At 47.8% G+C, this 1,110,631-nt stretch overlaps 2 protein-coding genes, 4 long non-coding RNA genes and 3 other non-coding genes across 9 annotated transcripts; 1 reads left to right on the top strand and 8 right to left on the bottom strand.

Moving 5' to 3' along the window:
• Nucleotides 1-118,330: 118,330 nt before the first annotated feature.
• On the bottom strand, nucleotides 118,331-125,553 carry LOC119386436 (uncharacterized). Its single transcript, XR_005182257.2, has 3 exons — nucleotides 125,502-125,553; nucleotides 122,267-122,397; nucleotides 118,331-118,590 (listed from the first exon to the last, which is right to left on the bottom strand). It is a non-coding gene; the product is annotated as an uncharacterized LOC119386436 (long non-coding RNA).
• A 9,351-nt stretch (nucleotides 125,554-134,904) lies between these two features.
• On the bottom strand, nucleotides 134,905-155,062 carry LOC119384785 (uncharacterized). The gene is made up of 3 exons (XM_037652484.2): nucleotides 154,983-155,062; nucleotides 140,009-140,195; nucleotides 134,905-135,403 (listed from the first exon to the last, which is right to left on the bottom strand). The coding sequence occupies exons 1-3, from the start codon at nucleotides 155,060-155,062 to the stop codon at nucleotides 135,245-135,247; spliced, it is 426 nt and encodes a 141-aa protein (XP_037508412.1). The 3' UTR covers nucleotides 134,905-135,244.
• Nucleotides 155,063-243,443: 88,381 nt separating this feature from the next.
• LOC119386432 (proteasome adapter and scaffold protein ECM29) lies at nucleotides 243,444-1,058,163 on the bottom strand. Its single transcript, XM_037653733.2, has 46 exons — nucleotides 1,058,133-1,058,163; nucleotides 1,030,745-1,030,875; nucleotides 1,000,118-1,000,362; nucleotides 989,086-989,436; nucleotides 970,435-970,476; nucleotides 935,177-935,249; nucleotides 918,585-918,707; nucleotides 916,740-916,822; nucleotides 910,017-910,098; nucleotides 881,395-881,511; nucleotides 840,317-840,549; nucleotides 809,988-810,093; nucleotides 775,524-775,592; nucleotides 749,531-749,720; nucleotides 749,358-749,452; nucleotides 730,962-731,093; nucleotides 720,820-720,943; nucleotides 692,174-692,358; nucleotides 656,998-657,105; nucleotides 641,668-641,781; nucleotides 617,243-617,341; nucleotides 593,321-593,435; nucleotides 580,876-580,990; nucleotides 579,729-579,797; nucleotides 575,102-575,219; nucleotides 568,326-568,496; nucleotides 538,942-539,021; nucleotides 530,309-530,414; nucleotides 528,405-528,452; nucleotides 527,946-528,061; nucleotides 495,610-495,766; nucleotides 493,973-494,032; nucleotides 491,672-491,828; nucleotides 480,195-480,286; nucleotides 474,769-474,835; nucleotides 471,456-471,584; nucleotides 453,971-454,036; nucleotides 451,327-451,538; nucleotides 442,748-442,791; nucleotides 430,682-430,739; nucleotides 398,722-398,868; nucleotides 393,424-393,565; nucleotides 370,399-370,504; nucleotides 301,293-301,372; nucleotides 249,264-249,335; nucleotides 243,444-243,637 (listed from the first exon to the last, which is right to left on the bottom strand). The coding sequence occupies exons 1-46, from the start codon at nucleotides 1,058,161-1,058,163 to the stop codon at nucleotides 243,501-243,503; spliced, it is 5,397 nt and encodes a 1,798-aa protein (XP_037509661.1). The 3' UTR covers nucleotides 243,444-243,500.
• Nucleotides 260,717-275,730, top strand: LOC125757557 (uncharacterized). Its single transcript, XR_007415306.1, has 3 exons — nucleotides 260,717-260,954; nucleotides 269,901-270,088; nucleotides 275,452-275,730. It is a non-coding gene; the product is annotated as an uncharacterized LOC125757557 (long non-coding RNA).
• LOC125757558 (uncharacterized) lies at nucleotides 345,904-346,477 on the bottom strand. Its single transcript, XR_007415307.1, has 2 exons — nucleotides 346,448-346,477; nucleotides 345,904-346,364 (listed from the first exon to the last, which is right to left on the bottom strand). It is a non-coding gene; the product is annotated as an uncharacterized LOC125757558 (long non-coding RNA).
• LOC119386434 (uncharacterized) lies at nucleotides 347,362-349,086 on the bottom strand. The gene is made up of 3 exons (XR_005182254.2): nucleotides 349,058-349,086; nucleotides 348,016-348,112; nucleotides 347,362-347,460 (listed from the first exon to the last, which is right to left on the bottom strand). It is a non-coding gene; the product is annotated as an uncharacterized LOC119386434 (long non-coding RNA).
• On the bottom strand, nucleotides 694,868-694,941 carry Trnas-gga (transfer RNA serine (anticodon GGA)). Its single transcript has one exon. It is a non-coding gene; the product is annotated as a tRNA-Ser (tRNA).
• On the bottom strand, nucleotides 695,146-695,219 carry Trnas-gga (transfer RNA serine (anticodon GGA)). Its single transcript has one exon. It is a non-coding gene; the product is annotated as a tRNA-Ser (tRNA).
• Trnas-gga (transfer RNA serine (anticodon GGA)) lies at nucleotides 695,702-695,775 on the bottom strand. Its single transcript has one exon. It is a non-coding gene; the product is annotated as a tRNA-Ser (tRNA).
• Nucleotides 1,058,164-1,110,631: the final 52,468 nt, after the last annotated feature.

Here is a 1,110,631-nt window from a genome sequence, read left to right as displayed (position 1 = left end):
ACGCGAGGTCGGTAGCATGCCCAACGAACGCCAACGGAACGCGATCGTGCAAGTGCTCCGGCTTCGCATCGCCTCATGGTCCCCTTTAGCGGGAGATGGTGTAATTTTTCTCTCTTAGTGCCGCACCCACCTCCCCCCTTCATTTCCTCTGCATTGTAGGGGGTTCTCTTGAGCGCGAAATGTTCAAAGCATTTACATTTTCCGGCTCCTTTCCTTGAGAAAATTGAAGTGGGGATCGGAATGCTGCAGCTGGAGGCTCTTTGATACTGAACATTTTTATCTTATTATTTTAGCGTTAGTTCTATCTATACAAGGACCAATGATTTCTGTTAACTTATGGCTTTAGATGCATACTAAATACACGCAAGGGAAATGGTAAAACATGTTCCATACTTATGTCGGACATTTGTTATCACATACTTCGCCATCACGTCAAGAGGTCAAATTACTTGACCCTCGATCCTCAACTTCAAGTGGTTTTGGCGCTCTCTTTGGACACTCGTCTCTGCTTTTCTTTTTTTGGAAAGTACTTCGGTGCGTCCGGGAACACCGTAGGCACAGCGTCTTCTGACAAACGCGGGGTATCTGAACAACGTACATCACCGTTTATAATGTGTTGGTATATCCTTTCGATGAAACTGACGTTGAAGTGCCGCTCGCAAACAACGCTGTCCCTCGGCAGCTCTTTGTCAGTCCGCTTAATATTTCGAGCTCATTGCTCTCGCCTGGAGAGATCCTACGGGGCTTTAATCCGAGCACGATCTACACCCGCCTTTACAACCAGGGACGAAGCATGTACTTGCGCGATTTGACGGCATGGTTCGCAGAACATGTGGGTAAACAAACGACGACAGCGAAGGCGAGGCATCCAAACAAGGTGACGGCACAGCACAGAGAGAACAAACGAGCCTAAGAAGTATGCAAGCGCGGCGAGCACTTACTACTACACCAGCGCCCCTAGCGGCGGCCAGAACTTTCATTGCGTTCCGCGCATCCCTCTCCCACGGCGGGGATGCAGCGCCCGTCACACTTCCCCCTCTAGCCACCATAGTTTTATGATAATTCAAGGGGAAGCGCTTTACTGTTTGAAGCAAGGTCGGGCTGCCTTAGAACGCGTAGTTATAAAGCGAGATTCAGTAACGAAGAACAATGTACATGCTGCGGGGGAACTAAGGAAACGATGGAACATGTACTGATTGAATGTGGCCGAGTCTACAGGAAGCCTTGGGTTTTAGGGACAACAATGGAAAGCTGCATGAACACGTCCGCGATAGAAATAAGTAAGAGACTGTTAGAGTATTGGTGGCAGAAAGGTAGAGATAAAGTACAAAAATAAATAATGGGGAAAAATAAGGTCATTCTGCCTTAAGAGGCAGAGAGATGGACCGTGAATTTATATTTTTTTATACTAACATAGATTTAATCAATGTGGATAAGGTATTAGGCCAACATAAAACAAGGAAGGTTTTTTCTTTTTTGTTCTTCGAGCCTGGTGGCAGACATGTCACCGCCCCGTTATAAAGGGGACGCTCGTAGCATCCATCTATCCACGTTATTCTAGAACACTATATCCACGTAGGGAGCCTATATGACCGGAAGCAGGGGGAGAGTACTTCGGCCGCGCGTTAAAAAAGTCACGTGGTACACAGAGCTGCTCCGCGCGCGGCGGCACTCCGACCGTCGTTGGGTTCTGCGGCAGTGCCATGTTTCCTTTTGTTATTACAATGTATTCAGTTGGCATTGCGATGACGCAGTAACTGCAGGACTGCATCAGCTGCACGTCACAGCGCACAAATGCAACATTCAAGGGTAAAATTTAGCACAGCTTCACTGACTTGGCGTCGCGAAGACTGATGAAACTGCCGAGCTGGTGCCTTTTCCTTGGCTTTCGGGTGCCTTTTTTACTAAGTACTATTTTAGCTGTCGATACAGCGATGATAATATGACGCCGCTAAACGGTCCGTGAGCTCCTGCTTTGGCCACTCGCAAGCCAGGATCGGCTTCCCTTCGTTGCTGGGCGGCCGACGTCTCTCTTCCCGATGAGTTTTGTCGTGCAGTTGCCGCGACACGTCTCCCTCACTCGAAACTCGGGGTCGGCCCGTCATCGTTGGGCCCATGCTCTACACTCTAAGCCAAAATCGAGTATTTTGGGAGTGTTTCTGCCACACAGCAACAATCGTCATCCACCTCGCGTGCTTTCCTCGCGTTATCACCGCGGTCGCGGCACTTTCCGGTCGCGAACGGCGCGCGCGTTATCAGCGTGACATAGCATTCTTGACAGGAAAGTGACGAGAGCTGGGTTTTCAAGAAAGGAAACGCGAGCAAGCCAGATGACGATTATTGTTGTGTGGCAGAAATACTCCCCAAATACTCGATTTTGGCTTAGAGTGTAGCAAATTCCCATCATATTTCCCGCCGCGCCGCTTCTTCTCCCGAAGACAGAACCTTGTTCGTACTCGCCATACTCGTCGCCGAACGTCGTAATGCTCTGCGCCGACAGTACACGCTTTTGTACTGCTTTGTTCACGCAGAATTTATTCTTGCAGCAACAACGAAATGAAGCAATGTTAGTGCTGTTAAATCAAGGTGTGCGGCCTAGAGGTAGGGGCCACTCTTGTAAGCTCAGTGCGAGCAGTCCGGCCGCATTGGAATTAACGCCACAATTATGCAACACGAACTGACGGTCGAATGTCAACAACAAGCATGCACGCTAGCAATAAACAAAGATAATGAAGATGTGCGTCTATCCTAGCCTCCCCTAACGCCATCGCACAGTAGTCAGGGAACAAGCCCAGCTTTTTACTCTGCCGAAATAACATAACACTACCGCATAAGGGGAGCGCATACTATCGATACGATGGCCGGAGCCACCGCGTCTACGTGTCTCGCCGGTCTCGCTCGCCTGGCAACGGCCAAACCCCCGCCAACTCCGCGCGCGCAGGCAGAGGGCAGCACAGCCGCACAGCGACGTGTACCACGTGGCTTTTTCAACGCGTTGCGGAAATACTCTCCCGGAACACGGCCGCTCTATGAAAACTAGAACACTGTAATGAAAACGCACCGCACGGGGTGCGGCCTGCTACGTCGCCCGAAGCCGGCGTGAGGAGCCTCGTTCTCCGCGCCGCCGCAGCGGCGCTGCTGCTACGGGAAAAGCCCACGCGGATGAGAACGTTCATTTGGCTGTGTCCGCATGCTTCGCGCAGCGTTTCGCGTTTAAATTTTACAGTCGCGAGAGTTTTGCAAATCTCACCGCTGCCTGCAATGCCACTAATGGGTTCAAATGAGGCCCAATGGCGTACATTTACAAGCGAACTCATCTAGAGCCATACGACCAGCGTTCAAAAGAACTAGCGAGTTATTTATCGAGCGGCCGCTTTGATTGAGTGTGTTTATTTGCAGTGGAAAGAAAAATTCGTACAGTTAAAAATCGTACAAATGATTGCGTAATGTTGGATAAATATTTTCTGGTTGATTTAATAGTTGCTACCTTCTAAAAAAAATGAGATAGCTGTTTTTAACTCATTCAGTCACACTACCAACGTGTAAGAAAAGCGCGGTAAGCTCTGCGAAGTGGTATGTTCTCTTTATTTACACAATGACGCCACGGAAAAGCACCTTGTTCACCGGCTTTAAAATCGTACCACCTTCCGTGACAGAGGCTTGTAGGCGAGCTTCATACGCTCAACAGTGGCATTTAGGTCTCCGGCCCAGTTCGCCAGTAGCGGCCGCAACAATTTGGTCAAGAACACCTTGCAGAGTTCCTCGGTGTGGCCTTGGTCCCCCCTGTCACATGTCAGTTCCTGACACTTTACAAAATGTGGCACGAGTACGGAAACCAAGAGTGTGCAAAGCTTGCCACTTCGCCTGACGTCTGGACACTTCAAAACTTTTCTAACAAAATTGCAGGTCAGCTTGCAAAGACCAGCTGCTTTGATTGTTGGGTATCTCAGCGCTCCACAGTCAAGGTTCTTTACAAATCCGTAGACAGCTTCACTTGGTTTTGTTACCTGCAGTAAGGCTTTGCAAGAGGCGCATGGTACCTGCAAGCAAGAAAAAAAAAAACAAGCGTAAATAGCAGACTTACATTAAAAAAGAATTAAATATATGTGTACCACAGACCCGTAAACAAATGACAGGAAAACAAGTATGAGTGGAACCACTGAACTTTTCGACGATTAAAAGCTTGCTAGAAATTTCTTACGCGCTACATAGGAGGAAATGAATTCTTACCTTCTCCTCGCATACACGTGCAAGATAACCAGCCAAGTAAAAAAGTGGGGCCATCTCCAGGTCAGCTTCTCCTTCAGTGCAGAATTTTACGAAACTAAGCTCACTCGCAAGTTCTGTGGTGGCAAACTTGATGGCATCTGGAATGGGGGCAGTTTCATCGTTCTCGATGGCTAGCTTGAGGCCTGTTTTCATCTCAGAACTCGTAGGCGCGTTTGAACTCTCTGCAGCCTGCAGGATTCCAACCTAGAAATATTTTACATGCATTAATACATTTTGCATTATTTTGCTTTGAAAACAGTACCTTTAGAATTTTCTCTACCGTGAAGACTGCAGCCCTCGCGTCGACTCTGTCGTTCCCGCCATTGAATTGCCTCAGGCTGCTGAACAGCGACTCCACGGGGTCGCTATTTAGGCGTCGTGTGAGGACATAGCGGAAGCTGAAAAACAAGCCGTTAGTTATGGGCACATGGGAACAAAAGCGCATGCGTCTTAGCTGCACAGCTGTAATGCTCACTTGATATGATCAAGAAGGTACTCAGTCAGTGCTACCGTGGATCTCGTCGTCAGAAGTGTAGCTGCGTATGTGTCTTTTGTTATCTTCTGGGTCGATTTCCCACCATTCATCTGGAGGTCCTCAAGGTAGCCCACAAAGTCCACTTCCAACCACAAAAGTCGCTCGTCATCTGTGCTGTAGAATGGGCCTTCTTGCTGTCCCTGTGGCTTCACCACCCCAATGTCGTGGAGGGCGTACCACTGTGCTACCATCTTGATAAAACAAATCGTGGCACCGCAGTCTTTAAATAGAGGTGCTTCAGGGTGACACGTCGGGTACTGCTCGAGGAATTGCAGCGTGGCAACGACCTCAGGAGACATAGTTTGCGTGGCTCTCCGTACCTTCATTTTTTCAATGTTGGTGGGATCGACATGGGACCGAGTAAGGAACCTAACTGGCTTCAGGAGCAAAGAAGACTGAATGTCAAATAATTTCTTCAAGTAAAAGCCGCCACGAATGACTAGCTCTCCATCCAAAATCTCCCGCTCAAGAAAGTTTGTTCGAATGTTCTTGATAAGATGGTTTGGGTCGAAAGACAGGAAAAGTGGGTCGCCATCCCGCAACGGGTGCGGAACTGCATGAACCAGTGTCCCATCCTGAGAAAAACGCTTGAACATAGAAACGTTTGTCTGGTGGTTGCCTGTCACGACTCGCGCTACGCGAAAGCCCACGTTCTCGACTACTTTCATGACTTCCATTGTCATAGAATATAACTTGTCATTTTTCAGGCAGCGTGTGAAGAAGTAGCCTACAGGTATTACGTAAGCCGTCGACAAGCCTCTCAAGACGAAGCACAGTAAGCGGTTCGCTACCAATGGGATACTGGTGGTCTCGTCTACTGCGCCCATATCAACGAGACCAAAAATCTTGTCCACCTGTCGGTCATATATAACTTTCTGATCAATGGCCATTTCGTCGATTATCAGAGAACAGAAAGCTTCTTGTTCTGTACTTAGTGCTTCGTACTCAACACGAAGGCGTTCTTTGATTAATGTGGTCACTCCAATTTCACGCGTTGATTGACCAACATAGTTTTGCAGTGTGGCCCGGCACGGCAATTTGAAAAGGTTTCTCGTCCTCACGTGCTCGTAGCCTTTACTTGAACATGCCTTCCAAAGCACACACTCTCGTAATATTATTTCGTCATATTTAGGCTTCTTGCTGCCGAAATTGCAGACTTGGTTGATGATGAAAAAAGCTTTTTTGTCCCCTTCGTCGGCTGATTTGAGCAACTCCACAAAGCCCTGGATTTCTTTACTCTCATCGTAATCTTGAAGTCGCTGCCTCATTATGTCATGCTCTTCCTGCAGTTTCTGAAGCGCGTCTTGTTGACGTTTAATTTTCATTTTGAGCCGGTGCTCTGTCTTTTTCGCATCATTCAACACGTTCACAATGTTCAGCGTTGTTTCACATGCTTTGTCAACAAGCAAAACATTTCCGGGGCGCATTTCTGCTGTCGCCTCAATAACGAGTTCTTGTCGCTCATCACTCTCAGAAGAAAATGAGGCAAGTTCACTTACTCTTGTATGCTCCGATTCCTCACAGTCAGTCGTTGCTCCTTCCACTGCATCAAAAACACGGCCACAAGTGCTTCGACGTCGTTTCCGCCCCTGAGTTTGTCCATTTTCTTTTCGCATATACTCTGGGTAGTTCGGGAAGACAGTGGGAACAGCTGTTGGAAGCAATATCTTCAGCTTCGTTGACTTCTTATAGTCGTCGTCTGTGAAGTGTAGTGAACACACCAAAGACCTGTCACTTGGCTCCCAAAGGCTTCCTTTTCCTTTTGATCCCTGGCGAGAAATGTTTTTTAGCCATGCTTTACGGCGCTCTGCGTCGCACGGGAACTCGTGGTATCGGATTAACGGCTCCTTTTTTGCATTCGTATTACACAGCGGTACGCAACAGTTGCGCGGCATAGCGCCATGTGTAACACGACAAGAATGTCGACGCTTCTGCACTACCACGTGTGTGCACAAAAAAAAAAAAAAACGCGCAGGCGAGAAGCGTGGTCTCTCCAACCCGTACAGAGAATGTCGTCCGCCACTACTGATTAGTGCCGGCTTCCCGGGGGAGAGCGATCCCGTACTATTAGCGCCCCCACCAAAAAAGCGGCAGCAACTGTCAACTTTTTTTTCACAGCTGCGCCCGTACAAATCCTCGCGACGTGACGGGCCGCACTCCGTGCGTGCGCACGGCCGGGCTAGACTTCGTGCGGTCTAGCCCGGCCGTGGCGTGCGTTCCATGAAGCGGCCGTGCCCGGAAGCTGGCGCTGAACGGCCGCGAGTATCACGAGACCCACGCCGTGGGAGGCGCTGCGGCGCCCGGCGCTGTCAGTCAATGTGGGTAGGGTGGCTAATGTGGGGAGAGAACTGGTTACTCGAGTGTTGACCCTTCCGCTGTCCCCTTCAAGTAGGCACTTCAAGTAGGCACCCTTCAAGCTGCCTTGAAAACGCGTTGCTTTGCTCGCACGCTGCACGCGTTCTGCACGTGTTTTTGAGAATTTCGCGTCGCGCGCGGTTAAGATGTACACGCTTCTTTCCGCGTGGCAGCAATTTGGTGAAAGGTCAGCGTCTGCTCAGCCATGTAGCAGATGTGGAGCAAGTGATAGCAGACGACGCCGTCCTCGTCAGAACGAAGTGCATTTCGCAAGTGAAGGACGACGCTGTTTACGATGTGGAGTTACCACAATGTTCTGTACGTTCATAATTATATACCTGTTTTACCTTACCATAATTATATACCTGACTGGTTTGCTGTGTGTACTACGCACTCCCTGTTTGTTACTCGATGCATGGGTAAGGCCGCTTCTCGTGCTTTAGGTTAAGCGGCCCTGGCGCTGTGACTGCTATTAGTTGGGATACCTTAATTTACTAGCAACCATTCGAGTTATCGTGCGGTACGCAACACTCCAAAAATAAATGGTCTATTTTAGGCTCCTTTCTTTCCCGGAACAAAAATTGACATCTACCTCGCGTGTTCTTCCTTGCATTATCGCCGTTCTCATAGCCAGTACTCCGAGTTCACGAACAGCGTGCGTACTGTCAACTTGACATAGCATTGTTAATAGGAACATGACGAGCGCCGCGCTTTCAGAAAAACTTTTTTGTGCAATCTGCGGGAGAAGAGCCAATTGCTGTCAAGGCATTTTATCTTGATCACTACCCAAACTACACCGTGTTGTACGGGCTGTACCTGCACACTCAGTAACAACTAGTTCACTGTCTCTTCTCCCCCCCCCCCCCCCAAAAAAAAAAACAATGGACGTGCAACAATGGCTAATGCTTTTTTTTTTCTTTTTTCGTAGTTGTGGTCGTGCCCACTCAAGCGTGACCCAATGGACAACCAATAACTTTGGGACGTCTATCGGACCACTTTTCTGGACATTACGTACATCCGGCGGATGCACGAAAAAATCCGTGGGACGTTCTTCGGGACGTCCGCAGGACTATGTGACGCAAAGGAATTGAACATCCCGAGTTAATCCCACCGGGCGTCAAAACCGGATATTCGGACGTGCTTAGACGTACGAAAATTCAGTAAAAATCTTACCCGACGTCCAAAAAACGTCCGTGGAATGACCCATACGCTGGACACAGTGAGGCTTTTAATAATTATCACGTGCGGAGCTGGACTTTCTGTGGATTTTTGGGCACCTTCAGGATATCATGATATCCTGAAGGTGCCCAAAAATCCACCGAAAGTCCAGCTCTGGACGTGACAATGACCAAAAGCCTCACTATATATCCAGCGGGGCACCAATGGGCTCATAGCAAATACAGCTCAAAAATAGAGACACAGACAAGAAAAGTAAGGACACAAACAAGCGCTTCTTTGTGTCCTTACTTTTCTTCTACACACCGCTTATATCCAATTTCCATGTAGAATTCACATCGGTTTACTGCTGAACAAATAACAAATCTGAACATGCAGAGGATGAACACGTACTTCATAAATGACGTTTAGTGTATGGCGCACAAATAATCATGCTTATCAGAAACAATAAATTATCCAAGGATCTTGTAAAAGCGGCTTTATTAATGAATAAAGCGCAACCGAATGTGGCACAATAAAATACGACAGAAGGTGACCGCACAAGGTGAAGCTGATTGCCGCGGCAGCAACATAAGTTCTGCATGAATGCACTCCAGGTCCCGTCAAAGAAACTGCGCTGGCTTCCACACAAGCTGGCGTGGTCTCGGGCCTCATGTCTTGTACAAACAGCGGTGAAGAAAAGCTGCATACAAGAAGACGCAAGTAAGCTAGGTATAATTTACAACAAATAATTGAGCATCAAGTCATTCTAAAGACAGATTTCCAATTACAGATGTGCACAAATGCTGTCATGTATTTATTAACGACAATCATAACTACTCACAAAGCGAGGCACCTGTTGTAGAATCGTTGCACTATTTGCCAGCGACAGGCCGGCATGGTTGTAAGCAAGCAAGCGCCCGCTCGCTCGCACGCATACTGCGCATACACCCACCCACACTCGAGCTGTAACCCGCAGAAGAACAAGATGACCGACCCGGAATAGGGCGAGTAAGTCTGGCTTACGATTCGCAACGGCGCGTCCTCCGTATATAGTTTCGCGTTCGATCAAGATTCAACCACCAGCAAAGAACTGTCATATTTAACGTCTTAATCACAAGACAGCTAAAAAGTTCCAGCAGTAATGACGAAAAGTCAGGCGCACTTAATTTCACTTACCGAAAGAAGTAAGTTATCCGAATAGCTGCTTGCTAGCTGCAACGAAGGTGGCGAGCAGATCCGGCCATTGTTGTAAGGAACCGTCGGCGAAAACACACAGTAGAGCGGTAGAGCTTGTTTCACAGGACTGATGGAAAATATGCGGCAACGGTGGCATGAGCACAGTTACTTGATGCCAGATGACAGTCAGTGAACCGTACAGAAAAGCTGGCAACGCTACACAAAATGCGAAACGATGACTGCCGAGCTGCTGCCACCGCAAAAGGCAGTGTCTCCTTCCACCGGGTGGAAGGAGACGTTAGGTGGGCAAAGCGTTCGGTTCACCCATATAGCCGCTTAAAACCGGCATGACTTGGCTTGAAGTGTATAGGTAGGTGGCGGCAGAGTAGCGTTCAGGCCCGTTTGTGTGGCTTGAGTGGTGAGTGTTGGCAGAGGAGGCACACTACTGTACTGATGTTGATATTGAGCGTGAACTGTGTGCATTAACGAGAACTGTGTGTGTTGTAGAAGTCGTAGCAAATCGTTGCCGCTTTTGTTGCGATGTCCTCCGGTTCAGTGGACCACTGCCAAATCTATAAGCAATGATAACGAGCTGTACGAGCATGAGATAAAGGCCATGTGTTACGTGATTTGTGAAATGTGTCTGTTTGACGCACAGCTTGTACTGTGGCGTACGTGTATGTGTGGTAAGTGCGTGCTCTGCGTGGCCCGTTTGTGTGGCTTGCGTGGTGGGTGCTGGCAGGGGAGGCACGGCACTACGCACTACTGTACTGGTGTTAATATTGAGCGTGAACTGTGCGCATTAACGAGAACCACCTCTGACCGTAGGGACGCGATCGCGTTGTGTATGTTGTAGAAGTCGTAGCAAGTCGTTGCCACTTTCGTTCCTGCGATGTCCCCCTGTTCAGTGGACCATTGCCAAATCTATCAGATATGATAACGAGCTGTACGAGTATGAGATAAAGGCCATGAGTTACGTGATTTGTGAATGTCTGTCTGACGCACAGCTTGTACTGTGGCGGACATGTATGTGTGGTAAGTGCGTGCTTTGCGTGGATCGATCGCTTACAGTTGGAAAGTCATTTGGGCCTATCAGATATGATAACGAGCTGTACGAGTATGAGATAAAGGCCATGAGTTACGTGATTTGTGAATGTCTGTCTGACGCACAGCTTGTACTGTGGCGGACATGTATGTGTGGTAAGTGCGTGCTTTGCGTGGATCGATCGCTTACAGTTGGAAAGTCATTTGGGCGAAGTGTACTTGAACCATCACTTTTATTTAACGGTGCGTCTAGGGTTACGTCCAGACGTAACTGTAGCCGTCGCTATCGTTACGCCCAGACGTAACTGTCCACGGGGTCCACGGCGCAATTCTGCCTCCGTGGTTACGCGTCCTATGCGCAGACTAAAACAACTCCTTGCTGTTTTTAATCTACTGTCCCTGAGAATATTTGACGTAAGTTAGGGGTGGTCACCTTGTGGTCGGTGTGAAAGGTTAGACGTTTACACCTATCCACTGTAACTGTAACGTTCAGCACGGCCGCTCGCTGAATTAAGCGGCCATACATTCAGTATCACTGTCGTATCACCGATTTACCAGCATCACTTATGTATTGAGACGTGCGTGGTTTGTTTTGCCGGACTGTTTCGCGTATCAGCAGCTCTGTTGTCGAGACAGACCAGCTGACGCACTTTAGGAAGACGTTAATTTCGGCCTCCGCCGGAGCCACGCTGCCTTCAGCCATCGTCTCGGGTGCTGCCTTTTCCTTAGCTTCGTTGAGGCGGTCAACCTCAGTTTGGGGCAATCACGGTTAGTGAAATAAAAGTGAAATAACTGCAGGTCTCCATCGAACTTGATGTAAGTACGGTTTGCGTGCCCGTGTTGATGTATCACACGTCCACGTCCACTAGGGTTACGTCCATACAATAACAATCGGTACAGCTGCCCCGCGTGTGTACACATAAATGTCGTCTTTAGGAAGCCTCCTTCCGTCCAGTTATGTTGGTGCAGCCTACTTGGCCTACTCGCAACACATTGTTGCGAGATTGGGCTCACCGTCGCGGCGTTAGCAGTGTAGTATGGATGGGCGGTCGGCGGCACATATCCAATTAAGTGTTGCACATATCCAAGAAAGCGCGTTGACTACAGCCCAATGGTGGTATATACGCCCTCCATTGCCAAATTAATGCACGAAGCCGTCCTAACGTTCCTATTACGTGTGTGAGAAGTGCAATCCGCCAATCAATGGGGTACTGGCCTTCGGCGACAGTCGTGTTTTCCACTGTGCTCGATGTTTTGCTTAGGTTGTGTTCTGCCCATACTACAATATAAATGGTGTTGTGCGACTGAACCAATATACTTCTTGCTGTAGCGGCTACAAAAAAAAAAAAAGCCTGTATTTCTGTGTAATTATAGTTGAAGTGGAACTCTGTGCACTCTGCTTTTCTGTTTGCATGATTCCGTGTACCTCTCTAGAAGTGCGTGACTTGAGGTCTTTTTTACTGCTAACCGGCCTTTGCAGACTATAGTTCATGCTTGGTATCACAAGGATTTCTAAATCGCCAACACTTCACGAGATTGCGAACACTCATTTACGAAAAGTCCTTAAAACACAGTTCTCTCCCGACTGACTGGAAAATGGCATCGGTTGCTCAATCTGGCCCGCGCAACGTTATAATCAATAACTACCGCCCCATTTCACTCACTTCTGTGTGCTGCAAAATCCTTGAACACGTTTTATATACCGCCATTGTTAAGCATATAGATAGTAATTCTTTATTGAACTCAAACCAGCACGGATTTAGACATGAACTATCGTGCGTCACACAACTGGTAGAGTTCACACATGTTTTAGCAGCAGCACTGGACGATAACTCTTCGGTTGATTGTATTTTCCTCGACTTTCAGAAGGCGCTCGACACCGTTTCGCACTACTTATTACTGCAAAAACTGTCCAGCTTTGACATTAATCCCCAAGTTATTGCATGGGTTGCTGAATATTTACGTGAGAGGCGACAATGCGCAGTTGTAAACGGCGAACAGTCTGCAATAACTGATGTTACGTCAGGGGTGCCTCAGGAATCAGTACTGGGACCCCTTCTTTTCTTACTTTATATCAATGAAATTAACGAAAACGTACAATATCATATTAGGCTATTTGCAGATGACTGCATATTATACCGCAAAATTACCTCTGAAACTGACTGATCTGTGATCCAAAACGACTTATGTGCGACACACGCATGGTGTGAGCGATGGGAAATGAAACTGAAGCTTAAGAAAACGGTGTGCATTAGGTTCACCAGAAAAAAAAAAAAAAGTCCAGGTGAATTCGAATACACAATAAACTGCTCACCGGTAAAAATGGTGTGCGAATACAAATACCTAGGCGTTTACTTTTGCCCCTCTTTATCATGGAGTCGGCATGTGGATTATACCGTAGGTAAAGCATGTCGGAGTTTGGGATTTTTGCGACGAAATACACGTGCATTTCCACAGCAAACCCGGGAGTTATTATATAAAACATGCGTAAGATCAGTGCTGGAATACGCGTGCTGCGTGTGGGACCCTTCAACAGCATCAAACAAAGAAAGATTAGAAAAAGTTCAGTCCATGGCGGCAAGATATGTGCTTAATATACCCATGTATGACAGACAGTTTAGTTCAACAGAATCTAAGGCGATATAAAAATGGAAGTCTCTGCAGCATGCGAAGAGCGTCATTTCGACTGAAGCTATTACACAGCATATATCATTTTCATACTCGAATTTCCCGTGACGTATACATTAACCGGCCTCACTACACATCAGCACGCAAAGATCACGAACACAATTAAGATAAGAGAATATAAATGCAATATATCGTCCTTCAGCAACTCTTTTTTTCCCAGAACTATCAGTCAGTGGAATCGACTTCCTTCCACAATTGTAGGAATTTTGTCTAATGACGCATTCTTTTCTGCAATAAAAATGATTGAATCTTTTGACCACTGAGCCTTAAAAGAAATCATGCGTACGCCTGGTAATCACCATGATCTATACTGTATCCCATTTGTAAACTGTGTTGTTTTCTTTTAGTGCTTCCTTTGCATCTTGTGCTGTACTATATATTTACCACTGCCGCGCTTTGTTGTAATTACTGTTCGCATTGCCATGAACTATTATCACTGTGCTTTCTGTTTATTTTAGATCGTTTTCCCAATGTATACGACATTTTTGATGTAGCTGTGTTCGACGCAGCTGTGTACGTTTGTGTCGGCGTAGAATAATCTACATTTTCATTTGCACCTGCAACTTTCATGCTTGTTCTTCTTCTGTACCCCCCCCCCCCCCCACTGTACGTAATGCCTGTATGGGCGCTATGGGTATTAAATAAATAAAATAAAATAATAATTGTGTCTCAAAAATTCTGCATTCACACCTCCATACAGACACGTGCATGCACTTACTTATTAAAAATATAAAACAGCGCTTTTTTAAACACAAGACGAAGGAAAGAAGAGACGTATGTGTCCCTCCATTCCTTCGTCTTGTGTTTAAAAAAGCGCTGCTTCATATTGTTACCATGGAACCTCACCAACTCGCCCAATTTGCGTGTCTTGCTCACTTATTAGTCTGCATACAAGCCTTGGAAATTGAAATGCTTGTTTATATCGTGCAGACATACGTACAAGCATTTGATGCTGTGCTAACACAACGGAATATAGGCTGCCCTCTGAGGACGCGCGCAGGACGCTCGCACACTAGCGAACACGGTGTGGCTAGCAGACGACGCAGGGAGCCATAATCAGCTGCTAAAGTTACGTCCACCGTGTGATTCACAATGCGCACTTAAGTTCAATAATTATCTTGCCAGTCTCAGTGGTTGGCTCGTGTCACTGGGACGCTGTCGCTTCGCGGTGCGCCGTCGTCGCTCCACTATTTTGCTCGAGTGGCTGGTGTGACTACAGCAAGAGCACGGAGCGCGACGTGGGCTGGGGCGTCCACCGCTGCCACCAAGGCGATTTCCTTAAACAAAAAATATTACGGCGCCCGTGGAGCACTTAATAAAGAAAGAGAGAGAAGGACAACAGCGAGGTTCGAACCAACGTCCTCGCAGATCCGAGCACGACACGTACTAGCCCGCTGCGCCACTAGAGCCGATCGGTTCGGTGCGTCTAATCTCACGCTGGACGTAACTTTAAGACTTTTATTCTTACGTCCAGACGTAACTGCAACGGCTCCTATAGTTACGTCTAGACGTAACGCTAGACACATCCGTTCTTCCTTTCCATCAAGAACCAATTATTACAGACATTCACAAATCGCATAACACATGGCCTTTATCTCACGCTCGTTATCGTTGCTTATAGATTTGGCAGCGGTCCACTGAACACGGGGACATCGCAGAAACAAAAGCGGCAACGACTTGCACATGAATAAGTTTCTACAACACAACACTCTACACAACGCGACCACGTCCCCACGGTTACACCACGGCCAGAGGCGGTTCTCGCGCACACAGTTCACGCTCAAAACAAACACCAGTAGTGCCTTCTCTGCCAACACCCACCACACCACGCAGAAATAAGGCACTGACTACGGTGACGGGGCCCGTCAGCGCAGTACCGTCGTAAAAGTGACGGGGCCCGTCACCTTAGTGTAAATTGTAATAGTGACGGGGCCCGTCATAATAGCGACGTATTTTATAGCGACGGGCCCCGTCATCGTAAAGCAGTGACTACGGTGACGGGGCCCGTCAGCACAGTACCATCGTAAAAGGGACGGGGCCCCTTTACCGTCCTCGTCGTGTGGCGTTCGGAGCGTAGTAGTTACTTGTGTGTGGCAATAAAGAAAAAAAAAAGCGTTCATGGCGTAGTTGGTGGGCGCGCTCTCCATGAAGTGTTAGGGCTGCAGGTCGTCAGTTCGATTCCTCCCGTTTTTTCTTCCTTTTTTTTCAGGTTATGCGTCAACATCAACGTTACTGCTCTCACGGAGTCGTAACTTTTTCGTTCATGTCTGCGGCGGTTAGACAGCCCTAGCGTTCGGATGATGCGTTGTTCCTATTTGTGCGAATATTCGAGCAATTCGAATATTCGAACGAATATTACAGTATTCGAATTCGCTTCGAAACGAATTTAAATTCTAGGAAATTTCAAAGTATTCGAAATGAACGAATAGACAGATATAAACCGCATGTAACTCCCTGTAAAGGTGGTTTCACTGCAGTGAAGGTGTGCTATACCGTGAACACACCTTTCCAAGAGAAATCCGCACTGCCGCGAAGCCCCACTTCAAGGTTAAATGAACATGCAGTAAAACCTTGTTAATTCAGAGTCACTGGGACTGTGACAAATTTAATTAAGCGGGTTTTCGAATTAACAAAACATACAAAAGGTGGGATGCAAGGAATTTTGTATTACTGGAAGTAAGCAGAGGTGGTCGTTTGCTGTACCTGCTAGTTTGCGGTTACAAGGGTTTTTTCCAGCAATACTTGGTCCGAATTTTGCCGCTAAACCGGGGAAACGGGGGGCCTCGCTGAGGCCAGTGCAAGAAAAAAAAAGAAAGAGGAAAAAAAAAAACGGTCTCGTGGTCAACTGAAATGCGCGCCTGTGAAAAAGACGTGCTTCGCTGCAACACAGTGGTGACACACGGGCAGCATATCACCTTCTCCTCGCAGCGTCAGTGCGTCATGATGCGGCCATTCGCCCATTCTTTCTGGTAAAATAAAGAATGTAATAATGACCAGTGTGACGGAATTCGCGATGTGTTCTGGGTGGAAAAAGATCATTGAAGCTTTCGACTGAGTTTTCGAAGTAGGCGTTGCGGGCAAGTACTCCTCCAGCAGTGCAAGTGTGCAAATTGCCGGAACAACCGCCAATCGGAGGTTCACACACATCACGAATTCCGTCAGACCGCACTTTATTAATTTCTCTATGTTCCTTGAAAGAATGGGTAAATCATGCCGCACTGAGGTTGAGAGAAGCATTCGTCATGCTGCCCGCGTGTCATCGCTGTGTTGCAGTGAAGCACGTCTTCTTTACCGCAGGCGCACATTTCAGTTGACCACGAGACCGCCTTTTGTTTTGTTTTTTTCTTGCGCTGGCAGCAGCGAGGCTGGGATGCTTCACTTGTCACTCATTAGTATCGCTACATTGCATTGCCTTGTGGCTCCTAAGGGCCATCGTTTCTGCGGATTTGCGGCTAAATCGGGATCGGGAATTGGCACATGGCACCCAAAGTTTTTTAATTAACCGGGCTGTATGGTACTCACCGCCGCTTCAAATTATCCACTCAAATTTACATTGCAAAATACAGGGCCATAGAAATCCTTCTAATTATGCGGGATTTCGAAATAAAAGTCCGAATTAATGAGGTTTTAACTGTATTACCCTCACATCGATTCGTCATTCTTTAAGTTTAAAAGCTTGTTACGCCGGCTTATATGCTCTAATTATAGTAAATTTTAATTAACATATTTTATATGTTATCACTTGCATTCAACCAAAAGTCAACTCCTGCTACTACTCAAAGTTGCTTCGAATTCGCTTCGGACCTAAAATTTACTATTCGCACAAACCTATAGTTTGTTCCTATGCGACCTCGGTTCCAGTCGCGCTGAATAAGAAAATATATATGTTTCCATTTTTTTTTCTTTTTTCAGTATTGTTTCACAATACTGTTCCGAGCTTCCGGCTAGTCAACAATAGTTACTCATTCGTGGTAGCATGGCTCAGCGTGGGAGAGCGGAGCCCGTTAATCAGCCTGTCGCTGCGCCGCTGACGGTCATGCGCTGCGCAGCCAGTTACAGGGACGATGGGCGCAGCGAGGACAGCCAGTCAAATCAGCAATATGTTCCCTCCGAGATCTATTTCGCGACCATGGACTCTAGAAAAAATCCAGGAAGACTTCAGGCGCAGGTGGCTGTTTTGGTCGGTGGTGCACGTCAGTACGAAAACATTTCGGAGGTGGGGGGGGGGGGGGGGGGGAGGGGGAGCAGCGACGCATTGGCGGCATGCTGATATGCAGCGTCAGCGGCGCAGCGACATATGCTGATTAACGGGCTCCGCTCTCCCACACTGAGCCGTGCCACCACGAATGAGTAACTATTGTTGACTAGCCGGAAGCTCGGGACGGTATTGTGAAACAATAATGAAAAAAGTAAAAAAAAAACGGAAAATTTTTTTTATTTAGCGCGATTAGAACCGAGGTCGCATAGGAAAAACACACAACCGCCGCAGACATGAACGAAAAAGTTACGACTCCGTCAGAGCAGGAAGGTTGACGTTGACGCATAACCTGACAAAAAAAAAAAAAAATTGGGAGGAATCAAACTGACGACCTGCATGCTGATGAACTACGCCACGAACACCACACGACGTGGGCTAAAACTACGCTAAAACGACCAAAAATCTGCGGTAAGGGGGCCCCGTCACCGTAGTCACCGCTTTACGACGACGGGGCCCGTCACTATAAAGACGTCGCTATTATGACGGGCCCCGTCACTATTACAATTTGCACTACGGTGACGGGCCCCGTCACTTTTACGAGGGTACTGCGCTGACGGGCCCCGTCACCGTAGTCAGTGCCCAGAAATAAACGGCGGCCTGAACTAGAGTTACTGTATATGCTACCTTTAGGTAGCAGAGTTGCGCCTCTGATAGAACTCGCCGCTCGCGCCACCATTCGCCCAGCGCGCTCACGTGCGCAAAAAGCATCCGTTTTAGGGAAAGCCAACTTCACGGCCGCGCGGGTGCTGGCGATCGCCGCGCCACCACCGCTGTATCAAGCCAAATCAAGCCGTCCGGCGAAGCGCAAGACGGTCCAGCTGAGTTCGGATTGTTTGTCGTTGTTGTGGTGGTGTCTTCTGCTGTCCGTTTTTGCGAACGTCTGCGCGGCGCAGCGCCCTGACTCAGTGTTGCGAAGTTGCGACAATGACAGGATGCTGCGCTCCCCACTGCACGAACCGACAAGAGCACGGAAAGGCCTTCTTCTCGATTTCATGTGGCAAGTCTGTCTCCGTCGTCCGTCGCCGTCTCAAGTGGCTGCCGCGCATGAGACGTCAGAAGCCGGCGATAACGAACAGGATATATATCGCTTCTCTCTCACTGGTCAAAGGTTGACTAAAAATCGAACAGGACAAAACGGGACAAAACGGTAAAAATATGCGCGAGTGACTGTGTGAACGAGGCGATGTGTGCGAATATGAACCTTACAGGTCTATCAAAACAGCATGATTCATTCCGACCACTGTGCGGCATAAAAGTTGGAAGCATGACCGAGTGTTTATTATATGCCACATCTACCTAGACGTACGCGAAATTCTCGTTAGCTTGCGCTATTTGTAAAACACAGTGATAATTTTAGCACTTGTTTTCTCGAGCTATTCACTTAATCTTTTGAAGTGCTGCATCAAAAACTACGTGAAACGAATAATTAGGCTGAATTTAATTGGTCCAGAATCGTGACCGTCGCACTTTCTCTAATTGCCATTTAAAACAAAAATATTACGATAGTGTTCCATCTCCACCTGTTCCATCTAAAATTATTGTTACTTTGAGCTTTCCATTCTTTTTTTTTTTTTCAAATCGAAAGTCATTGCGCCAGCGACGCGTTATGAACGAACGAGAAGGTGCACGGAGCCGCTGGGCCGAGAGGACAGCAGCAACAACAGCAGCCGCGTCGGCTCCTACATTCCAGAGAGGTGGCTTTCCTGCTTAGCGTGGATGCCACGGCGGGCAAGATGGCGGACCTATGCGCAACTCTGCTACCTAAAGGTAGCATATACAGTAACTCTAGCCTGAACGCTACTCTGCCGCCACCTACTTATACCCTTATACACTTCAAGCCAAGTCAAGCCGGTTTTAAGCGGCTATATGGGTGAACCGAACGCTTTACCCCACCTACCGTCTCCTGCCACCCGCGCGCAGGAGACGCGGCCACCGCAAAACGACGCGACGACGCCAACTCGCTCGCGTCCGCGGCAGGGTTGCCAGGTTGAAAATACGAAAAATAGCCAGGAAATTGGAAAAAGTAGCCAAAATGTAGCCAACTTGAGCCAACGGCAGTAAAAGTAGCCTAAAGCAGCCACGCATGTGTGAAATCCACTTCCACATTTTTATTTAAATGACTAAATGCAAAAGCCTTCCGGCGAAATTGTAAATATGTGCTGCCTGAAAAATTCAAAATCATAATTTCGGAGATTTCAGCATAAATTCTTGACTTTAGCAATCATTTCATGTCTGACGACATAATTTTCGCGCTGTTGAAAAAAAAATGAGTCTCTCTCCACACGCCTTGCGTGACTTTTGTTGAAATGACTAGAAGTTGCGACAATAAAATTGACTCTACGGCATGAGTTACTGCATTGAAACATAAATTGAAGCCCTTTCGCAAAAATTTCTTCCGTGATGACGAACACGGAGCCGCAGTCCGTACTAAGCCTAACAAACGATAGAAGCAGTTCGTCGCATATCCAAGAAGGATTGTTTGTTGGGTGAGTTGGTACGACATTCTAAAGAGAGCACCAAAGAAAAAAAAAACAGGACACGAAAGGCAAAGGCGGCAACAGAAGCACTCACTAACAGCTGTTATTAGTGAGCGCTTGTGTTACCGCCTTTTCCTCTCGTGCCCTGGTTTTTCAGTGCTCACTTCAAATGTCGGATATACTATTTCTAATGTCGATGAGTGCACAGAGCCCTGAATGCGGAGCGCTTTCGATTCCTGTTTACGTGCAATTTCGGTTTAAAACCACGTTCAGCAATGAGTGATCTGCAAAAACAGGCTCCATGCAACAGTCCCGACCAGGCATCCAAAAGCATTGTTTAGTGTGCGCGACGCCTGCTTGACTGGCAGGTTATACACGTGTAGTTTTTTTATATATTTATGTTATGTTCGACCATTGAACCTTACGCCTGCTTAAGCCACAGCGCCATCCTTTTAATTAAAATTCATTGTCCGCGTAATCAAAATGGAAAATTCAGTTATTGGAGCAGGATGCACACTTTGGCTGCCATGTTTTGGCACCATACACTCGAACATCGGTGGCTGCGACGTCACCAGATATTGATAATTTTACTCAAATCGAGGGGATAAGAAAGTAGCCAAAAAGGAGCCAAGTAGCCAAGACGATTTTTCTGCCGCCACCGGCCTAAAAAAGTAGCCAATTTGGCGCAAAGTAGCCAAACCTGGCAACCCTGGTCGCCGGTGCACGATAGCGAAGGACACGTTTCAACATGAGTGCCGCCGAAGCTGATTGCACTGTGCGCCGGGTGCGCTGCGTGCATGCCTGCGTTTTGCCGGTTTTGCTCCTGTTGTCAGTCGCTGCTGTGCGAGCGTGCTGCTAGAGGCATCGTTGTGAAACCAATTATTTTGGGGGTTTGGTCGTCTGCGTCATTTGTAAACGTGACCTTCGCGATCGTGCACCGGCGACTGCGGACGCGAGCGAGTTGGCGTCGTCACGTCGTAACCGCTCTTTTGACATGCCGTTTTTGTATAAATTGGCCCTTCTCGAGAGAACATTCGAAGAATCATTAAGATAGTCGTTGTGCACTCGTACTTTCAGACAAAATTCTAAAAATGAACTTATTTGGCAAAATAGACTCTGGCTATGCCGTAGCTGTTTAAAATGCTAATAAATTTAAGAGTATGCAAGCACATTTGAGGAGCGAATGCTATATTTAAAAAATACATATATTTTAGGTCTTCTCCTAGACTAAGACGTTTTTTAGAGGTTTTGTGTTTCGTGGGAAGAAACTGCAGTAAACAAGTTTACGTGCGTCACCCACTCACCTTTCTCCTAAGCACCTATGGCGAGAAATGCCAGGAATTCAATGCATACATGCACGCAATCCATGGATTATTTCCTCAATCACATATTTTCCGAAAGATAAAAATTAGCAGCGGTTTCCATATGTTGCAAAATCAGTTTCACGCATTGTCAGATGAACTAGCGTGTTGCGGTTTGCATCCAAACAGCTTTGAAATGTCCGCACGGCTATCTCCTGTCGACGTCCTCTTGATATCCACGCCTGGATTATTGAAAACGTCCACGTGCTATATTCTTAGGACGTCTGTCGGAAGACCTTTTTTGGACATCCAAAACGCGTCGTCCGCTGCACGCCCCGTGAACCACCGTTCTGGGACGTGGACGTTCGGCTCTTCCTCGGACGTCGTCAGGATATTCGTTGTCCATTGGGGAGCTTCGCATCCATGCCTGTCGTCTGCTTTTTTCGTGCCATCTGTTTGGGAATCGGTAGAATTTCACTGGTGGAGCCGACCCCTTCGTGTTTGCATGGCTATTGTGACAGTCGAAGATGCAGCAGTAGTTCCCTCCTTTCTGTCGGGGTAACATCGACGAACGAGGGGAGTTTCACGTGCAGCGCGCGCTTCGCAAATGCGTGGGAACGAAAGGGAGCGGAGGGGTCGTACCACTCCGCAGTTGTACGCTTTTGCCGGCAGGGGAATGGCAAGCGCTGGCGTCGGCGGGCAAACTGGTCAACGCGCGGCCGAAATACTCTCCCAACTTGACCGGTAGTACATATTCTAGGGACCGTAGTAGTACGGTCCCTAGAATATACTGGCTAGTCTGCCGTCTCCGCGCCGTCCCCATGCAAGGCCGCGTCCGCGCCGCGGATGCTTGCGCAGGGGGCGCTGCGATCCATCGGAGCGCCTGCACGGTGCATGTCGCGCAGGAGGAATCGGTGGAGTGTCGCGCGTTGCCTTTCATTTTACTCTCCCGCATGGACTCCACGTTTTCGTTCTGTTCGTGTGGGCAGAGACTGGAACGTCTTGAACCGACCAAACATTGTATTCAACGTCGTCTCTTGTCTGGACACTGCCGTGATCACACTAAGATCAGTGGTGGATCCAGACACTCATTTAAGAGCGCGCAGTTACTCGAAGCAAAATGTCATTAGGGGGTCATTAGGGGGCTATTTTTGTATTCCGACTAGGTCGAGAAATCTTGTGGCCCCGTGGAGTAAAGCTTTACTAAAAATATGAACAGGTTAATTAGAATAATGACCTCCCGAACGCCAAAAAAAGCCCTACCCAAATTCTCCTAACTGTGCGTTTCTGAAAGAATTTCTGGGTTATTTAAAAGAATGGGAGACACATGCCACTAACACAATCGGCGGTTTCCTTTCATCGAGCACAGCAGAAGGGCTCCGTGTCACAATTGAGAGCACAGTGCAGCTGCTCGAATTCCTCAGGTCTGCTGGTTTCAGATATTTGATGACCTCAAATTTAAGCCAGGACAAGCAGGAAAATATATTTGTAATTGTTCGGCAGTCTTCTGGCACAAATGATCATCCCACTGCTGCTCAGTTTTTGATTACTATAAATGCCCTTGCATTTTATAACCTTGAAAGACCACCAAAGTCGGGGAACTGTTCGCCGCAAGTAATCAGCTCTCTTTTATCTGGGAATGACAAAGTGACACACGCCTGCCACAATTGACGTCGTTGACAGCCTCATTGATGGTGGAGACTTCAGTGGCGCGGAGACTGCGCTAGCGTCAGGCACAGACCACAGTGCATACGTGGGAAAAAAAAGCCGCGATATGCTGACTTACTACATTACTGGTTATGTGGCGCGTAAGACACTAAAGAAGACACAGTGCGAGACTTGCGCAACATGTCTCACATCAGACAGAAACACAGCTACGGGGAGTGATCAAGCCTCCCTATTCACAGCGCACTTTGATAACGGAGGCCTGATATACCCCTCCGGACTTCTCAAAGCAGCTATTGCAAAACTTGAAAATAGCTTTACCACTTATTTTAGCGTGATGTAAGATGCATGAAAAGAGCATTGTGGATTTCAGCGCTTTCTTGAAAAAAAAAAACAGATTTGCCTGATTGGGTTGTGAACAACATTCAAATTTCATCACAAGAAGCCTCATGAAGTTCTACATTTTACTTAGATACCGCTTCTTCACGAAATCACTGAACAGCGAAAGAGAAGTAAAGCGGCAAAGAATGAAGCTGCTCAAGTTGAGAAGATGCAATTAAATGACGCTGACGAAACCCATGTCAAGGAACCAATAAAGAATAAAAATTCTGATGCTCTCAATTCTGTCTCGTGAAGCGATAAGCAGGACGGATGTGAGGGATGGTGGTCATCACTGGGAAACTTGTGTGACGCCAGACTTCGTGCCCTTCTGCAACATTAACTAGCGCTAAGGTATTCCTTACTTATTTGTACTCAATGTCACGTTCTATAATAAAAGCAAACACCGCAGACCTTCGACGTGAAAAGGTAAGCAAACGCGAGAGCGCGGTTGTAAACGGCTCCGCCAGCCCACCCGTAAGCGAGAGTCGCGGGCGGGGCGTCTGCTCAAGGAACTCCGATTGCGCGCAGCGCCACCGCCGCAGGAATCCCCGAGTGGCCGCGGCGGAGAGCGGAGACGGCAGACTAGCCAGTATATTCTAGGGACCGTACTACAGTACACTGGGCCTATTCGATTTACCACTTCTGGCTACATCTGGCTACCCGCGGGCTGCCAGAGACAGCCAGAACTAGACCCTCGGCCGCTCTCGGCCAGTGCGACAAGATGCGTCTTTTCGGCCGAAATCTTCGGTCGTCCTCGGAGGCCTTGAGGATAAAATGCCGAAGCTTCAAGCTCCTCAACCAGGGCTGCACAAGTAATTCTAGACAGTCGGGATAACTTTTTAAATTTAAAGTCCATTTACGCCGGTCCGACCTTCACAACATACAGCGGAACTCTATGCCGTTCTTCTCGTTGCAGTCTGCTTATCAGCAGACACACAACGAGATCTTCCGACATTTTCATTCTCGGTTTGGTGACGCCTGCGAGCGCGCAGCAAGGCGAACAGCCCAGCGATCGTCGCTAACAAAATTTGTACTAGCATGTTGGAGCAGACGACGCAGTTGTGAGCCGCCCAGCCGCGAGCCCGAAATTCGATTTTACTTCTCCCGACCACTTTCTGGTCGCCAGAAGTTTTTAGGCCACGTGATATAACGTCATTTCCTGTCAGAACCGGAACCCGCTGGCTGGTTTCTGGCAGCCGGCGGGCTGCCAGAAAATGAAAAATCGAAGAGCCCCACTGTAACCGTACCCATGGGGCCAATGGGGACGTTTTTCCGCTTCCGGCGACGGTGGCGGTTCCTGGGAGCGGCGGTAATTGACTGGATTTTGGATTTCTGCTGGAGGCGAGCCAATCCGAAAGGAAAAAATCCAATATGGCCGCGCCCGTTTGCGGTCGCTTCCTCGCTCGTGGTGCCGCCGGCTTCGCGGCCGCGACGTCGGTTCGAGCGTTTGCGCACTAATTGCTACTGCACTGTCTTCTCTCTTTATTGCCGATGTACGTACGTAATGTGTGTAGTTGTTTTAGGGGCGAAGCTCCTTAAGGCGGCACCCGTTCGTCCCTCGTAGTCGTAGTCGTAGTGAGTAACCAGTCTTACGCTTTGACCTCCAAGGTGGTGCCGGTGGGAGATTTTTCCTGTGCGTTGTTGAACAATAAAAAAATCCCAGCGTTAGCTAAAAGCCGACTTCTTCTGTCTCTCATTCCCATTAGCAGCCATTCTTTACCTCCAAGGTAGTGCCTGGTGAGATTTCTCCTGTGAGTGATTAAACAATAAAAATTTTGTTCAAAACGCCGTTGATTGATGAAATAAACCAACGAAAGACGCCAGATGTTTTGTAAAAGCAAAACGAAAGAACGCCAGATGTTTCTAAAGCAAAACGAAAAGACGCCAGCTGCTTAACGAAAGACGCGAGATCTTTTCTAAAGCAATGGTTTTCTAAACAATGAAAATTCACAGCGTACATGTAAAATTAAAGTGAGCTGCAAGTCGTCATAACTCATCGAACCTTTAGTAGAAACGCGCCCGATCTCACGTCGGTGATGATGTACTGGGCAGAATTCACGGAAGATTCACGGTTTACCGATGAACCTCCGCAGCTTCGCCCACTCATCATCATTCACTCCGTGGATATGCTGTGATTTTTCTGCTTCGTTGTAGCCTCTGTGGTAGCATGGCGAATGGTGGCGAGCGGCGCCGTCGCGGCTGCATAGCAGCCGCTTTCGGCGCTCGCTCGAGAAGCAAAAAGCGCATATAACTTTCTTCACATGACATTTTATTGAAGGAAACGTAAACTGCTGCACGTTTAGGCAATATTTGGGCTATAATATCGGTAATAATAATAAAAGAAAACGAAAAAGATTCGAAATACTGCTGTGGTAAAACCTGAATACAGGAATGCGTACATCGAGCACGCGTACAATATAAATAGGATACGAAAACGCATAATACAGCATAATACAATCACATAAGCAGGGTAAGCATATAAAGAAGTGCTACATCAGCGTAAATAAGTGTGCACATACGAGTTGTACAGATTATGACTAACAGCGTGAAGCGAAAATTCCCGCGCATTGAAATATAACAAAACAAGTTGTTCGAATGGTTGGTTCATACTGTGCAAAAGATAATGACGCAACGCAAGCCGAAGAAAACAAGGGGTACAGGAAAAACACCCTTTCCTGTACTTTTTTTTTATTGCCCTGCGTTGTGTCATTGCCTTTTGCAGATATACACACACACATACTTTTGCAGTGCACCTAACAGTCATAGCCTTTGGCCAATGCCTCCTTGACTAGATGCCCGCCGCGTCGCTCGCTTTCCCATTGCGGCGGCGGTTCCCTCAGTTCCCCACAAAATCCGTGAGGCAGCGCTCGTAGCCTGACCGACTTCCGGGCGGCAGCGGAAATACGCTTACACCTTCGAGACTGTAACAACGTGATGGCAATCTCGGAGGCAGCAGCACGTGATCTTCTTTAGTAAGTAAGTAAAAGTAAGTAAGTAAGTAAGGTGTTACTATTCACTTTTAACACAGGACAGGCGTTTTAAGTGCCGCAGGAAGAAAAACCCGTTGCATCCGTTGCAGGCGTGCGCTATAGGAGGCGCTCGTGGCCTGACCGCGGAGAAAAAAAGAGGGAGAGGGTACGGAACCGGGTTACCGGACCACGCGGCGGGCATCTAGTCAAGGAGGCATTGCTTTGGCTCATGTAGACGAACCCATGGAGCATAAGTAGATCAATGTCATAATATGCTGCAGTGCTACAGCATATTGTCACGTGGTCGTGACGTCGACGAAGGCCGCAGTCGGCAAGTCGAGATGAACCTCTTTATTAGGCCGAACTTGTGGCCGAGAAACTGAAAGCTACAACAATACACTGATAGCGGCGGACAGAGCGTCGACCGTCGATCAACTGACAAGCAGTCAAGCGCGCCGGCTTTTATACAGGCGCTATCGAACTTTCCAGCGATATCGCTGGTGGCGGCGTTATCTCTCGACAAAGCTGGAACATTCTCGTGCGGCGCGCAATCTTAACAGATTGTTCCAAAACAATCGCGAAGCTTCCTACACATCACGGCGAGGCCTGCGCAGCGCGTTGCCCAGAGTCTTTGTGGGTGAAGCTTACACTCATGAAATATAAGACTCGCGGCAATGCCCCCCTCTGAAAAAGCATCGTCCCGATGCTTAAAAACAGAACATGAATACATGCAATACTAAAGAAAACTAATAAAGAAAGCAAACATTAGAGTCCTCAGGTGCGCTAACGAGCATAGTACGGTTTAAGGCGCACCACATGCACGACCTCGGGTCGAGCTCGGCGCCTCTGGGAGTTCGTGATGCCGTCGGGGACAACCTCGTAGTCGAGTACGCCGAGACGTCGAAGTACCCTGTACGGTCCGAAGTATCGTCGAAGAAGCTTCTCGCTCAGTCCGCGTCGTCGTATTGGCGTCCAGACCCAGACACGGTCGCCGGGCTGGTACTCGACGAAGCGTCGTCGAAGATTGTAGCGACGGCTGTCGGTGTGCTGCTGAGTCTTGATGCGCAGGCGGGCCAGCTGTCGAGCTTCTTCGGCGCGTTGTAAGTAAGCGGCGGCGTCGACATTCTCTTCGTCGGCGACGTTGGGTAACATGGCGTCGAGCGTCGTCGCCGGGCTCCTTCCGTAGACCAACTTGTACGGCGTCATCTGCGTCGTTTCTTGGACGGCCGTGTTGTAAGCGAAGGTCACATACGGAAGGACGGCGTCCCACGTCTTGTGCTCAACGTCGACGTACATGGCGAGCATGTCGGCGATGGTCTTATTTAGACGCTCGGTGAGGCCATTGGTCTGCGGGTGGTAGGCGGTGGTGCGGCGGTGGCTCGTCTCGCTGTACTTCAAGATCGCCTGAGTTAGGTCCGCAGTAAAGGCGGTATCTCTGTCTGTGATGAGGACCTCTGGGGCGCCATGACGCAAGACGATGTTCTCCACGAAGAACTTGGCTACCTCGGCGGCACTCCCTTTGGGCAAGGCCTTTGTCTCGGCGTAGCGGGTGAGGTAGTCAGTCGCTACGACGATCCACTTGTTGCCGGAAGTCGACGTCGGGAACGGCCCCAGTAGGTCCATCCCGATTTGCTGGAACGGCCGGTGAGGTGGATCGATTGGCTGCAGAAGTCCCGCTGGTCTAGTCGGCGGTGTCTTCCGTCGCTGGCAATCTCGGCAAGTCTTAACGTAGTGGGCGACGTCGGCAGCAAGGCGTGGCCAGTAGTATTTTTCCTGTACTCTGGCGAGCGTTCGGGAAACACCGAGATGTCCAGCCGTCGGGTCGTCGTGTAGGGCCTGGAGGACTTCTGGTCGCAATGATGAGGGCACGACGAGAAGGTAGTCGGTTCGAACTGCCGAGAAATTCTTCAGGAGAACGCCGTTCCGTAAGAAAAACGACGGCAGTCCTCGCTTGAATACCTTCGGAACCACGGCGGTCTTGCACTCGAGGTACTCAATAAGGCCCCCCAGTTCCGCGTCGCCCCGTTGCCTTTCGGCGAAGTCGTCGGCACTTATAGTTCCGAGGAAGCAGTCATCGTCGTCGTCTTGCGGCGGCGCGTCGACGGGGGCACGAGACAGGCAGTCGGCGTCAGAGTGTTTTCGTCCAGACTTGTACACGACGGTAATATCGAATTCTTGAAGCCTCAGACTCCATCGTGCAAGACGACCTGAAGGGTCCTTCAAGTTAGCTAGCCAACATAAGGCGTGATGGTCACTGACAACTTTGAAGGGCCTGCCATAGAGGTAGGGGCGAAACTTTGACGTAGCCCAGAGAATGGCAAGGCATTCCTTTTCTGTTGTGGAATAGTTTGCTTCTGCCTTGGATAGTGACCGGCTAGCATAACTGATAACCCTTTCAAGCCCGTCAGTCTTTTGCACAAGGACGGCACCAAGTCCAACGCTGCTTGCGTCGGTGTGTATTTCCGTATCGGCGCAATCATCGAAATGCGCAAGTATGGGTGGCGTCTGCAGGCGTCGTTTAAGTTCTTGAAAGGCTTGCACTTGCGCCGTTTCCCACCTGAATTCCACGTTATTCTTCGTGAGAAGCGTCAGTGGTTCGGCAATCCGTGAAAAGTTTTTGACGAAGCGTCGGTAATAGGCACATAAGCCGAGAACTCGGCGCACGGCCTTCTTGTCGGTGGGTGGCGCAAAGTCGGCGATGGCAGCTGTTTTCCGCGGGTCTGGGCGCACTCCAGACTTGCTGATCACATGACCCAGAAACAACAGCTCGTCATACGCGAATCTGCACTTTTCTGGCTTCAGGGTCAGTCCAGAGGCCTTGATTGCTTGAAGTACTGCCTCAAGCCGCCGGAGATGCTCGTCGAAGGTCGAGGAAAACACGACGACGTCGTCCAAATACACAAGGCACGTCTGCCACTTCAATCCGGCCAGTACGGTGTCCATGACACGCTGGAACGTCGCAGGTGCCGAGCAAAGACCGAAAGGCATGACCTTGAACTCAAAGAGGCCGTCGGGTGTTATAAAGGCAGTCTTTTCTCGGTCTCTTTCGTCGACTTCGATTTGCCAGTAGCCGGTCTTGAGGTCCATCGACGAAAAGTGCGTCGCGTTGTGAAGTCGATCCAGGGTGTCGTCTATTCGTGGGAGGGGGTACACGTCCTTCTTCGTGATTTTGTTCAGGCGCCGGTAATCAACGCAGAAGCGCAGTGTCCCGTCCTTCTTCTTCACTAACACCACGGGTGACGCCCACGGACTCTTGGACGGCTGGATGATGTTGTCGCATAGCATCTCGTCGACTTGTTTCTTTATCGCGTCGCGCTCTCGAGTAGAAACTCTGTATGGGCTCTGACGGAGTGGTCGAGAATTTTCTTCTGTTATAATGCGGTGCTTCGCAAGGGGCGTTTGTCGGACTCGCGATGACGACGAGAAACAGTCCTTGTATTGCAAGAGCAGGGTTTTGAGCTGGTCTTGTTTGGCCTTCGGAAGGCTTGGGTTGACGTCAAAATCCGGTTCGGGACCTCTATTCGTCGAAGCAGGTTCGGCAGCATCGAAGAGGGCGAAAGCATCGCTGGCGGCTACACATTCGTCGATGTAGGCAACCGTCGTACCGAAGTTGAGGTGCCTATATTCGTAGCTGAAGTTTGTCAGCACTACTTTTGCCTTACCGTCACGCAGCTCGGCTATACCTCGTGCGACGCAAATTTGACGGTTCAGGAGTAGGTGCTGATCGCCCTCGATGACGCCTTCAAGGTTCGCAGGTTTTTCGGTGCCGACGGAAATAATGACGCTGGAGCGCGGCGGAATGGTCCCCTGCTCTTCTATCACATTCAATGCATGGTTGCCTGGCATCGCGTGGGGCGGGAGCGCTTTGTCTGAGTTCAGTGTTATCGACTCAGACCTCAGGTCGATGACGGCGCCGTGGTCACTTAGGAAGTCCATTCCCAGTATCACATCCCTGGAGCAGTTTTGTAGAATTACAAAGCTCGCAGGATAAGTCCGGTTATTGATGGTGACTCGTACCGTGCAGACACCAATCGGCGTTATCAGATGGCCTCCAGCGGTCCGGATCTCGGGGCCTTCCCAAGCAGTCCTAACTTTCTTCAACTGTGCTGCGAACGGCCCACTGATGACGGAATAGTCGGCTCCAGTATCGACGAGAGCGGTGACGTTGTGGCCGTCGATCAGAACGTCGAGGTCGCTAGTCCGCCGTCTTGCGTTGCGGTTACGTCGCGGCGTCGGGTCACGGCTGCGTCGGTTTGCACCGCTGCTTCCGCGTTGCGTCGTCAGGTCTGCTTCCGGTCGCAAAGTTTCGTCTTCAGGACGTCGTTCGGCGTGCGGCGGGGGCTCGGAACTTCGTCGCGGCGTCGTCGTCGACGGCGGAGGATCTTCAGCATTTCGTCGTTCAGCAACCGCACCTCCATCGGTTGCTGCCCTTAGTTTTCCGGATACGAGCTAGGCGACCGGCCCCGGTTTGGGCCAGTGTACGGCCGGCGGTGCGGTGACATGTAGCGGCCGGGCGACGGCGAGCGGGAAGGTCGTCGTTCTTGCCACTGTGCTCCGGTGAGGTAGTCGCTGATGTCGCGCGGCCGTTCGCCTGGCTGCGGGCGCGGCGCGTTGATAGCGAATCCGCGTAGTCCCATCTGTCGGTACTGGCAGCGGCGGTACGTGTGGCCGGCCTCTCCGCAGTGGTAGCAGAGCGGGCGGTTGTCGGGGGCACGCCAGACATCGGTCTTCCTCGGGGTGTTGCGCTGGCCGACAGGTGGTCGGTAGGGCGTCGGTGGCGGCGGCGGCGTCTGGCGACGGTACTGCGGCGGTGTGGCGTCTTGGCGGGGGCGTGGAGAAGGAGCATGACGGCGGGCTGCAGCAGCATAGCTAATAGCTTGCGGCTGCGGCTCTGCTAGCTGAGGCGCGCCGAGTGAATGCTGGATCTCCTGGCGCACGACGTCGGCGATGGACTCTACGTGAGGTTGCGACGGAGGTAGAATTTTTCGCAACTCCTCTTGCACGATTGCTCGAATCGTCTCATGCAGGTCGGCGGGTCCTAGGGCTTGAACGTCGGCGTAGCTTGTAGCCGAGAAGCTGCGGTTGTATTGCCGCGTTCGCATCTCAAGCGTTTTCTCGATCGTGGAAGCTTCCGATGCAAATTCAGCGACCGTCTTCGGCGGGTTCCTTATCAATCCAGCGAAGAGTTCCTGTTTGACACCCCGCATGAGGAACCTCACTTTCTTCTCTTCGGGCATACTTGGGTCGGCGTGTCGAAACAGGCGATTCATCTCTTCCGTGTAGATGGCAATATTTTCATTGGGCAGCTGCACACGGGTCTCCAGCATAGCCGCGGCCCGTTCCTTGCGGACCACGCTCGTGAACGTGCCTAGGAACGTCGTCCGAAAGAGATCCCATGTTTGTAGGGCGGATTCTCGGTTCTCGAACCACGTCCTCGCGGCGTCTTCTAGGTAGAAGTATACGTGGCGCAGCTTGTCCTCGCAGTTCCAGTTATTAAATATTGAGACCCTTTCAAAGGTCTCGAGCCAAGTCTCGGGGTCTTCACATGGCGAACCACGGAACGTCGGCGGCTCCCTGGGTGGCTGCATCACGATCGCCGTAGGGGGCACTGCGTCAGTCATCGTCTCGATGGTCGATGTGACGGTCTTCGGCTGCCTGGCGTTTTCGGGAAGGAGCCCGTACTCTGGTTGTAGTCCCTTCTGCCGGCGGCTGGTTCGAGGATTCGGGTTGTCCTTAGAGTCGTCTTCTTCGCGGCCTTGGGCTTGGGTCAGCGCTCCGCGGTGGTGTCCGGATCATGAAGCAGCAGCACCTCCACCAGATGTCACGTGGTCGTGACGTCGACGAAGGCCGCAGTCGGCAAGTCGAGATGAACCTCTTTATTAGGCCGAACTTGTGGCCGAGAAACTGAAAGCTACAACAATACACTGATAGCGGCGGACAGAGCGTCGACCGTCGATCAACTGACAAGCAGTCAAGCGCGTCGGCTTTTATACAGGCGCTATCGAACTTTCCAGCGATATCGCTGGTGGCGGCGTTATCTCTCGACAAAGCTGGAACATTCTCGTGCGGCGCGCAATCTTAACAGATTGTTCCAAAACAATCGCGAAGCTTCCTACACATTACGGCGAGGCCTGCGCAGCGCGTTGCCCAGAGTCTTTGTGGGTGAAGCTTACACTCATGAAATATAAGACTCGCGGCAATATCATTTTGTAAAAGCAGTGAGACAAATCTACCAATTTGGCCCAGCTATCCCTGATCATGTTTTCCTCCAGGTAAATGTGTTGCAGGCAAGCTCACGTGACGTGAACAAGACACGCGATGTTTTGATTTTTCAAGTAATAAAGGGAGAAAAACGCAACGAAGAGTGGTCTAGACTCAGTTGCAGAGGTGACCTTTGAAATTTGTGGAAACATTGTGGTTGTGACTGGTGAACAACAGGAATGATCACAGGTCATTAGTTAAGTTCGAAGTGGTGCGAAATACTCAAGGTAACATGAAATATACAAGAATATAAGCATCTTACAAAAGAAATAAGTATAGTAAAGTGCAAAGTTGAACACAGCTTCCCTATTATATTTCTACCAGGTATCATGTTGGATTCATCACAATGTCAGAATATTTTCTGAGCAGTACTTATATTGCAGATGGGGAACACTGCACAGTTTCATCATAATGTGTCACCAACTAGAACTGCATCGCTTGTCATTCGTTGGTTCAGGAATGTCAGTGTTTGCAGAGTTTAGTTAAACAAGAAACACATTTGCTCTACACAAACAGTACGTTGTGAATAGTTTCAGTGAGTATGGATGCACGCTTCTATTTCAAACTAACATGCATGTCAACCGAGTCGCAGCTTCTGCACAAACCCCTCTGGAATCCTCACAGAGCTGAGCACTTCATCAATGTATCTTTTATGCCTGTGAATAGCTGACACCATCAGTTCTTTGCAGTGGCACAACAGTCATGACCAGAGGTTTGTAATTGAAAAATGACAGAGCCCCTGGGTGCTGAAAATCTTTTGGACTTGGTGAGCACCTGAATTCATGCATGCTTCAACCTTCGTGGCCCGCCTCAGTGGTCTAGTGGTTACGGTGCTCAACTGCTGGCCCGAACGTAGTGGGATTGAATCCCGGCTGCATATCAATGAACGCAATATGCTTGAGGCCCATCTGCTTAGATTTAGGTGCACGTTAAAAAAACCCCAGGTGCTCAAAATATCTCAAGTGCTCCACTACTGCATGCCTCGTATTCGTATCATGGTTTTCGGACATAAAACCCCCACATTTTTATTAATCAACCTATTTTTGCAACGTTCATTGTGAATTAATCACACTGTTACTGTTTATAAAGACTGCTTCAGTGTAAAACGAGTCATCAGTATTATATAAATTTTGGCATTTTTTGGGAGGCTGGATGTTTGATTGCCTTTCAAGCCATGTCAAGCAAACAGAAAGAAAGCAGAACGAGCAGGGTTTTCCAGTGCATTTTGGGAAGTGTTGGCATTTCCCAATACTAAAGCAATCCAGAACCTCGGGTTGTAATACTCATGCTGATAGGGGCACACAAGGCTTCAAAAAAAAGTTAGTCGGTTAAACTTGTATAATACAAAAGTAACGCAGCAGGAGCAAAAGTAGTCAATGCATTACACACAACCATAGCAGAATTATAAATACACATATATAAATATATACCTACATAAAATATACATATATACATAAAAATACGTACATATACACATAAAAAAATAATGCAACACATCTAAAAAATGGATAGGAGATGGGTGCAGAAGGCTGCACTAGAAATCCAATTTACATAATCATGTTCTAGAAAGGCACAGGATAAATTTAACCTGCTACTTTATGTTTTTGCTGGCAGCAGCACTGTGCCTTGACTTTGTTTCTTGTGTGTTTTTGTTTACAAATGTAATGTGCCAATGTAGCCTTGTGCGGCAGAATATTTTAAGAAATTTCTCAGTGCAGCCAACTGAACAAAAAATAGCTTGCCGGATTGGCATCCTTTCCACCAGATTGTTGCACACATTGGAAAAATGTTCACAATAGTTGATTTCATGTCTGAAGGCCGAATCTAATTCCTTTATGTAATTCAGACATGATTCAGAGGTTACTGCAATAGAACCGAGGAGTTTCTCGGGTACACCACTTTCCTTGAGTAGTGCAAAGAATTGGTGTCGTCCATGGAGAGAGCCACCATCCACTTCAAGGAGTGTTCTCGTATATGCACTCACTAGTCCTCAGTTCAACAAAGCTGTTCACAAGTTTACCTGCGACATGGTACACAACATTTTCATACACCATGTCTGTGGCATCTTGTGAAGATGCCTGCAGATCAGATGAATCAGAGGCCTGCTGCGTGCTGTGGCTTGTGGTTGGTGTGCTGCTAGGTGACAACAATGCAGATGCACTCTCCAAGTTGTTGAGGAAAGCAATTGTTGTCACCTCACAGTTTCCTTGAGAAAGCTTGAAGAGCTTGCCAATCCAAATATGTTTTAGAGCCGCCACGAATACGTATACATTTGGTGTCTCATTGCAGCCATGTTTTTGACAAATGATTCCAAAAAAGTTTTCTAGGGGATCTTGCTGCAATCAAAGTGTGAAAAGATGAGTGAAATCAAAGTCCTCTTTTAAATCAGTCCACAGCAACAACAAGGCTTTGATTGTAATCTGCCAACCTTTAACAGTGCGTGGCTGCTTGTCCCGAGGACTACCAAAGTGACATTGGGCAATCCAACTGATGCATGACTCAAGGGAAGCACGGTGTTCCGACCCATCAATCATTGCATACCGCAACTTATCGTCCTGATTTTTTAGGGTCGAACTGTTCAGGCTGTCAAAAATCTTGTCCATTCTTTCTGTGAACTGAGCTGTAAATTTAGCATCAACAGGAAGCTCTTGAATGGCAATGAGAATGAGGAGTGCCACACAGACAGATTCACTGAATACTTGTGTGGCATACTTCGCTCTTATGTCAGCAAAGGGCATCTTGTAGATATGTTGCTCTTTGAGCTTCCTTGCCAATCTTTTTTTTAGATGTTCAGTTGGTGTGTTAGAGGCGTGATTTGCGAGTATTTTTGTAAAAGGTTTGAATGTACGCCCAGTCAACAACCTCGGAGCCAATCGCGAGCTTGTGTTTTCTCAGATTATTCCGCGTGCATTTTATCAGGTGTGGGATGTCAAACATGAAGTATAGTTTGCAGTTGTTGACAGTAAAACATGGTTCATGAAGAGAATGGATCAGCATTCTTGAGAGAGAGAGACATAACTTTATTTTGTCCTTGCTGGGGTCAAGGGAGGCGGGGGCCGGGAGACTAGCCCTACCGGAGCCCCCCTTCCTCAGGCGGCGGCCAGACCTTGGGTCTTGGCGGCGTCTTCGGCCAGCCGGACTGCCCAGAGTTGGTCATCCGGGCACGCGCTGAGCAGCATAGCCTCCCACTGCTCGGGCGTGGTAATCTTAAGTGTAGGGTTCTTGACAGGCTGACATTGTTTGACCCTTGATCATATATGACCACTTTTACCAAAAGACCTTTTTTTCCAAGCTGCATAATTACACCTAATAGCAGCTTGTGCATTGCAACAGCTGATGTTGCGTTGCGGGACACTGCAAAGGCTACTGGCTGCATCCAAATTCTCGATATGCCAGACACAGCCATTAGAACGGCTGAATTTGCCACACGAGAAGTCCTCGTGTTTCCATCATATGTGTAGCCAATCACTATATCGTTTGATTGATCGTACATCAAATGTCTTTTCAAAGCTATTTAATCGAATAAAAGACAGCATGCTTTGTCTTGCAGAGGCCAAGCTTTAATGATTGATTCTATTGCATCCATGGCACCTGGAATGATACCAGGTGTCATTGCGATGTCTGCCAGCCAGCACCTGAGTGTCCGCACATGTGGCAAGTGAAGCATTTCTCTGAGGAAGCGTGAATTGAGAGTGAATTGTTTCATCCATTTGGACCAATGTTTTTTTTTTTTTAATTTGGGAATGTACCAAGCCTGATTTGTGCTTTAAGCAGTTCAAAAAAGGCCCTTTGACAAATCCGGTTCAAGCTTGTTTAAAACCTCCTGCTGCGTTACTCGCCTCGCCTCGTCCCTTTTTTAAAGACGATAGTCTTTCTTGGAATACTTAAACGGAGAAATTTTGGTCTGTCTTTCTGTCTTTCTGTTTGTCGGCACGTCACTCGATTCAGCCACTCGGCCAAAGTTGAACCACTTGCCCAAGGGCCAGGCATCTTGAACGGCTCACTAGGTTCATACTTGTGTACATTGTCGATCAAAAAGCAAACATTACGCATATCTGAGGCACAACATCACTAGGTAAGCATTAGGTGGTGTGTTCCTTTAATAGAAAATGCATACATACCTAATTCTAAAGACCCTAATTTCTTAAGCTGCGCTGAAAATGCGACTGCGCGTTAAACTCGACTTCCTCCGTGCCCTCTGAACGAGCTCATTGTTGTGTTTCGGTTTCGGTTCTGTATTGCACTGTACGAATGCCATGGGGCGCCGCTCTGGCATTCCTGTTTTAGCCAGGCGACGTGCAAATAAAAGAGTGTGTGGAGAGTACTCGTTGAGTGCGGACGTTTCTTCTGCTTCAGCGCTTCGCGCCAAACCACGTGTTCGGGCTGTCTGGCGTCCCCACCGGTCGTGTTGGTCACCGCCGGTATTCGCCTGCTGCTGCGCCGGGACTACCAGTCCGCAACACAGCACTCATGTTCCCGACGTATTGCCAGATGGCGTCCATATCTCACGCAGCGCCTCTTCTATCGTCTTTAGACGACATTTGCAGCGAAGCACGCAGATACGCGGCCAATTTTTTCATCTGACCGACTGCCTTGCGGTACCTTTCACTTCATGAGTGAAGTGTTAGCAGCTTCTTTTTGGTGCGAAGGGTGTGCACAGAGCTGCATTTTCTTCGTCCACTTTTTTGGCGTTTCTTGCATCTGCTCCGCGCTGCTGCCCTCCTTGGAAAATTGGAGGCCGCTCAGACCAGGCTCAGCTGAAAAAAAAAAGACATGGAAGAATGCGAAGGTATAGGCTTTCATCAGTCTTGTAGAGAAAGAAAAAAATCACGATTAAGCTATCAGGGCGCAATCACAGGGCTACTAATATACGGACCACTATGTGCTGCCATGCCATTTTTCATTGGAAGCAATGTGTATTCTGCGACTGAGACAGGAATCATAATGGATTTATACATTCCAAGCATTTTATCTTCAAAGAATCATCCATGATTAACGAAATATCACAAAGCATTGCAAAAATGAACATTTCATGAAATGCTGAACAGAGGCAATGACATTTACAAAGTGGAGGATTTTGAATTATTCATCTCATAAATAGCTATCTGGGCTGCATAAGCCACATTTACATGAATGCACACCTTGATTGTGCATCATATTCCGCAGGCCTATCTCGCAGAGCTATACTCATCACAACAAATCGGACAGCACAATTTTCAGTGTGAACCATGTCGGTCCAACTGCACCCACCTTATATTTGAAATATAAATAATTGAGTGAAATAAATCACTGGTTGCAGGCCCTGAACTATATGCATGGTTCTGTCAACATTATAGGTTGTGACAATATTACACAGGCTTAGGTGTCCATATCTACTAGGAAAACATCAAGACTACTGGTCCATACTTCCTTATGCAGATGCAGGATGTGTACTTTGCAATAATTCTCTCTCTCACTTTTAGGGGCGAAGCTCCTTAAGGCGGCACCCGTTCGTCCCTCGTAGTAGTGCGTAACCAGTCGTAACGCTAGTACCAGATCTTGACCTCCAAGGTGGTGCCGGTGGGAGATTTTTCCTGTGCGTTGTTGAACAATAAATTCGCAGCGTGCGCGTTAACTAAAAGCCGAATTCTTCTGTATCTCATTCCCCATTAGCAGCCATTGGCATGTTCCAGTAGGAAACGTTAGTAGAAGTACAAGTGTAAGTGTTAGCTAAAAGCCGACTTCTTCTGTCTCTCATTCCCATTAGCAGCCATTGTTTACCTCCAAGGTAGTGCCTGGTGAGATTTCTCCTGTGCGTGATTAAACAATAAAAATTTTGTTCAAAACGCCGTTGATTGATGAAATAAACCAACGAAAGACGCCAGATGTTTTCTAAATGCAAAACGAAAGAACGCCAGATGTTTCTAATGCAAAACGAAAAGACGCCAGCTGCTTAACGAAAAACGCCAGATGTTTTCTAAAGCAATGGTTTTCTAAACAATGAAAATTCACAGCGTACATGTAAAATTAAAGTGAGCTGCAAGTCGTCATAACTCATCGAACCTTTAGTATAAACGCGCCCGATCTCACGTCGGTGATGATGTACTGGGCAGAATTCACGGAAGAATCACGGTTTACCGGTGAACCTCCGCAGCTTCGCCCACTCATCATCATTCACTCCGTGGATATGCTGTGATTTTTTGCACTTACCATCACTTGGTGAAACCTGTGACGGTGGTGTGGGCCTTCTGGTGGGTGTGCTTGGCGAAGCGGCTAGAAAAATAAATAAATATGCTATAAAAGGCTGGCAAGCAGGTATTTTAATACCCTCACTTTGCATTGCACGTGTGAATACTGAGCAACAGACTTATGGAGCAATTTTCACATGTGTCTGAGGAAAACTACTCAGTGTTTTCATCTCTATGGAATGAGCTCAACAAAGAAAGCACCGAATCTATGCATTGATGTAGAATAAGAAAAGATATCTACACCACGCAACAAAGCTTTCTTGCAGGGAGGTTGGTTTGTTGTGAATTCATACCGAGCTCCACAAACACTAGAGGAGTAAGGACGGAAACAGGACAGAGTACAAACTATTTATACTGTGAGATGCCAAAAGCCATTTTCGCTGCTCTATCTCCCTGTTTCTTCATTTTGCGTTTGTGCAGCATGCTATCAGTTCATCTATACCATGTAAACAGTGCACTCAGACATTCTTACTGGAAAGCATGCAAAATGCTACTCTATGAGCGCAAGCTAACAACATTTTTCCCCCTAGAGCACATTTCCTGCATTTAAGGTTTACATACAGCAATTTTTCTCATAGCACTGGTAATTGAAAAACAGCTGTGGCATTTCTACCTACTGTTCTAATTTCAGAGAACAATCTGCTCGAGTGTGCAGGTGTAGAATACAAAATAGTACCGCTGTTTGTTTTTATTTTTTGCAAGCTATTCGTGCAGTATTACAGTGGCACCACCAACCAAATATTCTGTACCCTTTCATTCCAAGCAGGAAGGTGAAACAGATCCTTGTTCGGTACACCTACCTTCCACACTAGGGGGGCAGTCTCAGCAGCAGGGACGGCAACTCGCTTGCAGTAAACTGGTTGTCTGCAATTAAAGTACTCGAACTTAGTCACCCTACGGTGAAAAAAACAGCTGGTAGAGTAAATACACGTGCAAGCTTCTAAAGGCATGGCACTAAGCTTAATAAATGTGCTTGTTTTTAATCTCCACTAAATTATAATTACAGATAATTACATATATCCCGACAATATTCTCTGAATTAAAACTTGATATATGAAACACAACTCGATCGAGTTCTTGTTTTTTCACTGCTTTTGCGAGTCGAAACGATATTGTAAGCTTATAAGGAATTATGGTGTGTAAACGCTAAGCGGAAACAGCGCATTGAAAAAAAAAATACAGAAAAGTGAAAGGGCGGCGGTGGGGATGGGTCCAGATTAGAGAGGAAAAAAAAAAGTGGCCCCGCGCGATAAGCGCGGCCTGTTTCATGAACATCCAAAACCGAGCTTGGTCATGCCTTCGCCCGTTGGAAGCATCACGAGGGAGTAATGAAGAGATAAGCGAAACTGTTTCCGGGAGCTTCCCGAGAGCGAAAAGGGGCAGGTGGGTATCACGCTTGGTTCAAGGCCCCCCGTCGAGCAGCGCGGCAAGGTACGCCGAAGGGAAGGAATGAGGACAATTTACGGCGACAAAAATCCGAGCAGGCGGTCGGTGTGTAAACAGACACACAGATGAGGAACGCGGTGGTTTTCACTTGTGCAACACCGCAGCCCACATTCGAATCTGAGGGAAGTGTCCCGAGTTCGCTACTGGGGCCTCCGCAATAACTTTGCGAGCGATACTTTCGTCGGCTGCGAGCACCACCCATAAACTACATGGACGTGATGTATACGCACGCATTAAAGCGCTTAAAAAAACAGCTGCAGCGAGCACAACAACTATCCCACTCCGTTAATGTTACTAGCACGCATAAGTTAAAGTAACACGTAACAAAACACTCAGAAGACACGGTTGCATGACACGGTAATCCGAATTCGTTAGCTTTCATGAGATAGTAGAGGTAACGTCAGGCAGTGAGGCACGCACATATATACTAACGTGAGCAACCATAACTAGCGAACAGCTCCGCTTTTGAGAGGTGACGCCGCGTCGAGCCACAAGCTGCAGCCCGCCCACTAATTTTAACTTATTATCGTAACCATTTCTCAAACAGATAGCTGCAGCAACGAATGGCAGCAAGAAAATTCGCTGTTCATTCAGCAGTTTCAAATCATAACGGTCAACGACAGTCAAATCAAAACTTTGTGAACATCTTGGGAAATATATAATAGTGAACGTATAAATACCTGTGGTCAGCAGGGATTCTGAAGAAGTGTTCGCCTTCATTCCCCGAGGAATCGCACCACTTCACGCTGCAATAAAGGTGTGACATCGCTGCTCCTCGCTGCGGTGGTAAAGTTTGCATTTCGTGCTTGCGCGTCGTCTGCTTGTGCGCTGCGCAGGCGTGATGGCGGCGGTACCTAGCGGAGCCACGCACAGTCATGTTTACAAAACTTCTTTAAAACTTTGCCTTGTAATACTCGTGGCTGGTTATAGTTTAATGCAGAAGCACGTTTTTGTTTACTACTGTGTACTACCGTGGCCGCGTTATTTTATTTTTATTAGGCTTACTGAGGCCTTCAATTACCGCCCGTACCAGGTTCGCTGCAATCGTTTCGACGGTAGCGACGCCCCATGGCCCGGACGCCAAACTGCCATCATGCCTCGGGCCTGACGAAGCTCACGAATTCGGGTATGCATCCGAGTTTAATTGCATTTCTGCTTCTTGCAGGCTTCTCACAGGCATAGAGTTTCCTAAAATTAACTAGAGGGGACTCTGGCGCTGCGATCGTTCAGCTACCATGGGAATGATGGGTAGTACACAAATTTGCCTAGTCTTCGTGCTTGCGGCTTCAAACGTACTTGTGGCTTTGTTTATTGCTATGTTTTGGTTTTCTTTCGGATAAAAGAATGGATCGTTGTGAACTTCGTGACCAGGTTTGAATCGCTGAGCCTAAAGAAGTTAAAGTGGCGAAGTGAAACTGCTGACTTTTGCTGAACTTCGTTTTGCGACAAAGCGGATGCAGCCGACGCGGAGCCAAACGGAGCCGAAAGTACGAAGTTTAGACAAATTTGTGTACTACCCATCATTACCATGCTGGCTGAAGCCAACGTTTAAACGTTGGGCTGAAGCGTCATGCGTTGCAGCCCCCATAGACACTAGCGCCAGAGTTCCCTCTAGTAAGTATTGTAGGAAACTCTATGCTCACAGGTACAGGGGGATGGAAATAAACGCGAACATAGCGGCGCGCTGTTTTCATCGCGCTCTAACCGTGGTGGCAATAAAGAGATGCTAGGTGGTCTTTTATTGTGTGATGGATGACGTCGTGTTCTCATCAATCAAAATAGATGCGAAACAGCAAAGAATGGAGATGCCACAGGTTCGTGTGTCTTTCCATCCCCGCTGTAAGTATTCCGCAGGCAGACTGTCAGACCGTGCTGCCGGTTCGATACTTGCACTCGAGTTTGATAGTATTCGCGTTTTATATTCTATTTCAGTCTATTGCAACCGCCGCAATGCCTTAGTATGTCATACTGTTGTGTTCCACTATGCAAATGGAACTGAAAGAAATGACGATTGTCCCTTTTTTATTTCCCTTTATTGATAAAGAAAAAAAGGTCTCACAGGGCCCTTTATATATTCATCTAAGACGGCTGAAAGGCGGAAGCCATCTTCTTCTTTTTTCGTCTAGCCAATGTATTGAACATTTCCTGCCTCCCTGCGAGATATTTCTGTGCCTAACGTGGTTTTCTTACAGCCTCAAGGATAGGAGGCAGTGCAAGCTTTCTGCACATCAGCGGAGGCATGCACTGCCTCCGTGATCGGCCTATTTTGACCAAGCGAAGATGTAATATGAAGACGTCACGATATGTGACGTCACGACGATGTCACAAATTTTTATGATCTGTGACGTCATATGATGACGTCATCACCTAATTATTTTTTGTATCATTCGTGCTGACGCCGCCGACGGTTAATGTTCGCGTTTGATGAGGCATCTAGGCTTTCGCCTTAATACACTGTTCGGCTGTCGTTCCATGAAATTCCAGCTGCCGCTGGTGTTCGGTAGAGGTGGCTTGCAGTAATTAGGCGGGGAAATTGGTCTCCTAATACATCTTCAAACTACACTAGAATATGCAGCCGTCGTCTAGGACGCGAAGATTTCATAGAATACAAGAGGCGGCGGCTTACGAATGATGCAGTAGCGTCACTCTTTGCAGACTACCCTTCACGTTTGCAGCCCAAGGTAACAACTGAATCAAGCATGGCAAGTATCCCTAAACGTTACCGTGTTGCGTCCGAACAGTCAACGAATGCGTGTAGTACCAGTAGCAACGCTGCCTCGCGATCGCCGCCATGTGCATGCAGCGCTGACATTAGGTCCCGAAGCTGAAGAATCAGAGCCCATGGACACTACATGCGCTACCGGCGAAACAACCGACAATCATTATGTACATTGTCACGGGAAGCAGCTTAGTGTCATTTCATGCTATTTAGCGCATGAACTCATGGCTTGCGTATAGTGTGCTACACCAGTAGACGGTAGCACGCATCGGGGAACTTTAAGAGACCAAGCTTTGAGTATTAGCTCTTGACAAATGCTGCTTTCAAAAATAGACTCTCAGACAGTCAATAACCGAATCTCAGTCAAGCGAACATAACGGTGACAAAAAAATTTTCCGCGCATCACTGGCATGCGCTCTCTGGAATCGGGCTAGCAGACGACGCGCGAGCGTCTCGATCAAATAGCCGCGAAAGACACATGCCTTCGAAATGGGCTGGTTGCCCAGAACGACAAGTGCTTCATGATTCCAGTTTACAAGTTTTCATACTTTAAACAACGTGAATACAGCCGAAAACTGAACCGTATAGCAGCTTCGAATGCAGCCACGGCATTCGTTTCCACTAAAGCGCCTCCACGCGTTTTCCGCCGGCAGTAGACGCGATGAAGGGGCTTTAGTTTCCGCGAGCGACGATGCGACGGCTGGTCTACTACGGTGGCGGCGCCCGGCGGCTAAAAGCCGCACTAACGCCGACGGTCGGTTCCCATTGCGCTCCGCTCCTTCGCCCGGGCACAGAAAAATAGAGGCGCTGACTTGACTATAGGCGTCCGGCCCGTAGTCTTAACATAATGATCTAAAACAATCGCGAAGCTTCTCATACATTGCTGCGCACTCTGCGTCAACGTTGCTACTAACAGTCTTTGTGGGTGAAACCCGAGTACATCAAAACAAAGCAACAAACACGCGCGGCAGTTATTAATATCGCTAGTAATATTACCGATGGTACTACCGATTGCACTATCGATAGTTTGTCGATAGTAGTACTATCGATAGTTTGCTTACACTATCGATAGTTTCAAAAAACTATCGATAGTCAATTTACCGATAGTTCTGCATCACTACTGGGCACCCACTGCCGCTCTCTGCAGGAGAGCGGCAGCGGCAGAGCCCGAAATTCCGCCGCCATATCTCCCACCGCCGGGGGATCATTTGTCCTGTCGGGGAAAAGGTCCCCGCATCCTCCGAGGAGTCGCGGGGGTGTCACGCCGACTCGCTAATCCGTGACGTCGCGGTCACGTGATGCGCAATCCCCCGCCGATTTTTCCCTCGTGTGAATACCCCTTTAAGGGCTGGTTTTTCTTTGTTAGACACAATATTAATGAGAACTAATGTCCCTAATCCCGTTAATCGGGTTGGCAATCGCCGGGCGGATTCTAAGGGCTGGCGTCAAGGCCCTCCGAAAACGCACCACGAAAGCGCGGACAATTTAGAGTTGGTCCTTTGGTGCGCCAGCGAACGCCGGTTGTGGTCCAAAGACCGAGTCAGAGCCGAGAGTCGACAACACAAACGAAACGAAATATATTCTCAGTTAAGGCAATACAAATAACACAAACACGTGCACACTCGGCTGGTACCAGTTACAGCTTCACAATATAACTCAGATGGTGTTTACACAACGGGAGCTAAACAAACAGATCACACGCAACGAATGCAATCGCATGCATTACAACTATTCAACGACTGTTAAAGTCCTGAATAAACAATGGCGTATCCAGTCCACAATACTTGGACGGTAATCGAATGCTTCTCTTCAAGGAAACACTCACGCCAGCTCCAGCGTTGATCGTCGTAGCTCAACCGTCGTCGTGACTTGTCACGGCTCACACGGCGTCGTCATCCAATTCTTCCAAATTGACGATCGGCCGACCGCACACCATCATAACCACGTCTTCTTTGGCTAACGGAGCCACACTTCGCATAACTTCACCATCACCTGGCCGACTGACACGCTCACTCCTTCGCTGACTGCACTACTCGACTCTCGTCGTTTGCACGCTTTTATCCCTTCTTCCCCGGTTTCTAGAAGCGTCGGGAGAGTTCTTCCGCATGCAGTACAGCCGAGGCTACAGAAGGGGCGAGAGCTTTCTCGTAGGTTCGAATCGCGGCGGCATCGCTCTCCGATGCGTCACCCTTTCCTTCTAGAAAGATCCAGGCTTTGCCGGGCGTTCGATGGTGTTGACTGCGTCTGGCTCGAGTGGGTGAGGAGAATGCGGCGCGCCGGCGTCTTTTGATGCTTGTTTTTTCGTCTTTCGCGCTTCTTGGCGAGCGGTTCGCGCCGTTCTGTCTCGTAGCAGTTTGAAAGCGGCCTCGCGCGCGCTTTATAACCCGCTAATTTGTGACAACTAACTTGCCGGTGGCATGTTATCTTTTCGTCCGCTTTCTTAATTTCTTCACATTTATATTCTTAATACTATAGATAACACCCCCTATACTTTCCTTGGTGTTATTGTCTGTTAGTTCTCATTACTATTGTGTCTAACAAAGAAAAACAAGCCCTTAAGTCATCTCCTTTCCTTCATTCATAACAAGGGTCTCGTCCTGGCAGACTAGATGCCTTCAGGTAGTATGCGAGGGATTACTGGTCAGCTGCCAGCTCGTAAAAATCAAGTGCTACGTGACGCCAACAGGCAGAAAAAAAGAGTGTCACACACTTGCCGCCATGGCTGCGATTGGCGCTGACTAACACTCCTAAGTTTAAATGCGCATATATACCCCATAAAGTGAACTGGAGGATGACCACCGCCGTAGCTCAGTGGTAGAGCATCGGACACGTTATTCGAATGTCGCATGTTCGGTCCCTGCCGGCTGCAAGTTATCTTTTCGTCCACTTTACTTTCTTCACATTTATATTCTAAATACTACAGACAACACCCCCTATACTTTCCTTGGCGTTATTGTGTGTTAGTTCTCATTAACATTGTGTCTAACAAAGAAAAACGAGCCCTTAAGAGTCATCTCCTTTCCTTCATTCATAGCGAGGGTCTCGTCCTGGCAGACTTGATGCCTTCATGTAGTACGCGAGGGATTATTGGTCAGCTGCCAGCTCATAAAAAGATCACGTGCTACGTGACGCCAACAGGCAGAAAAAAGAGTGTTCCACACTCGCCACCATGGCTGCGATTGGCGCTGACTAACACTCCTAGGTATAAATGCACATATACCCCATAAAGTGGACGGGAGGATGACCGCCGCCGCAGCCCAGTGGTTGAGCATCGGACGCGTACGTTATTCGAAAGTCGCAGGTTCGGTCCCTGCCGGCGGCAAGTTATCTTTTCGTTACAGGGTGGGATTTGCACATGCAATACAGTGAAATCTGTCACTGTGAAATACAATACTCCACAAGAGGAGAAATAATTAGCCAAGTAATTAATAAGGAACGGAGATGACTCGTAAGGGCTCGTTTTTCTTTGTTAGACACAATATTAATGACAACTAACTTGCTGGCGGCAAGTTATCTTTTCGTCCACTTTACTTTCTTCACATTTATATTCTAAATACTACAGATAACACCCTCTATACTTTCCTTGGCGCCGTTACTGTCTTTCTTTATTGTGAAGTATGAAAAAGAAAAAAAAAGAATAAAACCTCGGCCTGCACCATAATAATATAGCAGGCAATGCCAATGAGAAAAGAAAAATGAACAGGGCAGAGCCAAGTTAAATTTTGAGGGTAAGGAGAACGGGACCCCAACCCAGAGTAGCGGACAAAAAAAAAAAATCTACTGTTCATGTCACATTGATTTCTTGCTGCTAACATATGTCAGAGTTTAATCTTCGGTGCTGAATCTTGAAAGTGGTAGCTCTTCAGTCTTGTCTTCGTGGAATCTTCCTTGTCTTGTTTCCTTGGGGGCAGGCTGTTGATTTTTGGTTTAACTTCTACTGATTAGGTGCTCTGTAACATAATGAAATTTTGATTACTGACCCCCCCCCCACCCCCCACCACGGTAGAATGTGACTTGATTACGTGTCAGTAGTAGATGCGGAGAATATATCTAAGTTGAATTATTCTTGAATTCTTGTTTTTCATTTTTTTTATTACATTACTGATATATATCTAGTGGTTGAAAGTGTGAGAGAATGGTGCGGCGCTTACATATTCTGTGGTTGACTTGTTAGTGTAGTTAACCTTCCTTCATGAATTTTAGAGATGTAATTTCATGGTTTTAATTGTGAGAAAGAGAATTTCGAAGTGTGACAGATGGTCCTCGATAGTTAGAGGTTGGCATTCGTGAGTAAATATAGTATATATATATATATACATACACACATATATATATACATACATACACATACACACACACACACACACACACACACACACACACACACACACACACACACATATATATATATATATATATATATATATATATATATATATATATATATATATATATATATATATATATATATATATATATATATATATATATATTGCATATACTTCCATTTTCACAGTTTTGGTTTTTTCTTTTATTTTATTTCTTCTTTTTTCTTTTGCATCGGTCTCTGTTTTTTTTGTTTTTTTTTGTTTTTCTCTCTCGATGATTTATTTTGTTTTTTTCTTTTGTTTTCATTTCACTTCTTTTGTTTAGTTTTGTTTTATCTTTTCCTCTTTTGTCTTTTTTTTCTTTGTTTTGTAACGCAAACTTTTTTCTTCTCTTTTCTTTTTTTTCACTTCTATTCTTGTTTTCTTTTTTGTGCTTTTTTTCTTCTACATTCATTTGTCGCTCACTTCCTCTTTTTTTTCGTTTTCTTTTCTTTCTTTCTTTTTTTTTTCTTTTTTTCTTTCTTTTTCCAAATTCATTTGGCGAATTGCAGTTTGAATGTTCCTGAGCATAGACAACCATTTGAACTAATAATATTTTCGTTTTCTTGAAGAGAGTGTTAGATGTCAGAGGGAGCGTTTGCTTTCGGTCGCTTTTTTTTTTCCTCAATCCAATATAGTTTCCTCTCCTTGCAGCTCTCCCCTATTTTTTTTTTTTTGATATTGATTTCATGGTGAAAAAGTTTTCGTTTTTGTGTTCTGTTATTTATAATTTTCTTTTATTGCCTTTATAGTCTCCTAAATGTTTTGGGGCTGTATTATAGTTTGACCTACATTGTTCTTTGTTCGTAAAGGTTTTCGAAGTAGCTCTGATTTGCCCACCGGTGGGTCCTGGGGGTCTTATAGAGCTGATTTGCCACCACGTTTTATTCTTATTTTCAACTTCTCCTTGTGCACCGATTGAACAGCGCCAGGAGAGGCCTGGTTGCCCACCTCGCATCTCCAGGGGGTCATGTTTCCTCCGTGGTTTTTGGTATTTGCAAGATTTCGCATTTGCTCGAGGTTGCCCAGCTCCATTGCACCAAATACGGCGGTCGGGGGGGCTTTTATGCGCCCACCTTGTATCCAGGGGGTCTAAGTTCCTCAGAGCTAAGGAGGAATGGGGTGGCAGGAGTTTTTGTTCGAGGTTGCGCTGCTCCGAATGCACCGAAGTTACGGTGTTTGTTCGGAGAGGCTTAAGAGCCGCCCTGTTGTTCAGGGGGTCCGGTTTCCTCTGAGAATTTGTAGGTCAGTTGTGTAGATTTTGTGTAGGTGGGTAGATGAGATTAAGAAGTTTGTAGGTATAACATGGCAGCAGAAAGCACAGGACCGGGTTGATTGGCGGAACATGGGAGAGGCCTTTGCCCTGCAGTGGGCGTAGACAGGCTGATGATGATGATGATGATGATGATGATGTGTAGATTTTTAGCTTTTGTATTTTTATAGGACCGTTTTGTGATATTCTACAAGCGACGCACTGCCGCTCCCGGCAAATAGGCGTGCCGCCGCTCCGGGACTCGCGAGCACCGGCTTCCGGTCACTCAGCCGCGCGGCCCGAGTGACAAGGCGTATTAGGTTACATTTTCTTTCTCACGAAGGACGCAGCGCATGGACCGCGCCTTCGCGAACAGGAGCCGTTTTGGAAATAAAAATAAAAATAAAAGCAGTTCGTACGCAGCAGCCGAGCGGTGTGATTCTTGCCACGGAATGCCACGCAAATCCCGTAGCGTCATGCGTTTGACACAGATAATTCGATCATTTCTTCTTTTTTCCCATTAGGATGAGTCGACATGGATTGAGATTGTTGCTTGCTCTTATTTTTCCCCTACTCGCTCCGCTCCCTCTTCCTTCTAGGCATGATTTCAGTGTGAACAACTATTCTTTATTTTTGTATTTTTTATTATTACATTATTATTATTATTATTATTATTATTATTATTATTATTATTATTATTATTATTATTATTATTGTTATTATTATTATTATTATTATTATTATTATTATTATTATTATTATTATTATTATTATTATTATTATTATTCGGCCAGAATGCTTTCGTTGGCTTTTTTGACTATCTCCTCTATAATTTTCATTTGTTCTTTGTCTTTAATTATTTCTGGCTTATGCTTGTCAATGCTCTGTTTGTAATATTTCTGTAGTTTTTCTCTTTCATTTTTAGTAATTGAACATGAGGTCAGATAATGATCAAACGAAGATGCCGCTTGTCCGCACTTGCATTCCTCGTCTTCGATGATGCCGAATCTTCTTAGGTAGTAAGGGAACCGTCCGTGTGCTGAGACCGCTTGCGTTTCCCAATGTCCCAGTGGAAAATGGGCCGGTAGGATGTTCACATTTTTTACCCATTCGTAGCAATATGTTCTCTTACCCATTTCATGCCATTCCGAGTTCCATCTGTCACTGTATTTTTCTCTAAGTTTCTTTCTGATAAATTTTGATGTGATTGGCACCTCAACATTCTCTCCACTCGTGCATGCTTTTTTAGCTAATTCATCTGCTATTTCGTTCCCTGTTATTCCTTTATGAGCTTGAACGTATGTTAGGGATATGTTGTAGGTTGGCAGTGATAATATATTCTGTTTGATAGAGTACACGAAGTAATTCTTATTATGGGCATTTTTTAAACCTTTTAAGGCAGATAGACTGTCAGTTAGAATTTGATAAGATTTGTAACAATCCATGCTTTTAATTCTTCCTAATGCTTCTCTGATTGCGATTGCTTCTGCTTCGAAGTTGCTGGAGTAGTTTGGTAGTTTAAATACCTTGGTCTCTAGTATAATGCCATTTTTGTCGATGACCACCTAACTGGCTCCGCATTTGCCATTTTGTTCTGATCCATCGGTATATACGTTAATATCAGCACGCATTGGATTTTTATTATGTTTGATTGATTTTAGATTCGCAGGATGGATTGCCCATAAGTCGGGGGATGGAGCTATGTCGTTTTTAGTGAATTGTTTTCCATTCCATTCAAATATTTTTTTGTCATCTTTAATTAGGTAAAGCTCATTTTCTTTTTCTATTATTAAGTGAATTGGTGGAACTTTTGTTATGACATTTAGTGCCGTGTTTGGTATTGTTCCGTATCCTTTACATATTTTAATTAAAGGTTGCCGTTGTATACTTCTTAATTTCCTTATTATGTGACTTTTATTAGAGTACCATATTGGTGGCGCATAGACAATTGCTCTTTCAATACCTCTGATGTAAATATCTCTTAGTTGTTTGGTTGACATGCCCCAACTGTTGCCTGTGAATTTAGCTAATCCTATTGTAAATTTTTGTATCTTATCTTTAATGTTGTTAAGATGAGTCAAAAAAGAAAACTTACTGTCAAAGGTTACTCCCAAGATCTTTATTTCGCTGGATTTTTTTATATTATTGTTCCCCAATTTGATTACGGGTGGTCTATTCTGGTATTCCTTTCCTAATATTAGGTACTTACACTTACTGTGAGAAAATGTTAGTTTGTTTTCCTCACTCCACTCTTGTACTAATCTAAGTGCTTGATTACTCCTACTTTCCATTTGTGCCCTGGTTTGAGCTGTTATCACTAATGTTATATCATCTGCGAAAGCCTGGATTTTTGTTCCAAACGGCATTTCTGTGTTTAGTATTTTGGCCACTATGATATTCCAAAATATCGGGCTCAGTGGTGAACCTTGTGGTGTACCTCCAGTTAATTGGAATTCAATGTTTTGTGATGGTAGTTCATATGTTATGCTTCTTCCATGAAGTAAGTGTTTAATAACCTTTATGATATATGTCGGCATTTTCAATTGCATAAGTTCAGTTAAGATTCCACTTGAATCTACGCTTCCAAAAGCGTTTTTTATGTCTAGGGATATAATAGCTACTTTAAGTTTGTCTAATTTTGCCTTTTCCACTGTAGTTTTTAGTGTCTGTAATGCGTGCACTGCTGATGTTCCATCGGTAAATCCGTATTGATTCTGTGGAATAAGTCTGTTAATGTACAAATGATGGTAGATTCTTTGATACAGTAATTTTTCATAGATCTTGCCGAATATAGAGTTGATTGCAATTGGTCTAAGGTTACTTGGATCAGTTTGTCCTTTATTGCTTTGCTTAGGAATTAAAATTATTTTTGAGTTTCTCCATGCCCTCGGAAAATAGTTTAATTTGAGTGCTGTATTTAATATAAAATGAAATATCTTTTTATGTTTGATATATAGTGTCTGTAGAAATGATGTTGTAAGGTTGTCTGGCCCCGGTGCTGTTCTCTTCCGTAAACCTTTAATTACGTTACTTATCTCCTCTTCAGAGAATGGTTGTACCTCATCCTGGATTTCGTTATTTAAGCTTTGGCTCAATGCTATTCCCACCTTTGTATTTGCGTCTACGATCTGTTCATTACATTGTTCCCTTGTGGTTTTGTATAGTGCTTTTATGATTTCTGTTGCTGTTTCTTCTATATCTGTTGTTAGGTTTCCGTCGGCTTTCATAACTGGATTTAATACTATCGCCTTTTTAACCTTGTTTGTAGCAATTTTATATGCCAAGTTGAAAGGGTTTTCTTTCTAATTTCGGCACAATATTCTTTCCAAGAAAGGTCCTTATATAACCAAGTAATTATAACTCATGAAAAATACAATTCCACATTTCTTTCAAAAGTTGCCCAGCTATCGACGCCACTGTTAACTTCCGGGACTAAAGCTATTCCATTCGGTTATTGTATGAACAAGAAATGAATATTTGTACACATCAACTCTCAAGTTACAGCGCAAAAAGACATGGCAGTGATTGGTGCGACGAGAATTTCTTCCAGGTGGGAGCAGGCACAACGAAGAGTCCAGATTGAGTTTACCACCTGACAGCTGGTAAAGAAATTTTAAGCAGGCAATTTTTCTCCTGACATTTAGTGTTTGTAGTCCTGCCCTTGTTAGCAGGGCTGGTGCGGATTGCGCTAGGAGTAAATTAATCTTGCTATAACATTTCTTCCGGTTGTACAGGTAACAGGAATATCTCCCAGACGTTCATTTGTGCGTCATTTCTATTCGTGTCCAGTGCTTTAGTTGGCCACATGAGCGAAGTTGTGTGGGCACGTGGTAAAAAATACTGCTAAGGCTTCAATCCACGTTCTCGAGCATAGAGTTTCCTACACTAGAGTGTACTAGATATACCTACACTTACCTAGAGGGAAAAGTGGCGCTGTTTGGACGCATGGGAATGCCGACGAGACCTTCAAACGTAGGCGGAACCGTCAATGTTGCCAACGAGTGCCGCTCGCTGTGCGCATGCGCGAGTAATCTTGGGACTTCGATGCAGTAAAGCTCTCATTTGGGCTAGTTGGTGCACAGGTGAACACATAGTGTAGGGTTGCGCGAAAGAACAAGGACGAAGGTAAGTGGACAGGACGGGCGCAAAACTTCAACTGAATAAACGGAAGGCCAAAGCCGTTAAAAAGTTTGAATCAACATCTGCCTGACACGTGCCTAAAAAACCTAACAAATATAAGAACCAATAAAAGCGGAAAACTAAGAGCAACAAAAATTTGAAACCTTATCTAAGGTCCACCGCGCAAACGCCAACCTGCAAACATGTGGTGATAGTGATATGCGGGTAGAGTATGATCAGTAACATGCGCTGAAGTAGCAAACAAGAAAATAAAACACAAATTTTGGGTTTACGTATTTTGGGTTTCCATTTCGAACCGGATGGCCTGACTACTGAAAACTTGAGGCTGGCTAAGCAAAAGCTGACCGACAGGATTCAGGAAATCAGTGTCCATTGACGGCCAGGGTAACGATCATTCGATCGCTGCTCTTTTCTTTTCTGACCTATGTAGCTTCCGTTATGCCGGTTGCAACCCGAACCAAGCTAGTCTTGGAGGGGCTCCTCTTTCGTTTCCTATGGAGTGGCTCATCTATGTATGTTGCGCGTCCTGTGATCAAGTTGCCCAGGAATAAGGGAGGACTCGGAATTCCCGACCTGGGCATCGTGGCCACTGCGCTGCATCTTAGATGGACACGGGTAGCTCTCGAATCGGATATGCTCCTAACTCGAAGCTTTGCGTCGTTTTTTCTGAGCACACGACTGGGGCTGTTCTCGCCGGAGGCATTCTCTAACTCAGTGCCTCGGGCGGGAACTCCTTCACCCTTCTATGCGGGGCCGCCTCCACTCTGGCTCGTCTCCGTGAGGCCAACCCAGGGATAGAGCTAGACTCTCTCGAGCTCCATGATCTAGTCGACTTACTCACGCCAGACCTCCCGGCCCACTGTGTGAGATATGACCTGCCCCGCCACAGTCCTAACTGGAAGCTCATCACTGCCAGTTTTCTGGACGCCAAGCGCTCTACATTCATGTACCGCCTGGCAAGAGGGTGCCCATAACATTCAGGCCCTTCACGAAGTGTCCGTTTTGTGGCAGTAGGGAGGACTTGGTTCACATTTTCTCTCAGTGTGCACTCCCAGCAGCCTTCCTTCAAAGGATAGCTAGCTTGTATGACCACCCCGGAGTTCCATTCGAAACCGTTCGGTTCTTGCATCCCCTGCCTGCGCAGACGGTTAACCAGTACGTGCTTCTTCTCGTCGAGTGCTCTTACCAAGTTTGGGTGGCATGGTGCGCTGCCGTTTTCGATGGGAGGCAGCCTGGTCTTCATGAAGTACTTGCAAAAGTGCGGAAGGAGATCTGGTTTGTTCTCCACCGGGAATGGCAGCGTCTGGGCGTTAAGAAGTTTCTCGAAACCTGTCACCGTCCAGCAGTCATCTTTAGTGAGTCAGGAGGGCAGATCACTATTAACTTTTAATGATGGCTCTCTTTAAGGTACACCGATCTGGCCTAGCGCGCCAGTCACTTGTGTTTGCGGAACCGACAGCCCGAGCCGGTCTGGGTGCATGCGACTTCTGTTGCTACACCGCGGTGATGACGGTCGAGGTTTCCGCTGTTGCTTACCCGTGCTTTGCATGCGCCCGGGTAATCCAGTCGCCTTGTTGGGCGCCGCCCACGAGGTTCATGTCGGTCGTTTCCGTTCTGTGCTCGGCGACTCTGTTCGCCGCGGCGAACGGCGGCCCCCTTGTCCGGGTAGGACACCGCTGGCTTTCGGCCACGCGGTACTCCCTGGGTACGTCTAGTTTGTGTGTGGCGACTAAAGTTGCCGCGCCAAACGGTAGCCCCTATGCGGTCGCAGTTCAGTGCGCGGCCGAACTGCGGCCCCCCCGTCCGGGTAGGACCCCGCCGGCTTCCAGCCGCGCGGTATTTCACGGGTACGTCTGTTTTGTGTGCGGCGACTGAAGTTGCCGCACCAAACTGTAGCCCCATGGCCGAGTCTCTCTGGCGTGGGGCCGTGAGACTGGCTACGTCTGTTTGGCGCTTTGCGCCGAGCGGTAGCCCCCTTGTCCGGGCAGGGACCGTCTTTCCGAAACAAATATTCCCCTCCTCAACCCGGGGTTGGGGGGGGGGGTGAGGTCGTGCCGGGATAGACGTATGGATGATGATGGGTTGATGAGTATCGTAGAACTAACTCTGGGACAAAGTGCCTCCGGGCGCCGCGTCCCAAGCAACATTTTATTCTTGGCAAAATGTTGGCTGACGTCGCTGGCCAACTGCACTGTCGTTGGCCCAACCTTGGCATCCGATGTAGGGCCGGTCTTGGGGATTGACATTGGCCTCATGTGGGCCTGCGTCGGCACCAAATGTAGGCCCGTCCACCGTGGCCGACGAGGCCGAGTGCATGCCGCTCGCGGGTTGACTAATGCCCGACCTTACATAAGCGTCGATTTACCGACGGCCGTAGGTCAGCTGCGGACGTTTCTCGCAAGTATTGCTCTGCTTTTTTTTGTGCGTGTTCTAACAAAATGCATCAATTGTTTTTCTGGTGTGTTGGTGCGTGTCGTATTTAATGTCAACGGGCCGTTAAGGCGTTTAACTCTATCTGAATTACGCGCACAGTGCACATGTAAGACGGAATTAAACGCCTCCAACAGTATGCACTTGTTAACGTCTTAATACGTAACACACAATAAAAGAAAGGCGTGAATATAAGTTTTCTCTCTTTAGATCTTTATTTTGCAATTGTATAGATGCACTAATTTTCCATGCAACATTGTTCCCACGGAGCGTTTGCATCAGCCCTTGTGCAACGCAACCGTACAGTCCATGTGATCACGGCATGATAACGCTGACATATATAAATATAAAGACGGACTGCATTCCTGTTGGATCGGCTCCCTTCTTTCGGCCAGTTCTCGTGCTCTTGGCCCTGAACACGTGCGCAGATGCGACGTTTTACCATCGAGATGTGAGACTTGCATTGTTCTTCTGTCGGGAAAAACTGAAAGACACAACAATGAATAATACTGTGAGAAAGGTAGACTATCTACTTGACCAGTTGCACAGACATGTCGCGTCTAGAAACTCTATTCACACAACTAAACAAAATAATTTTGTCGCTGCACAAGAAAAACACTGCACTTACAATAAATGCGAGTGTGCTGAAATTCTGAGAAGTGCTTCAAGCTCCACAGCACACAAACCAGATAATATGTGGAGACAGGATGGATCGAGGTTTTCGTTGTTGTCTATGTCACTGGAAAACAAATGGTACAATAAATAGATTAATGAGAACACAATCTTACCTTCAAAGCGGCCGCGGGCCAGTCACATTTACAGGTGTGCAGTCGGCATTTACAGCACACCTGCGACCAAATTCAATGTGAAAAGCGATTGCGTGAGACTTTCGTAACCAAGCATGCATCTTACCAGAGTTCTTTTCAGTTGGCGAGAGCAGCGCAGCACGCTATTCACACTACAGTCCTTGTTGCAGGGTTCCCTAGAGAAAACGGCAAAATATGTCACGGTCTTACAATAAGATGCCACAAATAAGAAACAAGAAAATCTGACATATTTGCCCGTCAACGAAGTCTTGGGTCCACGGACAAATATAACCGCCGTTCGCCTGAACATTTCTGATCTGCCAGCTAGAAGAGACGACCAGATTGACGCATCAATTGTGCAAATAAAATTTGATTTTGTCACTAGACAAAACTCATCATGCGATACAGCGAGGAAATAAAATGCCACTTACAAGTTCGCTTCAAATCCTCGGCAATGGGAGAAGGCCGCCTCCAGGATCAAGGCAAACGAAATGCCTCTGAGTGCTTGCCCGTCTCGGTGCAGTGTTTCAGCACGTCCTCGCTCGAAAGAGCTACAATTTGGCGGGAACTGACGCATGGAGCTTGCTCCCCTCCCCAGCGCTGTGACAAAGAAAAAAAAAAGAAAACGCGAGAGGTGCGGGGTCCGGCGCCCCGCTATGGTAGCCCCGCTGCACGCCCCGCCTCCCTCTTAACACGACGGAGGCCGGCACATACCGTTCCTCCTTTCAGGCCTTGTCATTCTTTTTGGGAGAGGGATGTGATGCATGTCGCGTAGTGCTTTGGCGCGTGCTCCTCTCCGAACAAAACCGCAAGGCCCCATCTCACCACTTTTTAGGGGCGAAGCTCCTTAAAGCGGCACCCGTTCGTCCCTCGTAGTTGTCGTAGTCGTAGTGCGTAACCAGTCGTAACGCTAGTACCACATTTTGACCTCCAAGATGGTGCCGGTGGGAGATTTTTCCTGTGCGTTGTTGAACAATAAAAAATTCGCAGCGTGCGCGTTAACTAAAAGCCGAATTCTTCTGTCTCTCATTCCCCATTAGCAGCCATTGGCATGTTCCAGTAGGAAACGTTAGTAGAAGTAGAAGTGTAAGTGTTAGCTAAAAGCCGACTTCTTCTGTCTCTCATTCCCATTAGCAGCCATTGTTTACCTCCAAGGTAGTGCCTGGTGAGATTTCTCCTGTGCGTGATTATAAACAATAAAAATTTTGTTCAAAACGCCGTTGATTGATGAAATCAACCAACGAAAGACGCCAGATGTTTTCTAAAAGCAAAACGAAAGAACGTCAGATGTTTCTATAGCAAAACGAAAAGACGCCAGCTGCTTAACGAAAGACGCCAGATGTTTTATAAAGCAATGGTTTTCTAAACAATGAAAATTCACAGCGTACATGTAAAATTAAAGTGAGCTGCAAGTCGTCATAACTCATCGAACCTTTAGTATAAACGCGCCCGATCTCACGTCGGTGATGATGTACTGGGCAGAATTCATGGAAGATTCACGGTTTACCGATGAACCTCCGCCGCTTCGCCCACTCATCATCATTCACTTCGTGGATATGCTGTGATTTTTTTTTTCGGAGGAACGCACTTGTTGCTTGTTGCTCTTTCGGGTGAAAAAAAAAAAGGAGCGGGAAATTTCAACTGAAGCACATGCCTAAAGATTTTAGGGCAGCGCTAATGCGTGCAAGAAGCGGATCGAATTTGAATTGAACCGTTTTCGTTGTTAACACAAACTATCGTTGGTACTCTAACATTAAAACGAATTAACATGAAAACCATAAACTGAGCATCAAGTACAAATTTTAAAACTCTTCAGTGTGTGCGGACTATCGAATTCTGGCTCTGCAAGCGACGTATAGCTTATGACCGTAGAAATTATCGTATTTTTAAGCTAATTTCGTGTTGATTTGGGCATAGATGATATTTTGAAATATTCGTATTAACGCATATGGGCTATTCCCGAAGACCGAATCAAGTATGACAATATTCGATTCGATATTCCAAATGTTCAATCTTCGCACACTTCTATATGTAACCATTATATCTGATGTCCTCCCTTTGTCATGCGGCTCGATCAGATCAATCATATATTTATATTCACGACAGTGCTAAAGCGTGAGCACCGTGCTAGCGTTCCAGAAGTGCCGAATTATTCCACTTGAGCTCATAGACAAGGCGGAGGCGGGGATGATAATTTTCGGTGGACAGTTCAAAATCGTAGATATTTTAATAGAGCCTAGCGCGCTATAGTATCACGATCAAAATTAAATTTCTGCTCGGCACTCGCATTTATTCCCATTTATTGCTGTTGTTCAACTCAAGTGCTTTGCATCTAATGCATGCAAAGGCGGTACGTTTTCTTGAGCTTCAAGCAGAAACCGTAAACGCTCAGTACACTTGAAAAGCACTCATGTCGTACCACTGTACATTGAGCATATAAGTGCTTCATCATAAGAGGTAGGGCTTGATCGGTACTCATGACAATGCGGCGGAGGATTCTCGGCGGCCCGATCGCTAAAGGTTGCGAAGTTTCTTGCGAAACAGGTGAAAAACTTCGACATTTAAATTCCGCATCCTAACCAACTCCGTAATTGTACCTTTTCCTAGTCAAATACTTAACGTGCACATCAGAAATATTCGGCTGGATTCGGGAATGCTGAGGCACAGGAAACATAACTTTAGTGCTGGGGTTATTGATTGGAGCAGAACTGCAAATGCGACATCATTCTTAGACAGATGGACATTTAATTAGCTGCAAGAACGCCAAATTTAAAGATCACTTGGCAATTCAGCTTTTCATATAATCAGTTAGAGCTTTCGCGCCCCTGAAACACGCAGCTGAAATTTTCCACCAAAGTTGTACAGTCCGCGAGATCTCTATTTCGCACGTTTCGTGTGACGAAATTAATATGTTTTTGGGCTCGCTATAAAGCAGCCAAAACCTTTCCGATGGGAGAAAGATTAAATTAATTCATTTTCAATAAAATTTATTACTAATAGATGGTGTAATGTACGTGGTCGGTTACAATCAACGTGCCATTTGCGAACTATTTCAGTCAATTCTACACCGCAGCACAATGGACCATTGTAAAGCCACATTAAAGATAAATTCGTGTGATTGCACTTTCTTATCCGTTATGTACTTCCTGGTGGCAAATACATTGATCTCCAGAGTGTTCAAATCTTGCGATTTCTCAAGGTTATAAAAATATTTTAATGATATGTCTCCGATCGAATAATTCTTCACAACGCCGAAGAATTCCAACTTCCATATTGAGTCAATGCATGCGCTCATCATTATGGCCATCGCATGTCTAGTCAGCATCCGAATAATAGCTTACCTTCAGTCAGTTCAGAGCAAAACTCGATGTTATTCCTTAGCCGGAAGTTTCCCTTACGTCTGTGGTTGACGGTCATTGCTGTATTCCTTGTTTGACCAAAGGACGTCATCGCGTTTGTAGTTGCACTACATGACTTATTCCTCAACATACTGCCCGAACGCGCTCGCGCTTGTTAGCTCGAAACCTAAATGTTGAATTTTAAAGTAAAATTGACCAGTGTTCAACTTGTCACTCGATCAGAGACGAATACTTTTCACCACGTCGCGTTATTTGATCTGCTTTCGATAACAACGGCGTTAGATTGATGAGCTCTGCTGACAAATCCTCGTCACTCTATGCAGCCGGTGTAAGGCTGGACAAATATATAAATCAATCTAACGGTGTCGAGCAGTGCACCTGGTCCCATGTGGTGCGTCAGCAAGGGACTTGATAATTAAGCTCTCATATGTGTAGAAACGTACTGTACGCTCACGTTGCGCAGACAGTCAGCCACACACATCGTCAACGGCACGTGAAGCGTCTACTATTAGCAATGTAATTTTATTACTTTTTTTTCGTTTTGCATGCGAGGCACCGACGACGGCAGATTACCGCGAGGCACTAGCTATGCATTTGTCTAATGCGTCTTGAAATATAAAGCTACAGCGTCCAGTTTTAAGCACGTGTTGCTCCTATGGATAATTATCATTCTGTGAAATAACGGAACTAGCAAACATTTTATTAACATTGATCCAACAGAACAGCAGTGCGCGTTGCGCGTTACCCGCCGCAAATGCTCCATTATATGCGATTTTTTTATATACGTATGAGTAAGAAGATTAGACATATCCGCGGAATGTTTCTCATGCATTTCCATGCATCATATTCGCTTGCTTATCTTTTTGTTTAGTATTTTCAAGACGTATAAAACGACCACAATGCGACTTCTGACTGGCATTATTTCGTATCTTGAGGCAGTGATATCCTAATTGTGAAGTATTTTAACTTCTTTATAATGTAGGTTACGGTGTACCTGCTTTGTCTTTTATTAAAAACAAGGGTTCATTTTCATTTGAAATGCCGTTCTAAAAAGATGAATGTCACAAACATATTGCCACGTGCGTTTCTTTATCACTTTTGCTGTATTCGGTTTTCGGCCACAAAGACTGTCGGCAATGCTCAGCGCGAACCGCGCCTCATTGTTCGAGAACCTTCGCGATCATTGTAGATCGTTTTGTTAAGATTGCGCGCAAGACGCGCACACTCGAGCTTATTCTAGAATTTGCAGGACAGCCAGCGATAACGCTGGAATATTCGACGGCACATGTTTAAATGCCGACGCGCTCCACCGCTTGTCAGTTGATCGACGGACGACGCCCTGTTCGCCGCTATCTTTGTACAGCGTGTATTGCTGTAGTTCGAGTTCTCATTTTCCGGCCACAAGTTCGGCCAAATAAACAGTTTCATCCTGCAAACGCTGACTGCTGTCTTCGTCGACGTCACGACCACGTGACATCTGGTGGAGGTGCTGCTTCTTCCATGATCCGGACGCCCCCGCGAAGCGCTGACCCAAGCCCAAGCCGCGAGGAGGACGACAGCAAAGAAAACCCGGATCGTCGAACAAGCCGCAGGCAGAAGGGACTGCAGCCAGAGCACGGGCTCCTTCCCGAACAAACCAGGCAGCCCAAGGTCCCAACACCCACCGCAGCGACGATGACCGACCCCGTGCAGCCTGCGCCGATCGTACTCCGGCAGCCCAAGGAGCCGCCAACCTTCCGCGGGTCGTCATTCGAAGACCCGGACACCTGGCTCGAGACTTTCGAAAGGGTCTCAAAATTTAACAACTGGGACTCCGAGGACAAGCTGCGGCACGTTTACTTTTACCTTGAAGACGCAGCAAGGACCTGGTTCGAGAACCGGGAGTCCACTCTTCCAACTTGGGACGCCTTTCGGAGCGCTTTCCTGCAGACGTTCGCAAGCGTCGTCAGAAAAGAAAGGGCCGCAGCCTTGCTGGAGACACGGGTGCAACTACCAAACGAAAGCGTGGCCATCTTCGCAGAGGAAATGACCCGACTGTTTCGCCACGCTGACGTTGCCATGCCCGAGGACAAGAAAGTCCGCTTCCTCATGAGAGGGGTAAGGCAAGAGCTCTTCGCTGGGCTGATACGGAACCCACCCTCGACGGTCCAAGAATTCGTCTCAGAGGCAACCACGATTGAGAAGACGCTGGAAATGCGTAACCGCCAATATAATCGCCGATTGATTCAAGACAGCCCAGCTGTTCATGCCCTCGGCTCCGACGACCTGCGTGAAACGATCAGAGCGATCGTGCGGGAGGAGCTTCGCAAGCTCTTACCTTCGGCGCAGCCTCAAGTGGACTTGATCGCAGATGTCGTTCGATCAGAAATCCAGCAGTCCCTGGGCAACCTTGAACCGCCACTGCCTCAGCCGCAAGCCATGAGCTATGCTGCTGCAGCCCGACCCAACGCCGCCCCTCCTCGCCCGCGTCAAGACGCCGCGCCGCCGCAGCAGCTCCGGCGTCAGGCACCGCCGCCACCACCACCGACGCCATACCGCCCGCCGACAGGACAACCATGCGCCCCTCGAAAGACCGACGTTTGGCGTGCCCCTGACAACCGACCGCTCTGCTATCATTGCGGGGAAGCCGGTCACACATACCGCCGCTGCCAGTACCGACAGATGGGCCTTCGAGGATTCGCCGTCAACGCGCCACGCCCGCAGCCAGGCGAACGGCCTCGGGACATCGACGACTACCTCACCGGAACACACTGGCAAGAACGACGACCTTCCCGCTCGCCGTCGCCCGGCCGCTACATGTCTCCGCACCGCCGGCAGTACACTGGCCCAAACCAGGGCCGGTCACCTAGCCCGTATCCGGAAACTAAGGGCAGCAACCGATGGAGGTGCGGTTGCTGTACGACGAACTACCGAAGATCCTCCGCCGCCGACGACGACGCCGCAACGAAATCTAAAGAACACGCCGCAAGACGAACGAAGCCCTGACGTCGAAACTTCACGGCCTGAGGAAGAACTGACGACGCCACGTCGAAGCAGCGGATCAAACCGACGCAGCCGTGACCCGACGCCGCGACCCAATTGCAACGCAAGACGACGAACTAGCGACCTCGACGTTCTCATTGACGGCCACAACATCACCGCTCTCGTCGACACTGGAGCCGACTATTGCGTCATCAGTGGGCCTTTCGCTACGAAGTTGAAGAAAGTTAAGACTGCTTGGGGAGGCTCCGAAATCCGTACCGCTGGAGGCCATCTAATAACGCCGTCTGGAGTCTGCACAGCAAGAGTTACAATCAATAATCGCACGTATCCTGCGAGTTTCGTAATCTTGCAACACTGCTCCAGGGACGTCATACTTGGCATGGATTTCTTAAACCATCATGGCGCCGTCATTGACTTAAGAACCAAGTCGATAACCCTATCGTCGGACAAAACGACACCGCCGGATACGAATCCATGTCACCATGCCCTGAACGTGCTCGAGGATCAAGTTACCATCCCGCCTCGCTCCAGCATCATAATTCCCGTCAGCACCGAAAAAGCTGAAGACATCGAAGGTGTCATCGAGAGCAATCAGCGTTTGCTACTATAGACCGCGACATTTGCGTTGCAAGGGGCATTTCTCGGTTGCATGAAGGAAAAGGAAGCGTGATGCTAACGAACTTCAGCCAAGAATACAGACACCTGAGCAGGGGCACGACGATTGCATACATCGAAGAAATCTTGGCCGTCAGCGATGCGTTTGCCTTTTCAGATCATGACGAAGCTACGACGACTACCCCAACACCTGAGCCACCCTTCGACGTAAACCCAAGTCTTCCCGCTCGCCAACAGCAACAGCTTCGATGCCTTCTGCAGAAAAACAAGGACTGTTTCTCGTCGTCATCGCGGGTCCGACAAACGCCCCTTACTAAGCACCGCATTATAACAGAAGAAAATGCTCGACCACTCCGTCAGAGTCCCTACCGGGTTTCGACACGGGAACGAGAGGCCGTTAAGAAACAGGTGGACGAAATGCTACGCGACGACATCATCCAGCCGTCGAAGAGTCCGTGGGCATCCCCCGTGGTGCTAGTGAAGAAGAAGGATGGGACTCTCCGTTTTTGCGTCGATTATCGTCGCCTGAACAAAGTCACGAAGAAGGACGTGTATCCCCTTCCCCGGATAGACGACACCCTGGATCGATTACACAACGCAAAGTACTTTTCGTCGATGGACCTCAAGACCGGTTACTGGCAAATAGAAGTCGACGAGAGAGACCGAGAAAAGACTGCATTTATAACGCCAGACGGCCTGTTTGAGTTCAAAGTCATGCCTTTTGGTCTTTGCTCGGCACCTGCGACTTTTCAACGGGTTATGGATACAGTACTGGCCGGCTTGAAGTGGCAGACATGCCTCGTGTACTTGGACGACGTCGTTGTGTTTTCCTCAAACTTCGACGAACACCTTCGGCGCCTTGAAGCTGTACTTCAAGCAATCAAGACCTCCGTACTCACTTTGAAGCCTGAAAAGTGCCGCTTCGCGTACGAGGAGCTCTTGTTCTTGGGTCATGTGATCAGCAAAGATGGTGTTCGCCCGGACCCGCGGAAAACAGCTGCCATCGCTGACTTCCCGACGCCCACCGACAAGAAGGCCGTACGCCGTTTTCTCGGCTTGTGCGCCTATTACAGACGTTTCGTCAAGGAATTTTCACGGATCGTCGAGCCACTGACGCAACTCACGAAGGCCGACGTCGAATTCAGGTGGGAAACGTCGCAAGTTCAGGCATTTCAAGAATTGAAACGACGCCTGCAGACGCCTCTGATACTTGCGCATTTCGACGAGCACGCCGATACGGAAATCCACACCGACGCAAGCAGCGTAGGACTCGGCGCCGTCCTTGTGCAGAAGACCGACGGATTGGAAAGGGTCATCAGTTATGCTAGCCGGTCGCTATCAAAGGCAGAAATCAACTATTCCACAACAGAAAAGGAGTGCCTGGCCATTATCTGGGCTACATCGAAGTTTCGCCCCTACATCTACGGCCGACCCTTCAAAGTTGTGAGCGACCACCACGCCTTGTGTTGGCTAGCCAACTTGAAGGACCCTTCAGGTCGCCTCGCGCGGTGGAGCCTAAGACTTCAAGAATTCGACATTACCGTCGTTTACAAGTCCGGAAGAAAACACTCCGACGCCGACTGCTTGTCTCGTGCCCCCGTCGACGCACCGCCGCAGGACGACCACAATGATGACTGCTTCTTGGGAACCATAAGTGCCGACGACTTCGCTGAACGACAGCAAGCCGACCCGGAACTCAGGGGCCTTGTGGAATACCTCAAGGGCAGGACCGCCGTTGTTCCAAAAGTATTCAGGCGGGGATTGGCGTCATTTCTCTTGAAAAACGACGTCCTCATAAAGAAGAACTTCTCTCCGGCCCGGGCAGACTACCTCATCGTTGTACCTTCGGAACTGCGACCAGAGGTTCTGCAGGCCCTGCACGACGACCCGACGGCTGGCCACCTCGGCTTTTCCCGCACGCTCGCGAGGATACAGGAAAAATACTACTGGCCACGCCTTCCTGCCGACGTCGCCCACTATGTTAAGACTTGCCGAGATTGCCAGCGACGGAAGACACCGCCGACTAGGCCAGCGGGACTTCTGCAGCCAATCGAACCACCTCACCGGCCGTTCCAGCAAATCGGGATGGACCTCCTGGGGCCGTTCCCAACGTCGACTTGCGGAAATAAATGGATCGTCGTGGCTACCGACTACCTCACCCGCTACGCGGAAACAAAAGCCCTGCCCAAAGGCAGTGCCGCTGAGGTAGCCAAGTTCTTCGTTGAGAGCATCATCCTTCGACACGGCGCCCCAGAGGTTCTCATCACCGACAGAGGTACGGCGTTCACGGCTGACCTAACTCAGGCGATCTTGGAATACAGCCACACAAGCCACCGCTGCACCACCGCGTACCACCCACAGACCAACGGCCTCACCGAGCGTCTAAATAAGACCATCGCCGACATGCTGGCCATGTACGTCGACGTCGAACACAAGACGTGGGACGCCATCCTTCCGTACGTGACCTTCGCGTACAACACGGCCGTACAGGAAACGACGCAGATGACGCCATACAAGTTGGTCTACGGACGGAGCCCGGCAACGACGCTCGACGCCATGCTACCAAACGTGACCGACGAGGAAAACATCGACGTGACCACCTACCTACAGCGCGCCGAAGAAGCACGACAGCTCGCCCGCCTACGGATCAAGAACCAGCAGACGACTGACAGCCGCCGCTACAACCTTCGACGACGCCACGTGGAATACCAACCCGGTGACCGTGTATGGGTATGGACGCCAATACGCCCACGGGGACTCAGTGAGAAGCTTCTTCGACGATACTTCGGACCGTACAGGGTACTTCGACGCCTCGGCGCACTCGACTACGAGGTTGTCCCTGACGGCATTACGAACTCTCAGCGGCGCCGTGCACGACCTGAAGTCGTCCATGTCGTGCGCCTCAAACCATATTACGCACGTTAGCGAATCTGAGGACTGTCATTTTGCTTTATTATTGTGCTTTCTTTCTTGTGCTTATTGTTTATTGTACTTTGTTGCTTTATTCTTGTTATTTATTGTTGCATGCATTGGCCTGTTCTGTTTAAAGCATCGGGACGATGCTTTTTCAGAGGGGGGCATTGCCACGTGCGTTTCTTTATCACTTTTGCTGTATTCGGTTTTCGGCCACAAAGACTGTCGGCAATGCTCAGCGCGAACCGCGCCTCATTGTTCGAGAACCTTCGCGATCATTGTAGATCGTTTTGTTAAGATTGCGCGCAAGACGCGCACACTCGAGCTTATTCTAGAATTTGCAGGACAGCCAGCGATAACGCTGGAATATTCGACGGCACATGTTTAAATGCCGACGCGCTCCACCGCTTGTCAGTTGATCGACGGACGACGCCCTGTTCGCCGCTATCTTTGTACAGCGTGTATTGCTGTAGTTCGAGTTCTCATTTTCCGGCCACAAGTTCGGCCAAATAAACAGTTTCATCCTGCAAACGCTGACTGCTGTCTTCGTCGACGTCACGACCACGTGACAATATACAAGGCGACCTCTGACAAAGTGATGGGATAACAGAAACTTTTCAAATAGGCATATCGGGGAATATACCCGTCGTAACTGTATAGTTTCCTGGTTTCAGCCAGAGCTTATTATCTGTGGGAGGTAAAGGTGTAACTACATTGCACAATAAAAAAAAAGATAAATTCGCTTTAAATTAATTGAAAATTTGTTGCTACCTAGACGTACATGCGTAAATTTTGACAAACGCAAGTCTTTAGCGGTGCTGTTTCGGACGTGTCCCATTTTCTTATCTTGGCGGCAAAAAGCACTGCTGGGAACTGACGGCGGGCCTGCAGATGTGCGGCTTCTTCGAAAGAGGAGGCGGCTCCACGCTGAGAAAGAAAACCGGAGAACAGCGGAAAAAAAGAAAAAAGGACGTTTCCCTCTCCCCACCGGGACCTTCCGGGGCGCTCTCCCCAGACGCACGCGTTTTTCTAGCTCCTCAGTTTTTCATTTTCTCCTTTTATTTTTTGTTTAATTTTTCATCTACAGTTATGATCTCCTTACCCCCTCCTCTATCATTTGATTAGCCCTCATTGGGGATTAAGTGGGGCGATGTAAGTCCGCCTAACCTTTTTTTTTTTTTTTTTTCTGATCGGCCTTTTCTTTTATATCATGTTTTTTTATTACGCCCCACCAGCCGATTCCCTCGCTGTCCCTCGACACTCCTTGTGATGGACGACAACTTTCCGCCAAGCTCCCTGTCGGAAATCACCATGAGCTGTAGCTCTAGGCGCTCTCGAGCGTTTGAACTTCTTCGGGAGGCAAACAACCTCCTCCGGCAAGATGACGCCAAAAAATCGCTGTCACCTCGCCGCCGTCCTCGCAAGGTTCGCAAGAGTCTTGCTCAGCCACGCAGGTACAAACGACCCGCCACTGTTGTGCCAGGCTCCACGAACCAGGCGCCCGAACCGCCATCCAGCCCCGGCCCCTTCAACTCCACGGGCGCCGTTCCCTCCACAGTCGAGAAAGACGCTGCTGCCATCTTGGCTCGTCCTCCCTCCCAAGTCGGCCATTTTAACGCCGAGGCAGATTCCAGCGAGCAAGTCGCGGTGGATCAGGAGGTTAACGACCGCATTCACATTCCAGAGGGGAACCAGGAAGGACAATGCCCCTTGTCAAACAAGAACCCTTCCCCTCCCATCGCAGCCACCAGGCCCCTTTCCCCCTTTGCTGACGTCACGGAGGAAGCACAGCTGACTCCAGGGAACCCAGCTCCCGCTCACACGTGCACAGCAAGGTCAGGCGAGCCATTGCCCATTCTTGAGGAAAAGGAGCCCCTGAATGGCGTGCCCTCCTCCCCACTCCCTCGCGCCAGCCGCGTGCTGGGACAGCTGACGGCTGAAGAGTTCCCCGCCCTCTCCCCCACTGGGGCCCCGAGCGCTACAGAGCTTTGCGCACCAAGTGTTCCCATCAACACCGGGCGTCGGTCTCAGCGTGCTGAGAAGCCCGCTGCCAGCGACCCACGCCCCCGGCCCCCACGGCACACAAGCCCCGGCACCCAGCTGGAGACGGTACTTTACAGACCGGCTGTGAGGAGAGAAACTTTCCGAACAGCCACACAGGAAGCCATCTCCTCCTGTTTGGCTCCTCTGGAGGGCGTCAGTCGCGTCCGCGTAAATTTCGGTCGCAACGTCGTCGCGGTCGACGTCACCGCCGGAACTCCACTCGACCCCCTGCTCGCTGTGGCTGACATCTGCGGCATTGCTGTGCGCGCGAAGCAGGCGTCGACGAACACCTGCAGCGGCGTCATCTATAACGTCGACCCCGCGCTAGACGAGGATTCTATCCGCGCCAACATCGCGTCACGGTTACCTGTCCTTCAGTGCTCTCGCTCTGGTCGCCACGTTATTGTGCGCTTCGCCGGCAACAAGGCTCCCCCTGATGTGGAACTTTTCAAACAGCGCCGGCCCGTGCGTGCTCGCCGTCCACGACCAACCCAGTGTGAGCTCTGCGGACGCTATGGGCACACGGACGTAACGTGCACGTCTGAGCGGCGATGTGTGCGTTGTGGCGGACCGCACTCCCTCGGTGAGTGCACCGCGAAGAAGGCGAGGTGCTTCTATTGTGGCGCAGCTCACCCCGCTACCGAGCCCCGCTGCCCTCGTTGGCAGGAAGAGCGGCGCTTGTTGGAAGTGCGCGCCGAATCGTCGCTCCCAATCTCGCGCCGTGAGGCGCTCGCTATCGCGCGTGGACAGAATACAGGAGACCCAGTAACACCCGGCTCTACCACCATGTCCCGTGCCCACCCCCTGGTTCGCGAGAACTTTTCGTACGCGGCGGCCGCTGGTCTTCCGTCTGCAAAAAACTCACAAACCGCCACAGACAAGAGAAACTCTGTGATCGCTGTGCTCTCGGCAGCGCTGACAGCCGCTATGGATTTTCTCCCTCTCGGCTGCCCCGTTCGCCCGCTCTGTGCTGCAGCGCTGGCCACCCACCTTGCGTTAACAAATGATGGCGAGTGATCGACACGAGTCTAGGCCACGCATACTGCAGTGGAACTGCCGTTCACTGCGTCGCCGACAAGCAGAGCTCGCAGCGATCCTTCCCCTGCGCGACTACGACGTCCTTGCTTTGCAGGAGACGTATGTTCGCGTGGAGGATGTTTCGCTGCCCGGCTACATCGGCTACAGCAGTTCCACGCAGTGTGCGCTGGCTGAGTGCAATAATGCGCCGTGCTGTGACACCGCCCACCCGCCCGGGAAGCCACGCGCCGGTTTGTACATTCGTGACACACTCGCTCATGCGCTTGTCCCCACAGAACATTTATGCTGTGCGACGAGTGAGTGCGTTGCTGTCACGGTCCGTGTGGACGGCGTGGACACTTCTGTCGCGAGTGTTTATGTGCGCCCAGTCGTCGCGGCCAGCTGCGCGTTTGTGCCACGCCTTGTCGCCGCGCTCGCGCGTGACCACGTACTGTGTGGAGACTTCAACGCGCACCACGTCAGCTGGGGTTGCCGTACCACGGATGCGCGCGGTAGGGACCTATGCGACGCGATCAGTTCGGTGGGACTCCTCGTACTAAACTCCGGGGAACCCACCTTCATCCGTCGCAGTGCGGCCTCGACAGTGATTGACCTGGCGTTGGTGTCAGAACGCTGCTCCTACGAGTGGAAACGCCACTCTGACACTGCCGGTTCTGATCACTACCCGATCACACTCCTCCCGTGCCACCCCAGCCGTGGTGCTGTTCGTGAATACAGTGTTGTACGGTGGCCACTTTTCCGTGACCTGTGCGCGAGCGTGCAGAGCAGTGATGATTTCTTTTCGCGCATCGCGGACCGTGCTGAGCGTGCCACAACGCGCTGTGTTGTTCCCGCCGGCACGCCCTGCCCTGACATCAAGCTGCTCAACCTCCGCGCAGTGCGCCAACGAGCACAGCGGCGGGCGCTGCGCTCCTCGGTCCCTGGCGCATGGACAGAGTACAACCGACTCGACGCTGTGTGCCGGCGGCACGCCCAGCGGCTACGCGACCGCAGCTGGACGGGCGTCTGTTCCTCTCTGAGTAATCCACGAGGACGTCGCCGCGGCTGGCACATCATGCGCGTCCTGATAAACCCGAAAGTGTCGCGCTACCCAGTGCTCGCCATAGCCGTTGCGCAGGGCATCACTGAAAGGGAGCTTGCTGAACTGCTTGCCGCCTCTTTCGCGCCTCCTTCCCCTCCTAGAGCGGGGAGCGCTGGCGGTGTCACGACAAACGCCGCACACCCGCTCCCTCCCGTGGATCCCATCACCTCAGCTGACATTCGCTCTCTCTGCAAAGAGGACTTCTCCCTCTACGAACTGGAACGGGTTCTCCTCAGAAAGCGCAAGCGCAGCGCCCCTGGAGCGGACAAAATCACTCATCAGCTGTTGAGAAACCTGGATGCCTCCCAGCGCCCACTCTTGTTGGATGCATTCAACAGAGTTTTCTCCAGTGCTGTCCTCCCGGAAGAATGGCGTTCCGCGACTGTGATCCCTGTCCTCAAACAAGGCAAACCGGCGCGATCGGTGACGTCATACAGGCCCATCTCTCTCACTTCTGTGGCGGGCAAAACTATGGAGGAGATGGCTCTTTACCGGCTACAGTGGATCGCGGAGGTGCGCAACGCTTTCCCACCAGAGCAGTGTGGATTCCGGCCACATCGCGCGACCATCGACTGCATTGCTGCAGTCGTGAGCACCCTCGAGCAGGCCCTTCACGATGGAGAAATGGCCATCCTACTCCTCCTTGACATAAAGTCGGCGTTCGACTCGCTCCCCCACTCGTCTATCCTCAGTGCTGTGCGCGCGCTAGGTGTTGAGGGCAAACTCTTGAACTACGTCCAGGCCTTCCTCACTGACCGAACGTTTACTGTGCGCGTGGGCGGGGCGACAAGTGCGCCGCGATCTGTCAGCTGTGGCGTCCCACAGGGCAGCGTCCTCATCCCGTTTTTGTTTAATCTGGTACTCGCGCCGCTCGTCAAGTGCCTACCAGAAACGGCTGTGTTCCCTGTTCGCGCAGTGGTGTACGCTGATGACGTCGCATTGTATGTGCGTGGACCGACCCGAAAGTGCTCGGTGGTGCGCGCTTGCATGCAAGAGGCCCTCCAATGTGTGGCCGCCTTCGTGAGAAACATCGGCCTCACGATCTCGGCGCCGAAAACCAAGGCCCTCGTCGTCCACCCTCGTGCTGAAGCCCGACGACGTCTTCCGTGCCTTCAGCTGGATGGGGCACCAATAGTTTGGAGTAGCAACGTCCGCTACCTCGGCCTGACGATAGACAATCGCCTCCGATGGTTCCCGGCGGTGCGACGTGTACGACAGACGACGCGTCGCGTGGAATCGGCCGTGCGCCAACTACTCGCAGGCGGCAACGGCTGCCCCGCTGCCTTCGCCTGCACCATCTACGAGGCGATGGCTCTGTCTGCCATCCACTACGCACTGCCGATCTGCAAACTCCAGGCGCCACAGTGGCGACTGATCGACCAGGACCACCGCCGAGTCATCCGCATGTGTCACGGAATGCCTCGTGGCTCTCGTGTGGCCGAGACCCTCGCGGAGGCTCGTGCGTGGCCTGCGTCGCTCACGGCGGACCTGCGCGCATTGTGCCACTTGCAGCGTCTCCACCGAGTGCCTGATGCAGGTCCCCTCCTCTCGCGGTTACGTGCTGTGCCAAACTCACGTGTCGGCCAACTTATCGACGTGTACGACGGTGTTGTGGCTGACGACCCCGCACGCCTTTCGCGCTGGCCACCCCCTCACCGTCGAGTGCCCCTTCGATCCAAACGCCACACCCCCATCAGTGCCATTGCTCAAGAGGCCGCGGCGCGGATGTATGAGGACCTGGCCGGGAGGACGCGGGTGTTCACCGATGGGTCCGTCCTGCAGGATCGCTCAGCCGCGGCCGCCTGCATAGCCCCTCAGCTCAGCTCGGAACGACAGTGCCGCTTGCGATACTGTGCATCCTCAACAACAGCTGAGCTAGTCGGGCTCCAGCTGGCTGCAGACCTCCTGCGCAATTCGCCGGCCGTCACGAGCGCAGCAATCTTCTGCGACTCGAAACCTGCCCTCCGCCAGCTCGCGAGGGAGGAACGAGGCCCCCTTCTTGCTCAGCGTGCCGCTCTCAGCCTGCTGGCCCTCCAGGAACGAGGCTGTGATGTGGTCCTTCAGTGGCTCCCTTCACACGTCGGCATCGCGGGCAACGAGGCTGCAGACGAACTCGCAAAACGAGCACACTTCGCTGACGGATTACGCCAGCTCGTTCGACTCGGCACGCAACAACCTTCGCCGGGAGCTAGTGCGCGAGCATCCTGACGCACGGGTCGCCTCCGGACACCCCCCTCCTCCCATCCCAGCCACTGGTTTCACTCGCCGCGAGCGCGCGCTTCTTCTTGCCCTGAGGACCGGTTCTGTGTGGCCCGCGGAACGCAGGCATCGTCTTCGCGGCGCCGCTGCACCGAACTGCACCGATTGCGGCGCGATCGAAACCCTGTGCCACCTATTGTTTGACTGTCCTTCTCTCAACACTGCGCGGAAGCGGCTCGTCATGAAGTACCGCCTCGTCGGACTGCCGTGTGCGACCCTACAGGACTTGCTCCATCCCACCGGCCACGTGCACCGTCGCCGATCAGCTCTTGCGGCCCTACTCGCTTTTCTCGAGGATGCCGGCCTAGTCGAACGAATTTTCTAGCCGCTCACCACGGTGACTCGGACGCCCATTTTCCTGCCCCCCCCCCACCCCCTCACTGTTTTTTTTTTCCACTCATACCTTTCTTTTTCTTCTTTTACCATACTCTTTTCACTCTCACTGTCCCTTTAATCCCTAATCCCCCGTGAGTGTATCGGTTGAGGTGTCCTCACTTGAGAGACAGTTATCGTGCACTCCACACCCAATTTCCATTTTCATTTCCTTCTTCCTTTTAAGAATCACCTCCCCCCCCCCCCCCGTAGCGCATGTTTTTTTGCTTCTTTTAAATGTGCTTTTCAAGCGCGGTTCCTTTTAGTTGGAGACTGACCCTCTTCTTTCCCGCACTTTTTTACCTCCTGCGTTTTATTTTTCACAGCACCGGTCTTCAGTGGATTGCCATTGCTATGTGTTCGTTCTAACAATCTTGAAAGAATATTTCTTGTTCGTGTATTGGTACTAAAATCTTACATTGCGGCCACGCCTTTTGACGAGTTGTTTTCACATAGCATTTCCGTTTGCCTGACTTATCCGTCAGCGAAAGATAAGAACTTTTACTCATTACATTGCGCAAATTACATAATAAAGGACTAGCTGTTAGAACAAAACACTGCGTCTCTCTATCCACAGACTGTTTGGGTGTGCAGCGCTGCTCGGGCAGCACGCAAAAATTTTCATGCTTCATGTTGTCTGTATACAGACGATACTTCTTTTCGATTATACAGAATGGTTTTTAATGGCCGTTTTAGTTCAGAAATGGGTGAAATTACTTGCATGAAAAAGCAAAATAAATAATCGCCTATCTAAATAAAGTTCATTTATGACCTTAAAATTACACTGCCTTACCTACTGCAACTGACTAATTGCCCTACTGAAAATATAGCCACTGAGTTTGCAATAATTGGAATGAAATCTTACGATTTAATATTTATGCCATAAAATTTAAGGTAGAAGTTCACTGTTGCTTCAGTCACGTTTATTTTTGTAAGAATCCGTTTTAAGCATCGAACAACGACAAAAGCCTAGTTTAACGCCCATTTATATAAATACTGTCGCACACTTGGCGAATGATGGTCTCGAAAAAATCTTTAAAAGTAGATACGCACGCCTGGAGAAACCATGCACGAATGTAATGGCTCGCTATTATTTTTCTTTAGTCAATAATGTATTCGGATTGTTCGCACAAATAATCTCTACCACTTGGTGTAATCAGCTCAAGGACCACAAGTATGTTGTGTGTCACAGGTGATTTTCGTAATGTTTAAAAAATCACACTGTAGGAGTTGTTTACACTTCCTCCCGTGTATTTTATGCTGCCCTAAAATAATACACGCTGTTCGAATCCTCTGCCGGCAACCAAGGCCGGCACGACGTGTTGCCGACTTGTCGCCGACTTGTCGCCCCGAGAAGCGTTTGGCGCGCTCGGCGTTCACTCGGCCACCAACGGTGGTGCGAATCGTGCAGCCGACCAAGTGCCGACAAGCGTTTGGCGCGCTCGGCGTTCACTCGGCCACCGACGGTGGCGCGAATCCTGCAGCCGATCTAGTGCCGACGTAGCTGGCGGCGCACCTCCGGCCGACCCTTTTCGGATTCCTGGTGGCCAGTGAAGTCGGCTGCCGACTATTTCCCAGCGATCAGCCAATCGTCGGCAGTCGGCCAGCGTTGCTTGGGGTCTCCTCCCATCTGACAACGGCACGGTGGTTCGAACCTCGCTGCCGGTGAAGGTTTTTTTTTAACACGAAAGTGTTGTATGCCGGGGTCCACCAAGTACATCCGTCACGGATATGACATTGATAAAATGGACGCCAACGGGTGAGAAAGAAAAAAACCAAGAAAAAGATACCCCGCTGGGAATCGAACCCACGACGTTGCGGCCGCGACGGCAAGCGCCCGACGCTCTACCGACTAAGCCAACTCGGGAGATGCTAGGCACTGCGCAAACGCGCCTTATATGTTTCACACCTTCTCTTTCGCGGCGGGCGGAGCGGGGCGGTGCCGCCGTCTGCGAGAGGTGAAAAGAAGTAATGCTTCACGATCGACACTTACTAGCGCTTACTCCGAGATTGCACGTGATATCGGAGGTCATGGTTAAAGCGTCTCGATACCAGAGAGGTAGACTGGCCGCGCTGGCGTCGCCGAGGCACCCTTGACGCAGTTACGTTCTTTGCCTTTGGATTCGTGTTAGCGTGCGTCGGCTCATCGGAGTAGTGCAGCTTCCACGTGCACGAACGGGATTTCTCTGCCGCCGACTGCTTCAATTGCGAGAGCACCGACTAACAAAACTGCTGCAATATGCGTTGCAGAAAGAACGCGATTTCGACGGGCGAATGTCGTGCCTTGGTGGAGCGAGAGCAGCGCCTGCGAGACAGAGGCCAGCGGGACGCACGCGTTTGCGGCTCAGGCTACGAACCTCTACCTCCCGCGTTGCTGAAGTGCAGTGTGTGTTATGTACGCATGAGCAGAGGCGTCGGCTACCCATTACTAGAAAGCGCACACCGTGCCGTTTCTCTCCTTAATTGACGACGCTTTGAAGAAGCGCATACCGGGTACCAATGTTGATTATGAGCTTGTTGATATCATCCTTACGCGCAATTCACGATTCGCTGTGTCCAAATATATGTTCACACCGTCAGCTACCTCAACGGTTTAATCATGATCATGGGCGTTAGTCTTCGCGATAGAGACATGCTGTCAACATGGGTGCATCCACGCCAAATGGTGCTATAGCTGCCAAACACGAATAGACATTGTACAAGCTCTCATATATCATAAGCACTACTTCTGTGAAGACACGTTTCACTTTCGTGTTATACCGATTCCTATGACGGAGGGATCAGCCATGTTTTTTTCTTTCTTTTTTTTGTCGCAGAAGGTGTTGCAGAAGTCTGTTGCCAGAGAAGCGCGATGCGGCTCGTGGGTTACGCCTGCCACGAAGGGGCAGGCGCGCGGGCTAAACAGCGCGTGGCCGCGACAGCGGCCAGTAGTGCGTGACGGAGACCCTGCCAACCGGCCATTGAGCGTCAGCGAAATGGCCGCACTCGCGAAGCCACGATTAGTTTTCCGCGCCCGAAGGGCGCAGAGGGCCTTCACTGAGCAACAGGAAAATAATGTACTCGCGTTTGTGTAAAGCCACATCTGGACTAAAGTCCCTAGATTTTTCCCTGCTCTTCAACAGGGAAAAATCTAGGGACTTTAATCTGGACGTAACGATAGCAGTTACGTCTGGACGTAACCCTAGCAATAGCCATAATTGTTTGTCATTATGGTGGTGGAACAGAGTTGCGACTCACTTTCAAGAGGAGTGTTTGTTGACAAAGCTTGAAGTGTCATTTTAATTATTCTGTTTATGGTTTAAATGTAAACATTTCGACAGAAATCTGTCTGGCTGGGTGGAATATTTAGGAGGTTAATATGGCTCCAGCCAAGTTTAAGAGAGCCCGACGTTTCGGGACCGATTCGGTCCCTTCCTCAGGGGTGACTGATTTGGTCACGGAAGCTTCTCCCCGACTTGTTCCACCGCGGCTCCGGATTTCCCTTTCCCTCACGTTCCGGAGGCCGTGAACGTAAACCGAGGGCATTGTTCCCAGGGACCGGTTCACATTTGCCGGCGTGTTTTGAATGTGCCACGACTCGAGCAAGAGCCTCCTTCCCAGATTTCTTTCTGTTTCCAGAACATGCAGAAGCGCCGTCGAAGTCGATCTTATGGTCGTGCTTTTCACAGTGCTCTGCAAGAGCGCTGCGTTGCATTTCCATCTTCCTGACGTCGTTCTTATGTTGGCATAATCTTTCTGGGAAGCACTTGTGTGGTGTCGCGCCTTACCAGTTTCGGTTTCGATTGTGTGACGCAGAGCGCCACACAACGGGCATTTCATGTACGAAATCGTATGACCAAATCTCTTTGTAAATAAACGACAGTCCCCCGACAGGACGGTACCTCCGGCGGCGACACCACAAAGTGGCGACGAGGTGAAAACAATGTAAGCCTCTACATTCTTCGCCGGCATTTCCGCCAATTTCAACGCGGCCAGCCACCTTTTTCTGCCGCATTACGGGGCATCACCCCACTTAACATTCTGCACGAAATGAGGTAGGCCTACTGCGGCCACACCCTGTGCACGTACTGCCAATGCTTGCTAGCACCAGTGACTCGCCAACGCATCCTGGCGACTGCGACTCATCAGTGAACCACGTTTCAAGCATGACTGCCGCTATTCCTCCTCCGCCGTTTTTACAAACACCGGGCACTCCTCCCGTTCCTTGGGCTAAATGGCACCGTGTCTTTCAGGCGTACGTCGACGTCGCCGCCGGAGACACCGCCCGGCCCGCTCTGAAGAAGAGTCTCCTGCTGAATGCACTGGGAGTTGAAGGCCTGGATGTTTACTGGACGCTACAAGCTGCCCAGGAACAGGCCGATGGCACTCGGGACGAAGGCACGCAAGATGAGTACATCGCAGCGCTCACGCTGCTCGAGAATCACTTCAAAACGCCGAGCAACGAAATACTGGAGCGTCACTACTTCAAAGTGCGCAAACAGCTACCGGGGGAATCCGTTACTGACTATGTTTCTGCACTACAGACGATGGCCAGCCGATGCAATTTCAGGACTTCCATCAATGCCATGGTCCGCGATCAGCTTTTCAGCGGAATTACCGCACACCAAGTCCGCAGACGACTTATGCAGCTGTGACCTACCCTTACTGTACATCAAGCAATCCAAATTGCCAAAGAAGGGGAGCGTACCCAACTCGAAATGCAGGAGTTCGCGAACGCGCAAGTTGACAGGGTCGGATTTCAAGCGGGTACGCAAGATGGCCGCCAAGGCACTTCACATTCCTCTCCACCAAAACAAAAGAATCATGGCCGCCGGCCTCCCGGACAGAACACGGGAGGGAGCCAATATGGCCGCTGGCAACATGACACCCGTCCTCATCCTTCATCGGATTCTGCGGGACAGCAGAATGAACCGCACCGATCTGAATCGAATTTCTGCTATAGATGCGGATCGTCTCAACATTACGCAAATTTTGCAAACTGTCCTGCCCGCAACCGCACTTGTTCTACCTGCGGAAAACGAGGTCACTTCAGAGCTGTCTGCCGCTCATCAAATGTCCGAACTTCGCAACAAAACATAGCTCAAGTGCAAGATACTGCAGTAACAAATACAGTTACTATTCTCAACGTTGATGAACGCTCCAGCCGTTCTTCGCCACTGAAGATTTCTGTTCAAGTTGGCCAAGTCAACATTCCTTTTCTCGTTGACACCGGTGCGACCGTCTCATTGCTGAACTTACAAGATTTCAAGCAGTACTTTCCGGGGACCAGACTCCTTGACTCCTACATTTTCCTTCAGGACTATTCAAAGAAATGCATTCCCAACGTCGGATACTTCTCTACAAACGTCCGGTACAACGATACCACTGCTACTGTCACATTTTACGTGACAAAAGAAGGTTCTTCACTTCTTGGTTTGGACGCCATTCGAAGCCTCCACATACACATCGACGGCGCTACATTTTCTTGCTCACAAGTTTCAAGTACAGCAACTCCAAGAATTCCTGCCAATGCTCCGTCCGAATTTCATCACCTCTTCACCCAGGAACTTGGCCTGGTGAAAGGCTACATGCACGAAGTGAAACGCCGCCCAGGTGTGAAACCTGTAGCTGCCAAGCTTCGCAGATTGCCATTCCTGCTTCGAGTTCGACAACAAGTCTCCGATGAACTTTCCCGTCTTGAAAATGCAGGCCTCATCGAACGTGTTTCAGCATCAGATTGGGTCTCTCCACTGGTCGTGGTGATGAAAAAGAACGGTTCCTTAAGACTTTGTGTGGACTTGCGTGAACCAAACAAAGCTATCGTGATTGATGGGTTTCCCTTTCCCCACATCGAAGAACTTCTCCAGCAACTTACAGGTGCTGTTTACTTTTCAAAGCTAGATCTTGCATCAGCATATCATCAGGTTAACTTGTCAGAATCAAGTAGGGACTTAAACACTTTTGTAACGCATGATGGTTTGTTCAGATTCCGTAGAGTCTGCTTCGGGCTTGCATCTGCCCCTGCTGTTTTCCAGAAAATGATGTCAGACGTTTTGAAAGGTTGTTCTGGAGTACTGTGCTACCTAGATGACATTTTGGTCTGGGGTCGAACTCGTGCTGAACATGATGCTAATTTACAAGCAGTACTAAGCCGCATAAGCAACACAGGAATGAAGCTGAACGACAAATGTGTCTTTGCTGTCCATGAAATCCAATTTTTAGGACACAATGTCAGTGCCAGAAGATTGTCTCCTCTTGAGTCCAAAGTGCATGCTATTGTTAATGCACCTGCTCCTACAGATTGTAAATCCTTGCATTCATTTCTTGGTCTCGCTGGCTATTACTCAAAGTTCATTCCTCATTATGCTGACGTTGTTGAACCACTGCGCTCCATGTTGCGTAAAGGCCAAACATTTAATTGATCGCATGAAGCCAATTCGGAATTCAACAATATCAAAGAAGTACTGGCTGAAAACCCAGTCATTCAACTCTTTGACGAGAAGCTTCCGATAGTCATAACGACTGATGCTTCCAACATAGGTTGGGGTGCTGTGTTTCAACAACGCAAAGATGACCAGTTAATTACAATTGCTTTTGCTTCGAGAACCTTGTCACCTGCTGAACGCAGATATTCTACTGGTGAGCGTGAAGCCCTAGCATGTCTCTTTGCTTGCGAGAAATGGCATGTATACCTCTGGGGTAGACATTTTACATTACGTACTGATCATCAAGCACTTACTACATTACTTTCCGCTGTATCAGAGGGCCGACGCCTTTCACGCTGGTGCGCCAGACTTTTATTGCGATAGCAATTATATGGACAGTCTCGGCTGAATTTTGCCGTCGCCGTCGCCGTCATGCACCGTATATGTATAAGTATATATATATATATATATATATATATATATATATATATATATATATATATATATATATATATATATATATATATATATATAAGCCCCAAAGAAAAATAATTGAGAAAATGCTTCCGAAGCGCGGAATCGAGCCAGGGACCTCTTGCTCCGCAGCGAGTGGCGCTAACCGCTACGCCACGAAACGCAGATCCTCCACATAGCTAACGGCGAGCGTTATATACACACCCTTTACCGCTGGATGGACTCAGAGACGGCCGGCGCTTATAAGCGTTTCTTCATTACCAGCGAGATGGCGCTAGGAGCACAACGGGCACATTTAAAAGTCGTCGGCGAGCTCGCTCGCTGCTTCTTATTCGCAAGTTTTGTCGCCTATAGGGGGCGCATGGGGCGACTCAATATGGCGCCCACAGAGAGTATCGGATCCCGCCGCAGTCGTTGAGCACATGTGCGCTGCGAATTTGCTTTTCTTTTGCGCTTCGTTCTAGACCATGGCACTACCTTTTTCGCAGTCATTGTCGCTAAGCGATATTATGCGCCACCTAGACGCTTCAGAAACGCGGATACGATGCCTAATTGAAGGCGAAGAGGTCCTGAACGCCAAACACATCATTTGTTGTGGCATTAAGGCCTGCAGCGCATCGTCTGTCGTTGTGCAAGGACCTTGCCTGCAGACGTCTCATGTCCGCCAGAAGCCACACGAGGTGGAATTCACGTATGACAAGGAAGGTTCTATAAAGGTAAGTTATCTCGGCTGTCATATTTTTCTTGCTAATCGTGCCTGCCCGCAGACGTGCCTTTCGTGCACTGCCGTTCGGCGACTCGAAGTAATCTCACTGCTCTTCACTGTTTTCTACCTGTCCGCCGCGGCGCTGTGGCGGTTACGGTGCTCGGCTGCTGACACGAAGGTTGCAGATTCGATCCCGGTCACGGCGGTCTCGCGAAATGCTACAGGGCCGTGTACTGTGCGATGTCAGTGCACGTTAAAGAACATCAGATAGTCAAATTTCCGGAGCCCTCCGCTACGGCGCGCTTCGTAATATGTCGCTAAAGTTATCACAGTGGCGCAATTTTGTCGCATTTCTGCAAAAGAAAAAAAACTACAATACAGCTGATTGTCGTTCGAGTGGAGAGTAAGAGCAAAAGCTTGTTGTACTCATGTCCTGAATTCAATGCTAGTGCTTTACTTTTCTACCAATTTCGTTTTCAGGGCCACTGTAGCTGCAAAGCTGGCAATTCACAACGCTGCAAGCACATTGTGGCGATGCTGCTACTCGTGAACAGGCAAGCTCAGAGGCTTTTGTAATATTTAGCTGGGGGTTATTGCATGCTGCTAAACTATGCGCATAAGCATGCTCAGGCAAGATAAGGGTCAATTCTGTTCAGCGAAAGCTCTTGTATTTTGCCGAGTAAGGAACCTGAAGCTTCCTATGATGCCACACATCATAATCGCATGGTGGTTTTCTTGTGAAGCCCTTAACTACATTGTAAAAGTTTAATGCAATAATCACAGCACACAAGTTCTTAAGACTTCTTTATTGGGCATGACCTGTTGATAGCATGAGACAGAGAGCATCTAGGGAAGCAGATATCATGGAAAAATGCATGCATTTGTGACATAACACGACTTCGACTTCCCAGTGCAGTCATATCAGCATATCTTAGTTCGTTTGCATATTGTTATATGTTAATCAGAACAAGTAGCGTATCAATATACAAGCATGTGTGACACATACTAACTTTGCTTTATAAACAGGTCTGGCTTTCAAAGCTTGGATCCTTTATCCTCTACCGACATGAAGCAGGCATGGGGAAAGTTACAAGGGTCTCGTTTTTACGAGGCTAAGACGCTCCAAGAGCTCTGCCATGTGCAGGCGCAGCCATCTATGCACCTCCACTCCGAAGAAAAGGAACAAATAAGAAGACGGCTCATGGAGGCTGCACCCCACAGTGCACTGGCTTTACACTTCGGTGGTCGGCTTCAGCAGCAGAGTGGGACCGCTGCAATCAGCATGGATGTCACTGCTGACGAACGCACCCTTTTCAGACACATGGACTGCGAAAGAATAGGTGCCTACAGCGACATGCTGTTTCATGAGGTGATATTTTCCAGTTCTACACACTGCAAAATAAGGAAATTTGAACGAGGCGACCTAACAGAGGCAGAGCAGCAGTTTTATGCTGCTAATGTTGCAGCGACAGCAGCACAGGCTGCACAAATATGTGCGGTCACAAGAAGCCAGGAGTCTACGAAGTGGCAACGTGTAAGGAAGATTAGGATCACGGGCAGCATTTGCCATGCCTATTACACTTTTGTCCCTCGAGCTGACCGAACATGGGACCAGAAAGTGTCTGTCATGTTGGGGTATTCTTTCCGTGGCAATGCAGCAACGAGGTATGAAAAGGAGTCTGAAGACCACGCTCTTAAAGAATACACAGATCGCACTGGCAATGCAGTGTGACATTTTGGGTCAATTCTGTTCAGCGAAAGCTCTTGTATTTTGCCGATGTGGTGGTGAACCCGCTAGTGCCATGGCTTGGATACAGTCCTGATGGCATTTCATTCCGGGACGGTAGACCACCCATCCTTCTTGAAGTTAAGAGCCCAGTGCTCGGGAAATCGCAAAAAGCTGCAGAGCTAGCCCGGGCAAAAAAGCTTTCTTATGTAAAACAAGATGGGGAGAATTTTGAACTTAATCGCAGACATTCATATTTTTTGCAAGTTCAGCTAGGAATGTTTTTGTTAAACTTAGATGTCACTCACTTCGTTATTTACTCCAAGGTTAAGTCCCTAATCCTCACCGTCCATCGATGCAATACGCACATTGATCAACTTGTGAGAAAGCTTCAGTTTGTTTATTTCCAGCATGTTCTTCCGGAACTTGCAAAACGTGCGCAACTCGAGTAGACATAGCCAGCCCGAAAGATGGAAGGGAAAGAATGCTTTGATTGATTGATGCGTTGGGTTTAACGTCCCAAAACCACGATTTGATTGTGAGAGACGCCGTAGTGGAGGGCTCCGGAAAGTTCGACCACCTGGGGTTCTTTAACGTGCACCTAAATCTAAGTACACAGGCCTCAACATTTTCGCCTCCATCGAAAATGGAGCTGCCGCGGCCGGGATTCGATCCCACGACCTTCGGGTCAGCAGTCGAGCGCCATAACCACTAGACCACCGTGGCGGGGCAAGAATGTTTTGGCGAGTAGTCTACTGTGAAGTAGAGTAAAAGCTCCATGATTGCGTCTCTCATAATCATATGGTGCTTTTGGGACGTTAAACCCCACATATCAAAAGCTCCATAATTCAAACTTGCTTAATGGGAACTTGCACATCATTCGAAGTGACATCCTAGTCCCAGCACAGCTCTCTGTATTTCTATCAGGGAAAACTCCCGATAACTCGAATGGCGTCGGTATGCACGACGGTTAATTCAAATTGGGAGCCCCTGGTTTTCATTGCTCCTCGCAAAAGTCGGTCCAGAGTGATCACAATGTGTTGCAAAACCAAAACAAAACAAATTTACTAGTTATGCAAAACAGCAGCGTTTCTCAGCAGATTAGAATTCATACGCTGATCTGGATCTCTTAAGCAAGTAGCAAATGATGCATAATGAGACGTGACAGAAGAAATGCAAGCAAATGCAAATTACTGCTCACTTTCCATTTTGATTGCGTTAACTCTGCCATGTAGGTAAACTTGTTTTGGAGTATAAATAGTGTCGTACATTTCGACGTGAATGCTCAGTGCTAACATAAATGAATATAGTGTTTGTTTCAGGCGTGTCACTGACTGATCAATTAATTCTGTTCGCTGTTACAGCTTCATGAACTTAATTTACGAATTGACCTGCCACGAACCTGTAGTAGCACCTAATTTGCGTTGACGAGTCCCTAGGTGGACTGTTTCGGTTCTGCCCGGGCAGTGTGGCACGATGTCTGTTCATTCTAGCACTCACCTGCTAATCGGAACAATTTTTTAGTCCCTTTCTAGTTAGAAATAACGAGTGTTTACTGTATTCACTTCTAAATTATCTGTACCAACTACTTCGTGATATGCTTTATTGTTATCGTGGTTCCTTGAAATGTATACACGTCTATGCCCTTCACATCGCAGAAGGAAAAGCTGCGACGCTTTGCAATTTATGGTGCAATTTAGTAGTCGTAGTCTACCCTTGTGATATTTTTATACTGTTATGCAGTCACCTCAAATATTTGTTGCAGCATGCCTTTTTATGGATTTACAATATACAAGTCTTCAAGCCAGCGTGTTTTGCCCTTTGGTTACTTTTTAGCAACCGTTAATTTTACTAGTCTCACAGCAGCCATTTCTTCATGAACTTGTCGCAAGGCATGCGCAGTACCCTGTGTGCTATATTTCGCTGCAGTTATTTTGCGACATATTCATGCAAGCGCTTTTTAAAGAATTTTTATCTTGTGTTATTTCTGACGTCACTTCATCTCAATGAATTTTATACTCATGTTTTCTCTTAACGCACTATGTTCATGTTATTCTACATGTGATCTGATGTTTAGCTTGTTCACTGAAGTGAAGTGCCATGTGTACTATGTCTTGCGGCAGCACCCAGATGACCTTCATCCTTGCTTTTCTTTTGTGCCTGTTGGCTGCCACTTTAGCAGTGATGTGATAGCTGCGCCAGTTGCACTAAACGACAAATCCTACTACATTTTCGCTATTATGGGCCAGAGCTGCGCCAAACTTGGTATTTTCATATTTCTAAAACGAAACTAATCTCTCGAGATGTAAACGCTCCAGCATGCGCCTGTCCCCACGTGTACACACTACGATACCAATAGCGTAGGTGTTCTCTGACGAAACGGCGGCTTCAAATACACGCAAATTAGGGAAAACGTGTGTGCATGTATGTTACCCCACTGAGTGCGTAAAACGCAAGTCTCAAGAACAGCAAGTATACGCACTATATCTAAAACGTTCGTGGGCCTGCTGCGCTGACGAAACGAACACAGAAAAAAAATGCGCTGTAGCAGATAGTGGCAGACTAACTTTTCATAGTTTCCCGAATTTCCATTGGAACGGCAACCAAATTTCTGCACGTTTTTGATTTACCAGGCACGTTGTGCGACCACGAAAGCACTACTTGAGCTTGTTGCACTTGAGCTTGTTGCACTTGTTGCACATGCATGTCCCTGTCTTCGTTGATGATACGGGTCGCTTTTTTCAGAATTGGGTTATCATTCATCCACCGCTTTCAGAATGTAACCGCTGTAAAGAATTTCCGCTTAAAGGCCAACTCCGGCGATTTTTTGGCCATGTCAAAGTAATGGTGCTTTTATGTTCCTGAGACGCTCCTCTTACGGGCCCGATAGCAGAAATACTCGGCAAATTGGAGAATAATTTTAAATAAGCAAAAAAGCGCAACACCGAAACCGAAACCCAACCTAGTGTACTGTCTACGTATGACGTAGACGTTGTTACGAACGAACCGGAAGTCGTGCAAGGCATGCCGGTCACGCCGGCGCGGAGTATGAAAACTGTGACAGTCGGGACCAGCGAAGCGCCGGCCAAACCAACGCTGTCTGTCGCCTTGTGCACAGCAGACGCTCGCTGTAGCGGCCGAAGCGCCGAAGTTAGCGGTGCCCTCGGATGCGTCACTTCCGCCGCCTTCCCAATACTGACGTCACAGACGCAATGTTGCCAATAATTGTGGGAAGCCAGGAGGGCGTTTGCAGACAATCTTTAAAATTCATTTGCAAACAATCTGCGCATGTCTCAAGCCTGTAATTTGGCAGAAATGACGGAAACGTGCAAGGGAACGTACCCAGCGAATTTCATTGAGATCCATCGACCTCGAAAAATCGCCGGAGTTGGCCTTTAAGCCGGCCGCATGTGCGGTCTCTCCGGTATCAAACCAAAGAAGCGTGGCCTATGAGTTGCAGTGGCGCGGCACCTTTGTGCGACATATGAAGCTCCCCCATAGCGTGACGGCGAAGTTTCATGACCAGGAAAGTATTGAGGGACTATGGTTTTACTGATAGAAATGTAGGTAACATCTATGTGTCGCCTATTCCTTTCTGTTCTTGACAACAGCTCTGTGTATACAATAAATGCCACCACGAAAAAGAAAGGCAGACGAGCGTTGTTCTTTTCAAGCTGCCTGCCTTTTTACCATGAGAGCTCTGTACCTGAACTATTTTACTATTAAATATTGTGTTTTACTCTCAAATGCACTCACTCTGGTTTCTATATATTGTCCCAACTGAATACCCAAAACACAGATAGCCAGAAAATGCAACTGAACTCTGCAGCTTGACGCGTTACTTTTGTTCTACGAGGAAGCTACACAGTAGGCACTTTTTATTAACGGCAAGGAACGTAAGGAATGTTGCAAAATACCAACACAGCCAAAGGGTGCCTTAATAAACACAAGTTTTACACTTAGCTACACCATTCCAAAAAATAAAGTTAAGACAAGACAGCTAAAAACAGTAAAAGAAGTCACTGCACAAGCAGTGACTTCTTGTTGAATAAAAACATTCTACCAAGTGAGATCATGGGGAAATTTAACAGCGGGGAGCTGCTTTCGAGTGTGATGAACACCTTTGTACAAATCCTCATTGGCAGGTATTCTTTGTGGTAAAATAAATATAAGCAAAAACAAATATGTGTGGCAGAATCGATGGAAGTGGATAAGACGTGAAACTGTCATAGGAATACGTAAAAAAACTACAAAGAACACATTTTGCAACAATACATAAGTATCCTTATATGCGATTTCTTTGCAGAAAAGCAGTGTCATGTGAAAACAATCTTGCAATGAAGTTTGTAGCATTGTGATCACATATTTATCTTCAACAATCTTTACTGCATATAACAATTATGCACCTTGTAAGAAAGTGTTCTGGCCTCAGGATGTCAACATCTGAGGAATATGTCTACAAACAAACTTGGATGCATGCTGTCTGTTGATCTGCCAAAGCCACACTTACCGTATTTACTCAATTCTACCGCGCCCTCGATTTACTCAATTCTACCGCGCCCTCAATTCTACCGTGCACCCGTTTTTCGCGACCGAAAAAAGTAAAAAAATTAAAACATCGCATGTAACGCGCACCTGCTATTCGTGACGGAACGGAAGAAAGTCATTAGGAATCAACCTTCCCGCATTCAAAAAAGCAAGTATTTGCTTTTAATGCATTATAGTTGCGAAAAATAAACGCAACACAGCGTGTCTTGCCGCTGAGACCGCTGCCACGTACGAGTCGCGTGATGAAGTCGGCCGCTCGTTGCTCAAGCGCATAATCGGCGAGCAGCTCTTCGATTTCGGGGAACTGACCCTGCTTTGGTTCACTGAAACCTTTTCAGGAAGCTTTGCGGTCAAAAATATTCTGCTTCTGTTTGCGAGTCCCGCACGCACCTTTCTTCGGACGATCGCGTCGCAGCCCTATTTCCGTCCGTCCTTGCCCACGTAATAACTTTGCTTTTAAATGCGGCATCAAGGTGCAATCTTCAAGTCTTCGCAGTCGGCACTTCCATGCCGTCGACGCGAACGCAGAACGGCACACGTACGAACTGCGGCAAATCGAAGAAACAACAGCAGAGATGGCACCCAGATAAGTTTAGACCTGATGCACGCAGGAGGCGGCCATTTTTGAAATGCCGATGGCGATACGGTAACAGAGTTTTTTAAATGCCGATGGCAATACAGTAACCGAGTTTTTGTTTCCCCCCTGTCGTACTCGATTCTAGCGCGCATGCGATTTTTGGACCCGTTATACCAGAAAAAAGGTGCGCGTTAGATTCGAGTGAATATGGTAAGATGTAAACGGTGAGGCCTATTACTGCTTACATCCGCCCGTAATGCATTTGCCAAGGATCACTGCAAATTCAGTGTATGCAGTGCTTCTTGCTACGTATGAAACAAAGAGTAGCATGCAGAACAAAACAGCAGCGAAACAAACATACCGCATAATAGTTTGAGCATGACTTTCTGCCAGTAAACCATACATGTTTAAACTAGGTACAACGGTAGCTTAATAGGTAAACTGTCGCACTGCTACATTTGAGAGCAAAAACTCAATTCCCAACCACAGCAAATGAATTTGACAAGAGCAAGATGCAAGAACACTAGGGGTGTGCGAATATTCGAAAATTTCGAATATTCGTCGAATATTACATTCGAAATATTCGTATTCCATTCGAAAATCGTGTATTCGAAAAGTTTCGAATATTCGATAACTTCGAATATTCGAAAAAATCACAGCATATCCACGGAGTGAATGATGATGAGTGGGCGAAGCTGCGGAGGTTCATCGGTAAACCGTGAATCTTCCGTGAATTCTGCCCAGTACATCATCACCGACGTGAGATCGGGCGCGTTTATACTAAAGGTTCGATGAGTTATGACGATTGCAGCTCACTTTAATTTTACATGTACTCTGTGAATTTTCATTGTTTAGAAAACCATTGCTTTAGAAAACATCTGGCGTCTTTCGTTAAGCAGCTGGCGTCTTTCCGTTTTGCTTTAGAAACATCTGGCGTTCTTCCGTTTTGCTTTTACAAAACATCTGGCGTCTTTCGTTGGTTTATTTCATCAATCAACGGCGTTTTGAACAAAATTTTTATTGTTTAATCACGCACAGGAGAAATCTCACCAGGCAGCTTTCATTCTTGGAGGTAAAGAATGGCTGCTAATGGGAATGAGAGACAGAAGAAGTCGGCTTTTAGCTACCGCTGCGAATTTTTTATTGTTCAACAACGCACAGGAAAAATCTCCCACCGGCACCACCTTGGAGGTCAAAGCGTAAGACTGGTTACGCACTACGACTACGACTACGAGGGACGAACGGGTGCCGCCTTAAGGAGCTTCGCCCCTAAAATTCGAATATGCGATTCGATTATCATGCATAAAGTAACTCGTCTTCCATATTTATGCTGCGTTCGTATAGCTGAAAACGTTGCCGAGAGGAGCGATAAACATCGTAAGTACACGGAGGCACGATATCTGCCTGCGACGAGCGCCCCAATACGTATGATTTATTGCTGGTGCATCTCCGACGTGCAGCGCTGATGGCGATCATGTAACCGTACATTTTCAATATTATGCGGCCGTAACGTGCCGCACTACCACTCGTTCACTATGCGGGACCACTTCTGAAGAAAGACAGTGGCCCACGTGACTGGTGGCGGACTGTAGGCACCTTGAGATACCCCAGTCTGGCAAAGCTTTGCCCCATGTAACTCCCTATACCAGCCACTTCTGTTCCAAGCGAGCGTGCCTTTTCAGTGGCAGGGGGGGGGGTTGTCTCTGTTACAAGGGAGCGCCTGCTGCCTGATCATGTGGAGCAACTCATATTTCTTCATGATAACATCTAGTCATTACTTTCATTGTGCCGTGATATTGCTTGCGTTGTGATGTGCATTGTGCTAGCCTGGACATTGTGTTCTGGAGATAGCAGTGTATGTTGTGTTGCCAGTCAGGCTGTTAATATTTTTTTCTTCAAATAGCTACATGTTAAATAAAATATTGTTACTGTGGAGGCATTTTGCCTTTGATATTCGATATTCGATTCGATATTCGAAGGTGGATATTCGTATTCGATTCGTATTCGAAAAATTTGATATTCGCACACCCCTAAAGAACACCCATGTACATAGACTTATAGTCGTATTCAACTTTAGAAGTCCGCGACATTTCCTCCTCACAGGTAGATGCACACAAGCCTGCACCGATGGGCGCGCACTCCAGATTGACATCATGAGCCGGACAGCTGGCAATTTCACTTACAGAGAGCATTGCCGAGTGCATGAGCGGTACTATTTCTTTAGTCACGAAGGCGACCAGGTGCAGCGCTTCGGTCGTGTGGGCGGGGCCCCTCCGGACTTCTTAAGTTGTATACGACTATAGGTGGATGTTGAAGCATACAATGGGCAATGCTAACTGGAGACCCTTAGTATGAGAGATGCTTTACATCATATCAGTCTTAAGGCCTGTAAAGCTCTTGAATCCAATTACATTTTAAAGGACCCTCACCAGGTCACATAACGAACTTTAGTTAGACACTGAAAGTTGTTGCGCGCCCAATGAAGAGCATCATGCCACAAGAATTTTTTCTAATTGTCCATTAGAATCTGAGAAACGCAATATTTTGAAGCGGCGTGAACCCACGATGCCAGGAGGTGAGATTAAAACCCTTGCCACTCTCCCAGTGTAGCCTTCGCAAGCCAAATCACTTCCCTGCCCAATTCAGCACACGAGGCAGAAGATCACACGAATATGTCATGCACACAAAAGGTCAAGTGCATTGCAAAGTTTGGCAGGCGTGATAGTGAGCATCCAGTGTATGCATTGTGCTCATTGGCTCATAATGGTCAGACCTGATAAGGGGCCCTTTAATGTATGTACAACACATTAGTTTTTGCCTGTAGCATAGTCCAGGAAAAGTAGATTGTTACGGTTCTTAAAATCTTTTTTCCGAAAGTATTGGCGGCGACAGGTTAACAATACCACCTATGACCTTGAGTATTTGGTCCAGCGCTCCTGTCATTTCCCACGCCACTGGGCCCTTGAGTACTTTGAAAACCTTCATTCTTTGTATGGCGCGTTCAACATGGACGCGCGCTCGTGCAATTTTCACTGTTTTGCTTGCATCTTGTGCGGAAAACTGCTGCTGAGAACGCAAGAAAGGCGGCTGTATTACACCCAGCCCTAGCTCTGCACACATATCGTCGACATTAAATCCTTTGTCAATCATCACATCATCCTGAAAGCCTGTCAGCTTATCAAGCACCCGTGATTTCTCTACACAAGCCTTGTCTGACGCCCTACCACCAAAGGTATCACTGATGAATGTTATTAGACCTGCAGGTGAAACACCCACAAGGATCTTGGCCGTGTGCATTCCTTTATAGTGCGAATATGTTAATATTCTGCACGATGCACAGTGGCATTTCTCCAGCTCGACCTCTGTGCAGTCGAGCACGACACGAACCTCTGCAAACTCAGAAAAACAAAGAGGCATGTCTTTCTTAATTTCCTCAGTTGTAGGCCAAGGAATTGCGCTTTCCAAAACTGCAGCGAGGCTGCGCAATGTACAGTAGAACAGCCTGTGCGCAGTGGATTTGCAAATGTGGAACAAAGTCCCTATGCACTCAAAGGAAAGGCAGGTCTTTAAGCGCACAAGAACAAGCACAACACGCTCACGCACAGACATTTCAGATGCATTGTCATCAATTCTGGCTACCTCGTCACAAATTGCATGAAACAGTGTCACTGATGGAACACCAGTAAATGCACGAACAGCAGTGTCTGTTGACAGTAATTGTGCAAGATTAAGCTTTTTGCAGAGTATTGATGATGAATCCACCTGCACAGCTTTCTCAGCGACATTATTGTCACTGCCATGTGTGTCACTGCCATGTGTAGCAAGTTGAAGAAGGGCCTCCACTGCTTCTTCTTCTCCATGTATGGTGCCAGTCACAGCTCCAGATTCATGAGTATTTTGGTCTCTCGGCTGCTCCACCTGCACCAGTCAATAATTAAAAAATACTGAGCACATGATATGGCTCATAAAAACTTCTTGGGCAAGTCCATGTCTGCTGAACATAAATTAGCAGTGAAAAGCTTTAAAGTAAAACGAAACAGAAGAACAGAACCATGGGCATCCGGAGGGGGGTGCAAGGGGGGGCGGCTGCCCCTCCCTGAAATTTAGAATAATATTTTTCTGTGCAGACCGCAATAAGCTACACAGCTCGATTAGCACACTCAGGTCTCGCTTATCTGCATGGAACGGCCTTCAGGATTGCCAGTGAACTTTGCACTTACACACTATTCGCAATGCCCACGAACTATAGGTGGCGCGCCGTGCTTTTCAAGATGGCGCCAGGAGGAGGGTCAACCCGTTTGTTAGCATAGGAACAGATAGGAAGTGCGGACGTACGACCCGTGCTGCTTTCACCGGATGAAGTCATGAGCTGCGCTGAAATGGATATGAGACTAAAATGCTTTCCCAAACCATGGAAAGTGCTTAATACTCGCCACCTAATTATTTGCTGCGGCGTGAAAGGTTATATTTCAGCTCCGTTACCGTGCATAACGTTGCTTTGCGAAATCCTGTGCGTGCTACATAAAACTGCATGAACTAGAACTGACGTATCAGCTGAACGGCACTCCGAGGTAGTACGTGCCGAGCCAGCCTGACGGATTTGCCGCAGTATAGTAGGTCGCCAGCGAGTAGCGCCATCGCTGCTGCACGGGACCGCACGTTTAACGTGGTGATGGTTTGCAAACATAATACGCCGTCGTCATTACTTGCGCAGTCGGGAACGCGGAGTTACGTCTTCAACGGAACACAAGCATTTCACATCCCATTCAGTAGCGCTTGTGTCACCGCCACGCTGAGACTCTAGCCGTGTGCATGCAATTCACTTCCCTCGCATGTTGCAGGTTCAATCAGCACGATCGAAACATGAATATCGAAAAGAATGCACACGTATGCTTTCGCAACGGCGAAGAAGTTAGCCGAGAGGCGTGCATTGCGGCCGTGACTGCACGTTCTATTGTTATAACCATTTCGCTTCGCTGGTCGAGCTCGAGCGTGTTGGCGGCATGCGGCGCTCCATAATATCCACAATAATTGATACATGCAATGCACAAGAGGAACTATGCTTTTATTTTGATCTCGCTCTAGGACATTATACATTAAATACAATCAAAGTGACTTACGAGCGTGAAAGAACATTAACGCACGAGGGGACGTGAAGTGCAACTCGCTCTTCGTGAGTTAGCAGCTGATCGTTCGTCGCTGTCACTCTCGGTGCTTTCGCAGTCTTCAACGTCCAGTGAAAAATCCTAGTCCTCAAGATGGTTTCTTTCAACATCACTGCTGAAAGCAATCTGAAGAATTTCCTCCGCCGAACGACTTCGACCACTCCGCGTCACCACGTTTACAATTAGAGAGACGTCTGGGCGCGGAGAACACTCTGCTCTCAGACCGGTCAACAAGCAAATCGCTTGCAGTGTGCTGCCACCTACCAACAAACGTACAAAAACAAGCGTCGCAGCGCTGGCTATGAAATATGAAACCAACACACTTGCGAAGGACGGCGTGGAAAGCGTTCGCTCCACGAAAGGCGTCGAGCAGACGCGTCCTCGAATGATCGAAACGTCGCTCGCACGATTCGTAACAGCGCTTTGCTGACAAAGTATAGAGGTATCGCCAGCTTGAGATCGCTCAGTTATACAAAAGCACATCGCGTGCCCGCGGGACCTCCCGCGTACAGTGTTATGGGATTCATGCACTACAAGAAACACTGACCAATGCTATATGCAAGTAAAACAGGGTGAGCTTCAACTTTTTTTTCACGAAAACTTCGCGTCTCGCAAGAACGAATCAGATTTCCTGTGTCACGGAGGGCCCGGTTTGTTCACTGATGCAGGGAGCATGCAAAGTCGTAGTGTTGTTTTCTTGCCACCGCGTTAACCCTGAGGCTAGCACAGCTTAACAAGGGAGCGACTGCGTAGTGCTGCCATTTTGTCGTCTACTAACCCTCCTCGAGAGGACGCTCCTGAATTCCGCTTGGCGGCGCGACAGTCTATGGGCATTGCGAATATTGACTAATCTGGCAGCCTGCCATGCTGGAAGACCCCCTCCCCCCCCTCTTTTCCCATGCGGATGCACCCCCCTGGAAAAGGTTCTGCAGACGCCCGTGGGCAGAACAGAAAAACTTTGAGCAACGCCTATTTTTTCTCAATATTTTTGTTTAGTTTTGAGTATTACACATGGCAACATTTAACACGATGTGAAACAGCACACCATGCCAGTATCTTGTAAGGGCAGTCCTTGATAATTTGTTAAGGGCAGCCACGCTTAAGAAATGCCAGTGGCTGTGAAATATGCATTAAATACTGCAAACAAGGGCTGATGTTAATAATGAGCTTAAAATGAATAATACACGAGCCAATTAGAAGAAAATAGTCTATTATTTTAATTCAACAGATTGTGTCTATTGTTACAAAGTCATTTTGCTCAGTGCAGCAGACCTAGCTAGAATGCTTGACCACCATGTCTAGCCAAGACCCTTCCATCCTGCAAATTGTTTTCTATCAATGGACTGAGACTAACGGATGATGGTTTGGAACACGAGAGAAAACTCGTCTGCCTAAGATGATTTTTGATGTTATGAGTCTTGTTAAACACTCTGCATTTCACATGTATTGCTCATCAGATAAACAAGCATTGACTTCGTGACTGCACATTGAATTCGCCTAGATTTTTCCTGAATATAATGTGCTGACAACACGTACAGCACAACAATCACTTATGCAAATAAGCTACGGGTAACAAAAATGGCTTGAAGACCTATTTATTTACCATCTATCCCCTGCAAAATATTACAGCACATTTTATATAAAGACATAATAATGAAACACTTAATTCAACACAAATTATTAGTTCATGAGCAGGGCGGTTTTCGCAAGGAGGCTGTCTTGCACGACAGACATGACAGCTCTGCCATGATTTGGTGTCCGAGGTGGATGATAACAAACCGTCCGAGTTTTAGATGCGAAGTATCTTAAGGTCGAGCTCAATCCGGCGGTGGTGGTGGTGGTGGTGTGCGGCGTGACCACCCTCACTGCGCATGCGCATACACTCTCCACCTACCTCCTCTCTACTTCCCCTCACCATTCCCCTTCCCCTCTACCCCTTTCCCCTCTCCACTCACCCTCTCCCTTCCCCCTCTCCACCTTCTCTCTCCACTTCCCCTTTCCACTTTCCCTCTCCCATCCCCCTTTCCACTCTTCCTCTGAAACGCGGGCTAGACATGCCGAAATTCTCTCCTGCACAACGCCGCGATGAGCTCGAGCGCATGCGCGTCCCCTCCCCTTTGCTCTCCTCTCCTACGCTGCCCCCCCTCTCGCCCGGCTGTCGACCGCGTTCCCCGCTCGCCCTGTGAGAATTAACGGCCAGGCTAGATGGAAGACACGACGCGCGTAGCGTCCCTCATCGCGTTCCACGACAAGAGGTCGGTAGCATGCCCAACGAACGCCAACGGAACGCGATCGTGCAAGTGCTCCGGCTTCGCATCGCCTCATGGTCCCCTTTAGCGGGAGATGCCGTAATTTTTCTTTTAATTTCAGAAAGGTGTTTGACAGTGCGTGTCACCCCTTGCTTCTTCGCAAACTTTAAAGGGAAAATATTCATAAGAGTACTAAAATGGATTACCAGTTACCTATCACATTGCCCACAATGTATTGTTATCAACAAACTACTTCCATGATGGAAGTTACATCGAGTGTCCCCCAGGGGTCTGTTTTAGGGCCGCTACTGTTTGTACTTCAAATTAATGATACACCTGACGGGATATCTTCTCTAGTATGTTTATTTGCTAACGACTCCGTCGTGTAAAGAAAAATAAAAGTAGAACAGGATCACATTGAATTGCAGGCTGACCTTACCAGAATTGTGCAATGGTGTGAGAAGATGAAAATGCAACTTAACGTGAAAATATCTGGGTGAAAATAACCTTAACAAGCGACTGTTCCTGGAATGTGCATGTGCATGCCATAGTTGCGATAACTACCAAAGCACTAAATTTCATTCAGCGAGATGCAAGTTCTTGAGCTGCTGTCCTAAAATGTACTGCTTATATTTTGTTCTAAGGCGGTATAAACGAGGGGACAGCTGTACTGAAATAAAAAAAGTGAGCTTGGATTGGAAGCGCTCCCCTCTTGCAGAAGAAAATTAAGCTTGAAACTGATATATTTCAGATATACCAAAAATACTGGCAATATAAAGACACCTGCCTTAAACCACCATATTATCTGCCTAAAACATACGATCATGACCTTAAAAATCAACAATACCCGACTAGAACAAACCTTTATGCTTTTTTTTTGTTCATACTGTACTAGAGTAGAATTTATTGTCTTGCGACCGAGTGTGCTGTACTAACTAGGACCTGTTTTTACAGCGATAGCTGTTATGAGATCACAACAAGGGCCAATTCGAGCGCCGTAGTTGTCCGCCGCCGCTGGTGTCCGTAACCACTATCGCTAGAAAAAAAAACGAAATAAAAAATACCCGTGACAGAATGGGATTTGAATCACGGTCCTCTGTGTTGCCAGCCCAGCGTTCTACCATTGAGCTACGCCCGAGCTCAAAACTTCGTTGCAAACATACCGTATGCAGGCTTCATGTCGGGTAAAGAATCGTATGAACATGAGTTGTTGATCATTTTAGAGGAGTAAAATCGGAACCGCGCGCCAAACAAAGCGATTTGCGTAACGAGTGGATTGTTGAAAGCATTCAACCCTTTACAAAATGGTTCACTTATGATTCTTCAACGTCGTCAGCCACCGCATCATGAATGTGCGCATAACGCCTTACAGCTGTGTAGCGGGTACCTTGCTTCACCACAGAAGAAGCAATAATGGCATAGTGGGTGCTTTCCTAATTAACAACAATGATAAATCATGGTGCAGGAGGTGTCGTGCAAATGTACTCCAGAAACCTGCTCTTCAAGCTATCGCTGTGACTGTGCTGCGCGTTTCGCGCCGGCCTGGTGGTTTTTTTCCAAGCTGTAACCCTTCTGCTTACACACCTTTGGGCAAAGCAGGGTATTTCTGAATAAAGAACATAACACAAGGTCAACATCTTGAATTTACACTCGTGTGAAATGTAACAAAAGCGATCATCGCTCCACAAAGACTATAGCAGCAATTAAAGACTGCACTACATGTTTGCAATGAGGCACTGACATGTTTACCTCAATGTGGTCTTCCCCAGGTTGAACGCTGTCACACTCAGGTGCGTTGTCAGCCTTGGAGGTAACTCCTGCACAAAATTATCAACTTTTTATGCTGTGTGATAAGTGCTCATTCGTGAACAAAGTACAGCTCTTGATACCTATCTGAAGCAACAAAGTAAATTATTTTGCTATATGCATAAGCTCAACTTTACAAGAAAGGGTACCAGGCTGACTTGATATCACACTAGTAGTGCTGCTATTATAAGCATTTTCTTTCAAATTACACAAGCCTTGAGAACGCCTCGCAGATGAACGCGCGCTACGTTCTGCTGCGGCTTGCGTTCGCAACAGGTCCTTCTTGTCATGCAGCCGCAGAGGCAAACGTTGGGAAGGCACAGCTGATGGCTTTAGTCGCCTCCTTGCAGGTTTCCATACCTGTGGGTCTGCATACCGAGACATGAATTACTGCTTTACTGACGAACCTTCCTTGCAGGGACAGTCATTAGCTAGTCATTAACTCATTGTTTTTCACTGCGCAAAATTTCGCGAGCGTATTTCACAAACTCCAACATCTTTCTCGAACTTATCAAAATTGCCTAAACTACTCGTTCTCGCTGCGCTTACCACAACAGTAAAGCTCGAGCTCGTCCACATGTTGGCATAGAGGGTAGAACCCAAGATGTAAGCACATGCGTTTCTCGCGAAGCGAGATGTAAGGGAGGTCATAAACTGCGGCCTCACGCAGGTAAAACCTGAGCAAAAGCCACACCAATCTGCTGCATTCCGCTGTCGCAAGCTCTATTTTACTTTTACCGCCGAGAAATAATTGATGGTCTTACCTACGTTGCTCCAGAAGAAATCGGTGGGTACGAAGTGCGCACTGCACACTCATTGGCGGCGTGACGGGCTTGCCAATCCTTAGCCGCACGATCCACTCTTTCTTCTTCGCTACGTCTCTTGGAAAAGAGTGGAGGCTGACTCCAGTGGATGCTCTATTAGTGCACTGCGGCACGCAGCACATTCGATTGCCTTTGAAACCTTTAAATTTCACCATTTCGTGCCAGCTGCCGCAATCACGGTAGCCAGGATCACGCCGACGCGAAGAAAGAAAGCAAACGTGCCAGAGCGCCGCTATAGTATATTCTAGGCACTATAGCGCCGCCGTCTGCTGTTTCTCCGATACTCTGTGAAAAAATTTCGCCGTTGGCCGCTAGGTGGCGCGACGATCTACCAAACTTGCGAATATTTGCGCAGGCAGAACCTTGCCCTTCCGCTGTCTTCTCGCGCGGTTTTCTGGTGGTGAAGGGAAGAGGGTTGTTTCAAGCTTTCACCGTGGTGTCCGCGCTCATGTTACGGAGCGTACGAAAGTCACTCGAGCTCAAGGGACCCCGCTAAACGAACGAACAGACGATGAGCGCGAACTATCAAGTGTCACAGCTCGACACTTGAAGCACGCTAGTTTCCTTCGCTGCTTCGGCCGCCTTTGCAACAGGAGTGCTGTTCAAACTGAGAGTATCCGTTGGCCAGCCTCACTTCGTATAGCATTAGTTTCTTGTTGTCGCATTCATTGCTTCGCCCTTGCGGCGAAACTGACATTTTTTTGTACTACAACTTCACTGTACAGTACTGCAAAGGTTCAAATAATGTTGTAGCAGATGCACTTTCTCGTTTGCCTTTGCAACTTCCAGTCTCTCCAGACTTGGAAGAAGAAATAATCTCACTTGTCACTCCATGCATAAGTAAAGCTGATTTACAGGCAGGCAGCCACTGCTGAGGATACTACTTTGCAACAAGTAATTCCATACATTGCTAACGGATGGCCAGAAAAAGAAATCTCTTCAGCCAGAACTAACTTTGCAATCAGAAATGAGCTGTCCTATGTAGACAACTTAGTTTTCCGAGCAGATAGAGTAAGCATTCCTGCTTCACTCTGTAACAAACTCGTACAGTTGGCTCATGAAAGTCACCATGGAATTGTCAGGACTAAGCAGCGACTTAGAGAAAGATACTGGTGGCCTGGCTTAGATAGCCAAGTTGAACGTGCAGTTCGCGACTGTGTCGTATGCCAAACAGCAGATAAATCTGCTAAACCAGTTTTTGCACCCTTACAGCCTGTTCCATGGCCAGACAAACCTTGGGAAAAGCTAGGCATGGACATTGTCGGTCCACTCGAACGTGCTCCTTTCGACTGCAGATTTGCAATTACATTAGTTGACTACCACTCTAAGTGGCCTGAGGTTTGCTTTACCCATGCAGTCACTTCAGACACAGTAATTACATTTCTATCAGCACTTTTCAGTAGGGAAGGTTTTCCAGAAGCAATCGTCACGGACAACGGTCCTCAATTTAAATCTCAAATATTTGAGAAGTTCCTCTCCGACAGAGGCATACAGCATCTTTGCTCTTCGAACTACTATCCGCAATCTAACGGTCAAGTTGAACGCTTCAACCGCGTTTTGAAAGAGCAAATTCAGCTCGCTCAACTTGAATGCCGCCCACTGAAACAAGCTGTAACAGAGTACTTTGGCACGTATCGCTTTACGCCTCAAGCTACTACAGGCTTGTCGCCTGCACAACTTCTGCATAACCGCCAACCGCGTTCTGGAATTGACATTGCAGGGTTACACCCAAACTCTTCCGCTCCTTCGCCAAGTTTGGATCCTGTGAGAGCACGAGTGTTCCACAAGCAACAGGCAACTATAAGCAACGCATTGATTCTAAGCGTGGAGCAAAACCTCCTAATCTACAGATGGGCCTCAGAGTTAAAGTTCGTCTGCCAGGGAAGCAGAATAAATACAGAGGTCCTTATACAATCCAACTGGATTCGATTCCTTTCGCCTTAGTGATGGCAACGTCTGGAATGCATCAAAGCTGGTAGTTGTTCATGCTGAGCAGAATGCAACTCCACAGCAGAATTCATGTCCTCCACCTAACACATCGTCCATGCATCAACATAATTCCTCCCCACCTCCATGTTCTTCTGCAGCTCCACAGTTAGTGCGACTTCCACTAACCACCTTACAGACACCTTCACAACAATCAGCTGATGTGCCCAGCCCCAATGCACCACTTCTGGAAGGGGGGATAGATACGTCGACTGACATGCCGACTACGGAAAATCTTGAAGCTTTGCCGCGTTCGCTCTCCGATGAGCGTGTAGGTGAGCCCCAAGGCTCAAATTCTACTAACCGTCCCCTTCGTCCCAAATGGCACCGAAGAAAGCCGACACGGTACAAGGACTACGTTCCTTGATATATATATATATATATATATATATATATATATATATATATATATATATATATATATATATATATATATATATATATATATATATATATATATATATATATATATATATGCGGGAAAATGAGCGCGCAATGAGCACGTCGTTGAAAGTATCGCAGTTAGATGGCATTTGAACATGCCTACATACGCCTCATTGACATTTCGACAATTAGGTGAGTACTTGTCGAGTTACAAATATAATTATGACTAATTAATTAAACCTCATTAAAAAAATAGTAGTGGCTACTCCAGCGCACTAGGAACAATATGCAGTAGGTTTGCTTCGCGTAACGCCGTTCCTCTTTTTTTTAAATCGTGCTGCGTGATAGCTGGGACACCCTGTATATATATATATTTTTTTTTCATATACTCATGTTTTACATACTACTATACTGCTTATATACTACTTTATATACTACTTTCATATATTACTGCATAATCCTGTTTTTGGGGAACATATAATGGTGACTGACAACAAGTTCCTAACTACTACTTATACCAGTTCCTAAATGGGCTCATGCAATAAAAAATAAAAATCCATTACATCAAGTTTAGTCAACTACGTCAACTCTGGTCACATAAATATTATCCTAATAAAGAATACATTCCTACATGTGATAACTATTGTATAATGATGTTACTTATTTTTGCACATTTTCTTACAAGATCTTCAAGGATTGTGTGCCAACGTGTTACTTCATACAAACGTTTGAGTGCCTTACCACTGTATAATGTTATATACAGAGTACAACTCCTTTCCTTTTTAGGGGGAGATGATGTGGTGTCGCGCCTTACCAGTTTCGGTTTCGATTGTGTGACGCAGAGCGCCACACAACGGGCATTTCATGTACGAAATCGTATATCTCTTTGTAAATAAACGACAGCACGACAGTCCCATCCCCGTTTCCGGCCTGTCTTGACGCAACTGCGGGCGCTCCGGCGCTGAGCCGCCTTCTTGGCCCGCCGGACGGTACCTCCGGCGGCGACACTACAACTTGCTCTCGCCTATGTAGCTAGCTGGGCATTGTGAACACGGCACCTTGTAAACTACGCCCTGGTGTTGTTCCCTCGGGGATCGATCCTTCGGCCGCGGTAGCAGGCGGGTGAGCGTCGACGCTGGCTTGTGTATCACCGTGACCCCCTCTTTTCTGAGAATCCTGGCGAGCTCTTCGTTGATGCCCGGCAATATGGTATGACAATGCGCTGGGCTGGCTTCTTGGATTCCGTTGTGGCCGGTGGGGTGGCCGGGGAGGGGGGTGCCTGCGAGCGTCTAGAAATCGTACAAAATCCTTTTGTGTTCGACGGCTAGGTACCTAGGGAGAGAATCTCCAGGGATTTTCGATGGTGGCGCCGTCACATCTTGGCGGAGCTTTCTGGAACGCCGCCACGCCGCTTCGCCGACGCGTGTATCCGAAACATATCCCCTAGGATGGCTGGGGCCCATACTGCGCCGCTATTGGCTGGAGATGGTCTGGTGACCTACGTGCGCTTCCGGTATTTTTTTGTTTGTTTTTGTTTGTTTTCAATCAACATGGCGGCGCCCACGTTCGCGTTTTGTTTTGCGCTGAAGCTGTGCCCGCCGTAGAGATGACGCTGAAATGTTTGAGCCTTTTGCTGACAAACGCCCATACGCCGATCGTTTTACGATGGATGAAGTGGTAATCAACATTAATCCAAGAGCGTGTACACGGCGTCGCCCCCTTTGGCGTGCTTTATAACGCGATCGTGTGGTATTTCTCGTGGGGTTGTCCCTCATGTGCTACTGGACCTACTGGATACCTACGCATGTGGGTATTGATGACAATGAAAACGCCGATCACCTAGCTTCAAGTTGTGCCCACAACGAATGTGACTGCCGAGAAATTTCATGCCTGTTTGACAACGCTCGTCTGTTCATCCGCTGACATCTTCTGAAGCAGCACCCTGACCAGCGCGTCGTGACAGAGCCCTCTTATATAAGTTGGCTCTGTATGAGTGCGTGGGATATTATTCCGCCAAGAACGTGTAGACAGTCTGTCATGTGGGTCATGTGAGACACTAAGCACAATTTTTAGTGTCCCGCACTCGTTATGCAGCAAGCACGTGCTAATTTGTGTTTACGTCTGTGTTATTTGTTTTTTTCTCCTCTTTCTTTCCCCCCTATCTTCATTTCCTCTGTTCCCCCTGCCCGTTCAAGGAGCAGGCAGGCATTGTGCCCCTTTAGGTGGCAGTTGTCATCCTGTACCCTCTCTGTTTCCTCTGTGCCTTCGTGTTCTCTATGTATTAAAACCTAATAATAATAACAATAACAATTGACACGACGCAAGAAACCCTATAACGTAATTTTGCTGGCGTATGAGTGCATTCTTATTCAGCTACGGTGAAAAAAAAAGAGAAAGAAAAGACAGGAGGCACTTTGTGGATATTTGTTCATTCTTCACAACACAGTTCGATGCCGTTAAAATTAAAATTTAGCGCACGCAAATGTAAAAAAAAAAAAAACATGCTTCGGGAATTGCGTTTTCTAAATGATAAACTTCCAAGCTTCTGGTAAGTGTAGTACCTCATTTTGAAAAAGGCAGGGAGCAAAGCATACTCTTTTATGTGAACTAATGTAATTTTAATGGGTGCTCTGCTGCATTGAACTACTACTTCAACATGTAATGGGACATGTTATGTACATGTCAGCATGCAATGCATCCATCACAGTGAATTGGACATGCAGAACCAAGTAGTAATGCCAATTGATTGCCCATCAGGGCCCAAATATCGAAACCAAAACAGGACATACATTGAAATGAAGGACGGTTAACAAACTTAACGACATGATCAGAAAAAAAAGAGCACGAACAGAAGAAAGCAGAAGTCGATTCAAGAAATGATGTACTTGGAGAATATATACCTATATTTTGCAAACTCTCAACGTGGTACATTATAGTAGGAACATGTTTACTGTAAGAAATATGCAAAGACAAAATATACAGCACCCCTAGAACTACCCCCCACCCCCTGCCCTCCAGTAATTGGATGCACATACCACTTGAATATGAAGTACAGAAATAACGACATATGTCGTGAAATTGGAGCACAGACTCTTCTTTATTAATGTGATGTTCAAGGTTCACTAATGACATTAAAATAGCAAGCAATATCCCATCCCATCCTTAAAAAGTGTTTGTTTTCCCTTTCCGCTTGTCTAACAGAACAGTGCACTGTTTATTCTGATGTATACATCATTACCTGCCCAACAGCACATACATTTCTTAACGAGAAACCAAATGCCAGCTGGAACCTCTTCAACTTGTAAACCATGCTGCTATTTTTCTGTATATTATCATTTTACACTGACTGCGACTTTCCATTCAATTGTATATTGTGTCTAGTTTTTTATCAGGCTTGCTTATCACATCAGTAAGTAGATTCCTAGTACAATACATTGTTTGCTAAGGCTCAATACTTCGTTAACGATTTGCTGTTTTATTAGCAAAAGTATAATATATAGCAGGTTCTTGATGCAAGCAAAGGTATCTGTGAAAGTGCTTCAATGAACTATTACCGAATCTTCATTCTAAAAAGACAGGGCGTGCAAACACAGACACAAGAAAGAAGTCAGGACACCACAAATGCCGTTTGTGCTTTGTGGTGTCCTGACTCCTTTCTTGTGTCCGTGTTTGCACGCCCTGTCTTTTTAGAATGAAAACGTACCAACTAGCTCAGCTCTCTGTTATTCTAAAATACCGACTCTTGTTACAAAATAGGTGTGTGTTTTCAAAGTAGGTTACAAGTTATATGGACGCTATAGTACTTTTTCTGGGAAAAAGCGTGACAAATTTTGAATGAAATGGACAAGGATGGTTAACAGGTCAAGTAAGCTCTTAATTGAATAAATTATAAGACATTTGGCATTATTTGGCACTAGTGTATTTATTAGACATATATATGAACGGAGGTTTGAAACAGGGCCGTAACTAAGGAGAAGTTGAGGGGGTTCTGACACCTCCCAAAATTTTCTTGTGCTTTAACTTTTCGTGTGACACTAAAATAGTTCCATGCCTTCACAGCGACCACCAGTTGCCGCAGTTAGCCGTTCTACACACGAACACCCTTCGAAAAAAATTCCTGCGTACGGTCCTGGTTTGAAATATGCATTACTCATGTTACGCTTCCTAAAAGGCCCTTGTGTTTTTTGACAGGCGTGAAATACAGATTAAGAATGCTTCCAGATTTGATGCTTTTATGTTACTTATAATGAAATGGATGACATTCATTCAGGAAGAGACAAATCGGCATGAGCACTACAATAAGAGAGAGCTGAGCTAGTTCGCATTCATGTTAAAAGGGCGTGCAAACACGGGCACGAGAGAGATATCAAGACACCACAAACGCCGACTAACAACTGAAAGGACACATAGCGGCGGAAAAGAAAGTAAACATAAAAACTTGCCTGCGCAGGCCCAGGCAAGAGGTGATACCTATCGATAACTGTTCAGGATTTTTATTTCTGCTTTATGCAAGTTAATGATGCATGCATCTATCTTGACATTGTCGAGAGTGTAAATGCACGACAAAATTCGATGAATGCGCAGTTTTCTACAGGCACAGGAATGAAGCAACACGTCTGGTAGTTCAGGCATGGCGTGTAAATAATAATGGTAGTGCACGCGTGAGCCAGCCGTCAGTTAACGCGCATAAAGAAATTAAATGCCTGAACGGTTATCTCTCACGTGTACCACCACGTGTGCGGACTGATAGGTATCACATCTTGCCTGGGCATGCGCAGATAAGTTTCGTGTCTAGGTACTTTCTTTTCGGCCACTGTGTGCCTTTTCAGTTGTTAGGCGGTGATTGCAATGTCTTCTCTCGTGTGTCTATGTTTGCACGTCACGTCTTTCAACTAGAGCACTACCTTGTGGTAGAGGTTCTAATCTGCACATCTTCAGTTCGATTCAAGCACTTTGTTATATCTGCATTAGTTCATTGCCAAAATACTGTTAAAGTCCTTTTTTCTCATGACATATGGAAGCATCTCTTATGAAACATTTGCAGAGAATTACAAGGAATCCACGACTTTCTACCTTTCTTGGGAGCCCTTACCATGTGAAATGTAAAGCATTATACTAAGCATATTTTAGTAAAGGAACAAAGCTCTCATAAGCCTCATTTGTATTTGTACTGCTAGATTCACATACAGAATGAATTTACTCAAGGAATCTTGTAACTAAGTTGTCCCATGTCTCATTTTAGATTGGGCCACAGACACTACTTACTTTTCAGTGACTCCAAGGTCAGATAGTGTATTTTCAATTGCAGACCCATGTATTGTGTCCTTTCGTAAACCCTGTGCTCTAATTACAAAAGTATATCTCCTGTGGTTGCTAAATAGCTATGACATTTTCATGGGTGGGACCAGTCCATCTGGTAGTTAGTATCCTGGCTGTGAATAATGGTGGGTGTTGGGGAAGCAACATAAATGAGTCACAAAACAAATTAGACTTTGAAGAAGTTTATTTGCTGTAAGCGCACGACAACTGCATTTATTCTAGTAGAGTGTGTGTGATCTCATCATTTATTGCAATAGTGGGAACAATGTCAGAAAATACTCGGGGGCCTTGGGGTCACATCACTGTATGTTCTGCAATATGGTGTTGAATGGAGTTTCCAGTGCAGTCTTCTGGCTCTCTGCTGAAAGTAAAAATAGGAGCAAGACAAAGGCAATTAAAAAAAACTGCGTACAGCAGACTGCAGGGTCGTTCTATGCTTTCCCAGTACCAAAAACTTTCTGTCTTCCTCTTCAAACATTTTTACACAAAAGCAAAATTATTAGGTCGTGAGAGCAATTGTTGAGCACTGTAAATAGACGGGATCATGGTGGCCGGCAATGCTTATTCAACCTGTACACATCCCAGTGACGGCAACAGCTCCACCATCGGTGACGTGTGCGGCTTTAGTTATAGCAGACATGAGTACTTTTTTGAGTCGGCGACAGAGAGAGCACTCATTATGGACAGCTGAGCTCCAGTATCGACTAATGCCGTGAAAGAAATACTGACAACATGCACTTCTATTAGGTTCTTGTTCGTAGGGAGTGTCAACAGAGGATTGGGATCAGTCGAAAATGATGCAGCACTACCTCTAGGAGCTGCATGATCTCATTTTCCGTCCGAGATGATACTTAGTTGGTCAGCATGCAATAGCGGCGTGGTTGGGGTGACGGTGAACGAGCAGTAGGGCGGCTGTTAGCAAAGTACGTACGGCTGGGCGAACACCAACGAGGGTCTGCATATGTATTAAATTGAGTTAATGGTGATGAGCAAGTAAATTGCAGCAATAATGTTCATACCTACCCGTCATTTGTGTTACAACTTTGCCCATTGTGACGACCTTGAGCAGCAAAGACACGAACACAGTGCTTGCCGCCATCTCATGCAACCTGGAAGGTTGTATGAGAGTTTGTTGTACTGACCCAGACTGCAACACTGGGAAGGGGGAGGTGGAAGCTGAAGTTGCTATGTATCATGAGTAAGCAGTGTAGAAATTTGGGCTAGTTGGTGAGCGTTCATCTTGGTTGAATTGACTGTTGGGGCAGGAGACTAAGAAGGAAGTGACACAAACAAGCACAGACTTACAAGTTTTTGTGTGACTCCAGTCTTTTATGTGAGGACTGACTGTATTAACTACAGTAAGAAGTATGCACATGTGATTAAAACATGGTGTTCGAGTTCGGTAATTTTAGAAAAAATTTGATTTTGATTGCTATTTCTTCTGACTTCTAACGGATTTATGCAGGTCACTGAAGTTTTAATATCATACAATGGACAGAATTTATAAACAATGTCAGCCCACTGCAGTGGGCGGCGGGATTTTGCTGGGATAGCACGGTGAAATACAATACAAATACTTTTCAGCAAAAGTGCAAGTTAAGAAAATCTGTTTAAATAAAATGCGAAACCTTTCATTCTAGCAAATTTCATGTTGCTCATTGTTTGAATTTACAATATACCAATTATTTATTAACTGCAAAAGAACCAAAAGCCTAACGAGTCTGGCCATAAAGTGCGACAGCATGTACTTCTCCACTTAACTCGAATGCCTAGGCTGCATTGAAAGCACAGGCGTCATCACAAGGCTGGTTCTTTCTGATAGTAAACAGTATATGAGTGGAAAACTTATGAATCTTGAAGCATCAGGGAAAGCCTTACTGATTAGCAAATGAGATGTGTATCACAAGGAAATGTCGGGCAGCCTGATGTCATGGATATATAGAAATCTAGGGCTGTCAGCAGAAAGTTGAGACGCTGTGGGTTAATTTCACCTTTTGGGACATCATAGACAAGTATACATGCATGTGTGCATACATTTATTTTGTTAAACATGGTAAACTACTCGTGTTTAGCGACAAAATGTATGTTAGAAAATACGTGACTGGCAACTGCTCCGAAAGGCTGCTTTCCTGCTCGAAAGTGAGGTTTTAGTTGCTCCAGAAGCTGCGGAAAATTGGTTACAATTGATCACATCCCAAAGTACACATTAGACCACGCCATTTGAAAGGACCTCGTGCTGGGCATGTCCCTGTTGGTAATTTCATTTTTAATGACAAGCAATAAAAAGAATTATATTATACTGCAGATCCTGCCTAATCTTTTTGAAATTTTAGTCCCTAGCCTACTGAAATCCAGAGTTATAATGGTTGACATAGATAGCAGGAATAGATCAACAGAACTAGGAGCAGATAAGAAACAGTGCTTTCCAACGGTACAGAAGTGGCAAACGTGGGCCTTTCATCCAATGAAGGTCAGCGAATATCGGCACAAAACATGTTCATTCGCAGTAGTACCCATATTTCAAAGGATCTGCCTGCCGAGGTGTCTCAATGCCGAATTAGTTGGTTTTTCTTGAGTGCATTCGATTGTTCCCGTTAATAGTTTTCGCGGCCTTCCTTACACTTGTCATACACCTTTGATATGCGGTAATTCTTTTTTGTTTGTTTTAAGTAGCTGTGTTTTTTTACTCCTTACTTGTCATACGCGACGACATTAAGATGCTGTGTATGTGATTTTTTCAGATACAATCTCGTACTGCTTGCTGTGATTTTCTCCTCTCATATCTCTTTTTCTTGTTTCTGATCAACTAGGTGTGTAATAGTATTCTTTGCTTGCTTTTGATAAACTAGCTATGCCATTTAACATTTACTTTGTCGTGTGCAGTGCCGAGTGCTGTCACATGCAGCAGTAAGGTTCCGTACATGACAATTTCTCTTATGTATTCTCATGTTGTTTCATTTATTCTTGCATCGTTTTATATTCACTCCTGCCCAAGACCGACAGTACGTACGAGATAACTAAAACAAACAAACAAATAAATCAATAAATAAATCAGATTTTCAGGTTCAAATCTGTGCTTACCAAGCCGTATTGTATGCCTAGTGCTACCTCCAAGGCAAGACTGATGTTCAAAAACATTTTCTTGGGGGAGTTGATGCTTGCTGAACAACATGATACCACGCAGAAAATTACTAGAACAATTAAGACTAACTCTAAGCTGCAGACAGACCATAAAGAAAGCTACATCGGGTGGACCATGCATTTGCATCAACCGGACGAGGGAACACACTATTTAAGAAAAGGGTAAGAGCACATGTCTTTCTGTGAATGGTGTTCTGGTGCAATTTTATGGCATCTCTTCAAGGTATTAGAACACACAGTTTGTTCCAAAATTTAACACCGCTTCACGTATTGTGGTGTTCTAATCCTGCTTCAAGTAAAAGATCTTCAGCCTTGTCGTCTAACATAGTATTTTATATAGGGTCCCGGAAGTGTCCTTTCAATGTGGTCATGACATTATGTCTTGGATAACATGCACTGTGAAGTACTCTTCTCTCACAGTCATTTCTTTCAAAGCATGTCACAGTCTAGGAAAGCTTCCTGCAGTTAATGCTTGTTTGTGGGCTAGTTGGTTTTGAAGCACAGCGAAATGATAAACGGCGCGAAATGGCACAGACAGAAGGAGACAGACGTGTGCACTGACTCGCAAATTATTTCATTTTCAAAAGTGCATGAAATATAGAGCGTTTCTTTTTTTTTATGAGTGCACATGTCCGTCTCCTTTTGTCTTTGTCTTTTCATACTGTCTGTCATTTCACTATGCTTCCTCGCAGTTCTTTTTTTCATGCAAAACATATTTGCAGTTCATTTCTCATATCTGTATCAGCAGCACTCATGTGTAATATGTTCAGTGACAGTAATAAAAGGAATGTGTACAATATTTCTAATAACTGTGTCTGCAAATATCATGCGTCTCTGTACTGTCCAATTATGTTTTTGAATTCAATAGCCAACTTTTGTTTCACAATAATACACTTTTTTTTCTCAATATTCATGTTGCATGGGCAACAGTGGACACTACTACTTGCACTGCATGTCTGATTCAACATGACAGAGATATGCATTGAAGCTGGCATGTACCGTTTACTGCTTCTTATTTCAATTTTTCAAAACAGCACAAAACGTTTTTGGACGTTAGTTTAACCATCAGTCTATGAGAAGAACTGCGCTCCCTACTTTTAATGTGATAGAGTGATCAAAGGCTTTGAAATTTTACGGATTGGCGAAGAGATAATCGGACAGGCTAAGTTACTATTTTCGAAAGACGATTTATCTTCACCGTGTATTTTTTACTGCTAAATGTTGACAGCATCCCACTAGTCTGTGTTAAAAAAAAGGGAGGGGGGGAGCACGCGCTATGCGCATTTCAGTGTCCTTCCTAAATGAGTATACTTGTATCTAGAGAACGCCAAGGCTCCAACCGCTACTATGCGTTTCATAAGCAGTGGTACTATACAGCGCGAAAGCTGGAAGGCGGTGCATCGCGTCATAAGAAAAAGATGACAAAGGACTCTTGGGTGAACGTGCGGTATAGCAAGGAGCAGCACCCCGTCACAAAAGACTGCAACTTTGAAACACATGTAGATTACGCGCGGAACAGAAGACCGCAGCGTAAATACCACAGGTAAGACAACTACTTACCTTAAAACAGCTAACATCCGAAGGCGTACAAGTGCCGCGTCTTCCACGCCCGCCGACAGCGGACATAAACGCCGCCGTGCCAAAAGCCCAAACATATTGGCGTCATCTCTACAGCGGGCGCGGCTTCGCTTATGGACGCCGCCATGTTGGCGTAAAACAAACAAAAAACAAAAAAAAATCCCGGAAGTGCGTGTAGGTCACGTGACCATTTCCGGCCAATAGCGGCGCAGTATGGGCCCCAGCCATCCTAGGGGATATGTTTCGGATACACGCTTCGCCGACCGGTGTCGGTGTCGGCTGAGCGCGTTCGTCACTTGTCTCTGCGCCAACGACGATGACCGCGAGTCATGCAGCACATGCAGCTTTCGTCTTGACAACCACTGGACAACGTAGTCCGTGAACCGGTGTCCCGTAGCGACTTCGTCGTGACTGCCTCAGAGAACGTCTAGTACTGCCTTTGCTTGATTGACGGACGTCGAGGGCGAAACAGAGCGAAGGTGCTGCAATGCGCTGCCTTGCCACGACAAGTAAGTAGCGATCTCTGTTATTTCGAGTTGGCTGTTGCTAGGGTTACGTCCAGACGTAACTGTAGTCACCGCTATCGTTACGTCCAGACTGAGTTCTGCTCCGCTAGTCTGAAATGTCGGCGTACCTGTTACATTTACATATCAGAGAGCGTGATCATATAGCTATGCTGCCGTTCTTACGTTGTGGATACGGAGCGTGATAAACATTTGGGAGTGTCTAGCGTTACGTCTAGACGTAACGGTACGAGCCGTTGCAGTTACGTCTGGACGTAAGAATAACGAGTCTCGGTACGAGCCGTTGCAGTTACGTCTGGACGTAAGAATAACGAGTCTTAAAAGTTACGTCCAGCATGGCAATACAAATACAGCCCGTTAGACCTGCCGAACCGATTGGCGTCAGTGGCGCAGCGGCTAGCGTGTCGTGCTCGGAACTGCGAGGACGTTGGTTCGAACCTCGCTGCTGCTGCAACCTTTTTTTTTTCTTTTTTTTTTGTCGCAGGTGTTGCTGAAGTCTGTTGCCAGAGAAGCGCGACGCGGCTCTTGGGTTACGTACGCCTCCGCCTGCCCCGAAGGGGCAGTCTGCGCGGGCTAAACAGCGCGTGGCCGCGACAGCGGCCAGTAGCGCGTGACCGTGACCCTGCCAACCGGCCATAGACGTCAGACTCTGGAGTTTCCAAGATGTGTGGCGCCACCTGTCGGAGAAGTATTGAGTAGTGCATAGACCGACTCTCTCTCACAGTTTGCTATGGGACCAGGTGCAACCACCGAGTGCGAAACAACGATTGAGCTTAATATCGCGTGTGTTTGCGCATTTAGCACTCAGAACGAGAGCTGTGAATTGCTCTCCGCTAGTCGGACGCGCCACCGAGCCGTCGTGAAGTGCTTGACTGCGAGGACGTTGGTTCGAACCTCGCTGCTGCTGCAACCTTTTTTTTTCTTTTTTTTTTTGTCGCAGGTGTTGCTGAAGTCTGTTGCCAGAGAAGCGCGACGCGGCTCTTGGGTTACGTACGCCTCCGCCTGCCCCGAAGGGGCAGTCTGCGCGGGCTAAACAGCGCGTGGCCGCGACAGCGGCCAGTAGCGCGTGACCGTGACCCTGCCAACCGGCCATAGACGTCAGACTCTGGAGTTTCCAAGATGTGTGGCGCCACCTGTCGGAGAAGTATTGAGTAGTGCATAGACCGACTCTCTCTCACAGTTTGCTATGGGACCAGGTGCAACCACCGAGTGCGAAACAACGATTGAGCTTAATATCGCGTGTGTTTGCGCATTTAGCACTCAGAACGAGAGCTGTGAATTGCTCTCCGCTAGTCGGACGCGCCACCGAGCCGTCGTGAAGTGCTTGCTGGATCACTCGCTTGAACGACGGCGAAAACAGCAGCAGACGAGAGCCCTCCGCACGCTACGAAGAAACTCCGCAAAAGAGCATTTATCTCAGAAGACTAATTTGTGCAGAAATAGGTAAAACTTATGCTGTGATCTGTGTTACAAAGTTTAGCAGTAAATATATTTTTTTTGCAAAAGTGAGAACGAAGTAAATAATCTTAGAAAATGTCATTGGAATCCACAAGTGGTGCATCCGATCAGCTGGACGAGTCGTAAAGCCTTTTGAAATTACAAAAACCCTAGCGCATGCAAAAAAAAAACTATGTTCAAATTCAAAGCAGTGCATTTTCACTCACCGGTGCGCACACCCACATGGTGCATGGTTATTCCGTTTGGTAGGTAGTCTCCGAGCTCTTTGCTGGCATTGAATTTTCACGCTGGCAGCCGGTGAAGCGCCGCAGCTGACGTGATTCACAGGCTTTAGAGACGTTCGCTTTGTGGCAGCGGCATGTTTGGCGCACGAACTCGCATTGCTATATCAAAACTGATTTAAAACGGAGCTGCGTAACGCCGATCAAAGAAAACGACCGTGGTAGCGAAATGGCCGCACGCGCGAAGCGAGGGCGAAGCCACGATTAGGTTGCCGCGCCCGAAGGGCGCAGAGGGCCTTCACTGAGCAACAGGAAAATAATGTACTCACGTTTGTGGAAAGCCACATGACTAGAGTCCCTAGATTTTCCCCGCTCTTCAACAGGGAAAAATCTAGGGACTTTAGTCTGGACGTAACGATAGCGGTGACTACAGTTACGTCTGGACGTAACCCTAGCAACAGCCTAAACATTTCGAACTGCGGCACAAGAGGCTCATCCGCGATCGCTGCGCGAGCAGAAAAAAGTTTTCTGCGAAGGAACCGATCGTGTGTTTTCATGCACTACAGCCGCTACAGTTCGACATGGTTAACTTGCACCACCTCGTCCAATGTTCGGCTTTGCGTAATTGATAACTGATATGTAAACCACCCCTTATGTAATACCCCAAACGGGGTCTTTAAGGTAATAAAATGAAATGAAATGAAACAACTGCTACTATTATTATCTCATCAACTAATAGGAACAGTTTCTTCGCGCATAAAAGAAGCCTGATTGCCATGTGAAAGAACACATGGCTCTCACTTTGTGGCAATTTCGCAAGTGTTCAGGTTTGAATGTCGGATTTGCTTGCATTATGAAGTGTCATCGCGCTCCATGTTTCCAAGGGATTGCAACTGCTTGCAAGAGGAAGCAGGCGCTCTTCGTTCGCTAATTTGATACAAGTGCCACAGTTCACCAGACAGCACTTAACGTGTTTAGTGCGCTCGCATTTAGTGTTGGTTTGTAAAAAGCCTTCTACGAATTGTAAGCTGAATTCTAAGCGTACTGACGGAAAATATAAAATTAAAGACGAGAAGCGTTCACTCTTTTTTTGTACACCGTATCTCATGTGCCTGCTTAGCTGGCCTTCAGTAAGATTATGCGCCATGTAATGCTTATAAGGATTGTGAGAGTGATACATTTAAAGTAGTTGCAATAAAAAACAAATGTAAATGAAAAAGGTATGACTATATACAGCAGGATATATGCATCTTTATTTAAGGCATGAACAGCAAGAATGAGGTTAGCTCAAGCAACCAACTTGCAACCAATCTGTAAAGCTAACGATATTCATTTGGAAACATTGTTATTGCAAAAAGCTTCTACTTGGGATGCTGCTTTACATCCTTGAGAAACCTTCAGTAGTGATTTTGAAGTCCCTTGGAATTGGGCTATCGAAACCTGTACAAATCCTGTTACCTTCTCAGCCTAGAGTTACAGGGACACTAAAGAGCAAAACGATTTTTCTCATATTAGTAAACCACTCTTTCGCAATACCAAAAACACCACGCTTGCTGTGAGAAAACACGCAAAAACAAAATGTGGGTGGTGACGCCACCTTGAAGTTTCCGCACCATTTGCCGTGACGGCGCCTACTAGGGACTACGTAGATCCTAATCGGTAAAAATGAAGTACATTGTCCTCTGAGGGTGCCATAGACTGAACATACCAAGTCTGGGGTAATTTTGTTGAGCCAATGGTGCCAAAATACGATAAATACACTTTAAAATCCGTTACGTCACATGGGGAGATTTTGGCACGAAATTTAAAAAATGAAACTTTGAACTTGATTTTCTCCTCTATTAATAAACCTATGATGGCGAAATTAGTGACATTAGAGTTCTCAGAGCACAATTTATCGATCTAAACCGATTCATTGTTTCTCTTTAGTGTCCCTTTAAACTAATGAACAGTTTTTGTGATTCGCATTTATGAGAATGAATGCAATAGGGTTTTCAGCTGTACTATAGTGTGCAATATACAACCTTTATTTGTGCAGGTGCCCGTGCTGCAAGTACAGTCATAATCCCTGTGGAGGGGGATCCGACCCCATGGAGAACGCAGGGGCTGACGAGCTGCGTTTAAGTATGCTTTGCTGGTGCTTTTAGCTATTTCAAAAGACACAAGAAGTGGCCCGACATCACTTGGCCATAGGCTGCTCTTCCTCATCTCAATGAGCATAGCTCTTGGAACGCTGGCTCCGCCAAAAAACTAGCCATAAAGTTCAAAGTAAAGTTTTTAAACCATGTACTTTTTGTCATCTCATGCGAGCTGCCATACACACACAGATGAATCTTTGTTGTTGCTTGGAGGTAGACTTCATGCTTCTCTCCCAGCAGCCCAGCTCTCTTCTCTTTCTATTATGTATTACTTTTCTTTGATTTATGCTTCAATGACCAAAGTATGCATGCTCACTCCCTGCGTGTGAAGGAGAAATGCACCGGTGTTGAAACGGCATAGAAGGATGTGAAAGGTTAAAGGACCCCTGACAGGGGGGGGGTGGTGAAATTTTAGTTTGTGACTTTTTTTTTACTGTAACTTGTAGCCTTGTGTCTGGCGATGCTGAAATTGAGTGAGGCATAAGCACTCTGACATATCGTATAATTAATGCTAGTGTCGGTAATTCTGGCCACTTTTAGCTTCATTTTGAAACACCCGCCTCAAGTCATAAGAAACTACTGCCCCACAGCGGGGAAGCACCTAAGACATTGTGTGCTAAAGGTTTGGTGACATTGATAGCGCAGTTTTCAAATCGAGGGCCCCGTGCGCGATAAAGTATGAAACGATGTGGGTGCTTCGGTATGAGTTAAGCCGGTTAAGTGCGTGTCCCCTCAGGAAAATTTAAAGCATTCCTGGCTTAAGCAGCCAAAACCAACCTGTGAGCAGCCCGACAACTGAGGGAGAGGGACGAGAAACAATAGCCTTGGTCGGGTGCCAGTTGTGGTATTGTGTGTGACCTGCCCATCTTTTGCGACGTCAACAGTACTGGCTTTTCTTGTGGAACGTCACACGGGGCCTTCATCTACGTCATATTAGTGGATATGTTGCGAAGTGTTGCCAACTCGGATGAGCACTCTCACTTACTTTAAAACCAAATTAAAATATCTTGAAGGTAACGTTTGCCACTAATAATCGGCAGGACAATCAAACAACACAAACATCTCGAGGTTTTGATTTTGGTGTCAGGGGCCCTTTAAAGGGAACTAAAAGTATGCAGAGGGGACAAGAGCCGTACGGGTCCACCCTATGTGTTTTTAAAACCTGTAAATGATTTAAAGTAGTACTGTGCAGTCTACTTTAGGAGACCGGTAAGCAGTCATCATACTTGCAGAAAAACTTTTTTTCAGAAAAACATTACTAAGCTTATGTTGAATGCACTAGTCTTTCTTTGATGGAAATGATTTCAGTAACATTATTATGTCACTATAATCATAGTGGTAGCGATCTTTCCATGCTTTCTTTTGTTCTTTGGCTTTCGAATAATATTCTTCTATGTAGGAGTGTGTTTTCCCATCATTATGTTTTTTGGTAAATAGAACGGTTACTTTATTGAAAAGACTGATGCTGGGACTGTTGGTACATAGTTCACGACGACACCCAGCCTTGAAGGGTGCGTATGGAAGAAGGAATTGTACAAGCACAGACACCCAGTGTGTGTGTGCATTCCATTCCTTCCTCTTGAGTAAGACTGAAATCTTGACTGTCTCAAATGAAATAATTTCACTCTTCACACTCTGCAATTATTAGCTTAAAGTTTTATTTAACTATGAAACAAAAAGGGGGCGCCAACCAGTCTAAACAGAATGTTTATGACGTTTGGACTTCCAGAATGGAAGCCTTGTTCACGATGAATACATCATAAGTGGTTTGTTTTATTTAGAAGATGAAACGTCATAAACATTTTGTTTGGACTGGTCTGCGTCTCTTTTTTATTTCAAATGTACCCTCCTAGCCAGACTGGATTTCGCCATGATCCCGACTTCAAATGTCATTTAACGTACCACGTAAGTGCTCACTCAACAGCAACATCTTGTGTTGACAACTGTGTAGAAGACTGGGAGTGGTGCTGTCATCATTAGGATCTATTCAGTGTGTTCTAATAAAGAAAGATGTCGATAGAGGGCTTCACCATGGGGACAGCGGCTCATCCTTTTTTCTTCATTGTGTTTTTCTCCATAATACATTGAGAGCCAATCTTTGTGATTGAGAGACTTGGCACAGAAAGCTAGGGCTATTTCTGAAGCATAGTAGCTTGTAATGTTTTAATTGTCATAATCTTTCACAAGTGGCAAAATCGATTTTCTTAAGAGTGGGACCTTTTATCTTTGTTTTCGCAATCACAAGTTGATTAATGAAAAAGAAAAAGTTCAAAATCGAATTTTTGAACTTCGCGCCGAACCCCATTACCGGTCAGTCAGCATGACGTCACTAATCGATTTTATTATTATTTTTTAAATCTGCGGCTGGTTTCTGCAGATCAAAATGTTACGAAGCCTCAGCGAGAGTGGAAAAGCTCGAGACTGATCTTTGTTCCACACCTTTAGGTCAGCCAAATAGCCCAGAAGTATGTTACACAGTAATAAATTTTTCCCATGGAGAAAAAGTTTTCTATTTTATGCATTGGCGCCCGCAAATGACGGCTCGATTGAAGGCGATTTCGGTTTCGGTTTCCGGCTGCGCAAAGCGCCACCTGTTTCCTGCAGCAAGTGTCATGGCGACTTCCTGTTTACCTTTCTGGCTCCAACGCGTGCTTTCAACTTCCAAACTTCTGCGCTGTTCTCCGTGACATTGTGAAATCTATGTGGATTTATACGTGGTGATCATATCTAGTACCATCCGGAACATCAAGCATCAATATTTGATACGCGACACTTTGCCTACTGGTCGTCAGCAGGTAAGCAAGACGCCACTGCATCCTGCACAAGCTTGCGCGGTCCGCGTGGTAACGCGAATATGTAGTGCTTCTACGGCTACCGCTGTCCTTGCATTTGGGAATAACGCTTTTCTGCTTTAATATCGCGTTAACTATAGCGACCAAAGCCTGCGTCTTTAATGGGGAAGAACGTGAGCTGCGCATACACGGACTTTAGAGAACTAGACGACGCATGTTTTCTCTTCTCGTTCTACACATGTCCTCAGTTCTCGATCGATTCCGACGATCTAGCGCAATTTTCTGTCCGGATTTTTTAAAACTATAACGCATTCTTCCGCGTGGTCACAAATTGACACCACGTGGAAACAAATGAGATTGTTTGTACGAGTGAAATTGCTCCCCAAGAAAAGGTGGGCAGAAATATGGGCTTCAGAGCAGTGTGCATAGATTGCAATATTTAAAGTATAAAGACGATTTAGACAAACTGCTGTCACATGGAACTGGCAACACAGCATTTGTACATAATCGTCTATCGTTTCAGGGTATCATTAAGTTCTATCGCTCATCCTTTATAAATTAAATGCGGCCGCCGTGGCCGGGATTCGATCCCGCGCCCTTTGGGTAAGCAGTCGAGCACCATAACCACACCACCGTGGCGCGTCTCTTTGATGGGGTCCTTCCATGCCAAACGTCCCCGACATTGCACTCATACTTCTCAAGATTCTGTTCTAAGAAATTGTGGGCAAGCTTTTTAGTGCAATATTCGACCTCTTTCATGACAGAATCATTGCAAGAAAATTTTTTTCTCTGTCCTTAGGAGGGATGTGAACGTTGCAATAGTGGTTGCTAGAAAAGGAATGGTGCTTTCTTGTTGCCTCTCATTGTCGTCCGCTATTCTCTCTCGCGATATGTTTTGTGGTGAAGCAAAACGGCGAGTCTGCGTCCATTCTGACAATTAAAAAATTCTACAAAGTATATCAACACAATACAATAACACCATATGCCAGGATAGTTGCCAGTAAGTGTGTCAAAAAATGTATGGAGGTCAATCACCGAGAAGTTTCAAAGAATAAGGAGTGAAAACATAGAAAAATGTATAAGTGGGGGTGTCGCACCACCCATATACACACAAATGCGAATATACCACATCAAAGTCCAAGTGCCAAATTGCCAGACGAACCTTTTTTTTTTCTCAATTCAATTCTGCCAAAGACAGCATCTGAATAGAACCACCTCCTCGCCTTTGTCGCCAATAACCGAGACCATTAATCTTTTCAAGCTGCCATGCATAACATTGTGTAATGTACATGTATTAACAACTCTCCTCTGTAACACTGGCATTGAGAGTAAGTTAAATAAATAAATGACTCGTGTTCAGGCACATGCAGTTTGGTGATGCAGTCAAATTAAAATTGGGTGCTTGCACTTGTTTGGAAAGGTATACAAAGGAAATTCGTTTCGGGAAGTTTAATTATAGTGATTTTTGTTTTAAGTGAGAAAATTTATGTTGAGCATCTGCCGCGTCCATGGACGTCAGCTCGTAAGTCCGCTTCACTGTGCTGCGTGCTTCCTTGGGGCAAAGGAAAGATGCAGCGGCCACACGAGTGGTAAGATCGTATGCTGCTTTGTGTATTTCCATGTTTTCACAAGCATTCATCGGCTTTCTGCAGTGCTACCGATCCACCATGTTTCAGATGGTTTGTTCAGAAATATACTGTTACAGTATAATAAAAGTACATAAACACTGGGGATACACTTTTTATTCTTTTTTGCAGCTCCCATAAAGGTGATTCGCACAGATCATGGCTTGAAGCCGTCTGCTGCTTCAGTTTCTTACGCTTGGATCTTCAGCAAAGGTGAACTTTGCTCGGGAGATTGCGGCGCCGATCGAGCGCACAAATATTCCGCAGGTTGTCCTTTGGCCGCATCCCTTGGAAGCACATAAAATAAGCATCATGAATGATGAGTCTACTGCCTCCTTGTCATACTTTAGGTGGAGAGCCTGTAAAAAAAAAAAGTTAGAGTGATAAGTATCTAAAAGGACGGTGCCACCTTACAATTACGGTGCTGAAGTGAGTGCCAACAAATGCTGCACTTAAGTGCAAGGCTCATTCTTAAAAGGAAGCTAAGTATAAAGTTGGTTCTTGAATGTGGCAGTTAGTGATGAGAAAAAAAAAACTGGGGGCATACGCACATGGCCGAAGACTGAGGAGACAAAGCTAGTGGTGTTCCCTTCCTCCTCACCCTCTTTTCCCTTTCCACCCCTTGCTATAATGTACTATATGAGAATATGCTATGCTTCCCCATCTCCCCTCCTCCTCACACTCACTTCTGTTTCCCTTCCCTTTCCCATACTATTGGGCACGAAGCCCACCACCACTTGAAAAGCTGGCGCCACCGTCAGCGTGACAGATAGGCAGGATCAGCAGCAGGGTTGTCTGCTTAGGGAGCACCTACATGTGCTGAAAACAAAATTTTAGAATACCACCTGTGCTGTAATTTTGATTAAATGAGGAGTTCTCCCATTTCGGATGAGCACTTGACAACACTTGAAAGCACAGAAATATGAAAACGTGAGCTTGGGCATGTTGGTATTCCATCTTAACACCTATAGCGCACAGAAAGGACAGGAACACAGAGTTATGGTGTGGACACTCCACTGCCATGCCACGTAGATAGCTTAAAACCTCTTCTTTAAGCTCCTCTTCGGTTCTGAAATGAATCACATCCAGGTATTTCTTCAATTCTGGGAAGAGATGGTAGTCACTTGGGGCTAAGTCTGGGCTGTAGGACTGTCTGGGCTGACAGTATCCCATCCACATTTGTTGATGAGATCAATCGTTACACAGGCAATGTGCGGACGAGCGTTGTCCTGATGGAAACGCACTCCCTTCGCGAGTACGCCTCTCCTCTTGTTTTGAATCGCGCGGCGAAGGTTCTCCAGCGTCTCACAGTAGCGGTTCGCATTGATTGTTGTACCAGCGGGCATGAATTCGCACAACAATAATCCCTCCTGTCCCAAAAAACACTCGCCATCACATTGCCGGCATACAGTCTGTTTGAACTTTCGCGGCTTCGGCGACTCTGGATGTTTCCACTGGTGTCGTGTAGTGGACCCAGGTCCACTACACGACCCCAGTGACAATGAAGTCCGAAGTCCAAGAATTTCTCGCCATCGGTTTCTGAGGCCTGAAGAAATTCGCAGGCTGCTTCAACACGTCTCCATTTATGGTTTTCTGTAAGCATTCCCTGGACCTACCTTGCAGAAACCTCTGCATACCCTAAATGGTCTGTCAAAATTTTGTCAATGCAGGTCTTGCTGACATCAGGGATCGTCTCGCAGAGCTCCCGAACCGTCACCCTTCGATCTTTCAGCATTGTTTCTTCCACTTTTGCAATTGTTTCGTCCGAAACCGATGGGCATCCAGAACGCTGTTCGTCATGGACGTCTGTACGTCCGTCTTTGAATTTTCCGCACTATTTGCACACATGTTGAATGCTCATACACTTTTCCGTAGACAATTGGGAATGAATGTCCACCGGCGCAGTGTTTTTTGCACACAAAAAACGAATCGCAGAGCATAATTCGCACCTGACGGAAGAAGCGAGTGGGAGCTCCATTTCTAATGGCTGCCAAGCCTGAGTGTCGCAGACAGCTCGCCGGAAGCGGAGACTATGAGAGGGAAACCACGCTGCGTGACAGAGACGCTGAATCCAGCGCAGCTGTGTGTTTGTGACTGAAGCTCCTTGGGAACCTTATTTGACAGAACACCCTCATATTTTGGCAAGATTATGTCCGAGTCAGTGCAGCTGAGGAAAATTTTAGCGATTCTGAGTCCGAGTGAGACCGCCTCCGAAATCTCTGCGAATGAATCCGCTCGTGCCTTGCGTTGAAAAGGTCGTGCAACTGACTTCGACGTTGTAATGAGTGACCCGTCGACCGGGTGGACGAACGATTTGACGCGACTGCTGCGCCGAGGCGGACGCATAACCCCTCCTACTCGGAATTCAGTAGCCGGTAACGAGGAATATCGCTCGTCAGAGCTGAAAGCTGCTGACGGAAAGTTACGTCCATGTAACTGTAGCAGCATCGCCTATGAAGAACACAACGGTGACCGGCCTGCAAAATGAGGTGGACGCGCGAGACTGGAAGTCTCAAGCGGCCAGTGCCGAGCACTTTCGCGTACTCTGTCCCGCATACAACAAGTGCAACGCTGTAGAGGCTAGCGATACTTCGAAAAACAAAAATGTGTTTGCGCTAACAAATAGTTCGATGTCTTTACCGCCAGACTGTGATTTTTTTTTCAGGCTGAGTAATACATGATTTGTGCCCTAATTAGAAATAAACAAACTCCGTTATGCGGCTTTTAATGTGCTGTTTCACATCACCTGGCGTTTCGTTGTTTCAGTATTTCATTTGTAGCCGGTCGCCATGCCTCACACACAGGCTCGTGCTTGGCTCACACGAGCATTCACAACCGCGAAAACTAAAGAAAGCGGACACGCGGATTTATACATTTTGCTGACCGAACAACTTGCACAGCTTCAACAGCGGTGCGCTTGATGTGTGAAAATGAGTGTAGTCAGGTCCGCTGAGGTACCACAACAACTTGGCTGCCAGCAGCGGCCTTCCATTTGGCAAAATACACTGTATGTACTTATTATGTCGGTGGCTTGGCGTCATTGCTGCCCGCGCTATCATGTCCCGACTCCACCGGCTACATCAACAGACTGCGAGTTTCATTCCGCACGCTTCGTGGCCCTGAACCACGCTGCCAGCAACATACCGTATTTACTCGAATCTAGGCCGGCCCCGATTCTAAGCCGACCCCCGAAATTCGCAAGGCCAGAAATGTAAAAAAGCCTATTCATTGTACTCGAATCTAAGCCGACCCCCCCACTTTCGCACATCGTTTTTTTGAAAAAAACATCGGCTTAGATTCGAGTAAATACGGTACTTCCCATTTTCCTGCAAAGCTGGCAATGTCGGAATTCTAGTTCGCCAACGTCAAGTACGGAAGCCACTGCAACGCACTTTATGCGTCATCCATCGCAGGGACGAGCATTTTACATAAAAATCCACAGCATGCCTGCACGGCCTAGCATTTCCACGACTATAATGACATTGACACATGCACTGTGCATATGTGACATGTGTGATATGTGATGACTGTGTGATATGTGACACGTGTGTTTGCTTACATCGCTCTGTTGCACATACCTTTCCGTTCTCGTCACGGTAGCCTAGTTGGTGACAACGGAAAACAGCACCTTCCAACCATCTTTAGCAACACATTTCCAGCACAATTCACAACGTGCGGGCTGACTGCCATGCTAACGAAACGCCGCGCACCGGCAATCGCAGTAGGTAGTCAACCTAGTCGCAGTGTCATCTGCTGCGGCGCCCTAACCATGGTGGCTTGGAGTTGTTCGCGTGAAGGGCGCTATGAAAACGGTCTATACAGCAGAGGAGTGAGCAATTATGATCGAGTTAAACAGAGTGACTGTTGATATGAGGCTGCTAGAAACCTGCTTTCACTTGTGGAGCTGATGTTCGGCCCTCATTTTCTGTAGTTGGTGCATGAAGACTTAAGATTGTGTTTTGTTCTGTCTAGCACATCTGAACAACCTTGTACCAGTGCATGCACGTGGCCCTGTTAACATGAGAGTGTGTTCACCTTTGCAGCTCGCAGATGATGGTGCAAGGAGAATGCCAATATCTTCGTTATTGTACATTTCAAAACAATTCTTCAACATATAATTCCCGTCCAGAAGTGTTACGTCCTTTAGTCATCCTACTGTGTTGCTCCTGAAATGCCAATAAAAAGCACAATGTGAAAATTTGCTTTGGTTTCTCTATTTAAAGACATTATTCAGAGTGCATGCCCAGACTCTAAAACATTCATATTGACCAAGCATATTCACTGAACCAAGTGTGCAATGTGTCCAAGAACAAATAACTTCCAAGATTAGCAACATTTCAGTCCATAATCAGAATAAGCATTCCAACTATTTCTCAAGGTCATGAATTAAAATCATGTTTTGCGTCAAATTTGACAATAGCAGCATGCTTGGGCACAAAGTGCATGTTGATGTTCGGCAGCAGCTTGTTATGCGCAGTTTTTAGCAAATCTTAACATTCATTTTTATGCACGTGGCTTTCAGTGACAATGGCCATACGTACTAGTGTAATAGGGTTTATTGGAGAACAACAGATGCGCCACAGCGGTGGGGCTGCAGATGTTTACAGCCAGCCACTTTTGTAATGTGCAGAATGCTGAAGCGAGCAAATACATTTGTTTTCTCAACAAGGCCTGTGCATTGATTGATTGTGCCACTTAAAGGTCCCCTGACAACACAACTTCAAAGCCAAAATCTTTTGTGTTACATTCTCCCGCATACATAGGTAACTCAAACCATGTATTACTGGTGAACGTTGTCTTAAACACATTTTAATATGGTTTTAAAGGAAGTGCAAGTGCCCGAATTGGTGACAAATTGTGGCCTCATTATCAGTATGATGCATTTAGTGGCTACTCAGGCTCACTGATAATTCACCTGTTCTACGAGTATAGTCGACGTCAATGACGGACAAGTTTGCAGGGCGCACAATGAGGGCTATCGTCATTCACCTCTCTTGCTTTATTCTTGGGCTGCTTTCTAGGTGCTTCTGGATGCTTACGCCAGTGGTATTTTAAACATTGCAAGATATAAACAAACATTCAAATAGTGGTGAGGTCTTTTTTTGTTCCCGAGGGGGACTGTGAAATGGGTGCCCTGCCGGCAGCTGTACTCTAGTAAACAAAATTCGGCAGAAGCTCCCTCGTCAAGTCACCTGCTCAAGAAACTCAACCATCTGAACGGAATGGAGTCACTATTTTAGCACTTTACTTCTTCTCATGCTGGTAATAAACTGTTTGTATCTAAAAAAAAAAGGATTCGGAAAAGTTTCCAAGTCACTGTGGTATGTGTGTAAGGTGATTATGACAGTGCACAGCTTCATATTCGTTGTGTGACTGTCAGCTGATTATCTTGGAATATCTCTGCTAGGTACACAACAGTGAAGTTGCTAAACGAAGTTTGCCACCTAAACATACGGAATGAAAATAATGCTTATGGAGATTAGACACAGCAGTCTATAATACAACATATGTGTCACTGCTGCTGGTCCTGGAACAACTGTAACATAAGCATTACAACAGCTGTAACTTGCAACAGTATAGTATAATAACAGTAAGAGTCACGGAACTTTCAGTTGGCAGCGAGCATCGCCTGCCTATGTTACAACATGCTCTGTGTTGACATGAGCTGCGTGACAGTGTGTATCGCAATTTTTTTTTTCTCTGACACCATTGATGCCCTAGCTGAGCTGTGTGCCACTAGCAAGTGGTGACTTGTAAAGCTGACACATCGTGCAAGGCTTGTAAGCCATCTGGCAAGCGGAGTTGCTTCAGCTCATCGCTGCAGTCGGCAATCTTGCTCTCGCTATCCACTCAACCTTCAAAATTGGATACGCAAAATTGAACAGGTCCTGTGCATCTGTGTTCTTTCTAAGTCCTGTTCGATTTCCCGTTATGCAATTTTGAAGATTATGAGCCAACTAGCCTATCAACATATTTTGTTTGTTATCCACCCAACGCCCGCAGGATCCACGTGTCTGCGGCTGTAGCTTCATCCCTGGAGACACAAACACTTTGCCCGAGTTTAGGCTGATCGGTGATCGTTCTCATATACCTTTTGTTTGTCCGCATGCTTTTGGAGATGGTCACTATACAAGAGAATATAATAAGAACAACTGGTAGTGTGGCGGCACGTTGCAGAGCAGATCTCAACCACTCCACACACTTGGTCTCTGTTGCCTGACGGCGCGTGCTCGATGGAGCTTGACCTGTCGAGTGCGCGTGACGGTCGGCTGTTTGACAAGTTGAGGAGGCAAAGCAGGGTCGAGGAGGGTGCCACTATAATTGCTTGCAGCTGCCTTGATATGCAGTGCGTGGCTTAATTCATGGTGCAAATGATTTGATGATGATGTAGCCTAAATTCTTACAAAATTTCACAGACAGTGTCAGGGTCCCTTCAAAGTCAAGTTTACTTGGCTCTTATCCTATTCGAAATTATCTTCGTGAATACTTTGTACAAAGATGAGGCTGACATGTCTAGTTTAAATTCTTTCATGTCTCCATTTTTTGTATTACTAAAACATTGGCGTTTTTTCAACTCTCTGTTACATTCGAATTTTTGCATCTTGCCGTATGACCGTGTGCGGTACGGCGTCACTCTCTGCGTACCTTTGCAAAAGAAGGCGGCTGAATGAACGGCTTGGGCACTCCACGCAAGCATGATTCATACTGTAAGACATGTTTCGGTACATACAACTAGTACAAGTAATGGCGAAGTTAACGAAACATCGCCCTGCGCACTGTTAGAATAAAATGATAAGTCGTTCTTTAGCTGTTTCTTGTTTACAATTACCAGGTTTTCAAACGCCCCAGTCGGTCAACAGGATTATTCATTACCGCAGTACAACGAAAGAACTTGCCTAGGATTAACGACAAGGGAGTGCCCTTACTACTAGTTGATGAGATATCAGTAGTGGTTATCACTTACGCAAAGCCGATCATTGGACGAGTTGGTGCAAGTTAACCATGTCGAACTGTAGCGACTGTAGTGCATGAAAACGCACGATCAGTTCTTCCGCAGCGAATTTTTTTCTCCTCGCGCAGCGATCGTGGATGAGCCTCTTGTGCTGCAGTTCGAAATGTTTATTACGCTCCGAATCCACAACGTAAGAACGGCAACATGGCTATATTATCACAATTTGTTATGTAACAGGTACGCTGGCATTTGTGGCTATTACGCGCGACAGAGACTAGCGAAGCAACAAAACTCGAAATAACAGAGATGGCTACTTACTTGTCGTGGCAAGGCAGCGCATTGCAGCACCTTCGCTCTGCCCTTGACGTCCGTCAATCAAGCAAAGGCAGTACTAGACGTTCTCTGAGGCAGTCACGACGAAGTCGCTACGGGACACCGGTTCACGGACTACGCTGTCGAAACGAAAGCTGCACGACTTGCGGTCATCGTCGTCGGTACAGAGACAAGAGACGAACGCGCGAACATACATGCACACGTGGAACAGCATGGAACAGCCGACACCGGTCGGCGGTCGGCGAAGCGGCGTTCCAGAAAGCTCCGCCAAGATGTGACGGCGCCACCATCGAAAATCCCTAGAGATTCCCTCCCTAGGTACCTAGCTTTCGAACACAAAAGGATTTTGTACGGGATATAGACGCTCGCGTCTTTCGCATGACCTCCTCGTCGTGGTCTTTCGGCACGCGGCGCGACACTAGACGAATGAAAGCTTTGGTGTATCCGTTCTTTAGCAGCTCGGCGACGACCCTCTCCTCTTCTCTCTTTCTCTCCCCCACCGACGTGCAGATTGTTCTTGCACGTGACAGAAGCGCCGAAACTACCGAAGCTTTGTGGGCAGTCGGATGACAGGACGTGAAATGCAAATACCTGCCGGTGTGCTTTGGCTTTCTGTACACCGAGAAGGTCATGCGCTCGCCCTGCCGCCCGACTGCCACATCGAGAAACGGAAGCGTCCCGTCTCGCTCTCGCTCCACCGTGAACTGTATCGCCTGGTCGACGGAATTCAGATTTTGGAGGAAGCTGTTTACGGCTGACTTCTTTATGACGCAGAAGCAGTCATCCACGTACCTCACAAACACTTTCGGCTTGTCAATAAAGGAGCCTAGTGCCGTTTCTTCAATGTGCTCCATTGTGAGGTTCGCAGCTGTAACGGAGATCCCTGCCCCCATCGCGGTCCCGCTGGCTTGTCTGTAGAAGATCCCGTCGACGCTGATGTCCCCTTGAGGCAATACTCCAGTAGACGACACAGTTCGTCGATGCTTAGGCAGCTTCTTTCGCTCAAGAGCTTGTCTTCCTCCAAAGCTGCTCGTGCGCAGGACACTGCTAGCGCTATGGGCACACTGGTGAACAAAGACACGACGTCGAACGAAAGGATGCACTCATCACTGCTCACTGTCACATCTTTCATGCGCTCCACGAAGTGGCTGGCGTTGCGTATGTGGGTTGGTGTTTTTCCCACGAGCGGCGCCAGAGTCCGGTGGAGATACTTGGACAGCGCACGGAGTGGAGAAGATGTAAAATCCACGATAGGACGGAGCGGGACAGTGGGCTTGTGGATCTTGGGAAGCCCGTAAAATCCTGGTGCAGAGGCGTTCCGGCAGATAAGCTGGAGGTAGGTGGTTCTTGCCTCCGGGTGCCTCTTAAAGATATCCGCCAGGAGCTTGTTCAGTTCCCTTTGGACTCTTGGTGTGGGGTCTTTCGCCAGCGTTTCATAGGCCGGGCTGTGAAGGAGATCACGCACTTTGTCGCTGTACGCCTCTTTATCGAGCACGACCATTGCGTTGCCCTTGTCGGCTGGGAGGATGACAATGTTCTCATCATTCCGGAGGGAACGGATCGCGTTATTCTCCTCCCTCGACATGTTGTGCTCACGGCGCTTTCCTATTTTTGATAGTACACCGATGGCCTTGCGACGGACATTTTCTCGAATGCCGTTGTCGAGTCGTCTTATGCCTTCCTCCGTAGCCGCAATGATCCTTGGTAGTGACGGATGCGCCGTGTTCACGTTGAAGTTGTGCCCCTTGGCCAGCCCGCTATGCTCGGTAGGGGAGAGTTGCAATTATCGTTGTCATGTCCGCGGTGGGGTTTTTCTCCTTGAAGTGTCGTGAGCTTGCTTTTGTGGGCCGCTTGCTGCTTCCGAGCTGTTGTTGCAGCCACATTTCGAGCGAATTCCTCCTAAGACGGAAAGACGTCGGGCAGTCGATGTTGAAGCTGCCGTCGGAGGAAAAACGGGTCTAATTCCTTCTTCTTGATCACGCTGTGGCATTCATGGATTCGGGCGTTTAGCAGGCGCTGTTCGGCTTTTGCGATGATCTTGTGGCCCTCCGCCGTGTGCACCAAGCGTTTAAGCTGAAGGCTTCGTGGCACTACGTTCATCTCCCGGCAGGTCTTCGTGAAGTCGAGATGAGTCTGGTAGATCGTGATGCCTCTTGCTCACGCTCACGTACCGCTTTGCGAGGAGTGCCGCTTCCTGACCGAAGTCAATGCGCAATGACTTAAATGTAAACATTTCGACAGAAATCTGTCTGGCTGGGTGGAATATTTAGGAGGTTAATATGGCTCCAGCCAAGTTTAAGAGAGCCCGACGTTTCGGGACCGATTCGGTCCCTTCCTCAGGAGTGACTGATTTGGTCACGGAAGCTTCTCCCGACTTGTTCCAGGTCGCATTTTGATGGAGATGAACTGGTAGGGGCCTCTATACCTAACTTTAGGCGCATGTTAAGAACACCAGCTCGTCGAAATATCGGGCGCTCACCACTACGGTGTGCTTCTTAACAATATCGTGTTTTTGTCGCGTAAAACCCCAGAAATGATTTTATACCGATGCCAATGGTCATAGCATAGACGTCATTCTCGCCCAATGTCAACATGGTGCAGGATTGTGTCCTTGACAGCTGCCTTCTATTTGCAGCTGGGTGGAATTATTCCATCTCAGAGATTGAGCGCCTGGCTCATGTTTGGAGTGTAGTGAAATTTTGTTCTCCTTTGTGTAGCACACCGTTCAACATGCTTTCTGGCAACAAAACAGGAAACTAGGCGAGTTAATATGGATCTATGATATACAAGAAGCACAAACTGTAGACAAATATAGTGGAGAAAAACACAACATAAACATCTCTGTCTCTCTTCAAACATCCTCCTGGTCACCTTGGGCATTAGGATTTACGACTTCATGACAAGTGCTCATACACAGTCTGCAAGTCTGGCCGCTTGCGTCGATGTGCCGACTGCCTTTCCTGGTATTCCGTAGACCTACCAAAAACTGCAATGAGTGTTACCAATTTGTGTGCCTGCCATATCTGAACTCGTCGACATTGCTGCAGAACAGTGCCATGACCTAACCCTGTGGAAGATTATCGACCACTTCAACTCGGCGACTTCCGCTTTCTCCCCATGTCTCTTTGTCTCTGTGATCGCACCTTGCTTCGTCTCAGTTTACTGCCCGACAGTTCTGCCTCTTGCTTAATTCTGGCACACTTTCGTTCAACTGTTCTCCCTCGGCTTCAATATTTGTCAACAGCAGGACACCTCAGAGTTTTGTGCACCTACGATCATGCACATCTTCAGTTCTACTGGTCAGAAGTAAGGTGGCAAATTGGGCTAGTTGGAACGTACTCGCCATGTTCTGCGCAAAAAAAGGAACACGAAAATACAAGGAAGTGCACGACACAAGCGCTGTCTAACAACTGAAATTTTAATGGAAGGAACGTGTCATATAAGCACTGGTCAAGCATATACCCGTTGGTGCATCATTACATGACCTTGCACAACCTTTCTTATTGCCGAAAAAAAGTCAACACTCCCATTTTCTGGCCATCTTCAGTCTTTGAATGAACCAAAAGCCAATTCATAGTGTGGCCCCCAACTTGCATGGCCCATTTCTAATGTCTGCCTCAGGAAACAGATAGATCGCCATTGCCACCGACTATATGATGTGGTTGCCATTCTTTGTTCACCTGCAACTAGCGGCGTGGGCGATGTAGCAGACTTCCTGCTCCACATCATCATCCTACAACATGGGGCGTCACACCTGAAGACCAACACCTTGTTGTGTCCTGCAGTAAAACACCCGAAAGTTGATGGGCAGTGTCGTCACTGTAGGGAAGTCTCCGATAAACCCTTCCCATCTCCATAACCCATGTCATAGAAGCATGGGAGGCAGCCCTACTCATTTAAGGCGGAAAGTGGGGCTAGTTGGTAACGTGAATAATAGAACATGTTTACTAGCGAAAAAAAGACGTGGACGAGAAGAAGGAATACAGGACAACGCTAGAATACAGGACACTGGAATACAGGACTCTGAAGAAGGAATACAGGACACTAGCGTTGCCCTGTATTCCTTCTTCTCGTCCACGTCTTTTTTTCGCTAGTAAACATATCCTATTAGCCCTACTCAATTACTCGGGGCCAAGGGATCTTGTGCAACAAGTGTGGGTGGCAGCCTTGTTTAACAGGGTTCCGAAATAAGGACTCCCAATATGTAAAGGGCCATTTTGGGCCTAGAAACTGTCCCTGTATTGCAGGGGTCTCAAGCTCACCTCAGCTAGGGGGCCGCAGTCAAGCAATTTAGTGCCACAAGGGCTGGGACAGAAGAAAAAAAGAACAAGGAGGAGGCGTGAACAAGATGTAAGCTAACGCTGCCATTTAAAAGGAATTTGTCATATCTCGTATATGGGTCATTTCTGAAGTTGATTTGACATAAAAATTCAAGAAACATATTGATAGCGATCTCCAGAATGATTAAAATCTGGAGACGCTGATTCTGAAATATACTTTTTCTTCCATGGTTATGTTTCAGCACATGTTGACCGCATGGGGTGCCCCACGAAAAAAAAAATGCTTGAGACCAGTCAATTCTGTGTATCTTACCCGAATAAATTGAGCGTTATTAATTACAATAAGTGACACAATGATGCGAGTGCCCATTTGGTAAAGTCATAAAACTTCATTCCTCGTGAAGCACAAAATAAAGGCTAAACACATTGACTTGATGGCTCGTAACGCTAAGTTGTGACGAGAGCAGAAAAGCCCACATTAACTCCTTGTGCGGAGGTGATCCTCATGGTCAATTGCAGCTGTTCATTCTCAAATGGACTTGCTCGCTTTCAGCAAAGAGAACAGTTGTTTGCGCAAGTAGGTACTTCCAAACGGTCAGTGAACCTAGCAGCGAGTCGACCTCGCGCTGGACCGCTAGCTAAAGGTCCGCGGCCGCGTGTTTGCGACCCCTGCTTTTCGAATAAGAATTTCACACACACACACACACACACACACACACACACACACACACACACACACACACACACACACACACACACACACACACACACACACACACACACACACACACACACACACACACACACACACACACACACACACGCACACACACCGCACACACACACACACACACACACACACACACACACACACACACACAAAAGCTATGAAGTGACTATGGCGGGCAATTCCTTTCTAAGATCATCAGAGACATTTTGAAGTATTCGGGACACAACACAAGCTGCATACACACATAATCGTTAACTATAGTCAGTAGAATAGGCGAATTATAAATAATCGTAAGATGTTGCCTGGTTAAGTGTGAAGACAGGGTACAATACCAGCTGGAAGCGATTTTTATGTTTCTGTCCAATCCCATTTGATAACAAAACTGCCATGTCGGCCTTGAGAAAGGAAGTGACAAGGAGAGGGGTGTGGTTCTGACATTGTGCCGGGGGCCGCGGGTTGCCAACCCTTGACTTATAGCAACAAGCCAATAAGCTTGTCAAGTGTTTTAACAGAGTTACTAAATATCTTATCCAACTTGCAACTCCAGAACATCATGATGTCAAGTGTACAGTATTTGAGTGTTCCTCGATATTTACTGTTCCACATAATTACTTTGTAAGGAAACAAAGATGTTGACAAGTGTTATGGTGATTGGCATCGATTTGCTCAGGAGAGATCAGTTTCATACAGACTTGTTGGTGTGGCATCTCTGAATAATATTGTGGTGTATATAAGATGGAGCACAAGCAAGGCACACGCAAAACTACACTTCCAAAAAATTTTTGTTGCAAGTGTAAAGCTGTCTGCGTTGTTCCCGTTATATGCCTTGCAGTATTATCGAAAGGAGACCGCTACTTCTGCACATTAGTGACGAGAAAGCAGTGTTAGAGCAAATTTCAGGCACAATGTCCTCTTGTTTATAAATGTTCATTTTTATTTTTCCGTTCTGATTATTTAAGTTTTTCTTTGAACAGCATAGCAGCTTTTCTGGAGGTTCTGCAGTCTCCTTAAACAACAACAGTTTTTCAAGCAATTGTTGAATGACTTCACAACACAAGCAGGGAGAGTTGGTACAAATTCATATTCATAGAAGGCGCAAAAAAAAAACCACAACACAGAGAAACAAAGGGAACAGGACAGTTGCTAGTAGCGCGTCGTCCTGTTCCCTTCACTTCTCTGTGTTGTGTTTTTTTTCGTGCCTTCTACAAACATGGCTTTCTAGCTACCCTTGAGTATTAATTGTAAATTCTGGGCCGCGTGCTGCGCTATATTGTCCCTCAACTACCGATCGGCAGCATTTTCTGACCATGCTCAGAAATTGTTGCAGGGCCCCTTTACAACTGCTTACTTGATTGGCTAACCACATTGAGGCAAACACTTAAAAATACCAAGGCAGCTACTGTCTGAAAGGGAAAAAAAAAACAGGATGCCATTACTATGGAAAGCAAAAAAATTAAATATATAAATAGCCTTAATGAATTGTTCAGAACGCGAAATTAATATTTACAAGGAAGCAAACATGCAAAAAAATTGCGAATGATCAGACAGAAAACAGGATGAGCTGCTGAAACCTCACTTTGTAGCAGCATAACTTTCTGAAGCAGTTACTCAGCACACATTTTCTAATGGAAATATTTGTAAGCTGCAGCATTTGTACCACATGTTTAACAAAATCAGTTTATGCACAAATACAAGCACACTTACTTAGAATACCCACTTTACCTCTTTCCTAGTGCTTGGTGGCAAACCGGATATTTATGTTCTGGTTAACCTTCATGTGTTTCACTTAGCCTACAGAACAATAGCTGCAGAATAATAGCCCAGGAGATGAAATGAAGTTACTGCTCTTCGTTTTTCTGTGCAAAATACTAAGTTTCTTTATGATGCTTTAGTTACAGTACAGGAAGCACAAGCTGTGTAAATTTTCCATGCATTGTGTTTACAATCCAGAACAACCTGCATGGTGAAGTGCCTGCTGTTGTGCTTCATGGGGAGACATATAAAGGGGTTGCTGTGGTTCATGGGTGGTTAATAAAATACAGGGTTTAATAATTGGTCCCTCGTGCATGAAATAAAGTGCTCCATGAAATTTGCAGTAATGGGAGGCTTCAAACCCAAATTGTTGCTGCAGTCGAAAAACAGAACAGAGGTACCGGGATGCTGGTACACCATGCTTTCTTTGCAAAATCCCACAGTCCACTGCAGTTGATGGAATTGTTGATAGTCAGTGATGGTATGGTAATACTTGACTTAGAATTAAGCATGTTGCATGAACATTTATTTAGTCCCTTGCTTTATATTTCGATATATACACTTGAGGAAAAACTGTAATGACGCAAAGAAGGCGGGGACGAAGCGAAGACACGAACAGACAGACAGGGGCGCCAGACAGGGGTGTCTGTTCGTGTCTTCGCTTCGTCCCCGTCTTCTTTGCGTCATTACAGTTTTTCCTCAAGTTATGAACCAACTAGCTCAGCAACAAGCCCTGTTGATATATACACATTTCTCATTTATTTTCCATGGCATGCAATTCACCTTGGGTTAATCACCTTGTTTTGCAGCACATACAAGAACAGAGATCCCAGACCAATGCTGTTTGTCAGCATGAATGATTTCATTAATGTGAGAGACGATTCCGGCAGTTTAAAGAAGTGCAGTTGCACAGGCTGTGATAAAAGAGTATACGAGAGGACGGTGCGATGTTGAAAGTGCAAGAAGTGGTGAAATCTACATGACAGTAGCCCTTGCAGAGGCTGTGATAAAAGAGTGTACGAGCGGACAGTGGGACGGTGTGATGTTGAAAGTGCAAGAAGTGGTGAAATCTACATGACAGTAGCCCTGTGCAGCAGACACCTGCATGTGACAAAAGAGGACTACGTTGGCAGGAGGTGGCACAAACAAGTAGACGAGGGAGAGAAGAGATGCAGTCAATGACAAGGTTGTCAGATTGTTGTCTAGACTGATACACGGTTGTCTAGACTGATACACGAGAATGCTGGCAGCGTCAGAGACCCCAAACATTCTCGGAAGAACCTGGTGCACATGGCTTTCAGGCGCTCTTGCTGTTCCAGCCACTGGTCCTAGAAATTCCCGAATCTCTCTCTGGAGGATGAACTTCGCCGTCAAAGTTGGCAACATGTGCCATAGGACCACTAAGGGTTCCAGTCGAAAGCCAGCGTCGTAGCCGCATGGACAGATCTTTTTGATTTAACTCGGAGGCAGTCTGCCTGCTACGACTAAAAGCTGCAGACTGTGACGTGTGTAGACTCATCACCCTATCCACATCAATAAAACTGGCTGAAAAGTGCTTTTGTCTGAACATTGTAACGGAACATCGTTTAATCGCAGTGCCTCATTTGTTTCATTAGTTTGTATTCAGGGTGCACTCGATTCTTCTTCCCATTGTTCTTTTTTCTTAATGAACGTCTTGTTTCTCTGTGAAAACTGCATCCATGTTTTCCTGTTCCGAGGCTGTGCCTCAGTCGAACAAGGTAATACTGCACAAAACTTATCATCACAAGGTGTACTGTTGAAGATTACAATGCTGTACTTTTCCATAGGACTTTCTGTGGGCATTAAAGTTGTTCTACACACACAGGAATTCGATATACCTGTGTTCAGTTTGTGGGCCTCACATTATAAACACAACTTGAAGGAGTCCAGAGGGAGACAGGGAGCAATACCAGTGCTTAGTGCTAGTTCTTTCCTCTGTTTGCACTACTTTTTCTCAGGCACTATACTGTTGTTCATTTCACTTTATCTCTTGGCTTATGACAAGTGTGTGCTGAAATCTCTTGCAATTTTTTTCTTCCTTCTTTTTGTCAAGCAAGGGGGGCGCAAAAGTGAAGTTCATTGGACTTGTGCCGATTCTTGCTTGCGAAATACATACTTTAAAAGGACAAGTGGGAGAACTCGTGAACATCGCCTGATACAAGGAAGTCCCAGCAGGGTTGGATATCTTGAAGACAGTTTTTCTATTTCTAGCGTAGTGTTATGGAATTCCACATAGTAAAGGAACGCTACATGGAATGCTGATTCTCACCCTTGTATTCGTGCCTCTGAAACCTGCATGTTGTATTTTATTTTGTTATGAATAAGTGAACCAATAATCGTGTTTTCACTGAATTATCAAATGTTAGTGCTCTGTAAAGGGCACGGTATATAACATGAATTTCTTTTAGCATTAAAATGCACTGAAGACTTCTATGTAATGTGGTTCCTGTTACGTTTGGCCGAGTTGGGCTCCAAGCCGGGAGAAGAAGACGCCTCGAGAAGGAAGAACGTACTTTTTAATGCGGCATGCTTGCCGAAAGAAGGTGTACAAAAATAAGCGCCCACGGCGTGATCCGGCGTGATTCCTTTATAAAGGAACGCCGTGATCGAAGGGCGAGGGAGAACATATCAACGCACATGCGCGATAGCAGATTATCGTCCGGAACAGAAGAGCCAGACTTGGGCGCCGGCTGATAGGCAGTGAGCGGTGCGCAAACGCAACAGCCCCTCCCCACGGAAGAGCACCAAGGGGGTAAAGAAGTCTTCACACGCACTGGTTTTTGCGAAAGGTTCGTCGAAGACTTCAATGTAACGGCACTTTCGGAGATTTTCACCAGTTCAGCCGGCTGCGCGCTTGATGGGCATATCCGAGGTGCACGGAAGCGCCGAAGTACTTGGCGACCGATGTTCAAGGATCCGGCGAAGTGATGTCTGACCGTCCGAGGTCAAATGACTCGGTGCTCGGTCTTCAAGTCGAAGGATGCGTCCTTCACTGACGCGCGCAGGGTCCGGTGGTCTTGTAGGCCGATGTGCGGAAATGTGGAGTGCATGGCGTGGCAGGAAACTGCAGGCGACGCCGAGGGCACGAATCCCGGGCCAGGGTCCTGGGCATAGGCGATACAGCAAGCACCCCCGCAAACACCGCAAACAACTGCCAAGTGCGGCCAGGCTAGACCCTCATACGCAGAGTGTTTTGGAAACCTTCCAATTGGAACAAAATTGGCTGTCGAGGACTTGCGACAGTTATGGTTCTATGTGAATACTGAATCAAGGCCGACCGGCGCCGAGGGAGAGAAAGCCCTGCTGAGACCATCTGCATTTGCGTGCAGCGATCCTTTCTTATGTTTAACCGTAAACGCGTACGGTTGCAAACTGAGGCTCCAACGTAACAACCTGCCATTTTTGTTGGACATCTGTTGAAGCCACGTGAGCGGACGATGATCGGTAATGAAAATGAATTCTGCTCCAGCCAAATAACAGGAAAGCTTTTCTACAGCCCAAACGAGGCACGCGCATTCTTTTTCTATGGTACTGTAAGCTTGTTCATGAGCAGACAGCTTTCGGCTGGCATACAAAATGGGATGCTCATGCCCGTGCTCGTCTTCCTGACTCAAAACTACACCTACCCCTTTTTCGCTCGCGTCACACTGCACAAGAAAGGGTTTCGAGTGGTCTGGGCTCGCCAGGACGGGCTTTTCGGTGAGAGCTACCTTCAAAGAATTGAAGGCCGCTTGTTTTGCTTCGTCCCATTGTACACGTGTAGGAGAGTCTTTTTTCAGCGAGTCTGTAAGTGGTCTAGCAACCTGAGAGAAACACTTGATATAGTGTTGGTAGTAGCCTACCATCCCTAAGAAAGTACGGAGCTCAGTTTTCGTTTTCGGCTGAGGGAATTCTTTGATTGGCAGAACCTTTAAATCAAGTGCACTTCGATGTCCTTGACCTAATCTGTGACCTAGGTACTCGACTTCTGAGCGACCTAATTTACACTTCTGGGCTTTTAAAGTTAGGCCAGCCTTGCCAAGGAGACTTAGAACCTCCCGCAAATGGTTCACGTGTTCCGGCCAAGTATTCGAAAATACTGCGATGTCGTCCAGATACGGTAGTGCGAATGCCTCCGCTCCAGCTAGCACTTGATCCACGAGTCTCGAAAAGGCGAAGGGGGCATTTTTAAGACCGAACGGAAGAACCAAAGGCCGGAAGGTGCCGAAAGGCGTCACGAAGGCAGCCAATTCACTCGCTCGCTCTGTTAGCGGCACTTGCCAGTACCCCCGCACTAAATCGAGCGTAGAGATAAACCTGGCTTTGCTCACCTTTTCAAGGCAGTCTTCTATGTGCGGTAAGGGATACACTTTTGTAACAGTTACAGAGTTAAGCTTACGGTAATCGATACACGGCCGCGGTTCTTTACCGTTAGTTTCTACAATTATCATTGGAGACATGAAGCTGCCTTCACCTCGTTCGGCCACTTTAAGAGCTAGCATCTGATCAACCGCCTCCCTCATCAATTTTTCATGGCGCGGTGAACATCTGTAAGCTTTACATCGCCTGTTGTGCAACGTTGGGCTGTCAGCTTCTGGTGTAAGCTCAATATCATGAGTCGTCAGAGTGGTCCGACCGGGTACCTTTGAGAACACGTGTGTGTGCTCAGCTATCAAATATGTTAAATCTTCAAGCTGGCTTTCACTTAGAGCAGCACTGTCTGCTGTCAAATTAAGGATTTCATCCACAGAAAAACAAGTCATGTCATGGGGAACGTCAGGAAGTTCAGCTGCTACTTCTTCGGGCTGATTTAACACCAAGTTCGCAACATGCACACGCACTACATACGGCTTCATGAGGTTGCTGTGATAGATACGCACTTCTTTCCTACGACCTGGCAGTTTAACAACGTAGGTGGTGTCTGAAAGTTTGTGTTGTATCGTACCGGGGCCTTCCCAGTGTACCTCCAACTTGTTAGCTTTAGAAGTACGCAACATGAGCACCTTTTGCCCTTCGTGAAACTGGCGTACACTACTGTTTTTGTCGTAGCGTTTTTTTTTTGCTTTTCTCTGAGCTTCAAGCATATTAGCTTCCACCAGAGCCTGCGTGTCGTACAGGCGTTGCAGTAGGTTGCAAACGTACTCGACCACAGTTGGATCGCTACCCTTCTCTTCCCAGTTTTCACGAACTAGCCTAAGCGGGGAGCGCAGCGCTCTTCCGTACACGAGCTCTGCTGGGCTAAAACCTGTCGATTCATGTGCCACCGAACGCAAGGCAAAGAGCATAGCTGGTAACGCGGCGTCCCATTCTTTTTTTTTCTCATAGCACAAAGCCCGCAATACCCGCTTCATTACAGAATGAACCCTCTCTACACTGTTGCTTTGCGGATGTTGGATAGAGCTGTGGTGTATCTTGATACCGCACCTGTTAAGAAAGGTGGTTGTTAACTCGCTTGTGAACACACTGCCGAGATCGGACTGTACTTCACTCGGAAAACCCACGCGGGAAAAGATCAAAAGGAGGGCGTCTACTATTTCTGCTGATGTAAGACAACGCAGCGGCATTGCCTCAGGAAATTTAGTTGCAGGGCACACCATCGTCAAAAGATATTTATATCGCGACTTCGTCACTGGCAACGGCCCCACAATGTCAACTACGACCCGACGAAACGGCTCAGTAATTATAGGAACTGCTGTCATAGGGGCCTTTTGTTTCTCGTGTGGTCTCCCAGTTCGCTGACAAACATCACAACTACGAACAAACTCCTCCACATCTTTAAAACAGCCTGGCCAGTAATACTCGCTTAACAGCCTCGCTTTTGTCTTGGTAATTCCGAGATGACCAGACTAGCCTGCCCGTTGGGAAAGTTCTAGTATGTTCTCACGGTACTTTAGAGGGACCACGATTTGGTCAGCGCTTGCGCCTTTCTTGCCCCGAAACTCTCGGTACAAAACGCCATTTCTTTCATAGAACGAACCACTGCCTGCGCCTTGCTTTGCGACGCTTTGACGGCATTTTGTCAGGGTTAAATCCGTTTTCTGTTCTTCGATCAACGTGGCTTTGTCGACGGAAGATAACGCCTGAAAATCGCAGCTCGTGGGTGAAATGAAACACGGTGCCTGTTCGCCTTCCTCGTGGGCGGATTCATGCGCGTCTGAGCTTGCCTCATCGTTATTATCTGATTGACCCCGTTTTTGATTCTCGGCACTGACAACGCGTGACGACGGCTCTTGGTGAGCGGTGGTTTCTTTCGCCATCGACCTCGTGGCAACCATTCATATCAGGATTCATATCAAGTGTGACGCCTGCACTCAGCAATTCTTTTGCCGTTCTTTTTGACAACAAATATGGACACTGTGGCATTACGCTATCCGAGACAGCTGCTTCGGTCTTAATTTCAGCGAACGCCCCTTTCAATGTTACGTTTGCTACTGGTAAGCTCAGAGTGCCTTCTTCCAAGGCTTGCCTTAAGCACACATAATCGCCTGTGAAGTCACCAGAATTTACTAGGGAAGAGTGCACCACGTCATACGTTGCACCTGTGTCGCGCAAGACCTTACATTCTCGGCCGTTAACTTCCATGTCATGTAGGTAAGGTTGCAGCAAATCATCGCCCTGCCCCATAACGAACTGTATCGGCGATACCTTTGGAACGCGACACCCCGCGGCTACGTGTCCTGGTTTCTGGCACTTAAAGCACACGATAGGCTTCCGCGCCTCAAAAGATTGGTTTAAATGTGAATCCAAAGATTCCTGCTTTGTTATCTGTTATCTTTCTTCTCAAACTTTCTAAATTCCTTCTGCTCTGCTGTAGAGCCTCGTGCGCCTCGCATGTTTCTTTCTGCTTCAAAGGAACGGTGTTTTGCGCAGTAGTCATCTGCATACTCTGCTGCCTTGCGGGCCGTTCTCACATCTGGCTTATCGAGAATCCATTCCCTTAGCTTTTCAGGAAGTGTCGAGCAAAATTGCTCTAGGCAGATTTCCTCAAACATTTTTGCCTTGTCCTCGAACGCGTCAGCACCTTTTAGCCAATTTTCTTGGAAGCTTGCTAGCCTGTACGCGAACTCTGAGTAGCTTTCGTTCGGCTTCTTAACCGATTTCCTAAACTTAAGCCGGAAAGCTTCAGGCGACAACTTGTACTTTGCTAACAAGGCCCTTTTTACGTCTTGGTAACATTCCGCTTCTTCAGCGCTTAACCTAGCTAGAATTTGTGCGGCTTCCGCCGGCAACAACTCAGAAGCCTTTGAGGCCAGGACGTCAGATCAAAGCCCATTCTTGTGCAAGTGCGCTCAAAGTTTGTCAAAAAGAGCCCCAATTCACTACCAATAACAAAAGGCTGAAGAAAACCTCTCATGTCATAATTGACGGCACTCGGCTCTGCCTCAGTGGCCAGAGACCGCTTTAGCTGCTCCAATTGGCATTGTTTTAGTTCCTCCTCTCTTTCTCTCACTTTGCGTTTCCTCCAGCTGCACTTCATCAACTGCTTCAGCCATTTCGTCGGCACTCGCCCCACAGGCTGAAATTTTGCCCACAATTTCGGGTTTTCGAATAGCTTTGCTAACCTCTAAGCCGAGTTCGTCTGCTACGGCCAACAAATCTACCTTTAGCAAGCTATTCAAATCCATGTTCACTACCGTAACTGTGACAAAAGTCCTCTAAGCCACCTTTCCTAATTCCCTGACTGGAAATTATAACACTCGGCGTACCAGAGAACAAAGCCAAAGCCTCACCGACTGCTGCCGCAGAGCTCCCGGGGGTCCGCCATCGCGCCGCTGCCACCAGCTGTTACGTTTGGCCGAGTTGGGCTCCAAGCCGGGAGAAGAAGACGCCTCGAGAAGGAAGAACGTACTTTTTAATGCGGCATGCTTGCCGAAAGAAGGTGTACAAAAATAAGCGCCCACGGCGTGATCCGCAGTCCTTTATAAAGGAACGCCGTGATCGAAGGGCGAGGGAGAACATATCAACGCACATGCGCGATAGCAGATTATCGTCCGGAACAGAAGAGCCAGACTTGGGCGCCGGCTGATAGGCAGTGAGCGGTGCGCAAACGTGTGGGACCCCACTTACGTGCAGCACTTTGGCTTTTTTGTATTCCCGACTAATCTACATAAAAATTTCACATTTTCAGCAAAGTATGCCATAACCATCTAACACAAGTGCTTTTAGCTAGTCTTGATAAGCTATTCTATATGAGGTTCTGATGACATGTTAGTGGAAGAAACCACACTAAGCTATTGCACAATGCAAGGTTATAACTATTAATTTGAAAGCAGCACAGTGTTCGTACATCTCGGCTTAAATGATGAATAACCCGCGACGCCAACAGGCAGAAAAAAGAGTGTTCCACACTCGCCGCCATGGCTGTGATTGGCACCGACTAACACTCCTAGGTTTAAATGAACATATATACCCTATAAAGGGGACGGGGGGATGACCACCGCAGTAGCTCAGTGGTAGAGCATCGGACGCGTTATTCGAAGGTTGCAGGTTCGGTCCCTGCCGGCGGCAAGTTATCTTTTCGTCCACTTTACTTTCTTCACATGTATATTCGAAATACTACAGATACCGCCCCCCTATACTTTCCTTGGCGTTATTGTCTGTTAGTTCGCATTAATATTGTGTCTAGCTTTCATGGCACGCCTAATGTCTAATTTCATGGCATGTCTAATCTTTCATGGCATGCGCACATCGAATACATCACTAACAATGCCAACAGATCCCTCGGCTACATACGCAGAAATTTTTCTAAAGCCCCCTGCCATTTGAAGTTAATGCTGTACAAAACACTAATTAGACCTGAGCTTGAGTATGCGTGATCTGTGTGGGACCCCGGTCAAAAAACATCATCAGCTATCATCGAGTCAGTTCAAAATCGGTCAGCACGTTTCATTAATTTAAACTATACCCGCACATCTAGCGTTTCACTAATGAAATCAAACCTTGGACTAATTGATTTGCAAACTAGAAGAAAATTTCTCGCCTATGTCTTTTTCATAAACTCCTTTACCAAAATAATTCACTTAAACAGGAACTCATCTCCGAGCCTTCATACATATCGTCATGTCTTGATCATCAGCATAAAGTTTTTATTCCTTTCTGCCGTACTAACGTTTTTTCAGACTCCTTTCTGCCAAAAACCAGTGCCGAGTGGAACCCCCTTCCCCCCTCCATCGCCTCCATTGAGGACGTGTCATCCTTCAAGACTGCACTAACCGATCATATCTTAAGCCTCGAATAACTGAATACTGTTTGAACATGTATTCTAATTAATTTGTTGTGTTATTATGTTCTGTTTTTTACTACATTTTTTTGTTATATTACCCACCCCCTCTGTAACGCCTTTATGTGCCCTAAGGGTAATGTAAATAAATAAATAAATAAATAACAAAGAAAAAAGAGCCCTTATGAGTCACCTTCTTTCCTTCATGAATAACCCTGAAAGTATTCTGAAATTAACTGGTGCTCTCTGTTGTAATCCCCAGCATTCTTTAGCATCGAATTTCACGTTTGCCTTACCTGCACCATCAGAAGCAGTAACTGATGCCTGCACTTGGCTCACCAATATCTGTTATATATTTTTTATGAGGGTCTTAGTGATCTTTAAGCCAGTTATGTAGGATACATACAGCAGACACGTGTTACCGCATGCGAGGAACATACTTGATGGCTGCTTTTCATGCAACTGTTCTACTGTCTGTACAACTGCATTAGATTCCCGCAAAGTGAAGTCCTTAGCTTTACTATATACGAGACTGCCCCATTTTGTAGCGCCTGTTATTGTCCTTTTTCATTTATGTGATATTCAGCCATACTGCTGATTATTTAGTGCACCAAAGAATTCATTTAGAAGCAGAAGTAGCCCATTTACATTTAAGAGTAGTCACAAAATAGGACAGTTTCAGCCCAATCGAGTTGTGTAAGTTAGCTATGTTGTACTTAAGTAGAGGTAATTACTGTTTGTGTCATTATCTAAACTACTGAATGACAGAAGTAATAAACTTCATGAAAAGAAATAACACTTGCCAGGCCTTGTGTGAGCGGCAAGAATATCTGCGATTCTGAAGATGTATGGAATAAATTCAGACATAAAAGCTGCATAGTAAACAATATGTGAAGCGGGAATAACTTGTGTGTGCCATAAACAATACTTTACCATATCAGTGACAATGCGAGTAGGTAAAGTACTACATCACGCTGTTACCATATTGTTGCACTTCCCACTACACAGGATACAACGCGTGATTTTAAACAAACAATGTGCGTACGGCTGGTCTACAAAAAAATTGTCATTTGAACAAGAATGAAAACGCCGTAAATAAAAATAAACAGACAACGTCAGCGCTCTATGTGGCCGGCCAAGAACCACGTCTGCACGGTAACGTAACCGTCGCGATGAAAGGTGTCCCACATAAACAAAAGCATGCTTGCATTATCGTTAAACAAAAACAAGAAAAATGGAGGTCATTTAGGCAGGTCGCGCGCTCATTTTCAACTGTTTATTATTATTATTTCCCAGACAGGAAGCATGTGCTGTAATGAATTGTACTGTTCGACAATGATTGCACACGTGAAATCGCATATGCAAGAACATAAACAGTGGAATGTGAGCACCTGTCTAGTCTATGTTCTCGCCTCTCGGAAACCGTGTTTTCTTCGGCTAGATATTTTTACTAAGCAAGCACAAGTAACTTTAACGAGTTCTACTTGCCGACGATTGCACTGGCGGTGCGGTAATGCGCCGAAAGTTCACAATCCCAAGGTTTACGAGTACGACTTGCCTTCGCCGTGACAACATCTGCATACGAATCTAACAAATCTAGTAATTAAAAAAAATCGAGGAAAAACAGCGAGCAACCACGACAAAACCACGATGCAAAAAGGTTTCGGTTTCAGTTTCTTGCTGCGCGAAGCGCCATCTGCTTCCTGTATAAACATACGGTGGCGGCTTCCTGTTTGACTTTCGAATTCAAGTTTTCCTCTCAAGCTCGAAGGTCCATTGAAAACTCAATTAACATAGTGCTGTAAACACATATGTGTGCGGGAGTGTACGCTACAAGCATTACGGGCACCTCAAGAAAGACGATCGTGGATATTATTGCAAATCTGAAAGGTAAGCAAGCTACTCATGACGTGATCGAAGTTTCTTGTTATTCTTGCTCTAACACCAAGCTTTATCGGTTTACGGCAGCATACAGTGCTCACTGTCACTTCTTATGGGCATGATAAGAGGTTAAATCAGCACACTACACGGGTATTCTTGGAAAAATCAGCGCGAACACGACGAGAAGGACATAGTACAAGCGCTGATGTTTCTATTACCGTGACCGCCAACCCGCAACTTGCATTTGAGTTTGCAACAATTTTCCCGTTTTCGGCACAATATCCCATTTGTTGATACGCATAACTCGATATATAATTAACACGTCGGCTTTGCTGTTCTTTGTCCTCCATGTCATATGCACTTCTAGCGTGTACCTTGGCATCGGAGCATCTCGCGAGTCCATACGGTTCACTGCCTGTTGTGATCCTGTATGACTGTTTTTTTTTTCTTTCAAATAACGTGGAGTGAAGAAATGCGGTACTGCTGTAGCACTTAAGCGCGCGTACCGCTGCTTTTAATTAAACGAAAGCAACGGTACGCGCGAGTTGCGATTCTGCTTCTTACATTCAAGACATTCAACTCTTGTTAAATCAGTAGTAATAATAGAAATATTGTATTAGCATATCAAACGGCAGGAGGTTGGTGCAAAGTACGCATCAAAAGAGCCACTATTGGTTTGCATCTAGTGAGATCCTCTACAACTACTACTTGTGAATGATAGTACATGCAGATAAAAATGGATGCACATTTTTAGGAGCAGTAGAACTTGCTGACCCCTCTGGCTTTAAGGGTGAAGGCATGGCTGGCCTTTCAGGCAAACATTACCATACAATCGCCTACTTTTTTTAACGGCACCCTGTCATTTCCCACATGATAGGGTGGGGAATTACAGGTATGATGCCTGTCCTACATGCAACAATTTAATCAAACTTGGTATTGTCCCTATACGTTTTTTTCTCTCAAGGGAAAAAAAAGCAGCCCGCAGCCATACTATCGTCATATTGGTTTTATCTACATTATCATCTGTAACTGTCAGACTATGCTACCTACCAATAAAGAAAAAAAATCCAATGGCTTGAAAAGTGCTAGAGGGCTTCTTTGCAATGAAGCGACACACCATGCCACGTACAGGATGCTCACGATCGACGTTTTGTTGTTATGGTTATGCATGAAGCCATTTCGTTCTGTTTCTATGCTTTGTTGTTCAGATAGGCACTCAGATGGACTGTTGCTTAGATCTCCAAACGATGCCAGAATTTATTTAGTCGCTCTGGTTGCCTGGCAGAACTTGCAATGTGTATCTGCAAACACTTAACTCCTTCCGAACCATGCCTTTATATTTGCAGTCGGCTATTTCACTGTTTCGTTTGTTGTAGATAGATCCTTCAAAATTCTGAATGTGAAAACAATATGGGGGCTTAGTAGCAGGGTTACATCATCATCTCAACAGTGGCAAAGTGAATATGGAAATGCTCACTTATACATTACTTGGTTCCCCATTGCTCAATAATCAGCTCTGCTACAGTAAAGTTATGCTATGCAGTATCGCACTAAGAGTGAAAAGGGGGAACAGTCAATGTACCTAGTATGTGTTATAAAGCATTGCATGTGCTCGTGCCAACACAAACCAGGGTTGGAGAGGGTAAAGTAGTTTTCATAAGAAGCCTAGGCCTGCAAAGCCTGAAAAAAGTGCAAAAATCTATGCGCCAGCAATGAGTGACGAAACAGGCCTCGTCACCTCGTCAAAAGCACTCTGTCACCTGGGTCACCAGTATGAGGCCGCATCCCAGGCCTCTTTATGCAAATCCATCAATGCACGGATTTTTTAAAAATCTGGTGGGGAATCGCATGGCACTGAAATTCGAACCATGATCATCTTGAATGTGAGGCTACCTCTCTGTCATCACTGCTCCTATTAAAAATAATTATTAAAATATTCAGAGCAACAAGTTCGTCACGCTACTAGGCATTTTTCTTGTCTGTATCTGATGTTAAGTCCATGCATATTACAAATATATTGCCACGTGCGTTCCTTATTATCACTTTTGTTGTATTCCGTTTTCGCCCACAAAGACTGCCAGCGACGCTCAGCGCGAACCGCGCCTCAGTGTTCGAGAAGCTTCACGAGATTAGTAGATCGTTTTGTTAAGATTGCGCGCAAGACGCGAACGCTCGAGCTTATTCTAGAACATGCGCAACGAGCAGCGATATCGCTGGAAAGTTCGATAGCGCCTGTATAAAAGCCGACGCGCTTCACCACTTGTCAGTTGATCGACGGTCGACGCTCTGTTCGCCGCTATCAGTTTATTGCTGTAGCTGAAGTTTCATTTTTCCCGGCCACAAGTTCGGCCTAATAAAGAGTTTCATCTCGGACGTGCTGACTGCTGCCTTCGTCGACGTCACGACCACGTGACATCTGGTGGAGGTGCTGTTCCTTCATGATCCGGACGCCCCCGTCAAGCCGTGAACCCGACCCCCAGCGCGGAGAAGACATCGACGCCAACCACGAACAGCGAGCTAGCCGTAGGCAACAAGGCCTAGCACCGGAGTACGGACCCCTACCGGACAAGTCTAGAGCCACGGCAACGAAGGCAACAAGCACAATGACGACCGCAGTGTCCCCTGCAGCGATAGTGATGCAACCGCCAAGGGAGCCGCCGACATTCCGTGGTTCACCATGTGAAGACCCCGAGACCTGGTTGGAGACGTTTGAAAGGGTCTCGACATTTAACAACTGGACCTCCGACGACAACCTGCGCCACGTGTACTTTTATTTGGAAGACGCAGCAAGGACCTGGTACGAGAATCGGGAGTCCTCACTCCGTACTTGGGACCTCTTCCGCGGCAATTTTTTGGCGACGTTCACGAGCGTCGTCCGAAAAGAAAGGGCCGCGGCCTTGTTGGAGACACGGGCGCAACATCCGAACGAAAACGTGGCCATCTTCACGGAAGAAATGAACCGACTTTTCCGCCACGCTGACCCCGACATGCTCGAGGAAAAGAAAGTCCGCTTCCTCATGCGAGGGGTCAAGCAAGAACTCTTCGCTGGACTCATGCGTAACCCACCCAAGACCGTCCAAGAATTCCTGACGGAAGCAACGACGATCGAGAAGACGCTGGAAATGCGTACGAGACAGTACAACCGCCGCATTCCTACGACGACCTTCGGGGAGGTTCACGCGCTACAATCTGATGACCTGCGTGACACCATCAGAACTATCGTGCGGGAGGAGCTGCGTAAATTGTTGCCCTCCTCCCAGCCTCAAGTGGACCCGATCGCCGACGTCGTACGCCAGGAAATCCAGCAATTTCTGGGAGCACCTGAACCAGCGCAGCCTGAGCCACAAGCAATGAGCTACGCTGCTGCAGCCCGACGCAACGCCCCCGCTCCTCGTCCACGTCAAGACGCCGCGTCGCCGCAGCAGTTCCGCCGCCAGACGCCGCCGCCGCCACCACCACCGACACCCTACTGTCCTCCTGTCGCCCAGCGCTATGCCCCGCGCTACGCGCCAAGGAAGACCGACGTTTGGCGCGCCCCTGACAACCGCCCGCTCTGCTACCACTGCGGGGAGGCCGGCCACACGTACCGCCGCTGCCAGTACCGTCAGATGGGGCTCCGCGGATTCCCCGTCAACGCGCCGCGCCCGCAGCCAGGCGAACGGCCTCGCGACATCGACGACTACCTCACAGGCGCACAGTGGCAAGAACGACGACCTTCCCGCTCACCGTCGCCCGGCCGCTACATGTCACCGCACCGCCGGCAGTACACTGGCCCAAACCGTGGCCGGTCGCCTAGCCCATATCCGGAAAACTAAGGGCAGCAACCGGTGGAGGTGCGGTTGCTGAACGACGAAATGCTGAAGATCCTCCGCCGTCGACGACGACACCGCGACGAAGTTCCGAGCCCCCGCCGCACGCCGAACGACGTCGACGTCCTGAAGACGAAACTTTGCGACCGGAAGCAGACCTGACGACGCAACGCAGAAGCAGCGGTGCAAACCGACGTAGCCGTGACCCGACGCCGCGACGTAACCGCAACGCAAGACGGCGGACTAGCGACCTCGACGTTCTGATCGACGGCCACAACGTCACCGCTCTCGTCGATACTGGAGCCGACTATTCCGTCGTCAGTGGGCCGTTCGCAGCAAAGTTGAAGAAAGTTAGGACTGCTTGGGAAGGCCCCGAGATCCGGACCGCTGGAGGCCATCTAATAACGCCGATTGGTGTCTGCACAGCGAGAGTCACTATCAACAACCGGACTTATCCTGCGAGCTTTGTAATCCTACAAAACTGTTCCAGGGATGTGATACTTGGAATGGATTTCCTAAGTGACCACGGCGCCGTCATCGACTTAAGAACCAAGTCGATAACCCTATCGTCGGAGAAAGCGACACCGCCGGATACGAACCCATGCCAACATACCCTGAACGTGCTCGAGGATCAAGTCACCATTCCTCCTAGATCCAGCATCATAATTCCCGTCGGCACCGAAACGGCTGAATGCATCGAAGGTGTCATCGAGAGCGATCAGGGTTTGCTGCTAGACCGTGACATTTGCGTCGCAAGAGGCATTGCTCGGCTGTATGAAGGGAAAGGAAGCGTGATGCTAACGAATTTCAGCCAAGAATACAGACACCTGAGCAGGGGCACGACGATTGCGTACATCGAAGAAATCTTGGCTGTCAGCGATGCGTTTGCCTTTTCAGATTCTGACGAAGCTACAACGACAACCGCAATGCCTGAGCCATCCTTCGACGTAAATCCAAGCCTTCCCGCCCGCCAACACCAACAGCTCCGATGCCTTCTGAAGAAATACAAGGACTGTTTCTCGTCGTCATCACGGGTCCGGCAAACGCCCCTTGCTAAACACCGTATCATAACGGAAGAAAATGCTCGACCACTCCGTCAGAGTCCCTACCGGGTTTCGACGCGAGAAAGGGACGCCGTTAAGAAGCAAGTCGACGAAATGCTACGCGACGACATCATCCAGCCGTCCAAGAGTCCGTGGGCGTCTCCCGTAGTGTTAGTGAGGAAGAAGGATGGAACCCTACGCTTCTGCGTCGATTATCGTCGCCTGAACAAAATCACGAAGAAGGACGTGTACCCTCTACCACGGATAGACGACGCCCTGGATCGACTCCACAACGCGAAGTACTTTTCGTCGATGGACCTCAAGACCGGCTACTGGCAAATCGAAGTCGACGAGAGAGACCGAGAAAAGACGGCCTTTATAACACCAGACGGCCTCTTCGAGTTCAAGGTCATGCCCTTCGGTCTTTGTTCGGCACCTGCGACATTCCAACGTGTTATGGACACAGTGCTGGCTGGCTTGAAGTGGCAGACGTGCCTCGTGTACTTGGACGACGTAGTCGTGTTTGCCTCAAGCTTCGACGAACACCTCCGGCGCCTTGAAGCTGTACTTGAAACAATCAAGACCTCCGGCCTCACTTTGAAGCCTGAAAAGTGCCGCTTCGCGTACGAGGAGCTCTTATTTTTGGGTCACGTTATCAGCAGGGATGGTGTTCGCCCAGACCCGCGGAAAACAGCTGCCATCGCTGCCTTCCCGCCACCCAGCGACACCAAATCCGTGCGCCGTTTTCTCGGCTTGTGCGCCTACTACAGGCGCTTCGTCAAGGAATTTTCACGAATCGCCGAGCCGCTAACTAACCTCACGAAGACGGACGTGCCATTCAAGTGGGAAACGGCGCAAATCGAAGCATTTGAACAACTGAAACAACGCCTTCAGATGCCTCCGATACTAGCGCATTTCGATGAATACGCCGATACGGAAATCCACACCGACGCAAGCAGCGTAGGACTCGGCGCCGTCCTTGTGCAGAAGACTGCCGGGCAGGAAAGGGTCATCAGTTATGCTAGCCGGTCGCTATCAAAGGCAGAAGCGAACTATTCCACAACGGAAAAGGAGTGCCTAGCGATCATCTGGGCTACATCCAAGTTTCGCCCCTACCTCTACGGCAGGCCCTTCAAAGTTGTGAGCGACCACCACGCATTGTGTTGGCTAGCTAACTTGAAGGACCCTTCAGGTCGGCTCGCACGGTGGAGCCTACGACTTCAAGAATTCGACATTACCGTCGTTTACAAGTCCGGAAAGAAACACTCCGACGCCGACTGCTTGTCTCGTGCCCCCGTCGACCCACCACCGCCCGACGACCACGATGATGACAGCTTCTTGGGAGCCATAAGTACCGACGACTTCGCCGAACAACAGCGAGCCGACCCGGAGCTGAAGAGTCTAGTTGAATACCTGGAGGGCAGGACCATCGTTGTCCCAAAAGTATTCAGGCGAGGGTTGGCATCATTTGCCTTGAAAAACAACGTCCTCGTAAAGAAGAACTTCTCTCCTGCCCGAGCCAGCTACCTTGTCGTTGTACCTTCAGGACTGCGACCAGAAATTCTGCATGCCCTGCACGACGACCCGACGGCTGGACACCTCGGACTTTCCCGCACGCTCGCACGAGTACAGGAAAAGTACTACTGGCCGCGCCTTGCCGCCGACGTCACTCGCTACGTAAGGACGTGCCGAGACTGTCAGCGACGAAAGACACCGCCCACAAGACCAGCCGGCTTCCTTCAGCCGATCGAGCCTCCTCGGCGACCATTCCAGCAGATCGGGATGGACCTCCTGGGGCCGTTCCCAACGTCGACTTGCGGAAATAAATGGATCGTCGTGGCCACCGACTACCTCACCCGCTACGCCGAAACAAAAGCCCTGCCCAAAGGCAGTGCCACTGAGGTAGCCAAGTTCTTCGTTGAGAGCATCGTCCTTCGACACGGCGCCCCAGAGGTTCTCATCACCGACAGAGGTACGGCGTTTACGGCTGACCTAACTCGGGCGATCTTGGAATACAGCCACACAAGCCACCGCCGGACCACCGCGTACCACCCACAGACCAACGGCCTCACCGAGCGTCTAAATAAGACCATCGCCGACATGCTGGCCATGTACGTCGACGTCGAACACAAGACGTGGGATGCCATCCTTCCGTACGTGACCTTCGCGTACAACACGGCCGTACAGGAAACGACGCAGATGACGCCATACAAGTTGGTCTACGGACGGAGCCCGGCAACGACGCTCGACGCCATGTTACCAAACGTGACCGACGAGGAAAACATCGACGTGACCACCTACCTACAGCGCGCCGAAGAAGCACGACAGCTCGCCCGCCTAAGGATTAAGAACCAGCAGACGACTGACAGCCGCCGCTACAACCTTCGACGACGCCACATGGAATACCAACCCGGTGACCGTGTGTGGGTATGGACGCCAATACGCCGACGGGGACTTAGTGAGAAGCTTCTTCGACGATACTTCGGACCGTACAGGGTACTTCGACGCCTCGGCGCACTCGACTACGAGGTTGTCCCTGACGGCATTACGAACTCTCAGCGGCGCCGTGCACGACCTGAAGTCGTCCATGTCGTGCGCCTCAAGCCGTATTACGCGCGTTAGTGATCTGAAGGCTGTACTTTTCCTTTATTATTGTACTTTCTTGCTTGCGATTATTGTTTATTGTACTTTCTTTTTTTTTGCTATTTATTGTTGCATGCATTGACCATAACCCCCCCCCCCCCCCAATGCTCTGTTTTAAGCATCGGGGCGATGCTTTTTCAGAGGGGGGCATTGCCACGTGCGTTCCTTATTATCACTTTTGTTGTATTCCGTTTTCGCCCACAAAGACTGCCAGCGACGCTCAGCGCGAACCGCGCCTCAGTGTTCGAGAAGCTTCACGAGATTAGTAGATCGTTTTGTTAAGATTGCGCGCAAGACGCGAACGCTCGAGCTTATTCTAGAACATGCGCAACGAGCAGCGATATCGCTGGAAAGTTCGATAGCGCCTGTATAAAAGCCGACGCGCTTCACCACTTGTCAGTTGATCGACGGTCGACGCTCTGTTCGCCGCTATCAGTTTATTGCTGTAGCTGAAGTTTCATTTTTCCCGGCCACAAGTTCGGCCTAATAAAGAGTTTCATCTCGGACGTGCTGACTGCTGCCTTCGTCGACGTCACGACCACGTGACAATATCATAATTGTTGAGGTTTACCTGGGGTTCTTAAATGTGCACCTAAATCTAAGCAAATGGGCGTCTAGCATTTCACCCACAGGTCGGCACAAAATGTGGAGCACACTCAGACTCACTCACGAAATATATTTCTCTCAACCGGACTCACTCGGACTCAAACTCGGCAAAATATTGCTCGCTCGGACTTGCTCTGACTCAGACTCACGGCTCGATCTGAGTCTGAGTGAGTCCACTCATGCGTCCATTAGCGTATAATTTACTTTTTCGACCATAGTGTCAATGCTCTTCAACATCGATATCTCATATAACTGGTGTTCTACTTAGCGCGTTTTCACTTCATACCTTCAAATACGAGTTATAAATGGTTACAATGCAGTAAGGACATTTTTATTGAAAGAGATGACTCACGCGGGATATCTTATCAAGGCCTTCCCATGAAAGATTTTGCCATAAAGAAGTCAAACCCCCCTCCGTAACTCATGCCTCTGATCAATAAATATTGAGATGGCTTATGAACGCTGTGTGTGTGAGTAGACGTGAGTATAAACGTGAGTCATCATAAGGCTGGTAGTAATGCTGAAGTTGAGTAGGTAGGACCATAGGTCGGCAAACAAATGTGAAGCTCACTCAGACTCACTCATGAAATATATTTTGCCCTTAGGGCTCACTCAGACTCAGGCTCACCGAAATTTTCCTCATTCGGACTCACTCGGACTCAGACTTACGAAAATATTACTCGGCCTGACTCACTCAGACTCACGGCTTGATCCGAGTCAGAGTGGGTTGACTCATAAGTGAGTTTGCCGACCTATGATTTCATCTCTATCGAAATGTGGCCACTGCAGCCGGGATTTGATCCCGTGACCTTTGGGTCAGCAGTCAAGCACCTTAACCACTATATCACCGTGGCGGGTATATATTACAACTGAAGCACACCACCAATGTGCTTGAGCATCCTACTAATAAAGGTAAGTACACTGTTCATTTAGGCACATCAACATTCTTGCAATAAAACTGTCTCTGGAAGAAAGGCTTACCAAAGCAGTGTTTAAAAGGGGTCCTGCAACACTTTTTCAGCAGGGTCAGAAAACGCTGCCGATTGCTTGTCGAGGCTCCTGAAAACATTTGAGCCGAACGTTATAGCTCATTTCGCGGCCTATAACTTACAATTAATTGTCAAAGTCGGCTACAAATCGCTCCCTCTTCTTTTTACAAATGATGCCCAAATTCATGGCCATCAGCTCATTTGAGCATAGTTACCGTGGCCGCCGCGGCAGACCACCATGAGCCCACACGTGTGCTCACCATCACACTGAAAGTAAGCTGCGTGCTCGAAAACAAAGAAAAAGTTCTCAAGGTCATGACGCGCGGGTGACGTAACTTCTTGTTCCTGTGCCATCCCTCCTTGCTTTGCTTTCAGCACGCTCGCGGGAACGACAGAAGAGGGAAAGCCATTACAGCATGCGACAAATCTTTTTAACTCCTCTCGTACTTGACGGATTCTGAAAATTTTTGCAGCGGTCGATTCGTGAGGCAATAAACTCCTTCAATGAAGCCGTTCGATGGTTACTTGGAAAAGTGCTGCAGGACCCCTTTAAAAGTTAGAGGTGTCTGAGAAACCTACCAATACCGACAAGAGATCTGTGAACCCCTTGCAAGAATGTATATATAGGGCTGTGTATTGGTAAAATATAAATTTCAGTTAATGTACTAGCAGCCATGTATACCATGGAACAATGTTATGTAAGGCTGTCCTTGCTAATAAAGCCTGCATTTTGTTGCAGTCTAATTAGACCACATTAATTAAGCACAAATGGAAATCTCTTAAGCGGAAGTGTAGCTTAAATGGAACAACTGTCTCTAATATGATGGGTTTAGCATTTTGAATTCTGTAACCCTTTTTTACTCTCTGTAAATGGAATGCCAGTTAAATGAAACACATTTTTCTGGTCCCTTCAGTTTCCGTTTAACGAGTGTCTACTGTACTTCACCCGTTTGTACAAAACGATGCGTACAACAAGCTGCCTTTTCTGTTTCCCTCTTTATTTCCCTCTCCGCCTTTGCTCTAATCACTACAGACCCCTTATGTTATGTTTTTCTCTTGTTCGTTTTCTCCTTGATGTGAATTGAAGTCCCGTCAAAGAGATGATCGACGTCGATGAAGCAGGAGGCAGGTTGGAGGTAATAAAAAATTACACCATCTCCCGCTAAAGGGGACCATGAGGCGATGCGAAGCCGGAGCACTTGCACGATCGCGTTTCGTTGGCGTTCGTTGGGCATGCTACCGACCTCGCGTCGTGGAACGCGAAGAGGGACGCTACGCGCGTCGTATCTTCCATCTAGCCCGGCCGTTAATTCTCACAGGGCGAGCGGGGAACGCGGTCGACAGGTGGGCGAGAGGGGGCAGCGTAGGAGAGGAGGGAGAAGGGGAGGGGACGCGCATGCGCTCGAGCTCATCGCGGCGTTGCGCAGGAGAGAATTTCGGCATGTCTAGCCCGCGTTTCAGTGGAAGAGTGGAAAGGGGGAGGGGAGAGGGAAAGTGGAAAGGGGAGGGGAGATGGGGAGAAGGGAGGGAAAGTGAAGAGGGAAAGTGGAGAGGGGAAGAGGAGAGGGAAAGTGGAGAGGTGGAGGAGAGAGGGTGAGTGGAGAGTAGGTGTGTGGAGAGGGTATGCGCATGCGCAGTAAGGGTGGTCACGCCGCACACCACCACCACCACCGGATTGCGCTCCGCCTTAAGATACTTCGCATCTAAAAACTTGAAGGTATATTGCAGCGAAATATTTACAGTCATATGTACATCTTGCCGAAGCACACCTATGATAACATAGATATCAACAGCATCTTACTCTTCTACTTAACTTTTCTTAAGTTAGAGCCTAGAATACTGTTACTACATACGAAGAACCGAGTCTCACTGTTCGACCACCAAGTGGTTACGGCCCAGACAGAAGTTGCATCGTACGGAGTTTTACTGATCGATCAGTTAAGTGATTACAGGCTAAACTGAAGGGAAACGAATTCCGTCCAGTCTTAAGTACCTTGCGGTAACAAAGAGAAAGGGGAGGTGGCCACTGGTGGTCCGCCTCCACATTCCCTTATCCAATCCGTTTATCCTCAGATTAAGCCACTGGGCTGTCCTTAATCTCGACAGCAGTGTCTTTACAGCGCAGACAGGCGTTTTGGCACTCTTTCCCATCATGGCACTCTCTTTACCCCACGCTCTCAGGAGTTCCCACCGTTGCAATACATCTGTATCGCACACCTGAGGCATTCGCGCCGTTTCTCACGCTCATCGAGTCAAACCCCCGGTGACGGTAGTCAAGACGGTTCCGGAAAGACAATTTGCGTGTCCTCGCGTTTCCCGCATTAGGACCGCGCATTGTTGTGACTCCCCCTGCCTTGCCGTCGGCGCGCCCAAAGCGCACGTCGGTCATTCTTGTGGTCAAGCATGCTGCCGCCTCGAGCGACAGCATAGAGCAGGAGATGCTTGCTCTCCTCATTTTCCCACACATTCGGGCTGTAATCCCGAAAAGCCGACCTCTGAGAACGGTCGCGTACCTGGAACCCCTGGGGGCATCGTGGGAGCGAGCTGCTTCCTCCAGTTTGCTTTCGTTGATAATTGCACAGTCAAAGACCATGCCGAGAGAGCCGAGAATTACGAGACAACACAACAGGAGAATACAAGAAATGTAAACAAGTACATGCTAAACAATCAAGCACACCATTGCTGCTTCAAGCAGTATGATCACTAGTGTCTGTTTCTTGAATTCACAATCACACAGTCCACAGTATACAGCAGCAAGTGGGCAGGAACATTCACGTCCCCCCCAGTTGGCATGGCACTGTTATTCTGATGGCTTCCATAAACTATTCTGGAGCCTTGATAATGCATCCGCATTACCGTTACATACGCCTTTCCGATGTTGTACCGACACATGATATCGCTGTAACGCCAGCGCCCATCTTGTCAATTTCGCCCCGTGCGGAGTCGAAGTTGTAAGGTACGACAGCGGATTGTGGTCGGAAACGACGTTTACTATGGCACCAAAAAGCCAGTAGTCAAACTTCTTTAAGGCCCATATTATTGCGAACGCTTCCCTCTCAATGGTCGACCAGCGCATCTGGGTCGGTGAGAAGCGGTGGCCTGCAAAGGCGATAGGCTTCTCTTGCCCCTCGGCTGACATTTGCGCCAAACATGCTCCCGCCGCTGTAGCTGATGCGTCTGTGAAAAGCCAGTAGGGCTGAGATGGCTCTGGAGTGTTATGCGCCACGGCCTCACACAAAGATTGTTTGAGAATCTCAAATGCCGCCTGGGCTTCCTCCGGCCAGGGTATCTTATTAGGTACCGCTTTCTTTGTTAACAGCGTGAGCGGGCTCGTCACCTCTGCGTATCCTCGGACGTACTCGCGATAGTAGCCGCAAAGTCCTAACAGGCTGCGTAGTTCCTTTTTGGTGCGCGGTGGTACCAGGTTCTTAATCGCCGCTATTTTTTCAGGGTCTGGTGCATGTGTCCCTGAACCGACAATATGCCCCAGGTAATGTATGTGGGATTGCGCAATCTGACACTACTCCGGACTGGCTTTCAGTCCCGACTTATCTAAGACCTTAAGAATAATGTCGAGATGCTTTAAGTGCTCCTCCCAAGTACTAGAAAAAATAGCAATATCATCAAGGTATGCCGTGGCATACATTTGATGTTGCGACAAGAGTTTATTCACCATTCTTTGAAAGGTTGCCGCGGAATTTTTTAGCCCGAAAGGCATCACTTTCCATGCGTACTGACCCTCGTGCGTTACAAACGCGGTGAATTTCTGACTCTTCTCTTCCATCGGTACCTGCCAGTACCCGCGCCTAAGGTCCACTACCGTAATGAATTGCGCTCTGCCTACTCGGAAAATCAATTCCTGAGGATTCATCATAGGGAACGCATCCACTTTGGTGACAGCATTTAACACAGCGGATGGGACTATCCGCATGTGTCCACACACATGCGGATAGTCCCATCTTTTTTTCCGACGCATACTACCGGGTGTGCGAACTCACTCTCCGTAGGGTAGATCAACTTCGAAGTCAAAAGTTCGTCAACTTGCCGGCTGACTTCCTTCTTTAATAGTTCAGGCACCCGATAAGGAAACACCTTTTTTGGCTGGTGGCCCGGTTCTATTTCTATCTTATGTTCGTCTACCTTCGCTATACCCGGGGTGCCGTCAAAGAGTGTGCAATGTCTTTGGAACACCGCCTGTACTTCCGCCTGCGCGTCAGCATCAAGATGAGCAACCTTCTTGCTCGTTAGTACTAGCTCTTCCCGTGGTTGGTTGTGGAGCATATTCCACCTCCCCAAAATCATGGTCCTCATCGAAGACGACCCCAATATGACTGACCCTTGCATAGTAAGGTCGAATGTTGTTGGCGTGGACACTTTTCACCTTTCCCTCAGATGTTTCAACGCGGTAAGAATGTTCGCGCTCACGTCCAACCACTGTGAATGGGCCTAGCCATTTAGGTGACATCTTACAATTCCGATCATTGTCGAAAACCACAACTTGGTCGCCAACGTTAAAAGCTTTGAGCCTGGTGCTGCGATTATACGCACTGGCGTAACTCTCCTGATGAGTTGCACTCATTAGCTCAGCAATATTAGCGGCAGTCTCGAGCTGCTCCTTAAGTTGCTGTAAATACTTAGCGGGGCTTTCTCTCAATATTGCCGGCACCGGCATTTCTCCCGTCCACGTCCTCTGCAGTATTAGAAGCGGTCCCGTGGGATTCCTTCCATACAATAGACGAAACGGAGCTACTCCTGTTACCTCATGGGGAACTTCCCGATAAGCCCATAAAACCATTGGGATCAATTTGTCCCAATTCTTGGAGTCTCTCTGAATGACATGATACAACATGTTTTTCAGTACCCGATTCCACCTCTCTACAACTCCATTACTCTCTGGGTGTTCTGGGGTTGAGAATCTTGGTGTGCAGCCTAATTTCTCCAGCATCGTTTGCGTGAGCTGAGATTTAAAATTAGTTCCTTGATCGGAGCAGATCATCTCCGGAACGCCTGTGCGACTGAAGATCTCAATCAGTGCATCTCAAGTTGCCTTAGCTGTCAAAGAGCGCAGTGGGACCACCTCTGGCCACCTCGTGCAAAGGTCCACTAAGCACAGCGCGTACTTATGCCCTCTCGCTGACGGTGTGTCCAGGGGTCCGATTACATCTACATTGACAACTTGGAAAGGGTGTTCGGGTCTAGTGAGCGGAGTTATAGCCACCCTATCCGTGCGACGCCTGTCTGAACGAATTTGACATTCATGGCACGAACGACAATGCTCTAATATCTCCTTCGCCATACCCGGCCAAAAGAAGTTATACTTAATGCGAGCTTTTGTTTTCTTTAGCCCTAGATGTCCCCCACATAGTGACTCATGGGCTAAGTGCATTACCTCAGTACGCTTATCTTTGGGGACCACTAGCTGACTCACTCGAGTGCCTGCTATTGAGTCGCAGTGGTATAACAGCCCGTCTGAAATGAACATGCCGGATTTCCCACTACGAGCATCTTCCCAACATTTCTTTAGCGTAGCGTCACCCAACTGCACATTGCGAAACTCTTCTCTTTGGCCTAACGACGCCTCCCTTTCTTCAACAATTTGCGCATCTTCCCCGGAAACGTCTTTTTCCTCCAAGGTAAGATTGCAGGCCACTACTTTTGGTTTCACTGCTTGTTCTGCCTGATGAGCAGGATGGGCCGGTGCTCGACAGGGTGCCAGAGGGCTGCTGGCCTTCAACAAAAGTTTCCAATCTTCCTCGGTCAACAAACAATCTGTGCCCTCGACGAGCTCATCAGTTAACGCGCAGAGTAGGTCAACGCTCTGAGGCTCCGTAACCTCTCGCGGGCTATTTAATTTGACCGGCAACGTAGCTAGCCTTGCCTCGATCGTTTTACCAAAAGCAGACACCAATCTCACCTTGCCACACGACTCTATTAGACTATGCGGAAGCAGACTCTCCCGAATGAAGGTTATCTCACTCCCCGTATCCAAAATCGCATCTGCGGCTATACCTGCACATGATACAGGAATTAACTGCAGTTTATTTGTGCCTTCACCCTCGTGTTTCAGAGACTTCACCTTTGCGCTAAGGACTCCATTGGGTATTTCAATTTCCGTCTCGTGGGTTAAAATTACTTTTTGGACCTTCCGCTTTGGTTCGGTAGCCTTCTTCGGGTCGTTCTCCTTATCACTAGCCTTCGGGCACTCTTTAGCGAAATGGCCTGAGCCGTGACATAAGTGGCATTTCAGAGCCCCTTTCTCAACTCGTGTCGCCGGCTTTTGCCCCATTTCTACAATTGGTTGCTTTGAAGCACGCCCTTTCCCTTTCGCTTGTTCGAAAGTTTGGAGCACTTTAGCGATCTCGGTTGGCCTAAGCCATCCCTCGCCTTCCCTTAATCTCACATACTCTAGACCCTCCGTACTTAGTCCCGATTTTATACGGTCAGCAACCATGAGTTCGGCCATCACTTCTACCGTGTCGGCCTCTCTCACTTGAAGGTAGTATGAGAAATAAGTTTTCACGCGGGACGCGAACTGCGCACACGTCTCTTCCTTCCGCTTTACTGCACGTTCAAACCTCTGCAGATACTCTGCCGGAGAAAGCTTCAGTTCCGTCAGCACCGCCGCTTTAACTGACTCGTAATCTGCACTCTCTTCAGGGTTGAGGTTACGCAGTAGGTAACGGACTCGTTCGGTTAGTGCTGGCATAACCAAATGCACGCCACTCTCATACGGTACTTGATAAGTAGCAAACAGTCTTTCTACTTCCTCAAACCATAATGGCACATCCGCGTCACTCGGCAGGCGAAACCCTTTCAGCACTTTTGCACATTGCTGCAGAGAATCGAAACACCGTCGCCTCTGATCACCCGTCTCCGACCCAGAGTTGGACAACGTGCCATTGAGACGTTCCGCGTTCATTCTATTCTGCACTAGCCTTTCGTACTCAATCTGAAGATTGAGCCTTTGAATTTCAAGTTCGAGCGTTCTCGTTTCACTTGAATTCGGCAAAACCTGAGATGCCTGCTGCATCGATTCTTGCCTCTGAGTAGGCACTCTCGCCTCAGCTGATTTGTCAGAATTTAGATTACCATCATTTGATGGCTCTCGATTCCGATCCATATCCGCTACACTCGCACCTTCATCTCCATTATACTCCATTGTTTCAGCACCCCCCGCGTGTTCTCACCATGTGCTCTACACATAAACTGCCATGCCAACTTGAGAAAGACGTAAGAAATCCTGCTCACCCTTTGCTGAATGCTTTGTCGTTCCTGGATCTCCTCCACGGCGCCGGAGTTGACTGCTGTGGGATCGTCTCGACGTTGCCGCTGGTGGCTGTTGGATGCCTTGCCCCTCGGGTCTTCTCAGCGCTGGTCCAGTGTATGGTGCTGTAGAGCTCGCCGATCCTGCCGGCTGCGCCAGTTATGTTTTTCTCTTGTTCGTTTTCTCCTTGATGTGGATTGAAGTCCCGTTAAAGAAATGATCGACGTCGATGAAGCAGGAGGCAGGTTGGAGGTAATAAAAACTTGAAGGTATATTGCAGCGAAATATTTACAGTCATATGCACATCTTGCCGAAGCACACCTATGATAACATAGACATCAACAGCATCTTACTCTTCTACTTAACTTTTCTTAAGTTAGAGCCTAGAATACTGTTACTACATACGAAGAACCGAGTCTCACTGTTCGACCACCAAGTGGTTACGGCCCAGACAGAAGTTGCATCGTACGGAGTCTTACTGATCGATCAGTTAAGTGATTACAGGCTAGACTGAAGGGAAACGAATTCCGTCCAGTCTTAAGTACCTTGCGGTAACAAAGAGAAAGGGGAGGTGGCCACTGGTGGTCCGCCTCGACATTCCCTTATCCAATCCGTTTATCCTCAGATTAAGCCACTGGGCTGTCCTTAATCTCGACAGCAGTGTCTTTACAGCGCAGACAGGCGTTTTGGCACTCTTTCCCATCATGGCTCTCTCTTTACCCCACGCTCTCAGGAGTTCCCACGGTTGCAATACATCTGTATCGCACACCTGAGGCATTCGCGCCGTTTCTCACGCTCATCGAGTCAAACCCCCGGTGACGGTAGTCAAGACGGTTCCGGAAAGACAATTTGCGTGTCCTCGCGTTTCCCGCATTAGGACCGCGCATTGTTGTGACTCCCCCTGCCTTGCCGTCGGCGCGCCCAAAGCGCATGTCGGTCATTCTTGTGGTCAAGCATGCTGCCGCCTCGAGCGACAGCATAGAGCAGGAGATGCTTGCTCTCCTCATTTTCCCACACATTCGGGCTGTAATCCCGAAAAGCCGACCTCTGAGAACGGTCGCGTACCTGGAACCCCTGGGGGCATCGTGGGAGCGAGCTGCTTCCTCCAGTTTGCTTTCGTTGATAATTGCACAGTCAAAGACCATGCCGAGAGAGCCGAGAAAGAAGCTTTGTACGACGTACAGTGCCGCGCCGTCTCTTCCGCAGGATCGACTTATGAGCGGCAAACATAACAGTAGTGTAGGCACCAAAATCTTCTATGGCTATTTTCAGACCCGTCTTAAGACATAAATTAGTTTCATATGAGAGCAAGATCACTTGAAGTACCAAAGCAGTGGCGTTAGCAAACCGACATGCCATTTGCTACATTAACCACATGAACCTCCACTCTGCAGTCAGTTCTACCCAGATGCGCAGATGCATCTCGTGGCAGTGAGACCACGTCGTTGCCACTATCGGCGTTGGGGGAATCCAACCAGGACGTGAGCGAGTGGACGTCGCAAACCATTTCGTTTTTTGTCCCTTCACAACAGATGCCAAAGTGTTTTCTTACTACACGTGGTCACAATCATGATATTTGCCGTACATATCTCCAACGTCGCACCTGTTGCAACTCTCTTGATCTTTTTGCTAATGGCTATTGTGATCAGTCTGGAAAAGGAGCCACATTCATTTCTAGGCTTCCAAATTCAAATAAATAAGTTTGAACTCGGTTCGCTGTGAAAATTCGTCACAGCATTCCTTCAAGCACGCAAACCTCAGTTTCGTGTGAGCTTACAATCCAAATTTGGGCATGATTCTCAGCCTGGACCCAGCCTGAAAAACATCGAAGTTTTCTCCTTCGAATCTGGCTTAGTGACTTCAAGCAAGACCCGGGCCCGTCCCAAATTAAAAAAAAAATCATTTCACCTACCCGGCCCAATCCAGCCCAACTATAAGGCCTGAGCCAGTAAACTAAGTGGTGTTGCCCAAACACGGAATCGAGAGCAAGGCGTTCTAAGTAGCAACAATCTACATTTTGTTGGTGCATGGTTTGCTTCGATAATTCCTTGAATAAAAGGACCACACCGTGGAAATAGTTGGGCATACAGGATACGATGAATGTTTGTTCAAAAGCGGCATACCGTACCTATTTTTTCTGCAAATCCAGGTCGGGATCGTTAAGAGCGTTTTGCAGCAGATAGTGTAGCAAGAAATGTGATTTGCAGCATAACTTAAAGTTGCAATAGGGAGTGCAATAAAAACAGAGGGGACAGAGAACAGAATGCTCTGTTCTTTTGTTTTTATTGCACTCGGTGTTGAACTTTGAAGAATGCTCTACCCACACACCCAACCGTACAACCTTCTGGATTTGCAGTGCCTGCAGCGTAGTAGCACCTTGTCCCAGCAAGAAAAATAGAGGGAAAAAGCCAGATTTATTATGTTTGTTGTCAGTACACCAGCCTAGATAAAAATTATAACAAACCGCGTGCACTATGTGTGCTTTTCGAAAGATGTATGGACGGCGCCGAAAGGAAAAAAACGCTATTCGTGACACCATTCTTTTCATAGATTGTACCACTGCTAGTATTTACAGTCTATAAGGTTTTGTGGCACAGTTTACAGTGTATTTTCTCACATGTTATTGTGCAAAAAAGCAAATTATCAGGAGATTTCGGCTTTAAGCACACCCTGCGCTGGTGCATCAGATATCCTACCATTCTAAAGTTTTTCTCTCTGCTTGCACTAGCTGCAAAGGCACACAAAATTTGTCTCGTGTGTTGTGAGGGCATCAGCACTTGTTCTTGGACTTACAACACTGGAAAAAACTCCTCATGTCTTTGTGGACCTCCGCAGTAAGAACATAGCTGTCCAGCTCATCCATTCATATCTTTTGTTTTCGAACATCATGCCACTCTTAAATATCATCTATAAAACTACTATTCTTTGGCTTCTAATCGAAGGTCCCAGCAGTGTACATCATGCATGTTTTGCGCTGTGCTTTTTGTTCCCTATTACTAAGGTGTATGCCTTCCTAACAGTGTTGTGCCAGCAGAAGGTGGCTATTGGACTATGCGGGTAGGAATAGCAGGAGGTGAACACAAAGAGATTTTGATTTATTTGCGGGCTTCGTTCTAGTTATTTTGGGCCATCATGACCCAGTACCTGCTAGATCACTCGGTCATGATAATTTGTTAGCACACCCATAATGAGATTACCTTGTTCGGCAGCATGTATAAATGAGCGTGGTTTCTGTTAACAAGCAGTACGAAGTTGGCGCCCGTGTGTCGTTTTGTGTCTTAACTTAGCCCCAGTGCCTTGAGCGTCATACCTATTTACTTCAATTGCATATGCCATTATACAAGACGAATGCTTTTTATCAAGCTCTTAAATGTCGAACACACGCATACCTTATCCTCCATATTCGTATAAAGATCCATGAAAGGCTACTCCTTATTAGGACGTGCTCGCCAAGCGTGTCAAAATCACCGCGGATTAATCCGTACATTGCAATCATAAAATACTGCGATAAAAAGTTTGGCACGGTCTATATGCCCATGAAATTTTGAATCGGCACTGCGTCTGCGAGTTTCAAACGTTAAGTGGTCCCTTTGCGACGGCACCGCTTTCATATGCTAACATTGCAAACGAAATAATGAGAAATGGCACGGTACTCACCTCAGCTGCAGCTTTTATCCCACGCTGCGCAAAAATATTCCCGTGCGACCACCAAATACAAGCCAAATAAACGGCACGGTGGTCGGTGCCACCGAGAGAACTAACGGATCTAAGCAGATCTAGGGACGAACGGACATTACATCGTTTTTCTCAGTTGTACCTAGGCGAAAATAAACGTTCAAGACGCAAACGTCCCCAGATTTCTCGCGCATGCGCAAGCCGAGCGCTACTTCTTGATGGGCAACATTGTGCCACACGTTTTGGTTGGCAACATTGACGGTTCCGCCTACGTTTGAAGGTCTTGTGGAATGCCTGGTTCTGTTCTATTGTGGAATGCCGGGATATGTGGAATGTCGGGATATGTGAGCTTCGAACTTGACTCGGATTCGTATCCTTCACGTAGAGCCCAGACACCTAGAAGACGCGTCTGGCTTCAACGCGTTCCTTGCATCGAAATGGTTGATTTCTTACTAAAGGAGCCCATAGTGAGCTATTTACAGCTTTACTAAGCGTAAAAAGTAACCAACGGCTGCTAAACTTGGCAGGTAGACGACGAAGGCAGCGTTCCCTCTGCCACTGTTCGTCATCTGTTTCTTTCTTTCGCCGTTTGGTTATGCAGTCAAGGTGAGTGGACGTTTATTTTAAACTATAATGCGCGTAAATGACATCCGCTTATAAAAGTTTTGTTTTAGAGAAGCTTTATTTGCGCAGTCGTATCTGCTTTTGAGCCGAAGCCTCGCTCAACACCAGCCAACACAAGCCTCACAGACACATATACCGTCATTCCCAGCACTCCAACGGCGCCCCTTAAGAAATTCGCATAGACGGTGGCGCCAGATTTCCCTCTATGTATTTTTGTAAGAAACTCTATGTTCTCGAGATGCGACACCAGCGCCAGAACGCACAGCCTACCGAGTAGGAGCGGCAAAACTGCGCCCAGCAGTTTTTTTGGGTGGTCACACGTATTGATAACACCTGAGCGGGATTATGGCGCAACCGAGCAACGTCGGAGCGCATTCGTGGACTCCGCAGCTCTCGATACAATGTATTCTAACTCGCCTTTTCTTTTTGCTCAAATAGTGCAGGGCAAATAAGGACGTGGGACACAGAAACGATGGGCACCTACTGCTAACAGAACAATGAATGCAGATGCGACATACAAAAACGACAGGCCTGCGCTGAAACCGCAGCACGGTCACAGCGAAAGCTGGAAGAGCGGCGTTTCTAGAGCCCGTAAAGCTCTCTTGGGGCTACAATACAAGTACACTAGAAAGGTACCCACTACGTCGTAAATCACAATTTTTGTGAAGTTGGTAAGCACCTACTAAGCCATTATTCGTCATTCTGCGGAGAAGCGAGGCACCACCTACACGTCTGTAAGGCATTATGTGCACTTTGTTGACGCGACGACTGATGACGATGAAGAATTATGGCTCAGCCCTTTGTAATGGGTTGGAATCTTTAAACGGCCCACCAGTTATGTAATTTGCATTGGGTGACGCCCGGTCGCTATTTCACTCTCCCGTCACGCTGTATAACATACGTTAACGCGGGAGAGAGACGGGGGGGGGGGGGCGAAGAATACTGAGACCCCGAGGAAACGGATCATGCGCTTATGGGCTTCCTTGGCAACCAATACAAGTGCACTTGCGAGGAACCCACTACGCTACAAATCATTGTAATTTTACTGAGACCCCGAGGAAGTGGTTCATGCGCTTATGGGCTTTCTTGGCAACCAATACAAGTGCATTTGCGAGGAACCTACTACGCTATAAATTATTGTAATTTTTGAGAAGTAGGGCAGCAGGCACTGTGCCATTTTTCGTCATTCTACGGAGAGCGTTGGTACCTGCTAAACGCATGTAAGGCATTATGCGCACTTTGTTGATGCTGTGCCTGATGACGATGAAGAATTATGGCAGAGCCCTTTGTAATGGGTTCGAAGCATTCAACAACCTACTCGTTGCGCAATTCGCGTTGTGTGACGCCTGGTTACAGAATTCGCGTTGTGCGACGCTTGGTGCTTATTTTACTCTTCAACCACGCTATATTGCATATGCTAATGTGGTTCCTTCCCGACGTGAAGCCTGTATAGGACCTTTTTGCAAAGCAGTTTCAAGCACCGGCATGGCTCAGAGGTTGAATACTGGGCTCCTACGCAGAGGGCCCGGGTTCTAACCTCGTTCCATCCTGGAATTTTTTTTCTTATTTCGTTTTTTTTTTCTTATTTCAAGCGATACTGGTTACGGACACCGGCGGCGGCGGCGGCGGACAACTACGGCGCCAAAAACGGCCGGTGAAATGATCTCATAACAGCTTTCGCTGTAAAAAAGACCCCTTGCCCACAGTTCGTGATGACGGATCCAGAGGGGGGGGGGGGTAGGGGCGATTCACCCCCCCCCCCCTCATAGCTTGTGTCAGCCCTCCAACTCTTCTCTTTAGTGCCTGTCGTCCATCTCCTGATGAGGTTGCCTCCTTTGTCAGGCTGCCTCGGCTACCACTGGACAAACCACAATGGCAGCCGAGTTAGAGCGTCCGCTTCCTATGCGGCAGGCACCGGTTTCGATTCCCAGTCCTGCCGTACACCCACTGGTTTTACAGCGAAAGCTGTTATGAGATCATTTCACCGGCCGTTTTTGGCGCCGTAGTTGTCCGCCGCCGCCAGTGTCCGTAACCAGTATCGCTTGAAATAATAAAAAAAACCAAATTAGAAAAAAATTCAAGGATGGAACGAGGTTCGAACCCGGGCCCTCTGCGTGGGAGCCCAGTATTCAACCTCTGAGCCATGCCGGTGCTTGAAACTGCTTTGCAAAAAGGTCCTATACAGGCTTCACGTCGGGAAGGAACCACATTAGCATATGCAATATGTCTATAGCGTGGTTGAAGAGTAAAATAAGCACCAAGCGTCGCACAACGCGAATTCTGTAACCAGGCGTCACACAACGCGAATTGCGCAACGAGTAGGTTGTTGAATGCTTCGAACCCATTACAAAGGGCTCTGCCATAATTCTTCATCGTCATTAGGCACAGCATCAACAAAGTGCGCATAATGCCTTACATGCGTTTAGCAGGTACCAACGCTCTCCGTAGAATGACGAAAAATGGCACAGTGCCTGCTGCCCTACTTCTCAAAAATTACAATAATTTATAGCGTAGTAGGTTCCTCGCAAGTGCACTCGTATTGGTTGCCAAGGAAGCCCATAAGCGCATGATCCACTTCCTCGGGGTCTCAGTAAAATTACAATGATTTGTAGCGTAGTGGGTTCCTCGCAAGTGCTCTTGTATTGGTTGCCAAGGAAGCCCATAAGCGCATGATCCGTTTCCTCGGGGTCTCAGTAAAGTTCTTCGCCCCCCCCCCCCGTCTCTCTCCCGCGTTAACGTATGTTATACAGCATGACAGGAGAGTGAAATAGCGACCGGGCGTCACCCAATGCAAATTACATAACTGGTGGGCCGTTTAAAGATTCCAACCCATTACAAAGGGCTGAGCCATAATTCTTCATCAGTCGTCGCGTCAGCAAAGTGCACATAATGCCTTACAGACGTGTAGGTGGTGCCTCGCTTCTCCGCAGAATGACGAATAATGGCTTAGTAGGTGCTTACCAACTTTACAAAAATTGTGATTTACGACGTAGTGGGTACCTTTCTAGTGTACTTGTATTGTAGCCCCAAGAGAGCTTTACGGGCTCTAGAAACGCCGCTCTTCCAGCTTTCGCTGTGACCGTGCTGCGGTTTCAGCGCAGGCCTGTCGTTTTTTTTCATCTCTGGGATCTTTCTGAACCTTCAGAGCAAGCGACACGTGAAGCTGCACGTACACGGCGAGCAGAGAACAGCGCGTGCAGGGTGCGTGAACGTGCCGAGACAGCGCATTCAAAAGGCAGGTGCGAGGAGAGGAGCGACAGGTTTTTGCAAGAAAGGCGGCTGTCGGGGTGACATCGCGGAACGAGGGGCGTTTCACGTGCAGCGCGCGCTTCGCAAATGCGTGGGAGCCAAAGGGAGCGGAAGGGTCATAACACGTACTCTACTAGTGTACGCTTTTTCCGGCAGGGGAATCCCCAGCAGGGAACCAGCGCTGGAGTTTCCGCGTAGAGTTACTGTAACTCTATTTCCGCGGTGTGGGCAGCGCCGCCCTGGCGGTCAAAGCGGGCATACTCCAGCCGCTCCCGCGGTCGAGAGTGGTGACTGGTTGAGGCTAGAGTTACTGTACAGTAACTCTAGTTGAGGCGATGCGGGCGCATATCGCCGAAACAAAACTAAAGGATAGTGGCGGTACTGTTGCGCATTCAAGTGCCACAATACGTAGAAATGAGGGAGGACGTATCCTTCTATGATTTTCCTTCTAAAACTCTAAAACATAAGAATAGGAACAGATGTGGCGTTGTATCCCGGCAGTCAGGCGAGCACAGTATGTTCTGCTCTTCCTCTCCTGTCTAGTGGCGTCGGGCTGGTTTCTAAACGGAACTGCGCGTGTCTGCTAGATTTATTCGATAGTGAGGGCCACCAGTGGAAACCGGGGCCTACGAGCAGAATTTAATCAGTGTTTTGTCGTAAATAAAACGTACATATTATGCAGCATGCGGCATATGTAATAATGTTTTCATCTGACCACCACCAAGCTCCTTCTGATGCCACCGCGTGCAGTGAATATGATACGATAGGCAGGTAGTCTACATTATATGCAAACAGCTAAGCGGAAGGAAAGCTGTCTGTCTACGAAATGCGTACGGGGGCACTTTCGCCGAAGCCGCTGAACTGCTATGAGAAATACGCAAGCGATGGATGCCTCCGTTGAACTTCACTTGTGCTACAGACAGAGTTGTTCTCACGAACAACGCAGTGGACTACTCGAAGCGTAGCTTTCTGGAGTCAGCCGATGCGGTAAAGCTTCTTCGTGCATTGGCTGTCGCGGCGAATAAGTGACATCGCAATTTATGCCTCGCTAGAAAAGGGCCAAATCTCTTGGATTTTTACTTGCCGGTTAATTCGCCTAACGTACTGTGTTAGTTTTTTCGCTTTCCTGTGTCTGGTTAGAATTACCGTGTTTGATCAACATCGACAATTGCTGGCGTTTTACGTGCCAAACAAAGTATGATAATGAGGCACGCCGTAGAGTGGGAATCAGGATTAATTTCGACCGCTTGGAGTTCTTTAATGTGCGCATAAATCTCAGTACGCGGGTGTTCTTTGTATTTCAACCCCATCGAAATGCGGCCACCGTGGCCGGGAATCTATCCCACGCCCTCGAGCATAACAGCGGGACACCATACATGCTATGCCAGCACGGTGATTTGTTTGATCAACGTCCGGTACCGTGCGCTGGGCATACATACCATGGCAGAAAAACGTTGACGCAGCTACTCCTTGCCTCTTACTTTTTTTTTTTACTGCACTAGTGGGCAGCTGGTATCGACGCAGCACGTACTTATCAATGGAGGCTTGTGAGCCTGCACTAGCTTGACACAAATCCCAGGACGCAACCAGAAAATGGTGACGACGGAGTCGGGACCACGGCACAGCACTGTATCTTTGACGCCGTATGTACAGACGTAGTCTGCTTTGCAGGGCTTCTCTCCGTTTTCCAGTGCTTTCCTGAGAAAGTTATTTTTTTCTAAATCATAGAACAGTATTACTGGCGCAATGGCTGCTCGAGCTGTTCGAGCCAAAATGAAGCACGGGAACAGCGCACACGCGTGCGCTCACCGCGGTACGGTGCGGCCGGTCGTCTAAGCGCGAGCGGCATGGCCTCCGAGATTAGCCGGCGGCGCGGAGGCCATGCGAGCGGCTGAGTTATGTCGCGACTCGCCGCCAGGCGCCCTTTTTCGGCGCGCCACCTATCCAGCGCTGGTCTCCCATAAGCCAACTGCTTTGATCAGTTCAAGAAATCCGAACTAAATTAGCGATCGAAGCGTCGAAGACGACTGTGAAGCGACGACTTGCTGAAGCCGATCTGAGCAGTTGTACCGCCGTAAAAAAGCCACTTCTGCGAAAATACAGCAAGAAGAAACGGTCGCTGTTCGTCCAGGAACACCGTGATTGGGCCGTCGATCAATGGAAGCGTGTGGTCTTCACTGATGATTCGACGCTTACAACAGACTGCCATCAACAGCAGAAAGTTTGGAGACCTCGAAACTCCCGGTAAGAATTTTCTGGCTGTTGAGTGTTATTACACGCTGCCATATGTGACGGGCTGCAGTGCACGCCCCCTTGCTCGTCTTTGGCCCTATTCTCGCTTTACGTTTGCTCACCAGCGGATATTTTTTCCAACTTTGTTGCTGTGTGAAAACGGTTGACATTTTAGGTCCAGGCCAGACATCGATTACTGCACTTCTAGGGGACATAGTCACCTTAAATTGCTAGAGTAATACAATCCTACCCTTCAATGCAAATCGCTGCGGCAAATGTTTTTCTGTAGTTTTAACGAGCTGAGCGAACAGTAGCCTAACTCTTTTCTTCTACCTTCCAGCTACAAACCGGAATACATGCAGCGAGTGACCGCAAGCGGAAGATGTAGTGTCCTGGTTTGGGGATGCATCACAAGCGAAGCCTTGGGCCACTCTTCCGAATCCAAGGGAAGTTCACGGCAGACAAGTATTGTGAACTGTTGGAGAATGTGGCGCTCCCACACCTCACCAGCGGCATCTTTCATGAAGACGATTTCATCTTTCAACAGGACAGGTCACCGATTCATACATCGAAGAAAGCAGGGAAGCTGCTGGAAAACAATGGTGTTACAGTCCTGGAGTGGCCACCGCAGTCGCCTGTTAAAAACATCATTGAAAATGTGTGGGGCATAATCAAAACAGCTCTGGCACGCCGAGGAATCCATGGAGCGTCAGCCGAAACTGTGGAAAGCGGTTTAAGATGAATGGAATCGTGTGAGAATGGACAGGACGCTCACGGAAGGACGCGCACGGAAGGGATGTGCTGGAAGCGAATGGAGACTACGCGCTACTAGGAGTACAGCGCGAATATCTCGTGTTCTTCGTTTTTTCCTCTTTTTTCTTGCTCCAGAAAAGCTGGAATAAATATTCAAATTTTTGTTTTGCACGGTGGGCGGAAGATATTAATGTGTCACTGAAAACTTTCGCATCTCCTGACGTGCGACTGCACGGCTCTGCCTTAGCAATGCCGGCGTGCGCAAGCGAAGCCAAGGGGTGGTTCGCAAGCAGACGACCGTCGCCATGCACCGCCCCTTCGCACTTCTGCGCATGCGGTTGCTTTTCGCCGTTTCACGTGCATGGCGCTGCGCGGAGCGTGGGCCTAAAACCCCTAGATGTTGGAAAGTAGCGGCGCTGTTTTATCCACGCCGCCGCACCCTCGCAGCGCCGTCAGCCTCCTCTTTTTTCACCCTCGCTTTCGTGGAGCCGGCGCATCCGCAACGCTGAGTGGCTGCGACGCGCGATACCTCCCAGTCAGGTGACACTGACGTCACGAAAGGTGCGCGCAAGGAAACTTCGCGCGCTTTTAGTTGCTCGCGCACGCCATGAACCCTCCAGGCGTGTGTGTGCGGGTGCATGCGTGTTTGTATGTGTGCATGTGTGCGCTTGCGTGTGTAGGTGCGTGTGCGCACGTGTTTTTGCGTGTGCGAGTGCATGTGTGCGCCTGCGTGTGCGTAGGTTTATGTATGTGTGCGCCATGGTGTGCGTGCGCTCGTGTATGTGTCTTCGCACCTGTGCGTGCGTGCGCGTACGTATGTGTGAGTGCATGTCTGTATTGGCGCATGCGTATGTGCTTGTGCGCGCGGATGTGTGTGTATGTGTGCGCCTGTGCGTGCGTGCGCTTGTGTATATTCACGCGTGTGCATGTGCGTGCGTGTCTATCGCGACTGTACCCGCGTGTGGATGTATGTGGGTGCGTGTATCGCGTGTGCATGTACGGGCATGCGTGCGTGCCTGTATCGCGAGCGTATGTATGTATGTGCGTGTCTGTATCGCGTGTGCATGTATATGCCTGCGTGTCTGTATCGCGTGTGTGCGCGTGTGCATGTGTGTGTATCTTGTGTGTATGCGCGTGCGTGCGTGACTGTATTGCGTGTGTACGCGCATATGTATGTATGCTCGTGCGTACGTGTCTGACAGCGGCATTGGCACAAAAAGGCTTGCGGCCCACTCCTTTCGAGCAATTCAAGTAAGCCACCACATTTCTTCTTGGCTACCTTCTTTGAGCTCATCAAGACAACAATTTGGAACGAAATTCTCGACTATACTTTATGCTGCATACATTACATGCGCTTAATACAGCTTCGCGTTACGGAGAGCCGAAGCGGCGATGGAGAAGTAAACCGCTCCGCCGCCAGTTGGTATACTCTTTTTTTTTTTCGAAACGCATCCGCTTGTATTTATCGAAGCGTCTTAAAAAATATATATTTGTCATTATGTCCTATCGGAAGCCCACTTTAGTCAAGACGGTTTTTAAGCGACAGATTCTCATTTACTGCTTCAAGGGGCCGAATAAACAAGCGCGCGCAGTGATTCTAATGCGGCTGCGGCGAGCCAGTGGAGGGTTCAGCGTGCCGTGCGCACCGCGCCGGCCAGGGGAGGGGAGAAATCCGAGGAGAATTGAGGAGGAAAACACGCGCGCGGATGAGAGTGTCGCTACTTTCAAAATCAAGGGGCTTTACGTGGGCCTAAAGCCCCTATTGGCCTCGAGATCTTGGAGTGGCGCCCTCTTGCGTGTGACGTCAGAGCGGGGACTCCGCTTTCAACCGCGCTGCAGCAGCCGCTGCTCCTGTATGCGGATCGTCTGCTTCAGGAGGGAACTTTGTCGAACGAACAGCCTCGCGACCGTCAACTAACACCTGCAACGAACGTTTTCGAGTGTAATCTTGAACTTGTTTTAGTTGTGGCCCAATCGACGGGGCCAAGAAATCCCCCGGATGGCCGACGAGTGCGCCGTTGCCAGCAACCGCATTGCTGGTAAGAAAGTGAAACTATGTGTGAGTGCTCTCGCTCGTTATCTTGTTTCCGCCGTACGATATACTAATTAGTTTGGTGTTTCTTCCGATATTTCAGTAAGCGTGCTGTTCTCCAGCATCTACAAGTATGTAGATATAAAGCTTGTGAAAGGTCACGATGCCTCATCGAGGGCGAGGCGGTGTACGACGCAGGCCACGTTGTTGAATGCACGTTCGAGGCCGTCAACGGAGATCGCATCACCGTCGCAGCTCTCGTCCTGCAAACAAGTACGCAAGTGCCACCTTGTTGCACACCTCCCTGCCGATGCCCGTGATCGCAGTTTGTCCCGAAATGTTGGTTTTAGTGAGAACGATATTACGTCGTAGTTCATATTAATACCGCACAGGTCCGTCGCATGGGTATTAGAATATAACAAGTAATTAATTGCTGATTATACCACGCGCAGGGTCACAGAGATTAACGTGGCAAAGGCAAGCTGGGTCCAGTTTCACGCCACGCAGCCTACACTCTAAAAAGTTTTCGGGAGTAACTGCGCAGTTCATCCGAAAAAGGGCGCTTTACTCCCTCGAAGGACGAACTGCAGAAGCATGCGTGCCGTGCGCAAAGTTCGGAGGGTAACTGCTTGGTGCTTCGTCAAAATGAGAGGAACGGGAGGACGAATGGCAACACTTACTCCCGCACGCCTCGTGAAGGAAAGGGAGGGAGCCGGGGGGTGAGCGGGTGAGCGGGTAGATCTCCTTTTCACTACTAAGCATATTTTTACGTTAAGTGCATTACGAAGTGTCAGTGCCTGGAAAATGTATATTAGTGGCCGTAACGATGCTCGTTCGTTTCTTGTAAGCAATAAGTGGATGAATAAATAACTAAAATAAAATTGTTAAGAGAGATGACAGGATGACCTTTATTGAACGGTGGAGGTGGGCCCTGTTTGCCCGACGGTATGTATACGTCCAGGCCGGGGCACCGTGGCCCATACTTCCTTTATTCCAGGGTCCATACTTCTTCGCACGGGGTATGGGGCACTGGCGCGAGAGCCAGATAGTATATTGCTTGTGGTTTCGTAGCTGTGGGGCGCGTTGTGCATTCACATTTCTGTCTCACGACTTGCTGGTATTTGCTCATAAATAGAGCTTCCTGTTATACTTACTGTATGAAAGTCTATGGTGTCTATGGCTCGTCAGTCAAAAGTAGTGCTGCGTTTGAGAACATCGCAAAGAAAGGAATTTCTTGTTTGTCTGGTGATATCACATTAATGTAAACTTAGTAAAAAAACGTAGAGGTTCCTTTCATTTTTGTAAAAAGACCAAAAAGCAGTAGATTCCGTGACCTTTTCACTGAGTCAGCAGAAATTACAATCATCAGTAGAGCTACTGATAAATCAGCAGTCATGGCAACGAGGACCGCACGTGGATACGTGCCGTGTGTCGCGGACAGTTCGTTTTGGAGTTTCCAGTGCTGGGAAGAGCCACGCGTAGCGAAGGCCGTCTAGCATACGGCCCCCGCGTCCGTGGCCTTGGAACATAGAAAGCGCGCTTGACTGAAACCGCTACTGTTCTCCCCTCCGAAGTGGGCCATAAAACAGGGGACACGTGCACCAGTGTCCATGGGCGTAGGCAGGGGGGTGCAAAAGGGGCACTTGCTCCCCTCAAGCCACACCGGCACTTGCCGCCCCCACCCCAAGCTATGCCAGGTCTCTCTCCCCCCCTCCCCCAGACGCGATGTAACACGGGTTTGCACCCCCCAAGGCAAAATCCTGCCGACGCCCATGCTAGTGTCGGTGGTTGTTTTTGTGTGTGTGTGTTTGTGGTGCAAGGAGGAGAATACGGCGGACCCGGGAAAACATCAGTAGCCAGCGAACCTTTTGAGCTGCGTGGACGTTTCCTATTTTGGTGTATCAGTAAATAAGTTCGTTTTGTTTTAATCACCGGCTTTGTTTCACTTTTGGGTGTTTCAGGACTAGAGCAATCGAGTCGTAGAGACACTACACCGTGTATGTGTGAGCGAGTGCATGTGCCGCGGCAGGCTTGAGAACTGTTCTTTGTCTTGCGCCGTTGTCGCCCAATGTCATCGAAGTGCCTCGTTACATACGGCGACAGAAATGCCGTCATCACTTTCGACGAGCCGTGGATGGGGCGGGATTCAATGGAACATATAAGGAGTTGGACCTGTTCTCTGAAGTTGACGTCTCCACCATCGGCTTAACGGTGAGTGCTTGATCGTCATGTTGTAGCGGTTGCAGCAGCGTTTGTCATCGATTACTGCAGCTTTGTGTTACATTTATGAGCATCGTCCATTTTATATAAAAATCCGGCAGCGCTAAATTTTACGTTATTGCCAAATTTGGTCCCATCTAAGCCTTGATGATAACATTGTTGCACCGAATTTAGCCCTCACTTCTTTCATCATAGAAAACGTGAAAGTTATTTCTGTTGAGTAGGATATCCTTCCTCGAGGCCACGCAAGGCGTCAATTCCAGTAGTGTTCGGCATCTAGCGCTGCTGCACGTGTATGAGTAGCCGATACTGTCAGTAGTCGAACCTCGTTATAGTGTGTTTTAATTTTAGATGTAGTAAAATGTCGCGCTTGTCACTTGCTATGGCGGAAATTTGGGATATATAAATAGTATGAATGCTTGTGGCAACAGTAGGCTGTGAATCTTTGTTGGCCAGCATTGCAACCACGACACTTCCGAACTTTTCATCCGTGTGTTACATACTTCCGTTCTGAGTTCTAGCATTCTTATTTTTATAGCGTTTCGACGAAGACTTCCAAGTGTCTGTAGACATTGGAGGAGTGGACGTGATCGAAAATAGAGCAACAATAAATGCTCGAGTGACCAGCCAGGTCCCGTGAGTAGTAGTATCGTTATCAATTACTACTTAGTCTGCTTGTTGCACACCGCTTTGAGAAAAACTTTAGTTAGATGGGGAAAAACAGCTAAAAAAAAAAAAAGACGAGGACGCAGGAACACAGTAGACTGGACGAGCGCTGAACTTACAACTGACATCTTTATTGCACCAACCTCTCGCTTTTACAGCGCTCAAGCCGAACACGCCATTCCAATCAAACCGCCAATCAAAATCATCAGGTATGCAAACTACATTGTCACTGAAAGCTATCACGTGTACATGAATGACACCGTGCGCATGAATCTTTCACACTCAGATAAAATGAACAAACCAGTTCCTAACAAGGATGAACAAGCAACAAAAAGAAAACACAAAAAAACAACAACAACAAACAATCCATGTTCGAGGCGCAGGCTCACTTTCCGCGATAACAATGATTGAGAGTAAGTCGATGGAAAATTAGAGGATGACCAACAAAAAACACAGTAAAGGAAATGATTTACATGAAACCTTTGAGATATTGAATCTCAGCGTCAGTGAGCAAAATAGATGGCTTGCTGATGCAACTGTCTCCTGCTTCCCTGATAAAAAACGCTTCCACGATTTCAAATTCTGTTTTGAGAACACACAATTTTTAAAGAAGGCAAACGGCAAAACAGAACGTGAACTTCATGTACATGTGATAGCTTTCAGTGACAATGTAGTTTGCATACCTGATGATTTTGATTGGCGGTGTGATTGGAATGGCGTGCTCGGCTTGATGCGCTGTAAAAACGAGCGGTTGGTGCAATAAAGATGTCAGTTGTAAGTTCAGCGCTCGTACAGAGTACTGTGTTCCTGCGTCCTCCTCCTTTTTTGCGCTGTTTTCCCCCAGCTAAGCATGTACCAACACGCCCAAATAGAAGTCTTGCTCGTAGTTAGTTTCTTTATAAAACAGGCCTCTCAAATGGATAAGCCTCTTTGCTCAGTTGCTAGTTGCACCTTCAATGGATAAGCCTCGCCACGGTGGTCTAGTGGTTATGGCACTCAACTGCTGACCCTGTCATTCGATCTCGCGACCTTCGGGTCGCGGGATCGAATCCCGACTGCAGCGGCTGCATTTTCGATGGAGGCGAAAATGTTTGAGGCCCGTGCACTTAGATTTAGGTGCACGTCAAGAACCCCAGGTGGTCGAAATTTCCGGAGCCCTCCACTATGGTGTCTCTCATAATCATGTCGTGGTTTTGGGACGTTAAACCCAGATATTATTATTGGGTCATTCCATGGCAAGTGTCCCAGACGTGGCGCTCGCACGTCGCAAATTTTGATGATAAAATTTGTGCCTTTTTCCTCTGCCACATAGAGTATTGTGGCAAAACATTTTTGCTCGATAAAAATTTTGACGATCATGGCGCCCCCTCTATGTTCGCTTGTATTTGTTAAACCGTGCCTAATAGAAAAATGTGTATAAAATCTATTTTTTTGTGTTCAGCTTTGAAACCACGCTGGCGCTATCGCAGAGGTTCTCTTTAGTTGTCCTATTCATTAATTCCGAAATATTTGTGTTTCACTACCAGCTACGTATCTTCAAAAACTACAAAACTCTTCAATGTTCGTGATTTTTTCTTGTGCTATCTCCAACTCCCCCTAACCACTCTTAATACTAGTATGATTTTCAGGAAAGTTTATTATAGTACAAAAATGTTTAGGGGTAAAATAGACTTCAAAGCTTCCCGAAAAAAATTGTGAACTTATGCGATTTGTCGCATGTTTGATCGTATTTTTCATACTGATGCGGTCCAAGTAAAAATCCTCGTCATGCGGCGTTTGATAGAAGACTTTGTCGTTAAGTAATGAAGAAAGTCTAATCAAATCATTTTTTGTTTTAAGGAAGAAAATAATTTTTGAATTTGGCGCTCCGTAAGTGCCCGGCATTTCTTTTTGTTGCCACTTCGCCGCAAAGCACGTGGTCGCCCTTGCAGCTGAAACTCGTCACAGGCAGCGGCAAGATGCGAGATGTATGTCAGTGGCTCGTGAGTGCTCGAAAGTCTTGTCGCGTTGATGTCAGGGTGACGAGTAATGAATTCGCGTTACAATGTGAGCTTGCTCACATTGTAACGTGGGCTCACGACGGATCACGACGGATGGTCGCTTCAAGATACCGTTTTAGGTGCTGGCCACTCAGACACTGGGTTTATTCGGAAAAAATGTACATACACTCAAGTTATCATGGCAGGAGCCACGTGGCACAATGGGTATCTATAATTAGTGCAGGAAAGTAAGTCTCTCAAGTCGATAATTGATTCTAACAGCTCAACTCCCACCTACCACAATGAATTTGCTCGCATTGTGCTGATCAGATGGAAAAAAGGTACAGGAGCCAACGCTGCACTTTTTTTTTTCATCAATAATCACTGAGATATGATTGTGCATTTCACTACGACTCTCACTTTTACTTTTTTTCCCATTTCCTGGCTCCTACATTCTTTTTGCACATGGCCTTGAAAAATGTATCAGCAGGGTTCTACTTTATAAAGTATGCTAGCATGAGTGCTGCCTGCAAACAGCAAAGGCCTCTGTTTTTTTTTCAGAACCAATTAATTGGCTTCCGTGTAAACGAGACCAGTCTCTAACCTGTGGATAAACCTGTAGCCTTACTGCAAATGCTTTGACTTGTTAAGAATGTTCTTTCCAGTGTCGAATCATGTTTTGCAAATAAGTTGCAATTTCATTTATTTGTCAGTCGTAAAGCATTAGGTTTTATCTGTTGCTACATGAAGCAGCTGCTGTAATAATGAAGCAACAAGCGTTGTGTTAAAATGTGCCTTTTTTTTGTAGGACCCCATCAAGACGCATCATGTGCCGACAGTGACATACAATGGAAGCTTGTTGACTTCAATGGAATTTACTATGCGCCTGGAGGGCCTTGATATTAAGGAGACTGGCCTTTTGGCAGCCATTGCCACACAAATCGCGCTATACTGGGCGCTGAACATTGTTTTCGGCAAGAAAGCTCAGCGGACCTTCGATCTCCTGTGTCAAGTTCTGAAAGTTCAGAGCGTCTGGCGGCCGACGTCCCTCGTCCGTGTGGCTCTAACCATCTTGAGCCAGTGAACAGCCAGACTGATTTCAATAAAGTATTTTTCTCACAAATAGATCTGGATTTCTACCCTCTCCTGGAGCATTTGTGTCAGACTTGGCGCAACCCGATGAAAATCATGTTCCTCAAAACTTTTTTTCATTTGCCGATGGGAGAGCTGGACTGCTGGTTTCTTGAGGAGCACTCAATACAAGCAAACGTTACTCCATCGAGAGGCATTGAGGATGATTATAACTGCATGCTGCTCCGATGAGGAATGTTGTGAAAGAGTAAATGTCGGTCCCATGGGGGTATTGAGAGATAATATACATTCCTCCCTGCGGGACTAATGGGAAAGAGTAAGTGTTACTCCATTTAGGTGTTCAGAAAGAGCAAGCATTGCTCCCGTGGGAGTATTGACAGAGAGCACCCATTCCTCCTTGTAAAGAGAAACCGTCGCTCCCCTAGGAGTATTGAAAAAGACTATCTTTTCCTCCCTCGGGAGTATTTGTAAGGAGCAAGTGTCACTCCCATAGGAGTATTGACCAAGAGCATTCGTTCCTCCCTTTAGAAGTTTAGGAAAGGAGCAACGGCTGCTCTCTAGAGGAGTAATCGAAAAGAGTAACTGTCGCTCCCTTGGGGGTATTGAAGAAGAGTAACCGTCCCTCCCGTGGGAGTATCGAAAAAGACTATCCGTTCCTCCTTTGAGGAGTATCGAGAAAGAGTAACCGTTGCTCCCGTGGGAGTTTTCACAAAGAGCATCCGTTGCTCCAGTCAGTTACTCCCTGAAGGAGCAACTTCTACGGGGAGTAACGGTTCGTTCCGTCGCAGTTACCCCCAAAAAGGAGTAATGGGTGTGGCAGGTTAGTTACTCCCCTAAAGGAGTAACCTAGACCCCCCATTTCCTCCTTTACTTTTTAGAGTGTAACGAAAAGCTTAAAGAGCTCCGCTTTTAAATGTGACTGCACTGCCTCAGGTGGAAACTTTTAGAGAATGTGCACTAAACAGCGGCAACAGGTTTCGCTTATGACTTTATGATAAGCAGTCCGCTAGGCGCGCGCTTGACTTCATAAGTAAAATACGTATGTACACCATCCAAATGCAGCCGTAGTCCCAAATAACCTGCGCCGCTCAGCTGAGCTCACGAGGCGCGCTTACGTGCGAGGCGATTCAAAGGCCGCGTCGTCGGCTCCTTGTCTAGGGGCCTTCGCGGCAGGTTGTGGGACGGCACCACACCTGGTAAGGCTATGCTTATAGCCTGCGTGCAATAAACGGCTTAAGTATTGGCGAGGCGCTTAGACATGGTCACAAGCTTACCTAAGAGTGGTGCGTACGGCGGGTAGCAGAAGTCACTGTCCGCGAAGTGCTTGCTGCACACTGTCGATGAAGGCATGGGGCGCATTCCCGTTCTGAGCTTGACACCGATGTGTCAGTGACACATCGGTGAAGCTTTCGAAGGCAGAAACGGAATTTCTTGATTATTTTTACTGATGTGATTACGTGGTTGTGACAATGCATTTGATTTCTGCGCATGTGTGTATTCTTCATATATTTGCTGGCGAAGCCGCAAATAAAGTTAGATGAAAGTAGCGCCCGTCCTGTCTATCTCGTCTTGTGAATTGTCTGGTTTTTGCGCACAAAGTTTCCCATGAGCTTGACAATCCACCCCTACTTCACCTTCGGGTCCTTAGGGTAGTTGTGAAAGCTAACGCCTTTTTCATGAGCGGACGAAGTACACTGAGGCACAGAGCAGTACTTCACCATTGCGCAGCGCTCGCCGCGGAGACAAGCGGCCGCAGTTCTACGAAAGAAAGAGCTGTAGTTCTAAATGAACGTTAAAAGCAGTCCCACGGTTGTTCGAACAGCGTCAATAGCCACCATACGCAAGATAACCATTTGAACTGCTTTTTTGTTGAGATACCACAACGGTGGTTTCAACACGGCGCTGGGCCTACGTAGCAGACGAAAGCGCGGGAATCCCCGCTCTGACGTCATACAGGCGCCGTTCGCAGCGCCGCCATCGGTCGCCCACCAGGCCAGTACAGCTTTCTCTTGATCTACGCCGCTTCCTCCTCTCCACGCCTCTGATAGGGCGGCTGCGGTCACGTGGTAGCGCGCGCCCTCTTTCTCGGTATTTTGTTTCCTTCGCCTCTCGGCGCCATGTTGAACGCTACAACGCGCCATGTGCTGTGTGTTCGCCCCATGTGAAGTGCACGTGTGCGTCTCGCTCTTTTTGTCGCGATGCCAAGTTGCTGTGCGTTTGGCTGCCATAAGCGTGACACCCAAGGGAAAAAGCTTTCTGCCATTCCTCGCGGAAAAGAGAATGCAGGTCGTCGCAAAGTCTGGCTCCACAGAATAGGTCGAGCAAACTTCGAGCCGAGATCGGCGCGGCTTTGTGAGGTATGTGCTCGTGCGTTTTAACTCTTGACAGGCCTCTTGCTTTGCCGTGTGACATATGTGGTGTTTACTTAGGGTTAACAGCGCAAAAAAAAAAAACACACGGCGGACAGGAAAAAGACGAGCTGTTAACCCTAAGTATGCACAACCAACTTGCCCAGTCAGCTACTTTATTATATTATATGTGGTGTATTACTTACTTAATGTCACGCGAAATTTTGTGTAATTTGTCATGCACCAAGACCGTCACTTGCTCGAGCAAGTGACTGTGTTGAACATCAGATGGTCGAAATTTCCAGAGCCCTCAACTAGGGCGTACCTCATAATCCTATCGCGGTTTTGGCACGTACCTCACATATTATTAAGCAACACTAGGTTGTGTTCCACACATTCTGCTAACCTTTCACTGTGATGTGCGGATGGAAGGGCGAAGACAGAGCGAGCGTCGGAATGAAAGTTTGATAGCAAAAAAAGGACCTAGCGCGCAGAATTTATCGAAAGCCGTGCATTTACGTGCAGCTATCCTCCATCATATTGTCTAATTTGGCGAACCACTTCTGGGTGACAGTGAGAACTTTCTGCAAATTCACAACATGAGCTGGGCGGACCACGCCTCATCAGCCGGCGTGTCATCATGAATTATCGCGTCACACGTTTAGCGCATAAGTTTCAAAACGCTACAAATGGCATATATCACCTGTGCTGTACTTTTGCATAATATCTCGCATTGCGTAAAAGCACCGCAAAAAAATCATGTTTCAGAAAGGTATGCTCATTGAGTGGGATCTTTAATCGAGCTGCAGCCGCTGAAGATGTCCGTTTGAAATTCGACACTTCAGTAGAATGAGTGGGTTAATGTCGTTGAATTTAGCATACTGGTTTTAAATCTTCATTTATTGGTTTTGTGGCGAAGCAATTGGTACTGCTTAACGGTTGCGCTCTCCAGCGGCTAATAGTGGGTCGTCCTCTTCTAAACGCCGCTCGCGCTCGGAGCCCGCGCTTTTGCCTTGACTGTCGCCATAGTGCATTGTCGCCGAGTGCCGTCCAATAAACAGCTTAACAAATTGGTGGAGAGTGCTGTGCTCCCATTCAATGCCCCTGGAGCTTCGTTCCCGTACCCTGCCATCTACTATGCCCCAAGACGCCGCTCAGCAAACGCCGCCTCCCACACCGACCACATGTCCCGGTGTCCCACGCATCCGCGATCCACCCATCTTCACTGGCGCCGATGGCACCGACGTGGAGGACTGGCTCGCAATTTACGAGCGTGTGAGCGTACCTAACAAATGGGACGAAGCAGGCAAGTTGAGCAACTTGGTCTTCTACCTCGCGGGAGTCGCAAGCTTGTGGTACAACAACCACGCGTCCGATTTTGCTACTTGGTCGGATTTCAAGACCGCCGTCATCAACGTTTTTGGCCGCCCTGCAGTTCGTAAGCTGCAAGCAGAACAGCGCTTACGCGAACGAGCTCAGCAGGCCGGTGAATCTTTCACCAGTTATATCGAAGACGTCCTGGACTTGTGTAAGAAAGCCAACGGCACGATGTCCGAGTCTGACAAGATCCGGAACATTATGAAGGGCATTGACGACGATGCCTTCACAATGTTGCTCGCTAAAAACCCTTCCACCGTGGCCGAGGTCATAACACTGTGCCAGAGCTACGAGGAGCTCCGCCGGCAACGTTCGATGACCCGTCGCTCTCCATCACGCGACGAAGAGCTTGCTGGCTTGGCTGCCATACCTGACCAGGCCACGCTGCTGGCAGAAATGAAGGCATTCGTGCGCGAGGAAATCGCACGCCAGTTCTCTCTCCTGGCCTTCGCCCACCCGCCGCACGTTCAACAGTCGTCGACGACCCTTCTTCCTCCCATCCGCCGAGCGATTGAGCAGGAAATCGCGGAGGTGATGCCTGAGTACCACCAGCAACCTCAGGCTCCTGCGCCACAGAGTTACGCTCAGGTTGTCGCCAGGACGCACCAGGCAATCCCTGCGGCTGCACCGTTGAGTTACGCCGAAGCCGCCGCTAGACCTCCGTCCTTCGAAGCAGGCGTGCCGGCTACGTATGCTGCCGTCATCCCTAGGCCCCGACTGCAACCCACCTTGCAGTCATTTCAGCAGCCGCCCCGTCAATCGCATCCCACGACGTGGGCGGGACCTGCCCCGGCGAACCGATGGCGCACACCCGACAACCGGCCCATCTGCTTTGCATGCGGTTATGCCGGTCACGTGGCCCGTTACTGCCATCGCGTGCAGCCGCCTCGAGTCGCGTCAACCACCACCAGCCAGTCCAGCCGTGCATTCTACGACCCGCCTATGTCGCCGACGTCACGCCCAGCTCCATCCACTCGCCGCTCTCCGTCTCCACGCCGTCGCTCACTGTCACCAATGCGGCCACGTTCTGTCGCCCGAGAGCAGGAAAACTAGTCGTCGCAGTCCACGAGGCAAGGGCTGCGACGCTATCGAACTGTAAAAGCCCTCAGCGAAGTCCATCGAATGTCATAGACGTGTTTGTGGACGGTGTTCGCGCATCTGCCCTTGTCGACACTGGAGCCGCCGTATCCGTTATGGACGCAAAACTTAGCCGCTTACTTCGAAAAGTGACTACGCCACTTTCTGGGATGTCCCTCCGTACCGCCAGCTCCCAGAGTATTAGGCCTACAGCAGTATGCACTTCTCGCGTCGTCATTCAGGACGTTATGTACGACGTCGAGTTCATCATAATTGCTGCATGCTCCCACGACGTCATCCTAGGATGGGATTTTCTCTCCCGCCACGACGCCATAATTCACTGCGCACCAGCCGCCCTCGAACTCTCACCGTTCTCACATTTGACGCCGGCAGACAGTCCATCGGCATTCACCAAGACCCTCGTCAAAGACGATACCAAAGTTCCTCCGAACTCGTCGACGGCTGTGCCAGTTTACTGCGCCGGTCTCTGCGACACAGTTGCACTCCTTTCGCCATCTGACCGCGTTTGCGCTAGGAAAGGGTTGCTGGTACCTTTCGCGACCGTGCAAGTGACTCAGGGTAGCACCGCTATTTTTGTTACCAACCCATCCCCGCACATTGTTACGTTGGTGCGAGGGGAATGTCTCGGCAGAGTGGAGCCCCTCGAAGACGCACAAGTTCTGGACGTACCCGATGACTCGCACTGCACCAGTTCCCGTACCATCAGTGCCGTTTCCACGTCTGATTCCTCACCCGCGGATGTATTTGGTCCCTCCATTGCTGACAACCTTACGTCGGTCCAGCGTTCCCAGCTTCTGTGCCTGTTGGAAGAATTTCGTTCTTCTTTCGATGTCGGGCAAACCTCTCTCGGCCGCACGTCCGCTGTTACGCATCGCATCGACACTGGCGACCAACCACCACTGCGGCAACGTCCATATCGCGTGTCTCCCACAGAACGTCGGGTAATTAATGAGCAAGTGGACGATATGCTTCGACGCGACGTTATTCGACCCTCGGACAGCCCGTGGGCGTCTCCTGTTGTTCTCGTTGCCAAGAAGGACGGTTCTGTGCGCTTCTGTGTGGACTACCGAAGGCTCAACAAGATCACTCGAAAGGATGTTGAAATGGCACACGTGCTTGTGTTACCTGGACGACGTCGTCGTTTTCGCTCCGGACTTCTCCACGCATCTTCAACGTCTGCGGCATGTTTTGACGCGTTTGACCAACGCCGGCCTCCAACTGAACCTGAAGAAGTGCCGATTTGCAGCACGGCAGCTGACAATCCTTGGCTACGTCGTGTCGAAGGACGGAATCCTTCCCGATCCGGCCAAGCTTCGGGCCGTGGCCGAATTTCCCAAACCTACGTCCGTCAAAGAACTGCGCAGTTTCGTAGGACTGTGCTCCTATTTTCGACGTTTCATACGCAACTTTGCCACCATCATATCGCCGCTGACAAAGCTCCTTGGAAGTAACGGGCCCCTACATTCGTGGTCGTCCGAATGCGACGACGCGTTCGCAAAGCTCCGTCGTTTGTTGACGTCTCCTCCCATACTACGCCACTACGACCCTACGGCCCCAACGGAGGTACACACGGACGCCAGCGGTGTAGGCCTCGGTGCTGTTCTTGCGCAACGCAAACCAGGGTTCCCCGAATATGTCGTCGCCTACGCAAGTCGTACGCTTACTAGAGCCGAGACCAATTACACTGTCACGGAAAAAGAGTGCCTGGCGATCATCTGGGCCCTTACAAAATTCCGACCTTACTTGTATGGTCGCCCATTTGATGTCACCGATCACCACGCACTATGCTGGCTGTCGTCATTGAAGGATCCCTCGGGCCGTCTCGCCCGTTGGGCACTTCGCCTGCAAGACTACGACATCCGCGTGCTGTACCGCAACGGACGTCAGCATGCTGACGCCGACGCCCTCTCGCGCTCTCCCTTGCCTGACGACAATGCCTCCTGCTCAGTGTCTCACACTGCCGTTTCTTCTATCGATGTTCACACCATCGCTACCGAGCAGCGCAAAGATAAATGGATCGCTTCGCTAATAGACTTGCTCACTGATCCGTCGGCAACACCAACCACTCGCGCGTTGCGTCGTCAAGCCCAACATTTCGCCATTCGTGACGACCTACTGCACCGACGCAATTACAACGCCGACGGCCGCCAGTGGCTACTTGTGATACCCCGAAGTCTGCGTGCTGAAATATGCGAATCCTTCCACTCTGATCCGCAATGCGCGCACTCTGGGGTATCCAAAACTTACCACCGCATTCGACAACGATACTTCTGGCGAGGGATGTACCGCTACGTGCAGAAGTTCGTCCGCTCCTGCCTCGATTGCCAACGCCGAAAACCAACGCACGTGTCACCAGTCGGTCTACAACCATTACCTTGCCCTAACCGTCCGTTTGGGCGCGTGGGCATCGATTTGTATGGACCACTTCCTCTGACGTCGGCTGGTAACCGTTGGGCCATCGTCGCCGTTGACCATCTAACGCGATACGCCGAAACCGCTGCCCTCCCAGCGGCTACAGCGCGTGATGTTGCCTCCTTCCTGCTACACCGATTCATGCTGCGCCACGGTCCACCCCAGGAGCTTCTCAGCGATCGAGGCCGTGTCTTCTTGTCGGAAGTCGTCGAAGCCATACTCAAAGAGTGCCATGCTGTTCACCGCAAAACTACTGCTTACCACCCGCAGACGAATGGCCTAACCGAACGCTTCAACCGCACGCTCGGCGACATGCTCTCAATGTACGTCGCCGCCGATCACACAAATTGGGATGCCATTCTGCCCTTCGTCACCTACGCCTATAATACCGCCCCTCAGAGCACTACTGGGTTTTCACCCTTCTTCCTGTTGTACGGAAGGCACCCGTTGCACACCATTGACACGATACTACCCTACAAGCCGGATCCATCTGATTGTGCGCCTATTTCTGACACAGCCAGGCTTGCTGAAGAGTGTCGCGAGCTTGCAAAGGCCTTTACAACGCACGAACAAGAGCGGCAGAAGAGCCTTCGCGGTGGCACCACCACTTCTGAGTCCACGTTCCTCCCCGGAGCGCTCGTATGGCTCTCGGTCCCTACCACTGCAAGTGGCCTCTCTTCAAAACTACTGCCGAAATACGAAGGCCCCTACCGGGTCGTCGAGCGCACATCCCCGGTCAACTACCTGATCGAGCCCATCGAACCAGCTTCGGACATGCGCCGTCGAGGGCGCGACATAGTCAACGTGGAGCGCCTTAAGGCCTACTATGACCCACTCATAGTAACGAGCTGTTAGGTCGCCGGACGGCTCCCTTTTCGTACCCGGGGTAATTGTGGCGAAGCAATTGGTACTGCTTAACGGTTGCGCTCTCCAGCGGCTCATAGTGGGTCGTCCTCTTCTAAACGCCGCTCGCGCTCGGAGCCCGCGCTTTTGCCTTGACTGTCGCCATAGTGCATTGTCGCCGAGTGCCGTCCAATAAACAGCTTAACAGTTTAATAACATCATTTATTGTCAAGCTGCTCCGCACAGGCCAAACGTCCCAGAACGGCGTACTGCAAGCACAGGTCATTGGGCAGCAAAAGGAGATAATAATGATACATGTGGTTTTACGAGCCAAAACCACGATGATTACGAGGCACACCGTAGTGTAGGGCTCCGGAAATTTTCACCATCTGGTGTTCTTTAACGTGCACTGACATCGCACAGTACGCGGGGCCTCTAGCATTTCACCTCTATCGAATTCCGACCGCCACGGCCGGGACTGAACACGCGACCTTCGGATCAGCAGGCGAGCGCCGAAACCGCTACATCACCGCGGCGGGCAGGCCGAGGAGAAGTAATATATGTGAAATGTCATGAAGTTTTGATCGAGCACCTTCATGGGAATTGCAGGCATTGCTTTATATATGATAGAGATAGTTTATACGCACGGGAACGATTCCTTCCCAAACGGCATGGCTTGACATCACAGCTGCCACGTAAATATTTCTTACGAGAACGGAACATGCCATACGATGAAATATTTCTTACCTATGCAATAAATAGCGCGTCGTGTTTACAGAATTTTATGTCAACCTTTTTTAAGTAAACCCAGTTACCGATATCCGCGCCGGATACACAGGGAAACGCTACGCTCCGAAAAGAGCCGTAAACGACGTGCAATTTGCTACAAATTGTACATGGCTTGCAGTAGCTCTTCTGGCGTGCCATAAGGGAATTAGATGGTGCGCACACCCACATCAACTGAGAAAATGAACGCAGAAATAAAGAGAATCACTACACACAGCCGTATGCGAGACATGTCATGCGGCCACGGCTGGACTAGAAAGGCTGTGGCTAAAGTGACAGCGCCAGCGCGCAACCGGCCTCAAAGCTTCATGTTCATGTGTCCACGCGGAGCGTTCGAGGGGGCGCCGCCGTCGCACGCGAAAGACGCGCAGGAGAGGAGACGGCGGAGGGGAGAGCAGATGGCGGTACTTGTGGGCCACGTAGGGCATTAGGGCCACGCGCTCGCGTGTTCCCCCTAACAGTGGGCCGACCTATGGGAAACGTGCGGTACCTACAGGTGGCGCGACAATGCAGTGCACCATAAAGTCCCTTGATATATAGAAAGTAGCGACACTCTCCTCCATATCCTCTCCAAAGTGTCCAACCCTCCTCTCCCAAGTGTCCAAACCTTATCTATATCCTCTCCCAAACGGCCACCGTGCGGGCGCCGACCCGGCTAGCGCCACTTTCCTATCAAGAATGCTATGGCACGCTGATAACGCGCGCGTTTCCCGGGCGACAGCCCGTGAAGCGAGAAGGTGGAAGGCGGGAGAGGAGGGTGCTCGGCGCGGCGGCTCGGTTAAAAGAAAGACGGTACTTTCCCAAAAATATCCAGGGACTTTAGTGCGCCAGCGCGCTGTCAGCGCCGCGAGTGGCCACTCAGTTGTCAAGTGTCGTGCTACGAAATCTCGCGAGGCGGTAAATGCAGGAGAACGATCCTCAGGTCACGTGGGCATAAAGTCACGTGATCAAAGCGATAGCTCATCTAGGTACATCTTCACCTAGGAGCAGAGAGTGTGTCTAGGGACGGTTTAGGTACAACCACCGAACACGCGGAACACGTAGTACAATCGCGTGGTGCGTGATGGGTGTGTGTGAGAGGCATGAACGGGGTGGGCGTGTGTCCACAGCTTCCGAGCTAGTAAAGTTGCGTTAATTCGTTACCACTTAAAACGTGGCAGGCCGTTTCAAGCACGCCTTCATTAGCACTGAAACCGACTCTTGGGAAAAGAAATACAGGCAAGTGAGGTGTGAAAACGCAATGTGAAGTGCTAAATGTTGAGAAAGCGCGAACCAAATGTACTGGCAACAGCTAGGTTGAGGCATTTTCATTGGTGTCATGTGTGCTGACTCTACGTAGTTTCCGTGAATGGTTTGAGAAGTGTTTTGCGTTTTTTTTTTCCTTCATGTATTGCATGAAGCTGCACACATTTTAAGTGTCCCGTAGAAATGCTTGTACGCAAGAAGAGTAGCTTGGGCTTGTTCGTGTACATACATAACGCAAGCGGAATAGCTCACACCGAGGCAGGGACGGTGTAAGCAAGTCGACACGAGAGCATGTGTTGTCTTGCTTGCTCCGTCGCTGTCTCAGTATGTGCTATTCCGCTTGCTCGTGCTAGGTCTAAGAAGTGCTAGCGCGCGCCCCGGCGCTTTCGCTGCCGTCCATCGAGAGCGTCCGACAGGAAAAAAGAATCGCTCTCCGCTAACTCGGGAGACGGGAACGCGAGGCTCACTTGTTGCGGGATCGGCAGGAACTGTAGGTAAACTGGGAAAACTTGGCATCGCCTCATAGGGAATAATCGAGCTCTTGATTTCTCTCGTGGTTGACGCTGCACCGTCCCTAGAATTCCCCAGAAAGCGATGTTATACGGAGCGGTGACGTCTGCATCGAACTAGCCAATGAGAGCGAGGATCACCCTCCTGGAGTTACCGCTTCGCCGAAATCTCGCCTCTCCTGCTGCGCCCGCGTTTTGTGGACGTGCGTGTGCGCGATGGCGCCGGCTTCAAGAACGTTAACAGTGCAGGGTTTTTTAGAACCTCCAACGAAGAGAAGGAGCACAAATTATGCCGCAGCAGGCACGTTTTCGGCGTGACGGATGAGAGCACGGTTGGACAGAGTATTCTAAGAGGGAGATGCGTGCAACAGGCCAACGTGAACCAGGAAGCATATGCCGTCATCATCCAGGTTTGTGCGCACGCTTTTTCATCATTTTACCTGCTTATTACTGAGTAAACGATTACATTAACGTCAAACATGTGTGTAGCGAGATGTTGTCTTGAGGGCAACCGAGTGCGATCGGCGCAAGTAGTACGTACGATCGCCTCTCGTGTTGCATTTAGTGATGCCGTAACAATTGTGCGAAGCTTTCTATACTGCAGTTCCGTTTGTGGACGTTGCTCGGGATGCATGAGTGCTTGGGTAAATCTGTGACGTGTCATCTTTGCAAGCGATATCTCAGCCGTCACGTAGCATAAAAACAACGCGGCGCGGCACCGCTTGCATGCGCAGCGCTGTCAAGGGGCAAATGTAATACAGGTGTAATAAAACTTAAAATTCGCACGGTTCCCGATGGATTGTGCCACGCATCCGGCTCTTGTTTCTTACTGTTCCCGTTTACGAAGTGCGCTGTCTGCCTATACTGTTGTGCCGGAGCAGGTGACCGAACGTCGAAGCAGGGATCAACCCCTGCATGCTTTGTCTGCAATCCGGGGAAAACGGCGTCTTCACCCGGCCGGCCCCGTCAACTGACGCCAGTCGTTCTTCAAAGCTGCCCAGCTATGGAAAGGCTGCTCAACTCCTGCGGTGTAAAGGAGATTCAACACCTGCGGCCGGCGGATCGTCAAGTTAGAAGACAGCCAACACCTGCGGCCGGCGGATCGTCAAGTTAGAAGACAGCCAACACCTGCGGCCGGCGGATCGTCAAGTTAGAAGACAGCCAACACCTGCGGCCGGCGGATCGTCAAGTTAGAAGGAGCCAACACCTGCGTGCGGCTTCTGGCAGCGCGTCGCAATTGAAACTTCTAGCAGCGCGCCGCAATTTAGAGAACTTGAATAGGAGCCAACACCTGCGTGCGGCTTCTGGCAGCGCGTCGCAATTGAGACTTCTAGCAGCGCGCCGCAATTTGAAGAAGGAAATAGGAGCCAACACCTGCGACCGGCGGACAGTCAGCAGGACAATGGACGGCTAGACAATTTAAGGCCGTGCCGGTCCGTGGACCAGAGAGATCGGAGAAGGAGAACGACTCGAACGGAGTCGAACCAGCCGACGTGGTCGGGCTGGCAGTCATGTTGCCTGGTAGCAAAAATATGTAAATAGTGTACATAAAATCTTTTCCTTCTTCACCTTGACTACTTCGAGCACGATAGCGATGGGCCACGCAACCTCATTCCTAACAGTGGTGGCAGCGGTGGGATGCCACGACCTCGTATCCTACGCCGCGCACCCGAGGGGCCCTACCCCATTCGTAACAATACGTAGGCCGTACGAATAACATTTTTTACCTGCAAATGAGCATGACTGAATGATGCTCGCCTTTATGTGGCTATGAAATTGTCTGAACTGCGGTCCGCGTAACAATAACGCACGTACAGCTAAGGAGGGCGTCCAGTAATTTGACAATATGGTCATCGCCGTGAATTGCGAGATAACTGTTGTCTGATGTACGTAACTTTAAGTGCACGCGTTCTGTAATATGCATGTGTACTTTTCAGCATTAATTACTTTAGACTAGCAACACCAAAAACACGCTTTTTCAATTGCATCGCCCAGAGGCCGGGTGTAACTTGAGTATTCTCTTTTCCAGATTGATGCAACTATAGGCTGATCACCAGAGCTCACTGCAACTGTAGGGGTGGTGTTGAAGGCCACTGCAAGCATGCAGCAGCAGTTGTAGCTTTTTGTCAACAGTGAAGAGTCAGCAAAACTTCAGCTATCGCCGAAGTTTTGCGGCACGTCGGCGGAAAAACAGCAGGAGCGTACGAGAGAGAAGCTGGATCCGTCGATGACTTTCCGCCTACAAAATTACACTGCAGACCCGAGACCACTTTGCCGGCTGCCACTCGGTTCCGTTTGCGCTGGACATGGTGCGAATTCGGATGCGATTCGTCGTACGGCTGTTCGTGCCAACAGCCGCATCCGACAGACGCCCAACAGGTTCCATCAGCGTGCGGAGACGATTCGCACGCCGCACGGGCATCCAACCAATCCAACTTGCTGAATGTAGCCGCGCGGCGCGACATTTGTTTTCGTGGCCACTACAGGGAGCGACCGCCGCGCCGCCATCCGATAGCGCCTGAAACGCGCTTCTGGGCACTTTTTCTCCCTGAAGACGGCCGCTGGCCTAGGTACTGAGGAGGAAAACGCCCCTAGCTCCACTTGTCCCTAAACGCGCTTCGCGCCGGTGTCAACTCACGTCAAGGACTCAAGGTAAGTTCTTGCATTCCTTGTTCTGCGATGTTTTCTACGCGCGACGATGAAATTTCTCCACGCAGTACGCGTCTCTACTTAGAACTATTTTCAGCGTGACAGTTTTTGTATTTTCTTGTAGCCTGGGAACACCGTTCAATTTGTGCGACAGAAACTTATGCAGCTTCCGTCTCACGCTATTGTATGGAAACGGTTGAATACCGCTTGTAGTTACTTTCTTGCCCTAGAGTTGAACTAGTAAAAGGTTTGTGACACACACTTATGAGAACGAATGCAATAAGCTAGGTCTTCGCTTGTACATTAGTGTGCAAAAAAGCTTTTATTTGCGCAGGTGCCCATGCTGCGAGTGCAGTCGTAACACTTTGGCGTTGGATCCGAGCCCATGGAGAAAGTTGGAGCTGTATGTAAGTACACTTTGTGCGTGCATATTCTTCGTTTGACCATTGCGAAATATGTCAGAAGTGGTGTACTAATCAGTGCACAAAAATTGATCTGCCAACGTTAAACAAAAAGCATTTAATAAAACTAATGAGCCGTAGTGTCCCCACTTCACTGCTCATGGGCTTTTTTTCATTAGCTTAATGGGCACAGGCCACTGCTCTGCCAAGAAGCCAGACATGAAGTTCAAGGGGACACAGCTTTTGCATCGGTCTGGCTTTAATGAGGGCAACTTGCGCTGTGATTCAAAATTCTATTTTCAAGCCGTTGTTCAAAGCTTTACAGGAGGCTAACACATACAATAGGGCTCTCGTGGTTCAAAAACCGTGGGCAGGACTACCGCTCAAGGTAAAAGAAATCTAGGCCGAAGGTTTACAGGCTAGTATGATTGACAATTGGGCGAGTTGGTAACAATTAATAGCTGGTAGAGGCTAAACAGTGCGAAATAACAGAGACCAAGGACGAGTACACAAGACAAGAGTGCTGACTTTCAACTGAAAAGTTTATTGAAGAAACATCATGATGTACTCTTACTGCGCATGCTCTTACAAGGCAAGAAACTCATGACGACGTCATGGCATTGAAGTGGTGTTCGCAACCAAGAATAAAGTTGGTGATATCTACACAGCAGTGCGGAAAAAGGCCCAGTGGTGAAGGATTCATATTCCATTAAGCACACGAATGTTTTTGTGCCATTGGCATTGTGTACGTGTGGAAGTGTGGAAGTGTTTACATTGGGTAATCGGGGCGACGCGTAAACTCGCAACTGAGGGAGCATCAAAATTCCCCGAGAAGTAATGTTCGCTCGACGCACTTGGCAATGCACTGCCAAGATTGCGGGTACACCGCAGAATTTTCTAGAATGAGGATTCTTTTCCGCCACTACGGACCAGTTGACATGCGAAATCTTCGAGGCCCGCAAAATACAGAAGGCAGGGCATAACTGTGTCATTCAGTCTTCAATAGCCCTCCAGGAAAAGGAAATTTCCTTTTTAGATTCTTGTAATCATTAACAGTGCTAAGATTACTAGCAAGAGCGAGCCAAAGAGCCCGGATGAAAGCATGCCAGTTTCATTACCCTCTGCTATTGCCATGTATTAGCATGGCTCTTATGACAAACACCGACATCCCGGAATATTTTCTGGCTGTTTTAGGTCAGCAGTTAATGTACAAGCTTCCTAAATTCTTCCATTCCATGCTATGTTCTATCATGAATTAGAGGCTCAAGACATCAAGTACATCAACAGTTTCTTCCGTTGTTTGTTATTGAAAGCATGTTGTAGGGATGGGTACGTTTCTGTATGAGATAGATTTTGCACATACCGCAGATCCATATGTGCTCAAATACTGCAGAAAGTTTCAGTATTATCGTCACCATCTTTCAAAGTAGCATTTGGCGTTGTTAGTTGCCTAGTTTCTGAAGGAAGAAAAAAACTGGAAAGGGTGAGTTCCTGGACTCCAATCTCGAAGGTGATGCTTTACCTCCATGCAAATTCATCGACGTTCGAAAAAAAAAAGACAAATTCGCATAAGATCTGCATATTTTTGTTGGAATCCTTCGGTATTACTTTTCATGTTAACTAGTTTATTTGTATAGGGAAACGCTCCTCAATTACCTTGTCTGGAATCTGTGCACTGAGTTTGTGTGCTATGCTTAATTTGGCAGTTGCAGGGTGGTAAGGCATAGCCTTTCAGATAGCAGACTTGTCTACCATCTTTCTGGTGCTCCTGCCACGGGCTGAAGCCAATTAAATCCTTGTGAAATGTTTGCCGAAGGTTCAACGGTGTGCGCACTAGCATGTCCCAACCGATCAGGACAGAAGATAGTCAGCAAGTTTGGAGAAAATGTGCAAATTCTGCACGGTGCATTCACATTCCTGTGGACATTTGCTGGCTGGCGCATCCTCTTGCCAAAGTCCAACATCAGGGGAAAGTGCAGTGCTGCATGCCTGGAAAAAAGTTCATTGACTAAACACCAAGCGATGTCTGCCAAGGTGTCGAGCTTTCAAAGTGCAAAGAGAGAGTAAGCTTGCTCTAACAAGCATAGCAGTGGTTATGATAATGATAATGTGCATTTGTAAGTACATACTCTCATAGTGCGCTCAGTACAAAACAAGTAACCAACTAAGGCATGCAGAGTTTTAAATAGCATAGGTGTATTATGTCCGGTACCGCCTCACACAAGAAACGCCTGCTGGTGTGCCATACCCTTCTACCAGGCACGTAGGCAAGGGGGGGCCCGGGCCCCCCCCCCCCGAAATTCGTCCATCCTTTTATATTCCCGGGCAACTTTTTTTTCTTTTTGCCATGAAAAGACTTTCTTTCGAACAGTTAGGCCTTGGGCCCCCCCCGAAAAAAAATCCTGGCTACGTGCCTGCCTTCTACCTATGAACTTGCAGCAGTTGGGGACCTATTAATTGTACCGTGGCACTGATAACGATGTAGACTTTCTAGAACAAATGGCTCGGCAGCTACAAAAGTGGGCTTGCTACGAAACATATAATGCAGGTGGCACTTTCATCGGTACTAAAGGTTTTGAAAACGCGCAAATACTTCACAAGCTTGCCCTCGGATGCGTGAACATTTCTAAAGACACCGTGTGTTTCACTTATAAGGATTTGTGCAGGTGGTATAAATAACCACTGCGGCATCGCAGAAAGTGTCAAAAACATGCTTGGAAAATGTTCCGATTTATCGTAATTTCTGAAACATAGGGTAAGCTGCTGCATGCATATGTTTGACTGACTTCATTGTGCGTTTTGCATGCAGGACGAAATTAGCATTCTGGTAATTCCATAACCAGGTCACAATTGTGAGACATACTGTTGTGGAGGAACTCGTTGATTTTGCCTACCCGGGATTCCATAAAACACCTGAATTTAATTGCACTGTGTGGGACAATATCAACTGTTCAGTTGCACCTGCTTTTGGCTGTTACAAGTTTAGTGCTGTTTACCAATGTTTTGCTGCTGCGCTTATGTGTATTTTGTGGTTGAAATTGCTTTAATTTTAAAGGAGTACTGACATGATTTTGAGACATCGCAAAAGGGACATTTTTGGTTTCCTTGGTATGCAGTGTCAACGATGTCCACACACCGGAATCGGAGAACACGTATCAAATATTTTAATTTTACTTTGAAGTTTTCGTCGCTGAGCATCTGCAAGCCAGCCACAGTGCAATGGGCATTATCCTGACGAGTCAAGACAGTTCCCCCGAGTTTGCAAGTTCTGCATCCTGCATGCAGCCTATATCGTAGAAATCACTGTCAGGGTCACTGGACGACAATTAACCCTTTGTTGCATGACAAAAATCTACGCATGTAAACACCGCTTACTTTTAATTTTCTATTATAGTGCATTCAGAAAAAGCTGAGAAAAAAGTCTCGTTGAAGTCAAAAGTTTATTTCATAAGATACAGAATGTCCACTACAGTGGACAACATGAACACCAGCTTCAATTAGTGAAAGTGGCGAGTCTTTTCAATCGTCGAGATTTCTTGCCCGAACAAATTTATGCATGAACACCAAACGTTGGATGCGGTACCACGAGAGTCGCCAGAAATGTACACATGACAAATTGAAAAAATTTGCGAGAGGTTTGAGCCCCACTCCTGGGCATCGCTGTCGGTGTCCACGGCATTATCGTCAGTGTCGCTGCTATCAACGATGTCACTCCATCTACCTACTTCTACTTCATCACCGCTGTCACCTTCACTTTCAAGGCGGTCGTCTTCACTGCCAGATGGCACGTCTTCGTCGAGCAGCGCGTTCACTTGATCCTCCGAGAAAGGAAGGTCCAACAATTCCTCAATTTCAGAACCAGTCAATGGTTTCTTTCGAGTAGCTCGCTGCGCCGGCGCATCCATGGCGTGTGGTTGAGTTGTCTAACGCAGTGCGCTGGGGAGCGAAGGGTTGCTGGTTCGAATCTGCGGTCAGGTACTTCAGATTCTTTTTCTTCTGCTTTATTTTTCTTTGTGCCTTTTTGTATATATATATATATATATATATATATATATATATACATACATATACATATCCGAGGCATGACGGCGACGGCAAAAATCAGCCGAGAGTGTCCATATAATTGCTATCGCAATAATAGAAACATCAGCAACCACAAATATGAAGCTACAAAAAGGAAGAGCCATGACATACAAAACCCGCACGTGAGCGTTGATTGTTCCCACCATGCATGGTGTCCACTACAGTAGACATATTGCAAAATTTGTTCTGAAAAATTATCTTCACTTCACTAAGCCACAATATTTATGGCTCGTGACTACGAATGCTTCTTCTATCGCGTGCATACAATAACGCATAACAAATCGCTATTTCATCTCAGTTATAAGGAAAAGAAGTAAAGAAGAACGTGACATACGCGCCGGAGCAGGAGGCTGCCATTTTGAGCAAGTGTGCAAAAAAACCCGCGGTACAGTGGCTAGAATGGGGAAGTGTGATGAGCGCGCCCGCTCGGTCGTGCCGTTTTGCAGGGAACAAGGTAGATGGCGCTGCGGCCCGTATTCACGTCGCGCGCTTGAAGCAGAAGCGTTGCCAAGGTCGTGTATCGCCGCGTTTCGTTATTCCACTTAGCGTTTTTTTTTTTTCGCTAGTGCGGCTACACACTTTGCATGTTGTAGCTCATTGATATGTAATGCTACGATGACGTGAACAGATGGCTGAAGCTTGCACGGATGCGGAATGCCCTCAGCTAAACGCGATCAACAGGATGTTGGATTCTTGCGATTGCAATAGTTTAGTTCGCCCTTAGATTTATTAAACAACTCTTAATGAAAAAAAGAGTGTGGACACTTTATTGTATTATTGTTTATTGTAATACACTTTATTGTATACGTGTCCAAACATAACAGAAAAACACACAGATGCAGTCGCACAGGTTAGAAATCAGTCATGTGGCCTGAATGTTTATGTCAGACGGCTAAGCTTCAGATTTTTTTTTTTTCTCTCTCTCCCGGGTAGATGCACGTTCCTTGTTCAGCGACTTGGTGTAAAAGTGGAGGCGCGTTATGAAAAAAATCTTTATCATCTGGTTGGTTAGGCTCTTGCCTAACCAACCAGATGATAAAGCAGCTGATCGAGGGCTCTTCTTTCGCATTATCATGCATTCAACTAACCAATCTGGGTTGTACTTCATTCCCTTTGCCGACTTACGTCGTGCACCCTGAAAACACTGAATGATGACAAGCTTGGGTGTGAGATATTTTAGTCGGCTTTCAAGGACGTTTCCTTCGAGCTCCTCATTTTGCTGTTTCAGTTTCTGCATAGTGTCTTCATACCGCGAAAGCTTGGCCCTTAATCTTTTAATAGCTTGTGTTTGTGCCCTCCTCTTTAATGATATACGAACAGCTCGAGTCAGGCTGCGTTGTTTCCGCGCAGATCTTTCATTAATGAGACCTTTCCTGAGATGCTTGCACGAAACGCATTGTTTTTCTCTTGTGTAGTTCCCTGGCATTTTGACCTCCATATTACGGTACCAATGACCACGTATGTACCTCTCGTTGCCGATGGCAAACAAGAGTTCCAGCCCCTGGGTACACACTTAGAGCGTCTACCTGCCCTAACAGTGAGGTAGGGTTGTCGCGCCCATCGTGCAGTATCTGCGCTCCGGGGGGGGGGGGGGGGGGGGGGCGTTCAACCATACATTATGTATGCTCGTGCGTGCGTTTGTATGTGTGCGTGTATATATACCCAAGAAAAATTGAAAAATTTCGGGAGGGGGGGTTCAACCCCCCAACCCCCCTTGGATACGCCCCTGCACTGAACGTGTGTTTCCCCCACGAGGGCGACGGTAAGGCGAGATTGTCGAACGGCATGCGCGAATCGCTGTTCATGTCAACACTGTCGATCGCGTTCTCAGCACTTAGTGATGAGGCAGTTTCTTGAGCACGTTTCTTCCTCGGTGGGGCATACTGTTCAGTCCTTGTAGGGCGCTTTCTCTCCGGTGGTAGCACCTCTTTGAGCAATAGGCAGGGAGGTTCGGGAACTGAGTTGCAACTGCTCCCGGAAGCAGCACGGGCCTGGTTCTGTCAATGCGGACGAGCTCACCATTCACAGTGTGCTCATAGTATCTAGAAATGAACCTGTCGTGGAAGTGGAGTCCGCACACTGCACAATTTTCTTCCAGTTCCTGTGGGCGCGAGGAATAGCGCGTTGTCACTGTGCGAGCAAGGCTGGGTCCTTCGGTACACCAAACAAACAAGGACAGTTTAGTCTTATTAGACTTAAAGCCTGGCGTACACCCAGGCACAAAACAGTGACTCTGCCTCCGCGGCATGGCTACAAAGGACGGAGGGCGAACATTGCGCGCAGATCCGTAAAATTAACCGCACGCACATGTCACTCAACAAAGAGAAACAGCAGGCTTTTCGGCGCGGCGGAGCTTCAGCGACGTGAATGCGGGAGCGAGCGCCCCCACGCGGTTCCCTCTTCTCAGTCTTCAGCGCCTCCCATAGGAATCGCTCGCCGGTCGTCACACTTCCCACCCGCGGTATCCTGCCGCCGTCTAGTGCGGCGAATGCAAACCCCTTTTGTCCACCGTAGCTACCAATACGCAGGTGCGCATCTCCGAGGCATCGCAGCTGCTTCAAAAATTCCAAAAATTTGTCCACTGTAGTGGACAGCATGCAACAAAGGGTTAACTTATTGTTGTTTATGTGCACCACGGGCAGATGATGGATTTGCCGCTAGTACGTCGCGAGTTTCTGTATCCCCGTGACATCACACTGCTATGAAACGTCACCGAGCAGCCGCCCCCTCGATATCGAAACCAAAAGTGTCTTTTTAAGGTAGCGATAAATAAAATATATACGATGCATTCCCAGGCACCACAATACTCGTTTTAGGTTTCTCGACGCCAGTATTTTTATTTAGAGCATCAATCCGAAAATTTTTAAAATTCATGTCAGTACTCCTTTAACATATCTTTTTTCCTGTCTGTACTCATAAGTAACCTCAACTTACTTGGTAAGAATCTTTAGCACATAAGCGACACAAGGACGAAAAGGGAGGGACAACGTCTGCACTAACTTTCAACGAAATGGTTTATTGCGCACAAGGCACTAATAGACACAGTGGTGGTGCCCTAGTGCTTCACCAAGATGCCATGCAGAGAGATGTCTTTTTCTGTTTTATTTTGACAAAATATATGGCACACTATAATCACTTCGCGAACGACTACACATTCAATACAGTCAATTCTTTATTCGAGAAGGATAGTTGCGGAGTGCTAACACAATTGGTACCACTTTTACATTTTTTGCAGCTTCTATTATCAATCTCGTTAGTTCAACTCTATTAGCTGATGAAACCTTTGTGTCCTGAAAGAAAGGTTCATACTCTCATGCCCTACACTGTGACGCCAGCTATCCATCGTTGCATTTGTTCACAAGATTACAGTGCTCTCTTAACCTATCATTCATGCAGTGGCTCATTTCCTGACATACCACTTACCACATGAAAGAGGTATCTGATAAACGACAGCTTCTCAGCATGTCCTATGTCGTTTTGTGCAAGCAATTGTCTACTTTGGTGCTTGACTACTAATTCTGCAAATCGATTTCAGCTTGCATGGAGCTGAAAAACTACTTGTACATTAGCACGTGATGCCATCCTTTCCATAACTGTAGTTGGATAGCGTAACAACTCAACAGGACACACAGCACATGGGAAAGGTTCACACACAACGCGTCGCACAAACAGAAGTGTAAGTCGTAAAAGGCTTAAAGGGCCCATGACAGCCGATTTTTGTTTGTGACATTTATGTTGCAATAAGTAGGTCTATGTCTTGTAATCACGGAATGACACCGCAAATGCTCCTACGTGATGTCTAATTAATCTTAGCAGCCTTAATTATGATCATTTTTAACGTAGGTTCAAAACGCGCGCCGAAAGAGGATAAGAAACTAGCGCCGCGTGATGACGTACGCTCAGTATTGGGTGACGTCAGCCACGCGCTTGTTGAACTGCCAGTTGGATAAGTTCGTCTGCTCGTCGAGCACATGGTAGACGATGTCATCGCTGTCAGACGCAGATTCGTGGCCCTACTCATCGTCTAACGAGCCCGACGACGGTTCGCAAGTGGCAGACGCTGAGGTTGCGAATGTTTTGAACGGAGGAGCCAGGCAATGCAGCGGCTGAAATCGAACGCGTCTCCTCGCCGCAAGGATCGCGGCTGCACTTTTTTCTAGCGCTCCGATGCGTTCGCCTATAGTGGACTCACTATGCGTTACTCTTTTTGTCGCCACCCGGCAGTTATTTTTTTTTACAAGCGTCTAGTGCTGACAGCACTGCTTGGCGCCGCCGTTGAAGAACGGTGAGAAGCCGTGAGCTGGTGTATCACTGGCGTCTGAAATATGGTAGCTGCGCCTTAGTCGAAGCAGCTGTAGTGAAATATAAAGAAAAACATAAGAGTATGATAATAAATTATAACGATTCCAGTTCACTACAGATGCCGCTTAGACGCCGCAGTTGTACGTCCTCACCCGAAAGCGCTGAACGGCGCACACCTTGAAACAGCGAAAGTTAGGCATCGAACCGGAAGACGTCATTTTGCTATCCACCTATAACATGTGTAAGTTGTTTCAACCTCCTGAAACAGCCGAGTACGATATTCATTGGAAGTTAGTCGAAGCGAACAGCATACACGTTCTCTGTTAAACGCGTTACACAGTTTTATTTGGGCATCCGCAGCAGCTCTGCGGATGCAGCCTGCCAGCCATTCCCAATGACAGGCTGCGTCCACATATATGTAGTGGGCGCTCAACTGAAACTGTCTATTAATGCGCGGCACCGCTACAACAACGCGGAATGTGGAGAAATGCACACAACGCGCGCAAGCGCCTACAGCAGAAGGGGCGGTGCGACTAGAAAAAGTTGCACTGGCGCCATCAGGATTTTTCTTCGCCAAGAGGAACGCCTGAACCCTCCCGTTCGCGCCACAAGGAAGTTGGTTCTAGTTCACTATAACAACAGTGCACCGCGCGTATTTCTGTCTGTGACGTCGACAATACTTGCTTTACCTCTGCAACGTCTCAAGGGGCCTACGTCTACGTCATACTAGTGGTTATGTTGATAGGAGTTCAAAGTTCAGGTGAGCACTCAGGCTTACTTTAAAACCAAATTAAAATATCTTAAAGGCAACGCTCGTCACTCACAATCGGTCAGAAGTGCCCCCGCATGCAGGACTATGAAACAACACAAGCATCTCTCGTTTCCAAATTCGGTGTCAGGGGTCCTTTAAATAGGAAGTACCGCTCCATTGCTCTAGTTGGCTGTTCCAACAGTGATGTCGCTCAAAAAAGAATAGCTGATGTGCCATACTTGCACAAAATTTAGCATTACATAATAAGGTTGGTGTCACATACAAATGTGCAAATAGTTTTCCAGCTCTATGAAAGCTGAAATCAATTTGCAGAATTTGCAGTCAAGCACGGAAGAAAACTGCTTGTAAGAAAACGATATAGGATGTGGTTTGCGGAATGTAAACAAGCTGTTGCTTATCAGATACCTCTTTTCTGCAGTAAGCAGTATGCTGGGCAAACAAGCAGCTGCATGAATGATAGGTTAAGATAGCATTGTAATGTGTGAACCTTTCTTGCAGAACACAAAGGTTTTGTCAACTAACAGAGCTGAACTAACGAGATTTATAATACTATTAGCTGCAGGAATTGCAAAAATTGGGTACCAATCGTGTTAGCACTCTGTCCCTGTCCTTGTCGGATAAAGAATCTGCTTTCTTGATTGTGCAATAGTTCGTTAGTTGATTAGTGTTACGTACGTCTTGTAAAAATGAAGTGGAAAAAGACAAATAAATCTCTGTGCATGGCTTCTTGGTGCAGTGTGAGGGCACCAACACTGTATAAATGTTTGCCTCGTGTGCAATAAACGATTTTGTTTAAAGTTAGTGCATGTGTTGTGTCTCTCCATTTTCCTCCTCGTGTTGCTTATGTGCAAAAAATTCTTAGTATGTTGCCAACTAGGCTGAATTTTTCCCTAAACCTCTGTCACCCTGTGCTGCATCGTCTGTTGTCTTTTGACCAAACTATAGCCTCTTGTTTTGTTTTGTTTTTGGTATGCAGGTGTATGTGCATGCTTGACTGAAACATTTTTTTCATTTAATATGCCTTTTGTGTGCAAGATGAAATTAGAATTCCAGATATTCCCAAAACCACAATATGATTGTCACACACAGTGCTGTGGAGGAGCTCGTTAATTTTGCCTACCCTAGATTCTTTAGCATATCTAGATTTACTTCATTAAGTGAGACAAAATCAGCTGTTCAACCGCCCCTGCTTTTGGCATTTACAGGTGTTCGACAATTCGACAAAGTGTTGCTGCTGTGCTTGTGCGTTTGCCAAGTCAGCCTTCAGATTTTTGTTGTGGTGATATATGCCTGCTCGATGGAGACACCTTGTACTTATTGTGCCTTTTGCGTGCAGGTTCTTGGACCAAGTCATCAATTCCATTGCTCTTCCTATGCCAAGTGGCCAGCATATTGGTTGGAATTGCTACAATAAAGGTTATGATCGACAACATTTGTTGAAATTTTGCATTTACTTTTGGAAGCGCAGTATAACACATTCCATGCAGCATTACTTATGAAAATGAGTCGACTTAAAATGCTTATGTTGTCTGGAGCGCAATGAATTAAGCGACTGCCATGTCAGAATAAACAGCATTAACTAATTCTTTGGACAAAAGAACACCGATTTTGCTGATATGAAAAATTCTTGTACACGGGGTGTTGCTGGAGCTGTTTCGACAAGCGTACTTGTCTTCGTGGCTGCAACTTGGAGACAAGTCTTGTCGAAATGTTGGCTCCAGTGACAGCCTAGTCAAAGCGTTGTACCACGGCAGCATTTCACAATCAAAAGTTTTAGCTGTTCACTGTTAGCCTGTTACACCTCGGTGGCGCAAGCTGAGGCATTTGTTTTTCTTTATGCCTCCATATAACTTCTATCAAGAGTGATAACTAAAGGGATGTCTGCATAATATGGCATCGGATTAATTTCTGGAGCTTCTCTAGCCAGCAAAATTGATAATCCAAAAATGGCAGAAGTTCAGGGGAAGATGGAGGCTTGAAAAGGTGAAAAATCCTTGGACACGGAGTGTCGCTGGAGTCAGCGTTTCAACAAGCAGTCTTGTCTTTTTCAAGGGTGAAAATTGCTGCTGAATGAAAGAATTCGATGCAGAAACCACTATTCGACACCTTCATTTTAGCCATATGGCGCATAAGTGTTTTAAAATACAGCAAAAATCCCCATATCTCCCGTGGAGCAAAGTTCTCTCGATTTCTTTTCATCGAAGTGAGTGGGTCGGCGGCCGTAAATGACGGGAGGCGCTCAAGGATAACTTTCGGTTTCGGTTTTTGACTGCGCGAAGCGCCACCTGCTTCCTGCAACTGGTGTCATGGAGACTTCCTGTTTAACTTTTTGAAACTCCAAGCGATTGCAACCTTTCCTTGCACTGTTGTACTTGATATTGTGGAATATATATTCGTCTGTGTACGTTATGGTTATATTAGACACCATCCGGGATATCAAGCATCGAAATCTGATGTGCGACACTTGCGCTTTGCCACTAGAAGGTAAGCAAAACACCACTGCATGCTGCACGACGTTCCTGCTGTCTGCGTAGTGAAGCAAATATGTATCGTCTTTACGGCGACCGCTGTCCTTGCATCTTGGCACGACGTAGGCGGGATCGACTCCTCCCATGTTTATCGTAGAAGAAAGTGAGCCGCGCCAATACGGACACTAGAGAACCAGACATCGTGTCTTCTCATGTGTGGGCTTTTGACGCTTTTCGTCCGATTAAAGACTGATTCCTACCTCTAGAAACTTTCTGTCGTTCTTTGTGTTTATATTCTGCCCTTTTCACCGGACTTTGAAACGAGGTCGCATTCGTTCGTCAACTGACGCAACGTGCAGAATGTTGCCTTTGCCTTGTTCGCAAAAGAAGATAGTCAATACCACGCCATCGAAGGGGCCCGTGAAGGCATAAAATCCGTCTAAAAGAAATTGACATGCTTGGTGAAGTCTGAAAGGGCTAGGTTATTTTCTGCATCGCAAGAAGCCAGTCACGTGTTTGGCGCTACAGGGGACCCTCCACGGGCTGCTGCGGCTACTATCCCAGCCTTTAAATCCGTTCCACTCCTAGCGCGAGTGCGCCGATACAGCTGTGGCAGACTGTCTACGATGCTTACATTGAATGCTGCAAGCTGCGTACATTGAAATTGTTTTATTTTTACACGTACATAAATACGATTCGTGCATGCAGAACAAACAAGGCGTTAAATAGGGCGGCATGGCTCATCTGTTTACAATCTGTTTACAACATCACCACATTGGGAACCAATCGCACTGTTTGCATGAATGGCATTCCCCGCCAAGCGGAGGTGACCGAAGACATAGGTGTAAGTGCAGTCTTCATATATTACACTATTTAAAGCCTACTAAGTGACATGGTTTAGACAACCTGTTACCATAAGGACCTACCAACATTGTGCATTTGTACAGAGCTGTCTATGCTTTCAGCGTGCCTTTAACTTGAGGCATTTAAAATTATTTCCTTATTATCTACTCCATCTAACTTCTAGCTGCCCTTATCCGGGTGCTCTCATGGCCACTTCCGTAACTGGTATTGGGCGTAAGGCATACCACTGGAAGAGCAGACGCCACCTTTGGTGCAACGTGCTAGGCAGGCTCATGTGGTCATAGTGGCTGCTTAGTCTTGCTTTGGGAGCACCAGAGCGAGCTGAAAACAAAACTTTAGAATGCCACCTGCGCTGTAATTCTGAGTGACTGGGGAGGTTTTCCTGCTGTTGCTGTGCGCTCGACAACACTTGAAAGAAATCACTACATTATGTAGCCACTGTCTTTGGAGGAGTTTTGTATGGTAGGCCAGTGCTCAATGCAGGGCGTACACTATGGAGCCTGCTGCCAGCTTTCACATGTGTCCACAGGGTAAGAAGGTGCATGAATCTGCGAATGCAGAACTTAGAAACTGTAAACAGCTACTGGCTAGCACTTCCACAAGGAAGATTTCTGCTTTGACGTGGGGCTGCGATGTTCGGTGAGTAGCAGGAAGCACTCACCGAGACTCGCCTGTGAACGCTGCCCAGCTAATGATGCTTTTCTTCCTCAAGGTGGCCCATATGTTTCTTACCTCCATATCACCCCCAAAATTAGGTTGATGCACTCAAGCTAATTTCAGTTAAGTTGACCTGTCCCAAATCCATTTGTTTTCTACAAAGCCATATGTATTCTTGTTGGAAAAGTGTCACACCTTTTGCGTTATAGACACAATATTGGCACCGAAATTGCTGGAAAACTTGCCATAGACTTTTGCACATTAAAAATTTCTATTGCAGTCTCTACACCTTGTTTTTACTCTGCTTTGTAGCTGCAAGCTCGTTGCTGCAGTAACTTCTCAGTTTCTGCGATTTCTAGCCCATTCTTTGTCTGCCGGCGTTGTTTGGAGAACTAGTCCAGTGAACGTTGCTATGTGATATTTGTCCACCTCCACGTTGCACAATACCACATGTTTTGCCTCGTAGACTGCTTCTGCTTCTAACAGCAGTTGCGTAGTCTGCTGTCTTAAGCTTTGGCATATGAAAGCTGATGCTATAGGAGGTAATCACATGATGTCATGAGCAAGGAACACTAGGGCGGCAGCTGCCATAGCCGTGGTCGTCCACGTGGTCCTCATTCTAGGACTACAACCAAGGTTGTTGGCCGTGCGTATTGTTTCAATATTTTTTCTCGTGACATCAGACTTGTACGCCTGGTCGCTGTACGACTACGGCTACAATGACCAGATGTAGGCACTTGCTAGCGCCGCCTGGCAGGCCGAGCTCAATGCGCTCGGTGCAGGCTCAGTGTGCTTAGTGCAGGCCTCCTGTAGATATAATGGAAAGGGAGCAATAGGAATCATTTTAAAAAAGAAGGCTCTTGTTTGTTTTAGTGCCATCCGAAGAATGTTTTGAATTATGAAAAAGCAGCAGCTGGAAATTGCTCACTGACGAGACTGATAACTGTACATACGACACCACTTGATTAATAATAATTATAAGAAAAAAAAAGGCTCTTCCCGACAGCACACACAAGTCACCATAGATGTCAATTTGCCTAAAGTTTAAATTATCTTTGAAAAGCCTTGACAACATCCACGCACTGACAGTTTATTGTGTATGCAGTTAATATGCTGCGTACTTGCAATCGCCAACTTGATGCTTCATCCTTGTATCTGCCATTTACTTAGTTTCAACATTAGCTTGAACAAAATGTCATATGTGGGTCATTTCTCGAGGGATTTGACAGCAGGACTCGAGAGATCTCCATAATGACTGAAATCTGGACCTTGATTCTGAAATATACAGTTTTTGTTCCATGGTTATGTTTCACCGCACTGCAACCTCACATGGGGGTGCCACATGAAAAAAAATGCTTAAAACCAGTCGCGTCTCTGTAGCTCATAAACATACTTATTAGAGTCTTTTAGCAAGTTACGGAAATATAGTACGCAAATACGGTAAGGCTGTATGGTAGCGCTCCTTTCCCGCTCGTTGTGCTTTTGCCGGTGAAGGCAACCCAACACCACAAAAGCTTTCTCAAGTTACTGTTATTAGAGTCTTTTAGCAAGTTACGGAAATATAATACGCAAATACGGTAAGGCTGTATGGTAGCGCTCCTTTCCCGCTCGTTGTGCTTTTGCCGGTGAAGGCAACCCAACACCACAAAAGCTTTCTCAAGTTACTGTGCGGTTGTCACGCATCATTGTTGCCTGTCAGCCTACACATTGTTAACGAGGAACCCGTCGTTTGAGGATGCACAGTTTCCTGAACTGTCACCTGAACTGGGAGCGGCTTAAGCACAATGAGCAGGAAAGGAGGAGCGCTACCCTACTGCCTTACCGTATTTGTGTACCATATTTCCGTAGCTTGCTAAAAGACTATTAAGAAAAAAAAAGTGCGGGACAAAGACAGTCATTTGTGGGTATGCCGCTACGAAAGGTCCAGCCCGCGTGTTTGAGACCCCTGGTCTATATCATCTCAGGAACATGGAAAATAGACACTGGAAGTTTTATAAGACATCTTGTGTGGGTTGGACAAGAGAAAGACGTACCAATTATAGTTGGTGATTTTACTGTAGCAAATGTGCTGCAATGACCACCATGCTGCAGCCACACCGTGTAGATCGTGAATAAATGTTTTAATCAACGGTTGTCTAACAACAGTTGGCGTGGCAGTGTTGACTGTCCGTTTTATAACAATGTAATAAAATTTACATATGTACTCCTACGGCTCAGCAAGCTAGAGTTTAGCCAGTATTTTTGTATACAATTTGTGTACACACCATTTCTGCAATGCCTGCACGACTGGTGAGGTTTCAACTGACTAAAATGCTTTCTCATGATTTGTGAAGGTTATATATAAGGGTTGGTTATATTCCATGCATTTATCCATAACATCAACAGTGCTAATAAGGTCTATTGTTGAGTAGCCTGTATAAAATCCTGCTTACTCATTTGGTTGATTGGATTCTAAGGTGGTCCTCATTCTATTAGCTATTACTTTTGCAAATACCTTGTTAGCAGTTATGAGTAAGCTGATCGGCTTCTAATTTTTCAATTTCTTGATGCCCCTTTTCATTCGAACATTTATTTTGCAAAGCATGATTACAACAAAAAGGGATATACAGAAAAGGGTCCCTTGGTTATGAGACCATACCATGAGCACATGATTATTGGATACAAATTACAAATAGGTACATAAGTTAACTGTACCAAAAACAAAAAAATACATTAATACAAGACATTGATAAACAAAGCTTATAAAAGTACATAAAACTGTATAGTAATGTCATACATAATTAATTAGGGCAATACTCACATTCTTCAAAGATTTCAGCACGCTCACAGTAAAGAGGCATTGCATATACAAACTGGCCAGTTTTTCAAGAACAGTGTGCCCCCGTCTTTAAACAGATCTGCTGTTACCTGGCGTGTTATCGCAGAGCAATGCTATTACTTTTTTTAATGCTTTTCCTCGCCATAGCCGTCTGGCACAGCTGAAAAATTCCTGGGCTGCATTTTTTTTACCAGTGGCAGATGGCTGCAAAGGGCACAAGAAAACTAATAGCATCACTGTACAGCAACACCCCTTATCATAACCAGCTGCTTTGCCCCACTGCATTCCCTCTAAGGCTTTCTTTCCTTCATGCTAAAGCTGCTTTAGACACACAAAAAAAAAAGAAGACGCACACCACAAGAGAAGATGACTGGACATGGCGCCACTCACAGCTGCTTTAATTCCCAGAAAGCACACACACATATGTACCATCAATTCGCGCCTGCGCAACAAACATCCATTTGAACATCAGGGGTAATACAATAACACACGCTCAATAAACTGTTTCTCAGTCTTATATAAAACTACTTATGTATCACTAACACACAAACTTTCTTGCTTTCTTATGTAAAAAGCTTCCAATAATTGTCTTGCTTTTGTGTCTTTGCTCCTGGCAGAATCTTCTCTAGGGGTGTTTTTTTTTTTTTTTTTGTGCATGAAGCGGTTTTAAGATGAACAGATACCAATTCTTCTGACAAGAAGTTTTCGTTCCTTCACCTGCCATTGCTGGTGAGATTCGTCTGGACTACTACTACTACTATTATTACTACCATTGTTGTCCTGGCTGATCTCTGTAGAAAATCATTGCTGCTTTGACTACCTTATACATATTGGTAGTGAAACTGCCTTGCCTTTCTCTTAGTGCATACACCTGGTTTTTGCCTGTGCCCAATTTTCTCTTCACTGCTTTTAGGCTTCTTCTGTTCTTTAGAAAAGCATGTTCAATTCTCTCCATATTGCACCTTCTTATGTTGGCTACCTTACTCTTGTTTACTCTCTACTGGGTTGGAGGCTTTGGTGTTTCTTCAAGTGGCAGTAAACAACCTTGCGGTCCAAAATTTCTGATGGAGAGATGCGCACTTGTACGATGTGAACATGTTGCTGCAAGAATTTTGCGAATAAGCGCTGTAATAAGGAAGGCTCTCTACGTGAAAGTGCCCGTTAGGCTTTGGACATTGCTATTGCAGATCGCATATATCGATGCAACGAGAATCCCAATATCTTCCTTGTTGTACATCTCTAAAATATCTTTGAACATAGCCATTTCCATCTTGAAGTGGTACATCCTTTGGTCATCTTGCTGTGTTGCTTCTGAAATGCCAACAACAGTTACAATGTGGAAAGCTCACTTTTGTTGTTTACTTGAAGACATCATTTAAAGTGCATATCCTGACTCACTTAACTTTGTATTGACCTAGCACATGTACTGAAACAAGTGCACAAGGTGCCCAAGAAGAAATAAGGACCCACAAGATTAGCAACATTTCAGTCTGTAACCAGAACAAGCATTCCAAGACATTCCCCAGGGCTGTGGAATAAAACCATGTTTAGAATAACAGAGAGCTGAGCTAGTTGGTAAGTATTCATTCTAAAGGCGTGCAAAGACAGGGCGGCCACTATCGCGGAATGTTTAAAGAAGTCCGTTATGCTAAGTCCGAGCATGGTTGCAGAAAGCAATGAGAAAAAAACATGTCGTAGGTATTCCTTACATTCATTGCATGTCTCACAGGCTAAAGAAAGTGGGAAGTAGATACAGCGTTAATGCTGTCTTTACGGCTGCCAATTATCTAGGTAAGATTTGTGCACTGTGCAGAGAAAGAATGAGCGAGTAATAGAAGACACGATGCGGAATAACATTTGTTTCATAAAACATGCCAACAAATTCACTGATTGCTGTACAGGTGTGGTTTAAAAGGTTCCCTTTAGCTACAGCTGCTTCTACATTGGACAGATGAGCCACTGTGTTAACCAGAGATTATTGGAACATAAAATACTGTTAAGCGGAGGCTCACCTTCTAATCTATCTTTACATTGTCGAGAGTGTAAGTCCACGCCAAAATTCGATAAATACGCAGTTTTTTACAGGCATATGAACGAACAAACTCATCTAATAATCGAGGCATGGCATATCGATAATAGTGCGCATGCACACGCACTATTAGCTCATGCGCATGCATGAGCTAACCGTCTATTAACTTGCATAAAGAATAAATCAACTGCCTTATCTTTCACGTATACCCCCACACGTGCCGGATTGATAAGTTCATCTATTGCATCAGCATGCGCAGATAAGTTTTCATGTCTTCTTTTTTTCCCGACATTGTGTGCCTTTGCAGTTGATAGTTGGCGTTTGTGGTGTCTTGACTTCTTTCTTGTGTCAAAACCATGTTGTGCATCAACCTTGGTAACAGCAGCATGCTAGAACACACAGTGTATGTTAAAGTGTTCCTGAAACACTTTTCCAAGTAATCATATAATAGCTTATCAGTTTATTGCCTCATGAATCTATTGCCGCAAATTTTTTTCAAACCAGTAAAGAATGGGAATGAACGGAGTTACAGATGACACGGTACTAAAAAGAAGTTAGCCACCTCGAGGTGCAATGACAATAATGACATCTGTGCAGGCTAGATGAGTCTTTCAATGATGTACCAGTATAGGGCACAGGCTGTGATACAACCTAAGTGTCACTGCTGCAGGTAGTGGTACCACTAGGATTTGCTTGTTTCAGGATAAGTTGTATACTGCTGTAAAAGTGGCCAGCTTGTTTTACTGCTTTCATGTTAGCAAGCCTGAAAACATCACTGCAGATCATTGTGTACACTTACAAAGTACCACCCAAGCAGTAAAGATTGCATAGGACTGCCAGACACTCCACTCTGATTACTGGAGTAAATTATTTCTTCTGGCAACAATCACGAAGAAGTAACCTAAGTTTGAAGACCTTTATCATATTAGTACATTTTCTAGTAACAGGTCGGTTTCGCCAAAAAAAAAAAAAAAGCTACTGTAAGGTGCATGAATACTGCAAAGTTTCGATACTGATAAAAGTAACAAGCAAGAAAATCTTAGTCGAAGATCTATAGGGTATAAAGCATGACCGCTCAAGATTGCCCTGTATACAAAGATTGTGATAACCGCCAGCCACATGTGCCCAAATGCACAGCCATCCAATAAAGTATTGCAACACTTATTTAAATATGCAGATGCCTCAGCTCAATGTGAAAATATAGCCATTTCCTGGTAACGATACAGCTGTATATTTTATGCATGTTATAGTGCAGCCACACCATGCACATTTAGAATTCTGAAATGTAGAGTGTGTATACAACCATACAATGTATTGAATTGTACTGTATGCCCCCTCACCCTATGCCTCTTACGGGGCCTGTGAGGTATTCTCAAATAAATATATAATCAGACGCCTTCTAAAGTTGAAAATCGCACACAGAAAAAGAAAGTAGTGGAAAGACAGATGTAGAATTTCAATAAATGTAATTTTTCACTTTTTTGTGTTTACTAATGTGGGCCGATTCTATGATTTTTTTTAATGTTGCATGAAGCTTTAAAGGATACTCTGCTCGTGAAAAAATTGTTATAAGAGGTCGTGAACCACCCGTCAGGCTTGGTGAAAAAATGTAGTCTTGGTGAGAAAACATAGTCAACGAGAGTTGGAAAGTTGGTAGATCATTAGAAACAACTGGTTGCAGTGTGAACTTGACACAAAAACAAAAGGCACGAACAAGCCCCGCGTCTTCTTTTGTCCTTGTGTTGAGTTCGCGCTGCAAGCAGTTGTTTCTTTGCTCAGAAACCACATCCTGTGGAAAGCAGACACCACTATGAAAAGCTCAGCCAAGCCTTGCAGTCATGCGCAACAAGGAGAGATTAGAAGTGGAGCGTGAAGTTGCCATTTTCACAGGCACCCTCTTTTCATACAGGGGGTTGTGCTCACTCTCTTCGCAGCTGTCGGCACCTGCTGTTTGACATTGAACAACACATAGCAGGCCAATATCCCACATAAATAAAGAGCGGCATTTGGATAAGATGCGTTTCTTGCCACCAAGGTGCTGCCACACGCTGGCCCTGTGCTCTATAGTAGCCACACTCGTGCACAGGAATGACAGCAGAGAGCAATCGTGTTTCATCACGCATGCTCAAGCTCATGACGTGAATTCTTTCCTCTATGCCATCCCTCCATGTGTACCTTCAAGCAAGCTGAGAGAAGAGGGGAAGCACTGAAAGCGTGTGACAAATCCCTGTAACTCTATTCGTTCTTGACGAATTCAAGAAATTTTTGCGGCAATCAATTCGTGAGGCCCGATACTGAGGTCATTCGATGATTACTTGGAAAGTGGTTGAGGAGCCCCTTAAAGAATGAAGTAGTGGAACACTGCAAATTGTAATGGTAACTGCCCGCTTTCTTACAACTGTGCAAGCTGCTTTACACCAGAATGATATGTGCTTTGAGCAAGTTTCTAAAGGAAGTGATATCAACCGTTGCAGTCAGTGTTCTTTGAAATCTGTTGCATCTAAAGGTAAACCATAGCGATTAAAGTGTGTATGTGTGCATGCTATTCACAGTTTTAATCACAGTTGTACGTGGGCTGTTTGAACCAGGTGGCGTCTTTGCTAGGACAAAACCAAGGGAAACGACAGCTGTAATAATAGTGCAGCTGGTCTACCAGAAATACAGCAACTGGGTGCTTGTGCCAGTCAAAATTTTGCAGGTAGTCAGATTCTAATGCAACAATATCTGGCAATGCAGAATTTACAGCACCACTACACAGAGCTTGTAATGCAGAGAAGTGGCCATTTCCAGCTTTGCCTTGGCTGATGCAGCAAATTATTTTAGCATTCTACACAAACCAGACAAATGGCACATTTGTCAGCAGCGCCCAAGGTCACAGGGAATACCTAAACTTTGCACAAAGTTCCAATGTGCACTGTCCTATGTGTTGTCTTGCCTATACAAATTGATGGTAGGACTGCATTACTTCAAACGTGCTGCAATTGTTATACCTGTGCCCCGTGCTGCGAAGAAGCACAGGGCTGTGAATAAGCACACTTGCAGCGAAGTGAGGTACGTAATAAAAATGGTACAATTAGCGCTAGACAGTTGCACTGAGAACCATCTAATGTATTGGACAGATGGTAGCGTCGACCATCTACACGCGAAGTGTATCATGACATATCAAATGGAACGGCACGGACATGTAGTACAAAACAGTGACTCTATTACATTGAAGCCTCCCTCCAGCAAAATAGCTGCACCGATCAGAAGCTGCAGTAACAGTAACATAATTGCACCAAATCAAGTTTCGGGACTGAGGCCGTAGCGTCACGTAAATAATGAATTGTTGAATGCAGTTCCACCTCGACTACAACCGAGCTCGAGCTAAGCACTTGTACTGTGGTGTAATCATATACTCTGACTGGCCCATGCTCACACAGGGTGCAAATTCACAAAGGTAGAGTTCGAAGGCGAACGGCACACAAACACAACACACCAGGCAGAAGGCCTGGCCCGTTTAACTCATTTGCTCCGTGGCGCGGTAGAAAACACCGCAGGACAGCGAATGCAAAAACTTACTTTGGCGTGGGTTGACACCGGCGTGAAGCGCGCATGGCCTATGGCTGCCGATCAAGCTAGGGACAAGTGGAGCTAGGGGCGTTCTTGTCCTCAGTACCTAGGCCAGTGGCCGTCTTCAGGGAGAAAAAGTGCCTAAAACAGGCGTTTCAGGCTCTATCGAATGGCGGCGCTGCGGTCGCTCCCTGTAGCGGCCACGAAAACAAATGTCGCCCGCGCGGCTGCCGCGTCGGTCTGACGGCCGCAGCCAATGGCAGCGCGGGAGACGCCTGACGTCACGCCTCTGGTGGCGCGTTTGTTGCTTGTTTGTTTGTTTGCGCGTTTGTTGAACTACGTTCGGACGGCTCCGATCATGAAAAACGTTGGTTAAACTTTATTTCTGACATCAAATAACTCATGACGTTTGAAGTGTGTCATTTGTGCAAGGCGGCGCCCGTTTCCGAACCACTAGCGAGATATCGAGCCGCGATGGAAGGCCACTTCGCAGCTAACAGCCGCACCGGCCGTCTTTGCTTCCACCGTTGCTCGTCAAATCGAGGTCTACGAGAAAACCAATTGCGCATGTAAACGCATGTCATCAGCGTAAAAGTTTTAATCGTGTTGATAAAAATAAGTGCTCGACGATCAGCTCGCGTTTGATCGCGAACGGCGCCAGCGACAGCGTCCGCCTTGCTAGGCCTACGCTCGGTGTCGTGACAAGCCTACTCTCGGAGTCGCGAGTGAATGCGGTCTGTTGAGATGTTTGTCGCTTGCGAAGGCGTAGCTTTATTGGCAATGTTCTTACAGAACGAAGCGTGGCTGCGTAAGGTTGTTTGTTTTGTAGTAAACGAAGAGGATGCGATGTCTTCCGAGCTTGCAATCCGGGGTGCCGTGTGTGGGCGGAGCCTGCGCGCTGATTGCTCGTTCGCCCCCATGTGTCCTGAATCGCCGTATACCGCGTGCGGCGTCGCACGTCGGATCGGATGCCGAATCGCACCATGTGTCTAGCGCTTATTAGCGCAGTTCACGACGCAGCAATTCATGCGCGACAATGCAAAACTCCTCCAACGGCGTGACACGGCTGGGCTCGTGGAGCGGCTGCTGCACGTAGCACGCCAATTCGTTTCGTTCACTCCCGCATAGCGGCGCCACCAGCTCAGTGCACGTTCCCCATATACATGCCAGGTCCGTTCGATTCACCTGCACCAATCGGAACCGGTTCACGGCGGTGCACGAGAAGTTCAGAAATTGTTCAGCAGGAGTTCAGTGGTGCGGGGTGCTTCACTACAAACGAATGACGAGGTGCCGGCATGGTGCAGACCTTATTTTTGTTCGCTTAATTTACGTCGTCCACGTAACGTTGACAGGTGGCAAACCGCACGTGGACAGTCTATCATAGGGATGGTAAAATCGATGAACGATTAATCGATTAAAGGTCCACAATTAATCGATTAATCATAATCGATTTGCGCCTTTCGATTAATCGAATTAATCGATTAAAACTATTCGATTAATCGATTACGGCATCCCCCACTCCCGCCCCCAACCTCGCCCCTTGGCCGGAGCGCATGACTGCGAGGCGCGCTATCCTGAGACGCAGACCCTGAACGCTATCCTTAGACGCAGGAAGCTGCAAAGCCGAATACAACTACTTTTTCTGGTTCTATTTGAGATGCCGTCGATCGCGCACTTCTACGCAATTGCGTTGCACTGGAGTACGATCCGATGAACTAAATGCTTTCTCAGTTCAAGACATACTATAGTAACCCTGTAGTCGATCGCCGCACCAATCCGAACCCACTTGAGACTTGGCACAGCATGCGAACTGGCCTAGATCATGTGTTTGACGTTGCAATGAAGTATTTGCCAATTCCTGCAACGTCAGTAGCATCCGAGTGTCTTTTTTCGCATGCTGGATGTGTGGCGACCCAAAGGAGGTGTCGGTTGTCGCCCGAGCATCTCGGGCAACTGACATTTCTTCGCTCAGTAGAAAAAAGCATGTGGTTCGGAGCAGCAAACCCATGAAACAAAACAAAAGGGGACTGTTGAAAAAGCAAGCAGCATGTGGATTCGGCAACTTTCAAAAGAGAAGTTTATTCTTTTCTGTAAATTTCATACGTGCCAGCGCATCTCTTGTAGCTTATTTTGTTCTTGTTTGTTTTTTGCCGCGCTGTTTCATCGTGTTGCCGCATAAACGCATGTCAGCTTACATTTGGTAAACGAGTAGTTTTCGTCACCTGTAGTGTCAATCGCAACTTTCTTTGTATTTTATTCAACCCTCAGATTTTACTCGTTTCTTGTGCAAGTGCGGCATTGTAATATGCGCTGCTTATTTACTCACTGGTTCTTATTGCCGTTCTGTTTTACTCTTTAGCAAATAAAATATTGTTTACCAATGAAACAGAGAGAGAAAATGTATTATAAGGCAGAGAGGGTGGCCTGAGATAGTACGCCCCTGCCTGCTACTCTGCACCGGGGAAAACGCAACGGGGCAAAAAGAGCGATGAAGTACGATGATGGGGAGATGATTAGGTAATCCGTATATACATAATAAGATATGTTTGCTAGCGTAAAGAGGACAACGACGCTAGTAACCATCTTTTATTTGCTGTATACCAACTAGCCCAACTGTCCGTCTTATAGTGTATATATACCATTTTCATAATTGTTGAGCTAACTTTCCTACGATGCAGTTAGCCCAATTAATGGCAGCTAGTCACTTCTTCAAACAGAGTGTTCAAGCGCGGTTTGCTTGCGCTGGGACGCGGAAAGTGTGAACTCGGCTCTCTTGACACGAACACGCATAATAGACAAACGCCAGCACGTGCAACTACGACCTCGTCTTCTCATGAAGCACGAAAGTTGCTGCCATTAGTTGAGAGAAAATGTAGTGCAGGAATGCGCACTCGCGAATTGTGAAAAGGCCCTTATAGACCCTTTATGTAAACCGCAACTTTACGCGTCGGTTTACCGAACGTCTAGCATCCAGTGCATTACTATTGAAGAAGGGACCTTGTAGCACTTAGTAATACTGTATGGTCGCATATTTAGGGAGAAATACAGCTTTCAGCTAGAGGCCCCCGTCGTCTGCTGTGACAAGAAAGGACAGTCGCGCAATTTATGTTGTAATGTCTGGTACACTAGATAGCGCTCACAGTTCAGGATGTACGCACAATTGAAAAGGTGTGAGTGGCGCCGTGTTACGGCAAAGATCAGGTGAAACCTGCGGAGTATACTGGCGCAGCTGCTGTTTTTTCTAGCCGGGAGGCAGAAACTCATGTTACTCTATTTCACGCAATACAGTGAACTCTCAATTGAGTGAACTTCAAGGGAGCCAAGGAAATAATTCACTTAACTGAAAGTTCACTAAACTGAATATTCACTAGAATATGGAACAGCATTGGGCACAGCAGACATTAAAGTCGAAAGTGTGAAATGCAATTTATTTTGAAAAGAAATCTGTAATTTTCATTTGGACTGGTGCCCTTAAAGCGCAAGAAGTGACAAAGCTTTCCAGAGAGTCTACGTTTCTGTGCCCTGCCTCTGGCACAGCTTGTTGCTGAGACACGGTCTCGCAACTTTCTAACATACTCTACCGCCTCGGCTAGAGTTACAGGATTTGAACCTCCCTCAGCCGTTACGACTTCCTCGTCGCACTCTTCTTCTTCTGGTTGATGTTACAAAAGCGCACGGCGCGTGAAATGCGCTGTTGTTTCCCGAAATGAAGATGGCCGCACAGTACCGATGATGCCGATGAGACAGACAAAAAAAGAAGGGGCGAACTGCTGCGCACGTGGCTCGTTTTCGTCACCCGAACGGCCGCTTTGCCTCGGCGGCGCTGCATGCACAAGCGATGTCGCGCCGCCGCCGATGGATGGGCGATTTAGTGGCGGCTCGCATCGGCTATGCCAGTGCTGCAGTGCACAAAACTTCGTTGAATTGATTTAAAAAATGAGCCTGGGTCCGCGGATCAAATTCGTTCAACTGAAAAATTCAGTATTCTGAAATTCGTTTAACTGAAAGATTTTTGCATAGAATGCATAAGAAAATAGCCGGGGATTTTCTAAAAGTTCGTTATTCTGAAATATTCGTTAAACCGACGTTCGTACAAATGAGAGTTTACTGTATTTATTAGAACTAACAGACAATAATGCCAAGGAAAGTATAGAGGATGTTATTTGTATAATTGGGATATCAATGTGAAGAAAGTAAAGTGGACGAAAGGACAACTTGCAACCGGCAGGGACCGAACTTGCGACCTTCGAATAACGCGTCCGATGCTCTACCACTGAGCTACGGCGGCGGTCATACCCCGTCCACTTCATAGGGTAATCATGTGCATTTAAACCTAGGAGTGTTAGTCAGCGCCGATCACAGTCATGGCGGCGAGTGTGGAACACTCTTTTTCTGCCTTTTGGCGTCACGTAGCAAGTGGCCTTTTTTTTACTAGCTGGCAGCTGACCAACAATCCCTCGCATACTACCTGAAGGCACCAAGTCTTCCAGAACGAGACCCTCGCTATGAATAAGGGAAAGAAGGTGACTTTTAAGGGCTCGTTTTTCTTTGTCATACACCCTTAACCTCCCCTATACTTTCCTTCGCATTATTGTCTGTTAGTTGTAATTAATATTGTGTCTAACAAAGAAAAACGAGCCCCTAAAAGTAATTCGAAAGTCGCAGGTTCGGTCCCTTCCGGCGACATGTTATCTTTCCGTCCACTTCACTTTCCTCAGATTTATATCCCAATTATTACAAATAACACCCCTTATACTTTTTCTTGGCAATATTGTCTCTTAGTTCTAATTAATATTGTGTGTAACATAGAAAAACGAGCCCCTAAATGTCATCTTCTTTCCTTCTATTTCCCGCAGTTGCCTGTACGGATGGTCTGTTTGAGGCCAGTATATTTCTGTGTAATCTCTGCATAGGTGACCTCAAGAAAAAGATCGCGTCAGTCCGCAATTATAGAATTATGTAGGGCTTCCACAATATCTAACCGACAAACCGAGAAAAGATGACTTGCTTACTAGAGCGAGCGTCTTATTTAATTTCTCCTCGTCTCTCTTTTACCTTCCTCGGGATTTCCTCACCCTCCGCCACACTGCATGTTTCAACTGCGACTTTCCAACCAGTGTGGTCCCCGAACGCGCCTCCGGTTTCGATGAGCTCGAGTAGGCAGGCTTCGAGAAAATGCGACCTGCTGCCGAATAGTCCAGGGATGATAGCCGCAGATGCTTGAATCCGCGACATCAACCAACGACGACGGGCCCCTTGTGTCCAGTGTGCGAAAGTGTGAATTTTCGCACACTGCACACAAGGGGCCCGTTGTCTACACTTTCGAAAGTGGGAATTTTGGATCGTCAGCGCGTGTAATGAAAAGATTTGGGCCCATATGAAACACGAACGATGCCTCTCAAACAAAGAGATATCGGTTTTAAAGCACCCATTAAAAATGTCGATTAATCGATTAATCGATTAAAAGATTCCACCGAAAGCAATTAATCGATTAAAGGCTAAATCGGTTAACGATTAACGATTAATCGATTAAAAATTTTAATCGACCATCCCTAGTCTATCAAGCGCAAACACTTTGGCAAACCGCGTCTCACGTTAATAAGGTGGGTACAGCGCCTACGTCCGAATGCTGCGTCGTCTGCTCAGCTGCTAGTGCGCACGCGCAAGACTGCACCAAGCCGGCACCGTCAGCATAGAGGGTGCAGGAAAATCGTGAACCAATGCTGCACCACTCCTGCGCTTTTTGAAACGAATGGCGTGGTTCAGAGGCCGCCATTGCTGCACTGCTGAAACGAATGGAAAGGTGCAGCGGGTGCAGCACCTCGTGAACTGGTTCCGGTGGTGCAGGCGAATCGAACGGACTAGCCGTAACTTCCAACAATGCGGTTTTAAAATTGGGTGCGCAAAGCTTTCCGTCAGCGTTCATCGCCATTGCGCATGCGTTATACGCTACGTACGCAACAAACGCTATCTTTGCCTATCGCATTGAAAAGCCGGCTACTGCCCATGCGTCGTCCGCCATCCTCTTGCGTACTCACGTTAAGCGTGTATCCAGGCGACGGACGAAGCGAGTAGACGGACGCACCGGAGAAAAAAGAAAAACATGGCGGCACTGTCTGAAGCGAGAGCTGCCCGCTTCGAATCTATAAGCTCTTCGTCGCGCATTGCGTGGGCTGTTAGTCCCAAACTGACGATTGTGTCGGCTTTAGGTATAGGCCAACTCCGGCGATTTTTCGAGGTCGATGGATCTCAATGAAATTCGCTGGGTAAGTTCCTTTGCACGTTTCCGTCATTTATGCCAAATTACAGGCTTGAGACATGCGCAGATTGTTTGCAAATGAATTTTAAAGATTGTCTGCAAACGCCCTCCTGGCTTCCCACAATTATTGGCAACATTGCGTCTGTGACGTCAGTGTTGGGAAGGCAGCGGAAGTGACGCAGCCGAGGGCACCGCTAACTTCGGCGCTTCGGCCGCTACAGCGATCGTCTGCTGTGCACAAGGCGACAGACAGCGTTGGTTTGGCCGGCGCTTCGCTGGTCGTCCCGGCTGTTACAGTTTTCATACTCCGCGCCGGCGTGACCGGCATGCCTTGCACGACTTCCGGTTCGTTCGTAACAACGTCTACGTTATACGTAGACAGTACACTCGGTTGGGTTTCGGTGTTGCGCTTTTTTGCTTATTTAAAATTATTCTGCAATTTGCCGAGTATTTCTGCTATCGGGCCCGTAACAGGAGCGTCTCAGGAACATAAAAGCAACATTACTTTGACATGGCCAAAAAATCGCCGGAGTTGGCCTTTAGGTATGTGTCCTCAAGCTTCGCCGGCAACGTATTCATGAGAATTTGGTGCTGTTTCCGAGCGTCGTACTCGTTTTCTGAGAGATATATACGCTTAGCGAGTGCCTCTATAGGTTGTATTCACGTGACGTCATGTTGGCAGAAGCGATAGCGGAAAGTGTGCCGGCTGTGCTGGCAACCGCGTGGCCGCCATTTTGAAGGCCGTCGTTCCCGATCGGTGCATTCACCGTCCGCTGCCCACAAGCTGTATTTCCTGCAAACTCCTCTTGTTTTAATATATCTGGCTCTAAAAATGTGACATTTACCGGTTGTGAAGCTGCTGCAGCCATGGGCGATGAGCGCTCGGCTCGCTTGAGCGTGTAAGCTGTGAAATTGGACGCCGATGTGAAACAGCGATACACGCGGACAAAGTGGCTCTCAGCGGTGGCGTTGACCCTCTTCTGACGAGCAAGGAAGCCTCATCGCGCTCATACGGAAGGTGGAATCTTCAGACATAAAGGAGTTCTTGGTGCACGCTACAAGTTTTGTGACGCATGAGCAACTTAAAGCCAAGAAATGTTTGGAAGAGTGGGTTTGTCCAGGAACCCTCGCTGAAAGGTTACGGCGACTGCGTCGTTGTGCGCGCAACGGTAAGACAATCTTTAGCGTTGAACTTATATTTCAGCTGTAAGCGCGAAAGGCGTGTTTACCAAACAATTTGATGTTAGTGCGATTCTCTACGAACCTGGTTGAAGCAGCGTGGTTAACAGCGCTTACGAAGTAATGCATGTAAAAGCACTGTTGCACGGGAGTGTACTTTCGATTGCAGTCGAGTGCGAACGAGACTGAATTTTAGACGCGATTGGCTCACCCACAGTTTTGATCGATCGCGATGAAAAGTTGTCTCTAGGGCGTTAAATTATTTCACGAGACCATGGTTACAAGCCACATGTGCAAGTGTACAAAAACTCGCAGCCAGAAGTCCACTTTAGCGAGAAAAACAAAAGTGTGCGCGTCTCATTTTAGCTCGCAATGTACCGCGCATATGTAAATATGGACAGTCCAACGTTGAGTACTTTACTGTGTCGTGCGTTTCGCAGACGTCTTCACGATTTAGTGCAATGCGGCAGAAAATAAATTGTGTCAATGCGATTTTTTTTTCTTGCGTCTGATTAAGTGGCTTTCCTTCTTTTTGATACACAGCTGTCAGAATGTGAACTTAACTGAGTTTCCATTTGCAGGTAAACCACTCTCAGGAGCTTACCACACAGCCTTTGAGCCCGGCCAAGGCGGCTGAACCATTCGTTACGACGTTTCGCCGAAACCTCCAGAGTACGGCGACATTGTCCGCGAATAACGTTCGCCAACGAATAAAATTTAACCGGTTTTGCGATCTCACGTGTGTCAGTCTTCGATTTTGGGCGTTTGCTGAACCCAAATACGGCTCAATTAACCATGATATCGAATGGCGGGCGCAAAAAACTGCTGAACTTATTATCACGCAGAGGCACACACAGAGGACGCGGCCCTAGACATGGCGGCACAGAACACCCGGAAAGAGTGGCTTCCCGGCATGCCGCGCGAGTATGGTGTGGGAGCGCAGAGTTGCTCGGGGGTGAATACCACCTTATTGGCAGAATATGAGCTCGGTGATATTGGTGATATGCGATAGCGCGAGTGCTACCAAATCTCAGAGTTCATAATAATGTGCGAATGGTTGCTTGTTCCTTTTTTCTCTAGATGGCGCGAGCAGTCTGAAAGTCGAAAAAACATTCATCGCTAGCTAAAGTATTGAAGGTTTTTATGTTTCCGTCTATGGCGCAGAGTTTCGTTTAAGTTGAAGAAAAAGCAGCGCTTGTTGCCAGACCTATTAGCCCCGAGAACGAACACTGGCGGCGCGGCAGTAGCGGCGATGTGACGTCACGGCAAGGACTCGCTTGTTCCGCGGCCGAGGATTGCCTTTTTCTGCGCCCGCCGCGTACCCGCTCTTTCGCGACAGGGTGTTGATTACTGCTAATTCTTGCCATGCAAATCTCCCAATGTAGAAGGTGGAAGTTTGCACTACTAGCGAAAGTTTAGTAAGCTGTAGAAAGTTTGGATAATATAGCTTATAATGGGCGAATTCCCGTCCGAACGGAAGATTCACCGTGAAAATGGTGATGCACGAGAGCAAGACATTCGGAGTTTTCACCGCGTACTCCAAGACATCGGTGCTAAATAATTTACGCTAATGGTTCTAACTTCATTACAACTTGGCGTAGACTCCACGGTTAGAACACGCGTCCCGAAGATTACAAATTAAAATAAGACGTTTTCAATTCACTAACTACATTGCCGTTTATCGTACAAGTTATGTCTGCCTTTGCAGATTATCTAGGTGATCTGACAGAATTGCGCTTTCTGCTACAGGAAACTTTAGATAAATCTGTCTATCATAAAGAATCACTTAATACATCCGGGAAAATAAACAAAATAATACTGCCACGCACACAATGGTTTCGGAAATTCTGAGGTGTTAGTATCCTTGGATTATGCAAACATTTCTTCTAAGCACTCGTCTGGGATTATGCGGCCGTATACCCTGATTTGCTGAATTGCTGAACTGCTAGCTGGTCCGATCAACCGCCGGGTCACAAGCGGTAGTGTTAAATTCACGTGGGAACACTGTTGATAGCAATCGCCTGCAAAACAAGCGCCTGAAAGTCGATATGAGCGTTTTGAACTGTTTCGATGGCACTCTCAGTGACGTGGCCCACGTATTAATTAAACGTCCTTCGCCTTAATGAGTCTATGGTCTCGCACGTCATGTCCACATAAAGGTTGATGATGCTCAGGGGTATATCAAATGCAAAAAAAAAATTTAATTTATGAGCTGGCTATCTAAACTAGTACTTATACAAGTGTAACAGCGCCGTTGCTACGATGCTGCATGAAGACACAATCTGACAGCAGTAAGGAGTTTCCGCAATTAACCTCAACTTTTTTATGTTGTGAAATGAAGCCCCGAAATTATTGCGAGAAAAACGTGTAACTAAACAACATGATGAGTGAGTGAGTACACAAGAAAAACAAACACAACAACTGCGGCGGTATTCTCGGGCAAGCGCTTTCGAGATATTTTGCGAAGCTCAATACCGCATGCACTTTCGTAATCGTGCGCGGGGCTTAGCACACCGGCAAGAACGCTCTCCGCCGATCGCGGATGCGTCCGATGCAAATAACACTTGAGGAGGCGAAGCCATCATATTTTTTAAAGGAATCGCCCGTGAACAACCCAACCTAATAATGTGAACAAGGTGCCTTGCGTGTCAAGACCACGACATGATTGTGAGACACGCTGCAGAATAATTTTGACCGCGTCGAATTCTTTAACGTGCTCCTGTATCTAAGCAGAGGTATGTTGCTTTTCACACCCGTCGGAATGCGGCTGCTGTGGTCGGGAATCAGACCCATCCCCGAAGTTAGCACCGCGGCACAACAAACCTGATCACCCCTTTCAAAGTGTGCACGACGGCGCGCGGACACCATTGGGGACTGTGAAGAAAAAATGCATATAACTTTTTGTCGTTTTACTAGGAACATTATCGATGCTGTTTTCGTCATTCATCTGAAGCTTGAGACAGGCAAAAAGCGAACGTAAACAGCGGAACAGCGCATGAAGAAAGCGCGCGATATGCCGGCGCGTCACGGCGGGCGTCGAAGAGTCCTTGCCGTGACGTCATCCACGCCTCCCGCCAGGCGGCGCCACCCCAACTTCTCGGGGCTAATAATGGCACCCTCGGCTAAATCAGTTGTGTTATTCCGCGCGAATCCGAATGCGAAAAAGAGCTTGGCATTTTCTGTCCGCGGACGCTGCACGGATGGCACGAATCCGTGAAGCGGGGTCACGTGATGCGCCATCCGCGGCGGAAAAGACGGATTTAGTCCGTCGTGGATACACGCTAAGTGGCGGAAATAGCATATGCACCCAACGAACGCTATCTATGCATACCCTATTCTAAAACTGCTTCTTCGCGACACACGTAGCTTAAGCTGATGTATATCTTGAAACTATAGTGAACTAGAAGACTTTCTAGTGGTGCGACCGGCGGCGGCTGCGGCTGGCTCGGGTGAAGCGAGATGACACTGACGGCCGGCGAGGGCGCTACTGCGCCTTTTCCTGAACGCTGGATGACAGAGATTCGCGAAAAGAAGGCCGCGCCTAGGATATTTTGGAGCCACCTAAAAGCGCTGGGTAGGAAGTCTGTCACAATGCAACAACATATGGTAGATGAAGGAGGAAATAAATTGAAAGTATATGAAGCGCTAGGTTACATCCGAAAGATAACAGCCGATTCGTTTAAAAAAGTCCCCCAGGGGATTCCCCCGGTGAGTAAAAGTACGCAAAGGAGTGCAACCGACGAAGATATACTACTAGAGAATTTCAATTGGAAGAATGCCGAAGGTAACATTCCTAAGCGCACTACTCCGGGCTTAGATGGGGTTCCCGTCAGCCTCATTAACGAACTCGGACATAACAATAAAGAAGCACTGCTGAAAGCCGTAGAAAAGTGCTTACAGGAGAGGGAAATACCAGACAGTTGGCGAAAAAGTAGAATGAACTTAATCTATAAAGGCAAGGGAGAAAAGGATAACATTCGCTCGTATAGACCGCTAACAATTACATCGGTGCTATACAGGTTGACGATGCAGGCAGTAAAATTAAAAATAGAAGCGTGGGTAGAACAAAATGATATTTTGGGAGAACTTCAGAATGGATTTCGAATTGACAGGCGGTTAGACGATAATCTGTTTGTTCTTACCCAGTGTATAGAAATATCTAAAATAGAAAACAGGCCCTTATACGTAGCTTATCTAGATATCACCGGGGCGTATGACAACGTTAATCAGGAAATTTTGTGGGATATATTGAAGGAAGTGGGCATAGGTGACGACTGTGTACAGCTTTTGAGGGAAATATACCGAGAAAATACAGTTTGTATAGAATGGGAAGGAATAAGTAGCAAGGACAGCGTTGAAATTAGCAAGGGGCGGAGACAGGGATGCCCTTTGTCCCCGCTGTTATTCATGCTGTACATGGCGAGGGTGGAAAAAGCGCTAGAAGGTAGCAACATTGGATTTAATTTGTCACACAAACAGGTCGGAGCGATGGTTGAGCAGAAGCTTCCAGGTCTATTTTATGCTGATGATATTGTCTTATTTGCGGACAGTCAAGATGATATACAGCGACTGGCAGATATATGCGGAAAGGAGTGTGAGGCTCTAGGACTAGAATTTAGTGCAACAAAATGTGGATTGATGGTATTCAATGATCACGGAGAACATACGGTCTTAATACAGGGCCAAAAATACCGAGGGTAAGCGAGTAGAAGTACCTCGGAGTATGGGTAAATGAGGGGGATAGATATATGGAGGTACAAGAGAAAGCATCGGTAGCAAAGGGAAAGAGGAATGCTGCAATTATGAAGCACAGAGCTTTATGGGGATCCAATAGGTACGAGGTGCTTCGAGGGCTGTGGAAGGGTGTGATGGTTCCGGGGCTTACATTTGGGAACTCAGTGGTGTGCATGAAGTCAGAGGTGCAATCAGGAATGGATGTAAATCAAAGGACGGTGGGCCGCCTCGCCTTGGGCGCTCACGGGAAGACGACAAATGAGGCGGTAAAGGGTGATATGGGATGGACAGGCTTTGAAGTGAGGGAAGCGCAGAGCAAAATAAGATTCGAAGAGAGGCTGAGGAAAATGACGAAGAGTAGATGGGCAGAGAAGGTTTTCAGGTCTTTGTATAGAAAAAGCGTTGACACGCAGTGGAGAAAAAGAACTAGGGGGCTCACCAGTAAATATACGGCTGGCAGTGCGGGCGATATGGTAACAAGGAGCATTAAGCGGAAGGTCAGAGAGGCGGAGAGGACTTATTGGATGACAGCGATGGAAAAGAAGCCGGCTCTGAGTAACTACCGAAAAGGAAAAAACGAAATAAGGAGGGAAAGGTTTTATGATAATTCAAAGGGAAGCGCTTTACTGTTTGAAGCAAGGTCGGGCTGCCTTAGAACGCGTAGTTATAAAGCGAGATTCAGTAACGAAGAAGAACAATGTACATGCTGCGGAGGAACTAAGGAAACGATGGAACATGTACTGACTGAACACTCTTAAAAAAAAGGGTGTCTGTACTGACTACCTTTGGGTGGTAATCGCCTCGCTACACATATGATGACCTTTTGGGGGTGTCAAACGACTCCCTTCGTTCTTCAGACCAACGACTCCCTTTTTCACAAGCAGAGAGAGAGTATGTATTACTCCCAACGCAGGAGTCTACGCGACTACCTTTTATTTCACGCTAGTACCTATAGGTAGTCAGGGTGACCCCCTTGCCATGGTAACGCTGACCCCACTGGAGCGTTCCTTTGACTCCGTTGTCCTTAAGGACAGTGGTGTACGACTCCCCTGGCAAGAGTCACTGTGACCACTTCGTGGTACTCAATGAGACACTCTGCAACAAATAATGCGTTTATTTTTCTTCTTGGTCGACATTGATGGAACTTGCTGAGTTTAGGTTTACTTATGTGGCGATTTCAAATATGCAATTATCTGGAAGAAAACGCAGTTTTAACACATAAAAATTTCATGTGTCTTGATGAGCAAGCCTTTCCAAACTTGGAGAGTTACAAAGTAAATCGACATATCGCTATAGTTAGGGGATAAAAACTGTATGCAATAGTTTTAAAGGAGTTTACTGCGCTGTTCTGGCATAATGTTCATGAACTCACTAGCCCACATACGAACTCGCGTTTTAAACCCATTTGAGTTAAAAGTTACGTAATATTGAACTCTCGTGAGCGAATCACCAGCTAGACATACACTTACTGGTCAATGTTCAGCATACTATGACTATTGTTAAGTGGGTTTAGAACATGCATTCTGGTTATGTTGCATACAGTTCCCATTTCATATTATTGTGATATCCTTACTTCGTAACTCTTTCAGGTTTGTAACTCGTGCAGGCCTAACATGGCACATGGAATGTTTGATATACTTAATTAACATGACATATAATAGTAAAAAATTATTTGCATTTTCAAAATCAGCGTACAAATACACATAAACTAAACAAGTTTTATAGAGATTGATCAAGAATTTCAAGAGAACTTCAAATCAGAGCGAACACCATTAGGGTTTTTATCTGACAATCGACGAAAGTTGGTGCCGCTACCTCTTGTTACTCAACAAGGCACTTCCACCGGGCTTACTCAAACAGGAACACTGTGGTGGATGCATGACAGCTGCAACAAGTTTTTGTAGCAACTTTACAGTGGTGCACTCGATTCCTCTGGGGGAAATAAAATACTACTCGAAGTTTATATAGATGAGTCTCAGAACAATTGCCGCTCGCGTAAAACAACAAAAAATGTTTATTCTAGAAGAAAGTAAGCCATGCAACACGGAAACAGAAGAGATGCGGACAGCTCAAACGCTAGCGTTTCGTTTGTCTGTGTCTTTTCTCTTTCACTTCTGCATGCCTTCATCCTACAATGAATTCCTATAAACAAACTGAAATTTCTGCGATTCGTAAAATTATTCTCTGAATCAGTTTCACTTCACACTTCATGCCATTTCATACATGTTCACATTGTAATGACAACCTACTGTTTTATCTATAAGCACCTAAACTATAGGCACAACATCCTGCGAATAATGCGTAGTCCTTAGCCACGTCACCACCATTGTAAAGCATTATATATATGTGTGTGTGTGTGTGTGTGTGTGTGTGTGTGTGTGTGTGTGTGTGTGTGTGTGTGTGTGTGTGTGTGTGTGTCCCAGGACGTGGCGCTCGCACATCGCAGATTTTGCTGATAAAATTTGTGCCTTTTTCCTGTGCCACCTGGAGTATTGTGGCAAAACACTCTTGCTCGAAAAAAATTTTGACAATCATGGTGCCCCCTCGAAATTCGCTTCTATTTATTAAACTGTACCTAATAGAAAAATGTGTATAAAATCTATTTTTGTGTGTTGAGCTACGAAACCGCGCTTGCGCTATCGCAGAGGTTCTGTTTAGTTGTCCCATTCATTATTTCCGATTTTTTTGTGTTTCACTACCAGCTACGTAGCTTCAAAAACTACAAAAATCTTCAAAGTTCGTGAATTTTTCTTGAGCTATCTGGAACTCGCCCTAACCAATATTAATCATAGCCTGATTTCCAGGAAAGTGTATTTTAGTACAGAAATGTTTAGGGGTAAAATAGACTTCAAATCTTTCTGAAAAAAAAAATTGTGAAATTAGAGAAAATGTACGATTTGTCGCATGTTTGACCGTATTTTCATACTGATGCGGTCCAAGTAAAAATCCTCGTCATGTGGCGTTTGTTACAAGACCTCATCGTTAGGTAACGAAGAAAGTCTAATCAAATAATTTTTTTTGTTTTAAGGAAGAAAATAATTTTTGAATTTGGCCCTCCGAACGCGCAGTGCATTTCATTTTGTTGCCACTTCGCCGCAAAGCACGTGGTAGCCCTTGCAGCTGACACTCGTCACAGGCAGCGGCCAAATGCGAGATGTATGTCAGCGGCTCGTGAATGGTCGAAAGTCTTGTCGCGCTGCCAGGGCGACGAGTAATGAATTTGCGTTACAATGTGAACTTGCTAGGCGGGCCCAATGGGAAGTATGGACGCCCGAGAGCAGCATGTGGAGTCGTTGACACAATGTCCTAGAGGGACATCTGCACAACTAGCATACACATACTGAAAGAAATAATGCACACATTATACACTTCTTTCTCAGGGTATACGTGTTGTACAGAAGGCCCTCTAGCACATTGTGCCAACGACGCCATAGGCTGCTCTCGGGCGTCCATACTTCCCATTGGGCCCGCCAAGCAAGCTCACATTGTAACGCGAATTCATTACTCGTCGCCCTGACATCAACGCGACAAGACTTTCGACCACTCACGAGCCACTGACATACATCTCGCATCTGGCCGCTGCCTGTGACGAGTGTCAGCTGCAAGGGCTACCACGTGCTTTGCGGCGAAGTGGCAACAAAATGAAATGCACATGCGCGTTCGGAGGGCCAAATTCAAAAATTATTTTCTTCCTTAAAACAAAAAAATAATTTAATTAGACTTTCTTCGTCACTTAACGATGAAGTCTTCTATCAAACGCCACATGACGAGGATTTTTACTTGGACCGCATCAGTATGAAAAATACGGTCAAACATGCGACAAATCGTACATTTTCTCTAATTTCACAATTTTTTTTCGGAAAGATTTGAAGTCTATTTTACCCCTAAACATCTCTGTACTGAAATACACCTTCCTGGAAATCAGGCTATTATTAATATTGGTTAGGGTGAGTTCCAGATAGCTCAAGAAAAATTCACGATCTTTGAAGATTTTTGTAGTTTTTGAAGCTACGTAGCTGGTAGTGAAACACAAAAAAATCGGAAATAATGAATGGGACAACTAAAGAACCTCTGCGATAGCGCAAGCGCGGTTTCGTAGCTCAACACACAAAAATAGATTTTATACACATTTTTCTATTAGGTACAGCTTAATAAATAGAAGCGAATTTCGAGGGGGCCCCATGATTGTCAAAATTTTTTTCGAGCAAGAGTGTTTTGCCACAATACTCCATGTGGCACAGGAAAAAGGCACAAATTTTATCAGCAAAATTTGCGATGTGCGAGCGCCACGTCTGGGACACTTGGCATGGAATGACCCATATATATAATAGCTACAGAAAGATCACAGAGGTCCTGATACTGTAGGAAGGTATTTAACACACGATGTACGTTTTAGCACTATGCTAATGCTAAAACGTACGTCGTGTGTCAAGTACCTTATATATATATATATATATATATATATATATATATATATATATATATATATATATAAGGGATGATATATATAAATATATATATATTTAGCGGTGGTATGGAGAGTTCTGTACAGAACTGAAATACAGAAACACCGTCCAGAAATACAGTGAGACACATTACTGTCAGAATGAGCGAGATATGAAAAGCAATAGTTTCGCTAACATCGTTCATTACTGTCAAATGCGGCAACGTACTAGACCTGGCATAAACATTAGCATAGCCAGCAGTCAGTTTTTATGAATAGGAATCAATGGCCAGCCATCAAGCACTTCTTTGCGACATCCATTACACATTTTATGTGGCATATAGCTCAAAACATGCAACATGTGTAGTTCTCATGCAGTACAGCATTCTCATGTAGTCATCTGAGATACAGGACCCCAATAGGTGACACAGCTTGCGTGCATGAGCTTGGCAGTGTCGTGTTCCCAGACCATGTCAGGGTCAGGTGGCATTCTGGCGAAAAGGACAGCAGGTTGCACTGATTCGAGACGACTCACGGCCAGACCTTAAGCGTGGCTATTCCGAATTCTTGGACACGTCTTGACTACCTCGAGACACGAAGTTTCCAAGGAGGCTTCCTGGTCAAATGCAGCTGTAGAGCTTCAATGTGCAGTCTTGAAGCAACCTGGAATAGTCAAGTGCACAAAAACAAACCCATGATGACAGACAGATCGATCACCTTTTAATCTGATAAGGGCAGCGCTCACACACCAGATTCCATGAAGTGTCATGGCAATGAACAAAACCAGGGATACTCATTAACTTCGCTGTACTTTGAGGGTCTGTTACTCCTTTAGCCAGCTGCAAGTGTTTCCGCTGCATGACCTCCGTACAATTACAAGGATGTTTTTTTTAGAGAACGCATATTTCTTATCAAAATTGTATAATAGTCACGCTCAAGATGTTTTCGCACGCGCTCTATGTCAAGAAGGAAATAGTTTGCTGCAACTAAAATGGCAATGAAGATATTAATTAACAAAAACTCATTAATTAACTTTTAATTCCTGACTTGGAGGTAGTTGTTTATATTAGAAAGTTGTAGCGCGTGCCAATTTATGGCATACACATTTTTTTAATCGCGAAAGTTACACGTAATTCGTGATATTCATCCACGAATTTCAAGGACGAAATCGAAACTGATAGCGCCTGACGCGCAGGAAAAGTCGCTTCTCTGTTACGTAAGCTCGGAGCTACACGTGAAAAGAAGGTGATGATAGTTTAATGAAGGTGGGCCGAAGCAGAATGTGATCAGGAAAATCTGCAAGCATTCAGAAATACACAACAGCTTATTATTTGGGTGCGATGTGTGGTACTTATCTGTAAACATAGAAAGAAAAGGTTGATATTACTGCGGTTTCGGTTGCGCGCATCTTGAAAGAAACAGATGAGCACCAAACGCCACATGCAAAGGTAAGGCGATCCGCTGGCGCAAGTTAGATGACTTGCCACTTTTCACGAAAAGGTACGACCACGACGCGCCTTCATTCAAATTTCGTCACTCCCTTGTCGCGGGCAGCTCCGGTCTGACGTATCAGAAAAACCGCGTTTTCTGTGCGCCGGACACGATCAGTTTTGATTTAGCCCTTACAATTTCACAATAAATATCTCGAGTTACGTAAAACGTTCATGATTTCCGAAAAATGGAGATGCCATAAAGTGGCACGCACTACAAATTTCTAATATAAACAACTGCCCTCAAGTCAATAAATAAAAGTTAGTTAACGGGTTTTTGTTAATTAGTCCCGTCAACGCATTTTTTGTTGCGGCAGAATATTTCCGCCTCGAACTAGAGTACCACTGGAGCGAACTAGAGTACGACTGGAGCGTGACTGTCATAGAATTTTTTTATAAAAGATATGTATTGTCTGAAAAAAAATCACCCTGTATAGCATGGCAGCAGTATTTTAATAATAATAATAATAATAATAACTGTTGGGGTTTGACGTCCCAAAACCATGATAAGATTATGAGAGACGCCGTAGTGGAGGGCTTCGGAAGTTTCGACCACCTGGAGTTCTTTAACGTGCACCTAAATCTAAGCACACGGGACTAAACCATTTTCGCCTCCATCGAAAATGCGGCCGCCGCGGCCAGGATTCGATCCCGCGACCTGCGGGTCAGCAGTCGAGCACAATAACCACTAGACCAGCAGTATTTTAACGAATACCTGTAGGTCGTGGGATCGAGTCCCGGCCTCGGCGGCTGCATTTTCGATGGAGGCGAAAATGTTTGAGGCCCGTGTACTTAGATTTAGCTACATGTTAAAGAACCCCATGTAGTCGAAATTTCCAGAGCCCTCTACTACGGCGTCTCTCAATCATATCGTGGTTTTTGGACATTAAACGCCAAATGTTATTATTAGTTCAACAAAGAAAACGGCAAAATGTGTATACAGCTACACGAAATATGGCGAATGTACGACAAGACTAGGCTTGCCTTCACTGCCTTCTTTCTGTCGCGTCATTGTGAGCGTGCCCTTCTAGTGCCTGGCTTCAGAACAGCTGCACGAAGGTGCAGCTATTCTAAAGGCCTAATGTGCCATTTTTTCTTCAGATCTATATCAACAGGCAAAGGTCTCGTTTTTCCATTTGTCTGGAAGGACAACCCACCAGCCAGCGTTGACCAGTATAGAGGGTTGGGAGCAAACTCGCGCAAACTGTGCAGCACAAACATCACCTCAAACCTCAAACAATTGAGGTGATGAGAAGCGGTCAAACAAAAAGGAACAGTGCTTAAGTGACTTATATACATATTAAAAACAACAGCTGATTATGGCACGAAATTGGGACAATTAAGGTGCATTGTAAAAGAACGTCAAATGAGGTACCCTGCTGTAAAAAGTGCTAAATATTCATTGCAGACTATGGCGAATAGAATTCAACTACGATACAGCGAGAGTTTCGAGGTATAATGACGAAGTAATATTTGCTAGAGATTTATGAGCGAAAAGCACGATACGATTAAGCGTTGCTACATAGTGGGAGACCACGGATTAGTTTTAACTACTTGGAGTTCTTCAACGTGCACAAATTAAAGGGCATGGGAGTTTCTGTATCTCGCCCCCATCTAAATGCAGCTGCCGGGGTCAGGAATAGAACCCGCGTCCTTAAGGCCCGAACACACGTACGCGTTGCAGCGCGTCAACGCGTGACTTTTTGACGCGGCGTCGCGCCCTCTCCCTATGGGGAGAGAGGGCGCGCGGCTACGCGAAGCTGCGCGCCCTCCCTCTCCACAGGGAGAGGGCGCGACACCGCGTCAAAAAGTCACGCGTTGACGCGCTGCAACGCGTACGTGTGTTCGGGCCTTTAGGCTTCGCAGCGTAACGCTTCCAAGTCCATTTTAAAGTATTTTTGTCCACTGCCCACTACACAACTGTAGACTGTATCTTTGTGTTGAAAATAATACCGAACTGAACCACGGCTGGTATAACAAAGGCATCCAATATCCACGCAACACAGCGTTTGAGCAGTATGTTTACTGCCATTATTACTAGCTGGTGTTGTGTTTACTATTAGGTACTAGCACCACACCACATTAGACAAAGCAAGTATCACAGGAGGATGAGGTTATGCTCGTATGCACTTTGTGGACAAAAAAAAAAAACTACAACTTTGAAGTGAACTCACATTTACCTTTGTTGCATGATAATTTTTAGTATCATAAGATTAAGTCACCACTGTTTCAATTAAATGAAGCCGTGCTACAAAAGCTATTGCATCAAAGTTTTATAGCAGTTACGCACGCACGCACGCACGCACGCACGCACGCACGCACGCACGCACACACACACACACACACACACACACACACACACACACACACACACACACACACACACACACACACGGCGAGAAGTTCGAATATGCAGCGAATAAATGCGTATTAAACGTGTTTCAACGTCTGGGTAGCAAAGGAAAGAAACAGTAAATTCTAGAGTTTCACGAGCCAAAATCATGATCTGGATATCAGGCATGTTGGGGCCGGGTGCATTAGATTGATTTTGATCAGCTGAGCTTACTTACCCTTCAAATATATATCGGTGCAACGTTGCTCTACGTGTCACCACACTCGACTTGCAATCGAGATTTCAACTCGCAATTTCATGTTTTTCTGGCATGTATGGAATAAGGAAACACGATATTGGCGCGCACCACTCCGTTTTACCCGCTACTGGATAGTCCAGTGCGGTTTTCGTCGTTGCCAAGCCATTGAAACACGATAGCAAAATCCGTGCAACTGGAACATCAGAAAGACAAGTGGCAAAGCTACGTGTGAAGCGAATAAAAGAGTTGTAGGCAGAAGCCGTCAGAACTCACTTGAAATCTATAACGATCGTAGGAGCGTCGTCCACAGGCTTCGTCTGTCGGTGCCACTGGGATCCGTCATGCGCTGCCATCTTGCTCAGGCAAGTTCACGACGAAACGAAGCTTACTGCAGCAACTTCTCCGTCCGGAGGCTGCTTTTCCCAAACACTGAGTGACACTGCTTCAGCCAGTCACGACAAGAGTGAGCCGACGACACGATACTACGCCACGAATGCATAGCACGGAAGGAAAGTCACGCAAAACGATCAGCCAAACACGACATGAGCGAGCCGACGATATGACACTACGCCACGAATGCATAGCACGAAGAAAGTCACGCAAAACGATCACTTGCAATCACGCTTGACGACACAGATTATTCTGGCGAACTAAAGAACGACCACAACGAGACGGATCGCGAACAATGCCGTCTAACGACGCCAAAATGGCTGTCTCGTATTGATGGCTTCGGCTTTGGATTAAAGTAGCCTCCACGAACGCCTACGTGGTTTCGGTTTTGTTTTGGTGCTATAGAACACACATCCATGCATAGTTAAAGCTCTATTAAATAATAATAGGGTGGAGGAGGTGAAGCGTGCCCTGTGTGTGTGTCTGTAAGGGCTGTACGGGGGGAGGGGGCGCAGGTGAACGTGCCCCTGCTCTAGGGGCTAGGGAGAGTGCGGTGAGGCCGTGTGTGCGTGCCTAGCGCTCAACGTTTGCTGAGCGATTTGGTGGCCCGCGCGGATTATCGGGAAGATATAGTTTAGCTGTGGCGGGCAGAAATGATGACCACGCGCGCTATAATTCTGGTAGTATTGTCGCTCTTTAGGAGACGCGGTAAAGCGTCGCCTTGATAACCAGTCTGCGCTGTTATCATGCCAGCTTTGCGGCACATGTTCTTACGGCCGTCGAGTTAGATGTGTTCCCGATCGACAGTGCGTTCAACACCATGCACGTCCATTTCACTAATAGGCGTATGTTTTCTGCCATACATGCTGTCGTAGGAATCTACAAACCTCGCTTGCAAACGTGCGAAGATTCGCAAATTTGTCAGCGCTGCCATTGTTAAACGTTGTCATAACTCTCAATGTTTCGCTTGGGGGCAAGATTTTTTAAGAACCCTGTTTACTTGTAGACGTTTTCGACGCGCTGTTTCAGCAATATCGTGACTGAAGCCATAACACAATACGTGCGTAATTCCACATTTTACGATCCCATGCTATATATTCTCAACCAAAAGTTTTCGGTATACCACAAGCCAAAGCAGCGAACTGTATCTTGGTCGCAGCCAGTGAAGCTTTCTTTAAAAAAAAAAAAACCACCCTGTATATGCAGAACCATCACTGACTCCCTTGGAGCAAGGGAGTCATCTATTTCATTCAGGAGCGTCGACCAGAGCATTGTGACTCCCCTTAGAAAAAAAGGTGGTCATCGGCTGCCACAAAGAGAGTCAAGCAGACGTGACTCCCTTTTGACTCTCTTTTTTTAAGAGTGAATGTGGCGATATTCAGCCAGGTATACGTGTGGGCACGAGTCTACATGAAGCCTTGGGTTTTAGGGACAACAATGGAAAGCTGAACACGCCCGCGATAGAAATAAGTAAGAGACGGTTAGAGTATTGGTGGCAGGAAAGTAGAGATAAAGTACAAAAATAAATAATTGGGGAAAAAAAAGGTCATTCTGCCTTAAGAGGCAGAGAGATGGACCGTGAATTTATAATTTTTGGTATAATAACGTAGATTTAATCAATGTAGATAAGGCATTTTCTTTTTTTTTTTTCTTCTCCTTCGAGCCTGGTGGCAGACATGTCACCGCCCCGTTAGAAAGGGGACGCTCATAGCATCCATCCATCCATCCTAGCCTCCGGCGCGCTCGTTGGCAGCAGTTGGCGGCATATACCTGGCTGTGAAGGTTATGGTTTTGCTCGTTTCGTGCGCGCGATGTTACTCGGATAACTTGACATTATCTTGCGTATCTTCGCGTTAAGTAGTCAATGCAGTGAGAGGGAAAGATATTGTACCAGCGACTGGGAATTTTGCGATGACATGGCGAAAAGAAGAACAGATTCACACTGTTTTGCACCAGGCTGCCGCACCGGCTATCCGGGCTCGCCGAAAGCATCGCTGTTCGCCGCACCAAGAGACGACTCGCTTCGAAGTAAATGGGAGCGACACCTAAGAAGAGCAGACAAGAGCCTGACGGAATCATCAGCTGTGTGTGAACATCACTTCCAAGCGCATTGCATATTGCGCGATTACGTTCATGTGGTCGATGGCGTGGAAGTGTGCATTCCGAGAGGCAAGCCGTCTTTAGCCATACCTACGCTGTTGCCGCAGTGCCCAGCCTACCTCTCCGTTAAAGCCCCGAAACAGAGAACGGAAAGGAAGAGACCTGCATGTTCGGTTCCACTTCGAAGAAAGAAACCGCGCCAGGACGTCGGAAGCGCTGACTACACTAACAACGAACATGAGGTGCTTGAAGAACCTGAACTTGCAGAATCCTCGCCTTTCAAATTTCAGACCCTGCGTTCACTAGCACCATCGCCGAGGTGGTGCCGCATTCAAGATGATAGCGTCGGCTTGATTTTCGCGACGTCTTCGTTGAAGAAGCAAGGAAGGCTTGTTATTTGTCATCAGCGAGCTGTCATTTTCAAAAAACCGTTAGGGGACGAAGTTTGTGCTGCCATTTATTGTCAAGGCGTTCTGTGCTCAGAAAAAAAAAAAAAAACGCCAGGCCTGCGCTGAAACCGCAGCACAGTCACAGCGAAAGCTGGAAGAGCGGCGTTTCTAAAGCACCGTTGTAAGCTCTCTTGGGGCTACTAATGCGAGTACACTAGCAAGGTACCCACTACGCCATAAATCACAATTTTTGTGAAGTTCGGAAGCACCTACTAAGCCATTATCTGTCATTCTGCGGAGAAGCGAGGCACCAGCTACACGTCTGTAAGCATTATGTGCACTTTGTTGACGCGACGACTGATGACGATGAAGAATTATGGCTCAACCCTTTGTAATGGGTTGGAAGCTTTAAACGGCCCACCAGTTATGTAATTTGCATTAGGTGACGCCCGGTCGCTATGTCCCTCTCCCGCCATGCTGTATAACATACGTTGACGTGGGAGAGAGAGGTGAGGGGGGGGGCGAAAAACTTTACTGAGACCCCGAGGAAATGGATCATGCGCTTATGGGCTTCCTTGGTAACTAATACAAGTGCACTTGCGAGGAACCCACTATGCATTGTAATTTTTTAGAAGTAGGAAAGCAGGCACTGTGCCATTTTTCTTTATTTTACGGAGAGCCGTGGTACCTGCTAAAAGCATGTAAGGCATTATGCGCACTTTGTTGATGCTGTGCCTGATGACGATGAAGAATTATGGCGGAGCCCTTTGTAATGGGTTGGAAGCATTCAACAAACTCCTCGTTGCGCAATTCGCATTGTGTGACGCCTGATTACAGAATTCGCGTTGTGAGACGCTTGGTGTTTATTTTACTCTTCTACCACGCTATATTGCATATGTTAATATGGTTCCTTCCCGACATGAAGCCTGTATAGGACCTTTTTGCAAAGCAGATTCAAGCACCGGCATGGCTCAGAGGTTGAATACTGGGCTCCCACGCAGAGGGCCCAGGTTCGAACCTCGTTCCATCTTATTTCGTTTTTTTTTCTTATTTCGAGCGATAGTGGTTACGGACACCGGCGGCGGCGGCGGACAACTACGGCGCCAAAAACGGCCGGTGAAATGATCTCATAACAGCTTTCGCTGTAAAACAGTCGCCTCCGTTGGCGACGCTGAAGCTGTACTGGATGATGCCATGGCAATGTGTGTTTGCAAGGGAGCAACTGTCGGACAACGAATTCAGGCAAATGTTGCCGGTTTTGACGGTGAAGCAGCAAGCAGCAACATACACCAACGGACTCTACGTCTTCAGCGCCAAGTGCTCCGGGAAGGTCTTGTCCGATGGTAAGTGCGTTCAAGTGCTTTGATCCACAAGCGCCGCATGTATTTATTGTTCAGGTCATCGAAAGCTACTGTTGACAAGAAAGTCCTGCCAAAAAGCTCATGTGCCTAAGAAAGGAGCCCTTGCCCAGCGCCTGAAGCTTCAAAGGCAAAAAGCAAGCGTTTGAAGAATAGCGCCACTGCATTGAAAAATCAACTGAAAGCAATGTCAGCTAAAAACAAAGCCATCACTGAGGAGGAATTTACCACTAGGATAGCAGCCCTTCCTCCAAAACAGCGTGAAGCAACACTTCACATGTTTAAATCGGCATCACGAAAAAGCGCAAAAGGCATGAGATATTCGAATGAATGGGTTTTGGAATGTCTTATAATGAAAATGAAGAGTGCCAAGCTTTATGAGCACCTGAGGAAAGAAAATATTCTGTCACTGCCAAGTAAAACAACATTGCGCAAATATTTGAAGTCGTACAGAACATGGTTTGGCTTCTCCCCAAAGATTTTCAATGTGGTGAGTGAAAAGACAGCCACAATGGAGGCACGCATGTCACGGTGGAATAATTGTAGATGAAATGCACCTTTCTGAGAATCTTTCTGTAACAACCGCCGGCCACATAGATGGTTTTGTAGATCTAGGTAACTTTACATCTCCTAAAGGTAAGCACACACCGTGTGACCATGGAATTGTTTTGATTTTCGTACCGTTCATTGGGAAATGGACACAAATTCTGGCAGCGTTTGCAACAAGAGGAAACGTCAGCGGAGGTACCTTGACCAAGATCATGCTTGAAGCCATAATATTGGCAGAAAAAGCAGGCCTGAAGGTGGACTTCATCACATCAGACGGTGCAAGTTGGAACAGACGCATGTGGACGCCAATGGGTGTCCAGGCCTCCTTGAATGAGATCAAGTGCAGTGCACAACATTCAGTCGACGAGCACCGTCAGCTGTACTTCATATCAGATTTCCCTCATCCCCTCAAGTGCCTTCGAAACCGGCTGGTATGCTTGGATTTTCAAACACCGAAGGGTGAAGTGAGTACGTTAATCAATCAAAATAACGTTTAACCTACCACACTTTTTCTTCCAGTCACTAACTTTCAGTGGATTATCACTGCTTTGGTTATATGCAGGTGACTATGCGAGCTATTCGCAAGGCTTTGGAACTGGATGGCAGCAATGTTACCCTGCAGGCTATGCATGGCATCACATCCAGCCATACAAACCCTAACAACTTCGAGAAAATGCGAGTTGGTTTGGCAGTCCAGCTCTTCAGTGAAAAAGTAACACATGGGCTTTAGCTGCACAAAGCCAGGCTGGAACATCTGTGTGGTAGCATAGCAGCAACAATTCACTTTTTTGAGTAAGCATTGCATAATTTTATATTTACCTAACTCTTTGCAGATTTCTTAGCTACACATACAGCTCACTGAAACATTCTTTTGCAGGACCATACATGGTGTTATAGAAGTCATGACATCGCGCTTTCCAGCTAAAGCACTCCGTCCCAACTCTCGATCAGCTGAGAAGCTAAACTCTTTTCTAACCTTTTTGTCAGAGTGGGAACGCCACACAAATGGGCTTTCTCAGTCACAGCAACTGGACTGCGAGTAACACTATCCAGTACTTTGTCGCTGTTGAAGTATTTGACTGAAAATGTAGGTTTCAAGTATTTGACGACAAGCAGGTTGAGCCAGGACCCTATCGAACATCTCTTTGGCATCGTTAGGCAGTCGTCGGGGTGCAATACCCACCCGACACCTCAGCAGTTCATTGCTACAGTGAACTGTCTCAGCTTCAGCAATCTTGCGCATTCTGTTTCAAGGGGGAACTGTGAGCCTGCTGTTCTCAGTTCACTATTGAATGCAGATGCTGGTGAGCAGAACACTTGCACTGGGAGGCAGAAGTTGATTGACAGGTTTCTTGATGATGGAACCCTAGCTGCCGCAGATGCCTTACTCGCTAAGGCTGCGCCAGATCATTCTCCTGTTGTTGTGGCATCAAGCGATCGCAGACTAATCTTTTACATTGCCGGTTATGTTGCAAGAAAGTGCATTCTTAAAACTGGTTGTGAAGAGTGCATTAACCTTTTTTGCTCACCAAGGAGGCAGCTGATGATTTGAATATGGCTGAGCTTGTCCGTTTGAAGGACAATGGCGGGTTACTTTATCCTGCAGGCAAGCTGTGCAAATTTGTGGCCGACCTCGAGGAGTCATTCACAACGTGCTTTAGCCTTTTAGAGCTGCACTCTGAAAGCGTGCTTGATGTGTTAGACCTTGTCAAAAAAAAGCAGAAAACTACGCTTGGATGCCCAGAACATGCTGAAGCCATAGCTGCTGGCGTAACTGCATTTTACTTAACGACACGCCTGCATTTCTTCACGAAAAGTATCAATCGAGCCAGCGACAAAAGGCGGCAGGCATCAAAGCATTTGAAGTTGAGTAGGTGCTAAATGAGTGTCTACATGAAAGCTGTTGATCATGACGGTCAAGATTTTTCCTGTCATTATTTTTGTAGTGAAGTAAGTTGTCAATAAATTCTTCATATGTGGTTTCATATGAACATGGCTGTGGTGTCATTTTTCATAATTACGCCTAAATCAAACCGCCATAATCGTCTAAAATCTTCGTGGCCATAACCCTGTTGTTTAAACAATGATGGAAAAAGGCCGACTGAGCAAAAGTATGGGGCAAACTTCGCGCCCATTAGGTCATTAGGAGGGACTCGTGCGCACGCCTATGGTCATGCGAAAAGTTAGCTTTGCACGTCATCACAATGGTACGTCGTTGTTTGGTTGCATTTATAACAAAAAAAAAATTACTCTCGAAGTCAAAGTTTCGCTGACAACACGAAAATCGGAATGCGGTATTCTTCGCGACTTAATAGTGACGTGGCCTTCGTGCACGTTTTTTAAATGTTTAACAACGATTGCCATCAAAACTTGTGGGCTTTCACCAGTGGGAAGGATGTAATCTTCGAATAGAATCGATAAATCGGCTGAAAAACGCAAAATAACAAGCAAAATTAAAAAAAAATGCCGCGAGGTCTCGTCCTATGAAAAGTTGCAGTGGCGCCACCTCGTGGCGTCAGTATGAAAACGGCTCGCTCACGCCTCGCTGCTCGCGCCACTAGAAGTCTTCTAGTTCACTATACTTGAAACTACCGCATCAAGCGGCCAAGAAAAAACATAGTTATTTTACTGAAATTAGGTTAACAAATATAAATACGGTTTTCGCTCACGTTCGTTCGAGCATGAACGGAAACCATGACCTGCATTTACGTTTCGACAGCTTTATCATGTATGCTGAATAAATTTCGCAATCACGTACTGCTGAAACATGTCGCACATGCAGGCCGCGATGCAATGGAACACGCTTTTTCATTTGTCATAGTTCTCAAATACTGAGCGCAAATGCAGTCAACATGAACTTACCTTCAAAATGACAGAAGCCCGTGGTTTACAGTATCCGCAAATCCACAGAAAACTAATCGCACATCAAAGTAACCACGCCCGTCCCTCGAGCATAGAAGAAAGGAAGTTGCGAGAGGGTCCCGCGTGCAAGTTGATGAGTGAGTTCTTCCGCAGAGAATCTTACGGGACTTTAACCGTCAGTCAGCGTAACAGTCGCTCCACAGATATATACTTGCATTCGGGTCAACAAGTTTAACACGCAGCGAAGTATAGTTTCTTCACAGCTGCGTTTGTAGCCTCCATGAATCACGACACAAGCACGAAATATAGCAAAAGAGTGCATGACCGGTGAGCTCGACCGCCCATGCGAAATCGGCGACCTTAACTGAATATTGCAGAAGCAACAGCCGCGCGGATGAATACAGTCAGCGCTGAGGCCTTCGTGAGGAAGTTAGACGGTTATCGCTGCGAGTAAATTACAGTAAATTACGTAAAGTTTACTGGTTAACGAACTTTGAAGTCTTCATTATTGCTGATGCAATGTAGACACCACACGCCTTTATCCTTTTGCGCGTTACTTCATTTATCGCAATAGAGATGGCGTGCGTGGCCTCGAGTTCAAATTTCAATTCGCGGTGGTTCATGCGTGCATGGGCCAAGTGGCGCGCGATCCGCTGCTGGCGAGAAAACGTCTTATAAAGTGCGTCTTCTAGACGTCACGAAGACGTTTTTAAAACGTCTAAATTGGTTTAGAATCGAACAAACGTCTTGAAATATACGTTCCAGACCAAAATGGTCTTAAAAGATAGGTTTGCTATAGACGTTATCAAAAACGGATAAAATACGGATTTTCTGTGACGTTTGTGAAACGTCGAAATTGATTTAGAATCCGTTTTATCCCACTTATCCCTAAAAAAAAAAAACGATTTCTAGACCATGTGTGCTACCTGGGTACAGTTTACCGAGTTCGTACCTTTTGCATTTTAACAAACTTTCCCCACTTTCTCATCATTTCTGAACATTAGAGCGTATCGTTGTATTAATTTCAGTTGATATTTATATATTCTATTTAGTTTTTATTGGGACGTCTCCTACCCTTAATTTAAATGCTGTATAATTCTTCCTGTGATAATGAGTGGATCAAAAACCCCACACCATGCTACAGAGCCCTCGTCGGACATGCATCCCAATTAACTCCTCAAGTATCTGAGCTAACCTAGCTTCACTAAAGAGGGTGCATGTGTTTAACATTGCCAGGCCTTTTTTAACCCTTTGCTGCATTACGATCCTGACCGCAGGTATGGTCGGGTGTTCCGCAGCTCTCGGAGACAGGGAGCATTGTAGGCACCATGCGGTTTCTGAATAGTGTCCAGTCCCCTTTAACGTTCGCAGTAGCAGTGTCTCTGTGTGTAGATACAATATGGCAAGGTCAGTGAGACAATCTTCAGCCACATAATAATGCACAGGAGATGAAGGATGGGAAAGAGGGCATGTTGGTGCTGGCAACACAAATGTGACACATGGCTAGAATTTGTAGAACAGCTTTCAGGACTGGAAACAATGTGCCTGGCCTGTTTCATGGATGACCAGTCTACAAACAATTGTTGTGAAGGTGGACCATGTGAGTCACGCCGTCTGGAAACAGGCAGCAACAAAGTAGGGTGCACAATATTTATTTCACGTGTCTCCTATTGCCATCCCTATGACGTCATGTAAATGTAGCTAGGATGTCAGCTACTTCCTGGGCCAAGTTCTTGAGCTCCATGTTGTCTCGGGTAGCCACGGTGGATATTGTGTGCTGCAGCTTCTTAGAAGATGGCTCAACAATCCAGGATGTCCGAGTGTCTGGAACATAGTTTTCAAAAAAATGAGTCAATTCTTGTGGTACAGCAAAGCCAGGCTCATTGACTACTCGTAATTCGTTAATGAATGTATAGTTTAGAGAATACTAGGTCTGAAAAGATTTTGAATTCCCATCAATTCATGACTGCATTCGGTTGAACTGCACAGTGCATGTTGTTTGCGTGCTATCTAAATTCAAGGCTACTTAACGAAGCAGCGTGAATATTCAGCTTTCTCTTGGGTCTCGTGGTCTCTAAAGGTTTTACGCTGACGGTACATTCTGCATCCCTTCTTTCTGATGGATTAAGATGCATGCATTCTAAAAAGATAAGGCGTGCAAACACGGAGACAAGAAAGAAGTCAGGACACCACAAACGCGGTGTCCTGACTCCTTTCTTGTGTCCGTGTTTGCACGCCCTGTCTTTTTAGAATGAATACTTACCAACTAGCTCAGCTCTCTGTTATTCTAAGCTTCATTTCTAGTACTCTGAACCCTTTTACATGTACTCCTACTTATCTGAACAATTCCGCTTCTTTGGCTTCTTTATTTGCTATTTGCATGCTGCGTGCTAGGACTTTTTCATGGTTTTCTAAGAATAGAGTTTACCCAGTTGAAGTTCAACTTTTGTGCGGCTTTCTGCAACCATCTACCGGACATGCGAGGAGGATATGTGCCATAATGACCGCGGAATCATGGCGTCAAGCGAGATTTTACCAGGAATGCCTCAAGGTCTGTTGCTCGACTTCGCGTGACGATCGCCGCCAGAAGCAGATGTACGCCGACTGGATGAGGGTAGCTAACCAGCATGCGGAATTAATATGGAGGGTTGAAACTTCGAGAACTTCAATTATGTAAGAGGAAGATTATTTCTACTGTTTCACCGCAAAATAACTTGCTAGTCCTTGGAGGAGCTGCCTTAGATGATAGTCACTGCAAAACCCTAGCCTTAGGTCCTAAATACTGTTTTAAGCCGAACCTGAAACCAATAGACGTTTTAAGTTTGCCGCGTACAATCACTAGACTTGTTCCTGGAGAAGAGCGTTCCCAATGCATTTCAGACTGCGTTGCTTGTATCAAGGGTTATAATGTGCATCTCAAGTGTTCTGACCCTATCCGGCCTTTGGTTAATTACTGTGTCGAGAAGAAACTCAGGCCAGTAATTTCAGATAAGGAAGGGTTTTTTCTAATTATGCCGGACAGTTTGTTCTCAGAAAAAGCATTAACAGCCATAAAAAAGAATTTTAGGCCGGTAAAACTTAAACCATCGGTAGTTAGGCAACGTGCTGTCCACCTTTTGTTAAGACATATTCTTGAGAGAAAAGCTTGTAATGTCAAGAAGGCTAAATTACTTACTTTAGAATTGTTTTTTTTTTCAGCCAAAACACATAAGAACGAAGATTCCGCTTCGAGCAACCGCTTCAGAGCAAGGCACCTGGCAAGTCGCTGTGTCTAGTTATTTGCAAAACTGCTTAACATCTGAGTTTTCCAGACCCTTTTCGTATGCGTAACTCTCAGGCGCTAGTTCAGTTTCTCTCAGAGGAGAACCCCGGCTGTTGTAGAGCTTTTAGTATGGATATTGAAGACCTGTATTACTCTTTGCCGCATGAGGACTTGTTAAAATGTGTTAATGCATGTATTAACGAACAAGGGCACGAGACGGTTTTCAGCGATAAATGTGGTGTTTCTACCGGGGCATTTCTAGAAATTATTTCCATGTATTTAAAGTAGACGCTGGTAGGTTGGAAGGAAGGCGTTTATGTGCAGAAATCAGGGATATGCATTGGTTCTAAGGTTGCACCGGTTCTTAGTGATTTCTACCTTAGCAAGACTGACAAACTTTTGGAAGGCGCCTTAGGTAATTCAGTTATTAAGGTTTTTCGTTATGTGGACGATTACTTGACTTTTTGTAGTGGTGAGGACTTTGAAACGGTGGTAACTTCAGTGAGCGAAAAATTTGAATTACATGGAGGAGGGCTGAGCTTTACTAAATAGGTGCCTCAGAATAATGGAATACAATTTCTAGACATTTCCTTAACGTTCCAGAAGAATTACGTGCGCTGGCAGTATTCTCCTAGATCTTTGAAACCGCTGTTAAATTTTTCGTCGAAGCACTCGAAGGTTGTAAAAAACGGCTTCGCCATGTCTTGCCTTAAAGGGACCAACAACTGATTTTTCCCGACCCAGTTTTTTACGGCGCGACAGGAAGCTTACCCTTCGTAGCGTTTGTAGTTGCAGTGGTGTATCCTAAAAGCACGTAGTTATTTTATAAGCAGTATTTTTCGATCTGAAAGGCTCCAAACATGCATGAAGGCTTGCTCCAGCAACAATGAGAATTGATAGCGATGCCGCTAGCCCTTGTGAAAGCTGTCGTTGTTCTGCTTTCGCAGGAGTTACTGTAGCTATGCTTAACCACCTTTATTTTGAGCTTTCAAACCATTTTTGAAAATAGCAAGCTGTTACAATGAGATGATGTGGCTTTATAAACCTTCTCGGTATTTGTACAGCGTTGTGTGCGCCTGCGCCCAAGGTTGCCTGCGCCTGTGACATGGATGGCTTGTCCCGGCATGGGATCATTACGCCAAGCGAAGGCAGCGCCACTTTGTTGCATACAACTAACGCAGGCCTATATGTACATTTTTATGGAGTAATATCTTTTAATATAAAGAAATTAACAATATTTCAGTACTAACAGAAAAGTCATCGAACGCATACACCAATCAATGGTCATGTGACCGGCTTCATCGGACCGTTTATGATTTTGCCGCCAGAGGCGCCAAATGTCATTTTTCGCGACTTTCAATGAAGAAATAAAAATATCAATCCACCTCTCACGAGATAAACAGGGTTCGTTTGAGTCAATGCGACGGACAATCTTTCCATCAGTGCAGTCATCTCATTTCGTGTTCTGGGCAGTTGTCGGTCCCTTTAAGTCAACCCTCACAAAGTCGTGTGCGCACAAAATGAGTGATAGCTTTAACGCACAGGTTACGCGTCTTTTAGATGTAGGGTATCCTCGTGATGCAGTGGCCACTGTCGCTGAACGTTTAAAGAAGTCCATTGTGTTAAGTCCGAGCATGGTTGCAGAAAGCGATAGGAAGAAACGTAGGTATACCGTACATTCAATGCGCTCACAGGCTAAAGAAAGTAGGAAGTAGATACGGCGTTAATGTTGTTTTCACGGCTGCCAATAAGCTAGGTAAGATTTGTGCCGCTGTGCAGAGGAAGAATGAGCGAGTAAAAAACAAGAAGCGGACCGATATTTGTTTCGTAAAACACACCAACAAATTCACTGATTGCCGTACGAGTGTGGTGTATAAGGTCCCTTTCAGCTGCGGCCGCTTCTACGTAGGGCAGACGGGCCGATGCATTAACCAGAGATTGCTGGAACATAAGAGATCGCTAACAGGAGGCTCACATTCTATTCCATCTTTACATTGTCGAGATTGTAAGTGCACGTCAAAATTCGATGAATGCGCAGTGTTGTACTGGCATAGAAATGAAGAAACGCGCCTGATGATTGAAGCATGGCATATCGAGAATAGTGGTAGCGCATGCGTGAGCCAACCGTCGATTAACTTTCATAAAGATGAAACCAAATGCCTTAACAGTTATCTTCCACGTAGACCGCCACGCGTGCCGGATTGATAGGTTCGCCTGTTGCATGGGCATGCGCAGATAAGTTTTCGTGCCTTCTTTCTTTTCTGCCGTTGTGCATCTCTTCAGTTGTTTCGGCGTTTGTGGTGTCCTCACTTCTTTCTTGTGTCCGAGTTTGCATGCCCTGTCTTCTTAGAATGAATACTTACCAACTAGCTCAGCTCTCTGTTATTTTAAGATTCATGCTTTACTAACCTCAACCATTTCGCCGTTCTTATCAAACTTGACTGACAATCTTTCGCACTTTCTTTGTTATTGCAGTCGTCGACCTATCAACCTATGGATTCAAACCAACAGCCACATGTTCCGTCGCAGACCATGCCCGGTGATGCAACAGACAAGGACACTAGATTCGGCGAAGTTGTGATAGTTGTTACCTGTGTTACTTCTATTTGTTCCTTCCTTGTGTATCTCTTTTTTTTTTAACGTTTCTTATGTACTAGATGATTCCCTTTGGAGACAGCTGCTGGCCTTCTTTGACGAGTTTTCCTCAAGCCGATTAACTCAACTAATGCAGCATTCCTGTGTCGAAAAAGTTGACACATGTAAAAGTAAACATGAAGGTGTATGATTTCACCACCCAAATGAAAGCGACAACTCATCTTAAAAGCAGGCGCAGTTTATTAGTTATTTTAGTTATATGCGTGAGGTCAAAAGAAGCGATAACCTGGGTCAGCATGAGTTTATTAGGAAAGTCATCATTTACTCTGAAAGCGGGTCAGTCTGATTCTACGCAAGAGCCACCACTTCAATGGTGGCTGATGCTAAGAGGAAGCTCTGAGGTTCCCCACTAATTGACAAATAACATGTCTGACGCAAAACCCAGACGCCATCTGCATCTCACGAATGTGCATTGACATTGATGCCATTCCCTTGTGGCCCCAAAATGTTTGGGGAACCTATCTTAAACTAAGTTTACTGGGCCAAAGCAGCGCAACGGCGAGGTCCAGTTTGCAAGCTATCATAAATTTTTGTTTCTGTGAAGCATAGGTCGGCTAACTCACTCAGATTCACTCAGTCTCAGATCGAGCTGTGTCTGAGTGAGCAATGTTTTGGCGGTTTTAGTCCGAGCGAGTCCGGCTGGGAAAACTTTGAGCCCCAAGTGCAAAATATATTTCTTGAGTGAGTCTGACAGCTGCACGCCTTTTTGCCGACCTATCGTCCTATCTACACCACTTCAGGATTACTATCAGCCTTATGTCGGCTCACGTTTACACTCCCGTCGACTCGCACGTACTTCTAAGCCCTAGAGTTCATACGCCAGCTCAATATTTATTGATCAGAGGCATGAGTTACAGAAGAGGAGGGGGGGGAGGTAACGTGCCGTGACTTGCTCCCACAAACTCTTTCACAGGAAGTTGATAAAAATATCTCGTGTGAGTCATCTCTTTCAAGAAAAATGTCCTTAATGGATTGCAACCACTGATAACTCATACTTGAAGGTAGCAGGTCAAAAGGCGCCAAGTAGAGCACCAATTACGTGAGATTTTGGTGTTAAAAGAGCATTGACACCGTGGTCGAAAAAGCCAATTATACGCTAACGGACTCATGAGTCGACTCACTCAGACTCAAATAGAGCTGTGAGTCTGAGTGAGTCCAAGTGAGTAATAATTTGGCGTCTGAATCCGAGTGAGCCCGGCTCAGAAAACTTTCAGTGAGTGAGTCTGAGTGAGTCGAGCTGAGGAAAACTTTCGTGAGTCTGAGTCCGAGTGAGCTCTAAGGGCGAAATATATTTCATGGGTGAGTGAGTAAGCTCCGCATTTTTTGCCCACCTATGCTGTGAAGAACCACTATTCTATTTTCAGTTCAAAATACTGCTTTTAATACTATACACACTCGTCAATAAGCAATATATATTATCAGTGAGCAAGTGCAATGAAATTACTATGTAGACATTTTATTTAATGATAAAAACAGATTCTATGTGTGTATGCTCTAGGAGATACTTAAATTGTTCACAAAAGTAGAGTTCACCTTGTATGCGCTCCACAAAGGTTTTGAGCAGCTTGAGGGCTTCAAGACAAAGGCTGGAGTACTTTGTCATTTCTAGTAAAAATAAGAAAAGCAACAGTTCAGTGAATCAGTAAGAGTACTGTACGTAATACAAGCAATATTCCTAAGCAAATGATGCACTAGAATCGATCGATGCAGTGTTGCCACAACACATAAAAGAATAGTGGTAAATGTCTTTGTGAAAAATCAGGTAGATATCAGTAGATCCCTCATTTTGGTATTTGCGCTTGCTTTTCGAATGACAATTTCAGCCCTTATATTCGTCATTGTAATAGTATTGTACTTTATTGAAAGCTCACAGGGACGATACAGGGTTCTTTTTAGACAATACAGATTTTTTATAAAAGTACTATGACAGTAAAGCTCCTGTCATTTTCGCACATGAACTCTATGTCGAAGGAGAAATAATTTGCCTCAACGAAACTGACATTGACGTGACTAATTAAGAAACTGGTTAATTAAATTTTAATTATTTCTTTGAGCGCAGTTGTTTATATTAGAAAGTTCTAGTGCATGATAATTTATGGTATACCCATTTTTTAGAAATCACAAAAGTTGCTCGTAGTTTGAGCTATTCAAAGACAAAAAGAGAAATCTCCAACCAGAAGGTTTATTTTAAGAAACCCGACGTTTCAAAGCCTGACCGGCTTCTTCTTCAGGGGTGAGATGGCCCGAGGTGCACGGCGCTTATATGCGCTTTCTTGCCGACAGTTGCCGCAAGCCTTGACAATGGAGGGGGGGCAAGGTCCCCGTGGTGCGGTTGATGTTTTCCGCTGTATTCTGTATGTGCCACGACTCGAGGAGAAGCCGCCGGCGCCAACAGCTTTCCTGTTCCAGGATCACCGCATCGTCAGGACTAATGCGGTGGTCACATTTTTCGCAGTGTTCCGCTACTGCACTCCTTTCGCTGTTCAGCTGACGCAGATCGTTCTTATGCTGCCGCATCCTTTCGCGGAAGTTCTTTGTTTCCCTGACGTACGCGGCGGGGCAGTCTGAAAAAAACGGCCCATGGCTTGGGTGCCACGCCGACCCCCGCCTTTCACAGAATGCGCGCTAATGTTTCGCTGGTTCCCGCGATGTAGGGAATCTGCACACGGCGTCGCTGGCTCTCTATCCCCCCCCCCCCCCGCCCTTATTCCTGCGCAGGGCCTTGAATGAACGCCTTTGTATAGCCGTTGTCGCCGATATCACGGATTATTTTTCCTTTTTCTTCCTTCTGCCGTCGTGGAGACGAGCAGATTCTTTCGGCCCTTTTCACGAGGCTTTGTACAACGGAGAACTTGTGGCAGGCGGGGTGATTTCAGCTGAAGTGGAGGTAGCGCCCTGTGTGTGTTGGTTTCCTGAAGACGGAGAAAGATAGGCTCTGGCGTTGTCTTCTCACCAACACATCCAGGAACGGGAGGAACCCCCTCCCGTTCCTGGATGTGTTGGTGAGAAGACAACGCCAGAGCCCAACCAGGCAGACTTCTGCCGAATGTTTACCTTTAATTGAGCTATTCATAATCGAATTTCAAGAATTACATCGAAACTGATCACGCCCGGTGCGCACGAAGCGCGGCAACTCTGCTACGTCGGACCAGTAATGCTCGTAACAGGGAAGTGACAAAATTTGAATCAAGGCGCACCAAAGCAGGATTTGGTCAGAAAAATCGGGAAGCATTCTGAAATACACAAGTAGACAGCTTATTGTTTGTGTGCAATGTGTAGTGTTTGTCTGTTTCTTTCTTAAACTATAAAGAGGCGTGAAAAGTTATTTCGCTTGTCTGCAAAAAGAAGCGCAGCAGTGGCTGCCCCTGAGTTTTATTTTACACTCCCCAGAAAAAGAAAAGGTTGATATTTAAGTTTTCTTGTGCACAGCTTGAAAGAAACAGATAAACACTACCCGCAAAAGTAAGGCAATGTGCTGGCACAAGTGAGATGACTTGCAGCTTTTCACGTAAAGATACGGTCGGGGTGCTTTGATTCAAGTTTCTTCACTTTCGTGTCACGGGCAGTTCCAGTCTGACATAGCAGAGTTGTTGCACTTCGTGGGTGCCAGGTGCGATCACTTTCGATTTCACCCTTGAAATTCGATGATGAATATCTCCAACTACGTTCAACTTTCAGGACTACAACTCAAATCAATAATTAAAAAGTTAATTAACGAGTTATGTTTGTTAATTAGTTGCATCAATGAAATTTTAGTTGAGGCAAAGTATTTACATCTCGACATAGAGTACGTGTGTAAAAGTGACAGGTGCCTAACTGTCATAGGATTTTAATAAAAAAAATCTATACTGTCTAAAAAACACCTAGTATAAGGTCCTCTAAGAATTTATTGTGTACGTTGGAGGCTTGTAATAGGTGAGCATGAAGTACTGACGACCTTCGAGGTAGTGGTAGAAGTATTTGACTGCAAGGCATATAGCCAGCTATTCATACCAAAAGTGCTGTAGCATCTCTCTTGTGATGTCATCTTCCTAGAGAAAAAACACCAACAGCCACCTTCGAAGCATCGACCATAACGCAGGTGACACTTCTGGGTATAAGACAACCAAGGAGTGTCGCTTTGGTGAGTTCCGCTTTTATGTCCCCAAAAGCTTTGCTGGCAGCGTCCCTCCAAGGTAAAGGAATGCTTGGTCTCATGTGGCCGCCCGACAAGTTATGAAGCGCAGCAAAATGGTGGCGCAGCGTGGCACAGACCGTCTGTAATAATTGAACAGTCCTAAAAACTCATGAAGTTTTCTAACTATTGCCGGTCTTGGAAATTTGGAAATTGTAGTGACACAACTGGGAAGTGGTCGGATTTGGGTTTCAGATGGCAGGTGTTTCAACATTTCATATACAACACGGTCGGAGCCTGGGGTGGAATTATTGCAGCAATTAAGCGATGCTTGTAGCTCAGCTATGCAGAAAGGTTCATTGTATGCTTCGTGTTAATTGGATTTGCGCTCTAGTTTCTGTTTTTCGATTCTTGTTTTGTATCGTTGAAAAGCTTCAGTATAGTGCGACGAGCTGGACACCTGTTCGAAGTGTGCGCCGAGGAAGTTTACCTGGTCTTCCAGGCTGTCGCCTTGTGTGTTTACCACAGGAAGTGAATGTGCTTGTCGGCCTGCTACCCTACTGACCATGTTCCAGACTATAGCCTCGTATACGAATTGATGCCCGTTAAAAAATTCTCCCAACTTTCTCTTCTTGCCTGTCGGCACGTTCTCCTGCCTTGAGATTTTATATTCTTAAAACTGTCAAGATTCTAAGCTGTCAGAGAGTCCCGAAGCAACTTCCATGCTTTGTTTTGTTTTTTGCGTTCATTCCGGCATTCATTGTTCCACAATGGCACCCGTCGTCTGCCAGACAGTCCACTTGTTTGTGGGATACATTTGGTGGCAGCATTGATCAAAAAAGCTGTAAAGTAGTCTACAGCTGCACCTATGGTTAAATCACACATGCTTGTCCAACTTAAGAGAGCAATCTTACGAAACTGTTCCCAATCGGCTTTGTTAATGTGCCATATGGGAACCTGTTGGGGACATTCATTTACTAGTTGTGTGCTCAGAACTATAGGAAAGTGGTCACTTCCGTAAGGGTCATTAATGACTTTCCATTTAAGTAAGGGTAGAAGCGTTGGAGATGTAATGCTGAGATCTATAGACGAGTACGTACTGTTAACGAGGTTATAGTATGTTGGCTCTTTCCGATTCAACAGACAAGCGCCTGAAGAGAAAAGGAATTGTTCGATTAGACGACCTCGCGCATCGCAGCAAGAGTCATCCCATAGACTGCTATGTGCATTGAAGTCCCCAAGAATCAGATATGGTTCTGGTAGTTCATCTATTAATGTGGCCCTGCAACACCTTTCTTAGTTATATTGGAATAGTCTCATTATTGACGTATGACTCTTCACGAATCATATGCCGCAAAAATTTTTCGAATCCGTCGAGTCTAAGTGGTGTTACCAAATTATAGAAATCACGTTCCTCAGCTTTCTCCCTCCACTTAACGCCGCCAGTGCGCGGAAAGCTGCGCGGGGCGTGGAGGGAAGGAGGGCGGAGGTGCGAGGAGGTGCCGAAGAGTTACGTCAGCGCCGGCGGCATTTCTTTTTCTTCATTTTTTTCTCTCTGGCGTCTCGGCGCAACCACATGGTCGGTGGCGCCACTTCCAGTCGGCTTGCGTGGTCGTCGTCGAGCGGAGCCGATCGCACCGTGTACCGCGCGTGCTTGAAAACTGCGAGTCGGTTTGGTAATGCTGGGTGTGCACCTCGAACTGCCGTAGTGTTTTCATCGCTCTGCCAACCATGGACGCAAACCTGCGTGCGCGTTTGGAACGAATGACAGCTGAGATGGGTTTCGACCCACACTCCGATACACCGCCTCGTCGCACTGCTCGCGCTTGAATCGTATTCAACACGGCAAAGCTGCGTGCACCCTTCTCCCAGTGGCGGTACTTCGATGCTGTTTGCTCTTCGAATGCGGGCGCACAGCGAGTACGGGCTGACAACAAAGAACTAAAGACTAGAAGAAAGGATCGTGGGGCATCGGGCTGGCGCGGACCCATCCCCCGGCTGTCTGCAGCTACCGTGAATGCGAGTCTGCTTGGTTGCTGTGCCGCGGTTTCTCGGGAACGTGACACTACGGGGAGGATACGCCGAGGTACGGCTCGATGACATACTGAACAGACAGCGAACGGGACTCTCGCCATAAAGCGAACACAGGTATCCTAAGCTAGCCGGCGCCAGCATTGTTATCGGAGAAATGCTGCACCGCTGCCTCGGTCGGTCGATTGTGAAAACGTGCCGACGATGCAGTTTCCAGCTGAGGAGGCAACACTCGAACGGCTGCCACTCTCAACGGCAACCGGCGATGGTCAAAAGCACAGAAATATTCACGATTTCGGCACTGCGCATGGTGAAGAAAACGCAACCACACAACTACGAGCAGACGAGCTGTCGGTGAGACCGGAAGTGCTAATATTAATGTTTGTTCGGTGTTTTAACGGCATAACACAATATAAACATACATATTATCTACTTATTGAACTCAAAATTAACAACGAAGGTAATAATGAGGGTGTTATCGTGATTGTAACATCAGCCAATGGTGCAACTGCCGACAATCGCGTCATATATTGCGGACTAATAGATCATTTGTCGAGAGAAGAGGGAGCGATTTTCAGCTGACTTTGAGAATTTATTGTAAATTCCAGACCGCTCGCTTCGCTGTATTATTTGGCTTGCGTGTTCTCGGGGGCCTCGACTACCGATTGGCAGCGCTTTTTGACCCTGCTCAAAAAGTGTTGCAGGGCCGCTGAATTCATGTTTTTGAAGGTGGTAGTGTGGAGGTATGTAGAGAGCAAATGGTGACGGGTTTGTTCAAGAGAACCGCTGGAACAGCCACTGCCTCCCGGTCCTTTCGGAAAATAATGTAACTGCGTAGAAAGTGGGTTTGTTTGGGTTTTAAGTGTGTTTCTTGTACACACAGCACTTCTTGGACGTCGGAGTGCTTGTGGGAGTGCACACGCAGCCATTTTCTTTCCTTAACGCTGGCGCGATCGCGGACTGAAGGCGCGAGCCAAAAGGCCACTTGGAGAGCGAGCACCGTCGCCCCTTTCCTAGCAACGCCTTCTTTCCCGTCGCACCTCGCGCCAATCCTCGCTTCCCTGCTCGCGGGAAAGGGAACTCCCCACCGCGAGGGAAACAACCCTCGCGGTGGGGAGGCTTGATAAAACAGCCGACCAGGCAGGGAGACGGTCTCTCTTGCTCTGCTGACCTCTGGGGTCGACACATAGACCACATCATTCCCATGACCCGCGAGCCGACCATCGACCGAAGGAGTAAGCGTTACCCTTTGTTCTCTGCTAGAGTGGGCTATCCCTCTAAGCGACATTTTTCCGTTATTGCTAGTGCAGCAATAAAGTGTTGTTTGTTGTTCTATCCTGTAGCCTCATTCGCCCGAACCCGTCGTAGCTGCGATGACTCGCGCTACGGGAAGGGGACGTTGACACGTGCACGGTACGACTGTGTGCGGCTGGAACCGGAGCTAGGCTTCTGCATCAGCCGTGCATAGAGCAGACCCCTTCGTCGTCGAGATTCTAAGGAGTCCTCTGACGTTCCATTGTATAATTTGTGATTCCATATTGGTAGTAAAGTCGTGCTGTGTGTACGAAAAGGAAGTAGCTGTTGTTCAAATAGAAAGTTGGAACTCAGGTCACAGCCGTCTTCGGGCCCCGTTATCGGCTTTTTGGTTTTCTTAGCGCGCTCCAGGGAGCCACGCCGCTCTTTCGGTACCAGGGGTACCGGAGTTGTGTCCATTGCCTCGTGTGAGGCACTGGACGCCCGCGTACGCGAACTGTTGGCTTGTTTTTCCGACCTCGCCTGGTGAGGCGTAATCGTGAGACCCAACAACCCTGGAGTCACCGGGACCTCTGGCTTGGTAGGTGAAGCAGTCTTGACTGCTGCCACCACGGGGGCAGCCGCCACGGCTGGTGGCTCACTTTGCGTGGGCCGGGCCAGTGGCGGTGGCTGATGCGACGCTGCCCCCTGACGCGCCACATCAGCATAGGTTGTGCCGTGAAAGGCCGAACACCTTCTGCGTGCTTCTTTAAATGAGACGTTCTCTCGGACCTTCAATGAAATTACATCTTTTTCCTTCTTTTGATGTGGGCAGGAACGTGAATACACAGCGTGGTCGCCGTCGCAGTTCACGCAGTGTGGTGTTTCATTGCAGGTGTCCGAGGCATGGCCTCGGACACCACATTTCGCGCAGGTAGGTCGACCATGGCAGCTCTGAGAGCCGTGGCCAAATCTTCGGCATTGGAAACATCTGCGGGGGTTCGGGATATACGGTCTGACTGTTGTCTTTGTGTAGCTAGTTTCAATGCTTTGTGGAAGTTCGCTTGTGGAAAAGGTCGGAATCAAATGTTTGGTGGGGATTTCCTGATTGTTTCTCCTGATGACAATTTGCTTCACATTTGTCACGTTTTGATCCTTCCACCCTTCGAGGAGTTCAGTCTCGGATAAGTCAAGGAGATCGGTGTCTGATACGACATCACGGGCGGAGTTCATGGATCTGTGGGGTGTTATAGTTATGGGAATGTCGCCAAAGTTTATGTAGTTCTTCAGTAACTCGAATTGTACCTTGTCATGGAGTTCTTGAAGAAGGTCTCCACCAGTGTTGCGGAATGGGCGCCCTCATTCCATTCCAATTCCATTCCGGGGAATTAGAACTTACCACAATTCCATTCCTTTCAATTCCTCGGAATGAAAAAACTTAGCGCATTCCAACTCCGGGAATGGCCGGTTAGCTCAATTCCATTCCTGTAATTCCTCAATGTAGGAAAGGCACCTTGATAGTTTTATCGAGATAAGAATGAACGTAGAGCTGATGTCATCAGATGCATTAAAAACTAGAAAAGTACGCAAAAGCACGTTACCAAGGTCAAGTGATATTAGCTTGGTGACGTGCATCCTGCAGTACAACCACCCTATTAATTCCCATAGGGCAGTTCTCCCGCTGCCTCTGGCATATGCTTGGTCAGCAAGTTTGAACGAATGGTGATATTAACATTTTTTAAGCTTAAATGTGTGAATGATAAAATGACGACATAGCGTATTTTTATGCTGACAAAAGTAGTGTTCAAGAAGACCAAGCAGTTATGCCATGCGTCTGGAGTGCCTAGACCGGGGCACAGTATTGCAAAAGCGTGGGGGGGGGGGGGGGGTATGAGGCGAGACGGCGGGCAAGCTGGTATACCAAAGCTTGCAGTGAACACCGCCGCCGTAGTTCCGCACGTCGGATACCAACGGCACAGAGCCGCAGTTACGCGAAGAATAGAGACAAACTTCGGAGCAACACAGTCTATATAAGGACAGCATTATGGTAGGCGCGTTGCCTATATAAATGTATGGTGCTTGTAATCAAACCTGACATTTTGAAAATACTGCTTTATTGTTCAATTCGAGGCTCCGAATAACTAATGTTTGAAGTTTGAAAAACAGCGCATAGATGAAAACGTGCTCTATTTTCGGAAAAAGACCTAATTCCATTTCCATTCCATGTAAAAAGAGCTTAATTCCATTCCCATTCCATTCCTTCAAGCGTTGTCCACATTCCATTCCCATTTCATTCCGGGGTCGCTAAAATGTGGAATGATTCCGGAGTCATTCCGATTCCGGAGTGGCAACTCCATAACACTGGTCTCCACTAGCCATTTTAGTAACTTTATATGCAGCTCTTATGGTGTTTGTTAGTGATCTGGAAACTACAAATGGGGAAACGGTCCTAGCTGTTTTGTCAGTCTTCGCGCTGTGTACAACGTGGTAGTGGGGAAAAATTTCTTTTGGTCGGCTTAGAAAGTTCAGGTCTTCGGTGCATACGCGCTTTGAAGCGCGGTACGATCACTTATTAGAGGAAACGCTCTATGCATGGCATTGGAGTTCAATTCGGCAGCGATGGTGGCCACCCACCACGGAGACCAACATGGGGACGCTACAAGATTCATGAAATGGAAACATGCAGACGCCAGCCGTACACCGCTACTATAACCAAATGCGCATAGACCGAGGTTGGCTACTTGCACAAGGTCAACCCTTGCCGCCAGGGAAAACGGAAGTAAATTGAAGAGAGGAGAAGAAAGGAAAGATTAAAAGTGAGAGAGAAAGACGAAGACGCGAGGAGAGAGAGACAGGAAAAGGCGACGGCCGGTTTCCCCTGGGTGGGTTAGCCCAGGAATGCCGTCTACGTGAAGCCAGGGCCAAAGGGGTGTGTTGCGTCTGCCGGGGAGCCTTAAGAGACACTAAAGGCAAATATTAAGTCGACGTTGATTGTTGAAATAACGGTTCAGAAACCTCGTAGGGCTACTTTTGTGCCAAGAAAGTGCTTATCTTAAAATAAAATTACGTTTTAGTGGTCCACATCGCGTTAGCGCACTTCAAATCACCCGCCTGAAAGCGGTGTTTCTCACGTCACTGCTGCCGTGGCCAACGTTGGCCGCCTTAACTGCGCGGAGGCGTACACTGGCGGCGTGCGCCCCCTTACGAAAATGCCAGATATGGCCCATATATGTTTTATATACGGACGTATATGATCAAATAAGGGGACATATAAAGTCATATAAAGTCATATATGGCCATATATGAATTTATATAATTATATAAAAGTGTTCATATAAGTCCATATACTGCCATAACCTGCCATATACGGCTTCACATAAGGTCATGTACTGCCATATATGGCTGTACTGATATGCATATAAGGGCACTTATAAGGCTATATAATCCCATATATGAGTGTATTTATATGCATATAAAGGCTCATATATTGCTGTATACTCCCATATATGGATGCAAATATGAATGTAAATGTGTCCAAAAATCGCCAAAAATAAGGGAACTGAAGCATTTGCTCGCTGCCTTCATAATTACTTTTTCTGTGGTGGGAGACATCTTGAAATGACTAGACACACCAATTACGCCATAATTAAACAAAATAAATTAATTAGCTTTTTAATTAGCGGAGAGACGCGGTCGGGTCAAAAGGGAGAATTGCGGTCCTTCCGGCGAAAAGACCATTGCCGCTTTGACATCTTGAGAAATCGGCCTCTGGTAATTATTGCGGAGCAATGAAATTGAACCAAATTCACTGGCGAAACCAAAACCGTAGCTCCAATGAGCGCAACTGGCAGACGACCAGAATGACGTCACTATTCACGACGGCGATTGCAGTGGTGTTAGTTCTTCTGCATTTGTTAACGTAAGTGCACCATACGTGCTCTAATTGCACACGAAATCCGCACAACCCCGAAGCGAAGTCAATTAATCGGTGGCTGGTAAAACACGCTCGCTCATTCTGGACATCTCAGAAAGGTAGTTGTGCTGTTCCGAGTTTCGGTTTCGCCTGTGAAATTTGTCAGATTTCATTATTCGCTAGTAATTGCCAGCGGCTGCTTTCGCAAAATCAAAAAGTGGCAACAGGCTCTTCGCAGAATTAAGGGCTGCAATTTTCCCATTTGACTGGACCACTTGTCTCCACTAATTAAAATGTTAAATAACCCAATTTCTTTGATTCCTGTCGTAATTTATTCCTCTGCTCAGCTTAATTTGCCACCACAAAAAAAAAAAGTAATTATGAAGGCAGCGTGAACAATCTCATATTTTTATTTCTGAGGATTTTCGGACACATTTCTTGAAACACCCTGAATTAGGGTGCTTATAAAGTCATATACTATGCAATGAACCTACTTTCATTTATTCTAGCTCAATCATGCAGATATGACTTTCCAAAGAATCCATATTGCCTATTTTTGGTCTCTTGACATTGTGCCCCTCATTTTTCATCTGGTTCTTCCACTTGTAGCATTCCTTATTTTGTAATATCTTGAACCATATTGCAGTGAAAAACGAAACGTTTTCAAGCAAACAGCAGTGCCACAACAGAACAACATAATGGGTAATAGTTGGTGTATATTTGTACTTTTTTTAGTGTGCAGACAGTATTACTAGGAGACAGCAGTGTATTAAAATATTAAAAAAAAGAAGACGGAAGGAAGAAGTTTAAATTAACCATGAGTCGAACCCACAACAGCACTACCAAGATGTCCGCGTTGCGCGTTAACCGGCTACACCACCCGCGCGCTTTTCTTTCTTTCTTTTTCTTTATTGGATACCGCCCGTGCGCTTGGCAGTGCGAAGGCTTCATTTTTTTTAGTAAAAGCTGCGACCTATAATACCTGTGTTCTACTTAATAACCATCGCGCCAATTAAATCAGTGCTACGTCGTCAACACCCGGCGTGATCTAGATATGTAATAGCTCCGTACTGTTCCGAGACGCGCTAGTTGCGATCTCGCTTGATCACTAACTCCGCACTGAACAAAGGCTAATTACCTCAATAAAAAAAGATTTTCTACTGTACAGGGAGCTCTAATGTACGTGCTAGCGTCGTAAGTACGTAGCGGCGACACCAGCAGAGTACGATAGCTTGTTAATTCATTTTGCTTCGACGCAATGTACGTACGAAATGCCACTGTTTGAAAGAGAAAATGCTGTCTTATGTGAAAATTCTACTATTTTTTAATCGACCTCTGATTAAATAAGAACGCACTGTACATACAAGTAATGCAGAGCACTGCTTCGACCGCCGATGGAAAAGTAAAGCGCACTGTCCGCGCTAGGTGCCTGACCTGTCGTCTGCTATGAAAACGCAACCAACAAAAAAGGCAAATCTGCTGAAGTACTATTTGGCTTACATTGCATAAATTGCTCTTCAAGATAAGCTATTATTTTCATTGTAAACTATGTTTTTCGAATAACATGCGTGCACTTTTTAATTTGACTCGCTCACGTATTTTTCTTTTTTTTTTCATCAACTCTACGAGCCAAAGCCATCCACAGTCAAAGCCAAATGTCATTTATTTTTTGTTCTGTGTCAGCGTCTCGAGCTCGTTACGTCTTCAAGAACATTAATTTCATCTGAGAACGTGCCGCCCTCCCTTTTGCGATGTGCAAAGATCGTGCGCAAGTCGTGCGTTTTTTGGAGCGCCAGTCACGTACGAGTCGTTCGAGGAATCGAAGGAATGTACTACGGGCGCTCGTAGGACTCCGCAGCATGTCCGCAGCTGATGGCTGACGCCCGTGGCTACCGACACGAGACCGGCTACCGACTGCGTGACAGTATGAAAGGTAAGTGGCACATGTTATTATGCAAAGTAGGCAACTCAGCGGAAGGCTGTGTTATCGCACGCGTACGAGGCGTTGTAGAGACGCAGCCTTATGCCCATTTGCGAGTGACAAAGATTGTCATTGTCCCCGCTACCGATTCGCTATGACTACGCTTATACGAGCAGAAAGAGCCACGACGCATCGGTACGGCTTTACGGAAGGAAATTTGTAACAACTGAGATAACATGCATGCGTATGATGATCGATTTGTCTGATGAGCATCATAGTGAGCAGGACGCAGGCGTCACTCGCATTGCATCGTTGTTAAGACAGCAAAGCAATGCTGCAACGCCATTTACTGTGCAGCCTTGTGGTCACGTTCGTGTGCAATGCTATTCGTGTGCGAAGCGGTATAATAAGCTGAAACTAATGGTGAAGTGTTGACTATGCGCTTAGACATTGACTTGAACTGGGTAAACGTAATAATGTTAATAGTGAGCTGGAGCCGTGTTTTCAGCATAGCGTAGAGACGTGTTCGTGCAGTATGTGCGTGTGTATCACCTTCACTTGTCAGTAATATTGTACGAACGAGCATCCACGATTATGAAAACTGGCATGCACAATGCGAGATTTCATATTCTGTCAGAGCGACCATGTGAACCTTATCCGAAGCAGCAGATTTAATATTCTGTCAGTGTTGCTTTTTATACATGAGTGTACTGCCTTCACGTAGTTGTATACATTACACTGCTGTGTGGTAGTGGTTTAATTAGCATGGTACTGTGCGGTTGCTTATGTAAACACGTTAGGAGGCAGAAGGATCTGAATAGGCTAGTTGTCTCATGAGGAATGTAAGTGTGCTAGCACAAACAAGACAAGGACAGAAGAAAGACGTAGCAACAGGACCAGCACTCTTACGCGTCTACCTTCTGTCCTCATCTTGTTTGTGCTAAGACACGTAGGTGCATATAATTTAGCAACAGGCTGTTTATGTAATGCTTTTGTTGCCCATTTAATGCTTCAGAACAAATAAAATAGATTGTGCATATATAAACACGCCTTGACAAAGCAAATTTCATGCTGTTATGCCGAACACCTAACAAAAGCCTGTCACGTGGTCACTTGCTTTTGTTTCAGCTTCTGAATACTGTTTATTTTTATTAGGTTTCTAACTTCAAGAAATTGCACGTCAAATTGATTAATGCTTCTTGACCTTATAATAAGTGCATTGAAAGTATTGCACGCAGTTACAAAGTGTGACCTTACACATATTCAATGCTGCTGCCTGCACAGCTCTGTCATGCTTACTGTTTCTCATTTCTCCCTAACTTATTGCTTACCGTAAAATCCCGAGCAAGCGCCCCCCCCTCCCTTCTTCGGGAGATTTCAAATATGCGACCCATTCTCTTCTCCCACCATTTTCACTGTTTTTATTTGTCCAACGAGTGTGAATGAAAACAGGGAATGCATGCGTATTCAATAAAGCATTTCATTAGAAGCACGGGTGTGCATTTTGTATTCTTAGCGGCTCATCCACGGCCACCTTCAATTTTGATTCATGACCGAGCAAGGGCCCCCTCCAAATCTTGTCGGATTATCCCTCACTGTAGGGGTGGCGCTTGCTAGGGATTTTACGGTAGTGTTTCTTACTTTCCTCTTTTTAGACACATGCATACAACGCGGTAAGGTAGGCCGCTTTGCTAGAGAGAAAATTGGTGCAGTCGAATATGTAAATAATCCTCGTACCTCTCAGGAGTCGCATACACCTCGCATAGCATGTATAATGTACAGTACTCACGGATTGAAATAGGACACTTGGAGCGCATATGGCCGCCGGTATATGCAGCGCCGCTCGTGGATCCTCATGGAACCAAGGTGGTGCATTGGGGTATAAAGCAAGGGGGAGAACATCTACGCAGCAGGATTGCTCCTTCCGGTCGCCAACAAGCCGGCCTGTAGTTCACCACGCTGAGAGTGTGGCGCTGGAAGGCTTGCGCGCTTTCATATGCCGACCGAAATGGCTTGCCTGTGTGCACCTCTTATATTGCCGCGCGAGCAGAGGGCGCTCTCGTTACACGCGCTTTGGTGATGCAGCACGAATGCTGTGCAAGACTAAGGGATTGTGCCTTACAGTGTGCATGTAAGCAGTCTATTCTGCCAACATTTAAGTGCAGGGCCCGCTATCGTCGCGGTTAATCGCAGTGACAAATCACGGTGAAATGAAATAATGTCTGTGTTCTTCCCGCTTTCTTCGCCCATGTTCAACGCCCAATCTGCATCGTGTTGCAAGCAGCGGCCAATGTAGCGTCAACGAACACATGTAAGGCACAATCTCTTAGCTGAATCCTGTGTCTTACTTGCACAGCGTGCGTTCCACATCGCCAAAGCGCGTGTAACGAGAGCGTCCTCTGCTCGCGCCGCAAGTATAGGAGGTGCGCACTGGGGAGCCATTTCGGTTGGCATACGAAAGCACGCAAGCCTTGCAGCGCCACGCTGGCAGTGTGGTGAACTAAAAGGCCGACTAGTTGACGACCGGAAGGAGCAAACCTGCTGTGTCGATGTTCTCCTCCTCGCTCTATACCTCAATGCAACACCTTCGTTCCATGAGCACCCACGAGCGGCGCTGCATATACCGACGGCCATGTGCTCCGAGTGTCCTATTTCAATCCGTGGGTACTGTGCACTGCACATATAATCCCAATTAGCTCTGATCGATTCATTTGTTCAGTTATGCTCTGCTTAAAAAGCGCAAATGAAGGGAAGATGTTGGCATTTGTCGGTTCGGTGCATTACCTGGCCATCCTTCTTTTAAATTATTTTTTGTTCTTACTTTAAGAACTATGGCAGCGCAAGTTAGGAGGCAGACACAAACAAAGTGACGCACAACACAAAGCCTCAAATGCTAGTTGATAGTTTTATACAGGCAAAAGGGACAGAAAACTGGAAAACAGGTAGGGGGGGGGGGATAAGTGGGTCTGAGTCCATTTAGTTATGCATCACTGTCGGGAGAAAATGAAAAGTGTAAGAGCAGTGAAAGTACAGTGTCACATATAATTGCTGAGTCGGTTGGCCTTCAAAAGTCACAGCCGCACTTTTGTGGCTTTCAGCAGCCTTGATATTGTGACAAAGTAGGACAGTAGCACTGGCAATTGGGCGAGTTGGTACGGATGCATAGATTTAGCACGGTGCAACAATTCAGACGAAAAGACGAACAATCGATGGCACTTGTGTTCGTGTGATCATTCATTTTTTCATCTGCCTTGTTGCGCCGTTCTAAAAGTAGGAGAGACAAGAAAAACCAGAGAGCATGACAGATTGACCGGCTTTATAGATACTGAACAAGCAGTGTCCTCATTTTTTCATTGAACTAAGGAACCCATGCGTTTCATTGTCGTCACCATGCCCTGGCAGGTACACGTGAAATCTGTGCGGCATTTGGCCCATGCTGAAAATTGTGTTACATCGTCGTCGCTATGCCGTGGCACATACACACTTCAATATGGCCGTGGGAGTATGCACAACTATGGTCCTGACATCTTGTTCAACATTCTATTTGGCTGCCAAGAGAATGCCTTGTAATCAGAGGCTCAGAATAGAAGCCAGCATGTGACAGCTCTCAGCATGTGTTCTGCACAGCACTGTTTTGCCCCAAGCTTCTAAAATCATGCTTTGTTTATGGTACCACTCATGCAGAATTTGCCTTTGCTGCTGCATTACTATCGTCTAATCTCATTTGTCGTAAGTGTAAATACAGTGAAACCTCGGTGATACGATCACAGCTGATACGAATTTCGGGGTGATACGAATTTTTCGTTGGTCCCGGCCAAGGCCCATTAGCCTGCAATGCAATGGAGTACGGTTGTTGCGAACCAATTTTCACCCAGTGACGTTTGATACGAACGTATGCTACCGCACAGGTACGAAGAGGTGCTGTTGGTGCTGTCCTGGAAGATGCACCAAGCACGTGCGAGCGCGGGAACGCAAGCGTGGGCATGCGCGCCGCACCGCCAAATTGTCAGAATCACGGTATCAGAAAACACTTTTGTTACGGTCAGAATAAACCCTCAGAGACGCGTCACGGCCTCCGAGATTGTGTGCCCGAATCTTTGAAGCTCTTAAGTGCCTCCGTGTGCCTTCGCATTTAGATTACAGAGGATATTAGTGCCATGCTTCTTTTTCTAATGCGTCGATGCGGGCTCCTGTCGTTGTACTGTGTTTACACGTGCGTGCCTCATGCATCAGACATATTATGAAAGGTGGACGAGGACCAAAAGAAGACCAGGACGGTCTTTGCGAAGGAGTCATGCCTCACAGTGTCAACATGCACGACCGTTGATTTCGCACTTGTGCGGGCATGGCCGTAAATATCCCAAAAACATCCCCAACACCTCCACGATAACAAAATCATAACACAAGACCGTGGTTCTGTAATTTTGTGGCCTTGATCCATGGCGTCAAAGCGCTTCTTTCGTTACTTTTACTGCAGTACTCCGGTGTCATGAAAAAAAAACATACTAAAATTTTAAAGGGGCTACTGCTGTCGCGGGTCACAACGCACCTGGTTCATTAATTAAATATGCGCGTATGGGCCATATATTTATCAGTACTGGTATGATTGCCGACATCTAAAAACTTAACTGACAATCGTTCAGGGTTCTTGCGGACATTGCTGCGGCCCTGAAAAACAATAAATGAAAATGTACGCCAGCTTTCTTTTGTCGCATGCTAATTTTTCATGCTTTCTGCTGATACGAATTTTGGATGATACGAATATTTTTGGTAGTCCCGTGAGATTCGTATCACTGAGGTTTCACTGTAGTAGTGGGGCATGCTCATGCATAAATATCGTTCCTCTCCTGAACTTTTGGAATGGGTATCAACGGAAGAGTGTCTGAAGATATTTCACCACCATAGAAAGGAGATGAGATTTGTCTCGTTTCTGTCTTGTCTCCCTTCTATCGAGGCTACATGTCTTGTGTATTTCAGTTGAGGGGTGATTCTACAAGAGATCAAACATGCATGTCCAGTCGATATTTTTGTTTTGTCTGGTTTTTTTATGTTATGCGGGCACATTGAAAGCGCATGGAACCGAAAATTTTATTTCCAAAAAACGCTCCCAGCGCGGCAAAAAAATATTTGAAAGCGGCGCGCGGCGTCCTGTTTTTCCTCACTGCAATATTTTTAAATTTTACGGCCGAATTTAACGCGAACTATAAATTCTGTGTCGAAAACTTTTTCTGTTGATTTTAATACACATTACTGTGAATTACATCCATGCTTTCTTTATGCCGTCCTCAAAAGGAGAAAAATGTGAAAAAATGACAAACAGGGCCCAAATCAAAAAAGTTTGCCAAGTTTGATGTGCCTTGGTGCCTTTTCTATTTCACACAGAAACTTCAAAACAGTGTCAAATACACAAAAAAGCCTTTGCAACATTTCTGCTGTAGATCGTTTTCCTACAGGCAGCGCAAAAGAAGAAAAAAATAGTTAAAAGAAGCAACTTTTTTCTAAAAAGCTCGTCTTCAAAAAAATAAAATAATAAAAAACTCCGGTCTCAATTCTGACGACAATTTTTTATCGAAAAGCACTTATGTCAATGAAAACGCGGTTTTAATATCATATGCCCTCATTTGCATTATTCAGGAGATATAACAGGCCAAAATGACCCTTGCTGTGTGTGCTCACTTCAGTGCGATTTATGGTCGTTATCAGCTTGCATTGTGCGTAAATCTAGTTTTAATTGTTTTGCTGCAGCAAAACTTTGCTCTGGTGACTTGTCGTCAAGAAAAATGTGTTCTCAGATTTTATTTGTGTCTAGCATGTGCGAAAGTGCTAAAGGGCTAATGCCTACGCAGTTTGCAGCCTACAACCTGAACTTACCCTGCCATTATTCGCTAATCAGGAGCACGCAAGACACCGTGAGCACATGGTTTAGGTAACTTTGCCAAAACTCGCCTTGCACACCAAACAAAGCATCTGTATGCAGCGGCAGGCTAGCTTAATCTGTAACTAAATGCCATAATCCGGCCATAGGTCGGCAAAAATATTGGAACTCACTCCGACTCACTTAAAAAATATATTTTGCACTGAGAGCTCACTCGGACTCAGACTCACCGAAATTTTCCTCAGCCAGACTCACTTGGACTCAGACTACTAAACTTTTTCTCAACTGGACTCACTCGGACTCAAACTCACCAACATCTTGCTCAGCCAGACTCACACAGAGTCAGACTCACGGCTTGAACTGAGTCTGAGTGAGTCGACTCATGAGTTCGCTGGTGTAAAGTTAGCTTTTCCGATCATGGTGTAAATGCTCTTTAACGCCAATATCTCACATAATCGGTGCTCTACAATACACCTTTTGATCTTATACCTTCAAATAGTAGTTATGAGTGGTTGCAATCCAGTAAGGACGTTTTTATGAAATGTGCGACTCACACGAGATATTTCTATCAAGGACTTCCCATGCAAGAGTTTGCGGGAGGAGGTAATGGAACCCTCCCTTAGCACCACCGCCCCCACTCACACCTCTTATCAATAAACATTGTGGTGGAGCATGAACGCTAGTGCGTTGAGGCACGTGTGAATAGATTTGAGTATAAATGTAAGCCGGTGTAAGGCTGATAGTAATGCCGATAGGTGAGTAGATAAGTCCATTGGTCGGCAATGAAGGGTGGAGCTCGCTCAGACTCGCTCAATAAATATATGTTGCGCTTAGGGCTCACTCGGACTCAAACTCACTAAAGTTTCCCTCAACCGGACTCACTTGGACTCAAACTCACCAACGTATTGCTCAGCCGGACTCACCCAGACTCAGACTCACGGCTTGATCTGAGTCTGAGTGAGTCGACTCATGAGTGAGTTTGCCGACCTATACAATCAGCAGGCGCACTGTTATTGAGGTGCTTTCTCACTGCCTGCTTGCTTCCCTTTCATTACGTGCATTGTACACTCTAACCATCTTCCCCATTCAACGCACACTGTGCTAAACAGCATACGTAAAAAGTTATCTCAGTCATTTCTGAGTCGTTAATTTCGCTTCCCGCTATCATGTTTTCGGCGTCGCAGGTAACGTCTTCCTGTATCATCTTAACCTTTACCTCAGCATTTCAGCAGCCAGAAAATGTGCGGTGCGGCACGATTAAGCCATAAGTGGCCGAAGCTGCCCAATTTATGATGTTTTGTTGGCACTTTACTAAAGTGCTTTCCCACGTTGAGAACAGCAGACGTCACTGGTGGCGCCAGACGGGCATTATCCTTAATTTTGACAAGGAGTCTGGCCCACAAATTAATTATCACACCCCAAAGCATTTAGACATCCTTGGTCATAAAATATGAAACCATGAGTAGTTAAGTGAGCAAATGTGTGCGGCGGTGTTCAGTATAAACGTTTCGACTTGGTCTAGCTGTTCACTACACGGGATGCATGCAGCCCATGGCTAGGTCTGAGTATTCTGTGCCGATTACTTACGCATCCGCAAAAAGAAGATTGCCGAGAAAAACATTTTCGTTGCGTCAATTTTCTTTCATTCCTGCTTTTGTTGTTGTCTTCCTCCAGAAGCTACTGCCATAGGGTGAGGATCTTCGCGACACCTGTGAGGTCTGCTAGCATTGCTTTACGCGCCTCAAGGAAAACCTGTCTACATCTATGAGAATTGCGATGAGGTAGTCGAGGCATTTCTTCAGGAAGAAGAAGCGATTGATATCTTGAACAGGTGCGCCCACCTTTCCTCTGATGCCTGTAGGTGAGGTTCTAGGCTGCAAACTACATACGCGTTAGCCCTTCAGAGGATGGCAGCAGCCCATTTTCGCACACGCTAGACACAAATAAAATCTGAGAACACGTTTTTCTTGACATGCTACCAGAGCAAAGTAGATTTACGCACAATGCAAGCTGATAACCACTGATCACACTAAGTGAGCACACACAGCAAGGGTCATTTTGGCCCGTTATATCTCGTGAACAAAGCAAATGAGGACATATGATATTAAAACTGTGTTTTCACTGACATAAGCGCTCTTCGATAAAAAATTGTCGTTAAAATTGAGACTGGTGTTTTCTTCATCTTATTTCTTGAAAATGGACCTTTTTTTTAAAAAAACTGGCTTCTCTAACTATTTTTTTTCTTCTTTTGCGCTGCCCGTAGGAAAACGATCTCCTATAGAAATGTTGGAAATGTTCTTTTCTACATTTGACATTGTTCTGAAGTTTCTGTGTGAAATAGAAAAGGCGCCAAGACGCATCAAACTTAGCAAACTTTTTTGATTTGGGCTGTGTTTGGCATTTTTTCACATTTTTTTCCTTTTGAGGACAGCATAAAAAAGCATGGATGTAATTCACAGTAATGCATAATAAAACCAACAGAAAAAATTTCAACACAACGTTTATACTGCGCGTTAAATTTGCCCGTGAAATCCAAAAATATTGCGATGAGCTAAAACAGGGTGGCCACACGGCCACCTCCAGATAGTTTTTTGGCACGCTGGGAGCGTTTTTTGGAAATAATATTTTCGGTTCCGTGCGCTTTGAATGTGGCCACATAACATAAAAAACCCAGGCAAAACAAAAATATCGATTGGACAGGCATGTTCGATCTCTCGTTGAATCACCCTGAGGTAATTTTTGCATCTCTTTCAATGTAGTTGCACCATCAGTGTCCAAATGTGCCATTTTAAAAAAAAATGCTGCCCAGAATATCCCGTTAACTGGAGTTGTGGTTGTGCTGCCGTGACCTAGCTTAGTGCTCTCTTTACATACAGTATAAACATTCACCTTGAACATTACGGTTGGCTTTAGATGGATTGTGGCAGTTCAGAAAAATAATTAAAATGAAGGTTGCAAATGCAGAGCTTAACTGCTAAGAAAGAATGCCTGAGTTCGCCTCTTCAAAATGGGAGCTGTTTCTTCTGCAGAAGTTTGGATGTCATGTTTTAAATTCTAAAAACCTCTTCTGCGACCTTGTGCAGGTCGATCTTGGCCCACGACTGTAAATGGAAAACCAAAAGTGGCGGTGGCGGTGTTCTCTGTCAGAGAAACAGCAAAAGTACTATCGCACAACGAAACATTGCACAACTGAAGCATCGCCTGTGCCTCATGCTGCTGTTTCATCAAAGATCAAGGTCATCGCCCTTGGAGGGACTTTATGCATGGCAGCGTGAGTGGCTGAATGGTCTTCTTTTTGTTCTGTCTTAGGCCGAATAATAGTATCCAAGTGCAACCTCGACAAAAAGCGCAATGGTGACAATGACGTCGTCCACTTACAAGTGCACGCCTCAGTTTTTACACAGGAATGTCAGCAGCCTCAACGTCATCCGGAAATCCAGTCTTGCTGCTCAAGCAGAAGGAAGGAAAAAGAGAGACAGGATAGAGAGTGGCCTTTTTTCTTCTTTCTGCTTGTGCAGCAAGACCAGAATTTAGTATGAACCAGCTAATCTGCAAAGAAGTATTGTCTCAACATTATATTTGCACAGTACACGTGATGAGGTCTTGCTTATGCTGGCACGTAAGAAATTGGAGCGTTTTACTTCTGTCAGGCAACGGGAAGCTGGGAGGGTGTAAACAAATGGTGCTCCACAGTTTTCATGAATGCAGGAGTGTAACTGTTCATCGACAAGTTCTTTTGGTTTTTTCTACAATAGGAAGTCAGGTCTTCAGGTTTCATGCAAATACGTCTGTAACGGTTCAATAGGGAGGCAACTACTGGCCTTTCACAAGTGTTTGAAAGAACAACATTATGTTCAGGTACTGGGCAATGCATACTCTTTCTGTAAACATTGAAAGAGAGTGCTCCATTATTCCTGTTTACCAATACATTCAAAAAAGGTAGTTCCCAGTCTGCCTCCATCTCCACCATGAACTGAAAGAAATCTACTTGATAGATTAGATGCATTTGGAAGCTTCCAAAGCAGAGCGATTAATCACACACACAAAAAAAAGATAATATTCATAGCACACAAAAATAATTGATTTTGGGCTGAAAGAAGCAATGGAATTATATTCCAGCCACTGCATTGTCAGATTCGTGGTGTGCCTTGGATTTGCACTTAACATGGGCTTTTCGAAACACACATAGTTATTGCCCAGGGAAAAACTGAGGAGCCTCTTCAAGTCGTGAACATCAATTTGAGACCTTTCTTGTAGGGCTGGATGAGCGTTGAGAGCAGCAGTACGCACTTCAATGGTCATGTCAATGATAATATAAGTAACCAGAACTGTATACTTCTATGCCCGCTGACATTGTTGTTGACGTGAAAGTCCACAACTCGCCAATGGGTGACTGTCACAGTGGCTGCAAAATCACGCCCTCACTTCTTTCAGCCCAACAAACAAACATTTCAGCCAAGCATTTTTGTGTGTTATGTACTATCTGCATCAAATGAAACCCGAACAGCGGCAAGCCTTCGCAATGGTATAGTGCGCGCCGTCCAGTTATCACCAGGGACGGGTGCGCGTATGCGCAGTGTGGCCAAACCGGATGCACGCGCCTGTCAATGGTAATGACAGGACGGCGCGCACTGTACCATTGTGAAGGCTTGCCGCTGTTTGGGTTTCATTTGACGCAGATAGTACATTATTGTTTTTGCCTGATTAAGTGCGCTGCTCTGAAAGCTTTCACACCCATTTAACTCTTTCCCTGGAGAGCTTTTTTTTTGGCCAAAATCGATACAAAAATACCCATATCTTTTATTTGGCTCGTTGATTCTAAGTGTCTTGAAACAACTAAAAAAATTATTCAAGGACACTTTATTAGCATTATACATGCGACATATTTTTTGTATGTTATAAAATATGCAGATGATTGACTTCACCGCACTGCACCACGGAAAGCACCCTAACATCTCCAGCCTTCATTGCAGAAAATGTCTCTTTGAAATTTGAAATGTAAAGCGCAATTGGACTAGCGAGTCCTTGAAAACAAACCTTTAACGTGCTGGTAGGCGTTTGGTTACATCTAACGGCGTCCTCTGTCGACGTATTGAGGCACGATCGTCATCCGAATCCAGCAGTTTAGAGAAACTATGCTGCTTTTTGTAGTCACTGCCGCATTCACAGGAGAACTGCAATTCTTCATTTCACAACACTTCGGCAAACAAGCACTGTTTCTTTTTTTTTTTTTTTTTTAATGGAGCTGTTGCAAGCAAGCACGCACCTCTTGCGCACAGAGGAGGATGCCATTTTCTAATTCCAGTTGCCAGAATCAAGCCCTTCCTTGACTAAAATGCATGTTTTGAGCGTGTTTTTAAATTTTTTACTGTGCCATCTTTTGAAGCCAAAGAGAAGACAGCTAATTGAATCAGGGTAGCTTAACTGCGGCGCCTTCAAATGCTTGTTTCAGGGTGGACGAGCCTAGCTCGTCTTTGGTGTGAGCGGTACGGTACAAATTGTGTGGACGAGCTCAGCTCATCTTTGGTAAGGAAAGGGTTAAACCATCAGGTAGATTCCAGTAAATTCACAGTAGAGATGGAGCAGATTAGAAATTAACATTCTTTTGGATGAGTTGGCAAACAGGAACAACAGAACACTGCATTCCTTCAGTGTTTACAGAAAGGATACGCAGGGACTGGTACCTGAGCTTAATGTCTGCCCATCTGTGCATAATGTCTGCATTTGCCAGAGGTCAGCAGTTGCCCCTCTTGGACCGTTTACAGTCGCATTTGCACGAAACCTGAAGACCTGACTTCCTAAATGTACTTAAACTCAAACTCAAAAGTACTTTTCGACAAATAGTTCCACTCTTGAGTACATGAAAACTGTGGAACACTGTTTGTCCAAACCCTCCTGGCCTGCCAGTATCCGACAGAAGTAATGCGCTTCTTACATGCCAGGGTAAGTGAGACCTCATGACGCATACAGTGTAATTATGATGTTGGGGCTGCTAACCTTCCTGCGTACAAACTTGGGCAAGGGCTCATATGGGGAAAAGACAAGCTGCCAAAAGAAGTCCTTACAGGCATTTTCTGCAAGATTCCCTGAGCAGACTGGGCGAGTGTCTACACCAGGGAGACTTACACAGCAGCTGCACCAACTTCATAACAATGTCGATAAGAAAAAGATGACTGAGCACGCAAGAAACAACTGAGCACAATACAGACTGGGTGAATTGTATATAGTACAATTTGCCAGTAAAGAAAATGGAAGTCATGTTTGTATCTGAAATCCTTTGAGATACAAGCGCTTTTCTGTTGTACTTTCTTCCATTACGATCAATGCAATCGTGTTGCCCTTTTTTGCTGGTGCCCTCGAAGGCTGTGCACATATGAGCTTAGAAGCTCCCATGATTCCAAGTCTCTTCATGGGATTAATTTTAGTGTCAGTTTCACCGGCATTGTTGAACTTGATGCGGTAATCGTGTTTCTCACAATAATGGTTGAGAGCATCGCGCTCTGAACAACACCCACTTTGGAGGATTGGCTTAAGAAATGGATAGGCTAACAGAAATGGACTTATATAATTTGTGTGATTGTTGAAAAAAAAGTTAGAATAATCAGTATGAATTAATAATGGTTATTTCAAAATTTAGATCAAAATGAAGGGACAAGGGGGCAGCACTAGAATGAATACAAAGGACAAGAAGACAGGACATGCGCTGTGTCCTGTCTTCTCGTCCTTTGTATTCGTCCTAGCGCTGCCCCCTTGTCCCTTCATTATGAACCCAAACCAACTCGCCTACCTATTTGTGATTCTGTTAGATCAGAATCTTGATTCAGTAAAAGATTAATTGAATTTTAACTAAAAGAACCATATTAATCTAATTAATGCTGAAGGGCCTCAAAACCAGCTTCACTATTTTTAACATTTCAAGTAAATGTGTGCTTCGAGTTCAAACTTTTGCAACGATAAACAATGCCAAACATAGGCACGGAATAAAAAACAATCTTGTGCTCCTCTTTGGGCCTTTCGGTATCCCCAGAGTTGGTAGTGACGTGACCAGAAAATCTGGTCATGTCAGCAGCTGAGAGAACCTGTTTGTCTGCCTGCAGGTATGCGTATTCGCTGCTTATCCTTCTCGCACGGTGAGGAGAAATACTTGCCCAGGAGGAGAGATAAGTTAACGAATGGAGTGTAGCGCATGAAAGAGTGAAACGAGGGAGGGCTGCATTTTGATCATCATACGCATGTAACTCCGCTAATAGAGCAGCATTTCAAAAAATTCTCGTGGCCACATGTTCACTGTAGTAAGGCAGAGTGACCGCGACTGGTATGCAGGAAACACGACTCGTGTAAAGGAAGTGAGGAAATTTGAAGTAAGGCACGTTGAAGCAGAATATCTTAGGAAAAAAATTGCTAGTCATGTGATATATACAGCTACACAGGTTATTTCTTGTATGCTATGCGTAAAGAACACTTCCAGGTTTAACAAAATAATTCAAGCATCCTTATCACTTTGTTAGATCGAGTTTTCACTGTAATCACTCAGTTCTTCTGTACCTGTTACATTCATAATATGAAAGTTAGCGAAAGTTAGTTTGCCTAAAATAACCTTCCTCATTCTTGTTTTCAATTGGGAAAAGTTTATTACCTGTTATAGGGAACAGAGTAAGGCACAAGAATGTCTTGTGGGCTAAGCAAGCATATAGATGACTGTCCAATCTAGCATGCAAGAACAACTGATTTATTCTCTCGAGGTGTTTTCTCAAGGAGCCTTAGCAATACACAGGGCCGCAACCAAATGGAGCTGAAAAGCAAGACGATGGCTCCACAAAATATGGCACCCCCCCGGTCCCCTTAGAGAAAATAATGCAAATGAAAAAAATGTACGTTTGCTGTTGGGACATACAGAGGTGATGTTCTCAAACAGATGCTTCTGGCACCCACTTGTTTTTAACACATCCTAATTCAACATAAACCAATTTTAAGCTGGGAAAAAATGCAGCATATGCCTCCTATTTTTAAACCAGAAAAGAATGCAGCACACAGAGTTTATGACTTGACATATCCTGATACGTAATATTTATTTTCACCATTCTCACACATGAACTGCATGCTTTTTAAATAAGTCTGCAGCTATCATGCCTCAACTTCACCAATTCAACCTTTGATGCATGCAATATTCAGAATATGAAGGACACATTTCATGATCTGTTGTGGCAAAATTTTTTACCTAAAGCTTTTTAAATGAGCTTTCCTATTAAACCAGCACATTACTGTCGCCACTCTTTATACATTACATGGGAACTGTTTGGTCACCACCTTGTTGATTGCTTTACTGCTTTTGTGAGTGCTACAAACACAGTTTTGGTCGAGTAGTGAATTGTAATGCGTGTGGAATTTTCAGACCTGTTTGTTTGAAGAAATGATGCACGCTGTAGCTGAGTAACTATGCTACTCATGTTATTTACATTCTGCTTAAATATCAGTGCTTGAAATGTGATAAGCATGTTATATCTGTTAGGGCTCTAACCACTTTTTGCAGGTTGCACAGCCACCTCATAACTGTTCCGTTGGCAATAGATTTCAGTGTTTGTGTCCTGTGTGAAAATTTCGTCTAAAATAAAATTCACTTTTGCTTTATTTCAGATGGTTCGAGTTCCACACGGAGAATCCTGAAGCTAATTCTTCCAAGGCAGAGCGGGGCATGCTGAAAGTTATCAGAAGGCCGAAAGAATAAATCGGTGGTTCATCTGCATGTACAACCATCGTCAAGTGTTATCATGTACTGTTTTTTGCGGCTGCATAATATTAAACAGTCCGAGTCTGCCCCAGCAGCCCATATGGGTAACAGATGTTTTGATTAAGACTTCTTTTATGATGTCTCTGAAAGTAAGGCAGTATGCATTCAATGAATTCGAATTATTTCATAAACATGGCTTCATGTGGTTGGATAAACCAGTTGCATAAATTGATGTGATATTTCCAGGAATGACAAAAAAGTTCCCTGTGAGATTCACACACTAGTTTTCTCACGCAATTGACTAGGTGGCAGTGTAAGGTGTCTAATAGAAATAGTGATAGGAACCACCACAGTTCTCGAAGTGGCTGACACCAACAAACTTTCCATAAGTACCAGTGAAACATGGCTTATTATTTGATGGCAACACTGTTCCTCAGATGTGCACCGTAGAGTAGCTCTAGGTCCCTGTCTTTATATGTTTAATATGCTACACTGCTCAGGTGCAGCAATATATGACACCCAAAATATCACGACGACGGTAAATCGTGCTGTCTCTGTGTGTTCGTCCATCATCTTTTCCGCTGTTATTTTATGATTACGACCCAAAATATAAAAAGCTGATATATGGGCATATAAAAATTCGCCAGATATGGCCATATATGACATTATATAGGGATCCCATATATGGGTATATTAAAAATTGGGCAGATATGGACTTATATGGCCATATAAGGCCATATATGAGAGCCCATATATGGGCATATTAAAAATTGGGCAGATATGGACTTATATGGCCATATAAGTCCATATCTGCCCAATTTTTAATATACCCATATATGGCTTTTTTTATATAAGTCCATATATGGGATTTTTGTAAGGGCCATTCGGGCATCCGGCAACATGACATGCATGCGGCATTTTGTCGAACTTTCTGTCAGAGCGACTTTCATGAGCGCGCAAAACACACGCGGCAGTACGCGATACCGAAACTACCACTGAGACGAAACTACACTCGCGCGTGAGCAAAGCAGGGTGCCGGGCGAAGCGCAGTTCGGCGAAAACGGAACCTTTGAACCACGCGCGCCGTTTTCCGTGGCAAGGCCAAAGAGGTTTTTTTTTTCATGAATCAAACAGAAATGAACAAGGAGCATTTTATTACGCACCTTGATGCACGGAAGGTTCCCTTTTTATTGCAGCTAGTTTGATTACGAGTGATTATTTGTAGTCTAACTCTTTCACGTCATCGGGATAATTTCAAAATGTGCCCCTCGAGGCGCTCATCGTGTGATACATTTAGCTTAATTTCTCGGCAAGTAGGGCATTGCTGTTTAAAATATTGCCGTTTTAGACGTTGTCATACATTGAGCTTCCATTGTGACATAAATTGTTATTTGCCTATAGTGTCCCTTTAAAGGTCCAAACACCCGGCGTCGGCTCAACCCCCAGGATCCCCTTTTCCACGGACACGGCAAAGCCACGCACGGCGAGGCGTGGGAGGGGGGGTCGAAACCCCTTCTTTAGCTCGGGTCCGTGGTGTCGCTACACACCAAACGCCTGCTTGCACAGACGCCCCTGCGGGGGTGAGAGAAAGAAAGCGACCAACATGACCCCTTAGCGCAACACAATGCGAAAGTAAACAAACCAGGTGTGGAGAATATGCAGTAGTGTGTGCATTATAAGATAACTGGTCATCCGGTGCGTGTGTGATTATATGACGTGTGCCTATTGGCGCACTTGCGTCGTCTTAACGCAATTCAGCTCCACCAGTCCAGAATGGTGTGCTAGGTCGGAAGTGCCCGTCGCGCGAGTCTCACTCTTGATGCACGAACGCCTTGCATGAAAAATGCCGTACGAGGTAATGCTACAAACCACGAAATGATACGCGCTGCATAATATCGCGGTGACACAGGAACTTTCGAATGCATGGATCATGATCGTAAAGTGACGCCGCTAAAACTATTATTGAGTGAAAGAAAAAGAAAAGGTTTTCCTTTTAATGGCGTTGCATCATACTTCACGATATCATATTTTCAATTCTTGCTTTTGTCTAACACGTGTTTCTTGCATTTTGCGTGTAATGTGTGCATGTATTACGCAGTGATAATTTGTTTTACAGTGGACTCTCGTGATACACTCCTTAAATTTTTTTTTATTTTTTTCTCTCTCTCCCTGCTCGGAGGACGATGCTATAAAAGTGCATCGAAGCCGCGTAAATTTTTCTTCGATAACGATCAGTCTCCGATCGAATTGTTGACAAATAAACTTTTTTTTTTTTGGAAGTGTATATCCTTTTCCTATTTGTTTTACAGCAACCGAAGACAATCTCTTCACACTCAACGGGCATACATATTGCCACGTACGTTTCTTATTATCACTTTCGCTGTATTCGGTTTGCGCCCACAAAGACTGTCAGCAACGCTCAGCGCAAACTGCGCCTCATTGTTCGAGGAGCTTTGCGATTATTGTAGATCGTTCTGTTAAGATTGCGCGCAAGACGCGAACACTCGAGCTTACTCTAGAGCTTGCGCGACAACCAGCGATCACGCTGGAATATTCGACGGCACATGTATAAATGCCGACGCGCTTCACCGCTTGTCAGTTGATCGACGGTCAACGCTCTGTTCGCCGCTGTCAGTGCATACCGTGTGTATTGCTGTAAATTAACTTTCCGTTTCTTGGCCACAAGTTCGGCCAAATAAAGGGTTTCATCTTGGACACGTCACCTGCGGTCTTCGTCGACGTCATGACCACGTGACATCTGGTGGAGGTGCTGCTTCTTTCATGTACCGACGCCCCCGTCAAGCCGTGAACCCAGCCCAAGTGGCGAGGAAGTCATCGACGGCCACCCTGAGCAGCGAGCAAGCCGAAGACAACAAAGTCTACTGCTAGAGTACGGGCCTTTACCTGAAAATACCCGACGGACCAAGACCCGGGCCTCGACCACAGCGACGATGACAGCCCCTGTGCCGTCTGCGCCTATCTTATTCCGACAACACAAGGAGCCGCCGAGCTTCCGCGGTTCAGCAGTTGAAGACGCGGAAAGCTGGCTCGAAGCGTCCGACCGAGTCGCCGTTTTCAGCGCGTGGACCAGCGAAGACAAGCTTCGACATGTGTACTTCGCCTTGCAAGACGCTGCTCGCACCTGGTTCGAGAACCAAGAGCGAACCCTGACAACGTGGGACACGATTTTTACCAGGTTCCTCGCGTCATTCACGAGCGTCATCCGCAAGGAGAGGGCCGAAGCGCTGCTTGAAACCCGTTCGCAGCTGCCAAACAAAAATGTGGTGCTCTTCACAGAAGAGATGACCAGACTCTTCCGCCACGGCGACCCCGAAATGACGGAAGAGAGAAAGTTCGCTTCCTCATGCGAGGAGTAAAGCAGGAGCTGTTCGCGAGTCTGATGCGGAACCCACCGAGTACTGTCCAGGAATTCATCTCCGAAGCGACGACGATTGAAAAGACGCTGTAGATGCGCACCCGACAATTCAATCGTCGCTCGACGCCACCGTACGCAGACGTTCAACCACTCTGCTCCGACGACTTGCGTGAAACGATTCGAGCGATCGTGCCCGAGGAACTGCGCAAGCTTTTACCCCCGCCACAGCCTCAAGTGGACTCGATCAACGAAATTGTTCGCGAAGAAGTTCAGCAAGCGTTAGGAATTCACGAACCACCGCAGCCTCATCCGGAGGCCATGACCTACGCTGCTGCAGTCCGCCGTCCCGTGCCCACTCCGCGACAACGTCGAGACAGCGCATTGCCACAGTTCGGCCGCCGGACGCCACCACCACCGACGCCCTACCGTCCTCCTATCGCCCAGCGCTATGCCCCGCGCAACGCGCCAAAGAAGACCGACGTTTGGCGCGCCCCTGACAACCGCTCGCTCTGCTACCACTGCGGGGAGGCCGGTCACACGTACCGCCGCTGCCAGTACCGACAGATGGGGCTACGCGGAATCGCCTTCTAGAGTCACTGGAAAATTTCAGAGTACCGCAAAGGTAGGCTGCACGCGGGCAACATTGGGTGGCGGCGGCCATATCCCTTCCGGACCGTTCTGCGCGTTGGTAGCGTGTGTTGAGAAGTGACCGATCTTTTCGCCTCGATGCCGTGTTACGCTCGGCGTAACTGCAATATGTGTGTGTGTGTTTCTTCAAAAGGATATCAGAAGTGATTTCGAGTCATCGACAGTCATGAATCGACTGCGCGGTAAGCGGTGTAGCTAATGAAACGTGCGGCGAATGTTGCCATGTGCTCGCGAACTCTCTTCGTGGCTTCATCGGTCTCTTTTCGTTTCACAGCGGGGTGTGTTCGCAAGGTCCGTAGCTGTATAGTTGCATTAGCGTAATGACCGTACGAGATGCCCTTTATTTCGACACTTGGTGAACGTTGACTGTTTGCGCTAGCTTTGCAGTCGGTGTTCAGGTTCACTTCATAGCGCATTCGAGAACATTATCGAACATCGAGAACATTCAGCATTGCGTCCTTCGACTGATCGTTGACGCATACCTTACTTGCGCACCATGCTTGCTGTTCAGCTGGGTGTTATCTGTAACAGAAGTGGTGTGTGTACGGTAAGTGGAAGTTGTGCGTGAAGTATTTGTCTCAAATCGGAACGCCAGCAGCCGAACGCACGGGCGAATCTGCGTGCGGTAGGTAAGGTGCATTTTATTTTGCGAATACATTGTCATTTCCTAACAGATATGTAGAAAATAGGCCATCAAAAATGATTGACCTCACTACTCAATTTCATTTCCTATTTTTTGTCTCCTTAATATTCCCAACGCTACAGTGCATTTGCAAATATTTTGCTGTGTTCCGACAAAGCTTTTTTTAACACGAAAGTGTTTTATGCCGGGGTCCACCAAGTACATCCGTCACGGATATGACGTTGATAAAATGGACACCAACGGATGAGAAAGAAAAAAATCAAGAAAAAGATACCCCGCTGGGAATCGAACCCACGACGTTGCGGCCGCGACGGCAAGCGCCCGACGCCCTACCCACTATGCCATCTCGGGAGATGCTAGGCACGGCGCGAACACGCCTTATATCTTTCACACATTCTCTTTCGCGGCGGGCGAAACGGGGCAGTGCCGCCGTCTGTGAGAGGTGAAAAGAAGTAATGCTTCACGATCGACACTTACTAGCGCTTACTCCGAGATTGCACGCGATATCGGAGGTAATGGTTAAAGCGTCTCGATACCAGAGAGGTAGACTGGCCGCGCTGGCGTCGCCGAGGCACGCTTGACGCAGTTACGTTCTTTGTCTTTGGCTTCGTGTTAGCGTGCGTCGGCTCATCGTAGTAGTGCAGCTTCCACATGCACTAACGGGATTTCTCCGCCGCCGACTGCTTCAATTGCGAGAGCACCGACTAACAAAACTGCTGCACTATGCGTTGCAGAAAGGACGCGATTTCGACGGGCGAATGTCGTGCCTTGGTGGAGCGAGAGCAGCGCCTGCGAGACAGAGGCCAGCGGGACGCACGCGTTTGCGGCTCAGGCTACGAACCCCTACCTCCCGTGTTGCTGAAGCGCAGTGTGTGTTATGTATGCATGAGCACAGGCGTCGGCTACCCATTACTAGAAAGCGCACACCGTGCCGTTTCTTTCCTTAATTGACGACGCTTTGAAGAAGTGCATACCGGGTACCAGTGTTGATTATGAGCTTGTTGATATCATCCGTACGCGGGATTCACGATTCGCTGTGTTCAAATATATGTTCACACCGTCAGCTACCACAACGGTTTAATCATGATCATGGGCGTTAGTCGTCGCGATAGAGACATGCTGTCAACATGGGTGCATTCACGTCAAACAGTGCTATAGCTGCCAAACACGAATAGACATTGTACAAGCTCTCATATATCGCTACACAATAAGCACTACTTCTGTGAAGACACGTTTCACTTTCGTGTTATACCGATTCCTATGACGGAGGGATCAACCATGTTTTTTTTTTTGGCGTTGCCAGCGCGTAAACAGCTAGGGTTCGGTTTCTGCACTGCTTTTAATTTCAACTTTTTTTTTCGTGATGCACTCTTGTTAAAACTTCCTCGGCGCAGTGCTTTATGTTATTTTGATCAGAAATAGCACATCCCGAAAATTTTTAACGCGCATGCTACTGCAACACAGTATGTGTATACGAGCTAGGGCTCGCATGAAATCGATTCCCTCAATGCGTGGGAGGATAAGCCGTTTTTTTTTTTCTTTTTTGCTGTGACCATTTCTCACCCACTAAACAGTATTGTAAGGGTGCGCTCGGCGTAATGTAGCATTAGCAACATTAAAAAAAATAAAATACGCTTAATAACATTGCCTTATATCAAGTTTATCAACAGTTTCACGCTTCAGTTTTGCGCAGTGGCAAATGATCACGCGACAATTGCGTTCAATGTATACAGGAAACAGTTATTATTTTAATAAGTCTTCGATTTCGCTCTCGTGCGTGGCACACTTATAACTCGAAATGCATGCACAATCTGTTCAACAGATCGAGATATAAACAGCCAAGCAAATAGAAAGGTATGTAGTATGTAGTTTTCAATATCACTGAACATAGCGAACCGTAAAGGTGAAGTATCCTGTTGCATGACATCTTTTCCAGCAAAGTTTGTGTAGTTCACTGCAGAAAGGAGTGTTCTTCGAGGGGGGCGAATTCATTCCGCTGCCAACTATGCAGCCACGTACAACGACGCTCTGACGTTAATGTTTCCTACACGGAATTAAAAAATATACGAAATTCCCGGAGTAGCTCACCAGCAACGTTCGGTTACTGGTGAGCTACTCTCTGGCATCTGCATGACACGTTTAAAAAAGCGACGAAGTACTTCTAGGGACCGTGGTACTGCTAAATGTCCGGCCGCGCTCTGCATTCAACGCGCCTGCACCCAAAGCGCTTGGAAGGGATATGGCGGCGAGAGGTCCCGTGATGCGAGTGAGCCAATCGCGTCGGCGGCGGCGCGCGGAAAACAGATGCGATACTCTGAAAATTTTCTAGTGACTCTATCGCCTTCAACGCGCCGCGCCCACAGCCAGGCGAACGGCCTCGAGACATCGACGACTACCTCACTGGAACACAGTGGCAAGAACGACGACGTTCGCGCTCACCGTCTCCCGCCCGCACCGCCAGCAGTACACTGGCCCAAACCGGGGCCGGTCGCCTAGCCCGTATCCGGGAAATTAAGGGAACCGATGGAGGTGCGGTTGCTGTACGACGAAATGCCGAAGATTCTCCGCGGCCGCCGACGACGACAACGCGACGAGACCTGCAGAACACGACGCGAGGCAGACGAAGCCCTGCCGACGAAACCTCGCGGACCGAAGAAGACCTGACGTCGCAACGAGGAAGCTGTGGAACAAACCGACGTAGCCGTGACCCAACGCCACGACCTAACTGCAACGCCAGACGACAAACTAGCGACCGCAACGTTCTCATCGACGGGCACAACGTCACCGCTCTCGTCGACACTGGGGCCGACTATTCCGTCGTTAGTGGGCCATTCGCCACCAAGCTGAAGAAAGTAAAGACCGCTTGGAGTGGACCCGAAATCCGGACAGCCGAAGGCCACCTGATAACACCGATTGGTGTCTGCACGGCGAGAGTCACCATCAATAACCGGACTTATCCTGCAAGCTTTGTAATCCTACAAAACTGATCCAGGGATGTGATACTTGGAATGGACTTCCTAAGTGACCACGGCGCCGTCATCGACCTGAGGTCTGAGTCGATAACACTAACCTCAGACAATGCGCTCCCGCCCCACGCGACGCCAGGGAACCATGCATTGAATGTGATAGAAGAGCAAGTGACCGTTTCGCCGCGCTCCAGCGTCATTATTTCCGTCGGCACCGAAAAACCTGCGAACCTTGAAGGCGTCATCGAGGGCGATCAGCACCCACTCCTAGCTGAACCGTCAAATTTGCGTCGCAAGAGGTATTGGCCTCGAGGCCCACCACTGGAAATGCCGGCGCCACCGTCGGCGTGACGTCCTTGGCAGGATCACATGGTCTCAGCGGCCGCATCGGCTGCTTGTGGAGCGCTGCGGCCGCTGCCGCGTGCTTTGAAAACGAAAGTTTCAAGCCCCACCTGCGCTGCGGTCTGCTCGAATGCGGAGGTTTTCTCGTTTTTTGAGCACATTTAATTGAAGCCATTGTGATAGGAGTGGCTGCCCCCCGAAGGCGACGAAGATGGTGCTCTACTGCTCGGTGCCGCAGTGCCGGACCTACCAACAGAGCTCGGTGTCAGCCTGCACCGGTACCCGCGTGACAAGAAATTGTGTGAAGCGTAGGTTGTGAAGCTGAGAACCGGCCAGCAGCTATCGGCTACGAGTCTTGTGTGCAACAAGCACTTCCGCGACGAAGGTTTTCGCTAGTGCGTCGGTGCTGCGATGTTCGGTGAGCAGCAGAAAGCGCACACGGAGACGATCGTTCGCGCGTGCTTCCCGCCAGATAACGGTGCTTATCTCCCGCAGGATGGAAAAGGCACTACCTTGCTGGGGTACCAGCCAAATAATAATGCGCATTAAAAATTTGCATTTATACTCTTTACGCGCTGTTGTTACCCTGCTTTGCAGCTGCAAATTGCTGCAGTAACTTGTGTTTTTCTTCACAGGGACTTCAAGTTTGTGTGGGTCCTTGTGGACAGCCGATGTTTGCATTACAACTTTACAAGTCCAGCGAACGTATTCTCTTTCTTGTCGTTGACGTTGCATGCAACTACATGCTTGGCCTCGTAGACCGCTTCTCCTTCCACCAGCAACCTCGAAATCGTGATGCTTTGTCTATGAATCTGCTGATTGCAAACAGCGGCAAGTTCACGGGAATGCAAAGGGAACAATAATTAAGGGACATATTAAAGAAGGCATCCTCACCCTTTCTGTGAGCACAAAACGAAGCGAATGCAGTGAATTAAGAAACAGAAGCAGCGGCAATTGCTCACTGAGAAGACCGAACAATATTCAGTGCGAGGCAACTTGGCTAATTACATTGAAATGTACACGAATTTAGATTAAAAAAGAAAACATTTAATCGTCGGGACGGCACATCACAAGTTGCCGTAGGCGCACCGAAGTCCTAGCTGTAACGAAATTCTTTTACAATTGATCTGATAGCGTCCGAACAAAAGTACTTATTTGTGTGCTCGCAAATCATCATATTCTGCGGCCTAAAGTTCACAGCACGGTGCCAAAACACGCTCGTAGCGAAAGCGAAAAAATCAGTACGGACATATACATGCCGCACCGTCGGTGTCGCTGCGAACCCGTGCGATCGCTGGCTTCTTTCTGTTATGCTCTATTTGGCTATACAGGCAGTCTACCCTAATGAGACATTTCACATAGCTTGCCCTCAGCCACCTTTCACGCAAGAAGCCGCCAGTTCAGGGGTCTCCATCGCGGTGACCGCGTGAAGCGGGCTCTCCGTTTTCTACAAACAGACAGCGACTGTAAGCTACCGAACTTTCTATTCATCGAAAATTATTAGTTTGACACTAAAGAACATATTTCGTACCGAAAGTACTTAGAGAAATGTCCTGGAGGGCTTCCGCGATGCGTTTTTCTAGAGCGCTGACAGCAAAACCTATTGGGAGCGCGCCGCCGGTATCCTGCCTAGCATGCAATCAAGGCGCGCCCGATAGAGGGCGACTCCGTAACTCCTCGGGGCAAAAATTAAAGGTGAAAGTGAACGCTGGATGACAGAGATTCGCGAAAAGAAGAAGGCCGCGCCTAGGATATTTTGGAGCCACCTAAAAGCGCTGGGTAGGAAGTCTGTCACAATGCAACAACATATGGTAGATGAAGGAGGAAATCAATTGGAAGGGTATGAAGCGCTAGGTTACATCCGAAAGATAACAGCTGATTCGTTTAAAAAGGTCGCCCCGGGGATTCCCCCAGAGTGTAAAAGTACGCAAAGGAGTGCAACCGACGAAGATGTAGTACTAGAGAATTTCAATTGGAAGAAGGCCGAAGGAAAAATTCCTAAGCGCACTACTCCGGGCTTAGATGGGGTTCCCGTCAGCCTCATTAACGAACTCGGACATAAAACTAAAGAAGCACTGCTGAAAGCCGTAGAAAAGTGCTTACAGGAGAGGGAAATACCAGACAGTTGGCGAAAAAGTAGAATGAACTTAATCTATAAAGGCAAGGGAGAAAAGGATAACATTCGCTCGTATAGACCGCTAACCATTACATCGGTGCTATACAGGTTGGCGATGCAGGCAGTAAAATTAAAAATAGAAGCGTGGGTAGAACAAAATGATATTTTGGGAGAACTTCAGAATGGATTTCGAATTGACAGGCGGTTAGACGATAATCTGTTTGTTCTTACCCAGTGTATAGAAATATCGAAAATAGAAAATAGGCCCTTGTACATGGCTTTTCTAGACATCACTGGGGCGTACGACAACGTTAATCAGGAAATTTTGTGGGATATATTGAAAGGAATGGGTATAGGCGACGACTGTATACAGCTTTTGAGGGAGATATACGGAGAAAATACAGTTTGCATAGAATGGGAAGGAATGAGTAGCAAAGAGAACGTTGAGATTAGCAAGGGGCTGAGACAGGGATGTCCTTTGTCCCCGCTGTTATTCATGCTGTACATGGTGAGGATGGAAAAAGCGCTAGAAGGTAGCAACATTGGATTTAATTTGTCACACAAGCAGGTCGGCACGATGGTTGAGCAGAAGCTTCCAGGTCTATTTTATGCTGATGATATTGTCTTATTTGCGGACAGTCAAGATGATATACAGCGACTGGCAGATATATGCGGAAGGGAATGTGAGGCTCTAGGACTAGGATTTAGTGCAACAAAATGTGGATTGATGGTATTCAATGATCACGAAGACCATGTGGTCTTTATACAGGGCCAAAAAATACCGAGGGTAAGCGAGTACAAGTACCTCGGAGTATGGGTAAATGAGGGGGATAGATATATGGAGGTACAAGAGAAAGCATCGGTAGCAAAGGGAAAGAGGAATGCTGCAATTATGAAGCACAGAGCTTTATGGGGATACAATAGGTACGAGGTGCTTCGAGGAATGTGGAAGGGTGTGATGGTCCCGGGGCTTACATTTGGGAACTCAGTAGTGTGCATGAAGTCAGAGGTACAATCAGGAATGGATGTAAATCAAAGGACGGTGGGCCGCCTCGCGTTGGGCGCTCACGGGAAGACGACAAATGAGGCTGTCAAGGGTGATATGGGATGGACAGGCTTTGAAGTGAGGGAAGCTCAGAGCAAAATGAGATTCGAAGAGAGGCTGAGGAAAATGAAGAGTAGATGGGCAGAGAAGGTTTTCAGGTATTTGTATAGAAAAAGCGTTGACACGCAGTGGAGAAAAAGAACTAGGAGGCTCACCAGTAAATATACGGCTAGCAGTGCGGGCGATAAGGCAACAAGGAGCATTAAGCGGAAGGTCAGAGAGGCGGAAAGGACTTATTGGATGGCAGCGATGGAAAAGAAGCCGGCTCTGAGTAACTACCGAAAGGGAAAAAACGAAATAAGGAGGGAAAGGTTTTATGATAATTCAAGGGGAAGCGCTTTACTGTTTGAAGCAAGGTCGGGCTGCCTTAGAACGCGTAGTTATAAAGCGAGATTCAGTAACGAAGAAGAACAATGTACATGCTGCGGGGGAACTAAGGAAACGATGGAACATGTACTGATTGAATGTGGCGATATTCACCCAGGTATACGTGTGGGCACGAGTCTACATGAAGCCTTGGGTTTTAGGGACAACAATGGAAAGCTGCACACGTCCGCGATAGAAATAAGTAAGAGACGGTTAGAGTATTGGTGGCCGAAAAGTAGAGATAAGGAACAAAAATAAATAATGGGGGGAAAATAAGGTCATTCTGCCTTAAGAGGCAGAGAGATGGACCGTGAATTTATATTTTTTTGGTATAATAACATAGATTTAATCAATGTGGATAAGGTATTAGGCCAACATAAAACAAGGAAGCTTTTTTTTTTTTTCTTCGAGCCTGGTGGCAGACATGTCACCGCCCCGTTTTAAAGGGGACGCTCATAGCATCCATCCATCCATCCGGGGCCAATAGCGAACCCAAGCTCAAGTTTGCGGCGCGACGACAGCGCCGCGCCAGCCGCGCTGCGGCTTTGTCGGAAAGCTCTGAACCTTAGGCGCGGCTGACTCGGCCCCTTTCACGGTAGCGGCGGTAGCGGTAGCGCACGTGCGCACGCGTTCTTCTCTCGGTGCGGGTAACTGGGGGGCCGTCAGCTGGGTACGTTGAACCGAGAAGCTTGCTGTGCGAAGCTGCGCATTTCCGCGATGGCAGAAGCGACCCCGCGGAAGCGCAAGCGTGGTCCGAAGTATTGCGGTTTAGTGGCCAGCCACAACAGTGCAGACAACACCAAGGCACGCGATTTACGTGTGAAACTGTATTGTTTCGTGTCGCACGAGAAATACAGGCGGCAAGCGTGGATAGCTGACAGCGCTGTCTCGCCTTCTATTTTGGTTGTCTTGAGTTCATCGCTTTCGTTCGTTTCGACTACCTGAATCGGTAAGTAACGCGGCGCACGCACGCAGCGACTACAGTAATGATTACACGCTGTCTTCTCGCATTGTGAAAGTCCAGTTACGGTTGTAGGTGAAACAACTGTGTTTTGATTCCCCGTGTTCGTGAGACCTGCCCGTCGTTCAGGGGCGTAGCCAGAAATTTTTTTCGGGGGGGGGGGGGGGTTCAACCATACTTTATGCATGTTCGTGCGTGCGTTTGTATGTGCGCGTGCCTATATACGCAAGCAAAATTGAAAAATTTCGGGGGGGGGTTGAACCCCCCAACTCCCCCCTTGGCTACGCCCCTGCCGTCGTTGTTGAACGTTCACACTCGCGCTATACCGTTAGCGTTGCGCGCTTGGTTGAATTCAACTGAACTTGGCACATTGTCAGAAGTTCGGCGCCTGCAATTCACGCGTCGGGAAGGCTGCTTTATCACGCCGGAACGGACGTCCGTGCATTTTCAGCATGCTTTGACATCGTTCTGCAGGTTTGCTTTGTTTTTGTCACTTTATTAGTGCGATATATATTTAAGTCGCTAAATACAACTGGCACTTAATACATGCTTTGCAATTGCAACCTTGAAGTAACCTTCTGACTTCATGCGATTTTGTAGCCGCGTTCGCGCAGCAGGTTTTATACGCCTGTCAAGTCGATATCATAAAAAGAGACTGCAAGCATGACACGAGAGCCGAAAAAGCGAGGCGAGCAGTTCATCTTGCTTCACAGTGGTTAAAGCTCAGCTAGCTGCCTCGCGTCTTAATCGGCGGGTGATTCTCCAGCAGCACGGAGGACTTGACTCTAACCTTCTCAGGAAACAGGGCCATGGCCGTGTAATTTCTTTTTTTCGCACGCCGCAAACGTTTGTTCACGAAAGTACACGGCTGCTACTGTTAAGCATGCCATATCAAAACAACAATCATATGATTCGTAGTTCACACCGCAGAACATCGATAGCGTGTACGGCTTCATTTCGGAGTGCATGTGGACCATTATTAATCTTTAACATAACAGAATGAGGCTTACCTCGAGGTATACGTCCTACACGGTGTAATCGCGACTTGGGAAATGCATTTCGCTTTGAGTCGGGCGTCGTTGTCGTCGATCGTCTGCTCTTCACCGTTAAGGTGATTGACGAGCCTTTCTCCTTTTATCAAGTTCGCTTTTCGGAAGGGCCAGTCAAGCTTGAAGATCCTTTTGAAGCCGCACTGCACGCGGTACATTGTGAGACGCCGCAAGTGCACCGCGAGAGCTCTGCACGTGCACGGAAGCGAGCGGCAACGCGGTGGAGAGAAGGGAAAACGCTCGCTGCTGACACCCCAGTTTCTCTTTTTCTGCCAGAGATGGCGCTGCCTGTCAAGAGCAGTAGCGCCGCTAAGCGTTGCTTGGGAAGCCTATAGCCGAGCTGCGTGATGGTTAAGCAAAGGTAGTGCTGGCAAACTTCAGCCACGAATACAGGCACCTCAACGCTACGACGGTCGCCTACATCGACGAATGTGTGGCCCCCAGCAATGCTTTCGCCCTCTCCGATGCTGCCGAACCAGCTTTGACGAATCGAAGTCCCGAACCAGATTTTGACGTCAACCCGAGCCATCCGAAGGTCAAGCAAGACCAGCTCAAAACCCTGCTCCTGCAATACAAGAACTGCTTCTCGTCGTCGTAAAGAATTCGACAGACCCCAGTCGCGAAACGTCGCATCATAACTGAAGAAAGTGCCCGACCAATCCGTCAGAGCCCGTACCGAGTTTCGACGCGAGAACGCGGGGCCGTCAAGAAACAGGTCGACGAAATGCTACACGACGACATCATCCAGCCGTCCAAGAGTCCGTGGGCGTCACCTGTGGTGTTAGTGGGGAAGAAGGATGGGACCCTACATTTCTGCGTCGATTACCGTCGCCTGAACAAAATCACGAAAAAGGACGTGTACCCTCTCCCACGTATAGACGACGCCCTAGATCGACTCCACAACGCGAAGTACTTTTCTTCGATGGACCTCAAGACCGGCTACCGGCAAATCGAAGTCGACGAGAGAGACCGAGAAAAGACTGCCTTCATAACACCGGACGGCCTGTTCGAGTTCAAGGTCATGCCCTTCGGTCTTTGCTGGGCACCTGCGACTTTCGAACGACTCATGGATACAGTATTAGCTGGCTTGAAGTGGAAAACTTGCCTTGTTTACTTCGACGATTTCGTTCTGTTTTTCTCGAACTTCGACGAACACCTCCAGCGCCTTGAATCCGTACTTCAAGCAATCAAGAACTCCGGGCTCACCCTGAAGCCAGAAAAGTGCCGCTTCGCGTACGAGGAGCTCTTGTTTTTGGGTCACGTGATCAGCAAGACTGGAGTAGGCCCAGACCCGCAGAAAACAGCTACCATCGCCCCTTTCCCGCCACCCACCGACAAGAAGGCCGTGCGCCGATTTCTCGGCTTGTGCGCCTTACAGACGCTTTGTCAAAAACTTTTCACGGATCGCCGAGCCACTAACGCAGCTCACGAAGACCGACGTCAAATTCAGGTGGCAAACAGCGCAAGTCGAAGCATTTCATGAACTGAAACGACGCCTGCAGACGCCTCCGATACTTGCGCATTTCGACAAATGCGCCGATACGGAGATTCACACCGATGCAAGCAGCATGGGACTCGGCGCCGTACTTGTGCAGCGGACGGAGGGACTGGAAAGGGTTAGCAGTTATGCTAGCTTGTCACTGTCTAAGGCAGAGGCCGACTATTCCACAACAGAAAAGGAGTGCCTCGCCATCATCTGGGCTACGTCAAAGTTTCGCCCCTACATCTACGGCAGGCCCTTCAAAGTTGTGAGCGACCATCACGCCTTGTGTTGGCTAGCTAACTTGAAGGACCCTTCAGGTCGCCTCGCACGGTGGAGCCTAAGACTTCAAGAATTTGACATTACCGTCGTGTACAAGTCCGGAAGGAAACACTCCGAGACCGACTGCTTGTCTCGTGCCCCCGTCGACCCACCACCGACCGACGACCATGATGATGACAGCTTCTTGGGAGCCATAAGTGCCGACGACTTCGCCGAACGACAGCGAGCCGACCCGGAACTAAAGGGTCTCGTGGAATACCTGGAGGGCAGGACCATCGTTGTCCCAAAAGTATTCAGGCGAGGATTGGCATCATTTTCCTTGAAAAACAACGTCCTCGTAAAGAACTTCTCTCCGGTCCGAGCCAGCTACCTTATCGTTGTACCTTCGGGACTGCGACTAGAAATTCTGCATGCCCTGCACGACGATCCGGCGGCTGGACACCGCGGACTTTCCCGCACGCTCGCACGAGTACAGGATAAGTACTACTGGCCCCACCTTGCCGCCGACATCACTCGCTACGTAAGGACGTGCCGAGACTGTCAGCGACGAAAGACACCGCCCACAAGACCGGCAGGCTTCCTTCAGCCGATCGAGCTTCCTCGGCGACCATTCCAGCAGATCGGGATGGACCTCCTGGGGCCGTTCCCAACGTCGACTTGCGGAAATAAATAAATCGTCGTGGCTACCGACTACCTCACCCGCTACGCCGAAACAAAAGCCCTGCCCAAAGGCAGTGCCGCTGAGGTAACCAAGTTCTTCGTTGAGAGCATTGTCCTTCGACAAGGCGCCCCAGAGGTTCTCATCACCGACGGAGGTACGGCGTTACGGCTGACCTAACTCAGGCGATCTTGGAATACAGCCACACAAGCCACCGCCGGACCACCGCCTACCACCCACAGACCAACGGCCTGACCGATCGTCTAAACAAGACCATCACCGACATGCTGGCCATGTACGTCGACGTCGAACACAAGACGTGGGACGCCATCCTTCCGTACGTGACCTTCGCGTACAACACGGCCGTACAGGAAACGACGCAGATGACGCCATACAAGTTGGTCTACGGACGGAGCCCGGCCACGACGCTCGACGCCATGTTACCAAACGTGACCGACGAGGAAAACATCGACGTGACCACCTACCTACAGCGCGCCGAAGATGCACGACAGCTCGCCCGCCAACAGATCAAGAACCAGCAGACGACTGACAGCCGCTACTACAACCTTCGACGACGCCACATGGAATACCAACCCGGTGACCGTGTATGGGTATGGACGCCAATGCGCCGACGGGGACTTAGTGAGAAGCTTCTTCGACGATATTTCGGACCGTACAGGGTACTTCGACGCCTCGGCGCACTCGACTACGAGGTTGTCCCCTGACGGCATTACGAACTCTCAGCGGCGCCGTGAGCGACCTGAAGTAGTGCATGTCGTGCGCTTCAAGCCATATTACGCGCGTTAGTGAAACTGAGGCCGGTACTGTTGCTTTATTATTGTACTTTTTTGCTTGTGCTTATTGTTTATTGTACTATCTTGCTTGTGCTTATTGTTTATTGCACTTTACTTGCTTTACTGTTCTTATTCATTATTGCATGCATTGCTCCCTCCCCCCCCCCCCCCCCCCCATGTTCTGTTTTAAGCATCGGGACGATGCGTTTTCAGAGGGGGGCATTGCCACGTGCGTTTCTTATTATCACTTTCGCCGTACTCGGTTTCCGCCCACAAAGACTGTCAGCAACGCTCAGCGCAAACCACGCGTCACCTCCGTATTCACAACGAGCCTCGACTTGAAGTTCGCCTTCACTCGACCGAGTTGATTACAGCGCCACCACCTCACTAAAAATGACGTCGTGATTTTCAAGCCTTGCTGCTGATTATCACCCCTATACTGTGCCCATTTCTACCTAGGAGCGGCGCTGCCATAATCATTTTCAAGTCAAAGTGGAGCGTTGAACTGAGGAATGTTCGAGAATACGGGGGTCATTGTTCGAGAAGCTTCGCCATTATTGTAGATCGTTTTGTTAAGATTGCGCGCAAGACGCGAACACTCGGGCTTACTCTAGAGCTTGCACGACAACTAGCGATAACGCTGGAATACTCGGCGGCACATGTATAAATGCCGACGCGCTTCACTGCTTGTCAGTTGATCGACGGTCGACGCTCTGTTCGCCGCTATCAGTGCATACCGTGTGTATTGCTGTAAATTAACTTTCCGTTTCTCGGCCACAAGTTCGGCCAAATAAAGTTTCATCTTGGACACGTCGCCTGCGGTCTTCGTCGACGTCACGACCATGTGACAATATACATACACACACCTTCGCACAGACACACACATACATGGAAGGAAGGGGCCCCGCTTCCAGCAAGACTGAAGACTGGGCCCCCCTGCTGTAATGCCCACTGGGGCGACGCAGGTATGTGATAAATAAATGATTAAATAAATAAATAAATAAATAAATAAATAAATAAATAAATAAATAAATAGGAAGTTGATGTTCAAGGGCTGAAGGGGTCGTGGCAACGCGAGTGCAAGTTGTCGAAGCGAGAAACAATCCCACGTAAATATTTTACTCACCGCCACTTTAGTCGCCTACATCGCCTTGGCGTGAACGTAACGGCAACGTATGCAATGCCCCCACAGTTAAACACCATGTGCGCTACACGCTTTTATTTCGTTGAAACAAAACGTCAAATGAAGCCTTGGCGTTTACATCAAACACAATGACAAGCACGGCGACTAGAGACGCAAATGCGGCATTTACGGCAACACAAGAGTCGAAATTCACGAAGGCAATCTTGGACCATTTTGCCATACTTCGCTTTGAGTCACAGGTGCCATAGTTACAGCAGACAATGAAGAAAACTGGTGGCGAAAGTTTCGTAAAAAAATCGCAAACGACCGTACTAAATAAGATTAATGTCCCTGTTTTGTTTTGTGAAATGGTAAAAAAACGATTCCTTCATTTTAAATTTTATGTTAAATCTGCCATTTTTTGTTTTAACACCATAAGAGGTACTACGCAGAAATGTCACCTTTAAGTTTTACGTTAGTGCTTTGTAGACTTCGAGATGACCGTGGCGGGGGGTGCGATTAAAAAAAAACAGATATATTGTTAAGGTGACGCTGAACTTCGTGCCTTCACGATTTCTTTTTATCTGGCTTTGCTTTCTTTATATCAATATCAATGCAGTATTACAAAAAAGAATGTTTATATGCGTGAAAATTATTGCCACTGTTTAGGAACTACTTGGTTTGTAGCGCGGACGCATGCAAAAAATTACACCATTTCCCGCTAAAGGGGAACATGAGGCGATGCGAAGCCGGAGCACTTGCACGATCGCGTTCCGTTGGCGTTCTTTGGGCATGCTACCGACCTCGCGTCGTGGAACGCGAAGAGGAACGCTACGCGCGTCTTGTCTTCCCTCTAGCCTGGCCGTTAATTCTCACAGGGCGAGCGGGGATCGCGGTCGGCAGGCGTGCGAGAGGGGGGCAGCGTAGGAGAGGAGAGAGATGGGGAGGGGACGCGCATGCGCTGGTGCTCATCGCGGCGTTGCGCAGGAGAGAATTTCGGCATGTCTAGCCCGCGTTTCAGAGGAAGAGTGGAAAGGGGAAGTGGAAAGTGGAGAAGGGGAGGGGAGAGGGAAAGGGGAGTGGGAGTGGAGAGGAGGGGAAAGGGAAATGGAGAGGGTATGCACATGCGCAGTAAGGGTGGTCACGCCGCACACCACCGCCACCGGATTGAACTCCGCCATGAGATACTTCGCATCTAATATGAGCAATGCGGCCTCGTAGGCAGAGCTCCCTGTAAAGGTGGTTTCACTGCAGCTCAGGGTGCTTTACCGTGAATACACCTTTCCAGGAAAAATCCGGACTGCCGCGAAGCCCCCTTTCAAGGTGGAATGAACATATTACTCTCATACCGATTTATTATTTTTTAAGTTTAAAAGCTCATTATACCGGCTTATATGCCTAAGTATAGTAAATTTTAAAAGGTAACATATTTCACAGGTTATCACTCGCATTGTGCCGGAAGTCAAATCCTGCTACTATTCAAAGTTCTCTTTGAACTAAAAAGAATGACATTTGCACATACCTTGTTTCAATTAAACAAATATTCTGCAGGTAAGTTGGGTCATGACAAATATGCTCATTTTTCTTTACAATATGTGATATATACTATTCGAACTGGATTCTAAATTATTCGATCAAATCACTATTTGCTCCGAATTCGCTTCGAACCTGAAATTTACTATTCGCACAAGCCAATGCTCGTGGGAACTTGAAAATCATCATGGGTGTCGTGCGCCTAGTTCTGGCTGCATTGTTATGTATGAAATAAAAAAAAAGCATTTTGACGACAAATTTTATGCCCAGGTGCTTCGAGGTCGGGTCTGGGAGTGGTGCATGATCAGCGTGAAAGCGGGGCGGGCGTTTCCAGAACGGTGGGAAAATTGTGAAACAGCAGTGAAATTGGTTGGAGGGAGTGCTTGCTGGGGTTGGGGTACTTGCTCAGAATTTTATGGTAGTATGGGGGTGCACATTTCATGCAGAACAATGTGAAAAAAAAAAACACACAACTCAGACTACATGCAGGTTTTTACAGTAACAGCACAGGTGACCTTATTGCAGTTTCGGGAGCATGCTCGTAGAGTGTTCCAAGCCTCTGATGTTGTCTGTGTGGTGTCGCGCCTTACCAGTTTCGGTTTCGATTGTGTGACGCAGAGCGCCACACAACGGGCATTTCATGTACGAAATCGTATGACCAAACCTCTTTGTTAATAAACTTCAGTCCCATCCCCGCTTTCCGGCTGTCTTGACGCAACTGCGGGCGCTCCGGCGCTGAGCCGCCTCCTAGCCCGCCGGACGGTACCTCCGGCGGCGACACTACAAAGTGGCGACGAGGTGAAAACAATGTAAGCCTCTACATTCTTCTCCGGCATTTTCTGCCAATTTCAACGTGGCCAGCCACCTTTTCAGCCGCATTACGGGGCATCACCCCACTTAACATTCTGCACGAAATGAGGTAGGCCTACTGCGGCCACGCCCTACTGCGGCCACACCCTGTGCACGTATTGCCAATGCTTGCTGGCACCAGTGACTCGCCAACGCATCCTGGCGACTGCGACTCATCAGTGAACCACGTTTCCAGCATGACTGCCGCTATTCCTCCTCCGCCGTTTTTACAAACTCCGGGCACTCCTCCCGTGCCTTGGGCTAAATGGCGCCGTGTCTTTCAGGCGTACGTCGACGTTGCCGCCGGAGACACCGCCCGGCCCGCTCTGAAGAAGAGCCTCCTGCTGAATGCACTGGGAGTTGAAGGCCTGGATGTTTACTGGACGCTACAAGCTGCCCAGGAACAGGCGGGGAACGGCGATGGCACTCGGGACGAAGGCACGCAAGATGAGTACATCGCAGCGCTCACGCTGCTCGAGAATCACTTCAAGGCGCCGAGCAATGAAATACTAGAGCGTCACTACTTCAAACTGCGCAAACAGCTACCGGGGGAATCCGTTACTGACTATGCTTCTGCACTACAGACGATGGCCAGCAGATGCAATTTCGGGACTTCCGTCAATGCCATGGTCCGCGATCAGCTCTTCAGCGGAATTACCGCACAACAAGTCCGCAGACGACTTCTGCAGCTGGGACCTACCCTTACTGTACATCAAGCAATACAAATTGCCAAAGAAGAGGAGCGTACCGAACTCGGAATGCAGGAGATCGCGAACGCGCAAGTTGACAGGGTCGGATTTCAAGCGGGTACGCAAGATGGCCGCCAAAGCACTTCACATTCCTTTCCACCAAAACAAAAGAATCATGGCCGCCGGCCTCCCCGACAGAACTCGGGAGGGAGCCAACATGGCCGCTCGCAACATGACACCCGTCCTCATTCTTCATCGGACTCTTCGGGACAGCAGAATGAACCGCACCGATCTGAATCGAATTTCTGCTATAGATGCGGATCGTCTCAACATTACGCAAATTTTGCAAACTGTCCTGCCCGCAACCGCACTTGTTCTGCCTGCGGAAAACGAGGTCACTTCAGAGCTGTCTGCCGCTCAGCAAATGTCCGAACTTCGCAACAAAACGTAGCTCAAGTGCAAGATACTGCAGTAACAAATACAGTTACTATTCTCAACGTTGATGAACGCTACAGCCGTCCTTCGCCACTGAAAATTTCTGTTCAAGTTGGCAAAGTCAACATTCCTTTTCTCGTTGACACCGGTGCGACCGTCTCATTGCTGAACTTACAAGATTTCAAGCAGTACTTTCCGGGGACCAGACTCCTTGACTCCTACATTGTCCTTCAGGACTATTCAAAGAAATGCATTCCCCATGTCGGATACGTCTCTACAAACGTCCGGTACAACGATACCACTGCTACTGTCACATTTTACGTGACAAAATAAGGTTCTTCACTTCTTGGTTTGGACGCCATTCGAAGCCTCCACATACACATCGACGGCGCTACATTTTCTTGCTCACAAGTTTCAAGTACAGCAACTCCAAGAATTCCTGCCAATGCTCCGTCCGAATTTCATCACCTCTTCACCCAGGAACTTGGCCTGGTGAAAGGCTACATGCACGAAGTGAAACGCCGCCCAGGTGTGCAACCTGTAGCTGCCAAGCTTCGCAGATTGCCATTCCTGCTTCGACAACAAGTCTCCGATGAACTTTCCCGCCTTGAAAATGCAGGCCTCATCGAACGTGTTTCAGCATCAGATTGGGTCTCTCCACTGGTCGTGGTGAAGAAAAAGAACGGTTCCTTAAGACTTTGTGTGGACTTGCGTGAACCAAACAAAGCTATCGTGATTGATGGGTTTCCCTTGCCCCACATCGAAGAACTTCTCCAGCAACTTATAGGTGCTGTTTACTTTTCAAAGCTAGATCTTGCATCAGCATACCATCAGGTTAACTTGTCAGAATCAAGTAGGGACTTAAACACTTTTGTAACGCATGATGGTTTGTTCAGATTCCGTAGAGTCTGCTTCGGGCTTGCATCTGCCCCTGCTGTTTTCCAGAAAATGATGTCAGACATTTTGAAAGGTTGTTCTGGAGTACTATGCTACCTAGATGACATTTTGGTCTGGGGTCGAACGCGTGCTGAACATGATGCTAATTTACAAGCAGTACTAAGCCGCATAGCAACACAGGAATGAAACTAAACGACAAATGTGTCTTTGCTGTCCAAGAAATCCAATTTTTAGGACACAATGTCATTGCCAGAGGATTGTCTCCTCTTGAGTCCAAAGTGCATGCTATTGTTAATGCACCTGCTCCTACAGATTGTAAATCCTTGCATTCATGCTGACGTTGTTGAACCACTGCGCTCCATGTTGCGCAAAGGCCAAACATTTCATTGGTCGCATGAAGCCAATTCGGCATTCAACAGTATCAAAGCAGTACTGGCTGAAAACCCAGTCATTCAACTCTTTGACGAGAAGCTTCCGATAGTCATAACGACTGATGCTTCCAACATAGGTTTGGGTGCTGTATTTCAACAACGCAAAGGTGACCAATTAATTACAATTGCTTTTTCTTCGAGATCCTTGTCACCTGCTGAACGCAGATATTCTACTGGTGAGCGTGAGGCCTTAGCATGCCTCTTTGCTTGCGAGAAATGGCATGTATACCTCTGGGGTAGACATTTTACGTTACGCACTGATCATCAAGCACTTACTACATTACTTTCTGCTGGATCAGAGGGCCGACACCCATTACGCATTTCACGCTGGTGCGCCAGACTTTTGTACTACAACTTCACTGTACAGTACTGCAAAGGTTCAAATAATGCTGTAGCAGATGCACTTTCCCGTCTGCCTTTGCAACTTCCAGTCTCTCCAGACTTGGAAGAAGAGATAATCTCACTTGTCACTCCATGCATCAGTAAAGCTGATTTACAGGCAGCAACTGCTGAGGATACTACTTTGCAACAAGTAATTCCATACATTGCGAACGGATGGCCAGAAAAGAAATCTCTTCAGCCAGAACTAACTTTGCAATCAGAAATGAGCTGTCCTATGTAGACAACTTAGTTTTCCGAGCAGATAGAGTAAGCATTCCTGCTTCACTCTGTAACAAACTCGTACAGTTGGCTCATGAAAGTCACCATGGAATTGTCAGGACTAAGCAGCGACTTAGAGGAAGATACTGGTGGCCTGGCTTAGATAGCCAAGTTGAACGTGCAGTTCGGGACTGTGTCGTATGCCAAACAGCAGATAAATCTGCTAAACCAGTTTTTGCACCCTTACAGCCTGTCCCATGGCCAGACAAACCTTGGGAAAAACTAGGCATGGACATTGTCGGTCCACTCGAACGTGCTCCTTTCGACTGCAGATTTGCAATTACATTAGTTGACTACCACTCTAAGTGGCCTGAGGTTTGCTTTACCCATGCAGTCACTTCAGACACAGTAATTACATTTCTATCAGCACTTTTCAGTAGGGAAGGTTTTCCAGAAGCAATCGTCACGGACAACGGTCCTCAATTTAAATCTCAAATATTTGAGAAGTTCCTCTCCGACAGAGGCATACAGCATCTTTGCTCTTCGAACTACTATCCGCAATCTAACGGTCAAGTTGAACGCTTCAACCGTGTTTTGAAAGAGCAAATTCAGCTCGCTCAACTTGAATGCCGCCCACTGAAACAAGCTGTAACAGAGTACTTAGGCACGTATCGCTTTACGCCTCAAGCTACTACAGGCTTGTCGCCTGCACAACTTCTGCATAACCGCCAACCGCGTTCTGGAATTGACATTGCAGGCTTACACCCAAACTCTTCCGCTCCTTCGCCAAGTTTGGATCCTGTGAGAACACGAGTGTTCCACAAGCAACAGGCAACTAAGCAACGCATTGATTCTTAGCGTGGAGCAAAACCTCCTAAGCTACAAGTGGGCCTCAGAGTTAAAGTTCGTCTGCCAGGGAAGCAGAATAAATACAGAGGTCCCTATACAATCCTTAGTCAAACGGGATTCAATTCCTTCCGCCTTAGTGATGGCAACGTCTGGAATGCATCAAAGCTGGTAGTTGTTCATGCTGAGCAGAATGCAACGCCACAGCACAATTCATGTCCTCCACCTAACACATCTTCCATGCAACAACATAATTCCTCCCCACCTCCATGTTCTTCTGCAGTTCCACAGTTAGTGCGACTTCCACTAACCACCTTGCAGGCACCTTCACAACAATCGGCTGATGTGCCCAGCCCCAATGCAACGCTTCTCGAAGGGGGGATAGATACGTCGACTAACATGCCGACTACGGAAAATCTCGAAACTTTGCCGCGTTCGCTCTCCGGTGAGCGTGTAGGTGAGCCCCAAGGCTCAAATTCTTCTACAAACCGTCCCCTTCGTCCCAAACGGCACCGAAGAAAGCCAACTCAATACAAGTACTATGTTCCTTGATATATATATATATTCTTCATAATACTCATGTTTCACATACTTATATACTACTTTATATACTACTTTCATATATTACTACATAATCCTTTTTTGGGGAACCTATAATGGTGACTGACACTAAGTTCCTAATTACTACTTATACTAGTTCATAAATGGGCTCATGCAAAAAAAAAAAAAAAAACATTACGTCAAGTTAGTCAAACTACGTCAACTCTTGTCACATACATATTGTCCTAATAAAAAATACATTCCTACATGTGATAACTATTGTATAATGATGTTACTTATTTTTGCACATTTTCTTACGAGATGTTCAAGGATTGTGTGCCAACATGTTACTTCATACAAACGTTTCAGTGCCTTACCACTGTATAATGTCACATACAGAGTACAACTTCTTTCCTTTTTAGGGGGAGATGATGTGGTGTCGCGCCTTACCAGTTTCGGTTTCGATTGTGTGACGCAGAGCGCCACACAACGGGCATTTCATGTACGAAATCGTATGACCAAACCTCTTTGTTAATAAACTTCAGTCCCATCCCCGCTTTCCGGCTGTCTTGACGCAACTGCGGGCGCTCCGGCGCTGAGCCGCCTTCATAGCCCGCCGGACGGTACCTCCGGCGGCGACACTACAGTCTGCTTGTCACAGTGTGTGACTGGATGTATGTAAACAACAAAAATGCATTCCTGCTGGCACCCAGAAATGAGAATTCCACGAAATCAGATGCTTGCAGTGCTCTGCTGGCACGCATGCTCCCAATGTACAGATAAGCAGAGTAATGCCATAGAACCGGGTAGTAGGGCCTATATTTTGTAGCATTTCATTTCCTATTGGACAATAGAAGTAATAAGAGCAGTGTTCCGGCTATGCCAAGTTAGAAGAACTAAAAATGAAACAGATTATTACAAGTGATGCTCGATGAAAGATGGTAAGGCATCATGGCACATAGTGCAGCTCCACAATGGCATAGGAATTGACTCTGAAGCAAAGTGCAGCCTCACTCACCCAACGCCTCGCAGGCCACTTGCACAATACCGTTGGCCATGGACACCACCTCTTCAGATGCCTGCGCTGGCCATGAAAGCCTGTGCAAGAAGAGAATATACCAGCAAAGAGACAACTGTTTACACATGTGCTGCCCGTTGTGGCCTACCATTTGCACATATATTCGGAGCATGCGTGAAGCATTTTCTGACCAAACTGCTCACTGAAGAGATTCAACACTGCCAAGGCGAGACCCACTACTGTGCCTGGGTATTTCAAGAAACCACGTGAAAGCTAAGGTAGTCTTTTCAAGAATGGCCTATAAAAATTTGATGTCCATCCGTTTACTTTAGAAAGAGAATGGTGTCTTCTTCAATCATTACTAAGAAATGGCATATGTGACACACAGAGAAAAAGCAGAAAGAGGCATGCTGCTACACAAATAACAACAGTACAGATGAGTTAATTTTCCTTTAAACCCTGATCTTCAAGTAAGTAATTGGCCACTGTGCAAAAGCTGAACTATTTTGCTTCTTGATACAGTAAGTATGCACAAATGGTAAGGTTTTCTATCATCTGAAGTATGAATACTAGAGGGGGAAAAATGGGCTTCAAGTAACCCCGCATTTCTAAAGTAAGCTTTGTAGAGTCATGTGATGTAAGAAGAAGCTTGGCTGATATACACTGGCACATGTGCATTTAAAGGGACTGGCTCGGAAAAATTTTTCTGACTGTGGTGAAAATGAGAAGATCATTTGTCACATTGACGGCAACGAGCACGCTTTTGCTCCATAAAAAAGGAATTATAATTTAATTTGATGTTGAAAATCATGAATGACCGTTAGCATCACCTAAAAGCGATCTGGTCAATCTACTAGTAGGACGAGAAATCCTCGCACGTAGACTCATTTTGCTTAAAAACAAACATGTATAACTTGAAATTGTATTTGACGCACTTGAGGCAGCTTTCGGTTGCATCAGAGAGTAATTTTTTGCTTTTTTTTTCACGCATCCAAAAAGGCGCCCCATGGCGCTGCTTGGGGCGCCGTCTTCGATTTCGTCTGCTCTCACTCATACGCTATGTCATGCGGCCCTCCGTGCTGGTCGTACCGTGCCACTGTATTGTTGTTAGGATGTCTCACATGTGCTGCGCTGTGAAGGCGTGCATTTATCGTCTCTGTTTGATGAAATCCACTTGGCTTGGATTGCGGCAGCAGCGCTAAAATAAGCGCATAGACTGCGATTACAGCAAAATAAGTGTTCTGTAATTGTATAATAAGGCTTCATTTAACCGCTAGTGCACTGAAGACGACTGTTGCATAAATTACATTAGTGTTCAGCGAAAATAAAGTAATCCTACAGAAATCACTTGTGCTTCCGGTTTTAATTTTACCGGCACCACAGTCGTCATCGCGTCCACCAACCAGTGTTGTGTGCATGTTTCACGCCAATGGAAGAAGACTGAACGCAGATAGAAAAATTCTGTTTTTAAGGGACACTACAGGCAAATAACAATTTATGTCAGAGTGAAAGCTCAATGTATGAAAACGTCTAAAACGGCAGTATTATCAACAGCAGCGCCCTACTTACCGAGAAATTAAGCTAAATGTATCACACGATGAGCGCCACGAGTGGCACATTTTGAAAGTGATCCTGATGACGTGGGAGAGACTGAATACAAAATCACTAGTAATCAAACTAGCTGCAATAAAAAAAGAACCATCCGTGCATCAAGAGACGTAATAAAATGCTGCGTGTTCGTTTCTGTTTGATTTATGGAAAAAAGAACCTCTTCGGCGTTGTTATAGCGAACGGCGCGCTGGTTCAAAAGTTCCGTTTTCGCCGAACAGCGCTCCGCCCGGCGCCCTGCTTCGCTCACGCGGTCGCGCCTCAGTGGTAATTTCGGTATCGCGTACTGCCGCGTGTGTTTTGCACGCTCGTGAAAGGCGCTCTGACAGAAAGTTCGACAAAATACCGCATGCATGTGATGTTGCCGGATGCCCGAATGGTGCACGCCGCCGCGCAGTAAAGGCGGGCAACGTTGGGCACGGCAACAGTGACGTGCGAAATACCGCTTTCAGGCGGGTGATTTCAGGGCTGGGCAGAGATACTCAGAAAAGTATTCCGGAATACAGATATTGAAATACATGAACTGGAAGCCTAAAATACAGATACTGAGATACATTTGCCTTTAACGTAACGGGATATTTCGGATATACTTTTGCAATAAGACGAAAAAAGTATTCCGGAATACAGATACAGCGATACAGATACTGGAATACTTTTATTTATTTCAAGGACCTCATACTACGCAAAGACATTTATTAGTGCAGCATAATGTTGTAATTAAAGTTGCAGCGCGTTGAAACTTTCATTTATTTATTTATTACAGCACCCTCAGCGCCATTAAGACATTACAGAGGGGGGGGGGTACAAAGTACATAATTAGTAATAATAACATAATTACACGTACCAATTGCAATAGAAAATACACTATTTCACAGCAACAGTAACAAGCATTGGACACCGAAATCGACATACTTGGTGACAACAAAATGAGACATGCTAGAAACAGCAGAGTTTAAGCAAATCACTCGAATCACTAATGAACACTAGTGAATTGAGAAAAAGTATACATTTATTTTGTACATAAGATCTGCTTTGCTGAGGAAGTTGCGTTGTGAGCTTCTCAAGTAAGCTCTTCGGAATCCTCAGCCATGTGGCCATGTCGGCGCCGGGTCAGACGGCTGAGGATTCCGCTGCCCGTATACATAGTTTTCACGGACGTCACAACAGGGGCTTGTGGGATAGGTGGCCGCCATGATGGTGAACTGCTAGCGCGGTGTTATCGTTGGGTGCGTGTGCAGGTCCGATATTTTCGCGTTGTGCGGGTTCAGTAACAGCGCGGCGTCGCAATCCCGATGTGTGCGATGACTGGCTGCAGTGCGAGAAGCACGTCTGCCGCACAGAAAATGGACCTGGAGCCAAGAACCGGGCTCTACCGATTGCCGAAAGTGATAACTCGGCAATGCGACCGCACGAAAGTGTTGTCGGAGCAGCGTCGTCGTCTCTGACTCGCTCGCATCAACAGAAAGGGCCTCAAGAACCTGGATTACCTCCGTGTATGCGGTCGGCGTTTCATCTCAGGTAAGCAAAACAGGATGAAGCGAAAACTTCAAAAAATTAACGCCACCGCTTACAATCGCCTGCATCACAGCCGTCGCTGTGTGTGCAGCGGTTTAAACCTCGCAGGAGCTCTCCGGGTCGCGTTCGAGCCCGTTCCGGATCTTCTGCTGCTTAACGGGCACCTTCGACTGCGATCCGCGCGTACTGCAATCGAGTTAAAATGTCACTGTCTGCACCAAACTGCTGAGTTTAACGTGCTCGATGCGTATTGTTTGTACCGTGCATTGAAAATGCCGTTCACATCGGGCTAATGATCGCGAGCGCCTTCTGTAATTTTGCGCTGTTGTTAACAGCTTGCAACGAGACCGTTTTCGCGCTGAAGTCGCAATTTCACATGCAACAGCGCGCCAGGTTTTCACTGTTGATGTTTTGTAATTTGCAGGACAGCCAGCGAGTCTAATGGACAACACAAACCCGGATTGGGTGCCGAGCCAACACTTGGGATACAGCAACCGCACAGCACCGGGCGTTAACTCTACTTCTCGGCAAGGGCGTCCGCAGAAATTTTTCCAGGGGGGTGCATCCATAGGGGGGGGGGGGGGGGTCCCTACCGTGACTTGACCGGCAAGGTTTTTGTCAATAATATGTAATAAGGTGCAATGTTGGCTGGCAATCCTGGAGGCCATTTCACACGGATATGCGGACCTTTTGTGTGCTAACCAACGTGTGCAGCTTATTGCTAATGCATAGAACGATATTATCCGAAATTCCAGGGGGGGGGCAGCCGCCCCCCCTTTTACCCCCCTCCGGACGCCCATGCTTCTCGGTACAAGCGCGCCAAAAATCGGCTGGCAAAAAAAAAAAGAAAAGAAAGGTGGCCACAGCCGCGAACGCAGCTAACATTCAGCCGGCAGAGGTTGACCATCCTTCGCCTGAAATGGTCGATGCAGACGATCACTTCAGTCAAGAGACGCCTGCTGAATAACTTTACCTCGCTCAACACGATGACGCGCTTGGAGGGCAGCCGCTTTGCTGTCACGCCGCTCACACGGCCACTGGTGAAGTAGTTGTGAGCCTCAAGTGACATGTAAGCTTTCATTTCGGTGAGCGATACGTGGTGATGGCGCCTGTCAGGCGGAAGGAATTCTGCCCGTCATATTTTGCCGAGCTGGTGGGTCCGACGCGTGCACGTTATGAAGCGAAGATCAACATGTGCGATGGAGTTGACCCCTACACGTTGTGCGCCGGTACTGACACGACGACGGACGTGGAGCTACTACCGGTTACGACGCATGCCGACATCGTGAACTATTCGCAACTTTCACGGCCTAGAGAGGGCGCTAGTGGAAATCCAATATGGCTGTCGTTTAGGGGACCGTGCCGACACCGCCTGAGAGTGTGTCTGTCACTTCGAACCGCGCAGTCACTCGGCTACAGCCGTCGTTTTGTCACGGCTTTTTTTAGAAGGTCATTGACTCTTGGATGTATTACATCGCACATTGGGGGTTCAGAAACGCGTGTGCGGTGTACTTTTGAAGGAGGAGATGTTTTGAACGTCGGGCATATCATTTGCTGTGGTGTGAAGGAGTGCACAGCTTCGTCGTACAAGGATTATGCCAGCAGACTTTCCAACTGCGGAATGCCCACACGAGCTGTGGTTCGAATTCAGGCGCGACCAAACGATAAAGGTAAGTCCACGTACTGTACTGGCTTGTTTACCTTCCTCATGTCCCTTTCTTCGACGGGGTATTCTCGCCGACTTTGCGTGTGTGACCGCGCTTATGGAAGTGTAGTTTTTTTTTTTTTTAATGCTGATAGATAGTACAGAAACACCTGTTGCTCACCGGGCACGAACGCTGCCCGCGAACGAAGCGCTTGCTGCTGATGCGTGTGGTATGGAGTATATGCACACGGTCGTTCGCTCTCAGATCATGCGAGCAGATGGCTGCGCTCTAGAGGATCAGTTCGTCCGAGGCGCCTTGCACGGAAGCAAAAGTAGCACAGGTGTAGAGCAACCTGAAGCTCCTGCTTCTTGTCCTATTTTCGCTTCGATGCTCGGCTACGACGGAAGCAATGGCGCTCTGAAGAGCCCAGCCATCCTCTCGCATGATCTAGCTAAGAGTGAACGAGCGTGTACCTACAGTCGCGACGTCGCTGTTCGAACCCTATTATCGCTTTGCACGGCAGAAACTACGCTGCTTTTATGCGCTTGTAAACAAAAGGCACTTTGTTGTATTTGACTGCTGAAGCGGGATTTATGGGGTAGGACAGCAGATGAGACATGCTTGGAAGCAGATTTCATCACCACAGAAACACTAATTTCAAATCGAAATCTTATTTCCATCATTTATATGTTCACAGATAGAGGACAATGGAAAATAAATCTGCCAGTAGGCTGCTGCACTAAACCGTAGCCCCACGCAATGATTGGCGTGTGTGCAACAGAAATAAAAACCAGTCAATTAACAAATGATGATATGTGATCAGTGCAGAATATAAATAAAAAACCACAGTCTACAAAAGAAGTACTTTGATGACAAAAAATTCCATGGAGTAATCCCCCACGCAGCTGAAATGCCGCAAGTACAAATGTTTTTTTTTTTTTCTCTTGCAGGGTCACTGCTCGTGCAAAACAGGAAACCTCGCCTTTGACGGCACGGCGTGTGCACTGCGGCACTCAGGAAATTTTGTGATTCTTGTACCTCTTGCCCATACTGAGGAAACAAACAATAAAGTAAATAATTGCCACTACGACTCGCAGTACCTGTCCAACTTCAGTAGTTCACTACAGCGTTCAGAAAAGCCGTCGTTAAACTCGCCATCGACTAAAAATAAAGCACCAGCGAACCGCCGAAGTGGTGCCGACTGAACGCAGGAATGGGCTGGCTGCGTGGGCATCCCCTGAAGGACAGTTCTGACTGCTGCCGCATGGCGTCGCTACCATCTGTGAAAGTTGCGAATAGCTCGCAAGTAGCAAAATCAATGACTACCACACCGACAGACTGCAGGAAGACAGCGATGAACACTCGTGCGCACGCTTGGGCATGCTCGCGCGCGTTTGTCGCTGTTCTCCAACATGGCGGACACCGCCAGCAGACGACGGTGTGACGTCACATGAAAACTATGTGGTCGTAATTTCCTACGTGCAATAGAGCCCAATATGTCAAAACTGCACGATTCAACCATTGGCTTCCTAAAATCACGTTATTTGGGGGTCAGAGGGTTTAAGCCCTCCCAAGTCGCTCCTGGCAGCTCTCTAAACAGATGTGGAAACAGGGACAGCTGCTCAGAGCGCCCCATCAGAAACTACAGCAAGCACCCGTCGCCTGGGCCGAAAGGGTCACTCTTCAATAAAGCTGTCACCACCACCGACGCCACCAGCACGCAGTTCAGCAAGCCGCAACAGGCAAGTCGGCTCCGGCGGTGGGGGCGGCCTGGTACCACAAAAGACCGTTTCACGCTTGTGATCAATTAGGAACGCACCCTGGCACGTTGGAGAGGTGGCTGAAGCGCGACAAAGATAGCCATCTTCTAGTCACTTCCGCCGCGACTACGGGAACTGCTTTTGGAAATGCCGCCGCTTTGAGAACTGAACGCACACGAAGCATTGCAAAGCCTCCGTTCCAAGGCGGTATCCGCGCGAGGGCACGAAGTAATGGCTTGCCACCTGAAAAAAAATTAGGCGTGCTGCACTGGCCTTGAGAGAGAACGACTTTCGTCGGCAGAGGCCGACAACACTGCCTCCGCGATTCTGCCATCTGCGGCGTCGCGCCCTTTACCACATGGGCCATTCTGTGCTTGAGGGGAAACCATCGCCGCTCTATCTGTCGACGACCGGCGGCACGCCTTTGCTTGTCCTGGCACAAAAAAAAAAAAAAACGTCACTCCTCCGTTGAAAACACGCCTCAACTCATTTCCGCAAAAAAAAAAAAATATGTAACGAGATCGGAGGGGATACAGCGCAAGAGAAAACGAGGACAAGAAAGGCGACGCACACAGAGCGCTGACTTACAACACTTTATTGGTAGAAAGGGAAGGATGAACATTTATACACTTCGCTGACATGCGCCACAACCGGGGCAACTGACGATTTTTTTTGAACTTTATACATAGAGCAACCATCACTGCGCACACGGGCGTATCACTCATGGTCTGTTTAGATATGATATTTCATGAGATGAAAGTGCTATCGAAGGAGAGCTGATGCAACTGCTATCGAACTTTCTGATGAAGTCTGCCTCGATGATTTCGCGTGTCAACTGCAAAGAATGCCTGGCCAGGACCTCGCTTTCTTCAAAGAAGGGCGCGCAGCCACAGTCACGACAATGAGGTCGTGACTGTGGCTGAAAGAAAGCGAGGTCCTGGCCAGGCATTCTTTGCAGTTGACACGCGAAATCATCGAGGCAGACTTCATCAGAAAGTTCGATAGCAGTTGCATCAGCTCTCCTTCGATAGCACTTTCATCTCATGAAATATCATATCTAAACAGACCATGAGTGATACGCCCGTGTGCGCAGTGATGGTTGCTCTATGTATAAAGTTCAAAAAAAAAAAAAAAAAAATCGTCAGTTGCCCCGGTTGTGGCGCATGTCAGCGAAGTGTATAAATGTTCATCCTTCCCTTTCTACCAATAAAGTGTTGTAAGTCAGCGCTCTGTGTGCGTCGCCTTTCTTGTCCTCGTTTTCTCTTGCGCTGTATCCCCTCCGATGTCTAACCAACACGCCCAAGCTTCGATACTAAATGTAACGAGATACCCGTGTCCTGCATAGTATCGCCATACAAACGATACATCATAAAAGTATTTCACTACTGAGATACAAATACATTTTTCAAATGTATCTCGATACAGAAATACAGATACCCAAAAGTATATCTGAAATACTATCGCGATACTGCCCAGCCCTGTTTGAAGTGCGCTAACGCGATGCGGACCACTGAAACGTAATTTTATTTCAAAATAAGCACTTCCTTGGCAAAAAAGTACCACTACGAGGTTTCTGGACCGCTATTTCAACAATCATCGTCGACTTAATATTTAGTGTCCCTTTAAAACTTCCTGCTCACTTTCCAGAGAAACCGCTGCAAAGTTGGACACTTCACTCAGTGCGCTTTCTATTGCAGTACAAAACAAAAAAGCGATGAAGGACGGCAGACAGTCCCCTTAAGCCGTTCATAATAACACATTCAAGTGCTCAGTTATTGCTGTTAAATCATACTAATTCCAAGGAACAATAACCGCAGCATCAGTGAAGCATATAATCAGCTTCTTGGGCAGTGCGGAGCTTTTAGAACATGTGAGGTGTGATACTGCTTCAGGTGAATGAAGCTATGTGGTTCTTGTACCACACTCTCGCCGCATCTACAAGGGAGATGTAGATGTTCTTCAACTTACGGCGATCATCCCAGTCATTAATGGTGGTGAACCGGTCAAAACGGTCCAACCAGTCTTCGACATTCTCACCGGAATCTCTGTGGAATGGGTTAGGTGTGCGAGGCGTGTCGTCGATCCATAGTACAGCAGCACTTGGAACATGCTCGGTTTCGGTTCCGGTCGTTGAAAAACATTTCCCTTGTGGAACTTGCCCAGGTACTGTATTGCGGTGGAAAACCCGGGAAATGGTGACTGCTTCGATGAACTTCGGCAGACCCTGGTGCACTAGCGTTGGTTGCGTTATAACCTCGGTTTCGTTTTGTATTCTAATTGTTTCGTGGCACCAGTAGTGCCACCCTGTAATGGCAGAACAATAAACATGGAATCAGTGTTCGTGTGCGATCCCGAGTGTACGGTCGTGCAGAAGGTTCACAATGTTGGTGTCAGTTCTTCAGGCGTAATCGCTGACGGCGACCGCAGGGGCGGTCCGTCTCTCGGCACTGCTGAGCTTCACTCGTACCAAGTGGAAATGAGAGAAAAAGCATTCAAGTTTCAACGGTGCACCCAAAAGCTGAGATACTTCTCTTCGGGGACTTTAACTTTCCCCAAACAGATTGCAATGACGTGACCTCTATTGAACTTTCAGGACAGACAGAAGCACGTAAATTGGCTGATTTGTGCCTTAACATAAATTTAACCCAACTGGTAACTGAGCCAACTCGCGTAACACCGCAATCTTCCAGCATTCTTGATTTGATACTCGCGACGAAACCTGAGAGCCTATTTTTTATTCATTACCTTCCAGAAATTAGTGACGATAAAGTTATCCTCGCCGCTCTTACACACGCCCTGCAAAAACGCGAGATGTACAAGAAAACTGTAAGACTCTGTGATAAGGGCGACTATGAAAAAATAAATGAAGACCTTTACAATTTCTTTCCCGTATTTGAGGCAACTTCTCACGATCACTCAGTTAACGATAAATAGACATGCTTAAAAGACAAGCTAAGGGAGCTGACAGATAAACTTAGTCCTAGGGCTTGTTTTAGCGCCAACAGAATAATAATAATAATAATAATAATAATAATAATAATAATAATAATAATAATAATAATAATAATAATATAATATAATAATAATAATAATAATAATAATAATAATAATAATAATAATAATAATATTATCTGGGGTGTAACGTCCCAAAACCACGATATGATTATGAGAGACGCCGTAGTGGAGGGCTCCGGAAATTTCGACCGCCTGGGGTTCTTTAACGTGCACCTAATTCTAGGTACACGGGTCTCATACATTTTCGCCTACATTGAAAATGCAGCCGCCGCGGCCGGGATTCGATCCCGCGACCTTCGGGTCAGCAGTCGAGCGCCGTAACCACTAGACCACCGTGGCGGGGCGAGCAAACCCGAGGCATCTTCAACAAAACTGCTTGTGCTGGCTACGACGCCAGCTGCATCAGCGGAACTGAGAACCTGTAAGAAGGACGGGAAAGACGTCCACAGTTTTGCAAAGACGCAGACCGCCGAATCAATTTTCTTGAAACTGTAGTCCTCGCAGCCGAAACCAATTACTGGAAATGAATGCTGGCAGATCCAAGCGACCCCAATCGCGTACCACGCTGAAGGCAACCTACACGTAGCTGTGGTGTCGCGCCTTACCAGTTTCGTTTTCGATTGTGTGATGCAGAGTGCCACACAACGGGTATTTCATGTATGAACTCGTACGACCAATGTCTTTGTAAATAAACTTGAGGGCACTGACTAGAGCGACCTAGAATAGGGGGAGTGTCCAATGCGCCGGCTCCCGCGTGGGCCTTTTGCTGTGAACTCCCGCGCCGTGCCGCTGCTACGCCGGACCCGTGGGCTTTCCGCGCTCGGGAAGCGCGCGGAAAGCGAGGGGCGTTTGCTACGCGCTGTAGTTTTTTGCGCCGCGGTTCCACACAGGGCACTTGAAGTCTACTTAACTTCTATAATGCTGTGCGGAATGGAGTTTATTCATCTTTAAGCGTTGTGTTAGTGCTGGGGCAACAACAGAATGCAAAAAATCATGTGTCAAGCGGCATCAGCGTGGCCTATAGTTCCGGTCACAGAGTTCGAGAACGTTGGTGCGTGCGTAAAAACGCGCAAAACAGACACGCACAAGCAAAGAACGAAAAAAAATCCTATTCGCACGAGTAATCGGGCAATAGCATCACGCATGCACGAATTAAGAGTAATAAAAAAAGTAAATGGCACTCGCAGTCAGCTGAAATACTTGCGCGCAGTGACTTCACGAGCTTTTTACTCATAGTCACCACTGGTTTGCTAGCCATATGCACACCGCTTTATTTGACAATTCATTAGCCTCCACAAGCTCTTATGTACGGAGCACACCGGGAAGACGCAAGGGAAACAAAAAGCAAGATAAAAAAGAGTAGAGACGGCCGTACGACCGCAACGCTGTTGGCTTATTTTTTTTTCTGAGGTAGCGTACAACAAGGCTCACCGTGCGCAAACATTTGAAAGAAAGCCAATGCCAGGTAAACTAACCTTATTCCACAAGTTCTTGCATAAAAGGCGTAATATAGAAAATGCTTTACAAATATCCAGATATTACGAAACAAAGTTGCAAATGCCCCCATTCTTGCTGTACAAGCTGCCTGAACGAAAATACGGTAAGAATATGTTATATATATATATATATTGTCAAGACGTTTATTAACGGGGACTCAGCGACGGCGCACGGCAGCGACAGTCAAAGCGGTGCCGACTCTATGCACGAGGAGCGTGCTCTCAGAGAAGAGAACGACCCACTGGAAGGCGCTCGAGAGGACGACCCATTACTCAGTAGGAACGCTTCGCTACAATTACCCCGGCTACGAAAAGGGAGCCGCCTGGCGACCTAGCAACTTGTCACTATGAGCGGGTCATGGTAGGGCTTCAAGCGCGCCACGTTGACAATGTCGCGCCCTCGACGGCGCATGTCCGAGGATGGGTCGATGGGTTCGATGAGGTAGGTCACCGGGGATGTGCGTTCGACGACACGGTAGGGGCCTTCGTATTTGGGCAGTAGTATGGAAGAGAGGCCAGGTGCAGTGGTAGGGACCGAGAGCCATACGAGTGCTCCAGGAAGGAACGTGGACGCAGAACTGGTGGTGTCACCGCGAATGCTTTTCTGCCGCTCTTGGCTATGCGTAGTAAAGGTCTTGGAGAGCTCGCGACACTCCTCAGCAAGTCTGGCTGTGGCAGAAATAGGCGCACATTCAGATCGATCCGGCTTGTAGGGAAGGATTGTGTCAATGGTGTGCGACGGGTGCCTGCCATACAATAAGAAAAATGGTGAGAAACCAGTAGTGCTCTGAGGAGCGGTATTGTAGGCGTACGTGACGAAGGGCAGAATGACATCCCAATTCGTGTGGTCGGTGGCGACGTACATCGAGAGCATGTCGCCTAGCGTGCAGTTGAAGCGTTCGGTGATGCCATTCGTCTGCGGGTGGTAAGCAGTAGTTTTGCGGTGAACAACGTTGCACTCTTTGAGAATGGCTTCGACGACTTCCGACAAGAAGACACGGCCTCGATCACTGAGCAGCTCCTGGGGTGGACCGTGACGTAGCATGAATCGGTGGAGCAGGAAGGAGGCCACATCGCTCGCTGTAGCCGCAGGGAGGGCAGCAGTTTCAGCGTATCGCGTGAGGTGGTCTACAGCGACGATGGCCCAGCGGTTACCAGCGGACGTCAGGGGAAGTGGCCCATATAAATCGATGCCAACGCGCCCAAACGGTCGGTCAGGGCAAGGTAGAGGTTGCAGACCTGCTGGCGACAGGTGCGTCGAAGTTTTGCGGCGCTGACAATCGATGCAGGAGCGAACGAACTTCTCCACGTAGCGGTACATCCCTCGCCAAAAGTAACGTTGGCGAATGCGGTGGTAGGTTTTCGATACCCCAGGGTGTGCACACTGCGGATCAGAGTGGAACGACTCGCATATGTCATAACGCAGACTGCGGGGTATTACTAGTAGCCACTGGCGGCCGTCGCCGTTGTAATTGCGTCGGTGGAGCAGGTCGTCGCGAACGGCGAAATGGTGGGCTTGACGACGCAACAAGCGAGTGGATGGTGTGGCCGATGGATCAGTCAGCAAGTCTATCAGTGAGGCAATCCATTGATCCTTGCGCTGCTCGGTAGCGATGGTGTGAATATCGATGGAAGAAACGACAAAGTGAGACGCTGAGTTGTGGGCATTGTCGTCAGGCAAGGGAGAGCGCGACAGGGCGTCGGCGTCAGCATGCTGACGTCCGTTGCGGTACAGCACGCGGATGTCGTAGTCTTGCAGGCGAAGTGTCCAACGGGCAAGACGGCCTGAGGGATCCTTCAATGACGACAACCAGCACAGTGCATGATGGTCGGTGACGACATCAAATGGGCGACCATACAAATAAGGTCGGAACTTTGTAAGGGCCCAAATGATTGCCAGGCATTCTTTCTCCGTGACAGTGTAGTTGGTCTCGGCTTTAGTAAGCGTACGACTTGCATATGCGACAACATATTCCGGGAACCCAGGTTTGCGCTGCGCAAGGACAGCACCGAGGCCAACACCGCTGGCGTCCGTGTGTACCTCTGTAGGGGCCGTAGGGTCGTAGTGGCGTAGAATGGGAGGAGACGTCAACAAACGACGGAGGTTTGCGAAAGCGTCGTCGCATTCTGACGACCACGAATTGAGGGGCCCGTTACTTCCAAGGAGCTTCGTCAGCGGTGATATGATAGTCGCGAAGTTTCGGATGAAGCGCCGAAAGTAGGAGCATAGTCCTACGAAACTGCGCAATTCTTTGACGGACGTAGGTTTGGGGAACTCTGTCACGGCCCGAAGCTTGGCTGGATCTGGGAGGATGCCGTCCTTGGACACCACGTATCCTAGTATCGTCAGCTGCCGTGCTGCAAATCGGCACTTCTTGAGATTCAGTTGTAGCCCGGCGTCGCTCAAGCGCGTCAAAACCTGCCGCAGGCGTTGAAGGTGTGTTGAGAAGTCCGGGGCGAAAACGACGACGTCGTCGAGGTAGCATAGGCACGTGTGCCATTTCAAGTTGCGCAGAACGGTATCCATCATGCGCTCAAAGGTCGCGGGCGCATTGCACAGCCCAAACGGCATGACGTTGAATTCGTACAAGCCGTCGGGTGTGACAAACGCTGCCTTCGGTCGAGCGTCATCAGCCATGGGGACTTGCCAGTACCCTGAGCGCAAATCGAGCGATGAAAAGAACTCTGCTCCTTGCAGGCTGTCAATGGCATCGTCTATTCGAGGTAGGGGATAGACGTCCTTACGGGTGATCTTATTGAGTCGTCGGTAGTCCACACAGAACCGCACAGAGCCGTCCTTCTTCGGAACGAGAACGACAGGAGACGCCCACGGGCTGTTTGAGGGTCGAATAACATCGCGGCGAAGCATGTCTTCGACTTGCTCGGTAATTACATGACGCTCTGTTGGCGACACGCGATATGGACGTTGCCGCAGTGGTGGTTGGGCGCCAGTGTTGATGCGATGCGTGACAGCAGACGTGCGGCCGAGAGAAGTGTGCGCTACATCGAACGAAGAACGAAATTCTTCCAACAGGCATAGAAGCTGGGAACGCTCGACCGACGTAAGGTGTTCAGCAATCGAGGAACCAAATAAATCAGCGGGTGACGAATCAGATGAGGAAACAGCACTGAGCGAATGGGAGTTGGCGCAGTGCGTGTCACCCGGTGCGTCCATAACTTGTGCGTCTTCGAGGGCTTCAGCTCTACCGAGACATTCCCCTCGCACCAACCTAACAATGTACGGGGATGGGTTCGTAACAAAAATGTCGGTGTCGCCCTGAATGACTTTCACGGTCGCAAATGGCACCAACAAGCTTTTTCTAGTGAAGACGCGGTCAGATGGAGAGAGGAGTGCAACGGCGTCGGCGAGACCGGTGCAGCAGACTGACACAGCCGTTGACGAGTTTGCGGGAAGTGTGGTGTCGTCTTTGACGAGTACCTTGGTCGCAGCCGGTGGACTGTCCGCCGGCGTCAAATCTGAGAATGGTGAGAGCTCTATTTCGGCTGGTGCGCAACGAATTACGGCGGCGCGACGGACGAGAAAATCCCATCCCAGGATGACGTCGTGAGAGCATGAGGAAATTATGATGAATTCGACGGCGTACAGAGCGTCCTGAATCATGACACGGGCTGTGCACACCGCTGTCGGGTGAATACTGTGAGCGCTGGCTGTACGGAGGGAGAGCCCGGAAAGTGGCGTCGTCACTTTTCGTAGTAGTCGGCTAAATTTAGCGTCCATAACGGAAACGGCAGCTCCAGTGTCTACAAGGGCCGATGTGCGCACACCATCTACAAACACGTCTACTACGTTTGATGGGCTTTGCTGAGGGCTTTGGCTGATCGATAGCGTCGCAGCCCTTGCCTCTTGGACTGCAGTTGGACCAGTTTTCCTGGTCTCGTGCGACCGGACGAGGCCGCATCGGTGACAGTGAGCGGCGTCGTGGGGACGGTGACCGACGGGTAGATGGACCTGGGCGTGACGTCGGTGACATAGGCGGCAGCGGGTCATAATACGGGCGGCTGGACTGGTTGGTGACGGCTGATCCGACTCGAGGCGGCTGCACGCGGTTGCAATAGCGGGCTACGTGACCGGCGCAACCGCACGCAAAGCAGATCGGGCGGTTGTCGGAAGTGCGCCATCGGTTTGCCGGGCTAGGTCCCATCCACGTGGCAGGACGCGAGGGACGGGGCGGCTGCTGATATGACGACTGCGTGGTTGGCTGAAGTCGGGGTGTATGGACGATGTCGGCGTACGCAGCCGGCACACTCGCGTCGAAGGCCTGAGGCGTGGTGACGGCTCCAGCGTATGTTAGCGGGGGCACCACAGGGAGCGCTGGGGGCGGCTTGGCTGCAACTTGTGCGTAACTGAGCGGCGCAGACGCCGGAGGGGGCTGGTGGTATTCCGGCATAACCTCCGCGATTTCCTGCTCGATAGCCCGGCGTAGGGGAGGCAGCAGTGTGGTCGACGACTGTACAACATCCTGCGGGTGAGAGAAGGCCAGTAAGGAGAACTGGCGGGCAATTTCCTCCCGCACGAATGACTTGATTTCGGCGAGTAAGACGGAGTGGTCCGACACGGCCGACAAGCCAGCGAGATCGGCGTCGCGTGATGGAGGTCGACGCGTCATCAGCCGCTGCCGGCGTAGCTCCTCGTAGCTTTGGCACAGCGTGATGACCTCTGCCACAGTGCGAGGGTTTTTGGCGAGTAGCATGGTGAAGGCATCGTCGTCGATGCCTTTCATGACGTTCCGGATCTTGTCGGCCTCAGACATGGTCGCGTTGGCTTTCTTGCACAAGTCGAGCACGTCTTCAATGTAGCTCGTGAAAGACTCGCCGGACTGCTGGGCTCGTTCACGTAACCGCTGTTCGGCTTGCAGCTTGCGAACGGCAGGGCGGCCAAACACGTCGATGATGGCGGTCTTGAAAGCGGACCACGTAGCGAAATCGGATGCGTGGTTGTTGTACCATAGACTTGCCACGCCCGCGAGGTAGAAAACGAGGTTGCTCAGTTTGCCTACCTCGTCCCATTTATTGGGGACGCTCACACGCTCGTAGATCGCGAGCCAGTCCTCGACGTCGGTGCCATCCGCGCCGGTGAAGATAGGAGGGTCGCGGATGCGGGGGACACCCGGACATGGCGTCGGTGCAAGAGGAGGCGTTTGCTGGGCGGCGTCTTGAGTCATGGTAGCAGGCACGGTACGGGATCGAAGCTCCAAGGGCATCGAATGCGGACCGTAGTTGTTTAAAGGGCACAGCACTCTCCACCAAATTGTCAAGACGTTTATTAACGGGGAGTCAGCGACGGCGCACGGCAGCGACAGTCAAAGCGGTGCCGACTCTCTGCACGAGGAGCGTGCTCTCAGAGAAGAGAACGACCCACTGGAAGGCGCTCCAGAGGACGACCCATTACACAGTAGGAACGCTTCGCTACAATATATATATATATATATATATATATATATATATTGCATGTTGCATTGGATCGCTGAACGTCAGTATGAAACGTTCGCGCGAGATGCGTGCATTGCTTCAAGCTTTCACCATACAAAATGAAAACAGTTTCAAACAACTCATTCTCAACTTCAGATGTTTTCACGGTTCTCGGAGGTTAGCGTTCGCCCGGTTCAGAGACTTTACGAAAAGACGTGGACGAGCAGTTACATAAAATACAATTGTTTCTGCGGCAGTTGAGTGCGCGCCAACAGGGCACCCGACCGCAATTTCCCGCTTTTTCCTGATTACTTCAATACAGCGTCCACCACAATTTCGTGCTGAAGCTCCGGAGTACTTAAATAGCGAGTCTGGTCATCCTTGAATAAATATAAAGAGATGACCAGACGGGTAAAGCAAGCTTCTTTTGTCCCGCAGACGCGTGCAATCAGCTGCTCTGAACTGAGAATCACGTTTGTTTTCGGGCAATCGCTCGTAACATGAAGGGAGGCATACACGATGTAGCACTGTTATCGTTTCATTTTCTTTGGTTAGTCTTTTTTTTTAACGCTAAAGCCTTAGATGCCTCATCAAACACGAAAATTGACCGTCTGCGTCCCGCGTAGCCAACCTAAGGGATGCACAAAATCATCACGCGATGACGTCGACAGAACTTGTGACGTCGCTATGACGTCATTCAACGTGACGTCATATGATGACGCCATCACATGACATGGTCGCTTTCCATTGCGTCCGTGATCGGCCCCCGATGTAGGCAGTGTAAAAGCAGGTGAGATGCAGAAAGCTTGCAATGACCGCATCATGACGCACTGACGCTGCGAGGAGCAGGTGACATGCTGCCCGTGTGTCACCACTGTGTTGCAGCGAAGCACGTCTTTTTCACAGGCACGCATTTCAGTTGACCACGAGACCGTTTTTTTTTTCTCTTTTTTTTTCTTGCACTGGCCTCAGCGAGGCCCGCCGTTTCCCAGGTTTAGCGGCAAAATTCGGACTAAGTATTGCTGGAAAAAACCCTTGTAACCGCAAACTAGCAGGCACAGCAAACGACCACCTCTGATTACTTCCAGTAATACAAAGTTCCTTGCATCCCGCCTTTTGTATGTTTGGTTAATTCGAAAACCCGCTTAATTAGATTTGTCACAGTCCCAGTGACTCTGAATTAACAATGTTTTACTGCATGTTCATTTAACCTTGAAGTGGGGCTTCGCGGCAGTGCGGATTTCTCTTGGAAAGGTGTGTTCACGGTATAGCACGTCTCCACTGCAGTGAAACCACCTTTACAGGGGGGTTACATGCGGTTTATATGTCTATTCGTTCATTTCGAATACTTCGAAATTTCCTAGAATTTAAATTCGTTTCGAAGCGAATTCGAATACTGTAATATTAGTTCGAATATTCGCATTGCTCGAATATTCGCACAAGCCTAAGAACAACGCATCATCCGAACGCTAGGGCTGTCTAACCGCCGCAGACATGAACGAAAAAGTTAACGACTCCGTCAGAGCAATAACGCTGATGTTGACGCATAACCTAAAAAAAAGGAAGAAAAAACGGGAGGAATCGAACTGACGACCTGCAGCCCTAACATTCCATGGAGAGCGCGCCAACCAACTACGCCATGAACGCTGTTTTTTTTTCTTTATTGCCTCACACAAGTAACTACTACGCCACGAACGCCACACGACGAGGGCGTCTAAAACGACCAAAAATCTAAGGTAAAGGGGCCCCGTCACTTTTACGACGGTACTGCGCTGACGGGCCCCGTCACCGTAGTCACCAACATTTATAGACCTTTTTAACACGAAAGTGTTTTATGCCGGGGTCCACCACGGCTCCACTGACGCATTTCCGTCACGGATATGACGTTGTGAAATATAAAGACTAACATATGGCAAAGAAAAACTAGAATAAAAAGTTCCGTCAGCTGGAATCGAACTTACGACCTCTCGATCCCCAGCGCGCAGCGCGAAACGACTCCGCCACAAGCGGCACGTTCTGCGTCATACTAACGGCGTGCTATTTATACCATTTGCCAGTGGCGGTACTCAGAGATTGGGGTACATCAGCGTGTTTTCGTTATCACTAGCGAGATGGCGCGAAGGGCTCGAAGAGCACGCTTTAAATGTCGTCGCCCCCCGCGTTGAGATGAGCGTGTGCCTCAACAGGGCGTGGTCGCTCCTGCGCGCGCGCTTATCTTGTACGTCTTGCGCTCTCACCGCAAGTTTGCGTTCAAGTTACAGAGAGCGCGAAGGTCATTTCGCTCACTGCAGCAGCCTCTTTTGCAAAAGGAGCGCGCTGCTCACAAACAAATAAGTTACAACTGTGACAGTTTGCGCTCATCCGGTGTATACTTGTGCGTTCGTTTCGTGCGTCCTCCTTTGTATTTGACCAGCGCGCTTTAACTGTCGAGCTGTGACAGTTGTTAGTTCGCGCTCATCCCGTGTATGTTCTTTCCGTGCAACGCGTTGGAAGTTTCGAGCTGCTTGCCGTTCTTCGCGTGACATTACAACTTGTTGCTATAGCATTCATTCCTTCGCCTTCGGGGTTAAACAATGCACAACGAACGCTCAACTACGTCTGTGAAGACACGTTTTACTTTCGTGTTATACCGATTCCTATGACAGATGACAGGAAGAGAGCAGAGTGGGTCAGGGAACAAACAGGGGTTAAGGACATCATAGTTGAAATCAAGAAGAAGAAATGGATATGGGCCGGGCACGTAGCACGTCGGCAGGATAACCGGTGGTCATTAAGGGTAACTGACTGGATTCCAAGAGATGGCAAACGCGTGAGGGGGAGACAGAAAATTAGGTGGGTAGATGAGATTAGGAAGTTTGCAGGTATAACGTGGCAGCAGAAAGCACAGGACCGGGTTGATTGGCGGAACATGGGAGAGGCCTTTGCCCTGCAGTGGGCGTAGACAGGCTGATGATGATGACAGATGAATCAACCATGTTTTTTTCGTGGGCGCCGCCATATTGCCTAGCGGGCGGCGCCGTCTCTGGTCTGGCAACCCACTGGCATGTGCGAAGCTCCGCGTTTGTATGGAAGGGTAGCGGCTTCGGCTAGTTGGTATGTCATGACGAATCGTATAGCGCGAACGGGGTACTTGGACAGACAGAAAAAACGAGAACGGGCGCTAACTTCCAACTGATTTTATTAAGCAGAATCGAACATTTATATATGGCACAAAATGCAAAAGATGAACATGTGACAGAGGATGCGCTAAGCGAAAAACGTTAAGGCAGATGCTGCGCAATCAGAAACAAAATAAAACATGAAAAAAAGCAAACCGGTCAGTGCGTGCGTGCGCCAGTGCTTCCTAGGAAACTTAATTCCTTGTCAGAGAGGGCTACGGATGGCTTACTAACACACATATGCTCGCTTGCCATCTGCGCAGCCTCAACAATCATTCGGGTGCGATCATTCCTGTGTTTATACACAGTGACTGTGCGCTCAAAAAGGGGCGAACATTTACAAGACATACAGTGTTGTGCCAGAAACCCGTCTTTGCCATTTTTTACGTTGTTAGCGTGTTCCCTTATCCGGTCATTAATACACCTACCCGTCTGACCGATGTAGCATGCACCACAGGAGAGAGGAACCTTGTACACAACTTCACGTGCGCATTGCACGTACCTGGTCCTGTGCTTCACGCCACATGCGGCAGCCGACTGTTGCCTCAGAGGGCTGGTGAATTTCGCAAGACTGGTTAGCTTAAAGGGGGCAGAAAAAACTACACGAATGCCAGCGCGTTTTCCAATCTTTTTGAGTCTGTGGGATATTTGATGCTTATACGGAACAGCTATCTTTTCCCGCTGTTGAGTTGTGCTACCCGCGGCCAGAGCTTGCTCCCTCTTCCGTCCTGCCTTACTGGTCCGGTAGATGGATTCTGCTACCGACGCGATGAAACCCTCTGGAAAGCCTTGAGCCGGGCTACCTGCGCATTGAAGCTCGCAGAAATATTATGTTTGCAAGATTTGTGCAAAGCGTTTAGGAGGCAAGTGCTTGTTATGCCTCTCTTCACTATCTTGCTGTGCGCAGAAGAAAAAGGAAGTAGTGGTTTCTGCGCACGCGGTTCGTAGGACTAGCAAATTTGGTGCTCTCCAAAAACCAGCCTCAAATCTAAAAATCTTAATGTGTCATTCTCGGGCATCTCATGTGTCAGCACTAGAGGCTTGAGACACACTTCGAACAAACCTAGTGTCTGTGCCGATAGCCGAGGGAACATGCCAGAGTTACACTGAAGAAGAACCAGAAAATCATCCACGTATCTGAATACATTGATTACAGGAGTACCGACTAACTTTTCTTTCAATGACCTGCCCATTTTAGCCAACAACAAATCGCCCAGTAATGGAGCTATGCATGAACCAATTGACACTAGATTTTTCTGTAGATAAACCCGATCATCCCAATCCACGTACGTAGACGTGAGATACATCGAAACCAAGTCTAGGAAGTTTTGTGCTCTAATGCCCATTTTTAACTGAAAATTCAACTGCCCAAAGGTATCTATGTTATCCGTTATGCATTCTAATAACTCTTCGTGCGGCAGGGAGTAATATAGATCCGTTATGTCAACAGAAAACGCGTGCACATCAGCATGATCCGCTCGTTCCAGAAATTCAATCAGTGCCTGCGAACTCTGGATCAGAAAGGGGTCATCAACCGTAAGGCACTTCAGGCTGTCTTGAATAAACAAGCCAAGTTGCTTCTGCCATGTCCCTCTCTCTGAAACGATTACGCGGAAAGGCACGTTAACATTGTGCGTTTTCGCCGAGAAGAACATGCTGAGGCCGTTTTTCTCACTCTGCCTGATTCGTTTTGCTAAATCCTGTAGCTCGAGCTTCCGACACATTTCTATAGCTAGAGTTTTCACCTTTTCTAGGCGGACATTGTTACAAATATTAAAAACAGAGCTTATGGCCGTGGTCGCCTTTTCCAGGAACATACCATGAGGAAGAACCGTGAAACCACCTTCCTTATCCGAGGGCGCAACACAAGGTTCACTGTCTCTTAGAAAATTCGCTCTCCTCCTGAACGGAAGTCCGGAACTAGGAGGCTTACCACGAAGCAGCACGTCGACGCCCTCTGAGACGCACCTGTCCGAGTCCTCAGTGGAGGCACGGCTAGCAACAGAGCGCACCATGGAAAGAAGCTCAGGTGGGGATTCCTCGCGGTCCACAGCGAACTTCGGCCCTAAGGCCAAAGTTTTACGCACATAGTCTGGGAGAACAACATCGCTGCATGTGTGGACCACACCAGCATGTCGGGACTTGACTGGGCACTGAGCCCGGAGTCTATTCAGCTCTTGTGACCACAGGTTGTCCGCAGTATGATCGATCCGATCGCAGTACGCACTCCATCTTCTTTTCTTCAGTGCTGGTCGAAGTTCACTTTGTTGCAGCTGGACGAACAGGGCATCACGGTATGTGCGATCCTGTCGGTGCCACTCGGACCTCAGAATTCTGCACACCCTGACCCCGTGACCAACAGAAGGGTAGTAACCACCGAACAAGGCCTTTACATCCAGCGGCAGCTGCTTCGCGCGTATGCAGAAAGCAAAGGTGCGCGCACGACAAATGGATAAATGGAGCCTTTGATCGGCATCGGTGGTGATTCGTTTTTCTTTTTTTTATATAATTTTGTATACTCGCTGTCGTTCGCAAAGTTAAGCAGCAAAATTGGCAGTTCAATAAACACTAGACAAGCGTAACAACGCGGTTTTTGTATCGCGCTTAGAAGAGAATTACCTATGTTGTATATTATTGCGCGACTTGTCGGACACGGTTCTTGACCGCGTAAAAATTTGTCTTCCTGAGGTAGTTGTTCCACACATGGAGTAACAACTTTTTTTTTTTTTACTATTCGGCTTTCGTATCGCTCATCGTATACGATACACCCCGCTGTCTGAAGGAAGTTGCATCCTCACAACAAAGATGTCGTCACGTCCTCTTGATGTATAGTGTTCATTGACTGTTCGGGTTTTGCAAGGCTAGTACGGAGCAATATTTAAATGTATGATGTCGGTTACCCCGAAGTAAGGGATTTCTCGTCCGTGCTAATACCGGTATACATCAAATGCAGCGATCACCGTGTTGACCCGAGCTACGAAGCTAATTGTTAGACCAAACACATAATATTAAAATATAATAATAAAACGAAGCGAAAAGAACTCAGGTGGCTACTCGAGTGACTAAGATGTTTCGCACTTTACGGGACAGGGCCGTACTTGACTGCTTATGTTTGTTCCCAAATGTGGCCATATCCCATTGACATTTGACTGCGTGGAACACTGGGAATTCCGGATATATTGCGGCACTTGCCGATTTAGAACCTGTAACGTAACACAAACGATGTACCTTGAAGTGTGTGCACAACCGCAACCACTCCGCGTTTGGTGATGCACACTTATTCAGACAGCATTTTCCTTTTTTTCTCTAGTTGTTAGAACAACCAAAAACGGCACAGTGGTTTCCCGTTGACCTTTCGCTGGCTGACATCGCAATAAAAGAGAACAAAATCGGCAGGTCGACCTAAAACACGCAAAAACTGATCTAAAGCGCCACTCATCCAAGCACCAGCCCGCACACTCCGCGCCATCGCGCACGATCCAGAAAGGAGGAAAGCGCTGGTTGCCAGTCCGATCCTCCTCGCCCGATGCAACGGTTTATAGAACTTGTTCTGGAAACGTCGGTAGTCACTGCTTTACGATGACGGGGCCCGTCACCATAAATACGTCGCTATTATGACGGGCCCCGTCACTTTTACGACGGTACTGCGCTGACGGGCCCCGTCACCGTAGTCAGTGCCAAACTCGAGTTCCCGCCCCGTTCCCGACCTGTCGTGACGTAGCTGCGTGCGCTCCGGCGCGGAGCCGCCCTTCTTTGCTCGCCGGACGGTACCTCCGGCGGCGACATTACAGTAGCGTCTCCGCTTTTCCCTGCACAGAGTGTAAGAAAAAAGATGTCTCCGTACAGCCTCGCATAGTCCGGCACGCGTATTATGATTTCCTGGCGCGGCAGCGCACGCGAGAGAGAAAAAAGAGAGAGCGAGGAGGACGCCAGCGGCTCCTCCGCGACCGCTTGCGCGCTATTGGTTCTCCTCTAGGAAGGATCCGTTGATGGGCGAGTTGGTACATGTCTTGAAATATACTGAGTATGTGCAGCGCAAAGGTACGAAGACAAGAGAAGACACACAAACGACATAGACTGGCGCCAGTCTATGTCGTTTGTGTGTCTTCTCTTGTCTTCGTACCTTTGCGCTGCACATACTCAGTATATTTCTCCTCTAGGGTCACGTGCAGGGGCGTAGCCAGAAATTATTTTCGGGGGGGGGGGGGGGGGGGGGGTCAACCATACTTTATGTATGTTCGTGCGTGCGTTTGTATGTGTGCGTGTATATATACGCAAGCAAAACTGAAAATTTTCGGGGGGGGGGGGGTTTGAACCCCCCCCAACCTCCCCCCTTGGCTACGCCCCTGGTCACGTGGCTGGGTACGCGAGAGCGTTTACGAACGCACACACGCACGGAGTAGTGTTTACGGCTGTTCCATCGTACGGAAGCACCCTCCTCCTAGCCACGCCGCAGATTCGCGCCACGCACATGGAGGACGCTCAAGTACGCGCGCCTGTTCCGAGTTCCGCTTGCCCATCTCGCGTTGAGCGGGTTTCAATAAACGTGCTTCCAAGTGACATGTTGGACACGAGTACGCCTATCAGATCTCATAGCCCATGTAACATCGAGCAGGTTTCGATGAGCACGCGGACGTTCACGCGTGAGTTAGATGCAAGTTCTAACTGTCGATCAAACGTGAAGTGCCTCCGCGTCTACCTGTGCACGGACGGCGACGCACGCGAGTGGATCGCCAGCTACAGTAGGAAAACGAACACGACTTGGATCGTCGACAGGGAAACCCGAAATCCAAAGAGGTAAGTTCACGTGTTCGTTTCTTCTACAAGTGGTGAATAGGCCAGTCTAATAATAACATTTGATGATATCGACGCCAATTGCGAAAATGCTAAATGCGAAAGCGCTAAATGCTCGCTCATCGTATCGAAAGGCGCGACGCTAAGGGTGACCGCGTGGTCAAGGACGTACAGTGACATGTAGAAATGTTAAATGGGGGCGTAAACACGCGAAAATGGACTATCGAAAATGCAAACATTACATGGCCGCAGGCCCGTAGCCAGGGGAGGGGGGGGGCGGGAGGCCCGCCCTCTCCCCTATATTTATTTATGATATATTTATGATATATGGTGTTTTACCGAAAATAAATAATGGAAATAGGCGCTTTGCTCAAATAGTCAGTTTTCAGCAAGTGGGCGCACCCCGAAAAAAATTCCTGGCTACGGGCCTGCATGGCCGTATGCTAGGGGGTTAATGCTTCAGCAGTGCGTTGCTTGCGGCGCGATCCGATCTGCCACTCAAACTTTTGAACGAGCCAAACGGGCGACAGGGCCGCAAAAAGTTGGTGATAAAATCTTCTGCAGTTAAGCATGGTTCAATGGACGCGGCTATTTCAGGCATGGCTTTCAAAAAATGGAAAATAATCACACAATATCACCAAAATTCACAGTGAAAACAGAGGCCTCTTGGTTTCAGTTCAAAACAACCTTTCAAGTACACTAATCGTACCAGTCATTGACAGTTTTGCCGACTTCAGCAGCGGCATTTCCATGCTGCAGCTGCGGCTTTAGTGCACAATATCATTGCAGCATTCAGTCCAAAACACAGCGTCGCGCCTTTCGATACGATGAGCGAGCATTCAGCGCTTTCGCATTTAGCATTTCTGCCATTGGCTCGATATCATCAAATGTTATTATTAGACTGGGCCTATTCGCCACTTGTAAAAGAAACGAACACGTGAACTTGCCTCTTTGGATTTCGGGTTTCCCTGTCGGCGATCCATGTCGTGTTGGTTTTCCTACTGTAGCTGGCGATCCACTCGTGTGCGTCGCCGTCCGTGCACAGGTCGACGCGGAGGCACTTTACGTTGACACTCGGAACCACGTTGCTCATCGAAACTATCGAAACCCGCTTGCAGGCGCCCTCGGCGCGCGTATCTGCGACGTCTCGGCGTGGCGAGGGGTGCTTCCGAACGATGGAACAGCCGTAAACACTCCTCCGTGCATGCGGAAACGTGCTCGCCAGCCCAGCCACGTGACCCCACGAGAAGAACCAATAGCGCGCAAGCGCTCGTCGAGGGGCCGCTGGCGTCCTCCTCGCTCTCTCTTTTTTCTCTCTCGCGTGCGCTGCCGCGCCAGGAAATCATAATACGCGTCCGGCACTCCAAGTATCCTCCTTTCTCTGTATCTCATCTAACAGATCACCTCGACACATCCACACGCCAAAGGAGCTCCCACCCCCTTTTACTCTTCAATTCATTCCCAGCGGTCAAGCCCTACCACTTCTGTTTGCTGACGAGCATCGCCGTCGCCTGACTCACCCTTTCATACCCGCCGAACAGGAAAAGAAGCCCTCTGTTTGCTTCCCTTCCTCGAACTCTCAAGGAACCGTATGGATTCCGAAACGTAGGGACAATGCTCACTCAAAGTTCCGAAGAGGGCGTCGGCGGCGCTTCGAAACAAGTGTTTTCTGTTTTCTTCGGGGCTTGCGTTCTGTGCAGGCAAATGGTGTCGCCAGCGGGATGGTCGTGCATTTTTTCTTAACTTTGTTGACGGCGGACGGACGAGGTGCATTGGAGCGCCGAGAAGAAAGGCAACCTCGTACGCGGCTCGTTCGTCAAAGCGACCGCAGGCCGTACAGCGCGAGCACATGACGATACTAGTGGTTCCTGCACACACTGTGGTTCCTGCATTTCTGAGCAAGCCTTGGAGCAACTAGTGTGTACGTCGCCAGCCATGCCGCAGTACTGCACGCACGGAGGGACCACAAGCAAGCACGAATGCTATGCGAAATCCATACGTTGCGAAGGTGGGAGGAGTAGAAGACGCGACAGAATGAGGAAATGTTTTAAAGGCCGTGTGACAAGAAAAAGGGGCTCTGGAAAGTGCGAAAGGTATATTGGGGTGCCACGTTTTCTTTCTTTATTTTTCGGCAGACAACTCTCGCTCTCTTTTTACCACTTCTGTTTTGTATGTTGTACATCGGACGGAAGCTACGATGTGCACCCATATATACGTTCAGTTCGCTTGCTAGAACTTGCTTCTGTGTCTGCTGCGCGAGTCTGCATTGACAGTGAGCTACCACACCAATCTCGCTGAAGCGCCAGTCGAACACGATCCTCCCCTATTTCCCGACAAAGATTCCGTGTTCCAATTCAAGAGACGCAGCAACAACACCGGAATGCCCAATTACGGCCAAAAAGGAATCGATGATTCAGCATATATCGCCTTCAGATGCGGCAATCGATCAGTCACTTATCAGAGGATACTTCAGTCGCCGAACCTGTGCAGCCGAATGACATGGCAAATCGGTAAGCGCGGCTACAATGCAGTTTATCCGTGAGCTGAGAATTGTGCTGTACGTGTGCTGCACTGAGGGAGCTGTCCATACTGTTTATAATCAATGCCACAAAGTTTATAATCAACATTTACGATACACTTTCAGATTTGTAGTTTGGCGAGGCTCGAAGGAAGTATAAAATACGATATTCTGCTCGCATTATGCACAAAATTCTCAGTTGCAGAGTTTTAAATGCGAAGCATTTCTTAGCGAACTTCTGCGACTTTGAGCGCATCTATCTATCTATCTAGCCGCCTACGACTTTGTGCTCTCCTGGCCGTTTCGTTAATCAGATGTATACCAAAGTTGGCATGAGATAACATGACCGTATTACGTTCATAAATGATAGGTCATAACATGAAAATCATGACATGCATGTCATGAATAGCATGATTTCCATTCCACGGCCTTGGGGCACTTGCGGTCGTTCCGTTAATTTAATATATACCAAAATTCGTATGGTGTGGCAAGAGTTCATGACGAACATAATGACAGGTCCTAACGTGCAAATCATGACACGCATGTCATGTGCAGCATGATTTACATCCGTTTAAATGCCGTTTAAATGAACAGATATATGCGAAAAGTGGTATGACGAGACATTTCTGTATGACAAACATAACTGCCACGTAGTAACATGAAAATTATGACATGCATGTCATCTACGAGATGATTTACATGCCACGCTCATGGCGTACTCGCGGCCGTTTCGCTAGATTGATATACACCAAAATTGGTATTGCGCGATGTGACTGTATGAAGAACATGAATAACAGGTGGTAACATGAAAACCGTGACATTCATGTCATGTATGTCATGATTTACATGCCCCGCTCATGGTGCATTAGCAGCCGTTTCGCTAGCTTGATGTACACCAAAATTGGTATTGCGCGACGTGACTGCATGACGAACGTAAAAGAGAAGTGGTAACATGCAAATAACGACATGCAAGTCATGTACGACATGATTTGCTCATAGTGCATTCGGGGCCGTTTCGCTAGCTTGGTATACACCAAAATTGGTATTGTGCGACGCGACTGTATGACAAACATAAATGTCAGGTGGGATCTTGAAAATCATGATATGCATATCATTTACGGCATGATTTACATGCCACACTCATTGTCCGATCGCGGCCGTTTCGCTAGATTGATATACACCAAAATTTCATTGAAAAAGTTACACCAACCAACCCCCGAATTATAAAAGTAAAAAAACTTCTTTTACTTTAAAAAACCCGACGTTTCGGGTCCAACTCGGACCCTTCCTCGGGGGTGACTGTGGGGCGCGAGGGAGCAACAGAGTTTAAAAAGGAAGGAAAGAGCCTTCCTCTCTTTAGGTCGGGGGGTCACGCTTGGTTTGATTGACGTGCCATAGTCCATTGAAATACACACTCGGCAGCGCACCTGCAGACCGGTTCACGTTGCCGGGTGTCGCCTGAATGTGCCAGGATTCCACAAAAAGTCGTTTGAGGTAATTTGCCTCGAAGTCGACGACGCGGGAGTTGTCAAAGGCGATGCGGTGGTCGTTCACCTCGCTATGCTCAGCTAGTGCACTCCTTTGTTTGTCGAACTTGCGGACGTCGTTTCTGTGTTGTCGCAGCCTCTCTGGGAAGTTCTTCGTTTCCCCCACGCATGAAGCGCCACAATCCGCACAAGGAATAGAATAAATCAATCCTTGCGCTTTTTCCTTGGGCGGTCTGTCTTTTGGACGCGGGAAGAAGCGCCCAAACGAAGAACTTCCCAGAGAGGCTGCGACAACACAGAAACGACGTCCGCAAGTTCGACAGACAAAGGAGTGCACTAGCTAAGCATAGCGAGGTGAACGACCACCGCATCGCCTTTCGAGGCAAATTCGAGGCACTTCGCCTTTCGAGGCACTTCGAGGCAAATTACCTCAAATGACTTTCTGTAGAATCCTGGCACATTCAGGCGACACCCGGCAACGTGAACCGGTCTGCAGGTGCGCTGCCGAGTGTGTATTTCAATGGACTACGGCACGTCAATCAAACCAAGCGTGAGCCCCCGACCTAAAGAGAGGAAGGCTCTTTCCTGCCTTTTACAGCGAAAGCTGTTATGAGATCATTTCACCGGCCGTTTTTGGCGCCGTGTTGTCCGCCGCCGCCGCCGCCGCCGCCGGTGTCCGTAACCAGTATCTATCGAAATAAGAAAAAAAAAACGAAATAAGAAAAAAATTCCAGGATGGAACGAGGTTCGAACCTGGGCCCTCTGCGTGGGAGCCCAGTATTCAACCTCTGAGCCATGCCGGTGCTTGAAACTGCTTTGCAAAAAGGTGCTATACAGGCTTCATGTCGGGAAGGAACCACATTAGCATATGCAATATAGCGTGGTAGAAGAGTAAAATAAGCACCAAGCGTCGCATAACGCGAATTCTGTAACGAGCCGTCACACAATGCGAATTACGCAACGAGTAGGTTGTGAAATGCTTCCAACCCATTACAAAGATCTCTGCCATAATTCTTCGTCGTCATCAGGCACAGCATCAACAAAGTGCGCATAATGCCTTACATGCGTTTAGCAGGTACCACGGATCTCCGTAAAATAAAGAAAAATGGCACAGTGCCTGGTGCCCTACTCCTCAAAAATTACAGTGATTTAGAGCGTAGTGGGTTCCTCGCAAGTGCACTTGTATTGGTTGCCAAGGAAGCCTGTAAGCGCAGATACGGGTGATTCCACGTAAGATCGAACGATCGGTGGCTGGTCGACCTCTCAAATTTATTTCAAAATTTTATATATTACTGCCTGATGAGTGGAAAGAAGAGATCCGCAATTTGTTTTGCCGAGAAAAATTTTTCGAAGCACACGAAATCAATAATGACGAAGAGGTGGAGTGGAGCGCTCATCCACTCTGCTGTTTTGGCCAACTTTCGTTATGAATTGCACAAAATATATTAAAGTTAGGTGGCTGAAATTTCTTTAACTAAATATATGCATGTTTTTGCTTCTGCTCAGGTATTTTTAGTTTTGATGTGCAGTGTAGATGTTTTTATAAAAAACCTCAATATTGGCCCAGGAAACGTTATTTTCTTTATTTTGAAGGTCTTTATCTCGAAAAATCCTTGTAGCAGAGCGACAAAAATTGCGCATTACGTTCTTCGCATGCTTATCTACCACACTGCCGAATCTTATATTTATATAACTTTTCAGTAAAGAGATATGATTGGGCAAAGTTAAAGAAAACGCCGGACAATCAAAACTTCTGACGACAATTAAAAAAAAACATTTTTTATATTTCTTAAACTTTGTCCACTTATTCTCCTCCACATCAGCTTTCATAATCATTGAAAACATGTTGCATAATGTCGTTGCACTAATAGTTACGACCCCTCCAATGAGACCCTTAGGCAAGGATTGGCAATTCCGACTTCTTGCCCAGCAAGTGTATAAAATGCAGGCAGGATTGAATTGCTTTTTATTAAAAGGCCAGCAGGTACCGAAAAAGGTGTCGCCGGCACTGAAGACGTTAATTTTGAAATTATTTCGTCACTGCAGCGGCCACGAGCGCGGGGCTCCCGAGCAGGCGCGCGTTGTAAGAGACGGCGCAGTGAGAGCTCGTTTTCGCGTCCTCAGACCGATTGAGTTCGAAACAGCAACACCTCTGGGGTGACTTGAACGCACGTACACCGGTAGTCGCAGTGATCTGGTTAATGACGTCGATTTCTTTTTCAGGAGGCATAAGAATGTCATCGTTAAAGTGTGCGTTCCGTGAAGATCTTTCATTGCAGTGGTAGCAAAAGCACGCGTAGCACAAGTAGTCCGTCTCACTGGCAGTCACTGATCTTTCGGGCGTTAAACGTTTCTTCAAAGCCTATATGCCTAGGTCGGTAACTCTGCGAAATTTTGGCTTCTTTGCAATAATTAAAGGAGTACTGACGCGATTTTGAGACATAGCAAAAGGGACATTTTTGCTTCGTTGGTATGCAGTGTCAACGCTGTCCACACACTGGAGTCGGAGAACACGTATAAAATATTTTAATTTGACTTTGAAGTTTTCGTCGCTGAGCATCTGCAAGCGAGTTCCACTGCAAGGACGAGTCAAGACAGTTCCCCCGAGTATGCGAGTTCTGCGTCCTGCATGCAGCCTAAATCGCAGAAATCACTGTCAGGGTCACAGGACGACAATTTGCTGCTAGATGACGAATTTGCTGCTAGTACGTCGCGAGTTTCTGTATATCCGTGACGTCACACTGCTATGAAACGACACTGAGAAGACACCCCCTCGATATCTAACCCGAAAGTGTCTTTCTAAGGTGGCGCTAATTAAAATATATACGATGCATTCCCAGGCACCTTTAGTCGTTTTAGGTTTCTCGACACCAGTATTTTTGTTTATAGCAACAATCCGAAATTTTTAAAAATTCGTGTCAGTACTCCTTTAAGCTTCTTGTGCTTCGAAAGGTAGTCTCCACAATACACTCATTCCGAGCTATACTTTCTCGCCATGAGACGCACAGGAGTAGTAGAGTAAGAGCAAAGCACAAGAACCATCCGCGCCGAATGAAGTGTGAACAGCGCTCTGAACGCGCGGCTAGTTCAGGCCGTCTGCTGCCGACATCTAAGGCAAGCGCATCCGGTTACCGATAGTTTTGCTTTTCTTTCCTTTGACATTCCGTATTTTGCTTTGCCACTATAGCGCCACGTTAATGCTTTCCACTGATCGCAACTGGCGCAGCGCAGTTTCTCTGGCAGCAGCGTGCGTGAAGCGAGCGCTCATAGCTCCCTTATAGAGTTCTCATCTTGCTTCCATCTCCGCCTTGTTATCAGCGCCTAGCTGCGCTGCGAACAGAGGGCGGATAGAATAGCGAAGCTCCAGTGCACGTGCGTTCAAGTCACCGGAAAGGCTTGCTGTTTCAAACTCAATCGGTCTGAGGACGCGAAAACGAGCTCTCACTGCGCCGTCTCTTACAACGCGCGCCTGCTCGGGAGCCCCGCGCTCGTGGCCGCTGCAGTGACGAAATAATTTCAAAATTAACGTCTTCAGTGCCGGCGACACCTTTTTCGGTACCTGCTGGCCTTTTAATAAAAAGCAATTCAATCCTGCCTGCATTTTATACACTTGCTGGGCAAGAAGTCGGAATTGCCAATCCTTGCCTAAGGGTCTCATTGGAGGGGTCGTAACTATTAGTGCAACGACATTATGCAACATGTTTTCAATGATTATGAAAGCTGATGTGGAGGAGAATAAGTGGACAAAGTTTAAGAAATATAAAAAATGTTTTTTTTTAATTGTCGTCAGAAGTTTTGATTGTCCGGCGTTTTCTTTAACTTTGCCCAATCATATCTCTTTACTGAAAAGTTATATAAATATAAGATACGGCAGTGTGGTAGATAAGCATGCGAAGAACGTAATGCGCAATTTTCGTCCCTCTGCTACAAGGATTTTTCGAGATAAAGACCTTCAAAATAAAGAAAATAACGTTTCCTGGGCCAATTTTGAGGTTTTTTATAAAAACATCTACACTACACATCAAAACTAAAAATACCTGAGCGGAAGCAAAAACATGCATATATTTAGTTAAAGAAATTTCAGCCACCTAACTTTAATATATTTTGTGCAATTCATAACGAAAGTTGGCCAAAACAGCAGAGCGGATGAGCGCTCCACTCCACCTCTTCGTCAATATTGATTTCCTGTGCTTCGAAAAATTTTTCTCGGCAAAACAAATTGAGGATCTTTTCTTTCCACTCATCAGGCAGTAATATATAAAATTTTGAAATAAATTTGAGAGGTCGACCAGCCATCGATTGTTCGATCTTACGTGGAATCACCCATACATTTCCTCGGGGTCTCAGTAAAATTACAATGCTTTATAGCGTAGTGGGTTCCTCGCAAGTGCACTTGGATTGGTTGCCAAGGAAGCCCATGAGCGCATGATCCATTTCCTCGGGGTCTCAGTAAGTTCTTCCCCGCCCCCCCCCGTCTCTCTCCCATGTCAACGTATGTTATACAGCATGACGGGAGAGAGAAATAGCGAGCGGGCGTCACCCAATGCAAATTACATAACTGGTGGGCCGTTTAAAGCTTCCAACCCATTACAAAGGGCTGAGCCATAATTCTTCATCGTCATCAGTCGTCGCGTCAACAAAGTGCACATAATGCCTTACAGACGGTAGCTGGTGCCTCGCTTCTCCGCAGAATGACGAATAATGGCTTAGTAGGTGCTTCCCAACTTCACAAAAATTGTGATTTATAGCGTAGTGGGTACCTTTCTAGTCTACTTGTATTGTAGCCCCAAGAGAGCTTACAACGGGCTCTAGAAACGCCGCTCTTCCAGCTTTCGCTGTGACTGTGCTGCGGTTTCATCGCAGGCCTGGCGATTTTTTTAAACTCTGTTGCTCTCTGGCGCCCCACAGTCACCCCTGAGAAAGGGTCCGAGTTGGACCCGAAACGTCGGGTTTTTTAAGTAAAAGAAGTTTTTTACTTTTATAATTCGTTGGTTGGTGTAACTTTTTCAATGATATTTTCTTCCCAACCAGACAGAACGCTGTCAAATGTTCACCTTTAAGACACCAAAATTTGTATTGCGCGACGCGACTGTATGACAACATAAATGCCAGGTGGGATCTTGAAAATCATGATATGTATATCATTTACGGCATGATATACATGCCACACTCATTGTCCGATCGCGGCCGTTTCGCTAGATAGATATACACCAAAATTGGTATTGCGCGACGCGATTGTATGACGAATCTAAGTCGCAGGTAGAAATATGAAAACTATGATATGCATGTCATGTATGGCATGATTTACATGCCATACTCATGGTGCACTCGCGGCCATCTCGCTCGTTTGATATACACCAAAATTGGTATTGCGCGATGTGACTGTATGACGAACATAAATGACAGGTCCAAACATGCGAATCATGCATGTCATGTACGGTGTCATTTACATGACACTGTCATGGTGCGCTTCCGGTCGTTTTGTTGAATGGATATATACCAAAACTGGTATGGCATGACACGAGTGCGTGATGAACATAAACGACAGGTCATGCATTGTACATACCAGAATATACGTCTCATTAGCATGGCATATACCAGATTGTGGATGCATGCGTGCATGACAAACATGCGATATATGGTGAACTAGATGCCATATGGCCTGAATGATTTCATTTGGCTCAAAGACAAATAAGGCGATGTATGCAGCTCTTTGCTGGCTGCTTCGCATTACATCGATTCCCACAGTGCGTGGGATCTGCCGGATTTTTTTCAACTGCTAAAGTTGCTAATGGGGCTTGTTTGTATGACATTTCCTGATTACTGGTTATCGTACACAATTAGGACACAATAAATTGGACAGAAGAAAGGCACAAGGCGCTGGGTGTCCTCGTGCGCCTTTCTTGCTGTAGAGGTCGCCGCAATTCAGCCCTTTGATTAGGCCGCCGCTGGAGCGTGGCGCCCCGTTACTTCCATGAGTGCATGATATATGTTCGTGCCTCAATAAAGTGTGGGTTGCACTTTCGTCGGAGCCAGCAGCGTATACGCGTCAGTCTCTGCGTGCCCGTGCCCCTGCGGCACTAACCACGCGACATGGTGTCAGAGGTGGGGTGACATCGTGTGACAGGAAGTCCGGAGCGAAGGAATAACGCCCCTAGCCCTAGGCCTCACCACGACGGAACGGCAGCACGATGGACCTCGAGACCGGCGAGCCGCCGACACTGTACGGCGTCAACCTTCAGCCACCGGCACCGTTCGACTTCGCGAACCCGGCAACATGGTTGACATGGCTGAGCCGCTACGAAGACTTCGCGGCGGTTTCGGGACTGACGTCGGAAGACGTGCAGGTACGCTCGCTACTGTATTGCATGGGCCCAGAGGCACGTCCGCTCCTCGAGACGTTCTCGCTCGACGCCCAGTCGCTCGCCTCGTACCAAGTTGTTGCCGCCCGCTTCACTGAGCACTTCGTGCACCCGGCCAACGAGCTCTACGAGTTATCGCGGTTCCACAGCCGTGTTCAGCTACCCGGCGAAAGCGTCGACACGTACAACGCGGAACTGTGCAGGATGGTGAAGCGCTGCAACTACCAGTCAGGTGCTGTCGAGGAAAAGCTCGTACGCGACCGGTTCGTCGGCCTCCGTGACTCGCCTCTCGGATCAGCTGTGCCGAAACGCGAAGCTAACGCTCAAGGAGGCATGGACACAGGCCCGTCAGTCCGAAGACGCCGACAAAGAGGAGTTGACCCAACCGTACCGGGCACGCACGCGAACTCAACCTCCGCGAAAGCCAACAAGTTCGCCTCTCCTCGCCGCTCCGGTGCTAAGCCTACTACGTCGCAGCCGCCAGCCGAGCGCTCTCGCGAGCCGTCCACGTGTGAATTCTGCGGCCGCGCGCCTCACCGACGTTCGGACTGCCCGGCTCGACGCTCCGCCTCTAACTTCTGCAAAAAGAAAGGCCACTTCGCCGAAGTAGGCCGCTCGTGGAAGCATGCACCAGCAGAACAAGCTCGGCTCCGTTCACCTGCATGCCGTCGGCACGCCCGCCGCGGCAAAGTTCGTCGACGTGACCGTTGACAACTACACAGCGCAGTTCAAAGTCGACTCCGGCGCCGAAGTATCTGCTGTACCCAGCGACTTCCCCACGCTGCCTGCCAAGCTCGACCGAGTCGACAGTCTGGTCACCGGCCCTGGAGGACAGCCACTTCGCGTGCTAGGCTCATATCTGGCGCGACTTCGGTGGCAAGTATAGACCTCGTGAGCTGGTGTGGTGGCGCTACTGCTCTCGCCCTCTATCGGGCGACCGGCGCACTGTTAGGATTGTCGCACGGCCACCTGGATCGGGGCGCGATCCAGGTGGCCGTGATTGTCGCCTACGGGCCCGTCTGCGCGGCCGCTGTTCTCCAAGAACGGCCACCGTAGTTCTTTTTTTTTTCTGTCTGCGTGTGCAAATAACGCTGCGCTAACTTATGTGTATTTATGTTTTTCTTCCTGTCTGAAAAACCTCTCAAACTACAGCCGTTTAAAGCTGTAGCCGAAAAACTAAGGTCCCGAAAAACCAGCAGGCAGCGACTCTTGTTAACGTAAGCATTCAAAAAAACTTCGTCCCCTTTTCGCCTCAAGCCATTCGACCCCTCTCAGTCATTCTCTTCATTGAAAACCTAACTGCGAGCCCTACCAACAACAAAAAAAAAAAGAATAGAAAAGAAAAAGCCGACAAACCCAGCTGCTTGTGCCGGAAACAAGTTTTTTCCGTCCCTTGGACACCACGCGGGGAACAGTAGATTACCCCCCCACACACACACACACCAACACGCTCACAACGCGCACACACAATTTACAGACAGTAAGACTGCAAGGCAGTGCAAGCGCCCATCAGTTCGTCACTGGTTGTCGTCTGCTAGGAAAGCGCATCGCCGCCAGCCCGCGCGTGAACGTGAGGACAAGAAGCGACGATCGTGTGTTGTTCTGCGGTTTCCGTAGGAGTGAAATTGCAATAACGTGTGTTTCAAAAGGAGTTCTTGGTCGCTTGGTGCGAAGTTGCACGCGAGTGTTCAGTGTGTGTTCTGAAAGAAGAATTGATGTGCGCGATGGAATCTTCCGACATTATTGGGAAATGCAGAGTGCAATCGAAAACCGTGGACTACGACGTACGAGTGGAGGTGAGCTTTTGATTTTTCAGTGCTCTACGTGTGCTGAGCCATACCGAACTGTTTTCGTTCCCAACGAAGAGGACGCGGCAAATTTGTGTCTGATTCCGCACCGGCTACCCCTGCTCACCGCTCTGGCTGGCGAGAAATCACGCGTGAGAGCAGAAGACGCAGACAGGCACATTGCCCCTCTAGGTGGCCGTTGTTAGCCTGCTATCTTCCTATTTCTTTGTGACCTTGTAAGCTTGTGTATACATTTAAAATAAATAATAAAAGGCGAAAAAAAAAACGCACGAGAGTGGGGACACTTATGGACGGAATTCGAGGCGTTGCTTACGCAGCCCCGCACAGCTGCGGTAGAGTTGTCTTTCATTTTCGTCCGACTTCTGAGGTAACCCGCAGAATTTTAAAGCTAGTTGCTTCCGAACGGTGTTCCTACAGCTGTTGTGCCAGCCATGTACGCAGAAGTACGGAAAAGTACCGGACTACTGCGACGTTTTTACGTCCCTTCGGCGAGGAGCCATGCGTTTCTACCGTGACTGCGGGCACGGGAGCAACAAACGACAATCCCAAGTTTTCCGCCGCGGCCGTCCGGTGGCGCTGCCTCTTCTGTCAGATCACGTGGGAAGTCGGAAACAAACAGTCAAGTACTGATTATTGTCTCATGTCTGAAGGAATTTATCACAAACTGAGAGAAATGAGAATAGACGAGGAAGGGATTAAAAGCTTGGGTAGTGATCATAAACGAATAACATTACAAATGGGATATAAAACTGGAAATGAGAGCATAGAATCAAAGTCTGGCACCTCGTATTTAAATGACAAACAAATAATAAATATAGCCACATGAGTCGAGGAAGAAGTAGACAAAATACCGGGCAAGGACTGGGAGTACAGTGAGCTATTAGATCTAATGACGAAAGAGATAGGGAAAGAGAAGAAAAATATTTGCTGGAAAGGAAAGAGGAAGCCAAAAAGTTGGTGGAACAAGGAAATCCGGGAAGCGATCGAGAAGCGGCGTGAAGCATCACGGAATCATAGAAGGGCAAAAAAGGACAAGCGACCGCAGGGCGAAGTCAACGAAATATGGGAAATATATCTATAGAAAAAATCCATTGTTCAGAAATTGGTCGAGGCAAAAATTAAAGGCGAAAGTGAACGCTGGGTGACAGAGATTCACGAAAAAAAGGAGGCCGCACCTAGGATATTTTGGAGCCACATAAAGGCGCTAGGCAGGAAGTCTGTCACAACGCAACAACATATTCTCGATGAAGGAGGAAATCAATTGGAAGGGTACGAAGCGCTAGGTTACATTCGAAAGGTAACAGCCAATTCGTTTAAAAAGAGCGTCCAGGGGATTTCCCCGGAGAGTAAAAGTGTGGCGGAGAGAGCAACCGAGGAAGAGCTAGTGCTGGAGAATTTCAATTGGGAAAAGGCTGAAGGAAAAATTCCAAAGCGCACTGCCGCGGGTTTAGATGGGATTCCCGTTAGCCTCATTAACGAACTAGGAAATAGCACTAAAGAAGCACTGCTGAAAGCTGTAGAAAAATGCTTAAAGGACAGGCAAATACCGGATAGTTGGCAAAAAGGTAGAATGAACTTAATCTATAAAGGCAAGGGAGAAAAGGATAACATTCGCTCGTATAGACCACTAACCATTACATCGGTACTATACAGGTTGGCGATGCAAGCAGTAAAAATGAAAATAGAAAAGTGGGCAGAACACAACGATATTTTGGGACAACTCCAGAATTGATTTCGAGTCGACAGGCGGTTAGACGATAACCTGTTTGTTCTCACTCAGTGTATAGAAATATTTAAAATAGAAAATAGGCCCTTGTACATGGCTTTTCTAGACATCACTGGGGCGTACGACAACGTTAATCAGGAAATTTTGTGGGATATATTGAAAGGAATGGGTATAGGCGACGACTGTATACAGCTTTTGAGGGAGATATACCGAGAAAATACAGTTTGCATAGAAGGGAAGGAATGAGTAGCAAAGAGAACGTTGAGATTAGCAAGGGGCTGAGGCAGGGATGTCCTTTGTCCCCACTGTTATTCATGCTGTACATGGTGAATATGGAAAAAGCGCTAGAAGGTAGCAACTTTGGTTTTAATCTGCCACACAAACAGGGCGGCGTGATGATTGAGCAGAAGCTTCCAGGATTATTTTATGCTGACGATATTGTCTTATTTGCTGACAGTCGAGAGGATATACAGCAGCTGGCGGATATATGCGGAAGGGAAGGGGAAGCTCTAGGACTAGGATTTAGTGTAACAAAATGTGGATTGATGGTATTCAATGACCCTTGTGATCAGGCGGTGTCAATACAGGGCCAAGAAATACCGAGGGTGATCGAATACAAGTACCTCGGAGTATGGATAAATGAGGGTGACAGGTACATGGAGGTACAGGAAAAAGCCTCAGCAGCAAAAGGAAAGAGGAATGCTGCAATAATGAAGCACAGAGCATTGTGGGGATACAATAGGTACGAGGTGCTTCGAGGTCTGTGGAAAGGTGTAATGGTTCCGGGGCTTACTCTTGGGAACTCAGTGGTGTGCTTGAGGGCAGAGGTGCAATCGGGAATGGATATTGCCACGTGCGTTTCTTTATCACTTTTGCTGTATTCGGTTTTCGGCCACAAAGACTGTCGGCAACGCTCAGCGCGAACCGCGCCTCATTGTTCGAGAACCTTCGCGATCATTGTAGATCGTTTTGTTAAGATTGCGCGCAAGACGCGCACACTCGAGCTTATTCTAGAATTTGCAGGACAGCCAGCGATAACGCTGGAATATTCGACGGCACATGTTTAAATACGCCGACGGGGACTCAGTGAGAAGCTTCTTCGACGATACTTCGGACCGTACAGGGTACTTCGACGCCTCGGCGCACTCGACTACGAGGTTGCCCCTGACGGCATTACGAACTCTCAGCGGCGCCGTGCACGACCTGAAGTCGTCCATGTCGTGCGCCTCAAACCATATTACGCACGTTAGCGAATCTGAGGACTGTCATTTTGCTTTATTCTTGTGCTTTCTTTCTTCTGCTTATTGTTTATATTACTTTGTTGCTTTATTCTTGTTATTTATTGTTGCATGCATTGGCCTGTTCTGTTTAAAGCATCGGGACGATGCTTTTTCAGAGGGGGGCATTGCCACGTGCGTTTCTTTATCACTTTTGCTGTATTCGGTTTTCGGCCACAAAGACTGTCGGCAACGCTCAGCGCGAACCGCGCCTCATTGTTCGAGAACCTTCGCGATCATTGTAGATCGTTTTGTTAAGATTGCGCGCAAGACGCGCACACTCGAGCTTATTCTAGAATTTGCAGGACAGCCAGCGATAACGCTGGAATATTCGACGGCACATGTTTAAATGCCGACGCGCTTCACCGCTTGTCAGTTGGATCGACGGACGACGCCCTGTTCGCCGCTATCTTTGTACAGCGTGTATTGCTGTAGTTCGAGTTCTCATTTTCCGGCCACAAGTTCGGCCAAATAAACAGTTTCATCCTGCAAACGCTGACTGCTGTCTTCGTCGACGTCACGACCACGTGACAATATAAGTCAAAGGGGACGCCTCGCGTTGGGTGCTCACGGGAAGACGACAAATGAGGCTGTAAAGGGCGATATGGGATGGGCAGGTTTTGAGGCGAGGGAGGCTCAGAGCAAAACAAGGTTCGAAGGCTAAGGAATATGAAGGAGAGTAGGTGGGCAGAGAAGGTGTTCCGTTACTTGTATAGGAAGAGCGTGGACACACAGTGGAGAAAAAAACTAGGAGGCTCACTATTAAATATACGGCTGGTAGTGTAAGCAATATGTCAACAAAGAGCGTTAAGCGAAAAGTCAGAGAGGCGGAGAGGATTTACTGGATGGCAGCTATGGAGAAAAAACCGGCTTTGAGTAACTACCGAGAGGGCAAAAATGAAATAAGGAGGGAGGCATTTTACGACAATTCAATGGGAAGCGCTTTAGTGTTTGAAGCGAGATCGGGTTGCCTTAGAACGGGTAGTTATAAAGCGAGATTCAGTAAAGAAGAAGAACAATGCACGTGCTGCGGGGAAGATCAGGAAACGGCGGAGCATGTTCTGATTGAATGTGGAGACATCCACCCAGGTCCCACGTGAAAATGGGAAGTGAATTCCCAGCTGGAAATCGGGTTTCCAGCCTGGTTTTCAGCTGGAAATGGCTTTTCGGGCTGGAAATTTTCCATTCCCAGCTGGAAATTGTATTTCCAGCTGGGAATGAAACCCATTCCAGGCTGGAAATGGTATTTCCAGCATGGATATGGAAACAATTCCCGACTGGAAAGCCATTTCCAGCTTGACGTTTCCAGTTCCAGTTGGGAAGTTATATTTCCAGCTGGAAATTTTTCCAGCTTCAGTTGGGAAATAATTTGCTCAGCATGAAATTTTCCTGTTCGAGCGATGGTTTAGTTGACAAAAGGAATTCCAGCTGTTCAAATATTGAGCTGCATACAAGTGATAGCAGATTAAGTGTATAATGCAGAGCGTGCATTTAGACATCACTCTTAAAAAAAATGGAGTGACCCTCTCTCCTTTAAGGGAGAAACGGCGATGTCCCCAATGTTCGTTTCAAATGGAGAAACCGTTCCTCCCTTTTCAATGGAGAAACCGTCAAAATCAAGATGGCTGACGCCAAGCCAGCGAAGCGAGCAATAGATTTAGGCCTAGCGAGTGCATCGATTCTCGACTGATAAAGAGTATGCGGCACTGGCAATCACGAAAAACGGTCCCGCTGAGCTTATTATCGAACGATATGACAATAAAATCAAGCAGACAAACCTGTAGTGATGAAAACCTCGCGAAACGGAACGACGGAACTCGTACGCTTCGCTCGGCCAGCGAGACGGCGTTCACTTTAAAAGAGACGGCTACTGCAAAGGGGCTCTCACCCGGAGACTGTACGTTAGTTAGGCTTGCTGTCTTTATTTGTCGAAGCGTCACACGGTGTAGCGACGTTATCCATGGCTTTGTGCCTCCAAAATGTACATTCTGTAGCATCAAAACAATCCCGGCGCGGCAGAGCATAGTTTCGCTAGATAGATGTTCAACTTCATATAAGTAGGTGGAGCTGTGAGAGCGCCGCGACCATGAAGTAGGTGGTAGCCGGCGCCATCTAGAGGGATTAAATACTAAAAAAAAGTTGTTTCTGTCAGAGGCGGCGTACGTTGATACTGCACACGGCATGTCGGGAAGGTAGGCCCATTCATGGATTACTCAAGGACACCGGAAAGTTGATACAGCTTTTATTAATACGCACACGTTCACTAGGCAGATACATAGTACACACAATGAATTCAATACATACACAATTCATTCGCATGTATAAAACCATTCGCTACAGACGCATACGTACAGACGCTTACACATACCCCTCTATGAAGCGCTGGCCCTTATATAGTCACTGAATTACAGTGGACCATGGTGGCACAAAGGCGCGTCATTTTTATTCAACTATTTACGATTCCATGGCTGCGTCACAATATACTTGGTATTCACGTGACGTCACGGCAGAGCAGGCTGGCGGCTGCAGCAGCGGAAAGGGCACGACCTGCGTTGGCCACTATGGTAGCGCCCAGGGTTGCCAGGTTGGGCTATAAATAGCCAAATTGGGCTACTTTTTTGTGGACTTGGCGGGATTTTTTGTCGTTGGCTATTTGGCTACATTTGGGCTATTACCTGCCTTCGCTTGAAATGCTTGTTTTCCGATGCCTTTTCTCCTCTTTAGTGGTTGTTGTGCCTCAAGTTCGTTGTCAATCAAGTGTTTACGTACACAGTTATCTTTCCTTCACTCTTTCTACTATCTTTTCCTTGGCATTTTGCATTATTTAGGTATCAGCAGCCTCCACCATACAGTTACGGTAGTCAGTAATAATGAATTCATTCCCTTCCTTTGAAGGCGAAGCTTCTTTTGCCGGGTTCCGCGTTGCTGCTGAGTGCTGAGTCGCTCCCTCTGACGGCGGATGAATTTGTGAAAGCACACACGAAGTAACTTCATTGGGTTCTCCATTCTTTTGGCTACAATCATCACATTGTGGCTGGCGTCACTTAAAAGAAAACAAATTAATAAAGCAACAAGAAAATAGAAATGCCAGCAAATAAAGTGGCATTTCCTTTCTGTTGTCACTATCCGCACCACATACGCGATCTTGCATGGAGCAGCACACTTGGAGACATGCATATCATATGGATAACTCCCCACAAAAGGTATTGATTTCTCTTTTAATACTGCTTCATTTTTTTTTTGTTTTATTCATGTGAAACTATCTCTGCACAAAAAATAATAAATAGAAGCTTTTTTTCATATTTCCTCTTTGGCTATTTTGGGCTATTTTTTATTAATTACGTTTGGCTACTTTTGGGCTATTAATGGGCCGAAATTTGGCGGGTAGCTCTCCGAGTACCTGGCAACCCTGGTAGCGCCATATTTTTGGGGGGACGGTGCCAACGAGAACGGTGTTTCTGCAGCTCCGCGGCTGGTGATCTCTGCCTTTTCATTACTTTAAAAGAGTTGCAGTAAAGCACCATTGCTCTGCAACCATGAATGCGGGCCCCTCAGTAAAGTTGAGTTCGTACGCGCAGAATTTAGAGGCGAATGCGAAGAACCGCTACGTTAAGAAAGTGGAGCTTTGCGGTGGCGTCGATCCACTTTTGCTTACTTCGAAAGAAACGTCGTTCGATCTCGCGCTCGTGCGTAAAGTATAACTTTCGGACATCAAGGATTACATTGTGCACACGACGAGTTTCATCACCCACGAACAACTGAAGGCCAAAAAATCTCGAGTCGCATAATTACCTGACCAGCGGATTCGTGCAAAGAGCCCCAGCTGCGAAGACGCGGCGATCAAAACATCGCGCGCACCAAGGTAAGACAACCTTTGACTAGGCTGACTGTATTTATGGATCGCATTGTAACGCTAACGGGTAGTGCTTGCCGATGTGTGTGACAGTGGTGTGATTAATGTTGGAAGTTTGCTTCGCTGCGCAGCGAGACCTCGTGAAACATTCACAAGTGTCTGCGCGAGGTCCTACATATTTTCGCTTCTGTACCGTTACACTACGACGCTACGCGAAAATTCCAGGAGTGCCTTTTTGCACAGCACAGTGTCAAGTAACACAGTTCTCTTCGGAGCTTAGGGAGAAGAAAAACGATACTGAAATAATTGCTTGTACACGTCATTTCCCATCGCGCTGCTGCTTTAGAAAGTGACAGTGTAACTGCACTTTCCAGCGATTATCTTGCTGCGGCATCTTTTTCTTTTTGGTTTGCGAATACTCGTCACCTGCCTAAGTGCATTGCGTTCTACAAATTGTCGCTGCCAGCGAGCTAGCGGATGTTGCATGTGTCCGCGCAAGTGTGCCTAGAATGGACTACATGCATGAAAGATGCTTGCTTGCGTTTTGCTTCTGTACTGTTGCGGTGATACCTACATTAGTTTCACTCATTGTTGATGCTGCAATTTGCCTTGCTTTGTGTGCGTTTAGGTGGCCTGTGTTTTCTGCGTGCGTAAAGCCAGCAGTTAAACGACTTCATCCTTTTGCAGGTTAACCACTCTCAGGCGATTTCACCTCAGCCACTAGAGCCATGGCTTCTAGTCAAGCAGGATGGCATGGTTAAAGCTGCGCATTGCACCTGTATGGCCGGTCTCGGTGAAGCCTGCTCGCACATTGGGACACTGCTCTTCCATTTAGAAGCAGCTTGTGTTGTGTTGCAGTGTTATCCCTACCTTCAGTGCTGCACATGTCTGGTCTTTTGGGAGGTTCTTGCTTTGACATGCGTGGCTTGGCATGTAATTTACATTACAAAAACATGGTTGCTTAAGGCAAATGTAGGGGGCAAGATGAACTTTATTCCCAGCAGTTTCGTTTCTGTTGGCGCAAACAGTGGATTTTTAGGAAGATTCCTGCTTCAACATAATGGGCACAGCACGTGCGTTATGTGCATGAGAAAACATATGGTCAATTAACGCAAGAAGGGATTCTAAGGACTTAAAAAAGCGCTTTTGAAAGACAAATTCAGGTAGAAAAATGAACTTTATTTCCTGCTTTTGTCCTTACTGCATCGGTGTCTGAAACTTCGTTCAGAGTTCGTACAAGTTTCAGAGGCAGAAATTACGGTCATTGAAGACCCCCGTCAATGCTTCTTCAATGGACGCCAGGTCCTGCAAGGCCACTCCCAATCGCAGCCTCATTAGTGTGAGTACAAATTCTTGGAATTTCGCAAGAGCATTGTTTGGGCTGCGTGGCACACTACTTTCGACAAGTGTGAACAGTGAAATCAGAACTGTGAAGCTTGGTAGGCCCGTGTAAAATTGCACACGGGTGTTGTCATGCTCCAAAGAAGCTTTCGACAGCCGAAGTGTGTCCAGAGAGCCCTTCACCTCCTGTAACTCGGTGCGTAGGACCTGGTTATCAGCTTCAAAACTCTTCAGAACACTGCCTGTGATGTCAGTTTGAGTTTCAGCATCCTTTAGCACTGAAAGAAATGTATAGGCAATACATTACTACGCATTTGCCAGTCAGGTGCAGAGTGCTTGAGATATTTGTCACATTACTTACATGAAGTGGTATTTACTGAAGCTTCAGCTGTCTAAGTGGTGGCTTGAACACCAGCTTCAGAAAACTTTACATCTGATAAAAAATGCAGGAATGCGACTCTTAGAATCCCTTGTGTTAAACACTTCCGGTTTGCTCCAACTGAACGAATGCAGTACTCACAATATGAGGCATCCACTACAACTCCAACTGGAGAACCCATTTCAGCTGAGGCCCTGCCTTCCTCGGGCGATTGCACAGATGGTGGGTCTGCAATGAGGTGTTGTCAATCATTGAAGTTATGTTCCTAAATTAAAGTATCGGGCCGTTTGAACTGTGTAAACACAAATCACTCAATAAACGTCAGCAACAGTATCATCAGCATCTTGAGCTACGGTTGAAGCTGGTACTTGTTGCAGCATGGATTGACCTGCATTGAAGTGTCATTGCTATTTCACAACCACCAATTTTGTGCTCACATAATGGGCCCACTACTCCAGAGAGAGGGAAGCACCAAATAGTTTACGCTGTAGGACTGTTGGATATATGACGCTGTTTACTGCAAGCAATAGGGTAGAGGATGAGCAAATAGTGAGGTTTTGTAATTTTTGTCAGAAAGACCAACCATGCAAAAATTAAAAGTACACAACTTGCCACTGCCTGCTAGCTCAAAGACCATCGGGAACAATATAATTCCATTACAAGCACACTGTGATGTAAAATCCAGCCTGTATGAACAGCTTATCTAGGGCACTGGCCTGAACCGCTGTTTAGTGCGCAATGTGGCTCATCAGCTTCCTTGTTATGTGCTGTAACAGGGCGTGCAAGTGGTGTGCCTGTATAGAATCAAGGTGCTATAAAGATGCTGAATGTCATTAAAGGAAATAGTCCCCATGTATGAATAAGCCATTGTACCCGTGACAGTTCTGCACACAGCGCTGTGCTGCACGTTCAACACATTTGAAGGCTGGAGAACTCTGCTATTGCCCTCTTGGATCTCCTTTGAGGTCGCAGCCCTCTTGCAACGTCGCTGGTGCCTGAAATAAAATGTAAAGCTTTTATGTGAAAATGTCTATGCTGTAATCCTTGGCACTACTTACAGTGATGGTTGGATCTCTGCACTTGTTTGCTATTTTCGACATTGCTGCCCATGTAAGCTACAACCTGTCTGCTCTCTCCTGACACAACTAATCTCAAAACAACTTGTGTAAAATTGGTGCTCATCACTCGATGATTGCATAACATGTGCTGCATAACTCTTGAGTTGTGTCACAAGCAACCTGAACAACAAACAGATAACCTTCAACGGAATAATGCAAGAATACGTGCCAGTCTCTTAGACTTCTGCTGTTTGGAGTGCAACATAAAATGTGGCTGCCATCAACAAGACTGTATTCACTAGCACCCACTGAGGTCTCATTGTCTCATTAATATTTTCCTTGCATACACACCATTCACTTGCTTGGCAGTTTCGAAATCTTAAATTTGTTCTGCATTACCAGCACGGGCGGCACCAGGGTTTTTTGGCTGAGCGGCAGCCATGACAAGTGTGTCGTTTTGAGGGAGGTCAGAAGTAGCACATTCAAAAATACCTTGCTTCAGATTTAGCAGCTGAGTTTCTGTCATACCCCAAGTGTAAGCTGGGTGCCCAGTCTGGGTTTGTAACGTCCATCAGGTAGGATGGCCTTCCTGCAAGTGTAAACAAGACTGTTTGCAAACACAAATTCGCAGAAAACTGGCAGATTTCTAACGAGCTACTCGCTGCGGTAGCAAGAAGTTCAGTCATTACTTGGAGTCGAGCCACAACTACACGAAAAGCAGCTTTTACGCAAATGAATTAGGCACTGTTCTAAGGGGTCGTGCGCAAGATAATTTGAAGCAACGGAATCGACAGCACAAGTGTCGCTCGTTTCCAGAACAATGATAGCCATTTCACAAAAACCAACAGGAATAATGTCTGGGCATTAGTTAATTTCTGGTGTTGGCCAACATCACTTCGAGCACGCCGCAGTGGGGGATTCTACAGTAGCTTGGGTTCATTAACCAAACACACGGGCACTTTTGCATTACAAAAACGTGAAAACGCTGCCGCTGTGACCGACAATCAATACCGCGAACTCGCGCTTAGAAGCGCGAGTACGCGGTATGAAGTCAGTTTGATTTAAAAGAAAAGGTGAATGGGGGAACGTGACAGGGCAGCACCCTTTACTAATGTTCATTGCTCTCCCTCCACCTGCTATCGAAATTTAATGACAAGTGGCCCCAATCTGCCACTCTAAGCGCTACAGTAAACGGTAGGATACGTCCACGAACTGCATGACATGACAATTACATTACTGCGACGAGTTCGTGACATCTTCACGATACACGGTGACACAGGCGCCAGCACTACGGGGAAAAGCAATGAGCACATAGCAAATTGATTCCGCAGCTCTTGTTTTCGGAGTGCACGCGTGCCTTTTTAAAGCAATGACGCTTACACAGCTATCTTTAAGCTCGCTACCTCAAACAAGCCAACAAACGTTATGCTAACTACAAACGCTACAGCATTACTAGCGTCGACCAACCTATGCAAGCCCAGTCCATGATATTTATGTTGCGCTATATGTAGCAGAACGACAAAAAGGCACTCACCAGAAACGAAGTGCTCGCTGCAGACCTTGTAGTGAGTAGCGTTGGTATTAATGTAACCACGGTTGAGGCGACGAAACCATTTCGCCCGACGTTTCGTTGAGACCTCGAGGGTCTGGTTGCACTGCCGACGAACAACAGTCGGAACAGAAAAAAAACTGACTTTCGTCGTGTTTTCACTGCAGTCAGCTTTCCGCCTTGACTCGTTGTTGCATCCCAACACAGCACAGTTAACCATATTTGGAATGATTGTTGATGACGCCTGATTACAATGCCCGGTCAACGCAGCTGCACAGCAGCACGAAACGAAAGCACTCCCCCAAAAACATGGCGACAGGAAGCGGAAGTCTCACCGCGCCGGTTCGAGCGCTTCCCGTCATGCCGCACGAGAGCGCAGCGTTGCTTACGCGTGAATACCACCTATACGCCGACATTATTAAATAGTAGCTATGGCTTAGCCAAGCGCACCAGTTAATCTAAAGCCGCATAATAATGAACGATATAATTACAGAGTTGAATAAGTTAGTGCGAAAACGACCACATTGAGAGCCGTTCATACCATTCCGATGACATTTTGAAGTAGCGCCATCTTCCGACAGCGGCCACAGATGAAATTTCTCTCTCTCTCTGATTTCTTTATTTTCAATAGTTACTGTGGGAGGGCGCAAGATCAGCAACATGCCGTTCAGACTCCGTCGTCTTCGTCGCGTCGACTTCGTTGAGTGGTTTGGCGTTGACATAGGTTCACATTCTATTTATGCGTTGACCACAAGTATGACGGTGGGCCATGGATTCGTTCAACTGCTAGCCCTTCAGTGACAATGCTTCTGATGCGGTACGGCCGTCTCATTTGTGTATATGTACATTACAACGCGGGTCGTGCGAAGAAAGATGGCCTCGCACCGGACGGTGGTCTTTCGAGAGCGATGTCAGTGGCTCTTGGCGCCGCGGCAGCTCGATTACTTGAGTAGAGAAACTGGCGCTACACCGCGCGAATTATGGAAAAGAACGCTACCCACACTACGTGTTCTGTAATATTTCAGTACGCTGTACCTACATGCTGCTCTGCTACTGTTACGTCACGGTATTCGCCTGGCGTGTGAAATTGCGGTCATTGTGCGACAACTGTGTAGTTGTCGTTGTGGCGGTGGTTAGTCTTGCGTTGGATTTGGAGTACTCTTCACAAAGGTGAGTGAGAGTATTAGTGATTACCTACTGTGCACAACTGTCATTAGAAGCGCATTTTGTGTTGAGTTTCGCACGCCAAAGCAAAATCCTGAGAACGAGAGATACATACTGCACGCGTGCATAAGTCCGTCCTAATTTTCAGTGATGGCATGCGTATTCCAAAACGCGTGTGATTGAGAATTTTGGCTTAATTGACAGAAGTCATTGACTTATTTTTCAGATATGTGCAATTATGATGCACGTTAACGTTAAAATGCGGCCACGGCGGCCACATTTCAATGGGAGCGAAAGGCAAAGAACACCCATGTGCTTATGTTCGGGTGCACGTTAAAGAACCCCAGTTGATTGAAAATTAATCCGTAGTCCCACACTACGGCGGGCCTCATAATCATATGGTGGTTTCGACACGTCAAACTCCAGCAATTATACGTTATCGTACTTTCACGCATGCGCTGTCCAGTGGTATCACGTTTGCTAAAATGTTGTAAAAATTAACTTTCATGCTTCTTTATATTGCTTGTTGTATTGATAAGTGCTGTGTAAAACTAAAAACGCGTGCTCTTGCCAAGTATGTTAACGCCGAAAAAAATTAAATTATTGGTGTACAGTCTAAGGTGTTCATTAAAACAAGACTGTTTTGTGAAGCGGGACTTACTGTATTTATGACAAGCAGATCGTGCGCAAACGTACACAAACAACACGAGACACACGAAAGTATGAGGCGCATCGCGCACACGCCGAGCCTATAAAATAAGAGAAAAAAAACGCCACACACGTTACTCAACACATAGAACAAAAACAATGAACGTCACTCGTGTGTTGCTCGCATCAATCCTAGGTGCAAGTAATTGCACGCGACTGGCCGAGATCGGTAGCACTGGATAATCTGGTCTGAGACTGCCGAGCGAGCGCGAAAAAGCGTCCGCTCTCCGCAGCACGGAATCACGATGTAACTCGGCGTGCGCATGCGCGCGCGCGCAAGTCACGTGGTTGAGGAGAAACGTTTCTCCCTTGGCGCTTGCCGCAAGAGGGCGCGACGAGTAAATCGTCCGCAAAGGAGAAAGTCGCTGCTCCGAAGGAGGAACGGAGCCCGTTGCTCCATTCTCGCTCCCTTTTTTTTTAGAGTGATGACTTAGAACAGTGGTTCTCAAATGGGGGTCCGCGAGGTCATTCTTCGGTGTCTGCAAAACCCAATTAAGCTTGCAAAAAAAGTTTTTTGAAGGCCCACTATATGTCCGCAGCGACCCCTTCTGGTTTTTTTTTTGTATGCTTCACTGCATTACATATGTGCAGTGCGACGGAGCTGACTTATGTTTCTTCTTTATGAGGTGGCTGTAAAGTTTCTATTGCAGTTTTCTACGACATATGCGAGCATGCTTTTTCCAGGCTTGCATATTTGAAAAACAAACATCGCGATAAAGAGGTTGAATGTGGCTGCAGACTAGAGAACTTATTGACAAGTTGTTCCGATCGAATTGACGTGGCACTTTTGCCTGACCATTCTTTGCCAAGTAAAAATAAAAGGCACCTATTTCACACGCTGCATATTGCGTATAACCCACCCACCCCCTCTTCCTCTTACTGCAAGGGGTCCCCCTGAAACATCCATGTCTGAGAACCACATTGAATATTCATCACATGGCACATAGGATACATTTTAAAACCGTGATCTTCCGCACCCCGTACGGCTGGGTTGCAAAAAAAAATTGAAAAATATGTATGGCTGGGGTAACACGCACTTTTATTTGACCTTTTCAGTAGTCGTGCGCCCGGTCGACACGGTATTACAAATGTTACAACTGTATACGTCCAACCAGGTGCTTGCTCAGTTCCTCATTGAGCCGTTGCGCCAATAGCTAGTGTTTAAACAATAGTAGTTACTTCCTTGTGAAAAGGGGCATTATATTCAGCATTCGCCATTGACTGCCACGACCGAATAGCAGTGAACTTTGCCAACTTGCTCCCTCCGACGCCGCGGCTACAGGCACTATGAAAAATGCCGCACTGCCAGGGTTGCCAGGTACTCGGAGAGCTACCCGCCAAATTTCCGCCCGTTAATAGCCCAAAAGTAGCCAAACGTAATTAATAAAAAATAGCCCAAAATAGCCAAAGAGAGCAAATATAAAAAAAGGTTTCTATTTATTATAATTTATACACAGAGAGTTTATACATATCTCCAATTGTGCTGCTGCTTGCAAGATCGCGTGTGTGGTGCAGGTAGCAGAAATAGAAAGGAAATGTCACTTTATTTGCTAGAATTTCTGTTTTCTTGTTGCTCTTTATTAATTTGTTTTCTTTGAAGTGACGACACAATGTGAGGATTGTAGTCAAAGGAATGGAGAACCCCATGGAGGAGATGAATGTTTTTAGTAATTGCTCATTTGGTATTTCACTACGTTTTTTTTTTATGTAGCGGCCGTGGTTTAAAGCAAATAACTAAAGCTAAATGATGCGGATCACATTCAGAGCATAAGTTGGAATCCACATCAAGCTAAGCTAAAGTAAAGCGGTAAATTATAACCTTTAAAATCAACGGTGATGCGTAAAATCTGGTGATAGTAGGCATAGCACAGAAAAACGTTACGAGGGTCCAAGTTACTTCTTGCGTGCTATCTTGTACACTTTATATTTAAATCCACAAATTTATTCGCCATGAGAAGGAACAACTTAGCAGCATCGCGAAACCCGGCAAAAGAAGCTTCGCCTTAAAAGTCAGGGAATATATTCATTATTACTGACTACCGTAATTGTCTGGTGGACGCTGCTGATACCTGAAGAATGCAAACACACAAGTAGAGGATAGTAGAAAGAGTGAAGTAAAGATAACTGTGTACGTAAACACTTGATTCACAACGAACTGGAGGCACAAAACCACCACTAAAGAGGAGAAAGGGCACTGAAAAACAAGCGTTTGAAGCGAAGGCAGGTAATAGCCCAAAAGTAGCCAAATAGCCAACGACAAAAAATCCCGCCAAGTCCACAAAAATGTAGCCCAATTTGGCTATTTATAGCCCAACCTGGCAACCCTGCGCACTGCCGCGATGTTTGTTGGCATCACAGTAGCTCTATTCTCGTATCATTTCTCGGTGACTTATGACGTTAATGCTAAATAATAACCTACTCTGTAATATAAATACAGCGTACAAAAGTTATATTTCTTTTTTTAAGGTTAACACCAATAAAGACAGCGGTCCGATAGACCGCATAAATTATTATGTCGCCGCAGTCAGCCACAGTTTCGTACAGCACATGGCAGTTAGTCGTGGTGATATTGGTGATATCTGTGCGTGTGTGTGCTCGGTGTTCGCTACTCTAGGGAGTTTCCTTGATGAATATCTGTGCGACAGTTACATGGAATAGTTCTTTGTGGTCAGGTTTATCTCTGGAAAGTGTTACAAGTGATGACCAGCATGTTCGAGCGGTTTTTATTGCTGTACTGTGTGCGATGTCTTGGATACACCAGCGCCGATCAAGGAACAGCGATTTTCTCAGCTCTAATGGTTCCATTTGGAGGTAAGTTGCACTTATATATTTCAAGTATAAGTGAACGTTTGTCCCGAATGTTTGTGGGCTTCGTTATCACGGTGTCATGTTACCTGGTAATGTTTATATATGCGCGAAGTACACTACAGGCCAGTTTGTGTATGCATCCTTTGTCTCCAGTAGCCCTGTGCCGTGCAATGCTTGTGTCTACTGGTGCGCATGCGTCTATGCAACAAACGCGAGTAATTACATATGTTCGAGTGAACTCATTGGACGCCTATTCGGAGTAGTTTAAGGTCGATATAAATAATCGTTACATAGCACCTACAATATGAACCGCAGTGCTCATCAGATCTTGCTCACCTTTGCTTTGCACTGCATTGACTTTTGTGGTACTGCTTTTGAAAGCTGTATTGATGCTGTTTATGTGATTTGGTAAAAGTATACTTTTGCTAGAATTGAGTTTTATGGGTCATTGTGGTTTTGATGTTTGCTCACTATGTATATTTTTTTCAGGTGGTGTACGAGGATATGAGGAAACTCATTCTACATCTCGAGATATGTTCCAACACTTGCTACAAGCGTTCAAATAAATGCTGTTAAATTTCACCACCATGTTCTTTGACTGTGTGCAGTTCACTGGACGAACAGGTCCTGTAGGAACCATGCTAAGACGCATGCGATAGCCGCGAGGTCAAATCTGGAAACTCTTCCATTTCCAGCTGGGAATGAAGGATTCCAACTAGAAATTTTGCCATTTCCTGCTGGAAATATTTGCTGGAAATATTTCCATTCCCAGCTGGGTTATGGAACCTGGAAATTTTTCCAGGCTGGAAATTTTCCCATCTCCAGCTGGGAAATTTTTCAGCCTGGAAAGATTTCCAGGTTTCATAACCCAGTTGGGAATGGGAATCATTTTCACCTGAGGTGTACGTTTGGGCACGAGCCTACATGACGCCTTGGGTTTTAGAGACAATGGAAAGCTGAACACACCCGCGATTGAAATAAGTAAGAGACGATTAGAGTATTGGTGGCAGAAAACTAGAGAGAAAGGACAAAAATAAATATTGGGAAAAAAAAAATAAGGAGATTCTGCCGTAAAGGGCACAGAACAGAGCTGAAAACTTAAGTTTTTTTTTTCTGGAGTAAAATAGTTTTAATTGAAGTAAAGACACTAGGCCAACGCTAAGAAAAAAAAAGTAAAGTTTTTTTTTTTTTTTCGAGCCTGGTGGCACACTTGTCACCGCCCCGTTATAAAGGGGCAGGGTTACCAGATTGGGCTATTAATAGCCAAATTGGGCTACTTTTTGTTCGAGTTGGCGTCGAATTTTTCTCTTTGGCTATGTGGCTATTTTTGGGCTACATTGCTATCGACTAGGCAAGAATTCCAAAAAGCTACAAAATGTAGATAATTTTAGTATCGGGGACCCCAAACGGCTTATGCACGCACGCTCTTGCGTTCGTTTGTACCTCCAGCCTTACAAGTGCCGGGGACCCCCAGCAGCTACACCCACGGAGACTCTCTAGTAACTGTAATGCACCTTGTCATCGCGAAGGCCCCGTGGCCGCCGCCATAAGCCCCTACGGGCTGTTATTAGCATGCGTGACCCCCTAAAAATGCAGTACCAAGGCACGACGTCAGCTTTTGTACTCCCATGCAGAAGCCAAGAAAGGTGGTGATGGTTATTTCTGTTAAAAAGCTCTATACAAAGAACGCCAAGGCTTACATGTGCATGCCGCTAATAGGTCCCGCCATCAAAACATTCCAGTGTGTTGAACGATCCCTGCACCTGGAAACGTAGCCCAAGAAAGTGCTTCACGTGTCGTCAGTTTGAAACCGTGTTGATGGCTCACGTTTTCTCTAGACTTTCTTCACTTTTACTACCGTAAAATGCCGAGCAAGCACCCACCCCCCCTTTCCCCCCACCACTCAGTGAAAAATATTAAGAAAGATGTGGAGGGGGCCCTGCTCAGTCCCAGACCAAAATCCAAGATACCAGCGGAAGTGCCTCTAAGTAGAATGCACACCTGTGTTTCTTATGAAATGCTTTGTTGAATACGCGTGCATTTAGTTTTTACTGAATCGGAGGGTGTCCGTCTGACATTTCATGTGTTATGACAAGAGTAGAAAGACGTCAAGTACCCCAACAATTCGTGACAACCCGGAATGCGACCCCATTTGTATGTTATCAAGTGGCAATAAACTTTTTTCTAGATTCTGCAGCCATCGCTCAATCATTGTGGATTGAATAGCAAAAAAAGGTATTATGCAATACAATGGATTCACGCATACATTTGCTGATTTTGGCTATTTTTGTGCTACTTCAAATTTTTGCGTTGGGCTATGTTTGGGCTACCTTGGAGTCCAATTTGGCGTTTTGAGGCTGCACCATCTGGTAACCCTGTAAAGGGGACGCTCATAGCATCCATCCATCCATCCAAAGCTGCAGCGCACTAGGCCTATACGTAATCCACTCACTCACTGTGCCTCTTTTAGGACTGCCAGCGCTCCAAGCCCTGAAAGTTGTGAAATTTCTTGAACTCAAGACTCCAAGAGCAACGATGCACGCCGAGCTCTTCAAAGGACAGGGCACTCTCAAGGACGAGTACGTTATTCGGCTGAAACCCAATGCCGTGCCCTTCTCGCTGAGCGTCCCCCGCAGGATCCTCATACCGCTGCTAGAGGTCGTCCGCCGCGAGCTGGACAAATTGGAAAGAGCGCGGGCGTGATCCGCAGGATCGACAAGCCAACTCCATGGTGCTCTGGTCTCGTTGTCGTCAGGAAAGACAATGGTTCCTACCGGCTATGCGTCGACTTGACTCAACAAAGTCGTCCTCCGCGAACGTCATATTTGGCAACGGTTGAGCAAGTCCTTGGCCTCCTCGGTGACGCAACAGTTTTTTCAAGGCTGGATGCAACCGCAAGCTTCCGCCAGGTGAAGCTTTCTGCCGATTCCCAAGAGCTGACGACATTCATCAGCCCATATGGCCGATACTACTTTTGCCGGCTCCCCTTTGTCATCACCTCCGCTCCCGAGTACTTCCTGAAACAGATGGCAAGAATCCTGGAGGGCCAAGAAGGGGTAGCCAACATGATAGATGACATTCTGGTTTTTGGACGCACCCGCCAGGAGCATAATGCCAGACTGAGCCAGGTGCTATCTCGCCTTGCAAAAGCAGCCATCACGTTGAACTAGGACAAGTGTCGTTTTGGGGTATCGGAGCTATCCTTCCTCGGAGTTGTCGTCTCAGCTCAGAGTATCAGGCCGGATCCAAGCAAGGTTGAAGCGGTCAAAGCTATGGAAGCTCCCACAGACGTCGCCGGTGTTAGACTACTGCTTGGAATGGTGAATCATCTCGCCAGATTCCTGCCACACATCTCGGACGTCACAGCACCCATCAGAGCCTTGCTGAACAAGTCTGCGAGTGGGGTGTGGTAGCATGAGCCAGAGGCAGCATTCAAGAAGGTCAAAGAACTCCTGACGTCAGACAGGTGCATGGCCAAGTACCACCCGTCGTATGCCACGACAGTGTATGCAGATGCAAGCTCTTTCGGACTCGGCGCAGTACTGCTGGAGACTCAACCCTCGGGAGAGCGTCGCCCAGTCGCATTCGCTTCGAGGTCAATGACTGGTACCGAACAGCGTTACAGCCAGACCGAAAAAGAAGCTTTGGCAACGACGTCGGCTATCCAAAGGTTCAACGAGTTTGTCCGTGGCATCACCTTCCACGTCGAGACCGACCACCTGCCTCTCGTTTCACTTCTGGGCAAGATAGAACTGGATATGTTGCCGCCTCGTATTCAGAAACTACGGCTCAAAATAATGCAGTACCAGTTTCGCATGCTGCACGCGCCAGGAAACGTGCTAGCAACAGCAGATACCTTATCACGGATCACCCACAAGGCATCCACTGCTGCAGACACAGTGGAACTCTTCGCAGCATAGGTAGTCGGCTGCATGTCGGAAGTCTTGCCACTCAGCCTCGAAGATGTACGACAGGCACAACAATCCGATGGAGAGTGCAAGGCCCTCATCTCCTTCTGCCAGCAAGGTTGGCCACGAAAGACCAAGCTACATCTGCATGTGTCGAAGTACACCTCCGTGGTGGACGAGCTGTCTGCGACGGTATCCTGCTGAAAGGCCCCCGGATTGTCATCCCAACGTCTCTTCAGCCGGCGGTCTTGACGCTGTTGCACGAAGGCCATCAGGGCATCAACATGACCAAAGCCCAAGCTCGGGAGTCGGTTTGGTGGCCGGGTATCTCAGCAGACATCACCTCTCTCGTCGCCAACTGCGAACAGTTCTTCCACCCGTGTGAACCTTACAGAACCCCTAGTCTCCACACCTTTATTTGGACGTCTCTGGGAATTTCTCGGAATGGACTTGTTCCATCTCAATGGCCAGACGTTCCTTCTAGTGGTGGACTACTACTTGAGGTTCCCCGAGGTGGTGACCCTGAGAAGCACTACAGCTCGGGCAGTCATCGATGCCCTCAAAAGCATCTTCGCACGCCACGGAATCCCGCAAGACGTCAGGTCGGACAACGGCCCACTGTTCTCGTCGCAAGAGTTTGCGGCATTTGCAGCGCCTTAGGGCTTAAACCATGCGACCAGTCACCCACACTACGCCGAGTCAAACGGAGAGGCAGAGAGGATGGTATGGACAGTCAAGGACCTGTTCCGCAAGTCCAAAGACTTTCACCTCGCTCTGCTCAGTTATCGGGACACTCCAGGAGTCGATGGCTTCAGTCCTGCCCAGCTGTTGATGGGACGTCAGCTGAGAACCAGACTCCCGAAGCAAAACTCCCAGCTACGTCTCCACTGGCCGCCTAGGAAAGATGTCGTCGCCAAGGATGCGGCCTACAAGTGTAAGCAGACCGACGACTACAATAGGCATCATGGAGCTCGAGACCTGCCACCTCTCCAAACGGGTCAGCGTGTGTGGGTGCGCCCTGACCAAGTCCAAGCTACGGTCCTCAGCCCGGGGCAAAGGCCAAGAAGCTACACTCTAAGACAAAATCGAGTATTTTGGGAGTGTTTCTGCCACACAACAACAATCGTCATCCACCTCGCGTACTTTCCTCGCGTTATCACCGCGGTCGCGGCACTTCCCGGTCATGAACGGCACGCGCGTTATCAGCGTGACATAGCATTCTTGACAGGAAAGTGACGAGAGCTGGGTTTTCAAGAAAGGAAACGCGAGCAAGCCAGATGACGATTATTGTTGTGTGGCAGAAATACTCCCCAAATACTCGATTTTGTCCTAGAGTGTACGTGGTTGAAACAGACCGAGGTGGTGTTCTACAGCACAACCGCTGTCACCTAGTACCTTTCGTGCCTTCTGCCTCCGGTGAGGAATCGCTGCCGACAGCTGCACAGCAACCACCGCCACCGCAGCAAGTTCCTATATTCAGGAACCTCAGCCTGCCAACAGCGTGGAACCTACGGTCCCCCAAGGGCAGCCTTTGCAACATTCCCCTGCAGCCAGGGACTGTAGTGATGGTGTTACACGAACCCGTTACGGCCCGCGCATTGTTCCGCCGCACCGTTTGAACTTGTGACATTGTGATGTGTTTGGCGTCCTCTATCCTCCCATCGGACTTTATCAAGGGGGGAGATGTAGAGGTCACCCCAATTCAGCCCTTTGATTAGGCCGCCACTGGAGCGTGGCACCCCCTGTTACTTGCATGAGTGCATGATATATGTTCGTGCCCCAATAAAGTGTGGGTTGCGCTTTCGTCGGAGCCAGCAGCGTGTACGCGTCAGTCTCTGCATGCCCGTGCCCCTGCGGCACTAACCACGCGACACTTTCATCAGGTTTGTTTGCGCTACTATAGTAATCATTTCTTTAAAACAGCATGGCGCTACCGCCAGCCGGCCGGCACGGCAGCACCCTTATCACTACATGGAGCTGGAAAATTTACAAAAACAAGCATTTGCCAGACATCTTTGTTGGAACTATATTACGCGTTGGTTTATTCAATTTTCCGTTTATTTTCTACGTCCACGGCTTCACCGAACGGTTTCTTGGCTCTCTCAAGTTTTTTCAAGATCTTGCTGAAAAACGCTGACAGATCATCATCATCACATTTGATATTATTAATATAATTATATTATTATTATTATTATTATTATTATTATTATTATTATTTGGTATCACATATTTTGTTTGTCGTAGAATTCCTGTAGTCTTCTGAGAATTTCAACCCCCCCCCTTCCCCCCCCCCCCCCCTCCCCGGGAAATCCTGGGTGTGCTAATGGGACGAAGCGCCACAGCTTAAGCGGTCAGCGGATGCATTAGGCTCTATGAGACTCGGTCGGAAATTTGTCGCAACTACGTTTTAACCATTAGTACGCCTAAAGCGGGTACGTATTAACGAGGTTTGACTGTATCAACATGCGGTCTCGAGCTGCTAGGAACCCTGCATCCGTTGACGTCTCTCGCTCCGTGTTCGACAAACCCTTTGTTAAATGTGCGATGGGTGTGGTCTACGAGTTATTGTTGACGTGAGGTAATATTTATATCGGCCAAACCGGCCGATGTATCAATGACCGCTTAGAACATGCCCTTTTGATAATGAACGGAACAGGGTCATATTGGCCATTAAAATCGGAGTTTATTGGATAAATCCGAGTTGCCAAAAATTCTACCGGCGAGTGTTTTTCGGATTCATCCGAAAACATGGAGCCCTACCTACGGAGTACTTGCGCTCTGCTTACGACAGTGTTTGAGATGCAATGGCAATGATGCAGAGTTCGTCTCCATACCTGTGTTGGAGCACAGCTCCCAGCGTATAGTTGGAAGAATCTGTAGTCACTACCAGAAGTAGTAAGTGGTTGAATATAGGCAGGGGCTAGCACACTGTGAGTTGTGCATTGTGGCCTTGCAGTTTCGCTAGTTGGCCAAATGCTGAGTAGACTATAGTGGTAGCAACGACGCTGGCCTGCATCCCTCACAGACACCGGCTGTCTCTGCTGTCGGGAGGGGGGGGGGGGTATGCTCATTACGATGGCCGTCACACGACTTAACTGAGCATTTGCCCGCGTTTCATACGTACTTCGCCTTTTCAGCTTCACTGAATTCTGAAAGAATTTTTAAGGTCTGTTATTGTAACTGCCTTATCAAGAGTCAGCGTTGTGCCTTCAAAAAGCAAGCGTTCATGGAGCCCGTCCGATGTGATACCGGTAATCAACTGATCGCAGACAGCATAGCCAGAGGATTCTTCTTTCGCATATCTGTGCCAGCTCTTGTAAACAAGTAATGTGGGCTCATCAGGTTGCTGCAGACGCTTTTCGAACCAGTGGCACTCAATGAGCACATCTGTAGTGGGCAAAAAGAGCCGTTCGCATATCGCCAGTGCTGTCTTGACAAGGTCCTCTGAAAAGGATGTCGCTGCCTCTCAAGTGCAGGCAGAGCAGATGCCTTTCTGAGCTGATGACGTCCTTCCACGCCACGAGAGTGTCTTACACCGTTGCAATGTAAATTCACTTGAGCTCCCAAACAAATGTCAAAAAGGTGTTTCCACTGATTCCAGATGTTTGTAGGAAAACCAGAAGCAGTGCAAGTCCCGTCATTGTGGCAACCAGCACTCGTTGCCACTTTGTCATACCGTCGATCAGGTATCACCAATACTCGGAAACACTGCCGCTCCGGCGTCCCAAAGAATTACGTCATGATGACGTCACCGACACCATCTTGAATAATTTGCTAGTTCGGCGGCCTTTTAAAAGGGGCCGTAACTGAAGGTGAAATTGGCGCTAGTGTTCATGGAGATTCAAAATTAAAGCAGCCAATGGCAGCTTGCCGCCGTGCCGGCAAAGCCGTGCACCCCGCGCCGGCCGCGCGCGCGCCGCGACGCTAGTTTTGAATTCCTCGAAAGTTCCGTTGTAGCATGAAGCGAGTGCTGAGAGCGGGCACCAGGCTGGCCGTGCAGGCAGGCTATGCTTGGCGGACACCTGCAAGTCTCCCGTTGTGGTTAGCGGGTCATTGTTCGCTCTTGAGACTTATCGGAGTGGTCGTTATGTCAGCCGTGCTCCGTCGCCGCCGTACAGGAGCCCGTCCTAGTCGCCGGCCTTGACATGAAGTTTCGTGATGTTCCGTTACATGAAGCGAGCTTTGGCCAGCGTGTGGAGTTTTCGTGGTGTTTGCGTGTTGTGCGCTCTTGCCGCCGTGGTGGTTAACGGCACGCACCATTCGTACATCATGGAACGGTGCACGGATACTTCAAGACCGGCCGAGTTCCGCAAGATTCTTCGAGGTTCCGAAAAACTAAAGGTGAGCATGCGGCTTGCGTTCGCAGCCACACATTTACGAATTGCAGTTGGACAACACAGTTATTGTTTTTTTAATTACGGCTGAATCGTGAAAAGCACGATGTTGCAGTTAATATCGCTGTTCCTAGAAGGAATGAAATTAAAGAACTTGAGACTCATAGTTTAACTTTTGCGTCTATGACAGAACTGCGTGATGGAAGTGCGTTTTGCTTTTTTTGCCTGTTCATCACTCGCCATCGTTTAAATACGCGTTCCTGAGACTCAATAGGCAGTTTTAGAATAGCGTACGAAAAGCTTTGCGTTGGCTTTTCGCGCAACTGTCATGCGTCGTACGCTAACCGCTTGCTGGCTCCTGTAGTGACGGAAATAGCGAGCCGCAAACGCTAAAATAGCGTATGCTATTCTAAAACTGCCTAATGTATCGCAGCTTGCACTGAGCCGAGACGACGAAACTACGTTTGCCTCATGCGACTGCGTAATTTGTATCGTTGGAATTAATAGTTTTCAATTGCTTTATTTCAGGACGGAAACGTTTTCGGAGTATTCGAGAAGGCAAGAACTGATGCGTTTGCCTAAGGAGGGGTTTTACAGCTGTAGAATGAGCGCTCTGCCAATTCTCGATCCGCAACTCAAGTGGACCAGCTTTCTACCCTGCCCCCAGTGCTTCTTCTCGGTGCGTGAATATGCTATGTACTTATGGCTGAAGAAGTAGTTTGTGTGTTTATATATTGTCTCTGTTATTACCTATGGAAAAACCGCTCTAAGGATTCATGTGTAGGCATGAGACATGTCCTATATGCAGAATTTACTGTTTGTGTTTATCACAATGAAGTGCTCAGTGTACCCAACACGACGTCCTCCCTTCAGTGGCGTTATATTCAGCTAGGCATTGTATTCGCAGTGAAAGAAAAGCTGCGTATAGGCTTATTTCACCTGGTCGTTTAGTAATACGCTTTTCTTCGAATGTCATGTGCTGCTGCATAAACTGACCATGGCCTGCATCCCGTTGCCACCAACTAACTTTCAAGTAGCGTTCAAGTACCATATATTGTGTCTTGCTCTTTTTAGCGCAATGTACTACTTACTGTGCTAAATCTTATCTTTTTCATTTTGTTTATCTGGTGAAGGTGCCCAGCATTTCATGCATATTTGTGCAAAATCTGAGCAAATATGTAAGTGGTTGTTTTGTGTTTCGTATCATTTCAACGGTTAATAAGTAAATCATTGCAATATTATTTCATATTTACACATTTTGCGCTTCGTTATGTTTTTGTCATGCACTGACATTTCTTTAAACTACATGATTACCTCTCATCAGAGGCTCCTCTGCACTTTGCTCGGTATTGCACCAAATGAAAATCGTGTTTCTTATATGTGTGTACGTCAAAGGGCCTACACTTTCCAATGTGTTCGATTTTTTAATTTCTAAATTTTACAATGAACTTTTGTGTTTAGTCATGCACACACTGTGAATTCTTCCCTTCTGTTCTTCTCCTGAACTTGTATCGTGCCCCATTACATGCAAATCTTGAGTTTCGGAAACAGAACAATAAAAAGAGGTAACAGAAATGTTGTAGGTGGATTCATCCTTTATGCTCTAGCACATGCTGGCTGCGGGCAAACGCGAATGCGCGGCCAAGCACAGCACGCGCGCGAGCGCACGCGAACAAAAAAAAAAAAAAAAAAAATCCCGGCGCGGGGCATAGGAGAGGAGAAAAAGCAAGCGTACAAAATAAAAAACGGTGCGCAGCATGGGAGAGGAGGAAAAGCAAGCGCACAAAAAAAAATAGAAAGAAAACGGCGCGCGGAGAGGGAGGAAGAGGGGGCGGAGGCGAGCGGCTGTTGTTACTGTTGCCCTGACGACGTAAGCAACGTAATCGCTACGTCATCGCCCTTTGAGCTTGGCGGCATTCTTTAAGGGGCGTAACTCAATAGCGCTGTCGGCGCTTGCGTCGGCGGAGCGTTTGAATTTCGCATCCTATGGGAGGTATACGAAGAAACCGACCCTTGGTATCACTACAGCCAGCTCAGAATGCATCAACTCCGTAAAACAACTTCTCTGATAGTGTCTGCCCACTCTTAAGAGCATTTGCGTCTGAAGATGGAGAGAAGAAGAAACAACTCCTAGACACAACAACTGTGCCACCGCTACCTGCCAGTGCACTGCAAGAAAACCTGGCAGGTGGCATGTGGTCCCCTGAGGTGGCAGAGGTCTATAATATAACAGAGAGCTGAGCTAGTTGGTAAGTATTCATTCTAAAAGACTGGGTGTGCAAACACCGACACAAGAAAAGCCAAGACACTACAAACACCGACTAACAACTGCAAAGGCGCACAACGGCGGAAGAGAAAGAAGGCACAAAAACTTATATGTGCATGCCTAGGCAATAAGTGAACCTATCAATCTGCAGAATTAGAGACGTAAGTTGGGCTAGTTGGTGCGTATTAACTGCAGACAGAACTGATTAGTGCAAAAAACAACGGACAAGGTAGAGACGGACAAGACGGAGCGCAGTTTTGTACCGGCACAGGAATGAAGAAATGAGTGTGATAATTGTGGCATGGCATATCAACAATAGTGGTAGCGCATGCGTGAGCCAACCGTCGATCAACTTGCATAAAGAAGAAATGAAATACCTAAACAGTTATCTTTCACGTAGAGCCCCCCCCCCCCCTGCATGCCGGATTGATAGTGTAGGATGATCAGCGCAACCTTGACTTCCGCAAACACTCACACAAACACTCACTCATCCACCCGAGGAACACACACGACACTCAGCGCTCACTACCAACTGTTTATTGCACCTGAATGACCCTTTTATATAGGTACAGAAAAATGCGCAAAACCAATGAAGAAGAGAGGTGCGCATGTGGAAAGCAACACACAAGCGAAGTATGAGCGCCCCCACCCCACCAGGCAAAAAAATTAAACAAATTGAAAAAGAAATACGAAAAAGCAGATAAACCAGCAGTTCACTAAATCCTTGCCTCGAGAAAAGATATTTCCTGTTTATGTAACACCACCGACGGCTCGCTAACACAATTGTCCTTATTTTTTCCAATAAAGTATGCTTCCAACAGCAGAAGTGCAGATTGATAGGTTCGCCCATTGCCTGGGCATGCAAAGATAAGTTTTCACGCCTTCTTTCTTTTGCGTCATTGTGCACCTTTGCAGTTGTCAGTAGGCGCTTGTGGTGCCTTGACTTGTTTCCCCTGTCCGTGTTTGCACACCCAGTCTTTTAGAATGACAGTTCTATACATGCATTTCATCATCCAAACCCTTCAATATAGAAAGCTAAAAATGCATGTGATCTTCAATGTGATACTCGAATGGTTTGATAGTACAAGCTATATTTCAATATACTGAGGTTCAACTAACTCTCTCACTTTAGGCAAACTCTTGCTTGGAAAATGGCACATATGTCCTCTCAAAATGGCAAACGTCCTCTCAAATATTATGTCACATTTTCAGACAGTCTTTGTCTACCGGTCCCTAATACAGGAATAACTTGTGCGATTTTCCAGTCCCAAGGAAGCTTCCTGGGGACTGGAAAATCGCAAAATTTATTCCTGTATTTAAAGCAGGATGTAAAGATCAGGTTGAAAATTATCGCCTCATCTCGTTAACGTCTATCAGCTGTAAATTACTTGAACATATCATTGCTTCTCACATTTACAGTCATCTTGAATCAAAATATTTTTTTAGTTCCACACAACATGGCTTTAGGAAAGGTTTCTCTTGCGATATACAACTACTGGAATTCACGACATACCTACAGACTAACTTGGACATGAACACACAGACAGATTGCACTTTCCTAGATTTTTCAAAGGCCTTTGACCGTGTCGCCCATTGTCATCTGATTTCCAAACTGTCTTCCCTTAAATTGGACTGCTTAACGCTATCATGGCTCCGAAATTTTCTTTCATTTCGGGAACAGCTCACATTTGCAAATGATTCTCATTCAGATATCGCAGAAGTCACTTCAGGAGTGCCCCAGGGTAGCGTCCTTGGCCCTCTACTCTTCCTAATCTTCATCAACGATCTGCTGACTAACATTTCATCCTGCATACGCCATTTCGCAGACGACTATGTCATTTATCGAACCATAACATCTTTCTCTGATTATGAGGCCCTTCAAAGTGACCCAGACCTCGTTTGCAGTTGGTGTATGTACCAATTGATTAATGAGCTTGAACACTTCAAAATGTAAAATAATGTCGTTTTCCTGCAAAAACTCGATTTCCACTTTTTCATACAAAATTAACAATAGCGAAGTATCTCGAACCATCTCGTACAAATATATAGGGGTTATTATTGACTCTAAACTTTCATGGTCTTCCCACATAACTTCCATTTGTTCCAAGGCATCCAAAACACTAAGTTATTTGCGTCAAAATCTCCATTACTCCACATTGAGCGTCCGCAAAATAGCCTATTTAACATTCGTACGTCCACAGTTAGAGTATGCCTCACCAGTTTGGCCAACTCTGTTTAACACAGATGATCGAAGCCATTCAAAACAGAGCAGCCCGCTTCATCACTCAGAACTACCAACGTCATAGTAGTGTATCACAAATTAAACGCGAGATCGGTTTACAGCCATTGGATATCCGCCGCAGGATAGCCCTTCTTGTGTTGTTTCACAAGGAGATACCAGTTGTATTGGAGATACCAGTCACGCCAGTATTCAGCCAAGTATATGCTGCAATTTGTCGTTATTAACCAGTTCAGAGCAGCCAAGAAATCCGCAAACTGACTACAGTGTATCTTTTTGAAGTCCATCTAATGCAGTTACGAGGAATGTACTAATATCCTACATAATCCGCTATAACATTATGATTGAATCAAGCACTTTTTGCTTCAGTATATTTTTTCCATATGTTAAAAAACTTCAAGGTATGTTTTTGAAGACATGTGAAAGAATATGAACATGAATTGTTTTCTTTTCCATGAATTAAACGCTGCCCACGATTTTGTGCTCGGAAGTTTCAAAGGTACTGAAGCAATGCCACACTGACAGATAATTTTGCTAAAGTACAAGCGATATGTCGCACGCTCATATATTCAGCATCTCTTGCTCATGCTCAGCCCGATATATTAGAGAGTTTTAGCTAGTTACGGAAATACCGTGCTACCGTATGACGGTACCGCTCCTCCTTTCTAGGTCGTCGACCTTTTGCCGGTGAAGGCACCCCAACACCACAAAAGCTTTTTCGAAATTTACTGTGTCACGTCTCATTATTGCCTGTCAGCCCATGCATTCTTAACGATCCCCCTATCGTTCGGGGGACGCACTAGTGCGTCACTGGAACTGGGAGCGGACGAGCGAGAGAGGAGGAGCGCTACCGTAATCACATACCCTATTCGCGTACTGTGTTTCTGTAATTTGCTAAAAGACTAATAGCGCACCGTGCACTTGCCGTGTCGTCTCTTCGGCGCCATACGGATGATTCTTGTCCAAACGTATAATCCGCGTGCAAGTGCTGACAACGCGAGGTCAACGAGCCTCCTAATCCCCGAAAGGATCGTGAGAGGTGGCGGTCCTCAACCTCTGAAGTCCTGCGCGGTCAAGGGGACATTGAATTTTGAAGTGCAGGTGTGTGCTCATCATTATGACCCTACCAAGGTTCTATGATTGGTGTAATCCTAGTGATTGCGTGGAGAGAGGGAAAATGGGGTAGACCTCAATCTGATCATTTAATACGGTGCTGGTGCACCGGAGAGCACCATGCCTGTTCCCTGTGATCTGAATCATGCAAATACTTGTATATATAGCTTTCTTCCTTCCATCAACTTATCCTGATGACTGCCCAACAAGACACCAACCCGTGTTCACACCGGCCACGCAGCCCGATTTCTAACAAAGGCTTATAGCGCAGAAAATGGGCATATATCTGAAGTGTGGTATAGCCCGTAATTTGTAGTAATCTTCCAATTCCTTAAGATTAGAAAAGTGATTAGCACAAATGAATGGAACCACTTTAAGCACAAATTAACGCTATGCTGTGATGGGGTTCTCTTAATAACAGTAACTACTAAAAACAAAAGTCAGCCCCCCCCCCCTCCAGTTTTCTTCAAGCGACCGCCTCCCCTAAAATGAGTGGCTGAATCCGCTCCTGGTCAACGTTGCACATCGCAACGGCGATTTGTGCGATATTTGGCTTTTGCACGACGAAAAGTGTAAATCAATAATTAAAAAAAAACCAGAAGCGGCGACTTACTGTTTGCCAAACGTGATCATAAACCCGTGGTGCGACCGCACGAAAGAGCTGTCCGAGAAGTGGAGCACATGGCTTACGCGCGTAAACAGAGAGGACCTCAGACGTTGCACAACGTTTATGTGTACGGGTGTCACTTCATAACAGGCAAGTTATGCTTCCGAATCTCCTCACCTTTTTGCTGAGTGTATCACTACGGAGTTATGCGCGAGGTCAATTTTTGTCAAAACGTGAAGCACCAAATTGAACACAGCGATTGCGCCTTGGTTTTCGGGAGGTTCTCTTAGCTCTTCGTTGAAACGAACCCCGACTGGGTGCCAAACATGTTATTGGGCCATGGTTTTATACAGCAATCAGCGATGAAATCTGTGCAGTTTGAGCGTCGCAAAATGCAGGCAGCGAAGAGCGCCGCTGTAGGTGACTCATGCGAAGTTGTTTCAACCATTACGTGCAACACCACTGACGACACCGCATAATGTCCTGAACGATTCTCATTCGTCATAAGCGCAAGGCAAACGATCCAAACACGCGCACTACGCCGAACGATCCGCGCACGAACGTAAACAGAGCGCGGTCCCTGAGACGTATGTGCTCGGTGATGGCGGACGGAAGACAGGAACTGACGTCACTTGCAAGTTATGTATAGACTTTAAGGTATTAAACTGAACTGAATTGTCCCGCAATCTGCCCTTACTTGCACTGTATTAATGAAAAGTAACAGACAATAATGCCAAGGAAAGTACAGGGGATGTTATTTGTAGTAATTAGGATATAAATGTGAAGAAAGTAAAGTGGACGAAAAGATAACTTGCCGCCGGCAGAGACCGAACCTGTGACCTTTGAATAACGCGTCCGATGCTCTACCACTGAGCTATGGCAGCGGTCATCCTCCCGTCTACTTTATGGGGTATGACCAGCAAGGACTAGCTGTCAGCAACATAGACGCTGACCGCGCCGCAGTGTTCGAGAAGGTTCGCAATTGTAGTAGATCATTTTGCTAAGATTGCGCGCAGGACGCGAATAGTCTAGATTATTCCAGAGCTTGCGCGGCAGAGTTTTTCGACGGCCGACGCTCTCTTCGCCGCTATCAGTAATTTGAGTAGCTGTAATTTGACTTTCCTTTTCCCGGCCACAAGTTCGGCCAAATAAAGAGTTTCATCTTCGACACGCCGACTGCTGCCTTCGTCGACGTCACGACCCCGTGACAATACGTGCATTTAAGCCTAGGAGCGTTAGTCAGCGCCGATTGCAGCCATGGTGTGCAACACTCTTTTTCTGCCTTTTGGAGTCATGTGCACTGGGCATTTATCTTGCTTTGCACCATGCACCTTACGACATGAACATGAACTGCATTTTCAACTGGTGAAATAATGTCAAACAACTCAAGTCCGCTTCCTTGGATGTGTTTGCACAGTAGCATTACAGCACATCTGTCACGGAGATTGCAAATGGTGAGCGATTGTCTTAACAGCTCTTCTCTGTCTTCCATGTCACCACCACATGAGTCGGCTCTGTGTCACTGCTACCTCGTCATCAACCATGACGAAATCTTAAAAGCAGAATTATTCAGACGCAACACCAGGAGCCACCCAAAGAGCGGCAGACTTCCTCAGCTGCACTCACAACTTTGGCTCCTCCAGCACGCGTCTTTGGCAATGCTTGCTGTCCAGTGACGTACACTGGACATATCCAATCACATCGGTTGTCCTTGCTAGTATCATGGAGCATATATAACGGAAGCAGGAAGTTGAAAACTTGTTCGGCTGCTGCAATCTGCAGCGATTTGCATGTTTCAAGTCTTGTAACAAACTACACAACACACACTATGCAGAGCTTAAATCTGTCTGCAAATGATCCCTAGGACTGGCTCAATGTGTTTGTACAAAAACATCAAAACTGTTTCAGGGTCCCTTTAATTGAAGTATAGAATACACTGGACGATCAAACAGCTGAAACCACAATGTACCCTATGCTTTCCTTCGGTTGCTCACAAGTTTCACATCAAAATTGAGCCGCTTGCCCAATTTCCTTTCTTATTACCTGAAATTTATGCTGTACTTGCTCCTGCTAAGAACTTCTCTTGCATGTTTGGCATAAAGACAAAAAAAAGAACAATTTTACATTTCAGTGGTATAGCAAGACTTGTTTCCTCCTATGGTAATGCCAGACAGCTCACCTGAGCACAAGTGTGTGCAGAGCCTTGATGATGGCCAGCTGCACCCTCCACGTGCCTCCTGAAAAGCTGCTCAGCAGAAGGTCACACAGCCGGGCACGGTACTTATCTGCATCACACAGGCATTTCACTCAACACTACTTATGCAAACATTCACCTCACAGCAAAGATATGCAAGTATTATGAGGCACAAGTTATACTAATATCACAAGAAAGGCCTATCTATTCCTAACGTGATAATATAAGGCGGGTTTCAATGCCAGCGAAACAAAGACATCTGCACGTAACAATGTCTTGCACAGGGTGTACGCTCCCATTTTTATGAAAGCTGCTCTGTCTTTGCATGCGTTTTTGCTTGTGTGAAGTGCGTAGGCGATGAGCACAAAGGCAGCACAGCAGTAAGGGTGAGCTCTTATTGCGAGAAGCATGGAATATGGTCAGGCTGTGATGCGTTATTCAGGTCAAGGTTAAACCCATAAGGGGCACAAGCTGGGCTTGACTAGGACGAACTTCCCTAGGAGTTCCCTAGGACGAACTTGGGTGCTCTCGATACAGAATAAGCGAGAGAGGTATTGCGTCAGTCATCCTGAATGACCAGAGTAGATCTCAAAGCAGCTTATGACACATTCTGTCGAAATCGTTTACTCTAATAAACATGTCCTCCTCCTCACGAGGCATTGCAGATGTTCAAAGCAGCTCACCCCGAAGCTACCATCATCTTGTCCTGTGTACTACTTCTTGTCCTGCGTACTACTCGCTTGTCCTGTGTACTACTTCTTCTTGTGTTCCGTCAATCGCGCCGTTTCTTCCCGTTCTAATACCATCATCTCGTCGAAGTATTACAGCTGTGGGGTCTCAGTATGAGCTGCGCTCTCGGAACACGCGGACAAAGTTTACGCCATCGGGCAGCCGACATGAACGCATTTATTATCAACTTTTACAGCAGCGAGCTCACCAGCCGAATCAAATACATAACTAGTAACACGCTAAATAACCAGATACATAATGCCAATGCAACACACAAATAGCATGATGCATATACAAGGTACCGCAAATGCGGCATCGCCGACGTTCGACTCACTGCGAGTAGTCCGCGGGAAACGGGCCGCGGCATTGTCTCCACGGATGCATCGCGAGAGGCGTCCATCCACGCATGCTGTGAAACCCTAAACAGACTCGCTATTCCCTGTGCACCCACCTATCCTCACCAACAGGTCTGCACCGCCGCACGCCCACAGCGCCATCTCTTGCTCGGCGGTGAAACTAACCACGCTAACTCACGGCCGGGCTAGACCGCACGCGCGCGCTCGCTTCTTACGGCCTTCGCATCGGGCGTAGTACATGCCTCTCGCCGCTGCTTTGAGGGGGGCGCTGTGACCCTGACCCTCCTGACCTTCCATCCATGCCATAGCCACCATAGCCGCAAGAGTCGAGGAAGCAGTAGGCAAAAAAAACGCCAGGCCTGCGCGGAAAGCGCAGCACAGTCACAGTGAAAGCTAGAAGAGCGGCATTTCTAGAGCCCGTTATAAACTATCTTGTGGCTACTAATACAAGTACATTAGCAACGTACCCACTACGCCGCAAATCATAATTTTTGGGAAGTTGGGAAGCACCCACCACGACATTATTCGTTATTATGCGGAGAAGCGAGGTACCATCTGTGAGGCATTATGTGCACTTTGTTATTGCGGTGGTTGATGACGATGAAGAATTATGGCCGAGCCCTTTGTAATGGGTTGGAAGCTTTAAACGACCGACTAGTTACGTAATTCATATTGTGTGACGCCCGGTCATTATTTAACTGTGCCACCATGCTTTATAACATACGTTAACCGGAGAAACTGAGAGCGAGAGAGAGAAGGAATTAACTTTATTGAGAGCCTGAGGAAATGGATCATGGGAGCCTTATGGGCTTCCTCAGCAACCAATAGAAGTGCACTTGCCAGGAACCCACTACGCTATAAATCATCATACTTTTTGTGAAGTAGGGAAGCAGCCCATATGCAATTTTTCGTCATTCTGCGAAGAACCGTGGTACTCGCTAAACACCTGTAAGGCATTATGTGCACTTTCTTGATGCTGTGGCTGATGACGATGAAGAATTATTGTAGAGGCCTTTGTAATGGGTTGGAGGCACTCAACAACCCACTCGTTGCGCAATTTGCATTGTGACGCCCGGTTACAGAATTCGCGTTTGTGTGACATCTGGTTGTTATTTTACACTTCTACCACACTACAATACATATGTTAATGTGGTTCCTTCCCGACAAGAAGCCTGTATAGGGTCTTTTTGCAACGCAGTTTCAAGCACCGGCATGGCCCCGAGGTAGAACACTGGGCTCCCACGCAGAGGGCCCGGGTTCGAACCTCGTTCCATCCTGGAAATTTTTTCTTATTTCCTTTTTTTTCTTATTTCGTGCGATAGTGGTTACGGACACCGGCGGCGGTGGCGGCGGCGGACAACTACGGCACCAAAAACGGCCGTTGAAATGAGCTCATAACAGCTTTCGCTGTAATACCAGGCAAGGACTGGGAGTATAGTGAGCTGCTACATGTATTGACGAAAGAGATAGGGAAAAAAAAACTATTTGCTGGAAAGGAAAGAAGCCAAAAAGTTGGTGTAACAAGATAATCCAGGAGGCGATCGAGAAGCGACGTGAAGCATCATGGGAGCATAGACAGGCAAAAAAGAGAAGCAGCCGCAGGACGAAGTCAACAAAATATGGGAAATATATTTAGAGAAAAAATACATTGTATGAAATTGGTCGAGGTAAAAATTAAAGGTGAGAGTGAATGCTGCAGGGGCGTAGCCAAGGGGGGGGGTTGGGGGGGGTTCAAACCCCCCCCGAAATTTTTCAGTTTTGCTTGCGTATATATACACGCACACATACAAACACACGCACGAACATACATAAAATATGGTTGAACCCCCCCCCGAAAAAATTTCTGGCTACGCCCCTGGAATGCTGGGTGACAAAGATTCACGAAAAAAAGGAGGCCGCACCTAGGATATTTTGGAGCCACATAAAGGCGCTAGGCAGGAAGTCTGTCACATTGCAACAACATATTGTAGATGAACGAGGAAATCAATTGGAAGGGTACGAAGCGCTAGGTTACATCCGAAAGGTAGCAGCCGATTCGTTTAAAAAGAGCGTCCAGGGGATTTCCCCGGTGAGTAAAAGTGTGGCGGAGAGAGCAACCGAGGAAGAGCTAGTACTTGAGGATTACAACTGGAAAAAGGGTGGAGGAAAAATTCCAAAGCGCAATGCCGCGTATGGGGTTCCCGTTAGCCTCATTAACGAACTAGGACATAACAATGAAGCAGCACTGCTGAAAGCCGTAGAAAAATTCTTACAGGACAGGCAAATACCAGACAGTTGGCGAAAGGGTACAATGAACTTAATCTATAAAGGCAAGGGAGAAAAGGTTAAGACCGCTAACCACTACGTCGGTACTATACAGGTTGGCGATGCAAGCAGTAAAAATGAAAATAGAAACGTGGGCAGAACATAACAATATTTTGGGAGAACTTCAGAATGGATTTCGAGTCGACAGGCGGTTAGAAGCTAACCTGTTTGTTCTCACTCAGTGTATAGAAATATTTAAAATAGAAAATAGGCCCTTGTAAGTGGCTTTTCTAGACATCACTGGGGCGTATGACAACGTTAATCAGGAACTTTTGTGGGATATATTGAAAGGAATGGGCATAGGCAACGGCTGTATGCAGCTTTTGAGGGAGATATACCGAGAAAATACGGTCTGCATAGAATGGGAAGGAATGAGTAGCAAAGAATGGAAAGTTGGGCTAGTTGGAATGCATTCATGATTGATGCAGCTCTAAAGACGAAGACCAGTCTTCGTCTTTAGCGCTGCATCAATCATGAGTAGCAAAGAGAATGTTGAGATTAGCAAGGGGCTGAGACAGGGATGTCCTTTGTCCCCACTGTAATTCATGCTGTACATGGTGAGTATGGAAAAAGCGCTAGAAGGTAGCAACGTTGGTTTTAATCTGTCACACAAACAGGGCGGCGTGATGATTGAGCAGAAGCTTCCAGGTTTATTTTATGCAGACGATATTGTCTTGTTTGCGGACTGTCGAGACGATATACAGCAGCTGGCGGATATATGCGGAAGGGAAGGTGAAGCTCTTGAACTAGGATTTAGTGTAACAAAATGTGGATTGATGGTATTCAATGACCCTTGTGATCAGGCGGTGTCCAATACAAGGTCAAGAAATACCAAGGGGCATGTACCTCGGAGTATGGGTAAATGAGTGATAGATTACATGAAGGTACAGGAAAAAGCCTCGGCAGCAAAAGAAAGGAGGAATGCTCCAATAATGAAGCTCGAGGTCTGTGGAAAGGTGTAATGGTTTCTGGGCTTACTTTTGGGAACTCAGTGGTGTGCATGAGGGCAGAGGTGCAATCGGGAATGGATATAAATCAAAGGACTCACGGGAAGATGACAAATGAGGCTGTAAAGGGCGATATGGGATGGGCAGGATTTGAGGCGAGGGAAGCTCAGAGCAAAGTAAGGTTCGAAGAGAGGCTATACGTAGCTCAAATGATGGCGAGGCACTCCTTTTCTGTTGTGGAATAGTTGGCCTCTGCCTTAGACAGCGACCGGCTAGCATAACTGATAACCCTTTCCAGTCCGTCCGTCCGCTGCACAAGGCTGGCGCCGAGTCCTACGCTGCTTGCATCGGTGCGAATCTCCGTATCAGCGTATTCGTCGAAATGCGCAAGTATCGGAGGCGTCTGCAGGCGTCGTTTCAGTTCATGAAATGCTTCAACTTGCGCTGTTTGCCACCTGAATTCGACGTCGGTGTTCGTGAGTTGCGTTAGTGGCTCGGCGATCCGTGAAAAGTCTTTGACAAAGCGTCTGTAATAGGCGCACAAGCCGAGAAATCGGCGCACGGCCTTCTTGTCGGTGGGTGGCGGGAAAGCGGCGATGGCAGCTGTCTTCTGCGGGTCTGGGTGCACCCCAGTCTTGCTGATCATGTGACCTTAAAACAAGAGCTCCTCGTACGCGAAGCAGCACTTTTCTGGCTTCAGGGTGAGCCCGGAGTTCTTGATTGCTTGAAGTATGGATTGAAGTCGCTGGAGGTGTTCGTCGAAGTTCGAGGAAAACACAACGACATCGTCCAAGTAAACAAGGCAAGTCTGCCACTTCAAGCCAGCTAATACAGTATCCATGAGTCGTTGGAAAGTTGCAGGTGCTGAGCAAAGACCGAAGGGCATGACCTTGAAGTCGAACAGGCCGTCCGGTGTTATGACGGCAGTCTTATCCCAGGTGAAAACGTGTAACTGGGAATCCAACTGGTTTCAACTGGTGTTAACTGGGATCAAATGGTCCCAGTTGCAGGCCAACTGGCCCCTAGTTGGAAACAAACTGGTCCCAGTTGATTCCAGTTGCAACTGGTTCCAGTTAGCGGCTGGTCCCACTTACAACTCAACTGGCCACCAACTGGAATCATGACCATTTGAACAGGCAGCAGCTGGTCCCAGTTGGAAACCATATCCAGTTATATTGGAAGCAAATGGTCCCAATTGTACGCTAACTCGAAGTGCGACCAGTTACTCTGGTTGTACGATTCTTCACAGTGAACGAAAAAAAAGAGAACTCGAATGTATACGACGTAGCACTGCTGGACTTGAGCGAATGGGTTTTATCCAAGAATTTTTTGTCATACTCACAGAAGGGTACCTGATCACTGGCCTAGTATTGTAAGGGGCCGTTATGAACACAGATGATAGGACGATGAGAGAATAAGAAAATAGCATCTCATGGTTTGCGAATGAATCATCTTTTCTTGTTTAGACGCCATCGTCCTCTTCGCGTTGTTTTAACCCCATTACAATAATATAAACAGTCTGACCTGACCTGATATGTATTTTTTAAAATCGTGTATTATCGTCGATTATTCCGTTGCACAAATGCGCAACACAGTGCACTGAAACGTAGGCTTGTTTTAGCATCAGTACTGTTGTCATCAGTTGTTGTCATTCTTTTTACATCCATCGCGGATACCCGCAGGCGAAGCGGGCCCGATTGACGTTGGGGTGTTAATATTGCCGTTGTCTCACTGAGAGCATGCCTGCTCGATTGGCTTGTGTGCAGCACAGCGATTACTTCCGTACGTACGACAAAGAAAAATCGAGCAGAGCCGAGAGCTACCACTTCCGAGACTGCCGCCGACATGCTGCTACCATGCTGCCGACACAAACGCACGCCACACTCTCTCTGCTCTCTCCCCAACTACCTCGACAGCCGTCACATCAGTTTCGTATCTCATACGCTCAAACAAATGAAGCAGTAAAGTAATGAAACATAAAGATTACACATAAAATAAACTGAAAAGAATTATTTCCTGCCAATTCCACACTATTTAATGTAAGAAAGAAGCTCGATAATAAAGGCAGAAAATTTAGAAACACAGCCACGCTAGTTTCGTACACCACATGTGTACGAGGGCTAGCTGCCGAGTGGTGGAAGTGTTCTGTGGTGGTGGTCCGTGGAAGCGGTGCTTAGTTGTGCTGTTTTTCAAAAGGAACGTGCAGTCATGGCGTGCGTAATTTAGATTTTGTCGAATTAGTGTTCGACAGTTTCATCTCTGGAAGTCTTTATGGGTGAACGCCGGACAAGTGTTTTTTTCCTGTGACAACACGGATATGTGGATCCATTGTGTGCGGAATGCTGTGCAAGCCTGCGCCTTGTCGGCGATGCAGCCGTTTGAAGGTAACTATTCGCAAGTTTCGTCGCCTATAGGGGGCGCATAGGGTGATTCAATATGGCGCCCACAGAGAGTATCGCAGTCGCTGAGCACACGTGCAGCATGCACCTCAGTGTTTTCTTTGGCTCTGTGTAAGACGATGGCTCTGTCTTTTTCGCAGTCGCTGTCGCTAAGCGATATTATGCGCCACCTAGGCGCTTCAGAAACGCGGATACGATGCCTCATTGAAGGCGAAGAGGTCCTGAATGTAAAACACATCATTTGTTGTGGCGTGAAGGCCTGCAGCGCATCGTACGTCTGTCGTCGTGCAAGGACTCTGCCTGCAGACATCTCATGTCCGCCAGCAGCCACACGAGGTGAAATTCACATGGCAGGCAGTGGCGTAGCCACCGGGGGGTGGGGGGGGCACACCGGGCCCGTGCCCCCCCCCCCGCCCCCCGAAAAAAATTTCTGGCTACGCCCCTGATGGCAGGGAAGGTTCTATAAAGGTACTTTAGCTCGTCTTCTGCCCTTTTTCTTCGCGCTAATCGTGCTGGTCTGCAAGACGTGCCTTTCGTGCACTGTCGTTCGGCGACACAAAGTAATCTTACTGTTCTTCAGAGCTCTCTCCTTGTCTAGCGGTAGTGTGGCGGTCACGATGCTCGGCTGCTGACCCGAATGTCACGTATTCGATCCCGGTCGCGGCGGTTGCATCAGTTGCATTGCGATAGAGGTGGGATGCAAGAAGGCCGTGTACCGTGCGATGTCATTGCACGATAACGAACACCTACCCTCCACTACAGAGTGGCTCATGATCATAACGTAGTTTGGCACGTAAAACCACAGATACCAAGAGTCCGAGCGCGTATTTCACGAACTGTTGCGTCTTTCTAGAGCATATGGCATTGCCTAAGTGACTCGTTCTCGCTGTGCTGACCACAACTGGGCAGCTCGATACGGGGTGCAGCCTAAGATGTAAGCACATGCGTTTCTGACGAGGCGAGATGTAGCGGCGACCACAAACTGCGACCTGACGCAAGTAAAACCTCAACAAATGTTACACAAGAGCCACGCCACTGCTAGTGCCACTGACACACGCTGTCGCAAGCTCTGTTTTTTTTTTAAATCAACGCCTCAATTCTCTTCAGAAAAATAAACGAGGGCATATACATAAGTCAGGAATTCTCATTTTCTTGCCTACGCTGCTCCAGAAGAAGTCAGTGCTGACAAAGTTCTGACGCTTTGATCGGCGGCGTGACCGACTTGTCGATTTTCAACTTGACGATCCATTCCTTTTTCTTCGCTGCATCTCTTGGGAAGGAGTGGAGGCTGACTCTTATCGATGCTCTATTAGTACACTGCGGCACGCAGCACATGCGATTGTTTTTGTATCCCTTGAATTTGGCCATTTCTGGCTGCGATAACAACTCGAAAAAAAAAAAAAAAAGCAAACGCATCCAAGGAGCGCCGCCTCGCCAGTGACCCCGCCGCCTGGCGTTACTCCGATACTCTTTGAAAAAACTACGCCGGTGGCCGCGGGGCGGCGTGACAATCTACGGAACTTGCGAATATATCACTTATGCTTCGAGTGCTAGTTGTTCAGTATCCTAGAGTACATCTAGATATAATGCAATGCAAAGTGTTTTGAGTGTTCAGACGATGGAACGCCGCATTGTAAACAAGTTCTTTCGGCACTGCTCTCTAATATGTTTGTTTAGGGGTTTGTGCGGAGTGCTTGCTAATTTTCTGCCATTTGTTTTGGAGCATCACAGAAAACGAGTGCCGTGAAATACTTGTATTTTGAACGGCATGCTAAATAACTATAAAGTATACTCGTGCAAATTTGTAGCTCCGTCCGCGACTTTTAAAGAAAGCGCAAAGGGGCCCGTATTTTGCACTGCAAATGGATATTCCCGACCCTGTTGCATCTGTAGGAACATACATTCGAGTGGAAACAAAGATGCTTTTGATCGCCTTACTGCCCATAGTTCTTATGTTTTTGCCGCTGAGGTAAGCGACTTAAATAAATCGGATATCATCCGGCATGATCTCTGGAATAGTGTTCGTAGTGTGAATTTTTAGAAGGCTGGTCTGCTGTGTATATTAAATTGATATGGCTGTTCTGAGACATGCATGTAACATACGTTACTTCTTATTTTGCAGCAACGCTCTCCCATTGGTCACGGGTATATGAATCTCACGGAGAAAATTCAGGATTGCCGCCAAACACTAAAAAACTTGAGTGCTGTGTAATGTTTGTAAAATAAACATTTGATGGAGTATCCAAGGTTGGCTTTTTTTTTACGCATATTGAAAGGGTTTGCAGCGCAAGCACTGGTCAATATGCATAGTTGGTCAATATGCATATTAACCAACTAGCCCAAATAGCCGTTCTTCTTTTTTTTTATCTTGCACTGGAGCCCCAGGAATTAAATAGCCACATCAGGTTTATTTTTAATGGGACCAGCTTCAGACAGTAGTTCCTAATGGGACACCATTTGCAACGGGCAACTGGCTCTTATTGAGATCTCAGTAAGAGCCACTGGCCCCCGCTGGGACCCACTGCCAACTGGAAATAACCGGGACCAGATCAAGTGGTTTATGGCAGGATTCCCAGTGGGGACCAATTGTCAGTGGGTGCCAACTGGGACCAGGTCAAGTGGTTTATGGTCAAATTCCCAGTTGGGACATGTTGCCAGTGGGTCCAAGTTAGGAATTCGGTCCCAGTGGGTCCCAACTGGGAATTTGACCATAAACCAGTTGAACTGGTCCCAGTTGGAGCCAGTTGTTTCCAGTTGCAATATTTTCACCTGGATTTTCTCGGTCTCTCTCTCGTCGACTTCGATTTGCCGGTAGCCGGTCTTGAGGTCCATCGAAGAAAAGTACTTCGCGTTTTGGAGTCGATCTAGGGCGTCGTCTATACGTGGGAGAGGGTACACGTCCTTTTTCGTGATTTTGTTCAGGCGACGATAATCGACGCAGAAACGTAGGGTCCCATCCTTTTTGTTCACTAACACCACGGGTGACGCCCACGGACTCTTGGAAGGCTGGATGATGTCGTCGCGTAGCATTTCGTCGACTTGTTTCTTTATGGCTTCACGTTCTCGCGTCGAAACTCTGTACGGGCTCTGAAGAAGTGGCCTGGTACTTTCTTCTGTTATAATGCGACGTTTCGCGACTGGGGTCTGTCGAATTCTTTACGACGACGAGAAGCAGTCCTTGTATTGCAGGAGCAGGGTTTTGAGCTGGTCTTGCTTGACCTTCGGAAGGCTCGGATTGACGTCAAAATCTGGTTCGGGACCTCGATTTGCCGAAGCAGGTTCGGCAGCATCGGAGGGGGCGAAAGCATTGCTGGCGGCCACACATTTGTCAATGTAGGCGACCGTCGTACCAATGTTGAGGTGCCTATATTCGTGGCTGAAGTTTGTCAGTACTACCCTTGCTTTACCGTCACGCAGCTCGGCTATACCTCTTGCGACACAAATTTGACGGTTCAGGAGCAGGTGCTGATCGCCCTCGATGACGCCTTCAAGGTTCGCAGGTTTTTCGGTGCCGACGGAAATAATGACGCTGGAGAGCGGCGGAACGGTCACCTGCTCTTCTATCACATTCAATGCACGGTTCCCTGGCGTCGCGTGGGGCAGGAACGCTTTGTCTGAGGTTAGTGTTATCGACTCAGACATCAGGTCGATGACGGCGGCGTGGTCACTTAGGAAGTCCATTCCAAGTATCACACCCCTGGAGCAGTTTTTTAGGATTACAAAGCTCGCAGGATAAGTCCGGTTATTGATGGTGACTCTCGCCGTGAAGACACCAATCGGCGTTATCAGGTGGCCTCCAGCTGTCCGGATTTCGAGTCCACTTCAAGCGGTCCTTACTTTCTTCAGCTTGGTGGTGAATGGCCCACTGATGACGGAATAGTCGGCCCCAGTGTCGATGAGAGCGGTGACGTTGTGGCCGTCGATGAGAATGTCGAGGATGCTAGTTCACTGTCTTGCATTGCGGTTGGGTCGCGGCGTCGGGTCACGGCTGCGTCGGTTTGTTGCGCTGCTTCCATGTTGCGTCGTTGGGTCTTCTTCGGTCCGCGAGGTTTCGTCGGCAGGGCTTCGTCTGCTTCGCGTCGTGTTCTGCAGCTTTCGTCCCGTTGTCGGCGGCGGCCGCCGCGGAGGATCTTCGGCATTTCGTCGTACAGCAACCACACCTCCATCGGTTGCTGCGCTTAGTTTCCCGGATGCGGGCTAGGCGACCGGGCCCGGTTTGGACCAGTGTACTGCCGGCGGTGCGGTGACATGTAGCGGCCAGGCGACGGCGAGCGGGAAGGTCGTCGTTCTTGCCACTGTGTTCCGGTCAGGTAGTCGTCGATGTCGCGAGGCCGTTCGCCTGGCTACGGGCGCGGCACGTTGACGGCGAATCCTCGTAGCCCCATCTGTCGATGCTGACAGCGGTGGTACGTGTGGCCGGCCTCCCCGCAGTGGTAGCAGGGTGGGCGGTTGTCAAAGGCGCGCCAAACATCGGTCTTCCTTGGCGCGTAGCGTGGGGCATAGCGCTGGGCGACAGGAGTATGGTAGGGCGTCGGTGGTGGCGGCGGCGGCGTCTGTCGGCCGAACTGCTGCGGCGGCGCGGCGTCTTGACGTGGACGAGGAGGAGCGGTGGGTGGCGTTGCGTCGGGCTGCAGCAGCGTAGCTCATGGCTTGCGGCTGAGGCAGTGGCGGTTCAAGGTTGCCCAGCGACTGCTGGATTTCTGATCGAACGACCTCTGCGATCGAGTCCGATTGAGGCTGTGGTGAGGGTAACAGCTTCCGCAGTTCCTCTCGAACGATCGCTCAGATCGTTTCGCGGAGGTCGTCGGAGGCGAGGGCATGAACAGCTGGGCTGTCTTCAATCAAACGGCGATATTGTACCGGCGGTTCGCATTTCCAGCGTCTTCTCAATCGTCGTCGCTTCTGAGACGAATTGTTGGACTGTCGAATTGGGTTTCGAATCAGACCAGCGAAGAGCTCTTGCTTTACCCCTCGCATGAGGAAGCGGGCCTTCTTGTCCTCGGGCATGGCAGGGTCAGCGTGGCGAAATAACCAGGTCATTTCCTCCGCAAAGATGGCCACGCTTTCATGCGCTTATTGTGGATGACCCTTTTCTTGTTAAGAAGTCAAATGATGTTACACAGTTCTTGATAGGCCTAAACGAAGGTGGCAATGCTTTTTCTATTGATGTTGAAGGTTTGTTTTATTCGGTTCCCCACGCAGAGTTGTTTTTAGTTGTTAGAAGCTGTATTGAGCAGAATGGTGTTCTTGCCTTTGAGCGCGCCACTGGCATTTCCCTTGACAACTTTATGACGTTGCTCGAATTTTATCTATGTTCCACGTTCGTGTGTCACGATAATCAGTTTTATATTCAAAGAAAAGGAATCTGCATAGGTTCATGCGTGGCACCTGTGTTATGTGACATATTTTTAGCGGATTTTGACAGAGAAGTGGCTCAGGTTATTGACGATGCTGAAGTGAATATTTTTAGGTATGTTGATGACTTTTTAATCATTTTTAAAGCTAACCCTTCTTTGACAACCACTAACTCAGTGGATGAGGTTTTGGCTGTTTTTAGACAACAGGCCAAGGGTCTTTTATTCACGCATGAGCTTCCTGTTGGTGGTGTGCTGCAATTTTTAGACCTGAGTCTCACTTTCTCGGAGACGCACTTATGTTGGTCATATTGCCCACGTTCACGCAACGCACTTCTTCCTTATGATGCGTCGCATTCGAAACTTGTCAAGAGGGCCGTTGCTTCCATGTGCCTGGAAGGAGCGCTTGTGAAATCTTGTCCTCATGGAATGCAGGAAAGTTTCAATAATCAGGTCACGAGGCTGTATTCAGCCGGCTACCCTGGTTCTGTCGTTGTTGCAGTCTCGGAAACCCTCCTTCAGAAACTGAAGGGATCGAGAAGACATAGGCAGCCGATGGAAAAAAGGCCCATGGTTATGCCATATGTGCACAAGGTTGCTCACAACCTTAAGAATGTGGCCAACAGGTACAAGGTACCCTTGGTGTTCTCGGCGCCCCGCAAGTTGGCTAGCCTGTGCCCACGAATTTCTTCTGCACCGAGGCCCTCCCCGTGTGGGAAGAGGCACGCAAGGCCCTTTGTCGCCTGCTCGGTTGGCGTGGTGTACGAGATCCCGCTTAGTTGCGGTAGGGTATATATCGGCCAAACAGGCCGGTGCATAAACGACAGGATGAGGGAGCATGAACTTTCGGTGAAAAATAAACTTTCAGCACATTTGCCTGTGCATTGTGGTTCCTGCAAGTGTGAGCCTGGGTTTGCCAGTGTTTCCGTTCTTGGAAAGAGTAACGATGTCTTAGCGCGTGAAATTATGGAAGCATACTATATTAGAAAGAAAAAAGAATGCTGTGTTAGTGACACATCTGTTGCTCTGCGTGGGGGTGAATTTAGTTTCATCGAATCTTTTTTCGATTAGTTAATCTTGTTATCGCGGGTTTTTGACGAGCGTGTGAGGTGATGAGCGCGCGCAGGGTCGCTGTGGTTATATATGATGCTGATGTTCTGGGAATAAAGTTAGTTGCGAGGACGCCCTTTCTGTCCTGTCCTTACTTTTTCCTTGATGGTACGCGTCTTCTTGGTTTTTCAGTTTCATTTGGAAGTTGGACCCGTGTCTCCAGCAAGGCTGCGGCCCTTTCCTTTCGGACGACGCTTGCGAACGTCTCCAGGAAAGCGCTGTGAAAGGCGTCCCAGGTTCCTAGAGTGGACTCCCGATTCTCGAACCAGGTCCTTGCTGCGCTTTCAAGGTAAAAGTAGACGTGGCGCAGCTTGTCCTCGGAGTCCCAGTTGTCGAATGTCGAGACCGTTTCAAACGTCTCCAGCCAGGTCTCGGGGTCTTCACATAGTGAACCACGGAATGCCGGCGGCTCCCTGGGCGGCTGCATCACTATCGCTGCAGGGGACACTGCGGCCGTCATTGTGCTTGTTCGTCGCCGTGGCTATAGGCTTGTCCTGTAGGGGTCCGTATTGGGGGGGGGGGGGGGGGGGGTAGTCCTTTCAGTCTGCGGCTGGCTCGACTGTCGCTGACGGTGTCAGTGTCTTCTTCGCGACGTGGGCTGGTTTCACGGCTTGACGGGGGCGTCCGGTACATGAACGAGCAGCACCTCCACCAGATGTCACGTGGTCGTGATGTCGACGAAGACAGCAGTCAGCACGTCGGAGATGAAACTGTTTATTTGGCCAAACTTGTGGCCAGGAAACTGAAAGTCAAACTACAGCAATACACTGATAGCGGCTACCAGAGCGTCGACCGTCGATCAACTGACGGTGAAGCGCGTCGGCATTTATACACAGGCCGTCGAATATTCCAGCGTTATCGCTGGTTGTCGCGCAAGTTCTAGAATAAGCTCGAGTGTTCATGTCTTGCGCACAATCTTAACAAAACGATCTACAATAATCGGGAAGCTTCTCGAACAATGAGGCGCGGTTTGCGCTGAGCATTGCTGACAGTCTTTGTGGGCGAAAAGCGAATACTGCAGCGGTTTCTTAGAAAAGTAGTGGGCCAAAACAGGTGCAGTTGATAAGAGCCTTTTACTTGTGATGAATGCTTCCTGTTGCCCTTTCCCCCAGCTCCACCTTTCCCCAGCAAGAAGCAGCTGATGCAAGGGACGCAGTCTTGCTGAGATGTTTGGCAAAAACCGTCTGCAGAACACAAGGATGGCTTGGTGGGCTAGTTGGTAATGCATCTTGAAGGTTACAGCGCACAAAGACGGGGACAACAGAAGAAAGCACAAGACGAAGCGCCGATCGCTTCGTCTTGTGCTTTCTTCTGTTGTCCCAGTCTTTGTGTGCTGTAACCTTCAAGACATCTGTAGAAATTAAGCAGGCCAAGATAGCTTTGAAGCTCCGTGACATTCTGTGGCTCGGGCGAATTGAAGATGGCCTCTACCTTCTTGGGGTCGGGCTATGCCCGTGCGGATTCGTATCCTATCCTCGTCGCCAGTTGTTACATGTAGCCGGAATAAGTGGAGCCGAGACCCAAGCTCACTGAGAACACAACATGAACTGTTTATTCCTTTCACACTGGCCCAGCCCTGCTCTCCTCACTTCTACTTCCGCTTGCAGCGGTACCTAGTAGCCGGCGGCGCTACAGCTGGTGCAGCACACAGTGTTAATTGTCACACAAAACCTTGTAGTTTTCTTGCATGCGGTCAGTTACCCAACAATGACCATCTAGGTGTGTGCACAAGCTGAGAGCAAGTCGAGCAGCAATTCCTTCGATTCAGATTGCTCTTCGAGTGTCACACTGAAATCAGATTCATTCATATGTCGGCAGAAAAAGTGGGGCTCACTCAGACTCACTCGAGAAATATATTTTGCTCTGAGGGCTCACTCAGACTCGGCAATCAAGCTCACCAAAATATTACTCAGCCAGACTCACAACTCGATCTGAGTCTGAGTGAGTCTGAGTAAGTCTATTCATGAGTGCATTAGCGTAAAATTAGCTTTTTTGATCATTGTGCCAATGCTCCTTAATGCTAATATCTCACATAATCGGTGATCTATGTGGCGCATTGTGATCTTATAGCTTCAAATACGACTTATCAGTGGTTGCAATTCAGTAAGGACATTTTCATAAAAGACGCGACTCACATGAGATACTCCTGTGGCGACCACTGCGCGCAGACCTACGCAGCCTCCGTCTCGTCACTGATTAGCCCGGCGTGACACAGCTACTTGCTGCAACACGCTTCCGATAAAAGACAGCGCCACACAGTTTCACCGGAGCCTTACGTCACCACCGCTGGCTATATAATAACCCAAGCTACCAAGCTTGGTTTCATGTTTGTTTCTCTAACCTTCCGAAGCGCAGCATCGGCATGCTTGCCCTGCTGCTGCTACTACGTTAATAAACATCGTTTCGTTTTATGTTGGGATCCGTCCTTCACCGACTCCGCATCCCACATCTGGTGACCCGGAAATCGAACTAACCGCACCGCCATGGCCGACTCAGAAGACCTCACTGCTCTCCGCCATCAGGTACAACAACTCCAACAGGAACTAGTGACCCAGCAACAGCAGCAAGCTCGCAACGCTTCCACAAACGAGGCCGTGCCCACCGGCCCCGCTGAGGACGTCAGAAGTCCTACAGAAGCCACCCCGCACGCTGCTTCCTGGCGTGTTGCTGTCAAGCTTCCGCCGTTTTGGGCGGACTCACCAGAGGTCTGGTTTGCCCAGGTCGAGGCCCAGTTCTCCCTGGCGCAGATCAACCAAGACCGGACCCGCTACGACTACGTCGTCGCCCACTTGGACACACGTTACGCCAACGAGGTCCGGGATATCCTCGCAAATCCGCCAACGGCTAACGCGTACGAACACCTGAAGACCGCACTTATCCGTCGCTTATCACTCTCAGAAGAACAAAAGATACGACAACTGCAGTCCGCTGAGCTCGCTGAGCGCAACCCTTCGCAGCTCCTGCACCACATGCGTGCGCTCGCGGGCAACATGCACGTACAGGATTCTTTCCTGCGATTGCTGTGGCTCCAATGACTCCCGCCGCATGCCCAGGCAATTCTGCAGGCACAGGTCAGGCTACCTCTCGACGAACTTGCGGAAATTGCTGATCGCGTCGTCGAGGCCTCCTTACCGCAGTGGTCACCCACCACCCAGGCTGTCGCCGCACCGCTGAACACCACGGAGCTTGCGCACCGTATCGACGACATCGATCGACGGGTCACCTCCATTCAACAACACCTGGGTGAACGTCTTCTGATGCGACAGCGCCGCCATTCGCCAAGCCGCGACCGAAACACCACCTCATTGCCGCAACCTGACATCAACGGTCCGTGCTACTACCACCGACGCTTCGGCGACAAAGCCCGGCAATGTTGTTCACCTTGTTCCATGGGACATGCGGAAAACGACAACGGCAGCTCGCAGAGACGGCCGCAAGCTGCCAACCCGGAGGCCGTCGCATCTTCGTCACCGACCAGATCACGAAGCAGCGTTACCTGGTCGACGCACCATCGCTGCCTTACGCCCGTCCCCTGCAGCCCACCAAAGCAAGCCCACACCTTTTGTGTTCAAAGAGCTAGCATCGTGCACACATGCTTTCCTCCGCGACGACACCGTCCGCCGGCCTTTCCAGCCACCCTACAGCGGACCCTATCTAGTCGTCCATCGCGACGACAAGAACTTCACCTTGCGCTTGAACGGGAACGACGTCCGCGTCTCGATTGACCGACTCAAGCCCGCATACATCGCGGCGAACGAACCTGGCAGCGCCACTCTTTCAACTGGCGTCCTTCCACAGCCACCGACGTCGCAGCCCGCTCCTTTCACGACACGCTCTGGACGTCTGGTACGCCTCCCAGATTTCTACAGACCCTGAGGGCTCTGCACTCCGCGGGGGGGTGATGTGGCGACCACTGCGCACAGACCTACGCAGCCTCCGTCTCGTCACTGCTTAGCCCGGCGTGACACAGCTACTTGCTGCAACACGCTTCCGATAAAAGACAGTGCCACGCAGTTTCACGGGAGGCTTACGTCACCACCGCTGGCTATATAACCCAAGCTACCAAGCTTGGTTTCATGTTTGTTTCTCTAACCTTCCGAAGCGCAGCATCGGCATGCTTGCCCTGCTGCTGCTACTACGTTAATAAACATCGTTTCGTTTTATGTTGGGATCCGTCCTTCACCGACTCCGCATCCCACACTCCTATCAAGAACTTTCCGAGAAAGAGCTTGCAGGGGGAGGTCAAGGCAGCCCCCCCCCTCCCCCTAATTCACGCCTCTGATCAATAAATATTGAGGCGGCGTATTAACACTAGTGCATTGAAATATGTGTGAGTAGACATGAGTATAAACACGAGCCGATATAAGAATGACAATAATGCTGTAGATGAATAGGTCGGCAAAAAAAAGCGGGGCTCACTCAGACTCCCTCAAGAAATATATCTTGCTCTCAGGGCTCACTCAGACCCCGACTTGCCAAAATTTTCCTCAATCAGGATCACTCCAGGAGTGCGCTTAAAGGAGTACTGACATGAATTTTAAAATTTTTCGGATTGTTGCTCTAAATGAAAGCACGGGTGTCGAGAACCCTAAAAAGAGTGTCATGGTGCCTGGGGATGCATTGTATATATTTTTAATACCGCTTCTTTCAACCAGCAGTTTCGGTTTCGGTTTCGAGAGGGAGGCTTCATAGTGACGTGTCAAGTCTGCCCGTGACGTCACGGGCAGACTGCAACCCACGAAATATGCACCTGCTGTCCTTTCCTGTCAATCGAACGTGGTTCATGATGAGTGAACTGTCGTCCAGTTCCTCCGACAGCGATTTCTGTGATTTAGGCTGCATGCAGAACCCAGACTTCGCAAACCAAGTGAGCTGACTTGAAACGTCATAGGGCTCTCCATGCGGTGAAGCTGCCTTGCAGATGCTGGGAGATGAAAACTTTAAAATCAAACTTAAACATTTATACGTGTTTCCCGGATGCAGTGTGGGGGGAGCGTTAACACTACATGCCAAGGAAACCAAAACCGTCCGTTTTGCTGCACTTCAAAATCGTGTCAGTTAACTGGGCTGGTTCGTACATGATTAAGACGAGACCAAAGAGCGCTAAACATGTCCGCGCTTGTCTGTCATTCTTCTCCGTCCCGTATTTAGCGCTGTTTGCTCTCGTCAGAATCACTCAAACTCAGACTCATTAAAATTTTTCTCAACTGGACTCGCTCAGACTCAAGTGCACCATTATTATTACGTACCAAAATATTACTCACCCGGACTCGCTCAGACTCACGGCCAAATCTGAGTCCGAGTTAGTCGACATACAAGTGAGTTTGCCGACCTGTAAATTCATTGGGTGTCAGCTGTTGAGACAAGTACAGTAAAAGCTCGTTAATTCGAACTCAAAGGGGACTACAAAATTGTTCGAATTAAACTGAGTTCAAATTAGCAGCCGGGCGCTAGAATGAATGGACATTGTGGCACACTACATGGGCAGAACCCAAAGAAGTCACCTTTGGACTCCTTTTCGTGAATTAGGCGATACTACACGTTTGTGGCAGGTGATTTTGTAAATTAATTTTATGGAGCTCTAACAGCAAGCAGAATTAGTTGATCAGTCAGTGATATGGCAGAAACAAGCAGCAACATGCATTCATGTGAAAAGTGAGCCTTAATGTCAAAATTATGGAGAACTAACAGACAATAATGCCAGGGAAAGTATAGGGGGTGTTATCTGTAGTAATTAGGATATAAATGTGAAGAAAGTAAAGTGGACGAAAAGATAACTTGCCGCCAGCAGGGACCGAACCTGCGACCTTCGAATATTGTGTCCGATGCTCTACCACTGAGCTACGGAGGAGGTCATCCTCCCGTCCACTTTATGGGGTATATATGTGCATTTAAACATGGGAGTGTTAGCACAGATTGCAGCCATGGCGGCGAGTGTGGAACACTTTTTTTCTGCCCGTTGGCGTCACGTAGCACGTGATCTTTTTTTACAAGCTGGCAGCTGACCAATAATCCCTCGCATACTACCTGAAGGCATCAAGTCTGCCAGAACGAGACCCTCGCTATGAATTAAGGAAAGAAGAAGATGACTCTTAAGGGCTCATTTTTGTTTGTTAAACACAATGTTATTGAGAACTAACAGACAATAATGCCAGGGAAAGTATAGGAGGTGTTATTTGTAGTAATTAGGATATAAATGTGAAGAAAGTAAAGTGTACTGAAAGATAACTTGCCACTGGCAGGGACCGAACCTGCGACCTTCGCATTTATATCCTAATTACTACAAATAACATCCCCTATACTTCCACGGCATTACTGCCTGTTAGTTCTCATTATTGAAGTGATATGAAGTTATTTCTAATTAAAACTTGCTTCAATCTTTTGTATGTAAAACTTGTTGCAAAATGTTTGTGTGACCGTGAGATGTAAGTGAAACCTGGGCAATTTCAACCACCAGGGAATGTATTTGCTCTGCAATTCGGTTCCAAATGTGGCATCACGATCTAATGAATTACTTTTTTACAACACTTAAAACAAACATGTTTATTTTTCTCTCGAAAGTATGCATTATCTATTTATGGAAATAACAGTACTGTATTGAGTGAGAAACATTCAACGTATCGTCTGCTGCGATGCCAGGTGCGTCAGTCCAAGTAGCCTGTCCCCAACGCATCTCTCGTTCTGGTATGAAGTCGAATCAGAGGAGCTTAATGGTGTGTCTACTTAGCTTGCTGTGGTTTTGCAGTCGATTTGAAAGTGTTTTCACAAGTAGCGCTTATCACAAAACGTGAGCTCTATGCAATTTCCTGCACTGGCATGGGACATCCGAAGCCCGTACTCCCCATCAGTCCCATGGTGGCTCAACGATTGCAGTGCCGGTTTCCTCTCAAGGTTATTGTATGAAATGCTATGATGCAATCAAAACTAAACGTAATCAGTAATTTGTATTTGCTTGCGCTTCTTCTGTAGTGACTCCATGAGCATCATTGCAGCCTGCCCAAGATCTCCAGCGCAGCATCCAAAGTCTCATACTGTCGAGAAATGCTTGTTGTTTTTGCATCTCTAGTAAATGTGGTTTAGTTTGGTTTTGCAACGCACTGTGAACACTCTGGTCCGACTTTTGTGAGGAGCGATAAAAGCCAGTTTGAATCAACCACTGTGCATTATCGCGAGTTTTGCCCCATAAAAATACACAGGGTTGTGCCGGGACCAGAGCGTCAGTTCGAATTAAGAGTTCAAATTAACGAGCTTTGACTGTTAATTGCTAACCAGCTTGAAAACAGATCACAAACCAGGAGGATCTTTGGAGAAGTTCTGGCTGGCACAAAGGTGACAATAATCTGGCGTGCACATTTTTACAAGCTTTTGAAACATGTTTATGCCGAGGTACATACTTTTTTTATTATTAATATAAGTTTTTTTCTTGTGTTTATTACTGATGAATGAGCAACGCATTTTTATCCATGTCAAAGATTTTCCTCTCACCTAGTGGTCACTCTAAAAAACTTTGGGCAAATTTTTGTTCGAAATAGGCACCTCTGAAGATTGTCGTTTGTGGTTTGTTTGTGCCTCACGGTATCCTCATTTTTCAAGTGCGCCCAAAGATACAAAATTTAAATCTGCAATAAAAAAAAAACCTATATCCTGAGGGGGTCGCATTAGGGAAAAAAAAAAAAAATCGACCCTCAAGGGGGGGGGGGGTTAAGAACAACTAAATTATATTCATAAAAAAATATCCACAGTTAACTAGCAACTGTAGGCAATGTCATTGTGATCTTGTCTTTTGTAACAAGCCTGCTCTCTTTGCAAACAAAAGTAAACCAAAACAAGTGAGGATTTTGACATAAAAATAATCACAGGTGAGCTTATTAGGGAACCATCCGATGAAGCCAGTGGCAAAGAATTAATTTTTTTAATTCCGCTTGAAGTTATGTTATCCGATTCTGTTTTTGTAAATTTCTTGACTCTTTTTGCCGGATGTAGAGAGCTGGTGCTTATTGGCCGCGAGATCGAGCGGAGTCGTCGCCTGGCGGCTTCTGGCTGAACCGCGCCTAGTGTGGATTGCTCAATGCGTCGTATGCTAGCCACGTTGTGTTTGCATGTGCGCGTACGTGATGCAGGTCCTCAAAAGGCGGTTTGTTCCGTTGGGTTAGTGCAACTTTAACCGCTCGTACGTATGCCTAACACGATGTAAAGAAGCATTTGGCTTTGATTGGCTGTGTATGTACTGTAATAAGATCAGTGAGTGCACTTGTCGAGAGTGCTGTGTATGGTCGTCGTACCCTCCGTTCATGATAGTCATATCAGTGTAGGTGCCGCTCGGTCGTCCAAGCGCATTGCAAAGGGCGCTAGGCGTTGCCCCAAAGATTAGAAGTATTAAATCTCATGTGAATGTAGCCTTTTAGCAGCTCGGTGGTAAAAAAAAGGCTCTCGTGCCAGGGGCGTAGCCGGGGGAGGGGGGGGTTGGGGGGGTTCATGAACATACATAAAGTATGGTTGAACCCCCCACCCCCCGAAAAAAATTTCTGCCTACGCCCCTGTCTCGTGCACTTGCGTGTTGTGGTTAGGTGTATAACTTTGGGACTGTCGTTATAGGTTACGCGACGAGCTTTAGTTGTATACGGTCCTAGTCCCACTGCACAGAAATCGAACTTGTTTGGGGCAGCACTAAGGAACAAACGGACAAAGACACATAGTAGACGCCACAGGCGCTGTCTGTGGCATCTACTATGTGTCTTTGTCCGTGTGTTCCTTAGCGCTGCCCCAAACAAGTTCGACGATGAACCAGCTCGCCCAAACCAAAGTTTTGCTAGAACACAGAAATATTTCTGTCAAGTCACACCTGACACTTCGGTACTTAAACTGTCCCCTTAAAAGAACAGAAAATGGAATAACCCGGAAATCGCGAAACTAAGTTGCTTTGCGTAATTTTAACTTGTGGCGAAATTTATACAAAAACACCCGTGTACTTAGATTAAGGTACGCGTTAAAGAGCCCTGATGGTCAAAATTAATCCAAACGGCATGCTCTACATTTATGTCGTAGGCAGGCCCGTAGCCAGAAATTTTTTTCGGGGGGGGGGGCACTTGTTGAATACCTTGACTTTTTGGGAAAAACACCTATTTTTATTATTTATTTTTGGTAAAAACACCTACTTCACCGAAAATTCGGGGGGGGGGGGGCTAGGGTCACCCCCCGGCTACGGGCCTGGTCGTAGTAATTTCACGCGAAGTCACATCCTTTTTTCTTTACATTATCTTGAGCGTTTGTTTTGCGTTGTTATAGATTGACGGAAGGCAGTGGACATTATTTGCATGAAAAACGTACTTTGGTTCCGTGAAATAACCGGGCCTTTTTTCCATTACTGTCGTGCAAGTAATCAATCGAAGAAAGTTCCGTGCTGTACAGTTACTTTTGTGCACTGTTACTGGAATAAAAACAAGCGTGTGCGGGTTAAGTGTCTCCATAGTGCTAAATCGATGTCAGCCACGTAGCTTTCCTCAGTAAACCTATCAACTGTCCTACATTTCATGGAGCACTGAATAAGAAATGCGAATGAATATTTGAGCACGCAGTGCACAAAGTACTATTTGAACTCATCGTGCAGGGCTTTCTTTTTGTTGGGGAGTATCCAGATGAAGTAAATAATTAATTCAGGCGCGCTGCAGCAGTGCGTATAGTAGGTGGAACACAAGCTAAACATGTCAGATCAGAAACGACAGATTACTGCTGAGCCACAAGAACTCCTCCTATGCGCCCCTGCTATGATTGATGTGAAAGAAATTTTTTCACAAGGACCCAGACAGCTCACCCTGGGTGTCGGGTGCCTGTTGTGGCCAAGCCTGACCCAAGGCGTTGAAGGCCACCTCCTGGAACTGCAGCTGAAACTCCAGGTCACAGGTCTCCTTGTCGTCCTTGTCCACAGCAGCATCACCACTTCGGCCAGCTGCATACTGTCCACGAGGGAAGAGGAGATGGTCGCCACTCAGTTACGGGCCGCAGTACATCTGACATGCATGCACAGTCCGACTACCAATCAACTCAGCAGTAGCAATCAACTGCTGACACTTTTAGCTCTGCATATATAGAGATGCACAGACAGGCAACAGGGTCAACGAGGTCTGCCACTTGCATGACAACAACGTGGGTTTGGTACATAGGGTCTCACATGTACTTTGATGTAGCCTGCATCCCGGGATGTAGACATTTCGCTCGTTCCAAAGGTTATTATGTTTTGTGGGAATTTCCTGGTAATTTCTGCGGATTACTATTCCCTGAACTTTGGTTACATTTTGTTCCTGAAAACCCTCCAGGAGTTCCTCTTCACTCAATCCAATGAAACCATCCTCCGATATCACTCCTCTACTTATGTTTAGCGACCTGTGTGCTGAAGTTGTAATTTTTGTGCCGCCAATGCTGGTGAGTTCTTGCAACTTTTGCACTTTATCTTCTTTGAGTTCTAGGAGGAGATCCCCGCTAGACATTTTCGAGGCTTTGTAGTTCGGGCCGATTTTTTCCTTGAGGCACCTGGCCACTAGGAATGGGGACAGTTTTCTAATAATAATTAATATTAATTGTTGAGGTTTAACGTCCCAAAACCATGATATGATTATGAGAGACGCCGTAGTGGAGGGCTCCGGAAATTTCGACCACCTGGGGTTTTTTAACGTGCACCCAAATCTAAGTACACGGGACTCGAGCACTTTCGCCTTCATTGAAAATGCGGCTGCCGCAGCCGGGATTCGATCCTGCGACCTTCGGTTCAGCAGTCGAGCACCACAACCACTTGACCACCTTGGCGGGTGGGGGACAGTTTTCTAGCAGGTGTAGTTTCCCTGTGGATTACATGGTATCTGGGGAAACAGTACGCTGCTTCGCAAGGAGAATTGACATGTTGCTTCAATGCGGTTTCTCTTCAGAGGCCGGTCAAGAACGAGAGAAACTTGAGATGCCATAAGATAACGAATATGTTTGGCAACAGCGCTGACTGCCCACCACGGAGACCTACAGGGGATGCGGCAGAACTTTGTAAAAAAGTCCGCACGACGCCAGTCGTACGCCACCACTATAACCCTATATGGTTTACCCTAGCTTGGATAGCCACACAAGCTTAACCCTTACCACCATGAAAATGGGAAGTAAATGGAAGACAGGAGGAAAGGTTAAAAGTGAGAGGCAAAGATGAGGGGAGAGAGAGACGAGAAAAGGTGACTGCTGATTTCCCCTGGGTGCCATCTACGTGAAGCCGGGATCAAAGGAGTATGTTGCCTCTGCCAGGGGGCCTTAAAGGTCGAATCAGCCAGCGTCGGCTCAACCCCCAGGATCCCCTTTTCCCCGGACACGGCAGAGCCCCACTTGGCTGGGCGTGGAAGGGGTCGAAACCCCTCCATTGGCTCGGGTCTGTGGTGATGCTGCTCACCAAACGCCTGCTTGCACAGACGCCCCTGCGGGGCATGCCATGTGGTGCACTCAAACCTTGTAAAGAGAGCGGGTCATATTCGTGCGAACAGTACAGCAGAGTGCACAAAGTTGTGCTTCAACTTATTACATAGAAATAGAGGCTTTTCTTGGTTGCCAGATGAGCAAGAAGCAGCTGCGAAACAGTACACAAGCTAAACACTTCGAGATAAACTGCCACCAAAGGCCACTCTGTGCTTCTCTCACAAGAAGTTGGAACGTTTGGCAGGCTTCGTGCATGACACTGCTCTTAAAATTATTTTTATTAATTTCTTGATAAATTTTGATTAAACTTAATGAGTTTATGTATATTTGTGTGCCGATTTTAAATATGCAGTTATTTTGCTAGTTTAATGTGTAGTTTCCAAAATACAAAATATTTCATTTGCCTTTTGGGAAGCAACATTTTTCCTAACTTGAAAGAGTTAAAAGTGAATCATCATATCACAATAATCTAGAATCAAAACTGTGCAGTGCAACAAAAATGGATGTTATCAACCGTAGTTATGGTATGTTGAACATTCACTAGAGAGTGAATGTCAAGCTAAAAATGTTCGACACTCTATAACTTTTATTTAAATCGGTTTAGAACATTCCTTGTTGTTGCACTGCACACATTTTTGATTTCAGATTATTGTGATCTGCTGCTTTGTTTTGGAACTCTCCCAATTCAGGAAAGATATTGCTCCTCAAAAGGCACATGAAATATTTCGTATTTTAAAAATGATACATTATACTGTCAGGTAGTCGTGACGGCGAAGAAGGAGCAGTCGGGCCGTTAAAGACAAAACTCTTTATTGGGCGGTGAACTTGTGCCCAGGAAATGAAAAGTGAAAGCGCAAACAATACACGCTGTCCAGTGATAGCAGCAATCACAGTCGTTGGCCGTTGGTAAGGTGCGTCGGCATTTATACATGTGGCATCAAAGATTCCAGCCTTATCGTTGGTAACCGTATTAGTTCCAGAGTAAACTCTACTGTTTACGTTATGCATTTAAGCTTATCAGAACATTATAAAGTAACTGAGAATGTCCAATATTCTGGCACGCAAGGCAGTGGTCACATGTGTAATGGGTCAGTTACATGAAATAAGAAAAAGAAGCGCACGTGGCAATACTGGAAAAGTACTAATAGCACATTTGAAGTCCGCACACAAATATACATACATTCCATATTAAATATACAATATACATCAAATCGATCAAGGAATTTAAAATTTTTTTTAATGTTCCCTTAATTTGGCAATGGATAGTGTATCCATATCGGCAGTAGGCAAATACTTTTATTTGCCGACAATTGACTGAAACCACTCACAATGAAGCACCGCTGTGTACAATTGGATACGCCCTGCCAACCACCTATCTACACGAACACAATGCCGGTGCTGCCACCGCTAACCTGATCTCGCGGCGAAAGCAATTCTTGCACTCAAACAGCTCGAATTCAAATCTGACTTGGGCTAGCTAGTACCTAGCTCGATGGCCATCGTGATGCAGCTGTTGTCCATCCACAGCCTCATGTCTAGAGGCCGGATTTTTATGCACTAAAAAAGCTCGTTTTAGGCGCCAAAAATAGGCAGGCAAAACAATGTTTTAGGCCTCCAATATCGCAAATATAGGCCCAATAAACTTTCACATAAATGCAAATAATTTGAAACGAAGACGTGCGCGACCGCTATCTACGACAGGAAAACAAAAATGTTATTGCTTAAGATGGCACAAAGGAGCCAACATTTGAACGTAGCGTGCTTTGCCCCGCACGGTTCGCACTCCCGTGTTCTGCAGAGTGAGTCAAGTGTCCACTGTCGAATCAATACACTCCTGAGTGTCTTTTCGGCATGACTGGGAAGTGCAGAGCAGGAGCAGACAGCCAGATTGCTAAAAGACCAGAAGGGAAGGATTCCTCCTATTGACCAGGTCAAAGTGCGTAGAGCCAATTTCTCCCCTGGCAGTGAACCACTGGCATAGCCAGGCGAGGGAGGGGGGAGTTCGACCTCTCCTCTCCCCCGAAACTTTTCAGTTTTGCGTGTGTACACGCACACATACAAACGCATGCACGAACATATATAAAGTATGGTTGTTCCCCCCGGCCCTCCCCTGAAAAAGATTTCTGGCTACGCTACTGCAGTGAACACCTTAAAAAAAAAAAAAAGCTGCGTGCACATCACATTTTTCTTTCTTTTTTTGCTCTTCACTCTCCGCGGTTTCTCATGGCCAACCGCTCGGGCCATGTCAGCGCGGCGGCGAATGCTCACCGGCGTGTCCCACTTCACTGCTGCTAGCGCTTGTTTCTGGGAGTTAGTTGAACTCGAGGACTAGGTTGAACCCCACAGCTCCCAACAGTCAGTCTTACGCGGTAGCATGAATAACGATCTCATACAGCACCGGGAGTGAAACTTGAGGCTAAATAGCGTTCATATAAGCGCGAATTTTGAAAATAGGCATTTATAAGCATTTATGCACGAACACCAAAAATAGGCATTTATAGGCACTATAAAAACACTAGAAAAGCCCTTCTTAACCTCTAATTCATGCTCATATATCAAAATGGTGCGATAGGAGCGAAAGGAACAAAATAGGCATTTGCCTAAAATCCGGTCTCTATTCATGTCACATGGTCATGCAATGGTCAATACAGGCCTAAAACAAGGCTGTGTGTCCGTTGTGTCCTTTTCGCACTATGTGATGTCTATTAAGGCTAACAATGTTCAAAACCAGTGTAAAATAATTTAACAAGGTCTAAAATAATATAAACTACAGAAATACTCAAGAATTAATTGCAATAACTGACCTAAAATTGCAACAAATGCTTCTGAAACGTCCGGCTTGTACCCATGCCACTGCCTCAGTAAGAGAGCGATTGCCAAGGGAATCGCTGGATTGCCCGTGCTACACAGTTCCTCAGCTTTTACAGTAGTGGAGCTGCATTAAGCGGAGAGTTTAGAACTGCACCGATACCTACATGAGAATGACGTTAGTGCAGGACTTAGACCAAGACCTACACATGAACTACATCAGCGCTACATTAACCGCACAATTAAAGCAGAATTAGCGCTACATTAAGTGCTGGATTTAGAGTTTAATGGTTAATTTCTTTTCTTTTTTTTTCAAATTGGGTTGCGGCAGTTCAGGAAACTTATGATCTTGCTCACACAATCAGGAGGTCAGGTCAGAAACCAGGAGTCTCCGAGGTGAATCAGGAGAGTTAATATATGGGGTTTCACATGCCAATACCACGATATGATTATGAGGAATGTTGTAATGGAGGGCTCCAGATATTTGGACCATCTGGTTGTTCTTTTAATGTGCACTGACATTGCACAGTACACGAGCATCTGGCATTTTGTCTCCATCAAAACACAACCAGTGTGACCAAGATTTAACCTGTGACTTTCAGGCTAGCAACCAACCATCGTAACCACTCTACCAGTGAGGCAGACAAATCGGGAGAGTTAGCAGGCATGCAAATGCAAGGACTATATCAAATGACAGAAGGATCAGACATTTTGTTTACTGACTTGTAGTGTTGACCATGCAACATAAGCAGTGATAATAGACATCATACATGATGTCTATTAGCAAGCACCAACTAGCCCAAAAACAAGTCCTTCTGCAGAACATAAGCAGTGATGTTTAGCACAAGAAAAGACTCACCTTGAGTAGTGGTCCCTCGAGAACATCCAGCAGGGGTCCGAACTGATCCAGCTGCTGGGCTTGCAGCAGCTGAGCCAGGTAGCAGACTGCCTGCTCCCGGTACATACGGTTGTCACGTTGACATTCTCGCAGGAAGGCCTCCGATACCTGGGGTCAAGAGCTCATCGGTAACTGAACTGGCTGAACTGCTAATATATAGCATGAACCTTTTGCAAACAGAGGTCTATTCGGAGATACCAGAAGGTGACTTTATTGCATTTAAAATGCCAGCCTTACAATTAATTTGGATAAAAAATATACGTGTGTCATGTCAATGCATCAAGATCTTGGGCCCCATCCACTCCCCAGTGCAGAGATCCCCAAGATCCACTTGCAACCTTTCCCGGGCTGGTTATTACAGGAGCTTCGTGCCACACTCTCCAATGACAGTGCATCCACCTTTTTTCAATTTGCCAAATTTAGCTGTTCCATCTGTGAGCAGCAACAAGTCTACCAAGTCTTCTCTCATCATGGCACACCTGTGGCCATCATTGGTGTGAGCACACACTACGATGCAACCTCTCGAAACAATGGGGCATTGAGGACCGTTGCACTGTGCCTCACTGGCTGACTGGACAAATGCCACAATGGCACCACTGTCAACAGGCACACTGCTCTCACAACAAGGACCGGAGCTGCCATATACCCGAGATGGCCCTTGCCAAAACGTACTGCAAGGGGTGTTGTCGCTGGATACACTCCAGCCTTGCTTTGTAACGGCAGTGAGTGGCAGTGAGTGGTGGAGTGAGTTGTAATGGCAGTGAGTGGCACAGTAGTTCCCTGTGGGAACCACTGGTGACAAGGAGGACACCATGCCTTTGCTGCTGAACTACAGTGCCTTGGAGATGCTTTCAGCTATATGCTCAGATGCATCCAACGACGTCTTGACAAATGCAGAAACTAGTTACGACCGTTATCAGCAGCCAAGAACCATTAAAGCGGTACTGACTAGAGCACTGCACGGGCTGCGATTCTAGGCCCGGGCCTGACCAGGGCCTGGCACTCGTTGAAGTTTAGCCTCCCGAATCTAGCCCGGTGACCCAAAGCGAGACCAGGGCCTAGCCCAAACCCAAGAAACACTTTCACCTACCTGGCCCGACCGCAGATCGGGCCCGACAGATAATCTAGGTGGTGTTGCCCAAACATCGAATCGACAGCAAGTCATCTTAAGTAGCAAATATCCAAGTTTTGTTGGCGCATGCAACGCTAACAAGTGTGCTTTAATCTACGGTAATTCCTTGTACAGAACGGCCTCACTGTGGTAACAGTTGTGCGGACATACTGCTTACGGTGAACGGTTATTCGGCAGCGGTGTACTGTACCTAATTTTTCTGCAAACACAATGGGAATCATCAAGAGCGTAAGGTAAAAGATATTGTAGAAAGGAAAGTCATTTGCAGCATCAGTTCAGTTTCAACAGGAAGCGCAATAAGAACAGAGGAGACAGAGAACAGAACGCTATCTTAACTTTGTTTTTATAATAACAGAGAGCTGAGCTAGTTGGTAAGTATTCATTCTAAAAAGGCTCTGAAAGGGCAGCCTACAAGTATGATTGAAACTTTGTTATCGCCCAAACAACGGCTAAGCCTTCTTTTTCTGTTGCAGAGTAGTTTTTCTCTGCAGATGATAATGTTCGACTTGCATAGGCAATCACACACTCTAGGCCATCTTGCCATTGAACCAACACAGCTCCAAGTCTGACTTTGCTGGTGTCGGTGTGTAGCTCTGAGACAGCGTTCACGTCAAAGCGGCCAAATACAGGGGGAGCCTGGAGATGGTTTCGTAGGGTATCAAAGGCATGCCACTGATGCCCAAACAAACGGTACGCCTTCTTTCGTAAGTTGGTTGAAGGGTTCAGCAATTGTGGAAAAACCTTTGACAAAGCGTCTCTAGTATGCGCACAGCCCCAGAAATCGGCGCAGTCCGCACTTGTTTGTTGGCACGGGAAATGTGGCGACGGTGCTCGTTTTCTCAGGGTCTGGGCGGATACCAGCGTTGCTCACGTGACCAAGAAACATGAGTTCCTCGTAGGCAAAATGACATTTCTCAGGTTTGAGAGAAAGTCCGGCTGTTCGAATCGCCTCAAGAACTGCCTGTAGGCGCTGGATGTGCTGTTCAAAGGTGTCCGAGAAGACCACTATGTTGTCTAGGTAGACAAGACATGATTGCCATTTGAGCTCAGGAAGAACCGTGTCCATCATTCCGTGAAAAGTAGCTGGCGCCGAGCATAAGCCGAAAGGAAGGACTTTGAACTCGTAGAGGCCATCAGGAATAATAAAAGCGGTCTTTTCGCGGTCACGCTTGTCAAGTGCGATTTGCCAGTAGCCACTGCGTAGATCATGCCAGTAGCCACTGCCAGTAGCTACTGTGTAGAAGTTTCAGCAGTGTAATTTATGCACGGTTTGTACTCTGCTCTTTTTTTTTTCATATTATAATGGTGTATGCCTCACTAATGATGAACCGTTAGAAGGTGGCGATTCGACTACGCAGGTAGGACTGAAAGGAGGTGGACGAAGAGATTTCGATCTACTTTCGCGGTTTGTTCCAGCTTGGTAATATCACCCGGCACGTAATTCGTAACTGTTTTTTTTTTCAAACCAGATATTTTGTCAAGTGAATATACTTTACCCCACACCTTGTTTAATGGACCTATGCTATTTCTCCACATTCCAACGCTGTTGCGGCAGTATCATGTAGCACTATATAGCGGGACACAATGAAAGATTAGACGTTAACAATGTGGGTACACAAAGCAGGCTGTGTATGTCCATGTCGCGCCACATGACCACTGGGAGCACGGTGTAAGATACAAACAGTTTAGGTGGACATACTTCTCGGCTTGCTTACGAGACACGATCGACCAGATAAAGTAACAATGACGCGCGTCCGTAGGATCGCTGACGGCAGCGGATACCTATCGGCAAGCCAGCGCAACTTCAATATAAAAAGAGTTTTATGTACCGTTGCTATAGCAACCGGCGAGGCCAGTCGCAATGCCGGCGTTTTGCAAGCGTCGCGTTTGTCACTTGCAGAAAACACGCCATGCGCCTTAGCCGCGTTCCCTGACCTGGCATTTTATCATTCCTGTTTGCAAAATGAACTTGTAATGTGGTAAGCAGCCACGCAGGAAATCTGAGAAAAGAAGGCGTCTACACAACGAGCGAATATGGGAAGAAAGTGCTTCGTTAGTGGTTTCCAGTCAGGTTACCCTCACTGCCAAGAAAAAGCAATTTTGTTCAATGTTCCTGCTGATCCCGAACGCCTCCAGGCATGGGCTCAAGCGATTCCCAGGAAGAACCGTACGCTCAGCACAAAGGATGCAGTCTGCAGCAAGCACTGCACAGGTGGTATGATTCTGAAGAAGATACTTCGGAGAGCTTGCAGGAGAGAAGCGTTCTTTCGGAAGATGCAATTCCTTGCATTTTTCCGTCTTCTCCCGTACACCCTTCTTCGGAGTCCAGGAAGAGAGAGACACCTACTACGGGTCACCCACCACCACTACCAAAGGCCAGAAAGAAATGCTGCAAGTTTGCAGCAGCTGCGAAACTTCAGGAAAATCCTGCAATGGCTTGAGCGCAAGAGGGGGGACAGTCAAGTATCGCCTGAAACAATGTTTAATCACACTTCCAAAAACGTTGTGATGAGAGTGTCATGAGTAAAGGGGCACGGGGCGCGCGCCGGACAGCACAAGGCGTCGATGGTGTGCGGGGAATGGAAAAGTACCCGATGGTGTGCACCCCCACCACGTTGACGCAAGCCATTGGCCGAAGAAAGGCGCGTGCCACACGACCCGAGCTGAGGTGAGAGACCAGAGAAGAAGAGTTGGTCATTGTTCGGTGGAGTCGTCAAGGAGCAAGGTGGTGCAGGCCAGCGTCGCGTCTGCGACGGGAACAGCAGGGCTGAGTTCTGCAGGCAGCGTTGTGCATGCCCCGGGAGGGTGGCCGTCGACCTCGGGGTGTACCGAGCGAGGTGTCCCGGGCTTGCGGCAGCCTCATCACGCAGTTCTCGTGGCACCTGCGGCACTACCACAGCTCGGCAAGACGACGGCGACCCACCGACAATCACCGGAGAGCCACGTCGACAGTTAGAGCCCGTGGCACTGAGGAGAGGCCGACAGTTAGGCCTAACTGGGAGAGACCGGTGTTCTCCGAAAGGAAGGAAGCATCGGCGAGGAGGACGATCAGCGAGGCATCTGATCGACGGCGACGGCCCGGAGACGTCGACAGGAGCTGCGACGACGAAACTGGGCGTCGACTTTGGACCACCAACCGAGTCAGCGGACACCGCGAACCATAAGAATGCTCCATTGGTATCGCGAGTGACTGAGAGGCCATAGTGGCCAGACTCTCGAGTTGATAGGAGATAGGCATAGCTCGAATGCTTTGCAATGTTTGTTAGGCTAGTTTGTGAGTGCCCATTATCTTTGCATTTCTGCACTCGTTACCTTTTTGTTGTAAATATTGAGTGCGTGTGTGTTAGATAAAGTTTTGTTTGCAGTGCCACCACGGTGTCTCCCGGACTCTTTCTCTCTCTCTCCCAATCCCATCACACATTGCAAGCGCTCCCGAGATACGTGACAGAGAGGAAACACCACAGCTTCAAGTAAGAAGTTTGCAGCTGAGATGCTGGCAAGCAAAGATGAAGTGGACACCGAAAGTGACTTTTCAGGAGTGTGCTTAGACCCTTCAAACGCCGACTTGCCAATCTGCGTGACCATCATACACTGCGTGACTCCAGTCAGCATTCTTTTCATTTTATACAAGCTGGGTTTTCCTTACCTGGGAATCCGCTGTCAGTTAAGATACTCAATGTACAGCAAGTCAAGGATGCAACTTTCGCTCTCAGCACTTTTGTACTAGGTCGAAGAGTTGACTCCCCATTTGTTCCCGAATCATGTGAATTGCGCTCTCCTGATGACTGGAGTGCTGTGAGTGAAGCCAAAAAATGTTTCGCTGAATGGAATATCTACTCTGGTGGGCCACCACAGGAAAGATACATGAATGTGTTCTTGGAATGTGGCTACGTGGATACATCCGGCGTTTGGCGTCACAATCAGTGCCCCTATCTTCAAACTGGAGAATCTCCTTGCACATTGTGTGATAGGCTGCACAATACACTCTGGGTGCACATGTACAGGAAGGAGAAGCGCAGACAAGAAAAACAAATCAGAATCCCGTTCAAGTCATCCGTAAAAGATACGGTAAATGCCTTACGAAAGCAACGCATTGCATGTTACAGGTCCAAGGTGCAAGTGCTTAAAGGGGTGGTGCCATCAAATTTCGAGGCTATAACAAGACTGTTGTGGGTTTCCTCTGTATGCAAGGACATTTCACACGAAGGGTCGAACAGAGCAAATGTTTAGAACATATTTTAATTCACTTCCAAAGTGTACCTAAATGCGCATTCTCCTGATCGAAACCGATCACTAGCGCGCCAACTCTGACGTAGATCTGTAGGATGGGCAACGAAAGTTGTAGTGATGTCACACCAAATTTGCTGTAGTAATGTGAGTGACCTCCGGACCTCCGCCACTTCCGCAATGTACGTACCGGCTGTAGTGAACTAGAATATATTCTAGTTCACTATAGTACCGGCAAAGCATCGGTTGCTACATCACTTGCCGAGTTTCGATCGCTTCCTGGCTAAATGTGTCACAGCCTTGTGTGGTCACGTGACCACGCCTCCTACACTTCTACGTCACTGCCCAACCTCGGCACCCAGAAACCGAAACCGAAAGTTGTCCACATCAAAAGGCGATATTAAATTATTTAGCGAGAATACATAAATCTTGGTGCGTGCATCATGCTTCCTTGAGCTATAGGAAACGCTAACAGCAAAGAATGCGCAAGGTACAAATTTGGTGGCACCACCCCTTTAAGGCCAAAAGAAAGCTTCTCCAGGAGTTAGTCTTGTCGTGATAAACTCACGGTACTAAGCGAAAACTCGCTACACGAAACGCTGACAGGAGCAAATCTTTCAGAGGCGCAGCAAATGCTAGTGAGAGAGCGTGTAGAAGCAGCCGGACACGAATCAAGAAATGGCAGGAGGTACACAAACAACTGACTCCTGTTGTGCTTACCGTTACACATTCGCTCACCGAGCGCCTATAGGTTTCTTAAAGAGAACGACGTCCTCCCCCTGCCATCAGTGAAAACTATCAGATGCTACATATCTACAGTTGACATGAATAGCGGCTTTGACAAAGACTTCTTCTCGGCACTGAAAAAGAAGTTGCAAACGAAGCCAATATTCTTCAGGCATGGAATGTTGCTGTTGGACGAGATGCAAGACAGTGCAAGCGGCTTAATTCAAGGACTTTGAGCTATGATGGCCTCGTGGATCAAGGCGAACAGAACATGAAATCTACAGATTTGGCCGACCATGCACTAGTGTTTATGTTCTGCCCGTTTACCGACAGCTATGCACAACCTATGGCAGTTTTCGCTTCCAAAAACGCCACGTAAGGCACAGTGCTGTGTCAATTGCTTTTGCAAACGATTGTGCTCCTTGAAGAAGCTGGAGCGTTCATTGACGGGGTCATCTGCGACAGGGCAAGCACGTGTGGAAGCACCTCGGCATCTCTGGTGATGTGAAGCAAGAGAAGAATTTCTTCGAACATCCTCTTGATGCTGAACGCAATGTGTACATGTTTTCAGACGTCCCGCATTTATTTAAATGCGTCAGGAACAGGCTGCTGAAACAAAAGTATATGAAAGAGCACGGAAAGTCGGTGAAATGGTCTCACTAAATTTCGGTATTCAAAGAGGATGAGGTGCACAAAGGAGGCCTCAAGGTGTGCCCCAAAATTACTCAGCGTCATATCTGGCGAAGCAACATGGACAAAATGCGCGTAAAATTTGCGACTCAAATTTTCAGTTCTTCCATGGCTGCTGGTATGAAGTACTACTAGGAACAAGGCAAAAGCAATATGAGTGACTGCGAGGGAACCATTGAGTTTACAGTGCGACTCAATGATTTGTAGCGGAAGGAATTAAGCAAGGCAGCAGTGACATCAGGGTCCTGAAAGAAGGCTTGAAATGGCTGAACGAATGGGAAAAATAGCTTTTTGATGGGTTGAATACTAAAGACATGTTTCTGGCACGGACGACGGCATCACAGTGAAGTCCACAATTGATCTTTGCAACCATATACTGAATAAGTGCAGCTTCCGATACAATTCTTATCGCTAAATTCAATCAGGACCCATTGGAATGCCTTTTCGGGAAAGTCTGTCAAGCAGCTGGTTAGAATGATCACCCTGACAGGCCTACATTTATGCAGGTGTATAGAACGCTCAGTATATACACACTGCTGAAGCCACCTAAGTTCAGAAATTGCGAGGCAAGAGAAGATGCCCCCATTTTGGATTTCACCTGCTTCAAATCGATCTTCAAAGGCGGTGAAAATTCATCTGAAAGGCAGCTTGAGGAACTTCGCGCGAAGTTGGATGGACTTATAGACACGGAATCATGGGAATGTGATGATGTTTTCCCTGCAAGTTCCACCACAGCCCAGGCAGTTGACTGCATAATTTATTACGTCTGTGGTTATCTGAGCTGGACGCTTCAACCGATGTTCTCATGCTTAACCTGCAGGAGGTCACTCACCTTGTCTTCAAGCGTTGCACCGGAAGCTGCCCTTACGAACTCAAAGACAAAGGGAGGACTGACACACCCAAATCGCAGGCTCTACTCTCTGCCACGCAGATGACCCCCACGCATTTTGGGACCCTTGATTATCTCTTAGCACCAACGTACGTCTCAAATCGACGAGATAATTCACGGAAAATATTAGAATACCCCTACAAAACCCACTCTTTTGGCAGTTCCTTCTTCGTAAAAACAATACAGGAATGGAACCGTCTCCCGGACGATATCGTTAATGAAACTGATAATGAAACCTTTTTTTCTTCCCTCTAACAATGCCCACAATATCACTGCCAATAAGAATGATTTGTTGCCTCGAAGCGTTTAGGTGTTTAAAATGTATGACTGTGTCATTGTTTATAATTTGTGTAATTCACTGTTATTCGAGTGTTTTTTTCTTAAAAGTATCTTGTGTATCGTTGTCGTTGTTGTAACTATTACATCGATTGTTAACTGCGTTATGTCATTACCCATGTGTACCTCCCCTACGCAATGCCTTACGGCGATGTAGGTGAAGTGTAAATAAATGATTGAGCATGTTACTGAGCAGAAGTTGACATTTCCGTGCACTGAGCACAAGACAGACGCAGTTGCCAGAATCCTGCGCTACTACATTACTATGAGAATGCGGCAACACTGCAAGATGCAAGGCCGAAATGCGCCTAAAGAGAGCTGCAACAAAAAGAAGGAGGCAAGGCTTTGCAATGTTTAGGCTCCTCCTGTTGCGCTGTTCGGACATGTCTCGCCCTTACGGTGGTGTCACTTTCATGAGATGCAATATATACATTCACTGTCTACGACGTAAATGTGAATGAGTGCTGCACGAACATTTGTTTTATGTTTATGCTACGCAATGATACATTGGTAAATAGCAGTTTTTCTGTTATAGGCGTAGTGAGAATTTCTCTTACGTTGTGCACTCGCTGTTCTTTGTGAGCATGCCTCCAGTGGCATTCTTAGAAAGGTGCGTTGATTATTCAATGCGAAAAAAAACAAAACTATAATGCGTTCCCCGTGCACGGTAAGAGGCGATGGTGACAGCAGCGAGAAGATATGCACAGTGGCCCCCGTAAACGTTTCCTGCCTATGGTTAAGCTCACAGTCGTGAACTTTCCACCATATATTCGTCATTAAAACCGGAAAAATAGAATTCGGCGCAACACCAAACGGTACCTATGTAATGCACGCGAACAAATTTGTCTCGGTATCTAAGTTGTTGCTTCTCTGATACGAGCAATCACGCGTTCTTGTTCAAGTTCTGCTTTGCTGGTCATCAAAAGCATGTGTGTTCCCCCATGCTGTTAGCGTGCGCTGCCGTATATCCCACATCATGCCCCACATCCAGCTAGCCGATCCGAGTGCAGCACCTACCATCAGCGAATGCACGAAAACCAGAGCATTTAGATAGAGAGCCGCAACATACGACATTTTGGAAGAGATGTCAATTATGCACGTATCTGTTACGCCCCAAAAAAAGTACTAAGTTTACTGGACGTGCGAGAACTACCTTCTAACACTGGCATGCTTTACATAGAGAAGCATGGAGACCATGCTTCATAGCAGGGAACAGCGCAGAAACACGAGACAAGAGAGGTGACAGGACTTGGCGCTGGCTAACAACATGAGCGTTTATTTCGTAAGTGCACAAATATATACGCTTTTTGGGAGAAGGAAATAAACAAAAGAGAGAGGGGGGAAGTCAACGCATGCGTCCCAACTAGTCCATGACGGTGCTATGATCACGTGCGGAGATACTTAATTTCCTTGTCGGTTAGTGCGATCGATGGTGTGCTTACACATGATGGTCCAATGGAATGAATTGCGAGTGCTTCATAGATTTCGCGGGCACGGCTATCACGATATCTGCGCAAGATGCGCGTCTGATCAAAATTAGGACTGCAGCCACTTTATCGGCACCGATAAAGCTGGGCTCATTGTGCAGGAAGGTGAATGCCCCTCGCCAAAGTCCTTCCACTTGCAAGAAGCATCATGCAACACAGTTTGTGCCTTGCAAGACTGAAGTGATCTACGAGGTACCTACGTCCTGCGGAGGGCTTTACGTTGGGCAGACGGGCCACTGCATCAACGACCGTCTGCGAGAACACAAGAACAACCTCAAGGCGCGTACTGGAAGCAATTTAGCTATTCACTGTGCCGACTGTGGCTGCAGTCCTAATTTTGATCAGACGCGCATCTTGCGCAGATATCGTAATAGCCGTGCCCGCGAAATCTATGAAGCACTCGCAATTTATTCCATTGGACCATCATGTGTAAGCACACCATCGATCGCACTAACCGACAAGGAAATTAAGTATCTCCGCACGTGATCATAGCACCGTCATGGACTAGTTGGGACGCATGCGTTGACTTCCCCCCTCTCTCTTTTGTTTATTTCCTTCTCCCAAAAAGCGTATATATTTGTGCACTTACGAAATAAACGCTCATGTTGTTAGCCAGCGCCAAGTCCTGTCACCTCTCTTGTCTCGTGTTTCTGCGCTGTTCCCTGCTATGAAGCCAAGCCAACAAGCTCAAATTTACACCCTTTTAGAGACCATGCTTGCCGCGCGTCCCTAACCACCCCTCATGCTTAGAGAGAAGAGTAATCAGGAACAATGCCCATGTGTCACTAACTTCCAGTTTCCCGCGAAGGGCCGCTTGTTATAGCAACGCCTCTTCCTGTCTTCAAGTTGCGTCTACTTGCCGATAGATATCCGCTGCGGTCCGACGGACGCGCGTCGCTGTTACCTTATCTGGTCGATCGTGTCTCGCGAGTGTCCCCACCTAAAATGTTTGTATCTTACACCGTGACTGGGAGCCGTGACGGAGTCACGAAAAAAGAATGACTTTATAGTGATTTTATATGTAACGAGACTCCGTGCAGACCTTTTGTTTTCGTGGACTGCTGGAATTTTCAAGAAGTTGCCCCGCTTCGGAGCACTGTGATCGCTGTTACGATGATAAGTTATCGATATCACTTTATTTTATTACATTTATTATTCCGATTATAAAAATAACATTTGGGATATAAAATAAGAGGAATGCAATTAATGAAGCACAGAATAGTGAGATTTCAACTATAGAAGTGCCAGGTCTATTTACTTTTAGTACAGTGTTCTGTATACTGTACTTTTAGCTCACCCATTTCAGCAGGGTTGCCAGATCCTCGAAGAGAAAAAGAGCCATGAAATTAAGCAAAGTAGCCAGAACAGTAGCCAACTAGAAGCCGTTACTTTATTTTGGAGCCAGAAAAGTAGCCAAACGTCATTTCAGTTTAGCTGAATTATCACTCCGTTCTAACACTTAAATATACAAAAATATTGCCACGCCCACTTCCTGTTTTATTTTGATGTATTCGGGTTTGACCAGCAAGGACGGTTAGCAACGCTCAATGCTGACCGTGCCGCACTGTTCGTGAAGCTTTGCGATTGTAGTAGATCATTTTGTTAAGATTGCGCGCAGGACACGAGTAGTCTGGATTAATCCGGAGCTTGCGTGACCACCAGTGATAAGACTGGAAAGTTCGATGCATGATGCATAAAAGACGGCGCGCCTCAGCCATGAGCAGATTATCGGCGGCTGACGACCAGTTCGCCGCTATCAGTGTACAGCGTGTATTGCTGTAAGAATCTCGATGATACGAATCCCGCGGGGTCACGAAAAATATTCGTATTAGCCGAAATTCGTATCACCGAAACACATGTAAAACTAGCTATATTAACAGTCAGAGGCAAACTCATTTTTAGGAACACATAAAAAAAACATTTATTTCTTGCAGAAAAAATCTCTAATGTCTTTCTGCTTCTTTTTTTTCGCGAAGTCACTCAGCAGACTTCTTTGAAATCCGTAAAAACGCGTGCACGTGTCGTCGCTGATTTCATCAGCGGCCATAGCACGCCTCAGGACGTCGAGCGCGTGCAGCGTTTCAGCCGCCGGTGGTGGTCCTTCACCATCGCCCTCGTCTATGTTGTCGCCATCATCGCTGGAATCGGCAACCTCGCATGTGGCCTCCTCAACAATATCCTCCACCGTGCGCGCACCACAAGTGGCGAGGTTGTCATCCGCCGTGCAGAAGTCTTCAGCTGTACACCCAGCATCAAGCAGTTCCCAACCGTCAATTGGCTCTTCCTGCTCTGAGGGCACCTCTTCGGAACTCCTGAAGAAGCCGCATTTCGCAAAGCAGTTTGCTATGGTAGTCGGCGTTACTCGATCCCAAGCCATAGCGATAAAATGGATGGCGTCCAGGAGGCTTATTCGCAGGTCGCCTTCGTGTTTTCTGTCAATATTGGCAAGTAGGCGGCGCACAAGAAGGCCCTTGAAATGATGCTTGAGGTTTTTTATTATTCCAGCGTCAAGCGGTTGCAGGTGCGTCGTCGTGTTTGCGGGCAAAAAGATCAGTTTGACGTTTTGGAGCGTTACTTGCCTCGGGTGGGCGGCGCACTGGTCAAGAATCAAAACAATCTTCCGATTCTTGCAGGCCATCCTTCTGTCAAGGAGCGACAGAAATTCTTCGAACAGGGCCGCCGTCATCCACGCCTTTTTGTTTGCGCGATAGACGCACGGCAAATGGCTCTCGCGCTTGAAACACCGAGGCTTTTGGGATTTGCCAATTACCGTCAGCTTAAGTTTCTCCGACCCGTCTGCGTTACAGCACAAAAGCACCGTTATTCGCTCTTTGCTTTTCTTGCCTCCTTGGCACGCTTCGCCTTTTAAGCAAAGGCTCTTCTCAGGCTGAAGGTTAAAAAACAGGCCAGCCTCGTCTGCGTTAAAAACATCACGAGGCTCATACCCAGAGATGAGTGACTGCAGCTTCGCGAGCCAGTCGCTAACAACGGTCTCGTCAGCCTTCTTCGCTTCCCCACAGACGCTTTTGTAAACGAGACCGTGTCTCGTCTTGAAACGGTGCAGCCACCCACCTGAGGCCTGAAATCCGTCGATGCGCAGAGCAAGTGCGATCTCGTCGGCTTTCTCACGCAACACTTTGCCATCGATGTTCACACCAGCTGCAGTAACCTCCTTAAACCAGGTCAGAAGAGCTTCTTCAAGCTTCACGTGTTGGGCTGTCTTCGCTTGCCTCGCGTTGACGTTAAATGAAAGCACATTCTTCATTATTGAGTCCCGCTGTCCAACAATTGTGCTTAATGTCGACGTTGCGAGGCCTAGCTCCTTAGCCAACTCCGTGCGTTTTCTTTTGGGATCCTCATCGACCTTTCGAAGAATGTCCAGTTTCTCCTTAAAGGAGAGGGCTTTCCGCTTGCGAGACATAGCTTGCTGCCACTCGGCAAAAAAGGCACTATCACAACAAAGCAAGAACGCGGGCTCGAGCACAGCAACCACAACCACTCTGTCCGACGGCACGCATAGAAGAAAGAAGCTCCCGCGGGCCGTGCCTCTCCCTCTCCGGCGTCTCCGCCTGCCGGCCTGCCTCCGCACCAAGAAAAAAAAAAAACGTGGCCAGCGCCATCTGTAATCTTCAAGAGAAAGCAAAAGGCACACTCCGGCCTCCGATACACGCAGATCTTGGAGGCTGTCGCGCGCTGCTCGCCGGCGGCGCTGGCAACGTGCCAAACCGGCGGCGCCGCACGCATTCCAGCGCCGTAAGTGCACGCTGCTATCTTCCGCGGCCGTCGGTGGGGCCAACGTTGCGTTGGGTGGGGCGGCGTTTATTCGTATCAAACGACGCGGGTCAAAAATCAGTTCGTAACAACCGTACTCAAGCACGTTGTAAATTAATGGGCCTTGGCCGGGACCACAGAAAAATTCGTATCATCCCGAAATTCGTATTAGCCGTGATCGTATCATCGAGATTCTACTGTAGTTTGAGTTTTAGTTTCCCGGCTACAAGTTCGGCCAAATAAACAGTTTCATCTCGACACGCCGACTGCTGGCTTCATCGACATCACGACCACGTGACATCTGGTGGAGGTGCTGCTTCCTTGATGTTCCGGACACCTACGAAGAGCCGGGAACCAAGCCCACAGCGTGAAGAAGACGTCGAAGACCTCGTGCAACAGTGAGCTAGCTGCAGACATAAAGGAGTACCCCCCCAATACGGACCCCTACCGGACAAGACAAAAGCCACGGCGACAAAGACAACAGGCACGATGACGGCCGCACCGAACCCTGCCGCAATAGTGATGCAACCGCCCAGGGAGCCGCCGTCATTCGGTGGTTCGCCATGTGAAGACCCCGAAACCTGACTGGAGACGAATTGAAAGGGTCGCAACATTTAACAACTGGAACGCCGACGACAAGCTGCGCCACGTGTACTTCTACCTGGAAGAAGCAGCAAGGACATGGCTCGAGAACCGGGAATCCACACTTCGAACCTGGGATCTCTTTCGGAGTGCTTTTTTGGAGACGTTCACGAGTGTAATCCGAAAGGAAAGGGCCGCAACCTTGCTAGAGACATGGGTTTCACTCCCGAACGAAAACGTGACCATCTTCGTGGAAGAAATGACCCGGCTGTTCCGCCACGCTGACCCCAACATGCCAGAGGAGAAGAAGGTTCATTTCCTCATGGGAGAAGTAAAGGAACAGCTATTCGCTGGACTTATGAGAAATCCACTGAATACCATCCAGGAATTCGTCTCAGAAGCCACGACCATCGAGAAGACGCTGGAAATGCGAATCCGGCAGTACAAGCGCCGCTTGATCCAAGACAGCACAGCGGTTCAAGCCATCGGCTCCGACGACCTGCGCGAGACCATAAGGGCTGTAGTGCGCAAAGAACTTCGCCGAATGTTCCCGTCACGCCAGCCTCAAGCTGCCTCAATCACAGACATCGTCCGAGAGGAAATCCAGCAGTCGCTGGGCATCCCCGAGTCAGCGCAGCCGCAGCTGCAAGCAATGAGCTACGCTGGTGCAGCCCGACGCAACGCCCCCCCCCCCCCCCCCCCTCCTTGCCCACGTCAAGACGCCGCGCCGCCCCAGCAGTTCCACCGCCAGGCACCACCGCCGCCACCACCAACGTCATACCGCCCGCCAGCCGGCCAGCAACACGCCGAGGAAGACCGACGTTTGGCGTGCCCCCGACCACCGCCCACTCTGCTACCAGTGTGGTGAAGCTGGCCACACCTATCGCCGCTGCCAGTACCGACAGATGGGACTGCGTGGGTTCGCCATTGACGCGCCGCGTCCACTGCGGGGTGGAAGACCACGCGACATCGCCGACTACCTCGCAGGAACGCAGTGGACGCCCTGACAACCTTCCCGTTCGCCGTCGCCAGGCCGTTATGCCTCACCGCAGCGCCGCCAGTACACTGGCCCAACCCGGGGCCGGTCACCTAGCCCGTATCCGAAAAACTAAGGGCAGCAACCGATGGAGGTGCGGTTGCTGTACGACGAAATAAGATCCTCCACCGCCGACGACGACGCCGCGACGAAATCTCAAGAGCATGACGCAAACCAGACTTAGCCCTGACGACGAAACCTCGGTCCCTGAAGAAGACCTGTTGGCGCGACGTAGAAGCAGCAGGACAAGCCGACCTAGTCGTGACCCGATGCTGCGATTTAACCGCAACGCAAGACGACGGATTAGCGACCTTGACGTACTATTCGACGGCCACAACGTCACCGCTCTCTTCGACACTGGTGCCGACTATTCCGTCGTCAGTGGACCATTTGCCAAAAGATTGAAGAAAGTTAGGACCGCTTGGCAAGGCCCCGAAATCCAGACCGCTGGGGGCCATCTAATAGCTCCGGCTAGAGTCTGCACCGCAAGAGTCACTATCAATAACCGGACTTATCCTGCGAGCTTTGTAATCTTACAGCAATGCTCCAGGGATGTGATACTTGGGATGGACTTCCTAAGCCACCACGGCGCTGTCATCGATCTGAGGTCTGAGTCAATAACACTAACCTCAGAAAAAGCGCTGCCACCACACACGACGCCAGGAAACCCCGTATTGAATGTCATAGAAGAGTACGTCACTGTTCAGCCTCTCTCCAGCATCGTGATTTCCGTCGGCACCGAAGAACCCGCAGACCTTGAAGGTGTCATCAAGGGCAGGGGCGTAGCCAGAAATTTTTTTCGGGGGGGGGGGGGGGGTTCAACCATACTTTATGTATGTTCGCGCGTGCGTTTGTATGTGCGCGTCTATATATACGCAAGCAAAACTGAAAATTTTCGGGGGAGGGGTGAGGTGAGACCCCCCCCTGGCTACGCCCCTGATCAAGGGCGATCAGAACCTACCTTCTGAACCGTCAGATTTGCGTCGCAAGAGGCATAGCCGAGCTGCGTGATGGCAAAGCAAAAAGGTAGTGCTGACCAACTTCAGCCACGAATATAGGCACCACAACATTGGTACGACGGTCGCCTACATACCCGAATTTGTGGACGCCAGCAATGCTTTCACCCTCTTCGATGCTACCGAACCTGCTTCGACGGATCGACGAACCCAACCAGATTTTGATATCAACCCGAGCCTCCCGAAGCACAAGCAAGACCAGCTAAAAGCCCTGCTACTACAATTCAAGGAGTGCTTCTCGTCGTCGTCAAGAATTCGACAGACCCCAGTCGCGAAACATCGCATCATAACAGAAGAAAGTGCCTGACCAATCCGTCAGAGCCCGTACAGAGTTTCGACGCGAGAACGCGAGGCCGTCAAGAAACAGGTCGACAAAATGCTACGCGACGACATCATCCAGCCGTCCGAGAGTCCGTGGGCGTCACCTGTGGTGTTAGTGAGGAAGGATGGAACCCTACGTTTTTGCGTCGACTATCGTCGCCTGAACAAGGTCACGAAGAAGGACGTGTACCCTCTCCCACGAATAGACGACGCCTTAGATCGACTCCACAACGCCAAGTACTTTTCGTTGATGGACCTCAAGACCGGCTACTGGCAAATCGAAGTCGACGAGAGAGACCGAGAAAAGACTGCCTTCATAACACCAGACGGCCTTTTCGAGTTCAAGGTCATGCCCTTTGGTCTTTGCTCGGCACCCGCGACTTTCCAACGTGTCATGGATACAGTACTGGCTGGCTTGAAGTGGCAGACTCGTGTACTTGGACGACGTCGTTCTGTTTGCTTCAAACTTCGACGAACACCTACGGCGACTTGAAGCTGTACTTCAAGCAATCAAGAGCTCCGGACTCACCCTGAAGCCAGAAAAGTGTCGCTTTGCGTACGAGGAGCTCTTGTTCTTGGGACACGTGATAAGCAAGTCCGGAGTACACCCTGACCCGCAGAAGACAGTCGCCATCGCTACATTCCCGCCACCTGCCGACAAGATGGCCGTGCGTCGATTTCTCGGCCTGTGAGCCTATTACAGGCGATTCGTCAAAAACTTTGCCCGCATCGCCGAGCCACTTACTAACCTCATCAGGACCGACGTCGAGTTCAAGTGGGAAACACCGCAGGAGGAAGCATTTCAAGAACTAAAACGACGCCTGCAGACGCCTCCGTTACTCATGCATTTCGACGAATACGCCCAAACAGAAGTGCACACCGACGCAAGCAATGTAGGACTCGGCGCCGTTCTTGTGCAGAGGACTGATGGATTGGAAAGGGTAATCAGCTATGCTAGCCGGTCGCTATCAAAGGCGGAAGCCAACTATTCCATGACAGAAAAGGAGTGCCTTGCCATAATCTGGGCTACATCAAAGTTTTGCCCCTATCTTTACGGCAGGCCCTTCAAAGTTGTGAGCGACCACCACGGCCTGTGTTGGCTAGCTAACTTGAAGGACCCTTCAGGTCGCCTCGCACGATGGAGCTTGAGACTTCAAGAATTCGACATTACCATCGTTTAAAAGTCCGGAAGAAAACACTCTGACGCCGACTGCCTGTCTTGTGGCCCCGTGGACCCGCCGCCGAGAGACGACGAGGATAATGACTACTTTTTGGGAACCATAGGTGCCGACGACTTCGCTGAACAACAGCGATCCGAACCGGCACTTAGAGGCCTTATGGAATACCTCGAAGGCAAGACCGCTGTCGTTCCGAAAGTATTCAAGCGAGCACTGGCGTCGTTTTTCTTACGCAACGGTGTTCTCCAAAAGAAGAACTTCTCACCACTTCGAGCCAAGCACCTTCTCGTGGTGCCTTCAGAATTGCGACCAGAAGTCCTCCAGGCCCTGCACGACCCGACAGCAGGACACAAAACAACATTGTAAAGAAAGCCCTGTGTGAATGTTGGCCATTTGCTCTAGTACCTTCACACATTATTATGCAGCTGCGTGACGCTTGTTACAATGTTAAAGAAGTTTGCTTTCGGTTTTCTAGGCATAATTAGCTGTATAGTTAAGTGCTGGGTGAGATAAAAACGCGTGTGTTTTGTGTCTTTCCTAAGCGGGCATACACCATAATATGCATTGTTGTACTGTTTAGGGTGTTCAATAAAACAAGAAGTCTGTTTTATGTTGCAAAAGCCTTTATTTCGTCTGTGTTAACAGATCATACAAACAACAGCTTAGACGCATGCACGTAAGATACGCATGCAGTGCATAGTAATAAGAAAAGTGGTCCGTCATGTTCAAACAAATAAAATAGAAAAATTGACGTAACAAACGTCATGGTTGTCTAGGGCAGCAGCGTCGGCAGCGCAAATATCAAACCAGACTGAAAAATGAATGCTAAAACAGCAAGTAGCATTCGCTTTGCTCAAGGCTTCTATGAGCCACGCGCGCCCACTTTTCGTCAATGATTGCCGTAAGTGGCGCCACCTGTACAGCTCAAAACAGCAGTGCTCGAGGTGGATAGCGGCTAGAAAGCCTCAGCGAGTCCCCCGCTAGCTACGTTAGCGTGCCTAATCTAGATGAATATGAAAATCATGGCGGCCGTGACGCGTTTCGGGCGCACGCAATTGCTTCCGGTATACAGAGTACACAAAAGTCATTACACCAAGGGAGCCACAGCCGGCATTGTAAATGCACACTGATTTTTTTATGGTCGTGCTAGGTTTTAGCGTATATTAGCTGTTGATGCCAGTGCCACAACAATAGCGAAAAAGTAGCCAAGTAGCCAACGTCATTTTTTTGTCGCCGCGGCCTCTTAAAAGTAGCCAATTTGGCGTAAAGTAGCCAAATATGGCAACCCTGCATTTCAGATAAATCAAGTTGTCCCACATGAAAAAAGCAAAAGAAGTTCAGTCCTTGTCCCTCATGAAACTTCTCCAAATAGTTTGCCCCACGTGAAAAAAGCATTTTTTTTAGATTCTTTATATGGAACATATATGTGCAAGGTATGTGGAGCAATTTTAAGAACTGAGCAAAGTCCAAGCCTGGCCCGACCCGAGCCGGCCACCTCAAACCTGGGCCCGACCCTAAGCCTGGAGCTTCAGGCCCGAACCCGGCCCGGGCCTGCCGTGAAAACCACTTCACCCGCCGGGTTTTCGGGTAGGCCTGAGGCCGTGTAGTGCTCTTGTACTGACACCATTTTTCTAAGGCGAGTTTACCTTGCCATGCAAATCCCCTGTAAACAGAAATGGCTCTGAGCAAGAATGAAGCTCAGCAAATTCTGATAAGATATTTTATTTTGATATTTAAGTCAATTTTCTCATGGTGTACCTACCGGCATCGACACTAGCTAGGCGTCGGGCTACAGTACTAATTCTGGTGACTTGACACAGCAGTCTAATTAGTTGGGATGACGTCAGGTACCAAAACTTCCCGAACGGCCGCTTTTGCATCACCAAAGAAGCCACGGTGAGGAGCAGCCATGGAAACGTCACGATATCTTGTGCGTAAAGAGAAGCTCATACCGTGTTGTGATGTACAGTAGGAACCGAAACTAGCTTTTAAAAACACACTGTAATTACTTTTTCAGGGTGCACTCATGCTTAGCACAGCATTTTCTAGGCTCCTGAGTGCTGGGCCTTTCATTTAACACAAGAAAACGACAAGTGAAAATTTTTGTGTCAGTAGCCCTTTAAAGATGGCAACTTTGTGCTCCTTGTGGCCAAGAGTGTCTTTGCCAAGTTGGCACCACAGCTGTGTGGGACATATTGTGCAGTCAAGCAGTGAGGCTACAATTGGCTCATTTCAAGACAGCAGGACGTTGTGCTCTACCACGAACCTCTTCCTTCTGGCAGGGGGCAGAGTTGCAAGGAGAGAGTGATGGCATGAGGAGACGAGGCAGTTCTGGAAGGTGAACCATGCAATTGGCCTGAAGGATGGTACAAGAGTGGCAGTGATAGAAGGAAACATGGTTTTGTGTGTGTGTGGAGCACAGTGCCATGCAGTGGAGAGAATAAAAGAATGTTTGGGTTGAACAACTGCTGTCGATGATGACAGGCACGACTAGGCAAATCAGTTTGCCACACCTAAACGGTATTACAATGAAGCCTCTAGTTGGTTAATATTTTTCATGGTGCCGATCGCATAATAACTATCGTCAATGAAAGACGGGCACCTTCAAATTGAGTAACAGCTAGCAAAATGGGCATATCGGCTAATAATAATAACAAATAATGATAATAAGTAATAATGCCCTCCTACTTTTGCCATATAACAGCATACCCTGGCCTGTGATATGTGGGTATACACCACACACGATAGAATGTTAAGGGAGGACATGTGTTTCCAGAAGAAAAAATTATCAAAAATCAATTTTTCAAAATAGCATTTTTGGAGTCTACATCTGCTCTTCTCCTTCCCATCTATTCCTATGTCTGCCACAATATCAAATTAAAAGGATATATGGTACCTGATTTTTCACCATCGTCCCTGCTAAAACAGCGCACATTTAATGATGCTATGCTTGCATTTTTTTTTTCAGAAGCCACGGATGTGGCTATTTCGCAGAAAGAAAACACAAGAGGAGGGTTAAGGGGAGCGCAAAGAACATGAACCGACTAGCCCAACAACGTGTGCTTCTAAGCTTGCATTGCACAGCCTTGAAGGCCTGCTAACTGAAGCCTACCAATGTTTTGCGAGTGTGCATGTGCACACACATTTAGAGACTCTTCACAATAAAAAAAAAAAGAAAATAGCAATGTGGGCGAGTTGGTTTAGGTTCCTCGTGGCAGTGTTACCCACTGAAGTGCGGGGTTTGAGGAAGCATGAGAACGGCACAGCAAGTGAGTGCCACCAAACAGAGGCACAACAAAAGAAGGGCAATGAATCCAGGGCTCACTAGACACAGGCCAAGGAAAGTATAGGGGACATTATTTGTAGTTCTTTAACTGCATTGTAGCAATTAGGATATAAATGTAGGGGTGTGCGAATAGTGAATTTTGGAACTGAATCGAATACGAATCGAATAGTGATGACACCGAACCGAATACGAATAGGATTCGAATGCTATTCGAATAGTTTTCGAATAGTAAGACAACCACTTTCAAAACATTTGTACAACTCCACAACATTTCATTTGGAAAAAATATTCACGGACTCAAAATACCTCAATTATGATAACCGAGGTAAGCTTGTATATGGCAGTGACTACAGCAGTCAACTGTCTCCTGCATTTAAATAAAATTCAGAAAAAAAAATTCAAACTCAATAACTTCAAACCGAACACAACGTATACAGCTAAAGATGTAATGAAACAGATGAACCTGCCACCATAACATGGACCTCGGCACCAAAAGCATGTAAACATCAGTGTTGAAGGCTAGAACAATTTACAAAAACGCAACACTTGCTTCCGTTGTTATTCATGAAGCTGAATGCAGTCGTATTCTCCACCTTCGGAGACAGGAACTGGTTAGTGCGATGCAGCTGCAGCATGGTAAAATCTGAGTAAGAGCCTTCATCCGGTAGTCTGTATAGTGTCGGTAGTCTCGTAAAAGCTTGGGCTACGTGCACAATGGTAATTTAGTGGTTAAAAGAAGAAAAACAACCTTTAGTTGTTCCAAAGTTAGGTTGTTTCGTGGTTTTCCCGTTGGTGCTGATTATTCGAAAAGTATTCGAAAAATATTTGAAAAGTATTCGGCATTTCGAATAATGTGTACTATTTGATTCGTTATTCGAAAATTTCGAATATTCGCACACCCCTATTAAATGTGAAGAAATTGAAGTGGACGCTGGCAGGAATGGAACCTTGGGAAAAGGTGCCTGATGCTCCAGCAATTGAGCTACGGCAGCCCTCCCGTCCATTTTATCGGGCATTTCTGCACTTGAAAATGTGCAAGCGTTAGCCATGATGGTGAGTGTGGAACACTCTTTTCTTGCCAGCTGGTGTCACATACCAGGTGAGCTCTTTAACGAGCTGACAGCTGAAGAATAAGCCCTCGCATCATACCTGAAGGCATCAAGTCTGCCAAAACGAGACCTCCACTATGGATGAACGCGGAATTTAAGAGCTCATAGTTCTTTCTTAGACACAACTTGCTGTCATGGCTACGAGCCTTGATGCCTGTTCTTAAAAAAGAATGACTCAATCAGAATATGAGGCGATATTAAAGGACCCCTGACAGCGAAATTTTCGTTGGTGACTTTTTTGCTGTAATTTGTAGCTTTGTGTCTGGTAATCTCTAAATTAAATCGTAAATGCTCTAGGGTATCGTACAACTAATTCTAGCGTAGTTAATTGTGACCATTTTAGCATCACTTCAAAACGCCCGCCTAAAAACCACAAGAAACTGGCGCCCCATGCAGGGGAGCGTCAAAGACCACGTGCACTCAAGCTGTGGTGACGTTGACAGCGCGGTTTTCAAATCGGGGCCCCGCGCGCGGTAGAGATTGAAAGTATGTGGGTGCCTCGGTATGGGTTAAACCTGTTAAGCGCGTGTCCCCTCACGAAAACTACCTCCAGAGCAGCCCGACAACAGAGCCAGAGGGGTGAGGAACAATAGGCCTCGCCGGGTGCCAGTCGTCGTATTGTGCACGTGCGCCCCGCAAACCTTCTGTGACGTCCACAATACTTGCTTTACTCGTGGAACGTCACACGGGGCCTCTATCTACGTCATACCAGGATGTCGCAAGGTGCAGCCAACTCAAGTGAGCACTCACGCTTACTTTAAAACCAAATTAAGATATCTTTAAGGCAACGTTCGTCACTAATAATTGGTCAGATGTGCGCCCCTATACAGGAAAGTCAAACAACACAAACATCTCGAGGTTTCAATTTTGGTGTCAGGGGTCCTTTAAAGCTACTCTATATCCTGCTTGCACCATGGAGCAGTAACTACTGCCAGTAATTCAAGATATCTTGCGTCATTAGGCCAGTTATTCGTTACGCTCGACGTGCGAGGTGCAAACAACCCGGTGCCTTTGCATTGTTGACACTCATAAAGGCCTGTGCCTGTTCTGTTGTCATAGGCTTTTATACGGCATCTTCCTCTCCAGCACTTCTTCAAGGAAAAACTGATGCCATATTGTCTAGCCTACCTGGTGTTACTTGGGTGAAGTTCGGGCGATGACAAAGTGAGTGAGAGTGGTTCAGGGAACATAAGTGTAAGTTAGCCAGCCATCTAACACTTATCTGGGGCACCACCGCATTGACCAAGCTGGCCACCACCCAACTAGATATTATGCGCCTAGTCACGCAAACTTAAACGAGTTGCATTCGTTCCTTGGCATGATAACCATTTATTGAAAATTTTTGCCAAACATGTCAGAAAGATTATTTACATTGTACGAGTTGTTGGAAAAGAATGTGCGGTGGCAGTGGTACTCTGAATTTAGTAAGGCAAAGCAATGTCCTAAGGACATGAAGGCACTTATGCATTTTGATCCGTCAGGTGTGGCTGTAAACGCAAGAGAGATTGTCTAGGGTTCACTTCAACTTTACAGGGCTAATAGAAGGTAAAATGGTTTTTGTGGTAGTGGATTCCCACACAAAATGGATAGAAGTGGTGCCAGTGAACCAGGCTACTTCGGGGCAACCACCGTTTACTGTTTACAGGACATATTTAGCCATTTCGGTGTACCAAGAACCCTGGTGTCTGATAATGGAGTGCAGTTCACCAGCCACGTGTTTGCGACGTTTGCTGACAGGAACAACATTATGCCTCCAAGAGCCGGCCCTTTTCATCCCCAGTCAAATGGAGAGAGCACTCAGGGCAATCAAGGGTGGCGGAAAGCTGTTCAATTACAGGAGGACTCCTCAGAAAATTGGAGACTCTCCATCAGAAATGACGCAGGGGTACCACGTATGATCATGCCTGTATGCCTAAAGCTAAAAAAGAAAACGATGAGTGGTTGCCTCCAGTGGACTGTGTTGTGCATGACCAGATCATCATCATCATCAGCCTGTCTACACCCAGTGTAGGGCAAAGGCCTCTCCCATGTTCCACCAATCAACCCGGTCCTGTGCTTTCTGCTGCCACGTTATACCTACAAACTTCTTAATCTCATCTACCCACCTAATTTTCTGTCTCCCCCTCACGCGTTTGCCATCTCTTAGAATCCAGTCAGTTACCCTTAATGACCACTGGTTATCCTGCCGTCGTGCTACGTGCCCGGCCCATATCCATTTCTTCTTGATTTCAACTATGATATCCTTAACCCCGTTTGTTCCCTGACCCACTCTGCTCTCTTCCTGTCTCTTAAGGTTACACCAATCATTTTCCTTTCCATCGCTCGCTGCGTCGTCCTCAATTTAAGTTGAACCCCCTTTGTAAGTCTCCAGGTTTTTGCTCCGTAGGTAAGTACCGGTAAGATGCAGCTGTTATATACCTTCCTCTTGAGGGATAGTGGTAGATTATCATTCATGATTTGATAATGCCTGCCGAATAAGCCCCATCCCATCCTTATTCTTCTAGTTATTTCACTCTCATGGTTCGGCTCCGCGGTTACTACCTGTCCTAAGTAGACAGACGTACTCCATTACAACTTCCAGTGTCTCGCCACCTATCACAAAGCGCTGTTCTCTGCCAAGATCGTTCCACATTACTTTAGTTTTATGCATATTAATTTTCAGACCTACTCTTCTACTTTCCGTATCCAGTTCAGCGGCGCTGAGCCGTGCCCCCACGACGGGAGGCAGAAAATAGCGCCCCTTTTCATTTCTTTCACGAATCACTCTCTCTCCAGTTCAGTAATCACGGGCTGTAATTCGTCTCCCGCGTTACTCATCAATGCAATGTCATCAGCGAATCGCAGGTTACTGAGATACTCTCCATTAACTCTTATCCCTAATTCTTCCCAATCTAGGGCCCTGAAAACCTCCTGTAAAGACAAGGTGAATAGCATTGGATCGCGTCTCCCTGCTGTACGCCCTTCTTTATTGGGATTCTGTCGCTTTCTTTATGGAGGACTGTAGTGGCTGTGGATCCGCTGTAGATTTCTTCCATTATGTTTATATAGGCTTCGTCGATGCCCTGATTCCGCAGTGCCTGCATGACTGCTGATGTCTCCACCGAATTAAATGCCTTCTCGTAATCTATGAAGGCTATGTATAGGAGTTGGTTGTATTCCACGCATTTCTCTATCACCTGATTGATAGTATGAATATGGTCTATTGTTGAGAAGCCTGTACGAAATCTTGCCTGGTTTTTTGGTAGCGATTGCAGCAATTGTGTAGTGGTAGAGCATCAGCCTCGCACGCAATAGGTCCGTGGTTCGAATCCTGGTGCTGGACAATTCCCAACCGGATTAAAAAAAAAAAAAAACCGCGTGATGATGGAATTGAGCAAAAATTACACCATTTCCCGCTAAAGGGGACCATGAGGCAATGCGAAGCCGGAGAACTTGCACGATCGCGTTCCGTTGGCATTCTTTGGGCATGCTACCGACCTCGCGTCATGGAACGCGAAGAGGAACGCTATGCGCATCTTATCTTCCCTCTAGCCTGGCCGTTAATTCTCACAGGGCGAGCGGGGAACGCAGTCGGCAGGCATGCGAGAGGGGGGCAGCAGAGAAGAGGAGAGAGAGGGGGAGGGGACGCACATGCGCTGGTGCTCATCGCGGCGTTGCGCAGGAGAGAATTTCAGAGGAAGAGTGGAAAGGGGGAGGGGAGAGGGGAAGTGGAGAGGGGGAGAGGGGGAATGGAGAGGGTATGCACATGCGCAGTTAGGGTGGTCACGCCGCACACCACCACCACCACCGGATTCAACTCCGCCATAAGATACTTCGCATCTAAAAACGCCAGGCCTGCGCTGAAACCGCAGCACAGTCACAGCGAAAGCTGGAAGAGCGGCGTTTCTAGAGCCCGTTAAGCTCTCTTCAGGCTACAATACAAGTACACTAGAAAGGTACCCACTACGCCATAAATCACAATATTTGTGATGTTGGGAAGCACCTACTAAGCCATTATTCGTCATTCTGCAGAGAAGCCAGGCACCAGCTACACGTCTGTAGGGAATTATGTGCACTTTGTTTACGCGACGACTGATGACGATGAAGAATTATGGCTCAGCCCTTTGTAATGGGTTGCAATCTTTAAACGGCCCACCAAATATGTAATTTGCATTGGGTGACACCCGGTCGCTATTCCCTTTCCCATCATGATGTATAACATACATTGACGTGGGAGAGAGACGAAAAGGGGGGGGGGGGCGAAGAACTTTACTGAGATCCCGAGGAAATGGATCATGTGCTTATGGGCTTCCTTGGCAACCAATACAAGTGCACTTGTGAGGAACCCACTACGCTATAAATCATTGTAATTTTACTGAGACCCCGAGGAAGTGGATCATGCGCTTATGGGCTTTCTCGGCAACCAATACAAGTGCACTTGCGAGGAACCCACTACGCTATAAATCATTGTAATTTTTTAGAAGTAGGGCAGCAGGCACTGTGCCATTTTTCGTCATTCTGCGGAGAGCGTTGGTACCTGCTAAACGCATGTAAGGCATTATGCGCGCTTTGTTGATGCTGTGTCTGATGACGATGAAGAATTATAGCAGAGCCCTTTGTAATGGGTTGGAAGCATTCAACAACCTACCCGTTGCGCAATTCGCATTGTGTAATGCCTGGTTACAGAATTCGCGTTCTGCGACGCTTGGTGCTTATTTTACTCTTCTACCACACTATATTGCATATGCTAATGTGGTTCCTTCCCGACATGAAGCTCGTATAGGCCCCTTTTGCAAAGCAGTTTCAAGCACCGGCATGGCTCAGAGGTTGAATACTGGGCTCCCACGCAGAGGGCCCAGGTTCGAACCTCGTTCCATCCTGGAATTTTTTTTTCTTATTTCGTTTTTTTTTTCTTATTTCGAGCGATACTGGTTACAGACACCGGCGGCGGCGGCGACGGACAACTACGGCGCCAAAAACGGCCGGTGAAATGATCTCATAACAGCTTTCACTGTAAAAGGCCTGGGGTGCAGCCTCACTGGTGACCACAGCCAGCAATGCACTCCCTCACCACAGCAGGATTGGCCACCCTGGTGTAGTACTTGGCGACTACCTCCCACATGAATACACCTGCATGACCACAACTACGGGTCAAATGGTAAACACATGGGTAACAGCGGCATTGGGAGGACAGATGGTCACAGCGGAGACTCCTCAAGCAATTTTTAATCAGGTGCCTGCTCGTACTAGACTCTCGCAAGGTGAGCCACCGGGCATCGACGCAGGCACGGTCAGCAAAGGACAGAGCGCAACGGCACTTTGCCTGCTGCCATCTGTGAGCCCCGAAGAAAGAATTCCGTACCCCATGTGGCTGCTGCTGTACCACCGCCCATGGCATCTGGACCAGACCAATTAGCCACACCACTCCTCCAATGCTCAACAAGATCACGCAAGCCAGTGCAGCGTATTTAAGGGGGAAGAAATTCGGCAGATCCCACTCATTCTGGGAGTCAATGTCACGCGAAGCAGTAGGCGATTAGTGGTCTATGCTGAATTTTTTTTCCATCGCTGTTGTTTGTGTCCTTCTCGGCCTTCGTCTTTCGCGCTGTTTCCCTCCAATATGTCGTACCAACTCGCCCAAGCAACCACTTTAGCTGAATTTTTTTTATTGCTTCGAGTCAAGTGTTGTGAGTTGGACCGACTTCTTTGTGCTTTTTGAGTAGTGATGGGTATACTGTGAGCAGGCCTGTAGCGAGAAATCTTTTTCAGGGCAGTGGGGAGCACTTGCTGAAGGCCTTGACTATTTGAGGAAAGGGGGGCTCTTGACCTCCTTCGTATTTCTTTTTTTGTGATACGGTTATTTGCTATGGTACTAAGAAAAAAAGAGGTTGTTTTATTAATTCTATAATGAAATAATGAGCCTACAGAAAGGATAACTGAGCTCTTGGAATCAAACAAGCATGCCAGCTTTCATTGAATTTGTTTTGAAAATAAACAAGGACTGCTCTAAATGGACGCTAAAGGAACAAAATGGTTTTTCTTGTATTAGTAAATTACGATTTCACAATACTGACTGCACCACTCTTGCCTCAAGAAGTGAGAAAATGAGCACAAAGAATACACCTATAGCGACACTACCTTGAAGTCCTCGCACCATCTTACCGTGATGTCACATATTTTGATGGCTTCTGCTGGAGCCTATGTAACCATTTATCGGTGAAAATGATTAGCAGCGTGTTGTAAGGGACCCAAAGTTGTTTCAGAAGAAGGGCCAGAGTTGGTTGTGCATAGTTGACACTTGTGACACGCTGTCTGAACCCAAAGAAAGAACACAACGTGAGCGCGAACTAACAACTGTTTATTTGATGAAAAATGACAAATATATACAGCGTGACAGAAAGAAGGACACCCGTAGCATTCACGAAGCACACAGCAAGAGAAGAGCCATCCACGTCATGCCTCAAGTCTGTCCATGTCTTATGTCTAAAGTTCATTGTAAAAATAACACTTCTAAGTTAGAACTTTAGACATAAGTAGGGGTGTGCAAATATTCCAACTTTCGAATATTTTTCTAATAGTGCTTGCTATTCAATTTGATTCGCATCGAAATTTTACTATTCAAAGTATTCGAACTTCTGGAAAATAAAATAACGGTTTATAATAACAGAAAATAAATATAAAGACGTTAAATCAGCGTGCAGCATGCTTGGTCTTGCGTTTTGGGGCGCCGACGTGCGAAACTGCTAGCCGCTTCCACCGATGCCCCGAGCAGTCGCTGTGCGACGAGCTTGCTGGGGCGTCCACTGCCGATGCGTAAAATGCCCATCCGCGGTTCCGAGGAACCAGCGGGCGATGCGATTTGTTGCTTGCGATGAAACACATTGCGATTTCTTTGTCTTCGCATGTCCGCAGGCGCAATGTTCTTGCCCGCAAAATGCGGATTCGTCTCGTACATAGGTGCCATGAGCGGAGTTAGGCCTAGCCACGTCACAATGTTTGTGGCCGCGGTACCCGATGTTTCAAAGTACGTCATGCTCGATCGCGAGTACGAAGAGTCGTCTCGCGATGGTCTTCGTCACGAGGTGTGAAATGCTGATAAGCAGAACAGCTTGTCCAAGACGCACGTCTGCGATGTTCGTGACGCGCGCGGCGAACTATCGTAATCTGATGCTTGAGCTTCCGCTTGCTGCTGCCAAACTAACGCGTAATTATATTCTAAATGATCGTCGATCTGTGAACACAGAACGAGTGCGAACGCGTCACTAAGTAGAGCTATTTTTGACAGCCATGACCTCGCGACGTGCAAGGAGCAGACGAGTGAGTATCGGACCAATGGTGAGGCGTGCTGAGGCAACATGGTGGACGCAGCCAATCGAAGGCCTCAAGAAGAACTTCAAACATTTGCTTTTTGTACGCTTTTTTCTGAATGGAGGACCTAGCTGGAGCGAGAAATTTGAAGATGGAGAAATGCTCTTTCAGACGAGCCCAAGATGGCGGTGCCCGGTTGCGCCGTCACGGAACTATAATTTTTTTTAATGCAGCTTTTTTTTTTGTGATTTCTGCAGTAATTTTCCCCACCTCGGCAAGCACAACAATTTTTCTACCGCACTTCTACTAGTTTTCAGTGACAATATTTTGGAATCAGGAAAAGGATTACAGAAACTGATAATGTGATTTTCGAAAATCGATCTTTTTTTTTATTTTTCGCGATACGAAAGCCGCATCCTCCCTTAGGAAAAAATCTGTTCTTTGACCATGTTTGTGACTTGTAATTGTTCCTGTCTCGTAAGAACATACTTAGGGATTCTCTGAAGCTTTTTTTGTAATTTCGCTTCGAAGTATTCGAAGAGTACTTGAGAAATATTCGAAAATTATTCGAAAATTATTCCATTCAATTTGCACTCCATCTTTATTATTCGAATTCGCCTCGCACCAAAAATTTTGCTATTCGCACAGCTAATAGCTAATTTTGCTATTTGCACAGACATAAAGAGATGGACAGACTTGAGGCATGATTTGGGTGGTTTTTCTCTTGCTGTGTGCTTTGCAAACGCTACCAGTGTCCTTTTTCTCACCCTGTATATATTTGTCATTTCTTCATGAAATAAACAGTCATTAGTTCGCACTCGTGTTGTGTACTACGTGTGTGTTTTTCCGTGCGTCTTTCTTTGTTTTAAGACAGTGCGACACAAGTATCAACTAGGTTTCAGAAAATTTCACTGAACCAATGTGGCCAAAATATGCAAAAAGACTTCGAAGTTTGTGACATCACATTATTCATGCACTAAGTTTCGGCGCAAAATTCAAACTGGAAACTTTTACCTTGATTTCCTATTCTAATAATTATGCTAAAATGGTGAAAATAATAACAGAGTTCTGAAAGAATAATTTATCTGTCTAAAGTGATTTAATGTTTCTCTTTAGTGTCCCTTTAAGACCCACGTACCCTCACCAAGCTTTGCAATGTATATAAATCCAGTTACTGCCAAAATGTAAGATGAATATTTTATGAGAACATGCGAGTTAAACAACATTTAAAAACAACAACATAATAACATTTCAAGCACAATTAATGAGACATTTATGTCAAATTTTTTTGCTAACATTTTGTTGTACCACCTTTCTCATTTTTTTTTATTTCACTGTCATTCCTCATTGTCATTTTTTATAGTAATTGCATTATTTACTGGCTTTCTTTTGTGTTGTGTGGATTGTTCTACGCCTTGTAAACTTAGAAATAACATCGATCTGTTTATTATGCATTATATTTTTGCTTTCTGTAGAGTTGTTGTAATTCATGTACGCTCCCTGTTTTATTGTTTTTCTATTTCATGTTTCCAATAAGCTTTTCTATTGCTCACCACTTGCCTGCCCTGTATTCAATCAATGCAATATCGACAAGAGGTCCCCCTGACAGTGTTTACTTTGGGAACTCCTTCTGTAACACTTATGAACTATGCCACTTGTATTCTTATAATGTTAATAAACTTCAAACAAGAGATTACAGATTTTATAGTTGGTGATTTTAATGTAGACATAACAGGAGCAAACATACATACTGCAATGACTTACAGCAACCAACCACATGCTACACCTCATAAATAAAAGCACTGCACCAGTGATATTGGTTTTGGTTCCCAGTTGTGGTGGTGGTGCTTGGTTTGCTGTACACCCACAGGGCACAATTTTTTTTACTGTCCATACCTGCCGGGAGGTGACTACACGAGTCTTGGCCTTTCAAATCTATTCCAGAATTTTCATTGAGAGGGGGTAAAACAACATGCTTTTGTTTCTTGCTTCTCAGGGCTGCAGTTCTGAATGGTTGCAGTACCGCTTCCACATGCCAGCGATCATACCAGTGCTCGTAATTATAGTGTGCATGTGCAACTACACACATGCAGAACAAAGCCTGTTATCACCCGGAAAATATAGCAACCCTTTTCCACACTTAGCACATTACATTGTATGAAGGTGAAGCCAAATATACGTGCACTGCAGTGTGATGCTAGTGCAAGTTCCTCATCGAGATAACATGCCAAACCATCGTAGTAGAACAGCGCCGGCGAAAACAACAGACCAGACGAGGAGAAGGACACGTAACACAAGGCGCACTAACATTGTGTAACTAAATTTGTGTTACGTGTCTTTCTCCTCGTCTGGTCTGTTGTTTTCGCCGGCGCTGTTCTACTACGATTATGAACCAACTAGCCCAAAAGTACATTTTGACATGCCAAACCATAAATAACAAAGGCCACACATAAACTTGGTGACTGTGACAATAGTTGTAAAAAATTTTTACAACTATTGTCATTCGATATGTTCATTTCAGTTGCTGTTTATTGGGCTGTGCCCATACAATCGGTCAGAAATCTCCCAGGCAAATCAAAAGGGTTGCCAGGTATGATTATCCATTCATAAGTCTCGCATCGTAGTGCTACACATGAGAAATGCATAACTTATGAGGCCTTCTATGCAGCACCTGTTTTCAGTGGTGACATACTCCTGATCACTGCCCTAGGAGTGGCTCATGAAATGATCTGCTCAATGAAACAGAGGGCTGTATGTTTCTCTCCCTTATACCAAGTGGCTGTCACCTTTTCATTTCAGACTGCTATGGGGAATACGTGGTAAAGAAAAGGGGCCTTCGATGGCATACCTCATGGAGCAGGGCCTGCTGTGCCGATGGGCGGCCGCCATCCACTTGTGGTCCCGCACTGTTGGGGCGAGAGGAGAACACATTTTTTTCTCTCACATAATCAACTATTTCCACGAGGAATCTGCAAGGCCACAGAACTCCCAGAGTTTTCTTAACTTACAAAATTACCAGAGCTGCGTGAATCACAAAACTTTGGGTGCAAAGCAAATTTGAACATTATAGTTTGAGTGTGAATCCAATCAAATATTCTTCAAGTACTTCCAAGCGAAATTACAGAAAAATCTGCAGAGGATCCCTGAGCATATCCTCATGAGGTGCGAACATGAAAGCATTTCCTTTCTCAAGGTTGGTGTTACAGAGGGGTGCTGCAAAGTGGTGTACCTGAGTTGTGTTATAAAGAAAGAGGTAACGCAGAGACCGAATTGTGTTTATTCACATGATTTGGTGAAGCTCAAGTGGTGTCGACAACACTTTACACGTCCTCATCTATTTTGTCATCGAGGTACTATAAATCACGTCGACAAGTCTGACAATGTCGGCATCGGACTTACTGCCGCTACGTGTTTCAATATTTGCGGAGGCAGTGTTGCAGGCTGCTGCTGCTACACAGCCTCCACAGAAGACGAAGGCCAACTCATGTGGCGGACAACCCTTCGAGCTCTTCTTCTGGTGCCCCCTGTCCTACCACGCGACTGTGACTGCTTTCTGTGGCAGTGGTTGGCGCCGGCACTGCTTCCCGTAGGAGGGGTCATGTGTTTTTCTTGCATGGCTTTTGCAAACCCCAGACAAATGTGCGTTTTTGCAAACCTCGCCAAGTAACACTTTCGCGTTAAAGGGGCCCCCCAACACTCTTCAACCCCCCATTCTTTACTCGTGGATTGCGTAGACTGAAGTACGGACGAACTAGTGCAGCAAGAACGGCAGCGATAGCGGCATGCAGTATGAAGTCAATCAATTTAGAAAATTCAAAATACAAGAAAAAAAATGCCTACCCTCAACTCGATTTTCGCGGGGTCACGTGACCACATTTCACTCTCTGCTGTGACGTCGGATGGCGCTCCAATAAAATGGGCTCAAAGCTCTTACGTAGGGGAAGCCTGCACACCATTGTTGCTTCTCCTTTCCGACGTATTGTTGACGTCGTTGCCATAGTAACAAATGTGGTTCCTGACACCTGACTTGTCAGAACTTGAGCGGGTGCTACTGCTTCGAAGCGTGGCTGGCAAGGCTTTGTCTGCTGTTCCTTACAACGACATGCCATGTTATTCCCTCCTCTCATTCTGAGAAGGGAACTTGTAGAGCGGCATGGGGGGTTAAACACGGTCGCCCCTACGCGGGTTGTTCGGTGAGCAGCCCGACTGTGCAGCGACGACAATTCAACGAAGAGGATTACTTGCACCGTTTCAACAACAATCATGAGCCTACCGCACCTGCGGAAAGAGGCAGCTCGCAAACGTACAGACGCAAAAAGAAGGAAGAGGGACAAGCGTTTCATATGGACATCCGACCGACGCAGGCAAAAAGAAACCAGAGGCGAAATGGCAGCCAGTGCCTCTGTCGTACGCAACCCCCAAGTAAAAAATGGGGGGTTGAATAGTGTTGGAGGGCCCCTTTAAGATGTAGTGCAAAACACTCCAAAACAGAACTTTTCCTTTTGCAAGGTAGCCCATATACCTTGCACGAAAGTGAAACTGTGCTGCTAGCTATTGTGTAGCAAGGCTGTGCAATATTGCCATGAGCCTGAATAACTTGATATTTAGCTGTTTCTATGGTGATACTAACGAATTTTATATCGCAGGCTGATTTTACGGCACCAGGACATCATTTGGAAAGCACGTTTCGCAAAACGAGTTGATGGAGTACGAAACCGAAACCACGTTTGCAGCATTAGCAACAACGGAGCGTCAGTGGCAGGTTTAGTGACAAAGCCATCACAAAATGGCGATGGAATGCATTTGAGAGCTAGCCCGCATTGGCTTATTTCATGCTAGACTATGGTCTGCCTACGACAAATTTGTTCCCAGCAAAATGGAAATGGTGATGTGCCCCTTTCATTCTAAAAGCTCCTATCGAAGGAAAATTATTTTGCACACTGAGGACAGCTATGCCACGTCTATTCTGCGTGCCCGAAACGTGTGTCCGTGTGTGGTGCAAACAGAGGAAGAAGGTCCTCAGTTGTGCAATGACCAGGAAAAGTTTCTACGGGCTGAAAATACCCGGGCCTCAATGACAAGCTTGCAGGCGTTCTTGCAGACAGAATTGGATCACTCAAGGAAAGAAACTGCCTGAAGAATAAATTTCACTTTCCATGAGGGTGCATTGTACTTGCCTCTTTTTTCATGTGACTCACCATTGCAGCATTCCACAGTTTTGAAATATTGTTACGGTGAGATGCGTTTATTCACAAGAGATGATGGATGCGAGAGTCCCAGGATCGAGCAGATCACAGTTCGTGCCCCCTTCGTTCTCCTCTCCTTGCATGCGTTCCCCCAGTATCGTAGCAATTCCCCCTTTGCAGATGATGCCCACCGGGCGAGTCAGGTTTCGTTGCGACGATCAAAGCGTTTGAGACGGGCAACATGCACGACGTTGGCCTTGCTTGAGCGATGGCCAGTAGACAAGAGTCGAGATATCACATACGTGACATCGCTGAGACGTGCCACGACAACAAAGGGGCCAGTGTGGTTGGCCAGGAACTTTTGGCATAGGCCACGCTTGCGAAGCGGCATCCAAAACCACACCAAATCGCCTTTTTCATACAATACGTGTCGGTGACGTCCGTCGTAACAGTTCTTAGAGTATTTCTGGGAAGCGAAAGTACGAAGGCGGGCGATACGCCGGGCCTCTTCTGCACGGCAAAGGGTTTCGGCGAGAGTAGGTTGGTCCGTTTCAGAAAACGGAAGAATAGTGTCAAGAGCTGTGCGGAGTTGGCGTACGTAGAGCAGATAAAATGGACTGTATCTGGTCTTCTTGTGCTGTGCAGTATTGTAGGCACAAGTTATAAAGGGCAAAACAGCATCCCACGTTTTGTGTCCGGATTTAACATACATGAAAATCACGTTGACGAGAGTTCTGTTGGTTCCCTCGAGTAAACTGTTAGTCTGCGGGTGATACGGGGCGGTGTGACGAAAATGAGACTTCGCAAGACGAAGCAGGCCTTCAACTACGTCGTCAATAAATTGCTGCTCGTGATCACTGATGATGACACATGGGGATACATGGCGTAATATAATGTGCGACAGCACGAACTGCGAAACTTGAGTGGCCGTTGCTGCAGGAATTGCCGCAGTTTCAGCATAGCGTGTCAAGTGGTCGACGCCCACTATAATCCATCGGTTGCCGTTCGTTGATCACGGAAAAGGGCCGAGCAGGTCAACACCAACGACCTCAAATGGTGAACCAGGGGGTGCCATGGGATGAAGAAGTCCTGCTGGCTCGATTGTCGGACGCTTGTGGCACTAACATTGCTCACAGTTGGCAACGTATGTAGCCACACTTTGATGCATTTTTGGCCAGAAGCAGCGTTCTTGTGTGCGCTGAAACGTCCTGGAAAAACCCATATGTCCAGACGTAGGGTCGTTGTGCATAGCTCGGAGTACGCGATGTCGCAAACTTGTTGGCACAACTAGAAGGGGCGCCTATGCCGGAATAATTCTTCTTGTAAAGAATGCCATCCTTTACGACGAAACGCTGTTGACCGTTCGTTCCGGAGATAAAGAAAGGGGCAAGACTGTTGTCATTGCGTTGCTCTGTGCGAAAAGCGGTCAGGCCAGGAAATGGGGCATCGACAAGTGCTAAATATTCATCAAAGTTGTCTGCGTCACACTCGGTTGTCGAAAGGGGAAGCCGGGAGAGGCAATCGGCGTCGGCATGACGATGACCGCTTTTGTAACAAACTTCGAAGTCATGTTCTTGCAGTCGTAACGCCTAACGAGCAAGACGACCGGAAGGGTCATGTAGTCCAGTGAGCCAACATAAAGAATGATGGTCTGTAATAATGGAAAATCGGCGTCCGTAGATATACGGGCGAAACTTGTAGATGGCGAATACGACCACGAGGCATTCCTGCTCTGTGACAGTGTAGTTGCGCTCCGGTTTACTTAAACGACTGGCATAGGCAACGACGTGTTCAGTAGCTCCGTGGCGTTGGACCAAGACGGCGCCGAGACCTACACCAGTGGCGTCGGTATGTACTTCTGTAGCAGCAGATGCGTCATAGTGGCGAAGTACGAGCCCTGAAGAAAGGACAAACTTGAGTTGCGAAAACGATGACTCGCATTCTGCTGACCACCGAAAAGGCACATCCTTGTTGAGTAGGCACGTCAAAGGGTAAGCGAGGTCGGCGAACTTAGGCACGAAGCGACGGAAGTAGGAGCATAAGCCCAGAAAGCTTTGCAACTCTCGTACAGACTGAGGTGGTTTGAAGCTGCTGACTGCAGCGACCTTCTGAGGGTCGGGTCGAACTCCATGCTTGTCAACCAGGTGACCGAGAACCAGAGTCTCACGGTTGCCAATGTGACACTTCTCAGAATTCAGCGTGAGCTTAGCTCTCTCAAGGCAGGTGAGGACAACGTCTAGACGACGGTTGTGCTCATCGAATGTACGGCCAAAAATTATAATGTCATCAAGGTAGCAGAGACAAACTTCCCACTTTAGTCCGCGCAAAATAGTATCCATGAAGCGCTCAAACGTGGTTGGAGCGTTACATAGGCCAAAAGGCATTACATTAAATTCAAAGAAACCATCTGGAGTTATGAATGCCGTTTTCTGTTTGTCATTCGGATGCATGAGAATTCGCCAACATCCAGACCTGAGATCCACGGATGAGAAGTATGACGCAGAATGCAAACAATCAATGACGTCATCAATCCTGGGTGCCTGTAGTCCACGCAGAATCACCATGTACTGTCCTTCCGGACAAGAATCACAAGGGTGCCAAAGGGCTACATGACTCTTGGATGACCGTCTTTTTTAACATCTCTTCTACCTGTTCAGCAATGATCTTGCGCTCTGCCGATGAGACACGGTGCGGTTTCTGCCGGATAGGGTGAGTGGATCCTGTGTCAATCACGTGACGAGTAGGCGAATTGGGCACACTTGTTTGCTCGTCATTCTGTGCAAAGTCGAAAACAGTGGCATGCTTGGCAAGGACTTTGACCAAGGCTTGGCGTTTTTCTGATGACAGCGACTTGTTTGCCATGCTTAGAAAGTTGGTTTCTGTATAGTGAGTTGCACGAACAAGGTCGCAATCAAACTGTTCACATTTTGTTCGAAGAGGGCGAGCCACATTCCACTAGGTAGCATGACAGGTTCAGTAGAATAATTTAACACCCATAAAGATGATCGTCCATTGCTGATGGAAAGAACGCAACGCGGCGCAAGCACATTTCTCTTGGCGCAATTGAGAGGAACCGGCTCCACAAGAACGTCAAACGTGCCGGCGCCTGAGGCAGAGGTGTCAATGGGTACGTTCTTCATCGATTTGGGTGACAAGAGGACATTCTCAATGACGGTGATGGACCCTTGGCAGTGCTTGGAATCGTCAGTAAATGCCGACAGCAAATTTCACCAGCGCCACAATCTACAGTGGCACCACACTCTTGTAGAAAATCGATCCCCAAGACAATGTCATGTGTAGAGCTAGCCAGAACAGCAAATTCTACCTTGAACACCTTGTCGCTCAAAGTAACACTCGGAACACACACGCAGATAGGGCTTAGTGTCTCCCCACTCACTGCACGAAATGTTGCACTGCTGTTCCAGCGAAACATCACTTTATGTCCAAGCCGCAGTTTAAAGTTAAAACTCATGACCGAAACAGCTGCTCCAGTGTCTATTAAAGCCATCGTAGGCAGTCCATCAAGGAGAACGGGGACCTTATTTTGCGTCATAGAAACGGGTGGAGGCATAGCTGGATGTAGTGACAAATGTTCGGCGACCTCACCTCCATCGGCCGCGACCAGGAGACGGAGAACGGTGCCGGTGTGCGGTGTCAAGCTTCACAAGGAGGAGGGCGAGTCGCTGCGGAAGTTCGGGTGAAAATTGCGTCCGACGGGTGTGTCACTGAGGGCACTTTGATGGAAACCGTGTCCCGCATCGAGCACATACCACCGTGCCAGTTGTTTTGTCGAGGAAAAGCCGGTGATCCCTCATAGTGGTGATGTGGTGCGCGACGTCTTTGAGCGCAGAATCGAGCCACATGTCCATGGAAACCGCAGTAGAAGCACACGGGGGCCTCATGCACGTCAACAAACCTTCCACGAGGCACCGTGTACCTGTGATTGTCCCACGATGACACCATTGTAGGTGGTTGGATGAAGGCGTTCTGGAGACCACTGCGATGATGTAGGTTGTCGGTTGGTTGCTCCGGTGCTCTTGATTGGGGCATGTCGTACACCGTGGCATCAACGGGAGCACACATTGTGTCGTATGACAGAGAGGCATCACTGGCACGTGCCCTTGTCGGGGTGACAGCATCACGGCGTCCAAGTTCTTCGCGCACGATTTGTATAATCGTTGCGGCAAGATCGCAGGATGGCGTTGGAGTGATGTCGACACTTGCAACGGTGGTGACGTTGCCAAACTTGGGAGTGATGCGCCTAGCCTTGAGAGTCTCAAACGTGTGGCAGTGTTGGATTACATCCGCTACTGACTCCAAGGTGTCCTTGCCGATGAGGAAATTGTAGACATCTTCAGCAATCCCTTTGAGGAGATGCCCAACCTTGTCATTTTCTTTCATGTGTGGGTCTACAGACTTACACAATTTAGAGGTCTCTTCAATGTAAGTTGTACAAGTCTCGCCGGGCACTTGAGCACGCTGCATTAAAGTTTGCTCAGCGCGCTTCTTCTTCATTGAAGGCTCCCAAAAGCAGCTCGCTATTTCTTTCTGAAACTCTTCCCATGTCACTATTGTTTCTTCGTGGTTTTCGAACCACACCAATGCCGTTCCTTCAAGAAACAATCCGACGTTGGCCAACCGGGAGGCCAAATCCCAATGATTGTATCTACTCACTCGATTGTAGTGTTTCAGCCATTCGTCAACGTCTTCTCCAACCTTACCAGAGAAGGTTCGTGGCACCATGTGTTGGGGCCACGTAGCGCCAGGCGAAGACCGCATGTTGTCGCCGTCAGCAATTGGGTCCATAGAGAGGGGTGGTAGTCCGGCCAGTCGGCGGCTTCGGCATAGCTCCAGATGTAGCGCTTCCGTGATCGTTCACCTGGGATTGCTCTGCTGTACCCAGCACCTCCACCAATATTGTTACAGTGAGATGCGTTTATTTACAAGAGATGATGGATGCGAGAGTCCAGGGATCGAGCAGATCACAGTTCGTGCCCCCGTCGTTCTCCCCTTCGTCCCCCCAGTATCGTAGAGACGCTGTGATTTGATTTTTAGGTAAAGAAATCATTATATTTCTTTTCCGGAAAATTGAACACTTTGAATAGTAAAATTCCAATGCAAATTGAATAGCAAACACTATTTGCGAAATATTTGAAAGTAGGAATATTCGTACACACCTAAAAATTACCCTTCATTTGGGGATTGAAAATTATTTTTTAAATAGAATTACGGTAAAACATCAATAGTACAGATTCATCAGGAGCAGCAAAATACTATTCACATCGTCCTGAAAACATTCAAAACAAGCCAACTTGTCCATGAAAACACACACTAATGTCAGTAGGCTCAGTTTCTTCCAAAAGAAAAAGTCCATGGTGCTTGTTTTCACTTACTGTTATTGATGAGCCTTACATTAGGCGCATAAAACCATGCAGCGATTTTATGTGGCACTCGAGACTGCAGTGTGAGCGAGGGGGATACCACAACATAACGCAGAAGACAGGAGCCTCCACCATCGCACTGCCACCCCAGCACCAATGCGGCCACTTTCTCGTTAGTGTCGGGAGGCCACCCTCGGTACGCCAAGGAAAGCGAAGGCCCCGTCGAGCGCCGGGCGGCTGCTTACACAAGCAGGTTCTTTACCTCTACGTAAGATTAAGGTTTTCTAGAAGGCCTTGTTGGCAAAGCTTAGTAAAAATGTTAAGTGCACCAGCGATGAACAATTTAGACGACAGACGCAGCACGGCCACTCGTATTGTGTCATTATTCTGCATTCTTTTGAACATCTGTCACTATTTTTTTTTAGGTTGCATCATACAGCGTTGGCCTTTCTCGATATTTTCGTCTAAGTGCATGATATGAAAAGGTAAAATCACGGATTCTCATACCGTAATCTAGTGCAGATAAAAACTCCCTCGAACACCCTTTGGTGGCTGCAAGTTGGCCCTTTTTTGTTATCTTAATGTGCCACTTGCTTGACCGCTGGTGTCGTAAGAGCATTTTTGTTGTGCAGTGCGACAGTGAGGTAAGGAGCGAGTTCAGTTAAAAAAAAATGCACTGAGTTGGCAGATAGCTCGCATTTAAGACACTGTTCTGCGATTCAACAATTTGGTCTCGCATGGTTACGCTGTTTGATCAAGTTCATGTTGGTCATTCTTGCATACGTATGCAGTTATCCTCGGCAATTAGACAAGCAGCAGGCACCAAAAGTGACGGCCTAGCCCACGTCATGGGCAAATGCAAACGGAAATACGTGGCTGTGGTCACTACAGTCGCCGACCGATAAATCGGACACCGATAATTCGGACATGCTCGGTAATTTGGACAGTCGCGTGGCACTGCCGATGATCACATAGAAGTAATGTGTAAAGACGACTGATATATCAGACAGCTGCCAGATCTACATTCGATAATACGAACCCCGTCAGAGACTGTCGTGCACGCTGAATCACCAGCCATTACCTCCTTCGACACCCATACCATACGAAGTATGGCCTCAGAGATCAAAACGAAAGCTAAATTGTGATCTATGAGGCTTTATTTTGATCGCTACTTTATGCCTCAGAGATTTGTATTTGAAAATGCCGATCTTGGAGGCACTGGTCAACTGTGGGAAATCGTATCGACATCGCGAACATCCTACATTCTGGTTCCTGTATCCCCGCGCTGCGCTCTGGTCACTAGGGTCCCTCCCTAGCTGCGCTGCTATTGCTGTTCTCGCCGCCATTCTGTTGAATGTGTCTGCGGTAAAGCGTTATGCTAAGGCAGTGACTACGGTGACGGGGCCTGTCAGCGCAGTACTATCGTAAGAGTGAGGGGGTCCGTCACCGTAGTGTAATATGGAGACGGGCCTCGTCTCGAGCCCTCGCTGTTCTTTTGTAATCGTACAGCGATCACATCACACTGGTGGAGATCAGGCAGACTTGGTTGCACGTAAGTGGAAGTGCGTGCAGTAACGCAGTGACAACTTTTTTCGGCCACCGGGACAATGGAGTGTCAATAAAAGTATTTATTTTCTGACGCATTCGTTTTTTCGGACATTTGATAATTCAGACTTATTTACGTTCCTCGTGGAGTCCGAATTATTGGTCGTCGACTGTATATGTTCTCCTTTTTTTTAAAAATACATGTGAGACAAGTTCGCCTCAGGCTTCGGGCATAAAAAACCAAGAAGTAAAAAGTCTCTTTCAGCAGTATAATTATCCCAAGAAATTTGGGAAAGAAATGGGTAGAGGCTTTAAATTTGAGATAAAAAAACAAGCGTACTCTTTCTATAATTGGTCTGATTGAGACATGATATTGATGCAAACTACAGTCGACGTCCGATTTCCCGGACCCTCAAGGGACCGCGAAAACGTCCGGAAAATCGGGCAGTCCGGAAAAACGAATGCACGTGAAAACGCACATTTTTGGTCGGTATTTTTCGCTGACGGAGAGGGTCACAGCCGGAGTACAAGATTCCCATAGCAATTCAGCCAATGCATTGTTTAGGTGGCTCTGAAAAGAGCCGTTTATAAAAAAAAAAAAAATACGACGTGGCCGGCACTACCTCATAGGTCAGCACTTGGGCGCAAAGAAGTCGCTTATTTTCTTTTGCACGGTCTGCTTGCCCGCGATTATGTCTGCCTCAATTTCAGTCAACGTCACGTTGCCGCTGTACACCAATGACAGTGTCATCAGTGCTCGCGTCAACTCCGTGTTCGTTGGCTGTGTAGATGCTGGCTCTTCGTTCTCGGTGTCGGAGTCATCGGAATCCTCCGTAACTTGATGAATGATTTCGTCATCGGTCAACTCCGCACATAGCTCGAGGTCTTTGTCAGCGTCGGCGAAGCCCTCAAGGGTTATCTCGGCTGGAATCAACACGCCGCGAGCGCGCAGATCGTCGAAGGCGCGCAGATCGTGAGCCTACGAGGTGGCTTTGTGCGCTTCGAAGGCGCGGACGAAGACGAAGGAGCAGTCGGTGCCATTGCTGCAAACGGCGAATCCGCTCGACGAAAAGCGCAGCACGAAACAGCTAGGAACTCGGTGGATGCTGAAGGTCGGGAAACGTGATCACTGAAGGTAGCGCGCAGCAGCAAACGATCAACCGCAGACACGACCGCAGAGCTGGCACAGCTGACAAAACAACACGTGAACGAACACAGTGAGGTTTGGCTTGGCTAAGCTACGGCTGGCCACGGATTGACACGTGCGGTTTCGAGGTTACGGCAGCCGCGGCGCAGTGCGGCGTTGCTGCTGATGCGAGTATGGTGGGTTCGGTGGGTTCAAGGATATGAAAATGAAAACAACCAAAATGGCGGCGTCGGTGGTGACTTTGGGTCGGCGGTTAACAGTAAAAAGTCCGGGAAATCGGATGGCGAAGGCTATAAGCGTCCGGAATTTCGGACTTTTTAATACACTGACTCTACGGGGAACTTGACGGTGCCACAGATGAGTCCGGGAAATCAGGCATGTCCGGAATTTCGGGCGTCCGGGAAATCGGACGTCGACTGTAATACAAATTAACATTTCTTCCTGAATGAACTACAGTCGTTGAAAGAAACGCATTATTCTCTGACTTGCACGTCGATCACACCAAAACAACCTTCAAATGTACACATTTACTCCCCTAAATTCTACCAAAAGCCTTTAAATTTTCCTGTAAGGATAAATCTGCAGGTGTGTTCAATTCTTGTAAACCACAGAAAGTTCAATGCAAAAGACAGCTGGTGCTCTTTATAGCTTGCCATGACGAAACTGTCCCCGCTGAGTTGCCTCAAGTTCCCATATTATGGACTGAGCAAGCATTGAAAGGCGAGCTAGCTTACACGTTTCAAAGAAGGGATCAATGGTGCCAACACGGGACGAAGGAACAGCGCCCATTCTCGTGTTTTCTTTTCTTCGTTCCTTTCCTTTGGCTGTTAATTCCTTATTCGAGAGATATTATGCCATCCAGCAACGTAAGTGTTGTTATTTAAAGTACACTACATTAAGATTTTGTTCTTCTTGGACAATGGTGGAGAGCTATGCAACCGGCACTTAGCTGCTGGGGTCACCAAGGCCAAGCAGGCACGACTGCTTCCCGCTCTCCCGACGAGAACGCGCCGGCGGTGCGAAGCGCTTTGCTGCCTGCCCGCTTCTGCCTGCGTGCCTCTATAGATGGTGCTACCCGTTGTGAGTAGTCTGAAGGGGAGAGAAGGAATTGCACGGCTGGTCCAGAGCGAATGCATTGAGTGGTGGCAGAGTCGGCGCTCCTCTCTTGTCTTACTCCGTGGTGGAGGATCATGAAAATTGCCAAAAATCTATCATGGGGAAACAGTCACATCTACAGTGTTACAAATGGGAGAATCCTTTTCATTGCCAGAAATGTTGTCAAAGCATGTGAATTCTTCTGCATGGTAATTTGTAATCAGTGCATCATTAGAAGACTCTTCAACATGCTGCAGCCTAGTGAAATGAACGTGCATTGTAAAATTTTAATACTTTACACAGATTTCTATTAGAAGAAACTTTTCCGTCCTATTTGTATTCAATTCACATTAAAAAACGTATTTTCACTCATGTAGCTGCAAATATTTTACTATCTTTATAAGACGCTGCTAATCCATGCATTGAAGAATTTTTTCATAATAATGTCACCTAAAAATGTTTACTACTATTTTGTACAGAGAAATCCTCCTGCACCATAATCACAAGTAAAAAAAGTAATTGACCCTCATTCTGAATGCGCAGGACACTCGTGTACTTACATGCAATTGCTGCAGACAATGGACAAGGCTTCCAGGAGGGCCTCCTGAGAGATGAAGAAAAAATGTATACAGTAGAACCCCGCTGACACGTTTTTGAAGGAACCATAAGAAATAAACATGAGAGCCGGGAAATGCAAGGGCCAAGACAAAGAAATATTTAGTCATACAGAACTTTTTTTCAATGCTTACAGTTGAAAAAACTGTGCAACATTGCCTGGTGCATCTACTAATGCCCGAGCAGCTCGAAAAGTTTTTCGAGCACCTGCAGTGTCACATCCTTTTAATAATTCTACCGCCAGTGGAGCCGACACCTGGCAAGCGATCACTTTTGGCGATACCATCGAGAGATTGTCACCAGATGCATTGGCGTCTCAAAGTGATAACGTAGCACTGTTAGTATAGCGTCGTACCACCGTGGCTTGTCGTAGACGGTCGAACGCCTCGCGAAAGTCAAAGTACTAGAGCTGTGCGAATAGCAGAATTTTGGGTGCGAAGTGAATTCGAATATTGAAGTGTGAGTGCGAATCGAATATTTTTCGAATACTTCGAAGCGAAATTGCAGAAAAAGAAGTTAGAAAGTATTCCTAAGCATATTCCAATGAGATAGCAACATGAAAGTGTTTCTTTTCGCTAGGTTGATGAAGCACTGACGGAGTGGTGTTTCATAGTTGTCTGATCAAGGATGAGGCAATGTAGAGGCCGAATTGTACTTATGTACATGATTTGGTGCAACCAAAGTGTTGCCGACAACACTTTACACGTGATAGGCAAAGATGCCATTTCCTCAGCCGCTCCTCCTCTTTCAACTTCTCTGGAAACCCAATGGATGTGGCGGACAAGGGTGTGCTCCCTTCAAGTCTGGAGTTCCAAATCTGCCTCGTAGACGTCGATATATAAGAACATCTGGAATTTTGGATGCTAAAAAGCTTCGGCTTCCTATTTTTCGGACTTCCTGCCCAAATTTCAGGTCCGAAACAGCATTAATTGAGCCCCCACCTCTGCCACATCTTTCATCTCCATGTTGGAACCAGCGTTTCCTTGAGTTAATACATTTGCGACCGTAGCAGAGCTTGAAAGGCAGCTTTGCCGCAATACCGGGGTGTGATGAGGTGAAGCATACTGAAAATCTAGGGACCACTTCCAATCGGACGTTGTCTTTTGGCAAAGTTCGACCGTAACGGAGCTTTAAAGGCAACTTTGCCACAATACCAGGGTGTGATGAGGTGAAGCATACTGAAAATTTAGGGACAACTTCCAATCAGACGTTTTTTGGCAAAGTTCGACCGTAACGGAGCTTGAAAGGCAGCTTTGCCGCAATACAAGACTGTAATGTGGTGAAGCATATTGAAAATCTGAAGGGGTCACTTTTAATCGGGCGTTGACTGTATTCGTTTTTGGGAAGTTTGAATAGTTCGAATAGTAAAATTCCAGTGCGAATCGAATCGAATAGCAAACACTATTCGAAAAATATTCGAAATTTCGAATATTCGCACACCCCTAGAAAGTACCCCAAAGTGATCGTCAACGAAAACGACCTTTGCTCCACCAACTCCTAAACTTCGTCACTGCTGCCCGCACTGGCGCACTCAGCCACGATCTAGCCGATGAATAGAACAACGGAGTTGAGAACGGTGTCATCCACAAAAAAGTAATCAATGTACGTGATTCTTTCGGCACCAACAGTTGTAGGCGTGAGGGAACTAGGCCCACGGTATACAACCAGCACGACGAGTCCGGCCTTGGACCGCGCAAACTCCTCTGATGTATAACGAATGATGAGTCGGTGCGAGTGCGACGGCGGAAGCAAACGCCAATCTCGAAGGCTTAACTTTCGCGAGCAGTAAAAAGTTTAAAACCAGTTACATCATACATGCCATCTTTGCGATACGAATCTTGAAGGCTATGCTTGTGTTCGTGGTAACTGAAAGTACGTTATGCATGTCACTTGCGCCTCACATGAGGCTAATCTTACAGTCAAGCCAGGCCAAGCTGTGTGAAAAGTCAGCATGGCTGCTTTCTCAGTAATTAAAAGGGGTATTCACAAAATACATATACCATTTTCTTCCTTTTGAAGATCTAAATAGCGCGAATTTCAGGGACGAAAGACAGGAGAATGCGACACACACAAGCGCTAACTTCCAACTGAATTTTATTGAAGAAAACACATGAATATATAGGGTAACACCACGCCTGCGCAGCTTCACATCCACGTAACCACATTCACTCCTAAGTGATAAGATTTATCTCTCTAAAGGCACACCACCAGTTACATAGAACAAAATAAAAGTTAATAAATCACATACCACTATCTTGCAATACGGCCAAAAAACATGGTTCCTTTGCTGACACAGCAATGGAAGGCACGCTTATACAATGCCTAACATCCTTGGCCATCTCTGCTGCTTCTACTATCTCTCGCGTTTTTTGGTCATCATGAGCGAACAGTACTGCACATTTTTCAAATTCCGGCGTACACCCACAGCCTCGACAATGCGTCGCCACGTGACCTTGCAGACCTCCCCGGACATTGTACGCGTGCTCCCTGAGACGGTCGTTTAAGCAGCGCCCGGTTTGTCCCACATATCTGCTGCCACATGTTAAAGGAAAGGAGTAAACCACTGCTTCTTTACATTCGGCAAAGCGTACTCGATGCTTCGTAGAACACGTGCGCTTTTCTTTGGCCGTTGGGCACGTCATCTTGCAAAGGCTTGACAATTTCTTGGGTGCCGACATGACAACCTTGACATCCGCGTGCTGCACCACCTTCTTTAGATTATGGGAGACACGGTGAATATACGGAATTACGGCAAACCTTATATTTTGACTTTGCACAGCTTCCGCGGTGGTCTGTCTTCGCTCTGGCCTGTCACCACCTCTAACATTCTTTATCTTGCGATGCAAGACTTCTGCCACAGCTGTAACTACTTCTTGTGGATAACCTGCAGCTTCAAGCCTCTTAATTTGCATTCGGAAACTTTCTTCGATCAGATGCGGGCATGACGCGGGCTTGTATGTTAGCCGCGGGTTTTCTTGAGCTTTTAACAGTGTACCTTACCTCAACTTTTGTTGAATGGTATGGCGAAGTGTTCTTGCAGAAAGAGGGAGTGTGCATTGGTTCGTGTATCGCCCCCATTCTGAGCGATTTGTTCCTAGCCAGCATCGATAGGCATATTTCAATGGAAATTAAAGAGGCAGGGGCGCAAAAAATTTTCCGTTTTGTCGATGATTATCTTATACTGTTTGAACCAAGTGATGCTAGCCTCGAGTCAAGTGTATCCGGCATCTTATCTATTTTTTCCAAAGGTTTACAGCCCCTGGTCATAACTCACGAGTTGCCGCAGAACAACGAAATCAAGTTTCTAGATTTGAAGATTAGATTTTCTGATGAGCTTTGTTGGTTGTACGAACCAAGAGGTTTGAAGCCGTTCCTACCCTACCAATCCGCGCACCCAAAATTAGTCAAAAGGGCTATCATTGAATCTTGTCTTGTAAGTGCATTGAAAAAATCATGCCCGCGTCTGATCAAAGAAAGTTTCCGAATGCAAATTAAGAGGCTTGAAGCTGCAGGTTACCCACAAGAAGTAATTACAGCTGTGGCAGAAGTCTTGCATCGCAAGATAAAGAATGTTAGAGGTGGTGACAGGCCAGAGCGAAGACAGACCACCGCGGAAGCTGTGCAAAGTCAAAATATAAGGTTTGCCGTAATTCCGTATATTCACCGTCTCCCATAATCTAAAGAAGGTGGGGCAGCACACGGATGTCAAGCTGTCATGTCAGCACCCAAGAAATTGTCAAGCCTTTGCAAGATGACGTGCCCAACGGCCAAAGAAAAGCGCACGTGTTCTACGAAGCATCGAGTACGCTTTGCCGAATGTAAAGGAGCAGTGGTTTACTCCTTTCCTTTAACATGTGGCAGCAGATATGTGGGACAAACCGGGCGCTGCTTAAACGACCGTCTCAGGGAGCACGCGTACAATGTCCGGGAGGTCTGCAAGGTCACGTGGCGACGCATTGTCGAGGCTGTGGGTGTACGCCGGAATTTGAAAAATGTGCAGTACTGTTCGCTCATGATGACCAAAAAACGCGAGAGATAGTAGAAGCAGCAGAGATGGCCAAGGATGTTAGGCATTGTATAAGCGTGCCTTCCATTGCTGTGTCAGCAAAGGAACTGTTTTTTGGGCGTATTGCAAGATATTGGTACAGTAAAACCTCGTTAATTCAAAGTCACTGGGACTGTGAAAAACTTTCGAATTAAGCGGGTTTTCGAATTAACGAAACATACAAAAAGCGGCATGCAAGGAACTTTGAATTACTGAAAGTAATCAGAGGTGGTCGTTTGGCCTTCTAGTTTGCGGCTCCAAGGGTTGTTTTCTAGCAATACTCGGTCCCATTTTTTCCGCAAACCCGGGAAAACGGTGAGCCTCACTGCTATTAGGGCAAAAAAGGAAAAAAAAGAAAAAAAAAAAATCTTGGTCAGCTGAAATGCGCGCCCGCGGAAATAAAGGTGTGCTTCACTGCAGCACAGTAGTGACACGCGGGCAGCATGTCACCTGCTCATCGCAGCGTCAGCGCGTCACGATGAGACCATTCGCCTATTCTTTCTGGTAAAATAAAGAATATGATAATGGCCAGTGTGACGGAATCCGCAATGTGTTCTGGCCGGAAAACATGATCATTGAAGTTTTCGAAGTAGGCGTTATAGGCAAGAACTCCGCCAGCAGTGCAAGTGCGCAAATTGCCGGAGCAACCGCCAATCGGAGGTTCGCATACATCATGAATTCCGTCAGACCGTCCTTTATTATCTTTTCTTTTCTCAAAAAGAATGGGTAAGTCATGACGCGCTGACGTTGCCAGAAGCATGCGACATGCTGCCCGCGTGTCACCGCTGTGTTGCAGTGAAGCACGTCTTCTTTTCTGCAGGCGCACGTTTTAGCTGACCACAAGACCGTGTTTTCTTTTTTCTTTTTGCGCTAGCAGCAGCGAGGCGGGTCGCTTCAACTATCACTCATTAATATCGCTACACTGCATTGCCCTGTGGCTCCTAAGGGCCGTCGCTTGCGCGGATTTGCGGCGAAATCGGGATCGGGAATTGGCACATGGCACCCGAAGTTTTCGAATTAACCGGGCTGGCGCTGACCGCCGCTTCAAATTATCCACTCAGATTTACATTGCAAAATACGGGACCGCAGAAACCCTTCGAATTAAGCGGGATTTCGAAATAACCGAGTTCGAATTAATGAGGTTTCACTGTATGTGATTTATTAACTTTTATTTGTTCTATGTAACATGTGTTGTGCCTTTAGAGAGATAAATCTTATCACTTAGGAGTGAATGTGGTTACGTGGATGTGAAGCTGTGCAGGCGTGGTGTTACCCTATATATTCATGTGTTTTCTTCAATAAAATTCAGTTGGAAGTTAGCGCTTGTATGTGTCGCATTCTCCTGTCTTTCGTCCCTGAAGTTCGCGCTATTTAGATGTTCAAATGGAGTACCAACTAGCCCAAACATGCACCTTGCTACATTTTCTTCCAAATTTGGCGCTCTTTTAACTGTAGAAGATTAATCAAAATTTGACTAATATTACGATATTGGTGAATTTTTTACCACTAGGACCCAAATTTTGAGTTAATTTGCATCTTTCAAAATTTGTAACACAAAAACTGTCAAGTGCATAATTTCAATAGTGGTACCGTAGTTGCATGCCCTTATGCAGAACACAAAGAAAAATAATCAACTGGTTACATTCAAATACACAGGAAATAATGGTATCAAACTAATAAAAACATGGTTTTAAGATAATCAAGTTTAAAGTGAAAAAACAGCTGGAAAGCGAACATCTTTTGCCACAAACACCGTTCAACCATTTTAATTAGTAGCTACGAGTTTGGTAATCACTGTCAAAGTCATTTTTTCACTTTCGAGCCTGTCGTCTTGCTTGCCTTGCTTCTTTTATGAGCTCTCGTGCAGCTCTATCTGCAATGTATCATCGATTGTGGTCAACTTCTTTCAGCATATTCACTATATTTTGGCCAGGCTTCACTCCTAATGATTTCAGAATTTTGGCAGGTGCGATACTGCCATCATTAAACGTAAGAGCAGCATCCCATGTCGCAATCCTTAAGAATCTGAAGCCTAAACAAAGGCAGCAAAGATTCTGCGACACAATTCCGATTAGCTGAACCCTTCCACCGCACAACTTACATGCGCAATCCTGTCTAAATGCATTACAAACAACATTCACGTTCATTAGAACAAATGCGTAGTCGCCCTGCATGCAATTTGCCTCAAAGGACCCTGAGGTTTGACGACGAAGAGCTTGCTGGTTCAGTGTTCGGCACCTCAGTAAATCACTGGCATTTATTCTCATTTAGAAGAGAACTGCGTTGGTTACCGCGAAATTTGGGCCTGCTGAAGACCTTCTTTACCGTCAGCATCTCAACTTATCGACAGGCACAACAGACACAAGATGTAACGAAGCTACGAGCTGAAAGTATTCGAACAGACGCGCTCGGAAGAACAAGTGCGAATAAAAAGGCGCACAGTGTCCTCGGACTGCCTCAGAAATTGTTACCCGACAATTTCTTATATACGGCCAACTCCAGGAAAGCATTTTGCAGAGGAAGTTTCTTTTTTGAGAAAAATGGACCCTAAGCACGGAGCGCATGCAGGGGCTTGTCGTGGGGCACTCTCTTTCGGCAAGAACATGGAAAATATGCACAAAGGGATGCACTTCCGAAATTACGCAGAAAAGAAAAAGTGATTTTTCTTCAAAATTTTTGCCTGTTTCCTTAAGCATACTACATTTGCGTGTGCCTGCCCCTTCTTTTGCCGACCAAAGAGAATCCTCGTAAACGCCCCAAGCAAGTGAGGGATCTGTGTTGTAGTGGTGCAAAACTTGGTTGTGCCTTGTTGAGATCAGCCCCATTCGGTTGCCCTGCTTTGCTTCTCAGTGGATGCCTCAACTATGCCGGGAATGTCATCGCGCGTGAACTCTCTTGGTTCTGCAAGTACAGTCACAAATGTGCAAGGAAATACGCACACCTGCACAGTGGCATGCTTTATTGGTGATGGTTAATAATGGCTGTGCCTTTTGTAATCGGTGGATAGATGTTAATGAGATGCTCCTATATAAATCACATTTCTTGCGAAAATGTCAGTGCTGACATTTTACTTGTAACATTATTTTTGGTCATTCAACTCTTATTTCCTCAAGTATTAAGGCTGAATTCAAACTAGAAATTGCTGAAAAATCAGTTTCATTCAGCCAAGGCCACAGTGCATGGCAAACTTGGGGATAAAGAGCGCAGCACAAATAATGCGGCCAAGCATCGAGGTATGGCGCCTCGCAAACTGCCAACACTACTTCTTTGCCGAAATAGGTTTTGCTTCAACAGCTTGCCGAAATAGGTTTGAAAGATGCCACAATGCAAAAGCTGCAAAATTGTTACCAAATCGCAATAACCACCAACATGAAATGTCACGAGAATGTACTGTGCCATCTGGGCATTTTTCTTTCTTTCGTCATCACAAGTTCTGAACAGGAGTGACTTCCTGGTGTAAGCACAGGTGAGTAGAAGCACTCTAAGAGCCCACGCCAGACTACACTGAAAGGCTGGCCGTACTTTGCACATATACACAACTCACAGATGAAAAGCTCTTGGTTCACTGTGCAAGGAACAACGCAAGATGCTCTGCGATCACTCAACTGCATGATCTGGCTTGTTTTTCCAAAGACAGCTGCAATGGCTACCTTGTGCTTCAATTAGGCACATCCAAGCTTTGAGCCCATCCTTCCAGAGCTTGCCATCTGAAGAACTGCACACCCTGGGCTACTTGCATGATGAGAAAAGAACCAAACGAATGCGTGCATGCAAGGCAGCCAAGGCATGGGCTCATCGTGACCACATGGTGAAGGAAGCACACGTTGATAACTAAATCACCAAGGGCTGGGACAGGCTAACATACGAAGCTGGACATTTGTAAGTGCAATGGCTGTATAAAGGATGCATTGATGAATGCCAATTGTGCATGGAAGAATAGAGGTGTTTATAACTTCCCAGTGAGCTTTTCTCAATTTTCATTTTTAGGCAATTTTTACATATGCACAAACTGTTGTGCGCTTTAACTTGTCAGATCTTAACGAAACTTCGGACAGAGTATCTGTAGATAATGAAGAGTGCTGATATCTATGTAAAATCTTGATAATTGTTTTGTAATTTAAAATGCCATTCGGGTAAATCTTGACTTTTCTTTTTTTAAAAGGTAATGTGCCTCAATTTTAGCTAGCTTTCTGCACCATCCTGCTCACGTGCAGATAAATTAGTCATATCAGTATACTCTGTGAAAATTAGTAATAAGCTAAAAAAGTGTGCACAAAAAGCCCCATATTTTAAAACTGGTGCTTCCTGACCACCAATTTTCGTATTTTGTAAAAAATATGCCAGGTGCTAAATTGAAATTTTACTTCGCAGAGTGACTAGAGTTTCCTCGAGTGAACAAACTTCCTTTGAATCGGTCTTGTGTGATAAAAGTGCTTTTGCATTTTATGTGATTCTGCTGAGGGATGCCAGTATGTGCACCTTGCCGTGCCAGGTGCGTCCAGGCAGCGCAGCCAGCAGCGATCGAATCAGGGTTTCGGCCAGGCGCCACTCGAGGGCAGCTCCGAGGGTGCGCGCCACCGAGCAGGAGGCGGCCGCCCCCTGGCGTCGCAATGACCACACAGCACTGGCCAGCGCCTGGTTGACCAAGGACAACACCTCATTCAGGTAGAGGCGTACCCCAGACTGGTCCCCTGCAACACCAACTTTGTCACTTGAATGGCACGGACCTCATTTTGCATTTTGGCTGTCACGTAAGAGCTCAATTAAAACTTGCCAAGTTCAGACTTTTTCTGTATATCCTTTAGCAGGGATGGATTTTTGGCAATGCTGGTGCGACGTGTTCATCGTTAAGCGTGGAAGTGAAATGAGTAGCGCTTGTGTGTTACTCTCTGTCTCGTCCCTGTACGAATTGTACATCCCACATCATCATCACCAGCCTGAATATGCCGGGCAAAAGTGTCTCCCATGTTTCGCCAATCCTGTGCTTGCTCTCCATCATGTCTGCCCACCTAAACTTTCTGTCTCCCCCTCGTGCGTTTGCCTTCTCTTGGAATCCAGTCAGTTACGCGCTACATGCATGCCCATATTGAATGGATACAGTGCAATACATTGAGGACATAGTTGAAGAAGGGACACGAACACCAGCGTTGTTCTCACAGTTAACTTTATTAGCGCAGAAACACATATCTTAAAGCACAACCTATAACCACGTGACCACGCGCCGATGACGTCAAACTGAGGATAAATGCAAAAGATTGAAGGTGGACTAACCATGAACAAACTGTATCAGGTGGCCAAACTATTCAAGAAAGAAATTTCCCTGTCGTACAGGGCTATTGAAGGCATGCTTACACAATTAGGACCTTTTTTATGAATGTACGAAGCTTCCATAATTTCTCTGGTAGCCTGATCCGCATGCGCAAAAATACACACAGTGTCTGCAAATATCACTGTACACCCATGTTCATGGTTAGTCCACCTTTAATCTTTTGCATTTATCCTCAGTTTGACGTCATCGGCGTGTGGTCACGTGGTTATAGGTTGTGCTTTACAATATGTGTTTCTGTGCTAATAAAGTTAGTGGTGAGAACAGCGCTGGTGTTGGTGTCCCTTCTTCACCTCTGTCCTCGCTGAATCCACTCCATATGTTTTTAACAGCATCCCACTCGCCCAAATGTCAGTTCTTATGCATTTCAACTAAGACGTCCGTTTCTTGCCTGACCCACTCTGCTCTCTTCTTGTCCCTTCAGCCTATCATTTTCCTTTCCTCAGTTTAAGTTGAACCCTCTTTGTAAGCCTCTGCTCCGTAGGTAAGTACCAGTACCTTCCTCTTGAGGGATGGTAGTAAAGTGCCAGTCGTGATCCACCCCGTCCTTATTCTTCTAGTTACTTCAGTCTCGTGGTTTGGCTCCGCAGTAACTACCTGTCCTCAGCAGACGTATCACCTCCAGTGCCTCACTCATAAAGCGCTGTTCTCTTCCGAGACTGTTGCACATTACTGTAGTTTTCAGACCTACTGTTCTGCTTTCATCGTCCAATTCCGTAATCATGAGTTGCAATTCCTGCATATTCCGATAATGTCAGCCAGGTGGAGTGAGGATGGCACCTTTCCAACTACGTTTCCCTTACAAAGCCTCTTCCTGTCAATGTGACTGTTTACTAACAGTCACTTCGACAAGAGGCAAAAAATATTTGAAGGTGGTGGTGCAGACCTCCCGTTACTGCATACCGCAGTATTTTCCAATCTCAAGGCCGAACATGATGCCAACTATAAACTTTGTGTCGAAAATTTTTTCTGCAGGTTTTAATATCTATCAATGTGAATCACAACCATGGTTTTCCTATGCTAGCCACAAAAGGAAAAAAATGAAAAAACAGCAAACACATCCCAAACTAAAAAAGTCTGCTAACTTTGATGCACCTTTTGCGTTTCCTGTTTCACACAGCAACTTCGAAAAAGTGCAAAATGTAGAACAAAGCCTCTGCAACATTTCTTAGAGTTTTCCTACAGGCAGTGTAAAAAAAAAAGATAGCCAAAGACACAAATGTTTTCAAAAAAGCTCATTGTGAAAAAATAAAATAAAAATACTCCAGTCTCAATTCAAGCAGAAATTTTTTATCGAAGAGCACTTATATGAGTGGATACACAGTTTCGATATTACTATATGTCCTCATTCGCTTTTTTTCATAAGATATAATGGGGCTAAATTGCCTATTCTGTGTGTGCTCACTTGAGTGCCTTTTCTGGTTGTTATCAGCTTGCATTGGGCGTAAATATGTGGCTTTCATTCTTTTGCTGCAGCAAAACTGCGCTCTGGTGGCTTGTCTTCAAGCAAAATGTATTCTCAGGTTTTATTTGTGTCTAGCATGTGCGGGCGTGCAAGAGGACGAGTATGGAGAAAAGTTGCACTAAATGGGTGCTTCACGACATGCAGACTCGGCTCACTCTGGTGAATCAACAGTCATCTTGCCTACGTGCTCGAAAATGTTCTCACATTTCAAACACAGCAATGCGCAGCCTCACAGCTCTGTGCTTCACACAGTGCCAGCAGATGGCAGTATGTCCTGCTGTCACCAATAAACGTGCAAAAGCAGGCGATGCCAAGAGAACGTAGCCACACACCTGTGGTGAACTCGACCCAGACCTCTTCCCATACTGCAGACGGAGACTCATCACGTGTCTTGCCCTCTGCAAGAAAACAACACGAATAATGAAACATTGCGAGCTCATTAATACAAAACTGGCACTTGATTTGCGCACCGAGAGATTCCATTCTTGATATTGTAAACACACAAACACCGAGTATTGGTGACTGGAAGCCCCCCTTAGAAGGTTCTAAACACAGGCACTCACAAGTAGGCCACTGTACAGGACACAGGCCATCAAAGCCTACTTCAGTAAGTGCAAACTTTAAGTGCAAAGCTTTTCTTAGTGAACTTCTGCGGCTTTGAGCATATCTACTATCTATCTAGCCGGCTACGACTTTGTGCTCTCCTGGCCGTTTCGTTAATGGGATGTATACTAAAATTGGTATGGCACACCATGGCCATATTACGAACATAAATGACAGGTCATAGCATGAAAATCATGACATGCATGTCATGAACAACATGATTTATATGCTACGGCATTGGGGCTCTTGCGGCCGTTTGGTTAACTTGATATATACCAAAATTGGTATGGCGTGAAAAGAGTTCAGGGTGAACATAAGTGACAGGTCCTAATGTGCAAATCATGACACGCATGTCGTGTAAGCATGATTTACATGACATGGTCTCGGGGTGCTCACGGCCGTTTAAATGAATAGATGTATACCAAAACTGGTATGACGAGAAATTTCTGCACGACGAACATAACTAACACGTGGTAATATGAAAATCATGATATGCAAGTCATCTACGACATGATTTACATGCCATGCTCATGGTGCGCTCGCGGCTGTTTTGCTAGCTTGATAGACACCAAAAGTGGTGTAGCGCGACGTGACTGTATAACGAACATAAATGGTAAGTCCTAACATGCGAATCATGACATGCATGTCATGTAAGGGTATGATTTACATGACACTGTCATGGTACGCTTCCGACCGTTTTGTTAACTGGATATATACCAAAATTGGCATGGCATGATACGAGTGCGCGATGAACATAAATGACAGGTCATGCACCGTATAAACCAGAACATACGTTTCATTAGCATCGTATATACCAGATTGTACGTGCATGTATGCATGGCAAACATGCGATATATAGTGAACTAGATGCTATGGCATGAATGACTTCATTTGCCTCAAAGACAAACAAGGGGATGTATGCAGCTCTTAGCTGGTTGCTTCGCAGTACATCGATTCCCACAGTGCGTGGGATCTGCCGAATTTTTATTACATTGAACAATACAAAACATGACTGACTGCACATCAACTATGCATTGTCTTATGGGCTCAATTCATTCAAATGTGACTATGTCACATTGCCCGTATGGGAGTATCTACGAGATGGCCGTTGTGGAAAAACTACCACCGGACCTGACAAAAGTTATGTGCTGCACCAAGTAATTGGTGAGCATGCGCCAAAAGTCAGGATTGTGAAATCATGCCAAGTGACGTCAGTTTGCCACGAGAGAGCATGCTTTTTGTTATCACTAAGTGTGATGATACCCACCACCGCCATAGCTATTTATATTCTTGGAATAGTAAAACGCTTTTGTTTCCGGGCAGTTGTGACTCGTGTCAGTTCATTACAGTGGCGACGAGGCACGGTCTAACCCGTGCGTGGACGGGCTTTTTTTCCGGCCGCATGGTCGTCGGGAGTCGCATTCGAGAGTTCGATCTCAGTGAAAATTCGTCGTGGGTAGAGTATGTCGAGCGCATTGAATTGTATTGCGCAGCGAACAAGCTCACAACAGATGAGGACAAGCGAGCTGTGTTGCTCCGCTGCTGTGGCCCAGAGACGTACTCCCTCACAACCACCCTCGCGAAGCCATTGCAACCGCCAAGTCATCGTTGACGCAGTGAAGAAGCACGTCAACTCGCATCTGTCTCAACTATACGCAATCTTTTCGAAGCGAGACAATCGATGGGGAGGGTATGGCTGAATATGTCACTGCTTATCCGAGAACTGCAGATTTGCCGGCACAAAATTTCTGTTAGAGGAAATGTGGTGCGACCGTTTGGCTTTTGGAATTTCTGACAATGTGGTTCACCAACGATTGTTAGCAGAGAAGAATCTCACGTTCGACATGGCATATCAGTTGGCAATCCCAACAGAAACGGCTACCAAGCAGCATGGTAGCCGTTTCAATGAACAGAAATCAATGAACAGGAGCCCGAATTACAGAAAGAATCGATGGCGAAAGTAGAAATGGAAACCAGCAAGAAGCAACCAGCAAGGCGTTGTTTCCACTGTTTTAGCACCTATGGAAGATGGCGTTGCAGATAGAAAGATTTGGTGTGCTTCAGCTGCGGGGGAAAAGGGCATTTAGCAAAAGCATGCTGAAAAAAGCAAGTAGATGTGGAAGCACAGCCGGATGGCCGGGAAAATTCCATGAAGAGTGAGTTCGACGAATAGTTCAGTATCAGCCGAGTACGTCATCGCCGTAGAGACTTGGAATGAAGCAATGCCGATGGAAGCTGCCAGATGGATTATCAGTGTGAGCGAATTTCGGAAGCTGCAAGTGGCAAAGTGGATCAAGCTGGACGAGTGCAACATGCGAATGGTGGACAATCTGGACGTGCTAGGAAAAGCATATCTCCGCCCGTGAAGTTCAAAGGCAGATAATTTCAGTTGGTGCTGTACTGAAGAACAATGGGAACACTCTGCTGGGTGGAAAGTGGTTCCAGCTGTTGGGAATCAGCCTAACAGGTGTTCATAGCATCAATGTCAGGCCTCAAGCAATCGTGTTCAGTGAGACGTTTCCAGGCATTAACCTACTACGCATCCACATCGAACTCGAGGAGGTTCCTGATATGTGGCAGCATTCCATTTGCCATGAAGGATCAAGTCGTGGCTGAGCTAAATTGCTTGGTGAAACTGGGAATTCTGCAACCCACACAATTCGGACTGGGCAATGCCAACATCGTGGTGTGAAAGAAGGACGGCTCCTTAAGAATATGCGGGGATTGTAGAAGCACCGTGAACCAGACCGTGGAAAGTAATGTATACCTACTACCAACAAGCAAAGAACCTTTTGCCAGATTAGGAAGGGGGCGTATTTTTTTCAAGCTGGATCTGACGCAGGCCTATCAGCAACTATTAGTTGATGAAGCAATCAACGACAGGGCAGAGCAGATGGTATGAGAACTGGTACGAGAAGTGTGCATTACAGAAACAGAGGCAGGGCATCATATTATGCAAGGTTTCACGTTAATTCCTTTTCAATCAGCCCTTTAGACCGCACTCAGAGACCAGGAAATCACCAGCAGAAGTCATGCTGGGTCGAAGCTTCAGGACCACCGCACGAGAGTGATGCAGGATGCCTTCTGCAGTGTCCACAACGTGGTTTCCAGTCCGGTGATTACGTGTACATGAGAAACTTCTGGCCAGGCCCCGAGTGGTTGTCTACTCCCGTTTTGCGACGGTTGGGCCAGGTCACGTACGAGCTGCGTACCGCAGACGGGACTGTGCTTCGACGCCATCGGGACCATGTGTGCCGAGCACTGTAAGCCATCCAACCTGCTCCTTGTTCGCTCTCCCATCTATGTCAAGCCTTGCCTTGGGCCTGGAGTGTTGCAGCCGCTCCGACGTTCCACTTGCCAACGCCCCTCACGCAACGCTCCGGTATCGATGACTAAGGGGGAAGGAATGTGATAGATTGTGAAATCACATGATGTCGGTGTCCCACAAGAGAGCAAGCACCAGTATTGTGCCTGCTTTGTGTTATCACCAAGTGTGCTGATACCTCCGTAGCTATTGATGTGCTTGGAATGAAATGCCTTTGTTCCTGTGCAGTTGTGACTCAGGCGTCTCTTCATTACAGATCGTTTTCGGTGCTTCTTTGCATGCCAGAAGTTGCAACTCTTTAAACAATTGTCTTGGAAAGGGCAAAATCCTTTACCAGAATCCAGTAAAGATAGTTCTGCAATTCAGAATGCACCACATATCTTTGTCAGCAGACATCGATAAAAGCATTCTTTCAGATCTTGATTGCCGAGGAGGATGTTTTTCGATTCCGTAGGTTTGGAAAAAAATAAAGGACTGCATTTTTCAGAAGGGGGGAGAGAGACACGAAGGGGTTAACCAATGACATGGGTGCCATTCGGAACGTTATGCCACCCTTTCCTATTCACAGCGACTATACTGCACCACCATCAAAGAGTGCCTTCAAGCGGAGCCAGTCCCGCTAACTACTCAGTAAGCCATTTATGTAGATCAGTTAGCAGCCGGAGCAGACAGATGGAAATACACTTCAGATCGACATTGAAGCCAAAGAAATCATGTATGCAGGAGGCAGGAAAAGTGCTACGAAAATGGACAACAAACTCAGATGACCTCAATGAACATTACAGCATGAACAACAGTGCGTAGGCAAAGAAGTGGAAGTCTTTCATGAAACAATTCTCAATAGCACGGAATCCAATCCAGAAATCGATGCTTTAAGTTCCTCTTTGGCAAGCCTTCTTGAATTTATGAAAGAAAAATGTGACCCCAAGAGGTTTGTTCTCCAGGCTGCTTCATGAATATATGATCCAATGGAATGTGTGGCGCCATTCACCATTTCCATCACGTTCTTCTTCGACAAGTTATGAACTCGCGGAATAGGCTGAGTGGGGGCGTCAACAACCACCCCCGCAGCATGTTTCAATGGCGCATTACCTTGGAAGAAATAAGAAATTGCCCAGAGTGCTGCATCTGCATGTATTTCGCGAACTCTTCGGCATACAGAGCAGTGTCTTACGTCATACTGACTCGCACTGCAAGACCCAAGCTGCTAATAGCAACTGGCAATTAGAACAATGATACTGCCATGGCTGGGGCTTCTAGGGCCCTCGATCAGAGCAACCTTTCCCTACAGAGTTTTCTGGCTAAAACCAATACAAAAATACAGATTTCTTATTTGCCTATTTGATTCTACATGCTATGAAAAACTAAAAATAGTATCTAAAGGTGCTTTACGCGAAAGATACAGGCAAAATAATTTTCTGAAAATACGCCTAGGATTGGCTTCACTGCAGTGCACCAAAGAAAATGCCCTAGGCTCTTCTGCCTTCTGTGCTGAAAATACTCTGTGAAATTTTAACAGTAATGCGCAAGGGTGAGGAGCCCATAAAAAAAAGCCTTGGACGCCTTGTTTACATCCGTCGACGTCCACTGCATGCCGATACACTGAGACGCAGTTGCCATTCGAATCCAATGATTTAGAAAAAATATGCCGCTCTGTGTATTCGCTGCCACACTCGCAGGAAAACTGAAATCCTCCATTCCACAAACCGTTGGCAAACAGAATTTTTTCTTCATTTCTTCTGAACGAATTAGTTGCCGGCACACGTGCACCGCTTGTGCACAGAGGAGGACACCATTCTCTAGCTCCGTTTACCAAAATCCCGTCCTTTCTGGACCAAAATGCATGCATTGAGCATGTTTTAAAATTTTTTATTACTACACTCTCTCTCCAGGCCAAAGAGAACTCGGCAAAATGAATCAAAGTAGCTCAATTGCGGCACCATCAAATGCTTCATTTGTTGTGGACGAGCCGAGCTCGTCTGCAGTATAAGCGGTACAGACCGTGCTCATCTCCACTACATGTCTACTGCTTTCAATGCTATTTCAAGCTGGAATGCACATTGCGGTCAGATCGATCCCCAAATCCCTCTGTTGTGTATAAAAGGCTGTCACACTCAGCGATCGGCAACCATGTTCACCGTTCACCACACAATCCTTTATTGCCCGCGCCACATATCCGACTCCTTGTGTCTCCCTTCCCTCGTTTTCCCATGCATGCCCTCTCACTTGACACTCGTGCCATATAGTTCCTCTCCCAGTAACTACACACAGTCTCTGAGACCCACACCCAACACACTCCACTCCATTTCATCTCACAACTGTGAATGCGGGGTGGAAGGGAGAAGTAATGGTTTGTGGTACAGTGCCAACTGATCAGCATGGGAAATGGTTCGATGACGTCCCATAGCTGGGTAACTCAGGATGAAGTCATTTTTACCAACCTGCTTGACCACATGATAAGGTCCACCTCGCCACGGTGCCTACTTGGCCGAAACACCCTTGGCCGCATCACTCAAAGTGTGAGTATCGAAGAGCACAACGTCACCGTCTTTGGCTGTTGATGACTGTCGTAACTTGACTTCTGGGCCTGCCAGGCAGCTGCTTGATGCTACTTAGCATACCTCAGGACTTCTCCAAGGCACCGCCGGAGTTCTGCAGCAAAGGCATGGTGCGCTGCCTCTGGAGGCTCCGTGTCCTCCTTGTCACCCGCAGGCTCCCACAGAGTGTGCAACTCTCTGCCATAGCAAAGCAACGACGGACCATATCCGGTGACCACGCTCTCTGCAGTATGCGTGGCAAGGCCAATCTCGGGTATATGCCTGTCCCAGTCTTTGTGGTTAGTGCACTATGCTTGTAGACACTGCTTAATCGTGCCATTGTGATGCGTTAGTCAGCACCGATTGCAGCCATGGCAGCAATCACCGCCATGGCTGCGATAGGCACTAACGCTCCTAGGTTTAAATGCACATATATACCCAATAAAATGGATGGGGGGATGACCGCCGCCATAGCTCATCAGTGGTAGAGAATCGGACGCGTTATTCGAAGGTCGCAGGTTCAGTCCCTGCTGGCGGCAAGTTATCTTTTCGTCCACTTTACTTTCTTCACATTTATATCCCCATTATTACAAATACCATCTCCTATACTTTCTTTGGCATTATTGTCTGTTAGTTCTCATTAATAATGCGTCTAACAAAGAAAAACGAGCCCTTAAAAGCCATCTTCAGGACAGTATAGTGGCTTTCAGCCTCTGTGAGAACCTTGCTAATGAAGGAAACGGACTGTACAGTCCATCAGGGTCAGCCTGCAGTAGCACAGCTGCAATGCCAATGCCGCTTGCATTCATTTCAACCACAAAGGGTCAATTTAGACCTGGAAGCCTCATAACTGCATTCTGAGCTAAGGACTGCTTGAGCATAGTGAAAGCCTGCTTTTGGCGGTCTTCAGAAGTACAGTGGCTGTCATAGCGTAGTTCAGCGCAAAAAACAGGCAACAGACGAGTGAGAGGCAAGGACATGCGCTGTGTCCTTGTCCTCTCACTCGTCTGTTGCCTGTTTTTTGCGCTGAACTACGCTATGACTGACTCGTTCCAACTCGCCCAACAAGCAACGTTGCTAAGGTACAGTGACTGGATGTACGGTATGAAGCTGCGATAATAACCAGCAAGTCCCAGGAAAGCCTGCAGCTGTTTAATCGTGCTGGGTCCTGAGTGATACAGCACCGCCCGCACTTTCTCTTCATCTGGTCTGCACTGCCCAGGGGAGATGACGTGGCCCAAGAACTTAACGGACTGACGGCAGACCTGCATTTTATCAGGGTTAGTCGTAAGGCCAGCATTGTCAATGCACTGCAACACTTCCCTTACATGCTCGACATGGCTCTCAAGATTTTCAGAGTAGACGAGGACATCTAGAAAAACCATGGCGAAGCTATGATTGATTCCCTGCACAATCGGTCCATCAGGGTTTGAAAAGTTGCCGGGCCACCTGCCACCCCGAAGGGCATTCTCGTGAGCTCAAATGTACCCTGGTGGCAGATGAAGGCTGTTTTTAGTATGTCAGCCTCGGACACAGGGATCTGAAAAAAAACCCTGGGAAAGGCTGAAGCTTGAAAACCACATTGCTCGGCCCAATTGTGCTAGCAGCCAGTCCATTCGGGGCACTGGGTAGGCAGGCACCCGGGTGCGTGCATTTAACGGCCGATAGTCCACAGCAAGCCGGTAGCCACCAGATTTCTTGGCAACAAGCACTGGGGCACTAGTCCAAGGGCTGGGGCTATGTCTTATAAGGCGCTGCTCCAAAAGGTCATTTACGCAGTCTTCAATGATCTTTTGCTTTTTTGCATTTACTGGACGCAGCTTGCATCTCACAGGTGCACTATCTCCAGTGTCAATGCAGTGCTGAACGAGGGCGGTACATCCAGGAATTGCAGTAAACAAATGGGAGAAGTCATCGAGCACCTTATTCATAGCTGATATCTTTTTAGCTGGAATAGTGCTCCCAGGGTCTGGGACCAGGGGCACTTCTTCAAAGAGGCCCTTTAAACAATAAGATTCACCGTCTTCTATCGCGAGCGCGGCGGTTATATCCTTGTCATGCTTAGCAAATGCCACAATGCACTGCAGGTCAGTTCCAATAGTCGGTCAGTTCCAAAAACGGTCTTGTTGAAGTCCCACGCCTCCGAGCGCGTGGCCCGCAGCCGACGATGGGGACGGGCGGTTCGTGAAAATGTTTTCAGCATTACGAACACAATGGCGCGTTCTCTTCCTTCTCCAAGAGACTGGCCACCGGAACAGCGAACCCTAGCATCTTCAAGAAAACTGCTTGTACTGGGTGTGACGCCAGCTGCATCAGCGGAACTGAGAACCTGTAAGAAGGACTGGAAAGACGTCCACAGTTTTGCAAAGACGCAGACCGCCGAATCAACTTTCTTGAAACTGTAGTCCTCGCAGGTGAAACCAATTACCGGAAATGAATGCTGGGAGATTCAAGCGACCCTGATCGTGAACCACGCTCAAGGCAACCTACACGTAGTCTCTTCGCTTTTCCCTGCGCAGAGCGTAAGAAAAAAAAAATGCCTGCATACAGCCTCACACAGTCCGGCACTCCAAGTATCCCCCTTTCCCTGTCTCTCATCTAACAGTTCACCTTGACACATCCACACGCCAAAGAAGCTCCCCACCACCTTTTACTCTTCAACTCATTCCCAACGGTCAAGCCCAAGCACTCCTCTGTTCTTCTGCTGATGAGCACCGCCGCCGCTTGACTCACCCTTTCACACCCGCCGAACAAGAAAAGAAGCAGTCTTCGTTTGTCTCCCTTCCTCGAGCTCTCAAGAAGGAACCGTATGGATTCTAAAACGTAGGGACAATGCTCACTCAAAGTTCCAAAGATAAGAGGACGTTGGCAGCGCTTCGAAACAAGTGCTTTCTGTTTTCTTCGGGGTTTGCAGGCAAATGGTGTCTCCAGCGGGGTGGTCTTGCAATTTTTTCTTAACCTTGTTGACAGCGTACGGACGAGGTGCGAGAAGAAAGGCGACCTCGTACGCGGCTCGTTTGTCAAAGCGACCACAAACCCCGGAGGCTGTACAGCGTGAACACATGACGATATTAGTTTAAGCACATACACTGTGGTTGCTGCATTTCTGAGCAAGCCTTGGAGCAACTAGTGTGTGCGTCGCCACCCATGCTGCAGTACTGCAGGCACGCAGGGACCCCAAGCAAGCACGAATGCTATGCGAAATCGATACGTTGCGAAGGTGGGAGGAGTAGAAGACGCGACAGAATGAGTAAATGTTTTAAAGGCCGTGTGACAAGAAAAAGGGGCTCTGGAAAGTGCGAAAGGTATATTGGGGTGCCACGTTTTCTTTCTTTATTTTTCGGCAGACAACTCTCGCTCTCTTTTTACCACTTCTGTTTTGTATGTTGTACATCGGACGGAAGCTACGATGTGCACCCATATATACGTTCAGTTCGCTTGCTAGAACTTGCTTCTGTGTCTGCTGCGCGAGTCTGCGTTGACAGTGAGCTACCACACCAATCTCGCTGAAGCGCCAGTCGAACACGATCCTCCCCTATTTCCCGACAAAGATTCCGTGTTCCAATTCAAGAGACGCAGCAACAACACCGGAATGCCCAATTACGGCCAAAAAGGAATCGATGATTCAGCATATATCGCCTTCAGATGCGGCAATCGATCAGTCACTTATCAGAGGGTATTTCAGTCGCCGAACCTGTGCACCCGAAGACATGGCAAATCGGTAAGCGTGGCTACAACAGTTTATCTGTGAGCTGAGAATTGTATTGTACGTGTGCTGCACTGACCTGTGCATACTGTTTATAACCAATGCCAGAAAGTTTACAATCAATATTTACGATACACTTTCAGATTTGTACTTTGGCGAGGCTCGAAGGAAGTATAATATAGGATGTTCTGCTCGCATTATGCACAAAATTCTCAGTTGCAGAGTTTCTCAACTGCTAAAGTTGCCAATGGGGCTTGTTTGTATGACATTTCTTTATTACTGTGATTATCGTACACAAAACACAATAAATTCGACAGAAGAAAGGCACACGGCGCTGGGTGTCCTCGTGTGCCTTTCTTGCATTCGGTTTGTTTGTGCTACCATAGTAATCATTTCTTTAAAACAGCATTGCGCTACTGGCAGCCGGCCAGCATGGCAGCACCCTTATCAGTACATGGAGCTGGAAAATTTACAAAAACAAATATTTGCCAGACATCTTTGTTGGAACTATATTACGCATTGGTTTATTCAATTTGCCGTTTATTTTCTATGTGCACTGCTTCGCTGAACGGTTTCTTGGCCCTCTCAATTTCTTTCAAGATCTTGCTGCAAAACGCTGACAGATCATCATCATCATCACATTTGATATTATTATTATTATTATTATTTTTCGTTGCGTATTATGCAGTGTACCTGCCCCCCCCCCTTCCCCCCCCCCCCCCAATCCCGCATTCCTTTAGTCTTCTCAGAATTTCAACCCCCTCCTGAGAGAAATCCTGGGTGCGCTAATGCTTAGCACATATGGAACCCCGATTATACGACTTTGAGGGGACCACGCGAAACCGTCGTATAATCTGGGCGTCGTATAATTTAAAAACTAAAAATATTGGCAGTGGCAGTCAGCTTTGCCCAAAAAAGGGGAACAGACCACCTCAACAGCACACGACACGACCCTGAGGTTCTCCAAGGATGGTAGATTAAATCATTTTTGAAAATGGCAGCTAATGGCAGCATTACTTAGTTAAATGAGGTGTGAGCGAGTCGTTTTCCTTAACTTTAAAATATCGAATCCAACGTGCATCTTTCTCCCGATAAATCGAGTCTGAAAAGTGCCTGCACGTGAAAATGAAAACGAAACCGCGTCGGCAACAGCCTCCCGTCAGAAGAGTCAGACACAGTGTCATCGCCATCACATAATGGCGACGGGAGAGTATTTCGGCCGCGCGTTAAAAAAGTCACGTGGTACACAGAGCTGCTCTGCGCGCGGCGGTCGCGGTTGCCTAGGCGACGAAGACGCGGCCGCGGCGGCACTCCGAGCGTCGTTGGGTTCTGTGGCAGTGCCGTGTTTCCTTTTGTTATTACAATGTATTCAGTGGGCATTGCGATGACGCAGTAACTGCACGAGCTGCAGGACTGCATCAGCTGCACGTCACAGCGCACAAATGCAACATTCAAGGGTAAAATTTAGCACAGCTTCACTGACTTGGCGTCGCGAAGACTGATGAAACTGCCGAGCTGGTGCCTTTTCCTTGGCTTTGGGGTGCCTTTTTTACTAAGTACTATTTTAGCTGTCGATACAGCGATGATAATATGACGCCGCTAAACGGTCCGTGAGCTCCTGCTTTGGCCACTCGCAAGCCAGGATCGGCTTCCCTTCGTTGCTGGGCGGCCGACGTCTCTCTTCCCGATGAGTTTTGTCGTGCACTTGCCGCGACACGCCTCTCTCAGTCGAAACTCGGGGTCGGCCCGTCATCGTTGGGCCCATGCTCTAGCAAATTCCCATCATATTTCCCGCCGCGCCACTTCTCCCGAAGACAGAACCTTGTTCGTACTCGCCATACTCGTCGCCGAACGTCGTAATGCTATGCGCCGACGGTACACGCTTTTGTGCTGCTTTGTTCACGCAGAATTTATTCTTGCAGCAACAACGAAATGAAGCAATGTTAGTGCTGTTAAATCAAGGTGTGCGGCCTAGAGGTAGGGGGCACTCTTGTCTAGCTCAGTGCGAGCAGTCCGGCCGCATTGGAATTAACGCCACAATTATGCAACACGAACTGACGGCCGAATGTCAACAACAAGCATGCACGCTGGCAATAAACAAAGATAATGAAGATGTGCGTCTATCCTAGCCTCTCCTAACGCCATCGCACAGTAGTCAGGGAACAAGCCCAGCTTTTTACTCTGCCGAAATAACATAACACTACCGCATAAGGGGAGCGCATACTATCGATACGATGGCCGGAGCCACCGCATCTACGTGTCTCGCCGGTCTCGCTCGCCTGGCAACGGCCAAACCCCCGCCAACTCCGCGCGCGCAGGCAGAGGGCAGCACAGCCACACAGCGACGTGTACCACGTGGCTTTTTCAACGCGTTGCTGAAATACTCTCCCAATGGCGACGGAGCACGAGTTGGCGTAGGATGTTTTCGTGCGCGACTGAGCTGTGTGCATCATATTTGTTCCCTTGTGAAGTGCAACTGGTGATGTCCCGCTGTTATTATGAACGTCCACGTCAATCGAAAGTTATTTTGCGCTGTGAAAATAGCTGCGTCGCGTCCTTTTGCGTGCTCGAGGCCTGTGACTGCGAGTGCCGCAAACAAAGGCAGATCAGCTGTATGTCGACCAGGAGAAGTTTCCAAGGAATGAAAACGTGAAAATATTCAGATCTCAAAGATGAGCTTCACGGCCAGTTGGAGCTTCTCCGTGTACTAGAGAGAGCTTGTCTAGGTAACGACCCTGGATAGGCATGCGATCGAGGCGTATCCTGAAGCTGACTTAAAAGCCAGGGAAACTGGATCACAGAAGCGCATGAACTGCCTGGAGAATAAATTTTACATTCTAAGAAGGCATACTGTCTCACTGTCTACTTTTCTGATCGACAACCTAGGGGAACTTAAGTTCTTATTTTGCACTCGGAATATTTTTGTCGGCGTCCTATTCGACTAAAGAAGGTGGTGTTTTCTCTCGGACGGAATCGAAAAGTCGTCGTATGATGCGGGATCGGTGTAAAATTGCGTCGCATAACCAAAGTTTTAAATACATTATTTCTGCGAAACCACCTTTTCAGGGGGTTATGTGCATACATTCGTTCATTTCGAATACTTCGAAATTTTGAATAATTTAAATTCGCGTCAAAGCGAATTCAAATACTGTAATATTCGTTCGAATATTCGAAACGCCCAAATATTCGCCTATCCCTAAATATCACCTCATGTTTCGGTCTCTGCCGTCCAAGGGCATTCTTAAGGAGAGGAGCATGTGGGAGAGCACCCGCGCCCATTTCCTTTCCTTAAAGGGCCCCTCACCAGGTTTGACAATTTTGAGCTAACGAGCGCAATGCATACAGTGGGCGTTCACGATCACATCTGCCAAAATTTACAACGCTACGCGCCGCGGAAATGGGTCAAATTTCAAGGTGAACGCTGCTTGCCCTTCCTCTCGCGGGCGCGCACTTTAGAGAATGAGGGGATGACGTACATGAGAAAATGGCCCTACGTAGATGGTAGTGCTGTGACGTCGCTCCTCGACGTAGACGACTGTGCTCTGACGTCGCCAACAGTAGCACGTGACACTGCGATAATTATTTGACACAACATGTGTAGTGTGTGTAATTTGTTGCTTGAATAAATTAATAAAACTTGAGAGAAATATAGAGACACACAAAGGGAATGTGTGCGTCCTTTTCATTTTTTTTTTCGTGAATTGCAGCGAGATGCGGGGCTAATGTGCCTCCCTTTACCGTGCGTTCGTGTCCCCGCGGTTAGCGCATCGAGCAGACGCCAGCCCTGGAAACGAAAGTAATGTTCTGGCGCGTTCGAGCACTCATTATGCTCATTTATTCTACCGCGTCCAAGTAAACGTTAATGCTGCACTGACTCATGATACCGCCACTCTCGTGCCCGTACAAATGTCTCAACTTTCATGCCCGTCCCGCAGAAACAGGCAATACACCACAGAGAACGCCGACAAAACGCCCACGGCCGCTACATGAAAAAAAAAGGTAGCGACAGCGCAACGCCGCTCGCGTGCTCGGGCTGGCTTGGGCACGTCATGCGCACGTGACCATGCATGCGCATGACGTGTTTATGCGTATGTGTCAAGTGAAGAGGGCAGTTAAGGGATTTGGCTTGCGAAGGCTACACGGGGCGAGTGGCAAGGGTTTGAAACTCGCCTCCTCGCGTCACGGTTTCGCGCCGCTACAAATTATTGTTTTTCTCAGCTCGTAGTGAACAGATTTGAAAAATTCTTGCGGCATACTGCTCTTCATTCGGCACACAACAACTTCCAGCGTCTAACTAAAATTTGCTATGTGGCTTGGTGAGGGGCCCTTTAAAGGGACATTAAAGAGCAAAACGATTTTTCTCGCATTAGTAAAGTAGTCTTCAATGATACCAAAAACACCAAGCTTGCTGTGAGAAGACGCTTAATAAGCGAGAAAACGCGCAGAAAGAAAATACAGGTGGCGACGCCATCTTGGAATTCCCGCACCATTTGCCGTGACGTCACATACTTTTGACGGCGCCTGCTTGGGCCTACGGAGTTCCTAATCGGTTAAATCGAAGTACATTGTCCTCTGAGGGGGCCAGAGACTTGACATAACGAGTTTGTGGAAATTTCGCCGAGCCAGTGGCGCCAAAATACGTTCAATGCTCTTTTGAAATCTTTTACGTCACGAATTACAAAGTTAGGCGTGAAATTTAAAAATGAAACTTTGAACTTGGTTTTCTCCTCTAATAACCTATGGTGGTGAAATAAACCACGCAACAGTTCTCCGAGCACACTTTATCAATCTAAACCAATTCATTGTTTCTCTTTAGTGTCCCTTTAACGCTGGCGCGATAGTGGACTGACGGCGGAAGCCAAGAGGCCACTTGGAGAGGAGCACCGTCGCCCCTTTCCTGGCAACCCCTTCTTTTCCGGCGCACCGTGCGCCCTGCTCGCACTAATCCTCGCTACCCTGCTCGTGGGAAAGAGTACTCGTCCCCTGCAAGGGAAACAACCCTCGCGAGGGGGAGGGAGACGGGAGGTGAATAAAACAGCCGACCGGGCAGGGAGACGTCCTCTCTTGCTCCGCTGACCTGTGGGAACGACATACGCACCACATCACTCCCGCGACCTGCGAGCTGACCATCGACCGAAGGAGTAAGCGTTACCCTTTGTTTTCTACTAGAGTGGACTATCCCTCTATGCGACATTTACGCATTATTGCTAGTGCAGCAATAAAGTGTTGTTTGTTGTTCTAGCCTGTTGCCTTATTCGCCCGAACCCGTCGTAGCTGCGATGACTTGCGCTACGGCAAGGGGACGTTGACCCGTGCACGGTATGACTGTGTGCGGCTGGAACCGGAGCTAGGCTTCTGCATCAGCCGTGCATAGAGCGGACCCCCTCAACAGATGGTTGAGCATCACAATGGCACGATTAGGCAGTGTCTATGAGCATACTGCACTAACCACAAAGACTGGGTACCCAAGATCGGCCTTGCCATGAATACTGCAGAGAGTGTGGTCACTGGATATGCTCCGGCGTTGCTTTGCTATGGCAAAGAGTTGCGCACTCTGTGGGAACCTGCGGGTGACAAGGAGGACACAGAGCCTCCAGAAGCAGCGTACCATGCCTTTGCTGCAGAACTCCGGCAGTGCCTTGGAGAAGCCCTGAGGTATGCTAAGAAGCATCAAGCAGCTGCCTGGAAAGCCTAGAAGTCAAGTTACGACTGTCATCGACAGCAAACGACGATTAAAGATGGTGACCTTGTGCTCTTCGATACTCACACCTTGGGTGATGCGGCCAAGGGCGTTTCTGCCAAGTTGGCACCACGGCGAGGTGGACCTTATCGTGTGGTCAAGCAGGTTGGTAAAAATGATGTCATCCTGAGTGATCCAGCTATGGGACGTCGTCGAACCATTGCCCATGCTAATCAGTTGGTGCTGTACCACAAACCATTACTTCTCCCTTCCACCCCGGATTCACGATTCGAAGGGGGGTTGCCTGGAGAGGAACCAGATGGCGCGAGTGTGTGCACAGGAAAATGAGGGAAGAGAGAGAGGGAGGGACACAAGGAGTCAGATATGCGGCGCGCATGAATGAAGAGTTGTGTGGTTAACGTGGTTGCCGATCGTCGAGTGTGACACATGTCAACGGTGAACAGAACACATGGGATGCAATCCTTCAAAATGTGACCTTCACTTACAACATGGCTGTGCAAGAAACAATACAGATCGCCCCCTTCAAGCTGGTTTACGGAAGCAGCCCGGACACGGTGCTTGACGCCGTACTGTCTACTGTTGCCAACAAAGAAAACCTCAACATCGCCTCTACCTTCAGTGCATCGAAGAACCCAGACAACTAGCCCGTCTGCGCATCCTGAACCAGCAAATGACCTACAGCCGTCATTATTATCTTCGACGATGCCACGTATAATAGCAGCCCGAAAACAGTGTTTGGGTTTGGATGCTGATACCCCAACGTGGACTCAGCGAAAAACTTCTTTAGCAATAGCGTGCCCATAAAAGGTAATTCTACATCTTGACGCTCTGGACTACAAGTTGATCCCGGACAGCATCACGAATTCTCAGCAGCGCCATGCACAAGCTGAAGATGGCGTTCTCCTTTATCTGTTTTATATGTGTTAGCAATCTTAAGGACTCTTTTTGCTTTTTTTATTATTGTTATTTATTTATGCATGCGTTTCTTTTGTTTCCATGTCCTAGTTTAAGCTTTGGGACGATGCCTTTTCACAAGGGGGCAGTGCTACGCGCGCTTCTTTTTGTACTCTTACATAACTGGCCTGTTACACGTGTAACCACTGCACTGCGCAGGCCACGCCAGAATGTTTGGGAACTTTCCTGATTATTTTAGACTTTTCTGATAAGATTGCGCGCATAATGTGAACAGTCGAGTGTATTCCGGGACTAAGGTGGCCACTAGAGATAACACTGGCACATGCATAAAGACCAACGCCCCTTATCCACTGATCAGTTTCTTGATGACCGAAGGTAGTGATGATTGCGCTCTGCAAATTACTTCTTTTGCTGGGCACTAGTCTGCCCAGCAAACAGTTCAGTCGTTTTCAGCTTGACTATGGTGTACTTCACTGTCACCATGACATGACAACATGATTACGAGGCACGCCATAGTGAGGGACTAATTCTGACCATGTAAGGTTCTTTAACGTGCGCCTAAATCTGAGTACACAGGTGTTCTTGCATTTCACCACCATCGAAATGCAGCCGCCTTGACTGGGAATCGAGGCCACGTGATTGCTAGCGTACTAAGGGTCCCTTAGGTGCCAGAAGGGCTACTGAGATTAAAGAAGTGAGTGCGGCAACCACTGCTGCATAACATTATGTTGTGCCTTAATGGAGCCATTGGCTAGTCTATGATCATCATCATCACGAAGATGATGCTGAGTAGCTCAATACACGAACCACGACAGAATGCCAGCAATTTCTGCCGGGCTGGACGCCACAGCTACCACTGCAGCTCCACAATGGCCTCCCCAAATAATGTAAGTTAGCGGCCACACAGACTACCAATGCGTCTCTCTAGCTCCAATGAATGCACTCCGGAAGTGATCCGACGCTACTACCCCACATTCACAGAGCTCTGTGTTTGCAGCGCATTAATGTTCTCTGGCGAGATATGTTTCACCTGAGGGTGCAGCATGCTTGGCGACAAAGGCAAGTGGCAGGGCACCGGCTGCGTGTGCTCGGAGTCGATCGGGAGCATGTCGTGCCACGGCCTGCATTGTGTATGCACACGCCCACTGCACAGCTTCATCTGAAAAGACCAGGAGCAACAATAAAATGTTCTCGTAAGGACTACTTCAAAAGCAACACTCACGATTGAGCTGTGCACCTTGAGTACCACACAAGCCAGTGCAAATTTAAGCTTAGCAAGCTGCAGGACAGTGTCAGTTGTCACTGCAACATGCACACACGCAGCAACTAAAAAGAACCAACTAGTGCACAGCCAAGTTCATGAAAGGCAGATTTACTGAGCTCTGGCAACAGACCCAGTACCATGAGTCACAGTGGTCAAATATGAAAAATGAACGGCACTAGAAAGCTACAGCTGGAAAAAGCCTCCCGGTGGTTATGAAACACATTTACAATGGCCATGTGGCCTGACCATGACCAGAATGTTCAGTCTCTGGGAAAAGAGCAATACAAGGTATGCACACATCTGATGGCAATGTAGATAGGCGAGTTGTGGGGAAACAAACCCAAACTCAAAAGAGCCATCATAAACAGCAATAGTATGTAAGCACCGTGTACTAGGGGTGTGCGAATATTCGAAATTTCGAATATTTTTCGAATAGTGTTTGCTATTTGATGCGATTCGCACTGGAATTTTACTATTCGAACTTCCCAAAAACAAATACAGTCAACGTCCGATTGAAAGTGACCCCTTCAAATTTTTAATATGCTTCACCTCAATACACTCTCGCATTGCGGCAAAGCTGCCTTTCAAGCTCCGTTAGGGTCGAACTTTCCCAAGAGACAGTCAACGTCCGATTGAAAGTGGTCCCTAGTTTGCAATATGCTTCACCTCATCACACCCCGGTATAGCGGCAAAGCTGCCTTTCAAGCTCCGTTATGGTCGCAAACTCAAGAAAACGCTGGTTCCAACATGGAGATGAAAGATGTGGTAGAGGTGGGGGCTCAATTAATGCTGTTTTGGACCTAAAATTTGAGCAGGAAGTCCGAAAAATCGGAAGCCGAAGCTTTTTAGCATCTAAAATTTTAAATGTTCTTATATACCGACGTCTATGAGGCAGATTTGGAACTTTGAACTTGAAGGGAGCACACCCTTGTCCGCCACATCAGTTGGGCTTCCACAGAAGTTGAAAGAGGAGGAGAGGCTGAGGAAATGGCATCTTTGCCTATCATGTGTAAAGTGTTGTTGGCAACACTTGGTTGCACCAAATCATGTACATAAGTACAATTCGGCCTCTACATTGCCTCGTTCTTGATGAGACAACTATGAAACACCACCCCGCCATTGCTTCCTCAACCTAGCAAAAAGAAACACTTTCATGTTGCTATCTCATAAGGATATGCTTAGGAATCCTCTCTAACGTTTTTTTCTGCAATTTCGCTTCGAAGTATTCGAAAAATATTCGATTCGCACTGACACTTCAATATTCGAATTCGCTTCGCACCCAAAATTTTGCTATTCGCACAGCTCTACCTTGTACCATTTGCCTCCTCTACCTTTGCAGTCTTAGTCATACCAGTGTGGCCACATTAAAGCTTTCAAAAAGCCATCGATAGCCCAACGTGTAACTTCACATACGCTTTTATCAAAATATTGCAATAGTCTGTTGACAGAAATCAACGAATAATTGGGATTACTAATGCTAAAGTACATTTTGTAACATTCAGACTGGAACAGCAGTTATTTTAATGAAAACATTTTTTGAGCGATGTGTGACTGTCTTTCTTGTGTCTAGCTCTCCTGTGCACGCACACACTCGCAAGAGGAGTTTGCACTAAGGGCTCTAGTTATGCCGACGAGTGGTCGCACAGTTGTGGTGCCATCTATCGAGTGCACTGCACAACAAGAGTGTGCACTCAGCCGTCCTGCAACTACCAACCATCCCGGCTTGAATCACTGTCTCAAATAGGTGAAACCTGAAAGGTTCCTCGGTGATTATTTCAATATTTACCGCATTCATATGGCCAATCTCTGAAATGCCTCTGGCAAAACAGTCACGATATACTTCACTGAGTCGACCCAGTTTTTCGCAGTGCTTCAGAGCGATGCTTGAGCCCATTGTTGACATTCACCGCTGGACGTGTTTGAATGGCACTGCAGCTTGGCTTCTTGTACCCCATCAGCTCTTCGTCGAGATAGCAGACCTCTGCTGCTTGCACTACTCACTTGTAGGCTTTGATGCCGAGTTTGTGGTTCACGATGGGAATGTGTTTCATTGTCCCATCTATGTTGACAAAGCCATGCGGTATTCAACGTACACGCTTCTACTGCTGTACAGAGTAGGGCATTCAAGAAGACATCTGCCATGGGTTTGCTGCCTGTAACGTAGAGCACAACAAATCCGATGCAGTTTGGTGGAACCACTGTCAAAATTCCCAGGCCAAAAGGTACAGCCGGCGCATCTGGATCTCGTTCATCCACATTCTTCTGTTCATCCCCGAGATGTCGTAATGTCAGAATGCCGCACTGAGAGGCACGGGAATGTCAGCTGGGGCCACGTTCACTCACTTCTGTAGCCTCCAATGGCTAGTCAATGCGTTTGATTCTGATTTCGCCCGCATCCTCTTGCTGAATAGTGCCTGCCAAGGTCAACATATGCTCTCACATCAAATAGTTTTCACTGGCCACGCCTGCTGCATGGATTTACAATGCTTTGAAAGACCTGACTTTCTTTTCCTTATAGTTTTGAAAATTGTGTCCAATTTGCTCACAAACACAGAACCTCACCCTCTGCTGTGGCGATTGAAAGAGAGAATTGTTGCAACTAAAGCAGCGTTAAAACAGGTTCTTGGGCGAGTTGTTTCGTACTTAAGAAAGACTAAACAGCGCAAACACACAGAAAGACGCACACATACAGTGCTGAACTTGCACCTATTTTATTGCTTTGAATGCAAGGCCTTTTTCGGGCATGCACCAGAGCAAGGAAAAGCAGCGCAGCCCCCTTTTGCTCCCAGTTGAGATGGTGAGTTTCATTGGCTCTCGTTCAAGGTTGTTTGTTGGTTTGCCCTGTTGCCATGGCCTGCAAGATTTTGAATTCTGCTCACCTTCGGGTGGCCTGAATCACAGCCCGATTTAGTGGTTGCTCTTTGAGATTCTTGAGACGTTGCTCCTCCAGATGATTATATTTGAGGTAAGTTATTAATGCACGCTTCCTTGCTGTGACCTGCAGCTCAGCAGCAGACCACCATAGCCAGTGACACAATTTAGATTTTTGCTGAGCAACGACACCAAAATGGGTACCCACCATCCCCCTCCATGTACCACGTCTGTAGTTTGGTGAACAGCCGATCAACATCACTCTCCTTGGCCACCTGCATAAACACGCAAGGATTATCACAGCAAATATGAGTACACAAATTCACTGCAATACAACTTTTTGAAAGCCACATATCTATCGTGGCTAAAGGTTCTTGTTCATTAATGCCACAAAAAATACAATCAACGAAAGAAGGGGAATTTGAAGGGCTCGCTTTTCCTTGCTAGACACAACATTAATTAGAACAAGCAGACATGAAAGCCAAGGAGATGCCATTTGTGGTAAGTGTGATGTTTACATGATAACTAATTATGATGTAAACATACAAATGCACTCACGAACATACATAAAGCATGCCCCGAAAAAAATTCTGGCTACGCTACTGCAGTGAACAAAGTAAATTACAAAAGCTGCGCGCACATCACATTTTCCTTTTCTTTCTTGCTCTTCACTCCTTTCCGCTAACGGCTCTCCACGGTCTCGCATTCGCCAACCACTCGCACCATGTCTCTGCGACGGCAAATGCTTGCCGGCGTGTCCCACTTCAGGGCTGCTAGCGGTTGTCTCCGGGAGTTGGTTTTTTTCTTTAGTTACTGAATTGTTATTTTGGGTAACCACTTTTTTTTTTCTTTTTTCGCTGCAGAACTTATAGACATGGAATAGCCGAGGTAAAATAAACCTTAACCTCTACACAGCAGGCAAGTTAAAACAGAACAGAACAGGTTGAATCCCATAGTTACGAACAGTCAATGCTGCGTGATACCATGAATAACTCCCAGAAGCGAAACGTGAGGCTAAAGAGTGTTAATATAAGCATCAATTTACGAATAGGCATTTATAGGCTCCCCAAGCATCCATGACTGATGCAGCGCTAAAGACGAAGACTAAGACTAAAGGAACACAGAGTGCACAGGATGGGCGCTGTGTTCCTTTAGTCTTCGTCTTTAGCGCTGCATCAATCATGAATGCATTCTAACTGGCCCAACTTTCCATTCCCCAAGCATCACTTAGTGGCGCTGCTGCTCTTGACAGGCAGCGCCATCTCTGGCATAAAAATACAAACTGGGTGCAAGCAATGCGCGTTTTCCCTTCTCTCCAACGCGCTTCCGCTCGCTTCCGTGCATGTGCAGAGCTCTCGCGGTGCACTTGCGACGCCTCACAATGTACCGCTTGCAGTACAGCTTCAAAAGGATCTTCAAGCTTGACTGGCACTTCCGTAAAGCGAACTTGATAAAAGGAGAAAGGCTCGTTTATCACAGTTATGGTGAAGAGCAGACGATCGACGACAGCGACGCCCGACTCAAAGCATTTCCCAAGTCGCGATTACACCGTGCACGACGTATACCTCGAGGTAAGTCTCATTCTGTCATATTAAAGATGAATAATGGTCCACATGCCCTCTGAAATGAAGCCGTACACACTATCGATGTTCTGCGGTGTGGTCTACGAATCATATGATTGTTGTTTTGATATGGCATGCTTACAGTAGCAGCCATGTACTTTCGTGAACAAACGTTTGCGGCATGTGAAAAGAAAGAAACTATATGGCCATGGCACTGTTTCCTGAGAAGGTTAGAGTCAAGTCCTCCGTGCCGCTGGAGAATCACCCGCCGATTAAAGAGCCCTCCAACACTATTCAACCCCCCATTTTTTACTTGCGGGTTGCGTATACTGATGGCTGGGGATAACTTTAGCATAGGTCTAAGCACCAATATCAAATGATTTAGTATTTTAATCACGCGTTGAAGACGCTACATCGCTGCTGACCGCATCAGCGTGTAGTGGCGCTTGCCAGAACTATTGCGGGCGGAAATGACGACGATGAGCGCCAGCCTATGATTGGATAAATGTAACGTTAGAAGTGATCGTGGCATAGCATCAAAGTTGAGATTACTATTGTGTTTCGTTTTTCTTTTCTGTGCTTTTTCAATGAACTCCAAGTAGCCGCCATCGCAACAAAAAATATCACTACAACCACAAAGTACGACAGAGGCGCTGGCTGCCATTTCGCCTCTGGTTTCTTTTTGCCTGCGCCGGTCGGATGTCCATATGAAACGCTTGTCCCTCTTCCTTTTTTTTGCGTCTGTACGTTTGCGAGCTGCCTCTTTCCGCAGGTGCGGTAGGCTCATGATTGTTGTTGAAACGGTGCAAGTAATCCTCTTCGTTGAATTGTTGTCGCTGCACAGTCGGGCTGCTCACCGAACAACCCGCGTAGGGGCGACCGTGTTTAACCCCCCATGCCGCTCTACAAGTTCCCTTCTCAGAATGAGAGGAGGGAATGACATGGCATGTCGTTGTAAGGAACAGCAGACAAAGCCTTGCCAGCCACGCTTCGAAGCAGTAGCGCCCGCTCAAGTTCTGACAAGTCAGGTCTCAGGAACCACATTTGTTACTATGGCAACGACGTCAACAATACGTCGGAAAGGAGAAGCAACAATGGTGTGCAGGCTTCCCCTACGTAAGAGCTTTCAGCCCATTTCATTGGAGCGCCATCCGACGTCACAGCAGAGAGTGAAATGTGGTCACGTGACCCCGCGAAAATCGAGTTGAGGGTAGGCATTTTTTTTTCTTGTATTTTGAATTTTCTAAATTGATTGACTTCATACTGCATGCCGCTATCGCTGCCGTTCTTGCTGCACTAGTTCGTCCGTACTTCAGTCTACGCAATCCACGAGTAAAGAATGGGGGGTTGAAGAGTGTTGGAGGGCCCGATTAAGACGCGAGGCAGCTAGCTGAGCTTTAACCACTGTGAAGCAAGATGAACTGCTCGCCTCGTTTTTTCGGCTCTCGCGTCATGCTTGCAGTCTCTTTTTATGAGGATATCGACTTGACAGCCGTGTAAAACCTGCTGCGCGAACACGGCTAGAAAATCGCACAGTCAGAAGGTGGTTACTTCAAGGTTGCAATTGCAAAGCATGTATGAAGTGCCAGTTATATTTAGCGGCTTAAATATATATATCACCCCAATAAAGTGACAAAAACAAAGCAAACCTGCAGAACGATGTCAAAGCTTGCTGAAAATGCACGGACGTCCGTTCCGGCGTGATAAAGCAGCCTTCCCGACGCGTGAATTGCAGGCGCCGAACTTCTGACAATGTGCCAAGTTCAGTTGAATTCAACCAACCGCGCAATACTAACGGTATAACGCGAGTGTGAACGTTCAACAACAACGGGTAGGTCTCACGAACACGGGGAATTAAAACACAAAGTTGTTTCACCTACAACCGTAACTGCATGGACTTTCACAATGCGAGAAGACAGCGAGTAATCATTACTGTAGTCGCTGTGTGCATGCGCCGCGTTACGTACCGATTCAGGAAGTCGAAACGAACGAAAGCGATGAACTCAGACAGCCAAAATAGAAGGCGAGACAGCGCTGTCAGCTATCCACGCTAGCCGCCTTGATTTCTCATGCGACACGCCCGGGAACCGATACAGTTTCACACGTGAATCGCGTGCCCTGGTTAAGAGGCTGGGTCCGAGCTAGTTGGTACACTGACATTACGAAACCGTTAAGCACACAAAGACGGGAACAAGAAGACGACACACAGAGCGCTGTGTGTCGTCTTCTTGTTCCCGTCTTTGTGCGCTTAACGGTTTCATAATGTCAGCGTGCCCTGGTGTTCTTTGTACTGTTGTGGCAGGCCACGACACCGCAATACTTTGAACCTCGCTTGCGCTTCCGCGGGGTCGCTTCTGCCAACGTGGAAATGCAGGTTCGCGCAACAAGCCTCTCGGTCCAGCGTGCCAAGCTGTTGGCACAGAGCCCCAGTTTCCCGCATCAACTGAACAGCACGCGCGTGCGCATGTTCCTGCCACCGACAAACAGGGTGAGTCGGCTGCACTTGCGCCCAGTTGTGCCAGAGCTTCTCTCCAGAGCCGCAGCGCTGTGCTGTCGTCGCGCCGCAAGCTTGAGCTTGGGTTTCCTATAGGCATTTGTAAGCATTTAGGCACAAACACCTAAAATAGACATTTATAGGCACTCTAAAAGCCCTATAAAAGCCCTTTTTAACCTCTAATTCATGCTGACATATCAAAGTGGTGTGAGAGGAGTGCAAGGATCAAAACAGGCATTTGCCTAAAATGCAGTGTGTCTCTAGTCACTGCGTCGGCTGGATCGGACGACTGACTGCACACTCTCACATTGAAAGACCATGTTAAAACGTCAAAACACAAGAACGCCAGATACTTTTTGATTTAATGAGCTTCACCGTAGGCAGTAACAGAAACTAGCACCACCTGCTATCTGCAGGTGGTGCTAGTTTCATTCTCGCCAGCAGAATGAACGAGCGGTTGCAATTTCGGCAAGAAGAATGCAACGACTTACAGAAAATGCTGTATCGGTACGATAAAGACCAAGTCGTGCAGGCTATAACAAAGATTTAAAAAAATCTGCATCAGAAGGTGAGAAACCTGCCAAATTACTGATGGAACAATGTAAGAACGTTATTACAAGAGAGTACAGTGCTAGAATGTCAGCTCTGGAAGGCGACGACCATGTGAGAGCGAGGATAATTTTCAGGCTGCCTTGCCGATCAACACTTGGGAAATTTGTTGGCTCACGCACTGGTGAAATCGAAGTAACTGCAGCCTAATCTGCGAAAGGTTACAATTTGACTGGCGCAGTTTATGCGAAGAAAAAAAAGGTCGTACTGCATCATCACATTGGATAAAATGTCGATTCAGTGGGATTTTGTTTATGATCGACAAGTGGATCAGATTTTTGGACGTGCTCATGTCCATGAATAGGCTGAACAATGTAGCACTGTGGCAGCCAACAGGCTCCACAACTTTGTTTTGTGTTGAGTTTTCACGGCATATGTATTTCCAGTTGGCTATTTCTTCACAAATATTTTAATTGTGAGCAGCTTCTGCTCTTCATGCTCTAAGTAATAAAATCATGTTTAAAGATCAACTTCAATCCTGCAGTAGTAAGGAAAGAAAAGCTAGTTGGCACGAACGCATATTCCACCGCATTTGCGCTATTCCACAATGCGTTGAATCCTGCTTTTTCGAAGCCTTATAGGTGTAATGCAGAGTAACAATCATACCAAATTATAGGAGCACACAGCACCAGATGGAGCACTGAAATGACTAAGTGTACCGGCTAACGCCGGTGGACCATTGTTGTTCCAATCGAAACAAAAAACAGCCTCGACAACAGCTTAGTGCTGTACACTTCTGAGCCGCTCTGTATTCTCCTGAACAAAACCTGCTTGCGTGTAGTAAGAATATCAGCAAGAACAACATACTAGTATGTCTGATAGTGTGCCTTGCATATACAGAGCTGAAATGCAATCCCACGGCAACACGGGTCAACTATACGGACCACTAAAACGAAGCACGCAGCCAGCTGGCCGCACCTTTCTTTTTTTTGAGCAGCTGCGCATGCATAAACAACCTGACCCCCTCACCTTGCTCAAGTGGCCAACTGTTGTGGCACAGCAGCGCCGCACAGTGGCATTCCGGTCACTCAGGCCATGCACAAAGGCCCGCAGCAGCTTCCCTGCACATGAGGAGCAATAACCCTGTTCATCAGAAGCGTTTCCAATAGTTCATCCAGCAGTGGTAGGTTCTGATGAGAGCATTTGCTCTCCGAGCACACGGACACAATAGACGCCGTCAAGCAACAAACAAACGTGGCATTTCTTAACTGCTTTTACAACAGCAAGCCCGCCAGCCGAATATAATAAGTAACTTGTCATAACCCAACTGAATGCCAATACAACACACAAACAACTTAACACACACAGACCAACATAGCACATATAACGTAAGGCAAATGTGGCGTCACCGACGTTCGACTCACCAGCATACTAGGTCGGCATTGTAAGAGAATACTCACTCATACTCACCCCAATTTTTTTTCAGGCTTCGCACTCACTCACGCCTACTCACACTCATAGGCACTCACTCACATTCATACTCACACTTACACTCACTCACGTTCATACTCACGCCTACTTACACTCATAGGTACTCACTCACATTCATACTCACGCCTACTCACACTCATAGGCACTCACGTTCATACTCACGCCTACTCACACTCATAGGCACTCACTCACGTTCATACTCATGCCTACTCACACTCACAGACACTCACTCATGTTCATACTCACACTCATGAGTGCTCACTCACGTTCACATTCACGTCTCTTCACACTCACAGACACTCGCTCACGTTCATACTTATGCCTACTCACACTCACAGACACTCACTCATGTTCATACTCACGCCTACTCACACTCACAGACACTCACTGACGTTCATACTCATGCCTACTCACACTCATGAGTGCTCACTCACGTTCATGCCTCCTCACACTCATGAGCACTCATTCACGTTCATACTCACGTCTACTCACTCATGAGTACTCACTCACGTTCATACTCATGCCCACTGGCACTCATAAGCACTCATTCAGGTTCACTCACATCTACTCACACCCACTGGTACTCATTCGACTTCATACTCATGCCCACTCACACTCATAGGTGTTCAATGACGTTCAGTAATGCCTCTAACACTCATTGGTACTCATTCACGTTCATACTCACGTGCACTCACTCTCATACCTACTCACTCACATTCACATTTACACCTACACACACTCATAGCACTTACTCACGTTGACGCCTCCTCACACTCATGAGCACTCACTCACGTTCATACTCACGTCTAATCACTCATGAGTACTCACTCACGTTCATACTCATGCCCACTGACGCTCATAAGCACTCACTCAGGTTCACTCGCGTCTACTCACACCCACTGGTACTCATTCGACTTCATACTCATGCCCACTCACACTCATAGGTGTTCAGTGACATTCAGTAACGCCTCTAACACTCATTGGTACTCATTCACGTTCATACTGACGTGCACTCACTCTCATACCTACTAACTCACATTCACATTTACACCTACACACACTCATAGCTTATAGACAACGGACAGTAAGCTGATGGGCCTGTAATTTCTCAGGTCCTTGACGTCCCCTTTCTTATGGATCAAGATGATATTGGCATTCTTCCAAGATTCTGGTATCCTCCCCGTCGAGAGGCACTTTGTATACAGGGTGGCCAGTTTCTCTAACAATCTCTCCACTGTCTTTCAACAGGTCTGATGTTACCTGATCCTCACCAGCTGCTTTGCCTCTTTGCATTCCCTTTAGGGCTTTCTTTACTTCTCCTGTCAATACTGGTGGGATGTCAGATTCCTCTGCGCTATTACTCCTCCTTACGTTATCATCCTGACTGCCTCGGCTGCTGTACAGATCTCTGTAGAACTCTTCCGCTACCTCAACTATTCTATCCATATTGTTTGTGACCTTGCCTTCCTTGTCCCTTAATGCATACATCTGATTTTTGCCTATGCACAGTTTTGTCTTCATAGCTTGAGGCTTCTTCCGTTCTTTAGAGCATGCTCAATTCTCTCCATGTTATACTTTCTTATGTCGGCTACTTTACGCCTATTGATTAACTTTGAAAGCTCTGCCAGCTCTATTTCGTCTGTTGCATTTGAGCCTTTCATAGCTTGACGTTTCTTAATGAGGTTTTTCGTTTCTTGGGATAGCTTACCAGTGTCCTATCTAACGACTACCCCCGACTTCCACTGCACACTCCTTAATGATACTAGTCAGATTATCATTTATTGCGTCAACGCTAAGGTCGGTTTCCTTGGTTAAAGCCGCGTACCTATTCTGAAGTAAAACTCTGAATTCCTGTACTTTCCCTCTCAGAGCTAGTTCATTAATCCATAAAGAAAGCGACAGAATCCCAATAAAGAAGGGCGTACGGCAGGGAGACACGATCTCTCCAATGTTATTCACCGCGTGTTTACAGGAGGTTTTCAGGGCCCCAGATTGGGAAGATTTAGGGATAAGAGTTAATGGAGAGTATCTCAGTAACCTGCGATTCGCTGATGACATTGCATTGATGAGTAACGCGGGAGATGAATTACAGCTCGTGATTACTGAACTGGATACGGAAAGTAGAAGAGTAGGTCTGAAAATTAATATGTATAAAACTAAAGTAATGTGGAACGATCTTGGCAGAGAACAGCGCTTTGCGATAGGTGGCGAGACACTGGAAGTTGTAAAGGAGTACGTCTACTTAGGACAGGTAGTAACCGCGGAGCCAAACCATGAGAGTGAAATAACTAGAATAAGGATGGGTTGGGGCTCATTCAACAAGCATTATCAAATCATGAATGGTAATCTACCACTATCCCTCAAGAGGAAGGTATATAACAGCTGCATCTTACCGGTACTTACCTACGGAGCAGAAACCTGGAGACTTACCAAGAGGGTTCAACTTAAATTGAGGACGACGCAGCGAGCGATGGAAAGGAAAATGCTAGGTGTAACCTTAACAGACAGGAAAAGAGCAGAGTGGGTCAGGGAACAAACGGGGTTAAGGACATCATAGTTGAAATCAAGAAGAAGAAATGGATATGGGCCGGGCACGTAGCACGTCGGCAGGATAACCGGTGGTCATTAAGGGTAACTGACTGGATTCCAAGAGATGGCAAACGCGTGAGGGGGAGACGGAAAATTAGGTGGGTAGATGAGATTAGGAAGTTTGCAGGTATAACGTGGCAGCAGAAAGCACAGGACCGGGTTGATTGGCGGAACATGGGAGAGGCCTTTGCCCTGCAGTGGGCGTAGACAGGCTGATGATGATGACACTCATAGCACTTACTCACATCTACTCGTACTTACTCATGTTCACACTCACGCCATCTCACACTCATAGGCACTCACTAATGTTTGTACTCACGCCTGCTCACGCCAATTGGTACTGACTCACATTCACACACACGCTCATAAGTTAGTATACTCACGTTCATACTCAAGTGTACTCACACTTATGGGCACTCGCTCACGTTCATACTCATACCTGCTCATACCCATCGGTATTCACTCGCCTTCAGTTCATACTCGCGCCCACTCACACTGATAAGTACTCACTCATGCTTACTCACAGCCATTGGTGCTCACGTTCACACTCACACCTATTACACTCCATCGTAAGTTACGTTCGTACTCATGTCTGCTCACATCCCTCGTCACACACTCATAACCACACTCACACCTTTGAAATGAGTGTACTCACGAATGAACATTAACAATGTGCTTGACTGGGCTGGTTGGTGCTGCATGGTAGACGAAGAATAAAAACAGCGCTAAACACGGGACGAGAAGGGCACAGATACACGGCGCTGAACTAACAACCAATGTTTATTGCAAAAACAAGTGCAATATATAGGACACAGGTATCTGCGCAGAAACACGGAACATAAGCCAAAGTGCACAGCCAAGTGATAAAGTTCAAACTGCAAACACTATCAAGAACCTGTCAAATCAGTGGACCCCAGATATCTAATTTCACAGCCATGAAGTGAAATTGAGGGTACGCTAACACAAGAAACATCATGATGTTGAATGTGAAAGGCTTCGCTAATCTCGCGTTCGCGCTGCTTTCTATAGCGCCCGATGACCACACACTTATCGAGAATCGGCAGACACCCACATTTTTTGCAGTGGTCAGCCAGGTGACTGGGGACAGAGCCTTTCAGAGAATAAGAGTGCTCCCTCAGCCGATCATTTGTGCATCGGCCTGTGTGGCCGATGTAACAGCGCCCACAAGTGAATGGTATTTTATACACAATAGCTGAAACACATTCCACATAGCGCGCACCTAAGAAACAAGCATGCACTAAGAAACACGCTACGTGCTATGTGACATCGATGATGTCACTCTCTAGTACGCACGTTAAAAAATAAAAATGATTTAATTCCATTTGAATAGTACAGAGTACAGTTGAAGCTCAATATAGCGAAGTTCATAAAAGCGGCTATTTACTTTGTTATACCGAAACTGAAATTCGACTTTTCATGCAAGCCATAGTTAACGAAGGACTAATTTTAAAGGGACACTAAAGGCAAATAACAATTTATGTCAGAGTTAAAGCCCAATGTATGACAACTTCTAAAACGGCAATATTATCAACAGCAGTGCCCTACTTACCGAGAAATTAAGCTAAATGTCTCACATGACGAGCGCCACGAGTGGGACATTTTCGAAGTCATCCCGATGACGTAGGGAAGTCGGCCTACAATAAATCACTAGTAATCAAACTAGCAGCAGTAAAAAAAGAACATTCCGAGCATCAAAAGACGTAATAAAATGCTGTTTGTTCGTTTCCGCTTGATTCATGGAAAACAAAACCTCCGTGGCGTTATCATGGGGAAAGGCGCGCGTGGTTCAAAGGTTCCGTTTTCGCCGAACTGTGCCTCGCCCGTCTCAGTGGTAGTTTCGGGATCGCGTACTGCCGTGCGTGTTTTGCGCGCTCGTGAAGGTCGCTCTGACAGAAAGTTCGACAAAATGCCGCATGCGTGTGATATTGCCGGATGCCCGAATGGTGCACAACGCCAGTGCTGCAGCAAGGAAACCGGTGTGTCTTTTCACTGGGTGCCGCGGAATGAACCCTTACGCTCGAAGTGGCTTAGTGTCATGCCATTGCGCCAGTGTGCTAAACAGTCACAACCTCTGCGTGTGTGCTCGCTGCACTTTCGTACTGAGGATTACGAGACCAACCGCAACTTGGTGACGGCTTTGAATGTGCCCATCCGAGCAAGTCTTTGCCGCAGCGCCGTTGTTGCTACTGTGGGTCCCGCTACTTCCGCTCGGCTGCTACTAGTGTCGGCGGCCGCGCAGTAAAAGCGGGCAACGTTGGGCATGGCAGCAGTGACGTATGAGAGTCGTATTTTCAGGCGGGAGATTTGAAGCGCGCTAACGCGATGCGGACCACTAAAAACGTGATTTTATTTCAAAATAAGCACTTCCTTGGCACAAAAGCAGCGCTACGAGGTTTCTGGACCGCTATTTCAACAATCAACGTCGACTTAATATTTGCCTTTAGTGTCCCTTTAAACTGAAAATGCCACAAGAATGCTCGACCAATACGGCAACATGAAAAAAATTTTCTTTTGCGTGAAAAAATCCACTTTGTTGAGCCTGAGGTGCAGCAATCACAATTAGATGCCTTGCCAGAGTGTCACGTGTAGAGACGAAACAAATGCAGGTTTAACGGGCTGTGGAATTGCGCTTATTCTGCTGCAGCTTGTTGTCAAGTCCTCGCGCGTTGCCCAGAGCAGTGCGACGCCTTTGCTATCACATTGCCCAGCCGAACCATTAGCTCTCCACGAACACACAACATTGAAAACCGCCGCACGTTAGAAAAAAAAAAAAAAAAAGAAAGAGTCACAATTTCACCGCGAGAGCGAAATAATGAATCCGATAGCAACAAATAGGAATTTTATACGAGTACAGGGTAGCAGCTCACTCATTCAGGAAACGCAGCCAGTGCAGTAAGGGAAGTGACCTATCTATGGCTCAGGGGCAGATCCAGGTGTCTACATTGGAAGGGGGGGGTTATCTTCCACCCCTTCCCCCCTACCCGATCGGGTAGGGGGGAAGGGGTGTACAAGGGCTGAGGCCACCGCCGCAGCAGTGCATTTTGGTAGGTCACGCATATTTACAACAGCCCAGAGGGGATTATGGCAGCGCCTAAGGAGCCTTCGTTGGAAATGTGCATAGGGAAGCAAGAAAGAGTAGAGTGATGAAGAGAGAGGTAGAGAGCGGGGACAAGATTCTCCTTGCCCCTTTTGGGCAGTGGTAGGCAAAGCACCCTGACAAAGGGGGCAAACTCAACAGGCAGCCTGACAAAGGAGGTGGACGACAGGCACTGAAGGGAGGGGCCAGCGGCTGGCTTTGGAGGGGAGGGGGGTGGCAATCGCCGCTACCCCCCCCCCCTTCCGGATCCGCCACTGCTATGGCTTTAACGGAAGTTTTGCAATTAGAGCAGAACACCTACAAAGGTATGAGCCGTCTGCTGATACCCTCTAAAGATATCACGGCACACGCGACCACACCCGCTGGTACAAAATATGTACTTCCTGTCAAACTCACACAGTCCCCCCCCACCCCCCAACCCTTCGGCTCCATGTGCCCATCGTGCGAAGGAGACGGTCGGCTCGTTTCACCTCTGCTTTGTTTGCCGGCAGTGCTCGCACACTTTCACTCGCACATAGAGTATGCGACACGCGAGGTGACGTAATCGTGATTTGGACTTGATAAGGAAGATCATGGAGAAGGCAGAAAATTCGCCTGGAGTGTCTATATAATTGCTATTGCAAAAAGAAAAAAAGAAAAATAGCTGCGGGCTAAGATCACATGAAAGCACGGCAACTGCCTGAATTACGGCACATCCGATTATGGTGGCCACGTTACTGTTTTACGACATCGCGCGCCGAATCGAGCAAGTGGGACCCGTGCCAGTGTCGCGAATTTCGGTCGCCGCTATGCCTTGGCTCTGAAAAGTTTTGTAATTTGGCTTTGTAGCAAGACATTCGCATAAGCAGTTGTGTGGCTGATAACTGCGAGCTGCAGCCCCAAAATAACTGCCTAAAACTTACAGCAGTGCCTTCCCCGGGGGAAAGAAAAGAAAAAAGCTTTCACTTAATAGTTGTAAATGGGCCTGTTAGTTATATAAGCTCACTCGTGCCTGGAAATTTATTCTATTCTTCACAGAGTCCTAAAAATCTTTGAAGCTCGGGATCAGAGCGAGTGAGCTCTCCGATAATCGCCAACAGGCATCGTCGTCTTTTATCTCGCCGATCGGGATGGCTTGCAAGATACCAGCCGTGTCGACAACATCCGCTTCCTGAATGATCGCCATTGCTAGCAAGATAACTCAAGCTCGCTACATCTACTGCTACCACGTCTGCAACTAATTATGCTTGTTACTTGGCACGCGGCGATAAGAAAAACACCATATTGGGCGCTAATGCACAGCACGCGCGACAAAGAATACAGAACTACACGGCGTAGTCACAGAACACCCTGACAACATTGCGCGATATGATGTGCAGCGGTTCATGGTTCACGCATGCCATGCATTAGCCGGATTCTCTTCAACTCCCCCGCTCCGAAGGCGAACAGAGCATCGAGGTGCGCTCCTTCCCCACAGCCGCAGCGGCGGTTCGATTTGAAAAATGTGTTCACAAAACCTCAAGCCAGCGTTACCATGACTTTCGTTCCCTTTCAATAAAGTTACTGTGGATTTTCCCTGATGGCAGCACACATTCCCAGAGTTTTTCCAGATTATTCAAAATCCCTGAGAATTCCCGGTTTTCCCGGTCAGTAGACACCCTGGTGTACTCAATTTCTTGCCGGCACATGATAAACGAAGTGAGCAATGCGCAGCTGTGCTGCTGGCACATTCAAACCACAAAAAAAAAAAAAAAAAACATGTGCTCGCACAAGAATAACTAAAAACAAGGTAATGCTTACTGAAAGCTTTACCGTAAAAAATGCGGCACATTTTCACCAAGGAACAACACTAGAAGTTATGCCAATGAAATGATAGACTTTACCCCCAATCGAAGGCAAAAAGGTGTATTCACCAATTCCAGGCATGTCAAGAGCACTGCAGAGCACTGTCATGTTGCCGCAAATATATACTATAGTTGGCGCCGCCAAATGTCCGGTTTCACTCACTAGCCAATAAGTGCACAACAAAAGCAACAAATCAGCAATATCACCAATCACTTTCCGTATAGATACTACTCACATCCTCGAGGGATACGAAAGCCTTGGATTACTCGCGAGTTACAAGCCAAAATCAAAATAAAAAATTCCATGTATAACACATTCATTCAACTTCGTGACCCTGCTTTACTTAAAGAATTCAAAAAATACCGTAACCATTTAAATAAAGAAATTCAGCGTGCTAAAAATACCTACTTTAACAACATGTTTTCAGAGGTGTCGAAGGACGCTGGTGCAACATGGAGAAAGCTTAACTCAGTACTTGGGAGAAGCAATAATATTAGCACACATGAAATTAATGTAAATGGCGAAGTAGTTTGAGGTACTGAACTAGCCAAAATGTTCAATGAATATCTTACAAATTTATCTTTTTCTACGGCTCCAGGTAATCCTTTAAGATACTTGAAAGGCGACCACGCTGATTCGGTGTATTTAAACCCCATGTCAGAAGATGAGGTTTGCCTTCTGATAAAGCAGTTAATAGTAGTTGTTGTGATATCTTTGGAATTCAAGTGCGTCCTGTTAAATTCATTGCAGATTTAATTGCTAAACCTCTAGCGCATCTATTTAACGTTAGCATTTCGAACGGTATATTCCCTGCTAAACTTCAGAAGGCTAAAGTTTGCGTCTTGTACAAAAAAGGAGACAGGAATCACTTAGCGAATTATAGACCAATTTCAATATTGCCCGTATTCCCCGAAATTCTCGAAAAAATTCTGTATTCTCGGTTGGTGTCTTTTACCGATAAACACAACATAATCACAGAATCTCAATTTGGCTTTCGTAAAAACTATTCCATGCAACTAGCACTCCTTAATCAAAAAGAACTTATACCGCAGAACATTGAAGACAAGAAGTATGTACTTGGTATATTTATAGATTTTACGAAAGCATTCGATTCTCTTAATATTCTTATCCAGAAATTAGAATTCTATGGCATTCGTGGTCAAGCTCGACAAATCGTCCTATCTTATCTTAGTCGCCGTAAGCAGTGTGTCTCTATCGACAACACAGTATCTTCATTTAAAAGCACTTCCTCTGGAGTGCCGCAAGGTAGCATTTTAGGACCATACCTTTTCAATATACTATACATTAATGATATAGTTAATGTGGACCCCAATGTTAAATATATTATCTATGCCGACGACCCGACGCTTTTTTTGGCCGACGATGAGAGTGACCGCTTAATCCAACGCGCTAATCAGGTTTTGCTTAAGCTGGCGGAATGGGCGTCGTGTAATGGTCTAGTTATAAATGTTTCCAAAATGTGAGCTGTTGTATTTCGGGCAAAATCCAAGAATTTTGTACCGTGCAATTCACTCCTGCTAAACGGAAGCCCCATTGAAGTTGTTAACGATTTTAAAACTCTTGGTGTAGTATTTAATCAACATATGTCATGGGACTCGCATACTGAGCATGTAGCTAACAAAGCGGCTCGTGCGTTAGGACTTCTCTACCGTCATCGCGACTCATTGCCAATAAAGACCAGACTTTTAATCTACAACTCTTTATTTATTTCTTACATCGAATACTGTTTTCTTGTTTGGGGAACAACCATTTCTACAAATATTTTGAAACTTAAAAGAATCCAAAACAAAATAATAAGGGTGATTGCTAACACTGCTCCCGATCATTCAGCTGAACCGTTACTTAAGAAGTACGGCTTAATTAGTTTAGACAACCTCTATAATTTTAAACTAAGTTTGGCACTGCGGAATGAAATTAAGAAAGACATTCATAGTCTACGCACCCTGGCTAAATTAAAATTAAACGCGCGTAGCTATAACACTAGCCATCTTGAATATTGGGATGTGCCTCTCAGCAGAACGAACTATGGTGAAGATAGGCTGTGTTGTCTCATTCCTAGAATGCTGAATCACTTTTATGCACAGAACATACATATAGATAACTTCACATTCAACCAGCTTAAGCAATATTACATATAACATTAATTATATGCTTTATTCTATTTTTTTATCCCCATTTATGTGACTGTTCTTTCTTTCTTTTATTCTGAAATAAACTGGAAAGTTTCACAATTTGTTACTGTATAAGGATGTATGCAGCATCACGTACCACTTGTTCACTGTATTGTTTTCTTTTTGTACTACTTTTCTCGATGATAATAGTGTGCAAACTCGTTATTTTAATGACTTGTATATATATTCTATTGATGCATTAATAGTATGTCTGTGGCCAAATGCTGACCGAAGTCCAAGATACAGCGGGTGAGATCTTTGTCAAGCTGCCTAAAAGCAGCTTTTTCTCTCACTCCTCATGATCTGTATTGCTCATGAAATAAACATCTATTCTATTCTGTGTCAGAATATGGCCCCTGCAGTTAGCATAAAATATGAGGGAGATGTGTTATAAAACTGGCATATGGTTACTCGAACAAAATGAAATATCAAACTATGCAATTAAATCAATATTTCTTGCGTACGCGTAAGATAAGCTTATATACTTGTGCTTGCGGCAAAGCAAATGCCGATCATCGTTAATATGTTATGAAGAGTGATTTAACTCTGCTTGCCATGATACATACAGAGGAGCTAGGCAAGATTAAAAAACCAAAATAAACTAAAACATGCGCAAGTCAACGTGAGCACACTTGAAAGGCAAACATGTGCAGAAGCTCCAACACATGCATAGCTTTCCCTACATAGCCCAGAAAAGTTGTCTGCCCGTGTAATTTGCATAGAAACTCGCATTAACTCCCTCATTTATGTTTCCTCTGCTCCTGACTGTATTACGTACGAGCCATGCATAGCTCAAGATGACCACCTTCTTCAAATACGGTTCGTGCTGATCACAATGGTGATACAGACTGTGCCGCCTCTTTTCGGTTGTCTGTAAAGGCTGTTCTCACTCCTGTGCGGCGCTTCGCACTCGGGACACTCCAAAGAATCATTCAAATTAAAATTACAGAGAGTTTCGTGCCATTAAACAATACATATGCTTGCCAGGACTAAAGAACGCATCTGAATTATCCAATTTTACTCATTAAGGGGTGTCGAATTAACGGGTTTTTACTGCATTAGTTTTTCATGAAAGATTTATTTAGTAAGGATGGCAGACCAACTAGCCCAACGAACGGTCTTTCTGAAGAACGGTAAAGCTGAATTACAACTTTCACCACGAGCCCAATGAAGGACTGGTCGGATGCATCTAGGCCTGCCACAGCATGGCACACTGAGTCGTGAGCCAACTCATGCTGACTTTCTTAGCCAGTTGTTCTCAAGTTACAGTGAGTCTTCTGCAGAAGACTGACCGGTGAAGACCTGCAGATCCAGGGGGCACTGGTGGGCCAGACTGGTGACCAGGTGGCAGCAGCCAGCCTTGGTGCCCAACCCGACCGCAGACTTGCTCTGCTCCACCAGGCGAGGCACCAGCTCCGGTAGCACCGAAGCATCCACAAACTGCACACACTGCACAGCAGGTGAGAACTTCAGTGAAGCTTGGTAGGGATTCATCCCAAGAAGACCTTTCCTGGGTTTACCCACACAGCTTTCTCTTACGATAGCCATGTCCATCATTGCAGCCACCCATAGATTACTGCTTGCTGCAACGAGTTGTTATGCTTGATGCTGCTTTAAAGAATGAGCACGTTTATGACTGACAGCTTCGTTCTGCTCTAACCAGAGCAAGTGCAGGAACAGTTATATCAACACAAGCTTGCACTATTGTTAAGGTAGACCAGAACAATGTGACCACAGTTGTGTGCATGGGCAAGCGGCTTCAAGGTTGGGAATGGAACAATGCCGTTAGTGCCATCTTGCTGTTGTTGTGGTCATGTCGACACAAGGGACCATAGGAATGAAAGCAAGATAATACAAAACCCAAGATCAGGCCTCAGCTGCGTGCAACAAAATTTGATATCAAAACCTTCGTCTTCCACATGAAGAATTACCTGTTAATTTCATGTTCACTAAACAGTGCCAGTGAGTGATGAAGTATAGATGACAGCCTTAAATATAATGCACTATAAAAACAACGCTGGTTTGAACATTAGTGCTTTCCTTAACAATGCTATTTAAGAGAATTTCGTTCCAACGGCACTGACAGAATGGAGAGGTCTAGACAGCTTAAAAACCAATCGACTCAGACATTGACCATTCACTACAGTGGCAGCTGGTCTACGTTAGTCCTGAGTCGCAATGCATGCAACATGATGCTGCAGACACGGCCAACACGTGTGCTTCATGCCCAATCAAGCGCCCGTTGCATGTCCACGTGTTTGCACTCCCATATCACGAAACAAAAATGCAGGCTACTATGGCAATGCGGCCTGAGAACTTTTGACCGCTCCTGTACATCATGTTTTCTTTAAAATACCATTTCAAGTTGGGCTTGATGGTCTTTCACTTGAGCGTTTTGGTAATCCAATTCACTATTTTCTTTAACAAAACTGAGGACAGAAGAATGACGCAGACACAGCGCTAACTTCCAACATCTGATTTATTTCTAAAGGTGTATATAGGCAGCACACGCAGGCGCATTTGTAGAGATATGATATGAAAACAACACAAACGTGCACATCGTTGTAAACGTCGTTGACATATCTTCAGACCACATCATCCTGTGGACTGTTAATGCGTCATACCAGTTTTCTTCAAGTAATGAACGCTCAGCAACAAGCCCTGTTGTTAATGTTCACTAAATTCATTGTCATTATGCAGTAACACACAATGTAGACGTTTTTGCAAGTTTTTGCTGTCTTCATATCATACCTTATTCCCTACAAGGGTACCTGTGTGTGCTGCTTTTTAGCTTATTCATTGATGTGACACCTTTAGAAATAAATCAGATGCTGGAAATTAGCGCTGTGTCCGTGTCGTCCTTCTGTCCTCAGTTTTGTTAACAAGTGTGCTAAAATAGTAAAATGGTTTTCGCTGTCAGAACAGCATCTCACAAGGATGCAAAAAGGCACAAGGAAGTTGCACTGTCTACTTATAACTGATAATGTTAAAAGTGCAGTAAGTACAAAAAACACACACCGCAAGAGGAGACGATGGGACAGAGCACTTCCCACCATTGTTCTGCTGTGGTGTGTGTGCCTAAAGCAGTTTTAACATGAACAGATCGCCCAACAAGAAGTTCTCTTAAGACGGGACAACCTTGTTCCATGCATTCGCATCCTGCAAGCGAAAAACTTTTGTGGATAAAGTGAAAAATTGGTGAATGCTGCTGGATTGGACGATCAAACTTGTCTTCTTCAAGGCTCAAGCTTTGAAGACGCTCCGGCGACCCCCCCATGTTCACCAATTTTCCATCTTCCACTGAATTTGTGCCTTTTCTTGTGGGCAAAATGTTCTTCAGCCAATGGGTTTGGCACACTGCTGGAATGGGTCCTCAAGAAAAATAACTACCCAACATTGGACAAGTTGATGCTTACAACCTGGAACATCACTCTGATCTACAAAACGAATGGTGAACCCGCTTCCTTTTCCTGGTATTTTTTCCTTTGTGCCATCGTACAACTGCTAGCAGCTGCACACATGGAGCCCAAGCAAGCCCATCTGAAGTTTGGCCACCTATTTAAACCGTGGACGTCACAATTCAAGATACTTACGTAGTTGATGGTTTCCATGGCGGGCGATGTTCGAGATGCGGCTACTCTTGCTGCATCCAGCTGCACAACACCAAAGACGACCGACGCATCTTCAGAGAAGGGCACTCTTACCAACTGCAGTTGCCACACGTAGCCTTCACAAAACATTTCACACCCATCGATACTGCTTCCCAACAAAATGATGCCACACAGCTGCCAGCAATCAAGCACTTGGCCGTTTTAAACATATTTTAAAAAAAAGAAAACTGTGTGTCTGTCTGTACATGCATCCATCCCTCTGCCACATAAGCAATGAGAAAAAAATTCAGCACTCTTGTAACACAGGAAAGCCTGGCTGCACTTAGGTAAAACAAATGAGTACATGTTTGGCATTAAATCAACCTTTCGAGAGCCTCATGAGAGCACATTTGCCTTTGTGTGCCTTTTTCAAAAAAGGCACACAAAGACTTGAGCAAAATACCCAGTAATGCATTAATAAGGAAATACACCTACATAGCTCCCCACTGTTTATGGTTTGGCTGATGATGAAGAAGAACCATGGCGGAGCCATTTGTAATTGGTAGGAACCTTTACACCATCCACTCGTCACACAATTCACATGGTGTGATGCCTGGTGTGATACTGCACTGCTGCCATGCAAACATCACTCCTCACCTGACGTGACTACTTGGTGAAACACTTGAGTGGCACACAGAATGCCTGGCTTCAATGCCAGCTCGAACCCTGTTTTCTGAAGCCACACCTGAGAGGTCACACAAGTTTCCGTACCGCAAAGCATTTTACACTGCCGTTCATAAATGCTTATTGAAAGTTAGTGCTGTCCATCACTAAGACACTTTGTGATGAATGCACACAGGATTTCTCCAAGCTGTCAAAAAAAGGTGCATCTCGTATGTCACATTTTCCCATCAGAGTCGTAAAAAGTAAGGGGTGCCTCTTACAGACGGGCACACCTTAAATAGTGGAAAATAAGGCAGTTGTCAAGTGAGGCTGCTAGCAAGCTTACAAAACAGCCTTTTCCTACTTTTAACCCTTTCACTGTCGGGTGTTTCTGGCCGCGACGTACCCTCAGAGCCGGCTTGGTTTCGGAAAACTCCGAGAAATGGCATGTTGTAAAGACAAGATGACAGACAGGAATGGAAAGGGGATACAACAACCTCGTTTACTGCTGAGAGATTGGAGCGAGGCCGTGGTGAGCAAGCGAAAGCAACCATCAAGTCATATTTCGGTCTAATGGAGAGGCGAAACTGCATGCATCTGTACTTGATGCGCCGTAGTAAACAGCAAACAGAATACACACACAAAAAAAAAACCCATGGTGGATGGCAGAACAACGCTTGTGCACACGCAGAGTGAGCACGCACCCTAGCAAAGAAGGGTGGGCACGGTCGCTCCACACTCTTCATATACGTACAAACACAGTGAGGGGCTAAAATACGTGCTTCTAGAACGATTCGACATATGGCACAACCAGTAGGATCAAGCTAAATCACTCCAGCTATGCACTTCGGCGCAAATATTTGAACCCAGAACGAAGAACGAACCGGTACATCAGTGACACTGCAGGGAGGAAATGCAGAAACGTACCAGTGACAGTGAAAGGGTTTGCTGCGCATACTGAGAAGAGAAAGGCATACCCGGTCCCGAGCATCAGCATCGGCCCGCACGCTCAGCTGGTTCAGCACGGGGGACTCGAGGTCACTGAGGGCATCGAGCAGTGCCGAGAAAAGCAGTGGCAGGTGCGGCCTCAGTGCAGGCCCAGCGCTGCGACTCAGCTGCACCAGAGTGTCTAGGCTGCACAAATAATGAATGCAGACTACTTAAAAGCACTCATTGGTCAGCTTAAGTGTAGGGAAATGACACTCCAAATCCCCATAAGAGCTACAGGAGATGACAGATTAGTTTAGGACAAACCGGCTTGCATATATTGCCTCCATCAAAGCCAAGACGAGCGTAGTCACAGAGCAAAGTACACATCTACAGCCAAGCACACATCTAATAATTCTAAAAAGACAGGGCGTGTAAACACGGACACAAGAAAGAAGTCAGGACACCACAAACGCCGATTAACAACTGAAGAGACCCACAACCCACAACAGCGGAAAAGAAAGAAGGCACGAAAACTTATCTGTGCATGCCCATGCAACAGGCAAACCTATCAATCCGGCACGCATGGCGGTCTACGTGGAAGATAACTGTTAAGGCATTTGATTTCGTCTTTATGCAAGTTAATCGACGGTTGGCTCACGCATACGCTACCACTATTCTCGATATGCCATGCTTCAATCATCAGGCGCGTTTCTTCATTTCTATGCCGGCACAACACTGCGCATTCATCAAATTTTGGCGTGCACTTACACATCTAACCACACATCTACAGCACACCTTTTACTTTTAAAGGGGCCCTGCAACACTTTCCAGAGTAATCCTAGAATGACCTCACTATTGGTGTTTATTGCCTCTCGAATAGACTGCCACAAAAATTTTTAGAATCTGTCAAGTGCGAGCGGACCATCGCATGCTTTAAGAGCTTTCTCTCTCCTTTTGCTCCAGCAAGTGCGCCGAAAGCTGCACAGGGGAGGGGGATGAAAGGGAGCACTTTTGTTTTCTTCAAAAGCACGCACTGCCAACGTATAAACAATGTGCATGGTTCACTTACCTACACCGCGACATGCCGTGGTGCAGGCATGTCGTGGCACACTGCGGTAACTTGGGGGAACGTGCAGAGCGCTCCACGGCAATGGACGCTCTCCACATAAACTCTGTCAATGATCACCGATTACTGCAGTCCTTCACGTCATTGGCGCAAAGACCTGTAGCACTCTGAAACGCGGTTCCGAAAACACAGTGCGGTTTATTAATGCATCTCCGCCATCGTTCCAACTACTTCTTTTCTCCTCGGCAGACTACCCACTACCAGTTCATGTCCCAAGTGTGTCGTGCCAGAAGAAGAAAAGTATGCCACAGATGGGCATCCCCCTGCAGACAAGTGGCCGTGGGCACTTGAAAAAAAAAAAAATGATTAGGCGGAGCTGGTCAGAATGGGTGCCGGCTTCATCCTTTCAATGCTGACTGTGTCTTCATGCCCGTTACGCAGGATTGTAAAATGATGTTCAGAACGCTTGATGAATGGGAAAGGACCGTGATAGCGAGGCTGAAGTGCACGGTGAGACGCATCAACATGAACAAAAACGTGTGAAGGTGTCTGTAAGTTTGCCGGCAGAAAAACATCGTTCTTAGTGTGAGCTGAAGTTGGTGATGGGCGCAAGTTTTGCATGAAGACCCACAGACGCTGGACGAAAGAAGATGGATCCAAAACACTCTGCGTAGTCACGGGGCTGACGAGGTCACCAGGCAAACGGAGTGTGCAGCCATAAACCATCTCGGCTACAGAGCAGGCAAATTCTGGCCGAAGTGCTGAACAAAGGCCGAGAAGCACGATGGGGAGATGTGATACCCAATCTTCGGCGTGAGGCTGCGAGGCGAGTGCTGCTTTTAAATGACGATGGAGTCTCTCTAGAATGCCATTTGATGCTGGATGATACGCAGTTGTGCGAATGCGCGTACAACCCAGTAGAGATGTGACAGAGGTGAAAAGTGCCGACTCAAACTGTCTGCCTCGATCAGTAGTCACCTTTGATGGTACACCGAAACGGCTAATCCAGGTAGCAAGAAAGGTACGAGCAACTGTTTCTGCCGTGATGTCAGGGATTGGAGCTGCTTCAGGCCACCTAGTGTACCTGCCAATACAGGTAAGCAAATACAGTCAAGCCCGACTAAATCGAACCCGTTTATATCAAATTATCCCATATATCGAACAATTTCTAAACACGGTAAATTTACGTTGAGAATATATAGCAAAAGCTACTGTTACATCAAACGAAAATAGCAACGACAACCGATATATCAAATTCCATGTGCCTCAAAAGTGCCCCAGCAAGATGGCTTTTCCTCGCGGTGGCGGGGAAAACTGCCGGTGCCATCCTAGAAAAATGGTTTAGACCTGGCTGTGCACCCCCCTGAAAAAAATGATCCTGGCCCGCTCCCAGCGCTTACAGCCAATCAGAGGCCGTCGTGCTTTCTCCGAGGTGCGGAGGCGGTACAAGTGAGCACCATTTTTTATTTATGCTTGCGTGCCTACTGCTGCCTCTTTTCCTCGAGTCCTCATTAAGCGTAGTCCGTGCTGATGGTGTTGCCTGTTGGCGCTCTGTGAACTTTGTTGGCGCGCTGTCATCATGGCTTTTGCAAAGAGGCAGAATTTGCTGTTCGCCGCGAAACTCGAAATCATAAATTGAGTCGAGCGCGGTGAGAAGAAGTCTGATGTCGCCGCCGCGTACAAGATTGGACCTGTTCGGAACTCTTTCTATTGGCATCTTCGGCTGAGCCGCACTGGCACCGTGACGGTGGAAGGGAAGTTACGTCAAACACCGCCCGAGTTTCAGGCCCCGCTACGGCCCAGACGAACGTGTGAGCCAGGGAACTCGAATCTGCGACAGCAGCGCCGTCTGCGAGGCGCGCACAGCAGTCGAAATTCAGCAGACGACATTTTGCAACGGCGGATTTGCACTGGAATTGAGAGCGCGAACGACGGAAAACCAGACGATTAGAGACGCTTGCGAGACGCTGTGCGTCCAGCGTGAACTCGCCTGCTCTACACGCGCTTTTGCTGCGTCAGTTTTGCACAAACTCGACGACGGTTGGTAGTTTCTGCATCGTCTTTGCTCTCCGGTGAAATCCCGACAGCAAAAGTAGCCTTGTGTGAGCACGGCCGGACGATTCACAGCGCACGCATGTTTTACCTCCAGTCAGGCCGTGTTCTGCTGCAGCGCCAGCTGTAAATTGCGCCTGCATTGATGGAACGTCGCAGCGTCGTCTGCCAGCGCGCGCTGAACGATGGGATTGCACCACGCTCCACCGTCGATCTCCGCGGTGGCGCGGTGGCGTGCACTCGTGTCGTGGCCGGCCCAGCCGAACATGCGGCACCGCACGCGTGGTGCCCAGACGAACGTACGGCACCGCACGAGTGCGCAGAATACGCCACGAGTGCCGCCAGCCGAAGATGCCATATGTTGAGTAGATCGTGGGCAGATGTCACGAAGGAGACAATCCAGAACTGCTTTAGGCATGCCGGCTTCCACATGCCTGGTGATGACACCCCAAATTCCGATGACAGCACTGAAGACACCGCAGGTGTTTCCGCCGAAGTTTGGAGCGAGCTGGCACAGTTCCCGGGTGCTATCGACGGATCGACATTCGACGAGTTCCTCAGTGCAGACGATGATGTCGCCATCATGGGCCAAGATGAGGACTACATTGCAGACGTCATGCCGACCACGAGCCAAAGCGACAGCAATAAGGAAATTGACGATTGCCCATTGCCTACATCCTCCGAAGTGATTAGTGCACTTGTGTTGGTTCGGCGCTATTGCGTGAATATGGAAGGTTGCGGCCTGAGCTGCTCCAACTCATTGGATAACGTGGAGGCGTGCATGCTGACGCAGGCAGCGAAGTCGTTGAAACAGAAGAAATTCCGGAACTATTTTGTTCCAAAGTAGGGCACACAAGTAAGCCACCGTATTAATAAAGTACTTTTCTTATTGGTATGTGCCTTTGTGTCATAAAATCCTATAGCGGGCCTATATCGAATTATGCCATATATCGAACTAATAAACGTTTTTTGGCGAGTTCGATATACCCGGGTTCGACTGTACGTATATCCCCGGCATGGAGGTAAAGGCCCGACAATGACCAAATGAATAGTGTCGAAACGTGCATCAGGGAGAGGAAATTTTCTCCATGGAGGCTTGGTGTGCCGTTGTACCTTGATACGCTGACACGCTGTGCAAGTGCGAACCCAGTCACGAATGTTAGCGCGTATGCACGGCCAGACATAGTGTTCAGTGACCAGGTGTTGCGTAGCTCTTACGCCTAGATGGCAGATGGAGTGGAGGGTGTCAAAAACAGCAAATGTGAAGGAACATAGATACGAGTGCAGTTGTGTAAAACATCGCACCAGAGCGTAACGTCATTGTCGGGAAAGTTGACTTGTTCCAGTCGGAGGGATGTAGAGGATTGGAGTCGTGAGAGCTCATCGTCTAATGTCGAGCAAAGACAATGAAAGGTCGGTGGTGCCTGTCGTGGCATTGATGGTAATATGACTGAGAGCGTCCGCTGCACTGTTAAAGCTGCCTTTTACATAACATATGTCTGTGGTGAATTCAGCAATGAAAGCAAGGTGTCGAAGTTCTCTAGGAGCGTGCGTGGCACTGCAGGAACGTAAAGCCACAACAAGTGGCTTGTGGTCGGTAAGAATGGCAAATTGTCGCCCTTCAAGGGAGTACCTGAAATGCTTCAACGCAAGGAGCTCCCGCCCGAAAGTACTGTATCGGCACTCAGTGGCACGTAACTTGCGAGAAAAGAAGGAAATTGGAGCCCATGCACCATTGATCCATTGATGAAGAGCGGCTCCAACTGCTTCTGAAGAAGCGTCCACCATGAGGCTAGTGGGAGCAGTTGGTGAAGGGTGGTGCAGGAGGGTGGCCTGGGCGAGTTTGGTCTTAACGGCGGAAAAAGCTTGATCCGCGACTGTGTCCCAGGGAAGTGCGGCTGACTCGGCTTTCGAAGTCGAGAGTAGTGCTTCCAGAGGCTGCAGCAGTCCAGAGCATGCAGGGATGAAGCGGCGATAAAAAGTGACGAGTCCGAGAAAACGTTGCAGACTACCAGGGGCGTAGCCAGAAATTTTTTTCGGGGGGGGTTCAACCATGCTTTATGTATGTTCGTGCGTGCGTTTGTATGTGTGCGTGTATATTACGCAAGCAAAACTGAAAAATTTCGGGGGGGTTTGAACCCCCCCAACCCCCCCCTTGGCTATGCCCCTGCAGACTACGTATGGATGTAGGAGGCGGGTAGTCATGATAGCTTGAACCTTGTCAGGTAGAGGAGTGATGCCATCTTTAGTGATCTGATGTCCGAGGAATGCTATCTCCGAGACTCCGAACTGACACTTTTCTACACTGATGACAAGGTCGTTATCACGCAGTTGAGCGAAAAGCTCACGTAGATGTGCCTTGTGCGTTTCAGCGTCCTTGCTGGCAATGAGAAGATAGTCTATGTAGGCGAAACAAAACAGCAAGCCTCTTGTGACTTTGTCCATAAAATGCTGAAATGTCTGAGCTGCGTTTCTCAAACCGAAAGGCATTTGCAAATACTCATAAAGCCCAAATGGGGTAATTATTGCAGTTTTGGGAATGTCAGAAGGCTCAACGGGGATCTGGTGATAAGCTTTCACGAGATCAATCTTCGAGTATACTGTTGTGCCGGTTAAAAAGGCAGTACAGTCCTGAATATTGGGTAACGGGTATCGATCTGGAACGGTGACTGCATTGAGAGCCCGATAATCACCACAGGGCCGCCAGTCATTGTTCTTCTTGGGAACCATGTGTAGCGCCGACGACCACGAGCTTGATGACGGACGAATGATCTGCAGCTGTAACATATGCTCAAACTCGTTGCGAGCAATGCGAAGTTTATCAGGGCCAAGTCGGCGAGGGCGGCAGTGAACCGGTGGGCCTGTGGTTACGATGCAGTGGGTCACAGTGTGCTTGGGGGCCTTATCCATTGAAGACTGCGTTGTAATCTCCAGAAACTCGTTGAGCAGAGCTGTATATGGTGACGTAGGCGGTTTCACGAAAGTGGGGTTTAGGGCCGTAGCGCGTGACAGAAAACCATTGACCGATAAGCCGGTATAGCTATCCACCAGGCGACAGCGGTTCATATCCACGAGCAGAAGAAAATGCCTTAAGAAATCGGCGCTTAAGATTGCATAGCGTATGTCTGCAATCCAAAATAACCACTGTAGCTTCTTCTTGAGACCGAGATCAAAGGTCAGAGACCTGTCCGCACATTGCAATGACAGAAGAATTGATCGCTTGTAAAGGAGTTGACTTCTCGTGTAGACGCCGGTCAGTTTTGGATGCTGGAATTACGCTGACTTCTGCTCTAGTGTCCACCAGCAAGCGAAGACCTGTGGTTTTGTCGGTGATGAGGAAGAGGCGGCTTGATGATTGGCCTTGATCGCCCGCCGCTGTTATTGACGATCGGCCTGAGCGTTTCCCATGCGCCATGAGCAGGGTGGCACACATCTGCGAGCCACGGCACGAAAACACCGGTGATAGTAGCATGTGTTCTGCGATGAAAAGTGGTGCTCGGGCTGGTGGAGGGGCTGTTGCTGAACAGGCGACGTGAGAGATAGTTGGTGTGGACGAGGCTGGTCATTTAAGTCGCGAATGCTCAGCAGTTGCAGACGCAAGTTGGCAACTTCAGCTGCGGGATCTTTTACAGTTTCTCGAAGGGAATCTGCTTCGGAAATTGGAGAGGTGTGGGCAGCATTTATGACTGCCGGAGCAAAGTCCATCATGTCATCGGTGCATTCCGGCCGTTTCCCGGGCTTGATATACACCAAAATTGGTATTGCACGACGCGACTGTATGACGAACGTAAATTAGAGGTGGTAACATGAAAATCATGACATGCGTGTCATGTAGAACATGATTTGCATGGCACGCTCATGGTGCGCTCGCGGCCCTTTCGCTAGATTGATATGCACCAAAATTGGTATTGCGCGATGTGACTGTGTCAAGAACATGAATAACAGGTGGTAACATGAAAACCATGACATGCATGTCATGATTTACATGCCACACTCATGGTGCATTCGCGGACGTTTCACTAGCTTGATATGTAGCGTTCCTTCTAGGAACTAATACATAAAACACATGGATTCAGTCAGACAGGTGTCGTCCGCCATTTTATTCCAAACTTCTTCTTCCTTCACCTCTACCCCTATTACACTTCATCTTCTTCCGTGCGCTTATTGCAGACCGCTTCACTCTTCCTGACTTCTTTGATTACACCTCCTGGTGTAATACTTAAATACGTTGCCAATGGAAGCACACTCTCTTTGACCCGAGGCTGCAGTGTACCACACGTTCTTCAATATCCCGCGTTGAGATGCGGTCTTGACAACTTGGAACGGTCCGTAATATTTAGCATTTGAAGGTGCAACTCCTTTTCTTACAAGAACATAGTCTCCAGGCAGGATGTGTGGTATGTCACTGTTGTGCCTTTTATCAAAGTTCCTCTTCATCCGGCGCTTATATACTTCTTGACCTTCGGCACTTTTCTCTGCTTCAGTAAGTTGGAGCTTTTCTAGGAGGCCTAGTTCACGATCTGCAGGCAGTGTGGGTGCTGTTCCGGTTGTAGCAAAATGAGGACTGCAGCCTAAACCCGTGGTGTATGAACGGTTGTGGTGCTTCACAGCGGCTTCAAGGCAGCACTTCCAGCCTCCGCGAAAGTCTGGATACATCTTCAAAAACTGTTTGATGTCCCGTATGGCCCGTTCTGCTAATCCGTTCGCTGCAGGGTGGTACGGAGAAGAATACTTAATAAGTATTCCTCGGTCATTAGCCCATCTTGTTAGCTTGGCACTACGGAAAGCAGGACCGTTATCGCAGACTAGTGTCTTGGTGTGCTTAAAACGCGCATCTGTGAGTAGATTGATGACGCTGTTCGCATCTTCTTTCCCTGCTTTAGCCACGATTGTTCTTGTGCATTCGTCAATGGAAAGCAGAAAAGCTTGCGTTCGCATGACTCTTTCCCCCTTCTTCTTAAGCTCTGCAAAGTCTAAATGAACCACTTCAAACGGTACTTTTGAATATTCGGGGTTCGTCATAACATCCGTCGACTGCTTGTACTTCACTTTGTTTACTTGGTAAAGATGGCATGTCCGGATATAATTAGTGACGTCCTTTTTCATACCTGGCCATGTGAACCTCATAAGCAATTTTTTGTATGTGCGCCAGAAGCCATCGTGTCCACCTGATCCAGGGGTGTCATGGTAGAGATGAAGAATCTTTTGAACCAGGGTGGGTGGTACATAGTACTTTCCATTAATAAACTGCAGATCTTCTGTACCTTCCCATAGCTTAATATGATTGATCATTTCTGGATTTTCACTGGACCCATGAACAAGCAATCTAGACAGTGCATCAGCATCGGTTAGAAGCGGGCCAGGACGGTGCGAAACGGTGAAATCAAACTGTTGCAGATAGTTGACCCATCTCGCAATGCGTCCTCTTGGCTGTGCCATATTCAAAAGTTGTGTCAACGCCTGGTGGGCCGTGAATAGCATGAACTTAGCCCCTTCAAGGTAAGTTCGGAAATACTGAACTGCTTTTAAGACTGCCAGCGCTTCCTTTTCTGTAGTAGAATAATTAAGTTCAGCTGGTTTCAACGTGTAGCTGTAGTATCCAACCACGTAATGCTTCGTTGGATCGGCCTGTTTTGAGGGTTTCTGGTACAAAACTGCTCCGGTCGCGTAGTGTGATGCATCCGTATTCAGTACGAAAGGCAGAGAAAAGTCCGGTATGCGCAGGATGGGATCCGACGATATTAGCTTTAGAAGCTCGCAATAGACAGCTTCGCACTCCTCATTCCATTGGAAGGGTGTGTCTTTTTGGGTTAAACGTGTGAGGCACCGTGTCTTCAGTGCGTAGTCCTTGATAAATGCCCTGAAGTGTCCTGCGAGGCCAAGGAAAACACGCAGAGAGTGCACATCATAAGGTTTTCCCAGCTGAGAAATTCTTTCTACTGATTCCTGTTTCGTGCTTTTAGTACATCCGTCAAACACCCTTCCGAGAAATACAACTTTGTCTTCAAAGAAAGCACTTTTCTTGAAATTGACTTTGAGTTGAGAAAGACTCAAAGCTTGAAGAACTTTTGAAAGATGACCCCGGTGCTCCTCTTTTGTCTTTGAATACACGATGATGTCATCAATGTAGACGTTGCAGAATACTCCCAAATAAGGTTTCAGAATATCAGTCATAATTTTCTGGAACCATGCCGGAGAATTTTTCCAACCAAATGGTAGGCGGTTGTACTCAAATAAGTCAAAAGGGGTTATAAATGCGGTGTACTTTTTTCGTTTCTTCCGTGAGTGGGATTTGCCAAAACCCCTTGCAAAGGTCTATTCTTGAAAAACAATGGCAACCACCAGTCTCGTCAATGATATCGTCAATCCTCGGCATTGGATAAGGTATCAACTCTGTTTGGTGGTTAAGAGCCCGGTAATCTGTGCAGAGTCTGAATGTTCCATCTTCTTTGGGGGCAATAGTTATGGGAGAAGCAAATGGGGAAACAGAAGGGCGGATAATACCAGCCTCTAACATTTCTTGCAACTCCTTTTTCAGCCACACCTTTTTATCTCTAGACATGCTATAGGGAACTCTGCGCACAACTCTTTTGTCACTAAGTTCGAAAGGGACGACGTGAGATTTCATCGCCGGAGGGTAGCTGCCCATGCACGTAAGTTCTGGGTACTTTCGTTTAATGTCCTCCTGGTCGAAAATCATTCTTGTTTTGTTAGGCGCTCCATGGAGATCCTCTGGTCCGACTTTATCCTCAACCATCAGTCTGTCATCCCAATAGATATTTATCTTAAGCTTCTTCATATCTGGACGGGACAAAAGGAAATCGTAGCTGACGTCAGGAATGGCCAATACGTCAGTGGTAATTGATTGTCCTTGAAATTTAATGGTTAGGGTAATCCACTCATTATGCGTGCTCACGGACCCATCGTAGGCTTGCACTCGCAATGCTCTACCAGTATGCAGCCGGCCGCCATCCACTCGACTCTTATTGATGATAGAGACAGAAGCCCCACTATCAACAAGGGCCTTCATTTCAGTGCCGTCTACGCTGATAGGGGCGTAAAGTAACGTGGATGATATCAAGTAAACTGTCTCGGTGTAGGTTTTTGCTTGGGGCTTGTCATCGAACGTAATTAGCTCACATGGAAGCTCTGCCTCGCTTAACGCCGAAAATCGCCCCTCTTCATTGTTCTGCTGGTGAACACTTCTGCGATACTCGTTATCAGGCTCAGATGGCAGAGTGAACGCTTCATTGTCACATTGGTTCGAAAGATCAAGGGCTTGTGTACCACCTTGCTGTTCTCGCGAAGAAAATGTGGTCACTGATGTCTGTATGCATCGCAGAAGTTCATCAAATGATCGTGGATCACTTATTTGTACTTGACTGCGGATGTTGACTGAAAAACCTTGCGTTACCAAAGCTACAACTGCAGACGACGGGAGCCTTGGTTCTGCAGAATGCAGTAGGCGGCGCTTTTCAAGACAGTACTCCAGCAAAGAGCCAGATGTGTATGTGTAGTGTAGTGCCGCATCCCATCTTTCTACAGCATTGCCTTGGAAACACGCCAAAAAGTTGCTCTTCCCCCTTTCCCAACACATTGGTGCTCCATCGATAAGGTGCAAATCGTACCACTTTCTTGCGATGGCACCCAAATAACGGCGCATGTTCAGAATCTTCGTGTCGTCACTTTTCCACATATTCCTTTCGCATGCATACTCAAAAAACCACATCCAATGACCCGCATTTTCCGAGTCTCCTTCAAAAAGGTCAGATTCTACAACCTCTCGTTGTGGTTTTTCCTGGCTAAGCGACTTGACCAATGATCCCATTATTTCAGCTTGTTGCATCATGCACCATTGTTGTCGCTCAATAGCAGATAAAACGCTGCTCACCTCCCCGGAAGCCGTTTCCTGCTTGAAGGTGCCACGGCGACTGGGTTCCAGAATGAGTTCGCTCAGGGTCTGGAGCTGCAGATTCACTTTCACCGATCCTGTTTGCACGAGGGCTTGACGGCTCATCGAAGCTTCTCACAGTACCCTGTCGATCAGTCCGGTCGAGCTAACTTCGCGAGGAATGTCCATCGCTGGCTCTCCGTGGACTTGGTACCGTGTGAAAACAAGAGGCTCCGGTGACGCCTCGTCGATGAAAAAGGTAACCCACATTTGCGGTCTTCGCAAGCTGACGGCTGCGCCAAAATGTAGCGTTCCTTCTAGGAACTAATACATAAAACACATGGATTCAGTCAGACAGGTGTCGTCCGCCATTTTATTCCAAACTTCTTCCTTCACCTCTACCCCTATTACACGGAAGAAGATGAAGTGTAATAGGGGTAGAGGTGAAGGAAGAAGAAGCTTGGAATAAAATGGCGGACGACACCTGTCTGACTGAATCCATGTGTTTTATGTATTAGTTCCTAGAAGGAACACTACATGATATACGCCAAAATTGGTTTTGCGCAATGCGCCTGTATGACGAACGTAAATGAGAGGTGGTAACATGAAAATCGTGACAGGCAAGTCATGGTGGACTCACGGCCATTTCGCTCGTTTCATATACGCCAAAATTGGTATTGTGCAATGTGACTGTATGACGAACATAAATGACAGGTCCTAACATGCGAATTATGTTATGCATGTCATGTACGGTATGATTTACATGACACTGTTATGGTGCGCTTCCGGCTGTTTAGATAACTGGATATATACCAAAATTGGTATGGCATGACAGGAGTGCGTGATGAACATAAATGACCGGTCATGCAGTGTAACAACAGAATATACGTTTCATGGACATGGTGTATATCACATTGTGCATGCACGCGTGCATGGCAAACATGCGATATATGGTGAACTAGATGCCATGGCATGAAGGATTTCATTTGGCTCAAAAATAAACAAAGCGATGTGTGCAGATCTTTGCTGGCTGCTTCGCATTATATCGATTCCCACAGTGCGTGGGATCTGCCGGATTTTTTTTCAGACCTCTCTGAAGTCATTTGGGGGTCCGTGTTATAATCGAAGCACCTCAAATTGTGCCTTGGCGGTGCCGCCCCACTGGTTCCTTAAAATGGCTACGACAAACCTAGCGATCTTTCAACCTTGTGCTGGCACCATATGCACGCTGGCAACATCGAATCCAATCCAATCCAATCCCATTGTTCGCGACGTGTTTTGCGGGCGGTTCATTTCCTTTGTGCTTCCGCGACTTCGGCTCGAGCAAATGGCAGCGCGACGAGTTCAGTACGATGCCCGCTTTAACAGGGTGGCTACTTGGGCTGGTTGGTACTGCATTCTAAAAGGAATATACGCTTTTTGTGCGCAAAACGTTTCAGAAAAGAAGACAGAAAGGACAGAGCGCACCTTTAAAGGAGTGCGCTCTGTCCTTTCTGTCTTCTTTTCTGAAACGTTTTGCGCACAAAAAGCGTATATTCCTTTTAGCCCGCTTTAAGAGAAGTGCAATACTGATGGCTGAGGAAATCGGGAACTCAGCCGCAGCTCGACGGCTAGATGTGGCGGAATCTACTATCCGTGGGTGGAGGCTCCAGCGTGAAGCGCTCTTCAAGAGTGAGCCTGGCCGAAAAGGTTTCCGTGGACCTCGTGGCCGTCACACAGAAGTCGAAAAAAAAGTGGCGGAGTTTGTGATTGAGCAGCGAAATCGCCTATTGGGGGTCAACGTTGAGCTGATTCAGTGGAAAGCCCGAGACGTAGCTCGAGAAATGGGGATCGCGCAGGAGAACTTTAAAGGGACCCCCTAACACTTTTCCTGACCTCATTGTTTTACACTTTTTACTTTCGGGTTGCGAAGACTGGAGGCTGAAGAGATTAGTGCGGCAAGAACGGCAGCGGTAGGGGCACGCAGTCCGAAGTTATTCAGCCTAGAACACTCAAAATACAATAAAATGGAGGCCTACCCTCAACTCGATTTTCGCGGGGTCACCTGACCACATTTCACTCGCCCTGTGACGTCTGATGGCGCCCCAATGAAATGAACTGAAAGATCCTACGTATGGGAAGCTTGCATACAATGTTGCCCGTTCTTTCCAACGTATTGATGACGCCGTTGTGATAGTAACAAACAATGTGGTGCATTAAGAGTGAACTGCGCGTGCGAAACGAGGCAGATTGTGAACGCCTCTATCATGTTTTCTAGTTTTAGTCGTGTTTCTTGTTGCGATGGCGTCTATATCAATGCTCTTACATTTTTTTCCCTTCAGTTTCTACAAACAACGGCGCCTGGAGCATCCCGAGCGCGTTTCCCTCCAGCGCCGTGGCGTTCGGTGCATTCTTTGATGGGCACTGCAGTTTTAAAGCTGAAAAGTCTAAGATCGTCTGTCTAGTTGGTGTTCAGTGAAAAAAGCATGCTAAAGAAAAACTAAACCCAATAATCACCCCTTTTGTGATGCAACGACGCTATTACTTCTAACGTTACATTTATCCAATCATAAGCCAGCGCTCATCTTCGTCATTTCCGCCTGAAATAGTTCTGGCGAACGCCACTACGCGTTGATGCGGTCGGCAACGATGTAGGTGCTTCAAAAAAAGTGTTGGAGGGCCCCTTTAAGGCTTCACGTGGATGGGAACAAAAGTTCATGCGGCAGCTGTACGGAGAATGGATGCGAGAAGATTGGGCTTTGACACCTATGGGTAGGATAAAGTGACCTAGCGCCGCGAAGATTGCCGAGTGGGTGTCCGCCGCTTGGTACGGCCTGCCGCACGACATGATAGTTCGCGCGTTTAAAAAGTGCTGTATATCGAACTATATGGATGGCACGGAGGATGACCTCATCTGGGAGGAAGAAAGTGACAAAGAGGGCTCGACCACCAGCGATGATGGCGATGAAAGCGACGAATGGACAAAACTCACTTTATATTTAGAAACTGGGATGTCTTTGCCACTACCATGTGCAGCAAATAAAGGTACTTTATTCCCCCTGCTTTACTCGCGTTACATTCGTGTTTTTTTTTTTTTCGGCACTGAAAGGTCACCCCTCGCATTACAATCGTGGTCGCGTTACATTCGAGTAAATACGGTAGCTCATGCTTGCAAACTTCTGACGTGATGCGATGAATGCAGAACTTGTTCTCAACTTGAATGAATTATAAGGAGGGATCGGCAAGCCACAGCTGTGGTAGCGTTATGGTAGTAGTACCTCCAACAACATCCGAAGAGGGTACATGGCCGGGTGCAGTGGCAGTGGTACCAGGGCTGAGGCCGTCGAGATTCTCACGCTGCTCCATGGAAGGTCGCATTTGTAGTCTGGGGTCACCAGTAAATGCAACACTCTGAAACGCGGTTCCGAAAACACAGCACGGTTTATTAATGCATCTCCGCCATCGTTCCAACTACTTCTTCTTTTCTCCTCAGCAGACTACCCACTACCAGTTCATGTACCAAGTGTGTCGTGCCAGAAGAAGAAGAAAAGTATGCCACAACCCATCCTCCCCACCAGGTTGTCTGCTCCAACTTGATACCATCCGCGCCCAGGTTACCCACTTTTTGGCAATTTCTGCATGTTTGATCTCTACTATGCACTAGACCTCGTCCCATTAGGCCTAGCTCTGCAACGTCTGGGTTTTCCCAGTGCGATGGCAGCCACCACCATGGTTACGGGCTATGACCCAACCTCACTTCAAGTTGTGACGATGAAGACCACCTCCTCAGACAAAGCTATGCCCCTGGAGAACGAGTATTTAGCCAACATGGTGAAACTCTGGCAATGGAAGCAATCCCAGGCTGCAGCTCCGACCAAGTGCAAAGGGTGGCACGCCGTCGTCCGGCAAAAAGCAGCTGCCTCCAGCTTGTCTGCGCGCCCCTCTACAGGCGGTGTGCGCACCGCACCTCCTTCCTCGCCAATGCGGCGACTCAAGTGGTGAACCTGCCATACTCCTCATCTCTTCCGTGACGACTACATTGTCATGCTGAAGCCCCGCACTCTTGTCAAGCTCAAGACGGTCCCGTCCGATCGTGCTGGTGACACGATTTGTGCATACCTGGGAGATCACTCGTCCACGGCTCTCCACATGTGGCCAGTGTGGGCCAAAACGTTTTCACATGCAGTGTCACCTGGTTATCTCTGGTGCAGCGTCTACTTGGGGATATCCAGTTGCTGGTGGGAGACCAGCAGCTCCCTTTTCAGCGCCACACCTGGGGAAATCTGCCGGGTTGTCATCACCATCAACCCGGCTGAAACCCCATAGTGCACTTGAATGGTCGCAAGGCACTATTCTGGCGGTTCGCGAGCTCGGTGACTCTACTGCAGTGGTGGTGTCTTCGAGGGCACGGATCTCCCCTGCTTCATCTTCTACGACAGTGTCGTGGCCTACGTGCAGCCCTACAAGAAGACCATCCCGTCCTGTTGCACCATTGGGCATCGACCCTTGGCCTGCCCATGACTCACTCCTGGTCGCTGTACCCGCTGTGGCTTTGGTGTGACACAACAGCGACACCACAGGCACTCAAGTCCACGTGATTTCGGAAGGCCTAGATCAACATGAATGTAACCTGACATCTCTATTCCAGCCCGCATGAAACTGGTGTTCGGGGATGCCCAGGGAAATACCAGAAACCTACACCATCATCGACCCCAAAGCTGACTGCACGCCCGTCACCGGGACTGCAAACGGCTTCCCAAGCCGGGACTGGATCACCTCTCAAGACCCCGATGTCTCCCGACCACCGGCCACCTCAGTGCACTACCTGCCGCTTGTCATGGCATCACCTCAGGTAAGCAGCTGGGCAGGGGTGACTGCTCCTCTAGCCTCTCCTTCCCTCCTCCTTCCCCCGACTGCAAAAACAGAACACTCTTCTTCAGCGGCAAATCGCAGCTCTCACTAAGCAGGTCGCAGCTCTACTCTCTGAACTGCCAGTTTCTGTTGAACTACAACAGAAACTGGCAGGACCTCCCACTGCTACCCCAGTGGTTCAACCCTCCGTCCCTAATCCTAGCCCTCCTGCTATGCCCATCCCGCATACTCACCCCGCTCCCTCGGCCCCGACCACGGCGCTGGCTGCTCCTCCAGCTCAGGGGGCACCTAAGATAGTTCCTCCTATAGACCAAACCCCGCCACTGGAGGAACGCATCACTCGCCTCGAAAATGCTGCCCTCTACCACATGTCTGCCATTAATGTGCAATACATTGTAGCTGAGGTAATTCAGGTGGTTCAGGCCTGGGCTCTCAAATAGTTTTGCACCAAATCAAGTTGCTCGTGCTCGGCCTCTACAGGCCGCAGCTCTGCCCCGTGTCGACGCAAAGTTGCCAGTTCCTCTTTCTTGACCCTCAACCCAGCTTCTGTCCCCCTCCCACTCCGCTAGGCCAGGGGCAGGGCATGGAGGATGACCCATAAAACTTTGGACTTTTATCATGGCAACTCCATCATCTACACCTTCACCATCATCTCAATTCGAAATCATACAGTGGAACTCCAGGGGCTTCGGGAACAGGCGAACGTGTGCACATCTTCTCTTCTTTCAATCTGGGGGCTTTCTTCCGGCCGTCATTGCCCTCCAGGAAGCCGGTCCAAACCCTACCCTTTCATGCTACTGCTCCTATATAGGCAGCACCCCCACCAATCTACTTGGTCACAAATCATGTATGGCTGTTCAGGTCAATCTAGACCTTGACCTCCCCTATGATTACTGCATGATCTCCATTCTTCCCCAGATGTGCGGGGCCCCATAAATTCATATTCTCAACGTGCACTGTCCCCCGCATCTTCACCGGGTCACTTTCGTGGAACTCTTCTATCGGGCTCTCCAAGCAGCAGCCCGGCAACCCCTAGTGGTGGTTGGAGACTTCAACGCTCCTAGCCCACACTGGGAATACCACTTTGAAAAGGCTCCGGGCTGCAAGTTTAAAGGGACTGTCTACCGCTCGAAAAAATTTTTCTGATTGTGGTGAAAATGACAAGATCGTCCGTCACATCGGCGGCAACGAGCATGCTTTTGCCCGATAAAAAAGGAATTATATCTTTAATTTGATGTTGAAAATCATGAAAGAATGACCGCTAGCGTCACCCAACGGCGATGTGGTTCAATCCACTGGTATGACAGGAAATCCTCGCAGGTAGACTCATTTTGCTTGAAACAAACGTATAACTTGAAATTGTATTTTACGCACTTGAGGCACCTTTCGATTGCATCAGAGAGTAATTTTTTGCCTTTTTTTTCTCACATACCCAAAAAGGCGCCCGGTGGCGCTGCTTGCGGCGCCGTCATCGATTTCTTCTGCTTCAACTCATCATGTGCTATGCCATGCGGCTCTCCGCACTGGTCGTAATGTGCCGCTGTATTGTTGTTAGGATGTCTCACATGTGCTGCGCTGTGAAGGCGCGTTTATTGCCTCTTTTTGATGAGTCGACATGGCTTGGATTGCGACAGCAGTGCTAAAATAAATGCATATACTGCGACGACAGCAAAACAAGTGTTCTGTAATCGTATAATAAGGCTTCATTTAACCGCTAGCGCGCTGAAAACGACTGTTACATTCATTACAATAGTGTTCAGTGAAAATAAAGTAATTCTTCAGAAATCACATGCGCTTTCGGTTTTAATTTTTACCAGCACTAAAATCGTCATCACGTCCACCAACCAGTGTAATGGGCATGTTTTCCGCCAATAGAATAAGACCGAACGCAGATAGGAAAATTCTGTTTAAAAAATTTCTACTCACTTTCCAGAGAAACCGCTGCAAGGTTGGACACTTCGGACGGTACGCTTTCTATTGCGGTACAAAACAAAAAAGCGATGAAGGACGGTAGACAGTCCCTTTAAGGAGCTTATCTCCACTCTCGGTTCCACACTGCTTGTCGACTTAGCTCATCCCACACGTCTGGGAAATTCAGTGACACGCGACAAGCTACGTGGGAGAACCTCGAAGACACTCTTGGCAGTGATCATTTTCTGCTTAGGATCGCCTTCCCGACGCGGAAAATGTGCCAAATCTGGGGCCCAGCCTACGTCACAGACTGGTCTGCTTTTCGCACCATGCCTTTCCCCCTGCTCTCATCCTCGCAGGACTACCAGGCATGGGCATCGTACCCCCTCCATACACAATCATATAGCCGAAGCATTTCAACCTCCACCTCAGCCCCTGCAGTAGATCCCCACCTCCTCCACCTTAGGGAGGCACGTTACAGCCTTACCCGCTGGTGGCGATGATCCAAGCTAGATCGTAAGCTTCGCTCCTGCATAGAAGCACTTACCGCGGAACAAGCTGCCTACTCTGCCCAGCTTGGGGACACAAATTGGGTCGATACATGTATGCAGGCTGTAGGCCAGATGAGCTCTAAGATTACGTGGCGACTTTTTCAGAATCTTCTGGATCCCTCTACCATCCGTGGGGAAACCCAATGCCAGCTTCGCCGAGTCTACTTGCCAACCAGGGCCTAACGAGCCAACTCGCAAACGAGCTCTGCGATCGCTATCTCTGTTGTACCGTCGACCCCGGGGCCCCAGTACATCTACTCCGGGCTCCCCAACCCCGAACTCGACGCTCCCATCACGCTTCCCGATCTTCGGGCGGCACTGACCAAAATGAAGTGAGGTACTGCACCAGGCAGGGATGGCATGGCAGTAACACTCTTGGCCAACCTTGCTGACTCAGCACACCTCTCGCTCTTACATTTGATCAACACAATATGGGAGGGTGAACCCCTCCCCGCAGAATGGACCACTTTGGTGGTCACATTCATTCCCAAACCCGGTAGCCTGTCAGCATTGAGGCATTGCGCCCCATCTCGTTCACTTCTTTCATGGGCAAACTCATGAAGACCATGGTCTGAGACTGCCTCTCCCCATATCTGGAAAGGAAAAGTGTCTTTGCTGACTTGAAGTTCGGGTTTCAGCCCCCATCTGGCCACACAGGACATCCTTCTCCAACTCCAGCGTGACATCATTGCACCTAATACTATGCACCACAATGACAAAGCCATTTCGGCCCTCGATCTCAGAGGCGCCTTCGGCAATGTGAAACATAGTATTCTTAGCAATCTTAGCACCACGAACTGCGGCTCTAGGGCCTTCGGGTACATCTGCTCATTCCTCTCACATTGCACTGCTTTCATCCGCATCGACTCTGCCGAACACGGTTTGTACAGACTAGGCACCTGCAGTACACCCCAAAGAGCGGTCTTCTCACTGCTCCTCTTCAATCTAGCCACGCTCCAACTTCTTCCTACAGTCCTCGGCTAGGTTGAGGGCATACACTGCGCTCTATATGCAGATGAAATCACTATCTGGACCAATTCAGGCACTCTCACAGAAATTGAAGACCGTATACAGTGTGCAGCGCTTATTGTAGACACCTACGCCTCACCAAGCGGCCTGGAATGTTCCCCTCCCAAATCATCTCTACTCTCATCTCTACTGAAACCTCAGACATATCTCCCTTCGGGCCCGATACCGGCCGTCCCAGAACACCGGATATTGGGCCTCCACATTTTTTCTACTCTCAAACCTGGTTCTTGCAATGTGCGTCTTTGGCGCACTAGCAAGCAGGTTAGCTGTATGATTCAGCGAGTCCACACCAAACGTGGTGGCCTCCACAATCGGCACTCTCTCTGCTTGGCTCATGCGTTTGTGACCAGCCGAGTCCCACGACGCCACGACGAGAACCAGCTGGATGCACTGCTCGGCTCCGTTTACAAGAAAGCACTAGACCTTCCCCTTGCTACCTCCCATCGCCCCTTTGTGGCCTAGAGAGTGCACAACTCGCATGCCGAGTTGCGAGAGGCCCATTGCGTACATCGAATCAATCGCCTGTCCGAGACGTCGCCTTCTGGATAGGCTCTCACCGATCTTTAACCACCTCCCAATGCCTCCGTTTCGGAGCTATGGCGGCAAAAACTTTGTATCGAGCCTCTTCCTCACAACATGGACTCCAGTCAACAGGCCTAGCCCGAGGACACTTTCTTGACACTCGGTACTCCAACATGGTTGCCGTCTTCTATGTAGATATCTCAGGACCCACTCTCTCCGGACACTTTACGGCCGCAGTGATCTCAGAGGGTAACCACACTGACGGCCTCTCTTTTCGCTTGCCTGATGCAACTCAGGCTGAAGAGGTGGCCAGGTCGCCCCTCACCGCACAGCAAGGGTCATCATCGTGGACTCACGCTTTGCCTGTTCCTGATATGGTACCACAGCCCACCTCTGGCCCACCACCTTCTCCAGGCGGCCTCAGGGCGCTTTCACCCTCACTTGAAGGGGTCCGCTCTACATACGGCTGGTGCAGAAGCCTAGCTCCGGTCCCAGCCGCAAATAGTTGTACCGTGCACGTGTCAACGTCCCCTTCCCTTAGTGCGAGTCACCGCAGCTACGACGGGTTCGGGCGAATAAGGCAACAGGCTAGAACAACAAACAACACTTTATTCCTGCACTAGCAATAACGCGCAAATATCACGTAGAGGGATAGTCCGCTCTAGCAGAAAACAAAGGGTAACGCTTACGCCTTCGGTCGATGGTTGGCTGGCGGGTCTTGGGGCGGTGATGTGGTACCTTGCAGGTCAGCAGAGCAAGAGAGGCCGTCTCCCTGTCTGCTCGGTTGTTTTATTCACCTCCCATGTCCCTCCCCACCACAAGGGTTGTTTCTCTCGCAGGGCGAGTTCCCTTTCCCGCCAGCTGGGATGCGAGGATTGGCGCGAGGAGCGGCGGGAAAGAAGGGGTTGTCCGGAAAGGGCGACGGTGCTCCTCTCCTAGTGGTCCCTTGGCTCCCGCTGTCAGTTTGCGATCGCCCCAGCCTTAAAGGGGCCCTGCAACACTTTTCGAGCATGCTCAAAAAGCGCTGCCGATCGGTAGTCGAGGCTCCCGAGAACACGCGAGCCAAATATTATAGCGATGCGCACGGCCTGGAATTTACAATAAATTCTCAAAGTCAGCTGAAAATCGCTCCCTCTTCTCTCGACAAATGATGTATTAGTCTGCAAAATATGACGCGATTGTCGGCAGTTCCACCATTGGCTGATGTTATAATCACGATAACACCCTCATTATTACTTTCGTTGTTAATTTTGAGTTCACTAAGTAGATAATATGTATGTTTATATTGTGTTATGCCGTTAAAACACCGAACAAACATTAATATTAGCACTTCCGGTCTCACCGACAGCTCGTCTGCTTGTAGTTGCGTGGTTCCGTTTTCTTCGCCATGCGCAGTGCCGAAAACGTGAATATTTCTGTGCTTTTGACCATTGCCGGTTGCCGTTGAGAGTGGCAGCCATTCGAGTGTTGCCTCGTCAGCTAGGAACTGCATCGTCGGCACGTTCTGACGACCGACCGAGGCAGGGGCGCAGCATGTCTCCGATAACAATGCTGGCGTCCGCTAATGGCGGCGCTTCGGGGTCGTCTGCCAGTGCCGTCTTACGAGGCGGTGTATCGGAGTATGGGCCGAAACCCATCTCAGCTGTCATTCGTTCCAAACGAGCGCGCAGGTTTGCTTCCATGGTTGGCAGAGCGATGAAAACACTACGGCGTTCGAGGTGCACACCCAACATTACCAAACCGACGCGCAGTTTTCAAGCACGCGCGATACACAGTGCGATAGGCTCCGCTCGGCGAGAACGACGCAAGCCGACCGGAAGTGGCGGCACAGACCACGTGGTTGCGCCCAGACGTCAGAGAGAAAAAAATGAAGAAAAAACTCTGCCGGCGCTCTTGCGCGGAGCCTCGCTCCTCTGTGCTCCCTCCCTCGACTCGCTGCCTAGCTTTCCGCGCGCTCGCGGCGTTGAGTTGAGGGAGGAAGCTGCGGAATGTGATCTCTATAATTTGGTAACACCACTTAGACTTGACGGATTCGAAAAATTTTTGCGGCATATGACTCGTGAAGAGTCATACGTCAATAATGAGACTATTCCAATATAACTAAGAAAGGTGTTGCAGGGCCCCTTTAAGGAAAGGAAATGGGCGCGCGTGCTCTCCCACACACTCCATCCGCATCGACTGGTCTACTGGCCATGCGGGTCGCCCTGGTAACAAAGCGGCGCATGCCACTGTCTGCATCTCCCCCAGCCACCTCAGCTCTTACGCAGTACCACACAATTCTCAAATATTATTGGACCTCGTGCCATCTTTACCTAGACCCTGCACGGAGTAAGACTTTGATCTGGGCGAGTTGGTTCATATCAATGGGAAGGCACAGCGCAACTGAGACAATGAACAAGAACACGCAACACACACGAGCGCTGTTCTTGTCCACTGTCTCAGTTGTGCTGTGCCTTCCCAATGACCTGCACGGAGCCTCCCTAAAGCAGACAAACACCTCTTGTGTCCTGCAGCTGCCCAGCATTTCGTGCCGGGTATACCGTATTTATTCGAATCTAGGCCGATAGTTTTTTCGGAATTTCTTTGTATCAAACTCCAGGGTTGGCTTAGATTTGAGGATTTTGAAAAACGCGCCATTTTTCATCAAGAAAAGCGTTGGAAAACTAGCGCCACCTAGACAGTATTGTAGCCGTTAGTAGCCGAGCCAACACCTGGCTAAAGTGTGCACGCGAGGCCGCCATTTTTATCTTTGTGGCGAGTGTTGAGGCGAGCCGTTCGTCAGTTCGAGTCTCGCTTCGAGTGGGCTGTGTGTGGCGTAGCTCAATGGCGCCAAACGAGCGTAGTCATTATAGTGCGGCGTATAAAAGCAAAGTTGTGCTAGCCGCGGAGTCGTCCTCCAACGTTCAAGCCGGGCGGGACTTTGGAGTGGACGAAAAGAATGTTCGTCGCTGGAGGGGCCAACGGGAGAAGCTCTTCGCGTGCGCTGAAATGGACACCGACCTCGCCGTGATACCGGGTGGTATGACGGGCCAATTGCAGCCACTTGATGTTTGCATCAACAAGCCGTTCAAGGATCGCCTGCGGGGATTATACACGGACTGGTTAAGCACCGAGGACCACCAGCTGACGCCGACGGGCCGCATCAAGCAGGCATCACTGTCTCAGTTGGCAGGCTGGGTGGCTGCAGCGTGGGACGACATCCCAGGAACTTTGATCGTGCGCTCTTTCAAGAAGTGCGGCATATCAAATGCGCTTGATGGCACCGAGAACTGCGCACTGTTTGAGGACAGTGACAAAGAGATCAGCGACGACGACTCGGAATGAGCGCGGCATCTTGATGATGAACCAACTGCTTTGTTTCATCTTCATATTTTCAATAAACGTTTTCTCTTTGTGAATTTTACCCGGCCTACATTCGAGGTAAGTTTTTTTTTTTTTTTCGGGCTTCGGACTTTAGCGGATCGGCTTAGAATCGGGGTCGGCCTAGATTCGAGTAATTACAGTATATGGTTTTTGTGCGCATTGTGGGGTCCTGGCTAACACCTATCACGTGATTGCAGTATGCCTACCATACCTTTTCCTTTTTCGTCCCACACGAGAGGCTTGGGAGGAATTCCTGCTCTACCCAGGACGCTCAATGCTCCTTGGTGGCCCCCGCCTGAGCAGTGATCATCTCCAGTCGACTTCCAGAATAGGGAGTCCACCCAAGTGGATCCAAACCCAAACGAAACAAAATACCTAATTTCCGAAATTTATTGCTGCATGTAAGTTATAGTGACGATAATAAAACTCAGTATGAATTGACTGATATGAACACTTTCGTTTAAAGAATTTCCGTAGATTTTGCTGCACCGTTATACTTCAAAATCGTGCTGCAATGTATGTGGTTTATCAAAAACGAGGAAGTTTGAAAAAGTTTTCTAAAATAATGGCATTTTTTTATAAAACGTTCCCAAACTTTCCCGTTTATACGTATTGGCCGGAGTGCATTAAACTTGTGAATAAGGTATGACTCTCTATATTTTCTGTTGCTCACAGACCAGCAGTTTGACTGAAGTATATAAAGTAAGAGTTCAAAGTTGTGACCTTCCACATTAAAATGCTGTGCAACTGCTTTCATTAAATTCTTCGCTGTGTCTGCACGATGCCCATTTACTCTAATATCAACAGGCTGTCCTGTTTTACCACATTATTGTTGGTGAGAAAGTGAACACTCAAGCACATAAATGATGTTTGAACTAGTGCGGGTAAAACTAGATTGCAGTACATGATGGACGTAATCACTTCCAGATATTGTCATTTTGAAGGTGTTCGCAAGTCTTACATTTGGTATGGGAACAAGCTGTTATGTGGGTGGTACAATGGGGGCCTACTTTTTGCATGGACTTACCAGTGATGCTACCAAGGACTTCTGATTTGGAGAAATTTTTGGAGCAGCAAAAGCTTCATTATGGAGCACTTTGGAGCAGCGAAAACTTCCAGCTTAGAGCACTTTGGAGCAAGTAATTTTGCATCTGGGAGCACTCAGGAGCAGATAATTTCACATCCCAGAGTACACTGGAGAAGCAAGTTGCAGTTACGTTCAAGCACTTGAATAATTATTATGGGGCTCTTATGAAGAGCTAGAAATATCTCGATTGATTGTAAATCTCCATGATCGGCACACCGATCACGAAAGCAGAGCAAAGCGACGATGTCATGTGATGATGTCACATGTATTGGCGCTCTATGACGTCATTACGAGATGATGATGATTTTTTGCATCAATTGTGTGCCGCCGCCGACGGTCAATTTTCGTGTTTGATGAGACATCTAAGGCATTCGCATCAATATTGCGCATTGAGCATTAACAGCCGGGCCTTAGATACCAAACTAGCATCCACCATATGCCGTGCACAAAACAGCTTCGCTGATCATCCACCTCACAGAGTGGAATGGTTCCTCAATTTTCGTCGTCTTTTTATTGCGATAGTAATTATATGCACACTCTCGATGGGTTTTTGACGTCGCCGTTGGCATCATTTTCTGTATAAAGTCCATATTGATAACACCTCTCCGTGCATTATACCCACGGATAAAAGCTCGCGAGCGCTGGCGACAAACGCCGCTGTAGCGGAGATGAAGTGAGCCGGTTATCTCCGTCGCACGGAGGGCCCGTGAGATAACATCATCCTGCTTTTGAGGCCTGCCGCCGATTGCTGATCAAACCGAAAGGAAACGCCCCGCCCATGTTTCGTAAGGAGCATGAAGGGATGCCAGGGGAGGGGTGGGGTGTGGGGGCTGCGTCGCTCGAAGGGCGCAGTCGCTGACACGCGCTATGTCGAGGCATCGGGAGACGGCTCGTACACTTGCTGTGCTCTCAACGCTTACTTTGCGTTTAGAGAGCTTACAGCACAAAAACTGCTTTGGTTGCTGGAGCGGCCTTATTCCCTTAAACCAGTGTTTTGCTGAGTAACGCGAGATGGGATCCAAATGAGTTAGTGGTAGTCTTACTTCGTCGTGTAACAATACAATTTGTTGGAGAGGGGACATGTAACATGGTGTAGCCGCTACGCAGTGGGCTGTCGGCGACGGTCCCGCTACCGACAGCTGTGCATAATTAAACCGAATTGCGGCTGCTCCAACCAAGAGACATGCTTATTTTAATGAGATGACATTTTTATAACGCAAGCAAAAAATTTCGAATGGGGACCCTAGCACTCACGAGGTCGAAAGAGCAGGGCCTTTCGGGGGTATTTACCGCAAGAGCGATTACAAACCCGGATGTGCTGGTGGAAAAAATTACGAAAAAGGCCTTCTGGACGTAGATCCATGGACAAAGTACATTTGAGGAAAAGTGGCAACGTGTTCCTCCTGCTCACATGCTTTTCCATGGATGCGAAGCACGGAAAATTCGATACTGTTCCATATATCTATTGCTAGCGATCCGAGATTTCATTCCGCAATGTCCAGAAACAGAAGTGACAGACATTTTAGGGGCACCCGTGTCGTTATTACTGAACAATGCTTTTATTATGTGCCGTGCAACGCTTGAAACGAGCTACCATCAGCAATTCTGGAACAGACGATGTCCGCCGTTGAATCGCCGCCGCACTTTCACGCAGCCAATTGGCCCAGACGTCACGAGCCTCTGCGGAGAGCGTGTTTTGCCGTCGAGCCGACTCGCACAACACAAGCTGCGTCGGCACCATGCATGGCGTCACGGCTTACTAGGGACGCATGTGTGAGCGCGGTTTATTCAACAGAATAATTCTTGGTCCGTGGTTGTTCGACCCAAAATAAAGCTGCGCATGTTTTGACGTGCACGGCGGTGCGATTGCCAGTGAAAGATGCCCCCAAACACGAGACTCTGGTGCAGTTCGGCGCAATTTCCGTCGATGTTATCAGGATGGCGCAGTAAATCCAATTTGGCACACCTTGGCGTAGGAGTGGAATCACTGTCTTATATATCTTTAAATTTTTCATTAGTGAGAAATGTGAGTGCGAAAACGGGGGGAGGGGAACAAAGAAAAGGAGGCCGAACTGGGTGAGTAAAAGTAAGAAATCAGTATGTGTTTAAAAAAAAAAAAAGAAGGTTCACGTCAGAAGGGGTAGGAGAGGAGGTACAGTGACTCATGATTGTCAGGGTGAGAAGAACCGTCCAAGAAGAGGCTTAAGTCTCACTGGTGTTCCTTGCGTATCTACCATATGGGAGGGAGCCCCCTTTGACACGTTTATACCTATTGGCTGGAGTGTATTAACCCTTTGCAACATGCATTACGATGGACTGTCTGTAAATGTGTGCAATTTACATAATTTGATACCAAGGCTCTGGAGAGCAAATTTAAGGCAAGTGGAAATGTTAGAATAAGTTATAGTGCTTTCTACAGCAATGAAATGTAATTGCAGCATAAATAATTATCTAATTATTGCGCAGTCAGCCATGCTGTATTTTTTCATAAACTCAGTTCAACGACCCATTAAAACTACGTGTCCAAAATTGTATGCCCTACGTCCAACGTCTTGTTAAACACGGTACTGCTTTCCCCAAAGCGATCGTCTGTAGCAAAAATATTTCAACCACAAGGATGTTTCATTTACCATTAGCTCGGTGTCTTCCTCACCAACAGTGCAGAGAAATGGCAAAAGAAAGTTGCGTCTCCAAATGAGGACGCAAAGGGTGTTTATTAGGGATGGGCGAATAGCAAATTTGAGGTTCGAAGCGAATCCGAAGCGAATAGTGATTTGGTCGAATAGTTCGAATAGTATATAGCACATATTATTATGAAAAAAGAGCGTTTTACAGCGAAAGCTGTTATGAGATCATTTCACCGGCCGTTTTTGGCGCCGTAGTTGTCCGCCGCCACCGCCGCCGCTGTCCGTAACCAGTATCGCTCGAAATAAGAAAAAAATTCCAGGATGGAACGAGGTTCGAACCTGGGCCCTCTGCGTGGGAGCCCAGTATTCAACCTCTGAGCCATGCCGGTGCTTGAAACTGCTTTGCAAAAAGGTGCTATACCGGCTTCATGTCGGGAAGGAACCACATTAGCATATGCAATATAGCGTGGTAGAAGAGTAAAATAAGCACCAAGCGTCGCGCAACGCGAATTCTGTAACCAGGCGTCACACAATGCGAATTGCGCAACGAGTAGGTTGTTGAATGCTTCCAACCCATTACAAAGGGCTCTGCCATAATTCTTCATGGTCATCAGGCACAGCATCAACAAAGTGCGCATAATGCCTTACAAGCGTTTAGCAGGTACCAACGCTCTCCGTAGAATGACAAAAATGGCACAGTGCCTGGTGCCCTACTTCTCAAAAATTACAGTGATTTATAGCGTAGTGGGTTCCTTGCAAGTGCACTTGTATTGGTTGCCAAGGAAGCTCATAAACGCGTGATCCATTTCCTCGGGGTCTCAGTAAAATTACAATGATTTATAGCGTAGTGGGTTCCTCGCAAGTGCACTTGTATTGGTTGCCAAGGAAGCTCATAAACGCATGATCCACTTCCTCGGGGTCTCAGTAAAATTACAATGATTTATAGCGTAGTGGGTTCCTCGCAAGTGCACTTGTATTGGTTGCCAAGGAAGCTCATAAACGCATGATCCACTTCCTCGGGGTCTCAGTACAATTACAATGATTTATAGCATAGTGGGTTCCTCGCAAGTGCACTTGCATTGGTTGCCAAGGAAGCTCATAAACGCGTGATCCATTTCCTCGGGGTCTCAGTAAAATTACAATGATTTATAGCGTAGTGGGTTCCTCGCAAGTGCACTTGTATTGGTTGCCAAGGAAGCTCATAAACGCATGATCCACTTCCTCGGGGTCTCAGTAAAATTACAATGATTTATATCGTAGTGGGTTCCTCGCAAGTGCACTTGTATTGGTTGCCAAGGAAGCTCATAAACGCATGATCCACTTCCTCGGGGTCTCAGTAAAATTACAATGATTTATAGCGTAGTGGGTTCCTCGCAAGTGCACTTGTATTGGTTGCCAAGGAAGCTCATAAACGCATGATCCACTTCCTCGGGGTCTCAGTAAAATTACAATGATTTATAGCGTAGTGGGTTCCTCGCAAGTGCACTTGTATTGGTTGCCAAGGAAGCCCATAGGCGCATGATCCACTTCCTCGGGGTGTCAGTAAAATTACAATGATTTATAGCGTAGTGGGTTCCTTGCAAGTGCACTTGTATTGGTTGCCAAGGAAGCTCATAAACGCGTGATCCATTTCCTCGGGGTCTCAGTAAAGTTCTTCGCCCCCCCCTACCCCCGTCTCTCTCCCACGTCAACGTATGTTATACAGCATGACGGGAGAGGGAAAATGCGACCGGGCGTCAGCCAATGCAAATTACATAACTGGTGGGCCCTTTAAAGATTCCAACCCATTACAAAGGGCTGAGCCATAATTCTTCATCGTCATAAGTCGTCGCGTCAACAAAGTGCCCATAATGCCTTACAGACATGTAGCTAGTGCCTCGCTTCTCTGCAGAATGACGAATAATGGCTCAGTAGGTGCTTCCCAACTTCACAAAAATTGTGATTTATGGCGTAGTGGATACCTTTCTAGTGTACTTGTATTGTAGCCCCAAGAGAGCTTAAGGGGCTCTAGAAACGCCGCTCTTCCAGCTTTCGCTGTGACTGTGCTGCGGTTTGAGCGCAGGCTTGGCGTTTTTTTGTCATGACCCTTGCACAATATTTATAAGAATTGGAACTAGGTATGAGCGAATGTCACTTTTTGGTTTGAAATGAAGTGGAAGCAACCTTGAATAGTATCAAGAGTTGAATAGCAGTAGGGTGCAGGTTAGAAGTGGTACAATATGTTACAATTTAAAAATGACTATACTTAGCGCATATAAGCCCATATAACACGATTTCAACTTAGAAAAAAAAAATGTACACTTAACCTTGAAGTGTGGCTTCGCGGCAGTGCGGATTTCGCCTGCAAAGGTGGTTTCACGGTAGAGCAACCTGACGCTGCAGTGAAACCACCTTTACAGGGGGTTAGGTGCGGTCAAACATACATATATTCGTTCATTTCGAATACTTGGAAATTTCAAATAATATAAATTCGTATCGAAGCGAATTCGAATACTGTAATATTTGTTCGAATATTCGAAACACCCGAATATTCGCCCATCCCTAGTGTTTATATTTTCTGTCTCTCGGTGATGGGAAGTTTGAGATTTAAGGGTAAGCATATTTGACAGATATTTGTCTGGCTGGGTAAAATTATGGCACATGTAAATGACAGCGGAAAACATCAACTGGTCCACAGGGACGCTGCTCAGCGTGCACGGCCTTCGAAATTAATCAAGAAGGACAACGGTGGAAAGGGATGCAACCGCTAAAAAGCGCTAGCTTTCAGAGCCAGCCGGACCCCCTGAAGAAGAGGCCAAACGAGCCTTGAAACGTAGGGCCCATTTTTTAAATTAAGAACTAAGAAACTAAACTTGGCTGGAGAGTCTTTTCTTCTTAAAGTTTGAGATTGCTGGAGCCGTGGTCTGCAACATTAAAATGCTGCGCCACTGCTTTTGGTAATATCTTCATCATATTTGTGTGATGTCCGTTTAATCTAATATTAACAGGCCGCAAAAATACTGTTTGAGACAATATGAACATTTGAGCATACAGATAATGTATCGCAGGTAAAAGTAGACATTGTATGATGGCCACCTGTGGTGCTTTAAACGTCACCTTGAAGGTGTTTGTATGCAAGTCTTGCATATGGGGTGAGAACAAGGTATAGAATGAGGGCTTACTTTTGCATGCACTGTCACAGTGAAATTGTCATTGCGAGGTGGTGCTTCCTTTGGACAACCATGACTCAGCAAAATACCCCGTTTTTGCACTTGCCCTGTTCTTCTGTTTTGGTTGTGGCATACACGTGAAGCATACCCAGAGTACATGCGCTAAGCAGTTGCTGCCTCGAAGAAGACCATCTCTTCAAGCTTCTATCCTTCTGCATTAACTGATGCTACGAGCCATTTCTTGACATCTGACACAATATATATTGACTAGACGAATAAATATTGTCACATGGTCGTGACATTGACCAAGGCAGCAGTCGGCGTGTTCGAGGTGAAACTCTACGTATTTGGGCCAACTTGTGCCCGGAAAATGAAAGGAGCAAAGTACAAGCAATTTAAGCTGTACACTGATAGCGGTGAACAGAGCATCAGCTGTCAATAATCTGATCTGTGCAGGGCCATACCCAGGAATTTTTTTCGGGGGGTGTTTGTGTGTAGAACGGCTCACTTTGGTAACTGGTGGTTGCTGTGAAGGCGTGCAAGTACAGTAGAACCCCGCTGATACGTTTTTGAAGGGACCGTAGGAAATAAACGTAAGAGACGGGAAACGTAAGAGACGAAAAACAGGAAAAACGGCAAAATATTTAGTGGTATGAATTTTATTTCAATTCTTACGAGCAGCACGAAAATTGGCGCGCTCAGCCGCGATCTAGTCGATGGATAGAAACGCGGAGCTTAGGACGGCCTCATCCACAGAAATGTAATCAACGTATGTGACTTTTTTAACACCAACAGCTGTAGGCATGAAAGAACTAAGCACATGCAATCACGACCGGCGCGGCGAGTCCGACCGCGAACCGCACGCACGACCATGCGAGCTCCAACCAGCTCGAACTCCTCCCGTTCTCCAACAAATAACGATGATGATGAGTCTACGCCAACGCGATGGCAGAAGTGAATGCCAATCTCGAATGCCTTGCTTTCGCAAGCAGTTACGTCATACACGCCATGTTTGTGAAATACAAATCTCAAAGGCAATGCTTCTGTCAATAGTAAATGCCAATCTCGAAGGCCTTGCTTTCGCGAGCAGTTACGTCATAGACGCCATCTTTGCAATTTGAATCTCGAAGGCCATGCTTTTGTTTGCATCACTTGAAAGATTCTGTTGCTTGCGACTCTCATGCGGCTAATATTACGGTCAAACGAGGCCAAGCTGCGTGAAAATGCACCATGGCCGCTCTCTTTGGTAGTCACTCGGTCGGCTCCGAGCGCACTTCGCGACGTATCATACGGGAACGTCCGACAGTTACGACGTAACAGCGGGGTTCCCAATACATTGTATCCTATGGGAGCTATGCCGGGACCGGTGGAAAACGACGTAACAGCCGGGAAAACACAGCAGTGAGGAACGTAACAGCGGGGTTCTACTGTATTTTAGTGTCACCCAAAAAGTTAAAAGTGTGAAAAAATTTCAGGGGGTGTCAGAACCCCCTCAACCCCCCCTTAGTTATGGCCCTGGATCTGCGGTTAGGCATGCCAGCATTTATACATGTGGCATCAAACATTTAAGTCTTATTGCTGGTGGCCCAGCTTGCGCGCTCAAGCCTATCAGAAGGTTCTAAAACAATCTGGAAGCTTCCCAGACATCCAGGCGCGGTTTGTGAAAGGCAGTGGCTAACGGACCGACCACATACAAGAAGCAGCATGCGTAGCAATATTACGCAATTATAAGTTTGTACAATACGAAATATTCGAACAACACTATCAATCATGTCTGTGACGTCATCATGACATTCATTTTGAATGGTCCATATTATTAACCCAGTATGTTACTTTCCTGGTGTTTGCTAATGCGCCACTGTGGAATTCTGCAAACTGTCACCCTCGCTGTTACGTTTTCTTGCTTTGTGCTGCACAGGGTGATAAGCTTGATAAGCAAGCAGCGATGAGTGGCTTAGTTTAGCAGCTTATGTGGTAACTCTTGTAATCTGTCACGAAGGTGCCCCTCCTGACTGAGTGAGAGCAACAACGCAGCGTGTTTTGTGCCATCGCTCCCAGGTGGCATGTCAGTTCACTAACCTCCACATATTTGTCCATAGGCATGTCTGGGTTTTGGAGTGAGGTTTCACAACCGGTGCAACTAAGGAACTCTGGAACAAGCAAATAATGTGGTAACATTTGAGCGATGCTCAAAGATGACTTTGTGTACTGCACAAAGGTGTGAAGCAAAAGAACAAACATGTCCAGATTCCATCGGAAGAAAATGTGCACTGCTCTGCCGCACCTGGTATGCCGCACTTCAGCCACGCTGCTAGACAGGCCCTCAGCCACGCTGGGAATTATCACTCCCAGAGCGCGCTCACGGCCTTTTGCCTGAGCATCGCAGGTCCAAACACAGGCCTGCAAAAGCGAGGCAGGGTCAGTTATTGGCTTCTGCAACGCTGCACGTCAGAAAGTGCGGGAACAGTATTGCCAGAACAAAACGACACAGCCCAACAAATCTCTAGAGAAACATTCAAAATGAAGGAACGTGAAACTGCACAAAAAGCCGCCAAAAACAAACAACACTAAGATGCACTGGCACGATAGGTGGCCACAGTGCACAAGACCAAAGGCTGCCCAGACCACAGAGACTTGTGTTTTACTGCGACAAACACATGCTCACGTAAAAGCTGTATCTACTGAGCTAACCGAGCAACAGAGCTTCTTTTTCAAACTACAGCACGGATGAAAAGTAGCTTACCTTAGTCAAGGCTCTCAGGGCAGACTCGCTTGCTTTCCGGACAGACTCCTGCGTGAGAGAGCCTACTAGTTACGCATTCCTCGAGGCAAGGGACGTGGTCTTTCTTGCACATTATTATTATTATTTATGGCAGGAGGTTCTTGCTCAAGAGGCGCACGAGCTCCTACCACAAGTACAGCTGAACCTCACTGCTATAACTGAGCTGGTAAACTCAGCAATTTAAATGGCCCTAATGAATCATAATTTCATGCAAGTTATGGTCGCCAAGAGATACTTTTTCACGCAGAGTGTTGCAAGAATGTTCAAATAATAGGGCAGCATGACATCAAGGTTTTCAAGATCAATTTCATTCGGCCAGAGATCTGGTGACTAACCATAGCCATGCCGGCAAAGTCCTCTTCATTGTGCCTGTATGTCAAACGTAAAGAACTTCGCATTTAAAAGCAGAACACGGTCTTTGCAAAGTTAAACAGCAGGAAGACACGACCAGTGCTCAACTAGTAACTCAGCTTTATTCGATAAAGGTGATCTTTATTGTGTCACTCGTCACTACTGACAACAAGCCATACACACAAACATAGCCAGTAATACAGTAATACTAACAATCGTGACTTGCTATCTTTCAACAAAAAACACACACACAAAGGCGACAACATAGTTGAATAAAAGAAGCGCATGGCATATTGTCAGATCACATAGAAATCAGAATTTTTTGGCGTGTAAAAAGTGATTGCGCACATTTAGCATCTCGATAAAACATGTCACTGCATGTGCTCCTCTCAAATCAGCCCAGAAAAGCAAGATATTAAGGTGACTAAAACATGGCAGGTTAAAAATGACGAATGCGCCCAATCGATAATGTGAAAGTTTAAAAAAAGAAATATGGAAGTTCTAAAATGCTGTGTCATAAAGAAGCTGGTCATTATACTAAAAGCTAACACTGTCCAATTAAAAACCTAAAAACATAAAAGATTGCCCAAGAACACCAGCTGGTCTTTTGAGAGAAAGATGGATGGTTCGCTTGTCAGCAGCTTTTTTGATGAGAAACGCCAAATTGTTCCTCGCTCTTTTTAGAAAACTCTGAAAATCTGGCTCACAACCACGCCTGCGGCAATGGTGCCCTCCCGAATTGTTATGCACATTCGACCTGTGCATAACAGAATTAGAACATCGGCCCGTTTGCCCAATGTATTTACGCCCACAGCCGAGCGGAATTTCACCAGCAGAGCCAACGTTTTAATGACAGGGCACGAGAGCACAGGTTGAATTTGCATAACAATTTGGGAGGGCACCTGGTGCAGCAGGTGTAGTTGCGAGCCAGAGGAGGAATGGCACGACTTTTCTTGAGCCAGTATGTAGGGGCAATAGAAATTCACAATGCTATAACGGTCTTGCTGAATCCAGTACACAATTAGACAAAGCAGAAAACAACTGAGGTTGCCGTCTTACATTCGTGCGACTCATTCTGGAGGCTGCTGCGCATTCATTGCAAGTGGTCCGGTTTGGCGTACCCGATAGCATCGCAACACCCGAGGTTTTTACGACAAGCTGCAGTGGAAGAATCGGCACAAGAGCCTTGCTTAACCCCTGTCACCACAGTGCGTTGCACCTGCAATCCTTTCAGCTTTATGCTTGACGTAAGGCCACTGTAGAGAGGGTTTTGCCGGTGCTCAGCTTTTTTTCAGATTATTGAAGTTAGTTTTTTTCATGCTGCCATATTATTCGTATATTGTAGCATCAATTTCTATGCAAATATGAATCTTTCAGCAACCATGCATTGGCATAGAAGATGGAATTTCACTTTCAATAAGTTTCAATGTAACAAAATAAACTGCCACCAAAGCCATTTTATGAAGCTTTACCCGCATATACAAAAAGCTCTGACTGGGTTGCCGAGAACTTGCCTTGATGTCGTCCCGCACACGAAACAGGTGGTCCCAGAGGTCCGGCACACAGTCGAGCACGTCGTCCAGGTTGCGGCCACTCAACAGATCCGACAAGGCCAGGCAGCTGCACCCCACACGAAGGTTTCATGCAACCAACAGGTTCACAGACATTCCTCCCTCGTGCGGGCTTTCTCAAAACTAAGGCCTGGGCTTTTGATCTCAAGACTTGTTTTGCCACTGCAGTGCAAATGCAAACTGCTGCCTTCCTCCTCAGGGGTCCTATCACCCAGCCACGAATAATACCTCCTAGAAATGATCTCATTAAATAATAAATTTTATAAACGCAATTAAAAACAACAACAAAAACACAACTATAAAAGGGTTTGAACTTGAGCTTGTTGGCATGGCCTTCATAACAGGTAAAAACACGGACAAACGGGACAAGGAAGACAGGCAGCACTCAGCACTGGCTAACAACATCAGCGTTTATTTTGTGCGTGCAAATATATAGGCTTCTTTGGAACAGGAAATAAAAAAGGAGGAGAAAAAAAGGGATAATAATAATAATATTAACGTCCCAAAACCACAATATTGCCACGAGTAAAGATCGCCTAGCACTGTTCTTGGCAGGCTTGTATGTGCCGCTGTCGAAAAGATGATGAGGACGAGCTCGTGAAAAAGACGATGAGGTCGTTGTGCCAGTGATCGGACCAGCCTGACGTCCTGCTGTACTGCTAGTTACAGGTTCCCGTTACAGTATCACGTGACATTACTGGTGGAGGTGCGGGGTAGCAGTCTATGCACTGCGACCACCAGGAAGATCCCGACTCCAACAGCGACGCCTTGGAAGAACCAGCTGACCTTCAGCGTAGTCGGCGGCAATTAGGCCTACCACCCCAATTCGGCCCTCTTCCAGAACGCTCTAGAAACATGGCAAGCGCGACAACGGCAAGCCAGACGGAACAGACCACGGGTCCGTCTGCTCCATGGCCTTTCAACGCTCTGCGAACCCCAAAACCCTTCCATGGGGACGCATACGAAGACGTTGAAGACTGGCTGGACCAATACGATCGAGTCGCCGTCGCCAACGAATGGGACGAGCATCGGAAGCTCCGGTATGTTTACTTCTATCTGGAGGATTCGGCGCGCATTTGGTTTGAGAACCATGAAGCTGCTTTGACAACCTGGCCGGAGTTTTGTACTCAGCTGCGGAACACGTATGGAAGTCCCGACCGGAAAGAACAAGCAGAACGTCTCCTCAATTCCAGGAATCAAAGACCAAACGAAAGTGTTGCCATGTTCGTTGAGGAGATGTCTCGGCTGTTCCGGCGAGCTGATCCCGCAATGGCGGAAGACAAGAAGGTACGCTTCCTGATGCGGGGCGTAAAAGAGCAGCTGTTTGCAGGACTTGTGCGCAACCCTCCAGCTACTGTGGCGGAATTCCTCCGTGAAGCCACAACGATGGAGCGAATGCTAAGACAGCGGTCTTCGCAGTATGAGCGGCCGAACAACCTTTCATGTCTGTCATCGGCTTTGGCAACACCGGACGTCGCGACCATCAGGGACCTCGCGGAGCTAGTGCGCAGCATCGTACGCGAGGAGCTGCAAAGGTTTCGCACAGTGTCTCCCCAGCCCCAAGTGGCAGCTCTAACGGACGTAGTCCGCGAAGAGGTACGGCAGCTGGTACAACCGTTGGTGGCGCCTCCAGCCGAAGCTCCTCTCCTAACGTACGCGGAAGCTTTGCGCACTCCTTGAACAATATGATTACGAGAGACGCCGTAGTGGAGGGCTCCGGAAATTTTGACCACCTGGGGTTCCTTAACGTGCACCTAAATCTAAGTACACGGGCCTCAAACATTTTCGCCTCAATCCGAAATACAGCCGCCACGGCCGGGATTCGATCCTGTGACCTTCGGGTCAGCAGTCGAGCGCCATAACCACTAGACTGCCCTGGCAGGGTGAGGAAAAGGGGAAGCTCTACGCATGCATCCCGACTGGTCCACAAATGTGCACTGTTCAAATGCACACATAAATAATCTCCTCGTCAGTTAGCATGATTGACTGTGTGCTTACACACGATGGAACAATGCAATGAATTGTGAGTGCAACAAGGGCTACCACTGATACGCATACCATTTTGCCACTCTGTTTGTTCTTAAACAGAATATTGAACTCAAGAAACTGATGCAATAATTAAGAAATGCGCACCCAGCGTTTCATTGTAATGTTGTACCAACCACGACCTGCCAGTTAAAAGAGCGAAAGCACCACTTAATTATCATCATCAGCAGCAGTTCCTGTAATTATGTTTTATCATGTTGACTGAGTTAAAAATAGGTGCGTCTTACCATTTTTTTTTGCAAAAGCTGGGAAAGGTAGGAGGTGCGTCTACTACACCGGGATATGGCTAACTAACTAGATCAGTGGTTCTCAGCCATAGATGTTTCGAGGACTCCTTGTGGACAGGTGGTGAGAGAAGAGGGGGGGGAGGTCATAAATTAACAGAACACGCAGTGTGAAATAGGTGCCTTTTATTTCTCCCTAACAAAGAATAGTAAAACTAAAGTGCCACGCCAGTTCAATCTCTACAGCTTTTCAATGAGCTTTGCGGTCTGCAGCCACATTCAACCTGTTTCTAGCTATGTTTGCTCGTCAAATATGCAAGCCTACAAAAAGTATACGCGTGTGCGTATGTCGCAGAAAACTGCAACAAACGCTTTGCAGCCATAACATGGAGAAGGGGAAACATAAGCCAGCCGCAGTGCAAAGGTCGTACGCGGTGAAGGGTCGCTGTCACGGGACATAGTGTGCCTACAAAAAAAGCACGTTTTTTTTTTTTTTTCGAGGATGGTTTTTGCGGACCCAAAAAATGGCTTCGCGGGCCCCCTTGGGTCCGCGGACCCCCATTTGAGAACCACTGAACTAGATAAATGAATGAATGAATGAATGAATGAGTGAGTGAATGAATGAATGAATAAAGTGATTCCCACTGCCTTTGTCCCCGAACCTAGTGTGCCCATGAAGACGCTCTTTGTATTGTGGGGATCGAGTTTGTGCCTCGTTCCACAGCTAGCGCGTGGCCTCGATCGCCGGGAACCGCCGTTAGGTGGCCACATGGCCACGGCACGCAGCTTACTGTCTCATGCCAGCTGTGCTTCTTCTTTCCTGGCATCCAGGTGCCGCAAGCCACATGTCACACGAGCATCTGTCATCGAGTTGCGGCCTCATTTGTTGGCCGGCTGTGGCAACCCTCGTTCCCCCTCCCCACTGGAGCTCTTTCTGACTCGTGCCCAGTCGCCGCAGAGAGATGCTAGCACAGCTAACGAGGGAGTCACACACAGCCTTTGCAGGTGACTTCCCGTTTGCACGTTCTGTGGTTGTGGTAGCTGGTAGCACCGCAGACCAGCGTACTCAATCGGTCTTGCAGAGTTGCCCTGTACGCCCTGCAATCCCATGACTGTCGCACTGTGCTGCATCTTGGGTTAATAAACCTGTGTCTGCTGACAACCTGCCTCGAGCGCGTTTTCTGTGCCCTGTAGGAGAGTCGACGAGCCCGGTCGTAGTGCAGGAACGTAGCACCCCTTCCCTGCTGCACTCGTAAGGTGAGCCTCGCGCTCACCTACCTGCACATAACTGGTGTACTACCTGTTTCGGCATGGCAGACCCCCTCGAGGTGCTCGTTCCATGCCCTGGCAACAGAACTAATCTCCTTTGATGATCCCTACGGTGATGCTAACCGCTCGACTGTGGACTACGGTCCTAGCCAGGCCAGTTTCGGGCTTTCTCGGCCGTTTGAGACACACACGAAGCATGTGCTGCCTCCAACGTGTTGCCTCTGCTCGCTGGCCTTTCTTTGTCAGCAGCACAGTTGTGTGCCCAAATTGTCCCACTGAAGCCTCCCTAACTAGGCCACTTAGGTGTTGGCATGGATGCACTCACTGGCCCATCTTTGTCACGAGTGCAAAGCGTTGACAATGCCTTCCACGAGCCAGCTCGCTTAGGTGACACCATCACTGCATTTTCTGGTGATCGCTTGACTCGTGCGCGCTTAGGTGAGCTTTCGTCAAGTGCGAGCCACCATGCTCGGCCATCGATGCATTTGCCCATCGCATGAGGCATCGAGCATTTATCGGTGCGGAAGCCCTACTCTGCTCCCTGCTGTTTACTGGCCCCTTTGGGTCTGGCGCACATGGCACAGAACAGGTGCGTGACCCTCTGGCCGCTGTGCCTGCCTCGGAGCAATTACCGCTGCACACAACTGGGGCGCAGCGGCAGGTTAGGACACTGCCTTCCATCTCGTGAGCAGCACTGCTGTTCTATGCGGTTGGTTGTGCGCTGGGAGAATCGCACACACCAACAGCGCTTTCTGCATCTCCCTGGCCTTTCTGCGGCCGTGATTCTTCATCGCGACTTCCCCGTGCACATGGGATTCACGAAACACATCTCAAGCGGTGGCTACAAGGCAAGGCCCCCTACAACCATTGACAACACTCGAAGTGGCCACGCTGCTTTAAAATACCGGATGCCACTCGAGATTTTGCTCTCCAGAAGTTTAACTGCTATGTCAACGGAGTGCGATTTGTGGCCGAAAACAGACCACATGGCGCTCGCCTGGCTGAAGCCCTTGTGCGAGCCCAAGGCCGCCTCACGCACTGGATGTTGACTTTGCAGCTGTACAACTTTACTGCTTGCTATCGGAAAGGGAGTTGAAGCATGCTGTCTGAGGCCTTGTCGCAGGGGCAGTTTTGGCGTCCACCACTTCCGAGAGAAATCGCACCAAGTAGATACCGAAGCCTCTGGCTCCAATGGGTCGAAAGGCACAAATTTCAATGACCAAGTGACATTCGAGTCGACCGCCTTGGGAGAGCACGTGACTTAAGCCTGTATCGTCTTACCATCTGAGGGTTTACGTCGTCGCCTCTGTGTGCGCCTACGCGCCTTTTTCCATCGTTTCTCTTGCTTGGCATGTGCTGCCACACTTCACGAATACGCTGAATTTTTTTCCTGTGCCGATGTGTCAGCATTCTTCCCCCCCTGAGTGGCATGCCGGCTTTTGCTTGCGCATCCGAGCGTGCGCGTGTGGGGTGGCCGGTTTCGTGCGTCTTTTTCGATCTTTCTCTTGCTTGGCATGCGGTGCCATACTTCTGGAATATGTGGAATTTTTTTCAGGCACTGATGTCGCTGATGGTTCTCTTTCTTTCCAAAGCGGTGGGCCGGCTTTTGCTTGTTCATCCAGCATGCGCGGTGTGGCTGGTTTTGTCCTTTGAGTGGTTATTGCTTCTTGCGCCCGCAACGCTGATGGCTGTCTGGTTTCTAATCTCTCAAAAAAAGGTGACCGCTTGTTACTTTCACGTTTATTGCTCCCCGGGGCACGATTACATCTTTTTCCATGCGGCACTAAATTACACATACGATGCCACCGTGGTTGCGTTTCCTGTTCTGGGGACTTGGAAAAACTAACACTGTCTCAATGGCGATAAGACAAAGGATTTACCTTTTTCACTCGTTTTGCTTTCTGGACCGGCGCACAACCATATGTTTTTCTTCCGTGCACCCACTCACGCAGTTCGCTTACCCCATGGAAGTGCGCGCCGGTTGCTCTGCTGCTAGTGAGTCGAGCGGCGGCTCTTCCGAATTAGAATCCGATTCATCGGTTATCAGTTCGTCAGACGACGATTTACTTTCGAGTTGAGACTCGGATGATGATGAAGGAGCGACATCTCGACTATCACACGCTGAAAAGTTTTTTTGTGTTAGAGAAAGTGCATTTTTTACCAGAATATCAAAAAATACACATTTTTGGAGTGCATTTCGCGAAAAAATTAAGACCCCCAAGGGGTTAAGCAGGAAAGAGGTTATAAGGGCGCAGCAGAATGATCTGTTCTGTCAACACAATGTCCCAACAAGGTTATTGAGAGCTGTTGGCACTGAGTGCCAGACACAGCAAGCGGCATTAACGCTGTATTTGTATCTGGTGGAGCTCTCCTGCGTTACCTCCAGAAGCACCCCAGGAGTGTTTCAAGGTGGCGGCAACCCGCAGTCTCAGCAATGCCACCCTCGGCGGATTCCACGTATCGAACATGGGAGTGGCCGACAACTTTTAAACAGTTATGCCATTCCGCTACCTGGCCAGGCATAAAGCATGACGTGTGGCAATGTGTGAGGTCTCGTGCGACCACCACACCCTTTCGTTGCCCCCAGCAATGAGAGGGGGAAAATTGTGACACAGCTGGCACCTGTGGAAACGTGCTTAATAAACAACCTGGCTCCCATTGTCCAGCAACTATACGTCTGTGAAGCTGAAGCAGGACAGAGCTGGCGTGCGGAGCTCAGCCACGAACAATAGTTGTGTTTCTTGTTGTTGCATTCAGTACTCCAGGTGCCACGGGTTGCCATCACACGCCGCAGTCGTCTCAACTGGAAGTGGCACCATTATACACACTAACATAACCTCCGCCCCCTTAGTGCAGCTCCTAGAAATGAAAAAAAAAGAGAAAGAAATCCAAGTCTGCAGCCAATGCTTTGATGGGTTTGAAAGATTATTAAGGCCTCATGAAACGCGAAAAGTGACCGTCAGTGTCGGCATCAACACAAGTGATGTCGTCCCATGACATCGGTTGGGCCGACCCTGGAGTCACTGCAAACCCACGTCAGGTGCAGCAAGCTTTCGGGGCCAGGAGAGTCGTCCGACTTTTTGTAGCTACGAGAGATTCGTGAGGCTCCCATGGCGAGGACATTAGATGATTACTTGGAAAGGCCCCTATGCAATATATGGATCACACACAAAGAGCAACCAGCATGAAATTAATTTCACATTCCATGAATGCAAGTTGTGCTTGCTTCCTTTCTTTTTTCTAGATTGTCTACATAGGGGCACGCCACAGTATTTTTTAAAATATCAGGTAACACCAAATTCTGGCACATTTTTATTTTCAAACTCTGAGCTCGTGAAATTTAGGTGCACCTTAGGTCTGAGTAAATGTGATGTGCTACAAATGGCTGACTTGCTTAGGCAAAATCATCACCAAAACAAGTGAGAAGCTATTCAGCAGCAGGGAAGGTCGCTGGAGCCCACCTTGTGGCAAAAGCACTTGTCTTTCTCAGGGTTCCTCAATGAAAAGATGTTCCTCACGGGGAATGAGAAATTCTGTAATCAGTAGCAAAGAGTTTTGCCTGGCCCTAGTATGGTACTCCAGGAGCACGACCTTGCACACATTCTATGAATGAACGAGAGAATGAAAAGGAGCAAAAGCTAAGAAATGAAGGGGAAACACCCCCGCAAGAAGTCGCCACGTTTCACCTATCTGCTGGGGGACCATATAATGAATTCAGAAATGTTTTCAACATGTGAAAAAAATACAGAATTACTGTAACTGAATATCTTTATTTAGTGGCATTGTTTTTGAAAACTCGAACATGAAGTGTGTGAAGACTTTAACAATGCACCTGTGTTAATGTCTTGGTTGGGCAATAGGTGGTGTAGCAATTTCACGAGGCATTTGGTGGTGGCAATTTTCTCAAATTGTTGGTGCGGGATTGATTTAAGCCAAACACAAAGCAAGCTAATTCGCTTCTCAGCCCGAGCATCTACTGTATTTACTCGATTCTACCGCGCCCTCGATTGTAACGCGCACCCGTTTTCCGCGACCAAAACAAAATAAAGTAATACATCGATTGTAACGCGCACCCATTTTTCGTGACAGAAAAGAACAAAAAAAATCCGTAGGAGTCAAACTTCGCACATTCAGAAGAACAAGTATTTGGGTTTTAAAGAACTAAAGTTTCAAAAAAGTAAAACACAAAGTCAAAAAGCGGGCCTTGCCGCTAAAGCTGTCACCACTACGGCGGCGATACGAGTCGCGTAATGGATCAGCCCTCGTCGCTGTCAACACTCTTCGATTTCGGGAAACCAGCCCTGCTTTGGTCCACTGAAACCTTTTCGTGAAGCTTTACTGTAAAAAATCTTCTGCTTCTGTTTGCGCCAGTCTCGCACGCACGTTTCGGGAACTCCGAACGACTGCGATGCGGCCCGATTTTTGTCCGTCTCTGCACATGTAATAACTATTCTTTTAAATGTGGCATCGTGGTGCACTCGTCAAGTATTTAGAGTTGGCACTTCCATGTCGTCGATACGAACGCAGAACGGGATGACAATCTCCTCAGCACACGAGAAATGGCCAAGGCGCATAGGAGGTGGCCATTTTGAAATGCCGATGGCAATATAATAACAGTTTTTTTTTTTTTCGGTACTCGATTCTAACGCGCATGAGATTTTTGGACTTGTTTTACCGGAAAAAAGGTGCGCGTTAGATTTGAGTAAATACGGTAAGTTTTGATCCAATCCAAGTTGTCCGGAGCCCATTCTACATTCGTTCCATTAAAGCAAACAGTTTCTCTGTCTGTTCTGTGCCCCTTCTTTGCCTACCAGACCACAAAATGATTGACAGCACTGCCTCTTCCAGGCGCTGTTCTCACGCCTGACTATCAGACGTATACGCGTGAGCCTCGACCAATCCTATGCAGCACGATAGAATGTTCCATTACAGAATGCATACAAGATCACGCCCCAGAGTGACACAGCATATAAAAAACACACCACGACACTCAGCAAGTGCTTCTATCCCTAATCATGGCCAGCAGCAATGCCTGACCTGGATTCACGCACGCGCCACTCATTACTTGTCAGGTGCTGCATCACATCCACCATGATTTCCTTGAAATACAGGTCAACCTGCAAGCGAAAAAAAGAGTTGAGAGAAGTCTCAACACACACTTCATTTTTCCTTATATCATGAGTTTTCTTTTGCGACTCGGAAAGAGCCTCTGTCATTTTTAAGACTGTACCACAAACGTTCCTCGACAATCGCATTCAGAAGTACCTTCACAAGGTCTCACATGCCTGTAATCCGGTGCAAATTGAGGGGGCAGGCGAGGCCCCACAAAGACGGCTGAAGCACAACTGCCGATTGTGTCCGTGGCTAAAGAAATAGTCCCACTCCTGTTCTCGGCTACGTTCTCTGACAGCAGGCTCAGATTCAAGCGCCTTCTAAAGTTGTACACGCATGTAGAAGAAGTTGCATCAGCATTCTTGGCACTGTGTCAGAAGTACTTCCAATAACAGCCATGCAAACTCATCCTATGCAAGCACACTCTGGATAGCATATGTTCAGTTGCCATTTTATCTGATGCTGGAACATGCGTGGAACTCACTCATGAAATTAACTGCCTACCCTACGTTGTTAAACAAGAAAATAAATACCCGTATCAATTCTGCTGAGCTCTCACTGGCAACTGTACAATTGTTTGAGACATTTCCTACTCTAGTGGGCCTCAAGACTCGCACAACTATATGCCAGGCTGTCTGCACAGGAAACAAACTCAAATTTCTCGGTTGTTATTGTTTGCTAAGGCTGGCGTGATTGTGGCAGGGAGCATGGCGCTCATCCTCGTCTCCCTGCTCACGAGAGAGGGGCGAGGGCCCTCACGCAAGGTGATAAAACGTCAACCCTTGTGGACACCTGGAGGACAAAAGGAGTTTTATATAGAGGGGACTGTTCCTCTGAGTGATAGTGCAGCACTCAAGTGTTGTTTGCTGTGCACTTGGCCTGTTGCCCTGTTTGCCCAAACCTATCGCAGCTGCGATTCTCGTGCTACGGGAAGGGGACGTTGGCACGGTACGACTGCGTGCGGCTGGAACCAGAGCTAGGCTTCAGCACCAGCCGTGCATACAGCGAACCCCTTCATTATGCACAATCGGCCACAGTAACACAGTTCATAAAGCTGTTGCTTGTGTTTTGGAAGTGCAGCGGTGAACTAGCGGTGAACTGTGAGTCACAAGGGTGAGACTGATTTGACAATTTGTTATTTCTTAGAGCTTGAAAATATCGAAAAGTCAGATACGATAGCTCATTGAGCAACTTTTTTTATTAGTTAGCAACAATGAAATACTAAAAAGTTGGCAGACTTCGCCTCTATTTAACTCTTTCGTTAACACAACAGTACAATCACTGGTGATCATAGGTCTGCAAGCTCACTCGTGAGTCGATTCACTCAGACTCAAATTAAGCTGCGAGTGCGAGCGAGTCTGGTTGACAAAACTTTTGGTGAGTGCAGTTCTGTGCGAGTCAGGTCGAGCAAAATTTTTTTTGTCTTAAGGGGAGATGCTACACGAAAAACGCAAGTATTTTCCAAAATTGCATATTTTTTGTTTTTACTTGTTTTGTCAAGTTTAGTTTTTCTACTTCCATAACAAAAAATATCAATGTCGTATATAAACGCTAGATAGGTTAAAATCACTTTTAAAGAGCACATGGAGGCTATTAAAAACCAGAGCTCATTGTTGTCTAGAGTGCCCTGGAAAATGTCACCTGGCTGCTTGCCATTGCATTTCGCATGAGGAGTTCACCAAAGCCACATGCTCAAAATAACCGTGATTCCCAATCTCTCGTGATGGAAGAAATACTTTTGAAAAGCATATGCTTGCCACATAGACATGCCTTCATTTTTACCTTTAAAATGTGTTTTCTCAAGATGCAGTTTTTGGCAACTTCTTGAGTTTGGACATCATGTTTTTTGTACTTCTGATGGCCAGATTAGAAAGAAATTTTCCCACATATTCATGTGAAGACTAGGAGTGTGCGAATATTCGAAATTTAGAATATTTTTCGAATAGTGTTTGCTATTCGATTCGATTCGCACTGGAATTTTACTATTCGAACTATTCGAACTTCCCAAAGACAAATACAGTCAACATTCAATTAAAAGTGAACCCTTCAAATTTTCAATATGCTTCACCTCATTACACTCTTGTATTGCGGCAAAGCTGCCTTTGAAGCTGTATTACGGTCGAACTTAGCCAAGACACAGTCAACGTCCCATTGGAAGTGGTCCCTAGATTTTTAATATGCTTCACCTCGTCACACCCCTGTAATGCGGCAAACCTGCCTTTCAAGCTCCGTTACGGTCGCAAATGTATTACTAAAAAAATATGCTGGTTCCAACATGGAGATGAAAGATGTGGCAGAATTGGGGGCTTTATTAATGCTGTTTTGGAGCTAAAATTTGGGCAGGAAGTCTGAAAAATCGGACGTCGAAGCTTTTTAGCAGCCAAAATTTCAGACGTTCTTATATATCGACGTCTACGAGGCAGATTTGGAACTCCGGACTTGAAGGGAGCACACCCTTGTCCGCCACATGAACTGAACTGAACTTTATTTCCAACACAAAAAGTTGGGGGTTCCCCAGGCAAAAAAGTTGTTGAAAAATGGCTTGAAGGGACCTGGGGGGCCGCACAGGCAGCAGCGAATAAAAAGTATAACTAATACAACTAGGTATAACTAATACAACTTGATAAGATATAATAGCATCGGCACACAGGAAAATAAATATAAGAAGATACAACAAAAATGCACAGATACAGTGAAATGAATGTTACAGGGAAATGCAGAAGAAATTAAAATGCACCCACATAATTAGGAGAACTGCACATACCAAAAATTGAAATGTTGGAACATATAAAAAATGCAGTGCAAGAACAATGGTGCAGTGACAATAAATGAGATTATGCTGTAACGGCTGTACAGTCGTTTAATAGGAAAAGTCTTACTTATTTTTTTAAATCTATGGGGTGGGATATCAAAGTTTATCTGATAAGTGAGGGCTGACCTTCCATAATTCGTACATGTTCTTGGTATTGGTATCTGTGTATTACGTAGTGAATAACGTTCTGATGTTGCATGTGCCATGTCTGTCAGATCATGTTTCTGTACGTGCAGGAGGACTTTATAGTCATATAATTTGCTTGCATTAAAGAGACACAAAAGGGAAATAGTAAGTCGATGTTGATTGTTGAAATAGCGGTCCAGAAACCTCGTAGTGCTACTTTTATGCCGAGGAAGTGCTTATTTTGAAATAAAATCACGTTTTAGTGGTCTGCATCGCGTTAGCGCACTTCAAATCACCCGCCTGACATCAGTCTTTCACACGTCACTGCTGCCGTTCCCAACGTTGCCCGCCTTTACTGCGCGGCGGCGTGCCCCATTCGGGCATCCGGCAACATCACATGCACATGGCATTTTGTCGAACTTTCAGTCAGAGCGACTTTCACGAGCGCGCAAAACACACGCGGCAGTACGCGATACCGAAATTACCACTGAGACGCGACCGCGTGAGCGAAGCCGGGCGAAGCGCAGTTCGGCGAAAATGGAACCTTTGAAACACGCACGCTGTTCCCCATGGCAACGCCAAAGAGGTTCTTTTTCCCATGAATCAAACAGAAACAAACAGCATTTTATTACGTCTCTTGATGCAGCGAAGGTTCTTTTTTATTGCTGCTAGTTTGATTACTAGTGATTAATTGTAGGCAGACTCTCATACGTCATCGGGATCATCTTGAAAATGTGCCACTCGTGGAGCTCATCGTGTGACACATTTAGCTTAATTTCTCGGTAAGTAGGGCACTGCTGTTTATTGCCATTTTAGACGTTGTCGTACATTGAGCTTTCACTCTGACATAAATTGTTATTTGCCTTTAGTGTCCCTTTAAGCAAATTAGGTTCACCAAAATAGTTCTCGATTAGTCTGAACACTTTCTTTTGCATTGTTTCCAGTTTGTTGTAATTTGTAGTTGTTGTGGTACCGCAAACTAGTGTGCAATAAGATAAGCGGGAGTAGAAATGCGCGTAATATATTGCCTTTTTTAGATGTAAAGGAGTTAAATCGGATAGTTTAAATATTATACAGACGGCTCTACTTAGCTCTGAAGTGAGTTTGTTGATGCGTGTATTCCATGACATGCTTTCGTCAAACCATACGCCTAAAAATTGCACTTTTAATGCACTTTTTGATGTCTTCATTTTTTGTATAAGTACAACACATTTCAGAAAATAAAAATTCGGTTTTGAGTAGTGCACGTGCTGTCCTCTTCCTTAGTCCCTGTGTTTTTAGCGCTATTGCTTAACTGAATGTAACAAACCAATTAGCCCAAAAGTCTGTTCTCTTGGCTTCCTTCTGTTTCCCGCAATCGCGAATGCTTTGCTCGTTTATGCCGAACTGCCACCGGGCAGCACACTAGCGGACAGCTTCGGCAGCTGAGGCAGCCGAATACTACTGCTTTCGCAATCCTGACATGCCGTAAAATCGTGGCCGTCGTAAAGAGCGCCGAGTGGTTGCAATGACCAAACACAGAAGCCTGATGATGATGATAGCACCAAGCAATGCAGAAACCGAAACTGTGAATTCAGGCTGGAAATTCTTGGGATCTGCATACTGTCACGTGGTCGTGACGCTGACGAAGGCAGCAGTCGGCGGGGCCAAAATGAAACTCTTTATTTGGCCGAATTTGTGGCCGTGAAACAAAAAGTCAACCTACAGCGATACACACTGTACACTGATAGCGGCGAACAGAGCGTCGGCCATCGAAAAACTGCTCATGGCTGGGACGCGCCCTCTTTTATACATCACGCATCGAACTTTCCAGTCTTATCACTGGTGGCCGCGCAAACTCTGGAATAAGCTAGACTATTCACATCCTGCGCGCAATCTTAACAAAGTGATCTACTACAATCGCGAAGCTTCTCGAACACTGCGGCACGGTCAGTGTCAAGCGCTGCTAACCGTCCTTGCTGGTCAAAGCCGAATACATCAAAATAAAACAAGAAGCGGGCGTGGCAATATAGTACGGGGGAACAATTTTGCATCATAAAGTCTAGAAAAAGAGCTCAGACTATATGTGGGTTTTTACGGTACTTTGCCTGGTATTTAGCCAATCCTTGCATGATTCGGTCGTTCCCAACAGCTGGAAAATAGGCAAAAGTGTCCCAATTTTTAAATCTAGAAAAAAAGAAGAACTTGCCACCAATTACAAACTAATTGCCTTGACTAGCGTCCCATCTAAGCTGCTTGAACACATAACCGCTTCTAACTTAACGGCACATTTCGCATCGATTAACATTTTCTACCCACTATAGCATGGCTTCTGCAAGAAACGTTCTCATGAAACTCAACTGGCAAAATTTATGCACAGTTTACTACATTATATAGACTAGCTCCTTCAGAAAGGTTCAATATTACTGGTCTTTTTCGAAGGCATTCGACCGGGTGTCTCATACACATTTACTCATTAGGCTCACTTGTTTAGGTATTGGTCAAAACTTAATACGTTGGCTGGAACACTTTCTGAAAGGTCGCGTTCACTTCACTACCGCCAATAAGAGTCACTCTCGACTCACTAGCATAACGTCGGGCATTCCCCCAGGTGCAGGTTTATCTGGATGACACCATCACTGTGCCACATGATTCAGACAGCGTGGCATCCTGCATGGTGTCAAGACTGATTCACGCCATTGAACTTGTGGAAATGTAAACTAATGTCATTCTCACAAAAACGCACTTTGGTAAACCGCACATACCACATTAATTCGTTCCCCATCAGCTCAGCCAGTATCTAGGAGTGGCTTCACTCTCACGGGTAGCACATATTCAAACAATGCGTTTGGAGGCATTCTGCACACTTGGTGACGTCAAGAAGCTGGCATAATTACCATATGTGCAACCGACGATCGTCAAGTTTTGTTTTCCTTTCAAACAAAGGCTGAATGCCTGACCCTTGTACGGTGTGACTTCAGTTAACACAATAAATGCATAAATCAGCTGCAGTTATTAAGCATACAACAATGAAAATGATATCATACAAAACATAGACCAGAATCGAGTAATTATCTCTTTGCTTCCTTTTTAAACATTTTCAATGAAACATCACAATTAACATTTGTCAACATTTTATCAATGGCCACAGTTATCTGATAAGTTCATTTTTCTTTGCCATAATTAGTACGCGTTTTAGGAGCCCGGTGGGTTTGCTTCTGAAAACGGTGTGCATCATTAGACAAGGTATTGTTTTGAGTGTGTAATTGATTGACCTCAATATGCTGCAACAGACGAAAAAGGTAGACTTGATTCACTTTAAGCAAATCATAATGGTGAAACAATGGCAAAGTGGAAAAATCCTGGGGTCTGCCGCAGTAACCACCGCAGAGCTCTCTTTTGAAGTATCTGCAGTTTGTGATAGTTAGTAGTCGTGGTTGTCCCCCATACCAGAATGCAATATGTTAGTTTAGAATATACGAGCACATAATACATCTGCAGTCTCAACCACACGGTACCAGACTAGCTACCTTGTAAAGACAGCCTACACGTTTGCTAATTTCAGATGCTAACTTTGACACATGTGTGTTCCAGGAAAGGTTCTGTTGGACCAGACACCGAGAAATTTTATGCAGTCAACCTCATGTACTCTTACGTGTCCAAATTCGATGTTGACCTTATCAAAATCTGCAGTATTCATTGGCCTAAAAATAACATAGCTAGTGTTTGATAAATTTAAAGAAAACATGTTGAGTTGTAGCCATGACTGTAGGTTACATAATGCCCGTTTACCATAGCCTCAGCTTGCATAAGAGATTTGGGCGTAAAAAATATGTTTGTATCAAGAAGCAGTACAAAACCGTGCAGCTTCTTTTATATCACCCCAATACTCACTGTACATTAGTGTAACTGCTTTGAAACACACCCTATCACTTCCAGCTCTCGAATCCCGTTGCATAATCACTCATCTTTGTCTGCTTCATTGCTTTTTTTATCAGTCACATACAAGGCACACACTACTAACAATTCCACCTGTAAGATCTACGAGATTGGCTCACACGTGTCCCATCACACGCATAAGTATTCGTACATCGGCGATGAATTAACTCCTTCTTCCCACGCACAATGCCCTTGCTTCCTGCTCAGATCGAGAAAAATTTCGCAAAGAACTAAGCCGCCATTTGCCCTAACAATATGCACCTGCCACAGCGTGTTGTTAATTGTTCTTGTATTACATGATGCTACATTTGCTTGTTTCATTTCTCACCAATTGCATTTGTTGTACTGCCTGGAAACCTGTTTATACCCCCCCCCCCTTGTGCAATGCCTTCGGGCCCTTAAAGGGACCGACAACTGCCCAGAATATGAAATGAGTTGACTCCACTGATGTAAATATTGCCCGTCGCACTGACTCACACCAACCCTGTTTTTTTTCGTGACAGATGGATTTATATTTTTATTTCTTAATTGAAAGTCACAAAAAATGACCTGTGGCGCCTCTGGCGGCAAAAACATGGATGATCCGATGAAGACGGCCACGTGACCGTTGATTGCTGTACGCGGTCGACGATTTTTTTGTAAGTATTGAAATATTGTTCGGTTCTTTATATTAAAAGGTATTACTCCATAATATTGTACATATAGGCCTGCGTCAGTAGTATGCATTAAAGTGGCGCTGCCTTCGCGCGACGTAATGATCCCATGCTCGTCAGCGCGTCTTGAGCAACTTTTCAGCGTGCTCATGCAACCGTGCACGCAGTTTCCAGGTCGCTAAGTTTTTGGAGCGACATAGTTTTGCTACCTACACTTCGTCTCAGAAATGACGCGCGCTGCTACTCAGTGCGGTCGTGCATATGAACAGTTACGTTTTCGATTACTTGGCTTGGCTCGTGTATCGAGAGCGTAACGAAGCCAGGACAAGCCACCCATGACACAGGCGCAGGCAACCTTGGGCGCAGGTGCACACAACGCTGTACAAATACCGGGAAGGTGTATAAAGCCACACATCTCATTGTAACAGCTTACTATTTGCAAAGATGGTTGGAAAGCTCAAAATAAAGATGGTTAAGCATAGTTACAGTAACTCCTGCGAAAGCAGAAAACGACAGCTTTCACAAGGGCTAGCGGCATCGCTATCAATTCTCAGCGTTGCTGGAGCAAGCCTCCATGCGTGTTTGGAGCCTTTCAGATCGAAAAATACTGCTTATAAAATAACTACGTGCTTTTCGGATAAACCACTGCAGCTACAAACGCTACGAAGGGTGAGCTTCCTGTCGCGCCGTAAAAAACTGTGTCGAGAAAAATCAGTTGTCGGTCCCTTTAAGGTGTAATAAAAGAAATGAAATATCCCCACACCTGCTAGGACTTGAGTAGGGCCTGCAGTATTTGGAAATAAAAACGTAAAAACTAAAGAATAAATACAGTTAAACCTGCCTATAACCAACCTCCATACAACAAATTCCTCGATATTTTCAAGTTTTTATACTCCCTGTGGTCTCTCCATGGAAGCAGACATATTTGTGACCTCCATATAATAAAGAGGCAGCATTCCGGCACCCGGGGGCGTCGATGTTGCAATGAAATAAATGTGGCGCACATGACCAGCCAGTCGGTGTGTGGAACCCGCCAACGTACGTGTGTGTGATTCGGTCCGGCGACCGGCATGGCCCAGGACTACCCGGTTATCACAAGTGGCGACGAGGTCGACTAACGAACCGGACGGGCACAGCACAATCACACGTTGTCATGCCTGTCGTCGGGAAGCTGGATTTGTTCGACCCGAGTACATCGGAGTGGGCGGAATACCGTGAGCGGGCCGAGCTGTACTTCGTCGCAAACGACATCCCGAGCGACAAGCAGACAGCTGTATTTTTGACATGCTGCGGTCCAGAGACTTATTCTCTGCTACGAGGCCTCCTAGCACCAAGCAGACTCGCCCAAGCAGGACTGACCAAAATTTTTACCACACTTGGCAAGCACTACGCCCCTCGCGTATCAGAAGTAGTGGCAAGTTTCAAGTGTTTTTCGAGGCATCGAAAAGAGGGGGAGACCGTGAGTGACTACATTGCCTCGTTGAAGAAATTAGCCGAAGACTGCAATTTCGCAACATTTCGAGAGCGCATGTTGCGCGACCAGATAGTCGGCGGAATCAATGACACAACCATGCAAACACGGCTGCTGGAAACGACGTGTTTAACCTTCAAAACTGCGAAGGACACCGTCGTAGCTATGGAGGCTGCGCGTAAAGATTCACGCGCATTGAGCTGTCAGTAAGCACAGCTACTATCTGACGAAGCTCCGGAGCAAGCGAACGTTGTCGCCTCGGCGAAAAATGATAGCTGTTGCATTCATTGCGGGGGAGGTCATTCTACGCGTTGGTGTAGGCACGGCAACACCATCTGTCACAACTGCCCCCAAAAAGGGCACCTTGCAAGAGTTTGCAGCGTTCAGCCGGGGAGTAGAAATTTCGACCGGAGCCAGTCTAGTCGCATGAACAACCTGGGCGACCTGCCTGTCTCTGCTGAAGAGCCCGAAGTTTTCGACTTGTGGACGCTTCACACAGCTAGTTCGGAGCCAATGCGCATTGTGGTTGAAGTTAACGACGTAACGCTCGATATGGAGTTGGACACCGACGCAAGTGTGTCGACCATTGATGATGGCAAGTTCGCCGAGCTTTTTCCGTCGGTGCCGTTGGAGCCATCGAGTGTGCAGCTGAGAAGTTTTTTCGGCGACATGAAACACGTCCAGGGAAAGCGGGAAGCAATGGTCAAACTTGGCGACAAGGAGCGCCAGCCACCACTATTTGTCGTGAAAGGGGCGTGTCCTACGCTGTTTGGACGAAGCTGGATGAAGGCCTTCAAGCTAGGCATCGCTCAGACGGAGGGAGTCAACGTCGTGAAGTCTACGGAAGACCTGGTAAGCCAATATCACGAAGTTTTTTCGGAGCAGCTTGGCACGTTTCACGGCGTTGCAGCTTCTATATCCGTACAAAAGGGCGCGAAGCCACGTTTTGTCAAGGCACGTCCGATACCATTTGCTTTGCGTGATCGGGTTTTTGAAGAACTGCAGAGGATGGAACGGGAAGGCGTTATCAAACCGGTGAAAACTTCTCAGTGGGCCACGCCCATCGTTCGTGTATTGAAGCGCGACGGCCGGGTTCGGGTCTGTGGCGATTTTAAGACTACCATAAACCCGGTGACAGTCGTCGAGTCCTACCCTATTCCTAGGATTGAGGAACTTTTTGCGCGGCTTACAGGGGGCAAGAAGTTCACAAAGCTTGACTTGCAAGACGCCTACCAGCAGGTCCCACTCGATGAGGAGTGCCAAGAGCTAGTCACCATTAACACCCCGAGGGGGTTATATCGATTCACAAGGCTGCCGTTCGGGGTTTCATCAGCTCCGGCTATATTTCAGCGAGAGATGGAAAATCTTTTGCACGACCTTGACCATGTCATAGTGTACTTTGACGATATTCTGGTCACAGGAACCAGTGACAAAGAGCATTGGGAGAATTTGGGCCGAGTGTTGGATCGCCTGAAAACCGCGGGACTGCGACTGAAGTTATCCAAATGCGAATTCTTGAAACCAGAAGCCCAGTACTTGGGCTACATCATTAGTGCGGCTGGGCTGCGTCCAAACCCGGCTAAGACTGAAGCAGTGCTGGAAGCCCCCGCACCCCGAGCGGTCAAGGAACTTCAGAGTTACCTCGGGCTGGTAAATTTTTACAGAAGGTTTTTGCCAAACCTTTCTGCCGTGTTAAAGCCGCTCAACAGTTTGTTGGCATCGGGAACAACACGGCGCTGGGAAACTGATTAAGAGCAGGCATTTCGGAGAAGCAAGGAGCTATTGGCCTCTGCTGCTATATTGGCACACTTTGACCCAGGAAAGCCAACTGTGCTTGTCACTGATGCCTCTCCCTTCGGTATTGGAGCAGTACTGGCGCAAAGAGTGATCTGGAGAAGAGCGCTCCATTGGTTTTGCCTCCCGCAGCCTGGCAACCGCTGAGAAAAACTACAGCCAATTAGATAAGGAGGCATTGAGCCTTGTATTTGGCGTTACAAAGTTCCGGCAGTACTTATGGGGCCGGCATATCGAGGCCGTCACAGATCACAAACCACTGCTCGACCTGCTCGCAGCAGACAAACCAGTTCCCGAATCCTGTTCTCCGAGAGTGCTAAGGTGGGCCTTGCTGCTGTCGGGGTACAGTTACGACCTGAAGTATAGGCCGGGTTCACAAATTGCACATGCCGATGGGTTAAGCCGGCTACCTCTGCCAACTGCCGAATTTGTTGTTGACTGCCCTGCCGAAGTGTTAATGTGGGAAGGAGTATACCCAGGGGTGCTGTCGTCAAATGCTGTTGCGGCAGCTACCTCCAGAGACCCGGTGCTGTCGCAAATAAGAGCAGCGTTGTGGTCAGGCTGCGAGATAAACCTAGGGTCAGAGGGAAGACCCTACGAGATGTGCTTTCATGAGATGAGTGTGCAAGGGAATTGTCTATTATGGGGCAACAGAGTCATTGTTCCAAAATCCTTACAATAGGAAGTCCTCCAGTTGCTGCATGAGAGTCATCCAGGACTGTCCAAAATGAAGGCAGTTGCGCGTAGCCATGTGTGGTGGCCTAGCTTGGATAACGACATAGCGATAACCATTCAAAGGTGCCGTATTTGCCGGGAGCATCAAAGGGTGTCACGACCAGTGCCTGTCATGCCCTGGCCGTTCCCGGAGAAACCGTGGTCACGGCTGCATGTGGACTATGCCGGTCCCTACAGGAACACCTATTTTTTTTTATTGCAGTCAATGCGTTCTCAAAGTGGACTGAAGTGTTTCCGGTCTCCACATCCTCGGCTGAAGCAACTATTTCCTGCATGCGAATTATACTCGCAAACCATGGCCTTCCAGATATGGTCGTGTCCGATAATGGGCCAGCATTTACCAGTGAGCTCTACTCCACATTCCTCAAGAAAAACGGGGTGAGGCGAATGCTGGTGCCGCCGTATCATCCAGCGTCAAACGGTGCTGCAGAGCGGGCAGTGCAGACTGTCAAAAACAAGTTGCGGAAGGCTGGCCCTGGAGATATTCACACTCAAATTGCCCGCATGCTCCTGACTTACAGGTCAACGCCTCACGAGGTCACGGCTTGCTGTCCGTCGGAGCTGTTGTTGGGGCGGAAGCTGAGGACTGCGTTGGACCTGCTACACCCAGACCTCAGGACTAAGGTGCTACAGAAGCAACTTAAAAAATCAGATGAGACCAAGCAACAAGACCAAGGGTTTTGGGTCAACCTGGTGACCAGGTGTTCGCAAGGAACTTCCGTCCAGGTCCTGCGTGGCTCCCTGCAGTCGTCACTGAACAACGCACTTCGTCCATGGATGTTCTACCGGAGGACGGACAGCACTTAACTTGACATCTGGATCACATCCGCCAGCCCCCTGAGGAACTAAGTGCAGACAACCAAGAGTCAGGCAGCCCAGTAGCTACAGGTCTTGCTCCAAGCTTGGACGTGGGTCAGAGGCAGCTAACTCCGGATCGCCTTCACGACACTGAGTTTAGGCAAGATCCCAGAGAAGACGTGGTGAGGGAAACAGAACTTGCTGTCACAGCACCCAGTACTCCTGTCCTGCGTCGAAGTACCAGAATTCGAAGAACAGTATCGCGCTACTCATCTTAAACAATTGTTGCAGCCATTAATAAAGGGGGGACGGATGTGACAAATTAGTTTGCCGTTCCGGTGCCCGGGGGCGTCGATGTTGCAATGAAATAAATATGGCGCACATGACCAGCCAGTCAGTGTGTGGAACCCGCCAACATGCGTGTGTGTGATTCAGTCCGGCGACCGGCATGGCCCAAGACTACCCGGTTATCACAGTTAGGGCTTGAGTAGGGCCTGCAGTATTTGTAAATAAAAACGTAAAAACTAAAGAATAAATACAGTTAAACCTGCCTATAACCAACCTCCATACCACAAATTCCTCGATATTGTTACGGAGATGAAGTGAAGGAAGACGAAGTGCTGGACAGCCCGACTGGCGCGCGAGTGTGCTGGTCAGCCAGCTTGACTCGTCTACCAATTCTTCTTTGTAAATATACATTGTATATACCAAAACAACCCCGTATCATATTGGTGGAAGTGCGGGGTACTGCAGCAGGCAACGGAGCTCCGCAGCGGACGTCGCATCGCCCTCCCAACCATGGCTAACGCTGAGGCTTCCGCATCAACGTCGCTGTCTCCATCAACGTCGCCGTCCCCACCACTTGTTTTCGTACCACCTAAGGATCCCGGTAGGTTCTGTGGGACCGATGGCGTCGACGTTGAAGACTGGTTGGCCATGTTTGAACGCGTGAGTGTACCGAACAGATGGGACCCCACACTTCAGCTGGCCAATGTGTTGTTTTACTTGAGAGGCACCGCAAAGGTGTGGTTCGAAAACAACGAAGAACTTACTAGCTGGGACCGATGCAAAGAAAAGTTGCGAGAGGTCTTTGGCAAACCCGCCGGCCGTAAGGTCGCCGCCAAAAAGGAATTGGCCTGCCGTGCCCAATCTTTCACGGAATCATACCTCTCCTATGTTCAGGACGTGCTGGCTCTCTGCCGAAAGGCCGACAATGACATGACGGAAGGTGAGAAGGTCGGGCATGTGCTGAAGGGGATCGCCGACGACGCATTCAACCTCCTGATGTGCAAGGGCTGTTCTACCGTGGATTCGATCATCAAGGAGTGTCGTCAGTTCGAACAAGCAAAAAGCCGCCGCCTTCTCCAACCGTTCGCCAGACTTCCAAACACCGCTGCCACGTCGACGTGTGAAGACCAGTCGACACCGCAACATTCTTCGCCGCCGGAAGACCTTACACGAATTGTTCGTCGTGAACTGGAAGCGATGGCGCCCTCAGCATTCTATTCACGCAGCACCGATGCCCCTGTTACCGTTCCTCTCGTTCAAGCCATCGTTCGTCAGGAGCTGGAAAATATCGGAGTGCATTCCGTGTGTTCTGTTGCCACGCCCAGAGTCAGCGAGCGCCCTTCTGCTATGTCCTTCTCAAACCGACGATTCTCTGCACGTTCTCGCAACCCGGCTGAGTGGCGAACTGCAGATGACCGCCCAATATGTTTCACCTGCCACCGCGTTGGACATATTGCTCGTTACTGCCGCAACACATGGTCTTCGGTGCCTCGTGCAACGACCAATATTACCCGTTTTGACGGTAATGCTCACCATTTTTCTTCCGCTCCCGAGTCCAACGCCGCTGACAATGCCGCTAGGAACACTTGGTACAGCCGCTCGCCTTCGCCACGTGGACACCAATCACGTTCGCCGCACACACGTCGCCCATCGTCCCGTTCGCCACAGCCACGACGTCTATCGTCCCCCGTGGCTTTCGGCCGCACCATGTCGGAAAACTAAGAAGTGCAGCCCCCGGAGGTGGTGCTGCATTGACGACTACGGCACCAAATCCTCTCTCTGTACCCACTAGACGAAGTGTCATTGACGTTAAAGTAGACGGCGTACCTGTCCAAGCACTTGTCGACACTGGAGCGAACATATCGGTAATGAGTTCAAGCCTACGCAAACATTTAAAGAAAGTACTCACACCAGCAGCTACGCAGGTGCTCCATGTGGCCGATGGCGGCACGCCGTTGGTTCTTGGTCTGTGCACTGCCCGCTTAAGTATAGTCGACCAACCTACTTCATTCATCTTCGCCGTGATTGACCGCTGCCCTTATGACGTTATCCTTGGACTGGACTTTTTATCGGATCATTCTGCTCTCATCGATTGCGCTACCGGCGTCCTTCAGCTAGAACTGCCTCAGATCGTCGCTGCTCCTAACACTACACCACCGTGACTGTGCTCTCTTCAAGATGTGCGTCTATCACCTCAGGCAGTCACCTACGTCGTTTTGACCGCAGAGCCGCAGGTTCCCGACGGTGAATACGTCCTCGATCCCCTCGTTGACGTTCTTTTGAGCCGGAACGTCGCCGTTCCACATACCCTCGTGACTGTCACCGCCAACCGTACTTCGCTACCACTTCTAAACTTCAGCTTGTGCCCTCAAGTACTTCCCCGTGGCATGTTCTTGGCCAACATTTCTGATGCTGACGAATTTGAAATTGCGACTCTCAGCACCGAGACTGATTTACTTACGCCTACTGCGACTAACAGCTCATCTTCCTTCCCGGATGATTTCTCGAAGATGATTGCACCAGACCTCAACCCTGCACAGGCCAATGACATCCGTCGCCTTCTCGCGTCGTACAGTGACATTTTTGATCTTGACGACAGACCTCTAGGCCAAACGTCCGTCGTTCAGCACCGTATAAACACCGGTGATGCGAGTCCTATTCGTCGGCGCCCCTATCGTGTCTCCCACACTGAGCGCAGAGTGATCCAAACGGAAGTCGAAAAAATGCTCAGCAAAGGTGTCATCGAACCTTCCGACAGTCCTTGGGCCTCCCCTGTCGTCCTTGTAAAGAAAAAAGATGGTAGCTGGCGCTTCTGCGTTGACTATCGCCACTTGAACAAGATCACACGAAAAGACGTATACCCGCTACCACGCATCGATGACGCGTTGGACTGTCTGCACGGAGCTACATACTTCTCGTCTATTGATCTTCGGTCCGGCTACTGGTAGATTTCTGTCGATGCAATGGACCGCGAGAAGACTGCCTTCATAACACCTGATGGCCTATACCAGTTCAAGGTCATGCCCTTTGGCCTATGCAATGCCCCTGCGCCATTCGAACGGATGATGGACTCTCTACTGCGCGGTTACAAGTGGTCTACTTGTCTTTGTTACCTTGACGATGTGATTGTCTTTTCTTCCACCTTCGACAGCCACCTCACGCGTCTCGCCGCAATTCTCGCAGTCTTCAGAACAGCCGGGCTTCAACTGAATTCCAAGAAATGCCAGTTTGGCCGCCGTCAGATTACCGTACTGGGCCATCCTGTGAACGCTGACGGCGTGCAACCAGATACTGAAAAGATTCGCGCCGTTCGCAGCTTTCCTGTGCCTCGCTCTACTTCTGACGTGCGGAGGTTCATCGGCCTCTGCTCTTACTTTCGCCGTTTCGTGAACAACTTCGCCGTTGTTGCTAGGCCGCTAACAGATCTGCTGAAGAAGGATATCACATTCTCATGGGGCCCTGAGCAGGCTCAAGCATTCACCGCTCTCATCGGCTTCTTGACTACTCCTCCCATACTTGCCCACTTTGATCCATCTGCTCCAACAGAAGTCCGAACCGACGCAAGCGGGCACGGTATCGGCGCAGTTCTCATTCAACGGCAGCACGGTAGACAGTGCGTGATAGCGTACGCCAGTCGCCTGCTCTCTGCCCCCGAGAGAAATTATTCCATCACCGAAAGCGAGTGCTTGGCTTTAGTCTGGGCTGTCGCCAAGTTCCGCCCATACTTATTCGGCCGCATGTTTACCGTCGTTACGGACCACCACGCTCTCTGCTGGCTCACTTCTCTGAAGGACCCGACCGGACGTCTTGGTCGCTGGGCTTTGCGGCTCCAGGAATTTTCGTTTACAGTCACGTACAAGTCTGGACGTTTGCACAAGGATGCAGACTGTCTTTCACGTCATCCGGTGGATGTTCCTGACCCCGCTGCACATGATCCGGACAGCTGCGTAATGGCTTTTACTGACGTGAGCGATATGCGCACCGAACAACGTCGGGATGAGTCATTGCGCGCTATCATCGACGCCGTCCAGTCTGGCAGCGCCAACGCCACATTCCGTATGTTCGTGCTGTATGACGGCATCCTCTACCGCCGCAACGTCAGCACTGAAGGCCCTGAGCTCCTGCTTGTCGTTCCTCGCCATCTACGGCCTGTCATCCTTGAACAACTTCACGACGCACCGACGGCGGGACATCTCGGAGTTACGCGCACATACGACCGCGTGCGACGTCGGTTCTTCTGGCCTGGACTATACCGCTCTGTGCGTCGTTATGTTGCTACATGCGACCTATGCCAACGCCGGAAAAGGCCTCCTCTGCCGCCTGCTGGATTTCTCCAACCAATTGAAGTTCCCTCTGAACCATTCTATCGCGTCGGCCTTGACCTGCTTGGCCCTTTTCCGACGACGACTCTGGGAAATAAGTGGATCGCCGTCGCTACAGATTATGCGACACATTACGCCATCACGAAGGCCATGCCAACTAGTTGCGCCACTGACGTCGCGGATTTTCTTCACGACGTCATCCTCCTCCATGGTGCGCCCCGCCAGCTCCTGACGGACCGCGGCCGCTCTTTCTTGTCCAGAGTTGTCGACGACCTCCTTCGATCTTGCGCCACAGAGCACAAGCTGTCTACTGCCTACCACCCGCAAACTAATGGTCTTACTGAACGTCTTAACCGCACACTCACGGAGATGCTTTCGATGTACGTCTCACAAGATCATCGCGAATGGGACGCCACGTTGGCCTATGTGACTTTTGCGTATAACTCCTCTCGACATGACACCACGGGATTTTCCCCTTTTTATCTTTTGTATGGTCGCCACCCCATATTGCCGTTTGACACCGTCTTGCCTTCCGCGCCATGTACTACAATGTACGCTCACGACGCCACTGACCGGGCTCACATGGCTCGTCAAGTCGCCCGATCTCGTCTCGCCATGTCGCAGGATATTCAAAAAGCCCGCTATGACCAACGTCATCGTCATATGAAGTTTGCCCCAGGTGATTGGGTGCTCCTTTGGTCACCATGTCGCCGTGTAGGGCTCTCCGAGAAACTCCTGTCCCGCTACTCAGGACCTTACCAAGTTCTGCGTCAAGTTAGCGACGTGAATTACGAGCTTGCGCCATTGCACTTCAATTCGTCAAGTCCGCCACCTGTTGACATTGTGCATGTTTCGCGGATGAAGCCCTACTTCTCTCGCACTTCATCGCCGGACTTGCGCCGAGACGGCGCTACAACGCCCGGGGGTCCTGTTACGGAGATGAAGTGAAGGAAGACGAAGTGCTGGACAGCCCGACTGGCGCGCGAGTGTGCTGGTCAGCCAGCTTGACTCGTCTACCAATTCTTCTTTGTAAATATACATTGTATATACCAAAACAACCCCGTATCAATATTTTCAAGTTTTTATATTCCCTGCCATGGAAGCACACGTATTGGTGACCTCTATATAATAAAGAGGCAGCGAGTGACACCCTTGAAATAACTATCGATCTTGCCCCAAATTTTATCACTTCAGCACGAGCAACAGCCGCATGCATTTTCTGCAGTTGCCTGCCAACAACGAATCACAAAGCGGCATCATACGCATGGCGGGCACGTAGCCGGTGTCAACGGCACGAGCTTGTGTGCGTACTTGCAAGTGCACAAGGCAGCTAGTGCGAAAAGTTGAAAGCGGAAAAATCCACATGAAATCCACTTGCTTCACCCCCTAAGGGGCCAGAAAACCGCGTGGCGAGCCCGATGCGAAAAAATTGGCCAGAGACTGACTTTTCTGCAATGCGACAGTGAAATGCCTTCCCGCTTGGCGGGAAGTCGTGCCAGCCATATTTCAACTGCACTAGCATATAGACCACGTGATGTAAACATTCGAACGGTCCGGCTGCAAGTTCAAAATGGCGGCTGGAGTCAGCAGTGGTGCTCGTCAGCGCAACTGTAAACTAGCCGTGCAGCCTGTTGAAGCTCGTGGCTTCTACAACATGTTCCAAGAACCTCATTCAGATTCGTTCCTTAAGATCCTCATGCAGATCAAGACTGTCGAGAAGACTGGGATTAGCAGAAGGTTCAGCAGCAGCGAGTAGGGGTGCCCCAACACATCTTGCTTTTGCACAGTTGGGCAAATCAGCCCCACCGCTGCTGCCATGACCGCTTATGTAGTTTCTGCTGGTGCATCTACGGAAACAACAGCTTGAAAAGGCGGAAACTATTTCTTTTCCACGTTCCGCATGCACAACTTCAATTCGGTACGAAATGAGCAGCTCTGAAACGGGCAAAGTGGCGTGCATTCACCTCATTTCTAGACGGAGTACCGTATTTACTCGATTCTACCGTGCCCTCGATTGTAACACGCACCCGTTTTCCGCGACCAAAAAAAAAAAAAAAAAAAGTACAACATCGATTCTAACGCGCACCCATTTTTCGTGAGAGAAATGAACAAAAGTACGTAGGAGGCCACCTTCGCACATTCAGAAGAACAAGTATTTGAGGTTTAAAGAACTAAAGTTTCAAAAAAAAAGAAAACACAAAGTCAAACGGCGGGCCTTGCCGCTGAAACTGTCACCACTACGGCGGCGATACGAGTCGCATAATGGATCAGTCTTCGTCGCTGTCGGACAACTCCTTGTCGCTGTCAACGCTCTTCGAGTTCGGCAAACCGGCCCTGCTTTTGTCCACAGAAACCTTTTCGTGAAGCTTTGCTGTAAAACAATCTTCTGCTTCTCTTAGCGCCAGTCTCGCAAGCACCGTTTCGGCAACTCCGAACGACCGCGATGCGGCCCGATTTCCGTCCGTCTCTGCACATGTAATAACTTTTCTTTGAAATGCGACATCGTGGTGCACTCGTCGAGTATTTGGAGTGGGCACTTCCATGACGCCGATGCGAATGCAGAACGAAATGACAAACTCCTCAGCACAGAATGAACTGAAACAATGACAGAAATGGCCGAGGTACAGCCGAGGTGCGTAGGAGGCGGCCATTTTGAAATGCCGATGGCAATACGATAACCGTTTTTTCGGTACTCGATTCTAACGCGCATGCGATTTTACGACTCGTTTTGCCGAAAAAAAGGTGCGCGTTAGATTCGAGTAAATACGGTAAGTAGAAGTAGCAAAAGCGGTGGCGGTGGCTACTTGCAGTGGAGGCAGAACAAATGTGAACATTATCAAAGCACATGTACACTTAGTTCTGCTTAGTTTTCAACACCACGTCATGCACGCCGACTCCTGCGTCCACGCATCCAGTCGCTTTGGTGAACTATTCCAAGTGTAGAGAAGCATTGGAACGCTGTAATGGGTCGTCCTCTCGAGCGCCTTCTAGTAGGTCACCCTCTTCGTCTCTTCTCGGAGAGCACGCCCCTCGTGCTTGTGCGAGTCTGCGCTCCGTTGTGACTGTCGTCGTTGTGCACCGTCGCCGTCAATAAACGCCGTTACAAAGTGGTGGAGAGTGCTGTACAGTCACCACAACTTCGGTCTTTATTCGATGCCCCTGGAGCTTCGATCCCGTACCGTGCCATCTACCATGCCGCAAGACGCCGCTCAGCAAACGCCGCCTCCTGCTCCGACCACTTGTCCCGGTGTCCCTTGCATCCGCGACCCCCCAGTCTTCACTGGCGCAGATGGGACCGACGTGGAGGACTGGCTCGCGATCTATCAACGCGTGAGTGTCCCCAATAAATGGGACGAGGCAGGAAAATTGACCAACTTGGTTTACTACCTCGCGGGTGTGGCCGGCCTGTGGTACAACAACCACACATCCGATTTTACGACGTGGTCCGACTTCAAGACCGCCATTATCAACGTGTTTGGCTGCCCTGCCGTTCGTAAGCTGCAGGCCGAACAGCGTTTGCGAGAACACGCTCAGCAGGCCGGCGAAACCTTTACCAGCTACATTGAAGCCATGCTCAATTGTGTAAGAAAGCCGACGCCACCATGTCAGAATTTTACAAACTGAGGCACATTATGAAAGGCATCGACGACGATGCCTTCACGATGCTGCTCGCCAAAAACGCCAGCACAGTGGCCGAGGTCATAACGCTCTGCCAGAGCTACGAGGAGCTGCGGCGGCAGCGGTCGATGACCCGTCGCTCTCCATCCCGCGACACCGAGCTTGCTCGCTTGTCGACCTTATCCGACCACTCCACCTTGCTCGCAGAGGTGAAGTCATTCGTGCGCAAGGAAATTGCGCGCCAGTTCTCTCTGCTGGACTTTGCTCAACCTCAGTACGTTCAACAGCCGTCAACCACTCTTCTCCCTCCCCTCCGTCGAGCGAATGAGCAGGAAATCGCGGAGGTCATGCCCGATTACCACCAGCACCATCCGGCTCCTGCACCACTGACTTACGCCCAAGTTGTCGCAAGGACGTCCCCAGAAATACCTACGGCAGCCCCACACAGTTACGCCGAAGCCGCCACTAGACATCAGTCCTTCGAAGCGGCTGTGCCAGCTACCTACGCCGACGTCATGCAGAGGCCACGAGCGCAGCCCACAATGCAGTCATATCAGTCGCCACCCCGTCAATCACGTCCTGCGCCATGGGCGGGCCTTGCTCCAGCAAACCGATGGCGCACACCTGACAACTGCCCTATATGCTTCGCATGCGTTACGCCGGCCACGTAGAGCGTTATTGCAATCGCGTCCAGCCGCCCTAAGTCGTGTCGCCTGCCACCAGCCAATCAAACCGCACATTTTACGCTCCATTTACGCCTCTGTCACCGACATCACGCCAAGCTCCATCTACTCGGCGCTCTCCGTCTCCACGACGTCGCTCACTGTCGCCGATGCGCCCACGTCCGGTCGCACGCGACCAGGAAAACTAGTCGTCACAGTCCAGGAGGCAAGGGCTGCGACGCTATCGAACTGCGAAAGCCCTCAGCGAAGCCCATCGAACGTGATAGACGTGTTTGTCGACGGTGTTCCTGCATCTGGCCCTTGTCGACACTGGAGCCGCAGTATCCGTTATGGACCGAAAATTGAGCCAATTGCCACAAAAAGTGAGGACGCCACTTTCAGGGATGTCTCTCCGTACAGCCCAGAGTATTCATCCTACAGCAATGTGCACAGCTCGCTTCGTCATTATAATTGCTGCATGCTCTCACGACGTCATCCTGGGATGGGATTTTCTCTCTTGCCACGACACCGTAATTCATTGCACACCAGCCAAAATCGAACTCTCCCCGTTCTCAGATTTGACGCCGGCAGACACTTCATCGGTATCGAGCAAGATCCTCGTCAAAGACGATACCAAAGTACCTCCAAACTCTCGTCGACGGCTATGTCAGTCGACTGCGCCGGTCTCTCCGACACCACTGCACTCATTTCGCCATCTGACCCCGCTTGCACAAGAAAAGGCTTGCTGGTACCTTTCGCGACCGTCCAAGTTACTCAGGGCAGCACCGATATTTTTGTTAACAACCCATCTCCATACATTGTTACGTTGGTGCGAGCGGAATGTCTTGGCAGAGTGGAACCCCTCGAAGATGCACAAGTTATGGACGCACCCGATGACATGCAATGTCCCAGTTCCCATACGCTCAGTGCTGTTTCCACGTCCGATTCGTCACCTGCTGATGTGTTTAGGTCCTCCATTGCTGATAACCTCACATCGGTCCAGCGTTCCCAACTTCTGTGCCTGCTGGAAGAATTTCGTTCTTCTTTCGATGTCGGGCAAACTTCTCTCAGCCGCACTTCCGCTGTTACGCATCGCATCGACATTGGCGCCCAACCACCACTGCGGCAACGTCCATATCACGTGTCTGCCGCAGAACGTCGGGTCATTAATCAGCAAGTCGACGATATGCTTCGAAGTGACGTTATTCGGCCTCGGACAGCCTATGGGCGTCTTCCGTTGTTCTTGTTGCGAAGAAAGACGATTCCATGCGGTTCTGTGTGGACTACTGACGGCTCAACAAGATCACTCGCAAGGATCTTTATCCGCTGCCGCGAATCGACAACGCGATTGACAGCCTGCAAGGAGCCGAATTCTTTTCATCTCTTGATTTGCGCTCGGGGTATTGGCAAGTACCCATGGCGGATGACACTCGACCGAAGACAGCCTTTGTCACGCCTGACGGCTTGTACGAGTTCAACGTCATGCCGTTTGGTTTGTGTAATGCGCCCGCGACCTTCGAGCGCGTGATGGACACCATTCTGCGCAACTTGAAATGGCACACGTGCTTGTGTTACCTGCACGACGTCGTGGTTTTCGCTCCAGACTTCTCCATGCATCTCCAACGTCTGCGGCATGTTTTGACGTGTTTGCGCAATGCCGGCCTCCAACTGAATCTGAAGAAGTGCCGATTTGCAGCACGCCAGCTGACAATCCTCGGCTACGTCATGTCCAAGGACGGAATCCTTCCCGATCCGGACAAGCTTCGGGCCGTGGCCGAATTCCCCAAACCTACGTCCGTCAAAGAACTGCGCAGTTTCGTAGGACTGTGTTCGTACTTTGGACGCTTCATACGAAACTTTGCCACCATCATATCGCCGCTGACGAAGCTCCTTGGAAGTAACGGACCCCTAAATTCGTGGTCATCCGAGTGCGACTACGCGTTCGCAAAGCTCCGTCGTTTGTTGACGTCTCCTCCCATACTACGCCACTATGATCCTGCGGCCCCAACGGAGGTACACACGGACGCCAGCGGCGTAGGCCTCGGCGCTGTCCTTGTGCAGCACAAACCAGGGTTCCCCGAATATGTCATGGCATACGCAAGCTGTACCCCTACCAGAGCCAAGAACAATTACACAGTCATGGAAAAAGAGTGCCTGGCGATCATCTGAGCCCTTACAAAGTTTCGACCTTATTTGTATGGTCGATCATTTGATGTCATCACCGACCATCATGTATACTGCTGGCTGTCGTCATTGAAGCACCCTTCAGGCCGTCTCGCCCGCTGGGCACTTCGCCTGCAAGACTACGACATCCGCTTGCTGTTCCGCAACGGACGCCAGCATGCTGATGCCGATGCCCTCTCGCGCTCTCCCTTGCCTGATGACAATGCCCCCTGCTCAGTATATCACATAGCTCTTGCTTCAATCGACGTTCACACCATCGTTACCGAACTGCGCAAGGATCAATGGATCACCTCGCTGATTGACTTGCTCACTGATCCGTCGGCAACAGCATCCACTCGCGCGTTGCTTCGTCAAGCCCACCATTTCGCCATTCGTGACGACCTACTGCACCGATGCAATTACAACGCCGACGGCTGCCAGTGGCTACTAGTGATACCCCGCAGTCTGCGTTCTGAAATCTGCGAGGCCTTCCACTCTGACCCGCAATGCAATGCACACTCTGGGGTATCCAAAACTTACCACCGCATTTGACAACGATACTTCTGGCGAGGGATGTACCGCTATGTGCAGAAGTTCGTTCACTCCTGCCTCGATTGCCAACGCCGAAAACCTGCAACGCACGTGTCGCCAGCAGGTCTACAACCATTACGTTGCCCTAACCGTCCGTATGGGCGCGTGGGCATCGCTTTGTATGGACCACTTCCTCTGACTTCGGCTGGTAACCGCTGGGCCATCGTCGCTGTTGACCATCTAATGCGATACGCCGAAACCGCCGCCCTCCCAGGGGCTACAGCACCCGATGTTGCCTCCTTCCTTTTGCACCAATTCATACTGCGCCACGGTCCACCCTAGGAGCTTCTCAGCGATCGAGGCCGTGTCTTCTTGTCGGAAGTCGTGGAAGGCATTCTCAAAGAGTGCAATGCTGTTCACCGCAATACTACTGCTTACCATTGGCAGACGAATGGCCAAACCGAACGCTTTAACCGCACGCTCGGTGACATGCTCTCAATGTACGTTGCCGCTGATAACACCAATTGGGATGCCATTCTGCCCTTCGTCACCTATGCCTATAACACAGCCCCTCAGAGCACTACTGGTTTCTCACCCTTCTTTTTACTGTACGGAAGGCACCCGTTGCACACCATCGACACGATACTTCCATACAAGCAGGATCCATCGGAGTGTGCACCTATTTCTGACACAGCCAGGCTTGCTGAAGAGTGTTGCGAGCTTGCCAAGACATTTGCGACGCATGAACAAGAGCTGCAGAAGAGCATTCGTGATGGCACCACCACTTCTGAGCCCACATTCCTCCCTGGAGCGCTCGTATGGCTCTCGGTCCCTACCACTGCAAGTGGCCTCTCTTCAAAACTGGTGCCGAAATACGAAGGCCCGTACCGTGTCGTCGAGCGCACATCCCCGGTCAACTTCCTGATCGAACCCGTCGAACCATCTTCAGACATGCACCGTCGAGGGCGCGACATTGTCAATGTGGAGCGCCTCAAGGCATACTACAACCCGCTCATAGTGACAAGCTGTTAGGTCGCCGGGCGGCTCCCTTTTCGTACCGGGGGTAATTGTAGAGAAGCATTGGAACGCTGTAATGGGTCGTCCTCTCGAGCGCCTTCTAGTGGGTCGCCCTCTTCGTCTCTTCTCGGAGAGCACGCCCCTCGTGCTCGTGAGAGTCTGCTACACAAGGATTAATGCTTTGACGAAGAACTTAAACCCCAGTATTTGCCCGCAAACTCCACGTCACTCATCCAGCCCCTTGAGAGGGGATTTATTAACAGCATGAAGGGTTCCTAATGGAAACCGAAAGTGGAAAGGGGGAACCTTCAGGCCCACCCGATATTGCCGTAGCTTGGGCAGCTTGGGTTTCACTGCGTATGAATGGAGCAACCTCGCACAACGTGCAGCTTCAAGGTTTTTATATGCAAACGACTGTGCCGTCACTACCAACGAGCTATCAGTGATGCATGTGGGGGTCTCGAGGGAACCGTGCTCATGGAATAAATGGACACAGTCACGCCGTTGAGCAACGAACACATGTACATTTATTAATAGCTTTTACAACGGCAAGCTTGCCAGCTGAACCTAATAAATAACTAGTAATAAGACAAATAATCCAAACATAATGCCAATACAACAAACAGAGAACATAACACGCACAAAACATAACACATACAATGTCAGCGATGTCTGACTCACTGCAAGGGGCCCGTGGGAAACAATCCACGGTACCACACCCACGGACCCTCTAAAAAGCCGACTGCCGCCAACCATGCCAAACCCCAAAGAGACTCGCTGTTGTTCTCTGGCCCAACCACAGCAGGCACCGCTGCTGGTGCCACTGCACTAAGCTTACATCACCTCTCGCTCAGCTGCATTTAAACTAGCTAGCTACGCCCGACCCACAAGGCAAAGACGGCTTTACAGGGGGTGATGGCACCGCCACATCCCCCCAAGCTTAAATCAACACATAACACGGTAAAAACAAGTTAAAAAACAAACAGCTACACAAGCTCTACAAAAGAAGACAACACATCTGGCGCAAATGTCCCTAAAAAATTTCCGTGCCCAGCGACACAGTCGCTGGTCGACACCACTGCACTGGCTCGACGACTTGACCTCAATCCTGGACCCGCAACAGGAAAGTGGCAGTCGGTGTGTGAAAACGTCGCTCGCGCCAACATGTCTTCTGGTTGCAAGCAGCACTCACGAAGGCACAGGTTTGAAGGCAGCTGCGCAGGTCACAGGCATGTCCACTGCCCGAGATGTCTCGACCGCATTCCTGGCCAGCGGCGATGACGATGTGCAGAAGACAGCCAGCCGCAGGTTAGATCGCTTCGGCTGTGTACACTCAAAACACTCTCGACAGACGATGCAGTAGGACAAAGGGAAGGGGGCTACAGGTGCATCGCCCACATGGTACGATAGTCAGTACAGCTAGCAAAGGCATCGACGGCGACTGAAATGCGTTCGTCTGTGTACTTCTTCTCCTTTGTCCCATCTTTTGCGCTCTCTCAAATATTATGAAATGCGAAGTTCAAGCGAACAAAAGTCGCTTTTCTTAATTCGTGCAACGCATGCCAGAACGAGGGAAGGAACGTGCCATACATCAGCGCCACTATCTACCTGGTTGTGTCCATGCGCGACAGGCAGTCCTGAATAGCCTTAGGCCTAAGAAGTCGCTCGACAACAACTGACATTCTACCAGCACCCGGCATAGGCGTAGAACAGGCGAGGTGACATCAGCTCTGTGAGGTGGCCCTACACCGCTCGCTGCGCACACAGCAACTTAACGAGCGATCGGCGCCCACCGTACGTCCCTGACGGACTGGTATAGCAGCACGCGGTGTCGTGCCGCAATACCAGAGTCTATTTACAGAAAATTCGAACCACCTACGAGGATTCCGCACTTACTCACTTCGGGCTTGCCTACAACCCATGTGCTCTATGCCTCGCTCTCCCAGGATGCAGACCATGTTCCTCTTGTGCCAACTCAATGAGGCTCCTAAAAAGCAACTTGCGTACAACAAGGAAAAACTCTTAGCATGCCGACAAGTTCAAACACGCCACAGCAACCGATCTCCTCGCTTTCAAGTAAGCACGTTGCCGACATTAGCGTTGAAAATGCCCCCTAGGCCTAATCCGATCCGGAACCGCTAAGACTGTTGTGCACTGTTCCAAGAGCCCGGCTCCTTCGAGACTCGCTGGTGGAAAGTGTCTGATGATCTTTGGATGTTGACTCGTCACGTGCCTTGCCTTCCACGGTAAAAGTGCTGGATGTCATTCACGTTGTGGGACAATGACGGAGAGCATTGTGTTCCTTTCTGTACTATGAACATTCCATGTTGCCTACCTTCACATGCAAGCAAAAGAGCAAAATAATGGAGTTTTTTGCAGCTAAAAAAATGTTTTGGGTGAGGTCTACCCTCAGTTTCCCCTTTGTTTAATTTGTGTGATTATTTTCGAATTTTCATACTGAAACTGCACATAACGAAAACCTCTTTGTAATGAAAATTTTCAGAAATTTGTCAACTTGGTTATATCCAAGTTTAGCAATAACTAGTATTCAACTTTTTGGGAAGGGCCATTTTAATAATGAAAGAAGTTAAATGCTTTCAAATATGGGGAAAATACTAAGCATGGCAATCTGGAATGCTGCGTGGTGATGCAACATATCTTGTTTTATTCTATTTCGTCATGCATGAGGCCCTAGTGTGCCGTCGTCGATTGTGGTTCCACACATAACGCATTTTAACAGCAGAGTTGCTTTATGACAGATGAGTGTCCGCAGTTCCCAGATACAGTAAAAGCTTGTTAATTTGACACGAGTTAATTCACATAATTCTGATGTGTTCTCTTGTGCATATGCACTGTTCAATGGCATCAAACTCTCGTTAATTCGGTCATACTTAGCCGCAATTTGGTTAATTCGGACAATTGACGACGAACGCCGAGTACAAAGCGCCGCAAATGAACAAAAATGGCGTTGGCGAACAAGTGAACCAAGGCGGCGCAATCTGCATTGCCATCGTCGTAAGTGCGACCGACGTTCCGGGTTGGTTGAGACAGGGAGGTGTTGAGCCGTGGCCACATTGTGAACAAAGTTGCAGGTGGCCAAAGTAGCGGCTTTTACACACCACTTTTATGCAAAGTAAGTGCAGGATTTACATATTCATCAATAAAATGAAAGTTTATCAACATAATAGGCATTTGTTTATTGTTCTCTTGATAGTTTTGATAATTCAGAATTTGATTAATATATATGGACATTTTTTCCGGTCCCATGATATCCGAATTAACGAGCTTTTACCGTACACACATAGATGGCATCACTGCTTCAGTCACGGACCAAGCGGTATCTACCGGTGGCATTGGCTGGAGAGGTGGTAATCAACGTGAGGCCGTGCTTGGCGCGAGGAGGAGAGGCACGGTGGAGACGGCAATGGCTATGGCAATGGCTGTAGCGACTCATCTCGCCATAGCGATTGCCTATGTGCCATGCCCTTTTCGAAGATGGGCAAGACTTGTCGTATGCCCGAAGAAGCCGCGCGTCGCGAGTGGCAGCGGGAATTGGCACTAGAACCCTTATTTAAGGTTGAAGCTTGAGCTAGTTGGTTCATGCTTGTAACCGGGGAAAAAAACGCAAAATTCTAACAGCACACAAGACGAAGAAGGCACGACAACAGCACTGCTGTCATCCCTTCTTTGTCCTGTCAGAATTTTGCCCTGTTATGAGAACACTTCACAGTTTCCATGTGCGGAACTGGCTTTACTTCTTTTTGTACAGCTAAGGTACAGAGTTCACTTTGAAGAGGTTCACTCTATGCACGGCTGGTGCTGAAACCTAGCTCCAGCCGCACACAGTCGCACTATGCACATACTAAAGTCCCCTTTCCGTAGCATGAGCAATTGGGCGAATAAGGCCACAGGCAACAAACGACCCTTTACTGCTGCGGTAGCCATAATGCAAAAATGTCACTTGGAGGGATAGTCTGCTCAACGTAGAAAACAAAGGGTAAGGGGCTTACTCCTATGGTCAATCAGCTCATGGGTCCTTCGGGTGATGTCGGCAACCACTGGCACGATAAAGCCTATCTCTCTCTGGTTCCCTTGCGTCTCGTTCTTCTGCGAGGGTTGCAGAGAGACGAGTACCCTTTCCCTCAAGCAGGGAAACGAGGATTAGCGTGCGGTGGAATTGATGGGGTCGTTAGGAAAGGCCTCTCCACGTGGCCTGTTAGTCACTGCCGCCAGCGCGCCAGGAAAGAAAATGGGCGCGCGTGCTATCCCACAACTTTGAGCGATAATTATCCATAGTACTAACATCGAAGCTGCAAAAATGTGTTCAACGTACCCAGAAGCACGGTGCCTGTCAGCAGGCATGAAAACACAACTTTTGTGACAAGTGGGAAGTTAACTCACCGTGCGCATTGGTTCCTTGACAAGGGCGGCCCAGATGGAGCCAAACGAGGCCCTCACACCTGGGTTTGGGTCGTACCGGTACCGATACAGCTTGGGCACAATGGCACCCAGGTGCTCCTTGAGCTGCTCACCAGCTTTATCGGCAATGCTGCCAAACCCAAACGCTGCCCCCTGCACCAGACATGAAAAGGGGCTTTTTTTTTTTCAGCTTATAAGCAGATTAATCCTTTAGCTCTGGTTTAAAACAACTTGCACTTGGTGACAGAATACCATTTGTGTGAACCCAGAGGAAGCAACTGCCAAAGCCATATAAACCAAAATGCATGTGGTGTGTTGCCAGATAAGGTAAGAAGTACCAGTAATAATATTGTTAACTGGGGTTTTACATCCCAAAACTACGATATGATAATGAGGGACACCGTAGTGGATGCCTGCAGAAATTTTGACCATCTGGTGTTCTTTAACGTGCACTGGTAAAAAGTACCAAGTGTGACCAGAAAAAAGGCAGGAGTCGGGGGAAGATGGAAGTTTGTGATGAAAAATTCGTAAACAGGGTTCGTGCTGGAGCCGACATTTTGACAAGCAAACTCGCCGTCTACACGGCTGCAACAGTCATAGCCTTGAGGAAGACAAGTCCGTTAGTTGAAATGTTGGCTTCAGCATTTATGAATTTTTCATCACAAGTGTGACCAGGCAGCTCATGCCTGAAAGCCACAACTTCTGGCTTACAGCATCAAGATCACCTGGTGTAGTTGAAGTGGTAAAAAAATGGAGCAAGACCAATTTATCCAACTATAACTTAATCCTCATAGTGAGACCAAACTTCCCTGCTGCTCCCCTAAATAACGTACATGCGAAAACTTAAATTTGTGCATGTTGTGCTAGTTGCAAGCTCTCAACTGTAGGCTTGTGCTACAGGTTGCAAGAAAAGTTGTGAACAATAATGAGAGCCAACTCACTCTTAGAGGGTAAATATAAAGGGCACCCCAGCTAACTTTACAAAGCTTGAAAACACGCCAACACACTCTATATGTGGTGCTGGCCATTGGATCAAGTCCGTTTTCTTTTGTCTGCTCATTTAGCCAAGATTAATTAACTAACTTCTAAAGCAATGAAGCTGGACACGACATTCTAGTTAGAAAGTTGTAGATTGGTTTGCAAAATGTCCGATTAGAACATTTTTATCTTTACACCTTTCCTCCTTGATTCAATACCGCAAACCTTATACAGGTCCAAGCAAGGTGAGGGGAAAAAAACACAGTAAATACAGAGCAGTATGAAAGTATGTGGCACAAGGCAACAAACAATTACCATCCCAGTCTATTACAGCGCGAGGGACAAAAGAAAACAAATACACCTCTCCTTGTAGAATATGGTGTCATTGAATTAGGACGATGGTGGCGAGCATGCCTTGACGTTGAAGACGAAAGATAGGGTTCATTGCTAGGTCCCGATTGCAAAGCAAATAAAGAAACTGTAAACGTGAGGTTTTTCTTCTTTGTCCAAGACATGGAATGCCGTAAGCCTGCATCAGTTGTGGAGATAGGTTTGCACTAGGCTTACCTACGAGCGCGACCGTGTAGGAACGCGACGTTCTCCACTGCCGCTGCATGCGACCGGCTCGCAAAGGCGACTGGCCGGAGGACGCCATCGTGCTCCTGAAGCAGTACCGCTCCGAGACCCAGGTCGCTCGCGTCCGCTTGGACAACGAACTCCCTGTTGAGGTCGGGCAGCTTCAGATCGGCTGTGGCCACTAGAGCTTGAGATAGAGCCTTGAAGGCTCGCTCTTGCTCTGGCCCCCAGCTCCATCGTGCCGACTTTTTCAACAGTGCGGTCAAGGGCGCTTGGAGGTCCGCGCAATTTGGGATGAACTGTCGGTAGTAGTTCACCATGCCCAAAAAGCGCCTCAGGCCCTGAATGTTCGCCGGCGTCGGGTACTCCACAATGGCACGTACCTTCTCCTCGCACGGCAGAACGCGACCGCTCTCGATGGTAAAGCCCAACAGTGAAATGCGAGTCTCAGCTATTTGAGCTTTCTTCGGGTTCAAGGTCAACCCGGCGGCACGCAACCTCTCGAGGACGTCCTCCAAGTGGCGGAGGTGCTCCTCGAACGTTCGAGAGAAGGTGACGATGTCGTCGAGGTACGCCATGGCGTGTTGCCATTTAGCGTCCCCGAGAACGCGGTCTATCAGTCTCTGGAACGTAGCTGCAGCTCCAGAACAGCCAAACGGCATGCGGGTAAACTCGTACAAACCTCTGTGGGAGGTGAACGCAGTTTTCTCCGCGTCAGCCGGCTCCATCTGAACCTGCAGGTAACCGCGGCTATCATCCAAGGTGCTGAAGTAGCAAGCACCGCCTAGCGCAGCCACGATCGAGTCAACGTTAGGCATAGGATAAGCATCCTTCCTCGTGACCTCGTTCAGCCGGCGGTAGTCCACACAGAGCCGGTGAGAGCCGTCTCTTTTGGGGACCATTACCACCGGTGAACCCCAGGGACTGTTTGAGCGTTGGACAACTCCGGTCTCAATCAACTCATCCAATGCCTGGTCAATTGCTTTCTTCTTTGCCGCACTGACGGGGCGAGGATTGCATTTCCACGGTTGTGCGTCGCCTGTGTCAATCCGGTGCCTCACCAGAGAGGTGCAACCCGGGCGTTCCGTGAACATGTCACTGAAATGTGTCAACAGCGACGACAAGCGTGCCTTCTCATGTGTCGACAAGCTGTCCGGCAAAGGCGGCAGCGAGCTGCTGCTTACCGGGGTGGCCACCGGCGTAGCCAAGACCTCGTCCACCACGGTAGCGCTATGCTCGAGAGAAAGCGGTAGGCACGGACCGTTTGCCGCCGCGCCGACCAAAGGGCCAGTCTTGGCGCCGGAGTGAGAGACACGGGCTGAGGGGGCCACGCTTTGTCTCCTCTCCTCCTGCTCTCTCGTGGCGTCCGGCGACTTACGGGCAGCCGAGACCACGGGAGGTGTAGCGAATGGCCGTAGGGCGCCGGAAGGGCCGTCCCTGTAGCCTCCGCTCGCGACGTCTATCACGATACCCGTGTGCGCGAGAAAGTCGCGACCAAGAATCACGGGCACGGAAAGACCCGGGAGATGCACGAAGCGCTGTCGGCGCGCGCGATTCTCCCAGCGCACGACCAACCGCGCAGCGCCGCACGAGGTGGCGGTACCGCTGGCGAGATGGAAGGCAGTGTCGCAAGCTCGAATGCGGACAGAGCGGTCGCGCAAATGAGCCATAACCTCTTCGCCGAACAGCGAGATCGAAGCCCCGCTATCCAGCAACGCCGCAAACTCTCGACCAGCGATCGTAAGGGCGATGAACGGCGCCGGCGTGGCTGGAAAGTCATGTCCAGCGCGACACGCCATCGGTGCCAGAGGTTGGGTTACACCCCCATGCTCTCGTACTGCTGTAGCCGCCGGCGAGCTGGAGCTCACCGACGGCTCACCCCGTTTCCCGACGGGCGAGCAGGCCCTTGCATCGGGTGGGGCGCGTTGCATGATCGCGCGGTGTGGCCACGCTCATGACAACGGTAGCAGACGACGCCTTTTCCCTCATCAGTGAGGGATTTTGGCGACCCTTGAGAGCTAGGAGGCCTCCGTTCGCTATAGCCGCAGGGTGGGCTCCGCGATCGGATCTCCCCTCGTGCATTGGGGCACGGGGGTTCCGTTCTCGTTCGCCCTGCAGTGCAAAGGGGCACGCCCGGGCGTACGAGTACGGGTCGAGAGCGCGGTCCGAAACGTCCGGCGCGTCTCGTTGCTCTCTCACGGCCGAGGCCACCTCGTGATTAGGGGGATTACGGGGTGACGAGTCACCACCAGCCCACGCACAACGAGGCTCGAGAGAAGCGGACGGCGGTAGGCTCTCGCCGCCAGTATGTCGCCCTGAATACGCTTCGCATCGGAGGCCAGCTCGTTCAGGTTACGATAACGGGCGCTCCGAAGGTAAGCGGCGAAGGTTGGATGAGTCTGGCGAATGGCTCGCTCTACCTTCTCAGCGTCTGAAGCCGTAGGGTCGGCAAGGAGGTATAGCTCCTGCAAAGCCCGGACGTACTCGAGAAGAGATTCGTCGGGATGCTGTGTTCGAAGCTCTAGCTCGCGACGTATGCGGCGCTCGTAGTCAGGAGGAAGGAATTCGCTACGGAAGAGCGCCCTAAACTCCTCCATCGAACGAGCTTGGTGGCCGACAAGTCGGTACCACCGCGCCGCTTGGGCTGTCAGCGCTACAGGTAATACACTACCGAGCATAACGCTGTCGCTCAGCCCCATCACCCACTGATAGCGGTGCAGCACCTCGAGGTACTCTGTGGCACTCATGCGGTCCGAATAACCGCTGTACTCCGGCAGAGGTACCCTTAGGCTACTCGGTGCGCTTGGCTGAGGGGACTCGAGGTCTCCCTTTAAAAGGCTGCGAGCGCGCCGCTTCCAACAGGACGTTTAGGAGCTGCGCCGCAGTTGCGTGCAGCGGTGATTGCTCCGAGGCGGGCGCGGCCGTAACAGGTGCGCGCGCCTGTTCCCCAACATGCGCGTCCGACCGAAAAGGGCCAGTACACGGCATGGAGGAGGGTTTGCGCTCCGACTGGTGCTTGAGGCCTCACGCGACTGGCAAACGGGTCGACAGCACAGCACGGTGGCCCACGTCCGTCGAAAACGTCGCCTACGCGAGTCTCCGGCCAGCGAGCGTCGGTGAACGCGGTGACGTTGTCGGTTAAGGGGTATTCAGACGGGGGAGGAATGCTCGGGGGGTAAAGGCGGAGCCTAGTGACGTCAGCTCGCGAGGAGAAGTCTCCACAAATGCCCCCCACTCACACGGACGAGGCAAACGGAGGGGGAGACCAGTGTTACTAGACTACTCTGGTGGCTTGCACCACCCGTTTGACGAGCTGCAGACGATCATCCAGCTGCACACTGGACACCCACTGCCGCTCTCTGCAGGAGCAAGTGCAACAATGTGGCCAAACAAGAGCCCGAAATTCCGCCACATCCCCCACCGCATGGGGATCGTTTGTCCTTTCGGGGAAAACGTCCCCGTCTCCTCCGAGGAGGCGCGGGGGGGTCACGCCCACTCGCTAATCCGTGACGTCGCGGTCACGTGATACGCAACCCCCCCGTCTCCTCCGAGCATTCCTCCCCCGTCTGAATACCCCTTTAAGCGAGCAGGCTCGCGAACGACACCGTCAACCCTTTGCGCTCGCGACCACGGCGGGTCAGTAAGCGCGTTCCCGCCAACGCCTGTGCCCCCGGTAGGAAGGATCGGGTGCGGCGATTTGAGCTGTCAACCGTGCTGCTGACGGGGAAAGGCCAGCGAGCGGAGACTGCGCCGGGGACGGGCCCGTAAGCGCGTGAGTCTCGAACAGGTGATACAGCCCGTTACTGGCTTGGCTAGGACTGTGGTCCTCGTTCAAGCGGCTCGCATCACTGTAGGGGGCCCCGAAAAAGGGATCTCTCCCGGTGAACGAAAGCAGAGGGTCGCCGAGAGGGCCGTACCCCGTGCTTTCGCAGCCGTCCGCCTCGAACGAGATCAAGTCCGTCGCCACAGGATCGAACAGGAACGAGCGCCTCGAAGGGGTCTGCTCTGAAGCCATGCCGAAACCAAGTTGGGCGCCAGTTATGTGGAGATAGGTTTGCACTAGGCTTACCTACGAGCGCGACCGTGTAGGGACGCGACGTTCTCCACTGCCGCTGCGTGCGACGACGCTGCGGCTGGGTTCGTCGTTTTCTCCGACACGGCGCAGAAACCACGAACGAGGCAGGGTAACAGCAACAACGGGTTTATTAACCCAAGATGCAGCACAGTACGACACTCACGGGCTTACAGGCCGTACAGGGCACTCCGCAAGACCGAGCAAGTACGCTTGCCAGCGGCGCCACGACTCTCACACAAAGGGCAGCAGTCGAGCACACGAACGAGAAGCCGCCTGCTAGAGCAGCGCGTCTACCCCTCGTGCTAGCCTGAGAGCATCTGCCGCCACGAGCGAATCGTCGGGCGCATCTTAGCTCGTAGGAGAGGAGGATGTCACCAGCGGCCCAATGGGAAATGGCGCTGCGTTGTGACGTACGCCCGCGCAGCGCGCCAGCGTAGCGTGCCCGGACATGCCAGCGCGGGACGGAGCCGACGCTTGGCTCGCCCAGACAAAGAGGCGCCCTGGCCGCCATCTTGGCGATTGCCGGTGCCTATGTGCGCCCGGGCTACGCGGCCGGCACGCGCGCGGCCGCTGGGGAACGAGGCGCCAGGCAGGGGGACGCTCTCGATACCCACACAGTTTAGTGGACGACAGAGAGCCTGTTGAATAAATAAACCTTACAGCTTTTCTCTGCACCCTTTGGAGACAGGTGATGTTGCTTTTACGAAACGGGACCCAAACGATGCATGCATATTCAAGCTTTGGCGTAATCATTGTATTGTAAAGCAAGTAATTTTACACTTGGAGGTGAATATTTGAGCTGATGTCTTAAAAAACATAACTTATAGAACGCAGAAGAGCAAATCTTAATTTCTCTCTTAAAAATTATTTGAATGAACCATGGGATGTGTTTTAGGTTCAAATTAAGGTGGGTTCTTTCCTACTTATATACATGTTCCTTTGCCGGGACGAATGGGCCAGTTTGAATTATGCTACTTCATATTAACCAAGTTTGACTGCAGCACGTTGTGAAATTTGGAGCACTCAATTGTATATTGCAAGAAATCGATGCACAGACTATGGCTACGAAGGAGCACCTGGGTACGGCAGCCAGCCGAACTGCTATACCACGTTCTATCAAAGGAAAGACCTTTTTGGAGTTCCACAGAGCGTGGTGGTTGGCCAGGTGCATGAACTTGTACATTAGGTCTGGCTGGTTCAGGTCAGTTGCCACGGAGCACAGCTCTCGGTACGTGGTCAGGCCGCCCCTGCGAAACACAGCAAAGGAGACGTCCAACTGCACTTGGAGGCTTAGGATTTACCACTTAACCACCACAGGGGAGATGCTGTACTTCAAAAAGCACAAGCGTTCTTGCACTTGGCCAAGAAGGGACATAACCTAGTGGGGTGGGTGACACTCAATAATCCCAGCAACGAAAGACCAAGGTAAAAACAAATTTAGAAGACGGTTAACAACGGCAGCAAATGGCCCTTTCCCAGCACTTTTGCCATTCCAGCTCCTGCTCTTTTAATTGGTGTCAACTGCTGCACTGCCATAAAACATCCTTATTTTTAGGGCACCTGTTTTCTTGAGCACAACGGAAAGCTAACTGGATAGAGTGTCTAGGCACGAAATGGTAAAGTGGAAAACACCGTCAAACATTTTTAACGAGAATTTTTCTACATGAAGTCGTATACACACTTGACAACACATGCTGGAAACAGTGAGCGCGAGAGCGGTTTGTGTTCAAGCTTCGGGCCTGGCTGACCTTCTCGGTGGCGGCAATTGAGATAGTACTAAGCTCACTGCTGGGTTGCCAAGTGGTTCTGCTAATCCTCCGCCTCCAGTTCATGTGTGCTGGGCAGGTCGGTTGCCATTCCTGGTAGTTGCATCTCTAAATCTGAGCCAGTCTCACTCGTGGTTATGCTGCAGCTAGTCCACACCTGGTGCTTCTGATGCTTGGGGCCTCAAGTGGTCACCGTGGTGAATCTCTGAGGGCCACTGACACAGACGATGTGCCCGTGCCTACATATGCGGCCACCCGTGGGCCCAGCCATTTGTTGCAACTGCTTCCATAAGTCCCTCCCATGTTCTGTTTTAAGCATCGGGATGATGCTTTTTGAGAGGGCAGCAATGCACTTCTTTTTCTATTTAGATCTACTTGGCAAGTGTGTAACCCCTGCCTTGTGCAAACCGTGCCAGAATGTTTGGGAACCTTATTTTGAATGTTCCTATAGAAATGCACACACAACACAAACAATATAGTTTATTGTGGAACTTGAACGGCCACCAACTGTAACGCCGGAATCTTGGATTCCACGTGTATAAGTGCTTTACTGCCGATCGGGTAAGTGACAATCGTGCTCGAGGTTATCATTGCACCGAGTGCGTCACTTCTTTCCGTTCTGGGCACGTGTTCACCCCATAAGGTGTTTCATCCTTGCCTGCTGTAGTTTTGCTTACTTCAACGTCACAAACACGTGACAGTATGAAACACTGTGAAATGCACAGAGGCAGGCCCTGCAAAATAGCGTGCATGGTGCAGTTTGTTTTGTTTACCACACGAGGTGCCATTTCATTTGCGCAGCACGGCTACTTAGCTTAGTTGGAATTGGTTCGTGTTTAGGAAGCGTGAAGAAAACGGGAAGCGCTTGTCCTGTGTGTGTGTTCTCTGCTTTGTCCCCATTTTCTTGGCGCTTCTTAAACATTTGCGCAGCACACACAGTGTGAATTTTTCACTGACTTTGCAGTGCATTGGCTTTGCAGTGCCCAATCAAAGGAATGGAAGAGGAGGAGGCCAGCCGAAATCGAAAATCCCCCAATAATTTGGAATTCCCTGTTTACATTTTCAACCAAGTTTCCAGAAGCGAAAGCAGCGCTCATAGTCGCATCGCCTACTACAGCAGCTGGCTTGAAGCTGGCTTTTAAGAAGCGACACAAAGCTTGTAAATGGCGAATGTGGCAGTGTCCACACAGCTATTCAAGAGGTGTCATCAGCCAAAACAAGAACCATCCTTCACTAGCTGCAAAAAAGTTGAGAGTGGCAGTGAAAATAATCGGCCCATGCGATGTGTGAGGCAGCCCCTAGATCCAGCCTTAGTCGGTCTCGAACAACTAAATAAAAGGTTAGTGGCGCAAAACCCAGTTAGTTAATAACAGGAAGCAGCCCAGACCAGGGAAGCAGCCCGCATGGCATGTGAAGAATGCCCATGCGTAAGAAGCCATTGTTAGCCTATGCCAAACAAGAACTGTCATTCCTGGAAGACGCTAGTACGAACGGTGGGCGAAGGGCCTACTGTTTTGCATTCTCTTCTTTTTTCTCTATTCCTGTAAAATGCCTTGTCCTCTTCACGCTGTGTAACGTTAATGAAAAATTTTGATAGCCGTTCAGCCGCACGTTCGAAAACACATCTGGCAAGCAATTTTCCAACAACGACGAGTTGTCCTACTTTAACAATCTGAGTCCTTTAATGAACTGCTCACGTGATGTCATGTTTGGGGTAACTTTTCCACACCACTGCGCATGTGTGGAAGTTTACCTGTTTTTCTGTCTGCGCTGGCAATAAACAGTTGGTAGTTTGGCGCTCTTCTGTCGTTTTCCTTCGGCCCTTTTTCACGTTTCTAGCTTCGCGTCAGTTACGATACTGTCACGTGGTCGTGACGTCGACGAAGGCAGCAGTCAGCACGTCAGAGATGAAACTCTTTATTTGGCCGAACTTGTGGCCGGGAAACTGAAACTCAAACTACAGCTATACACTGACAGCGGGGAACAGAGCGTCGACCGTCGATCAACTGACAAGCGGTGAAGCGCGTCGGCATTTAAACATGTGCCGTCGAATATTCCAGCGTTATCGCTGGCTGTCGTGCAAATTCTAGAATAAGCTCGAGTGTGCGCGTCTTGCGCGCAATCTTAACGAAACGATCTACAATGATCGCGAAGCTTCTCGAACAGTGAGGCGCGGTTCGCGCTGAGCGTTAGTAGCAGTCTTTGTGGCCGAAAACTGAATACAGCAAAAGTGATAAAGAAACGCACGTGGCAATACGTTCGCCAAAAGACGAGGATACAATTATAGTGAGCTTCTGCAGGAGTGCAAGGCATCGATCGAACATCAGAAATCGGACACACTGTTGCTGACAAAGTACTGCAGAGAAGCGCCCTTTCAGTGCAAGTAGCAAGGTAAGGAGGCCTCAAGGTAGCCCTAGGGAGCACCAACGAGGGCCTCTGTGAGGGAACCTTAGTAAGGAGCATTCCAGAATCTGTGATAAGGCGTCCTCAAGCAGTTAAGGCCCCCTTGCTGAGGTAAGGACCGTTTCAGAATATGGGCCTGTTAAAGGGGCCCTGCAACACCTTTCTCAGTTATATTGGAATAGTCTCATTATTGACGTATGACTCTTCGCGAGACATATGCCGCAAAAATTTTTCGAATCCGTCAAGTCTAAGTGGTGTTACCAAATTATAGAGATCACGTTCCGCAGCTTTCTCCCTCAACTCAACGCCGCCAGCGCAGCGCAGAGGAGCGAGGCTCCGCCCAAGAGCGCCGGCGGAGTTTTTTTCTTCATTTTTTTCTCTCTGACGTCTGGGCGCAACCACGTGGTCTGTGCCGCCACTTCCGGTCGGCTTGCGTCGTTCTCGTCGAGCGGAGCCGATATCGCGCGTGCTTGAAAACTGCGCGTCGGTTTGGTAATGTTGGGTGTGCACCTCGAACGCCGTAGTGTTTTCATCGCTCTGCCAACCATGGAAGCAAACCTGCGCGCTTGTTTGGAACGAATGACAGCTGAGATCGGTTTCGGCCCATACTCCTATACACCGCCTCGTAAGACGGCACTGGCAGACGACCCCGAAGCGCCGCCATTACCGGACGCCCGCATTGTTATCGGAGACACGCTGCGCCCGTGCCTCGGTCGGTCGTGAGAACGTGCCGACGATGCAGTTCTCGGCTGACGAGGCAACACTCGAACGGCTGCCACTCTCAACGGAACCGGCGATGGTCAAAAGCACAGAAATATTCACGTTTTCGGCACTGCGCATGGCGAAGAAAACGGAACCACGCAACTACGAGCAGACGAGCTGTCGGTGAGACCGGAAGTGCTAATATTAATGTTTGTTCGGTGTTTTTAACGCGATAACAGAATATAAACATACATATTATCTACTTATTGAACTCAAAACTAACAACGGAAGTAATAATGAGGGTGTTATCGTGATTATAACATCAGCCAATGGTGGAACTGCCGACAATCGCGTCATATTTTGCGGACTAATACATCATTTGTCGAGAGAAGAGGGAGCGATTTTCAGCTGACTTTGAGAATTTATTGTAAATTCCAGGCCGTGCGCATCACTGTAATATTTGGCTCGCGTGTTCTCGGGAGCCTCGACTACCGATCGGCAGCGCTTTTTGAGCATGCTCGAAAAGTGTTGCAGGGCCCCTTTAAGTTGCACGTATTACTGGCTGTGATAAGGAGTGGATGGCATGAAAAACTTTGTTATGGAATTTCCGTGAAAAGCACAATCGAGGGCAACCTCTTGACACATCGCAAATGATGGTGAAGTGGCAGGAGTACATCTTCGAGGCGCAGAATTGTTCTCAATGCTGTGGCATGCACCTAGACTGACCAGGTGGCCACACATTTATCTCATGCAAACCATGTGTCACAAATCTTTGAGGTGAGAATTAAAGTTTATCGTTTTGCCGTCCTGGCACAACATGCACACGAGGTTTTACGGAGTCAGAGACCCTGTGGAGGCGCAGGCCATCCCATGTAAAAGACTCACCCTGTTGGTGCGCTTCCTAGCGTGCCTTCGTCAAAGAGCCGGGTGTCCTCAGTTATCGCCACAGTGGACCTGTGTTTATGCAGCAATAAGTCAGCCTGGACACCAGGTAGTTTTCATCACGCAGGGGTGCAACAGCCGAAATAGGATTTGGAGCAATTTTTGGAGCAGCAAAATGTTGCTTTCGGAGCACAGAAATCCAAATTTGGAGCAGGTTACGAAAAAAAAAAACAACCTGAATTTCTTAGCACGAAATCCCAGATTTGGAGCAGTATAACAAAGGCTTACTTTTATAAAAAAAAACAAAAATACTTACAAGCCGTTCAGCATCGGCTAGCTCGTGCACAGTGCACGTCAACACTGCTATTTCTATAAAAGCAGTGTGTTGAGCCACCCCACGGTGCGAACAATGACTAAGTCCACATTAGCATTTGCAGGGCCTGTCAAATAATTCGACGGGTACTGCAAATGCTAATATGGACTTTGAGCAGCAACTTTAAACTTTGATGCTAAGGGTGCAATTGCTGGCGCGCGCGCTATCTCGGCAGCCCTCAGCGCACGGCTCGTATATCCTGGTACTTGCTGCGCTCTCAATGCGAAGACACTGTGCAGAAAGAGCATCTTTCCCTGGTGCGGCCATATTCTTTTACACCAATGTTTTGTATAGTTACGCGAGATCGGATACAAAAGAATTTGCTGCCAACCTCACTTCGTATAACATTACAATTTGTTGCTATCGCATTCATTGTTTCGCCCTTGTGGTAAAACTGATTTTTGTCTTTTCTTTCCGGGGGGGATTTAAGGTTAGGGTCTGCACGTCTGTACTGGAAGATGATGCCCACACTGCAGATGACCAACTCTATTTCTCGCTAAAATTTGCGCAATTGAGATAATTTTGAAACTGGTTGGGCATTTTGGGGCAGCGTGGCGGAATTTCAACAAATTTCACGGTTTTGTCTCAGCTTGGCGCAAAAATAAGGAATTGTATCAAACTGGCGCAATTGGCGCAGCTGTTGCATCCCTGATCATGCAAAGATGTTGGCCTGCTTAGCATAGGAAGCCAGAAAAAATCCTGAGGCTAAAAAGCCACATGCGTGCAGTTCCACGTAATGAGCTCATAGATGATCACGGGGAGCATGATGGTGCTCACTTGCGACCTGAGGTAAGTGTTTCCAGCAGCTGGGCCACAAGCTGCTCACGGCTTGGCTGGTCACTCAGCTCATACAGAAGGCTCAGGCACTTGGAGGCCACGCTTTGTGTCAGGTCTGCAAACAATTCAGTATGGCCGTATGTCATGAAGCAGCATCGCTATGACGGTGTGAAGATCTGCGAAGAATACTAACCAGAATATTTTCTGGCATTTCACTATAGTTCCGTCACGTTGCAGTGACAACCAAAACTGTAACACAGGATATGTTTTACTGGACAAATTGGTGAACACATCCCCATGATAGTAGCCGCAAGCACACCAGTTAGTCATCAGATGTGCTACGTACAAGTCAAATGCGTCTGATCTTTATACAGATGTCATTCATACATTTCACAGTAACTGCTGGTGTTCACATAGCATATTTACTCGCATAATTTGCGCACTTTTCTTCGCAAATTTAGAGCTCCGAAGAGGGGGTGCACAAATGACGCGGAGATTTCGCAAACACATCCGAAATAATGCACGATATATAGTCCTAATGTGTGCGGCATATATATTAAAACAGAAAATAAATTATAGCACAAATGAGGGGTACTTGTTTATTTAACAGAATTAGCATGTACTTTACCCAGCCAGATCCAGTCATGCAGGGTCTAGTCGGAATCACTGGTCGAGGAGTCTGACTAGGAATCCCCACCACGGCCGCTGTCACCGCCCTCCCAAAGCGCATCGTCCTTGGTTTCGTTGAGCGCCTTCGACAACCCTGTCTTTTTGAAGCTCTGCTCGACAATGCTGGGAGAAACGAGGTCCCACGGCACGACGATGCCGTTGGACCTAAGTTCTCGCACATATTTGAAAAGGCATTTTCCAACGGCAGGAAACTTTCCTTGCTTCGGAAGCAAACTCTTCTGCTTTATCCAGTAACGCGCCTCTCATTTACACTGAAGTGCTTGGCAGTGGCACGGTTTCCGTTTTTCTTCGGCAACCTCTATAACAGTGAGCTTGAATTTCGGTGTATAGTTATTGTAGCCTAGCACGAGAGAACAGTGAAAACGCGACTGGCTGATGGTGAAACCTAAACTTCCGAAATCAACCAAGGCTGCGCTGCAGCGCGGACATGGCGCAGATGCAGAGAACGAAGGGGCAAAGGGCAGCGAGGGGAAAAGTTGGTGCGATTGGCCCTCGCACGCCTCTGATGCAGAAAATAGTCCGTGCTGTGTTGCGCGCATGCATTCTCATGGTGGGAGAACGCTCGAGCAGTTCCGACAACGCGTAACGGTTTGGGTGTTCGGGTATGGTATTCTAGGGACCGTAGTTCGGGTGTTTCCAGAGAACAAAAGAAAGTAATCGGAAGAAGGGACTTTGCACTCGCAGCTTGTCTTGTGTATGATCACCTGCTCGGCGAGGTGCGCAGCTGTCCAATGTCTCTCCGTGCGCTCACGCCGGCGAGCTGGCTCGGGCGGGATGGGAAACGCAAAATATGCGAGTAAATATTATTTTTAGTAAAGCTGGCTAAATAGCGGGTGTGCGCAAATTATGCGTGTAAATGCGGTACGCTTGAGAATTCAGAGCAGTAGTTGCAACGCATACATTATCTGACCAGACATATCTCCGTTGTGATATATCTGGTTATAATATTAAATATCATACTCTTGAGCCTAACACTACCAAAAAGTAAATCAATCTGTGCGCAACTAACCTCCAAAAGAAAAAGGGCACTAGGCAAGCCTTTTTGTACCTGCACTAGCCACGCTTGTTCCTGGAGGCGCAAGTGTTCACTCTGACATTGCCGTACCGTCCCACATTGAGCGGATGGGCAACAACTCCAGTAAATGTGGACAGAACGACCCTCGTTCAAGATGAGCCCATTCCATGTGTAGAACTTCATATACTGCTTGTAACAAAAGCAGCTGCTGCTGACACCCCCTGTCCAAAGCTACAGGAAATTTTGAGATGTTTTTGCCTTTCTCTGGAAGTTTTGAAATATCAGAAAAAAATGTAGTGGCCAGTTAAGAAACTTGCATGCCTTAGTCAAGCATCCATCCTGAAAATACATAAGCTGTATGAACATACACACAGGAGAAGAAAACGATGCAGCAGAAAAAAAAGGTGCATAAAACATGTCTGTGCATGCTCTGTTGCACCACCTTTCAATGAGGCACATCTGCATGAGAAATAACTGCTTAGTATGCAATTTCTTCTTTACGCAAGTTAATTGAAACATGGCTTATGAATGTTCAAGCCTCAACCATTAGATGCATTCACTTGTTCTTGTGTCTATATACAACTGTGCGTTATTTGAATTTTGACATGCATTTAGAATCTCGACAGTGTAAAGAAAGCATAAATGGCCAGCCTCCCATTAAGAACTTTTATGCTTGATTAATCTCGAAAGGGGTCATGAATGAAATCAGAAACTACTATGAACATTTCAGCAAAATCTTGCAGTTGTGCACGTCAAGGAGAATTTAGAAGCCCCTTCAGTTTCCACCCCCGTGCTATGAATCGCTGTCTCTCTGTCTGCCACGTTGTAAGTGCTTGTGCGCGAAGACGACAGGTGTGGCAAAACGGGCAGGCTTTCAGAAAGTAGACAGTGCCTCAAATGAAGAGAAAGGACATAAATTACATCGAATCAGTCATGTTTTCGATGTGACATAAAGTACGGATGTGCAACAGTATTAAGGCATTAAAGAGCTTGTTTCGCAGAAATTCCGATGTCGGCATCGCTGGTTGTGAGGGAAAAACCTTGTCTGCGACAGAAAAATCAAGAAAAATAAAATAAATGATAACAATGTTGGGTCCAAGTGAGAATCGAACCCAGGCGATCTGCGTAGCAAGCAGATGTTCTACCACACAGCCACGCCTCTGCTTGGAGCTGCACTGAAAGTAACTTTGATGCTTCATAAACATACGCGTCCTGTATACAGGTGTCACAGTACGAGATGTAATATCGCAGTAATACTGCGTGGTGCAAGCGTACATTGCCATCGGGCGCCACACCATGAATATCTTAACGACTTGGTGCTTTAAAGCCAGCCACCCATTACAAAAGGCACACACATTACTGCGTGCATTTTCTTAAGACCACATAGTGGGTGCATCGCAACTTGGAAAAAGTTTCTTGCCCATAATTTCTCCTGGTTTAATCCTTTGCGGTCCACTGTCGGGCTCGACAACGCAACACGGCCGTAGCGGTCCGCTGTCGGGCACCGCCTGACAAGGGTGTTCGTGGCTTAAATTTCACTGTTTGCTCACTCCGAGTCGCGCGCATTTTTTGTATACATGAAGTGCCATCTCTTGAGGAATGAGTGAGCTTTGTTTGTTGAGGTTTAGTTTTTTTTTACACTAGGGTGCAGCACGGAGCCTAGAGCGCACCCACTCGCACGCGGTTTGCTGGGAAGCACGGCCCCGTTTTCACCGCGTGCGTTTTACGGTGGTGCTTTTAGCGAAAGCGAGGATGACTTTAGTGAGGAAGAGAATTACGTGCCTCCACCAGACAGTGATGACAGTGATTCGACAGAAGTGAGTGACGAAGACGACGGCGGTGGAAACCTGCAGTAACAACCCTGGCCTGCACCCAGGAGAATGCTTTGAGCAGTATCATCCGCTGCCCAAATATCGCTAAAAGAGTTGCGTGCAGAATGCAGGAGCAAAAATAAATATCCTGTGAGTTTTTCTTCCACAGTTTGTGTTTTTCTTCGCGGCGCCAGAAACTGGCAAAATAGCTTTGGACCGGTAGAGCTGGAAAGTGGGTAAAAGTTTTGGACCGCAAAGGTTAAAGCATGCTACCCACTACATAAGGCACACACCTTAGTGTACGCATTCTGTTACACACACGTAGTGGTTGAAGTACGCATTAGGGGCATGATATCGCTATCGTGTTCAACTCTTAAAGGCGAAGCTGAGGCGTTCCCCAATTGTTTTTGAAAGGGCGATGTGTGCGGCAGGCTAGCGTAAATTTGGAAGCATACGCCGTCACCATTGATGTTTCCACAGCAGGAGGAAGCCATTGGCACTTCTCTGCAAGGTAATGGGAGAGGAGGGCCTCCTCCTGGCAGTGTTCGGTGTGGGCTGCTGGTAGGGTACAGCTCAATTCTTCACAATGACTCCATGCTTTTCTCCCAACAGTTCTATCTTTTGCTTAGGTACAACTACTTTTTGATTTCTATATTAGTGACGATGGCAGATGTGCTTGCTTGCTGCCTGTGAAAGTGGCCTTCTTTACTGTTTGTGTGTGCCTATTAGTGGAGAGAAATGGGGGACACGGCATTCCATATTCTTTGGCCCCAGGTTTCCAAGCTCGAGTTTGGCAGCAACCAATGGGGCACATTGGCAGAATGTAGGTGACGGTTTTACAGATTCATGGACTGGCATGGTACTAAGTGAAATCTCGGTATAACGAACTTCAGGGGACCGCGGGAAAATGTGTTATTCTGAAAGGTCGTTATAGTGAAAGCCCAAAAGTTTACCATAGCAAGAGAATTTCAGTAACGCAAACGTCCTACCTTTGCAACGGTACGACCTTGAACTCGTTTCTCACAACAATGCACACGTGAACGTCAGACAAGGCACGTTTCGCGCAGTACAACCACCCTACAAACTCCCATAGACCTCGTGAGCTGGTATGGTGGCGCAGTTGCTCTCGCCCTCTATCGGGCTAGCGGTGCACTGTTAGGATTGTCGCCTACGGGCCCGTCTGCATGTTTCAAGGTGGTGGCTATGGTTGCGGCGGCCGCTGTTCTCCAAAAACGGCCACCGTAGTTCTTTTTTTTTTGCTGTCTGTGTGTGCAAATACGCTGTGCTAACTTATGTGTATTTATGTTTTTCTTCCTGTCTGAAAAACCTCTCAAACTACAGCCGTTTAAAGCTGTAGCCGAAAAACCAGCAGGCAGCGACTCATGTTAGAGAAAGCATTCAAAAAAACTTCGTCCCCTATTCGGCTCAAGCCATTCGAGAAAGAGAGACCCCTCTCAGTCATTCTCTTCATTGAAAACCTAACTGCGAGCCCTACCAACAACAAAAAAAAAAGAATAGAAAAGAAAAAGCCGACAAACCCAGCTGCTTGTGCCGGAAACAAGTTTTTTCCGTCCCTTGGACACCACGCGGGGAACAGTAGATTACCCCCCCACACACACACACACACCAACACGCTCACAACGCACACACACAATTTACAGACAGTAAGACTGCAAGGCAGTGCAAGCGCCCATCAGTTCGTCACTGGTTGTCGTCTGCTAGGAAAGCGCATCGCCGCCAGCCCGCGCGTGAACGTGAGGACAAGAAGCGACGATCGTGTGTTGTTCTGCGGTTTCCGTAGGAGTGAAATTGCAATAACGTGTGTTTCAAAAGGAGTTCTTGGTCGCTTGGTGCGAAGTTGCACGCGAGTGTTCAGTGTGTGTTCTGAAAGAAGAATTGATGTGCGCGATGGAATCTTCCGACATTATTGGGAAATGCAGAGTGCAATCGAAAACCGTGGACTACGACGTACGAGTGGAGGTGAGCTTTTGATTTTTCAGTGCTCTACGTGTGCTGAGCCATACCGAACTGTTTTCGTTCCCAACGAAGAGGACGCGGCAAATTTGTGTCTGATTCCGCACCGGCTACCCCTGCTCACCGCTCTGGCTGGCGAGAAATCACGCGTGAGAGCAGAAGACGCAGACAGGCACATTGCCCCTCTAGGTGGCCGTTGTTAGCCTGCTATCTTCCTATTTCTTTGTGACCTTGTAAGCTTGTGTATACATTTAAAATAAATAATAAAAGGCGAAAAAAAAAAACGCACGAGAGTGGGGACACTTATGGACGGAATTCGAGGCGTTGCTTACGCAGCCCCGCACAGCTGCGGTAGAGTTGTCTTTCATTTTCGTCCGACTTCTGAGGTAACCCGCAGAATTTTAAAGCAAGTTGCTTCCGAACGGTGTTCCTACAGCTGTTGTGCCAGCCATGTACGCAGAATTACGGAAAAGTACCGGACTACTGCGACGTTTTTACGTCCTTTCGGCGAGGAGCCATGCGTTTCTACCGTGACTGCGGGCACGGGAGCAACAAACGACAATCCCAAGTTTTCCGCCGCGGCCGTCCGGTGGCGCTGCCTGTTCGGTTCAAAGCTGCAGCGCACTAGGCCTATAGGGGCAGTCCTCCCACTACCTATAGTATTTACATGGTCAGCATGTTTGAACGAATGGTGATGTTTTAATATTGTTTAAGCTTAAATGTGTTAGTCCGTGATCGTTTTTGATGGGTGCAGCTCAAACTCTGCGTCACGAACAATTCTAGACTGTCCGCATATTTATGCACCGCTTCAGTCGCCGTGCCGCTTTTTTCTATAAATATGCGGAGTTTCCTCAAGTAGTCCAATGCATCCGTGGCCGACACGGACTCGTCGCAATCTTCGGGTGCTACCATGACATCGTCGTCCATGTCATCGCTGCAATCCTTTATCTTTGAGAATCGTGGCGATCGTCGACCGCGCCACTCTACATTCTTTAGCCACGACGGCTTGTTTCTTCCCGTCTTCTATTTCACGAAGGATGTCTACTTTCTCACTCAAAGAAAACTGCTTCCGCTTCTTCGCCGTAGGATGAGTTGTTGAGCTCAGGGCAACACAAATGCCGGGACGCACTTCCAATACAATAAAATACGCAGAAGACTGATACAGGTGACAGCAGTGACAGCACGCGAACAACTGATAAAGCAAGCAAGTAAAACGTGATGCAGGAAAAAAGAAAAGCGGTGGCTATTTGTACTTTTTTTTTCTTCTCCCGCACCGTCTCAGGTTTTCCGAGCCCATGTTCCTCGGCACTCCGCTTACAAAACCTGATGTGTCGTCGCCTCCGCAACGGAGGGAAAAAAAAACAAGAGTTCTCCGCCCGCGTCCTTCTCCTCCCGCGCCCTCTCAGGTTTTTGCAGGAGGGCGTCCGCTCTTCGCGCTGCGTCGTCTGCTAGCTTACAGCTCCAACTGCCATGACCGATATACTGAAATCTAAGAATCCTCGCATTTTGGGATATAAGTTCGTAGTACTGAGGTGTTGTTAAGAAGACATGGGAATTAAATAACGATCGTTATTCTGAAATGTTCGTTATTCTGAAGTTCGTAGTAGTGAAATATTTTTACATTGAAACTATAAGCAGTAAGCATTAAGCAGTAAGATTAACGAACTTAAAAGTTCGTTATCTGAAATGTTCATTAATGTGGTGTTCGTTGTAAGGAGGTTTGACGTGTGTGAATCTAATAATGTGGTTACCCCTTGACCCGTGCCATTTGACAGCGCGGACCTCTTACAACATCCCTCTTACATGCCGGAATTTTCTGGCAGACTTCCTTGTTTACTATCTGGTCATGTGATAAATAATGCCTTAGCAGTAAAAAAAAAAAACAACCAACATTAACCTTGATCTTTCGCCAACTTGTGTGCTTTTTTGGGACAAGGGGACCCTTTGCCCATCACCAGTGTCTTGCCCATCACCAGGAATCAAGCCCAGAGCCTCAAGGCCACCTCAAGTTCAACTTTAAATGCAACACTCTGGGTTTAATTCCTCATTCACTGCATCTGGGAAGACCGGCAACAACACCCTTTGTTCTCAGCGTCATCGCCAAGGCCGAGCACCAACTCTTACAAGCACAGATCCTAGACTGCTGGCAAAAGGTCAGAACTCTGGAGAACCCAGCCTTCTTTGCTCGTCGTCGCCTCGAGTATCGCTTACTGAACGATTTCGCAAGCATACAGCCACATGCCCATTTTCAAGCAAGTCTTCTCGCACAGAATGATGATCTAGCGCATGAAAATAAGATTCGTAGACTTCAAGTCCAGCAAAGCGGCGTTCAATGGAAAGCAGGAAAACGCACGGTGCTTGACATGTCCTCGTACAAACTAGACGAGGCTGCACTTTCTGTCCTCAGTTTCAACACGGAAGCAGCAACGGATAAGAGAAGTTTGTATGTGCTCTAGAGAATACCATTAGCTAAGTTGACCCCGCTCAATGTGATGAGGCCAGCGCACGTGTGATTGACGTCTGTTCTTTCAAGACTCCTGGCACCCCCCCCCTCTTGTCTTCCCCATCTTCAAAAGAGTGTCAGGAGCATAGGTCGGCAAACTCACTCATGAGTCCACTCGCTCAAACTCAGTCAGACTGAGATCATGCTGTGAGTCTGAATGAATCCAAGTGAGTAATATTGTGTTAAGATTGAGTTCGAGTGAGTCCGGTTAAGAAAAACTGAGTCAGAGTGAGTCTGGATGACTCACTCTGACTCAGTTCTGAGTGAGCCCTAAGGGCAAAATATATTTCACGAGTGAGTGCAAGTGAGGTCCACATTTTTGCCAACCTATAGTCAGGAGGCTTCGTGGTAACCGTGAGGTAGTGATCCTTCCTGCAGACCAGGGGAACGCGAATGTTCTGTTGGACAAAGCCGACACCTGTTAGAGGATACCAACACGTACGTGCCACTTCCAGGTGTAAAAAAGAAGCTCATGGCAGATGTCTTGCGTGTGGTTCCCCCCCGAATGCAAGTCACTGTATTTCACATTACTTTGTCACAACATTTCAGCACCGGCTTTCTATGGCCCACTCAAGGTATACAAACCAGGCGTCCGCATGTGCCCAATTGTGGATTTTACATGCTCCCCCCCTTGCCCAAGCTATCGGGATTTTTACATCGTGTCATTTCACCCTTTGTGGGACACTGCGGCACCCACATTCAGAAGACCCCATTATCAGGAAAACATGCAAAATATACAGGGCAAAAAAACGTGTGTGTGATTAAGCACCAGAAAAAACCAGAAGGTTCTTTTTTTCCCTTTGTCCACGTTTTTTTCATGCAATTTCCCTCATAACCTATGACTTACTGAACAAAGTCTGTGATGTTGTACTGGATGACATTTTGGTATCTTTTGACGTGGTTTTCACTAGTGTGCCAACAGAACTAGCTGTGGATGTGTGCAAGACCACTCTGGAATCGAATGCAAGTCTAACGGGAAGATCACCTGTCGATGTACTGGACCTAGTTCAGCGTTTGTGGTTCTGTTTGTCGAATACATATTTTACTGTCCAATAGAAGTTATACAAACAGGTCCACAGAATGGCTATGGGTGCTTCTATATCGATGACTGCCGCTAATTTGACGATGGAGGCAACTGAACGTTGAGCCCTCTCCTTGTTTAGCCCTGCTCCGAAGGTGTTCTTCTGCAACATGGACGACATTTTTTGCATCATTCACAGAGAAGCGGTTCAGTCATTGATTTCACACCTGGACAGCATACAAGCAGCAATCCATTTCACAATGGAGGGAGAAGTTGAAGGCAAGCTCCCATTCCTCGATGTGCTCACTGAAAGGAAAGGGCGAGACAAGAAGACTACGCAGCCGACCTACGCTTGGCGTGGTGAGAGTTGTCAGCCTGTGGCAATCCCAATTCCTTCTTGAAAGCTGTCGAACGACAAATGGCACGTCCCCTACTACCCTGCACTGCCTCTGGTCAAACGCATGCAGGAATATCGTCCATTCCTTCCATAAGTGAAGCCCTAAGCTGTGTTCTGCTTCCCTACAACGTCCAAGTGGCCCATGTTCCAGACCACTCATCAATGTGAAGGACAGATTATACAAAGAGAAGTTCCCCTGCGTGGTGCATGTTGTCCCATGTGTGGATTGTGACTACATGTATATGGCGAAACTGGCGACTTTGAAAGGCAGCACAAATATGACGTGAAGAAAGGAGGTGTTAAATCCAGTAGTTTGGCTGAGCATGCTTCGGGGACACACACAAATGACTTGGGCAAGGCACGTGTGCTCGCTAGAAAAAAAGGACTGTCACGACATCATTATCTTGAGTCGCTGTTGATACAGACCACACCACGCACTCTCAACAGGAATGATGGCAATCGACCTTCAGTATATGCACGCTGCCTGCGTGATATATTCAAGCGTATTTCAAGTGAACCGCTCGGACATATCTTTTCATTTTACTTTGAACACGCTTCCTGTGTGGGAGCCAAATTGTTCTTTTGCGTGTGTGTATTAAACATTTTTACTTTGGTTGGCACAGTGCCTCGCGTTTTTCTTTTTTCAGAGCTTTACTCAATTCAGCAATTCATTAGTCACTTATCGTTGCTGGCATGACTGGCCCTTTTAATACATTTTACGACAAAAAGCACCACCCAAAAAATAAAATAAAGACTGTGTAGAGAAGAAGAGTGGCCTCAGCGGCATTGCTCTGTGCCTCAGCGGCATCGCCATCGCCGTGAGCTCGTGGTTGCTTCGCTTGGCCGAACACTGCTGACCGCTGCTTGTTCACACGCATTCTATGCCAATAAAACTCTTAGCAACTGTTTTGCACGTTATATAGTAGAGCAAGTTAACTTATACATGCTTACTCATAAAAAAAAAGAGTTATTCCAATCCTGGCTTTTCATTTAAAGGGACCGACAACTGGTCACAACGTGTGATTAGATCCTGTCAAAAATGATACAACACTGAAATATAGTGACAGATTCGAGCATCCTTTTCACCTTGTGAGTAGGATTTATATGTTTAAATCGTGTTTAAAAGTAACAAGAACCGGTACGTGTCGCAGCCTAGCGGAAGAGCCTTGAAGCTGGTATGGAGTCGATCACTTTTTGCTGTACGTAGTTTGATGCTGTCATGCGTGCCATAATAAGTCCTTAAAATTAGAGTATGTATATTACTATCTATCCCCGCTCTATGTTGTGCTGCTTACGAGGTAAAAGGAGTTGCACGGTGAGAAGTGGCGCTGCCTTCCAATAACTAGTAGAACATGTCGAGTCGTGGTGCATGCGCGTGAAGTGCACGCATGCGCGGCAAACCGCCACGCTCGAACACGAACCGCTCTCGCTGTTTGCAGCATGGGTTGTCACTTGTGTTTACGACTTCATATTCGCCGCAGATTGAAAAATTCTTATTACGAATGTTTCACAGCGTTTTCCACGTTACTGTTCCGTGATTAGACACCCCCACCGGTAAGCTTTCCGTTGCGCTAAAGGAAATGGGCACCATAAAAATTGGTTGTCGGTCCCTTTAAAATTTTTTTTTGAGTGTGTGGCCTACCACCTTGAAAACCATGTGCCATTTTTCTGTCACTAATCCACAATACACAAATTCTGCCAACACTTTTTCTCCCAATATTTCAGGCAGAATGGAAAGAGAACGGTCCAAGATTTGACACGACTCAGTACATTAATTAATTACTATGTGGGGTTTAACGTCCCAAAACCAAGATATGATTATGAGGGATGCCGTAGTGGAGGGCTCCGGAAATTTCGACCACCTAAGGTTCTTTATAGTGCATTCAGACGACGGACCGAATCCGGATTCGTCGTGGATGCGGACGGCTAATCTGCGGATAATCTGCCTGCAGGCGCATCCACACAACGGACGGTGTCTGAGGAGAGAACAGCCGGATTACTCTCGACCGAAGACTATGCACTCACCTGCGCCCGCCGGCAGCAGACCGATTTGAGAGTATTCAACAACATGGAAGCCGACAGAACGCGAAGCTCGCCGAGCTTTGTCGAGTATTGTCGAGGACTGTAATTTGTTTCAGTGAAATCGGTGTTGTTGGCGGAATGGCTGAATGAAAAGAAGAATCTGCTTTACAGAGAGCTGCTGGAGACTGACCTCGCTGCTGTCCCGTGTGGGGCCCCGCACAGGAAGGGAGGATACAGTGATGCGCCGATATCGGCAGCTTTTTTTTTTTCTTCTACGGATAACAGGTAGCGACAGTGCACATTGAACTGCTGCACATCATGTTTCCTTCTCTCGGTTCGCATCTTCACCTTAAAATCGGTGTTCAAACACGGGTCATGTTCTGACGCAACTACTTTTGGCAACAGCGCCACTGCCGGCCAAAGAATCCTGGGTGTGCAATGCGTGCGCAAATAAAGCGACAACTTAACCGCTACTCTTCAATCTGCCAATCAACGTGAATTAAAAGAGATATATATCTCAAAGGGGATCGCCTTAGCATACGGCCGCAGAAATAAACTGAACTACGCGCCAGCAGAGCAGAAATAAACTGCGAGAACAGCCGTAGGGCTCGAGCAGAAGAAAAGTGTACTGGTTGCCAGCCTGTTTGTCAGCTAAATCTGCGGTGTTCCGCCGCCAGAATCCGGATGTGAAAAACAGGTTGGGGTAATCCGTCCACGAGCCACGCGGACGAGGGCAATCGCTGATGTGAGGTCACGTGACGTGCCGTCCGTCCCGCCACATCCGGATTCGGTCCGTCGTTTGAATGCACCATTAACGTGCACCTAAATCTAAGTACACGGGCCTCAAACATTTTCACCTCCAATCGAAAATGCGGCCGCCATGGCCGGGATTCGATCCCACGACCTTTGGGTCAGCAACACGACTCAGTACACATAAATTAGAAGTATGCATGTGTGCACATTGCTACTTGTCTGGGCAGTCCAAAATAGCTTGGCATCCCAAACTACTCACCACTGCGGTCAGCCAGCAGGTTGAGCAGGGCCGCCTGGGTGTGCTGGAGCTGCGACAGCACAGGACCCAGCTGGCTGCAGCGCTTCAACAGGCTCAGTGTCCACACGCACGCTGCCTGCACCCATCCATCTCTCTTGCATAGTTTGCATGACAGGGCATTTGGTACGTCCAACAGAACACCATGTACAACGCTAACAGCCCAATATAAAAACTTCTAGAGATCATGTCACTACCAGTCTGGCTGATAAAGGTAAGTGTTTAGTAAAAATTGCACTGATATGACATGAAGTGGAGCCCTAAATTCTCACGTTTCAATCCATGCGCACCGTACATGTAATTCTTAACCTCAGTGTTATGCAGCATGCTTGTCCACGATGTCAATACAATAGAGTTTCACTGCTGCCGCAAAGGAAGACCGAGCCAACAAATTCACTCTTATGTGGATGCCAAGGGTCTAATGTTTGAGTTACAGGTGGTTGTTGGCAAACGCACCTTTCGAATCTGATGCGAAGTAACAGAGAGCAACAGCTAAAATTGAGCAGCATCTTTCTGGCAATGGCTGCCAAGCAATCAAAGGCAGCAAGGAGGCACGCATTGTGTCACACATCCAACATGGCAGTTTCATATTCTGCATCTGCTTGCCATAAAGGGTGTCCAAATATATATATATATATACAGTGGAACTTCGATTATACGACTTTCAGGGGACCGCGCAAAATCGTCGTATAATCCGGGCGTCGTATAATCGAAAAACCGAGAATATAGGCAGTGACGGTCATTTTTGCCCCACAACAGCGGGCACATAATGCCTAAGAAAGTCCGCGGCACAAACCTACGCTGCTCCGAGGAACGCAGATTAAATTAATTGAAAAAATGACAACCACGCATTTTATCGGAGGTGTGAACGAACCTTTATTTCTCACCTTTTAAAAAAATCTGTGATTTTCTTCTGAGAGTTTGCCCAGCCACGACGCATCAGCTTTCTTTCGATAGCTGCAACATCTGGCAGCAAGTCGCCGATCTCATCGCGTGCGCAAGCAAACCGCCGAATGTGGTCGACGTAGCACAACACGTCTGCGTAAGTCGGAACGGACACGCTAGCCTCTGCAGCGTCGTCCATCTCTTCCTCGTCGGAAGTTCCCGCAGTGTCGGGACGCACAGTTTCGATAATGCCATCCAGCGACACTTCACTGCACACTGCAACGTCGTCGTCGGCACCAACATAGTCCGCGAAAGATCCAGGCAGCTCCAGGCTGCCGAACTCTGGTTCATCGTCAACAGGCAGTGCAGCTTCACTGGTAGAACAAGCACCACTTCTATTAAAGCCGCAGTGCCTGAAGGAGTTGGCGATAGTTTCTGGCGTGACTGCGTCCCATGCACTAGCAATGTAGTGCATTGCATCAAGCACAGAAAGCTTCTTATCCAACTGCTTGCGTTCCATGCCCGCCAGCCGACGCTGCACCAGAAACTTCCGATATTTCTGTTTCATGCACTTGATGACGCCAGCGTCAAGTGGCTGCAGCTGGCTAGTGCAATTGGGGGGCAGAAATACAACTTTCACATTTCTCAAATGCGACATATCTGATGGATGGCATGGCGCATTGTCAAGCAGAAGAAGAATCTTTCTGTTCTTAGTCCCCAGTTTGGAGTCCAGCTGCTGCAGATATGTATAAAACATAGCAGCCGTCATCCAGGCTTTCCGGTTGAACGTGTACTGGCACGGCAGCCTTTTCAAATTCTTGAAGCATCGCGGCTTCTCAAACTTGCCGATCACGAGGGCAGGAAGCTTTTCAGAGCCGTCTTCATTAGCGCAAAGCAATACGGTAAGACGCTCTTTGCTTCGCTTACCCCCGTGACAGCTCTCTCCTTTGAATGCCAATGTCTGTTCTGGCTGCATATTATAAAATAATCCAGTTTCGTCCGCGTTGAACACGTCGGACGGCTTGTATTCCCGTATCAATTCCGGCAGCAACGCAGTCCACTTTTCTACAGTGTCGGAGCTGACTGACGCGCTCTCTCCACAGCAGCGGCTGTACACAACTCCACTGCGTTTTTTAAAGCGATCCAACCAGCCATTGGAGGCTTTAAAGTCGTCAATGCCGCAGCGCAATGCAACTGTCTCAGCCTTCTCCTTCAAAATTGCGCCATCCACGGCGATTCCTGAACGGCGGGCCTGACGCAACCACTCAACGAGGGCCTTCTCCATGGCAGCATATTTGCCATCTTTCGCGGCCTTCCTGTTCAGGCCGAACTTTGCCGCATTTAGTAGGATGCTGTCCTTCTTCGCGAGGATCGTTTTCAGCGACGACTCGGGAATGTTCAGGTCGCGGGCAATGCTGGCCTTCGTTGCTCCGTTCCGCTTCTCTGCCTCCTCGATTACGCGAAGCTTTTCTCCGAGTGTCAGCGGTTTTCGGTTCCGCGACATTGCGAGACGCAGCACTCGCAACCAAGAATTCGAAAGCTTCCTCGCACACCAATGTCCGAACACAGAAAATTTTGCACGTGGACACAGCAGCTGCGGCGCAGCACAACCAACCGATGAGGCAAACACGTGAAGGAATGGCACGGCAGTAGGCCTATTCGATTTGCAAGCTTCGACCAATCGCGAGCGGCTAAAACGCCCCAGCCCTCTGGTAGCTAGACAGCGGCGAGCTCCGGTTCCCGCGGCTGTCGCAAACATTGGCTCAACAATCGCCGTTCAACACGTCCGGTATAACGACACGAAATCTAGTGAAAGTCATCGCATACTAGAAAGCGAGCTCGAAATTATCTGCCATGTTATCTGCTCACAACGGTCACTACAAAACCACCCAAAAGAAGAGAGAGAAAAAAAGAAGGCGACAACGGAAGTGCGCAGTGCAATGCGACAAAACGAATGCGCTCCGGCTGGCTCCGGCCAACGTTGGCTCTGGCTAGCTATGGCCGACGGCGTGTCGAAAAATTGAAGAGGCCCTGTGGTGGCAGCACGAATACGAACTCGGTTCCTCGGTTTCCCGACTTTTTTCGCCCGGCCGCAGTGTGTTTGCGTGCCAGCCCGCGTCATCGTAGGTCTTTTTTTTTCTCGGACAGTCCAGCGAAGCGTCGTACGAGGCGGGGCCGGCGTAAAATTGCGTCGTACAATTGAGGTTTTTAATACATTATTTCTATGGGGGTTTTGCCGGGACCAAGCCAATTCGTCGTAAAACGCGGGTCGTCGCAGGACCGGAGGACGTATAATCGAAGTTCCACTGTATATATATATATATATATATATATATATATATATATATATATATATATATATATATATATATATATATATATATATATACATGCAACACCTCCTGCCTCGACTGTTGTAGTCCTATTGCCCATGTGTGACTTGCCCCGCTTTAGCCTCTCCGGACCAGCCTCCCATGCTCTGCTTTGGTACCAAGGCATCTAACATATTCATTTGAATATAGGTTTTTTTTCTGGAAATGTTGGCCATAATTAGCTATCAACCTACATTTGTCACCAAAGAAACTCAACCTACACTCAAAGTTAGCAAAAGTACCGAGGTTCCACTGCCATGTCCACCATTTTTCAAACAGCACACGCTACACTGGTAAATTACATATGTGTATTTGCAGTAAATGTGTACACTACAAAAACAAAAAAGGAAAAATGGCATTACGAACTCTAGTGAGAGTGTTCATAAAACGCTGTGAATGTTGCCTACAGCTCAGACTCGGCCACTGTAGCTTCCCATGCCAGCAGACTCGCCAAGATCTTTTGTTGACAGATAAAACCATGGAAATAAGAACACCGTCATTCACAGAACCATGATCACTGTATGTGATTTCCTTGTTGCCAACACTAAAATAACTAAACACATGTAGCACACTTGCATGACGACAGGAAGCATAGGAGTCTCTCCATTGATGATGAGCCTACACCAATACTGTGCAACAAATGCAAACTCGAAGGCTTTATTTTTGCCAAGTGCGTTAAATGCGTCTTCTGTACCTTTGAATAGCAAATACAGATCTCAGGGTTAACAATGTGCGACTTTGAGCGAGTTGGTACTTCATACTCGACCACCGTTAACCCCTTAATCGTTTTGTTTTTGAGAGTTTTTCTATCAAAAACTGTTTATTTTCTTTCAACTCGATACTGAACACTTTGCACCTGAAAAGCATGTTTTGACTGATGAAAAAGAAATATAAGCGTATATTAGTCAAATTAGCATAACGAAGTTTATTGTCCCATGGCCTATTAGCATCTTTCACGATTTGCAAAATAATGTCATCGTCGAGAAACTGGCAAATATAACACGTCAAGTCATCAAAGTAAACTTTGGTGGTGTCCAAATAATTAGCGCCTGAAGAGCTGCATGGCTTCATTTTCCGTCACAATGCATGAGCAACGCACGCATCGGCTTCACTGGACATCATTTTCAAACACAAGTCACGAAAAAATGTGAAATGACATTTAAAATAAAAGAAATTGCCTAGCAAGTTCTGCCATCTGTGAAAATGAACAGGTCTCGTTCGAAACACTCATGGGGAGATATTATATTGAGTGGACAAGCCACACTCGTCCAAAACGGTTAAGGGGTTCAGTGCAACACATTTGGATTAAAAGGCAAATAGGTTTGAATGAATAAAACGTTTGGACAAAACATTTGTCCATGTCTTTTTGTCTATTCTTCCAAACATTTCGCACTTAACTGTGGTCAAGATCTCAAAGGCTATGCGCTTGCTTGCATGAATCTGAAACAGCATGGGTTTTGCAAAAGATATGGGTCGACCAATACTCAAATATTTTTTTTACAGCGAAAGCTGTTATGAGATCATTTCACTGGCTGTTTTTGGCGCCGTAGTTGTCCGCCACCGCCGCCGCTGCCGCCACCGGTGTCCGTAACCAGTATCGCTCGAAATAAGAAAAGAAACGAAATAAGAAAAAAATACCAGGATGGAACGAGGTTCGAACCTGGGCCCTCTGCGTGGGAGCCCAGTATTCAACCTCTGAGCCATGCCGGTGCTTGAAACTGCTTTGCAAAAAGGTCCTATACAGGCTTCATGTCGGGAAGGAACCACATTAGCATATGCAATATAGCATGGTAGAAGAGTAAAATAAGCACCAAGCGTCGCGCAACGCGAATTCTGTAACCAGGCGTCACACAATGCGAATTGCGCAACGAGTAGGTTGTTGAATGCTTCCAATCCATTACAAAGGACTCTGCCATAATTCTTCATCGTCATCAGGCAAAGCATCAACAAAGTGCGCATAATGCCTTACATGCGTTTATAGCAGGTACCAACGCTCTCCGTAGAATGACAAAAATGGCACAGTGCCTGGTGCCTTCCTTCTCAAAAATTACAGTGATTTATAGCGTAGTGGGTTCCTTGCAAGTGCACTAGTATTGGTTGCCAAGGAAGCCCATAGGCGCATGATCCACTTCCTCGGGGTGTCAGTAAAATTACAATGATTTATAGCGTAGTGGGTTCCTTGCAAGTGCACTTGTATTGGTTGCCAAGGAAGCTCATAAACGCGTGATCCATTTCCTCGGGGTCTCAGTAAAGTTCTTCGCCCCCCCCCTACCCCCGTCTCTCTCCCACGTCAACGTATGTTATACAGCATGACGGGAGAGGGAAAATGCGACCGGGCGTCAGCCGATGCAAATTACATAACTGGTGGGCCGTTTAAAGATTCCAACCCATTACAAAGGGCTGAGCCATAATTCTTCATCTCTTCATCGTCATCAGTCGTCGCGTCAACAAAGTGCCCATAATGTCTTACAGACATGTAGCTAGTGCCTCGCTTCTCCGCAGAATGACGAATAATGGCTCAGTAGGTGCTTCCCAACTTCACAAAAATTGTGATTTATGGCGTAGTGGGTACCTTTCTAGTGTACTTGCATTGTAGCCCCAAGAGAGCTTAAGGGGCTCTAGAAACGCCGCTCTTCCAGCTTTCGCTGTGACTGTGCTGCGGTTTCAGCGCAGGCCTGGAGTTTTTTTTTTAGTTCTGAAGAGAGCGCAACATATAGGGGTTGACCTATATTCATACTGAAGCTATTTTGACTAAGCATGGTAGCCACATTCGTATTACATTAATGCTTGATTTATGGTCAAGCATGAGACTTACCCCACAGCTTCACCCATTCAAATGGTCTACAGATTGTCAGACCATATCAATGCACTAAGTCCTGGCTACATTCGGTCATCTTACAGCTGCTGCACAAAACAGCTGTCAGCTGATGGAGAGCTATGCTGTGGCAGGTCACTAGAACAACAATTGCTTGTATGTACAAGACAAGAACATGTGCTGTACTGACTGCATAATGGTGCTTCAGCCAGGCCCCGGAAAGTGAACGTCAGTTTCGGTTTTGTGGGATCTAAGATCGCGTGTTGTTATTATCGCCGGCTCTCAGAGCACACGGAAGACAGCAGACGCGGTCGGTTCAACAAACACATTCAAGTTTATTACACACTGCTTTTACATTCGGCGAGCTCGCCGGCCGAATCTTATTACAATCTAGTCACTCGCTAAAACAATTACACGCGGACAATGAATACTTGGATAACATAACACACACTCAACAACGTAACACATGAAATACACCATAACATACGACAAGCAATAACTGCGAATGCGGCGTGCGAGGACGCACGACTCACCGACGAGGGGCCCCGAGGGAAACGAGCCGCGGTATCGTCAGTATCGTCCCCCCCGCGGGACCCACCGCGGGGAGCCGCCCGTCCACGCCAGCCGCCAAATCTCAAAAGGCTTCCTTTTTCCCGCCCGGCGGGCGCGGCGGGCTCGCCCGCTTCTCTCCGGTGGCGCGGCCGTCGCTCGCGAGCCCAGCGCCACTGCCGCCGACGGCCTATCCGCGAGGCGCGCATGCGCCACTAGGCGCAGACAACTCCACAGGGGCCGACAGCACCCCCACAGTTTCAAGGAACACGCGCGCTCGTAGCGGTTGCCGGGCATCCTAAGATCTGGTTGAACGAAGTGTGGTTGATGTGGATGTTCGCATTTATTGTCTTTCACGAGTTTTTACAAAATAAAAAATTTGATCGATTTGTAAAAAATTCTTGTTTTGTTTATGTGTCTTTGTTATTTCTTATTTTGTGAACTTTACATTGGGCAAAGCGTGGGAACTGGTTGATTTGTGTTCGCAGCGCTTGCGTAGCCTTGCCACTCGCTCAGCGATATCACAAGTTGGATTGCGCTCGGTTATCTCTGTGATCAACACTTCTTGCGCAAAATTTTCTAAGACAATGGACGAAACAGACATGGACGAGTGCAAACTTCCAACTGAATTTATTATCAACATGTGACATATATATATACAAATATAAGTATGAAAAAACGTGTACAAGTTGCCACTCTCGTGCGGACGACCTTAGATTAGGGAAGCAGGTCGGTGTCTAAACCACCGCATGCGTGAGCATGCGAACAGGGTGGAAGGGGGCAGGGATGGAAATTTGGCCATTCATTGCCACGACTGTGGGTGCAAACCATTGTATCACCAGTGTACTGCTGTTTTTCATGACGGGGATCAGCGCACGCGAGATTGTGGAGGCAGCCAGAATGACACGGGAGGGCAGCAACTGCGTGAGCATGACATCAGTTTCATTGACACAGAAGGAAATGGCCTTCTTGGAAGGAACACTACATTTGGGGGAGTGAGTAGCTGATGTGTGCTGATGCAATGCACGCCTGTGCCACTGGTGTTTTTGTTCTTTTCATACTTATATTTGTATACATATATGTCACATGTTGATAATAAATTCAGTTGGAAGTTTGCGCTCGTCCGTGTCTGTTTCGTTCGTTGTCTTAGAAAATTTTGCACAAGAGTGTTGATCATGGAGTACCAACTAGCTCGCAACCATGGCAGGTATAGGGAGCTTCTGCCCTCTGCTTCAGCCACTTTATGATGTTCAGTTAGGGAAGGAGATGTGCTACCAAACGTGTTAAACGCTATTAGATGTGAAGCATCTTATAGCGGAGTTCAATCCGGTGGTGGTGGTGGTGTGCGGCGTGACCACCCTTACTGCGCATGCACAAACCCTCCCTCCTTCCCCTCTCCACTTCCCCTCTTCTCTTTCCCTCTCCCTCCCATTTCCCCTCCTTCTTCCCCCTCCCCTTTCCTTCCCTCCCCTCTCCACTTCCCCCTCCCCATTCCTTTCCCTCTCCCCTTCCCCCTGCCCTCCCCTCTCCAATTCCCCTCTCGCCCTCACCACTCCCCCTCTGAAACGCGGGCTCTACATGCCGAAACACTGCTTCGCATCGCCTCGTGGTCCCCTTTAGCGGGAGATGGTGTGATTTTTTCTTGTCTCTGCTGCAACCCTGACACTCGTCTAGATTGCTACATCTTCTTTAAAGGGACCGACAACTGCCCAGAATATGAAATGAGTTGACTCCACTGATGTAAAGATTGTCCGTCGCACTGACTCAAACCAACCCTGGTTTTTTCGTGAGAAGTAGATTTATATTTTTATTTATTAATTGAAAGTCGCGAAAAATGACCTGTGGTGCCTCTGGCGGCAAAAACATGAATGATCCGATGAAGATGGCCACGTGACCGTTGATTGCTGTACGCGGTTGACGATTTTTTTGTTAGTATTGAAATTTTGTTCGTTTCTTTATATTAAAAGGTATTACTCCATAATAATGTACATATAGGCCTGCTTTAGTAGTATGCATTAAAGTGGCGCTGCCTTCGCGTGACGTAATGATCCCATGCTCATCAGCGCGTCTTGAGCAACTTTTAAGCGTACTCATGCAACCGTGCACGCAGTTTCCAGGAGCGACATAGTTTGCTACCTACACTTCGTCTCACAAATGACGCGTGCTGCTACTCAGTGCGGCCGTGCATATGCACAGTTACGTTTTCGATTACTTGCCTTGGCTCGTGTATCGAGAGAGTAACGACGCCGGGACAAGCCATCCATGACACAGGCGCAGGCAACCTTGGGCGCAGGTGCATACAACGCTGTACAAATACCAGGAAGGTGTATAAAGCCACACATCTCATTGTAACAGCTTGCTATTTTCAAAAATGGTTGGAAAGCTCAAAATAAAGGTGGTTAAGCATAGTTACAGTAACTCCTGCGAAAGCAGAACGACGAAAGCTTTCACAAGGGCTAGCGGCATCGCTATGAATTCTCAGCGTTGCTGGAGCAAGCCTCCATGCGTGTTTGGAGCCTTTCAGATCGAAAAATACTGCTTATAAAATAACTACGTGCTTTTCGGATAAACCACTGCAGCTACAAACGCTACGAAGGGTTAGCTTCCTGTCGCGCCGTAAAAAACTGGGTCGAGAAAAATCAGTTGTCGGTCCCTTTAAATAAGGACTTCAGGCTTTCACTTTCTAAAATGTCTCGCTTGTATTAATTCTAAAAAAAAAGACAGGGCGTGCAAACACGGACAAAAGAAGGAGGTCAGGACACCACAAACGCCGACTAACAACTGAAGAGACGCACAACGGCTGAAAAGAAAGAAGGCACGAAAACTTATCTGCGCATGCCCATGCAACCGGCGAACCTATCAAGCCGGCACGCGTGGCGGTCTACGTGGAAGATAACTGTTAAGGCATTTGGTTTCATCTTTATGAAAGTTAATCGACGGTTGGCTCACGCATGCGCTACCACTATTCTCGATATGCCATGCTTCAATCATTATCCGCGTTTCTTCATTTCTATGCCGTTACAACACTGCGCATTCATCGAATTTTGGCGTGCACTTACAATCTCGACAATGTAAAGATAGATTAGAAGGTGAGCCTCCTGTTAGCGATCTCTTATGTTCCAGCAATCTCTGGTTAATGCATCGGCCCGTCTGTCCCATGTAGAAGTGGCCGCAGCTGAAAGGGATCTTATACACCACACTCGTACGGCAATCAGTGAATTTGTTGATGTGTTTTACGAAACAAATATCGGTCCGCTTCTTGTCTTTTACTCGCTCATTCTTCCTCTGCACAGCGGCACAAATCTTACCTAGCTTCTTGGCAGCCGTGGAAACAACATTAACGCCGTATCTATTTCCTACTTTCTTTAGCCTGTGAGATATGCAATGAACGTACGGAATACCTACGACACGTTTCTTCCTATCGCTTTCTGCAACCATGCTCAGACTTAACACAATAGACTTCTTTAAACGTTCTTTAAAGTTCTTTTTAGAATGAATACGTACCAACTAGCTCAGCTCTCTGTTATTCTCGCTTGTACTTGTCACTGTGGGTGACGAAAGCGCGTAAGGTCTGCAGATATAGCATTACGTTATCTTTGCTTGAGACGTAACCAATCAGTGCAAGAAAGGAGAAGGTGAAGAATTTGGGGGTGCTATCACCCCATGTAATGTCGTTTTCACCTCATGGCGCCCACACGCTGCAGTTAGCGTAATTAGTTTCTGCCGAGCGAGAGATTGCAGTGTGCTCTCGAGGGGGCACCAGTGGTGTCCCCTGGCGGTAGGAAGGTTCCACAGGGTCATGAGAGGGGCAGCTCTTCCCCTTTTGGGGCTTGGCATTGCTTGTGGATGGTCGGCTCTCGTGGGAAGTCCGTGGGGGCGATTCTGCAGCGCATTCCCATGGACTCCCATGGTGAGTCGAATATCGGTGACGTCGCATTCCCGGTACATTGTGTGTGTTATGCTCTTTGTGTGATTTTTATTGGCATTTTATTGGGTAGTTTGTCATGTTACTGTAGTTATTGCTAAGATTTGGTTGGCGAGCTTGCTGTTATGTAAAAGTTGATAATAAACGTATGTCTTTGTTCTTTAAAGGCGTGTACCATGTCCGTTTATTCCGAGAGTGGCCCTTTCGAAACCCCCCAAGAAAACAGACGGGACGTGGCACTACCTCGTCCTTTTTTGCACTGATTACTTATGACTCAAGTCAAGTCATACCACTAGCCCAACTCACATCTCTAACACTCCTCTTTGCCGTTCGCCTTCTGCCCATAACGTGGCACTGATGTGTCCAGGAGACTCATATAGCAGTGCAGCTTCTCGAGACTGACCGATATTTTCCGGCATTAGGCATCGCACACGCTCGTTGCAAGTCTTCCAAGGCAAGACGAGTATGTCAGCTTAACAGCTTTGCGTCTAATGCAGCAGAAAAAACAATGCACTCATTTTACACAAGTATTGTGCAAAACATAACCTGTGGCACTTCTCGTGGTCATTTTAGCTCATTCCCATCTTCCCAAGCTTGTACTTCCCATCATTCCTATGGTGGTTAAATGACTGCAGCACCAGATTGCTGCCCTTTAGTCTTTATATTAGAAAACTCTACGACTGTTTCCGAAATTGGGAGTTTGCCAGGTCCATGCTGAATCACCATAGAAAGCAGGGAAGACAATATTAAATCTGCTTTCCTGAGGTATTCTCATGAATTCCAAGGGCATTCAAGGAGAACTTTCAAAGGCCTAGAAAACCTAACTTCCAATTTCAGAGGTTTTAGAGGGCTCTAAAAGAACTGTAAGCACCCTAATATGAAGTGGTCCCCCACAAGGAGTTGGCAGTGAAGAGCAGCGCAGTGTTTTAGTTGCCGCCTATTAGAGCGCACAGTCGGTGTCACAATGCCGATACACTAAATATTCTGACGAGCACAGTTCAAAATGCTTATTGTGACAGGTTTGCCGACTATAATTTGGAAGTGCATGTTTGTTGGTGGCTGCAATCACATCTCCATGTAAACCTAAATAATATAAGGTCACTGGGACAGGAAAAAATCTTCTGATAAAATGGGTATCTGAATGAATGACACATACAAAAACCGAAATGCAAGAAAAACTTTGAATCACCGAAAGTAATCATAGGTGGTCGCTTGCAGTGTTTGCTAATTTGTGGCTCCCAGGGTAATGTTTTCCAGTAATACCCGATCCCAATTTTGCCGCAAGCCCGGAGAAACGGCGGTCCTTTAGAGCCGTAAGACAATGCCATGTAAGGCAATGCTGATGATTTATAGGTGAAGCCCCTCAGCCACGTTGCTTCCAGCGCAAAAGAATAAGAAAAAAGAAAACGGTTTCGTGGTCAACTGAAACACGCCCCTGCGGAAAAGAAGACGTGCTTCACCGCAACACACTGGTGACACGCGGGCAGCATGTCACATGCTTCTCGCAGTGTCAGAACGTCGTCGTATGACCATTCGCCCAATCTTTCTGGGAAAATAAATAATAATGGCCAGTCTGATGGAATTTCCAAAGTGTTCTGGCTCGAAAACATGATTATTGAAGTTTGCAAGCAGAGTTTTTGAAGCAGGTGTTGTAGGCAAGAACTCCACCAGCAGTGTGAGTGCACAAATTGCTGGAGCAAGCGCCAATCCGAGGTTTGCATACCACGCGAATTCCGTCAGACCGTCCTTTATTATTTTCTTGATTTTCCCAGAAAGAATGGGCGAATCATGTTGCACTGACGTTGCGACATGCTGCCCACGTGTCACCGCTGTGTTGCAGTGAAACACATCTTTCCTGCAGGCGCACATTTCAGCTGACCACGAGACCGCTTTGTTGGCAGCAGCCAGCTTTTCCTATAATTTATTGGCAACGCTACACTGCACTACCTTGTGGCTTCTACGGACCGTCGTAGCCGCAGATATGCAGTGAAATCAGGATTGCCACATAGCAGCCCAAAATACAAGACCACAAAAATTCTTTGAATTAAGGAAGATTTCGAAATAAGTGAGTTCGATTTAATGAGCTTTTTATTGTATACTCCTAATGCTTATCCATCAAGAAAATCGCACCTTGAGCCATAATCATCGGTCTAACCACTCAACCAAAATATACTGATCTTTTGTGGCTTGGCATCAACTACACCATAAATACATGGATGCACTCAATTTTCACAAGCAAAAGTGACAGTGTTGTGGTGTGTTAAATTCCATTTCCAGCAACTTCATTTAGGTGTCACACAATGAACACAAGGAGAGGAATTGGAAATGAAGACACACAGGACGAGCGCTAAACTTCCAAATGAAAATTTTAATCAAAGAAACCAGCTTCACACTGTCAGTGATGGAAGTGACACTTTGCTTTTTGGAGCAGATTCTGGAGCAGAAAAAATGCTAGTTTGAAGTAGCAATTGCTCTCTTAGGAGCATATGCAGTGATGTGATTGACTGAAGCTGTTTTGGAGCAGGTTTTTGGAGCAGCAAAAAGTGCGTTTTGGAGCAGGTAAAAGGGCTTTTGGAACAGCCAAAAACGCGTTTGGGAGCAGGGAAAACAGCTTTTGGAGCAGCTAAAAGCTCACTGCCAAGGGGAAAAATGAACCGTGTCAAGCAAAACAGTCAAATAAGGAGGAACTGTTTTGAAATAAAAAGTTCTGTCCAATAATGGCTGTTTGCATAACACCATTGGATCACCTAACAGCCCCGTAAGCGTAAACATTAGACAAGGGTGTCAATGCAGGCTGCCATTGGCGTTGCGGTCTTATAATGGCTTAGAGTGGCCAAACTAACAATGCAGGTAGGGTTTCCCAACTACAGTATAATCTTGGTGACACGAATCTGAAGGGGGAGCGACAATATTCGTATCGGCCAAAATTTCGTATCATCAAAAGACTAGCAATACCTGTTTTCAAACCACGATATACGCACAAAATATTCATCATCATCATCATCAGCCTGTCTACGCCCACTGCAGGGCAAAGGCCTCTCCCATGTTCCGCCAATCAACCCGGTCCTGTGCTTTCTGCTGCCACGTTATACCTACAAACTTCTTAATCTCATCTACCCACCTAATTTTCTGTCTCCCCCTCACGCGTTTCCCATCTCTTGGAATCCAGTCAGTTACCCTTAACGACCACCGGTTATCCCACAAAATATTAATTTCTGTCAAAAGAACTCGCGTATGCCTTTCTGGGACACACGTGAACGGACAAATAGGGGACGGCGCAGCTGGCTGCCGCGAAAGCGCGCGTCAAAGCTTCGCATGAGGCCAACTGGAAACTAAGTGAAGTCCGCTCCACCATAGTGACAAGCGAAGATCGACACGGAAGCCGAAAGGCTTCGTGCCAGGAGCGTAGGCGGAAATTTTTGTCTTGGGGGGGGGGGGGAACGGCACCTCCTTGATTTGAAGTGGGGGCCGGGCAGGCAGATGTGGTCAAGTGTCATTTTGGGCTCTTTATGCCATAGCAAAAAAAAAAAAAAAAAAGAAATAATAATAAATAATTTCGGCGGGGGCGGGGCGCCCCTCTTGGCTACGCCACTGCTTCGTGCCATTTTCTACGACTATATAGCCTTTAATCTACCGCTGCGTTAGCCGCGTACCTTCGGAGCTCGTAGTCGCTATCGATGATCGCGTTGATAGCGACCGTGGTTTCGTGTGCGGCGGTTGCGGCAAACGGTAGTTCCGTTTTCAATCCGCCTGCGCTGGCCGCGCAGGTGCCCTCAAAACTACGTCGTTTGTTGCTATCTATAATCGCATCTGTAGCGGTTTTGTCCGCGGCGTTTGCGGGAAGCAGCGCCACTTGGACTGGGTGGGCATTCGACGCACGTGCACTTTCGGAGTCCCGTCAGTTTCGTCGTCGCCATACATGATAGTGTCAAGAGCGACTGCGGTTTCGCCCACAGCGGTTATGGCAAACGATAACCACAGTTCTGACTGTGTGCGCACTGGCCGCGCGCGTACTTCCGAAGCTAACAGCATTCTGCTCTTGGCCGTCGCTCGACGGATTCGGTACCAAAGTTCGTATCACGCGCCGCGACGCGGAAAAGTGTTCGGAACATCCAAATTTCGGCCCATTCGACACAGTGGAATTCGGCTGGGAAATTTCACGAATTCGTATCAGCCGGTTACGTTTACATCAACGCCTCCTAAATTGGTTTACTTGGGTTCGCAAAGAGCCTGGATCGGATTGGGTTGCAATTTTTGTCATGTCCAAATACGTCTGATACGCAGGTCTTTGGAGTTTTCAGTACACCTGCTGAATTCCGATGCGTCTTCGTGGACTCAATGTGCCTCTTGTGTAGAATGTCGCTTTATCGCTGCAAAACCATGTTGTTATTTCTGCTGTGTAGCTACCCCTAACCGTGGTCAGCCGTAACCGTAGTCAGCTTAACCACGGTTAAGGTTGTCCGTGTGACAGGGGTGTAACACTCGTTCGAGTAGCGGAACCTAAAAATGGGTGCAAAAATAAGACAGGCGTGGACGTCGCTGCACTAACTGAAATTTTACTTCTATGTGCTGCGGCGGTGCGGTCACACCAGCTTGCGGCGAGCCGCTCCTTCCAAGGTGCATTTTTGGGGGGTCACGCCAATTTGCAGCAGTCTGGAGAGGGTTATGTCGGTTACGATTATGTCCCCAGAAAGCGCCGGGCAGCGTGCCGAGAAAAATGATGCACGAACACATTCCTCTCGCGGCACGAAAATGCCGCGAGAGGAGTGTCGAAAATGCTGCGGCAGCTTTGGAGTGTCGCATTTTGCCTCCGGCGGCGCGCTGCGCACGTTTTTCCGCTAATGTGCTTATAGTTTGGCGCAGTTTTGGCGCAAAACAGCGGAGATGTAGCAGGATGTAGCAGCTTTCATGTCTTGGTGCAGTTTGGCGCAATTGGCGCAGCTATCACATCACTGCCAGTGATGTGATTGACTGAAGCTGTTTTGGAGCAGGTTTTTGGAGCAGCAAAAAGTACGTTTTGGAGCAGGTAAAAGGGCTTTTGGAGCAGCCAAAAACACGTTTGGGAGCAGGGAAAACAGCTTTTGGAGCTGTTTTCCCTGCTCCCAGCTAAAAGCTCACTGCGAAATGGAAAAATGAACCGTGTGAAGCAAAACAGTCAAATAAGGAGGAACTCTTTTGAAATAAAAAGTTCTGTCCAATAATGGGTGTTTGCATAACACCACTGGATCACCTAACGGGCCCGTAAGCATAAACATTGGCGTTGCAGTCTTATAATGGCTTAGTGTGGTCAAACAAACAATGCAGGCAGGGTTTCCCAACTACAGTAGAATCTCGGTGATAGAATCTGAAGGGGGATCAAGCGACAATATTCGTATTGCCCAAAATTTCGTATCATCAAAAAACTAGCAAAATCTGTTTTCAAGCCACGATATACGCACAAAACATTTATTTGCGTCAAAAGAACTCGCGTACGCCTTTCTGGGACACACGTGAACGGACCAATAAACACGGCGCAGCTGGCTGTCGCGAAAGCGTACGTCAAAGCTTCGCATGAGGCCAACTGAAAATTAAGTGAAGTCCACTCCACCATAGTGACCAGGGGCATAGTAAGGGGGGTTTGGGGGGGTTCAAACCCCCTCGAAATTTTTCAGTTTTGCTTGCGTATATATACACGCACACATATAAACGCACGCCACGAACATACATAAAGTATCGTTGAACCCCCCCCCCCCCCGAAAAAAATTTATGGCTACGCCCCTGATAGTGACAAGCGAAGATCGACACGTACGCCGAAAGGCTTCGTGCCTGGGGCATATATGGTATGGCAAACTTTATTGAGGTCCTGGCCGAAACTTTTTCTTTTGGGGGGGGGGTGGCACCTCCTTGATTTGAAGTGGGGGCCGGGCAGGCAGATGTAGTCAAGTGTCATTTTGGCCTGTGTATGCCATAGCAAAATAAAATTTTTCGGGGGGGGGGGGGGGGGGGGGGTGGTGACCCCTTTCCCAGTTACGCCACTGCTTCGTGCCTTTTTTTACGACTATATAGCCTTTAATCTACCGCTACGTTAGCCGCGTAGCTTCGGAGCTCGTAGTCGCTATCGATGATCGCGTTGTAGCGACCGTGGTTTCGTGCGCGGCGGTTGCGGCAAACGGTAGTTCCATTTTCAATCCGCCCGTGCTGGCCGCGCACATGCCTTCAGAACTTTTCAAAACTACGTCGTTTGTTGCTATCTATAATCGCATCTGCCGCGGTTTTGTCCGTGGCGTTTGCGGGAAGTAGCGTCGCTTAGACTGGGTGGGCGTTGGACGCGCGTGCACTTTCGGAGTTCCGTCAGTTTCGTCGTCGCCATACATGATAGTGTCAAAAGCGACCGTGGTTTCGCCCACAGCCGTTGTGGCAAACGATAACCACAGTTCTGACAGTGTGCGCGCTGGCCGCGCGCTTACTTCCGAAGCTAACAGCATCCTGCTCTTGACCGTCGCTCGACTGATTCGGTACCAAAGTTCTTATCACCCGCCGCGACGCGGAAAAGTGTTCGGAACATCCAAATTTCGGCCCATTCGACACAGCAGAATTCGGCTGGGGAATTTCACGAATTTGTATCAGCCGGTTACGTTTACATCAACGCCTCCTAAATTGGTTTACTGTGGGTTCGCAAAAAGCCTGGATTGGACTGGGTTGCAATTTTTGTGAAGTCCAAATACGTCTGATATGCAGGTCTTTGGAGTTTTCAGTACACCTGCTGAATTCCGGTGCTGCTTCGTGGCCTCAATGTGCCTTTTGCTTGTAGCATGTCGCTTTATCGCTGCAAAACAATTATGTTCGCGGTTAATAGTCTGACTGCAGACAATGCAAAATCCACTGCCATCGCTGCCTTCGCGACACCAAGATGATATAGTGTCACCATTTTCGTCCATCTTGCTCAGGATGTTGACAATGAACTTGGTGGAACGACCTGAGGCTCTGACCCGCCGAGGACGGAATAGTCTTTGTTGATAGCCGTTCCACGGCGAACCTAGTTTTCCACGAGGTTGGCTCACTGACTGGAGTCGCGTTCAGTGAAAATCCTCAAACAACACGAAGCTGCCAATTAACTGCGCCAGTTCACGGCTGGTGCAAAGCTTGTCCGCCATCTTGCCAGCTTCTCTGTTTGCGATAACCGCAGTTAGGAGACTAAGTGCTGTTATTTCTGCTGTGTAGCTATCCCTAACCACGGTTAAGGTTGTCCTTGTGACAGGGGTATAACACTGGTTCGAGTAGCGGAACTTAAAAAAGGGGGCAAAAATAAGACAGGCATGGACGTCGCTGTGCCACACTGAAATTTTACTTCTATGTTGCTGCGGCGGTGCAGTCACACCAGCTCGCAGCGAGCCGCTCCTTCCGAGGTGCATTTTTGGGGGGTCACGCCAATTTACAGCAGTCGGGAGAGGGTTATGCCGGCCCCCGAAAACCTGAGCAAGCCAACCCAGCACTTAACGAGCCTCCCCATCAATCTGCGTCCGGTCAGGTCCCCCAGAAAGCGCCAGACAGCGTGTCGCGAAAAATTATGCACGAACCCATTCCTCTCGCGGCACGAAAATTTTGCCACGCGGCAGCTTTGGAGTGTCGCGTTTTGCCGCCGCCGGCGCGCTGCGCACGTTTTTTCACTAGTGTGCTTATAGTTTGGCGCAGTTTTGGCGCAGAACAGCGGAGATGTAGCAGGATGTAGCAGGTTTGACGTCTTGGCGCAGTTTGGCGCAATTAGCGCAGCTATCACATCACTGGGATTTTGTGAGAAGAAGTGTTGGCTGTATTGTATGTCAAAGAAGATGCAGACATTTTTTTTCTTCTTTTCATGAGTGACCTCCACATGGTGAAATGCTAGTGCAGAGACAGTGAGATGACATTTCCCAGCATATGTCAGCGCTACAAGAAAATACTCACCCATACTCAATCGCCCTCATTTTTTTCAGGCTTCACACCAACTAACCTTCATACTCACGTGTCTCACATTCCTACGTATAGGCACATGCGCTAACTTCTTCATTTTAATGTGATGGGTGTCACCTACAAAAGCAGTTACCACCGCTCGACACAGGCCATGCCCCTAGGTTTAGGAAACTTCTTGATTGTTTTATGCCTTTCTGAGAAGATTCTGCGAATAACACTAGTGGCCGAGTTCTTTCTGGAGCACCCGTGATAATGCTGGAATGTTCACTAACTTTTGCATAAAACATGACCTGTTCTGCCCATGATCAGATTATTGATGACCAACATCTGCGCTTGCCGTTATCATAGTACAGTGAGTGTTGCTTGTACTTTAAGTGTTTCTTTTTCTGGGCACGAGTTTATACTATCGATAACACTATCAATAGTATTTTTTTACCATCAATAGTTCAAAAGTGACTCAACTATTGATAGTTCTGCATCACTATAACGACAACCGCGTCATAGTGCTGGAAATCTGGCTGCTTAAAGGGCCAGTAAACAACCCCGAGGTCCAAAAATTGTAATGAAGAAAAATATGCGCACTTTTGCTATGTGAACATGCTGATGCAAGAATTTTGCGTGTTACAGGGGTTAGAACAGGGGTTAGAACCCCTGTTTTAAGTTAAGTTACAGGGGTTAGAACGTCCGTTTCAGCTGGTTTCAAATTTTCGCACGACCTCGGCACCCTTCTCCGCCACAGGGAAGGGAAGGCGTAGCCCGTCGTTGTGAATCCGCCCACTTTGGAAACTTGAAACAACGTCAGCAATTGACGTCATCGGCGAGCTCGATCATTCGCAATGCACTTCCGCTCGCTGTGGCTCCTGGTTGTTTATTGTTTACATTGTTGCACATGCTCCGTAACTTCACAGGCAGTTTTCAGCTCTTCAGTATTTTTAAACCTTCGTGACTGTTCACAATGCAGCAGGAATGCGTGCCTGCTTTCCAAGACGACGAAGGGGTGCGAGAGAAAAGTGTGGAGAACCCCGCTTACCGCGCGTGCAATGGGAAAACCAAGCAAGCGCGACCCGTCCCAGCTACTGGAGATTCCCCCTCTCTCCGCTCGATTTGCAGCCGACAACTGAACAACGCCTCGCCTCATGTCGAAGGCGAAGTGCGTGCAGGTGCTATGCAGTGCGAGGAATGTACGCGTGACAACCCAACAACTGCGTGGCCAAAACCGTACCACCGCAAGGCCAAAAAACAAGGCGCAGTTTCATAGCGGTGTGTGGGAACAGGAACTGACGTTAACTTGACAACTGTTTGTTGAGACCTGGTTTAGGCCTATCGACGAGCTCAGTGGTACGTCAAGTTGCCCATGGGCAAGCTTGCATCACTGCGCGTACGAGGGGGATTGGTCAGGCAAAGGAAAGAGGCGCGGGAATTGCTTTTCGAAATGGAGGGTCTGCGCGGCGCTGCACAGCGCTGTAATATTTGGAAAATGTGATCGCCGCAGTCTACTGTACAAAATGGCGAGCTTGTTTTGGGGTGTAAGAAAAAGTCGTAGCCTGTTTACTGGCCCTTTAAGGCAACATTGGTTGCGATGTAACTGTTCGATCAGAGTTATGCCGACACGACATGAACTGCAGACACTGGAAATGAAAGTATGCGCATTACTATACTTGCGGACAACTTTCCTTGGCAATGAAGTGAAGGCTACAGAGCCAAATCTTGCGTATCCTACTGCCAATGAATATAGTTCCACAATTGCATCCGTATTATCTATATGAGATATAAAAGCTACTTCATTTTCTGCATGTAGCTCTTCGAGAGAGGACGCAGCACACACCAGTGAGAGATTGTAGCGTTAGCTACTGCAACGGGCAATCAACAAGGCAACACTGTGCACAACCAATAGGAACGCCTGGCAACGCTGTAAGCAAGCGTTCCTTTTTGCTAGAACCCCACACAAGAATGCCGTCGATGTACACACGCATTCCTGGGAGGTCTTCGAATATCTGACTCCTTTCGGGATTTGCAGCTGAAAGCAAGAACGTGCAACTTGGGTGATTTACGAGACTCCCTGCTGAGGGACCGTGCAGGGCATTTCTAGCGCTTCCCTGCGTCAAAAACTTCTTCGCAAGATGTGTCAAGAACGCCACTTAAGGGGGGACACTGCTCTTAAAATTTTTTTCTAATTTCTTGATCGATTGTGATGATACTTGGTGAGTTTATGTATATTCATTGCGCCGATTTCAAATGTGCAACTATTTTTCTAGTATTACCGGTAGTCTTTAAAATACAAAATATTTCATGTGCCTTTTGGGGAGGAAGATTTTTTTTTTTAACAGAGAGAGTTACAAAGTAAATCAGCATATCACAATAACCTGTAATCAGAACTGAGTGCAATGCAACAAAAATGGATGTTCTAAGCCCATTAGAACAAATGTTACAGCATGTTGAACATTCGCAAAGGAAATCCCTGCTTGAAATTGACGCACTCGTGAATTGTGGAAAAACGAAACGGTGAAGCTAGCAAACACGAATGCATCTTTCTTGTTTCGCCCTTGTGTATTGGTGACAGCTTGATGTTGGCTAGTCGTTTCATAATTAGAGCAGAGAAAAAAACAGCACGACGAGAACAAGGACAACAAAGGGATGAAGCTGTGGTAGGGTCGTCTTCATTCCCTTGTTGTTTTTTTCTCGTCGTGGTGTTTCATCTTCGGCCCTTGTGCAATTCACTCCAAAAATTGTTTACTTCTTTAAGACCAGGTTAAAATCCGTTTCCGGACACACGTACACACACACGCACACACGCACGCACGCACACACACACACACACACACACACACACACACACACACACACACACACACGCTTTTGGGTGGTTTTCTTGCCAAACTGCACGTGGCATGAATTAGTCCATGCTGGTTGTGTCATTTATAAATGCTTCTCTCATATGCACATAACGTTTTGAAGCAGGGTGACTAATTCGGCATTTTTTTTGGCGTTTATTTTCATACCAAGGTTGCAGAAGTTCTCGTCATAAATGTTCTGCACGATCATGGTGCCATTTCTTTTTACCATTCTAAAAGCATGGTGCACTAATTTATTTTCAACTTTCATTTTCTCGACCATCTGGTCCAGTGGCGTAGCCAGGGGGGGTGCTGACCGGGCTACAGCCCCCCCCCCCCCCCCCCCCCCGAAATTTTTTCGTACTGACATGTACTGCTGATCAAAACAGCCACATGCGCTGGAAATTATCTGGATTTTTTCTAGAATTCCTTTCCACAGTCGAAAAGACCCTTCGGTGCGAACATTGCTGATTCGGCCAGGCTGTCCTTGCTACGCCCATGGCGGCCCTGTAACTGGCTGCCATGCTGCAAACAGAGGCGTAGTGCCATGGACTGCCATTTTGCGATGCAGCGACACGCTCATTAACGGGCTCCGCTCTCCCACGCTGATGCCATGCTACCGCGAATGAGTAACTACTGTTGACTAGCCGGACGCTTGGGATTAAGCTATAGAAAAGGTATTGTGAATACACTGTTGCGGCGGGGACGGCGGAGGGCCCAAAAAGGGGTGGTCATTTTCGACAGTCTTCTTCGTCTTTTTAACTACTTCCCCTCAGACGCGGGCGAAAAGTACAGTACTTCACAGTAAGCCCATTTCGTTGCAGAAAAGTCATGTGTCTGTCACGGAGTGCCATTTTTTCGACCCGGAGCCACACTGATTAACGGACGCCGCTCTCACCCACTGACCGGCGGGACCACTTGACCATGAGAGGGTTGTCTTTAGAGCCGAAGGAGTATTCTTCTTTGAATGTTCACCGCTGACATTTGATCCTTTGTACCTGTACCAGCGATGAGTTGAAGGCCGCGATGTACCTCAAACCAGGTATAGATTGAAAGATGCACCAGCTGAGAGCCAAGGAAATGGACCATTCTCATGGTAAAAACTGCACGTGGGCAAGCCGTATGCAATCGCCTTAACAGGTTGTCACTCTCGCTCAGCTGAGTACCTTCCCATAATATTTTTAGGGCCAAGTTGGTAACAATGAAACGCACATGATTGGACCCATGTGGAGGTCATTTTCTCCCAGGAAAAGAAGCGAAGGGACATCGCCCTGCTAATCAGACTAGTTGCTTGTCTACCATGGTGTCGAAGCAGGTGAGCAAATATCCCTTTTGGAAGTTGTGTGGTTCTGTACCGGCTGGCCACCTAAACTTAGTCATTCATCTAGTTAATACGCGTAATTAATATCTGCAACGTAAGCATCGGAACTTTATCTCATGTTAGCTCAACTTGCTTGAGATCGCCTTCAAGCACTAGGCCCCGGAAAGGTCAACGTTGAATCTCCACCGACATCGCAGTCGTGCCAGACTCTGTGACTTCTCTCATCCGATCGTCGGGGACTCAACGCTTCCGGTCATCGCATGTATGCCTTCACCTGTTTATACTTTCGAACTTTCACACTTTTAGCTACTGTTAAGTCGATTAATGTCCACTGTTAACCTAGATGTACAGCCTGCGTTAATATCTACTACTGTTTGTAGGTTGGTGTGCAAGCACGCTCACATGAACACCGCGACCGAAGGCACGCGCACTGCTCCTCAGCACAGTGCGAAAGGAGAACGCGCACATGAGCCTTGAAGAGCGCACACGTAGCGCGAGCAGAAAACGAAAGGGGGAGAGACAGAAAGCACGCGTGCCCATGCAGCAAGACAGAATGCACGCATCCGCAACCGCATAACGAGATTTCCGAAAAAGGGGGCGCTTTTCAGAGAGGCACAGCAGCAGCCCAGGTTTTCTCGTCTATAGCCTTAACTTTTGCGTTTCAATCTGTGAGTACCATACTCACACACGTTCATACTTACGTCCCTTCGCATTTACAGGCACTCACTCACTTTCCTACCCATACGTGCTCATTACATTTATACTTGCTTATACTCACACTCCAAGCTGCGCATTCACGTTCACACCCACGTGTACTCATACTCACATGTACACACGCTCATACGTACTCACTCATGTTCATGTTTAAGTGAGTGTGAGTGAGTGTAGTCCTGAGTGAGTATGCCGAGCTCTGTTGTAGACATGCACTTCCACTTTCTGACAACAATTACTTATGCGGACTTTTTGAAGACTAGTGGTGCATGCTAATAAAAAATTACTGGTCGCATCACAGTTACTGTGATGAGAAGTAGCACGGCATAGAGATAGCAGAGCATTGATGATGCACACAGAGGACATTATCCACTGGGGACATTATCCACTTAATGGAAAACACAGCAATACAGCTGAGGTAGGTTACTGAATGAGGGACTCCTTTGCAAGTACGGATACTAGCTGTAACAATCACAGCAGAGTTTAGAATCACTGAAAAGAACACTGTTTGTATTCCGAACAGCAGACAAAAATAGCCAACCACTCACCTGGCGTGCACCAGGTCGCGGGTGGCACAGGTACGTGACTAGCAGCTGCGACATCAGCCACTCCATTTCAGACAGGTTGGCTGTTGCCCCAACAGGTGGCTGCACGGAATTATAAGTGCAATTATAAGCCATATTCTTCTTGACTGTCTTCCAGCAATGGCAAAAGCAGCGCGCTGTTCCTGAAATCCCTTATCAAGTGCACTGTTAAAATACCACTTCAGAAACCTCACAGCACTTATTGTGCCAAGAAAATGCATAGTTTAATACCCCTGTCACACAGGGCAACTTAAGTGCACTTTGAGCGAGTGCACTTCGCTGGTAGCGTCATTTACACGCTGTCACACAGGAACGCTTAGGGACACTCGCTGCAAAGTACACTTGCCGGCAAGTGCGTTCGCCAAACTCACTTCGCTGCGACGGAGTGTCTATCCTCGGCAGCAGTGGCTTGGAAATAAATACGCTAATGCAAAACGCGACGATCATGGTACTTTTAAACCATCATTCTCGTTATTAGGAATACTGCCATGTATTCAAACAAATGATACTACAACAAAAAACCTCGCTACTCTCACCCTCGGGCAGTTTGCGGTCACGTCCGCTAGGGGTATGCGGGAGCACATGCCGTGCAATGGCCGCATCCGTCACGTTGTTTACTTTCTTGCAGATGTGCAGGTCAGTCATTCTTTAATCATTTGCGATGGAGTGTGCCACGGGTGCCACTTCCGCAAAGACAACGTGGTCCAACGCAGAGACGCGGGCACTTATACGCCTTTGGGAGGAGCAAATGATTGCTGCCAAAATACGCTCCAAACGCCCGTCACTACTACGCGTCCCTTCTGCACCGGAGTCCGCCATTTTTGTTTTCGATTCGTCTTGGATATGATACTATCTTGTCTCGGCTCGCGATGACCAATGACGTTATGCAGTTGCAATATTTACTTCTTTTACTCGCAAAGTTCATTGTAAATTATGTTCATGCCTATAATAAGCAATTAAACTGCGAGCATTGCCAAAAATAACAAATATATGTTGCGCTACTGAACCACCAATTGCCACTGCCATCATTTCCAAAGCACACTTCTCTTTCTCGTGTAGCAGCGCGCCGCCAAAGTGGCACTCTGTGAGCGTAAGTGCACTCGCTCAAAATGACACTGAATTTGCCAGTGTGACAGAGGTATAAGACAAAGTAGCAATCCAAGGGTGCCAGCATTTCGACAAATCCGCTCCAGCAACAACCTGTGTTCCAAGGATTTTTCATCTCTTCAAGATTCCATCCTCTTCTGAACTTCTCCAGAGCAGAGGCCGCCACTGCCTTGTTCTGTCTTTACTGGTAAAGCCGCTGCCTTTTCAGCACACTGGGATTACATAGTAATACTGCACTCGGACACCAGGATAAGGCACAGCCAACACGCCCCGTTGATATACTGGTATCCCCCTGTTGTATCTATGCACATCACATGCACGCAGGGTTGCCAACACAACTATCAAGAGTATCTTGCTCGACAAGCTTCGTGTTGGAAGCAGTGGAAGCATAACAAGAGGATCAGGTTAGGGCTTAAAAAATCCAGGTGGTATGTATGGCTGCACTTCCAACCATACGGGAGGGCCGTTGGCTGTCTTCGAGGCTTAAAAACCCTAAAGTGCTTTTTGATGGGTTAACCTTTTTCATCCTCAAATGAACCTTCACCTCAAGCCTGAGGGCCATGAAGCAGTATTGACCACATAAAATGATCGATGCCCATGATTGTTTCAAACTGTACGTTCTTACTGACGATGTAGCACATGCTTGTGCAAAGGAGCAGTCTTTTCAACAGTGGAGCTATTGAAGCTTTTCGTTGCGTGGGGATCATCATGAACTGGCACGCGCTCGCTTCGTCCTGCTTCGCTCCCACAACATGGACGCTCGTGGCGTGGAATACAACAACTATGATGGGCAAGTCTGTTACGTCACTCATCTAACAACTGGTCACAGGACTAAAAAAATGTAACAACACGTAACCTATAGCCATGTGAATAAAATTCCGTAACAAATAGCCATGCGACTAAAAATCACGTAACATCACGTAACAACTATTCACGTGACTAAAAATCACGTAGCAACTAGTCACGTGACTAAAACCAATGTAACATCATGTAACTACTCACATGGCTGCAATCACGTGACATCACGTAACAGCCAGTCACGTGACATGTTCCCGCCATAAACCACGTAACAATTACTTACGAGAATGAAATCCTGTAACTAGTTGTAACATCACATAACTAGTTATGTGATGTTACATGAAGAAAATCATGTAACATCATGCAACTGCTAGTCACGTAACATGTTCTCGCCAAAACCACGTAACAGGTGTGTGGGGAACCAACTGAAACCAGAGAAGAATAGCCAAGCCTAGCCATGCTACTAGCAAAAACTTGGGAGAAGCTAAGTCGAACACAAGCTCCACTGTTGGTTCGCCATTAGTGCAAGTTGCGCACATTTTTTGCTCTTCCTCTTTGAGAGCCTCGATGATGATATCATTAGGCTGCCATTGCTCAACATCTCAATGAGTATTTTCATAGTGTATTTTCTACTCCTGGTGCTTCCCCATCTGCCAAAAATGCGGACAATGCTGCAACTTTATTTCTTATTCTGGTGCCGTTGCTATGTTGTTGAACTCGAAGACGAAAACTTCTTGCGGACCTGACAATATCGCCAACATATTTCTGCATCGCTTTGCAGAGTCTGTTGCAAAATACTTAGTTGTCATTTTTCGTGTCTCTCTGCTGTCAGCAGAATTGCCAGAGGACTTGAAGTCGGCACGAATTGTTCCTATGTTCAAGAAAGGTGAATGTCTAGCACTACAAAATTATCGACCGATCTCCTTAACATCATCGTGCTGTAAGCTTATCGAACACATATAGCTCATAAATTAAATAAATTCTTAGAAGGACACTCAGTTTTAACAAATCATCAACATGGGTTTCGAAAAGGATTTTCTACTACAACACAATTGGTTACTATCATTCATACCTTTGCAGCTTGTCTTGATGCTAACGGCCAAATTGATGTAATATTCTTAGACTACAGTAAAGCATTCAACACAGTTCCACACCGATAAACTAATTATAAAGCTTCGGTTAGTTGGCATACCAGAATTATTTATCTCCTGGATCTCAGCTTACCTACACAATCGCAACCAATACATTCAGGTGGGAGAAAAACGATCCGGCTGCCTTCCGGTGACTTCTGGCGTTCCACAGGGGAGCGTACTAGGCCCCCTTCTGTTTCTGGTCTACATTAATGACATTGTCGATGTAATTAGCACCCCAGTACAAATTCGTCTATTTGCTGACGATTGTGTTTTGTTTAGAGATGTAACCTGCATTAGTGACCAACGTGGCCTTAATACTAAATTAGGCAGTGTGTCAAAATGGTGTGAACAATGGGAAATGCTTCTTAATGCAAATAAATGTGTGTATCTCCCCATAACGTGCAAAAAAGTCCCATTAGACTACGCATACAATTTAGCTGAAGCACCTTTACTTAAAGTAGCCTCCTATAAATACTCAGGCCTAATGTTAACAAGTACCTTATCCTGGAATTTGCACAAAAATAACATCTGCTCTGCTGCTTTCCATAAATTATGCCTTCTCCACCACAAACTCAAGACTGCCCCGCCTAGTGTTAAACTCCTCTCCTACTTTTCCTTAATTAGGCCAAAACTTGAGTACGCCTGCATAGTTTGGGATCCCCACACAAAAATTAACGTTCAAAACCTACAAAGAATTCAAAGAAAAGCAGTACGATTTATTTATAGGAAATTTATGTCAACCGACTCCCCCACTGCATTACTAACGGCAAATGGTATAGAACTATTACAAATTTGAAGAAAAAAATGTCGGCTACAGTTTCTTTCAGACATAGTAAACCACAGGCTATCCTTAGACACTGCAGCATCCCCCTTGTTAACCCCTTAACTGCTTTGGACGAGCCGAGCTCGTCCTAGCGGAACAGGTACTCCCCTCTAGCGTTCAGGGCAAGAGGCGCTCTTCTACAGCTTAGATTGCGTGTAATCCACCAGATGGCAGCATTTACTTGGCAATTTATTTTTCTCCTGCGGAAATAGCGCGGTTTTTGCATGAAAAGATGGCTTGCGGTGGCGGGCACCTATGCATAACTGGCTCGTCAACACGAAAAGAGGCTTTTCGTTTTCCTCATCTTCTTCGAGTGATGATTATTCGGATACAGATGTTTATCTTGTGTCCGGAAGTGAAGACAGCGAAGGCGGTGAATTGAGCATCTCCTCCGGTGATGATGAAAACAGCTCGGAAGCGAATATCGCGAGTGCTAGCCAGTGGATCCTGCTTGATGCGGACAATCCTCCTGTGAAGCCTCCTCGCTTTCCATTCTTGGTCATTCCAGGCAAGACTTTCAACTTGTCATTGCCAGATGACCTTATGGAATATATTCAGCAGTTTCTTCAAATGTGCTTCGTTTGCTCTCGGAAGCGAGGAGAAAACGGGAAAAAATTGAGAAAGGAAACTCGCTTTTGGTGCAGGAGCTGCAACAGGCCCCCTTGCATTATTCCGTGTTTTGATTTGATTTGACTAAGTATGTGGTACAAATATTTTTTTAACATCGACTAGCTATTTTTTAGTACAATCAGATTCGAAATCAGCAATAAAAAAAATAGGCACTTTTGGTTGGGAAATTTTCAAAAAAATAAAGCACTTAAGGGGTTAAGCAGACCCACTTTGCACCACTATCCTCATTCCCTAACGCCAATCTTCGCAAGGACTGACACTTTTCGGTACTCCTTCTTCCCACAAACAATAGCTGATTGGAATAAACTCACCGAAGCACTTCCCCAGTGCCCTTGACCATTTGTGTAAATACCATTCTTCCGTGACTTCCTTAAAATTGTATTATGACCAAGTTGTTCAAGTTGATAATAATAATAATAATAATAATATCTGGAGTTTAACGTCCCAAAATCACGATATGATTATGAGAGACGCCGTAGTGGAGGGCTCCGGAAATTTCGACCACCTGGGGTTCTTTAACTGCACCTAAATCTAAGTACACGGGCCTCAAACATTTTCGCCTCCATCGAAAATGCAGCCGCCACGGCCGGGATTCGATCCCACGACCTTCGGGTCAGCAGTCGAGCGCCATAACCACCAGACCAGCGTGGCGGGGCCAGTTGTTCAAGTTGCAAACGCTTTGCAACCTTGTTACATTGCGTTATTTAGTGTGTATCATGTACGCTCACCCTGCTTGGTATTCTATAAATAAAAATAAAATAAAAATAGGGTGGCGGCAAGCTGGACAACAGGCAAGACAGAGAGAGACTATGCTTTTCTCAAACCAGTCGCTTGTGTATGAAAATGTCACAATTTCCAGTATTAGTGACCATGACTGCATTGTAGCACATGTTCAGATCGTCCCCTTCTCACACGCAAACGATCGACTGAGAAAGGTATATTTTTTTGGAAAAAGGTGACTATATTTCATTATCTAATGAGCTTGCCACATTCCTGCAGGAATTCAGCAACTTAGCCAAGCCCGCAGATGGCAATACCCGATGGGATGCATTTTTCTCCATCGATTAACATGACTGTTCGGTTGAGTTGGTTATCCTCCATTGTAAAGCACTAAATTGACATATATGTTCCATGTAAATTTTTGTCGGCAAAACGACGTCGCATAAGCCTTGGGTTACTTGGGAGGGCAAGCAATTGATTAATGAGAGATATCATTTCTTGAATGCTGACAGAAAACGGTGTAATGCTAGTGTGTTTGTAACACTCAAGTCCCTTGGAAAAGACATAAAAGTAAAAAACAAGGTTGCTAAAGAAAAATATTTCTTAGCATTGGGCCCAAAGCTACAAAGTTACCCAAACTAACCGTGAAAGTGTTTAAAAACAAACCACAGAGAATCAGTTGCCATCCTGAGTTCAAACAACGGCAATACAGTACTTCTTCCTGATGACTTTAGCAAGGCTTCCTGCTTCCATCTCTCTTTCCAGTCTTCTTTCGCAACTCCCTGTGCTAATGAACTATTGGGAATCCTCAATGATGTGTGTCAACCTATACCAGAACTGACCATGACACATGGTGGTGTACTAAAATTACTTACCAATATAAATGCATTCGTAACAATATATCTTCAAAATTGGCTAGCGCGAAATCGACAAGGACTATGAAGGAACATAGATGTACAGGACAGGCGCTACTCGCAACTAAGCTTTATTCAGAAAAGTCTCCCCAGATATATACACAGCCGAGTGGCGCGCGCAGGCGCAATGCACATGACAGTCAACAATGCTAATCAGGATCGGGAGAGCAAAAGATATCCACATCATAACCAAGTTTCTAAGAATAGTTTTTCCTTACTGCGCAGAACAACAGAAGTGTCACTGATACATTCACCGTCTTTCTTTTTAATGTGATAAGCCTCCATTAGTTCTCTCGCCAGCGCATTCCCACTTCTGCCCAGAATTCGAATGCTAGACAGCACTGGCTCACAGGCACAGGTCCTACAATGCGTAGGCAGATGAAAAGTCAAATTATTCTTAACAGAGCGCTCGTGTTTCCGTGCTCGATCGTTGACGCAGCGACCAGTTTGTCCGATATAAACCTTGCCACAAGTGAGTGGCATACCTGCCAAGTTTGGAGAAACAGAATCCGGGAGATCTATAGCAATTATATGGACACTGTCAGCGGGATTTTGCGGGCGCCGCTGATCTGTACCGAATGCAAACCGATAACATCGCTTACGCATCGTCTGTTTCACGTGCGAGTAAAAGCGCGCTAGCGCTAGGCACGAACGCGGTTGAAGCAGAGATAAAACGACCCGGCCGTCACCATCGCGCAAAGGGCACATGCGACAACATCGCTCCGCCTGCGAGGCCTGTCGTCGCTTGCTTACCAGTTATTTCGTCAGGCAAGATATTGTGTCTACAGAAACGCATCATCTACGAAATATTAACGGCTTATATGACCAATAACACATTTAGGATGTGGCTAGACGTGGCCAGACAACTTTGCTCATGTGCCCAGACAAAGCACTGGACGCGCGGGGCAAAACTGGATTTCCGGGAGATTTTCCTATGACCCGTACAACCGGGAGGCGTGTTTGACAAGCGTATGCTACAGAACGCAGGAGAGAGAGGGGAGACCATGGGGAGACGCCCACGTCGTCTGCTCTGGCGTTCATTGGCTAGCGGTGGCGCGAATGCCATTTCCGCTTTGGTTGAAATTTTTCGCACGGTTGCCACGGCAGCGGCTGACGCCTCGCAGTAAATGGCGGGTGAGGAGCAACTGAGATAGGGTCCCTAGAATATTGGCTAGTCTGCCGTCCGCGGAGGAGAGCGAGCACGCTTACCGAATGATGCGGGTGGTGGCGCTTCGAGCAGTCCTCATGCTGGGGAGCGGCACTACGGTCCCTAGAATATAGCGGCGCTCCGCCGACCAGCTGCGTGTCGCCGAAGCGCGGGCGCACGTTCAGCATAGTTCAGCTAGACCATTTCTAGCAATATATTTTTTTTTTGCTGCAGCGTAATTGTGCCCATGGCAAATACTAACCGGTTCAATTAACAAGTTCTCACGTGCTTTCGTGTGCAAAGGCTTGCTTTGCCGAGGCACATGTATCAATGGAATGCATGGTAGTACGTGTGTAGGTTGTTTCTCAGGTGGAACGGCACCAACTGACATTGAAAGAACCAGTTTACTTTTTTTCAAATATTTTATTGGCATGAGCATCAAAAAAAAAACTAAAACAGGGAAACGAAAGTGGTTATGAAAGCAAATAAATATGAAGAGTTGCACAGGTAGGGAAATTATTTACGTCTTCTCATTTTCAAATGCTTCAGCTGCTCTTTTTTGTTGTTCTCTCATTGTTAGTGAGCCTTCACACAAAAGCGCAGCCGTAGAAGAATGTAAAACTTCACTATTTGGCAAGTAATTTGCTGTGCATGCTCTGTGCATGTTAGTGCAGGCAGCTGTACCCACGTAATGAAATCGGAAAAGTCGAGAATGCTTTGCTCGTGTAGCATGTTTTAATGAGAACTAACAGACAGTAATGCCGGGGAAACTATACGGGATGTTATTTGTAGTAATTAGGATATAAATGTGAAGAAAAGTCCCTGCCGGCGGCAAGTTATCTTTTCGTCCACTTTACTTTCTTCACATTTATATCCTAATTACTACAAATAACATCCCGTACACTTTCCATGGCATTATTGTCTGTTAGAATTCTCATTAAATAGTGTGTTTCACACACACAAAAAAAACGAGCCCTTAAGATCGAGTCATCTTCTTTGCTTGTGTAGCTTATTTACGCTGAAAAATGTCGTGAAGCTGTTCTCAAGGACGGTTATATATAATATCCTTAAGAGAGCCCGAAGGGTACATCAAACCTCAATTGTGGAAATTTGGTGTGGATTCAGAAGAATGATCCACAGCACCGCGCTTTTCCACAGAGAGCAGCAATGTACTCTCATTACAGGAAGTCTTCCTCAGGATCTTTCTTACTGTGTGCCCTGCCACACCATAAATAAGCATTTCATGGCTTTTTGCCGTCACAGAAGACGCGTGGTCCGACGAACTGATATTGCGCAAAGCGCTTGCAGTGCATGTTGAGCATCACCAAACATTCCTCCATCAATCAGATTATCCAGTACAGCAATCTTGTTTTCCGTTTGTACCTCAGGAAGAGAAGCCGGAGCAGTGATAACTTCTGGGGCACAATTTCCTGATTTATGTGGTTTTGCAATGTTATAAAATGCTAGCGAACTATCACTAAAAATTCTGCTGCAGTTGGATTGTCATTCGTTCCCGGCCCCAGAGTGATCAGGTGAGGTCCACGTAGTCCAGCAAACACGCCGTTGCAGTTGTGGTCGTAGTGACACAACGGACAATCCGCCGCACCACAACACAACGAACAAGCAGGCGAGAGCAATGAGCGGGTGACATTCCGAAAGCGCGCGGCGCCCCCTGCGGGGTCATTTAGAAAGCGTCAACCCCTCCCCACACGGTGCGCCACGCTATGGTAGCCATGCGGACGGTAGACTAGCCAGTATTCAAGGGACCATAACTGAGAGCCACTGTTAGGGCAGCCGCTACAGTGTTTTGTAGTAGCCACGCTAGAGCTGTGTGTGGTGTTTTGTGAATACGCCGGTGATCAGGATTGCGGTTCGAGTTGTTTCCAAACTACTGAAGCCGTAAGTAAACAGTGCGTAGTTAGACGGCAGCTGCGCACTGTTAGGCAATTACATCCACTACGGACACCTAGCGCCACCTATCGTGATGTTGTGGAACTAGTAGCGGCTTGTGACAGCGGCCGCAAGGAGGCGACAAGAGAGAACCGTCGAGAGTAAAGCCCCTCCATCGCGTCTACTGCCGCGGAAAACTCATGGAGGGGCTTTAGTCGAGAGTACAGTGTCGAGAGTTCGAAGCGGGAAGCCGCGCTCACGAAGAATCAGTCGTGTAATCTGTTTGAATCCTTATTAAACCTGTTGTTTTCCATTCAATCAGTCGTGTCATCGTGCGCCTCAACCCCTGACATGGCGACGAGGACTTAACAACGAACCTACAGACGACGTAGAACACAAGACGAAGCGAAAACTTTTGTTAACATTGTCAGCCGCTAGGTTGGTGGCTGATAATCTCTGCTCTTGCCTCAGTATATAAAGCTTTAGCATCATGAACAAGACTGCTTTTCATGCACTCTTCAGCTGTCATATAGTCTTAATCATGGTCCATCAGTGAGCTCTCACTTTATGTTCGACATAATTTCATATCTGATGCTGTATCGTCACACCGTGTTTAGTTGGAAGCTTCACAGCTGAGTACCATCACTCCAGTGATGTAGCTGTGTGAAAAGAGCCACCCACATGTTATCCTCTGTGTCTCGTATGTTGTCAATATTAGCTTTTTTTTCCCCTGGCTCAGATAACAACTACCTCGTTTCTCTCTGATTTTGCTTATGTTACCACGGTCACCTACAAGTTATACAATCGCAGTATTACGTAGAATGATCGTTTCACAAAGTTAGTAAAACTACGGGAGATGTCACGAACGGTCACAGCAATGCCAAGTTGCAAGGCAGTTTATTTTAAAACATGAAATACACAGTGATTGAACAACACTGCACATTCTTGGACCGGTCTCGCTGCAGGTAAAAAGCTGATTCGGTGCTCCAATGAGCACTTAATCGTTAAAAATATCAGGTGCAATCGTTATGCATCAAACGCGTAGCCGTCGGTAGCCTCGAAACTGCTCAAAACATGAACGGCAACGTAGGGCCGTACCTGCAACAGGTAAATAAGCTGAACGGGCTAAAACTTGACATGCTTTAAACACGCGTGACGTACATGCTGCGGAGGTTACGGGAAAAAGCGAGCTTTGATATTAGCGAAGCTGTGTAACCCTATGCGGCATATACATAGAGGCAAAACCACTTGCTGCTGCGTGCGGCCTCGGCGTACGTCTCGCTCCAACGCGCAAGTCTTGGACTCGTCGTTACGCGATGCGTGCGCAGCTGCCGTCTATCTACGCAGTCTGCCCGACACTGTTTACTTACGGCTTCAGTACTTTGGAAACAACCCAAACGCAATCTGATCAGCGGCGCATTCACAAAACACCACACAACAGCGGCTCTCATTTGCGCGTCAACCACCAACATCGGCATGCCCGCCGCCTGCCCGCCGCCTCGGCTGCTTGCAAAGCGGAAATAGCGTTCGCGGTACCGGCAGCCAATAAACGCCAGAGCAGACGACGTGGGCGTCTCCCTCGATCTCCCCTCTCTCTCCTGCGTTCTGTAGCATACGGTTGTCAAACACGCAACCGGGAGAAACGTTCAAAATCCGGGAGTCTCCCGGGTAATCCGGGAGACTTGGCAGGTATGGAGTGGGATTTCGTACACGACGCCTACGGCGCATGTGACGTAGGGCCGGACGTGCTTTTTTCCGCACGTCGGTTTTTTAAGTGGTCCCGAAATGCGAGGGCATAGCCCAGCCAGTTTATGCGGCGCTGAAAAAACTACAGGTACATTGTACCTATTTGCCACATTTTTTAAATTGTGTGCCACTTTGTGCACATACGGCATCACTTCCGGCCTTTTTTCTGCACGAGCAGAGCCAGGCCTCTTCTTCCCCTTCAGTTTCTGAAGGAGGGTTTCGGACACAGCAGTCAAGTTCGAGCAGGGGAACCCAGCCGCCTGTAGGCGCTCAATCTGGCTATTAAAACTATCCTGCGCCAAGTGAATGCAGGACTGCCAGCACCGATTCAAGGCATTGTGAAGCAATAGCTTGTTTAACAACCTTACTGTGAGCAGAATCAAAGTGTAAAAGCTCTTTTTGAGTTCGCAGAGAGTACTTCCAGCAAATATGCTGCCCCCTTAAAAGCATATTAAGATCTAAAAATTGCAAGGTGTCATTGTTAGGAAGTTCATGGGTGAAGGTTAAACCCTTTCCATGTCGTCTAAACAGGTTTAAAATATCCTCAACAGCACTAGTATTCGTCTGGAAGGGATTAGTGCTTAAAATCACGAGCAAGTCGTCTACATATCTAAAAAGTCATAGAACTTTCTCGCCGTCCAATAGGTTATTCAAGACACAGTCAATAGCAGCTAAAAAAAATATTGCAGAGCACTGGGGGCAACACACGAATCAATACAAATTCCCTTTCGCTGGATCAATGTCTCGCTTTCAGAAGCAACATAAGTTGAGGATAGGTAGTACTCTAGTAAGGTCATAAAATTATCGACCGAGATACCGTAGAATTCTGGAAAGTGACATCTCCGTTCTTTTCTATACAACAGCGCACGGCAGGTAAAAGGGCATCGTGGGAAACGGTGTAGAACAAGTCCTCTACATCTATCGAAAAGGCAGACTTGCAGGAATCAAGAGATGCCAGAAACGTCACTTCTTTTGAATTTTTAACAATAAAGGGACCATCAATAACTAGAGTGTTTAAGTTTTTTAACAAAAGCTGACTTAGCTGCGGCTGCCAAGTATTCTGCTCAGTAACTATACTTCTAAAAGGCATGTCCACCTTATGGGTTTTAACACTGAAGAATACAGACAATGACAAAAGCTTACTGTCCATAATAGCCTTACACAACCCTGAAAGTTGCATCTCTTTACACAAAGAAACGGCTTTTCTTTTTACCTTGCTCTGGTTTACTTTTGCAGGAGCGAAGTTCTTGGCCAAAGCTTCAGTGGCCTTTTGACGAAACGTCGCTGAAGGCAACACCACAAAACCACTGTCCTTATCTGCTTGTAGAAGACCAAGTTCACTGTCTTGCAGAATTTCACCACATCACTCATTTTTCCGTTGGATTTCAGGTGGGAGTGTTTCACAGTCTTCAATAGGCTGTCCACGCCGTCCAAAAGGCACCCCTCCTTGTCGTCATTCCCTGCCTTGTCATCCACACGCCTGTTGAGCGCAAGAGGTTCGTGCGCACGCAAACCTGGCTGAAGGCTAAACTTGAGACCTTTTTTTGAGGGTCGTGGAGACGCCTTGTGGTAGCTGAACATCCCCGAGAACACTGAGGTTACCAGGTTTTGGTGGTACGCGCCCATGTCCTTTCGGTAAACGGAGAACGAGGAACTGCCACTGGAACTTCGTTGTTTGAGCCGCTAACTTCTTGAATCTTTTGAAGGTCATGTCGCAAAAACCGCCGGCGTTTGGCTTGCAGCTAACTGCTCGTAGCCAGTCATACAATAACTGCACTTGTCTCCATAACGCAGATTTCAGGATGTGGCAAATTCGTTTAGCACGTTTAAACGATGGTTGAATGCAATGAAAAAGAGCGAGTACTTCCATTGGAAAAATATTCTTGCGAAGGCAAAACGAATTCTGGGCAGAAGCGGGAATGCACTGGCGAGAGAACTAATGGAGGCTTATCACATTAAAAAGAAAGACGGTGAATGTATCAGTGACACTTCTGTTGTTCTACGCAGTAAGGAAAAACTGTTCTTAGAAACTTGGTTATGATGTGAATATGTTTCGCTCTCCCGATCCTGATTAGCATTGTCGACAGTCATGTGCATTGCGCCTGCGCACGCCATTCGGCTGTGTATATATCTAGGGAGACTCATCTGAATAAAGCTTAGCGCCTGTCCTGTACATCTATGTTCCTTCATAGTCCTTGTCGATGTCGCGCTAGCCAATTTTGAAGATTATGAACCAACTAGCCCAGCAACGTATACTATTAAACGTAACAATATAAATGGACCAGGATGAATATTTCTTCCACTAAAAGTTTTCCTTTTCGAGCAATCAGTATGGATTTCCTCGTGGTTTCATGCTACAAACAGGTGATAGACAATTATCCCTTTTATACGTAGATGCATCCTCTGCAAGTGGTCCTGGTGGTATACCTTGTTCTAAAATCACTGCCCACTACCCGGTAATAATGTTTGAGAAATTGCTAAATACTGGTTGTTTACCTAAGGAGTGAAACGTTGCAAACATGATACTAATCCATAAATGTCAGCCCAAAAAATGTTGGCTCCAATTAAAGACCAATTTTTCTAACAACAATGGAGCACATACTGCACAGTGCTGTAATAAAACATCTAGAAAACAACTTTTTCACCTAATCTCAGCATGGCTTTAGGTCTGGTTGTTCTTGCTCCACACAGCAGAGAAAAACTATTATCCCAGCTGGGAAAGGAGGCCCTTGACCTCGTATTTGACGTGACCAGGTACAGAGGCTATCTGTATGGGACCCACTTCGAACTGGTAACCGACTACAAACAGTTAACCGGACTGTTCAGTCCAGACAAGGGAATTCCGCCGATGGCCACCACCCGCATTCTGCGCTGGGCCCTGCTGTTGGGTGGATATCGGTACAGCCGAGCCTAACGTAAGGGATCCAAAAACGTGAACGCAGATGCCTTCAGCCGACTCCCTATTCCTCGGGTGCAGCCCGATGACGAAAAAGACGACGCTCCCGAGTGTGTATTATGCGCTGAGGCTGTGAATCCGGCACCCATCAGTGCCAAAGTGTTGGCGGGTCTAACCATCCGTGATGCTATGTTACAGCAGGTGCGAAAGTGGATCCTGCAGGGCTGGTTGCAGTACCTGACAGAGACTGAGGAGCAATTCGGGCCGTTGTTTCAGAAAATTCAGGAAAAGTATGAGCTGACTGTGAATAAGGACCTCATTTATTAAGGACATAGAATAGTCGTGCCATTAGCGGCTGCTGGAAGTTTGTTGAGGCTCCTGCATGAAACACATCCAGGAATGGTGGCAACGAAAAACCTTGCGGAACCATTTTTTGGTATCCAGGGCTGGATGCCGACATTGAAAGGATGGTACGCGAACGTGAGATGTGTGCTCAAACAAGTACGATGCCTCGTGCACAGGTTCTGGCACCATGGCCAGAAACGGGCCAGAAATGGTCTCGGGTGCACATCGACTACGCAGGCCTCGTCGAAGGACACATGCTACTGGTGGTCGTAGATGCTGAAACCAAGTGGCTGGAGGCCATACCGAGGTGCAGTATGACATCGGAAGCCACGGTGGAAGAGTTAAGGGCCATATTTGCCAGGTTCGGACTGCCACATACACTTGTTTCAGATAACGGGCCACAGTTTGTCTCAGCCGAGTTTCAGAAGTTCGTAAGAATGAACGATATCAACCACGTGACAACGGCGCCTTACCACTCGCAGTCAAATGGCCCGGCGGAATGCGCAGTTCGTACGGTCAAGGAAGGCCTTTGAAAAGGTCAAGGGGGTGGTACCTTCAATAAACGTCTCGGTCAGTTTTTATGCCGCTACCGACGGACACCTGTAAAGGCTGGGAAGTCTCCGTCCGAACTACTGCTGGGTTACCAGCTACGGACCAGGCTAGACTGTTGCCTCCCGAGTGCAGACGGTGCCTTTTGAAGAGCGCTCCTCTACCATGCCATTCGGTGCAGGACAGCCGGTGTGGCCGGGAAGTTTCCACCGCCGGCCGAAGCGGTTGCCGGGAGTGGTCACCAGTACCCAAGGGGCTCGGATGGCGACTGTGTTCACGCCGGACGGCGAGCAACGTCGTCGTGCTGACTAACTGCGGCCACACACCCCGAAGGACTCGAACACGACGCAGTCAGGGTGCGCCACAACATCCACCACCACCGCTAATGAAACCTCGTCCATGCCAGCCGACATGGCTGACCCTGCGCCGGCGGGGTCGCCGCCCTCTAGCCAACCCGAGGCACCGCCGCCGCCGCGCCGGTCCAATAGGCACGGCGGCCACCGCAAAGGCTAAACTGGTAAAAGGGGGAGATGTGCTATGTCATGCAAGCGTGTCACCAATCATGCCATGACGTCATCGCCAAGCACATAAAAGCGAGACACACAAAATAAAACGCCTTGTTCTTGCTTTGTTACTGAGCCGTTCACTCGCGACATAACAGAATTCAGCTACGATCGTTTTGATACATTTGATCTTGCACAGACTGACTGCATATTCCCAGATTTTTAAAAAGATTTTGACTCTTTTCCTCATGTTTTGCTGTTACATAAACTATCATTCATTGCTATCGCTCCTTCCCTACTTGATTGGATTCAGTGTTATCTGCAGGAACGCATGCAACGTGTTGACTTGCATGCGGCAGTTATAAGTTCTGGGGGCTAACCAGCACGCCCGCACCGGAATAGGTTTACAGCTTGCGTTTCTAACGTTGTTTACAGCATTCAACTGAGTTGTGGTTGCCAGTACATGGGTCAGACTGGCCCATGCTCTAGTGAGAGTATTGAAGAACATCATCCAAACGTGTGCATAATCAAATGGGGGGTTTTCTGGGTGAGCATTGCAAGCGCTGCGACTGTCGCCCTGATTTTCAAGGCACGCAGTTTTTTAATAAAGGGAAAGATACAGTGAAGCGTGAAATTGCGGAAGCTTTCTTCACCCATGACAAGCCCATTAGCAGGCCTTCCATCGTTCTGCTGATGAAAAAACTGATTGTCTCAAAGGTTTTATTTAATGCATCGTTATTTCACCAGCAGATCTCTGTTTTCAAAGCGTTTTATATTTTCATCGTGTCTATGGCATTTCACGAGACGCTCGGCCGGGACCGAGCTGTGTGGACGCGGGAAGATCGGCTACTGTTTTCAAGAATGCTTTCGTGTGGAATCCGCGGATTTTTCGCCAAAATTTTAGTCACATCTTGTGTCTAAGGTTTCAAGGAACAAGCGGATACCAACTTTGTGCCGGTAGGCGGACATCAAGCAATTTTTGAGACATTTTACTCGGACCACGCTGCCAGAGGATTTCAGCCTAACCAAAGATGCGATTGCCGCCGATGTGCTGGCTCGGCGCCAACGTGACTCAACGCACTGCGCGTCCATGGAGCGGCCACTGAGGATGGAATACCAAGTAGAGGGAGAGGACATCTCTCCAGAAGATTGCATGGAAGATTTAGGATGGAAAGCAGCAGAAATGCGATGCTCAAGGAATAAGGTAGCCGCAGTTGGCGTTTCCGCGGCCAAAGGCTCGACCAAGGCTGGCGTTGAGGGAAACGCTCGAGCCAGTCGTAGTGGATATGACACCAAGCAACGTTGCTTGTTGGGCGAGTTGGAACGAGTCAGCCATAACGTAGTTCAGCGCAAAAAACAGGCAACAGACGAGCAAGAGGACAAGGACACAGCGCATTCTTCCAACTAAAGTTTATTGGATTGCGACGCATGTATATATACACACAGGGAAAGCAAGAAAAGATAAAAGAAAAAAAGAAAAAAACAGGAAGTAAAAACCGAAAGGTGAAAAGAAGAAAAGTGCCGATAAGTCACACACGTGTGCCAACACCGCCTCCCTTCCCATGACTCGCCAAAAACAAAAGCTCTTTGTCAGAAAGATGCAAGGAAGGCATGCTTACGCATGCGTCCCCAGACCGTTTAATTTCCTCAGCCTCGATGATTTCCCTCACCCTTTGGTCCCAACTGCGTGCAAGGACCGCAGTGTTTTCAAAGAGGGGCCTACACTCACAATCCCGCACGTGGATGCCGAGGTGCCCCGATACTGTCGTTTGGACGCTGTAGTAGTGCTCACGGAGCCTATCGTTCAGGCAACGTCCCGTCTGACCCACGTACTTTCTACCACACGTCAGAGGGATGGCGTACACAACGCCTTGAACGCATGGAACGAACTTTCGCTTATGGTCTGTGGTGCAGCCTCTTTTTTCATTCACCCGAGAGGTCGAACTGCACAAGCCCGAAAGCTTTTCAGGGGCCGAAAAAACCACGCGAACGCCAGCGCTTTCCCCGATTTTCTTAAGCCTGTGCGAGACATCATGCACATAGGGCACCACAGCTGTCTTCTTCTTATCTTGCGCCCTCCATCTCACTCTGCGCTCCTCCTTCCTCCTGGGGTCTCTGACATCCCTAAGCAGGCCTTCAGTCACAGAGGACACCACGTCCTGCGTGGTGGCTGCACCACAGACCATAAGCGAAAGTTCGTTCCATGCGTTCAAGGCGTTGTGTACGCCATCCCTCTGACGTGTGGTAGAAAGTACGTGGGTCAGACGGGACGTTGCCTGAACGATAGGCTCCGTGAGCACTACTACAGCGTCCAAACGACAGTATCGGGGCACCTCGGCATCCACGTGCGGGATTGTGAGTGTAGGCCCCTCTTTGAAAACACTGCGGTCCTTGCACGCAGTCGGGACCAAAGGGTGAGGGAAATCATCGAGGCTGAGGAAATTAAACGGTCTGGGGACGCATGCGTAAGCATGCCTTCCTTGCATCTTTCTGACAAAGAGCTTTTGTTTTTGGCGAGTCATGGGAAGGGGGGCGGTGTTGGCACACGTGTGTGACTTATCGGCACTTTTCTTCTTTTCACCTTTCGGTTTTTACTTCCTGTTTTTTTCTTTTTTTTTTCTTTTATCTTTTCTTGCTTTCCCTGTGTGTATATATACATGCGTCGCAATCCAATAAACTTTAGTTGGAAGAATGCGCTGTGTCCTTGTCCTCTTGCTCGTCTGTTGCCTGTTTTTTGCGCTGAACTACGTTATGACACCAAGAACAGGATCGTAAAAGCGGGGCGCATGTTACCGCTGCCCAAGGACTTTAGCAAAATTGTGATACGACCACGAGGAGGACTAGACATCTCCAGAATTGGCGCTGGAGTTGTGGCTGACGCAATAGTATTGGCGGCCGGCGTCGAAGAGGAGGAGGCCATGCAGGACATCATTTGTCCCAGTTTGCAGCAGAACATCATGGTGGCAAGCACCCCGGACCAAGATATAGCTTCAAGATACCTCAAGGTCAAGAATATCGACATTGGCGGCAAAGTGTTTGAGGTTATCGCGTACGCCACGGCACCCCACGACATGTGTAAAGGAGTGATTCGTGGGATCCCCATAAACGACACCAAGGACATTCTGAACCGAAAGATTGTGAACGTGAACAACCCGCTGGCACTGCAGGCCAAGAGGATCAAGGACACTGGGACAATCATTATAGCGTTCGAAGGACACAAAGTACCGAGGTTCGTGAGATATGGTCCTTTGCTTTTACAGTGCTCCCTTTACCGCAAACACGTCGACATTTGTGACGTCTGTGGGAAGCTGGGACATCGAGCTGACGTCTGTCCAAACCCAGGTGAAACCATCTGCAGAGGTTGTGAGATCAAGAACCCAGATGAGCAGTGATCCAACATGCAAGCTGTGCGGCGGTCACCACCCCACAGCAGACAAGGAGCGCAAGAACAGGTTCTTAGTGCCATACATCGTCAGACGCAGATGATGGGAAAGATCGCGAGCAGCGGCGCAAGCACGTGACGAATCAATGACATTGAGTCCAGACCTCAAGGACGAGCAGCAGTTCCCAGGCATCATGACCCAAAGCATCCAGAGTACACAAGGACAGGATGGGCACCCCCATTGCAGGGGGCACTCGCGCTCCAGAATAGGTTCCAGATCGAGGGACCGCTCCCAATCACGGGGGCGCTCGAGCTCTCGAGGCCACCCTCTGGGGAAGCAGCAACCTGGAAACCGCTCGAGTGGCCAGATGCCCGGCGTTCAGTTCGAGATCACGGATTCAAACCCGGGGAGGACGCATGCAGACGCAACGAAAGGCAGCTGGGCTGAGCGAGCGCACAACGGTGCGGCAGAGGTGATGACAGGTAAGCTACCAGAGCATGATAGAATGGCACAGCTAGAGCAGGAAAACGCGAGGCTTGCAAAATCGAATGAGAGGTTATTAACAGAGTTAAAAGAAATCAAAAGTCTTTTCACTACACCAACGAGCACGAAGTCTTCACAGCAGATGCCCAAGCCAGTTGACGTCCCTGTAGCTGAAAACGTGGGGGACTCGAGAGCACCAAAAAAGAGGGCAGTAACAATAGAACATGCGGAGGCCAAGCAAACGACCATGTTAGAGATGAAAGGCGTCCTAGACACGCTCAGCAAAGTAGTAGCAAATCTTAGCGAGCAGATGGGCAAGCTACAATAAAGCGTCGCGACACTAGCAGAGCATATGAATGTACGCATCACAAAAGTCGAAGCCTACCTGCATAACACAGTATTACCTCCACATGCCCCAAACTCACCTATCCGGCCACCAACACTAGTGATAACAAACCCGTCGCCGGGTACAGCATCAGGCTCTCCCAGTCTCTGTAACCATGATGGCGGCGCTGAATGAGGCATCCTGTATCTGGCAGTGGAACTGTAGAGGTTACCTTGAAAAGAAGGCAACTCTACAGCAGTATATCAGGAATAGTAAAGAAAAGCCTCACATCGTACTGTTACAAGAAACCCTTTCATCGCAAGCACTGCTGACTGGATTCCGGCCTGTAATTGGAAACCCCGAAGGGAGGGGAGTATGCACTCTCATATGCAACAAACTAACGCACGTTACACACGACCTCAAGATAGACACGGGCAAGTTAGAACACATCATGGTAGAGATCGTGTCGGGTACCAGCAATCGCCAGAGCATCTTTATACTTAACATTTATAGCAGTCCAAAGGAACAGAAGCAAGGGTTCAAGACAGTTCTAAAGAAAGCTGTCAGTATCGCCGGGAAATGTCCACTTGTCATAGCTGGTGACTTCAATGCCCCTCATCACACATGGGGCTACAAGTACAACACTGGCAAAGGAAATAGACTTTGGCAAATCACCAGTGAACTGGATCTCACCCTAATCACGGATCCGAGCCTCCCAACTAGGATTGGTACATCCTCCTGCAGGGACTCCACCCCCGACCTTACTTTTGTAAAGAACGTCACAAAGCCGCAGTTGGTGAACCTCACCGTAGACCTCGGGAGTGACCACTGCATTCTTGCCACCACCTTCCCCGCGGAGCAGAATTCCACTACAAAGAATGAGGTAAGTTCAGAAAGTTAAGGACGGAAAGGGAACAAGACGGCCACAGAACAAGCTTAGAGCAGTGGGTCAAGCAGATTAAAGAGGACATCCAATCAGTCTCCTCGACCATTATCACGGATCTTCAGGTAGAGAAAACGGATAGCCGTCTCGCTCATCTTCTTGAGGCAAAGCAAGCGCTGTTGAACCGATGGAAGGGTCAGCGACTGAACCGAAGGTAGAAGAAGAAGATTGCTGAGGTAAACAGATCAGTAGAGGAACATTGTCGCACGCTATCTAAGCAGCAATGAGACGAAATCTGTAACTCAGTTGACGGTCAGATGCGCAACGGCAAGACATGGAATATGTTAAAACATTTCCTCAACAAAAACAACACCAAAACGAATCAAAGGCATGTTATCACTAGAATCTTGCAGGAAGAAATAGGGGTCTCTACGGAAAAGCAAGTCGTACAGCGGTTGGTGCATAAGTATCTCCCAACCAAAACAGGATTGGCACCACCAAGTGGAGATAAGCCCAATCCAGGTCTGGAAGGTGACTTTAACGTCGAGGAGATACGAAGAGCTTTTCATCATCTTAACGGTAGATCCGCCCCCGGCCCCGACGGTATATCAAACAAGGCACTTCGTAACCTCGATGACGATTCAGTTGAAACCCTAAAGAATATGGTCAATGAAGCATGGAGAAAAGGCAAGGTGCCGGAGCAGCGGAAGCTGGCCAACACGGTTCTTATTCCAAAGCCAGGGAAGCCCCCTAGCTTAGACAACCTGAGGCCAATATCATTGACATCATGTATCGGCAAGGTTGCGGAACATGCCATACTGCACAGGCTAAACAAGTACTTGGGAGATAATGACATCTATCCACACAATATGGTTGGATTCAGGGCAGGGCTATCCACACAAGACGCAATGAAGCTTATCAAACACCAGATCATCGACAACAAAACCAGAGACGTGAGGGCCATTCTGGGCCTGGATCTAGAAAGAGCGTTCGATAACATCTACCATTCGTTCATACTCGAAGCAATTTCCAAGCTCAGTCTTGGGAAAGTCTTCCATGACTACGTGCGGTCCTTTCTAACAGATCGAAAACCAGTGATGAAGGTTGCACATATTGAGACTGCAGAAATTGAAGTAGGAGCAAGGGGCACGCCACAAGGTGCAGTGATTTCCCCAATGCTGTTCAACCTTGCCATGCGTGAGCTGTTGAAGAGATTATCGAGAATCGAGGGGTTGAAGCACAGCATCTACGCGGATGACATTACCATCTGGTGCACAGGAGGAAGCGAGGGGCAGATTGAGAGCGCCATGCAAGAGGCGATTGACATCGCAGAGCGATACATTCGTCCTTCCGGGCTCAGGTGCTCCACGAGCAAGTCAGAACTACTACTGCATCGGACTACACGTCGAGGCCCAAATCCCAGGGGATGGAAACCATTGAACGAGATAGACATCCACCTACGTACAAGTAACAGGGGTGCCATCCCGAGGGTCGATGCCATCAAAGTCCTAGGCATGACGATCAAGTCTAACAGTGCTAACAGAAAGACTATTGCCAAGCTAACCTGGAAAACCAAGAGCGCGGTGCACCTTATACGCAGAGTGGCCAACAAAAGACATGGGCTCATGGAAGACAACCTCATGCGTTCGTTCTTAGTCACTTCACGTATGAGGCAGCAATGCACAACTGGTCGAGAGCAGAGTCCGAGAAACTTAATGCACTCCTCACGAAGGTTACCAAGAGGGTCCTGGGCATACCCATACACATTAGCACTGAACGTCTTCTAGAGCTTGGCATTCACAACACTCTCGAAGAAATAGCAGCGGCCCAAGAGAGAGCGCATTTAGCGAGGCTATTTACAACAAGGTCGGGAAGGAAGATCCTGCAGGAGCTGGACCAGAACCCAATGGCGATTAAACTGAAGTACAATGATATTCCCGAAAAGATCAGGGAAAACATCACGGTATCTCCTATACCACGAAACATGCATCCGGAGCACAACATTGGAAGAAGACTAGCGAGGGCCAGGACCATACTTTGTCAGGTCTCAAACGAGCAAAGAAGGGTCCGCTTTGTCGACACGGCTTCCCACGCCAATCGGAAAGCTTTTGCGGCCGTGGTGGTCGATGGGGCTGGCCATGTCGTCAACTCAGTGACAGTCAGGACGAAGGACCCAATCGCTGCGGAACAAGTTGCCATTGCATTAGCACTGACGATGGAGGATATCGAAGTCATCTACAGTGATTCAAGCGCAGCACTACGAGCCTTCGCAAATGGTTCGATCTCGAGAGAAACGCTACGAATACTACAAGGCAAGGAAATCCCACAACACCTGCTGAGTTGGTTCCCGGCTCACCTTGGTCAAATCAAGGACTCCCCTCCCAATCTCAATAAAGCAGCACACGAGGCGGCGCGAGACCTCTCCAACTGCGCCTCCCCGGGCATGCGTTCTAATGATGAAGGGGATAACTGGGAAATTCCCACAACATATAACGAGCTCACTAAGCATTTTTATCTATCCAGGAGGATTTTCCCTCTACCTCACAAAAATCTCACTAGGCCCCAAGCACTTACATTAAGGCTATTGCAAACCAAGATGTACCCCACCTTGAAAATGTTAAACATTATTTACCCTGAACTACACCCAAGTAATCTCTGCCCATATTGTGGGGAAATAGCTACCCTAGAGCATATGCTCTGGCAGTGTACCAAATTTGCTCATTTACCTAACATCACCTCTGCCAGATGGGAGGCGGCAATCCGCAGCCCGTCCTTGGCAGAACAACTCTGGGCTGTCCACCAAGCCCGCGAGGCGGCTGAGGGGCTCGGCCTCTCGGTCCCCACGTGGGAGTGGCCCGCAACACAGTGATCTGTGTTTTGGAGGACCAAATAAAAGTTTATCCAATCCAGTCCAATGGCATTTCACGCGAAGTGCCTGTCAGCTGTTACATTTTTGTTAACGCTTGCCCCTAGTGCTCTTCCGTTCCTGCATGCATGCTCCATGTGAATCCTTCGCAAGCTAAACGAATTCTTAAATCACTGTTTGTCATTCCTAGTAGAACGTGACTTGTCAAAGCAAATTCTGAGCAATTATGGCACATATATTAGCACTGGTGATGGCAGTGTCTACTATGTGTCTCTGTCCGTGCGTTTTTTTAGAGCTGCCCCCAGACAGTTTGTCACAAAATACAATTTTGCGCGATGTACATCCTACAAAAAATGTACAATTTTAAGGTTTGCCTGGGAATCCAGAATTACCAGTTGAAGCATCTATATTTTGTAGACTGCTTAAATGACCTTGCATATATAAAAATAAAATTTTGATTGAGACCCTTATATACATTGCATGTATCCTTCGGCTTCCCCCTGCTGAGCATCGCCGTCTAAAACTCAAGCCCCAGTCGTTCACTCTTGGTTGAGCTCACGTGCAAGCTTACATGTTTTCGCATGCCCAGAAAGTAAATGTTGCACCAGCTCTCTTTATCCACAAAATGACAGTGGCTGCAATTGCTGGATGCTCAAGTGGAAATTTCAAACTGGGCAAGGTGTCACAACATACAACGTTGTTGTGCGAATGGTAGTTATACTAAGCTAAGTCTATCAAGAAGTGGCAACTGCGATTTACTTGTCATCTCCATTAGCTAAATCCAATAATATTGTTGTTGGGAACATAGTTATTAGCCTTTGAAGATTTCTTCAACTACGTCACACTCACCTCTCTGACCCCTGGCCACTCAATATTACAGCCGTGACCTAAGCATGGACATGGAGCACCTGCTGTCAGCTTTTCCTCCAAAAGACCGCAAGGACGACGTCTTGTTACACACTCGGCGGAAATGGTGAAGTGTTTGCCCAAACAGCAGCAGGATGTAGCAGGTTTGACCTCTAGGCGCTGTTTGGTGCCGTTGGTGCAGCTATCACATCGCTGTAAATGCTCTTGTTTGCAGCTTTTTAAATACACACACACACATTAAAAATATTCTATGACAGCTTTTTACGTTATTTGTAGACCATTCAATGTCAACATTTTCAATATTTGCACAGCTCAGTGCACGTACAGTGCACTAGGATTACTCTGCTCCGTTTGACAAGCAAGCGCATGCAGGCGGCCAACCTTGTAGTCTCCCTCCTCAGTAGTCCATGGGTCTCGGCACAGTGGCGATGTCTTCCCCAGCACAGCGCAGCACAGGGACTCCCCCACAGTAAAATGCACTTCAACATCTGCACTCTGAAAACCACAAATGCATCTCTATCTACATTGCAGTAAACAGTGGCCCTCACACAACTGAATCTCTTCTTTAGCTTCACGTTTAAATGCAATCCACTTTACTGCTTCCCCCCCATATACAAAATTACAAAATACCAAATGCCTGTTCAGAAAGCGATAGCTCACACTTTAACTGCAATTTCTCACCTGTCTATTCATAAAGGCTGGTTGCAGGAATTATCCTCCACTGAAATATGAATACCTGTTTGCCCTCACAAATTGCCGGCCCCTTCTGATAAGGGAACATCCACAATAATCAAGTATTTAATGCTGTACAAATTCTTTTAGTAAACCAACGTCAGTTTTTGGGTTCGTGGGAGATAAGTTACCACAAATCCTGAAATATAAGTTAAACTTTCAAAGTAGTCATGGCAAGTGAGAAAGTGCGGAGTCATGTAGCGGTTCCCAGCACAATATTTACTGTCACACCATAATGGGAAAGTAAAAATAAAAAACCTTTTCTTGTTACTGTCGTGAATGCCTGATCACAGTGTCATGCATGCACAGATTCACTTGAATATTTTGGACATCACTTGCGTGCTGTGTCACAAGTTGCAAGGCCAAAGTGGAATGAGAATCGCAAATATTTATGTGCGCACTACGAGTACACTGATCAAATAACATATAACCCCATGCATAACCTCGCTTATGTAAAAAAATATGGGGCATAATCTGCACGGTTAATGTGCTTTTAACTGTTCAACTCAAGAATGCAATTTTTTTCTAAAAGAAATAGTTTTCCTCAGCTTCTCTGGCTTTCTTATATAATTAACAACCACCTGCCTGGCAAACTAGAAACCGTAGAATCAATTCAGTATGTTAATAGTGCGTTGCGAGGTACACATTACTGTCCTATATCCCTGCCCGATCAAGGGACATCTTTCGGAAAGGCATTAATGCGCAGTGATGCACGAGTATCTCCCTCCTGGCAAAGATCCTTTGCAGGAAAGCAGACCCTGCATCTACTTTGTGAACATAAACGTTGTTCTCTCCCTTACAGCATACACGACTCATCAAGGCGCCTTTTCAACCAACGCTCTCTGGGTACCCCTCGCGTGGTGTTGTAAATATGCATGAGCCCCAAAACATGCATTGCCTAGGTTTCGACGTCACCCTCTGTACTCCCTTGCAATAGGCCAGTGTCGCAAAAAGGAGATTCGTCCAACGGCGAAGCATTACTCTAGCTACACTCTGAAATGCCTGCATCACGCAGTGCCAGGTTGGATTCCAGCATTGCCATTTGCTTCGTCACCTTTGGGGTGATCCAGCACAGCAATAGAGTCTGCACAATGGGCACCGTCAAAAAGGTCCTCAACAAACCACGTGGTCAGTAATATGTTTTCTCTCTCGCTGCTTTAGCAAAGGGTGCTTTTTTTTTTGTGTGTGTGGCATTCATCTGAGGAACCACGTAAAGAACCTAATGCACTGCCATGTGTTATTGCACAATTCCTTTCAGCAAAGCAACAAAAGGGGTTCATTGCAAAGTACTTTACTTTTGCCTCTGTATCAAGGGCATTAGGCCATTTTCAAGTGAAGTGAAGCATTGGAAAACCTGAAACAAAATATTCCTTAATTTATTACAGCTAAGTGGGTAACATCAGCAATTCACCTCCTTATACTGAAACTTAGCTAAATTGAAATCTGACTTCTTACGTAAAGGACAACTGCAGAAGGATTCATTTTTACACAGAAATTGCCGCAGCACAATCAAAATAATATGGTAGCCGGAAAAAAAAATATGTAAAGTATAATCCCACAGTTTCACCAGAATGGCAGAGCAATTAATGCGGTAGCAACACCAAGTAAGACCGGGAACTTTAGATGTGCTTCCCTTTTGTGCTGTGGGATCCTGTCGACAAGCTGCAGCATGTCTAGCGTTTCGACGAAGCTCTTTGGACGGCGCTGCGACGACACACAATGCGCACCAAACTAAGCAGTGACCCACATGCTCATACACCACAGAAATGTCAGCGTGAACTCATCGGCGAGAACTTCGCGCCATCTCGCAGGCAGTGTGCAAACAACTTCCTGGTGCCTCTCACGAACACTGGCACGATTTTGGCCGAAAGTCAGATTCACGGAACGAGGCGCTTTCTGGGCTTCTACCCGATGATGATATGCCTGCAGTGCAAGTTACTCTTTCTGTCCGTGTGTAACCCGTTGCGCTGTCGATTATTTTACGCAATGATATATGTTGCTTAATGGCGCAAGGGCCATTGATGGCCAAAGAGCGCCAGGACACGATATCAGATGTGTACAATGATTATGTTAAGTGGCTGTATACGAGCCTAAAATTCTGCTGTGCACTAAAGGTGCGTATTAAAATCACGAGAGTGACGTGAAATGTGTGCAGTGAGAATGAATGGCAAGTGGTCGTGGTAATAAAGCTATGGAAATATGGTATTAGCACGAGTGCCTAGTCAACACCCTTGTGTCCGAGGGCCGCGAGCCACGTGTTTTTTCTAATGTAGCAGCAACCTCTGTTCGGACGTCGTGCCACAGACTGCCCGAGAATATGGTATGAAAACTACGCACATCTTTTAAAAATGCGAACGGCGACTCAAATTTTAAAAACAGTTCCCTACCTGAACATCAAAGGATGCAGTAGAAGTTACTCTCGGTAGGCTAATGGGACGTGCTTTTTTCTAATAGCATTTAATTCACTGTATTCGTGCAAAATGTGAAGCATGGCAAGTGGTTCAAATTTCTCACACGTGGGTGGATCACCAACGGCCAGAAGGTACGGATGTGTCGATACTGGCAGCCAATTTGCAAGATGTGGCTTAATAACATGTAGTTTCTTCAGTGCTTGCCTATCCCATGAGCTCTGCCAGTAAGCCCTTCGTTTTAGGAACGGCTTTAGGTCTAGTGCAGGGACAGTTGTGGATGTATTGGCAGCGTTTGCATGGACAGATGCAGCTAGCTGGTCCACAAACACGTTTCCTTGGATCTCGTGGTGCCCTAGTACCCAGTACACTACGACATGCTGTTCAAGTCAGTAGAGCGAGACAAAGACAGGGCTTTTGTGCTTTTTCAGAGTTTTGAAAGCTGTTACCGCACTTAGGGAATCTGTGTATGTAAGTGCACTTTGTAGTTTTAATTGTTTAATGTGTTTAACGGCTGCCAATATCGCATGAGCCTCCACTGCGAAGATGCTTGTGTCAGGGTTCAGAAGACCGGCATCCGAAAAGGATGGACCGACCACTGTGTAGGACATGCTGAAGCATCTGTAAAACATTCAGGATATCTAGGAAAGACAAGTTGCCCTTGCCACCCCGGTGGGAGCTGTACAAGGAGTGACAGGCTTCTTTCCTCTCCTAGGCCCTACTCACACAGCGTGAGTAGGGTTGTCTCACTCCAGGACGGTTGTGAAAGAGAGCAAAACTGGAAAAATCATTAACAGGGATGTTCCTTGTTTGCCTTCACTGAGAAAATACCGAAAGTGGGCTTTCTAGGGGGCTCGTCCTAAAGGCACCCATGGAAAGGCGAATGCCTGCATGGTGGACAGTGTCCAGCATTTTTAATGCGCTTGGTGTTGCAGACTGATAGACAACAGCCCCATAGTCGAGGTGTGCGCTTATGAGGCTTTTGTACAAATTCATCCGACATTTTCTGTCACTGCTCCATGTTGTCTCTGCCAAAACTTCAGCATATTCTCATGCATTTCTTTTCAAGATTTTTGATGTGGGTACAAATGTCAATGTCATGTCTAAAATGATGCCTAAAAATCAGTGTTCTGTTTTCAAAGGTAGTAGTCGCTGACCATGGAGGTCGATACTGGGTTCGAGGTGCAGGCCTCCCTTTCTAGAGAATAGGACGCAGGTGCTTTTTTGAGGATTAATACTGAACCTGTTCTCGTCTGCCCGTTTCGTTACCTTGTTCAAACCAAGCTAAACCTGCCGCTCACACACTGCAAGGTTGCACGATTTAAAACATAGACTTTCTATGGGGCTATGGGAGTCGGCACATCATCGACATATGCGCAATAAAAAGTATTTCATGGGAATTCATTTTTATAATAAAAAGTGTACAACTGAGGACACCACCCTGTGGTACTCGAGTTTCTTGAACAAATGGTGGTGATAGAACATTTCCTACACAGACACGGAATGTGCGATCCAACAGGTGACTCTCTAACATTCTACCACATACACTTAAGTGGTACAGGTCTCTCAATCTTCCAAACTGCTGTCTTCTATCATTTCAGTTACAGTTTACTGGACGTATTTGGGTGGGCTGTTTGCATATATACAGAAAGAGGTCCCTTAGTGTGAACACTGCAGTGGGACCTCTTGTTATAAAATACATAAAATAAAAATAAAAAGGAGCAGAAGAGCAAAAAACATGCATAAGATGCGTACAAAATAATAGGAGTGGCAACATGGGATGCAATGACAATAAGACTATATACAGTAAAAGCTCGTCAATTCGACTCTCGTTAATTCCGAAAATCGGTTAATTCGGACACGTCATCTGGTCCCTGTAAACATACGCATCACTCTATGAGACTGGGCACTCGTTATTTCGGACAGATTTGACCGCAAATCGGATAATTCGGCGACTTTCGGGCCGCTGGCGAGGCTCGAAAACGAAAAAAAGAACAATTCGGAACAGAAGTGAAGCTCAAACGCAGCATCACCGTGGACATCAATTGTCGACTTGGCTTGACTTGAGACTGGTTGAACGCCTTTTCTTCGCATGTGTTAGAGTGACCTAGAATAGCGGGAGTGTTCAAAGCGCCACGCAAATACATGGGAGGAGCGAGGGCCTTTCGCAGTGAACTTCCGCGCCGCGGCGCTGCCGTGCCGGACCTGTGGGCTCTCTTCGCGGCGGAAGCCGCGTCAAAGCGGCGAGCGTCTGCTACGCACGTGATATTTTGGCCGCTATTAGCTTAAATTGCTAAGATTTGGGCAATATTTATTACTGCGTCACTGCAACATAATACTGCAGCGACTAATCGCACAGAGAACGCGTTTGTTAGTCTGTGTGTTGTGAAACGAGGATTTTGTATACATCCCTTCAGCTGGTTTGTCACCGCATTGGTCCACACTTCTGTGGCTGTTTGAGGAACGCATCCTGTGTGCACTTCATCGTGAGAAAAGGCGCTTAACTTACTTTCGTGTGGAATGATGAACGTGAACTTGCTGCAGGAAAGAATAAAGTGGAGATAACCAGCTAGGAGAACGTAGCACATATGCACGTTGTAACTAGCACATGCATGCTAACGCGTTCGCACCCTTCATATCCTATCTTTTATTTCGTGCATTCGATTTGTTTTACAAGGCTGCCTCCGGCGCTCTGCTGTATCAAGCCATTTCATGCGAAGCCGAATGTGTCAGTCAGAGTGGCCGCGGTAACAAAAGTAAGAATTAAATTACTCGCGTAACTCGCGTCTCGTTCACTTGGTATACACAAAAATTCGCACGGAGGGGCACGAATGTACGTATGCCCAACACGACCGATAGGTGATGGCGTCACTAACTTGACAGGATTGTCGTTTGCATAACGACTAACAATAATATTATGGTGTGTTGCGCGCAAACCCGCTTTCTGTAGCCAGAAATAATTCTGACGATGTGTGGTCTGACGATTTGTTTCTGTCAGGTAATGAAAAACGTGGTGGTCACCGATATTGATGTCAACATGTAAGACTTACCTATACATTTTGAAGAATTGACCGCATAAGTAAAATGTATGCGAAAAAATTAAATGAAAAAAAAACATGGTCCCTTATGCATTCGCCTGAGATGACTCCAAAACGAAAGCCATCTTTTTCCTCAGTCGATGCATTGAACCTCCCTCGCCCCTCTACGAAGGCTTTCTGCACATAATGTGGTTTCGGACTGCCGAGAGGATCGAAGGCATTGCAAGCTTTCTGCACCTCACCGGCTTTTACATTGCGTCCGTGATCGCCCCCGATCACAGAGGCAGATCACAGAGGCAATGCAAAGCGACCATTTCACGTGGTGGCATCATCAGATGACGTCATAGTGACGACACAAGTTCTGTCGACGTCATCGCGTGATGATTTTGTGCATCACTCGTGTTGGCTACGCGGGATGCCGACGGTCAATTTTCGTGTTTGATGAGGCATCTAAGGCTTTAGCCTTAAAAAAAAGACAAAGAAAATGAAACGATAACAGTGCGGCATCGTGCATGCCTCACTTCATGGTACAAGCGATCGCCCGAAAACAAACGTGATTCTCAGTTCAGAGCAGCTGATTGCACGCGTCTGCGAGACAAAAGAGGTTTGCTTTACCCGTCTGGTCATCTCTTTATATTTATTCAAGAGATGAGCAGACTCGCTCTTTAAGTACTCCAGAGCTTCAGCACGAAATTGTCGTGGACGCTATATTGAGGTCATCAGGAAAAAGCGGGAAATTGTGGTCGGGTGCCCTGTTGGCGCGTACTCAACTGCCGCGGAAACAATTGTATTTTATGTAACTACTCGTCCACATCTTTTTGTAGTCTCTGAACCGGGCGAACGCAAACCTCCGAGAACCGTGAAAACATCTGAAGTTGAGAATGAGTTGTTTGAAACTGTTTTCATTTCGTATGGTGAAGGCTAGAAGCAATGCATGCATCTCGCGCGAACGTTCCATACTAACATTCAGCGATCCAGTGCATATATATATATATATATATATATATATATATATATATATATTATCGCATGTTGCATTTTTTCAGGCTAGGTACATAAGGGATCTCTGCATTTGAACAATTTTCTGAAGTGATTGAGATATTACACTTCTATTTGCGAATTTCTTGCCGTATTTACGGTTCAGGCAGCTTGTACAGCAAGAATGGGCGCATTTGTAAGTTATTTCGTGCTATCTCGATATTTGTAAAGCATTTTCTATAGTAAGCCTTTTATGCAAAAACTTGTGGAATAAGGTTAGTTTACCTGGCATTTCTTTTCTTTCAAATGTTTTCGCACGGCGAGCCTTGTTGTACGCTACCTCAGGAGCAAAAATAAGCCAACAGCATTGCGGTTGTATGGCCGTCTCTACTCTTTATTTTTTTTTTCCCTTGCGTCTGCTCGGTGTGCTCCGTCCATAACAAAGAGCTGGTGGAGGCTAATGAATTGTCGAATAAAGCGGTGTGCATATGGCTAGCAAACCAGTGGCGACCATGAGTAAAAAGCTCGTAGTGTGAAGCGGTCACTGCGCGCAAGTATTTCAGCTGACTGCGTGTGCAATCTACTTTTTATTACTCTTAATATGCATGCGTGATGCTATTGCCCGATTACTCGTGCGAATAAGGTTTTTGTTTCGTTCTTTGCTTGTGCGTGTCCATTTTGCGCGTTTTTACACACGTACCAACGTTCTTGAACTCTGTGACCGGAACTAGGCCACGCTGATGCCGCTTGACACGATTTTTTGCATTCTGTTGTTGCCCCAGCACTAACACAACGCTTAAAGATGAATAAACTCCATTCCGCACAGCATTATAGAAGTTAAGTAGACTTCAAGTGCCCTGTGTGGAACCGCGGCGCAAAAAACTACAGCGCGTAGCAGACACCCCTCGCTTTCCGCGCGCTTCCCGAGCGCTTCCCGAGCGCGGAAAGCCCACGGGTCCGGCGCAGCAGCGGCGCAGCGTGGGAGTTCACCGCAAAAGGCCCATGCGGGAGCCGGCGCTTTGGACACTCCCCCTATTCTAGGTCACTCTACGTGTGTCGTTGGCGGTGCCATTTTATTGCTTTGTTCCCGTTGGTGTGTTAAATCATTGAATGTCATTTTATCGAGGAACGATTGAGTACGGCTCCTTTAGCTTGATTGTTGCTGGTGCTCTTGTGCTGACTTTTCATGTGAACGCACTCTCCGCCGATGGCAACGCCGGCGAAGCGGCCCAAGTACGAGGCGAAGGACTTCACCACCAAAGTAGAAATTTTGCGTGCCCTGAAAAATGGGCTCTCCCGACAAGAAGTAGCTCCTGTGAAATGACGTCGGCAAACAATACGACGTGAGTCTCCTGAGCGCAGTTAGCATTCTTGCGTATGTGTGGCAGAACACGCCTGCGCACGCCATTGCCAACTGTTTCAGGCACAGTGGCTTTGTTGTACCCGACTCCAGCGATGCCGAAGTGCCACCGGACGACGGTGCCGACGATGGGCAGGATTTCGGAAGTGTTATGCCTGATGCAGTGACACTAGAGGATTATATCGGCATTGATGATGGCGTTGCCACTGCCGTCTGTCTGAGTGATGAGCAAATCGTCAAGGAAGTGTTGCATGGCAACGAATCCGAGAACGAAGAGCCTGAAGAGGAGCAGCCACACCATGAGCCACACGGGCCCCCTCGCACTGTGAAGGAAATCGCGGAGGCCCTTGTCGTCCTTGAAGAATTTTGTTTTGGCACTGCAGACAGTATGCGAGCTGCTGAGCACCTTGAAGGGCTCAGAAAAATTGTGTCCGCGCGAGTTTCTGCTCGAAAACGGACACGCATCCGCGATTACTTTGTAAGGTAAAGGTATGTTGAAAAAACTCTTGCATTTATTGTGTTTATTTCGACCAATCGATAATTCGGACATTCGGTTAATTCGGACATTTTTTCCAGTCCCTAGAAATCCGAATTAACGAGCTTTTACTGTAGATACTGAAACACACCTACAGAATAAGTTAGTAAATAAATAAGGGCTAACAAATTGTCACGAAGACAATCTTTAGGACTGTAATACTGATAAGTATTGCAATGACCCTAAATAAAGAATACTGCAAAGTAAAGAGAGTGATTACATAAAATTCAAAGACTGATTCAAATAATGGCGAACTGAATGTTTGAAAGCATATACAGTGGACCCTCAGTAAACGGAAATCTGTTAAACGGAACTGCTGCTTAAATGGAACCACTGCCTCTGATATGATTGGTTTCATACCAGAATTCTGCACTCTTGTTCGTCTCTCGGTAAATGGAACTCTCGTTAAACAGAACATATTTTCCTGCTCCCTCCACGTTCCGTTTAATGGGAGTCTACTAGCGAGGGCAGCCAACAAAGGCAGAGTGTTCCACATTCTGATTACCGTATTTTCCGGTGTATAAGACGCACCTTTTTTCCTAGATTTTCGCTGGTGCGTCTTATACAACGGTGCGTCTTATATACGCAAAAAGTCACGTGATTCTGCGAGACCAATTTGTTTATATTTAATTTATGAGTACGATAAACAGAGCTCGAGAGCATTCGTAAAAATATATCTAATTTTGTTGTAACAATGAAGCGGCTGCGATCTTGGATGTCAGCTACTTGCTGTTCAAGCAGCGCGGCGACCACGGAGATTACGGCCGCAATAAAAGCCACCACTGTCGCGTGCCCCATTGTACTGTTTGAATTGTTTGTTCTTAAACGAAGAATTAAACCCACAGAACTGAGGCAATAAATAAAAAAGAGCACCACAACGGTCCATTGTAACGTTGTAGCGCCCACAATATCAGTTACAAAAGCGAAAGTACCACTTCATTATCATCATCATCAGTTTCCGTGTGAGACGTCGCTGCAGTCTAGCAGTAGTCGCAGCTTCCGGCTTCCGGTCGCCATTTACGTTTTATATGCGTGTGTAGGTGGTATACGACGATCGTGTGATAACCGTGCGGCGCGTTCGTTGTTTGTGTGTTCTCGCCAAGTCTGGTAATGCCCTAAAGGTATGGTAGCCACCATAGTACAGGCAGTGCCAACGATGTGCTTCAAGGTGCTTACAATGCTGCGTAAAAGTTACTCAGAGGCTGACGACGGCAAACCAGCGATGCTGCCAACCGAGGCGGAAGAACTTTTGACAGTGCGCCGGAGGATGTGGCTTCAAATCCAGTAGAATAAATAGTGGTTTTCTGCGCCTTAATAAAACTGCTGCTTACAGATATTCAGTGCCGTGCATGACTACGCATTTCACAATCAATGTACTCTGCGTGGGTCATTGTGTTTTATCATGTCGACTGAGTTAAAAATAGATGCGTCTTATACAAAGGTGCGTCTTATATATCATTTTTTCTTTCGAAAGTCGTAAAAAGTAGGGGGTGCGTCTTATACAAAGGTGCGACTTATACACCGGAAAATACAGTACATGGAAGCTCACTGTTTTTTGTCCGCAATTTATGCGTGCCCTAGGCAGTAAAATACTGCTTTGGAGGGAAAAGCATGCATTATTTGATAAAACTGTAAATTTCTTACCTATGATATGCAGAAGATTCGGATTATGTACCATGCGGTAGGCAATTACGACTAAGTTAGAGACGACAATGTTTGAAAAAGGAAGAGCATTTAGTGAGGAGTATAGTGGACTCGAATGAGCGTGATAAGTACTGCCTGCGCGTTATTATACGGAGTGCCTGCTTTTGGATATGCTCTAATGAGCTTAAGTTTTATATGTGATTCCCCAAGATTCAATGCAGAAGTTCAAATGACTATGAAGGAATGCCAGATAGATGTTAGAGTAGGGAGCCTGAAATATTGACGGGCTCTGAGCAGAACATGAATGCCATATATCTGATTAATATTGTCACGTGGTCGTGACGTCGACGAAGACAGCAGTCAGCGTTTTCAAGATGAAACTGTTTATTTGGCCGAACTTGTGGCCGGGAAACGGAAAGTTAATTTACAGTAATACACACGGTATGCACTGATAGCGGCGAACGAAGCGTCGACCGTCGATTAACTGCCAAGCGGTCAAGCGCTTCGGCTTTTATACAGGCGCTATCGAACTTTCCAGCAATATCGCTGGTGGCGGCGTTATCTCTCGACAAAGCTGGAACATTCGCGTGCAGCGCGAAATCTTAACAAAATGATCTACTACAATCGCGAAGCTTCTCGAAGACTGCTTCGCGGACAGCGTCGAGCGTTGATAACCGTCCCTGCTGGTCAAACCCGAATACATCAAAATAAGACAAGAAGTGGGCGTGGCAATGTGTTCATCAAAGTTCAAGAAACAATAAAGTTCGACACCGAGAAATGTGCCCTTGTCAGATGGGAATGTGTATTGTATAGTTATTGACATACACCAGGAGTGCGTTAGCCCGTTTTTTAGACTGACAGCTGAAAATAACATACCGTATATTGCCGATTATAAGTCAACATTTTTTTCATAATATGACTCGACCTATACGCGGAATCATAAGGTTGACTTATCTGTGGGGTCCAATGAAAGGTCCTCGTCCTCGGATTCCCTGCTATTCGACGCATCGATAACATCAGCCGCAGAGGTAGCGAGTCGCGGGAGCTGCTATCTCTCAACGCGCGCATGCCGCTTCCGGAGCCAGACATTCTTGCGATCTGCCGCGACGATTGTGAAACTATAGTGAAACCATGCGAAACTATGGAGTGCGTTTAAAAATCACCGCTGCGCAGCAATCATGCGAAGTGCTTGGGAAACAAGGTCTTGAAAGCAGCATTTCAAACATTCGATAGAGGGCGAACGATGCTCTATGGAAAAAAGAGGAATTTACCTTGCAATACACCTTGAAGTTTTGCTTTCATGCAATAGAAATGATTTGTTGACAAACCATGGGCTCTACCATGGGCATTCCACGGAAAAGCTGGCAACACTTTGCGGGTAAATAAACCACATGACCAGTCACATGCGCCCACAAGCGTCTTCACGTCTTTTTGCACTCACGCCTGTTCGCCATTTCTGCATTTCGCTTCGCTTGCGAACAGTGGTGTGTGCAATTTGCGATGCTGCCCAACAGACACCAAGATGCCACCGCTGCGCCGGCAACAGTACAGCGCTGCTTTCAAGCGGTCCTCTATGCAGAGTCGGAAAGCAACGTTGCAGCAGGGCGCAAGTTCGATGTGTCGGAAAAGTGCCTGAGTGAAATGGCGCAATGGATCAATCATGCCTGGTATGGGCTGCCAACCAACATGGTCTGCACGGCGTTTTCCACGTGCGGCATCTCAGTACGACTGGCACCCCTTCCGACAGTGAGCAGCAGCAGTGGCTCACACGACTGTGACTGTGTCCTTTTCTCAAGCGACGACGAGTCGTAAGCAATGTTTCACAGGCAAATAAATGTTTCTTTGCATCACTCCCTCTTCTGAAAAACTTACTGGTGAGCTATGGCTGCAGCATGAGGCTGTGGTCGGAGTCAATTTTTTTTCTTTGCCTAAAAGGGGTTGCAAGTTGGGGGGTCGTCTTATAATCGGAGTTGACTTATAGTCAGCAATATACGAGCTCAGTTTTAGATGGGTTAATAAGAAGTTTGTTTTTATGGCACCGACTATTAACGCTCTGAAGATCACTGTTTAGCTGGGAGGTTAGGGCTGGAATGGAGTCATGTGCAGTGAGAATGGTGGTGTCATCAGCGTAAAGCAAGGATTCTGTGTGAGGTGATGAACAGTCAGTTAGGTCATTTATGCAGAAGAGGAATAGAAGAGGACATAATAGGATCCTTGCGGGAGTGCTACGTTGATAGTTTTGCAGTCGGAAAGCCCGCCTGAAATAGACACAACCTGAGTACGGTTAGGTAACTAGAAATTAATTCTCGGGAGAGGCCAGTTATACTATAAGAAGAGAGCTTTTTCAAAAGAAAAGCATGATTGATCGAATCAAACGCTTGACTGAAGTCAATGAAGACTGATCCAAAGAACTTGCTGTCATTGATTGTGTTTCTGATATTTTCAGTAAGAGCAACTAGCGTGAGTTTAGTGGAAAGCTCTTGATGAAAACCAAATGGATGGGGTGATAAGAGCTCAAGTTTTTCGAGGTGGTTTGTAAGACATGTGGAAAATAGTTTTTCAACCACCTTACTGAAGAAAGGAACGATAGCGATGGGCCTATAATTATTTATGACTGATTTACCACCTCTCTTACAAACAGGTATTACTTTGTTTTCTTCAGTTCGGAAGGAAAGATGGAGTGCTTAAAGATTAAGTTGACAATATGGGCCAAAATGAGGGCGATGATATTAACAATGTCCTTTATGTGTCTAGCGGATATGTTTGTTAAACCCGGCACTAGTTGTTTTAAGATTCAGGATCGTGTTGTGAACTTCATTTGGACAGGTTGGGAAAAGATAAAGATTGCAATGGAGGCTGACTGTCGTTAATGCATGATTGCCCGGATTGAGTTGTGAGACTAGAAAAATACTGGCTGAAGGCATCTGCAATGGCATCAGCCAGTATTTTTCCAGTCTCACAACTCACTCCGGGCAATAATTAACAACAGTAGGCGTCCATTGCAATCTTTTCGATTTTTCTTTGTCAAGGAACACAGGGAGAAAGAATTGCTTGTGTATGAAAGCTTCAGAATTGGTGCCTCCATGCATACGAGAGGGTCAGTTGTGGATCGAACCTCTCGAAAACCACACTGCTAAGAGTCAAGAAATTTGTTTGATTTCAGGAAATGTATTAGCCGGCGGTTTGTCATTTTTCGACAAGTTTATGGAGGCAACTTCTGAGTGCCAGTAACTTGTGACGGAGGATGGATACTAACCCTGTTTCAGAAATTGCCTCTTTCCATGAAGTAGGAATCTCGCCCGAAAACCAGATAGCATTGTACAGTCGCAGGGGAGTTTTCATATCATATACGACACGATCAGAACCTGGGGCAGATTTGTTGCAATTGTTCAGGGCTTCCTGCAGCTCTGCTAGGTAGAATGCTTGCTTGCTTGCACATTTTCATTCTATACCTGTGGCAGACTTCGTATTAATGCGGTGAACTTGATACACACTCGAAATGCACTCCCTTAGCCTGATCCTCCAAGCTTTCTCCTAAGGTGATCAAATAGGTCTGTTGACCATTTATTCTCTTCCCCTTATTCCAGACCTTAGCCTCACCTGTATAGGAGTTAATGCCTGTTAAGAACTTGTGCCAGCTCTCCCGTCTTGCTACCGGCACGTCCTCCTGCCTTGGGATTTTACACGTCTGCAGTGCAGTCGCACTGAAAGTACGCGTAGCGTACTTTCAGTGCGACTGCGTGCGCGCTGGGGTAAGGCGGCCTCTTGCAGCTGCCGCAGTAACGACCGAGTGTGCCACGTTCAATTCAGCCAATGGAATGGAACCTGCCTGTGATGCTGCAAGCATAATTTTTTGTCGAGAGAAAAGGAAGCGCTTCTTAACTGACTTTACGAATTTATTGTAAATCCCAGGCCTCGTGCTGTGCTATAACGTTTGGCTTGAGTGTTCTCTGGAGCCTCGACTACGGATCGGCAGCATTTTCTCACCGTGCTGAAGCAGTGTTGCAGGGCACCTTTAGGAAGAGGTGCTTGAGATGTAATGCTGAGATCAACAGAGAAATAACTTTCGTTGGCGAGGCTACAATAAGTAGGTTTCTTGCTGTTTAGCAAATATGCAGTAGAAAACAGAAACTCCTCAATCAAGTGGCCTCTCCAGTCGAAGCAAGAGTCATCCCACAGGTTGCTGGGTGCATTGAAATCGTTGTGGAGGATGTGTGGTTCCAGCAATTCATCCAATAATGTTTGTCTAGAGGATAATTTGGGGTATATAAATTGAGCCGATGGTAATAAGAAGCACAGCCCAAACGGCAACTGCTTCCAGCGGCGTTCGTAGCTGCAGACCCTGACACGGTGCACTTTTATGTATTATCATGTGAAGGTGTCACTGCGGTCTGTGGAAGATGGCGTAGTGTCTAGGAAAGTCGGTACGTGTTGGTTTTAAGTGTGTCTCCTGTACACCGAGCGCTTTCAGTGTATGTTTGTGGAGAAATATCGCCTAGGTTCCGGAGAAGGCCTCTCACATTCCCTTGTACAATTTATGTGTTCGTACTGAAAGTAAAGCAGTGTACGAAAATGAAGTGGCGGTTGTTTAGGCAGAGGACTGTCGCTGGGCCTCTGCAGGTGTTCGTTGGCCTTTCCCCTATAGATCAAGCTGCCAAGCGTGGAATGCACAATTGACGACGACGACAGTAGCAACGAGTACATTCTACCACCTGTCACCTAAATTGGACAGTGACCACATGTTACAGTGGTGCAGTATGTGCACCTAATCGGCATTTGAACCAACGAGCTTTTAAATGCATTAGGCTCTATGAAGCACAACTGGGCCATGCTGCTTGGTTCTAATTGTCCAAAAATTCTCATTCATTTATTAGCTTTTACTCTATGCCAAGTCTATGAACCAATCATTTGACCAATGTCTGAATGTTGTTCTGGTAAGCCCAGCTCACATCTACACTAGATCCTACTGCAGCAGAGGCGAACGTAAAATGCATGCTACAACCACTGGTGGCTCACCTCTACTAAGCCACATTCAAGCAGCCCAGTGAGCACCTGGTGCACGTGTGGGAAGTCTGGCTGTCCCAGGCACAGCAGGCCCAGGGTGCGAGCCGCCTCCTCCCGGCACTGAAAAGGCAGAACATCACTGTTCAGTGTTGATGCTGAAATTCACCGTTTGCACTCCCCGATTTTCCAACTAATCCATGTTGCTAGTCCATCAAATGGCAACCATAAATTGAAAAAACTCTACGATGTCAAAACTACATGTACGCAAACATTATGCTAAATTATGCCCAACAAACTTGGACAAGTGCAAAACAGATGAGGAGCACCAACATTCCAAAACAAAATAGAACAAATTCTGCTTTGAAAGAAAAGAAATGGTTCACAACCATGCAAAATATAATTATATTGCCACGCCCACTTCTTGTCTTGTTTTGATGTATTCGGGTTTGACCGACAGGGACGGTTATCAACGCTCGACGCTGTCCGCGAAGCAGTGTTCGAGAAGCTTCGCGTCTGTAGTAGATCGTTTTGTTAAGATTGCGCCCCGCACACGAATGTTCCAGCTTTGTCTAGAGATAACGCCGCCACCAGCGACATTGCTGCAAAGTTCGATAGCGCCTGTATAAAAGCCGACGCACTTGACCGCTTGTCAGTTGATCGACGGTCGACGCTCTGTTCGCCGCTATCAGTTTATTGCTGTAGCTGGAGTTTCATTTTCCCGGCCACAAGTTCGGCCTAATAAAGAGTTTCATCTCGGACGTGCTGACTGCTGCCTTCGTCGACGTCACGACCACGTGACATCTGGTGAAGGTGCTGTTCCTTCATGATCCGGACGCCCCCGTCAAGCCGTGAACCCAGCCCACAGCGCGGAGAAGACATCTACGCCAACCACGACCAGCGAGCTAGCCGTAGGCAACAAGGCCTAGCACCGGAGTACGGGCCTCTACCCGACAACACTCGGAACAGAAAGGCCAGGACCACGACTGCGGCAACGATGACAGACGCTGTACCGCCCGCACCGATCCTTCTCCGGACGCCCAAGGAGCCACCAACCTTCCGCGGATCGTCATTCGAAGACCCGGAAAGCTGGCTGGAAGCCTATGACCGAGTTGCCGTTTTCAATGCCTGGACCAGCGAAGACAAGCTACGGCATGTCTACTTCGCCTTGCAAGATGCCGCTCACACCTGGTTCGAAAATCAAGAGTGAACCCTACCAACGTGGGACACATTTCGCACCAGGTTCCTCTCTACGTTCACAAGCGTCATCCGCAAGGAGAGGGCCGAAGCGCTGCTTGAAACCCGTTCGCAGCTGCCAAACGAAAACGTGGTGCTCTTCACAGAAGAGATGACCAGACTCTTCCGCCACGCTGACCCAGCCATGCCTGAGGACAAGAAAGTCAGGTTGCTCATGCGAGGGGTAAAGCAAGAGCTCTTCGCTGGGCTTATGCGGAACCCACCCTCGACAGTCCAAGAATTCATCTCAGAGGCGACGACGATTGAGAAGACCCTGGAAATGCGCAACCGCCAGTATAATCGCCGATCGATTCAAGGCAGCCCAGCTGTTCATGCCGTCGGCTCCGACGACCTGCGTGAAACGATCCGAGCGATCGTGCAGGAAGAACTGCGCAAGCTTTTACCCTTACCACAGCCTGAAGTTGCCTCGATCGCTGACATCGTCCGAGAGGAAATACAACAGTCTTTGGGCGCCCCCGAGTCAGCGCAGCCACAGCTGCAAGCAGTGAGCTATGCCCCTGCAGCCCGACGCAACACCCCCCCTCCTCGCCCACGTCAAGACGCCGCGCCACCCCAGCAGTTCTGCCGCCAGGCACCACCGCCACCGCCACCGACGTCATACCGCCCGCCAGCCGGCCAGCTATACATGCCGAGGAAGACCGACGTTTGGCGCGCCCCCGACCACCACCCACTCTGCTACCATTGCGGGGAAGCTGGCCACACTTACCGCCGCTGCCAATACCAACAGATGTGACTGCGTGGGTTCGCCATCGACGCGCCGCGTCCACAACGAGGGGAAAGACCACGCGACATCGCCGACTACCTCGCGGGAACGCAATGGACGCCGCGACAACCTTCCCGTTCGCCGTCACCAGGCCGCTATGTCTCCCCCCAACGCCGACCATACACTGGCCCAACGCGAGGCCGGTCACCCAGCCCGTATCCGGAAAACTAAGGGCAGCAACCGATGGAGGTGCGGTTGCTGTACGACGAAATACCGAAGATTTTCCGCCGCCGACGACAACGCCGCAATGAAATCTAAAGAACACGCCGCAAGCCAAACGAAGCCCTGACGTCGAAACTTCACGGCTTGAAGAAGACCTGACGACACAACGTCGAAGCAGCGGGACAAACCGACGTAGCCGTGATCCGACGCCGCGACTAAATCGAAACGGTAGGCGACGAACGAGTGACCTCGACGTTCTCATCGACGGCCACAACGTCACCGCTCTCGTCGATACTGGAGCCGACTATTCTGTCATCAGCGGACCATTCGCGATGAAGCTGAAGAAAGTCAAGACCGCCTGGGAAGGCCCCGAAATCCGGACAGCGGGAGGTCACCTAGTAACGCCGGCGCAGGAATCTGCACAGCGAGGGTCTCCATCAACAACCGGATTTATCCCGCAAGCTTCGTAGTCCTTCAGCATTGCTCCCGAGATGTCCTCCTTGGTATGGACTTCTTAGGCCTTCATGGTGCAGTCATCGACCTCAGATCGAAGTCGATAACACTATCTACAGAAAAAGCATTACCGCGGTACACGCCGCCAGGGAAGCATGCCTTGAATGTGCTGGAAGACCAGGTCACCATTCCCCCTCGCTCCAGCGTCATCATTTCCGTCAGCTCTCAGAAAGTAGCTGACCTGGAAGGCGTCATTGAAGGCGACCAGCACTAGTTGATTAACCGCGAGATTTGCGTCGCAAGAGGAATAGCAGAGTTGCGGGGAGGCAAAGCAACAGTGATGCTCACAAATTTTAGCAACGAGTATAAGCACGTAAACAAAGGCACTACAGTCGCCTACATCGATGAAATTGTGGCAGCCACCAATGCTTTCACCATCGCCGATTCTTCCGAGCCCACACCGACGAACCAAGCTCCTGAACCAGCTTTCGACGTCAATCCTAGCCTTCCGAAGCATAAACAAGAACAGCTCAAAACCCTGCTCTTGAAATACAGGGACTGCTTTTTGTCATCGTCAAGAATCCGCCAGACCCCAGTCGCAAAACATCGCATCATAACAGAGGGAAATGCCAGGCCACTCCGGCAGAGCCCGTACAGTTTCGACGCGAGAACGCGAATCCATAAAGAAACAAGTCGACGAAATGCTACGCGACGACATCATCCAGCCGTCGAAGAGTCCATGGGCGTCACCCGTGGTGTTAGTGAAGAAGAAAGACGGAACCCTACGCTTCTGCGTCGATTATCGCCGCCTGAACAAAATCACGAAGAAGGACGTCTACCCTCTCCCACGGATAGATGACACCCCGGATCGACTCTACAACGCGAGGTACTTTTCGTCGATGGACCTCAAGACCGGCTATTGGCAAATCGAAGTCGACGAGAGAGAGAGAGAGAAGACTGCCTTTATAACAACAGACGGCCCCTTCGAGTTCAAGGTTATGCTCTTTGGTCTTTGCTCGGCACCTGCGACGTTTCAGCGCGTTATGGACACCGTGCTGGCTGGATTGATGTGGCAGACTTGCCTTGTGTACTTGGACGACGTCATTGTGTTTGCCTCAAGCTTCGACGAACACCTCCGGCGCCTTGACGCTGTACTACAAGCAATCAAGACCTCTGGCCTCACCTTGAAGCCTGAAAAGTGCCGCTTTGCATACGAGGAGCTACTGTTTTTGGGTCACGTGATCAGCAAGGGTGGTGTTCGCCCAGACCCGCGGAAAACAGCTGCCATCGCTGCCTTCCCGCCCCCCACCGACACGAAAGCCGTACGCCGTTTTCTCGGCTTGTGCGCCTACTACAGGCGCTTCGTCAAGGAATTTTCACAAATCGCCGAACCGCTAACTCACCTCACGAATACCGACGTGCCATTTAAGTGGGAAACGGCACAAATCGAAGCATTTGAACAACTGAAACGACGGCTTCAGATGCCTCCGATACTAGCACATTTCGACGAATGCGCCGATACGGAAATCCACACCGATGCAAGCAGCGTAGGACTCGGCACCGTCCTTGTGCAAAAGACTGACGGGCAGGAAAGGGTCATCAGTTATGCTAGCCGGTCGCTATCAAAGGCAGAAACGAACTATTCCACAACAGAAAAGGAGTGCCTAGCGATCATCTGGGCTGCATCCAAGTTTCGCCCCTACCTCTACGGCAGGCCCTTCAAAGTTGTGAGCGACCACCACGCATTGTGTTGGCTAGCTAACTTGAAGGACCCTTCAGGTCGTCTCGCATGGTGGAGCCTACGACTTCAAGAATTTGACATTACCGTCGTTTACAAGTCCGGAAGAAAACACTCCGACGCTGACTGCCTGTCTCGCGCCCCCGTCGACCCACCGCCGCAGGACGACAAGGAGGACGACTGTTTCTTGGGAATCATAAGTGCCGACGACTTCGCCGAACGACAGCGAACGGATCCAGAACTCAGGGGCCTTGTGGAATACCTCGAGGGCAGGACCACCGTTGTTCCGAAGGTATTCACGCGGGGACTGACGTCGTTTTTCTTGCGCAATGGTGTTCTCCTAAAGAAGAACTTATCACCGCTTCGAGCCGATTGCCTTCTCGTGGTACCCTCAACATTGCGGCCAGAGGTCCTCCAGGCTCTGCACGACGACTCGACGGCTGGACACCTGGGTATTTCTCGCACGCTAGCAAGAATACAGGAGAAGTACTACTGGCCGCGCCTTTCCGCCGACATCACTCGTTACGTAAAGACCTGCCGGGACTGTCAGCGACGCAAGACACCGCCCACTAGGCCAGCCGGACTTCTGCAGCCTATCGAGCCACCTCGACGGCCGTTCCAGCAAATCGGGATGGACTTACTGGGGCCGTTCCCGACGTCCAGTACCGGAAACAAATGGATCGTCGTAGCTACCGACTACCTCACCCGCTACGCCGAGGTAGCGAAGTTCTTCGTTGAGAACATCGTCCTGCGTCATGGCGCCCCAGAAGTCCTCATCACCGACAGAGGTACGGCGTTTACTGCTGACCTAACTCAGGCAATACTGAGATACAGCCAAACAAGCCACCGCCGGACCACAGCGTACCAGCCACAGACAAATGGCCTCACCGAGCGGCTAAACAAGACCATCGCCGACATGTTGGCCATGTACGTCGACGTCGAACACAAGACGTGGGATGCCATCCTTCCGTATGTGACCTTCGCATACAACACGGCCGTCCAAGAAACGACGCAGATGACGCCGTACAAGCTGGTCTACGGAAGGAGCCCGGCGACGAAGCTCGACGCCATGCTACCCAACGTCACCGACGAAGAAAACCTCGATGCCGCCGCTTACTTACAACGTGCCGAAGAAGCTCGACAACTTGCCCGCCTGCGCATCAAGACCCAGCAGCACACCGACAGCCATCGCTACTATCTTCGACGACGCTTCGCGGAATACCAGCCCGGCGACTGTGTTTGGGTCTGGACGCCGATACGCCGGCGTGGGCTTAGCGAAAAACTCCTTCGGCGATACTTCGCGCCATACGAGGTTCTTCGACGCCTCGGCGCTCTTGACTACGAGGTGATCCCGGACGGCATTACGAACTCCCAGCGACGCCGCGCACGACCTGAAGACGTCCATGTCGTGCGCCTTAAGCCGTTTTTTGAGCGTTAGCGAACCTGGGGACTCTATTTTTTTCCTTTGTTATTGTATTTATTTGTGTATGCACTTGTTTTTTTTCTTTTCTTTCTCTTCTATGTTCTTTCACAAGCATCGGGACGATGCTTTTTCAGTGGGGGGCAATGCCACGCCCACTTCTTGTCTTGTTTTGATGTATGCGGGTTTGACCGGCAGGGACGGTTATCAACGCTCGACGCTGTCCGCGAAGCAGTGTTCGAGAAGCTTCGCGTCTGTAGTAGATCGTTTTGTTAAGATTGCGCCCCGCACGTGAATGTTCCAGCTTTGTCTAGAGATAACGCCACCACCAGCGATATTGCTGGAAAGTTCGATAGCGCCTGTATAAAAGCCGACGCGCTTGACCGCTTGTCAGTTGATCGACGGTCGATGCTCTGTTCGCCGCTATCAGTTTATTGCTGTAGCTGGAGTTTCATCTCGGACGTGCTGACTGCTGCCTTCGTCGACGTCACGACCACATGACAATATCACAATAAACTGACTCTCACTACAAAATACAAGTACTCTGCACCAGAATAATCCGTGGGTGGCCACATTCTACTTTGTTTAAAAACAGGAGAATTTCCATCTTTTCTCAAAAAGTTTTCATTTCACTTGGACTACTACTGTGCTGTTCAGCTTATTAACCCTTTGAGGGTCGAATTTTTTCGCGAAATCCAGTGTAAAAATGTGTGATTCTTTTATTGCTGAAAGAAATTCTTCAGACAATTCCATTTCAGAAAAAAATTTTCTAAAAATTTTTTTGGTGACCGTAAAGTGACAAAAAATCATTTTTGTTGTTACATACACATGGTTTATTCGCGGTAAAATCATGCAAAATTTTAAGAAAAGAAACTTAACAGTTTCTTATAAATAAAAATTCTGCGTTGTATTAAACATAGCTCACAGACATACAAAAATAAGCGCACCAGAGTACTTTTCCGGTAAAAAATGTTAGTGCTCTAACACTAAAAACTTTTCAGCGTGTGATAGTCTATGAAGCATGGCTCGCCGCGCACGCTTTTCAGACACGCTCCTTGATCGTCATCGGAGTCTGAACTCGTTAAAAAATCCTCGTCTGACAAATTGAAATCCAATGAATCAGATTGTTATTCGCAACTTGGGGAATAGTCTGCATCGGAATAATCGCTGCTCAACTCACTGGCAGCAGAGCAATGGGCGCACGCTTCCACAGCGTGCGAACTGAGTCACTGAGCGCACGGAAGAAAACTCTATGGTTGTGCGCCCATCCGGAAAGCAAAACGAGTGAAGAAGCTACAGTAATCCTTTGTCTTATCGCCAACAAGACGCAGTTAGCTTTTCTGAGACCCCAAAACAGGAAATGCAATCACGGCGGCGTCGTTTGTGTAACTTCAGCGCTGCACGGAAACAGATGTAATCGCGCCCCGGGAAGCAATAAACGAGAAAGTAACAAGCGGTCACCCTTTGAGAGATTAGAAACCAAACAGCCCTCAGCTTCGCGGGCGCAAGAAGCGAAAACCATGCGAAGGACGAAACCGAAACCAGCCGGACCACGTGTGCGCCTTCTGATGCGCAGTTGAAAGCTGCCGCGCCTCTTTGGAAAGCAAAAAAAAAAAAAAAAAGACGAAGAGACATCGGCGCATTAAAAAATTCCACGTATTCCCGAAGCATGGCAGCACATTCCAAGCAAGAGAAATGATCGAAGAAGGTGCGCGTTTGGCGTTTGAAACCAACCGCGCCGCGGGCGCAGTCGGTTGCGCAACAGATAGCCGGCGCGCAGCGCGCTGTTTTGCGAATCATAAAAAAAGCAACAACGGAGAGACATCGGCACACGAAAAAAATTCTACGTAATCCAGAAGCGTGGCAGTACGTGCAATGCAAGAGAAATGATCGAAAAAGGCGCGCACTTCAAACCAGCTGCACTGCAAACGTGCTCGGATGGGCAAACGAGAGCCGGCGCGCCGTTTTGGGGAAAAAAAAAAAAAATACAGCGGAGAGACATCGGCGCACGAAAAAAATTCCACGTATTCCCGAAGTGTCGCAGCACAGGCCAAGCAAGAGAAAAGATCAAAAAAGGCGCGCATTTTAAAAATAAACGCCATGCCGTACATGTACGGCGAAAACCTTTTGGTACCAGGAAGCTTCTGCTGTACATGTACGGCGAAAACCCTCAAGGGGTTGAAGGGGGACGCGGCGATCAAATCGCGAAAGTAGAATAAAAAATCAATTTTTGGAAAACGCTCACTGTGGCATCTCTTGTCTCTTCTTTATGCATGATGTATCTAAATGATTACCGTAAAATGCCGAGCAAGCACCCCCCTCCCTTTTTCGGGAGATCTGAAATAAGCGCCAATGACTGAGCAAGCGCCCCTCCCTCCCCCTCCTCCCCTGCGGCCACTTTTTTTTCAAGACGAGCATCGCTTGTGTAAAAAGAACCACAAGAATGAGTACACTGAATGGGTATCTAATGTTATGAAATTCTGTTGTCATGTGGCCGGTAGTATACTGGTCAAACCGGTCGCTGCTTCAATGGTTGGACAGTGACGAGGGGGAATAAAAACAGTAAATAAATAAAGTGTTTCATTACAAACATGGATGGACATTTTTTTTATTTTTAACGGTCTCCCGCCGTTATCTTGAATTTCGGTCCGGGACCGAGCAAGCGACCCTCTCCAAATCTGGTTGCATTATCCTTCAGCGTAGGGGGGGGGGGCTTGCTCGGCATTTACGGTACGCTGAAAACGCACTCTAAGTGCCCGAAAAAAATAATTTTGTAAGTGAGGTCGGTGAAAAAGAAGCCCAAAAAATGCACTAAAATGGGGCAATAAACCTTTTTCAAGCACACGAGCGCCACGAACGGGCGCGCAAGCGCGCATGGGAAATGTGTGTACACCGCAGCAGCCACCGCGACGAGCGCACGGGCTTCGCGCTGTAGCGTTCCGCTTGCGCCGTGCCAGGACTTCTTGGACAGAGTGCATTTGGCAAGGTGCAACATGTTAGTGCGCAACTCAATCACGAACTTCAGTGTTTAGCTGTGACGGCCTCTCGACGATTTCCATGTGTCCCACTGTTGGACCAGTTGAGCGGCTCAGAAGCGTCACCTTTTGTTTATTTTTTTTTTGGCGCCAGTGTGCCTTACGGCATAAATGAAAAAAAAAAAATACAACTTGGTTGCCTATGAAGTGCAGGAGCGGTGTATGATTCGCGGATGCGTTTGGAATCAACGTCTATCGACATTGTCGACGAGTACAGTGTGAGGTTCTGATATTTAAAGAGTACACTAGAAAGTGTAGTCGGCATTTAGGGAAATGAGATACATTCATTGCATCGCTCGCACCATATATGTAACAAACGATAAGTGCCTACTAACCTTCGTTGGTGCTATAGCTACAGGTTGGAATAATACTTAGAGCGAAAAAAGAAAGGAGCAGTACAAGGAAGGAAATGCACAAACCAGCGCGCACACACAACTGAAAGCTTATTGCACGCGTGAAAAAAAAAGCATATATACAAAAATGGGAGTGCGTCGCGCGTGTCAGAAAGAGGCACAAAAAGTCAAACAACCAAGGCGCGTGCTTACAATAGATTGATAAAGTTGAATTCCTTGTCTTCTAACGACTGAGAAGGTTGATTGACACACCGTGCGGCGTTATTTGTGACATGACATGCCTCCGAAATTTCTCGCGTTGTCTGATTAGGTTGATGGTACAAAATTACTGTGCTTTCGAAGATGGGATTACATTTTCACGACTGCCATATCGATGCGAGATGAGATGGCTCCATTCAATGAATTTCGATGCTCGCTGAGGCGCGTAATAATACATCGACCAGTCTGGCCGATGTACATGTGGACACAAGAAAGAGAAATTTGCGGTTAACTCCTACACAATTTACAAAACAATTGGCATGCCTCTGACCGCATTTTTCTTTGCCCACCGCAGACCCCTGCGACCTTAATAAGACTAAGCTTATTTAGGGCGGCAAACACAACCTTCACCCCCACATCGCTTCCCTACGTTCTTCAGGCCATGGACTTCTTATACATATGTGGAATAACTGCAATATTTCTAGTTTTGTCATTATTTACGGATGGAGGACGTCCGACTGTTAATCTTTCTTTGCCATGCGAACAGATTTTCGCAAACCGATACAACGATACGCAGGATATCCTGCCTCTTTGATCACTTTGCAGCTGGAAACTACTGCTCATCTTATGTGCTCAAGTTTTTTTCCAATGCCGTGCGTAATCATGACATTACAATTCCCCGTTTAACAATATTTGAGTGCGACGACGCGAAATTAAACATTGATTTCACTGAACGCGGTCTATACTGCCCGCAAACATGTTCCGCAGTGAAACTTAAAAGCATGTATCAAGAAACTGCAAATTATCAGAGCAAGGCATCTCGCAAGTGAATTCTATAGTCCCATCTCTTTTTCTTTAAACACCTTGAGAATGTGCTCACTTCTTTGTACAGCGTGTGACTCGTAAATTAAAATCAAATAATCATCTGTATTCCTATGCATCTTCGAAACGGGCGGCGCAAAAACAAGGGACAAAGGAAAGACTACACACCACAGAGCGCCTTCTCACAACTAACTTTATTAGAAAGAACATACACTATTTAAACCTTCACCAAGTACCACGTGCTCTTGCATCATTGATAGCTGACAGGATACATAGACATGTGTTGCTGTAAAGATTAGGAACGGTTACAAAACGATGACCACATGTACACTTTTTTTTTCCTTCGTTTCATCACACAGAAAAAAAAAAGTGTACATGTGGTCATCGTTTTGTAACCGTTCCTAATCTTTACAGCAACACATGTCTATGTATCCTGTCGGCTATCAATGATGCAAGAGCACGTGGTACTTGGTGAAGGTTCAAATAGTGTTCTAATAAAGTTAGTTGTGAGAAGTCTTTCCTTTGTCCCTTGTTTTTGCGCCGCCCGTTTCGAACATGCATAACCAATTCCAACTTGCCCAGGCATCAATTCTTCTGCAGTACATTTCTATTACATCGGGCTCTTTTCTTTGTCCTAACAACGATGACCTATTTAATCCAAGTAAGCTCGCGTCCTTGATGGCCGTGTGCGTTTGCAAAGCAGGATCCTATCGTGGCACTCCCGCTACGCCCAGTGCCCGGCCGAAGTGCAGGCGCTGTCTGGATTCCTGCAACCATCGCCTGGACATACCAAAAGGATATGCAAAATCCTGCGTGCTGAGTGGATGAATCAAGCTCGGTACTTCACAGACTGTCTTCGAACAGCATGTTGGCAGGAAGAAGATAAGGGCAAGAGCAGAAGGGATTTCCTGGCGTGGCGAAAAACATCAAACCAGTTAGCGGAATGGATGTGGAACGCCGCACGACCTACTCTCCCGAAAGCTCCGAAGATAAAGGCAGCCGAGGCAAAAGTGTTAGTTCTTGGAGAAAGAACCATCCCGGAAGGGCATAGGAGAACGCTTGGTCTGGGACCGAAGTTTGCCCACGAGCCTAGCCTCAGCCCACCAGAGAAGATAGCCATGGCTAGAACCGTCACCCGCAGAGGCACCGAAGAGGAGAGACCACGCTTCATAGCTGAGTGTGTCGAAGTGATAGAACGATCGGGAAAAAAAGACTCAGTGAATAGGACTGTAAGGGATGTGGTGCAGTACGCTGTGAGTAACGATCTTCATGTTTTGACATCGGATAAGGCAGGTTTCTTTGTTTTAGCGCCAGACAGTGTTTTCTGTGAAAAGGCAATGGCTGCAATAGACAAGAATTTTAAGTTAGTAGATTGAAAGCCAGCTAGGATCAAGGAGCGAGCGCTGACGTTGCTTCACAGCCATCATCTTGAACAATTAGCGACAGCGGTAAAGAAGGCAAAAAGACTTAACTTGGATATCTTTTTTGCTGCCAAAACACACAAAATTAACATTCCGTTCCGAGCGATACTTACTGAAAGGGACAGTTGGCAGCAGTGCGTATCGAGCTACTTACAGAAACATTTGCAGCCATTAGAAATTATAGATCCATTTTCGATACAGAATTCAAACGACCTTGTTCACTTCCTTGTCGACTCGAATCCAGGTGACTGCAATATTTTTAGCGTTGACGTTGAAGACCTGTATTATAGCATACCACATGATGCTTTGATGGAAAGTGTAAAGCACTGTATCACTGAGGACAATGATGAAGTAGCCTTTACTAGTAGGAGTGGAGTATCACTGTGCGCTTTTCTTGAGATACTCTCCTTTTATTTAGCTTCAACCTGTGTAGAATGGAAGGGCAATTTTTATCGACAGAGGTCCGGTATTTGTATTGGATCTAGAGTTGCCCCGGTGCTCAGTAATATTTTTCTAGGCAGGGTAGACAGACGCATAGAAAGTAATCTCGGTGACAACATAATCAAAGTGCTAAGATACGTGGACGATTTTCTAGTAATTGTTCATAGTTCTAGTTTTGAACGGACGGTTACTAACACTGTTGACGTGTTTCACAAGTGTGGTTCCGGGTTAAACTTCACTCATGAAGTACCGCAGAATAAAGAGTTACAGTTGCTAGAAGTGAAGCTTGAACCAACCGACAATCATATTTGCTGGAATTACAGTCCAAGGTCCGAAAAACCGGTTCTTAACTTCAAATCAGCTCATTCAAAAGTCGTAAAAAATGGCATAGCATTTTAATTACTATTTTCATCCCTGTTCAAATCATGTTTCCACAAAACCGCCTAAAGCTGTGTGAAACAAATTGAGCGTCTAAGAGTGGCAGGCTTTCCAGAAAGTGCTATCAGGGTGAATGTGCAGAAGCTCCTAAAACGTGTAAAAGTAGGAACGCTCACCAAAGATAATAAGGCCGTGGAAAAAGAAAAAATCACTGTAATTCCGTATGTACATAAGCTGTCGCATGGGCTCAAAAATGTAGCTGGTCGGTATAAGATAAAGGTTGTTTTTTCCGCCCCCAACAAAATGAATAGAATCTGTGGTATAGTTGAGAGGAAACTGGCAGAAAAAAGTTCAGGTGTGACAAAAAAACGCTGCACTGTAAGGCACACGTCACCGTTTGTGCCTTGCACAACGGGAGTTGTATACCAGCTTCCTTTTTCCTGCGGTCATGTTTACATTGGGCAAACTGGCCGTTGCCTCAATGTAAGGCTGTCCGAACACGAGCGTTCATTGGACGGCAATGCCTACTCGCACGTTGCTCGACACTGTGCACAACACGGATGCACCCCCAACTTTCATGACACCATATGTATTTTCAGGCATAACAATCAAGCTACTAGAGAAATTGTTGAGGCTCATCACATTAACAAAAAAAGGCAATCTATGTGTAAGCATGCCATCAATAGCACTGCATGACGATGAAATTTGTTTCCTCAATCGTTTCATCACATAGAAAAAAAAAAGTGTACATGTGGTCATCGTTTTGTAACCGTTCCTAATCTTTACAGCAACACATGTCTATGTATCCTGTCGGCTATCAATGATGCAAGAGCACGTGGTACTTGGTGAAGGTTTAAATAGTGTATGTTCTTTCTAATAAAGTTAGTTGTGAGAAGGCGCTCTGTGGTGTGTAGTCTTTCCTTTGTCCCTTGTTTTTGCGCCGCCCGTTTCGAACATGCATAACCAATTCCAACTTGCCCAGGCATCAATTCACCTGTATTCCTGAACACTGTAACACCTCTCTACAGTCTGGTTCAACCTGATCACGAGCCGCTATGGCATTAAATGCCATAGCAGTTTGTGTACAAGTAATCATTGAATAAATACGAATTCGGTGTTCCAGGTCACATTGCTCACGATTGCACGTTTTGACTGCATGTATCGGCACATGATAAGTCGCATGTGCCGCTTAACTGCTACATCTGGTATACATCCGCTAGGTAATACCTACACTGCCTTCATCATTCCTTTCACATTTCATGCGTAGAGATACATGCAGGTGCGTTCAGACATGTGTAGTATTTAGGATTTAATAATAGTCAACCAGCGGCGACGCATTTTTTTCGTTTGGCGCTCCCACGGCGCCATCGAGTAGCGCACGACGGAAGAGCTGGCGAGCTCGCCATACACACTTTTCCCATAGTGCTTCGCGCGCCCGCGGGGGGTTCTGGGATTGCTTGAAAATGGTCTATTCACACCGACGTACCTCGTCTTTCCTGCCACCGAGCGCCGCCATCTTGGCGTCATTTCAAAGCTCAAAGTTCCGCCTTTCCGCTTCCGCCATACTCGCTTACAATCACCGCACAGAAAAACCGCAAAAAAAAAAAAGATCCGACAGCGTTTTCGCAAACCTTGCAATGTACGCGGCGCGCAGCACCGTTGAGAGGCGCTTTTCTATTCGTTGTTGCCACGGCGACAGTCGCTGTGTTTATGAGCGGAGTGCTCGTTGCTTGATCACTCCGCAGCCGTAAGCATGTGAATCGCCGCTGTTCAAAACGTGGCGCGTGTACAGTCGCGCTCAATATGACTTGCAACACGGCAGCGCACGGCCTCACGAGTTCAAAGATTGCACATAGCTTCAACTTGTTTTTATTTCAACAACTAAATGATATTTAGTATCATACCCAAGTGAGAGAACAGTGTTTAGTAAAGGAAATAAGGGCTAGTGGAAGCGATGCGCAGTCTTTGAACTCGTGAGGCCACGCGCTCCCATGTTGCAAGTCATATTGAGCGCGACTGTACAGGAGGTAAAGTGCAAGCCTCTTCAGTTTCATTTTTACGATAAATGGCAGCGCACACCGAGTTGGGACACATACGTACACGAAAAATAAAGACGTGTTCGTGTTTCGTGTACGTGTCCTAACTCAGTGTGCGCTGCCATTTATTGTAAATACAGTAAAAGCTCGTTAATTCGACACCCTTTAATTCGGAAATTCGGATAATTCGGACGGCTCTATTGGTCCTGGTCAATGTGCATGTTAATCTATGGGACCAAACCTTCGTTAATTCGTCAGAATTGGGCTCTGTACCTCTTAATTCGGACAAATGCTGACGGCTGCCGCTACACAAAAGTGTGGTAAAGCAGCGCTGGACCACTGGAGCGAAACCGAAACCTGAGTGACATCGCCATCGTCATCAACTAGTGGGGGGCGATCGCAGCGTCACCGAATGTCGGCGTCTTCTTTCTTCACTCCACTACGGTCCCTAGAATATTCTAGGGACCGTAACTCCACCGCACCTCTGACGCCATTTTCCCTTGCGTTGTGTCGGCACCGTCTCTATGCATACCGTCTCTCCTTGTGGAGTTCTCTTTTTTTTTCCTCGTTGTGACCGTGTTTACATGTGAGGCCCGAGCATGCAGCTATAGCTGACGACAGCATCGACGAGGTGTCAGCCGAGTCCACCGACGATGACTGCCCAACCTTCGATGCTGTCCTTCCCACAGATATGACCCTTCAGGACTACATCGCGATTAATGATTGTGTCGCCACGACTGGTCTGCTGCCCAATCAAGAAATTATTAATGATGTCGCGACCTCATCGCACCTCACGTGACCTCATGACCTCACTATCGGAGTATACTGCCTCCCGAATCGATTGCCACAAAAATTTCTCAAGTCCGTCAAGAATGAGCGGAGTTACGGGGGTTTGGCGCACGGTCTCAGCGCTTTCTCCCTTTTCTCGTGCCGACGAGAGCACCGGAAGCTACACAGGGAGGGATGGCATGGGGAAAGAAGTTACATCAGCGCACGTCATGAAACGCGATCGCTTTCCCACTGTGATTTGCATACGCGGGTGCGGCTACCGTGTAAAGTTAGCAGACTGAGGAGTGCGGAAAGGGCAAGTGGCGGCACCCCATGGCAAGAAGCGCATCTGATCCGAACGCCGCTCTGGATTTATGTCGGCTATCGGCCAATGAGGATGCTATGTCTTTTGCGACGCGGCGAAGCAGATACGCGATGTCAACCGGCAGATGCCCCGCTCACCGACGAGAGTGATAACTGGCCTCTGTTTGAAAAGAGGGTGCCTGAGAAAACAGCAACAGCAGTGAAACCAACAGCCTGCTTGCGGTCATAGAAAAACTGAGCAATACAAAACCAAGAGCACACAAAATCAATAAATGATAACGAACTGACCAAGATAATTCAGAACAACCCGGCGCCGGGGTGACAACCACGCACTGTGAAAATGAACTATTTACCTCATTTGTGTCATGGAAAACAAGCGTCAAGATGAACAGATGACCAACAAAAACACGAAAAAGCAGGTGGGGGCGAAAAGACACGTCAAACAAAACCATCTAAAAAGTCAACCTCAGCGTCCGTTAGTGTTACTGAAGGCGTGCTTACACACTGATAGATAGCTTTCCTAATAAAAAACGCTTCAACAAGTTCGCGTTCTGTCCTGTCTTTGGCTCTTTTCAGGAATTTAGTACCGTTGAAACTTGGTGTGCAGCCGCAACGTTTGCAGTGCTCGGCTAGAAAGCCACCAGTGTTATTGTGTACATTAAGGTCGTGCTCTTTTGCACGCTCATTAAACCATCTGCCCGTTTGCCCTATATACCGGCGGCCACAGCTCAGGGGAATGTCGTAAACGACATTTGCAACACATACTGTGAACCTGTTTTTGTGCTGAGTCATGCACTGGGGTAGCCCTTGCCGATTAATCATGTTGCACAATTTCGACAACTTACAAAAGGCTGAGAATACTATCTGAACATCGTGTTTCGACGCCACCCTCTTGATACTGTGCGAAATTCTGATTGTAGGGAATCAATTGTACCTGCTTCTTTTTATTCTCCCATTCTTTTCCCCCGTTCAGATAGTATTCTCAGCCCCTTGTAAGTTGTGGAAATTGTGCAGCATGATTAATCAGCAAGGGCTACCCCAGTGCACGACTCAGCACAAAAACAGGTTCACAGAATGTGTTGCAAATGTCGTTGACGACATTCCCCTGAGCTGTGGCTGTCGATAATAGGGCAGATGTTTTAATGAGCGTGCAAAAGAGCACAACATTAATGAACGCAATAACGCTCGTGGCTTTCTAGCCGAGCACTGCAAGCGTTGCGGCTGCACAGCAAATTTCAACGGTACTAAATTCCTGAAAAGAGCCAAGGACAGGAAAGAACACGAACTTGTTGAAGCGTTTTTCATTAGGAAAACTGCCGATCAGTGTGTAAGCACGCCTTCGGTAACACTAACGGACGCTGAGGTTGACTTTTTAGACGGTTTTGTTTGACGTGTTGTTTCGCGCTCACCTGCTTTTCCGTGTTTTTGTTGGTCATCTGTTCATCTTGACGCTTGTTTTCCATGACACAAATGAGGTAAATAGTTCATTTTCACAGTGCGTGGTTGTCAACCCGGCGCCGGGTTGTTCTGAATTATCTTGGTCAATCCATTGTTATCATTTATTGATTTTGTGTGCTTTTGGTTTTGTATTGCTTTGTTTCGCTAAGAGCACAAGCAGGCTGTTGGTTTCACTAACTGACGCCGACTTCTGATCTTTAGGTTGTCATTTGAGTGGTTCATCCTCACGTGCTTTTCCGTGGTTTGTTGGTCATTGTTCTTTTAGATACCAATTCACTCTTCACCAGGACAAGTTAGATGTTTCACGCCCCGTGCGTGCTTGGCTTGGTTTCTGTGGGCGCGTTTTTTGAAGTGTAATTCTTCGTGCCGTCTTGTCATCAAAAAAAAAAAGATCACTTCGTCTTGCGTGACAGAGGTGCGCAGAAATGTTGGCATTTCGTACTTGTAGGCATGAGAAAAGTTTTTTATGTTTGTTTTTTTACGTACAGCATCACTGTGTCCTTTCTCGTCGTAGTTTATCTAGCTCATCTGTGTAATAGTTGATATAGGCTGGTTTGGTGCATACAAAAAGGCCTGTCGAAGTGCAAATAAACTCAGTTGTAAGTCGGCGCTAGTCTGTGTTTTATGTGTCTCCTGTCTTCGTCCAAGTCGCGCTGCATGTATCCTAGAAACTTCCAACCCCCAGACTGAAAATGTTGCTCAGGGACCTCAAGGTTCTCTCACTCCATGCTTTCGCCTCAAGGTGCCTGCGTGTGGTAGTTAGCGTACTTAACTTAGTCACTGCCGAGAGAGAGTAGGTACAGCGAGGTGGCGCGAGTGATGTCACTTGGGGGGTTATGCAGGGTCATGTGGAGAGAGAAATATCATAAGTGAAGTGAGAGACTAGCCCTGTGGAGCTCTCTTCCTCAGGTGGTGGCCAGACCTTGAGCCTTGGTGGTGTCTTCGGCCAGCCGGCCTGCCCAGAGTTGGTTTTCCGGGCACGCGCTGAGCAGAGGTTGGTGTAAGCCACCCTGCAAGCTTTGCAATGTGGCGTATAAATGTCTGGGAAGGTGCGACTATACACCAAAATTCACAAGTTTTTTTTTAAGAACATCGTTGAGTTGTTGGTACCACTGCCATGTGGTCCGCATCCTAGGAGAGCGAGGCATAGAGTACGTGGATTGTAGACACGCCCAAGGCGAGTGAGTACGGAAGCTTTGTAGGTGGTCAAAGTTTTTCTGTAACTAGGTTCTTCGAACTTTCTGACTCTGGAAGTCGCGGCTCAGGGAGCTGGGTGGCCAGGGGCCACGGGTGTCAGGCTGTCTGGTATTGTGGCCCAACACAGGGGCGTTTCGACACCATCAGGGACACGGTGGGCGCCGATTGCTTGATAAGCTGCAGCACGTAGCGAGTGGAGCGGGGCCACCTCCCACAAATGATGTACCCTAGCTCGCGGCTGCCTGTTCGGTGCCTGTTTTGGGTGCTGGTTAGATACCCGTAGTTGTCAAGCGACTCGTTAGGCCTACAGCTCTGCGGAGCTGCCTGTCGCACATGGGACATACAAAGCTAGTTGGATCGTGCCGGCGTCGAGGTGTTGTACTTCACTTCCGTCGTTCTCGCTTATGTTGCACGAATGAAGAAAAGCGACCTTTGTTCACTTGAACTTGGCATCACACTTAGTGCCGATAAGGTCCTTCTATTTTTCAAAGGTGGCGCAAACCATTGTACAAAAAGGAAAGGGAGAATGTCCTCCCCACCCTCGGCATCTCTCCTCTCTTCTTCGCCCTTTTGTGCTCCCCTATTGGACCATGCCCAACACATGACCAGTTATCCCCGGTGACCCCTCTGCCTTTTGCGCTGTCGCCGGAAAATGACGCCATTATTGGGCGTAGAAACACCGCTGCACTTGCGCGCTGTACATGAGCGCAGGCTTTTGAGAGCTTTTTACAGTTTGCTAGACTCCATCGGCTGCAGCCAGATGCCAACTTGTTGCGCTGTTCGCTGCTCGAACAGCAATGGCAAGGGTGACAAGCTTTCTTCTGTTCCTCGTGGAAAGGAAAACCTCAACCGGTGAGTGATATGGGGGTTAGAATTTCGTAGTTCATTGAAGACTGCCACTCTGTCCTTGTTTTTACAACCAAGCAAGGATAGTAGTTATGCTGATGCTGACGGTTTCATGCTTGCAGGATTGTGCAGTAGTAAGCGCAAGCATGATGGGGTAGGTTCTGTACACACCCCTGACGACATGCTCGATTGGAAGTTCTAGAGCAGGAGTCATTGACCTACCTTCATCAGCAACCATAGCGCAACAAAGAACACAGGACAAGGAAGTGACCAGGACAAGCGCTTGTCCTGGTCACTTCCTTGTCCCGTGTTCTTTGTTGCGCTATGGTTGCTGATGAACGATGAATAACCAACACGCCCAAACGTTCTCCCTTCTGAATTGACCTACCTTACTGGGTATGTTCTTCGGTGCATCAAAAATAGTTTGTCCTGCCAAAACTGTCGAACTACAATCTCCGACGTGGCTAATGCTTGCAAGCTTCAAGTACTCAAAACTTACACGAAAGAAAAAATGACATTTGCCATTCACTCAGGAGCAGTTTTGCAAGTTGTTGAGCTTACAGAGGCATACTTTAGGAAGAATGAATTAGACCTCCTAAACAACAAAGTTAGCATTCCAGGAGAAAGTAGTGGCATCTCCGTTTACTGCTACTTGTTTTCGGTCATGCAATGAATTATCCAGAAGGATTGTGCAGTTGTTTCTGCGAACGAGGATGCACATCTTAGTAAAAAAATCCAATGCTGAAGCAGAGAGCAAACGGCTGGCTTCAAGAAAGTCTGGTAGCAAGAGTACTGCAATGAGGGATGCCGTTATAAACGTGCAATAATTTTGCTTCGTTTTAGCTTGTCTTATGTAGAGCAAAACATGTGCAAGGATGTGCGATGACTGCTTTATTTTAATGTGTATTTTTTATGTATCAGCAATTTTTCTAGAAAAAAGTTTCTACCTTTTTTACGTAATTAGCATGCAACGTGCAATTATTCTTGTTTCGATGCTTTTTCTTATTATGTATGCAGTTGAGATTATGAAGGAGTGCCTTTACTTTTATATAAACGCTTACAAATGTGCAATGATGTAATGTGCAATGATTGTTTTGTTTCAATGTTTTATCTTATGTGGAAATTTGTCAACGAGAAACAGTGCTTTTGATTCACTACAATAATTGTGTATTCTTTGTTTCAAATAGCTATAAATGTGTGATCGATGAAAATTAAGAACCGTTATTTGCATCTGGAGGCTTCATTACTGAGGGAGGGACCTGCCCGCTGTTCTCACACAGTTAGTGACGAATTCGGGAAGGTGCATTCGCGAGCTTATCGTTGGCCAACTAATGAAGAAAAATGTCCATGCTCTCCTGTGAACAAACGAGCACATTTCAGCAATAGGAATACTAGCATGACATCTCATAAACTGAGCACACTGGAAGAGTCTCCAATTAAAGACCTAGGTACTCAAGGTGCGCGCGATGGAACCAAAAATATGTTTACCTGAGGGGGCAACAGAAGCGCGCGAACGTAGTTCGAAATTTAAAAGAATGCACGCTGGGGGTATTTAGCAAATAAGTGCCTCTGCCGTGTTGTGTGTTCATAATTTTATGTAGCGTCTGATTTTCCGAAATACATCTTGTAAACAAACTACGGTATCGGAAAAGAAAAACGGCAGCTGTAAACACTTCCTAGCATTGCGCTTAACATGTTCTGCATTTTGTTTGCCTGGTGCGAGCGACGCATCCCACACTTATGAACTCAAATACAATGCGCATATGCTAGGTTTCTCACGTTATCAAAACAGGTCCCAGGTCCAGAAAGCATTCGCGCTTAAGGTGCCGCAATGGGCTTTCTTATATATATATATATATATATATATACATCCATATACAGTCGAACCCACCTATAACGATCCCACATATAACGATCTATCGGTTATAACGACCATATTTGGGTGCACTTACGATTTTCCTATGCTAACCATTGAAGCTGCGTCCACATATAGCGAACATTTTTCAAAGCCTCCTACTTTTACAACGAACACTTCAGACACGGTCGCGGTAAAAATATGGCGCATATGAAGAGAAAAAAAGTCAAAACAGGCCTTCTAAAGCGTGAGAGGGGTGCGCGCTCGCGCGTGCTCCGCTCCAGTTTACTCGCGACTAAGAAATTCCTGATCGGCGAGCACCGCACGCAGATTTCGGACGCTATGAGCGAGGTCGCTCACTTTGCAGTCTTTTTCTTCAGTGGCAGAATGGCAGTGATGAAAAAAAAAAGATAGTAGGCAGCATGAAGCCTTGCGGTCAGCCTTCGCACGGTGACCTTTCCTGATGCCGTTCTCTGCAGCTACGACTGCCTACGATGAACTAAACAATGCCTTGGAACGCAAGAAGGCATAAATGCAAGAAGTGATAACCGCGATAACTTTCTATCGCATAAAGGTTCACTGCGTCCCTAAACTCGTCGTCGCCACAATGTGCCGCAAAAGGTCGTCAGTCTTTTTGGTAACGGCAGAGACCGGCCGATCAGTGATTACGACTTCCGCGCGATTGTGGCGATGCCTTCGCGGATAAGCATCAGCGCTCTTTACCTTTGTTGTCTCGTCCCTTCCTAATCGTTCTTGCGCTGTTAACATTTTGAAATGAATCAGAAAAGAGCGAAGGCAAGGTCGCGGCCGTTGATGAACGTCCCATTATGACTTATAGCCGACAACCTTATCACAATCATCTGTAGAAATCTGCTCGGCTGCGCGTGTGGCGTACGCTGTACGCTGCGGATTGACGGCGGCACGAGTGTGCCATGCTGCCGTTCGCAAGTTCGCCGCCGCCGCGTCGTGCGAGACCGCTTTAAAGTGCGCATTGCTTTGCAGAAACGAAAGTAGCTCGCTGTTGGCGCGGCCACCGAGAAATGTCGATGTGCTGACAGCGAGCGTATACTGCGTGTTTGACTATGTGACAACTCAAGTGCGCCGCGCAGAGTCATGCAGGGCCACGAGAGCACCGCGGAGACGTAGAGTGCGCGTCGCTTGCAAAATGTTTGTTTTCGCCGCGTTGAACGAAGAGGCTAGTCGCCGCACCTGTGCACGGTCCGGATTGAAGCAAACACGAAGAACGTACAAACGCGCGCATACGGCATACAGCAAGCGGCCTGGCAGTGACTCCTTAAGCCGAGTAGGCGACGCGCTGCACGCACCTAGCCAGGGATGATCGGCTCCACATCGCGGTACCGCGCTTCGGTGAAACGGTCTCTCATTGCAAAGGCGGTTAATTCCCTCGTGAGCATACAGCGGGCGTCGCTTCACGACACGAAAAGGCTTAGCTTGTCACCGAAGGAGCTGTTAGCACTTTAATAAAGGTTCAAAGAAAAAAAAAAGGCTTGGCCGCTAAGCGCAAGTTTTTAAGGGCGAGTCCATATACAACGAACTACTGATATAACGACCACTTTTCGCGACACTTTCAAGTTCGTTATAAACGGGTTCGACTGTGTGTGTATATATATATATATATATACATATATATATGTATGTATGTGTGTGTGTGTGTGTGTGTGTGTGTGCTGGCACCAGTCTGCGATTTGTTGCTTATAAAACGCGAGATGATAGCTAAGGTACTGACCAACCACACACTATTTTTACTACACATCCCACGTACGAATAGCGTGCGCAGAATTGTTGCGTTTCCAAGCAAGTACAAGCAAGCGCTTCGACGCACCGCACGCAGACTGCGCGCGCCTTGCGAGTATCTCCCAATAATGGCAGCCGAGAGCGACGGGAGAGAAGGAAACGGCGCTGAGAGGAGGAGTTTGCGCTACCTTTGAAAAACAGAGGGACCTTAACTGCCGATATTTTAGTTAGTCGTAGTGAACATCGTACCATGTGGGCATCGTGCAAGTAACTCCCTTCCCTTTGAGTAAAACTTGTTGCTGGGCATGTTGGTCGACATCAAAGGGATACATATTAGTGCTAACTAGGAAACAAAAACTTAAGAAGTAGAAGGAAGCAGAAAGGTTGGGTGCCTGACCTTTCTGCTACTTCCTACTTTCTCGGGTCCTTGTTGCTTTATTTGCGTTTATAAGTATATCTTCCCTTCCCTTTGTCCTACTGCAACCTTCTGTCGAGGGTGCTTTGAGTGTATGCAGCGAGAGCGACATTAGTCGTGGCTGGCTGTCTTTTGCACATCGTCTTCGCCAATGGCCAGGAATGCAGTCAAAATATCTCAGGCAATGGAACATGCGCAGCTCCCTGACGCCCTCATGAATCCTGCTTGCAACCCTCGGCCAGAAGACGTGTCGGCGCAAGCGACACTTTCTCACGCCGACTGCCACATTGCCTTTGCAAGTCCAGGACTGAGGTCCAGTTGCTGAGCCAGAGCAGCAGGGTCGCGGTGCACAGGCAGTCCTTAAGGACATTTATGCCACGTCTATGGCCTTTTTCTTCTGCAGAGCGGGTGTAGCTATTGTTGATGGAGCTTTTTTACCGGGATATGTGTTGATTCAAGAAGAACGATGATGTGGGCGAGTTGTTCAATGTACATATTAAAGAGCGCAAGCATGTAAGTGGTGAATGAAAAGCGTAAAGACGCTGCCAGAGCTTCTGTGTGTCCCTCACTGCTTTCCTTACTTCACTGTGTCACTTTTCTTTCAGCATTTACGTGCTTGCGCTGCAAACTCTTTAATTAAACAAAGTGTTGAATTGAGGTTGGGGATATGTGGGGGTGCTCTCACCCTGTAAAGAAGTTTTCGCCTCATGGCGCTAGCGCATTGTAGTTAGAGTACTTAGCTTAGTCGCCACCAAGAGAGAGCTGGCGCAGACTTTAGTGTTGCCAGATTGGGCTACTTAAATTTTCATTCGGCCGCGCTTTAGATGAGTTGGCTATGTGGCTATTTTTGGACTAGATTTTTATGTGGATCAGGAACCGTAAGAAAGGGAACTTTGGAAGCAATATTGCATGTGCAATGTGGTTTGAAAGAGCAGTTTGGATGTTGCAATGACTTGAAACCAAGCCTGCGCTTATTGGATAAATTTAATAGTGGTTCTATGTACTGAACCAAATATTGGTTTTGCTAATCTCTAATGAGTAAAGTCACTTAGTGAGACCTAAATTAGGTGAATTTTTCTTAACATACTGCTTGGTCTTATAGTATATGATGCTTACATAGGTAACAATTGATGGGGTTTACGATCCCTAACATTTAAAATGTGATATAAGGGACACTGCATTGTAGAGCTATACCTTAGCCACTGGAAAACCATGGCAAATGATTTGTATTAGACATTTTTTGTTCGTGTGCTTTACCCCTTTTAGTCAATCTTTTTGCTTGGGCGTACGCATGATGCTTGCATATGTGATATTCTTTGTGTTGGTCTAGCTAGTCGAACATATGGTTTGGCCACGTGTTTCATGTTAGCACTTTTACTGGCAAATGAAAGAAAAAAACGTTACTAGCTTTCTATAGCTTATTTTTTTGCCATTTTACACTAGCAGAAATGGTGGCTATATTTGGCTACAAGCTACCGAGGTGCGTCTGTATGGTTGGCTACTTTTGGGCTATAATACCACTTAAGAGACACTATAATACCAGTCTGTTTTGGCTGTCACTCAGCACCATCTAGCAACACTGCACCGTGCAGTGCTCGAGAGGTGCTGCCAGTGATGTCTCCAGTGACATGTGAGGTCATGTGGAAGCGAGCTCATCCTCTGTTGGGGCTTGGTGCGGCCATGAATGGTTGGCTCTCTTGGGAGGTCCACGGGGATGATACCGTGGCTCATTCCTTCGGATTTCTGTGGAACGTCGATGTCACTTATCTTGGTAGTGCTTGCAGTGGATGGAATGAGATGTGAGAGACAACGGCGGTGGCACAGCCGTTGTCTCTCAGCACAGCAAACAACTTTATCTAACACGACAAACCTCACACAAAATTCCACACACATAAAATACATGCAAATAACATTATTTAAAAGAATGCTTTGGCTAAGCTAAGCCTTAACTGAAACACCAGTCTGGCCACATTGGCCTTGCAGTCTCGTCCGTCATGAAACATTCTTACTGTTTCTCCAGTCTGCTTTGCAGTCAAAGTCACGTCACTTAATGTCCGTCGTCGACGTTCCGAATGATGTCTTGCAGTGGTTGTCGCTCAGCAGCAACCAGGCAAGCCACCTGTCTTCATCGCCAGTGTCCCAGTCGACGTCATGGCCATCTCAGGGTAGAGTAGTTAGCTTCCAAGCGACTGTGTGGCTTAACACTTTCGTGACCGCACCTATTCCCGTCGATAGTATGTTATCGATGACTTCAAGATCAAGTTTTGGCACACACTGAGCGGTTCTGGACAGCTAGCGCAATACAAAGCATAAAATAACATGTTTTTTATCAGTTTTGTTTGCGAGTTTGTTTTTTCCACCGTGGGGAGATTTTTAAAGCTCGTTCGCAGTCGGGTAGGTGAGCGCTTGTTGTTTCAGACTTCGCGTCGACGCCGCTCGCGGGTGCTTCACAGAAACGGCGAATTTCGACGGATTCCGATTAATATGAGCGGGAATCTCTGGATGATGGTAGCACCACAGACACGGAAGACGACTTCGATTCGCCAGGCTTCAGTACGGATGGCGAAAGTGCGTCAAACCTCCCCAGAACATCAGCAACTATCCGCCGGTTAGTTTCGTCTTCTCCTCGGGTCGTTTTATCGCTGCTGCGCGTCGATGCAAACGTATCTGGTGTGTTCTAAAAATAACAGCTGTTATCTGCAAGGTGTTAACTTCATTCGGGCGGGAGCATTTGGCATTGGCTGCAGAAAGAGCGCAGTTCTCTTCGCGAAGACGGCGCGGAGCGGACTTTGACCCAACGCTCCGGTGTGCTGCGCGGCAACGTCTTCGTGTTGTTTTTTACTGCAGAAGTCGTCAGAGAGATATGCACCACACAGATAAGTATGCGTGGATGCATACTTTCGAAAAGCCAACATACAGTGAGAGGGACGGATCCATGGAGGGAGGTTACTGAAGAGAAGATGAGCAATATCGTCTCACTCCATGTGTACATGGTAATCATTGAAGTCCCGCGCTTGCATTGGTGTTGGTGTCGATGACACATATTTCCAGGCGTTCGTCCGTGTCAGTGATGCCATGGAAAAGGTTCAAGGCTTCTTGAGTGTCTCTGATCTGAAGAAGACGACCGTCGCATCCCACGAGAATCTTCACCACGTGTCTTCTCTATTCCGACACATGAACAATTTTTCTACGCTATCTTTTAACCCCGTCGGAACCTTTCAGTGGATGAGAAAATGGTGAAATGTGGAGGTCGGTATGGTATTCGGCAGTATACGAGCGAGAAAGAGGTCAAATGAGGGTACAGTTAGGATTTTTGCAGATTTGGAACAGGCTACACTGTCCATTTCAACAAATACACAGGAAAATCGAAAAATACCAGAACTGCAAACTATGCTAGGAAAGTTGAACAGAAAATAATTTTTTTTCCCCGAAACATGCGTAGCCAGCCCTTGTTTCACCGCGTCGAGAACCTGCATCGCGCGGTGGCATGATAGGCACTAGTGCCTATATTCTTGTGTTTATGTAAATAATCTTTGTACTTACAGAGCTTATATTTCCAGTATTATTCTACGAGGGCTTTGTGTTCAAAACGTATATTTCGATTTTTTTAATGTTTAACCTTTGCAGAGTAGCATTGATGTTTTTATGAAACTTTCTTTCTTTTTGATGCATTTTTCTTTGTTTGATAATTTTTTTCCTATATTCGAAATAAATCTGTTGTTTGGAATTAATACTGTTGGAAAGACCAATTCTTCGTCTATCATTTGATACCCTACAATTTAGCATCAATTATATTCTGTGGCAGGAAAAAAAATATTTCCTGGACTAGCCAAAAAAAAAAAACTGATTTTTCCGCGGTCACGAAAGTGTTAAGGTTGTTTGTGTGTGTTTTATTGGCATTATATTGGGTTATTTGTGATTTTACTGCAGTTATTTCCAAGATTCAGCCGGTGAGTTCGCTATTATGTAAAAGCTCTTAATAAATTGGTGTTTCTACAGGAAGACTGCATCCGTTTGTTCTAGAGCAGCTATCTCAAGACACCACAAGAGTCGTACCTTATTCATAAGTTTAATACAAACCAGCCAATAGAAGAAGGGGGCTTCAAAGGGGGCTTTTAAATCCATCCCATATGGTAGACACACAACGAAAACCAGTGAGAATTAAGCCTTCCTTTTAGCATTTCCTAACCCGTGAAATTATCATTGGCAGGTGGCCCTTACTTTTGATGACCATATTTCAGTGAAACCTCTACCTCCCCTTCCACTGCACCTGCTTTCTTTTGACTCACTCAGCTTGGCCCCACCTTCTTGGCCTTTTCTCCTCTTTTGGAGGAGCGGGTGCTAAGGTAGGCAGCCTCGGAGAAGACAAGTTCGTTGGTCAAAATGTTGGCTCCAGCAACACTCCTTGTCCAAGCATTTTTTATCTCTTCAGGTTTCCCTGAACTTAAGTCTTTTTTAAGCTTTCCTCACGCAATACACCAAGGTCAAGAAATCTTGAAACCAAAGGTGTCCTTTGGTATTATTATATTATCATTTTCTTCGTGCAGTGACGTTAGGCCTGCTTTCTGAGAAATTTATGGCTGTGCCCGTGATGTCAGGATGATTGCACCAAATTTGGGAGTCTCCTGGGCAAATTGTGACAGTTGGCAGGTATGCCTTAGGCGGCAGCACATTCAAGATACCCTTGGTAATTAGCTCATGAAAAATTATCATGCAGAAAATTGACTATTTGACACGTTCACAGGGTAACCGCTCTTCAGGTTCTGTAAGAACAAGTCAAAAAGTGATAAAGACCCCCTCCCATTTGGAATGTGATCCTCGCACACTGCCATTTTTCTCCATGCTTTGTTTAGGTTAGGATTTTTGATGGTTACTTTAATGAATGTTTCTATAGAATGCAAAATGATAACTTATGCTGCATAAGAAAGTTGCCTAGGGGTGAGGATGAAAGGGAGCACCAAGGTCATGCATGTGTCATGTGCATTTCTCAGTGAGTGCACACACGTGGCTGATTGCCGAGAATGTTACATAAGTATGCAGTGAACGGCAATATAAAGTAAACGCGACGTACAATTTAACCTGATAGGTAAGTATTAGCAATGTTTTGGTGTAAAAATTAGAATGCATGGCATTCATATTGCCACGTGCGTTTCTTATTATCACTTTTGCTGTATTCGGTTTTCGCCCACAAAGACTGTTAGCAACGCTCCGCGCAAACCGCGCCTCATTGTTTGAGAAGCTTCGCGATTATTGTAGATCGTTTTGTTAAGATTGCGTGCAAGACACGAACACTCGAGCTTATTATAGAGCCTGCGCGACAAGCAGCGATAAAGCTGGAATATTCGACGGCACATGTATAAATGCTGACGCGGTTCTCCGCTTGTCAGATTATCGACGGCCGATGCTCTGTGCGCCGCAATCAGTATCGAGCGTGTCTTGCTTGCAGTTTCACTTTCAGTTTCTCGGCCACAAGTTCGGCCAAATAAGGAGTTACGCATTTCCAAGATCTTCTGGAGTCTTCTTCACAGTCACGACCACATGACAATACGTCGCCACTTGTTCGAATATTCAAAATTGTCTGAATATTTGCCCGTTCAACATTATATCTGGCTGCAGCCGAATATTCGGGAAAACAAATATCCATTTTTCAAATATTTACACACCCTTAGTTATAATTTTTAAAATAAATATTGTCAAGTAGCTATGTTAAAATGACAGGGTGTGCAAACACGGACACAAAAGAGAAGTCAAGACCCCACAAACACCGATTAACAAGTGAAAAAGGCACACAGCAGTGGAAAAGAAGGTAGACACAAAAGCTTATTTGAACATGCCCAAGCAAAAGGCGATACCTACCAATCCGGCACACGTGGTGGTGTATGAACTGTTCAGGCACTTGAATTTTTTCTTTATGCAAGTTAATCGATATGCCAGGCCTCGACCAATAAATGCGTTTCTTCATTCTTGTACGTGCACTTACACTCTCGCTAATCCTACGTAGAAGCAGCCACAGCCAAACGGTCTCTTGTCTAGGCGTGCACAGATAAGTTTTTGTGTTAACCTTCTTTTCTGTCACTGTGCTCCATTTTCATTATTACACTGCTCAGTGCAAAAAGTAGACACAGCACACAGAGAATTGACAAGGACCAGTGCAGACTTCCAACTGAATTTTATCACAGAAACATACAAATATCTAGCCAAAGAAAAGATAAGACCACAAGCTTATGCAAGAATCAAACTAAAAAAGAAAACATGGCTGATCTCTCCGTCATAAGAATTGGTATAACACGAAAGTGAAATGTGTCTTCACAGAAGTAGTGCTTATTGTGTAGCGATATATGAGAACTTGTACAATCTGTATATGTGTTTGGCAGCTATAGCACCGTTTGACGTGGATGCATCCATGTTGACGCCTAGTGGCATGTCTCTATCGCGACGACTATCGCCCATGATCATGCATGAACTGTTGTGGTAGCTGAAGTTGTGAACATATATTCGGACACAGTGAATCGTGAATCCCGTGTAAAGATGACAACAACAAGCTCATAATCCACACTGGTACCCGATATGCACTTCTTCAAAACGTCGTCAATTAAGGGGAGAAACAGCACTGTGTGTGCTTTCTAGTAATGGGTGACCAATGCCTGTGCTCATGCATACACTACCACACTGCGGTTCAGCAACACGGGAGGCAGAGATCCGTAGCTTGAGCTGCAAACGCGTGCATCCAGCTGGCCTCTGTCGCGCTCTAGTAAGGCATGACATTCGCCCGTCGAAATCGTGTCTTTTCTGCAACACGTATTGCAGCAGTTTATGTTAGTCGGCGCTCTCGCAATCGAAGCAGTCAGCGGCGGAGAAATCCTGTTGGTGCATGTGGAAGCTGCACTACTCCAATGAGCTGGCACACGCTAACATGAAGCAAAAGGCAAAGAACATAACTGCGTCTAGGGTGCCTCGGCGACGCCAGCGCGGCCAGTGTCGCGACGCTTTAACCATGACCTCCGATATCGTGCCCAATCTCGGTGTAAGCGCTAGTAAGTGTCGATCGTGACATATTACTTATTTTTCACCTCTCACAGACGGCGGCACCGCCCCGCCTACCTACACCGCCAGCAGAGAGCACCGTGCGGGAGAGAGTGTGTGAAAGCTATAAGGCGCGTTCGTAATGTGTGCAGCATCTACCAAGGTAGCTTAGTCGGTATCCGCGATGCGCAGCGCCTATAGGGGCGCCACTGAAAGCCGCGTAACGGCGGCCGTTGGAACCGCATGCGGGTCGCGTAGCGGACGCCTCCTTTCACTGCAAGCATGACGGAAGTGCGCGCGTGCGATTTGCCGCTTGTGCGCGTCCCTGATAATTACTTTTACGGCGATAGTGTGCGCAAAGGAGCCGCGCTTTATAATAGTGGACATGTGTCCGATGTAACAGCTGTGTGGGACGACAATGTCACTATACGCGCCAAGTGTTTGCCACAGACAAGCGTCAACAAGCTTCCTTACGAAGTGGAGCTCATCGTAAGTACACCGCTTTCTTTACAACGTCCCGATCACTAATGCCTGCATGCATTGATGCATGAACCAACGTTTTTTCTCGACACAGTAGCTTCGTTTACGTGCCATGTGTTTATATAGTAGATTTTGAGGAGCACTGTCGCGCCGGCGCATGGATTTCACGGGTGTGGCCACGCGAAGGGTCAGCGTTGGTAAAACTTTGAAACCAGCACGATAAACTTGGGAAAAAATATCTCGGCAGCTTGCGCTAGTGGCGCGGGACTGAGCCACTGCGGAGCTGGTGGTCACCTAGCTTGTCATAGCAGCTTGGCTACGTATTTGCTGGGTGTCTTCAGAGAAGAACGTCGGTGCATGTCCGTCGACCCCCTGTAATTTCGCTGAAAAAAATATATTTTGTTGACTTCACGAATACGTTTAGCTCTTCGACAGCAATTTGTTCGGGAACGAAATTTTCGTCAGAATGAGATGCATCCAGAGACTCTACGGCGATCTGTTTGAAGGGGTTGAAACAGTTCTGGCACAAAATGTCGGTTTCTCTGATGGATGAGGCTTCTTCTGGCGTGCGCCTTCAGGAGGAGTGGCGTCTTAGCCGCGCCAGACAGACTGGCGCCGGCGCGCGTGCAGACTCCGCCACTGTCGCGCGCGGCTCGCCGCTGTTGGTCTGCACGTTCGGGAGGAGTGACGTCTAGCCTCGCCAGACACACTGGCGCCGCCGCGCGTGCAGCTCTTCGCCTTCTGACACTGCGCTGAAGCCGCTCGATAGCGCCTCTGACTGGCGTTTGCAGGTGGGTAACGCCATGGAGGAGGAGAGCGCAAATGCTGCTCAACGGCGCAGAAGGGCCAAGAAGCTTATCTCATAGGATCCCGAAGTAGTTGCCTGGCAATTAGCGATTCAGCGTACGAAGAATGAACAGAAGGAGGCTAATAATCCTAGATAATCTGGAAAGCTAAGAATAATCAGCTGAACCTTTGCTAACGCTACGTATATCCTGACATAGCCGAGCTAAGCCACTGCAAATTTCTTTGTGATGTGCGTAAAATGTAGTAATAATTTGCTCTTCAGAACCAACTGTTCCTGTTCTTTTCTGTCAATCCATCAATCCACAGAACATATTCACGACCTAAAAATAATGATAATGGAAATTATTGCTCCATGCTCGCTCAATGTTGTGGTTACTCAGTTTACGTCAATTTGGCGACTTTTCGTGCTTCTTAACTTTTACGTCACAAAAATAACGCAACATGTTTTTACAGATTAAGTTAGAACACGTGCTTGGTTTTAATTCTGAAATGTTTAAAGAAAATCGAAGATGGTGTTTTTTTTTAAAATCATCTTCGAAATATTGCATTTTTAGAGACTTGTCCTCAGTTGAACATTTCTAGTTTACGTTTGAAGTAACCTCTCACCAATTTCGTTCAACGAATTTGTTAACCTAATATATCGCAATGTTCTCAAAACTTTTGGGAAGTCTGGCCTTTATGCACGCGGAGAAAAAAAATCTTAAATTCGAGCGTTATTGAACTTTGTGCTGTAGAGAAGCATTGGTACTTTGCGACTGTGCGATTTTTTTTTCTTAAAATAAGAGTATCAAAACTGCGAAGTAATAACGTTTTGTCGACACAAACTATCGGTAGTATGTGGAGACAATTTGTCAGACCTACAGTTACAATAGTTTTTTGTAGCATCTCATCGAAATCCCATTTCCGCGAAATTCGAGAGAGGCGGTTGCGGCTCAGTGGAGGCTTTTAAATTTTTTTTTAAAGAAGGCGAAATTTTTTTTCGCGAGACCAAAAGTGGTTTTGTGGTCTTGGGGACTCGGACAACGAAATATATTTTTTTCAGCGAAATTACAGGGGGTCGACGGACATGCACCGACGTTCTTATCTGAACACACCCTGCTAGGTTTTTTGCAAGCTATTACTAAGTGTTGCAAAATGGCGTTAGGTTCTACGTGATAATACGCGGTTTTGGCGGGAAATGGCACGTGAGTAGATACGCTAATTAAGTGATCCTTACGAGAAATAAAAACACGGTCATCGTTCTAACACTGCCTAAACAAAGCGCGATTGCTTACCTTTTGCGTCAGACAGCCGCAATCCACCATCGCCGTCGCTCTCGCTCATGAAATAGCACCGGAAACTTGTAGAAGTGCGTTCCTGGCGAGTTTTTGTATGTGTTTGAGCAGCCGACAACGCAGCAGTTATTTTTCGACATCGCTGAAGCCCGAGAGAGTCGTTAAATCTCGTTGAAAGACACATCCATCCGTGCACTCGCGTAGACACTCGCTGAAACACTGTTCGCCGGGCCGCGCAAGCGCTTCCGAGCCATGGCGGCAGATGGCGTGGTCGGCGCTTTGCGCATCGCCTATAGCGTCGGGCACTTACCGTCGCGGCCGCAAGGTCGTGGGTTCGATTCCCAGCGGCAGATCTTTTTCTTGGTTTCTTTCTTTCTCACCCAGTGGCGTCCATTTTATCAACGCCATATCCGTAACGGATGTACTTGGTGGACCCTGCCATAAAACACTTTCGTGTTAAAAAACTGAATGGGAAGAAAGAACCGCAAAAAATGCGAGTAACTACTACCCCTGAACACCACATGCCATAGAATCCAAATAGGCCAGTTCTTTTTCCTTTTTGAGTTGTCAGTTGGCATATGTGGTGTCTTGACTTCTCTCTTGTGTCCGTGCTTCCACGCTCTGTCTTTTTAACATGAATACCTACCAACTAGCTCAGCTCTCTGTTACTCTATGCCAAGCAATGCAACAACTTGCATATTCGGAAACATTGCTTAAAAAATGCTTGCCAGAAATATTTGTTCAAAAATTTTTGAAAAGTTGTGTGGTTTTCCTATTTACAAAGTTTTCAAGCAAACAAGTGCTTTCGTATCATACTATAGTAAACACCATCAGAATGCACATTTACTTATCTCCACTTTGCATGGAAAGATGCAGAATGGAGGCTGTATGCAAGGGTATTTACAAGCGGGCACTCAGGCCTTTTGCCATAAGGCTTCAAATGGCCGCCTTCTCCATCAGTGGCATAGCACCCTAAACACAGCAGTTGTTGTATGAACAATTCTAAACTCATACATAAGCCATTTTCCCGTGGTAAGAGAAAAGTTAACGTAAACTCTACACTGGTGTACTAATCCACTTTTAGTGGCCTAACGATGCATCACAACAAGACTGCAGCACTGTCCTCAAGGTGTTGACCGTGAGACGCAACACACAGGATTGATGCACTGAATTAGTGGGAGAAATTTACTTCCAATAAAAGTATACAAATTCAAGTTATAGGGGTTACTTTTGCAGCAAACATGAACACAACAAGCCGCGCGTGCGAACCTGTCCCTCGTTTGGATCACACCGCACACTAGAGGAGTGTAGTTACTCGCTACTAGTGCTACGCAGCAGCCCTAACAGTCAGAGCTGTGACCCCCTATCCCGCGGTTCGCACTGAGTTGCGACCGCGGCGGGTTTCAGGCCAGTGGGGACAGAGACAAGTCTTTCAACTCAAGGTGTTTATTCACCTCAGATGCCAATTGCAACAATAAAGTAGCACATCTGGTTAACACCTCAGCGGCAGAGTGTTCCACACTACTGGGGGAAACAACAACAAAATACAGTAGAACCCCGCTGATACGTTTTTGAAGGGACCGTAGGAAATAAACGTAAGAGACGGGAAACGTAAGAGCCGAAAAACGGGAAAAACGGCAAAACGGAAAAACGGAAAAACGGCAAAACGCGGCGGCACCTCGGCGAAGCCGAGGTGCCGCCGCGTTGAAGACAACGGGTTGTGTGTGCAACCCCACAAAGTGCAGATGTGAAAACCACATTGAGCACTCCATCAGTTACTAAAATGAAAATTTTCTAAACATCTATTGCAGTTTGGGAAAACAGCATGTGAAAAGACAAATAACTACCATGGTGGACCTTACAAATCTCATCAACAGACCAAAAGCTGACAATACGAGCGTTGCACTGTATAGCATATCAAGTGCAATATGGAAAAAGTAGCACCAGACAAAACGAACGTACAGGACACACAACTCATCCATGTGCCCAAACTGTGACCACAGCATCTGGGCACCACTCTATTATTTTCGATGTTATCTTCTGAACATTTGCCATAGGTGCACATAAACACTTGCCAGCATGTATAATTGTGATTTTGAATAGAATGAACTGCCTCTATATGTGCGAGGCACTGTGTATGATCACTGCTACAATGTACATGGATTCAATTTGCTCGGTGTAATGTTATAACTTAACACTTTGTTTATCTGCTTGCATCAGCCAATTCAACTGCTTGTAAAACACACTTCCATAAGGTATGGTAAGTGGGTGATTACTAGCAAACTATGGCAGCATTGGTTATTACTGACCCCAAATTTGCAAACATCACACACGCTACCACTGTCTGGGCAATCATTTAGACTCCCATTTAAATGCCTGTAACATGATTGGTTTCGTACTTGAACCCTGTTTATCTCTCAGTAAGCAGAACTTGTGCTAAACGCAATGTATTTCCCTTCAGGTAACGAGAGTCTACTGAATTGTGCAGTCATGCTGACACGTAATACCCCACCTTGGCAGGTGCCTTGGCATTGTGCAACAGGGAGGTCAGGGCATGCACCAGAGCTCCTAGGGTTGCTGGTGGCCAACTCTGCACTTGACCAGGGGGCAAGGGCAGCGCCAGCGCAGCACCAAGCTGTCCCAGGGCCACACACGAGGGCAGCAGCAGTGGCCAAGAGCCTGTGCTCTGGGCTTGCACTGAGACCGACATGGGCATAAGAAACACAACATGATTTCCACCTTGAATTTAGGCACAATCAATGAGTGCACACGACGACAGGGCACCACTAGTACTGTCCCTTGTTACGTTTCTCATTTGTGCTTCACTCAGCGCATCTACATTACAGGGCCTTCCAACGCATCAGCAGAAGCCACTGAGAGGAAGCAACACTGTCCCTTCCCTTCTTGTGCCGTGGTTGTGTGCGAGAGAAACTGTGCCCCTCTGTGTTGAAACAAGTCTCTGGACACAGTGTAAGTGCCACACGAGGAATTCGGGACACATTCTGAAGACACTGCCCAAATGCTGATGCACATGATCATGCTCTAGGCCACCATATACAAGTGCACTTCTAGAACCCATATTACTGTAAAATACCGATCAAGCGCCCCTGCTCAACTGCAGGGAACATTGGGGAGGAGGCTCAGAACTGCCCCAAATTGAGTTTCTAAATCGAAAGAAAGAGAGCATGCCCAGCCGTAAATAACTAAGGCCACACACAAACACGGTGGCCTAGCTTCCCTGCCCTCAAATCAATTAAAGCAATGGCTGATGGGGAAGGGGGCAGCATGCTATTCTGGTTCCCTAAGACCAGAATGTCTTTCTTTAGAACCACTGTAATTTGCTATTATGGGAGGCTTATGGCCACGCCCATACAACTGGAACGACTGGCCAGAAATTGGGAGACTCCCGGTTATATCGGGAGAGTTGGCAGGTATGCATATTTTCAGAAAATGGTGGTGGTGTAATGTGGTGTGTCTGCGAACTGAACCATTTCGGCAGCAGGAGTCACTGAAAAATAGGCTCTGTGAAGTGTGCATAGTAAACAAGTTACTTTTCTTTTCAGCTGAATGGTGCACTTGCATAGGCAAGATGAACACGAGCCATGAAGTTACCACTGTGCAGCTGAGAAGACGCTGGGTTGCAAAGCTGAAAAGAAAAGCAGGCTGGCACTGTGGCCTTATTAGTGAGCTTCCTGCATTGAGAGCAGAGCACATTCCACAGCACAAGAAACCCGAGAAGGAGATGTTCAGGTCAGGAATTACGTCCTCCTGAACTGCGCAAGCAAGACGTAATAAGGAGTGAGGGAACTCCATGGACACATTACTTCTCATAAAAGGAAAGATTCATTATTCTGCACTTCACAAAAAAAAAACTTCATGAAAGATGACATCTGTGCTACACTGGACTGTGGCTAATGTGGCTAAGGAAAGCGTTCCGCACCATTTTATTTACATCGTGAAAACAAGGCACGTCAACACAAATTCAGAAACAATGTGGCACTGCATCACAACGTGTTCCATTTTACTCTTCCTGTCATACCTTCTTTTCGTGCCACCCAAGCCGCAGCTTTTCAACCACTGAACTGAAACAAACACAAAATAATCTTGCACAACTGCCACTGCACACTTTTGCTATGAAATGGCTAAATTTACCATTATAAGATGCCATTCTAACGAATCAAAGTTAATAAACACTACAAATGATTCTGCAAACTCATTCGTTAATTGCATACCATCTAGGGACCTTTATTTTCACGATGTTGCAGCAAGAAATGGGTTCTAAAATGCTGTTTCATTGCATTAACTTTGCGGTAGACAGACTGCATTGCTTTGAAAGTCCTGTTTTAATAAAAGAGCTTCAGTAAAGGCTCAATGTAAATGTCACGAGACATATAGACAGGGATCTGGAAGAAATTACAGACGAGGGCCCCGGCAATCAAGAGCTGCTAGGCGCTAAATAGCTGAAATGTCTAACTCCGCCTAGTATCACCCATCATTCACTGAACAGTTCACAGCTATTAAGAAATAAACGCACAGTAGATCTTTAACGAACGGAAATCCATTCAATGGTATTGCTGCTTAATTGGAACAACTACCTCTGATATGATTAGTTTCGTACTTGAATTCTGCATCTCTGTCCATTCCTCATTAAATGGCACTCCTATTATGAGAGTCTACTGTATCTTAACATAAATAATCACTGCATAATATATGCCCACAGTACAGCAGAAATACAAAAAATGCATGTTAGACAAAAGTAAGAATTCCAAACATTGTACCTTTCATTGAGAATCAGTTCTGCGGAATCTCGCAAGGTGGCGGAAGGGTAAAGAAAGGGAAAATAGACAACCACCCATTTGTAGCACGAAGCCACAAGGAAACCCATACGGATTTCTCAGAAATAAAGCCTCTTAGTCGCCGAAAAATTCGTCCTGGTCCGGGGTTCGAACCCGGGACCAACGTCTTTCCGGGGCGGTCGCTCTACCAATTGAGCTAACCAGGAAGCTAGCAAGTGGCAGCGCGAGGGCAAATTCATGGACAACTCGAAGCAACTGGACACATATTGAGAATCAGTTCTGCGCAATCTCGCAAGGTGGCGGAAGGGTTAAGAATGGGAAAATAGACAACCACCCATTTGTAGCACGAAGCCACAAGGAAACCCATACGGATTTCTCAGAAATAAAGCCTCTTAGTCGCCGAAAAATTCGTCCTGGTCCGGGGTTCGAACCCGGGACCAACGCCTTTCCGGGGCGGTCGCTCTACCAATTGAGCTAACCAGGAAGCTAGCAAGTGGCAGCGCGAGGGCAAATTCATGGACAACTCGAAGCAACTGGACACATATTGAGAATCAGTTCTGCGCAATCTCGCAAGGTGGCGGAAGGGTTAAGAATGGGAAAATAGACAACCACCCATTTGTAGCACGAAGCCACAAGGAAACCCATACGGATTTCTCAGAAATAAAGCCTCTTAGTCGCCGAAAAATTCGTCCTGGTCCGGGGTTCGAACCCGGGACCAACGCCTTTCCGGGGCGGTCGCTCTACCAATTGAGCTAACCAGGAAGCTAGCAAGTGGCAGCGCGAGGGCAAATTCATGGACAACTCGAAGCAACTGGACACATATTGAGAATCAGTTCTGCGCAATCTCGCAAGGTGGCGGAAGGGTTAAGAATGGGAAAATAGACAACCACCCATTTGTAGCACGAAGCCACAAGGAAACCCATACGGATTTCTCAGAAATAAAGCCTCTTAGTCGCCGAAAAATTCGTCCTGGTCCGGGGTTCAAACCCGGGACCAACGCCTTTCCGGGGCGGTCGCTCTACCAATTGAGCCAACCAGGAAGCTAGCAAGTGGCAGCGCGAGGGCAAATTCATGGACAACTCGAAGCAACTGGACACATATTGAGAATCAGTTCTGCAGAATCTCGCAAGGTGGCGGAAGGGTTAAGAATGGGAAAATAGACAACCACCCATTTGTAGCACGGAGCCACAAGGAAACCGATACGGATTTCTCAGAAATAAAGCCTCTTAGTCGCCGAAAAATTCGTCCTGGTCCGGGGTTCGAACCCGGGACCAACGCCTTTCCGGGGCGGTCGCTCTACCAATTGAGCTAACCAGGAAGCTAGCAAGTGGCAGCGCGAGGGCAAATTCATGGACAACTCGAAGCAACTGGACACATATTGAGAATCAGTTCTGCGGAATCTCGCAAGGTGGCGGAAGGGTTAAGAAAGGGAAAATAGACAACCACCCATTTGTAGCACGAAGCCACAAGGAAACCCATACGGATTTCTCAGAAATAAAGCCTCTTAGTCGCCGAAAAATTCGTCCTGGTCCGGGGTTCGAACCCGGGACCAATGCCTTTCCGGGGCGGTCGCTCTAAGAATTGAGCTAACCAGGAAGCTAGCAAGTGGCAGCGCGAAGGTGAATTCATCGACAACGAGAGACAAGCTGTTCAAAATATTCTTAAATACGCGTTTAGCAGATGACCTTAGGGTGGGTTCAAGCAGTACAGGAATAGGCTAACAAAAAAACTGCGCCAAGCACGTGCAGAATACTACTCTACATTGCTTGAAGTTAAAAATGGTCGCCATGATTTGCTATGGTCAAGATTAAATATCTTACTTAGACGTGAGCAGCCACAAGCCTCTCCACATATGCTAAAGCTAAATGATAACGATATATCTGGAGTAGAGCTGGCAGAAGCTTTTAACAACTTTTTTACACCTCTCGCCCATAACAACCCGTCAGAGGATTCAAATAAATACATTAATTCATTTAATGATGACACAATATTTCTGAGCCCTGTTACACCAGAAGAAGTTATAGCAGTAATACAAAACCTTAAAATAGTCATAGCTATGACATAGATGGCATTCAAGTGACATATATGACCTGCACTCAGCAGACTAATGTGCACAGTTCCCTCGAAACAACAAGTTATGAACACAAACTTGTTTAGAAGTTTTCCTACCATTCAGCTGACATGTTGTCCAAGTATGGTGCAGCAACTGTGGTAGTTAATTACACCATATGTTTATCGTCTTCGTTGCAACATGCAAGTGCCGCAGACACATGTTCTTGCTGCACGTGTTCTTTCGGATGAGTGTGCACTGAGCATGGCTTGGGAACCCAGACTGCGAGTGGTCCACCTAAAGAGGTGTGCATGCTCCAGTACACGGCAAGTTTTGCCAGTGCGGCAGTCACATGACAAGATCTAGCCTCAAATTCTCGCTGGTGCACGAACTTGACAGTCAAGAGCAAGAATAAAAAACAGACGACGGTCTTTTCACGTGAGAGCTCGACTCCTGTTCCAACAACTATGGCGTCAGGGCATCGACTGGGAAGAGGCCCTTTCACGTGACGTTGAAGACTTGTGGAAGAAAACGATACCGGCCCTGCCTGTCTTGTCTGCCCTTTGAATTCCACGTTGCCTCTCAGTGACATCTCAAGATCATGGAGGTGTGACAATACTTGGCCGCTCACTAACGAAACTGCGAGGACACCAAGGATGCACAGGCACTAACACCTAGGCACTAACAGGCACTAACACCAGGCACTAACACCACTAACACTGTCACGTCAACTAACCAGCAAGCATGTCATGGGACTACCAGCAAAAAACTACTGGCTGTTTGCTTGGTTCCACCACGCATGACTTGTGAGCGGCATCTCATATGTCTTCCTAGGAGCTTGAAAAAACAAGTTTTTAGCAACTTGGGAGGACAAGTACACATTTTAATTGGCTTAGAATACACATAACACTGAAGCAGCTTTTGGAGAATGATTTTTCAACAGATTATTGCCAGGTATGAACTACACTTCTTTTTACATACCACGTGACCTATCTAAGATAGCCCATGCAGCAAACATATCAAATAATTGAGAAAAGGTTCTGTAAACTAGATTCACCTCTAACATTTAGAAAAAAAAATCCAAAAAAAGCATCAGACTGATCAAAAATTTTAAAAATGTGATTGCACACAAGAGTTGTAGTTACGTAGCAGTAGGTCTTTGATAGTGATATTGTTCAGTGATATTGTTTAACATATTACTGCTTTGGCTTTTTGTACGTCTGCTTATTTAGCTTTTAAAGCTTCCAAAGAGGTTCCTGTAGGTCAGTGTTACTCTTTGTCAGGAAAACATCACAATCAGCGCCTTCAGCTATCTGCTCGGCCCACGGTTGACATAGCATCAAGTGTACTGCCCGCTTTTAACAGACGACAACAAAAGTCGCCGTTTGCTGCCACCTCATGCGGGACCCTCTTCAAGAGTGCAGCGCGAGTGCCAAGACACCTCGCCGCACAATCTCGTCAAACGTGTGCGTACGGTACAGCAAGAGTAGCACCATTGTGAGAGTACTGCATGGTATAACGCCTCTCAATGCGTGCAACCACGGCATTAATCACTGACCGCGTTCTCTTTCCTTTAATATTGAAGGCCATCGCTGTTGATGTCTATCTCCCCATAATACATAGAATTGCAATTCCCCCACATGCCGCTCTACGACTCGTGTAAAGCGCCCGTCAACCATACACTGCACGCTTCAGGCACCGCGCAACGTAAGCAATGTGTTCACACAATTGAAGCGCCGGACGTACAGAGGCCCGTTTGATTTTTGCAAAACAAAAAAGGAGGCATGGCAGTCGCACAGCAAAACGGCCGTCGACTGATACACCGGTTGTAAAGCTAAGCCTAAATGCTCGTGTAGCCCACAGCCAGCATGAAGCAATGCCTCTTACGTGTATCAAAGCGCTAGTTGCGTGTTCTGATTACAAAACCGAGCAGTGGAAAATCACCACGTATGAAAACTGTGCCACGTGATCGCCGACGCGCCGTGAGCCACGACAGAAGCGCCGAGGTGCCCATTAATGTTGTTTGAACTGGTTTGAACACTCAAGAGCAACAATTACCAGCGCACCGCGCGTTCTGTCACCACGAGTCCACAAATCGTGCAAGTTTCATGGCACACACTAGACGAGTCTTTAGTGCTGCTGCCACGTGGGTCTCTCGCTACCCACAGGCACCCGATGTGCGGATGTGGCGTGCAGTGGCTTCATTAAATGCAAAATGCAATGCAAATTTGCTTGTCTAATAAATGAATTAGTGGCTAATAGGGGCAGTGGCGTAAATCATGGGGGGGGGGTGAGGTCAGGGGTGTCCTGACACCCCTTGTGTTCAGGCTAGGGGCGACACCACTTTCAAAGTTCATATTTGAATCACTTGACAGTTAAAGGGACTTTGAAGCGTTTTTTTTTTTAAGATTTTATCAGCGTTTGGGCTTCAGCATCATTAGATTGTCTGCACCATAAATTAAGCGACGCACTTTGTATCAAGGCAGCTACAGGCTATTAAGTGTGAAGCCCTTGTGAAACAATCTGAAGCCCTTCCAAATAGCCGAAACGAAGTACGAAAATGAGATCTGCTTTTCGTTTCAAAAGATACCAAGAGCATGGGCTTCCTGAAATCGTACTGACTACTTCTGACGTGCTGCAAATGTTCTTTACGCTGCACTTCAAAATACAGAATAAAAAAAAAAAGAATTCTCAATCATCTAACGCTATTTATTTGTGCCGATGATTCGTTGGAGTCTATTAACAATGAAGCAGGAATCCGATTGCTCCACCATGATTGTGTCATTAAAAATAATCACCGGCGAGCATAAACATGCGTTACAAGAAAGATTACAGGTTTTAATCGTGGGAGGCTTTTTCTTACAGGTTGCAGGATGGGGAATTAAGCTGAAGTTAAAGAAAAGCTGTAAGGGGGGGAGTTTTATTGCAGCCCCCATTCAGCTGTCTTTACCGTGAACAATCTGCATGGCCATAAACTCTGCTCCCCCCTCCCCCCAGTGGTTGAGTCCAAATAAAAAAACAATATGCTTCACAATGGATGAAAAAATGAAAATATGGCGATGACGTGCTCCTCACAATGGCCTGGCTTTGGTCCCTGGCTTACCGGAAGTAAAGATGGGAAGTAAACAGTTCTAGGAATGTAACATCAGGGGCCTTAGGCCGCCATTATCGTGGACAATCAGCGTGGCCATAAACTCTGCCCCCCCCCCCCCCCCCCCCCCCCCCCCGGTGGTCGAGTCCAAAGAAAAGACAACGTGCGTTACAATGGACGAAGAAATGAAAATATGGCAATGACGTGCTTCTCACAATGGCCTGCCTTTTGTCCCTGGCTTACCAGAAGTAAACAGTTCTAGAAACTCAACATCAAGGGCCTTCGGCCGCCATTATCGTGAACAATCAGGGTGGCCATAAACTCTGCCCCCCCCTCCCCCACGTGGTCGAGTCCAAAAAAAAAAGACAATGTGCTTCACGATGGATGCAAAAAATGAAAATACGGCGATGACATGCTCAGTGATGCTACCGAGGACTTCTGATTTGGAGCAATTTTCGGAGCAACAAAATTTCCGTTTTGGAGCACTTTGGAGCAGCAAAATTTTCATCTTGGAGCACTCTGGAGCAGATAATTTTGCATCTGGGAGCACTCTGGAGCCGCGAATTTTACATCCTGGAGTGCACTACAGAAGCATATTGCAACAACATTCAAGCACCGGAATATGACTATGGGGCTCTTAGGAAGGCTAGTAATATTTCGATTCATTGCAAATCTCATGGAAAAAATCATCTCAGGAGAACTCCATATTTCACTCGCTAATGAAAAAATAAGGGCTCATGCAGTTGAGTGTTCTGAATTAACCTCTTTGGTGAACATTTTCGACAGTAATAAATAAACACAATACCGGATCAATAAAATTGTACTTTATGAAATAACACTCTAAATACACCTATGTGGTTATCAGCAGACATGGTAGACAAACGCCGTGATGTACAGCAGTGCCTCAATGCCAAAGAGCCACACTGTCCCTGCTGCATTCCCCTAAGAAAACTCCAAGACGAAAGCCAGGTTCTTTTTCTTCTCGATCGACCGCTTGATCCTCCCCCTCCTTCTCTGCAAGCTATCTGCACCTCACCTGGTTTTGCGCTAGCTCCATGATCGGCGCACCGATTACGGAAGCAGTGTAAAGCGACGATGTCATGTGATGGCGTCGTCACGTGACATCACGATATATGACGCCATGATGACGTCACAAGTTTTGACGATCTATGACCTGATGATGACGCCATCACGTGATTATTTTTTGCATCAATCGACTGACGCCGCGGACGGTCAATTTTCGTGTTAAAGCATCTGAGGCTTTCACATTAATATTGCATATTGAACTAACAACCTGGCCTTACATACCAAACTGTCCTCCACCATGTCACCTCTTTGCCATGCGCGAAACAGCTTCGCTTATCATCCACTTCACAGAGTGAAATGGCTCAACTTTTTTTAAAATGTTTATTGTGATAACAATTATATGGACACTCTCCGCGGATTTTTGCCGTCGCCATTGCCGTAATTTTCTGTATAAAGACCAAATTAATAACATCACCACGCGCATTCTAGCCGCGGGTAAAAGCTCGCGAGCGCTGGCGATGAACGCGGCTGAAGCGGAGATTAAACTAGCCGGCCATCTGTCTTCGTCGCACGGACAGCGCATGAGATAACATCTTCCCGCGTGCGGCCTGCCGTCGAATGCTCATCAAACAGAGAGGAAACGCCCCGCCCGTCTTTCGTAAGGAGCATGAAAGGACGACAGGGGAGCGGAAGGGGGGGGGGGGAGGGGACCGCATCGTTCGACGGGCGCAGTCGCTTGTGCGCGCGCTATCTCGAGGCATCAGGAGACGGCTCGTAATCTTGCTGTGCTCTCAACGCTTACTTCGTGTTTAGAGAACTCAGAGCAAGAAAACGCTTCGGTTCCTGGAGCGGCCATATTCCTTAAACTAGTGTTTTGTTGAGTTACGCGAGATCGGATCCAAGAGAGTTAGCTGCTAGCCTTACTTCGTTCAACAATAGAATTTGTTGGTATCGTATTCATTGCTTCGCCCTTAAGCGAAACTGAGTTTTTTTAACCGTCAGCTATTGACCCCCGAAAGTGAGGGGCGGACCTGTAACATGGGGTAGCAGCTTCACTGTGGGCCTTCAGCGACGGGCCCGCTACTGACAGCTGCGCATTTGCGGCTGCTCCGACCAGGAGATATGCTTTTATTATTGAGATGACATTTTTAAAAAGCAAGCAAAAAATTCGAATTGGAACCCTAGCACGTGAGCTCGAAAGGGCAGGGCCTCTTAGGGGGTATTTACTGCAGTGTGATTACAAACTCGGACGTGCTGGTGTAAGCAATTACGAAAAAGCTCTTCCGAATGAAGATCCATGGATAAAGTATATGTGAGGAAAAGTGCATGTGAACGCGTTTCCACCGTTCGCGTGCTCTTCCATAGACGCGAAGCAAGGAAAATTCGATATTGTCCCATATATCTACTGCTAGCGATCCCAGATTTCATTCCGCGATGTCCGGAAACAGAAGTGACAGACATTTTAGCAGCACACGTGTAGTTATTACGGAACATTGCTTTCCTTACGTGCCGTGCGACGCTTGAAACGAGCTATCAGCAGCGTTTCTAGAACAGACGACGTCCGCCGATGAATCGCCGCCGCACTTTCTCGCTACCGATAGGCCTAGGCGTTACGTGCCTCTGCGGAGAGCGCGTTTTGCTGTCGAGCCGACTTGCAGAACAGAAGATGTGTTGGCACCGTGCATGGCATCGTGGCTTACTCGGGACGCACGCGCGAGCGCTATTTATTCAGCGGAATAATTCTTGGTCCATGGTTGCGACTTTGGCAGCCCCAAGATCAAGCTGCACATGTTCTAACGCGCCGGCCGTGCGATTGCCAGTGATAGACGCCCCCAAACCCGAGACTTTGGCACAGTTTGGCGCAATTTTCGTCGATATTATCAGGATGGCACAGTAAATACAATTTGGCGCACTTTGGCGCAGTTGGCGCAGGAGTGGAATCACTGCATGCTTCTCACAATGGCCTGCCTTTGGTCGCTGGCTTACCGGAAGTAAAGATGGGAAGTAAACAGTTCTAGGAATGCAACATCAGGGGCCTTTGGCCGCTATTATCGTGGACAATCTGCGTAGCCATAAACTCTGTTCTTTAAGGGGAGATGCGGGTCGAAAAACACGAATTTTCTAAAAAATTATCGATTTTTTGTTTTCGCCTGTTTTGTTAAGATTAGTACCTCTACTGTTCTGAAAAAAAAAATCAATGCCGAGACTCAACTGGAAATGCTTTAAAATTGCGTCTAAAGAGCACAAGGTGGCTGTCAAAAGGCCGAAAGTGTGTCATCTTCGAGCACCTTGCCACTGATAATGCGCCGCCGCTCACCATTGTCGACCGCATGAGGCGAAGAGCCGAGCCTCACCCTTCAAATAACAACAGTTTCCCGCGCTGCTGCAGCGCAAAAAATAATAAAGAGAAGCACGCTTTTGCCGCCTTCTTCGAGCGCCGCGACTGGCTTTAAATCACGTGGTACGGATCGGGAGCCGCCATTGGCCGCTGCGCGCCTGTGTGTGCTGTGAAGCCTACTTGCAGGATCCGTGTCTCGTCGAGCAGCGCAGCTGAACAACGCTTTTCTCGAGTGCTTATCCGTTATGGATGAAGAAAGCCGTAGGAAGCGCGGTCACCGGCCTGTGAAGTTTCACGCGACGCACAAATTTCGAGGACGCCGGCGCAAATCAAAGCCGAACACTCAAACCACGAAAAGATCGTCTGCTGCCGCAAGGCGTAGTGGCAGTGACGCCGATGCGTCCGACGAGTTTGCCGCGGCATTCGAATATGTGAGTGCCTCCCAGAAAAAGATCGGACTCTTCGAAGACGAAGAAAAATCGCAGGACGACGAGTCTTCGTTGATTGCTGATATGACAGCATTGAACATGTTGGTTTAATCGAGGGCACTCCAGTTTTGAACGTGTTCTGGAAGAGCTTGGCGTGCTCCCGTCTCATGATCTGGTTGCTCTTGGCACATCACGGGACAGCACACGCCAGAAAAAAATGTCTCAAAAACTAACAGGAGAAGCAAGGGCCTGTCGGCGTGCGCTGAAGAAAAATCTCTTGTCGAGGAGTCAGCTCGAAAGAGCTGTGAGGGCCAAACCTATGGTGCTGGCGCATTTTAATGGCAGTGGCCACTACAAGGAGGATTGTTCTTTCTTGTGTACAAATTTCGTTGCATTCAATGACATCTTTGATAAATAAACATGCAATTTTGACTTTAAAACTCGTTTTTCTCAAAACACAAATTTTGCCATTTTTGTCAATGTGCCCCTCCTTTTTCGGGTACTTCTGGTGCTCAGATCTGCATGAAATTTTTCCCATAGTTTTTCCAAAGTACGAGAAATGCAATTATCTTGTTTAAGTTTCGATATTCTTATTATAAAATAAAAAAAAGTTATGTAAACTTTCACTAGGGTAGGAGAAATATGAACTTCCAACGTTAAAATTTTTCACGTCTAGTACATATTTTGTATGGACTTCCTAATTAGTTATTTGCATTCCGCACTTTATTTGAAACATTATGAACTATCAATTGTAAAAAATTATTGAAGTTTAGGTCTGAAAAGAGGGGGGGCAAGATGCTTCAGTTTTTCACTTTGTCATGTTGCAGAACTAAAAGTATGCAACTTGCAAGAAAACTAATTATATATTTGAAATCAGCATAAAAAGTTCTATAAGGAGCTCAAGTTTCATTGCTCTAGGGTGAATATTAAAGAAAAAGTGTCTTCGAGTAGCATCTCCCCTTAAACAATGACGGGACAGGCACAACTGAATAATGGTATGGGGCACACTTCATGCCCTCCTTAAAGGGGTGATGCCATCAAATTTCGAGGCTATAACAAGCCTGTTGTGGGTTTACTCTGTATGCAAGGACACTCCACACGAAGGGTCGGACAGAGCAAACGTTTAGAATATATTTTAATTCACTTCCAAAGTGTACCTAAACGGCCATTCTCCCGATCGAAACCCATCGCTAGCGCGCCAACTCTGAAGTAGATGTATAGAAAAGGCAACGAAAGTTGTAGTGACGTCACACCAGATCTGCTGTAGTGATGTGAGTGACCTCCGGACCTCCGCCACCTTTGCAACGTACGTACCGGCTGTAGTGAGCTAGAATATATTCTAGTTCACTATAGTATCGGCAAAGCATCAGTTGCTACATCACTCGCCGAGTTTCGATCGCTTCCTGGTTAAGTGCGTCACAGCCTTGTGTGGTAACGTGACCAAGCCTCCTACACTTCTATGTCACTGCCCAACCTCGGCACCCAGAAACCGAAACCGAAAGTTGTGCACATCAAAAGGCGATATTAAATTATTTAGAGAGAATACATGAATCTTGGTGCGTGCATCATGCATCCTGGAGCTATAGAAAACGCTTACAGCAAAGAACGCGCAAGCCACAAACATGGTGGCACCATCCCTTTAAGTTATTAGGGGGGGGGGCGCCTCCCCCCCTATTGTGCACGCCTATGTTTACGCAATTTAACAAAAAAGTCCTAGTATTTTCATTTGATGGTTTACCCCGAATGGCGTATTAGCTAGAAATGTGTTAGGAATTGGCTGCTCAGTGCTGTTAGGCTAAGCTCCCAGGCCCGGCGCCGTAGCACATGCTCGTTTTTCTTTCATTCTATTGCAAAGCACAAGTCTAATTTTTATATGATTAAAAACAATACATATATTTACGAAAAACAAAATGGCTGCTATGGCAAGATGCGTGTCTCCCCTTGTGACTCTTCTGGATTGACGCCACTAAATGGGGCAACACGAGAGCGGGTTGTTTTTGTTCTGGCCACTCGCGGGACCCTAAGATGTTCTTCAAGGATCTCTTGGGTTCTGCGGAACACAGTTTAAGAGCCCACGTATTAGAGCATTGCGGAGCAAGAAAGATAGCTGACACCGCGTTGACGCAACAAAGTACTCGCCCACGGCAAACGCGCGTGTAGGCGACTGCATGCAGCAGTGCCCACACGAAAACCGCGGCGACAGGAGGAACACGCTATGCGCAACAAATAACCAGAGAGTCAATCCCGTTAGGCATGTCACTTGGTAGTTTTGTCTAAGAGACAGTACAGCCTGACGAGTAGAAGCAGCATGCTCGGGTCACGGCAGCACATTTCGCGTATTTACAACATAACGGCACCATGGTAGCCTTTATTAGAAAGATGCATAAAAGAAACACGCTTGGGCGTGTCTGTGTGTTCTGCAAACGTCTCATTTTCTTGGTATTCCTGGCGCTGCTTGGAAAATCATGTCAACTCAGCCATTTTTTCCTACTGAAGCTGACGTGCGCATCAAAATTCTCGCTTTGAGAATGTTTTGGAGCAGTTTGGCACACTTTTTGTGATTATTATGGTTTTGGAGCAGCTTGGCGCAGGAAAACGGAATCGTATCAAAAATTAAGACGTGAGCAAACAGCGCTAAACACGAGTGAGTTGTCAACAAAGGATATTTTTGAAATATTTCAGAGTGAAATGAAGCCACTAATTCTTAAGGTTGAGCACCCTTCCGACAAAAAGATAAGATTTTTAGGCCTTGAGCTGTCGTTTAACACTGACCATGTGTGCTGGCAATATAAACCCCGCTCGAGGAAAGCAATCCTACCCTTCATGCCAGCGCACTCTAAACTTGTAAAGAGGGGTATTCTCGTGCCACCACCAGTTAGGTGGCTGGTAGCTTCGAGCACCAGCTGCAACGTCACAGCCATGCTGGTCATCCCCAGCTGCTGCTAGTGTCTGTTGCCGAAAGCCTTTTGGTGAGCTTGACAAGGGGAGGGGCAGCACACGACAAAGAGGATCAAAGGCCTCGTGCAGGTACAGCGGTTATACCCTATGTTCATTAAGTTTTGCACAGAGTGAAAAAGGTTGCTCATAAGATTGGTGTGTGTGTTCTATTTAGTGCAAAAAACAAACTTGCAGCGCTGTGCAGAAAAGTGAACAAAGGTGGCAAGAAAGATATGTGTGAGAAAAAGCACACACAAAGCACTTTGTCGAATCAGCGCCTCCTCTATTTTTTCAGTTCCTGGGCGAACGCTCTCCTCGGGCCATCGAGCGCGTTCTCTACCTCCGCTTGCCGCTGCCGCGTGGTGGCGCTGTGCGAGTAGACTACTATACGCTGATGCTGAACGGCCACGTGTATTACAAACATCACGAATTCGTGTTTGGATCCGAGTTTAATTGCATTCGTGCTTCTCGCAGGCTTTCGTGGGTACAGGGGGCTGGAAAGAAACGCGAACATACTGGCGCGCTGTTTTCATTACATTCTGACCGTGATGGCAATAAAAAGATGTTAGATCGTCTTTGATTGCATCATAGAAGACCCCGTCCTTTCATCAATGCTACAACTACTTGAAAATAAATGCGAAAAAGTAAGAAATGTAGATGCCACATGTTCGCGTTTCTTTCCATCCCCACTGTACGTATTCTGCAGGCAGTCTCTCAGGCCGTGCTGCCAGTTCAGTACTTGCATTCGAGTGTGATAGCATTCGCATTTCATTTTGTGTTTCAGGCTATTGAAACCACGTCATTCGCATGCCTTAGTATGTCATGCTGTTGTGTTCCACTCTGAAAATGGAACAGAAAGAAATCACGATTGTCTTTTTTTTATTTCCTTTTATTGATAATGAAAAAGAAACTCACAAAATCCGCTATGAATTCACCTAAGACTACTGAAAGGCGAAATCCATCTTTTTTTTTCCCAGTCAATGTAGTGAACATCCCGTGCCTCCCTCCGCGATATTTCTGCATCTAACATGGTTCTCGTACAGCCTCAAGGATCGGAGGCGCTGCAAGTTTTCTGTACCTCAGCTGGTTATGCACTGCCCCCGTGATCGGCCAATTTTGACCAAGCGAAGATATAATATGACGACGTCACATTATGTGGCGTCACGATGATGTCACAAAATCTTATTATCTGTGTCATCATTAGAGGCCGGATTCTTAAGGGGGCGGACGGGTCTTTGGGACCGAAAAATCGCGAAAAAAACGGTTTTTTTTCGATCACATTTTTGAATTCTGCAAGCATTTTTACACCTGCCTGCCAATTTTCAGGCTCCAGAAAGCGATAATTTACTTGTTATGTCTTTACAAAGAGGACTTGTGAGCTCGATTTGCGCAGAATCTGACCGAAAAACACCACTTCTTTCGCGACGCAGAGCTGCCGTTTGCCGAACGCCATAGCCGCGATCTTGGTCTCGTTTGAAAGAGCGTTTCTTTACCTTCCGATTCCCACTCAAGCAGCCTCGCTCCGCTCATTGGTTGCCAAAAAAAAAAGCAACCGAAAAAGAAGCAAAGTACGCGATGCTATTGGTTGTTAAGCGCACGTGACCACGAGGTGGCCACTTCATTGGCTGATTGCGCTCGCATCGTCTGCTTGGCGCGTCAACGACGCGCGAACAACCTGTTGCCGCGTCGCCATATTGCCCGTACTTCGACTAGCGTGCTCGCGATCGAAGTTGTTGCAATGCCTGGATCGGCACAGAAATTTCATACACGGCATAAGTTCGGCAAAAAAAGAAAAAAGTCTCAGGCGAACAACTTCAAGGCGCGTCTCTTGGCGAGGAGCGTCAACGAAGACCGATATGGGTCGCCCGCCGATGCCGCCGACGCAAGCTTGACAGCCTCGCCGGCCTCGCCAGCCTGCGATGCTCCCGAACGTGACGCATCGCCGGCACATCCATCACCGGAACGCGGAGACGAACATTGCGAACATCGAGACTGCGCGACCCCCATCTCGTCCGCCGACAGCGAAGGAATCGCCGAGGCGCCCGAGGCAGTCGACGGGGAGTTAGGCCTAGCGGGCCCTCCGGTCACCGACGCTTCGCAAAGCAGCGGCTGCGTCCGTCGTGATACAACCTTACTAACACAATCGGAGCTGCAGGTAAGGCGCACAAAGGCCGATTCAAGGCTGCAGGAACTGGCATCGACCGCCGCGTCGAAGAGAAAATTTGAGTTTTTGAAGAACGACGCACCGGCCGGCGCCGCTCCCACGGAGCCAAACGAAGAGGCAAGTTTTTTGATCGCCGATCTTGGCTGCTTCGGTCAACTGTTAGATGCCATGAAGTGTAAAATCTGCAACGGAAGCGTCAGCATCTACAAACAGGACAGACAATACGGCCTTGCCGTAAAAATGTGTGCGCGTTGCGTGAACTGTGTGTGCGCGTTGCGTGAACTGTGGCGACATAGCGCAAGCATGGAGCTCTCCGCGAGTGGATGGCGCACAGAAAGTAAACTCGTTCGCCATCAATATTCTCGCCGCTCGAGCCATGCAGGCCACTGGGAACCGTCAAGCGGCTATGAATGATATATTTTCGACAATGAACATATCCCATCGCGGACTTCACAGTAAAACGTGGCAGGGATATGTGAAGCGGAAATTGACTCCTGCAGCTAATCGCGCGGCCGAAAAAGTCATGGGCGAGTGCGCGAGTGCAGTTCGCGAGCTTTACAAGGAGCTGCATATCGACAATGCCGACAGAACTGCAGTCTCGTACGACGGCTCCTGGATGACGCGCGGGCACTCGTCCCACATAGGCGTGGGGGCAGTGATTGAGCTCTTCACTGGCCTAGTGCTTGACTATGTGGTTCTCAGTAACTTTTGTGCCGGATGTGAGCGCGGACCGAAGGCAGACGACCCGGCATATCAGGCTTGGCAGGACAGCCACGTGTGCCAAAAAAATATCACAAAAAAGGCTGGCGAAATGGAAGTTGAGGCAGCTGTGCTCCTCTTTGAGAGGTCCATAAAAAAAATGGCCTCAAGTACACGACAATCCTCTCAGATGGTGACAGCCGCACCTTCCTCGCTTTGCAAGAAGCAGACGTCTATGGCTTCATCAAAGTGCAAAAAGAGGATTGTGTGAATCACGTTCAAAAGCGTATGGGCACTGCCCTACGCAATTTAGTTGCGAGGCACAAAGGAGGCGCCTCTGAAACCCTTGGAGGAAGGGGAAGGCTCACTGGGGACCTCATCGCGAAGTTGAGCTCCTATTATGGCTGGGCGCTCAAATCTCACAAAGGAGATGTGGAGGGCATGCACAGAGCTGTGATGGCGACTTACCATCACATCACTTCTAATGATAGTGAGTCAAATCACAGCCTGTGTCCCACAGGCCCAGACTCTTGGTGCCGGCAGAACGCAACTGCTGCCAAAGGGGAGCCCACTCCAAGGCATCATTACAATTTGCCACAACGTGTGTGCAAGGCTCTTCTGCCAGTTTATGAGCGCCTGTCAGAAAAAGGGCTTCTAGAAAGGTGTCAAAGGGGTAAAACCCAGAATAGTAATGAAAGCCTGCATTCCATGATCTGGGCTTTGGCACCTAAGCAGCGCCATGCTTCACTGTTTGCAGTGGAAGCTGCAGCTGCCGAGGCAGTGATGAAATTCAACTGCGGCAACTTGAGAACGTCAACAGGCATCCTCGATGAGCTCAGTCTCAACCCCAGCCTCCCAAGCGTCAGACGGATGACTGAGAAGGACAGGCGTCGAGTGGCTGACTCAAACCGCAAGCGTGCCTCTAGTGAGAAGGTCCAGCAAGCACTGCTAAGCACCAGTCTGACTATGTTCCTGGTGGCTATTAGGATCTGCATTGAGAAATATGCACATTCTTATTGCTGTTTTTGAATAAAGTGTGTGTTATTTGTTTTTGCCATTTTTCTCAAAATGTGAATTTATGACTCGGTTCAATCTTAAGGCCTCAATATCTCGGCAGCTAGGGCTGGTAGAGCAATAATTCTACTTGCAATGGAAACCTGTATGTGTATAGAATCCAACTATGGGAATGGAATTTAGAGTACAAGCCTTTTTAATTAATTACTCATCAAAATTGTAACAGCCTGCCAACTGCTTTTTCAGAGTGGAAAGTGCAATCTGCCGTAAAATAACTAAAAAAGCCAAATAAAAGAAACTGCTTGCATAATTTCAATCTTCAATCATTGGTCTATGTTGCCATATCTTGAATGTTGCTTTTAATTAAGCACTTTTTTTTCTATTGAGGCCTTAAACAATGGGGGGTTGAACTTGCATTATCTTGGGAATGAGATGAGTTACAGGAAAAGTGATTGCATATTTGAAATCAGCAGAAAAAACTGCACAAGCCTGTGCATTTTCGTCAAGATCACTGAAGAAATAAATAAAAAGTGTCTAAAATGAGTCTGCCCCCTTAAGCACTAAAAAGGCGCGTTTTAGGCACCATAAATAGGCAGCCAAAACACCGTTTTAGGCCTCCAAAATCGTAAATATAGGCACAATAGATTTTACATAAATTCAGATAATTTCAAGCAAAGATGTGCGTGACCTGTATCCACGACAGGAAAGCAAGAAATGTTATTGTTTATGATAGTACAAAGGTGCCAACGGTTGTACAGAGCCACGCAATTGTCCTTTTTCCTGCAGGGTTCGCAGAACACGGGATCTTTTTTTATGGTCTAGCATGGTGAGTCTACCGTCAAATGAACACACTCCTGGGTCTCTCTTTTTGGCCTGGCTGAGAAGGATAGCACAGGAGAAGATACCCAGACCACTAAAAGACCAGAAAGGAGGGATGTCTCGTATTGGCCGGGGCTAATCGCATAGGGTCAATTTCTCCTCTGTTGTGCCTCACAAGGTTTGAGCATTTCGAGCTGACAAGTGTAAAGCATGCACGGGGTGCTCACGATCACGTCTGTCAAGATTTGCAACGCCATGCACCGTGGAAAGATGTGAAATTTCAAACTGAACACCGCTTGCTGTTTTCCTCGCAGGCACGCGCCCGAAGATGGAGGGGCTGACGTACATCAATGAGTGGTCCTGCGTAGTTATCTGTGCTCTTACGTCGCTCACCTACGTAGACATTGATGCTCTGAGTCTCTGACGTCGCTAACAATAGCACATAACGCTGCGAGAAGTGTTCGAGACGACATGTGTAATTTGTTTAACCTGTTGAATGAATGAACAAAAGCTGAGAGAAATAATAAAACAGAGAAATGGAATTTGTGCACGTTTTAACAGCGAAGCTATTAAAGCTAGCCGTAATTTGTGCGGCCTATCAGAAAACTATCACCATCATAAATGGGTATGTGCCACAGATATTCGGTAAATCCCACTACTCACCACTGGTCTACCAAAAATTAAAAGAAAAACTCGTCATCAAACAGGTATGTGCCACTGTGTGGACTATCAGAAAGCTATCATCATCATAAATGGGTATGTGCCACAGAAATTGGGTAAATCTATTCACCACTGGTCAACTAAAAATGAAGAAGTCAACAGTTAGCCCTACAAATGGCTACAAAGCAATGGCGGCAAGCCGAAGAGAGAATACAACAAGAGAATACTAGGCAACGGGAAAGGCAACGGCGGCTGCGAGAAGACCCCGAAGCGATGAAAGGCCTAGGCCAACGACATCGTGCCCGTAGATCTATGAAAGGTTCGAACGCTTGGTTTCGGCGTGAGGTTCTGTTTTTTTGGACATCCGTGTCGTGTCTCTGACTGTCTCTGGTTTAACACGAACCTCTCTACGCTGAGAATCAACGTAGAGACAGCCTAGCTAAAAGCTAGCAACGATCTGCAAGCAATCTAGAAAGAACCTGCATCACCTAGCTAAGGCCTAGAAACGACCTAGAAGTTACCAGATTAGCCTTAAGAATCGTCCAGTTTCTCTGTTTCGAGCCTTGCGTGCCTTAGTGCAATCTTCGCCAAATTTTTATTTATGTTTTTTACTTCTAGTCACTGCGAGACGCCAGACTAATCATAATCTACCTCTATTTCGCATGCGTTGGTGTTCTCGCCGTTCCCGTGTCGTGCCGATGCCAGCCCTGACAACGCTTGGCGTGTTTTTGGTGCATCGTTCCTTACAGCAGTTCCAGCGGTGCGACGCGGTGTATAGCGGTAAGGATACATGATCCGTGCCAGCCTCTCCAAACGTGCGCGCACTGAGGGGTCCATCCCATAGAAACAGGCAGTATGCTACAGAGAATGCCGAAATGATACAACATCAATCACGTTCACGAGCTGGCTCGGGCACATCATGCGCACGTCACCTTGCGTGCGCATGACGTGTTGATGCGTCTGTGTCACGTGATCCTATGGCTCCGATACCGAAGAGGGCAGGGAAGGGACTTGGCTTGCAAAGGCTACACGGGGCGAGTGAAGGGTTTCAAGCTCGACTCCTCGCATCACGGTTTTTCGGCTCGTAATGAACTGATTTGAAAAATTCTTGGGGTACGACCCTCTTCATTGGGCACGCAACAACTTCCAGTGTCTAACTAGAATTTCTATGTGACCTCGTGAGGGGCCTTTTAAGAAGTAAATTACAAACAAAACAAAAGCCGCACGCACATCAATATTATTATTATTTTTTTGGTCCACCCCATCCTTTCACCTGATGGCAGTCCACGGTTTCACATTCGTTCACCTTCCCGCGGCTCCTCAGAGGGACCTCCTGTTCCCTGCATACCGCCACACCCAGGTCTTGAAGGTGGTCCTTGACTTCCTTGGGGACACTTGACTGGACAACTGGCTGTACAAGCAACCGCCGCATCCCCGAAAATGGACGCCTGTCCCCTCTTTTTCTCCTTTTTTCTTCCCATCTTAATTTCCCTCTGCAGATGCCGAGACCGGCTTCCTTTCAGGATTGCTGAAATAGCGTCTTTTCCTCTCTTCAACCTCTTCACCTCCTCCAACCACTCGTGCCATGTCAGTGCAGCGGCGTATGGTGGCTGGTGCATCCCATTTCACTGCTGCTATCGGTTGTTTGCCGGAAGTTGGTTGAACTAGAGTGCTACGTTGAACCCCATAGAGTTTTTAAAGCTCAATATTGCCCGGTAACAAGGATAACGGTTTCACACTGCACTCAAAAGCGAAATTTGAGGTTAAATAGTGGTCATATAGGTGCCATTTTTGGAAATAGCGTTTATAGGCACTTATAGGCATTTAGGCAAAAACCCCAAAAATAGGCATTTATAGGCACTATAAAAACACTGTAAAAGCCCTTCTTAACCTCTAATTCATGCGCACATATCAAAGTGGCACGATAGGAACGCAAGGAACAAAATAGGCATTTGCCTAAAATCCGGTCTCTAGTCATCAAGTATGATGATTTCTTGCATTACTCGTGTTGACACCGCCGACGGTCAATTTTCACGTTTGATGAGGCACCTAAGGCTCTTGCCTTAATACACTGTTCGGCTGTCATTCCATGAAATTCCAGCTGCCGCTGGTGTTTGGGAGAGGTGGCTTGCAGCAATTAGACTAGACAATTGGTCTCCTAATACATAGTCAAACTACACTCAAATATGTAGCCGTCATTTACTAGAAAATTTAATAGAATATAAGAAGCGGCGGCTTAAGAAGGATGCAGTAGCGTCAATCTTTGCAGACTATCCTTCACGTTTGCAGCCCAAGGTAACAACTGAACCAAGCATGGCAAGTATCACTAAACGTGACCGTGCTGCGTCCGAACAGTGAACAAATGCATGTACCACTAGCAACACTGCCTTGCGATCGCTGCCATGTGTAGCGCTGACATTAGGTCCCGAAGCCGAAGAATCGGAGCCCAATCGGTGTCCACATTCGCTACTTGCGCTACTGGCAAAGAAAGATAGCCGAGGAGACAGATACTGAGGCTACAGCAATCCGTCGACAAATACAAAGACGAGCTCAAGCAACTGAGAACAGGCCGCATTTTTCACGTCTATCCCATTGGCTCAAGTTGAGAGCCGGTACTACAACTTTCTTTAGACTTGAACAACAGCGTCTGGTCACGCACATTGGCCAATGTTGCAGGAAGCGTGCGGCATGTACAGCTGCTTTTGTTTGTTTTTCGTACCACCACAAGTTAACACCACAAGTTAACTGGTTTAGGCTCTGAATTGGTGGAATCACTTGGCATAGTTCCTCTTTTTCTGGCACCAGCTGTTGCTTTCTCTCGGTGGCAACAAATGTAATTCTCAAAAGCTTTACGAAGGGAACAAGTGATCACGTATATCCCTGGAAGCAGTCTAGTGACATCTCATGCTATTTAGCGCATGAACTCCAGGCTTGCGTCTAGTGTGCTACACCAGCAGACGGCAGCACGCATCGGGGAACTTTAAGCGTCCAAGTTTTCAGTATTAGCTACTGGCAAATGCTGCTTTCAAATATCCACTTTCAGACAGTCAAAAACCAACTCTCAGTCAAGGGAACGTAACGGTGACAAAACAATCTTCCACGCATCACTGGCACGCGCTCTCTGGTATCGGCTTAGCAGACGACGCACGAACGTCTCGATCAAATAGCCGCGAATGACATGTGCCTTTGAAATGGGCTGGTTGCCCAGAACAAGTGCATCATGATTCCCGTTTTCATTATACTTTAAACAATGCGAATACAGCCGAAAACTGAACCATATGGCAGTTTTGAATGCAGCAGCCATGGCATTCATTTCCGCCAGCGACGACGCGACACTGGGCCTACTACGATGGTGGCGCCTTGCGGCTCAAAGCGGCACTAACGCTGACGGCCTGTTCCCATTGTGCTTCTCTCCATCGCCCAGGCACAGAAAGATAGGGGAGGCATTGGTCGAATGCAGGACAGCTGCAGTGTACAAGATTCCATTTACGTGTGGAAGTTGCTACATCGGCCAAACCGGCCAATGTTTGAACGCCCGGCTATATAGCATGCGTACTCGCTTAACGGATCTGTGCTTAGTTATTTAGCCAAGCACTGCAAAGCAAGCATGTGGCTGTCAACCAATTCGTGAGCGGTGCACCGTTTTGGAATCGTACAATCAGCAAAGAACACATGAGATTAGGGAAGCACACCATATCCATGCACACGGAAATGCTAGCGTCAGTGTTCCATTAATTTATCTACACATCTGTGAAATCAACTACAGTTGAATCTGTTTATAACGAACTCGAAAGTGTCGCGAGAAGTGGTCGTTATATCAGTAGTTCGCTGTATATGGACACGCCCTTAAAAACGTGCACTTAGTGGCTAAGCCGTTTTTTTTTTCTTTGCGCACTTTTATTATACAGTAGAACCCCGCTGATACGTTTTTGAAGGGACCGTAGGAAATAAACGTAAGAGACGGGAAACGTAAGAGCCGAAAAACAGGAAAAACGGCAAAATATTTAGTGGTACAGAATTTTATTTCAATTCTTACGAGCAGCACGAAAATTGGCGCGCTCAGCCGCGATCTAGTCGATGGATAGAAACGCGGAGCTTAGGACGGCCTCATCCACAGAAATGTAATCAACGTATGTGAGTTTTTTAACACCAACAGCTGTAGATATGAAAGAACTAAGCGCACGCAATCACGACCGGCGCGGCGAGTCCGACCGCGAACCGCACGCACGACCATGCGAGCTCCAACCAGCTCGAACTCCTCCCGTTCTCCGACAAATAACGATGATGATGAGTCTACGCCAACGCGATGGCAGAAGTGAATGACAATCTCGAAGGCCTTGCTTTCGCAAGCAATTACGTCATACACGCCATGTTTGTGCAATACAAGTCTCAAAGGCTATGCTTTTGTCAATAGTAAATGCCAATCTCGAAGGCCTTGCTTTCGCGAGCAGTTACGTCATAGACGCCATCTTTGCAATTTGAATCTCGAAGGCCATGCTTTTGTTTGCATCAATTGAAAGATTCTGTTGCTTGCGCCTCTCATGCGGCTAATATTACGGTCAAACGAGGCCAGGCTGCGTGAAAATGCACCATGGCCGCTCTCTTTGGTAGTCACTCGGTCGGCTCCGAGCGCACTTCGCGACGTATCATACGGGAACGGTCCGACAGTTACGACGTAACAGCGGGGTTCCCAATACATTGTATCCTATGGGAGCTATGCCGGGACCGGCGGAAAACGACGTAACAGCCGGGAAAACGCAGCAGTGAGGAACGTAACAGCGGGGTTCTACTGTAGTGCTAACAACCCCTTTGATGACAAGCTAAGCCTTTTCGCGTTGTGAAGCGACGCCCGCTGCGTGCTCACGAGTGAATTAACCGCCTTTGCAATAAGCTGACACAGTATCACCGAAGCGCAGTACCGCAACGTGGAGCCAATCATCCCTGGCTAGTTGCGTGCAGCGCGTCGCCTACTCAGGTCGCGGAGTCACTGCAGGGCCGCTTGCTGTGTGGCGTATGCGCGCATTTGTACGTTCTTCGTGCTTGCTTCACTCCGGACCGTGCACGGGTGCGGCGACTAGCCTCTTCGGTCAACGCGGCGAAAACAAACATTTTCCAAGCAACGCGCACTCTACATCTCCGCGATACTCTCACGGCCCTGCACGACGATGTGCGGCGCACTTCAGTTGTCACCTAGTCAAACACGCAGTATACGCTCGCTGTCAGTGCATCGACGTTTCTCGGTGCCTGCGCCGCTTAAAGGAGCACTGACCCAAAATTTCGAAGGCGAGATAATGAGTGAAATAGATGTATGTGGAGCCATACACAACGTCTACGAAATATCAAGGGCCAATATAGCCTAGAACATATTTAAAATCAATTTTAAAGTGCATGCCCCGCGACTGAGCGAGATGCGAGCACCTCACGACGCCGACATCAACACGGCGGATATGTAAACAAACCTACGTAACGAGTTTGTCTTGGCTGGTTGCTCGTTGTGCCCTTGCGCTTGTGCTACCTGCCATTTCTTCCTCCATGCCTGCGGCTTTGCGTGTGCTGGTTGTGCTCCCTTCCGCTGTTCGCTCGTCGTGCCATTTGGCAGATGTTATGGCACGCTCACGCTAGCGGCAAGCCTGCCGCAACGGCGTGGTGCCGCAGAACATCGGCCGTCGCCGCACGCGCGAGAGCTGTCCAACGTGCACGGCAAGCTTCTCCGGCGAGGCATTCGCGCCTCCGAAAAACATGGCCGCACTGCCAAAAGTGGTTGTCGTCCACTTCAAATCTATCAAGTGGCCGCCGTGTGCTCTGTAGCATGTAAGCTCCGAACTGATGCTTCCATTTGCTTTAGATTCATGTCCTTAAGCTTCGACAGCAATGTATTCGGCGCTGTTTTTGAGAGCCATAGTCAAATAATCGATGCTGTAGGGTTAACGAGTTGAAATGGGCGCTTCCGAATGCTCGGAGGACATAGATTACGCGTTTGTTAGTTGTTTCTAATCCTCCATAGCTGGCGCCACTTGACCTAGTGCCACCTTGGGGACACTTTATTTGGTTTTACGCAACACCTTTTTTAATGCGGGACAGACTAAAATGCTCTACTGACTGCTCGAACCATGCCTGGCAACGACACAGACGACGTCCGCACTTCTAGCGTGAAAAACGCGGATCAAAAAGCAAGCAGCGTGAAGCGTCCCGCGTCAGACCAACTGGCATAGCAGACGAGCCGTAAGTGCGGCGCCCGCCGCACCCACTCTCGCGCATCGCCTACGTCACAATTTTGCGTGGTCACGTGGCCAGCTGTGTTTACCCATCCTCCGGAAGTAGTGCTGCTTAGCTCGGTGCTCTTTGAAACCGAAACTGCGACTGGGCGCTCTAAAAACGTCTCTAAATAAATAACCGTCGCGCACTCGCACTAACGAGGTTTGCAGCCGTGATAAGTGGATCATAAGCTATCTATTGCAACAAAAAAAAAACAAGGTGCAAAATTTTTTTGTCAGTGCTCCTTTAACAGCGAGCTACTTTCGTTTCTACAAAGCGACGCACACTTTAAAGCGCGTCTCGCACGACGCGGCGGCGGCAAACTTGTGAACGGCAGCATGGCTAAGCATGGCGCGCTCGTACCGCCGTCGATCCGCAGTGAACGGCGTGCGCCACATGCACAGCTGAGCAGATATCTACAGATGACTGTGATAAGGTTGTCGGCTATAAGGCATAGTGGCACGTTAATCGACGGCCGCCACCTCGCCTTCGCTCTTTTCTGATGCTTATCCGCGAAGGCTTCGCCACAATCGCGCAGAAGTCGTAATCACCGCTCAACTGCTCTCTGCCGTTACCGAAAAGACGGACGACTTTTTGCGGCACATTGTGGCATCGACGAGTTTAGGGACACAGTGAACCTTTTTGCCATGGAAAGTTATCGCGGTTATCACTTCTTGCATTTATGCCTTCTTGCGTTCCAAGGCATTGTTTGGTTCATCGCAGGCGGTCGTAGCTGCAGAGAACGGCGTCAGGAAAGGTTACTGTGCAAAAGCTGACCGCAAGCAAGGCTTCATGCTGCCTACTACTTTTTTTCCTTCACTGCCATTCTACCACTGAAGAAACGCCCGAAAAGTGAGCGCCATCGCTCGCAGCGTCCGAAATCTGCGTGCGGTGCTCGCTGATCTGGGTATCTTAGTCGCGAGTAATCTGGAGCGGGGCACGCGCGAGCACGCGCCCCTGTCGCACTTTAGAAGGCGTGTTTTAACTTTTTTTCGCTTCGTATGCGCCATATTTTTACCGCAACCGCGTCTGAAGTGTTCGTTGTAAAAGTAGGAGGCTTTGAAAAATGTTCGCTATATCTGGACGCAGCTTCAATGGTTAGCATAGGAAAATCGTACGTGCACCCAAATATGGTCGTTATAACCGATAGATCGTTATATGTGGGATCATTATAAGTGCGTTCGACTGTACTTGTCCAAAACGTGACAGCCTGTTTTGCCGACGCATCTGTTACCCCTCTTTGCGCATTGCACAGTTACTGTGTTTTTGTTGTTTTTCTGCGGATCGCTTCCATATATATTGCATATCCAAGCAATAAACCAGTGTTTTATTCAGAAACGTCTTCCTACATATATACACAGCCGAGTGGCGCGCGCAGGCGCAATGCACATGACAGTCGACATGCTAAACAGGACCGGGATACCAATAGTCCTTGTCGATTTTCGCGCTAGCCAATTTTGAAGATTATGAATCAACTAGCCCAACAACGTATACTCTTAAAATAAACCAGTGGTTGTTAGTTCAGCGCTTGTGTCTGTCATTCTTCTTCTCTGTCCCGCGTTTAGCGCTGTTTGCTCTCGCCTTAATCATGTACAAAACAGCCCAGTTAAGCGCACTCTTGCAGTATCAAAAATGCGTAATATGTGCAGCTGTCGTACCCCTGCGTAACCAGTGCGCACTGAAAGGCATAACTAGTTGAAACATTTTCCGTATAAGCAATGATCACAAGCAAAAAGGTGTAATTACCTCACTACAAAAGCGAACTGAACAGGCGCGGGCAAAGTCTCCAAAATGCTTTGTTCAATACCCGCAGCTATGGAAAGTTTTTTTTTCCGTGGCCCGTAGTGCATGCTGAGCCAACCTCCATAGCCGATCACAGCCTTGATGAAACCGAAGTTATAACCGTTTTGATGAAACTGAAAACATGATGTTTCACCCTTATTTTGCGCAACATGTATTTTGATTTTTCATAGCTATCATTGCCCGATTAAAAATACTGTAGTGTGTATATTTCTGTTGTAGCATCTCGTTGTATTCTGCCTATTATAAACTATTATTACATATTCAGAAACACCACACTGCTTCTTTGAATTTACAATGTTCTTTTTAAGTTTTTCTTACCACTACCCTCTATCATGCATGGTGCTGAACCTGAGGGTATCATGAATAAATTAATAAATAAACATCGTTGCCATAAACATGAAGGAATGTCAGGCTCAGTAAGTTAGGCCTAGTGAAAGAAGCGTTGTATGTAACACAGCCCTTGACAATTCCAACTCAAAAGTAAACATGCCACCATGGGCCATAACTAAGCAGCCATGCAGTCAATGGTGCCCTCCACTGGAACCACATGGCAGGGCAGAGGCGTCATTTTGACGCACGCGTCTGTAAAAATCGTGTAGCCAAGTGATGCTGTTGGGAGTAAAAAAAGAGCCCCAAGCCGTCCACCAATGAGACTGCTTCTCTAGTGCAGATCATTAGTTCCCCATCAGGTGGTCTTGCCTTTCCTTCACCCAGAAGAATGAGCACCTAAAATATTTGTTGTGAATGCGCATTTTGTCACCGTGACACACTGTCGTTTTTCGCTGTCACGATCCCATATTCACCATGGCCAAAGCCACATTTAGCTAGGCCCTCATCACAAAATTAGAGATGCGTCGCATCTGGACGCATGTCCGCGATTGCGACTATAAACGCAGCATGAAGCCCGATCAAGCATGGAGATTGTGGCATGGCTGGCGTGGACCCGCTGCGAGTTATATTTTTGAGACTGAAAAACACGCCTTGCGATTCCAGCTTTAGGCTTTCTGAAAAGTGTGCTGAAGTGCCAGTCTTTATCGTACGAGACTTCCGTGGGCTGAACATCCCTAGTGGCACTCACAAAAGGTGTTGGCCAGCAGAGTTACCGCCTCGGTGGCTCCCTCGAGGACCAGGCCTGCTTGGTAGCGGTGGCAGAGGGTGTGTGCCAGCACCAAGAGCAAGGACTGCCTCATCTCCAACGGACCCTGTCAACCACAAGATGGCACAAGTTGCTCACGTATCTCTGCTGCCTTGCATATGATCAAGCAAAGTTGCCACTGAAGCAGGGGCGGCGCCAGGATGTTTTTACTGGGGTGAGGAGGCACTCACGAGAAGTGGCGGAGAACTTATGCGTTGTGATTGAAACAGATTTCCTCTAATAGGGGGGGGGGGAGGGGGAGGGGGGGGGGGGCTGCTGGTGCCACCCCTGCATTGAAGGCATCGCACAAGCAAGAGGCCAGCTTCTTTTCAAAGAAAAACTCAGTATTCATGCTGAAATACAACTGCAAAGAAAAAAGACGGAAGGAGCCCAGATGTGAAACTGCTTGCGCATAGTGGTCATAACTGCAGAAGGTGGCAATTGGACTGTTCAAGGCAGAACTCTTTATTGAGTGAACTTGTGCCCAGGAAATGAAAGTAGAGGTCTTTAGCCTGCTCGTAGACTTTTCACATTACAGTGAAACCTCGTTAATACGTACTTGCCGGGAACGCGGCATAACTACGCACTAAACGGTAGTACGCATTAAACACCAAGTACAAATTTGCATCTCCTAGCGTACGCCATCGCCGCCAGCAAATAAATAGAGTGCCACAGCAAATATTGCCTAAAGTACCCACTGCAAAGCCTTTTCTTTCTTTTTGCCAAAGTGGAGAAAAGATCTTGGCACACTCGCACGACCGCCCGATAGCGCGTAGTGGCGACGCCGAAGAGCATTTCGAAACTACTGCAGGGTCCGGGATACGCAGTCAACACAGTGACCGACACAGCGACAAAACGGACAGTGTCTGCTTTCCGCGGTATATGTGCATGCGTCTAACCGCGATCTGCTATTAAACGAAAACTGACACAGTTCCAGTGAAACGCGGTACGGCCGCGTGGAGCCGATCGTCTCCTGGCTAGTTGGGTGCAGCGCGTCACCTACTCGGCTCACGCCGTCACTACCGGGCCGCTTGCTGTGCCGCACCCGCGCGTTTATCGTGGGACTGTTGTTCGTACCCACTTCGCTCCGGATCGTGCACAGATGCGGCGAGTAGCTTGTTCGGTTAACGCAGCGATGACGAGCTTCATGCAAGCGTTGCGCACTCCGCGATGTTCTAGCGGTCCTGGCAGCGGACGGAGGCGCGCTGGGTGGTCACCTAATAAAAGCAAGCAGTATGGTTACAACCACGCTACACTTGCTGTATCGTACACGTGCGTTTAGTGTGATAGCGTCAATGCAGTGAGGTTTCTCGGCGCCCGCGACCTGCAACGCTAACTATGCAACAGCGACCTGCCTTCGCTTCTACAAAGCGGTGCACGCCTGATGACGGCTTAGTAGCGTTTGCTGTCGGGCTAGTTGGTACATGGCTGAAGTTCTTCGTCCCTGCCCGAGCATTTGTGCCATTAATTCAACTTCAGCCTTGAAGACGGCCGCGCACAATGAAGGGGCAGCGATCGGCGGCCCAGCGCGTTCAGGTTGTCGCCTAATAAAAGCGTGCAGTAGGCTTAAAAAGTAGCGCTGCGCCGCACGCATGCCCAAGCAGATAGTTGAACATACTTATTGTGATAAGGTTGTCGGCGATAGGTCATGTCGGCGCGTTCGTCGGTGGCCGCCACCTTGCCTTCGTTCTTTCCCGATGCTTACCAGCAAAGGCGTCGCCGCAATTGCATGGAAGTTGGAATCGGGGATCGACTGATCTGCGCACTTCTCAAAAAGGCGGAAGACCTTTGGCGGCACATTCTGTCGTTGGGAAGTTGAGCGGTGCAGTAAAATTTTATGGCACAAAAAGTTATCATGGTACGCAGGGTACACACTAACCTGTAGGCATAGGGCGAACCACTACGGCTTAAGCGGTCAGCGAATGCATTGGGCTCTATGGGACTCGGTCGGGGATTCGTCGCAACTATGTTTTAACCGTTAGTATGTTTAAAGCGGGTACGTATTAACGAGGTTTGACTGTACCGCGTCACCAAAAGAGCAGATGGAATCTGCACATACGCGCATCTTTACGGAAAGTAGAATTGCTTTCATGGAATGTAAACTACTACGTTTAATGTTTAGGGCCATACCTAGCGGTCTTTCGTGGCTACTACCTGCTTTACAGAGCCAGCACACATGGTTCTCTTTAAAAACGAGCTTGAAAAGCGTGTGATATGAACCCAGAGCAAATAAACCCATCCTTTTTTTTCAATTCGGCGTGCTCGAAACTGATAAAAAGAGCCATAGCCACTCTTTGCCTAAGAAACACCCTTAAAAAGTCTTGCCCCCACCTAATGAGCCAAAGTTTCGGGGAACAAAGCCTTTCAGAAGCAGGTTATCCTATGCCCCTAGTAGTGTCTGTTGCGGAAAAATTTCTTAGGAATGTGGAAACATTTCGATCCACCGCACACTTCGACAACCAAGAGAGCGGCAAACAAGAAAAAAAAAATCTTCCGTAATTTCCTACATCCACAATTTGTCTCAAAACTTAAAAAAGAACGCTCAGAGAGCCGATGTTCATGTCGCATTTTCAGCACCACAAAAACTTGCAAAAGTGTGCAAAATGACCAGTCCCAATGCTAGAGCGAGTAAAGGATGCATCAAGAAACATGCAACCTTTTATGCAAAGTGTACCGAGAGCACTCTCTACCAGATACACTTAACATGCAACTGTTTTTATGTTCGACAAACCAGTCGTCGTCTCAACAACCAGCTTCGCGAACACGCAAATAATGTCAAAACCAAGACGGGATGTTGGCTGGCACTTGACTCAACTGGTGAGGTTGTGTGCGAAAGCTCTACCAGTTCATAATCTTAGTGAGAAGCAAGGATGAAATCAGCCGCCCACACCATCACAAGTCTAAAGCACAGCTTCCATCTGAAGGAACTAGCATATCTGAGTCACACGGCATGTGTACGGTGATGTTTTCGTGATTTGAATTTGCACCACTGGCGTATGAATTTTGCATAATTGCACGGCTGCAATGTGCAATGTAATTGCAAGAATGTATACAAAGGGTCCCTTTACTCTCATCAATAAACTGTTGATAGTTTGTGGTCTGTGTGTGTCATCGTGTTCTTCCCGTCCTATGTGTAACACTACTCGTCTCAACGAACCAACCGGCCCAAGTGGGAGCCCTTTTAATGTTCTTTCCAAAGAAGCTTTGTGAATTTTTCCTACAAGGTTGTATGGCACCATTCCGCATGCAGTGGTGGGGCACAGTCAGCGCCTTGCCGTCGTTCTTCCAGCATTGCTCTGTCACATGGTTCAAGTCTTTTAGTGATCTATGGAAGCACAAAATACGGATTAGAAAAGCTAAATCAATGTCAACGTCGGTGAAAATGTCTGCACATAAAAGGCAAATGTGAGAGATGCTTGCTAGGCTCAAGTTTCAACCACTATGCTCAGCAAACTGCACTGTAGGAACACAAGAAGTATATTTTGCACTCGCTGGACATTTCATTCGTGGTGAACGATCAACCTAACACAGGCACGCCAACAGCGACAACCGCAAAAAAAGGCAACAAGGAAATCAACTCATGTAGTTTTATTTGAATTTGAAGGCGGCAGTAGCCTTCAAATAAAACTACCAGTTATGGTTGGGGTATTATCTACGTGATGCATCTAATTGTTTCTGTGGCTCTACATATATCCCTCTGAGCAGAGGACGCTGTTTTTGTTTGCAGTTGCAGATGGGACATATACGTCCCAATGACCAACATATTGTGAGACAACATGCAGGCCACAAGACTCTTGTTTATTGATCCTCAAGCCTGAGCGCCGTTGCTCAGACCCAAGCAGTGATGATGGGTATTTACAGGTGAGAAGATGAATGAAGACCCGCACTAATTTCCCCGTGCGCCGAAGTGGCCAGCCTGGCCGCGACTTACGACTGGGTAGAGACGTCGAACGAAGGGCTTCAGACGCAGAACGTGGACTATCTCTGAACCACGGCAGCAATGGTAGGAAGAAACCTCAACGCGAGTGACATGACAGCTTACAGGGAATGTTTGTTCATTAATTATGTAGCGTCCAAGGAATTGCAACTGGAACTTTTCACACAATCCGGGAACGCGAGCAGGCATCCAAAGGAGCACATCGTCGCCACATAGGAAAGAGACGTCACGATGGGAGCTGTCGTACCACTGCTTGCGATCATGGTGACTGGCTTCTGTACTGAGCCGAGCAAGTTGCCGTCATTTTTCAAGCCTCGAAACGAACTGTTCGGTCAGGGTTGTAGAATTGTCAGTTGGAGTGTGCAAAAATTGAAGCGTCAATTGTGAATCTCACTGAACAGCCGTAAGTGAGGTAGAACGGTGAATACCCAGCAGTGCATTGAATGGCGGTATTGTGAGCAAACGTCGCAAATGCCAAGATTGCATCTTAGTTGTCGTGAGCTGGTCCAATATACATGGATATCACATCATTTAGTGTGCGGTGGAATCGCTCTGTTATGCCATTGGTTTGTGGTTGGTATGCTGATGTTGTCTGATGAACTGTGCCAGAAGTTTTAAGCATTTCTTCTATAACTGTGGATAGAAAACTCTGGCTGCGATCGCTTAACAGGGCGCGCCATGATGCAAGACAATGGCTTCAAGAAAAAAGGTGGCCACGTCAGAGGTAGAGCTAAAGCGTAGAGGAGTGGTCTCGCATGAGATGGTCCACTGCTGCCACGATCCAGTGATATACTGCACACGTTACGGGAAGAGGTCCGACTGGGTCCATTCCAACAATTGCAAAAGGTTCCTCGGGACATGGGAATGGCTGTAGCAGGCCAGCAGAAGGTGAAGTTGGCCGCTTGTGCCATTGACATAGTGTGCAAGAAGAGATGTACTTTGCAACACAAGTGGAGAGGCCAGGCCAGAAGAAGCAGCTCCTAATGCAGCTGTATGTTTTGCGGAATCCCAAGTGGCCAGCAGATGGGTCATCGTGAAAGTCCTCAAGGACCTGCGCATAAAGCGAACGTGGAAGAACGGGAACCCACCGGTGTCCATCATCATTGTAACCGTATCGGTGCGGCACATTGTTTTCAAGCTTGAATTGCCTGAGTTGTTGGCGCGATCTGGCATTAGGTGGTGGAGACTTTCTGCAAAGGCGTTGAACAATGTGATGGCAGAATGGATCTTGCTGTTGACAGCAGGCCAACTGAGTGTAGCAATTGGAAGACAGCGTGCCAGCAACCGGTAGTCCTGATAACGTAAGTGGCCTCATCACCATGGGATGAGCAATGAGGAGGCTTGCTCAGAGAAGGAGGTAGTGGGAGAGGGCAACGAGAGAAGGCGTCATGATTTTCCCAGATTTGTAAACAACATCAGATGCGTACTCTTGCAGCCGGAGCACCCAGCGGCCGAGGTGTCCAGACAAATTCTTTAGTGATGACAAGCAGCATAATGCGTGGTGGTCTGTAATTACGCTAAAATGGGGTCCATAAAGATATGGGCGGAATTTCTGTACGGCCCTAATTACAGCCAAGGATTTCTCTTCTGTGATTGAGTAGCTTTGTTCAGCATTCGTGAGTGTAGGCGGTGTAGGCGATGACTCTCTCTTGGCCTGTTGTATGATGCTGTAGGAGGACGGCACCAATGCCATGGCCGCTAGCATCGGTGTGCAGACAAGTAGGGGCATGCTCATCGAAGTGACAGAGGACGGAGTCAGATGTTAGTGCCGTCTTGAGGGTGTCAAAAGCAATGCCGCAATCGTTTTTGCAAGTGAAGGCTGTGCCCAATGTCAGCAGCTTGTGCAGTGGCGATGCAATGGAGGCAAAGTCACGGATGAAGCGGTGAAAATAAGACGCAAGGCCAATAAAACTTCGTAATTGCTTTTGATTTTCGGGGCAAGGGAAGCGTGTCACAGCAGTTATCTTCTCAGAATCCGGCTGAATGCGATCTTTACTAACAAGGTGGCCCAACACTATGATGTTCTATCTGGCAAAATGACATATTTTTCGTATTGAGTTGAAGCCCAGCGTTAGAAATGCATGCCAGAACTTTGTCTACCCGCTCAAGATTCTGACAGACAGCGGAAGAAAAAATTACAATGTCGTCTAGATAACATAAGCAGGTTTTCCACTTAAAGGGACCCTAAAGAGAAACAATGAATAGGTTTATATTGATAAAGTGTACTCTGAGAACTCTAATGTCGTTAATTTCACCATCAAAGGTTCATTAACAGAGGAGAAAATTAACTTCAAAGTTTCATTTTTGAATTTCACGCCGAAATCAGCACGTGATGTCACGGATTTCGAGGTGTATTTATCGTATTTTGTCGCCACTGGCTCAACAAAATTTCCTCAGACTTGGTATGTTAAGTCTATGGCCCCCCAAAGGACAATGTACTTCATTTTTACCAATTAGGAACTACGTAGGCCCTAGTAGGCGCCGTCAAAATATGTGACGTCATGGCGAATGGTGCGGAAACTTCCAAGGCGGTGTCGCCACCCACATTTTCTTCTGGCGTGTTTTCTCGCTTACTAGGCGTCTTATCAATCAATCAATCAATCAATTGATTGACTGGTAGCAAGCGCGGTGTTTTGGTATCGTGAAACAGTAGTTTACTAATATGTGAAAAATCGTTTTGCTCTTTAGTGTCCCTTTAAGACCACGAAGAACTGTGTCTATCATACGCTGAAGCATTGCCATAGCGTAGCATAAACAGAAGGGCATCACAATGAACTCATAGAAGCCATCGGGTGTTGAAAAGCCAGTCTTGTCCTTGTCCGCTTTGTGCACAGGTATTTGCATGAAGCGGAGATCGAGATTTTAGAAATATTCAGCACCCTGGAGGGATCATCAATTCGTGGCATCGGGTATACACCTTTGTGCATAATCTTATTGAGTGCTCGATAATCAACACAACATCGTACCGAGCCGTCCTTCTTCCGGACCAGCACAACAGGCGACGACCGAGAACTGGACAACGGCCAAATGATGCCGCATTTCAGCATGTCAGTGACATTGTCCTCGATGACTTTGCGCTCTGCGGAAGACACGCGGTATGATCAGCGGCATACAATCGAATTACCCTCGGTTACGATGCGGTGCACTGCGACGGAAGTGCACCCCAGAAGCTTGGAGTGGATGTCAAAAGAAGCACTGTGTTTTCGAAGTAGTGCTAAGAGATCTTCCTTTTGTGCCACAGGGAGATCAGGATTGATGGTGGCAGTTAAAGCCGTGGTCGTCGCACAGTCATCATTAGCAGTAGGCGACAGTGGTGCATCTGTGAGCAGAGGCATCAGGGTAAGAGGTTCGGTGTCAGCAAAGTAGGTCACAACGGTACTTTTGGGCAGAACAAGTGGCCAAGATGCAGTGTTATGTACTGTGACCAACGCTCTGCTGTCATGAAACTTGACCAAGCTAGGCGCAATTACAACTCCACAGGATATCCAGTGATCGCATGGAGCGACAAACACATCACCCTTAACGATAGTATCGGACGTCAATGTCAGAACGTTCTCGTTGCCAGGCGGAATGGAACAATCAGCCGCTGTGGCGAAACACAGTTTGTGAGCATCGTCATCAGCTGAAAATTCTGTGTCCGTCATATGAACGACTCGCTGATGACAAAATATCATGGCCAATATTCAAGAGAGAAAGTCTTATCCAAAGATAAGCACGTGGTGTAGTGAAGAGGAACGTCCGGCGCTGCAGCCACATCGCCAGCCCTGCGCGAGGCACGGGCTGGAGCTGCCTAGCCCGTGTTTTTGCTGCAACGCTGTCCGCGCCCGTCCTGTTCCTGCTGCTACTGTTACGACGCAACCACCGCTCGTAGCCCAGTGTTTTCATTATAGTGGGTACATGACGGCAGCACGAGAAACTGAATGTCGTGAAGCATGCCATCGATGAAAACTCATGCTGTGCACACACCAACGGGCCGAACAAGAACTGCATTGGCACACCGAAGAGGAGCTCCAGTATACAGCATTTTTACTTTTGGCAGGCGAGAACATAGTTCAATACTAATGGCAGAAAGCGCTGCACCCGTGTCTACCAATGCTCAAGTCCATACACCTTCAACACATACTAACAGTACATTTGAGGGCCACTGCGGAGGGGTTTGACTTAGCCCGAAAGATGCAGCTTTCCCTCCCGAAGCTGCACTATTTAGTTTTCCGGGCGATGGCCCAGGGTCGGAATGGCTGGTCGCAGAAGAGGAGCAGCACATCGGCGATGGAGAGCGGTGACGCAGGAAACGGGAAGCACCGGCTACGTCGACGCTCTGCGGAGATGGCGAGCGACGTTCGTAACGTTGGTAGGAGTGACCGTGTTGTGGAACCTCAGCACGAAACTCTTCTATTTCATAGTAGTCCTAACCTTGTCTTTCGTCCTGCTGACGGTGTCGGCAAAACCTGGAGATATGGCCACAGACTCCACAATAGTAGCAAACTGGTTGAGGTGGACGCCAGGTGTTGGGAGGCGGAAGCAACGTTCGTGGTGACAGAACATTCACCGAGCCGTGCATTGTGGGTGCGTGGGGTGGTGCCTGTTGAGGAGGTGCTAGGGCTGCAACTTGAGCATAAGTTGGCGTCACTACAGGGTCATGCCTAGAAACTTGCGCACATGTCAAGGCAACAAGTTCTTCCCTGATGATGTAGTGAAGGCTGCTGCCACGAGACGTCGTACGGAGTGGGCAAGACGTGGCTGGTGCTTGGAGTTCCTCTTGTATGATGGAAGGAATCAACGTGCGTAGCTCGCTGTCATTGGTTGCGCTAAGATGAGATATGTCAGGCTGCAAACGTAGCAGAATGGAGTTCATGGATGGAGGCACTGACATGTGGCGATGACTTCTGAGAGTGTAGTGGGGTTCTGCACTGCAAGGGCATTGAATGCCGCAGCCCCAATGCCTTTGAACAGGCGGCGCACCTTGTCAGTCTCCGTCATCGAGTTGTTAACACGGCGACAAAGGGCGAGGACATCTTCTATGTAAGAAGTGTAAGACATGAAATTCTATGTAAGAAGTGTACGCTCCAATAACTTCTTGTTCGCTATGTCTGAGCGGATAAAAGGGTTCTTGAAAATCTGTCGTAACTAGTGTTTAAATGAGGTCCAATCCACGAAGTACAGCTCATGGTCGAAAAACCAAGCCTTGGCTACACCTGTCAGGTAGATGGTGATGCGGGTGAGTTTGGCAGAGTCACCCAGTGGTTGTGTGCACTCACGCGGTCGTACTGCTCCAACCAGTCTTCAACATCGTCCCCACAAAGGCCAGCAAACACCGGCGGATCCTTCTGAGGTGTGGTGACCAAGCAGGAAGAGGTTCCCGTAGGGGCATGCATCGTAGATGCTCCAGCGTTGGAGCACTGGACACTGCTAAGGTCTGTTGCAACATTGCAGAGGGTGAAAATGGCGACCTGAATGGAGCTCCAGGGGTGTATTGTAGTGGAAGTCGTACAGGCACCAGTAGAGTGAGAGGACTGAGGGACCGGACAGCACAATCCCCCACTTGTGAGACGACGTTCAGGCCCCAAGGCTCTTCGCAAGACCCTCGGCCCTGAGCTCAGACCAAAGCGGTGATGATGAGTATTTCCAGGTGAGAACATGAATTGTATGCATAATGCTCACAACAGTATACATGTGCTTAAGACCAGAAAAGCAGTGCTGGACAGTGCACGTGCTCTGGACAAACTAATCTGAACATTGGTTCAAAAGGACATCGATGTATGATGCTACATTGGGCTCGCTTTTCCTGCTGCAGCTGAATTACTGGTTATGGGTCATTGTCTGGCTATCCTGTCCAAGAATAAGTTACCAGCAATGCCCTCTAAGTAACAGAAACTAATCACATTAGGCATTGAGAGGAGGTAAAAATGAATGCAGGAACATTCTGTCGATAATCTTGTATTGAGGTGGCAAAGCAAATCAGGAAGCGAGATCCATGCACAGTATTATTTATTAACAAGGCAGTGCTTTCCACTTGCAACCGCACAGTGTGCCATATGTCCATACCTTTGGCAAGCACCACTGCCCCTGTCCCTCAGACAAGTGGTCTGCATTGGCTTACTGACGACACACGTCTGCATTGGCGTACCACCAGAGCATGGGCACTCACCTCGCTTCGGATGTCTGCACAGAGTGTCTGCAGGTCTGCACGGAAGGTGTCTGGAGGGTGCGAGGCCATCAGCAGGCCCACCAGTAGAGCAGCACACTCACGCACTGCTTCCCTTCCGGACAACAACAGTCCCTGCAGGAGGCAACACAGGCACACCTGGCAAAATCTCTTGCACACTAGACATAACTAAAGGAGGGTGAAACAACAGCCGAAATAAGGTTTGGAGCAGTTTTTGGAGCAGCAAAAATGAAAAACCAAACCTCGAGGAGGTTAAAGAGAAAATCCATTTTTCGGCACGAAATCTCAAATTTGGGGCACTATAACAAAGATGCTTACTTTTAGAAACAATATTAATGAGAACTAACAGACAATAATACTAAGAAAAGTATAGGGGACGTTATTTGTTGTAATTATAATACAAATGTGAAGAAAGTAAAGTGGACAAGAAGATAACATGCCAGGCAGATAACTTGCCGGCGGTCCCCGCCGGCGGCAAGTTATCTTTTCGTCCACTTTACTTTCTTCACATTTATATTCTAATTACTACAAATAACATCCCCTATACTTTCCTTGGTATTATTGTCTGTTAGTTCTCATTAATATTGTGTCTAACAAAGAAAAACGAGCCCTTAAAAGTCATCTACCTTACTTTTAGAAGAGTCATTTAAGATATGTTTATCAGCTAACTTGTGCACAGTGCACATGAGCACTGCTACTTCAATAAAAGCAGTGTGTTGAGCCACCTCACAGTGCAAACAATGACGAAGTCCACATTAGCATTTGCACTGCCTGTCTAATCCCTTGAGAGGCGCTACAAATGCGAATGTGGACTTGCCAACCTGGCTACCACGAAATTCGGGAGATTCGTAAAACAGGAGCGAGTAGGTGCGGCAAAAAAAAAATTGCCTACGTTTTTGCTTACTGTTTCTCAGGGCCACAGAAACATCATACACAGCTGTGAATGATTGCCAGTAATTTTTTAGACGTCTGCAATCGTACTGGTACTAGTCACAATACGGCATGAGCACAGCGAGTAGTGTAACTAAAGAACAAAATGTGCTGTGTCTCTCTTGTGCCCTTGTCGTTCCTCGCGCTCAAAAGACTCAGCTATTCAAGATGCACCAACAAGCCCACATCAACACACGTGACAGCTAGTAGTAAATGCTCCTTCTGAATCTTAGTATGCTTTTCTGCATGGCACCGGTGTACCGAGGCGAAAGTGGCTTAGAAAGAGTTCTGCACACGATAGAGCAAGAGCAGGAAATTTTAATGTGCCACGTCCAGAGTGGAGTGAGATGAATGGCCATGGCCGACTATCTCACCACATCTGAGTGGAGCCCACAAGCAAGGAATTTTGAAGCAAAACTGCTAGCCGGCCTAGTTGGAACGAATTCATTGTAGTACTTGCGCGAAACAAGGGTTGTTAGATTGTGCTTGTCCGTGTGTCTCCTTTCTTCGTCCCTGTTTGTTTTCGCGCAAGTACTACAAGGAATTTTATCGACTCATGCCTCAACTTTCACCACTCTCCACGGATAACAGAACTTACACGAGTCGCGCAAAACGTATCAGATTTGATATTAACTAACAACCCCAGCTGTATGTCGACGATAACATATTTAAGCGAAATAAGCGACCACAAATTTGTTCATCACTGGTATGTGAATCTTTTAACACAACCAGTTGCCTGTATATATTAAAAAAGTAATTATGAAGCCATTAATAATGAACTAGCCAGTTTTTTCCTATATTGGTCTTTTCTGATCGCTCCGTGAATTGGTTGCTTTTTAAGAACAAAGTGCTCCAACTAATTGATTAGTATATACCTGTGCATAGATTTCATGCCAATATAAACAAACTGTGGTTCAAGCAATCACTCAAGCTACTGGAAATAATAAAAAAACAATACTTTTGGGCTTCTAAAAAGAGAAAACACCTCATTATGGGGGTCAAATATTACTCGGTAGAAAATGCCTGACATTGTATTTCCTGTACACAGTACACATTTTCGCACTGAACATCTTAACATAACATTGTCAGCTGGTCTTGACGAAATTAGTTGACAATTTTTACTAAACACTAAGAATATTTCTGTTGCATACCTGTCTTTTGTATTCCCAGTCCCTTTCAACAGGTCACTTACCCGATGAATGGAAAGTGGGAAAGGCCGTTCCCATTTATAAATCAGGTAATAAACAGTCACCATTGAATTATCTCCTTAAAGGGGCCCTAAAACAGTTTTTCAGCGTGGTCAGAAAATGCTGCCGATCGGTAGTCGAGGCTCCCGAGAACACGCAAGCCAAACATTAAAGCACAGCATGCAGCCTGGAATTTACGATTCATTCTCAAAGTAGGCTAGAAATCGTTCCCCCTTCTTTCTACAAATGATGCTGTACACCCAAATTGTTGATTGCACTATGGTGACGTATACCCATGGTGATTGCACCACGTACCCAAATGTCACGCCATTAGCCCATTTGAGCATCGCGTGCTGCATAGGTACCACATTCACCGCAGGAGGACACCACATGCCTGCACGCGCGCTCACGATCACACCGAAAGTAAGTCGAAGAAAAATGCTATATGAAGTGAGGCTCGCCAATGGATACTCTCAGTTTGAACAGCGCTCCTGTTACAAAGGCGGCCGAAGCAGCGAAGGAAACTAGCGTGCTTCAAGTGTCGAGCTGTGACACTTGATAGTTCGCGCTCATCTTCTGTTCGTTTAGCGGCGTCCCTTGAGCTCGAGGGGCTTTCGTAAGCTCCGTAACATGAGCGCGGACATCACGGTGAAAGCGTGAAACATCCCTCTTCCCCTCAGCACAAGAAAACCGCGCGAGCAGACAGTGGAAGGGCAAGGTTCTCCTTGCGCAAGTATAAGAAGAAGCGAGCGAGCTCACCGACGACTTTTAAATGCGCCTGTCGCGCTCCTAACGCCATCTCGCTGGTAATGAAGAAACGCTTATAAGCGCAGCCGTCTCTGAGTCCGTCCAGCGGTAAAGGGTGTGCATATAACGCTCGCCGTTAGCTATGTGGAGGATCTGCGTTTCGTGGCGTAGTGGATAGCGCCACTCGCTGCGGAGGAAGAGGTCCCTGGTTCGATTCCGCGCTTCGGAAGCAGTTTTCTGAATTATTTTTCTTTGGGGCTTTTATATATATATACATACTTATACATATACGGTGCATGACGGCGGCGACGGCGACGGCAAAATCCAGCCGAGACTGTCCATATAATTGCTATCGCAATAAAAAGAAAAGTGCTAATGGTCATGATGCGCGTAACTTCTTTCCCCCGTGCTCCCCGCTTAGCTTCCAGCGTTAGAACGAGAGGAGAGAGAAAGCAATTACAGCATGCGACAAATCTCTCTAAAAAAAAATCTGCAGCGGTCGATTCGTGAGGCCACCTTGAACGCAGCCATCTGATCGATGCTTGGAAAGTGTTGCCGGGCCCTTGGACAAGCATGCCAGGCAAAATCATTCAACATGTCATCTATTCCCAACTCATGAATTTCCTAGATTCGAACAATTTCTTCAATTCTGCACAGCATGGCTTCCACAATGGGTTTATCCTGTGAAACTGCTAGCTAGCTTTCTACATGCTTTACACTTAAATTTAGACCGTAATCAACAAACTTGTTCAAGTATGTGCAATACCCACACTTCTAACTCTCTCCCAGTAATGTCCGGGGTCGCCCAGGGATCGGTACTAGGGCCTATTTTGTTCCTAATATGCAGTAAAGTTTAGTACGACTGACAATTGGGCTAGTTGCTATGGTAAACTGGCTAGTAGCATAGCGTGGGAAGACACCAGGACAAAGAAGAAGTACGAGACGAACACGACCGCTAACTTTCAACAACGAAAATTTTATAAAGTAACATGTGGTGCACACATGTTACTTTATAAACGCAACAGTAGCTGCTAACAAAGCACTCCGATTTCTAAAACATGACTTACGTCACGTGCCTCAACCCCTAAAATTGCTAGCCTATAAAGCAATTGAGATTGAGATTGTCTTTGGAACATGTTTCAGCCATTTGCAATAAGCATGCGCAAAAAGATGCTATTTAAGCAAATGTGGTCGTCAATAAAGATCAGTTCAAGTTCAGCGCTTGTGTCGTCCTTATTTTTCGTGCTTCGTGTATGTGTCCTAACTCTGTGTGCGCTGCCATTTATCGTAAATATAAACCAATCATCAGACCAAAGTTATGCCACCCTAATTTGGAGCCCGCATCGAGCTTACCTCATAAATGCACTTGAGGCAGCACAAAATTGAGCAGTCCCATTTATTCACTCATTTTATTCGTACAAGATCAGTGTATCATCGTTAAAAGAAGAGTCGTCCTTATTAAGTCTTGCTCTCCGTTGCCCCATTGCAACCACCCCAACTTTATCATCCCTCCAGCCCGCACATTTCACAGCACCGGCCATGCCTTGCAAGCCACCCGGCCACGCAGCCGCCCTATAACATCATCCTCCTTCCCATGCACAGTATGTGAATACCTCTACCGTCAGCACCTGCCCATATATACAGTAGAACCTCGTTGATACGTTTCCAAAAGAACCCCGCAAATAAACGCATGATCCAGGAAAACGTACGATTCAAATCCAGTAAAAATTGAGGCTGACAAGCCCATATTGAGGTGCAAGGGCAACAAACATTTATTTCTCAAAAAACATGGAGGGACTCTTCGATTTTCGAACTCCTGGCATCTCGCTGGCAGCCAGAGGTCAGCCAGCTAGTTCCGGTCCTGACCGAAAATAACATCGTAGTCACGTGTATTGAAATCCCGAGACAACCCGAATATTGCAAAATCGAACTCTGGGACAACCAGTGTAAACGTAAAGAAACGCTACCACCGTGTCAGCAGACAAAACTTTGCGCTGCATGAGCATCGGTTCTTTCTGCATTGCCGCTTGGAAATATGGGGCTAGGTTTGCCGAAGAGCAGAAGTGATATTCTCGAGCATACGCATTTGGGATACGATCACGTACGTTCGAAAGATCACGTGTGATTCACCCCGTCCGTGAAGAAAACTGCCGCCCCGCTAAAGGCTTAACAAGCTCAACTCTTCGCATTGCACATAACAATCGCGGTACAACACGATATGCGAAATCTCGCGAAAGTGATAAGCGTCCTCAAAAGCGAGAGCTGTTCGAGGCTATCGCATACTACATCGCACACTCACGCTGATCAGTTTGCGTTCTGTCTTAACTTACATGCGCTGGTATGTTCGCCGCCACTCGTAATCGCACCATCTCGCATGGCGGAACGGGCTTTAAAAGATAACGCCCGGCGTGATGGCAACCGAAGGTGAAGTCCCCAAGCGCCCGCACTGCGATCTGTCGAGTCCTCACAAAGATGGCGGCGAGCACGCATCGTCTCGTTTTGGCGTCTGATAACCCGAAACTTCCCAGATATCTTCCAGAACAAATCTTTTCTGGCAGCTTCTGACGACCTGCTGGTAGGCATAATTGCCCAGCCAGAGAAATACGAACGCCGACTGGAATTGCGCCGGGCAGAGCAACCCAAAAACGAATGCGCTCCGGGAGAAAAGTGTGGGGGAAATTATCGGCCATATTCACTGGGCACAATGGTGGCGTTGCTATGGTTACGGGTCGTGGCGTGCTGTGCAGCGGTGGCGATGCGGCGGCAGCATGTGCATTTCCGCGGCAAGCTGTTTGAAGATCTTGACGGCCAGCGTCGTCGCCTGCTTTCGGGTCGGTGTATGTGGTTGACAGAGAGCAGCGATCGAGCAATTCGGAGAAGACACGGAGGGGACGATAGAAGATGCGGAGGGGACAATTGTGCAAAGCAGAGAAAGCGCGGAGGGGGGAAAGGCACTGCGGAGAAGCTGCTGTCGCCATGCGGCGGCTGTCTGCCACTTCGCGCTTCACAAGTCACGGCCACCTGGATTGGGGCATGCCGCGCGCCCCGATCCAGGTGGCCGTGCACGAGTACACGAGAGGGCCCTTTTTGCGCGCCTGAATGGGAGTTTCTGACTACAAAACGTATCATACGACCGCAGTTTTCCGCGGTGCTGAACGTTGCTGCCGAATAATCGTATTTTCCGGGAACGCATTAACTGGAACGTATTACACACAGCTGTACTGGCTTATTCTTAATTTTTGCGATTTAGAGCGTAGGAGCTGGGAAATCGTACTAAGCGGGAACGTATCAACGAGGTTCTACTGTAATTGCTCAACCATCACAAACTGTCTGTCGCTTACTTCACTTGTCATCATTGTATTCTTCTTTTCGTTGTTCTGTATACCCACCCCTTACGTAACATCGCCCTTGTGGGGTCCTTAAGGTAATAAAGTGAAGCCAAGTACAGAGCAGCGTGTGTAAGCCAGTGGAACACACTGTACATTGTTGTCAGTGCCTCTCATTGCCCTGTAACACACATGGACACATTCTACAGTCCGTCCCAGCGCCTCCCAGTGTGCTGTAAAACACAGGGACAGACTGTGCAGTTTCCTGAGCCCTATAAACACTAGAACATACTGTACAGTGTTTCTAGTGCCTCCCAGTGTACCATAAAACAGTGGGACAAACTGTAACGTGTTCCCAGTTCCTCCCAGTGCACAGTTAAGCAGTCTGACATCCTGTACAGTGTTCCCAGTCCCTCCCAGTGCGCTGTAAAACAGTGAGACAGCCATTAGAGTGTTCCCAGCAGCACAGTGAACGGAATAACAGCAGAACACATTGTACAGTGTTTCCTGTGGCGCCCAGTGCCCTGTAAAACACTGGTACACCATGTACATTGTTCCCAATGCCTCCCATTGCGTTGTAAAACAGTGGGACATCTTGCAAAGTGTTTCCACTAGCTACCAGTGTACTCTAAGACAGTGCGACACCCTCTACAAAGCTTCCAGAGCCTCCCATTGCTGTAAAACAGCGCTACATCCTGTACAGTGCTCCCAGTGCCGATAAAGAAATACACACTGACGCAAGCTGTGTAGGACTTGACCTGTACAACAGATGGAAAGTCGAGAAAGGGTGATCGCTTATGCTAGCCGGTTGCTGTCAAAGGCTGGATCAAATTATTCGACGACAGAAAAAAGAGTGCCTCGCCATCATTCAGGCTACATCAAAGTTTCACCCATACCTACAAAGCAGGCCCTTAAACCTTTTGAGGGTTCTCGCCGTACATGTGCGGCATCACCTAACAGGCACCAAAGGGTTTTCGTCGTACATGTACAGCATTGCCTGTATGTTTAAAACACGTGCCTTTTTCAATGATTGCTCTTGCTTGGCATGTGCCGCCACACCTCAGGAATACGTGGAATTTTTTTCATGTGCCGATATCTCTCCGTTGTTTTTCTTTTTTGCTTCCCAAAGCGGCGCACTGGCTTATAACTTACCCATCCGAGCATGTTCGTGGTGCGGCTGGTTGAAAATGTGCGCCTTTTTCAATCATTTCTCTTGCTTGGAATGTGCTGCCACGCTTCGGGAATACATGGAATTTTTTTCATGCACCGGTGTCTCTCCGTTGGTTTCTTTCTATCCTTTTTTTTTGCTTTCTGAAACAGTGCGGCGGCTTTCACTTGCGCATCAAAATGCACGCACGCAGTGCGGCTGGTTTCAGTTTCGTCCTTCGGGTGGTTATCGCTTCTTGCGCCCGCAAAGCTGATGGCTGTCTGGTTTCTGATCTCTCAAAGGGTGACCACTTGTGACTCTCTCGTTTACTGCTCCCAGGCATGATTACTTCTGTTTCCGTGCGGTGCTAACTTACACAAACGCTGCCACCGCGGTTGCGTTTCCTGTTTTGGGGAGCACGAACATTTTTTACCAGAAACGTACTCTGATGTGCTTGTTTTTGTATGTCTGTGAGCTATAATTAATGTAATGCATAATTTTTATTTACAAGAAATTGTATAAGTGTTCTCTTTAGGATTTTGCTTGATGTTACTACGCATGAACAATGTGTATGTAACAAAAATGATTTTTTTTTGTCACTTTACGGTCACGCAAAAAAATCTTAGGCAATTTTTTTCTGAAATAGAATCGTCTGAAGAATTTACTTCAGCAATAAAAGAATTACACATTTTTGGACTGCATTTAGCGAGAAAATTCAACCCTCAAAAGGTCAAGGTTGTGAGTGACCACTATGCCTTGTGTTGGCTAGGGAGCATGAAGGATCCCACAGAGCGCCTCATACGGTGTACTTAGGAATTCAACATCATGGTGGTTTACAAGACCAACCGAAAGCACTCTGATGCTGACTGCTTGCCCCGCGCACCGTTTGACCTGCCGCCGCATGACAATCTTGACAAAGACAGCTTCTTGGGGCCCATAAGTGCCGATGACTTCGCTGAGCAACAGCGAGCCAGTGATGCTACCGAGGAATTCTGATATGGAGCAATTTTTGGAGCAGCAAAATTTCCGTTTTGGAGCACTTTGGAGCAGCAAAATTTTCATCTTGGAGCACTTTGGAGCAGATAATTTTGCATCTGGGAGCACTTTGGAGCAGCGAATTTTACATCCTGGAGTGCAATACAGAAGCATATTGCATTAACATTCAAGCACCTGAGTATTATTATGGGGCTCTTATGAAGGCTAGAAATATTTCGATTCATTGCAAATCTCATGGAAAAAATCATTCTCAGGAGCATAGGCGTGCGCACAGGGGGGGGGGCAGGGGGGGGGGGAGGCCGCCCCCCCCTAATCGCCTAAAAGGGGGGGGGGGCGCAAAAACTGCCCCGTACATTGACCCTTGCAATAGCAATTATATGGACACTCTCGGCGGATTTTCGCCGTCGCCGTTGCCGTAATTTTCCGTATAAAGTCCAAATTATTAACATCACCACGCGCATTCTAGCCGCGGGTAAAAGCTCGCGAGCGCTGGCGACGAACGCGGCTGAAGCGGAGATTAAACTAGCCGGCCGTCTGTCTCCGCCGCACGGACAGCACATGAGATAACATCTTCCCGCGTGCGGGCCTGCCGTCGATTGCTCATCAAACAGAGAGGAAACGCCCCGCCCGTCTTTCGTAAGAAGCATGAAGGGACGCCAGCGGAGCGGAAGGGGGGGGGGGAGCAGCATCTTTCGAAGGGCGCAGTCGCTTGCGCGCGCGCTATCTCAAGGCATCAGGAGACGACTCGTAAACTTGCTGTGCTCTCAACGCTTCGGTTCCTGGAGGGGCCATATTCCCTTAAACCAGCGTTTTGTTGAGTTACGCGAGATCGGATCCAAAAGAGTTAGCTGCTAGTCTTACTTCGTTTCACAATACAATTTTTTGGTATCGCATTCATTGCTTCGCTCTAAAGCGAAACTGAGTTTTTTTTTAACCGTTAGCTATTGACCCCCGAAAGCGAGGGGCGGACGTGTAACATGGCGTAGCCGCTTCACTGTGGGCCGTCAGCGACGGGCCCGCTACTGACAGCTGATCATTTGCGGCTGCTCCGACCAGGAGATATGATTTTACTAATGAGATGACATTTTTAAAAAAGCAAGCAAAAAATTTGAATAGGAACCCTAGCACGTGAGCTCGAAAGGGCAGGGCCTTTTAGGGGGTATTTACCGCAGAGTGATTACAAACTCGGACGTGCTGGCGGAAGGAATTACGAAAAAGCTGTTCTGGATGAAGATCCATGGATAAAGTATATCTGAGGAAAAGTGTCAACGCGTTTCCACCGTTCGCGTGCTCTTCCATAAACGCGAAGCAAGGAAAATTCGATATTGTCCCATATATCTACTGCGAGCGATACCAGATTTCATTCCGCGATGTCCGGAAACAGAAGTGACAGACATTTTAGCGGCACTCATGTAGTTATTACTGAACATTGCTTTCCTTACGTGCCGTGCGACGCTTGAAACGAGCTATCAGCAGCGTTTCTGGAACAGACGACGTCCGCCGAAGAATCACCGTCGCACTTTCTCGCTACCGATAGGCCTAGACGTCACGAGCCTCTGCGGAGAGCGCGTTTTGCTGTCGAGCCGACTTGCAGAACAGAAGCTGCGTCGGCACCGTGCATGGCATCGTGGCTTACTCGGAACGCACGCGCGAGTGCTATTTATTCAGTGGAATAATTCTTGGTCCGTGATTGCGACTTTATTGGCAGCCCCAAGATCGAGCTGCACATGTTCCGACGCGCCGGCAGTGCGATTTTCCGTGATAGACGCCCCCAAACCCGAGACTTTGGCGCAGTTTGGTGCAAATTTCGTCGATATTATCAGGATGGCGCAGTAAATACAATGTGGCGCACTTTGGCGCAGTTGGCGCAGGAGTGGAATCACTGGCGAGCTGACCCGGAACTCAGCGGCCTTGTGGAATACTTTGAGGGCAAAACTGCCGTTATTCCGAAGGTACTCAAGTGAGGACTGGCGTAATTTTTCTTCAGAAACAGCATCCTCCTAAAGAACTTTTCTCCGGCCTGAGCCAACTACCTTGTTGTTGTACCTTCGGCACTGCAACCAGAAGTTTTTAGGGGCCTCAGCAACACATGAACGTTGGTGTCGTGCTATATTAACGCGATAGCATTAAAGAGCTTGTTTGCAGAAATTTCGGTGCCGGCAGTGTTTTTGGTTGTGAGCGAAAATTTGGGGTAGATGCGAATAAATATAGGAGCCAGAGGGCGTTTGCACTTTGGCTTTCCTTGCAGCACAGTTTAGGTCTCCACCGAGAAGCGAAGGCGATAAGAGTGTGTGTGCGTGTGTGGATATCGCTATCGCGTTCCTCTTAAAGGCAAAGCTTAAGGGTTCCTCCGTTTTTTTTAGTAAGGCATAGATGTTCATAACTTGTTTTATGCGCATGACAGCCAGACTGGTGGAACTGGTGCAGCGCAGCCATGCCTGCCATACCGTTTCGGTCCTCGGGGGCCGTGCAGTTCAGCATTGCCAAAGGCGTTCACGCGTGTCCTTTAGAAGCACTGCAGTTTGGCTTTGAACAAATGAAACTGTTATTGTAGCGAAGCGTTGGAAGCCTCTAATGGGTCGCCCTCTCGAGCGCTTACTAGTGGGTCGTCCTCTTCCGCTCTTCTGAGACAGCACGCTCCTCGCGCTCAGAGTCGGCACCCCGCCTTGACTGTCGCAGTCGTTTATCGTCGCCGAGTGCCCGCTAATAAACGTCTTTATAATTTGGTGGAGGGTGCTGGGCTTTCACAACAACTTCGGCCCTCATTCGATGCCCCTGGCTCTTCGATCCCGTACCCTGCCGCCTACGATGCCTCAAGACGCCTCCCAGCAAACGGCCCCGCCTACACCGACCTCCTGCCCAGGTGTGCCTCGTATCCGCGACCCTCCGGTCTTCACTGGCGCAGATGGCACCGACGTGGAGGACTGGCTCGCGATTTACGAGCGCGTGAGTGTCCCCAATAAATGGGACGAGGCAGGAAAGCTGACTAACCTCGTTTTCTACGTCGCGGGTGTGGCGGGCTTGTGGTACAACAACCACGCATCAGATTTTACAACGTTGTCCGACTTCAAGACCGCCATTGTCAATGTGTTTGGCCGCCCTGCCGTTCGTAAGCTGCAGGCCGAACAGCGCTTACGTGAACGCGCTCAGCAGGCCGGTGAATCATTCACCAGTTACATTGAAGACGTCCTCGATTTCTGTAAGAAAGCCGACGCCACCATGTCCGAATCAGACAAGATCCGGCACATCATGAAAGGCATCGACGACGACGCCTTCACCATGCTGCTCGCCAAGAACCCCAGCACAGTGGCTGAGGTCATAACGCTCTGCCAAAGCTATGAGGAGCTGCGCCGGCAGCGATCGATGACCCGTCGCTCTCCATCACGCGACGCCGAGCTCGCTGGCTTGTCGACCATATCCGACCACTCCGCGTTGCTCGCAGAGATGAAGACATTCGTGCGCGAGGAAATCGCGCGCCAATTCTCTCTGCTGGACTTTGCTCGCCCGCAGTACGTCCAACAGCCGTCGACCACCCTTCTGCCTCCGCTCCGTCGAGCAATTGAGCAAGAAATCGCAGAGGTCATGCCCGAGTACCACCAGCACCATACGGCTCCTGCACCCTTGAGTTACGCCCAAGTGGTCGCAAGAACGCCCCCAACAATCTCTACGGCTGCCTCACACATTTACGCCGAAGCCTCCGCTCGACCTCATTCTTTCGAAGCGGATGTGCCGGTAACCTGCGCCGACGTCACGCACAGGCCACGACTGCAGCCCACCGTCCAGTCCTATCAGTTGCCGCCCCGTCAATCCCGTCCTGCACCATGGGCGGGCCCTGCCCCAGCGAACCGATGGCGCACACCTGACAACCGCCCATATGCTTCGCATGCGGTTACGCCGGCCACGTGGCGCGGTATTGCAATCGCGTGCAGCCGCCTAGAGTCGCGTCGCCTGCCACCAGCCCGGCGAACCGCCCATATTACGACCCACCTACGCCACTGTCGCCGACGTCTCGCCCCGCTCCATCTACCCGCCGTTCCCCGTCACCACGACGCCGCTCGCTGTCACCGATGCGGCCACGTCTGGTCCCACGAGACCAGGAAAACTAGTCGTCGCAGTCCACGAGGCAAGGGCTGCGATGCTGTCGAACTGCGAAAGCCCTCAGCGACGCCCATCGAACGTGATAGACGTGTTTGTGGACGGTGTTCGTGCATCTGCCCTTATCGACACTGGAGCCGCCGTATCCGTTATGGACGCAAAGCTCAGCCGAATACTGCGAAAAGTGACGACGCCACTTTCCGGGCTCTCCCTCCGTACAGCCAGCGCCCAAAGCATTCAGCCTACAGCGGTATGCACAGCCCGCGTCATGATTAAGGACGCTATGTACGCCGTCGAATTGATCATAATTCCTGCATGCTCTCACGACGTCATCCTCGGATGGGATTTTCTCTCCCGCCACGACGCCGTAATTCATTGCGCACCCGCCGAAATAGAGCTCTCACCATTCTCTAATTTGACGCCGGCAGACAGTCCATCGGCTGCGAGCAAGATACTCGTCAAAGACGACATAAAAGTGCCTGCAAACTCGTCAACGGCGGTGTCAGTCTACTGCGCCAGCCTATCCGACACCGTTGCACTCCTCTCGCCATATGACCGTGTTTGCACGAGGAAAGGCTTGCTGGTGCCTTTCGCGACCGTTCAAGTCACCCGGGGCAGCACCTCTATTTATGTAATCAACCCCTCCCCGTACAGTGTTACGTTGGTGCGAGGGGAATGTCTGGGCAGCGTAGAACCCCTCGAAGACGCACAACTTATGGACGAGCCCGATGATTCGCACGGCCGAAGTTCGAGCACGCTCAGTGCTGTTTCGACGTCTGGTTCATCACACGCTGACGTATTTGGTTCCTCCATAGCTGACAACCTTACGCAGGTCCAGCGTTCCCAGCTTTTGGACCTGTTGGAAGAATTTCGCCCTTCTTTCGATGTCGCTCAAACTTCTCTCGGCCGCACGTCGGCCGTTACGCATGGCATCGACACTGGCGACCACCTGCCACTGCGGCAACGTCCATATCGCGTATCTCCTGCCGAACGCCGTGTAATCACCGAGCAAGTCGACGACATGCTTCGACGTGATGTCATTCGACCCTCTAACAGCCCCTGGGCGTCTCCTGTCGTTCTTGTTGCGAAGAAGGACGGTTCTGTGCGGTTCTGTGTGGACTACAGACGACTCAACAAGATCACTCGTAAGGACGTGTATCCACTGCCGCGAATAGACGACGCGATTGACAGCTTGCAAGGCGCCGAATTTTTTTCATCTCTCGATTTGCGCTCAGGGTACTGGCAAGTACCTATGGCTGATGACGCTCGACCGAAGACCGCCTTTGTCACGCCCGACGGCCTGTACGAATTTAACGTCATGCCGTTTGGGCTGTGTAATGCGCCCGCCACCTTTGAGCGCATGATGGATACCGTTCTGCGCAACCTGAAATGGCACACGTGCTTGTGCTACCTCGACGACGTCGTCGTGTTTGCTCCGGACTTCTCCACGCATCTTCAACGCCTACGGCATGTTTTGACGCGTTTGAGCGACGCCGGTCTGCAACTGAATCTAAAGAAGTGCCGGTTTGCAGCACGGCAGCTGACAATCCTCGGCTACGTCGTGTCCAAGGACGGGATTCTTCCTGATCCCGCCAAGCTTCGGGCCGTGACTGAGTTCCCCAAACCTACGTCCGTCAAAGAACTGCGCAGTTTCGTAGGACTGTGTTCCTACTTTCGGCGCTTCATTCGAAATTTCGCGACTATCATATCGCCACTGACGAAGCTTCTCGGAAGTAACGGGCCCCTCCATTCGTGGTCGTCGGAGTGCGACGACGCTTTCGCAAAGCTCCGTCGTTTGTTGACGTCGCCTCCCATACTACGCCACTACGACCCTGCGGCCCCTACAGAGGTACACACAGACGCTAGCGGTGTTGGCCTTGGCGCTGTCCTTGCGCAGCGCAAACCAGGGTTCCCTGAATATGTCGTGGCATATGCAAGTCGTACGCTTACTAAAGCCGAGACCAATTACACCGTCACCGAAAAGGAATGCCTGGCGATCATCTGGGCCCTTACGAAATTCCGACCTTATTTGTATGGTCGCCCATTTGATGTCATCACCGACCATCATGCACTATGCTGGTTGTCGTCATTGAAGGATCCCTCAGGCCGCCTCGCCCGCTGGGCACTTCGCCTACAGGACTACGATATCCGCGTGCTGTACCGCAACGGACGCCAGCATGCTGACGCCGACGCACTCTCGCGCTCCCCCTTGCCTGACGACAATACTTCCAGCTCAGTGTCTCCCAATGCCGTTTCGTCTATCGACATTCAAACCATCGCCACTGAACAGCACAAGGATCACTGGATTGCCTCACTGATAGCCTTGCTGAGTGATCCATCGGCGACACCATCCACTCGCGCATTGCGTCGTCAAGCGCACCATTTCGCCGTTCGCGACGACCTCCTCCACCGACGCAATTACGGCGACGGCCGCCAATGGCTACTCGTAATACCCCGCAGTCTGCGTTCTGACATATGCGAGTCGTTCCACTCTGACCCGCAGTGTGCACACTCTGGGGTATCGAAAACCTACCACCGCATTCGCCAACGGTACTTTTGGCGAGGGATGTACCGCTACGTGCAGAAGTTCGTTCGCTCCTGCATCGATTGTCAGCGCCGCAAAACTTCAACGCACCTGTCCCCGGCAGGTCTGCAACCTCTACCTTGCCCTGACCGGCCGTCTGGGCGCGTTGGCATCGATTTGTATGGACCACTTCCTCTAACGTCGGCTGGTAACCGCTGGGCCATCATCGCTGTTGACCACCTTACGCGATACGCCGAAACTGCCGCCCTCCCAGCGGCTACAGCGCGCGATGTTGCCTCCTTCCTGCTGCACCGATTCATGCTGCGCCACGGTCCACCCCAGGAGCTGCTCAGCGATCGAGGTCGTGTCTTCTTGTCCGAAGTCGTCGAAGCCATTCTCAAAGAGTGCAACGTTGTTCACCGGAAAACTACTGCTTACCACCCGCAGACGAATGGCCTCACCGAACGCTTTAACCGCACGCTCGGCGACATGCTCTCGATGTACGTCGCCGCCGATCACACAAATTGGGATGCCATTCTGCCTTTTGTCACCTACGCCTATAATACCGCCCCGCAGAGCACTACTGGTTTCTCGCCCTTTTTCTTATTGTACGGCAGGCACCCGTCGCACACGATCGACACAATCCTTCCCTACAAGCCGGACCCGTCTGAGTGTGCGCCTATTTCTGCCACAACAAGACTCGCTGAGGAGTGTCGGGAGCTTGCCAAGACATTTACTACGAATGACCAAGAGCGGCAGAAGAGCATTCGCGGTGACACCACCACTTCTGCGCCCACGTTCCTCCCTGGAGCACTCGTATGGCTCTCGGTCCCTACCACTGCACCGGGCCCCTCTTCAAAACTACTGCCGAAATACGACGGCCCCTACCGTGTCGTCGAACGCACGTCCCCGGTCAACTACGTGATCGAACCCCTTGAACCATCTTCGGACATGCGCCGTCGAGGGCGCGACATTGTCAACGTGGAGCGCCTGAAACCCTACCATGACCCGCTCATAGTGACAAGCAGTTAGGTCGCCAGGCGGCTCCCTTTTCGTACCCGGGGTAATTGTAGCGAAGCGTTGGAAGCCTCTAATGGGTCGCCCTCTCGAGCGCTTACTAGTGGGTCGTCCTCTTCCGCTCTTCTGAGACAGCACGCTCCTCGCGCTCAGAGTCGGCACCCCGCCTTGACTGTCGCAGTCGTTTATCGTCGCCGAGTGCCCGCTAATAAACGTCTTTATATTATATTTACTTTACGGTAGTTTGCTTGCTTCGAACAGTTTGCCGTGAATCGAAGAGAACATCATAAACTATTAGAAAAATATGCGAAAGTTCAAATATTCCCACACCCCTAGTCCAGAGATTTTTCATAAATCTCTCCTAAGGTGCACTCCTCTACTACAACAACCTTTTTGCAAATACATACCAGATTTTTCTTAGCCTCGTAGCGCGAGTGTCAGCCGCGCCGCTACTCTCGACACCAGGTGCCGCCTGGTGGTGCAGACGACGCGGGGGCTGCTGAGAGCGGGAGGTAATGGCCGTGCTTGCGTAGCGTGTTCCCTTGTGTCAGTGCTTTCACAGCTGTTAGAAAGTATCGGTCTCAGCTGCTTGCTTGCCGCATACTCGGAACGGCAGTGCAATGTATAAAAATTCGTCTGGGTGACACTGCACCGTTGTTGGGTGCCCGAACAACGAGCGAAAAAGGAAGCGGCTGATGCAACGGACCTGCAACGGTCACGGGAACATGAGCGGCTTGTGTTTGTGCAGTGTGCATTCTAGACGTTTTCAAGGCCCTTGATTTCGATAAGTAATAAGTGAGTTGGTGTTCTTGCTCAGGAGGTCATATTTTCTACCTATTCAAACGGCTGCCCTGCAAGTGCATGGGTTAAAACAGGACCACCCTATGGATGAAAAAAAAAAACTAATAAACTGAATTACTAGAACGACAACGACGAATCTTGAAATGAGAAATACAGTATCCATGCAGCTCACCAGATATTTTCTCAAACTGCGAAGCCAATTAACAAATGTTTCTCAATTTTGTCTGAAGACTTACAGGCGCCACCGCAGCTGCCGAGGGGAAGCAAGCTTCAGTTATTAACATGCACGGAAATTTCAACACGCGGGTGTTTAAGCTTGCTTCCGAGATCCAAAATGCGGCCACCTTGGCTGTAAATTTGTTCAAAGAGGCACAGGTAGACCTCGATGTAACGAACTGTTTCACTTTTTGCAACTTCATGTCCATAGAACAGATGTATCTTGAACCTCACAGCCGCGAGGCATGTCTACCTGTGGTTTCATAACAACAAAGTTTTACTCTGACAGCAAAGGAAGGCCGAGGCGATAAATCCTGACCCGGCTCAATCGTGATCGAAAGTGCTCGTGTGACAGGGATCTTGTCATTGCAGGGGCGATCCTTCATTTGCGGTTAAGTATATCCAGACCGAGGCATGTCGCAATAGAAAGTGCATGCGTGTGCGCCGCTCGGTCAGGATCGAACTTAATCAATATCAGACTCAAACGTAATCTTCGTCGGTTTGAATCGTGATTCAAAGCACCTCTGCGGCGGGTTATTTCTGCGGGCTGCTGTTTAAGAACACAGAGGTCGGGGGCCGGCATGCGCGCTGCGTCTTCGGACACTACGACAGGCCATGCTTTCGCAGTAATCTCGCTTAGAAACCGCACGTAATCTCAGCTGCAGCGTTGAGCGTTAAAAACTGAAATAATCGCCTAATTAAATTCATCCCGTTGCATTTTGCGAGAGAGCACAAAACAGCCATCGTGCAGCACAAAGTCGGGCGGTAGCGCGGCACGAAAATATCTGTCGCTGCTGCCTTTCAGAAAAAAAAAAAAAGATACAGCTTACTAAGTTTCATCTGGCCGTTAGCATACGCAAATGCGTAAGTTTAAAACGTTTCTTGATACGATACAGTTCTAAAAAAAAGGAATGAACAGCTGCACGGTGTTGCAACTATTCAAACCTTCGTGACGATGTTGCTGAACGTTCTCGCGATGTTTGGCAAGCTCCCTGGCACAATTCCACTGTTCGAAAATGTAGTCGCACGAAAGAAGACGCACGTCCCGACATTCAGAGAAGACTGAGCGGCTGCAACGCTTGCAAATCTGCCATCGCCCGCTACTGAGAGCCACAAGCGTGGTGCACCGTGCTGTGCGCCAGCGCGTTTCAGCAGCCCCCAAGCAAATGCTCGCACCGCGGCGCCTCGGTCGGCCAAACATGGCGGCCCGCTACGAGCGCTGGAAATTCTGGTCTATAGTAGCCAGTTTTTGTGGGGCCCAGTTGCTTCAGTGGACAAGGAACAGCAACTGAGGCTTGTCAATTTGAGTTATACTCAAATTGGCAAGCCTCAGTTGAGTTGAAATTGACAAGCATCACCCGTTGAGCCATACGGGTGATGAGGGCAACCTGCCTTGAGGACACCCGTCTCTGCTTCTTGAAGGCTGCAGGACTGGTCCAGTGCTGCCGATGCAACCAGCTCTACCAGGGAAGCCAAGGGGCCCTCGTCTGCACATGACACGGAGCCTATTATAAGCAAGTGCGGGACACGGCTTGTCACGAAAATGCTTCGCCCATTGTCCGCACCTGTAGCCAGAGGCAGGAATCGCACCAGTAGTTGTGCATACAGCTTCGGTCCCTTGTCCCCTTGAGCGGCCAGCGAGTGCAGGAAGCGGCAGACACGGGGTGCCCCTGTGGGCTCCCGAAGTGACCGCTCATCAGGTGCCTCAGTCGCACCTGCACTTGCATGCAGGCACCGACGCAGGTATCGCAGCACCTGCAGATGCAGCAACAAGACACTCAAAACCACACAGCTGCACTGCACAAGAATTCCTGCACAGCAAACCAGGCCTTAATACCAAGTTGTGTGCTCCAAGATAACACCTCCAGATCAGAAGCACTGATGACCCTAAGAGTGTTGATAACAAGGTGCATATAGGTGTGCAGCACAGGGTGCTCCATTGGGGGGGGCTAGTTCACTACACAGCCACCTCCTAGCTTCACCGTGGATGCAAAAATGGAAGCGATCACCTGCGTCTCACAATGGCCTCCCCACCATTCCGAGCTAAAGGGGCAAGTAAACAGTTCTTGCAATGCAGCAATGGGGGTTCTCGGCTGCCATTATCGTCAAAAAGCTGTATGGCCATAACTTTGCACTTTAAACAACGGTACAAGTACGACTGAGCAAAGAAATGAGGCAGGCTCAGTGGCCCCTTAGATCAGTGTTTCTCAGCCACGAATTTTTGGGGACCCTTGTGGACCAGTGGAATAGATGAGGGACCCCTTGCAGTGAGAGAAAGAAAGATTGGGGATCACAACACAGCGTGAAGTACGTGGCTTTTATATAAATGGGTCTCAGCGCGGCCTGCAGAACCCCATTTGAGAACCACTGCTTTGGATGATTAGGGGGGCAGCCACCCCAGCACGCCCCCCCCCCAAGCACATATCTATGCATATGCCTTTACAGTGTGCCTGGTCACACCTATAAAAAAGAACTGACACTAAATTTGTGTGCTTGCTGTCAGTGTGTGGTCATGCAGCAGTTTTTGTACTCTTTTGTTGCTTTTGACAACAATGCCTGGCTCGGACAACTTTTATTAAGGAGTCCTCGTTAGGTGTATGCGCGAGTACAAGCCTGGGACACGTGGGAGTAAACAAGACATTATGTTATGAAAGCTTCGATTACAATTAGAACAAGAAGTTTATTTACAGAATTTACAACTGTCTCGAGACGTGATTCTCGGTTCGTCGCTCCAAAGTCTCTGACTGGTCTCCGAAGTTCCCCCGCACCGGCCACTCTCTCACCCTCGTGGTATTTCTTCTGTTTTGTTTCCATTTTCACTTGTTGAACGCCACGTGCGCAGTCCCGATGCCTTTCCAGGAAAGCCCCACAACCCCGTCGCGCCGTTTGTGCCGTGCCCAAGAGGGCGGTGTGGTGTACCGTTTAGCTGACAGGAGGGGAGGACTGCGTGCTTGCGTGGCGGGGGGGGGGGGGGGGAGAGGAGAGACGCCTTACGACCCTGCAGAAAGCGCACTTGCGTCCCAACGCTGAGGTGTTTTGTCTTTGGGGACCTCGTGCGAGGCTACTGTTGGTTGGGGGGCCTCGCGTGAGGCTACGGGAAATCCTTAACATATTCCTTGCACAATGAGCGTAGCTCACTGACCTCGAGCCTCTAACAGATGAACAAGTTGAACAGGCCGTCGTACGTTCTTTTCCCCAGGCAGGCGTATCATGCAGGCGCGGGTGCGTCCATCGCGTCCCGGAAAAACTTCAATAATTCTGCCAACCTTCCACGTATGACGTGGGTGAAAGTCATCAAGTAGTAACGCCAGGTCGCTGACCTGCAAGTCACTTGCTGCTGCCGGAGTGGTGTGGTGATGTGACCTGAAAGAGCACAAGTACTCTGCTCGCCAGCGCTTCCATAGTAGATCAGATAATTTCTGGTGATACTTCCACCGACGTGCTAGTTCGCTGGCGTAAGAAGCAGTCGGCTGTTCTCCGCGAGTCGGCAGGGAGGTCAAGCGTCTTCCTATGAGAAAATGAGCTGGTGTCAGCGGCTCCGCTTCGTCCTCGTCACTGGAAACGCAGGTTAACGGGCGTGAATTTATCACCGCCTCAATGTCCGTCAGGACAGTGCAGAGTTCCTCAAATGTTACGTAGCTGCACCCAAGCACTTTCTTCAACGAGGTCTTCGTTGAGCGCACCATTCTCTCCCAAAAACCTCCCCACCAGGGGGCTCTTTCCACATCGAATTTCCACTCGCTTCCCTGCTGAGACAAATAGTCGAGTGCTTCTTGATCACGCGCCGCTTTCCACAGCTTTTTCAGCCCACCTGCCGCACGGTGGAAGGTTTTAGCATTGTCAGAATAGATGGTGCGGCAGAGTCCGCACCGTGCCACAAAGCGGTGAAAAGCCAAAAGAAAGGACCATGTGGACAGGTCGGTGACTGTTTCCAAATGGATCGCTCTGGTGACAGCGCAGGTGAGCAGTAAGATACTGGTAAATTACTGGTGAGCAGTAAGATACTGGAGCAGTAAGATGTAGGACTTCTGTATCTTGCCATCCGTTTTCGTGAGCACTGGTCCGGCGAAGTAGAGGAAGGTGCCGCTTCAGATACCCTGTCTCTAGGTAGTGGCGCGACAGGCTGCGTTGCAGCCTTGCTGCTCATCTTGCACACAAAACAACGGTTCAACACCTTCTTTACTGCCTGTCGAGCTCGAACGATCCAAAATGTCTCTCTCAACTGCGACAATGTGTCCAAACAGCCAGCATGCAGCAGCCGCCGATGTTCGTTCCGTATCACGAGCTCCACGAAGTGGTGTGACGCGGGCAGGACGATGGGGTGCGCCGTTTCATAGGCCAAATTCGACTTCTGCAAACACCCCTTTAGTCGCAACAATCCGCTGTCATCGATGAACAGTTCCAAGCTTTTGAGGTCTGGCTGTTGTTTGAGGCGGCTGTTTGACTCAACATTGCTCCGTGTGTCACCGAACGCTTCCCTCTGCACCTCTCGGGTCAGAAGATCCCGGGCTTCCGGAATTTCTTCAGGACTGAGCGCGCCATTTCGCCTCTGGGCACCGTGTTTGCAGTTATGCGTGAACCGACGCACCCAAGATGTCACTCGTAACAAACGATTCAAGCCGCTGAAGCGCTCGATGTCTATGAGAAGTGGAAGGGCAGTCGCGGAGACACTACCCACTGTCAACCTTCGCTTTTCGTGGACGATTTCTGCGGGAACGTCAGCGACTAGGCAAGGCCATGTTGTCGATGCCTGAGACAGCCATGTCGGTCCTCTCCACCATTTCTCGCATGCCTTCAAAGCCTCCGGGAGACGCCTCTGGTGATCAGATCCACTGGATTGTCTCCGCCCGGGCAATGTCGCCAATCGCTCGGATCAACCAGCCTTTGGATTTCTAGCACCCGGTTCGCCACGAAAGGCTTCCATTGGGTAGCTGAGCCTCTTATCCAGTGCAGAGTGTTGTGTAGGGCAGGAGCGCGGCGTAACCCGCGGCGGGCCGACGGAGAGGCTGAACGACGGGAGGGCGCGTAAAGTGACGACGCAGAGACCAAGCTTCGGCGACACTGACGGGAGACTGCTCTCCCGCGTTTATTGCAGGTGGTTTTAAGGAGGGAGAAGAATGGCTATTGGTCCGTGAAGCACGGGTCACATGACCGGCATGGCCACACCGGATTGGTGATAGCAAAGAGGCATGGGGGAGACCCAGCTCCACCCAGTGGCATGTACAAGGACCTTTACTGCACTGGTGTTTCCGCGTGCCACGAGGGGTCGTACGACACAACACAGAGCAATCATAGAGTCTGTCCAAAGGGTCACCCTAGAGAGGCCCTCACCCAGGGCTTCCCTCAAATTGGCGCACATTCGAGCACCCAACACGGTCCCGAGGAGCTCCAACCGCGGGAGCAATAGCGTTTTCAGTGGCGCCACGCGTGTCTTTGCCCAGGATGAGGCTCCCGGTGGTCTTCCCATCTCTCTCGCCGCGCAGGTATGCGACCGCCCCATAAGCGCGTGGACTTGCGTCTGTAAATATGTGCAACTCGGCGGCTTCCATGTGGCAAGCGTAGCGACGGGGAAGGGTAATAGCAGTAAGGTGGTGCAGATTATCGATCCACTTTTCCCACCTCTCATTCACACTTGGCGGTAGCGGTGCGTCCCATTCTAATCCAAGTGTCCAGAGCTCTTGAAATAGCATCTTGGCTGTGATGGTGACTGGGCCAAGAGGACCAAATATCCTTGCTGACGCCTGCAGTACAAATCGCTTGGTGTTTCGGTTTACGGTGATAAGCTCCAACACAGTTCTGAGAGGATACCGCAGCTCGTCGCTCTCCCTGTTCCACTCGAGCCCTAGCACAGGTCTGATGTCGCGGCCTCACTGGCACTACACGGATTCTCGACCCCATCGGAAGTGAATCGCTGTTGCAGTGTGTCGCTGTTGGAGCTTCACTTCCTCAGCTTCATTCCAGCAGATCTCATGATCTGCCGTGCCTTCTCGTAGAAGGTAGTGGCCTGTTGCACGCTGTCAACGCCCGTAATTAGGTCGTCAACATAAAGACACTTCTCTAGTACCTTGGCAGTGTCTGACAGAGCAGCGCCGACTCCAGCGAGATGGTGTCGAATAGTGGCGGCCAGTATAAAGGGGCTGCTTGTTGCGCCAAACGGGATTCGTGTCATGCGCCACACCTCAATTTCATCACTTATTGTTTGCTCGGTTGGCCGGTCACGGAACCACAGGAAGCGGAGTGCGTCGCGGTCCTCAGGGTTTACACCAATCTGAAGGAAAGCTTTTTCAATGTCCGCTGTGATCGCAATGGCATGACACCGGAAGTTAAAAAGCAGTTGCAGCAGGTCTGGGTTTAGGCTCGGGCCGGTCACTAGTGTGTCGTTAAAGGACATACAACCATGCGCTTTCGCGGAGGCGTCGAACACAATTCGCACTTTGGTCGTAGAGCTGCCAGGTTGTAGAACTGCCCGGTGCGGCATGTAGTAAATCTGGGCTCCGTTTTGGATCTCGTTTCCCGGAACCCTTTCGGCGAAGCCTTCTTCAGGATAACTCCGGATGGTTTTGTCATACTAAGAGAGTCTCTCATTGTTTGGCTTCAGATGGCGAAGCAACTTGTTTAGGCGCTGTCTTGCAACTGCCTCGTTAGTTTCCAAAGGCCAAGGGAGGCTTGCCTCGTAGCGGCCGTTCACAAAGCTCAATGAATGCACGAAATCGTGCCTCACGTGTTCGTTGTCTCCCGACAGGCCGTTGTTCGGCGAGATGCCGAGGCTCTCTAATTCCCAGAAGGCACGGAGCTCGTTGGAAAGGCCGGACGCCGACTCCACCACCCCGGTGCGTAGGACGGCCACCGTCAAGCAACACACGGTCAAGGCCGCCTGCGGAATGGGGCCCTGCAGAGTCCATCCAAAGTCAGTGTTCAGCGCGACCCCAGCGCTCCCTCAACAGCTCGCACTTCACCGCTCACTACATGCCAATAGCTGTCGGCTGCAATGGGTATCTCAATGTCCCTGCGGTCACCGCGGGTCGGTGATAATCGCCACGTCTGCCAACTGTAGATCAGCCACTCCGGGGAGGTGATGCACGTCGCTTGGTAGTACCAGTTTGTCGGAGCAGATCTCCTCGATCTTGAGCGCCTCGATGCAATGCTCCTTGCGGCTGTACTGGCTCCGAAACCACACTCGAACTAGGCGTTGCTTGCTCTTCATGACGTTAGCAGCCCCACCGAACGAATGAATAGTCACCTCTTCGTCACCGATCATCTCCAGGTTCAGTTCTCGAGAGAGGCTCTCAGTGACGAATGAGCGCTGGCTGCCCCCATCAAATAGACAGCGCGCCAGGCGCTTTCGGCAGGGACCGTTGACCCTTACTTGCGTCGTTTGCAGCAGAACCGAATTCTTGCTGCTGTTGCTCAGCGAAGCCGTCGAGTGGAGCTCCAGAGCAGTTTTCGGGTCAGAAGATGGCACGGGAGGGTCGCAGAGGGGGGTAATGTGGCGACGACCATATTTCGCGCACCGGATTGTCCAATTTCTGCACGCTTTCGTCATATGCCCTCTTTTCGTGCAACGGTAGTACCTCCCCGCATTCCGCAGCCTCATCTTCTTTTCCTTTATCGGTATGGGAGCAGTGCATTCAGCCGCATCATGTGAGAGAGAATCACAAAAGGGGCACTTTTCATTCTCGTGTTGCACACCCCCTTTAAGGCTGGCGGCAGAACCCTTTCCTTTGATGTAATCCGGATGCTGATCTTTCGGAGGGCGACTCTTAGCCGGCTCATGTGGAGCTTGTGTAAAGTTGAAAATTGGGCGAGTTGGTGATAGTTCATGTTTTACGTGGGAAGCAGCGCAATTTAGACACGGCACGAAAAAGAAACGTAGAAAGACAGGACGACCGCTGCACTCGCAACTAGTTTATTTCGAAGAAAACATAGTTAATATACATACATGCAGGTGTACCACGTGTGGCCATGACTTACATATTACAACGGTTTTTTTTTTTTTCTCAATGATTTTCCAAAAAAGACACTTCGCTATCACTCAGAACTACGGATGGCTGGCTGATGCAGTCATTTTTTCTTTTTGTGATATGGAAAGCTTCGATCACTTCCCTGGTTAGCTGATCCTTGTGATTGGAAAGTATTACCGTTTCAGAGAACAGCGGCTCGCAACCACAATCCACATTCTCACATTTCTCACATTAGACGGCATTGCTTGGATTGTGGTTGCGAGCCGCTGTTCTCTGAAACGATAATACTTTCCAATCACAAGGATCAGCTAACCAGGGAAGTGATCGAAGCTTTCCATATCACAAAAAGAAAAAATGACTGCATCAGCCAGCCATCCGTAGTTCTGAGTGATAGCGAAGTGTCTTTTTTGGAAAATCATTGAGAAAAAAAAAAAAAAAAAAACGTTGTAATATGTAAGTCATGGCCACACGTGGTAGTCCTGCATGTATGTATATTAACTATGTTTTCTTCGAAATAAACTAGTTGCGAGTGCAGCGGTCGTCCTGTCTTTCTACGTTTCTTTTTCGTGCCGTGTCTAAATTGCGCTGCTTCCCACGTAAAACATGGAGCTTGTGTGTTGCCTGCGTGGGCCCTTTCACGGCTCTCCAGTTCCAGGCGAAGCGAGCCAAGAATCGCTTCTAGAGTAGAGCTGTCGAGCACATCCTTGTCCGTTGCGTGGGTCTTGTGGAACTCAACAGCCCACTCGGTGGGCAGCACACAAAACAAAACCACACACAGCATCGCACCATATGTGTCCGGTTGAACACCCGAATTCTTCAGCCCAGCGACGTTCCTCTGGACATTGTCGTGTAGGTGTCCGAGCGCGTTAACGTCATCCAGCTGTTTAACTGTCTGCAGATTCAACAGCTGCGCAAGGTGCTCCTGCATGAGCACGTCCTGTCGGCCGAAACACTCCTTCAGAGTCTTTATGGCGTAGTCGTAGTTCTGTTCACTGGCCTGGATGTCACCGCTGCAGCCGCTCTGCCCGTCAGCACCGAACTTGAGGGCGCTTGCACTGCTGGTGGACGATAAGGCCGTTGTACTTCCGTTCACCGTACCTCCACCAGACAGGCTCTTTCGTTGCAAGGGCTCAAGACGGGTCCGCACACGTGTAATGAGCGCCTGGTACTTCCGCACGCCCGCGCACTCCTCGGCGAAGCCGTCGTCGCCGACATGCGGGTCTATGAGCGCGTCTTGATGCTTCAGATCTTTGGCGATGACCTTCAATTCAGCTCTTACTTCCACGATGCGGTCCTCATGCTCTGGTTCCAGGTCATTGGTTGTCTTCAGCAGCATAAGTTCATCGCTCAGCTTCTGCAGGTCGACACGCGCCAAGCTCCTCTTTGTTTGTAGACGCTCCATCTTCGATCAGCACAGTTGCATCTGTTCTCGCTGAACTTCTTGTTTCCGTTGAGCTTCCCGGGTTTCGGCACCAAAAAAAGTTATGAAAGCTTCGATTATAATTAGAACAAGAAGTTTATTTACAGAATTTACAACTGTCTCGAGACGTGATTCTTGGATCGTCGCTCGAAAGTCTCTGCCTGGTCTCCGAAGTTCGCCCGCACCGGCCACTCTCTCACCCTTGTGGTATTTCTTCTGTTTTGTTTCTATTTTCACTTGTTGAACGCCACGTGCGCAGTCCCGATGCCTTTCCAGGAAAGCCCCACAACCCCGTCGCGCCGTTTGTGCCGCGCCTGAGAGGGCGGTGTGGTGTACCGTTACCTTGACAGGAGGGGAGGACTGCGTGCTTGCGTGGGGGGGGAGGAGACGCCTTACGACCCTGCAGAAAGCGCACTTGCGTCCCAACGCTGAGATGTTTTGTCTTTGGGGACCCCGCGTGAGACTACTGTTGGTTGGGGGGCCCCGCGTGAGGCTACCGGAAATCCTTAACACATTACTTTAAAGACAAAAAGAGTGGCTGGATGCTTCATTTTTTTTTTCGTCATCGCAGGGAAACTAGGGGAGTCTGGCAACTATGGGCTAATGAGGTCAACCCACTGAGGACCCATCCCCATCCTGAGCAGCTTGTTGTTATAGCCTTGCGTCGCAGGGCATATTGTGTTTTTGTTGTGCTCTCGTGAACCAATTTCTACCCTTCTGCTAAAATGAGCAGAAGCTGACAAATGTTCAGTGATGTGATCGACTGAAGCTGTTTTGGAGCAGGTTTTTGGAGCAGCAAAAAGTGCGTTTTGGAGCAGGTAAAAGGGCTTTTGGAGCAGCCAAAAACGCATTTGGGAGCAGGGAAAACAGCTTTTGGAGCAGCTAAAAACTCACTGCCAAGTGGAAAAATGAACCGTGTGAAGCAGAACAGTCAAATAAGGAGGAACTCTTGAAATAAAAAGTTCTGTCCAATAATCGGTGTTTGCATAACACCACTGGATCACCGAACAGCCCCGTAAGTGTAAACATTGGCATTGCGGTCGTATAATGGCTTAGGGTGGCCAAACAAACAACGCAGGTAGGGTTTCCCAACTACAGTAGAATCTCGCTGATACGAATCTGAAGGGGGAACGACAATATTCGTATTGCCCAAAATTTTGTATCATCAGAAAACTAGCAAAATCTGTTTTCAAACTACGATATACGCACAAAACATTTATTTCCGTCAAAAGAACTCGCATACGCTTTCCTGTGACACCTGTGAAGGGACCAATAAGGGACGGAGAGCTGGCTGCCACGAAAGCACACGTCAAAGCATCGCATGAGGCCAACTGAAAACTAAGTGAAGTCCGCTCCACCATAGTGGCAAGCGAAGATCGACGCAAACGCCGAAAGGCTTCATGCCAGGGGCGTAGGCAGACATCTTTTTCAGGGGGGGGGTCACCTCATTGACTTGAAGTGGGGGCCAGGCAGGCAGATGTGGTCAAGTGTCATTTTGTCATGGACTCTGTATGCCATAGCAAAAAAAAAAAAAAAAATCGGGGGGTCGGGGAGCTCGTAGTCGCTATCGATGAACGCGTTGATAGCGACCGTGGTTTCGTGCGCAACGGTTGCGGCAAACGGTAGTTCCGTTTTCAATCCGCCTGCGCTGGCCGCGCAGGTGCCCTCAAAACTACGTCGTTTGTTGCTATCTATAATCGCATCTGTAGTGGTTTTGTCCGCGGCGTTTGCGGGAAGCAGCGTCGCTTGGACTGGGTGGGCGTTGCACGCGCGTGCACTTTCGGAGTTCCGTCAGTTTCATCGTCGCCATACATGATAATGTCAAGAGCGACCGCGGTTTCACCCACAGCGTTTGTGGCAAACGATAACCAGAGTTCTGACAGTGTGTGCGCTGGCCGCGCGTGTACTTCCGAAGCATTCTGATCGCCCGCCACGACGAGGAAAAGTGTTCGGAACATCCACATTTCGGCCCATTCGACACAGTGGAATTCGGCTGCTTGTAGCATGTCGCTTTATCGCTGCAAAGCCATGCTGTTCACGGTTAATAGTCTGACTGCAGACAATGCAAAATCCACTGACATCGCTGCCTTGGCGACACCAAGATGACATAGTGTCACCATTTTCGTCCATCTTGTTCGGGATGTCGACATTAAACTTGGTGGAACGACTTGAGGCTCTGAGATGGCGAGATACGAACAATGCGAAAAGCAATTCCCCTCAAGAAACGTGTAGCGATACGCTTTTTGCTAATCCTGTCGAGGACGGAACAGTCTTTGTTGATAGCCGTTCCACGGCAAACCCGGGCGAGCCCAGTTTTCCAGTTCTGCTCACCGACTGGAGTCGCGTTCCGTGAAAATCCTCAAACAACACGAAGCTGCCAATTAACTGCGCCAGTTCACGGCTGGTGCGAAGCTTGTCCGCCATCTTGCCAGCTTCTCTGTTTGCGATAACCGCGGTTACGAGATTAAGTGCTGTTATTTCTGCTGTGTAGCTACCCCTAAGCATGGTTAAGGTTGCCCATGTGACAGGGCTATAACCTTAGTTCGAGTAGCAGAACTTAAAAAGGGGGCCAAAAATAAGACAGGCATGGACGTCGCTGTACTAACAATTGAAATTTTACTTCTATGTTGCTGCGGCGGTGCGGTCACACCAGCTGTCGGCGAGCCGCTCCTTCCAAGGTGCATTTTTGGGGGGTCATGCCAATTTACAGCAGTCTGCAGAGGGTTATGTCGGCCCCCAAAAGCCTGAGCAAGCCAAACCAGTGCTTAACGAGCCTACCCATCAATCTGTGTCCGGTCAGGTCCCCCAGAAAGCGCCGGGCAGCGTGCCGTGAAAAATGATGCACGAACCCATTCCTCTCGCGGCACGAAAATTTTGCCGCGCGGCAGCTTCGGCGCAGTTTTGGCGCCGAACAGCGGAGATGTAGCAGGATGTAGCAGGTTCCACGTATTGGCGCAGTTTGGCGCAATTGGCGCAGCTATCACATCACTGAATGTTCCCCATAGTGTTAAAGAGAAGTGATTGAGTTTAGTGGAAATGTGGCAGTACAGTGCCAGTTCGGATTGTCCAAGAAAATTACAGGTGAAACGAGAAAGGCTGCATCACATCCTGCAGCAGCCAGAAAAGAGCTCGATTCAGCTCAGCGCCGTACTGCAAGTTATCTGGAGGCTGCATTAAACAGTGCTGCCAGAGACGTCCATGTGCATCTGAATGAAAGCCTTCAAATAGCGTGTGCCTTTGGACTTACAAAGGCGCAATTCAAAAGTACCTATCATAGTTGTGACATTTATGAAGGTAAGACTTAAGCCCTCTATTTTGGCCTTCTTCCACTCACAGCTTCCTCCCATGAACCGTGTTTAATGACATTCATGGCCATTCTTCAACAGAAGCAGACGATAGGTGTATTGTATCTTGGGCGCCAAGCACTACAGTGAAATCTCGGTGATACGATCCCATTTCATACGAATTTCGGGGTGATACGAAATTTTAGTTGGTCCCGGCCAAGGCCCATTGTCCTGCAATGTAACAGAGTACGGTTGTTGCGAACAGGTTTTCACCCAGCGACGTTTGATACGAACGTGCGCAACCGTCCAGGTACGAAGAGGTGCTGTCCGCGCTGTCGCGGAAGACGCGCCAAGCACGTGCTAGCGCGGCAACGCAAGCGTGGGCATGCGCGCCGCACCACCAAATCGTCAGAATCACGGTGTAAGGAAAACACTTTTTTTAAGGGCTGAATAAACCTTCAGAGACGCGTCACGGCCTTGGAGATAGTGTGCGCGAATCTTTGAGGCACTTATGTGCCTCCGTGTGTCTTAGCGTTTAAATTACAGAGGACATTAGCGCCATGCTTTTTTTTTTTCCTAACGCGTCGATGTGGGCTGCTGTCGTTGTACTGTGTTTACACGTGCCTGCTTCCTGCATCAGCCATCCTATGAAAGGTAGACGAGGACCGAAAGTAGGCGAGGACGGTCTTGACGAAGGAGTCAGGCGTCACAACGTCAACATGCGCAACCGTTGAGGTCGCACTTGCGCGGGCACGGCCGTAAATCTCCCCAAAAACAACCCCAACACCTACGCAATAACAACATCAAAACACAGGACCGTGGCTCTGTAACTTTTTCTGTAACTTTATGGCCTTGATCCATCGCGTCAAAGCGCTTCTTTCGTTACTTTCACTGCAGTACTCCGGTGTCATAAAAAAAAATACAACGTACCTTGTTCAATAATTGAATACACGCGTACGGCTCGTATATTTACGAGTGCTGATATGATTGCCGACATCTAAACACTTAACTGACAATCATTCAGAGTTCTTCCTGACGTCGCTTCGGCCCTGAAAAACAATAAATGAAAATGTCGGCCAGCTTTCTTTTGTTGCATGCTAATTTTCCATGCTTTCTGGTGATACGAATTTCGGATGATACGAAAATTTTTGGTGGTCCCGTGAGATTCGCATCACCGAGGTTTCACTGTATATGTGTAGTGCACGAGTGCATCGTATGTTAAAACCAAACACCATGTGTTCAGAATTCTACTCAAACAGCTGATATGTTAGCGGCATAAAGACATGCCCCTTTCAAAATCCTATATATGTACAGACGGCTCCACTGTATAAGGGAACACTTGCGTCCAGGGCATGTTCGGATTTCACTCTCTTGCAAAAACATAGTGGTTTAGATTTGCATAAAACTGCTGGTGGTTGAGAGTTCTGCCTCTTTTTGACAGAGGAGCAGCAAAATGAAAGGTGCTCATTGGAGTGTTCCCTTTAACAATGGACCGTACTGTACATGTGTGCAATAAAGCGCGTTCTGTTTTCTCCCACTGGCCAGCGCAGCATGTATGGCTTCCTGGACACTACGATACATGGTGTCAGAAGTGGGTTGTGTATCTGAGCAGAACTTTGATCGCAATGGATTCATTGAGGCCACCTGGTCCGTTAAACATGACGGGGGAAGCGAGAAACAATTGGCAGACATTTAAGTGGAGGTTTGAGCTTTTCCTAGAGGTATCAGAACCAAATGACAAGCAGCAATCAGTGTCGTCAAACACAGCGCTCCTTCTCAGTGTCGCAGGTGAGGATGCCATCGAGATATTTAATACGCTGAGCTTTGCAGAAGGCGAAGACAAGGCCGACTACGCGACAGTCATAAAGAAATTTCACAACTACTTCACGCTGCAGACCAACGAAGTACATGAATGCTACGTTTTTCAGAAGAGAGTTCAGAGCCAAGATGAGCCATTTGAACACTTCCTGCAGGACCTGAAGAAACAGGCACGAGCATGCAAGTCCGAGACCAGATTGTGTACGGAGCCAACGACAACAAGGTGAGAGAAAAGCTGCTCAGGTACCACGAATTGGCATTGCAGAAGGCTGAGCACGTCTGCAAGGCAGCCGAAACATAGGCTCTCCACCAAGAAACTTGGGAACGAGGACAAAAGCAAGTAGACACTGTTTGCAATGCATGCCTGAGCCCCAAAACAGTGCAAGCCAAGCTGTACAAATGCTCTAAGTGTGGGCGCACACGTCAACCTGGAAACTGTCCTGCGTTCGGACAAACGTGCAGAAAATGCCAAAGGAGAAACAGCTTTGCGATTTGCCGCAGAGCCTCTGCACTGGTTCATGAAATTCAAGATCCCAAAGATGACTTGAGCATTTTAGAGGTGTCTACAAGAGGTGTAATAAGCCAGTGTGATTGGATGGGTCGATTGAATGTCAACAACGTTTTGGTCGAACTAAAACTCGATGCAGGGTCTCTGGCCAACTTGCTGCTCGTTGAAATATACAACAGAATGCACCCAAGCCCTGAAATGAAGCAAAGTGCTACATTCATACGGCGGAGACACAATCAAGCATCCGAACACGCTGGCTGACCGAACTGTTCCTCTCCATTTTTTTTTGCGATGTGCAAAGGTCGCCCAATGTGGGGTGCCAGTTATGTGGAGATGGGTTTGCGAGTCGAACGCACGGACGCGAAGCCACCTGCCAGAGCAGCGCGTCAACCCATCGGGCCAGCCTGAGTGCATCTCACGCGGCTAAGCCCGCGCCAGACAGAAGCGAGCTCATGGAGGAAGGAGGTTGTCCCTGGCGGCCAATGAGGACAGGCGCAGCGCCGTGACGTAGCCTAGCGCAGTAAGCCGCGAGCAGTGTTCAGACATGTCCGGACACGTGGTGCCGTGCGGGGAAGACCGACGCATGGCTCACACCAGGCAAAAAGGCCTGGCGGCGTAGCCACGGCTGCCATATCGCTGATTAACGGCGGTTCCCGGTGCTCGAGCCGCGTGGGGCCAGCACACACGCTAGCTGGGGAACGAGGCGCCAAAAGGGAGGGCGCGCTCGATTCCCACGGTGGATGGGGCAGCGGCCAACTTCTTGACCTCAGCGGTCTCAGTCGCGGTAGAAAAGGGGGTGCGAGGGGGCGGTTCCGGACACTCAATTCCCAGACTGTGTAGGAGGAGGGCTTTGCGTCGTTCGGGCGTAAAGTCTGATCCTCCGGAGGCCAAAAGAAAGGTTTCGAACATGCGAAACCATGGCGGCCACGGAACCCGTGGGCGGCCCTGCTCGGGCAAAAACGGGGGCGAGGCCAAAGAAGCTCATGACAGGTGGCATGGCTACAGGCGAGGTAACGCCTTCATTAAAACTTGTCGCCAATGTGGTGTCACAGCCTGAGGCCGCGAAGAAGAGAGCGGACAAGCCACCATACACACAACACCGAATAGCGCTTTATTTTAGAACACCCATATATACAAGACAACAACAGAGCCACCAATGTTGCTAGACTATGCATTGAAACCGAAACTAGAGACACTACAACAAACCCAATGCCTGAGCCACCCTTCGACGTAAACCCAAGTCTTCCCGCTCGCCAACAGCAACGGCTTCAATGCCTTCTGCAGGAATACAAGGACTGTTTCTCACTGTCATCGCGGGTCCGACAAACGCCCCTTGCTAAGCACCGCATCATAACAGAAGAAAATTCTCGACCACTCCCTCAGAGTCCCTACCGCATTTCAACGCCGGAACAGGAGGACATTAAGAAACAAGTCGACGAAGCGCTAGGCAACGACATCATCCAGCCACCCAAGAGTCCGTGGGCGTCTCCCTTAGTGTTAGTGAAGAAGAAGGATGGGACACTACGTTTCTGCGTCGATTATCGTCGCCTGAACAAAATCACAAAGAAGGACGTGTACCCTCTCCCACAGATAGACGACACCCTGGATCGACTTCACAACGCGAAGTACTTTTCGTCGATGCATCTCAAGACCGGCTACTGACAAATCGAAGTCGACGAGAAAGACCGGGAAAAGACTGCCTTTATAACACCCGATGGCCTGTTCGAGTTCAAGGCCTTTTGGTCTTTGCTCGGCCCCTGCGACTTTCCAACGCATTATGGATAGTGCTGGCTGGCTTGAAGTGGCAAACATGCCTTGTTTAGTTGGACGACGTCATTGTGTTTGCCTCCAACTTCGACGAGCACCTCCGGCACCTTGAAGCTGTACTTCAAGCAATCAAGACCTCCGGACTCACCCGAAGCCAGAAAAGTGCCGTTTCGCATATGAGGAGCTTTTGTTCTTGGGCCACATCATTAGCAAATCTGGAGTTCGCCCCGACCCGCAGAAAACAGCTGCCATCGCTGCCTTCCCACCGCCCACAGACAAGAAGGCTGTACACCGATTTCTCGGCATGTGCGCCTATTACAGACGCTTTGTCAAGGAATTTTCACGAATCGCCGAACCCCTAGCTCACCTCACGAAGGGTGATGTGGAATTCAAGTGGGAAATGGCGCAAGTCGAGGCATTTCGGGAACTGAAACGACGCCTGCAGACGCCTCCGATAGTTGCGCATTTCGACGAATACGCCGATACGAAAATCCACACCCACGCAAGCAGCTTAGGACTCGGCACCGTCCTTGCGCAGAGGACCGACGGACTGTGAAGGGTTATCAGCTGTGCTAGCCGGTCGCTATCCAAGGCGGAAGTCAACTATTCTAGAACCGAAAGGGAGTGCCTTGACATATTCTGGGCTACATCCAAGTTTCACCCCTACCTCTACGGCAGCACTTTCAAGGTTGTGAGCAACCATCACGCCTTGTGATGGCTAGCTAACTTGAAGGACCCTTCAGGTCGCCTTGCACAGTGGACTTCAAGAATTCGACATTACCGTCGTTTACAAGTCCGGCAGAAAACACTCCGACACCGACTGCCTTGATGGCAGGACCGCCGTTGTTCGGAAAGTATTCAGGTGAGGACTCGCGTCATTTTTCTTGAAAAATGGCCTCTTCGTAAAGAATAACTTCTCTCCGGCCCAGGCAAACTATTTTATCGTTGTACCTTCGGCACTGCGACCAGAAGTTCTGCAGGCCCTGCACGACAACCCCGCGGCTGGCCATGTACGTCGACGTTGAACACAAGACATGGGATGCCATCCTTCCGTACGTGACCTTTGCATACAACACTGCCGTGCAAGAAACGACGCAGATGGCACCATACAAGTTAGTATACGGAAGAAACCCGGCAACGACGCTCAACGCCACGCTACCCAACGTCACCGACGAAGAAAACCTCCACGTGACTGTCTACCTTCAGTGCGCCGAAGAAGCCTGACAACTCACCTGCCTACGCATCAAGAATCAGCAGACGACCGACAGCCGCCGTTACAATCTTAGGCGACGCTTCGTGGAATACCAGCCCGGCGACTGTGTTTGGGTCTGGATGCTGATATGCCGACGTAGACTTAGTGAGAAACTCCTGTGGCGTTACTTCGGGCCATGCAAGGTTCTTCGACTCTCCGCGCTCTAGACTATGAGGTCATCCCGGACAGCATCAAAAACTCTCAGCGGCGCCGCACATGACCTGAAGTTGTCCATGTTGTGTGCCCTAAGGGGGCACATGGTTCCTGGGGCTATCTTGTTCATTTTCTGACCAGATTCAATTAAAAAGCACAGATATATATGTATTTCTTTGTGCTGATTTTAAAAGTGCAATAATTTTTCCTTTGACTCAAATAATTATTGAGATAATAAATATTAATTACTATTACTTGGTGAGACAATAGATAATAATAAACTGGGCAGAAAGTTATGTTTAATGCATAAGCGGAAAGCAGAATGAATAAGAATCGAACTGCTGCAAGCAGTTTTGAAATCTAACAACAATTAACAATTTAGCAGCCCATTGAAATTTAGCATTTACAGTACAGCTACTAACGATCAAGAACACAGGCAGTTTAAAAATTATAGAAGAAGAAAAGAAGGAATTTGCTTGTAGCATTTCAAGCTTTATGCATTTAGCTTCATACAGCAAAAAACGTTACAGCTGTAGCTATTCTAGAGCTTGAGCAATTGTTGCACCAAACAAGCAGGGGGAGTAAAAGCTTGTTTTGAGAAAATGCAAGAAAACGGATGAAGCTCATTTTGAACCACATGTAATGGAAGATATTGAAATATTTTTGTTAGATGATTAGTCTCCACCAGGGACATAACCTGCATGCCTACTGCTGCAGCACACGTCATTCAGAAGCAGCATATCGATATAAAAGCCCAATTTTTGTGCTTCTTCTCTATCGAAATATAGCTTGTTTTGGTGATATAAATTGCTGTTAGGGCTGAAATATCAATCCAAGATGTAAGAAACTTGGTCAGCACTTGCAACAATACCTGTATGTTACGAAAATACTATATTCAGAAAATTGATTTTTTCCATGATTTTTCATCTCTAAGACCAGTGTGCCCCCTTAAGCAGTTTTATACGCGTTAGCAAACCTTAGGACTGCTTTTTCCTTTATCGTTGTACTTTATTTGTGTATGCACTTTTTCCCCCCTTCCATGTTCTGTTACGAGCATCGGGACGATGCTTTTTCAGGAAAGGGCAATGCCACGTGCGCTTCTTTTCCGTTGCACACGTAGCCGCCACGTTGCGCAAGCCGTGCCCTGATGTCCGGGAACCTTCCAGATTATCTTAGAATCTTATAAATTTGAGCCCACAAACGCGAACAGTTGAGATTATTCTCGAACTAACGTGACCACCAGCGATAAGGCTCGAATGTACGATGCCGCATGCATAAATGCCGACACACCTTAACGCAGGGCAGATTATTGAAGGCCGACGCTCCATTCGCCACTATCAGTGTACAGCACCTATTGCCTGTAGTTTGACTTTTCATTTCCTGGGCACAAGGTCACCCAAATGAAGACGAATCCAGCAGTCATTGTGTCAATGCTGCATTCGTCAAAGTCACGACCACGTGACAATATCGTCTGCCCCTGAAATGTTCCAGAAAACGCTGAATGAAATTTCGAAAGTCTTTCCTGCCGTAAAAATATATGTGAATGATATTCTGGTATGGGGTTCCTCGGTAAAAGAGCATGACAAACATTTCAAATATGTGTTGCTAGCAGCAAAACACACCGGGCTAACCTTCAATCCTGATAAGTGCAGTATCGGTATTTCGGGGACATAATCGATAAAGCAGGCATCAGGATGAGCCCGACAGTGATTAATTGTATGCTGCACATGACAACCCCAGAAGACAAGCTTACAGTGGAAAGGATGTTGGGTGTCATCAATTATTTCGGCAAGTTCTCTTGCAGAGAAGCTTGATCAGACTAGATACCGTCTTCAAATGGACCCATAACTACGCAAAAGAATGGAAAGAACTGTGTGACTTCCCGTGTGCCATGCAAGCGCTTCGACACAAATTTAAATTATTCAAAATGTGAAGGTATTTGCAATGAATGAATAGGCGTATATTAGACCGCATGTAACCCCTTCCTGTAAAGGTGCTTTCACTGCAGTGTAAGAGTACTATGCCGTGAAAAATCTAGGAAAAATCCGCACTACCGTGAAGCTCCACTTCAAGCTTAGATTAACGTATATTATCTTCACCTCAATTAATCATTTTTTAACTTTAAAAGCTTGTTGTATAGGTTTATATACTGTAAGTAAAGTAAATTTTAAAACGCAACTTATTTTACTGGTCATCGCTTGCATGCTACTGAAATTCAAATTCTGCTACTATTCACTTCACTTCGAGAACCAAAAAGAATGACATTTGCACATGCCTTGTTTCAATTTAAATAATATTATGCAGGTTAGTTGGGTCGGGTCATGACAAATATGCTCATTCTTCTTTATAACATGTGATATTTACTATTCGAACTATTTGATTTCAAATTATTCGACCAAATCACTATTTGCTGCGAACCTAAAATTTACTGTTCAGGTGTGCAAAGACAACCACTCATGGCCAGGCTAAAGTGAAGAAGACCATTTCTTTGTGCCCTAGTGTAACCACTTTTAACCGTCAAGAGGTGCCACTGCATGGACACTCTAGTGCTTAACTCAATGTGAAATGAAAATTAAAATAATGTTGTGAACTTCAACCTTGGGGCTTGCCTAGCCCCTTCATCTTATGCTCAGATTACCTTTTAATTAGGAACATTCGAAAATCATAAAAATGAACACTAGGAATCTAAGAAATAATAATAATAATAATAATAATAATAATAATAATAATAATAATAATAATAATATCTGGGGTTTTACGTCCCAAAACCACGATATGATTATGAGAGACGCCGTAGTGAAGGGCTCCGGAAATTTCGACCATCTGGTGTTCTTTAACGTGCACCTAAATCTAAGTACACGGGCCTCTACCATTTCGCCTTCATCGAAATGCGACCGCCGCGGCCAGGATCGAACCCGCGACCTTTGGGTCAGCAGCCGAGCCCCGTAACCACTATACCACCGCGGCAGACTAAAACTAGGAATCCCTTAGGGGCCCACAGTCACTTCTGTTGAAGCCTGTCCGTAACTTTCTAACTGACAAGCATAACTTTTCTAGACCTGTCTTGTGCCCACAGATCAACGCTGCCCCTTGAAGGAGTGTGGGTGCCTGGTAGTACGGTGGATTTCCAGCAGAAGATACTGACCGCTCAATTGATCAGTGTTTTCTGCAGGAAATCCTTCCCACTATAGGCACCGGGCGCGGGGTGCGTTTCGACTGGTGGCACCTCTTTCGGTGGAAGCTCGGAACTAATGGCATGTGAGTGCCGGGAAGCAGCAGGCGCTTGCTGCGGGGACGCGGTGTTGGACGTTGGCTGCGCTTCATTGTGCTCTCATCGCTTGTGTCCTGCGCTGCCGAAATGCCTCGGGGAACCAAGCCCGAGCAGACAGGCTGTGCTGTAGGCTGCACAAACAGCTATGCAAACATGGATAAAGCTGGGCAGTAGATCCAGTTCCATCGGTTCCCGTCTGCAATCGCCGTCGCCGACGGCCTTGTTTGCGCACCGGCCGCCAACGACGGCCCTCGTTGCGTCAAGCTACATGAAATACACAGACTGAAGATAGCTGTTGAAATATTAGGATCGGCAACGCATCGAAAAGAAAAGGAAAGCAAAACGGGAACAGGAGTTTGCAAGTTGTACAACGAAGGAACAACATGTGTAATCGGCCAAGCATTGCGTAAAGAAAGCCGAAAATCGAATAGGAGACGTAGTGTATCCTTTTCAAATGTTGGGAGACAATGTTAACGTGTAGACAGAATTACAAAGTATTAAATATTCGGCAGATCCCACACCTTGCAGGAATCGGTTTCATGCGAAGCAGTCAGCGAGTAGTTCTATGCTGCTTTTTTTTTTGTGTGTGTGTTCAGCCAAGCTTCACGAGGTGGATCGACGTGTTTTTGTAAGTGCAGTAGTTGTGTACGCATTGCGGTCTTACCAGGCACGCCGACTACACTGGCGTTCAAAGGGTAACTTATGGTTTGACGTAACGTCAACACTCACGTTACAGCACATACATCAGTATTATCGCAGTGAAGTGCACTTTACGGTGCGATTATGTGAACATCATACGTAACTTTCGTTAGCGTATTCCTCCGGGGTCGAGAAACGCTTGAATTTAGCTTGCTGAATCATATAGGAATACAAATGTAATGTTTATTACACTACACTTCTATAAAAGCAGAGCAAACACTGGAACCATAGACGTTAACCTGACATGACGCCTGTATCATAGGAGTACATATGTAGCGTTTATTGCTTTGTTATAAAATTAGATAGCCAGCACCACAACCACAACTGATGTTGCATTGACATTACGCCTGCATAGGGTGTTTTTCCAAAGCAGGTTCTAGACCTGGTGTGGCTCTGTGATAGAATACCTGACTGCCAAGCAGAACCATTGGGTTCGATTCCTGCTGGGATCTTAATTTTTATTCTCTGCATTCGTCAGGTCAACGCTGACAGTATCAGTTTTTTTTAACGCTCTTGCATTTTAATTACCAATGTCTGTTCTCGCAGTTCCTGGGTAGATATAAACTGTCAATCACCTGTGGCGCATACCCGTACACCAATGCCCATAGTAAATGGGTATGTGCAAAACGTGTCTCGAGGAAACGGTTTGACGACGTATGCGACAGGATTTTCATTTTAGTCACGTCATGAGCAGACAGTCATATTCGTCAAATCCGCTTAACCTCCCATGCCAATTTTGGTCTACACCAAGTTTAGGAGGCGATCCCGAGAGCACCCAGACGTAGGCAGCTCGATAAACAGATACCTAGATAGAAATGCTCAAAGTGCCTAGGCTTCACTAAGAAATGCTTCGCATTTAAAAAATAGAAATGGTGCTACTTACATCTAGCTCCACATCGTAGCTTATCGCATTAAGCTTCATCTGCGGGGCGCACTTGCAATGCTATTTGCACTCGTTGTGGCCTTTATATTCCGTGATGTCATGCACGTGACCTGCTTCGTGCAGGCGGAGACCCTGCTCTAGAGCAGACGCACGAAAACGCATACACCAGCTAGCCAAGTCTTTGAAACTGCAGCGCAAAAAAACTGGCAGCTCCATGGGTGCACTTGCGCTGTCAGGACTCGCCTTCGCGCCAGGGGCCCTCCAGACAATAATGAGGAACAGCGAGTTCGGCAGTTAAAATGCAAAGATGCTCATTTTACATCGTGTCGCCAATCGGGCCTGCCTCATTTGCAGTCCCGAAAGGGAGGAGGCATCGTGGCCTCTCTCGTCCACCTCCGAACGAAAACAAACGCCTACAAGCACAGCACCACGCAAAAAAACTGACTCATTTGATGTTCCGATAACGCTCATCGGTGTGGACATGAGAGGGACACCGTGTCATTCTTTCTAGATGACTTGGCGGCCATTAAACGCGTCCACGACCGCAAATGACTGCGCGGGAGTCTCCCTGAAGCCCGACGACGGGCCGCGTTGTCTGAACACATGTCCGAGAGTCGAACGCTTCGTGCATTTAAAAAAAAAAAAACTCTGTTGCTGCCGCTTCTCTTTGCCTCTCGGCGACAAACGCAACAGCATACAGCTTCAAATTTCTCAAAAAGAGACACCGCGCTTCTCTTCGAAAATGGGCCGAAAGTAGCAGATCCTGCTCCGCGTCGTCTGCTTCACATGCCAGTGCTGTCCCTGCCGCCGCTTGGGGCGCTTTTCAGGAGAGGCGCAGCTGGCGCCTTACGAAGGCCGCCCGGTGCCTATAAGCTCAGGCAAGCATTATTCTTAATGTGGCTCACAGACCCTCCAGTGAGCGAAACTGCCAGTGGGACAAACGGACAGCCTACTGAAGACTTCCCTGCATTTCACGCCAACTCGACTGGTACAGCACGATGATAAATCCAACTAAACTGCAAGATGTCTATTTTCAGCGTGGAGGACAGCACACATGCGTGGTTTCAGTACTACGAGTAGCCAATGATGTCGCAGTACAAATTACATCGTTGGCTATATACAGTCAAACCCCGTTAATATGTACCCGCTTTAAGCGTACTAACGGTTAAAACGTAGTTGCGATGAATCCCCGACCGAGTCTCATAGAGCCTAATGCATTCGGTGACTGCTTAAGCCGTAGTGCTTCGTCCTACGCCTACTGGTTAGTGCGTACCCTGCATACCGCGATAACTTCTTGTGCCATAAAAGTTTACTGTGCCGCTGAACTTCCCGACCCCCCAATGTGTTGCCAAAGGTTTTCCGCCTTCGAGAAGTGCGTAGATAGGTTTGATAAGATTAGAATGGCTAGAGCTGAAATCAAGCAGCGGTTTGATACTTCTTGGAAAGTATCGCCGACAGACATGAGTGGGCAAAAATTCCATTTTCAGGTCCAGAAACTGGATAGTAATTTCTTTCATAAATTCAACCGGTAAATGTAAGCCCCAGCCCGCATTGCTTAAACGCTTTGAGAATGTCTATGCTGTGTCCAGACTCTAGTCCAATCTTGACTATTAAAGGGGCCCTGCAACACTTTTTGAGCAGGGTCAAAAAGCGCTGCCAATCGGTAGTCGAGGCTCCCGAGAACACGCGAGCCAAATATTATAGCGAAGCGAGCGGCCTGGAATTTACAATAAATTCTCAAAGTCAGCTGAAAATCGCTCCCTCTTCTCTCGACAAATGATGCATTAGTCCGCAATATATGACGCGATTGTCGGCAGTTCCACCATTGGCTGATGTTATAATCACGATAACACCCTCATTATTACCTTCGTTGTTAATTTTGAGTTCAATAAGTAGATAATATGTATGTTTATATTGTGTTATGCCGTTAAAACACCGAACAAACATTAATATTAGCACTTCCGGTCTCACCGACAGCTCGTCTGCTCGTAGTTGCGTGGTTGCGTTTTCTTCACCATGTGCAGTGCCGAAATCTTGAATATTTCTGTGCTTTTGACCATCGCCGGTTGCCGTTGAGAGTGGCAGCCGTTCGAGTGCTGCCTCCTCAGCTGGAAACTGCATCGTCAGCACGTTCTCACGATCGACCGACCGAGGCAGCGGTGCAGCATTTCTCCGATAACAATGCTGGCGCCGGCTAGCTTAGGGTATACCTGTGTTCGCTGTATGGCGAGAGTCCCGTTCGCTGTCTGTTCAGTATGTCATCGAGCCATACCTCGGCGTATCCTCCCCGTAGTGTCACGTTCCCGAGAAACCGCGACACAGCAACCAAGCAGACTCGCATTCACGGTAGCTGCAGACAGCCGGGGGATGGGTCCGCGCCAGCCCGATGCCCCACGATCCTTTCTTCTAGTCTTTAGTTCTTTGTTGTCAGCCTGTACTCGCTGTGCGCCCGCATTCGAAGAGCAAACAGCATCGAAGTACCGCCACTGGGAGAAGGGTGCACGCAGCTTTGCCGTGTTGAATACGATTCAAGCGCGAGCAGTGCGACGAGGCGGTGTATCGGAGTGTGGGTCGAAACCCATCTCAGCTGTCATTCGTTCCAAACGCGCACGCAAGTTTGCGTCCATGGTTGGCAGAGCGATGAAAACACTACGGCAGTTCGAGGTGCACACCCTACATTACCAAACCGACTCGCAGTTTTCAAGCATGTGCGATACACGGTGCGATGAGCTCCGCCGCTCGACGACGACTGCGCGATCCAACCGGAAGTGGCGCCACAGACCACATGGTTGCGCCGAGACGCCAGAGAGAAAAAAATGAAGAAAAAAACTCTTCGGCGCCTCCTCGCACCTCTGCCCTCCCTCCCTTCATGCCCCGCGCAGCTTTCCGCACGCTCGCGGCGTTGAGTTGAGGGAGAAAGCTGCGGAACATGATCTCTATAATTTGGTAACACCACTTATACTTGACAGATTCGAAAAATTTTTGCGGCGTATGATTCATGAAGAGTCATACGTCAAAAATCAGACTATTCCAATATAACTAAGAAAGGTGTTGCAGGGCCCCTTTCAGATATCTGCTCGGGCACGCGCGCGGCGCAGCACTACTTAAAGCCTAGTGCACGCTTTTAATAGGCGACAACCTGAACGCGCTGCCGCCTCGTTGTGCGGGGCCGTGTTCAAGCGTGCGCCGCTTTGGAGAAACGAAAGCAGCTCGCTGTTGCGGAGTTGAGCGTTGCTGGTCGTGGGTGACGAGAAACTTCTTTGCATTGACGCTATCACGCTAAATGCACGCGTACCGTACAGCAAGCGTAGCGCTGTTGTAACCAAGCTGCACGCTTTTATTGGGCGACCACCCAAACGCGCTCCCGTCCGCTGCCAGCACCGCTAGAGCGTCGCAGAGTGCGCATCGCCTGCAGGAAGTTCGTCATTGCCGCGTTAACTGAACAAGCTACCCGCCGCATCTGCGCACGGTCTAGAGCGAAGTGGGTACGAAGAACACTCCCAGGACAAATGCGTACGTGCAGTGCAGCAGGCGGCCCGGCAGTGACAGCGTGGCCGAGAAGGCCATGCGCTGCATGCAACTAGCCAGGAGACGATCGGCTCTACGCAGCCGTACCCTGTTTCACTGAAACTGTGACAGTTTTCGTTTAGTAGCAGATCGCAGTACAGATGCACACACATATAGCCGACACTGTCCGTTCCATCGCTATGTCGGTCACTGCGTATACCGGACCCTGTAATAGTTCAGAAATGCTCCTTGGCGTCGCCACCGTGCGCTATCGGCACTACCGGACAGTTGTGTGAGAGTGCCATAATCTTTTATCCACTTTGGCAAAAACAAAGAAAAGGCTTTGCAGTAGGTAGTTAGGCAATATTTGTTGTGGCGCTGTATATATTTCTTTGCTGGCGGCGACGGCGTACGCAAGGAGATGCAAATTTTTACTTGGTGGATAATGCATACTACCGTTCAGTGTGTAGTTATGCGGCGTTCCCGGCAGGTACACATTAATGAGGTTCCACTGTACTGGTCACCTACCCCAGCACCAACTGCCCAATGGATGTGCAACCACCAAGTGCCGCACCTCTTCCGATTTGGTAGAACAGAGGAGTTGCAACACTGGATGCACGGAGTCCAGGAGCAGCTTATTGCATGTCAGTTGTGAAGTTCTTAACTGGGGCCCTAAACATGGAAAACATGGTTCAGCATCCATCAATCGTGTGGGGAAGACTACAGTCATGTGATGTGAGACCCTTGAGCATCTCCACACATGTGCATTCTACATGCTGTTCTAGAGTATTCTTGAGGTGCATGACAGAGGTTCAGGTAAGCACTGTTATTCACAATGGCTGTGCATTTGACTTGCTATATTGGTACGAAACACCTCGCACAATCCCAGCTGGCAACTGATGTTCGTAGGTTCTTACATTATGCCTTTACTTGGTATTCAGCTTGCCACTGAAAGTAAACACACTGTCTTCAGCCACTTGTTAACAAGGCCCACCACAAGCCACCGAAATTAAATACAGGAATACGATGGCTCACCTGAGAATACTGCAGTTGGCTCCAGGGAAGGTTTGAAACATGCAGGAGGCCAGATGATGTGGCACCTGCCTGCAGGTAAGGCAATCACTTACAGTGGACTCTAAATGCAATAAAGACAAACAGTGAGACGCACTGTCACCTCATATTACCAGTGATGCTACCGAGGGCTTGTGATTTGGAGCAATTTTTGGAGCAGCAAAATTTTCATTTTGGAGCACTTTGGATCAGCAAAAAGTTCCATCTTGGAGCACTTTGGAGCACCTAATTTTGCATCTTGGAGCACTCTGGAGCAGATAATTTCACATCCTGGAGTACACTGGAGAATCAAGTTTCATTTACATTCAAGCACCTGAATAATAAATATGGGGCTCTTACGAAGCGCTAGAAATATTTCGATTCATTGTATATCTCATCTAGAAAATAATCTCAGAAGCACTCCATATTTCCCTCGATAACGCCAAAATAGGGGCTTCACGCACTTGAGTGTTCTCAAATAACCTATTCAGCGATTTTTTTTTCGTAACTAGCAAACAAACAAAATACTTGATACTGAAAATTGTACTTTATGACATAACACTCTAAATAGATCTACGTAATTATCATCAGAAGTGGTAGACAAATGCCGTGGCATACAACAGTGCCTCAATGCTAAAGATTCCCGCTGTTGCCAACGCATTCCCCTACGACGACTCATAGACAAAGGCTACGTTCTTCTTCTCCTCGATCGACTGCATTACTGGGCGCCACATGACATAACTTAAAAAGCCAACTTCCTCCGACACTCCCTTCCCTCTCTCTCTGAGGCCTCTCTGTGCTGAGCATTCTCGCAGTGCTTCCAGACTATCGCTTGCGCATGCGCCGGGTTGCCTGGAAGACAAAGACCTGCTTTAAGCCGAGCATCCGCGAAAGTGTCTGAAAGTGCATTCAACGGGGGACTACATGATATGGCAAACTTGGTTTTCCTTTTACAGCGAAGCGGTGTATGGCTAGGACATTCCCTAGTGCCCTCTAGAGTGCAGCACAAAAAAAAAAAAGCGTATTGAACATTAACAGCCGGGCCGGTAACAACCTGACCTAACATACCAAACTGGCGTCCACCATTTCGTATCTGTGCTGTGCGCTAAACAGCTTCGCTGGTCGTCCAGCTTGCAGAGTGAAATGGCTCCTTATTTTTTAACAGTGAGGCTGCCTAAGCTATCAGTAACTTGTGCTCCATCGCGGAAAACTCCTCAGGTTGGTATGCGCCCGACAGGTATTGGGCAAGCCCCACCACCGAGTACAGCAGGTGCGAGTATTAAACGAAAACTCTGCTCGGCGAAGCGGAGCACGTGATACACGTTAAAGAGAGAGAGAGAAAGAAATAAAAAGCGAGAAAGAAAGAAAGAGAAAAAAAAAATGCAGAAAAGTAAAGGGAATAAAGACATAAAAAGATAGAAAAACAGAAAAAGGCATAGAAAGAGAGAGAAGAAAACAACAAGACACGAAAAAGAGAGAGCAAGACTGAAAGAAAGAAAGACAGAAATGGAGAGAAATTAAGAAGCAGAAAGAGAGAGAAAGCGATAAATAGAAAGAGGTAGAAAGGCAAGAGAAAGAAAGACAGAAAGAAACCGATCCAAAAAGGAGATACAAGAAAGAGAAATAAAGAGAAAGAGAAGAAAGAAAAAAAGATAAACAAGGAAGGCCACCCGGATGCGCTTTTCTTTCAGGCTTGACACCGCTAGTGCGAAGCTGCCATAATCATTTTTTTTTCTTTTTATTGCGATATAGCAATTATATGCACACTCTCGACGGGTTTTTGGCGTCACCGTTGCCGTCATTTTCACTATAAAGTCCAAATTGATAGCGTCACCCTGCGCACGATAACATCTACCCGCGCATCGTTGTTCTACCCGCGTGTAAAAGCTTGCGAGCGCTGGCGATAAACACGGCTGAAGCGGAGATGAAACGAGCCGGCCGTCTCCGTCGCACGGACGCCACATACGATAACATCACCCTGTGCGCGAGGCCTCACGTTGACTGCTCATCAAGCAGAGAGGGAACACTCCGCGCGTCTTTCGTAAGGAACAAGAAGGGACGGGAGTGGACGTGGGAGGGTGGGGGGGTGTGTTGCTGCGTCACTCGAAGGGCGCAGTCGCTGGTGCGCGTGTTATCTCGACAGGCATCAAGAGACGGATCGGAAACATGCTGTGCTCGCAACGCTTACTTCACGTATAGACAACTGAAAGCTCGAAAACCACTTCAGTCCCCGAAGCGGCCGTACTCTCTTAAATCTGCCTTCTGTTGAGTTACGCGAGATCGGGTCCAAAAGAGTTAGCTGCTACCCTTACTTCGTATAACAATACAATTTGTTGCTATCGCATTCACTGCTTCGCCTTTAATGGAAACTAATTTTTTTCTTTACCGTCGGCTATTGACCCTGGACAGCGAGGGATGGACGTATAACATAGCATAGCCGCTTCACAGAGGGCCTTCCGACGCCAGGGCCATCAGCGACGGGCCAATTACTGGCAACTGCACAAATTAACACAGAGTAGCAGCTGCTCCGACCAGGAGGCATTCTTTTATTAATGAGAGGACACTTGAAAAAAGAACAAGCAAAATATTCGAATTGCGATCCTAACACTCACGAGCTCAAAAGGCAGAACCTTTCAGGGGGTATTACCGCAAGAACGATTACCAACCGTGGAACAAAATTACGAAAAAGCTCCTCTGGATGAAGATCCATGGATAAAGTATATTTGATGTAAAGTGTCAACGCGTTCCCACCATTCACGTGATCTTCCACTGACGTGAAGCACGGAAAATTCGACATTGCTCCATACATCTACTGCTAGTTTTCCCAAATAGTATTCCGCGATGTCCAGAAACAGCAGTGACAGACACTCTAGCGGCATGCGTGTAGTTATTACTGAACATTACTTCAATTACGAGCCTTGCGTCTCCTGAAATGAGCTATCAGCAGCGTTTCTGGAACAGACGACGTCCGCCGATGAATCGCCGCCACACATACACGCTACCGATTGGCCTCGGCGTCACGAGCTTCTGCGGAGGATGCATCTTGCCATCGAGCCTACTTGAAGCTGCTTCGGCACCGATCATGGCATCATGGATTGGGACGCTCGCACGAGCGCTGTTTATTCAACGGAATAATTCTTGGTCCGTGGTTGTGACTTTGGCGGCCCCAAAATCAAGCTGCACATGTTTTGACGCGCCTGCGGTGCGATTGTCGGTGATAGACGCCCCCAAACCTGAGACTCTGGCACAGTTTGGCGCAATTTACGTTGATTTTATCAGGATGGCGCAGTAAGTCCAATTTGGCGCACTTTGGCGCAGGAGTGGAATCACTGTATTACATAACCCTCATGTATACCCCATTCAGACTGCACATGAATGAAGGTCCTGGCTGGTGTGACGTGCATTGACGTTCTTTTGCGACTCCCCTCACACAATCTCAGCCTTGCAAGACAACGAGAAGGTCCCTTCATTGATAAGACAATGCATGTGTATTGTCACGCTGCGGTAACTGTGAAAAACTGCTGATAAGGCTGCAATGGGGCCTAGTTGGTACAACTTCATCTTCGAATGTGCTGCCAGCAATGACAAGGACCGAGGTAAACGAAAGACAACACAGGGTGATGCACAGCAAGGCCTCTGTATTGTTATCAGACAAGGAATTTGCCTTACTGTGGAGAATGTGTCGTTGAGGTTTTCTGACATTGCTTTTTGCTGACCATATAAACGTTAAATTTGATATTGGATCAAGGTGTCTCGATACGACCATGTGTTTGGTCACCACCAGGTGTGCTTGCAACAATGATGTATTTAAGTGTTGTTCTTGTTTGTAATAAACCATTCGAGGGTTTGCACTTGTGTTGTTTCGGTCTCTTCTTCATCCTTTCTAGTGTTCAGCACTGAATGATGAATCAGTACCAACTCTTTTGCTACAAAGCTCGAGGATGTATCTAGCCATTCACATCACACATATAAGTGTGATAAGAATAACATTTCAGAAGCCTCCAGTGCATTAAAGAGATACTGAACAAAATTTTCGCCGCCGAGATAAACGGCCCAATTGAAAGATTGGGTGCTGAAATTTGTTGAAACAACCTTCATTTCAGTTGGAGCTAGCAGAAAGTAATGAATTTAATGCATTTTTCGCAAATTCGCACATCTAGTGGCCGCGCCGCGATCTAGAGAGGAAATGACGCGAAACCCGCCGGATACTGACTCTCTCTCAAAACATGTTCTCACGGAGGAAGGTCAGGAAGGTGTTCTCCGTGCGTGTTCTCAACCGGCAGCCAACGACGCCATTGCCACGCTCTAGGCTGTATATTTGTTTTCTCAAGCGGAGCTTGCACCCACGTCTATGAATTTGCCGTTTGTGTTGAGTGCTGCTACATAATGTGAACGGTGAAGCTCCTGCTGCAACGCGGAATGCCTCAACGCTGTTCAGCGCTAGGGTGTGCGAAAAGCAGCGCCGAGAGAGACAAGCCCTGTCATACCTTTCCGACAGAGCCGAAGCTTTGAAGGATATGGATTTGCGCTGCGTGCCCATCACAGCCAACATGGGTGCCTTCAAAGTGTGACTTTTTGTGCTCCGAACACATCGAGGATAGTTACTATGAGTCACTGTATAAATTGCTGGTCCCGGCTGCCGACCCACGTTGGGCTATGGTGGCTCATCTGGCTCGTCGTCCTCGCTGTCGCTTGACGAAGCAGAAGGGTCACACACGTATGGTTGTATTTGGCGCATCCGTTTTGGAGGCCTGTCGAACTCGGAGTCTCAATCATCGCTTGTGAAACCACTGTCACTCGCACCTAGCATCTTTGCGCGTGCTCGCGACACGCTCGGTAGTTGTAGTGGTTTTTGAGGAAGAAGTGCTATTTTGTCTCCCATGTGGGGAAAAGGGGACAAGGCTCAGTGCCACACCAACCAGGAGAGCTGGCGAAAGGGAAGTGGCAGGACAGGAGAGAGCGTGCCGGTTGCCCCCTCTTGTTGGAGCATTCGACGTCACGGCCGTCGACAAGCGCACTGGCGTGCAGCCGCCGCGCTCTCACAATCCACTAAAAATACGGCCAATTGTTCGAAATTATGTGAAATAAACGCTGTTTATAGGAACAGTCGTGTCGTCCGAGTCGAATATAAGTGTTTTCGTAGATTTTTCAAATTTTTGTTCAGTATCCTTAAGGTGAATCTCGCAAACAGGAACAACTTCAGAACATTTCTGAGCCATTAAGGTGGCGGTCCCACTCCGGCGAACCCCCCTCCGCATTTTACGCATTGTTTGCGGACGCACTGTGCTCGCTGCGCTTGACAAATAAATATTAATTGTAATAATTCAGAAAGCTTATGATCTCCGCTTTCTAATGACACCTGGTGTTAATGCCTGTTCGGAAGCGTTACCTAATAGCAATGAAAATAGTATGAGCAACAAAAGGCATTTTCGTTGTACAAGCCTTTGTTGTACTGCCAGTACGGCGAAACTGTTCAGCATAACAAGACCAAATTTACCGTGCCTTTAGAAGAAGTGCTTTTTAAGGTTTCTATGAAGAGATATTAGCCATAAAATAATTAGTAATTTATTTACGCTCCAATAAAAATGGGCAAAATATTAAAAGTTTCTGTGAGAATATCTTTTTTACTTTTCAAAGCAGAACAATAATATTTAGTGGCTACGTAGACTACATTACACTTATTTTCCATGCGAAGTTGCTTTGTGTTGTGACGAAAGCTTGATGAATTATTATTGTGTCAATGCGGCAGTTTATGGCTGTACTTGGTCACGCATTACCGATGAAGCGACAAAACTATACAAGCTGCTACTGTAAACTTCTACATAATGAATAAGCAAGGCCCTTTCTATGATTCTATGAAGAGAAAATTAATTTATCTTTATTAGGGAACCTGCAAGACAGCAGTGAATTTACGTAATTTTCCTGCTGACCAGTCCCGTAGAAACTCGCTTTTTTTTTTCTTTAGACGCTAATTGCCAACGAGTATTGCACATTAGTAGATGCATATTGTGTCTTTTATCTACTTGTGCTCACTAACTTGACCACTCAGTGCTTCAAACAAATTATTTTCAATGAATCATAAGTCTCACAGGCGTTTTTTAGTGGTAGCTCCATCTATGAAATGAAACATCAAGTTGCTTTATGCGAGTTCAAGCGTTCGCCAAAAGTGGCGCAATTAAACATAATAAAACGGGTAGAACAGGCATGAATTATATCTTCAGGCCTCATAGTTTGCTTCACTAGCTAAGTCTAGTCGCCGCTCGTAACAAACACCAACCGTAAAAGGAGGAGGGCTTAGTGATAAACCCTTTTCACTCGCCCCACGTCAGCAGGTGGGGCGGTCTCATCAAGCGGCAAATGGTTTCGGTATGCAGGAAGATTGCGCGTTCGTCACGCGTTCTTAGAACCAGTGTTCCCCGGCACGTCTTTAGTAATGTGCATCTCTTTGTGGTTCAGCTGCTCGTGTTTTGCGCGTTCCTTTGAGTGTTTTCGTGCCTGTGAGGTTCGAAATTGTGAAAGGAAGGACGCTGACATGCCGTGTGAATGATACGTATGTAGCGCCGCTTCAAAGGGGACACGATGATGAACGTATGAAAGCTTGTCATTGCCGGAATTTTCAAAGTATGCCTGTCGAGCACTGTGCCGACAACTTCCACTGACCAGTAGTGGTAAGTTGTACCCAATCAGGTAATTACATCCTAGTTGCAACGATGCGGCAGAAGCGAGACTTTGTTGAAGATGCAGAACGTTCTAGTCAACGTGGCAGAATATTCAATGTACGGGACCCTGGAAAAGTTATATTGAGCTTTGTGAAAAGACGCACTCACTTCGGATAAGACGATCACTGTCTTTGCCACAAATGAGCGCTACGGTGTCAGGAAACAGTTCGACTGAGGAGGACTACTCTCTACCTAGTGATAACGCTGTTGCGCACTGCTACTTTGTCGTAAAGCGGCTTGCTGCGTAGCCAGAACTACTACTAATGATCGGATAACAACTAGTTCGTAGCAAAGTACAAGGCGGACAGTGCAATGTCTGGTCAACGAAGAATAACCTGACTTAGACGCACGTGAGAGTGGCCACATGAACAAAATAGTGCCGATACATATGCTACTGACGAACATTTTGTTGAAAAACTTTTGCGGCAACCTAAACGGAAAACTTGTCGATGGTGCCTGTAAGTCAAAATAAAGGAAAACCACAGCTTTCCCCAACAAATAAGTGTATTCATGCTTTTATAGAACAAGCATGAATAAAAACTGGATTCTGTAAAAGCCTACATGACCGGTCATGTAAGCCCCCAAGGCGACCCTGTCCAGCTCTGACCCAGTGCAGCAACAAGCCCTGGTCGACCGTCGTGCCCGGGCGGCAAGGGCCAATGGTCTTCCGGACTAGGAGGCCCACCCCCAATAGCGACTTGTTTCTACCAATATATGTTGTATTCTCTCCCTCCCAAGGGGGGGGGGGGCAGCCCCCTCTTGTGCACGCCTACGCTGGCCGATGTACCTATACTCAGTTTCATACAATATATGCAACGCTGTGGAAGCTATACAAGAAATTCAGTCAGCAGTATGTGTGACTACGCGCGTCTTGCGCCTGGCTTTCATCGTTGTAAACGCTCGTGCGAGACGACCACGAACGCGCCTGCACAGCGTCGCGAAAGGTTACAAATGAGAACAAAGAGACGAAAATAACGGGGTGTCTTGCCCTCCAACGCACAAACCATCTTGGTTTATTACTGTTCCCAAGAGAAAAAAAATCATGCCTCACATGGAAAAATCATTGTCTTCTTCCTCACGCAAACGCATTCATTGTCAGACGTCTCGCGGCAGAAGCATGTGTTCTAGGAGGTCCTAACTCCGGTAATTAGTGGTAGTCATGTGTTCAACTGATCATCAAGTTGTACTTTATTTTGGTAACCGTTTATTGCAGTTTGAGAGGACGAAATTTCGCAGATAACTCTCGAATTATAATTTGCTGAAATCTGTCTGTCCATTTTTTCCTCCTCCAATTGTAATAAGCAAAAGCCCCCCCCCGCACACACACACAAAAGACATGCGCTCGCGCGATGCTATAAAAGTCACTGGCACGGTCGCTAAAATGAACAAAAATGATTGTGTTAGTATCGGCCGTGCAATTCCGCTGAAACGCTGCGAAGCGTTTGATTGATGTTTTGTTCAATACTATTTCACTGAGGCACATTATATTATGTGAGTGAGTGCGTTAGTGAGAGCGTAGCGCGTGCGTGTGGGTGAGAGCGTGTGTGTGTGCGTGTGTGAGTGCACGCGCTGTTGTACGCACCAGTGTGCGTGTGTGTGCGTGTTTTTTTTTTTCTTTTGTTCTCAAGCGATTGTATTTAGACGCTGCGCTGTCCTTTCTCAAGGGCTGCAACAGGAAGCGAGCGTTTGTCCTTACAAACTGGGGCACTTATCGTCATGTCGTTGAAACGACGCCAACAGTTGGCCCCGATTGTAGGTGAAAGACGCCGTCCGCGTTTGTGCTCCTTGCTTTTTGTCGGCCGATTTCCGTCACCTAGCGCGACATATAACATATAAAACACGCGCGAGGCGACGCTGACCATACTTGCGCGCGCAATTTTCTCGCTTTCTGCAAACGTGGATGAGTGGCGTCGTCTGTTGCCGTTTTTCGAACTATTGGCAAGATGGTGGTAGTGGAACCGCCACCTTAAGAAGCGATTACCAGAAAACGTGAAAACCACAGTATGGAATGTCATTGTCGCCTCTAAAAGAGAACTGCCCTGATCCTACAAACAGAACATGCAATAGGAAAAGCGCACATAATAAAGGAAAATTACAAAACAAGTGAGAAACAATGTTGCAAAGATCACTAGTATGCATGAAATGTATAAGACAGACAGTACACCACTACCGGCTCCATGCAGATAACAACTTTTATTCTGGTGAACGTCACTTATATACAGTAGAACCTCATTGATATATTTCCGAAAAAGCTGCGGAAAATAAACGTACGATGTGGGAAAACGTACGATCTGAATCCAGTAAAAATTGAGGCTGACAAGCCCATATTGAAGTGCAAGGGCAAAAAACATTTCTTTCTCAAAAAACATGGAGGGACTCTTAAATTTTCAAACTTCTGGCATCACGCTGGCACCCAGAGGTCAGCCACCTAGTACCGGTCCTGACAGGAAACAATGTCGTGGTCATGTGTGTTGAAATCCTGAGACAGCACGGATATTGCAAAATTAAACGCTGGGACAACCAGCGTAAACGTAAAAAAACGTTACTGCCATGGCAGCAAACGAAAGATGGCACAACGTGAGCGTCAGTTCTTTCTGCACTGCCGCTCGGAAATATGTGGCCAGGCTTGCCAAAGAGCTGAAGCGACATTCTCGAGCATACGCAATTGCGATACGATCACGCGGCACTCACGCCGTCCGTGAAGCAAACTACCGCACCGCTAACAGCTTAACAAGCTCAACACTGCTCATTGCATGTAACAATCGCGGTTTAACACGACATGTGGAATCTCGCGAAAGCAATAAGCATCCCCGAAAGCGACAGCTGCTCGCGGCTGTCGCGTACTACGTTGCACACACCAGCTGATCAGTTTGCGCTCTGTCTTAACTTGAGACATGCGGCTGTATGTTTGCCACCACTCGTAATCGCACCATCTTGCACGGCGGAACGGGCTTTAAGAGACAACGCCAGGTGTAATGGCAACCGAAAGTGAAGTGCCCAAGTGCCCTCACTGCAATATGTCGAGTCTTCACAAAGACGGCAGCGAGCACGCATCGTCTCTTTATGGCGTATGATAGCCAGAAACCTTCCTGATATCTTCTAGAACAAATTTTTCCTGGCAGTTTCTGGCTACCCGCGGCGACCCGCGGTTAAGCAGAATTTTCCAGCAAGAGAAAAATGAACGGCGACTGGAAATACGCCGTGTGATTGGCGTAGCAACACGAAAACCATGCCGAAAACAAACGCGCTCTGGTAGAAAATTGTAGAGGAAATGAGGTCTTATCGGCCATATACACTGCGCACCAATGGCGACATTGCTATGGTTACGTAGCACAGCTTGTTCTGCAGCAGCGGTGGTAATGGTGGCGATACCCGCGTTTCCGTAGGTCTCATATCGAACCGTGGCGGACTGGAGAAACAACAGCCTCCATCCTTTCCGAGTGAAGATTTTGATGCCAGCATGCCTTCAGGCGGCTGAGGGGGCGATCGAGCAATCCGGAGAAGACATGGAGGGGACGATCGAGCAAAGCAGAGAAGTCGCGGAGGGAGGAAATTAGACACTGCAGAGAAGCCGCTAGGGCTCCATAAGTACACGAGAGGGCTCTTCTTGCACAGCTGAAGGAGTGTTTCTGGCTGCCGAACATATCACATGACTGCAGTTTCCCGCAGTGCTGAACGTTGCTGCCGAATATTTGTATTTTCCCGGAACGTATTACACATAGCTCTGTTGGGTTAGTTTTTGTTTTCGTGATTGCGAATGTAGGAACCGGGAAATCGTACTAAGCGGGAACGTATCAACGAGGTTCTACTGTACAGAGTGCTGTGGCGCCATATGTTGAATGTGACCTGCTTCACATTGGCCGAGAAATCTGTTGCGAAGGCACAACACTACAGTGGCATCATGCTTTCTTGGCAAAATCTTAAAGTCCCCTCCAGCCCATCATCGTAAATTCTGCCCACTGTATGGCGTTCAAGCACCCTGCATGAAATCTTCTAGAAGTAAACTACAACAGTACTACAATTTCTTAAAACAAAGTAACTACACCAAACAGTCTATTCCACAGACACGTACTGTTCCCTGTAATTAGCACAGTCAGTCAAATAAGAGTGTCGTCCAACAAAAACTTGCACTTGCAGCAATTATTGCTTTTCTCTAAATCGATCCAAAGCAGTTAGAAACTATTTTATTGAACTTAATAATGTAATCTCACAGTATGCTGTCTTAGAAAACTTTGATTATTTGGCATGGGCAGGTTGGATTCGTTCGGCAGGGTAGCACCTTTGAACTACACAGGAGTTGCCTGTCTATTCCCAAGACTACCGTATTTACCCGCATAATTTGTGCACCCTTATTATTTAGCCAGTGTTACTAAAAAAAAATATTTATTCACATATTTTACGCTCCCCATTTTGCCCAAGTTAGCTCGCCGGCGCGCGCGCACGGAGAGACATTGGACAGCTGCGCCCCTCGCCGAGCAGGCAAGTGCAGTCATACACAAAATGGGCTGCGAGTGCGAAGCCCCTTCTTCCGATTACTTCGTTCTATTCTCCGGAAACCCTTGAACTGCGGTCTCTAGAATATCATATTCTAGGGACCGTACCCCAACACCCAAACCTGTTCACAGGTTGTCGGAACTGCTCGAGCGTTCTCCCGCCTTGAGAATGCGTGCACGCGACACGGCACAGACTATTTTCTGCATTGGAGGCGCGAGGGCCAATCGTGCCAACTTTTCCCCTCACTGCGCCTTGTTCTCTGCGTCTGCGCCATGAGCGCGCTGCAGTGTAGGCTTGGTTGTTTTCGGAAGTTTAGGTTTCGCCATCAGCCAGTCACGCTTTCACTGTTATGTTGCGCTGGGCAACAATAACTATACGGTGAATTTCAAGCTCACTGTTATAAAGTTTCCGGAAGAAAATGGAAACTGTGCCGCTGCCAAGCACTTCAGTGTGAATGAGAGTCACGTTCGGTACTGGTAAAACAGAAGAGTTAGCTTGTTAGTACAAGACCGGTGTAAGGACTGTGTGGCGGAGGCGGCAACCGTAAGGCCGAGAGATGGCGTGACAGTCGGTGCCGTCATCATCATCATCATGAGGATGGACAGTGGCGACGGTGGGGACAAGGAGCAGTAGGGAATAATCCATCTTCAAAGGTGCGCTTAGTGAACACAAACGACACAAACGAAAAAGTACAGGACATACGGCAACGAGATGCGCTCGTTGCCGTATGTCCTGTCCGCACCTTTGAAGATGAATCAACACCAACTAGCCCACCTTATAGCTCTTCTCAGTAGGGAATAAAGTGTGTTATCGATGACACGTGTTGTGAGTGCCTCCTCCCTGACAAGTGGGGGCTCGTTTGGGATCAAATGGAAAACGTAATCGTTCCGGAGGAGGTCGTGCAGTATCTCATCGGCCAAACCGATGGATCGGTGATCCAGCGCGGGCAAGTCGCCTCCCTGCTGCGGCAACGTGTGATGGCCGCTACAGTCACGGCCGCGCCGGTAGGCCTAGGTGTGCCGGTGCCCGTGCCGCAACCACCGCAACCACCGCAACCCTCGCAGCTGCATGCCGTGACTTCTACACCGCTCGATGAACCGCCGAAGTTCTCGGGCTTCAACGATTTACAGTCGCCAGAGGTGTTCCCGGAACGTTTGAAGAACTTTTGCCTCGTGTCCGGTATCGACGAAGCCAAAAGACTTAGCAACGTGGTGCCGGCTGCCTTGGAGGGCAGCGCTAAGATTTGGTGGCGGTTCGTCGGCGCTTTCAACTTGTGGGACGAATTCACAAAAGCTTTCTGCGCGGAGTTTGCTTCTATCGACTCCAAACGCCACCTGAAGGAGAAGCTCGAGCAGCGAACTCAGCACCCCGAGGAAAATTTAAAGGAATTTATATACGGCATATCGGCATACTATGACCGTATCCAGGACAAGCCCATTTGGCAGCAGCAGCTTGCGGCAGGGTGTACGCCTGCTTGACACTTGAATTATTGTCGTACAGGATTGCCGATTTCCAAGCCTGCTGAAAAATCGCCGTGGGGCGCCAACCACATCGCCCTGCTTGCTGCTACCTGTGTGGGAGCGCATACACCAACTGCTTCGTCTGCGCCTGCGTGGTTTTCCAGTGCGGCCTTTAAAAGCTCTTCGAAGACCCAGATTCATCCCATTTGGCAGCAGCAGCTTGCGGCAGTGTGTACGCCTGCTTGACACTTGAATTATTGTCGTACAGGATTGCCGATTTCCAAGCCTGCTGAAAAATCGCCGTGGGGCGCCAACCACATCGCCCTGCTTGCTGCTACCTGTGTGGGAGCGCATACACCAACTGCTTCGTCTGCGCCTGCGTGGTTTTCCAGTGCGGCCTTTAAAAGCTCTTCGAAGACCCAGATTCATCCCATTTGGCAGCAGCAGCTTGCGGCAGTGTGTACGCCTGCTTGACACTTGAATTATTGTCGTACAGGATTGCCGATTTCCAAGCCTGCTGAAAAATCGCCGTGGGGCGCCAACCACATCGCCCTGCTTGCTGCTACCTGTGTGGGAGCGCATACACCAACTGCTTCGTCTGCGCCTGCGTGGTTTTCCAGTGCGGCCTTTAAAAGCTCTTCGAAGACCCAGATTCATCCCATTTGGCAGCAGCAGCTTGCGGCAGTGTGTACGCCTGCTTGACACTTGAATTATTGTCGTACAGGATTGCCGATTTCCAAGCCTGCTGAAAAATCGCCGTGGGGCGCCAACCACATCGCCCTGCTTGCTGCTACCTGTGTGGGAGCGCATACACCAACTGCTTCGTCTGCGCCTGCGTGGTTTTCCAGTGCGGCCTTTAAAAGCTCTTCGAAGACCCAGATTCATCCCATTTGGCAGCAGCAGCTTGCGGCAGTGTGTACGCCTGCTTGACACTTGAATTATTGTCGTACAGGATTGCCGATTTCCAAGCCTGCTGAAAAATCGCCGTGGGGCGCCAACCACATCGCCCTGCTTGCTGCTACCTGTGTGGGAGCGCATACACCAACTGCTTCGTCTGCGCCTGCGTGGTTTTCCAGTGCGGCCTTTAAAAGCTCTTCGAAGACCCAGATTCATCCCATTTGGCAGCAGCAGCTTGCGGCAGTGTGTACGCCTGCTTGACACTTGAATTATTGTCGTACAGGATTGCCGATTTCCGGGCCTGCTGAAAAATCGCCGTGGGGCGCCAACCATATCACCCTGCTTGCTGCTACCTGCGTGGGAGCGCATACACCAACTGCTTCGTCTGCGCCTGCGTGGTTTTCCAGTGCGGCCTTTAAAAGCTCTTCGAAGACCCAGATTCATCCCATTTGGCAGCAGCAGCTTGCGGCAGCGCATATGCCTGCTTGACACTTGAATTATTGTCGTACAGGTTAGTGTACATCTACGTAGTTTGCTGTATCTCGATTGATTTCTCCTGCCGTAGCTGCTGCTGCTGGTTCTATGTGTTTGCTTTCTTAAACTGCGAATTACGTCTTCTCTTGTACCTGCTTGTATTGTATGTAATCTTCCTTGTCTAAACATCGCACTGCTTGTTCATTATGGCAAAGGAAATGAATAAATTGTTTGAGGATTTTAAGCGAACGATGATGCAGGAATTCCATGATTTTCGAGAAAGCCTTGAAAGAGATCTAAGAAAGGACATCAGAGAAATAAAGACCAGCCTGAATTTCATAAACGAACGCTACGAGTCAATGAAGGTGTCTGTGGAGAGAATTGAGACGGAAAATCAGGTGCTGAAAGAAAATGTCAAAGCATTGAGGGGTGAGCGTGATGCGCTGCAGTCGGAGCTGAAGCTACACGAAACTAGACTTATACAAAGCGAGCAGCGCTCACGATGCTATAATGCAGAAGTCAAGGGCGTGCCTCATGCTCCCCAGGAAAACATCAGAGAAATCGCCAAAAAACTAGGACAAGCAGTTGGCGTGCCCCTTGACGACTCTGATATTGAAGTCTGTCACCGCGTTAAAACATCAGGAAATACCACTGCTCCAAACATTGTCATTCAGTTTGCACGCAGATCATCACGAGACATATTCCTTGAGAAGGCTAGGAAACAAAGGCTGTCTTCTAGTGACTTAGAATTTCCGTCAAGTATGCCTGTTTTTGTCAATGAGCATTTATGCCCTGCCATGAAGCGGCTGTTCGGTGCCGCGAATGGGAAAAGGAAAGAGTGCAAGTGGCGGGATGCGTGGACAAGAAATGGCAAAATATTTGTTCGTAAATCAGCTGAGACGGCTACGGTTGTCATAAACAGCCTGGATGACCTAAGATGGTCTAGGCAAGTCGTGTTTGTTCTTTTATCTTTCTGTTACAGTTATGGGTTTTCTGTTAAATGACATTAACGCCTTAGTCAAAGCAAGAAGACCAGCGCTGTCGTTTTTTCACCAAAACCGTTCTTTAGTCAATAAAACAGATGATATGGAAATGATCCTGGAGAGCATAAATGTATCTTTCACTGCAATAATGCTAACAGAAACGTGGTACACTAATACGTCTCAAACGTTTTCCCTTCCCGGATATCAGTGCTTTTATCAAAATCGTGAAAGCAAATGCGGAGGCGGTGTGGCGATCTTTGTAAAGGAGGCCATTATCTGTGAAACTGCAGGCGAGTTCTGTATCATCAGCTTAGATATTGAAGCACTAACACTGCGCAACCGCGGAAACCTTTTCTGTGTTATCTACCGCCCACCCTCCGGCGATTTTAATGTGTTTCTGAACTTCGTCGGCAAACTTTTCAATCATGCTGCTGAAGAAAATTTAAACCTTTTTATGGGAGAGGATTTCAATGTCGACATGCTTGCGCATACGCGCTATAGCCAAGAACTACAAGACCTCTTGATCGCAAACAGTCTGAACAATGTTATTGCAGCGCCAACACGAGTCACTCAAGAAACGGCAACGATGTTAGACCTCTTCATTACAAACGCTTACTTTGATGATGTAATAGCAGATGTTATTTATACGGACATTAGCGACCATTTAGGTATATTTACGTTGATCAGCAGTACCTGCCGTTTGATAAAAAAGAGCACACCTACACGCTACGTTCAAGACATCACACTACGTTCCCTAGATGAATTTCGTAGCTCTATTAGTCTGCAGCAGTGGAACAATGTTTTTAGTTCAAACAGCAGCGATATTGCATACTCCTCTTTCATCGTGACATTTAAAAAGATATACCATGAACATTTCTGATTAAAAAAGCTAAAAAGGCCTTCTAAAGCTCGTAAACCTTGGGTTACTTATGAATTAATAAACATGATCAAGCATAAGAACGCCCTATACGCAAATTTTATTAAACATAAAACCCAGGTAGTTTTGAACAATATAAGTCATATCGAAATCAATTGACTAGTAAACTGAGAACAGCAAAAAATACATATCTACAAAACTTATTTTCAGAACCTGCGGCTTCGCGATCAGACGTTATATGGAAAAATTTGAACTCGCTGCTACGCCCAACTAAACCTCATGTTATTCCCGATAACTTTCACCCCCAAGGTGAACTGAACTGTTATCTGGCGAAACACTAGCTGATGCTTTTAACAATTTCTTTGTTAAACAAGTAACTCCTGACAATGATTTACACAGTAGTAGTTATGATGCTCTCACTACTCAAAATATCAGTGCGAAATCATTTTTCTTCAGTCCCACTAACTGCGCTGAAGTTTTTTCTTCGATAAGTTGAGTCAAGAATAGCAAGTCCCAGGATGGTTTTCAAATAGGACCTATGTACTTGACATCATTTGTCCGGTCCTTACTCACATTTATAACGTGATTATATCGTCTGGCCAATTTCCGAAAGACATGCAAATAGCTTGAGTACAGCCGGTGTTCAAAAAAGGTGATAGAAATGTGCTAAGTAAATATCGTCCAATTTCAATACTACCGGCATTCTCGAAAGGCATTGAAAAGATTATTCATGCTAAGATATTATCATATCTTGAAAAAAACAGTTTACTAGCAGATCATCAACACGGCTTTAGGAAGCAACGTTCCACAGAGACTGCTCTTTTAGCTCAAAAAGAAACAATCCTACAAGCTTTCAATGATGAAAAATTAATTATAGGCATCTATATTGATTTCTCCAAAGCATTTGATCTTGTGAATCACAAAATTTTACTCACTAAGCTGCAAGCCTATGGTATACGTGGGATAGCTTTAGAGCTCTTTGAATCTTACTTATCCCACCGATCACAATATGTGGAGCTAGGAAACAAAAAGTCCAGTTTTCAGGCCGTAAGAGTGGGAGTTCCGCAGGGGAGCATGTTGCAACTTCCGAAGAAGTTGCCATATTCACGCGCGGCTCCAAGCCTCGAGACATTCTGCTTTGCCCGTTTGACCAGCAGGTCAAGGATGAGTTTTCTACCGCATTAAAGCCTTCTTTACCGAAGGCGTTTGTCTCTTCAGAGCATCTTTGGGCCACTCCTGTTCATAATCTATGTAAATCACATGCCAAATAGTTCAAATCAGGCAAAATTTATTTCTTATGCGGATGACACAGCGATGTTCATCACAGCTACAACAGAAACGGAACTTGAGCTACAAGGGCACAGAACGCTAAGAGAATTTAAACCGTGGGCCGATGCAAACTGTTTGCGAATAAATTCCAGCAAAACAAAAGTTGTGGTCTATATGCAAAAAGGCAAACAATTAAGAAGTTCAATAAAAATGAAAATGGGTACGGATGATTTAGAAATTGTAAACACAGTCTCCACATTGGCTGTAACATTTTCTAAAGACCTGAGCTGGAACGATCACGTCGAACAGCTCAGTAAAAAGCTCTCTTCTGCTGTGGGAACCATAGCTCGCTTGAAAATATTTTCTTCCAATTAAAATTAAAATTTTGCTTTACAATGCTCTGGTGTTTTCAATTCTGCAATACTGCAACCTTGTTTGGGGAACCACTACCAAGAAAAATCTCATAAAATTGCATTTGCTTCAAAAAAGAGCTGTACGATCCATTGCCAATGTTCCTAGCTCATTTTCTACAAAAGATCTGTTCGTAAAGTTTGATATTCTACCTGTATTTTTTCTATATGATTATCGCTTAATTTTAGCCTACAAGTCACACTTAAAGTCAAACAATTCTACTGTATTTTTGCTGGCTGATCTGAATGCAAACCGTAGCATCTGTTATACTAGGCATAAGGAAAAATGGCATGTGCCTACGCCTCGAAGTAACCATGACAAACAATCCTTAACATGCACTGTGCCTATCTTACTTAATAAACTCGCAAAGGAAGAGTTTGATCCTCTGCGAAATTCTAATCATGCAATAAGAATATTCTGTCAGTAGTACCAAAGAGATGGGTGATGTTCTATATGAAATTTTTCTTTTGTCACTTGTGTGAAAATCGCGTGCACCGTGTTAGCAAAGAACGTGTACATGCGTGTATATAGACCAGTGTACGTAGCATACTTGTGCATGGGGTAAGGAAATGTGTGTATGCATAGTGTACACTTTTTTGTAGGTGCACATTTTCATTTGTGTATGCATAAATATGTATGTATACATACTTTCTCTTTCTGATTTGAAATTGTATCTTTATCTCGCGTATTATTTTGTTTCAAGTGTTGTATTTATTCATGACATTTCTGCAATGTGCTGTTGTCATTTGTTAAAGGGGGCAGGACCCCTGTCAAGCTTCTGTAGCTTTTAGTCCTGTCTCCTCTTTTTCAATGTGAAAAGAAAATAAAAGTGATTGATTGATTGATTGTATCGGAGAGCCGGTGACTGAGGAAGAAAAAGTGCAACGGGTTCTCCGCCAAATGCACCTGCAGCTGCAAGACCTCGCTGAAGGGTCGTCATTCACAACCTTGAAGAGCTCGCTGCCGCGGCGGATGGATTGATGCAAAGAGCATGGCGGCGTTGGCAGTACAAGCCGCCGCCTCCACCAGCAAATCAGGTTGCAAAGGACCTGGCATTCCGACCACACATGGCGGCCGCTAACGCTCTCAGACGGCGACCGATGTCAATGACGGCCGCTGTGGGTACGGCTACGTCTACCGCAGTGTCCTCGGCCAGCACTGCCTCGGCATACCACTGGCCACTACACCCTGCAGCTGTTCAACCGTCATACGCCCGTGATCAGTTCCATCCGGCCTCTACCGTCCCTACGCCGACGCAGCCGTTAGCCTACGCCTCGCCATCGGCCGCTCGTTGGCAGCGGCCCAACACACGACAGGTCCACTGCCAGCGCTGCTGAGGGATCAGCCATGTTGCCCGCCAGTGCGCTACGGCTAAGCAAAATGTGCCACCCACGTGTTTCAACTGCGGTCAACCGGGCACATGCGGGCTGAATGCCCAGACAATCGGTTTCCGGGAAACCAATGTTGGTAGATGCTGCGCCGGCGGGCATCTACACAGCGCGCTCCAGGTTGCGACTACTGCTGGCCGAAAGGAACCCCTGCTCAACATCCGCATCGGTGCGACGACGTTCCAGGCGCTCTTAGACTCTGGGTCCAGCGTAAGCCTTTTGGGACAGCAGGCGATGGCAGCCGCCGAAGCAACAGGAGCCAGCCATAAAAGAGAGGTTTGTGCGCTCCGCCTGGCCACAGGTTGGTCCCAATCTGCTACCTCGCTCCTATGCAAGATACACTGGGCAGCAGGCTCTTGCCGGCAGCGGTTTTTGTGTGTGCCCGACCTTTGTAGGGATGTAGTACTCGGGAGAGACTTCCTGACTGTGACCGGAATATCCCTTCATGTTGCACTTGGAGGTTGGACGATCGGGACTGAACCGCAGTTCATGGTGCCTTTCGTCAAGGGAGAGTGCCGGCCTAAAGGAGGGCTATACAGCGAAGAGATCTACGACCTGCCAGCAATATTTGCCGAGCGACCTGCGCCTACTGCCAACTCAGAAATTCCAGCCCCCAACAACCCCACACACCACGCGTCTCAAGTAAATGTAGACCCACGTCTCGCACAAGTGCTTGAGAACTTCAGCCCAATCATTACAGACACTCCAGGTTGCACAACATTTTCTGGACATTGCATTGACACTGGGGATAGCCAACCTGTACGTTGCAAGCTTCGCCCTGTCAATGCTAAAAAAAAGGACATTATGGACAGTTGCATCGCTGATCTCCTGGAACATGAACTCATACGCCCGAGCACCAGCCAGTGGACAAGTGCCACTGTTCTGGTTGCAAAAAGGTCTGGTGGCTTCCGCCTTGCCATTGATTATCGGCCACTGAATAGCCGTACAAGGGTGCCTGCCTATCCCATGCCCAGGACTGACTGGCTCTTGGCACAGTTGGGCCAGGCGCAATAGTTTTCGAGTTTCAACCTTTCGCAAGGGTTTTTCCAGATTCCAGTGCGGGAGCAGGATATTCCCAAGACCGCATTTATCTGCCACCAGGGCACCTACGAGTTTACCAGGATGCCCTTCGGTGTTGCAGGTGGTGTAAATCCCAGATTTGCAATGGCATTCCCAGACGATGTCTTGGTTTATTCAGACACCCTTGATGACCACGTGGAACTCATTCAATGTGTACTAGAGCGCATCAGGAAAGCAGGCCTCACCATTAATCCAGACAAGATCCAGCTCTGCCGCAATTCACTCAAGTTCCTCGGACATGTAATTTCACCTGGGCAGTGTAGACCTGATGAGGGCAAGGTGCTTGCTGTGTTGCAATACCCTCGACCAACAACAATCAAACAGCTTCAAGCCTTTCTTGGCTGGGCGGGTTATTATCGAAGCTTTATACCTCAGTTTTCTCTCACAGCTCACCCCCTAACCAGCCTTTTAAAGAAGGATGCACCCTGGCAGTGGATAAACCAGCAAGAGGATGCATTCGGGAGACTGAAGGAAGCTCTAGCTCATGATGGTGAACCTCCCTGATCTCCAGCGGCCCTTTGTGGTGGATGGTATTGGAATAGCAGCCATGCTTCTCCAGGAGGAATTGAGACCTGTGTCATTTATAAGTAGGCTCCTCACTGAGCCAGAGAACAGTACACAGTTCAGGAATGGGAGTGCTTGGCAGTGGTCTGGGCGGTAGATAAATTCAGGCCTTACCTCGAATTTACGGAATTTGAAATCCATTGCGACCATTCTTCTCCGTCCTGGATGTTCCACACAGATCAGGCCTCACCAAGAGTAAAGCACTGGGTCCTCCAGCTGCAAGGTCTGAACTGCAAGGTAAAACATAGGAGGGGACCTGCCAACATTCCAGCTGACGCTCTTAGCCGAGCTCCTTTGAACTGTCCAGATGACCCTAGCCAGACTCTACCCGAAACATTGTTTCCCATTACCATCCAAGAGCCCGAGCAACACATCACATTCGAGACAGTTGCCCCTTTCTCTACGACAGATGATACGACTCTCCTGAGCGATATTGAACGTCTTGTTGAGGAACAGAGTCGTGATCCACTGCTTACCAAACTCAAAAGCGTCATGCAGGGTACACCACTCCTGGAGGACGACCCACAATCACGCCTAGTTAAGGACTTGGCCGCTTCGACAGAACTGGAGTCTAGTGGGTTACTCGTTCAGCAAAGAGGAAACCAAAAAGTGCCTTGGCTACTGGCGTGCTTGCGGACTCTCGTGTTGAAAATGGCACATGATCACCCCACTAGCACACATGCAGGTTTTTTCAAGACATTGCAGCGTGTTTCTTCTCGCTTCGTTTGGCTAGGTATGCGAGCAAATATATCTAAATATGTCAGATGCTGCAAAGTTTGCCAGCGTTCCAAGGCCAATCGCCAAAAGCCAGCAGGCCTTATGAGCAGCCAGTGGGCCACTGCGCCGATGGAGGAGCTCAGTGTAGACGTCACTGGACCGCTACCGCTCACACCTCGGCGCCACCAGTACCTGCTGGTGGTGGTGGACAAGTTCACAAAGTTCATTTAATTGTTTCCTCTGAGAGCCGCTACTAGCCAAAACATTGCTGACTGTATGCGGCAAGTCTTCAGCCGCCATGGCATACCGGTATCAATTTCTAGCGACAACGGCCGGCCATTCGTCAGCACCCTTTGGAAAGGCCTTCTAAAGCAATGGGGCATCAAAGACCGTCATACTGTGCCTTACCGCCCCGCGGGACAGATGGCAGAACGCCACAACGGTACAGTTAAAGAATGCCTTCGGGCCTACTGCACCAACCATAAGGAGTGGGACTCGCACATCCCTGAAATCGCCTCACCTGTCACAACACTCTCCGCACTGCGGAGAGTGTTGTGACAGGTTTTACACCAGCCTTCCTTTGTTATGGCCGAGAGCTGCGCACTCCATGGGAACCACCTGGCACCAAGGACAACGTTGAACCGCCTTCTGCGGCCTATCATGCCTTTTTCGAAGAAGTTCGGCAGTGCCTTGCCCAGGCCCTTGAGTTTACTCACGCGCAACAAGTTGCTGCTCATGCAAAACAAAAGGCACATTACGACCACCACAGGCGGCCAGTTACCCTGGAGACAGGCGACCTCGTTCTCCTGGACAGCCATACCCTAAGTAATGCAGCAACAGGCGTATCATCAAAACTCCCACCAAGACGTTCAGGTCCCTTCAGGATTACGAAGAAGGTAGGCACTAATGATTTCCTGCTGACAGATCCCACGACAGGACGCCGTCGAGGGATAGCCCACGCTGACCAGCTGACAGTGTACCATGAACCCCAACTGGACATGCCCCCGATGGGTTCACGTTGTACGGGGGGGAGACGTGTAAGGACTGTGTGGCGGAGGCGGCAACCGTAAGGCCGAGAGATGGCGCGACAGTCGGTGCCGTCATCATCATCATCATGAGGATGGACAGTGGCGACGGTGGGGAGAAGGAGCAGTAGGGAATAAAGTGTGTTATCGATGACACGTGTTGTGAGTGCCTCCTCCCTGACACCGGGAAGGAAAGCGTTCCGAAGACCGAAGCAAGGAAAGTCTTCTGCCGTTGAAGAATGTGTGAGAGCTTAGGTCCACCGGTACTGCCGTGTCGTGGGACCTCGTTTCTCCCAGCATTGTCGAGAAGAGCTTCAAGAAGACGGGGCTGTCTAACGCGTTTGACGAAATCTTTGGGAGGGCGGTGACAGCGGCCACTGCGATGATTCCCAGTCAAACTTCTCGACCAGTGATTCTGACTAGACTGTGCACGACCGGATCTGGCTGGTTAAAGCACATGCTAATTGTGTTAAATAAACAAGTACCCTTTATTTGTGCCATAATTTGTATATACACTCTAAAAGGAATATACGCTTTTTGTGCGCAAAACGTTTCAGAAAAGAAGACAGAAAGGACAGAGCGCACACTTCTAAGATTCCTTTCGGAATCTTATGATTCCTTTTAGAATGCAGTACCAACCAGCCCAAGTAGCCACCCTGTTGTATATACACCACGTGTTAGGGCTATATATTGTGCGTTATTTCGGATGTGTTCGCGAAATGTCCGCGTAATTAGCACACGCCCTCTTCGGAGCTCCAAATTCGCAAAAAAAAGTGCACAAATTATGCGAGTAAATATGGTACTCGAAATAACAGTGGTAACATAAATATCAATGCTAGACAGATGACATCTGTGCACCCACAGGGAGAACAACAATGCACTGATAAAACAAGAAAAGGCCATGTAAAGGGAAGAAGTGAAGCACCGCTCACGAGGAACGCTGCACGTATCTTTTGTTTACTTTTCAGCCAAATGTTAGCCCATAATAAATAGCTATTCCCAAACTGCCTGAATTGTGTGCTACAATATGGCTCTCTAGTGCCTGCCATCTTCATTTTCTCCATAAGACTGCAAACACAACATCTTGGCGCTCACTTGGCGCAAGTTACGAGGCTTTTACCAAAATGTACCAGGATGTAGCAGGTTCTACCTCTAGGAGCAGTTTGGCGCAATCGGTGCAGCACTGAGTAACATTAAGTGTGCATGCCAGTTTTATATACGCCATGTACGACGTCAGTGCCGCTGACAAGCGCGGCAGCAGTCACCGCACCTCCCATGCACCTGGCGCAGCTGTGCTGCTACTTCCCACATGCGTGATACTATACTCATTCCCTCTATCCCCTTATGCGTCTCCATGACATCCTTCACAAGGTGTCACATCCTGGCAGTGCAGTTGCCGGTGATAGGTGCCATCAAAATCCGAGATACTCACGTAATTTGGCGTAGTTTACATAGATTTCATCAGGATGGTGCAGTAAATGGTGCCGTAAGTGCACCATTGGATGATGCAGTAACAGGGTTTTAGATAAAGCAATTCGTATTCATGTATATTTATCACAGAACAAGCTGGCTATGTTTGTGCATGAAAACATGCAACAAGGTGTTTAGGTTGTGAAAATAGAGAATGTGGCAAAAAATTCACCATCAGCTCATCTCCTGCGCCAGCTTGCCTCGACACTTGTCGCCAGTAAGTAAATGTGCCTTTCAGGCCTGAGATGATTCATTTGATAATTTCACCCACGAAAGACAATGTTTTCCAGCCATGAAAAGGAGTGAGTCATCGTCTGTTATCGCTGAAAACGAAGAGTGTGGACCAGTATTCATGCATGACAAAAACGGCTAGGAAAATTGCCTGTAATGCAGCTGTGAAATACTGTGTGAAAGCAGCATTGGAGGATTAGACCTGCTTCAGTTCATCTTTTGAAAGAATGGTGCCATATATACAGTTGGAGGAACAAAAATGCATTGTGGTACTGTCGCTTCATAGATGGTGGCAACGTCAGATATGCTGCCCGATGGAGAAGTCGAACACAGCAGTCAGAAGAATTATTAGGGCGTACCGAAACCATGGAGGTACATTTATGGCGAAGAGCACAGTGGGCAACCAAGAGCAGCAAATAATCTCATTGATTCGCTCGTCGTTGCCTGTCTTGTGGCAGACCCATTTATGAACGCCGACAAAACTTGCAGTGAGCTTCAGCTGAACGTTGTAGTGTCATCACATGGCGTGACTGAGGACAACGAATGCACCCAATCTATGCCTCACAAGACTCCTTTATTCCAGCGTGCGCTCGCATATAGAGACAGTCAAAGGTGGCACCATCTCTTGATTGAAAACGGACAACTCAAGTCAGCAAGTGTCAACCTTCAACACTACATCAATCCCCCCTAAACATACTTCCAAAGCCATCAAAGTTCACACCACGGTACATAGTCCGGAAATCTTGGGGCCGGTTCGGTGCCCACGACGGGAGCGCTATGACCAACACCACCCATAGGAGCACTACCACCATCACGACTGTCATTTGAAGCAAGGCTCCGTGTGAACCTCGGATGCCGTGGACTGTAATAGGGCTGATAGTGTTGACAGAGCAGAGTGCTCACGGAACTCAGAGGACAGTGCGGTTCTGCCAGATGTCGGTAGACTTTGCGACAAAGAGACTTGTGACCCATGCAGAGGTAGAGTTTGGTGCCTATTGTCATCCCATATTAGCGTGTTCTGTGGCAATGCTTCCTTGGGACCTGCAGTCAATGGAAAGGCATATTACGTGCGACCTACTTCAATGCACAAGAACCAGCGTCTTATTTGCTTGAGAATTTTCAATGGAGGTCCAAAACTGGGAGTGCCTTTTGGACCAGGAACTGGCTTCTTGACCCTCACGTACTTTCCAACTTGGAAACTTGGGCTGCTCACCGTCGGTCAACATAATCCTTGCTTTTAGGCTGCCGTTCTTCACCCTATCCCGAAATGAGCACATCTCATCAGCAGGGTCTGTGAAGCAGTTTGCAGTAGGATGGCTAATGACATCCGAGGATGTCCTCGTGCTAGCCATGCAGACGCACTGCTGGAGAGTGTCCAGTGGTACTGTGAGGAGTGGCTCTGTAGATTCCCAAGCACTCTGTGACAGTGTTCTTTGGAATCTATGATTTGAGGACATGGTTAAACCTCTCAACCTGTCCATTTGCTTGGGAGTAATAAACAGCCGAAAAACTGCCTGATTCCTCTATCTCGAAGAAAGGACTTGAATTCTCAGGATACAACCCTTTCAGACGCTTTGTACACAACTGTGCACATCACTCGCTTTTTCTAGCTGTGTCGATTAAGGGCTAAGAAAGAGCAAGATACACTGAGATTTGGGTGAATTGAACCTCCTGCCTAACAAATCTGTCTTCATTTAACTTAATTTCGCGGTGTACTGTTGCACGTGATCACTTTCCTGAAGGCACTACCATGGTCGACATGTCGTTCGACGTGACGCTTCCCTCGAGCCAAGTCAAAAATATAATTTTTCTTTTCTCAAAATGAACAAATCAAGAACGAATCTGCACTATATCTCTAGCCTGAGATTTGATTCTATATATGCAAAAACACAACATGAATGGCGGCAGGATAAATAAATATGTAATCATAATTTAATTTGGACTAATTAATATAAAACACATAAATCGATCTATTATGACGTTATTTTATTGTGATAGCAATTATATGGACAGTCTCAATGGGTTTTTGCCATCGCCGTTGCCATTGCCATCGCTGTCATGTCCTTCCGGTACGAAGTCCAAATTGATAAGATCCCCCCGCGCATTGTTGCTGTTCTACCGCGGGTAAAAGCGCGCGAGCGAGGGCGATGAACACAGCCGAAGCAGAGATCAAACGAGCCGGCCTGTTTCCGTCGCTCCGAGGGTTCATGCGATAACAACACCCCGCTCGAGAGGCCTGCCATCGAAGCAGATGTCTTTAACGACCATGAAAAAAGACGCGAGGTGGGGAGCGGGAGGGGGGTGGGGTTGTCAGTTGTCGCGCGAGTAGTCACTACTTCGAACTTTGGATCTAAGGGCGCGGTCGCGATCGCTGGCGTGCGTGCTATCTCGACAGCCATCACAGCGGGCGGCTCGTATACGCTTCTATGTGCTGCGCTCTCAACGGGAAGTGACTATGCGGACAGCATCTCTCCCAGGAGCAGCCGTATTCTCTTAAACCAGCGTTTGGTAGTTACGCGAGATCAGATACAAAACAGTTAGCTGCCAGCCTCACTTTGTGTAACACTACAATTTGTTGCTATCGCATTCATTGCTTCGCCCTGGTGAAACTGTGACTTTTTGTTGTTGTAATAGAATATTGAGTGCCTTGAAAAGTAGTTGTTTCAATCTGACGCATTTGCAGACAGTTCTTCATAGGTGGCATCTGAAAGGGTTAAACTGTGGTTCGTGATCCGAGATGAGTTCAACCGGGTAGCTTTCCTGTGCAAATATCGACAAGAGGAAATCAAGTACTGTACGAGAGGACACGACCCGGCAGAAAGCAAAATTTCTGGCCATTTGGAAAAGTAATCAACTACTGATATAACAAAATGACAGTCAGCTGATGCATGCTTATATGGGCCAACAACATCAATAGCTATCTTGCTCCACGGTCTGTCAGGAAGGGCCACTGGATGTAGTGGAGGGAGATACTTTTTAACACTCTCGCCTGAAGCTTGGCAGATTGCGCAGCTGTGGATTGCACTCTCAACCTGCTTGTCTAGACCTGGCCAGCAGTAATTTTTCCGAAGACGCTGCTTTGTTTTCACTATTCCCGGGTGCGATTCATGAGCTAGCTGAACGAATGTAGCTGTGAGCTTGTCTGGGACCACAACGCATTCCAAGCTCATCAGCAAACCGTCCGCTACTGACAGTTCCTCTCGCACCTCTTAGTAAGGACTTGGCTGGTCATGTAGTCTGAATGAAATGTGCGACAAGCTGGAGCTTGCGATCCTCGGCTGTAGCAATTCGGAGGTGAGTGATGCGAACTGAAGACGTTACGATAGACACTATTTCTACTTTGGTCTTAAGGGACATCTTCAGTGGGACAGGAAGCTGGCACAAAGCATCTGCTACTTTGTTGCGTTGTGTCGGCACTGTACAACCAAGTTGTTTAATGGATCTTGTTCAGGAACTACTTTTTGTACGTGAGTTGGGCGTCGTATTCATGCTGTGTGTGTGCTACGGCAGACTTGCATGAAGTGGCCACAGTGGCCGCATGCGAAGCAGGTTCTACCACGAGCGGCGCATGTGGTCGGCTCACAATTTGGTGTGTTGCTATTACTACAAGCTTGCGGATTTTCGCTGTACGTAACAACGGCAGCATCTGTATCTGAAGAAGGCGAGCTAGCTTGACGAGCGCACGGTGAGCTGGGGCGGCTCCGATTAACGGGGCATGCCTCGTTGATGAAACGGTGGTTATCTTCTGTGCTTCGTCCGGAAGTGTCACACTGGCATGTCTATTGGCATATGATGCGCTCAACGTGGTTAGCAAAAGGGCTCAAGCTGAGCTCTCTCGCTAAGTAGCACAATTTCAACGGCACTGTCGAACGTCAAGTGTCGTCTTCTAAGAGCAACCGCGATCATAACTGCAGAGATGCAGCGCCAGTGATGAACAGATCTCGCATGCTATCATTGGCTTGCTCGGCAAAATTGCAAGAGGCTGCCAGGTCACGAAGCGCGAGGGCAAAGTCGGGGATGGACTCACCATGTAGCTGACGGCGCTCACGGAAGTAGTGTCGTTCTAAGCGAATGTTGCGTGCACTGCCAAAATGTCATGCCAGAATCTTGCGGGCCACGCCGCATAGATCTGGGGGACTCGTCGCTGCTGTGTCTTGCTTGGAGACCAGGCCACGGTCTTTAGATGCACTGGCTGAGGTAGCGTCGGTAATTAACGGCTAGTTGGCAGCATCTTGTTTGACAGTCTAGGAGTATCAGGTGAGGATTTACAGCAGTTTTGAATTATTCAAAGTAAAGAAATTCACTCTTCCTTTAATAATGCCATGTGTCAGCTCAGCACCCCCAGTCTGTATCAGACTTTCCTGTGATTGACAGCACTCCTATTACAAATGCCATCGCTTGTCACATCTTAATGCCAGAGTTACATTTCTTTTCACACAGTGCAAAATAGTTTCCACCTGATCTGACGCAGATTTTCAATGTTTACTGGGTTAACTGCCCCAATGATTCACTTAGTTTTCAACCACACAGTGGCCAAGGCACCATCAGCATACAGGTAGCTGTCAGCAAGGACAGACATCGGCCTACTGCAGCTTGCTCCAGGAAATGCCTTATGCCCAGTAGGGATCATTCAAGGATGGCAGCTGCAGCATGACAGGAGTTCCATTCCCACTGTGGCTGCTTCGCGAGAGAACCTTGCCGTCTGCGCGCTGCCTAGATCTCAACCCCATTAAAAATGTCTGGGGCATCATACAGAGCCAGCTCTCCACACAACGGTTCTACAGCGCAACATCCGACATACTCTGTCCAGCAATCACCAAGGAGTGAGAGCACCTTCGACTTTCTCCTGAGGTGGTGGCACCACTGTACAAATCGATGTCACGATGCGTCCGAGGTGTCTTCGCCAACAATGGAAAACTTACACCCTACTGGAACAAAACCGTTGTGGACATTTGATTACCGTAAGATCTTGATAGATTGAGCAAAACTGAGAAGTGGATCGAGTTTTGCCACACAGGAAAAAATAAAAAAGTTCATTCAACATAGCCTCATATTTTTTAAACTCAAACTAAATCGAACTAAGGAGACAGCAGACTCTCATTAAACAGTACCTGAAGGAACCAGGAGTATATATTATTCATTTAAGAGGAATTCTATTTACTGAGAGATGAACGAGGACGCAGAATTCAATACGAAAGCAATCATGTTAGTGACAGAAGTTCCATCAAAGCAGCACTTTCATTTAAAAGATTTCCGTTCACCGAGAGTCTACTGCATTACAAAAGGTCAAACTGACCTGACATAGAAGGAGGCCTTATGCAACTAATACTGCAGAAAAAGAGTTCCACACTCGCCGTCATGGCTACTGGCGGTGCTGACTGACACTCCCACGTTTAAATGCACATATATACCCCATGAAGTGGACGGGAGGATGGCCGCCGCGGTAGCTTAGTTGGTAGATCATCGGACGCGTTATTCGAAGGTCGCAGGTTCGGTCCCTGCCCGCGGCAAGCTATCTTTTCGTCCACTTTTCTTTCTTCACATTTACCTTACATTTACTACTAATAACTAGAGCTGTGCGAATAGCAAAATTATGGGTGTGAAGCGAATTCGAATATTGAAGTGTGAGTGCGAATCGAATCGAATATTTTTCTAATATTTCTCGAATATTTCTAGAATATTTTTCGAATACTTCGAAGCGAAATTGCAGAAGAAAAAAGTTAGAGAGGATTCCTAAGCATATTCTTATGAGATGGCAACATGAAAGTGTTTCTTTTTGCTAGGTTGATGAAGCACTGGCGGGGTGGTATTTCATAGTTGTCATAGTTGTCATAGTTGTCATAGGCAATGTAGAGGCCGAATTCTATTTATGTACATGATTTGGTGCAACCAAAGTGTTGCTGACAACACTTTACACGTGATAGGCAAAGATGTCATTTCCTCAGCCTCTTTTCAACTTCTGTGGAAGCCCAACTGATAAGCAGTGATGCTACCGAGGACTTCTCATTTGGAGCAACTTTTGGAGCAGCAAAATTTCCGTTTTGGAGCACTTTGGAGCAGCAAAATTTCCGTTTTGGAGCACTTTGGAGCAGCAAAATTTTCATCTTGGAGCACTTTGGAGCAGATAATTTTGCATCTGGGAGCACTTTGGGGTAGCGAATTTTACATCCTGGAGTGCAATAAAGAAGCATATTGCATTAACATGCAAGCACCTGAGTATTATTATAGGGCTCTTATGAAGCCTAGAAATATTTCGATTCATTGCAAATCTCATGGAAAAAAATCATCTCAGGAGCATAGGCGTGTGCACAGGGGGGGCAGGTGGGGGGCGGCCGCCCCCCCCTAATTACCTAAGAGGGGGGGGGGGCGCAAAATCTGCCCCCTACATTGACCCTTGCGATAGCAATTATATGGACACTCTCGGTTGATTTTTGCCGTTGCCTTTCCCGTAATTTTCCGTATGAAGTCCAAATTAATAACATCACCACGCGCATTCTAGCCGCGGGTAAAAGGTCGCGAGCGCTGGCGACGAAAGCGGCTGAAGCGGAGATTAAACTAGCCGGCCGTCTGTCTCCGCCGCACGGACAGCGCATGAGATAACATCTTCCCGCGTGCGGGCCTGCCGTCGATTGCTTATCAAACCGAGAGGAAACGCCCCGCCCGTCTTTCGTAAGGAGCATGAAGGGACGCCAGGGGAGCGGAAGGGGGGGGGGGACCGCATCGTTCGAAGGGCGCAGTCGCTTGCGCGCGCGCTATCTCGAGGCATCAGGAGACGGCTCGTAAACTTGCTGTGCTCTCAACGCTTACTTCGCGTTTACCGAACTCAGAGCAAGAAAACGCTTCGGTTCCTGGAGGGGCCATATTCCCTTAAACCAGCGTTTTGTTGAGTTACGCGAGATCGCGGATCCAAAAGAGTTAGCTGCTAGTCTTACTTCGCTTCACAATACAATTTTTTGGTATCACATTCATTGCTTCGCTCTCAAGCGAAACTGAGTTTTTTTAACCGTTAGCTATTGACCGCCGAAAGCGAGGGGCAGACGTGTAACATGGCGTAGCCGCTTCACTGTGGGTCGTCAGCGACGGGCCCGCTACTGACAGCTGCGCATTTGCGGCTGCTCCGACCAGGAGATATGATTTTACTAATGAGATGACATTTTTAAAAAAGCAAGCAAAAAATTCGAATTGGAACCCTAGCACGTGAGCTCGAAAGGGCAGGGCCTTTTAGGGGGTATTTACCGCAGAGTGATTACAAACTCGGACGTGCTGGCGGAAGGAATTACGAAAAAGCTCTTCTGGATGAAGATCCATGGATAAAGTATATCTGAGGAAAAGTGTCAACGCGTTTCCACCGTTCGCGTGCTCTTCCATAAACGCGAAGCAAGGAAAATTCGATATTGTCCCATATATCTACTGCGAGCGATCCCAGATTTCATTCCGCGATGTCCGGAAACAGAAGTGACAGACATTTTAGCGGCACTCATGTGGTTATTACTGAACATTGCTTTCCTTACGTGCCATGCGACGCTTGAAACGAGCTATCAGCAGCGTTTCTGGAACAGACGACGTCCGTCGATGAATCGCCGTCGCACTTTCTCGCTACCGATAGGCCTAGACGTCACGAGCCTCTGCGGAGAGCGCGTTTTGCTGTCGAGCCGACTTGCAGAACAGAAGCTGCGTCGGCACCGTGCATGGCATCGTGGCTTACTCGGAACGCACGCGCGAGCGCTATTTATTCAGCGGAATAATTCTTGATCCATGAATGCGACTTTATTGGCAGCCCCAAGATCGAGCTGCACATGTTCTGACGCGCCGGCGGTGCGATTGCCGGTGATAGACGCCCCTACACCCGAGACTTTGGCGCAGTTTGGCGCAAATTTCGTCGATATTATCAGGATGGCGCAGTAAATACAATTTGGCGCACTTTGGCGCAGTTGGCGCAGGAGTGGAATCACTGGATAAGGCAGACAAGGGTGTGCTCCCTTCAAGTCCAGAGTTCCAAATCTGCCTCGCAGATGTCTATATATAAGAACATCTGAAATTTTGGATGCTAGAAAGCTTTGGCTTCCAGTTTTTCGGACTTCTTGCCCAAATTTCAGGTCCAAAAAATTGGGGGACCCTTAAGCTTCGCCTTTAAGAGTTGAATGCGATAGCGAAATCCGGCCCCTAGTGCGCACTTCAACCGCTAAGTGCATACTTATTAATGTGTATTGTTACACACACACGCACACACACACACGCACGCGCCCGCGTGAATGGTACAGCTTTTTCAATGAAAAACCAGCTTATTTCGAGACGTTAACACAGAATGGTACAGGTTTTTGATCTAAAGCAAGAGTCGCATGACCTCCAAGATACACGTCGCGCGCCCGCCATCTCGGAGGCCATGAAGAGTCGAGACATATTTCTTACAATGCCTGACAGATGGCAGCACATTATCTAGCGTTTGCTGTTTGCTTGCATTGGCTTGATATGTTTTCCGCTAGATGGACATAGTTATCCATTTTTAGAGCTGTTTGAAAGTTCATGTGTGTCTTTAGCGGCGATGGCTGCACTATCCTGGCCTTTTTCGACGTAGTTTGATGGCCTCGCGAATGCGCCTACAAATCGCCGAATGGGCTCGTTTTCGTCATGACACCTGCCGAACAAAACGCGTTAAGGAGACTCCTTTCACTACATGGCATTTATGTAGTGTTTTTTTCCGAAGCAGCTGCAAGTAACATCATGGCTTTGTGGTAAGACACCTGCTTGCCACGCGAACGGCCCGGGTTTGATCCTCAATGGGACCGAAGTATTCTTTATTTTATTTGCTTCTTTCTCGATTTTTCGGTCACGGACGATTTTTCACTCACAACCAATGGTGCCGACGCCGACACCGGAATTTCTGTGACACGAGCTCTCCAACGCTATCGCGTTAAAACAGCATTAATTGAGCCCCCACCGCTGACACATCTTTCATCTCCATGTTGGAACCAGCGTTTTCTTGAGTTAATACATTTGCGACCGTAGCAGAGTATGAAAGGTCCTATTATTCACGTTACCAACTAGCCCAACTTTCCGCCTTAAATGAAAGGCAGCTTTGCCGCAACACCCGGGTGTGATGAGGTGAAGCATATTGAAACTCTAGGGACCACTTTCAATCGGACGTTGACCGTGTCTCGGCAAAGTTCGACCGTAATGGAGCTTTAAAGGCCAACTCCGGCGATTTTTCGAGGTCGATGGATCTCAGTGAAATTCGCTGGGTACGTTCCTTTGCACGTTTCCGTCATTTATGCCAAATTACAGGCTTGAGACATGCGCAGATTGTTTGCAAATGAATTTTAAAGATTGTCTGCAAACGCCCTCCTGGCTTCCCACAATTATTGGCAACATTGCGTCTGTGACGTCAGTGTTGGCAAGGCGGCGGAAGTGATGCAGCCGAGGGCACCGCTAACTTCGGCGCTTAGGCCGCTACAGCGAGCGTCTGCTGTGCACAAGGCGACAGACAGCGTTGGTTTGGCCGGCGCTTCGCTGGTCGTCCCGGCTGTCACAGTTTTCATACTCCGCGCCGGCGTGACCGGCATGCCTTGCACGACTTCCGGTTCGTTCGTAACAACGTCTACGTCATACGTAGACAGTACACTCGGTTGGGTTTCGGTTTCGGTGTTGCGCTTTTTTGCTTATTTAAAATTACTCTCCAATTTGCCGAGTATTTCTGCTATCGGGCCCGTAACAGGAGCGTCTCAGGAACATAAAAGCACCATTACTTTGACATGGCCAAAAAATCGCCGGAGTTGGCCTTTAAAGGCAGCTTTGCCTCAATACCGTGGTGTGATGAGGTGAAGCATATTGAAAATCTAGGGACCACTTCCAATTGGACGTTGACTGTCTCTTGGCAAAGTTCGACCGTAACGGAGCTTGAAAGGCAGTTTTGCCGCAATATGAGAGTGTAATGAGGTGAAGCATATTGAAAATCTGAAGGGGTCACTTTCAATCTGACGTTGACTGTATTTGTTTTTGGGAAGTTCGAATAGCAAAATTCCAGTGCGAATCGAATCAAATAGCAAACACTATTCGAAAAATATTCGAAATTTCGAATATTCGCACACCCCTACTAATAACGTCCCCTATACTTTCCTTGGCATTATTGTCTGTTAGTGCTCATTAATATTGTGTATAACAAAGAAAAACGGGCCCTTAAAATTTCCACTTCTTTCCTTTATTACCGCAGTGGCGACATACTGTTCAGTGACATCGTCACTAAAGACAATGCACATGTTTGCTCTATTGTAGATGAATTGGGCAAGTAATGCTTGCAACCTGACCATTGTGCTACCACTGTAACGATGCAGAAGTTGAGCTGGAAGAGTCACGCATACCCCGTCATGCCGCATTGCCATAAAACAAGTCCCACCTTGCTTAGGACCAGCTGCAGCATGTCGGGGAACGGTGGGAACGGCATGCTGGCATCAGCTGCAGGGTAGAGTGCCTTGAGTGCCTCCCGCCGTATCTCCTCTTGGCTGCAAGTGCACATTACCAAGGAATCTCAGCTTTCAGAGAGGGCACTGGGAGCACAGAAACCGTGCCTTTTGAAGACGCAGCTAGTCTCATGCCAACTGGTGATGCATTCCCTATTACAGTGGCAATAAGCTTTTAACATGTTACATTAATAAACTGTAATCAGAGCACTGATGCAGCATCATCCCCCAGAGGCACTTTCATTGAATGCTATCATTTGAAAGCTAAAAATTGAAGAACCTGCTATGTGGCATAGACCCACATTGCTATGTTCTGAAAAGCATAAAGGCGAGAGAAAGTGAGCAAAGACGCACATTATTTTGTGGCCTTGCACAGCTACTAAGATATACGAGGCTGTGCACACACTGACAACAGGCTGCAATTATCCAAGCTTTGATCTGAAGTGCTGAACAAAAATTAAAATTAATTGTGATTCATGGCTCAACCACACGAGGCATAGATGAGTAGCACTTTTACTGAAGTGTTTTCATTAACCTGTTAGGTTTTCTAAGACATTATACCTCGTCTCGTCAGCAGTGATGCCTTAACCTTTTATGGTCCATAACTTCTGCCCACTTTACCACTGATACGGTTTGAAACATTTTCTACTTTTAAGTGCCGCGAATGAACACTCCAATATGCACAGGGATCGCAAAATACTTATTTCACGTTCGTTCTTGCTGGTTCGAGCCCTTCAGCAGGACTTTGAAATGATGTGGTGCTATTCAAAGGCTTCCCAAGTTGTAGCCCGGGCTTTTTTGGCCATTTCCACCATCTATTGTGTTGTCTTTCTGATCATCAAAGCATCATCGGATGTAGGAAAGTAGGGGTGTGCGAATACTGAATAGTAGCTTTCGAATCAAATACCGAATCGAAACAAGAAAAAAATGCCGAATATCGAATATCAAAAATTTTATTTTCACAGGCCTTGACTTTTATGAGCTTTCATACACTATAATTTTATTTGTAGGATGCGGTGGTGAGCATCGGTATTGATTTGTTTGCTTTACTTGCAAAACGTAGGAAATATAATAATAATAATAATAATATCTTGGGTTTAACGTCCCAAAACCACGATATGATTATGAGAGACGCCGTAGTGAGGGCTCCGGAAATTTCGACCACCTGGGGTTCTTTAATGTGCACCTAAATCTCAGTACACGGGCCTCAAACATTTTCGCCTCCACCGAAAATGCAGCCGCCATGGCCGGGATTCGATCCCGCGACCTTCGAGTCAGCAGTCGAGCATCATGCCCACTAGACCGCCATGGTGTGGTGCAAAACGTGGGAAAGGAGAGGCACAGTTGGGTATATGTTCTATTTTAGGTTGCCGAACTAGCACGTAGTTGTAAAAATGGAGTAGAAATATCAGCTTTCCTTGAACATCCTCGAGCCGCGGTGCCACAAAGCTGTTGGAGGGATCAAGTTATTGAGCGGCGACTATATGGCACCACGTTAACACCCACCCGCTTTAAACGTACTAGCAGTTGAAAAACATAGTTGCGACAGATGTCCGATCGAGTCTCATCGGGCCTAATGTACTCGCTGACCAGCTCATCCTATGCCTACCGGCTAGTGAGAAGTTGTGGGTACTGGACCCAGTAGTAGTTTAGAAATGCTCCTTGGCATCGCAACTGCGTGCTAACAGATGTTTGTGCGAGAGAGGACTTTTTTCACGCGAAATTTTCGGGGGCACTGCATTTGTTTCTTTGTTGGTAGTATCAGCGGCGCGCGTCAGATGCAAATTCATACTCGATGGTTAATACGGGCTACAGTTCAGCACGTAGTTATGAGACGTTCCCGTCAGGCAGGTAAGTGGAACCCCAAGTACACGATTTGGAGGGGTCCAAGCAAAACCATCGTATAATCGAAAAACTAAGAATATGGGCAGTGATGCTAAGTCTTGCCCCCCAGAAAACGGGTACAGACTGACTGAATAAGCTCGCGAAACGACCCTGCACTTCACCAGGAAAGGTAGATTACATTTTTGAAAATGACACCTAACCGCTAATTGTAGGAGGTGTGAGTGAATCGTTATTCTGAACTTTAAAAAAATATCGAATCTAACACGCATCTTTACAAAACGAGATAATTGCCTGTGCTTAAAAACGAAACCGAAACTGCATTGGTAACAGCCTCCCATCAGAAGAGTCAGATAGAGTCTCATCGCCATCATATAATGGCGACGGAGCACGTTTTGTTGCAAGTTTGCGTAGGATGATTCCGTGCGCGACTGAGCTGTGCGCGTCGTATTTGTTGCCTTGTGTTCCCTTGTGAAGTGCAGTTGGTGACTATAAACGCTCACGCCAAGGGGAAATTTTTTCTCACGCTGACGATAGTTGTGTCGCGCCATTTTTGTGTGCTTGAGGCCTGTGACTGCGAGTGCCGCAAACAAAGGGAGGAGACCTTCAGTTGCATGTCGACCAGGAGAAGTTTCCACAGGCTGAAAGCCTGAAAATATCTGGATCTCGAAGATGAGCTTGTCGGCTATCTGAAGCCTCTCTATATAGATCGAGCTTGCCTAGGATACTCCCGTGATCAAGGCATATCTAGAATCGATCTTGCAACTATGTTCGTCTGTTTTGCCTGGATCACAGACGAACATGAACTGCTAGGAGAATAAATTCTCCATTCTACGAAGGCGTTCTCTACCTGTCTCACTCTCTCTTTCAGGCTAAGGGCGCTGGTGCAAAAGATGATTTTTTTTTTTCTCGGGTGGTGTTGAAGAGTTGTCATACAATGTGGGGTCGGCGTAAAATTTCGTCATATAACCGAGGCTTTTAATACATTATTTTTATGGGGTTTCACCGGGACCAAGCCAACTCGTAGTAAGATGCGGGTCGTCCCACTGTTTTACCAAGTTTCGGTATTCGAAAAGTCGAATAGTAGATATTCGATTCGCGAATCAAACTATTCGCAGGGCTCCTATTCGATTCGTATTCGAGTATTCGCACACCCCTATAGGAAAGTAATTTTCCTCATGGCTAATGGAACTTTCAACAAAGCCTCTCGCATGAAACATGCGAGAGGAGAATGCTGCCAATCTCTAACAGAGGAAAGAGAACACCATTTCTGCTGCTGCTTCTTTCTTGCTTTGTATGGTGCTGCAAAGCAGTGTTCCCGAGTTGTGTTATAAAGATTGAAAAAAGGCGCAGGCTGAAGTGTGTTTATTTGCGTGATTCGGCACAACCAAAGTGGTGTCGACAGGACTTTATGCGTCCCCTTTGTGAGGGTGGCCGAGAGAGGGCGCTACGTGATGGCACGTCATCATCATCAGGACTGGGAGAAGAGAGGAGGGAGTAAAGTGTGAGGGGTTAAAGTTGAGTGTTGAAAATAAAGGAGTCGTTTGGTGCGGTTGTTTGGATCGGTTATGTGTGATTTATGCTTAGTTCGTGACACCTTTTATTTCTTTGGTGAGGTACTATACTCGCGGACAACTTTTCTTGGCAATAAAGGGAAGGCTACAGAGCCGAACTACGCGTGTGCTACCGCTGAAGAATATAGTCCCATATACTATATATAGTCCATGTTTTCTGCGTGAGAATAAAAGAAAACAACACTACTTTATTTTCTATGAGACGCTGTTTAAAGACGAAGTCAGCGCGCACCAAGGAGATATTTATATTTATATTACTTTATGCAGTTCCATTTCGCGTTCTTGTGCCTGTGAAAACATCGCACCTTTTACGTGCACCTCACAGTCAAAATGGCGTCTTCGTCTTCAGGTGAGCGCTCGTCACCCTCCAGCTTCTCCGATGACTCGCAGAAGAAGGTTGTGACGAATTTCACTAACAAATGGCTGTCTAAGCCTGTGACGGCTGCTCGAATAATCAAACGGCCGTCACAGGAGATACGAAAGGTTCATAAAACCAAAACTAATTTCGAAACGCGCGCCGAACCGAACTACATCGCGGAGCAGTACAGGTGCAGTAGCTCCGCCCCCGTAGCCTTTCCTTCATTGCCAAGAAATGTTGTCCGCGAGTATAGAAGTCACATCGACACTAGGCCTTCAACATTACTGTCTGACTAGCTGCAGCCACGTGTTGCAATATTACTATGCATGCTGCTGCAACACTGCCTCCACAGAAGTCGAAGGCCAACCGAAGTGGCGCACAAGGGTACACTCCATTGCTGCCGTGGGGATTCCTACGACACAGCTGTGAATGGTTTTGGGGAAGTGGTCGCCGGCATCGGTTCCGTTGGGAGATGTCACACGTTTTCTGCAGGCGGCTTTCGCGGATGCCGGACAAGTCCACGCTTTCACGACCCTGGACAAGTAACGCTTTTGCATTAAAATGTGAAAAATTATTCCGTTATATCCGGTACAAAGTTACCTGCAGTTTTTGTTTCATTGTTTCGGCTGGCAACATCGTGTCCTCGTGCTTGTTTATATTTGTGGAACATCTATTAAAAAAGAGAGCAGTATGCAACACGCTACCGTTGTGTGCGAGTAACGTCACTCCCTCATCACAATGGCGACGAGGATTTTGAACCCGACGTAATTGCCAATGCAATTCCCAGGAGATAACCAGCCACACCTAGCCGATGGCTTTCGCTGGCATCACTCCACCAGGTCGTCCCGTGCAGCCACGGTCCCGACGGCACGACATGTTCAAGGTCTACCTGCTGGCTTCCGGTGCTTCCCGGTACTCGTCAAGCGACAGAAGGCTCTTCAACTGCATTCTTTGGGACCCGAAGGACAATGCCGTTTTAACACCCTGCCTGTTTTGCAGGCGGCAGAGAAGGCAGAAGAGGAAAAACGAACTGCCCGACGTGTATGACTCTGTGGTAGCGACAGTGGCCCAGCAGAGTCGTACGTAAAGCATTACGAGTAACCAATTACTTGTAATCGATTATATTTTCGCGTAATTTTGTAATATAATCGATTACTTTTTTGAAACTGTAACATTCTGGGTAATTCAATTAAATTTTCTTGCAAATGATTACCAGTAATCAACTATCTTTTTTTTTCATGATCGAGTTGTAAGCAGTCTTTTATGGCAGTTCTCGTCCCAAAAAATATGCGACCACTCTGTAGGGACCCCCTGTCCTGTCGGATGGGGGGTCCCTATACGGCCTATCTTTCCGTCTTTTTCACTGGCCTTACCTGCAGCGCCTCGGCGACACCCAGCGCTTCGTAGAGGACGTGGTCACTAGCATCCAAGCACTGCGCAACTACGAGCTGGTGCGCAAGGTGTTCCTACGTTATAATACCGCCCTTCCCTCCAGCGCATGCACTGAGAGAGAGTTCGGTGTAGCCGCTGACCTCTTAACGAGGAAACGTGGAAGAATCGGCAACGACCACTTTGAAAAACAACTCCTGTGTAAAGTTAACGTGTAACACTATATCACAGAAGCCACAGTGAGCCTCCCAGCCTTCTCTCTACCATGCAAGCCACAGTAGTTTGTTGTAGTTTGAGTATTGTGTTATTTGGTTACTGCAACAAACTCTTCAAGAAAAGTAATGCAAAAGTAAGCGATTACGTCTCTGCAATTGCTAAGTTACTTTTCTGTGGTTGTAATTGACCGCTGCAATCAACTGCATCTTAAAGAAAGTAATTTTAATTGCAATCGGTTACTTGCTTATTGTAATGTCGGTTAATTACTTTCTGTAATGTGTACAAGTCTGCTGGCCGAGCCCTTCAATACCACCTGCAACCTGCTTGTCAAGCGCCGCCGATTTCCCTGTTGTATTTCAGTCCCCAGGCGAGTCTATTCGTGAGTACGCGATCCTGCTTAAAAAGCTCACCATGATGTGCTCATTTAAATCACAAGAAGAGTCACCGCGTGACCAGTTTGTTGCCGGTGTGTCCTCACATCGTATTGGGAACGTCATCTGTTAGAAAGGTCTTCACTTTCGTTCAACAAGGCAGTTGCTCTAGTGAGTCAAACTGAGCATGCAACCACGGAAATTTAGAAATTTGCTATTGCTGTGCAACCAGTATCTGGGCATTCTTTGCACAAAAGACAGTTTGTCATTGCCGTTACCGCATTTACTGCCGCATGCTCGCACTTTCGGTCAACGTGATATGGCAACTACGCATGAGCGCCGTCCATCGAATTTGCAGCAACACGCGAATTCTTCCCATTGCTTCAGGTGTGGTTCTAACCAGCATTGCGCTTCATGGCAATGCTGCCCAGCTACAGGAAAAAAAAATGCTTTTGTGGCCGTATCGGACATTTTGAAAATGTTTGCAACCAGAAGCGGTAGCAAACAGTGGTTCACGAAGTTTCAGTTGATAGCCCGTCGCAGAAGGAAACTGTACAGTTTCTTAACAGTCTCTTGCACATGAAATTCACACTACCGTTCCCGTCGGGCAGGTCACCTTGAAAGTGTCAGTCGATTCTTGCTTCCATTGGGGCAGGTGCTTGACCAGCATTTCCCTGGTGTGCCCCTTCTTTCCGTTTGCCGTTTAACACTTGTAGATTATTCCAAAAGACCAATTTTGGTTCGAGGCTGCTTATTTTCTCAAGTCTCCTTTGAGAATCGCAGTGCATCGCTTTTATGTCGTTGAACAGGGCACTTCTCTCACTGGCTTGGATGGCAGTGAAGCTGTGCACTGAAGGGTCTGCACTGCAGTGCTATCAAACCAGCACAGTACCGAATGCCCAAGTAGCTCCGATAAATCCAGTTGCGCCGTCCGCACAGCTGCCACCAACACTTCAGCCAAAGTTTTGCTCGCTCTTCTCAAATGTCTTGCAAAAGGTTTTATTCACAGGATTCAGACATGTGCGGGTGTTCAGCCAGCAGCACTGAAACTTCAACGCCTTCCTCTGATGTTACGACCACGTGCGCTTTCTGAACTGTAGCTCTTGGAAAGCTTAGACATCACTGAACGTATCAATGCATCAGAATGGGTGTCCCCTATTGTAGTCGTTCAGAAGAAAGATGGAAGTATTAGACTTTGTGTAGACTTTTGCAAACCTAACAAGGCGAGCTTTCCGCTGCCACACATGGACGAGTTGCTTCATGCTTTGATGGGTGCCACGTACTTTTCGAAACTCGACTTAGCATCTGCCTATCACCAAGTTCTCCTGGATCCTGGGAGTAGGGACTTGACCACTTTTATTACACATGAGGAGCTGTACCAGTTCAAACGCGTTTGTTTTGGGCTAGCCCAGCAGCTGCAGTTATCCCAAAGTATGACGTCTCTAATTCTTTGCAGTTGTGCTGGTGTCCTCTTTTACATCGATGACATCATTGTCATCGATGTCATTGTCATCATGAATGTCAATATGTTGAACATTCATGAGTGCATCAATTTCAAGCTGCGATTTCCTTTGCGAATGTTCAACATACCATAACTTTTGCTCTAATGGGCTTAGAACATTAGTTTTTGTTTCATTGCACTCACTTCTGATTACAGGTTAATGTGATATGCTGATTTACTTTGTAACTCTCTGTGTTAAAGAAAAATCTTCCTCCCCAAAAGGCACATGAAATATATTGCATTTTAAAAACTACCGGTTATACTAGGAAAATAATTGCACATTTGAAATCAGCACACAAATATACATAAGCTCACCAAGTATCATCAAAATCGATCAAGAAATGAGAAATAGATTTTAAGAGCAGTGTCCCCCTTTAAGAGGAATTGTCAGTAGTGGGAGAATTGTTGATGCATGCACAGAGGCTTGCGGTTTCTTCACCTTTCGTGGCTCAACTTGTAGCAACAGCGCAAGAAACCCACCAGGGACATGCCAAAGCCAGACTCCGTTTTGATGGACAGTCGCATGGAAGTCCACAAGTGTAGCATCTGTCAAGGAGCGGACAAATCGGCAAAGACATCGCCTGCCCCTGTCGAGCTACCAGAGGGACCGTGGCAGAAACCTGCAATAGATGGTCCCCTGGATTACAGGGCCGTCAACGAGTTCCTGCTCGATGTATTTGCACGGGAAGGATATCCTGAAGAGATAGTGGAGCCTCGAAAGAATCTGTCGACTTCCTACAAGAACAAACTATCCATCTGTCGCATTCATCTGTTTATAACCCGCAGGCAAATGGACAGATCGAGCAATTCAATCGTACGTTCAAGACTTACCTCCAACTGGCCTGTATGGAACAGCGTTCGCTGCGAACTGCTGTATGGGATTATCTCGCCTAACAGGTGTGCACCACACGCCCCAACAGGAGGTGCCCCTGCGGTACGGCTACATGGAAGGCTGCCCAAGAACAAAGCTTGACATCTTCGACTTATCCCTTGAGTCGTTCACACAGACACGCTTCACCAAGCTACGGCAGCATGTCAAGCGCAGGCAAGAGTGCAGGCAAAGCCTACACCAACAGGAGGCCGACAGCGGTGGCGGTAGGAGACGGGGTACGGGTGGAGAAAACATTGGTTTCATTCAAGGGTGACATTTCTTTCTCAAAGCCAAGGAAAGTCAGTGGGCAATGTGGCCCAGCATTCTTCATTCTCGATGACAGCAAAACATGGAACGTGGAAAAGCTGTGCAAGGTGCCTGCTTGGCACACTGGCCACAATGGCCTTTATCAGTTCATCACGATCCCTTCGATGCGACACTTCTCACTGCAACATGGCAGCCAGCATCTGCTGAGGCAAGTGTTCCCGCAGTGCCACCTGTGCCTAGTGCAGGAAGCAATCCCGGTTCGCCAACAAGGTCGGCCGCAGAACAGTTTCCTGCATCAGAAACTGTGCCACACCCTCCTGTGAACACTACAGAAGAACCAGTCATGTCTTGCCTACTTGGTCGTTGTATTCAGCTGCACCGAGAGTGACGGCGACCGGACAGATATGGATACAAATTGTGAATTCATAGATATTTCTTAGTTGGTGCGCCTACTTCCTTATGTATTCTTTGATGTACTTTTGATGTGTATATGTATTTCAGTGTGTTGTATATACTGATGTGTGTTTTTGCAGTGTATTTCTCTTTCCATGTATAAACGATGCACGATTAACCTGTACAAACGTACTAACACGTTCACTAAAAAAATAAGGGAGGGAATACCGTATTTACCCGCATAATTTGCGCTCTCGCATAATTTGCGCACCCCTAACATTTAGCCAGCTTTGCTAGAAAAAAATATTTACTCGCATATTTTGCACTCCCCGCCCCGCTCGAGCCAGCTCGCCGGCGCGTGCGCACGGGGAAACTTTAGACGACCGCGCCCCCGCGGCTCTCACCGAGCAGGCGAGCGCAGTCATACACAAGACAGGCTGCGGTTGCGAAGTCCCTTCTTCCGATTACTTCGTTCTATTCTCCGGAAACCGCCGACACCGTACCAACCGTACCCGAACACCCGAACCTGTTCACGGGTTGTCGGAACTGTTCGAGCGTTCTCCTGCCATGAGAATGCATGCACGCGACACGGCACGGACTACTTTCTGCATCGGAGGCGTGCGAGGGCCAGTCGCGCCAACATTTCCCCTCGCTGACCCTCCTACTCTGCATCCGCGCTGCGACGCAGCCTTCGTTGATTTCGGAAGTTTAGGTTTCGCGATCAGCCAGCTGCGTTTTCACTGTTCTCTTGCGCTGGGCTACAATAACTATTCGGCAAAATTCAAGCTCAGTGTTATAGAATTTGCCTAAGGAAACGGGAACCGTGCCGCAGAAGAGTTCGCTTTTTGAAGTCGAGAGTTTGGCGGAAACCCGCCTGGCCGGGGAAAGACATAGACGAAGGAAACACAGTGCCGACCAAAAGTAAAAATATAGTTCGCTTTTTAATACAAGACCGGGAAGGAGAGCGTTCCGAGGACCGAAGCATGGAAAGTTTCCTGCTGTTGAAGAATACCTTTTCAAATATGTGCGAGAGCTTAGGAGCACCGGTATCGCCGTGCCGTGGCACCTCGTTATTCCAAGCATTGTCGCAAAGAGCTTCAAGAAGACGCCTCAACGCACTCGACGGAACCAAGGACGACGCGCTTTGGGAGGGCGGTGACAGCGGCCGCGGCGATGATTCTCAGTCGGACTTCTCAACCAGTGATTCTGACTAGACCGTGCATGAGCGAATCTGGCTGGTTAAAGTATGTGTTAATTCTGTTAAAAACCCTTAGTTTGCGCTATAATTTATTTTCTTCTTTAATGTATATATCGCGCGTGTTAGGACTATATATTGTGTGTTATTTCAGATGTGCTCGCGAAATCTCCGCGTAATTTGCGCACCCCCTTTTCGGAGCTCCAAATTCACGAAAAAAAGTGCGCAAATTATGCGAGTAAATACGGTATGTTGTATCCTGCACATAGTTACCTGCAGTTTCAGAATTTAGGTTGGCAACGCTGTGTCCTTGTGCTTCGATATATTGTTGCACAAACAAATGCAGAGCCATCGTCGAAACGGACCAGCCCTGATGCAAACGCGATCCCTCTGGTGAGACAGCGTGCAGATGGTTTGTACGAACACGTCACCATGGTCAATGGCATCAGACGTGATGGCGACAATTCGTTGACTGCGTGGCGGTAGTTCGGTGTCTTCTGCAGCAAGAAAGCGAAGTGATGTGTCATCTGCGTGAAGCGAATAGGTGGTATCAGTCATGTGGAGAACACGTTGCCGGCAGCAGATGGTAGCGGGCGCCGTTGACAGAAAATCTCATCCTAATACGAGCTGTTGGGCACACGAACTAAGCACTGCGAATTGTACATAATGCAGAACTCCATCAATATAGACACGAACAGTGCACATGGCGGAAGGTCGAATGGCGTCTCCTTGAGCAGCTAGCAGCGTCGGTCCATCGTAGGGAGTAGTAACTTTGCGGAGACGCGAACACAAATCACGGTGAATAACAGACAAACTTGCACCAGTGTCTATCAATGCTTCCACTTCTATGCCTTCCACCAAAACAGAGACCATATTATGGGGACGCGCTGGAGGAATTTCTCTCACTTCGCTAGATGCGGCTTTTCCTCCAAAAGCTGCATAATTTAGTTTTCCGGGCGACGGTCGGCGAAGTGAGAAGCTGGTCGAAGTGGTGACGTAGAGTGACAAAGGGGTGACGGCGAGCGGCGCCTGGCAGGACTGTAGCTCGGAGCCGTCTCGGACGTTGCAGGTGGAGAGGGAGAGTGACCAGGATACGTAGCATAAGGACGGCGCTGGAAAGTGGACCCAGTGGAAAAGTCGTCCCGTTCGTAAGTGTCAAACCCGCGGCGTTTGTCTTGCTGACGCTTGCGACAGAAACGTGCGATGTGTCCACGATATCCGCAGTAGTAGCAGGTAGGTTGCGTCAGTCGCCACGGTGGATAGTAGGGTTGGTTATGTATGCTGGGAGATATTGAAGCCAGGTGGGCTGGCGTCGGCTTCGGTGGAATCGATGGAACAACGGCTGGGGTAACTGTGGCGACTTGCGCGTATGTTGGTTGTGGCCTAGGGATGAGAGGGTCGGTATACGCAGCACCAGTCATAGCCGCCAACTCCTCCTTAACAACGTCACGCATATTGGTACTGGAGGCGGGAGAAGGGACCGCACCTGTTGAAAAGCCGAGTGACTGCAGTTCTTCTCGTATGATGGCGCGGATCATCGCGCGCAATGAGGGATCGGCAGTCGGGTTGTTATGAGGGGTGTCCGGCTGCAATCGTGCGGATTCGAGCTCGTCCAGGCGCTGGCACGTAGCTACAATATCAGCGACGGTAGACGGGTCCTTTATTGCCAAAGCATTGAAGGCAACAGTCCCGATGCCTTTCAGGAGATGACGCACTTTGTCTGATTCTACCATGGAAGCGTTGACGCGACGACAAAGAGAAAGGACATCCTCTATATACGAGGTATAAGACTCGCCGAGTTCTTGTTTGCGAGTTTCCAGTGTTCTCTTCGCAACGGCGGATCGAACTGCTGGAGTACCAAACACTTGTCGGAGATGCTCCTTGAAAGTGCTCCAGTCGGGAAAGTCAATCTGGTGGTTGAAAAACCAAGTCTTTGCCACGCCTGTGAGGTAGAAGGAGACGTGGCGGAGCTTGTGCGGGTCGTCCCAATGGTTCACAGCACTCACTATGTTATATTGGTCGAGCCAATCCTCCACATCTTCATTGCGAAGTCCAGCGAATAAATGGGGCTCGCGATGGGGCCCGCTGACGATCCAAGGTGGAGAAGCTGCGGCAGCCGTAGCGGAAGATGTAGATGAAGAAGTGCCTGAGGGTTCGTCCTGCGGCGTACTGGTGGACAACTGGCACAAACGGCGACCTGAACGAAGCTCCAGGAAGTAAAGCGGGCGAGTAGAGGACGGGGAACCGATGAGCACCCTCCACCACTTGTGACGTAGCAGTTGACACGCCTTTTAATGGGCCTTCGCAAGATAATACACCTCTGAGCTAGTCCTTGGTCATCTCCCGTCGTCCTAGTTCGAAAAAAAGACGGTTCTGTGCGGTTCTGCATAGATTACCGGGCGCTAAACAAGATCACGCGCAAGGACGTATACCCTATGCCACGTATAGACGACGCCTTGGATTCGCTACAGGGGGCCGAGTACTTCTCGAGTCTCGATCTACGTTCGGGATACTGGCAGACACCGATGCATGAGGAAGATAAAAAAGAAACGGCCTTTTTGACACCAGATGGTCTTTACAAGTTCAATGTAATGCCCTTCGGCCTGTGCAATGCTCCCGCAACATTCGAACGCATGATTGACACCGTTCTGCGTGGTCTGAAGTGGAAGACTTGCCTGTGCTATTTGGACAATATTGTTGTTTTCTCGTGTCAACCTTCTCTCAACACCTACAACGTTTGGAGGAAGTGCTGACGTGTCTTGCTAATGCTGGCCTTCACAGGGGTGAGACGGCTGAAATCGATTTGGGAGCAGTTTTGGGAGCAGCAAAATTTCAATTTAGGAGCAGGAGAACCTTGTTTGGGAGCAGTTAGTGGCATTTATTATGTCGTTTTTGAAGCTTGAAAAAAACAAATTTGTAGCAACTTGGAGGAAGAAACGCACATTTTAATCGGCTTAGAATACATATAACGTTCAAAGAGCCTTTGGAGAAAGCTTTTTTTAACAGATTATTGCCAGGTATGAACTACACTACCTTTTTACAAACTACGCAACTTACATAACCCGGGTAACAACATATGAAATAGATGAAAAAAGTTTTTTAACTAGGTTCACTTTACATTCGAAAATAAAAAAAGAAAAAACATCACATTTTTCAAATAATAAAAAAAAATCTGATTGCACAAGAATTGTAGTCTCATAGCAGTAGGTCTTTGAACGGTCAATGAACGATTCTTACTAACACGCGACTGCGGCGACGCCTTCACGTGTAACATCAGGAAAGAACAAAAGCGGTATGGCGGCCACCGATGAAGACATGGGAGGGGGGGGGGTCACATATACTGTCAACTGCCGATTTTTCGGACGCCCGATTTTCCGGACTTGCTCGAAAATTCGGACGCTCTCGCGGCACCGTCACCGCCCCATAGACTTCAATGTATTAGAACGTCCAAAAATTCGGACGCTGAAGCTATTTGCGTCCGATTTTTCGGACTTCCTGCCACTGCAGGTCCGAAAGGCATTATTTGAAGCCCCCACCTCTGCCGCGTCTATCATCTTGTAGGTTCGAACCAGCGCTTTCGCGAGTCGATCTGTTTGAGACAGAAGCAGAGTCCGAAAGTCAGCTTTGCCGCAATGCCGAAGCGTTATGGGGTGAAGCAGACCACAAATTCAAAGGGGCCGCTATCGCGGCGCCGTGCAGAGGAAATGAACGGAGGCGTGATGGCAGCAGCTGGTAAACGCGCCAGTACGGCTTAATCGCTGACAACCCTTGCGATAAGCATCTTCAGTTAACTGCTCGGTAGTGCACGTGGCCTAGCGCAGTTGCATGCGTACTGCACGCATTTAATAGGCGAGAACCCAAATGCGCCGCGCCGCCATTCTTGCTGCCTCTTTGTGCGAGACCGCTAAGTGCGCCGCGTAGACGCGTTGCCTTCGCGGACGAAACCAGCTCGCCATTGCCGAGCCCGTGTGCGGTCAGGAACTAAGTGCGCATCACGAACCCTTTCATGATAAATGCGTGCGTACGATACAGCAACAGTAAAGTGACGGCGTCAGCTTAGTTGGCGATGTGCTGCACACAACTAGAAACGATTGGCTTGACGCGGCAGCGAATGCTGCGTATCGGCGGCGATTCGGCGATGTGTGTGCGCATATGCGCACACGCATCGGGGAAAACCGGACGAGTCGTCCGCTCTTCCGCCACAGTCTTTGTGTTCCGCGTCATCGTTTACAAACGCTTCATGCGAGATAGCCGTAATATATTCCGCGCTTTGCTATTATCAGCGGCGCTCATCACGAGTCGCAAAAGTGGCGGTTGGCACGTGCGTAGTTAGCCGGGGTTCGCGGCAGGTACCGAATGTATTTGCGAGAGCCTGGGCGCGCACCAAAATGCCTGATAATTGTACTTGGAGGCATTAAAGCTATTGCGGATGTGGCTGTGGCGATTTGACCACTTGAGCAGAATAAAAAAGCATGAATTTGTTTTTTCGGACTGCCCGATTTTTCGGACGATTTCGCGGTCCCTAGGGAGTCCGAAAAATCGGCAGTTGACTGTATTTACAACCACTCAGAGGCGATTACCACAGCACTATGGAAGCCTCCATTACAAAGGCGCGTAGAAGGACACGCTTGGGCGCGTTAACATGTTCTGCGAACGTATCCCTGGCGCTGCTTCTAAAGTTACGTTTTCCCACGCTGAAACTGATGCAGGCTTGAAAATTCTTGCTTGCGGGGCCGTTTCAGCGCAGTTCGGCGCAATTTTTGCAATTTTTATGCTTTCGGAGCAGCTTGGCGCAGGAAAACGGAATCGTATCAAAAATGCGCAATATGCGCAGCTGTCTCACCCCTGCCTTCAGCTGAACACGAAAAAGTGCCATTTTGCCAGCAAGGCAATTAAGGTCTTAGGCCACACTGTGAGTAAGAACGGCATTCGTCCTGATCCCGATAAGGTTTCGGCGGTTATTCACTTCCCTCGTCCCGAAAGGAGCAAATTTAGATTTACGCAGTTTTTTTGGCCTCGCTTCCTACTTCCGCCGATTCATACGAGACTTCGCCTCAATAGCGGCACCTTCGCACAAATTACTCGGTTCTGGTAGGGTGGCTAGAATGGGGAGGTGTGCTGAGCGCAGCGTGTTTCCCTTGCCAGAGAGGGTCCCTCTGCGCGCCGATGCCGCCAGGGGCGCTGCTGCAAGGGGCGCTGCATGGTACGGCCGGTACGGCCGCCGCCGTTGCAGATTACCGGAGGAAAGCCTAGCACTTGGCAACGCGGCGTCGTATTTTTCATCGTTCAAGTGGTGCTTATTGCTCGAGGGTCATGGATTTTTGAGGTGTGAGGATATAAACTGAAGAAGAAAGCTGCACGTTGTTGCTTCGTTCCTGGCGAACAGTACCCTACTCTGGGTACTGTTCGTCGACAGAAAAGGCATGTTTGTTCCGAGTACTGGCGTGGAAAGAGTTATTTTAGAAGTAAGGTCGTGCGATACCGAGAGCTGAGAGGCAGCTGACAAGGAACGCAGCACAATGCGAGAAGCATTTCGACGCAAGGCACGTAGAGGGGAACGACGTTGGGCTCGTTGGTATTGCGTAGTCTGAAGTGAACGACAGCGCGTACAACGTGATATGTTGTACACTTTTATTCCTTATCTCGGGTGCATTTATTTTTAAAGGGGGTTAACCATGAGGAGGAAAAAAAGAAAGCCAAGTGGGCTAAGACCTGTGTTCTGTAGATAGCTCTTTATTGCAGAGTTCAAATAAACTTGCTTCGTGTACGAATGTGTTTCCTTTGAACTAATAAATCTTTCAACCTGCCGACAAAACGAACACATGACGTTTTGACCAGCAGCTAGTGCATAGTAATGGTACAAGCGCGAGAGCAGGCAACTTTTTAGGTATTTTTCCACCTTTTTAGAAATCTTAGGTTTTGACCCAAAATTAATTGTTTTGTGTTTGCCTTTGGGCGAACAGTTTAAAAGGGCTCTGCAAGTGCGTTCAGTAAAAGAACGGAAGGTAATTGTAATGTAATTACCAATATTATGCATAACACGGCCATCACGGCAATAGTCATAACTATACCAATCCAACCATACAAAAAAAGAAAATGGCTTCGCAGCATTATAGCTGTGTACCAGGGGCGTAGCCAAGGGGGCGGGGGTTGGGGGGTTCAACCGCCCCCCCCCCCCAAATTTTTCAATTTTGCATATGTATATATACACGCACACATACAAACGCACGCACGAACATGATTGAACCCCCCCCCCCAAAAAAAAAAAAATTCTTGCTACGCCCCTGCTGTGTATGTAGGCTGTGCGATGAGCTAGAATCCTTGCGCTATCATTATTATTAGGTATATTATAGCCTAAAACCACCATAAGTCGTGTTGTTTCAGAAGGTTGCATTTCAATTGAATTATTATAACATTAAAAGTTATTCATCGTTTCAATGATTCTAGTTCATTGCACAGGCGCAAGTAAATGTCTGAGCAAGAAGCATGGAAAGTTTCATGGGAAAATATTGATCTGTTCATTAGCTATGAACTTTTTCGCAACAAAAACCTACTGAAAATGAAGTTTCGAGAAAAACAATAATTAAATTTTCCGAACATGTCATTTTCAATTTGAGTGTAGTCACAAAAAAAGGACCATAACTTTCGAACAGAACCAAATAGAAGCGTAATTTTTTGTGAACCGCAATTCTGTATGTTCGTACATTTTCAGAACATCAAAAGTAAAAAAAAATCACTTTTTTTTTAAAAAAAAGACATACCTTAACCATGTGAATAAGCACTAAAAATGAGTTGAATAAGTTGCAGTGATACATAATGGCAAGTGGTAAAACGGCAGGACACAAGCGCAAAAATAACAAAAAAAAAAAAAACTTGCTGCTCAAGAGTGGCGTGCGCGAAATGCCGCTAGCAATATTACTCTGGCACGCGCAGTGCTACTCGGCGTGCAATACGAACCCTGCTTTTCAAATGGGGAGAGGAAGTCTACACTTTATTAGTGCAATCGCTGAGGTAAAAAGAAAACGATTAACGCTGCAAAGTGTAGCACGCAAAAAATAGCGCGAGCCATAATCGTCGGACGCTAGCAAGGCTGCGCTGTACGTCGTCTGCTCAACGCCACGCGCCCTAGAGTCACTGGAAAATCAGAGTACCGCAAAGGTAGGCTGCACGCGGGCAACATTGGGTGGCGGCGGCCATGTCCCTTCCAGACCGTCCGGTGCGTTGCTAGCGTGTGTTGAGAAGTGACCGATCTTTTAGCCTCAGTGCCGTGTTACGCTCGGCAGAACGGTATTATGTGTCTGTGTTTCTTCAAGAGGATATTAGAAGCGATTTCGAGTCATCGACAGGTATGGATCGACTGCGCGGTTAGCGGTGTAACTAATGAAACGTGCGGCGAATGTTGCCATGTGCTCGCGAACTCTTCATGGCTTCATCGGTCTCTTTTCGTGTCACGCCCGGGCGTGTTCGCTAGGTCCGGACCTGTAAACATAGTTGCATTAGCGCAGTGACATCGTGCGAGATGCCATTTACTTCGACATTTGGTGAATCTTGACTGTTTGCGCTAGCTTTGCAGTCGGTGTTCAGGTTCACTGCACTCGAGGACGTTATTGAACAACATCGAGAACATTCAACATTGCGTCCTTCGACTGATCGCTGACGCATAGCTTGCTTGCGCACCGTGCTTGCTGTTCAACTGGTTGATATGTGTAATAGAAGTAGTGTGTGTGCGGTAATTGGAAGTTGTGCGCGATGTCTTGATTCGGAACGCCAGCAGCCGAACGCACGGGCGAATCGGCGTGCGGTGGGTAAGATGAATCTTATCTTGCGATACGTAGAAAATAGGCCATCAAAAATGATTGACATCACTACTTAATTGTTGCATTTCCTATTTCTTGTCTCCTTAATATTCCCAACGTAGCAATGAATTTGCAAATATTTTGCAGTGTTCCCACAAACAGTTCTTTTTTTTGGCGTTGCTAGCGCGTAAACAGCTGGGTAGGTTTCACTGCTGCACTTTTCTTTTCATCATGCACTCTTATTAAAACTTCCTCGGCACGGTGGTTTATGTTCTTTTGATCAGAAATAGCACATCTAGGAATTTTTAAAGCGCATACTACTGCAACACAGTATGTATATAGACCTAGGACTCGCATAAAATCGACTCCCTCAATGAGTGGGATCTGCTTTTTTTTTTTTTTTTTTTGCTGTGACCATTTCTCACCAACTATATAGTATTTCAAGGGTACGCTAGGCGCAATGCAGCATTAGCAGCATTTTTTGCAACAAATTTAAAAATACGCTTGATAATTAACATTGCCTTACACCATGTTCATCAACAAAGTTCCACGCTTCTGTTTTGTGCGATGCCAAATGATCATGCCATTTGGCTTCAAGGTATACCAGTAAATAGTTATTATTTTAATAAATCTTCGATTTCGCTCTCGCGCGTGACACGCTTATAACTCGGATAGCATGCGTAATCTGTTCGACAGATCGAGATATAAACAGCCGAGCAAATAGAAAGGTATGTAGTTTTCAATATCGCTGACCATAGCGAACCGAAAAGGTGAAGTATCCTGTCGCATAAGATCTTAATTTCCAGCAAAGTTAGTGTAGTTCACTGCAGGAAGGAGTGTTATTCGAGGGGGGCGAATTCGTTCAGGCCAACAATATAGCCACATAGAACGGCGCTCTTTGACATTAATTTTTCCCACACGGCAAACGAGATTCCCAGAGTAGCTCACCACTAACGTTCGATTGATGGTGAGCTACTCTCTTCTGGCACCTGCATGCAATGGCGTATCCAGGGGGTGGCACACCGGGCCCGTGCCCCCTTCCCGCTCCCCGAAAAAAAATGTCTGCTTACGCCCCTGTCTGCATGACGCGTTTAAAAAAGCGACGAATTACTTCTGGGGACCGTGGTACTGCTAAATGTCCGGCCACGCTCTGCATTGAACGCGCCTGCACCCAAAGCGCTTGGAAGGGATATGGCGGCGAGAGGTCACGTGATGCGAGTAAGCCAATCGCGTCGGCGGCGGCGCGCGGAAAACAGATGCGATACTCTGAAATTTTTCCAGTGACTCTAACGCGCCCTAGTAACTCTAACGCGCCCCTGCGTACAGCGCCCCTTGCGGCATCGGCGCACGTTGGGGACCGGTTTCCGCGGCCGCTTTTCACACCTCCCCATTCTAGCCACCCTAGTTCTGGTGTTCCCTTTGACTGGTCTCCCGAATGTGAAACGGCGTTTAGCCATCTGAAAAACGCCCTCACGTCCGAACCAGTACTGCGCCATTTTGATGAAACTGCACCCACACTCTTGCATACTGACGCTAGTGGTCACGGCGTCGGTGCTACAGTCAAACCTCGTTACAACGAACACCACATTAACGAACATTTCAAATTAACAAACTTTTAAGAAATCCCGTGCCGATTGCTTATAGTTTCAATGTAAAAATATTTCACTACTACGAACTTCCGAATAACGAACATTTCAGAATAACGATCGTTATTTAATTCCCGTGTAATCTTAACAACACCTCAGTACTACGAACTTATATCCCGAAATGCGAGGATTCTTAGATTTCAGTGTATCGGTCATGGCAGTCGGAGCTGTAAGCTAGCAGACGACGCAGCGCAAAGAGCGGACGCCCTCCCGAAGAACTTTTTTTTTTTTCCCTCCGTTGCGGAGGTGACAGCGCATCAGGTTTTGTAAAGGCCCAACCGCATGCATTGCACGCGACTTTCGAGCGAAGGCGACTGCGACAAACGGGCTCCGTCGCGATGGGAGCATCCACATGTTCGCGACAAAGTGTCACGGTTGCACGACTGAAAACTATTGCGTGCACGCAGGCAAATTACGAAAAAGAATTACAGAGTAGATGAATGACAACATGCCATAAAAGCGTTTCGTGGCTTCCTTTTTTCGCAATCTTATGCTGTGATCCCATGGGGCGCACTGAAGCGTACGCTGCCTACGCTACGTCGCACTTTGCAAACTGCGTTATGTTGGGGTTAGTCCACAAGGCGCATCTCGACAACGTTTCCTCTTGCTGTCATAGAACGCTTAAGAAAAGCCGCAGTGCCTCACATCGTTGCTTCGCAGGGAGAAGGGCTACCTCGCATGACGACGATGTTGACATTGCAGCAAGCTGCCACCAATGCAGCAAGCTACCACCGAAACATCAAAACGAACCGTCGATCAAAATTAACGACAAAATACGGCCGCTGCCTCGCTCTTCGCGTGAGATGGGGCTGTAAAGAAGGTAGTCTATAACTTGCATTCCTTGAAGTACGCGCCGATTGAAAGCATCACTAGCAAATTGCAACCGAAGCGAGGGTCAGAGATGCTGCCATGTTGCCGGATATCGTTATGCTCACTTCCGGGCGACAAGCGGTGTTTTCTGGCTTTCCAGAAACCTGCGACGCGACAAGCGAGGGCGATGGATGGCCCTCCGCGACGGCAAATCCTGTCAGCCATCGCTCAAAACTCGCGTGCATGCAGTTGGGCCTTAAAGGATTGCAGCGATGACATGGACGACGATGTCACGGTAGCACCCGAAGATCGCGACGAGTCAGTGTCGGCCACAGATGCGTTGGACTACTTGAGGAAACTCCACATATTCATAGAAAAAAGCGAAACAGCGACCGAAGCGGCGCATAAAAATGCGGACGGTCCAGAATCGTTCGTGACGCAGAGTTTGTGCTGCACCCGTCAAAAAACGATCACGGACTATTTCAAATAAACGTGCCTTGTCTGATGTTCACGTGCGCATTGTTGTGAGAAACGAGTTCAAGGACGTACCGTTGCAAAGGTAGGACGTTTGCGTTACTGAAATTCTATTGTTATGGTAAATTTTTGGGCTTTCACTATAACGACCTTTCAGAATAACGAACATTTTTCCGCGGTCCCCTGAAGTTCGTTATACCGAGATTTCACTGTATTCTACTGCAGCGAGATCAGTCATCACGTGAGAGGGTCGTCGCGTATGCAAGCCACGTACTGACCAACGCCGAGAAGAATTACACCATCACTGAGCAGGAGTGTCTAGCTGTTGTTTGGTCGGTGCAGAAGTTTCGACCTATCTACATGGCCATCGTTTTACCATCGTTACAGACCACCATGCCCTATGTTGGCTTTCCAAACTCAAGAACTTATCAGGACGCCTTGGTCGCTGGATTATACGTCTGCAAGAATACGACTTCACTGTTATCTACAAGTGTGGTAAAAAGCACCAGGACGCAGATGCGCTTTCTCGCTGCCCACTTCCTACGGCACCATGCACTGGTTCCGCTACTCATTTCAGCGATGAACGCTCGGAGGCCCCTTCCACGTATGTCTCTTCCTTGGCCGCTCTTGGCCAGATTTTTCCTGACGACCACGGCTCGATGATATCTCATCAACGCCCGACTCTTACTGTCGACGCATCATAGACTGCCTTCAGGGAAATTCGCGGCCGCCTAATGCCCGCCTTCGTCACCAGCTGACGCAGTTCAAGCTCAATAACCACGTCCTTTAGTTGAAATACACCCTATACGCGGATGATATCACCCTATGGGCAACGCGTGGATCCCTGGCTAGCAAAGAGCAGACACTTCAAGAGGCTGCAACAGCAGTTGAAAATTTCGCCAGGGCCAGCGGGCTCAGTTGCGCCCCAGAGAAGTCTGAAATCATCAGGGTACATGGAAAAAGATACAGAAGCAATGGAAACATAGATATACACATTGAAGGCGTAAAAATTCACGAGGTAACTGTCGCACGAATTCTGGGTTACTGGGTTCAGAGTAATGGAAGAGCAAACCACACAATAAACTTATTAAAATCAGCTACGAAACAAGTCGCGCGTATGATACAGAGAATAACATACCACAAAAAGGGAATGAAGGAAGGAGACACAATTAGATTAGTACAGGCACTCGTACTGAGTAAGATAACGTACAGTCTACCTTTCCACACGCTAAACAAATCTGAAGAAGAAAACGTCGAGTCTATAATCAGGAGTGCCTACAAAGTAGCCCTAGGACTACCGGTAAGCACACCAACTCAAAAGTTATTAGAACTCGGAATATATAACACATATCCTGAGCTAAAGACAGCGGTACTGACCGCGCAGAGAAATCGTCTAAGTCAGACGAAAGCTGGGCGAGAGATACTCGCTAGGGTGGGCTTCCCTCCGTACCCCCAGAACCTGGACGAGGTTCTTGTAGACATCCCGGAACCCGTCCGCGGCAAGATCTCGATCGCTCCCCTGCCCAAGAACATGGACGTAAATACAAACAAAAAGCGCAGAGAGGAGAGAGTGCGATGGCTCCGTAAAACATTAAAAAACAAAACAAATGTTTTGTATGTGGACGCTTCCGCATATAACTTCAAACGGTCCGTTGCAACAGTCCTCAGCAGCGACAACAGAATGATGACATGTGCATCCCTGTACACGTCCTCGATCGCCAAGGCGGAATGCTTTGCAATTACCCTTGCGATCAAAGAGCAAGAACGAAGGGAGGAACCACAGACCATTATCATCTCCGACTCGCAGGAAGCGTGCCGTTCATTTTTAAAAGGCCGCCTCCCGATAAAGCTAAGTAAATTCCTAGGCGGGAAATTGAAAAACAACTACAGGCTGATCTGGTGTCCAGGACACACAGGCCTGGAGGGAAACGAGAGTGCAGACGCTCTTGCTCGAGGGCTCACGAACCGAGCAGAGCCTCGACCGCACTTTCAATCCCCTCAAACACTTCAGGAGAATACTAACGAGGAGGACAACGACCCATCCAGAATGGCCCCTCGCGAAATTCTGGCTCACCAGCGAGGCACTCGACAAAAATACAGCGCCCCCCACAAATCATTAGAAGGGGAGGACGCGATTGACCTCCGTAGGATTCAAACGGGGGTCTTTCCCAATCTACAAAGATTGAACAAAATTTTCCCAACGCTGTATGGGCACGCCTGTCCGTGGTGTGGCGGCTCGCCATCTCTATATCACATCTCGTGGGGATGCCTAAACCGACCACCAACTTTAGATGCCTTTTTAGGCCAGTACAACCTATCTAATACTTTCGAGCAATGGGAGGCCCAGCTCGCCAGCTCTGACCCAGAGGTACAGCTTGCGCTTCTGGGTCACGTCAGGCAGGCAGCAGTAGCCAGTGGAGCCCTGGACTTGGGGCCCCACCCATCGAGCTCATGACCCCTTATCCCAACCCTTATAAATAAAGTTGTACTACTACTACTACCGTCATATCTATCACCCAGAAGGGCAACGCTGGGTGCCCGTTCTGCCTCACTCTCTTCGCGCTGATATTCTTAAGGCCTGTCACGACGACATGACTGCTGGTCACCTTGGTTTCCAGAAAACGTAAGACCGCATTAAAGGTCGCTTCTATTGGTCTGGTCTATCCACCAGTGTAGCGAAGTACGTCGCTTCCTGCAATCTTTGTCAGCGCCGCAAGCTCCCGACATCACCTCAAAGCGGCGAGCTGCAACCACTTCCGTGTCCGTCGGCACCATTCGAAGTCGTTGGAATCGATCTGTATGGTCCTCTTCCCACGACTCCCACTGGTCATCGATGGGTTGTGACAGCTGTCGACCAATTGACACGTTACGCCGAAACAGCCTGCGTGACTTCAGCGTCGGCTTCTGAAGTGGCTGCATTTATGCTTCAAGCCTTAATACTTCGTCACGGTGCTCCTTGTGTCATTCTGAGCGACCGTGGGAAAGCTTTCCTTTCACAAATTGTTGAGGAATTGCTCAGAGCCTCTGGTACCACCCACAAGACAACCTCCAGCTATCACCCCCAAACCAACGGGCTAACTGAGCGATTTCATCGCACACTATCCGACATGATAGCCATGTACATTGAGCCCTACCACACAAACTGGGACACAATTTTGCCATTCGTTACTTTTGCCTATAATACCGCCGTACAACGCACAACTGGCTACGCACCATTCTAGCTTGTCTATGGCCGATCTTCCCTCCTTGACCGCCCCTGTCACTCCATCTGCATCCTCCACTGAACAATATGTGTCCCGCATCCTCCACTGTCGCCAGCTCGCCCGAGTGAACACTGAAGCAAGACAACAGCACCGCAAGAATCTCCATGACGCATCTCACAGCGCTGTGTTCTTCCGCCCCGGCGACGAGGTGCTACTCCGGGCACCAGTTCACACTCCTGGCTTGTGCGACAAATTTCAATTTTGGTTTCTTGGCGGCCCATACACAGTCTTGGAGCAGACCTCTCCGGTCAATTATCGCGTCGAACCTGTTATTGCTCCAACTGACCGGCGCCGTCGCGGTACGGAGCTTGTGCATGTATCTCGTATGAAGAGGCGGTCTCCACACCTTTAAGTTGCGGCCAGAATGGCCGCTTGCACGCAGAGAAATTAGTGTGGGCATTTATCAGGCACTTCTTTATCATCTGTACATTATCATCATCACATGGTGTTCTTTATCATCTTCGCTTGTGGAGACATATCTTGAGATTGTTCTGTGCCTTGGATGTGATCGGTTCGCCGAGTCGCGAAGGCCCATTAAAAGGCGAGTCAAATGCTACATCACAATATTTGTGGAACGTCTATTAAAAAGAGAGCAGTATGCAACACGCTACCGGTGTGTGCAAGTCACGCCACTCCTTCATTACAGATTCCTTTTGCACGGTAACCCATAGACTCCGACACGTGAAGACGAAACTGTGCTGCTAGGTGTCATGTAATGACGCGTTGGACGTAACGTGAAGCATTGGCATGAGCCTGGATAACCTGATATTTCCCCATTCTTAGGGCAATGCTAACGAACATGATCCCGCTGGCTGATTTCGTGGCACTAAGACATTACACAAAAAACAGGTTCGCGGCATTAGTGAGAGCCGACCGTCAGTGGCAGACGTAGTGACGTCCGCACAGACTTATTTCGGCTCGACTATGGTCTGCGTGCATGGAAATTGCACGCGGTCCTTTCATTATGAAAGCTCATATTAAAGAAAAGTTCTTTCCGCACGCTGCGGACAGCTACGTCGCGTCCATTTTTCCCGTCCAAAACCCGTGGGTGGTACAAGCAAAGGAAGGAGATCTTCAGCTGCGTGTCTGTGGGCCGAAAATGGGAAAATATGTGGACATCAATCACAAGCTTGCAGGCATTCTCAAGGAGCTCCATGCAGAACCCTTGAATCGGCACACGATCGAGACGTTTCCAGAAGTGACTTCAAAGCCAGCAAAACTGGATAATTGAACAAAAGGAACTGCAAGCAGAATAAATTTCACCTGCTATGAGGGTTAATTGTGCCTGCCTCTTGACAGGCAAAGAAGTTGAGTACCGTAAACAAAAAATGCTTTTAAAATCTGGAGTCATGGCGAAAAATGCAAATTTTGGTCTGCGAGGGTGGGTTCACAGCAGCGCGTCACAGCTATGCAATGAAGCTAGCTTTGTGGCAGTACGACGGGATCATATGGCTGTGGTGCAATAGGTTGTGCGATTGCACTGATGTGTGCTGTTCTTGTCTTGTGCACATATTTATAGCGTCATCGCTAATAAAATTTAGTTGAAATTAGCACCTGTGTTGTGTACTCTCTCCGTCCTCGTTGTTTTTGCGCTGTTCAAATATGTCGATGCTAAATCACCAACTAGCCCAAGCAACCGCTCTTTCTTCAGCCCTTCTTACTGATTCACTGCAAACAGTTTCCTTGACACTATCTAACATTGGTTTTGAAGAAGACATCAAAGTTTTTTGGGGGGTTCACGCTTCTTTCAGCTCCATTCGTCTTTGCGTGATTAGCCCTGAAATAGTGATATATATCTCGGGAACCTTTTTTGTGTGCACGTCACAGTCGGCACATTAAATGAATAATATTGCGGGTTACCCACAGGTTACTCTTTTCTGCTCGTTTTACTTTTCTGTGGCGAGATGAACAGTCTGACTACAAAGGACTTAAAGGGACACTAAAGAGCAAAATCATTTTTCTCACATTAGTAAAGTAGTCTTCCACGATACCAAAAACACCACGCGTGCTGCGAGAAGACACTTAATAAGCGAGAAAATGCGCGAAAAGAAAATACAGGTGGCGACGCCACCTTGAATTCCCGCACCATTCTCCGTGACGTCACATATTTTTGACGGCGCCTGCTTGGGCCTACGTAGTTCCTAATCGGTTAAATCGAAGTACATTGTCCTCTGAGGGGGCCAGAGACTTGACATAACGAGTTTGTGGAAATTTCGTCGAGCCAGTGGCGCCAAAATACGTTAAATGCTAAATGCTTAAATGCGTAAAACACACCAACAAATTCACTGATTGCCGTACGAGCGTGGTGTATAAGATCCCTTTCAGCTGCGGCCGCTTCTACGTAGGACAGACGGGCCGATGCATCAACCAGAGATTATTAGAACATAAGAGATCGCTAACAGGAGGCTCACCTTCTAATCTATCTTTACATTGTCGAGATTGTAAGTGCACGCCAAAATTCGATGAATGCGCAGTGATGTACCGTCATAGAAATGAAGAAACGCGCCTGATGATAGAAGCATGGCATATCGAGAATAGTGGTAACGCATGCGTGAGCCAACCGTCGATTAACTTGCATAAAGATGAAATCAAATGCCTTAACAGTTATCTTCAACGTAGACCGCCACGCGTGCCGGATTGATAGGTTCGCCTGTTGCATGGGCATGCGCAGATAAGTTTTCGTGCCTTCTTTCTTTTCAGCCGTTGTGCGTCTCTTCAGTTGTTAGTCGGCGTTTGTGGTGTCCTGACTTCTTTCTTGTGTCCTTGTTTGCACGCCCTGTCTTTTTAGAATGAATACTTACCAACTAGCTCAGCTCTCTGTTATTCTAAGCTTCATTTCTAGTACTCTGAGCCCTTTTCCGTGTTCTCCTACTTATCTGAACAATCCTGCCTCTTTGGCGTCTTTAATTGCTATTTGCTTGGTCCGTGCTAGAACATTTTCATGGTTTTCTAAGAATAGAGTTTGCCCAGTTGAAGTTCAACTGTTGTGCGGGTTTCTGCAACCATCTACCGGACATGCCGGGAGGATATGTGCCATATTGACCGCGGAATCATGGCGTCAAGTGAGATTTTACCAGGAATGCCTCAAGGTCCGTTGTTCGACTTCGCGTGACGATCGCCGCCAGAAGCAGATGTACGCCGACTGGATGAGGGTAGCTAACCAGCATGCGGAATTCATATGGAGGGTAAAACTTCGAGAACTTCAACCATGTAAGAGGAAGATTATTTCTACTGTTTCATCGCAAAATAACTTGCTAGTCCTTGGAGGAGCTGCCTTCGATGATAGTCATCGTAAAACCCTAGCCTTAGGTCCTAAATACTGTTTTAAGCCGAATCTGAAACCAATAGACGTTTTAAGTTTGCCGCGTACAATCACTAGACTTGTTCCTGAAGAAGAGCGTTCCCACTGCATTTCAGACTGCGTTGCTAGCATCAAGGGTTCAAATATGCATCTCAAGTGTTCTGATCCTGTCCAGCCTTTGGTTAATTACTGTGTCGAAAAGAAACTCAGGCCAGTAATTTCAGATAAGGAAGGGTATTTTGTAATTATGCCGGACAGTTTGTTCTCAGAAAAAGCATTAACAGCCATAGAAAAGAATTTTAGGACGGTAAAACTTAAGCCATCGGTAGTCAGGCAACGTGCTGTCGACCTTTTGTTAAGACATAATCTTGAGAGAATAGCTTGTAATGTCAAGAAGGCTAAATCACTTACTTTAGAATTGTTTTTTTCAGCCAAAACACATAAGAACGAGATCCCATTTCGAGCAATCGTTTCAGAGCAAGGCACCTGGCAAGTCGCTGTATCTAGTTATTTGCAGAACTGCTTAACCTCTTTGAGTTTTTCAGACCCTTTTCGTATGCGTAATTCTCAGGCACTAGTGCAGTTCCTCTCCGAGGAGAACCCCGGCTGTTGTAAGGCTTTTAGTATGGATATTGAAGACCTGTATTATTCTTTGCCGCATGAGGAGTTGTTAAATTGTGTTAATGAATGTATTAACGAACAAGCGCACCAGACCGTTTTCACCGATAAATGTGGTGTTTCTACCGGGGCTTTTCTAGAAATCCTTTCCATGTATTTAAAGTCGACGCTTGTAGGTTGGAAGGAAGGCGTTTATGTGCAGAAATCAGGGATATGTATTGGTTCTAAGGTTGCTCCGGTTCTTAGTGATTTATACCTTAGCAAGATTGACAATCTTTTGGAAGGCGCCTTAGGTAATTCGGTTATTAAGGTTTTTCGTTATGTGGACGATTACTTGATCTTTTGTAGTGGTGAGGACTTTGAAAAGGTGGTAACTTCCGTGAGCGAAAAATTTGAAATTAATGGAGGTGGGCTGAGATTTACTAAAGAGGTGCCTCAGAATAATGGAATACAATTTCTAGACATTTCTTTAACGTTCCAGAAGAACCACGTGTGCTGGCAGTATTCTCCTAGATCTTCGAAACCGCTGTTAAATTTTTCGTCGAAGCACTCGAAGGTTGTAAAAAACGGTATCGCCATGTCGTGCCTTAAATCAGCCCTCACCAAGTCGTGTGAGCACAAAATGAGTGATAGCTTTAACGCACAGGTTACGCGTCTTTTAGGTGTAGGGTATCCTCGTGATGCAGTGGCCACGGTCGCTGAACGTTTAAAGAAGTCTATTGTGTTAAGTCCGAGCATGGTTGCAGAAAGCGATAAGAAGAAACGTGTCGTAGGTATACCGTACATTCATTGCGTGTCTCACAGGCTAAAGAAAGTAGGAAGTAGATACGGCGTTAATGTTGTTTTCACGGCTGCCAATAAGCTAGGTAAGATTTGCGCCGCTGTGCAGAGGAAGAATGAGCGAGTAAAAGACAAGAAGCGGACCGATATTTGTTTCGTAAAACACACCAACAAATTCACTGATTGCCGTACGAGCGTGGTGTATAAGATCCCTTTCAGCTGCGGCCGCTTCTACGTAGGACAGACGGGCCGATGCATCAACCAGAGATTATTAGAACATAAGAGATCGCTAACAGGAGGCTCACCTTCTAATCTATCTTTACATTGTCGAGATTGTAAGTGCACGCCAAAATTCGATGAATGCGCAGTGATGTACCGTCATAGAAATGAAGAAACGCGCCTGATGATAGAAGCATGGCATATCGAGAATAGTGGTAACGCATGCGTGAGCCAACCGTCGATTAACTTGCATAAAGATGAAATCAAATGCCTTAACAGTTATCTTCAACGTAGACCGCCACGCGTGCCGGATTGATAGGTTCGCCTGTTGCATGGGCATGCGCAGATAAGTTTTCGTGCCTTCTTTCTTTTCAGCCGTTGTGCGTCTCTTCAGTTGTTAGTCGGCGTTTGTGGTGTCCTGACTTCTTTCTTGTGTCCTTGTTTGCACGCCCTGTCTTTTTAGAATGAATACTTACCAACTAGCTCAGCTCTCTGTTATTCTAAGCGTTAAATGCTCTTTGAAACCTTTTACGTCATGAATTACAAAGTTCGGCGCGAAATTTAAAAATGAAACTTTGAACTTGGTTTTCTCCTCTAATAATAAACCTATGGTGGTGAAATAAACTACACAAGAGTTCTCCAAGCACACTTTATCAATCTAAACCAATTCATTGTTTCTCTTTAGTGTCCTTTTAAAGTGTTGTCACAGCGTGTTGACGTCTTCATCCTGTGGTAGCATGTCGAAACCTAGTTCCAGGGCATTCAAAATTTACGTGTCATCAGCTCTTTGAAAATCGAACCCAGAGGCTGTTCGGGGTTTGGTTAATTTTTCATTCGTGACACTGAGGACAGCTACTATCGATTTATGGTCTGATATCCAGTCTTCAACAGCGACATCATGGCTGAAAGCTTTATCAGACAGGAATATTAAGTCTAAAGTTGACTGGCAATGGTCCTGTATTTATGTTAGGCTATCCACTATTTGTACAATGCTGTAGTTTACCATTATTTCTACCATTAGGTCCACGTGCAAGCGTTTTAGGGAACCTGGCATTCTGTTCATCCAATTGACACCCGGCAAATTAAATGGATGATATCGCCCCCAAAATCAGCTGTTGTTGTGAGCCCATAACAGCTTACAATGTAAAAGATCTAAATGCATTCCCCATTGAACCCTTGAGTTGACCCACTCAGGGGTTCTGTCCACATTCAGCGCGAGCCAAAGGGCACTGCTGCATCTTCCAGGACCATCCAGTCACTTGGCGTCAGCTCAGGATCCCCTTTTCCCCAGAAAGGACTCAGCCACATACGGTTAGTGTGGAAGGGGATCACAACCTCTCACGAAGCATGTGGTGACGGATGCGGGGGTCACTGTGCTCACCTGTCACCAGCGGCCATGAGCAGCAGGTAACGAGTAGGCGCATAGTCGGCTGCATAAACGGTGGCCGCATAGCGCAGAGCAGCATGCCGACAAGTGGCGCTCGGAGCGGACGCATGTGTCGACACCAGGGCCAGTAGCAGCTGCTTCGTGTCGTCATCGGCCCAGGCAGCATACGCTGGGGCCACTGCCACCAGTGCCTCCTGCAGGGCCAGACGACCCTCACTGCTCTCTTCCTGCGGAGCATAAGTGCAAGTCGCTTTGGGCAAGTTGCTTCAATGGACAGGGACACACAACAAGCGTTACTCTTAGAGCTGAATTTTCATTGCAGCAACCACACTACTTTATGAGTGCAAACCCCGCATTACAATTCCATGCAACCTCACAATACTGCCTTGTCAAGACTCCCTGGAAACCAAATCTACTATATCGATTGTAAGTATTCTTTAACACTGTATGTGTTAAGGCAACCAGGTGAAAAAAATAAGGTACAGCAGGGGCCGTAAAAAAAAAATTAAAAACCAACATGAATAAGAACAGTCAGCAAGCCAACATTCAGGAAAAGACAAAGACAACACTGCACGCATAACAAATCTATGATACTAACGCATGATCAACAAAAAACATGACAAAAAATATATGATCCCTTCAAGACATTCAATTTAAGCCTCAGTGAGTAAACAAGAAGACTTTCTGATGCAACTGAATTGGTAAATTTCACGAAAGGAAAAACCAACCTGTCATTATTAGGTTTGTTAACTTCAAGGATAAGGAACGTATCCTATCTCGTGGTATTAAGCTTAAGGGTAGTACTAACTTTGCGATACGTGAGGATTTCAGCCCTGACATCAGGCTTGCGCGATTTAAACTTGTCAAACCTGCGAAAACACTAAATTGCAATTTCAAACTTCGATACGATAGGCTACTCGTTGATAAAAAGTGGTGCGTGTACAACAGTGTGCCAGATATTGTGGTTGAATTGAAAAAATAGCAAAAGGGGCGGTGCCCGAGCAAATTGCCCTCAAAGCAATAGGTTGGCAGAGGACGTTCTGTTCATCCAATTTCAGAGCTTACCATTTCAGTCGTGAACTGCAGAAGCATAAAAAACAAGACCAATGATTTCGCTTCACTGACCTCTTCAGTCAAACCTGACGTGGTTATAGGCACGGAGTCAACGAATCTGTCGGTAGCTCAGAAGTTTATCTACCTGATTTTCACGTCTACCGTTCCGATCGCAATGTGCATGGCAGTGATGTCTTTCTTCTTGTCGATTCGTGCTTGCAATCGTCTCCTGCGTTAACCCCAACTGATTGTTCGGAGTCAGTTTGGTGCAATATCCAATTTAAAACAGGACAGTTACCGTTCCCCTACTAACACATCGCCTGAGTCCTTCACTTCCCTTTCCAAGTTTCTCTCTACAATAAACAATGACTATTTGATAGGCAGTGATTTCAATATGCCTGATGTGAGGTGGGCTGACAATAAACCAGTCCTTGGTAATTCATCTGTCTATGGCATTTCTTGAGGCAATCGCTGTGAACGATACACTCAACCTACTAGGTGTGGCTCTTCTGTCTTGGATCGGCTTTTTTCTAACCAGCCATTACTTGTGCCTGATAACAGCGTAATTCCCGGTATCAGTGACCATGACTGTATTGTAGCCCATGTTCAGATCGTTCCCTTCACATGTGTGCATGATTGGCCAAGGAAGATGTATTATCTGGATAAAGGAAATCATGCTTCGTTATCTAATGAGCTTGCCATATTCCTGCAGGAATTCAGTCATTTACCTCAATCCGCGGATTGCAACACCCTATAGGATATATTTTGCTTCACACTAAAGCAGTTGGTTGACAAACATGTTCCAAGTAAACAGTTATTAAACCTTGGGTTACCCTGGAAGTGAAGCAGCATGGCTTTAGGTCTGGCCTTTCTTGTTCGACACAGCTCCTAAAATTCAGTCATGACCTTTTTCCTTCATCTGACCTTGGTGTACAGACAGACTGTATAGTATTCCTAGACTTTAAAAAAGCATTTGATTCCGTCCCCCATGTTTTGCTGTTACACAAACTTTCATCACTCGGTATTACTCTTGCATTCGTTGACTGGATTAAGTGTCATCTACAAGATTGCATGCAACGTGTAGTAATTAACGGCTCCCTATCTGAATATGCTACTGTTACTTCGGGAGTCCCTCAGGGATCTGTTTTGGGACCTCTGTTATTTCTAGTGTCATACCTGCCAAGTTTGGAGAAACGGAATCCGGGAGATGTACTCAACGGGGGGGGGGTACTGCGATAGCAATTATATGGACACTGTCAGCGGGATTTTGCGGTCGCCTCTGATTTGTACAGAGTCCAAACCGATAACATCGCTTACGCATCGTCTGTTTCATGTGCGAGTAAAAGCGCGCTAGCGCTAGAGACGAACGCGGTTGAAGCAGAGATGAAACGACCCGGCCGTCCCCGTCGCGCGAAGGGCGCATGCGATAACATCGCTCCGCGTGCGAGGCCTGTTGTCGCTTGCTTACCAGCTATTTCGTCGGGCAAGAGTGAGCGAGCGAACAGTTAAGCGTATCAAGGCTGAAGCTCTGCGGGCCCCACTTGCCTCCCCGAAGCGCAAGAAATTGAATTCCTCGGGCCAAACTGAGAAGCGCATCACCGGCAGGACGCGGCTGCAGTGCTATGACACGTTTGCGATGGCAGCACTGCGGCGCGAAGTGCACAGCTACTTCATGCGCAATGAAACTGAGTTGAACCTTTCTACCATCGTTAAAAAAAAAAAAAAAAAAAAGATGAAGAATCCTTTCTACTACGTGGCCAGACAACTTTGCTCATGTGGCCAGACAAAGCACTGGACGCGCGGAGCAAAACTGAATTTCCGGGAGATTTTTCTATGACCCGTACAACCGGGAGAAACGTTCAAAATCCGGAAGTCTCCCGGGTAATCCGGGAGACTTGGCAGGTATGTAGTGTACATCAATGATAATGCTCAGGATGTTTCATGCAAAGCGTGTCTGTATGCGGATGATTGTGCGATTTACCACTGTATTAGATCTGTCTCTGACCATGAGTACTTGTAACGCAATTTAGATAGTATCATGCACTGGTGTGTTAGGTGGCATATGTCTCTGAACCCTAGTAAGTGTCAATGTGTCTCCTTCACTTGTAAACACGATCCATACCTGTTTGATTACACATTAGACACTGTCCAGCTAACGCGAGTAACTGATTATAAATACCTTGGGGTTCATTTTTCATCAAATCTTACTTGGACTAAGCACATTGAGTATGTTACAGCGAGATCCTGTAGAATGTGGGCACGGTGGCACTTCAGGCATGCGGACGTCTGATAACCCATTCGTGTTCCTTGTGCAGTTTTTCCTCAGACTGCTTCTCACCTCCAGTGGGGGCAGCTTGCGATCCGGGGAGAGCACTACAGCGCAGACCCACAGTGTGGCGTGCTACCATGCGCCAACAATCCCGTCCTGCACGTCATCGGAGACGTTGCCTCATCATTCGCCGTTAACCATCCCAATTCTGACTGCGTATGATCAGCACCAAGCACCACCCACCGGCTCACCTACAAAAGCTCGTGCAGCGCAATGGACGCTTCTTGGGCACGGTGGCACTTCAGGCATGCGGTCGTCTGATAACCCGTTCGTCTTCCTTGTGCAGGTGAGGAAGAAATACGGAAAATGTATACGCTCTGATGATCCTTTTTTGCTTGTGCTACCGTGCCCACGGTTTTCTTGTATGCCATGTTGTGTTAGGATGTTTTGGGGGAAATTACTGCTCTTAGGGGGAGACATCGAGACTAACCCGGGACCTGCGCAAGATCAAATCGCAAGCGCATTAAAAATAATCGCCTTGGATATTAAGTTTATCAAGGAAAAGCGGCTTGTCGATATTCATAAAACGCTAGACGCTTTATCAAGACTTGAAGAGAAGGTTAGTCTCTGTCAGGATGAGCTTGTCAGCGTGCACATGAATTGCTGGAAAGGAAGGTCGACGACCTAGAAAACAGAAGTAGGCAATTGAACTCAATTGTTTATGGTCTACCTGAAGTTGACGGAAAGACGAGTGAAAGTCTTGAACAAGCAGTGAATAAGACTATTGTTCAGGACACCCTCGGCCTAGAACGAGTTTCTATCGAACGAATACACCGCCTAGGACGAGCGGAACGGAACAAAAATAGACCAGTCATTTTCAAGTTGCTAGACTTTAGGCAGAAATCATCCATACTGAAAAGCGGATACAAACTGAAAAACACCAGCTTCTCAGTCGGAGAAGACTTTTCGCCTAGGATCCGAGACATCAGGTGCAGGCTATGGAACAGCGCCAAAGAAAATCGAGAAAAGAAGGAGAAGCTTGTGTCGTTGGTGTTTGACAAATTATTCACCAAGCATTTATCTGGGATGAAGAAAAGAACGACAAGGTTCGCAGCCAAAAAATGGACGAGGCACCATCAAGGCCGCAAACTCGCCAAGCTCGTCTACACGCAAAATCGAAGCCCTGACTATATTGAATGTTAATGCAAGAAGTGTTCTAAACAAAATAGATGTTCTCGAAAATCTTCTACTAGAATACAGCCCTGACATAGTAGGCGCCACACTTCCGAGACATTCGATAGTGATGTTGTTGCTCCAAATTATTCCGTTATCTGTAAGGATAGACCTTCTCGTGGCAGGGGCATCGCTCTACTCATGAAGAAATGCCATTCATATGTGTCGCTTGCAGCAGTAACAGATGCTGAAGCAATTTTCTGCCGGATTCTTTGCGATAGCACTCCTATATTCGTTGGATGCGTTTATCGAAGCCCGTCATCCGGACACGAGTGCATAACTGCAGTTCATGACTTCATGCAACGTCATGTTCGCAACTCTCTTATAGTGCTTATGGGAGATTTTAATCTCCCAGACGTTGACTGGACTACGCTAAACCACACATCATCTACCTCGGATGACCTTATAAACTTAATGTTGAACTTTAGCCTTCAGCAAATCATGTTATCTCCAACACGCATGCACAACACTGCCGAGAACACATTAGATCTGATACTGATTAGTCAGCAGTTCCCGGAAGACCGTGTTCGAACTGACGTAGTCGACGGCATATCAGACCATCACATAGTCATATGCTTGCTGCCACTTGGTTCGATTATCGCATGTGAGCAGCGCGGATCAACTGTGATTGACTTATAATGAGCTGACGATAACAGCGTATTAACCTATCTCGTGCATGAGTTCAAAAACTTTTTGCAGCTACCTTTTGACACATCCAGTGATCCTAATCGACTTTGGCTAAGTTTCAAATCTACTGTTATGTACTGTGTCACTAACTTCATACCAAAGAAACACAAGAAAGCGCCAAGGAATAATCCTTGGATAACACATGAGGTTATCCAGGCAAAGCGTAGATTAAAAAGGTTGCGTGTGGCTGCGAAAAACCATAAGTGTAAAGCATCCATTCAGCAGAAGCTGCAGCGTGCAAAATCAGAGTTTAAGCAAAAAACGAAAAGTGCCAGACAATATTACTTTAGTGTTACCCTTCCAAGCTTTATTAAAAGCAATCCAAACAAATTTTGGAGATACCTTCGTACCAACAATAATACACAGTCGCACACGGCTCCAGGGGAAACAACGGAAAAGGCTAACAAATACAACAATTTTTTCCAATCAGTGTTCACAACTGATAATGGTATCATTCCTCCAATATTATCCCTCGATTCGCCAATCATCGATCACCTAGAAGTCACAGATGCAGGAATACTGAACTTGCTTCTTAACTTAGATCCTAAAAAATCGAGTGGTCCAGACAATATTCCCAACGAGTTTCTTAAAAGGTACGCGGAATGGTGTAGCAAGTTTCTTGGGCTAATCTCTCGAAAATCGCTTACCTCATCCCAGCTGCTGGAAGATTGCAAAAATAATACCTATTCATAAATCAGGAGAACAGTCAGTGGCGTCAAATTACCGGCCGATATCCCTCACTAGCATTTCATGTAAGCTACTAGAGCATATCATCCTGAAACAAATAACTGTTTTTCTCGAGAAAATAAAATTTTTGTCTCCTAATCAGCACGGATTTCGTAGTGGCCTGTCCACTGTTACGCAGCTAACGGAGGTAGTTCATGATCTAGCTTTTACCATAAATAATCGCGGCCAAACAGACATGATCTTACTTGACTTATCTAAAGCTTTCGATTGCGTATGTCACAGCAAATTACTAATAAAATTGAAAAGTGCCATAGGAGAGGGGTTATTGTTCTCTTGGATAGAAAGTTTTCTTACAAATCGCTCACAGTCCGTGCTGTAGAAGGTCATATATCAAACATAGTCCCCGTAACTTCTGGGGTCCCTCAAGGTTCTGTCCTGGGAACACTATTATTTTTCAATTTCATAAACGACCTCGCGTCAAACATTGACTGTAATATGAAGCTGTTTGCAGACGACCGCATTATTTATAAGGAGGTAACCAGCTTCACAGACCACATTAACCTCAATGAATGTCTGACCAAGCTAGCGGATTGGTGCGCTAAGTGGCAAATGTCCATTAATGTGAAAAAATCCGCAGCTATGATGGTAACACGTAAGCAGAATCCATCACAGTTCATTTACAGCATTCATGGTTCACCACTGACTAATGTTGTGCAGCATAAGTGCTTAGGCATTACATTAACATCTGACCTGAGATGGGATACACACATAGCTAACGTCACTGCGGCCGCGCTGCGTAAACTTTTCTACCTAAAAAGAAGACTTAGAACTGCACCAGCAGCCACAAAACTCTTGGCTTACACCATGTTCGTAAGACCAGTATTAGAATATGCCAAAGTAGTTTGGTTTCCTTATTCACTAAGTAGTATTAGTAAATTAGAGGCAGTACAATGCAAAGCCATACGGTTCGTACACAACAAGTTCAAACGTACAGATTCTCCCACTAACTTTCTGGCTTCTTCTGGCATTGATAAACTAGATACCACCAGGGCAAAAGAGGCGTGCCTGAGGTTCTTGTACCAGTGGTTACATGGCCACTACAAGGTCTCCAAGTATGTCACATTTTCACAGTCGCGCCCTAAACACAAATACAGTCTGAAAGAATATTCCTCAAAGAGCGACATTTTTGGAAAATCGTTTTTCTCACTAAGAATACGCGAATGGAATAAACTGAAGGCAAATGCTACTAATGCCGACACACTATCCGCATTCACCGCAGTGTTAGAAACCATGCGTAACCTACAATAGTGCGTCAATGCTTTGTATACTTTGTTATTTGCCTCTTTTTTTTTTCTTCCTTTTTTATTTTGGCATAGTGCACTGTGGCAAGCCAGACAGTACTTGGTCAGGCTTAACTTTTCGCCTCCGTCTGGTAAAATGAAGGGATGGAAAAAAAAAATTTTTTCTTTATTCATTCAATCCATCGCTCAAATACCTGGCTTCGTATGCACAAGTCAGCAGTTTGCTGAGTTTGCTGCTAGAAAACTGCGCATATTATTGATTCTGTCACCGTCATTTGTCCTGCTCTCTGATATGCATACTGAAAAATTTGGCGCGTTTTAAATTGATGCCTCTCGTTTCAGTCCCTTTTTTTTTCCTTGCGGAAATAAAATGCGGAATGGTTTGCCAGACGCACTTGTAGATAGTGATGGTTGTGCCGATATTAAAGATGCGCTACATATCTATAGATTTCTATAACAGTGGATAACAAATTTTGCTATGAATATCGCCTTGTTTTCCACTGAATAAAAAATTCATTGTTCCCTGTACAGTCGAACCCGTTTATAACGAACTCGAAAGTGTCGCGAAAAGTGGTCGTTATATCAGTAGTTCGTTGTATATGAACTTGCCCTTAAAAACGTGCGCTTTGCGGCCAAGCCGTTTTTTTTTCCTTTGTGCACTTTTATTAAAGTGCTAACAACCCCTTCGGTGACAAGCTAAGCCTTTTCGCGTCGTGAAGCGACGCCCGCTGCGTGCTCACGAGTGAATTAACCGCCTTTGCAATGAGCTGACACCTTCACCGAAGCGCGGTACCGCGACATGCAGCCGATCGTCCCTGGCTAGTTGCGTGCAGCGCGTTACCTACTCGGGTCGCAGAGTCACTGCCGGGCCGCTTGCTGTATGCCGTACGCGCGTTTGTACGTTCTTCGTGCTTGCTTCACTCCGGATCGTACACGGATGCGGCGACTAGCCTCTTCGGTCAACGCGGCGAAAACAAGCATTCTGCAAGCAACGCGCACTACGTCTCCACGATGCTCTCGCGGCCCTGCACGACGATGCGCGGCGCACTTCAGTTGTCACCTAGTCAAACACGCAGTATACGCTCGCTGTCAGTGCATCGACGTTTCTCGGTGCCCGCGCCGCTCAACAACAGCGAGCTACTTTCGTTTCTACAAAGCGACGCGCACTTTAAAGCGGTCTCGCACGACGCGGCGGCGGCAAACTTGCGAACGGGCGCGCTCGTACCGCCGTCAATCCGCAGTGTACGGTGTATGCCACACGCGCAGCCGAGCAGATATCTACAGATGACTGTGATAAGGTTGTCGGCTATAAGGCATAACGGCACGTTCATCGACGGCCACCACCTCGCCTTCGCTCTTTTCTGATGCTTATCCGCGAAGGCATCGCCGCAATCGCGCGGAAGTCGTAATTACCGATCGACCGGTCTCTGCCGTTACCAAAAAGACGGACGACTTTTTGCAGCACATTGTGGCGTCGACGAGTTTAGGGACGCAGTGAACCTTTTTGCGATGGAAAGTTATCGCGGTTATCACTTCTTGCACTTATGCCTTCTTGCGTTCCAAGGCATTGTTCGATTCATCGCTGGCTACAGAGAACAGCGTCAGGAAAGGTCACCGTGCGAAAGCTGACCGCAAGGCTTCATGCTGCCTACTATTTTTTTTTTCCTCATTGCCATTCTACCACTGAAGAAACGCCTGGAAAGTGAGCGACCTCGCTCGCAGCGTCCGAAATCTGCGTGCTGTGCTCGCCGATCTGGGTATCTTAGTCGCGAGTAAACGGGAGCGGGGCACGTGCGAGCGCGCGCCCCTGATCACGCTTTAGAAGGCATGCTTTAACTTTTTTTCGCTTCGTATGCGCCATATTTTTACCGCGACCGCGTCTGAAGTGTTCGTTGTAAAAGTAGGAGGCTTTGAAAAATGTTCGCTATATCTGGACGCAGCTTCAATGGTTAGCATACGAAAATCGTAAGTGCACCCAAATATGGTCGTTATAACCAATAGATCGTTATATGTGGGATCGTTATAAATCGTTATAAGTGGGTTCGACTGTATTTCGTTGTTGTTTACCAATATAGTGTAAGTGAACCCTATGTTACTTGTAATGTTATTGTTTGCTCTTTATGAATGAATACAATGTACAATATGCCCTCTGTAATGACTCCATGACTGGGGTCGATAGTATTGAAAATAAAATTTTAAAAAATGTTAAATTTTGTTAAACGAAACTTCCGCTTAGCTGCTCCCAAAATCAGAGACCTACATTATTTTTCGAATGTCAGACCTATATTAGAGTATGCCTGTGTAGCTTGGGACCCGGAAAGTAAGACCCTATCTAATATGCTCGAGCTGGTACAAAACCGTGCAGCCCGTTTTGTCAGTTCTAACTATGACTTCACAGTGTTAGTGCACTAAAGGCTAGGTTGGGGTGGGAGCTACTAAGTACACATAGAAAAAACATTAGATTAGAAATGCTTTTTAAAATCTTTCATGGCATGGTTAAAATAGATGAAGAATCTTACACTTTACCTCCCCATTTCTTATCCCACACAAGTGACCACTCTCTAAAAATAAGAGAAAGTTTTTGCAGAACAAACGCATGCCTATACTCGTTTTTTCCACACACAATCTCCCAATGGAAGCAGCATCCACAGGAGATTGTTGACTGTCGCACTGAAACATAGTTCAGAGACATACTGTTACACTCATAGCTACATCTCTTTTTTTCTGTTTTTGTGTTAATCTTGTTTTCATGGTTATCCTTTTATGTAAGCATATGTTACCCCGTGTATTCCCCTCTGCAATAATGCCTTTGGCCGCTAAAGGTACTTCAATAAAAAAAAGCAAAGCCGAACCCCTTTGCAAGAGGCACCGATGCAAAAGAAAGCAAATGGGTATAAGAGACACCTCCATGGAAATAGGGGGCTGATAAGAGAATGCCTGCATGGTACCCTGCCTATAAGAGACACCTCCTATAAGAAACAAGAATTGCTCCCCGGTGCATGTCTCTTATAAAGGGGTTCAACTGTAAAAAAAAACCCTACACCCTTAGTGAGAAACATTTCAACCATCAAAAGCTATGTCTTTCATCTTGCTTTCTTCAAAACTGGGTGTTCTCAAAGATAGAGGCGCACACCTGAACTGTCTGGAGAGTTGTGCTTAAAAGCTTCTCACTTGCTGTGCACATTCAAACAGTGTTCCTTGGCCCTCCAGTTAAAGCACTTTCCAGTCTGCCCCACACAGTGGTGTCTACAGCTCACAGGAATCACTTGAGCAGCATTAAAAGTAATTCTGCGTAGCGGGTTTTTTGTCTCGTCTCACAGAGGGGCACCACAATTCTTTATTCTTCAGTGTATACAAGTTAGACAATTCAGAGGCCGAAAGAACTACTTGGATGTCGTGCTTTGATGCCATTCCTTTAATGTTGTGTGACACCCAGTGAATACAGGGAATCACATCAACGTCCTTTCGTATTATTTCCTACAGTATTGTTGACTTCAGGCCATTCAATTTTCTGCAGCAGCGCCTTAAAAGTACCTGAGGTCTGCACTAGATGCCCTCTTGCTTGAACAGGAAAATTTCACTGTGAAGGCTATCTGACATGACTCGAACAGATGAAAAATTCATGAACACGGGAAGTCACTGGAGCCCAAGGCAGCAAAGCAGTTGCAGCCTTGAGAAAGAAATGTCGCCACCAGCAACACCCCCGTGTTCAAAGCTTCCATCTTCCACTCAAGCTTTTATGACGAGAACATGTGACTTAACCGAGGTTGAGTAAAGGTAATTTATAATACAGTATAAACCACTAACAACATAAGTTAACGTAACAATCCATTAATGGGATGCCAAGCAGATTCCAAGTAAGACCCTTTTCACAAGTTGGTCTGGTGTCGGTTGATGCGTCATCAGTGGCCGCGTTGATTTCCCCATCTTTACGGATCTCGTGCGGGAGCTGGCCGTCTCAGCAGGCATGTTCTCTGCCAGGAGAGAGGGTGTGCACTTTCGAGAGGGAGGCGGCCGTGGTTGGCATTCGGTGCCGCGCAGCTCTGTCGAAGGTAGACGCCGTAATTTGATGCCGGTTTTTGAAGACGGTTTAATGGATCGTTTGCAACTGTCACCGAAGTCGCCAATATCCGCACTGCAAACCAAAAACCAGTTTTTTCAAATGCTGCCCAAGTGCAAAACGTGTTCGGCAAGCTGCCGCACGTAGCCGAGAATTGTGCGTTAGCACCCGTAACATTTTCTGAATGTTGAAAGCCCACACGAACGAGCAGAGGAGAGCAGAATATCAGCGCAACGGCCGTTCCCATCTCTTTGTAGCCTACCATTGGCTCGACACAGCCCGACGTCAGGGGAGCAATGGGCACAGGAGGTTACGTGGCTCGGTGAAAGAACTGGTCGTGTGTCTTTTCCTGTCCTATTCGGAGCCTAAACAGCTCCACTGCTAACCCTCTGAGGGTCTACACTGTACGGCATCACCTAACGGGCACCAAAGGGTTTTTTCCGTATGTGCCTGTATGTTTAAAACGCATGCCTTTTTCAATCATTTCTCTTGCTTAGCATGCGCTGCCACACTTCGGGAATACGTGGAAATTTTTTTCATGCACCGATGTCACTCCATTGTTGTTTTTTCTCTCCAAAGCGGCACGCCAGCTTTCCCTTGCGCATCCGAGCGCACACGATGCGGCTGGTTTCAGTTTTGTCCTTCGAGTGGTTATCGCTTCTCGCGCCCGCAATGCTGATGGCTGTCTGGTTTCTAATCTCTCAAAGGGTGACCGCTTGCGACTCTCTCGTTTAGCAGAAGAAGAATATGCAGTATTATCGCTGTGGAATCTTGGCGGCAAGTGCGCTACCACAAAGACTGTCTGTGCGTAGCGTGCATTACACAGTGTGATGGATCTGGCCAATACCTATTCCTGGACTGGTGCAAAACAGCGGACAGGTCTACGGAGTTCCTTTGCAACACGGTGAGACCTCTTCTGCCCACTGCCAAAAAACCGCCAATTAGTGAAGGTAGTGGGGTAAGGCTTGGGGACTACTTCATTCCTGATGCAGGCTACCAGCTTCTTCAGCTTGGACCCAAGTTCGCCTTGGAACTGGAGTTATGTCCCCCTGCTAAGCTTGCAGCATCGAGAACCATTTCCCGCCTCGTTCCTGAAGAAGAAAGAGCAAGGTGTAGATGCTATTGCTAAAGTGGAAACAGCAAGAGGAAGTTCAGATAATCCCAAGAAGCTCAATCGGGTAGCAAGAGACTTGGCGTCTAGAGGGTTTCGTACTTTGACTGCTGATAAAGAAGGTTGTTTTGCTATTTTGCCTGATGGTATGTTTAGCCAAAAATCATGTGAAGCCACTGAAAAGAATTTCAAGAAGGTTAACGTAAAGCCGGCAAAACAAAAAATGCTTGCCACTGAGCTATTTTCCTCCTTTAATTTGGAAAAGCTTTGCAATTCTGTCAAGTCATCTTGACGTGTTTTCTTCTTGTAAAACGCATACACCTGGCAAGCCATTCCGAGCCATTGTAACTGAAAGGAACACCTGGCAGCAACAAGTAGCATGCTTTATCCAAAAACAGCTTTCCACATTGAAAGCCTCTGACCCATAGGTAATCAGTAATTCTGAAGCGGTTGTGCAATATCTGAGAGAAGAAAACCCAAAAGGATGTGGGGCCTTCAGTATTGATGTACAGGATTTATTTTACTCCATTCCGCACCGAGTTGTTAGGAAGTGTAAAACAGTGCATTTCTGAAGAAAATGACGAAATCAAGTTTACAAATAAATGCGGAATTCCAGTGGAAAGTTTTACAGAAATACTGATGTTTTATTTCAATTCTACTTATGTCGTGTGGAATGAAGCAATGTATGTGCAAAAATCCGGCATTTGTATAGGTTCAAAGGTAGCCCCCTTACTCAGTGATATTTTTCTGGCACGAGTGGACCAAAAAATTCATCATGCCGTTCAAGGCATGGCTAAAAGAATTTTCCGTTTTGCTGATGATTTTTTTATCATATTTGATGGGGCTGATTATGGGTACAATGCTGTGAACGTACTGGAAGTGTTTCGTGAATGTGGCCTGGGACTCAAGTTTACCCATGAGATAACAAAAGACAAACAACTACAGTTTTTAGACCTTTCACTAAGAGTTTTGCCTAGCCACATGTGCTGGATGTACAGCCCTAGATCAGAAAAACCCCTGCTCCAGAACTCCAGAGATTGTTAAAAATGGAATAGTAGTGTCTTGTCTTCGAGGGGCTATGGTGAAGTCTTGCTATCGTGCAATGAAAGAAAGCTTTTCAAAACAAGTAGCACGGTTATCCTCAGTAGGTTTCCCGGAAGAGGCGATCACCAGAGCTGTTGATAAAGATACAAGGATAGTGAAGGGCATGCAAGCATCACCTTCAAGGAACCGCTTCAGTAAAGATAAAAAGCACCGTGCGGTTTTGCGTTGATAAATTTTCTCGTGGGTTAAAAAAAGTTGGCGGAAGGTATGGCATTGAAGTTGTTTCCAGCGCCACGGCCGCTGGATCTCCGCCCCTTGGTGCGGCCTGCCGATCCGTCTTCCGAACAAAAGAGCGCGCGGGGAAGTTGACTGACTGGCCACGACGGGAGGTGAGGGCGCTGCAAATGGGCGAGGTAATCGCCCCTGCACCTGCTTGCACCCCGTCGAGCGAAGGTGCAATCCCACTAATCCTCCCTATTTTGCGACACTCATATCCTGCCGTCGTGTGCTCATCATGCGATGCCATTTTGTTCTTCTGTACTTCTGATAGGTTTAATTGTCCGAGCTCTCTGTCAAAAAGCTACCGAGTCCATTCTTGGCCAACTGGGCAGGTGGAGATATTAGCAGCTCGCTAGAAAACATACTCGGGCTTTCTCGGGTTCCCGCAAAGTCTTCCTTCCGCTTGTGAAATCTTGCAATATTTGAGTGATAAATCATGTGTACCTGAGACGAAGAATCATTACTCATAATTGTCCGATTCATATTATACCGAGATGTATGTCGCGGAAATAAATACTTCACGACGTGCAAATAAATGCGCTCAGTACCAATATAAATAAAAGACACATTTAGTTGACACTGAAGTCAGAGTCGCTGCTTTTTAATAATCCACAATAACATCATTATAACAATGTTGAGTTGCTGTACGAGCGAGAGCAAGACGTGGATCATGAGGTTCCTCGTTGCCTCAATCGGACAGCTAAAATTCGCCACGTGCATCTCATTGAGTGCATGTATCAAGAACAATCTACCTCTCAAACAATTAATTGTTGGGCTAGTCAGTCTTGCATAACTGGCTCAGACATATTGGAGACTGCTTCGACACCACAAGCATTATTATTATCGTCATCATCATTTATTATTATTATTATTATTATTATTATTATTATTATTATTATTATTACTACTACTACTATTATTATTACTACTATTATTATTATTATTATTAGACACTGCTTCCCTTCTTACACAACACCGGTCTAACGGTGCACGTCTAATACACATGTGGCGTTTTCTTTTTTTTTGCCTCTGAAAGAGTCGTGTCTGTGCACTGTAACTGAAACTGAGAAAAACACAGTTTTTTGCTACTGACAGTATTGTCGGGCCTGCTCCAACAATTTTTTGCCAGTGTGCTCATGTCACCAAAATACCTCAAATCTATATTGCGGCTAAAATCCACATAGCCCACTATCGTCGGTATTCAGGAGTAAATTTGGATTTGGCTCTTATAGATTGGGACATTTAATTTGCGCTTGAATTGGCTCGTAAAAGAAGTCTAAATCGCAGCGAATGAATGATACAGCAATATTTTGCGACAAAATTATTGCTATCCTTCTGCTTCCGTCGGTGCCGTCCTTTGTTGCATGGGCGTAATGGTGATGACTAGACTTGTAGAGCAAGTGGTCCTTCCAGGCAAAAGGCGCACCATTCTGGACTGTCGGCAGCGTTTTCTTGTTCTTAATTGGCATCTATTGAAGGCCTGGGAAAAATGCTTTAGCTCTTCTTCTTGGATCGTTTTATGCCGCGCCATTTCGGATCACTTCTTCAAGGAATAGATGGGTGCCCAATATATACTTATGCATTGCTCGTCATTTGTCACGTGTTGTTGTTCTTTGTGGTATATATTTCTGCACAATAAACTCCGTTCGAAGGTAGCGCTCGTCTTCGTGTGTCTCCTTATAGTCCTCAGCTCGCGCTAGAGCAATCGTCATGACATACCAACTAGCCCAAGCCGCCACCCTTCTAAACCAATATCTTCATTTCAGTTGCCTTCTATTTCAAATGTACCGTCTTGGAGTGAAGGAGTGAAAAAAAGACATGATACTGTAACGCAAAACTCGAAAAAGAAACACTAAGAGGCAGAAAGAAGTAGGAAAGTCGGCCTCTTACTCATCATATTCGAGTTTTTCCAAACATCATGTCCTTGAGTATAACAACCAACTCGCCCAAGGAAAACTGATTGTGGAACAAACGCACAATAGCAAAGAAACTAGAACACAAATGAAACAGGTTGGATGCTGCCATGTTGATTGTTTTAGTCATGATTGTTGACGCAGCGCTGGTTTAATGGATTTGACTCAGTTTGATTCATACGGTGCAGGATATGGCTCATTTTTTATTTCCAAACTGCCTTTTTGAGTTGACGTTACGATGAAGAATTGCCCCATTTTTATTACAATACTTTTAAAAATAAACGATACTTAGGCTCGCTTTGCGCTCCCGTGAAATTTAGCACAGTTTTGGTTTCTGGAGTTGGCTCTTCTCGAAAAAGAAAAACCGCCATACATATATATACAAAATATTATGCCTTAAAAGTCTATGTCGCAATAAAGAAATATATATATGTATACATACTTATACATATACGGTGCATGACGGCGACGGCAAAATCCAGCCGAGACTGTTCATATAATTGCTATCGCAATAAAAGAAAGAAGACGAAGACAAGTGTTACCTGTTTATCAGCAAGAAAGGGTTCCTAACATAGACCCTTTATTCAAGCATGCGCGTACGTTAGAGGCAATTGCGCATAAATTCAAATTAGGAGTCCAGCAAAGCGCACCGAATTATAAGTGAGCCTCCTGTCGCTTAGCTGGGCCCCTAGTTTGAATATATGCGCAAACGCCTCTGATGTATACGTGCTACTTTATTCCTTTATGCGCACGCGTGACGAAAGAATACATATGAAGGAACGCTTCCCTGCCACTAAACAGTTGTGAGTAACGCTTCTCTTCGTCTTGTTTCCTCAGTTTCATTCCTTGCACTACTATGTCTCACCCAGTCATCTTCTCTATTCCAGCTAAAGTGACTGCATGACAGCGTTTCAAGTGAAGCATGACAAAACACTGAGCAGACCCACATGAAACTACCCGTGCAGACAGCTCGCTGTGCCTGAAGGGAGCTTCGGGAGAAAGAAACCCCCGCATCGCCGATAGTAAGCGCCATAGCCGAGGCAGCGGGTTGAAAGGGAACTACTGCTCTCACAGGCAAAGGGGAGCATTCGGAGCGCCGCACCAAAGGGGGGAGATCGAGCAGCCGTGCCAGCGCCCCCATTAAGGTGCAACATTTGTGCCAGGCCGTTGCAAAAAAGATTAAAGCAGGGGAAAGAAAATGGCTTAAAAGAAGAATCGAAGTTAACGAAATGCCGAAAATGGGACATGGTATATTGGATACCGGTAACCTGTGGAAGTATGTACATAGGACATACTGGCCGCTGTATCAACACAAGACTTAAAGAGCATGCTAACTCATTGGGAAAAGAAACTGATCGTTGTAAATCATGCCATTGTGAACCCGTTTTTCGTGATACAGATATTTTGTTTGCAGATAAAGACAAACTAACACGCGATGTTACGGAAGCCTTTTATATAAACAGGTGTGCAAAAAAGAAGCATCAGCCATCCTTCGGTGGCTCTAACAGATAAAGAGTTCGTTTTTTTTAAATTCTGATTATCCCTTCTGACAGTGTGTCACATGACTTGCGCCGCACATGCTCTGTGCTGGTTCTTGGGTACTTATATGTATCGTTTCTTTCAAAAATAAATAGTTGAGAGTTAGCGCTCGTGTGTCTCTTTCTTGTCCTTGTCTTTTGTGCGTGCTAAAAAAGTTTAAATATGTAAACATGGCATCCCTGACACTTGTTGATTCGTGTGCCACTGCAAACTCACTGTTTGGTTCTCCAAAAAAAAATATATATATATACTGGTAATGAGACACAAAACAAATGAAATGCCACTCTGCCATTCATATTCTTCATGTATATGTCTTTCTAAACATGCTGTGAGCAAAACCAAAACTGCAATTGAAATCAGCCGAAAGCTGCCGTGCTACTTGCAGAGCGACACGAATGTGCGCAAGCCCTGCCTCTGCAGCTTTTGCTCTACCGCCTAGATGAGCTGTCCACATCGAGTATAGCGGTTTACTGCCAAGGTGAGCCAAGATGAGTACAGCATTTATTTATTTATTTAATACGTACTGCAGACACCAAGTCCATGCAGGGTGGGTAGAACACATTAGGTCAACAGAAGTAAAACAATCTTGGATGTTGAATGATGCATTTTTGAGCACACACACAAAAAAACAACAAAAGGAAAATACGTTTTTAAGGAGACTACTCTAACAATGCAAGTGTAAACAGTAAAACAGTAAAATAATACAGCATTTATAGAGTTAAATTGTTCCAATCATTAATGGTGTCCAGAAAAAAAGAGTATTTGAATTGGTTTGTTCGGGCACAATAGGGGGTTAGAGCATTTGGGTGATGTTGGCAAGTAGGCCTCATCATTAGTGGACTTAAATAAACTGCCGGGTCAAGCGTGAGTTTGTTAGTAAGTAACTGTGAAAGAAAGTCGAGCCGCAATTCTTTTCGACGCGATTCAAGTGTCGGAATATCATTAGACTGCAATAGTTCAGTTGGTGAATTGAATGTTGAAAACTTGTTACAAACCGGATAGCCTGTTCATTCTAAAAAGACAGGGCGTACAAACAGACACAAGAAAGAAGTCCGTGGTGTCCTGACTTCATTTTTGTGTCCGTGTTTGCACGCCCTGTCTTTTTTAGAATGAATACTTACCAATTAGCTCAGCTCTCTGTTATTCTAAAAATCGAATAGCCTGTCTTTGAATTCGCTCTACCTTTATTACGTTACATTGTGTGTAGGGGTCCGATGCAGTGCAGGCTGTTGCAAAGAGAGAAGCGGATGCACTAATCACGGCTCCCACCACATGCAAGCAACCATCGCATTTACTGCCCCGCTGGCTGTCCCACTATGCAGTTCTGAGATTGCTAGAATGCTACCTCGAAGGCCATGCTTTGATCAGGCCCAGCTACTGCAAGTTTGGAGGCGACAGCCGATATTATGCAAGAAAGCAATAGTGTGAGTAAATAGTGTGCTACTGGGTGCATGCACGACAACAGAAGGCAGTAACGGTGGGAAGTGGGAGCTTTGAACCGCCATGCCAAATGGCTCAGGAACATCGCGGCAAGCGATGTACTTGGTGTGAACACATGGGCATCATTTTTACTTCAGGGACGATTTTAGTTGGTTATGTCCATTGACAGGCCATTTTTGCTTCACTAAAATGAGGTTTCAAGTTCGTGCACTTTTATGGGGCTTTTCAAGGGGAACTTGATTTACTTTGTTATTTCATTAAGTCTCCTTATAACAAGGTTTGAATATGCATGCAGTTTTATGGCAGCGAAAACGGGAGTCGCAGAAGACGACGTTATAGCCAGTCATGCACTATCTGCAGTTACAATACAGTAGAATAGTTCAAACTCCGATAATTTAAACAAATCTTAAATTTTTCGTTGGCCCGCTATGTTTTCAATGTATTTTAAAGCCTCTTAATTCAAACTGCCCCAATGCACATATTCGATTAATTCAAACCTTTGAACAATGCAGCCGTTAGTAAAACAAATGAACCAGCACGCTCTCCCAACATTTGTCCGATGTGGAATGCAAGAAATATCATGGGTGAGTATGTTACATGAGTAAAAATCACGTAAGATTATGTAACAACTAGTCAGGTGACTAAAATCGCGTAACAACTAGTCACCTGACTAAAACTCACTTACCACCAAGTAACTAGTCATTCGACTAAAACTACGTAACATTACGTAACTAGTCGCGTAACTAAAAATCACGTAACATCTTGTCACATGACTAAGAAATCAGGTAACATTATATAACTAGTCACGTGACTACAATCACAAAACATCACGTAACTACTACTCACGTGACTAAAAATTCCGTAACATCGAGTAACATAGTCATGTGACTAAATCACATAACAGCTAGTCACGTGACATTTTACTGCCAAACACACGTAGCACCTAGTCACGTGATTAAAATCCCGTAACATCTAGCCAGGTGATAAAATCACATAACTAGTCATATGACTAAAATCACGTAACATAACGCAACAACTAGTCACGTGGCTAAAATCAAGTAACAAAAGTAGTCACGCAACATCTTCCCGCCAAAACCACGTACGAAAATTGAACGTGACAAAAACCACGTGACTAGCCCCGCCACAGTGGTCTAATGGTTATGGTGCTCGACTGCTAAAACGAAGGTCGCGGGATTGAATCCCGGCCGCGGCGGCTGCATTTTCGATGGAGGCGAAAATGTTTGAGGCCCGTGTACTTGGATTTAGGTGCACGTTGAAAATTCACCATCTCCCACTTAAAGGAGTACTGACACGATTTTGAAGTGCAGCAAAACAGATGTTTTTGGTTTCCTTGGCATGTAGTGTTAACGCTCTCCCCACACCGCATCCGGGAAACACGTATAAATATTTAAGTTTGATTTTAAAGTTTTCATCTCCCAGCATCTGCAAGGCAGCTTCACCGCATGGAGAGCCCTATGACGTTTCAAGTCAGCTCACTTGGTTTGCGAAATCTGGGTTCTGCATGCAGCCTCCTAAATCACAGAAATCGCTGTCGGAGGCACTGGACGACAGTTCACTCATCATGAACCACGTTCGACTGACAGCAAAGGACAGCAGGTGCATATTTCGTGGGTTGCAGTCTGCCCGTGACGTCACGGGCCGACTTGACACGTCACTATGAAGCCGCCCTCTCGAAACCGAAACCGAAACTGCTGGTTGAAAGAAGCGGTATTAAAAATATATGCACTGCATCCCCACGCACCACGACACTCTTTTTAGGGTTCTCGACACCCGTGCTTTCATTTAGAGCAACAACCCGAAAAATTTTAAAATTCATGTCAGTACTCCTTTAAGGGAACCATGTGGCGATGCGAAGGAACGCATGGGTCGACTTAAAGTTCCGTTCATCACGGGCACCTTGCCCGATGTTAACGCGTCTTTGCATGTGGAGCACACCATGAATTCGCTGTAGTTGCTGTTGCTGTTACTCGTCCAGAATTCTTGTTCGAGCACGCCACGCGGGTTCATCGCGCGTCTGCAGAATCTCGTTCCCCGACGCCATCACGTGATTGCTGAGAGAGTGTAAGGGGGAGAGGCCACAGCGTCTTACCCAGCCCCTTACACAAGCCCGAACGCGCTGGCACGTGCCAGCACATGTGGCTTTGTCTGCGTTACGCCAAGCTACGACAGCATATGGCAGCCCGAGCCCCTAAAGTGCTCTGCACGTATCATATCATCAAGGTGGTCGAAGAACAAGACGAAGAAGACTTCTGCTTGGCACGAGCGCGCGCTCAGTATGTTACAGATGGCTATGGTAGGTTTTAGAAAGCGGACGGTCGCCAATGGAACTACGGACAAAGCCCAGCGCAAAAGCTGCTTCGCATCTGAAAACCCCAGGTGGTCGAAATTTCCAGAGCCCTCCACTACGGCGTCTCTCATAATCATATCGTGGTTTTGGGACATTGAACCCCAGATATTATTATTATAAAACGACGTGACTAAAATCACGTAATGACTAGTCCCGTGTCTAAAAATCACGAAACAGCTAGTCACGCGACTAAAATCACGTAACAACTGGTCACGTGACAATAACCCGCCAGAAACCGCGCAACAGCTATTCACGGGACTGAAATCGCATCACGCAATAGCTAGTCACGTTACATGTTCCCGCCAAAACCACATGATACCACGTAGCGTGGGGACCCGACCAAAGCCGGAGAAGGATAGGCAAGCCTAACCATACTTAGTACTATACTTGGAAAAACTTGGCATCTCTAGCAAAAAGGAAAAGTTAGGTCAAACGCTGGCTCCAATGTTGGTTCCAGGCACTAGTGCAAGCTGAACTTTTTTGCTTGCCCAGAAATATCTGCTGCCTTTGTAGCATCTAGCTGGACATCCACGTTTTTACGTCACTAAAAGTCGTCAATAGAGCCAATTGCCTGCCTACAAAACAGCCAAACTAGCCAAACCGCGCGCACCAACAAACGCACGCCGATCATTACGTTTTTTTTTTTTTTTTTTCGGTCTGGCCTTGATCCATCACATGCTGAACTCTTCTTAGAGTCACTTTTGCGGTGGTACACTGCTGCCATGTGGGAAAGCGTCCTAAACATGCGAAGGGAACACCAACTGAACACCGCTGACAATACTCACGGACTCCCAGCAGGCCTGCAGAAACTTCCTGCAGGGCAGAATTGGTGTGCCTGCTGCACATGTCCTTGCACAAATACCAAGGGAAGGCAGGGACGACTCCTACATACAGACCGTCATATGGATACCAAGTCATTCTGGCATCACGGGTAACCTGCACGCCGACCGGGCAGCTCGAGGCTTCGTACACAACTGAGCGCTCCTTACGTTGACTGCAGCGGACCCAGAGCCAGTTGACCTCCAGTATGTCACAATACTGAATTACCACAGAGGGTGACGCCTTCAGTATCCACCACCTCATCAAAAGCTTGCGATGAAGGAGGCCACTGCATGGCGTAGACTCCAAACCGGAACCTACAAAAACCTACACACACTACACCGCATGCAACCCACATCTTACAGGGATGAATGCCCATGGTGCAGGGCCACACCAACCCTGTACCACATTGCGTGGGAGTGTACACTACACAACCTTGAACACCACAACATGAACACCTCGTGTGAGCAATGGGAGGCACTGCTGTCCAGCCCGGCCCTCGACGACCAGATCAGGCTCGTTCAGAGAGCAGAGCGGATGGCAAGAGCCAGCGGAGCCCTGGACTAAGGGCCCCGACCATCAGCAAGGCCCCTTTGGGGCAATCCACAGGAGCTTTGCCTGTACATAAATAAAGTCTGTCATTATCATCATGTCACGGGATGCAACGCATTGCGTCCCTTAATTACACACGCGTGCACGCATTGTGTAGTAACGAATACCAGTATGATCGCTGACACTTAAAAATTTTACTGGTAATCATGAAGAGCTGTCAATCATGTTGCTGCGGTGCTGAGAAATATTGAACACCACAAAGTTAGTTGGTATGCTGCCCCGAGTCATATTTATGAGAACCTCTGACAATTCAAACTTTTCACAACTAAAAGAAAATCCTTAAGTCCCTCTGAGTATGAATTATTGGTAGTCTACTGTATGAGAAAGGAAAATTGATAACCACCCGCTTGTCTGGAAAAATTTCAGAGTATCGCATCTGTTTTCCGCGCGTCGCCGCCGACGCGATTGGCTTACCCGCATCACGTGACCTCTCGCCGCCATATCCCTTCCAAGCGCTTTGGGTGCAGGCGCGTTCAATGCAGAGCGTGGCCGGACATTTAGCCGTACCACGGTCCCCAGAAGTACTTCGTCGCTTTTTTAAACGCGTCATGCAGACAGGGGCGTAAGCAGACATATTTTTCGGGATGAGGGGAGGGGGGCACGGGTCCGGTGTGCCACCCCCTGGCTACGCAATTGCATGCAGATGCCAGAAGAGAGTAGCTCACCATCAATCGAACGTTACTGGTGAGCTACTCTGGGAATCTCGTTTGCCGTGTGGAAAAAATAATTTCAAAGAGCGCCGTTCTACGTGGCTGCATAGTTGGCCTGAACGAATTCGCCCCCCACGAATAACACTCCTTCCTGCAGTGAACTACACTAACTTTGCTGGGAAAGATCTTATGCGACAGGATACTTCACCTTTTCGGTTCGCTATGGTGAGCGATATTGAAAACTACATACCTTCCTATTTGCTCGGCTGTTTATATCTCGATCTGTTGAACAGATTACGCATGCTATCCGAGTTATAAGCGTGTCGCGCACGAGAGCGAAACTGAAGATTTATTAAAATAATAATTGTTTACTGGTATACCTTGAAGGCAATTGTGGCGTGATCTTTGGCATTGCACAAAACAGAAGCGTGGAACTCTGTTGATAAACTTGGTATAAGGCAATGTTATCAAGCGTATTTTTAAATTTGTTGCAGAAAATGCTGCTAATGCTGCATTGCACCGAGCGTACCCTTAAAATACTGTATAGTTGGTGAGAAATGGTCGCAGCAAAAAAAAAAAAAAAAAGGCAGATCCTACGCATTGAGGGAGTCGATTTTATGCGAGCCCAAGGTCTATATGCATACTGTGTTCCAGTAGCATGCGCTTTAAAAATTCCGGGATGTGCTTTTTCTGATCAAAAGAACATAAAGCGCAGTGCCGAGGAAGTTTTAATAAGAGGGCATTATGAAAAAGAAAGTGCAGCAGTGCAGAAACCGAACCCCAGCTGTTTACGCGCTGGCAACACCAAAAAAAGAACTGTTTGTCGGAACACAGCAAAATATTTGCAAATTCATTGCAACGTTGGGAATATTAAGGAGACAAGAAATAGGAAATGAAACAATTAAGTAGTGATGTCAATCATTTCTGATGGCCTATTTTCTACGTATCGTAAGATCAGATGCACCTTACCTACCGCACGCCGATTCGCCTGTGCGTTCGGCTGTTGGTGTTCCGAATCAAGACGTTGCGCACAACTTCCAATTACCATACACACACAACTTCTATTAGACATATCAACCAGTTGAACAGCAAGCACGGTGCGCAAGCAAGCTATGCGTCAGCGATCAGTCGAAGCTGGCGCAAACAGTCAAGATTCACTAAATGTCGAAGTAAATGGCATCTCGCACGATGTCACTGCGCTAATGCAACTATGTTTACAGATCCGGACCTAGCGAACACGCCTGGACGTGACACGAAAAGAGACCGATGAAGCCATGAAGACAGTTCGCGAGCACATGGCAGCATTCGCCGTACGTTTCATTAGTTACACCGCTAACCGCGCAGTCGATCCATACCTGTCGATGACTCGAAATCACTTCTAATATCCTCTTGAAGAAACACACACACATAATGCCGTTCTGCCGAGCGTAACACGGCACTGAGGCTAAAAGATCGGTCAGTTCTCAACACACGCTAGCAACGAGCCGGACGGTCTGGAAGGGACATGGCCGCCGCCACCCAATGTTGCCCGCGTGCAGCCTACCTTTGCGGTACTCTGATTTTCCAGTGACTCTAGTCCTGGTCGAACCCTCCCCCCACCTGGCAGGTTTCCACAGAACTGATTTGCAATTGCAGTCTATTGTATGTTGCAGCATGACACTGGGCCCAGGGCAGAAGGTACTTCATTATCGAGGTGCACACTGGCAGCCTCAACCCAAACACAAAACAGAACAGCCACAACAATAATTTGGCATGTATACAAGCCCATGCTATCTCTTGGCACATCCATAACCAGTAGGAGCTTATGAGCATGGAAAATGCCATGCGAATGACATTCCAACACGTTATGAGCTGCATTAGCCCAATTTACAGTGAGCACTGTAAGGGGCATTCGTGCCTTTGGGCGGTACTATCAACAAATGTGATGTGCGAATTGCAGCCTCATATCTTAAAATAAAATTGAACCTCATGGTTCACTGGCATTTCATGTCTAGTCCATTGCTTTCATTCTCAAGAATACTGAAGACATTAGCAATCGTTTGGTTGGTGTTCTCATGCCTAGCTCCATTCAATATAATCAGAAAGTTATCTACATGTCCACACATGTTTACATTTTGATGAGACAATCTTGATCTAAACTAGATGCTAGCCACAGAGAAAATGGTGTCACATAAACAGGTGTCTTGGAGGTATGCCCTGCCTCTTTTCTTGGGAGTACTGTGGAAACTAGAGAGCCAAAACGCATGCCTGCTTACGAGCCAAGAAAAACCTCGGCAATTTGTACTCGAATAATTGGGAATCCTGGATAATTTGTATTATTTGTGCAGTCCCAAATTTTTACATGTACATTTAACCAGATAATTTGGCGTGGCCAGTCCGCCACGTCCCGGTTTGTTTGCACATTTAGCCGAAAATTCCGGGTTATGAAATTGGTGTTGCAAATGTTGGAGGCTGCAACTAAAACAGAATATGCAGCTTTCTTGAAAAACAGATCTCGAAGGCCATGTTTCCTTCTGCCAGTGATACATTGTAGATGCCATGTTGACTTCGCAAGCGCCAGGTTTCGTCATAATCATCATCATCATCCTTACAACGGCACAGTCTACAACCCCAGTATGTGAACACTGTGCGAGTTGGTGCGACTGCTTCGTTTGTCTCTGCCTGTGCACTTGTCACTGTGAATTGTTTCATTGCGATGTGCTCAGGAAATGCCAAAGTTAGAGCACTGCACGGGCTCGGGCCTACCCGAAAACCCGGGCCGCGCCGGGTAAAGTAGTTCTCATGGCGGGCCCTGGCCGGGCTCGGGCTTGAAGCTCCGGGCTTAGGGCCAGGCCCTAAGGTGGTGGTGGGCTCGGGTCGGGCTGGGCTTGGACTTTGCCGGGTTCTTAAATTGACACTATAATGAAGCAATGAAGCGGTTTAGACTGATGAAGTGTGAAAAGAACACACCGGGGCCGTGGCTGGGCCAAGACAAAAACCTTATTGCGATAGCGCGCTTTAATGTAGCGTTGTGCGAGAGGGGTTAAGGGGAAGGGAAGGGGAAGAAGCAGTGGTGATAACGGCGGCATCGGCTGGCGTGACGTCACGGATACAACATTCCGCTCCCCCTACGGTGAGTAACGGTCTGGGGGTTTGCGTTGCCGGCCCGAGCGACGCAACACCGGAGTTGAGGGGCTCCCGGCGATCTCGCTCCTTGTTGGCGCTCGCCTCGGTGTTCCTCCTGCTGAGGCCCCGCCGGCCCCGGCGGCCGTTTCGAGGCACCGAGAGTCGCCGGCTTCTCCCTGGTCATGCTCCAACTCCCGTGGCTTCACCTGGTCGCTGTGGCGCCGAATGGTTTCCCCCTCCGGACCATCGGCATTCACCAGGCGGGCTCCGTCTGTCGATGTAATGCTGGCTGGAGTCCACGGCTCGCCTCGCCCAAAGTTCCTCACCCAGACTGGCTCCCCGGGCTGCCACCCATCGAGGGGGGGACGGTCAACTGGTGAGGGCGGAATGGACACTGCATTGTCCAGCCTGGAGCGAAGATCGTAGCCCATTAGGAGTTGCGCTGGTGTCCGGCCCCCGGCCTGCGGCGTCCTGCGGTACCTGTGCAAAATCCTAGCCAGGCGGGTTTTCAGTGACCCTTGTACATTCTTCTTCAATGAATACTTCACAGTCCGAACCGCCCGCTCCGCGAGCCCATTGGACTGGGGGTGATACGGTGCTGTTCGGAGGTGTACTATGTTATTCAGCTTCGTGAAGGTGTTAAATTCCCAACTCGCAAACTGTGGGCCATTATCGGATACCAGCGTCCGGGGCAACCCGAATGTACTGAACAAGGTGCGCAGAGCCTCTATGGTGGCGTGTGTGGTGGAACTCTTCATGGGTATCGCTTCTATCCACTTACTATGTGAATCCACCACAATCAGTAGCATGTGACCATCGATCGGCCCCGCAAAATCGATATGCAGCCTCGACCAACGCTCATCCGTTTCCGGCCACGCAACAGGGGGTTTCTTTGGGGGCATAGGGGCAGCTTGGATGCAACTGGTGCAGGACTTAACCATGTGCTCAATGTCATTATCGATCCGGGGGTACCACATCAAGGAGCGCCCTAGCCGCTTCATTGAACAAATCCCTTGATGAGTATCATGCAGCAGACGTAACATTACTGCTCGGGCACTCTTAGGGACGATCACTCGATGGCCACAATAGAGAAGCCCATAATTCCCGTTATCTCAGCTTTCCGGTTGAAGTATGGCATCAAGTGCTGGTCCTTAGGCCCCAAATTTCTTGGCCATCCCTCCTGCACCCATTTTTGCACTTTTGCTAAATCGTCATCAAGCTCCGTGAGAGTGCCCAGTTGCTTCGCAGACATGACACCATCATTGAGGGTCTCCGTGAGCAGCACATACTCACCGTCCACAGTTTCTTCCTGCGTCTCTGGCTGGGAAGTTGCTGACGTGGGGAGTCGGCTGAGGGCATCGGCTGGAATGTTGTTTTTCCCGGGCTGGTGTTTGATGACGTAATCGTATGCGCTCAGCAGCAGGGCCCATCGCTGGATTCGCGCCGCGGCCATCACGGGCACTGGCCTGTCTGGGTGAAAAAGTCCAACAAGCGGCTTATGGTCAGTCATCAATGTGAAAGTATTGCCGAGCAAGTATTGTCGGAATTTCGACGCACCAAACACAAGTGCCAAGGCTTCACGCTCCAGCTGCGAATAATTTTTCTCAGCTCCAGTCAATAACCGAGAGCGGAACCCTATGGGCTGAAGTACTCCGCCCCCGACATCGTGTGAAAGCACTGCGCCGATTCCGTCCGGGGAGGCATCGCATTCCAGGACTAGCGGCTTGTGTGGGTCAAAATGCGCCAGAAAGTCTGCGGACTTCAGAAGGTCCTTCACACTGCTGAATGACTGCTGTTGAGCGGTACCCCACTTCCACTTAGCTTCCTTCCGGAGTAGTTGATATAGGGGTGCCATGGCGGTCGATGCATTGGGAAGAAACTTGTGGTAGTACGTTACCATGCCGAGGTAGGACCTTAATTCTGCGGAATTCCGTGGTGCCTGAACCTTAAGGATGGCGTCTATGTTTTCCGTCTTTGGTTGAAGACCTCGAGCGCTGATTCGATGCCCCAAAAAATCCACCTCTGGTTGGCGGAACTTGCACTTGTCTGCGTTCAGGCGCACGCCGTATTCCAGGAAACGCTTGAATACTTCGTGCAGGGTGGTGCAGTCATTGCGTTTCTCTGCCACGATGACGTCGTCTAGGTAGACCTGAACACCCGGAAGTCCCTGCAAAATGGTCTCCATACGCCGTTGGAACACGGCCGGCGCGGACGCCACTCCAAAAGGCAGGCGAGTAAAGCTGAACAGTCCCTTATGCGTGTTTATGGTCGTGAGTTGCATGGCTTCCGCATCCAACGGAAGCTGGTTGTATGCCTCCCGCAAGTCTATCGTGGTAAAAACTTCCCCGCCATTTAATGTAGCCAGGATATCCTCCACCCGTGGCAACGGATATTGCTCAGTGCGACAGGCTTTGTTGACCGTTAGCTTAAAATCGCCGCAAAGGCGGATGCAGCCATTCCGTTTCACTACCGGTACCACTGGCGCCGCCCACTCCGCATGAGGCACCGGTACAATAATACCCGCGCCCGAAAGGCGGTCCAGTTCCGCGTCGACCTTGGGCCGAAAAGCATACGGAACTTCGCGTGCTTTCCAAAATTTCGGCACCACGTTTTCTCGCGTCTCGAAGTGTACCGGTGGCCCTTTTATGAGCCCTAAACCTGGCGCGAACACATCAGCGAATTCTGCTAGCAACCGGTCCACGTTAACGTCGTCAGCACCGAGTAACGGCAGTTGCTCACCTGACATGTTCACGTTCATGACCGGTGCCTCGAGCATGTGGAACGCTTGAATCAGGTCGCGTCCACAGAGGTTTGGGCCGGAGCAACCTAGGACTTGCAAAGATCCAGCCGTCGACCTGTTTCCGCACGAAACCTTGAGCTGAAGTTGTCCCCGCACTGGAAGCCGTCCCAGGAAGCAGGTGAGTTTCAATGGCGAACCACGCAGCTTCGGTCACACTGTTTTGTTCCGCTCATATGTGGGCCACGTGATGACCGAAACCGGCGAGCCTGTGTCGACCTGCATGTTCACTGGAACCCCACCACAATCCAAGGTGCGCACGATGGGTTGCGTAATGCCGACGTGGCCGATGTGACTGTCTGCTGCCTCCAGCGCGAACATGCCGTCCGTGCCAGTGTCTTCCTCCCGTGACAAGGCGTGTACTTGGCGTTCTGGTGGTACCACCCCGAACCCACTCTCACGGCGGCAACAGGCTCGAGCAATATGACCTCGTTGTTTGCACTTGAAGCATGACGCCGAGCGGAAGCGGCAATCCTCGGGTCCGTGTCCTTTTTCTCCGCAGCGGTAGCACGCAACAATCTGTGGCCGGCTTCGTGGGCGATAGGACTGGCCTCCCAGCGCATGCACACTTGCCTCAGCGGTGGGGCTTACTATCTCTTGCGCGTTGGCCTCGGCCATCTCGGTAGATATCGCAATTTCTTTCGCTTCGCTCCTCGTCAGCTGTGGTTTCGCGAGTAGCTGCCGACGCACTCCGACGTTGTGCAGACCACACACGATGCGATCTCTTAGCATTCTGTCCAACGAAGCACCAAAATTGCAGGTGTCCGCTATCTGTCGAATCGCCACGATGAAATCCTTGACCGGTTCGCCGGGCAGCTGATTGCGGGTGAAGAACTTATAAGACTGTGCTATCTCGTTCGGTTGCGACGAGAAGTGCTGCTTAAGCAAGGCTATCACTTGTGGGTACGACAGTTCATTCACCTTATCCGGAGCACAACGTCCGCTCAGTACGTCGACGGTGTGGGTGGACAGTGCAGTCACCAGCAGGGCCCGCTTCTTGTCTTCCGTGATGCCATTACCCTCAAAGAAGGCTTCCAGCCGAACCTGGTACGCGGGCCACTTGTCGCTCGTCTCGTCGAACTGCGGCGGGCTGGCGTATCCTCCCGTGGGTGCGGCGGCCATGACGGACGGAGTTGACGCCCTGCTTTCATCCCATCTTCGTCGCCATTGAAAAGAACACACCGGGGCCGTGGTTGGGCCAAGACAAAAACTTTATTGCGATAGCGCGCTTTAATGTAGCGTTGTGCGAGAGGGGTTAAGGGGAAGGGAAGGGGAAGAAGCAGTGGTGATAACGGCGGCATCGGCTGGCGTGACGTCACGGATACAACAAAGTGAAGTCTAAGAACTCGAATGTCATTCATTTCACGATCATACGTTTATTACGAGACGAGAAAATCAAGGTCAGAATTCTATTTTTTCAATTTCGCGCCGAAATCTCGGAGCGTGACGCCACGGATTTCAAACTGTATTTGTCGTATTTGGGGACATTGGCTCTATAAAATTTCCTGAAACTTGGTATGTTAAGTCTATGGCCCCCTCAGAGGTCAATGTACTTCATTTTTAGTGATAAGGAACTACGTAGGCCCCATCAGAGGCCGTCAGAATCGAAGATGTCACGGTGTCTGCTGTGCGAACTTAAAGTTGCGTCACCACCCGCATTTACCTTTTTGCGCGTTTTCTCACTTACCAAGAGTCTTGTCCCGGCGAGCGTAATGATTTAGGAATTGCTAAAGAGTAATTTACTGATAATAGAGAAATTGTTTTTCTTCCTAGTGCCCCTTCATGTTTGTTCCACATACGTTGTGCATACATACATACAGTCGCCGACCAATAAATCGGACACCGATAATTCGGACATGCTCGGTAATTCAGACAGTCGCGCGGCACCGCCGATGATCCCATAGAAGGAATGTGTAAAGACGACCAATATTTCGGAGAGCTGCGAGATCTACATTCGATAATCCGGACCCTGTCCAAGACTGTCGCGCAAGCCGAATCGCCAGCCATTATCTCCTCCGGCACCCGTACCATACAAAGTATGGCTTCAGAGATTCAAACGAAAGCTAAGTGGTGATCTATGAGGCTTTATTTCGATCGCTACTTTATGCCTCGGAGATTTGTGATTGAAAATGCTGATCTTGGAGGCACTGGTCAACTGTGGGAAATCGTATCGACATCGCGAACATCCTACATTCCGGTTCCTGTATCTCCGCGCTGCGCTGCTATCGCCGCCATTCTGTCGAATGCGTCTGCGGTAAAGCACATTGCGCGCGCGTTCATTTTTCTCTTGAGACTTGCTTTATTTTACGCTCTGCTGTCTCAAAAGATCTGAGTTAAATGACGCCAACGGTGCCCTAGCAGCGAGCGCCGAAGGCCGCGCCGACGACAACGAAACGCGGCAGATACAGTCAACTGTCTATTTTTCAAACGCCCGATTTTGCGCACATGCTCGAAAATTCGGACGCTTTCGCGGTACCGTCACCAGCCCCATAGATGTCAATGGTCAAGAACGTCGGAAATTTCGGACGCTAAGACTCTTCGGCGTCCAATTTTTCGGATTTTCTGCCCAAATTGCAGGTCCGAAAGACAATAATTGAAGCCCCCACCTCTGCCGTGTCTAACATCTCGTAGGTTCGAACCAGCGCTTTCGCGAGTCGACCTGTTTGCGACAGTAGCAGAGTCCGAAAGTCAGCTTTGTCGCGATGCCAAAGTGTTATGGGGTGAAGCGGACCAGAAATTCAAAGGGGCCGCAATCACGGCGCCGTGCGGCAATGTCTTTGCGGATAAGCAGTCAAAATGCACGAAGGCGTGATGGCGGCAGGTGGCAATCGCGCCAGTGCGGCTCAATCGCTGACAAGCTTTACGATAAGCATCTTCAGTCAACTGCTCGATAGTGCATGTGGCCTGGTGCAGTTGCATGCGTAGTGCACGCATTTAATAAGCGAGAACTCAAACGCACTGTGCCGCCATTCATGCTGCCTCTTTGTGCGACCGCTAAGTGCGCCGCACAGACACGTTGCCTTCACGAACGAAACCAGCTCGCCATCGTACAGCGATCACATCACACTGGCGGAGATACAGGCGGACTTGGTTGCACGTAAGCGGAAGTGCGGGCAGCAACGCATTGACAACTTTTTTCGGCCACTGGGACCCTGAAGTGTCATTAAAGGTTTTTTTTTTTTGCTGACGCATTCGTTTTTTCGGATTTATTTACATTCCCCGTGAACTCCGAATTATCGGTCGTCGACTGTATATGTTTCACATTTTCTCTCGAAAAAAAACCGCATTTTTTATGTGGGGCAAGCTATTTAGAGAAATTTTATTAGAGACAAGTACTGAACTTCTTTTGTTTTTTGCATATGGGCGCCTACTTGACTTACCTCAAACGGGCGAGCTAAAAGTAGATACACCAGGCGCTTATATACTTAAAATGTCGTTTTCTGTGCTTTATTTGCATTCATTATGATTTTATATCCCAAATGTTATTTTGTAATCGCAGTAATAAATGTAATACAGTCGAACCCACTTATAACGATCCCAGATATAACGATCTATCGGTTATAACGACCATATTTCGGTGCACTTACGATTTTCCTATGCTACCCATTGAAATTACGTCCACATATCGCGAACATTTTTCAAAGCCTCCTACTTTTACAACGAACACTTCAGACACGGTCGCGGTAAAAATATTGCGTATACGAGGCGAAAAAAAAGTTAAAGCAGGCCTTGTAAAGCATGAGAGGAGCGCGCTCGCGCGTGTCCCGCTCCAGTATACTCGTGACGAAGATCGGCGAGCACCGCACGCAGATTTCGGACGCTGCAAGCGAGGTCGCTCACTTTCCAGGCATTTCCTTAGCGGCAGAATGGCAGAGACGAATCAAAAAAAAGAAATAGGAGGCAGCATAAAGCCTTGTGGTCAGCTTTCGCACGGCAACCTTTTCTGGCGCCGTTCTCTGCAGCTACGACCGCCTACGATGAACCTAGGCCTTGGAACGCAAGAAGCAATAAAATGCAATAAGCGATGACCGCGCTAACTATTCGGCGCTTAAAAGTTCATTGCATCGACGCCACAATGCGCCGCAAAATGTCTTTCATCTTTTCGGTAACGGCAGAGACCGGCCATCAGTGATTACGATTTCCTCGCGATTGCGGCGATTCCTTCACGGATAAGCATCAGAAGACAGTGAAGGCGATGTGGCGGCCAGCGATGAACGTGCCGTTATGATTTATCGCCGACAACCTTATCACAGTCATCTGCAGCTATCGGCTCGGCTGCACATGTGGCGTAAACTGTTCGGGGTGACGGTGGTACAAGCAGCACAAGCGCGCGATGCCATTGCCGTTCGAAAGTTCGCTTCCGCCGCGCCGTGCGAGATAAAGTGCGCGTCGCTTCGTGTAAACGAAACTAGCTCGCTGGTGTTGAGCGACACAGGCACCGAGAAATGTTGATGCACTTTATTTTATTAGGTGGCAACCCAAGCGCGCCGCGCCTGTCGTGCAGGGCCGTCAGAGCATCGCGGAGACGTAGAGTGCGCGTTGCTTCCAAAATGCTTGTCTTCGCCACGTTGAACGAACAGGCCGCTCGTCGCATCCGTGCACGCTCCGAAGTGAAGCGGGCACAAAGAGCGCACAAATGCACGTACAAATGCAAGCGGCCCGGCAGTGATGGCATGATCCGAGTAGGCGACGCGCTGCACGCAACTAGCCAGGGATGATCAGCTCCACGGAGCGGTACCGCGGTTCAATGAAACGTTGTCGCTTGAAGGGTTCGCGCCGTCGTACTGCCAAGGAAGTGATGCTGGCCGGGCGAACTCAAAAATAAACTTTTAATAACACTAATAGAACAATTCGAAAGTTACAGGATACAATAACGTAGACACACGCACTCGCCCCTAACCTTGGCCCCGGCGGGGCACAGCCCTCCCGCGCGTACAGCGTTCAGTCACCGACTGTCCGGGCCGCGCCACGGCTACCGCTTTTAAAGCCCGAGAGTGGGCCACGCGCATCACTCGTGCGCAGCACGTGTCAAGCCAGCCCGGCGATGGGCGAGATTCCCACACATTCCCCCCCTGTGACGAAAGGGTTTGTGGTAGTTGTGCAAAGGTCGTGCTCTTCGGGCCCACTGTTCACCCGCTGCCACCGGAGTCAGGTCGTTGGATGTGGTCAGCCGGCGGTCGCTTTGCCGAGTCTCCCGGTTCGCCTTGCACACATGCACGGAGGAACGCCGTGATCGCCCTGACGCCGAGGCGACACAAGAGCGCCTCACCTGGTCTTCCTTGCGGCTGTCCTGAAAAGGTTCCCGGTGCCTGATCTGTCGGCGTTCTTTACGCTGCCGAGCCAACCGTGCTTCGATCTCACGCTCTCGGGCAGCCGTGTCAACGGATCGCGCTCCGCCGAAAATGGACGATGAGCCTTTAGGTGCAAGCTCGGGAGCCTTGGACATGGCAGCGGCCTCCGTGTTGGCTTCCACGGGCACCGAGCGAAGCTTGAGCTGCAGCCTCTTGTGTTCCCGCGGCGCAGAATCTTGATCCCTGTCGTCCCGGTCGCTTGGCTTCAGCCCGCATTCTGCGGTGGGGACGGCCAAAAGGTCCGAGGCGCTCTCGTTCTCTGCGGGCTCCACGACCAAGGTCTCACCGGTCTGACCACCACCGTCTTCATCTTTGCGTTCGCCGAGAACCTCGGCCTCTCCTTGAACCTGTGCCGGCGAGACCGTCTGTCGAGCCACAAGCGCCGCCCATCGTCCCTCGGCCACTGTCGGGACCCGAACTCCTTTTGCCTCGAAGTAGGCCGCGGTCATCTTGTCCAGCCGTTGGAACGCCTCGCGAAACTGTTGCATCACAGCCTCCATCTTGCTGGCAGCGGACGGCTAAATCCCCGTTGGGCGCCAGATGAAGGGTTCGCGCCGTTGTACTGCCAAGGAAGTGATGCTGGCCGGGCGAACTCAAAAATAAACTTTTAATAACACTGATAGAACAATTCGAAAGTTACAGGATACAATAACGTGGACACACGCACTCGCCCCTAACCTTGGCCCCGGCGGGGCACAGCCCTCCCGCGCGTACAGCGTTCAGTCACCGACTGTCCGGGCCGCGCCACGGCTACCGCTTTTAAAGCCCGAGAGTGGGCCGCGCACATCACTCGTGCGCAGCACGTGTCAAGCCAGCCCGGCGATGGGCGAGATTCCCACACGCTTCACTGCAAAGGCGGTTTAATTCACTCGTGCACGCAGCGGGCCTCGCTTCACAATGCGAAAAGGCCTAACTTCTCACCGGAGGAGTTGTTAGCACTTTTCAATAAAAATTCACAGAAAAAAAAAGCGGCTTGGTCGCTAAATGCATGTTTTTGAGGGCGGGTCCATTTACAACGAACTACTGATATAACGACCAGTTTTCGCGGCACTTTCGAGTTCGTTATAAACGGGTTCGACTGTATAATAAATATATACCTGTAACTTATCGCAAGAGCGATCATAGAGCTCCAAAGAGAGGAAACATTTTTGAAGTTTCCAGCCCTCCACTAAAACGAAAGGACTGCACGGAGTCTCGTTACATAGAATTCCTATAAAGGGACATTCTTTTTCCGTGGCTTCGTCATGGCCCCCAGTGGTCATGTGACGCGAGATAAACGTACACTGCCTGCTTGGTGCGCCCAATTTGTTAACATTTGAACTTTCGCCTTTTTCCGCTATATCAGGGGTCTCAAACCCATCTTGGCTAACGCGCCGCATTCACCAAAATTTACTCCCGCAAGGCCCAGGACAGTAACACAGCCTAAAGAGGGGGGGGGGTAGACGGGCTAGGTCGTACGGAATGTCAGCGAACGTTGCCATTTAAAAGAAGAGCTTTCCCATATGTCACATATGGCTGGTTTCTGAAGGGTATTTGGCGGCAGGATTCCAACATATCGATACTTATCTTCAACATGACTAAAATCAGGACGCCGATTTTGAAATAGAGTTTTGTTTCACGGTTAGGTATAGTGTGAGAGCTACATTACACTGCCACAACACCGTTGGAATGTGCAGGAATAGCATAGCTTCAAACAGCATAAGGCGTGAGGCAAAATATATGCGCTTGACGAAATATCAGACTTGAAAAAAGACAATTACGAATTCCGTGCCGGGGGATGTCCCTTTACCTCGAGCCATAGGCATCCAATGAGTAAGCGTCGAGAAGCTTATTAGCGCCTTTATTACCAAACTGTAACGAACACCAAAAATAGATTGACATCGCTTCGTACACCTCCTCCCAGCCCTACCCGTGTAGTGCAGTGGTCACCCGCTACCAGTACAACATCGTTAGGAAGGCATAGAGCATTATGATACGGAAAAAAAAGAGAGCGTGGTGCAAGCCGTGCATAACATACACTGTTGAAAACTGCAAGCAGAAGCCCTCAAAGAGGAGTTTTATAGGTGATACTGAAGAGTGTCACGACGTTCGGGAACGATAGAAATGAAGGGATCAGCTGCACAGCTACGTTCATTCTGCAGAGGTCCACAAAGACCTCCTGAATTTGCTCCATTGATGGAAGTTAAGAACAACGACTGCCGACGCCTCCACATTTCGCAAGGCAGATGTGCACCCTTGCGGCTAGCGCATGCAGTGCGAGAAACTTTAGCGTGGCAGGATACGTAATACAACGGCGCATGGTGTGCTTAAAGCCGGAATCTCTAGATAATTTGAATTTTTGCACAATAACACGTGAACAGATAAACTATAAAATATGCCACAAAAGACTTATGGACTGTATATACTAGCCGTGGTGACATATGAAATATATATGATATATGAAAAGAATGCTACCACAAATACTTTTTTCGTCCTTCCGGCTGCCTATACGTATTTCTAAAAGTACACGTGGTGCACACGGTTTGTTATAATTTTTATCTAGGTTAGTGTACATAGAGCAAGGTAATAAACTTGGCTTTCTTCCTCCATCTTGCTGTGCCAAGGTACTATCATGCTGAAAACGTGTTACATATCCAGAAGGGCATATGATTGGCTTTGTCGTTAGAACGTGTTTTAAGTTTCAGTAAAGAGCGCAATGAGTGCGTTGTGTTCTCTGTCTCCTCTGTTTTTACTGCATTTCCTTGCTGCAATATCTTTCCTTGCTGCAATATCCGCTACAAAACACTCTTCATGATCCCCACTGCATTAGCAAAAAGAAAAAAGAAAAAAAGTTATAGTATACCATTGCCGAACAGACGTTCATTGTACCCAGTATGTCCACTCAACTCTTTCCTCCGTGAGCCCCTTTTTACACGTAGTTACCGTAGGTTAAAATAGAAATGTTAGCTAAATATTCGCCAACAAAGCGTAGATATTTGCTACTTAAAACACTTTGCTGTAAATTCAATGTTCTGGCAACACCACCTATATTATTGGCTTGGGCCTCTGTCGGGCCTGATCTACCGTCGAGCCGGGCCGGGTAGGCGAAATTTTTTCTCAGGTTCGGGCCGGGCTCAGGTCGCGTATTGAATCACCGGGCCGGGTTCGGGCAGGTAAACTTGAACGAGTTCTGGGCCCGGGCCGGGCCCGGGCCGAAAATCACGGCCCGTGCAGTGCTCTAGCCAAAGTACAAGCGTTTGTAACTGAAGAGGCCAGCAAGTCGACCTCATTGAAAACAGCTCTTGCCGAAAAGCACCATGTGCCTTTGTCGCTGTGCACCATTGTCAAGAACAAGCATTCTGCTAATGCATACAGCAGTGTCCCTAAAGGGGACACCGCTCCCTTGAACGGTACCCAGAGTGCTGTGCGCAGCTTCGTTGAATACAACGGCAGCAAGGTTGAGATGCTGCACCTGGTTGACAGGCTGGAAAACATGACTTTTAGTGCACGAAACTACCAAAAGCGTCAGTCTTCGATTGAGGAATTCTTTTTCAAGTAGGCAGAGTTACCGCAATCACGGTGTGACACTCTGCAATGAAGCTAAGGCGCTTTGGATTTGTGTAAGGAAGTGATGATGTAAGCGTCATCAGTAGAAACAAGGCCATTTGTTTACAAACAAGACGAACACACTGTATTTACAAAGCACAAGGACAGACAACGGGCAAGAATGAAGCTTGGAGCATACAAAAGGAAAGAAAACATGCATAACACAAAACAACAAGTTTTCAAGTAAAGAGTTTCACCGTTGGGTGAAAAAAACACGGACGCTGTAGGGGACAGGCTCACAAGTGCTGGTGGCGATGGCAGTTGATGTAATGGCATAGCAGAAGCGACGACAGCAGACGCGGCGTTAGATGACGGACACCCTTTTGGCGTTTGCCAGCCAAAGCCCGGTCTCTGTCGTGGAGATGCTGGTGGGCTTGAATCCTCGCGATGATACTCAAACGCCAGGCACCAGGAAGAAGCTTGACGTGGTGCCAGGTTGGAGCATGCAGTGAGCTTCAGCCAGGTACACGGCTGGCCGCTACTCTCCCGGCCACATCTGTCGTGCTCCGCCACTCTTCTTTGGACTCTATTTCTATTTTGCCCGTGGGCAGCACTTATTGGTTGAGTGTCTCTGTTGAGTCACGTGCTGCAGGTGCAGCATGCCATCTTCGTCGTTGTCTTCTAATTACAGTCACCACTCCACTCGTTATCCCACACTCGTGTATCTGGCTTATTTCTTTGCTTTTGCCCTGTTTCAGATAATTGGGAATCCCGCTTAATTGGGATATTTTTCTCGGTTACAAGGCCTTCGAATTAACAAAGTTTTCCTATGTGTGTAATGTATGTATTGTGGGGTCTGAGAGGACGCCGCTCTCAGAACACACGGAGACAGTAGAAGCCATTGGGTAACAACCATGTACACATTTATGAAACACTTCTTTTACATACGAGGAGCTCTCCTGCCGAATCTAATACACAACTAGTAACACGCTAAGTAACCTTATACAAGGCCAATACAATACATAGAAAACATAACACACACACAAGACAACATAAGACATACAATGCATCGCAAATGCGGTGTCGCCGACGTTCGACTCACCATGAGGGGCCCCTGGGAACCGAGCCCCAGTATCGTCCCCGTGGACCCACCGCGGGAGACGTCCATCCACGCACGCTGCCAAACCCCAAAGAGGACTCCCTGCTGTTTCCTGCACGCCAGCCTAACCTCTCCGTGCGCTAACCCTAACCCGTGCGAGCACAGTGCCACTGCTCGCTCGGCTGCTATTAAACCTGACTGCAGTTTATCGGCGGGACGTGCGTGCGCCATGTGGCGCAAACAACTTTACAGGGGGTGATAGCACCTCTACAGTCTGTATGTAGGTATGTAGTCTGTGTGTGTGCGTGTGTACATACACATAGACACACACTATATACATACATACGGATATATATATTGTTAAGGTGTTTATTTGAAGGCACTCAGCACGAGCAGCGTTCTTTCAGGAGAAGCCAAAGAGGACGACCCACTAGAGGGTGCTGGAGGCAACCCATTACTCAGTTCCAAGGCTTGGCTACAATTACCTCGGGTATGAAAAGAGAGCCGCCCGGCAACCTAACAGCTTGTCACTATGAGCGGGTCATAGTAGGCCTTGAGGCGCTCCACGTTGACAATGTCGCGCACTCGACGACGCATGTCCAAAGATGGTTCGATGGGTTCGATCAGGTAGTTGACTGGGGATGTGCGCTCAACGACCTGGTAGGGGCCTTCGCTACAGTATATATTATATATATAAATATATATAGTCGATCCTGAATATATTGCATGGATTTATTGAATTACGGTGGAGACCACTTTTGACGATAAGCCACTGGAGTCGTGAATATCTGCACCAGAAGCAGTACCGTACTATAACCAAAACAACCTGTTTCAAAGGGTCTGCGAATGTGAAGCTGTTGAGCAAGCAGCCGCGCATGTCCGAGAATCGATACACGCAACCGGAGTGTTTGCCTCCCTTTAGGTTTCCAAATTTCGAAAGTTTAAGTCCGAGAACCCGTGTTGTTAACTGAATGAATACAGGAAAAACAAAACCTCAAAAGAAAGTTGCCAACTAACTTTTCAGACCATCTCAATTATGCAGACTTCTTTGCGTAGAATTCAGCTATGCAATAGAAATGTAAAACGGCGACTTAAATTCCACATGGAGTGTGGCATGTTGAAGTTCTCGGGCATGTATGTGCAGTGTCGAGAACGTAGTGACTGCGAACCACCATACGAGTGTTGCAAATACTCTTGTTTTCATAGTCAACATGATTCTGCCTTTATAAAAATGCAGCCACTGCAAAGAGTCGACTCGGTAACCACTTTGATCGCCGACAGCCGCTACCGACGAGGCAGCTGGTGCTCATTAAACCTTGCATGCACGTTCGCATGCTGTCATGGGAAGCTTACCTAAACTTTGAGATCGGCCATCGAAAAGATCCCACTCACACAATGAAGCAAGGGCAGTGTATGGGAAACTGTTTGCAGCGCAGAGATCAGTCACGGCAAGTATCTCACAAAAGCCGGCCATACTTAAAAGCCCGCGTACTGGCAGCTAAGGCAAAGGTTGGGTCACAAAGCCATAAAAGCCTATAATCTTGCATAACGCTGCCTAGACTGTGGAGTTGCACACGCGATATTCTACGACAACGCAACTATTTGTTTTCATTACAGCAAGCTGGGCAGACAAACAACTACACTTGACAAAGGCACGGGCATGCATTCCATGTGGAGTGCGCACACCCGACAAGCAGTCAGAGCCCAGCTGACGCAAAGGCTTCTCGGTCCCCTCGGCCTCCCTTTGTCACCTCAAAAGCCAGCCCTTCTTTCTTGCTCCCTCGGATCCTCGTTTGTCTGCTCTTCTTTTGGTTTGTCCTGGTTGCTCTCCCTCCTCCATTTCGTAGCACACTTGCTCCCTCACTTGACGGCAGGATTCTCTGGCATTACAACTGGATCTCAAAGGACAGCACAATAAGCAGTATACCTATACACGGAGTTCTATGGGAGGGTGCATTATAGCTGGTCCTGCACTATAAGCGCTTACATTCCAAATGGTCTGTACTGTAGTGGCCACATGGAATGGTAGAAAAATGCCATTTCCTTTTCATAAACAACAAAGTGAGTTGCAGGACAGCACTTTCTGTCCTTATTCTACTGGTGTGGTAAGGCAAGTAGAGGGTGACAAACCTTGGCCAGCCCATCAAACAGCATTTGAACCAGGCTCAGGTTGGTGGCCACCAAGCGGGGCAGCTTGCGGCTCAGGTGGCCAATGGCAGAACAGGCCAGCACTCGCAGGCGCATTTCCTGCACCACAAGGGCATCAATTGATACAACTGCACACACTGCCACAAAAATAAATCTCAAGATCCTGTGGGAATTGGCCTTCACTAGTGTTGGTGAACATCTCCTTTGGGGATGTGAAATGGTTTTGAAAACTACGGCATTATCGTGTCATCTTGAGCTATTTTTGTGCAGTGTGCGCTGACAAAATGAATTTATGCAAGGTGGGTACTCTGCAAGCGTTTTCAATTAAATACTTTTGGATGCTGAAACGAGTATTTTGCGAAAATTTAGTTTTTAGTTATCTTCATGATTTGATTCTTATGTTTGCCCAAGACACATATAGGGCTCTCACCTGTAGACAAGAGCAGCCTTCCTGTAAGGTGTAAACACACTAGCGGAAAAACACGCACAGCACGTGAGCCTCCACAGCTGCTAGACAGCAGCATTCTTGTGCGGTGGGAGGGATGGGTCCATGCACCATTCAGGGAATAAGAGTGGCACCTTCAGTGACGTACGCACTCGGTGCTGGTTTCATGCCGAGGATACTCGCCTCGTTCGCTTTGGTACACATGTCTCTCAGGGATGGCTTCAAATGAGGCGTAGTAAAGGAAAGGTTCTTAGTAAAGCTGCGTGAATAGCAAAATTTTGGGTGTGAGGCGAATTTGAGTACTAAAATTTGAGTGCGAATCAAATAGAATATTTTTCAAATAATTCAAAATGATATTACAGAAAAAAAAATTACAGAGGATCCCTGAACATACTCTTATGAGATAAAAACGTGAAAGCGTTTCTGTTGGAAGCACTGGAAGGGTGCTGCTAAGTTGTGTTCCCAAGTTGTCTTATAAAGAATGAGGCAATGCAGGGGCCAAACTGTCTTTGCTTACATTATTTGGTACAACCAAAGTGGTGCCCACAACACTTTACAGGGGAAAGGAAAAGGCGCTATGTCCTTGAACTTCTGTGGAGGTGCAAATGATGTGGCAGACAAGGGCGTGCTCCCTTCAAGTCCGGTGTTCCTCATCTGATGCGCAAATTTCCCTCTTCTATTATGTGGATGCGAGTGGTTTCTGTGGCAGTTGTTGGTGCTGGCGCCAGTTCCCATGGAAGAGGTCACGTGTTTTACGCACACAGCTTTTGCAGCCGGACGAATGCACACTTTTACAAACCTGGCCAAGTAACACTTTTGCATTAAAATGTATTGTGAAATATGGCCAAACAGAAAAGAATTCCTTTTGCACGGCAAACCGCAGACCTGCCGGTAGCGCACAGTCCGCCGCGTGAAAATGAAACTGTGCTGCTAGCTTACGTGTATTGACGCGAGTGGCTGGATAATTTGATATTTCATCATTTTTCGGGTGATAATAATGAATTTTATATCGCAGGCTGATTTCGCAGTGCCAACAAATAATTCGGAATGGACATTTTGCAAAACGAGTCGATCGAGCACGAAACCGAAACCACATTCATGGCACTAGCAACAGCTGACCGCCAGTGGCAGATGTAGCGGCGTCGAACGCATCTTGAAGCGCATCTGCACAGGCTCATTTCGCACCCGACTACTGTCTGTCTGCATCAAATTTGTTCCCAGCGAAGCAGAAATGGTTCAATATGACAGCTCATATTAAAGGAAAGTTCTTTTTGCATGTTGAGGACAGTTACATTGTGTCTATTCTGCGTGCCCGAAACCCGTGTCCGTGAGTGGTGCAAACAAAGGAAGGTGATTGTTGTGTATAAGGGGTGCTGTCAATGATATCATTGGTATATAAGCGATTGCCATCAACATGAAGGCGGTGATTCCATGTCAATGTATCGTCTTGACTTCTCATTTGGCACTTCGCGATACCACAGTCTGGCGCAGTCGGCGAAGCTAGCGAGCTAGCGACGAACTGTTTTCGCGTACCTGGCTTCCTGCCGTTCCAAGGGGCGTCACCTACGAGATGGCAGTGTATGGACTACCGCCATTACCGCCTTTTCTGGAGACTCCTGGAGATGCGACAATTCCATGAGAGTAGTGGCACGAAGATTTCACAAATTTCCTTGAAGTGACGGGGATGGACGCGCAACCGCCACTACGGAAAAAGGCCATTCTGTTGCAATGTCTTGGGGTCGAGGGACACTGTGTTTTTCGCACACTGGGCCCAGAGCCGGCACGGACGCCAGACACGACAAAAGCCGGGCCGGAGGCAAGCAAGCTAGCAGGAGAAGACAAGACGGAGGCAAGTGGAAAGGATAGTTTTTCCGAGGTGTTGGGCCTCTTGGAGCGTCAGTTCTCAAGCACTGTCAACGTACTGGTCGAGCGACGTCGATTCACATTATGTAGGCAACTGCCGGATGAGCTGATACGAGAGTACGTCAGTGCCCTCCGACAGTTAGCGAAGATGTGTGACTTCGGGGATTTCTTGGAGGCGGCTCTGCGAGACAGGGTTGTTGATACAATATGGAGCACTGAGTTGCGACAGAAATTACTCCTGAAAAGGTCCCAACTTACGCTGGCAGAGGCTGTAGAAATGCCGCACACTTATGAGCAGGCAGCGGAGGACGCTGCGGTCTATGACCAAGGGTCGCCACAAACGGACATGACAATGATGGACTCGACGATGATGTCAGTGCGCAGGTGTTACCGGTGCGGCTCTACAAGCCACCTAGCTAATTCAAGGGAATGTAAAACACGGGGGAAACATCGCTCCAAATACCACAGGATGAGACATTTTCAAGCGGTCTGTGGCATGTCGGCGGAGCGGGACGTACGGACGGTCCGGAACAACGGAGCTAGCGAAGAAGGCGTGCTCACTGTGCTGGCAGTCAGACAAGTGGAACGAAGGACTTTGGCAGTTGACGTCGTTATTGAGAACAAGCCACTTAGTTGCTGGTGGATACTGGGTCGTCGGTGTCTATTTTGCCAGACCACGTTTATCGAGCCAAGTTCGCCAACAGGTTTCCTTTCACTGCAGCTACAGCGACACTGCAGGATTTTTCACAGAAGAAAATTCCAGTCTTGGGATGGTTCACAGCCAGAGTGGTACGCGGGAACAACTTACCTTGCCTCCGCTTTTACGTTGTTCCCCAAGGCATGGCATTACTGGGACTAGATACAGGACACCAGCTACAGTTGCACATCATCGGTTCCACACTGGAGTGCCTACAAGTCACGGCTTCCTCCTGAATTGTGCGAGTTTTCCCTTTCTTTTCGCTGATAAGATGGGACTAGTGAAAAACTTTGTACATTCTGGGAAACTGCGCGCAGATGTAAAACCAGTAGCAGCGAAGGTTCCACGCTTACCCCTAACGCTGCGAGAGAAACTAGCGGCTGAATTGACCAGATTATTGGATGCAGGCATTACAGAAAGGGTTAGTGCTGCGCAATGGGTGTCTCCTATGGTGGTTGTGCAGAAGAAGCTAGTCATGTTGGGTTTAGTGGCGCGAAAGCAACTAAGGCTATGCTGCACCAGCCACATGGTGAAAGGAAAAAAGCAGAGAAAAAAAGAGAAAAAGAAAATGTCTCTAGTTAGCTCGGCATACATTGTGCTGTGAAGGTTTAATTAAAAAACTATTTTCTCTGAGAGTAAATCCGTCAGTCAGGGAAAATTGTGCCTCGTCTTCCAAGTGATTTTTTCTTTACAATGGTCATGACTATGAATGCGTGGTTAGCAATGACTAATAGAATAGAATGAATAATATGTGCGGCTGTAGAGAGACCTAAAAACATTTGCGTAATGTATATACTTTTAAAATTATGGACATGATACATGGGGTGGTCAATGGGTATGGTCTGTGCGTGAGGTGATTTTGTCAAAAAATGTAAGAGAATCGCTCCAGCACTCTCGCCTCACCTGTGTCCTTGTGCGCAAGGGCCAAGAGGCAAGTGCTGTGTTTAAAAGAAGCTGTCACAGCACTGACCACTCGCAAGAGGCCGTGCTGTGGCCACACAGGTTCGTGAATCTTGCAGATCTGTATCGTACAACTACGGTTGCGTGCTTATTTTAACTTATATAGAAATTTGGTGTCATGTGCAGAAGAAGGATTGAACTAGTTTTCGCCTGTGCCTCGATTTGTGCGAGCAGTAGTCATTGATGGATTCCCTTTGCCGCACACGGAGGAACTGTTGCATGCACTGAGCAGAGCAGCATGGTTCTCGAAACTGGATCTTGCTGCAGCCTACCATCAAGTGGAATTAGCTGAAGAGAGTCGTGAAATAACGACGTTTATTACGCACGAAGGCTTATTTAGGTTCCGCAGAGTGTGTGGCCTTGCATCGGCACCAGCCGCGTTCCAGCGAATGATGCAAGAAATCTTGAAGAGCTGCAAGGGCGTGTTTTATATCGACGACATCATAGTCTTTGGAAAGACTAAGAATGAGCACAACCTAACCTTCGCAAGGTATTGCATCAGATTGCTGAGGTGGGGCTGCAGCCAAATCAGAAGTGCTTATTCGCTACCAAGGAGCTCTCCTTTCTGGGTCATCATGGGAGTTTTGCCCCACTTAAGTCAAAGGTGAATGCTGTGATTAAAGCACAAATGCCTGCCGATGTACTCTTGCTTGTTTTCACCCCAATTATGCAGAGGTGGTGGAGCCGGCTTCTTCATAAAGGGCAGACGTTCGTGTGGGACCAGAGCACCGAAGAGAGGCAGGGTCAAGAAAATGCTGTCGTCATGTGGGGTGGTGGCTAGGTTCAACGAGTCTTTGCCAGTACAAGTGACCACTGACGCCTCGGCATATGGACTTGGAGCTGTGCTACAGCAGGTAGTCGACAGAGAAGTACCGCAAAAACCAGAATATAGGTCGAATCTTTTTTTTTTTAAACGCGATGAAAAGTGCTGTACACATAGGGGAACACTAATGTCGTTGCGGATGCGCTTTCTAGGTTACCTTTGACCTCTGCAGAGGACGACCCTGTGGAGGAAGTAGTTGCTGTGGTTTCCAGCATGATCACAAAGAGCGAGTTGCAAGCAGCAACAGCTGAAGATTCGGTGTTCAATGAGGTGGCGTGATATGTTACGTCCAGATGGCCGGAAAAGCGCTGTTTAGCTGGAAAACTAAGGTTGTTTTTTCGGATACAAGAAGAACTGTCGTTTACAGACCGACTACTGTTTTGTGCTGAACGGGTCGTTCCCCCAGCAGCACTCACTTCCAGGCTGGTCATGATGGCACATGAATGGCATCCAGGCATTCTAAGGACTAAACAATGGTTGAGGGAACGGTACTGGTGGCCCAGAATGGACAGTGATGATGAAACTCTGGCTAGCAATTGTGCTATCTGCAAAGCATCAGATAAATGTGCAAAAACTCTTTATCTGATGCTTTGCAGATAGCATTTGCAGCCAGTACAGTGGCCCGAGAAGCCATGGGAAAAGCTTGTAATAGACATCGTTGGGCCGATGGAGCGAGCCCCTCCAGAGTGCAGGTTTGCAATCACTATTATTGACTACCACAGCAAGTGGCCCGAGGTGGCGTTTGTGTCCACACTAACTGCACAGGCAGCAGTGCAAGCACTCTTGGAAATTTTTTCGAGACAAGGATACCCGAAAAGTATTGTGACTCACAATGAGCGTCAGTTTATGTCGACATGTTTTCAGCAGTTTTTACGAGACCGGGGAATTCTGCACTGTGTTACAACATTGTACTACCCGCAATGCAATGGTCAGATTGAGCAGTTCAACCGCATTCTCAGAGTATGTGGCGACACACTGCACACAAACCGGCACAGCCTCCACCTTGTCACTAGCTAGCCCAGTGTGACATGGCTGCATGCTACACCATGCCTGCGATAATGAACAGCGCCACCGCAGCGTCACCGGAGGCTTGCGTCACCGATGGTGGCTATAAAACCAAGCTGCCAAGCTCGGAAGTGATCATTCCTTCGCTACCCGACTGAGCACAGCGTTGGTATGCTCGCCCCGCCGCTGCTACTACGCTAATAAACAGTCGTTATGTTTTATGTTGGGATGCATCCTTCCATCGACACGGCATCCCACATCTGATGACCCGGAAACTGAACAAACCGCAACGCCATGGCCGACCCAGAAGCCCTCACCGCTCTGCACCAGCAAGTGCAGCAACTTCAGCAGGAGCTGCAGGCCCAGCAACAGCAGCATTCTCCCAATGCCTCCACAACCGAGACCGTGCCTGCCGGCTCCGCTGAGGATGTCAGAGCTCCCACAGAAGGCATCCCGCAAGCTGCCTCAAATGACACCTGGTGTGTCGCTGTCATGTTCTCACCATTTTGGGAGGACTCGCCTGAGGTCTGGTTCGCCCAGGTCGAAGCCCAATTCTCCCTAGCGCGCATCATGCAAGACCGGACCCGCTACGATTACGTCGTCGCCCACCTGGACGGACGTTATGCCAGCGAGGTCCGAGATATCCTTGCCAACCCACCTACGGCCAACCTCTATCAACACCTCAAGACTGAGCTTATCCGCCACCTGTCGCTCTCGGAAGAACAGAAGGTACAACAACTTCACTCCGCAGAGCTTGCTGAGCGCAAACCTTCGCAGGTCCTGCACCACATGCGTGCGCTCGCGGGTGACATGCAAGTCCAGGATTCCTTCCTGCGAGCGCTATGGCTCCAACGACTCCCACCGCACGTCCAGGCCATTCTGCAGGCTCAGGTTAGGCTACCTCTCGACGAACTTGCGGAGATTGCTGATCGCGTCATCGAGGTCTCCTTGCCGCAGTTGGCACCTACCATCGAGGCTATCGCCGCACCGCTGAACACCGCAGAGCTTGCACGCCGTATGAACGAGATCGATCGACAGCTCACCTCCATTCAACAACGCCTGGGTGAACGTCTTCCAATGCACCAGCGCTGCCACTCGCAAAGCCGGGACCTTAACACCACTTCTTCGCGGCAACCCGACAACAACGGCCCGTGTTACTACCACCAATGCTTCGGGGACAGAGCCCGGCAATGTCGACCACCTTGTTTCGCTGGGCATTCGCAAAACGCCAACAGCAGCTCGTAGAGACGGCCGCAAGCTGCCAACCCGGACGCCGTCGCATCTTCATCATCGACCAAATCCCAAAGCAGCGTTTCCTTGTCGATAGTGGTTCCGACATTTGCTGCTACCCGCGATCCCATCTTCAAGGTCCTCATACGCCTACGTCTTTCGAGCACAGTGCGGCAAACCGCTCCACAATCAAGACGTACGGCTCGCTCCGCCTGCACTTCCAGCTTAGAAACTTATGCCGTGACCTTCACTGGAATTTGTCATTGCTGACGTCGCCGAGCCAATCATCGGCTCAGACTTTCTGGCCCACTACAACCTCCTTCCGGACTGCCGCAACGACCTCCTCATCGACGCGACAACGGGACATTCCACACCAGGCCAGCGAAAAACCGCCCAACAGCCAAGCATCAAGGTACTCAGTGTTGACAGTGATTGGCCGTACCACGCCATCCTCGCCGAATTTCCTGGATTGACACGCCCCAGCGGACTGCCACGCAAAGTGCAGCACACCACCGTGCACTACATCCGGACCACTTCAGGCACCCCAGTGTTCTGCCGCGGCCGTCGCCTTGCCCTGGACCGCATGTGCATAGCCAAAGCAAAGTTCGAGGCCATGCTACACGAAGGAATCGCCCGCCGCTCTGACAGTCCATGGGCCTCGCCACTCCACCTTGTTCCGAAGAAGACCGAAGGCTGGCGGCCCTGTGGGGACTACCGTGCCCTCAAGGCGCGCATTATCCCGGACCGGTACCCCGTCCACAACATACAGGACTTGGCCCATTGCATTCATGGCTGCCACGTGTTCTCCATGCTAGACTTGGTGAAGGCCTACACACAGATAGCCGTCAATCCAGATGACGTCCCGAAAACGACAATCATCACTCCCTTTGGCTTGTTCGAGTTTCTCCTCATGAGCTTCGGCCTGAGGAACGCTGGACAAACCTTTCAGCGCTTCATCGACGAAGTTGTCCGCGGCCTCATCTGCTTCGTTTACCTTGACAACATACTGGTATTTTCCCGCGACGCCAAAGAGCACCACAGGCATCTTCGTCTGCTGTTCCAACGCCTCGATGACCATGGGCTACTCGTCAATATCCAAAAAAGCACGCTAGGCCTTCCGTCGTCCGCTTCCTCGGCCACGAAGTTTCGTCTGAGGGAACTAGGCCCTTGCCCCAATGCATCTCGGACTTGCAAAATTACCCTCAACTCATTACCGCGAAAGACCTTCGGCGTTTCCTCGGCATGCTGAACTTCTACAGCCGTTTCTTGCCACACGCAGCCGACTACTCGGCTCCCCTCCATGATGCTTTGGCTGGCCTACGAGGAAACAAACCCGTCACGTGGACACCGACGTTAGCGAAAACTTTTGAAGATTGCAAAGCCGCCCTCTGTACCGCCACACTTCTCACCCATCCCGTGCCAGACGCTCCCTTAGGACTGTTCACGGACACATCTAGCTTCGCCATCGGCGCCGCCCTCATGCAACGCGTGGACAACACCTGGCATCCCTTGGCATTCTTCTCCAACTAACTCAAATTTCGGAAAACGACCCCTTCAACCACCAGTTCCACTGACGAAACCACCACCACCGCCCCGACAAGTTTGCAAGCATACTACAGAGAACTTCTGGCGATATACGAAGCAGTGCAACACTTTCGCCATATTCTCGAAGCACAGAACTGCACCATCTATATTGTCACGTGGTCGTGACGTCGACGAAGACAGCAGTCAGCACGTCCGAGATGAAACTGTTTATTTGGCCAAATTGTGGCCGGGAAACTGAAAGTCAAACTACAGCAATACACTGATAGCGTCGAACAGAGCGTCGACCGTCGTTCAACTGACGAGTGGCCAAGTGCATCGGCTTTTATACAGGCGCTATCGAACTTTCCAGCGATATCGCTGGTGGCGGCGTTATCTCTCGATAAAGCTGGAACATTCGCGTGCGGCGCGAAATCTTAACAAAACGATCTACTACAATTGAGAAGCTTCTCGAACACTGCTTCGCGGACAGCCTCGAGTGTTGATAACCGTCCTTGCTGGTCAAACCCAAAAAACATAAAATAAAACAAGTGGGCGTGGCATTGCCCCCCCCCCTGAAAAAGCATCGTCCCGATGCTTGTGAAAGGTCAAAGAAGAGAGAAAGAAAAAAAAAGCAAGTGCATACATAAATAAATTACAATAACAAAGGTAAAAGTAGAGTCCCCAGATTCGCTAACGTGCAAAAAACGGCTTAAGGCGCACGACATGAACGACTTCAGGTCGTGCGCGGCGTCGTTGGAAGTTCGTAATGCCGTCCGGGATGACCTCGTAGTCAAGAGCGCCCAGACGTCGAAGAACCTTGTATGGTCCGAAGTATCGCCGAAGGAGTTTTTCACTAAGCCCACGTCGGCGTATCGGCGTCCAGACCCAGACACTGTCACCGGGCTGGTATTCCACAAAGCGTCGTCGAAGATTGTAGCGACGGCTGTCCGTGTGCTGCTGGGTCTTGATGCGCAGGCGGGCGAGCTGTCGAGCTTCCTCGGCACGTTGTAAGTAAGCAGCGGCGTCGATGTTTTCTTCGTCGGTGAAGTTCGGTAGCATCGCGTCGAGTGTCGTCGCCGGGCTCCTTCCGTAGACCAACTTGTACGGCGTCATCTGCGTCGTTTCTTGGACGGCCGTGTTGTAAGTGAAGGTCACGTATGGAAGGACGGCGTCCCATGTCTTGTGCTCAACGTCGACATACATGGCCAGCATGTCGGCGATGGTCTTATTTAGACGCTCGGTGAGGCCATTGGTCTGCGGGTGGTAGGCGGTGGTGCGGCGGTGCCTCGTCTCGCTGTATCTTAAGATCGCCTGAGTTAGGTCCGCAGTAAAGGCGGTACCTCCGTCTGTGATGAGGACCTCTGGGGCGCCATGACGCAAGACGATGTTCTCCACGAAGAACTTGGCTACCTCGGCGGCACTGCCTTTGGGCAAGGCCTTTGTCTTGGCGTAGCGGGTGAGGTAGTCAGTTGCTACGACGATCCACTTGTTGCCGGAAGTCGACGTCGGGAACGGCCCCAGCAGGTCCATCCCGATTTGCTGGAACGGCCGGTGAGGTGGTTCGAATGGCTGCAGAAGTCACGCGGGCCTCGTCGGCAGTGTCTTCCATCGCTGGCAATCTCGGCAAGTTTTAACGTAGTGGGCGACGTCGGCAGCAAGGCGTGGCCAGTAGTATTTTTCCTGTATTCTGGCGAGCGTGCGGGAAACACCGAGGTGCCCAGCCGTCGGGTCGTCGTGTAGGGCCTGGAGGAACTCTGGTCGCAATGATGAGGGCACGACAAGAAGGTAGTCGGTTCGAAGTGCCGAAAAGTTCTTCTTCATGAGAACGCCGTTCCGTAAGAAAAACGATGACAGTGCTCGCTTGAATACCTTCGGAACAACGGCGGTCTTGCACTCGAGGTACTCCATAAGGCCCCCCAGTTCCGCGTCGGCTCGTTGCCTTTCGGCGAAGTAGTCGGCACTTATAGTTCCGAGGAAGCAGTCGTTGTCGTCCTGTTGCGGCGGCGCGTCGACGGGGGCTCGGGACAGGCAGTCGGCGTCAGAGTGTTTCCGTCCGGACTTGTACACGACGGTAATGTAAATTCTTGAAGCCTCAGACTCCATCGTGCGAGACGACCTGAAGGGTCCTTCAAGTTAGCTAGCCAACATAAGGCGTGATGGTCACTGACAACTTTGAAGGGCCTGCCATAGAGGTAAAGGCGAAACTTTGACATAGCCCAGATGATGGCAAGGCATTCCTTTTCTGTTGTGGAATAGTTGGCTTCTGCATTGGATAGTGACCGGCTAGCATAACTGATAACACTTTCAAGCCCGTCAGTCTTTTGCACAAGGACGGCACCGAGTCCTACGCTGCTTGCGTCGGTGTGTATTTCTGTATCGGCGCAATCGTCGAAATGCTCAAGTATGGGTGGCCTCTGCAGGCGTCGTTTAAGTTCTTGAAATGCTTGCACTTGCACCGCTTCCCACCTGAATTCCACGTTAGCCTTCGTATGAAGCGTCAGTGGTTCGGCGATCCGTGAAAAGTTTTTGACAAAGCGTCTGTAATAGGCACATAAGCCGAGAAATCGGTGCACGGCCTTCTTGTCGGTGGGTGGCGCGAAGTCGGCGATGGCAGCTGTTTTCCGCGGGTCTGGGCGCACTCCAGACTTGCTGATCACATGACCCAGAAACAGGAGCTCGTCGTATGCGAACCGGCACTTTTCTGGCTTCAGGGTCAGTCCAGAGGTCTTGATTGCTTGAAGTACTGCCTCAAGCCGCCGGAGATGCTCGTCGAAGGTCGAGGAAAACACGACGACGTCGCCCAAATACACAAGGCACGTCTACCACTTCAATCCAGCCAGTACGGTGTCCATGACGCGCTGGAACGTCGCAGGTGCCGAGCAAAGACCCAAAGGCATGACCTTGAACTCAAAGAAGGCGTCGGGCGTTATAAAAGCGGTCTTTTCTCGGTCTCTTTCGTCTACTTCGATCTGCCAATAGCCGGTCTTGAGGTCCATCGACGAAAAGTACGTCGCGTTGTGAAGTCGATCCAGGGTGTCGTCTATCCGTTGGAGGGGGTATGCGTCCTTCTTCGTGATTTTATTCAGGCGCCGATAATCAACGCAGAAGTGCAGTGTCCCGTCCTTCTTCTTCACTAACACCACGGGTGAAGCCCACGGACTCTTTGAAGGCTGGATGATGTCGTCGCGAAGCATTTCGTCGACTTGTTTTTTTATGGCCTCACGTTCTCGCGTCGAAACTCTGTAGGGGCTCTGTCGGAGTGGTCGAGAATTTTCTTCTGTTATAATGCGGTGCTTAGCAAGGGGCGTTTGTCGGACCCGCAATGACGACGAGAAACAGTCCTTGTATTGCAGGAGCAGGGTTTTGAGCTGGTCTTGCTTGACCTTTGGAAGGCTCGGGTTGACGTCAAAATCCGGTTCGGGACCTCTATTCGTCGAAGCAGGTTCGGCAGCATCGAAGAGGGCGAAAGCATCGCTGGCGGCTACACATTCGTCGATGTAGGCAACCGTCACACCCATGTTGAGGTGCCTATATTCGTGGCTGAAGTTTGTCAGCAGTACCTTTGCTTTACCGTCATGCAGCTCGGCGATACCTCTTGCGACGCAAATTTGACGGTTCAAGAGTAGTTGCTGATCGCAGTCGATTACGCCTTCAAGGTTCGCAGGTTTTTCGGCGCCGACGGAAATAATGACGCTGGAGCGTGGAGGAACGGTCACCTGCTCTTCTATCACCTTCAGTGCATGGTTCCCTGGCGTCGCGTGGGGTGGGAGCGCTTTGTCTGAGGTTAGTGTTATCGACTCAGACCTCAGGTCGATAACGGCGCCGTGGTCACTTTGAAAGTCCATTCCTAGTATCACATCCCTGGAGCAGTTTTGTACGATTACAAAGCTCGCAGGATAAGTCCGGTTATTGATGGTGACTCTCGCCGTGCAGACACCAATCGGCATTATCAGGTGGCCTCCAGCTGTCCGGATTTCGGGTCCACTCCAAGCGGTCTTTACTTTCTTCAGCTTGGTGGCGAATGGTCCACTGACGACGGAATAGTCGGCTCCGGTGTCGACAAGAGCTGTGACGCTGTGGCCGTCAATAAGAACATCGAGGTCGCTAGTCCGTCGTCTTGCGTTGCGGTTAGGTCGTGGCGTCGGATCACGGCTTCGTCAATTGGTCCCGCTGTTTCGACGTTGCGTCGTCAGGTTTTCTTCGGGCCGCAAAATTTCATCGTGAGGGCTCCGTCCGGTTTGCGTCGTGTTCTGAAGGTCTCGTCGCGTTGTCGGCAGCGGCCGCCGCGGAGGATCTTCGGCATTTCGTCGTACAGCAACCGCACCTCCATCAGTTGCTGCCCTTAGTTTCCCGGATACGGGCTAGGCGACCGGCCCCGGTTTGGGCCAGTGTACTGCCCGCGGCGCGGTGACATGTAGCGGCCGGGCGACGGCGATCGGGAAGGTCGTCGTTCTTGCCACTGTGCTGCGGTGAGGTAGTCGTCAATGTCGCGAGGCCATTCGCCTGGCTGCGGGCGCGGCGCGTTGATGGCGAATCCGCATAGCCCCATCTGTCGGTATTGGCAACGGTCGTACGTGTGTAAGACTTGTTGCTGGGTGAGTTGGTTGAAATCTATGGGGTACATTTTAGCGCAAACTGTGAAAGAAAGCACGGGAAACCTTTCGGCTTTCCTCTACTCTTTTCCCATGCTTTCTTTCACAGTTTGCGCTAAAATGTACCCCATAGGTGGTACGTGTGGCCGGCCTCCCCTCAGTGGTAGCGGAGCGGGCGGTTGTCAGGGGCACGCCAAACGTCGGTCTTTCGGGGGGCGCATCCTTGTCCTGTCGGCGGGCAGTATGGCGTCGTTGGTGGTGGCGGCAGTGCCTGGCAGCGGAACTGCTGCGGCGGCGCAGCGTCCTGACGCGGGCGAGGAGGGGGTGCGTTGCATCGGGCTGCAGCAGCATAGTTCATTGCTTGCAGCTGCGGCTGCGCTGCATAGGGGGTGCCCAGCGACTGCTGGATTTCCTCGCGGACCATGTCGGCGATCGAATCCACTTGAGGCTGCGCTGAAGGCAACAGCTTGCGCAGCTCCTCCCGCACTATCGCTCTGATGGTTTCCCGTAGGTCGTCGGTGCCCAGCAAGTGCGCTTCGGTGTAGCCCGTCGACAAGGTTGAGCGGTTGTACTGCTTCGTCCTAATCTCGAAGGATTTTTCAATTGTTGTAGCCTCCTTTAGGAATTTGGTGACAGTTTTCGGTGGGTTCCGCACCAATCCTGCAAAGAGGTCTTGTTTCACTCCCCGCATAAGGAAGCGGACCTTTTTTTCCTCAGGCATAGCAGCATCGGCCAGGCGGAAAAGTCGCGTCATCTCTTCCGTGTAGATAGTGACCGTCTCGTTCGGTAGCTGTGCTCTTGTCTCCAGCAAAGCAGCGGCCTTTTCCTTGCGGACGATGCTCGCGAAGGTATTGAGGAACGTCGTCCGAAAGAGGTCCCAGTATTGAAGGCTCGATTCATGGTTTTCGAACCACGTCTTCGCGGCGCCTTCTAAGTAGAAGTAGACGTGGCGCAGCTTCTCTTCAGTGTCCCAGTGGTTGAAGGCGGCGACTCGCTCGTACGTCTCCAGCCAGCCCTCCGGGTCTTCAAACGATGATCCACGGAAAGTTGGTGGCTCCCTTGGCTGTTGCATCACTACCGTTGTAGGTGGCAGGGTCTGTCATCGTCTCGGCGGTCGATGTGGCGATCTTCGGCTGCCTGGCGTTTTCGGGAACGAGCCCGTACTCTGGTTGTAGTCCCTTCTGCCGGCGGCTGGTTCCAGGATCCGGGTTGTCCTTAGAGTCGTCTTCGTCGCGGCTTGGGCTTGGGTCAGCGCTCCGCGGTGGCGTCCGGATCATGAAGCAGCACCTCCACCAGATGTCACGTGGTCGTGACGTCGACGAAGACAGCAGTCAGCACGTCTGAGATCAAACTGTTTATTTGGCCGAACTTGTGGCCGGGAAACTGAAAGTCAAAGCAATACACTGATAGCGTCGAACAAAGCGTCGACTGTCGTTCAACTGATGAGCGGTCAAGTGCGTCGGCTTTTATACAGGTGCTATCGAACTTTCCAGCGATATCGCTGGTGGCGGCGTTATCCCTCGATAAAGCTGGAACATTCGCGTGCGGCTCGAAATCTTAACAAAGCGATCTACTACAATCGAGAAGCTTCTCGAACGCTGCTTCGCGGACAGCCTCGAGCATTGATAACCGTCCTTGCTGGTCAAACCCAAAAAACAAAATAAAACAAGAAGTGGGCGTGGCAATACCGACCACAAGCCTCTTACCTATGCCTTCTCTCAATGTAGCAACAAACTCCGGCATGTACAGCAGAACCAACTCTCGTTCATTGCAGTTCACCACTGACATCCAACATGTCAGCGGGAAAGACAACGTGGTCGCCGACGCGCTTTCTCGTGTAGCAGCCATCAGCTCAGCGCAGATAACAGCGGATGTCCTCGCCGAGGCTCAGACTATGGACGCTGAACTGTAGGAACTTCTCAAGGGCAGCTCCTCCCTACAGCTGACAAGTCCCCATTTCAGGGTTGTGGGAGAGAACGCGCGCCCATTTCCTTTCCTTCACGCTGGCGCGATCGCAAACTGACGGCGGGAGTCAAGGGGCTACTAGGAGAGGAGCACCGTCGCTCCTTTTCGGGCAGCCCCTTCTTTCCCGCCGCTCCTCGCGTCCCTGCTCGCGGGAAAGGAAATTTGCCCCCGCGAGGGAAACAACCCTCGCAATGGGGAGGGAGACGGGAGGTGGACTAAACAGCCGACCAGAGAGAGAGACGGTCTCTTGCTCTGCTGACCTGCCAGGTACCACCTCACCGCCCCAAGACCCGCGAGCCGGATCGCCCGAAGGTGTAAGCGTTACCTTTGCTTTCTACTAGAGCGGATTATCCCTCTACGCGACATTTACGCGTTATTGGGGCTCTTCGATTTTCCACTTCTGGCTACCCGCGGGCTGCCAGAGCCAGCCAGAGCGCGCTCGTTTTTCTCGGGTTGCTCCGACCCCCCCGCGGTGCACTTCCAGTTGGCGTTCGTTTTTCTCGGGTTGGACGATTCTGGCGAGCCGCGGGGAGCCCGAGGGTCGCCAGAACCTTCCAGGACAATTTAGTCGTGGGGCTCTTCGATTTTCGGACTTCTGGCAGTTCTCTGGCAGCCAGTGACAGCCAGAGGGTCAGCCAGCTAGTTCCAGTCGGGACAGGAAATAGCGTCTTGGTCACGTGTGTGGGAAGCCCGAGACAACCCGAAGCTGCCCCAAGATTACAAAATCGAACGCTGGGATTGCTAGAGTAGCAATAAAGTGTTGTTTGTTGTTCTAGCCTGTTGCCTCATTCGCCCGAACCCGTCGTAGCTGCGATGACTTGCGCTACGGGAAGGGGACGTTGACACGTGCACGGTACGACTATTTGCGGCTGGGACTGGAGCTAGGCTTCTGCACCAGCCGTGCATAGAGCGGACCCCTTCATCTGGCGCCCAACGTTAACGAATTTGGCAACGCGGCTAGTTTTGTGGATGCGAGCGACTACCGACGCTCCGTCAACGTAGGACAACGGGCATGTCTGAATTCCAGGATTTGTTCATGTTGTCTGATGTCGCATCGCAGAATGTCGATCCTATGGCTAACGCGGGGCATTGCTTAGACTTTCCGACAGCGTAAATTTTGGTTGTTTCACGCGGGACAACCAAGGTGTTGCAGCGACCGCGTTAGGAGGGATTACGCCTACGACAGAGAGCGCCACGCCGGGCGTCCCGTCACCTCGCGACGCGAACAGCGAGATGCCGCCACATGTTGTTTCGGCACAAGCCGCAGATGTGGTCGCGTCTTCGGGAAATAGTGTGCCCTTGGGCGAGGTACTCTTGCAGAATGCGCTGTCAGTTATGCAGAGCCTAGCCAGCGCATTGGAAAACACAGCGCAGGCCCCTTTGCAAAGTGCAGGACCACGTGTCAAGGTAGACATGCCTGCCTACAGTGGCTACCACGATTGCAGGAGCGCGAATGAGTACCTCGACCGACTGCTCTACTACCAGCAGGCAATGGGGCTTCCCGACGGCGAACTTCTCGCGCGTGTGGTCCCGGTGTCGCTGGCAGAGCAAGCGCCCCGATGGTTCCCATTGACCGGACATCGCGCCCGCACGGTAGAAGAGTTCCGCGAGAGCTTCCGCGACGAATTCCTTCTGGCCAAATATGAGTGGCGTTTGAGAAGGATGCCGGGTCCTTGCTGGAGTACGTACGGGCGATGGACGAACTTTATCGCCTCGCTAACCCTCTCGCCACCAACGCGGAGAAAGTCGAGCGCGTTACACGGCAAGCACACCCGACTTTTACGGCGCACTTCAGGGGATACAAGTTCGCAGACCTAGAAGAGCTCGCCGCCGAGGCGAAGCGCATACAAGGGGACATCCTCGCGGCGTGAGCGTATCGCCCGCCTCCACCCGCAGCACAGTCACTCGAGCCTCGCTGCGCGTGGAACGGTGGCGCGGTCGGTTCAGAGGCATTTAGGGGTAACGCGTCAGCATCGTTCGCTGATGAGCACGTACCACACGGTTGGGAACTGTCAGTCCGCGCTTTGGACCCCTACGCTTACGCGCTTCGTACGGCCCGTTCTGCGCCTGCACGTGACTTTCCGCGGCAGGAGCACGTGGTCGAGACGAGCCCAGACGAGCGGCGCAACGCGGAGCGAGCCCCGCCAGATCGCGGCGACGAGCGCCCGGGCCGGCGTGGTTTCCGCGGTCCTTGCTACCAGTGCGGCGCACCGGGGCACATCGCTCGCGAATGTGGCTGCACGCCGGTTCAGGAGCGAACACGCGGTTCGGGAAACGGACGACGCCGCCGGTGAACCACGTCGGGCACCACGCGGCGATCAGTGGTCCTACCGATGCGTTCGGATCACTAGCACCAACAGTCTGTCGCGCAGGTGATGTCGTAGACTCGCCCGCACCGTTAATCGAGTTAACGATAGCTCGAAAGAAGTTTGTAGCACTTTTGGATACAGGGGCAAGCGCTTCATTATTTGGGGACGAGGTGTTGCACCATCTCTGCGAGAACAATATCCGCTTGAGACAAAGCAACACCACCTTCCGCCTTGCTTCGGGCACAGCGCAATCGAGCAGTGCGGCTAGACTTGTGATCCGCTGGGAAAGACGCGTGAGGCGACAACGTTTTGTCCATGTTCCCGGGTTGTCAATGCCTCTAATCCTGGGTCGAGACTTTCTCGCCAAGTCAGGTATTGTCAGTCATGCGCTGTGTCCTTGTCCTCTTACTCGTCTGTTGCCTGTTTTTTGCGCTGAACTACGTTATGACTGACTCGTTCCAACTCGCCCAACAAGCAACGTTGCTAAGTTACAGGTATTGTCATTGACATTGCAAGAGGGGGTGACCGAGAGCGCGACGTAGACGCGCTAAAGCTTTTCTCGAAAGCACCCCCATTGACAACGCCATGCCAATCGCAGGGAGCAGCGCGAGTCAAAAGAGTAAGCGAGTAACCCCGCCAGAACAATGTGCCGCGGTACAGGGAATGTCAGTGCACTCGCTTTTGGCAGAAGGACACAGCATGCCAGAAAGGGAAAGGGTGCAGCTGTCGTCGCAGTTGTACAAGTACGACGCGATTTTCACTGACAGCCCGGGCCGCACTACGCTGGTCAAGCACACAATTGACACGAGTGACGCACGACCTTGGAAATGCAATCCCCGACCGATTAGCTTGGCTAAGCGGAAAGCACTTGACGCCGCCTTGAACGAACTCATCGACACAGGCGTGGTCGAAAGGTCAAACAGCCCATGGGGTTTCCCGGTTGTTCTAGTTCCAAAAAAGGATGATACTTATCGCCTTTGTGTAGACTACCGCAGGCTGAATGAGGTTACGAAGAAGGACGCATACCCTCTTCCATCCATTTCATCGTTAGTATCCATCCAACCTAGGCGGGGCAAAGTACTTTACGACGCTCGATGCTAGTCGTGGATATTTTCAGGTCGAAATGGACGAGCGGGACAGTGAGAAGTCAGCTTTCACATGCCACAGGGGACTTTTTCAATTCAGGACTCAGGACAATGTCTTTTGGCTTGGTGGGGGCTCCCGCTACTTATTAGAGGCGAATGGACCAAGTTTTGGGGGATGCAAAGTGGCAGCACGCCCTCGCATATCTAGATGACATAGTGGTTTACTCGAAAACGTTCGAGGAGCACTTGCGCCACTTGAGAGACGTTCTAGAAAGGCTGAGGTCTGCAGGCATCACTCTGAACCCGAACAAAGCTCATATAGCGGCGACCCGAATAACATTGTTGGGATTCACGCTTGACGAGGGTCGCATTTTGCCGAATAAGGGTAAGCTTGAAGCGATAGTCAGCTATCCGTCGCCGAAGGATATCGGCGAGCTGAGGCGCTTTCTGGGGATGGCGAACTTCTATCGCCAATTCATTCCGGACTGCGCGGCAGTGCAGGCGCCTTTAATTGACAAAGCTCTTGCAGAACGGCGAGCGTTGGGCTTGGGGTCAAGAGCAGGAGGCTGCACTGCGTCGCCTCACTAAGTTGCTGGCTAACACCGCTGAACTGCAGCTACCCGATTTGAACAGGGAGTTTGTGATTCAAACAGACGCAAGCGACCTGGGGTTAGGAGCAATTTTCCTTCAGGAGCATGGAGGTGCCCTCCGACCGATTGCGTTCGCGAGCCGTTCGTTGACGCGCCGGTGGAGAGGAACTACTCGGTAACAGAGAAACAGTGTCTCGCGACAGTTTTCACTCTCCGTAAGTTTGACTATTACATCGACGGAGTGGCGTTTGTTATTGAGACGGACCACATGGCGCTCACGTGGTTGAGGCGCTTGAACGAACCAAGTGGCCGCCTGGCTCGTTGGGCATTGCTTCTGCAGCGTTACTTCACCGTACGATATCGCAACGGCAAGAACAATGCCGCGGCAGACGCACTATAGCGTGCTCCAGTCCGTCACGAGACTGACCCGGAACGGACTGAGAGCGAGACAGTCGAAGTAGTGCTAACGGAAACAGTAGAACAAACGTCAGTTCAAGGCACAAGCGTGAACCACGTAGAGGCAGTTTTAGCGCGGGGATTGTTTTCAGCAGAAGGGAGCTGTTAGAAGCTCAGCAGAAAGATCCGTTTTGTCGAAAGGTGTTCGACGAGCTCCGGGAGCCGGGTGGCGAGGCCACCGCGCACACGGGGGCAGCTGGTATTCTGTCCGTGCGGAGCGCTCGACAACAGCCGGTAATGCTGTGAGCGCGCTGGATTCTTATCTGCTGGATTCTGATGGCGTCCTGCTGAGGTACATCCCATCCGATGATGACACAAGTGAGTCATTCAAGGTTGTGATACCGCGCAAGTTGACAGGAGCACTGCTTCGCTACTTTCACTACTCGTGCATTGCTAGGCATGCGAGCGGCCCTAAGACTTATGCTAAGTTGTGTCGCCTCGCTACCTGGCCAGGCATGAAGCGGGATGTGATTCGTTACGCCCGTTCATGCCACGTGTGCCAAAGCGTCAAGCCCCGAGGCGGACGACCGCCCGGCCTCATGCAGCCGATCAACAGCCAGACTCCCTGGCAAATCGCGGTATGTGACGTAATGGGACCGTACCCCACAACTCCTAGCAGAAACAAATTCTTGCTGGTGATCATGGATCACTTCACTAAGTGGGTAGAACTTTTCCCCCTTAGAAAGCTGACGGCTCGAGTGATCTTGGATAAGTTGATGGAGGTTTTCACCAGGTTTGGGTTCCCTGAGCAGTTGATAACAGACAACGCGTCTTATTTTACTGCGAAGGTGTTTGTTGACACATGTGCCGCGCTTGGCATTAAGCCCAAGAAAACAACCACCTACCATGCTCAGTCGAACCCCACGGAACGAGTCAATCGCAACATCAAGCACATGCTTGTCGCGTTCTCTGAAAGGCACAAGGACTGGGATACCTACCTTCCAGAGATCGGGTTTGCGTTGCGATCGACTGTGAACCGCTCGGCTGGGTATGCGCCTTCTTTTCTAAACCTGGGGAGAGAACTGCCGAATCCGATGGAGACGGCACTCGCGGATCGCAGTGGAGTGCCAGTGGCGTCATCAGCACAAGCTGAATACGCGGCGCAGCTGCGCGAGAAGCTAGCGGAAGCTTTACGTAAAGCACACAGTAATCTCAGCACTGCTAGGACACAACAGAAGGCGCAGTACGACCACTCGCATCGGAACGTACACTACGAAGTGGGTGATCTGGTGCTGCGACGCCATCATGTTCTTAGCGACGCTAGCAAACAGTTTGCAGCCTCGCTGGCACCGAAATGGTCCGGGCTTTACCGAGTGCGAGAGAAGGTTTCCTCGCTTGTTTATCGGCTCGCGAACATGAAAGGCAAACCGAGCGGCGGACCAGTGCACGTATGCGACTTGAAACGCTACGTGTCACGGGAGGAGCATGGGGACGACTATCAGTCCCCCTCCGAGCCGCAGGCGGCGGCTGAGAACGCTCGAAACCGAGTAGAGCCTCGAGCCGCGGTATTTCTTGCGAAGCAGGCGGAGACAACTCTGCATGGTAGGCCACGTTTGATATGCTCTACGCGGGGTACAACGAATCACGCGCAACATGATCTGCTAGTGTTAAAATCCCTCTCTGTGTCGACTCTCACCAAACAGATGGACCGAGATGGAAGCAATAACCGCCGGGACGTCTCTGAGAGGAGACTGCCTCCCCACGGCGACCCCCCACACCCTCCATCGTCATCGCGGCCCCAGCGCACCCAGGCATCGCAGCAGACGCCTTCGCGGAGGACCCCCGGAGGCGACAACGCCGCCCGCACGCCCCGCCACTTGCCCGCCGCTGCCCGGCTGCCCTTTCGCCTCACCTCCCGGCCCCCGCACAGGACAGGCCCGCTTATCAACCACCAGCCCAGCCGGGAGAGCCAGGCGCCTCGCATCAGAGCCGCTACCGGGATGTGGCCACCTGGACGAGCCAGGAAGGAGTGGACCCCCCGGTAGCGTACGTCTCGTCGAGGCCCTGGCGCCTGCAGGAGAGGGCCCGCGTTGGGACGCCTCCGGCCCGCCTGTACCGCCTTTTTTAAGGCAGGACGGTGGCGGACGCGGACCGAACGGCGAACGGGGCCTGCCTCCCGGTGCCCGCCTCCCGGTGCCCGCAGGGACACGGCTATGTCCGTGCGGCGCAGTCATGGTGCACGATTCACATGAGCAGAGCAAGCTGCACCGGTGCCGCACGGGACACACAGCGAGCGGCGATGCCTCCGAGGAACGCCCCAGCGAGGCGGCCAGGGCCCGGGAGGCGGACTTTGCTCAGTGGCTACTGACAATAACCACTGGCCATGCGGCGAGAGCGGGTCCGCCCGAGGGGCTGCCGGCGGAGGTCGGGACAACGGCGGCAGGGACGGCAACGGCGACGGAGGACACGACCGTGGCTGCGCTAGGGGCTGCGGCGACACCACTGGGGGCACCGGCGGCACCCACGGCAGAGCCGCCAGGGCAGGAGGGCATGGACGTGGACCACGCCCTCCTTGCCTTCCTGGAGGATGAATAAATACAATTTTTTATTGTTCTCATGGTTCAGTCTCTGTCGTCCGAGGGATTTCTTAAGGGGAGGAGAATGTGGGAGAGCACGCGCGCCCATTTCCTTTCCCTAACCCTGGCGCGATCGCGAACTCACGGCGGGAGCCAAGGGGCTACTAGGAGAGGAGCACCGTCGCCCCTTTCCGGGCAGCCCCTTCTTTTCCGCCGCTCCTCACGCCAATCCTCGCGTCCCTGGTCGCGGGAAAGGGAATTTGCCCCCGCGAGGGAAACAATCCTCGCGGTGGGGAGGGAGACGGGAGGTGGATAAAACAGCCGACCAGGGAGAGAGACGCTCTCTTGCTCTGCTGACCTGCTACCACCTCACCGCCCCAAGACCTGCGAGCCGACCATCGACCGAAGGTGTAAGCGTTACCCTTTGCTTTCTACTAGAGCGGACTATCGCTCTACGCGACATTTACGCGTTATTGCTAGAGTAGCAATAAAGTGTTGTTTGTTGTTCTAGCCTGTTGCCTCATTCGCCCGAACCCGTCGTAGCTGTGATGACTCGCGCTACGGGAAGGGGACGTTGACACGTGCACAGTATACGACTATTTGCGGCTGGGATCGGAGCTAGGCTTCTGCACCAGCCGTGCATAGAGCAGACCCCTTCAGGGTCGACAACCACAATCTGTTGCGACATGTCGACAGGATGAAGCAGGCGCTATGTGCCCCTGTCCCATCGCCGTGGTCTTTTCAACCAGCTCCACAGAAAAAATGCGGACGCCGTAGTCGCGATCGATCCCGCAACCTTCGGGTCAGCAGCCGAGCACCGTAACCACTGTTCCTTCCACCGTGGCGGCTAAAAACAGGTCGACGGCAATGGAATATCCGTGCGAGAGGACAGCTAGACGTGTGAGATTGTACCATTATTATAGGTCCTGTTTCATTATATTTTGATGTTTCTCGAGCTTAGCTTGTGAAATAATCGCTCTTTAAAAAAGTCGAGGTTATTGAAAAAGCCTAAATCTCAGCTGTTACGGCCGCCGAAAGCTGCAGCAATGCTAAGTCACATGGGTGCTGTAGCAGACGACGCGTGAGGCTTGATGCAAGATGGAACTGCAGCGCCGCTAGTTCTTGCGTTGGCCGTCGCGTCCACTTCGGAGGGCAAGCGTCTGTGGGGAGCTGCGAAACTGACCAGGTCCTAGAAACGTTGGTCACCTCGGCCTTCTTCACCGGCTGGATTGCACGTTTTGGCACCTCCCGCCGCGTAACCACCAACCAAGGATGACAGTTCGAGTCGCATCTTTTCAGGCTCCTCGGGCTGACCATCGGTTTTGAACGCTTGACGACCACCAGTTACCACCCCTGCGCACACGGAATGGTCGAGCATTTCCACCGACAGTTCAAAGCAGCCATTATGTGCCACCCGGACTCAACCTGGCTCGAGGCTATCCCAGCCGTCATCCTCGGTCTTCGCGCCACCTTCAAGCCGGACATCCACGCTACACCGGCCGAGCTCGTCTACGGGGAACCACTCCGTCTCCCAGGGGAATTTCTCGCTGCACTGCCATCCAGCACTACGACGTCAGATGCCACCGACTTCATCGTCCAGCTCCGACGCACCATCGCGGCATTACGCCCGTCACCTGCAGCTGACCACTGCAAGCCTACACCTTTCGTGTTCAAGGAGCTAGCATCGTGCACGCATGCTTTCCCCCATGACGACACCGTCCGCAGGCCTTTGCAGCCAGACTTGTTTGGGGCAGCGCTAAAGAACACACGGACAAAGACACATAGCAGACGCCACGGGCGCTGACTTACAACTGAACTTTATTGCCTTTGCCAGTGCATTTATATGTGCCATAATCGCTCGTTGTGACAGCCACGTTGCCCAGAACTAACAAGCAGCGATAAACAACAATCTTAACAATCTGTTTAACTATAGCAGAGGAATTTCACATGGAGCATGCGTGCAAGAGAGAGAAAAAAACCAAACAATAACAACGACATAGTAAAATAACAACTGGCGGACGCTTCGCGTGTAAAAGCATAAAACGATGAAAGATCACATGACAACAAAAGGGAAGTGCAAGTGAGAACCACGCTAAATAAAACCTTTGAGATAATCAATCTCAGCGTCAGACAAAACGATTGAAGGCCTGCTAACGCAGTTGTCACCTGCCTTATGTATGAAAAAGGCTTCCATGATTTCGCGCTCAGTTTTATCTTTCGCTTTCTTGAGGAACTGTGTACGATGAAAATCAGGGGTACAACCACAGCGTTTGCTGTGGTTGGTCCGCTGTAAGGTGGCTTTGCAGCCACCTTACAGCGGACCCTACCTGGTCGTCCATCGCGACAACAAAAACTTCATTCTGCGCCTCAACGGGAACGACGTCCGCGTCCCGATTGACCGCGTCAAGCCTGCTTACATCGCTTCGAACGAACGGGGCAGCGCCACTCCATCCACTGGCATCTATCCACAGCCGCCGACGTCACAGCCCGCTCCGGTCACGACACACTCTGGACGTCTGGTACGCCTCCCAGATTTCTACAGACCCTGAGGGCTCTGCACTACGCGGGGGGGGGGGGGGGGGGGGGGGGGGTGGTGATGTGGCGACACGCTGCGCACAAACCGATGCAGCCTCCGCCTTGTCACTAGCTAGCCCGGTGTGACACGGCTGCATGCTACACCACGCCTGCAATAAGGGACAGCGCCACTGCAGCGTCACCAGAGGCTTACGTCACCAACGGTGGCTATAAAACCAAGCTGCCAAGCTCGGAAGTGATCATTCCTTCGCTACCCGCCGCTGCTACTACGCTAATAAACAGTCGTTATGTTATATGTTTGGATGCGTCCTTCCATCGACACGGCGTCCCACAAGTAATTCAGGTTGCGGCATTGGAGTGAAGACCACAGAAGGAGGCAATCTGGGACTACCTGGGTGTTTAGAGGGCCACCCCACATGCAACTACAGGAGCGTCGCCGGTTCACCTGCTGCATGGAAGAAAACCCAGAACAAGATTGGATGTTGTTAGCCTCCCAGGAAGAGAATTTTTTGAGGAGTCACGTGTTGTCATGGAAAAGTTGAAACAGCGCATTAAGGAACAGCAACAACGAACGAAAAAGTATGTCGATGAAAAACGAGGTGCCAGAGCGTCTACCATTGAACTAGGAGATTTCGTAAAAGTAAAACAAGGCGGACCAAAGATGAAACACAAGTTTTCTTTGCCGATCCCGGTGGAGAGACGAGTGGGCACGAATTCGTTTTTGCTGGCAAACGGGACGAAATGATCACACTCTGTTTCCCACATACAGTCTGCGCAGTGCCCGCAAACCAAATACAGTAGAACCCCGCTGATACGTTTTTGAAGGGACCGTAGGAAATAAACGTAAGAGACGGGAAACGTAAGAGCCGAAAAACAGGAAAAACGGCAAAATATTTAGTGGTACAGAATTTTATTTCAATTCTTACGAGCAGCACGAAAATTGGCGCGCTCAGCCGCGATCTAGTCGATGGATAGAAACGCGGAGCTTAGGACGGCCTTATCCGCAGAAATGTAATCAACGTATGTGATTTTTTTAACACCAACAGCTGTAGGCATGAAAGAACTAAGCACACGCAATCACGACCGGCGCGGCGAGCCCGACCGCGAACCGCACGCACGACCATGCGAGCTCCAACCAGCTCGAACTCCTCCCGTTCTCCGACAAATAACGATGATGATGAGTCTACGCCAACGCGATGGCAGAAGTGAATGCCAATCTCGAAGGCCTTGCTTTAGCAAGCAATTACGTCATACACGCCATGTTTGTGCAATGCAAATCTCAGAGGCTATGCTTTTGTCAATAGTAAATGCCAATCTCGAAGGCCTTGCTTTCGCGAGCAGTTACGTCATAGACGCCATCTTTGCAATTTGAATCTCGAAGGCCATGCTTTTGTTTGCATCAATTGAAAGATTCTGTTGCTTGCGCCTCTCATGCGGCTAATATTACGGTGAAACGAGGCCAAGCTGCGTGAAAATGCACCATGGCCGCTCTCTTTGGTAGTCACTCGGTCGGCTCCGGGCGCACTTCGCGACGTATCATACGGGAACGGTCCAACAGTTACGACGTAACAGCGGGGTTCCCAATACATTGTGTCCTATGGGAGCTATGCCGGGACCGGCGGAAAACGACGTAACAGCCGGGAAAACGCAGCAGTGAGGAACGTAACAGCGGGGTTCTACTGTATGATATTTTAAGACAGTTTCCGTTCAAAGTAATACCTGGAAAAAAACTTACAATACATATACATTTTATAAGAATTTTATTACTGCCACGTTTATTGCATCCAGGAATAAGGAGTTGAAAATAGGGGCCCATGCATTGAACTCTCGAGGGCTTTCAAGAGGCATAAAAATTTGAAAGCAGTTCATTTTTTTCTGTACCAACGCACAGGTAAGATGTGTTCTTCTCCACAGTGTATCTTGAGATCCTTCTTCACCCAGTGCCATATTTCTTTTTGTTTATCTGAGTCAATATAAGTTTAACTTCTTCACCCTCACTGTCTGTGGAGCTTTCACCATCCGTGCGTGGCAGTCTCCAGCGAAATATACTCTCCTTTGCAATCTGAGCCTTCCAAGTTTTCATCTTCGCTTCCACTTGAATATGAATTTTGAAAGAGAATTTCTTGTATTTGCTCATCTGTCAACTGTTGCCTCTAAAATAAAAACCTTTTTAAGACTTTGAGGTGCTCTAAAACTTCTTTTGTAGTAAATTAATGAAAAAGAAACAGAACTCCAATGCACTGCAAACTGCGGTACACTTTTTTGGCCTATCCAGGAGCTGGACTTCGTAGTCCTGAGTGCCACAAACGTGTATGCAAGCCCAACTGCACATACAGTTGACAATAACCAATGATACAAAAATATTACAAACTAGGCTCGTTCCGTAGGTTTCACAAAAAAGAATATAGGCATTTATAACTAGACATTACAAGTAATAAGCAAAGAGGAGCAGGAACAAGCCAGCAGCTCGCCGCCTTTGCCGGCCGCACGTGATGTCCATGTTTGCAATGAAAGAAGCACTCAAGTGCGGTACTTGTAGTTCTATCTATCAAGCGTAAGTGAAAGCTTGGACTTCCACGTTTGTGCCAGCAAGGAATCAGGGGTCCCTTAGTGAAATTTTGAGGCAAAAAAAATCAAATAAAACTGCCACAAATGAGGCACCTGGGATATAAAGGGTTAACAGTAATTGGTAAACTAGAGACAGGACAGGCGCAAGAACTAGCTGACGTGGTTACAGCGTGACACAGTGCAGCCTCAGGGTCTTCCTGCGACCTGGATCTTCACATACGGAAGATGGCTAAGCAAAAAACCCCTTATTCATTAATGAATCTGACGGTGCACGGCCCACAGTCTATGCTAGAAGTTCCCGATCAGCAGGACATCTCTCAGTCGCAGTTGGCTACAACCACAGCACCAGCACGCACTAAGCCGGAACAAACAAGAATGCCAATGCGATACCAAGACTACGAGCTTGCCTGACTGCAAGAACGTTGTTCGTGCCACGTGCTGTGAAGTCAGCCGCGAAAGTAGACTGACTTTTGTTTTTGTTTTGTTTTTTATTATGAGGGGGGAATGTGTTGTGTACAGGAGGCGCTGCCAATGATATCATCGTATATAAGGGATTGTCACCAAAATAAAGGCGGTGATTCCTTGTCAATGTATCCTCTTGACTTATCATTCGGCGCTTTGCGATACCCCAGTGAGCTTCAGCTGCACGTTGACCAGGAAATGTTTCTACGGACCGAAAATGAGAAAATAACCGGACCTCAACGACAAGCTTGCAGGCATTCTCAAGCAGCTCCGTGTAGACCAAGCTTATCAAGGTCCTTGAAATGGCATGCGATAGAGGTGTTTTTCACAAGTGACCTTAAAGTCAGAAAAACTGGATCATTGAAGGAAAGGAACGGCCAGCAGAATAAATTTCACTTTCTACGAGGCTGCATTGTGCCTACCTTTTTTTTCTTCTTCTGATCGTCAATATAGCAGCACTGCATAGTTTTAAAAGATATAGCAACATTACGTGCACGTCATTCAGAAGCAAATGTTATTGGTTTTAAGCAAATGAAACCATTATACTTATTTTCCGGAAGTCTGAATACTTCAAATAGTAAAATTCCAATGCAAATCGAATGGAATAGCAAACGTCATTAAAAAAATATTCAAAAGTTTGAATATTCGCATACCCCTAGTTCTTAGACCTCGTGCATGTGTATCTCATTGTCTAGAAGTAAGCTTCGTCTCAGACACGGCAACCAAGGCCGCAACACCCCGTTACACACCCTTTCAACAAAGGCTTCAGGGCCAACATAATCCTCTCTAGGCTGTGGCAAATATGCATGACCAGTGCCATCAGCCTCCCGTAGAACAATCCAAAAAGGAGGAGCTCGCCACCGGCTGGTGTGACCGCAGCAGCGTTTCTGCACATTTTTCTGCTAGTGTGTTTCCACCTTTACTCAGTGTCCCAGTGTGGCTGTAATCATGAATCAGATAAGCATCAAGGCCAACGCACCATATCCTGGGAAGGCAACGCCAACTGCAGCAGAGTTGCCATCAGCTGGCCTCCCACCATGCTCAGCTTGTCTTCAGGGTTGCTGAAATTGTCAAGCCAAGCAAGTCATGTACATAAAACATGCACACAGCCATCCCTTCGCTGCAATAGCAAAGTACGCATTGGGTTAGGAAAGGCAAAGGATATCCCTCGAGCATCTTTCGACATTTCCATGATCATTTTCTCTGGTGCGCGTTTCAGATCAGATTTCAGACTGCTGAAACCATAGCACACCCACACACACACAAAAGAAAAAACAGAGAACAAGAGAAAGAGAGGACACGCGCGAACTTTCAACTAAGGCTTTATTGCTGATCCTGAGCATATACAAACACGCATATGAAAATGCAAAAGGAAAAACTGAGAGCAATAAAGAAACAGCCCTATGCTGCCTACAGCAAATAATCCAGCCCTTTCTTAGATGAACCGAGTGAAAGGCATGCTGCCCTAGCTATATCAGATGCTTCCCTCGTTGTTTTATTACACAACAACAGCCCGATTAAACACCCTGCCTCACAATGGGCAGCAAGTTGTCCATCTATTGCTGTACTCCCAACTTTGTTGCTGTGCTCTTGTAGATGCACGTTCAGGCACTTTCCATTCTGGCGTACGTAGTAGTTTCCTTTAAGAGAGTTGACTGTTGGGCTAGTTGGTGTTCAGACATGGGAACCATCGTTAAAGGCGCAACACCACACAACACAAGAGATATTTTTGATGTTTTCCGAGGATTGTTGTGACGTTGCGCCTGCGCAGCCTGTTGGTATATATGCCTGGAGATCTGCCTTCAATAAATCAGTTGTTAGTTTGCGCCTGTGCTCGTCTGGTCTTCTCTTGTGTTGTGTGGTGTTGCGCCTTTAACGATGGTTCCCATGTAGTAGTTTCCACATGAAAGTGGAATTTTGTACACTATGCCACTTATGTAAGGGACGTATGCATTTCCACGTTGGACAGTGCAAACTGTTTTCACTTCCTTGTAGGAGCTCACCTTGCATAAACTCAAAAGCTCATTTGGCGCTGTGAACACCGCTTTAACCATGGCCCAACCTTGACACGGTCACCCAACAATTTCGGGTTTTCCGCGAGAAATAGAGGTAGAGGGTCTATTGTGCCTGCCCATATACGAAAAATGAACTCTCAAACAACATTTCAGTGCAAAATGAGCCCCACTGCCGATGACCGCCATGGCGTGCGATGTCATGAGCTGCATGGAGCGGAGTTTCAGCTGCTGCAAATCGTTCAATTTCAATGCCAAGCTGAAATAGCTCAATTGCATGCGCAGCTGACCACAGAACAAAATTGTTGACCGGACCGGAGACGCTTGCAAAGCAAGCAGCTTGTTACGTCACGCCTTGCGAGTGCATCAGTGCTGCCCGACTTTTGGGCCGCTTGCATGTTTACAAAAATATCTGATTATAAATTACGTGCTCAACCAAATGTGCTCAAATTTCGCCAGCTTATTTGTGAATGCACAAGGGTTAATCCCCATAATACAGATTATGATGGATAGTTCGGTGTCCTGGCCCCTTTAAAGGAGCCACGACACCAAAAACAATTCTTCCCATATTAATAAATTACTCTTTCACAATTCCGAAATCACCATGCTTGCCGCGAGAAGACGCAGGGTAAGCAAAAAAACTTGCAGAAAGAAAATGCGGGTGGCAACATCACCTTGAAATTCCCACACCAGATGCCTGGACGTCACAGATTTTGACAGCATCTACTAGGTCCTGCGTAGCTCCTAATCAGTGAAAATGAAGCACATTGTTCTCTGCTCCTCTGACCAAGTTTCTGGAAATTTTGTTGAGCTAATGTCGCCAAAAAACGAAAAAAGAACTTGGAGGGCACTTGAGCTTCACCTTCAAGAGTAGAACAAGATTGTGTAATAAGGCCCCACGTGCATCGCCTTCTCAAATGCTAGCCTGCGTTCTGTTCTCGGAGCATGCCTCAACCGTGCCGTAAGGAAACGAACGACTCTGCATGTAACATTGCCCGTTTCAAACTATCCTAGAATGCCTACTGCAGGTACAGTTGTGCAGTGCCCACTACGCCAGAATTCTTCCTTTTGCGAATCAGCAAAGGGCCCACTACGCGACCATAGGACAACACACGAACCTATGCAGCTGCTCACATTGCTGATGTCTTTGCTGCTGCTGATGATGATGATCAAATATGTCTGAGCGCTCTGTAATGGGTGGGCCTTTAGAATACCCACTCGTTACGCAATTCACATGCTTTAAAGGAATGATTGTTGGGCGAGTTGGTAATTCATGATGAATGCAAATATCGCGAAAAAACGTAAGACAAGACGAAGAAGGCTACAGCACAAGCACATACTAACAACTGAACTTTTATTAGAAAGACGAAAATATATAGGAAGCCCAAACCACATGTTCACCACGGACACAACCGAATACCTTAGATGTGTGCATCCAGGTATGTTATCTCTGCCTTATTTAACGCAAGGGAAGGCTTTGCCACACAGTCATCTCCAGCTTTCAAAATGAAAAAAGCCTCAACGAGCTCACGTGCCGTCTGGTCCCTATGACGTGCGAGCACTTTCGCATCAGACAAGCGAGGAGTACACCTACACTCACAGCAGTGCACGGCCAAATTAGACGACGGCTGCCCATTCAAAGATGGACGGTGATCTTGCAGTCGCGCATTCAGACAGCGGCCTTTTTGTCCTATATAGTATTTACCGCACGTGAAAGGCACCTGATATACAACTCCCTTGCCACAAACCGAAGGGCTGTCCCTGTGTTTCACCTTACACTCATGCCATTTCTGCGCAGTCCCATCCACCTTCCTTTCAACAGCGGCGCATACTCTGCCAAGCTTATTCTTAGCCGAAAAAACAACATCTATATCATATCTGGCACCAACCGTCTTGAGACGATGGGAAATACCGTGCAAGAAAGGGATACTTGCGAGAGGCTTCTTCTCACGTACCCTATCATTTTCGACCGAGCCTTTCAACTCAGATTTCAAGGTCGCGAGAATTATTTCACACAGGCGGCCCAAATTAGCAGTAGGATAGCGCGCTTCTCGGAGCCTATCCAGCTGCTTATCGAAACTTTCACACAACAGGTGCGGGCACGTTTTCTTTAAAGCGGAAGTCAAACAAGAAACCGCAACGCCATTTTTCACTAACTTAGAATGACTAGATTGGAAGTCTAAAATTGGTTTCACTGAACGCGGGGAATACAGCCAACAAGTGTGCGCACCAACAAAACGAATGGTCAAGTCTAAAACTGAATAGCACCTTCACACGGCACTTCAAACGTGAAATTAAGGCCTGCCCCTTTCTCCTTAAAAAGTTTGAGAACGCTCGTCCTAGTGGCAACACATCGGCAGGAATCAACTAGAACAAGGTAATCGTCCACGCATCGAAAAGTTCTTACAGCAACATCATTCAAGTCAGGTTCAAGTTCCCGGTCTACCCTGCTCAAATAGATATCGCTCAAAACTGGGGCGACCCTAGAGCCGATGCACACACCCAACTTCTGCGTGTACACATCACTCCGCCACCCGATAACTGTAGACTTCAAATACAGACCAAGCAACTGCACAAAAGCCCCCACAGAAATGCCACATTTGTCCTGTATGCGATAATTATACAGCATATAAAAGCTTTCTGTTCAACTAGGGTGGTGATGCGGGCTTGTTGGTTCATCGTACTTGAGAAAGAGGTAGTGCCCTTAATTCTGAATAGTTTGCACATGAAAAAAGTATTCCTACCCCTGTGAAGCTTATGTTTCCTAGTATCCGGCTATGTGACTAAAGCAAGATTTCGATGAGTAGTTCTTGCTCCACTATTCCCGGAAACAATGCTAATTAATTTTAATTAACTTTGGAACTAATGGACATATTTGAAGAATAATTGCATATTTGGACTCAGCAAAGAAAACTAAACAAGAATGTGCAGTTTCATTAAATTTGGTAAAGGGAATATTGATGATTTTTAAAAACCCTCTTCCCCCCTTAACTCTAAAAAATGCTCGTGTATGGCAATATGGCCATTTTCGGTCAGTTTGTCGTATCAGTGGTTTGAGCGCGAAGCAATGACATCACAGCGCTCACAACCCTCACAGCGCGTAGAAGGTATACAAGTCATTCGCTGGGAGATGTCTGCCGAAATAGCGCGCGTGGCAGCGCTCTCGACCGCGCCCTTATAGTCAAAGTTCACAGTTGCTGCTCGAGTTACGCAGTCCCTCTCCCCAGGCATCCCTTCCTGCTCCTTCTGCCAGCAAATTACGGGCGGGGCGTTTCCTTCTGCTTGAGGAGCAATCGATGGCAGGCCTCGCACGCAGGTTGATGTTATTCCGTATGACGGAGATGGCCAGCTTGTTTCACCTCTGCTTTAGCCATGTTCCTTGCCAACGCTCGCGAGCTTTTACTCGCGGGTAGAACATACAATGCGCGGAGCGATGTTATCGATCTAGAGTTTCTACGGAACATGAAGGCCACGGTGAAAACCTGTCCTGAGTGCCCATACAATTGCTAATGCAATAAAAAAATATACAAAAAACCGTCGAAGTGGGCTCGCCTTTTTCCTGGAAAGCTGCATCGTCTCTGCTGTAAAGAGTGTGTCCGTTGGAAGAATCATATAATCCGGCACCTTTTCCATTGGTTTCGTTCTCGCCTTCAATACCCTTCTTAAAGGGAACATCTCCTCGCCACTTATTTCTTCATAAAGCATGCGTACAATGTCAGCACTAAGCATTGAACCTATCATGATTTCGCGCTTGTCGGCTACAGTCTGTTATCTCTGCATGTGTGGTCGCAAACGCACAAAATGGAGCGAAATCAGTTAATCGCGGATGATAGTTGTGCGAGAGAAGCAAGAGCGGGTGGGCGGCTGCATAGCAAAGCAGTATGGGAGACAATTCACAACTGTTATTTCTCGTATATGGACCAGTCGAGAGTATGTACCCCGATGATGTCACGTGAATCACTGTTCTGGCATCATGAAATGCACCAAAAGAAGAAACGTCAAGAGAGAATAACGTGCTTTTTTGTTGTATTTTCAGAGGCTGTTAGGGGCTTTTTATAAAAACAGGACAAGCAAACACGGACACAGGAGAGTAGTCAAGACACCAAAAACGCCACTAACAACTGAAGTATCACACAGCGGCGGAACCGAAGGTAGACACAAATATTTATCTGCACATTCCCACGTAAGAGGTCATACCTATCAATCAAGTGCGAGTAGTGGTCTACGTGAGAGATAGCTGTTCACTCTCTCGACTTTTCTCTTATGTCCATGTTTCCATGTCATCTCTTCTTAACATGAATACCTACCAACTAGCTCAGCTATATTCTAAGTTTGCCATTCTTTACTTCTGTATTTATTTATCGATTTACTCGAGTAAGAATGAAAGGAAAAAGTGTACTAACGCACTGAGATATATATATTACTTGTCTATTTTATTTATTTATGCACAGTGTACTAGGTCCAAGACCCCAAGAATATGTTAACCAGCGAGTTGCGTCGTCGCCCTTTAAGGCTGGAGGACGCGGCAGCGTTAAGGTCAGGCAATACTCGTGATATTTCTTGAGAAGCAAAAGATACTACAACTTCTGGGGAGCTATTCTCGGTGCGTTCATACAAAGGAGATGTCCACAATCCATTTCGGTAGAGCGCATTCAGTGATTCGAAAAAGCAGTGGGCCGTGATGTCACCTCATTCTTGACCACGTCGCCGCACCGAACCCGCCAGCACATTCCTAGCGTAGGAAGAGAGAGGATGAAATGCACAGAAACGGGAACTTTTCAAGTCTGAATTTGCATATGAATGTGTCCCAGATGTTTGAGAACGATGCAGGGAATGCGTACCGACCTTACAGCTGCGTTAGACGAGCGGCCGCATCAAACCTAAATCGATGGCTAACACGATCGAAAGACATGTGCACCGAAAATCGGATCTCTGACGGCTCCGTTCGTTGCATTGAAGCGCATTCCGTCCCTATCATTTTTGTCGAGAGTGTTTGAAAGCTTCATGATGTCATGACGGCGCTGCAGAACAAGAACCGGAAACAGGCGGCGCGCTTCTTGTCGAGCTCCCGCTATTCAGCGGCCGCTGAAATGAACAGTTCATTACATGGACACATCAAGAAGAGCTCCTACAGCAAAGTGCTGTATTTTATTTCCAGATTCCCCATTCGAATTAAAATAAAACACTAACGGCGGCGCGGCGCAATTATTGCGCGGAGGCGGCGGCGGCGTGATCTCTCTTGGGAATTTGGCGGCGGCGCGAGCGGCGTGACCAAAAACAGGTGGCAGCGGCGACGTGGCGCGGCGGCACCCACCTCTACACCCCGGTGAAGCGAGAGAAGAGGAGAACAATGTGTACAACAACCTCCATTTTGACTGTTGGACTATTTTCCTGAATAAAAATGTTGTAAATATAATTGCAACAATATTTTACAATTAACATTTTTCTATAAAGGTATCTAAGTTGCAGCACATTAATAATGAGTTGTTACCCAAAGCGAACCTGTTTCCATCATTGAAAGGGGCAATTTTCTGTACTTGTGAATGTTTTGTCAAGGCTATATGCAAATCTCGCAGCTACTATTTCAGCCTGGGATCCATTGTGCACTATTCACTTTGAACCAAAAGAATACTCGTGCAAGCCCTTGCTCGATGACACTTCACACGGGTATGAAAATGAGCCACACTCACTTGTTGCACATAGCTTGGACGAATTCCAGTGCCATGCCCTTCAGCTTGGCATTGCCAGGGCTGTTGAGTGTGTCGAAAGCGACCTGCAGCAACATAGCAGGAACAGCAGCTTGAGTGAAGTAACCGGAGCGAGCAAAACGTCTGATGCATACTCAAACAGTTGGACATGGGGCAAAAACAAAAAGCTTGATACATGCAAGGTTTCGTCACTGGCTCAAGTATGGTGAAGGTAAAAACCTCGAGGCACTGCGCCGACCAAAATGAAAATTAAAACACACAGCAAAGACGTTTCGGCTCCCACACGGGAGCCTTGTTCACAAGTGAAATGAAACATGAGTCAAGCAGTTCGCCTTATGTACGCTTGAATACGTCACGCAGGCAGCGTGCATAAACTGGTGGCAGATTACCATCGCACCTGTTGAGAGTGCGCGGTGTGGTCTGTATCACGATCGACTCAAGATGAAGACGCCGTGACAATCCTTTTTCTTTAGCGAGAACACGTGCCCTCCCCCAGTCGATTGTGTGTCCGCCTGACGCATGCTCAGCCAAAGCACTGGATTTCACATTTCCCTTTTAATTTTCATTTTGGTCGGCGCAGTGCCTCGAGGTTTTTACCTTCACCATGTATCATCCCGACCAGACGGGCTTCCGTCAAACATTAAACTTCATTGGCTCAAGTATGAGGATACAGTTGGTCCTGGATATATAAAACTCGCATATATCAAATTATTGGCTATATCGAAGAGCTAAGATGTCCCATTAAACATCCAATGCAAAAGTATCGGGCTGGTGCACAAGTATATCGAACACCCGCCCAGCGAAATTTCTGATACATCGAACGCTCCACCGCACCAAAGCCCCGAAAGTGCATTGTTCTTAACAACTATTGATCACCTTTCGGCCGCATTCTGACAAGTTCCGATCCCTCTTTTGCGCGCAGGTGGCGAAAAGGCAGCATCATTTCAGTACATTGGTTTGGTTGGTTGGTTGCGCAACGCTTGTGAGTGCATCTGCTTGTTCAATGCACGATCTGCAGGTTGTAACGCACGGCCTTAATATTTTTCAAAAAGGCAGATTGCCGATGGCATAAAAATGAGATGAACACGAAGTGACACGGCAGCCTCACTGCAATGTTTGCGTTGCTTTCCTTGCTCGCTCACGCATGATGGCATGCGGGCCCCAAAAGTATGACCTTCGAGATCTGCAATCCAGTAACATATATTTTCGGTTAACATACACAGATCTCGGAGGCTATGCTTTTTTTTTTGCTCCAAAGGAGTGGCCACCTGCTACAAAGCCACAAGTGCCATTGCCATCGTCAAGATGTCGAAGGTAGGACTTGTTCTTTCATTGTTAGTGTGCAGCATTACAGTGTAGCAGCGTAGTCTCTTGCAGCATTGTGGACTTGTGTATGTCTCGCTTGGTTCATGATAAATTCTTAGTAGGGAGTCCAACTAAATATTGACCCGCTTGTAGCAATAAAAATGATGACTGGTGCTCGGAACAATGTCAAACAAAGCACCATTGTGTTTCCTTGTGGGCTTTGGTGCCAGGAGACGACTATGGGTGTGTCATGACTGCTGGCAATGCCATACGGTTAATCGGTCAATTTTGCGACTTATTAGCGTTTCAGGGCGCCATCTCGGACATGGGCACAGCAAGCACGAATTATAGTGAGCTTGTTTGGGGGGTGTAAAAAAAAAGTCATAGTCTGTTTACTGGCCTTTTAAACATATTTAAACATTGTCCACAAGAATAGCGCTTGAGAAGAAGATGCAATATTAATGGTGCAAAACTCAGAGGCTGCATCTTTCAATTTCGACCCCCGTGGTCTGCGGCACCCACCACCAGTGCAAGGGGCAGCATAGATGCCGCTCGGCTCGACTTGGTCAGGCATGGCAGGATCTTGAGCCGGAGCCGAGTGTCGGCTGGTGTGCGGCTCTGATCACGACTAACAGTTGACGAGCCCTGCAACATAGTGGAGAAGAGCATCATGTGGGCGGCCAAAAAGCACATTTCTTAAGCGACCAGCTACCCTAAACAGGCTCCGAGACATTGTTTTGCCACATTAGCGTATTTACTCGAATTTAGGCCGATAATATCTTTGAAACACCTTTCCACTAAACTCTAGGGATGGCTTAGATTCCAGGATTTAGAAAAAATGCACCAGTTTATGAGTGAAACTGAGAAAAATATGGCCTACTGGTAACGCTGCCTAGAAAAGACAGTGTTGCAGCAGATAGTGGACCCGAGAAGCGTACGTTGGGGGGCTAGTTGGTAAGACATAATTGAAAAAAATTTATAACTGCGCTAAGGACGAGACACCAGAAACGAAGTGGACAGGACGATCGCAGACTAACAACTGGTTTAATGAAACGTACACCACCCTTATGAAACAAACTAAGTGCGTGCGCAATGACAGTCATGACCACGTGACAGGATTCACCACCCCCAAGACTCCTTACTACAAAAGAAATCACGCTCTTTTCAGGAAAGATATACGGATGCGTCACTGACGCACTTATCAGGCCCGTGTCTAGCTATCCAAGATGCCTCCAAGATTTCTCTTGCTCTTTGGCTTCTGGCTTGCCCTATCACCTTGGTGCTACTGAAGATGGGCTTGCATCCCTGCATGCATGCATCACAATGAACTGGTAGGTGCTTCCCACTCCCGTCTCCTAATGAATTAACATGCTCCATCAAACGATTGTTAATACACCTTCCGGTCTGCCCCACATAAAACATTCCACAGGTCAGGGGGAGTTCGTGGACCACTTCAGATGTACAGGGTACATACGCACGTCTGTGCTTAACATCACACCCTCCATTGTTAACTTTACTCGCGTTGAACATGGCACACAAACGCGATAACTTGCAAGGCGCTGAAAAAACCATATCGACCCCGTATCTTCCCGCCACCTTTTTAATGCCGTGCGACACCTTGTGTATGTACGGCATCACTTCAAACTTCCGCCTTTCACTCTTCTCCGATTCTTTTCCTTCATTTACTTTTGCATTTCCGTCAGCGGCCGTGGTTCGGTGGCAAATGACCCTTAAAAGTGATTCTGCTACAGCCTGAAGCAGCGTCTGCGGGAAACCTGCAATTCGGAGACGACTCACTTGTGAAGAGAAACTATCATTGACATTGTGGTGACATCACTTGGTTAAAGACCGCCATGCCCCTCTTCACAAGCTTCGAGTGCGAGGAATCGAGAGGCAATAGGGCCTTGTTCGTGCGTGGCGAGTACGACCATCACACGTGTTTGCTGTCTTTGAAAAAAACTTTAAATATATGAATTGCAGAGATGCATTGTCAGGCAATTCAAAAGTAAAATTCAACTTAGTTGCTGTGGATTTAAAAGACTGAAGAATGTGCTTCGCTCTCTCTTCAAGGTCATCGTTAGAGTAATTTTTTACAAGTATTAAAAAGTCATCTACATATCTACAGACACGAACAGTGTAATTGTCAGCAAGCACACGAGACAACGAACCATCTATATCAGCTAAAAATATCTCAGCGAGCACTGGCGCCACGCAACACCCTATGCATATGCCTCGTTTTTGTACGTAAAAGCTCTCCTGGAAACTCACAATCGTAGAGGTAAGGTAGGTCTCCAGCAGTTCCAGGAATCCGCCTACCGAGACACCACTCGAGTTCTGGAATGCCACCGCACCAGAACATTCAATACAATTGCGAACTGCCTTGAAAAGGTCCTCGTGGGGATTCGAGTAGAAAAGCTCCTCAATGTCAATGGAAAAGCCGGAGTTCGCTCCTGGTATACTATCTTGGAGCAGCCCCACTAGTCGGTCTGAACTCGCGATCTTGTACGGGTCCTCAGGGGCCAGCCTTGTAAGCTGCCTCTGCAGGTATCGGCAGAGGCAGCTTCAGCTTCAAGGTTCATGTGCTCACCGTATTCTTCAGTGCAAAAAGCCATAAGGTGGATTGTCCCTTCCGAGCCATTGTTACGGAGCGTGGAACATGGCAGGCTACTGTCAACCCCACCCCCCTCTGCTCCTTATTTTTTATTCTATACTCCAAGATATCGGGTTCTCCCAAAAGCCCCTTCAGAAGAAGCCTGTATACCCCCTTGTGTGCTATGAAATGTGAACAGATGCTTCAAGTGTGTGGCACTCCCGTAGGAAACTGAAAAAAATGCTGTTCCGGAAAATGGGTTACATTCGACTTGGTTGCGCCATCGCTGGTCACGCACGGAGGTAGTTTCGCAAGCGTTCAGTCGGCGACGTAAAACTGTCTTTCTGCAACGGGTTGAAACTGTAAGGTGCAAATATAGGCCCCGAAAGCGACGGTGTGCACGTGAAATTATTGGCATATCATGTTATTTAAGAGCACATGTCGGAAGGATATTGCATAAAATACCAGCTAACGGCACCTACTTCTTGGAGCAACTAAAACTTTTCATGTTGACCATTCACGTGCGTGACGGGTGTTAATTTCTTACATTCATATAGTACTGTACTTCTATACATAACTTATGTCGGTGACTACAGCCCCGAAATATTTTTTATTTAAAAAATACGCTTTGAAATAGGTCAACAGCACTTTCTTACTTACCGTCATCGCTGCGTCATGTCGTGCGCTAAAGCCTCTTCCCAACCATTGTACACTACATGCAGGATACAGTCAAATCTCGTTACAACGAACACCACATTAACGAACATTTCAAATTAACGAACTTTTAAGAAATCCCGTGCCGACTGCTTATAGTTTCAATGTAAAAATATGTCACTACTACGAACTTCAGAATAACGAACATTTCAGAATAACGATCGTTATTTAATTCCCGTGTAATCTTAACAACACCTCAGTACTACGAACTTATATCCCGAAATGCGAGGATTCTTAGATTTCAGTGTATCGGTCATGGCAGTCGGAGCTGTAAGGTAGCAGACGACGCAGCGCGAAGAGCGGACGCCCTCCCGCTAAAACCTGAGATGGCACGGGAGGAGAAAGACGCGGGCGGAGAACTTTTTTTTTTTCCCTTCGTTGCGGAGGCGACAACGCATCTAAAGGCCCAACCGCATGCATAGCACGCGACTTTCGAGCGAAGGCGACTGCGACAAACGGGCTCCGTCGCGCTGCTCGATTGAAAACTATTGCGCGCACACAGGCAAATTACGAAAAAGAATTACAGAGTAGATGAATGACAACATGCCAAATTTATTATTGTCTTGTTTGAGATAAAGATGCCATAAAAGCGTTTCGGGACTTCCTTTTTTCGCAATCTTATGTTTAACCGCGGCAGTAGTATCTGCTGTGATCCCATGGGGCGCCCGGAAGCGTACGCTGCCTACGCTACGTCGCACATTGCAAACTGCGTTATGTTGGGGTTAGTCCACGAGGCGCATCTCGACAACGTTTCCTCTTGCTGTCATAGAACGTTTAAGAAAAGCCGCAGCGCCTCACATCGTTGCTTCGCAGGGAGAAGGGCTACCTCACACGACGACGATGTTGACATTGCAGCAAGCTACCACCAATGCAGCAAGCTACCACCGAAACATCAAAACGAACCGTCGATCATAAATAACGACAAAATACGGCCGCTGCCTCGCTCTCCGCGTGAGATGGGGCTGTAAATAAGGTAGTCTATAACTTGCATTCCTTGAAGTACGCGCCGATTGGAAGCATCACGAGCAAATTGCAACCGAAGCAAGGGTCAGAGATGCTGCCATGTTGTTGGATACCGTCATGCTCACTTCCGGGCGACAAGCGATGTTTTCTGGCTTTCCAGAAACCTGGGATGCTATCGCGGAACGATTCTATTTCAGATTCCAATGCCTTTCGTGCTTTTCGCGCTTGGCCAGTGGTCAGAACGACGGTCCGTCCGCGTTATCAGCGCGATCAGCCAGCCGTGTGGAATCGGAAATAGCATCGTTTCGCGATTGCACCCCTGCGACAAGCGACGGCGATGGATGACCCTCCGCGACAGCAAATCCTGTCGGCCGTCGCTCAAAACTCGCGTGCATGCAGTTGGGCCCTAAAGGATTGCAGCGATGACATGGACGACGATGTCACGGTAGCACCCAAAGATCGCGACGAGTCCGTGTCGGCCACAGATGCGTTGGACTACTTGAGGAAACTCCGCATATTCATAGAAAAAAGCGGAACAGCGACCGAAGCGGCGGATAAAAATGCGGACGGTCTAGAATCGTTCGTGACGCAGAGCTTGTGCTGCACCCGTCAAAAAAACGATCACGGACTATTTCAAATAAACGTGCCTTGTCTGACGTTCACGTGTGCATTGTTGTGAGAAACGAGTTCAAGGACGTACCGTTGCAAAGGTAGGACGTTTGCGTTACTGAAATTCTATTGTTATGGTAAATTTTTGGGCTTTCACTATAACGACCTTTCAGAATAACGAACATTTTTCCGCGGTCCCCTGAAGTTCGTTATACCGAGATTTCACTGTATTCAGATTGCTAACAACGCTTTATTCGCTACACTGAAAACAGAGACAAAATTTATAACCTAGCGTGAAAGTTATCGCAGCGACAGCAATACGATGCGGACACAAGCCTCCAACATGGCGCCGAATCGGTAGCTTCGTCGAACTGCCAACAGATGGCAGCAATTTTGCATAAGGTCTATATTCTTTAAAGATGGCTTAGATTATGGCCACTTGGCACAGATTGATCTTGTTTCTTCTCCTTATTTGTTAATTTGCATCATGTGGCCGCCATATGTAAGGCCCATGGACAGAATCAACTGTCCATGGGCCTTACATTAATTGGTACTCCAAGAGGAGACACTCCATTGGCACTCCAAGAGGAGACAGATGTAAAACCTGTTTTACAGATGAGGCGGTTTTATGTAAGCATGAGTGATAAAGACAGCCACTGCAACCATCATGTCAATGCATGTTGTGTAAACTATGCACAGCCTGTCAGTGCAGACTTATCAAAGAAGGTAATCAAGTTGGTGCAGCAAGGAGTCACATCAGTGAAAACTATGGAAAGTTGCCTAAATTTTTATGTTAAAGAAGTCTTATTAGCAAACATACAGAGCCCAACAATCACATGCAGAGAATTTTACCCTACCAAAAGAGACTTGGCAAATCACATTCAAAGTGCACTTCGTAAGGATCGGGTCAGTACTCTGGACCAAGAAAATGTTGCTAATTATGTGGAACAGTTAAGGAAGAAAATGCCAACAACAAGTATCTTCTTTCGTGCCCATCAGGAACAGTGTCCAAATTTATCAAAAGATAATGAGCAAGAAAACAGAGAGCTTGACAGTCATATTTTGGAGACAGTGGCAAACGAGTGCAAAACAACATTGCTTCTCTGCGTTCAAACAGATTTTATGAAGAACATCATGCACGAATATGGTGAGACTGTGGTATGCTTAGATGCAACATACAAAACAACTGACTATGCCCTGCCTCTTTTTTTATTGGTAGTGTTAAGGCGTTTAATAGACGGCACTCAACGACACTCTGTAATGGCGACAGTCACGGCAAGGCACAAACTCTCTGCGCGAGCGCCGTCCTTTCACACGAAACCAAAGAGGACGACACACTAGAAGGCGCTGGAGAGGGCAACCCATTACTATGTTCCAAGGCTTCTCTACAATTACCCCGGGTATGAAAAGGGAGCCGCCCGGCGACCTAACAGCTGGTCATTATGAGCGGGTCATAGTAGGCCTTGAAGCGCTCCACGTTGACAATGTCGCACCCTCGACGGCGCATGTCTGAAGATGGTTCGATGGGTTCGATCAGGTAGCTGACGGGATGTGCGCTCGACGACACGGTAGGGGCCTTCGTATTTCGGCAGCAGTTTTGACGAGAGCCCACTTGCAGTGGTAGGGACGGAGAGCCATACGAGCGCTCCAGGGAGGAACGTGGGCGTAGAAGTGGTGGTGCCATCACGAATGCTCTTCTGCCGCTCTTGTTCATGCGTTGTAAAGGTCTTGGCAAGCTCACAACATTCTTCAGCAAGCCTGGCTGTGTCAGAAATAGGCACACACATCGATGGATCCGGCTTGTATGGAAGTATCGTGGCGATGGTGTGCGACGGGTGCCTTCCGTACAGTAAGAAGGGTGAAAAACCAGTAGTACTCTGAGGGGCGGTGTTATAGGCGTAGGTGACGACGAGCAGACTGGCATCTCAATTTGTGTGATCGGCGGCGATGTACATTGAGAGCATGTCGCCGAGCGTGCGGTTAAAGCGTTCGGTTAGGCCATTCATCTGCGGGTGATAAGCAGCATTTTGCGGTGAACAGCATGGCACTCTTTGAGAATGGCTTCGATGACTTTGGAAAGGAAGACACAGCCTCGATCGCTGAGAAGCTCCTGGGGTGGACCGTGACACAGCACGAATCGGTGTAGCAGGAAGGAGGCAACATTACGCGCTGTAGCCGCTGGGAGGGCGGCGGTTTCGGTGTATCGCGTAATATGGTCAACAGCGAAGATGGCCCAGCGGTTGCCAGCCGACGTCAGAGGAAGTGGTCCATACAAAACGATGCCCACGCACCCAAACGGACGGTTAGGGCAAGGTAATGGTTGTAGACCGGCTGGCAACACGTGCCTTGAAAGTTTTCAGCGTTGGCAATCGAGGCAGCAGCGAACAAACTTCTGCACGTAACGGTACATCCCTCGCCAGAAGTATCGTTGTCGGATGCGGTGGTAAGTTTTGGATACCCCAGAGTGCGTGCATTGCGGATCAGAGTGGAAGGCCTCGCATATTTCAGAACGCAGACTGCGGGGTATCACTAGTAGCCACTGGCGGCCGTCGGCGTTATAATTGCGTCAGTGCAGTAGGTCGTCACAAATGGCAAAATGGTGGGCTTGACGACGCAACGCACGAGTAGATGGTGTTGCCGACGGATCAGTGAGCAGGTGGATCAGCGAGGCGATCCATTTATCGTTGCGCTGTTCGGTAGCGATGGTGTGAACGTCAATGGAGGAAACAGCAATGTAAGATACTGAGCAGGGGGCATTGTCGTCAGGCAAGGGGGAGCGCTAGAGGGCGTCGGCGTCAGCATGCTGGCGTACGCTGCGATACAGCATGCGGATGTCGTAGTCTTGCAGGCAAAGTGCCCAGCATGCGAGACGGCCTGAGGGATCCTTCAATGACAACAGCCAGCATAGTGCATGATGGTCGGTGACGACATCAATGGGCGACCATACAAATAAGGTCGGAACTTTGTAAGGGCCCAGATGATAGCCAGGCACTCTTTTTCCGTGAGGTGTAATTGGTCTCGGCTCGAGTAAGCGTACGGCTTGCGTATGCCACGACATATTCGGGGAACCCTGGTTTGCGCTGCGCAAGGACAGCGCCGAGGCCTACACCGCTGGCGTCCGTGTGTACCCCCGTTGGGGCCATAGGATCGTAGTGGCGTAGTATGAGAGGAGACGTCAACAAACGACAGAGCTTTGCGAACGCATCACCACGCTCGGACGACCACGAATTTAGGGGTCCGTTACTTCCAAGGAGCTTCGTCAGCGGCGATATGATGGTGGCAAAGTTTCGTATGAAGCGTCGAAAGTATGAACACAGTCCGACGAAACTGCACAGTTCTTTGACGGACGTAGGTTTGGGAAATTCGGCCACGGCCCGAAGCTTGGCCGGATCGGGAAGGATTCCGTCCTTGGACACGACGTAGCCGAGGATTGTAAGCTGCCGTGCCGCAAATCGGCACTTCTTCAGATTCAGTTGGAGGCCGGCGTTACTCAGCCGTGTCAAAACATGCCGCAGACGTTGGAGATGCGTGGAGAAGTCCGGAGCGAAGACGACGACGTCGTCCAGGTAACACAGGCACGTGCGCCATTTCAAGTTGCACAGAACGGTGTCCATCATGCGCTCGAAGGTCACGGGCGCATTACACAGACCGAACGGCACGACATTGAACTCGTACAAGCCGTCGGGCGTGACAGAGGCTGTCTTCGGTCAAGCGTCATCAGCCATGGGTACTTGCCAGTACCCCGAGCGCAAATGGAGAGATGAAAAGAATTCTGCTCCTTGGAGGCTATCAATCGCGTCGTCGATTCGCGGCAATGGATAAACATCCTTGTGGGTGATCTTGTTGAGCCATCGGTAGTCCACACAGAACCGCACAGAACCGTCCTTCTTCGCAACGAGAACAACAGGAGACGCCCATGGGCTGTCGGAGGGCCGAATTACATCGCGTCGAAGCATATCGTCCACTTGCTCATTAATTACCCGGCGTTGTGTGGTACGTAGATACCACGTAGGTACGTAGATAGAAACGCTCAAAGTGCCAAAGGTTCGCTAAGAAATGCTTCGCATTTAATAACAATACAACATTGGTATTTATATGTTTATTTGTTGTTTGAGGATAAAAATGTGCTCAGATGTAGCAGCTAAACGCAAATGATTTGCAGGAAAAACGCTGTAGCTTGTATATGTAGTATGTCGAGGCAGCAGCAAAACATGGGCAACGAAAGTATTCAGGCCCGCTCACTGCTTTGTAGAGTGTTTAAACAGCCCTGTGCTGATGCGCAGGATACCCACTGGACCAGGAGTTGGTGGAAGCCAAAACGACTAACCGTACAGTGAATTTTCTACACGAGATAAATCTTGTGATTGTTAAGGTGCAAACTTGCAAGTTTTGTCATTACAGCACAATGCATTACATATCTGAAACAAAATGAAGCTACTAAAGCATGCAGCTCAGGGGCGTGAGGTAAAGTGCGTAGCGTGGGGCGGCGCACCTATTTCCCGCAATCATTTCTGCAATGCGGGTCCTGCAGTTGAGACTGCGCAACCATCTGCATTAGCGGCCACACAGATCAAGCGACGATACGTCATCAGAACCTTTATTTTGCAAAAGAAGCCCTTATATGCTTTACACAAAAGTGCGTGGGTCGATCTTTATAAAACAGTACTACTTAGAACAAGACCCACACTGACACTGTCTAGTTGCAGTACTTGCCCTTAATTCTTGTATGACATCACAAAGAATGCAGCGTCACGAGGAATATTCACGTCAGCAAATAAATAAAACGTACTGTACCTGACCAGCGCCAGGTGCTGACCTGACTCAAAATGCAGTCCGTCCGCAAATGAACACCGCAGAACACGATACCGCACGCTAGCTTCGCAGAAGATAGTTCTGACATGCGTCCACTCTAGTGTCTCCTGCCTTCATCGCGCTTTCGTCTTCGTACACTGCCACAGACATAAGGAGCCAGCCACATGCCACAGCCGCTGCGTGGTTTGCGCATCTCCGTCGCCTAGGCAACCACGACAACTTCTGCGCATGCACAGAATGACCACAGCCAGGTACAGCGACGTGTACCACGCGACTTCTTCAACACGCTGCAGAAATACTCTCCCGCACGAGCAAGCACTGACAAGCTACACAGCGCACAAGGTGGCCAACATATACTGCTGAGGTGGCTGAGGCTAGTGAGAGTGTGCTGTATTTTTTTTAGCGGGTTGCTGAGGGATACCACTAAAATCGAAAGCAAAAGAAAACATTTCAAACACTAGTAAAGTCTACTGCAATAAGCGCATTCGTGCAACTTTTTTTTTTCGGAGAGCTCAAGATGCTGTAGCCTCACTGTGGCCATCAGCTTATGGCTTCTGGCCAACCGAAGCCAAAGCAAGCCAGATAAAAAAAATGGCGCTGTGGGTGTGCATATGCCTCGATCTCGCCAATCTAACACAGGCAGTTTGACTGTGTCTGACTTCGACTTCGCAATCGCGGTGCCGCGGAACGTGATAAGCAATGAAGTTTGCCCGGCACCACGCTCAACTGCCGTGAATTGCAAGTCATGCAATCCGACCTTGAGAAAATCCCCCATATTCAAGGGTTTTCAAGGACCGGAACGAAATTCCAGGTCTTTCAAGGCCTTCAAAACGAAATTTTCAATTTCAAGGCTTATCAAGGATTTCAAGGACCTTTGTGCACCCTGAATAAAAACCAGGGAGACATATTTCTAAGAATTTCGAACTGTTCTGACCACTGCGAAATTATCATTTTTAGCTGCTGCTCAATCGCAACATCTATGACTTAGCGGAATGCAAAAAAACAAAAAACACAAGGTGTGTGCCTGCCCCCCTGCCCTGTTGTTTTCTTTTCTTTATTGATGCATTTCTGCTTTACTCTCTCAAGTGGGCACGCCAGCTTATCTCAATACAGTCAAACTTCATTAATACGTACCCGCTTTAAACATACTAACGGTTAAAACATAGCTGCGACGAATCCCCGACCGAGTCCCATAGAGCCCAATGCATTCGCTGACCGCTTAAGCCGTAGTGGTTCGCCCTATGCCTACCGGTTAGTGCGTACCCTGCGTACCGCGGTAACTTTTTGTGCCATAAAATTTTACTGTGCTGCTCAACTTCCTGACGCCAGAATGTGCCGCCAAAGGTCTTCCGCCTTTTTGAGAAGTGCGCAGATCAGTCGATCCCCCATTCCGACTTCCGCGCGATTGCGGCGACGCCTTTGCTGGTAAGCATCGGGAAAGAACGAAGGCGAGGTGGCGGCCACCGACGAACGCGCCGACATGACTTATCGCCGACAACCTTATCACAATAAGTATCTTCAGCTATCTGCTCGGGCACGCGTGTGGCGCAGCGCTACTTTTTAAGCCTACTGCACGCTTTTATTAGGCGAGGGTAGCGATGCGGGCTTGTTGGTCTGTCATGGTACTTGGATGTGGGCGCGAAAAGACACATCAGGCGACAACCTGAACGCGCTGGGCCACCGATCGCTGCCGCTTCGTCGTGCGCGGCCGTCTTCAAGGCTGAAGTTGAATTAATGGCACAAATGCTCGGTTAGGGTCGAAGAATTTCAGCCATGTACCAACTAGCCCGACAGCAAACGCTACTAAGCCGTCATAAGGTGCGCACCGCTTTATAGAAGCGAAAGCAGATCGCTGTTGCGTAGTTAGCGTTGCGGGTCGCGGGCGCCGAGAAACCTCGCTGGATTGACGCTATCACACTAAACGCACATGTACGATACTGCAAGCGTAGCGCGGTTGTAACTATACTGCAAGCTTTTATTAGGCGACCACACAACGCGCCTCCGTCCGCTTCCAGGACCGCTAGAGCATCGCGGAGTGCGCATCGCTTGCATGAAGCTCGTCATCGCTGCGTTAACCGAACAAGCTACTCGCCGCATCTGTGCACGATCTGGAGCGAAGTGGGTACGAACAACAGTCCCACGATAAATGCGCGCGTGCGGCACAACAAGCGGCCTGGTAGTGACGGCGTGAGCCAAGTAGGCGACGCGCTGCACGCAACTAGCCGGGAGACGATCGGCTCCCGGCTCCACGCGGCCGTACCGCGTTTCACTGGAACTGTGTCAGTTTTCGTTTAGTGGCAGATCGCGGTTAGACGCACACACATATAGGGAACCAGCGCTGGAGTTTCCGCGGTGTGGGCAGTGCCGCCCTGGCGGCCAAAGCGCGCATACTCCAGCCGCTCCCGCGGACGAGGGTGGCGACTGGTTGAGGCGATGCAGGCGCGTATCGCCGAAACAAAACTAAAGGACGCTGGCGGTACTGTTGCGCATTCAAGTGCCACAATAAGTAGAAATGAGGGAGGATGTATCCTTCTATGATTTTCCTTCTAAAACATATGAATAGGAACGGATGCGGCGTTGCATCCCGGCAGTCAGGCGAGCACAGTATGTTCTGCTCTTGCTCTCCTGTCTAGTGGCGTCGGGCTGGTTTCTAAACCGAATTGCGCGTGTCTGCTAGATTTATTCGGTAGTGAGGGCCAGCAGTGGAAACCGGGGCCAACGAGCAGAATTTAATCGGTGTTTTGTGGTAAATAAAACTTACATATTATGCAGCATGCGGCATATGTAACAATCTTTTCATCTGACCACCACCAAGCTCCTTCTGATGCCACCGCGTGCAGTGAATATGATACGATAAGCAGGTAGTTTACTTATTTGCAAACAGTTACGCAGAAGGAAAGCTGTCTGTCTACGAGATGCGTTCGGGGGCACGTTCGCCGAAGCCGCTGAACTGTTATGAGAAATACGCACGCGATGGATGCCTGCGCTGAACTTCACTTGTGCTACAGACGGAGTTGTCACGAACAAAGCAGCGGACTACTCGAAGCTTAGCTTTCTGGAGTCAGCCGACGCGGTAAGGCTCCTTTGTGCATTGGCTGCCGCGGCGAAGCGGCATCGCAACTTATGCCTCGCTAGAAAAGGGTCAAATGTCTTGGATTTTTACTCGCTGTTTAATTCGCCTGTGTTAGTTTTTTCGCTTGCCTGTGTCTGCTTAGAATAAACGTGTTTGATCAACATGGACAATTGCTGGCGTTTTACGTGCCAAACAAGGTATGATTATGAGGCACGCCGTAGTGTGGGAATCGGGATTAATTTTGACCGCTTAGGGTTCTTTAATGTGCACATAAATCTCAGTACGCGGGTGTTCTTTGTATTTCAACCCCACCAAAATGCGGCCACCGTGGCCGGGAATCTGTCCGCGCCCTCGAGCATAACAGCGCGACACCATACATGCTATGCTAGCACGGTAGTTTGCTTGATCAACGTCCGCGTGCATACACACGACGGGCTGGGCATACATACCACGGCAGAAAAACGTTGACGCACCTACCCCCTCTTACTTTTTTTTTACTGTGGTAGTGGGCAGCTGGTATAGCCGCAGCTCGTACTTATCAGTGGAGGCTTGTGAGCCTGCACTAGCTTGACACAAATCCCAGGACGCAACCAGAAAATGTTGACGACCACGGCACAGCACTGTCTCTTCGACGCCGTATGCACAGAAGCAGTCTGCTTTGCAGGGCGTCTCTCCGTTTTCCAGTGCTTTCCTGAGAAAGTAGCCTACAGACAAAGTTATTTTTTTCTAAACCATAAAGCAGTATAACTGGCGCAGTGGCTGCCCGAGCTGTTTGCGCCAAAATGAAGCACGGGAACGGCACACGCGCGTGTGCTCACCGCGGTACAGTGCGGGCTGTGCGGCCGGTCGACTGAGTGCGAGCGGCATGGCCTCCGAGATTAGCCGGCGGCGCGGAGGCCGTGCGAGCGGCTGAGTTATGTCGCGACTCCCCGCCAGGCGCCCTTTTTTGGCGCGCCACCTATCCAGCGCTGGTCTCCCATACCGCGGAAATCACACTGTCCCTTCTGTCGCTATGTTGGTCACTGCGTTGACCACGTATCAGGGACCCTGCAATAGTTTCGAAATGCTCTTCGGCGTCGCCACTACGCGTTATCGGGCGGTCGTGCGAGTGTGCCAGGATGTTTTCTCCACTTTGGCAAAAAGAAAGAAAAAGCTTTGCGGTGGGTACTTTAGGCAATATTTGCTGTGGCACTCTATTTATTTGGGCGATGGCGTACGCTAGGAGATGCAAATTTGTACTTGGTGTTTAATGCGTACTACCGTTTAGTGCGTAGTTATGCCGCGTTCCCGGCAGGTACGTATTAACGAGGTTTCACTGTATCCACCCTTGTCTTTCCTTCGCCTTCTGTGGTAGCAGGAGAGCAGTAATGACGAAGAGTATGCCAAGAAGCATGCACAGCACACATTCAAAGCTTAGGTAGGCACTTGCAGCCTTGAAGATGTTGGCACACAAGACACACCTATGCATATGCCACATTTAACTCAGCCAGCATGATGAAAACCCGATGACGCATGCTTCTACATTCATTTCCCAGGGATGCAAAAGTCGAAATAGGATTTGGAGATATTTTTGGAGCAGTAAAATGTTGCTTTTGCAGCACAAAAATGCAAATTTGGAGCAGGTTATGAAAACAGAATATTTTAGCACGAAATTTCAAATTTGGAGCAGTATAACAAAGAAGGCTTACTTTTAGAAAAGAAAACAAAAATACGTACAAACTATTCAACATCAGCTAACTCCTGCTCAGTGCATGTGGAACACTGCTAGTTCAATAAAAGTGCCAACAATGACTAAGCCCACATTAGTATTTGCAGGACCTGTCAAATAATTTGACAGGCACTGGAAATGCTAATGTGGACATGCAAACCTGGCAACCTCGAAATTCGGGAGATTCGTAAAGCAGGAGCAAGTGGGGTGGCGAAAAAAGAAAACTGGCTTACGTTTTTGTCTGTTTCTCAAGGCCGCAGAAACGGCATAGACAGCAGCTCCAAATGATTGCCAATAACTTTTTGAACGACAGCGATCATACTAGTACTCGTAATTACACGACGCGTGCACAAATGAGTAATTAAGGAACAAAATGTGCTGTGTCCCTGACAGCTAGTACCAATAGCCCCTTCGAAATCTCACCACGCTTTTCCACAGGACACCAGTGTACTGCGGCAAAAGTGGCTTAAAAAGCCCTCTGCACGCAATAAAACAAGCATCAGGAAATTTGAGAACCACTGTCCTTTTTTATTGCAATAGCAATTATACGGACACTCTCGAATGGTTTTTGCCGTCATGTCCCGTATAAAGTTCAAATTGATAACATCTCCCTGCGCATGTTCTACCGGAGGTTAAAGCGCGCGAGTGCGGGTGACGAACGCAGGAAGCAGAGGTCAAACGAGCCAGCCCATCTCCGTCGCTCGGAGGGTGCATGCGATAACACCACTCCGCTCAGGAGGCCTGCCATCGAAGCAGAGAGGAAACGCCCCGGCCGTCTTGAACGAGCATGAAAAGACGCGAAAGGGGGGGGGGGGGGTTGCTGTCGCTCAAGCAGCAGCATTGAACTTCTATCTCGGCAGCCATTAGCGGGCGGCTCGTAATCCTGCTACGTGCTGCGCTCTCAATGCGAAGACACCGTGCAGAAAGAGCACCTTTCCCTGGAACCGTATTTATTTACACGAACGTTTTGTAGAGTTACGCGAGATCGGATACAAAAGAGTTTGCTGCCAGCCTCACTTCGTATGAAATTACAATTTGTTGCTATCGCATTCATTCCTTTGTCCTTGCGATGAAACTATGACTTTTTTCTTTTCTTTCGCAGGGGGTTTAGGGTTAGCGTCTGCACGTCTGTACTGGAAGATGATGCCCACACTGCAGATGACCAATGCGGCCACCCTTTCTCGCTAAAATTTGCGCAACTGAGATAATTTTGAAAGTGGTCGGGCATTTTGGCGCAGCGTAGCGCAATTTAAAAAAATTTCTCAGTTTTGGCTCAGCTTGGCGCAAAAATAAGGAATTGTATCAAATTGGTGCAATTGGCGCAGCTGTTGCATCCCTGCATTTCCACATGTTGCAGTCATAAGCCTACCTTATTCCCACTGCAGGAACCCTCTGTAGAACTGATCTGAAGTCTCCAATTCACCATGTGTGGTGCAAGCTGATTCCATTTTACACCAGCAAATTTTGCCGTTTGATCTTGCCACCAACTGTGCCTTGGTAAACACTCCAGCATCACTCCAGCTCCCAACAACTTGCATGGCACTCAATGTCAACCAGAAGTTGGACAAGATCCGTTTGCTCATTGACCCACTCTGCCACAATCACATTTGCTAAAGTGACACCTATGATTTCCTATTGCACAACACTATATTTCACAGGCACTATTTTTATGAATTGCAAGTTCAAACAGTGAAAGTTCAAACTAATGCTCTCCTTAGGAATGCAAAACTGATATTTATTGCACTTTACTCAATGTCATCAGAGACCTCTTCCGCTAAAGCACTGCAGAAAAGTTCTGCTACTTCAGCAGGCAATATAACTAGGCTGCCATCATTGGCCACTGAACAGTAAATAGGCAACAGTGCAAGAACCTTGAAGCATATCACTGGTGCTGCACTGAGCATTCTCCACTGCAGGCATCACGTATTGTGTCCACCTCTGGAGAAGGCAAATGCCAAAACAAACTTTTCTACTCCCACATATATTTGAATTTCAGAGGCATCGCTTGGCATTGTCAGCCCCTTCATGCATCAGCCCAACCTGCTCAAATGCACGACATGAACAGCTGTGAACATTCGATAACTTAGGAGAGTGCGTGAGGTTATGTTACAATGTGCAAGGATGTACGTATAAAGTGCAGATGCGTTCGACTCGCAAATGATACTTCGACAACCAAGAAATGCGCTCCCCAGTACCCTCGTACTTTGAGTTCCATTTATTTTGGGGGGCACAAGTTCGGCCAATAAGGTGTTATCTCTTTGCCCAACACTTTGTGCGCTTAACTCTTCATAGTCTACACAATGCAACAGCCTGGTGAAAAAAATCTTCATGAGCCAGCAGAGTTGAGACCCTCGTTGCATGAAAATAGAACGAGTGGAGAGAACCAAAGAGCACCATCTTGTTTAGCCTTCCAACGGTTATAATCACATTTGGGTCGACCAATGAAAGCTCAAAAGAAAGTGCCCAACACTGCAAGTGTATGCTCCACACAAGACACCACGCCAGAATGCTCTCATGTACCTTCATTTTTTGTTGCTCGTTTCCTAGATACACTATTGCGAACCAGCTCAGCCAGCAAGCAACATCAGAGAACAACCCAACCATGCAGCCACAGCTCAATCAGCAAAGGCATGCATGCTACTTACAGCTGGAACACAGCTTCCAAGGTAAAGGTTATAAAGGCCCTTTATGAAGGTTTCATCGTTCCAGTCAATGGCACTGCGTGAAAAAGAAAGACATCATTCTCTCATGAAAAAATTATGCTGAAATGTATACATGGAAAACGCAGACAGCATTCTTTGCACTCCTCACTAAATTAAGTAATAGAGCAGACTTGAAATAATTTGATGCAGGTTCATTCATTTGATTCAATCTCAACCACAGCTGGCACAGCACACATACTTTATGGGACCAAACTATCATTATTTCAAAATTACAAGTAGCCACCCCTGGATAATTCAGTCTTGTTGCATGTGCGTGTGCTGTGCTGTGCACGTGATGCGTGTGCTCGACCCGAATAGCGACTGTATTTCTACAGCAGCAGGATGAGACTACACAGCCCTTGGGGACCAGGGCTGGATACATCAAATACACGTGACCCCCCATGACAACTGTCTCTTTTTGCCCGGTCTCAAAATATTCTAACACAGTAGCTTGTAATGAATTATTGCAGCATTTCACCAATTCTAAAGTTTGCTTTTTTTGAGAAAATTCGTCTAAAGAATCTGCCTGGCCAGCATCACTGCCATTGCAATCACATGAGGCAACAACCAGAAATGATGATTGTGCACAGCATAATAACCACAGCCAGGGTTTGTACAGGATTCCAAAGCAAAAATTCAAGGATATTCAAGGAATTTCCAGGACCGCTCACGGGTCTTTCAAGGACTCCAAGCGGCATGCAAAAGCTGGAAGCGAATGGGACGTTGGGCTGGGTTGGGGAAAGAGCGTTGCGTTGCACACAGTCGACACTTGCAGCGAGCTGCTCAAACACAAAGAAGTAACAACTGCGACAGTTGCTAGTTCACACTCGTCCTGAGTATACCTGTGCGTTCTTTTCGAGCGTCCGTCTTTGTGTTTAACACTTTCCTGTCCATGCCTATACACATCAATAGCTCGCTAACGATGGTTTTAAACTTCAAATTTTGCCGTGCTAAGAGCGCTTACGGACAGCTAACGTCATCCATCGTATAAAACAGGAGCTATTGTCCTGGCTTTCCTTGTTTGTTTATTTTTTCCGCTGCAGAGGGAGCTTTAAGTGCCACTCAAGTTGAGAAGACCAAGCGCTCGTAGCTTCAAACATGGCGTCGACATCGGGTGCACCTGCCTCTCGGAAACGGCGAATTTCGGCGGATTCCGGACAGTCTAAGTCAGACTTTTTTTATTATGGCAGCAGCGCAGACTCAGAATATTGTCACGTGATCGTGACATCAACGAAGACAACAGCCGGCGTGTTCCAGATGAAACTCTTTATTTGGCCGACTTTTGGCCGGGAAAAGAAAACTCAAACTACAGCAATACACCCTGTACACTGATATCGGCGAACTGGGCGTCGGTCGTCGATAAAACTGACAAGCGGTGAAGCGCGTCGGCATTTATACATGTGCCGTTGAATATTCGAGCGTTATTGCTGCTTGTCGCGCAAGTTCTAGAACAAACTCGAGTGTTCACGTCTTGCGCGCAATCTTAACAAAACGATCTACAATAATCGTGAAGCTTCTCGAACAATGAGGCGCAGTTTGCGCTGAGCGTTGCTTACAGCCTTTGTGGGCGAGAACCGAATACAGCAAAAGTGATCAGAAATGCACGTGGCAATGCCCCCCTCTCAAAAAACATCGTCCCAATGCTTAAAACAGAACACGGGGGAGGGGGGGGGGGCAATGCATGCAACATAACAATAAGCACAAGCAAGAAAGTACAATAAACAATAAGCACAAGCAAGATAGTACAATAAACAATAAGCACGAGCAAGAAAGTACAATAATAAAGCAAAAGTACAGTCCTAAGATTCACTAACGAGCGTAATATGGCTCCAGGCGCACGACATGGACGACTTCAGGTCGCGCACGGTGCCACTGAAAGTTCGTCAAGAACAACCTCGTAGTCGAGTGCGCTGAGGCGTCGAAGTACCATGTACGGTCCGAAGTATCGTCGAAGAAGCTTCTCACTAAGTCCCCGTTGGCGTATTGGGGTCCATACCCATACACGGTCACCATGTTGGTATTCCATGTGGCGTCGTCAAAGGTTGTAGCGGCAGCTGTCAGTCGACTGCTGGTTCTTGATCTGTAGGCGGGAGAGCTGTCGTGCTTCTTCGGCGCGCTGTAGGTAGGTGGTCACGTCGATGTTTTCTTCGTCGGTCACGTATAGTAACATGGTGTCGAGCGTCGTTGCCGGGCTCCGTCCGTAGACCAACTTGTATGGCGTCATCCGCGTCGTTTCTTGCACGGCCGTGTTGTACGCGAAGGTCACGTACGGAAGGATGGCGTTCCACGTCTTCTGTTTGCATCGACGTACATGGCCAGCATGTCGGCGATGGTCTTATTTAGACACTCGGTCAGGCCGTTGGTCTGTGGGTGGTACGCGGTGGTCCGGCGGTGGCTTGTCTGGCTGTACCTCAGGATCGCCTGAGTTAGGTCAGCAGTAAAGGCCGTACCTCTATCAGTGATAAGTACCTCTGGGGCGCCATGACGAAGGACGATGTCCTCAACGAAAAACTTGGCTACCTCGGCGGCGCTGCCTTTGGGCAGAGCCTTTGTTTCGGCGTAGCGCGTAAGGTAGCCAGTAGCTATGACGATCCATTTATTTCCAGAAGTCGACATTGGGAACGGCCCCAGTAGGTCCATCCCGATTAGCTGGAATGATCGGCGAGGAGGTTCGATTGGCTGAAGAAAGCCTGCTTGTCGGCGGTGTCTTGCATCGCTGACAGTCTCGGCATGTCCTTACGTAGCGAGCGACGTCGGCGGCAAGGCGCAGCCAATAGTACCTTTCCTGTATTCTTGCGAGCGTGCGGGAAACACCAAGGTGTCCAGCCGTCGGATCGTCGTGTAAGGCCTGGAGGACTTCTGGTCGTAATGCTGAGGGCACCAGAAGACGGTAGTTGGCTCGAAGTGGCGAGAAGTTCTTCTTCAGGAGAATACCATTTCGCAAGAAAAACGATGCCAGTCCTCATTTGAATAATTTCAACAACGGCGGTCCTGCCCTCGATGTAATCCACAAGGCCCCTGAGTTCTGGGTCCGCTCGCTGTCGTTCAGCGAAGTCGTCGGCACTTATGGTTGCCAAGAAACAGTCATCCTCCTGGTCGTCCTGCGGCGGTGGGTCGACAGGGGCACGATACAGGCAGTCAGTGTCGGAGTGTTTTCTTCCGGACTTGTAAACGACGGTTATGTCGAATTCTCTAAGTCTTAGGCTCCACCGTGCCAGGCGACCTGAAGGGTCCTTCAAGTTAGCCAGCCAACACAAGGCGTGGTGGTCGCTCACAACTTTGAAAGGTCTGCCGTAAAGATAGGGGCGAAACTTTGATGTAGCCCAGATGATGGCAAGGCACTCCTTTTCTGTTGTGGAATAGTTGGCTTCTGCCTTAGATAGCGACCGGCTAGCATAGCTGATAACCCTTTCCAGTCCGTCAGTCCTCTGCACAAAAACAGCGCCGAGTCCCATGCTGCTTGCATCGGTGTGGATTTCCGTATCGGCGTATTCATCGAAATGCGCGAGTATCGGAGGCGTCTGCAGACGTCGTTTCAGTTCTTGAAATGCCTCGACTTGCGCCGTTCCCCACTTGAATTCCACGTCAGTCTTCTTGAGTTGCGTCAGTGGCTCAGGGATCCGTGAAAATTCCTTGACAAAACGTCTGTAATAGGCGCACAAGCCGAGCAAACGGCGTACGGCCTTCTTGTCCGTGGGCGGCGGGAAGGCAGCGATGGCAGCTGTTTTCCGCGGGTCCGGGCGAACACCATCCTACGTGACCCAAGAACAAGAGCTCCTCGTATGCGAAGCGGCACTTTTCAGGCTTCAAGGTGAGTCCAGAGACCTTGATTGCTTGAAGTACAGCTTCAAGACGCCGAAGGTGTTCGTCGAAGTTTGAACAAAACACAACGACGTCGTCCAAGTACACGAGGCACGTCTGCGGCTTCAAGCCGGCCAGTACTGTTAGAGCACTGCATGGGCCGGATTTTACGGCCCGGGCCCGCTTTATGAAGCCCAGCCCGGCCCCGTGGTTCCAAGCGCGGGCCCGGCCCGGGCCCGGGCATACATGACCGAACCCAGCCCGAGCCCGGCTCGGGCGTACTTGACCGTACCCAGCCCGAGCCCGTCGTTCCAAGCCCGGGCCCGGGCGTTCATTACTAAACTAATCCAGGGCGCGCTTGTTCATGACCAGGCCCGACCTGAGCCCGCTAGAGGATATTAGTTGTTGATGATGATTATTAATGATGCCGTGCGCTTTGTAGCGGGCGATCGCACGAAAAATCTGGTGTGTACATGCATCGAAATGTTGCTTTGCCCACGGTGGTAGCTCAGCGGTTAAGCTGTTTCGCTGTTAAGTGCTAGGACGCGGGTGCGATAGACCCTTTTCATAAATACGCCACCTGACGGTGGGCTTTTCGTCAGTTTCACTTCGCAAAGGAGCGTGGGATAGCCAGCGCCATCGTGAGGGCATGGAAAGCGAGCAGTCAAATGCGTGGGTGCTGTGATGTTTGTGTTGGCGGCTCGTTCTCCGTGTCATCCACTGAAATCTCGCCATTTACGTGCTTGAACGAGCTCTTAGTACTCTCCGTTGGTATTTCTGAGGTGCTTTCGCTGCACAATGAGCAACATTTTGTACCCTTCAACGGGTTGGTCGAGCAGTTTGGCTCGACTGCCGCGGTTGCGGGACCGTGACCACAGCCAACTCGCGTACGCGCCCGAACCGGGAGAAAAAAGGCTCGCCGAAGCTGCAAACTTTTCACCGAAAGCTACAAACTTCTCACCGAAGGAAAGGAGGGACGTCACTGTCGCGGAACTATACGACCGCAACCGGCGAAAATCATGTCTGCCGCAAGCCACACCACGCAACTATTTTCCGGACACCGCGAGTTGGGTATATTTGTATGTTGTGGCGTAGCCGGGGCGGGGGTGGGCACACCGGACCCGTGCCTCCCTCTCCCCCCCCCCCGCAAAAGTTTTTCTTTGCTGGCACACAGAGCACAAAATGACACTCGACCACATCTTTCTGCTCGGCCCCCACTTCAGATCAAGGTGGTGCCACCCCCCCCCCCCTCCGAAACAATTTTCTACCTACGCCCCTGTTTGTCTGGACTAAAAAAAAAATGTTGACATGTGGCTTACGATATGCGAGTACTGTCGCTACTAGATGAACGGTACGCAACTTCATTTTTATTTTTATGGCTGGCCTCACGAACCCTCGCAGTATTTCGGCACAAACAATCTATTGCAATTCAGCACATGCAGGCACTCGGGAGAAGACTATTCATTCGTAAAAGCAAGGCTACATACGGCGCTGTGAAATAAGCACGTCCGTTTCTGTGGCGCGTTTACAGAACGGCGCCCTTCCGCACGTCCGTTTGACATCACGTACGGAGAGAGAGCACGTGCACTTGTTCAAATTTTATCGCGTACCTTATCGTTGTTCTCGTCGCGATATCCTCGATGGTGGCACATGGGAACGCAGCACGTCTGCACCATTGCAGCACACCGTCTCTACGAAAAACGTTGATGACAGTTCACGATTCTGCGGTGCTGAAATGTCACGCACAGGCACGTGGCCGAAGCCTGCGTCGTCTGCTGCGGTGAACTCACAATGGTGGCAGACTGTAGTTTGCGTGCGCGGCGCTAGGGGCGCCCTTTTTCGAAAAAAAAAATACCGAGGGTAAGCGAGTACAAGTACCTCGGAGTATGGGTAAATGAAGGGGATAGATATATGGAGGTACAAGAGAAAGCATCGGTAGCAAAGGGAAAGAGGAATGCTGTAATTATGAAGCACAGAGCTTTATGGGGATACAATAGGTACGAGGTGATTCGAGGGCTGTGGAAGGGTGTGATGGTCCCGGGGCTTACATTTGGGAACTCAGTAGTGTGCATGAAGTCAGAGGTACAATCAGGAATGGATGTAAATGAAAGGACGGTGGGCCGCCTCGTGTTGGGCGCTCACGGGAAGACGACAAATGAGGCTGTAAAGGGTGATATGGGATGGACAGGCTTTGAAGTGAGGGAAGCTCAGAGCAAAATGAGATTCGAAGAGAGGCTGAGGAAAATGAAGAAGAGTAGATGGGCAGAGAAGGTTTTCAGGTATTTGTATAGAAAAAGCGTTGACACGCAGTGGAGAAAGAGAACTAGGAGGCTCACCTGTAAATACACGGCTAGCAGTGCGGGCGATATGGCAAAAAGGAGCATTAAGCGGAAGGTCAGAGAGGCGGCGAGGACTTATTGGATGGCAGCGATGGAAAAGAAGCCGGCTCTGAGTAACTACCGAAAGGGAAAAAACGAAATAAGGAGGGAACGGTTTTATGATAATTCAAGGAGAAGCGCTTTACTGTTTGAAGCAAGGTCGGGCTGCCTTAGAACGCGTAGTTATAAAGCGAGATTCAGTAACGAAGAAGAACAATATACATGCTGCGGGGAACTAAGGAAACGATGGAACATGTACTGATTGAATGTGGCGGTATTCACCCAGGTATACATTTGGGCACGAGTCTACATGAAGCCTTGGGTTTTAGGGACAACAATGGAAAGCTGCACACGTCCGCGATAGAAATAAGTAAGAGACGGTTAGAGTATTGGTGGCAGAAAAGTAGAGATAAAGAACAAAAATAAATAATGGGGGAAAAATAAGGTCATTCTGCCTTAAGAGGCAGAGAGATGGACCGTGAATTTATTTTTTTTTGGTATAATAACATAGATTTAATCAATGTAGATAAGGTATTAGGCCAACATAAAACAAGAAAGCCTTTTTTTTTTTTTTTCCTTCGAGCCTGGTGGCAGACATGTCACCGCCCCGTTTTAAAGGGGACGCTCATAGCATCCATCCATCTGGTCTATTCCCGCGGCCAAGGCGGCCGCAATTTGGTGGGGGCGAAATGCAAGAACACCCGTGTATATACTTATCTTTAGGTGCACGTTAGAGCACTCGAGGTGGTCGAAATTGATCCGGTGCCACTACGGCGTGCCTCGTAATCATATCGTGGTTTTGGCACGTAATACCAAGGAATATAAATGAAATGTATCGTGTGTCAACCTCGAATAAAAGACCGAAATCTTTATGCCTCCCATGGGAACAACCGTGATCTGGCCCATTGTTAGTGCTGTTTATATATATATATATATATATATATATATATATATATATATATATATATATATATATATATATATATATATATATATATATATATGTGTCGAGAAAAGATGATTCTAGGTCTGGGTAAATATACGCAGTGAAACAGACTCGCGTACGAAGCGATTTATTGACGTTTCGGCCGCGGGTCCGGCCTTCATCAGAACTTCATCTGATGAAGGCCGGACCCGCGGCCGAAACGTCAATAAATCGCTTCGTACGCGCGTCTGTTTCACTGTATATATATATATATATATATATATATATATATATATATATATATATATATATATATATACGTGTCACTTCAGCTTGGCACAGTATACCTTAGACCATGGAATGCATAACATTCGCGTGTGCTCGAAGGCCCGACTTACGCCTTTTAATGAGCGGGTCCGAGTCCGGCCCGACCCGCAGCCTCAAGCCCGGGCCCGGCTCAGGCCCGCGGCTTCAAGCCCGGGCCCGGCCCGCACTTTCAAGCCCGAGCCCAGCCCGGGCCCGCTGGAAAACGCTTCAGACGGCCCGGCCCGCAGGCCGGGCCGGGCCCGGGCTTTCGAGCCGGCCCAGGCCCGTGCAGTGCTCTAAGTACTGTATCCATAACCCGTTGAAAAGTCGTAGGTGCCGAGCAAAGACCAAAGGGCATGACCTTGAACAGGCCGTCTGGTGTTATAAGGCAGTCTTTTCTCGGTCCCTCTCGTCGACTTCTATTTGCCAGTAACCGGTCCTGAGGTCCATCGATGAAAAGTACTTTGTGTTGTGTCATCGATCCAGGGTGTCGGTCTATCCGGGGAAGGGGATACACGTCCTTCTTCGTGACTTTGTTCAGGCGACGATAATCGACGCAAAAACGTAGAGTCGCATCCTTCTTCTTCACTAGCACCGCGGGGGATGCCCACGGACTCTTCGATGGCTGTATTATGTCGTCGCGTAGCATTTCGTCGACCTGTTTCTTCACGGCCTCGCGTTCTCTCGTTGAAACTGTGTACGGGATCCGACGGGGTGGTCTGGCACTTTCCTCTGTTATGATGCAATGTTTTGCCACGGGGGTCTGCCGAATTCTTGATGACGACGAAAAGCAGTCCTTGTATTGCACGAGCAGGGTTTAGAGCTGTTGTTGTTTGTGCTTTGGAAGGCTAGGATTGACATCGAAAGCTCGTTGCGGAGCTTTATTCGTCGGAGTAGGCTCGGGAGAATCGGTGAGGCTGAAAGCATTGTTGGCTTCTACGATTTCTTCGATGTAGGCGACCGTCGTACCTTTGCTCACGTGCTTGTATTCGTTGCTGAAATTCGTGAGCAAAACTGTTGCTTTCCCTGCCCGCAGCTCGGCCACTCCTCTTGCGATGCAAATTTTGCGGTTAATCAAGTGGTGCTGGTAGCCTTCAACGATGCCTTCCAGGTCTGCTGATTTCTGAGTGCCGATGGAAATGATGACGCTGGAGCGAGGCGGAATGGTGACCTGGTCTTCCAGCACATTCAAGGCGTGCTTTCTTGGCAGAGTGTGCGGCGGTAGTGCCTTTTCCGTGGACAGTGTTATCGACTTGGACCTTAGGACGATGACTGCAATATGAAGGCCTAAGAAGTTCATACCAAGGATGACATCTCTCTAGCAACGCTGCAGCACCATGAAGCTCTCGGGATAAATCCAGTTGTTAATGGTGAGTCTCGCTGTGCAGATTCCCTCCGGCGTTACGAGGTGACCTCCAGCTGTAACTTTCTTCAGCCTCGTGGCGAACGGTCCATTGATGACAGAATAGTCGGCTCCGGTGTCGACGAGGGCTGTGACGCTGTGGCCGTCGATAAAAAGGTCGAGGTCGCTAGTTCTTCGTCTTGCGTTGCAGTTAGGTCGTGGTGTCGGGTCACGGCTACGTCGGTTTGTTCCGCTGCTTCCGCGTTGCGTAGTCAGGTCTACTTCGGTCCGCGATGTTTCGTCGTCAGGGCTCTGTCTGGTTCTCGTCGTGTCCTGAAGGTTTCGTCGCGGCGTCGGCGGCGGCGGCGGAGGATCTTCGGTATTTCGTCGTACAGCAACCGCGCCTCCATCGGTTGCTGCCCTTAGTTTTCCGGATGCGGGCTAAGTGACCGGCCCCGGGTTGGGCCAGTGTATTGTCGGCGTTGGGGAGAGGCGTAGCGGCCTGGCGATGGCGATCGGGAAGGTCCTCGGGGGGTCCACTGCGCTCCTGCCAGATAGTCGGCGATGTCACGTGGTCGTTCACCCAGCTGTGACGCGGCGCATCGATGGCGAACCCGCGCAGTCCCATCTCTCGATACTGACAACGGCGGTAGGTGTGGCCAGCTTCTCCGCAGTGGTAGCAGAGTGGACGATGGTCAGGGGCGCACCAAACGTCGGTCTTCCTCGGTGTGTATCGCTGGCTGGTTGGCGGGCGGTATGACGTCGGCGGTGGCGGGGGTGGTGCCTGGCGGCGGAACTGCTGGGGCGGCGCGGCGTCTTGACGCGGGCGAGAAGGTGGGGCGTTGTGTCGGGCTGCAGCAGCATAACTCATTGCTTGAAGCTGCGGCGGTGCCGGCTGAGGAACACACAGTGACTGTTGGATTTCCTCGTGGACAATGTCTGCGATCGAATCCACTTGAGGCTGCGGCGAAGGCAACAGCTTGCGCAACTCCTCCCGCACGATCGCTCGGATGGTTTTGCGCAAGTCGTCGGTGGCTAGTGAGTGCACTTCGGAATAGGTTGCAGACAGCGGCGAGCGGTTGTACTATTTCGTCCGCATGTCCAGTGTCTTTTCAACAGTCGTAGCCTCGGTGAGGAATTCGGCGACCGTCGTGGGCGGGTTGCGGACAAGTCCCGCGAAAAGTTCTTGTTTTACAACCTGCATGAGCAGGCGAACTTTTTTGTGTTCAGCCATCGCAGCGTCGGCCTGACGGAAAACTCTAGTCTTCTCTTCCGTGAAGATGGTGACGTTTTCGTTTGGCAGCTGCACCCGGTTCTCCAGCAAGGAAGCGGCCCTTTCCCTGCGGACGACGTTTGTGAACGGGTGCAGGAATGCGCTGCGGAGAAGATCCCAGGTCTGAAGTGAGGACTCCAGATTCTCAAACCAGGTTCTTGCCGCGTCTTCCAGGTAGAAGTAGATGTGACACAGCTTGTCTTCGGTACTCCAGTTCTTAAAGGCGGCAACACAGTCGTATGTTTCAAGCCAGGTTTCCGGGTCTTCGAACGACGATCCGCGGAAGGTTGGCGGCTCTCTAGGTTGCCAGAGCAGAATTGGTGCAAGCGACACAGGGGCTGTCATCGTCGCTGTGGTCGAGGTCAGGGTCTTGGTTTGTCGGGTCTTTTCAGGTAGAGGCCCGTACTCTGGCAATAGACCTTCCTGCCTGCGGCTGGCTCGCTGGTCAGCGTTGGTATCGATATCCCCTTGACAGTGTGGGCTTGGCTCACGGCTGGAGGTAGGGCGTTCGGTAGATGGACCAGGACGCACATCCACCAGATGTCACGTGGTCGTGACGTCAATGAAGACAACAGCCGGCGTGTTCCAGATGAAACTCTTCATTTGGCCGAACTTGTGGCCGGGAAAAGAAAACTCAAACTACAGCAATACACGCAATACACTGATATCGGCGAACTGGGCGTCGGTCATCGATAAAACTGACAAGCAGTGAAGCGAGTCGGCATTTATACATGTGTCGTCGAATATTCCAGCGCTATCACTGGTTGTCGCACAAGTTCTAGAATAAGCTCGAGTGTTCACGTCTTGCGCGCAATCTCAACAAAACGATCTACAATAATCGTGAAGCTTCTCGAACAATAAGGCGCGGTTTGCGCGAAGCGTTGCTGACAGTCTTTGTGGGCGAAAACCCAGCAAATATGATAATAAATGCACGTGGCAATATGATTTTGACTCATTGGCCTTCTGCATAGACAGCGAAAGTGCGTCAAGCAGCCGTGGAGCGTCAACAGGTATCCGCCAGTAACTTTCGTCTTTATCTACGAGCCGAGTCGTAACTGCCGTGCTCCGCTCGAAAAATATCCGGCATGTTCTAAAGGTCACAGTTCCTATCCGCGGGGTGTCAACATCGTTTGGGCGGCACCACATGCCGGCTTCTGCTGAACAAGTGGAGTTTAGCTCGAGAAAACGACCCGGAGAGGACCTCGGCATTGGGCTCCGTAGTGCCGCGCGGCGTTTCTTCGGAGCCGTCGATTTCTTCATTCTCTTCTTTGCCTAAGAAATAATCACCAAGATGTGCAGCTCAACTAATAAATATGCATGAATGCATACTCTTGAGCAAAAGGTAACGCAGAAAACGAATGTTTTCTGCGAAACACACTGCACAAATCGTGCTTCACCGCATCACATTCACCGCATTGCGTGGTGGCACGATAGCCACTAAGGCTAACGTTTTCCTTTGTATCTGAATAACGACTGCAGCTAGAAAACTTATATTTGCAGGGATATTGTATATGAAATTTTTTGTTCAAATGTATATTTCGAATTTTTTTTTTGTGCGTTGAATTGTTGCAAAGCAGCATTGATGTTTTTACAGCGTGTTCTCGTTTTTGTAAAATATTTTCTTCTTAAAGATTTTTTCGTAAAATTCTTTAGAAATATTTGCTTAAGTTTAATACAATTAGGAAGTGCATTCCTTGTTCTACAATTTCGTACCATATATTATAGTATCAATAATATTCTGTGGCAGCAGAAAAATTGTTTACTAGAGTACCCAAAGTTAGCCTATTTCCATGCAGACAGGAAAGTGTTAACTCGAAAAGAACTTGCTTTTGGGCGAGTTGGTGCCTTAGTTTCCCGAACATATCTCTCGTGCTAAGCAGCAAGGGTGTCAAAAGAGGCACGTGAAACCTTTCAGGCGTTGTGCCGAAGGTGTTGTATATGAAATTCCCCTGAGCTGTGGCAAGACTTACATAGGTCAAAAGGGACGGTGTATCAACGACCGCCTCAGAAAGCATGCCAACAGCATTGGTAAGAGTGATGGTGCGCACCTTCCCGCGCATGTCAGGTCATGCTCATGTGTGCCACGTTTTGTGCAAGCTAGGATTATCGGCAAAAGCAGAGATCAAACAGCAAGAGAATTACTAGAGGCATACCATATTAGAAGTAACGGGTCCACTTGTGTCAGTGACACATCCATTGTTCTCTTTCAATCTGAGTTGTCCTTCTTTAATGAACTGCTCACGTGATGTCATGTTTGGGGTAAGTTTTCCATGCCACTGCGCATGTGTGGAAGTTCACCTGTTTTTCAGCCTGCACTGGCAATAAACAGTTGGTAGTTTGGCGCTCTTCTGTCTCTTTCCTCCGGCCCTTTTTCATGTTTCTAGCTTCGCGGTAGTTACGATATCTTCAGCAAGGAAAGTGTTAAGCAGCGCGTTGCAAGTGTCGAGCTGCAACAGTTGTTCCTTTGCACTAGTCCTGTGTGTGATGCAATAACAAGATTATGACACCTAACGTTTCAAAGAAAATAGTTATGCAAATGACACATCCTAGAACTGTATCATTATACAATGGAAATAAATGATGGCACATATCATCATGAAGCACTGAAAAGAAAGAAAAAAAAAACATAAACGCCAGTTCATGGAACATACGGAGCATACTCTATATGTAAGACGAGTAAATCGTCCAAAAGGACGCGCCAAGACTTTGATGTGTGCTTTCCTGCATGTTTACGCTGGACGGTATATGCCCTCAAGGTAAATAGCAACATTTCTTTTTTTTTTCTTTTTCTTTGAACTCTTGTGGTGGAAAACATCCTCTGTTGTCAAAATGCAAATCCGTATGGCAAGATAGCCCTCTTTAGAAACAAATACAAACTGGTACACAGGACACAGTTCTTCACATGCTGAGTTACACCAACCCGTTGTCCAGAAGAGGACAATTCAATCTGACTTTGCATCGATCTATGTGAGTGCAAGCAGGCCATAGTAGCGGTGAACTGATTAACTGTTCTATCGTCTGGCTGGTGCCACTGTTTTCAGCAAGTTGTATTTGCAATCTGCATACCATCAGGTTCTCTGGAAGAACTTGTTTCTGGGCGAGTTCGCCAGTTTGCTCGACATGTTATTCCTGGTGCAATGCTTAGAACACGAAGAAAGGTAAGAGGAGCGCAAACTACCAACTTTTTATCGATGGTAAAAGCTGGGAAACAAGTTGACCACCAAGCGTCAATAAACAGCTGGTAGTTGGCGCTCTTCTATCCTTTCTTCTTGTTCTAAGCATTGCGCCAGAAATAACATGTTTGGCAAATATCACGTTCTCGTAGCTGAGCACGGTCATTACTCGCGAGGGTCTTTTCCGCTCCAACTCTTTTGTTACCACGAGAAAATGGTCATTTTTCATAGGTTTCAGATAAAATTTTTTTGCCAGCATCGAGAATACTCCAGTGCGCATTGCAGCATATCAAACTGTGCATCATGAAATGTCCTTTCCAAAAGAATACAAGTTGCAGAATAAAAATATATTATGAAATTTATAAAAATTTGAAAGCGCATAATGTTCTGTTGCGAGTTGATAAGCAAAACTAAACACACTATATATCGAAAAACATTCAGAATATACATTTTAGAGATAAATAACAAGAGAATGGTATAAAAATAATAAATGCTATACACAATGCTGGTATTACCATTCATTAAATAAATCTCGAAGCGAGGAACTGCTTCAACACTTGTTCCATGCGGTGAAGCAGTTCCCCGGCTTTAGTGAGACACATGTGCACTTTGTGCACAACGTGTTTGTTCCTTTTACGAGAAAAGCCTGATGGTTTTTCAATACAGATGAATGCGCAGGACGTGAACAATGCCCATAAATATCACAAGTCCAACAAACTTCACCAGGTCATCTGGTGTCACCTCTTTCCATGTGTCACCTCTCTCCGCATAGGTTGTCATTCCAAGATATAAACTCCCGCACACTTATTCGTATTTTTACAGATGGTATTGGTCCCCTACACAGTGAAAGAAAAAGGGGAACGAAGGGGTCCAGATGTGCTCAAAGCAGCCTTCTTGGCATGAAGAGAACTTTCGCAGCCGGCGGCAGCAAATCGTGCACAAGTGACATGTGGACCTTGCACGCCAGAATAGCTCTAATATTGCACGCAAAGGTCAGCAGCTAAGCATGTGTGGCAGAGGAGAACACTTGAAACCGTAAATGAAACAAACTGCTGAAAGGCTGCAGATGTTTTGGGCTGACATCATCACTGTGAGAGCTGGAAGCTGAGGTGACGTCATCATTCGCACTAAAGGCCGTGTCCTGGCCACTCAATTCAGGTGCGGTTGCAAGAGTTTCGAGCGGCATGCGTTTCTTGCAATGAAGGCACACGTGATGCCACCAACGTGGGAACGACTAGTGAAACCGGATGCGCCCCTCTGTCGTCCCTTTTACTGTCGGATGTTTCTGGTGTCAGCTTGGTTTAGGGAATATCACGGAAGCACAAAGAAATGACACGTTGTCAAGCCAAGATGACAGACAAGGATGGCATACAACAACCTCTTTTGTTGCTCACAGCATGTTTCAGTATTTTGGAGAGGCAATGGGGCACGCCGCAGGAGATGACATTGTACCCGTAATCATAGGTGCACCGCATGGTCGCTCAGTTCAAGAGAGTAAGCGCATGCGGACCGACCACGCCCCCCAGCAAAAAGTGGTGGATGCGGTCGCTTCGTACTCTTCAATATGCGTACCTAGACAGCGAGGGACAAAAAACGGCCACCTGGATTATCGACGCACGGCGGTGTTGCTCCAGCCATCCCATTTGGCGCACGCGCCTTTGAAAAAATGTAATTCAGGTAGTTCCGCAGCGCGCTGCGGCACAGCACTCTTCTCCCACCCCCTTGGGGATGATACCGCACTGGCTGCGCCGTAGACAGCCACAGACGTGCTTGGAAAAATGCACATCGAACATCGTGCACGTGGTGGTGACTGACACCCGCAGACGTGCTTGGAGAAATGCACACTGGACATCGTGCACGTGGTGACTGGAATCAAAGTATGCTGTTTTGTATTCTTAATCGGGCTTTTCACAGTGAGTGTTGTTCTCTGTGTTATATTACGATCGAGAAAGAGCCAAGCAGCGTGCCTAGGCGACACATGTATTGTGCCGAGTACGTGATTTGCCGTGCTTCTCATTCTTTGTTTTGGCGCTGGTTTCTTCCACGGCCGCCTGGTTCAGGACGCACCATGCTTCTTTTTAAAGGAAATGCATTTCGTCGTCATCGACACTGCATGGCTATGTTCTGCGGTCGAGCGCTGTCTTAAGAGCATCATATTGCTGGAAATTTAAATGCGGGAATGATAATGCCATAGTCGTTTTCACCTTGCCGATGGTAAGCAACATTTTACTGTGGGAACGTCTCTTTGCATTCTGAAGTTCCCATGATACGACAGTGATGTGAATGCGATGTTCTTATTTAAGCGCAGGCCGCATGTAGGCGAATCTGAACGCGAAAGCGATGAGTGACGCCTGTCGCCTGCGAATTAGCTAAGGGTCGATCGCGCAATGACCACTTTCTCTCGTTTTGACATCGCTTGTCGTTTTAATGTGACAGCATTAAAGAGCCCGTTTCACAGTAATTACGGTGTCGAAGGCGGCGTGTGTGTGTGTGTTTGTGTGTATGCGCACGGCTATCACTGTCGCGTTTATCTCTTAAAGGCGACGCTTAAGGGCCCCCCAATTTCCGCCTCCATTATCGCGTGCATGCGGTTTGCCCTTCAAGAGTCGAACTAATCTACCGGTTCGTTGGCTGAGCGGCTGCTGATATCGCTTTCTGCGAATAGCATATATGTTTTCATATGCATTTTCACACTGTCATACCACATTAACTTCAGGCAAGTAATTTGTTTTTTAGTCTGCGTTGAGATTAACGTGTGTAATTTACCATGTTTTTCAGAAACATGCCGTACTGTATGTTAAGCACCAAGAAAGTATACGCTGCCTCAACGCCAAAGTGGCATTCCTTCCAGCAGGTAAACCTCACGCACTCAAGGCCCCAGCATCCCAAGGGAAATCCGCCAACCTCCTTTAAGCAGCGGAACCAACCTTTGGATCGTTTCCCCATATTCTGGAAGCACTCAGAAAAAAAGGCGTTTTTAATAAATCTTGTGCTTTCCCTCGCATGTATACTTTTTACTGATATGCTGCACTTAAGAACACCAAAACAGTTTTCTTGAAAAGTGGCTCACGGGTGGTTTCGCTTCGGGCACCATCATCACGACAGGGACTGGCGCACACACACACAAAAATAAAGAATATAGCGATAGCCGCCATCCATCCGTTTATGTGCGTTTTTATGAGGGTGGGGGAGGTGCTATGCTAACCCACGGTTACTATACAGCGATATCTTCAAGGTGCCGCAAACTTTCTCGCATAGATAGCAAAGGAATGGAGGGGTAGTAGGCGCGCACCGTGGTGCGGCGAAAGGAGCGGTCACGCCCCTTTTTGCAATTACGCCTCCTCCGTCCAAATGGGACGGCTGAAGCAACTAGAGCTGTGCACGGGCCGTATTTCCGAGCCCGAGCCCGGCCCGGGCCCGCTGACTTTGTCGAAGGCCCGCCCGAGCCCGACGGCATAGGGCTGCGAGCCCGCCCGGCCCGGCCCGACGTACGAAAACACAATCCCGGGCCCGGCCCGGCCCGGCCCGGCTTTTTGAAGGTTCGCTGAGAAAACAAAACATCGTTTTCCGGTAATTTGGCATTTCATTGAGCATATCGAATATGATCAAACGACACACGCGAACAGTCTGTATTACACAGATTACAAATTACAAGTAGACGGCCCCATGCCAGCAACAATGAAGTTCACTCGCCAAAGCCATCACGTGTATGGTGTATGCCCATGCAAGCGTCAGCTTGCCCGAAGGCGATCTACGTCGGGTCGCTGTCGCGCGCATTTTCACTCATATGGGATTTGGCCTTAAATCTAACGCGAACAGTCGCGTGGCGCCGTCACTAGCTCAGGTGGTGTTACTTCTCTGTTTGTCGGAGTGCAACAGAGGCAGTGCTTTACCTGCTCCCCTTTTGTTTAAAGTAGCGAATGGAAAGGAAAAGCGGTAAAGGGCGGTCGCGGAAAAGGCGCTGCATGCGTGCTGAAAAACAATTCCCGCTCATTCTCTATATTTCGGGCTTGAGTCGGGCTTTGCGCCGGGCCCGAGCCCGGCCCGATAAAACTCCAAATAGCCCGAGCCCGGCCCGGGCCCGAGGTGAAAATACGTCGGCCCGCCCGAGCCCGGCCCGCGGGCCGGGTCGGGCTCGGGCTTTCGGGCTACCCGGAGCCCGTGCACACCTCTAGAAGCAACACCGCCGCGCGCCCTGATCCAGGCAGCCATGGACAAAAATACGTGCTTCTGGAAAGCATCGACAGATGGTGCAACCAGTATAAACATGCTAAATTGTGCCAGCTTTGCACTACGAGGCAAAATTTGAACACACAATGAAGTTACAGGTGTGTCAATGACACTGTAGATTAGAAACGTGAAAACGTACCGGTGCGTCTGTGTCATCAAAAGGGTTAACAAGACAAGCAAAAAAAACTGCTGGAACTGGCTGAAAAGGCCGGCTCTAAACGTTATACATGTGGCGGACCTTCGGAAATAGGTTTTGGTCGAATAAATCTTCCCAGAGTCCAAACAACAGCTGTCTAGTGAATAGCTCGTGTAAATTTCGGGCAATAATTACCGCTCGACACTGTCTGGTTGCAAAGCTGACACCATAATTTGATACAGTCGACTTCCGATTTTTCGGACTCCCTAGGGACAGCGAATTCACCCAAAAAACTGGGCCGTCAGAAAATGAATTCATGCATTTTTATTCTGCTCACGTGGTCAAATCACCTCAGCCACATTCGAAACAGCTTTAATGCCTCCAAGTACACTTATCAGGCGTTTTGGTGCGCGCCCAGGCTCTTGTAAATATGTTCTGCACCTGCCACGAATCCCGCTTAACTACATGCCAATCACCAGTTGCAAATTTACATCTCGTAATGAGTGACATCGATAGCATCAAAACACGGAAGAAATTACGGCTCTCGCGCATGAATCGTTTAGAAACGATGGCGCGGAACACTAAGTGTGCTGGAAGAGCGGGCGACTCGTCCTGCTTTCCGCGATGTGTATGCACACGTAAACGATGCGCTACTGTACGAAAATCTCTGCCGACATGCTGCATTTGCCTCTGCGTGAGCCGATCGTTCCTAGCTGTGTGGAGCATGTCGTCAACTAAGGTGACGTATGCCGTCGCTGCTGAAGCCCTTGTTGCACCATACGCTCGCATTTGCCGTGAAAATGTTCATTATGCCCACTCCGTTCCTGACCGCACATGGAAGCTACAATGGCTAGTCCGGTTAGCTGCTTCCGTTCGTGAAGGCAGTGCGCGTCTGTGCGGTGCACGTAGCAGCCTCGCACACAGAGGCAGCATGAATGGCGGCGTGGCGTTTTTAGTACGTTCAACTGTGCTAGGCCACGTGCACTACCGAGCAGCTAGCTCAAGACGCTTATCATAAAGGGTTGATAGTGATTAAATCGTGCTGGCACGTTTCCCTCCTGCCACCATCATGCCTTCGTGCATTTCCGCACTGCGCTGCGATAGCGGCTCCTTTGGATTTTTGGCCTGCTTCACCCGATAACACGCATTGCTGCAACGCTGACTTTCGGACATTGCTATGGCCACAAACGGATCGACTTGCGAAATGCTGGTTTGAACCTACAAGATGATAGTCCGGCAGAAGTGGGCGCTTCAATTAATGCCGTTTCAGACCTGGAGTTTGGGCAGAAAGTACGAAAAATTGACGCCAAAGAGTTTCAGTGTCCGAAATGTGAGACTTATACATTGACGTCTATGGTGCTTGTGGCGGTGCCGCAAGAGCGTCCGAATTTTCAAGCATGCTTAAAAAATCAGGCGTCCAAAAAATTGGCAGTTGACTGTATTTGACTTGCAAGGATTTGTTTGGTTACAGGCCTCTGATGCTACTGAAGCATAACCAAGAGCGGCACGTATTTCTCTGACGTGCTCCACCCATACCCAGTTTCCTAACAGCACATGCACGTTGATTCAGAAAAGGGTCAGTAAAAAATCATTATGTTACCGAAGCAGGAAAATTCAAAGTGATTCTGAAACTGCAGTGCCTGCACTAACCACTAGGAGGTGCTAGGTGCATGAGAAACAAATCCAACATGCCAAAATTGGCGATTCAAAGCATCGATCCCCGATGATCGATTTGAGTAGGCGTGGTACGAAAGAGTTCATCGTGTGGATTTCAGATTGGCATCTGCCCCTTCCGCTTTTCAGCAGATCATGAGTTGAAGGATTCTCCAGGTTCTTTGCGTTACATCACCACGCACAGATTGCTCCCCACCTCCTCCCACAGCTCGGCTTCGTCAGAGCAGCACTAGGGAATGATGTTCTGTGCTTTGGTTTTCTCCGTGAGCTGTAACTGCCGATATTCCGTTCGTTTTTTTTTTTTTTTAATCTCTGAAGCAAGGATTCTGCAGTGCCCTTGAAATCATGTTCACATTTATGTCGCGTGTATATTTTTTATTGAACTGTATCTGATTGTTGATCCATTCCTGTAATGACCCTTCTAGGGTTAACAGTATGAATAAACAAACAAACAAACAAACATCTGTTCTGGTAAGGGGGGGGGAGGGAGTGTGGTGGTGACTGGTACCACCAGCTGGTGCTGCTCATACTATGTGCAATAAACGGTAGAGCGCATGACCTGTGGGGTCAGTGTGCATACACCCCAGACAGAGGCTACTGTGTATTCACTACCATGTGCTATGACCACGGTCCCGGTCACTACACAGCCGGTTTAGCCTACGTTTGATTTGCCACAGCTCAACAAAATTTGATATATGACGCCCACCATGCAACGCAGAACTGGCCTGGTGTACTTAGTTTTGACAAAAGCTTGGCTTTTTGCAAAGAAATACGGGCACAAAGCTTTGGCAGCTTGTTGAGAAAACCACTGGCATGTCACGCCTGTTTGCAACTTTTTTTCAAATCGTAGGCACGTCACTTGTGCATGGCAGTGTTGGTGGTGGCGGTGCATGAGAAGCGAGGAATGCAGAGTACGTTTTGGATTAATTGAGACACCAATGAAGACATTATAGAACTAACAGAGAAGTATGCGCCATGTGCTAACGTGGCTAAACGCAAAGAGTGCAAGAAGCCATGGGTGACAGCAAACAATTTTAGAATAACAAGGAAAAGACGACGAGTATACAATGCATTTAAAAGAACTCAAAGAGGTTACATACACAACAGGTTAGCCGAGGTGACCAAGGAATATAAATCTAAATTTCACAGTACGAAGGACATCCTTTGGTCGACTGAACGAAAGTATGAAAATGAATCCAGAGCTTTTTGGAGGTACATGAGAAACAGTGGAGCCGACTCAATCGGAGCAAACAAAATTGTTCACGATAATCAGATCTTGTACAGTGGTATTGATAAGGCATACTGTCTTAATAATCTTTTTCATTCGGTATTTTTACCTAACATACATTCTGAGAAGTTGTCTACGTTGGCTGAGTCACCTGCGAGAGCTCAACCATTAAAGGGACACTAAAGGCAAATATTAAGTCGACGTTGATTGTTGCAATAGCGTTGCAGAAACCTCGTGGTGCTTGTTTCGTCCCAAGGAAATGCTTGTTTTGAAAGAAAATCACAATTTAACGGTCCGCCCGGTGTTAGCGCACTTCAAATCCCCCGCCTGAACGGATCTTCTGACATAGCAGTTGCCGTGCCCAACGTTGCCCGACTTTACTGCCCGGCCACCGAAGCTACGGTTTCTTGCGCAACAGTGGCCATCAACCTTGCCAAGACGCAGCCACGGGCCACTCCGAAACTGTATAGTTAGTTCACTGTAGTGGAGCTTAGCTTGGCCAGCAGCAGCAGAAGTTGGGTATCGACAGGGCGAAAATAGTGAGAGCCAAGCACACGCAGCAGTACGCGATACCAAAACTACCAGTGAGATGCGCAGCTCGGCGAAAACAGAACTTTCGAACCACTCGCGCCGTTCCCCATGGTAGCGCCAAGAGGTTGTTTTTTCCGTGAATCAAACAGAAATGAACGAGCAGCATTTTAATACGTCTTGTGATGCACGGAAGGTTCTTTTTTTATTGCAACTAGTTTGATTAGTAGTGGTTAATTGAACTCTGGACTCTTTCACGTCATCGCGATCATTTCCAAAATGTCCCACTCATGGCACACATCGTGTCCTACATTTACCTTATTTTCTAGATTACTAGAGCACTGCTGTTGATACTATTGACATTTCAGACGTTGTCACACATTGGCCTTTCACTATGACATAAATTGTTGTTTGCCTTTAGTGTCCCTTTAATGCCACCAGTCAACCCTGTGAGAGTGGTATCAAATCCCTGTTAAAAATATAGACAAAACCAAGGCCCCTGGTTCAGATGATACAGCAGAACCTCGTCGATACGTTCCGGCTTAATATGATTTCGAACCTCATGCGCACAATCGCGATAACTAAAAATAGCCCGATAGAGTTATGCCCTTTGTGCAACAGCGGGACACATATGTCCCACTTTTCCGTCTGCAGAAACACATCACTTGTTGTAATTAGCACAACGCTAACTCACTCGTACCTTACCTAAGTCTTTGTAATGTCAAGGAAAATTTTTTAATCATGCTTTTGAAGGGCGGAAGTTGTGTTACAATGGCATTGAATTTTGATCAATTTTTTATGATAGCTTCTGGATTTTCTTCTTTTTCAGATAGAAAGAACTTACCAACCAAAATGCTGGATAATTTCCTCTTTTCTCGTTTTTCAGAAAGGTGATTTTAGCTTCCAGTCGTCACGTGTTTTTGTAAATTTGCGCAATAACTTGACCAATAAACGCATCGAAACAACCTCCTGCGAAATTGCCACGCTCATCCCTTAGCGTAATTGCGGATATTGGCACGTGGAAATATTTTTCTTGATATCATATTCTTGAAAAGTAGGCGCATATTCAGGGACAACCGCTGTACTTGACAATTTCGACAGCTAAGGCAAGGACAGGCAAATGGAGAAAAAAAAATGGCTGGTGCATGCGGTGATGTAAGCTTTACAGGAACAGACCACAGCGCTATGAAGGCTCACAAGAGGTGCAGGTGGTGTTCTACTGCTGGAATGAGGTCCCCACAACTTGAGAAGTGATACTCTGTGTCACTTGCTTCGGCCATTTCATACCAAATACCCGTTGATGCAATCACGAGATAGTGCCTTCATGAGTCAGTGTTTTCCCACTTTTTGAAAACACTCTCATGACTCAGTGGGACATATATGCCCAACTTTTTTTCAGTAAACTACTGGCTTGATTTCGATGAAATTTGTTTTACCCTATTTCTTTGTAGTTTATATCAATATACCACAGCCTGTTTTTATATCCTCGATTCAAAAATATAGGCAAACCTACAAAGGGTTAATACATTCCCAGAAAATACGATTATTCAGCAGCAACATTCCGCACTGCAGAAAACTGCGGTTGTATGATACGTTCCACAGTCAAAAACTCTCTTTTAGGTGTGCCCCTCTCGTCTACTTGTGAAGCACTAAGCGGCCGACTGCCACCGCACGACAACAGCGGCTTCTCTGCAGTGCCTAAGGTCTCCCCCTTTGCGCCGTCTCCAAATTACTCCATCGACCCCTCCACGTCTTTTCTGAAATGCTCAATCGCCCCCTCAGCGACTGCCTCCACTCTCTGTCAGCCACACACCTACCCGAAGGTAGGCAGCCACTGTGGCCGTCAAAATCTTCAAACGGCTTTGAAAAAAATCTCTTTTCTATATATAGCACAGTGGTTTCGTTCTGTGATGGCACCTTAGCACCATTTCGCTGAACACTGCAAATCTGCAGCCCAATATGTAGGTCTGCACTCGTTCCACACTCTTTTGTTCAGACCCCTTGGCTACAACAACAACCGGGAGAACACTGTGAAGCTACTAATGCAGCACAAAGAATGGATGCTGTCGAATACCTACAGTCTGCCACGGTTTGGTACGAGACCTACGCAGTGATGCTACTGAGGACTTCTGATTTGGAGCAATTTTTGGAGCAGCGAAAATTTCCATATTGGACCACTTTGGAGCAACTAATTTTACATCTGGGAGCACCCTAGAGCAGCTATTTCACATCCTGGAGTACACTGGAGAAGCAAGTTGCATTTACATTCAAGGACCTGAATAATTATTATGGGGCTCTTATGAAGAGCTAGAAATACTTCGATTCCTTCCAAACCTCATGGGAAAAGTCATCTCAGGAGCACCGTATATTTCACTCGATACAGTGAAACTTCGGTGATACGATCACAGCTCATACGAATTTCGGGGTGATACAAATTTTTCATTGATCCCGGCCAAGGTCCATTGGCCTCAGTGTAATGGAGTACGGTTGTTGCGAACCGATTTTCACCCAGCGACGTTTGATACGAACGTACGCTATCGTCCAGGTATGAAGAGGTGCTGTCCGCGCTGTCGCGGAAGACGTGCCAAGCAGGTGCGAGAGCGGGAACGCAAGAGTGGGCATGCGCGCCACACCGCCAAGTCGTCAGAATCATGGTGTAAGAAAAACACTTTTCTTACGGTCAGAATAAACCGTCAGAGACACGTCACGGCCTCCAAGGGTCGCGGGTCACAACGCACCTGGTTCATTAATTAAATGCGCGCGTACGGGCCATTAGAGCTGTGCACGGGCCGTATTTCCGAGCCCGAGCCCGGCCCGGGCCCGCTGACTTTGTCGAAGGCCCGCCCGAGCCCGACGGCAAAGGGCTGCGAGCCTGCCCGGCCCGGCCCGACGTACGAAAACACAATCCCGGGCCCGGCCCGGCTTTTTGAAGGTTCGCTGCGAAAACAAAGCATCATTTTCCGGTAATTTGGCACTTTGTTGAGCATATCAATTATGATCAAACGACACAAGAAGAACAGTCTATAATACACACTTCACAAATTGTCGAGCAAAAACAGCAAGCAGTCCAACGATTCCGGCTTCAACGAAGTGCGGCGCTTTTGCTATACAAGTATACGGCCTCATGCCAGCAACAATGGAGTTCGCTCGCCAAAGCCGTCACGTGTATGGGGTATGCCCATGCAAGCGTCAGCTTGCACGAAGGCGATATACGTCTGGTCGCTCGTCGCTGTCACGTGCATTTTCACTCATATGGGATTTGGCCTTAAATCTAACGCGAACAGTCGCATGGCGCCGTCACTAGCTCAGGTGGTGTTACTTCGCTGTTTGTCGGAGTGCAACAGAGGCAGTGGTTTACCTGCTCCCCTGTTGTTTAAAGTAGCGAATGGTAAGGAAAAGCGGTGAAGGGCGGTCACGGAAAAGGCGCTGTATACGCGCTGGAAAACAGTTCCCGCTCATTCTCTATATTTCGGGCTTGAGTCGGGCTTTGCGCCGGGCCCGAGCCCGGCCCGATAAAACTCCAAGCAGCCCGAGCCCGGTCCGGGCCCGAGGTGAAAATACGTCGGCCCGCCCGAGCCCGGCCCGTGGGCCGGGTCGGGCTCGGGCTTTCGGGCTACCTGGAGCCCGTGCACACCTCTACGGGCCATATATTTACGAGTGCTGGTATGATTGCCGACATCTTAAACCTTAACTGACAATCATTCAGGATTCTTCCTGACGTTGCCGCAGCCCTGACAAACAATAAATGAAAACGTACGCCAGCTTTCTTTTGTCGCATGCTAATTTTCCATGCTGTCTGGTGACACAAATTTCGGATGATACGAATATTTTTGGTGGTCCCGTGAGATTCGTATCACCGAGGTTTCACTGCAATACAAAAATACGGGCGTCATGCAGTTGAGTGTTTGGAATAATCTCTTCAGCAATTACTTTCGACACTATCAAATAAACAGAATACTGGATCAATAAAACTAACACTCTAAATACATCTGTGTGGTTATCAGCAGACGTGGTAGACAAATGCCACGACGTACAACAGTACCTCAATGCTAAATAGTTACAATGTTCCTAATGCATTTCCCTAATACGAATACAAGGCGAAAACCATGTTCTTTTTCTTCTCAATCGTCTCTATTGCTGGGTGCAACATGACGTCACTTAGCTAGCCTCAAAAAGCCAACTTCCTCCGACACTCCCTTCCCTCTCTCTGAAGCCTCTCTGTGCTGCAGCAAGAGCATTCTCATAATGCTTCCAGACCATCGTTTGCGCAAGCGCTGGATCGCCTGGAAGATGGACATCTGCTTCAATGTCAAGCTTCCGCGAAAGTGTCCAGTATGGGGGACTACATGATTCAACAAACTTCGTTCTCTTTATACAGTGAAGCTGTATAGCTAGGACATTCCGACTCTATGCTGAAAAACCCCTACTGCCCTCTAGGGAGCAGGGCGAAAAGGAAAAAAAAACTCACAGGGTCCCTTACGCATTCGCCTAAGACGACTCGAAGATGAAAGCCATCTTTTTCTTCTCACTTGATGTATTTATCCTCCCCCGGCCCCCTCTCGAAGCTTTCTGCCCCTAACGTTGTTTTGCACCGCCACCAGGATCGGGGGCATTGCAAGCTTTCTGCACCGTGTCTGGTTTTGCACTGCCTCCATGATCGGCATACCGATCATTGAGGCAGTGCAAAGCAACGATGTCATGTGAAGACATCATCATGTGACTTCACAGTGTATAACGTCACAAGTTTTAGCGATCGATGATATCATGATGACGTCATCACGTCATAATTTTTTTTGCATCACTCCTGCTGATACCACCGACGGTTAGTTTTCGTGTTTAATGAGGCATCTAAGGCTTTCACATTAATAACGCTAACATCCTGGCCTTCAGCAACCTGGCCTTGCATATCAAACTGGCCTCCACCATGTCGCCACTGTGCCGTGCGCTAAACAGCTTCGCTGGTCGTTCATCTCACAGAGTGTAATGGCTCCTCAATTTCTTTTCTTTTAATTGCGATAGCAATTATACGGACATCCTTGACGAGTTTTTGCCATCGCCGTCATGTTCCAAATTGACAACATCACTCCGCGCATCGTATGTTCTACCAGCGAGTCAATCGCGAAAGAGCGCAAGCTATGGCGACGAACGCGGCTGAAGCGGAGATGAAACGAGCCGGCGTTCTCCATCGCACGGAGGACGCATATGCGATAACATCACAGCACGTGCAAAGGCTACCGTCAATTGCTCATCAAACAAACAAGAAACGCCCCACCCGTCTTTCGTAAGGAGCATAATGGGACGCCAGGGGAGGAGAAGGGAGGGTGCGTCGCTCGAAAGTCACTGGCACGCACGCTATCTCGAGGCATCAGGAGACGGCTCGTAAGCTTGTTGTGTTCTCAATGCTTACTTAGCGTTTAAAAACTGACAGCACAAAAACAGCTTCGGTCCCTGGAGCGGCCATATTCAATTAAACCAGCGTTTTGTTGAGTTATGCGAGAACGGGTCCAAAAGAGTCGGCTGCTAGCCTTACTTCGTATAACAATACAATTTGTTGGTATCTCATTCATTGAAACTGTGATTTTTTTAACCGTCAGCTATGGACCCTGGAAGGCGAGGGGAGGACGTGTAACATGGCGTAGCTGCTTCACATTGAGCATTCCGACGTCAGGGCCGTCAGCGACAGGCCCACTACAGACGGCTGAGCGTTTTAAAACCAAATTACGGCTGCTCCAACCAGAAGGCATGCTTTTATGAATGAAATTACATTTTTTTTAAATCAAGCAAAAAATTCGGATTGGAACGTACCCTGTCACTCGCGAGTCATGAGCTCGAAAGGGCAGGACCTTTTAGAGAAAACCCGGGTGTACTGGTGGAAGGAATTACTAAAAAGCTCTTCTGGATGAAGAGAGAGAGAGAAGAAACATTTATTTATATCATGGCTTGAAGTGGTTAGGGTGGGTGGTGCCCCTCTTCCAGGGCCCCACTGGCTACAGCAGCTCGCCGGGCCTGGTCAAGGGTCGCCAGTTGGCTTCCCATTTCCAGTTCCGCGAGCCGCGCCTCCCACGACCAATTCAGGGAATCGTTACACAGAGGCGAGATGGCAGCCCCGGACGTTGTGCACTGATATGTGTTCCAATGTCGGTGTGGCATTGCACCACGGACATTTTTTGCTGTATCTGTGAGGGTACATTCTGTGTAACCTGTGTAAATGTGGGTACGTGTTTGTTTGGAGGCGACGCCAGTCCCGTGCTTGTCTCCTGTTTAGGTTAGGATGAGGTGGAGCTTTAGTTCGCCTACCTAGTCTTTGAAATTCGAGGATTTCTCTTGGCGCGCCAGGTGTCGAAGTGTCCTCCCGGGTGATGTGGTCCGCGGCACGGCCTGTCATGCCTCAAGCCAAACGGTCCACCCGTTCGTTCCCCTCAACTCCTGAGTGCGCCGGGCACCAAGTCACACCATGATCCATTGTGAGAGCCGGCCCCAGTATGCGTAATACGCAGTCCGGTAAGACCCCGCCAAGGAAAAGACGGCAGGTGTCCTGTGAGTCCGTCAGAATAAATGCCGATTCGCCCCTGGCCTCCGCTGCACGTATGGCCTAAGCTATGGCCGCGGCTTCCGCCGTTGCAATTGATCCCGTGCGAATGGACACTACAGTGGTTGTTCGCCCTTGGTTAGTCACAACTGCAGCGAAAGCAGGGACCATATTTGCGCTTCGATGGGCCCAGACGTCACGAGCGTCTGCAAAGAGTTCGTTTTGCCATCGAGCCGACACGCACAACAGAACCTGCATCGGCCGCGAGCATGGCGTCATGGCTTACTCGGGACGCACGCGCGAGCTATTCAGCAGTATAATTCTTGGTGTGTGGTTGTGATTGGCGGCGCCAAGATCAAGCTGAACATGTTTTGACATGCCGGCGGTGCGATTGCCAGTGATAGACGACCCCAAATCCGAGACTCTGGCGCAGTTTGGCACAATTTCCGTCGATATTATCAGGATGGCGCAGTAAATCCTATTTGGTGCACTTTGGTGCAGTTGGCGCAGGAGTGGAATCACTGCCTACGGAAGCGAACACGCCACCCCCACTACACAACACGCCCCGTCCAAACTACAGCAACGCCGCCACTGTGCTCAGTGAATGTGGCCAATAAGACGTCATTACCTTCACCCTTTTCTCCCAGAGCACGTTCGTTTTTCTCGGGCTGCTCCCCCCCACCGCACTGCGCACTTTCGGTTGGCGTTCATTTTTCTCTGGCTGGACAGTTCTGGCTACCCGCGGGTCGCCAGAACCTGGCAGGTTAAATTTTGTGGAGAAGTACCTGAAAAACGCTAGTGAAGCAGACGACAGCTCTGCCTCCTTCTAGAAGAAGACGATCAAGAAAGCCGATTTGAAGCTCGCGCAGCGAATGCGAAAAACGGAAGGGCTCGTGCAGACGATCGGTGCTTGGAACGCCGGCAAGACGAGGCGAGAGAGCCTACTACGGACCCGCAACTACGCACGAGGTTCTGGAGGCCGGGTTCTTGTGTCGAAACAGCGAGAGTGCTCGAGCTCCCGCGTCGAGCGAGCTGTGGCCGCCTGCTGCTTCATTCTGCGCCGGGACGCACTGAGCCTCACTGCACAAGACACTGGACGTCTTCAGAGACCACTGTGAGACTGCATATTTTTTTTTGCGAACCGTGTGCCTGGGTCCGTGTTAGTGTACTTGTTGTCCTGTGTGTTTTGTCGCCCAATATAACTGTCTTTTCTGTCACGCACTGCCTCCATCTTTCTCGCATCACACGCCTTGCAACATGACGAACCTAACCACCGCACCACGTGACCAAACCTAAACACCACGTGCCCTGAGTAATTTGGCTATCACCGGGATGACTCTGATGCACACGCGCAGTTGCTCGGTCGATAGCCGGTTGGCCTTTATATGTATTTATTCGTGCCTTTCCTTCCAATGAACTTTAGGTGAGAGTCGGCACTCGTGTCGTCGCATCCTTGGTCTGCGTCCTCGTCTTTTTATTGAGCTGTAAGCTGACGGAAAATGAACTATAACCAACTAGCCCAGATTTCCCTCCTTGTTTAGTATGTTGCGTTTCCATGTTTTTTTCGGAAGTTTATCAATGAGGTTCTACGGTATTTTCCCCCGCGTAGTGAAGCGCTGTGCCTGGCCAATAGCGTCTCATCTGTCTAGTACACAAACAAAATCTCCTACTAGAATTCTGCCTAAGGACTGGGAAATGGCCTATGTGGTTCCCATTCATAAGGAAGGTTCCAAAAAAAAAGAGGTAAACCATTATTGACCTATTTCTTTAACATCAATCCCCTGCAAAGTACAGTGTAACCTCATTACAACAGACCTTCTTAGTGAAAAGGATTTTGGTCTGTTGTAAAGGGAGTATGTAAAATCCAGGTACTGTTACAACAGACTTTTATGTAAACGCTGAATGGGTCTGTTATAACTGGAGAGAATTAGGAGTCACAAACATGGTCTCATTTTTAACAAGGGACCAAAAAAATGCAATTTTTGGAAATTCGCATTTTCAGTTTCTGTAGCCCATTTTCTATCTAATTCCAAGATATCTTCATTGAATACTACGTAGAAGTGCTATAAATTTTTTTTTGCATCTGCCGATTTGACGAAAATTGCAGAAATAGCAAAAAAAAAAAGTGTTTTTCAAAGTTATAGCTCGGCAACGACGCAACCGGGCGCCATCATTTTCGGCTCGTCGTAAAGAGCATTTCTCCGTGTTCAAGTTCTCTGTTTCAGCTAGCTCCTCCATTCAGTAACAAGCGTACAAAAAGCACGTTTGAAGTTCAAGGCTTCCGATTGGCTGCTTCTGCCGTGATGCTCGATTCGGGATCGTCGTCTGCTGCTTGTACGTCGCGAGGTTGTGGCTGTCGAAAATTGCGCTACTTAGTGACGCTTTCGCACTCGTTCTGTGTTCACGGGTCGAAGATAATTTAGAACGCTTTAGTTTGGCAGCTGCAAGCGGAAGCTCAATCATCAGATTACGATAGCGCGCCGCACTCGTCGCGAAAATCGTGGACGTGCGTAGCACATCGCAGACGTGCGACTGCACTAGCGTTGACTCGTTGGACCCGCTGTTAGAGGTTTTTATCAGCACTTCGGAGCTAGACCACCGCGGGAGAAATCTTTGTACTCGCAATCAAGCATGACGTACTTTGAAACATCGGGCACCGCAACCACGCACATCGCAATCGAGCTTTCTACTCGATGTCGTGGCTAGGCCTAACTGCGCTCACGGTGCCGATGTATGGGACAAATCCGAACTTTGCGGGCAAGAACATCGCGCTAGCGGACATGCGAAAGCGAAGAAGCCGCAATGCCCTTCGTCGCAAGCAACGAATCGCATCGCCCGCTGACTCATCAGAACCGCGGATGGGCGTCTTGCGCATCGGCAGCGGACCCCCCGGCCAAGCTCGCCGCGCAGCGACCGCTCGGAGAAGCGGTGGCAGCGGCTAGCAATTTCGCACGTCAGAGTCCCAAAACGCAATATCAAGCACGCTGCGCGCCGATTTTTTGTCGCTACAGCTAGGCACAGTTGATCATCGACAGGCTGGATGACGGCGGCCTTCGTTCTCAAATCGGTACGTCGATATCCGCGGCGCGCTGTTCCCCTCCCGAAAGTATGCTAAGCGATGTTTGAAGTCGGAAGTTACTGAATTTGGTATGTCCGTGGTAGAAAAGTCCGCTCTAAAGGAGTCCTGACCACCTTGCTGGCCTGACATTTTAGTCAATTATATCCGAATTTCCGTTGTACCAGAATCCGTTGTAATCGAAGCTCAATCAATGGAGCAAATACGGAGGTCGGCATAACGCCGCAAATTCGTCTGTAGTATCCGAATGTCTGTTGTAAACGGATCCGTTATAACGAGGTTATACTGTATTAGAGCACATTTTACACAAGGACATAGTGAAACACTTCAACACAAATTATTAGTTGACAGTCAGCTCGGTTTTTGCAAGGGCCGTATATTGCCGATTATAAGTCGACTCCGATTATAAGACGACCCCCCAACTTGCAACCCCTTTTAGGCAAAAAAAAAAAAAAAACAGTTGACTCCGAACACAGCCTCATGCTGCGGCCATAGCTCACCAGTAAGTTTTTCAGAAGAGGGAATGATGCAAAGAAACATTTATTTGACCATGAAACATTGCTTACAACTCGTCGTCGCTTGAGCAAAGGACGCAGTCACAGTCGTGTGAGCCACTGCTGCTGCTCGCCGTCGGAAGGGGTGCCGGTCGTACTGAGATGCCGCACGTGGAAAACGTCGTGCAGACCATGTCGGTTGGCAGTCCATACCAGGCATCGTTGACCCATTGCGTCACATCACTCAAAGAAGTGCGCTTCAGCTTCCCTGTTGGTTTCATGAAGTTCGTGACCCATTTCTTCCATACTTTGAACTCAGTTTGCGGGATGCCATATCCTTGGCGACAGTACGTGCTTTTGCTTCAATATCATTGTAGCAAACACTCAGGCTCTTGCTTCTCTGGTCGTGAACGCAATCTCGAACCACCTCCTCAATGGCAGGGTGTTGTCCAAACTTCGGTCCACGACAGGAACGGCGTGTAGCAGCGCACGCGAAGACCTTGGTCCTTTGTTTTCTCCATTCCCTCACGCACTTTTCCGATGCATCGAATTTGCGCCCTGCTGCAACGTTGCATTCCGACTCTGCATAAAGGGCCGCTTGAAAGCAGCGCTGTACTGTTGCCGGCGTAGCGGTGGCATCTTGGTGTCCGTTGGGCAGCATCGCAAATTGCGCACACCACCGTTCGCAAGCAAAGCGAAATGCAGAAATGGCGAACAGGCGTGAGTGCAAAAAGACGCGAAGACGCTTGTGGGAGCATGTTGTATATTGTAATATACTTTGTTCTGTTGTATGGCGCCAGGGGGCGCCGCCATTTGAGATATATAAACACCCTCGCTACAGCCGAGGGTAAGTTGGGCGCGGTGTGGAACTGTGTGTGTGTCGTTCCTTTTCGGAGCACCACAGGTGCTCAGAGCCTTTCCATCGCAAACACTACAATGGCGCAGCCGACAGGATCCTGAAAGCCTTCCAACCTCCGCCGCTCGCCAACGGCAACCAGCAGCCATGAAGCAAATCATCGGCAACACCAGATGCAGCGATACCCTTTCGGTCTGCTTACATCGCAGTGAATGGCAGCCCTCGCTCTTCGGCAGCCCTCGCTCTTAGCGCATCGCCGCTTATCGCGTCGCAGATAGCGAGCCGCCACCCCCAGGAAGGTCAGCGAAACAGCAGGTGATAATGTAACGCCACAGCTGCAACATGGCCGACTTGATAGGAAAGCCGCCCGGGTTTTGGAACCATCCGGGAACACCAACAGTACCATGGACGCGGTGGCTTGAAGAATTTGACTTATTTGCTTGCCACTGGCGGCGAAAGTTTTTCCGCGGAACGCAAAGCCGCACTGCTGAAAACACTGCTGGGAGCCGAAGGTCAGAGGCAGGCACGGGTTGCACTCGCCGCGGCATCGGAAACGCCGGGATCAATCAAAGACGCCTACTCCTCATTGGTGCAAACGCTAACAGCCAAGTTCAGCCCTCCAGAGGCAGTAGCCACAGCCAGACTCTCGTTTCGGAACCTCGCGCAAGGCGAGTCTTCCCCCCAGGATTTTCTCTTCGAATTGCAAGATACAGCTAACAAGTGCGACTTCGGTGAACTGAAGGACCAGCTGCTGCTCGAACAATTACTCATTGGATTGACTTCTACGGGGAACGTTTGCTTGTCGAGGAGACCACGCTTACGTTTGAGAAGGCCGTGAAGATCATCAACGATGCTGACCGCGTCCAGCGTCGCCTCAAAGAATACGAGCCTGAAGCGCTTGTACAGCTAAACACAGCGCTACATCAAAGTTCGGCGCCGTCCTTTGCCGCGGGTTGTCACACCTTCTACCGAACCCCGCCCTTGGCAACTCGCTGCACCTTCGTCGACGCGTCAGCATTACAACCGGCCACCCCAGTCTGCAACTGGCTGCCCCAACTGTGGCTATCAGCATGCTCCTACTCAGAACTACCCCGCACGCAGCAAGGTTTGCTACCAGTGTTCCAAGAGGGGACATTTTGCCACTGTGTGTCGCAGTAGACCCTTCGCGCGGTCACCACCAGCATGGCATCAGCAAGCCTCCAGTCCCTCCAGGCCTGGGCGTTCGGATCATGTCGAGTCTATGGCCCTGTCAGATACCCAACCGGACCTCCGCACACCGGGATTTTACGCCGATGTTGAGGTGAATGGGAAGCCTTTATCTTTATTTGTAGACACTGGCTCGTCAGTTTCCATTCTGTCTAAAGAATTGTTTACGCGTTATTTTGTCCAACCGTCAGGTTCTGATTGCAGACTGGTAGCTCCCCCTAAAAAACTGAAAGACTTCAGGGACTATCGTTCCACTTCTCGGGTGTTTTCAAGCTCTGGTAACGTTCCGAAATCGCACTACTGAGATACTGTTCTATGTTGTAAGCAATGGACGATCCCTTTTTGATATTGATGCAACCCACAAACTTGATATGATTCTTGCAGGTGACAGCCTTCAATGCTGCGGCACCAGCACACAGCCAATTCCAGTGAATCTCGAGTTTTCTTCGGGCGCACCGGCCTCGCCTCCCCATGAGTTGCCACGAGTGCCATCTAACACATCTCAAAACATCACATCAGGTACGGTGGGCCACCTACCAGACAGATTCAATCATTTTGAACACTTGTTTACTCCCGTCAGGTCAGGATACGTCCTGAAGTCTCACCACAACGCTTAAAGCTTAGGCGGCTGCCTCTCAAATTGCGAGAACCAGTCAAACAGGAAATAGAGAACTTATTACAACAAGACGTCATAGAGCGCGTCTCGGAGTCGGAATGGGTGTCTCCCATTGTTGTTGTTGGCAAACGGAACGAAGCCATTCGAATGTGTGTGGATCTGTGCGCACCTAACCAGGCCATCATTGTTGAGCGGAATCAATTGTCTTGTGACCAAGTGTGCCGTACTAAGAAAGACCTGTCTTTTTCCAAGCTGTGACTCCACCCACGCAATAGGGCAAAGCAGGGCATTTCCGAATAAGGAATCCAGCAACGGGGCTCTTGTGCCGCAGCTGCACTGTGAAAGAATGACAGGAATTGTGGCCGTTATGCAAAACACGAATGGAATTTGTGTATTCATGCCGAAAATAAAGGTCTATCAATGTAATAGACATTCGTTTACAGTTTTCTTGCTAATTCAACATTTCCAGTCCCGTGAAATCTAAAAGGCTTTACTGCAGCTTGCACGTGCTGCACCCTTTCTATGAATGCATCTTTGAAAACTGATATATTTGGGTGATGTGCAGAAAATGAACAGCAGACCACCTGGCATCGTATCCTGTCTTGACTTTTCCTTAGTAGTCAGTTTGCATCTTTTATTGAAAAAAAAAAATGACTTTGGAGTGTGTAATCATAGTTTGATCCCTGCTGAATTCAAAAACCAATGCAAGAGAATGAAAATAGCACATCTTGGCAAAAAACAGCGGCTGCAGCCACAAGGCTTCTTGAAATGCTGAGCGAACACGGTGACGCCATCTTCGGTGTGCTGCATCATCGGCACCATCAGCACTGTTAGAGCATAGCCTTCGTGATAAGTTCCACCAATGCGCACAGCCGGAACTAGTCACAGAGGCCATGGTTGGAGATACGACAGTGCTGCGTGGCTCCGCCAAAGCTACCAACCATGACATAGTTCCGGTTAGTTCGTTTCCAAGCCCACACTTTCGGCGCATTTGCATGTGCGGAGCAAGACAAACTTTTCTTTCACGTATTTTAAAGCTCTGCTGCCACAACAGTGAAAAAAATTACGCCATCATCGACAATAATGTTGGTCCTTGTTAACGACAAAGTCTTACCGAATTCTAAAACCACTTCAGCTTCCCATAAAACAAAATTTTCACTATGGTGGACATTTTGTTGTAGTGCTGTTTATTCCAGCAGGCTTCAACCGCACATGGAGTTTGTAGATGACAAGGACACTACCTATGAATGTGACAGGAGTGAGATTTAAAAGTCTACATACGTTGCTACAGTTGACCAAATTTAAAGCTGCGACAAAAGCACAAGCGGTGAAGGCCACAGTGAATGATGATATATGGTATTTTATGGCACAAGGGCCAAAGAGTGCCATGTAATTAAAAGAACTTGAAAGACAACCAAAGGCATACGTACGTTGACAGTGTCTTCATCTTCAGTTCAGCTGCACTAGCAACACTGCAACAGACCAGAGACAAGGTGCAATTTAGAAAGGCAAGCAGAATGCCTGACAGTCTTAAACAAGTCAATCAGTGTAGCACACCAATCTGCTACACTGCTTCCATCTAAGATAACTTTGTACGTACAACCACGATATGGTGCCCGGCAAAATTACCACTGATCCGAATTTTTCTCAAACTGTTCTGCAGGAACAATCTGCTCATGACTGAGTGCCCAACTGCACACTGCCATGTGGCGCTAGCTTTTAAACACTCATGCCACTGCACAACCACTTGCGCTGAAGCATGTGCCACCAGAGAAGCCCAGAAGCATCGCCACATTTGTTGTTGACCTTTCCTCCTCGCTCCTCTTGCACTTCAATGGCCTCCAGTAACCAGCTAAACAGCCGCAGCATTGGACTCGGTTGAGCTTAGACAACATTACTGCTCCTGTCGCTTCATTACATTTTCAATTATTCTACCAACTTGGCCAGCATGTAGGCTGAGCTTGGAGAAAACATTTTAATCATGCCCAATGTTAAAGCCAAAATGGGAGCTCATTAATGGTTACGGTAGCCAATCAAGTCAGCTGTTTTTCCATGAATATTGGCCTGTGCAGTGAAACTGGGCACAAAACTGCTTACCCACCATAAGAGCTAGCCTGGCTAGCAATGCTATCACAAGAAAATAACCATAGACACTTACAAAACAAGCTGTTACATAGCACGACTGCAAGCCACCACTTTCAGTACTATTAGAAAAAGAAATATAAAGAATAAGTTAGTTTATGTTCTTAGACAGTGGCTACAAGCTGTGCCATGCATTGTTGGTGATATATGTCAATCAATCAAAAGCTTTTATTTTCAGCATTTCCTACATAAGGTGAAAAAGGGAGAAAAGTGGCGCAAGAGCCAGTGATGGCCAAAGAGTGCCAAGGCAATATTTAGTGATCAATGACAGTGTCAGGTGGCTGTATAAGGGCTTAAAATCCTGCTCACTAAATGTGCATAAAACGACATTAATAAAATCATGACGGCGAGGTGCAGTGAGCCTGCAGGGTAGTGCCTTAGAAACTTCCTCTTTCAAGAGAATAAAAACCATTTCTTTCACAGATTACTCCTCTTTCACATGCTTGCCGCAAGTGGCGACGCTGCCTCGACGTTCCCGCACCAACCGCCCAGAGGGCATAGATTTTGAGAGTGTCTCCTAGATCCTACGCAGCTCCTGATCAGTAAAAATCAAGTACATTGCTCTCTCACGAGGTCATAGACTAATAACTGACAAAGTCTGAGGAAATTGCGTTCAGCCAATGTCACCAAAATTCGAAAACTACACTTTGAAATTCTTGACGTCATGTCAACTGACATTGATTTTCTCTTCTATTAATAAACCTATGATGGTAAAATTAACGACATTACACTTCTAAGAGTACCATTTATCAGTCTAAATCAATTCATTGTTTTACTTTAGTGTCCCTTTAAGAGGATGTGCTACGAATCCCCTGTGCAAATTTTGACTTCCAATGTCTTTAAAAAGTTTAAAACAGATTGACGATACACGAGTGGCTCACAACCTAAAAACATTGCAAGGTGAAATGGAATATTCTCACAATAGTAGAACTTGTGCCTGGGCAAGTTTTGCTAAACATGTTTAGCAAATTGTCACCATAGGCTTTAGAAAAGTGCTTTCTTCTTTCTGGCTCCCTGCATCTACCACAGGTCAGAGGTTCACTGCCTGGCAAAAGGTGACCGTGTGCGCTGTAAGTGTGCCCTGTTCTCAGTCACGACAATAGGACATCACCTAGATTTTGGAGTTAATGGCCAGTTAACTATTATTGGCTTCATTAACTCTTTTGTTACTGAAGAAAAATGGCTAATTTTCAGTGCTTCCACAAAAAATTTTTTTCTCTTACAACTATAGGCACATTTAGCATTCTGAAATATACACATTGTTCCTGGTTCCTTTAGCCATCGTTTCAGTGTGTATGCCAATCCAGTGCACCACGTGTTGCAGATTCCAGAGCTCATCTGTCTAGCAGATTTGACAGCTGTGCCACTCAACAAAGCAGTCACTTGAAGGCATAAAACTTAGATAAAAACTTCCAGGCAGAACAGAAGGTGTTTCTTTCGTCTTAGTTTTCTGTTCTTTTCTCCATCTTTTGGTTGGTGTCAAACGGGGTAAAAAAGGGGGCGGCATCATCATTATGTCAAACATGTGTTGAATTACTTCTTCTATAAATGCCAACTAGTCAAAATAGGTGCTTCTTGAAAGTTCTGGGACTGTTGCGTTGTCATTTCATATTCGGGGAAGAGAATGAAGCTGTTGACGCATGCGATATCCACAGAGTGAAAAAAATTCGGCAAATTCCACCTACCATGGGAATCGATGTTATGCGAAGCATGCAGCAGGAAGGTGACTGCGGCGTAATTTTTTACACTGAGGGAAACATTACGAAATGACGCTAAAGATATGTGCAAATGGTACACGCAAACACATATGCTGAAGAGTCACACATGTGTTATATAGCCAGTTGTTTACAGTTGCGTAACGATGCCAACAGCAACATAGGTATTGCCAACACCAGACGTGATGAGCTGGTATGTAGTGCTTATACTGGTCTGTTATGATGGAGAACGCATGCACGTTTCGCGAACCCGTGTGCATGTGTGGAAGGGGTTCTTGAGAGTTCTCAGGTAGATGGCGGCGAGTGGCATGTCTTTCTTATTGTAACTGATGTGCGCAATGCAGGCCTCACCGATTGCACTGCTTGTCTGTGTCTTGCGGCCAGCGAAGTGGGATGCGGCCTACGTTGACACCTCCACACCTGCAATGAAGCCACTTGCTGTGGACGACAGTGGGCTAATCGCTCCAGGCCTGAGAAAGTGCTAACATGCCAGTTTCTGTGAGCAGAGTGTCTTTTTCGAGGTCGTGCACATGTGCGTGCACAGACTGTACGTTGACAGCGGCGATCCTGAGGTGTGGTCGTGGCACCGAATGTAGGCGGTAGCCTGGTCCAAGACAATGCCTAGAGGCCTGTTTTCTAGCCGGGTCATGTCTTTGACAGATTGAATGTCGATACAGCCAGCGACATGTCAGAACCTGAAGTGACCTTTTGCATTGGTGAGGTATAGGTCGTTGAGGCCGGTAGCCTTGGAAAGTGCTACAACGACTAGCTTCAGTGGTTGGCGCTTATTGTATCTGTAGACTACCTGGGCATATGTGGCCCTTTGTGACATATATAGTTATGGCGTTTGCAAGGGGAAACTGTGTTCTCTTACACGAGATATTTTTCTGGCGTATATCACGGTTTTGGTGGTTTGCATTACCACAGACATCAATTACAATTCAACTGAGGGGTATGCGGTAGTGATGTACTTCACCCTGGCTTGGACGACAATGCCTACCGTGGACGTTGGAAATTCAAGCCACAGTCGCACGAGGCTGCCGTGGTCATCGCGCTCGATGTACCATAAGGTGCCCATGTTTCCATTACCGAGGCCGTCGCTTACGTCACTGTTAGCTGTGATCATGTACGGCTTGCCGATGCTCAGGCAAATTGAGGCCGGCAGGCCACCCGTGTCGATTGCATTTATGTTGGCCAGTTTGGTCAGGGCATCCCTGTGTACCTGCTCATTCTTATAGCCAGTTATGCTATCGCATGCGGGATGACATAACACGTCTGCAGCGTTGAGGCAACGTGGGTTATAGCGGTCGACATCTGCACTGCCGTAGTATAGCTGTATGTCGTCAGGGCACTTAGCAGCGGCTTCTTCACGTGTCACAAAGTGGCTCTCAGTCAATCTGACATCATCCACGGTCAGCGTGAGGACATCGCTCAGCCTAATATGAAAGGAAGAGAACACTGTGTCATTCTGGTGGACCACGTGGACGAGTGGATGGCAGTCGAGCGTCTTCCAGGGGAGTTCTGCCTTCAGCTCCGTCACTTGCCTCGTGCTTCAATGTGTACGTTTGCAGTTACTGTCTTGATTGAGACTGTGAGTCACCTGTGGCACATACCCACATAACATCAACTGTGGTATGCGGGTATGTGCCACACGTGACTGATGGAAAGGGTTTCATGACGTACGCGACAGGCGTTTTGAGTTGTGCATGTCATGACCAGTAAATCATGTTCGTCATACACTGATCCCCTGCTATGCCAATTTCGATACATTACGAGTTATGGAGATGACCAGGAGAGTGCCCAGACGTAGGACACCCGCCCGACCGACCAACCGACAGATAGAAACGGCCAAAGTGCCTGAGGATCGCTAAGAAATGCTTCTCATTTTAAACAGAGTTTTCCACCAACGTATGCACTTTCTGAGAAAGTTGCTTGTGCCCATGATTTGGTCAGTGATATTCCGGCTGTCCGCCTCTATAGGTGGAGTCACGACCCTTCAACAAAACTGATGTAGATGACCATCCCAATAAGTTTCAGCATTTCCAGTGGGACTGACTTCCTCCCAGGAGCTGTCCCGCTGAAAGTAGGTCTCTCTAGCCAAAATATTCATCCAGGAGTATTTCCTAATGTTGTGACACAAAGTGTTGATAATTTCAGGTGTAAAAATAAAAATAAACAATCCAGCGCTCATCAGAACTGATGCACATCAATCAGCAGCGCTGCTCGAACATGAGCACCAGGTTCTCTTGTGGGCAAAAACATCCCACAGTGCGGTCCATTTTGCAAAATATATTGCCCATACATTGTTGAGCCACTGAACCCAAAAATAAAACCACAGCCTTCAAGTATGGAGCACATTTTCTTTTTATCTACAGCACGAAGTCGAAAACGAAACTGACATGCAAGTGCTTGTTGAAGATTGAGGCATCGCCCCGCCACGGTGGTCTAGTGGTTATGGCGCTCGACTGCTGACCCAAAGGTCGCGGGATCGAATCCCGGCCGCGGCGGCTGCATTTTCGATGGAGGCAAAAATGTTTTAGGCCCGTGTACTTAGATTTAGGTGCACGTTAAAGAACCCCAGGTGGTCGAAATTTCCGGAGCCCTCCACTACGGCGTCTCTCATAATCATATTGTGGTTTTGGGACGTTAAACCCCAGATATTATAAGATTGAAGCCTCTGAGCTGGCGCATATTTCTCAAAACTCAAATCAGATGATGCCACATCGTTACTCAAGTCATCACCACTGCTGGGGTCCAAAACATCGGCAGCAGAAGCGGCCGAAGTGCTCGCAACAGCAGTCCGCTTTGGAGGGGCACGCCGCCCACCTTCGGTTCAAGTTTTGCTTGCAGCAGTGCCGAAGGACGCATAATATAAACAAACGGAACTGAAACTGAAAGAGCAGTTGCCACTGAGCATGTCAGATGGCATTTGTTGTTGTAAGGCACTGGTTTTACTTTTCGCGGAAGATTTGAAGTCATTGAACATCTGTGTCCGGTGGCCTATGGCACTGTACCGAAAGAGTTAAAGAAAGCTTGTTGTGGGTCTGGGCATACCACAAGCACTGGCAGTACATTCTAAACCTATTACGTACAAGGGGTTTCATGCCCATTACAGGGACTGCCACGGATGTGTTGGCAGTGTTTGTGTGAGCAGACGAGGCAAGCTAGCAGCTAGCACATTGCCCTCAATATCACAGTGCCCTGGTACCCAGCATAAAACGACACGTGTTGTTTTGACGTGTAAATGGTGCACAAGAGGGAATACAGTGATAACAGGATATTTGTGCTTTCTAAAACTTTTTAAGGCATTAACAACCCTTAAAGAATCTATGCATATCACTGCTTTTGGTATTTTTAGTTGTTCAATGTATTTGACAGCAGAATTTATTGTGTATGCCTCTGCTGTGGATATGCTTACATTTGGACGTAGAATGTCAGAGTTGGAATAAGATTTATAATAGAGCAGGTAGTGCAAAAAATACGGGGACACAAGAAAGCAACATAAACACCAGACGAGCGCTACACCAAATAGCGTTCGCCTGGTGTTTATGTTGCTTTCTTGTGTCCCCGTATTTTTAGCGCTACCAGCTCTATGATGAATTCTGACAAACTCGCCCAGATTTTCGTTCTCGTAAGATTTATAGTTTAAAACAGCGCAAAAGATGGAAGCACAAGACAAAGAACACCACAGGACAAAGCGCACAACAAACAAATGACCGCTACGAAACTGCGCCTTGTTTCTTGGCCCTGCGGTGATGCGGTTTCGGCCACGCAGTTGTTGTGCATATATTCCTCGCACTGCATGGCGCCTGCACGCACTTGGCCTTCGACGTGAGCAACACGTGGAGGAAGCGTTGTTCAGTTGTCGGCTGCAAAGAGGGGGACGGGTCGGGGTTCTCCACACTTTTCTCTCGCGCCCCTTCGTCGTCTTGGAAAGCATCTTGGAAATTCGTGCTTTTTTTATCGTAAAAGGACGGACTGAGTACACACAAACACAGAGCGCAGACTAACAACTGTTTCATTTCAAGGCATTTTCCTCACATATATACCCAAGTGAAAGCATCACAAAAACCCGAAGCAAGATAAAATATTCAAATGGGCATGCGCATGACAAAAGTTTGTTTCTATGAAGTGGATTTTTTTTGAAGAAAGATTAATGGATGGTGCGCTGATACATTCGTCGGCATGTGCCTGTGTCATCATGTAAGATTCGGTTATAACTCGTTACATTTTATCGTGTACCTGCGACAAGATTGTGGTTTTCTCGAAAAGCGGCTCACATTTACACTGCAAAACGTGTTGCCAGATTTCCCGGATGCATGATTAGTTGACAGTTTTTTCGATGCTCTCTTAATCTTGTATTTGAACATCTTTCCGTCTGTCCGACGTATCTCCTACCGCATGTCAAGGGAATGTCGTAAACTACTTCTTTATTGCATGCCACAAACTTTCTAACGTGGTTTATACCGCAATTGTTACTCTGGCTTCTTCCCTTGCAGCCATTAACCCTTCGACACATTCCTATTAGTTCTCCCGAAGCCGAGAAAACCAGTTCGACATTCTGTGCATTTGAAATCTTTTTTAGCTTATGTGAGACTGTGTGTATGTATGGCAGAACTATTGGTCTTGCTTTTTCGGTAGCGGATTCCTGACTTTTACCTTTCTTTTTTCCGTTAATTGTCTTTAACAGCTTTTCAGCCACCGACCACCGATTAAAGAAATCTAAAGCAGGTGCAAAATTTGCCTGTAAAAACGTGTGAAAGACTTGGCCTCAACAAGCTAAGAACGAAGGTAAAAGGAAGTGATGAAATCGCCCTAAACCCGTTTTTCAACATTAAGATGCATAAAGAAAACCGTCCCTTTCGAATGATCGTCGAGGACAAAGGAACATGGCAACGATGTGTGGCTGTGTACCTAAAAACTAGAGCTGTGCGAATAGCAAAATTTTGGGTGCGAAGCGAATTCGAATAATAAAGATTGAGTGCGAATCGAATCGAATAATTTCGAATAATTTTCGAATATTTTTTCAAACATTTTTCAAATAATTCGAAGTGAAATTACAGAAAAAGTTGCAGAGAATCCCTAAGTATGATCTTGTGAGATCGCAACATGAAAGTGTTTCTTTTCGCTAGGTTGATGAAGCGCTGGTGGGGTCATATTTCATAGTTGTCTTTCTTATCAAGAGTGAGGCAATGTAGAGGCCGAATTGTATTTACGTACATGATTTGGTGCAACAAAAGTGTTGCCGACAACACTTTACACGTGATAGGCAGGGATGCCATTTCCTCAGCCTCTCCTCCTCTTTCAACTACTGTGGAAGCCCAACTGATGTGGCGGACGAGGGTGTGCTCCCTTCAAGTCCGGAGTTCCAAATCTGCCTCGTAGACGTCGATATATAAGAACATCTGAAATTTTAGATGCTAAAAAGCTTCGGCGTCCGATTTTTCGGACTTCCTGCCCAAACTTCAGGTCCAAAAAAAGTATTAATTGAGCCCCCAACTCTGCCACATCTTTCATCCCCATATTGGAACCAGCGGTTTCTTGAGTTAATACATTTGCAACCGTAGCGGAGCTTGAAAGGCAGCTTTGCCGCAATACGGGGGTGTGATGAAGTCAAGCATATTGAAAATCTAGGGACCACTTCCAACCGGACTTTGTCTCTTGGCTAAGTTCGACCGTAACGGAGCTTGAAAGGCAGCTTTGCCGCAATACGAGAGTGTAATGAGGTGAAGCATATTGAAAATCTGAAGGGGTCACTTTCAACCGGACGTTGGCTGCATGTCTTTGGGAAGTTCGAATAGTTCGAATAGTAAAATTTTGGTGCGAATCGAATCGAATAGCAAGCACTATTCGAAAAATATCCAAAATTTCGAATATTCGCACACCCCTACTAAAAACGCATCTCTCTGTTCTGCCAATAGAAGACACATGCATGCTACGTGGTGCCGAGGAAGTGATCGCCTTCATCAAAGAAAGTGAGCCATTTATGCGTTTTTCTATTGACGTTAAAGATATGTTTTACAATATACCACAACCGGCAGCGATCCAAGCCGTTCAAGAGTGTATAGAGTCGTTTGGTGAAAGAGCTTTCGAAAAACAATGTGGAACCAGTGCACACGGTTTTTATTGAACTTCTAAAACTCTATCTGCGATCATTGTTTGCTGAATACGAAGCTGGTGTGTACGCGCAGCGAGACGGAATCTGTATCGGCTCATGCTTAGCTCCTTTGCTGTGCAATCTTTTTATGGCAAAGGGAGACCGACTTTTAATGCCATTTTTGAATGAGATGCACGTGAAAGCTTGCTTTAGATACGCGGATGACTTCCTGCTTTGCCTACCATACAAAAGATCGGATTCAGTTAACGTGGAAAAAATCTTGCAGAAGTTCACAGAGGTATTCCCGGGGCTGGAATTCACGTTTGAAACGCCAACTGAGTCTTCTTCATAGTTTCTAGACATTCAGATTTTTCTTAATTGTGATAATACGTGTGAGATGTGCTTAACAAAAGGAACAAAGGCCATCATGAGATACAGTTCTGCGCATTCAAAGTTGATCAAAAGGGGCGTAGCATTTTCTAGTCTAAAGCAAAGTGTGCAGAAATCCTGTCCTCATAAAATAGTGCAGAGCATCAACATAGAGGTGGAAAAGCTGAAGTGCAGTGAATTTCCTGATTGTGTGATTGCGTCGGTGGCTGAAAAGCTGTTAAAGACAATTAATGGAAAAATGAATGGTAAAAGTGAGGAATCCGCTACCGAAAAAGCAAGACCAATAGTTCTGCCATACATACACACAGTCTCACATAAGCTAAAAAAGATTGCAAATGCACAGAATGTCGAACTGGTTTTCTCGGCTTCGGGAGAACTAATAGGAATGTGTCGAAGGGTTAATGGCTGCAAGGGAAGAAGCCAGAGTAACAATTGCGGTATAAACCACGTTAGAAAGTTTGTGGCATGCAATAAAGAAGTAGTTTACGACATTCCCTTGACATGCGGTAGGAGATACGTCGGACAGACGGAAAGATGTTTAAATACAAGATTGAGAGAACATCAAACTAACTGTCAACTAATCACGCATCCGGGAAATCGAGCAACACATGTTTTGCAGTGTAAATGTGAGCCGCTTTTCGAGAAAACCACAATCTTGTCGCAGGTACATGATAAAATGTAACGAGTTATAACCGAATCTTACATGATGACACAGGCACATGCCGACGAATGTATCAGCGCACCATCCATTAATCTTTCTGCAAAAGAAATCCACTTCATAGAAACAAACTTTTGTCATGCGCATGCCCATTTGAATATTTTATCTTGCTTCGGGTTTTCGCGATGCTTTCACTTGGGTATATATGTGAGGAAAATGCCTTGAAATAAAACAGTTGTTAGTCTGCGCTCTGTGTTTGTGTGTACTCAGTCCATGCTCGTACAATAAAAAAAGCGCGAATTTCCAAGATGCAACACCAACTAGCCCCTGTAGCTGCTCTTATTGGAAAGCAAGCACGCATTCCTGAGCACTGCATAGTGAACTGTCGCAAAGGTTTAAAAATACCGAAGAGCCGAAAACTGCCCGTCAAGTTATGGAGCACGTGCGACAATGTAATGCAGCAAGCGGAAGCGCATTGCGACTGATTGAGCTCGCCGATGACGTCAATTGCTGACGTCGTGTCACGTTGCCGAAGTGGGCGGAGTCACGACGACAGGCCACCCCTTCCCCTCCCTGTGGCGGAGACAAGGAGGTTGAAAAAAAGCTTTTGGAGTGGAGGCGGCGCGCCGCCGCTGAAGCCGACGACCGCCATATTGCTCCAGGCAGAAAATGTGCGGGTCGTCGCTTGAGCCTGCGCGGAAGTTCCACAGATGGTGAATTTCTACACTCCTTTGGTGACAAGCGAGCATTGTGGATGTATCAATTTTTGGACTGCGATCCACTCAATAACCACATTTACAATTTGTTGACGATTACCAAGCTGTACATATAAACGCCTGGCCTGCGCGGAGCGCGCAGCACAGTCACAGCGAAAGCTGGAAGAGTGGCCTTTCTAGAGCCCGTTCTGAACTCTCTTGGGAAAACTAATACAAGTACCCTTGAAAGGTACCCACTACGCCGCAAATCATAGTTTTTGTGAAGTAGGGTAGCAATCACTATGCCATTATTCGTCTTTCTGCGGATAAGTGAGGTACCTGCTACACATCTGTAAGGCATTATGTGAACTTTGTTGCTGCTGCCTGGGGCTTATGACGATGAATTATGGCTGACCCTTTTGTAATGGATTTGAACCAATTAACCACAAGGTCACTCGTTGGGCACTTAGCATTGTGTGACGCCTGGTCGTTATTTTACTCTTCTGAGACACTATATTACACATTTAACGCGATTCCTTTTCTTAATTTTTTCTTATTTCGTGTGATAGTGGTTACGGACACCTGCGGCGGACAACTACCCCACTGCCATTGGGATCTGATGACAGCTTTCGCTGTAAAATCAGGCTTCACCACATTTCAAAAGAAATCAACCGGAAAAAAATTCGGCAGATCCCACGCGTTGTGGAATTTGCCGTAATGTAACGTCAGCCCTCATGTTGGAGTACATACGTCAGTATTATCGAAACTAAGTGCACTTTATGGTGCAACCATGTGGATATCATATGTAACTTTTGTTAATGTATTCCTCTGGGGTCGAGCAATGCTTCAATTTAGCTTGCTAAATCATAGCAATGCAAATGTAATGTTGATTACACTGCTATAAAAGCAGAGCCAACACTGGAACCACAGACATTAATCTGATACGACGCCTGTATCGTAGGAGTACATACGTACTGTGTATTGCTTTCTTTCAAAATTAGATAGCCAGCACCACAACCACACTTAACGTTGCACCGACATTACGCCTGCATAGGCTGTTTTTCCAAACCAGTCTATGTACCTGACGTGCCTCTGTGGTAGAATACTTGATTGCGATGCAGAATGCTTGGGTTCGATTCCTGCTGTGATCCTAATATTTATTCTTTCCATTCGTCAGGTCAACGCTGTCGGTTTTTCTTAACGCTCTTGCATTTAAATTACTGATGTCTGTTCTCGCCATTCCTGGGTAGATATATATAAACTGTCAATCACCTGTGGTGCATAACCGTACATCGCGGCCAGTGGTAAACGGATATGTGCCACACATGCCTGGAGGAAAGGGTTTGACAACGTACGCGACAGGAATTTCCCGTTATTGATATCATAACCCGACAGTCATATTCGTCATATCCTTTTACCTTCCATTGCCGATTTTGGTCTACACCAAGTTATGGAGATGACAGCCAGGCGTACGCGGCTAGGTAGATAGATTCGTAGATAGAAATGCTGAATGTGCCAAAGGTTCGCTAAGAAATTCTTCGCATTTGAAACTCCCAGAGCAGAGTAAGAACGCAGCTGACAAGGACTGTTATTTTTAAAAATTTGTAGACGAGCGTAAAAAAAAGCTGCAGCAAGCTAATTAATCTGCTTTCGTATCTCTTTTTTTGCTGTGTGTAGTTTTACAGTGAAAGTTGTTATGAGATCACAACAAGGGCCGTTTTTGGCGCCATAGTTGTCCGCCACCAACGCCGTAACCACTATCGCTCGAAATAAGAAAAAAAAACGAAATAAGAAAAAATTTCCAGGATGGAACGAGGTACGAACCTGGGCCCTCTGCGTGGGAGCCCAGTGTTCTACCTCAGGGTCGTGCCGGTGCTTGAAACTACGTTGCAAAAAGACCCTATACAGGCTTCATGTTGGGAAGGAACCACATTAGCATATGTTGAGGGGGGTCCGCTCTACGTATGGCTGGTGCAGAAGCCTAGCTCCGGTCCCAGCCGCAAATAGTCGTACCGTGTCAACGTCCCCTTCCCGTAGCGCGCGTCATCGCAGCTACGACGGGTTCGGGCGAATAAGGCAACAGGCTAGCACAACAAACAACACTTTATTGCTACGCTAGCAATAACGCGTAAATGTCGCGTAGAGGGATAGTCCGCTCTCGTAGAAAACAAAGGGTATGGCTTACACCTTCGGTCGATGATCGGCTGGCGGGTCTCGGGGCGGTGAGGTGTTACTTCGCAGGTCAGCAGGGCACGAGAGGCTGTCTCTCTGCCTGATCGGTAGTTTTGTTCACCTCCCGTGTCCTTCCCCACCGCGAGGGTTGATTCCCTCGCAGGGCGAGTTCCCTTTCCCGCGAGCCGGGAAGCGAGGATTGGCGCGCGGAGTGGCGGGAAAGAAGGGGTTGTCCGGAAAGGGCGACGGTGCTCCTCTCCTAGTGGTTCCCCGGCTCCCGCCGTCAGTTCGCGATCGCGCCAGCCTTAAGGAAAGGAAATGGGCGCGCGTGCTCCCCCACAATGTAATGTAGTGTGGTAGAAGAGTAAAATAACAACCAGGCGTCACACAAACGTGAATTCTGTAACCGGGCGTCACACAATGCGAATTGCGCAACGAGTGGGTCGTTGAATGCTGCGATAATTCTTCATCGTCATCAGCCACAGCATCAACAAAGTGCACATAATGTCGTACAGGTGTTTAGTGAGTAAGTACCACGGTTCTCCGCAGAATGACGAAAAGTTGCATAGTGGCTGCTTCCCTACTTCACAAAAATTAGGATGATTCATAGCGTAGTGGGTTCCTCGCAAGTGCACTTGTATTGGTTGCCAAGGAAGCCCATAAGGCTCCCATGATCCATTTCTTCAGGGTCTCAAAAAAAAATAATTCCCTCTCTCTATATCTTTCTCACGTTAGCGTATGTTATAAAGCGTGGTGGGAGAGTGAAATAACGAGCAGGCGTCACACAATGCGAATTACGCAACTAGTGCGTCATTTAAAGCTTCCATCCCATTACAAGATGCTCAGTCATAATTCTTCATCATCATCAGCCGTCACATCAAGAAACTGCACATAATGCCTTACAGATGGTACCTTGCTTCTCCGCAGAATGACTAGTAATGTCATGGTGGGTGCTTCCTAACTTCACAAAAATTATGGTTTGTGGCGTAGTGGGTACGTTGCTAGTGTAGTTGTATTAGTAGCCACAAGAGAGTTTATAACGGGCTCTAGAAATGCCGCTCTTCGAGCTTTCGCTGCGACTGTGCTGCGCTTTCCGCGCAGGCCTGGCATTTTTTCAAGGGCGCGTGTTTCATACGGCTCGTTTCGCGACTGTCTGCATTATGATGCATCTTGAAGTTATTTTGAATTTGTTGCTTTATCAATTCACATATGAACCACATTGTATGTGCTTCTTTTTTCATTTGAAATTGTATAAAAGCCGGGGATGAATAATATTTTATGTACCACTTGTGCTAACTCCACCATGTGCTTCATTTCGGGAATGCTGAAAGCGAATTCTACGTGTTATAGGGCACGCTTCAGCCCATGTATTATGGCGTAAAAAACTGCCTTCTTCAATGCTGCAGGACAAAAAAAAAATTCGGCCTAATAAGTGACACTAACTATCCAGTTCTCACGCTGAAATGCCCCCGCGGAAGCTCACAATTACGCTGCGCGTGCTCAAGCTGCGCTGCCTCTTGCCTGGAGCAAGATGGCTGCCAACCGGTTTCCCAGGCTTCACCCGCTCGCGTGGGCATGCATAGGGGACCTCCACTCCAGAAGTTTTTTTTAAGCCTCCTTGGGCGGAGAAGGATGGTGAAGCCACGCGAAAGTTTGAAACCGGCTGAAACAGATGTTCTAATCCCTGTAACTTCCTTATTATAGCACGTACTCGCAAAATTCTTGCGGCAGTATGTTCACATAGCAAAAGTGCGCATCTTCATAACAATGTTTGGACCTCAGGGTTGTTACAGAAATGAACCGGCACGCATTCGCTTGTCCTCTTCTGTGGCTTTCGCTTGACACCTATAAGCTCGCCACTTTCAAAGCGTTAATACTGGCAATTTTAGAACATGCAAATGTTATTTGGGACCCGTTTACACAGACGAACACACGTAAGCGTGATAGAGTAAGGCTGTACGATTTATTTTTAACAGTTACGGTCCATCATCTATTACTCAGTTACTTTGCCAAGCAGACTTAAAACGCTCGCCTTAAGTTCATGTTTAAAATTGTCAAGGGTAAGGTACAGAGCCGAACATGTGACTATATTTCATTTTCCAGCGGTTATTCTACAAGGCTACGGCATCCATACTCATTAGTGCCATTTAAATGCAAGAACAATGTTTTTAAATATTCTTTTTTTTTCCCCGAACTGTAACTGAATGAAATGAACTCGAAAAAGACGTAGTAACGATAGTTGACTGTGACACATTTCAGGCTCTCCTTGAATTGTGACCCTGATGTATTTCGTATTACGAAAGGCTTGTCCGCATTTTTTTTTCTTCACAATGTAAATTTTGACATTTCAAGTTGATATTGTCAGTTGAATTTCGTATTGTCTGAATTTGTTGTATTTGTTAAGAAACCTTGTTATATGTTTTGTACCACCCTGCTAGAGCCCCTATCATTGGGCTTAGCAGTAATGGAAATAAATAAATAAATAAACAACATGTGCGCCAATTTTTCTGGCCTTGGAATGCCATAACTATGATGTTATGGCAAGTATGTTACGTGACAAAAAATCCCGTAACATCATGTAACAACTAGTCAGGTGACTAAAATTCCGTAACATCACGTAACATCTAATCATAAGACTAAATCACATAAGATTACATCACTAGTCGCGTGACTAAAAATCACGTAACATCATGTAACATCTAGTCACGGCACTAAAATCACCTAACACCACGTAACATGTGGACAGGATAGCAGCCACCGCGTCAGCATGGTTAACATGCGTCTGTTCTTCACACCACGAGCGTTGCTGTCCCTGGTTACGTGTTTCGTGCTTCCTTTGCATCCTGTCGGACTGCATGCACCAGGCCCTCTTCTAGGTGCCGTACTGAATGAACAGGGTAACCACACATGCGTCTACACCGAGGGATAATCCCCTACTATCGTGCCTGCTATCAAGCCTGCCGCTAGAACAGTGATGTCATAACTGTTCGAGCATATGAAGCGGCTACAGCCTCCAAGCGACTTCAGTGGGCAAGATGAGAGCCATCGCGCCAGCTTTGCTAACATGCGCCCGCTTTTTGCATCACAGGTGTGTAACCAAACCTCTCTCTTCGCCGAAAAATGCGAGAACAGACTTTTTGTTTCGCTACCTTGTCCCAGTATGATTTGTACCATTGCCTATGATTGCTATGATTCCTTTCTATTACTACTAGGCTGTGGCAATGGTGAATCTAACCTTGGTCCCAACACGCAATCTACTGCCCCCTCTGAACAAGAACGTGAACCCCAACGGTGAGCGTTATATACACACCCTTTACCGCTGGCAGGACTCAGACTGGAGGCGTTTCTTCATTACTAGAGAGATGGCGCGAGGAGCGCAACGGATGCATTTAAAAGTCGTCGGCCAGCTTGCTCGCTTCTTCTAACATTTGCACAGGGAGAACCTTGCCCTTCTGCTGTCTGCTCGCGCAGTAGTTGCTGCCGCGGGGGCAGATGTTTTTGCAGCGCAGCAGCACATCCATCACGGGCCGCTTTTCTTGCTATCGCATTCATTGCTTCCCCCTTGCGGCGAAACTGTGACTTTTTTACATTTATGTATGTTTTTAAACCAATGCATGTTTGCCTGCATTATTCTCCTCGATCTAAAAAGTCCCTTCCGAGCTACTGCTCAGGCCACTCAAAGATCGTAAAACACGGTATTGCCTATAATACCCTCACCTCGGCCCTCAGCAAGTCATGCCACACAAAATGCCGCACAGCTTCCAGGAACAATGCGTCGCTTGAAACGTGTTGGCTTCCCAGACTCTACTTTATCCTGCGTATGTAATAGGCTGTACAAATCCTTGAAGCTGTCAGCATATAGAGTAAAAACCTACTCAAATACTAAGCCAGAGAATTTAGTGTTTATACCTAAGAGCACACGTTCTCCCTTTGCCTTAAGAAGATTGCCAAGGAATATGATGAGAATGTTATATTCTCTGCTCAAAACAAAGTCCTGAGCTGCAGTGGACCGGTGGGAGGGAAAATGAACCACCATAACCACTTTGTTTCTTGTGCTTGCTCTGTTGTTTATAGCATTGCACTATCTTGTGGAACGAAATATACTGGCCAAACTGGCACATGCCTCAACGAAAGGTTGCATCGGCATAACAACAACTTCAAGGGTACTCCATCTTCGCATGTGTCTTCTTACTGTCGTACTTGTGGTTGTAAGCCAAGTTTTGAAAAAAAAAAAAGAATGACATCTTCAGACACGTGGACGAAAACGCATGCGAAATCATGGAGGCATTTCACATAAACAAGAATTGTGATTCTGGCATCTCAGTTCCATGTATCAGTCTAATAGATTGTGAAGTCACGCTTCTTGAACAATTTTGCGCATAATGAAGGTGCTGGATGCGCAATCTGGTTAACAGTAAACCTGTCAGTTGTTAGTTCAGCTGGAGTAGCCAGTCCTGTGGTCTTCTCTGTCTTGTGCTTCCGTCTTTTGCACTGCTTTAAACTATGAATCTGAACAACTCGCCCAGTCTTACATGCTCCTGCGGAATAAGATGGACCGACGGCTGCGTAAGACACTTTCACAGGAGGCTTTCACATGTCTGCAAAAAATTCTGGGCCACGTACTCACGCTGCAGTTCACGGAAGTACATTTGGCAGGGGCATGCTTCGTGATTCCTACGAAGGATAGGTCACAGTCTATAATCTGCCACTGCCGTGGCAGGACCTGTATTGTGGAAGCCCAAGTACAACGAAACGTGCTGCAAATAAGAACAGGGCCAAGACTATCCAGTGGACTAGTTGGCTATCTCTTGTGTGATCACAGAGCACAAAAAATTGTTGTCACAGACGAATAGCTGTGATCAGAGACATGCAAATAAGAGTTGTGCTTCCAAACAACCCATTTTATTACATTTTTTTTTGCTTAGATGCATACTGCACATGATCACTCCACTAAAAAGAACAAAGCTGAAGCAACTACTTTCTTCCAATGGCAGCAATGATGGCCAATTGTGTTGGGGCACTTAAAGGCCAACTCCGGCGATCTTTTGGCCATGTCAAAGTAATGGTGCTTTTATGTTCCTGAGACGCTCCTGTTACGGGCCCGATAGCAGAAATACTCGGCAAATTGGAGAATAATTTTAAATAAGCAAAAAAGTGCAACACCGAAACCGAAACCCAACCGAGTGTACTGCCTACGTATGACGTAGATGTTGTTACGAACGAACCGGAAGTCGTGCAAGGCATGCCGGTCACGCCGGCACGGAGTATGAAAACTGTGACAGCCGGGACGACCAGCGAAGCGCCGGCCAAGCCAACGCTGTCGGTCGCCTTGTGCACAATAGACGCTCGCTGTAGCGGCCGAAGCGCCGAAGTTAGTGGTGCCCTCGGCTGCGTCACTTCCGCCGCCTTCCCAATACTGACGTCACAGATGCAATGTTGCCAATAATTGTGGGAAGCCAGGAGGGCGTTTACAGACAATCTTTAAAATTCATTTGCAAACAATCTGCGCATGTCTCAAGCCTGTAATTTGGCATAAATGACGGAAACGTGCAAAGGAACGTACCCAGGTAAATTCATTGAGATCCATCGACCTCGAAAAATCGCCGGAGTTGGCCTTTAAAGGTGGGCAGAATTTTCAATTTCTTGTCGCTCCCTTAAATGCATTTTTTTCTTTACTTCTCATGCACAAATTGCTCTGATTTCGTGCTGTGCAAACATGAACTGTTCATTACATGAGAAAAATTGGTATGGCTCAAAAAGGACGGGGATGAAGTGAATACACGAAGTGACAACTATGGGCTCCAACTTCCACCAGTACTATCAATTTGTGTCTTCACTTCGTCCGTGACATTTTTGTGCCATACCTCTTTTTCTAAAGTATTCAACTAACTAGCTAAGCAACTACCCTTTTGGATAAAATGTTCAATGGTGGTAAAAAATATAGCCCATTTTTCTTAACGTAATCTGTTAACTCTCGTCTATCCATAAATAATGCATGAGCATTTGATTTGTGAGCTTTTTATAAATGGTGCAAATACTGCCAAGCAAACAGGCCACGTGCCTCAGCATTTTTGCTGCCTCTCGTTTTCATCTTGTCATATCACTGACCAATTTCATTGGTACCATCGGGGTTACATTAATGGAAGTAAACCTCGTCAAAACAGCTTCGTTTACACTACACTCTTCCTTGTTGGGTTGGAGTGGGACGTCACCTGTGTCGTGTGTCGGCTGCAGCGACCAGGAGGTGGAGGACGATGGAGTGCTCGGGGTAGAGTGCCCCCTCGGCCAGCAGCTGCACAGCAGCCAGCTTGCGCTGCTCCAGCTCTTCAGGGGCGCACCCCTGCAGGCCAGCGATGGCAGCCACACTGAGCCCGGGGGGCGCACCCTCCCCTCCAGCCACCAAGGTGCCATAGGGAAGCAACAGCAGGTCCAGCAGCCGGTCACGCAACAGGGCCCAGGCCTCACCCTGTCCCGAGGGAGGAGGAAGGGCCGGCCCTTTGCCCCCTGCAGCACGGTGGGCAGACACCACGTGCGGGATGGCACCCAGGGCCAGCTGCAGCAGCCTGCGTGAAAGCCTCCTTTATGGACCTCACCTATCTGCGGAGTTGCATCTAGGTTTACTTATTCCCTCAGGGCCAAAGGCATTACAGAGGGGAGTGGTTACAAAGAAAACGGGATACACATAACAAAAATTAAGCAAACAAAATTCTAATTATACAATGTTAGCTAAGGCACTCTTGAACAGTTGGCGATTTGTGATGGAGGTTAGGTGCAGAGGAAAAGACTGAAAAAAGGCGTCAGTTGTACAAAAAGGAATATGTAGTTTTTGCGCGAGACGAAACATACTGAGGTAGCAATATGTCAATATGTATTTGTCACCGAGCTGTGGATGATGAAATATGGCATGAAAGACATAAAAGATGCTTCTGTCCTGCACACTTCTTCTTCGCACACACTGCTAGACACATGGTTATGAGAATCCCCGTCTGGCCCTCTCACTGCCTGGTTATAGCACGGTGTCAGAAGAACATATTAGCTCCCAGTCATCTTGCCCGCAAAGACTGCAGCAAAATGCAAACCCTGTACATAAAGCTTGACAAGGCATGGCCATTTCAGAGTGCTGTTGACAATACCACTGCTGCACACTTCCAGCCGATGGACAAGACCCGAGTATCAGCACCCCACATTTACGAAACAAACACACGACATTAAGAAAGTATACAATATTGCCATCAATGTACGTCAGCTGCCCATGCACCGTGTGCCACCTTTTCTTCTGTTTCCCCTCTCCCTTTCCTATACATTTCCGAGACTGGAATAAAACTACGGATTATGCCTGGAGACACCGTCTGATTCACTTCTGGATGCACAGGCGGTTCGCTCAGCTCAACTACAGTGGCAACAAGTTCGGGACTGAAACAAGAGAAGAATCCTGCAAGACCGGAAAACCGCCCGCAAACTACATTAACCATGGCCCACAAGCTACCAAACTTGGATGATACAAGAGGTGGCAACTGTACCTTGTAAAAATCTAAGCGTACTTTGAAGCTAACAGTATCACCAAAGATGCGAAGAAAACAGCCTTGCTTGTTACCGCACTTGAAACTTGGACAGTTGAAGTCTTATGTGGAAAAGTTGCGCCCCTAGCTACAGTGGTGCTGTGACAACCTTAAACAGCTATTATAACCCACAGCTGAATGAAATTACCGAGCGGTTTATGGTCTATCATCGCTGTCAGCAAAAGAGAGACGCTGTGCACGCATTCACTGTGGCCTTACGACAAATGGCGAACAATTGCCAATTTGCGTCGATGTTGGACAACACGATAAGGGACCGGATAGTGCGTGGTCCAAGAGCTTGCAGAAACAGCTACTAGAGAAGAAGGACTTGTCTTTGGCCGAGGCACTCACTCTTGCCGCAGATTCACAAGGCATTTCAGCCGACAGTGAGCAGATGAATGTGCTACAACTATCACAGCAAATAAAAAGAAACCGTTAACGTTGCAAGCACTGTGGGGATGTTGTAGCACAAAGCTTCGACATGCAGGCTAAAGAAGCTGCGGTGTTTCAAGTGTAGGCGGCAGGGTCACTTAGCCAGAATGTGCTCGCCCGAAACCACCACCGACAGAGATCTAGCATTAACAACACATACGAAGGATGATACTGAAAATAGTGACAGCAGCGCATTGCATATTTTGTCATTGAACACTGCTCCAGCCTTGGTTCTGTCTATCAGAAAATGCTTCAATTGGGGTGGCATCAATCTGACGATGGACATTGACACAGGATCGCCAGTCTGTGTAATTCCCAGGGCAGTTTATGAAACGTACCATTAACAATGGCCACACCTACAAGAAGCACAGATAAAGTTGTGTTATCTCGCCAAGCTTCCGGTGCTTGGAATGCTCAAGATGAATGCTTCATCCCAATCTTCTGCAGTATACAGTAACCTAACGGTTCTGAATTGTGATGGCCCCAGCCTTTGCAGGCCGGATCTTTTGTAGAAGTTGTGTGAAGAAGGCGTCCCTGTGTTACATGTGAAAGAAGCAACCACGGTAAGCACGTCTGCTTCGTCGTCCGCAGCACTACTGGAGTGCTATGCGGAGCTGTTCACTGACAGAATTGGACTGCTGAAAGGCCCACCGGCCCGACTACACGTCTAAGGTAGAGCCAATCCCAAGTTCTACAAGGCAAGGAAGGTTCCATTTGCACTTGGTGAGAAAGTGTCTGAAGAGGCTGGTTTTCCATGCCTCATTCTGAATGGGCTACGCCCATAGTACCCGTGCTGAAAAAAGATGGATTTGCGGTGACTTTAAAGTCACCTTGAACCCTGGGTGCGAAGTGGAACAATACCCGTTGGCGATTATAGATGACACATTTGGTAACCTCTTTGGGGGAGAGAAGTTCAGCATTCTAGACCTCCGAGACACTTACAATCAAATCCCACTCTCTAAAAAGCTGGCGGTCATTAACACCCACAAGAGACTATTTTGCAACAACCGCTTACCCTTTGGCATAGCCTCGGCATCCGCTATATTTTAATGCAAAATTAAGGAGGTGCTAAAGGGTACCCAAGCATATCTAGATGATGTGCTAATAGCAGACACCACCGGGGACCAGAACGCTAACGTTGAGGTGGTGCTTCATCGTTTCAAGGAGCATGGCATCAAGCTTCGTCCCGACAAATGTAGATTTTCTGAATAATCAGTAACCTATCTTGGTCATCGTATCAATGCAGAGGGATTGCATCTCCTAGAAAAAACTGTTTACGCTATAAGGCTACCTCCGGCCCCATGAAACGTCACCGAATTGCAATCAATTCTTGGTATGATAACATTTTACAACAAATTCTTTCCGAATCTCTCTACGTTGCTCGCGTCGTTATATCGGCTTTTAGAGAAAGGAGTGAATGGGTTTGGGGCAAGAAAGAAGAACGAGCTTTCGAAGAGACCATGAATGTTCTGTACACTGCACCAGTCTTAACCAGGGCTGGGCAAAGATGCCTTAAAATTGTATCGCGATACGATACAAGATACTCAGGCAAGAAGTATTCGAGATGCAGATACAAGATACCATAACGCTGATTGTGTTCGATACGATGCATTCCAATTGTATCTTAAGATACTTCGATACATTCAGAAATTTGCTATTATATATGTGTATACGGAAATCTAGCATCAAATGCCGATGCACAAAAATGTTCGCTTGAAGGTTTATTAACTGCGACCAATTTTGTTTCATTGGAATGAAATGTCTGTTAGTATCTCCAAAGTTTTGTATTTCTTGCTGAAGGTATGTTACTTCTGTTTTGAAACAACTTATTGGGGTTGATTTAGCTGCTTACCATGACAGCTCTTTATACACTTCGCTGATAACAGTTTTTGCTCGCCGCTTTTGTAAATGGGTAGAGTCAATGCTCTGCTTGCCGACCAGCTAGCAGGCTGTCATCTTCAATAAGATACCTTCGCACAATGGTGCAAATACCGTTGTTAAGTTGTACCTTGCCCGTAAACGTATCCCGATTTTCGCAATACCCGATCACCGGACAGGTGTACATCAGCAAAAACGCTGGTAGCGACATTCTTTGCGACGCATCTTGTTTACGTAGAGGACATAAAACTGCAATTACATTTATATTCTACTTATCTGCAGGCGTAAAGGGTTTGTTAGCGACGTTCTCAGTAATGGACGATCTTCGAACAATTTTTCTTTTATGAGCGAACATCTGCAGCCCAGAAAACGTGTCAGACGTGTTCTATAAATGCACGAAGCGCCTCAGGACACCGCCGCTATTCACACTATATTGCCACTTAAGCTCCAATGACCTGGTGATTAGTAACACTAAAAATATTTAGAGAAGACTAAGAAAGAAAAACAGATATAACTAGGTAAAATAGAAAAGCGGTTCTGTATCAAACACAGCGAATAAGCATAGGAACACGATACAGGCGGCATAATAATTGTCAGGTTTCCAGTCCCAAAACCACGATATGATTATGAGGGACGCCGTAGTGGAGGGCTTCGCAAATTTCGACCACCTGGGGTTCTTTAACGTGCACCTTGTGGGAATCGAGCGCACCCTCTCCTTTGGCGCCTCGTTCCTCAGCTAGCGCGTGTGCTGGCCCCGCGCGGCTCGAATGCTGGGAACCGCCGTTAATCGGCAGTATGGCGACCACGGCGGCAGCGCCAGGCCTCTTTGTCTGGTGCGAGCCATGTGTCAGCTTCCCGGCGCGCGGGCATGCGTCCGCACATGTCTCGACATGCCCACGCCACCCCGCTAGCCTACGCCACTGCGCTGCGCCTGTCCTCATTGGCCACCAGTGACAACCCCCTTTCCCCTTGAGCTCGCTTTTGTCTAGCGCTGGCTTGCCCGCGTCAGATGCTCTCAGGCTAGCACGAGAGGTTGACGCGCTGCTCTAGCAGGCGGCTTCTCGTTCGTGTGCTCGACCGCTGCCCTTTGTGTGGCAGTCTTAGCACCGCTGGCAAGCGTACTCGATCGGTCTTGCGGAGTTCCCTTTACGGCCTGCAAGCCCGTGACTGTCGTACTGTGCTGCATCTTGGGTTAATAAACCCCTGTTGTTTGCTGACATCCTGCCTCGAGTGCCTTTTCTGCGCCGTGCTGGAGAGTCGACGAACCCGGCCGTAGCGTCTTTGTTCGCTGCGGCAGTGGAGAACGTCGCGTCCCTTCCCGGTCGCCTCGTAGGGTATGCTTTGCGCTAAACTTATCTCCACAACTCCTATGCACAATCGAGTTCTTGCAGTGTCAGAAATGTGGCTGTGCTCTAGCGTCTTCGGTAAACAGTGCATCATTCTTTGTCCTATTGGATCTGCCCTCTCAACTTAGAAAGGTTTTAAGGAAGTGCACAATTCTCGACCTGACAAAGTCGTTAAGTCAAAGCAGTAATCTTTCGAATATTTGTGATGGTGAAATATATCGCACATTCGTTTCTGCTACAGCAGACAAGGGGCACAGGATTAGTTTGACATTAAAGGCAGATGGCACACCACTGTTTTCATCCAGCAACACTTCAAGTTGGCCTATACAGTTATTGGTGAATGAGGTGCCCATTATGCAAAGAGCAGACAAACTTGTTTTGTGAAAGGCACGAGACGCAACGCAACCCCTTTTCTTGCATTCTTCAGACTTCGTAACGACTCACAACGCAAGAGAAACTTCAATAACGGTACTTTCTTGCTTTATTGTTATTTATTGTAGCATGCAATATGTGTTACTTTTGTTCAAACATTCCACACAATTTTTTATTTTATTTTATTTTATTCAAAATACCCCTAAAGGCCCTCAACGAGGGTATTACATAGGGGGACATTTTACAATAAATTGTGAAAAATAACAGAGTGAGAAAAACGGTAAAAGGTACAATCTTGACAATTGGCTGGTATACATAGTCAGAAAACAACAACAACAATGACAATGAAGTAAATGCAAACTACAACATACTGAAGTAAGTAGACACAAATGGTAAAAAAAAAAAGGAAAAGGTGCAAGCACAGTAGGCTGTTACTGAATGCCTACGCAAACAGAGTACATGAAATACACAATACAGAAGGAATACCGCTACAATATGCGAAATGAAAAAGGAAAAAGTGAAAAGAAATGAATTAGGTAGGACACCACGTTTAGGCAATACGCTCAGTGCGTAGAAGATCTTGAAATTTCGTTATGTTTTTTTCGGTAGCTACGTGCGATGATAAATGGTTCCATTCAATGATAGTGCGTGGTATGAATGAATTAGCGAAACGATGAGTGTGACATATCGGTCGTTTGACTTTGTACTGGTGATCGCGGCGAGGAAAAATGACTGCAGGGGGCTGAAAGAAATCGTCAGAAAGAATTGAACGATGGTATAGTTTGTGAAAAAGCAAAAGGCGAGCTGCTTGGCAACGATGAGATAAGGGTTCAAGTTCGGCGCGATCTCTTAGTCCAGTGATGCTTGAATGACGTGAGTAATCTGAAAAAATAACACGCACAGCACGGTTTTGCAAGGATTCAATATTCTGGATAAGATAGGCTTGAACTGGGTCCCAAATAGCTGAAGCGTATTCGATTTTTGGTCGAACGAGTGTTAAATAGGCGAGCTTACGTATATAGGGAGGGGCATTTTTTTAGAGAATGTTTGATAAGACCGAGTGAACGATTAGCTGAAGCAAGGATGACGTCAATGCGATAATGCCACGTGAGATCTGATTGAAAGTGAACACCAAGGTATTTATAACTAGAACTAAGTGTTATTTCGGCATTATTTAAAACGTAAGATGTTGGTATGCGGGCATTACGTAGGGTAAATGACATTAACTTTGTTTTGGATTCTTTCAGGGTCATTAACCATGAAGTGCACCAAGTATTAATATTGACAAGGTCGGATTGAAGGAGGTCACGATCCGCATTACTGGATATGTTACGGTATAGTACACAATCATCGGCGAATAGTCTAATGTGGGACGACACACAATTAGGCAAGTCATTAATATAGATTAGGAAAAGCAACGGACCTAAAACACCACCCTGAGGGACACCTGATGTTACGTTCACATAATTAGAATGAGAGTTATTAACGACTGTGTACTGTGTTCTGTTCGAAAGGAATTCTTTAATCCATGCAATAACATTGGGGTGAATGTTAAGTTGGGTTAGTTTTAGTATAAGCCTGTGGTGGGGAACGCGATCAAACGCTTTTGAATAATCCAGAAAGATAGCATCAACTTGAATACCAGAGTCTAGTGATGAGTGCAAGTCATGTACAAAACCGGCGAGCTGAGTGTCACAAGAATATCCTTTGCAGAAACCGTGCTGTTGCTTAAAGATGATAGTGTGTTCCTCAAGATAGTTGATGATTTGAGTATAAATGATATGTTCCAGTAGCTTGCAGATTGTATTGGTTAAAGAGATTGGGCGATAGTTGAGTGGTACGGAGCGATCACCGGACTTAAAGATGGGAATGACTCTGGCCACCCGCCAGTCGTCAGGAATGATACGAGATGCTAAGGATTGGGAGAAAAGGGCACACGGAATGGGCGAGAGGCTCGATGAGATATTTTTCAGTATCTTGTTGTTCAACCCAAGATGGTCAGATGCGGAAGAGAGCTTAAGATTATTTAATAATGTGTAAATTCCTTCTTCGCTGATACTTATATCAGGCATCGTTATGTCAGTACGGTTACTGATGAGAGGGCTGGACGTTAAGTGTTCACGTGTAAAAACAGAGGAGAAAGCATTATTTAATAATTGAGTGCTTTCATAGTCGGATACAATGTCGCCATTTGGATTAGTAAGTGCAATTTCCGGATGGTTGCGTGGGTTGAGAACACGCCAAAAACGTCGCGGGTTATTTGCGAGAAGAGAGGAAAGGTCATTTCCAAAGAAAGAGCGTCTTGTTGTTTTTAACAGAGATTGGTATGCTTTTTCGCACAACTGGTAACGTTTCCATGAATCCGATAGACGATGATTTTTGTCAGCATTCCTGTACAGGCGTTTTTTCTTATTGTTGAGAAGACGGAGCCGATCGTTAAACCACGGTGTCAAGTCGAAACACTTGATTTTGGCCACAGGAATGTGCGCGTCAATCAAATTGATAAGTGTGCTCTTTAACCACATCCAGTTTTCTTCTACTGATTGCGTTAAATAAGCGGCTAAAAAAAACATTAGAAAAAGCTGATAACTCAGAATTGATTATATCGAAGTTAGCTTTCTTGTAACATCGTATAATCTTGTTCGTTATATGACGTTTCATAGGTAATGCTGAAAGCTTGCCGATTATAATGTCGTGATCAGACAATCCATCCACGTGGGACAAAGCAACACAAATTTCAGGATTATTAGTTAGAATAAGGTCAAGAATATTTGCAGACGAAGCCGCCTTGCGTGTGGGACTAGTTATGAGCTGCGTTAAAGAAAAGTCAAGACAGGTTTGAAGAAAGCAGTGCTCCTCTGTTAGAGTTGGAGAAGCAGTCAAAATTGGCCAGTTAATTCCAGGAAAGTTGAAGTCACCAAAAATGAGCAGAACATAGTTAGGAAAGCGATCAACAAGAACATAGAGGATTCTTTGGAATTCTTCAGAGAAAGTGGCGCTCATGTTAGGTGGTCGATAAAATACACCAATCAACAAATGTCTAAAGTCACATTTCACAGTCACCCATAAGCATTCTAAAAAAGTGTCTATTGGAACATTTGATGATATGAACTCTTTTTTAACTGCCAAAAGAACGCCACCGCCTTTTTTCTGCTTACGATCACAGCGAAAAATTGTAAACGAGGACCAACTGTTCAAAATATGCTGGTCCGACACGGTGTCGTCCAGCCATGTCTCGCTAAGTAAGACTAAAGACGCTGAGCTTGAATCGATGATGGATGATAAAGCAATAGATTTGGAGAGCACACTTCTGATATTTGTATATAAGAAGGTGATACTGCCATCGCATATATGTTTGACTTTAGCTGATGCAGACTGAGTGGAACGGCAGAATGACGTTGTACTGCGTGGGCATCAATCGCTAACGGACCGTGTTACACGTGTTGCACGATTAGTTTCGGAGTTCCACTCGTAAACATCACTATTGATAAAAAGTTTGTTCAAAACAAGACGAACTCTATCGCCATCTTTTCTTATCTCCTTGGAAAAGTGCAAGAGCTTACGTCGTTTCACTCTCACGACCTCAGAAAAGTCACGTGAAATACTGAAGGCAGTGTTTTTCAGTTTGTATCCATGACCTAGCACTGTCTCGATTTCTTTGTCGTTAAAGAATTTTGCGATTATAGGTCGGGTTTTGCCCGAGGAAAAGTGCCCTAACCGATGAGCCCTGGTTAGGTTCTGCCGCTCTTGTTCATGCGTTGTAAAGATCTTGGCAAGATCTAACATAGTTATGAATGCATAGTTATGAATACATAGTGTTGAGGTGTTTATTTGATGCCACTGAGCGACGCAGTGGCGACAGTCAGTGGCGAATACGCAGTGGCGACAGTCAAGCAAAGCACAGACTCTCAGCGCGAGCGGCGTTCTTTCAGAAGAAGCCAAAGAGGACGACCCACTAGAACGCGCTGGAAAGCGCTACCTATTACGCAGGTCCAAGGCTTCGCTACGATTACCCCGGGTACAAAAAGGGAGCCACCCGGCGACCTAACAGCTTGTCACCATGAGCGGGTCATAGTAGGCCTTGAGGCGCTCCACATTGACAATGTTGCGCCCTTGACGGCGCATGTCCGAAGATGGTTCGATCGGTTCGATCAGGTAGTTGACCGGGGATGTGCGCTCGACGACACGGTAGGGGCCTTCGTATTTTGGCAGTAGTTTTGAAGGGAGGCCAGTTGCAGTGGTAGGGACCGAGAGTTACACGAGCGCTCCAGGGAGGAACGTGGGCTCAGAAGTGGTGGTGCCATCACGAATGCTCTTCTGCCGCTCTTGTTCATGCGTTGTAAAGATCTTGGCAAGCTCGCGGCACTCTTCAGCAAGCCTTAAACTCTCGCTCTGTGGAGCTTGGCTTGAAAATTTGTTTTATGATAAAGTAAGCTTATCACCAACCATGTAACTTTTTGTACATTCAAAATGCTTTGTTTCACTGAAAATGTGCACCCATTGCATCACCAGTAAACAAACTCGAAGGAGAGTGCCATTGTTTGTTGGCGATGACGATGCCATTGACCACCTTGGAACAAGGCGCAGGCCCACTTTGCCAAGCCAGAAACACAGCCGATCCGTACCCATTAGACATCACGTGATCAAAGCGTTCACTAAAACAACCAAAGTGCCTGTAAAAGCGCTGAAGCCTGTCATTTGTGCTTGTGCACTTGAATCTGTGCCATCATGAGGACAAAGCGCAAGTTCCTTTCTTTTGAGGTGAAGGTGCAAATCATCAGCGAGGCTTCAAGCGGCAGAAAAGAAAGTAGACATCGAAGTGCATCTCCAACAGCACGCTGTCCACAATTTTGAAGGCAAGGGACGCGATCACCTGTGCTCTTTCTTCAGGGACACGAAGCGCAAGAAGATGGCGAGTGTGATGCTCAAGGCACATTGGCCCCACCTTCTGCACAGAGTGTGATGGATGCATTTGACGTCATTTGCAATGCCGTTGGAGCCCACAATGACGATGTCGCGATGCAGCCACTGACCGGTAGACGAAGCACGAAAACAGCGCAAACACGGGACGAGAAGAGGACACAAACACAGCGCTGACAAGGCTTCTCGTCCGTGCTTAGTGCTGTTTTCGTTCTTCGTCTATCATGCAGCACCAACCAGCCCAATCAAGCACTTTGTTACAGCCACTGACTGAGTGCGAGCGTTGAACCACGGTGCTGATGACCTGACAGATTTTTCTCAAAAATATATTATGTTTGTGAAGTGTGTAGTCAAATGTGACAGTGTTCTGGGACAGATTTCACCACAACGATATTTCCGCTTCAATGAAACTTTTAACGTGGCAAAGTTCCACTGTAGACTCGGTGGCCTTTGAAATGTCCCTTGTAACAGCTCTTGCTTGACCACTGAGTCAGTAGACTATCAGTTGGAAGGCTTTCCAAACACCCATGTGACAAGGGTACTACATTAGCCGTAGTACTCTACCTCAACAAAGTCTGTTCCTGACCAGCTTGCTATGAAGCAAGCTGTTGGCCTAAAATGGCATTTCCTAACCAAAAGAAAAAAACTATTTGCAAAAGTAATCAATGAGCACTATAATAAAGTGACATCTTTTAGAAGGAGATCAGGGATGGTCGAGTGCTTTTTGAACCACTCACTCCTCTTGGTGCTGCCTGTTGAGAGTGAGGCACTCCATGAGCCGGGGCAGCAGCTGCACCTGCTGGCATGAGGGCAGACGGGGAAAGCCCATGCGCAGGTACACCAGGGCAAAGTTGACAAAAAACGAGGACTGCTGGCTGGCACCAGCAGAAGCTGCATAATGAGTGAGCAGGACCTCCACGGGCAGCTGCACCTGTGGCCGTGACTTGAGCCGCTTGTTCACGTGCACCAGCAACTCCATCACCTGCACACAAGAAAAGGTGCCTTGTGTGACCAACAGCCGAACTCACCAACACACATAAGGGTTGACCATAACTCCCACAGCTCTAACAGTGATGCTACCGAGGACTTCTGATTTGGAGCAATTTTTGGAGCAGCAAAATTTCCGTTTTGGAGCACTTTGGAGCAGCAAAATTTTCATCTTGGAGCACTTTGGAGCAGATAATTTTGCATCTGGGAGCACTCTGGAGCAGCGAATTTTACATCCTGGAGTGCACTACAGAAGCATATTGCAATAACATTCAAGCACCGGAATATTACTATGGGGCTCTTATGAAGGCTAGAAATATTTCGATTCATTGCAAATCTCATGGAAAAAATCATCTCAGGAGAAATCCATACATGACTCGCTAATGAAAAAATAAGGGCTCATGCAGTTGAGTGTTCTGAATTAACCTCTTCGGCGATTATTTTCGACACTAGCAAATAAACAGAATACCAAATCAATAAAATTGCACTTTATGAAATAACACTCTAAATACATCTATGTGGTTATCAGCAGACATTGTAGACAAACGCCTTGATGTACAGCAGTGCCTCAATGCCAAAGAGCCACACTGTCCCTAATGCATTCCCCTAAGAAAACTCCAAGGCGAAAGCCAGGTTCTTTTTCTTCTCGATCGACGGGTTGATCCTCCTCCTCCTTCTCTGCAAGCTACCACGGGTAAAAGCTCGCGAGCGCTGGCGACGAACGCGGCTGAAGCGGAGATTAAGCTAGCCGGCCGTCTGTCTTCATCGCACCGACAGCGCATGAGATAACATCTTCCCGCATGCGGGCCTGCCGTCGATTGCTCATTAAACAGAGAGGAAACGCCCCGCCCGTCTTTCGTAAGGAGCATGAAAGGACGCCAGGGGAGCGGGGGGTCAACGCTTACTTCGTGTTTAGAGAACTCAGAGCAAAAAAACGCTTCAGTTCCTGGAGCGGTCATATTCCCTTAAAACCAGTGTTTTGTTGAGTTACGCGAGGTCGAATCCAAAAGAGTTAGCTGCTAGCCTTACTTCGTTTAACAATACAATTTGTTGGTATCGCATTCATTGCTTCGCCCTTAAGCGAAACTGAGTTTTTTTAACCGTCATCTATTGACGCCCGAAAGTGAGGGGCGGACGTGTAACATGGCTTCACTGTGGGCCGTCAGCGACGGGCCCGCTACTGACAGCTGCGTATTTGCGGCTGCTCCGACCAGGATATATGCTTTTATTAATGAGATGACATTTTTAAAAAGCAAGCAAAAATTCGAATTGGAACCCTAGCACGTGAGCTCGAAAGGGCAGGGCCATTTAGGGGGTATTTACCGCAGAGTGATTAAACTCGGACGTGCTGGTATAAGCAATTACGAAAAAGCTCTTCCGAATGAATATCCACGGATAAAATATATCTGAGGAAAAGTGTGAACGCATTTCCACCGTTCGCGTGCTCTTCCATAAACGCGAAGCAAGGAAAATTCGGTATTGTTCCATATATATACTGCTAGCGATCCCAGATTTCATTCCGCGATGTCCGGAAACAGAAGCGACAGACATTTTAGCAGCACACATGTAGTAGTTATTACTGAACATTGCTTTCCTTATGTGCCGTGCGACGCTTGAAACGAGCTATCAGCAGCGTTTCTAGAACAGACGACGTCCGCCGATGAATCGCCGTCGCACTTTCTCGCTACCGAGAGGCCTAGACGTCACGAGCCTCTGCGGAGAGCGCGTTTTGCTGTCGAGCCGACTTGCAGAACAGAAGCTGCGTCGGCACCGTGCATGGCATCGTGGCTTATTCAGGACGCACGCGCGAGCGCTATTTATTCAGCGGAATAATTCTTGGTCCATGGTTGTGACTTTGGCAGCCCCAAGATCAAGCTGCACATGTTCTGACGCGCCGGCCGTGCGATTGCCGGTGATAGACGCCCCCAAACCCGAGACTTTGGCGCAGTTTGGCGCAATTTTCGTCGATATTATCAGGATGGCGCAGTAAATACAATTTGGCGCACTTTGGCGCAGTTGGCGCAGGAGTCGAATCACTGCTCTAATGACTGCACTATCATTCAATCTGTATGAACCAAAAGCACTGCGAGTGCTGGTAAGAAGGAGATAAATGCAAAGCAACTTTCTGTCGAGCCCCCCCTTTAATTCATCCATACACTTGCATTTTGATGCCCCACGACTACTTAGCCTAGGTGACTATACTCTTCCGTAAGATCCAAACTCTCATTACTTTGCAGGACACTAAATTGAATAGCAACCTCTGGCATTCACCTTACACAAGAAGACAACGTTAATTCCATGCAAGCGGACACTAAAGTAGTCGTTGATCCTTACAGCTAACTCTTACCAACGTAGTGCCTTCAATGCTTCTTGCAAGCAAGAAGCATTGAATGTTGTTACGTGAATGACGAGGCACGGCATTCACGTGAGACTAGTAATATGCATGAATCACCGCGAAAGACGGAACACCAGAAAAAGGAAGACAAACAACAGCGCTGACTTACAACAAAGGTTTATTCATCAACGCCGCGCAATATATACTTGCACAGTCCAAAATGAAAAGAAAGAAGGAACATAGAAATGATAAACAAAGATAATATCAACAAACTATCAGCATTATCCCTGCAAACCGTGCTCATTGCGTGTACAGCCATCTGAGAGATAATCGATTTCCTCGCCTGACAAGGCAATTAGCAATCGAACACCTTTTTCTGGTGTTCCGTCTTTCACACTGTTTACTTTGCACTATGTCGTACTGACACGCCCAAGCAACCACTTTTGCTGCTTTTAGCATTGTCCCCAGTAGCAGAAGCGCCATCTCAACGCGTTTAGATGTCAACATCACTGGGAGAGTGGTACGGCTTCAAGTGTGCGACATGTGCGATATCGCTGGACTGCCGGGCGGATGAAGAATATGATGCAACAGGAATGATTTCCCATATTACAGGAGTTGCCTCCACAAAGCATTCGGTATAGGCCTGTATATCGAGAGAGCAGTTTTTCCGACAGTCCAATGTGAGACCACAGCAGAACCGAAGAACCATGCGAAAGCTTGAGGACACTTGAGCTTGGCCTCCAAGAGTAGAACGCAATAGCGTGATCGGGCCCCATTCGTATGGTCTCCTCATTTGCTGACCTGGCTTCACTTCTCAGTGGACGAGACGAGACAGCCTGCGTTCGATGCGAACAAAAGCAAGATTCTGCTTTTTTTGTTCTTGCTTATTACTATGCACAGTCTTCTTTTTCCTCTTATTTTCTCCTATCATATTATTACGCCGTGTATGTGCCGGACTAAGAAGACGAAGAAGTGTGTGGTGGTGGAAAAGAAGAAGATCTCTCGGCAGCTTCGTCCTGTGCGGTCTTGCCGTCCAAGCCTTCTGTAAATAAACCCCAGACCCTTACTGTGGACGTAACAGAGTGGTGGAGGTGCGGGGTAAGACAACCAACGACGGAAACGCTACCCTTCGGACTTCGCCGAAGTCGTCGCCTCGCCGGCCTGCCTCCTTCCATGCCCATCATGCCTGACGACACAGACACTCGGGAACCAGCCCCCAGCAGTTCTTGGCCGCATCACAAAGAGCCACGACCCTTCTCCGGGAAGGCTAACGAAGACGTGGACGCATGGCTCAAGCACTACAAGCGGGTAAGCCACTACAACAGATGGGATGCTGCCTCCCAGCTATCTCACGTGGTTTTTTTACCTTACCGATGTTGCACTCGTCTGGTACGAGAACCATGAAGACCTACTGACGTCGTGGGAACGCTTTGTTGAGGAGATCACGAAGTGTTTCAGTAACGCAGCTGCGAAAAAGAAACTTGCTGAGCAGACTCTTGCACAAAGGGCTCAGTTACCCGGAGAGACATGTACAATGTATACAGAGGAGATTTTGAGGCTCTGCAGGCAAGCAGATGCCAGCATGTCCGAAGAAGACAAGGTGGGACATTTATTGAAAGGCATTGCAGAGGATGTCTACAACTTTCTCATCAGCAAAGAAAGCCTAACTTCAGTGTCAGATGTCATTCGCCACTGTCGGACGTTTGAGACATTGAAGCAGCGCAGAATAACGCCGAAGTTTGGTCGTCTGGCCAATGTCACTACGGTGGCCAGTGTAGAAACTACACCAACTGTTGACCTCGCTACAACCATCCGTCAGATCGTCCGGGAAGAGCTTTGCAAACATGAAAGCATGACGCGTGAAGTGGCCGGCACCTCTCGATGCTATTTCCCGCAAGATGTGGCTACCCCGCAGCATGGGGATTTCGAGGATCCGTCCGTCAACGCAGCGGAGGTTGCGGAATCCCGGCCTATCCATCGCTCAAGCACGACTTACTACCAGAGATCACTGTACCCTCAGCGCTTCCGCACCGAACGCCCATACCGCCGACCAACGAACGATTATGTGGAACGTCGCCCTTACACAAATGATCACGTCAACGTGCCGGGACACGTCGAAGGGCAGCGACGACTGCGCCCAGCTCCCGTCTGCTACAACTGTGGTGTGACCGGTCACATATCAAGGTACTGCGATCGCTCGCGAATACCACGCTATGAACGGCCGCCACCCTGGACGCAGCAGCCTGGTGTCCCACCTTTTGAGGAATGCTGGACCACCCAACCACGACCCAAGAGCAGCTTTTGGCAGGGAACCTTTCGCAGCCGCTCTCCTGCCTCCGACCGAAGTGTGACACCACCTCCAGCACCTCGACTGCGCCGGTCTCCGTCGCCCCGTCGCCACTCCTCGTCACCACATCAGGAAAACTAGACAGCGCGGCCGATGGGGGTGAGGTCGCTGGTGACTTGCTGCAAGAAGAGATACCTCCACCGGTGTTTATGTTTAAGAACAAAGTGCACGTTTTTGTTGATGGTGTAGATACAATGGCCTTGGTGGACACTGGTGCGACCGTGTCGATCATGAGTGCTGCATTCAAAGGTCGGTTGGGACGCAAAGTGATGTTTTTGTGGGAGAAAGCGACAACATTCTGTGGCGTGGGTGGCAACTCATTGTGTCCGATTGGTGTTTGTACTGCGGCAGTGTCGCTGAGTGATCAAGTGTTTGCGACAGAATTCACTATTCTTCCACGGAGCACGCACGACATAATTCTGGGCATTGATTTCCTGCGAATGTGTGGAGCCACTGTTGATTGTAGAAACGGCGAGGTGTTCATAAGTGACACTGTTCCTGATGGACTTGTGGAGAATTCGGGCAGGGAACCCGGTGCACTCCGAGTCCACGAAGATACCGTTGTCCCGGCATTCTGTGCTGTATGCGTTCCCGTAATTCCTTCGCCTATTTACGACAACGATACCAGCTTCGACGCGATGGTGGAACCTTTCCATTTAAGTTGCATTAAGAAGAACGCGTTGGTACCCCATTGCATAGTTTCAGTAAGGAAAGGGTGTACGGAACTTTGGACCATAAATTGTTCAAATGAACCAGTGCTGCTACCAGGAGGACTTAAGCTCGCTTCATTCAAAGAATACTCGCCGACGACAGTAGCTGTCCTCAGTAACGTTCGACGTGATGACCAAGTGAACGCTTGCTCAGACGATTCGAAAATTTCGCCTATGGTCGACAAGTCACTGCCTCCAGACAAGCGCCGTATACTTCTAGACGTTCTGCTAAAGTACTTGCCGGTTTTCGATTTTTCACAGAGTGACCATGCGCCTTCGATCCCCGCGTCTCGTACACGCCACAGGATAAATACAGGAACAGCACAGCCAATCCGGCAAAAACCGTACCGAGTATCGCCGTCCGAGCGCAAGATAATAGACGATCAAGTGCGTGAAATGCTACAGAAGGGCGTCATCCAAGAATCATCGAGTCCTTGGGCAGCTCCAGTGATTCTTGTGAAAAAGAAGGACGGTGCCTGGAGATTCTGTGTCGATTATCGCCGTTTGAATACCGTCACCAAGAAAGATGTTTACCCTCTCCCACGAATTGATGACGCCTTGGACTGTCTACATTCGGCGTCCTACTTTTCGTCTATAGATTTACGCTCCGGCTACTGGCAGATTCCTATGCATCCAATGGACAAGGAAAAAACTGCTTTCATAACCCCGGACGGACTCTATGAATTTAACGTGATGCCGTTTGGGTTATGTAACGCTCCCGCCACATTCGAAAGGTTCATGGATACTATTCTGCGGGGCCTAAAATGGAACATCTGTATGTGTTATCTCGATGACATTGTTATTTTCGGGCGCACATTTCATGAACATAACGAACGAGTGGACGTCGTTCTGGAATGTATTAGAAACGCTGGCCTGGTTCTTAATGCAAAGAAGTGTCGTTTCGGCGAGCGACAAACCTTGGTACTTGGACATTTCGTCAACAAAGATGGCATCAGGCCTGACCCAAACAAGACAGCGGCCGTGAAAGCGTTTAAACCACCTCGCTCAACGAAGGAGCTTCGTAGCTTCTTAGGCCTGTGCTCGTATTTTCGCCGATTTATTCCTGCCTTTGCGGACGTTGCCTTCCCCTTGACCAGCCTGCTTCGTCAAGGTGCTAGTTTTGAATGGACACACGACTGCGAGACTTCCTTCAACCAACTGAAGTTCCTACTCACGTCGCAGCCTATTCTCCGACACTTTGATCCGTCTGCGGCGACTGAAGTTCATACTGACGCCAGCGGAATTGGCATAGGTGCAGTTCTATACAGCGCTGCAATGAAAAGGAACACGTCATTGCATATGCCAGTAGAACTTTAAGTAAGCCGGAACGCAATTACACAGTGACTGAGCAAGAATGTCTGGCACTCGTCTTCGCTGTACAGCGATTCCGCTCATACCTGTACGGTCGTCCCTTCCAAGTGGTCACGGATCATCATTCCTTGTGCTGGCTTGTAAGCCTTCGCGATCCGTCCGGCCGTCTTGCACGCTGGGCCCTACGCTTGCAAGAGTACGACTTTACGGTATTGTACAAGAGCGGCAGGAAACACGCTGACGCTGATTGCCTTTCGCGGATGCCGCTTGATACTACAGTTTGCGATGCCGACAATTTCGATCACCTCATTGCGTCAGTGACACCACTGGTTCCGGACAAGGCCACATTTGAAATTGAGCAGCGGAAGGACGTCAGTTTGGAGCCGTTATTTGCTGACGCACGAGCATCCACTTCGGAAGGCCGCTTTTGCGTTCGTGAAGGACTGCTTTACAAGAAGACCTTCTCGGCGACGGGCTCCCGCTTCCTGCTGGTGGTTCCAGCTACGCTACGTTCCTCTATTCTGCACGCCATGCACGACGACGCAACTTCGGGTCATATGGGAATGACCCGAACACTCCATCGTACGCAGGAGCGCTTTTACTGGCCACGCATGCGCCAGTCAGTTGAGCAGTACGTGGCCGGTTGTACCCAATGCCAGGCGCATAAATCAATCACGACAGCTCCAGCCGGACTCCTACAGCCTGTGACACCTCCCAGTGCTCCATTTGAGCAAGTTGGCATTGACCTCGTGGGCCCTTTTCAGTGCTCATCGAAAGGCAACAGATGGATTGTAGTGTGCGCCGATTATCTTACCCGCTACTGCGAGACGGCCGCCCTACCATCTGCGACTGCTGGGCAAGTCTCCTCCTTCCTTCTGCACTCGATTATACTGCGCCACGGACCTCCTCGCGTCATCATAAGTGACCGCGGACGTCAGTTTACGGCAGACGTTGTCGAGGAACTCCTCCGTATGTGTGGCTCAGAACTTCGACATTCGACGCCTTACCATCCACAGACGAATGGCCTTACCGAACGAACAAACCGGACACTGGTGAATATGTTGTCAATGTACGTGGCTTCCAACCATAAGAACTGGGATGACGTTTTACCGTTCATCACGTATGCCTTTAATACTGCCCAACACGAGACCACCAGCTACAGCCCTTTCTTTCTTCTTTATGTTCGACCCCCTCGTTATACCCTCGATACTATCTTTTCGTTCACTGATAATGACGATCCTTCTTTAGCCGCAACTCTCTGTCTCGCTGAAGAAGCTCGCCGTCTTGCCCGCCTGCGTACCATAGCATCACAAGACCGATCGAAGCTCCGCTACGACAGCAAGCACCGGCTCGTCACTTATGAACCGGGAGACCTCGTGCTCGTATGGAAGCCTTTGCGCAAGCGTGGCTTGTGCCAAAAACTCCTCGCAAACTACGACGGCCCATTCGTTGTCCTTGAGCGCCTCAGTGCAGTGGACTATAGAATAGCCCGACTGACAGCTAGTGGGAGACGATCTACAAAGACTGAGGTCACCCATGTGGCTCGCCTCAAACCTTTTAGTCGGCGGGACGATGCCTAAAACGCGCGGTGCGCTTCGTCTGCGAAGGGGGAAATATTACTCCGTGTATGTGCCGGACTAAGAAGACGAAGAAGTGTGTGGTGGTGGAAAAGAAGAAGATCTCTCGGCAGCTTCGTCCTGTGCGGTCTTGCCGTCCAAGCCTTCTGTAAATAAACCCCAGACCCTTACTGTGGACGTAACAATATCAAAGTTTATTGAGATCATGTAGATGTGGGCAAGCTTGGGCAAAACGCAAAACAGATCACTTGAAGAAAGCCCAAGCCCCCATATACAAGGCATAGAGTAAAGACACACAAGTATGTGCAAATACTGTCATAACATCAAACCAGCGCATTACATGCACAAAAAAATGGGTAACGTGACAATTTGAACCTTGTTTACACAATATTGTCACGACGCAGAAACAGCAGAAGTCGGATATACTCGTAGCACAGCTCACTTTAATTATGCGAGGCACTAGAAAAAAGGGATCGGGCGTGAACCTCGTCTTCCTCTCTTGCTGCGCGAGCTCTTCTTTGTTGTCGCTGTGCAGATTGGATGCGGCATTTGCCTCCCTCCAGGGAGAGCATCGTCCCGATGCGCTACTACAAAAGACGGTGTAGTAGACGTATGATGCAAGTTAATCTGCACAATAGGGCTTCATTCGTACAACATGCACGATTTCCGATTTGTGCTGGCGAGTTCGCGAGTGACTGTCCGGGATAACCTCATAGTTCACGTCACTTAGGCGTCGCACAACACTGTAGGGACCAAAATACCTCTTCAGTAATTTTTCAGAAAGTCCCCGTCGGCGAATAGGGCTCCAGACCCATACTTTCTCGCCTGGTTGATAGCTGATGTATCGATGTCGCAAGTTATAACGCTGTGCGTCGTAACTCTGCTGCCGGGATATTCGGACGTGTGCAAGCTGCCTCGCCTCTTCAGCTCGTTGAGTAAAAGTTTCAGCATCCGTGTCGGTATCATTGCAGTCATGCAGTAACATAGCATCAAGCATCGTTGTCACTTCAAGACCATGAAGAAGACTAAATGGCGTCCTGCGCGTAGTTTCCTGCTGAGCTGTATTATAGGCGAACGTGACGTACGGTAGAATGTCGTCCCAATTTTTATGATCCACGTCTATGTACAGTCAACCACAAAAGTTTGCGGACCACGCGAGCGCGTGCCAGACTGCCTATCCGCGCCACCTAGCGGTACGCCACCTAGCGGCGACAGGGGCGCTCTCCCTGATATGAGCCCTCTTGGTACTCGCCTGCATGTTAATTTTTTATTCCCGTGCATGACATTGTTAGTTCGTTGTGTTGACGCAGAGCGCTGTCTGCGATAAGACCGCCACATATCTGCCTTGATAGCAGTATCGCAGCAATCACTGCAACCTTTGTTGACTGGTGTGCCAGTGTGTAGATAAGTTTCACGAAGCGCTGCGACGATTTTTTAACACGACGTTTACTGGCGCATTTTGGTTGGCAGCATCTTGGTCCAATGAGTGTTGCTGCTTCTGCGTCTTGAGAAAAATAGTAGGGAGGTGTTTCACTGTCATCAAAAATAAAGAAAAAGCGGATGCATAGAAAATTTTATTTCACACATAGGCGCATCTTCGTATCAGTCTCTGAAAACGTAGTAGACTTGTTTCAGGCCACGTGGTGATTGCCTATTTGGAAAGATGCCGCTCCGTGTTCCACTTGACGAAAGAAGGCATATTGGGCATTTATTTATAGAGGGAATACCTCAGCGCGAAATCTGCCGCCAAACCAACAGGAGCCGGACTGCCGTGAATAGGATTATTCAAGCTTTCCGCGACGATGGCAGATTCACAGATATGAAGCGCAGTGGGCGTCCAAGGGCCACGACTGAGGAAGAGGACCGCCTGATTACGGCCGCCATCGTGGCTGATCCTTTTCAAAGTGCAGAGGATATCCGAGAAGCGCTCTCGCTCACGGTATCGTCCGAGACTGTAAGAAGAAGGCTGAATGAGCTTGGCCTGCAGTCTTTCGTAGCAGCACAGAAGCCCTGCCTCTCAGACAGCCAGCTAAAAGAACGACTCATGTTCGCTACAGCAATGAAAGATTGGACAATAGAGAAATGGGGTGATGTCATCTTTAGCGACGAGTCAACTTTTTCCACGCGCTGGGACCAACGGAAGCGGGTTTGACGTCCACTAAACTGCAGGTGTGTTCACAGTGCATTGACAGTTAATTCACGAAGCTAATTCTGCACCACAACATGTTTCACGTAAAATGAGGTTTTGGATATTACGAGATTTTTCTGTAGTGGTATTATGTTGAAAACAATATTTTAACGATTCTTTCATAGTACTACTTACTCTGAAGCTAATTAAAAGCTGCCAGTGGGTCTTTCGGTACTATCTAATGATGTTCGCATGTTTTCTATTGCAACTCTATAACATCATTATAAAGTTCATACGCAAGAGGAATCGCAACATTTTTAGACGCGCCGCTGGAACCCAATTGTATGCTATTTCTTGCAGATATCTGCCTAATTACACACAGAGTGTTCTATCCAGTGGACGATGTTCCGTGAGCGTGTGGGGAGCAATCACCAAAGATGGCCTTGGTCCCCTTGTGCGTCTGGAAGGGCCCTTCACTGCGTCACGGTACTGCGACGTCATCACCAGACACCTCGTTCCGTATGCGCTGGATGGTCCCTTCAGCGACGGCTGCTACTTTTTTCAACACGACCGCAGCACGATCCATAAAGCACGTATCGTCCAGTCATTGCTAGAAGAACATGCTGTTTGCCAGCTTGAGTGGCCTCCATGTGGCGCCGACTTGAATCCCATAGAAAATGTCTGGGGCATGTTGAAGAAACGGCTGTCCGCACGAGCCAACCGTGGCCGCACGGCCGATACGCTGTGGCAAGCGATCGCACAAGAATGGGAAAGCCTGCGCGGTCGACCGGAGATTACTGAGTCTTTGTACGAGTCGATTCCCACACGCATCACTAAGGTGCTAGAAAACGGCGGACATTTCACTTCTTACTAAATCTTTGAGAGATCTATGTTTCATGACACTTCTGTAAATGTCTTGTGAATAAGTTTATAAAAACAGTCATCGCACCCGATTATTTCTTATTTTTCTAAATGTAACCACTATAGCAGCGCGGTGGTTCGGGCTTTGCGCAGCAAAACCTGGGCGCAGGCGATCAAATCCCGGCCGCTACTGTCACTTAGCGATGGGGAAGGAACGGAAAAATTCTGCCTACTGACTAAGCATCTGTGTCCCATGGCTGCCTCACCGCTCACTCACGCACTCACGAAAAAAAAAACAGCGTGGCTACGCGAAAATAGAACTGATAACAGCCGAAGAATACGCTTATACTGATATGCTGCTCTCAAAATATAAGCAAGTAGCCCTGGCTAACAAAGAGCGCGTCACGTTGAAAGAGATAGGTAGAAAATATTTGCGCACAGTGCGAAAATAGACAGGCCGTAGATTTAAGGAGGGATGTGTCTTCAACGTAGCGCTGCTGTCGATCGCTGGTGACGTAGCGGAAGTGTCGTGAAGAGGCTCTTGGCCACGCGCTCGCGTGGTCCGAAAACTTTTGTGGTTGACTGTACATACTCAGCATATCGGCAATAGTCTTGTTGAGACGTTCTGTTAAGCCGTTGGTTTGTGGGTGGTAGGAGGTAGTTCTTCGATGAGCTGTTCCACTGAGCTCAAGCACTGTCTTCAGGAGCGTGGCTGTGAAAGCGGTACCTCTGTCTGTTATTATGACTGTCAGAGCACCGTGCCTCAGAACGATGTTTTCAATGAAGAACTGTGCGGTTTATACTGCGGTGCCGTTTGATAGAGCCTTTGTTTCTGCATAGCGCGTAAGATAATCGGTGGCGACTATTACCCATTTGTTTCCAGCATGCGGAGTCGGAAATGGTCCTAGAAGGTCCATTCCAATTTGGGCAAACGGCACGGTGGGCACTTGAACTGGTTGTAACAATCCAGCTGGTTTTAAAGGTGGCGATTTCCGTCGTTGACAATCGAGGCACGTGCGCACGTAATGCTTCACAATGGCTGGAAGCCTTGGCCAGTAGTATTTTTGTTGGATTCTGGCCAATGTGCGCGTGTATCCGAGATGGCCAGACGTCGGCTCATCGTGGCAAGCTCTCAGCAGCTCTTCACGAATGGACGTCGGGACGACAAGTAGGTGGGTGCTTCCGCTGGAAGAAAAGTTCTTCTTATATAGCACACCACTGCGCAAACAGAATGATGGCAGGCTCCTGGCAAATGTCCTAGGAATGCTTGTAGTCCGGCCATTCAAGTAATTAATAAGGGGAAGCAATTCGCTGTCTTCTTTCTGCTTACACGAAATCGTGGCCGTGTCGACTACTCCTACAAACGCCATGTCATCATCTTCTGGGGCATCGTCTTGCTTTATCGGTGACCTGGATAAGCAATCGGCATCGCAGTGTTGCCGTCCCGACTTATACACGACCGTCATATCAAATTCTTGAAGGCGTAAGCTCCAACGTGCTAGCCGACCAGATGGGTCCTTCAAGTTGGTCAGCCAGCAAAGAGAGTGGTGGTCGCTGACTACGTGGAAGGAACGGCCGTAGAGATATGGGCGAAACTTCATGACTGCCCATACGACAGCAAGGCATTCCTTTTCCATTGTGGAGTAATTAGACTCGGCACGGGAAAGCGTCCTACTTGCGTATGCGATCACGCGCTCGGCTGAGTCTTGCCACTGGACGAGTACAGCGCCTAAACCTACGTTGCTGGCATCTGTGTGGATCATGGTAGAAGCGTCCTCGTCAAAGTGAGCAAGCACAGGTGGTGTCTGCAGGCGCTGTCGCAGAACGTCAAATGCCGCTTGCTCATCGTCGCCCCATACGAAGGGAACGTCTTCTCTTATTAGGCGTGTTAAAGGCGATGCTATGTGCGAGAAATTGGCAATAAATCTGCGGTAGTATGCACAGAGGCCAAGAAATCGTCTCACTGCCTTCTTATCCGTTGGCACCGGAAATTTTCTGACGGCCGCGATCTTGTCGGAGTCTGGACGAACACCTTGATGGCTCACAACATGTCCTAAGAACTGAAGTTCCTTGAAACCGAAACGCCGCGCATGAGGTGGCTGATCTTTTTGGCTTCGGACATATCCGGATCTGCCCGATGAAATAGACGGACCATGTCCTCAACAAACATCGCAACAGATTCATTTGGCTTCTGAATCCGTGATTCCAGGAGTCACTGTGCATGCTCTCGTCTTTCGGTGCTTGCGAAAGTGTCAAGGAACTTCCGCCGGAACTCGTCCCACGATGACCACACGCGATTCGTGAACCATGTTCGGGCTCCGTCTTGAAGAGGGAAGTACATGTAGCCCAACATCTGTCCGGCGTTCCACCTGTTAACATTGGCTACGCGCTCGAACTCCTCGAGCCAGTCCTCATAGGTGTTGCCGTGGAAGTCAACCGGAATTTGAGGGTTCAGAACAGTCACCTGTGTCGTGCTTGGGCTGGTCATGTCTGGGACACTGCTTACAGGCGCGGTCATCCTTTCTGGCAAAGGACGGAACTCTGGGCTCAGGCCCAACAGGCGGCGGCTGGTGCGGTGAACGGGTGTGTCGACGTGCAGAAGTCTTTCTGGGCTAGATGCGGGGCTGCTGGCAGGTGTCCCGAACATGTACCCAGCACCTCCACCAGTGTCACGACGCAGAAACAGCAGAAGTCTGATATACTCGTAGCACAGCTCACTTTAATTATGCGAGGCACTAGAAAAAGGGGATCGGGCGTGAACCTCGTCTTTCTCTCTTGCTGCACGAGCTCTTCTTTGTTGTCGCTGTGCAGACTGGATGCGGCAATATTTATGTCAGCAAAGGTACAGAGTATGTGTAAATGTAAATAAGTACTGATAGTCATTCGTTAAAATAATTTTGTCTACTGATTAATCCAAAGCACCAGAAAAACATCAAAGGAAATAACAAAAGGTAATTGAATTCTCTTCATACAGAACAGCAATTATTTTTACATAAAATTAGTTACAGGAAGTTTTTTCTAATACAGTAGAACCCCGCTGTTACGTTCCTCACTGCTGCATTTCCTCGGCTATTACGTTGGTTTCCGCCGGTCCCGGCATAGCTCCCGTAGGATACAATGTATTGGGAACCCCGCTGTTACATCGTAACTGTCGGACCGTTCCCGTATGATACGTCGCGAAGTGCGCTCGGAGCCAACCGAGTGACTACCGAAGAGAGCGGCCATGGTGCATTTTCACGCAGCTTGGCCTGGTTTGACCGTAATATTAGCCACATGAGAGGCGCAAGCAACAGGATCTTTCAATTGATGCAAACAAAAGCATGGCCTTCGAGATTCGTATTGCAAAGATGGCGTTTGTAAGCATTAAATCTGCAATATCAAACTCCCATTATATGTGACATAGCATGATTTAGTGTCCATACTGGATTGTTACAAAGGCTTATAAGCATTATCTCAAGGCAGCAAGTTGTGTGAAAATACATTTGTGTATTGCCCCTGCCAATTCTCACGAAAGCAAGGCCTTCGAAATTGGCATTTACTATTGACAAAAGCATAGCCCTTGAGAATTGCTTGCGAAAGCAAGGCCTTCGAGATTGGCATTTACTTCTGCCATAGCGTTGGCGTATACTCATCATCATCCTTATTTGTCGGATGACGGGAGGTGTTCGAGCTGGTTGGAGCTCGCATGGTCGTGCGCGTGGTTTGCGGTCGGACTCGCCGCGCTGGTCGTGATTGCATGTGCTTAGTTCTTTCATGCCTACAGCTGTTGGTGTTAAAAAAATCAGATACGTTGATTACATTTCTGTGGATCAGGCCGTCCCCAGCTCCGCGTTTCTATCCATCGACTAGATCGCGGCTGAGCGCGCCAATTTTCATGCTGCTCGTAAGCACTGAAATAAAATTCTGTACCACTAAATATTTTGTTGTTTTTCCTGTTTTTCGGCTCTTACGTTTCCCGTCTCTTACGTTTATTTCTTACGGTCCCTTCGAAAACGTATCAGCGGGGTTCTACTGTATTACTTATACAGTAGAACTTTACAGTAGTACTTTATAAGTACTTACTTTATACAGTAGTACTTTCTAAATAAAATAAGCTCCGTTAAAAATACTGTGTAACCATTGGAATAGTACTTCCTAACACTGACAAATGCAATGAAACCAATAATAGCGTGTATTCTGCACCGCACATTACAAGAGCGCTAGGTGCCCGAAAGCAGCAGTAATCTCACAATCTCCCTATATTTTTCGAGCTAGAAAACAAGCACTACTGGCTGACCGAAATATCACCTCTACTTCAAGTTGAGCTGAATTTCAAAGGACGAAAAAATAAATGCCCTGTATGACAGCTGCTGTGGGAAACTGCTCAGGAGCTGCTTCGGAAACCCACGCATTTTATTTCAACGTTTAACATGCTCCGGGCTCGTTCAAGTAATTGTCCCTATAGTCTCGTTCAAGTTATTGTCCCTATAGTTGTGTCCCCATAATTATTGTCCCTATAGGCCCCAGATGTTAATAATTAAGCGGTTCAAGCGCGCACTCAATTTGGTTTCAGGCGTCTGCAACATGCAAGGGAGGAAGCGGCGCGTCGTCTGCTAGCGCTCCTCCTTGGACCCCTCGAGAAGGCGGACGTGTAGTTGTGTAGCTACCTTTCTAAAATAGAGGAGTCTTAATGTCACCAGACTGACGGGGCTTTCTATATTCAAAATATAAAACCATGGAGGGGAAAAGAGGGGGTCATTTTGTCACGTAGCCGGCCTGCTAGTTGCAAGCTAACTGCAGCATGCCGCACGCTTGCACAGCAAAACAGTTCTATGTGCCTTACAAGTGGCAGGGTTGAGATATTTGCGTTTGTTTGGCAGGCACTATGTAATGACAATACGTGATAAATTAATGTTGTGGCCACCTAAACAGGTGTGCAAATACACGGCAAGCTTTGTCAGCATGGCAGTCATGTTACAGGATCTAGCAGACGCTGTCTTCAGGGAGGCAGCACGCCATGCGTAGGCGCAACAACAACTCATCCGGACCGATTCTCAATGATCCTGGCGTCACCAGTGCGGCGTATCTGCATGGAGTCAGCAGCTACCTGGCAAGCCAAGAACACAATACTATATCGCACCATATAAGCCAGCATGTCTTAGTGTTAGGTCTACCTTTCCTGGTTCCAGTTTCATACGGAACATTACATTCCATGCCCTGGATGAAGCACAATTATAGTGGTTTACACCACTGTCAGGTTCTGCTAAAGCTGGAGAGAAAACGAATTTCAGTTGTTGATATCTGCGTTTAGATTTGTGGCGCAATTTCAGGAAATATTGCGGTTTTAGCCAAACTTGGCACAGCAAGTCAAAAACGTAGCGCTTTGGCGCAATTGGCACAGCTGTACCACTTCTGCATACCGCTTCCTCTGAGCCAGAGGCCTAGAGGAGCAAGGTGAGGTGTCCATGGCTGCTTGGCCATCCCTGGGGCCCAACGGATGGTGTGTCAGGCTTCACTGGATGGACAGGAGCATCGAAGGCCCGCTGGCTCATCATAGACGGAAGTGGAGCAGCAGCAGCTGCCACCGATGCGGGATAAGAAGAAGCTGCTGCCGGCCCACCGTGTGTTATCCGCGCAGCTGCTGAAAGCCGTTGCGGTACCGCCCCAACGCCTGTGTGTGTCACAAACAAAAATCGCTCCCCTGCTTTGTTAAATCCTTTGGCATCCTTTCTTTTCCACGCAGGGCAAGAGTGTCAGTATGCGGAATGAGTTCAAATAATGCGGACCACATGAGCAATCTGTGCATAAACATCCGGCTACAGCAGCTCCCGTGAACAGTGGCCATACTTCTGACATTTGAAGCACCTGCAGGGATTCGGAATGTACAGTCGAATGTGCATTTTTATGTAGCCTGCTTGAATATACTCTGGGAGTGTAGCGGAACCAAAAGTGAGAATTAAGTGCCTTGTGGGGTCACTGCGCCTTATTTTGATTCTCCGCACTTGTAGAACATTCTGATCCTTTAGGCTGTCAAGGAGTTTATTATCAGTGAGATTCAAGAGGTCACTATCGAATACCACACTGCGAACTGTGATTAAGGAACGGTGAGCTGTTACAGTCATGGGTGTACTGCCAAACAATGCGAGAGTCCAGCCTGTCATACTGGGCCTTGCGTTGAAGTTCTAAGAGAAGGTCTTCACTGGCCATATCCGCGGCTTTGTAACCTGGTCCGATTGTATCTGTAGGACTTTTCGAAATGACAAAAAGGTGAGACTGTTCTTACAGTCATTCCTGGACATTGGTTATAGATAATATGAAAGCATGCAAAGTCGTTCTTTGCAGTAGACAGGAGGATTTCACTGGTCTTTCCAAAAGAAGCCGATCAAAAAGGCATGGAAAGGAGGCTGAAACCATGAAATAGTACATCATTTTTGGAAGCAACGCCAGCCACTTACCATCGAGTGCAACAAGGTGATGCTACAAGACCTACAGAAATCGCAGACGCTAGCTGTACACAGCGACTATAGCTCAATCTACATGCCCAAGGTTGGATGCCATACAATAGGTTAACCCTTGCCACCTGGAAAAACGCAAGTAAGTGGAAGGTAGGCGAAGACACGAAAGACTAAATGTGAGAGACAGAAAAAGGCGACTGCTGACTTACCCTGGGTGGGTCAGCCTATAGCTGCCGTCTACGTGAAGCCAGGGCTAAAGGGGCCTCTGCTTTAACGGGGACATAAAAATTTTGGCCTCGCGTTTTTTTGCTGCAATGTGTTGCTAGGGGCCTGTTAGTCATGGCACATTGTTTGCTGCAGCGCGCGACAGATAATTAATCACAGGCTGCTCATTACCGACCAGTGTCAGTTTCGGTTTCAAAAACTACAAGCTTCCGGGTGCAATTATCACCACCTAGCATCTGCAACGCTCGATCACGTCAGCACACAGAACTGTGACGCACTTCCGCGTGGTTCGCGAGCAGTCGCTGAGAAGTAGGCTGCTGGAGCGAATACGGCAAAAAGAAATGGCATCTATGACATCATCATAACTCGTTACAGTGTGGTCACGTGAGGGTAGTAGGGGGGTCACCGAGGCTCACCTTTGAGGGTGTCAATAGAGCGAGGGTGTCGATCGCTCACGCAAGCTTCAAAATTCATTTAAAATATCTTCCAAGCTATATTCGTTATTGATATTTTGCAGATGATATATGCATGTTCACGGGAATCGGTCCCACAGGCTATCTCGGCAGTGAAATTTTGTGTCCGTACCTTCTTAAAAGGATTGTGTCAAACTTCTTTCAGAAATTTTAAACGTGTGTGTTCAGAATCCTGGCAGTCCATTCAACAATGCACCCCGAATCGTATCATCATCCGGGTTAATTTAATAGCTATAAAAGCACAATTTCCGTTTCCCAGCGCCTTCCCTCAGCTCTACAGCTCACACCATCTTAGTCAGCCAATCAAAAATTTCTGTCGTGAACAAAACGTGGCAATGCAGCGAGGCTTGTTGAGCCATAGTTGTGCAAGGTCCGGAGCATCATACTGCTTCGATTGCGGCACCTTAATGATGTTGCACACACAAACCGTCCAATTCTAAATTATGGAGCCAGGAAGTACCAAGGCGAACAGACACGTACACACAGCGCCTGTGTGCAACGTGTGTACCTGCTGTTTCTCTGGTGGATGTCTGTTTGCGCTGGCACTTGCGCTGACTGCTTGCTTGCATTTTGGCCATTCATGTTTGGCCGTTTTAGGGGCGTAGCTCCTCTTAGTCTAACCTTGTCCCATTGTCAGGCGTAACCGGCAGTATCTCCCGAACAGTATAATAGATGACGCTGTCTTATAGAAGTATATAAAAACTGCAGTTGACTGATGATATTCTAGATGGCACTGTACACAATCTGTGTTGGTCCAATAGAAGTGTGTGCAATAGTGCGCTTGTGTGAATCACCACTAGATGGCTGTGGAAGTGCTGCTACTCTCCGATCGGCTGCTGCGCGGGCTGTGCCTGCGTTGCGGGGAACGAGTGCCTCTCTCAGTCTCCTGGATCGTCGCCGTACGTGTCGGCTCGTTGGTGGGACATGGACGAAGCGGAGCGGCGGCTTGTGCTCGTCGCCAGGATCCCGTGGTGCGAGCCCGAGAAGCGGCGGCGAAGCGAGCGTGGCACCTGGCAGACCTTGATGGTGCTCGTGCGCGGGAAGCGGCGCCAGCGGTCTCACATTCAAGGAGCCGACGCGCGGTTCGAGCGGGAATTTCTCACAGCGGCGGCGAAGCGAGTGCTGCGCCTGGCAGACCTTGATGGTGCTCGTGCGCAGGAAGCGGCGCCAGCGGTCTCACATTTAAGGAGCCGATGCGCGGTTCGAGCGGGAATTTCTTACAGCGGCGGTGAAGCGAGTGCTGCGCCTGACAGACCTTGATGGTACTCGTGCGGGGGGAAGCGGCACCAGCAGTCTCACATTCATGGAGCCGCCGCGCGGTTCGAGCGGGAATTTCTCGCTCATCCATTTGGCCACAGTTGCAACATGTGTGATCGACTTTGGTTCGATAATAACCTTACCGCGGTGTTTCACACTCTTTATATGATGTTCTGGGTGAATTTCACGGAAGAGTTTCACGGTTTACCGACGATTCCCTCCGGAGCTTCGCCCGACTTATCATCATTCACCCCGTGGATATGCTGTGATTTTTTTCGGCCATCCACGTTTGCGCATGTTGCATGCAGTCGAGAGCACTTTTGTGCCTGTAGTTGGCACACGTGTGTTGTTTTTGCATTGTTTCTTGCGGCGTGAATGATATTGCCTACCTGTGATGGGCAAAAATTGGTTTGTCCATGTTGCACAACGGGGTGCAAGTTGTGTCAGGAGAGTAATCAATGTTTTCTGCCCCAAAAGACAACAAAAGACCGGGTACACAACGCGCCGATACACACGAAGGTTATTTTATTCTTATACAAGATGATTTTACTGCGTAGGATAACATAGAGCTGAGCTAGTTGGCAGGTATTCATGTTAAAAAGACAAGGCATGCAAACATAGACACAAGAGAGAAGTCAAGACACCACAAGTGGCAACTAACAACTGAAAAAGGCGCACGGCAGCAGGAAGGAAAGTAGACACAAAAACTTATCTGCGCACACCCAGGCAAGAGGTGACACCTATCGATCGGGCACACGTGTTCGGGCACTTGATTTCTTCTTGATGCAAGTTAATAGACAGTTGGCTCACGCATGCTCCACCATGTCACGTGTTATCTCGGGGGTGCTGGCAAAAACGGATCGGGAGAGAGTGATATGGGCACAGGAGACCGTGGTAGGATGGGCAAAAACAACAAAGTTTATAATGAGCAAAAAGGTGACATGAAAAAGCGTTACAGACACTGAACAATTCGAACAAAAGCCTATTTACATTTTTTCAATAATCTCAGTTCATATCTAGAACTGCAACTTCCTAAACCATGCGTTCTAGCTAGGCTTAGCTGCGTCTCCAATTCAGTCTGGCCACTATGGGCCTTGTGACAATCGAACGTTCTTACAGATCGTCGCGACGACTCGAAGTTCCCGTTGCGTCAATCTCTCGTCGAGACCGTCGTCGACGTCCTCAGTAGGCCTCCGAGTTCATCGTCGGTTGCCTTCGTCCAGCCCGCTGCTTGCTCTCGTCGCGAGCGTCCCCAGTAGTCTTCTCCGTCCTCGGTCCGTCGAGGTTAGGCCTAACTGGGCCTTGGTCCCTTGCTTCAGGACTCCACTGGTGACGGGCGTCTCCTTGACTGCCTGTGGTCTGCAGCCACCCTGCCGAGAAGAGAAGGGCTGCTGGCGATCCCGGAACTGCCGTATTGAGGGGCGACGGTCCGGGCAGCCTCGCTTGGAGCCTTCCAAGGTCGACGGCCACTCCCCGGGCCTTGCGTGCCACCACCTCCAGAACCGAGTACCAGCCGCCTTCGCCACGGGTGCGACGCTTGCTCCTTCCTCGATCTTCTCCGTCCGGCGCCCCACAGCACAGTCCCCGATCATCCTTCGTCGTTCATCATCACGGCTCGGGTCGCATGCCACGAGCCCCTAACTGGCCGATCCTCTGCGTCGACATGGCTGGTGCGCGTGCCATCGGGTGACTTTTCTTCTCGCGCACCGTCGCCGCGCTTCCACGTGCGGCACGTGCCTCGTGCCCCTCCTTTACTCATCACACACCACTATTACCGATATGCCAGGGCCCGATCGTGAGACGCCTTACTTCATTCCTGTGTCTGTACAAAACTGCACATTCATCGAATTATGGCGTGCACTTACATTCTCGACAATGTAAAGATAGATTAGACGGTGAGCCTCTGGTTAGTGATCTCTTATGTTCCATTAGCTCTTTCCCTCCCATTGACGAGCGCAGTCATCAGGAGGTTTTGTACGAAAATGACCGATGGCAACTACACACTCGTCATCAACAAAAACTGGTCCCACATGGAACCAATGACAACTACTATAGTTGTGTATCTTGATGGCCACACTTGCCCATGTTGTGCCATGCGTGTCTTGGCTTTCATTGTATTGACACCTTTCATTCTACTGTGAAGCCATCTTCGAGCTATCTTTTTTACTCAATTAGTGAAATAAAGGAACCCCATTGAATTGAAATAAAGGTGCCATTTTATTCAGAAAAAAAGCTTTATAAATCTAGCAAAAAAAAAAAGATTTCCGGTAATCTTGGTACAATTTCCTTCTTTTTTCATGGTAGAGAAATGGTTAATCTCTGGTTAACACTACTACCTGTCTGTCCTATGTAGAAGCAGCCGCAGCTAAATGGAATCTTAGGTATACCTGTACGGCAATCAGTAAATTTGGTGGTTTGATGTTTTATGAAACAAATGTCAGTTCACTTCTTGTCTATCACCCGCTCATTCTTTCTCTGCACAGTGGCACATATGTTGCCTAGCTTATTGGCAGCCGTAAAAACAACACTGACGCCCTTTCTACCCCCCACTTTCTTTAGCCTGCGAGATACGCAATGAATGTCAGGAATACCTATGCCAGGCTTGTCACCATTACTTTCTGCAACCATGCTTGGACTTAACAAAACGGACTTCTTTAAACGTTCAGCGACAGTGGCCACTGCCACGTGAAGATAACCTACATCTAAAAGACGCGTAACCTGCGTATTAAAGCTGGCACTCATTTCGTGCTCACAGGACTTGGTGAGAGAAGACTTAAGGCGACATGGCTATACCGTTTTTTACAATCTTAGAACGCTTCGACGAGAAGTTTAACAGTGGTTTCGAAGATCTAGGAGAATATTGCCAGCATATGCTGTTTTCATGAAACATTCAGAAAATGTCTAGAAATTTTATTCCATCATTCTGAGGCAATTCTTTAGTAAAGTTCAGCCCTCCTGAATCTAATTCAAATTGTTTGCTCACTTAGCGAACAAGAGTGCGTCCTCTGTCAGAAAGTGCTAACAGCACCGCACGCTATATGCTATGCTGGGGCAGGGGTGCAATCGCGGAACGATGCTATTTCCGATTTCAATGCCATATTCTATGCTATTCTTATCATCCACCACTCGCAGCTGGCTGATCGCGTTGATAACGCGGATGGACCGTCGTTCTGACCAATGGCCAAGCGCGAAAAGCATGAAAAGCATTGGAACAAAAAATAGAATCGTTCTGCGATAGCACCCCAGGTGCCGTCAGGACACCTCCACTGCAGTTAGGAGGTACAGGTGTCTATGAGCACTACTGCTGGCTCATATAATTATCGTATTATTTCTTTACTTCCTAGCATTCATATAAACCTATTATTTTAGAGCAAACGAAGGTTAACAATATGTTTAGGACTTGAAATGTCTCAGGATGAGATTACTCCTATGCCAGCCGGCAGTGCTGCATTGTCGTTTTAGGAGTGCAAGGCTAGGATTTCAGACGGGCATTGGTAAATATAGAGTGAATATTGTGCCAAAATACTTCGGAATCAGTGTGCCCGATGCCTAATAAAGCAGTGAAAATTACTACCAGGCAGCTCAATTTTCATTTCAGGGCTCAACCCCCTTGGGATCCCCTTTTCCCTGGACCTGGCAAAGCCAAACACTGCTACGCGTGGGTGGGAGGGGGTCGAAACCCTTGCATTGACTTGGGTTTTTGGTGACGCCACTCCCCAAACACCCGCAGAAGCAGACGCCCCTGTAGCACCAAGTGGCCACATTAACCTGAATAGGGTTGACTGATAAGAACTGATGTGCTTTTATGCCCATTAGTTCATTTGTTTGTTGAGTTCTGTTAGCGGTGTGTGAATTTTCTGCCTGCAGGGGTGCAACAGCCAAAACAGGATTTGAGCAATTTTTGGAGCAGCAAACTGTTGCTTTTGAAGCACGAAAATCCAAACTTGGAGCACGTGATGAAAAAAAAAAGTGCTTTCTAGCACAAAATCCCAAATTTGGAGCAGCATAACCACGGTTTTTCATCAAGTGACTGTGGTACAGTAAAAGCTTGTTAATTCGACTCTCGTTAATTTGGAAAATCGGTTAATTCGGACACGTCATCTGGTCCCTGTAAATATACGCATCACTCTATGAGACTGGGCGCTCGTTATTTCGAATAGATTTGACCGCAAATCGGATAATACGGCGAGTTTCGGGCTGCTGGCGAGGCTCGAAAACAAAAAAAGAACAATTCGGAACAGAAGTGAAGCTCAAACGCAGCATCGCCATGGACATCAATTGTCGACTTGGCTTGACTTGAGACTGGTTGAACGCCTTTTCTGCGCGTGTGTTGTTGGTGGCGTTGGCGGTGCCATTTTAGAGGAGCAGCCACACCATGAGCCACACGTGCCCCCCCGCACTGTGAAGGAAGTCACGGAGGCCCTCGTCGTTCTTGAAGAATTTTGTTTTGGCACTGCAGACAGCATGCGAGCTGCTTAGCACCTTGAAGGGCTCAGAAAAATTGTGTCCGCGCGAATTTCTGCTCAAAAACAGACACGCATCCGCGATTACTTTGTAAAGTAAAGGTATGTTGAAAAAACTCTAGCATTTATTGTGTTTATTTCGACCACTGGATAATTCGGACACTCGGTTAATTCGGACATTTTTTCCGGAGCCTAGAAATCCGAATTAACGAGCTTTTACTGTATAACATTCAAAGAAGGCTTACTTTTAGAAAATAAAACAAGAATATCTATAAACCATTCAACATCAGCTAACTCGTGCACGTGAGCAATGTTAATTCAATAAAAGCAGCATGTTGAACCCCCCCACAGTGCAGACAACGAAGTCCTCATTCGAATTTGCAGCGCCTGTCAAATAATTTGACAGGTGATGCAAATGCTAATGTGGACCTGCCAACCTGGTGACCTCAAAATTCGGGAGATTCATAAAGCAGGAGCGAGTGAGGGTGGTGAAAAAAGAAAACAGGCGTACGTTTTTTTATATTGTTTCTCAGGGCCGCAGAAATGTCATATACAGCTTTGAATAATCGCCAGTAATTTTTTCAGACGTCAGCAATCATACTAGTACTAGTAATTATGCGGCACGTGCACACATGAGCATTCAAGGAACAAATTGTGTTGTGTCCCATGAGAGCTAATACTAATAGTGTGAGGAAGAAGATCGGCAAGCATAAAGGCCCATCGCCATCAGCTGGCACACACCGACAATTCGCTCTCTGGCTACGCCCTACGCGCTGCTGCTACGATCGTCACTCTCGTAGAATCCTCAATAAACCCCCCGTAACAAGTGGTGGAGGTGTGGGGTAAGCAAATCTGGAACTACGCAACGGGAAACTCAAGCCCGCCTCTACAATGACGGAAGGGGGACCAATGCAACAACAACAACCCGGTGCCACGGTGACTACCGTGCTCTGCCCTGGCCCGTTCCCTCAACGCGACCCACCAATCTTCAGCGGTGCGGAGGAGCAAGATGTGGAAGACTGGCTCGCTGAATACGAACGAGTGAGCGTGATAAACCGCTGGGACGACGCAGGAAAGCTCAACTACCTGTCATTTTACTTGAGCGGTGTCGCCAGCGTGTGGCATCGAAACCACCAACGTGACCTCCCGACATGGGCTGCCTTCAAAACTACCGTGACGGAGGTATTCGGGCACCCCGCCGTTCGCAAGCTTCGAGCTGAGCAACGTTTGCGTGCTCGTGCGCAGCAGAGCGGTGAGAATTTCACAAGCTACATAGAAGACGTTCTTGACCTATGTAACCGCGTTGATGCAGCAATAACCGATGCCGAGAAGATTAGGCATATCTTGAAAGGAATCGAAGACGATGCCTTTCAGATGCTGCTGGCGAGGAACCCATCAACAGTCTCTGACCTAATCAGCCTTTCCCAAAGCTTTGATGAACTGCGCAAACAACGTGCAGCCACCCGCCAATCTCTACCACCCGCGACTTCAATGTCGGGCTTGGCTGTTGCTCCCGATCACACGTCCCTGCTGCAACAGATTAAGGATTTCATTCGAGAAGAAGTCGCTCGTCAGCTTTCGCTGATGCCGCTTATTCACGGCCAGTCGAGTCCTCCATTGGCGCCGCTCTCCAGAACATCATCAGGGATCAGGTAGCCGATCAAGTTCCACCTTCTCTCCTTCAGGCTCCAACTGCTGCTCCTCTGACGTACGCTGAAGTCGCTTCGAGGCCTGTGCTACAAAGTTACGGCCCACGTCGCCCACATATGCGCCCGCCAGTATCTGCACCCGCCCGACCAGCAGTACAGTACGCACGAGCTGAAGATCCTTGGCGCACAGAAGACAACCGTCCTATCTGTTTTCATTGTGGTCTTCCTGGACATGTGGCACGTTACTGTCACTTTCGTGTACCGAACGTCTCCAACAATATGCGTCCACCATGGGTCATGTATGCGCCACGTCAGCCCCGCCGTAGTTATTCGGACGACCGCGAATCTGCTCCTGTCGCTGAGGCACCATTCTCCTCCCGCCGTTCGCCTTCTCCTCACCGCCGTTCCCTTTCACCCATGCAATGACGGCGGAGCCCTCTGCGCCAGGAAAACTAACTAGCGCAGTTCAGGAGGCAAGAACTGTGGTGCCAGCGAACTGTCTAAGGCCTCAAATTTCCCCGAAGAACGTTATTGATGTCGCCATAGAAGGAATACGGACGCTAGCCCTCGTCGACACTGGCGCTGCTCTTTCAGCAATTGATGCCCGCATTTGCCGCCGAATCGGAAAAGTGACGACACCACTTTCTGGACTATCTCTTCGTACCGCCAACGCACAGCACGTCGAGCTGTCCGGCACCTGCACAGCCCATGTCGTCATTCAGAATGTCGTCTATGTCATCGAATTCATCGTGTTGCCATCATGTTCTCACGACGTCAGATTAGGCTGGGATTTTCTCTCTACGCACCATGTGATCATCAATTGCGCCCGCGCCGAAATCGAGTTGTTTCCGTTTTCACCAGATATTATCAATGACCACACAGACTCTTGTAAAATCGCAGTTTCCAAAGACACCGTTACACCGGCCTGGTCTACTGCTCTTGTCAGCATCTCTTGTATTTCTATCAACAACGGCACCTTGCTTTTCACACCCTCTGACCTTCTACTTCACCGCTGATCACTAACAATGCCGTTCGCCGTCCTTCAGTTCAATTCTGGCACCTCTGTCATGTACATGTCAAACCCAACAGCCGCACCAGTCACCCTGCGCCACCGTGAAAGCCTAGGGAGAGCCGAACCACTGCCATCTTCTTCAATTTTTGACATCATGGAAGGCTCCGCTGACCTGGCCGCCCTTGAGACCTCGCCTCCTCAGTCACTGCCGCGGCCTTTCACACCAACTATTGCAAGCGACCTTACGACGACGCAGCGCGACCAGCTTCTTCGCTTGCTCGAAGGTTTCTCATCCTCGTTTGACTCCCACGCAACGTCGCTTGGCCGCACGACGGATGTGTCGCACACCATTGATACTGGAAGCCATGCGCCCATTCGACAGCGTCCTTACCGAGTATCGGTGAGCGAAAGGCACGTTATCGATGAGCAGGTGAAAGACATGCTCCAACGTGGTGTCATTCAACCTTCCAACAGTCCCTGGGCCTCGCCAGTCGTCCTGGTTCAGAAAAAAGACGGTACCATACGATTTTGCGTCGATTATTGACGGCATTACCCGAAAGGATGTGTATCCGTTACCCCGTATTGATGACGCCCTGGACTGTTTACAGGGTGCGGAGTTCTTTTCTTCCTTGGATCTCCGCTCTGGCTACTAGCAAGTGCCAATGGCTGACGCTGACTGTTCGAAAACAGCGTTCGTAACACCAGACGAATTGTACGAATTCACTGTAATGCCGTTCGGTCTCTGCAACGCGTCCGCGACCTTTGAACGCATGATGGACGGCATCCTGCGCGGCCTGAAGTGGTGCACTTGTCTCTGCTATCTTGATGACATTGTCGTCCTTTCCCCAGATTTTTCTACTCATCTGCACCGTTTACATCAAGTTTTGACCTGTCTCCAGAATGCTGGCCTCGAGCTTAACTTGAAAAAGTGCCAGTTTGCGGCTCAAAAACTGACTATATTAGGCCACGTTGTCTCCAAAGAAGGCATTCTCCCCGATCCTGCTAAACTCCGGGCCGTATCCGATTTGCCAAAGCCCACTACCCGGAAAGCACTACGCAGCTTTATTGGCCTATGCTCATATTTTCGACGCTTCGTTCGCAATTTCGCTAACGTCATCGCACCCCTGAATGCACTTCTCCACAGCGACAATGAACTGTCTACCTGGTCGGAAGCCTGTGATCACGCGTTTACGACTCTTCGCCGCCTGCTTACATCTCCGCCAATCTTGCGCCACTTCGATCCCAGCGCACGGACAGAAACTCACACTGATGCCAGTGGTGTTGGCCTTGGTGCTGTGCTCGCACAACATAAGGACGCCAACACCGAATACGTGGTCGCCTATGCCAGTCGTGCGCTCACGAAACCTGAGGCCAATTACTCCGTCACAAAAAAAGAGTGCTTGGCTATCATATGGGCTCTTCAGAAATTTCGCCCCTATCTTTACGGTCGTCCTTTTGACGTCGTAACGGACCACCACGCTCTTTGCTGGTTTTCGAACCTGAAGGACCCTTCAGGCCGCCTCGCTCGTTGGGCTCTCCGAATCCAGGACTACGACATCCGCGTCGTCTATCGCTCTGGCCGCCGACACTCTGACGCTGACGCCCTTTCTCGTTTTCCCCTCATCTCAGATGACAGCACTTCTACTCGCGATCAAGATATGTCGCCGCTTGACATCCTGGACATGGCCTTAGAACAACGAAACGACCCATGGATCGCCACCATTTTGAACTTTTTGTCAAGCCCTCCAACAGCGTCGGCACCTCGCGCACTGCGACGCCAGGCACAGCATTTCGCTATCCACGACGGACTTTTATACCGCCGCACATGGTTACTAGCCGTACCCCGTAATCTTCGTCAAGAATTGTGCTCCGCTTTCCACAATGACCCACAGTGTGGTCACGGTGGAGTGTCTAAGACGTAGATGCGGCTCAGTCGACAATATTATTGGCGGGGCATGTACAACTTCATCTGCAAGTACGTCCGCTCTTGCATCCCCTGCCAACGACGCAAACCAGTCTCGCACCTCTCCACAGCACCTCTCCAGCCACTACCATGCCCACCCCTCCCGTTTGACCGTGTCGGCATCGATTTATACGGGCCCCTTCCATGCACTGGTGCTGGAAACCGATGGATTGTCGTTGCCGTAGATCATTTGACAAGGTATGCTGAAACCGCCGCCTTGCCTGCTTCAAAAGCAAAAGACGTTGCATCGTTTATTCTACACAACTTCATTCTTCGCCATGGCGCACCTCGTGAACTCCTGAGTGATCGGGGACGTGTATTCCTCTCGGACGTGCTGCAATCCCTCCTATCTGAATGCCAAATTATTCACCGCACTACTAGCGCTTATCACCCACAGACCAATGGCTTAACTGAACGATTTAACCGGACCCTTGGTGACATGTTGTCTATGTACGTTGCCTCAGACCACTGCAATTGGGATGTTGTACCTCCATTTGTCACATACGCGTACAACACCGCCTGCCAAGCCACTACCGGATTCTCACCATTCTTTTTGCTTTATGGCCGCGAGCCCTCCAGCACGATTGATACAATTCTCCCGTATCACCCAGACCCTGCCGACTGCCAACCTGTGTCTGAGCTCGCCCAGCACGCTGAGAGATGCCGACAACTTGCCCGATCTTTCACCTATGATGAACAGTGTCGCCAAAAACAGCGCCATGACTCCAAGCCACCTCCGGACCCTTTTCCTATCGACTCCCTCGTGTGGCTTTGGGTGGCTCCAGTTGCTGCTCCCGGCCTTTCATCTAAGCTCCTTCCAAAGTACCACGGACCCTACCGCGTGGTTGCGCAAACCTCCCCTGTCAATTACGTGGTTGAACCCGTTACGCCATCTTCCGATCTCCGTCGTCGCGGGCGAGAGACAGTCCACACTGACCGCCTCAAGGCATATTATGATCCGCTGACCTCTATCTAGATCGCCAGGATGGCTACCTCTCCATACCGGGGGTGATTGTGAGGAAGAAGATCGGCAAGCATAAAGGCCCATCGCCATCAGCTGGCACACACCGACAATTCGCTCTCTGGCTACTCCCTACGCGCTGCTGCTACGATCGTCGCTCTCGTAGAATCCTCAATAAACCCCCCGTAACAATAGCTTCTTCTAAATCTTAGTTCACTTTTTCGCAAGGCGCTGGTGTACTGGGGCGAAAGTGGCTTACAAGTTGTGCATGTGACAGAAGGCCAGGAAATTTTAGAACCACTGTATTTTTTTTTCTTTCATAGTGGGTTAGGGTATGCACGTTTGGACTGGATTGGCTGATGATGCCCAAACTGCAGGCGGCCAACGCGGTCTCCATTTCCTGCTAAAATTAGCACAACTGAAAAAAATGTGAGGCTGTTCGGGCAATTTTGTGCAATTTCATCAAATTTCATGGTTTTAGCTCAGCTTGGCGCAAAAATAAGGAATTGTATCAAATTGCCGCAATTGGCACAGCCGTTGCACCCCTGTGCGTGCAATTGAACCCTGCCGTTCGGCGTCGTCTCATTCCATCTCCTGAACATCAGCAGCCCAAGAAATATGCAATAGACCTAAAATCATAAAAATGTTTGATAATGATAAGTGGTACTGACCTTCTTGCGAATGCTCTCATGGGGGCTGCTCAGTTTGCCCAGGACAGGAAGCAGAAACTTGGACAGCACAGACTCAAACTGCTCATCACTCTCGGCCGTCACAAAGCGAAGAAAAACACGCTCCACCAGCACTGCGAGGGACAACACAGTCTTCATTCTAAAAGGCTGAACAAAAATTTCAAACTACTGACCTTGAAGATCACATTCTTTGGTCATTCAAAAAGCATTTAAAAGGCTACCGACACGAAAATCTTACGTTGTCCTTTTCTTGCGTCAAATGACAGGCCAAGCCCTAAAGAGCTTAGAAAACGCATGGCTTCAGAACAGCACAAGGCAGACGAATGATCACACGAACACATTTCTCAGCACTGTGAGAAGTGCGGCATCACAAGCATTATTTCGAGGCATCATGATAAGATGACTCGGGAAATAATCGAAGCATGGAACATTCAAATAAAAAACAGTTTTGTATCAGCTGTCCCTCAGTTGCGCTACAGCATAAAGAAACCTTGTACCTGAATGGATAACGTGCTTTGGCTTTTGTTTGTTCTTTTTGCATTGTGTGTAGCCACGTGTCTGTATATATCTGTTCTGTGGTATTAAATAAACTTTAGTTGTGATCTTAATGCTGTGGTGCGCAAAGGAACGAAACACGAAGGAAGGCAAACGAAACACGGCGCAAACTATCAACTGAAAATTTATTGAAACACCAAACATATATATATGTGGTTAGATGACCCCGTGTTAAAGGCACGTGTACACACAACGATTGTCTCACTGACGCGCTTCCAGAAAATTTATCTCCGCAGCAAGTAGTGTGACGGAGGGCTTCGCGACACATTCATCACCAGCTTTGTTGATCAGATAAGCTTCCTCAATTTCACGCGCTACCCTATCTTTGAACCTTGATTCCACCGTCGTCTCAGCGAACTGTGGTGCGCAGCCGCATTCTCTGCAATGCAAGGAAAGGTTAGAGCATGGCTGTCCCTTTAGTGAAGCTTTATGATCCATCAGCCTGTTATTAATACAACGCCCGGTCTGTCCAACATAACGCTTCCCGCACGAAAGCGGAATGTCGTACACCACACCCGTGGCGCATTCAACCTCTTTAGCCCGGTGCTTTACCTTGCAAACACCCTTGTCTTGCTCCCCGCCCTCGACCTTCCTGTCTACAGCCGCGCAAATGCTGCCTAAACGGTAGCCAGCCGAAAATAAAACATTGCATCCGTACCTTGCTCCCACTTTCTTTAAACGATGTGAAACGTAGTGTCGGTAGTGTCGGACGTGTCGTGTTCCACAGAAAGTTTCTGTGGAACAGAAAGAAAGTTTCTGTGGAACACGACACGTCCGACACTACCGAAGAAGAACAAGATGGATGCCATTCCAGGAAAGGTGGTTACCCTGGGGGATGCCCCCTTGGATGATAAGGTGAGGAAGGTGCTTGAGCTTGGTCCGAAGTTTTCCTTTGAGCCACGGTTGAAACCGGCGGAAACCTTGGCGTTGGGACGCTGTGTGGCCGATAGGGTACCCGAGGTGGACAGGGCCCGCTGCGTCGCGGAGTGCGCGGAGGTCATTACGACTAGGGGAGGAAAGCCAGGCATGAAGTTGGACAATCGATGGCTCGTGAACCAGTTCACTGAGTGCCGCCTGAGACCTTTAGTGGCGGACAAGGAGGGTTGTTTCGCTGTTATGCCAGAGTGCATATTCCTGGAGAAGGCCTCGCGGGCGATTGAAAAGAATCTCAAGACAGTGGACAAGAAACCGGCGGAAGTGAAAAAACGGGCGGTGGCTCTCTTGCAAGGTCTACAGCTCGACAAGCTGTGTGCCGCGGTAAAGAAGGAAAAAAGTTCGGTGCTTCAAATGTTCTTCACCGTGAAGACCCACAAGCCGGAAGTGCCGTTCCGCCTCATAGTTTCCGAGCGTGGTACTTGGCAGAGCGAGGTTTCAGGGTACCTACAGTAGCATCTGTCTTCGTTGTGCCTGGTGGACCCTTTCCGGGTCAAGAACTCCGAGGAAGTGACACAGTTCTTAATGAGTGCTGCTCCGCGGTCTCTGTCCGGGTTCAGCGTGGATGTGGAAGACCTTTTTTACTCCTTGCCGCGGGATGGGTTGTTGGAGCGAGTTAAGGATTGCATCCAGATACACAATGATGAACTAAAGTTCCAGGAAAAGTGCGGTGTGTCTGTGGGATCTTTTCTCGAGCTTTTATCTGTGTATTTGTCATCAACTATCATCGGGTGGAAGGGAGATGTGTATACCCAGAGGTCGGGGGTTTGTATTGGTTCGAGTGTCGCCCCTATATTAAGTGAAATTTTCTTAAGCTCGGTTGACCGCGACCTTGAATCGGCCCTCGATGGTATTGTTGTGAAAATGTTTCGCTATGTGGACGATTATCTAGTACTGGTAAAGTCTAACTGTTGTGTCAACTCGCGCGTCAATGTACTCAAGATTTTCAAGGATGTTGGTGCAGGTCTGCGATTCACCTTTGAGCTCCCTGAAGACAACTGCATTCAGTTTTTGGATCTGAGGCTGTACTTCCAAGGGTGTCATACATGTTGGATGTATGCTCCAAGAAGCGAAAAACCAGTGCTTGATTTTCGGTCTGGGCACTCGAAAGTCGTCAAGAATGCTGTCGCGATGTCGTGTTTGAAGGCCGCGCTCAAGAAATCTTGTCAGCACAGTATGGAAAAGAGCCTCGAGAGGCAACTTGACAGACTCAGGTCATCCAAGTTTCCTCATAATCATTTGGCGAGGCTGGCGGAAAGGGTCCTGCAGGACTTGAAAGTGAAGGCAAGAAGTTCTGAGCACGGTATGGGTTCAAAGAAACTACCTGTCGCCAGCATCCCTTACCTACACGGCGTTTCACATCGTTTAAAGAAAGTGGGAGCAAGGTACGGATGCAATGTTTTATTTTCGGCTGGCTACCGTTTAGGCAGCATTTGCGCGGCTGTAGACAGGAAGGTCGAGGGCGGGGAGCAAGACAAGGGTGTTTGCAAGGTAAAGCACCGGGCTAAAGAGGTTGAATGCGCCACGGGTGTGGTGTACGACATTCCGCTTTCGTGCGGGAAGCGTTATGTTGGACAGACCGGGCGTTGTATTAATAACAGGCTGATGGATCATAAAGCTTCACTAAAGGGACAGCCATGCTCTAACCTTTCCTTGCATTGCAGAGAATGCGGCTGCGCACCACAGTTCGCTGAGACGACGGTGGAATCAAGGTTCAAAGATAGGGTAGCGCGTGAAATTGAGGAAGCTTATCTGATCAACAAAGCTGGTGATGAATGTGTCGCGAAGCCCTCCGTCACACTACTTGCTGCGGAGATAAATTTTCTGGAAGCGCGTCAGTGAGACAATCGTTGTGTGTACACGTGCCTTTAACACGGGGTCATCTAACCACATATATATATGTTTGGTGTTTCAATAAATTTTCAGTTGATAGTTTGCGCCGTGTTTCGTTTGCCTTCCTTCGTGTTTCGTTCCTTTGCGCACCACAGCATTAAGATGAGTTACCAACTCGCCCAGCAGTCCGTACTTCTTTAGTTGTGAGTCGGCGCTTGTGTTCGTGTGATCCTTCGTCTTGTCGTCTGCCTTGTTGCGCTGTTCTGAAGCCATGCATCTGTACCACCTCACCCAATTGTCAGTGCTACTCAGCTTAGAAAATGTACCGCTATGCATGAGTGCACCCTGAAAAAGTAACTACAGTACATTTTTAAAAGCTAGCTTCGGTTCCTACTGTACCCTGACATCACGATACAGTATCAGCTTCTCGTCACATGCTCTCGCAAGATATCGCAACGTTTCCATGGCCGCTCCACACCGTGGCTGACACACAGGGAGCCATTTTGGAAGTTTTGGTACCTGACGTCATTACAAATAGAGTCACGCTGCTGCGTGAAGTCACCAGACTTTGTACTGTAGCCTACCGTCAAAGTATGGTCGATGTTGGTAGGTGTGCCATGGAAAATTGACTTTAATATCAAAATATGATATCAGCATTTGCAGAGCTTCACACTTGCTCAGAGCTGTCTGTTTCTGTATACAGAGTAAACTCGCCTTCGAAAAAAGGGGTCAGTACCTCTAGAAGCTTGCCTGCTTTTTATGACAAAAAAAAAAAAAGATAGTAAGCAGCTCACAATCAGCGGTGCAACCAACAAAGCCTTGTATAAATTCCAATTAGCAACTATGCAAATAAAGACAGGCAATGAATGGGATCATCATGTAACGAAGCATACCAATAGTAGCAGTAACAGTAGTCATGCAGACAAGCGTGCGCCCTGCATCTCTGATGATTAATGATCAATATACCAAACCATCTTGTGGTCCTGTCCACACCTTTATTGTGGCAGTGAAAATGGCCTTGCTTGCGATGCTGAGATAGAAAGGGACATCAACAAGCAGCCCCAGTATGCAACTTTATGTTGAAACTAGCTGCTGTGGGAGACTGTTTGTCGTGCAGTAACAAACAGAAAATGAAAAAAAGAAAGAAACGATATTGTGACCAAAGCATTATCTATTATTTCATTTCGGAGTGAAACCGTGATATTTTTTATTGGTTTTCGCTTAAAAGGGAAAAGTTGGCCAATGTGAGCATTAACGCACATCTTGAGGGTCAGTATTAGCACGTATGTCAGAAAGGCATAAATCGCATTTGACAATTTGCTCAATCCCGCTTGACACGTGAACTAGGCTGTGTGGACATTGTATACTTGCTGTAAAATGCTGGAGAAAGAGCCGCACCTTTAAAGGCACACGATTATGTTGAAATTTTGGGAGAATGTACAGATTAGCACAAATGGCCCTTGGTGCACCAGCCACACAGGTCAGCATGGAGAAAGCATTCTCAGCGCTGCAGTTTGTTTAATGAGAGCAGCGGCCTCGCATATCGGAGAGTGGACTCAATAACATGCTGCTTCTGAGATCACGACGCAACGCATTCAGCCTGCTCAGAGAACTCGTATTTTGCTCATGAGGAAAAATAAATATAATCTGTTTATCGTTACTCTGGTTTTTCGCATGCAAATAAAGACCATTACGAACCATTTTTCATGGTGGAACAGAAACGGAACAGAACTTTTTACAGTGAAACGAAACTAAAACCAGAACATAAAGCATTTCACTGCGACACCTTGTGATAGATACACAGTGAGAGACATTATATTGCAGTTCAGATCAAAACTGGCCACTGGCGAGTTCATGCATATGACAGAAGGTACAGCATAATGCCAGCACTGCAATAACGGTGCAGTACACAACCCTAGCACAGCTCTCGCAGTGCAGCTTCTTCAGGGTGCTGCAAAGCTTGCAGAGATGGGTGCGAATATCAGCAAACTTTGAATAACAAATGAAATGGCATTTTATTGGATTTACTACTCGCATTGAATAGTACATATATCTGAAATACCTAATATTTTGTAAATATTTTCCATATAATCAGAAACGAGTGAAAAACAATAAAAGAACAAAAAATTAAAAATACGAGGAGTCTATTTTATTGTTTTAAACCCCAAGGTCAGAATCACTTTACTTTAACACAAGAAGCAATACAACATATTGCATATACTGCATTGTTTCTGTTGTTAAAATAAAATGATTCTGACCTGCGTTGAAACATTATGTAGGTGGTATGTTTACATTTCTTTGTTTCGCGTTTTGATTGAAAACAGACAACTGTGCACTGTAATTTCATCTATGTGGTTCCGTTACAGTGTTAGGCTTCATTATGCAAAAGGCCTTACAGCAAAAGCTGTGCTGAGGTCATAACAGCTGCTTTTGACACTGTAGCTGTCTGCTGTCACCGCTGCCGCTGGTGTCCGCAACTGCTCTCGCGTGAAATAAGAAAAAATGAAATGAGAAAAAAATGTCCAGGATCGGCTGGGATTTGAAGGTGGGCCTCTGTGTGGCAGTTGAGTATTCTACCACAGAGCCAGCCAATGCTTGAAACTCCTTCGCAAAAGAAACCCTATACATGCATCATGTCGGCCAAGAAATATAGCGTGGTAGAAGAGTAAAATAACAACCAGGTGTCACACAATGCGAATTGTGTCATTTAATGCCTGCAACCCATTACAAAGGGCTCATTCATAATTCTTCCTCGTCAACAGCCACCGGGAGGCCGCTAGGGGGCGTCGAACAGTATGGTCGTGTTTACATCGGCTCCTGCTTTTTTCAACATTTTTGGCCGGAAATTTCCCTCTAACACCCGCGTTTTGTGACTCAGAGGACGCTTGGAGTGACAGGGGATCACGCCGATACCCTTTTTTTCACTGGTGGGTGGACTTTTCATCGATTTAGCGCCCATCTACACTTCGACTACGCCAGAGAGGGGTGGGCCTGCTCACTCTAGGCCTAACCCCAACAAGGGGCCCGCCTCTGGCGGAACCTGTTTCACGCACGGGCGACGCTGGTCGAAGCTATTAGAAATGGAAGTCACTGTGGATGGGGAGGACATTCACCCCGACCTTGTCTCCGAAGATTTGGGATGGCAGCAAGCGGTTTCTAGACGCTCTGCAAAACGCAGTGAGACTGCCCTCACTGACGTTAAAGGAACTCTTGGCCCCGTGTCTTGCGACGTGGCCCGGAATGGTGGAAACCGTGCAGTGCAGCTCAAGGGAAAGTTACTCAAGGCAGGGCGAATGCCCCGTTTACCTAAAGAAGAGGCTAAAGTCATCGTAAGACTGAGAGGAGGGCTCAACATCGCCAGGATGGGAGCCCCGGTGATCGCCAGTGCCCTAATACGTGCGGCTGGAATAACAGAGAGTGAAGCAGAAGGGGACACCATATGTCCCAATTGGCTGCAGAATATCGTCGTGGTCAGCACGCCCAAGAGGGAGAACGCTACCCAGTACGTGAGAACAAAGGCCATCAAGCTATACGACAAGCTATACGAGATCAGCGCCTACGAAGCGGCACCGCACAACACGTGCAAAGGCGTTATCCGTGGCATCCCCATTGAAGACAGCCTCGCGGAGGTGCAGCGTCGAATCATCAACAGCGAGAACCCGCTAGCCCTCGAGGCTAAACGCATCAAGAACACAACCACGGTGATTGTGGCCTTTGAAGGACTCAGGGTGCCCAGTTTCGTCAAGTATGGTCCTACCCGTGTAACATGTACGCTATATCGCAAGCAAGTGAACACGTGCTATCAATGTGGCAAGCTGGGGCATCGCGCGGATGTATGCCCAACGCCGGAAGTCAAGGCATGTCGACAATGTAGAGCCCTCCAACCGGAGGAAGGACATCGTTGTACGCCAAAATGTAAACTGTGTGGAGGCACGCACGCAACCGCAGACCGCCAGTGCAAGCAAAGATACCAGGTACCATACGTGGTACGACGCAGAAGATGGGAAAAGGCGGAGGCCTTGTGTGACATCGAGACACCACACGTCAGCTCCGGGTCCCAAGACCATCGAGATGAAGCCACGATGGAGGACCAGCAGGCCGGGCAGACGGGAGCCGAGGGCCAGCCACCAACCCGGGGACGCTCCAGATCCAGGGGCCGCTCCAGGTCCAAGGGGCGCTTGGGGTCACGAGGCAAATCCCGCAGCACATCCCGGCCGAGAGAGCGCTCCCAGTCCGGGAAGCACTCAACTTCCGGACCCAGAGGCAGCGGGATGAGCCGGGTGCAGTTCCTGGATACCCACCACCCAGGAGGCAGACCGACGACCACCGGAACAACATGGGCCGACTGCCTCAGTTAACCGACCCAAACAAGGTAACCGGGGGCGCGACGACAGGGCATATGAGCAATGACAGGTTGGCAAAGCTAGAAAATGAAAACGCGCATATGCGAACCGTGATTCAGAAACTCATGCGAGAGGTAGAGGAGCTTAGGAGTGGCAATACGTCTAGGATGACGTATTACCACTCCTAAGCTCCAGGGCTCTCAATGGCGAACAGGAATTGACGGCAGCCGGGCGTGCTCGCTCCGAGATCCGTCAGATGCTGAGTGTGCTCAGTGACAGTGTCAAGCAGCTAACAGAAGCGGTAGCCGGCATGCAATCAAATATCGCTCATCTGGAAACCAATGTAGCGAGCTTACAAATCAACACGAACAGTCTCCAAACCAACCTGGCGGCTATGGAAGAAAGATACAACCAACGTTGCAACAAGATTGAGGCCTTCCTAGAAAATTCGGTGGCCCCTACAATAGGACCCCTAGCGACTAGCTTCTCCGGGATGGCGACCAGTCAGCCAACGGACCGAGTAATGCCAGGTAGTAACGCCGGCATACATGGAACTCCTCATGATGGCAGGACGCACTAGCGACTTCACAGTGTGGCAGTGGAACTGTCGAGGGCTGGGAGGCCCAAGGCACAAACGCTACAGCAATACCTCAGGACACACGAAAGGAAACCTAGCGTGATCCTGCTACAGGAGACGCTCACCGAGCATATTAAAATCCAGGGATATCGTACCGTGGCCAAGTATTCCGACGGTAGGGGGGTTGCCATTCTGGTACGGAACAAGCTCACTTTCGTACAGCATGATATCCACATGCCTTCTAATAACATCGAGTATTTGGTGGTAGAGATAGCAGGCAAGGGGAAGCGTAGCAAGCCAACGTTTATCCTCAACGCATACAGCAGCCCAAAACAGCACAGGCAGAGGTTTCGGGCCTTCCTAACCAAGGCCATGCACCTGGCAGGCAGTAACCCCCTGCTTGTGGCGGGAGACTTTAATGCCCCGCATCCGACGTGGGGATACGTGCAGAGTACACGTAAGGGCAAAGATCTACGGGAAGAGAGCATCGAGGCAGGTCTCGAGCTCATAACCGACCCGACACAACCGACGAGACGGGGAACTTCCACAAGCAGGGACACCACGCCCGACCTCGCCTTCATCAAGAACATTACTCGAGTGTCGTGGTCTAACACAGGGTTGGATCTGGGCAGCGACCACTATATCACAGAGATAACGTTAGGCTCTCACAGGACCGAGGAAAAGATATTCAAGCTAGTGGATTGGGACACGTTCAGAGAGCTGAGGACCGGTCGGGCAGCGGAAGACGCGGACGCATCCCTACACGGGTGGATGTCGCAGCTCAAGACGGATCTCGAGGCAGCAACGCGAACCGTCACCACCAACCTGGAAACTGAGAAGATGGACAGCAGACTCGCCCACATGTTAGAAGCTAAGCAATCGCTACTGCAAAGATGGAAAGGGCAACGCCTGAACCGCCGGCTACGGAAGAAGATTGCGGAGCTAAACCGGAGCATCGAACATCACTGCTCCACACTAGCAAGGCAGCAGTGGGACGAGATCTGCAACATGACTGACGGGCAGATACGCAGAGGTGGCTCTTGGAACCTTCTCAAACACCTCTTGGACGGCGCGAACACCAAGACGTCGCAGAGGGATGCGATGACCAAGCTGCTATACAAGGCATGCAAGACCGAAACACCGAACGAGCTTGTAGCAAGATTGACGGCCAAGTACCTCCCCGTGGCGGATGCGGCAGCTCCCAAGGGCGCAACCTCCCAATATTCGGGGCAACCTAACGCAGAGCTTGATGCCGACTTCACCACGGAAGAAATCATACAAGCACTGAGAGGTCTCAACAGCCGATCCGCACCGGGGCCAGATAACATCACCAACAAGGCCCTCCACAATCTGGACGAGGTTGGTGCGGGACAGCTCACTGCGATAGTTAATGAGGCATAGCGTTCAGGCAAAGTTCCCATAGAATGGAAGACGGCCAAAACGGTCTTAATACCGAAACCCGGCAAACCTCTCAGCTTGGACAATCTGCGTCCAATATCTCTCACGTCGTGCGTAGGTAAGACCATGGAGCATGCGGTGCTTAACCGTAAGAAGCCTTACCTGGAAAGCAACGAGATATATCCTCACAACATCATTGGTTTTCGTCAGGCGCTGGCGACGCAAGACGCTATGAAGTTGGTCAAGAGCCAGATATTAGACAACACAACAAGAAGCGTCAAGGCCATCCTAGGCCTAGACCTAGAAAAGGCATTTGATAACGTACGGCACTCCTTCATTCTACAACAAATCTCAACACTTGGACTTGGTCAACGTCTCCATGACTACGTCCGAGACTTTCTGAGTGGAAGGCAGGCTTCGCTACGGGTCGGCTCCCTGCAGTCGGAACCAGTCCAACTGGGGGACAGAGGTACACCACAGGGCTCGGTGATATCCCCTACACTCTTCAACCTGGTCATGCTGGGACTGTCCACGCAACTGAATCGAATCGAGAACCTTCAACACACCATCTACGCAGATGACGTGACCATGTGGGTGGCAAAGGCGAGCGAAGGACAAATCGAGCGCATTTTACAAATTGCGATCCAAACCACTGAGGAGTACCTCCAACCAACAGGTCTGCTGTGCTCGCCTAGCAAGTCTGAACTGCTGTTATATAGACCCAAGAGATGGGGGCACAAACCCAAGGAATGGGACGCAGGCGCCGACCCATGCATCCGCCTGTACACCGCTGAAGGCAACACGATTCCGGTGGTTGGTCACATCAAGATGTTGGGCATGACAATAGAGGCGAATGGATCGAACACCATGGCAGTCGCAAAGCTCACCACGAAGGCCGAGAATGCCACACGCCTACTGAGACGAGTGACCAACCAGCATCACGGGCTGAAGGAGGACAACCTGCTTAGACTGACACAGGCCTTCGTGATAACCCACTTCGTGTACATCGCGGCTATGCACAATTGGACCAGAGCAGAGAGAGGCAAGCTAGAAACGCTCCTCCGTAAGGTCGCCAAGAGAGCCATGGGTCTACCCATGCACACGAGCACGGAAGCACTGGACACATTAGGGATGTATAACACGCTGAGTGAGATAGCGGAAGCACAGGAGCGATCACAGATAATCAGGTTATCCGGCACACCTGCGGGCAGATGGATCCTAAGAGAAATCGGCGTCGCGCCTCGGGAGATCGAGAGTAACAGCCACTGTCTAACACCCGACCAGAGGAGAAAGATCAGGGCAGCCCCCCTGCCCAGGACTATGAACCCCGAGCACAACATCGACAGACGAATTGCTCGAGCCAAAGCACTCCTCCGACAGGCAGGCGCCTCCGAGGAAGCATGCTGCTTTACGGATGCAGCCAAATACCCTGGCAGACCAGCCTATGTAGCATATGTGGTCAACAAAGATGGCACGGTCATCAACGCGTGCACGGTCCGCACTGACAGTGCTGAGGTGGCCGAGCAGGCGGCCATAAGCCTTGCACTCCTAGAAGATGATAAAGGTTTGATATACTGTGACTCCAAGAGGGCAATCTTGTCCTTCGGAACAGGAAGCATTTCCCCGCCCGTCGGCAGAATACTTGGTACGAAACATCTCACCCCGCACTACATCAATTGGTTCCCGGCACACATGGGACCATTGGAGGGGCCGCTACCCAACCTCAACGAGACTGCACACGCGGCCGCACGAGATCTATCTCACCGTGCGAGCCGCCCAGACTCCCTCTCGGCAGGATGGGAGAGCGAGCGCGACCCCCTCGTCACTTACAATGATCTCACCCAGTACTATAGGTCAATCAAGAGAACCATGCCGCTACCGCACAAAGCACTCAATAAAGCACAAGAAGTCACGTACAGACGACTTCAGACGGGCACCTACCCATGCCCGGCGTTCCTGCACAAAATTTTTCCGGACGCGCATCTTGACAATGCGTGCCGCTTTTGTAAAGAAATAGCCAGTCTTGCTCACATGCTCTGGGGTTGCCCCCTGGCACCGGGGGCCAGGACCACCAAGGAAGAGTGGGACCGAGCTCTACGCAGCTCGGACCTTGAAGCACAGCTCTGGGCTGTCCATCGGGCCCGCGACGCGGCGGAGGGGCAAGGCCTCTCTGTCCCGACGTGGGAGCGGCCCGCTGCGCGCTAATCGCGCATACCGAAGGACTAAAATAAAGTTGTTCATCCATCCATCCAACAGCCACCGCATCAACAAGGTCCACATAATGCCTCACAGATGTGTAGAGGATACCATGCTTATCGGCAGAATGACGAATGATGGCATTGGTTCCCTATATACTTCACAAAAATTGCGATGATTTATGGCGTAGTGGGTGCCTTGTACTTGTATTAGTAGCCCTCACAGAGTCCGGAAAAGCCGCTCTTTCCAGCTTTCGCTGTGACTGTGCTGCGTGTTCCATGCAGGCTTGGCGATTTTTGCTAAGCTGCAGATGAACCGCATCAATCAGTTTGTCTTCATCTTATAACTGTAGGCAGAGAATACGGCTGCGATATCCATCAGAAGTGCAATTTTTATACACATTGATGTGAATAACAACAGTCGCACATGTTCTGTTTGTGTAAATTGTTGTTTCAGATACAGTTTGATATATAATGAGATAAAGTGAAAATGCCACAGAAATAAGTGACGACACTCATAAGCCGAGGTTCACAAACTCACTCATGAGTCAACTCACTGAGGCTCAGATCAAGATGCGAGCCTGAGTTCGAGTGAGTCCGCGTGAGTAATACTCAGATTTGAGTCCGAGTGAGTCCGGTTGTAAAAAATTTCGAGTCTGAGTGACTTCGGTTGAGTAAAATTTGGTGAGTCTGAGTCTGAGTGAGCCTTAAGTGCAAAATATATTTCTTGAGTGAGTCTGAGTGAGCTCCACATTTTTTGCCGACCTATGGGCCTATCTACTTGACTTCAGCATTACAATCAGCCTTATGTCAGCTCACGTGTATACGCACGTTTACTCACCTCTACTCACACATACTTCAGCGCACTAGCATTCATACACCCAGTGTGTCGAAATGCAACGAAAACCAAAACGAAAAAAAAAGGATATTTTTGACCGGAATGAAAATTTAACCTTAGAATAACAGAGAGCTGAGCTAGTTGGTAAGTATTCATTCTAAAAAGCGTTTGTGGTGTCCTGACTTCTTTCTTGTGTCCGTGTTTGCACGCCCTGTCTTTTTAGAATGAAAATTAACCGAAACGTTATCTATTATTTCGTTCCGGAGTGAAGCCGAAATTTTTTTCATCGTTTTTCGGTTCACGAGAAAACTAGGCAATTCGGAACAACTGAGGTCATGCAACGTGAGCAATTATGAATCTCTCAGGGTACAGTATTAGCGTGTACCTCAGGCAGGAATTCCAAAGCAAAGATATATTGAAATTGTGCGAAAAACGGGAACAGTGGCAACCAGAGATGCTTATATGAGCGCAAGTGGACTTTTGCGCGCCTGTCATGCAGGCCAGCGTCACGAGGGCATTGTCGGCGCTGAAGTTTGTTATAGCGAACGCTGTTATGAGATCACAACAGCCGATTCTGGCGCCATAGTTGTCCACTGCCGCCGGTGTCCATAACCGCTATCGCGTGAAATAAGAAGAAAATGTGGCAGAGCCCACGCCTTGTGGGAATCAGTTTCATGCGAAGCAATCAGTGAGTAGTTGTCTATGCTGCATTTTTGGCTTTGATCCAAGTGTTACGAGGTGGACTGACGTGTTTTTGTAAGCGTAGTAGTTGTGTGCACATCGTGGCCTTACCAGGAACGTTGATTACAATGGCGTTTAAAGGGTAACTTAAGGAGCACAGACATGAGTATTATTGAAACGAAAGGCATTTTACGGTGCGATGATGTGAATATCAACGTAACTTTCGTTAAAGGAGCACTGACATCAAATTTACGCATGTCAAGGTTTTTGCATCCAGGAGTAGTTATCTACCCCCTAGTAGCGATTCGCGACCGAAACTGCAACTGAGGGACGAATAGCTATCTGTTTTATTGATTTATATCACCGGTATCTAGCGCGATTCAAAACGGCCTGCAAGCCCGCCATTTTTTAGCGCTGACAGCGCTCCCTCGCGGTCAAATCCAGACTGCGCCCCAGTTTACCACTTGTCCACAGGAAGGAGTGACGTGAGGATCAGCTGCTCAGCTAACATTTCGTCTGCTAGGCGCGCACGTTCAGTCATGCCTTGTCACCAGCGTCGCCGTCAAAAGTATCGACTTGTGTTGAAGACGACATGCTGGAACTTAGAATCACCGCGATAAGCGACGTCCAAATCATTTTCGCTTTGACCCTTTGCAAAACAGCAATTCAGAAATAGACACCGTTCCAAGCAGGAACGAGGAGGTGCCCGGGGGTGCACGCTTGGGCCATACTCGCTGGTGTGTCTCAATTAGCTATATCAGAGAATTTAAGCGTGCACGGCATTCTGGTATACGCAAAGGGGTCTACGGAATATCGGCATAGCGAATGCACATCAGCGGAGAAATAGAATACGATAGCTTTCTACAATAACAATTCTGTGCTTGCCAGGTTCTTCTTTGCGCCGCCAGATGGCCCCACCTATCCGGCCTCTCACGGTTACGGCTGCAGTAATCCAGTATTACGCTAGCGCAAGGAAGTCCACGGATGAACTAACATTCACTATTAACGCTACATGCGTGTTACTTGTCAGCGATGTTATTTATCTATAGGCTACTCCACTTTGATAGCTTGTGGTCATGTTGGCATGTACCGTACGTGTAATGAAACGCCACGCACTTTACGCTTTTTCCGTGCCTCGGCGAGCAGGTTGGCACTATGCAGTGGCTCTCCGACATGCTGGCACGTAGTCCACTCCGATTGATCGCACTCGCACTGTGGAGCACACGACAAATTAGTCGATGTGACACGATGAATCGCAAGCACGGATCAGGACAGCAAGGAAAGCCACTGGCTGGGAGTGAGAGCGTCACCTGCAGCGTCGGCGCCACAATAAATACACTCAGATCGGCGACGCCACTGTTACTAGCGTATCGTCACTCAGGATGGTACTTGCGGAGTGTATCACACCTTATACGTAGCACTAGAGTCGATGTCGCAGCGTGATCAATCTTCCGTTGAGCTTTTGTACGCTGTTTGCCCTCGAAATAAAATTACTTCCACGCGACGGACGCCATTCAAATTTGGCCAAGAAGACCTATGCATACCGAGCAATCGAATGAATGGCACATCTCGACTTTAAAATTTGATGTCAGTGCTCCTTTAACGCATTCCTCCGGGGTCGAGCAATGCTTGAATATAGCTTGCTGAATCATTGGAATGCAAACGTAATGTTTATTAGGCTTCTATGGAAGCGGAGGCAACACTGGAACCACAATTGACGTTAACCTGGCATTAGCCCCGTATCATAGGAGCACATATGTTATGTTTATTGCTTTTTTATGAAATTAGATAGCCAGTACTGCAATCAGAACTGACGCTGCTCCGATATTACGCCTGCATAGGGTCTTTTTCCAAAGGAGTTTCAAGACGTGGTGTGGCTCTGTGGCAAAATACCTGACTGCTACTCAGAATGCTTGGGTTCGATTCCTGCTGAAATCCTGATTTTTCTTCTTTGCATTCGTCGGGTCAATGCTGCTGATGACGGTTTTTCTTAACGCTCTCGCATTTAAGTACCAATTTCTGTTCTCGTTGTTCCTGGGAAGATATTAACTGTCGATCACCTGTGGCGCATACCCGGTTATCGTTGCCCGTGGTATACGGGTATGTGCCACACGTGTCTGGAGGAAAGGGTTCGACGACGTACGCGACAGGATTTTCACGTTATTCCTGTCATGACCAGACAGTCGTATTCGCCAAACCCTCTTACCCTCCCATGACAATTTTGGTCTACACCAAGGTAAGGAGGCTATCACGACTGAGAGCAGCCAGACGTAGGCGGCTAGATAGATAGATAGAAACGCTCAAACTGCCTTGGATTCGTTAAGAATTGCTCCGCATTTAAAATGAACTGAGAAACAAATTTCTAGGATTGGATGGGATTTTAAACTCGCGCCCTCTGCGTGGCAGTCGAGTATTTCACCACAGTGCCATGCTGGTGCTTGTAACTCCTTCACAAAAATACTCTATACAGGTGTCATGTCGGGCAAGGAATCATGTTAATATATTGATACGAAGTGTCACTGTCAGTGAAAAACAAGGGAACAGCGGATAGAGAAAGAGGACGACGATTCAGCCCCTACGATTACCGCGGTCTCAGTGCCCATTAAAATAACAACCTGGCGTCACACAATGCAAATTGCGCAACGAGTCAGCCGTTGAATGCTTCCAACCCGTTAGAAAGAGCTCAGCCATAATTCTTCATCGTCATCAGTAGAGACCGGATTTTAGGCAAATGCCTATTTTGTTCCTTGCACTCCTATCGTGCCACTTTGATATATGAGCATGAATTAGGGGTTAAGAAGGGCTTTTATAGTGTTTTTATAGTGCCTATAAATGCCTATTTTTAGCGTTTGTGCCTAAACGCTCATGAATGCCTATAAATGCCTATTTTCAAAATTGGCGCTTGTATTAACATTATTTAGCCTCAAGTTGCGCTCCCGGGAGCAGTTTGAGTCCGTTATTCATGCTACCACGCAACACTCACTGTTCGGAACTATGGGGCTCAACCTAGCCCTGTAGTTCAACCAACTCCCGGAAACAAGTGCTAGCAGCCGTGAAGTGGGACACGCACATTCGCCGCCGCAGAGACATGGTGTGCGCGGTTCGCAAATGCGAGACCATGGAGCAGAAAGGAGTGCGAAGAGCAAAAAAAGAAAGGAAAATATGATGTGCACGCGGATTCTGTTTTTTGTAAGTTAACATGTAAGGTGTTGACTGCATCAGCGTAGCCAGAAATTTTTTTTCGGGAGGGAGGGGGGGTTCAACCATACTCTATGTATGTTCGTGAGTGTGCTTGTATGCATGCGTGCATATATACCGCATTCGAGACTGAAAAGTTTCGGGGGGGGGGGTGCTGTTGAACCCCATCTCCCCCCTGGCTACGCCAGTGATTCACTGGCAGGGGAGAAATTGGCTCTTCGCGATTCGATCCGGCCAATAGGAGGAATCCCTCCCTTCTGGTGTTTTAGCAATCTGGCTGTCAGCTCGTGCTCTGCCCTTCTCAGTCATGCTGAGACGACACCCAGGAGTGTGTTGATTCGACAGTAGAATCTTGACTCACCGTGCAGAACACGGGAGAGACCGTATTCTGCGAACCGTGCGGGACAAAGCACATTGGACGGCTAAGTTCAACTGTTTACTCCTTTGTGCCACCTTAAGCAATAACATTTTTGTTTTCCTTTCGTAACTAGAGCTCGCGCACGTCTTCGTTTCAAATTATTTGCATTTATGTGAAAATTTATTGTGTCTATATTTACTATTTTGGAAGCCTAAAACATTGTTTTGCCTGCCTATTTCTGGCGCCTAAAACGAGCTTTTTTAGTGCCTAAAAATCCGGCCTCTAGTCATCAGTCACAGCACAAAGTGCACATAATGCCTTACAGATGTGTAGCGGGTACAACAATTCTCCGAAGAATGACGAAAAATGGCATAGTGGCTGCTTTGCTAATTCAGAAAATTTACGGTGATTTATGATGTAGCGGGTACTTTGCATATGTACTTGTATTAGTTGCCCCAAGAGAGTCTACAACGGGCTCTAGAAAAGCCACTCTTCCAGCTTTCGCTGAGACTGTGCTGCGTGTTCCACGCAGGCCTGATGATTTTTTTATCAGAACAGCGGTCTCGCACATAAGAGATTACACTCAATGACGTGCTGCTTCTGAGATTGCGCTCACTCCCTTGACACAAAGCATTGAGCCCACCAAAAAAAACGTAGTTGACTTTTGAGAAAATAAATACTATGACTTTGAAGGGTATACTGGTTTGCATTAGTTGGCAGGAATTCATAGAACAGTTACTTCCGCTCCTCTGAAGAACATGTTTTACCCCTATCCCACTTTCTTGAGAGGACAGCAAGTAACTACATCACAAATCAAATGTTTTTTATGATTACCTTGACTTCAAATTTTTGCATACAAAAAAAACATTACGAACCATTACGGAACATTTTTTTTTTCGTTCCGGAACAGAAACGGAACAGAACTTTTTGCGGTGGAACGAAACTAAAACAGAAACGAAAAACATTTCGTTCCGACACCCTGCATACACCAGCTCAATATTTATTGATCAGAGGCGTGAGTTATGACCTCCCCCCCCCCCCCCCCCCCCACCCTCCACAAACTTTTTCACAGAAACTTCTTGATAAAAATATGTCGTGTGAGTCATCTCTTTCAATAAAAAAAATGTCGTTCTAGATTGCAACCTCTGTCAACTCGTATTTGAAGGTACAATATGAAAAGGCATCAAGTAGAGCACCAATTATACGAGATATCGGTAATAATACGGAAAAGCGGGCTAGTTGGTTTGCTGCATATTGGAACTTTAGCGCACACACACGAGGACACACAAGAAAGAACACACGGACCAGCGCAGACTATCAACTGATTTTTTATTCACCAGGAAACCATCATATATACTCAATTTCCGCCCTCATGAACACTGCGCATGAGCAAATTGGCATCGTACAATTTTTCACAAAAATAAAACCTTTACAAAGGATGACGTAACCTTACATCTTGTTCAACAATTCTATTTCTTTATCATGCAGCAATACTGAAGGGTGACTAACGCACATGTCCTTAAGTCTAGAAATGTGCCACGCCTCCACTATTTCTCTTGTCTTCTGATTGGGGTTTACATACATAACTTCAGTTCTATCAAACAACGGGTTACACGACCTAGAAGAACACCGCGCGCAATGCATAGCCAGATGTGTTTCTGGCCTTCCCTTCAAATTGGCCTTCCCTTCCCGTCGAAGTGTTAAAAAACTATGGATTAGAAAAAATGGTGTCACTAATGAAAAAAGAAAAAGGTCTTACTTTGGAAGTGTTCTTTGCGGCGAAAACGCATAAGTTAGAGGTTCCGTTCAGAGCAATTGTGTCAGAACACAATTCGTGGCAGTTTATTGTGTCTGGCTTTCTGCAAAGGATACTCGCGTCCGTGTCACATAATGACCCATTTTTCATCAAGAATTCTGAGGAGGTAGTGTGTTACCTATCTGATGTTGAACAGGGAGGATACAGAGGCTTTAGTATTGATATTCAAGATCTGTACTATTCCTTGCCGCATGATGCTCTGTTAGATTCTGTAAAAGAGTGCATTGAACAGGACAATGACGAAGTGTCTTTTCGCAATAGAAGTGGGATGTCGCTAGAAAAGTTTCTGGAAATACTATGCATGTACCTTGATAGCACGATTGTTCAGTTCAAAGATAATTGTTCCGTCAAAAAAAAGGGGGTGTGTATCGGGTCGAAAGTAGCCCCTGCGCTAAGCACAATTTTTTTGAGTAAAGTAGACAGGTTGGTGAATTCGGAACTGGAAGGCAAGGGTTTGAAAATAAAAATAATCAGGTATGTTGATGATTATTTGATTTTGGGCTTAAACAAGGAATGGGATGAGGTTACCTCAAGTGTGTTGGATACATTTAGAAGAAGAGGCAAAGGCCTAAATTTCACAGTTGAACAGCCCAGTAATAACTGCTTACAGTTCCTAGACTTAAAGCTTATTTTTGAAAAAGACCATTTGTGCTGGGAGTAATCCCCGAGGAGAAAAAAGCCCTTGTTACAATATGGCTCCGCCCATACAAGGTTAATAAAACACGGGATCGCAATGGGGTGTTTTCATTCACCTCTGATGAAATCATGCAAGCACAGATTAAGGGAATCTTTCCTAGAGCAGAAGTTAAGGCTGGAAAAGGCTGGATACCCAAACTCGGTTCTCCTAACGGCAAGCGAAAGGTTATTGAAGAAAATGAAGTCTGGGAAGAAGGAGGAAAGGAGCCAAGAATCAAAAAAGATATCAGTAATCCCTTACGTGCATGGTCTCTCTCATAAAATTAAGAAGGTGGCAGCTGAATATGGCGTCAAGGTAGTATTCTCGGCAAAAAACAAAGTTGGAGGAGTGTGTTCGGCTGTGAATAATTTGTACGTAGAAAGGCCTAATGATATCGGTACTAAATGTTCCAAACGTGAAGATCACCGGGTAGTAGAATGCAAAAGAAATGTAGTGTATAAAATTCCGTTCAATTGTGGCCACTGTTATGTAGGTCAAACGGGCCGATGCTTGAATGTGAGATTAAAAGAGCATTTGAACAATTTGAAGGGAAGGCCAGAAACACATCTGGCTATGCATTGCGCGCGGTGTTCTTCTAGGTCGTGTAACCCGTTGTTTGATAGAACTGAAGTTATGTATGTAAACCCCAATCAGAAGACAAGAGAAATAGTGGAGGCGTGGCACATTTCTAGACTTAAGGACATGTGCGTTAGTCACCCTTCAGTATTGCTGCATGATAAAGAAATAGAATTGTTGAACGAGATGTAGATTATGTCATCCTTTGTAAAGGTTTTATTTTTGTGAAAAATTGTACGATGCCAATTTGCTCATGCGCAGTGTTCATGAGGGCGGAAATTGAGTATATATGATGGTTTCCTGGTGAATAAAAAATCAGTTGATAGTCTGCGCTGGTCCGTGTGTTCTTTCTTGTGTGTCCTCGTGTGTGTGCGCTAAAGTTCCAATAAGGAGATATCGGTGTTAAAGAGCATTGACAGCATGGGTGAAAAAGCTAATTCTATGCTAATGGACTCATGAGTCGACTCACTAATTGAAATCGAGAAGTGAGTCTGAGTTTGAGCGAGTCCAGGTCAGTAATATTTTGGTGAGTCTTAAGGAAAACTTTGACAAGTGTGAGTCCGAGTGAGCCCTGAGGGCAAAATATATTTCATGAGAGAGTCTGACTGAGCTCCACATATTTTGCAGACGTATGCTCATAATTGTGAAGCATGTAATTCATTTTTGGCAAGTATTAAAAAAAGTAGATAAGATTGTGCTGTTCCTAATAGTAGGGTCCAGCTTGTTCCATTCATGCATCACCAAAGGAAAGACACTAATGCTTATGGCTTTCCGTATGAACTGGGGTTTCGTTTAATGATAGCGTGCATTCATGTCAGGTGGGTCATGTTTGTTTTATGGTTCGGTATGTATAACTGCCTATTTTTTTTTATTAATTCATTATGGATAAGATGGTACATCATTTTTAATCCTACAAGCTTGGATCAGTTACGTAAGGTGAGAACACCGGCCTCATATTTACCTGCTTTTTGGTGCCAATGCTGTGATAACTGGCTGATCTGTTTTGTTTATTTGTATATGTGGTGTTCAGTTTAACATTGTTTAAAGGGGCCCTGCGACACAAATCAAGTGTGTCGTTTTCATAGCTTCTTCTGGAACTGTGGAATGCACCGCTATCGTTGCGCCAGTGGCAACGCCACAAACAAAGCTGTTATTATTTATTTCAACAGAGAAATCACTTTGGTTCGGACTAGAGCGACACATAACGGCGGCTGTTTCTGTGATCAGAAGATCAGTGCTGATGTGTTGAAGCTAGGGTAAACATGCACAATCTTTTCAGGAGGTAGGTACTGGCTTGAAGTTCTGAATACAAGTTCTGTGCATTGATGAGACTAGAATTTCACAGACTTCAAGATGCCGTTCAGTGGCTACCACACGTGCTTGACATAATTTCCGTAGTCCTTATAGTAATCCTAGCCTCAAAGCTGGCGAAGGATACCTAGAACTAGAGAAAGCTGAGCTACTTCATAAAGATTCATCTTACACAAAGGTAGGCTTGCAAACACACACAAGAGAAAAGTCAGGACAACACAAACAGTGACTAACAACTAAAAGGGCCCAACACAATGGAAAAGAAAGCACAGACAAATGCTTATCTGTACATGCCAGGCAAGAGGCAAAGCCTATCAATACAGCACATGTCTATGTGAGAGATAGCTGTTGAGGCATTTGATTTCTTGTTTATGCAGGTTAATCAACGGCTGGCTCACACAGGCACTACCACTACTATGGTTGAGCCCCGGCATATCGATAGTAGTGCTAGCACATGCGTGAGCCAGCCGTCAATTAACTCTCATAAAGAAGAAATCAAATGCCTTGTCTCGCACGTAGACCCCCATGCGTGCTGGTTTGTCAGTGTCGCCTCTTGCCTTATATGCACATATAAGTTTTTGTGCCTTCTTTCTTATCAGCCACGTGTGCCTTTTCCGGTAGTTAGTCGGTGCTTGTGTTGCCCCAACTTGTCTCTTGTGTCTGTGTTTGCTTACTGCCTTTTATTATGTGCTTGCTTTGGGTGCAGAGACATCACGTTGAGAAGATGAGAAGGCTAGAGAGGAGGATGAGAAGACCATGCTAGCGCAACCGAAACGTTCAACGACAGGGTTTGCTGCCTCAGTTGTACATCCGAGATGAAGCTTACTTGTTGTGGAGATGCCTACGCACAAAAATTATACTTTCAAATATTTCTCGAAAATTTTTCAAGTACTTGGAAGCAAAATTGCAGAAAAAAAAAGGTTGCTGAGGAACCATAAGCATATTCTTATGACATAAGGAACGTGAAAGCGTGCTGGAGGGGTGCTGCTAAGTCTTGTTCCCTAGTTGTCTGATAAACAAGAAGCCAATGCAGAGGCCGAATTGTGTTTATTTACGTGGTTTGGTACAACCATGGTTGTGCCGACAACACGTGAGAGGAAAAGATGCTATTTCCTCCACCTCTCTTCCTCCTTCAACTTCGAGTCGGGAGTTTCTCATCTGCTGCGCATGTGTCCCTCTGCTACTCCGCAGGTGCAAGTGGTTCCTGCAGCAACTGTTGGCACCCGCGTCAGATCCGGTGGGAGAGGTCACGTGTTTTCCGCACAGGGCTTTTGTGGACACCGGACTAGTGCACGCTTTCCGCAAGCAACGCCGTTAAAATGTACTGTGAAACATGGCCAAAAGGAAATTCCTCAGCACAGTAACCCGGCAGCGTGCTGTTCACTGCATGAAAATGAAACTGTGCTGCTAACTGTGACGCAGCGTGCAGTATTGCCACAGGCCTGGATATATTTCGCATTTTTTGGGTGATACTAATGAATTTTTTATTACGGGCTGATTTCGTGGCACCAATACATTATTCGGACACCACGTTCAGCAAAACGAGTCGATCGAGTAGAAACAGAAACCACGTTCGCAGCAAGCAACAACCCAGATGTAGTGACATCGCCATCACAAAATGGCGATGGAATGCATTTTGAAACTAAATCAAGTTCAGCTGCTTCTAACTAAAACTTCCTAGTAGCACCTTGTCCTGTATTCTTGCTAGTGCTTCCTGAATTTTAAAGCCACAGGCTCGTTTCGTGCTCGACTGCAGTCTGTCTCCCAGCGCAGTGGAAATGGTGACGCACCCCTTTCGTTATGAAAGCTCACAAAAGAAAAGTTATTTTGCACGCTGAGGACAACTACGTCGCGTCTACTCTGTGTGTCCCAAAACCTGTGTCCGTTCATGGCGCAACCAAAGGAAGGAAATCATAAACTGCATGTTGACCAGACAAAGTTTCTACAGGGCGAAAATAAGAAAACATCTGGACCTTGACCACAAGCTTGCAGGCGTTCTCAAGCAGCTCTGTGTAGACCGAGCTTGTCAAGGTAATGGCCCTTGAATAGACACGCGATCGAGAAGTGAGCCAGCAAAACTGGATCACCTGAAGGAAAAGAACTGCCAGCAGAATAAATTTTACTTTCTATGAGGGTGCACTGTTCTTGCCTTTTTTTTCTTCTGATCATCGACATTGCGCCAGGCAAAAGTTTTGAAAGACCTCCTAACATTACGCGCTGACGCACTTTTATTTTCAAGTCTCAAAGAATGGGTGTGCGTTACATTTGATTCAGTACGGTATAAGCAGATGCCGCGCTTTGAACTTTTACGCTGCCGTCTTTCTAGTATGTGCACAGTGATCGAGGTATACCTTGTCTAAAATAGGGTCGGGGTGCATTCACACCCGTTAGCCTTTCAACAGAATTGGGTTTATGCACATTATTTAGAAGTGCTGTGATTAGATTTTTAGTGAATGAAACCGTATATATATTTTAACCCTTTCAGCCCTGGATTTTTTATTTTGGTCGGGGACATTTTTTGTGTTTGTTTTCCTTAAAGTTATGACCTCAGAAGACCACAAACAAAAAATTGAGCCAGTGGTGCAATTATTAATGGATTTACAAACATGACATCAAATTAGGTCATCAGGGCTCAGCGGTTGTGAAATGAGAAAAATGGCATCTTTTTTCCCGCTATTCACTAGAGTACACAAAATGTGAACCACGTCTCAGTTTTCAATGTGATACTCATTGAAGCAGCTTCGGTACGTCGACCCGAAAATTGCGCTTAGCCGCCTCAGCTGACCCGCCACGGCGTCACCCATGACTTCGGTCAAGCTTTTTCTTCTTTCTGGGTCCCAGCTCCGCAAGCATGTCACCATTTTCGTGTCAAACGCAGTGGGGATCATTGAAGAAGTATTCCCCCAAGGATGGCCAGGTTGGTTTCATTTCCGAGGTGCTAGGGGAAATGCTGTGTCATGGTGTCAATTGACACCGCCAGGGCCGAAAGGGTTAAGGAAGTTCAAGTACTTTGAATAGTAAAATTCCAATGCGAATCAAATAGCAAGTACTATTCGAAAAATATTGAAAGTTGGAATATTCGCACACTCCTAGTTTCTATGTTTTGTGACCCATAAAAAACAGACCGATTTATAGCGTGCCTAACAAAGCTTCGAAAGTTTATTTGGTGCAGAAAAAAACCACCCATATGTTCGCCCTGCTGGCTATCTTGAGACTGTGTGATATGTCATGTATGTAAGGGATAACAGAGAGGCTTAGATGGCTTATGTTGTGATCACTGGTGCCACCGGCAGATTTAGGTATGCATTTTCAGTGTGACTGTCCTCACAAGTCTTTCTGCTGCTGAAGTGATGACATGCTGTTGTAGCCTGCTATAATCAAACGATTGGTTTGGGCGGGAGAACTGGCCTCACAAGAGTGCGAACAGGAGTTGCTTGAAGCATTACTTAGGCCGAGTTTGGTAATCCCTTGTTTAAAGAGCTTGGAGCTGCCGGATGAGAAATGCTGTAAACGCTTGCTACTGCATGGTTGTACTACAAGCAGGTGTGCTCGTAGGCCTTAAGTCACGAAACCTCAAGGAGTCTTTCTCTGATGCTTCATGTGTGATTAGCAATGCATTTAAACACTCAGTGAACATTCGAAGAGTCTCGAACGAATCGGTGTCAAAGTCTTGCTTGGTGCCCCCCAGTACAACCAAATAGCCTTCAACAGACACAGGAATTTTACAATGCTGGAACCACTGAGCTTACATTCAATGTCTCTGTCATTTTTTGAAAAAAGTAAGCCACTCGTGCGGGAGTTTTTTGACGAACCAATACACACATCTTGTTTGTCACCTTCCCAAGACGAGAAGGCAGGGCAAAAGTTCCCAGAATCCCTCAGCTGAAGCATTGTCTGCAAAAGCGATGGCTCGGTGACTATCGATGCATTCTTCTACGCAGCTGAGCAAGTAGTATAGGTCTTGGACATGAGATGAATTGTAGGCCGTTCTTGTAAAGGCTTTGTTCCTAATTTTTCACTAAATAAGGGTCGTGACTTGTTAACACCTTTAACTTCTCTTGCAGAAACAGTGCTACAGATTTATGCCAGTTGCTTCGCTCTGACATGATGACCCGGAGGGGTCAGCCTGGCTTGAGCGTTTTGGACGATAAGAACACATCCAACGCTACTGATTCGCTATAGACCTCGAGAGCTGGTATGGTGGCGCTACTGCTCTCGCCCTCTGCGGGCCAGTGGCGCACTGTTAGGATTGTCGCCTACAGGCCCGTCTGCATGTTTCAAGGTGGCGGCGACGGTTGCAGCGGCTGCTTTTCTCCAAGAACGGCAGCCGTAGCTTTTTTTTTGTCTGCGTATACAAGTAGGCTGTGCTAACTTATGTTTATTTATGTTTGCTTCCTGTCTGAAAAACCTCTCAAACTACAGCCATTTAAAGCTGTAGCAGAAAAACCAGCATGCTGCAACTCTTGTTAAAGTAAGCATTCCACAAAACTTCGTCCCCTTTTCGCCTCAAGCCATTCGAGAAAGACGGACCCCCCTCAGTCCTTTTTTTCGCCGAAAACCGTATTGCTAGCCCTACTGAAAAAAGGGGGGGGAAGCATAGAAAACACACTCTGCTTGCGCCGGAAATGAAGTTCTGTTCCGTCCTTGGACACCACTCGTGGAACAGTGAGCTCCCCCCACAACCACAACACACAACACACACAAACCGACACACAACACGCACACAGAAGCAACGCGCGCACACAAATTTTTACAGGACCAGTGAGACAACGTGCAAAGCGCCCTCAGTTTCGTCACTGGTTGTCGTAATCAGCTAGGAAAGCCGCATCGCCAGCCCGCGCGTGAGGACAAGAAGCAACAATCGTGTGTTGTTCGGCGGTTGCCGTAGGATTGAAAAACGTGTTTCGAAAGGAGTTGTGCATCGTTGGTACGTGCACATGAGTGGTCAGTGTGTGGTCTGAAAGAACTGATGTACGCGATAGAATTTTCCGACATTATTGGGAAATGCATATAATAGTGCAATTGAAAACCGTGGACTATGACGTACGAGTGGAGGTGAGCTTTTGATTTTTCAGTGCTCTACGTGTGCTGAGCCATATCAAACTCTCTTCGTTCCCAACGAAGAGGACGCTGCAAATGTGTGTCTGTTTCCGCACCGGCTACCTCTGCTCGCCGTTCTGGCTGGCAAGAAATCACGCGTGAGAGCAGAAGACGCAGACAGGCACATTGCCGTTCTAGGGGCCGTTGTCAGCTTGCTATCTTCCTATTTCTTGTGACCTTGTAAGTTTGTGTATACATTTAAAATAATAAAAGGCGAAAAAAAAAAGCTCAGGAGAGTGAGTACACTTGCAGACGGAATTCGAGGCGTTTCTTACAGGCCGCACAGCTGCGGTAGAGTTGTCTTTCAATTTCGTCCCACTTCTGTGGTAACCGCCTGTTCGGTTCAAAGCTGCAGCGCACTAGGCCTATAACACTCTGGGCAAAGTTTCTTTGCTCCATTTGAACCCACCTGTCCCTGGTTCGCAACATGGCAGAGCCCGCCCCACAGCACGGTTTTGATCGATGTGTTCCCGAGGGAATCGACGCCACTTGGTGTGCTTCCTCGTCGAGCCATCCTTTGAAACGATTGCGGAAATTCCTTCGAGGCAGCCGCCTGGCCCGCATATAAAGAAGGTGCACGGTTCGTCGTTTCGCCTCTAAGGGTTAAAGAGCAAGAATTTCACCAGCACAGAATCGGTGGAGCTGGAGCAAACAAAACGCAGCGGCATGGCTTCGCACGTGTCAACATTTCAAGTGCTTTGATCAATCCGCGCCGTTTGTCGCGCAACTAATCAGCATACACGTGTTTCTCCTCAGTTCAAACAAACATTGTGTTGGAAGTAGACGCATCGTCCTGCCGTCACTTTCTTCGTTTTTTGAGCGCTACGAGTTTCGCCACCCTTTCGAAAGGAGACGATGAATGATCGCATTACTTTCAGAAGTTGGGAACACGCTATGCGCGCGGGAGAACACACGGACATTTGTGGTTCCTGCAAGTATTTAAGCACGAAATTACGAAGGAGAAAAAACAAAATCTGCATACCGGCCTCGTTTTGAACGTCCGCTTCAGCCATGACTTCGTTATGCTAGAGTGTACTAGATATTTTGAGGGCACAACCGGCTGCCGTGGAGCGGCCCATTTTGTGTAGAAAATCACGGCGGCGCTGCAGTCGACTAATCTTGAAAGCGTCCTCCGGCTAGAGTGTACTATAGTGCCTAGAATATACTGGCTAGTGTGCTGAGCGCGCGCTTTGGCGTGGCCACCGCGCTGATGCCTTCCCACAGTCACCGCATGGCGGCGCTCCGACTCGCTAAGGTCCATCGCGCGTCGGCGGCTCCTGCGCTTGCGGCTGCGTAGCACGGCGCTTTCTGCTGCGAATACAGTGTTCTTCGTTCCTTTTAACGCACTCGACAGAACACTCGATCGGAAGAAGGAAATCTTAGCGGCAAATTGCTGCCCGCAGAGAGTCCTCAACTGGTTGGGCACTACAAAATGACGAAGGTTTCACACGTCCCTCACGGTCGTCTGCTAGCTTTCGCGATACTGTGCTTCACCACCAAAGCGAAGTAGAAAAGTCACAATTAATATACTACGATATACCCAACTTGCCAGCTGAAAACACTCAGCTAAGGTTGACACGTTAGGTGCAAGCAATCATGTCGTAAGGATGGCTCACGGCAATTTCGATCGCGATCAAGTACGACTCGGATTCTTCGCTGCTACACGTGAACATTCGCTGGCGATAGCAGGGTGCTTTGAAGGGCCAGTTAGTACATTATTCTGTTGAAAACAGCGCGAAGACTGGACGAAGGCTAAGCAACAGCGCTTATGTGTTTGTTATCATTAGCCTTCATCCCGTTTTCGCGCTGTTTTCAACGCAGCGATTTTACTTGAAGTCGATCCAGTCAATTGCAATTCGCACCGCTCAGTCGTGGTCATATTTTATATTAGCGGCGCGTCACACTCGGTATGATGCACCATCATGGACTTGCAGAGTGTAATATGCGCCGAGGTAGTCGGATCGGTGGCTACGATAATTCTCACGAGCACATTTGACTCGAAGCAGGTCGACAGTAATCGCAAATTCCAGTGTAACGCTGGTATTACACAAATACACTAATATTTCTTGCAGACATTATGACACTAGTTTTTGCACATTGTTCGCTTTCACAAACAGGATGAATATTGCACACCCAGTGCTGCAGATATCAGCATAGGCCTCATACTCTCGGATCGGTTGTTCGATGTTTCTGCAGTTCAGCTGTGGCTACTGCATTGTTGTATCTACATGAGCAAGTCTGTAGTTAACAGAGCATCGTTTATACGCAAATGTAGGGTGGGGTAGGGTCACTTTCACTGTTCTGCGTTTTCCATGCAGCATGGCATCCGTATTTTCTAGACCGCATGCCATGAACACAAGCCAGTCTGAATAGGATTCACTACTCATGCATTTTATCTGAAAGGTACTACTCACTTCACAAAAACAAAAAAAAAACAAAAAAAAACATTACGAATGTGTCTGGAGCTTAAATTTATTTTAACAGAAGGTAACATAAGTGCAAAGAAACCGAACAGGGGTCATTAGTCAAGATCGACGTCTCAATTAGATATTTCATTAGTCTAGCATGTGTATTAGCTGAATATTGCCTGAAAAAATCAAGTGCGAGGCACCTTTGTGAATATGGGCTTTTGTTTTTAACCGCAATGAACTAACAGTTTAAGGCGGGATGAGACTTCCTTTGGTAAAAAAAATTCAATTTTGGGATTTCAAAATTACCTGATACAACATTTATTTATCTTTCAGAAAATATCGCATTTGGGTACTCGCAGTTTCAAAAGAATTTTAGGCGCTTTTTCTTTGACACATTGACAGGTAATGCTCGCGTACCCCTACATTATTTCTGCGTTTTCTCAAAAGAACATTTTGTAGTTTCTGTACCTTTTTCTTGAGAACTAGTGGGCTTAGAAAACAAAAATTTCCACGTGGTAACTAATCATTTACATAACTGGCACTAGAAGCAGTAGCCTATGCGTATTTGTATTTTTAGTACAAAAAATCAGTCATAAGTGGCAATTTTCATAAATCAACAAACGTAAGAAACATAAATCTAGTTTTTGCTGTACACTCACAATTTTAGTTCCACTTCTGTAAAGCATTAGTAGCTACCTTTATGCAAAATTGCAATGGTCTGCAGTTGGCAGATCTTATTTAAAAGTATACACTAGTAGAAAAACAAACACAAATAAAAGAATACTAAACAATTTCAAACCATTTTTAAGCTTTAATGCAACCTGCGTCCACCTTAAGATACCTCGCAAATTTTAGTCATAGCTTTCATTACCACTGCTGTACAGCCAAGCTTTGAAACTCGCTTTCGAAGTTTCACCCCACCTTAATAACTGAGAATATAATGACTTTCACTATGAAAAATCCACTCTTCCACAACTTAACCATCAACTTATCAAACATAAATAATGTTCAAAACACGCAACGCACACATAAATGTAAACAAACGCTCAACAGAAGAGACACAATACAAATAGTCATAATACCAGTTCTTAAATCAGCAAAATACAGTGAAAAATGTTAAACGGGCAGGGAAATACTCAAACAACTGCTTAATACAAACATATTAGTGAAAACCCCATCTGTATTTCAACAGAAAATGTGATAGCCACTCCGACACAGCGGAACGAAGCATGTTTTCTGCCTGCCCTGATGCTTCTCCCGTTGCATCATTACTGTTTGCAGTTTCTCATTTACTCGTGCGTACACAAAGGACAGCGCGAACACGATAAAGCAGCGCAGACGTCACTAAGACAAATTCGGACACGAGGCACTAACTGCGGAGGCCAAACCGGCGCGCGCCTACACCTTTGCGACAAGCGTCGCCGCCTGCCGGCGAAAGTTGGAAGGCATCACCGGCCCTGCCACCTCCTCCCATAGGAAACCCCCTCCGCTCAGCACACTAGCCAGTATATTCTAGGCACTATACTAGAACTGTCGAGTGGCGTGAACGCACCTCGCCGCCTGTGCCTTACGCCATGGCCTCCGAGATAAGGCGCGCGGCGCGCGTCCGCCATCTCGGAGGCCATGCTTACGCGTGCGCCGTGGCGGTTTCGACCGGCGGCGGCGTGGGGGTCGTTCCGAGTCGGCGGCGGCGTCGGGGCACGCCGGGTACATCATCGGCGGCGGCGCACGGCCACTTTTCGTCGGCGGCGGCGGCGCCGGCCGCGTGGAAACCGAAACCACAAGTCCTAAAAGCTATATTTCACTGCATCCTCTTGCCAAACTGGCTGAAATTCAGGACTTTTAACAGTAAGGGCTGAGAAAACCGCACAGAGATGTATTGAAAGTCAGAGAACTGGAAAACGTTTCGTAAATGTTTTGTTTTTCAGCCTAGATATTGAAAATAAAAAGAAAGAAGGGGACTTATCTCAGCAAAAGGGAGAGTTGGGCTAGTTGGTTGGGGTTCATATTGAACAGCGCAAAAACGAGACACAAAGAAGAGACTGCACAAACGAGAGCTGACTGCAACCAGGGCCGATTAACAGTGAGGAGGGCCCGGTTCAAAAATATAGGGGGGGCCCTCCCCCCTCACCCCGCCCCCTTTCTTTCCCGCTTTATGATTTGGTCATTCTTGAGACTTGACGCTTTTTAGATTTAGCTGCAAAGAACACAAGCCATATTTATTCTAAGACTCTCCGGAGTGTTTAATATCATCTGGGCGTTTTTTTTTTTTTTTCTTGCGGAGCACGTGGAGAGATTGTCATCGTAATAATTAACTATATCAGAAGACGAAGACCATGGACAGCATTAAGATTTGTCTGATTCGTTGGATCATACTGCAAGAAGACTAAACTGTGCGAGAAGTTAAGATGAAAAGAAGGAATGCATGCGACACTTAGAAGTGCAGGCCAGCGCCGTGTGTTTTTGTTCCATTCGTCTTAACCTATAGCGTTTTTTTACCCTTCCCAGGTGAAAATTTCCTGCTGGTTCGCTACTGGTTCCAGTAGTGATGGTTTATTAGCACATTCCCAGCAGCTACTGGAACCAGTGGGTGATGGAACCAGCAGGCGATGGAACCAGTAGGTGATGGAACCAGCAGGCCACGGAACCAGTAGCTGCTGGTGCCAGCGCAGTTGGCTCCCCTCAAGAGCTGTAGTTCCATTGATGTAACTTTTTCAAATCCCATTAAGAACACGTATAACACAAAAAGGTCTATTTGAAGTAATATATTTCATCTGAAAAATCTTGTATACACTTGAAATAGTTCATTTGCCGGCTTCAGTTTGCGATTGACATTTTGAATCTTTTTGGACAGAGATCCGCAGGAGACCTTGATCCACAGCAGTGGTGTTTGTGTTGTTGAAGCACGAGTGACGCGCAGGCAATCTGTAACAAAATAAAAGGTTTGATTGCCCATGCAGATCATGACTGCAGACATCTAACTTTTGCATAGCCATTAATTCCCTCAACAAAGCAGATTTAAACATATTGTTACGCTTGCGACCGTTAAGGCTAGAAGGGGCCGTTTATTACGTCGTGAAGGTGAGCTCAGGAGCAGCCGGCTAGTTAGATTTCACCTCGTATTCTCCCCTTTCTAACCCGGTGTGGCAAGCACGATCACTGGTCTTCGTTGTTTTCGTCCATATGCGCAACAATGTTAATTTTTTTTTTTTTTGTTGCACGGAGACAAAGACTCCTTACACAAACCGGTATGTGTGCTTCGCGCATATATATACATCGCGTACTACACTAAGGTGCAATGACGCTGCGCCTAATAAAGCACAGAAGCGGTCGGGACAAACGTTCGCTACATATTTGAAATATATAAGTGCAACACTTACCGACAAATGGAAGAATGAGAGCTGAGGAAATCGGTGTCCCTCGATCGGCACTGTCAATTTAAGACCACGGCACTGTCAAGATCGGCACTGTCAAGCACCAAAAACCACTCGGATATGCTGCTATTGACTCGTTACACTTTCCACAGATGAAACTGAACAAAAACTATTACATGTTAATTAATGCCGCACAGGTTCTGCTAGTAAACTCGCTACTTCGCTGCACTAGCGAGCACACACATGCAGAGAAGGCCGTCATGTGCTGTACGAAGCTACGGCGCTACGCGGTCATGATAATTTATACGGTGTATTGGCCACCATTGTAATGCTGTTACACGTAAATAAAAAATACAACTTTTTCACAGTGTAGTATTTATATTATAAAGTTGGTCGCTATTTAGCAATAGCGTCGGAAAACGGCAGTGTCTCCTTCCACCGGGTGGAAGGAGACGTTAGGTGGGCAAAGCGTTCGGTTCACCCATATAGCCGCTTAAAACCGCTTGACTTGGCTTGAAGTGTATAAGTAGGTGGCGGCAGAGTAGCGTTCAGGCCCGTTGTGTGGCTTGCGTGGTGAGTGTTGGCAGAGGAGGCACACTACTGTACTGATGTAGATATTGAGCGTGAACCGTGTGCATTAACGAGAACTGTGTGTGTTGTAGAAGTCGTAGCAAATCGTTGCCGCTTTTGTTGCGATGTCCTCCGGTTCAGTGGACCAGTGCCAAATCTATAAGCAATGATAACGAGCTGTACGAGCATGAGATAAAGGCCATGTGTTACGTGATTTGTGAAATGTGTCTGTTTGACGCACAGCTTGTACTGTGGCGTACGTGTATGTGTGGTAAGTGCGTGCTCTGCGTGGCCCGTTTGTGTGGCTTGCGTGGTGGGTGCTGGCAGGGGAGGCACGGCACTACGCACTACTGTACTGGTGTTGATATTGAGCGTGAACTGTGCGCATTAACGAGAACCACCTCTGACCGTAGGGACGTGATCGCGTTGTGTATGTTGTAGAAGTCGTAGCAAGTCGTTGCCGCTTTCGTTCCTGCGATGTCCCCCTGTTCAGTGGACCATTGCCAAATCTATCAGATATGATAACGAGCTGTACGAGTATGAGATAAAGGCCATGAGTTACGTGATTTGTGAATGTTTGTCTGACGCACAGCTTGTACTGTGGCGGACATGTATGTGTGGTGAGTGCGTGCTTTGCGTGGATCGATCGCTTACAGTTGGAAAGTCATTTGGGCGAAGTGTACTTGAACCATCACTTTTATTTAACGGTGCGTCTAGGGTTACGTCCAGACGTAACTGTAGCCGTCGCTATCGTTACGCCCAGACGTAACTGTCCACGGGGTCCACGGTGCAATTCTGCCTCCGTGGTTACGCGTCCTATGCGCAGACTAAAACAACTCCTTGCTGTTTTTAATCTACTGTCCCTAAGAATATTTGACGTAAGTTAGGGGTGGTCACCTTGTGGTCGGTGTGAAAGGTTAGACGTTTACACCTATCCACTGTAACTGTAACGTTCAGCACGGCCGCTCACTGAATTAAGCGGCCATACATTCAGTATCACTGTCGTATCACCGATTTACTAGCATCACTTATGTATTTAAACGTGCGTGGTTTGTTTTGCCGGACTGTTTCGCGTATCAGCAGCTCTGTTGTCGAGACAGACCAGCTGACGCACTTTAGGAAGACGTTAATTTCGGCCTCCGCCGGAGTCACGCTGCCTTCAGCCATCGTCTCGGGTGCTGCCTTTTCCTTAGCTTCGTTGAGGCGGTCAACCTCAGTTTGGGGCAATCACGGTTAGTGAAATAAAAGTGAAATAACTGCAGGTCTCCATCGAACTTGATGTAAGTACGGTTTGCGTGCCCGTGTTGATGTATCACACGTCCACTAGGGACGTCCATACAATAACAATCGGTACAGCTGCCCCGCGTGTGTACACATAAATGTCGTCTTTAGAAAGCCTCCTTCCGTCCAGTTATGTTGGTGCAGCCTACTTGGCCTACTCGCAACACATTGTTGCGAGATTGGGCTCACCGTCGCGGCGTTAGCAGTGTAGTGGTGTAGTATGGATGGGCGGTCGGCGGCACATATCCAATTAAGTGTTGCACATATCCAAGAAAGCGCGTTGACTACAGCCCAATGGTGGTATATACGCCCTCCATCGCCACATTAATGCACGAAGCCGTCCTAACGTTCCTATTACGTGTGTGAGAAGTGCAATCCGCCAATCAATGGGGTACTGGCCTTCGGCGACAGTCGTGTTTTCCACTGTGCTCGATGTTTTGCTTAGGTTGTGTTCTGCCCATACTACAATATAAATGGTGTTGTGCGACTGAACCAATATACTTCTTGCTGTAGCGGCTACAAAAAAAAAAAGCCTGTATTTCTGTGTAATTATAGTTGAAATGGAACTCTGTGCACTCTGCTTTTCTGTTTGCATGATTCCGTGTACCTCTCTAGAAGTGCGTGACTTGAGGTCTTTTTTACTGCTAACCGGCCTTTGCAGACTATAGTTCATGCTTGGTATCACAAGGATTTCTAAATCGCCAACACTTCACGAGATTGCGAACAGTCATTTATGAAAAGTCCTTAAAACACAGTTCTCTCCCGACTGACTGGAAAATGGCATCGGTTGCTCAATCTGGCCCGCGCAACGTTATCAATAACTACCGCCCCATTTCACTCACTTCTGTGTGCTGCAAAATTCTTGAACACGTTTTATATACCGCCATTGTTAAGCATATAGATAGTAATTCTTTATTGAACTCAAACCAGCACGGATTTAGACATGAACTATCGTGCGTCACACAACTGGTAGAGTTCACACATGTTTTAGCAGCAGCACTGGACGATAACTCTTCGGTTGATTGTATTTTCCTCGACTTTCAGAAGGCGTTCGACACCGTTTCGCACTACTTATTACTGCAAAAACTGTCCAGCTTTGACATTAATCCCCAAGTTATTGTATGGGTTGCTGAATATTTACGTGAGAGGCGACAATGCGCAGTTGTAAACGGCGAACAGTCTGCAATAACTGATGTTACGTCAGGGGTGCCTCAGGGATCAGTACTGGGACCCCTTCTTTTCTTACTTTATATCAATGAGATTAACGAAAACGTACAATATCATATTAGGCTATTTGCAGATGACTGCATATTATACCGCAAAATTACCTCTGAAACTGACTGATCTGTGATCCAAAACGACTTATGTGCGATACACGCATGGTGTGAGCGGTGGGAAATGAAACTTAAGCTTAAGAAAACGGTGTGCATGAGGTTCACCAGAAAAAAAAAAGTCCAGGTGAATTCGAATACACAATAAACTGCTCACCGGTAAAAATGGTGTGCGAATACAAATGCCTAGGCGTTTACTTTTGCCCCTCTTTATCATGGAGTCGGCATGTGGATTATATCGTAGGTAAAGCTTGTCGGAGTTTGGGATTTCTGCGACGAAATACACGTGCATTTCCACAGCAAACCCGGGAGTTATTATATAAAACATACGTAAGATCAGTGCTAGAATACGCGTGCTGCGTGTGGGACCCTTCAACAGCATCAAAGAAAGAAAGATTAGAAAAAGTTCAGTCCATGGCGGCAAGATATGTGCTTAATATACCCATGTATGACAGACATAAGCGTGCGCAGGGTTGCCCTTCAGGGGGGGCGAAGGTTCGTCGCAGCGCCCCCCCCCCTCCCTATTATGTCAATGTATGCGCGCCTGCCTTTGCGCCCCCCCCCTATCGCCCCCCCTACAATGTATAGGGCTGACTTTGCGCCCCCCTTCTCGCCCCCTTTGCCCCCCCCCCCCCCTGCGCACGCCTATGATGACAGACAGTTTAGTTCAACGGAATCTAAGGCGATATTAAAATGGAAGTCTCTGCAGCATGCGAAGAGCGTCATTTCGACTGAAGCTATTACACAGCATATATCATTTTCATACTCGAATTCCCCGTGACGTATACATTAACCGGCCTCACTACACATCAGCACGCAAAGATCACGAACACAATTAAGATAATATAAATGCAATACATCGTCCTTCAGCAACTCTTTTTTTCCCAGAACTATCAGTCAGTGGAATCGACTTCCTTCCACAATTGTAGGAATTTCGTCTAATGACGCATTCTTTTCTGCAATAAAAATGATTGAATCTTTTGACCACTGAGCCTTAAAAGAAATCATGCGTACGCCTGGTAATCACCATGATCTATACTGTATCCCATTTGTAAACTGTGTTGTTTTCTTTTAGTGCTTCCTTTGCATCTTGTGCTGTACTATATATTTACCACTGCCGCGCTTTGTTGTAATTACTGTTCGCATTGCCATTAACTATTATCACTGTGCTTTCTGTTTATTTTAGATTGTTTTCCCAATGTATACGACATTTTTGATGTAGCTGTGTTCGACGCAGCTGTGTACGTTTGTGTCGGCGTAGAATAATCTACATTTTCATTTGCACCTGCAACTTTCATGCCCCCCCCCCCCTGTACGTAATGCCTGTATGGGCGCTATGGGTATTAAATAAATAAAATAAAATAATAATTGTGTCTCAAAAATTCTGCATTCACACCTCCATACCGAGACGTGCATGCACTCAATTATTAAAAATAGAAAACAGCGCTTTTTTAAACACAAGACGAAGGAAAGAAGAGATGTATGTGTCCCTCCATTCCTTCGTCTTGTGTTTAAAAAAGCGCTGCTTTATATTTTTACCATGGAACCTCACCAACTCGCCCAATTTGCGTGTCTTGCTCACTTATTAGTCTGCATACAAGCCTTGGAAATTGAAATGCTTGTTTATATCGTGCAGACATACGTACAAGCATTTGATGCTGTGCTAACACAACGGAATAGGCTGCCCTCTGAGGACGCGCGCAGGACGTTCGCACACTAGCGAACACGGTGTGGCTAGCAGACGACGCAGGGAGCCATAATCAGCTGCTAAAGTTACGTCCACCGTGCGCACTTAAGTTTAATAATTATCTTGCCAGTCTCAGTGGTTGGCTCGTGTCACTGGGACGCTGTCGCTTCGCGGTGCGCCGTCGTCGCTCCACTATTTTGCTCGAGTGGCTGGTGTCACTACAGCAAGAGTACGGAGCGCGACGTGGGCTGGGGCGTCCACCGCTGCCACCAAGGCGATTTCCTTAAACAAAAAATATTACGGCGCCCGTGGAGCACTTAATAAAAAAAGAGAGAGAAGGACAACAGCGAGGTTCGAACCAACGTCCTCGCAGATCCGAGCACGACTCGTACTAGCCCGCTGCGCCACTAGAGCCGATCGGTTCGGTGCGTCTGCTCACGCTGGACGTAACTTTAAGATTTGTTATTCTTACGTCCAGACGTAACTGCAACGGCTCCTATAGTTACGTCTAGACGTAACGCGCTAGACACTCAGTTCTTCCTTTCCATCAAGAACCACTACTATTACAGACATTCACAAATCGCATACACATGGCCTTTATCTCACGCTCGTTATCGTTGCTTATAGATTTGGCGGCGGTCCACTGAACACGGGGACATCGCAGAAACAAAAGCGGCAACGACTTGCACACGAATCACTTTCTACAACACTCTACACAACGCGACCACGTCCCCACGGTTACACCACGGCACCACGGCCAGAGGCGGTTCTCGCGCACACAGTTCACGCTCAAAACCAACACTAGTAGTGCCGTCTCTGCCAACACCCAACACACCACGCAGAAATAAACGACGGCCTGAACGCTACTCTGCCGCCACCTACTTATACACTTCAAGCCAAGTCAAGCCGGTTTTAAGCGGCTATATGGGTGAACCGAACGCTTTACCCCACCTACCGTCTCCTGCCACCCGCGCGCAGGAGACGCGGCCTCGGAAAACATCAAGAAAAGATACGAGACTAATGCTACTGAGATGTCAACAAAAATGACCTCACTTAGCAATGCCGCGTTCTTTACGGCGGTGTTCGCTGCTGTCCGATCGTGGCAGCTGAGAATGGTGAATGTTCATAACAAGAAGCTCCTTTTCGCAAGGAAGTAACCGCTATGCCGTGAACACTACCTGTTTGCGCAACGGTTAAGTATGACCAAACTTTAGTTGGACGTTTACATTAGCAATATGAGCCGTGTCGGTCGGACGCACATCTACAGGAAAGGTCGAATAAAAGTGCGTTTTTTTTTTTCGGCGATATTTTTTGTAACCCTGTCGTACGGGGCACTTTAGATCTCTGTTGTAAAATGTGCACTATGTACAGTGTGATGAAGATTATGATCTTATGAATGCACACCATGCTGTACGTCACTTGTTTATAGCGCACTGTAATGCAGCTGGAGTTGTTTTTGTACTTCAAGAGAGGAAAATTTTCTGCTAGCACATTATTTCCCAACTGAAACTGGAAAAATTTCCAGCTGAAAATATGACTTCCCGACTCTGAAAATGCCATTTCAAGCTAGGAATGGTTCTTATTTCCAGCCAGCTTGGAATGAAAAATTCCAAGCCAGAGCGATTTCTAGCTGAAAACGATGCTTGAAAGGGGATTTGCAGCTGTTAATTCACACCGATTTCATGTGCATTGCTAGAACCAGTTCAAGCCAACTGAAAACCAGCAGGTTACCTGGTGGTTCCAGCAGCATCCTAGGAGAAAACCAGTATCTTGCTGGAACCAGTACACAAAACCAGTAGGCACCCTGCTGGAACCAGTACATTCAGCAGGATGCTTGCTGGGACCAGCATAAAACCAGCAAGCACCCTGCTGGAACCAGCAGAGGACCAGTAAGCATCCTGCTGGAACCAGTACAACCAGCAGAAAACCAGCAGCTGTCCTGCTGGTTCCACCAGAAACCAGCACAAACCAGCAGAAAACCATCAGGAAATTTTCACCTGGGTTATTTCAAGAGAGGACATCTTCCTTCGAAAATCAGGGAGCGCCTTTGTGAAAAATAGCTTCCTCTATCTGCTTCAGCTTCACTGATTTGCATGGGCGTCCGGAGGGGGGTGCAAGGGGGGGCAGCTGCCCCCCCTTGGAATTTTGGATAATAATTTTCTATGCAGTAGCAGTAAGCTACATAGCTTTATTAGCACACTCCAGTCCCGCATATCCGCGTGAAATATCATTCAGGATTACCAGCCAACTTTGCACGTTACATGCTGCTATGGACGAATCTTGCCGGTCATGTCACGGCAGTGAAACAAAAGCTACCTATGCTGTATGCCCCCCTTCCCCTCCCCCACCCTCTGCTGATGCACCCCCCTGGCAAAAGTTCTGCGGACGCCCCACCCTTTGGTTGCCTGCGTGCGAACACTGCCGAAGTTGACAGGTGGGCCTTTTTCAGAAACTGTTCGCACGTACTTACAGTAAATACACTACCAATCGTCTAGCTACTTTTGATTTCATAGAACAACTCACATTTAAGCTCTTCTAAGGCAGCATTTCGATATAGTGATAATATGCATATTGCCTACTAATCATATATGCCATTTATGAGAATTTATAACGAAAGAAGTATGTAACGCAGTCACATGCTTTCTTGCTTAATTAGCAAACAACCTTTCGTAGACTTGTCAGAAATATTTTCAGCTTCAGCACTTTAGCGAAAATTGTGAAAAATAGCCCCCAAATTCGGAGTCAGCCAGAGGCAGTCGCTCAGAAATCAAAGTTCGGCAATTTTTCAAAAATGCACTGTGCGTCACATAAATTAAAGTTTCCGTAGACCGATAGTAGCATTAGCGTAGACTTATGAAAAATTAACATTGACGTCCACAATGTGTTAATTTTTTAATGACAGGCATCCAAACTGGACAAATCTGTAAGTTGCAGAAGTGCCTTTTTCCACCTGCAGTGAAACACGAACTTTTTCTTAGAAATTTGTGGTGATTCTCGCAAAAGTAAGGTTCATTCCATTCTATGGAGACATTTATCCAGCTCATATAAAAATTTCGTGCGAAACAAAAAATAGCCGGGACCCCCCTTCGTCTGTCCTTATCTGAACACACCCACAAAAAGAGCATATCACCATCTAAATTAAGAACAGAGGAGCTTACCCATGCAAAGAAACTTCTTTGGATAATAAATGGATACACACATGAGATTGCGCAAGCACTGCTCCACTTGCTCATCTTCAATCGTACGTTGCATCGTTTTAACAAGTAAAACAAAGACAGCAACTTCTAAGTGCAGCAGCATCACAGACGACGAAAATTAGCAAGTGGCGCAATGGTTACGCATATTCACGTAAACCTGCAGGGTACTTTCTGTGGAATACGGAATACCTTAAAAAATGACTGCGCATCTTGTAATCGAAAGAAGAAATCACAAAGCGCATAGCGACATGATATCGTACTAAGCTTGAGTGAGATGTCCCCCCTTCCACCAACCGCCAGAGAGGGAGGAGGCTACTGAGTCTCTTTACTCGACGCTAATTACCAGCCCTACTAATTACCAGAACCACCCCTACTCTCGCTTGCCCCCTCTTGACCGCACATCTAAACATCTTTCTATGCGAAGTATTCGTGCTGGGGCCGGGAAGGAAGAGAGGCTACGAACTTTCCTTGTTTTCAAACACGTATCATCTAAGTACAGCCGTAACTTGCAGACACCAATGCTCTCCTAATACAACAGTCCATGCGCAAAATTATAACTAAGGAACATGACACATAAGGATACAGTATACATAAAATATCTGCGACAATACAATGGCGCGAACAGCACAAGAGGATACAATTCTTAAAGTCAAATTACAGCGCAGGAACGGTAGGTAGCTAAGGAAACACACGAGGACACAGAAAGTGAAGTGATTACTTAACAAAACCGCGCAATATCTCAAATCGTTGCCTCCTTACCTTCCTGGGGTCGCTGTCCCGTTCGTCTCCTCGGTCGTCGCAGCGGACTTCTTTTTGCTCAAGGCACCTAATGATCTTCTTTCCTAATTTCTCGGGGCTTCGAGCGACCGGACTTCCCCACGGTATCCCTCTCACGCAGCCAAAACAACGCTCCTTTACTCAGCGACTCCCTTGATCTCCCCTTCTTCCTCGCATCCTAGTTCCGCGGCCGTTTTTCACGGGTCCCGACTCCGCCATTCCATGGCACCTAACCAATTGTAACTGTCCACCAGACATTTGTTCTTGTCGGTCAGCGTACGTCAGCCCGACGACCGGCCTCGCAGCACACACCAGTGGAAAACCCCCTCTCCGGCAAAGTACAGCGTAAGTCAGCGCTGTGTGTGTTTCCTTTCTGTGTCCCCGTCGTTGTTTCGCGCTGTGTGTTTCACTATGCTACACCAACATGCCCAAATTCGCTCTATTGCAAACAAAAATGCAGAAGCTCCAAATTCGGAGAAGGCAACCGTGCAACGGGCAAGCTGTCCGATGACGCGTGAATTATAGCGACAAGGACTTCCAGGGCTCAGACAATACGCGCAGTCTCTAACGCGCAGCAGTGTTTCGAGCGCTGTGCAGAAAACCCTCTGGCCGCCCCATCGCCTCAGTTTCCGGCGCCCGACGACCCGATGTCCAGGTCAGGTTTCAACGCCTCCAGCCCGGTGGCACTTCTTCCTTGAACACCGCAGGCGGTCAGCCGCGGAGAACGCGATAATAAGCCCGGGAGCCGCGGAGGCTGACGGAATGTCAGGCCCGGCCCGGCTCAGGGCAACGGAGTCGCATGAATGGAACCGACAGAAAGCGTTTTGCTGCGGCCCCTACGCCATAAAACTGAAGGGCGCGCACGGCGCCTCGCTGCTGCGGCGACTGTAGACCAAGAGAGCCGCCACCCGATCCTGGTGTTTGCGCGGTGGGCCCGCGAGGACCGTCGACAGAAGCTTCCAGGAACTCCACTCCGAAATGCGTATTCTCACCCCGGGGGTTCTTCTTTTTGCTGAGACGTGGTAGAAGAAATGCACGGAAACGTTTTAAGAAGCCCTTTTTAATAACTGTGGTCATGGGCTACACAGGCATGACTTGTCTAAAGCATTTCTTTCTTCAGGGAACCCCTGCGGTCAACATATGTTGATACATAAAACGTAATATTAATGATATCTGGGGTTTTACGTCTCAAAACCACGACATCATTATTAGGGACACCGTAGTGGAAGGCTCCGGAAATTTCAACCATCTGGTGTTCTTTAACGTGCACTGACAACGCACAGTACACGGGCCTCTACCAGTTCGCCGCCATCGAAATGCGACCGCCGCGACCGGGATCGAACCCGCGACCTTCGGGTCAGCAGCCGAGCACCCTAGCCACTGATCCACCGCGGCGGACGATACATAAACCGCGACCAAAACTCTGTATTGCAGAATATGTTGTTCCAATCCAGGCGCTAAATTGCTTTCAGAAATGACCCATATATGACACAGGGGAAGGTATTTAAAATGGCAACGTTAGCTATTTGAAACATTAGCCTTTTTTTGTTTTGTGCCTCATCCGGAGTGTATATCGACCAGATGACACTGATACGTACCATCTCATGCAGCCAGCCACCATAACCCGTTTACATGAAACTTCAAACGCAAAATCGTGAGCTGTATTAGCAGAAAATGATGTGTCGTTGTAGCTTACCGCCTCATTGAAGCCGACAGTGAAGTCGATGTTCGTGATTCGCCTTCTCATCCGAGGTAGTGGGTGTAACATGAGCGTATAGATCTTTTCTGGTGTAACTTTCTTGCTTGGGCGTCTGACACGCACTGTCAGACAAGGACATTAAACGGTCCCTCATGAGATATTTCAAGTTGAGGCGGAATGAGCAGGGGCACTGAAGAATGCATGCAATGCAGTTACGGTTTGTTGTGAAGAGATTAGTTATTAGTGGAGATAAAGCGAAGAGCGAATATCTCTTACTCAATTTATCTCGTCCTAGACTCAGTGCCGAAGCGATGTTGTCACGAATCTGATTACTCTCAGCGAATTAAAAAGCGCCATCATACATCACCGTGCACGTGTGCAATCGGCCGCCGCTTGGCCGCGGTACAGTGAAGTCGCGCCTTTCATTTGCGGTTGCAGACCTCGAACCTCGCAGCGAAGTTCTCAACATGTAAGCAGGATTGCATTTCAGTGAGTCTTCAATGATCCCCCGGGCCCTCGCGGCGGCGGCAGCTCTTTCTGCGAACGAAGCCTGGCGCCAACCGACGGAAAGCGAAGCTCCGTTTTCGTCGACAGCATGCGAGGCGTCCGATTGCCAAAATACGGCTTATGTACACGCGTATTTCAGTTTTTTTTTATATTGCCGATTTAAGTTCGGAGCTGCTCTTAATGCCACCGCGGTCAACGGCGGAATACAAAACAAACAAATAAATCAAAACAGAAAGAAACGAAACGAATGAGTAAGATATCAACGTGAATAGCTCTCGGCAAATCGCGGGCGGGAGGGGGGGGGGGGGTGTTGACAGAGGCTTTGGGGGGGAACCGGTCGCCCCCCCCCCCCGCCCCCCCTTGGATCCGCCACTGTCGACGTGAGTTTATCGCGTAGTTTGGGTTTCTGCTGCTTCCTGTCCACCGATTACTCTCTCGACATGATCTGGATCTGTCTATATGAAGGAAGTCCACAGAATAAGACGATACAGCCGGAATTGACTTTGCAATAAGATCTCTATATCACTATGGTTCCCATATCTTCAGAACGGGATGCATTCTCAAGCGTTCTGATTCAACGGGATGCATTCTCAGGCGTTCTGGTTCAAGTGAATATTACAGCGATGCTCGCTCATTCCAATGCTCGCTCATTCCATTCCGACAGTCTCCAAAGGTGGCAAAAATAAAGCACAAAATGTCGAAGCTTGGCGAAATCGGCGGTTCTGAATAAGTATGTAAGAAAAGCTCGTACTTGCTTATTCATAAAACTAGTTGATAATGACGGAAGCAACACAAGAGCAAACGCACCCACTTAGACATTGCGTAATAATATATTCGCAATAAAAGTATTCAAATGCTAATCCGCTGAATATTGTTTTAATATTCCCAAGGGTGTCGAAAAGATGTTGGCAGTGCCTCAATCTTTGCAAAGTAACGAAAATAGAAGCTCTTCAACTCTCGCACGAAAGGTGCACACTGTACCTATTAGCCATCATAAAGTGCCTAAATATAAGAAATGCGCTTGCAGTTGTTTCCAATACTAGCACAAATGTAAATTTTGAAGCTGTTACCTCTAAGGTCAGCAGATGATCCGATTGTTCCGCAGTGACAGGCCAACGACAAGTACAAAGAACAGGGAAGGCTCCAGAGCATGAAGGTTTCACTGGTCGTGTGCACACACAAAATTTCTTTAACCGAAGTGCGTCATAAGAGCCGTGCTGCCTCGTGGATCGTTGAGCGCGTCAGCGGCGTTATGTGATCACGAACAAGATGCGCGCATCCGGTCGGCTCGGAGAAGCATCATATTCACCTGAGACGCCCGTGGTTGCATGTGCTATGCAGGGCATTGCGTAAAAGAAGTTCAAAAGTGATGGTCGGTTGAAGACCCCCACCACAACGCTCAAGCAATAGTGGTGAGGTTCTGCTGGCGGCCAGATAGTGGATATATGTTGTAGATATTTCCTGTGCACAACCTTTTACCAAGTGATGGTCTCTTAAGTTTCCCTATATAACCACCAAGCAGGAATTAAGACAGAAGGGCAATGACAGAAGCGAAGAATCAAACAGTTACTCCTTCGGAGTCCTTGCATAATCATGGAGTTCCGTACCATACAAATATTTCATGGTGCGTTGTTTACACTATAATGAAAGCATACTATAGCATACCTATATGCGTCAGCTTCATACCGGTTATTTTCATTGAGCGCATTAAACGATATTTCAAACAGGAACCGCTCTCTATACGCCTTCGCATTGCGTGTTGGACCGTAGCTGCTAAAATCCTCGTCCGGCTGCTTTATGTGTCCTTCCACTGGATCAGCTCCTTTCCTCTACACGATGCGTGGTCTTGGGCGAGTAAAAGGTGTTTTACCACAGACTGCAGAACTGTGAGCTGACTTCAAGATTATGCACGTTATGCAACGAACAACCTCTTAGAAGCATGTATATTGATTATTGAAATAGATAATCTGTTTCTATAAGGGGAATCTAGCAGGAGAGTTAAAACAACGAAGTCGGCCATTTTTTCTGGCCCACGGGGGGCCCCTAAAACCGGAGGGCCCGGTTCATTTGAACCCTTTGAACCCTGGATAATCCGCCCCTGGCCCCAGGAATTAAATAGCCACATCAGGTTTATTTTTAATGGGACCAGCTTCAGACAGTAGTTCCTAATGGGACACCATTCGCAACGGGCAACTGGCTCTTATTGAGATGTCAGTAGAGCCACTGGCTGTTGTATTTCTCTTTTTGTTTCATTTATTCTTGTTGAACGTCACGTGCGCGGTCCGGACGCTTTCCCGGAAAGGCGTCTGGAACTCCTCGTCTGCCGGCATCGAACCGTGAGACCGCGCCCCACCTCCGCCAACCAAGCCTCGGCGGGGCAACCTTTGACCGCGGTGTTGACGGAAGAAGTGCAGTGCGTCGCTCCGCGTGTGTTGTGCTTGTGAGGGGGGGTGTGCGGTTACGTCGGCGGGGGGGACGGACTGCGTGCCTGCGTGCACGAGAGAGACGCTCATAAGATCTTGTAGAGAGCGGACGTGTGTCCAAACGCTAAGATGTTTCTTACTCTTTCTTTGTTTTATCTCTAAGAATATAAGTTTTTTCAATTCTAACCAAATTTGAGTTTTGTCTTTCTTCAATCGTTCACATGGTGCCGAAACCCGGGATAGAGGGACAGAAACATCGAAGCCGACAGCGGACTTGAACTTTCCGACCGCTTGGACTCAGTGAGTTGGTCACCCACTGGTGCATCAATGGATCGACGCTTGGAAAAGCTGCTGGCAAAACGGCGTGTACGGCGTGGCCACAACTCTCGCATCATCGACGAGGCGGAGCCTGCGCTGCGAGACGGGACATCCAGCCAGGTGTCCACTTTGATACTGCGCCTGGAAACCAGTAACGAGGAGCTGCGCAAGATCAACGACAAGCTGGAGCCGCTGATCCTCGAGGAAGAGTTCGAGGCGGAGTACAACGAGGCTGTAAGTTGCGACGACGCAGCCACAGCCATGATCGGCCGTCTTCAAGCAAGGCTGAGCGCCCTGAATATCAACAACGGAGCACCCGAGACTGCACCGCGATCGAGTAATGATCAACGGGAAGCTGTTCTCAGAGTCGACGGCGTGAAGTTACCCAAGCTACGCTTGGAGACTTTCGACGGTGAGTTGGCCAACTGGATGCCCTTTTGGGAACAATTTCAGCAATCCGTTCATAATAACCCGCGCCTTTCAACTACTGAGAAATTTCAGTACCTTCGCTCGTTGTTGCATGGATCAGCCTTAGTGGCGATAAAGGGCCTTAACGCCACAGAAGCTTGCTACGAAGACGCCCTTGAAATATTACAACGACGTTTCGGCGACAGAAGGCAAATTGAACAAAATCATCTCGCTAAGCTTCGAGCCTTACCCGCCGTTTCATCATCGAGTGACCTGCGTGGACTTCGGAAGCTATATGACCACGTTCAGGGGCATATACGCGGGCTTCGCAGCCTGGGAGTGAATGCGGCTACGTACTCGACTATGATGAGCGACATCATATTAACATCGCTGCCGCACGATCTTGTTGTTGACTACAACAGACAAGTTTGCCGTTCTAAAGGACCTTCACAGCGAGCCAGCAATGAAGTAGACGGCGAAGTTGAAGTACCCACACGGGCAGACAGCACAAGGGCTGATGACCAGCTGAAAAATGTGCTTGAGTTCCTCCTAACCGAGGTAGAGAGCAGGGAGAGGAGTGTTAATGCCGACCGTGCGCCGAAAAGGGCAGTGCAAGAAAAGCAAGAAAGAAGTCCGAGGAGGCCGACCGCTGCGGTTCTTCACACTAAAACAGCAACCAAGACGAAGTGCTGTTTTTGTGGCTCGTCAGAGCACTGCACGGAACTCTGTCCTGATCCTCTTGATATCAAAGAAAAAAAGAACAGATTAATGGCTGACATGAGATGCTTCCGCTGCACTGTACGAGGTCATCGCGTTCAAGACTGTCGAAAAAGAGTGAACTGCACTATCTGCGGAGGGCGACATGTGTTTTCTATGTGCAACGCCAGATCGGCCGGAGCTCCGAAGCAACAACCTCCATCTATCGCTACGACCAACGTTTACGCCTCTGCCACAGATTCCAAAGATTCCGACGTGCTCTTGCAGACCTTTCGAGCATGGGCCATCGGCGGAAACAAAGGCGGTTATATAAGAGGAGTGATAGACGGAGGCAGCCAGAGAACTTTCATCAGGGAAGATGTCTCCAAAACGCTCCAGCTCCGGGAGTCGGGATTCACCACTCTAAATATCTCAACATTCGGCGAGCACCAGAGCACCGAACAAAGCTGTCGTGTTGTGGAAGTTCGATTGAAAGCGCAGTACAGCGGGCAGGAATTCGTCATCGAAGCAGTCGAGGTCCCCTTCATCTGCAAGGATATTCTGCATACACCAACGGAGCATCATTTCATGAAGGCAATCGAGGCAGGAAGAGGACCCATCGCTGACAAGCTGCTGCTTCCCGGCATGCCAGCCATTCCAGGAGTAAGCCTTTTGATTGGATCAGACCACATGTGGAAATTTATGAAGAATGAGGTTGAGCACTGCAAAGATTCTACAGGTCTAGTGGCAATCAACACTGCATTTGGGTGGACCTTCCAAGGCCCGGTAAGCCCAACCAGTTCATTATTTGTTGCAGTGAACACATGTGTTTTAAGAATAGAGACACGCATGCCAGACCACTTAGACTCTCTCCTGCAAAACTTCTGGGAACTTGATGCTTTAGGCATAAAAGAGGAGCACAACTCGAGCCTGCATGACCAAGCTGTACAAGACCAATTTGAGAGTGCAATTGCATTGTCTGAGGGCCGCTATCAGGTAGCACTGCCGTGGAAAGAATCTGCTGGTGGAGCTCACAGTAATATAGATTTAGCTAAGAAGCGGCTTCAGAGCTTGACTACACGGCTCAGACGCGACGGAGAACTGCTAGAGAAATACGACTCCGTTATGCGAGAGTACCTGAGAGAAGGTCATGCCGAGCGTGTGCAACCTCTCCAGTCAGAAGACACTGGACACGTTTACTACATGCCCCATCAAGCAGTAATACGCGAGGAATCCACTACCACGAAACTAAGAGTTGTTTTTGACTGCTCATCGCATTTGCCAGGACAGCTTTCACTCAACGACCAGCTAGAGAAGGGACCACAACTTATTGCAGATTTGGCTCGAATTTTGCTTTGCTTTCGTCTTCATGTTGTGGCACTAACCGCTGACATAGAGAAGGCATTTTTGCAAATTCTTGTGCAGCCAAGAGACAGGGACGCGCTCAGGTTTCTCTGGTACGAAGAAACACCGAATGATCCTCATTCACTTCCCAAGGTAGAAGAGTGGCGAATGACAAGAGTGCCCTTCGGAACATCTGCAAGCCCTTACCTACTCAATGCAACGATACTTTATCACCTCGAGAAACAAAAAGACGAGCGTAAACACATTTCAGAGGTCCTCAAGAAGTCTTTCTACGTTGACGATTTGATAACTGGAGCTGAGTCAGTGTGTCAAGCTGTAGAAATGTACAGAGTTGCAAAGGCAATCATGGCAGATGCAGGTATGAAGTTGCACAAATGGGCAACAAATTCAGCAGAACTACGAAACTCGTTCGATAGCGACGACATCGCAGATGATCCTGACGCGATTCATAACGTTCTCGGTTTGCGCTGGAAACCAGGAAGTGATCTTCTGTCTATTCCTACAGAAAGTGTCCTGAGAGCCGTCAGAGGTAGTCCGAGCAGCAAGAGAGCAGTACTCCAAGCGGCTGCGAGGATTTTTGATCCCCTTGGACTTGTCAGCCCGTTCGTCGTCAGAGCAAAAATACTCTTTCAGCGTTTGTGGGAAAGAGCGTTAGACTGGGATTCCCCACTTCCAGATGACTTAAAGAAAGAATGGAAGAAGTGGTGTGATGAACTTCTGGACTTCCAGCAGCTTACCTTCAAGAGGTGCATTGTGGAGCCTAACGAGATTGCTAGCTTTGAGCTGCACGTTTTCTGCGACGCGAGTCCGGAAGCGTATGGAGCTTGTGCGTACCTGCGAGCGAAGGGCAGCGATGACCGATTTAGCAATGAGCTAATTTGTGCTAAATCAAGGGTAGCACCCTTAAAGACCTTTCGTTGCCTAGACTCGAGCTGATGGCAGCCGTCGTAGGAGCTCGTCTCGCAAGCTACGTCTGCAAGCAAATAGCATTGAGCATGACAGTTCATTTCTGGACGGATTCCACAATTGCACTTCACTGGATTCAGAATCACGCTACGAAGTGGAAAGCGTTTGTGCAAAATCGTGTATCCGAAATTCAGAGTTTGAGTGCCCCTCAGCAGTGGAGACATTGCCCTGGTAGCGCAAATCCTGCAGATTGCCTCACACGAGGCATGTCAGCCCAGGCATTATCAGAATCCACACTTTGGTGGCATGGCCCACCTTGGCTTCGCGACAACTGCGATAAGTGGCCCTGTGCAACACAAAAGAAGGTTACGCAAGAGACTGAATTAGAAGAAGAAAAAAGGAAAGATAAAACGGTGCTGCAGTTGTCTTCGGCTACTAAGAGAGAGCCAATCATAGACGTAAGGAAGTATAGCCGGTTGAAGAAGCTTCTCCGTGTCACTGCTTGGGCCTTCCGATTCCTTAGAAAGACGAGAAGAGAAGTTCTTGATGGTGATCTCACGGCCGAAGAGCTCGACCAAGCAAGGACTTACTGGGTTAAGGCTGCCCAAGAAGAAACTTACGGCACAGAAAGGCAAGGCCTAATGGAAAAGAGAGCCGTAGGTCAACAGTCGGATATATCCATGTTGAGCCCTTTCTTGGATAACGCCGGACTTCTCCGTGTTGGTGGACGATTACAGCATTCTAAAGAGGAAGAAACTGTCAGGCATCCCATATTACTACCTCCTGCACACGAGTTCACTAAACTCGTTGTGAGAGAATGTCACCTGAATGTGTTGCATGGCGGTGTCCAGGACACTATGACACAGATCCGAGAGAGTTACTGGATACCGCGATCACGTCAGGTTGTAAAGCAAGTCATTCGAACTTGCAATGGCTGCATAAGGGAGAGACTGAGAGCAGCTAAAGCACCGACTGCACCGCTTCCTGCGGATAGAACCTCGCCAGGCAGTTGTTTTGAAGTTGTTGGCATTGATTTTGCCGGCCCACTGTTCACAAGGGGGAAACGCAGTGAAGAAAAGGCATACATAGCGCTGTTCACCTGCGCGGTTACTCGTGCTGTTCATTTGGAGCTTGTATCGGATCTCTCCGCAGAAAAATTCCTGCTGGCCTTTCGACGTTTTACGTCGCGCCGTGGTTTGCCGTCAGTCATCTACACGGATAACGCCCTAACGTTTAAGAAGACATCGAAAGACCTCTTTTACTTGTTCAATTCAATGAAGAAAGGAGACTTCACCAGCTACTGTGCAGATCACCAGATACAGTGGAAGTACATTGTTGAGCGAGCAGCATGGTGGGGGGGCTTTTGGGAGCGTTTAGTTAAGAGCGTCAAAGTATGTCTTCGGCGCGTATTGGGAAACGCACATCTGAGCTTTGAAGAGTTGATGACAATGCTCAACGAAATTGAAGCTCTCATTAATTCACGCCCCCTAACATTCCTGCACGTATCGCCAGACGAAGGCACGCCCTTGACACCGGCGCACTTTCTCACTGGAAAAAGATTGCTCGCGCTTCCTGACGGTCAACCGAGTGCTCCGTCCACTGCTTCAGCCAAGGAAATGATAAGAAGATGGAAGCATTGCCAGAGAACAATTGACCATTTCTGGCGTCGGTGGAGGAACGAATATTTACTTCAACTAAGATCGGCGCATCATTCCGCAAGCAAAGAAAACAACGCACTCAAGAAGGGAGACCTGGTCTTGATTCACGACGAGAGGCTTCCTCGGCTTCTCTGGAAAAAAGCCGTTATTCACGAGGTGCTCCCCAGTCGGGACAGGCAAGTGCGAGCTTGCACTGTGCGTCTGCCAGACGGTAAACTTCTTCGCCGGCCTGTGCAACTGTTGTACCCAGTAGAACTCAGCAACTAAAGAAAAAATGAGCTTGCTCATTTTTGGGGGGCAGTGTGTTGTATTTCTCTTTTTGTTTCATTTATTCTTGTTGAACGTCACGTGCGCGGTCCGGACGCTTTCCCGGAAAGGCGTCTGGAACTCCTCGTCTGCCGGCATCGAACCGTGAGACCGCGCCCCACCTCCGCCAACCAAGCCTCGGCGGGGCAACCTTTGACCGCGGTGTTGACGGAAGAAGTGCAGTGCGTCGCTCCGCGTGTGTTGTGCTTGTGAGGGGGGGTGTGCGGTTACGTCGGCGGGGGGGACGGACTGCGTGCCTGCGTGCACGAGAGAGACGCTCATAAGATCTTGTAGAGAGCGGACGTGTGTCCAAACACTAAGATGTTTCTTACTCTTTCTTTGTTTTATCTCTAAGAATATAAGTTTTTTCAATTCTAACCAAATTTGAGTTTTGTCTTTCTTCAATCGTTCACACTGGCCCCCGCTGGGACCCACTGCCAACTGGTCCCAATTGCAACTGGAAATAACTGGGACCAGATCAAGTGGTTTATGGCAGGATTCCCAGTGGGGACCAGTTGTCAGTGGGTGCCAACTGGGACCAGGTCAAGTAGTTTATGGTCAAATTCCCAGTTGGGACCAGTTGCCAGTGGGTCCCAGTTGGGAATTCAGTCCCAGTGGGTCCCAACTGGGAATTTGACCATAAACCAGTTGAACTGGTCCCAGTTGGGGCCAGTTGTTTCCAGTTGCAATATTTTCATCTGGGTAACGTGAAGACTGTGTTCAGCGTGCACCAGATGGAGACGTTCTAAGCCATAAATGTCTTGGATTTCTACCGATTTGGACTCTACAAAGTGGCACCGAGAATAATGGCAAGACGAGCAACAAGGTTATACTTCAAGGCCCATGTGCTCCGATTGTTTGGTGCGTTGAGTGGGCATGGTATTTACTCCTATTTAGTATTTATTAGATGCGAAGTATCTTATGGCGGAGTTCAATCCGGTGGTGGTGGTGGTGGTGGTGTGCGGCGTGACCACCCTTAATGCGCATGCGCATACTCTCTCCACTCACCCTCTCCCTTCTCCCTCTCCCCTTTCCCCATCTCCCCTTTCCCTCTCCCATACCCCTCTCCACTTCCTAGACATGCCGAAATTCTCTCCTGCGCAACGCCGCGATGAGCACCTGCGCATGCGCGTCCCCTCCCCCTCTCTCTCCTCTCCTACGCTGCCCCCCTCTCGCACGCCTGCCGACCGCGTTCCCCGCTCGCCCTGTGAGAATTGACGGCCAGGCTAGAGGGAAGACAAGATGCGCGTAGCGTTCCTCTTCGCGTTCCACGACGCGAGGTCGCTAGCATGCCCAAAGAACGCCAACGGAACGCGATCGTGCAAGTGCATCGGCTTCGCATCGCCTCATGGTCCCCTTTAGCGGGAAATGGTGTAATGTTTTTTATATCACCTTTCTTTTTGTATTCAAACTTGGGACGAAGCCAAAAGGTCGGGAAAACAAGTCCCTAGTCCTTTGTCTCCGGTATTTGATGACAGCGAGACCAGCGACGCCTCGATTGCAAGTCCACACGCTCTAATAGAAGTTGAATGATTGAGCGCATACATTATTGCAGTTTGTTTTTGTGTTTGTCAGTATGCACAAAAAAACGTAGCATAAATTAGAGGTAAAGGACAGGCGCCCTGCTCGTGAGTGTAGTTGGAGTCTCGTAAGCCCTTTGTGAGTATTTACAACGTGCGTGTTGAGCCGAAAACGCGTTTATCGCCTCATAGTAAAACGCTCTAGTCGATGCGGTTTGTGTGTTGTAGTGCGCGCCAATCGGCTTATCATACTTGTTCGACATAATGTCACAAGAACCACATGAAGGCCACATGATAATTCATTATACAAAATGTGCATAGCATATGTACTACACTGGTGCGATTTATTAATGTTGTTGGCTTATTTGAATAAGCACGTAACATGCAGCACGTGTGTTATATCCAACTCATTGCAGCCTGACTGCTGTGTTGGGCTTGCAACGATATGGAATCTAGGCTGCCTTTACTACAGTCTTACATATTACTGTTGCCTCATCGTGAATCTACCCTAGCTTAATTTATTTCATGCCATCTTTAAGTTGAGATTTAGTGGCATGCTCTAGGTATGATAGTCGCACCACCACCGTGAAAAAGAGCACGTCACAGATAGTAAGTGATTACTGAGTTTGCTGTAATTTAAGGACGAGTTTGCAGTTCATTCTTGGGTACAGCTCAAAAAACACAGGACGGAAGCGTGTAAACGGGATAAGGCGCTGCTTAATTTTTTTAAAAAATTTGCCCCTTTCTTTTCCTTCCTTTTTTGCCGCAAAATTTTGCCGATATAGTTTTCTTTCACGCAATAACCAGTGTAAAAATTATTTCAACTGTTGGCCTCTTTAACAGGAGTGTTCCGGGCACTGCTTCAAATAGAACTAAAGCAGAATCCAAGCAATCCTTGGATCCAGCAAAATATGGTGTTCTGAAAGGTACGCTCGAGCCTATTTAAAATGCTCTAATGGGTATGTAATATTTCACATGACGTTCTGCAGCTTCTGCTACATTGTGCACATGTGCAGTGAATGACATGTCCAGATCATTTCTAACTACGCCCTGAACTTCGTCAAAATTGCTATCAAAATTATAGGGATATGAGAGGCAAATACCATTTTATGTCAAAGTGTAAGTAAATGCTTGAGAATGTCAAAAACGTTAATATACACAGAAGTGCTTTAGTAATCGAGAAAGGAAACCTAATCCGCGACATTATTTTCACCGCTAGAGGTACACTCTGGAGCAAGCCTGATAACTTGGTAGGCCCTTACCATTAATCAAAAGTACTCAAACTACCCATGATGACAAAGAAATGCCTGACAAGACAGAAGAAAATGCAACTTTCTATTTTAGTTTGACTCTTGACTAAAATAACTTCGTGATGTCTCCTTCATGATTGACATTTGCTGAGCTTTGCTATACTATATGGCAGGCAGGGCAATCCGCCCATTCCATTTTCTTGTGCTGCCCTCTGGCATTTGGGTAGGGTTTTGGTAGGGGCCGGGGGAACTGGTATTGCTAGAAATAAATTTTATTATGGCAAAAATATTGATTCAGTTTTGATTTACGGCTCTATTTTCAGAATTTTTCCACCACTACCTTGAACGCCGATGCAGCAACCCAGCCGAACTTGCCTTGAGACACAATTGTGTCGGAAAAATACTGGCATGCAAGATTGCAGACCTAATGAAGGGACAGAAAAGGCCCTTGTAGATTTGAGTTTTGATAATATAGTTTGAACGCTTCTCACTCATCTACTCTTGTTGTCATTGTAGGAGCGCAACCACATTGTGGGCCTTCTGCATGAAAACTGACACCAACGACGCATTTATGCAAGACCATTGGTGATGGGCTAATGAATGGCAAATAGACAGATACAAAAAATACATTACCAATAGGCTAACATAGTTCAAATATGCGAATACAAAACAAATAGACCTATACAGAACCAATAGACCTATAAGAACCAATAGACCTATAAGAACCAATAGACCAATAGGTGTTTCATAAACCAATAGGCTATTGGTATTCTATTGGGAATTTTTGCTAGGGGTTCTGTTTTCCGCCCCATATAAACTGGGTAACTTATGCAAGAAAACTAACCCCGATAAGAAGGTTAGTATAATATGCCCGAAGAAGCACAGCAAGCCATTTCTTCAATGCAAAACATGCGTGGTTTACCAGATTCCTTTGTCATGCGGCCGGTTTTACATTGGGCAGACCGGCCGCTACCTGAATGATAGGCTCAGAGAACATAGCAACAAAGTCGGCAAGACGCCCCCTGACGGGTTTTTGGCGCTACACTGCCATAAATGCACGTGCCGACCCAATTTTGAACAGACTGTTGTAGTTGGCAAGAACAAGTCCGAAATCACTAGATTAGTAATCGAAGCTGAACAGATAGACTATTTTGGCGAAAGTTGTGTTAGCAAAACGTCACTATCCTTGAGCAAAAAGGACTTAGACTACCTGCGCAGGTGTTAAAGGGACCGACAACTGGCCAGAACGGGTGATTAGATCCAGGTGGAAATGAAAAGGCCGTGAATTATAGTGACAGATTCCAGAATACTTTTCGCGGTCTGAGTAGGATTTATATTTTTAAATCGCGTTTAAAAGTAACAAAAGCCGGTATGTCGCGCCGCCTAGCGCGAGCGCCATGAACCAGACGTATGCAGTCTTAAGCACTTTGTTGTACGTAGTCTAATGCTTTTACACGCACCAGAACGAGGGCTGAAAATTTGAATATGTATGTTATTGTCAACTCGCGTTTGTTTCTAAGGTAAAAGAAGTAAAGCATGAGATGCGGCGCTGCTTTCGTGGCTTCCAGTGAAAATGAGGCTGCGGCGAATGCGCGCGGCGTCCGGCGGCGTTTCGTATCGGACTTTTGAAGAGTAGCACGCGAGTTTGCGCTGCTGCTCGCAAAATGCCATCGACTTACTGTTCTGTGGACGATTGCTACCACTTCATGAACAGAACTGCTGGTGTATCCTACCACTTGTTTCGTTTTCGAAGGCTTAGCTTGGCTTGGCTTGACTAAAATGTAATAAAGCGACCTGTGTACGGCCAAAGTACTTCTATAAGAAGCCCCAGAAAAACGCTATAACTATTGTAAAATAATTTAATAGGCTAGAAAGCAGTAGTCGCGGCACCGCAGGCTTTGCAAACGTAGCATTGCCTTTTCATACTTAGGGCATAACTTGTCACCACTGCTGGCGTATAATCGCTATCGCGCTCACCTCTCACTGTTTGCAGCATGTGATATTAAGACTGCATAATCGCTGCAGATCGAAAAACTGATTACAAATGTTTTACGGCGTTCCCCGCGTTACCACTTTGTGATTGGAAGCTCTGACCGGTAAGCTTCGCATTGCACCCAAGAAAACGGGTACCACAAAAGTTGGTTGTCGGTCCCTTTAAGGTCTGTCTGGTTGCCGATGATGCAGAAGTGGTCAATTTCGTCATAGGAGGTTTTCATCCCTGTCATGCTGTTGATTGTACTGCTGGTTTTTTCATGTTATATGCTAGTGGTCACGTGAATGTCATGTGCAAAAATAGGTATATATGTGGGCTTGGTGATTGAAAATAAACCTTTTTTGTTGTCAGTAGCGCCAGTGTGTGTGTCCTTCCCTTCGTCCTTGTCTTTTCGCGCCCACATGCAAGAACCATGATAGAGCAACAAGCCCGCATCGCTACCCTCGTCATATAGGCAGTTGTTTGTGTAAATAAAATCAGATCATACGTCTATCAGGCCAGGAGGAGGAGCAAATCTGCCTGCTCATTGCCGGGTATGCGGCTGTTCTCCTGATCTGAAAGGCACGCAAATTATTGGCAAGGGAACCACGCAATACGAACGTGAAGTGATTGGAAACATGGAAATATGGAAACATGGTTCGAACAAATGCATTAGTGTATCTGTCACTATCAAAGAAAGAGATTTCTTATTATTTAGAAAAATCTGGTTCTGATGTCATTCTCTCTTATTGTGAATAACACGTGTTTTATGCACGACGCATGCGCGCTTGGCTTCCTGGGAACGTTGGTAATTAAACCTGTTGCTAGTTCCAGCGAGTGTCTTAATTCTCTTCTTGTGTAAGCGTCCGTAAGCTGGTTTTTTCGTTTCTTCAAGTATGTATCCAATAGGCCCAGCAACAGATTCTCCTAGTTACACAGACCAGCTCATATATGCGAATAAAAAAAGAAAAGAAAAGTGAGGCGTTGTTGTAGGGCTCGAAAGGCGAGAGTGAAGTCGCTATGATCGTTACAGTGGCGAAAGGGCATTGAAAATCGTATCGATCAGCAGGACAAAAAAAAAAAACTTCAACCCCCCAACTACACGCCCTATCTGTTACTGCAGCGGCTACGTGGAGGAGCATTCATCTATGCAATAGCAGCTTAAAACATCGCCCACCCTCCGTAATTCAGTCACAACGACAGTAATTTATTTCACAACTCACAGAAAAGTTGCATCAAAAGAAACTCCGTGCACCATAATTTGACTTTTCTTGCGCGCGAACAGCAACGCGCGCTAGCCGCGCCCAGCAACCCGCCCGAAAGTTTCAGGTGACGCTGCGAGCCGCGCCGCCTGTTGGCGGCGACATGAAGCGTGTCACGCTCCGCCGCTCAGTGAGCGCACTACAAACTTCCAGAACATTGTAAACATTGGCCGACACTCATTTAAGAGCGCGCAGTTACTCGAAGCAAAACCAAAGGGCGAAAAATTGACCTTAATTTTTTTTATTAAGGAGTTACTGTTATCACAAGACTGCCATCATAATATATATGCTGTTAAATTGTCCTTACGAAGGTACCAAACAATTCTAAGATCAGTTTTTAATAAGCAAACAATTCTGAGAGTAAAAACGTTACTTCAGATATATTTAGTGTGCTAAGTCTCGTAATCATAAAGGTTGGTTCTCGATGTGTTACGGATACAATAAACGCAATGCAGTTCTCAGAATGGGTGAGTATATCAATTACAGACATTGTGTTGGAGAAGATTTTTTTTTTCAACGATAAGCAAAGTTCATACGATTTCACTCAATAAGTATTATTAGATCTATTTACTGTCCTACTATATATATATATATATATATATATATATATGTGTGTATCAGCCGAAGAACAGACATGTGGGATCTTTTCCAGGAGTATTTCGCCGAGTTCGAAATTATAAAATGAAGGGGTGTTGCCTTTCATAATGTGCGTTGTATTTGGTTTTTGGCTCCTCCACTGAAAATAGATAGGTTCGTTCTTTAATGACACTGTAGGATGCCGGAATAACACATTCGCGGCACAAGAAATACTCAACCAGATGTGTCGTTCAATGTCAGTTCGTCGACTGCTCGCCCACCGCACATGTTTCACACTGCTTATTTCTTTCGTTTGCTTTTTTTTTTTGAGGTATAGGGATAGCTGACCGTTCTCTCGCATCGTAGTACAAGGCATTCAAAATCGGTTACATTTCCAAAACAGAGAACACACATGACGGACTCGCGCTGCTTTTCGCCTTTCGGCTATTCCATTAAGGTTGTTCTTTGGTATAGGTCTCCCTTTCGCAAGCGGGTAGCCAGCACACATGTCCTCATGAAAGTATAAAAATAGAAACTACTATTTTTTATACGTTTTAGACCACCGAAAAAAGAGCCTAATTAAGTGTCCCTCCAACAAGCGACGAGGATTCGTCCCTGTACAATGTCATTATAGGGGGTTATTAGGGGGTCATTAGGGGGTTATTTTTGTATTCCGACTAGGTCGAGAAATCTTGTGGCCCCGTGGAGCCAACTCAAAGCTTTATTAAAAATATGAAAATGTTAATTAGAATAATGACCTCCCGAACGCAAAAAAAGCCCTCTACCCAAATTCGCCTAACTGTGCGTTTCTGAAAGAATTTCTGGGTTATTTAAAAGAATGGGAGACACATGCCACTAACACAATCGGCGGTTTCCTTTCATCGAGCACAGTAGAAGAGCTCCGTGTCACAATTGAGAGCACAGTGCAGCTGCTCGAATTCCTCAGGTCTGCTGGTTTTAGATCTCAAATTTAAGCGAGGACAAGCTGGCAAATATATTTGGAATTTTTCGGCAGTCTTCTGGCACAAATGATCATCCCGCTGCTCAGTTTTTTATTACTATAAATGCCCTTGCATTTTATAACCTCGCAAGACCACCCCAATGGGCATTCAAACTCCCTCGGACATCCGAATAAAATCCGAACGTCCACGTTCTAAGCAGTTGTCCAGAGAACATCCGATGGATATCAATGTCGGATTAAATGTTCAAGTCCGTTTGCTTTTCTCCATCGGACGTCCTCGGGACATAACGTGCAGGACATATCGCCAGTCGCGTACGATTTTAAATTGTTTCGGGCTTTATTTGCGAACTTGTGGTTTTCGGCACTTATGAATAAAGGATATGTCTTTGAGGGCCATCATGCGCGCGATAGGTCGAATTTTCAACAGAAAATGTGATGTACATAATTCACTACGCCTTTCAAGTACTTAATTACAGCAGCCAAGCCTATATATCGCTTTCAAAAACCCCTCGGTCATTTCTTACAGCGCTGAAAGCGCGCCACGCCCGAGAAAACCCGCACGCTGCCAGTATGGCCACCACGGGTGTTTATTGAATCGCCGCATCTGGCTGAGCGTCGAATTTTCAGCACAGCACAAAAAACACTAGCATTTTCAGCGCAGCCTCAGAAACACTACGGTCTTTAGAATTATGTATCGATATATTTTCTACTAAAGGAACGCACCATCTATTACTTACGTATTGATGTTGCGCCTCAGATATGCGTAATATTTGCTTTTTGATCGAGAATGTTCACAATTATGAATCCCGCTACCAGTTCAAGATGGCTGGGCATTCAGAAAGTAGTTAAACTTTAGCCGGGTAGCTGAATATAGGGTAACAGACGGACACCAAAGTGTCTGCGTTTGTTCCCTAAGAAAGACAATCGTCTTTAATATTTGAGGATATGGCGTGCAAATTAAGTCACGCCGATCGAGGTGGCGATGCCCTTTAAAACAAATTACACATATTGTGAAGCCGCAAATCTTACTCGATCGTTGCAAGCGACGAAGTGACTACGGTTGATCTGCGGTTGCCACGCGCATTTTTTCCCCTCCATGGCAATGAAAACATCAATACAATAAAAAGAGCTCCTGCATGCGTCCGTTGAACCTCCGAATATCCGCCCTAGACACCCGTGGGGCATCCGCTGGATTGCCAATTAGTATGCGCCTTATAGTCCAGCGGATGTCCGCTGTACGCCTATTGGCTATTCGTGGATGCCCACTGGACGACCAAGACATCCAGAAATGGACATCCGCTGGACGCCCGCCGGAGTTTAAATGCCCAATGGGACCAAAGTCGGGGAACTGTTCGCCGCAAGTAATCAGCTCTCTTCTGGAGGAAAGAAGTGTTAATTTCAAGGGCTCGTTTTCTTTGTTATACACAATATTAATGAGAACTAACAGACAATAACGCAAAGGAAAGTATAGGGGATGTTTTTAGTAATAAATGTAAGGTAATTGTGAAGAAAGAAAAGTGGACGAAAAGATAGCTTGCCGCGGGCAGGGACCGAACCTGCGACCTTCGAATAACGCGTTCGATGCTCTACCAACTGAGCTACCGCGGCGGCCATCCCCCCGTCCCCTTTATAGGGTATATGTGTGCATTTAAACGTGGGAGCGTCAGTCAGCGCCGCCAGTAGCCATGACGGCGAGTGTGGAACACTCTTTTTCTGCCTTGCTGGCAGAAAAGGCTGGCAGAAAAGGCAGAAAAAGAGTGTTCCACACTCGCCGTCATGGCTACTGGCGGCGCTGACTGACGCTCCCACGTTTAAATGCACACATATACCCTATAAAGTGGACGGGGGGATGGCCGCCGCGGTAGCTCAGTTGGTAGAGCATCGAACGCGTTATTCGAAGGTCGCAGGTTCGGTCCCTGCCCGCGGCAAGCTATCTTTTCGTCCACTTTTCTTTCTTCACAATTACCTTACATTTATTACTAAAAACATCCCCAGCTCTCTTCTGGGAATGACAAAGTGACACACGCCTGCCACAATTGACGTCGTTGACAGCCTCATTGATAGTGGAGACTTCAGTGGCGCGGAGACTGCGCTAGCGTCAGGCACAGACCACAGTGCATACGTTGGAAAAAAAGCCACGATATGCTGACTTACTACATTACTGGTTATGTGGCGTGTAAGACACTAAAGAAGACACAGTGGGAGATTTGCGCAACATGTCTCACATCAGACAGAAACACAGCTACGGGGAGTGATCAGGCCTCCCTATTCACAGCGCACTTTGATAACGGAGGCCTGATCCCTCCGGACTTCTCAAAGCAGCTATTGCAAAACTTGAAAATAGCTTTACCACTTATTTCAGCGTGATGTAAGCATGCATGAAAAGAGCATTGTGGAAAATTTCAGCGCTTTCTTGAAAAAAACAGATTTGCCTCATTGGGTTGTGAACAACATTCAAATTTCATCACAAAAAGCCTCATGAAGTTCTACATTTTACTTAGATTCCGCCTCTTCACGAAATCACTGAACAGCGAAAGAGAATTGTAAAGCGGCAAAGAATGAAGCTGCTCAAGTTGAGAAGATGCAATTAAATGACGCTGACGAAACCCATGTGGAACCAATAAAGATTAAAAATTCTGATGCTCTCAATTCTGTCTCGTGAAGTGATAAGCAGGACGGATGTGAGGGATGGTGGTCATCACTGGGAAACTTGTGTGACGCCAGACTTCGTGCCCTTCTGCAACATTAACTAGCGCTAAGATATTCCTTACTTATTTGTACTCAATGTCACGTTCTGTAACAAAAGCAAACACCGCAGGCCTTCGATGTGAAAAGGTAAGCAAACGCGAGAGCGCGGTTGTAAACGGCTCCGCCAGCCCACCCGTAAGCGAGAGTCGCGGGCGGGGCGTCTGCTCAGGGAACTCTGATTGCGCGCAGCGCCACCGCCGCAGGCATCCCCGAGAGGACGCGGCGGAGAGCGGAGACGGCAGACTAGCCAGTATATTCTAGGGACCGTAATTGTAGCATCGTCTCGGCCGCACTACAGAACACTGTAGGCTTAGTGCGCTCACTGAGCGGCGGAGCGTGACGCACTTCATGTCGCCGCCGACAGGCGGCGCGGCTCGCAGCATCACCTGAAACTTTCCGGTGGGTCGCAGGGCGCGGCTAGCGCGCGTTGCTGTTTTGCGCGCAAGAAAAGTCAAAGTTACGGTGCGCAACTCACGGAAGTTCTTTTGATGCAAGTTTTCTGTGTGTTGTGGAATAAGTTACTGTCGTTGTGACTGATTTACGGAGGGCGGGCGATGTTTTAAGCGGCTATTGCATAGATGAATGCTCCTCCACGCAGCCGCTGCAATAACAGGGTGTGTAGTTGGGGGCGTTAGTTTTTTTTTTGTCCTGCTGATCGATACGATTTTCAATGCCCTTTCGCCACTGTAGCGATCATAGCGACTTCACTCCCGCCTTTCGAGACCCACTATGCCGAATATAAACAACGCCTCATTTTTTTTATTAGTTTTTATCGCACATATATGAGCTCGTGTATCTAACCCACTTAATGTTCTTTTTTTCGCTAATCAATAATGGGCGGAATCACTCGGCTTCGTAATAAATGTATCCGCACCGTACTCTTAAATTTTTTTTTTATTTGCAGACGTAGATCGTACAAGGTTATCAAAACTGCAGTTGGACTCGTATGCCTGTGGTGAAGTGCGCGGAGTTTGAAGTGCACGCCGTGGAACCAAATCGAAGACAACGAAAAAGGAACTTGCACGGGCCTAGAAGAGCCAAAAGAATAAAGAAGTGAAATGCCAATGAGAGAGAGCCACAGCGATCGTTCGGTAGCACGCGGAGAGAGAGGGGAGCGAAGAGGAAGAAGCAGTAGCTGGGAGGCAGCGAGGAAGACGGGTCACGCGTTTCGGCCGTCGGGTTTTGGACCTGAGCCAAGACCTCTAAGCGTCCCGACCGGTGACCTGAGGGTAACGATGGCTACCTGCTGCTATTCTTGGCGGGGAGTCGCTCGTGTGCTGCTCCTGGTCCGACGTTCCTGTGCCCGTGGACAGGTTTGAGCAGTCGGGCTTCGGGCTCGAGCTCGAACAAGGCTGTCCGGCCTGAACCCTTCTCGGAGCCAGTGGGTCGACATCGTCTCCTCCTCAACGAGGCTGCCCATACAGCGGGTCATCGAGCGGCTCAGCTTCGACGGCAACGGCGATTGCATCAGCTCCATACTTCGCTCCGTGGCATCTTCACCACAGACCTTGGTGAGATCGGCATCGTGTCTTCTCTTCTCTCCGCGACAAGTTGAATGCTACAGACTGAGGGATTAGGAACTAAGCACGTAGTTTATTCGTTCTTAGTGACCTGGCCTCTGTCGGAGAGTCAGTTATTTCTGTAGGGTACTCTTCTGTCTTTCTTAGTGTTGTGTGTTCTGGTTTTAGTGTTGTTATTAAATGTGGTTTGCGAGCGGTCTCGTCCTTTTGGGGAGTGTCTTGAGGTGGCGTCTCGGACATTCCAAGTAAACAAAGAACCTGCACGTTGTGCGTAACCTAAAACCACAACGTAACAATGCCCAATGAAAAAAAAAGATATTTATGCATAGTTATTATGCGTACATAAGAAGTATATGCTTCACGTGCGTACACATATTTTTATTGCACCGTCGAATTGCACCAATTCTTCAGCAGCGCGGATAAAACAGGACACAAAAAACTGACTTTATTTACACAAAACCCTGCCTAATGTATTCGCAAATATTTGCCATATCACAATATAGATTAACAATGCAGAAATTGTCACCCGTGGTCGAACAATAAGCAGATGCAACAAACGTGTATGAACATCTGCTAATCGACTACGAAAATGAAAAATAAAGGACAGCAAGAAACGCCGGCGATGCTTTCAGTCGACAGCCGACGACAACTTCGATCTACCAGGCACATCCCAGAGAGAGCCCAATCCCTTTGGACTTCCCCCGCTTCATAATGAGAGCTCCCAGCCAACCATCTCACATCCAGTGGACATTACATAAATATCAACCATGAGATATTTAATCTTCAGAGGATGTCCACAAAAATTCATTTAATATTTATAAAATATTCAGAGGATGTCCATTTTGAACAGAGTGGACATCCATAGCATGTCCACAGCAGTTCCACACACAATATTGATATGATATCGGCAATATTAGTGCAATATTTAGAGGACGTCCATTTTCACAAGAGTGAACATCCATAGGTTGTCCACAGCAGTTCCACAGATAACTTTGATATATCAAATGGCATTTATTTTTAGGCGCATGGACCCATGCAATTGCATCATATGCTACAAAATAAGACTGTTACTCGATATGATTGCTTTTCGAGGCAAAAATTACCAGCAAGTGAAACTTGAAGGACACTTGAAGTGGTCCCACTTGCCCCTTTCCCCCTCCATCCTCGTGAAATAATTTTCAGTTAGAATCTTGTTTCCAACTGGAAATCCCTCGACGAATGTTTATACTGAGTACAATTCAGACTGGCCAGATCTCGCACAGATGTTAGCTGGCTGCTAGCTGCTATTGCATGTCACGTGGTTCCTACTTTATCAATCACAGGACCTGTTGGTCCAGTGAACAGTGCACAGCAAAAGTAGTATGATGGTGAAACTGAACAGCATTTATTGAACGCTTCCAGCAACATATCTTGGGATGTAGAATGTGTTTGCACATGCTCCTGTACGCCACCTGAAAGAAATATTTATGCGTAGTAAGTTAAAAGTAAAACAATAAACACATCAAACACATTTTTAGCAAAAGCCATAATGGCCCTTAGCCTGTTTCGCAAAGGACATGCACAGTTTAAAGTGTGCCTTCAGCCCACTTGGTTGGCTTGATGAACCATGAAACGGTTATCAATGTACATTTTAAGCTACTTTTAATAGACTTAAAATAAGTTAACTTGTACGTATTTACTGTTGTTTGCTGCATGGGCAGATGTGCACCATTAGACATGACCGTATTGCACAGCATTGGGGGGTGCTTACACAAACCATGCGGCACTTAATTTATCAAGGCAAGGCAGAGAAAATAACATTTGCTCACGTAGATGACTGGCCATTACATCGGTATCATAAAGGGTGACAATGCAAGCAATGAAACAAAATATATAAACATGGGTAGAAGATAACGGTATTTTGGAGCAACTTCAGAGCGTATTCCAAATCGGCAGGCGTTTAGAGGATAACCTATTTGTTCTTACACAGTGTAGAGAAATATCTATTAGAGTATGAAACAGATTATTAAACGTGGCTTTTCTAGACATCTCTGGGGTGCATCAAAACGTTAATTAGGAAATCTTAAGGACTATATTGAAAGAAGCTGGCACACGTAATGACTGTATAAGCTTGTGAGGAAGATACACCGAGAAATCATAGTCTGCATGGAATGAGAAACAATAAGTAGCAAAGAGAACATTGATTTAAGTAAAAGGCTGAGGCAGGAATGTCCGCTGTCTCAGCTTTTATTCATGTTATACATGGTGAGGATGGAAAAAAGTGAGAATGAAACAACACTGGTTTCCATATGCCACAATAACAGGTGGTGAGTGTGACTCAAGAGCAGCAGCTTCCAGGTTTATGTTATAAGGATATTGTCTTATTCGCGGATAACCGCGATGATATACAGCTCATTGTAACTTGTAAAACAGCACATGAAATTAAGACACATGCGGAAGGGAAGGTGAAGGTGTAGAACTAGGATTTAGCGTAACAAAATGTAGATTGATAATATAATGGACGATCCCAATAATCAGGTCGCATCAATACAGGTCCAGGAAATACCGACGGTAAGAGAATACAAGTACCTCGGTATATTATTGAGGGTGATACAGAAAGCTACACGAAAATCCATCACCCTAAATAGAAAGAGGAATGCTGCAATAATGAAGCACGGAGCGTTATGGGGATACAATAGGTACGAGGTACATTGAGGTTCATGGAAAGGTGTAATGGTTCAGGGACTTACATTTGGGAACTCAGTGATGTGTATGAAGTCAGAGGTGCAATCAGGACTTGATATGCATCAAAGGATTGTGTGACACCTCGAGTTGGGCACTCACGGGAAGACGAAAAATGAGGCTGTAAAGGGCAATATGGGATGGGCAAGAATTGAAGTGACAGAAGCGCAGGGTGAAATGAGGTTCAAAGAGAGGCTAAGGAAAATGGGCAAAGTGCTCCAGTATTTGTATACGATGAGTGTTGACTCACAGTGGAGAAAAAACAAGGAGACTCGCCAGCCGGCAGTGTAAGCGATATGACAACATAAGACATAAGGTGAAAAGTCATAGAGGCGAAAAAGATTTATTGGGTAGTAGCGATGGAAAACGACATATTTTGAGTACCTAGCGAAAGGGCAAGACGAAATAAGGAGGGAAGCATTTTATGATAATTTAAGGGGAAGTGCTTTACTATTTGAAGTGAGGTCGGGTTGCCTTAGAATGCGTAGTTATAAAGCGAGATTCAGTGAAGAAGAAAAATGTACATGCTGTCGAGAAGCTATAGGAAACAACGCAGCATGTTTTAATTGAGTGTAAGTATATTCACCTGGGTTTATATAAGTTTGGGCACTCATCTACATGAAGTCTTGGGTTTCAGAAACAACCATAGAAAGGTAAACAGATCTACAATAGAAGTAATATACGTTGAGAGGATTGATGAAGAAAAAGTAGGGAGAAATGACAAAAATAAATAGTGGTAAAACTAAGGTCACTTTGCCGTAGGGTACAGAAAGTTGTGCTGCGAATTCATGAGCTTTTATTTAATTGAACTAGACAAGGCATTAGGCCAAATTAAAAATAACAAAGAAGTTCTCTGTTTAGCTTGGGCGCACAGGTCGCCACCCCGTTATAATGGGACGCTCATAGAATCCATCCATCCAACCATTCATTCATCCATGTACTTGGAATGTTCCACAGAAACGCATGACGGCTGGTGCTTTTTTGAGTCATCAGTGAATGCTGGGTTTTCGCACGATAGTCAAACGTTGTCACAGTGCGGAAGCGGGGCTTTTCCTTTCATATATACCTTAACTAGTAGTATATCAGTGTCCTCAGCACTCAACGGTCGTGTAAGAAAGCGCCAGGCGCCATGCCGGCTGACTACCGCATTCCAATCGCTGAGCGCTGTACTTCGCGCATACATAGACATCGCATACAGGACTATACAATACGGTACCATGCTTAATAAAGCCCACGAACATTCGGGATAAACGTTCACTTATACTTGAAATGTATTAATGCAACACTTACCTCCTTATGGAAGAATTATAGCTGAGGAAATCGGTGTAGTTCGACCAGCGCTGATGGATCCAAGATACCGCCAGTACAGCCGCAAAAACCGCTCAAATGTGCTGGTCATTACGTGTAACACTTTCCACAGATAAATCTGACCAAGAATACCAACTATTTCATGGTAATGTTAGACAGGTCCCTCTACAAAACTCGCTGCAATAACGGATACACACAAGAAGAAAGCCCCACGACAAGTCGCCATGTGTTGTACGAAACTGTGGTGGCTTAATAAGTTCTACAATATATTAGAGCACTGTTAGTAACACTTTTAGCACTAAATAAAAAGCACAACATTATTTATTTAGTAATAAAATTATGAAATAGGTTTTTATTTAGCATTGGCGCATGAAAACATAAAAACAAAGATACGGGACTAGGGCTACCCCTACACATCTGCAAACAGACGGGGCAGACATGGCGGCATTGTGGAAAAAGCAGTCGGAGCTAGCAGAGTTCACTACTGTTAGATCGTGGCAGATAATGGCGAATGTTTAAAAAAGGCTCCTTTTCGCAGGGAAGTGACTATGTTTTAAACACGAGTTATTCGCACAACGGTTCAGTATGAGCAAGCACCTCGTTGGAAGTCTGCAACAGTAATATTTGTAACGCTGTGTCGGTCTGGCCCACGTCTACTCCAACGGTAGAATAAAAGTAGTACATACGTTATTTTACCACTGAGATACAGTGTTCTAGAAGTTTATAGTGCGCTCACTGAGCGGCGGAGCGTGACGCACTTCATGTCGCCGCCGACAGGCGGCGCGGCTCACAGCGTCACCTGAAACTTTCCGGCGGGTTGCAGGGCGCGGATGGCGCGCATTGTTGTTTTGCGCGCAAGAAAAGTCAATCTTACGGTGCGCAACTCACGGAAGTTCTTTTGATGCAAGTTTTCTGTGTGTTGTGAAATAAGTTACTGTCGTTGTGACTGATTTACGGAGGGCGAGCGATGTTTTAAGCGGCTATTGCATAAATGAATGCTCCTCCACGCAGCCGTTGCAATAACAGGGTGTGTAATTGGGGGCGTTCGGTTTTTTTTTTTGTCCGGCTGATCGATACGATTTTCAATGCACTTTCGCCACTGTAGCTGTCATAGCGACTTCACTCCCGCCTTTCGAGCCCCACTATGCCGAATATAAACAACGCCTCATTTAAAAAAATTTTTCGCGTATATATGATCTAGCTGGTCTGTGTAACTAACCCACTTAATGTTCTTTTTTTTTTTCGCGAATCAATAATGGGCGGAATCACTCGGCTTCGTAATAAATGTATCCGCACCGTACGCTTAAAAATTTTTTTATTTACAGACGTAGATCGTACAAGGTTACCAAAACTGCAGTTGGACTCGTATACCCAATAAAAAAATATTTATACATAGTTAATATGAGTACATAACAAGTAACATGTATCACGTGCGTACACATTTTTATTGCACCTTGGAATTGCACCAGCGCGGATAAAACAGGACACAAAGAAACACTCGACAGTGTCACGCACTGACATACTGATTTTATATACACAAAACCCTGCCTATGTATGCGCAAATGTTTGCCATATCACAATATGAATTATCAATGCCGAAAATGTCACTCGTGGTCGAACAATAAACAGATGCAACAAACGTGTATGAACATCTGCTAGTCGACTACGAAAATGAAAAATAAAGGACAGCAAGAAACGCCGGCGATGTTTGCAGTCGACAGCCGACGACAACGACCTACCAGCAACTGGGGCATCCCAAAGAGAGCCCAATCCCTTTGGACCTCCCCCGCTTCCTAATGAGAGCTACTTCAGCCCCCATCTACATCTCCTTTTTCTGTACGTCACTATCCAGCCCGTTTCATCCGTCAGTATAGTTCTGTGCTTAGGACTTCGATAGCGAAACAAGCAACGACGTACCAGCATTCTTTATTATTTTTTTTAGAAGTACCCCTAACCCCCCCCCCCTTTTTTTTTACTAAAGCACGAGTATGGTTTTGTTGTCACCACCCTCGCGCGTTTTCTTGCTTTTATTGCTTTCACACTTGACTCTGCGGTCACTCCTAGCTTCGTTGGGTCCAGCTGTTTTTTGTTGTCAAACGCAGCCCCAGAAATTTCTCTGCACGTACGCTGCATGCTCTATGTGCACGACCGCCTGAGGCTGTAAAAAAGCACGTCCCTCCCGTCCAGATGCAGCGGCGGGCCGTCTTTGAGACAGTTGCGATTTGCGGATAGACACAGATGCCGATCCTTCAGAAAAACAAGCATATATAAGTGCAGTAAAGCGGCACGCGGGGTGCCGACAAAGGTCCTTCAAGCGAATGAACGGAGTGAACATGCGCTGCAGGGCACACACAAATGGAAACAGTAGCTTCAACTACTTGGATCAGTTTAAAAAAAAAGAATAAAATGCTCGACTCCCTCCCCTCCTCATTTTTTTTTGTGATCTCTTTTTGTGTCATTGTGGTGGCCCTCTCCCCGCCACCAACCCCGCGTTTGTTGATACCCCCGCAACTACAGCGTAACCAGCCTAACCCCCACCGGCCAAGGGGACGCGCTCCACACCCCGCAAGAGTTTTCAGGAGAAACTGGCGGCAGCGCCCCTGGCGGGCGCTCAAGCTGTCGACGCGGAGAGGGCCGCGGCGGCGCGGCGCAGGGATACGGCAGTGAGCCCACTGCCCCATTCTAGTACACTGTACACTGAGACCAGTTGCCGTCCAAGTGGTGCTGTTTTAATGGGCGCTTGAAAGCAAGTGGTACCACTTTGAAAACCACTTGGCAGCAAGTGGGACCACTTTGGACCACTTGAAATCCCACTTCAAATTTTCGCCTGGGTTTATAGTCAAAGTTATTGTGCTTAAAGGGACACTAAAGGCAAATAACAATTTATGTCAGAGTGAAAGCCCAATGTATGACAACTTCTGAAACGGCAATATTATCAACAGCAGTGCCCTACTTACCGAGAAATTAAGCTAAATGTATCACATGATGAGCGCCACGAGTGGGACATTTTCGAAGTAATGCCGATGACGTATGGAAGTCGGCCTACAATAAATCACTAGTAATCAAACTAGCAGCAGTAAAAAAAGGACATTCCAAGCATCAAAAGACGTAATAATATGCTGTTTGTTCGTTTCCCGCTTGATTCATGGAAAACAAAACCTCCGTGGCGTTTCCATGGGGAACGGCGCGCGTAGTTCAAAGGTTCCGTTTTCGCCGAACTGCGCCTCGCCCGTCTCGGTCGTAGTTTCGGGATCGCGTACTGCCGTGCGTGTTTTGCGCGCTCGCGAAAGTCGCTCTGACAGAAAGTTCGACAAAATGCCGCATGCGTGTGATATTGCCGGATGCCGGAATGGTGCACAACGCCAGTGCTGCAGCAAGGAAACCGGTGTGTCTTTTCACTGGGTGCCGCGGAATGAACCCTTACGCTCGAAGTGGCTTAGTGTCATGCCATTGCGCCAGTGTGCTAAACAGTCAAAACCTCTGCGTGTGTGCTCGCTGCACTTTCGTACTGAGGATTACGAGACCAACTGCAACTTGGTGACGGCTTTGAATGTGCCCATCCGAGCAAGTCTTTGCCGCAGCGCCGTTGTTGCTACTGTGGCTCTCGCTACTTCCGCTCGGCTGCTACTAGTGTCGACGGCCGCGCAGTAAAAGCGGGCAACGTTGGGCACGGCAGCAGTGACGTATGAGAGTCGTATTTTCAGGCGGGAGATTTGAAGCGCGCTAACGCGATGCGGACCACTAAAAACGTGATTTTATTTCAAAATGAGCACTTCCTTGGCACAAAAGCAGCACTACGAGGTTTCTGAACCGGTATTTCAACAATCAACGTCGACTTAATATTTGCCTTTAGTGTCCCTTTAAGGACGTGCATCTCAGTCTTCATGGTGGCGTTGTGCACTGGTAGCCCGCAAATATAAAAATTCATGCATATATACACGTGTATTAACACCATTGATGACACGCTAACATAAATACGGGTAAAATAGATGCTCAACGAGTAGTGTATGAAGGAAAGCATGTTCGCTGGGTTAATCTGGAATGTGAAAAATTGCCTCAACAGCATCACAGAGGCCATAACAGCAGTTCCACTAATGAGTGTCACCACTATGGTGTACCCCATCTAAACATTAGAACAAAGCAAGTGAACTTTTTATAGGTATACGCTAAATATCTCTGGCTTCCTGATGCTGAGCTCTCTTGTGCATGTTAGTGAAACAATGTTCACGAATATTTTATGAATATCCACTTTTTGATATTTAAATAGAGATGTTCACCCAATATCCACTGAATATCCACAAATAACATAGGATATTCAGACCATTTGTGGACATCCTCTAAATATTCATGGTTGGCTGGGCTACTTCAGCCCCCCTCTACATCTCCTTATTCTGTACGTCTCTATCCAGCCAGTTTCATCCGTCAGTATAGTTCCGTGCTTAGGACTTCGATAGCGAAACAAGCAGCGACGTACCAGCGTTCTTTATTATTATTTTTAGAAGTACCCGGACCCCTCCCCCCCCCCTCCCGTTTTACCAAAGCACGAGTATGGCTTTGTTGTCACCGCGCGTTTTCTTGCTTTTATTGTTGTCGCACTTGGCTCTGCGGTCACTCCTTGCTTCGTTGGGTCCAGCTGTTTTTTGTTGTCAAACGCTGCCCCAGAAATTTCTCTGCACGTGCGCTGGATGCTCTATGTGCACGACCGCCTGAGGCTGTAAGAAAGCGCGTCCCTCCCGTCCAGATGCAGCAGCGGGCCGTCTTTGAGACAGTTGCGATTTGCGGATAGACACAGACGCCGATCCTTCAGAAAAACAAAAGCGGCACGCGTGGTGCCGACAAAGGTCCCTCAAACGAATCAACGGCGTGAACATGCGCTGCAGGGCACACAAACATGGAAACAGTAGCTTCAACTACTTGAGTCAGTTAAAAAAAAAGAATAAAATGCTCGACCCCCTCCCCTCCTCTTTTTTTGTGATCTCTCCTTGTGTCATTGTCGTGGCCCTCTCCCCGCCACCAACCCCGCGTTTGTTGATCCCCCCGCAACTACAGCGTAACCAGCCTAACCCCTACCGACCAAGGGGACGCGCTTCACACCCCGCAAGAGTTTTCAGGAGAAACTGGCGGCAGCGCCCCTGGCGGGCGCTCAAGCTGTCGACGCAGAGAGGGCCGCGGCGGCGCGGCGCGGCGCAGGGATACGGCAGTGAGCCCACTGCCCCGTTCTAGTACACTGTACTGTAGCCGCACCTAGGCCGCACCTTGAGAGGAGGCACGGCCGGTCTGGAGGCGCGCGCTCGCTCCTTCCTTTACGGCCTGCGCACGGGGGGCTGTTGCTACCTATGGCCGCAATTTCGTGGGGGCGCTCCGAGCCAACTGCTCCTAAAGTCACTGGAACGGGAAAAGTACCGCGACCGTCGTGCGCGCCGCCATATTTGGTCCAGCGCGGCCGAAGCTGCGGCGGTGCGGTCTTGATTTCACGTGGAGTAACGCATGTTTTACGCATTGCGTGCGCTTTTTCAGCCCCGAATGAAGCATACCGTTGTTCTCTGACTGATTAGGAAAGAAATAGCGGCAATTTTCACTTGCCTACATGCGCACGCACGCGTACTAACGCGATAAATAAATGCGAACTGCGCGGCATTTACGCGCTCGGCTGTCTGCATTTATTAAATGCAAAGAATTTCTTAGCGAATATCTGTGACTTTCTATCTATCTATCTATCTATCTATCTATCTATCTATCTATCTATCTATCTATCTATCTATCTATCTATCTATCTATCTATCTATCTATCTATCTATCTATCTATCTATCTATCTATCTATCTATCTATCTATCTATCTATCTATCTATCTATCTATCTATCTATCTATCTATCTGCCCCCGACTTTGTGCTGTCCTGGCCGCAAGTACACCAAATTTGGTATGGCGTAACATGACTGTATGACGAATTTAAATTAAGGTGATAACATGAAAATAATGACATGAATGCCATGTACGGCATGATTTACATGCCACGCTCAGGGTGCGATCGCGGCCGCTTCGATAGCTTGATACACAACAAAATTGGCACGGCGTGACAAGAGTGTATGACGAACATAAGTGACTGGTTATAACGTGCAAATCATGAGAGACATGCCATGTAAAATGTGATTTACATGACATGGTTTCGGGGCGCTCGTGGTGGTTTAATGAAATGCATATATACCAAAACTTTTATGACGAGCTATTTCTGTATGACGAACGTTAGTGATAGGTGGTAACATGAAAATCACGACTTCCATGTCATGTACGGCATGACTTACTTGCCACGCTCATGCTGCGATGGTGGGTGGCTCGCTAGCTTGAATTGCACCCAAATTGGTATAGCGTGAGGCGACTGTATGACGAGCACGAATGACAAGTGAAAATCATGACGGTATTTATGTTGGTCATACAGTCATGTCACGCAATACGATTTTGGTGCATATCAAACAAGCGAACTGGCCGCGAGAGCATCATGAGCATGACATGTAAATCATGCGTTACATGACATGCGTGCCATTATTTTCATGTTACCACCTGTTATTTAAGTTCGCATTACAGTGACGTCACGCAAACCGATTTTGGTGCATATCAAGCAAGCGAACCGGGCGCGAGAGCATCATGAGCATGGCATGTAAATCATGCCTTACATGAGATGCATACCATTATTTTCATGTTACCGCAGGGTATTTATGTTCGTCATACAGTCACGTCACGGAATACCGATTTTGGTGCATATCAAGCAAGCGAACCGGCCGCGAGAGCATCAGTCATTATTTTCATGCTACCACCTGTTATTTGTGTTCGTCATACAGTCACGTCAAGCAGTACCAATGTGTAGCAGTCAGTTTTCATAGCGTGCTGATCTATATATGTGAACCCAAAGGCGTCAATTTTACGCCAAACATATAAAATGTTATTGTGCATGAACCTCCTGCGACAACTACGCGAAACAAGCTGCACTAGTGCAGGGTAGGCGCAAACATTCCCCGAAACATTCGCGAATTCTCAATGAAGCGCTTACCTGACAATGCGAGTATCAGTCGTGGGAACAAATTTTTCCCGCGTAATTCTGTGCAGCCACACAGCCCGTCGTTTGGCATCCTTTTTCCCGCCGGGAATAGCAAAGAGGGCCTTATCCAAGCATTCTTCGATGCCTCGATGGTCTTTCGATGAAGTCTCAAAACGATACGGGATGTCGTAATGTTGCTGCACGCTTTCCTGAGCCTATAAAAACAATCGCCCTCCAAAGCGCCATGCGTCTGCGGCCGGGAGACACTAGCGAGGCGAGCGAGCTGGACCATTGATGTGGCGAAGCCGCCGAAAGGGCGCGGCGGCGAAGAGAAAAGGAACGCGGTACTTTTCCCGTTACAGTGATTTTAACTGCTCCCTAACTCACTCCCGGCTGTTGCGGAGGCTAGCGCGCGCAGGGAGTGCTCGGCTTCCGACTTACCGTGGCGCTTTCTGAAGTTACTCTATATGGTATTCATGGTACCAATGCCATAGAAACATGGTAGCAAGTATATATGATGACTCTGGTAAATTCCGCTTTACAGAAGTGGTGGCGCAGGCCGCTCAGCCCGCCTCTGTTGCTCGGCAAAGCATCGACGCGGTTATAACACAGCCTTGTTTTTTTTTTTTTGGTTTCTGGAACTTCGAGAGTAAGTAAGAGGATGAACATTGCATTTGGTTGAGGAAACGGTTTAATCATGGTTTAGGAAATATTTATTTCAAATGTATGTGCCGGCCGTCGCTGTACTTGAAAATAACAAAATTGCACATTTTTTGTTGGAGGCATCTTAATTCGTGCTTTAATATTGAAACAAATACTTCAAAAAAGTGAAAGTCACTGCATAATGGGGACGGCCACGCTGAAGACGAAGGGGAAGCATAAAAAACTTTCAGAGAATACTGTCAATGGGAAACAGAATGTTTTCCTTGGTACTACAACAATATGCGCATGGAGAACTGAAAAAGATCACTGCTGGTAAAACACTGTAGTGACGATCACAGTTTAAAGGAGTCAAGTCTGTCACAGCCTGATATGCTTCCCCGTGGGCTTGTGAATAAAACCGGAAGGCCTGTCATTCTGATCTGTTAACTTTTTCGTGTAGTTAATAAGAAGAATCCGGAGAAACTTCTCAGAAATAATATGAGCCAGCACTCTCGCGTGACTCTTGTCCACACCTTCCGTACAGTCGAGAAGTGGCGAATCTTCAAGGTATGGCTCAACAGTCAATTGCAGAGTCTCGAGGATTTTCGTTCGAGGAAGATATTTGACTGCTTTCTCGAAGAACGTCACAATTGTATCCAGCATTGAGAGTAACTCCGGCTTTGTGTAGTGTGGATCATAGGCTTCTTGCTGACGGAGAATATGATACAAAGGACTGCTCGTTTTGTTTGTCGTCACTAGCATGGCGCATGTTTCGCAACCGACATCAGTGATGAGTTTGGCAATGTAACCACCTACATGCACCAAGCCTGAATAGGCAACAGAGTTCGGTGGTTTGCGAGGAGGTTCTCGCAGAGCTTCAAGTTCCTCAATAACATCTTCCGGAATAGGCACCGCCGCTTCTTCAATGTTTTCGTCGCGAATGCCCATGTCTTTTGAAGGTAGCGCCTTTTCCGTGACAATGTAGGTCAAAGCAGCTGTGACGGCTCCCCTCTGTGACGTTGTAAATATGCGTGGCTCACCAAACATGCTCTGCTGTGGCAGCTGGGGTTCTCTAACGTGCACCTAAATCTAAGCACACGGGCCTCAGGCATTTTCGCCTCCATGGAATATAAGGTGGTCGGGTCTTAAAAAATATTGTTGTTGCTAGTAGCGCTGTGTGTGCGTCTTCTATTGCCGAGTGCCGAGAAAGGCAGAATGTCCCCACACGCACCTGTACTTCCTTCACCGCTTGCTACAACCGAAAGAAGTAATTAGCACGAGAAATTGGCCGGGCACCGCTGGTTTAAAACACGAAGCGCATGCGGCGAAACGCGCTTTGGGCGGTTGGCTCGCGACGCCCTCACGCGGAGCGCGCCGTCGTGACTGTATAGAAAAAGGCACGAGACTAAAAAGCCACCTTAACATCGCCCAATATTAGCGGTGTAAGCATTTTTCATGTTGGCTACCTTGTGCTGCCGAGCAAAACTAGCGCCGTGGTGTACCCAGAAATTCCCTAGTCAAGTTGACGAGAGCAACGAGAGGCCGAGTTGAAACTTGAAGTTACTTGATGGCGTGTCTTCTTTAAAGATTTTGTGTATCTGTGTCATGCTTCGTTGTGTTACCTCGCGAGTGTTCGCTTAGAAGTGACTGAGATTGCTAAGACTATCAGCAGCCTCAATTACGACGTCATCGACTCTGCTGTCAGTTTGGATGAAGCGCGAAAGAAAAGGCACACATACAACCACACATACTGCGCTACGTGTGGGTGTATGTGGGCCTTTCTGTCCCTGTCTTTCGCGCTGCTCCCTTAAGGTATGTTGAACCAACTAGCCAACAAGTTCACTCTTCAAGGTATCAGTGGTGTTCCGACGTAAGCGCCTGGTATAACTCAGTGCGCTCCAGAATGAGGGATTTGCCTTGCTAAGCTTCACCGCTGCACAGTGGCGTTATGCGAAGAAAACTAAACGTCACGCTGTGAAGCTCTAGCCCTTCGTGGCCGAGAAGGGTTCGCTGCCGCAAAGTGGTTAATAAAACATTTACGGCTTCGAAGCAACTTAAAGGAATCAGTCATCTCATGGGACTGTCCGAGACGTGTGAATATTAAAGCTTACAGGTGTATTTTCGATTTGCGATAATGGATATATCGAATTATTTCGCGATCCCCTTCGAATCCGATGTGTCCGACGGTCTTCAAGTGAGGTGAAACTTGAGGCACTCGAGAGCGTGCGTTGCGTTAAAATGTCCGTGTATGCCCTGCTTTATGTTACGTCGCGAGTGTTCGCTTGAATTTATACAGATTGTTAAGACTGTCAGCAGCGCTAACAAACCCATCATCTGCGCATTTATTATTTGACCTGAAATGTAGCAGCTGGCGCTTGAAGTAGACATCCGTAGCGGCGCCTCGTCGCAATTGTGCAGCAATTGTGCGATCACGCTTCAGACCACCTGATTCATTGGTGTCTTGTAATAATCTCTGTTGGCATAATTAAGTTTCTCCATGACACTATTCCAAGCTATTCCAAGAAGTGGCTTGGTCTGTTCTCTAATGTAAAGGTTGCTGCTAATTCGTTTGCCAGGTAGAAGAATTGAAGAAACCTTTGCTATGCACTTGCGCATTTATTAGACGTTTGGGTGCTCGTACGGTGACTGGAGACTGCGTGGGAGCCTTTTTTGTATTAAAGAAGACAAAGCATCAGGTAAAGTATGTGGCCGTTACGATTTCTCTGCTGGTGGGCTTCGCTGCACAGCGAATCGTCGATGCACAGTACATGCTTTGTGGCATAACACAGCTGCAATGCCATAAAGCTGACTATAGTGAATCTGTCATCTTGTAGCGCGTATTTATAATGTAAATTATAATATATAGTGCGTTGAATCCAAGGGACAGTGCAAGCATGGCGTAAACAAGCAGGGTACGAGTCAAAACATGGGCGGCGTGCGCAGCACAGATTTCTTTGCGCTCCACAATGAAGGAATTGCTTTGTATGTTTTACCGCTACACAGGGGTGTCATGCGGCGAAAACTAAATGCCACGCTGTGAAGCTTGCTACCTGTGGCTGCAATTATATAGTTGCCGGAAAGATGTATCGCCAGGTTGCTTCAGTGGCGCAAAGTGTCTGGTCCGATACGTACACGTTTCACACGAGCAGGTTGATGAAAAATAAGTAATGGGAAAGCTTTAACGGCTTCACAGCAGCTTTAGAACGAACAATTGTCTCGAGGGACAGTCTGAGACGCATGAATATTTATTGATATATACTGAGTATGTGCAGCACAATCTTCGTTTCATTGAGTTGCACATACTCAGTATATATCAAGACATGTACCAACTATATTTAAGCTTCAGACAGGCATTTTATGCATTTTTAATTACGGGTATATCGAACTATTTAGTGATGCCCTTTGATTCCGATGTATGCGAGTTTTACTGTATATACACTTAGCCGACAGTGTGCATTTGTAACACATTGGTCGGTTCAGCGAAGCATTATGTGGTGAGGAGCATTGATTTTCCTGGCGTACATTTTTTTTTTCATTATATGATATTTAGGAGATGTTCTTTTCACTGATGATAGGATATGTGAAAAGCACAGCAATGAAAAAAAAATATTTCATAAACAACAGCTAGGCAAAAAAAGTTATTCACAGTGGTGTTCCATATATCGCGGCTTGATACCGCACGCATGCGATGGGAGCCATGCATGCATATGCGACATATATCGGTTGAGGATGGCCTAGATCCATCACCACGATGTGTTCGGTAGGCACCGGGAACTCCACTGATCTGATGAGAAAATAAGCAATCTGCATCGCTGCGCCTAGTACACACATACTGTGCTCCAAGTAGGGAGGCCGGCTTCGGCGTGGCGCTCGATCGTTCGCGTGGTGGCTCGATCGCCACAAGCATTCGTTTAAAACAAGCAATAATATTGATTATTCGGTGACTATCACGGAATAATTGGAGCTAAACGTTTTTCTAAGGCACCTTTTGGGAAAAGCTGGCTTTTCTGGAACCACAAAACAAGGCTCAAACAGCAGCTCATATGAATATATAGCACGCTAGCTGTTCCGATCATGTCTCAAATTTCGTCGTCCAAAAAGAACTAGCTTCGTAAACTAATGCGCTTGATACGCCAGCAAGGTTAACACAAAAATGAAACCTAATGCACTGTGTGGCTATGCCTGCGCAGTGATCTCATTGAGCTGAAACAAAACTGACTCCCCCTCCTTGCGAACTGCGTGCCCCTTATATAGTCAAATAGTGGCCCTTCCCAAAGAAAGCAACGAGTATGCACCTTAATTCGTGTGTCCATTAAATCAAGCCATCTGCATTTCCATGGTTAAATCGCATGATCAACGTCTCGCACGCACGTAGAACCACGGGACTAGGCTAGGTACATCTCGCTTGGAATTTCCTAGGGACAGCACCAAAAAGTGGTCTGGCAACACGGGCATGTTTTGGTAGAAATCCGCCAGCTCCTCCCGAAAGTGCAGACGAATAGATCTTTTTCCTTTTAAAGGTCAGATCCGGGCTGTATATGCTCGTTGATCGCCCGTTACAAAGGGCAAGGCCACAGTTATCATCATCATTTAGTCGCTCCCTAGAAAAAGTTCCATTGTACTCCCGGCGGCTGCTCAGGCCGTAAGGGAAGGAGCGAGCGAGCGCCCCTAGACCGGCCGTGGAGGAGGCGTGCTGGTATTTCGTGCCGGCGCGGGGCGGCGCGCACGTCGGTACTGAGATCTGTCGAGAGCACCCGCCGACCGCCGGCGCCGCACGTTTCGTCGCTTGCACGTGTTGTCGCAACATCTGCGGTGTGCCGATTTGAACTTGTTCGGGATCGGTACGTACCGATGTGACCATGCCACAGTGATGTGTAAACAACAAAGACACTGCTTTGCACCTGGATGCAATGCGGGGTATGTTTCGGCCCGCAAACAAGGGAAGGTCAACCATCCTTTTCGTATGTTCGTTCGTGCGTTTGTATGTGTGCGTGTACATATGCACATGCAAAATCGAAAAATTTCGGGGAGGGGGTTTCAACCCCCCTCCCAAT

This window comes from Rhipicephalus sanguineus, chromosome 3, assembly GCF_013339695.2.
Source record: "Rhipicephalus sanguineus isolate Rsan-2018 chromosome 3, BIME_Rsan_1.4, whole genome shotgun sequence".
NCBI lineage: Eukaryota > Metazoa > Arthropoda > Arachnida > Ixodida > Ixodidae > Rhipicephalus > Rhipicephalus sanguineus.
This window is presented reverse-complemented; position numbering and strand designations above follow the sequence as displayed.

Bases quoted from the DNA above. Each gene is read 5' to 3' on its own strand.
- LOC119384785 (XM_037652484.2), bottom strand. From the start codon at position 155,062: ATGGTCTTTGACTGTGCAATTATCAACGAAAGCAAACTGGAGGAAGCA. The intron at 140,196-154,982 runs GTACGCGACCGT...TCCTTTATAAAG, and splicing joins GATGCCCCCAGGGGTTCCAG to GACTGCGGATCACGCCGTGG. The intron at 135,404-140,008 runs GTGAGGCTTTGG...GCCTATGCCCAG, and splicing joins GAGCTCTGCGGCAGCAGTCG to GACCCTGGCCCGGGATTCGT.
- LOC119386432 (XM_037653733.2), bottom strand. From the start codon at position 1,058,163: ATGGCTGAAGCGGACGTTCAAAACGAGGCCG. The intron at 580,991-593,320 runs GTGAGTAGTTTG...AATTGTTTGCAG, and splicing joins CCTGCTGGCTGACCGCAGTG to ACCTGACACAAAGCGTGGCC. The intron at 442,792-451,326 runs GTGCACATACTG...TTCATCTCTCAG, and splicing joins GACGCACCTGGCACGGCAAG to GAGGCCCTCCTGGAAGCCTT.